The sequence below is a fragment of the Elgaria multicarinata genome, chromosome 9 (genome assembly GCF_023053635.1).
Source record: "Elgaria multicarinata webbii isolate HBS135686 ecotype San Diego chromosome 9, rElgMul1.1.pri, whole genome shotgun sequence".
NCBI lineage: Eukaryota > Metazoa > Chordata > Lepidosauria > Squamata > Anguidae > Elgaria > Elgaria multicarinata.
Genome location: NC_086179.1, coordinates 6,433,828 through 7,587,260, shown reverse-complemented (window position 1 = coordinate 7,587,260; position 1,153,433 = coordinate 6,433,828). Strand labels below are relative to the sequence as shown.

The 1,153,433-nt window shown below is 46.3% G+C and overlaps 1 protein-coding gene and 1 pseudogene across 4 annotated transcripts; both read right to left on the bottom strand.

Moving 5' to 3' along the window:
- Positions 1-156,041: 156,041 nt before the first annotated feature.
- LOC134403711 (ubiquitin-like protein 5) lies at positions 156,042-157,203 on the bottom strand (annotated as a pseudogene).
- Positions 157,204-208,758: 51,555 nt separating this feature from the next.
- On the bottom strand, positions 208,759-904,422 carry PLXNA4 (plexin A4). 4 transcript variants are annotated; one of them, XM_063134643.1, is made up of 33 exons: positions 903,241-904,313; positions 884,719-884,910; positions 869,898-869,922; positions 562,589-562,695; positions 464,866-464,966; positions 396,783-396,906; positions 386,010-386,163; positions 379,180-379,279; positions 375,797-375,911; positions 356,541-356,741; positions 329,383-329,479; positions 326,642-326,832; positions 318,913-319,064; positions 316,897-316,977; positions 315,889-315,928; positions 304,938-305,074; positions 303,117-303,317; positions 295,845-295,938; positions 289,197-289,436; positions 287,469-287,615; positions 286,665-286,899; positions 283,976-284,118; positions 279,262-279,530; positions 278,129-278,195; positions 274,600-274,746; positions 265,227-265,386; positions 256,685-256,788; positions 247,495-247,594; positions 244,583-244,773; positions 238,528-238,697; positions 233,343-233,555; positions 211,845-211,995; positions 208,759-209,762 (listed from the first exon to the last, which is right to left on the bottom strand). In XM_063134643.1, the coding sequence occupies exons 1-33, from the start codon at positions 904,291-904,293 to the stop codon at positions 209,667-209,669; spliced, it is 5,598 nt and encodes a 1,865-aa protein (XP_062990713.1). In that variant the 5' UTR covers positions 904,294-904,313; the 3' UTR covers positions 208,759-209,666. The 4 variants fall into 4 exon arrangements, with proteins under 4 accessions (XP_062990713.1, XP_062990712.1, XP_062990710.1 ...); XM_063134642.1 differs by lacking the exons at positions 315,889-315,928; positions 869,898-869,922 and adding an exon at positions 793,105-793,123 and having other exon boundaries at positions 316,860-316,977; positions 562,589-562,710; positions 884,728-884,910; XM_063134640.1 differs by lacking the exons at positions 315,889-315,928; positions 869,898-869,922 and having other exon boundaries at positions 316,860-316,977; positions 562,589-562,720; positions 884,728-884,910; positions 903,241-904,422.
- Positions 904,423-1,153,433: the final 249,011 nt, after the last annotated feature.

Below are 1,153,433 nucleotides of genomic sequence, written 5' to 3'. Positions count from 1 at the left end.
CAGGGAAAACAGAGGTGAGTGTGTCCATCCCTACGCAGTAGGGGAGAGGGCACCATCTTGTCCTTTGCCTCAGATAGCCAGATGTCTCAGGCCAGCCCTGTTCTTATGTTCTTATCACTCCTTATAGCAGGGGTGCAGAGCCTCTTTCAGCCTGAGGTCTGAATTCTATTTTGGAGAAGCCCAAAATAGACCACATTGCAGAGTTGGGCAGGCCAAAAGCCAAAAGGGCAGGACTAAAATACCCCAAATACCATAATATTTTAGTACATTTATTGATTTATTCATTTACAATACGTATATTGTACGTATCTGCATCTAAAATAGATTCTGGAGTGGTGAACACAAGAAATAAAACAGTAAAGAGATTAAAAGATTAAAACAGTATATTAAAATGGTTCATTTTTAAAAACAAGAGTGGCTGGTCAGTTGAGGCATGCTTTCTAGAAAAGAGCTGTTTTCAGGAAGTGCCACAAGCAGCCCTCTGCCTGACCTACAGGGGCAGGGAGTTCCAAAGAAAAGGGGCCACCACACTAAAGGCTCTTCTCCTGGTGGGCTCCAGTCAGGGTATAGGTCCACGTGGAACCCCCAGGAGCATGCTCTGTAATGACCTCAGTGACTGGGCAGTTTAAATCTCTACCAGGCAGTAATGAAGCATTGTTGAGCCATTTCAACTTTTGAGAATGGGGGTGGGTGGGGTGGGGGAGGCAGCAACTGCGAAACAAACAAATTGAAAACTGGGAAACCACCAATTGATTGGTTGTTGGTGGAAAGAGGATGGACTCAGCGGAAGGCAGCATGGTCTTCAGGGGAACTCAGGGGGGCAGATTTGGACTCCCAGAGGGCTGGACTTGGTGATGGGTCTGAGATTCTCAACCCCTACATTATAAGGAAGGGTGTGTGTCTTTCCGCACTGTTGGTACACATGGCTCTTCGAAAGGCTCTTTTCTTTCCTTTTAAGTAAAGGTGTGTGTGTGTGTGTTTGTGTGGATGCGTGTACAGAAAGGGAAGGAGGTCCCCTGCCCTCCAATAATGAATGGATGAAGATGTGAGAATGTATTGGATTTGTCACGTTGGCTGCATTATCCCCTGGGGCTCCAAATGAAGAATTCGACCACAGCGATTGTATTTGACGTTAGATGTTTCAATTTCTCCCAGTCTAGGATTTTTTTGTGTAGGATTCCAGCCCCAGATTCAATAATATTAATAATAAATAACCAATCCTCTCCCTGTTCTGTTTTCCCCTTCAAGCATTTTAAGTCGGAATGACATGTTATTAAGATTTGTTTTACATTTATATTATTTCACATGGAAGGAAGGCGAGGCCATATTTGCATAATTTGTTTTTTTAATACAAGAGCCCTTTTATGTATTGCTTACTGCTGCAATATATATTTTTTCATATATATATATATATGGCTTTCAAAGGATGCGTTGGGAAAAAGAAATTTAACATTAGCATCTTGCAGGTGTTTCCATGTATTTAATTAATCCCTCAATGTATGTGTATGTGCATTAATAGTATTGGGATCTATTTGTTTATTTATTTTTATTTATTTTTATTTATGCATTTTTATGCCGCCATTCAGCCAAAAAAGGCTCTCACGGTGGCTTACAAAAGTATTTCTTGACATACTTTTGTTTTGATTGCTTTGGGAAAGACTTGTAGTCCTTTCTAGGCATGTCAGAGAAATTTGCAATGGACTTAAATGAGTTCTCAACCTGCATAGTTTGCAACGGACCATCTTTTCCTGAGTCATGTGGATTCCACGGACTTGCGCACCTGTTTTTCACTTTTGGAGAGGATTTGTCTTAGAAGGGATCTACACTAGTCAAGTTAGAACGTGGCTTACCGTTTTTAAGTGTGCATTTGGTAATATTTCGCCACGTGACATTCAGTTTGAGATGTTTTATTGTTGTCTGTTCTCCGGTTTTTATTTTGAACTTCTCTGAAAGGAGTCGGTTCTATTTGGTATGATGTGGCTGATTTCATCGTATTAAATGGCTTTCCTGTAGTTCTTAATTAGCCAATCGCATTCCGGGGGGGGGGGGGGCATGTTTATGTAATTTCTGTGCCCAAAGTTGGAGCTGGGTTTTTTTTTCCCCAAGCCTCTTTTTTGCAGACATTTTTTAGTTTCAGTTTTGGGAGGCTGCTTCCTGGTTTGTTTGCCGGTGGAGAGAAGAGGAAGTGGGAGGGGAAATTGGCAGACATGGGGGGGGGGGGAAGAACAAACGGATTTGTTTTCTTAGTGTGGCCAAAGGGAATGCATTCCCACGGAAAGAGAAAAGTAAGTAAACGTTTTAAAAACCGCTACGTTTTAAATCATTCAAAAACAAAACATTCAATGACTGTAAAAACAACGTTTCATGTACTAGAGTAGATCCCCTCCTAATTCACATTAGTGCTAACATGCACTAATATGAATTAGGACAAATCCTTCTCCAAAGTGATCTCTCCTTTCAATTCATGTTCACTTAAGAGACCAAAAAAACCCCTTCAACTTTTGGCTTAAACAAGACGAAAAACTGGGGAAATGCTCAGCTTGAAATGAACCAAATCTCCATTCATGCCTTTCCCCTTGCATCAATGGGGCCTTTAATGCCACCATTGGTGCAGGGAGGAGAAATGCACAACTTACGGAGGCTCTGGAAATTCTACACCCACACCCACCCACACACCCGGTATGCCGAAATCGTGCACTTGCCCCTTCCTGCATCAAGTGTGCGATTTGGGGGCAAGTGTGCAATTTTGGTGCATGGGAAGAGCACTCACTGGGTCAAGGTGAGGTTCACATGGCCTGGCGAGTGGGGGAGGATGGCAACAACAACAACAACAACAACAATATATTTCTTACCCGTCTCTCCGAGGCAGGTTACAATAGAAAGCATAAAATACATAAAATACTGATTAAAAACATGGCATACACTGTTTAAAAACATCCTAAAAGCATCCTGAAAACATTCTAAAAATATCCTAAAATTCTACTGGATAGGCCTGCCGGAAGAGATCAGTCTTGATAGCTTTCTTGAATGCTAAAAGATTGTCAAGGTGACGAGTCTCCTCCGGCAGGCCATTCCACAGTCTGGGAGCAGCAGAAGAGAAGGTCCTCTGGGTAATGGTTGTCAGCCTAGTCTTTGCTGACTGAAGGAAATTCTTCCCAGAGGACCCAAGCGTACGGGGTGGATTGTATGAAAGGAAGTGCTCCTGCAGGGTCCTGGACCCAAACCATGTAGGGCTTTAAAGGTGATAACCAACACTTTATACTTTGCCCGGAAAATAATTGGAAGCCAGTGAAGAGATTTTAGGACTGGTGTGATGTGATCACCCGTAGATGTTCCAGTGCCCAACCTGGCTGCCATATTTTGAACTAGTTGACGTTTCCGGACTAGGCACAAAGGTAGCCCTAGGTAGAGCACATTGCAGAAGTCAAGCCTCGAAATTACCAGCGTGTGCACTACCATCTTTAGGTCTTCTAACTCTAGGAAGGGGCGCAGCTGACGTATCAGCCAAAGCTGATAGTAGGCACTCCTGGCTGTTGCATCTATCTGGGCTGTCATTTGGAGCGACGGGTCCAGTAGCAATGGCTGAGCGCTCCCACCCCCAAGCCCAGTGCAGGTGAGTTCGGCCACCCCTAGGGTACTACTCTAATGAGCCCCTGGCATTTGCCGTTGGAACTGAGTCACCAAGAGGCAACTGGACAACCCTCTGTCAGGGATGCTTTAGGGTGTATCCCTGCATTGAGCAGGGGGTTGGACTCAATGGCCTTGTAGGCCCCTTCCAACTCTGCTATTCTATGATTCTATGATAAGGAGCATTGCAGGAGATTTCAATGGTAGCTGCCTGTCTCCCACCAGACAGCCATACAAGGGGACCCAGAGTAGTGGCACAAGTCGCAGTAGGCCTCGGTAGTTTCCTGATGCTGCTGCCTGCTGATGCTGAGCTTGCCTGCTTTAACAGCAGCCTGATATTCTCCGTGTGGTTTAATTAAACGTGGCAGTTGGAAAGAGCTTTGCCAGGGACCGGCTCGCTGGCTTTGCTTTTGCAGTACCACTGCTGCTGAGCCACGGCAGATTGCTTTCGTATGTGGATGGCTGATTCTATGCTTTGAACTCCCCCCTTTTCTTGCATCACACTTTATGGCCAGGAATCTATGCTGCTAGCTTGGTTGTGCCAGCAGGATCCCTTGCTGGCATAACAGGAGCTAGCGGTCCCTAAAAAGAAAGCCCTTCTGAGAGCTCCACTGACCTGCCCCATTCTAGAAAAGACCATTTCCATTCATTGCTGGTTGTTTCAGGAACTAGGGATGTGCTCCGCTTCTCCTCAGACCGGAGAAGCAGGAATGGATTGGGCGGCTTCGCCTCCCCTTAAGGCAGAGGCGAAGAGGATCAGGGGAGCTGCGGAGCGTTGCGGAGCGGATCGAGGTGAAGGCGGATCTTTCGCCTCGATCCGGAGCTCTGCAAAAAAGGTAAGGGGGGTTTACGTGGCCCTGCCGCTGTCGCTGTCGCCCATGCAGCGATGGCAGCAGAGCCAGGTAAGGGGGAGGGGGGGGTCTTACATGCATCCGTCTGCGGTCCCACGGCTGCTTCAACGGAGCCCACGGACTCACAGGAAGACTAGGCCGCAACGGCACACCCCTATCAGGAACCATTAGTTCCTGTTGGGCTAGAGATCCATTCTGCCGGTGTGACCAGGGGGCAGTGTAGGGTACTGCCCCATATAGTTATAAACACTAGGGATGTGCACTACTTTGTGCCTGCACCCCAAATCCAAACTAAAATGGCCCTTTACTACTGCGAAGATCAGATCAAGGGTCCATCTTGTCCAGCACTCTGTTCACACAGGGGCCCACCAGCCATCGGCCAGGGAACAACAAAGCAGGACATGGTGCAACAGCACCCTCCCACCCATGTTCCCCAGCAACTGGTGCACACAGGCTTATTGCCTCAAATACTGGAACTAGCACACAACCATCAGGGCTAGTAGCCATTGATAGCCTTCTCCTCCAGGAATTGATCCAACCCCCTTTTAAAGCCATCCTAATTGGTGGCCATCACTACATCTTGTGGTAGTGAGTTCCATAATTTAACTATGCGCTGTGTGTAGAAGTCCTTCCTTTTATTTGTCTTGGATCTCCCACCCATCAGCTTCATGGGATGAGCCCACTGGGTTCTAGTATTTTGAGAGAGGGAGAAAAATGTCTATGCGGCAGGGTCTTGCTATTTACTGTGTTATCTGTACAGCACCATGTACATTGATGGTGCTATATAAATAAATAAATAATAATAATAATAATAATGCATAATTTTGTACACCTCTATCATATATTATTATTGCATTTATATCCCGCCTTTTTTCCTCCAAGGAGCCCAAGGCGGCATACATAATAATCCTCTTCCTCCTCTCCATTTTATCCTCACAACAACAACCCTGTGAGGTAGGTTGGGCTGAGAGTTTGTGACTGGCCCAGAGTCACCCAGTGGGTTTCCATGGCTGAGTGGAGACAGATCCCCCATCTTTGTTTAAAATGGAGGCTCTCATCGGGGGTAGGTAGCTGCCAGATGGGCCAGGTAAGTCTCACGGGTGGGTGGAGGCAGCAGCTCTGGGTTTGGGAGGCTGAGTGGGGTGGGGGAGTCCGATGGACTTCTGGTTGGCTTCATGCCTGGCTTTCCCAGGTACCAAACCTGGTTTGGGTGTCCAGATCTTACTTCAGATCTTGATCTAAATCCGAAGCAGGGCAAGCTAGGTTCGAAACTCTGAATCAGCCTCCGAAATGATTTGGGGTGTGGGGGAGATGCAAGCGTCTAATAAACACTACTTTCTGCTTTCTAGCTCAGTACCACCCAAGGGCTGAATGCACACCATGGTGCCTACAATGGCACTACCTCACATTCTGGACTTGTAGCTTGTGTAACATCAGGATTCTGCTACCGGGATGAAGAAAGGCAGATTGGCAATATATTATCTTTCTTCTTCTGTATAAATAAAAGGAATGCTTGTTTTTATGTCCTCAATGGCCTCAAAAAAAGGTACATCAGATTGTTGTGAAACTTTCAGGATTTATTGTACCTGTATCTGGGATGGTTTTAAATATACTTAAAATTCACTCCCCCATCTTGAAACAAAATGGTGGACAAAACCAATTTTTACAGAGGCAGTGCTGCATTACCATTTGATCAATCGTTATGGAATGTATAGGGTTTGTTGTACTTCTATCTGGGATGGTTTTAGTCATAATGTCCACCATCTTGAAACAAAATGGCATCCGATCAAAATTTTAAAGATTGACTGCTTCAGTACCATTGGATCGATTTCAACCGGACATCGTATCATGATTCAGTACTGCAGCAAGGAGATTTTCACCATACAAAATTTCATCTGCCATCTTGAAACAAAATAGCAGCCAATATTTTTTTAAAAAAGGTTCATAGCTTTCAACCAAACTTTGCGTCATGATTCAGCACTGCAGTGAGCAAATGTTAGCCATGCATTTTAACCATATGTTTATATATAATCATAAAAGAGATGTCTCTGTCTGTCTGTCTGTTCATCATCACCATAGTTCCAAGACCATGAAAGCTAGACACCTGAAATGTGGCATGTATACTAAGGAATGTGCACTTCAGAGTTATTCTGGTTTTAAAACACATTAATTTTAATTAATTTAAGTGTGTCCATTGAGGGGATCTACACTAGTCAAGTTAGAACATGTCTTACTGTTTTTAAGTGTGCATTTGGTAGTATTTTGCCACATGACATTCAGTTTGTGACAATTTATTGTTGTCTGTTCTCCGGTTTTTATTTTGAACTTCTCTGAAAGAAGTTGTTCTATTTGGTATGATGTCCCTGATTCCATCGTCTTAAATGGGTTTCCTGTAGTTCTTAATTAGCCAATCGCATTCCGGGGGGCATGTTTATGTAATTTCCACACCCAAAATTGAAGCTGTTTTTTTTCTTTCAAGCCTCTTTTTTGCAGACACTTTTAGTTTCACTTTTGGGAGGCTGCTGGCTGGATCGTTTGTAAGTGAAGATTCTCAGAGAGAAGAGGAAGTGGGAGGGGAAATTGGCAGACGAGGAAAAAGAACAAACGGATTTGTTTTCTTAGTGTGGCCAAAAGGAATGCATTCCCATGGAAAGAGAAAAAGTAAGTAAACGTTTTTAAAACTGCCACGTTTTAAATCGTTTAAAAACAAAACATTCAATGACTGTAAAAACAACGTTTCATATACTAGTGTAGATCCCTTCCAAGTGGTTGAAGGCTGCAGTTAGTTTATCAGCCACTAAAGGCACACTTCATTAACGAGCACACAGTTTTTCCGTCATATAGTTTGAAGCCAAAATGGACAGGTGTGTAATTTTGTTGAAGGCTTCAGTGTATCAATGGAAGGGCTATTCCCACCAGTGTGAAGCCAGGTCCATTCTCGTGTGTTGTGTGTGTGTGTGTGTGTGTGTGTGTGTGTGTGTGTGTAAGATATTCAAGGAATATCAATATTTATTAAACAGATACACACAAACAAATATAACAACACAGATGCCATACAAGGTACAGGTCAACCCATCAGGGGGGCACCAGGTTGGGGAAGGGTGGTTTGGAATAATTGTTGCATTTGATAATAAATAATGTAGTATCAATTCGCATATTGAGGTGTCTCCCCCCCAACCCCCCCTCCCCCAGAAACTGGCAAAAGAATTTTACTTTGCTAAGCAGATCCTTTTTAAAATAATAATAATAATAATAATAATAATAATAATAATAATAATAATAATAATTCTTTGAAAAAATCAAGTTTCTGGTCCTTGTTACCGAGTAGCGGGGGAGGGGGTGAAGGAGAGAGAGTGAAAAAAGGGGGAAAAAAGAAAGAAAAGGAATGTGCCTGAGTGAAGGCTCAGGAACTATAGAGAATGTCCTGGATTTGTGCAGACTATCAAAGGCCTCATCTACACCAAGCAGGATATTCCACTATGAAAGTGGGATGAAAGCGGTATATAAAAGGCAGGAGCCACACCACTGCTTTATAGCGGTACTGAAGTGCACTGACAACAGTTGGGGCCCATTGACGCATGGCATATACTGCTTTCATACCACTTTCATATCTCTTGGTGTAGATGTGTCAATGGGCCCCAACTATTGTCAGTGCACTTCAGTACCACTATGAAGCAGTCCTGTGGCTCCTGCCTTTTATATACCGCTTTCATAGTGGAATATCCTGCTTGGTGTAGATGAGCCCAAAGTTAATTTGAAGTGTCCTTCATGATAGCCGTGGGAGAGGATTAGCTGCTCTCTTAGGCCGTAGCGAGACCTAAGGTTTATCCCAGGATTGTCCTGGGGTCAAACCTGTTCATCTAAGTGCCACACAAGGGATCCATTGCTCAGGCAGGGGTGAACTCTGGATGATCCCAGGATAAACCTTAGGTCTAGCTATGGCCTTAGAAAACAGCAGGGCAATCCTATTAGGGTTAAAGGGGGCATTGCCTTCAATGTGTTGTGGAATGGTGAGGTGGTCCTCCCAGAGTGCAGGACACGGAATAACGGGCTCAAGTTAAAGGAAGCCAGATTCCAGCTGGATATCAGGAAAATCTTCCTGACTGTTAGAGCAGTACGACAATGGAATCAGTTACCTAGAGAGGTCGTGGCCTCTCCCACACTAGAGGCCTTCAAGAGGCAGCTGGACAACCATCTGTCAGGGATGCTTTAGGGTGGATTCCTGCATTGAGCAGGGGGTTGGACTCGATGGCCTTGTAGGCCCCTTCCAACTCTGCTATTCTATGATTCTCTGATGTATGACTCTGTGGTTGGGGAGTCGTGGAGATGTGTATGCATGTGTGTGTCCAGAAAAATGCCCTGGATATCTGAATCTCCATAAGTAGCTCTTACTTTAGCAGAGCCAGAAGCATAACTCCGAAGAAGGGCAGGGGTAGGCAGGAATACATAGCAAGCCGTAAATTGCATTTAAATTGCAGGAAAATGGTTATTATTTGCCCAGGACACTCACCCGCCACCACTGCCCCCCCAATCTCCTTGAAAATCCCATTAATGGTAATGTGAGCTGGACTCAATCAAAATGTGGAAATAGGGCAATAACAGCTTAACAAATTTATTTTGCGGGAAGAATAACTTTGGGGCTCCAAAAGTGATAGCCATTCAGAGACACCGGTGCCGTCAGATGAAGTATCTGAGCTCCATTAGCAAACAATGAAAGCATTCATCAGGGACAGATCACCTGGAGAGGAGCAGGTCTATTTGGTCGCCCCTTTGGAAGGCGATGGGAGGTGGGCTCTTCGCTGAGAGGATTAACCCTGAGATGGCGATGCTGTGGACATAAGAAGAGCCATGCTCAATCAGACCAAGGGTCCATCTAGTCCAGCACTCTGTTCACACAGTGGCCAACCAACCATTGGCCAGGGATGAACAAGCAAGACATAGTGCAACAGCACCCTCCCACCCATGTTCCCCAGCAACTGGTGCACCCAGGCTTACTGCCTCTGATACTGGAGATAGCACACAACCATCAGGGCTAGTAGCCCTTGATAGCCCTCGCCTCCAGGAATTTATCCAACCCCCTTTTAAAGCCATCCAAATTGGTGGCCTTCTTGTGGTAGTGAGTTCCATAGTTTAACTATGCGCTGTGTGAAGAAGTACTTACTTTAATTTGTCCTGGATCTCCCACCAATCAGTTTCATGGGATGACCCCACTGGGTTCTAGTATTTTGAGCGAGGGAGAAAAATGTCTCCCTGTCCACATTCTCCACACCAGGCATAATGGATGCACACTGGGGGATGTGAGGAAGGGGTCATTGCCATCTGAGGAACCACGGAGGGCTGGAATGGGACCGCAGGTGACCATATTCCGCCCCCCTGCCCAAGATGTGAGGTTCAACATTCCTACCTGGACACGCCAACCCTGGTGAGCAAATTGGCACCAGGTCTGGATCTGCCCCATCACTAATTGTTGTTTTGTTAATAATTTTTTTTTCGTCAAAGAAAGGCTCGCTCAATACCTACCAGGGATACACATGTGCAAATTTAATTTCGGGGAGTTGGGGACCTAACCAAGACCTTCTGATTCTTCTGACCCCTTCCTCAGCAGATAGGAATGCCTCCTTGTCTCCCACCAAAACTCGCTCCTCTCTCAGTGTCTCTCACAAAGTGGGTCTCCCGGTTCTCTGAAGAGGGAGAAGATAAAAGGGACCCATTTATTCTCTCTCTCTCTCTCTCTCTCTCTCTTCCCCAGTCGGCCTATTCAGAAATGGCCTCTCATAATAATAATAATAATAGCAGCACTTAGCGCTTTTCATCTTCAAAGGTTTTTTGGGGGCGTGCGTTAATGATTCCGCACAGCAGAACCCCTTGGAGCAAGGGAAACATTGGACGGAAGCTCTGCCCACCTAGGATGTCACAGATGTCTACTGGTGGTTGCATACTGTGATCCTGTGACTGTAGCAGAACCCTGGCCGGGAAGAAGGCGTCGCTTTTGTCTGAGCAGAAATAGTGCTGCAGCTGCTTTGCATCTGAGCAAAGTGAAAAAGAGCCGGCGTGATGTAAGGGAGAGAGAGGGAGAATGAGGAAGGCTGGTTCAAAGTCCTCTGAGCCGTAAGAGCATAAGAATAGCCCTGCTGGATCACCCCGAAGTTCTACCTCATGGGTTTACAACCTAGTGTCCTGCAGAGATTTTGGACTACAGCTCAAATAAGACCTAAGCAGTTGCCATTTTGGCTGGGGCTTACAGGCCTTGGAGTCCAATTTTATCTGGAGGGTACCCGGTTGCCTGTTCCAGAACATTTGCGAACTACAAGTTCAATCACAGTTTTTAAAGCTCAGCTAAAAACATTTCATTTTTCTAAAGCTTTTAGAACTTGATTTTGATCTTACTTTTATACTGTTGGATTTACTTTACCCTGTGCCTGTTTGGTGCATTCTCTTCCGCTTCTTATTGTTTTATTATGATGCTATTAGAAGGTAAGCCTATGCGGCAGGGTTTTGCTATTTTATTGTTTTACTCTGTACAGCACCATGTACATTGATGGTGCTAAATAAATAAATAAATAAATAATATCAGAGAAATCTGCAAGGGATTCAAATGAATTGATTGATTTTGTTTCTATATCGCCCAATAGCAGTTCACAAAAATTAAAACCATATGGTACACCATAGAATCATAGAATAGCAGAGTTGGAAAGGGCCAATAAGGCCATCAAGTCCAACCTCCCGCTCAATGCAGGAATCCACCCTACAGCATGCCTGACATGGTTGTCCAGCTGCCTCTTAAAGGCCTCTAGGGTGGGAGAGCCCACAACCTCCCTAGGTCATTGGTTCCATTCGTCATACTGCTCTAACAGTCAGGTAGTTTTTCCTGATGTCCAGCCGCAATCTGGCTTCTTGTAACTTCAGCCAATTATTCTGTGTCCTGCACTCTGGGAGGATCGAGAAGAGATCCTGGCCCTCCTCTGTGTGACAACCTTTCAAGTATTTGAAGAGTGCTCTCATGTCTCCCCTCCATCTTCTCTTCTCCAGACTAAACATGAAATATAATGTGGAAGCTTAAAACCATGCTCTAAAACTGGAATAAACACATGCAACCAGAACAGAGCCAAGCAGCAATGCAGAGATTAAAAAGACCGATTTAAAATAAAGATTTTAAAAGAGCAGAGTTAAAAGACTAGGATGGTGAAATGCTAAAATAATGGGGAAACAAAAAGCTCTTCACCTGGCGTTAGAAAGAGTACAACGTAGATGCTAAGCGAACCTCCTTAGGGAGCTCATTCCACAGCCGGGGTGCCACAGCAGAGAAGGCCCTCCTCCTGGTAGCCACCTGCCTCACCTTCTTTGGCAGAGACACATGGACAACGACCCCCGAGGATGACCTAAACACAAGTGTGCATCAGCGCGAGTGAGAAGTGTTTCTGCTAACTTGTGCTAATGTGAGTTAGTTAATGTGGATAAGTGCTGGAACCAGTTACCTAGGGAGGTGGTGGGCTCTGCCACACTAGAGGCATTCAAGAGGCAGCTGGACACCCATCTGTCAAGTATGCTGTAGGGTGGACTCCTGCACTGAGCAGGGGGTTGGACTCGATGGCCTTATAGGCCCCTTCCAACTCGACTCTTCTATGATTCTATGAAAGGGCTGCAGGTGTAGATGAGCCCAAAATCCATGCACTCCACCTACATCTAGTCTTCTATCTTACAGTGGCCAGCCAGATGCTGTCAGAAATCCCAAATGTAATAGCTTCCTCCCATTGTTTATCCTCAGTACCTGATATTGAGAAGTACACTGCCTTTGAAGATGGAGGTTCCCTCTAGGCAATAGCTAGAGGTGGACCTAACCTAATAGAGTCAGACAAATTGAGTGACCTTGAGCAAATCATTATTGGCTTAATTTACCTTGCAGGGCCACAAGGTGTGGTGATGAGCGATGGCATTAAAGACTAATTAGATACACTCACAGATGATAATACTGTCAATGGCATTTTACGATGATAGCTAGCAACATGCTACAGGGTGTGTTGCTGGGAGTGAGTGCTGGAGAGGATTATTGGGTTCAGGTCATGTTGTGGGCTGCCTTCTCCAATCTGCTGCTGTCCAGATGTGATGGATGACAACTCCGAGCATTTGGCTGGGGAATGCTGGGAGTTCTAACCCAACAAAGCTAGAGGACAACAGGTTGGGGAAGGCTGCTTGCTTGTGGGTTTCTCAAGAGGCATCTGGTTTACCACTGTGGGAAAAAGAATCCTGGAACTGGTGGGCCTCCATCTGACCTCCATCTTACCACAAGATGTAGTGAAGACCACCAATTTGGATAGCTTTAAAAACAGGGTTGGATAAATATCTGGAGGAGAAGGCTATCAATGGCTACTAGCCCTGATGGTTATGTGCTACCTCCAGTATCCGAGGCAGTAAGCCTGTGTGCACCAGTTGCTGGGGAACACGGGTGGGAGGGTGCTGTTGCACCATGTCCTGCCTTGTTCGTCCCTGGCCGATGGCTGGTTGGCCACTGTGTGAACAGAGCCCTGGACTAGATGGACCCTTGGTCTGATCCAGCATCCGGGCACTTCTTATGTTCTTACGCTTTTATCCCAGCAGGGCTCTTGGTGTGTTCTCAGAGATGTTGTGAGGACAACAGTAACATAGGGCCTTCCTAGACCTGCCGGCTTATGCCGGCAGGGAGGCGGGGCCGAGGCGCGCTAACGTTAGTGCGCCTCACCCGGGCTTCCAGACGCACGACGCGCAGGGACGGCGGGTCCCTGCGGCATCCGCCATTTTTTTTTTGTTGTTAAAGGGGCCGGGTGCGGCCCGAAGACTCCGGGAAGGTAAGGTCTTTGTTTTTAATGGGGGGGGGGGGGCGGGGCGAAGGATGGCAGGGTGGGTGGCAAGGGGGGAGGGCGGGTGACAGAGGGAGTGCCGCGCGCCGCCCGAACAAGCAGGCGAGCGGCGCTTGCCTGAGCAATGCCCGGGCGGCATTGCCCGGGAAGCGCCGCTCGCCTGCTTACTTGGGTGGCGGCGGCGTGTGGCGCTCCCTCTGTCACCCGCCCTCCCCCCTTGCCACCCACCCTGCCATCCTTTGCCCCCCCCCCCGCCGATGGGCACAGCGCTCCTATGAGCACTGTGCCAGGTCCGTGGCTTTTCGCGGCTCCTCACGAGCGAGGAGCCACGAAAAGCCGCGGAAGTCTCCACACTTTCCCCAGCCCCGGCCTGAGGCCGGAGCTGGGGAAGAAGCACGCCATAAGCGCATTGGCTTATGGCGCGTAAGACCAGGCCTCAGCGCGGCCTGTCTCCGGATTCCCCTGTGCGTCATCTGGACGCACAGCAGGGAAGCCGGGTCAGAAGGCGCACTAAGGCCTCGTCTAGGAAGGCCCATAGTATCTGGTGCCCTGAACTCCTTGAAGATGTGATAAAAAACCACCACAAAAATTGTAGTGCTTGGATCTATACAGACGTGAGTTTTAAATAATCAGATCATGTTCTTAAATATTTCAGACATGTTTTGCTAGGAGCAGGAACATAAAATACGACCGTCTTATGGCAGAATGGTGGATTTTAGGATTATTCTATGACTGCTTCGCTTGCCAACAAAAAAGCTACGTGGAGCTCAAACTAATTATATCCCCAACGGTTCTCCCCTGCAGATGTTCATGCTGAAAGTTTGTTTGTTTGTTTAAGGTGTTTATATTCTGCCTTTCTTCATATGTGTTCACGACAGATCAGAATGAAAGAATACAGAAGGCATTATGACAACAGATACTCTTTAAAAGAAACCAAACACCAATAAAACAGTATGAAAGAAGGGACGGTAGAAGACTTTTATCACAATGTAATATTTATCAACTGAGTCATATCAGATCAGATAAGGAGTGAATCAGAAAAGGACCTGGAGTAATAAAATAGTCACCACTTCAAAATAAGTACCAGGTGAACTTCCTGGGGGAAGCTCTTCGAAGACAAGGAGCAACCACAGAGAAGGCCCTGCAGACTTCAGTAGCCATCTGACAAACTTCGGAGCGTGGGAGACACCTGTATATGGCTTCTGATGGTGGTCTTAATGAACAGTTAGGGTTGTATGAGAAAAGGATGTCCTTGAGATATTCTGGTTCCAGACAGTATTCTATGAGAAGTCCAGCTGGACTTCTCAGCAGCTTTTGATACATTTGACCATGGTATCTTTCTGGGCAACCATGGGAGGAACTATTTTGTGGTGGCTCTACTCCTTCCTTGTAAGTAGGACTCAGAAGATGGTGCTTGGGGACTCATGCTTGACTCTTTGGTCCCACATAGGCTTGATGTTATCCCCTATGCTTTTCAACAGCACAGTTACATGTTCAACAAGTGAAGGGCAGAATGGAACAGTTGGACAGATGTTTCATTTTGGCAAAGGTTTTTTTTTCATTTTCAGAACTAATTAGGAGTTCATTTTAAGAGTTCAAGTACTTGAAAAGTTGTCACACAGAGGAGGGCCAGGATCACTTCTCGATCATCCCAGAGTGCAGGACACGGAATCATGGGCTCAAGTGACAGGAAGCCAGATTCCAGCTGGACATCAGGAAAAACTTCCTGACTGTTAGAGCAGTACGACAATGAAACCCATGACCTAGGGAGGTTGTGGGCTCTCCTACCCTAGAGGCCTTCACCATACAGTTGGATAACCATCTGTCAGGGATGCTTTAGGGTGGATCCTGAAATGAGCAGGAGGTTGGACTCAATGGCCTTATAGGCCCCTTCCAACTCTGCTATTCTATGATTCTATGATTCTAATAGGCTGCTAAGCCTGAACTCTGCAACTTCTTTCCATCATACTCTGGGGAAAGCTTAGGGTTGCCATGTATTCTCTTTTACATAGGACAGTCCTGAATTTGAAGGGCTTCTAAGGGTTTGTTAGAGTGACCATATGAAAAGGTCGACAGGGCTCCTGTATCTAACAGTTGTATTGAGAAGGAAATTTCAGCAGGTGTCATTTGTATATATGGGGAACCTGGTGGAATTTCCTCTTCATCACACGAGTTAGCTGCAGGTGCCCTGTCCTCTTTTAAACCTGGTCACTCTAGTATAGCTCCTGCAGCTTTAACTGCTGTGATGAAGAGGGAATTTCACCAGGTTCCCCATATATACAAATGACACCTGCTGATATTCCCTTTTCTATGCAACTGTTAAAGATACAGGAGCCCTGTCCTCCTTTTCATATGGCCACCCTAGGGTTTGTTCTCTATTTGAATTTATTTATTTATTTATTTATTTATTGCACTTATATACCGCCCCCATAGCCAGGGCTCTCTGGGCGGTTTACAGAAATTCTAAAATTAAGATAAAAACGAGTATACAAAATTTAAAATTCTAAAACACAGAACCTACACACATAAAGCATTAAAAACCGTTAAAAAAACCTAAACATGTGGGTGATTAAGATGTGCCGCCATATGCCTGGGCAAAGAGGAAAGTCTTAACCTGGCGCTGGAAAGATAGCAGCATTGGTGCCAGGCGAGCCTTGTCAGGGAGGTCATTCCATAGTCTGGGGGCCACCACCAAAAAGGCCCTGACCCTCGTTGCCACGCTCCGAGCCTCTCTCAGAGTAGGCACCCAGAGGAGGACCTTAGATGTTGAACGTATTTGAAGGTGTCTTCTATTACAGCCTTCCCAAATGGATCCTCTCCAGATGGACTCAAACTCCCATAATTGCCAGCTGCCTTAGAGTTGATTTGCTGGTAGCTCAGGTTTAGCAACATTATCTTAAAATCCACTTGCAAACAAACTGAGGTCTTGCAAAACTTTCTGAAGAGCTGAAATGACTATCTCCTCTCCCTGGGCCCTCTGCCACAGGGGACAAACATACAAGCCTGCAAATCCCTCAACGCCAAATAAAAACGACATGAGTAATAAAGCAAACTGCAAATAAACAAAAGTGAACAATCTGTCTCAAAATTCTGAATATCTGAATCATTGAAAGGATATCTTTGTCAGTCAGCAGATTAATGAAGGCCCTTTCCTTGGCTTGGGAAATCAGTCATTCCACATTACAGGTGGCAGGATCCTATATAAAAAAGCAATAAAGACTGATCTATTCCGGCAGGCCTATCCAGTGAAATTTTAGAATGTTTTCAGGATGTTTTAATCATGTATGGTATGTTTTAATTCGTTTTAATGTGTATTTTATCTCATGTTTTTATACTGTTTGTTTTACACTTTGAATTGTTTTAGTTTTTGTGAACCACCCAGGGAGCTTCGGCTATTGGGAGGTATAAAAATGCAATAAATAATAATAATAATAATAATAATAATAATAATAATAATAATAATAATAATATAAGACGATTAATTTCCTGTTCTCAATTGTTCAGACCCAGCCACGTTGCTGATGAGTGTGATATGCAGAAAGCGGCACGCCTTCTGTTTTTTAATTTATTTATAAAATTTATCTTACTGCATTCCAGTTTTTTGTTTTTTTAAAAAAATGCGAGTTGATGGTGACATTCTAGCTGGGCTGGATCTTGGAGGACAGAGACCTTTTTTAGTACAATCCTATCCATGTTTACTTGGTAGTAAATCCCAAGCCCCATTCAGCTAGACCAGCGGCTTTATTGTTGGCTTTCATTATTGTTTTTATTGCTACTTTATTGTGTTTATGGTTTTTTTTTTTTATCATTTCTAATAATTTAACTTTTTTTGAAATGTATTTTATTGTTGTGAGCCACCTTGGGGGGTGCGGGGTTTGTCCTGAAAGGTGGCCCAAAAAATAAAGAAAGAGAAAGGAAAGAAAGATATTTTTTTTTTAAAAAAAGAAAACTCTCTGGAGGTTTTTCAAGAAAAGTCTGGACAACCGCCTCTCAGGGATGGTGCAATTAGTTTTCCTGCACATTGCAGAGGGTTTGACTAGATGACCCTTGTGGTCCCTTCCATTTACACAATTCTATGAGTCTATGAAAGAAAGAAAGAAAGAAAGAAAGAAAGAAAGAAAGAAAGAAGAAAGCTTGGATGAATGCATCATTTTCAGCTTCTCCCACATTCACTTTTTAAAAATAATAATAATCTCAAGTTACTTTTGTCCCAAATATGGAACTGAGATGTAATTCTCACCCTGTTCCCTTCAAGCAGACTATGGAGCATATGCGCGCATTGTAATCCGTTTTGCGCCTGCTTTGACATCCCCTTCTTCTGTGGCAGTTTGGGACTCTAGCGCTGGCATAGCTGAATTTGTCAATGCGTCCCACACCTTCATTTCCTCCCTTGGCTGCTTAGCATTGCTGCATTGCTGTCGAACGGAGCAGCTGTTCATTGCTGATCCAAGTGAAGCTACACCCGAAACAGCGCGGGTCTCCCAAGGCAGGGGCTTCTAAGGTCAGCATTGATTGGAGGCAGAATTCTTCAGAAATCTGAAAGATGCTTCCAGAGATACGCCGAGGCGAGGAGTGTGGTGCGTGAGGAAGACAGGCGGAACCGCTGCCAGGGGCGCTGCTGGGTCAGAACGAATTCTCCCCAGCCTCTTCCTGGCGCAGGAAAGCAGCTCCTCCAGAGTAAAGCTGACCTCAGAAAAGCTCTCCTTCCAGGCCTACAGAGCTGACAATCGTTGTTCAGAATCGTTTCTTGAATGCTTGAATATGTACGGGAGTGCATCTGGGCCTTACAGCACTTCCATCATTATAATATTATGTTTCCTGTCCCAGATTGCGGTGTGTTTATGAGTGGGCATGAGAGAATAACAACCTGTTATCCGTTAGGTTTTAGATTTCTGATGGCTCACCTTCTATATCTTTAGATTTAACCATTCCTATTTGAAATGTAGGAACGCTGATCAAATTTGCAGATGACACAAAATTGGGTGCGATAGCAAATACCCTGGAAGACAGAGACAAACTTCAAAGTGATCTTGATAGGCTGGAGCGCTGGGCTGAAAACAACAGAATGAAATTTAATAGGGATACATTTAGGAAATAGAAACCAAAGGCACAGTTACAAGATGGGGGATACTTGGCTCAGCAATACTACAAACGAGAAAGATCTTGGAATTGTTGTTGATCCCAAGCTGAATAGGAGACAACAGTGTGATATGGCTGCAAGAAAGGCCAATGCTATTTTGGGCTGCATTAATAGAAGCATAGCTTCCAAATCATGTGAGGTACCGGTTCCTCTGTACTCGGCCCTGGTTAGGCCTCATCGAGAATATTGCGTCCAGTTCTGGGCTCCACAATTCAAGAAGGATGCAGACAAGCTGGATCGTGTTCAGAAGAGGGCAACCAGGATGATCAGGGGTCTGGAAACAAAGCCCTATGAAGAGAGACTGAAAGAACCGGGCATGTTTCTCCTGGAGAAGAGAAGATTGAGGGGAGACATGAGAGCACTCTTCAGATACTTAAAAGGTTGTCACACAGAGGAGGGCCAGGATCTCTTCTCGATCCTCCCAGAGTGCAGGACACGGAATAACGGGCTCAAGTTAAAGGAAGCCAGATTCCAGCTGGACATCAGGAAAAACATCCTGACTGTTAGAGCAGTACAACAATGGAACCAGTTACCTAGGGAGGTTGTGGGCTCTCCCACACTAGAGGCCTTCAAGAGGCAGCTGGACAACCATCTGTCAGGGATGCTTTAAGGTGGATTCCTGCATTGAGCAGGGGGTTGGACTCGATGGCCTTGCAGGTCCCTTCCAACTCTGCTATTCTATGATTCTATGATTCTATGTTTCTTCTTCTTCTTCTTCTTCTTCTTCAGAAATGTGTACTGAATTTTCTAATTTAAATGGTTTGTAATTTACCCAAGGCTAAAAACATAGGGCAATATCCAATACTCATTCTGCTGCTCCTCGTCTGAGCTTTGCTGACCTGCGTCATTCCAGAAATGAACATTCCAGCTCATTTGTGGTTGCTTTAGGAGCTTCTAGCTTCCCGTTGAGCAGGCATAGGCGTGCACAGCGCATTTCATTAAGATGTGCACCCAGGGATTTTTTTTAAAGGTGAACATTTATTGAATACTGTGCAGACCCAGCACACTACTTGTGCATGCCTATGTGAGCAGGTGGTGGGTCCCACTGGTGCATGGACAGCTTGGGATACTCCTCAAAACAAAGAATAAATAAATAAATAAATAAATAAATAAATAAATAAATAAAACGATTTATTTGTTACAAGTGTTCTTCACCTCCCTGTAAATTGTACTCAAGGTGTCCAGCAAGGAACGAAACATCATAAAGATGCAGTAGGCAAATGACCAAATGCATTCTGGCAGCCCAGCTCAGCCAAAGCTGAGTTTGAATGTTGAACCACTCCAGCTAGAGATGGATGGACATTGTAAAAATATATTTCATTTGCATTTTGCAGATTGTCAGGTACCTTTCATTCGGTCATCTACTCATTGTTGGAATCAGATTCCCCCCCCCCCCAAATTTCCCAAATTTGCGCAAATTTGCACTTGTCAGAATGCACTTGCATTGGCTGGCTATAAGTTTCCGAGCCCAATTCAAGGTGCTGGTTTTAACCTATAAAACCGTACATGGTTTGGGGACTACAATACCTGACGGAACGCCTCTCCCGACATGAACCTACCCTTACACTGTGCTCAACAGCTAAGGTCCTCCTCCGGGTGCCTACTCTGAGGGAAGCTCGGAGGATGGCAACAAGGGAGAGAGCCTTCTCGTTGGTGGCCCCCCGACTGTGGAATGATCTCCCCGATGAGGCTCGCCTGGCACCAACACTGTTATGTTTTTGGCGCCAGGTTAAGACTTTTCTCTTCTCCCAGGCAATTAACAACATATGCTGAGTTTTAAACTGACCTCAGAATAGTTGTTTTAAATATATATTGTTGTTTTTAATCTTCTGATGGTTTTAAATTTTCATATTTGTTTTTAATGTTCACTGTTTTTAACCTTTGCTGAGAGCTTCAGCTATGGGTGATATACAGTATAAATGTAATCAATAAAATAAAATAAAATAAATTCCCACAAAATGCTCAAATCCACCCCAAACTGCACATTTTTGTTCTTTAGCCTATGTGAGAAATAAGCATATATATATATATATATATATATATATATATATATATATATATATGACTAAATTTGCATACATTTCTGGAAATTAAAAAAAAGTGTCCACAAGTCCACAGAATCTGTGCAGCCAAGCAAAAGCTGCTCTGCTGTGAAATCCATGGATCGGATTCATAGAAATATGAAATCATTTGATTCCATTGGAGATTCCTCCAACAGCCCTAAATGCAGCCAAACCAGAACCGTGAAATGCAGTGAAACCAACAGTGAATATTAAACACCCAAAGCCCATTGGAAGGAAAGGGACTGGTATTCCCTAGCATCTAAAAGCTCATGTGGGAGGTGGCAGGAGGATCTCCTTGGGGAAGAGAGTTCCACAGATGAGATTCAACCACAGAACATCCCGTCCCTCACCTGTCAGCTACTTGCCTACAAAGATGAGGACACCCGGAGACGTGCCTCCGATGATACCTGAGCTGTTGAGAAGGTTCGTAAGAGAGCAAGGCTAGCTTTCTAGGCTCAGTTGAACTTGCCCGTTCACATTTGCTCATCAGAGATTCTGCGCTCAATGCTAGGGATGTACAAGAAATCCATTTCAGTTCATTTTTGATCAGGATTTACCTAGTTCGCAACTTCTGGATTTGGATGCAATGGTGGTCAAGGTCCATCCATTTCCGAGCTTGTAATGTGATTCACAGACCTCCAAAAATTGAGTCGGACTTGAGTTGGAACTAGCTTCAAGGTGGAATTCAAAGAACTTTCATGAGATTATGGCCTTAGCTAGACCTAAGGATTATTCCAGGCAAATTGAGGGGTCGTCCCCTGGGATCCCCTGTGTGTCATTTGGATGCACAGGCATGATCCCGGGATATAGGCCTGGTCTAGCTATGGCCTGAGTGTTGCTGAATAGTGGATCTTTACTCAGTGCTCTTGCCTTCAGACGTTAGCCAGGTGGCAACCAGACATGGGGTCTCTTCAATGGTAGCTCCCTGTCTTTGGAACACCCTCTCAGAACAGTGGCATTCATAGAATCTTAGAATCACAGAATAGCGGAGTTGGAAGGGGCCTACAAGGCTATTGAGTCCAACCCCCTGCTCAATGCAGGAATCCACCCTAAAGCCTCACCAGGGCAGGCGGGCTTTGAGGCACGAACCCAGGGCACTACACAACAGAGCAGTCAGGAGGGCTCTGGAACAGAGCAGGGCTGCTTTTGGTGGAGGCTGGTGGCTCCCATGTCAGTGAGGCAGTGAATCCTTTCCAGGTTTCAGTCAGAACCGTTCTACAGGTCCTAAGCACTTTGGACAGCTCCTTTAGACTTCTGAACTATGTGAACAGCTGGTCCAAGCTTCTTGCCAGGAAGGCAGCTTCAATCGGTCTCTCCTCTTCCCTCCTCCTTAATCTGGGTTTGAATTTTGCTTTTAAATCTGTTAAACAAAGACTGTGGGATATAGCCTTCTGCGACTTACGCACTCGCTCTTATGTTTCCTGTTCTCCCAGTGCATTGCGTGTTCATTACGTTGGGCCTCTTCAGCTGGCTGACTATTTAAAGAACCTGTCGGTGGCTAAATATCGTATTGCTTTCTCCAAGGCCAGATGCAATGTTTATTCTATTGAATTACTTCAGGGCAGATATGCTGGTGTCCCTTATCAGGAATGACGGTGCCCCTGTAGGAACATGGAAGTGGAGACAATGGAGCATATCCTTCTGTCCTGTAGCTTTTATAATCAGGCCCATCATCTTATGATCACCCCATTGCTGAGTAAACTGTCTAGAAGTTCAGACAAATTTTATGTTAAGTTTCTGTTGGAAGATAAGTCCTCAAAAGTAACTTTGGCTGTTGCTACAGTGGCAGCCAGGATTAGCGCTCTCTGTGTATTAGACGGAAGTTGACAATAGCTCGAACTGTCTGATGTTTCCTATTTGATTCTTGTTTTTTCATGGATCTATGGATCGCAATAAAGATGTATGGTATAGTTTAGATTTCTGAGTGGTTCTGACTGAAAACTGGAGCAGATGCGACACTCTACTGATATCGGAGTCACCAGCCTCCACTTCCTGGCTTACCCCACTTCAAAGTAAATGAATAATGTACATGAATATCTAAACAGCCAGAGGGGTTGGGGGTTGGTTCCATTTGGCAGCATCACTTTTGTCTATTAGGTGCCAAGTTTATATTCCTCAGCTTTTTTTCTTGAATGATTTCAGGTGGGTTTTTTTTCCCCATTTCTGTTACTGCTGCTGGTTTTTGCTGCCACTGTGTCTACATTTAGTATATTAGTGTTTTGATGGGTTGTATTACATTGTTTTATGATTTATTCATTTTCGGTTGTTAAAAAATGTAAGCCACCATCAGCAGTTAAGTGGGAAGGCAGGGTTGAAATGTTATAAATATTTGCTGGGGAATGAATGGCCACTGAGCATACATGGAGTAAATTTCCTTCTGCCACTGTTTTAGGAGGCAGGAAGACCGGACTGGAACCCTTGGGTAGAAATAGCAGGGAACCAAATTTTGGCAAAATGTAAGAAGAACCCCTTGTCAGTAAGAGCTGTTTGATAGTAGGATATTTATTTATTTACAACATTGATATACTGCTCCACATCTATTGATGAACAATAAAGATAAAAATAATAAAGCACTATATTATTATGTTTCTTTAAACAGAATACCAAAAACAACAACAACAACCCACCTCTGGCTGGTCACTCAACACAGTCTTCTTGAAATAAAGGTGTTTTCAGATGAAAACAAAAACAATGTTGACACCTGCCTGGCCTCCAGGGGCAGGGAGTCCTCAGAAAGGGGCCCACCATGCTGAAGGCTCTTCTCATGGTGGAGTCATAGAATCATAGAATAGCAGAGTTGGAAGGGGACCTACAAGGCCATCGAGTCCAACCCCCTCCTCAATGCAGGAATCCACCCTAAAGCATCCCTGACAGATGGTTGTCCAGCGGCCTCTTGAAGGCCTCTAGTGTGGGAGAGGCCACAACCTCCCTAGGTAACTGATTCCATTGTCGTACTGCTCTAACAGTCAGGAAGTTTTTCCTGATGTCCAGCTGGAATCTGGCTTCCATTAACTTGAGCCCGTTATTCCGTGTCCTGCACTCTGGGAGGATCGAGAAGAGATCCTGACCCTCCTCTGTGTGACAACCTTTCAAGTATTTGCAGAGTGCTATCATGTCTCCCCTCCATCTTCTCTTCTCCAGGCTAAACATGCCCCGTTCTTTAAGTCTCTCTTCATAGGGCTTTGTTTCCAGACCCCTGATCATCCTGGTCCATGTGGCACCACCAGGAGCATGCCCTCGGATGACCTCAGTGATCGGGCAGGTTGGTGAGGGAAAAGACTCCCTCTCAGGTATCCTGGTCCCAAATTGTTTAGGGCTTTGTACACAAGCAAGAACATAAAAAGCGCCCTGCTGGATCAGACCAAGGGTCCATCTAGTCCAGCACTCTGTTCACACAGTGGCCAACTAACAAGGCAGGACATGGTGCAACAGCACCCTCCCACCCATGTTCCCTAGCAACTGGTGCACACAGGCTTACTGCCTGCACACAGGCTTACTTCCGTGTACAAGAACCTTAAATCTGGCCCGGTAGCGAATAGGCAGCCAGTGCAGTTCCCTCAGCAAAGGAGTTACATGCAGGAAAGGGGCAGCTCCCAACAACAGCTGAGCTGCAGCATTCTGCACTAGCTCCAACTTCTGAACGACCCTTGAGGGCAGCCCCACGTAGAGCACATTGCAGTAATCAGTCTTGAGCTTGCTAGGGATGGATGGTCTCACCGCCTCTGCTGCTGCTCGCTCCCCTGGATCTGCTCGCCAAGCAGCTGCATGCCTGACAAATGGATATGGGAGCCCCTTGGGGATTTCCGTAAAAGTAACAGTGTGCAAACAGCAGCTGTAAAGAAGCCATTTACGCAACATTACAGGCGTTATGCCTGCAATGTTGCGTAAATGGCCCCTTTCCAGCCGCCATTTATGCAACGTAACCTTCACAGAAAACCCCGAGTCACAATTTTTATGCAAAATGGCAGCTTGCTAAGGGGACAAGTGCTTGCAGACTGCTCAGTGCTCAGCGAAAGGGGTCCAGTAAGTGCCGGCAGCCTGCCAGATTCCACCACTCCCCTCTTGGACTCCTGAAACATCCCTAGTTTAGGGTGACCATATTTGGGAAACCAAAAAAGAGGACACCTAGTGTGTGTGGGGGGGAAGCAGCTTTCTGAGTCCTGCAGAAAGTATGTTATTCCCCCGCCACCTTAAAGAACCCGATTGGAGTGGAGGAGGGGAAAGGATTTCATTCTGCACCACCACCATCCACTCCAGTTGGGGCCTTTTCTATAATGTCCACGAATGACCCACTTTCCCCTTTAAGACCTCAATTGGAGCTCGGGGTGGGGGAATGACATGCCTCAAGAAAGCATGTCATTCCCTCCTGCCATGCTAATAGAAGCCTTAAAGGGGAAGGTGTGTCATTCCAGGACATTATTGAAAATTATAGAAAATCCCCCCTGACACCATGGAAAGAACAAAAACCAGGACAAATCCGGGGAAATCCTGACAGTTGGTCACCCTACCCTAGTTGTACATCAAAACATGTAAAGGGCCTCAAACTGCCCAGCTCTAAGCCCATTAGGCTCCACTCCCACCCTGAGCCATCGAAATGCCCCCCCTGGTTTTAAAACCTCTGGAAGGGATGCTTGAGAGTTTCATTTTGTTGTATTTTTAAACTCTAATTTGTAGGGCTGTGCACAGAGCCCCCCCCCCCGATCTTCTTCGCGGCCTGATCCACAGTTTCCGGATCGGGACGATCCGCCCCGCCTCGATCCGCCTGTGGCCCGGTCCATTTCTTTACCGAGCTCTGGATCTGAATCGGAGCTCCGTTTCCCCCCCACCCATAAACTTACTTGGCTGTGCCACTGTCGCCACACGAACTGTGGTGATGGTGGCAGGGCCAGGTAAGCCCCCCTTCGTGCACACCACTTACCTGGTCTGTTGTGGCCCGTCACCAGCTTCACTTCAGCTCGCGGCTCAACCCGGAAGTGTAGGGGCCTACACTTCCGGGTTGAGCCGCGAGCTCAAGTGAAGCCGGTGACAGGCCGCAACGGACCAGGAAAGACCCCCCCTGCCCCCTTACCTGGCTCTGCCCCATCGCTGCACGGGCGGCAGCAGTGCAAGGTAAGGCCCCCTTACCTTTTTTCCAGAACTCTGGATCGAGGCAAAGGATCCGCCTTCATCTCGATCCGCTCCGTGATGCTCCGCTGCCCCCCGATCCTCTTCGCCTCCACCTTAAGGGGAGGCAAAGCACCCCGATCTGCTTCTGCTTCTCCGACCCGAAGAGAAATGGTGCCCAGCCCTACTAATTTGCAACCCCGCAGATGTGAATGGATTCACAGTGGGAGCACAATTCCCGGAGAAGTCCCGCACATTCCCACGCTTGCGTTCACAAAATGCGCACTCAAGGAAAACACACACTTTAAAAATGTGCATTTGTAAAAAACAACAAGAACAGCAAATGCTCAGGCTTTTGTCGATGGCATGCGTACGTATGCATGTCTGTGTGTGCATTTGGGAATTAAAAACGGTGTACCTAAACGTGCACTTTCCTCTTTCAAATGAAATGGGTGGGGGGAGGGGAGATTGTAATTGAGAATGGGAGCAAGCTTCTAGGTGGAGCTTCAAGAATTTCAGTGAACTCGAATGTTGCGAATTCTCCCATCTCAGGTTGACAAATACGCTTCCAAATATCGCTTATTGTGGCAATGATGTTAGGAGAAGCAACTGGAAATGTCTGTTACATCATGTCCTGCGTGCTTCCTGGAAGCATATGCCTGGCCACCACCACCAACCAGTTGGTCTGATTCTAGGGTGACCATATGGAAAGGAGGACAGGGCGCCTGTATCTTGAGCAGTTGTACTGAAAAGAGAATTTCAGCAGGGGTCATTTGTATGCATGCAGCACCGGGTGAAATTCCCTCTTCATCTCAACAGTTAAAGCTGCAGGTGCGCTGCCCTCTTTTCTAACTGGTCCTGCTAGGCAGGGCTGCTGCAGTATTAACTGTTGTGATGAAGAGGAAATTTCACCAGGTCCCCGTATATACAAATGACACCTGCTGAAATTCCCTTTTCTATGCAACTGTTAAAGAACCAGGTGCCCTGTTCTCCTTTTCATAAGGCCATTCTATCTGATTCTGCACCCCTCCCTTAAGACTCCCCACCTACGTTTTACTGGCCGGACTACAAACATACCGGCTGAACCCTGGGGATAGATCCGTGTTAAGACAGACGGTGAAGTGATGAAAGTGAAAGAGGCAGCGCACAAGCCAAACAGCCATGGCAACTATTGATTTGCTCTGAAAGCCACGGTGACAACAACCAAAACCTGACATTCTCTCGATCTGGCATATCGCACGGACCTATTTTTCTCTGGCCTGTGCCTGGAAGTGTTTTTCCAAGGCCAGGATGTCTGTGCAGGGGCAAGAGGGAGGATTGAGAACGGGGAGGTTTCCTGTTGCATAAAGTTCTTTCCTTCCCTTTGGTTGCTAAGCAATCGGTGCGCTCTCCGAAGCTACTGAGACAGACCCTTGGCTTGCTGCGTTTCTCGATTTCATTTGCAATTTAAATTCCCTGACAGGCAGAAGCAACCAATCTGTTCACTTAAGATTGCAAAAAAAGAAGAAGAAAGAAAAGGTGGGGGGTAAGAAAGGGAAAAAAAAAGTTTGTATTGAAATACAGGGAATATCCAAAGCCTCAAGCTCTTCATGAATTTCCCTTTGATCGTTACGGTGAGATGAGATAGGAAAAGGGCAGGAGAGAAAGAAAGAGAGACATGGGAGATGGTGTGAGGCAGACAGATGATCCGATTCTTGACCCAGCACACATGTTGGTTGCATGAAACAATTGCTTTTGGAGCGGTTAAGATAGGGGACCAGCAGCCAGCCAAGGGGAACACGAACATGGGCATAGCATTGGCATCTGCTCCCATCTCCTGTTCATGAAGCTGAATAGCGGGAGATTCCGGACAGATTTTATTTATTTATTTATTTATTTATTTCATTTCTATACCGCCCAATAGCCGAAGCTCTCCGGGCGGTTCACAAAAATTAAAACCAGGAAGAGCATAATGAAACAACCCACAATTTAAAAACACAAATACAAAATACAATATAAAAAGCGCGACCAGGATAAAACCACACAGCAAAAATTGATGTAGGTTAAAATATGAAATTAAAACAGCAGAGTTTAAATTTAAGTTAAATTAGGTGTTAAAATAATGAGAAAATAAAAAGGTCTTCAGCTGGCAACGGAAGGAAAACAATGTAGGATGAGATGAACGGCTAGGGTGTCCCTATGGAAAGGAGGACAGGGCTCCTGTATCTTTAATAGTTGCATAGAAAAGGGAATTTCAGCAGGTGTCATTTGTATATATGGGGAACCTGGTGAAATTCCCTCTTCATCACCACAGTTAAAGCTGCAGGAGCTATACTAGAGTGACCAGATTTAAAAGAGGGCAGCTTTAACTAGTGTGATGAAGAGGACATTTCACCAGGTTCCCCATATATGCAAATGATATCTGCTGAAATTCCCTTTTCTATGCAACTATTAAAGATACAGGAGCCCTGTCCTCCTTTCCATATGGTCACCCTAAACAACTGTATTGAAAAGGGAATTTCTGCTGGTGTCATTTGTATATATGGAGGACCTGGTGAAATTCCCTCTTCATCACAGCAGTTAAAGCTGAAGGTGCCCTGCCCTCTTTTAAATCTGGTCACTCTAGTATAGCTCCTGCAGCTTTAACTGTGGTGATGAAGAGGAAATTTCACCAGGTTCCACATATATGCAAATGATAGCTGCTGAAATTTCCTTTTCTATGCAACTGTTAAAGATACAGGAGCACTGTCCTCCTTTTCATATGGTCACCCTATGAAGGGCGTTTTAACACAGTGCACAGTAAAACTCTACCTCAACATGGAGTGATGGTCATGTAGGGATGGATAGAGTCACCTGAGTTGGCACTTGGCAGGTGTTCGAGGAGCTGCCGCCCACCTGAGCCAGGTGGTGTGAACCCACTGGAGGGCTCAGGGTGCAGTCTGGGACTTACCAGACCTTACCATCATCCACGCGAGCTGCCATTTTAACGCAAGATGAGTCCTCTATTGTTTGTCGAAATGGCCCTTCAGGGCCACCGTTGGGTGCAACAGTAGATATATGAAAATATGGAGCTCCCATCATGCGTTAAAATGGCGGCTCACATGGAGGACGGGCAACTGCCGTGGCGAGTGGACAGGTCTGGTAAGTCCTGGACCTTTCACATGGCTCAGTGGGTGGGGGCAGCAGCTTGTGGAGCTGGGTTCAGAGGGGGCATGAACGAGAGGGAAGCCCAATGGACTACGGGGCTTAGTCATACACTGCAACATCCTTGGATTGCTTTAAAAGGGGATGAGACAAATTCATGGAGGAGAAGGCCATCAATGGCTACTAGATATCAGAACGTAAGAGGTGCCCTGCTGGATCAGACCAAGGGTCCATCTAGTCCAGCACTCTGTTCACACAGTGGACAACCAGCTGTTGACCAGGAACCAACAAAGCAGGACACGGTGCAACAGAACCCTCCCACCCATGTTCCCCAGCAACTGGTGCACACAGGCTTTCTGCCTTGGATACTGGAGGTAATACATAACCATCAGGGCTAGTAGCCATGGTTAGCCTTCTCCCCCCTTACACATCCAGTTGGCCACTGCAGAAAACAGGATGCTGGAGCAGAGATTGCCCAAGGCACAGTCTGAAGGCAGATGAGGCAGCCACCTTGCTGAATCTAAGCAGGTGGTCTGGGCATGGAGGGGAGACCACCTGAGAACCGCATGTAGCCATCTGGATTTCCCAATGAAAGAAAGGTGTGATATAAATGCAATAAATAAACATGTGAAAAAGGAGGAGTAAAGCGCCCTTGGCTGATGGTTCAAGGATGTGACTGAAACCTGTCCCTGGGCTCAACCAGCTTTGGAAGCTGACCAAGTGTGCAACTGACTTTGCTCTTCTTTCACTTTCCCCACCTTTGGGTGGTGACGGAGGAAGGAAGCGCACTCAGCTGACTCTAGGGATGTACGAAAATTTCATTTCTTTTTTGGAAATCATGCAGACACATCCTGTTCACCACCCCACACACCAACGTGAGCAGGGGCACAATTCTCAAGGATGTTTTGCAGTATCTCAAACCTGTGTTCATATGTGAAAGGGCATGTGCAAAATTACGCACATTTTCTCAAATCCACATTTTCATCCCTTAGCGTACAGGGTGTGTGTGGTGGTGCACATTTTGGGGTACACCCTTTGGAAAACAGTCAATTTTTGCAATCGAAAATGTGTGTTTTTCCTAATAAAAAAGAGCAAGACCCTGGCATTCAGGAATGCAAACGAGGCTTTGAGGAATGTCACGTATTCGCCCTTCAAGAAGAATCTAATCCTTGTGGTCAGGACTCAGCTTGCTCTGCAAAATGCCAGCTATGCGAGAAGTGATGGAGGGTTCAGTTGCTCTTCTGCCCCTCACCCTTTTGTGGAAGGATGACTTTGGGGGTTATCTCATTCAAGGCCCAGTAGCTGGGATAGACTGGCAAGCTGGGCCACATTTGGACTCTACCTGGAAGCTTCCATGCCAGTGTTCTACTTTTCCTTCAGCTATTATTATTTGTCCTTTAGCAGGCCTGATTGGGGAGATCATTCCGGATTTGGGGGGCCACCACTGAGAAGGCCCTCTCCCTTGTTGCTATCCTCCGAGCTTCCCTCGGAGTAGGCACCCAGAGGAGTTCAGTGGAGGCTGGTGGCTTCAATTTCAGTTAGGCTGTGAATCCACTCTGGGTTTTAGGCAGAACCAGGCAGAACTCTAAAGGTGCTATCCAAGGTGCTGAACCTATTTTGGGGACAGGGTGAAACACCTTGGGTAGCTCCTTTAGAGTTCTGGCTGGTTCTGACTGAAACCCAGAATGGAATCACATCCCCACCGATCCACCAGCCGCCACTAAGGAAAGGTACGGTAGAAACTAGGGCTGTGCACAGACCCCCCGCTCCGCTCCGTTCCCGATCCGCAAATTGCGGATCAGGCCCACTCTGCCCCGCCTTGATCCACCTAGGGTCTGTTCCACTGCGGAGCTCCAGCTCCGAATTGGAGCTCCACAGTGGCAGGGGGCGGTGCCAGGTAAGGCCCCCTCCCTCCTCCCCCTTACCTGCTTCCATCCCGGTCTGCCTCCAGCTTCACTAGAGCCCATGTCTCAACCCGGAACTGTAGGCCCCGCTTGTGGCCTACACTTCCGGGTTGAGACACGGGCTCTAGTGAAGCCGGCGATGGGCCGCGATGGACGCAGGTAAGACCCCCTCCCTCTTGCCCCCTTACCTGGCTCTGCTTCCCTCGCTGCACAGGTGGTGGTGGCAGGGCCAGGTAAACCCCCCTCCTTCCTTCCCCTTACCTGTGTCCGTCCGTGGCCCCGCGACTGCTTCAACTGAGCCCGAGGACTCAAACAGGAAGACCAGGCTGCCTGTTTGAGTCCTCGGGCTCAGTTGAAGCAGCTGTGGGGCCGCGGACAGATGCAGGTAAGACCCCCCTCCCCCTTGCCCCCATACCTGGCTCTGCCACTGTTGCTGCACAGGCGGCAGTGGCAGGGCCAAGTAAACCCCCTTACCTTTTTTGCAGAGCTCCAGATCGAGGTGAAGGATCCACCATTACCTTGATCCGCTCCGCGATGCTCTGCTGCTCCCCCGATCCTCTTCGCCTCCGCCTTAAGAGGAGGCGAAGCACCCCGATCCACTACTGCTTCTCCCGTCCAAGGAGAAGCAAAGCACAGCCCTAGTAGAAACCCAGCCAGGGTTGGCAATCCTAAAATCCAATATGGATTAAGGCCTCCAAAAAGCTTCCCCCATCTGCCTTTCCGGTTCCAATCTGCCTCTGCCACAATCGGCAGTTCTTCTCTTTTGAAGACCCCAAACCACTGGTGTAAACTCACTGACAAACAGAAGAGGGAGCCCCGCTCTAGTTTAACGGAACTGCAAGAGGACATTTGTTAGGTGTTGAATACAGAGGACTGAATGCCTTGGAAAGTGTTGCGGAGTCCAGCAATTAATCAAAACGACAAGCCAGCTCCAGGTTCAAGGGGGCCCTTTGCAAACTATGGGCCCCTCCTCTGAGCCCTGGAGGACTTACCTGGCAGCAGGCCACAGCTTCTACTGTAGGTCTTAGCTCCATTTTATATGCCTACAATGCACCTGATGTAGCACCCTTCGAAAGCAGCATGGGAAATTGAAATGGCAGGTAGACCCAGCCATTCGGCCCTGACCAGAGGACCAGAAAACACTTTAGTGGTATGGGAGGGGGGCAAAATAGGAGTTGGAAATAGGCCCGACAGTGCACCTGGAGTCTCAGCAGTTGCTCAAGCCTGCCAAGTGTTGGCACTCACCTTGCCCTACCAAATGGTGTGGGTATAGTGGAAAGAACCAGCCAGTGTGGGGTAGTGGCTAAAGTGTTGGACTGGGAGTCGGGAGATCTGGGTTCTAGTCCCCACTAGGCCATGGAAGCTCACTGGGTGACTTTGGGCTAGTCACAGACTCTCAGCCCAACCCACCTCACAGGGTTGTTGTTGTTGTGAGGATAACATGGAGAGGAGGAGGAGGATTATGTATGCCACCTTGGGTTCCTTGGAAGAAAAAAGGCGGGATATAAATGCAATAATAAAATAAATAAATATACAGTTCCGTGGGTGAAAAAGAATATCTACATATGGGGAATGGGTAAGTAAATCCTCATTGGGTGCAATGTAGGGTGACCATATGAAAAGGAGGACCAGGCTCCTGTATCTTTAACAGTTGCAGAGAAAAGGGAATTTCATCAGGTGTCGTTTTTATGCATGCAGCACCTGGTGAAATTCCCTCTTCATCGCTAGAGTTAAAGCTGTAGGAACCCTACCCTCTTTTGTATCTGGCCACACTAGGCAGGGCTCCTGTGCTTTAACTGTTGTGATGAAGAGGGAATTTCACGAGGTGCTGCATGCATACAAATGACACCTACTGAAATTACCTTTTCTATACAACTGCTAAAGATACAGGAGCCCTGACGTCCATTCTATATGGTCACCCTAGTGACCATAGAGTGCAAGTTAGAGAAGATTATAGGAGTTCGTTGTGTAACTAGGGATGTATTAGAAATCTGTAACTAGGGATGTATTAGAAATTTGTTTCAATTTGCTTTTTTAATAAATAAATAAATAAATAAATTGGAATTTGCCCAGCTTGCACTTTTTGAAACCAAATGTGGACCCGAATACTATTTGCAGTTGGAGTCCATTGACTTCCGAACTTTTGAGGTGATTCGTGAATTTTGTGTTAAAAGCAAAGAACAAAGCTCAGGTCAAAATTAGCTTCCAGACGGAATTTGGAGAACTCCAATGAGATCATGTTCTGCTGCTTTGCATATCACTATATGTACCAAGGAAGCAAAGAATCTATCTGTCTTCCCCTCTATTTGAGAATCCCCACTGTGCAAAAACAAATTGTTATCAGCAATGTCTCCACCCTTTTTGCTGGCAGGGATCTTCATCTTTTACCTGTGGCATTTAAGGTAAAAATTAAACAGGGTTCATCTTTCGCAACAGAGATGGAGTGATGCGAAATGCTTCACCTGCTGATTTTCTGCCTCTTAGGCCTCAGCTAGACCTAAGGTTTATCCCGAGATCGTCCTGGGGTCATCCCTGTTCATGTAAATGACACGCAGGATATCCCGGGAGCAGGCAGGGATGACCCCGGGACGACCCCGAGATAAATCTTACATCTAGCTGAGGCCTTAGAAAACAAGCAGCAATGTTCCTTTGTGAAGGTTCAACCATATAACACCTTCTCTGGTCCGCTTGCACTGGGTGCCTGTATGTTTCCGAGCCCAATTCAAGGTGCTGGTTTTGACCTATAAAGCCTTACACGGCTTGGGACCACAATACCTGACGGAACGCCTCTCCCGACATGAACCTACCTGTCATTACGTTCAACATCTAAGGTCCTCCTCCGGGTGCCTACTCCGAGAGAGGCTTGGAGTGTGGCAACGAGGGACAGGGCCTTTTCGGTGGTGGCCCCCAGACTATGGAATGATCTCCCTGACGAGGCTCGCCTGGCACCAACGCTGCTATCTTTCCGGCGCCAGGTTAAGACTTTCCTCTTTGCCCAGGCATATGGCGGTACATCTTAATCACCCACATGTTTAGTTTTTTAATGGTTTTTAATGCTTTATGTGTACATGTTCTGTGTTTTAGAATTTTAAATTTTGTATACTCGTTTTTATCTCAATTTTAGAATTTCTGTAAACCGCCCAGAGAGCCCTGGCTATGGGAGCGGTATATAAGTGCAATAAATAAATAAATAAGTTGGGGTACTTAAGTTGTGAGCCTTCACCTATGCTGAACTTATTTATTTATTTATTTATTTATTTATTTATTACACTTATATACCGCCCCCATAGCCAGAGCTCTCTGGGCAGTTTGCAGAAATTCTAAAATTGAGATAAAAACAAGTATACAAAATTTAAAATTTTAAAACACAGAACATCAAGTCCAACCCCCTGCTCAATGCAGGAATCCACCCTAAAGCATCCCTGACAGATGGTTGTCCAGCTGCCTCTTGAAGGCCTCTAGTGTGGGAGAGCCCACAACCTCCCTAGGTAACTGATTCCATTGTCGTACTGCTCTAACAATCAGGAAGTTTTTTCTGATGTCCAGATGGAATCTGGCTTCCTGTAATTTGAGCCCTTTATTCCATGTACTGCACTCTGGGAGGATCGAGAAGAGATCCAGGCCCTCTTCTGTGTGACGACCTTTTAAGTATTTGAAGAGTGCTCTCATGTCTCCCCTCAATCTTCTCTTCTCCAGGCTAAACATGCCCAGTTCTTTCAGTCTCTCTTCATATCTTGAACTTTGAACTTTATCTTGAACTTTGAAAATTCTTCCAGTCTTAAGTTCTGTTTGTCCTGAACACAGCTTTTTTTAAAAAACCATTTGCATGAAAATTCATAAGCATTTCTGTGCACATTCCTCCAGATACATGCATTTTTGTACGCATCTTTGCCTAATGTACACATATGCATTTTTTTCATTGGACAACTCAATTGCAAATTTTGGAGAAGTGCAAATTTTGAAGGGTAATTGAGTTTCGGTTTGCACAGCAATTCAAAAGAGCAAACTTGGGGTAATTTTGCATTAAAATCCAAACTGAATGAACCTATTCCCAATTCATGTATATTGATCTTTTCACTTCGTAGTTGGGTTTCAGAAACGATCTCTGATTTTCCATTCATTTCTGTGACATTCTACCTGGAAATGTGGCAGCCCCATCTAGGAAGGAACAAAGACTTGCCATAGCCCTGTTTCTATACCTCAGGACATAGTGATGGCCACCAATTTGGATGGCTTTAAAAAGGGGGGTTGGGTAAATTCCTGGAGGAGAAAGCTATCAATGGCTACTAGTCCTGATGGTTGTGTGCTACCTCCAGTAATTGAGGCAGTAAGCCTGTGTGCACCAGTTGCTGGTGAACGTGGGTGGGAGGGAGCTGTTGCACCATGTCCTGCTTGTTGGTCCCTGGCTGATGGCTGGTTGGCCGCTGTGAGAACAGAGTGCTGGACTAGATGGACCCTCAGTCTGATCCAGCATGGCACCTCTTATGTTCTTATATTCTTATGCTCCCTGCCTTGTGCAACTGATGGATAAGAGGGTTACCACATCTTTTTGCAATGATCTCTTTTCTTTTCCCAGAGAACAAATTGTTGTCTAGAGTGAAGCAAATGGATTCTTCACACTGTAACTGAATTACAAGCCTACCTATATCCTCTTTTGCCTGTTTCCCATTACTTCATAGACCCATGGGCCTGCAAAAGACCCTAAGGTAAGTCTAGTCCAATCCCCTTCACTAAGGCAAAATCCTCTACACGTCACCCCACACTTCCAGTACAAACCAAACTAGCTTATCAGAGTAGAGGGCAGCAACCAGCTTAGGATGGAAACGGTGCCCTTTATCCAGGATGCTTGGGTTATATGTGCAATAGTTAAGGACCAGATGAGCAACTCATGGTCAGTGGCCCACGGGCAGCCCTTTGCCATGCTTCCCTGCTGCCCAGCTGACCAGACATCCGTCGGGCAGCTGGGATGAATTGTTTCCCTGCAGCTATGAGAAACAGCAATCACCATCAGGATATTTCTTTAAGCTCTCTGGGCGGTTCACAAAACTTTAAACCATGAAATACAAAAATATAATAAAATATGAACGTCTTTAGAAGTTTAGAACAGAATAAAACCAAAGTAAAAACCAGAATAAAAGCCGGCAGCAGTGTAAAGATAAATAAGATACATTAACACTTCTTCTTTTCTTTAAGTGGGAGAATAAAAAGGCCTTCATCTGGCACTAGATGACCCTCTCTGCAGTGGACATCCCACAATGGGGGTGCCACCATTGAGGAGGCCCTGTCATTATTAGCCACCTGCTTCACCTGAAGAAGGGCCTCTGAAGATTATCTTAGGGTCCAGATGGAGACCATGGATGGATTTGGGTCATTAGCGGAGAAGATCCCTCAGGTGACCTGGCCCTCAGCCATTTAGGGCTTTAAAAGTGAATACCAGCACTTTGGATTGACCCGAGAAATTGACTGGAAGCCAGTGCAGATCACAGACAACTGGTGTAATTTGATTATGCCATGGTAACAACCTCACTGCCCTATTTGGGATCAGCTGACGTTTCCTGACCATTTTAGAAAGCGGCCCCATGTATAACTCATTATAGTAATGCACACATCTTTGAGGGGAAGCTTTCACCTCACCCTCTTGCAATGATCCCTGCAGGCAAGATCGTGATGAGCAGTGAGAAAACAGCAATCTTGATCAGGATCACTTGGGGAGAGGCTTTAACTTCCCCCCACCACCGTGATCCCTGCAGACGAGGGAGTTCTGTGTTTGTCAATGAGCAACAGAAGATTGCAGGCCAAACATATTGGCTTCCCCTGTGCTAGTGGAACAACCCACTAACTCAACAAGAAGTAGCAGTTCTTGAAACAACTGGAAATTAGCAAAATGGGAGCATTTCCGTCCATTACCATTGACCTGTACCATTCTGGAAACTAGCATTTCTGCTCATTTCTGGGGTGCTTTCAGAAATTCCTGTTTCCTGTTGCACTAGCAATTTATTCCACTAGAGCAACAGACCTAGTGGGGTGTGTCTGTAATGGTAGTATAGGATACTGCCCTTTGGATGGAGTGGATCTGTAGTGGACCTCTGAACACCAGGTGCTGAGGGGGATCCAATGGGAGAGGACCATTGTCCTCATGTCCCATTTGTGGCCTTCCTGGAGGCATCTGATCGGCCGGAGTGGGAAGCAAGATCTTCAACCCAATGGATCTTTGGTCCAATCTAGCAGAGTTCAGATATCCTTGTTCAAAAAAACAAAAACAAAAAACAACCACACTGGGGTGATGTGTGTGTGTGTGTATTTGCATGTGTGTAGGGTTGAGATAGGGGCAGTTTGAACCATATGCCCATGGGTGAGTATCACTTGGAATGATGGTTCATTCTGAGAAAGTCCAGCAGGAAATGTAAGAGATGTTTATGCCTTGAGGCTAATAGATGACGGAAATGAGCAAGGGGTTTTCGACATTTACTGAAGGCACTCACGCCTCCCAGACTTACTGGGAAATGACAGGATTTTCTGACATTTCCCTAAAGACCTTTTGGGCTGGGAACAGTTGTTAGTTGACATGCATGGGACTAGCCCTGATTCCTGCCAAATATGACCCTGGGTGTGGAAAGAGTATTTGCATCTGCTGCCCCTTCCTCGTGCCTCGAGGGCAATTCCCCTGCCCACCACCCCATCCAACTGGGGAAAGGCTACAACTCCGGGAAAGATCATGTGTTTTGCATGCAGAAGATTTTACATCCAATTATAAGGATCTAATAGCAGTGGCTGGAAAGATTTCAGCTTGCAATCAGAGGGAGTCAGTGTCAGGCAGATTAGAAAATACTGCACTGGATGGCCCAATAGGCAGATGTTGTATATGGGAATTTCCTAGGCCTCAGGCTACTTTTCTCAGTCCATGAGACTGGCTGGAGGGAAATGGTGGAAAGGTGAAGGGTTAAGGAAACACACCTGGTTCTTCTCCCCTGTATATCCCCCCTTCCGCATTTCAAGATTGGGAATGCTGTATTGACATGCTGTCAAGTTTCACCTCTTGAGTTACAATCCCACACACCTTTACTTGGTCATAGACCCATTGAATTCCAAGGGCTTAAGCATGAGAAGAAGACATGCATAGGATCTAAGGATGTTAGAGAAATCTACAGCAGAGTTCAGATGTCTATGAATGTAACCTGCTCAGACTGCAGTGAACCGGCTTCTTTTGAGTCACATAGATTCCGTGGACTCTGGACAACTATCGTATCCTAGCCCATTAGCAGTAGTAGGGTGACCATATGGAAAGGAAGACATGGTTCCTGTATCTTTAGCAGTTGTATAGGAAAGGGAATTTCAGCTGGTTTTATTTGTATTCATGTAGCACCTTGTGAAATTCCCTCTTCATCACAACAGTTAAAACTGCAGGAGTCCTGCCCCTGTGACCAGATACAAAAGAGGGCATGGCTCCTGCAGCTTGAAATTCCCTTTTCTATTCAACTGTTAATGATACAGGAGCCCTGTCCTCCTTTCCATTTGGTCACCCTAAGCAGTAGTGCTCATTGAGACTCTTTAACAGTTGTATTGAAACTGGAATTTCAGCAGGTGTCATTTGTATATATGGAGGACCTGGTGAAATTTCCTCTTCATCACACCAGTTAAAGCTGCAGGTGCCCTGCCTTCTTTTAAATCTGGTCACTCTAGTATAGCTTCTGCAGATTTAACTGTTGTGATGGAGAGGGAATTTCACCAGGTTCTCCATATATACAAAGGACACCTGCTGAAATCCCCTTTTCTTTGCAACTGTTAAAGATACAGGAGCCCTGTCCTCCTTTTCATATGGTCACCCTACTAATGCACACTCCCGTATCAGGGCTAATCTGTATTAGTTAATTTATGTTAACTGTTTCCAATAGAATGAAATTTGGGTTTTAAAAAATCAGATTCCTTTAATGAGTGGATGACAGAACTACAATGCCTGACGATCCATGAAACACAGATGGAAAGATTAAACAAAATCCATGCATCCCTATTAGGAACACACAATTAAAATCTTAAGACTTTACTGGTAAATGTCAGCATTCACCAAAGTTCAAGGAATGCATGCATTCACAGGGCACAGATATAGAAACAAATGACCTAATCCAATAAGGACAATTAACTTTAAAAGGAAAAGAAACACACACGCACCAGACCAACCTTCAATGCTTTAATGATAGAGAGCGTCTTGAGGTCTGAGCTCCTTTAAGGCTATGATCAATGAGCGGAGCCTAAATAAATAAATGACTAAAGGGAAGAAGGAGGGAGGTGATTCCAGCATTACTCAGTCATTTCAAGGAGAGAGCAAGAAGCTATCAGTCCAGGCGGCAGCTGCCGGGATCCTCAGCTTTCTAATGCCTCTTGGAATGAATACAGATGCTCTCAGAATTGCCTCGTCGCTCGCCACAATAAAGACGGAGAAAGCGGCTTTGCTGGTGCTGGAATGGTGACTGACAAATTCAATCTAAAAAGCAACCCCTGAGAGCACTCTTGGCAAAATATGAAAGAGGGGAATTAGAGGTGGAGGAGGAGGAAGACGACAAGGCAAGGGGGAGAGAAGCTGGCAGGGACATTGTCGCTAGGAAGCAGGCGGCCTGGATTAGGCAGGGTGGCCATATGGAAAGGAGGACTGGGCTCCTGTATCTTTAACAGCTGTATTGAAAACGGAATTTCAGCAAGTGTCCTTTGTATGCTTGCAGCACCTGGTGAAATCCCCTCTTCATCACAAAGCTGCAGGAGCCCTGCTCTCTTTTGTATCTGGTCACTCTCGTATAGCTCCTGCAGCTTTAACTGTTGTGATGAAGAGGAAATTTCACCAGGTGCTGCAAATGACACCTACTTGAAATTCCTTTTTCTACAGCCCTGTCCTTTGTTCCATAGGGTCAACCGCGATTAGAGATGCAACGAGGAAATGGTTTCAGTTCTGTTTTGATCAGGATTTACACCTTCCAGACCGAACACGGACTTGGATGCAATCTGCAGCCGAAGTCCGTGCATTTCCAAGCTGGCAAGGTGCTCCATCAAACAAAAACAAATGTGTTTGACAGCATGCGTACGTCTGCAAAGCATGCATGGAAAAAGCAGATTTTGGCTAAGCATTAGGAGGAATTTCCTAAAAGCAAGCGCTATTGGGCAAAGGAATTCACTGCCCCAGAGCTGGGCACTTTACTTCGCTGGAGATATTTAAGCCAAGGCAGCAGTAGGGATGTTGCAGGAGTCCGAGAGGGGGGTGGCGTCTAATCTCCATTGTGTGCTACCTCCAGTATCCGAAGCAGTAAGCCTGTGTGCACCAGTTGCTGGGGAACATGGGTGGGAGGGTGCTGTTGTACCATGTCCAGCTTGTTGGTCCCTGGCTGATGGCTGGTTGGCCACTGTGGGAACAGAGTGCTGGACTAGATGGACCCTTGGTCAGATCCAGCAGGGCTCGTCTGATGTTCTTATGAGCCTGGCCTTCCCCTCCTTGGCCTCTGTTTGCCAAGCCTCTGTGCTTACCAGATCTGTACCAGATCCACCATGCGGTCCGCGAGTGCCCAGAAGCTTCAGCGCTTTGTGAAAAAAAATGGCAGCTCGTGTTTTTCCATAAATGCAATGTTCCATAAAAGGAGGATGTTTTTCCCTAAATGCAATGTTATGTAAAAGAGGGCCATTTACGCAACATTGCAGGTGTAAATGGTCCATTTACATCTCTAAGTTTGCATAATTGACCCTGTTACTACTGCCTCTTACATAATAATACATTTATAGAAAACACAGACTACTTCTTATTTTATTTTTATCCCCCCTCCCCAAATGGCAGCTGCCGGGCACTCACCGGTGTCCAAGCCCCACAGTGGTTCATCCAGGGTTCAGAACGGGGTTGGATGGATGATGAGGGTTTGGAGAGCTCCCGGAGACACAGACGGAGGTGAGTCCATCCATCCCTAGCAGACAGCCATCTGTCAGGGATGCTGGGTTTGTAAGATACTGCATTGAGCAGGGGGTCAGACTCAGTGATCTCTAAGGTCCCTTGCAATTCTAATATTGTATGATTCTGTGTTTCTGGGCAGGGTGCTAATTAGGAAGGTGATTGACCCCATTCATGAGACTGGGCTACACCCCTACACACCCACTCCTTTGCAGTGTAGGATTGCACCATGGGAAAGTATTTTTCACAGTACTCTGTGTGTGCGTGTGCGTGCGCGCACATGCATGTAAAAGGGGTCTTTAAGTCAAGCCTGAGTTTGGTGGGAACTTGGGATCTCACAAAGAGGCAGACAGATAGATTGCATCTGCATGGATCAAAGTGACTCCTTTCACCTGGAAACTAGTTTCTTAGCAACGCTGTGCCACCTGCTGTCTTCTTCCTAGCCAAGGGATGATGTTTCTCATTTGACCATCCGAGAAGCCATCCTCTCTTAACCTGTGGTGTGGCTTTAAGGAAGGTGGAAACAATCCCCAAGAGATTCTCTGAGGGGTTGATCAAGGTCCAAGAGCAGGGATGGGAAGAAGCTAGATCAGGATATACTAATAGATGCCTGGGTTATTTGTCATAGATCAGCAAAGATTTTTTTTTAACTTCCACTTATTTAACAAAGGGCAACTGACCCAGTTAACAGCTCCCAGAAGCAAATGCGGACTTGAACAGAATCTGATGGCGATGTTTGTACTAGGGATGTGCATGGACCCCCCGCTCCGCTTCTGTTCCAGATCCACGATCTGCAGATCGGGCCGCTTTGCTCTGCCCCCGCTCCGCCTATGTCCACTCCGCTCCGCTGCGGAGCTCCGGATCCGGATCGGAGCTCCGTTTTCCCCCCATAGGCTTGCATTGAAAACTAAAAAAGTATACAACTTTTTTTCTGTTAACGTTAGAAACCTCAAGTTTGGCAACATGACACCTCATGGAGGTATACACATGCACGCCAAGTTTCAAGCCAATCCCATCATCCCCTGATTTTTGGGGAACTTTTGAAAATCGGGCACCCCATTCACACCCCTTTCGATAGCTCTGTCAATTTGCACGTTAGAAACCCCAATCTTGGCACCATGAAAGCTTATCCAGGGATACACATGTACGCCAAGACTCAAGGCAATCCCATCATCCCCTGATTTTTGACGGGGCTCTAACCTCTAACGCACCACCCATAACCCCAATTCACACCCCTTTCGATAGCTCTGTCAATTTACATGTCAGAAACCTCACCTTCAGTCTCATGACAGCTTATCCATGTGTCCACATGGACGACAAGTTTCAAGCCACTCCCATCATCCCCTGATTTTTGGGGAATTTTTGAAAATCGGGCACCCCATTCACACCCCTTTCAATAGCTCCATCAATTTGCACGTTAGAAACCTCAAACTCAGCACCATGATAGCTTATCCAGGGATACACATGCACGCCAAGACTCAAGGCAATCCCATCATCCTCTGATTTTTGGCGGGGCTCTAACCTTTTAACTCACCCCAAATCAAGTCCCATTTTACAACTACGTCAATTTGCATGTCAGAAATCTCACCTTCAGTCACATGACAGCCTACCCATGTGTCCACATGGACGCCAAGTTTCAAGCCAATCCCATTATCCCCGGATTTTTGGGGAATTTATGAAAGTCGGACACCCCAGTATCTGCAGACAGCTCAATGGGCCCATTTCAGAGGAAATCCCAACATGCCATGAATTGGGGAGTAGAGAAAAACCTAAAATATGAATCTTCTTCCACACTTGAAAAATTGATTTGGAACTTGAGCACAGGAAGGACTTCTCCCCTGAGTCAAAGCAAGACACACAAAAACCATCCCTGCGAGGTGGGCAGGGGAGGAGGGAGGGAAGGCAGGCAGGCAGGCAGCAGACATTTCTGGGGGCACAAGGAAGTGAGCCAAGGATAGTTTCAAAGCCAGTAATGCATATAAAATGGAATAAATAAATAAATAAACAAAGGAGGGGTGGAATTAAAAGCAGCAGTGTTGCTGAATAAACAACAAGAAGAATTTTTTTAAAAAGGCTATATTTGTCTTTTACCAGTAAGAGGGGAGTGGATGTGCCCAAGAGGAGGGGGAATCATCTACCAATTTGACTGGTCCTGTCTAGGTACCAGTCTTTAAGAAGCAAACGATCACTTCAACTCATGATAGGCATTCTCTGATTTACCTTTGGAGGACTCTGATGGCCCTCCAGGGACAGGAGAGTGCACAGGGCATGTCCATGCCCTAGGGGAGCTCATCCCCTTGCACCACATCTATTCAGTTGTTCCCCAAAGTTAGGGTGGGGAGCAGTGCTGTGTTTTCTATCTCTTATTATTGGCTTAGTATATGATTTCAGGTTGTGTTTGTGCATTTGGTGGGGCTACTGTTTTAAAAAACACTGGGAAAAGTCCGTTCAGACTAAGAAAGAGAAGTTTCCCAGAATCCCAAGTTACCCATTTTGCCTATCCCCTCCTCCAACTTTGGGATCATGTGATCATGACCGGAAGTTGACTCTGCCCCTCAGCCCTTCGAAAAAGGTATTTTCCCTCTGTTTTCCCCTATTTTCCCAAAAATTCTAGCAAGTGAACCGCAGCATGCAGAGAGCTGAGAGTAGGCTCAAAATGACCCCCAGCCACGACTCTCTAAGCACAAGAAGTTTCAGAAAGATAGCTTAAAAAACAACACAGTTATCCCCTATTCTTTTGCGCAATGCAATCCTATGGGCGAAATTTTTCAAAATGGCGATCAGATTGGTCCGCGAAAAGAGAAGCGCTCCGCGTATGGGTGCTTCTCTTCACCGTGCTTCTACGGGTCCCTGGTCCACTTCTACTCCGCCTCTGGGCAAGGTGGAACAGGCCAATTTGCTTCTGATTCTCCGCTTCTCATCGGAGCGGAGCACATCCCTAGTTTGTACATTTCAGAGTTTGCGATAGGATTTGAGGAACAAAAATAATCTGTTCGAAAAATGTGTACCCTTGAAAAATGTGCATGGAAAAATGTGTACCTTTGGGGAGGGGGAATGCACACAAGCACGCTGTACTCAATACAGGAAAATGGGTACAATTTTGAAATGTGTACAGTTGACGTGTACTTTTGGAAAGTGCACATGAATATTTATGCAATAAGAAGAAAAATGCACACCAATATGATATGGACATGAGTCAATACGAGCTTCAAGATGGAATTCAGACGCAGGCTGATTCATCTATCCCTTATCCATGTACGGTCCAATCCCACGGAGGCAACCTATAGTTAACAACCTATAGTTGACATGACAGAGGTGTACAAAATTATGCATGGTATGGAGAATGTGGATAGGGAGATATGTTTCTCTCTCTCCCATAATACTAGAACCCAATGGTGTCATCCCATGAAGCTGATTGGTGGGAAATCCAGGACAAATAACAGGAAGTACTTCTTCACACAGCACATAGTTAAACTACGGAACTCACTACCACAGGATGTGGTGATGGCCACCAATTTGGATGACTTTAAAAGGGGGTTGGATAAATTCCTGGAGGTGAAGGCTATCAATGGCTACTAGCCCTGATGGTTGTGTGCTATCTCCAGTATTTGAGGCAATAAGCCTGTGTGCACTAATTGCTGGGGAACATGGGCAGGAAGGTGCTGTTGCACCATGTCTTGCCTTGTTCATCCCTGGCCAATGGCTGGTTGGCCACTGTGTGAACAGAGTGCTGGACTAGATAGACCCTTGGTCTGATCCAGCATGGCTCTTCTTATGTTCTTTGAAATTGGAGGCAAATGATTATCCAATACAGGGCAGATGGAGCATGGAGGCCATCCTCCTCTCCAGGTGCCTTGCATTTTTGGATGGACTTTTGGGTGATTTTAGCTAATTCTATCTAGCTAGGGAGCTTCAGAACAATGGGGTAGTCCACATGGTGCAAAGGAAACTGAGTAAATTGGCTTCTGCAGTCTCCTCCCCTCCGTGTTCCCAGGAACTCCCCTTTCCACCCCCTCTACATTCAGTTTCCAAATTCTGTGGCTGTTTAGCCAGCATCTCATGGCCATAGGATTGTTCCTGTAGATAGTGAAATCTAAAGCTAAACCACTGTCCTTGGAGGCACTGATGTCATAGGGTAGAACCAGGGAAGCCAGACAAATTCCCAATGAGAGGTGGAGCTGACCTGAGGATTTTGCAGTGGACCATCTGTTCCAGAGTCATGCAGATACCATGGACTTGCACACTGGTTTTCCACTTTGGGGGAGGAATTGTGCTAATTCGCATTAGCGCTAACCTGCATTAACTAGTGAGGATCAGTGTATTTTGCACAAGAACGTATTACCATTGATGCACACTAGCGCAAATGTGGATTAGTAAAATGAAATTCAGTAAAAAGATATCTGATTCTGCCAGTGGGTGGGTGATGGGATAAAAGACGACTGACAATCATAGAATCATAGAATAGTAGAGTTGGAAGGGGCCTACAAGGCCATCAAGTCCAACGTCCCGCTCAATGCAGGAATCCACCCTAAAGCATCTCTGACAGATGGTTGTCCTGTTGCCTCTTGAATGCCTCTAGTGTGGGAGAGCACACAACCTCCCTAGGTCACTGGTTCCATTGTCATACTGCTCTAGCAGTCAGGAAGTTTTTCCTGATGTCCAGCCGGAATCTGACTTCCTGTAACTTGAGCCTGTTATTCTATGTCCTGCACTCTGGGAGGATCGAGAAGAGATCCTGGCCCTCCTCTGTGTGACAACCTTTAAAGTATTTGAAGAGTGCTATCATGTCTCCCCTCAATCTTCTCTTCTCCAGGCTAAACATGCCCAGTTCTTTCAGTCTCTCTTCATAGGGCTTTGTTTCCAAACCCCTGATCATCCTGGTTGCCCTCCTCTGAACATGCTCCAGCTTGTCTGCATCCTTGCTGAAGTGTGGTGCCCAGAACTGTGAATCTGAGAAACACAGGTGGAATGGATGAAAAAAAAAATCCATACATCCCTAAGCAGAGTGTGCCCTCTCTCTCTAGCATCCTCCCCCATTCGAAAGTAAAAATAAATGATAATAAGTTCGTGGGTAGTGATGGATTGACTCATCTGAGTCTGCGCTCAGTGGGCACTTGAGAAGCCATTGCAGCCGATTGTGTGAGCTGGGCTGTCCGAGCCTCTGGAGTGATCCAGGAGATTTTCACACCACCCGTACTCCACGCCAGCTGCCATTTTAACACAAGAAGGTGACCCTAGCTTTGCGTATCTAATCTTGCACACAATGGCAGCTATGAAGGACCATTTCTGCAACATTAGAGCACTCTAATTTGCAGAAATGGCCCTTTATGACTGCTGTTTTGAGCAACATTAGATATAAGAAAATGTAGAGGCCTCATCTTGTGTTATAAATGGCAGATGGCCTGGGGAAGCGAGAGGCTCCGATGTGCTCCCAGATGGTTCTGGTAAGTCTTGGCCATTCACACAGTTTGGTGGACAGGCGGTGATGGTTGGCCAAGCCAGGTTTGGGGGGCAGCAGGGGGTTGGGGAGACTGATGGATTCCTAGATTCAGTTGGGCACCTGCAACATACCTATTCATGGGCTATTTGCCTGTTCTCCAAGCAAGACGGGGCATTGGCAGTTGAGAGATGGGCAGTCTCAGGGTCCAGTCATCTTCTTCCCTCCCTCTCCATATGCCAACAGTACTTAGAATCATAGAATCATAGAATAGCAGAGTTGGAAGGGGCCTACAAGGCCATCGAGTCCAACCCCCTGCTCAATGCAGGAATCCACCCTAAAGCATCCCTGACAGATGGTTGTCCAGCTGCCTCTTGAAGGCCTTTAGTGTGGGACAGCCCACAAACTCCCTAGGTCATTGGTTCCATTGTTGTACTGCTCTGTCAGGAAGTTTTTCCTGATGTCCAGCTGGAATCTGGCTTCCTGTAACTTGAGCCCGTTATTCGGTGTCCTGCACTCTGGGAGGATCGAGAAGAGATCCTGGCCCTCCTCTGTGGGACAACCTTTTAAGTATTTGAAGAGTGCTATCATGTCTCCCCTCCATCTTCTCTTCTCCAGGCTAAACAGGCCCAGTTCTTTCAGTCTCTCATCATAGGGCTTTGTTTCCAGACCCCTGATCATCCTGGTTGCCCTCCTCTGAACACGCTCCAGCTTGTCTGCGTCCTTTTTGAATTGTGGAGCCCAGAACTGGATGCAATACTCTAGATGAAGCCTAACCAGGGCTGAATAGAGAGGAACCAGGACATTCTCCTTGTCCTGCCAGCCAAGCAGACTGGGAAGAGGACGAGGTGGACACTGTGATGTCACCGACCTTTACACTTGGCCCGTTGCATAAACCCTTCCCAGGCAAAGCGCCACCACTTGAAAACCTGAGAGAGGGTTAAATAAAACTTTTCCCCTAGCTATGAGGGAAACAGGTTTAATATATGATCTCGCTGAATATACTGTGGGTATAATCTGGTGTATTTATTTATTTAATCCATGTTTATACCACCCAATAGCCGAAGCTCTCTGGGCGGCCCACAAAAATTAAAATCATAAAGCGCATAAAAACAACCAACCATCTAAAAACCCAAACCCAAAATACAATATAAAAAGCACAACCAGGATGAAACCACACAGCAAAAACTGATATGGGTTAAAATATGGAATTAAAACAGGCAAGTTTAAATTTAAATTAATAGGTGTTAAAATGCTGAGAAAATAAAAAAGGTCTTCAGCTGGCGACGGAAGGAATACAGTGTAGGCGCCAGGTGGACCTCTCTGGGGAGCTTGTTCCACAGCCGGGGTGCCACAGCAGAGAAAGCCCTCCTCCTAGTAGCCACCTGCCTCACTTCCTTTGGCAGGGGCTCACGAAGAAGGGCCCCTGTAGATGATCTTAAGGTCCGGGCAGGTACATATGGGAGGAGGCGTTCCTACAAATAACCTGGCCCCAAACCATTTAGGGCTTTGAATGTTAGTACCAGCACTTTGAATCGGGCCTGGACCTGGACTGGCAGCCAATGAAGTTGTAGAAGGACTGGCGTGATACGATCCCGCCGGCCAGTTGTATTGAAAAGGGAATTTCAGCAGGTGTCATTTGTATATATGGAGAACCTGGTGAAATTCCCTCTTCATCACCACAGTTAAAGTGCAGGAGCTATACTAGAGTGACCAGATTTAAAAGAGGGCAGGGCACCTGCAGCTTTAACTGTTGTGATGAAGAGGGAATTTCACCAGTTTCTCCATATATACAAATGACACCTGCTGAAATTCCCTTTTCAATACAATTGTTAAAGATACAGGAGCCCTGTCCTCTTTTTCATTTGGTCACCCTAAGTTAACCTGCTTAATCCACTAGTTCTAATAGTAATCTTATCTCCGTTCACTCTCCACACCACTGGACACTCTCCTGACTAAACAAACCCTAATTCCCTTAACTCACTCAAAACCCACTCAAACCCCCAACATTCTGCACTCACTAGAGATACAAACTTTCAGACCTACCTAAGGGACAGAAAGGTGGTATCGCCACACAGCCTTCACTGCAAGACCCGTTTGCCCGGTGGCACATCTCCCATCCTTTCCAAAACTGGCAGGATGGAGGCTCATCACCGCTCTGAATTCTACACGTCCTGTTGATTCCGTTTGTCAGCCCCAAAAGGGAGAAGCTGTCTCCTCCTGAGCTCATTTGCACTGTTTGGTTTTGCATTAATTTTAAACTAATTGTCAGGTAATGAATCCGATTTGGCTCCTTGTATTGAAATCCTGTACGCTCCCGGCTCAGTGCTAGTAAATCATTTGCATCACAAATCTTTCCCGTATTCTGGATTTGCAGCTCATAGACCTTTCGCTTCATTTGCCCACTCACTCCGCGGTTGATCCTTCCAGGTTCCACCATATGAATGTCAATCAAGGACCACCGGTTTATAATCCCATTGCTTTTTCCTTTCCTTTCAAGGTACATCTTCAAGATGTAACGACACCATCTGTATTTAGACAGCTATTTACCTAGACAGAAAGCAACATCAGCCGCGTGGCCATCTTTCAGTAACAAGGGCTTAAGCCAGTGAAACAGAAATGATTTTAATTACCCAGGTCAAGATTAGCAATGGTTTGCAATTTCAGAGTATGTCTGAAAGCATTACCTGTAGACCTGAAAGGACCAACAATGACAACAACTATGGATGCAACTAGTACTCTTAGTAGTACTAGTATTTATTTATTTATTTATTACATTTTTATACCGCCCAATAGCTTTCTGGGTGGTTCACAAAAATTAAAACCATGAAGGGCATAAAAACAACCAACAAATTTAAAACACACATACGAAATACAATATAAAAAGCACAACCAGAATAAAACCACACAGCAAAAATTAATATAGATTAATTAAGGTGGGCCATAAGCGAATCCACTTATCCCAGGTTAAGGGACGTCTTAGCCCGGCCTGACCCCAGAATCCCTTGTGCGTCATCTCGATGCACAGGAGGGAGACCGGGCCTCACATCGCGCTAACGCCTCGTCTTGCAATGGCCTGGCTTTTCTCAGAGGAGGATGTTGCTAGCTGGGAGCCCCTGTGGCTTTAGCCTCAGGGGGACAAACTGACACCGAAGCAGGGAAGTTCAGAACGACTGAAGTGAATCTCAGTGTCTACAGCCAGGTTGATGAAAAACAGTTCGGTTAAAAAGCAGGGACGACACACGTCTCTATGGGGAGAGAGACGGGATGGGAGGCGAATGAGAATCAGTAGCAATTCAAGTGCTGGCAGTGTGGCCATGTGGCCTACTTTACAGAGGACAGGGCGATCCTCTATTTTAAACCGTCCAATTCTGCAGGGGAGCACAACCTTTTTTGGGGGGGGCTCCAAGGTCTGCATCCGGTGTCGTCTAGGATGGTGGGGGGGGAGGGGAGGGGTCATGCATACACATACACACAGGCCCCGTTCAGAAGACACCTTCAACCATGGTTTTAAATATGGTGGTTAAGCCAGAAAGCTGGGCTGTGTCCAAAAGACACCTTAAACCTAGGCTGACCATATGAAAAGGAGGACAGGGCTCCTGTATCTTTAACAGTTGCATTGAAAAGGGAATTTCAGCAGCTGTCATTTGTATATATGGGGAACCTGGTGAAATTCCCTCTTCATCACAACAGTTAAAGTTGCAAGTGCCCTGTCCTCTTTTAAATCTGGTCACTCTAGTATAGCTCCTGAAGCTTTAACTGTTGTGATGAGGAGGGAAGTTCACCAGGTTCTCCATATATACAAATGACACCTGCTGAAATTTCCTTTTCAATACAACTGTTAAAGATACAGGAGCCCTGTCCTCCTTTCCAGATGGTCACCCTACGCTCCATTCTGAAAGTCTGGGTAAGTTAGGGTGACCATCTAGAAAGGAGGACAGGGCTCCTGTATCTTTAACAGTTGTATTGAAAAGGAAATTTCAGCAGGTGTCATTTGTATATATGGGGAACCTGGTGAAATTTTCTCTTCATCACACCAGATAAAGCTGCCCTCTTTTAAATCTGGTTACTCTAGTATAACTCCTGCAGCTTTAACCCTTGTGAGCCCTGTCCTCCTTTTCATATGGTCACCCTACCTTAAACCACACCTTTAACCACGATGACTAAGGCCTTAGCTAGACCTACCTGTCATCCCATGACAGAGGAGGGAAGATCTTATGTTAGGTTTAACGTGGGATCCCTCCTCTGTTTACACACGACGTGTGATGACTTCAGAAGGGGAGGCGTCACACCCGCCATTTTAATTTTTTTTCTTAAAGGACCAGCAGTGCATGAACGCTCGTGCACAAAAGGTAAGTGCTTTTTTAAAATTTAAATTACTTTCCTCGCTCCCCCCATCCTACCCCCGATGGACGCAGCTCCCAGCTCTGCGCGAGGAATCGCGCGGAGCAGGGTCAACCCGTGGCAACTGGCCACACGTTCCGCGGTCTCAGGCTCAGCCCGGGACCATGGAGAAACCGGGGCCAAAGGGGAGGGCTAAGTCCTGGGGACGCACAGGAACAATCCTGGGGTTCACCCCAGGATAAAGCCCTGTCTAGCTATGGCCTAAGGCAAAAAGCCTTACTCCCCATAGTTAAAGCCATACTTTAAGGTGTCTTCTGAACACAGCCTGGCTTTCTGTCTTAACCACCATGTTTAAAGCCATGGTTTAAGGTGTCTTCTGAATGTGTCCACGGACACAGTATTCCTCCCCTTCCCACATCTCCCAAGCACAGGTCTGGGGGAGATTTAATCCTTCCCTCTTTTCTGCTAAGAACTAGGGATTGCTTGGAGGGGAGTAAGATGAAAACCTCCCCATGGCCCAGGGATGGCCACTGAGAGGATTGTTTTTCTGCCTATATTAGAAGCTGGAAACCAGGGATCTCACAAGCCAGAGAACCACAGTTTTCCCCCAGGGCACAACTTATTAGCTGGGCTTTGGAGAAAAGTAGGTGAAATCCTGGTAAATTTAGCAGTTGCATAAAGATTGGCCAAGAGCCACAGGCTGGGTACCCCGACTCTGTTGGAAGGGCAACCGAAGGCCTTGCTAGACCTACCTGATAATCCGGTGGGGAGTAGGGGCGATGCCGCGCTACAGCTAGCGTAGGCCGTCGCCCTTTTCTACACGTAACACGTGACGGGGTAAGGGAAAGCCCTGTCGCGTCGGCCATTTTTGGGGGGACTTAAAGGGCCATGTGCGCAGGAGCGCACCAACGGCAAAGTCAGTCTGTTTTTTTTTTAAAAAATAAAGTGTTCCCCGCTCCCCCTGCCCCTGATTTCCCCCCACAATGTCTGGTGCCCCCCCTGCCCACTTGCTCGCCCATCCTCCCCCCGCTCGCCATGTCCGCCCCTGCCCACTCGCCCGTCCCCGCGTGCCATACCCACCCCCTGCCCGCTCACCCTTCCCCACTCGCCATGGCCAGGCCCCGCTTGCCATGCCCATCCTGTTCCCGCTTGCCATGCCCGTCCCCCGTCTGCCATGTCCATCCCCCGTCCGCCATGCCCTGGCCCCGTTGTTCTTCCCAACCGTCTGCCATGTCTGATGCCCCACCTGCCCACTCGCCATGCCCACCCGATCACCCACCTGCCATGTCTGATGCCCCCTCTGCGCCCCCCGTCCGTGATCTTCCCCCCCCCTGGCTCCGCTCCCCCCCATCTCTCCTGCCGGGTTGGCTTTTTCCCCCGGCCCCCATCTCCCCCCTGTGGTTTACCCCCCTAGCCCGATGGGCACAGCGCGGCTTCTCCTGGCTACTCGCGTGTAAGCGAGCAGCTGGGAAAAGCCACGGAAGTAGCTACACCTTCTGCAGCCCTGGCCTCAGCCCGGGGCTGCGGAAAAGCCGGGCCATAAGCGGATCCAGTTATCCCAGGTCAAGGGAGGACTTAGCCCGGCCTGACCCCGGGATCCCCTGTGCGTCATCTGGATGCACAGCAGGGAGCCCGGGCCTCACACCGGGCTAACTCCTCGTCTAGCAACAGCCCTAGTCTAGTCCACATCTGTTCCGAGCATAAAGGACTATAAGAAAGGAGCGCAGAGGCCTCGGAGTTGCCCTACAGCAGTTAACTCCCAGGCAGCACACTGAGCAGTAGGGATGGGTGAATGAGCAATGTTTGAGAACGCCAAGGTTCTCCAAACATCGTTTTGCCGTGCGTCTCGTTCCCATTCTAGTTGTTATTTTTAATGGATTTTAAATTGTTAGGTTTTGCTGCTTTTAAACTGATTGATTATTTTAAGCTGTCTTGGGAATCATCGTAGGGGCTACAAAGGTAGGGTATAATTATTTTTAATTGATAACTAAATGTTCCTCACATTACTTTGCGTACAATAGGTTGAAAGGTATGTTTTTAAGAAAGGACAACAACCAACTCTCAAGGCAACATTTGAAATTCCTGTACGTTCTATGAATTAATTTGTTCAATATTAACCCTACCTTCTGATCTGGAACAGACCCTTAAGGCAGCTTACAAGATAAAATATAACAGAATACTGAATAAAATCCACTTAAAATACAGAACAACACCAATAAAACAACCACAACAGGGGAAAACACACACACCCAGTGATGAAATACTCACAGGATCATAAATCCAGCGGCAGAAATAAGCAAGTTATCAAAAGGTTCTACAAAAAATAAATCTTCTGTGGACACCTAAAAAACAAACAGGGATGAAGCTTGATCAATCTCCCAAGAGAGTCTGGAAATTTGGCAGTCTTCTTTCACGGTGAACATTCTTAAAAATTTAATGTAATTTCTAACATTTACACCCCACCTTTCCTTGAAGGGGTTCAATGTGGTAGACATGACACCCCCATTTTATTCTCTCAGGAACCCTGTGAGGTAAATTAGGCTGAGAGATTATGACTGGCCCATTGGTTATTCAGTGAGCTTCATGGCTAAACAAGTCTTCCCAGGTCAAGTGCAGTGCTCTAACCACTATACCATGCTGCCCCTAAATGTCATGGTTCAGGACCAAGAGCTCTCAGACACTGAGGTTTCTATTGGCTGAGGAGGAGTCAGAACCAGTTCCAAGATCTTCAGAAGTGGGGCCCTCGGCTTTGGATTCCACACCGTGTCCACCAATCCCCATGAGGCACTGCTGCCCTCTGACCCTGAAGAATAGAACTCAGACTCCTCCAGTGAGCTGGGAAGCTCAAGGGAGGATCCCCCAAACAATTCCCCCACTTCCCAGACCTTCACGTCACAGAAGAAGCTTGTGCCAGCAAGGAAAGGCACTGGCCCTTTAAGAAAACTAGATGCACCATTTGAGAAGGTGAAGTTTCCAATAGGGTTCTCCTGGCCTGGGTATAAAACCCGCCAGTTGCTTGAAGCCAGTCCTGAGGGTAATTCATCAGTACTACTGCTGCAGGACTGGTCTCTGTGGTCCTGAAGTCACACCATGCCCTCGTCTGGTATGTGAGGTGATGGCTGTGATGCTAATCCTAGAATCCTAGAATAGCAGAGTTGGAAGGGGCCTACAAGGCCATCGAGTCCAACCCCCTGCTCAGTGCAGGAATCCACCCTAAAGCATCCCTGACAGATGGTTGTCCAGCTGCCTCTTGAAGGCCTCTAGTGTGGGAGAGCCCACAACCTCCCTAGGTCATTGTTTCCATTGTCATACTGCTCTAACAGTCAGGAAGTTTTTCCTGGTGTCCAGCTGGAATCTGGCTTCCTTTAACTTGAGCCTGTTATTCCATGTCCTGCACTCTGGGAGGATCCTATTCCAATTGCTAAAGCTAACACTGTCCCTCCATGCCTGAGCTGTTGCCCAAGGTGGACAATGGAATCCCAGGTGGAGCAGGACAGCGTGCTAGGGCTGTCAGCCTACTAATTTTCACTTTCTGAAGGGATAGGTGAATTGAAACACAGTTCTCCTTCAGCATCTGCATTTTTTCCAAATTTTGCATTTCTGTTCTCAAATAATAATAATAAAAATGCATGCAAATATGTAGGGCTGTGCACCGCCTCAGATCCGAACCCTGAATCCGAAGTGAATCGGGATGATTCGGACCTCGGAATCCAAGTCAGTTCAGGTGAAGGCCAAGGCAGCGTGAAGCCGAAGCCAATTGGCTCCAAAGCTTTGGGCCGCCTTGGCGCTTCAGAGCCGGTCCTCAGAGGGTCCCTTAGCTGCTGCCTCCACCATGGCGGAGACGGAGGCAGCAGGGAAGTGGGGAAGGTGGGGAGGGGAGGCTTACCTGCTGCTGTCGTCCTTGCATCTGGTGGGTCGGGCACCCCTGAAGCACCCCTTAGGCAGATCAGGGTGCTTCGGGGGCTCCGGATCAGCTTCCGAGGCAGATCGGGGGGTGGCTGCACAGCCCTACAAATTTGTATATGTGCAACATACACGCATGCACTATATTGGGCAAAATGGATTGAAAATGCATGTACTGGGCATAATTGCATACAATGTATTTTAGCTAAAAGTCACATAAAACATATGCACTTTTTTCTGTGAATTGTTTGTTTCCAAATCACAAACTCTTGCCGAAATAGGGTGGAATCGGCTTAAGAACAGAAATGATGAAACCTATAGAAACTGAAATTGGCAGATTCATTCTAACCTACACCCTATGTTTAAACCCCCCCCCCCATATTCTGATCTATCTCAACAGCTCCTCCGAAAACATATAATAAATTAGCATCTCGTCAAGGACCCGAATAGCCACAATCTCACATTTTGTTCCCCAGTAAACATCTGTACACTAAGCCCTTTTTTAATATACGGCATAACAGTCCACTTGTATTGATTACAGATCCTAGAAACCAAGGCCATGGCTCCTGTTAATAGGCAAGGATAGGTAAAAGTCCCCCCCTCTGAGTTATGTAACACACTTGTACATGCTGCAATGCAGCTACAACCACAATGAGGGAATAGCTTTGTATTTCATTTATACAGCATCCTCAGTATACACCAGTCTTCCCAACCTGGTGTCAGAATACAACTCCCACCATCCCCAGACAGCTTCTGGAGCTTCAGAAAACAAATTTGCCTCATCCTTTACGGGATAATCCTCCAAATATTAGTTGTTGGCCAATGGCCATGATATTGTCCCTTAAATTGTCTGCTCTCCGGGTACACAACCTGAACTCATTCAACCTCTCCTCACAGCACCTGGTATCTGGGGAGAGGGAGTTCTGTGCAAAGGGAGCAACAAGGGAGAATGGATATGAATGGTGGGTGGGTGGAGATGATGGAGGTGGTCATAGGCTGGGAAATAATGGGAAAATGGGATTTCATTCAATCTTGGGCTAGTGGAGAAAGCCAAGGGATCAATTTTTTTCTGCTTGTGCATTCCATTTCGGAGAGGCTTTCAAGGGGCTGCATTCCAATGATATGTGGGGCTGAAGGGGCGGGACCAAAAGAAAAGGAGGTGGGGTCAAAATACTAAAAGTACCAGCATGTTTTAGCTTAAGCTCTTACTACCAGTTACTAAGGGCATTTGTGTACACCAGTCAGTTATCCCAGGGTCAGCTCAAGCTAGGGAAGTGGAGGGGGGCAGCATTTTCACCATCCCTGGGATGGCTCTCAGCATGTTGGGGCACTGAGTTTTAAGTTTATTTAAACTTACGTTTCCCCTGGATTGTGGCCCCATAATTTCCCTGTTCAGAAGAGACCTTAAACCATGGTTTTAACCATGGTGGTTAAGCCAGAAAGCTGGGCTGTATTCAGAAGACACCTTAAACCACAGCTTTAACCATGGTGAATAAAGCAAAAAGTCTTATTCACCATGGTTAAAGTCATGGTTTAGGTGTCTTCTGAATGGGCCCAATGTGGAAAACAACCAACGCTGTGCCAGGATCATCTCTCTTGACTTCCAGCGTTTAGACACAGGGGGACAATCCCAGAAACAGGTAAGCCCGGGATCCTTTCCCCTGTCCCAGAAGACTTCAAGGTGTAGATGAGGCCTAAGTCTTAGGAAAGGCATTTCAACCTTCAGATTTCAAATTTCAGGGCAAATGTGGGACCAGGTGCCTGTTAAGGTGGAATATTGAAAGAAGCATTTCAACCAAGAAGGTTGAGGGGAGACATGATAGCACTCTTCAAAGACTTGAAAGGTTGTCATACAGAGGAGGGCCAGGATCTCTTCTCGATCCTCCCAGAGTGCAGGACATGGAATAACAGGCTCAAGTTAAAGGAAGCCAGATTTCAGCTGGACATCAGGAAAAACTTCCTGACTGTTAGAGCAGTACGACAATGGAACCAGTTACCCAGGGAGGTTGTGTGCTCTCTCACACTAGAGGCCTTCAAGAGGCAGCTGGACAACCACCTGTCAGGGATGCTTTAGGGTGGATTCCTGCATTGAGCAGGGGGTTGGACTCAATGGCCTTGTAGGCCCCTTCCAACTCTGCTAGTCTATGATTCTATGATTCTCCCTCCCACGCACCCCTTTAAAAAGTATACTTTCTGGTCCTGCAGAATTGCATCTCCTTCTTTTCTCCATTTTGGGTTCCTGGGTGGTTGCAAAGCTCACCACCGAAATTTGAGAAGTTTCAACCAGCTCCTTCCCCCTGCTTCTGGGTTGGGGGAGGGGGGAGGGAGGAAATGGCCGAGATTTCAATGAGAGCTGGCACTAAATCAGAGCTTCACTGTAAATATGTGGATTTTGACAACTTGAGCTGCAAAATCGCATATTCAAAGATACAGCTGGAGAGATTTGGACCACAACTGAGAGAGAGACACACTGGGAAAACTTGCCACCTTCTTTGGCAAACAAACAAACAAACAAACAAACAGACAAACAGACAAACAGACAAACAAATGCATGCAGTCTCCAGAAGTATGCATTCTTTCATGCACATTTTTCGATTGCAGGCTTTTTTCGAACGCGGTTGGTGTTCTGTATATTTTGCGTTTGCTTTGTTCCATAAATTGCAAGACCAGAAAAATATGTACTCCGACCACAGGTTGTGTTTGAGTCAGCATTCTGTTCTAAGAAGTGAGAACTCGGTACAACCTTCTAGAAAATGACTTGAACTGAATTTCTCCTAAATCCTTACAATTACCATCCTTGGCCCAGGGGTGGGGTCAGGGTAGAGGCAGTCTAAACAGAAAGTGGAATGGTGCGGACATACTTACGTAGTGCACTGCCATCCTTTCAAAACTACCTTCCCATCGAAAACCTCATAGATAATTTTGCTACTATGGGCCAGCAAATCTTGAGTGTTAGTCAGGGATTGTCAATTGTGATCTACTGGTGGATCTCTGGGTGATCTTCAGACATTAGCGTGACAGGAGTTTCTGATTAAAAATAAAAGTGCCCTTTGCTCTGCCCAGTTCTGAGTTAGGCTAATGAAATCAAGAAAAACGTCTCGGTGGGTGGGGGACCCAGAGTGGATTTGTATGTGAAGGGACTGGGAGCTTTCACAATGCAAACATGTTCCAGCGCTGAGCAGATGTAGCTCAGATGTAGCCCGTTCCTTCATTCCGGGTGTATGCATGGCCCAGCCCACCCTGCTGGTATTTTGTATCTGGCTGTGTTTGGCATATCTTGGGGATCTAAAAATAATAATAATGAAGTAAATCTCACAGATTTCTAGTAATAATAATTAGGGCTGTGCTCCACTTCACTTCGGGTCGGAGAAGCAGTAGTGGATCGGGGTGCTTCGCCTCCCCTTAAGGCGGAGGTGAAGAGGTTCGGGGGGCAGTGGAGCGTCACGGAGCGGATCGAGATGAAGGCGGATCCTTCACCTCGATCCGGAGTTCCGAAAGAAAGGTAAGTGGGGCCATACCTGGTGCTGTTGCAGTCCGTGTGGCGACAGCAACAGAGCCAAGTAAGGGGGCAGAGGGGAGGGGGGCTTACCTTCCTCTGTCGCGGTCCGGCGGCAGCTTCAACTGAGGCTGAGCCTCAAATCGGAAGACCAGGCCGCAACCGTGGCCTGCCCTTCCGCTTTGAGCCTCAGCCTCAGGTGAAGCCGCTGCCAGGATACGACGAACTCATGTAAGGGGGAGGAGGGGGCATTACCAGGGGCGCCACCACCACCACAGTCCGTGCGGTGACAGCAGCAGAGCCAGGTAAGGGGGCAGCAGGGAAGGGACTTACCTGCATCTGTCCACGGTTCATCTGTGGCTTCAACTGAGCCCAAGGACTCCTTGGGCTCAGTTGAAGCCGCAGACGGACCGCAAATGGATGCAGGTAAGGGGGGAGGAGGGAGGAGGGCCTTACCTGCCGCCACCGCCACCGCCACTCTGGAGCCCCAATTTGGATCCGGAGTTCCACAGCGGAACGGAGCGGACCGTTGACGCGGGGCGGAGCAGGCTTGATCTGCAATTTGCGGATCGGGTGCGGATCGGATCGGGGGGGTCCATGCACAGCCCTAATAATAATTTTAAAAAGGTTGAGTCAAATAGCTTGAATTTTGCCTACCACTGCTCTATGGGCATGTCTAGATGGGGTGATATCCCGGGGATCACTCCAGGATCATCCCTGTGCACCCACATGCCGCACAGGGGATCCTGGAAGCAGGGAGGGATGATTCCTCCCTTTTCCTGGGATATGGCCCTACCCTTCCATCCTGGTTTTTCCCACTGTCTTAGGATGATCCTGAGACCGCGGGACGTGTGGCCCACCGTCGCTGTTTTGTCCCAGTTCCTCATAAGTAAACGCGAGGAGCTGGGACCCAAAAATGGGGCACAGAGCTCTGCCAGCTCTCCATGCCCATGAAATTTAATAGGGATAAATGCCAAGTTCTACATTTAGGAAATAGAAACCAAATGCACAGTTACAAGATGGGGGATACTTGGCTCAGCAATACTACAAACGAGAAGGATCTTGGGATTGTTGTAGATCACAAACTGAATATGAGCCAACAGTGCGATATGGCTGCAAGAAAGACAAATGCTATTTTGGGCTGCATTAATAGAAGTAGAGCTTCCAAATCACGTGAGGTTCTGGTTCCTCTCTATTCGGCCCTGGTTAGGCCTCATCTAGAGTATTGCGTCCAGTTCTGGGCTCCACAATTCAAGAAGAATGCAGACAAGCTGGAGGGGGTTCAGAGGAGGGCAACCAGGATGATCAGGGGTCTGGAAACAAAGCCCTATGAAGAGAGACTGAAAGAACTGGGCATGTTTAGCCTGGAGAAGAGAAGATTGAGGGGAGACATGAGAGCACTCTTCAAATACTTAAAAGGTTGTCACACAGAGGAGGGCCAGGATCTCTTCTCGATCCTCCCAGAGTGCAGGACACGGAATAATGGGCTCAAGTTACAGGAAGCCAGATTCCAGCTGGACATCAGGAAAATGGAACTGATTCCAGTACGACAATGGAATCAGTTACCTAGGGAGGTTGTGGGCTGTCCTACACTAGAGGCCTTCAAGAGGCAGCTGGACAACCATCTGTCAGGGATGCTTGAGGGTGGATTCCTGCATTGAGCAGGGGGTTGGACTTGATGGCCTTGTAGGCCCCTTCCAACTCTGCTATTATATGATTCTATAATTCTATGGAGGTGGGGGGAAGTTGGGTCGGGCTTTTTTATTTTTATTTTAAATAACCTTTGTGCTGGAGTGCTGGTACACTCCAGCTCCTGATGCTTTTTAAAAAAATGGTAGCCGCAACGTCCTCTTCCTCCTGGGAAGTCAGCGCTGTGTGTAGATGAGGGGGAATGATCTCACGATCATAAAATCAGGAGATCATACCCCTCCACCACCCTCATCTAGACATGTCCTGGGTGGCTTGTGTAGTGGAATTGCTCCGTTTGGCTTAGCAATTCCCCAGCCAGAGAAGGGGTGTGTGTTCTGACTCAGCCAGCCCAGACACACGCCTAGGGCCGGTGCCAGACTATTTTGCGCCCGAGGCAAGGCGAGCTACTTGCACCACACACCCCAAATTGCGTATAAGTCCGAATGTGTGCGCCGAGTGGAGAGCTGGGACTGGCTCACTTCGATTTGGGACCGAGCCGTCTGGAAGTCACCGGGACTTACTTCCACGCAAACGCAACCCGCTATGCAGCCTGGCGTCCCGATCCCCTCTGCACGTTTGCTCAGTAGAATAAGGCTTCCGAGTATGGAGGCATAGGCGGATCGGGCCACACTGGTGCCTCCCAGTGCAACGCTTTCTCGGATGCAAGTCCCATTGATCCACGTGCGCAGGATCAGGAAGCAGGAGAGTTTGCCTTGCGAGGGGTCCACAAGTCCCTAGCTTTCCTGGGAGAAGGGACAGGGAGTCCCGCTTGCCTGCCTGCCTGGACATCGCGGCATGTTTGAGGAGAGAGGCGAGGCCACCCGGTGCCCTTTCCTTGGGAGTAAGGCAGAGGCTGGCTTGAGCCAGGGTCGAACTCGCCACATGCTTTTTCTTCTTCTTCTGGCGGTGGCCTCCCGGCTCTGGGAGAGCAGCTTCTGGGCGGCTAGATTGGCTCTGGGAGGGTGGCTTCTGGGCGGAAGTCCGAATGTGGAGCCGCCCACCCCCACCTCAGCATCCCTGGCTTTGCTTCGGCTGGGCGGCTGTGGGGCGCCTTCTCTCCCACCCAGGCCCAGCTGAATCCTCGGGCCGGGCTGGCTCACAGCCAACAACGCACGTGAGTGCTGCGCAGCACCCGGAGCCCCTCTTAGCTTGGCGCTCTAGGCGGCCACCTGAGTGGCCTCTATGGTAGCACCGGCCCTGCACATGCCCCTTCACTGCCGCTTGTTAACCCTTTACAGTCTAGGTTCTCAAGGAAACCATGCCACACTCCAGAAGTAGGGACCAAACGCTTTTATTCTTGAGACTACACACTTTCATAAGGGTCCACACATTAAGGTTAACTCTTAAGAGGTTTGGGGGAAGAACACAGACAAAGGAATGACACACATAGGACAGCAGGGACTAATACCTCACCCTTCCCTTTCACATGCTCAAGCCTAAAAGAATTTGCACTCACTCCCCACTTAACCACCCCCACCAGCCGTAACTCCGGCAAGGTCCCTTGCCCAAATTGTACCCAAACCTATTCTAAACCAAAACAAAACATTTAACTCTGTGACTCAAGCTTTGTTGCTCACCCCGACTTGGCTTTATGCCACTCAAGCTAAACTCCTTCCCTCAGCGGCCGCGTGGGGCCTCCACCATCCAGGTGGTCCAGCCTGGATGCTCTGAGTCACCACACGCACGTTGGCCTCCTAACACCCACGGTGCCTAGGCTTTTATTTATTTATTACATTTTTATACCGCCCAATAGCCGAAGCTCTCTGGATGGTTCTGGGCGGTTTTTATCCCTTTCTGGGACCCCCTTGTCACCAGACCCACCCTGACCAATAGAAACCCCATAGCAACCCACACCTCTCCTGAAGGGAGAGGGGAATGCTCCCATACATTGCACAGCTGCAACATGTTACTCTCCCCCCGGTACCAGCCCAGGGAGGTGTTATCAGATGCCAGGTGCTTCTCACCCAGTGCAGCTTTGGCATTTCACTTGCTACTTCCCTTTTCAGACACAAAGAAACCCCTCTCCCTCTCCCCGGGAGGAAGCAAAAGATGTTCTCTTAAAGGGACCCTGGGCTCAGCCCATGACAGCTTGTACAAGTGAGACAACCACATGAAGGCTAGATCTACACCAAGCAGGATATCACACTATGAAAGCGGTATGAAAGCAGTGTATAAAAGGCAGGAGCCACACCAAGCAGGATAGAGCACATGAAAGCAGTACACAGTATGTGTCAATGGGCCCCAACAGTTGTCAGTGCACTTCAATACCACTATAAAGCAGTAGCATGGCTCCTGCCTTTTATACACCACTTTCCCACTGCTTTCATAGTGCAATATCCTGCTTGGTGCAGATGAGGCCAAAGAATGAGAAGATGGGGCTGAGGGAGCAACCTTGGCCACAGCTAGACCTAAGGTTTATCCTGGGATCATCCAGGGTTTGCCCCTGCCTGAGCACTGGATCCCTGTGTGTCACCTAGATGAACAGGTTTGACCCCTGGACGATCCAGGGATAAACCTTTGGTCTAGCTACGGCCCCTGTTTCTTCCCTTGCACTCTGTTGAATTTTCTCCGCTTTCAATTCTCTAATACTTCTGATTCCCCGATGTAGGTTTACCACCTTGGATTTTCGCGGAAGCCACCCCCGTTTTAATCAGAGGTGCAGGGCTGTCCCCTGGGGAGAAGAATCTATGAAGAGGAGCTTAACCAAATGCATCAAATTTCAAATAACAAGGGAACTTGGCTCAGGCCACTGAAAGAGCCTGGAAAACATTTCTTCTGGCACTGTGTTGGCATCAGCTTTGCAAAGAAAAAAGACCATTAAACTGTCAAACAGCATTTCTGTGATCACAGGCAATGCAAAGGGGCTTTTGGAACGACAGCCCGCAGGACTGGAAAAGTTTGCAGAGAGGAACATCTGACTCGGGTAGAGCTTTGAAACCTAATTCAGACTCATGGGTATGATTCCAGGACGTCCTGTCGCCGTCTTAAGTTAGGAAAAAGCAGATGATTTTTTTTTCCATAGAACTATAAACAGGAAGTGGGTGGGTAATAAATAAATAAATACATTCTTCTTTATCTTTCTGACCGATCTTCCCTTGAGCAAATCTGTATATTGCTGGCTGGCAGTAATGTATTTATTACTGATCTGGTTGCAAAATTTGCCTTAGCTGTAAGTAAGTTGAGAGCTAGGCACCAAGGCTGTAGGATCATCCGAGGTTCGTCCCTGCCTGAGCGCTGGATGCCCTGTGTGGCACTTAGATGAACAGGTTTGACCCCAGGACCATCCTGGGATAAACCTTAGGTCTAGCTACGGCCTGAGTCTGTAAAAGGCAGCTTCTGATGTTGTTTCTTTTTCAAAGTCCTGTTTGTCGAGCTCCTTCTCTTGAAGAGCATTGACAAGGCTTTGCTAATGGTGAGATGTCGATTTGCGGGGTGGGCAGGTGTTTTATGTAGCGTCCCAAGATAACACCCTCTGATCCTTGATCACATAGAGAGGCTTGATGTTTTGCAGTCCCATCTGTAATAGGAGAACATAAGAAGAGCCTTGTTGGATCAGACCAAAGACCTGTCTAGTCCAGAGCTCTGCTTCCATAGTGGACAGCCATTTGCTTATGTGACGCTCACAAGAAGGACATGAGTGGAACAGCACGCTCCCACTCATGTTCCCCAACAACTGGCATTAAGGTCGAAGCTACACTCTATGGGCTCATCTACACCAAGCAGGATATTCCACTCTGAAAGCGGTATGAAAGCGGTATATAAAAGGCAGGAGCCACACTACTGCTTTATACACTACTGCGAGGGAGACTGGAGCAGGCAGGGACCATCAGAGCCTGCTTCATTTGGACCCCCACCCCCCACAGGGCTAACTGCCATCTTCACCCTGTGGGGAAGAAGATGCGAGGGAGACTGGAGCAGGCAGGGACCATCAGAGCCTGCTTCATTTGGACCCCCACCCCCCACAGGGCTAACTGCCATCTTCACCCTGTGGGGAAGAAGATGCGAGGGAGACTGGAGCAGGCAGGGACCATCAGAGCCTGCTTCATTTGGACCCCCACCCCCCACAGGGCTAACTGCCATCTTCACCCTGTGGGGAAGAAGATGCGAGGGAGACTGGAGCAGGCAGGGACCATCAGAGCCTGCTTCTGTTGGAAAACCCCCCCACACACACACAGGGCTAACATCTTCACCTTGTGGGGAAGAAGGAGCTGTTGATCTGCCCCTCCATTGGGAGATGAGAGGACGGAGCAGGGCCTTCCCACCAGCCTAAGCAGTCTCCTTAATTTCTTTTTATTTTCTCCCTCTTCCCTCCCCATCCACTTTTCCTTGTGTGTCATGTCTTTTTTTAGAATGTAAGCCTGAGGGTAGGGACTGTCTTCTTTATTGATACATTGTAAGCCGCTCCGAGTGCCTTTTGGCTGAGGTGTGGGATAAAAATACTCTAAATAAATAAATTAAATAAATAGCGGTACTGAAGTGCACTGACAACTGTTGGGGTCTATGACACATCTACACCAAGCGGGATATAACACTATGAAAGTGGTATGAAAGCAGTATATGGTATGTGTCATGGGTCCCAACAGTCGTCAGTGCCCTTCAGTACTGCTATAAAGCAGCCGTGTGGCTCCTGCCTTTTAATATACCGTTTTCATACCACTTTCATAGTGGAATATCTGCTTGGTGTAGATGAGCCCTAAGAGGCTTAGGCCGTAGATAGACCTAAGGTTTATCCCAAGATTGTCCTGGGGTCAAACCTGTTCATCTAAGTGCCACGCAGGGCATCCAGCGCTCAGGCAGGGACGAACCCGGGATGATCCTGGGATAAACCTTAGGTCTAGCTATGGCCCAAGACTCCCAACAAGTTTCATAATGGAGGTTTCGTTCCAGTATATGTGCTGATCTAGTTCCCCAATCGCAAGTCCTTAATGTATATTAATGTGATTTTTATCTTTATATTCCATTTGTGTTCATTATTTTTTTATTTTACTCTTAATTATCCATTTTTAACTTATTTATTTTAGCTTACCTTTTTACTAGCTTTTATTATGTCAAATTGTGATGGCTTATCGCTGTTAGCAATAAAGATTTCATTCATTCACAATCTTCCATTTTGGTGTTCCTGAGCCTCTTTGTGTGGTGAGGACTCCTTTATTCCTTTATTCCTTTATTCCTTCCTGTAGTTCTTTCTCAGGCCTTAGCTAGACCTAAGGTTTATCCCTGGATCGTCCTGGGGTCGTCCCTGCCTGCTCCCGGGATCGCCTGTGTGTCATTTACATAAACAGGGATGACCCCGGGATAAACCTTAGGTCTAGCTGAGGCCTCAATCTCTTCTTTATCAACTCCTGTGTGTATTGCACTATTTTTTAAATATCTTCAAGGATCTCAAGGCAACATACATTTTTCTCCCACCATTTTATCCTCTTAACAGCCCTGTGCAGTAGGGTTCAGAGATAGTGAATGATGCAAGGTTATCCAGTGAAGTTCAGGGCTGAGTGGGGATTGAACCTGTGGCCATAGCTAGATGGGGCTTTTTCCTGGGGTGATCCCTAGGATCGTCCCTGTGCGTTCACATGACGCATTTGAAGAGTGCTATCATGTCTCCCCTCAATCTTCTCTTCTCCAGGCTAAACATGCCCAGTTCTTTCAGTCTCTCTTCATAGGGCTTTGTTTCCAGACCCCTGATCATCCTGGTTGCCCTCCTCCTCCTCCTCCTCCTCCTTTTTCTTCAGCATGTTTAGCCTGGAGAAGAGAAGATTGAGGGGAGACATGATAGCACTCTTCGAATACTTGAAAGGTTGTCACACAGAGGAGGGCTGGGATCTCTTCTCGATCCTCCCAGAGTGCAGGACACAGAATAACAGGCTCAAGTTAAAGGAAGCCAGATTCCAGCTGGACATCAGGAAAAACTTTCTGACTGTTAGAGCAGTACAACAATGGAATCAGTTGCCTGGTGAAGTTGTGGGCTCTTCCACACTAGAGGCATTCAAGAGGCAACTGGACAACCCTCTGTCAGGGATGCTTTAGGGTGGATTCCTGCATTGAGCAGGGGGTTGGACTCGATGGCCTTGTAGGCCCCTTCCAACTCTGCTATTCTGTGATTCTATGATTCTATGAGGACACGGTGTTGTGGCAATGGCAGCTAAGGATGGACAAATGGATTTTCACAGCTTGGCTCAATTGAACAGGCTTTTACCCATAGTTCCCTTCTATTTCTGCATTAATCTGTCATTTCTTGTTGTTTTGCTGTCTCAAATTGTTTATTTAAATATGCATTTTAATGCATACTTAAATACATATTTTAGCTCAAAGTAATAAGTCAATGCAAATTTTGCTCAAAAAGCAGATTTAAATATGATAGGGATGGCTGTCCCAGGGAAATCTGGCCCTTTTAAAGCTCTCTTGATTTTCCCAGAATCCCCATCTCAGTTTGCATTTGCGAGCCGAGCTGTGGTCTTTTCCCCATTATCTGGGAACTGTCCTTGGAATTTCCCCCCCCCCTTAAAGCGACATTTAATTTGCAAGAATTGTGGCTGTAATAGGCTTAATTTGCACAAATTGTGCCCACAGTTTGTACAAAATTGCACCATTTATTTATTTAAAATATTTCTTGACTGCCTTTCAGGACAAAGCACTCACGAGGTGGCTTACAATGAAATACATAAATATTAAAAGCAATAAAATATTAAAAATATTAAAAGCAATAAAACAACAATTAAAACAAAACCAGCAGGAACAACAAAGAAGCAATAATAACAGCAACAGCAATAACAATACTCATCATACAAATATTTTTAAGGCCTTCTTGAAAGCCTGCAAGGAAGGTGCATGGCCGACCACCGATGGAAGTTTGTTCCAGAGGTTTGGGGCCACCACAGAGAAGGCCCTCTCTGGTGTGGACACCCATCTAACTGCCCTCATAGGAGGGCAAATGAGAAAAGCCTCTGTTTCTGATCTTAAAGTGCGGGCAGGCTGATATGGGTGAAGGCGGTCCTTCAAGTAACTTGCTCCCAAACCGTTTAGTGCTTTAAAGGTCAAAAACAGCACTTTGAAGTTATGCAACTTATGGCTAAAATTGGTACAAGTTAAGCATGTTGTGGCTGCAAGTTGCAAATTACAATCAAAAGTTGCACAGCTGCAATTTCTGTAAATGTCACTTTCAGAACCCACCGCCTCACCCCTGAAAATCCACGAGCTGGCCCAACTCTATTTGCATCCAACCAGGACAGTGCTGTGAACCCTTTCTTCCCTGATCTTGCATCATGACTGGTCTTCTGTGCTATTGACCTTTGAACTCCTGCTAGACTCTGGTCTTTGGACTGGATTTCTGTCGGACTGCTTACCTGTGTCTTGAGGCTGGCCATGCCTCAGACCCTACTCTTGGTCTTCTCCTTGTTGACTGCCAATAGTGTGCTCTTGACTTTGCATACTACTGACTTTACCTGCTTTGAGCTGCCCTCTTGATGGACTGATAAAACCACACTTGACTTTTTGCCTGTCTGCTGACTTGCCCCATAGATGCCCCCAGGGCTAAGTCCAACCCAGCCACAGCAGACACTCTGTTACCTGCTACAACTCCAAAGCAGGTTTAATCTACTGATCCAAAATTTCTTCAGAAATGGGACGGAAATAAATTGAGATTAGTTATTTTTAAAAATAATCAAATGTGAAAGAAAATGAAACTGGCTGATTTTCCCATCCAGGCAGAGAGCTGTGAGTGATTAGTTAGCTCTTAACTATCTGCCTTTGAGACCCTGTGTATTCAGCCTTGTGTGAGATGCTAAATTTGGATTGCCACCTTGATTTTTTTCTTTCTGGCAAGCTCCTCATCTTTCACAGCTACATCACAGGCAGCTACAACATGCTGGAAATAGCTGTACCTATTGGTGTTGGCCAGTGGAGATAGGTGAGAATTTCATTCAGCTTGCTTTCTTGATAGAAAGGAAAGGAACCTCTTGTGCAAGCACTGAGTCATTACTGACTCTTGGAGGGACGCCAGCTTTCGCTGATGTTTTCTTGGCAGGCCTTATAGCGGGGTGGTTTGCCGTTGCCTTCCCTGGCCATGATGACCTTTCCCCCAGCTAACTGGGTGCTCATTTTACCGACCTCGGGAGGATGGAATGCTGAGTCGACCCGAGCCAGCTGTCTGAGAACCAGCTTCCGCTGGGATCTAACACAGGCCGTGGGGAGAGTTTCGGCTGCAGAAACCGCTGCTTTACCACTCTGCGCCACACGAGGCTATAGCTTCCTTGATAAGGACGTACCAAATCCTCAAATTTCTTCATAATCTGGATGGAAAGAACTTGAGATTGAGGTGGGGGGGGGAACAGTGTGGAAGAAAGCAAAGCCGACAGATTCATCCATCCCTAGCTGACAGGAGTGAACACCAAGCTTTTGCAATTATGTCCCTGCCAGCTTTGAGTGATGTGGTTGCATTCCCTGTTGTACCCCAGAGGCTAGGGAGCTGTCCAGCAGGTCAAGAAGCAGGTGCAAAGCAAGCTTTGCTGAAGCAGCAGGGAAGCTGTCCGACCAAGGAATAAAATAAATAAAATAAATAGAGCACAAGGAGATGAACGGGGGGGGGGGGGGAGATGTTGTACTAGCCAGAGCCAGGTAGTCAGTTAAAAGATCCACAACTTCTCCTGCTGCTCTGCCCCAGCCCTGGTCCAGAGTATCCCCAAGTTCTTCTTTCCTCCTCCTGAGTAGGGTTTATTTATTTATTTATTACATTTCTATACCGCCCAATAGCCGAAGCTCTCTGGGCAGTTCACAAAAATTAAAAACATTCAAAGTATAAAACAACAGTATAAAACCATAATATAAAATACAATATAAAAGCTCAACCAGATAAAAACAGCAGCAATGCAAAATTACAAATTTAAAACACCAAGTTAAAATTTATTTATAAACTGTTAAAATGCTGGGAGAATAAAAAGGTCTTCACCTGGCGTCTAAAGGCATATAATGTAGGTGCCAAGAGAACCTCCTTAGGGAGCTCATTCCACAGCCGGGGTGCCACAGCAGAGAAGGCCCTCCTCCTGGTAGCCACCTGCCTCACTTCTTTTGGCAGGGGCTCACGGAGAAGGACCCCTGAGGATGACCTTATGGTCCAGGCAGGTACATACGGGAGGAGGCGTTCCTTCAGATAACCTGGCCCCAAACCTTTTAGGGCTTTAAATGTTAATACCAGCACTTTGAATCGGGACCGGACCTGGACTGACAGCCAATGAAGCTGGAAAAGGACTGGCGTAATGTGGTCTTGTCGGCCAGTCCCTGTTGGTAAACGTGCTGCCCTGTTTTGTACCAGTTGAAGTTTCCGGACTGTTTTCAAAGGCAGCCCCACGTATAACGCATTGCAGTAATCCAAACCAGAGGTTATCAGAGCATGGATAACTGTAGCTAGGCTATCTCTGTCCAGATAAGGGCGCAGTTAGTATATCAGCCTAAGGTTCAGAGACGGAGGGCATGTTCAGATGACACTTCAGGCTCTGTACTTAGCGAAACTGTGGTTCTCTGGGGTTAGCACTACACTACTGTACCTTACAATCCCCCTCAAATAAATGCTGAATAAAATTCACTGACCCTCTCTAGAAATACCCTATGGTGTGTGTCTTCTGGACGGGCACCTTTGGGATGCCAGTTCCATCAATCCTGCTTGGTCCCTATATGTACTGGGAGGAGAAGAAGGGCTCTGTTCTTCTTCTTCTTCTTCTTCTTCTTCTTCTTCTTCTTCTTCTTCTAGTTCTGATTCTGATTCTGATTCTTCCTCCTCCTCCTCCTCCTCCTCCTCCTCCTCCTCCTCCTCCTCCTCCTCCTCCTCCTCCTCCTCCTCCTCCTCCTCCTCCTCCTCTTCTTCTTCTTCTTCTTCTTCTTCTTCTTCTTCTTCTTCTTCTTCGTGTTCAGAGGAGGGCAACCAGGATAATCAGGGGTCTGGAAACAAAGCCCTATGAAGAGAGACTGAAAGAACTGGGCATGTTTAGCCTGGAGAAGAGAAGATGGAGGGGAGACATGACAGCACTCTTCAAATACTTGAAAGTAGGGGTGTGCACGGACCCCCCGCTCCGCTTCACTTGCAGATCCGCGATTTTTGGAGCGGGCTGCTTCGCCCCGGCCCCGCTCCGCCCACTTCCGCTCCGCTCCGCTCGGAGCTCCGGATCCGGATCGGAGCTCCGTTTTCCCCCCCATAGGGTTGCATTGAAAGCTAAAAAAGTAAACAACTTTTTTTCTGTTCAAGTTAGAAACCTCACGTTTGGCACCATGACACCTCATAGGGGTATACACACACACGCCAAGTTTCAAGGCAATCCCATCATCCCCTGATTTTTGGGGAATTTTTGAAAATCGGGCACCCCATTCACACCCCTTGGGATAGCTCCGTCAATTTGCATGTTAGAAACCTCAAACTCGGCACCATGACAGCTTATCCATGTGTCCACATGGATGCCCTGACTCAAGTCAATCCCATCATCCCCTGATTTTTGGGGAATTTTTGAAAATCGGGCACCCCATTCACACCCCTTTCCATAACTCCATCAATTTGCACGTTAGAAACCTCAAACTCACCACCATGACAGCTTATCCAGGGATACATATGCACACCGAGACTCAAGGCAGTCCCATCATCACCTGATTTTTGGGGAATTTATGAAAATCCAACACCCATTCACACCCCTTTCCAATAGCTCCGTCAATTTGCACGTTAAAAAAACCTCAAACTCATCACCATGACAGCTTATCCAGGGATACATACACCGCACATCAAGACTCAAGGCAGTCCCATCATCCCCTGTTTTTTGGCGGGGCTTAAACCTGCAGACCTCTCAATGGGGCCATTTCAAAGGAAATCCCAACATGCCATGAATTGGGGAGTAGAGATAAACCTATGAAATCTTCTTCCACACTTGAAAAATGGATTTGGAACTTCCAAAACTCCAAGTGAGCGCAGGAAGGACTTCTCCCCTGAGTCAAAGCCATACACACACAACATCCCTGCAAGGCGGGCAGGGGAGGAGAGAGGGAAGGCAGGCAGGCAGGCAGCAGACATTTCTGGGGGCATAAGGAAGTGAGCCAAGGATAAGCCAGTAATGCATATAAAATGGAATAAATAAATAAATAAATAAATGAAGGAGGGGTGGAATTAAAAGCAGCAGTGTTGCTGAATAAACAACAAGAAGAACTTTTTAAAAAAGGCTATATCTGTCTTTTACCAGTAATAGGGGGACGTGCCCGGGGGAGAGGGAAGCAGCTGCCAGTTCAGCTCAAGAAAGCCATTGCTTCACCAACAGCTCTGAGAAGAACTTGAGAAGTAAACGCTCACTTCAACTCATAATAGGCATCGCTCCACCACTAAGAGAGAAGTAGAACGCTCACTTCGACTCATGATAGGCATTGCTCCACCGGGTTACTCTCTTTGGAAGGCTCTGATGGCCTTCCAGTACAGGTGAGAGTGGGGGCACGTCCACAATGAGATGCCCTAGGGGAGCTCATCCCCTTGCACCACATCTTTTCAGTTGTTCCCCAACATTAGGGTGGGTAGCAGTGGTCTCTTATTATTGGCTTAGTATATGATTTCAGGTTGTGTTTGTGCATTTGGTGGGGCTACTGTGTTAAAAAACACTGGGAAAAGTCCGTTCAGATTAAGAAAGAGAAGTTTCCCAGAATCCCAAGTTACCCGTTTTGCCTATGCCCTCCTCTAACTTTGGGATCATGTGATCATGACCGGGAGCTGACTCTGCCCCTCAGCCCTTTGAAAAAGGTATTTTTCCCGCCGATTTTTAAAAAAATTCTAGCGCGTGACCCGCACCACGCAGAGAGGTGAGAGTAGTCTCAAAATGACCCCCATCCACGACTCTCTGTGCACAAGAATTTTCAGAATGATAGCTTAAAAATCAACCCAGTTAACCCCAATTCTTTTCCTCAATGCAATCCTATGGGCGAAAACCGCCGTTTGACCCACACTGTCCGTTTGTTTACCCGACTTTTAAAAAATTCTAGCACGCGACCCGCACGACGCAGAGAGGTGAGAGTAGTCTCAAAATGACCCCCATCCACGACTCTCTGAGCACAAGAATTTTCAGAACAATAGCTTCAAAAACAACCCAGTTATCCGTGATGATTTCCCGCAATGCAATCCTATGGGCGAAATGTTTTCAAGATGGCGATCGGAGCGCTCTGCCTGAAAGAGGAGCTCCGAAAAATGGCCGCTTCTCTTCGCCTTGCTTCTAGGGGTCCGCGGTCCGCTTCTACTCCGCCTCTGGGTAAGGCGGAGCAGGCCAATTCGCTACTGCTTCTCCGCTCCTAATCGGAGCGGAGCACATGCCTACTTGAAAGGTTGTCACACAAAGGAGGGCCAGGATCTCTTTTCGATCCTCCCAGAGTGAAGGACATGGAATAACGGGCTGAAGTTACAGGACGCCAGATTCCGTCTGGACATCAGGAAAAACTTCCTGACTGTTAGAGCAGTATGACAATGGAATCCCTAGTTACCTAGGGAGGTTGTGGGCTCTCCCACACTAGAGGCCTTCAAGAGGCAGCTGGACAGCCATCATCAGGGATGCTTTAGGGTGGATTCCTGCATTGAGCAGGTGGTTGGACTCGATGGCCTTGTAGGCCCCTTCCAATTCTTCTCCTTCTCCTTCTCTTTCTCCTTCTCCTTCTCCTTCTCCTCCTCCTCCTTCCTCCTCCTCCTGCTGCTGCTGCTACAAGGAAGTCTTTTCTGGTTCTGGTTATAGATTGGTCCTGAGAAAGTATCTCCATCCTCTGAAATCTAGCAGGTTCCAACCCCTGCCCCCACCCAGGGGGAAGAATCAAATATCAGCAACTCTAATACATACCAAATATGAATATTATATTGTAGTAATAAATAAAAATTGAATTTGTATTGAGAAAAGTTGGCTTTACTTGCTGTCCATCTTGGTTGGGGACTACATTGGGGCCATTCTCACGTGCAAATACATGCCCCCTCTGTTTCCATCCAGATAATAAAGGGGAAAAAAGAATGAGGGGGTGGGATAGTTGGCAGAAGCCAACTTAATTTGGTACGTTTGCAACCCAACAATTAAAAATAGGCAACTTCCAGCCTTTTCTCTTTTAAATGCCCCCCTCCTAATCACCACACAATGAAGTAATTAGTAATTTGTGTCACTCCTGCGATTTTTTTTCTCCTTGGAATAATCAGGAGGGGAAGAAAAGAGAGAGAGAGAGAGAGAGAGAGAGAGAGAGAGAGAGAAAGAGAGAGAGAGAGAGAGAGATCCACATGAAACAGATGCTTTAAAAATAAAAGATGAAGGAGGAACACACACACAAATACATTATACATACAAACTATGGAAAGGAAGATAAAATTAAGAGCTGGCATTTTGAACTCCTTTAAAATCAGTAATAAGTGTTTTGCTTCTTCAAAGCGGTGGCAGCACGAATCCGAACAGTGTCGTAATTACAAAACCCACGTTGCTTCTTGAATATTTGCCTCCAAGCTTTTTAGCACATAGTCCTTTCTGCCCCTTTTCTTTGTGCGAGGTGTCCTGGTTGCTAAACATGCAAATAGGTGTGAGATGAGGTTGAGTATTGGTGAGTTTTGCAGCTGATGTCACAAAGGCCCTGAAAGCACTCTGAAGTCAAAAGCAGTGATTTACCTCAGGTACTCCCAAGTGGAGGAATATGGAGGGATCTTTCTCCCAGGGTGAATGTTTTTGCACGTTTTCCTCCTGCACTTTCCGCTCAGGTTTCCATCTGTACTTCTGTCAGACTCTTCCACCTCTCAGGCGACAGCAGAGTGAGAAATGGGAAACAAGGTGACCCTGTTAGCGGTGCTGAGAGGCCAGCTCCGTTTTGTTCCTCCTGTTCCCTCAACAGTAGAGTGACCTTACGAAAAGGAGGACACGGGATTCCTGTATCTTTAACCATTGTGTAGAAAAGAGAATTTCAGCAGGTGTCATTTGTATGCATGCAGCACCTGGTGAAATCCCCTCTTCGTTGCCAAAGTTGCCCTCTTTTGTATCTGGTCACTCTAGCATAGCTCCTGTACCTTGAACTGTTGTGATGAAGAGGGGATTCCACCTGGTGCTTCATGCATACAAATGACACTGGATGAAATTCTCTTTTCTACGCAACTGTTAAAGAGCCCTGTCTTTACAGGAGCCCTGTCCTCCTTTCCATAGGGTCACCCTATCTCAGAGGACCTTGATTCCACAGTGGTGTTAGGTCCCAGTGCCTCCTCTGTTGGCACCAGTGTCAAACTACAATCCCTTTGTGGGCAGGGCAGCCATCACAGTTAGGTTGGTACAAATCGGACAGAAGTCTGTAGTGTAGTTTTACCCTGAATTGGTGGCACTTCAAAGCAACTGTATCAGAAGAGTTTTTACCTACACTTGGTATAGGGTTACCATATGCAAAGGAGGACAGGGCCCCAGTATCTTTAACAGTTGTATCTGGTCACAGAAAAGAGGGAAGGGCTCCTGCAGCTTTAACTGTAGTGATAGAAAGGGAATCTCACCAGGTGCAGCATGCATACAAATGGCACCTAGAATCATAGAATCATAGAATAGCAGAGTTGGAAGGGGCCTACAAGGCCATTGAGTCCAACCCCCTGCTCAATGCAGGAATCCACCCTAAAGCATCCCTGACAGATGGTTGTCCAGCTGCCTCTTGAATGCCTCTAGTGTGGGACAGCCCACAACCTCCCTAGGAAATTCCCTTCTCTGTGCGACTGTTAAATATACATCAGCCCTGTCCTCCTTTCCATATGGTCACTCTACTCAACAGTTTCTATTTTAGCTGCTCATTATAAGAACTAGTGTGTGACTTTAAGGACTGGTGCTTGTGTTTGATGTCCTCTTACCTTTTCACTTCCCTTTTCCTTGATTGTCTTGTGTTTTAGGTTTTAAACCTGTGTTTATTGATTGTAAGCCACTCTGGGAACCATTTTGGCTAAACAGTGAGGTTAAAAACGCTTTCAACAATGACAAGAACTCTCCCCCTCACAACACCAAAAAGTTTCAAGAGCTGAAAACAGTTGGACAGACTTACAGGTTTATGTGGCATTATAACAGAAGGCGCTTTGCATGAATCCAGGGGCACCCAGTTATACCCAAATATCATATGACAACCGCCCACCCCCATCCTGTAGCTCAGGATACTAATTTCTGGATTGGGTATCTTGGAATTGTTATAGATCGCAAGCTGAATATGAGCCAACAGTGCGATAGGGCTGCAAGAAAGGCCAATGCTATTTTGGGCTGCATTAATAGAAGTATAGCTTCCAAATCACGTGAGGTACTGGTTCCTCTCTATTCAGCCCTGGTTAGGCCTCATCTAGAGTATTGCGTCCAGTTCTGGGCTCCACAATTCAAGAACGACGCAGACAAGCTGGAGCATGTTCAGAGGATGGCAGCGAGGATGATCAGGGGTCTGGAAACAAAGCCCTATGAAGAGAGACTGAAAGAACTGGGCATGTTGAGCCTGGAGAAGAGAAGATGGAGGGGAGACATGATAGCACTCTTCAAAGACTTAAAAGGTTGCCACACAGAGGAGGGCCAGGATCTCTTCTCGATCCTCCCAGAGTGCAGGACATGGAATAACGGGCTCAAGTTAAAGGAAGCCAGATTCCAGCTGGACATCAGGAAAAACCTCCCAACTGTTAGAGCAGTACGACAATGGAACCAGTGACCTAGGGAGGTTGTGGGCTCTCCCACACTAGAGGCCTTCAAGAGGCAGTTGAACAACCATCTGTCAGGGATGCTTTAGGGTGGATTCCTGCGTTGAGCAGGGGGTTGGACTCGATGGCCTTATAGGCCCCTTCCAACTCTGCTATTCTATGATTCTATGATCCCATACTGGCATCTGAAATATCAGATGTAGGTATAATTTCAAGGAACGTAAGCTGCATTTTCCTTCAAGCTAACCTGGTGCTTGGAGTCTCACCAGAGAACCAGAGCCCATTAATCACAGCAGAGCCAGGGCCTCTATTTTCGGAAGTTCTGTCGTGTTCATATTAATGCTACCTTTAATCCTCCTGTGTTCGTCTGCGAGGCTGCACAGAAATACTGATATTCCTGAGCCTAAGGAGGGTTTTTGTTCCCCTCTTCATCTCTTTTTTTTTTTTTTTGGGGGGGGGGGAGAGAAAAACAACCCTGGCAAGGAAGCCACTCCGCTCTGTCTCAGACAGGAGCATCTGTAAGCAGTCGATAAAAAAAAAAAAAGCTGTCAGATAATTGTGGTGCTGGGAGTTGAAATGGCTTGGAAACTTGGCACTGAATTGATGCATTGAAAAAGGAAAGACAGAAATGTGTATGTGAAACAGCAGGAGGGAGTGGCATAGAAAGAGAGATTGCTGATTCAAAGACTATTTATACAGGTCTGGAAGATGACCGGAAACATTTCAAACTGGGCAAAGTTCAGCCAAGCCAATGTAAGGCGTGTAAGACAGGTCTTTGAAACGGTCAACTCACAGAAGGATTACTCTAGCAGGACAATCAGTCTCAGATGCTTTGTAAAGCAAGACAGGACCAGAACAATGAGGGGCATCTTTGCTGGACCCAGATGCCCCATCATTCCTATCTGGATTTGGGCCTGAAGGGCCAAGGAAAAGTGTGGGTGCATGAAAGGTAGTTTGCAAGCAGACACAACTGTTCAAGGTACACAGTTCTTAAGGCATCGATTGGAGGCCAGATCTACACCAAGCAGTATATAGCACTATGAAAGCTATATGAAAGCGATATAGAAAAGGCAGGAGCCACACTGCTGCTTTATAGTGGTATTGAAGTGCACTGAGAACTGTTGGGGCCCATTGACACAGACCAAATACCGCTTTCATAGTGCTATATCCTGCTTGGTGTGGCTCCTGCCTTTTATATTCTGCTTTCATACTGCTTTCATAGTGCTATATCCTGCTTGATGTAGATATGGCCTTAGTTTCCCATTATCTGGCTTTGTGGAATTTGAGCCAACATGAGATAGCTTTAATTCTGGTCTTAAACAGGCAGGGGGAGTTTAATCGCTGAATGTTGATCTTTAGGGGACTAAGGCTTAATCTACACCAAGCAGGATATCCCACTATGAAAGCAGTACGAAAGCGGTATATAAAAGGCAGGAGCCACACTGCTGCTTTATAGTGATATTGAAGTGCCCTGACAACTGTTGGGGCCCATTGACACAGACCACTTTCATACCATTTTCATAGTGCTATATCCTGCTTGGTGTGGATCCAGCCTTTTATATACCCCTTTCATATTGCAATATCCTGCTTGGTATAGATTAGGCCAAGATATCTCCCACAGTCTAGGCCTATAGCTCTCAAGAACAGACCATATTATTGTTCTGAGGGGTTCTTCATGATGGCCCAATGGCATTCTTCGTGTTCTGAAAAGTTCCTGGCATTTTTGAGTTTTATTTTCATGAATTTATCCATTTTTGGTGTACTTTCACCTAATATACACCTGTTTGTGCATATTCTTCGATTGGAGAACTCTACTGCAATTTCAAAGGATGACTCATGGTTCACAAGTATAAAATTAGGTAGCTTTGTATTAAAACTTGAACCAAACCAATTCTTTCCCATTTGTACCCACAGTTTATCTTCTGCTGGATGAGATGTTCTACGAGACCCCCTCAAACTGTATGGTTCTATGATTCTCTTGTAAACCTTCACCATAGCAACAGAAAGACATCTGTCCTCTTGAGAGCAATCCTGTTGGTGCTGACCACACAAAAGTGCCCCCTTGAGCTCTCATGAGAAAAGAGAATCCCTCCATTTCCTCTTTCTTCCTTAAAGGTTTTTATCAGTATTGAAAGCATGTCAACCAGCAGCAGGAAACAGCAAAACCATTTCAAACAGAACGTATATACCTGTTTTCCTTGCAGTAAGCTTGAATGCTTCCAGGTAGGGATGTGCTCCGCTTCTCCTCAGACCGGAGAAGCAGGAGCGGATTGGGGGGGCTTTGCCTCCCCTTAAGGCGGAGGCGAAGAGGTTCGGGGAGCCGTGGAGCGTTGCGGAGCGGATCAAGGTGAAGGCGGATCCTTCGCCTCGTTATGGAGCTCTGCAAAAAAGGTTAGGGGGGTTTACTTGGCCCTGCCGCTGTGGCTGCTGCCCATGCAGCGACGGCGGCAGAGCCAGGTAAGGGGGAGGGGGGTCTTACCTGCATCCGTCTGCAGTCCTGTGGCTGCTTCAACTGAGCCCGAGGACTCAACCAGGAAGACTAGGTCGCAAGTCCTCGGGCTCAGTTGAAGCAGCTGCGGGACCGCGGATGGATGCAGGTAAGGGAGAGGAGGGAGGGGGGTTTACCTGGCCCTGCCACCGCCGCCGCCCGTGCGGTGACGGTGGCAGAGCCAAGTAAGGGGGCAAGGGGGAAGGGGGTCTTACCTGCATCCATCTGCGGTCCCGCGGCTGCTTCAACTGAGCCCTAGGACTCAAACAGGAAGACTAGGCTGCAACTGCGGCCTGGTCTTCCTGGTTGAGTCCTTGGGCTCAGTTGAAGCAGCCACGGGACCGTGGACGGATGCAGGTAAGGGAGAGGAGGGAGGGGGGTCTTACCTGCGTCTATCCTGGCCCATCCCAGCTTCACTAGAGCCTGCGGCTCAACCAGGAAGTGTAAGCCGCAATCAGGGCCTACAGTTCCTGGTTGAGCCGCTGGCTCTAGTGAAGCTGGGATGGGCTGGGATGGACACAGGTAAGGGGGAGGAGGAAGGGGGCCTTACCTGGCGCCACTCCCCACCACTGCGGAGTTCTGATTCGGAGCCGGAGCTCCGCAGCGGAGCGGAGCGGCCCCTAGGCGGATCGAGGCGGGGTGGAGCGGGCCCGATCCACAATTTACGGATCAGGCGCAAAGAGGATCAGGGGGTCCATGCACACTCCTACTTCCAGGTTACGATATGAACTCTCCAACCAATCAAATGAATCATGGAGTATTTTATTTTAATTCTAAAAGGCAGCCATTGATGAATTTCCAGGTTGATTGATATGCCTGGATGATTACTTCGGTGTCTCCTTGGTGCCTGGCAAAAAAGTTTTTAAATTTACCCAGGCCATTTAATCACCCTGTACTATATTGTTGGGATGTTTAAACTCTCTCTCCTTCACCTCTTTGGAGAGCCCTCCTCGAGTGACCCAGCCAAGCAAAGGGAGGTGGGTGGCTTCCAAGGAAAGGGCCCTGATGATGGAATAGCCTCCCTGGAGAAACTCACCTCACCAGGGATGGAAGAACTGGGGATGCTCAAGCCCCCTGAAAGTCTCTAAATTTTACTTTGGCCCTGTTCAGAAGGCAACTTAAATAGGCTGACCATATGAAAAGGAGGACAGGGCTCCTGTATCTTTAACAGTTGTATTGAGAAGGAAATTTCAGCAGGTGTCATTTGTATATATGGGGAATCTGGTGAAATTCCCTCTTCATCACAACAGTTGAAGCTGCAGGTGCCCTGCCCTCTTTTAAATCTGGTCACTCTAATATGGCTCCTGCAGCTTTAACTGCTGTGATGAAGAGGGAATTTCACCAGGTTCTCCATATATACAAATGACACCTGCTGAAATCCCCTTTTCTATGCAACTGTTAAAGATACAGGACCCCTGTCCTCCTTTTCATGTGGTCAGCCTAACTTAAACCACAGCTTTTAGCATGGTAGTTAAACTAGAAAGCCAGGCTATGTTCAGGCAGGGTGACCATATGAAAAGGAGGACAGGGCTCCTGTATCTTTAACAGTTGCATAGAAAAGGGAATTCCAGCAGGTGTCATTTGTAGATATGGAGACCCTGGTGAAATTCCCTCTTCATCACAACAGTTAAAGGTGCAGGAGCTATACTAGAGTGACCAGATTTAAAAGAGGGCAGGGCACCTGCAGCTTTAACTGGTGTGATGAAAAGGAAATTTCACCAGGTTCCCCATATATACAAATGACACCTGCTGAAATTCCCTTTTCTATGCAACTGTTAAAGATACAGGAGCCCTGTCCTCCTTTTCATATGGTCACCCTATGTTCAGGACACATCTTAAACCATGGCTTTAACCATGGTGAATAAAGCAAAAAGTCTTATTCACTGTGGTTAAAGCCATGGTTTAAGATGTCTTCTGAACACAGCCTGGCTTTCTGGCTTAACCACCATGGTTAAAGCCATGGTTTAAGGTGCCTTCTGAACAAGCCCGTAAAAGTTTACTTTATTTCAAAGATTTTTTTGGCAGCTCCTGTTCTTGCTTGGCACCTGGTCCCCCCCCCCCCCCCAGTTTGTTTGAATGGGAAAAGTTGCACATTTCAGGAATGTTTTGCATTCCTGAAATGCAAAAAAAAATGACACATTTTTCAAGTGCACATTCTGCAAATGCAAGTTCGGGAATTTGTGAACCATTTTGGAAAACATGTGCTGTCTTTTACTTTTTCGCATTCGGTGACTCCTCCGGTTTTAGTATTTATTTATTTTTAATGCGAACTGCTAATGATTTTATGTTGTGTCTATTGGGAATGAGGTGTTTTTAATGCTGCATTTTTATTGGTTGTTTCTTTTTCCTTTCCTTTTTTTTAAAACACACACACACACACACACACACACACGTTTTGTGTTTTTAACATTCACATTTTTTTTTTGTCTTGATCTGTAAGCCGCTCGGAGAATATTTGTTGATCAAGGGCCATATAAATGTAAGAAATCCAAATCAATCAAAAGCTCTGTTTGGAAATGCATTTCACTAAGTCCTTTTTAAAGACCAGCCATGGGGTTGGGGTGTTCCTCAAGGCCGGTTTACGAATCTTTCAATCACATTTTCATGTCTATTGTAACAGTGTAATCCATCCTTCTGCCATACACGGAGGTGGAAATTATCTTTCCCCAATGACGCAAAACAGCCCTGTTTAGTGAGGATTAAACAAAATCTTATCCCAAATCCCTTTCTCCTACATCCCTCATTTAGCATGAAAAAGAAAAACCTTTTAGAGAGAAATATACAAGCCATATTTGCATGTTAGCTGTGCATGAAGTACCTGCATCTTGTACCCATTTGTTTCTTAGTCAACTTCCGGGCTTAACATGAACCAGGTCAGGTTGTCCTAGACTCCATTCTGAATGTCAAAGGCTCAGCTTTTCCATCCGAACTCAATAACCACATCCTGTTGTAAGAACATAAGATTATCCCTGCTGGATCAGACTCAAGCTCTGTCTAGTCCAGGTAGAGCTGACCTGTATTTTCTTAGAAAATTTCTGAGATTGAATATATGTAAAACTACCATGGACTGGCAATAGATCAAGGCCCTTTCTACACCTAAGGATTAACCTAGGAAAATGGAGGGATTGTCCCTGTCTGCTCCTGGGATCCCCTGTGTGTCATTTGGATGCACAGGGATGATCCTGCGATGATCTCGGGGAAAAACGCAGGTGTAGAAACAGCCCAAGTCATCCATCTCGTGTGTAGACACCATACATGGGAGGCGGAGGGCAGGAGGAAATAGTATTGCTCCTATTGTTCCTGCCCATGATTCAGATCACGGGGAGGCCTTTCTCTCAGGCCATAGCTAGACCTAATGTTTATCCTTGGATCGTCCAGGGGTCAAACCTGTTCATCTAGGTGACACACAGGGCATCCAGTGCTCAGGTAGGGGCGAACCCTGGATGATCCCAGGATAAATCTTAGGTCTAGCTGTGGCCTCAGTTCCACCAACATCCCAGGCACGCCTGATGGGTACATGGGACAGGGCCTTCTTGGTGGCTGCTCCAAGGCTCTGAAACTCCCTTCCAGGGAGGCGAGGCTGGCTCCCTCTGTGCTACAGTTTTGGAGGCAGGCAAAAACTTCTTTGTTCTGGCAGGCTTTTGGAACTACTCTGGACCTGTGTTAATGTATTGGATTCCCTCCCCCCTTTTTAATTTGTTAATGTTTTTTTTTTAAAAAAAAATTAAACATGTTTTTAATTTTACTGCAGGTTTAATTTTAACTTTTGTAAATTTATATTTATATCTTTTAATTGTACATGTTTTAATTTTGTAAACTGCCTTGAGTCCCAGTACTGGGGAAAAGGTGAGATATAAATAAATAAATAAATAAATAAATAAATAAATAATCAGTTCAGTCCACAAAGCTGATCAATGCATAGGTCAGAGGATGCGAGCTACAATGCTCTGCCTTGCATGATCAGGCTACGGGTGGGAAACTTTGAAAGACCCTGTCCTTTCGTCTTTTTCAAAGAGAACCTCATGAAAGCCTTGACAGTCTGGGAAAAACACAAGTGAAGCCATTGTTCTGTCCATATGAAAAGGCTCCTGGAGTGGTTTGGATGCAATCAGTACAATAAGACAGTCCCTGACCATAGGCTTACAATCTACAAAGACACAACACATTGCTCTCCTCTTTTCTGAAATACACTTACCCTTGCATCTAGCAAAATAAAATTCTACAAATTGTTGTAGATCACAAGCTGAATATGAGCCAACCGTGTGATGTGGCTGCAAAAAAATAAGAAGCAAATGCTAATTTGGGCTGCATTAATAGAAGTATAACTTCTAAATCACGTGAGGTGCTGGTTCTCCACTATTTGGCACTGTTTAGGCCTCATCTTGAGTATTGCATCCAGTTCAGGGCACAACACTTCAAGAAGGATACAGACAAGGTGGAGCGTGTTCAGAGGAGGGCAACCAGGATGATCAGGGGTCTGGAAACAAAGCCCTATGAAGAGAGCTGGACAACCATCTGTCAGGGATGCTTTAGGGTGGATTCCTGCATTGAGCAGGAGGTTGGACTTGATGGCCTTGTAGGCCCCTTCCAACTCTGCTTTTCTATGATTCTATGATTCTAAGAGATTGAAAGAACTGGGCACGTTGAGCCTGGAGAAGAGAAGATTGAGGGGAGATATGACAGCACTCTTCAAATACTTGAAAAGTTGTCATACAGAGGAGGGCCAGGATCTCTTTTTGATCATCCCAGAGTGCAGGACACAGAATGGACATCAGGAAAAATGTCCTGACTGTTAGAACAGTATGACAATGGAACCCATTCCCCAGGGAGGTCATTGACTCTCCCACACTAGAGGCATTCAGGAGGCAGCTGGACAACCATCTAACATGTATACTTTAAGGTGGATTCCTGCATTGAGCAGGGGGTTGGACTTAAGCCCCTTCCAACTCTACTGTTCTACAATTCTATGTTTCTATTAAATTAACCTTTTTCTTGCTTACGGTAAACTGTGATGATGTCTCAGAGTAAGACATCTCTCTCTTACTCTTGTCCGTTCGGATTTGGGTCATCATTCCGTAAGTACTTTCTGCTGGTGGTAGCTGGAATGTTTCTGTGAGAGGCCATGCAAAAACCACCAACCTGGAAGGGGTGACATATCACGGTGACTTACGAGCTCATGATGTGCTATGCATTTCCCAACCACAGCTCTCATGATGCACTTTGACATTGTGCACGTGCAGGAGCTCGTTTACATGGAATGAAAGTTCATTTTTAGGGTGGAGTCTTGTCCAAACTTATGTGGGCGAATTCACCATGCATGATCCAAGGAAATAATGAATTCTCCCAGAGTACGTTCGGCCATCACTAGTCACAACTTATACTTAAGTACTTCAGCCTTGGTTGCATGCTGACAAGCTGGAATTAAAAGGGCCATGGTGAGTTGCCAGAACTTGGAAGAAGTGAGAAGACACAGTAAATGTGTGTTGCATGTGGGAGAGATGTGTAAGGAATGATAGGGGAACGTCAGCACCAGATGGCTCAGGGTCCCAGCAAAACGGTAAATGAAATGAATGCTATGGCCTTTGTTGCAAGTTACAGGGAGACTTCTGCTTTCACACAGATACTTATGAAGACATGTATGCATGTATCGCTTACGAGGTTATCAATCAATTTAATTAGGATGGCAAGGTGCAAGGTCCCAAAGAGAAGAGTGGGTAAATTAGTGAGACGCAAAGGGGGAGTTAAGCAAGAACTATCTTACGCAACCAACCAGCTGAGTGCATGCAAAGATACAGGCCGTTGCTAGACGAGGAGGACTTAGCCCGGTGTGAGGCCCGGGCTCCCTGCTGTGCATCCAGATGATGCACAGGGGATCCCGGGGTCAGGCCGGGCTAAGTCCTCCCTTGACCCGGGATAAGCGGATCTGCTTATGGCCCGGCTTTTTCACAGCCCCGGGCTGAGGCCGGGGCTGCAGGAAGTCTAGCGACTTCCGTGGCTTTTCCCGGCTGCTCGCTTACTCGCGTGTAGCTGGGAGAAGCCACGTACTGGGCACAGCATTCCTTAGGAGCGCTGTGCCCATCGGGCCGGGGGAGGGGGAATCATGGGGGGGGGAGATGGGGGCCGGGTGAAAGAGTGGACCCAGCAGGAGAGAGGGGAGAAGTAGAACAGGGATGGGCATGGCGGACGGGGACAGGGCATGGTGAGTGGTGAGAGGACGGGCGAGCGAGCGGGCAGGGGGGGCATCAGACATTGTGTGTGGGGGAAATCAGGGGCAGGGGTAGCGGGGAACCCTTAATTTTTTTAAAAAAAACCTACTTACTTTTCCGTTGGTGCACTCCTGCGCACATGGCCCTTTAAGAAGAAAAAAACTGGAGCACACGACGGGGCTTTCCCTTATCCCATCGTGTGTTTACATCTAGCTAGGGGTGACGGCGTGCGCTAGCTGCAGCACGGCCTCGCCCCGACTCCCCACCGGATTATCTGGTAGGTCTAGCAAGGCCCACAGACTGAGCCTGCTCTGAAGCTTGCAATCTATTCTAGCATTAATAGTGAATTCATAAGATTGCAAGCTCGCTAGAAAGGGGAGCGTTATGAACACATGGGTTTTTACCAAAAAGCTGAAAACTTATGAAATCCTAGGTACCGTACAGAAAAAAGAAGGAATGGAGTCTTTGATTTGTAGGGTCACAATCTATCCGTTTTTAGGAAAACTGTATTATTTTCTGAGTGGCTGTAAATTTCAACTCAGAGACACCTAATCTTGGAGTGTAGTTCAGTTTTGTGCAATGCTCCCAGGACGGGTTCTCAGAAATGATTCCCATCAGATCTAATCAAAGGTTTCTACCTGAAATATGAACTTCAAATTCTGATGCTGCTTTCATTTAAGCATGGGCAGATTTTCTGCTGCTTCCGTCCTCCCTGGTTTTGTGTCCTCTCTGGCGCTCCCCCACTGATACATGAAGATTTTTTTATAGTGAGCCATTTGCTGTGGCCTTTGATTAAATGCACACAGCAGAAAAGGCTGATGCCATTGCCCGTAGAGCTAGTCACAACAGATCTCTACCAAATCTCCTGGAACATTAAAGATAAGAGCACCAAAAGTGTCTAAATGGAACACCCGTGTGTGTGTGTGATAACTTTGGTGACTCTGTTAATTAACCAAGCTATCCTCATAAAAATCAACCCAAGAAGGAAAAAGACAATTACTAGAACAACAGCTAGATAGAAGACTAATATTTTTTTAAATGAGATCTGCCTCTCTGTCTCTCTCTTTTAGAAGTGAAGGATCAAGATGTGAAAATCAGTTTGCACTTTTGTTGGCTAAATGAAACATACAACCAACTTTTGCTCTCTGCATGCATAGACCAACAACTGGCAATTATGAACACAATTTGGACCATTGAGGTTCCACATCTGTCCTGTGGAGGCTTGGGCTCCTTCCTCTCCACAAAGCACTGTCCCCCCCCCAATCCCCCCTCCTCACACTCTGTAGGCCGCTATGGACTTGTGGAACAGATGGGAAAGCATGCCTTAATAATCGTTGGTCTAAGATTAGAGATAACAAGGGGATTCCTCTCCACGGTGCTCCCTGACATAATTTGGCCTATGGTGGGATGAGTAGGGAGTCATCCAGCCCTCCTCTGAAAACAGTTCCCCACCCCTGAATAGGTGCAGGCTGGTAAAGAAGTGTTTACAGCTTTGATACGGAGGGAGAACTGTGTTGTAACATACTTCCTTGCACACCCAGGTGAAACAAAATACTCCTTGTATTAAAGGACAGGACATGAGGAGGAGTAGAAGTAGGAGAAGAAGAAAAAGAAGAAGAAGAAGAAGAAGTAGAAGAAGAAGAAGAAGAAGAAGAAGAAGAAGAAGAAGAAGAAGAAGAAGAAGAAGAAGAAGAAGAGAATAGTAGAGTTGGAAGGGGCCTATAAGGCCATCAAGTCCAACCCCCTGCTCAATGCAGGAATCCACCCTAAAGCATCCCTGACAGATGGTTGTCCAGCTGCCTTTTGAATGCCTCTAGTGTGGGAGAGCCCACAACCTCCCTAGGTAACTGGTTCCATTGTCGTAGTGCTCTAACAGTCAGGAAGTTTTTCCTGATGTCCAGCTGGAATCTGGCTTCCTGTAACTTCAGCCCGTTATTCCGAGTCCTGCACTCTGGGATGATTGAGAAGAGATCCTGGCCCTCCTCTGTGTGACAACCTTTCAAGTCTTTGAAGAGTGTTATCATGTCTCCCCTCAATCTTCTCTTCTCCAGGCTAAACATGCCCAGTTCTTTCAGTCTCTCTTCATAGGGCTTTGTTTCCAGACCCCTGATCATCCTGGTTGCCCTCCTCTGAACATGCTCCAGAAGAAGAAGAAGAAGAAGAAGAAGAAGAAGAAGAAGAAGAAGAAGAAGAAGAAGAAGCCATTCACCATCACCTCTGCTGAATGTTGATTTTGATTCTCTCTCTCTCTCTCTCTCTCTCTCTCATATGGCAGGCTTGGCAGAATCCCTAAAAACTCTGCCCAATGATTAGACAGAAGGAGCAGCATCAAGAACACGGAGGTTGAGGGTCCCTCTTGGGAAGCTTCTGTCCTTTACTTCCTTCCCACGCAGCTCCCCCTAATATTTACATGTGAAGCAAGTAACTGGAAGATGAGGATTTTAAACTCAATTAAGAAGGCAATGACATTTCCCAGCTATTTGCGGGTTCGGGGGGAGGGGGGAATAAAGACGCAGTGATTAATCATGCCCTCTCCCAGGAGGAAACAATTATCATCATCTTAATGGTAGAAACTCCAATAAAGACGAAGCAAAGGGAAGTTTGACTGGTCTCTTGCCAGTGCATTTCCATATCTGAGAGCGAAATACAGACAGCTGTGTGGGTGGATTAGCCAGGCAGCGCCGCAGAAAGAGAGGTAATTAGAGACTCATTCAGTCTTGGTGCCCCAAAATGGGGTTAGGGAGTCAGGAGTCCAGGTAAATATCAATGCATGTTGAGACACACAATGTGCACAAATACAATGAACACCCTGCTTCGGGGTGGGTGGAGATCCGAGATGACTTGGTTTGGTTCCATGGGAAAACCAGCTGCTTCACAGAAAAGCAGAGAAACAGAAATGCATGAAGGTAGAAGAACAGGGGAAAAACAACTTGTACCAATTCCCTTCAGGAATCTTCAACCATTGAAGGGAAGGTGTGGTGTAGCTGCTAAAGTGTTGGACTGGGAGTCAGGAGATCCGGGTTCTAGTCGCCACTCGGCCATGGAAACCCACTTGGTGACTTTGGGCCAGTCAAAAACTCTCAGCCCAACCCACCTCACAGGGTTGTTGTTTTGAGAAGAAAATGGAGAGGTTTATGTATACCGCCTTGGGTTTCTTGGAGGAAAAACATTGGGATATAAATGCAATAATAAATAAAATAAAATAAGAGAATCTCATTGGGTATGAAAGAGCAACACCTTACTTCTTACCCTCTTGACCAGATAGAGAAGAGGGCAGGGCTCCTGCAGCTTTAGCTGTTGTGATGAAGAGGGGATTTCGGCAGGTATTGCATGCATACAAATGACACCTGCTGAAATTCCCTTTTCTTTACACTGTTAAAGATACAGGACCCTGTCCTCCTTTCCAAATGGACACTATAGGAATGGCTACCTGAGGAACCCTGGAGAACTAGATTTTAGTCTACAGGCCTACAGTTCCCAAGAGCTGCTCTTCTCCTGCCATTTTCTCAAGCCAGTTGGGAGTGAAAGGCAGGATGGGCTAGTGACCACTTACCTTCCAGGTGCCTCAGGGTCACTCCACCTCCCTATAATAGTGCAAAGTAGGTGAAAAAGATGCTAGAGATGGGCTAGAGATAGAGTAATATTTGAGTTCTCCAAGATCCTCCAGATTTCAGCTCGCTGCTCATTCCATGACCAATTTACATTCGGATTTGTGATCGCTGCTCGTGTTGCACAAATGGGAAAATGATGCAAAATGAACAGCAACCAAACATGACAGCTGCACCAAAAACTCCCACATTTCCCCCATATATTAAAGCAGGGCCGATTTAGAACTGTATGCAGATTTCAACATTTCTGCAAATCATGGGGAAGGTTGCACAAATCGAACGCGAGGACATGTTCAGTGATCTGTGAACGTTTTCGTTGGATCCATTTTCACAGTCGCATTTGGGCTTGCAGAGGCTCGTGTGTTTTATGGACAGAAACAAAATTCTTGAATGTTCCTAGATGTGTCCAAAGAGCCAGTTAGGACACATCCCAAAATTCCTACTTGGTCCCCAAATGGATGAGTAGCTAGTCATGCACTGCTGCCCAGTGTGAGTGGGTGGGTCTGCCTTAGAAACATCCTCCCTGAAAGTGAAAGTGCATGTGAAAGTGACAGTCTAGGGCCTCATCTACACCAAGCAGGATGTAACACTCCGAAAGCCATTTGAAACCAGTACATGGAGTGTGTTCTGGTGTCACAATTCAGGGCGTGGGCGGCAGGGTCCTTAGGCAGGAACGCTGGGGCTGGGATGGACAGAGACGGAACGGGCTTGGGTGGTTGGAATACCGGTGGAGCAAGCTGGGGGTGAGGCATGGGTCTTGGGTGACGGAGTCCAACAGAGGGCCAGAGGCAGGAGGCAGATCCAGGAAACAGGCACAAGGTCAGACACAGGTTCAGAGTCCAAGCAAGGACAGAGGCAGAAGAGAAGTCCAGTCAACAAGCAGGCAAGGTCCAGGCAGGGATCAAGGCAAGAGGCAGAGTCCAGGAGGAACAGAGTCCAAACAAGGGCCAGAGGCAAAAGTTGATGGTCAAAGGCAAAGCAAGGTTCAGGCACGTACCATGTAATGAAGGGGCCAGAGGCATGGCCAGGACGAGCAAAGGTCCAGCGGGGCGAGGCAAGATCTGAGGTAGCAGATAATCAGGAACTGGCTACAGCTAGCATGAGAGACTGTACTACTGTGGCAAAGGTTGAAGGTGAAATGCAGCTCTTAAATAGGCCTTTCCTGGCAGCTCCCAGCTGTTCCATATGAGTCCACCTGGGAGTGCCTGCTGGTTTGGGCCTGAACCCTGCAAGATTTTACCAGCCAGGGCTCGCATCCTGCGAAGCTCTGCAGCTGGTTCTATGGCAAGCTGCCGCCAGATGGTGCTGCAGGACAGGACAGATCCTGCCACCTGGGCCCCAACAGTTGTCAATACCACTATAAACAGTTATAAAGCATTAGTGTAGATCTTGCCTAGAAATAGACTGATTCATCCAGCTCTGCTATAGGCCTCAACTTCTCTTGGGTCATGTTTTGAATCTCTTGTCAATGTCTCTTGGAGTTGGGAACACAGCAAGTTGCCTTATATTGAGTCAGACCATTGGTCCATCTGAACCCAGTCATAGCGGACACAGATTGGGAGCTGCCTTCAAGGGTTTCCAGCAGGGGTATTTCCAGCCCTCCCTGGAGATGCCAGGGATTGAACCCAGGACCTTCTTCATGGTTAGGCCTCATCTAGAGTATTGCGTCCAGTTCTGGGCTCCACAATTCAAGAAGGATGCAGACAAGCTGAAGCGTGTTCAGAGGAGGGCAACCAGGTGATCAGGGGTCTGGAAACAAAGCCCTATGAAGAGAGACTGAAAGAACTGGGTATGTTTAGCCTGGAGAAGAGAAGATTGAGGGGAGACATGAGAGCACTCTTCAAATACTTAAAAGGTTGTCACACCAAGGAGGGCCAGGATCTCTTCTCGATCCTCCCAGAGTGCAGGACACGGAATAACGGGCTCAAGTTAAAGGAAGCCAGATTCCAGCTGGACATCAGGAAAAGCTTCCTGACTGTTAGAGCAGTACAACAATGGAACCAATGACCTAGGGAGGTTGTGGCCTCTCCCACACTAGAGGCCTTCAAGAGGCATCTGGACAACCATCTGTCAGGGATGCTTTAGGGTGGATTCCTGCATTGAGCAGGAGGTTGGACTCAATGACCTTATAGGCCCTTTTCGACTCTGCTATTCTATGATTCTATGATACTGAGGCTGACGTTGCACTTTCTCCTCTCTGCTGCTTCCTCTCCTTTATTTATTTATTTTATTACATTTATATACCGCCCCATAGCCGAAGCTCTCTGGGCAGTTTACAGAAGTTAAAAACATTGAACATTAAAAACAAGTATATTAAATTTAAAACCGTCAGGAAATTAAAAACAACAATATCCTTTTAAAACAACTATTCTGGGGGCAATTAAAAAACAACAGCAACTCAGCATGTGTTGTTAACTGCCTGGGAAAAGAGAAAAGTCTTAACCTGGCGCCAAAAATATAACAATGTTGGTGCCAGGCGAGCCTCATTGGGGAAATCATTCCATAATTAGGGGGGCCACCACTGAAAAGGCCCTTTCCCTTGTTGCCATCCTCTGAGCTTCCCTCGGAGTAGGCACTCGGAGAAGGACCTTAGATGTTGAGCATAGCGTATGGGTAGGTTCATGTCGGGAGAGGCGTTCCGTCAGGTATGGTGGTCCCAAGCCATGTAAGGCTTTATAGGTTAAAACCAGCACCTTGAATTGGGCTCAGAAACGTATAGGCAGCCAATGCAAGCAGGCCAGAATTGGTCTTATATGTTCGAACCTTCTGTTTCCGGTTATCAATCTGGCCGCTGCATTTTGCACAAGCTGCAGCTTCCGAATCGTCTTTAAAGGCAGCCCCACGTAGAACGTGTTGCAGTAATCTAATTTGGACTTTACCAGAGCATGGACAACTGAAGCTAGATTATCCCTGTCCAGATAGGGGCGGAGCTGGGCCACCAACCGAGGCTGGTAGAAGGCACTCCGTGCCACCGAGGTCCCCTGAGCCTCAAGGGACTTAAAAGCTGATTTACCCAATTTGCTCCAGAGCTGATGCTATTACAATACTTGGCTGGTGCTCCTGCCTTGGCTCATGCAGTGGCGGGAATGGGCAGGCCTTCCGAAGCTGTATAGGTTATGGGTGAGTGATAACAACAGGTCCTGTATTTAGAAGTGACCTTTTGGCGAAACGAAAGGCAGAGATGGAGCACGGCGAAGACACCTCGTCCCAGGCTGCCCGTGCCTGCTGATTCCTGTGCTCTTTATTTATTGACTCCAGAGGAGGAAAGGTCACCTTCAAAGCGAAAGCGTTGCCTGCTGCAGCTCGTTCCGTCTCCTCCACTCTCTACCGCGATTGCACGCCGCATGTTAATTTGGGATTAGGCTCTGGAAAGGGATGTTCTGCAGATGCTGATATGGCCCTCTGACGGCTGTTTCCGCTGCCAGCAAGGCACAGAATATAAATCGGAGATGCTCCCTATGAAGTCCAGGGGACATGTGAAAAGAGACCGTGGGACTGAATCAATGCAGCCTTAAGCGACTAGCGCTGATATAGTTCCAGTCAGTGGTGGCTGGTGGCTCTACTATCATGGGGTGGTGAATCCGCTCTTTCAATCAGAACCAGTTAGAAGTCCAAAGATGCTATCCAAAGTGCAGAATAGGTTCAGGAGGCATGGAACCCTATTCCCCAAATAGGTTCAGCACCTTGGATAACTCCCTTAGAGTTCTGGCTGGTTCTGAATGAAACCCAGAGCAGATTCACTGATATCAGAGCCACCAGCCTCCACTTTCAGGGGCTGGCCATATATATTGACAAAGCACATCCTGAAGGTGGTCTTCAAATGACTACATGGGAGCCTGAAGAGATACCTTACATGGTGTTATCTCACTGGTCCATCTCGTCCTGGCCCTACCATTAGGCACAGGGAGGGGTAGGCCCCATGTAGTTGATTTTGGGTGTATGATAGGGCAAAAGAAGGCTAGTTATTAATTTATTGCATTTACGGTTCGGAAGCTGCAGCTCGTTTTGACCTATATTACACGGCTTGGGACCACAATACCTGACGGAACGCCTCTCCCGACGTGAATATACCCGGTCACTACGTTCAACATCTAAGGTCCTCCTCCAGGTGCCTACTTCGAGAGAGGCTCGGAGTGTGGCAACGAGGGATAAGGCCTTTTTGGTGGTGGCCCCCAGACTATGGAATGATCTCCCTGACGAGGCTCACCTGGCACCAACGCTGCTATCTTTCCGGCGCCAGGTTAAGACTTTCCTCTTTGCCCAGGCATATGGTGGCACATCTTAATCACCCACATGTTTAGTTTTTTTTTAACGGGTTTTAATGCTTTATGTGTGTATGTTCTGTGTTTTAGAATTTTAAATTTTGTATACTCGTTTTTATCTTAATTTTGGAATTTCTGTAAACCGCCCAGAGAGCCCTGGCTATGGGAGCAGTATATAAGTGCAATAAATAAATAAATGAAATAAAAATAAATAAATGTATTTATTTTAAAGCTGGCATCCTACCTATTTCTGCACCTTTTAGGATAGGGTGGGGGCTTGCGTTTTGATTCTTTAGCAGTCAGAGACAGCATCATAGAATCATAGAATCATAGAATAGCATAGTTGGAAGGGGCCTACAAGGCCATCGAGTCCAACCCCCTGCAGGAATCCACCCTAAAGCATCCCTGACAGATGGTTGTCCAGCTGCCTCTTGAATGCCTCTAGTGTGGGAGAGCCCACAACCTCCCTAGGTAACTGATTCCACCGTCCTTTGACACACTTACCATGTGTCAAAGGCTTCTTATTTTTAAACTCCTCCCTTTCTTACGTGCTCTAAACAGCACCCACCCACACATGACTTAGCATGAGCCCTTTTTAATCAACGGTATCTGCTGCTTTAATAGCAGTCTTTTAAATGCTGCAACTTTTGCAAATCCAGCTCAGAAGGGGCTTCTCAGTATTGGCCCCCTACTATGGAATGAAGTCCCCCTACTGAGGTCTGCCTGGCATCGACACTGTCATCTTTTTTGGTGGCAGGTAAAGACCACCCTCCACTCTCAGGCTTTTAATGGTATGTGATATGTTTGCTCTTTTAGAATAGCTGTAGGGGGGGGGGCATTGTTTATTTAAACTGTTTTATTTTTCTGTGTTAACTTTTTTTAGACTGTTTTTATTATGTTGTTTTTTGTATTTTTATGAATTGTTGTAAACTGCCCAGAAAGCTTCAGCTGTGGGGTGATATAGAAAGGAAAATCATAATCACCATCATCTATAAAACTGAAACAACATCTTCTAAGTAATAAACATTTATGTTGCTCAGTTAAATCCATGTGCCAGTGTGGTGTAGTTGTTAGAATGTTGGAATGGGAGTCAGGACAACCGGGTTCTAGTCCCCGCTCATGTATGGAAGCTCACTGGGTGACCTTGGGGCTGGTCACAGACTCTCAGCCCAACCTACCTCACAGGGCTGTTGTGAAGATAAAATGGAGAGGAGGAATATATATGCCACCTTGGGTTCTGAGGAGGAGAAAAGGTGGGATAGAAATGTAATAAATAAATAAATACTAGTTTCTGCTACCTCTTACAGTACATGAACATGTAATAGCAATCACTTACTTCTCCAAATTAAAAATACCAGTAACAGTGGCCAATTCGAACTGCTTTGTGTTAATTGTGGCCGGATAAAAAGTTAACTATGTCCGTGGGCACAGCTGATTTGGCAACAATGTCCCACTCCTTGGGCTTATTAATAGGGGAAAGCCTGGGTAAGAAAAAGGGTGGACATCACAACGTGCCTTCAAAAAATGTGTCCAGAGTTTAGGGAACAGTATGGGCCTTACTAGACGAGGCCTTAGCGCGCCTTTAGACCCGGTTTCCCTGCTGTGCATCCAGATGACGCACAGGGGAATCCGATGGCAGGCCATACTGAGGCCTTGTCTAACGCCCCATAAACAAATTTGCTTATGGTGTGCCTTTTCCCCAGCTCCGGCCTCAGGCCGGGGCTGGGGGAAGTCTAGTTACTTCCATGGCTTTTTGCGGCTACTCGCTTACTCGCGAGTATCCGCAAAAAGCCACGGCCCTGGCACAGTGCTCATATGAGCGCTGTGCCCATCGGCCCGGGGGGGGGGGAAAGAGAGGGGCAGGAAGGATGGCGGGGGGGGTGGCAAGGGGGGAGGGAGGGCGAGCAGCGCTTGCCCGGGCAATGCCGCCCCATGCCAGGCCTTGCCCGGGCAAGCGCCGCTCGCCTGCTTCCTCGGGCGGCGGTGCGCGGCGCTCTCTCTGTCACCCGCCCTCCCCCCTTTCCACCACCCCTGCCATCCTTCCTGCCCCCCCCCCGTTTTTTAAAAAAACCCTTACCTTACTGGAGTCTTCGGGCCGCACGCAGCCCTTTTAAAAACAAAAAAAATGGCGGACGCTGCAGTGATCCAACGTCCCTGTGCGTCCGGCGTCTGGAAGCTGCGGCGGCGCGCGCTAACGACAGCGTGCTGCCACCCCGCCTCCCTGCCGGCATAAGCCGGCAGGTCTAGCAAAGCCCCAAGACTCGTACATACCGTAGAACTCCATCACGCTGAATAAGAACCAGATTTCCCAACGATGGACATCTCTATCTCCAAGTTTTTTTGGCCATCTCTTTGGAGAGTGAAATAGGGTTGGATGAACCAAGGCATTGCTCTCCCTTTACTTCTTTACCTTGTGCTCTTCATTAGCAACCCCTCCCATGCTGATAAAAGTGAGAGCCATTTATCGGGTGGAGAACTCATTCATCATACCAAGACCACCGTTTTGAAAGAGGGCCCCAAAGACTTGCAATTTCTTTCACAGTAACATTTGCACAGAAGGCCAATTGAAAATGTCTTTGATCTCCCCCTCTTATGCAGCAGGGCGGCAAACTTTTGCCACTTCATAATTATAAAATTTGCACACACGCGCACGCACACACACACATACACATTAAACATAGGACGTACTAAGGATGCCCACATTTAAAGACAGAGTCTGATTCAATCCCCATCAAAACTGGCAACTCTACTTCTGGCTTAATGAGTGTAAAATTGAGCCCGGTGGAGTTTCACCATGTAATTGAGTCACGAAAATGTCATGTTCTACAATACAGTCAGGTTAACAAGAGTGCCTGTTGAGAGAGAGAGAGAGAGAGAGAGAGAGAGAGAGAGAATACTGTGTGAGTGGAGAAAGGTATTTCTGTGCTAAAGAACCCCCAATCCTTGAATTGGGAAAAGAACGCCCATGCCCCACCGAATTCTGAGTCATGATCACTTAAAATGATGTACTCCTAACCGGATCTACACTACTGTTTTAAAGTGCTTTATAACAGTTATAAAGCGCTTTAACTGCTTTAAAGCGCTATAAAACTGTTATAAAGCGCTTTAAAGCAATAGTGTAGATCCGGTAAACATCTTTGAAGCAAACCTGCATCATAGAAGCCTTGTCCTGGTGAGGCCTGTAGTTCATAGAGTGATCCCAGTGATGTCACAGATAACAGAAACTACTTCTTTACACAACACATAGTTAAACTATGGAACTCACTACCACAAGATGTAGTGATGGCCACCAATGTGGATGGCTTGAAAAGGGAGTTGGATAAATTCTTGGAGGAGAAGGCTACTAATGGCTACTAGTCAAGATGGCTTTATGCTACCTCCAGTATTAGAGGCAGTATGCCTAAGTTCACCAGTTGCTGGGGAAAATGGGTGAGAGGGTGCTTTGCACTCATGTCCTGCGTGTGGGTTTCCTGTGGGCAGCCAGTTGACCACTGTGTGAACAGAATGCTGGAGTAGATGGACCCTTGGTCAGATCCAGCAGCGCCATTCTGATGTTCTTATGTTCACAGCCTCAATGAAGCCTGCAGCTTCTTGACCTGAATCTGACCGTTTCTCCCAATGTCATGTTGGAGGGAGACAATTTTATTTATTTATTTAGAATATTTATATACTGCTCCCCATTGAAAAAAATTTCATATGCTAATTATAAATGCAGATGTTTTGTTTTTGTAATTTTTCAATGGCCTATGATGAAAGTAATGAACACCTGTATGTACATACAGGTGCAAATTTAGAAATCATATAATTTGAATAGAAATCCAGTACATCTCACCATAGTGTGGCAGACTGGGACCAGGTATCTTGGGACATTCCAGGAGCTGACATTCCAGGAGCTTCAAAGCCCAGGAATTCCCTCTGATGGTCCACTATCTTTAAACAGGATTTGGACTGGATAGCCCTTCAAAAAGAGAATTCTGTCAATATAGAAGACAGTTCTCTGTAAAGGAGGCTAACTGGCCACCCTACAGCGATCTACCAAGTCTGAGGCCCAGCGGTCAGTGTTAGACCCCAACTTTATTTTATTATTTGCATCAGGGTTGTGGAACTTTTGGCCTGCAGGACTAATCCATCTTGTGGGGCACCTCGGTCTGGCCCTGTTGGGGTCCCTCCAGGATTGGGGATTAAGGTCCAAGACCTGCCCTGGAGGAAACCCCTTGGAGGGCATCAGATTGGAGATTGCAGCTGGAATGCATGCAGGGAAAAGTGGGTGCTTCTTCTTCTCCCCACTGCTATATCCAACATAGAACCCTAGAATAGTAGAGTTGGAAGGGGCCTACAAGGCCACCGAGTCCGACCCCCCGCTCAATGCAGGAATCCACCCTAAAGCATCCCTGAAAGATGGTTGTCCAGCTGCCTCTTGAAGGCCTGGGAGAAAGCGTGGGAGAGCCCACAACCTCCCTAGGTAACTGATTCCATTGTCATACTGCTTAGGGTGACCATATTTTGGAAACCAAAAAGGAGGACAACATGGTCGTCCCCAAGGGGGCGTGTCCAGTACCAAGGGGGCGTGCCCACCCGAACATAGCCTTGGTCACATGTCTGATTTTACAGCACACATTTAAGACAAATCTGTTCTACATAACATCTTAATGTTAAAATCACTGAAATAAAGAACAAGTGAGAGATTCAATGTATCTGAAATTAACTTCACTCACTCCTACTTTTGTAGGTGTACTTTGAAGCTTTTGCTATACTCTGTGTGTTACATTCTCCCCTTCCCTCAAATATCTTTTCTGACTGTATCTTCACTCATTGCAAGCTGCTGTTGTTAACAGGGTTTGCTACTGGCCCCAGATCTGTTTCAAATTTGGTATGGCTAAAGCTCTACCTAAAAGCTATCATGGTGCCAACTTTCAGCTCTTTATCTTTAAAAATGACAGTTTAAAAATTAATAATTTTAAAACCTCATTTTTTAAAAAATTCCTAAAAATCAATGGATGAACGGATCTGTTTCAAATTTGGTGTGGCTAAAACGCTACCTAAATCCTATCATGGTACAAAGTTTCATCTCTTTAACTTTAAAAATAACTATTTTAAAAATAATAATTTTAAAACCTCAATTTTTAAAAAATTCCTAAAAAATCAATGGATGAACAGATCTGTTTCAAATTTGGTGTGGCTAAAGCTCTACCTAAATCCTTTCATGGTGCAAAGTTTCATCTCTTTATCTTTAAAAATGACAATTTTAAAAATAATAATTTTAAAACCTCAATTTTTAAAAAAATTCCTAAAACATCAATGGATGAACGGATCTGTTTCAAATTTGGTATGACTAAAGCCCTTCTTAAGAGCTACCATTGTGCCAAGTTTCATGTCTTTGTCTTAAAAAATGACAGAGTTATAAACATTTTTGTTAATTCCCATTAGAGCTGCACTTTGGGGGAAAAAATCCGGATTTCCCCTCCCCCTCCCGGATCTGCCATCAAAAACCGGGCAAATCCGGGCAAATTTGGTCATATGGTCACCCTAGTGCTGCTCTAACAGTCAGGAAGTTTTTCCTGATGTCCAGCTGGAATCCGGCTTCCTGCAACTTGAGCCCGTTATTCCATGTCCTGCACTCTGGGAGGATCGAGAAGAGATCCTGGCCCTCCTCTGTGTGACAACCTTTCAAGTATTTGAAGAGTGCTATCATGTCTCCCCTCCATCTTCTCTTCTCCAGGATAAACATGCCCAGTTCTTTCAGTCTCTCTTCATAGGGCTTTGTTTCCAGACCCCTGATCATCCTGGTTGCCCTCCTCTGAATCTTGAGTTGTTGGGATTCACCCCTGCATGGTGACGAGTGGGCACTGTTCCCCCCCCCCCCCAGGCAATCTCCACTGCCTCTTACCCCTGCTGCTGTCTCCTGTTTGGAGGTTCCTGATCTGGAGGGATTCCGGAGGGATTCCAAGAGAAGCTAAAAAGACTTTCGATAAGAGAAGAGTAATTTGCCACAGTTTGGGGTGGGCAGGGAGGCAATTTTCTACATCCACTGTTGCAACCAGAGTTCAGCTGAACATGAATCTGGCAGTCCTTCATAAAGAAGGAGAGTGTGTATATTCGGAGATAGAAAAGTTACTCCTAATTTATCCATCTATTTATTTAGCATATTTTTATTTGGCGCCTAAGCAAAAAAGAACGGGTTGCATGCAACCAGTAAAAGAAGACACTCTCTGCCCAAAGGAGTACAATCTAAAAAAGGTATGACATGCAAGGAAAAGAGGATGAGGAGGGTAAAGGGGAAAAAAAATTAAGTTGTCCTTTAGCAAGGATGGCCCTGCTTCCCCTCTCACATCCTTCTGTAGGGTCTGCTGCAATGTCTGCTGGTGGTGATAGTTAAGGGAGGAGGAATCTTTTGCTCACCTGGACCTTTGTTCATCTCAGCTTTGAACCCACAAAGCCAAGATCTCAGCATCCAATCCTAAATGGATGGCCATCTGCAGGGAGGCTGTAGTAGGGAGGTCAGATTAGATTAGGGCGGTCACTTGTGAATTGTCAAGAAAAGAGGACATGCAGCACCCAACATGGAGGGAATAACAGGTCACCAATTTGCATAAAATCTGCACATGAAATTTTATGTGTATAGATGCAAATTTAGAAATAAATGAAATAGAAATACGGTTCATCTCTCATAGTGTGGAAGGCTGTGACCAGGTGACCCCCCCCCGCGTATCTTTCTTAACCTGTTTTCCAGGTGCACTTGATGGGCAGCTTCAAGGCCCAGGCCTTCCTACTGATAGTTCTATTTCCTACTGTGCCAGTGTGGCATAGTGGCTAAAGTGTTGGACTGAGAGTCAGGAGATCCGAGTTGTAGTCCCCACTCAGCCATGGAAACCCACTTGGTGACTTTAGACCAGCCACAGACTCTCAGCCCAACCTACCTCACAGGGTTGTTGTTGTGAGGATAACATGGAGAGGACTGCCTTGGGTTCCTTGTGGGAAAAAAGGCAGGATATAAATACAATAAATGAATGAATAAATAATAGTTCTGTATACTTAAACTAGACTTTGTCTGCACAGCCCTTAAAACAGAGGATTTCAAAATGGAGGACAGTCCTTTGGCAGCCCTCTGTAAAAGAGGACGTAGGACACCCTTCCTCCGAGATCCTGTTGAACTCAAACATTCTATGATTCTGTGAGCGACGCAATTTGTCTTGGCCCAGCATTTTGTCCTTGCTGTTCCTCTTAACCAGCTTTGATAGGACATTATTCCTCCACACATTTCCTCGCGTTAACTTGGACAGGCACGGTGCCTTGTTCCCCTTTCTGAGGAAGCCAGGCTGGGAGCGGTGGCTGGTGCACCGTCTCTCCCCAGCCCCACAACATTAATCAAGGGCCCTTTGATCCGCTGTCTTGAGTTATAAAGACATTCCCAATTTCCAAAGCTGAGCAGTCAGCCTCAGACTAGCAATCAGTTTTAATCACAAGTGTAACTGAGTAGATTGCCGGTGATAAGTGCGTTCTGCAGGCAGCTGTGATGTAATGAATATGACAGGTCGAAATTGGGATGGGAGGTTATTTTGGGGAGATGCAGAAAGCCACAAAATTAGAGGCAGCACTGGGAGAAAGAGGGAAAGGACTTTCATTTTTATTTGATTATATATATATATATATATATATATATATATATATATATATATATGCATCAGATTAACCCAGACAGCATATCTCCACTGTTCCCTCATTCCACTCCCCCCCCCCCCCCACCGTCTTGCAATTTCTCCCTCTGGCAAAAGGTGCTTCAGTAATCAAAATTAATTTTGCATTTAAACAAGCCATTGAGAGATCAAATCAAACAGGTGACCACAGCTGGAAGAATATGATACAAGAGAAGATGCAAATGGGTTGAATTGATTGAAAAGAACAGTTGCCTTTGTCTTTTAAATCTCTGTCTTTGTATGATGGCCATATTTGAGGTCTGTACATATCTGAGAGTCGAGTGACTCAGATATTGAGCTATAAACCAGGAAGACTCCAGTTTGAATCTTGCCTCCAGAATGAACTCATTTCAGGCACAATCCTATGCATGTTCGGGCAGAAAAAAAAAATCCTACAACTCCCAGCATTACCCAGTCTGTGATGTTCTGTCTAAACATGCAGAGGATTGTGTTCTGAAAGTCCTGGGCGTTCTAGTCTGTCTTTAAATGAATGAATAAACTCCTGCGTCTATTTCTCCCTGCAACGCACCAATCCTAGAACGGGCAGTGACATCTATTATCTATTTTCTACCAACACTTCTGAGACCCACCAGAGCTTCCAAATCATGCAAGGTACTGGTTCCCCCCTATTTGGCCCTGGTTAGGCCTCATCTTGAGTTTTGCGTCCAGTTCTGGATGCAGACAACATGGAGCATGTTCAGAGGAGGGCAACAAGGATGATCAGGGGTCTGGAAACAAAGCTCTAGGAAGGGAGACTGAAAAAACTGGGCATGTTTAGCCTGGAGAAGAGCAGATGGACGGGAGACATGATAGCACTCTTCAAATATTTGAAAGGTTGTCACACAGAGGAGGGCCAAGATCTCTTCTCGATCCTCCCAGAGTGCAGGACACAGAATAATGGCCTCAAGTGACAGGAAGCCAGATTCCAGCTGGACATCAGGAAAAACTTCCTGACTGTTAGAGTGGTACGACAATGGAACCAATTGCCTAGGGAGGTCATGGACTCTTCAACACTAGAGGCCTTCAAGAGGCAGCTGGACAACCATCTGTCAGTGATGCTTTAAGGTGGATTCCTGCAGTGAGCAGGGGATTAGACTGGATGGCCTTGTAGGCCCTTTCCAACTCTACTGTTTTATGGTTCTATGAATCTATGATAAGCATCTGCAGGCTATGAGATTCCATTATGGGGGGAAGATGTGGCAGAACTCCCCTGCAGCTTCTCCTAACTATCAGCAACATAAGAACATGACGTTGGAAAAACAGCCATGGGCCCTTTAAGAATTACAGTCAGCATCCAGAAGCAGCAGAGCCACTGGAAGACCAGGCCTCTACCAACCCGTTAAAAGCCTCCGTTGAGTGCAATCTTTTGCTGGGACAGTATCTTTTTATCCCCAATGTATTGAGCACACTGTGAGCTCTCCATGGTCCTGATTGTCCAAATCTGTCAAAACTAAGCTGGTAAATGGACAGGCTTGTACTGTGTTGCACTGACTTACTTTGAGCCAATTGACCTTAACCTGTTGTCCTTGACTGGGCGGGACTCATAGTGACCACACTAATTCAACCCCAACTAAATGACTTGATCTGATTGACTTACCTTGGTTCTGTTTGACAAACCTGCCTCTTCCCTCGTGGTCCCAATCCCTGGCAACCAGGACACATGATGAGCTTGACAGCCAATGGGCCATGAGGTCCAGTTCTTGCATTTCTTCTCTCTCTCCCTGTCTTCGGAGCAAAGACAGTGCAAAGACTTCATTTGCCCTCAGTGATATCATAGAATCATAGAATAGCAGAGTTGGAAGGGGCCTACAAGGCCATCGAGTCCAACCCCCTGCTCAATGCAGGAATCCACCCTAAAGCATCCCTGACGGATGGTTGTCCAGCTGCCTCTAGAAGGCCTCTAGTGTGGGAGAGCCCACAACCTCCCTAGGTAACTGGTTCCATTGTCGTATAGAATCATAGAATAGCAGAGTTGGAAGGGGCCTACAAGGCCATCGAGTTCCAACCTCCTGCTCAATGCAGGAATCCACCCTAAAGCATCCCTGACGGATGGTTGTCCAGCTGCCTCTAGAAGGCCTCTAGTGTGGGAGAGCCCACAACCTCCCTAGGTAACTGGTTCCATTGTCGTATAGAATCATAGAATAGCAGAGTTGGAAGGGGCCTACAAGGCCATCGAGTCCAATCCCCTGCTCAATGCAGGAATCCACCCTAAAGCATCCCTGACAGATGGTTGTCCAGCTGCCTCTTGAAGGTCTCTAGGGTTGGAGAGCCCACCACCTCCCTAGGTAACTGGTTCCATTGTCGTATAGAATCATAGAATAGCAGAGTTGGAAGGGGCCTACAAGGCCATCGAGTTCCAACCCCCTGCTCAATGCAGGAATCCACCCTAAAGCACCCCTGACAGATGCTTGTCCATCATCTGGTGGCTAAATCGGATTGGCTCTGTGTTATTGTGGTGAAGAAGCAAGAAGCCTTGGAAATAGTGCTGAAGAAGCAGTGTATTAGGGCTGTTTCAATAAAGGGAAAATGTCAATGGCTGTGGAGGTGTGAAGGGCTTTTGATGGACTCTTTGAAAGCCTGTGTGTGCTCCGTTCCCATTGTTAGCATGTAACAGTTCAGGACAGCACTGGCATAAATGCTGTGGTATTGTAGTCTAGATACATTTTTTTCTGCAGTTGAAACTTGACTAGAAGCTGGTGTCCAAATCCAGAGATCAGTACAGGCATATGTATCTCTGTGAGTGTAACCTCCCCATACATTTCATTAGATGAGCAGATGGGTGCCACCATCGAAAAGGCCCTGAAAAAGCGTAGGGCTGGAGTAGGGAACAGAGGGACGAGCCTTAGACTTCCTGAACCAGTTAAGGTGTTGAAGGTCAAACTCAGGACTTCGGGAAACTTACTGGTTACTAGAGCTTTGGTGAAATGCCTTCCTGCGATTCACAACCCCATTTTACAGGAGAGGGAGGGAGGGCATTTTTGCCCATTTTTGACAGCGGAGTGAAAATAATTGCATTGGTGTGAGAGAAGGGAAGGATGGCTGGCTGTTCCACTTGACATTAGTGATATAGTGTGGCCAGCACAGGAATGGTGGTGTCCGTGGTTGAGCTACACTAGCAGGCGTGGTTGAGACCAGGATTGGTGTCAAGGTAGGCATGGTTGGACACCTGATGAGGACCCACGCCCCAACAGAGACCCACTGACAGAAGCTCCCTGGGTTACTCCTTCTCTTCACCATCTTGCTCTGGCCCAAACAATGGTGGTGGTGAGAAAGAGATGCAAGAGATACCACTGTCTACTTGCTCACTGGCTCTTTGTCCATCAAGCAAGAAAGCAGGAGCAATGATGAAAGAGAAGAGATTGGTGAAAATGTCCACCCAGCGTGCGGCCGCTGTAAAGAACAAAAACTCCATGTCAGGCATTTTAAGAAAAGGAATTATGGAACAGAAAGCTGGACTAGATGGACCCTCTGATTCAACATGGCACTTCTAATGTTCTTACTGTGAACCACCCAGAGTTCTTCCAATACATCCTGGACATCTCTAAGGTTGTAACCTTCGACAAATTTACTAGGAAACAAGTGTGGTGTGGAGAATGTGGATACTAGAACCCAGTAGGGTCATCCCATGAAGCTGATTGGTGGGAGATTCAGGAGAAATAAAAGGAAGGACTTCTTCACACAGAGCATAGTTAAATTAAGAAATCCACTACCACAAGATGTGGTGATGGCCACCAATTTGGATGGCTTTAAAAGGGGGTTGGTACAGCACCATGTACATTGATGGTGCTATATAAATAAATAAATAATAATAATAATAATAATAATAATAATAATAATAATAAATTTCTGGAGGAGAAGGCTATCCATGGCTACTAGCCCTGATGGTTGGGTGCTATCTCCAGTATTCGAGGCAGAAAGCGTGTGTGCATGAGTTGCTGGGGAACATGGGTGGGAGGGTGCTGTTGCACCATGTCCTGCCTTGTTGGTCCATGGTCAATGGCTGGTTGGCCCCTGTGTGAACAGAGTGCTGGACTAGATGGACCCTTGGTCTGATCCAGCATCAGGGCACTTCTTATCTTCTTAAGATGAGGAGCAATGGCAGCTGGTGATAGCCTTGTTGAGAAGGCCAACTCAATGAGGCAGGGAGCTCTTTGAGGGTGTCTTGCTCAAGGGCCCTCAATAGCTTGGAGGCCACATTGGTTGAGGCTGGTGCCCTTGTGATGTTTTGACCATTCTGGCTGGGGCTGATGGGAGTTGTAGTCCAAAACATCTTGAAGGCATCAGGTTGGGAAGCCTGCTGTAGAGTATGCTGATGTACACATTTGTGATCTGAAATGATGGAGTACAATTCTATGAATTCATTGAAAATGGCTTCAGTGGGCTTCTCATCACACCGCCATGTCGTTCTTTGGATTACCTATATCTCTTTCTGTGTACATATATTAAATACTCTGCGTGTGCCTGTGTAATTTCTGTCTGGGTCTTCCTTTGTGGTTTTTAAAATTCCTTTGATACCACTGTAAATCTTCTTTTCCTTTTAAGAAAAGATTCATCCTTTAAATTATCCGATGTCAGGAACAGGGGTGGAGGGGGGGGGGGGGAGAGAAGGAAAAAAAAAGAAAGAGTGAAGGTTAACAAAGACTTTTCACAACCGGTTTGAAAAACGGCTAAGCTTCAAGCAATCCAGCCCATGCCTGCCCCCACCCCCGCCCATCAAATGTTTGGCTTTGTAGCTCTGCCTGTCTTTGTGGATTAACTTGTGTGAACTTTCTGAACTGCTTTTACAAAGCACTGCATCAAACAAATGAGTGCTGTGAAGGAGGAATTAATCAATTAAGTAAATGCTAAGGAGGTTCTCCTTTTGTCTCAAGCATTGTCTATATCCCCTCCCCACAACGCCTACTATCACTGGCCCTCCTTCGTCTAGCGATTTTATAAAATGAAAGCCAAGGAAGGTAGAATGGAGAAGGGTCCCCCCTTTTTTTCCTGCAGATCCCTCTTCACTTCCTCTCTATGTTACAGAATAGGGCTGTGCTCCGCTTCTCCTCGGACTGGAGAAGCAGAAGCGATCGGGGTGCTTCGCCTCCCCTTAAGGCGGAGGTGAACAGGATTGGGGGAGCAGTGGAGTGTTGCGGATCAAATCGAGGTGAAGGCGGATCCTTCGCCTCGATCCGGAGCTCCACAAAAAAGGTAAGGGGGTTTACTTGGCCCTGCCGCTGCTGCCTCCACCTGTGCGACGATGGTCACAGAGCCAGGTAAGGGGGCAGGGGGGAGGGGGGTCTTACCTGGTCCGTCGCGGCCCATTGCCGGCTTCACTAGAGCCCACGGCTCAACCCGGAAGTGTAGGCGACAAGCGGGGCCTACAGTTCCTGGTTGAGCCGCAAGCTCTAGTGAAGCTGGCGACAGACTGGGATGGACCCAGGTAAGGGGGAGGAGGTAAGGTATTTTTTACCTGGCCCTGCCGCTGCCGCCGCCCATGCAGCAACGGCGGCAGAGCCAGGTAAGGGGGCAAGGGGGAGGGGGGCTTACCTGAATACGTCCGTGGTCCCGCGGCTACTTCAACTGAGCCCAAGGACTCAAACAGGAAGACCAGGCTGCAACTGCGGCCTTGTCTTCCTGTTTGAGTCCTCGGGCTCAGTTGAAGCAGCTGCAGGACCGCAGATGGACGCAGGTAAGGGGAGGAGGGGGGTTACCATCACCCATGTGGTGACGGCGGCAGAGCCAGGTAAGGGGGCAAGGGGGAGGGGGATCTTACCTGCGTCCGTCGCGGGCTTCACTAGAGCCTGTGGCTCAACCTGGAAGTGTAGGCCACAAGCGGGGCCTACAGTTCCTTTTTGAGCCACGGGCTCTACTGAAGCTGGCGACGGATCTGGACGGATGCAGGTAAGGGGGAGGAGGGAGGGTGGCCTTACCTAGTGCCGCCCCGCGCCGCTGCGGAGCTCCAATTCGAAGCCAGAGCTCTGCAGCGGAGCGGAGCAGACCTTAGGTGGATCAAGGCGAGGTGGAGCGGGCCCGATCCGCAATTTGCAGATCGGGAGCGGAGCGGATTGTGTGTGTGTGTATGTGTCCGTGCACAGCCCTATTACAGAATCTTATATCACCGTTCCTACTATTTCCAGTGTTTGGGCTATAAGTGTGTGCGTGTGTTTTAAAACGATAGGAAAACGTGGCAGGAGAGACGGAATGGAGTGACTGGAATCCTGAACAGGGAGCACTCTATGCTGCAACATGTTGCAGCAGGGTTCATTTGTCTATCATAATAGCAGTCTCAATTCTCCCTAAACAGCTAAAACAGCACCACCCATTCATAAGAGAGAGGAATATTCGCAGTGCGGAGGCACTCCAGGGTTTGCAGAAGGACGAACCATCTTTGTTTAAAAAACAAATCAAATCAAAGGGAGGACTCCTAAAATCATCAAAATGAGGTCTGAGCATGCCCTATGGGTGTGAGATGCTGATTGGGAAGGCTTCTCTCTCAATGCAGGGAAATAAATAGTGGGGTGCCACAGGGATCTTTATTGGGACCAGTGCTTTTCAATTTGTTCATAAATGACTGTTAGAGCAGTACAACAATGGAACCAATGACCTAGGGAGTTCGTGGGCTCTCCTACACTAGAGGCATTCAAGATGCAGATGCCAATTGCCTAGGGAGGTCATGGACTCTTCAACACTAGAGGCCTTCAAGAGGCAGCTGGACAACCATCTGTCAGGGATGCTTTAAGGTGGATTCCTGCACTGAGCAGGGGGTTGGACTCGATGGCCTTGTAGGTCCATTCCAACGCTACTGTTCTATGATTCTGTGATCTGGAATTAGGAGTGAGCATTGAAATGGCCACATTTGCCAATGACATCGAATTATTTATGGTGGTTAAAACCAAAAAGGGATTGTGAGGAGCTCCAAAAGGGTCTCTCCAAGCTGGGGGACCGGGCATCCAAATGACAGATGCGGTTCAATGTAAGCAAGTGTAAAGTGATGCACATTGGTGGAAACAATCCAAACTTCAAGTGTAACTTGATGGAATCTGAGCTAGTGGTGATGGACCAAGAAAGAGATCTCGGGGTTGTGGTGGACAGCTTGATGAAAATATCGACCCAATTCGCAACCGCTGTAAAGAAGGCAAACGCCATATTAGGCATCATTAGAAAAGGAATTGAGAATGAAACTGCCTGTATCATATTGCCTTTATACAAATTTTCCTTTATAGAAGGCTAGCAATGGCTACTAGTCCTGATGGCTATGGGCTACCTCCAGTATTAGTCCAGTGAGGTGATGTTTGCCCTGTCCTGGACGGGGTTGCACTCTCCCTAAAGGATCGGGTCCGTAGTCTGGGGGTGCTCTTGGATCCAGAACTGTCACTTGAGGCACAGGTGAACTCAGTGGCAAAGAGCACCTTTTATCAGCTTAGGCTGGTATACCAGCTGCGCCCTTATCTGGACAGAGATAGCCTAGCTACAGTTATCCATGCTCTGATAACCTCTCATTTGGATTACTGCAATGCGTTATACGTGGGGCTGCCTTTGAAAACGGTCTGGAAACTTCAGCTGGTACAAAACAGGGCAGCCCGTTTACTAACAGGGACTGGCCAGCGAGATCACATTACGCCAGTCCTTTTACAACTTCATTGGCTGCCAGTCCAGGTCCGGGCCCGATTCAAAGTGCTGCTATTGACATTTAAAGCCCTAAACGGTTTGGGGCCAGGTTATTTGAAGGAACGCCTCCTCCCATATGTACCTGCCCGGACCTTAAGATCATCTACAGGGGCCCTTCTCCGTGAGCCCCTGCCAAAGGAAGTGAGGCAGGTGGCTACTAGGAGGAGGGCTTTCTCTGCTGTGGCACCCCGGCTGTGGAACGAGCTCCCCAGAGAGGTCTGCTTGTCGCCTACACTGTACTCCTTTCATCGCCAGCTGAAGACCTTTTTATTCTCTCAGCATTTTAACACTTAATTTTAACTTAAATTTAAATTTCATTGTTCTAACTCTGTATTTTAATCTTATATCAATTTTGCTGCGTGGTTTTATCCTGGCTGTGCTTTTTATACTGTATTTTGTATTTGTGGTTTTAACCTGTTGGTTGTTTTATTATGGTTTTAAGTTTTGTGAACCGCCCAGAGAGCTTCGGCTATTGGGCAGTATAAAAATGTAATAAATAAATAAATAAATAATGGCAGTAAGCAAGTTCACCAGTTGCTGGGGAACATGTGAGGAAGGGAACTGTTGCTCTCATGGTCTGCGTGTGGTATTCCTGTGTCCAGTTGGCTGGCCACCATGTACATTGATGGTGCTATATAAATAAATAATAATAATAATAATATGTGAACAGAATGCTGGACCAGATGAATCATTGTTCTGATTCAGCAAGGATAGAATCAGACTAGGAAGAAGCATGGTGTGTGTGGTGTGTGTTTTCTTAATGCAAAATAAAATTAACACATCACTTAGCTTTGTAGCAAGCCCTGTAAGAAGCTTTTGATTTGAGTTTCTTTGAGTCTTCCTCCGCATAACCATCTTAAGGTGCGTTGATTGGTTTCACTGCTTTGCACATTTTAAGCGTTTCTTTTTGTGCGATTTCCCTTTTCTGTTTCCTCCCCACAACATGAGGAAAAGAAGAAAACAACAATAACAAAACTGGCAACAAACATTACCCCCAACCCCACCGCACACACAAAGAGTTGGACTTTAAAAATGCATCACTAATCCAATTACGTTGTGTATCCCGAAGCAAGCAATGCATCAACAGCCGTTCGCAAGTTGTACACAGCTAAATAATCAATGTCAAATCCGTTCTGTCATGCTGTGCCATTGCTTGAGTTCCTCTTCATAGAGCCCTTGAAATATAGAGCTGCAAATGGTCTTAAGGGGTTACCTAGGCAGTCGTCTTGCCCTGAGGCAGGATATTATAGACGTTGCTGAGACCCATAGCTCACTGGAAGGGCACAAGTTATTTCCATCTTTCCCCCAGGTATCAAAGTCCTGGGAGGGGAACCACTCACACCAATGACTCTTAGGGAGCCAAGCACTGAGCTAGGTAGACCGGGGGCCTGACTCATGGATAGGAAAGAAATTCATTCAGGTGGCATTTTAATGCAGTTTTTAATGCATTTTAAGGCAAACTCACCTCGTTTTGCACTTTCCACTTTCTTTCTTGTCCATGGGGAGTAGGGATGGAAGAACCTATTTTCCAATCCATGTCAGTTTCACATTTATTTATTTATTTATTACATTTCTATACCGCTCAATAGCCGGAGCTCTCTGGGCGGTTCACAAAAATTAAAAACATCCAAAGTATAAAAAACAACAGTATAAAACCATAATCTAAAATACAAGATAAAAGCTCAACCAGATCGAAACAGCAGCAATGCAAAATTACAAATTTAAAACACCAAGTTAAAATTTATTTATAGACTGTTAAAATGCTGGGAGAATAAAAAGGTCTTCACCTGGCGTCTAAAAGCATATAATGTAGGTGCCAAGCGAACCACCTTAGGGAGCTCATTCCACAACCGGGGTGCCACAGCAGAGAAGGCCCTGCTCCTGGTAGCCACCTGCCTCACTTCCTTTGATATATTCAATCAAACGTCTCATCCATGCACTTTCTGCCTTCATGTGTGATTCCCTCCACTCCAAAAAAATCCAATTGCATTTTTCCATATATTTCCCCCCAACCTACCATTTTGTACACCACTCTCCTGAATATACTCATTTTTGTATGTAGTTTTTGAGTTGCAAAATTTGGAGAAGTCTAAAAGAGAAGTCTTAAAATAGTTAAGAGCAGAGACACCACACTGACAACAAAGGCCCACATAGTTAAAGCAATGGTATCATAGAATCCACCCTAAAGCATCCCTGACAGATGGTTGTCCAGCTGCCTCTTGACGGCCTCTAGTGTGGGAGACCCCACAACCTCCCCAGGTCACTGATTCCATTGTCATACTGCTCTAACAGTCAGAAAGTTTTTCCTGATGTCCAGCTGGAATCTGGCTTCCTTTAACTTGAGCCCCATAGTAACCTATGGCTGCGAGAGCTGGACCATAAGGAAGGTTGAGCGAAGGAAGATGGATGCTTTTGAACTGTGGTGTTGGAGGAAAATTCTGAGAGTGCCGTGGACTGCAAGAAGATCAAACCAATCCATACTCCAGGAAATAAAGCCAGACTGCTCACTTGAGGGAGTGGTATTAAAGGCAAAACTGAAGTACTTTGGCCACATAATGAGAAGACAGGACACCCTGGAGAAGAGGCTGATGCTAGGGAAAGTGGAAGGCAAAAGGAAGAGGGCTGACCAAGGGCAAGATGGATGGATGATATTCTGGAGGTGATGGACTTGATCTTGGGGGAGCTAGGGGTGGCGACGACTGACAGAAAGCTCTGGCGTGGGCTGGTCCATGATGTCACGAAGAGTTGGAAACGACTGAACGAATAAACAACAACAAAAAGAGAACTGTGTTCCAATCCACATATTAGTCTAGGAAGTGGGAATTAGGTTGGGTTACTTAAAAATGAGGACTAAACTAAGTTCTCCCCCATCTCTAGTGGGTAATGCCATTTTGGCTACATAAAGACAATCGCTCGGAGAATGAGTTCGCTATCAGTATATATGATGGAATGAATTCCCTCCTGATTAACTGGTGCAGGAGTTCTGTTTGCCTTTGTCCATGCGATCACAGCCTGTGTGCTCTATGTCTAAACCCAGCTGTCCTTCTGCTGTGATACATTGACTTCAAGGCAGAGAGCTGGACCAAGCACAGTGACAAGTTAGCCATCCCAGCTGTTGCTGAAGCATTTGACAGGGTGGGGGTCAGCCCTGTGTAGGGCTGATGCCCAGGACAAATGTTCCAGCTGTCCAATAGATGAGCCAGCCTTGATTCCTTTTAATCAGTCCCTTAGCTTCCTTCTGTTGCAAATGAACGCTGGGCTTCCAGGCCAAAAACAAGCCTTCCCCCCCACCCCCTGCTTTCCTGGCGTGAGTTAGTTTCCTACAAACTTAGCTGACAGTTACATTAAAGGGCCTGAAAAATACCGTAGCAGAACTAAAGCAATTATTGTAATGCAGTCTTAACAAGAGCTATAATGAGACAGAATTAAAAATGTGCCAGCATCATCACAAACCACAGTTCCCGATGACCTTCCAGAGACTCTTGGCTCGGAAACGACAGCCAGCCGGGCAGTCAAGCGGTCCTTCTGACAACACGGAGCAAATCTACAGAGCCCTGTCCATGCGCTGCAGTCTCATTTGGACGAGCCTGGGCATTGCAATTTGCAAAACAAAGAGCAGCAGATCAATTTCCTCGGAGCCTCGGGGGTGGGGGAGTTTGGATCCCTATGCATATCTGGATCCAGGCACTGGGACCAATCTGACTCTGCCATACTTCTTAGAGGATTTTTTTTTTAAAGATTGGCTCGTAGGGCTGGGCCTCCTCCCTCAATTTTGGCACCCCAGCCTGTAACCTTGAGGAGACCCAAAAGGGGGTGAGTCTAGCCGCAAACTAGCCAGCAGTGATGACACGCTCCAGACCCTCGGCAGCGAATGGATGCCATTTTCTTCTTCTCAGGCTTCCTAGAGGGAAAGAAAGGACCATTGCCTAGGGTGACCATATGGAAAGGAGGACATGCCTCCTGAATCTTTAACAGTTGCAGAGAAAAGGGGATTTCAGCAGGTGTCACTGTTATACATGCAGCACCTGGTGAAATTCTGTCTTCATCACAACCATTAAAGCTGCAGGAGCCCTGCCCTGTTTTGTATCTCGTCACTTTAGTATAGCTCCTGCAGCTTTTTCTGTTGTGATGAAGAGGGAATTTTCACCAGGTGCTGCATGCCTACAAATGACACCTGCTGAAATTCCCTTTTCACTACAACTGTTAAAGATACAGGAGCCCTGTCCTCCTTTCCATATGGGTCACTCTACCATCGCCTTCACACGGATGGGCCTCATCACAGTGCTACATTCAATTCTAGGGGCCAAAGTTACTGATCTGTAATCTCTGGCAGTTGAGAGTGAACAAAACCTGATCCTCGTGTTATACAATGGTTTTGCCAAGGATTAGATTGGGTTAGCCATTGGGGAGAATGAGAAAATTCTCCTATCTCCATTGTGAGAGAGTAAGATTTCATTCATTCATTCATTCATTCATTCATTCATTCATTCAATCAATCCTTTATTTACAGTCAATAGACCAGAAAAAGAAAGGTACAGTTATTCCAAGCAAAAGGTCAGTAAGATAACGTAAGCATTTAAAACATATCATTAGTAATACATTTTAATACAGAAAAATCAAGGGTAAAAGGGAGTAAGATCAGAGCAAGGATGGGACATGTGTTAACATTAGATCTTGAACAGAACAGAGGAGGAAAATTTAAACCATCATATGTGGTCTGATGAGAATGGCCAGATTCAGAAACTTGGCACCCTGTATAGTGATTGATTTATTTTGGGTTCAAAAGATTTCATTTAGGGCTGAAATGTCAGGAGGGGAGAGGTGCTTCTCATCACATCCAGTGGCTGCAAAAAAAACTACTCTCTTTTCAGCAATTTTAGCAAAATAAATGTGGTGAATGTGTTCACCCACGCAGCTGTTTTAGAGTGAAGGCAATTAATGATCCGATTGTCTGGGCTTGACCACATGATGGAATCACTGCCCTCACTCTCAGTAGGCTTCATTTGCCTTTCATTCTGTATTACATTGTAATATCTGACTGGTTACATAGTGCCAGGACTGAGTACTGAATGAGCGGGGGGGGGGGGGGGGAATGCCCTAATCCAGAGGTGCAGCAGCAGCAGCAGCAGAATGAGTTGCGAACAGCTGTGGAAAAGTTAACTATTTGGAGATGTAGCTGAAAGAAGGGTTTTGATGTTGTTGTTTTGCTTTGGTGTTTAAGGAAAATATTCCCCGGGAGCATATCTTTTGTGCTGGAAATGTTTGCTAGGGAATGTTCATTGCAATCCCAGTTTCTTGATAGATTTACAGTCACACATTTAGAAAAGAGCTTTAAAAAATAAAGAGAGAGAGAGAAAGAGGAGGAGGAGGAGGAGGAGGGGGAGGAGGGGGAGGAGGAGGAGAAGGAGGAGGAGGAGGAGGAGGAGGAGGAGGAGAAGAAGAAGAAGAAGAAGAAGAAGAAGAAGAAGAAGAAGAAGAAGAAGAAGAAGAAGAAGAAGAAGAAGAAGAAGAAGAAGAAGAAGAAGAGAAGTTTTGACCAGTGGAGGCTGGTGGCCCCTATTTCAGTGGAACAGTGAATCTGCTCTGGGTTTCTGATAGAAGTAGTCTGAACTCTAAAGGAACTATTCAAAGTGCTGAAACCCCCAAATGGTTCTGGCTAAAACCCAGAGAGGATTCACTGCTCCACTGAAATAGGAGCCACCAGCCTTCAGTGATTTTGACAGATGCTTCGTTGATGGTATGTCAACCTCCACTTTGGGTGAAAAGCTCCACCCATATGAAATCATTTATTTATTTATTTATTATTGCATTTATATCCCACCATTTTTCCTCCAAGGAACCCAAGGCGGCGTACATAATCCTCCTCCTCTCCATTTTATCCTCACAACGACAACCCTGTGAGGTAGGCTGGGCTGAGAGTCTGTGACTGGCCCAAAGTCACCCAGTGGGTTTCCATGGCTGAGTGGGGACTAGAACCCAGGATCTCCCAGTCCAACACTTTAGCCACTACACCACTCTGGCTCTCATGAGCTCAGTTGATGCATTAACCTCACGAGTTACTTCCATCTACTTGACATTGTGCAGAGGACATGCAGTTAAGAATCAAAGGGCATGGAGCACTGCAAATGAGGCAGGCTGCACACATTGTAACTGCATGACTTATGCTGGTGCCACACGAGGGCTGCACGAGGCCCGCTCATTCATAACAAGATCTCTCCATTAACCTCACGCGGGCATGTGAAATGTTTGTCATTTGTTCTGCCAACTCCCCTGGCTGTCAATGAAATGCAGAAAGGGCCATCTACTCCCTAAGACGTGCCAGTTGCAAACACTCACACCCACACAGCCTTATTAAAGATGTGCTTGCCAGGAATCATTAACACATAGTCTTTGTTTATTTTCAAAATGTTCTGCCCACAAAATGTTCCAGGCCTTTCATCGGAGATAGTTCTCTTTTCAAAAAACAAAAAGGGGGGGGGAGAGACAGACAGACAGACAGACAGACACACAGAGCCAGTGCTACCATAGAAGCCACTCAGGCGGCCGCCTAGAGCACCAAGGTAAGGGGGGCATTGAATGCCGCACCCGGAAGCCGCTCTCCCACAGCGGCTCTGCGAGGGCGGCTTCCAGGCACGCCGTTCCGAAGCCGCCGCCCCACCCCAGTGTCCTGGCTTCGCTTTGGGTGATGGCACCCTACGCCAAGGTACGCTGGAGTGGTGGTGGGGTGGGTGAAAGCAGCTCACCTGCCTAGGGCACAAAATAGTCTGGCACCGGCCCTGCAGACACAGAGAGAGTAAGATATTAATAAGAGAGGGGGGATGGACAGAATAGAGAGATCTACACCAAGCAAGATATGACACTTTAAAAACGGTTTGAAAACTGTATATGGAGTGTGTCCCAGGCCTCAACTGTTGTCACTACTGTTATAAAATGTTTGAAAGCACTAGATCCTTCCAGAGAGAGAAAGAAAGACAGAGTGAGAGCATGGGATATCACAGAGAGAGAGAGAGAGAGAGAGAGAGAGAGAGAGAGAGAGAGAGAGAGAGGGAATAAGAATAGGATGTCAATGGCCCTTTCTACACTTCCCGGCCTTCCGGGGGGAGGGGAAATCCCAGAATTTCCTGGTTCAAATATCCTCCCCCTGGGCCCACGCACTTGCACCATGTCCAGGGATGGCATGGGCACCGCTCCATCAAAAATGTGAGTAGTTTTAAAACAACAACCCAAAATCGCCCTCCCAAACCCCCTTCCTGCTATCCCAAGGGTGGCAAAATTTATGCCACCCCATCCCTTGATGGGCACGGAGCCACATGGCGTGGTTCCGTGCCCATTTCTGGTGCTGCGCTTACTCGCGAGTAAGTGCAGCAGCAGGGGGAATGGCTGCTCAGACCTCCCATGCTCTCAGGATGGTCCCGAGACCGTGGGAAGAATTGGGTTTCTTTATCCTTGGGAAAACTTGTGTCTGTGCCCCCCTGACCCCAGGAGTCCCTGTGCATCATATGGACACACAGGGACTTGGCCGTGACCAGCCCGGACTATCAGGCTGGTGTAGACACAGCCAATAAGAGAGAGAGAGGGACAGAAGAGGGGAGAGAGAGAGAGAGAGATGGAATTAGAAGGGGGTATCCTCCACAAAGTAGGACTCATGGCCAACCTCGTGCTGCTCTGGCTGCAAGCTCTAGCAAGTGAGGAGAGGGGAGGGGGATAATGTCCTCCTCCCCCCTCTTCTCCTGTAGTAGACGTACTCCAGCAGCCATGGCAATACTCAAGGAGAAGGATGTTTGGGAGGACATTGCAATGCCCCTTTGGAATATATATATACCAACAGAGATAGCCTAGCTACAGTTATCCATGCTCTGATAACCTCTCGTTTTGATTACTGCAATGAGTTATACGTGGGGCTGCCTTTGAAAATGGTCCAGAAACTTCAACTGGTAAAAAACAGAGCAGCTCGTTTACTAACAGGGACTGGCCAGCGAGACCACATCACGCCAGTCCTTTTCCAGCTTCATTGGCTGCCAGTCCAGTTCCGGACCTGATTCAAAGTGCTGGTACTAACATTCAAAGCCCTAAATGGTTTGGGGCCAGGTTATTTGAAGGAACGCCTCCTCCCATATGTACCTGCCCAGACCTTAAGATCATCTACAAGGGCCCTTCTCCGTGAGCCCCTGCCAAAGGAAGTAAGGCAGGTGGCTACTAGGAGGAGGGCTTTCTCTGCTGTGGCACCCCGGCTGTGGAATGTGCTCCCCAGAGAGGTCCGCCTGGCGCCTACACTGTACTCCTTTCGTCGCCAGCTGAAGACCTTTTTATTCTCTCAGTGTTTTAACACCTATTAAATTTTAACCTTTGCTGTTTTAATTCCATATTTTAACCTATATCCATTTTGGCTGTGTGGTTTTATCCTGGTTGTGCTTTTTATATTGTATTTTGTATTTGCGTTTTAAGATTGCTCGTTGTTTTTATGCTCCTCATGGTTTTAATCTTTGTGAACCGCCCAGAGAGCTTCGGCTATTGGGTGGTATAAAAATGTAATAGATAAATAAATAAATAATAATAGTAATAATAAAAGTCCCTTGCAGTGCCAGAGTGGGAAGGGCAGAAAGATTTCCCTTCTGCTTGGTTGTTGCAATTTATTATTTATTTTTTTATATATTTATTTGTTTATTTATTACATTTCTATACCGCCCAATAGCCGAAGCTCTCTGGGCGGTTCACAAAAATTAAAACCATAATAAAACAGCCAACAGGTCAAAAACACAAATACAAAATACAGTATAAAAAGCACAACCAGGATAAAACCATACAGCAAAATTGATATAAGATTAAAATACAGAGTTAGAACAGTAAAATTTAAATTTAAGTTAAAATTAAGTCTTAAAATACTGAGAGAATAAAAAGGTCTTCAGTTGGCGATGAAAAGAGTACAGTGTAGGCGCCAGGCGGATCTCTCTGGGGAGCTCATTCCACAACCGGGGTGCCACAGTGGAGAAAGCCCTCCTCCTAGTAGCCACCTGCCTCACTTCCTTTGGCAGGGGCTCACGGAGAAGGGCCCCTGTAGGGTTTCAAATGTGCCAGTGAAACCTTCAGGAACTGGAGTTGCTGTGCTAATGCCTGCTCTGAGCTCTCCATGTTGGGTGGCTGGGTCTCAGCTGCCATTTTAATTACCCACAATGTTGGTCGATGTAACATTGCTCCAAGGCATGATGGGAAAATTAAATGGTGCTGCCACCTGCCTGTCCCACCTACCAGATGCATCTCAGCCAAGGGGCTACTCAGGGAGTTGGTCGTGGGGAAGAGAATTGTTGAGTGGGAAGAACGGGACTGTGTAGGTAGGAGGGAGAAGGGGTCAGAGATCTACTGGGGTTCAGCATGGAGTAGGACAAATTTGGCTCAGCCTGGAAGTATCATAGAATCATAGAATAGCAGAGTTGGAAGGGGCCTACAAGGCCATCGAGTCCAACCCCCTGCTCAATGCAGGAATCCACCCTAAAGCATCCCTGACAGATGGTTGTCCAGCTGCCTCTTGAAGGCCTCTAGTGTGGGAGAGCCCACAACCTCCCTAGGTAACTGATTCCATTGTCATACTGCTCTAACAGTCAGGAAGTTTTTCCTGATGTCCAGCTGGAATCTGGCTTCCTTTAACTTGAGCCCGTTATTCTGTGTCCTGCACTCTGGGAGGATCGAGAAGAGATCCTGGCCCTCCTCTGTGTGACAACCTTTTAAGTATTTGAAGAGTGCTATCTTGTCTCCCCTCCATCTTCTCTTCTCCAGGCTATACATGCCCAGTTGTTTCAGTCTTTCGTCATAGGGCTTTGTTTCCAGACCCCTGATCATCTTGGTTGCCCTCCTCTGAACACGCTCCAGCTTGTCTGCGTCCTTCTTGAATTGTGGAGCCCAGAACTGGATGCAATGCTCTCAATGAGGCCTAACCAGGGCCGAATAGAGAGGAACCAGGACCTCTCGTGATTTGGAAGCTATACTTCTATTAATGCAGCCCAAAATAACATTTGCCTTTCTTGCAGCCATATCGCACTGTTGGCTCCTATTCAGCTTGCGATCTACAACAATTCCAAGATCCTTCTCGTTTATAGTATTGCTGAGCCAAGTATCCCCCATCTTGTAACTGTAAGCCAAGTTCTTTCCCATTTGGGGGAGAGAAGTAGCTTGGTTTAATTTGGAGTCAATCCATATCGAGCTGGGGTGTGTGTGAACTTGCCCATCGCTACTGCTCACCCAGTTTGACCCACAGTAGCGCGCCGTTTCATAGAATCCGGTCTTCTCCACTTCAGTAATGTAATTAGCCACGAGCACGGCTGATGTCGGGAAGAGCATGGGAAAAGGCCAAGGATAACACGAAAGATTAATGGTTTTAAAAAGGTCTTCTAATTTACCAGAGCGAGGGGAGGGGGAGGATTGAAAATGAGGGCTGGCCGTGGTGGCGTGTTTCCCCCTGTATTCGAAGCGCTGCTTGATTCGTACTCTTCAAATGACAAATCTTGACAGACTCACAAAAAAAAGCACGTTGTAATAACAAAAGAAGGGGTGGGGGAGAATCATACCTCTAAGAGCTGGTCAGGAAACGAGGTGGAAAATATCCGTCTTTTTTTCTTCCTTCCTTTCTTTTTGACGGGCCTTACGCAGCAGCCAAGATTAATGGGCCGCCAAGTTCATTGTTTACTGTTCCCTGTTCTCTTTTAGCCCCGCTCATGTACCAGCTGATGAAGTACATTCCTGGGGAACAAGCTGAGAAAAGGCCAAGGTGACGTCTCTGGTTGATGGCCAAAGGCTAAAATGAACTGAACCAAACTTCTTCTTCTTGTTGTTGTTAAAACTTGGGAGGAGAATTTGATTTATTTTCTGTCTTGCTCCCCACCCACCCCACAGTGATGCCCACCAATGTGCACGTTAAGCTGCGGAACTCACTGCTCCAAGACGTTAGGAAAATCAGTCGCATCAATGCCTTTCAGAAGAGCTACATAAATGTCAGCCAGCTGTGGTTGTTCTGCCGTTGATCAGCAGACATGGCCACAGCCATGTACAAAATGGCCACAGCCCTGTGCCTTGAAATGTGTAATGTGTGTGTGTGTGTGTGTGTGCATGATTTAAAGTGAAAAGCAGGTGTGGGTAGGGTGACCCCATGAAAAGGAGGACAGGGCTCCTGTATCTTTAACAGTTGCATAGAAAAGGGAATTTCTGCAGGTGTCATTTGTATAGGGTGACCAACTGTCAGGATTTCCCCGGATTTGTCCTGGTTTTTGTTCTTTCCATGGTGTCAGGGGGGATTTTCTATAATTTTCAATAATGTCCTGGAATGACACACCTTCCTCTTTAAGGCTGCCATTAGCATGGCAGGAGGGAATGACATGCTTTCTTGAGGCACATCATTCCCCCACCCCGAGCTCCAATTGAGGTCTTAAAGGGGAAAGTGGGTCATTCGTGGACATTATAGAAAAGGCCCCAATTGGAGTGGATGGTGGTGGTGCAGAATGAAATCCTTTCCCCTCCTCCACTCCAATTGGGTTCTTTAAGGTGGCGGGGGAATAACGTACTTTCTGCAGGACTCAGAAAGCTGCTTCCCCCCTCACACACCAGGTGTCCTCTTTTTTGGTTTCCCAAATATGGTCACCCTACATTTGTATATATGGAGAACCTGTTGAAATTTCCTCTTCATCACCACAGTTAAAGCTGCAGGTGCCCTGCCCTCTTTTACATCTGGTCACTCTACACTGGTTGGTCTACACTGCCTTGCACCAACCATCCAGGGTTTCAGATGGGGATTTTCCCCATTTCTACTTGGAGATGGCTGGGATTTGTCTCCTATGATCATGGTGTCCTTTGTTTGCTGTCTCTCAGCTCACCCATCTGGTGACAAGCAGTCTGACTCAGGCATAGCTCTGTCTCCAGACCACCAGCATTGAACAAATGTATCAGAGACTTTAAATATACCAAACTGCTTTAGCGCTGAGCTATGGCCTTTATCCAAGGGTTCCTCCCTCTCCTCTGAAGGACTACTTCAGGAAGCCAAGTCCTTTGCTCCTGCTGTTCTCTCTTTCCTAGTTTGACCCTCCAGTCTAAATTCAGATGTTCTCCATGTGAAACACCAGCACTAATTAGACCAAATGGTGCTCAGATCTGTCGCAGATCTTCTGGTGGGGCCTGACAGGTCCATGTGACTCTCCTTTTCTTTAACTAATTAAGGAGTGTTTGCTTAAGAACTGCAAACACCTGCTGAGGTCTTAATGAAGAAAGGGACCATGGTGGAGCCTGGAAAAAGGTTTGCATTGAAGCGGAATATGCTTGCATGACACCCAGAAGGATGATTAAGTATAAAGTTGCCGTTGGTGGGTGAGAGGGTGTATATCATGTCAGGAGAGGTGAAAATTTCATTTCTGTTCAGTTTTGATCAGAATTGACCAACATTTACAAATATTCAGGACAGAAATAACTTGGGCTTAAAAAAAAAAAAAATCAAGTGCAGGGGAAATCAAATTTGACAGATACATTCATCCAGGCCCAGGGCTTTGAGTGCTTAGCTCTTAAAGTTTGTGTTTGAACCTGTGTGTATTCAGCCATGCTTGTGATGCTTAATTAGCATTGCAGCTAGGGATGTAGAGATATTGTTTAACCTGTTACATCTGCAACTTTTGTTCATTGACAGCATCGGATTCTTCCTCCACTTTGGAAAAGTACCCCCAAGGAAAAGGAAAGGTACCTCTTGTGCAAGCACTTGAGTCATTACTGATTCCTAGAGGGACGCCTGCTTTCGCTGATGTTTTCTTGGCAGACTTTGTAGTGGGGTGGTTTGCCATTGCCTTCCCCAGTCGTGGTTACCTTTCCCCCAGCTAGCTGGGTACTCATTTTACCGACCTCGGAAGGATGGAAGGCTGAGTCGACCTGAGCCGGCTGCCTGAGAACCAGCTTCCGCTGGGATCGAACTCAGGCCGTGGGGAGAGTTTCGGCTGCAGTAACTGCCGCTTACCACTCTGCAATTTACATGACTTTCGATGGTATGCAATATTTTATGTGTTTTCCTCAGTGCTATGTAGCAGAGGTTAAAGAGGGATCGGGGTGTATAAAACATCAATTTTGTTTTGAAAGGCACACATATTAGCGCATTTTCCAGTAACTTTCTTACTTTGCTATGACTAAATGTAAACTTCTCCCTTACCAACCTGCTTGGTCACTGAGGTCCTCGGAGGGCGTGCCCTTGGTGGTTCCACATGGACCTTTGGCCCAACTGGAATCCACCAGAAGAGCCTTTAGCGTGGTGGCCCCATAATTTTGAAACTCCCTTACCCTGGAGGTCAGGAAGGCACCAACACTATGCTGCTTCCGGCACCTCCTGAAAACACATCTCGTTTCCAAGAAACATTCCCCGAATGACCAGCCACCGTATTTATTGGCACTTTGTTTTAAATTGAACAATTTTAATTTGATGTTTTTAATCTTCTTTCTTTTTACTATTTATTCCTATGTCCACTGCTCCGGAATCTATTTGGAGCTGTATATAAACATTGTAAATGAATAAATACAGTTCTAGAAAGTAAAACAAAACGGTCCACAAGTCTGTGAAATCCATGCAACTCAGACTATGTCAATCCACTGCCCAATCTGCGAGTTGAATTAATAGAAATCTGACATCATTTGAATCCATTTTGGATTTCTTTTACATTCTCGGGCTAAACTGAAAGAAGACAGGAACAATAAAACACAGAAGTATATATATTAAAAACTAGGGGTGTGCATAGACCCCCCAATCCGCTTTGTGGCCCAATCTGGAAAATCTGGATCGGGCCCGATCCTCTTCACGCCGCTCCGCCCGTCTCCCGCTCCGCTCTGCGGAGCGAGATCCGGCTTTGCCGCCGTCACTATATGGACGGCGGCGGTGGCGGCGCAAGATAAGCCACCCACCCACCCCACCCCCTTACCTTCCTCCATCGCGGGCTTCAATTGAGGCCCTGGTTGAAGCCAGAAGAGGCCTCGGCCTTCACTTCCGTATTCAACCGGGGCCTCAATTGAAGCCCACGATGGAGGAAGGTAAGTGTCCCTCCTCCCTGCTCCCTTACCTGGTGCTGCTGCTGCCGCTGCTGCATGGATGGCAGCACCAAATTAGTCCCCTTCCCCCCCACTTACCTGCAGGCGAAGCTCCGGATTGAGGCGATCCTCTTCGCCTCGATCCGCATCCCCCCTGACTTTCTTCGCCTCGGCCTTTTTCGGAGGCGAATTAGGCCGCCTCGCTCCTCCTTCTCTGAACCGAAGAGAAGCGGAGCACATCCCTATTAAAAACAAAACATTCATGTTAAAAGTTATCTACCCACACTACAATGATGCCCATGCAAAATCAGAGTGTTTCTGAGCATACAGTTCAGACTAAGAGTATGTTGTCTGTATTAGATCTGAGCTTGCAGACTGTTCACACAGCAATCCATTTTTGGTCTCCTCCCACCCCCAAAACTTCCTTAATTTCAACAGCCTAATTGGGGAAGGGGAGGACCTTTTCGTTATCACTTTTGTTAAACACTTGGGAGTCAGGGACCCTTGGAGAAAAGGGCAACTAAAATGATTAAGGGGCTGGAGCATCTCCCCTATGAGGGAAGGTTACATCAACTGGGATTATTTAGCTTGGAAAAAAGGAGGCTGAGGGGAGACGTGATAGAGGTGTACAAAATTGTGCATGGTATGGAGAATGTGTATAGGGAGACATTTCTCTCCCTCTCTCAAAATATTAGAACCCGAGGTCATCCCATGATACTGATTGGTGGGAGATCCAGGACAAATAAAAGGAAGGACTTCTTCACGCAGCGCATAGTTAAGTTATGGGACTCACTACCACAGGATGTGGTGATGGCCACCAATTTGGATGGCTTTAAAAGGGGGTTGGATAAGTTCCTGGAGGCAACGGCTATCAGTGGCTACTAGCCCTGATGGTTGTGTGCTATGTCCAGTATTCAAGGCAATTAGCCTGTGTGCACCAGGTGCTGGGGAACATGGGCGGGAGGGAGCTGTTGCACCATGTCCTGCTTGTTCATCCCTGGCCGAAGGTTGGTTGGCCATTGTGTGAACAGAGTGCTGGACTAGATGGACCCTTGGTCTGATCCAGCAGGGCACTTCCTATGTTCTTACTGTGAATCACCCAGAGTTCTACCAGTACATTCTGAGCTACTTTCTTCCCATCATTGGTACAAATAAAACAGGCTAAAGTTTTTGGAATAGGCAGCATTGGGTTAGTTAGGCCAATGGTACGAAGCTGTTACTGTGTATATACATCACGTAAAGGACGGACTCACTATCCAAGAAGTCAGAAACAATCCTCTCTCCAACTTGTATTATGTTGTACACATCAAAACGAGGTCACTTTCCAAGGCTTTCTTTCATCCAGTTTTAATTTAGATTCACCCATTGCCCGCGTGCGTCCCATCTTTCGGCAGCCATCATATTGTTATCCTCAGCCATGTCCCAAAATTGAATTTGCCAAGGTTGGCTCAGTCACCTTCATGGGATGCTATCTCCTTGAAAGCCCCTCTCCTTTGCTTGCCCACTCCTCACATCTCCACAAGCCTGGGTTGCTTACTCAGCAAAGAATCTGGAGGATTTGCTAGTGATCCGTTCCATGTGGACATCACTTAGTCATTTCGAAACGGAAAGCACACAGTGGCGTTGGCATGGAGTCAAGGGCTCTGAAAAAGGCCAGCTTCCCTTTAAAAACAAATGATGCTAATCCTCATAGCTGCAGGAGTAAATGTACAGCAGCCTTCCTTCTCTCCAGATGTGTTGGACTTCAATCCCCATCATTCCCAGCCAGCATTGGCTAATGGCGTTGCAGTTCAACTCAACTGGTGGACACACAGATGAGGAAGTCTGACTTGGAAGGATTATATCTGCTGACTCAGGCCTAATCTACACCTGCCATTTATCCCAGGGTCAGCTTAAGGCCATCCCTGTGTGTCCAAATCATGCACAAGGGATCCTGGGCTCAACCAGGGATAACCTCTCAGTTGTCCCAGGATAACTGGGACCAGGGCCGGGCAAAGCTGGTAATAGGCCCAGGCCAGATGGGAAATGTAGGCCCCATTTCAAACTGCTCATTAAGTGAATAACAAACTAGCTAAAAGTGGGCTAGATGGAACAACTATTAGGTGGATTCACAGTTGGCTACAAAATCGGACTCAAAGAGTGCTTATCAATGGAACCTTCTCAAACTGGGGAGAGGCAACGAGTGGGGTACCGCAGGGCTCAGTCCTGGGCCCAGTGCTCTTCAACATTTTTATTAATGATTTGGACGAGGCGGTGCAGGGAACGCTGCTCAAATTTGCAGATGACACAAAATTGGGTGGGATAGCTTAGGGTGACCAACTGTCAGGATTTCCCCGGATTTGTCCTGGTTTTTGTTCTTTCCATGGTGTCAGGGGGGATTTTCTATAATTTTCAATAATGTCCTGGAATGACACACCTTCCCCTTTAAGGCTGCCATTAGCATGGCAGGAGGGAGTGACATGCTTTCTTGAGGCACATCATTCCTCCACCCCAAGCTCCAATTGAGGTCTTAAAGGGCAAACTGGGTCATTAGTGGACATTATAGAAAAGGCTCCAATTGGAGTGGATGGTGGTGGTGCAGAATGAAATCCTTTCCCCTCCTCCACTCCAATCGGGTTCTTTAAGGTGGCGGGGGAATAACGTACTTTCTGCAGGACTCAGAAAGCTGCTTCCCCACACACACACTAGGTGTCCTCTTTTTTGGTTTCCCAAATATGGTCACCCTAGGATAGCTAATACCCTGGAAGACAGAAACAAACTTCAAAGTGATCTTGATAGGCTGGAGTGCTGGGCTGAAAACACCAGGATGAAATTTAATAGGGATAAATGCCAAGTTCTACATTTAGGAAATAGAAACCAAATGCACAGTTACAAGATGGGGGATACTTGGCTCAGCAATACTACAAATGAGAAGGATCTTGGAATTGTTGTAGATCGCAAGCTGAATATGAGCCAACAGTGCAATATGGCTGCAAGAAAGGCCAATGCTATTTTGGGCTGCATTAATAGAAGTATAGCTTCCAAAACACATGGAATCACGTATGGTTAGGCCTCATCTAGAGTATTGCGTCCAGTTCTGGGCTCCACAATTCAAGAAGGACACAGACAAGCTGGAGTGTGTTCAGAGGAGGGCAACCAGAATGATCAGGGGTCTGGAAACAAAGGCCTATGAGGAGAGACTGAAAGAACTGGGCATGTTTAGCCTGGAGAAGAGAAGATGGAGCGGAGACATGAGAGCACTCTTCAAATACTTGAAAGGTTGTCACACAGAGGAGGGCCAGGATCTCTTCTCGATCCTCCCAGAGTGCAGGACACGGAATAACGGGCTCAAGTTAAAGGAAGCCAGATTCCAGCTGGACATCAGGAAAAACTTCCTGACTGTTAGAGCAGTACGACAATGGAACCAGTTACTTAGGGAGGTTGTGGGCTCTCCCACACTAGAGGCCTTCAATAGGCAGCTGGACAACCATCTGTCAGGGATGCTTTAGGGTGGATTCCTGCATTGAGCAGGGGGTTGGACTCGATGGCCTTGTAGGCTCCTTCCAACTCTGCTTTTCTTTGATTGTAGCCGCGGCCAACCCTCCTCGAAAAAACCCAAATTGGAATTTATTCAGTGCTGCTGCATTCTTTGTTCCACCACACCACTAGATGGGGTTAGAGTGCTGCTCAGGGGTGCGTGGTGAGGATAAATCCGTCCCTTCGAATAAGCACAGACTGGTTGTCTTTCCTGGATGGCAAACGTCCTGCACTATGAGTAGCTTCCTTGGGTTTATGCTTCTTGGAGCTGGGAATACAGTCTATAGGCTGTCATGATAATCTTCTTAATCCTCCTCCTCCTTCTCCTTGCTCATGCATCCAAACAGCAGCCTCCGGTTGCATCAGCTGCCTTCCGAGCTGCTGATTGAATATCACTCGTATGTTTTCAATCAAGGCTCTCAAGTATACGGGAGCCTAAATCTAATTTGAGCTTCAAGGGAGATCCACATGCAGGAGAAAACAAACCGTAAAAATAAACTCGTTTTCCTCCGGCCCCCCTTCAATCCCAGCACTGGCTGCTACATCTGCTATCCATTTTTGCAGCGCCTTATCTCATCCTGGCATCTCTCAGATCTGTGCCCCTGGGAACGATCATCTTCGATACCTGAGACCCACCACAAGGACCTGCAGGCTTTGGGATTCCGTTCTGGGGAGGGCGGGGGGAGAATGTTCCGGGACTCATTGCGAAAAAGGGGTATCGATTCCTTTTTACTAGCTGGTGCTAAGAACATAAGAAGAGCCCTGATGCTGGATCACATCAAGGCTCCACCTAGTCTAGTACTCTGTTCACACAGTGGCCAACCAGCCATCGGTCAGGGATGAACAAGCAGGACACAGTACAACACACCCTCCCGCCCATGTTCCCCAGCAACTGGTGCACACAGGCTTATTGCCTCAAATACTGGAGATAGCACACAGCCGTCAGGGCTAGTAGCCATGGATAGCCTTTGCCTCCAGGAACTTATCCAACCCCCTTTTAAAGCCATCCAGATTGGTGGCCATCACCACATCCTGTGGTAGTGTGTTCCATTTATTTATTTATTGCATTTCTATACCACCCAATAGCCGAAGCTCTCTGGGCGGTTCACAAAATTAAGACAATTCAAAGTATAAAACAAGAGTATAAAACCATAATATAAAACACAATATAAAAGCACAACCAAGATAAAAATAGCAGCAATGCAAAAATACAAGTCTAAAATACAAATTTAAAAGGAAGTTCAAATTAATTTATAGACTGTTAAAATACTGGGAGAATAAAAAAGGTCTTCATCTGGTGTCTAAAAGAATATAATGTAGATGCCAAGCAAACCTCCTTAGGGAGCTCATTCCACAGCCGGGGAGCCACAGCAGAAAAGGCCCTCCTCCTAGTAGCCACCTGCCTCACTTCCATAACTTAACTATGTGCTGTGTGAAGAAGTCCTTCCTTTTATTTATCCTGGATCTCCCACCCATCAGCTTCATGGGATGACCCCAGGTTCTAGTATTAAGAGAGAGGTCTCCCTATCCACCTTCTCCACACGATGCATAATTTTGTACACGTCTATCACGTCTCACCTTAGCCTCCTCTTCTCCAAGCTAAACAATCCCAGTTGATGTAGCCTTCCCTCGTAGGGGAGATGCTCCAACCCCTTAATCATTTTAGTTGCCCTTTTCTGCATTTTTTCGAGCTCTATAATATCCTTTTTTAGGTGTGGTGACCAGGACTGTACCCGGTACTCCAAGTGTGGTCACACCATAGATTTGTATAAGGGCAGTACAATACCAGCCATTTTATTCTCAATTCCTTTTCTTATCATGCCTAACATGGAGTTTGCCTTCTTTACAGCGGCCGCACACTGGGTGGACATTTTCATGGAGCTGTCCACTATAACCCCAAGATCTTTTTCTTGTTCGGTCACCTCCAGCTCAGATCCCATCAGGTTATATTTGAAGTTGAGTTTTTTTGCCCCAACGTGCATCACCTTACACTTGCTCACATTGATCTGCATCTCCCATTTGGACGCCCACTCTCCCGGCTTGGAGAGATCCTGTGCCAGAATAACCCCAAACCAATGAAGGGACCAATGGGAGCCTATGCCATTGGCATTCTATTTGTTAGGAGTCTGATGTCTTGCACTCCCTCAGAGCATGCACAGAGTGCAAGCACACGTCAGCAGAGACAGAGGTCACTGGCTGCAGGCAGATGTTCACAAAGTGAAGGAATACTCAGACACAGCATTTTGGACTACTAATCTAAGTTTACTTCACAAATATTTACATAGAGCATAACATAGTTGAGGAACCTTACACAATTGCTCATCACACAAACTCTCCAATCACATGCCACATATTAATAGCCTTGTGAGCCAATCATAGTGTCCACATGCAACATGAACACCGGATTGCATCACCAGGATTGTGATGCTATGCCTCAAGAAAAAAAACATGGACAAACAGCCTTGGTCAGAGAGCCATCCAGCTGCATGTCTTGGCCGCTCTCAAAGACCTTGAGATGACTATCTCAGAAATTATCCACTTTGTTCTTCAGTCCCAGAAAAACTTCCACTTAGATATGAACACTTTCAAATCAAATGCCTGACACTATTTTGTGGTTGATGGTTTGCCTGTTTGTTTATTTGAGATATTTTTATTTTATTTATTTAAAACAATTTTAGGCCACCTTCAAGCGCAGAACCCTCTCATGGCGATGGACATTATAAGAAAATGTACAGAAGCATACAAATAGCCAATAAATAAATATATACAATAAAATACTATAAATCACTATGAATACTATAAAATGGTGTGAAATGCCATCTTTCAAGGCAAAGCCTCCTCAACTAACAAATCTAATAGCAGCATAAAACATAAAAAAGAACAGCAAGAGTTAAAAAAAAAAAAAAAGGTCACCCGTGCGTTTAAAAGCAGAGTTGAACATCCAGTGTGGTGTAGTGGCTAAGGTGTTGGACTGGGAGTTGGGAGAACTGGATTCTAGTCCCCACTCGGCCATGGAAACCGACTGGGTGACTTTGGGCCAGTCACAGACTGTCAGCCCAACCTACCTCACAGGGCTGTTGTTGTGAGGATAACATGGAGAGGAGGAGGATTATGCACGCCGCCTTGGGTTCCTTGGAGAAAAAAGGTGGGATATAAATGTAATAAAATAAATAAAATAAATAAATTAGGGCACACAGTCAAATGCATGTTTAGACAGACAAAAAGTCCTACAATTCCCAGAATTCGCCAGCCAGACCCACTTAGGCAAAATACAGGGTGTGGTGATACGTTCCCAGGATCAATAGTCTGCGCATGCTCAGAGATCGTTTCCTTTATTATTTCTTCATATATTCAAAGACATCGCCCTGCTTCTGAGGACATATTCCTGTCACAAAGTAAGCCCAATCAGCTATCAAACCTTATCCTTCTGGGACTTTATAATCTGGGGATACCGCACACATTATTTCCTATTGCATGCATATCAATGAAAAAAAAATTCTCTGTACCTTCTTCACGAAAATGAAATTGCCATTTATCTTCTTTGGAGAAACCAATTTCCTCCAAAATACAAAATGCATTTATATGTTTCTGTTTTCTAATCTGATTTTAAAAATAACTTTCCTGAGATCAAATTCTGCATAACAACCTGAAATGCTCCTTTCAAAGAAATTGAGTTTTCCTCACTCCTTTGATAACAGTTAGGAGTTTTTTTTGGTGTGTGTGTGTGTGTGTGCGTGTGTGTGTGTGTCCAAACATAGTGGGAGTTTGTCTTATCGGATTCATGTTTATTAAGAATAACTTGCTACACACCTCCTCCCTCAGGGGGAAGAACGCAACCGTGTTCGAAATGCATAGGCACCTGGCACTTTAATAAACCTTTTACTAATAATATTATGGTAGAGGATTCCTTGGTTCCGCCCTTGCCTTTGGCTTATTTTCTACTCTCCTAGTGTGCATGTAGTCTGAACCAATTCTTCAGGAGATCCATGTGTTTGCTCATCTTATCAATATAAGTGAACCCTTGGAGTAGCCTTGATGGTAGCAACCATGCTTTCCCTATTTCACTGTATCAGGAAACATTGCCCTCACTCCAATTTGGCTTAGTCAAACTGCCAAATCTGAGTGAGGGAATTCTTCATGCCCTTGTTCTGAAACAGAGAAAAAAATGTGCCTAGATGAGAAATATGGTTACTTCTGCTGCAGGACCTCTCACTTTGGCCTTAGCTAGACCTAAGGCTTATCCCTGGCAAATGGAGGGGTCGTCCCTGCCTGCTCCCGGGATCCCCTGTGTGTCATTTGGATGTACAGGGATGATCCCGGGGCAATCCCGGGATATAGGCCTGGTCTAGCCATGGCCATGGTCTCATTTTCCCCCCGCTGAGAGCTCCCCTTTCATACTAAAAATGTTCATTTTAGAACATTCGATTCAATTCTTTTAACAATCACATTTTAAGTGCATATTTCTTTATCTATAAGTCCAGTCTGCAGTGACCTCCGGTTTAGACTCAGACCCCAATTCTGCCCTTTGGAAAATGGCCCAATTCTGCATGGACCAATTTAGAGGCTGTTTGCTTCGATTTTGGTAACAAAGGCAAGCTACAATTAGGGCTGGTGCTTCCATAGAGGCCAGCCTAGAGCGCCAAGGTAAGTGCCCCCAGAAGTCACCCTCCCAGCCTTCCGCCCTGCTCCCCAGCGTCCCTGGCTTGGCTTCAGCTGGGCACCTGCCCAGCAGCCAAAGCCAACCCGGGACACTGGGGGGCGAGAACGGGCGGCTCCATGTTCTGACATCCAGTGCGCGCCAGACGTCAGAACGTGGAGACGTCTGACTGCCCTCCCCTAGCTTCCCGGCTTGGTTTCGGCTGGGGGCTCCCAGCCAAACACAAGCCGGGATGCTGGGGGGAGGGAAGGAATGGCTCCATGTTCTGACTTCCGGTGCACCCCAAAAGTCAGAATGTGGAGCCGTCTGACTGCCCTCCCTCAGCTTCCCGGCTTGGTTTCGGCTGGGGGCTCCCAGCCAAAGATAAGCCGGGACGCTGGGAGGGGGGGAGCGAACGGACGGAATTGGAGCTGCCCGCCCACCCCACCGCAGCATCCCGCCAAGCCAGGAGGACTTCAGGCGAGGGACAGGTAACCTGTCTCCGCCTACCTGGGGTGGGGGGGATACGGTGTGTGGGGGGGAAGCGGCTCACCTTGCCTAGGGCGCAAAAAAGCCTGGCACCGGCCCTGGCCACAATTCATAAATCTAAGGCTTTGTGCTTCGAATTGCTTTTCATGGGAAATAAAATAAAAATAAAAGTGGCTGTAACTTTTTTTCTTTGTCAGAATTGGATGATATTTGCAGGTATAGTAGCCCCTTAAGAGGGGGCTATGCCTTCCAGATGTCAGAAAAATAGGTGCATGAGGTTTTATGCCACGTCTTTACATTTTAAGAGAACTGAAGATTACATTTTATATATTGGCAGAATTCAACGAAATTTGCTGAGTTAATTCCCCCTTCTGAAGAGATCAAGCCTATCAAGTTTCCAGTGAATCAACACAGGGGTTTTATTCTAGAGCAGCCTCGACATTTTGATGTGTGTGGTCCTTTGTCCCTGTGGGTCATTGTTCTGAAAATGACATGCATCCTAGAATTGTTCCTAAGTATAGAATCATAGAATAGTACAGTTGGAAGGGGCCAATAAGACCATCGAGTCCAACCCCCTGCTCAATGCAGGAATCCACCTTAAAGCATCCCTGACAGATGGCTGTCCAGCTGCTTCTTGAAGGCCTCTAGTGTGGGACAGCGCACAACCTCCTTGGGTCACTGGTTCCATTGTCGTACTGCTCTAACAGTCAGGAAGTTTTTCCTGATGTCCAGCCGGAATCTGTCTTCCTGTAACTTGAGCCTGTTATTCCGTGTCCTGCACTCTGGGAGGATCGAGAAGAGATCCTGGCCCTCCTCTGTGTGACAACCTTTCAAGTACTTGAAGAGTGCTCTCATGTCTCCCCTCCATCTTCTCTTCTCCAGGCTAAACATGCCCAGTTCTTTCCTCATAGGGCTTTGTTTCCAGACCCCCCCTGATCATCCTTGTTGCCCTCTGAACCCCTCCATTTTGTCTGCATCCATCTTGAATTGTGGAGCCCAGAACTGGACACAACACTCAAGATGAGGCCTAATCAGTGCCAAATGGAGGGGAAGCAGTACCTCATGTGATTTAGAAGCTATACGTCTATTAATGCATCCCAAAATAGCACATATATTTTTGCAGCCACATCATACTGTTGGCTCATATTCAGCTTATGATTGACAGCAATTCCAAGATCCTTCTCGCTTGTAGTATTGCTGAGCCAAGTATCCCCCATCTTGTATTTGGTTTCGCTTTCCTAGTTGTAGAACTTGGCATTTATCTCTATTAAATTTCATTCTGTTGTTTTCAGCCCAGCACTCCAGCCTATCAAGATCTCTTTGAAGTGTGTTTCTGTCTTCCAGGGTATTAGCTATCCCACCCAATTTTGTGTCATCTGCAAATTTGATAAGCATTCCCTGCACCTCCTGATCCAAGTCATTAATAAAAATGTTGAAGAGCACTGGGCCCAGGGGTGAACCAACTGACCTGACTTGTACTTAGGTGCACTGATTTTGCATCTCATTTTCCATTACGCAAAGAGAACTCCTGTTATCCTTGAATTTCTCCTAATTTTGCAAAGGAGTTCTCCAATAAAGAAATATGTAAAAATATTTGTGTATTACAGGAATGTGGGCACATTAATGCTTATATTAGTGAAAATAACATTCACAAATGCATTGTATTGACAAAAATATGTCTATTCGACAACATTGCATATCTTAGGAGCAATGCACAGAAAAATATGTATGAATTTCCATGCCAAATTTCCCAAAGTTCAGAAAACACACACAATAGAATAAAGAGTGGGAAAATGAGAAATTGAGAGAAACCAAAATTGACGGATTAATCCATCTCTAAATCCTCTACATGTCTACTCATACATAAGGTCTGCTGAGTACAATGTGTCTTACCCTACAGCAAGTGTGAATAGTACCTTTTCCCAACTCAGTTTCGTCCAAATGTTGTAGGCGCCAGCTTCCATCATCCTTGACCATCAGCTTTGCTGGCTGGGCCTGATGGGAATTGTAGTCCAAAACATCTGGAGGGCACCAGGCCAGGGAAGGCTGGTGTATAGGATTGCAGCCTATTATTATTATTATTATTATTTGTATCCCACCTTTTGCCCAATGCTGGGCCTCAAGGCGGCCTTACAAAGTTTAAAACATACATTGGGGCGGGGGGAACCATAAACGTTTAAAATACACAACAAAATTATAAGACATTAACATAGATGGAGGGCCAGATTATTCTCCAAAGGCCTGCTGGAACAAAAAAGTTTTAGCCTGCTTCCGAAAGCCCATCAAGGAGGTAGCCAGCCTAGCTTCCCCGGGAAGAGAGTTCCAGAGCACCGGAGCAGCCACCGAGAAGCCTAATGCCCTTTCTACACCTAAGGCTGTAGAGCAGCCTTCCTCAACCTGGGGCTGGCTGGGGCATTCTGGGAGTTGTAGTCCAACACATCTGGAGCGCCCCAGGTTGAGGAAGGCTGCTGTAGAGGGATGCAGGGGAGACAATTCCAGTATTTCCGGCTTCCGGGATCATCCCTGGGAGTTCAAACAGCTGCACGACATCCCAGAAGTGAAGACGGAGATCACACCCATTGCGCCCACCACTTTTTTTTGTTTTGTTTAAAAAAACAGGACCTAGGAATGCAGTTGCGCTCCAGCAAAAAAGTAAGGTGTTTAGAAAAGAAAGAAAAAAGCCTCACTCTCTCCAGGCCCTATGTCCTTGGACTCCCCCGCCCCCCGGGCCAGCTCCTTCCTTCTGCTGATCTCTGCTACTTGTGGGGAGGAGGGAAGAAGCCAGAATGGGTGCCCCCACAGCCCATGGTCCTCAGGATCATCCCAGGATCGCGGAAAACACTGGGACAACCGAGGTCTCAGTTATCCTGGGAAAATTGAGGGATCGTCCCTGCCTGGTCCCGGGATCCCCTGTGCATCATTTGGATGCACAGGGGTGATCCCAAGAAACCTACACTATATTCTTTTAGATGCCAGGTGAAGACCTTTTTATTCTCTCCGTATTTTAACAGCCTATAAATTAATTTTAACTCTGCTGTTTTAAATTTGTATTTTAAATTATTTGTACTTCTGCACCGCGGCTGAGTTTATCCTGGTTGTGTATTTTATATTGTATTTTAGATCATGTTTTTAGACGGTTTGATTTATGCTTTGAATGGATTTAATTTTTGTGAACCGCCCAGAGAGCTTCGGCTGTTGGGCAGTATAGAAATGCAAAGGCAGGTGTAGAAAGGGCCTGAGTCTATAACACCCTCTCATCACAGGGAAACAGGCCTTGTATAGTCTCCTCCTGAAACATCCTACTTCTTAGGGAAGTGGGGAGCAGAAAACAATACTCATCCAGGTTGTGTATGAAATCTGGATCTGCTTCGCCACTTGGGTACAATTCAGTTTCAAGACCCTCTTTCCCAACGTTGGTGATAAGCGTGCAAGTTCCACCAAGACCTTTGTTGCTCTACTGTATGTCATCACTTGGAGCTCCACAAGCCCCAGGCCCTGACCTCCCGACATGTCCTCTCCTCGTATTGCTTACGTCTTCCTTCCAAGATGGAGCCCCATCCCACTGAAGACTATGCAGGGCTCCTTATTTCAGTACACTGCAGGGGGAAATTCAGCAAGCTCAGCCCGTTTCCTGGTTCAGTGAGGTATTTGAGGCTGGAGGGGTGAGAGCAGTGGTCCTCCGGAGGACCGTACAGAACTTAGTCAGTGGAGGCGAAGCAGCTGGAAAGTATTAATTAATCTCCTAACAGCACGGAAGGTGCTGGCAAATCCTTCCTCTGGTGGATTCTGACATGCTCTGTAAGTAAACATATTTATTTTCCAAATGTCAGCAGTTCATCCATCATCCCATCACTACATTCAAGGCTTTCTGGCTCCCACGAGCCTCTTCATTAACTGTTCTTTCCAGTGGCTTTTGGGCATGTGTGTGTGTGTGTGTGTGTGTATGCTCATTAGTAGGGCTCCTCTCTAAAACCCAAGTTGCCATAGCTTAAGCCTACCTGGGCATAATGACTTTAACATCTATGTTCCTCTAATGCCAGATTCATCTTTCTTGGGAGGAGGCACGTACGGATTTTGTTTAAACCGTTCTGTGTTTGTTTCATGGATCGTCAGGCATTTTTTGTTCTCACTGATGGAACGAGTGTTTTTATCCCGTTCGGAAAACTATGCAGAAAAGACCAAAGCAATATATGTCACTTTTTTTCTGGGATGTAACACTTTGTATATTTATCTGAGCTCAGTGTGCAATCAATGAGCAGAGTGCATTAAAAAGACTGCTTCACAGCAGAGGCTGAAGAGAGGTCAGAGATGTATAAAATGTCTTGTTTCTTTTTTAAAAATAATAGAATCATAGAATCATAGAATAGCAGAGTTGGAAGGGGCCTACAAGGCCATCGAGTCCAACCCCCTGCTCAATGCAGGAATCCACCTTAAAGCATCCCTGACAGATGGTTGTCCAGCTGCCTCTTGAAGGCCTCTAGTGTGGGAGAGCCCACCACCTCCCTAGGTAACTGATTCCATTGTCGTACTGCTCTAACAGTCAGGAGGTTTTTCCAGATGTCCAGCTGGAATCTGGCTTCCTTTAACTTGAGCCCGTTATTCTGTGTCCTGCACTCTGGGAGGATCGAGAAGAGATCCTGGCCCTCCTCTGACAACCTTTTCAGTATTTGAAGAGTGCTATCATGTCTCCCCTCAATAATAATGGTGTGTTTTCCAGTAACTTTTGTATTGTCATAGGCCTAATTTTTTCCTCACAAAACATGTGGCCATGCCTTGTTCGAAGCCCTGATTGCAATCACGAGTGCAACCAAGGGTCCACCAAAAATCACCAGACATGTGCTCATGTTCAATCTGTACAACTTCCCAGTTTGCTTTGGCATAAATTTCCTAATGACCTGATTGGAGTCCACCAGGAGAAGGGCCTTCAGGGTGGTGGCTCCCTTTTCTTGGAATTCCCTGCCCCTGGAGGCCAGGCAGGCGCCAAAACTGTGCTGCTTGCAGTGCCTCCTAAAAATAGTTCTGTTCCAGGAAGCATTCCTTAAACGACCAGCCATGGTTTTGATTGGCATTCTATTTTTAATCATTTTCATATGGTGTTTTAATCCTCTTTACCATTTTGCTATTGTGCCTCTTATATTTACCACTCTGGAACCTGTTAGACATCTGGAATCTGTTGGTTGTTGGCTGTTGGTTGTTTTATTATGGGTTTAATTTTTGTGAACCGACCAAAGATTGGGCGCTATTACCGCTATTGGAAAGGAAAGGAACCTCTCGTGCAAGCACTGAGTCATTGCTGACTCTTGGAGGGACGCCAGGAGGGGATCTACACAGCGTACTGAAGGCGCACGCAAGCGACCTTCAGTGCGACCCGAACGCGCGTGTGTAGATCCTGCCCTGGAAGAGGCGGAGGAAGAGGCGGAGGAGGAGGCGTCCTTGCCTCCGCTGCCGCCGCCGCCGCCCACCTCCCTGCCGGCCTCCTGATCAGCCCGGAGGACGTGCTGGGGCTGGGGCTGGCTTGGGCAGGGAAGGAGGAGCCTGGTCCGCAGCGGGAGGGTGTCTCACCCCCCACTGCCGTGGCTGGGACGAGGCCGGCGGGGAGGTGGGTGGCGGCAGCGGCAAGGACGCGGCCAGATTTCCCAGCCTCCTCCTCCTCCGCCTCTTCCTCCGCCTCATCCAGCAGGATCTACACACGCGCTTTCGGGTCGCACTGAAGGCACTTGCATGCACCTTCAGTATGCTGTGTAGATCCCCTCCAGCTTTCGCTGACGTTTTCTTGGCAGGCCTTATAGCGGGGTGGTTTGCCGTTGCCTTCCCCAGCCATTATTACCTTTCCCCCAGCTAGCTGGGTACTCATTTTACAGACCTTGGGAGGATGGAAGGCTGAGTCAACCCAAGCCGGCTGCCTGAAACCAGCTTCTGCTGGGATTGAACTCAGGCCGTGGGGAGAATTTTGGCTGCAGAAACGGCTGCTTTACCGCTTTGCGCCACACGAGGCGGTATAAAAATGTAATAAATAAATTAAATAAATAAAATAGACATGGGGCAGTACACAAATATTGTAAATCAATCAATCAATCAATTAGTTAAAATAATTTGCACAAATTACCCAAGTAGACTAAATCAGCACTACTTTAGTCCATGGAAGAAAGTTGCACAAATTAGGAAAATTGTACGAATTTGGGGAAATATGCACACATTTCCTATTTGATCATTGCTCTATTTGTGCAATTTCCGCATTCGCTCACAGCGAGTGGCAATAAGAAAAGTGAACAGGAATCAGGGATGAGATGAGCAGCAAGATAAATCCTAGCAATCTCTCGTTTGCCCTTCCCTTGTGGCGACAGATAGAGGCCACAGCGAGACAGGGCGAAATCTTGGGGTGATCCCCGGGATCACCCCTGTGCATCCACATGATGCATGGGGGATTCTGGGATCAGGGAGGGATGATCCCTTCCTTGCCCCGGGATCTCGCCCTGTCCTTTAGCCCCAGTTTAAACCCCCTTTAGCCCCAACGTGTGGCTGGGTGCCGTGGGTTGGCCCGGCTCCACGCATGTGTGGCTGGGTGCCGGGAGGAGCGCTGCACCCATCGGGGATAGGGTGGGGGGAGTGGGGGAAATAATTTAAATTAAAAAAATTACTTACATTTTGTGCATGACTGTTTGTGCGCTGCTGGCCCTTTAATAAAAAAATGGCGGGTGTGACGCCTCTCCTTCTTAGGTCGTCATGCATCACGTGTAAACAGAGGAGTGATCTCATGGTAAACAAAATGTGAGATCTTCCCTCCTTTGTTGCGGGCTAACAGGTAGGTCTAGCTAAGGCCAGAGAGTGAGTGAGAACTGCAGCCACAATACCCAACCAATGTTGTCTTTTAAAAGTGGCCTTCCTTCCATAGATGCCCAGGTCTGCCTGAAACCACTGGCCGGCGAGATCACATTACGCCAGTCCTTTTACAACTTCATTGGCTGCCAGTCCAGGTCCAGGCCCGATTCAAAGTGCTGCTATTGACATTTAAAGCCCTAAACGGTTTGGGGCCAGGTTATTTGAAGGAACGCCTCCTCCCATATGTACCTGCCCGGACCTTAAGATCATCTACAGGGGCCCTTCTCCGTGAGCCCCTGCCAAAGGAAGTGAGGCAGGTGGCTACTAGGAGGAGGGCCTTCTCCGCTGTGGCACCCCAGTTGTGGAACGAGCTCCCCAGAGAGGTCCGCCTGGCGCCTACACTGTACTCCTTTCGTCACCAGCTGAAGACCTTTTTATTCTCTCAGTATTTTAGCACTTAATTTTAACTTAAATTTAAATTTTACTGTTTTAACTCTGTAGTTTAATCTTATATCAATTTTGCTGCATGGTGTTATCCTGGTTGTGCTTTTTATACTGTATTTTGTATTCGTGCTTTTAACCTGTTGGTTGTTTTATTAGGGTTTTAATTTTTGTGAACCGCCCAGAGAGCTTCGGCTATTGGGCGGTATAAAAATGTAATAAATAAATAAATAAACCTGGCAGCCTATTTGCCAGTAGCACTGGTTTCCACTGTCTCTAGGATCAGTGGTCCTGATTATGATGATGTTTTCTTCCTCCCACCAGCTTCCCTTCTCTCCTGCTGATGCACAAAGAATTCTGGGGCCTAATATACACCAAGCAGGATATTGTACTATGAAAGCAGGGTATTGTAACCTTCTTCTCTCTGGCCTTCCTTCTTCTCACATCAGTTCGTTGGTTTCTGTCCACCACTCTGCTGCTAAGATCATCTTCTTGGCTCATTGCTCTGATCATGTTACTCCACTTCTGAAATCTCTTCATTGGCTTCCAATCCACCTTTGAATCCAATATAAGCTCCTCCTGTTGACTTTCAAAGCTTGCCACAGTCTAGCTCCTTCCTATCTTTCTTCTCTCACCTCACACTATTGCCCCGCTCACCCTCTTCACTCATCAAATGCCATATTTCTTAACCACCCAAGGGTCTCTACTTCTCTTGCTCGGCTTCGTCCATTTTCTCTCGCTGCCCCTTATGCCTGGAATTCTCTTCCAGAGCATTTGCGGAACACGAGTTCAATTACTGTTTTTAAAGCTCAACTGAAAACTTTTCGTTTTCTACAGCTTTTAGAACTTGACTCTCTTCTTACTTTTACACTGTTCGTTTTATTGTTCCTGTGCCTATTTGGTGCATTCTCCTCCTTCTCTTATTGTTTAATTATGATTGTATTAGAATGCAAGCCTATGTGGCAGGGTGTTGCTGTTTTATTCTTTTAGTATGTGCAGCACCATGTACATTGATGGTGCTATGTAAATAAATAAATAAATAAATAAATAAATAATAAAAGGCAGGAGCCACACCAAGCAGGATATAGCAGTGTGAAAGTGGCATATGGTATGTGTCAATGGGCCCCAACAGTTGTCAGTGTACTTCAATACCGCTATAAAGCCATAGTGTGGCTCCTGCCTTTTATAATTCGCTTTCATACTACTTTCATAGTGCATTATCCTGCTTGGTGAAGATTAGGTCAGTGACTGGTTGTTCTGAAGAGAGCATACCACATAGGGAACCACACACCTCTCTGTCTGCCAAGCTTCAAGTCCTCATTAAACTCATTCAGAACTTCTAGAGTATTGCATCCAGTTCTGGGCACCACACTTCAAGAAGGACGCAGACAAGCTGGAGTGTGTTCAAAGGAGGGCAACCAGGATGATCAGGGGTCTGGAAACAAAGCCCTATGTGGAGAGACTGAAACAACTGGACATGTTTAATCACCATGACTAGTAGCCCTTGGTAGCCTTCTCCCCCTCCAGGAATTTATCCAACCCCCCTTTTAAAGCCATCCAAATTGGTGGCCATAACTACATCTTGTGGTAGTGAGTTCCATAATTTAACTATGTGCTGTGTGAAGAAGTCCTTCCTTTTATTTGTCCTGAATCTCCAACCAATCAGTTTCATGGGATGACCCCGCTGGGTTCTAGTATTTTGAGAGAGGGGGAAAAATGTTATACCTGGACCACCTGTGAACAAAGCACATGTCCTTGTCCTGGTTATCTTGCTTCCACTGGAATCATCCTCAGAGGAAGAGCTTCAACATACAGAGCCAGATGGCCCCAGAGGGTCTCAGCACTACCCAAGATGTTCTTGGGCCTTCAAGGGTGATGCCTTCATGTCTGAATGCTCGAGAGGCAGATGGGGATGCTAGGCTAACACTTAATCCCCAAGAATGGGCAATTGGCTGACAACTATTTTTAAGACCCAGGGAAAGAAGAACTACCACATTGATAGGGAATTATGCAATGACCACTTCTTCCAGGCCTGCTAGCATGATTGTGTTGGGAGGGGTGGTGATAGAAGCAGCAACAATGGAGATGTCTAGCCATTAACTTCAGGGTTAGTCAAGGACACATGATCCATTTGCCCAGCATGTGGGCCTGCCAATGCAGGCATAATGACACTGGGAACAAAAGGCCCTGTCCCCTTGTCAAAGCAAAGGTGACATGAGTCTTCCTTGCCAAATCGATGTCGTTCTGAATAGAGCCCTACTGACTGCCGAACATGGGACGATCGACCTGCATCCACGTCAGATCCACAATGCCAAATTCTGTTGAGTTGGAAGCGATGCCTACCCACGACTCCAAGAAGGACGCCATTCAATGCACGGAGCTTCCTTGGCAGCTTTCTGTAACATACTCCAGTTCCCGCTGCCAGTTGTGCTGGGCACGTGGCGCCAATCTGAAGTTGTATCTTTCCTCTTCAAACACGGCTATCTCTTGGCAGGGGAATAATTGGTGTGTAAAGAAACCTATTTGGGGAGCGGGTGCTGCGATCTGTCGGCATATCTTCCTTTCTCCTAGTTTTGTTTGAGAACATTAGTGCCTTGTAATTGCTGTAGGGAGAGGTGCGTGGCTGTGTTTTAATTAGAGATTAAAAGAGAAAAAGGCGGAGGGAAGAAGGGGAAAAAATAGGGTGGGGGGGGGACGCTAGAGCCACAAGGGAGTATTTGAGAATAGAGGTGTTTTTAATCGAACGTTTTATAGTCAACCTGACTTTGCCTTTCGGGTGACATTTGGAAATGATACAGGCCAGAATTTGTCCTTTAAGATATACAACAACATACTTCAGAATAAAAGAATCTGGCCTCAGCTTGGTGTGTGTTGGACAGAGAGGCTTGGTTCTGACTGGGCGGACAGGCTGGTCTGAATGGAGTTGCTGGGGAACACCAGTTGCTGGGGAACATGGGTCGGAGGGTGCTGTTGCACAATGTCCTGCTTTGTTGGTCCCTGGTCGACAGCTGGTTGGCCACTGTGTGAACAGAGTGCTGGACTAGATGGACTCTTGGGCCTTTGCTAGACCCACAGGATATCCCAGGATGGAGGAAGAGTGATCTTGTGTTGTCAATAACATGAGATCCTGCCCTCATTTACACGTAAAGCGAGGCGACTCAAGAAGAGAGCTGTTGTGCCCGCCATTTTTTTTTAACTTTTAAAGGGTATGATGCGCATGAATGCTCGTGCGCGAAGGTAAGGTTTTTTAAAAAAATTAAATTGATTTTCCTGGGGCCCCCCTCCACACGAGTAATCGTGTGGAGCTGGGGAAAGCCGCGAAAACGGGCTACACGCTCGCAGTCTTGGGCTCAGCCCGAGACCACGGGAAAAAGCGGGCTTGAAGCGGTGGGCTATATCCCGGGGCCAGGGAGGGTTGATCCCTGCCTGATCCTGGGATCCCTTGTGTGTCATCTGGATGCACAGGGACGAGCCCGGGTATCACCCCGGGATATAGCCTGGTCTAGCAAAGGCCATGGTCTGATCCAGCAGGGCTCTTCTTATGTTCTCCCAGTGCTTTGGAATGGGCCATTGTGGGAAAATTAAAATAGTGGCTGCCAGCCAAGTGGAACAGAAAAAGCTTCAGTGGTTTTTTTCTACCCACACCCCAAAAATGTGACTTCACCCCTGAAAATGCCAAAGAGGGGAAATGTGATCTCCTCCCTTCTCTCATGTACCCCCATGCATCCACCCCAATTCAGGAAAGAATCAAAAACTCTAATGTCTTAACATTTGATCTAGTCTTAATTAGGTCTGGATCAGGCTTCCAGCTTCCATCACATGGCAATGACACCATTGGTGCCTGCCAAGGTTCAAAAGGTCCTGTGTTTTCTGAAGCTTTCAAGCCACAAAGGGAACCAAGGATGGACATCTCACCCGCATCTAGATCCATCAGGTGCGTGGCAAGCTGCTGCTGTTGCCTGCTCCCTCTCGTGGTGAGGCTCCATTGTCCACCCTCGTCTAGAGCATTCACACCTTTAATTTTGCATAAATGGGGCCTTTGGGGCCACCATTTATGCAACTTGGGAGATTTGTGGTTTCCAGAGCCACCATTGTTCTGCACAATGCCTGGTGTTTATGCCTGGTGTGGAGAATGTGGATAGGGAGACATTTTTCTCCCTCTCTCAAAATACTATAACCCAGTGGGGTCATCCCATGAAGCTGATGGGTGGGAGATTCAGGACAGATCAAAGGAAGCACTTCTTCACACAGCACATAGTTAAATTATGGAACTCACTACCACAGGATGTAGCGATGGCCATCAGTTTGGATGGCTTTAAAAGGCGGTTGGATAAATTCTTGGAGGCAAAGGCTATCCATGGCTACTAGCCCTGATGGTTGTGTGCTATCTCTAATATTCGAGGCAACAAGCCTGTGTGCACCAGTTGCTGGGGAACATGGGTGGGAGGGTGCTGTTGCACCATGTCCTGCTTGTTCATCCTGCAGCCTCGACCTGCATACAAAAGGCAGGACTCTTTTTCACCGGGAAATTAAATGATTCTGAGATTAGTGACCTACGAATTATGGTCTGTGTAGACTCCTGCGCTGCTAGCTTGCTCTTTCCAAGTGTTTTATTTCAATCTAGATGCTGTCCAGGATATGGGATATCTCCTCCACAGTTCTGCTGTTAAAAATGTTTCTTAACGTTGGAGTGGTTTAGTCTGAGATACTGAAACTGAGGGCGTTACTAGACGAGGCTCTAGCGCGCGTTACCTTCCGCAGTCACGTCGAGGCTTCCAGATGACGTTCACGAGGATCCGCCGTTATCCCGCGGTGAAGCCTCTTTCTCCCGACTTTAAAAAAGTGAGTTTTAGGACGCCTTTTCCTGCTGTCCCGCGGTAATTCGGAGTACGTGTGGGAGGATGTGAGGTCACTGCGGTCCGCACTGGGCAGGAAAAGGCGTGCTAAGGGGGAGTGGTCAGCGGCTTCGGTCAAGCCGCCTCCGCCATTTGCGCGCAGTCCGGCAGCTGGGGCAGCGCGGCGGAGCGGCTTTTTTTTTTTATTTCCCCAGTGACAGTTTGCGCAGGAACGGAGGACCGGAAAAGTGGCTGGTGACTCCTTGCGGTGGGCAGCTACCGTGGCCGCATAATGGCGGTGCTGTACGCTGCCTGTTAGTGTGGGTAACAGGCTGGCAGAGGGCAGAGCTGTTTGTGGGCTGCTGCCATGGCTACGGCCAGATGTGGGTTGGCTCCTTGGGATGGGGCACAGGGCACAGAGGCGGTCATCGCCGCCGACACCTCAGAGGCATGATGGGAGATGTAGGCACAGAGTGGCCATGCAGACGATTGACCTCGGGTCATATGACACCCGCCACGACCCCCATCAGGAAGTGAGCGCATCAATGTTGACCCTCAACAGCACCAGCAGCACTTCGGCTGGCACTGGCACTGCCGCCGCTGCCGCCGCCAGGGCCGGCGGCGGCATCGCTGACGGCTGCGCAAGTTTGCGGTCTTTCGGACGTGCGCAAACCGTGCAGCGAGCGAAAAAAAAAGCCGCGGCAATCAGGCCGGTGTGGCTGCGCAACCGTTCTCGCGGCGGCAGCAGCACAACCGGCGCAAACTTCCGCCACAAATCGAAGGCAGGTGTGGATGATGAGGCGTCACGGCTGAACGGGAAAAGCCGCTTTCACCGCTCCTCAACGACGGAACACCCGGTACGTCTAGCAACGCCCTGAGAGCCTTGCTAGACCTACCTGATAATCTGGTGGGGAGTAGGGGCGACGCGCGCTACAGCTAGCACGGGCCATCGCCCTTTTCCACACGTAACACGTGACGTGGTAAGGGAAAGCCCCGTCGCGTCCTTCATTTTTTTTGAGTTAAAGGGCCATGTGCGCAGGAGCGCACCAACGGAAAAGTAAGTTTTTTTAAAAAAAATAAGGGGTTCCCTGCTCCCCCTGATTTCCCCCCACAATGCCTGATGCCCCCCCCTGCCCACCCGTTCACCCGACCTCCCCCCGCTCGCCATGCCCGTCCCGGCTCGCCATGCCTGTCCCCCGCTTGCCATGCCCTGGCCCCGTTCTTCTTCTCCCCCGTCCGCCATGTCTGTTGCCCCCCCTGCCTGCTCGCCAGCCCACTTGCCATGCCCACCCGATCACCCACCTGCCATGTCCGAAGACCCCTCCGCGACCCCCCGTCCGTGATCTCCCCACCCTGGCTCCGCTCTTCCCCCCATCTCTCCTGCCGGGTCCACTCTTTCCCCCAGCCCCCATCTTCCCCTCCTGTGATTTCCCCCACCCCAGCCCGATGGGCACAGCGCTCCTATGGAATGCTGTGCCCAGTGCTTGGCTTCTCCCGGCTACTTGCGAGTAAGCGAGCAGCCAGGAAAAGCCACGGAAGTAGCTAGACCTTCCGCAGCCCCGGCCTGAGCCCGGGGCTGCGGAAAACCCGGGCCATAAGCGGATCTGGTTATCCCGGATCAAGGGAGGACTTAGCCCGGCCTGACCCCGGGATCCCCTGTGCATCATCTGGATGCACAGCAGGGAGACCGGGCCTCACACCGGGCTAATTCCTCATCTAGCAATGGCCTGAGGTTCTTTCTTTTTCCCCAGTGGTGAGGGCCACCAATTTGGATAGCTTCAAAAGGGGGTTGGATAAATTCCTAGAGGAGAAGGCCATCGATGGCTACTAGCCCTGATGGTTGTGTGCTATCTCTAGTATTCGAGGCTGTAAGCCTGTGTGCACCAATTGCTGGGGAACATGGTGGGAGGGTGCTGTTGCACCATGTTCTGTATTGTTGTTCCCTGGCTGATGGCAACTTGGCCACTGTGTGAACAAAGTGCTGGACTAGATGGACCCTTGGTCTCATGGAATCATAGAATAGTAGAGTTGGAAGGGGCCTATAAAGCCATCAAGTCCAACCCCCTGCTACAACAAGATGTAGTGATGGCCACCAATTTGGATGGCTTTAAACGGGGGATGGATAAATTCCTAGAGGCGAAGGCTATCAATGGCTACTTGCCCTGATGGTTGTGTGCTATCTCCAGTATTCGAGGCTGTAGGCCTGCTGGGGAACATGGGCGGGAGGGTGCTGTTGCAGCATGTCCTGCCTTGTTGGGCCCTGACTGATGGCTAGTTGGCCACTTTGTGAACCGAGTGCTGGACTAGATGGACCCTTGGTCTGATCCAGCATCAGGGCCCTTCTTATGTTCTTATATTCTAATGGAGGCTCTGGACAGCAATACTACAAATGAGAAGGATCTTGGAATTGTTGTAGATCACAAGCTGAATATGAGCCAACAGTGCGATATGGCTGCAAGAAAGGCAAATGCTCTTTTGGGCTGCATTAATAGAAGTATAGCTTCCAAATCACGTGAGGTCCTGGTTCCTCTCTATTCGGCCCTGGTTAGGCCTCATCTAGAGTATTGCGTCCAGTTCTGGGCTCCACAATTCAAGAAGGACGCAGACAAGCTGGAGCGTGTTCAGAAGAGGGCAACCAGGATGATCAGGGGTCTGGAAACAAAGCCCTATGAGGAGAGACTGAAAGAACTGGGCATGTTTAGCCTGGAGAAGAGAAGATGGAGGGGAGACATGAGAGCACTCTTCAAAGACTTGAAAGGTTGTCACACAGAGGAGGGCCAGGATCTCTTCTCGATCCTCCCAGAGTGCAGGACACAGAATAACGAGCTCAAGTTAAAGGAAGCCAGATTCCAGCTGGACATCAGAAAAAACTCTGACTGTTAGAGCAGTACGACAATGGAATCAGTTACCTTGGGAGGTCGTGGGCTCCCCCACACTGGAGGCCTTCAAGAGGCAGCTGGACAACCACCTGTCAGGGATGCTTTAGGGTGGATTCCTGCATTGAGCAGGGGGTTGGACTTGATGGACTTGTAGGCCCCTTCCAACTCTGCTATTCTATGATTCTATGACATCACCAGGTAGGTCCCAGGCAGTCACCAAGCTGTGGCATGCTCAGAGGGCCAGCAAGCAACCCACGGCTCAGCAAACTGGCTCCAATGGAGTGGGCTTAGAAAGTCTGCTGGACCCCTGGATCCATTTGGATGCCCATGATAATCCTAAACGGAACCCATCCATCTGTCTTGCCACTTTGGGTAAACAATGCACATTATGGGCAGGGCGGGAAGAGCGTCAGAGCATCATACAAGCTATGCTAGGAAGTGTCCCAGATCCTGGAATACTTGGATGGTGACACTACTTCACACCAGGGCCTAGACTCCTCTATGCAAAACCAGTGCCACTCCCCACCTAGACAATTGACATAGATCCTGGACCTTCTAGAGCCTGGTCCAAATCTGCAACAGCCCACTCTTATGATCTCCTCCCAAATTTTTATATATATCTCAGAATGAATTGATATCTTTAGCAAATAGTTTCTTCCGCTGGCTGTCAGTCACGGCTTCAGTTTGTGTTTGGAGCACAGAAGGGCTGACTAGTTTGTGTAGCCCGTGACCTTGCCACGGGAAGATTAATGGAAGTGCCTGGGGTCGCAGAGCCCTGCATGGGCGAAAGGGATACTTTGCTTGGCAAGTGCACGCATCTGACTCAGCTGCAATCTCTATTTCCATCTCTCATCCCTGCCAAAAGGAAGGGGGGGGAAGGATAACGGATGACTGTGGGTAGCAGTGACCTGTGAGAATGACCTGTATGTTAAATGAATGACTGCTGCCCTCACCTCCGCATCTCTCGTGTAACAATTCTTCTTCCGTTGTTTGGTGGACCTCAGCGTGCCGCCCGGAGGGATGGCGTTGCCAGCACACTAAGTGCCAGCTTGGCTCTCACACCGTGAAGCTGTGGCCAAAAGGTGGGTGCTGCAGGGAGAATGGGAAAGGGGTTGACAATAAAATGGCCGGGGTCAGATAATGCCTTCGCCTGCATCTGTGGTGGAGCGGCAGTTGGAATAACACGGTACCCCAGTTTCAACCCTGACTGAAGAGGGAGGCTCTTGCCTCGGTTAGTCACACTCCGATGACGTCCAGGATGGACTACTGTAAAGCACTGTATATGGGGCTGCCTTTGAAGATGGTTTGGAAACTTCAGCTGCTGCAGAATGCAGCTGCCCAGTTCTTAATGGGTGCTGGGAGGTCTGCTTGTGTGACACCAGCTGCTAGTGCATTTCTGAGCCCAGTTTAAAGAGCTGGTTTTAATATTTAGGGTGCAACCCTATGCATGTCTAGACAGAAAAAAAGTAGGGCTGCATACGGAACCCCCGATCTGCTCCGCACCTGATCCGCAATTTCTGGATCAGGCCCGCTACGTCCCGCGTCGATCCGCCTATGGGCCACTCCGCTGTGCTGCGGAGCAGAGCTCCGGCTCCAAATCGGAGCTCTGCAGCGGCAGCGGTGGCACCAAGTAAGCCCCCCTCCCTCCTCCCCCCTTACCTGCATCCATCATATCCCAGCAGCAGCTTCACCTGAGGCCGAGGCTCAAAGCGGAAGGGCAGGCCGCAGTTGTGGCCTGGTCTTTCAGTTTGAGTCTCGGGCTCAGTTGAAGCCACTGCCGGACCGCGACAGAGGGAGGTAAGCCCCCTTCCCTCTGCCCCCTTACCTGGCTCTGCCGCCGTCGCCACACGGACTGCGGCAGGTAAGCCCCCACTTTACCTTTTTTCAGAGCTCCAGATTGAGGCGAAGGATCCACTTGCTCTCGATCCTCTTCGCCTCGATCCACAGCACCCCCGACCCGCTTCATCTCCGTCTTTGTCAGAGGTGAATCAGGCCGCCTCACTATTGCTTCTACACTCCGAAGCAAAGCAGAGCACAGCCCTAATTAAAAGTCCTATAACTTCCAGCATTCCCCAACCTAGGGTGACCATATGGAAAGGAGGACAGAGCTCCTGTATCTTAACAGTTGTATTGAAAAGGGAATTTCAGCAGGTGCCATTTGTATGCATGCAGCACCTGGTGAAATCCCCTCTTCATCACAACCGTTAAAGCTGCAGGAACCCTGCCCTCTTGACCAGCTTTAATGGTTGTGATCAGGAGGGAATTTCACCAGGTGCTGCATGCATACAGATGAGACCTGCTGAAATTCCCTTTTCTATGCTACTGGCAAAGATACAGGAGCCCTGTCCTCCTTTCTATATGGTCACCCTACCCCAGCCAGCATTCTACCTCTCGATTAACACTAAAACCCAGGATCATCCCATGAGATTGACATGCAGCAGATTCAGGACAGAACAATCTTTGAGTGGTTGTGTTCCCACCAGCTAGGGTGATGACAGTGGCTTGTTTGGACAGGTTTAAGAGGGTTTTGGGTGACCATTAACAGAAACTGGTTTATGGTAGGAGCAGTGTGACAATGGAACCGATTGCCTAGAAGGGTGGTGGGATTTCATAAGAGTGCTCGAATTTTGACAACAACCTGGGAATTGACAGAAGAACAGTTCCTGACAAATAATAGGGCAGAATCCTGAGCTGCCTGCCAGATTTGGTGGGTCTGTTTTAATCACCCCACTTGGGAGCCCACGTGAAGGCTGTGTGGCCTCTGTAATGCAGCTAGGATTACGGCTGATTTTAAGGAGGCCTCCTGGGTCTGTTGCATTCCTGATGACATCATGGGTTGTGTGGTAAGGCCTAGAGGTATCTCTCATTCATAATGGCACTTCTTTCCAACGTATTAATTTGGAGCGCACAATGGCTGGCCTCCTACTTATTCTCATTCACATTAAGCTTGTCCAAATCAAAACTTGGTCCTTTTAGATCCAGATAGGTGTGGCTAATGAACCCCCCTACCCACACCTTTTCTAAGCTAAACAATCCCAGTCTTTTCTAAGCTAAAACAGTCATTTTAGTTGCTGTTCTACAATATCTTTTTTCTTCTTCTCCTTTTAGGTCTGGTGACCAGAACTATACACAGTATTCCAAGTGAGGTTGCATTATAGATTTGTAGGGATGTGCACTCTGCCCAGGAATGATCTGGTAACCGCAAACATCCATGGAGTGTTCGATCTTCCAGAGCAGAGATAGGCCGCTTCTAAACTAGGGTGACCATATGGAAACCACAGGGAGGTTGTGGGCTCTCCCACACTAGAGGCCCTCAAGAGGCAGCTGGACACCCATCTGTCATGGATGCTTTAGGGTGGATTTCTGCATTGAGCAGGGGGTTGGACTTGATGGCCTTGTAGGCCCCTTCCAACTCTGCTATTCTTTGATTCTATGAAAGGAGGACAGGGCTCCTGTGTCTTTAACAGTTGGACAGAAAAGGGAATTTCAGCAGGTGCCATTTGTATATATGGGGAACCTGGTGAAATTCCCTCTTCGTCACAACAGTTAAAGCTGCAGGTGCCCTGCCTTTTAAAAAATCTGGTCACTCTAGTATAGCTCCTACAGCTTTAACTGTTGTGATGTTGCATCCCATCATCCAACCAAAGTTGAAAATTTCAGCCATAATTTGCATGGTTTGCACAATTTGCAGCTGTACATATGCCTAACCTGTGCGGCCATGAATATACAGCCACAATCTGAGGAAGTTAGGTATATTTATGCCTGCAGTTTGCACAAATTATGGCTGAAATTTGCATAAATTACACAGTTTCCAGCCTGAACTTGCACAAGTGATGTTTTTACAAGGGAAGAAAAAGTCACAAAAGTTCCCAGATTTTGGGACATGCACTCAGCTCAGTTTGGAAATGCAAGCTGAGCCGGTGGTGGGTGGGTTGGAAAAATTCCAGCAAGGCAAAAAAGAGCCAGATTTTCTCACAACATCCCTACCCAACACATCTTTGACTGGTATTGAGGCTTGGAGCCAAAGAAATTATATAAATCAGCTCTCTTTTCTTACACATGTGGATGCTGCAATCCCCAAGGAACCACCAAGAATATGCAGTTAAGCAGATAACAGTACACACATACATATACCCCACTGGAGATGGTGAACAATTTCCTAAATAACACAACTGAGGTCCTCCAAATTCCTCTGCAAATCTCAGTTCACCTCATTCACATCCCCCCAAATTAGTAAAAAAAAAAAAATCTTATCAGGAAAAACTTGCATTTTCTATTTGAATAAATGTACATTTTTTAAAAATGTGGATTTTCAAATGTGTGAACATTTTCTCTGAAAATGATATGTTTGGATGCATATTCAGGGTTGTGAACAGAGCTTGTTTGAATCTTTGGTGAACACAAAATTTCCAATAAGTTACTTATATAGCCCTTAGCTAGACCTAAGGTTTCTCCCGGGATCGTCCCGGGGTCATCCCTGCCTGCTCCCAGGATATCCTGTGTGTCATTTACATGAACAGGGATGACCCCGGGATGATCGCGGGATAAACCTTAGGTCTAGCTAAGGCCAAATTAGCAATTTGAATCACTTCATCAAACTACTGTATTTCTTTGATTCTAAGACACACTTTTTCCCATATAAACATCTCTAAAAACGGGGTGCGTCTTTACTATTTATTAGAATCAAAGCTTTTTTTTTCTGTTGATGGTACTGAAATTAGTGTGTGTCCTATAATCGATGGCGTCTTAGAATCAAAGAAATACAGTAATCCACCCAAAGGCAGGAGAGATCAGCATGGGTGAGAGGAGTTATTGCAAATACATTACTTGGACTTCTTCTCTGCACTTCACCCCCCTCCGCCTATGAAGAGGAGTCAATGCGAAACATCTTGGTTGCTTTTAAAACACACACACACACAACTCTATGTGCAATTAAGTAGCTATTACTAGGTTCCTTTCAAGAACCTGATTTATGGATTGCCTCTCTATAAATACCCCTGCAGCCCTCCTTAAGTGTTTTGCTGTTTAAAACTTGGTTGTAGAAACATCCTGAGAACATAAGAACATCAGAAGTGCCCTGCTGGATCAGACCAAGGGTCCATCTCGTCCAGCACTCTGTTCACACAGTGGCCAACCAGCCATTGGCCAGGGACCAACAAAGCAGGACATGGTGCAACAGCACCCTCCCACCCATGTTCCCCAGCAATTGGTACACACAGGCTTACTGCCTCGAATACTGGAGATAGCACACAACCATAAAAACCCATCTAGTCCAGCACTCTGTTCACACAGTGGCCAACCAGCTATCTACCAGAGACCAACAAAGCAGGACATGGTGCAACAGCACCCTCCCACCCATGTCCTCCAGTTCAGAAATTAGGGGTGTGCACGGACCCCCCCAATCCGCTTCGTGGCCCGATCCTCTTTGCGCCACTCCGCCCATCTCCCGTGGAGCGAGATCTGGCTTCGTTGCCGTCACTACATGGACGGCGGTGGCGGCAGTGGCGCAAGATAAGCCAGCCCCCCGCCCCCTTACCTGCATCCGTCACGGGCTTGAATTGAGGCCCCGGTTGAAGCCGGAAGAAGCCTCGACCTTCACTTCTGCCTTCAACCGGGGCCTCAATTGAAGCCCGCGACGGAGGCAGGTAAGCATCCCTCCTCCCAGCTCCCTTACCTGGCGCCGCCGCCACCACCGCTGCATGGATGGTGCCGCCGGCAGCACCAGATCAGTCCCCCTCCCCCCACTTACCTGCAGGCGAAGCTCCGGATTGAGGCGATCCTCTTCGCCTCGATCCGCAGTCCCCCTGACTCTCTTCGCCTCCGCCTTTTCCGGAGGCGAATTAGGCCGCCTCGTTCCTGCTTCTCTGAACCGAAGAGAAGCGGAGCACATCCCTATCAGAAATTTCTCCATATTTGGGACAAAAAGAACTTGAGATTTTTAAAAAATGGACATGGGAGAAATTGAAAATGTTAGATTCACCCATCCAGGCCCAGGACTTTGAATGCTTAGCTCTTAAAAGTCGAACTTTGAGTCCTTGTATTTTCAACCATAGTGCTGAATTGAGGTCACCACCTCCCCTCCCCCCATGACAGACGTGTTCATGGGTGCAAGACATGTTCATGGGTACAAGATGAACAAGAAAAAAGGAGAAAGAAGTCTCAGGATGCTGCAGACAACTTTATTGTGAACAAACCCAATGTGCTTTGGTCTCTGGCTTTCTGTTAGGCCTTCTCCAAGGGGCTATAACATACATATAAGATCAAGTGAATGAGACAATAAAGAACTAAAATAATTTACAATTAAGAAAGTACATTGCAAGCAGTCTTAATGCAAGGTTTTAAGAGGGCATGTAAGTCTATGATTGTCATGGGGGGAGGGAGGCAAAGTGTGCTTTTGGGGGCCTCTGGAAAGTATGCAATCCCCCCACCCCCTGGACATGCCAATGGTATGCCAGGGTGTAAAACAATACCTTTTTGTGCACTTTTGGGAGTCCCCAGAAATTGTGCTTGGTTGAGCACTCAGCCAGGTCGGCTCCTGGAACAGTGGAGTTCTAGGCCCTCACGAGCCACCCGCATGCTGAAATCATGCACAATGGTGGCCACCATTGATGCAATGCAAGGAGGTGCACAATTTCTGAGCCTCATTGATGCCCCATTGACCCAAGGGTAAAGGTGGGATTGCTTGGGGCTGGTGAGTTCACCCAACCGCTATTTAGAAGAGCCACAACTTGAGAGTTTGACGATTCAAATGGAGGAGAAAGGGAAACTGACTCCTTTGCCCACCACTAGTAAATTCTTATCAAAGGTGAAACAAAGGAGCTTAAACAAACCTCACCCACAATCAGAATGCAACCTCTGGATTCAGCCTCCAGGCAGAAAATAGTTCGACCATCCTGAGTTCGAGGGTTGAAGGACAACTTGGGAGACGGAAGTTGAAGACATTACTTTCCCACAAACATCACTTGGTGACCCTGGGCTAGTTGCTACTGTTCTTAGCCTTCCCCACCTCACAAAGTAGTTGTGAGAGAACACAACGGAAGCGGACAATGTACACATTGCCCTGAGCTCTTTGGAAGAAGGACATGATAAAATAGAAGGGGGGAAAGAAGGTGTTCAATGGGAGATCGTTTCTTTCCTCTTCCCAATATTGCAAACTTTTCTCTTTCCTTTTTTTGCCAAGAGAAAATGGCACGTAATTTCAAATATGCGTGTTGAAATGTGTCCGAGTCTGTGACATTTTTAATATCAATTATTGTTGTACTGAAAACATTTACAGGACTGTGATTGACATTCTCCATTACTTCTCGGTTGCAGGAAAGTCACTTTCTGCAGGGCAAAATTGGCAGCTGTTTAGACAGTTCCAATTCCAATTTATGGACCCCATTTTTTCAGTCCAGAATTTGCAAGGTACCATATATATATATATATATATATATATATATATATATATATATCTGTTTTTCTTTTAATGAAAATATGTATAATGAAATATGGAGTCTGCTCTTTTTAAAACCTTTTAAAAACAGCTCCACCATTTGTTGAAATAACAAGTAAAATAAGCCCTTGTAAAATGACTCTACAGAAACATAGGGGAAAGTGGTAACCCAAGCCCATTGATCATAAATATATTTACTAGGAAGTAAGGACCAATACAGATTGAGCTCAACTAGATTTTTAGTACTGCTTCTTGGTTTTTTTTTTTTTTAATCTACTAATTTTGCTGGGTGGGGAAAATATACAATCCAAAGATTTACCTTTTTTTATTCCATTCTGCATCATTCCTCTCCTGGCTGGTTGTTCTGGCTTCCTTCTTCTTAAATTAGGTACAGGTGATCCCACCCAATCAGGGTTCATTGATGGATGAGATGACACTGGTGGTTGTTTCACCAGACAACAATCAATAAAATTGATGTTGATAAAACAAATCTCAACCAGTTTTCACTGGGGCCTTAGCTAGACCTAAGGCTTATCCCTGGCAAATGGAGGGGTCGTCCCTGCCTGCTCCTGGGATCCCCTGTGTGTCATTTGGATGCACAGGGATGATCCCAGGATGATCCCAGGATATAGGCCGTGTCTATATCCCGGGATATAGAGGGCAAAGGGGGCCAAATGAGTGTAAAACAAATGTGCAGGTAGACTGCCCCAATAAAGCTAAAAGGGGAGGAAGGGGAGATATTTTTCAGGACCGTCCAATTTGTTTGTGAAACAAATTGTGAGTAGTCTTGGCACGGTTCTGGTTTTCTAGGCCAACGACCACCATACTTTCACTCTAAAGCAACAGAGAGAAATTAGCGGGGTTTGTTCTCTATGTGATTACAAGAGGTGAGTCCTGTGTAGTGTGACCCTATGCTTTTTACCCAGAAAGAAATCCCACTGAAAACAATGAGACTTAAGAACATAAGTGCCAGGCTGGATTACACAAAGGCCTCAGCTAGACCTAACAGTCTAACAGGACGGAGGGGTAAAGATCTCACGATATTTTTATCGCAAGGTCTTCCCCTCTGTTTACACGTAGCTCGCAACAATCTCAGAGGGCGAGACTGTTGCGGCCGCCATTTTTTATTTTTCTTAAAGAAGAAGAGTGCACGGATGTTCATGCGCAGAAAGGTAGGTTTTTTTTTTAATTTAAACTTAATTTCTCACCCACCCCACCCCCACCCTTGCCCCGGGTTCTTGCCTTGCTCCTGGGCCCGTTTTTTCCACCGTCTTGGGATGATCCTGTGACCACAGAACATGTGGGTGCCCCGTGCGTGGGGCTCCTGCCTTTTATATACTGATTTCTTTTGACTTTCATAGTGGAATATCCTGCTTGGTGTAGATCAGACCTTGGTTACTAAGAGTGTTAAGATAAAAAAAATGCTGGCATTTTGCCCCCTCCCCTTTTTGCCCTCAGTCCTGCACACTACTGCAGTGTGGTTCCCAAGATAGAAGTCTTCCCAAAAATGTTAAATCTTGAGCAGGTTCTGTTTTAAAATGTTGCCAGAATAAAACAATTACAAAAATTCAACAGTGGTTTTGTTCCCCCACCTTCCAAGATAAATATCATGAAATACCATAGCTACATAGATGAATTATATCACCAAAGACAGCATTTTTCCCAGGAGCCAGAAACATCCCATGACCATAAAGTCTTGCGATATTCTCTAAATATTATGGCGCTTGTGAAAAATCTACTCTCTCTCTCTCTCTCTCTCACACACACACACACACACCCACCACAACTGTGGTTGGAGGATTAGTGACCTCTGTAATTTAAATCCACCAACTTCCTTTTTTTCCCCCATTTCAAACCTTCCTCTCCTGCCCAGGTTCGCAAATCCTTGATTTATTTTAAGCAGCTCGGGAAGGATGGCAAGATTGTGAAATGGAAGACGGCAAATGCAATTAAAACAGAGGAGAAAGCCGGACTCTCTTTTGTAATCACCGCTCCCGGAAAAGCAATATGCTGTGGATTAGAGCGCTTTGGGCCTAGAGTGGGACCATATGGTCTGCCTCTCCTCATTCCTCCTTAAATCCTGACATTTTTCAGCTGTCAAGATAAAGCTGTTTAGACGAGTAACATTGCCGTTTGTTTATAGGGAAATAATATGTAGCAAGTTATGATTAATCAAGGTGTCTAAAACCTGCTGCAGGCTTTGTAAAGAGATTGAGTTCTGCAGCCAGGAAATTTTGCCTCTCAAATTACTAACTTCATTTCTTTTTCCCCTCCAACCCGCCATGTGGGTTTCTCTCTCTCCTTCCCTCCCTCCCTCTCTCTCTCTCTCTCTCTCTCTCTCTCTCTCTGTGCATCCATTTCTGGAAGCCACAATGCCACGCTCAGAAAGCTGGTTTCACTGGTACAGGTGGAACCTGTTGCAAGCACATCTTCAGAAGAAACATATTCTGAAAATATGGAAGGATGGTGACATCCAAAAGAGGCCTTAGCTAGACCAGCCTATATCCCGGGGCGAACCCCAGGATCGTCCCTGTGCGTCCAGATGATGCACAGGGGATCCCAGGATCAGGGAGGGATCATCCCTCCCTTGCTCCGGGATATAGCCTTCCCCTTTGGGCCCGCTTTTTTCGCGGAACGTCTGGCCCAGTTCGGCAGCTTGACCCTGCTCCGTGCAAGCCGGGAGCTGCATCCATCAGGGTTAGGGTGGGGAGAGTGGGGAAACAAAATTAATTTTTTTAAAAAGACTTACCTTTAGTGTACAAGCGTTCGTGCACTGCGTCCTCTTTTTTGAAAAAAAATAGCAGGCGCGATGCCTCTCTTCCTGAGGTCATCACACCTTACGTGTAAACAGGGTCGAGAACTTGCGTTAATCCCAATGTGAGGTCTCCCCTCCTCTCCCCCAGACTTTCAGGTAGGTCTAGCTAAGGCCGAAGGGGAAGGAAAGGAAAGGAAGCTCTCGTGCAAGCACTGAGTCATTACTGACTCTTGGAGGGACGCCAGCTTTCGCTGACGTTTTCTTGGCAGGCCTTATAGCGGGGTGGTTTGCCGTTGCCTTCCCCGGCCGTGGCTACCATTCCTCCAGCTAATTGGGTACTCATTTTACCAACCTCGGGAGGATGGAAGGCTGAGTTGACCCGAGCCGGCTGCCTGAGAACCAGCTTCCGCTGGGATCGAACTCAGGCCGTGGGGAGAGTTTCAGCTGCAGAAACTGCTGCTTTACCGCTCTGCGCCAAACGAGGCTCTAAGGCCAAAGATGCAGCTGAAATTTGTGTCCTCACTGATTTCTTGACTTCTAGCCTGTGCTCTCCAGCAGGCAACAGCACCAGATAGATCTCGTTGGTGGATTTCAGGGTTCAAGTCAGCAAACCAAAGAGATGACACACCATTCCTGCCCAACAGATGGAGAAGGCAGAAGGCAGATGGGATATAGGGGTAGAATGCAGGGTGATCTACCATAGATTGACAAGGGTTTCCAATTGTTATATGCTGGAAAGGAGAGTCAAAGTCCCACTATGTAAAAAATGAAGTTTTATTCCTTGGAGTAGCCCAATGTGTTTCAGCCCTTTCAAGGCCCATTAAAATTTGAGAGTCAGAGTGAGATATCCTCCTATCCAGGGTGACCCTATGGAAAGGAGGACTGGGCTCTATCCAGGGTGACCCTATGGAAAGGAGGACTGGGCTCCTGTATCTTTAACAGTAGAATTATAAAGGGAATTTCATCAGGTGTCGTTTTTATGCATGCAGCACCTGGTGAAATTCCCTCTTCATCCCAACAGCTAAAGATGCAGGAACCCTGCCCTCTTTTGTATCTGGTCACAGGGGCAGGGCTCCTGTAGCATTAACTGTTGTGATGAAGAGGGAGTTTCATCAGATGCTGCATGCATAAAAATGACACCTGATGAAATTCCCATTTCTATACAACTGCTAAAGATGCTAATCACAATATAAACTATCAATAGTTGAAGTCAAATGAGAAATTAAGAACAAAATACCATAGAAAAGGTAAGGGATGCCATGACCAAACTACTCATAATACAGTTCTAGGTTCATGCCATCATGGATTTCATAGTCTCCCAGCGACATGCGGTTCTTAAAAATGGTGTACCATTTCTTTAGCACGATCTTGTGGGATAGCTAAAATTGGGTGGGATAGCTAATACTCTGGAAGACAGAAACAAACTTCAAAGTGATCTTGATAGGCTGGAGTGCTGGGCTGAAAACAACAGAATGAAATTTAATAGGGATAAATGCCAAGTTCTACATTTAGGGAATAGAAACCAAAGGCACAGTTACAAGATGGGGGACACTTGGCTCAGCAATACTACAAACGAGAAAGATCTTGGAATTGTTGTAGATCGTAAGCTGAATAGGAGCCAACAGTGCAATATGGCTGCAAGAAAGGCAAATGCTATTTTGGGCTGCATTAATAGAAATATAGCTTCCAAATCACGTGAGGTCCTGGTTCCTCTCTATTCGGCCCTGGTTAGGACTCATCTAGAATATTGTGTCCAGTTCTGGGCTCCACAATTCAAGAAGGACGCAGACAAGCTGGAGCGTGTTCAGAAGAGGGCAACCAGGATGATCAGAGGTCTAGAAACAAAGCCCTAGCAAGAGAGACCGAAACAACTGGGCATGTTTAGCCTGGAGAAGAGAAGATTGAGGGGAGACATGATAGCACTCTTCAAATACTTAAAAGGTTGTCACACAGAGGAGGGCCAGGATCTCTTCTCGATCCTCCCAGAGTGCAGGACACGGAATAACGGGTTCAAGTTAAAGGAAGCCAGATTCCAGCTGGACATCAGGAAAAACCTCCTGACTGTTAGAGCAGTACGACAATGGAATAAGTTACCTAGGGAGGTTGTGGTCTCCCCACACTAGAGGCATTCAAGAGGCAGCTGGACAACCATCTGTCAGGGATGCTTTAGGGTGGATTCCTGCATTGAGCAGGGGGTTGGACTCGATGGCCTTGTAGGCCCCTTCCAACTCTGCTATTCTATGATTCTATGATTCTATGAGTACCAGTCTGGGCAGCAATGAGCTTTTTTAGATCCCTAATGGTGTCATCACAGTTGCAGTTCACTCTCACTTTCCTGCCCAGCCGACCATTTGCAAACTACTTCAATCATCTTGATCTGGTGCCAGGACCAACCTGGCCAGAGGCTTGCTCCAGCGGAGGAGAACCCTGACACCGCCTGCAATTCGGTTGGCTCCTCAGTGCCCTTCTAGGAATCGAAAGGAGCACTTCCTGTGCATTTTCAGGAGCCCAGCATTTACAGATAGAGGGGAGAAGTGGACGGCTGGCAGGGGAAGCAGGCAGCGGTGGGGCCCTTGTGAACTGCGCGGCACTTGTGAAGTGTGTGTGCAAGTGTCCCCATGGCTCAGTGAGCTGGGTCCAGGGATCAGGAGAGGGGGCTGGCTGCCATATCCCTAGACCCAACCAGACCTGTGTGACATCCTTACTGCTTGGGAACCCCAGAAGAAGGACAAGATGTCATGATGGCTACCAATTTGGATGGATTTAAAAGGGATTTGGATATATTCCTGGGGGAGAAGGCTACCCATGGCTCCTAGTCTTGATGGCTACGTGCCACCTCCAGTATCCGAGGCAGTAAGCCTGTGTGCACCAGTTGCTGGGGAACATGGGTGGGAGGGTGCTGTTGCGCCATGTCCTGCTTTGTTGGTCCCTAGCTGATGGCTGGTTGGCTACTGGGTGAATAGAGTGCTGGACTAAGATGGATGCTCTGTCTGATCCAGCATGGCTCTTCTTATGTTTTTATTTTCTCAGGTAAATTCTTTCTACTTGATCCTGCTTGAACGCTCACACTTCTATTCTCCAAATGCAATTTCTCCCCAATCCTCTTACATCATAAGAGGCTCATTGCCTGTTCTGGATGGGGTTGCTCTGCCTCTGAAAGAACAGGTTCGTAGTTTGGGGGTACTCTTAGACCCATTTCTGTCGTGGGAGGCTCAATTAGCCGCCACGGCTCGGAGTCCCTTTTACCATCTTCGGTTGGTTCGCCAACTATGGCCTCTCCTGGACAGGGATAGCTTGGCCACGGTGGTACAGGCATTGGTAACCTCAAGGTCGGATTACTGCAACGTGCTCTATGTGGGGCTGCCCTTGAAGCTGCTCCAGAAGCTGGAGCTAGTGCAGAATGCTGCAGCTCGGCGGTTGTCTGCAGCTGCCCCTTTCCAGCATGTAACTACTCGGCTGAGGGAACTGCACTGGCTGCCTATTCACTACCGGGCCAGGTTGAAGGTTCTTGTACTTGTGTACAAAGCCCTAAACAACTTGGGACCAGGATACCTGAGAGAGCGCCTTCTCCCTTACCAACCTGCCCGCACACTGAGGTCATCCGAGGGCCTGCTCCTGGTGGTTCCACCTAGATCCATCCTCCAATTGGACTCCACCAGGGGAAGAGCCTTCAGTGTGGTGGCCCCCCTCCTGTGGAATTCCCTGCCTCTGGAGGTCAGGCAGGCTCCAACCTTGTACTCCTTTCGGCACCTCCTGAAAACATATTTATTCCAAGAAGCCTTTCTTTAACATGCAGCCTTGGATTTCTGTCATTGCTTCCTTTAAATTTTTGTTTTAACTGTTTTATTCTGTTTTTATTTTCATTTTACACCGCTCCGAAATTTTTCAATGGGGAGCGGAATATAAATATTCTAAATTAATTAATTAATTAATTAATCATATTTCCAGACCCAACCAGACCCGCATGACATCCTTACTGCTTGGGAACCCCAGAAGAAGGACAAGATGTCGTGATGGCCACCACTTTGGATGGCTTTACAAGGGAATTAGATAAATTCATGGAGAAGAAGGCTATTCATGGCTACAAGTCCTGGTGGCTGTATTCTATTTCCAGTATCAGAGGCAGTAAGCCTGTGTACCCCAGCAGCTGGAGAATATGCATGGGAGGGTGATATTGCCCTCATCTTCTCCTTGTGGGTTTCCATGGGCAGCCCATTGGCCACTGGGTGAACAGAGTGCTGGACTAGATGGACCCTTGGTCTGATCCAGCAGGGCACTCAGCAATACTACAAACAAGAAGGATCTTGGAATTGTTGTAGATCGCAAGCTAAATATGAGCCAACAGTGTGATATGGCTGCAAGAAAGGCAAATGCTATTTTGGGCTGCATTAACAGAAGTATAACTTCCAAATCACGTGAGGTACTGGTTTCTCTCTATTCGGCCCTGGTTAGGCCTCATCTAGAGTATTGCATCCAGTTCTGGGCTCCACAATTGAAGAAGGACGCAGACAAGCTGGAGCGTGTTCAGAGGAGGGCAACCAGGATGATCAGGGATCTGGAAACAAATCCCTATGAAGAGAGACTGAAAGAACTGGGCATGTTTAGCCTAGAGAAGAGAAGATGGAGGGGAGACATGATAGCACTCTTCAAATACTTGAAAGGTTGTCACACAGAGGGCCAGGATCTTTTCTCGATCATCCCAGAGTGCTGGACGTGGAATAATGGGCTCAAGTTACAGGTAGCCAGATTCCGGCTGGACATCAGGAAAAACTTCCTGACTGTTAGAGCAGTACAGCAATGGAACCAGTTATCTAGGGAGATTGTGGGCTCTCCCACACTAGAGGCCTTCAAGAGGCAGCTGGACAACCATCTGTCAGGGATGCTTTAGGGTGGATTCCTGCATTGAGCAGGGGGTTGGACTCGATGGCCTTGTAGGCCCCTTCCAACTCTGCTATTCTATGATTCTATGTGTTTTTTATGGCCTAGGGGCAATAGCTTTTTCCTGTTCTTGGCGCTGTTGGCCAGATCTGGCATTCAAAGGTCCACTGTAATTCAGAGTCATCTAAAGCAATACCTCCCACCTCCACCATGTTGTTTAAAACGTAATTGGCTCATGTTCTGGCAAAATTGCTTGTTCTTCTCCTGGCTGAAGGCTTTAGCCATCACTATTGCCAAGTCAGCCCTTTTTCGCACACCCCCCCCCCCCCCGTTTCCCAAATAGGATCTTTCAGAAAGCTGACAATCTGATGAACCTTTTTCTCAGGGCATCTGGACAGCAGTTTAATTTGGAAAGTGGGAACAGCAACCGATGTTTGCCTCAGGCTGACAGCTCACACCAAGAGGCTGCCCGTTTGCACTCCTTTAGAAACGTTCCTAAGCTACGTGCAAAATTGAAGCACGCAGCTCCTTTGACCTGCTGCTGGAGTGTTGTGTAGGGGTGAACAGCCTCTCTAGCTGTGGATCGATTTTAAATCCAAGCAATTTAAACGGCCGTGGAAGTTGGAACTTCCCCCCCCCCTAAAATAAATAAAGAAATAAATAAAAATAAAAGAATTAAAAATAAATTAATCCAATTCAAATATTTGCTTGGAAAGCCTGCAAACTTATCGGTTGCTCTAAAAATGAAAATATGCTTGTGTGCTACCAAGCCCCTATGCACTGTGGCAGTATCATAGGAACATGGGAAGGTGCCTTATATTGAGTTGGATCCTTGGTCCATCTACCCCAATATGGTTGACACTGACTGGCAGCAGCTATGTGGGGTTTCAGGCAGATGCTGGGGACGAACCTGAGACCTACTGCCCCCAAAGCGGTGCTCTACTTTCCTCCATCAGGGTTGAGCCAAGGCTAGGGTGACCATATTTTGGAAACCAAAAAGGAGGACAACATAGTCGCCCCCAAGGGGGCGTGTCCAGTACCAAGGGGGCATGCCCACCCGAACATAGCCTTGGTCACATGTCTGATTTTACAACACACATTTAAGACAAATCTGTTCTACATAACATCGTAATGTTAAAATCACTGAAATAAAGAACAAGTGAGAGATTCAGTGTATCTGAAATTAACTTCACTCACTCCTACTTTTGTAGGTTTTGCTGTACTTTGAAGCTTTTGCTATACTCTGGTTGTTACATTCTCCCCTTCTCTCAAATATCTTTTCCGACTGTATCTTCACTCATTGCAAGCTGCTGTTGTTGTTAACAGGGTTTGCTACTGGCCCCAGATCTGTTTCAAATTTGGTATGGCTAAAGATCTACCTAAAAGCTATCATGGTGCCAACTTTCAGCTCTTTATCTTTAAAAATGACAGTTTAAAAATAATAATTTTAAAACCTCATTTTTAAAAAAATTCCTAAAAAATCAATGGATGAACGGATCTGTTTCAAATTTGGTGTGGCTAAAGCTCTATCTAAATCCTATCATGGTACAAAGTTTCATCTCTTTATCTTTAAAAATGACAATTTTAAAAATAATAATTTTAAAACCTCAATTTTTAAAAAAATCCTAAAAAAATCAATGGATGAACGGATCTTTTTCAAAGTTGGTATGACTAAAGCCCTTCCTAAGAGCTACCATTGTGCCAAATTTCATGTCTTTATCTTAAAAAATGATGGAGTTATAAGCATTTTTGTTAATTCCCATTAGAGCTGCTCTTTGAAAAAAAAATCCGGATTTCCCCTCCCCCTCCCGGATTTGTTATCGAAAACCTGGACAAATCCGGGCAAATCCGGTCATATGGTTACCCTAAGGCCAGGCCATTGCTATAGGTTTGCATATCCCAATGGTGGGCAGCGTTCAGGCTCAGGGTCACGGCGCTTTCTGGATCATCTTTCTAGGATGGCTTCTCTTATGGAAGCATCTTTGCCTGTTTTTGTTTCTTTGTTGTGTCCATTTTGTTATTGTCCTTCTACTCCATGTGCCACAGCCTACCCCACTCACCAGGGCCTCCTGAACTTTGGGGGAAGGAAGAGACAGGACAGCTACCTTCTGCCCAGCCCTTCGTCCAGCATTTCCTCTGGAGCCAATCCACTGTGACTCCGATTCTGCAGCTAAGAGCTGCCTTTGGAAAAAGGAGAGGCATTTTTTTTTACAGATTCAGCGGCTGACACAGCCCTGCAAATGGACAGACGACCTGTATAGCTCAGTCTTGACAAAGATCTATGATTATTGGTGGTGCTGTAGGTCAGAAGAGGTGGCCGTTGTGTTGCTATCGCTGAGGAAGAATGAGCCGTTCAGGTCAGTTACAGCCTCAGCAGATAACGGAGGCTTAGCCGTAGGCAGCAACAACCCCGTGACTAAGGAGCATTTCCAGGTGATTTGTACTGCAGAGAATTGAAGCTTAATGTTCCAGACCTTCCTGATTCTACTCTACAGGCTCGGAAGATGTTTGAGTCAGCAATGGCGATGCTGACAGGGCTGCTGGTGTATGGCTGGAGGTGTGCAGAAATGACGTCTGAACAAACACCAAAAGTTGCATTACTGTCACTATTGGAAGATGTAAAATGTAAAAAAGAAATTAAGGAATTAATAACGAATTCGCTGACGGCGGCGAGATTGATTGTAGCAAGGAACTGGAAGATTCAAGGGGAATATTGTATCGAAGAATGGTATAAAGAAGTTTGGGATTTAGCTATTAATGATAAACTGACTTGTAATATTAAACTGAGAAGAGGTATAGCTAAAACAAATGATTTTGAAGGAATTTGGAAACAGTTCCTAATATTAGTGTTTTTTAAGGGAAGTGGGAAGCCACGAGCAGAAGAAAGTATGAGATTTTGGAATCAGGAATGAGATCCCGAGGTGGGGGGAGCACTTATATGTTATGTTTGATTATGTTATATAGACATTATATTATTGTTATTCAACATTTATTCAACATTTATGTAGTATGTTGTTTTTTTAATTGTATTGGTGTATGTTTAAGTATTGTAGAAAAAAAAATTAAAAAAAAGAAAAGAAATGAAGACTGAGCCACAACAGCCAACTATTTGTCTTTTCTTTTATTGTCAAAGGTATTTTATTTTATTTATTTTCGCAATGTTGAATTATCCCTACCATTTAGGGAGATTCTCTTTGGCAGCCTTTGCAAAAAAACCCAGCAACAAACAGTTTGCTTATCTGTTGTCATTACTTATAGAACCATAGAATCATAGAATAGCAGAGTTGGAAGGGGCCTACAAGGCCATCGAGTCCAACCCCCTGCTCAATGCAGGAATCCACCCTAAAGCATCCCTGACAGGTGGTTGTCCAGCTGCCTCTTGAAGGCCTCTAGTGTGGGAGAGCCCACAACCTCCCTAGATAACTGATTCCATTGTCGTACTGCTCTAACAGTCAGGAAGTTTTTCCTGATGTCCAGCTGGAATCTGGCTTCCTTTAACTTGCTTTAACTTGCTTTAACTTGCTTTAACTTCTTTTATTTATTTATTTATTTATTTATTTTATTACATTTATATACCGCCCCCCAGCCGAAGCTCTCTGGGCGGTTTACAACATTTAACTTCTCCTGATTCTCACTCGTTCTCATTTGTCCTCAGTCATTCTATGATGTAGCCAAATCTGATTGGTTGTTCTTACCCACCTGGTTCATTTAGTGACACTAAGGCCATAGGTAGACCTAAGGTTTATGCCTGGATCGTCCAGGGGTCAAACCTGTTCATCTAGGTGACACACAGGGGATCCAGTGCTCAGGCAGGGGCGAACCCTGGATGATCCCAGGATAAACCTTAGGTCTAGCTGTGGCCCCAGTGATTCTTCCCTCCTGCTCCAGGAATGATTGCCCCTCAGGGATGAGGAATCCACCCCCATAACTAGAATGCAAAGCAAGCTGAAACATGAAACATGGATCTTCAGAGTTGGGGAGGACAGTTAAAAGCTGTGGCTGATGAAATGAGCAGCCATTGGATTGAAAGGGAGGAACAAGCTCATGAACTCCGTTCATGGCATATTGATCTGGTCATTGCATTTATTAGCCTCATCCCTACATACAAAAGGCAGGACTCTTTTTCACCGGGAAGTGAAATGATTCTAAGATGAGTGACCTACGAATTATGGTCTGTGTAGACTCCTGTGCTGCTAGCTTGCTCTTTCCAAGTGTTTTATATCAATCTAGATGCTGTCCAGGATATGTGATATCTCCCCCACAGTTCTGCTGTTAAAAATGTTTCTTAACGTTGGAGTGGTTTAGTCTGAGTCTCAGAGGTTCTTTCTTCTTCCCCAGTGGTGAGGGCCACCAATTTGGATGGCTTTAAAAAGGGATTGGATAAATTCCTGGAGGAGAAGGCCATCAATGGCTACTAGCCCTGATGATTATGTGCTACCTCCAGTATCCGAGGCGGTAACCCTGTGTGTGCCAGTTGCTGGGGAACATGGGTGGGAGGGTGCTGTTCCACCATGTCCTGCTTTGTTCGTCCCTGGTCGACAGCTGGCTGGCCACTGTATAAACAGAGTGCTGGACTAGATGGACCCTTGGTCTGATGCAGCATCCGGGCACTTCTTATGTTCTTATGTTCTTAGAGCACAGGAGGTTACCATACCCACTGAAAACCTGGACCTTTCCCCACCAACCCGGGTTATTAGCCATTTGCACTGCACAGTTACAACCGGCCAGCCACAACAGCAAGGATTGTTATTATACACCTAGGAAATAGAAACCAAATGCACAGTTACAAGATGGGGGATATTTGGCTCAGCAATACTACAAAACCACAAGCTGAATATGAGCCAACAGTGCGATATAGCTGCAAGAAAGGCAAATGCTATTTTGGGCTGCATTAATAGAAGTATAGCTTCCAAATCACATCAGGTACTGGTTCCTCTCTATTCAGCCCTGGTTAGGCCTCATCTAGAGTATTGCGTCCAGTTCTGGGCTCCACAATTCAAGAAGGACGCAGACAAGCTGGAGCGTGTTCAGAGGAGGGCAACCAGGATGATCAGGGGTCTGGAAACAAAGCCCTATGAAGAGAGACTGAAAGAACTGGGCATGTTTAGCCTGGAGAAGAGAAGATGGAGGGGAGACATGATAGTACTCTTCAAATACTTGAAAGGTTGTCACACAGAGGAAGGCCAGGATCTCTTCTCAACCTTCCTAGAGTGCAGGACATGGAATAACGGGCTCAAGTTACAGGAAGTCGGATTCCGGCTGGACATCAGGAAAAACTTCCTGACTGTTAGAGCAGTACAACAATGGAATAAGTTACCAAGGGAGGTTGTGGGCTCTCCCACACTAGAGGCCTTCAGTAGGCAGCTGGACAACCATCTGTCAGGGATGCTTTAGGGTGGATTCCTGCGTTGAGCAGGGGGTTGGACTCGATGGCCTTATAGGCCCCTTCCAAGGCCACAGCTAGACCTAAGGTTTATCCTGGGATCATCCAGGGTTCGCCCCTGCCTGAGCACTGGATCCCCTGTGTGTCACCTAGATGAACAGGTTTGACCCCCGGACGATCCAGGGATAAACCTTAGGTCTAGCTATGGCCCTACTCTACGATTCCATGATTCTATAATTATTATAAGAAGTTCTGAGAAGTTCTGAATGTCTCCTAAAAAAAAAGCCCTCTGAAGGTGTTTGAAATGCCAGGAAACATTTATTTTCCATGGGTTTCTGTTCCTCTAAACTTCAAGAGCAATTTTATGTTAATAGGGAAGCTTCCAGCCAGCACCAGAACTTTCACGACATAATGGGCAAGAGTCATGTGGGCTTCTGTCGCTGTCAGAAGTTGTTGGAACATCTGTTGCATCAGCAATGTCTTCTAGAACAAGGGAAAAGGATAAATTGCGCTCTGGGCTTAAAGTTGCTAATGGATCTCTCCTGCCAGCCTGTCCTAAGGCAGCCATCTGTCTTGGGGTGTGAATTGTCCAAGGCTCAGCAGAGGGGTCTGGACAGCTGGATGGCCACGGATTTCACTCATAAGCTCCTTGATTAGGAAATTTGCTCAGTGGCTAAACATAAAGGAAACTCAGTTGGAAATTCTGCTCTGTGCTGTTCTATGCTGAATCTAGCAAGAGCTAGAAATGAGGGGTGGTGACTTATTTGTTTTTGTGGGTCCTGACCATGGGTATGTGGGACTTTCAGGCATCTTTGGTAAGAGAAAGGAATTAAGGCTGGGGTGTTTCTCTAGCTAGGAAACTGAAGTCCTGTTCACACTAGAGTGATCTTGATAGGCTGGAGTGCTGGGCTGAAAACAACAGAATGAAATTTAGTAGGGATAAATGACAAGTTCTACATCTAGGAAGTAGAAACCAAATGCACAGTTACAAGATGGGGGATCCTTGGCACAGCAATACTACAAATGAGAAGGATCTTGGAATTGTTGTAGATTGCAAGCTGAATATGAGCCAACAGTGCGATATGGCTGCAAGAAAGGCCAATGCTATTTGGGGCTGCATTAATAGAAGTATAGCTTCCAAATCACGTGAAGTACTGGTTCCCCTCTATTCGGCACTGGTTAGGCTTCATCTAGAGTATTGTGTCCAGTTCTGGGCTCCACAATTCAAGAAGGACGCAGACAAGCTGGAGCGTGTTCAGAGGAGGGCAATCAGGATGATCAGGGGCCTGGAAACAAAGCCCCATGACGAGAGACTGAAAGAACTGGACATGTTGAGCCTGGAGAAGAGAAGATGGAGGGGAGACATGATAGCACTCTTCAAATACTTAAAAGGTTGTCACACAGAGGAGGGTCAGGATCTCTTCTCGATCCTCCCAGAGTGCAGGGCACGGAATAACGGGCTCAAGTTAAAGGAAGCCAGATTCCAGTTGGACATCAGGAAAAGCTTTCTGACTGTTAGAGCAGTACGACAATGGAATCCGTTACCTAGGGAGGTTGTGGGCTTTCCCACACTAGAGTCATTCAAGAGGCAGCTGGACAACCATCTGTCAGGGATGGTTTAGGGTGGATTCCTGCACTGAGCAGGGGGTTGGACTCGATGGCCTTGTAGGCCCCTTCCAACTCTGCTATTCTATGATTCTAGAGATGGATGAATCTGTCAATTTTGGTTTCCCTCAGTTTCTCAGTTTTCGAATGTTAGGTGTGGTTTATCCTGAACATTACAGGGTTTTGTTTAAAGTTCACATGAAAATCCATATGCATTTTATGGGTGCATTTCTCCTAACAAATATGTTTTAGGATGCAATTTACCTTATTTGCACAGTGTCTGGAAGCAATTTTCCAGATACGATGCATTTTAATGTTATTTTCACTATGCATTTTTGTGTACATTTGTCCCTAATCTAAGTCATTTGGTCACATTTCCTTATTGGACAGCTCTGGGTGGGGAGGGATCAGAGAAGTGTAACTTTGAAGGATAACTTAGGGCTCATCTACACCAAGCAGATATTCCACTATGAAAGTGGTATGAAAGCGGTATATAAAAGGCAGGAGCCACACGACTGCTTTATAGCGGTACTGAAGTGCACTGACAACTGTTGGGGCCCATTGACACAGACCATATGCTGCTTCCATACCACTTTTATAGTGTTATATCCTGCTTGGTGTAGATGTGTCATGGGCCCCAACAGTTGTCAGTGCACTTCAGTACCACTATAAAGCAGTAGTGTGGCTCCTGCCTTTTATATACCGCTTTCATAGTGGAATATCCTGCTTGGTGGAGGTGAGCCCTGAGTTTTAGTTCACATATTGGATTGAAAGGGTGAAATTAAGTGAGGCCTTAGCTAGACCTAAGGTTTATCCCGGGATCGTCCCGGGTTCACATGATGCACAGGGGATCCTGGGATCAGGGAGGGATGATCCCTCCCTTGCTCCGGGATATGGCCCTACACTTTTGGCCCAATTTTTCTACAGTCTTGGGCTGATCCCGAGGCCATGGAACATGTGGGCGGCTGTCCTGGTTTGTCCTGGCTTCTCGCGGTTATTTGTGAGGAGCTAGGACCCGCGCACGTGGTGCAGAGCTCCTCAGGAGTGCTGCGCCTATCGGGGTGGGGTAGGGGAAGGGGGATATTTTTTTAAAAATAAAATAAAAAACACTTACCTTTTGAGCACGAGTGCTCATGTGCTTCTTCCTCTTTAGAAAAAACAAAATGGGGGGCGGAGCCGGACGTCATGACGGGTAAGATCTCTTCTTGAGAGCTCCCGAGAGGGGGGGATCTGAAAAGCTTATTATCTCATCTAAAAAGGCATGGGTCGTTAATGAAAGTGAAGGAGGATGATTATGATTGTTAAGAGAGGGTGAAAATCCTGTTTTTTTGGAAGCAAACTCAGATTAAGGAGGAGAAAAACAGCCCGTTCTCTGGCTGCAAGCAGACGGAAGGAGGGGGGAGCAAGAAGCGACGAACTTTGGAATGTTTGGAATGTTAGAGCTCTCCTGTCTTCTAGTCTGATAAACTGATGATTTATATACTCCTAATCTGAGAGAAAGGTTTAATGGGCAGTAAATTCACCCTTTTGAATAAAAAAGCATCGAAGAATAAGGTTTTTATCTGCTAAGAAGAGGGAGACGCGGTGGAATGTAAACAGGACATTGACGGAGAGTTAAAAATAGATCCATGCCGTATATTAGAAAAAAAGGGGAAAAAACCCCGGGGAAGGCTACTTGGCAAAGAACTCATCCTTCTAACCATAATTTGGCCCGTCTTGAGAAAGTGTCTGTTGAAAAAGATTTACAAAGCTCTGGAAGTGACTCAGACGGGTCTGTTAAAATGGCTGAAGGTTTTGGCACGGAGCCAATTTCAGCTGCATTGGGAGAATTGAAAAAACTGATTCTGGACAGCACTGCCACTTTGAGCAAGAAGATGGATGAGAATGAAAAAAAAGCGGCTGCCCGTATGGGGGTGCTAGCAGATAAGATCGTGGCTAATGATAGAGAGATAAAGAAGCTGGATGTGGAAGTTAAAGCACTTGCGAAAAAACAGGATGTCTTTGAAAAAAGCTGTGAGGTAAAATTACAAAGTCAAGATCTACAGCTGATCCGACTTCAAGATCAGGAGCGGCGTTGCAATGTGCGCATTAAACAATTTGCTGAAGAACCAGGAGAGGATTTGAGAAAAACAGTTTTGAAGTGGTTCAACGATATGATGCCAGATTTGGATATAAAAGACGGTGACATTGAAAGGATCCATAGAGTGGGAGAAGCAAAGTATAGAGGATCATCCAGAGACATTCTTGTGAGATTTGGCAGTTATTACAAAAAAGAGGAAGTGATGAAGAAATTGAGGGCTATGGTCATGATTAAATATAAAGGCAAAACAGTGCAAGTATTCAACGATCTTTGTCAGCAGACACTCCAATGGAGGCGCAGCATTAAGCAAATAACTGAAACATTAACAAAAAATGTAGTGAGATATGCTTGGGGTTACCCTGTTTTTTTGAAGTTTTCTTTTGCTGGGGGTGATTACAGAGTAACCTCTCTGGAGCAAGGCAAGGAGCTGCTGAAGAGATTGGGGTTATTTAAGGATGCAAGTTTTGGAGCTGGAGATGAGAATGGAGCCGTAGCCGGGGCGTCTGGGATGGGGTAAATGGGGAATGTTGTTATGAGATAATTAATGATAAGTAATTAAATATAGAGTTCGTGCCGTCGGGGCGGGGCCCCGCCTCCCCCCTCTCCCCTAAGTTAGATGGCCGGAGTAATAGACTCACGGGGATATGGGGAGGGGGAAAGTAGTGGGGGGGAGAGGGGTTGGGGGGATTATTAGGGGGGAGGGAGGGGGATGAAGGGGGGGTCAGGGTTTACTGTTATATTTGTTGCTGTTTATGTTTATGAGTTGCAGAGCACATGGGATCTGAAGGAAAATCAAAAGGGAGATTATGAATAAGAATATTAAAGTATCAACGCTCAATGTGAAAGGTCTGGGGGCAGTCGTGAAAAGGAGGAGAATAGAACAAATGTTAAATAAAGAAAGATCGGATATTATTATGTTGCAAGAAACACACCAAAAATTTGATGGCGTAAATGAAATCCGGACAAGGTGGTCTGTTTATTATGAAAAGTCATTAGGGACGTCAAAAAAAATGGAGTAGCAATTTTGATTTCAAAGAAAAGTGGATTCATATTGAAAACTGTAAGAAAGGATGATAATGGTAGATATCTTATGATAAAGGGGCAAATAGAAAGTGAGCAATATACATTAGTAAATGTTTATGCCCCTAATGAGAGACATAGAGATTTTTTTATGAATTTATTTAATGAAATAGAGGAGTTCAGGGAAGGATTTCTAATTTTGGCTGGGGATTTTAATATGGTAATGGATAATAGAGTGGATAGATCAAACCCCACAAATGTGGAAAAAAGAAATAATATTACTATATTGAATAAACTAGTTAAAGAAAAAGACTATGTAGATTGTTGGCGTTTACTGAATGGCTTGAATCCGGGATTCTCTTATTACTCCCAAGTTCATCAGACATATTCTAGAATAGATTATATAATGGTTTCAAAAGAGTTTGTAAGTAAGGTTTGTAAAATGGAAATGGGGGTAATAAAGGTAACGGACCATGCTTTGTTAAGTTTAGAATTTACAGTCAAAAAGAATTATAAGGAAGCGTTTAGGTGGAAACTAAACACAAAACTGTTAAAGTATAATAAGGTGGTAGAAAAAATGCAGAGAGAATTGATTGAGGCTTGGGAAATTAATGAGAAGGCTAGGAACGTCAAGGGCAGTAGTTTGGGATACCATGAAGGCAGTATCGAGAGGGATATGTATTAGAGAAATGTGTAATTTAAGAAGGCAACAAGCAGCAGAGTAGGAACAATTGGAGGAAGAGATTAAGAAAATGGAGAAAGATTATTGGCAATATAAAAATAAATATAAATTAATAGAAATACAGGCAAAGAAAAAACAATTAGAAAATTTAAATTTAGAGGAGGTTCAAAAGAATTTAATATATATGAAAAGGGAGTATTTTGAAAACAGTAATAGGAATTCGAAAGTGCTTGCCAGGCTCACACAAAAGGAAAAAGCCAGCAACGGGATAGGGATTTTGAAGGATAAACAAGGGAAGTATTGTCATACAATGAAAGATAAAGTAAAGATTTTTCAGGAGTTTTATCAGGAATTGTATAAGGGAAAGGATACTCAAAAACAAAAGTTGGAAGCTTATATAGAAAAATATATAAAGAAGAGGATAAAAATAGAGCATAAAGAGTTAATGGAGAAGGTAATAACTCAAGGAGAAGTAGAAGAAGTAATTGAGAATTTGAAGCCGGGTAAATCACCAGGGGTAGATGGTTTAGGACCAGAATATTATAAGGTTTTTAAAGTAATTTTAATACCAAAATTAATAAATTTGTATAATTCCATATTGGAAGGGGATAGAACGCCAGAATCATGGGAACACTCATTAATAATTTTAATACCAAAACCAGATAAAGATTTGACTGTCCCTGATTCATATAGACCTATTTCATTAATAAACCAAGATGCTAAACTTTTTTCAACTATCTTAGCAAGGCGGTTGAATAAATTTATAGAGGAATATATAGGGGAGGATCAATGTGGATTTGTGGCAGGTAGACAGATGCCTAATTTAGTGGGAAGAGTATTAAATGCAATACAGGTGATAAATAAGTCTAGGGTTAAAGCGGGAATTCTGGCATTGGATATTTTTAAGGCTTTTGATTGTGTGAGCTGGCAAGCTTTAAAGATGGTTTTAAATAAAATGGGATTTGGAAATAAATTTAAAGCGATAATAGAACAGTTATACTCTCAAAATACAGCCGTAGTGGTAGTAAATGATGGTGTGACAGATAAGATACGACTAGCCAGAGGGACAAGGCAAGGCTGTCCGCTCTCACCAGTCCTATTTGTAATGGTAATGGAATTATTGGCGAATGCAATACGAGAAGATGAGGAGATTGAAGGGATAGGTAGTATGAAAGAAATTAAATTGAATATGTTTGCAGACGACACGTTGTTGACGATAAAGAATCCAATAGAGAAGATGGGGAGAATTAAACAACTATTGAGAGAATTTGAGGATATTACGGGGTCAAAAATAAATAGGTCTAAATCAGAATTGATGTTGTTTAATTATACTAAAAAGGAAGAGAAGGATTGGGAAGGAAGGGGAAGAGAGATTAGAGTTAAGAATCAGATTAGATATTTGGGAATAAAAATTACGCAGACGTTAGAGAGTTTAGAGAAAGAAAATTTAAGTGTGCTAAAAAAAGAGATTTTAGCAAAATTGGAAAAATATAAAAGGTTAAATTTATCTTGGTTTGGAAGAATAGCATTAATAAAAATGAAGATTTTAGCAAAGATTAATTTTGTGTTCAGGATGCTACCAATAAAAATCTCAGAATTAGAGTTAAAAAGTTGGCAAAGGATTATAAATAATTATTGTAATGGTGATAAGAAAGCGAGGGTAAACAAAAGTAAATGGTATTTGAGCCAAAAAAAGGGAGGATTGGGTCTCCCGAATCTTAAATTATATTATGTAGCTAATAGATTAAGATATATAGTGGAGGCAATTATAGGATTAGGGGAATTAGATTGGATGGAAGAAGAAAATATGAGTAATATAGAGACTAAATTAGAAAATGTTTTCTTTATGGAAGGGAAAAAAAATGGGTGGAAAGTATAAATAATCCGCTTTTGAGGTCTCACTGGGAAATTTGGAGTAAATATAAAGGGGTGCTGCTTCCAAGCAGCTCTCCTTTGTCACCGGTAATATTGTTGAAGAATTTCCCGGAGGAACTAAAGAGTAGATTAAGTAAAGTTTTAATAGAAAAAAATAAAATGAAATTAAGGGATTGGTTAAGGGGAATGAGTACAAGAGAGGATATGGAAGAAGCTCTGAAGGATAAAAAGTTAACTTGGTTAAATTATAGGCAATTAGAACAATGGACTAAAAAGTGGGTTAGAGATAATGGAGAGTGTAGAGAATTAACAAAGTTTGAAGAATTAATAGTTAAGAAAGATAAGGAAAGGGAGAAAAGAACAGTCTTAAAAGGGCTGATGAGTGAAATATATAGAATATTGGTGGAGGAAGGGACGGTGAATAAATCGGGTAAAATGGTTTGGGAGACAGATTTGAAGGTACAAATAGGACAACAGGGTTGGGAGGGATTATGGAAACAAAGAGCGTTGAGAAATATGTCAGTAAGAATAAAAGAGAATTATTATAAAATTGTATGGAGGTGGTACCTAACTCCGGTTAGATTGAATAAGATAAACAATCAGCAATCAGAAAATTGTTGGAGAGGTTGTGGAGTTAAAGGAACGTATTTGCATATGTGGTGGGAATGTAACTATGTTCAGAAATTGTGGAAGATGGTGTTTTTGGAGATTGAAGAAATTGTGGAAATGAAGATAGAAAGAACACCAAAAGTTGCATTGCTATCACTATTTGAAGAAGATTTTAAATGTAAAAAGGAAATTAAGGAACTGATAACGAATTTGTTGATTGCAGCAAGATTAATTGTAGCTAGGAACTGGAAGATTCAAGGGGAATATTCTATTGAAGAATGGTATAAAGAAGTATGGGATATAGCTATTAATGATAAATTAACAAGTAATATTAAATGGAGAAGAGGTATAGCTAAATCAAATGATTTTGAAGGAATTTGGAAACAGTTCCTAATATTCGTGTTTTCTAAAGGAAGTGGGAAACCACCAGCAGAAGAAAGTATGAGATTCTGGAATCAGGAATGAGATCCCGGGTGGGGGGGTGCACTTGTAGGTTTTATTTGATTATGTTATTAAGATAAGATATTTTGTATTCAAAATTGAACATTATGCAGTATGTTGTTGTTGTTGTTGTTTTTATGTGAATGTAATGTGTATGTTTAAGTATTGTAGAAAATTAAAAAAAAAATGGCGGGCGCAACGTCCTCTCCCTCTGAGATCACTGCGCACCACGTATAAACAGAGGGGGAGATCTCGCCATAAAAATATCGCGAGATTTTCACCCCTTCGTCGCACTAGACCGGTAGGCCTAGCTGAGGCCTGGGAGTCTGACAGACTCCCCTGCATCCACCCCTGGACCTCCTGGTCAGGCATGTCAACAGACCCATACTCTGAGTGCCCTCGAGGCGTAACTAGTGCCTGGCAGCTGTCTGCCCTCACTCCCTCACTCCTGCCCTCAAACCAGGAAATTTGAAAGGACACTTTCGACAGTGAGATTAAATCCCTGAATCCATATTGGAATAGCATACGAAAGCTGGGCCAGAGTTTTAGCCTTAAATACTTGTAAGGCAGCAGGAATAAATTCTGCTCCTTTAGTATAAAAACATTGAAGTATTGCCTTACTAATATTCTGGGCAGCCTGAGCTGCAGACTGCCTGTGGGAAGCTCAGGAGAGTGTAGAGGAAAGCATAATGCCAAGATATCAAAACGTCTTGACTTGCTCAATGTGCTGTCCTTCTATTGACCACTTTTTTTTGATTCTCTACGCCTGGAAAATACCATAATTTTTGTTTTACTGAAATTGACTGTCAGCAGATTGTCCTTACTTTAAGACGGTGGTTCCCAAACTTTTTCAGGCCACCGCCCCCTTGTTTCTACAAACTCATGCCCAGTGCCCCCTACCCTACCCTATAAAAATCATTATTCAGAATAGCAGTTTTCAACGACCCACTAAGGAAGATAATAATAATAAAATTCAAAACAGTAACAATTAATTGAATATTTATTCAAAATCCAATTACAATTTTTTTAGTTTATTCAATTAAACATAATTGATGAACTTGATCTAGTGATATAATCTTTTCAAAGTCTGATAGTCATTTAGCAAGTATATTAGATATCACATTTAGTAACTAGGGTAGATTTGATTTGATTTATTGCATTTATATACTGCCCCATAGCAGAAGCTCTCTGGGCAGTAGAGTACCTCACTATTCTGTAAATTCTTAATGTGATGGATGGACTTGATGAAGTGATACCAGTTTCCCAAAGTCTGGTTTGAAGTCACTTCACATGAGTCTTAAATCATCACATTTAGTAATCTGTTTTGCAGCCAGCGTGGCGTGGCACACCAAGCAGGTATGTCTCTTCATTAACGTTTTGGTGCTTTTGAAACATTTCAATTCATTGTTAAAAGGACTCTTCTTAAACGGTATTAGTACATGTGTGGATTCTTCCCCTATATGGCTTGGGACCAAACTACCTTCTCCCATAAAAAATGTCCCTGGGTTTTAAGACCTTCTTGAGAAGCGCTTCTTGGAAAAGACCACCTTGAGCGCCCCCCTGCCGCCCCCTTGCCTCTTAACGCCCCCCTATGCAATCCCACTGCCCCGAAGGGGGCAGTATCGCCTACTTTGGGAACCACTGCTTTAAGACATAAAGGCTCAAAGTAAGCATTTAAGGCCTATTTTGGATAGTGACATTAGAACAACATCATCTGCATACAACAGTACTGGGACTTTGGTCCCTGCCAGTTTTGGTATATGAAAGTCAGATGCTAAGAATTTTCCTATCAAATCATTTAAATAAAGATTGAACACCGTAGGGGCTAAAATACAGCCCTGGTGAACCCCCTTGTTGGCTAAGGTGGGTTTTGTCAGATTGCCCTCCAAGCCAAATCTTACTCGTAGTGTGGTACATTGATATAAGCATGTGATAAGATACAGCAATCTTTTATCTGTAGCTGAGTGTTACCCATAATCTTTCTCTTTTATTGTATTGAAGGCAGATTTAAGATCTATAAAAGCAAGAAACAAACCATTTCCGTGAGAATTCATATATTTCTCTGCCAGATGGTTTAGGGCTAGACCATGGTTGAGGGTTGATCTGCCCTTCCTGAAGCCTGCTTGTTCATTCCCCGGGATATTGTCCTCCGCTATCCAAGTAGAGAGCCTCGAATTTAAGTAACAGGCATACAGCTTCCCCACAACTGACAGTAAACAATTCATATCATTCCTCATTATGGCACACCGCCTTTGAGGAATGATATGAATTGTCGCAAGGTCGGTTTTTTGTTTCAACATTTCATAGAATCATAGAATAGCAGAGTTGGAAGGGGCCTACAAGGCCATCGAGTCCAACCCCCTGCTCAGTGCAGGAATCCACCTTCAAGCATCCCTGACAGATGGCTGTCCAGCTGCCTCTTGAAGGCCTCTAGTGTGGGAGAGCCCACAACCTCCGTAGGTAACTGGTTCCATTGTCGTAATGCTCTAACAGTCAGGAAGTTTTTCCTGATGTCCAGCCGGAACCTGGCTTCCTGTAACTTGAGCCCGTTATTCCGTGTCCTGCACTCTGGGAGGATCGAGAAGAGATCCTGGCCCTCCTCTGTGTGAGACAACCTTTTAAGTATTTGAAGAGTGCTATCATGTCTCCCCTCCATCTTCTCTTCTCCAGGCTAAACATGCCCAGTTCTTTCAGTCTCTCTGCATAGGGCTTTGAACTTTGCGTCTTAACAGGGATGGGCAACCTCACCCGAGTCCAATTTGTTGGATGCTTGCCCAGCTGCCACCATCCACCCCTGTTCATTGGGCCATGTGAGCTTCTTTTGAGGCTCAGCAAGGCCCAATGAGTACTTGGCAGCTCTCTGCCCTTGCTTGGGAAAAGTCATATTCTGATGTTTTGCTGTTTTTAACTGGATTTTCAGCCTATCAATGTGATGTTGTGGGACCTCTGCATTGGCTCCAAAAATAGTAACTGTGGGCTACAGCAGTTACCCTGGATCACAGAGGTTACAGGCTAGAACATCTTTTTTGTCCTCATTTGTTCTTGTCACATTAACACTTAGTGTAACCCATACATGATATCTATGGACTGTTCATAATATGCTGATAGGATCTGAGCTGGCAAGGACTGACCAAAAATCTTGGGGTTGTGACAGTGCTCATCAACATTTTTATTAATGATTTGGATGAGCAGGGGCAGGGAACGCTGATCAAATTTGCAGATGACACAAAATTGGTTGGGATAGCTAATGCCCTGGAAGACAGAAACAAACTTCAAAGTGATCTTGATACGCTGGAGTAGGATGACCATATGACCGGATTTGCCCGGAATTTGTCCAGGTTTTTGATAACAAATCCGGGAGGGGGAGGGGAAATCCGGATTTTTTCAAAGAGCAGCTCTAATGAGAATTAACAAAAATGCTTATAACTCCATTATTTTTTAAGATAAAGACATGAAACTTGGCACGATGGTAGCTCTTAGGAAGGGCTTTAGTAATACCAAATTTGAAACAGATCCATTCATCCATTGATTTTTTAGGATTTTTTTTTTAAAATTGAGGTTTTAAAATTATTATTTTTAAAATCATCATTTTTAAAGATAAAGAGATGAAACTTCACACCATGATAGGATTTAGGTCGAGCTTCAGCCACACCAAATTTGAAACAGATCTGTTCAACCATTGATTTTTTAGGGATTTTTTAAAATTGAGGTTTTAAAATTATTTTTAAACTGTCATTTTTAAAGATAAAGAGCTGAAAGTTGGCACCATGATAGCTTTTAGGTAGAGATTTAGCCATACCAAATTTGAAACAGATATGTTCAGCCATTGATTTTTAGGAATTTTTTAAAATTTGAGGATTTAATTTTTTTTAAAAAATATTATTTTTAAAGATAAAGAGATGAAACTTAGCACCATGATTGCTCTTAACAAGGACTTTAGCTATGCCAAGTTTGAAACAGATCTGACCATCCATAGAGTTTTAGGATTTTTTTAAAAAGTTTGAGGTTTAAAATTATTTTTTAAAAATGACATTTTTAAAAGATAAAGGGCTGAAAGTTGGCACCATGATAGCTCTTAAGGAGAGATTTAGATATGGCAGGTTTGATTCAGATCTGTTCATCCATTGGTTTTTTAAGGATTTTTTTAAAAGTTCAAAGTTTTAAAATTATTGTGTTTTAAAACTGCTGGAGCCATATTCTTCAAACTTAGGTTGTCAAACCTCCTCTTTGGGCTTTTGCATATTGAGCAGTTTCAGCCCTTGGCATTAAGGGGATCGCCAGTCTTTAGGTAAACTGCCACAACACCCACCCTAATGTTAGAGTAGAGAAACTTGCGACAATTATACACAACCTTTTTTGAAAAATTGAAATTAACAAAAGCTAGCCATCCGGCTGGCCAGTAGCAAACCCTGTTAACAACAACAGCAGGTTGCAATGAGTGAAGATACAATCAGAAAAGATATTTGAGGGAAGGGGAGACTGTATCACACAAAGCATAGCAAAAGCTTCAGAGTACAGCAAAACCTACAAAAGTAGGAGTGAGTGAAGTTAATTTCAGATACATTGACTCTCCCACTTGTTCTGTATTTCAGTGATTTTAACATTAAGATGCTATGTAGAACAGATTTGTCTTAAATGTGTGCTGTAAATTCAGACATATGACCAAGGCTATGTTTGGGTGGGCACACCCCCTTGGTGCTGGACACGCCCCCTTAGGGGCCGACCATGTTGTCCTCCTTTTTGGTTTCCAAAATATGGTCACCCTACGCTGGAGTGCTGGGCTGAAAACAACGGAATGAAATTTAATAGGGATCAATGCCAAGTTCTACATTTAGGAAACAGAAACCAAATGCACAGTTACAAGATGGGGGATACTTGGCTCAGCAATACTACAAACGAGAAGGATCTTGGAATTGTTGTAGATCACAAGCTGAATATGAACCAACAGTGCGATATGGCTGCAAGAAAGGCCAATGCTGTTTTGGCCTGCATTAATAGAAGTATAGCTTCCAAATCACGTGAGGTACTGGTTCCTCTCTATTCGGCCCTGGTTAGGCCTCATCTAGAGTATTGCGTCCAGTTCTGGGCTCCACAATTCAAGAAGGACGCAGACAAGCTGGAGCGTGTTCAGAGGAGGGCAACCAGGATGATCAGGGGTCTGGAAACAAAGCCCTATGAAGAGAGACTGAAAGAACTGGGCATGTTTAGCCTGGAGAAGAGAAGATGGAGGGGAGACATGAGAGCACTCTTCAAATACTTAAAAGGTTGTCACACAGAGGAGGGCCAGGATCTCTTCTTGATCCTCCCAGAGTGCAGGACACGGAATAACGGGCTCAAGTTAAAGGAAGCCAGATTCCAGCTGGACATCAGGAAAAACTTCCTGACTGTTAGAGCAGTACGACAATGGAATCAGTTACCTAGGGAGGTTGTGGGCTCTCCCACACTAGAGGCCTTCAAGAGGCAGCTGGACAACCATCTGTCAGGGATGCTTTAGGGTGGATTCCTGCATTGAGCAGGGGGTTGGACTCGATGGCCTTGTAGGCCCCTTCCAACTCTACTATTCTATGATTCTATGATTCTATGAGTTAGCTCGATGAAAACATTGACTCAGTGTGCAGCCACTGTGTATAAGGCAAATTCTATGTTGGGGATCATTAAGAAAGGAAATGAGAATAAACCAGCTGCTATCATAAATGCCTTTATACGAAGCTATGGTGTGACCACACTCAGAACTATTTTGGTCACCACACCGCAAAGTGGGTATTGTTGTAAAGTCATGGAAGGTGCAGAAAGAGCAACCAAAATGATCAAGGGGCTAGAATTACTGCCACGTGATGAAAGCTTACAACGTTCAGGACTTTCAGGCTTAGAAAAATGGTGAGTAAGGGGGGGGACATGCATTTGCATCCCACCTTTCTTCCATTGTGGAACTCAAGATGGCTACGTGTGGTTCCCAGGTGGTCTCCCCTCCAAGCACTGGCCAGACCCAGCCCTGCTTAGCTTCAGCAAGGTGGCTGCCTCATGTGCTTTCAGACCATGCCCTGGGACCATGATAGAAGTGTATAAAATTATGCATGGTGTGGAGAAAGCGGAGGTGTGGGATATCTCCCTCTCTCATAAAGGTGGGAGATTCAGGACAGATAAAAGGAAATACTTCTGCACACAGTATATAGTAGAATTCACTGCTACAAGATGTACAGATGGTTGCCACCTTGGAAGGCTTTAGAAGGGATTATTTTATCAAGGATAAGACTATCAATGGCCATGGCTATATATTACCTGCAGCATCAGATGCTAGGAGGGGCTTAATGCACTCATGTCCTGCTTGTGGTCTTATCATTGGGACATTTGGTTAGCTATTGGGGGATCTGATTGCCGGACTAGATAATTCTTCACTCTCATTGAACTGGGCTCTATTCCATCTCAGAAGGAGATGATGAGCTGTATGGAGGAGGACCTTTCTCCTTCCCTTCATTCCTTTCTCTGGTCGCTTGTTTAGAGGAGTCAGCAAAGAGCAAGAGGTCCCATGGACTGTCAGTGGGGGGTTGTACCTTGTTCTCAGCCGAAATGTAGACTACACCCAAATGCAACTATACAATACAGAATGAGGTGTACTTCTCACAAACAGTAGAAAGTATCTTTCTGGGATGTTCTGCTTCAGACTGAAGGTTGGGTATTTTCTAACTGAAATCTCTCTCTCTCTCTCTCTCTCTCTCTCTCTCTCTCTCTCTCTCTCTCGTGCATTGGTGGAATATTCACACAATCAAAGCATTTACAGTTGGGGGATTCTGCCCCTCTCTGAAAATCATGATTCCCCACCCCCTCAGCTGACAATAAAACTAGGAGAACATACTACTCCAACACTACGACTTCAACTACTACTCCACCTCCACTGCCACCACCATTAATAATAAATAAAATAAATGGAATGAGGATTAGAATATTAATTTCCTATGTGCTCATCAGTGCAATCTGTCCTGGAAAATGTTACTGAAGAAAAGGACATATGTGTGGAAATAGCTCATCAGATAGTGCTAACGATGGTGCTAATGAAGTATGGAGCTCCCTGATTTACACTCCACCATTCGAATAACAAATGTCAACCAGATTTTCAGATGTCCCAAGAAAAAAAAAAAAAATCCAACATGAAAGCCAATCTTTTCTGCTTTCTTTGGTCTAAGTTCCTCCCTTTCCTCCTTCCTTCTCTTCCTTCCCTCAACTTCTTTCTTGCCCTTCTGTACATTCCAGAAAATAAATGAATGGCTGGTCTTGTATCGTTTGATATTTCGTTCTTCAGGAACCAAAATCAGCCCCAAATGTTGATAAAGCCATTTCTTTAGAATGTTTGGGTGATATCCAATGGTGTTGTTCTGCTAGCACAAAGCTTCTACCACTTGCAGAAACCTTGTTTTCCACTTTGCTCAAGCCTCAAACCTAATCCTTCGCTTCTGTTTGCACAAACGATTCCACAAGCTGTTGTAAAAGGTCTTACACAAGGCATGTCACTATCCATTTATGACTTCATTAGCCTAGGTCAAGGGTGGCCGATGTGCGGCCCTCCAAATGCTTTGGCCTACAACTTCCACTAGCCCTCACCAGCATAATCAATGGTGAGGGATGATGGATTCATAGGCCAACACATCTGGAAGACCTCAATTTGCCCACCCCTGGCCAACGTTTTGTTTGCACTAGTTGTTCAGCTAGTAGTTGTGCAAAAGCTGGTGGAGCAATGGCAACTATTCCAATTTCTCTGCTCGTGTAACATTAACACTTCGTTCCTTTTTAATTTCACACTGGAAAGAGTTGGAAAAGATACATTGTAACAAAACAAAACAAAAAAGATAATTCCAAATCCAGGGGGTCTACATTCAAATGGGTTTCCCACAGTCAAAGAACCACACACAAAGGAAGGAAAGGAAGCTCTCATGCAAGCACTGAGTCATTACTGACTCTTGGAGGGACGCCAGCTTTCGCTGACATTTTTTTGGCAGGCCTTATAGCGGGGTGGTTTGCCGTTGCCTTCCCCAGCCGTTATTACCTTTCTCCCAGCTAACTGGGTACTCATTTTACCGACCTCAGGAGGATGGAAGGCTGAGTTGACCCGAGCCGGCTGCCTGAAACCAGCTTCTGCTGGGATCGAACTCAGGCCGTGGGGAGAGTTTCAGCTGCAGAAACTGCTGCTTACCGCTCTGCGCCACACGAGGCTCTCCCACAGTCAGAGAACCACACACGAAGCTTTCCCTTTTAAAATGTGGGTGTGAGAAAATCAAGCAATTGTAGTTACCAGGAGTGGGAAGGTGGTGAATAAAAATAAGGTATCCTAGCTTGGGATACTGGTGTGGTTTGGGTAGGGATGTATGAATCAGCAATTCCTGAGATCACTGAAGTTCTCTGAATTCCATCTTGAAGCCCGTTCTGACTCAGGTTGCGAGCTTTTTGTTTTTGTATGAAGATCCATATGTATTTTTGTGTGTACATTTCCAACTGTACGCATCAATTGTACACATCTTGGAAATGTACACATTCTTCTCCCATTGATTGAATGCCCATTTTTCAAGCGCATTTTTCAATTGTCTGCATGCTGTTGAACACATTTTGGGATTTTTTTTTGGCATTGATGAATTACATTGTAAGATCAGAAACGTATGGATGTCAACCGATTATTATGTCCACCGATGTCAACCGATTATTATGGTTTGGAAGATGGTACTGGGTAAATTAGGAAGTGGTGATATGTGCATGTCAAAATGGTTTAGAGTGTCATCACAGAGGGGGGAAATCACATTTGCTTACCATCACTTCTCTGCCCGCACATTTGTCCCTCATTACTTTCTCTTTTGAAAGAGGAAGTAAACAACTTGTACATGGCCCATTCAGTGGGCTGTTTTGATCCCACTTCTTCTCCTGCACACAGCAGGAGATAGGTGCAACTTCCATCTTTAAAAATAAGTTGGACTTACTGGGGTTTTTTTTTTGGGGGGGGGGGTTGCCATGTGAATAAGGCTAGAAGAGATGTGCAGGAGGCAAATGGTGTTGTGAGAGGGACCTGAAAAAATCCATGAGTGCCCAGTAATGGGAGTGCAATAAAACTCTCATCTGATGGAGCTCTTAATGGTGAAGTTTCAGTGAGGGACGACAGCTTGTTGGTAAAGTTCCTCCTTTGCCTCTAAAAGGTAGACCTCAATGGCAATGCAGAAGGACCTGATTTCAATCCCTAACATCATCAGTTTGGGAAATGGAGAAAATTCCTACCTGTGACCCTGGACTGGAAAATATTTGGCTCACCAATGGTCTCCCTTGGACAGGTTCATAATTACCCTTATTTCTGAAGTTCAGGCTCTGAGGCTACATTCAGGCTACATTTGCTTATGTAGCCAAAATGGCACCATCTTGGCTTGGCGGAACCCAGATAACAGCCTGAAGATGACTGAACATGCTCAACGTGTACAGAATGCTGATCGAGGGTTGCAGGCAGGGGAAATGGAAAATTGGGGGGGGGAATGGGATGGGGAATTGTGGAAGAGGGCATGAACCATATACTTGAACAGTGGACAGAAGGACGCCACACAGCCAAATTCTGCCACAGATCCTGCTGCTATGCTTATATTGCATGAATTATGGACTCTTATCAAGTGGCAAAAAGGCATAAGCGGACTCACCTTTTATGGAAAGGAATCCTCTCTTTCTCCCAGGGGAGCAGGTTTTCATCCACACCTATCTTGCTCATCTTTTCCCTACTGTTGAGGAGTGCAGATTGTTGCTAGGAAACGGAGATGCTAATGAAGTCCACAAGAAAATGAACAGGTCTTTTGCTATTTGCAATGTGAGTTTGAGGGTTCCTTTTTATTCATGAACCTTCTCACTCGATCTCACCAAATCCCAGAGCTGTTTCCAGATCCATTAATTCTGTTATTTGGAATGTGGACTTACAATATTGTTTCATCCAGCCAAAGCAATGGCATATAATCACAATTCTCTGTGTCACAACCATTTACCTTTTACAACAGGCTTGCCAAAACTCGGTACTCAACCAACAATTCTAGGATTTCAGGTTCCTTCTCTGGGTCTCCAGAAGAACCCATAAAATCTCAAGGTGATGGAGGCCAGGGTCAAGGGGTCAGGCTTGGTTATGCTTAAACATTTTTTTGCTCCTTGCTGCACATTCATTTCATACATTCTATTTCTCTGCCTCCCGATTGCCAAATCTCTCTGCGTGGTTACAGAGATTAAAAACTTTTAATAATACAGCAATTGTACATAATATGAAAACAGTTTAAATACAAACATATTGACAGCACACACACACACACAAACACACACACAATTTTAACAACCAACAATAAAAGATACCAGGGCCTCAGCTAGACCTACGGGTCTAGCACGACGGAGGGGTGAGGATCTCGCAATATTTTTATTGCAAGATCTCCCCCTCTGTTTACACGTGGTGCATGATGACCTCGGAGGGAGAGGACGTCATGGCCGCCATTTATTTATTTTGTAAAAGAAGAAGAGCGCATGAACAGTCATGCGCAAAAGGTGATTTTTTTTTTAAAAAAAATTAAACTTATTTCCCCCCCATTCTCCCACCCAACTCCCGATGGGCGCAGATCTCATGCTCTGCACCCTGTGCGTGGGTCCTGGGTCCTCACAAGTAACCATGAGGAACTGGGACAATCCGGGACAGCTGCACACACGTTCCACGGTCTCAGGATCATCCCGAGACCATGGAAAAAGCAGGCTCGAAGGGGAGGGCGATATCCCGGGCCATGGGACGGATCATCCCTCCCTGCTCCCAGGATCCCCTGTGTGTCATGTAGATGCACAGGAACGATCCCAGGGATTGCCCTGGGATTTCACCCCATCTAGCCATGGCCCAGGATTTTATTAAAACCTTATCCTATGCTGCCAAATGTCTGACAATAGAGGAAGGTCTTAACCTGGCAGCAAAAAGATACCAGTGTTGGCTAAGGACAGGTGAACTCACCGTAGTCCAGGTTGCGCCCTGCACTCTCTACCCTCACTGGCTTCAGGGTGAGCCGCCAGGCAGTCCCTGGGCACCCAGCGAGTGGTGTGCAGCCCCCCAATATGGAAAATAGCAGCTGCCCCCCCTCTAAGCCTCATTCACCCCAAGGATCATCATGTTCGAAGGGCTTCCCCTGATTTATCAGATGTCAATCTCTGCCCATACTAGGCACTGCCCTGTAACATACCAAATTCCTCTAATTAAAACCAACCTCTGTACCAGAGGATTGGAAGGTAGGCAGTTTATACAATTAAATGGGACAGAACAGGGAACGAGAGCTCCATGAAGATACTGTGTCAGCCCCAGGCAAATTGGTGGAAACCAAATAGAGCTGGCATTATTGAATTTATAGGGAAATCCAGCCCTTTTTGGGCTTGCCAGTTTTTTGCGGCATCCCAATTCAGCTTGTTTGAGCCAGACCAGCTCATGGGGAAGTGAGTCAAAGTCCCAGGGTGGGGAGGTGATGAAAGTGGGGCTGTTCAGAGGATAGAATTTGGTAAACATGCATTGGGACTCAATATTCCATTTACTGATATAATTTTTTATTTGTTATAGTCATGGGCTTTTGCTTGCTTTTGGGGTCTGTTATAAGCTAATGTAAATTCTTCTGTGATCAAGCCTAGAAATTTTGGCAGGGGCGGGGGGAACCTAAAAAGAAAAAAAGAAGAGAAATAAAAGTGGGAGGAGGGTCCAACTTCTCCAAGGATTGTCTCCCCCACCACACACACCCCAAAAAAGAAAAAGAAAAAAAGAAAAGAAAAGAAAAAGCCCTGAACAATTTTGAATTATGAAATGCTTTGAATTATGAAATCTTCCTGTTATGAAGCTTTTAAAAATCATTTTGGAAGTATAATGGCCAAGTTGTAATATATTACCTTGTCTTAGGCGGTAGCTAGACCTAAGGTTTATCCCAGGATCATCCCGGGTTCGTCCCTGCCTGTGGCACCTAGATGAACAGGTTTGACCCCAGGACAATCCTGGGATAAATCTTAGGTCTAGCTACGGCCTTAGTGTATTCATCATTCTAGTCTGTTTTTATGGTTTAAAATTTTGGATATTCGTTTTTAAATGTTCAATGTTTTTAATCTTTGTAAACCACCGAAGAGCTTCAGCTATGGGGTGGTATATAAATGTTAATAATAATAATAATAATAATAATAATAATAATAATAATAATAATAATAATATATTTTGAAGACATAAAGGGAAATGATTTTTTGAATAATCTCTGTAAGATTCCTAGCATAGATATATCTCCCATTCTTTATCAGCATTATTGTTCAAAGATGTGAGTAGAGTCAACATTGAAGAGAGCCAGTGTAGTGTAGTGGTTAAGGTGTCGGACTGGGAGTTGGGAGATCTGGGTTCTAGTCCCCACTCGGCCATGGAAACACACTGGGTGACTTTAGGCCAGTCACAGACTCTCAGCCCAACCTACCACTCATGGTTATTGTTGTGAGGATAACATAGAGAGGAGGAGAAATATGTATGCCGCTTTTGGTTCCTTGGAGGAAAAAAGGTGGGATATAAATGTAGTAAATAAATAAAGGTGACCATATGGAAAGGAAGACAGGGCTCCTGTAGCTTTTGCAGTTGTATAGAAAAGGGGATTTCAGCAGGTGTCATTGTTATGCATGCCACACCTGGTGAAATGCCCTTTTCATCACAACCATTAAAGCTGCAGGGGCCCTGCCCTGGAGTGACCAGATACAAAAGAAGGGCAGGGCTCCTGCAGCTTTAATGGTTGTGATGAAGAGGGAATTTCACCAGTGTTGCATGCATGCAAATGGCACATATAGTGAAGAAAATGTGTATTCTTGACCATTTGGGTTTTGTTCTATAAAATCATGGGCTTTTGGGCTTGTTCCAGTTATATACTGTAGCAGTCACTGTATGTAATTCTATAATCCACATGTGAGAGAAACACCATTGATTATCCCGCCACTGTCACCACGTGTGATGGAACATGTGGGTTATCCCACATATCTTGCTTTTATTTAAAAAACAACAACAACCCACCACCAAGAACTTTTGGGGCTGGGGCCTATGGAACACACTGTCATCATTTTTAATAAAATCCCCAATTAGACCTCACTGTTAGGAAATACTGCCTCAGCTATAAAACCTTTCACCACTGCCACCATAACAAATCCTCGATACCTAAAAGGATCTCAGTAGCCTGTTGACTATAGTGTAGACATGGGGCTGAAACTACCACAAGAGACAACCTTTCAAAATGAAGAAAAACTAAGATGTTTATTAAGGGGAATTCTTCACAAAAGGGAATGAAACTCTTCAAATATTAGGTTGAAGAACTTAAAGGTTCTTCAATTAAACATGCTTGATTATTAGGGATATACAGCAGCTTTGGTTGAATCCCAAATCCTGAACGGAATCAGGTCACTTTGAACCGTTTCTGGTGCTTCCCAGGGTGAACTGGGTTCCCTCCAAAGTAACCAAAATGAAAACTGGACCCTGCAGAAGATTTCATTCAGAATTCGGCTTTGGAAAAGCAGACAGTGTTTCTCCAAAAATAGCATCTTTGGGTTTTTCTCTCTCTAAATAATGATGGGGGGCGGGGGGAAGAGGTAATGGGGTTGAGTGACTGACAGGTCCATTGCCTAATCAATGGACCTGTCAATGGACACGGAATAACGGGCCCAAGTTAAAGGAAGCCAGATTCCAGCTGGACATCAGGAAAAACTTCCTGACTGTTAGAGCAGTACGACAATGGAACCAGTTACCTAGGGAGGTGGTGGGCTCTCCCACACTAGAGGCCTTCAAGAGGCAGCTGGACAGCCACCTGTCAGGGATGCTTTAAGGTGGATTCCTGCATTGAGCAGGGGGTTGGACTCGATGGCCTTTTAGGCCCCTTCCAACTCTACTATTCTATGATTCTATGATCCTAAACCATATTTTACCAGGGGCTCTATTATTTATTTATTTATTTATTTATTTATTACATTTTTATACCGCCCAATAGCCGAAGCTCTCTGGGCAGTTCACAAACCGCTGGGTGGTTTGTAGACTGGGCGGTCTACAAACATTATGCTTTGGGGGAGGTTGAAGATAAGACCGTGAGATGGACCTTCCTCCAATGCTACCAACTTTACTATTAAAGAAAGCTTTTAATTGGTGTTCAGTCATCATAACTCCCTATCCTTCTGAAACTTTTCAGGTTTCTTGCCTGGGGAGACCTCCATGATGTGTGTCATTTTCATATAACCCACCCACTTCTTTCAGCTGAAGTTGATGGTTTCTGAATTAGACTGTTTTCCAATATGACAAATTGTGACAGTTCTATTGGCAACCATTCCAAGAAGTAAGGGAGTCATCGCCAGGTAAATAAATTCTCAATAGCTTTTCCTTCAGTCCAGATTGCCTTAAAGTCCACCCCAACTAATTCCTTACAGATAGAAACATATTCTGTACTCCAGTCTTCCTCTGCCTCTAGCTCTTCCTGCTTTTAGGATGATTCAGATGTTTCAAGAAGTAGTTGCTGAAGTTCCATAAGTGTATTTGGTTGAATCTAGATTTAGTCATACTCAGAATAGAAATCACGACCAACTGGAGTTTGATTGATTTCAATTGGTCTCCTCTGTGTATGGCTACATCTGGATCCAACACATTATGTATAACTTGTCTTGAATCATAGAATAGTAGAGTTGGAAGGGGCCTACAAGGCCATTGAGTCCAACTCCTGTTCATTGCAGGAATCCACCCTAAAGCATACCTGACAGATGATTGTCCAGCTGTCTCTTGAATGCCTCTAGTGTGGGAGAGCCCACAACCTCCCTAGGTAACTGGTTCCATTGTCATACTGCTCTAACAGGAAGTTTTTCCCGATGTCCAGCCGGAATCTGGCTTCCGGTAACTTGACCCCATTATTCTGTGTCCTGCACTCTGGGAGGATAGAAAAGAGATCTTGGCCATCCTCTGTGTGATAACCTTTCAAGTATTTGAAGAGTGCTATCATGTCTCCCGTCAATCTTCTCTTCTCCAGGCTAAACATGCCCAGTTCTTTTAGTCTCTCCTCATAGGGCTCTGCTTGCTCGTAATATTATCATGTTTAGTATATTAAGTGTAAACGTTTAGTTTATTTAGGCAAGTATTGCAAATTTACTATAAGTTTACTTTTATTTCTTTTTCTATTTTAATGATAATTTCATGAGCAAACCAAGTTATACATTATACATTTTGTGTACCTAAAGTAACAAAGTGATTTTAGATCTATAAATGCCACTAAAAACAAAACACTTTGCATATCTTTTCCATTTCCCAAAATTTCAGTCCCTCTCCCCACAAAAAATCATCCCAGGGAAAACAAATAACGACTAGCACGCCCACAGATTCAAAATTTCTGGAAATTTTACAGCTCTAGTCAATCCTTGGTCTATCAGCCAAGCGCTGAACTTATCTGCTTGGCTTTCATTTCTTGTTCTAGGTGTCTCAGGCTGTACTGTCTTCCTCCATTGTTCCTCTATCATTTTCCAGTATCACTGTTCCAGACCTATTTTCATTAGGGCTGTGCACTGCTTAGGATCCGAATTGTGAATCCGAAGCAGATCAGGATGATTCGGACCTCTGAATTCCAAATCTGAAGCAGGTCGGGGGAGGTCCGAAATTATATGAAGCAGTTCGGGGAGGTCTGAATAGCTTTGGACCAATTTGGATCGATTCAGACCCTTTCCCAAGCACATATACACATGAAAATGGGCACCATAATAGTTTCCACATAGGATCATCCCCTGATTTTTAGGAAATTTTTAAAGATCCCCCCCATTTACAAAACTGCATTCATGTCCATCATTTTTTCAAGATACACACATGTAACTGGGCACCATGATATTTATTTATTTATTTATTTATTTATTTTATTACATTTATATACCGCCCCACAGCCGAAGCTCTCTGGGCGGTTTACAACAATTATGATAGGCTCCACATAGGACCTTAGGCATGGCCACTTCGAAGGAAATGGGATCATCCCCTGATTTTTAGGGATTTTTTTTTTAAAGATTTCAGCATAAGGTCCTACGTGGAAGCTATCATGGTGCCCAGATACATGCCTGTAACTTGAAAAATGATGGAGATGAATGCAGTTTTGTAAATTGGGGGAATGGTTGAGGGTTAAATATTTAAAAATTCCCTAAAAATCAGGGGATGATCAAATTTGCTTCAAAGTTGGGATGTACAAGGTCCTATGAAGAAACTATCATGGTGCCCAGTTACATGTGTGTATCTTGAAAAATGACGGAGATAAATGCAGTTTTGTTAATGGGGAAAAAGTTTAACAATTCCGTAAAAATCAGGGGATGATCCGATTTGCTTCAGAATTGGCATGATGAAGGATCTATTGAGAAGCTATCATGGTGCCCAGTTACATGTGTGTATCTTGAAAAATAAAAACATTATAGGCATTTTTCTTTTCCAATGTGAGTCTATTGGAAAAAAATTGGATGTCCGAATCTCGCCTCGGATCTGGGTTTGAGGCAGATCGGGGGAGGTCTGGATTGGTCCAAGGCAGATTGGGCCTGATTCAGAGGGTCCGGATCATGCTCCGAACCAGATCGGAGGGGGGTCCGTGCACAGCCCTAATTTTCATCATACGTCCTGACAGAGTCTGGTCTTTAAAAGTAGGTGCTTTTGGATTGATGTAGCTCCTCCCCTTTCTCTACCCTGACTCTGGTTCTTAACTTGTCAGGACTTGCCAGCAACCTAGCATGGACCGCTGTGGTTTGATATCTGTTCACGGTTTCAAAAATATTCTCTTGCTCAGCTCTGTGTAAGGGTCAAGGGGATTAGCAGCTGCTTCCTTTTCTTCTGTTTTTAAGGTTGCATTTGTGGAGGAAGAGGGTGGGGAATTCAGGAAACCACATTTTACGCTCCTTAGCTGTGTCTGTATTAGAGAGACAGAGGTAAAAGCTCCATTATCTGGATGGAGAAATAAAAGGAAATGAGAATGAATAGGATTTGTACACCTTCCCACTTTGATCTGGTCTCCTTCAGATGATGTCTCCTTGGCTCCCAACTATGCCGTCGAATAGAAAGACATATTGATATGGTGTTTGTTTTTATGGTTGTGTGCTATCTCCAGTATTCGAGGCAGTAAGCCTCTGTGCACCAGTTGCTGGGGAACATGGGTGGGAGGGTGCTGTTGCACCATGCCCTGCTTGTTCATCCCTGGCAGACGGCTGGTTGGCCACTGTGTGAACAGAGTTCTGGACTAGATGGACCCTTGGTCTGATCCAGCATCAGGGCACTTCTGATGTTCTTATGTTCTGATCTATTTTACTCTCTTCCCCCAAGGAGTTTGCAGTGGCATACTTGCTCTCTGTAACCCCAATTTTATCCTTGGAACAGCCTGTTGAGATAGGTCAGGCTGAAATAGTGAATGGCTCAAGGACACACAGTGTGTGTGTATGTGTGGGGGGGTGTTGAATGGAGATTTGAACGCACATCTTCCCAAAAGCAAAGCAAACCCAACATCCAATCCCCTACAGCATACTCACTGTTCCTCACTTCTAGAGGTGCTGAGCTCACGCTTGTTTCAATAACAAGCCTGAGTCTGATAGGATCTTAAGTTTCCTGAACCAGGAGGTTCAGAAACAGCACCTGGAAAATTGTACTCCAAAAAGGAACAAGGGCTCTCCTAGCCAAGGGTTTCACACTGCTCACCAGCACAAGCAGTGCACCATGTTGGAATGGATGGAGAGGCACCAAAATGCTTGGCTCCATACCTGAGTGCTGCCTCTTTAAGGCTCTACACTTTTCAGCAGGAGCAGTGGGGTGGGTGGAGCCTGGGAAGAGTAGGTAGGACTAGCAGGGGTCAGTTGGAGTGGAGTCTCTGTTGGAACAAGCAATCATTTTCTGATGGATTGATTAGAGCCCTGAAAGCTTTGCATCTGCCCACCTTTGCTCTTGGGACTACATGCCAGACGTGGACTACCTTGAGCCTCCACCATGTTGCTGTTCTGGGATCTGGATCAGAGATTGGACTCAGTTTATGGTGCTACTTAGGACAATGTTATCAACTCCAGATTTCTGATTTTATAACCTGTCTCCTGTGGACTCTCTTTCCTTGTGACATAGTGCTGGTATACTTTGCAAGAGTGGTTGCACCCAAAGCTTCATGTCTTGGTGAACTGGGTTTGGAAATATTTGGGACCAAATCTCTTCATATTTGGTGCTGGGGAAAAAAAAAGTATTTACCAAACATTGGATCTATTCAGACAACACGCTAAGCCATAGTATGGCTGCCACGACACAGGCTCTGAACACCAGACCTTACCACTACCACCACTTCTTATGGGGCGATACAGGCTCTGAACACCAGACCCGGCCGAGGCTACTCCCTGCTCAAGCCAAGCACCACCGCTTGATACGCCTGAGGCAAGGGATAAAAACCACCTTCCTCCAAACTATGTGGAGAAAGGGGTTAAAAATGGAGAAGGATTTTTAATATATATAATAATGCGCTGTGAGTTATATCTGCTTAGGTGAATGATTGTCAGAGTGGGTGTTGAGTGTGTAAACTTAAGATGATAAATGCCAAACAGACACGTGGGATTTTTGTGGTAGTTTAAAAACAAGACAATCAAAATTTATTTTTAAAAGTTCACAAGCTTTGTTTCAAATAACAACATTTAAAAACCTTTTTGAAACCTTTCATACAATCCTGTCACTCATTCACATTCACGCTTTCCTTTTTCTCACACAATCACTCTTGAACTTTCTTTATTATCAGTATTGATTAATATACTTCCACTACGTGCACACCACACCCTAAAGACACCACACACTACACTGACTGTCAAATTTCCCAGAACTTAAGTACCATAAATACAGAGAGCACTAAAGACTCTAAGAGTACCTAACAAGTCTCCCTGAAAAGGTTTCCTGAAAAGAACAAGAACTCTCAATCCCATCAGTCATTCCCTTATATATCACTCCTCTCCCCTCCCAAGACATTCTAACTCCGCCCACTCAGGCCAACATTCTAAAAACCACAGACTTACACACTGCAGACATACATTTGGAATTGACTTGTGGGGTGTAACGCCACAATGGCCATTAACTCCTTTGCAGCAAATGGTTAGTGAGTGTGTTTATTTATTTATTTATTAAATTTATATACCGCTCCATAGCCGAAGCTCTCTGGGCAGTTTACAAAAGTTAAAAAACAGTGGACATTGAAAAGTATACAAAATTTAAAACCATCAAAAAATATAAAAGCAACAGTATATAGTATTCATGTTTAAACAACAGTTCTGGGGTCCATTAAAAAACAAACAAATTTAGCATATGTTGTTAAATGCTGTTAAATGCGTGGGAGAAGAGAAAGCTCTTGACCTGGTGCCGAAAAGATAACAGTGTTGGCGCCAGGCGAGCCTCATCAGGGAGATCATTCTATAATTAGGGGGCCACCACTGAGAAGGCCCTCTCCCTTGTTGCCATCCTCCGAGCTTCCCTCGGAGTAGGCACTTGGAGGAGGACCTTAGATGTTGAGCACAGTGTACGGGTAGGTTCATGGTTAGGTAGCCATCATAGTTAGGAGTGGTTCACACGACACGTTAAGTCATGGTTCACATGATACACTAAACCATAATGTTTAGCTCAAAATGCTTAACCACTGTGGCTTAATGTGTCTCCTGAACAGGGTCATTATGAGCCAGCAATGTATATTTCATGTGTGAAACATTAGATTAGGAATTTCAGCTGGTTCATCATCTATCTATCTATATAAATAAAAATGTAAAGGTTTGTTTGTTCCTAACCTAAAATCTCTGAAAGTTCTTCACCGATTGCTTTGAAATTTTGACACAACATTGCATTCGAATACGCGCGTGTTTTTATGTAACTATATTATAGATGGGGACAAAAGTGTGTCTTAGAATCGAAGAAATAGGGTATATAAAAGGCCAGAGGCCTCCTCCAAGCCACTTATGCAAATAGGAGAGAAGTCATTGTGACATCACCAAACAGTAGGCCAATCCACTGCCTCTGCCTTCTCTCCTATTTCCATGTTCTCTCCTATTTGGCGCATCTAGCGATGTTTCTCGGAACTGCGGCCTTCTATGGAAATTCCAAGTTCTGAAGAAAGGTAACTGCCAGGAGATTCCAGCCTAGCAGAGGGGCCAAAACCCACTAACCTCCTCACCACACCTGTCACAGGTAAAAACATGTTTTTTTTAAAAAAACAGCACCATCTGTTGGACGTAAAAGCAACACATGCTGGTCAGGCTGGAAGATACATAAGCAGCAATGAAGCTGTATGGCGAATTCTTAAATTTCCCATACATGAACGAAGTCCAGCCTTCTCCTCCAGGAATTTAGCCAACCCCCTTTTAAAGCCATCGAAATTGTTGGTCATCACTCCATCTTGTGGTAACGAATCTCAAAGTTTAACTATGTGCTGCATAGTACTTTCTTTTATCTGTCCTGAATCTTCCACCAATCAGCTTCTTGGGATGACCCCAGGTTCTAGTATTTTGAGAGAGGGAGAAAAATGTCTCCCTTTCCACATTCTCCACACCAGGCATCATTTTGTGCACCTCTATCATATCTCTCCTTAGCTTCCTTTTCCCCAAGCTAAATAATCCCAGCTGTTATAACCTTTCCTCATAGGGGAGATGCTCCAGCCCCTTAATCAATTTAGTTGCCCTTTTCTAGTATGATGAGAGGAGGAGAAAAAAAAATGTCTCCCTGCCCACGTTCTCCACACCAGGCATACTTTTATACACCTCTATCATTTCTCTCCTGACTCATCTTTTTTCTATGCCAAACAGTCCTAGGGGTTATCTATAGCAGGCTGCATTCGCACCTCAAGACCGCACTTGTGCTCATAGAATCATAGAATCATAGAATAGCAGAGTTGGAAGGGGTCTACAAGGCCATCGAGTCCAACCCCCTGCTCAATGCAGGAATCCACCCTAAAGCATCCCTGACAGATGGTTGTCCAGCTGCCTCTTGAAGGCCTCTAGTGTGGGAGAGCCCACAACCTCACCAGGCAACTGATTCCATTGTCGTACTGCTCTAACAGTCAGGAAGTTTTTCCTGATGTCCAGACGGAATCTGGCTTCCTTTAACTTGAGCCCGTTATTCCGTGTCCTGTACTCTGGGAGGACGGAGAAGAGATCCTGGCCCTCCTCTGTGTGACAACCTTTTAAATATTTGAAGAGTGCTCTCATGTCTCCCCTCCATCTTCTCTTCTCCAGGCTAAACATGCCCAGTTCTTTCAATCTCTCTTCATAGGGCTTTGTTTCCAGACCCCTGATCATCCTGGTTGCCCTCCTCTGAACATGCTCCAGAACATGCTCATACCGCTTGTCGCCACGGCAAGGAGTGAGTGCTGGGTTTACCTCTGAAGAAGCCACTGCCACCACTGCACCCGTGCCACCGTGCCCATGCACTGCTGTGCAACTGCACATCACTGCATGGGCGCCGGAGGTGGTCCCCCACTTTTTTTTTTAAAAAAATAAAATCTTCCTTTTACCTTTTTTGAACCTTTACGCCTTTATCCAGCATGGGTGCCTTTCTGCCCATGCTGGGGAAGTGCAGAGGCATTCTAATGGCCATTCGGCTTACTGGCCCACCCCCTCCTCCCCATCTGGTGATGGTGACCAATCAGGGGTCGCTATTGGCTGGGAAACACCTCCGGCACAACACCAGAGCAAGGCGACAGATGGCAGATGCTGTTGCAGCTTTGCTGCAAGAGGAAAAAGTCAGGTTAAGTCCCTGACTTTTTAAATTCGGAGCATCATGGGAAGCCCTGGGATGGCTCTGGGATGGCCATTAGCTCTTTTTTCTTTCTTTCAGAGAGAGGGAGAGGCAAACTCACCTGGGTCCGATTCATTGGGCACTTGCCCTGCCACCATCGCTGCCATTTCCCCCCACTTTTGCCACTTGGCGAGCGTCTGATGATGTTGTGACTCTGTTTGCCCCCATCCAGAGCCTTCATTATGCGCCACAATGGAGACTCCAGAAATTACATGACTTCTGGAGCCTCCATCATCACACATAATGGGGCTCTGGATGAGGGCAGATGGCTGCCAGGTGCTCGTTGGGCCCCATGAGTGCTCGACCTGTAGGCCTGTGAATGCATCATGGGTGCCCAACTGGATCCAGTGGGGCAGACATGGGCGAGTCTGTTGGACTCCTGGACCCAGTTGGGTGCCTGGAACATCCCTACTCAGAGGACCCTCAGGAAAAGCCCAAGGTCTTTCAGAGGTCCCCCTGCCAAAGTTCCTAAACATCAAGCTTGGGAGATCTTGTCCCAAGAGCCCTCTATGCCACTCATCCCTTGGTTTATAGGCAACAGTGATAAAGAAGGCTTGCAATAGGGGTAGACGCTTATGGATTCTTCTGAGCATTCTCACAAACAAATCTATTGCTGTAGATTTTTGGCTGGGAAGAGTTCCCACAGTGCCTCCTGTCCCTATTGATGCTGGGGCCACATGGCATCCGTGTAGCAAAATGGCTGCCTGAGACCAAAGCTATGGCTGAGCATACAAAGATGCTGCTGGTGATGTGATGGATGGTGACAGACACTCCGTGATCAGAAGGACCAAACAGAATCACATCTCTGCCATCACCTTCAAACCACTGACCCTCTTCTTCATCTCGCAGCTTTAATGGGCTCAAGACCTCCCAAAGCAGAGACTTATAAACATCACAGCGTGAGATACTGCAGGCCTGAGACTGCTGTTTGAACTCTGGGTTTAGAGCCATCTATTGAACACTCTCCCAGATAAGACAAGGCAGCCCTTGGGTTCCTTGGGCTCCTTTATCTGCTCACATCTGTTTATCTTTAAGGCAATCTGTTCTCTGCATTGCAGCAGCCGCAGAGTTTAATTGTGGGCATCCAGTGGTGTTGGCAGGAAGGCCATGGAAGGAAAGCTAACCTATTCCAGAGAGTGAATGGATCTACAATTGCTTTCATGAAATCAAACCAGATTCTTACAATACAGGCACACAATGAAAGCCCTGTGCAAAACTCCTCTCGCCTCTAGAATGCTTGCACCACCAGTGTAAAGACAATGCAAGCTTTTTGTGCAATGCAGAACTCTTCATCGGGTGACTGGCGAGGTGTCAATTTCTCACCTCTACAAAAAGTCCATCTGCATGGGCTCTTGTTAGACATTTTTCAACCACAGTACATATCCGTCTGCTACTCAGCTTAAAGCATAACCTCCCATAGCCTGCTATACAGTCACAAGGAATGTCCTACCTGATAAAATGCCTCTTGTATGAAATTACTGGAGAGATAAGGAAGCCCATCTTCTTTTGCATCTAATAGCACCATATATTGTGGTGGTGGTGGTGGTGGGGTATGGAACAGTACCCTAAGTCATCTTGTGTGATTTCTGTGTAGGTGACTTTGCAGTGTTCGGTACACCACACTGAATCTTGAGACAAAGCCCTATGAAGAGAGACTGAAAGAACTGGGCAAGTTTAGCCTGGAGAAGAGAAGATTGAGGGGAGACATGAGAGCACTCTTCAAATACTTAAAAGGTTGTCACACAGAGGAGGGCCAGGATCTCTTCTCGATCCTCCCAGAGTGCAGGGCACGGAATAACGGGCTCAAGTTAAAGGAAGCCAGATTCCAGCTGGACATCAGGAAAAACATCCTGACTGTTAGAGCAGTACGACAATAGAACCAGTTACCTAGGGAGGTGGTAGGCTCTCCCACACTAGAGGCATTCAAGAGGCAGCTGGACAGCCATCTGTCAGAGATGCTTTAGGGTGGATTCCTGCACTGAGCAGGGGGTTGGACTCAATGGCCTTATAAGACCCTTCTAGCTCTACTATTCTATGATTCTATGATTGCATAGAGCAGGTTTTGTGACCTGTGTATTTTTCATATTGTTGTTTACTGGCTAGAGATGGACAGACTCAGCCATGTCTGGTTCCATCAGGGACCCACCAAGCTGCCACCTACTCCTGTTCGTGGCACCACATAACCTTCTTCACAGCCTTATAAGTGCCCACAGCAGGAGCCCTGCCCTCTTTTGTGTCTGCTCACTCTTGCATAGCTCCTTTAGCTTTAACTGTTCTTCACACAGCACAGAGTTAAACTATGAGATTCACAGCCAGAAGATGTAGTGATGGCCACCAATTTGGACGGCTTTAAAATGGGGTTAGATAAATTCCTGGAGGAGAGGGCTATCAATGGCTACTAGCCCTGATGGTTGTGTGCTATCTCCAGTATTCGGGGCATTAAGCCTGTGCGCACCAGTTGCTGAGGAACATGGGTGGGAGGGTGCTGTTGCACCATGTCCTGCTTTGTGGATTCCTGGATGACTGCTAGTTGGCCCCTGTATGAACAAAGTGCTGGACTAGATGGACCCTTGGTCTGATCCAGCACGGCTCTTATGTTCTTATGATGAAGAGGGAATTTCACCAGGTGCTGCACACATACGAATGACACCTACTGAAATTCCCTTTTCTATGCAACTGTTAAATATACAGGAGATCTGTCCCGCTTTCCACATGGTCACCCTAGGTAAGAGATTCAGGACAGATAAAAGGAAGGTTCTTCTTATGTTCTCATGCTAAGAGCATGATATTCCATCTCCTAAATTAAACACATCTGACTCTGAATATACCCTAATTTTATCAGGGTTTCCTCTTCTCTTCCAGAACATCTATTTCCCCCCACCTCAACCCCCAACTCCTCTTTCCCTCTCTGGAAAATGACTTAACAATAACTTATATGTGGTAGGTTTTACTTTCACTCCACACCTTACAAATCTCTCATTAAAAATCCTTGGGACAGGCGGAAAAAAATAAAAATAAAATTTCACGGCCGACAAAATGACGGCACAGTAAATTAAACCCGACGAGGCAAAACATCTGGAAAAATGAGATTAAAGGGCCTTGAATCCCCCCCCCCCATTTTTTAAAAAGAACTATCTGAATGGAAATACTACTCAGTAAGGGTGGGGATAACAAAAGAGAAGAAAACTCAGGCGAAATAATATTGTTTCTCGCATTCAGCTTCATGCTTTTCTGGATGTACAAAATCCTTTAATTACTGAGCAAAAGCTTTGTGGAACTTTCAAGGCTGCTGCCAAAGAGGAAATCCCTTTGGAAGGAATGGATGGAAGTTGTAGGGAAATGGTTTCCTTAGGTAGCGTGACCATATGAAAAGGAGGACAGGGCTCCTGTATCTTTAACCGTTGTATTGAAAAGGGAATTTCAGCAGGTGTCATTTGTATATATGGGGAACCTGGGGAAGTTTCCTCTTCGTCACAACAGTTAAAGCTGCCCTCTTTTAAATCTGGTCACTCTAGTATAGCTCCTGCAGCTTTAACTGTGGTGATGAAGAGGGAATTTCACCAGGTTCTCCATATATACAAATGACACCTGCTGAAATCCCCTTTTCTATGCAACTGTTAAAGATATAGGAGCCCTGTCCTCCTTTTCATATGGTCACCCTACCTTAGGTAACATCATGCTTACCTTAATGCTGTTTCTCTGCTGTACATTTTCTCTGCCCACATTTCTCATTTGGAAATCTTGCGTTTTCGTTGTCTTTGCATTTTAATTAATGGTAGGATGATATCAGGAGCGAATGAACATCTGAATAGAAGAATCTGATGGCATCTCATTGGAATACCTGAAGTAGATTGATAGTAGCAACCCTAAAAAGCTTAGCGTTTGTTGGAGCATGGGCAGAGTGGAGCAATGGGATCTCTGAGAACAAGTAGTAGAACCATTAGAAGGGATTTTAGAAAGTGTCTAGTCCAGTGCAGGACCTTCAACTTCAACATTCCTGACCAAGGTCAAGCCAGCATCTACTCAAATACCTCCAGCAAAGGAGAGCCCACCTCCTCTTGAGCCAAATTGTTTGACAGCACTCACTGTTGGGACTTCTGCCTTAGGCCACAGCTAGACCTAAGGTTTATCCTGGGATCATCCAGGGTTCGCCCCTGCCTGAGCACTGGATCCCCTGTGTGTCACCTAGATGAACAGGTTTGACCCCTGGAAGATCCAGGGATAAACCTTAGGTCTAGCTATGGCCCTAATGTTTAGCCTAATTCTGCTTCCCTGTAACTTCCAACCTTTGATCTTAGCCCTGTCTTCTGGAGTATCAAAAAACACACCTGCCCCATCTTCCACTATCCTTTCTCACCTTAATTTCTATTTCTCTAAGCTAAACATAGCCAGATTTTTCAACCATTCCTCATAGGACTTGTTTTCTAGACCTTTCACCATTCTGGTCAACCTCCTCTGGATATGTGCAAATTTACTAATGTCCTTCTAAAACTGTGGCACTCAGAACTGGACATGGTATTCAAGACTGGCCTGAGTAGTGCAGAACAGGATCATAGAAGACTCCCAAATGTTCAAATATACCCATGAGGTTGCAGGTGGGAGTCCATAATGGCATTCTCCTCCATGTGTAGAAACCCCCCCAACTCTGCATATAGAAAGCTAGCAAGTTACAGAGAAGGCTAGAATAGAACCATTCTTCTAGGCATGTTAACTCTCCTATATGCAGGGAATTTTCTGTATGGAGGAGCATTTAAGCATATGACCCACCACTTGCAGTCTGAAGTGGTAAAGTTCAGATGCAGGTGGACCAATTCAATGAGAACTGGGCTAATGTTTATTCCTCCTTTAACATTGAGACTCAGCAAAGAATTGTCTTCTTTTCAAATATGTATGCTTTCCAGATCCATATACAAGACACAGCTGTAGCACTACCACTATACAAGTCAGGTACACCTAGGCATCAGCTTGCCGAAAAAGACTGATTTCAGACAGATTAGGAGGTGAAACTTCCTGAACTGTACAATTTTAGACTGCAGGTGAGGACATCCTTCCGTTTTTCCTCCCAATCCTCAATTACATGTACACATTGTCTTTGCAAGAAGAAGAACTGAAATGGATTCGATGGTAGCTATGAGTAGAGTATGTCACATATAACCACTCTTTGGCCCATTCATGTCAGCAAGTTGGTGCCGTGTGCTAGGTGACTCTAGATGTGAGCTAGGATGCATGTGGCTTGCTTACTTGTACACACTTTACCTATGGCCACCATCACATCTGTTTTGGGCCTAACCTGAGACCCTGAACTGTGTGGGACATTGGATAAACGTTCATGAAGCATAGGAGGACATCATCGTACTTGGAACAGGCCTGGGTGGTGGTATACACAGTGCTAAAAGATGGGTGGGGGTGAGGAGGAAAATTTGCAGCAAAACACAGGAGCCACCACTTGCAGTCTGAAGCCTGGAGAAGAGAAGATTGAGGGGAGTCTGATATCACTCTTCAAATACTTAAAAGGTTGTCACACAGAGGAGGGCCAGGATCTCTTCTTGATCCTCCCAGAGTGCAGGACACGGAATAACGGGCTCAAGTTACAGGAAGCCAGATTCCAGCTGGACATCAGGAAAAACTTCCTGACTGTTAGAGCAGTACAACAATGGAATCAGTTGCCTGGTGAGGTTGTGGGCTCTCCCACACTAGAGGCCTTCAAGAGGCAGCTGGACAACCATCTGTCAGGGATGCTTTAGGGTGGATTCCTGCATTGAGCAGGGGGTTGGACTCAATGGCCTTGTAGGCCCCTTCCAACTCTCCTATTCTATGATTCTATGGTACAGTCCAGATAGAGGTGGACCAACTAGGTCAATGTTTGTTCCTCCTTTAGCATTGAGACTCAGTAATGTGTACAGGATCTTGTCCTTTGTAAAGTCTTGTACTACCAAATATGCACTGGTTTCTTTCAGTCTTCTCCTCCATCTTTGAGGCTCTTCTCATCAGATGTTTTGGGGCCATTTCCCACAATGCAGTTGTTCCCATACATATCCAGTTTGGTATTCCTACCAAGGGGAAGGGGATAATATGCCCCCTTCCACCAAACCTCTGCTATTGAACACTGTTCACTCTACAGTTCAATGACACAGTTCCCAACCAGTATGAACCACAACCCATTAAATGGAATGGGCAAGACGTATTGGCGGAAATTCTAGATTCAATCCACAAATAGCAGTTCTGTTGCCCCCAGAGTCAGCCGTACAGAGCTGAGCCAAAGTTCTCTGATGGTCAGTTCACATTGGACCCAATCCACTTGTACATTCTGTCCCCTTAGCTCAGTAGGAACAGTACAAGAGCACATAATTTGAAAGAGAATGTATGCAGAGGAACATCCGGGTGCATCTCCTTAAGTTGTCAAGGAGAAAACAAAACTTCTCTCAATGACTAGGGTTGTCACGAGCATCTGACTGGGTCCAGGAGGCCAACGGAACCCACCTCCCATGTCTGCCCCGCCAGATCCAGTTGGGTACTGTCATGTCTAACCCTACTGCCCCTGTTTTGGGAGAAAGTGTTTCAGGTAATCAATCAGAATCAGATTTGGACCTAGAGGAGGAGGTGCCAGACACCAGCCAGCCTGTACCAGTGGGGAGGAAGCTCTTAGGGGTGATTCACCAGCTGGGAGTCAGTCCTCTCCAGAGCTTATCTCCTCAGGGCCAAATCCTACACATTCAGTGGGAAGTGAGGTTTCTTCCAGAGGAGAGCGCCCTGACAAGCGAGCTGATCCACCGGAAGCTAAAATGCACAGAGCGGAAGGAAGGCGTGAGAAAGTCGGTCCAACTAGGATTGCGCCAGAACCTGCCTCTGCACCAGACTCTCTGAAGTTATGGGCATTTGGGAAGGGGTTTCCTGTTCTCCTTGGTTGGACAATTGTCTCGCTTAGTTTGCATAGTTTTGCCTAGGGGGAAGTTTCCAAGAGATTAGTCTCTCTTCAGGTGAAGGAGACGTATGCTGCTTAATAAAAGCTTTGTGGATTACCTAGCAGGCATCGTCATTTGTCTCCCATCGAAAGCAGCAGCTCTCTGAGAAACACGACAGGCACCCCAGCCACGAGCGTGGAGCACTGATGAGGAATTGCAAGGCCTTAGCTAGTGCTCACCAGCAATTTGCAGCCACTTGCAAAATCGCACACTTCCCCTCCATGTGTGCCTTTACTCTTGCATCAGTGGGGCCTCTAAGGGCTCCATTAGTGAAGGGGGAGGGGTTGATGCATGATTTCTCAAGCTTCCAGAAGTCATGCATTTCCCCTGTTGTGTTAATGGTACGGCACAGTGATGGTGGCGGTATCAGGTGAATGTCCCCCAAAGCAGTCACAGGCGATTTCACTCACTCCTTTCTATAAGATATGCTAGGGTTATCAGAGAAATCTGCAAGGAAGGGATTCCTAGGAGTTCAGATTTCTATAAATCCAATCCAGATATGTGGACCAATTCTTCACTTGGGATGTGGGAGGGGACAGATTTGCACTAATTTGCAGTTAGGAACTAATGTTGATTGGTGCTTTTGTGTATTACTATCAAGGGATCTAGCAAGCGCCAAATCAATTGTGAAACAGAGGTTGCTCGACATAGGTTCGCAAGACCTTCAAAGTGCTGCTCGGGGTCCATGCACCCACCAGTCCTAAGGCTTACCTGTTTCCTTTTGCAAAGATGGGATGCCCTACCTGCTCTGATTAACAATCCCCAAATACAGGACAGCATTCTCACTAGCCAGACTTAACGTCCTTCCCTCTAAACTTCTAGATGGCAGATACAAACAAATCCCACTGCTCAACAGATGCTGTCCCTGTAAAAATACCAAGGTGGAAAGCGTATCATAGACTCATATAATAGTAGAGTTGGAGGGGGGCCTATAAGACCATCAAGTCCAACCCCCAGCTCAATGCAGGGATCACATGTGTTACTGTTCTGTAAATTTTATCAAGGGATTAGGAATGATCTTCTGAACCCCATTTTACAATCCTTTCCTGGTCACCCAACTGAATTTTTAATCATAGAATCATAGAATAGTAGAGTTGGAAGGGGCCTATAAGGCCATCGAGTCCAACCCCCTGCTCAGTGCAGGAATCCACCTCAAAGCATCCCTGACAGATGGTTGTCCAGCTGCCTCTTGAGGGCCTCTAATGTGGGAGAGCCCACAACCTCCCTATTACTTCGGAACTCACGAGCAAATGGCCACATTTTTGAACTTGGCTATTTCTACTAGATCCTTTATGATTACTTGTCCTTTTAATAGTTAAATGTACGCTCAGTCCTTTTGCATGTAACTTTTGCTGGAATGGTCTATTGACTGCAATAAAATTGCTGGTTCTGGTGCTTTTGTGCAAGTTCACATTATCACTAATACGAATTAGCACAAGTAGAACAGAATTCTGGTTAAAATAATTTGATTCCTTCAGTGATCAGATGACAGAATGAAAGATCCCTGAAACACTGATGCAATGGGTTTAACAAAAACTGTACATCCCCAACTTTTACACATGAGTCAAGTGGTCACAAAAGTACTCCTTTCATATATATTTTTTAATAAACTTTATTCTATATTACAAATAGTTTTATTTTATTTTTTTTGTTCTGGACTGCAAAATAGGAATGCCTTATATTTACATACACAGGTATACAATTAAGTATAACAAAGGTACAGAAGCTTTACCAAGTAACAACAGGGTTCCATTTTAAGCAGTTTTCATTTCCATGATTCCTTTCTGCTTTTGAAACTAGGGTCATTAGAAAAGAAACTGAAAAACAAAGGAAGAAAGAAAAAGAAGAAGCAAACATTCGTAAAGCAAACCCTGAACTTTTGCAATCCAGGATCCATTATTTTTTTATTTTTATTATTTTGTGGCTCAATGCAATACTGTCTTTTCAGGATATGCCTGGGTCATCGTATTCAAAACAGAAACTTTACCAACCCAGGCAGAAGTAGGTGATATGTCCGGAACAATATGTGGTTAAAAGTAGCTGAGGTGTCCTGTTGATTTATATCATTAAATTGCCTCAAGATCTCCTGACCAATACAACGATGAAATATTTGTGATCAGGTGTGGGTAGTGAGGAGGGTACATTTGCTGTTGCAGCTCTTTCAAACTTTTCCATCACAACCCAGGATTTCTTGTTTGACTCAGAATATAATCACAGAAATGGCTTCAATGTCTGGATTATGTGCACAGCAAGTGGAACTCCTTTTAAGACCATGCTGATGCAGGATAATGTATATGCTATGCACAAAATACTGCCATTACTCCATAAGTAATCTAAGCTTTTGGGGGGTGATAGCTTCTCTATTTGCAAAAATAAGCTGGCATTTTTAGCCCAGAGGTGCAACCCAGGATCCTTTGCAATGCTAGAATATATGGTGGCCTACAAGTCCCAGATGACATGTAGCTCTCTGATTGTACAGTGCAGTTAAGATTTGGGACCAGCCTTAAAACAGAGTAGTGTTGTGTCAAATAATAGTTCCACTTCAAGGCATGCTTGTTCTAAGAGTGATAGCTGATATTGTCTCAAATTCTCCTACTTAGGACAAGTGTGTCTGACAAAGTAGGCTTGAGACTGTAAACGTTCATGCCTCAATATATTTACTTGCCTTCAAGGTGTCAAGGAGGACTCATTATTTGGCACAAGGAGAATTGGTCAGGAATCAAGGTGAAGTTGTATTTCCACCAAAGAAGGTGACATTCAGCCAATTTAATCCATTGAAAATTGTATCCGGAAGTTGAATTTTGAACATGGAATATTTGTTCATACTTGTGAAGTGTGACTGTTGGATATTGGTGATCATCTCTGTAATCAGAGCGAAATGTATTCTTTTGTTTCCTTCGTTAATTGTATGCTTCACACTCAATAAAAGGAAAAAGAAAAGAAAAGAAAATGAAAAGGGAATTAGAAGCCAAGACTGTGCGGAAGAGATTAGAGCGCACACATTCACGACACGATTCTGCCACCGAAAAAGAAAGAAAGATCAAATTTAAAACAAACAAACAAACTTCTGACATACAAAAATAAAAATGAACCAAAATAGAGATTTGTTTAAAACTCCCGGGTCTGAGAAGAGAAAGAAGAAATAGATGGGGCCAGGAAGAGTGTGGCGAACTCTCACACTGCTTCCCGTTTCTGACAACTTCTTTTGATATGTTCTGCTCATTCCTTTGAGGTGTTCAAGTTTGAACTGAAAAGTTGCTCGAGTCTGTACCAGCAAAAAACCTTAAAACCAAAACCATCGACGTTTTAAAAACCTCTTTAACCAGAAGCATGCTGAGTCTCCGTTTCCTCCTGTTCCTTCCCCCAAAATAGTTGTGCAAAATCATGTGTGTTTGTGGGTTCCCCCCCCTTTCTGATACCTTCCCCCCTCGATGGATGGTCCCCGTTGCCCCACCACCATTCTACCCCTTCTTCTCCCCTATATGTGCAAACAAACCTTCATCCATGACACCCTCACTCTCTGGAATCTCTCCACCACCACCCCTCCTGCCGGCTTTGCTTTCATTTTGTTCTTAGAATCTGAGAAACTCATGAAAATATCTCCCATCTCAGTCACCTGTGGCACTTTGTCAAAAACCTTTGGTTTCTTCCGTGTTTAAAAAAAATGTTTTGTGTATTCAAGAGAAACTTTCTCTCTGTCTTGTGTGTGTGTGTGTGTGTGTGTGTACACACATTCCCACTTAATCTTGGCTAGCCTGGCTCTCTTACCACTTCTAAAGCTGTTTATACCCAATCCAGGAGAAGCAGCAAAATTGTTTAAAAGCAGTGATGCAAGTTTGTGAATCCCCAGTGCTCCGTCCTCTAGAAACCACTGAAATGGATGGGGGTAAGCACGTGGAGATTCTGGTCCCACAAATCTTGCTTTCCCACCCCCATCCCCGTGTTGCCTGTATTCACATAATCACATAGAAGCCATCATGATGGCACCTTTCTCCTGTTCTGCCAATCCCACTTTACAACACAACAGGTATGGTCATTCCCTCCTCATGCCAAGATCACCTAGTAACTGAATTGCTCTCCAAACATGAACATGGCCTCTTGGCCCCTGTCGTCAGATAAGGGAACAGGTTCCATGTTAGAAAGCATGGGGAGTTTGAAAGAAGCCCAAAACAAGGAACACAATGGATTCACTCTCCCTGCAGAAGCACCTTCAGAGATTGAGAGGGCAGAAGGGCCTGTGCAGTTTTCTTGGGGACTATCTCTTTAGCCTACTGGTTAATCCGGTACCCCATGCCAATGTTAGTTGACCAAGACCAAAAGTGATGGGAAAGAAAATGGCAGACATGGGCACACACATGCGAAAAAAAATATGTGTTTTGATGGATCTGGTTAAATATTCCCCCTTAGCTCTGTGGATTTAAACGGCAGGCTTTCACAGCTCCATGTAACCTTCAGAAGCATCTTCACAGCACAAGGGTAGAAGCTGTGCCATGCAAAAGATCAAAAGTGAACCCCCGGTCAGAGTTTTTTTCATAACATCAAACCGTAGAAACAATACATTTGAGTGGTTTGGTCAGCTGTTCCAGACCTACAATTCCCTTCTCCACCTCTGACCTCTCTGCCTACCTCATGGGATGACCTGCTTTGACATCATCTTTGAGGCTATTGGATGACCTACTCTGACATCATAGCGGGATTGAGCATCCTAGAGCCGCACAGAAGAGCGCTAAGGAAGACTTGGAATTCTATGGGCAACTTTTGTTAAAGGGAGAACTGATTGAGTTTCGTTTGAACTGAGTACTGTGCCAAAAAAATATTCAGCATTTTTTTTTATCATTCTAAATTTGGTAGAAAATAAATTGCACCTGTTTCCCCCCCCCCAAAAGGTGGAGTTAATTCCAATAACATTCTTGGGGTATAGAATCATAGAAGAGCAGAGTTGGAAGGGGCCTACAAGGCCATCGAGTCCAACCCCCTGCTCTTTGTGGTGCTCTGCCACCTCCCTGACTTCCCATGTTTCTCTTCAATCCTAGAGGAAGCTGTCTTGAGGTAACTCTACCCATGGTTGTTGTTGTTTCCCCAAATCTGGAAGGATGAGCAGCTGTGGAGGCTGCAGAGTGATGTGTGTGAGAGAAAGAAAAAGGCCCACCACCCACAGCATCCCCAGTCACTTCTCAATAATACGATAAAATCAGAACCACCACAAAAAGAAATCTCTATATAACCGAAGCCTCTTTTGTGGGGTGGGGGAAGAGAACTTCAGGGAAACTGGAGAACCATTTTTGGTCCAGCACTATTTGAAGGGAAGTTTGTCATTCGAAGTCTTCCGAAGGGAACCACACCCATGGGGTTCGCGGCTGATGCTAGGTGGTGCTTGTAGGCATTGAAAGAAGATGGCCATCCTGGCAAAATTATTTACTTCAGGGGAGTACTTACCATTCATGGCTTTTGCCATAAGGGAGAGTTGTACATCACTGTGGGCCCTAGACTTCAGTGACAAGCCCCAGAACAGATGGCTTTGCTTTCAGAGGGTCCCGTGTTCAAGCCCTGCCATAAGAACATCAGAGGTGCTGTGCTGAATCAGACCAAAGGTCCACCTAGTCCAGCTTTCTGTTCACACACTGGCCAACCAGCTGTGAAAACCCACAGGCAGGACATGAGTGCAACGACACCACCTCCCACTTGTGTTCCTCACTGGTATACAGAAGCATACTGCCTCCGTCATGACCAATAGCCATTGGTAGCCTTCTCCTCCAGTAATTTGCCTAATCACTCTCTAAAGCCATCCAAATTGGTGGCCGCCACTGCATCTCAGAATCATAGAATCATAGAAGAGCAGAGTTGGAAGGGGCCTACAAGGAAATCGAGTCCAACCCCCTGCTCAATTCAGGAATCCACCCTAAAGCATCCCTGACAGATGGTTGTCCAGCTGCCTCTTGAAGGCCTCTAGTGTGGGAGAGCCCACAACCTCCCTAGGTAACTGGTTCCATTGTCATACTGCTCTAACAGTCAGGAAGTTTTTCCTGATGTCCAGCTGGAATCTGGCTTCCTTTAACTTGATCCCGTTTTTCCGTGTCCTGCACTCTGGGAGGATCGAGAAGAGATCCTGGCCCTCCTCTGTGTGACTTGTGGTAGCAGATTCCACAGATGAACTCTGCACTGTGTGATTGTGCTCAGTGTGAATCGACAAAGCTGGCAAAATAAATGAATATACTGAATTATACCACCTCCTTTTTATGGGGGGGGGGGTATACTGCACACTACACAGTACTTGCCAATCAACCAAAGACTAAACCTTCCTATCTATTGCCCTTGAGCATCCATTAGCTTGGATGTTGCAGGTGAGGAAGGAACACGAGGGCTTGGGAGGTGCCTCCTTTTCTTAGGACCCTCCTCTCACCAATTCCAAGTGGGGGCCTCTGTCTTCTTTCTACTGCTGGTTCCCATTTCTGGGTTTACTCTGTGCTGCATCTCTAGATCAAGGACTTCTAGATGCTGTGCTCTATGTTTTACGTAGATCAGCCTGGAAGTTAATGGAAGGTGGAGTTTGAGATCTTAGAAAAGAGAATGGGAGGAGAAAGGTCACTTCCACTTCAGTTAGAGACTGTGTGTCACCTCCCAAGGTGCAGCCATGCTGGTTCAAAAGGGATGAATGTCGCACGTATTGTGGAAAAGGTTCTAGACTGCTTTCCCAGAATGAATGGAGATGAAACAGGCATGGCCGTAGCCGAAGAAAGGTGTGTGCTTGTGTGGGTGGTTATACAGTCAGTGGACATGGGCAGAAGATGACAATGATCCATGAAAGAAAAGAAAAGAGTTAAATTTACGAAAATTGGGGAGAGGTGAAAAGGTGGCCTTTCTTCCTTCTCCACCCAGTCCCAGGAGAGCAGCTGACCGCACTGAGAGTTCACAGGGCAAGCGGCCTCCCTCTTCCATGGTAGCCCCATGAGGCAAGCCACCGGGTGACAGTCTGATGGGAAGGGGCAGCACTCTCGGGTGGGAAAAAGAGCAAAGTTTGTTCCCCACTCCGTCAGGATTCTTGGAGGCAAGAGAGCAAGTCCTGCCTTGGTGTAGCTTCCAAATAACACTGAGTTTGTTTCTGCTCCAGGGCTCGGAGCCCAAAGAGCGCCATTAAAGCAGCATGACGGAGGCAAGCCGGAACGGCTCCCTCTGTCGTTGAACGGATGATTAGACGATATGCTCCGGGTGAAGGCAGAAGGGGCATCTGTGGACGAGGGAGCTCCACCTAAATGGTCCCCACGTTTGGGATTCCTCTACGGAGACGCCCCTCAAATCCTTGAGGCCTAGTTGCTTGGCGTCCATAGGTCCAGCAGGCGAGCCTTAGAGGAGCCGAGAGCTGTTCTGGTGACTTTGCTCGACAGCCAATCAGAAACTTGCACTTGGTAAAGAGGATGTTCTTGACTGAGGCACGGCTTGGTTTTGTTTTTTGTTTTTGTTTTTAAATCCCTCCCAGGGAGTCCCCTGGTAGGGCAGTTCTCAGCTGTCTATACTCATGAGGGTTATAACTTGTTCAAGTTTGTAGGCCAGTTTCTGCTTGCCAGCCTGGTCGTCTTGATCGAGCGCGCCAAGGATCTGGGGGAAGAGAAGGCAGCGGGGAGGGAGAAGGCATTATCGAACCAGTCTGTCATGTCAAAAACAGGGACAATGATTTATCTCTGAAGCAGAAGAGCATCTGGGACTGACCTAGCATGGACATTACTACGGCAGTTGTTCAATACTGTAGGCCATAGGTAGGGGAGGATGAATTGCCCCGTATGCACCTCGGCGGGTGCTCGCCATGCCGATTCTCCTGTCCACCCCGCCTGCTGGGCCATGCAATCCTCTTCTGAGACCCATCTTGCCCTGGCAAGTGTTTGGCAACCGTCCTCCCCCTTGGGCCCAAAGTTGCACACGTACCCCCCTCGCCGCGTCAATGGCAGCCATAAAAACCCCATATAGGCAAGGGTAAAGGCATGAATGCTCCACCCATGCCTTTACCTTTGCATAAACAGGGCCTTGATGGCTGCCATTGATGCAGCGGAAAGGTAGGCGCACCATGTATTGACACAGGCGGGTAAATGTGCAATTTTGGCGTGAAGGGGCAGGTGCTCTACGGGCCCTGTGGGCACTCGAGCGGGGTCCACACTCCTGCCAAGAACACCTGACTGGGTCCGGTGGGTGGAGACAGGTGTCGTTGGACTCCCAGACCCAGTCTGGCGCTCAAGACAACCCTAGCGAGAGGTGTTGAAACATCAGGTGCATCGGCTAAATCTGGCCGATGGGAGTCCTAATCTGACCCACTCTAGTTATAGAATCATAGAATAGCAGAGCTGGAAGGGGCCTACAAGGCCATCGAGTCCAACCCCCTGCTCAATGCAGGAATCCACCCTAAAGCATCCCTGACAGATGGTTGTCCAGCTGCCTCTTGAAGGCCTCTAGTGTGAGAGAACCCACCACCTCCCTAGGGAACTGATTCCATTGTCGTACTGCTCTAACAGCCAGGAAGTTTTTCCTGATGTCCAGCCGGAATCTGGCTTCCCTTAACTTGAGCCCGTTATTCCGTGTCCTGCACTCTGGGAGTTCCCCATGTGGCCACCCCTGATGCCACCTGCTTTCCCCAGACCAGTGGCTGTTTGGAGGTTTCCTGGCTTTCCCCCCATTTTCCCCATTCCAGAAGTTGGAAATGCCTCCCCAAAGGCAGTAAGACATTGAAGCCAAAATATACTGTTATTTTCTTTTAAAACAAGGTGTAAGCTCCTGGTGTACCTTGTTTTAAAGGGAAATTGACTCCTTGCCACTGCTGAATTTTGACCACAAACTTGGCAGTGAGGCAACGGCAGAGCAAGATCAGCCGGGGTGCCATATACAGCCTGTGGGCTACGTGTCCCCCACCCTTGCTGCTGTTGTTGTTGCTATTATTATTATTATTATTATTATTATTATTATTATTATTAATTGCATTTGTATACTGTCCCATGGGCGAACTTCTCTGGGCTGTTTACATAATATTAAGACATTTTTTAAAAATATACAAAAATTAAAAACCACAAAAGCATACAATATACACATACATTCAAAACCACTATAACAACTTTAAAACAATGAGCCTAAAAAATAGACCCAGGGCGAAGATAAAAGTCTTGACCTAGAGTTGAAAAGATAACAATGTCGGCATCCGGCAGGCCTCGTCAGGGAGATCATTCCATAGTTGGGGGGCCACCACAGAGAAGGCCCTCTCCCTTGTTGCTGTCCTCCAAGCTTCCGTCAGAATAGGGACTCGGAGGAAGACGTTAGATGTTGAGCGTAGTGTACGGGTAGGTTCATGTCGGGAGAGGCGTTCCATCAGGTATTGCGGTCCCAAGCCATTTAAGGCTTTATAGGTTAAAACCAGCACGTTGAATCAGGGTCGGAAACATACAGGGGCCTAACCTCTTCCGACCCCAGCCCTTCCCAGGACCAAAGCCCCACTGACAGACAGACATGGGAACCTTATACATAGAGCTGCCCAACTACATCTTGTGCATGACATAAATAAGGAACAAGAGGAAGCAACCTTCAAGCTACAGTGTAAAAGATTGTTGCCTCTGGGCTTCTTTTCCCTGCATAGGCCAATAGGCCATGGCAACATTTCTGGAGCCAGAGGAATGGTGACATAATAACCTTGGCCATGCTCACCTCTTCGTTGTACTTGCCCACGTAAGAGTAGATCTCTGATAGCGCACTCATTGTGTTGAATTCATTCATGTGCATGCGGGACTGCTCAGCCAGGTAGGCGTTCATGTCCTGGTCGCTGATAGCTGGCATTTTGCCGATATCTGAGTAGTACCTGGTGGAGGTTAGAGATGACATTGGCTGGGTTCAGACAACACGATAGTCAATGGTGGGGTAATAATCTACTTGACAGTTGTTTTCCTATGGGGTGCTCCCTACACAACATGATAATAATCAACCATGGTGTGGATTAGGACCAGTGTTGAGTTGACTATTATTCCACGCTGAGTTGACTCACTCAACTCCCGCCCTCTCCCCCCTGTTCTCCTGCTAGTATCCCAGCAGCCATTGCTGCCAAAAACCTGTCCTGCTGGCTGGACTAGAGTAGCAACCACCACTTTGACTGCTCTTGCCTTGCAACACCGTGACCAATGAAAATAACCAATGGTGGCTGATGAAATAACCAACAGTGCCCACCGCACAACATGATAACCAGTGGTGGTTCAAATAGCCAAATCTGCATAGAGTTGGTTCTTTGTGTTGGTTATTTCAACCAAATAGCCAACCATTGGATAAGAAAAAAACCCCAAAAACCCTCCACACAACACGATAACCCACGGTGGGTTAAATAACCATACGGCGACTATTAAAACCACCGCTGGTTATCATGTTGTCTGAACCCACACACTGAGTGTGTGGCCAGAGTGAATCTTTATCCTACTAACAAGCTGAAAAGATCCAGTCGATAGGGACCAGAGACTAGCCTTTTCAGCAGCGGCCCCACAATTACGGAATTCATTTCCCATGGAGTTGTGCCAAGCTCCATCCTTTAGAGTCTTCAGGTAGCTTCTGATGACCTTCCTGTTTTTGAAGGCTTTTAAGTTAATCTTTGTAAACTGCCCAGAGAGCTTCGGCTATAGGGCGGTATATAAATGCAATAAAATAAATAAATAAATAAATAAATAAATAAATAAATAAATAAATAAATGCCTCACTTTATTGGACACCTATTTTAAAGGACTATTGTTTCTATTGAATGGTTTGCTATATGTATTAATTGGATATATATCCTATATATATATATACCTTTTATACCTCTTACCTCTGTGATGCCTTGAGGATGAAGAGCAGTTTGATATATATATATATATATATATATATATATATATATATATATATATATCTCAAACTGCTCTTCATCCTCAAGGCATCACAGAGGTAAGAGGTATAAAAGAATTATTCAACCAGTAAAAAAAGAAAAGAAAAAGGAATAAATATGTGTTTGTTTGTTTTTTAAAAAGAGCATTGCAATTTAAAATGCCTGGGGAAACATTTCAGGCTAAAAGAAGGGCTTGAAAAAATATTATTTTTCTCTGGCCTTCTCTTAATGAAATTGCTGGGTTTTGGTGGGGGGGGTGTTTATTGCTGGATTTGTTGTTCATTTTAATACTGCATTTATTATTGTTTTTATTACAGTTTCTATTGTATTTTTTTTTACATTTTTACATTGTAAAAATGTACTGTTTTTACAACATTTTTATAATTCTTAATATCATACTGGTTTTAGGTGTTTTGTTGCTGTAGGCCACCTTGGCAGGCCTTCTCCTCTGAAAAGGCAACCGAGAAAAAAAATTAAATAAATACATAAAATAAGTAAATAAGTTGTTTTCATGTTGGGAAAAAAAAAGCAAGGGCTTTTTCGTTTCTTGGCAGAGCAATCCCATAGAATCATCACTGGGTGTGGATTTCCTATTGCCAAACTGTAGACACAGCTACGACCTCCAGGAAAGGGGGGGGAATCCAAAGCGACACCCCTTCCTCAGCCAATAAGGGAAAGCAACACCGCTTCAGCCTCAGAAGTCGGGATCTACGGATTGCGCAAAATCTGCATTTCACAGATTTACAGGGTCCTTTCATTCCATTGTTCGCTCATTGACGGAATCGGGTTTGTTTTCAAGTTCCTGAATTTGTGCAAATGTGCATTTCCACAAATTTGGATTTGCGTTAATTTACACTTGCAAGAATGTGCAACACTCCCCCTAAATGTGCAGCAGCTCCCCCAATGTGTATCTTCACACTTTAGTGTTGGGGGAGTGCGATGCCACCCCCTCACACACAAAGCTTTGACGCGCACACTTCCTTCAGGCTAAGCACCACCACTTAAATACCTGAGGAAGGGGTAAAGAGAAAAGTATAACCTTTCCCTTATAGCAGAGGGAAAAGGTAAGGAGATTTGGAAAAGGCTTTTCTGTGAATATAGCAGGCTGAAAGTTTAATGTAATGGGTTTATTTATGAACTAATAGAGCAGGAGACACAGCCAAGCTGACACATGGTTTTATGGTAGCAAAATAAAGAAAATGTTTACTGTAGTTTACAGTTCTTAGTTCCTTCAAATTCTATTCAACTCCTGCCTATTCTTAAGAATACTGGTAGAAATAAATCTAATAATAACAATCCTTAGTCCCTAGGATCTTATTTTCACTCACTCCTCACACAACTCCTGACAAGAAGAAATCACAGAGCTAAACACATCTACCCTCCAAACCCCATCACCAACCAAACCCCTCAAACCACTCAGCTCCCCCATATATATATAGACTCCTCCCCCTTTCCACAGCATCACCAGCCACACCCACTCAGTCCAACATTCCACACTCTCTAGACATACTCATCCAGATATACCTAAGGGAATAGAAATGTGGGTAACGCCACAGAGAAAAATCCACATTTTCAGCCAGTGGTTTTGTATTTTACTTATTTTTGAATTACCAATTTTTTTCCGCAAAATTGAAAAGTACAAAAAAAACCCACCAACCAACAACAATCTGCAAGACCACAGAACGTGCAGGATTTGAGAAATGCCAGTCCACTGAGGAATCCACAGGTCAGATTCATAGAAATCTGAACCCATTTGATTCCATTGTGGATTTCTGCAATTTCCCTCATCAGAAGAGGGTTGGGGAGCAAATCAAGGGAGCGGGACAGTCGGTGGAGATGAAAAGGAAGAAGAGAGAGGTGGACCCTCTGGATCCATGACCTTTCATTGCCTGTCTCTGCCCACAGCAAAGTAAGGCCATAGCTAGATCTAAAGTTTATCCCAGGATCATCCTGGGTTCGTCCCTGCCTGAGCGCTGGATGCCCTGTGTGGCACTTAGATGAACAGGTTTGACCCCAGGACGATCCTGGGATAAACCTTGGGTCTAGCTACGGCCTTAGATGAACAGGTTTGACCCCAGGACGATCCAGGGATAAACCTTAGGTCTAGCTACGGCCTTAGATGAACAAGTTTGACCCCAGGACGATCCAGGGACAAACCTTAGGTCTAGCTACGGCCTTAGATGAACAGGTTTGACCCCAGGACCATCCTGGGATAAACCTTAGGTCTAGCTATGGCCTAAGTCAGCTAGACATATGGTTTTTAAGGTGAACCAGGTGACAAACTCTCTCATTCCACCTGCCCTGCTGGCAAGGGTTTGGATGGGCAGAGGGCTGTGATCAAAGGGCCCTGCAGCCACAGAGCAACAATCCTGTTAAATTGTGCTCCAAATGGTACCGGCACCATGTTACTATTGTAAGCCCCATTCCGAAGGCTTGTCGTTTAAGGAAAGATGGGTATAAGTACCTAAGAAGTAGTAAAATGAAATGAAAGAAAGGAGGAGAGTCTTCTTTATGGAACATATGTCTCCCCCACCACACACTCCATTACTCTCAAATGCTCAGAAACCCCAAATGACCCCAAATTCCAAACAAACTCTAGAAGCAAAATGTGAAAAATAACCATGTCTGCATGCTGTGAATTCAAATAGGATTATGGTATCTATTTTGCATTTATTTTGTTGTTGTCACCAACTATTATTATCTGCTGTGAGTCACAGGATATATATCTACACCTATATCTATAGCTGTCTATATCATAGACATTGGTAAATTGTTGTGGATGAATGTAGGAAGAGCCCTGGATCTTTACAGACTTCCAGTCAAAAGACCATTAAGTTTTTCTGTAACGCTCCCCTCCCAATGGTCTCTTCTTTACCCCATCTCACAACAAGTAATGGGGGTGGACTACCTTTGCCCATTTAGTTCAAATGAAGATGTGAAATTAACCTCCTGACCCCTCCTTCCCTGACACCAGGGGTGCAGAACCCTAGTCTTGTGGACTTAAGCTGGCCCACCAGGTTCCTCAGTCTGGCCCACCCCATGTAGGAATCCCCCAGGGGAATCACCATGGTTATCTCACATTGGACATAACATCAGAGATTCCCTTGTGTGCTGCTCTCACTCCCATTGAGACCTACTCCGTGCTGCACTTCAGACTCCAGTGACCCTGAGTTTGAACACCCACCCGCCATGTCTACACAGACAAGCTGGACCATGTTCAAAGGAGGGCATAGAGGAGGATGAAGGGTCTGGAAATAAAGCCCTATGAGGAGAGTGAAAGAACTGGGCCTGTTTAGCCTGGAAAAGAGAAGGCTGAGGGGAGACATGCTAGCACTCTTGAAATACTTGAAAAGTTGTCACACAGAGGAGGGCCAGGATCTCTTCTCGATCCTCCCAGAGTGCAGGACATGGAATAACGGGCTCAAGTTACAGGAAGCCAGATTCCGGCTGGACATCAGGAAAAACATCCTGACTGTTAGAGCAGTATGACAATGGAACCAATGGTTGTGGCCTCTCCCACACTAGAGGCCTTCAAGAGGCAGCTGGCCAACCATCTGTCAGGTATACTTTAAGGGAGATTCCTGCAAATGTGCAGGGAGTTGGACTCGATGGCCTACTAATCTACTAATCTATGATTCTACATTGGGATATGGGTACCTATAGCCCTGACCAGGCCTTGGCACAACCCCGATGTAGAAACAGCTCAGGGCTAGAGCTCCTGCCTTGCATGGAGTTGGTCCCGGTTTCAGTCCCCAGCATCACCAGGTAGGGCTGGAGAAAACGTCTGCCTGAAACCCCACAGAGCTGCTGCCAGTCAGTGTCGAAATTACTGAGCTAGATGGACCGATGAGCCAACTAGGGTTAAGGCATCTTCCTATGCACTTCGGCAGTGCCCGAGGCCCTGTCTCTTTAAGGCGGTTGCTATTTTGGATGCCCTCCCCTCTCCTGCCTGCTCCCCACCCCCCACCCCAAACGTGGCAGGCCTTCGAGGACAAGATGTGCGGAAGGTAATCAGTCACTGTCACCGGCAGCTGTGCTCCGCTGTCAACTGGTTAATTAGGCTCCGTCATTTACATTTTTAATTTCTTCAATTTGACATTTTGCGCGCACACCCAGACACACGCACGCACACATGTACAAAAAGCTCCTCTTGCCAAAGCCATCCGCGGTTTTATAATTAGGGAGACAGTGAGGCGAAGGCAGCCAAAATAGCTGACAGGTGCCTTGTTGATGGCGCCGGAGCCACCTGCTGAGTTCAGCAACCAACTCTCCTGGGGCAGAGAAATGGGATGCTGGCATTGCAGAGCGGGAGGAGGCGGGCAAGGCGAGGAGGGCCCATTCAATTCCGGCCGCCACCCAAAAAGGCTGGTGTGACGGCACTGACCTCACGCAGAAGTAGGGTGACCATATGAAAAGGAGGACAGGGCTCCTGTATCTTTAACAGCAATGTAGAAAAGGGAATTGCAGCAGGTGTCAATTGAAGTGGGTGAAATTCCCTCTTCATCACAGCAGTTAAAGCTACACTAGCTATAGTAGAGTGGCCAGATACAAAAGAAGGCAGGGCTTCTGCAGCTTTAACTGTGTTGATGTAGAGAGAATTTCACGCTCTTCAATTGACACCTGCTGAAATTCCCTTTTCTCCATTACAGTTAAAGATACAAGAGCCCTGTCCTCCTTTTCATATGGTCACCCTACGCAGAAGGCCTTGCCTAGGGTGACCCTATGGAAAGGAGGACAGGGCTCCTGTATCCTTAACAGTTGCATAGAAAAGGGAATTTCAGCAGGTGACTTTTATATATATGGAGAACCTGGTGAAATTCCCTCTTCATCACCACAGTTAAAGCTGCAGGAGCTATACTAGAGTGAACAGACTTAAAAGAGGGCAGCTTTAACTGTGGTGATGAAGAGGAAATTTCCCCAGGTTCCCCATATATACAAATGACACCTGCTGAAATTTCCCTTTTCTATGCAACTGTTAAAGATACAGGAGCCCTGTCCTCCTTTTCATAGGGTCACCCTAGCCTTGCCTAGCACGCCCTTCTCAAGCCAAGCGCCACCTCTTGAAAAGCCTGAGGAAAGGGTAAAACCAACACAACCTCTCCCCTATATGTGAGGGGACAAGGTAAAGGGTTTGGGGAAATAGCTTCTATTACCGAGGTACTGAACGGCAGGTGTATTGTTAGATGCTTTCACACTGTGTAACAGAGCAGGAAATAAATCCGAGCTGACGCGTGGTTTGCATTAACTGAACACGAAGTAAAGTTTATTGAAATTGAACAAATCTTTAGTATTTCAATTTAGATCAAACCTAGGGTGACCCTATGAAAAGGAGGACAGGGCTCCTGCATCTTTAACACTTGCATAGAAAAGGGAATTTCAGCAGGTGTCATTTGTATATATGGAGAACCTGGTGAAATTCCCTCTTCATCACAACAGTTAAAGCTGCAGGAGATATACTAGAGCAGTGGTTCTCAACCTTGGGCACTCCAGATGTGTTGGACTGCATCTCCCAGAATGCCCCAGCCAGCTGGCTGGGGCATTCTGGGAGTTGTAGTCCAACGCATCTGGAGCGCCCCAGGTTGAGAAAGGCTGTACTAGAATATGGCGACAGAGTGCCACATCCTCCCATTGGGGGCAGCATGGGTCTCGGTCTAAAGTACAATTTTCTCAACTTTCATCTCCTGCCTGGACTCTTGGCCAACATTCCTTCTGGCCGGCCATGCCAGCAAATCGCACTGGCCCAGTTTGCCTAATCAGACCATAAACTGTCCTGACACTCCTGTAGAAGCTTCAGCGTTGATGCCAGTAAGTACTGACATAGGCATGGCCGCGTGCCAACACTGGAAGTCCTCTGCCTTGCCCGCCATGTGTGCCAGGTGGCACCTCAGTGACAGCAGCTGAGTGAAGCATCGCTGGGATGGCAGGCATCAGCAAAGTGATGGAACGTCCTTTTGTGATTAGACCCAGCGTCCTCTGAGCGTGCTAAGGTTTTCCAGCTAGGCTGCTCATCCAGCTGATAAATGGGGGAGAGTTAGTTCATTGCACGCAGGAAAAAAGCCCGAGAACAGCTGGTGTGGGGATCTAAGCAACAGGGCCATAGATTTATCATCCCCAAAAGGAGTCCATGCAAAAAGACATTCATGTGCTCTATAAATAAAGACTCTGCGCTCGCCACCCCACTGAAATGAACGGGAGAATGAACAACTGTAGTACACCTGTTTAAAAATGAATCACACCTTGACGAGGTGTGATTAGGGATGGGGGAGGCATTTGCCTGTTTCTCATTTTAATATGAAACAATATGTCAGACAACCCCCCCTCTCCCCCAGCCTATGCAATTCTCACTTCTCTGAATTTTGCAGTGGAGTTCTCCAATCCAAAAGTGCACACAGAAGGCATGTTTACACCAGCCATTTATCCTGGGATCGTCCCGGGATCATCCCTGTGCATCCAAATGCCACACAGGGGATCCCAGGAGCAGGCAGGGACGCTCCCTCCATTTTCCTGGGATAACTCTTAGGTGTAGGAAGGGCCAGAGATGTATATATTAATGAAAATAACATTCAGAAATGCATTGTAGTAGGAAAAATGCTTGCAAAGGAAAACTGAAGAGCTGCAACACAACATTTAAAGTAGTGCCAATATGAAAGGATATCAATTTGTATATTGATTCAGGATATGCAAACTAGGGATAAAGGGATGATCAAACTTGCTGAAATTCTCGGAATTCTACTTCACAGGTCAATTTGGCTTGATTTTGCTCATTTGCGAGCTGTTGTTTTTTGCTTCGTTCAAGAGGGGGAAAGTGGTGCATTTCGAGGATGTTGTGCCTTTTTCCAAGTATACATTCTGCGAATGCAAGTTTGGATATTTGCAAAGATTTTCAGAGACTAGGTGCTCATGTTTGTGTTTGCATTCAGGGTTGTGAACGGGGCATTTTCAAGCAATTTGCAAACAGAGACAAAATTCTCAGACCTCACTAGTGAAAACGTGGTAAGTTCCCATTGTCCTTGTTCAGACGACATACTAAGCCATGTTGGTTAAGCATTTTGCGCTAAACATGATGGCTTAGTGTGTCACGTGAACCATGACTTAGCATGTCGTGTGAACACTTCCTAACCATGGTGGCTACATAAACACAGTTTAAACCCACTCACTAACCATTTGCTACAAAACGGATAGCAGCTTAAGCATGGCTTAGTGTGTTGTCTGAACAGGCACACTGAAATGCAAAATGAATGAAATACTCTCCCATATCCCTAACAACCTTGGATAGTTCCTTTAGAGTTTTTTCTGGTTCTAACTAAAACACCAAGCAGATTTACCGCCCCACTGACATTGGAGCCACCAGCTTCCATTGGCCTTAGCATTAAATATGGAAGGACCTTTTCATAGAATCATAGACTAGTAGAGTTGGAAGGGGCCTAAAATGCCATTGAGTCCAACCCCCTGCTCAATGCAGGAATCCACCCTAAAGCATACCTGACAGATAGTTGTCAAGCTGCCTCTTGAAGGCCTGTAGTGTGGGAGAGCCCACAACCTCCCTAGGTCACTGATTCCATTGTTGTATTGCTCTAACAGTCAGAATGTTTTTCCTGATGTCCAGCCAGAATCTGGCTTTCTGGGAAGATCGAGAAGAGATCCTGGCCCTCCTCTGTGTGACAACCTTTCAACTATTTGAAGAGTGCTATCATGTCTCCCCTCAGTCTTCTCTTCTCCAGGCTAAACATGCCCAGTTCTTTCAGTCTCTCTTCATAGGGCGTTGTTTCCAGACCCCTGATCATCCTGGTTGCCCTCCTCTGAACACGCTCCAGCTTGTCTGCGTCCTTCTTGAATTGTGGAGCCCAGAACTGGACGCAATACTCTAGATGAGGCCTAACCAGGGCCGAATAGAGAGGAACCAGTACCTCACGTGATTTGGAAGCTATACTTCTATTAATGCTGCCCCAAATAGCATTTGCCTTTCTTGCAGCCATATCACACTGTTGGCTCATATTCAGCTTGCGATCTACAACAATTCCAAGATCCTTCTTGTTTGTAGTATTGCTGAGCCAAGTCTCCCCCATCTTGTAACTGTGCCTTTGGTTTCTATTTCCTAGATGCAGAACTTGACATTTATCCCTATTAAATTTCATCCTGTTGTTTTAACCCTTGCATGGCCTCTCTCTTTCCTTCTGTCCACCCTGCCTTTCTCCAGTGCTCTCCATCCCTTCATACGCTCACCAAGGAATGTATTCTGTCTCACGGGGCCAACTACCCTGTCAAGCAACCGGCTGCAAATGCTTATCAATCCGCAGTGCAGGCTCAGAGCCATTTAGAGTGCTAGAGGTGGACACTCGCTGAGGTGTGCTGCACAATAGCCTCCCTCCCTCTCCCCACCCCCTCGGCCCCTCCCCCCTGGCAGTGCTTTCCCCATCACAACCCTCTGTGCTCTTGTGTGGCTGGGTGACAGCCCGACAGAGGCAGCCCTTGTGAAGCTCTCCAGATATCAAGCTTGAATGCCGTCTGGGACAGAATGACAGTTTAATTTGCAGAGAGCTGGCTCGTGGTGCCTGTTCATGTTGGAGGCGCCGAGACACCTCTATTACTCCGGTCCTGTCATTCCTTTGTGGAGGGGAAGGGTTGGGGACAGTAGGTGGATCTGACAGGTTCAGTGCCTGCTTTTGCCTAATTGACTCTTCTTGCTTCTCTCTGGTGCACAGGGGCTCTTGATGATCTGGCAAGCTACAGTCAAAGCTCTGCAGCCAATGACATGGGCGCGTAGGCGCTTGCCATACTGTCAGCATCCTCAAGGAGGCAGGAGATGATCCAATGGAGCCCCTGTTCTCCACCTCCCCTTTCTCAATGGTCTTTCCTTCCCTCTCCCTCCTGCTCCGATGCCTCTACGGCCTCTGGGAAAAGGAAGGAGACACAGACACATGCTTGGTTCCAGTAGCCAAACGTAGCCCTACTTAGAGTAGATCCATTGAAATGAATGGGACTTAAGTTAGTCATCACTAAGTAGGGCTAATAATGGATACTGCCCAGAGCGGGTGATCTGGAGGCACACCTTAGCTAAGCGACAGACTCACCAGGTGACCTCATACTATCACATCAATCAATTTCAAAGGATGATTGCAAATGACAACATTCCATTATCTGTATTTCAGGACTAAATTTAAAACGTATGTATATGTGCAGGTGCTCAGCTTTATCATAAACCAGGCCACTACATCTGCATCATTAACATGGCAATAATAATAATAATAATAATAATAATAATAATAATAATAATAATTTATTTCTTACCCGCCTCTCTCTTTGGATCAAGGCGGGGAACAACATTAGTACAGGAATCCTGTAGACTATGCAATAACTACTTAGGGCGTGGATCTCTGGTCTGCTTAAGCCACATACGTGTAGGAACATAGGAAACTGCATTACACCTTCAAGGTGGGATAGGAACTTGGATAGGATAGGACTTGGATGGAGCTATCCAAGGTGCTGAATCTTTTGGGGATGTGGTTCAGCACCCTGGATAGCTCCTTTAGCCATCTGGCTAGATTTGACCAAAACTCAGAATGGATTCACAGCCCCAACAAAATCAGAGCTACCGGCCACAATTGCATCTCAGACTATCGGGTGATCTGGATTAGTATTACTTATGCTGTCTGGATGTGGCTCTTCAGGGTTCCAGAGTCAACCCTCTCCAAGCTTTTCCAGGAGATGCTGGTGAAAGAACATGAGACCCTTTCCCTGCAAAGATCTGCTCCACCTCATGTGCTCTACCACTGAGTTTTGGTCCTTCCCACTCAAAGAAGGGAAGTGAGACCAGAATTCAAGTTGGCCTGGAAGTTTTACAAGGAGTGAGTCAAAATGGGAGGGGCAGCAGAGGAGGAGGAAACCCCAGAAACCATGATTTGGTTTCACTTAAATAGCTTTCCTCTCTCTCTCTCTCTCTCTCTCTCTCTCTCTCTCTCTCTCTCTCTCTCTCTGTGTGTGTGTGTGTGTGTGTGTGTGTGTTTAAACACTATTTAGAATCTAATAAAAGCCTGGGTGCAATCTTGCTATCCATGACTATAAGCAAAATAATTGTCACTGTATCCAGAGGAAGGGGGATTCCCCAACATCTTAAGCAGGGGGAACCCTTTCTGACATCAGTGAAACCAGGAAGGCTTGACTTCTTCTGAAAACTGCTTTGTGCAGGAGGCGTTCCAGGAAGTTGCAGGCCAGCAGTGCCAGGAGGCCCTGCCTTGATTTTACTTCCTCCCCACAGTCATTTGCCAACTCATCAAAAGGCAAAAGAGCAATTTCATTAACCACCATCTCCTTTCGGTTCTGTAATCTTCCAGGGTGGTCCAGGTTTCAGCTCCAGCATGGAGCTAATTGTCTTGTGGAGGACTTTTGTTGTCGTCGTGGCTGCTGGTTGGAAAGCATGCTCGTTAATAATCATTTAGCATATGAAAAGCTTGTAATGAGCCCATGTGTTGCAGACAGCAGACGCAATTACAGGAACGACATAATTATGCAACAGCTTCCACCACTCAGGTGCAGAGGGGCACGGAACTTCATTCGGCATTGGTGGCTCATGGGAGATATTACATCAGAGATGAGGAGGTTCTTCCTTTTTGACACAATATGGCAGCAAGTACTTGGATGTGCCAATGCAACGTTGGGTCCATCCATTGATCAGTGTTCATGAGGTCCCACAGGAGGAGGAAGCGGATAAGTTCTTCGGTCATCAGCTCTCCCAACTGGGCATTTCTCCCCCCTCTACCAAACTGAGTTGGCTTGACTTTAGAGAGAAGAACCTTAGGTTCAAGGCAAAAGAATGGCAATAGCTAATTGGAGTAATTAAATATTCCCCAGCAGATGGCTCTAAGTTCAGATAAAATGGAAGCCACTTTAGTTCCCCAGATCAAGAGAACTCATGTTAGAGGTTCAGAAGACTTTGGATTTTATATAAATGCATACATACTGTACACACACAGAGAAGGGGGAGAGGGAGGGAGGGAAGGAGAGAGAAACTCATCATGTTTTGCCTGTCACTATGCAAGGCTAGCATACTTGCAAAATGTATGCTGCAAGGATGTATGGATTGTGTAAAATCCATTCCATCTGTGTTTCACGGATTGTCCGGCACCTTTCGTTCAGCAGGACCACGTGGCTCTGAGCTTGAAGTCTTAAAACATGAGTCCTGGCCAAGTAACTTTAGTACAGGGGTCCACAAACATTTTAGCTCTGAGGGGTACTTTAGGCAGCACCAGTGACTGCATCCATACATCCATAGCACCCAGGCATGCACACGCACACACACAAAGAGAGATTTCTCTTGGTAGTGCTAGCAAGGGAAACCCCGAGCAGTGCCACCATGTTTTTCAGGAACACGGTTTGGGAGGCTGCCAGAAATGGCTTGGAGGGCCACACTCTTTTCATCCTTGCTTTAGTATTGTCTTCATTTTCCTGAGCCTCGTGTGGCGCAGAGCGGTAAAGCAGCAGTTTCTGCAGCTGAAACTCTCCCCACGGCCTGAGTTCGATCCCAGCGGAAGCTGGTTTCAGGCAGCCGGCTCGGGTCGACTCAGCCTTCCATCCTCCCGAGGTCGGTAAAATGAGTACCCAGTTAGCTGGGGGAAAGGTAATCACGGCCGGGGAAGGCAACAGCAAACCACCCCGCTATAAGGCCTGCCAAGAAAACGTCAGCGAAAGCTGGCGTCCCTCCAAGAGTCAGTAATGACTCAGTGCTTGCACGAGAGGTTCCTTTCTTCTTTCATTGCCCTACACACCTTTTCTTTCGCGTTCTCCTCCCTATCCTGATGCCTTAAGCGCCGGGTGCGGGGTGGGGGAAGCTAGGCACCAAGAGGCTAGGTGCAAGCAAAGGCAGCCCCTCCATTCTCCTGGCCCTGTCCAGTCTGTGCACCAGCTATGTTGGCTTTATGCCACCGAAGAAATGATGGGTGTTTTTTGTTCCTCTGGTTTTGCACCTCCTCGCATGCCTTCCGTTTGCGCTGTCCTCACTGCATGGAAACGTCGCTTGTGACAAATGCAATTAGGCTGCACTGATGGAATTCTAAGGAGTGTTACAGATTTGGTGGCATGGAGAGGAACCAAAGGTTAGCGGTAGCCCCCCCCCACACCCCACAGAGCTCCACAATCCCAATGCATGTTAACAAGCCAGTCTCTCTCTGATCTCATCAACGGCTGCCATAGCCTCAGGATTTCCAGGCTCAAAGAGATGGCTTTGACACCAGAGTGGCCTGCAGAAGTCAGGAAGAAGAAAAGGGCCCAGTCCTCTGACTCTGGGGCTAATTTGGCTGTCCTTGAGACAGCTGGAGATTCAGAGCTCTTCCGCTGAAACCAAAGGACTGAGGTCAGCTTTGGATCTTGGTTCCTCTGATCTTGCTTCAGAGACGGATGATGGGACCTTTGGTGTTAACAGGCCCATGAATAAAAGATTGCTGAAGACGAACTTGACCTCCTTAGAAGAACTTGGGTTATGGAATGACACAGAAGTATAATGGTGGCTACATGTGGATCCACAAAGAGCTCCCTTGTTCCATGCTAGGGATGGAGAAGTCCATCAGTTTCAGTTTCTCTGAATTTCTGATCTTTCCACCCTAAGTTCATCCTGAACTTGGAGAAACTTTTTTTTCTAACGTGTGCATGAAAATGTGTATGCGTTTTGTGCATATTTCTTCTAAGGCGTGCACTTTATGTCATTTTGCCTAATATACCTTTTTTTGCAAGTAATATTCCTAATAGAATGCATTTTAACATTGTTTTCACTAATATATACACATTTCTGGGTGCCTTCCCACTTTCTGAACTTTTTGATTGGGGAACTCCAATTGCAAAATTCAGAGAATTGCAAATTTTGCAGCATGACTCAGTTTCACCATGCACATTGGTTTGAAAGTGCAAAATTAAGACAGTTCACATGAAACAGTGAACTGAATAATTTTCTTCCTCATCCATACTACACCTTATATATTATCCCACACAAACCTGCCCACACATTCAGATATTCCGCAGGGGCCTTCCTCCAAGTCAAACCTCTGTCAGAGGTGACTCAGGTAATCTTTGCAGTAGTGGCACCTGGGCTTTGGAACCCTTTTTGCCTGGCTGGTAGGATGCCTTGCCTGGCTGGTACATTGTTTCCTATGCTGCCTAATTGCATTTTGACAATTGCAATTTGCCGGATTGTTCACGAGTTTCCACTTTGAAGCAAGCCATTCCACGAATCCTTTCAAAGATCCGAAGAAGGAGTTATTAAATCTCAATGAATAAGGGTGCAATTGTATGCATGATTAGACAGGAAAAAAAAGTTCGGCTGGGACATGCAGGTAGTTGTAGGACTTTTTCTGTCTAAACACACATAGGGTTGCATCTTATTCAACTTTTTTTCCTGGTTTAAAGATTTGAATTTGGATTTTAATGAGGCAGTTCTGGACATCTGATGTTTGGCTGCGATGCCAAACACCATTAGAGGGCTGAAATCCCAATTGATTTCAATGGTGTGCAGGGTTGCAGGCTTTGCCGACAGTAACCCCTGTAACTGGAATCATATTAGGAACATTACATACAAAATATATGCATGCACTCTATTTGGAACATTACATGTAAAATGCATACAAAAACACACGTTTTATGTGAAAGGTTACCAAAAGTGCTCATGCATATATTAGAATGCACCAAACTTAAGATAGGAGATAGTCTCAAAGTTCAAGATGAAATGAATTTAAGATTGGAAAAATGAGAAACTGAAATGGACAGATTAATCCATCCTTATTTTTAGCTAAGAAGACACATAAGCAGCCATCATTAGGGGCTCAATCATTCATTATTTCTTGGGTGGGGAAAAATCAAAAGCCTTGGGCACTCTCCCCACTATGGGAAGAACGTAAAGAGTGGAGCATATTGTACCATATTTTGTTGAATGTGTTATCTTTCTGAACCTCCCTGGATACACACACACACACACACACACACACACACACACACACACACAAAATGATGGGAGATTTTAGTTATGGGACCAGGAAGAAAAGACATTTAAATGTATGTAGTAATGTAAACTGACCCACACACTGCTTTCTCCCCATGGTAAAGGGAATCTGTGAGCCTGAGGCACTTAGCTAACTAATACTTCTCCCCAAAATATGAGAAGTACAGCATATTCAGACTAGGAAATCTAGCCCTTCTGGGGCTTGCCAAACTTCCAAGGTTGGTTTTGTGTGTGTGTGTGTGTGTGTGTGTGTGTGTGTGACCACAATTTGCTCAAATTTGCATAATTTGCAGACATTTGCGGAATTTGCACAAATTTGTAGGATTTGCACAAATTATCAGTGCAATTTGTGCAAGTTAGAGCTGAAATTTGGATTTTTTGCAAATTGCATTCATGTAAATTCAAAAGCACCGAAAACCCACTAGCTGGAAGGCTGCGCTGCAGCCCTCATTGGGCCTTCGAGGAGAAGATGAGAACGGAGCCTGGGGGGCTGAACCGATGAAAGCTCATTGTGCTCCATCCCCCAACCAGATTCTTCTAATATCCCTGACTTAGACATATAATTGCTGAGCATTGCTATCTTGACAGGATACACTTTGGGCTTTGCTAGACCTACCTGATAATCCAGTGGTGAGGAGGGGCCAGCCCATGCTAGAAGTAGCGTGGGCTGTCGCTCCTATCCACACGTCAGACATGACGGGCTGCAGGAAAGACCCGTCGCGTCCACCATTTTTTCTTATGTTTAAAGGAGCCAGATGCCCACAAACGCTCATGCGCTTAGGTAAGGTTTTTTTTTTTTTTAAAATAAATCGTTCTCCCTGCTCCCCCCCACCCCGGCTCTGATCCCCCCTGCCCCCGGCTCTGATCTCCCACCCCACCCCCTGGCTCCAATCCCCCCGCCCCTGGCTCCGATCTTCCCCCCTGCCCCCTGGCTCCAATCCCTCCACCCCCACCTCCGATCTCCCTCCTCCGATCTCCCCACCCTGCCCCGATGGCCACAGCACTCCTGTGGAGCACTGCGCCCCGTCCGCCGCTTTTCCCGGCTACTCGCGAGTAATTGCAATAGCCAGGAAAAGCGGAGGAATGGGCTACACACTCGCGGTCTCGGGCTCAGCCTGAGACTGCGGGAAATACCGGGCCAAAAGTGGTGCCAATTATCCCAGGGCAAGGGAGGGTTGACCCCTGCCTGACCCCAGGATCCCCTGTGCATCACCTGGATGCACAGGAGCAAGCCCGGGGTTCACCCCAGGCTAACCCGTGGTCTAGCAAAGGCCTTTATATTATTTATTACCAATCAATCCATTGTGTCTGAGTTGTTTTTTTAAAAAACCACCACCACCACCATCCTGCATGTTCATTAGGCTCAAAAGTTCTCCTTTGTTGTCGATTCTCATGATCACCGACACAACCACGGTTCTAGGGGCAAACCTACCCAGGTTTATTTATTTGATTTAAAAAGATTTTGAGGCCACCATCAAGGGTTAAGTAGAAGTAGCTGCACTGCTAGCTTTGTCTGTTATGAGAGATATTCTCTGGTTCTTACCTGCTTGTAGACAGCACAGCATGTTCCATGTTTGGGCTTTGGCAAACTCATTTGTCAGTGGGCGGAGGACAAAGCTGGCTAAAACTCTATGTTGTAGTCAATATGAAAGGCAATTCTTCGCTGCTCAGCCACCGCTGGGTTCTGATTTGACCAGATAATTATTTTTAGGAGTGGTCGGAGACCTCAGTTTCTGCAAATGCAGTTTCTTAGCAACCAAGAGGCCTCTCTAGAGCTACCTTGCTTAATTATGCCATACACACACACACACACACACACACACACACACACACACACACACACACAACACACCATACCTACATTTTTCTTAAGGACTAGAGGGAAACTAACAGTTTACATGCACTGGGAAACAAGCAGAATTGCTTTAGCAATGAGTTTGCAAACCCAGGGTGTATTCACAACAACACAGGCCAACCATATTTGCTACCTCTCCTGGGGTTTTCTAGAATCAAATGCCTTTCTTGCAGTCAATCTAGTAGAATGCTGTTGTCAGCAGTGGAGGCCGGTGGCTCTGATGTCAGTGGGTCAGTGAATCTGCTCAGGGTTTCAGTCAGAACTCTGAAGGAGCTATCCAAAATGTGCAGCACCGTGGATGGCTCCTTTAGAGTTCTGACTGGTTCTGGCTGAAATACGGAGTGGATTCACCACCCCACTGAAACCAGAGCCACCAGCCTCCCCTGGTTGCCTGTCCAGGAGGATCATGTTGAGTACAGCTGCTCAGGAATGTGCTCCTATTGTCCTCCTCATGGGCTGCCCTTTGTGTGAGGCAGGAGCAGTAATCATAGAATCATAGAATAGCAGAGTTGGAAGGGGCCTAAAAGGCCATCAAGTCCAACCCCCTGCTCAATGCAGGAATCCACCCAAAAGCATCCCTGTCAGATCGCTGTCCAGCTGCCTCTTGAAGGCCTCTAGTGTGGGAAAGGCCACAACCTCCCTAGGGAACTGGTTCCATTGTCGTCCTGCTCTAACAGTCAGGAAGTTTTTCCTGATGCCCAGCTGGAATCTGGCTTCCTTTAACTTGAGCCCGTTTTTTCGTGTCCTGCACTCTGGGAGGATCGAGAAGAGATCCTGGCCCTCCTCTGTGTGACAACCTTTTAAGGATTTGAAGAGTGCTATCATGTCTCCCCTCAATCTTCTCTTCTCCAGGCTAAACATGCCCAGTTCTTTCAGTCTCTCTTCATAGGGCTTTGTTTCCAGACCCCTGATCATCTTGGTTGCCCTCCTCTGAACACGATCCAGCTTGGCTGCGTCCTTCTTGAATTGTGGAGCCCAGAACTGGACGCAATACTCTAGATGAGGCCTAACCAGGGCCGAATAGAGAGGAACCAGTACCTCACGCGATTTGAAAGCTATACTTCTATTAATGCAGCCATGTCATTCTATTAATGAAATGGTAGATTCTCACCCTGGCTTCTTCGAAGACCCATGTAAATGCACCAAGTTGCAGACAAATGATGGACCAGTCTCATTAACAGGGATGTGTCTCAGCCCTAGCAGAGGTCTCAACCTCTCTCAAAAAGCTCAGCATCTGTCTTGAGAGGATGCCCTTCTGCTCTGAGGTTCAAGCACAGAGGGCTCATCTACACCAAACAGGATATTCCACTATGAAAGCAGTATATAAAAGGCAGGAGCCACACTACTGCTTTAAAGTGGTACTGAAGTGCACTGACAGCTGTTGGGGCCCATGACACATCTACACCAAGCAGGATATAGCACTATTGAAGTGGTATGAAAGCAGTACATGGTATTTGTCATGGGCCCCAACAGTTGTCAGTGCACTTCAGTAACGCTATAAAGCAGTAGTGTGGCTCCTGCCAGAGAGTCCCAAACAGCTGACTTAACTGGGTTTTAATCCTAGGGCAGAAAGTACCTGGGTGAAGCCCTGAAGTCCATCATAGGCTGTGCATGACTCAGTGCTGATGGATATGGTGGACTACAGGTCCAATTAAAAGTATTGCAGCTAGGGATGCTCTGTGATTTAATTCAGACTGTGTTTTGGCAGCAAACTGACCTGATTCGTTGTTCCTGGATTAATATATAAACATAAGAAGAGCTGTGTTGGATCAGACCAAGTGCCCATCTCAACCAGCATTCTGTTCACACCGTAACCAACTATCTGCTTGTGGGAAACTTCCCAAGTAGGATATAAGTGCAATAGCACCCTGCTGGTGGTGTTCCCCAGCAACTGTTGTACGTAGGCATAATGCTTTTGGAGGTAGCATTGAGCCTTCAAGACTAGTAGCCACTTATCGCCTTATCTGCAATGAATTTGTCCCCCTTTTAAATCAACCCAAGTTAGTTGCTGTCACTACATCTTGTGCTACTGCGTTTCACAGCCTATATGCTGTGTGATGGACTTCCTCTTATCCACCCTGAATCTCCCGATGGCCCCAAATTTATGAGAGAGGGAGAAAAACATTTCCCTACCCAGAATGCATTTATGCTTCAGCTCTTGCTTCGCATGTAATGTTGCGACACAGAGCTCCATCAGATGAAGAAAATCACATTTGCATACCATCACTTCTCTGATGGCGTGTTCGTCCCTCATAGAATCATACATAGCAGAGTTGGAAGGTGCCTACAAGGCCATCGAGTCCAACCCCCTGCTCAATGCAGGAATCCACCCTAAAGCATCCCTGACAGATGGTTGTCCAGCTGCCTCTTGAAGGCCTCTAGTGTGGGAGAGCCAACAACCTCCCTAGGTTACTGATTCCATTGTCGTACTGCTCTAACAGTCATGACTTCTTCTTTCGAAAGAGGAAGTAAACAACGTGCACGTGGACCATTCAGTGGGCCGCTTTGATACCACTGCTTCTCCTGCACACAGCACGTGATAGCAGCAACTTCCATCTTTAAAATAAATCGGACTTACTGGGGTGGTTTTTGGTTTTTTTGTGGCACAAAGAAGGCTAGAAGGACCGGGAGACGTGCAGGAGGCAGACATCATATTGAGAGGGACCCATGAAAATCCGTGAGTGCCCAGTAATGAGAATGCAATAAAATGCTCATCTAATGGAGCTTACAGTGCTCAGCTCAAGAATGTATCAAAATGCATATTTAAAATTAAAATACATACACAAAAATGGGATGGAGCAGAATTATGAATGAATGCATACGAAAGCGATCCAGGTTGGAAATTGCTGCTCCATCCATCCCCAGTTGTAACCTGGATGGTTATCTCTTGAGGGTAAGGAGGACAAAAGAGACCCCGGCTAGAATTTGGACCTGTGGATTGAAGGGCTGTGATGGATGACGGGTCTATGCATGCCAGCTTTGCCTTTCTCAGCTCCATCCCCCTCACTCCCACCTCCCTGCTCTCTTGAACAGCATTTTTGCCACCAGAGAAATTAGAACCGAAAACAGGCTCAGCATATCCTTCTAATTAAAGGGCCTTGCGGTGTGAAAACAAAGCTGAGCAAAATGACTACGGTGTACATTTTCCCACTCATACATGGAAAATAATGATTAAAAAAAGGAGGGACAGAGAGAGTAAAAAAAGAACCTTGAGAGATGATTCCAACAATGATCAGCCAGAGGCTTCTAGGACACTCAGAACAAACAGCAGGTGAAGACAACAGTTCATAAAATCATAGAATCATAGAATAGTAGAATTGGAAGGGCCCTACAAGGCCATCAGGTCCAACCCCCTGCTCAATGCAGGAATCCACCCTAAAGCATACCTGACAGATGGTTGTCCAGCTGCCTCTTGAAGGCCTCTAGGGTGGGAGAGCCCACAACTTCCCTAGGTAACTGATTCCATTGTCATACTGCTCTAACAGTTTTTCCTGATGTCCAGCTGGAATATGACTTCCTTTAATTTGAGCCCATTATTCCATGTTCTGCACTCTGGGAGGATCGAGAAGAGATCCTGGCCCTCCTCTGTGTGACAACCTTTTAAGTATTTGAAGAGTGCTCTCATGTCTCCCCTCAATCTTCCCTTCTCCAGGCTAAACATGCCCAGTTCTTTCAGTCTCTCTTCATAGGGCTTTGTTTCTAGACCCCTGATCATCCCAGTTGCCCTCCTCTGAACACGCTCCAGCTTGTCTGCGTCCTTCTTGAATTGTGGAGCCCAGAACTGGACGCAATACTCTAGATGAGGCCTAACCAGGGCTGAATAGAGAGGAACCATTACCTCACGTTATTTGGAAGCTATACTTCTATTAATGCAGTTCTGCCATTTTGTCTCCCCCTAATTCAGAGACACGTGTTGCCTTTCTGAATTTGGGTTTTCCATTTTTTTTCCAGGGGTGGGGAACCCATGGCTCTCCAGATGTTAATGGACTACATCTCACATCATACCTGGCCAGTGGCCATGCTAGCTGGAAATGATGGGAGTTCACTACCTCTCGATAACATCCTCGCTAATCATACATATATATATATATCTATATATATATATCTTGCTTTTCCAACAAGAAATGGCACTCAAGGCGGTAAACAATAATATCCAGATTAAAAACCAAAATCCTAATTAAAACGCAACCTAAACTGCTATCAGTTAAAACAAAATTACAAACACGACAGTAAAAGAAATGGACAGATCTTAAAATCCAGGCAGGTTCATATGGTAGAAAGCAGTCCTTCTGGAAAAAATAGGTCTAATCCTTAAAAAAAGAAAAGAAAAGAAACCTATAGCTGCTACCATCACATCTTGCACCACTGAATTTTATAATCTAATTAATGTGAAGAAGTACTTTCTTTCGTCTGACCAGAACCTATAACTCCCCGGGTTCTTGCATCATAGGAGAAGGTGGCACATACCTTTCCACCCAGTTCTTGTAGCTGGGGATATCCTTGGCATAGAGGAGTTTATTTGATGGGGAATCTTTGCCCAAACGGTGCTCTGAGGTCGAACAGGAGTCCATGAAGGTTTGCGCTACCACTGACAGGCAGGCGTCCGTGATGCTGTTCTTGTGGATGTCAAAGACAAACTGTGGGTTTTTGATCATGTTCACCCAAAACCTTAGCGGCAAGCTTTGGAAAGGAAAGAGAGGAAGAAGCAAAGAGTGGTGTCATAGATTGATTTGCTCTTTCTCTGTCTGGGGGATTTTATGACATCAAATGCAGTTGCAGGGGGTGCAGTTGTAAGCAGGGCTGAAGGCAACCCAGGGAAGGCCAAAGTTGAGTACCAAATCCACCCCTTCAGGTTTCTCCAGAAGGCCATGTACCCATCCTTTGCCCCCACCCCCTTTTTCCAACCACCCATCATTTCCCGGCTTTTGTGCAGTTCTCTTCCCCACTGTAAAAAGGTTGAAATGCTTCTCTTTAAGCTTAGCTACTGGCAGTAAGAACTTTACCGGGCAATATGCCAGTATTTTCAATACTTTGCTCCACCCGCCATTGAAAGGTGGGTCCCAAAATTGAATTTGGCCCTTGGGGTGAAGGAAGTCCCTCCACTACTGATTTAAAGGTTAAAATAGTTCCTTGTCTGGCTATAATGGGATAGACGTGAGTTCCTGGGAATGAGGGTGGAATTCAGATGAGACGCTATTGAGAATTCAATATGCTTGGACAACAATAAACCCAAAACAAACAACAACAGTTAGATGCTCTTTTGCCGCTTTGCAAAATCAACGGGCATGTCAAAAACTGCCGCGGGATTGTTCCAGGATTGTCCCTGCGCATCCACATGACACATGGGATCCCGAGAGCAGGCAGAGATGATCCCTTCATTTCCCCAGGATTTCTGGAACCACTTCTTTCCCGGTTTTCCCCACGATCCTGAGATGATCCAGAGGACCGCAGGCAGTGTGGGCACCCGTCCCGGTTTTATTTATTTATTCATTTTATTTTATTTATTTATTTATTACATTTCTATACCGCCCAATAGCCAGAGCTCTCTGGGCGGTTCACAAAAATTAAAGACATTCAAAGTATAAAACAACAGTATAAAACTATAATATAAAATACAATATAAAAGCTCAACCAGATAAAAACAGCAGCAATGCAAAATTACAAATTTAAAACACCAAGTTAAAATTTATTTATAGACTGTTAAAATGCTGGGAGAATAAAAAGGTCTTCACCTGGCGTCTAAAAGCATATAATATAGGTGCCAAGCGAACCTCCTTAGGGAGCTCATTCCACAGCCAGGGTGCCACAGCAGAGAAGGCCCTCCTCCTGGTAGCCACCTGCCTCACTTCCTTTGGCAGGGGCTCGCGGAGAAGGACCCCAGAGGATGACCTTAGGGTCCGGGCAGGTACATATGGGAGGAGGCGTTCCTTCAGATAACCTGGCCCCAAGCCGTTTAGGGATTTAAATGTTAATACCAGCACTTTGAATCGGGCCCGGACCTGGACTGGCAGCCAATGAAGCTGGAAAAGGACTGGCGTGATGTGGTCTCGTCGGCCAGTCCCTGTTAGTAGGCAGGCTGCCCTGTTTTGTACCAGTTGAAGTTTCTGGACCATTTTCAAAGACATCTCTAGCGGGGGTCAGCAGAGAGAAAGAGCTGGGATGGGGGGAATCCAGGGACATTGGGGGTGCAGGGGAGTGGGGTCGGTTTTGTTTTTGTTTTGTTTTTTACCAAAGGAAGTGAGGCAGGTGGCTACCAGGAGGAGGGCCTTCTCCGCTGTGGCACCCCGGTTGTGGAACGAGCTCCCCAGAGAGGTCCGCCTGGCGCCTACACTGTACTCCTTTCGTCGCCAGCTGAAGGCCTTTTTATTCTCTCAGTATTTTAACACTTAATTTTAACTCAAATTCAAATTTTACTGTTCTAACTCTGTATTTTAATCTTATATCAATTTTGTTGCGTGGTTTTATCCTGGTTGTGCTTTTGATACTGTATTTTGTAATTGTGCTTTTAACTTGTTTGTTTTATTATGGTTTTAATTTTTGTGAACTGCCCAGAAAGCTTTGGCTATTGGGCGGTATAAAAATGGAATAAATAAATAATAAATAAAGAAATACTTACTTTTGCACTGGAGTGCAAGTGCATTCTGGCTCCTGTTTTTATATATATATATATATATATATATATATATATATATATATATAGCAAGTGCATTGACCCTTTCCCCTTCTGGGATGTCACACTTCCGTTTAGATGGCAAGGGAAGATCCCAGAAGCAGGTAAGACTGGGGTTGTCCCCCCTCCCCCCTGTGGTATAGATACGCCCAATGCCTCCCACTTTAAATTAATTGGAATTAATTCCCCCCCCCAAAAAAAAAACACCCATGCCCAACTGCATTCCGAAGGAGCTGCATCCCACCCTATATCCGAAACACATTTGACCCAGGAGAAATGAACGCCCAGATATCGTGAAACTTTGCCTGAAAATTTCCCGGCTCTTTATGCCAATTTCCATTGGATTCTCTGTTCGTTATTTCCCCACTGAGTTCACCCAAGTCAAGGGATGCCCTCCCTCTCTGCATCTGGCAATTGAGGATAAGTAAAGAAGTGGTTGGGAAGAAACTGACTTGGAATGAACTGAATCTGATCGAGTGGAGATCGTGTTCCCTCCAATTTCCTAAATCCCCCTCCCTGCTCTTCCCCCTTTAAATAAACCTCCTGCTCATTTAGTCTGAGTGGCTTCAATCAGACTTAGATTAGTGCCACAGATGATGTTAATAATATGCTAATGTTTCATTAGCTCAAAGCCTCTTTGGTTGCCTGGGGTTTCTTTCTTCCTTTTATTCGGTGGCATGCCGACAACCTGCCAGTCAGCAGTGTTGGTTAAAGTGTCTGTGTGTGTGTGTGTGTGTGTGTGTGGTGGGGGAGGCATTGCAGCACCCCTTCTCCCGCCCTCTTGCATTCTTAAAATGTGCCATTGAGTTCTGCACAGCTGCAGAGAAGGCAGGAAACCCCTCTCCAGTAGGAATGTAGGATAATTTTCTATTTTGCTCGTAAAACATGCATTGCAAACATGCTCATGAAACATGCATTGCAAACACGCTCGTGAAACACGCGGAGGTAAAGGGGCCATTGACGCCACATTGCAGGCATGAACGGAGCATTTACGCCTGTAACGTGGCGTCCATGGCCCCTTTACGGCCGCCAATTATGCAACGTTGTTTTGAAAGGAAAAAAGCCACGCTGCCATTTTCTTTTCACAAAATGGCGGCTGGCTGAGGGGTTGGGCTGCTGGCGGGTGGTCATTGGGCATCTGCTCATCCAAGGAGCTGAACCGAGGAGGCTGGATGGCTGTGGCTTAATGAGCATCCAGCAGCCCAGACGGGGATGAGTCCATCCATCCATATGCTATCATAGCTTTGAAACGACCTACTTGGATTTACCCATGATGCCTGTGTTTCTTCATACACACCTTGGTGACTAAGCCTCCTTCCCATCCAACCGTCTAATCAGGGACGGCACTGCCATAGAGGCCAGCCAGGTGGCCGCCTAGAGCACCAAAGAAAGGGGGCGCCGAACGCCGCGCCCAGAAGTCGCCCCCCAACTCCCAGAGCCGCTCTGGCCGAGCAAGAGCAGCTTCCAGGTGCGTCGTTCCGAAGCCGCCCTTCCGCCCCCCACCCCAGTGTCCCTGGCTTGGCTTCGGCTGGGCGCCTGCCCAGCCGGAGCCAAGCCGGGACGCTGGAGGGGGGGGCAGGCGGACGGCTCCACGTTCTGACTTCCAGCGCGTGCCGGATGTCAGAACGTGGAGCCGTCTGACCACCCCTCCCCCAGTGTCCCGGCTTGGCTTCAGCTGGGCCCGCCCAGCCAAAGCCAAGCTGGGATGCTGTGGGGGGGAGGGGGGGTGAACGGATGGCTCCATGTTCTGGTGTCTGGACACACCGGACGTCAGAACGTGGAGCCACCCACCCGCCCGTCCCACCGCAGCGTCCCAGCTCAGCCAAAGCTAAGCCAGGACGATTTTGGGCGAGGGAAAGGTCATGCAGCCTCCATCCCCACCTGTCTCCGCCTACCTGGGATGGGGGTGGGGGTACGTTGGGAGTGTGGGGTGTGTGAAAGCGGCTCACCTTGCCTAGGGCGCAAAAAAGCCTGGCACCGGCCCTGCATCTAATTGGCCCGAGCACTCTAAGGATGGACTGATTTGTCCTGTATCCACCCTGTTTGATGCTCACCGAATCCCAGCACTTACCCGACTCAAGCGAGTGGTGCGGGGGCAAACGGCTTGGCAGTCTGTAGGGTGCTCAATGGTGGCATGTTAACATCCGCTCCCTTGTTGAGCACCATTTTCCACTCAAATGGCTGGTCATTCTTTTTCAGAAGTATCCCATTGCCTGTAATGTTGCAGATCCGGCCGATATAAGGCCCCCATTACCGTAAATGGGATACTTAAAGAAAAGAACGAGGAGCCATTTGAACAGAAAATGGCACTCGGGGAAGGAGCAGACTCCTGTGTGCTTGACCGTGGTCTGGGCAAGCAGTGGGGGCCGTGGACTGGCGTCCGGTGGGCCGGGCTGGTGATTTCTCACCAGGCTTCAAGCTCCAACCAGGCACCCGTGCCATCCCACTTGCTGCCACAGACCAAGGTGCCTATTATTATTATTGTTGTTGTTGTTATTATTATTATTATTATTATTATTATTATTATTTCCCGCCTTTTGCCCAATGCTGGGCCTTAAGGCTGCATCACGAAATTTAAAACCTATACATTAAAAACCTATAAATAGAGATATACAAAAGGTAAAAGTATATTAAACATATTCCAATATTAAAACATTTAAAATGACAATTTTAAAAAGGTCCTTGACACAGATGGAGGTCCAGTTCATTCACCAAAGCTCTGCCGGAACAGAGAAGTCTTTTCCTGCCTCCTAAAGCACATCTGGGAGGGAGCCAGTCTAGCTTCCCTGGGAAGTGAGTTCCACAGCTCTGGACCTGCCACCGAGAAGGCCCTCTCCAGCGTTCCCACCAGGCATGCCTGTGATGTTGGTGGGACTGAGTGAAGGGCTTCCCCTGAAGATCTTAAATCACGGGCAGGCTTGTAAAGGATCATACGATCATTCAGATAACCTGGACCTGAACCAATGGTCTCCCGGTACTCACCAGTTGCTTTTCCAGGTGTGCCGCACATGGGGGTCATGGATGTTGTGCTTGTCTGCCTGCTCGTCCAAGAAGTCGAACATGTACTTGATGGCCAAGGGCAGGGCACTGCCGCGATGCGCTGTGCTGAAGATGGTCTCAAAGAGGTCATCAACGAACTTCTGTAAAGTGCCCTGGTGGAAGGTGAGGGAAAGGAGGGATCAGTGTGGAGCACAAGGCAAGCACACTGCTCATCTGGAGAGCAAAAGGCTGCTAAGACAAGGCAACCATGGGCGAGTTCTATGACATCATGTCAATGTCACAAAATAGGTTTTCCCCAGGACCACAACACATCTAGTCCAGCACTGTGTTCACACAGTGGCCAACCAGCTGTCGACCAGGGACCCACAAAGCAGGACATGCTGCAACAGCACCCTCCCACCCATGTTCCCCAGCAACTGGTGCACACTGGCTTACTGCTCCCAATCTGACCAGTCCACACTGTATGCTGTGCTCTCTAAGGGATTTTTAGTTGATTCACCATTTTCCTTTCCCACAATTTTAGCTGATTAACCATGTTCTTTTAGCCAAATGAATTATTCAGTCAAGTTGAAATAAATCTGCATATAGCCAAAACTTCATCAAAAGTATCTTTCGAGGGCCAAGTTAGATGCATGTGTGTGTGGAGGGATTCATTTTTATTTAATTACATGTCTGCCCCATTCACATGGGGTGAGATCCAGATTTAAGTTAGATCAACTGCACTGGTGGGAGTGAATTTCCTCTCCCCTTCCTGCTTCCAGCACCCCAATACCATCCCCTGAAAACCCTACACAGAGAATCAAGCGACCCTGCTGAATGGGAAGAGCTGTGGTGTGTGTGTGTAGGGGGGATCCCCCCAAATCAAACAGGGACATTCTGATAGTGGAGCCCTTCCTCTCAAACAAGGTCTCTTCATCCCAGATCCAACCCGAGGAGTAAGAAGGTCCATTTTTTTTAACATCCAATATGCCTTCCTCATCATGTTCAGTTGCGTCTTGAGATGTTTAAGCAATTGTGGTGCAACTTACAATGTAATCAACAAAAACAGCCACATCTTTTTCCAACAAAAGGCCATCTTTATCTCTTCCACTCTCCATTAATTACAATTGCATCATGCCGTTCCCCTGAGGAGCTTGGAGCTGTGTATGTGAGATTATTCATTTTATCCTCCCAGCATCCCTCAAAGGCAGATTAAGTGAATGAACTCAAGAGGATTTGAACCCAAGCCTCTTTGATCAAGGCCCATCCTTCTATTTCTCAGAATCAAAATAACCCAAACTCACACTCTCTCACACACGCAGAACATGCAGGAATTAAAACTGCCCCACACAATGTTTTTTATAACATTTACATATCACTTTTTATCACTGATTCCAAGTCAGCTTTAAAATCTACCAAGTAAATGGATTAAAGCAGGTGACTTTGGCTGTCACTATCACTTCTGGAAAGATTCAAGGACAGTGGTGAATCTGCTCCAGGTATAGGGCTCATCAACACCAAGCAGGATATTCCACTATGGAAGTGGTATATAAAAGGCAGGAGCCACACAACTGCTTTATAGCTGTATTGAAATGCATTGCAGGATCTACACTACTGCTTTATAGTGGTACTGAAGTGCACGGACAACTGGTGGGGCCCATGACACATCTTCACCAAGCAGGATATAACACTATGAAAGTGGCATGAAAGCAGTATATGGTATGTGTCCATGGGCCCCAACAGTCGTCAGTGCACTTCAATACCGCTATAAAGCAGCAGTGTGGCTCTTGCATTTTATATACCACTTTCATAGTGGAATATCTGCTTGGTGTAGATGAGCCCTCAGTCAGAACTCAAAAGCTTTGCACCTTGCATAGCTCCTTTAGAGTTCTGGCTGTTTCTATCTGAAACGTGGAGTGGATCCACCCCCCCACCCCCACTGATATCAGAGCCACCAGCCTCCACTGCTACAGGAGGATGTTTGACAAGTAGGAATGCATTCAGAGGAGGAGTACAAAGGTGAGAGGAGGCCTTAGAGGTGAATTAAATACCGCCCAGAGAGCTTTGGCTATTGGGCGGAATAAAAATGCAATAAATAAATAAATAAATAAAGGGGGGAAAATGAAGCACACATTTAGCCTATTTTTTTTTAAAAAAAGACAATTAACCTCCAAATTAGATTACTGCAATGCCCTCTACATGAGGCAGCCTTTGAAGACAGTCTGGAAGCTGCAGCTTGTACAAAATGCAGCAGCCAGATTGATAACTGGAACCAGAAGGTTCGAACATATAACACCGATTCTGGCCTGCTTGCATTGGCTGCCTATACGTTTCTGAGCCCAACTCTAGGTGCTGGTTTTAATCTGTAAAGCCTTACACGGCTTGGGACCATCATACCTGATGGAATGCCTCTCCCGACATGAACCTACCCGTATACTACGCTCAACATCTAAGGTCCTCCTCCGAGTGCCTACTCCGAGGGAAGCTCGGAGGATGGCAACAAGGGAGAGGGCCTTCTCTGTGGTGGCCCCCCAACTGTGGAATGATCTCCCTGATGAGGCCTGCCGGACGCCGAAATTTGCGTGGCTCCCAGCTCCTTGCGAGGAATTGAGCAGAGCTGGGTTAACCCACGGCACCCGGCCTCACGTTCCACAGTCTTGGGCTCACCCCGGGACCGTGGAAAAACCAGGGCCAAAGGAGAGGGTGAGATCCCAGGGCAAGGGAGGGACAATCCCTCCCTGATCCCCGGATCCCCTGTGCATCATGTGGATGCACAGGGACGATCCCGGGGATCACCCTGGGATAAAGCCCCATATAGCTATGTGTTTAATTCTGTATGCCACCCAGAGCACTTTGCGTACGGGCAGATTATAAATAGAATAAATAAATGAATAAATAAAGTGAAGGGCAGCAAGATGCTAACAGCCGCTTGGTGTTGCCACTTCTCATTGCGGGGGTAGAGAAAGGCTCAGAGGCCAAGATCTGCAGCTGCGTGTCTTCAGCTGATGGTCCCCATCCCCACCTGGACTCTGGCAGATGCCTCTCTTTCCTCAACGCAGCGCCAGCCGCCAGCCGGTTCTGCCCGCCCTGCTCCGTTCGCCGCTTTGAGAAGTGTCAGCAAAATCAATTCCGCGTAAATAACGAAGTGCCAACGCTGAGCGACAAGGAACCGGCGCCACGCGGAAGGCATCAAGTGTGAAGCCACCATCCGTGGTACGCCTGGGCCGAAAGTCAACGGCAGAGAGTTATAGAGCTGTCAGGCGAATCATCTCCTATGAAGCGCTGGGCACAGTGACAGATGGAGTGCTCACCGCCCCGTTCGCTCGACACCTTCGTACAGGCCGGCACCTCAGCTGAGGGGCCGTTTCCCCTGTCAACCACTCCGCTTGAGAACTCTCTTTCTCTCTCTCTCTCTCTCGCCTCTTCCGCTAAACGTTCCTCCTCGTCAATCCCTTACATATCCGAGGAAAGCAAACAGGCAGCGGCTTTCCAGAGAAAAGGCTGCATTTTGAAGGTGTCGCAGAGCAAACTTAAGCTTGTTCCTTGGGATGTTTGAGGAATTCCTTTCAGCGCAATGTTTCGTCTCCACCAGAATTTACTTGGTTTGCACCTCCCGGAACCTAACCCGATCCTGAACCCAATCTGCAGCCGAAACCCATACTTTTCTAAGCTTGCAGTGTGATTCGCAGGACAAAAGAAATGTGTTTGGAAGATGTGTACGTTTGGAGAAAAAAAATCCGCATGCAAAAAATGCAGACTTCTGAAAAATATGCCCAGCACGCATTAATCAATGTGAGAAAATGCACGTGTTTGAAAACTGAGGCCTACATCAAATGTGCACTAAAATACACACAAATATGTGTGGGCGGAAAAAGGGGGGGAACCCAATGCTTGCAATATGATACGGATATGAGTTGGAAGAAGTTTTGAGGTGGTATTTAAAAATCTTGTTGACCTCAGATTTGGCTGGTTTTCACATTCCTATTTGTTCAGGGCTACAGAGATACCTGACAGATGGGGAAACCGTGCACCGTGTTAGGAAACGGCTCTGGGAGAGCGTTTCCAGATCAGGCCAGATTTGATAACGCAGGTGATGTGTACTGGTTGTTGCTCAGAGTCCAGCACTTTCCCCATCTTTAAATACATCGTTACAAAAATGCTAGCTGGACCCGCACAGGCTACCGGTGCACTAATAATTTATTGCTCAGTATCACACACTAGAGGCCTTCAAGAGGCAGCCGGACAACCATCTGTCAGGGATGCTTTAGGGTGGGTTCCTGCATTGAGCAGGGGGTTGGACTCGATGGCCTTGTAGGCCCCTTCCAACTCTGCTATTCTATGATTCCATGATTCTATGATCATACTTTTCCAGCTTTTCTGTGGGTGCCTGGAAAAGCCAGTCACAAGCCCAATGGGAAGTCCATTGCACTTCCGCCTTCCAGCCGCTCGCCCCTCCCCTGCTCACCTGCCCGTCGACACATGGGACTGATGTGAAGCCTGCACACATACCAGAGCAGGTGTTGAAATAGGGTTTGGCACCTTGGATAACACCTTTAGAGTTCTGATTGGTTCTGACTGAGACCCAGGGTGGATTCCCTGCCCCATGGCATCACAGCCACTAGCCTCCGCCGTCCCCATGTCCGGAAACTGAGACTGAATCCTGGCAAGACGGAAGCCCTGTGGGTGAGTGGTTCCCGAGTCCGGGAGACAGGCTCATGGCCTGTTCTGGATGGGGTTGCTCTGCCTCTGAAAGAACAGGTTCATAGTTTGGGGGTACTCTTAGACCCATTTCTGTCATTGGAGGCTCAAGTAGCCGCCATGGCTCGGAGTGCCTTTTACCATCTTTGGTTGGTTCGCCAACTACGGCCTCTCCTGGACAGGGATAGCTTGGCCACGGTGGTACAGGCATTGGTAACCTCAAGGTTGGATTACTGCAACACGCTCTATGTGGGGCTGCCCTTGAAGCTGCTCCGGAAACTGGAGCTAGTGCAGAATGCTGCAGCTCGGCGGTTGTCTGGAGCTGCCCCTTTCCAGCATGGAACTCCTTTGCTGAGGGAGCTGCACTGGCTGCCTATTCACTACCGGGCCAGATTGAAGGTTCTTGTACTTGTATCCAAAGCCCTAAACAACTTGGGACCAGGATACCTGAGACAGAGAGCGCCTTCTCCCCTACCAACCTGCCCGGTCACTGAGGTCATCCGAGGGCCCGCTCCTGGTGGTTCCACATAGATCCATCCTCCAATTGGAAACCACCAGAGGAAGAGCCTTCAGCGTGGTGGCCTTCCTCCTGTGGAATTCCCTGCCTCCGGAGGTCAGGCAGGCGCCAACCTTGTACTCCTTTCGGCGCCTCCTGAAAACATCTTTATTCCAAGAAGCCTTTCCTTAACATGCAGCCTTGAATCTCTGTTTTTGCTTCTTTTAAATTGTGTTTTAACTGTTTTATTCTGTTTTTATTTTCATTTTATCTTGTACACCGCTCCGAAATTTTTCAATGGAGAGCGGTACATAATTATTCTAAATAAATAATACATAAATAAATAAATAAATAAACTCCTATACTGTTGTACCATATGTCCTCTTTGTGAGCTTTTGGAGGAAAAAACATTTAAAGAGGACTCCGACAGGCATCCAGGGAGTACTCCCAACGTCAGAGCGCTTCCTAAATCCTAGCCTGTCAGAGCAGGACGAGAACTGGTGGCCATCTCCACCTCTCCATCCACCTTTCAGCTGACTCCACTAGGCACACTTTGGGGTGTGTCTAGTGGAGTTGTGGCAATAGGCATGGGGACAGAAGGTGGGAGGCTTTAGGATCATGTAGCGACACACACAAACACACACGTACACACAATTCACATGGAATCTTAGAGGTAGTTGATATTAAGTATAGCCATTAAAGAGAGCGTGGACTGGTTACCTTCTGAACAGCAAGGAACGTGATCAGGAAAGCAGCCACTGGGACACCATCTCACCTCTTGCCGGCCAAGGGAGTGGCTTGGACCTCCCAGTGTTCAGAGCCCTCTCCATCAATTCCCTTCCCCCTTCCCCCGTCCTCCCGTACCTTGGTGGCCAGCAGCCTGGTTAGGTAGATCTCCGACACCATCTTGCTCCCTCGGTCGCCCTCCTTCTGATCTCCGTGTTCGTGGTTCTTGACCAAGTGCCACATCTTGACCCCGCTCTCCAGGTCGGGCGTAATCATGGGCGTCCGAGAACGCAAGCTGTCTGGGCTGCCTGTGTAGCGGATCATGTTTTCTGAAAGCACACAATGATGCAGAGCTTCAGGATACAAGGACAAGATGGACATGGTTTGGGAAACCGCATCGCTGCTATGCCATGAGGGAAACTGAGGCAGAGATGCCGGGGAGCTTCAGGGCAACCCTTGGCAAGCTGATTGGAGTATGCTGAATTAGGGATAAGAGGGGTGGGTGAAACTGACGAGTGCTCACCCTGCCGCGGCCACGATCCAGGCTGCACAAGCTTCTGCTAAGCGCTGATCCACTGCTTTAATGGAGGCCACCATTAATGCAGCGGAGGCGAATGGAGAGTGCACATCCTCACCCCCTGCTCCGCTAATGCGAATTTGCACACATTCAAGAAATCAGGAAAAAAAAATCCATCTGTCAATGAACAAACGCTGGAACAAAAGGCACCTGATAATCCGCAAAGTGCTCAGATTTTACCAAATCTGTACATCCCTACTTGTACGCTATAAACATGTGCTCGTTGGCACACACACACACATACACTATCCTAGAGATGTCGGACCTGGCCACAGTGACACATGCCGTAGTTACATCCTGATAGGATTACTGTAATGCGCTCTACGTGGGGCTGCCTTTGAAGAGTGTCCGGAAACATCAGCTGGTTCGAAGACTGTTGGCTGGGGCTGTTTACAGGGAGCACACAACTCACCTGTTACAACAGTTCCATTGGCTTCCAGACTTTTTCCGGGCACAATTCAAAGTGCTGGTTATGACCTATAAAGCCCTATATGGCTTGGGTCCAGATTATCTGAAAGACCATTATTCTCCCTTATGAGCCTGCCCGTGCCCTGAGATCTTCAGGGGAAGCCCTTCTCTCAGTCTCACCACCATCACAGGCACATCTGGTGGGAATCCAGGAGAGGGCCTTCTCGGTGGCTGCTCCAGGGCTCTGGAACTCCCTTCTAAGGAAGCTAGGCTAGATCCCTCCATGCTGGAGGCAGGCAAAAGCTTTTTGTTGTTCTGGCAGGCCTTTGGGGAAGAGTCTGGACCTCTCTTTATGCATTGGATGTTGTTGTTTTTAATTGTTATTTGTATTGTAAATGTTTTAATACTATAGATCATTTAATTATATTTTTAACTTTTGTATATTTCTATTTATAGGTTTTAATTGAATATGTGATAATTTTGTAAAGCCACCTTGAGTCCCAGGCCTTAGCTAGACCAGGTTATATCCTGAGGTGAACCCTGGGATTGTCCCTGTGCGTCCACATGACGCACAGGGGATCCCAGGATAAGGGAGGGACGATACCTCCCATGCCCTGGGATATAGCCCTCCCCTTTGGGCCCGCTTTTTCCATGGTCCTGGGCTGAGCCCGAGACCGCAGAACGTGTGGCCCATTTCCACAGCTTGGCCCCGCTCCGTGCAATTACTTAGAATCATAGAATCATAGAATAGCAGAGTTGGAAGAGGCCTACAAGGCCATCGAGTCCAACCCCCTGCTCAATGCAGGAATCCACCCTAAAGCATCCCTGACAGGTGGTTGTCCAGCTGCCTCTTGAACAACCATCTGTCAGGGATGCTTTAGGGTGGATTCCTGCAGAGCCGGGAGCTGTGCCCATCGGGGTTAGGGTGAGAGGAGCGAGGAAACCAGATTAAATTTTTAAAAACACTAATCTTCAGCGCACGAGCGTTCGTGCGCTGCCGTCGCTTTAAAAATAAAAATGGCGGGCGCAACACCTCTCCTCCTGAGGTCGTCGCGCCTTATGTGCATATGAGGGTTAGATTTATTTATTTATTTTATTTATTTAAGGATTTTTATGCCACCATTCAGCCAAAAAAGGCTCTCACGGCGGCTCACAAAAGTATTTCTTAATCCCAACGCGAGATCTCCCTTCCTCCGTCCCGGAACAAAAGGTAGCTCAGTGGTTCCCAAACTTTTTCAGGTCACTGCCCCCTTGGTTCCACAAACTCATGCCCAGTGCCCCCTACCCTACCCTATAAAAATCATTATTCAGAATAGTGGTTCTCAATGACCCACTAAGGAAGATAATAACAATAAAATTCAAAACAGTAACAATTAATTGAATATTTATTCAAAATCCGAAGCACCCACCTCAGGCTTGCCGAGGGAGGGAGGGAAAAGTGAGCGAACACCTCTGTTTTGCAACCAGCATGACGGGGCACACCAAGCAGGGTATGTCTCCTCATTAGCGTTTTGGTGCTTTTGAAACATTTCAATTCACTGTTAAAAGGACTCTTCTTAAACGGTATTAATACATGTGTGGAGTCTTCCCCTATATGGCTTGGGACCAAACTGCCTTCTCCCATAAAAATGTCCCTGGGTTTTAAGACGTTCTGGAGAGGCACTTCTCGGAAAAGACCACCTTGAGCACCCTAACCCCTGCCTCTTAACACCCCCTATGAAATCCCACCACTTGGGAACCACTGGTCTAGCTAAGGCCCCAGTATTGGGAAAAAGATGGGCTACAAATAAACATCACCATCATCATCATCATCATCATCATCAAAATCACCATCTCTTTTAGTCCTATTTTGTGCTCTGTAGTTATTGGACAGGGTGTCTTGCTATTCTGGATCTTTGATCTGTAAATAAGACATTTGGCCAAATTGCTAGTGTACTGTGAACAACTACATTTTCATAGCACTTCTAGTGCTGGACCCACCACTGGAGCATATTAGTCCAGGGTTCAAGAGTAAGAGCACAGCTTGGCTGCATTCCCCTGCCATGTTAGAAGAAGAAGCCCTTACCATACTTGCTAGCGGAAGTCCTGGAGACAGTGGAATTGTTGACCGCGTTATAGGCAGTAACTTGCTTGGACACCAGGGCCACCACAGATCCATCGGTTACCTAGCGAAGGAAAGAGGCATTGTTTCACAAGGTGGCCTGTGCACCAACGACGTCAGGGGAGTGATGTAAGCAACAACCATTGTGTGGAATAGTGGGCAGTGGGTTGGCTCTGGTTGAAGGGAAACCAGTTTGAGTCTCCTGCTTAGCTACTGTGTTCACCAGCTGGTTTTGAGAAAGCTGCTGTCCCTCAGCCTTATGCATCACACAGGGTCATCCTGTATATATACATACATGCACAAGCATTTTAGGGTATGAATATGACCAGTAATTCACACTTGTCTCTGAACTGAGAATACTGAGTATTGGATATTGTATAAGCCAGGGGTGCAGAACCTCCAGTCCTCCTGGGTTCCCAAGATGACCCCTCCCTCTTTTCCCTGACCACTGATCATTCAGTGGTTTGATGGATTTTGGGGGATTTGTTTCCCTTTCTAAAATGCATGTCCTAGTTATTGGCAGTAAGGGCTTTAAGCTAAAATAGGCTGGTATATTTGGTCCTTGGCCATAGCCCCTCCCCCAATTTTCTCACCAATGGAATTTGGCCTCCTGAGAGCTTCAGCCCTTGGCCCCAAAGATGCTCAACCTCTGAGGTATAAGCTTAGCCAAGGGTGGGGCAACTGTGGCCCTCCAGATGTCATAGAATAGAATAGTAGAGTTGGAAGGGGCCTATAAGACCATCGAGTCCAACTCCCTGCTCAATGCAGGAATCTACTCTAAGCATCCTTGACAGATCGCTGTGCAGCTGCCTCTTGAATGCCTCTAGTGTGGGAGAACCCACAACCTCCCTAGGTAACTGGTTCCATTGTCATACTGCTCTAACAGGAAGTTTTTCCTGATGTCCAGCCAGAATCTGGCTTCCTGTAACTTGAGCCCGTTATTCCGTGTCCTGCACTCTAGGAGGATCGAGAAGAGATCCTGGCCCTCCTCTGTGTGACAACCTTTCAAGTATTTGAAGAGTGCTATCATGTCTCCCCTCAAACTTCTCTTCTCCAGGCTAAACATGCCCAGTTCTTTCAGTCTCTCTTCATAGGGCTTTGTTTCCAGACCCCTGATCATCCTCGTTGCCCTCCTCTGAAAACGCTCCAGCTTGTCTGCATCCTTCTTGAAGTGTGGAGCCCAGAACTGGATGCAATACTCTAGATGAGGCCTAACAAAGGCCGAATAGAAAGGACCCAGTACCTCACGCGATTTGGAAGCTATACTTCTATTAATGCAGCTCAAAATAGTATTTGCCTTTCTTGCAGCCACATCACACTGTTGGCCCATATTCAGCTTGTGATTTACAACAATTCCAAGATCCTTCTCATGTGTAGTATTGCTGAGCCAAGTATCCCCCATCTTGTAACTGTGCATTTGTTTTCTATTTCCTCGATGTAGAACTTGGCATTTATCCCTCTCAAATTTCATTCAGTTGTTTTCAGCCCAGCACTCCAGCCATTCCATGTCATTAGACTTCAGCTTCCATCCACCCCAGCCAGCATGGGCAATGGTCAGGGATTATGGGAGTTGGAGTCTGGATGGCCCCAGGTCCCCCACCCCTTCGCTAAGTGTTTGTGGGACTGTTGCACAGAAGTTGAATGGATGGGGGGAAAAAACTCTCAACAGCTAAAGTGAGGAGGATGGTGACCAGGCAGAGAAGCTTCTCTCTCACGCCACACCACTTATGGTATTCCCCACCCTACGGAGGCTCACATTAATGTCTTTCCATTCTAAGTTTATGAAGATATTTCCACCACTGAGCTTTCTTTATCTGAGAAATGTTATTATCCACCATGGGAAGCAACAGAACAGGACCAAAGAGGCCCAATTCTGCTTCGGCTTCATCTATACCTGATATACATCCCTGGAAAACGCATGAAGGAGGTCCTTACTGAGCCATTCCATAGCTTGCTCTGGAGTTGAGTCACAGAAACTCATCTCCAGAGTAGAGAAAGGCAGTAGAGGGTGGTGGTCTTGTTCAGGATGTATAGAGAGCTGACCCTGCGATTATTCTGCCCAGAATCTCAGGTGTTCTCTGGAATGGTGGACTGCATTAATCCCCCCTTCAAACAAAACCCTTGGAAAACAGAAAAGGTCAACAAAGATGGGAAGCGTTCCAACTCATGAGTGCTGCCCTCTCAGAGCAACTTTTTTTTTTTTTTTTTTAAGAAAAAGGAAGCGAATAATGCAGCAAAGTGAAGCAGGGCCTAGGGATACTGTGTTGAGAACATCTTTGATGGATCTGGAGTTCTGAAGTGAAGAAAGGGAGAAGGGGAGGAACCGAGGGATGAGCTGCTAGCTCTCCGATCCCCAAGAACAATAATTAGCACTTAGCACAGAGTGCCTTCATCTTCAAAGCATCGCAGAGATACTAATTAACCAGCCCTCCTTGGAGCCTGGAAAGGTGGCTTCTAACATCTGTGAGTTAGTCTTCTCATCTTCATATGAACATGGAAGGGTCAACAGTGACCCACTGAGACTCTGGTTGGTCCTCCAGATCATTTTTTTGTGGACATCTGGCACTCTCGTTTCAGACGAGACAAGCAGGGACTCTCAAGCTCACTGACATTCTCCGAACTTTTCTACAAAGCTTGATCCAGCTTGCTCCAATTCTCATTTCATAGAATCCTAGAATCATAGAATAGCAGAGTTGGAAGGGGCCTACAAGGCCATCGAGTCCAACCCCCTGCTCAATGCAGGAATCCACCCTAAAGCATCCCTGACAGATTGTTGTCCAGCTGCCTCTTGAAGGCCTCTATTGTGGGAGAGCCCACAACCTCCCTAGGTAACTGGTTCCATTGTCGTACTGCTCTAACAGTCAGGAAATTTTTCCTGATGTCCAGCTGGAATCTGGCTTCCTTTAACTTGAGCCCGTTATTCCGTGTCCTGCACTCTGGGAGGATCGAGAAGAGATCCTGGCCCTCCTCTGTGTGACAACCTTTTAAGTATTTGAAGAGTGCTATCATGTCTCCCCTCCATCTTCTCTTCTCCAGGCTAAACATGCCCAGTTGTTTCAGTCGCTCTTCATAGGGCTTTGTTTCCAGACCCCTGATCATCCTGGTTTCAGAAAATTTCTGAACTGTCTTCCAGTTCGTTCAAATGGGGAAAGTTGGGCATTTGTCAAAAGTTGCACATTTTGAGTAAATTGCTCATTGTTCAAAGTTAGAGCCTCGTGTGGCGCAGAGTTGTAAGCGGCAGTTACTGCAGCCGAAACTCTCCCCACGGCCTGAGTTCGATCCCAGCGGAAGCTGGTTCTCAGGCAGCCGGCTCAGGTCGACTCAGCCTTCCATCCTTCCGAGGTCGGTAAAATGAGTACCCACCTAGCTGGGGAAAAGGGAACCGCGACTGGGGAAGGCAACAGCAAACCACCCCACTACAAAGTCTGCCAAGAAAACGTCAGCAAAAGCAGGTGTCCCTCTAGGAGTCAGCAATGACTCAAGTGCTTGCACGAGAGGTTCCTTTCCTTTTTCCTCAAGGGTACATGTTGTAAATGCACGTTCAGAAAATTGTGAACATTTTCAGAGCTCAGGCACGCGCCTTTGCGTTCGGGGCTGTGAACAGGACATTTTCAAGTGGTTTGCAAACAGAAATGAAATTCTCATACATCCCTAGATATGGATACAGCATAGGGAGTGGCAGCCTTGGCTTGCTGTAAGCCTACCCAGGCCTTCAGGCCTGGTCTGGCTTCCTTCTGTGACCTCCTGCCTTGAAGATCTCAGTGGTAATGATAGATCCTTTCCAAATCCCACCCCCCAGGGCTAACTGTCATCTTGACCCTGTGGGGAAGAAGAAAGAGCTGTGGGTCTGCCCTTCCATTGGGAGATGAGAGAGCAGAGCAGGGCCTTCCCACCAGCCTGAACAGTCTCCTTAATTTCTTTTTATTTTCTCCCTCTTCCCTCCCCATCCCCTTTTCCTTGTGTGTCGTGTCTTTTTTTAGAACGTAAGCCTGAGAGCAGGGACTGTCCTCTTTACTGAACAATTGTAAGCCGCTCTGGGAGCCTTTTTGGCAGAGGTGCGGGATAAAAATACTCTAAATAAATAAATAAATAAATAAATGGATGCTTCTAAGTCAGTCCAACACATCTCCCTCTCTAACCTCCTGATCTAACAACATATGTGCAGGGAGAAAAGTGAGGGATCCCAAAGCAGCTGAGAACATGACCATTTGCAACCACAATCCCATGGTTGGGTTAAAGCCAAGATACATGTTATGGAAACTAGGGATGGACGACTCACCTGTGTCTGATTTAGCCACTGACACCATCTGCCTACACCCATGTCCACGCTGTGCCTGTGAACACGGCTGCTCTGGTCCAGAGCTTCCACTGTCATGCACAACGGAGGATCTCGAAATTGCATATCTTCCACCTTGCTTGTGTATCTTCTACCTTGCGTAAATGGGGGCCATAAAGGCCCCGTTTGTGCAAGATTAAAAGTGCGAATGGAGCGTTCCTTTCCAGGGCCTCCATTGTGCACAGCAGTGGAGGCTATGGATGAGGGCAGACGGCTGCGGGGCGCTCCTTGGACCACGTGGGATCTTGAAGCACGGGCACACAAATGTGCCATGGCCCGGTGACGCGGGGGAGTACGTCGCACCACGAGACACAGTCGGGCATCCGTGACCTAACGATGATGGGAAATGTTGAGATAAAAATCTGCAAAGTGGCCTTCTTTTTCTAGGGGTGGAGGGATGAGAAAAAGAAGAATCTCAGATATTTTCTCCGGGGGGGGGGGGGAGTCTTCTGAGAAATTTCGGTTCAGCTCAAGGGAAGGCACGCTATCCTCCCCGTATGCTTCTCCCTGGACCAACTCCCCCCCCCATCTCCACCTTATGCTGTTAGCATTCAGGATTCACTGGAGAGTTGTGGCATTTCCCTTCAGGATTCAGAGATCATCAATCTCCTTCGCGGTCCGGATGGAATTAACTCCTGTCCTCCTCGTTATCTCATCTCCGCTCCCAATCTGCTTCTAATCTGCGGGTTGACATTTCATCCAACGGCATCACAGGGGAGGCAGACAAGGGTGGGGGTGGGGCATTAGGGAGAAAAGCCGGATGAAAAAAGGGAGGCAGGGCGACTGTTTTCTCTCCCATTCCGGATATTTCCGAGTGAATGTCACCAGGTGATAGTGGAGGCAGACAGGGGGAGACACAAAGGGATGGATACAGGGGTCACTGAACACAGAATGATTGCCATCGCTCCGGCTCACCTCAAACATAACATTAAAAAAATCACTGCATCTAGAAAGCTAGCACATCAGGGAGAGGACCAACAATGCAATCCTACCCAAATCTACGTAGAAGTGAGCCCCATGGAGTTCAATGGGACTTAACTCCCAGGCCCTAAGTCCACTTTTCCCCCACATAAGCTAGTTAACTGCATGGAGGGAAGAATTTTCATGGGGGAACCTTTAAAAAGTTGACCCTCCTGCCTGCAGTCTCCAGTGCTACTGTTCAGAATTCTACCACTGTATTCTGGGTAACTTGGGCGTATAGCACAATCAAGTGGTAATGCTTTTTACCTAGGCTGCACCATGTTAAACTGCAGCTGAGGGCTGGCATCTCTGAATACTCCTGTGTTGGTGTGTATGTGGGAGGTGTGTGTGTGTGTGTAGATGGAGAAATCCCTTTCAGGTAGAAAATGTGTTGCAGGGAGATGGGTGCAACTTAGGCTTCTTGCTAGTATGTTTGTTCTTCTATTTAGATGTATTTATTTATTTATTTGCTGCATTTCTCTACTGCCTAATAGCTTAGGGTGACCCTATGGAAAGGAGGACCGGGCCCCTGTATCTTTTAACAGTTGCATAGAAGAGGGAATTTCAGCAAGTGTCATTTCTATGCATGCAGCACCTGGCGAAATTCCTTCTTCATCACAACAGTTAAAGCTGCAGAAGTTCTGCCTAGTGTGACCAGATACAAAAGAGGGCAGGGCTCCTGCAGCTTTCACTGTTGTGATGAAGAGGGAATCCCACCAGGTGCTGCACGCATACAAACGACACCTGCTGAAATTCCCTTTTCTATGCAACTGTTAAAAGATACAGGGGCCCAGTCCTCCTTTCCATATGGTCACCCTACATTGGGTTGTTTGCTTAAATCTTGAAGCATTGGGGCATATCAGCCAGAGAAAATATAGAATGGCCTTTTGTATTTGGTCTAGAGGGCAGGGCTCCTGCAGCTTTCACTGTTGTGATGAAGAGGGAATTTCACCAGGTGCTGCATGCATACAAATGACACCTGCTGAAATTCCCTTTTCTCTGTAACTGTTAAAGATACAGGAGCCCTGTCCTCCTTTCATGTGGTCACCCTAATCTCAACAGGTGCCATTTGTATGCATGCAGCACCTGGTGAAATCCCCTCTTCATCACAACAGTTAAAGCTGCAGGAGTCCTGACCTCTTTTGTATCTGTTCACTGTAGTATAGGGATACAAAAGAGGGCAGGGCTCCTGCAGCTTTAACTGTTGTGATGAAGAGAGAATTTCACCAGGTTCCCCATATATACAAATGACACCTGCTGAAATTCCCTTGTCTATACAACTGTTAAAGATACAGGAGCCCTGTCCTCCTTTCCATAGGGTCACCCTAGCTTATAGCTGAAGCTCTCTGGGAGGTTGATAAAAATTTAAACAATTGAAGAATTTTATTGCACCTTAGACTAAGGCTGAGACTGCCACGTTTTATGGATTTTATGTATGTATTTTATTGTATATTGGGGTTTTTAATATTATTGTGATGATGTTTTCTGTTGTGCTGGTCTATGACCGAAATAAACAAACTTTGTACTTTAAACAATGAAATACAAATTAAGTATACCATTTAAATCAGAATATAAAACCACAATATAAAAGTACAACCAGAATAAAACCGAGCAGCAACGCCCGAGAGACAGGGCCTTTTTTTTGTTTTTGGCAGTGGCCCCATGACTATGGAAGTTTGCATGTTCAGTCTTCATAGGCCTGCAGATGGACAGTGAAGACTTATTTCAGGGCAGGATCTACACTGTTCATTACACCGTTGTTTAAGTGCATTGTTGCGTCCTCCCTTGCTACGTTACAAAATGCAACTTGAGCCCAGTCAATCGAAATACCTTTTCTTCTATCGTTTTACCCCGGCACACTCTTCTTTAGAACGTTCTTCATTATGCTCATACCGGCTCTGAAGTAAACCTCCTTCTTCCGGTGACTCTGAGCTAGACCTGCCGGGATAAGCCGGCGGGGAGGCGGGGCGACGCGTAGGGACGAGGGAAGCCCTGCAGCGTCTTAAAGGGGCCACGTGCGCCCCGAAAGATAAGCGGTTTTTTTAAAAAATTAAGCCTCTGTCCCCTCTTTCACCGCCCTCCCTCCCCCTCCCCCTCCCCCTCGTCGCGTTGTGCCAGCTCTCCCTCCCCTAGAAAAGCCCTCACGTCCTAATCAGGAAGCAAAGACCATGGTCACGAGACATGACTTTGAAAGACGGCATTGAATACAACGAAAGGTTGGGGCACATTGTTAGTTTTAAAACGATTTTAACAGAAAGTGGAACGGTTTTAAAAGTCAGAAGAAACGTAACAACAACAGCATCACGTGACTGCTGACGTCATCTCTGCCAACTTGTTACGTTTCATCTAGACAAGTGTAGACGGGCTCCAGGTGTTGTTTTTTTCTTGATTGGTTCTGTGATCCTATTGATTTCACTGGGTTAAATGGTCTTTTATGGCCTTACGGCTCTGCTGATTTTAAATTTCTTTATGCTGGTTGGCATTATATTTTATGATGTTAGTACCATCTGGGTACTTATGTAAGCCACCCAGAGAGCTTTGGCTATGGGGCAGTATAAAAATGTAATACTACTACTACTACTGTCACTGAGGTCATCCGAGGGCCTGCTCCTGGTGGTTCCCCATAGATCCATCCTCCGATTGGAATCCACCAGGGGAAGAGCCTTCAGTGTGGCGGCGCCCCTCCTGTGGTACGAGAACCCGACCGAGTCCAAGAGTCCAGCAGACTCCCCCATGCTCCCCAGGACCCAGCTTGTTGAATCATAGAATCATAGAATAGCAGAGTTGGAAGGGGCCTACAAGGCCATCGAGTCCAACCCCCTGCTCAATGCAAGAATCCACCCTAAAGAATCCCTGACAGATGCTTGTCCAGCTGCTCTTGAAGGCCTCTAGTGTGGGAGAGCCCACAACCACCCTAGGTAACTGGTTCCATTGTCATACTGCTCTAACAGTCAGGACGTTTTTCCTGATGTCCAGCTGGAATCTGGCTTCCTTTAACTTGAGCCCGTTATTCCGTGCCCTGCACTCCGGGAGGATTGAGAAGAGATCTGTTAAGTATATGAAAAGAAATACTTGCTTAGTCATTAAAATTGTGTGTGTATGGCTATCTCAGGGTTAAACAGAGAAAGTCTATCTGTGGGCAATTACCTTGAGATAGAGGCTGTTCTGGGAACCTTGCCAAGATTCTAAGTTAGCCTCATCACAGCTGTATGTAATGTAGATAAGAATTGTGTAAGATGTGTATATAGTTTCTCACTTGTGTAAAATGGAACTGATCACTGCTTACTGATCACTGCTCTCTGTGTATGCCTCAGTGTGCTGATCTGAACTGAACTGCACAGAAGCCTGAAGGAAATAAACCAGCTCTGCTGTGTAAGACCTGAGTGATGTGTGTTTGTTTCTGAGCACAAACAGAGTTCCAGAAGGAGAAAAGTTCTGGCACAATAACCCAACAAGATCCTGGCCCTCCTCTGTGTGACAACCTTTTAAGGATTTGAAGAATGCTATCATGTCTCCTGTGGAACTCCCTGCCTCTGGAGGTCAGGCAGGCGCCAACCTTGTACTCCTTTCGGTGCCTCCTGAAAACATCTTTATTCCATAAAGCCATTCTTTAACATGCAGCCTTGGATTACTGTTATTGCTTCTTTTAAATTGTGTTTTAACTGTTTTATTCTGTTTTTATTTTCATTTTACCTTGTACACCGCTCCAAAATTTTTCAGTGGGGAGCGGTATACAAATATTCTAAATAAATAAATAAATAAATAAAAATTTTCTATCCAAAGCCGTAAAATTCAGGGGCGACGTTTTACCCTGATAGGAAGCCTCTGATGGTGAGTAGAAAAAAGCTGTCAATTTACCTGGTAGTGGGCTAGGGTGTTAAGCCTCTTCCAGTCATTCTCGATCTTGGTCGTGAGGTCTTCATCTTGAAGGATCATCCGCGCCCCACTGGTCTGGCGCCATTCTGCAGGGAGAAGGAATCGCAGGTCACTTTCGCCAACGGAAGTCAATTTGGGAGAAGGACATAGTGAAGGCTATAAGAAGGGCTGCCTCTCAGGTTGGAAGGTTGGGTCTGCCCAAGGCTTCCTTTGATCAAGGGCAAATGATTGACACCCCCCCCAATTGAATGTGGGGCAGGAGAAGCAATGACGAGCACATTTCAATCTCTCCACTGTTCCTTGTAATTGACAGCCCTAATTTGAACTGAGCCAAGTGGGTGGTGGCCGGGGACGGGTGCTTTGAGGCTGAAAAAGGGCCAATGTGCCCCTGCACCCATTTGACGATTTTTTTTTAACCATTAGCCATCCCGAAGGGCATGGTATACATTTATGTAGTAAATAAATGAAATAAATAAATACCGTCTTGGGGGAACTATATTTTACAAGCAGTGAGAGAAGAGGTACGTTATCTCTCCCTCTGACTGTTATCCCCCCATTCAGAATTATCCCCCTAAATTCCCCCCCCAACACACATACAAACATGTGGTTCCAAATACATGTGAACCTTTGTAAACATGCACCTGCAGTTCCCATGATGGTGGGGGAAATGGAAGGGATGGTGATTTGGGGCAAAAAAAAAGAGGCAGGTGGGGAAAGGGTAGGGCACTCCTCTCCCCTTTGCGGTTGCTCTGATCAAAATTGCACCCTTCCCCAAAGCTATTTTTTATTTAAATCAAATGCTGAGGCATCAGTATTAGCTTTTGGCTGTAGCACCTTGGACCATAATGGTGCTTAAGACGTAAAAGAGAGAAGGAGGGCAGAGGCACACTGTGTTGATGGCACGTATATATTCTTCAACCATTTCCCATCAATAAACTGCCCCCTTCTTGCACAAGTGGCTTGTTTCATCTTGACAACCAAAAGGACCTGATTGATGACTTGGAGCTGGCAGAACTGGAACCCAAGCTCAACACACACACCTGTATGGGGGGGGGGGGAAACTAGGGCTGTGCTCCGCTGCATTTCAGGTCACAGAAGCGGAAGCGGAGCGGCCTGATTCGCCTCTGCCAAAGGCGGAACCGAATTGCGTCAGGGGAGCCGTGGATCGATGCGAAGCGGTTCGCTTTGACCCGGAGCTCCAAACGCAGGTAAGTGGGGGGGAGGGGGCTCACCTGGCGCCGCCTCTGCTGCAGTCTGTGCAGTGATGGCAGCAGAGCCAGGTAAGGGGGCAGGGGGGAGGGGGGCTTATTCAGCCCCCATTTTGTCCCCCTTCCGCACTTACCTCCCTCCTCCATCTGCTGCGGAGGCAAGTAAGTAGGGAAGGGGAGGCAAAATCTCGATCCGCCCCTCTGGATCTCGCTCTGTGGAGTGGAGTGGGGCAGGGTCGGATTGACCCGAATCAGATCGGGCTTGATCTGGAAGTTGCGTATCGCGCCACGAAGCAGTTCGGGGGGTCCGTGCACAGCCCTGAAAACCCCCCACCTCCCATTGGCATTTCTATTCATCTACAGCACTAAGTGAAAATGACAGTACGCGCTCTCTGTCCCGTCACTTCCAGATCATCGAACCTCTGAGGGCTGCCGCACAAAGGAGGGACAGGCTTTGATCCTATTTGCTACACTTCCCTTTCAGGAAAGGGTGGGGGGGTGGGGAAATCCCATTATCTTTATCGTGCCTCCCAATCAGGAGCAACGGTAAATGCAAAGCCAGGAGACAGCTGCTGTGAACTCTTTCTATTTTGTTCAGGAGATAACGTATCTTTTTAGCACATGCAGCAATTACATATTTAGGGGGTGGTGGGGGAGCAGAAGATTGCCAAGAGAAGGGAAATTCCATGGACTTCAGACAAAAGGAGCATCAGTTTGAATGAAATGCCGAGGCCTGGGTAGCTGGTGCGGCCGCGCCGCACTTGTACCCATGACGATGGAATGCAGGGACCACTCATCGTAGGTCAAGTGAGGGCTGCAATAAATGTGTCCTGTCAATAGCATGTTAAGAGGGACTGTCAGATCTGAAACCAATGGGGGAGCGGGATATTTCAGCCTCCCAAGACACCATCCGGATGACCTTGAGTGGCCATTCTTGGACAAAGGAAAGTCATGTTCTGATGTTGAACTGCTGAAGCACAAGTCACCGTGAGATTTAATTCTATTTCCTGTGGTTTCAATAATGACATATTTTAAAACGATAACAACACACTACATATGTTAACTGGTGTTCCATTGCAATGATGTCTGTATTATCACCCAAAAATGTTTTGTGAGTGGCAACTGTTAAGACAGTCATCATTATCTCTTAAGAACATCAGAAGTGCCCTGCTGGATCAGACCAAGGGTCCATCTAGTCCAGCACTCTGTTCACACAGTGGCCAACCAGCTATCAGCCAGGGATGAACAAGCAGGACATGGTGCAACAGCACCCTCCCACCCATGTTCCCCAGCAACTGGTGCACACAGGATCCTCCTCCTCCTCCTCCTCCTCCTCCTTCCAGTTCCCTCTGACAACACAGTTTAAAGCTCTGCCCCCATTCCTCAGGTGTATATCAATGTGCCAATCTCAGCTTTATTACATACTTAGAATAGCAGAGTTGGAAGGGGCCTACAAGGCCATTGAGTCTAACCCCCTACTCAACGCAGGAATCCACCCTAAAGCATCCCTGGCAGATGGTTGTCCAGTTGCCTCTTGAAGGCCTCTAGTGTGGGAGAGCCCACAACCTCACCAGGCAACTGATTCCATTGTCGTACTTTATACCCCACCTTTTTTCCACTTGCCAGGTACCCAAGGAAGCATACATAATCCTCCTCCTCTCCATTTTATCCTCACAACAACCCTGTGAGGGAGGTTGGTCTGAGAATCTGTGACTATCCCAAAGTCACCCAGTGGGTTTCCATGGCTGAGTGGGGACTAGAACTCAGCTCTCCCAAGTCCCAGTCAAACACTCTAATCACTACATCACATTGGTTCCCCAGTGAAGGTTAACCCTTCACGCATCTGATGAAGTGGACAGTGTCCACGAAAGCTTATGCCAGAATAAATGTGTTAGCTTTTAAGAAACCACAGGACTCTTGGTTGGTTTTGCTTCAACCAACTAACATGGTGACTACTCCGGAAATGGTTAAATCTTTGGAAGCGAATGTGCTGATTCTTTCTACCGTTCCCCAAACCCATCAAAAACAACTAAAACAAATGGAAAATGGAGGGAAAGCAGAAGGCCAAACAGTTTGCAAAGCCGTGACTCCGAACTGGGTTTACTCCACAATTCCTTTCTCTCCACATTCTTTAGTGACCTGACCTGATTTGCGCTTCCTGGTCTTACATGTGGATTGGAACATCGTTACCCTTCACTTTCTGCACTGAATTTTGCTATCAAAAATGCATCAGGATGCATAAAAAACTGTATTTTAGGATTAAAATGCGCACAAATATGCAAATATGTATCCACAAACAGGGTAGAGACATTCAAAGGTAGGGATGGTACGAGAACCCGACCGAGTCCAAGAGTCCAGCAGACTCCCCCATGCTCCCCAGGACCCAGCTTGTTGAATCATAGAATCATAGAATAGCAGAGTTGGAAGGGGCCTACAAGGCCATCGAGTCCAACCCCCTGCTCAATGCAAGAATCCACCCTAAAGCATCCCTGACAGATGCTTGTCCAGCTGCTCTTGAAGGCCTCAAGTGTGGGAGAGGCCACAACCACCCTAGGTAACTGGTTCCATTGTCGTAATGCTCTAACAGTCAGGACGTTTTTCCTGATGTTCAGCTGGAATCTGGCTTCCTGTAACTTGAGCCCGTTATTCCGTGTCCTGCACTCTGGGAGGATCGAGAAGAGATCCTGGCCCTCCTCTGTGTGACAACCTTTTAAGGATTTGAAGAGTGCTATCATGTCTCCCCTCAATCTTCTCTTCTCCAAGCTAAACATGCCCAGTTCTTTCAGTCTCTCTTCCTAGGGCTTTGTTTCCAGACCCCTGATCATCCTGGTTGCCCTCCTCTGAACACGCTCCAGCTTGTCTGCATCCTTCTTGAATTGTGGAACCCAGAACTGGACACAATACTCTAGATGAGGCCTAACCAGGGCCATGATGCATTGAGCCATGATGCATTTGTGGGCCCATTCTTGGAGCGCCCCACAGCTTGGCCATTGTCCAGCCACCCTCATCCAGAGCCTGCATTGAGTCTTTCGGAGCTGTCTTTATGGTCACCATTGATGCAACTTGGGAAATACGGAATTTCTTGAGCTGCCATTGTTGCACACAATGGAGGCTCCAGATGAGGGCAGGCAGCCTTACTGCTTCGCTGGACCCTCGCTGGGCCACAAAGAAGCTTTTGTGGTGTCACGAGCAGGGGTGGGCGGTGGCAACTTGGCAGGTGTCTGATAGCCACAGATGTGGATGAATATATCTGTCCCCATTCATGAGGCCACTTGCCCACAGCACAGGAACAGAGTTTAAAAGCCACGGGGCTACATGAAGCAGCATGTAGCTTCTTGGGCCTCAGCTAGACCTACTGGGTCTAGCACGACGGAGGGGTGAAGATCTCGTGATATTTTTTATCATGAGATCTCCCCCTCTGTTTACACGCGGCATGCGACGACCTCAGAGAGAAAGGACGTCACGCCCGCCATTTTGTTTTTTGTTTTGTTAAAGAAGAGTGCACGAACGCTCGTGCGCAAAAGGTAAGTTTTTTTTAACAATTTCCCCTGCTCCCCCCACCCCCAATGGGCGCGGGTCCTGGCTCCACGTGAGTAACTGCGAGGAACTGGGGCAAACTGAGATGCCCGCACACACGTTCCGCGGTCTCGGGATCATCTGCAGAAAAAGCAGGCTCAAAGGCTAAGGCGAGATCCCAAGGCAAGGGAGGGATCCCTCCCTGCTCCCGGGATCCCCTGTGTGTCATATGGATGCACAGGGATCACCCTGGGATATCGCCCCGTCTAGCTACGTCTTTCATCTCTGATCCTGGAACTCCTACACAACCCCACCTCGTCCATTTCAAATTCTCAATCTCCTGACTCTTGCAAGGGATGTGTTTGCCGATGCCACAATGTTGTGGTCATTTCAGTCTGTCTGCAAAGGTCACCACAAAAGCAATCATAGTGGGAAGGCAGAGATACTCAAATCTGACTTTCTTTGGGATTTGAAAACGACAACGCAGCTCAGGAGGCCCTGAGAACACAGCCCCGAGGAGCCCTCCTGAGGTGTCTGCAAAGCACTGTGAGAGAAATATTATGACATTTGCTGCACGTAAGAGCCCTGCAGCCTGCTGCGAACCCACATTTTGCGAAATGAAAATGGCTCGTGATTACCTCTTGCTTCCTTGCCCCACCCCCACCGGAGCAATTGGGTCTCTCTGTGGGCAGAGAATACAGAAAGGGTTTCCGCCAGCCGCTAGGATAATTTAGCTTGCCCTCCTGCCTGACATGAGCTATCAAATTGCAGCCAGCGGCTCCTGCAAGTTATCTGGGCTCAAAGGCAGCTCCTGCTGCACAACCTGCTTTGGGCTCGCTATTTAGATTGAGATCAACGACTTCCCTGCAGGATCAAGTATCAGGTAAACCATGCACACTGCATACAAAAACAGCCAACTCCCATTTCTCCCTCTAATACAATTCTCTCTAAGAACATAAGAACATAAGAAGAGCCACGCTGGATCAGACCAAGGGTCCATCTAGTCCAGCTCTGTGTTCACACAGGGGCCAACCAGCCGTCGACCAGGGACCAACAAAGCAGGACATGGTGCAACAGCACCCTCCCACCCATGTTCCCCAGCAACTGGTGCACACAGGCTTACTGCCTCGAATACTGGAGGCAGCTGATAACCATCAGGGCTAGTAGCCACTGATAGCCTTCTGCTCCATGAATTTATCAACTAAGGTTGGGAGGCCTGAGGGTATTCGGGCTTGCCGAAATTCCCCAAGCTTCACTTCGAAGCTCGAATCGGCTCACTCCTATTTCCGTTTGCAAGTTGGGTTTTTTGTTTTTTGTTTTTTGGAGGGGGGGTTCATTCAAATGGGGAAATGTGCATTTCTGTGCTCATATTCCAAAAGTGTGCACTCCCCCCCACCGCCTGTTGACTGAAACGTGAAAATGCATTTAAAATAAAATACACATTTCAAAGTGCACATCTGGGTGATTTGTGAACTGAACCGAAATTCTTGAACATCCCTACTCTTTATTAGTCCTGACCCAAAAGTTGGAGGGGACTCCTGTTTTGTGAGCCCCTTTTGCCTTTTGCGAAGAGGGCTCTGCTCTTGGAAACGTTTCAGGGGTACAAGGGAAAAGATGGTGATCCCAGCCCCCCCTCCTTCACCACTCTCAAGGCAAGCAGGGATGGGATGCAGATTCTCTCAACAGATCCCCATGAAATTTGTCACAATGCTAGTAACCATGATATTAGTTTTGGGGTGGAGGGCGGCATGTGTGGAGGGCGGTCAGGGCCGGTGCTACCATAGAGGCCACTCAGGCGGCCGCCTAGAGCACCAAGGTAAGGGGGCGCTGAATGCCGCACCCGGAAGCCGCTCTCCCACAGCAGCTCTGAGATGGTGGCTTCCGGGTGCGCCGTTCCGAAGCCGCCTGCCCGCCCCAGCATCCTGGCTTCGCTTCGGCTGGGTGCCCACCCAGCTGAAGCGAAGCCACACCCTCCTGTCCCCCAACTCCCGCGTCCTGGCTTTGCTTCGGCTGGGCAGGCGAGATGGCGCCCCACCCCCAGGTATGCTGGGGTGGATGTGGGGTGGGTGGGTGAAAGCAGCTCACCTGCCTAGGGCGCAAAATAGTCTGGCACCGGCCCTGGGCATGGTGATTTGATGATTGAAAAGTGGGTCCCATTTTTCAGAAGGAGGGGAAGGTCTTCTGTTGGTTCAGAAGCCTGCAGGCATTTTGAAGCCCAGCAGAAGCCATTGAAGGATTCTGTGTTACAAAAGCTGACGCATCCTGGTTTTTTGTACCCAGCTATAAATCTGCCCTCTCTTCTCCCCTTCTCACTAAGTGCTCCTGGCTGGTCTCTTTCTCAACCTTGCCCAGTCCCTGGCTCCATTTCCAGACTCTCAGCAGGTTTGGAAACACATTCCGATGCCTTGGGACGGATTTATATAATTGAGACTTTTTCTTCTTCTTCTTCTTCTTCTTGGTGCTTTTCTTGGCACGAATTGATATGACTTCACCCTGCCCCCCTTCACTTTGCAAGCTGCGACCAAACTGTAATCTGGTGTTCTACCAAAGTACACATACACACACACACACACACTTTTCAATTCCCGACCTGTTGTTTCTATCTTGAGCGTCTCCTTGACCCCACACCTTGCCTCCCATTCCTGCGTTCTCTATCACTCTTCCCGGGCTGGACACGTTCCCTCTTTTCCTCACTCAAGATTCTGTCCAAGTTCTCACAAGCAGCAAGTTAAGCCTGCTCCAGACTGCAGCTGGGAGCCTACAGAGTAGAATGCTGCAGGTATGAGCCTGGGATGTCCATTGGATTTGGCCGAAGCCCAATGCCTGAGTTGAATCAGATCCCTTCGGACTGATTTGGATGCTTCCATCTCAAAGCCAACAGAACGGACGCTGGTACCTGACATAGACCAGAAATAGAGCATTTTGTCCATTCTTAATCCCTAATCCCCCCCTTGCTCACCGAAAATCAGCATGCCTGTGAGAGGGATTCCACCCAAGCCTTCTACCTGATTCACCAATACAAGCTCAGATGGGATCGCCATGGAACTCCATCACACTCCAAAAGGGCCGGATTTCCTGGTGATGGACATCTTTAGGATGTCCCAGGAGTTGTGTGCCATCAATGAAATTTGCTCCCTCTGTGACACTGCAAAAGGACCGGTCATACAGATACTCTGGAGAAGCGAGTGGGACAGGACCAGGTGGAGAGACCATTAGGAACTGCTCCAGGTAGAACCCCCCCACAGGGCTAATGGTCATCTTGACCCTATGGTGAAGAAGAAGGAGCTGTGGGTCTGCCCCTCCATTGGGAGATGAGAGGCGGGAGCAAGGCTTCCCCACCAGCCTTGCTGAACAGTTTCCTCAATATCTTTTTCTTTTCCCCCTTTTCCCTCCTCGTCCCGTTTTCCTTGTGTGTCATGCCTTCTTTAGAATGTAAGCCTGAGGGCAGGGACTGTCTTCTCTACTGATAGACTCTACTGATTGACTGGGAGCCTTTTTGGCTGAGGTGTGGAATAAAAAATAGAATAAAGAAAGAAAAAATAATAAGTTCTCTGCCATGTACAGTATTCAGCTCCTGGTACATCACCCCCAGAGTTCCCAGAAGTGACGTTTATGGCAGCATGGTTATGGCTGAACCCTGTGTATCACGGCACAGGCAAATGAGGCAGACAAGGCCAGCCAGGAGCCGACACAGGGAAGGCTTTCCGCATCGCTACGACGTGGTCCACATGGTTGCGCAGACCGAATGGCGAACTTGATGGCTGCGTTGCTCCACCACTCCAACAAGATACTCTACGCACCTAGGTCCATGTCGGCAGCTTTTGGCCGATGGGAGCAAGGCACGTTCTTGAAGATGGCGTCGAGGATCTTCTCCTTGACCTGCGTGATGGTGTCACAGTTCAGAATCTTCACTGGGATCTCAGGGCTGTTCACATTATCTGGATTCACACAGCTCAGGACCTGCAGAGGTTGTGGTTGTGGAGAGGAAACAAATGTCGAATATGTGAAGTGACATATCTGAAGAGCAGTTCTTGGGGGCCTCTACTGAAGGACGCTATTCTCCCAGTCCAGAGAGGCATCTTTTCCATAGACATCTAAACAGAACAGAGTATGATGCTCACAAACGGTTCATTAACCTGAAGTAGGGTGACCATATGAAAAGGAGGACAGGGCTCCTGTATCTTTAACAGTGGTATTGAAAAGGACATTTCAGCAGGTGTCATTTGTATATATGGAGAACCTGGTGAAATTTCCTCTTCATCACAACAGTTAAAGCTGCAGGTGCCCTGCCCTCTTTTTAATCTGGTCACTCTAGTATAGCTCCTGCAGCTTTAACTGCTGTGATGAAGAGAGAATTTCACCAGGTTCTCCATATATACAATTGACACCTGCTGAAATTTCCTTTTCAATACCACTGTTAAAGATACAGGAGCCTTGTCCTCCTTTTCATATGGTCACCCTACTTGAAGGCCTCCTCTAGTGATTGCTGGTAAGCAACAAACACTGAGGTAATATGTAAACTTTAGCTGATTTCCTATTATTCCCTTCATCCATTTTTCCTTCTCTTTTTTCCTTCTCAGATCCTCCGCTTCCCTACTTTGAATCACCATCTTTTGGGTTTTAGATAGATAGAGTAGACCCTTTACTCCCAGGTAGAGAGGAAAGCCCCATTTACTTAATAGAGTAAGTCCGCTTACTCTCATGTAAAGCGGGAGCCTCAACCACTAAAGAGGCTTGGTCTACCCATAGAAAACTAAGGGAACTTGTATTGAGACCAGATTGCCCATTAAATGAACAGAATGGAGGGCCCAGTCTACCCATTAGGAATATAGAGGTAAAGAGCAGGTTCACTTAGATTTAGAAGTAGTAATGAAACCTGGTCTAGTGTCATGTTCTGGGGATGGCTTTGTTCTAGTAGTCATTAATGTCGTCTTCGGAGTCTTCTTCTCCTTTCTTCTCTTTTCCCACGGTTCAGCGGGAATCGGGGAGGGAATGGTGAACTGGGATTGGCTAAGGGAAGCAGGGGCGGGAAAATCTCTCCAGACCATGGGGGACTTAAGTAATCTGAGATAGGAATGTCCCAAGGTGCATTGCTAGAGGGATCATGCGGTAACGGAGAATATGCAAACCTAACCGATTTCCTCCCTATTTGACCATGTCAAGAATTCTGGAAGTGACATCAACTGTGATGAATTGGGCAGCTAGCCAATTGCAATTATCCAGATTCCAGCTGGACATCAGGAAAAACTTCCTGACTGTTAGAGCAGTGTGACAATGGAATCAGTTACCTAGGGAGGTGGTGGGCTCTCCCACACTAGAGTCATTCAAGAGGCAGCTGGACAACCATCTGTCAGGGATGCTTTAGGGTAGATTCCTGCATTGAGCAGGGGGTTGGACTCGATGGCCTTGTAGGCTCCTTCCAACTCTGCTATTCTGTGATTCTATAATTCTATGAAAGTTCATCCTCTGTATAAAACTCAAGGTTAACATCCGTTCGGGGTCTCTCTCCATTTTGGTGTGGAGGGGAGAACCCTTTGCGCAAAGCTCTCCTGTTTTACCTGCAGTGTCAGAATAAAATCTTTTTTTCTTTGAAACCTAATCTTCTGCATCCGGATTGCTTTTATTGGATTGAAATCACAAATTGGTTTGTATTATTCCTATTTTTATAACAGAGGCAGTCTTGATCATTTTAGGGCAGCTCTACACTGAATACTCAGTCCTCATGCCACCACTTGGCCTCACTAGGGTGACCATGTGGAAAGGAGGACAGGGCTCCTGTATCTTTAACAGTGGTATAGAAAAGGGAATTTCATCTCTGCTTCGCCCGTTTCTAATTCGCAAGACTTTGCCAGAGGGTGCCCCAGCTGACCCACTACATCAGGGGTGTCAAACCCCATTGAGTTTGAGGGCCAAATGCAATTTCAGAGAAGCTCTTGGGGGCCACATTCCAATCATGGGCAGGGCTGAAGACCAAGTGGGTGGAACCAAAATGATCCAAAAATACCTGAATATCAACCTATTGTAGCTTGTGGCTGTTCTGGCCACCGGTCATGCCTTAAAGAGCCATTTCAACCTTTTAGAAAAGCCAGGAAACTACAAGATGCTGGACACTTGATGGAAAGGAGCTGGGACCAGGGAAAGGTGGCATGGCCTTCTGGTGAACCCCAGAGACCAGATGGAACTCCAGGTGGGCCAGCGTTGGCCCGCAGGCCTGGGTTTCAACACACCTGAGGCTGTCCAGTTTTACCTTCCAGATGCTGCCTTAAGCTCCGCCCTGACCCATGGGGCAGGCTTCTCCAACCTGGTGACCTCCAGATGTTTGAGATACAACTCCGATCAATCCCAAACAGCACGGGCACGGTCAGAGATGAGGAGAATTGTAGTCCAAATTGTAGTTGGGGAAGGTTTTATTAGTCATTATCCCAGCTCTATCTGCAAGACCATATTCCTGCTAGATGGTGCTGGCCCCATCCTGGGACCATCTGATGCTTCCTGAGCTCCAACCTGGCCCACCAGGTGCTGCCTTGGCTGGATCCCTGATGTATCCATGCCAGATACTACTACTCCTATCCTTAGCCTGCCAGATGTTATCTTGCTTCCAACCAACCAGCTAGAAACCATCCAGGCTCCACTGTCAAACTACCATGTACTAGGCCAGATCTATCCCTGACCTGATTCGTCCATCTTTCCTCCATTCCTTATCCACCAGGCTCAGCCCTGGCTACACTTCTCTTGGCTCTCCCTGGGGCCCAGTATTTCTAAAACTTTGGCGAGGCTATTTCCAAGTCCCAGAGGAGTTTCTTAAAAACCTTTTCAAACTTTAGAAGGCAGGCCCAGGCCTGAAGCCTGATCTTCCCACCTCCAGTCTAATTATTGGGGAATACAGCCGGGTTCCCCCCCCTCCAAAAAAAAAAAATCCCTCTCATTTTGGCATCTGGCAGATTAAAGGTTTCCTTAATGAGGGAGCCTCTGGCCCTCCACCCAAATCCCCTCATTCCCAGTAAACCCACCCCTGTCAAAAGCTAAATGCAAAGCATATGAGGTGAATCTCTGGCACTCACGGAGCATAATGGAAACTTGGCTGCTACTACAGATGTATTTATTAGAAGCCCAGAGTTCCATTTTAAAAAAAGCACACAACCCTGAGTGGTGAAAAATGACTCCCCAAAATGAAACATACACTCCTTTTAAATTTTAACACATCTTAGAAGTAGAGGTGAAATGGAGGTCCACACACCTTGTGGTAATTTTTCTCCATTTCTCCATCCCTCCCTGTCTTCTTTTCTTCTTTTTAAAGTTTCCAAAGTTGAGATGTTAGCCTTTGTCTCAAATAAATATAATATAATAATATAATTATAATATAAATATAACTAAGATGCCTTGGTGATACTGTCTCAGCAGAAGTTCATATGGTACATTCACTGCACACCAGTGAAATCAAGTGAATTTCTCATACATCCCCAAAGGATTTTCCTCTTTAGAACATAAGAACAAAAGAAGAGCCCTGCTGGATCAAACCAAAGGTCCATCTAGTCCAGCACTCTGTTCACACAGTGGCTAACCAGCCATTGGCCAGGGATGAACAAGCAGGACATGGTGCAACAGCACCCTCCCACCCATGTTCCCCAGCAACTGGTGCACACAGGCTTACTGCCTCAAATACTGGAGAAAGCACACAACCATCAGGGCTAGTAGCTATTGATAGCCTTCGCCTTCAGAAATTTATCCAACCCCCTTTTAAGGCCATCCAAATTGGTGGCCATCACTACATCTTGTGGTAGTGAGTTCCATAATTTAACTATGTGCCGTGTAAGGAAGTCCTTCCTTTTATTTTGTAAACCGCCCAGAGAGCTTCGGCTGTGGGGCGGTATATAAATGTAATAAAATAAATAAATAAATTTATTTGTCCTGGATCACTCACCAATCAGTTTCATGGGATGTCCCTGGGTTCTAGTATTTTGAGAGAGGGAGAAAAATGTCCCCCTATCCACATTCTCCATACCATGCATAATTCTGTCCACCTCTAGCGTGTCTCCCCTTAGCCTCCTTCTTTCCAAGCTAATGGTTTAATGATTCCTTATCCCCATAGGCAACTGCCAACGATGAGATTGTACCCAAGAAGATAAGCCCATCACTAGTAGTGATGGTGGTTGGTTTTTTAAAACTTAATTATAGCAGATAAGAGTGTTAGGAATGTGAGAGACCTGTGCTGTTCTTTCCAAGAAGTGCTCCACTTTGCCTCCCAATGTTACAGGGAGAAGCCATGATTGAGCGACAGTGCACATACTTTGCACACAGGAAATACAACTTACCAGCAAATTTCTCCGTAAACAGGATGGAAAGAACACGAGTAGGGATGTATGAGAAATTCATTTCAGTTTGTTTTTGATCAGGATTTACCCATTTCCCACCTTCTGGACCTAATACAGACTATGATGCAATTTCTGAGTTTGCAGTGTGACTTGTGAACCAAAGAAAATGTGTTCAACATAGAATCATAGAATCATAGAACAGCAGAGTTGGAAGGGGCCTACAAGGCCATCGAATCCAACCCTCTGCTCAATGCAGGAATCCACCTTCAAGCATCCCTGACAGATGGTTGTCCAGCTGCCTCTTGAATGACTCTAGTGTGGGAGAACCCACAACCTCCCTAGGTCATTGGTTCCATTGTTGTACTGCTCTAACAGTCAGGAAGTTTTTCCTGATGTCCAGCTGGAATCTGGCTTCCTTTAACTTGAGCCAGTTATTCCGTGTCCTGCACTCTGGGAGGATCGAGAAGAGATCCTGGCCCTCCTCTGTGTGACAACCTTTCAAGTATTTGAAGAGTGCTATCATGTCTCCCCTCCATCTTCTCTTCTCCAGGCTAAACAGGCCCAGTTCTTTCAGTCTCTCTTCATAGGGCTTTGTTTCCAGACCCCTGAACATCCTGGTTGCCCTCCTCTGAACACGCTCCATCTTGGAGCATGCATACATTTGAAAACGTGCACAAATATGCTTTAAGCAATGGGAGAAGAATGCATACATTTCAAAGATGCACACAAATGATGTGTACGTTTGGAACAAAATGGGTTTTTCCAATTGTACACATTGATTTTCAATGAATCCCCCTCCCCCAAGTCACCCTGTGGACAATACGCTGGGTTCAGACACCATAATAACCCACAGTTCACCAACAATCTGTGGTTCAACGACAACCTACACTGAACCCATACTCAACTATGGAGTGTGTGAACCAAGTCACTATGGATCCAAGATCCGGAATACTGGCCATTCACAGACCAAGATATCTATCTATCTATCTATCTATCTATCTATCTATCTATCTATCTATCTATCTCAAAAATAGTGAAGTTGTCTTATTCTTCCCATCACGGATCCTCATCCTGCCTTTCCGTGACACTAGACCTGGAGTTTGTTTGCGCAACATGCACACCATCACAGGTTGAGATCTCTGTCCAAATTCCCCAGCTGGTGTCAGGCTATATCCATAACGGTGACTATCATGACATTGTCAAGACGAGGCAATCAACAGCAGCACACGGCCTCACCCCTCCCCCTTCAAGTCTTCTGTTAGGGAGGGGAGGACAGCAGCGGGCCGGCTGCATCTGTTCAGAGGCACGAAGAAGTGCTGGGACTCAGCAGAAATCAATCCCCAAAGAAGGGATGTGTGGGACATCCCCTTTATGCCTCATTAGTGACTTTGTTGCCACCATTAATACTCCCCACTGGGCTTTAAACTAGCAGAATTGCCGAGCGCTTTCATCCGAGGGCAACAGGGGAGCATATCTGTAGATATGTGATGTCAACAGATATTAACTGATTAGGCTGTTAGTATCAGAGTCACCATGTTATGTGGGAGGGGGGACGGGGGAGGTGGCCACCCACCACGCTCTGAAGTGTTTAGAGCCCGCGGCAGAAGGCACATGACCCTATGGACAGATTCGCTCCTCTACCTGATCTCACTTTAATGGTAGGGATGTAGAACTAGCAAACCTCATGCTTGTCAAGGCTCTCTGAATTCCTCCTCGACGTTAGACCCAATGCAAGATATTGAGCTTCGTTTGTTTGTTTTTTTCTGTGAAAATGCATGTGTATTTTCATGCTCATTATCCCAGGGGTACACATCAATTGTGCATTTTTTGAGAGGGACACAATTCCGCCCACTAATTAAAGCATGTTTGTGCACATCATCATCATCATCATCATCTCAAAAAGGATGGCATTTTTATGCACGTTTTTCAAAGGTAAGCATCACAAATTGCATAGAATCATAGAATCAGAAAATCATAGAATAGCAGAGTTGGAAGGGGCCTACAAGGCCATCCAGTCCAACCCCCTGCTCAGTGCAGGAATCCACCCTAAAGCATCCCTGACAGATGGTTGTCCAGCTGCCTCTTGAAGGCCTCTAGTGTGGGAGAGCCCACAACCTCCCTAGGTAACTGGTTCCATTGTCGTACTGCTCTAACAGTCAGGAAGTTTTTCCTGATGTCCAGCTGGAATCTGGCTTCCTTTAACTTGAGCCCGTTATTCCGTGTCCTGCACTCTGGGAGGATCGAGAAGAGATCCTGGCCCTCCTCTGTGTGACATCCTTTTAAGTATTTGAAGAGTGCTCTCATGTCTCCGCTCCATCTTCTCTTCTCCAGGCTAAACATGCCCAGTTCTTTCAATCTCTCTTCATAAGGCTTTGTTTCCAGACCCCTCATCATCCTAGTTGCCCTCCTACATCACCATAGGAGCAGGTGAACGTCCTGTGATACAATCCTGCAATAAATGGCTGGTGTATCCTCCCTCCAGGATGCTTTAAAAACCACTGCTTTGTACATGAATCTGGTCTCAAGTTAAACCTCTGGTATCTCCAAGTAGGGCTGAATCCCTGAAGAGCTGCTGCCAGTCAGTGTCAACAATACTAGCCTAGATGAAACAAGAGTCTGACTCAGTATAAGGCAGCTTTATATTCCGAACCTGGCAGATAATTAAAGATTGACTGCTGTTCTACCATCACCAGAAATTTGGCTGTTGGATCCAAGGGTCGGCACTTTTACTGTAGGGGCACCCAGACTTTGCCACTCACTCCTGCAGAGAAGATCTACCTGGTCCATCACTTGCTCCTTTCTCCGAAGCAGTTAAGACTCCTCCAATAAGCACAATGCTGCTGCATAGACTGTGATCTGTTTTGTTTTGTTGATGCTTCTGATGCAGGTTGGGGCCGGGGTTCTTCCCCGCCATTCTTAATGTGTTGCTCTTCTATTGGCTGCATCAATTTATAGATGTTGTTTTGTACTATTTATTTATTTATTTAAAATATTTCTAGCCCGCCTTATATCACTAAGATCTCAGGGCGGCCCGATTCAAAGTGCTGATATTAACATTTAAAGCCCTAAACGGCTTGGGGCCAGGCTATCTGAAGGATCGCCTCCTCCTGTATGTACCTGCCCGGACCCTAAGGTCATCCTCAGGGGTCCTTCTCTGCGAGCCCCTGCCAAAGGAAGTAAGGCAGGTGGCTATCAGGAGGAGGGCCTTCTCTGCTGTGGCACCCTGGCTGTGGAATGAGCTCCCTAAGGAGGTTCACCTCGCATTCTTTCAGACGCTAGGTGAAGACCTTTTTATTCTCCCAGCATTTTAACAGTCTATAAATAAATTTTAACTTGGTGTTTTAAATTTGTAATTTTGCATTGCTGCTGCTTTTATCTGGTTGAGCTTTTATATTGCATTTTATATTATGGTTTTATACTGTTGTTTTATACTTCGAATGTTTTTAATTTTTATGAACCGCCCAGAGAGCTCTGGCTATTGGGCGGTATAGAAATGTAATAAATAAATAAATACAGATAAAAATATACAGTATAAAATAATAAATATACACAGTTAAAAACAAATTAAACCATAATCCAAGTTAAAACAATATATAATTTAAAAGCAATAGATGCAGTTAAAACAGTTAAAACAATGTGCCAGGGAGTTTAACCATCAAAGGCTTTGTTAAAAAGCCATGTTTTTACTTGGCGTCGAAATGCAATCAATGTTGGCACTGATTGGGCCTCCAAGGGGAGGGCATTCTGCAGTCAGGGTGCCACCACAGAGAAAGCCCTCTCCCTTGTCCCATCATAGCGTATATGTTGCATTGGTGGGATGCGGAGAAGGGCTCCTCCAACAGATCTGAGGTCTCAGGCAGGCAGATATAAGGAGAGGCGCTCTCTCAAGTATCGAAGTCCCAAGCCATTTAGGGCTTTAAACATCATTACCAACACCTTGAATTCCGACCGGAAGTGTATGGGCAGCCAGTGCAGTTCCTTTAAAACCGGTGTTATGTGGGCTCTGTAAGACGTACCTGCTAGCACTCTGTACTAACTGATTACAACTCGATTAACGCTGATAGAAAAGTCAGACACACATGCTTTGGAATGAACAGGCAAGGTGGTGCCAATGAAAATGACAGGTGGACATTTTTTTATTATTATTGCTTACACATATACTAAGGCCATTTCTACACCAGCCCAACGCAGAGGAAGGGAGGGAGGGCGATCCCGGACTGACCTCCTTCCGGGATCGTCCCCCGTATCCAAATGGCCGGCGTGATGTCCAGGATGAGAGGATGGATGTCGTACGAGTGGAGGCGGCCATTTTTTAAAAATAGTAACAGGAGCTGGAGTGCACTCGCACTCCAGCGAAAGGTAAGTGGGGGGGGGAAGCTCCAACCCCCAACCCCTCTCCCCCCAACCCCTCACCCCCAACCCCCGATTCCTTCCCTCTACTGATCCCCACTACTTGCGGAGAGGAGGGAAGAAGCCTAGATAGGCAGACACACCTCCCATGGTCTCGGGACGATCCCAAGGAAGAATCGGATTTTCCCTAGGATCATTTATTCCTGGGAAAATCTGTGCTCGTCCCCCCCCTCCCCCGGGAGTCCCTGTGCATCCAAATGATGCACGCTTGGCTGTGACCAGCCTGCATTTTCGGGATGGTGTAGAAACGGCCAAAGATTCTTCCAAGTAAAAAGAAAAGCAATAACCTAGCCAGGGAGGGAGAAAGGTTCAATCTCAGCCCACTCCTTAATCTGCTAGTCAATTGAAACCTTTTCCTTCACCGTTTCCCTCTCGTGCCTCCAGCCTGGTCCTGTTCTCCCCCCACCCCAAACTTTGCTCCTTTGGGTACATTGATGTCAACATCACTCACCAGGGTCTTGTAGTCGATCTGCTGCCGGATGAGTTTGTCCTCGCTCAAGGAGTAGCGGGCTTCCCCAGTGATGGCATCGATGGGACCCTTCTCCATCTGCTGCTTGATTGCACAGAACAGGGAGAAGAGGGGCTCCCCGGCACATTCCTGCAGTCAGGCAAAAAGGCGGGGGGACAATCCATGAGCTGTTGACCCAGAAGCATTTGGACATGGCTCCATCGTTGCCACCATCTTCTCAGAGCATGCATGGCCAATGTACTAGATGTTCTTAGACCACGGCTAGGGATGTCTGCGGAATCCATTTGGTGGGGTGAGGGTGGTTGGAGTTTAACAAGTTTTCTTTGGCTCTGGACTTAATTTCAGTTCTCACTGTGGTGCCTGACATGACCTGCAGCAAGTCGGGCCACTTTTCAGGTCTTCTGGGAATTTTGCGCAATTGGGGTGGGGTTGCAAATTTGTGCAAATGTCCACCACATATGGACATTATGGTTGAATTTGCGTAATGTGCACGGCTTCAGCTGTAATGGTTACAAATTTGTGCATAATCTGAGCAAATTGAGAACCTGCCCCGTACCGCCCCCCGTGCTTGCGATCTCGTTTGAAGCTTCGAAGCGAAAACAAAAATGCTCTTGCATCCCAACGTCTTCCCAAGTCAATGTCTTTAGCCTCAGGGTACCAGAAGCAAAGTCCATTTTATTCCCTTAGTCATGAAAATGCTACGAATGAAGATGCAAAACTGCACTTGCTCAAATTATATTATTATTATTATTATTATTATTATTATTATTATTATTATTATTATTATTAATCAGGGCTGGCAAACGGGTTTTCTTTTTGTTGTTTTGCTCTCACCTGTCTGGAATGCAGAAGTAGTTGTGAAGCACGGAGAAGAGAAAGGGAGAGGAGAAATGGGAGTTGCATGCTTCATAACTGAAGTAATACAGATGACTGTCTAAACTCCCTTCCCGAGTTAAGTCCAGTGTCTAAAATAACCTAGCTGCACCACTCCTTGGAATCTACTTTGCAGATGATGCCATTTTTCATAGGTGCCCTCCAGATTTATTGGATTACAACTCCAATAATCCTCAACCAGCATGTCCACTGGCCTAGCAAGGAGCAGGGCCTTAGCCAGTGGTGGCCCCAATGTTTGTGGAGCAGTGGATGTTTGGGGTTTCAGTCCGAACTAGTCAGCACTCTAAAGGAACTATCAACAGTGTTGAACCCTGTTCCCAAAATGCATTCAGAGCCTTGGATAGCTCCATTAAAGGTGTGATTGGTTGTGACTGAAACCCAGAGAGGAGCCAAGAATCCTCTCTGGGTTTCAGTCACAACCAGTCATACCTTTAATGGAGCTATCCAAGGCTAAGCTATCCAAACCCTTGCAAGGCTTGTCTTTTCGTTCTGTCCCCTCTCCCTTTCCTCAATGTGGCACCCTGGACTACAGCTCCTATCAGCCCCAGCCAGCCTGGTCAATGATCAGGGTGGATAGGGGGTGTAATTTAAACCATCTGGTGGGCCCCACAATGGGACGGCTGGATGAGAGCATTGGACTTAGACCAGAGAGAGGGAACCAGGTTCAAATCTCCAGGAATCTTACCTGGATGGCCTTCTCTACGCCTAGCCTACCTCACAGGGCCGTTGGGAGGATAAGGGAGAGACTATATCTGCCTCCTCGACCTTCTTGGATAGTTCCTTTAATGTTCTGACTGAAACTTGGAGCACATTTACCCCACCCACCCTGACATTGGAGCCACCAGCCTTCACTGGGCAGGTCTAGACATTTACACTGGAAACCGAAGTACGTTTACTTGGACGTAAGTCCTTCAGAGTTCCATGTGTGGGTACGATTCAGGATGGGAAATTCTTGTGCTGTTTCATACCCACCCCCATTCATCTCTCCCTCTTCATTACTCTCCTCTGGGTTTGCTGGCTCTCATCCCTGAGCGGCTCATCCCAAATTCACCGGCGGAGTTTCAATTTTGTCCTCTGCAAATCCCCGAGAAGCCGGTTCCTCGGCGGAAGCAAAAGTGGGCCCTTTGCTCCGCTCAGACACCTGCCTGCCACTTAATTAGCTTATCTCCCGGCAGCATATTGCTTCTGCCCGGCTGCCTATTGCCTTATCGGTCCGTGTTTTCGGGCAAAAGGCAGGAAGACAAGAAGCCGAGTGGGGAAAATAAAATAGCCTATTATGAGAGCAAAGCTTTCAGTGACTCACCTCCCCCTATCCCCCACTTTCAGCTGGAAATGGGAATCTGATAGCAGGAACCACTGAATCGACCTTCCAGGGCCCTTCAAAACTTTTCCTGCCACAAGAGCTAGCGGATCATAGGAGGAAGGAGGACGGCTACTTAAGGCGTCATAAGCCTTTCAGCTTCAGAGATGGCGTAAACGCTGGCAGTAATTGGTTGTGTAAAGGGTGCTTGTCCCTTGACATTGGAGGCACATCAGCACTTTTGGTCATGGAAACTCAGGTGTCACAGGAATGCATGGATGCTGTCAGGTTCCTTCTATGCCCTGGACCTCCTGAGCAATTCCTTAAGGATCTCTGCTTCCTTAAGAGTCGCACCTGCCTTCTTTTTCTCTTCCCGTTCCCAGTAACATGGGGTTTAGGTTGTAGACATGGGGTGATTGGTACACCAGGAATGTGAGGTTTAACGCAACAGTTTACTAATATATTAAAATGAGAAAATTACAATAAAAGGTAATAGAGCTGAGCAGTACAAAGGCGTTAGAAGAAAATAAAAGTTGCAAAAATGCATGTTCTTTTACCCTATGCTGCACCTAGATATCTTCAGGCTCCTTCTTTCTGCTCCTTCCTTGTGCTCTGTTCTTTTCCTGCTCTGGTCTTGCCCTCTCTTCCTAGCTCGCTTTCTCTTCCCTTTTTATACCCTCATTTCCCAAAACAGAAAGTACTGTTCAAATCTTAAAAGAAATGAAACTAAACTGGAGAAATGAAACTTAAGGGAATAAATCTTAACTGGAACCTTTTATTTTGCCTCTGTAGGACTCAAACCTTCACAGACACACGTATACTGCAAATTATCGTCACGGGGGTGGTGGTGGAGAGGGAGGCTCAACTTAGCTTGTTGTCAATGCTACTAGAACTGGAAGAACTGGATGGCAATCTTATGCATATTTACTTGGGAGTAGCACCCACTGGCTTCAGTAGAACTTCCATGAGGAGGATCAGGCTGTAAACTTTTGGGGAATCACTTATAGTGGAGATATGCTTGGTAGATTTCTTTACCTTTGTGTAAGCATGCATGGCCCTGTTTCAGATTAGAACTGTGGCACTCTGAGAGGGGGTGTTAAACCTTCCTCCCCCAGAAACATTTTCCCCTGTGGGATTTTATAGTCAATGGAGGCTTCTCTTAATACTGCACCACCCCAACCATCAACACCTCTTGCTCAGATGAAAATGTCAGGTGAAGAGTGTGTCCTGCAAGGTGCATTGGGTCAGTGACACATTTAGGTAGCTCCAAGCACCATGCACAAGTGTGCGGTTAACATCTGGATGGGCTCTTCTTACCTTGAGGAATTTGTAGAGCAGGAAAGTGAACCAATTGGTCAGCATCTTCTCAGCAACAGATTCTGTCCTAGAACAGAATAGAAAAAATAAATAAAAACGTTACCAACACAAGACACGAAGAAAAGAAGATTGGTTTGCTTAGAATCATAGAATCATAGAATAGCAGAGTTGGGAGGGTCCTACAAGGCCATCGAGTCCAACCCCCTGCTCAATGCAGGAAGCTACCCTGAAGCATCCCTGACAGATGGTTGTTCAAGTGAATTGCGGAAGCTGGAGTGGATACTGTTGTTTTTATGTTTTTAAATTTTGTATCGGTTTTAAGGTTTACTGTTTTTAACTTTTGTAAACCGCCCAGAGAGCTTCGGCTATGGGGCAGTATATAAATGTAACAAATAAATAAATAAATAAATAATCAATTCCCAAAGATGCACAACACTGGTGGATGATGCTCCTTAGGCTAAACTCTGCCTCTGTAGGCATCCCTTGCCATTTCTGGTGAGGTGAGGTGTTGATGACATCAACTCCTAGCCTGTTCCATAACCTCCAAACCATACAGAATATGGTATTCCATAATCTGGGTTTTGGCAGGTGTTTTTCCTGATGTCCAATTCCTGTAACTTGAACCCATTATTCTGTGTCCTGCACTCTGGGAGGATCGAGAAGAGATCCTGGCCCTCCTCTGTGTCACAACCTTTTAAGTATTTGAAGAGTGCTCTCATGTCTCCGCTCCATCTTCTCTTCTCCAGGCTAAACATGCCCAGTTCTTTCAGTCTCTCTTCACAGGGCTTTGTTTCCAGACCCCTGATCATCCTGGTTGCCCTCCTCTGAACATGCTCCAGCTTGTCTGCGTCCTTCTTGAATTGTGGAGCCAAAAACTGGATGCAATACTCAAGATGAGGCCTAACCAGTGCTGAATAGAGGGGAACTGAATTGCAGTTTGCATATTGGTTTGAAATTTTGAAATTAGGGGAGTTTATGAATTGCTCCCCGCCATCCTGACATGGTGCTTAACTTCATTCAATGCTTTCCTCCAAGACCAGTCAATGGATCCAAGGGCAACACTGGATGTAGACAGGAGACTACAGCTGTGCTAGATCCTAGCCAAGGGCTGCTTGAGCCGCCCTAGTACTTACCTCCGAAGCAGCAACTTAGGGTGGTTTTTGCTCTCCAGGTTTTTGTCTATGAGGTCAGCCAGGAGTTGCTTGAGGACATCGGTGGCATACTCAAGCTTGCTCTGGAGCACTGTCATAATGAGGGAGGCCACGTTGCCACGGTCCCGCATGGAGAAGCTCCGCTGGGACTCCAAGGTGCGAATGAAGGACAAAAGGAAGACCTTGTTGTTGATGAGCTGGGCAAAGAGCTTCAGGCCTTTCTCCACCCGCTCCTGCCGATAACCAGGGACCTGTCAAAAAGAGAGAGTTAAGCATCACTAGAGCACCAGCTATATCCCTTGTGTCTCTGTGACATCTACTCCCACCTGGATCTGCTGGTGTGCATCGTCATTATTGAATCATAGAATAGTAGAGTTGGAAAGGGCCTATAAGGTCATCAAGTCCAACCCCCTGCTCAATGCAGGAATCCACCCGAAAGCATCCCTGACAGGTGGTTGTCCAGCTGCCTCTTGAAGGCCTCTAGTGTGGGAGAGCCCACAACCTCCCTAGGTCACTGGTTCCATTGTCATACTGCTCTAACAGTCAGGAAGTTTTTCCTGATGTCCAGCTGGAATTTGGCTTCCTGTAACTTGAGCCCGTTATTCCATGTCCTGCACTCTGGGATGACCAAGAAGAGATCCTGGCCCTCCTCTGTGTGACAACCTTTTAAGGATTTGAAGAGTGCTCTCACGTCTCCCCTCCATCTCCTCTTCTCAAGGCTAAACATGCCCCGTTCTTTCAGTCTCTCCTCATAGGGCTTCGTTTCCAGACCCCTGTTCATCCGGAATGAAGAGCAGGATCATAGAATCATAGGCCCGGTTCAGACGACATACTAAACCATGCTGCTTAACCACAACGTGGTTAAGGGAATCCTTAACCATGGTTTACGGTGTCGTCTGACACACGTTTTCCCTAACTTTTTTTCCCGTTAACCGCATTGTGGTTTGGCTCACAAACAACATTCTGCAATGTGGTTAGTGGCACAAACCATGGCTAAAAGTGTCGTCTGACACATATATGTGGTTAACGGGCAGAAATCATAGAGCTGAAAGTATAGACTGGCCGAAAATCCTTGTTCGTTCCCCAGGATGTTTTCCTCCGCTATCCAAGTAGTGAGCCTCGAATTTAAGTAACTGGCGTACAGCTTCCCCACAACTGACAGTAATCAATTCCTCATTCCTCATTATGGCACATCGCCTTTGAGGAATGATATGAATTGTTAAATTTTGTTAAATCGGTTCCATCTGTATTTTGTGGATGGTCAAGCACCTTTCATTCCACCATCCACTCACTGACAGCACAGGGATTTCTGGAGGGATGCATGAGAATTTTGTTCCATTTACACTAATGCACATTAATGCTAATTTGCAGTTTCAATAATGCACATTAGCGCATGTGTGATGGCACGTCAAAGGGGGGGGGGGGGGAGAATAGCCTGCAAGTTCTCAGAATCTGCAGAACTCTGAAAAAAGATGGCCTGCTGCTGAATCCACAGCTGATTAGAATTGGATTCCTTTGACATCCCTAGGAAACAGCATCTATATAGGTATATAAGACACTGCTAGTTGGAGCCTAAAGGAAGAATGGTAAGAAACGGCACTGTGTTTCCAACCATGCTCAGAAATGTTAGGAAATTAGAACTGTTTGAGGTGGGCCACTTTGGGCAGTCTGGGGCCAATTTTCTGCCCCCCCCCTGGAGCCACACCCCTGCTGCCACACTGGCCGCAGTGTCAACACAGAAAGAAAGAGAATAAAGGTTGGTTGGCACCAATATTTGGGGGCAAACTATGACAGAGCCTCAATAGGGCCACACTCAACTTGAAAACAAGGTAAGATTGGCACTTTTTTGCACCTCCATAGTGGTTTGCTGCCAAATGTTGGTGGCGAATAGCTGATTTGTTCTGCTGCTGCGGCTAGGGAGGCCAGGAGCACCCAACTGGATCTGGGAGTCTGATAGGCTCCATGAGGTCTGGCAACCTGGCCCCAGTCAGATGCTCCTAATATGAGCATGGACACCCATCTGAGCACTCACAAGGTCCCAGTAAGTGCTTGGCAGGCACCCACCTGTGTGATGAAATCGTGCACTTCCTCTGTCAGGGATGCTTTAGGGTGGATTCCTGCATTGAGCAGGGGGTTGGACTCGATGGCCTTGTAGGCCCCTTCCAACTCTGCTATTCTATGATTCTATGATTCTTCCTGCATCAGTGGCAGCTGCCATTGATGCAATTGGGGGGGGGAATTGCACAATTTTGGGAGCATCTGTAAACTGTGCACTCCCCCTGCACCAAGGACAGCCTTAAAGGTCGCATGGATGCATGGGTAAAGATGCAAATGCTTCATTTGCGGGGAGCTGCTGAGTGCTTACCGGGCCAAGACGAAACTCAAAAGAGGCTCACATGGCCTGGCAAGCAGAGGTGGGTGTTGGTGACAGGGCGAGTGCAGGTGAGTTCACTCACCCTTAACTGCTGCGCTGCTGAATTTTTGCAGTACAAGGGCAATGGTGGCAGGCCCTAGGAGGAGAGGCTGAAAGAACTGGGCATGTTTAGCCTTGAGAAGAGAAGCTGGAGGGGAGATATGACAGCACTCTTCAAGGACTTGAAAGGTTGTCACACCGAGGAGGGCCAGGATCTCTTCTCGATCCTCCCAGAGTGCAGGACACGGAATAACAGGCTCAAGTTACAGGAAGCCAGATTGCAGCTGGACATCAGGAAAAAACTTCCTGGCTGTTAGAGCAGTACGATAATGGAATCAGTTACCTAGGGAGGTTGTGGGCTCTCCCACACTAGAGGCCTTCAAGATGGAGCTGGGCAGCCAACTTTCAGGGATGCTTTAAGGTGGATTCCTGCATTGAGCAGGGGGTTGGACTCGATGGCATTATAGACACCTTCCAACTCTACTATTCTATGATTCTTCGGTTCTACAAAAGCCATGGCGTAGGGAGCAATTGCAACCCCAGCTTAGGACTGCTGGAGAAACCTGCAACAGATTCAAATTAGTTCTGATTTCTATGAATCCAACCCACAGATTCCCCAGCGGGCTGGATGGGTCCGAATGCTGCAGCCTCCACAGACTTCATGAACTGGTATACGCTAAGCTAAGAAAAGTATGCAGAATCTTACATGGCAACAAAAGTTCCATAAATTGTGGCATAAGGGGAGGGGTGGGGAATTCCGGACCCATCAACGAGCAGATGATGCCTGACAGTCTGCAAAGCACAGAGGGAGTAGATTTAACGCAATCCATACATCCCTACCTCAGCCCTACTTAAACAGATGCACTATTAAAGGAGTGGGCAAATTCACCCGCACCTGCATTGCTGGACGCTTGGCCTACACCTCTACTGGTTAGGCTGCACTCAGCTGCCGCGGTCCCCTCACTCCCAATATTGGGCTCTTCCCCGTTGCATCAATGGCGACCATAAATGGCACATTTGTGCAAGGGTAAAGTTGTGAATGCTCCATCTGTGCCTTTACCTTTGTGTAATGGGGCCTTTGCGGCCACCAATAATGCAAGGGGGAAAGTGTGCTATTTTGGCAGGGAGGAACAGGCAGCTGCCAAGCACTCATAGGGGCCTTGCAAGCACTCGAGAGGGTTCCACGCTCATGCTAGGCGTGCCTGACTGGGTCTGGGTGCACGGATGCCGGCGGGGTTCCACCAGAATCCCAGATCCACTCGGGTGCTCTGACATCCCTGCTATCGAAGCAATATGGTGATGGTATGGTATTCTATGCTCTGGCCAGCATCACCACCACCCTGGAGCTGGACGGCTGTCTGGGGCAGAGTGGGGGCCCTAAATCCAAGATTGCCCTGAAGTACGTGGAGGCAGTGACAGACTTTGTATTTCTGGGCGCAAAGATTACTGCAGACGCTGACTGCAGCCAGGAAATCAGAAGTTGTTTACTTCTTGGGAGGAGAGCAATGACAAATCTCGATAAAATAGTTAAGAGCAGAGACACCACACTGACAACAAAGGTCCGCATAGTTAAAGCAATGGTATTCCCCGTAGTAACCTATGGCTGCGAGAGCTGGACCATAAGGAAAGCTGAGCGAAGGAAGATAGATGCTTTTGAACTGTGGTGTTGGAGGAAAATGCTGAGAGTGCCTTGGACTGCAAGAAGATCAAACCAGGCCAGACTCCAGGAAATAAAGCCAGACTGCTCACTTGAGGGAATGGTATTCAAGGCAAAACTGAAGTACTTTGGCCACATAATGAGAAGACAGGACACCCTGGAGAAGAGGCTGATGGTAGGGAAAGTGGAAGGCAAAAGGAAGAGGGGCCGACCGAGGGCAAGATGGATGGATGATATTCTGGAGGTGACAGACTTGACCTTGGGGAAGCTGGGGGTGGCAACGGCCGACAGAAAGCTCTGGCGTGGGCTGGTCCATGAAGTCACGAAGAGTCGGAAGCGACTGAACGAATAAACAACAAACTCAGCATACAAAGACAATGGCCTCCTCTACATCAAGCAGAATATTCCACTATGAAAGCAGTACGAAAGCGGTATATAAAAGGCAGGAGCCACACGACTGCTTCAAAGTGCCCTGACAACTGTTGGGGCCCATTGAGACATACCATATGCTGCTTTCATACTGCAATATCCTGCTTGGTGTAGATGAGACCCTGGACACAAGTTTGCATCACAACAGGGCTGGACTTCCCAAAGGCCAGCTAGTTCGTTTTAAGAAACCCTCTCACCTCCAGATCCCTCAGCACAGGATGATCTTCAATACCAGGGAAAAGCACCCTCATCGTATAGGTCCGGTAATCCAGGAATGGAATGCCAGCTCCATCTAAATCGCTCGTTAGCTCATGGATGTCCGTCTGCAGTTCTGCAAAAGCTGTGGTTTTGACATGGGAAAAGGCAAACAACACTGGAATATTAAACAGGAAGCGTTTAGCCTAAGGGGATAAGAACCAGATGGTGCAGCTGATGGAGGATCGACCTTTGGCAAGAGTGTCCTGGGTTCAAATCACAACATAGCCACGAGGTACCTAAGGTGAATCACCATCTCGCAGCCTGACCTACTTCATAGAGTAAGTTTTATTTATTTTTATTTATTTATTTATTACATTTTTATACCGCCCAATAGCCGAAGCTCTCTGGGCGGTTCACAAAAATTAAAACCATAATAAAACAACCAACAGGTTAAAAGCACAAATACAAAATGCAGTATAAAAAGCACAACCAGGATAAAAACCACGCAGCGAAATTGATATAGAATTGAAATACAGAGTTAGAACAGTAAAATTTAAATTTAAGTTAAAATTAAGTGTTAAAATACTGGGAGAATAAAAAGGTCTTCAGCTGGCGATGAAAGGAGTACAGTGTAGGCTCCAGGCGGACCTCTCTGGGGAGCTCATTCCACAACCAGGGTGCCACAGCGGAGAAGGCCCACTGAAAGTTAGCCTGAAAGGAGAAAGTAGGACCACCTCCATGTCAATTACCCTGAGCTCTTTGTGGAAGGATGGGGGACACACGTTATAGAAGACAGAGAAAGGTCCTCAAAAGCACCTTCCTCAAAGCATGGCTTGGCGAAGAGGATATTCACAGCTTAGGAAGTGATATAATCAGTGCACACACAATACAACTAGGATGGGGAACCTCAGATCAGGTGTGTGGGGCATATCCAGTCCTCCTGGGGTTCCTCAGGTGGTCAGCTGAACTGGTCCATGACCGAAATAAATACACTGAAACTCTGGCCTTAGCTAGACCTAGCGGTCTAGCGGGATGGAGGGGTGAAGATCTCCCAATTTTTTCATCACAAGATCTCTCTCCCAGTTTGCACGCGGCGTCCTCGGATGGAGAGGCGTCGCGCCCGCCATTTTTTGTTGTTAAAGGGACAGCAGCGCATGAATGCTTGTGCGCAAAAGGTAAGTGATTTTTTTAAAAAATAATTACTTTTCCCGCTCCCCCCACCCCACCCCTGATGGGTGCACTACTCCTGAGGTGCTCTGCGCCCCATGCATGGGTCCTGGCTCCTCTCAAGGAATCGCAAGGAGACGGACAAACTATGGCACCCGGCCACACATTCTGCAGTCTCCCGCTCTGCAGAAATACCATTATTATTATTATTATTATTTATTTATATAGCACCATCGATGTACATGGTGCTGCCTAAAGGGTAGGGTGAGATCCCGGGGCAAGGGAGGGATCATCCCTCCCTGATCCCCTGATCCCCTGTGTGTCATGTGGATGCACAGGGATGATCCCAGGGATCACCCAGGGATTTCGCCTCATCTAGCTATGGCCCCATCTAGCTATGGCTGCACCCTTTTCACTTGCCCTACCATATTTCCAGGGTAGGGCAGACGAGCAATGTGCAAGATTGCTGAACATGGTCTCGCCATAGCGATGCATGAGAATTCCATTTCAGAAGTGAAATCTCAGTGCCTTTTTCCTGTTCAGAGCTGTGGATTTTTTTCCAGCCCCAGTGGCATCAATTCAATCTGTATCAAGTTGAGCCAAACCATGGATTCCATGGTATTATTATTATTCGTGCATTTTTGCAGGTGGGATCTTGAAATGGGATCTTAAAAATGAAATTTTTATTTATCTTTTCTTATTATTATTTGCGAACTTGTGCAAGTCCAAAAGACCACAGGTCCACCTGTTTGTAGCCCTTCAGAGATGTATCCCCCTCTTATCAATATCCTTCCCAGGATCATTCTCTCTCTCTCTCTCTCTCTCTCTCTCTCTCTCTCTCTTTCTCTCTCTCTCTCTCTCTCTCTTTCTCTCTCCAAAAATAAAAAATTTAAAAAAATGCAATACCACTTGCATAAATGTCAATATTCCCAAATACAAATAAATAATTAAATAAAATGCAGAAATGGCGGAACCTGGAAAAATGTTGCACTAATGGTGTAAACTGGGGAGAAAAGGTGCAAAAATATTTCCTGAAAGAAAGAAAAAATTGAGTATTTCCACCTGTCGGGTTGTGCAAATGGCTTCTTTATGGCCGCCATTTGCACAACATGACTTCTATGGGAATCTCCGAGTGGCCATTTCTATGCAAATGGTGTCTCCCTATGAGGAAGGGCGGCTGGCATTCCCGCTCTTCAGACACTCAGCCCCTTAGTGAGCAGGTCTGGGGGTAAGTGGCTCAGCGAGCCCATTCTGGGGGGCTGAATGTGGGGGAGTCCATCAGATTCATGGACCTGGTCAGGTGCTCACATCATCCCTGGGTTCAACTTCCTTATTACATACCACCAGATCCCTCTTCCTCCATGCTCTACTGCCTTAGCAGCTAAATCCCTTTCATTTCTCCCCAAAGCATGAGCTAATGGGGCTATACCTCTTGGACCTGGGTTTCAGAATGGTTCCTTCATGCTGCATCAAGGAGAAGGATCCCCAAGAGTCTTTCTGCCCCCCTTCCATTTGCTATACCTTCCTTGCATTCCAAGGCCACCCGGGACTCCAGGTTGTCCATTTGCATCTGCAGCCGTTTGAGGGTGAGGTCGCTTTCGCGGGACTTGCGCTTGTAGGCGATCAGCACGGCCACAATGAAGATGATGAGGAGACCTCCTGCCACGGCAATGCTGACGATGGCAGGCAGGCTGAGCGGGCTGTCCGGGGAGATGTTCACCATCCCTGGAGAAAACTCCATCCCTCCTACACGAGCCTGCAGGTAGAAGAAGGAACGGAGAAAGCTTGCTATCCTCAAGATGCCCCAGAACAGCCTTCCCCAACCTGGTGTCCTCCAGATGTGTCGGACTACATCTTTCCATAGTGGATGATGGGAGTTGTAGTCCAACACATCTGGAGGATGCCAGGTAGGGGAAGGCTGCTCTAGAGAGACGCTCCAAAGCCCGAAATATGGTCCTGGTGGCAAAATTCTGCTCCCTGTTCTTCTCAGTTTTCATTGCTCTTCTTCAAAAATCAGGTTTCTAGTCCATATGGCACCAAAGAAAGATGGGCTTGAAAGAGTATGGGCAGCACCTGCTGATGAAATATCAGCGTACAGAGGAGTGGATGAACCAGGTAAGCAGCGTTTTGGAGCAGGGACCAACTGGCCTGCAGAACTCCTTGTCTCTCCCCATAACTAGCCAAGGAGGGCTAAAAGAGTAGATTATGCAGAAGAAGAGACGTTATGCAAATTGGTAACATTTTGCATTCTTTATATGCAGAATCCAGCCTCTCTTCAGGAAGTGAATCACATTTGCCTTGCGGTGTGTTATAGCTGTCGCTTACCATCACTTTGTGCCGTCCAGTGAGATTCGGGGACTCGCATAGCAGCTGCACATCTGACACCGTGACCACACAGGGCTTCTCACCGACCAGCACGGTGTAATTTAGCTTGACATTCCCTCCTGCCACCGGTGGGATCAGGTTCTTCCCCTGGGTCAAGGGAGGAGAAAAGGTTAAAAGGAAAAGATGCAGCATCAAGGTGCACAGACCTCTGGAGTGGGTATGAAACCCGGGATCACCATTAGCGTTAAAAGCATGTGGCACCCAACTCGATGTTCTACTGCAACAAGAGGGATGCATGGCGGTCACATACCCCCTGTTTCAGGTATTCTCAAACAAATGTCCAAGAAACTTCCAGGGTCAGTATTATGAGGACCCCAAAGACCTGGGCAATCCAGTAGGATAATATTTCTGGAGGATGCTCAGGATCATGACGTCCTGCTGGGGTTCAAGTGATGTGTAGTTCTCTGTGCCTCCCAATACAAATGTGTTGAGTCAAGAGGAATGGAATCAGTTCCCTAGGAAGGTTGTGGCCTCTCCCACACTAGAGGCCTTCAAGAGGCAGCTGGACAACCATCTATCAGGGATGCTTTAGGGTGGATTCCTGCATTGAGCAGGGGGTTGGACTCGATGGTCTTGTAGGCCCCTTCCAACTCTGCTATTCTATGATTCTATGATTCTGGCCATAGCTAGACCTAAGGTTTATCCCAGGATCATCCCGGGTTCATCCCTGCCTGAGCAATGGATGCCCTGTGTGGCACTTAGATGAACAGGTTTGACCCCAGGACAATCCTGGGACAAACCTTTGGTCTAGCTACGGCCTCTATGATTCTATGATAAGAGGCATAGAGCACCCAAGAACCCTGACAGAAAATGATGTTTCCAGTTACTCACAGGCTCCCAAAGCTTTGACAGCATGGCCTTCAACACGCTTCTGCTGATTCCCTCACACCTTCACCAGGGTACTTTTCTGGGGCAGAGGGGAGAGCTGGAATGATTAGCTGAGAGCAATTTCGCCCTGCATTGGTTTTTCAAAGATCTCTTGAGAAAGCTTCAGGCCATGGCTAGACCTATTGGTCTAGTGTGACGGAAGGGGTATGATCTCGACATAGGGTTATCACGAGATCTCCCCCTCTGTCTACGCGTGGCGCGTGACGTCCCAGGAGGAAGAGGACGTCGCGCCCGCCATTTTGTTTGTTTATTTGATTGGAGGAGGGCACAAGCACTCGTGTGCAAACGGTAAGTTTTTTAATAAATAAATACATTTCCCCACTCCCCCCACCCCACCCCTAAAGGAGCTCTGTGCCCCATGCCCTAAGGAGCTCTGTGCCCCATGCCCGGGTCCTTGTTCCTCATGGTTACTCACGAGGAGTTGGGTCAACCCATGATGCCCGGCCACACGTTCTGCTTTCTCAGGATCATCCTGAGACCACGGGAAAAGTGTGGGGGAAGGGCCTGTCGCTATCCTGGGGCAAAGGAGGGATCATCCCTCCCTGCTCCTGGGATGCCCTGTGTGTCATGTGGTCACACAGGGATGATCCCAGGGCGATCCCCGGGATATCGGCTGGTCTCGTTATGCCCACAGAAAGACCAGAGACTTGTATGCATATCCTCTGAGAAGCTCGGGGGGAAATAACAAATGGTTTTACCATTGCTTGAGATTTTGGAAAGACATGGAAATACTTGGCACAGCCATGATTTTACTATGGACCTTCTACTCTCACTCCATACCTTTAATATAACAGGGGTTCCTGGCTTCAGTTCCAATATCCCAGAGGGGTTGAAAGCCTCAAAGACAGGATTTGGGTAGTAGGTGAAATTGGTTTTGTTGAGGATCAGCAAGGAGTGGACGTTGTCCAAGATGAAGCCGAACTCGTCCGGCCGCTCGGTGAGGTCAGACTGGTTGTCTGGATCAACCGCCAGGGCTGGAGCTTGGCAAATCATCTCTGTCTCGTTCTGCACTTCACAAACCTAGAACGGAGAGCCCACGAGGGAGCGTAAGGACAGGTGTGCATGTGTGCGACACATTAATCACACCAAGAGAAGCACAAAACGAAAAACCAAAACCACTTTACAGCTTGTAACAGCGAGAGATGGGGGAGAAAGTCATTTAGTTCACATTTTAAGGCAAAATCACCCAATTCCATACTTTAGAACCACTACAGGAACCGAAATTGAGTTATAGTTCGAAATTTGCACTTCTCCAAATTTTGCAGTAGAGTCCTCCAATCAAAAACTGCATACATTCGTGGGGGGGGGGGATGACACTCCAAAATGCATTATATTAGGAAAAAAAGACTGCTTCAAAAATGTGTATATTACGCAAGAATGCAGACAAGAATGCATTTATGAAGAGAAATGTGCTCCCAAATACTGACAAATAATATTGTTTAAAAAATCTTGACATTTGGGATGAACCAAACGTCGAACTGGAAAAAAAAGTAGAAATGGAGAAAAACTGAAATGGGCACATTTGTACATCCCTATGCAAAACCATGTTCGCCCCACTGATATTCACTCCTACTTGTGCCTTTACTCTTGTGTAAGCGGGGCCTTCACAGCCAGCATTTACACAGTGGGGGAAATTACATAAATAATTGTGTGAGGAAGGACGGCTGTTGAGCGCTTGTCGGGCCATGCAGGCGCTTGACCCATGAGCCTGTGAATGTGTGGTGGGCACCCAACTGGGTTTGGGGGCAGATGCAACAATGGAACCAGTTACCTAGGGAGGTGGTAGGCTCTCCCACACTAGAGGCCTTCAAGAGACAGCTGGACAGCCATCTGTCAAGGATGCTTTAAGGTGGATTCCTGCATTGAGCAGGGGGTTGGACTCGATGGCCTTGTAGGCCCCTTCCAACTCTACTATTCTATGATTCTAAGTCCATTGGACTCCTGGACCGAGTTGGGTGCCAACAACATCCTTATCGGTTCATGCCCTCTGCTGAAGAGGAAGGAAGCTATTTGCTGGATCAGTAAGCAAAGTGACAGGCACTCAAAAGACTTATTTAGGCTGTAATGCTGTATCCAGTTATCTGCGAGAAAGCCCTACTGAAGTCAATGGAACTTACTTCGCAATGGGACTTACTTCTGAGTAGACATGCAGGGAGCTTTGGCTATTGGGCAATATAAAAATGCAATAAATACCCAGAGGACCTTTCCTTCTGCGCTTCCCAGTTTGTGGAATGGCTTGCCGGGAGAGATTCGTCAACTTAACAGTCTTCCGGAATTTAAGAAAGCCATAAAGACTGATCTCTTCCGGCAGGCCTACCCAGTTAAATTTTAAATTTGCCTTTTAATAATGTGCTGCTTTTAATAATGTATTAGTTTTAAAAGTTTTAATCAGTTATATGATGTTTGCATTTGTGTTGTACCCCGCCTCGATCCAGAGGGAGAGCTAGGTTATTATTATTATTATTATTATTATTATTATTATTATTATTAAATAAATAAAACTTTATCCACAGGATCCTCTGAATATGTGATGGGAAGGAGAGGATTTGATTGTAACTTTTTGACATTCTTACTTATTGGGACTTCTTTTTTTTAATGATATGGAAGACATTTAGTTTACAAATGTCTTATCGTTGCTTATCCTGAACTTCAGTTTATAGCATTGCCTTCTTCTGTTGGCAAATAAACCTGTGTTGTTTTATCGCCCTGTTACAGCAGATGTCTGGAAGAACGTTCTTTCCTTGTTGCTGGAAGAACACGATTATCACTCTTGAAAACACAGATTACTTACTTGGAAATATTAACCATAACAAAAGCAATAAGTAGTTTTAGTAGTAGCAGTGGACATCATGAAGAAAATGGCTTCTTGTGCCTCAGCTCTGGTTAATTTGTGTCAGAATTCATTAAAATGAGAATGCTTTGGATTCCCTCTGAGCATATTTACCAGGGCTTGTAGTATTAGGAGAAGGTCCATGGCTGATATTAGCTGCTATTGTTTTGATTTTGGCCTGAGGCTAAAACAAATGAACCCGAATTGAACTGAAGCTCATCTCGGCCAAGAATGTACACAGGCTCTTCCGCTGATCCCGTGAGAATGCACCTGTCTTCACAGCCTCTGTCTAAATATCAGTCAGAAGCACCCAGCAGTTGGCAAAGTTCAGATTGGATGTAACTGAAGGGATGCATTAATCCTCCCCACTGGAGAAAACTCTTTTGCTTCCCATGAAAACGTTCATAGACATTAGCTCCAAAGCTACTTTAGGTGCAACTGACAGATAATCTGGGAATATGGGGAAACTATTGATGGGCAAACTTACCCCGAGCGATTTCATTATCTAGTCATTATTTATGCAGAATGTGCAAGTTTTGAAGATCGCAAACCATTCTGAAAGTAACAGCAAAAGTATAATACACAGGGATGGCCGAACTCGCCTGCGTCTGTCTCGGTAGATGCGCACCCCATTGACACTAGGGCTGTGTTCCGCTTCGCTTCAGATCGGAGAAGCGATAGTGAGGTGGCCTGATTCGCCTCTGACAAAGGCGGAGACGGATCGGGTCGGGGGGAGCTGCGGATCGAGACAAAGTGGATCGAGACCAAGCGGATCCTTCGCCTTGATCCGGAGCTCCGAAAAAAAGGTAAGTGGGGGCTTACTTGGTGCTGCCGCAGTCCGTGCGGTGACGTCGGCAGAGCCCGGTAAGGGGCAGGGGGGAGGGCAGCTTACCTGGCTCCATCGCAGTCCGGCGGCAGCTTCAACTGAGGCCGAGGTTTCAAACCGGAAGACCAGGCCGCGACTGCGGCCTGGTCTTCCGGTTTGAGTCCACGGCCTCAGCTGAAGCTGCCGCCAGACCACAACGGAGGCAGGTAAGTTGTGAGGGGGTAGGGGGGGGCTTACCTGGCACAGCTGCGGAGCTCCGATTCGGATCCGGAGCTCCACAGCAGAGCGGAGCAACCCATAGGCAGATTGATGCGGGGCGGAGTGGACCCGATCTGGAAGTTGCGGACCGGGATCTGGAGCGGATCGGGGTGTGTGTGTGTCTGTGCACAGCCCTAATTGCGACACCATCTTCCCCCATTCACTGGGCTGCACAATCTTTTTCTGAGGCTCAGTTTGGCCTGGGAAGTGCTCAGCAGCCACCCTCCATGCCAAAATGTTGGACAGTGTGGAAACGCCAACTGTCCTGCCATAGTCTGGAAGGATTCGAGGAAGACAGGGTGATGGGTCACTTCCCTGCTATGCAAACAAACTAGCCGAATCCAGAGTTCAATTTTTGTTAACCTGAGGATTGATTGATTAATGGATGGATTGATGACATTTCTATACTACTCAATGGCCCAAGCTGTCTGGGCAGTTTGCAACAATTAAACAACAAAAACAAATAACATGATGAAACATATTTTTTTTAAAAAAAAAGTTTAAAAGTTTAAAACCTTGACCCAATTAAAACAACTAGCAGCAGTGCAAAGATTTAAGATATAGAGACAGATTCAAAGCAGAAACTGAAAGAATAAAAGGCCTGGCAAAATAAAGTCTTCACCAGTAGGGTGACCATATGAAAAGGAGAACCGGGCTCCTGTATCTTTAACAGTTGTATTGAAAAGGGAATTTCAGCAGGTGCCATTTGTATATATGGGGAACCTGGTGAAATTCCCTCTTCATCACAACCATTAAAGCTGCAGGTGCCCTGCCCTCTTTTAAATCTGTTCACAGTATAGCTGCAGTACAGCTCCTGCAGCTTTAACTGTTGTGATGAAGAGGGAATTTCACCAAGTGCTGCATGCATACAAATGACACCTGCTGAAATTCCCTTTTCTATGCAACTGTTAAAGATACAGGAGCCCTGTCCTCCTTTTCATAGGGTCACCCTATTCACCAGGCACCAAAAAAAGACCACAACGAAGGTGCCAGGTGGATTTCTCTGGGGAGCGTGTTCCACAACGGCTATGTGACAACATAGCAAAGGCCCTCTTCTTACTAGCGACCTACCTCAAGTCCTTTGGAGGGGGCTCCCAGAGAAGGGCTGCTGAAGCTGATCTTGGGGTCTGGGCAGGTGTATATGGGAGGAGATGGTCTTTCAGGCTACCTGCCCCCCAAGCCATTTAGGGCTTTGAATGTTAATGTCAGCACATTGAATTGAGCCCAGACATGGACAGGAAGCCAGTACAGATGGAAAACTATTGCCACAATATGATCACAATATGATCACACAGAGGAGGGCCAGGATCTCTTCTTGATCCTCCCAGAGTGCAGGACACGGAATAACGGGCTCAAGTTAAAGGAAGCCAGATTCCAGCTAGACATCAGGAAAAACTTCCCGACTGTTAGAGCAGTACGACAATGGAACCAGTTGCCTGGTAAGGTTGTGGGCTCTCCCACACTAGAGGCCTTCAAGAGGCAGCTGGACAACCATCTGTCAGGGATGCTTTAGGGTGGATTCCTGCATTGAGCAGGGGGTTGGACTTGATGGCCTTGTAGGCCCCTTCCAACTCTGCTATTCTATGATTCTATGATTCTACGTCGCGGTGCCCTACTTTGGACCAGCTGTAATTTCCAGACCGTTTTCAAATGCAGCCTCATACATATCACACAGTGTAGTAACCCAGGTGAGACCTCACCAGAGCATGATTAACTGCCCCTAGTTGTTTAATGGAACTCGCTGGGCTGAAAAAATAGAATTGAGTCGAATACAATCTTGAGCCTTTCTCTGAGCTGGCACCACTAATAAGCTAGAAGCAAGTAGAGCGTCTGGAGCCAACCTCCTCTTTCCTCATCTCCCCCCTCCCACATCTTCAATTTCGCCAGTGAAATAGGGCAAGCCATTCTCCATTAAGTCCTATGTCAACTCCACGGAGCCATCGTGTTGAGCTAAATCAGAAGTGACACCACTCAGACTGGTCTCACAGACATGCCAGGCTCGGCTTGTAGGTGTTACCTGCTGCGGAATGAAACGGCCCACATGATCCGAGGTGTAACGGCCTGGCTCTTATCTACCACACCTAAGCAGGAGTGAGGTCAATGCCAACGGCCGGCTTTTATAGGCCCTTCGGCAAGGCTGCCTCAATGGCCTCCCTCCCTCAGTGAATCTGACTCCTTGGCACCATTTAGAGTTGTGCAACCCCCGGCACGTGGCCCACCACGGGGAAATCTGGGCCCCAATTTTCTGAAGTGGCTGTCTGGCATTATAATGGGAACAACAAGCTAATGGCATTAATTACGGCCGTAAATGGTATATTTTATGCCATTTGCAGCCGTAAAGCACTTACGTCTACATAAATCGCAGCCGTACACAGCTTTACTGCCAAAAATGGCATAAAACACACAAAGGCATCCATAAAGGGCCATTTCCACAACATGACAACATTTTAATACTGCATTGGTTTTATATGCTCTTTTAACTAGCTTTATGTATTATATGACATTTAATGCTGTTCCCCACCTCGATCCAGAGGGAGAGGCGGGTAATAAATACTATTATTATTATTATTATTATTATTATTATTATTATTATTATTATTGGGAAATGGCCCTTTACAGGTGCCATTTTGTGCAGCATTAGAACATAAGAAGAGCCCTACTGGATCAGGCCAAGGGTCCATCTAGTCCAGCACTCTGTTCACATAGTGGCCAATCAGCCATTGGCCAGGGATGAACCAGCAGGACATGGTGCAACAGCACCATCCCACCCATGTTCCCCAGCAACTGGTGCACACAGCTTACTGCCTCCAATACTGGAGATAGCATACAACCATCAGGGCTAGTAGCCATTAAGAACATATGAAGTGCCATGATGGATCAGACCCAGGGTCCATCTAGTCCAGCACTCTGTTCACACAGTGGCTAACCAGCCATCGGCCAGGGATGAACAAGCAGACATGGTGCAACAGCACCCTCCCACCCACGTTCCCCAGCAACTGGTGCACCCAGGCTTACTGCCTCAAATACTGGAGATAGCACACAACCATCAGGGCTAGTAGCCACTGATAGCCTTCGCCTTCAGGAATTTAGCCAACCCCCTTTTAAAGCCATCCAGATTGGTGGCCATCACTACATCTGCATTAGATATACAAAAATCTAGTGCCACCATCTTGCATTAAAAAGGCGGCTGATAGGAAGGAGTGAGCAGCTGCAGGGCCCTCCCCCACCACTCCACAAGCCCTCCAGGGGATCATGCTGGTGGTCAGCAGTGACAGCTCCTCAAGCACCCACTCAGTGGAGACCCGTGTGAGTCCATCCATCCCTACAGGCAGGTGAACAAGTAACCTGAAGTGGTGAAGAGGAAGAGCAAGTTCAGAGTTCTGCTGCATTGTCTTCCCTGAGCAGGTGAATGGAGAAGGTAGACCCACAATATTCCTTCACTGGGCCAATTCACAGTCCTGCTGTTTATTTCTGTTGACCAGCTCCTATCTGGTTTGCCAGCTCTCATACTCACATTGATGTGTTCTTTCCCACCATACTTTGCTCGGATCTGAGGGTTCTGGATGAGGTCCAGGTTAGTGCCCCACACTGTAATGGGCGTATTTCCACTGATGGGCAGATAAAAGAAAAGCAAAATCAACAGAAATATTTCAATATAATCCTCTGGATGTTTACTAATGGATAGCAACCACAAAGTTAGAGAGGAAATGTCCACAGAGATCGAAATTTCCCATCACTGGTTTTGTATACTCCTCTTTTTAGTGTCCGATTTATGCCAATTCAGCAGCTCCAAACTGCTGAAGCATCCTGCTACTTGCTGATGGCACTTGAGCTGTGGGTATGTAGATCAATAAGCCTGAGAAAGCATGCCTGTTATTTCCGTAGGTTTATAGGCAACCCGCTGGAAGAATTTCATTCTTTTAATTTCCATTTCCCAATCATGAAATGGCAATTTCTGCAGAAAACATGGTAGTCAATTTGAATGTTGGCAAGATTTAGCTACATGTCAGTTCATTTAACACAATGGTCATGTCTACACCATGCCTTATCCCAGGGGCTGTCCCGGGATCATCCCTGTGCGTCCACATGACACTCAGGGCATCCTGGGGACAGGGAGGGATGATCCCTCCATTTCCCTGGGATAACAGGGATGGCTTTTAGCCTGATTTTCCCCACGGTCTCAGGATCATCCCGAGACTGTGGGAGGTGTGGACGGCCATCCAGGTTTTGTCCCTGCTCCTCGCAAGTAAACGTGAGGAGACAGGAACTGGCATGGGGCACGGAGCTCTTCAGATGCTCCATACCCATCAGGGATGGGAGTTGGGAGTGCAATTATTTTTATAAAAAACTTACTTTTGCTTTGGAGCACTCGTGCGCTCACCTTCAGTTAAAAAAAAAATGGCGGATGCAACATCCCTTGTTCCTCCCAGGATGTCACATGTGCCGTCTGTCCAAAGGGGAGGATCTCGCGAGCAGAAAACCGTGACATCATCCCCTCAGCCTCCCAGAACGCCAGGAGGTGTAGACATGCCCAATGTTTCTTTTTTGCTCTACGGCCCTGATTTGATTTGCATATCCATGTTTCACTCACAGGTACACTGCATCATAGGTTCTCGAATTTGAACACTGCATAAACAGGCAGTAATCCTTGAGAGCATGAATTTTGCTTGCAGCTGTGCTGCTTCGAGGGCGAAACTATCATTGGAATGAACATGGTTCAGCGCAAAAACTCTGAAACATCGTCATAATGAAGGCAACGTAAGTATATGTTAATGCTGCAATGTAGGCAATTTAATTTCTGTTCTCGAATCCTGTGAACATGTCTGGTTTGCAACCCCCCAAAGGAGTAGTACTTTCTTTTTTAAAGGAATGTTTGCAAATTCCTGAATTTCCAATCACATTTGATAAATGCATTTTAAAACATACACAAAAAAACCCCCTGTGCATTTACACACACACACATTTTCATGCTCTAGTAGGGTGACCATGTGGAAAGAAGGACAGGGCTCCTGTATCTCTAACAGTTGTATTGAAAAGGGGATTTCAGCAGGTGTCATTTGTACACATGCAGCCCCTGGTGAAATTCCTTTTTCATCTCAATAGCTAAAACTGCAGGAGCCCTGCCTAGAGTGACCAGATACGAAAGAGGGCAGGGCTCCTTCAGCTTGAACTGTTGTGATAAAGAAGAGATTTCACCAGGTGATGTATGTGTACAAATGACACCTGCTGAAATCCCCTTTTCTACACAACTGTTAAAGATACAGGAGCCCTGATCTCCTTTCCATATGGTCACGCTAGCTGTAGTCAAGTGGGGAAGTGCACACTTTTGGGGAAAAAATACAAAAAAATGTGCAGTTTCTTCATTACAAATATGTTCTTTTGCTGTTTCAATGAGAAATCCACCCCCAAAAAACCAAATACAAAAAACAGCTCAACAATGAAAACAGGAGCAAAACAAAACAAGCTTCAAAGTGATTTTCGGAGAATTTAGTTAAGCTCAAAAATCACTGCTTCTCCCATCCCTAGTTAATGCTTGTCTATAGAAGTGTAAGCCAACAGCAACAACAAATATTATTGCAGTCAATAGACCATTCCAGCACGCCAAAAGTTACGTACAAAAGGACTGAGCACACAAGTAGGCTAAAACTTTTTTGTTCAAGCAGGCCTTTGGAGAATAATCCAGCCCTCCACCTATGTTAATGTCTTATAATTTTGTTGTGTATTTTTAATTTTTTATGGTTTTGTTTCCCTCCCCCCCCAATGTATATTTTAAACTTTGTAAGGCCGCCTTGAGGCCCAGCATTGGGCAAAAGGCGGGATACAAATACTACTACTACTACTACTACTACTACTACTACTACTAGTCATGGAGGATCTACTGTTATACTGTTAGTTTATGCTGTTAGTTTTACCCTACCCAGTGCCTGTTTACCCTACCCTGTGCCTGTTTGCATTCTCTTCCCCTCCTTATTGTTTTATTATGATTTTATTAGAATGTAAGCCTATGCGGCAGGGTCTTGCTATTTACTGTTTTACTCTGTACAGCACCATGTACATTGATGGTGCTATATATATAAATTAATAATAATAATAATCTAATAGAAATGGCCAAGTTCAAAAATTTGGCCACTTGCTCTGTGATTGACTTGTCTGAGTTCTGAAGTAATAAGGGCATTAGGAATTCAGTAGGGTGACCAGGAAAAGATTGTAAAATGGGGTTCGGAAGACCATTCCTAGCCCCTTGATAAAATCTACAGAACAGTAACACATGTGTAGGGTGACCATATGAAAAGGAAGACAGGGCTCCTGTATCTTTAACAGTTGTATTGAAAAGAGAATTTCAGCAGGTGTCATTGGTATGCAAGCAGCACCTGGTGAAATTCCCTCTTCATCACAACAGTTAAAGCTGCAGGAGTTATAGTAGAGTGACCAGATACAAAAGAGGGCAGGGCTCCTGCAGCTTTAACTGTTGTGATGAAGAGGGAATTTCACCAGGTTCTCCATCTATACCAATGACACCTGCTGAAATTCCCTTTTCAATACAAAGATACAGGAGCTAGGGTGACCATATGAAAAGGAGGACAGGGCTCCTGTATCTTTAACAGTTGTATTGAAAAGAGAATTTCAGCAGGTGTCATTGGTATGCAAGCAGCACCTGGTGAAATTCCCTCTTCATCACAACAGTTAAAGCTGCAGGAGTTATAGTAGAGTGACCAGATACAAAAGAGGGCAGGGCTCCTGCAGCTTTAACTGGTGTGATGAAGAGGGAATTTCACCAGGTTCTCCATCTATACCAATGACACCTGCTGAAATTCCCTTTTCAATACAAAGATACAGGAGCTAGGGTGACCATATGAAAAGGAGGACAGGGCTCCTGTATCTTTAACAGTAATGTAGAAAAGGGAATTTCAGCAGGTATCAATTGAAGAGGGTGAAATTCCCTCTTCATCACAACAGTTAAAGCTACACTAGCTATAGTAGAGTGGCCAGATACAAAAGAGGGCAGGGCTTCTGCAGCTTTAACTGTTGTGATGAAGAGGGAATTTCACCCTCTTCAATTGACACTGGCTGAAATTCCCTTTTCTACATTACTGTTAAAGATACAGGAGCACTGTCCTCCTTTTCATATGGTCACCCTACAGGAGCCCTGTCCTCCTTTTCATAGGGTCACCCTACACATGTGATATGGTCAGCCATATGCAGATCTGTCACTAGCACTACACAATAACACATGTTGCTGGTGCTACTAGCAGTAGTAGTGCCAGATGAAGAGCGCAGTCCTATGCATGTCCTACAACTGCTCACGGCTGCCTGGGGAATGCTGGAAGTTGTAGGCCTTTTTCCCCCTGCCTAAACATGTGTCCTAAATGAAGTTGTTTCATTTCCATTCTGGCGCCCACCGAACGGAAAGTCCAGCCGTCACATCTCCTGATCCCAAAGGCGTTCATGTTTAATTAATCTTAACCTTTTAAATCCCATGAAATAATTAAAGCCACTAATTGATTTACAAAAAAGCACCTGCAGAAAGAGGATTGGATTGGATCGGGTGTTGAAGGGGGAGGGAGCAGGCAGCAGCAGGTAAATTGGCCCACCATGTTTTTCACCCCCTCAGGCATCCCAATTACTTCCGTTTCACCGTGGCACTTTCAACCAACGCTGTATGGAGGGGCGAGGGGGAGCTGCACTTCTCATTTTTAAAGTCTCTTAAAAGGAACGCATGAACATTTAATGACCAATTTCTCTCTTCACTGGGCCAGGCTCGGCGCAATTTACATATCTTTCTGTGGCTTCCACACCCAAGGGAGCATGAGGCCTGCATGATATCTGAGCCCCAGTTGCACCACACATTTTTCCTCCATTAACAACCGATGTAAAACCATTCCCAGGGCGGTATCAATATTATTATTATTAATAATAACATCCTTCTACTCGACAGCCAGGGAATATATATCCCCCTCCTAATACTCTGAAAGCTTGTTTAAAGACATCTTTGATACAGGCTTTCCCAAATAAGTTAAGTCAGGAGAAGGATAACAACTGGGGACCCCTAGGCCCTGGGGTCATAGCTGTCCCTCCAGGGGTCCACAGATGGCTGCAGTGTACCACTAGCATCCACTGCCTTTCCCCAACCACCACATGTCAGGGTGAGGTGGGGGTTCCCAGCTTTTGTGCAGTTTTAAAGCCCTACATAGTTTGGGTCCAAGTTACCTGCGGGATCGCCTTCTCCCGGACAATCCGCCCCGCACACTCAGGTCCTCTGGGAAGAATTTACTCCAGTCAGCAAAAACTAGGCTAACAACCATTACCCAGAGGACCTTCTCTTTTGCCGTTCCCAGACTGTGGAGTGGCCCGCCGGGAGAGATTCGTCAACTTAACAGTCTTCCGGAATTTAAGAAAGCCATAAAGACTGATCTCTTCCGGCAGGCCTACCCAGTTGAATTTTAAGGCCTTAGCTAGACCTAAGGGTTATCCCAGGATCGTCCCGGGGTCATCCCTGTTCATGCAATTGACACACAGGGGATCCCGGGAGCAGGCAGGGATAACCCTGGGATGATCCTGGGATAAACCTTAGGTCTAGCTAAGGCCAACGATGCCTTTTAATAATGTGGTGCTTTCTAATTGGTTTTATATGGTTTTAATCAATTATGTGTATTTCATGGTGTCTTGCATTGGTGTACCCCGCCTCAATCCAGAGGGAGAGGCGGGTAAGAATTATTATTATTATTATTATTATTATTATTATTATTATTATTATTATTATTATTCCACCAGTTTTAAAATCTCTTCACTGGCTGCCAATTAGTTTCCGAGCGAAGTATAAAGTGTTGGTTATTACCTTTAAAGCCTTACATGGTTTGGGTCCAGGCTACCTGCGGGATCGCCTTCTCCTGTACAATCCACCCCACACACTCAAGTCCTCTGGGAAAAATGTACTTCAGCTAAGAAAAACTAGATTAACAACTGTTACCCAGAGGACCTTAGAATCATAGAATAATAGAATAGCAGAGTTGGAAGGGGCCTACAAGGCCATCGAGTCCAACCCCCTGCTCAATGCAGGAATCCACCCTAAAGCATCCCTGACAGATGGTTGTCCAGCTGCCTCTTGAAGGCCTCTAGTGTGGGAGAGGCCACAACCTCCCTAGGTAACTGATTCCATCGTCGTACTGCTCTAACAGTCAGGAAGTTTTTCCTGATGTCCAGCTGGAATCTGGCTTCCTTTAACTTGAGCCCGTTATTCCGTGTCCTGCATTCTAGGAGGATCGAGAAGAGATCCTGGCCCTCCTCTGTGTGACAACCTTTTAAGTATTTGAAGAGTGCTATCATGTCTCCCCTCCATCTTCTCTTCTCCAGGCTAAACATGCCCACTTCTTTCAGTCTCTCTTCATAGGGCTTTGTTTCCAGACCCCTGATCATCCTGGTTGCCCTCCTCTGAACACGCTCCAGCTTGTCTGCGTCCTTCTTGAATTGTGGAGCCCAGAACTGGACGCAATACTCTAGATGAGGCCTAACCAGGGCCAAGTAGAGAGGAACCAGTACCTCACGTGATTTGGAAGCTATACTTCTATTAATGCAGCCCCAAATAGCATTTGCCTTTCTTGCAGCCATATCGCACTGTTGGCTCATATTCAGCTTGCGATCTACAACAATTCCAAGATCCTTCTCGTTTGTAGTATTGCTGAGCCAAGTATCCCCCATCTTGTAACTGTGCATTAGGTTTCTATTTCCTTCTCTTCTGCTGCTCCCAGACTGTGGAATGGCCTGCTGGAGGAGACTCATCAACTTAACAGTCTACTAGCATTCAAGAAAGCTATAAAGACTGATCTCTTACGGCAGGCCTATCCAGTGGAATTTTGAGATGTTTTTAGAATATTTTTTAGGATGTTTTAACAGTGTATATTCCATTTTAATTGAGTTTTATGTATTTTACTGTTTACTGTTGTTCCCTGCTTCGATCAAAATGGAGAGGCAGGTAAGAATTATTATTATTATTATTATTATTATTATTATTATTATTCATCCTAATAGGTGCCTCTTCTAAGGCTTAGTGGCTAGCAGTAAGAGCTATAGGCTACAATATCCTGGTATTTTTTTAATTTAAAAAATATTTTTGGCCCCTCCCACCACTGAATGCAGCCCCCAAGACCTTCTCTGAAAATGCCACCAGCTGAAGGCAGTTTCCCACCCCAGAGGAAAAAACATTCTCGAGCCTCAAGTCGGGAGGTCCCGGGAGTCTGAGAGGGGTGGAGTCTGGCAGAAACCCTCCTCCCTGCTCAGTCTCCTGTACCCCAATTGCTGAGCTGTTGTGGACTTACCAGACCTGTTCGCTGAGTGCCACTGCCCCCCCACAGATCCCCACCTCCAAAATTCATGGTGGCAGCAAAATAAGGATCAGACTACCACTACAGAGTGGTTAGTAGGTCAAATTTATCTTGTTCCCAAGTTAAATTTGCCCTTCTTACAGGCCCCAGTTAAAAAAAGTCAAATTTAACGAGATCAAGCAAAATTTGACCATGTTATTGGTCCACAGTGGTTTGCCACCGAAATTTGGTGAAAGCCTACTTTTTTTAAAAAAAAACCTATTTACTTTTCGCCTTTGGCACCTTGGGGAATTCTAAGGGTTCCTGGTAGCAGGCATATGGCTGGGGTTTGGGCAAATATGGCTCCCAGATCCCCAAAAGTTGCTCACCCCAATCTAGGTCCAATGATTATTTGGAAGGAATTTGATAACTGCTCTCCACACTGAGTTGCCCCACTGCTGAGGTCCCCTTCCAAAGACCATCCTTACCTGACAATGCTCCATTCTGGCTCAATCCTCAAGATGGTTGGGTCTTCCATGTATTTAAACTTTATCTCTTTGTGGGACTTGGCCTTCTCCAGTTCTTTATGTAACGTGGCCTTGTCCACCTTTACAGACACATCCACCACGTTCCTCTCCAAACCATTCCTGGAAGCTGTAGTATTGCAGACAATGTATTCTGCAGTTCTCCTGTCAAGGAAATTAAGCAAGATATACTGAGCCAAGCAAGTTGGTACAAAGACAGGGTCTTCTGCTATATTTTAGCTAATGGAAACAAATACGGCTGGGGTGGGATTTGAGCATGGAGCTCTTTTCTTTAAATTTCAAAATTTAATGTTAAGCATCTCAATTTGCAGTTGTCTGAAATGAACAAACTGTAGGGGTTGGAGAGCCTCCTAAGCCTTCGGCATGAGCCTCCTAAGCCCTCGGCATGAGCCTCCTAAGCCCTCGGCATGAGCCTCCTATGCCCTCGGCATGAGCCTCCTAAGCCCTCAGCATGAGCCTCCTAAGCCTTTGGCAAAGTGCAGTTTCCATGGCCCCCAGAAAGTGGGCAATTCCCCAGCCATGCCATTAGTGGCCCTGGAAAGAGCATTTTGCCATCCTGCTCCCCCCCCCATGCCAATTGGGGCCTTAAAGGCCCTCTCAACCCAAGGTAGCCTTGCATTAAGAGGGCCTTTAAGGCCCCGATTGACATGGGGGGATGGACGGCAAAGCACACATTCAGGAGGCCCTGCCATTAGATTAGAGGGGGAGAGTACATAATCTTTCTCCATCCCCCCACTGATGGGGACTTTAAGGGTCTTTAAGCCCCCATCAGTGGGGGGCGGGGAGAGAAACATGCAATTTCCCCAAGACTGAGGAAATTGTGTATTTTCTCCCTCCACTCTAATGGCTGGGGAAATTGCATATTTTCCCTTGCTGTATTAATGCCAGCTGCCATTAACTCAGTGGGGGAAAAGGGGAAAAGGATGTCCATGGCCCAGAAGTCATGACGGACCTGTGCCCAAGTGCTCTAAAAGGCTTGAAAGCACTCTGCCGAGGGCCCCTCCTAGCATCACGTGGGTCCGCCTGGGCCCATGAGAACCGGATGTGGGGCGTCCGCTGCCCTTGCCAGCCCAGGTGGATTTTTGCAACAATTCTAACAAACTTACATGATTTTTTCTCTCTCTGTGAAGCCCTTCACACTTGCAAACTTTGCTTCCTTTGAAGTGTTGCAGCATAGTCTCCTATCCAAGTGGCTTCACCCAGATGAAATTACTCTTTTGTGGCTAAATGGAGGCTAAGCTACACTTTCCTTTATTCATACTCAAGTCACTTTTCTTTTGAAAGAAAAGCATTTTCCTGGGAGCCTGATCTGAAACATGTACCAGTTCTGGATAGGGACCTTTCACAAGTTTCCCACCCAAAATGTTCCTTGATGGCTGCAACATGGCAAACAACACTTTGGGGATCAAGTAGCAGCCAAGGGAGATTTCTGGTGGGAAGCTGGTGTGGGGCCCCAATCCAGCGCAGGGATATATTTTGAATCAGTTGCCTGCTTGGCTGCTTTTCTTTCAAAAGAAAAGAGGCCAGCTTAGCCACACATTTTTTTAAAGTATGATTAAAGAAAAGTGTGATTGGGCCAACTACATCTATGGTTGTTGTTTTGATGACAAACTGATATCACAGTTCTCAACATTTAGCATACGAAGGAATCTCAGACAGCCAAATCAGGCGGGCAAAGGAAATATGTGCCAAGATGCCCATCCAAAATAGCAATGATTCATCACCGGGGTTGTCCCTGTGGTATTTGATCTCGTTGGGATGTACCAGTGAAAAATGCAGGGTTCCTGCCCAAAGGACACAGAGACGTTGCTGCCAGCGTTTAGATTTTTGCCCGTGATGGTGACCTGTGTTCCGCCTGAGACGGGACCTTGCTTCGGATTGAGGTCAGAAAGGGTCAGAATCTAGAAAAGATTTTTAAAAAGAAGAAGAAAAGGACACAACTTGAATGGAATGAGCAGAAAGCACCACAACACATCTGAAAGGGCTACAGCAATGTCTGGGTGTAGAGATAATGAGACGATACTAACTCCAGAGGTGAAAGGTCTAGGCTGTAGTTACTCTTTATAGCTGGAAATCACTTTGAAGAACATTGGAATCTGAGGAATGGCTTATTGTGCAATCCTGTTCATGTCCACTCAAATCTAAGTCACATTGCGTTTAATGGGCTTACTCCCAGGTAAGCCCATGGCTATAGAATTCAGCCTTAATTGTGCATTGTTCTGAATTATATACTGCTAGGGATGTGCAAGCATTCTGTATTTATTCAGAACTGTGTGAGTGTGATCCCTCTGAAGCTATGAATGTGAACTTGAACATGTGTCCACCGGAAATATTCACAAATGGTCGAACGCGTGCTCACCTTCACATTTGGAGCTTCCAATGGGCTATGTTTTGTGGACAAAAACACAATTCTCATACATGCCTAGTGATATATATTCAATTCAGATGGCCACTTTCTGATTCCCAGTTTGATTTGCAGGCATTTCCTTCGTAGACTGATGCAAACCCAAATTAGGAAATTTGCACAAGTTTGGGAAAACTTGCACACATCTCCTGTTTGATCCCTGCTCCATTTGCACAAGCTTCCTGTTTGTATAGAGCGAGCAGCAATCGCACGGGTGAATTGGAATTAAGCACAAGACAAAGTCTGGAGATTCTGGTGATCTTGAACATCACTGGTTTGCCCACCACTATACAGAATCGAAGAATCATAGAATTATAGAATAGCAGAGTTGGAAGGGGCCTACAAGGCCATCGAGTCCAACCCCCCTGCTCAATGCAGGAATCCACCCTAAAGCATCCCTGACAGATGGTTGTCCAGCTGCCTCTCGAAGGCCTCTTGTGTGGGAGAGGCCACAACCTCCCTAGGTAACTGGTTCCATTGTCGTACTGCTCTAAGAGTCAGGAAGTTTTTCCTAATGTCCAGCTGGAATCTGGCTTCCTTTAACTTGAGCCCGTTATTCCGTGTCCTGCACTCTGGGAGGATCGAGAAGAGATCTTGGCCATCCTCTGTGTGACAACCTTTCAAGTATTTGAAGAGTGCTCTCGTGTCTCCCCTCCATCTTCTCTTCTCCAGGCTAAACATGCCCAGTCCTTTCAGTCTCTCTTCATAGGGCTTTGTTTCCAGACCCCTGATCATCCTGGTTGCCCTCCTCTGAACACGCTCCAGCTTGTCTGCATATATCACACACTTCCACATGCATCAGGCCCATCTTCTCACATCACAGAAGGGGTCCTACCCCTTAGTATCACCTGGCTCATGTGGTGTCATGGGAGACAGTCCAGTCCTTGGAACCAAACGGCTCCTCACTGAGAGTCATTGCTGTGAACAGTGTCTTTGTCTGGCACCAGGCATTTATCTCCCTTGCTCTTTTTGTTGTTTTTAATCTGGTCTAGTATCTTACTGTGAATTTTTATAGCTGTTTTAAATTGTGTGGGATTTTTTATATAAAAATGCATGTTAATTATTTTATGTTATCTTTGTATTATCTTGTATTTTTGTCTAAGGATAGTGTAAAGCCTAATCTACACCAAGCAGGATATTGCACTATGAAAGTGGTGTGTAAAAGGCAGGAGCCACACTACTGCTTTATAGCGGCATAGGCCCATTGACATATACCATAGACCGCTTTCATACCGCTGTATCCTGCTTGGTGTGGCTCCTGCCTTTTATATACCACTTTCATACTGCTTTCATAGTGCAATATCCTGGTTGGTGTAGAATAAGCCTGAGTGTCCAACTGGGGCCTTTGCTAGACCTACCTGGGAATCCGTGCAGGAGGAGGGGCGAGCTCGCGATACAAGTAGCGCGGGCCATCGCTCCAATTCAGACGTCAGACACAACGGGCTGCAGGAAAGCCCCGTTGCATCTGCCATTTTTTTTAATTCTTAAAGAGCCGGGTGCTCAGGAGTGCACCAATGATGAAAGGTAAGGTTGTGTTTTTTTTTTTTTTTAAAAGAAATCATTTCCCTGCTCCTGCTCCCCCTGCCCCCGATCTCCCTGCCCCCATTCTCCCCCCTGGATTTCCCCACCCCCAATCTCCCCCTGGCTCCGATCTCCCCATTCCCAATCTCCCCATGGCACAGATCTCCCCCCTGATCTCCCCACCCCCCAATCTCCCCCCGATCTCCCCCTGGCTCTGATCTCCCCCCTGCCCTGATGGGCCCAGTGCTCCTGCAGAGCGCTGTGCCCCGTCCGCCACTTTTCCTGGCTGGGAAAAGCGGCGGAACGGTCTACACGCTTACGGTGTCGGGCTCAGCCCGAGGCCGCGGGAAATACCGGGCTACAACTGGAGCCCATTACCCCAGGGCAAGGGAGGGTTGACCCCTGCCTGAGCCTGGGATCCCCTGTGTGTGATCTGGACACACAGGGGCGAGCCTGGGGTTCACCCCGGGCTAACTCATGGTCTAGCAAAGGTCTGGGTCTGGGAGTCTGCTGGACTCCTCCACAGCTGACCTCTAATGCCCTGCTTGGCAAGCCGTGCGAGCCCCCAGACCTTACCAAACCTGTCCCAAAGTGCCTGGCAGAGGCCAACCCCTTCAGTGAGTCAGCCTTTTGCATACAAATGCGAAGTCGTGTTTGTCTGTAAATCAAAACTTCTGCAAGGGGTAGCTGTAAAGCAGACATTTACGCCACATTACAGGCGAAAATGGCTGGAACCCTGAATAAGAAGTCTCCATAGTGCAACATGGAGGTCCGCTTGGCACCTATATTATATGCTTTTAGATGCCAGGTGAAGGCCTTTTTATTCTCCCAGCATTTTGACAGTCTGTAAATAAATTTTAACTTGGTGTTTTAAATTTGTAATTTTGCATTGCTGCTGTTTTTACCTGGTTGAGCTTTTATGCCCAGGAAGTGAGGCAGGTGGCTACTAGGAGGAGGGCTTTCTCCGCTGTGGCACCCCGGTTGTGGAACGAGCTCCCCAGAGAGGTCCGCCTGGCGCCTACACTGTACTGCTTTCGTCGCCAGCTGAAGACCTTTTTATTCACTCAGTATTTTAACACTTAATTTTAACTTAAATTTAAATTTTACTGTTTTAACTCTGTATTTTAATCTTATATCAACTTTGCTGTGTGGTTTTATCCTGGTTGCGCTTTTTATATTGTATTTCATAATTGTGTTTTAACCTGTTGGGTGTTTTACTGTGGTTTTAATTTTTGTGAACCGCCCAGAGAGCTTCGGCTATTGGGCGGTATAAAAATGTAATAAATAAATAAATAAATAATAAATATTGTATTTTATATTATGGTTTTATACTGTTGTTTTACACTTTGAATGTTTTTAATTTTTGTGAACCGCCCAGAGAGCTCCGGCTATTGGGCGGTATAGAAATGCAATAAATAAATAAATAAACATTTTGAAGCAGATCCTGTTTGTTTCTTCCTCCTGGTCAACTTTGTTTTCTCTTTGCAGCACTGCAGTACTATTGCTGGTCTTGCCTCCCCCATTAAAAGTGTTCACGTTGGGGATCGATGTTCACAATCGTAAATATTTAAGTTTCTCCCCAAACTTGAAATACCACAGATATTTGTGGCATTCCCATTGGCAAGCATTCCGTTTCTTCACTAAGCTGTGATTTAGCCTAGTTCCAATTAAGTCCTAAGTCGACATACACATACAAGTAAATGGAAAACACTTCTAATTGCCATTGACTAATAAAACCTACCTTGCGTCTGTGTTGCCGAGAAAGGCTGGGTAGAAAATGTATTATCAATATAATATTCCTCATTTCCCTTAAACAAATCAAGATTAAAACACACGTCGTATTTAAGAGGGTACATACAATCCTGACACCAAAGCATGCTGAGGGATCACCCCCTTTTCAGGGAGAAATCTAAAGTTGCAGTTTCTTCATTCATTAGCATTTTAATAGAAAAACTTTCCGCTTGGTCCCAAGTGAAAAGCCACCATCTGCATTTAAATGAAGGACTCCCGCCCCCATCCACTTCTCCCCATCTTCCATTCCACTTTTAAGAATGATGGCATAAAAGGTTTAAACTCTCCCGATGAATGAGCAAGTACAATGAACGGCTTGTGTTGTTGAACGTTGGAGATTATTCATGTCATTTTCTAAAACCACCCAATGCTTGTACTCATTTGCTCACTCGTTCATCCTCAGAGCATCAAAGTAGATGGTGGAAGCAATTCCCAAGGAGTAAAAGAGCCAGGAAACAATCTCCTTCCTTCCATCTATGCTGGCGGGGAGTGAGCCCCAGACCTACAGGATAATGCAAGCCCCAGTAATAGGGATGGACAAATTTGTCAACGTTGGTTTCTCAAACTTTGAAAATTTCTCAAGTTCAGATCACCCCAAACTTTGGTATTGTTTCCCTTTAAGTTTGCATGAACATCCAGAAGCATTTTTTTTTTTGAAGCACAAATACTTTGATTCAAGAGATCCTTTACAAAATTGGGAGAAATACGAATTTTGAAGGATAGTTGAGTTTAGGCTTAGTTGTTAGAAAGTGTGAAATTTGGTAAATTAGCATTAGGTAAATCAGCAAACTGATTAAGGAAGTTATCAAACTAAACAAATTTCTCCCCGATCCATAGCAATAAAGCCCAAAGCCTACTTCTCATGGGATATCTTTAAAGGCCCCAGCAGGCAGCCAAATTGAGTAGCTGCCCAATGCCATGAGTTTCAATTTTCCAGGCAGGAGGACAGGCATGGGTTCTGAGGAACAGGCTAGAATGAAGAAGCCAGAAGAACAAAGGTGGCCTGGAGGGTAGGCCAGAAGCCTGAAGAACGTGAATATTCGATGCAATGCATACCAAAGGACTCGAGAAGTATGCCAGTGGAGTAATAAGTAGTACTGTGGCCTTATGCAATAAGACCATAGAGATCAATCTGAGAGTCTTGATCCTGACATCATCTCCCAGTTACTCACATGATTGAACCATTTATCTATTTGCATGTACATCCCACCACAGTGCAAATGTTAAGGGTGGGTCAAAGTCAGAACATTGACCCTGTTCAGACGACATGCTAAACCTTGGTGGTTAAGCATTTTGATCTAAACTAGGGTGACCATATTTTGGAAACCAAAAAGGAGGACAACATGGCCGGCCCCCAAGGGGGCGTGTCCAGCACCAAGGGAGCGTGCCCACCCGAACATAGCCTAGGTCACATGTCTGATTTTACAGCACACATTTAAGACAAATCTGTTCTACATAACATCTTAATGTTAAAATCACTGAAATAAAGAACAAGTGAGAGATTCAATGACATTTTGATTTGCCTCTGCTGAGCTCCAGGTACCCGACTGCCCACCAAATCTGCAACAGGAAAAGTGCCCTGCTTGCCCAAGACTTCTTACCTAAAGACTGGAGATCCCCTTAATACCAAGGGCTGAAACTGCTCAATGTGCAACACCCCAAAGAGGAGGTTTGACAACCTGAGTTTGAAGAATATGGCTCCAGCAGTTTTAAAACACAATAATTTTAAAACTTTGAACGTTTTAAAAAATCCTAAAAGAACAATGGATGAACAGATCTGATTCAAACTTGGAATGGCTAAATCTCTCCTTAAGAGCTATCATGGTGCCAACTTTCTGCCCTTTATCTTTAAAAATGTCATTTTTAAAAAATAATTTTAAAACCTCAAACTTTAAAAAAAATCCTAAAACTCAATGGATGGACAGATCTGTTTCAAATTAGGCATACCTAAAGTCCTTGTTAAGACCAATCATGGTGCCAAGTTTCATCACTTTATCTTTAAAAATAACATTTTTTAAAAAAATTAAATCTTCAAATTTTGAAAAATTCCTAAAAATCAATGGATGAAAAGATCTGTTTCAAATTTGATATGGCTAAAGCTCTACCTAAAAGCTATCATGGTGCCAACTTTCAGCTCTTTATCTTTAAAAATGACAGTTTAAAAATAATTTTAAAACCTCAATTTTATAAAGAAAATCCTAAAAAATCAATGGATGAACAGATCTGTTTCAAATTTGGTGTGGCTAAAGCTCTACCTAAATCCTATCATGGTGCGAAGTTTCATCTCTTTATCTTTAAAAATGATGGAGTTATAAGCATTTTTGTTAAGTCCCATTAGAGCTGCTCTTTGGGAAATCCGGTTTTCCCCTCCCCCTCCCGGATTTGCCATCAAAACCCCGGACAAATCTGGGCAAATCCGGTTATATGGTCACCCTATCTAAACATGATGGCTTAGCATGTTATGTGAACCATGATCCTGGCTTAATCTACACCAAGCAGCATATAGCACTATGAAAGCAGTATGAAAGCAGCATATAGTATGTTTCGATGGGCCCCAACAGTTGTCAGTGCACTTGAATACTGCTGTAAATCAGTAGTGTGGCTCATGCCCCTTATATACTGCTTTCATAACCATTTTCATAGTGCTATAATAGCTAGACATAAGTTCGATCCTCCCAGAGTGCAAGACATGGAATAACGGACTCAAGTTAAAGAAAGCCAGATTCCAGCTGGACATCAGTAAAAACTTCCTGACTGTTAGAGCAGTACGACAATGGAATCAGTTACCTAGGGAGGTTGTGGGCTCTCCCACACTAGAGGCCTTCCAGAGGCAGCTGGACAACCATCTGTCAGGGATGCTTTAGGGTGGATTCCAGCATTGAGCAGGGGGTTGGACTCGATGGCCTTGTAGGCCCCTTCCAACTCTGCTATTCTATGATTCTATGATTCTAAGGTTTATCCCTGGATCGTCCAGGGGTCAAACCTGTTCATCTAGGTGACACACAGGGGATCCAGTACTCACGTAGGGGCGAACCCTGGATGATCCCAGGATAAACCTTAGGTCTAGCTGTGGCCTAGGCCATAGTGTGTCATGTGAATCATTCCTAACCCTGGCAATTTCATAACCAGGGTTTAAACGTGCTCACTAACCATTTGCTCGGTGATGAAATAATCATGTTTACTGTGATTTGAAAGCTTATCAACAAGTGCTTAGGGATCATTAAAGAGATTATATCACCAACTGAAGTACATGTGTCCTCTTGCTTACGTTCGAATCTTAATACAATAATATTTGAATACCGAGCACAAATATAGTTAAACCAATTAGGGTGACCAACTGTCAGGATTTCCCCGGATTTGTCCTGGTTTTTGTTCTTTCCATGGTGTCAGGGGGGATTTTCTATAATTTTCAATAATGTCCTGGAATGACACACCTTCCCCTTTAAGGCTGCCATTAGCATGGCAGGAGGGAGTGACATGCTTTCTTGAGGCACATCATTCCTCCACCCCAAGCTCCAATTGAGGTCTTAAAGGGGAAAGTGGGTCATTCGTGGACATTATAGAAAAGGCCCCAATTGGAGTGGATGGTGGTGGTGCAGAATGAAATCCTTTCCCCTCCTCCACTCCAATCGGGTTCTTTAAGGTGGCGGGGGAATAACGTACTTTCTGCAGGACTCAGAAAGCTGCTTCCCCACACACACACTAGGTGTCCTCTTTTTTGGTTTCCCAAATATGGTCACCCTAAAACCAATCAAACAGACTTTGAAAACTGTCACAGGATACAGTTGTAAGTGATCACTTTTAACAAGCAGTGGCTAACGTTTGAAACATAGTTCAGTTTTAACATGCAACTTCTAATATTTCAGTCATGTATACAGTTGCTTATATGCAAATCTTGATGTCAGATGCTTATATTCAAATCTTAATAAATGGTAACTCTAGATTGTGAACTCTGTTTCTGGTTAATCTTCATCAGTAGTGTGATATACACAACGAAAAAATATTTCTAACTGTACCATCTATATCTTTATATTTTCACTTTGAGCTTGTCATCACCAACGTTGTTGAATATCAGCCATTTATTAAGTCCTCTCCTGGTTATTAGATTCACTGTGAGGGTCCCTTTCTTTCTTTCTTTCTTTCTTTCTTTCTTTCTTTCTTTCTTTTTGTTTATTTATTTATTTATTTATTTATTTATTACATTTTTATACCGCCCAATAGCCGAAGCTCTCTGGGCGGTTCACAAAAATTAAAACCACAATTGTTCACTAACCATTTGCTGCTTAGCGTGTTGTCTGAACAGGCCAATTAAATCAAGTTCTTTTTTAAAAAAAAAAACAATGCCCACCACTCCAAATTAGGGATGTAGTATGAGTAGGGTGACCCTATGAAAAGGAGGACAGGGCTCCTGTATCTTTAATAGTTGCATAGAAAAGGGAATTTCAGCAGGTGTCATTTGTATATATGGGGAACCTGGAGAAATTCCCTCTTCATCACAACAGTTAAAGCTGCAGGAGCTACACTAGAGTCACTAGATTTAAAAGAGGGCAGGGCACCTGCATCTTTAACTGTTGTGATGAAGAGAAATTTCACCAGGCTCTCCATATATACAGATGACACCTGCTGAAATTTCCTTTTCAATACAACTGTTAAAGATACAGGAGCCCCGTCCTCCTTTTCATATGGTCACCCTAAGTATGAGGGTCCCCCCCCCCGACAGTGTGTTTTTGACCATTCATTTCTAGTTTGGCCAGAAGGCCTTAACTTTCCATAACGTTTCTATGCTTTAGAGCAGTCTTTCCCAATGTGGTGTGCTGCTAATGTTTTGGATCACAACTCTCATTAGCACCGGTCAGCCTAGCCAATACACAAGAATCCTGGGAGCGCACCAGATTGGAGAAGGCTGTCTTAAAATACTTCTTTTTGATGGGGGGAAATGTGTTGTTTTATATCCCATCACCAAATGGGGAAAGGGAAGCACTAAGACACCCCATAATGTCTAGAGATGGTTCCAGCTGATAAACCCCTCCCTCCCAGTACTAGGGTGACCCTATGAAAAGGAGGACCGGGCTCCTGTATCTTTAACAGTTGTATTGAAAAGGGAATTTCAGCAGGTGTCATTTGTATATATGGAGAACCTGGGGAAATTTAATCTTCATCACAACAGTTAAAGCTCCAGGTGCCCTGCCCTCTTTTAAATCTAGTCACAGTATAGCTGCAGTATAGCTTCTGCAGCTTTAACTGTTGTGATGAAGAGGGAATTTCACCAGGTGTGACATGCATGCAAATGACACCTGCTGAAATTTCCGTTTCTATGCAACTGTTAAAGATACAGGAGCCCTGTCCTCCTTTTCAAATGGTCACCCTACCCAGTACCCGTTCCTGACACCATCACAGGCACAGGAAGCCACACAGCCCATTCCATTGTGCTTAGATCCAGCTCCATGACCACTTGAATTACTTCCTGTTGAACTTTGCAACGAAATAGTATGTAGGGTTGCTTTTTATTTCTTCTCCCTCACAGTCCCTTTTCCTTTTGTGCCATGCCTTTTAGTCTGTAAGCCTGAGGTCAGAGGCTGTCTTATTATTGACCTTTGCAAGCTTTTCTAGAGGCCTTCTCCCCCCGCTGAAGAATAGATTAAAGATGCTTTAAATAAACAAAATAAAAATAATACTTTTCCTCTCCGTCTCTAGTCCTACGAGAGGGGTTCTATATTTCTGGAGGTGTTATGATAATAATTGTGTTCAGCATTATCATCTCATTTGCAGGTTTGTGATAAATTGGAATAGTCTCTTAATGATTCACAGCTGCCTTCACAAATGTTGGGCTGCAGGAGGGGGAGCATAGAATCAGCTATATAAACTATTTACACTTCACCCCTCCTTGTCAGGGGCGGGGGGAAACCATTTACAAATATAACAGCACATTGGAGTAATAGGATTAGTAGAGCTCAAAAAACTGTGCAGTTGTACACTCAAGTTCACTTAATACACAGTAGCCTGCCTTCTTTTGTATCTGGTCACTCTAGTATAGCTCCTGCAGCTTTAACTGTGGTGATGAAGAGGGAATTTCACTAGGTTCTCCATATATACAAATGACACCTGCTGAAATCCCCTTTTCTATGCAACTGTTAAAGATACAGGAGCCCTGTCCTCCTTTTCATAGGGTCACCCTACCCAAAATAATCAGAAGAGCATAAGAAGAAGTACCCTGATGCTGGATCAGACCAAGGGTCCATCTAACCCAGCACTCTGTTCACACAGTGACCCACCAGCTGTTGACCAGGGACCCACAAAGCAGGACACAGATGCAAAGGCACCCTCCCACCCATGTTCCCCAGCAACTGGTACACACAGGCTTATTGCCTCCAATTGTGGAGGTAGCACAGAACCACCAGAGCTAGTAGCTATTGATTGCTGAATTTGCCACCTACATATGTGGTAGCAAATTCCAAGGAGATTTCATTTGGGATGTTGGAAGAAACCATTTGGGATGTGGGGCTCAGTGAACTTTGGCTTGTTTGCCCCCCCCCCACTCCGACTCTGTTCTAACAGCCATCGACTAGGTTCACACTGAGTCAAGCCAGCTGGTGGATCTTCCACATGTGCAGAGTGGTGCAGCCATGGCAGCAGGAGAATGAGAGGGGAGGTCCATCCAGTGGCAGCAAAATGGGCCATCCGGTGACAGCAAATTGGCTTATAGTGAGTCGGGCCAGCTAGCGGATTTTCAAAGTTTTTGAATTTTCACATATTCTGGCTGCAATTTGCTCAAATTTCCATTATTTGCATGAATAGCGCTGAGAGGAGTTGCAATTTGCACAAATTGCTGCCAGACATTGTGTTGGGTGTGCCGCAGACATCCAGCAAGCCCCCAAAGGGGCAGATTTTCCAGCAACAGGCATTCCTATTGAAAACGTGCAATCAATTCCTAGTTCTACATCTAGGAAATAGAAACCAAATGCACAGTTACAAGATGGGGGATACCTGGCTCAGCAATACTACAAACGAAAAGGATCTTGGAATTGTTGTAGATCGCAAGCTGAATATGAGCCAACACTGCGATATGGCTGCAAGAAAGGCAAATGCTATTTTGGGCTGCATTAATAGAAGTATAGCTTCCAAATCACGTGAGGTACTGGTTCCTCTCTATTCGGCCCTGGTTAGGCCTCATCTAGAGTATTGCGTCCAGTTCTGGGCTTCACAATTCAAGAAGGATGCAGACAAGCTGGAGCGTGTCCAGAGGAGGGCAAAAAGGATGATCAGGGGTCTGGAAACAAAGCCCTATGAAAAGAGACTGAAAGAACTGGCCATGTTTAGCCTGGAGAAGAGAAGATTGAGGGGAGACATGATAGCACTCTTCAAATACTTAAAAGGTTGTCACAGCGAGGAGGGCCAGAATCTCTTCTCGATCCTCCCAGAGTACAGGACATGGAATAACGGGCTCAAGTTAAAGGAAGACAAATTCCAGCTGGACATCAGGAAAAATGTCCTGGCTGTTAGAGCAGTATGACAATAGAACCAGTTACCTTTAGGGTGGATTCCTGCATTGAGCAGGGGGTTGGACTCGATGGCCTTATGTGCTCCTTCCTTCTCTACTAGTCTATGATTCTATGATTCTAATTCCAAACTTAATAACGAATTCATAATATATCGATCCAGGCTCACTACAACTGTGAGCATTACGAATAGATGAGTCTCAACCAAGGAGTCAAGAAATTACAACACTCTGTATAAACACTAGTTTTGATCATTAGCTGATGAGAGTTGAAGCTGAAAACATCTGGAGTACCTGTCCTTGCAGCCTCCAAATATGCCTTGGAATTTCACTTCAGGCGCAATGTTGCTCCTGCACTCAAGAGGCTTTGCAGCAGCCTCCTATGTTGCAAGGTGCTGATACATTTGTGCTGAGGAGCTTGGGAAACGTCTCAACCCATTCCACCGGAATTCTCACGCTTGGCTCACCGACTTACCGTAAAGTAATAGAACTGGGAAGATTTGGCCATGAACTCCGGCTTACATTCAGCCACGCAGATGTCGACATTTCCAGCATGCTGGCTGAGCTTGGCCTCGCCCATCTCACACACTATTCTAGAAGGAAAGGGGGAAATAAGTATTCAGGAGTTGGGAGTTACTCTCGGCTCCCAACGTTATCAGAGTGGATATAGAGTGTGCAGCTTAGAGGCAAAATAGGTATGGTGGGATGGCAGGGTAGGGACAGGTCTTCACTAATGCTGGAGACACCTATCCTTGCAATATATATATATATATATATATATATATATATATATATATATATATATATATATGGGGTTACAGTCCTTGTATTGGTGGGCACACTTGGTCCCTTTGCCTTTCAGCACTGAAGACATCACAGGGGAACGGAGGCTCCAGGATTTCCAAGGACATTGCTAGACGAGGAGTTAGCGCGGTGTGAGGCCCGGTCTCCCTATTGTGCATCCAGATGACGCACAGGGGATCCCGGGGTCAGGCCGGGCTAAGTCCTCCCTTGAACCGGGATAAGTGGATTCGCTTATGGCCTGGCTTTTCCGCAGCCCTGGGCTTAGGCTGGGGCTGCGGAAAGTCTGGCAGGGTCCATGGCTTTTCCCGGCTGCTCACTTACTCGCGAGTAGCCGGGAGAAGCCACGCACTGGGCACAGCATTCCATAGGAGCGCTGTGCCCATCGGGCCAGTGGGGGGGGAATCACGGGGGGGGAGAGATGGGGGCCGGGGGAAAGAGTGGACCCGGTAGGAGAGGGGGGGAAGAACGGGGACGGGCATGGTGGACAGGGACAGGGCATGGCAGACAGGGGACGGAGAACGGGGACAGGGCATTGTGGATGGGGACAGGGCATGGTGAGCGGGGACCGGGGATGGGCATGGCGAGCGGGGGGAGGACGGGCGAGCGAGCAGGAGGGGGGGCATCAGGCATTGTGAGGGGGAAATCAGGGGCAGGGGGAGCAGGGAACCCTTTATTTATTTTTTAAAAAATACTCACTGTTCCGTTGGTGCGCTCCTGCGCACATGGCCCTTTAAGGAAAAAAATGGAGGACGTGACGGGGCTTCCCTCGGCCCCATCGCATCTTACATGTGGACGGGGCCTACAGGCCGCGCTACTTCTAGCGCAGCCTGGCCCTTCCTCCCACATGGATTATCTGGTAGGTCTAGCAAGGCCCCAAGACACAACTCCATTGATTTCACTCTGGGGACAGCTAGCACCAAGCAGAGGGGTTACAGTTGAATCCTGGGAAAGCCACCCTACCTCCTTTGCTGAGGTAGGCCCACAAGTTGCTCATTGAGTCAGGAATCAGGGACAAAGTGGAGAAGGAAGTTGGGGACATCATGTACTCTTTACCTTACCACTCTGTGGAAAACATTGTGGGTCCCCACCAGTACAACTGAAGTCAGCGGTGTTGTTGAACTTGGGCCAGTGGGCCAAACCCAGCCCATCTATGGTGCCAATTCAGGTCCTCCATGGTTCCTGAGATGCCCATATATTTGGGCAGCACAGGGGCAAGACTGAAGGTGGCCGGCCCTGAGTCTCCCTCTGCTTCTCCACTCAGATACATCCCCACTCACACTTCCCTCCATTCATTTCCGCACACTCCTTTCCTATTATTTTACGATCCTATCATCCAATGGAGCAAAGGCACAACCCATAATGCTTATCCCATGTGGGGGGCAGGGGTGTGTTGTGAAGCTTTGAATAACAACCAGCTCTTACAGTTCTTTTGGATGAATCTCTCGAGTCAGCTGTAGGCCCAGTTTCCCCATGCACTGAGAACTTTACTTGAGCTTGCCTTCAAAAGCCATTCCAATCCTCCCAGTTGTGTAGTAACTCTAAGGGGTCCCTATCCTTGCCTCCATGTCACCTCGTTTCAGCATTTAGTGCCCCGAGACTGACATGAAATGGCGGTCAAAGAACAAAGCTGTCTCAGGTCAACAAGTGTTTTGCACTGCCTCCCTGACAATGGACCAAGGACTCTTTAACTAGTGAGTATCTTTGGCCCTGCTGCCTTTACTTACTGCTCAGCTGGGATGTATCCATCCACTAAGGGAACACACTCCACGCCGGCGACCTTGACTTGTGATGCAATGTCGCGGAACTCCAGGCCCAGATTTTCTCCCCGAATGGTCACTCTGGTCCCTCCTTCTCGGGGTCCCCTCACGGGGCTGATCTAGAGGACAAAGATCTTGTTAGGGACGTTGAAATAAAATGAAATAAAACCAAAACCCTGTTTTTTTCATTTGTTTGATTGATTTGTACCCCTTTCTACCAATAAATAAATAAATGGCAGTCTATGCAGCTTACAAAAAGGATTTAAAATAGTTTACAACAATAAAACCCTAACGATTACAAGATAAAAACAGCACCCAACGAACAGACCTACTTACAAGCCAAAGACATTCTTGAATAAAGTGGCCTTTGCCTGCTGTCGGAAGGAGAGCAGAGAAGGAGCCAACCTAGCCTCTCTTGACAGGGCGAGTTCCACAGTAGGGATGGACAAACTCACCTTGGTCCAACATGTGATTTGATTGATTTGATTTATTACATTTATATACCGCTCCATAGCCAAAGCTCTCTGGGTGGTTTACGAAAGTTAAAAACAGTGAACATTAAAAAGTATACAAAATTTAAAACCATCAAAAACACAAACAGTATAAAAACAACGGTATCCATTTAAAAAACAACCGTTCTGGGGGCCGTTAAAAAACAAACAAACTTAGCATTGTTAAATGCCTGGGGAAAAGAGAAAAGTCTTGACCTGGCACCAAAAAGAAAACAATGTTGGTGCCAGGCGAGCCTCATCGGGGAGATCATTCCATAATTAGGGGGGCCACCACTGAAAAGGCCCTCTCCCTTGTTGTCATCCTCTGAGCTTCCCTCGGAGTAGGCACTTGGAGGAGGACCTTAGATGTTGAGCGCAGTGTACGGGTAGGTTCATGTCGGGAGAGGCGTTCCGTCAAGTATTGTGGTCCTAAGCTGTGTAAGGCTTTATAGGTCAAAACCAACACCTTGAATTGGGCTTGGAAAAGTATAGGCAGCCAATAAATAAATTCCTTGCCACCACCAAGTGCCCAGCTGCCATCCGCCCCATTCTGCTCCATCTGTGCCTTTACCCTTGCATGAATGGGGCCTTTTCAGCTGCAATTTATGCAGCAGGGGGAATTACGTAATTTCCAGAGCCTCTATTGTCACACACAATGGAGGCTCCGGAACAGGGTGGAAGTCTGCTAGGCTTATGGTCACTTGACCTGCAGACCCACAAACACGTTGCAGGGTCGTAACTGGGTCCAGGGGGCATGCTGAGATGGGGGAGTCCATTGGACTCCCTGACCCACTCAGGCTCTTGCAAAATCTCTATTCCGCCACCTGTGAATATCCACAGAAAAGACCTTCTCCCATGTCACTACCATCTTAAATGTATTTTACATATATTTTGTCCTACCCCTGAGTTTACTGGGGGGAGAAACAGGGTTTACAGCAATGTCATCAGTATCCAATTTCACTACATCACTTACATTAGCACAGCATCCAGGATCCCAAGGTATTCTTTTCCTATTTGACTACATAGGTTTCTAGACCTCCTGATAATTTCTGGATGTCATAAAAGAAGGGGGTGAACCAAGCAACACTGGGCCATCTGGCATCCAGAGGAACCAAAGGCATCAATTTCATTTTGAGGTGCCCCAGTTCTGTTTGCCAATAGTCTCGCCCTTCCCCCTGTGAATCTTGTGGCCGTGCTGTTTTGTCATCATGCTGTTTTGTAATCCTTAAACATAGCTTTGTCCAGGGGCAACTTTATAGTCCTTTAATTTCATAGAATCATAGAATACTAGAGTTGGAAGGGGCCTACAAAGCCATCGAGTCCAACCCCCTGCTCAATGCAGGAATCCACCCTAAAGCATCATAGAATTCACTCAGTGGCAATAGAAGTACGGGAGCTAATAAATTCGATTTCTCCAACCTGTCTCTCCTACTCCCCCATGGGTATTTCCCTAGATTTGACCCAGTGGTGGGGAAAACAAAATAAACCCTTGTCTCTCCAACTGCACCCATTAGCTGCAACCTATTATATCTCTATATCCATCCATGTGAGATTACTTCTGCCCTAATGGGTTAGGAAACATGAACAAATATGCTTTGCAACAGGAACTTATGCTTTGTGGGATCTGCTGAAAGTCAGAGGAGGAGTCTTCTAGCGGTGGTTAGGATTGCGCAAAAGTTCTCAAGGGGAGTTCAAGGTTATTGCAGAACTCACGTTAGGCTGCGAATGCAGGCTTGTCTCAAGCATGTCCCAAGGTAGGGTTCCTCAACTGGAAAAACAAGGGATCCTTGTTCTGACTGCTGGGTTTATCCTTCACTTCTCGTCAGTCTCACAACCACAAATCAAAGTTTACAGGTAGAAACCTCTTACCCTTTGCCTACATACATCAGAGATGGACAACATGCAGTCCTTCAAGATGCCACCAGGAAGCTGACAAGCAGAGCATGGAAGTGATAGATGCCTCGTGCTGTTAGCTGTGCATCCTTTGAACATCCTTTGAATGCTCAACTTGAAGACGGCTCTCTCCCCCACATTTTTTTTCTAATCCCCCTTTGAAGCTTGCAGAGCTAGTAGCAATAAGTCCATTTTCATGGCAACAAATTCCAGCATTTAAAATAATGTGTCAAATGCCTATCCTTTGTTCTGAACCTACAAGGGCCCATCAGTTCCACTGGGGCCGTTGCTAGACAAGGGTTTAGCCCAGGTTGATACCGGGGTTCACGCCTGTGCGACCAGATGATGCTAAACCCTCCCTTGGGTTGTGGCCCGGTATTTCCGCAGCCCCAGGCTCAGCCAGTTCCGTGGCTTTTCCCAGCTATGCAGCTTACTCGCAAGTAGCCAGGATAAGCCGCACACTGGGCACCGTGCTCCACAGGAGCGCTATGCCCAACGGGCTGGGGAGGGGAATCGCGGGGGGGGGAGAGATAGGGCCGAGGGGGGAAGAGAGGACCCGGCGGGAGAGATGGGGGGAAGAGCGGAGCCATGGTGGGGAAATTGCGGCCAGGGGGAGGGAGATTGCGGCTGGGGGGACCGGAGATCGCGGCTGGGGGGCGGGGGGGCATCAGACATGGCAAGGGGGCATCAGACAGGGAGGGTGGGTGGGGGGCATTGGACATGGCAAGCGGGCAGCGGCAGTGCCAGGTAAGCCCCCACTTACCTTTCTTTTGGAGCTCTGGATCGAGGCAAAGGATCCGCTTCGTCTCGATCCTCTTCGCTTCAATCCACAGCCCCCCCAGCCTTTGCCAGAGACGAATCAAGCCGCCTCGCTATTGCTTCTACGCTCCGAAGTGAAGCAGAGCACAGGCCTAGTTGTAACCAATACTCCAAATACGGCTGCACCGTAGACTTACACTAAGGCGTCATGATACTGCTCTTTTTGGTTCTTGTTTTAAGTCCTCAACCCTTTCATAATATTCCCTAATGTGTACTGTGCCTTCTTCATTGCTTGTTGCATCCTGAGTTGACTCTTCCATTGAACTCTCCCATCACAACCCCAAGAACTCCAATTCAGATCTCATCGGCGTTTGTGAGAAGTTGAACGTAGACTCATTTGCATGCATGCCAATTAATCCCTTTTGAAAGCTTTTCACTGTCAGCCTGACCAGAAATCAAGAGCACTTTAGTAACATTGGTCTGGGAGTGACTAAACCTCACTTGGAGTCCGCAGACAGATTGAAAACATGTTTACTCAGAAGTAAGCTTCAATGGACTCCCCCGAGTTTCCTTTGGACTACATCCTTCAGGCACACTCTTCTCCTCCTCTGTTCCCCACTCAAAGATACTTTGAAGAGGTTTTTAATGCGTTATGAGTCTCGTGTGGCGCAGAGTGGTAAGAGGCAGTTACTGCAGCCGAAACTCTCCCCACGGCCTGAGTTCGATCCCAACGGAAGCTGGTTCTCAGGCAGCCGGGCTCAGGTTGACTCAGCCTTCCATCCTTCCGAGGTCAGTAAAATGAGTACCCAGCTAGCTGGGGTAAAGGGAACTGCGACTGGGGAAGGCAACAGCAAACCACCCCGCTACAAAGTCTGCCAAGAAAACGTCAGTGAAAGCAGGCATCCCTCTAGGAGTCAGCAATGACTCAAGTGCTTGCATGAGAGGTTCCTTTCCTTTCCTTTAATGCGTTTGGAAAGCCTACAAAATGTGCTTGGCCAGGGAGTGCGTGTACCAAGACCGATGGTTTCAGCTGCATATGATCCTGGGGTCAAAGGCTCTCAAGGAAAGGCAGTTCGCAAATTTGGACTAGAAATAAACACAGTTGGACCCGGGATCTTGTCTTTTCCTTTCAACATCTCAGCAACTCTGCCAAGAGGCTCACTCGAGACAATTTGGTTTCAAGGCAATCTTCTTGAAACGTGAGAACTTTGGAATCTTCCCTGGAGGAAACTTGCAAGGCAACACAGGAGCCGGGAAGACAGAAGGCGGTGCTTTGATCCCTAGCTCTTTGGCAGGACATGGGAAGAACAGCTCCAGTTAAACCTCAGTCTCCAAGGTTCACTTTCAGAGACATCAGCAGGCCTACTCCTTAAATTATGGCACCCTAAAATAAATCTCGCAATCCAAATGATCTCTAACTGGGCCCGTTGCTCTCTGGATGAGAGAGACAAAGGCCCTTTCTACACCATACAGGTGTGGAGGGAGGGAGGGGGACTGATCTTGGACTTACTGCCTGACAGGATCGCTCCCCTTGTCCACATGGCCAGCGTGACATCTGGGATGGGAGGAGGGACATCGCGCGAGTGAAGGCGGCCATTTTTTTTAAAGGAAAAGGAGCTCCAGCAAAAAATAAGGTTTTAAAAAAGGCCCAACCCTGCTCCCCATCGCACCCCTGGTGGCCCTGGATTCCTCCTGTCCTGGCTCCTTCCCTCTGATGACCTCCACTACCAACGGGGAGGAGGATAGAAGCCAGGACGGGCGGCCACACACCTCCCATGGTCTCAGGATGATCCTGAGACCACGGGAGGAACTGGGTTTTCCCAGGGAGTACTTATCCCTGGGAAACCCCTCTCCCTGCTGCCGGGAGTCCCTGTGAATCATTTGGACAAACAGGGACTTTGCTGTGACCAGCCCGCATTTTCAGGCGGGTGTAGAAATGGCCAGAAAGAGAGGAAACAGAAGGTCATCCTAGAACAAGGGTCCAGGGTCCAGGTCACATGATCTGGATGAGTCACATGACATCCACAAAGGGCAGGTACAACTACAAAAGTTTCCTGTATTTGCTCCAACTCTTCACCATTGCAGACTGCTGGTTCATCTGCCTTTCATTCCAGTGAGTAAAAAGTGATGGCAAGAAGGACAAGCAGTAGATGCCACCATCTCCTCGCTCACTGCCTCTCTACCTGGCAAGTGAGCAGGTAGCAGATATGATAAGAGAGAGGAACAGGAGCAAGAGGAGCTGGCGATGGCGATGGCGGTAGGAAGGTAGACTCACCGAGGGAAGGGGGCCATTGATGGGGTCTTGCCAAAGGGCCCACAAAAAGGTAAGACCACAAGAACTTGAAAAGAACCCTGCTGGATCAGACCAAAGGTCCATCTTGTCCAGCACTCTGTTCACACAGTGGCCAACCAGCCATCGGCCAGGGACCAACAAGGCAGGACATGGTGCAACATCACCCTCCCACCCATGTTCTCCAGCAACTGGTATATGATCTTGATAGGCTGAAGTGCTGGGCTGAAAACAACAGGATGAAATTTAATAGAGATAAATGCCAAGTTCTACATTTAGGAAATAGAAACCAAATGCACAGTTCCAAGATGGGGGATACTTGGCTCAGCAATACTACAAACAAGAAGGATCTTGGAATTGTTGTAGATCGCAAGCTGAATAGGAGCCAACAGTGCAATATGGCTACAAGAAAGGCAAATGCTATTTTGGGCTGCATTAATAGAAGTATAGCTTCCAAATCGCGTGAGATCCTGGTTCCTCTCTATTCGGCCCTGGTTAGGACTCATCTAGAGTATTGCGTCCAGTTCTGGGCACCACACTTCAAGAAGGACGCAGACAAGCTGGAGCGTGTCCAGAGGAGGGCTACAAGGATGATCAGGGGTCTGGAAACAAAGCCCTATGAAGAGAGACTGAAAGAACTGGGCATGTTGAGCCTGGAGAAGAGAAGATTGAGGGGAGACATGATAGCACTCTTCAAATACTTAAAAGATTGTCACACGAGGAGGGCCAGGATCTCTTCTCGATCCTCCCAGAGTGCAGGACACGGAATAACGGGCTCAAGTTAAAGGAAGCCAGATTCCAGCTGGACATCAGGAAAAACTTCCTGACTGTTAGAGCAGTACGACAATGGAATCAGTTACCTAGGGAGGTGGTGGGCTCTCCCACACTAGAGGCCTTCAAGAGGCAGCTGGACAGCCATCTGTCAGGGACGCTTTAGGGTAGATTCCTGCATTGAGCAGGGGGTTGGACTCGATGGCCTTGTAGGCCCCTTCCAACTCTGCTATTCTATGATTCTATACGTAGGCTTACTGCCTCTGATACTAGAGGTAGCACATAGCCATTAGGACTAGTAGCCATTGATAGCCCTCTTCTCCAGGAATGTATCCAACTCCCTTTTCAAGCCATCCAAATTGGTGGCCATCACCACATCTGGTGGTAGTGAATTCCATAGTTTAACTATGTGGATAGTTAAATGTGGATGACCTGGGTTGCAGTATTATGGGAGAGGGAGAAAAATGTCTCCCTCTCCACATTCTCCACACCAGGCATGATTTTGTATACCTCTTATCATGTCTCCCCTTAGCCTCCTTTTTTCTAAGCTGAACAATCCCAAACTGAACAATCCCAGGTAGGGCCGGCACTCCATAGCAGAGCTGACTCTCAGAGAAACACACACACACACCCAATACCTACACGCACAAATCCCATAGCTCAGAAGAAATCATAGCTTGATTTTGAAATGAGACAGAATAGAATGAACTGGAAAGTGATGAAAAGGGGAGAACCCTAGAGAAACTGAGCTTGAGAGATTCACCCATCACTAGTTTGATGCAATATAAAGTGGCTCCTTACATGTAGATCCGGGGTGGGCAATTTCTTTGGGTTCCTGGAACCCACCAGGGGCTACCTCCCTCTCCACGGCTAGCCTCCTTGGGTGCCAGTTTTTTCTTGGTAGGAAGGCAGGGTATAAGTCTAATTAATAAATAAACCAAAATCACAACGATTTTGGAGCTGAAATTCTCCTGGGAGCACAAGTCTATTTCCTAGGAAGGAGGAAAGGAACCTCTCATGCAAAGCACTTGAGTCATTACTGACTCCTAGAGGGACACCTGCTTTCGCTGACGTTTTCTTGGCAGACTTTGTAGCGGGGTGGTTCGCTGTTGCCTTCCCCAGTCGCGGCTACCTTTCCCCCAGCTAGCTGGGTACTCATTTTACCGACCTCGGAGGGATGGAAGGCTGAGTCGACCTGAGCCGGCTGCCTGAGAACCAGCTTCCGCTGGGATCGAACTCAGGCCGTGGGGAGAGTTTCGGCCGCAGTAACTGCTGCTTACCACTCTGCGCCACACGAGGCTCTCCTAGGAAGGTGTGCCTTATTTGAAAGGAAAATCACCACTTTCTTTGCTACCGTAGCAAATTTGGTGGCTGTGAGTGGAGGAAAGGACCACAAAAACAGCCACTGTTAGGTACATTGGTCCCTAACCTGGATAGACCTTTCATTACAAACCAAGGGTATGGCTAAGGACAGAGAAAGAAAAGGCCTTACTTCCGTGATCTTCGGATTGGTGCACTTGCCCCCGGTCCCCGAGAGCTCCAGCCATCGGTTCTCCAGGATGGGGCAATGGTGTTTCAAGGTGCACTGATTCAGGTCTTCACACCAGCCACATTCATAGTCTGGATCCGCCTTCAGGCACAAGCCGCAGCTGTCTCTCATGGCTCCGCACTTGTAGAGGTGGACTGTTAGGAGAGAACAGGGCAGGCACCATGAAGCTGGGCAGACATCTGTCAGGGATGCTTTAGGGTGGATTCCTGCATTGAGCAGGGGGTTGGACTCAATGGCCTTGTAGGCTCCTTTCAACTCTACTATTCTATGATTCTAAGTGGTCTCTAAACTGGGGGAGTCAGCAGCAGTTGGTTTAGTAAAGGCAGGGGTGAGTGGGCGGCAAGTAGGGTGACCATATGGAAAAGAAGACTGGGCTCCTGTATCTTTAACAGCTGTACAGAAAAGGGCATTCAGCAGGTGTCATACAGTACCTGGTGATATTCCTTCTTCTTCTTCTTCTTCTTCTTCACATCAGTTAAAGCTGCAGGAGCTTTACTAGAGTGACCAGATACAAAAGAGGGCAGCTTTAACTGTTGAGATGAAGAGGGGATTTCACCAGGTGCTGAATGCATACAAAGGTCACCTGCTCAAATTCCCCTTTCTCTTCAACTTTGAAAGATACAGGAGCCCTGTCCTACTTTCCATACGGTCACCCTAGAGGCAATAGCAAAAATGTTGGAGGCATAGGAGTTGGATGGAATAAGAATCCCACAGCCAAATCTTGTAGATAGTTAAGCAAATTCTTATTTCATAGAATCATAGAATAGTAGAGTTGGAACGGGCCTCTAGGCCATCGAGTCCAACCCCCTGCTCAATGCAGGAATCCACTTGAAATGTCCCCAACATTTTTGGATCCATAGGCACATTTGGGAATATGAAAAACTGCTGTGGGCACCACCACAAAATAACTCTCATGTCTTCCATGTGGATAGAGTATTATTTAAGGTCCCCTTTTATAAGGCATCATTATTATTGTTAGTATTATTATTTACATTTATATACCCCCCCACCCCCAGCCAAAGCTCTCTGGGTGGTTTACAAAGATTAAAACACTGAACATTAAAACCGACATACAAAATTTAAAAGCATAAAAATGCATGTTGTTTATTCGTTCAGTCATTTCCGACTCTTTGTGACTTCATGGACCAGCCCACGCCGGAGCTTTCTGTCAGCGGTCGCCACCCCTAGCTCCCCCAAGGTCAAGTCTGTCACCTCCAGAATATCATCCCTCCATCTTGCCCTTGGTCGGCTCCTCTTCCTTTTGCCTTCCACTTTCCCTAGCATCCGCATCTTCTCCAGATTAAATAATATTGGGTTGAAGCCATCCTGAGATAGTTGCACTTGGTTCCCACTGAAATTAGTGGGACTTAAGTGATATCATGACTAAAGTTTCACGTTGATTTCAATGGGACCTACATGCAGCTAATTTACTGTAATCTTATACATGTCTACCCTGGGAGTAATTCCTATTGAGTGCAATGGGATTGACTTTTGGGGGGAGTGTGCATAGGACTGTACCCTAAATCCGACTCCAACTCATTTTTAACAATGGGGTTTATAGTTGGCTCTGCTTAGGGTTTCTTTTGCCTCAAAAGTCTGTGTGTGTGTGTGTGTGTGTGTGTGTGTGTGTGTGTGTGTGTGTAGGATAATGGTGAATGGATGTGAAGGGAACACAACCTCCTACTGACAAATTTCAAGGGTTGGGATGAACTCTGTTTTGGGGGCTAAACTGAATGTGTGCAGGTCACCCCTTCCATCTGCTCAAAGCTCTGGTTCAGGTATGTTTTGTCCACAATTCTTTTCCTGCCACTAACTTGCTGGGGAACATGGGTAGGAGGCAGGGCCGGTGCCAGACTATTTTCACCCACCTACTTTCACCCACCCACCCCAAAAATGCCAACTTTGAATTTTTAAGCGGCTCTGGGAGGGTGGCTTCTGGGCAGAAGTCCTAATGTGGAGCCGCCGCCCCACCCCCACCCCAGCGTCCCTGGCTTCACTTCAGCTGGGCGGGCATGGGGCGCCATCTTGCCCACCCACGCCCAGCTGAATCCTCAGCCCGGGCTGGCTCACAGCCAATGCACGTGAGTGCTGCACTGCGCCCGGCACCCCTCTTAGCTTGGCGCTCTAGGCGGCCGCCTGAGTGGCCTCTACTGTAGCACCGGCCCTGGTGGGAGGGTGCTGTTGCACCATGTCTTGCTTTGTTGGTCGCTGGCCGATGGCTGGCCACTGTGTGAACAGAGTGCTGGACTAGATGGACCCTTGGTCTGATCCAGCATCAGGGCTCTTCTTATGTTCATGTTCTGGTGGAGAAGAATATGGCCTACTCATATACACATCAAAACGAGCAAAGCACCAGTGGTCCGGTCATCTGACCTGATCAGAGCTGAGTTGTTGGTAACATGACATGAAATAAGCCATCCTGTCAAGAGGATTTGGAGGATGGAAAAGCCAAGTTAAAATACACAGCTGAGGGGCTTTAATTTTCAAGTGTTTAAAGAGAGAGAGAGAGAGAGAGAGAGAGAGAGAGAGAGGAGAACAAAACACTGAGTAATTTACAGAGAACGTAAATAAAGCCCTGTGGTAGATGGTAAGGGGAAGCCGTGACTGCTTTGTTCGGAGCATGGAGTGATGCGGCCCGTTGCTAAGGTTACCACTTCCAAGGACAAGTTGAAATGATTCGTTACCTTTGTTCTGCGCTGGGTTGTCAATGTTGAAATTCCCATTCCACACGACTGTCAACTCCACTGGCAGACTGTTAATCTCCATCCCATCATAAGAATACTAAAAGTAAAGGGAGGAAAGTACAAGATAAAACCAACAAGCAAATATATATATTTCACACCTGCTGCTCCAGCTACTGGAAATGGGGAAGAGGGCCTGCCGTACAGTGGTTGCGTTTTTCAACAAACACACAGAGATTTGCTTGAACCCATGCAGCAACAATTGGAAGGACAAGGTTCTGAGGCAAAGGCCCATGTGGTGTGAGAATATTGCTCATCAGAACGCTCCCGCCTTCCATAGAAATTCCTCAGATGTTGCACCTGAGGTTGGACCCAAACCTCCAGTTCTCTTTGCATTGTGGGTCCAGATTTTGTGGTTTGAGGGTGGCCACGGCCAGGTGTACGCCAAAAAGGATGTAGCACTTCGAAAGCAGTTTGAAAACAGTATCTGGAACGTGTTCTGGGCCCCAACAGTTGCAAATACCATTACAAAGCAGTAGTGTAGATCCTGCCTAGATCTTTTTGTGATCTCTCCTGTGGTGGAATCCTGTACATGACACAGCCCCCTTGCTGAAGCTAAGCAGGCTGGGTCTGGTCAATGAATGGCCATGAAACTGATAGAGAAGTGTAGAGTGACCATATGACCAGATTTGCCTGGATTTGTCTGGGTTTTGATGACAAATCCGGGAGGGGGGAGGGGAAATCCGGATTTTTCCAAAGAGCAGCTCTAATGGGAATTAACAAAAATGCTTATAACTCCGTCATTTTTAAAGATAAAGACATGAAACTTGGCATGATGGTAGCTCTTAGGAGTGGCTTTAGTCATACCGAAATTGAAACAGATCCATTCATCCATTGATTTTTTAGAAACGTTTTAAAAATTGAGGTTTTAAAATTATTTTAAAAATCATCATTTTTAAAGATAAAGAGATGAAAGTTGGCACCATGATAGCTTTTAGGTAGGGCTTTAGCCATACCAAATTTGAAACACATCTGTTTGTCCATTGATTTTTAGGAATTTTTTAAAATTTGAGGATTAAATTTTTTTTAAAAAAAGATGTTACTTTTAAAGATAAAGAGATGAAACGTGGCACCATGATTGCTCTTAACAAGGACTTTAGCTATGCCAAGTTTGAAACAGATCTGTCCATCCATTGAGTTTTAGGATTTTTAAAAATGTTTGAGGTTTTAAAATTATTTTTTAAAAGTAATTTTAACATGGTGACCATGTTGTCCTCCTTTTTGGTTTCCAAAATATGGTCAAACTAGGGAAGTGTGAATCAGCAAAACTTGAATTCCATCTTGAAGCCTGTTCAAACTCATTTTTTTTCTTTTTGCATGAAAATCCATGCATATATTTGTGCAATTTTTTTCCAAATGTACACATCCATTAAAATGTACATAAGCTTCTCCCATTGATTAAAGTGTATATCTGCACATTTTTCAAATGTTGCTGGATGTATTTTTTTTTTGGGGGGGGGGCTGCATAATACATAGTGATATCAGAAAGGTATGGGTTTTGACTACCAGTTGCATCCAAATCCATGTTTGACCCAGAAGCTGCGGACTGGGTAAAGGGAAGTGTGAGAAATTTATTTTTGATGAGGATTTACCCAGTTTGTACCTTCTAGACTGAACACGGATTTGGATGAAAATCGGCAGTCACAGTCTGTAAATTTCCTAACTTCAGTGTGATTCACAGGAAAAAAATGCATTCTAAAACATGCGTATATTTGAAAAAATGTGCACAAATATGCTTTAATCAATGGGAAATCAATTTGTACATTTTGAAGTTGTGCACAATTAATGCATACATTTGGGAAAGTACACACGACAATACACATGCACAATTGGGTAGTTGGTGGCATACTTGGGTACACATTCAACATTACACAATCTTTTCTCATTAATTCAAGCATTTTGTGATTATTATTATTATTATTATTATTATTATTATTATTATTATTATTATTATTTACAGTTCTATACCATCCCATAGCCAGTATGGTGTAGAGGGCCAGTGTGGTGTAGTGACTAGACCGTTTGAGACAGTCAAGAGATCTGGGTTCTAGTCCCCACTTGGCCATGGAAGCTCACTGGGTGACTTTGGGCCAGTCACAGGCCTTAGCTAGACCTAAGGTTTATCCTGGGATCGTCCCGAGGTCATCCCTGTTCATGTAAATGACACACAGGGGATCCCAGGAGCAGGCAGGAACAACCCCAGGACGATCCTGGGATAAACCTTAGGTCTAGCTAAGTCCACAGACTCTCAGTCCAGCCTACCTCACAGGGTTGTTGTTGTGAGGGAAAATGGAGAGGAGGATTATGTACACCGCCTTGAGTTCCTTAGAGGAAAAAGGGTGGGATATAAATGTAATAAATAGTAAATAGCTGAAGCTTTCTGGGCAGTTTACATCTGTAAAAAAGAAAGAAAGGATGGCTTTTCAAGCACATTTTTGTAATGTACACAGTTTCGAACACATTACCCCCACCAACAACAAGAGCATTGCAAGCTCAGGAAATATGAGCTTTGCCTACAGACTGAGCTTGCTTTTGGATTCAGGAGGTAACAATAGGATCAATTCTGTTCATAGACAAACTAAAATAAATTTCTCATACATCCCTAGAACTCACTCACGTTCCCCACTGCACAGAGCCGCTGTCCATCTGCAAAGCCACAGGAGCGTACCAGCCTGCCATTTGTACATTTAGATCCTACATTTCTATTCTCGGGGAACTCCAGGAACTGTTCCCAGGAGGTAATATGGACATGAGCTATCCAAGGTGCTGAACATATTTTGGGGAATAGGGTGCAACACAGCTCCTTTAGAGTTCTAGCTGGTTCTGAATAAAACCCAGAATGGATGCACAACCACACCGAAATGAGATCCACCAGCCTCCACTGGTCAATGAACTTGACTTTTGTTTCCATTTGGGAGAGAAAGCAGCATACTAAGTAAAAGAATCCTTTAGCCTCTATCTGCGATCAGAGATAACAAGGGGGTACCTATCCCTGCCTCCTTCCCAAGCCCCCGGTGGACTCCAGGCCAGGGGGCAGGGACTTGGTGTGGGAGGGGCTTGGGATAGGAGGGGTGGGGAAAGGTCTCGCAGGCTGGACTGGGCTCACATGTCAGAAGTTGCCCACTGCTGGGCTAGGAGGTACATAGACAGGCTATTTATTATTTATTTATTTATTTATTTATTACATTTTTATACCGCCCAATAGCCGAAGCTCTCTGGGCGGTTCACAAAAATTAAAACCACAATAAAACACCCAACAAGTTAAAACACAATTACGAAATACAGTATAAAAAGCGCAACCAGGATAAAACCACACAGCAAAGTTGATCTAAGATTAAAATACAGAGTTAAAACAGTAAAATTTAAATTTAAGTTAAAATTAAGTGTTAAAATACTGAGAGAATAAAAAGGTCTTCAGCTGGCGATGAAAGCAGTACAGTGTAGGCGCCAGGTGGACCTCTCTGGGGAGCTCGTTCCACAACCGGGGTGCCACAGCGGAGAAAGCCCTCCTCCTAGTAGCCACCTGCCTCACTTCCTTTGGCAGGGCCTCACTGAGAAGGGCCCCTTGTAGATGATCTTAATGTCTGGGTAGGTACATATGAGAGGAGGCGTTCCTTCAGATAACCTGGCCCCAAACCGTTTAGGGCTTTAAATGTCAATACCAGCACTTTGAATTGGGCCCGGACCTGGACTGGCAGCCAATGAAGCTGGAAAAGGACTGGCATAATGTGATCTCGCTGGCCAGTCCCTGTTAATAACCTTGCTGCCCTATTTTGTACCAGCTGAAGCTTCCGGACCATTTTCAAAGGCAGCCCCACGTATAACACATTGCAGTAATCCAAGCGAGAGGTTATCAGAGCATGGATAACTGTAGCTAGGCTATCTCTGTCCAGATAAGGGCACAGTTGGTATATCAGCCTCAGCTGATAAAAGGTGCTCTTTGCCACTGAGTTCACCTGTGCCTCAAGTGACAGTTCTGGATCCAAGAGCACCCCCAAACTACGGACCCGATCCTTTAGGGGGAGTGCAACCCCGTCCAGGGCAGGGCAAACATCACCTACATCTGCTGTTGATCTGTGGATGAACAAAACACGCTGTGAAAATATGCCAGTGCCCCTAATAATTTTGCTCGTCATCAAGAGGAACTATGGGTTTTGCGGGGCATTGCTATCCTGCATCCCAACCGTTGAATGTCTTATTCAGCCAACCTTTTTGCTTCAGAGACTTGTCCAGGCACTGCCTACAGCTGTTCTCTGTGCCCAAGAGGGCTAGAAACTTGGCTTTTTAAAAGAAAGCTGATATTCTAAGGAGCTGAAGGCAGCACCCAATTCAGTACTATGGAATACACACAACCAAGCCCATAGCTACTAGCTTCCATTACTGCTTATCCTCCATCTCTGATTTAGTTTGGCATTATGTGTTAATTGCAAATTACATGTGACATGCAAATGTGTGAAATGAAATGTTGACAGTGTGTGTGTGTGTGTGTGTGTGTGTGTGTGTGTGTGTGTATGTGTTTTAATGAAAAGCAGAGTTGTGAGGTGATGACTTTGATTGAAGGAATGCCAGTGGGGAGGGTGTTGAAGGCTGTTCCCACCAGCCATATCACTTTTCCCCTACGGTGGTTCGGGATGTGTAATTAACCTTATAAACATATATTTGGAACCGGGGGTGGGGGAAAGAGAAGCTCGAGGGAGCTGAGTTAAGAGAGAAACAACCATGCCTGCACACACACATCGCTGATCCTATGCCCTGAATTGTAGCCTCTTGAGTCTGCTTTTCATTTTCTTTTCTTTTTTTTTAAAAAAAATCAGGATTCTGTTACAAGCGTTTGCATGCAATATGTAGTTTTTTCTCTCCTGGGTACAGAATGGCTTGTAGAACCTAGCATTCCAAGCCTTGATGAGAAGGAGGGGTCCCTTTCTATCCATCGGCATGGAATTCTAGGGTCAAACATGCCCTGTGATTCCTGCCCATTCTATGAGCGTGGACACCGAGTTACAGAGCCATTTCTCTTTGAGCAAACTCAACGCAATTAGCAGGCAAGTGACGGGGCCCAGCGATCACTATCGCAGCCAACGTGTGCGTGTTTTATCAGCATGGTTACCATAGATGTGAAGGCCACTTCCTGGATAACGGTCCTCAGTTTGTTAGTGTCATCTCTCATGCACAGAAACAGCATTTTGATGAGAGTTCTGTGCAGAACTGTAAGACAATGAATAATAGGAAGCTGGCACATTGTGCAACGCCGTGCTAGAGAATGTACAACCTCCCCCACTGCTGTGTTTCTCAAAACTTCCTGCCTTCTTGGGAGACAATAACGAGGCCTGCTAAACCTTGTTGTAAACCGCCCAGAGAGCTTCGGCTGTGGGGCGGTATATAAATGTAATAAAATAAATAAATAAATAAATAATCCACAAAACTTTATTCAAGCAATAAACATCTCTTCCCACCTGAAAAGAGTCTAATCCCTAGGAATTTTCCCCTAGGCAAAACTATGCAAACTAAGCAAGACAATTGTCCTTTCAAGAAGAATGGAAAGCCCTTTCCCAAGACGTGTTAACTTCAGAGAGACTAGTTGTGATGCAGCTTCTGATGGGATGCCAGCCAGGCTGACTTTCTCTCACCTTCCATTTGCTCCGCCCATTTTAGTCTGTGGCGTACTCTAGGATTGGCTAACCTCTCTGCGCTCTTCCCTTCAGAAGAATGTTGGCTTCCCACTGACTGTGTATTGTTTGGCCTTGACGAGATAAGCTCTGAAGAGGGTTCACTACCAGCTGGTGAAGAGCCCATGAGAGCTTTCGCCCCCACTGGTACAGGCTGGCCTGTTTCTGGTGACGACTCCTCTACGTCAGTGTCTGATTCTGATTGATCACTTGAAACACCTTCTTCCAAACCACGGGGACCAAGGCTAGAGATGACACCCACACCCTGTTTGACCCCTGCAAGTTGGGTTCTCGCCACTTGCCGGACACCAGTGGGAGGGCAAGTCAAACCACCTGATAGTCCACGGGACTCCAGGAAGAGCTCAAGGTTTCCTGGCCCTGCTTGTTTTACATGCGCGGTGCATAAGTGGCTTCTCAAAATCCTCCACCCTATTTGTGGGTAGAGAAATTGGACGGGGGGCTGTGCCATGACACAGGCTCTTTACAACAGGCCTGTCTGTGGACACTCCCTGCTCAAGCTAAGCGCCACCACTTTATGAGCCTGAGGTGAGGGACAAACACCACCTTTCTACAAACTATGTGGAGAAAGGGGTTAAACAGGAATAATTTCAGGGATAAAATAATGTGCTGTGAATTATATGTGCTGATGGTGAATTAATGTCAGAACGGGTGTTATATGTATACAACTGCAGATGATAAATGCTAAGGAGACACGTGGGATTTTTGCAGTAGCAAAACAAACGGAATAAAAATTTATTCCAATGTCCACAAACTTTGTTTCATAATAAAACTTTTCAGACCCTTGTTAAAACCTCTCATCCAATCCTTTCACTCTTCTCAAACATGCTTTCCTTTCTCTCACACCTTCTCTCTTGAACTTTCTTTATTATCAGGATTGTTTACTATACAATGACTAATGGCACACTACACTCAAAAGACAACCCTCTTTACCCTGATCCTCTAATTCTCCCCTTGAACCAAAGTACTTTAAAACACCCCCCCCCCTTATCCCCTCAGTCATTCCATTATATATCCTCTCCCCACCCCTTAAGATATTCTATCTCCACCCACTCAGGTCAACATTCCAAACAGGGCTGGTGCCAGACTATTTTGTGCCCTAGGCAAGGTGAGCTATTTTCTCTCTCTCTCTCTCTCACACACACACACACACACACACACCAAAAAATGCCAACTTTGAGTTTTAAGAACATATGTTTCCTGGAAAAAATAAGAAGCACAGAACTTGAAACTGCTAAATTTATTTTAAAGTGCAAGAAATGTGTCATGCCAATTATAGCAAACAAATTGGAAAGGAACGTCTATGGGTCTAAAACACATAATTTAATAGGAATGTCACCTCCAAATCATCCCCCCTAACTCACACGCACGCGCACACACACACTCAGCATCACTCACTCCAAACAAACACACGCATGAACACATGCATTCACTCAAAGTCCCCATGCACCCCATTCACCCATACATTCTCTCTCTCTCACTTCCGGGCATGCTCTGGAAGTCCGAACGTGGAGCTGCCCCATCCCCACCCCAGCGTCCCTGGCTTCGCTTCGGCTGGGCGGGCGCGGGGCGCCATCTTGCCCGCCCAGGCCCAGCTGAATCCTTGGGCCGGGCCGTCTCGGCTCACAGCCAACATGCGTGAGTGCTGCGCTGTGCCCTGCACCCCTCTTAGCTTGGCACTCTAGGCGGCCGTCTGAGTGGCCTCTATGGTAGCACCAGCCCTGATTCTAAACACAATAGACTTACAAATTCTAGACATACATTAGGGAACTGACTTGTGGGGTGTAACGCCACAGGGGCAATGTCACTGAATGTCTCCCGGAGGAGGGGAAATTCTCTCACAATTTCTCACAGGCAAGACATGTAGAACAGTTTCTTTTATTTTTTTCCTAAGGGTTTTTTTTTGGGGTGGAATGCAGCAGCATCAACAGTATGAGCAGCTTGGCCCCCGTTTTGGATCCTCCACAATGCCCCATATACCTCACATCACTCCAGGACATTGAGGGGAAGAATGCAGTCACCTCAAAAAAAAAAAAAAAATGGTGAAGAAAATATGGAGAAAATTCTGAAAAGCATTATTATTATTATTATTATTATTATTATTATTATTATTATTATTATTTCTAGGGGTAAGAAAGGAAAACCTCAGGTATTTCCTGAAAGTTTTCTTTCCCCATGAAAGGGGCTTCCATTTTTCTGCCTCATTTTCAGAGCATTTTCTAATTTATTTTGAACGTGTATTGGTGGGGTGTTGGTGGGGTGCCACAGCAGAAAAGGCCCTCTTCCTGGTAGCCACTCGCCTCACTTCCTTTGGCAAGGCTCCCGGAGAAGTACCACTAGGGTGACCCTGTGAAAAGGAGGACAGGGCTCCTGTATCTTTAACTGTTGCATAGAAAAGGGAACTTCAGCAGGTGTCATTTGTATGCATGCAGCACCTGGTGAAATCCCCTCTTTATCACAACAGTTAAAGCTCTAGGAGCTATACTAGAGTGACCAGATGCAAAAGAGGACAGGACTCCTGCAGCTTTAACTGTTGTGATGAAGAGGGAATTTCACCAGGTGCTTCATGCATACAAACAAAACCTGCTGAAATTCCCTTTTCAATACAACTGTTAAAGATACAGGAGCCCTGTCCTCCTTTTCATATGGTCACTCTAAGTACCACTGAAGATTATATTCAGGTCTAGGCAAGTACATATAGAAAGAGGTGATCCCTCAGATAACTCGGCCCAAAGCCGTTTAGGGCTTAAATGCTAATACCAGCACATGAACAGAGTCCGGACATTTAAACAGCACCATCAATATATATGATGCTTTATGGGGGTTACTTTTGTGTGTGTGTGTGGGGGGATGATTGTGTAGGTTCTGCCCCAAGGAGCTTACAATCTAAAGGACAACATTTAGGGGAGGCAACAGAGGGAGTGAAGACACATTCTATGGTCAAAAAGGTGCTAAGGGGAATCAATCCCATCTGGAGAATATGGAGCTGGCCCCATGCGCTATCCATGCTCTCTCTCTCTTCCCACCCCCCTCTCTCTCTGTGATCCTGGGCCCAGGAAAACAGCCTCAAAGGTAGCAGCTGGGGAAAAAATATGTTGCAAGGCCGAGTGATGAGTAATTAACCCAAGGCAGAACTATGATGTGAGGAGTAGACGAAGGGGACTGGTCTTTAACCAAGTCCATATGTCTCCCGACTTGATTTAACATCAGTTCCCCTTGACTGCATCGCGCACTCCTGTATAAACCAGAGCTGAGCTTAAGGCTATGAATCCTTCATGCACTCTATGGGGATTTTATTACCACCAGTGCCCTTAATTAAAAGAACAACATCTGTCTAGCAGGCAACAAGCAGAGACCAGCAGGCCCGCATGATTCCGCACAGGAGCGCATACACGCAGCTGCGCAGGGGAGTGCAGACGGAACATCTTAGGTGTCCACGGAGATGCTGCAGGGCCCTTAGGAGGCCATAAAGCAGGCCCTTTGCCATGTGCCAGCAAAGAATTGCCCTCTGGAATGTTCAAACTCCCTGCTGGAACTTGTTTTGTCATTAACTCATTTATTCATTACTTATCCTACCCTGCCCAAGTGCAACTTGAAACTGAGAACAGCAAACAAATTTAAACCAGCATTGAATAATTTAACCTGTTATTCAGCCACAAACCCCAATGGTCTACGCAACTATTAATATAGAAAAGGGAAAAAAATCTAAAATCCAGTAGGCTCTAAAAGAAAATCCACAAGCGCCTGTTTTAAATTATTGGATTGGGAATGAAAAGAAACATCCCTGTCTTGCAAAAGCCTTCCTCGAGAACTAGGATTCCAAAAGCCTTCGATAGGGATATATGTGAATTTGGTTTCAAATCACTACAAAAAGACCCGTTCACAATCTTGAACGCAAATGCAGATACAAACCGAAGCAAATTCCCAAAGTTGTGTTTGCATTCACAAATGAATATTTGAGAAATGTGCTACTTTCTGAAAATGCACAAATTTCTCAAGATGCACAACTTCCTTAAAATGCACAATGTGGCATTTTTTAAACTCCTCTTGAAGACACGTTTGTTCACTCAGGCTTTCCCTGGGCCATATGCCATTTCATTTTACTGTTCCATTTTACTGTTCCTTTGTTGTAGTTGGAAGTGTTTTTATGCTGTGTTTTAACATTGCATTTTTTTTAAAAAAAAAGTATTTTCATGTTGTGAACTGCTGCGAGGTTGTATTATATTCGGCAGTATATAAACATTACAAATGAATAAATAAATAATACATACATGTGCGATTTCCTCAAAATGCACACAATCACCCACACTTTAGCAAATGTGGGGGGAAGGGGAGAATCATAGAATCATAGAATAGCAGAGTTGGAAGGGGCCTACAAGGCCATCGAGTCCAACCCCCTGCTCAATGCAGGAATCCACCCTAAAGCATCCATGACAGATGGTTGTCCAGCTGCCTCTTGAAGGCCTCTAGTGTGGGAGAGCCCACAACCTCCCTAGGTAACTGGTTCCATTGTCGTACTGCTCTAACAGTCAGGAACTTTTTCCTGATGTCCAGCTGGAATCTGGCTTCCTTTATCTTGAGCCCGTTATTCCGTGTCCTGCACTCTGGGAGGATCGAGAAGAGATTCTGGCCCTCCTCTGTGTGACAACCTTTTAAGGATTTGAAGAGTGCTATCCTGTCTCCCCTCCATCTTCTCTTCTCCAGGCTCAACATGCCCAGTTCTTTCAGTCTCTCTTCATAGGGCTTTGTTTCCAGACCCCTGATCATCCTGGTTGCACAATTCAGGAGATTTGCACAATTCAGGAACTTTGTGCAAATTTGGGAACAGTTGGTGCACTTTTCAAGTTGGACAGCTGTTTGTTTTGTGCAATTTTCCTGTTCTCGTAAAATGAACAGTGATCACAATTGCAAGTGCAAATCAAGGACAGACAAGCAGCAAAATGATGTTCAGAGAGCCTTCGGTTAGCTGGACCATTGAATGGGAAGAAACAAGTCATGAAAAGCAAGAATGCTCTCGAGGTGTATCTGATGCCCTTGGGCGGGGGCACAGAGCCTCTTTCATCCCGAAGGCCACCTTCCATTTCAGAGAAGGTTTTGGGGAGCCACATTCCAGTGGTGCTTAGAGGTTGAGGCCCAAATTACCAGCCTAATGCAGCTTGAAGCTCTTGTGCCAGGAACTTCAAACCTTAGGAGGGACATTTTGACCGTTTAAGAAAGGGAAGCGGGAGTGCAGCAAACTGCAAAACCAGGGTGACCATATGCAAAGGAGGACGGGGCTCCTGTATCTTTAACAATTGTATGCCAGTCCACAGATCTCTATGACTATATGAAAAGGAGGACGGGGCTCCTGTATCTTTAACAGTTGTATTGAAAAGGGAATTTCAGCAGGTGTCATTTGTATGCATGCAGCACCTGGTGAAATTCCCTCTTCATCACAGCCGTTAAAGCCGCAGGAGCTATACTAGAGTGACCAGATACAAAAGAGGGCAGGGCTCCTGCAGGTTTAACTGTTGTGATGAAGAGGGAACGTCACCAGGCGCTGCGTACATACAAATGGCAGCTGCTGAAATTCCCTTTTTAATGCAACTGTTAAAGATACAGGAGCCCCGTCCTCCTTTCCATATGGTCACCCTATGCAAAACCATCAAAAGTTTGATGGCTGGGAGAAAGGGGGTGTAGCTAGGGGAAGGTGGGTGACCATCTGGGCAACACTGGAGGTCCAGATTGGGACCACAGATGGGCGAGATTTTGCTCCCAGGTCTGAAGTCCTGCGACCCTTCTCTTGGCTCTTCTGTCTCCAATGTGAATGGCAGTGGGTTAGGCTGTTGAGTCCTGTGCTGATTGGATTGGGACCTTGCCAAATGTCCAACCTTGCCATCCTCTGGACCTTGCCCTGAGTCAACATTGCAGATGATTGAAAGGCAGTTGTGGAATAACGTCGAAGGTCAAAAATATTCCTTAATATTTTGGGAGGATCCGTTTCTCTGACTCATAGAATGATGGAGTCAGAAGGGCCCACAGGGATCATCTAATCCATCCCTCTGCAGTGTGCAAGTAAGCCAGTTAAATCAACCATGAGAGGTGGCTGTCCAGTCTCTTCTTAAAAACCTCAGGAATGAGGAACCCACAACCTCCGTAGGTAGACTGTTCCACTGTTGTACAGATCCTACTGGCAGGAATTTTTTTCTTATATTTAATTGAAAGCCAGGCAGCTGTAACTTGTACCCAACTCTGGAGGATGTTAAGAAGAGGCTGGACAACCACCAGTCATGGATGGTTTCATTGGTTTTCCTGCACATTGCAGAGGGTTGGACTAGATTATCCTTGTGACCCCTTCCAAATCAACAATTCTATGATTCTATTATTCTAACCCTCTAGTGCAGTGGTTCTCAACCTGGGGCACTCCAGATGTGTTGGACTGCATCTCCCAGAATGCCCCAGCCAGAGCTGGCTGGGGCATTCTGGGAGTTGTAGTCCAACACATCTGGAGCGCCCCAGGTTGAGAAAGGCTGCTCTAGTGCATCAGTTTAATCTGGGGGAGAGGCATGATAAACGAGACAACGTGGGCTCAGCCCTTCCTTGAGATCTGTAGAAGTTTCTGCCTGTCTGGAAACTGACATGTCATACTCAGGACATTCATCTTCAAAGCAGATATGAACCATTTGTGAGGTTAGGATTTTCCACATTCTCACCAAGTGTATTTAATTGGCCTGCAATTTGGAAACTAAAGCATGACTGCATATTATTCCCCATTTAAAGCACACACACTCACACAGAGACAGCTTAATTGCACTTGGTTCACGACCAAGCAGCACTGAGATGTGGCTTAATTATGCATTCTCTCAGATTTGGAAAGGAACAAGGAGCCTCGCTCTGTTGTGCATTTTCCCCCATTTATTTTTGTTTTTGTACTGGCTTGTTACCATGCAGTGTGCCAGGCTATTCCTCCTCCTCATTCCTCATATAAAGTGCTAATTGTCTTGCTATATTTTTCATATCATAGTTCCCGAGCACCACCAGTTTAATGCATGTGACCTTCTTTTTTTAAAAAATAAATAAACGTGCAAACGCACCACACAATGGCACAATCCCGGGAGCAGGCAGGGACAACCCGGGACGATCCCAGGATAAACCTTAGGTCTAGCTAAGGCCTATATCAATCTCTGCTGTGTGGTTTTATCCTGGCTGTGCTTTTTATATTGTATTTTGTATTTGTGTTTTTAGACTATTGGTTGTTTTATTATGCATTTCATGGTTTTAATTTTTGTGAACCGCCTAGAGAGCTTTGGCTATTGGGCGGAATAAAAATGTAATAAATAAATAAATAAATAAATAAATATTTTTGAAACATGTGCATTTCAAGTGCAATTAAAACTACTCCCTATCATTGAGTTCCTCTGATTTCCACCTGAAGCTTGATCTGATTCATGTCTCTATCAAACTGCGAGAATTATCTTTTCTTGCCCGTAAATCCACGTATACTTTCATGTACGTTTTTCCAAACATCAATTCTGCGCATTTCTGAAATGTAGGCATTTTTCCTCCCCTTGACTAAAGAACCTTTGTAAGCACATTTCAAATGTACACATTTCGTCCATACACATTCCTCATATGTACGCATTTGTCAAACACATTTTTTGTGTATGGTGTGAATCACACTGCAAGCTCAGAAACTTTGACTACGGAATGCGTTCCTGTCCATGTTCAGTTCTGGGAGGTGTGAATTGAATAAATTCTGGTCAAAAGTAAACTGAAACTAATTTCTCATGCATGCACCCCCATCCCTATTTACCATTGTCAGGATGGGAGATGTCAGCCATCTGTAAAACTGCCCAGTGCAATCCTCTAAATGTAGGGTGACCATATGAAAAGGAGGACAGGGCTCCTGTCTCTTTAACAGTTGCATAGAAAAGGGAATTTCAGCAGGTGTCATTTGTATATATGGAGAACCTGGGCCAGATCTACACTACTGCTTTAAAGCATTTTATAACAGTTATAAAGCGCTATAAAACTGTTATAAAGCGCTATAAAACTGTTATAAAGCGCTTTAAAGCAATAGTGTAGATCTGGCCCTGGTGAAATTCCCTTTTCATCACCACAGTTAAAGTGCGGGAGCTATAACAGAGTGACCAGATTTAAAAGAGGGCAGGGCTCCTGCAGCTTTAACTGTGGTGATGAAGAGGGAATTTCCCCAGGTTCTTCATATATACAAGTGACACCTGCTGAAACCGTTGATATGGAGAACCTGGTGAAATTCCCTCTTCATCACAACAATTAAAGCTGCAGGTACCCTGCCCTCTTTTAAATCTGGTCACTCTAGCATAGCTCCTGCAGCTTTAACTGTTGTGATGAAGAGGAAGTTTCATCAGGTTCTCCATATATCCAAATGACACCTGCTGAAATCCCCTTTTCTATGCAACTGTTAAAGGTACAGGAGCCCTGTCCTCCTTTTCATATGGTCACCCTATCTAAATGTCTACACATAAGCAGATCCCATTGATCTCAGTGGTCGACATGCAAAGAAGTGCAGCATTAGTCTTGCTTCATGCTGTATGCAGCAGCTGCCAGCACACTTAAACTGTCGGGGGATTCTGAACCAATGGACTGTCATGAAGATGCTGTTTAAATGCATGACTGGGAAGGTTGGAACTATGCCATTACACTCTATTGCTCTTTCGGAAGGCTCCCCTTTTATTGTCTAATGACAGCATATGCATTTTGTCAAGGCTTTTAAGCTAGGGCAATAAAGTCAATCCATCTAGTACCTCATGCTTAATGGTAGGCATGCTGGGCCTGCATGCTAATCAACAAAGCCTGCCTCTTGCACAGGTATAGCCTTGAACGTCTCCCAAGGTATCTGAGAGGCGGAAGTCAGAGTATGGGGATTTGGCATTAGACTGAAGCCTTTTTCTCTAGTTGAAAGGGTTATAGGCCAGCAAGAGGGCAGTTGGGGAAGAGTACAAAACATCATAGCTTCTCTATACTATTACGGTGACCATATGGAAAGGAGGACAGGGCTCCTGTAACTTTAAGATGATGATGATGATGATGGGTGACCATATGAAAAGGAGGACAGGGCTCCTGTATCTTTAACAGTAACGTAGAAAAGGGAATTGCAACAGGTGTCAATTGAAGTGGGTGAAATTCCCTCTTCATCACAACACTTAAAGCTACACTAGCTATAGTAGAGTGGCCAGATACAAAAGAGGGCAGGGCTTCTGCAGTTTTAACTGTTGTGATGAAGAGGGAATTTCACCCTCTTCAATTGACACCTGCTGAAATTCCCTTTTCTACATTACAGTTAAAGATACAGGAGCCCTGTCCTCCTTTTCATACGGTCACCCTACCATTGCCCGACCAGCCATAGTGGGAGTTCCAGCTCAAAACATCTGTAGCACACCGGTTTGGGTATGGTGACCATATGAAAAGGAGGACAGGGCTCCTGAATCTTTAACAGTTGCGTAGAAAAGGGAATTTCAACAAGTGTCTTTTGTATATATGGAAAACCTGGTGAAATTCCCTCTTCATCACCACAGTTAAAGCTGCAGGAGCTATACTAGAGTGACCAGATTTAAAGAGGGCAGCTTTAACTGTTGTGATGAAGAGGGAATTTCACCAGGTTCCCCATATATGCAAATGATACCTGCTGAAATTTCCTTTTTAATACAACTGTTAAAAATACAGGAACCCTGTCCTCCTTTTCATAGGGTCACCCTAGATGATGATGATGATTTATATAGCACCATCAATGTTCATGGTGCTGTACAGAACAAAATAAAACAGAATACAAAACACCCTGCCATATGGCTTACATTCTAAAATCACAATAACAAACAAACAGGGGCAGCATCTACACAACTGTTTTAAAATGGTTTATAACAGTAGTGACAACTGTTGAGGCCCAGGACACACTCCATATACAGTCTTCAAACCGTTTTCAAAGTGTTATATCCTGCTTGGTGTAGATCTGCCCCAGGGAGGGGAAAGGCCCACCAGCATGGGGAACAATAATACAAATAATAAAAACTACTGTATTTCTTCGATTCTAAGACGCCATCGATTGTAAGACGCACACTAATTTCAGTACCACCAACAGGAAAAAAAACCCTAAGACACACCTGTGATTCTAAGACGCACCCCGTTTTTAGAGATGTTTATATGGGGAAAAAAGTGTGTCTTAAAATCGAAGAAATAGGGTAGTATCGTCACACTACGGGTTATAAGCTTTTGAGAAAAGAAACGTTTTCAAGTAAGATTTAAAAACTGAGATCGACGTCGCGGTTCGCAGATGCGCTGGAAGAGAATTCCTAAGGGGCAGCGAGCGAAAACGGGCGAAGACGAGCGAGAGTAGTAGAAACTCTTGGGCGAGTAAGAGACATGGTGTTATGAGAGTGAAGGGTGCGAGCAGGACGGTAAGGTTTGTGAACCGCCCAGAGAGCTTTGGCTATTGGGCGGTATAGAAATGTAATAAATAAATAAATAAAATAAATAAATAAATAAAGAGACGAGAAATAGGGAGGAGCCAGGCCATGACAAGCTTTAAAAGTCTAAAGGAGAAGCTTGTATTGAGTTCTGTAGGAGATAGGGAGCCAGTGAAGGGATTTTAGAAGCGGGGTGACGTGATCAAAACGACGAGCCAGAAAAATAATCTTATCTGCAGAATGATGAATGGAAACCAATGGGGAAAGATGAGAAGAAGGAAGACCAGTCAACAGGAGAATACAATAGTCTAAGCGGGAAATAACCAAGGAGTTGCATAGATAAGAGAATTTCTGCAGGTGTCATTTGTATGCCTGCAGCACCTGGTAAAATTCCCTCTTTATCACAACAGTTCAAGCTGCAGGAGCCCTGCCCTCTTTTGTATCTGGTCAAGAGGGCAGGGATCCTGCAGCTTGAACTGTTGTGATAAAGAGGGGATTTTACAAATGACAAATGTTCCCTTTTAAATGCAACTATTAAAGATACAGGAGCCCTGTTCTCCTTTTCATATGGTCACCCTATGTACTATGGTTATTCCAGGGTGACCATATGGAAAGGAGGACAGGGCTCCTGTATCTTTAAGAGTTGAATTGACAGTGGAATTTCAGCAGGTGTCATTTGTGTGCCTGCAGCACCTGGCGAAATTCCCTCTTCATCACAACAGTTAAAGCTGCAGGAGCCCTGGCCTCTTTTGAATGACCAGATACAAAAGAGGGCAGGGTTCTTGCAGCTTTGACTGTTGTCATGAAGAGGGAATTTCACCAGGTGCTGCAGGCTTACAAATGACACTTGCTGAAATTCCAGTCAATATAACTCAAAGATACAGGAGCCCTGTCCTCCTTTCCATATGGTCACCCTAGTTATTCTTTATTCGCATACGCACTAAAGATGTATGAGAATTTAATCTTGCTTGCAAAACATGCAAGCACAGCTTGTTCAGAGCTCCGAAAGTGGAAACAATCATGGGACCACTGAAAATATTTGTAAACTATCAAACATGAGCTCTCATTTGTCTTGTTTCTGATTTCCACTTTGATTCTTGCAAATTTCCTAACTTGCATCCCTTTCCTCAGTTGACTGAGTCAACCCCACTTTAGTCCATGGGGGAAATTGGCACGAGTGAGGAAATTGGTGCAAAGATGGGGACACGTGCACAAATCTCCCATTCAATTACTGATTATTTGCACTTTTTTCCAAGCCATGATCACAAGTGGGAATAGGAATTAGACATGAAACAAGTGGTTTAGAGAATCCTAGTGATATTGAACACCACTCATTTGCCCATCCTTCCTCCCCACTGTCTCAATATAATCCCATAATGGGTTTTATATGCAGAATATGGGACAATATGGGGCTGACCCCGTCTTATAAGGTTGTCACACAGAGGAGGGCTAGGAACTCTTTTTTATCCCCCCAGAGTGCAGGACACGGAATAACGGGCTCAAGTTAAAGGAAGCCAGATTCCAGCTGAACATCAGGAAAAACTTCCTTACTGTTAGAGCAGTACGACAATGGAACCAGTTACCTAGGGAGGTTGTGGGCTCTCCCACACTAGAGGCCTTCAAGAGGCAGCTGGACAACCATCTGTCAGGGATGCTTTAGGGTGGATTCGTGCATTGAGCAGGGGGTTGGACTCGATGGCCTTGTAGGCCCCTTCCAACTCTGCTTTTCTATGATTCTATGAATTCTGAGGCCTATCAAAATTAGCGTTACAAACCTTTGTGCCTGTCTATTTGATTGGTGGGCACAAGAGACAAGACCTTCTCTGTGTGCCTCCATATTTATGGAATACCATGTTATGGGATGGCTGCTTCCCCATGGCTTCCTTCCTGTTGATAAATGAGACTTCCAGCCTGTTTTTAAACGAATGGTTGCTCTTCTTTATTTGATAAACCAGAGATTGTGCTGTTAGTGTTATTCTAAATATATTATATTGCTGATGAGTTTGAATTTAAAAGCCAGAATATAAACATGTTAATTCAATAAATGATCAACTAAAGCTCATTGAGGTCCAGTTTTAAGTCAGTGATGGGGTGGTCCATGAAGTCACGAAGAGTCGGAAGTGACTGAACGAATACACAACAACGAAAAGATGTACAAGAATTTCATTTCTGCTCGCCAACCATGTGAAGCTGCCCGTTCACAAACTCCGAATTTGAGCAGGAGGGTGTGTTCTCTGGAAATGTCAGCAAAATGAGTTGAGCAACACCCTCCCCCCCCCCAAAAAAAAAACAGTTCACAAATTGTGCAACATTGGAAGCATGTCATTTCATGCTGTGGGGGAAAATTGCACAACTTTGGAAATGTGGGCAAATGTGGACTTTTTTGCGCAACTTTCCAGTGTGATCGTGTTCACTTTTGCGCAATTTCCCCATTTGCACAAAATGAACAGCCATCACAAACAAACACGTGAAACAAGACAAGATGAGCATCAGCTAGGTGCTCAGAGGCAGGGCCGGCGCTACCATTAAGCCAACTAGGCCGCCGCCTAGGGCGCAGACCTCAGAGGGGCGCAGTACTGCCCTTTAACGGTCACCATTTTATACAAAATAGCTGTTTTAAGAAATAAAACATAAGAAAAGGAAAATATAATAGTTCAGAAACTCTTCTTCAACAGCTGAATCAAAGTTGGCAATTTATTTTGGAGTGTGTGTGCAAATAGCTCGCCTTGCCTAGGGTGCAAAATATTCTGGCACTGGTGTGTGGCCAGATGATCTTCCCAGCCCTCCATGGGCCCAATCCCATCAGGGTGGGGCCATGCAGGGGAATCCCATTTAAGAAGGAATCCCTCCCATTTGGAGAAAAAGCAGTGTGCAGAACGGTCCCCTGGTTATCTCTCTTCACAGGCTGGAGATAAAAAGGGGAGTTCCTCCCGCTCCTCCTCTTTAAAGCTGAGGGAGTGGGGCTTGGGGAATGGAGTGGACTGGGCCCACAGAGGTAGAGATGGACAGACATGTCCAGATCTGTTGGATGCCCACCAAGCTACTGCTACCACCCGCCCCTGCTCATGGCCCTACAAGAGCTTCTTCATGGCCCAGTGAGTGCCTGACTAAGCGATGGGGGCGGCCACCCACATCCAGAGCTTCCATTCTGCAAACAATGGGGACTCTGAAAATTGTGTATTTCCCAAGTTGCATAAATGCCAGCTGCGAAGACCCCATCTACACAACTTCAGAAATATGCAATTTCTGGAGCTGCTATTGTTGTGCACAAAGGAGGGTCCAGACAAGGGCAGGCAGCTGCTGGGGCATCACTGAGTGAACATGCTGTGACCCTGTGAACTGGGTTCGAGGGAGCGGGAGCAGGGAAGTCCACTTGAATCCCAGACCCAGTCAGGCGCCTGCGACATCCCCACCCAAAGAGACCCCAAGCTCCCACAGGACAGGTGGGAAACTCTGTGGACCACATTAGGCCGGAGATCCTCCATCCCTGCTGCAGATACTTTGGCCTCAGCTAGACGAGGGGGTCAGAGGGAAGCGATCTCACGATTTTATGATCGCGGGATCGTCGGCCTCATCTATAGGCGGTGCGACATAGCGGCCGCCATTTTTTTCTTTTAGAGAACACGGAGCACACAAGCGCTTGTGCACAAAAGGTAAGGTGGTTCTTTTAAAAATAATAATTTTCCCCACTCCCCCCACAGCAACCTTCATGGGCACAGAGCTCCTCAGGAGCTCTGTGCCCTGTGCGCGGCTCCCAGCTCCTTGCAGTTACTCGTAAGGAGCTGGGACAAACCATGATGCCCAGCCATACGTTCCACGGTCTCGGAATCAGCACAGGACCGCGGAAAAACCAGGCTAGAAGGGTAGGGCAAAATCCCAGGGAAATGAAGGGATCATCCCTCCCTGCTCCTGGTATGGGATAAACCCATATCTAGCTATGTCCTTAGATACTTCAGTGGGCTCCTTTTCAGCAGCAGGACACGAAGAGTGAGGTTTGAGCCCCAAGTCCGTGATGAGCAACCCGCAACAGAACATTCCCAAGTTTTGCCCCTGACCTTTGCAGTTTCCCTGAGTCAATATTGAAATGTGTGCTGTACTGATGCGTTTTCGCCGTGCAAATCCTGCCTCCAAATCCATTTCCTGCAGTAGCTCCCTCCTGGAGTTTGCTTTGGCTGAGGGCGTGGATCTCCTGGGTAGGAGCGCTCGGTGAGTTATTTAGTAACACTTCCCTACCTGGCAGGATTAATTAGCTCACACTCCATATCGCACTTGGAAGAGGAGAAGGTGGTAGGTAATATGTATTATTATCACGCCAGGGGACTGATTGCTGCCGCTGCAGGCGTGCTTAGGCACAGGATGGTTTTTAAAGAAGAATCCAAGCTTCCTCTCAGCAGCTGAGTGACGGAACTTTTACTGCTTGAGTTACAGGGACATAGGCGTACACCTAAAAAGCATCTCTGGGCCAAAATGGGGGTTGGGGGTTGAAAGGGGGAAAGAACTAGGGTACACCTTTTAAAAAGTGAATGATTTTCTTCCAAGTATTATTGTAAAATTTTGTTTGCCTCAGAGGAAATGACATATTCTGTGAAAATTCCAGCATCATGTACATTGATGGTGCTATATAAATAAATAAATAAATAAAAATAATAATAATAATAATAATAATAATAATAATAATAATAATAATAATTACTGCAATGCGTTATACGTGGGGCTGCCTTTGAAAATGGTCTGGAAATTTCAACTGGTACAAAACAGGGCAGCATGTTTACTAACAGGGACTGGCCGACGAGATCACATCACGCCAGTCCTTTTCCAGCTTCATTGGCTGCCAGTCCAGGTCCGGGCCCGATTCAAAGTGCTGGTATTAACATTTAAAGCCCTAAACAGCTTGGGGCCAGGTTATTTGAAGGAACGCCTCCTCCCATATGTACCTGCCCGGACCCTAAGGTCATCCTCAGGGGTCCTTCTCCGTGAGCCCCTGCCAAAGGAAGTGAGGCAGGTGGCTACCAGGAGGAGGGCCTTCTCTGCTGTGGCACCCCGGCTGTGGAATGAGCTCCCTAAGGACGTTCGCTTGGCACCTACATTATATGCTTTTAGATGCCAGGTGAAGACCTTTTTATTCTCCCAGTATTTTAACAGTCTATAAATAAATTTTAACTTGGTGTTTTAAATTTGTAATTTTGCATTGCTGCTGTTTTGATCTGGTTGAGCTTTTATATTGTATTTTATAGTATGGTTTTATACTGTTGTTTTATACTTTGAATGTTTTAAATTTTTGTGAACCGCCCAGAGAGCTCCGGCTATTGGGTGGTATAGAAATGTAATAAATAAATAAATAAAATAAAATACCAACATGATGGCTGTGCTATTATATTTATCACAAAGAGAGCCCGTATGGCTTTGTCAGTACAGTTCCGGACTGGGAGTTGGGAGATCCGGGTTCTAGTCCCCACTCAGCCACGGAAGCTCACTGAATGACTTTGGCACAGGCTCCCAGCCGAACCTACCTCACAGGGTTGTTGTTGTGAGGATAGCATGGAGGGGAGGAGGATTATGGATGCCACTTTGGGATCCTCAGAGGAAAAAGGGCAGGATATAAATGCAATAAATATATAAAATATTACCTAGTTATACCTATGGATGTACAGATTGTGTAAAATCTGATCCGTCTGCATTTCGTGGATTCAATCATCCATTCATCAACAGAATCTTTTTTATTTATTTATTTTGAGTTTCCAAATCTGTGCACATTCACATATGTTAAAATTACCATGATTAAAAATGTGCAAATCTCCACAAAATATGCAAATCCACCCCCCAAAAATGCTTTAGCCTATGGGAAAAATGAGCATTTTGGACTGGTTTTTATATATATATATATATATATATATATATACTTTTTGCTTAAGTTTCTATTACTAAATTTGCGCAAAATTCCGGAAAGTTACAAAAAAATGTTGGATTCCAACATTTTGCAAGTCCTTGGAATCCACCTGATCGGGGCGTTTGCAGGGAAGATCATGGCAGGAAGAGGAAAAGTTCTGTCACCCTCTTGATTTCTCCCTTGGTCCTACATTCCCACGAGTGCTGAAGTGCTTCTTAAACACATGTGTACAGGGCCGGTGCTACCATAGAGGCCGCTCAGACGGCCGCCTAGAGCGCCAAGCTAAGAGGGGTGCCGTGCAGTGCAGCACTCACGCGCGTTGTTGGCTCTGAGCTGGGCTGGCCTGGCCCGAGGATTCAACTGGGCCTGGGCGGGCAAGATGGCGCCCTGCGCCCGCCCTGCTGAAGCGAAGCCAGGGATGCTGGGGTGGGGGCAGCGGCTCCACATTCAGACTTCCGCCCGGAAGCCGCCCTCCCAGAGCCGCTCTAGCCACTTGGAAGCCACCCTTCCAGAGCCGGGAGGCCGCCGCCAGAAGAAGAAAAAGCACACGGCGAGCTCGACCCTGGCTCAAGTCAGCCTCTGCCTTACTCCCGAGGAAAGGGCACCGGGTCGCCTCGCCTCTCTCCTCAAACAGGCTGCGATGTCCAGGCAGGCGGGCAAGCGGGACTCCCTTCCCCCAGGAAAGCTAGGGACTTGTGGATTCCTCGCAAGGCAAACTCTCCTGCTTCCCGATCCTTCGCGCGTGGATCAACGGGACTTGCATCCGAGAAAGCGTTGCACCGGGAGGCATCAGTACGGCCCGAACCACCTATGACTCCTTACTCGGAAGCCTTATTCCCCCGAGTAAACGTGCGGAGCGGATCGGGACGCCAGGCTGCATAACGGGTTGCGTTCGCACGGAAGTAAGTACCGGTGAATTCCAGACAGCTCGGTCCCAAATCGAAGTGAGCCAGTCCCAGCTCTCCACTCGGCACACACGTTCGGGCTTCCACACAATTTGGGGGGGGGTGCAAGTAGCTCGCCTTGCCTCGAGCGCAAAATAGTCTGGCACCGGCCCTGCATGTGTACTGATGCAATACAGAGTGTTACTCTTTCTCTCTCTTTCCTACACACACAAGCCATCATCAGGATGGTGCTAAGCAGTCATCACAATGATCAGCGATGCTCAACTACATTAGAAGACTCGGGCCATTGGTAGATGAGGCGTTAACACGATGTGAGGCCCGGTCTCCCTGCTGTGCATCCAGATGACGCACAGGGGATTCCGGGGTCAGGCCGGGCTAAAACCTCCCCTAACCCGGGATAAGCGGATTCACTTATGGCCCGGTTTTTCCGCAGCCCCGTCCTGAGGCCGGGGCTGCGTAAAGTCTAGCGACTTCCGTGGCTTTTCCCAGCTGCTTGCTTACTCGCGAGTAGCCAGGAGAAGCCACGGACTGGGCACAGCACTCATAGGAGCGCTATGCCCATCGGGCTGGGGAGGAATCACAGGGAGGGGGAGATAGGGGCCTGGGAAAGGCCGGACCCAGCAGGAGAGGGGGGGAGAAGAACGGGCACGGGCATCGTGGATGGGGGGTGGGGGAAGAAGAATGGGCATGGGCACGGGCATGGCAGATGGGGGTGGGGGAAGAACAACAGGGGACAGGGCATGGGCACGGGCATGGGGGACAGGGGATGGGGCAGGGGAAGAAGAACAGGGGACAGGGCACGGGCACGGACATGGCGGACGGGGGGAGGACGGGCGAGCAAGTGGGCAGGGGGGCTTCAAGCATTGTGTGTGGGGGGGAAATCAGGGGCAGGGGGAGCAGGGGACTCTATATTTATTTTTTAAAAACCTACCTTCTCCGGCAGTGTGCTCCTGTGCACATGGCCCTTTAACTGAAAAAAATGGCGGACGCGACGGTGCTTTCCCTTGCCCTGTCGTGTGTTACGTCTGGAAAAGGGCGACGGCGCGTGCTAGCTGTAGCGCGCCGTCGCCCCGACTCCCAGCCGGATTATCTGGTAAGTCTAGCAAGGCCCTCAGTTCCTATCATGGAGTAGGGATGTCATGAGCGCCTGAATGGGTCTGGGACTCCCCTGCATCTGGACCCCCAGACCCCTCCTGCTGAGCCATGAGGTCCTCACACTTCTGCTTGTCAAGCCCCCGTGCCTCCCGCCCCGCCCTGCAAGCTGGCATTTTTACAGAATATCTGGGCTGTTTTCTACCAGCGTTACCCTTAACTTTATGGCTCAATGTGTAAAGTTTCCTTGTCAAGTCCTGGTTTCGACTTTTCGGCGGATGAGAACGGAAATTTAAAAAAAGGTGCGTAAAAAGCATCCTTCATTTTTCAAGCCGTAAATTTCAGTGAAATCCCGAACTCTGGCACTCACAGGCCACTAACCAGTAATGGAATCCCAGAGAAAACCAAAGTGGAATGATGTCGGGGGAAATGCCCATTTGTAACAGCTCGTAAAACTGGCAAAAGGTCCGTAATCGGAAACACTGTGTTTAATGCCACAGAACATGTTCTGCATGGTTTTAATGACATCAGCCTGAGATGGGTTGGGAAAGAGAGAATAAAGTCTGGAATCAATGGAGTTTCTTTCTAGTAACTTTATCATCAACAAGAACGAACAACAATAAATGATTCGAAACCAGCCTTCCAAATGTGGTGGAATACGTCTCCCATCAGCTAGGGTGACCATATGCAAGAGCCCTGCCCTCTTTTGTATCTGGTCACTCTAGTATAGCTCCTGCAGCTTTAACCGTTGTGATGAAGAGGGAATCTCACCAGGTTCTCCATATATACAAATGACACGTGCTGAAATTCCCTTTTCAATACAACTGCTAAAGATACAGGAGCCCGGTCCTCCTTTTCATATGGTCATAGAGATCCGTGGACTGGCATCAAGGGGGCCAGGTTGGCAAAGACTCACGGAGCTCCACCCCCAAAATGGATTCATCTGACATCCCTCTCCAGTTCTCACCTACCAGACCGAACACCATTTCAAATGCTATTTGTGATCTCTTTCCAAAGTTTGCTATATGATTCACAGACCACCCAAACGCATTTGACAGCATGTGAACATTCAAAAACATGTGCACTTTTGACAAGTGCACACAAACATGCTTTAATCAAGGGGTGAAGCATGTATACATTTCAAATGCATATTTTATTTATTCATTTATTGCATTTATATCCCACCTTTTTTCCTCCAAGGAAACCAAGGAGGCATACATAATCCTCCTCCTCTGCTCCATTTTATCCTCACCCTACCCTGTGAGGTAGGTTGGGCTGAGAGTCTGTGACTGGCCCAAAGTCACTCAGTGAGCTTCTATGGCCAAGTGGGGACTAGAACCCGGATCTCCTGACTCAGTGGCCACAGCTAGACCTAAGGTTTATCCTGGGATCATCCAGGCTTCGCCCCTGCCTGAGCACTGGATCCCCTGTGTGTCACCTAGATGAACAGGTTTGACCCCTGGACAATCCAGTAATAAACCTTAGGTCTAGCTATGGCCCCAGTCCAACACTTTAGCCACTATACCACACTGGCTCTCATTTTGAGAGGAAGTATAATTAAAATACTCATTGAAGGGCTTTTATGTGTAACATTGCAGAGAATGGAACAGGCGTATGGGCATGTAAAATTGACACAGACTGGAAACAGACCAATTCACCCACCGTACTATGAAAAGTGTGTAGAAGAAGTGCTAGCATCTGGACAACCAGGCCATGTAGCCTCTTTTATGAAGCTACAAATATCACGTTCAATACATTTTGGTTGAAATAGCCAACAGCAGCTCATGCGGGCGTGTTTCCCTATATTTCCTGGCTACGATTTTACCATAGGAACCATAACCGGAACTATGTAATGTGCAATGTTTCTTACCTAGCCATCCATCCATCCAAGCATCCATCAACATAGGACTCATCTACACCAAGCAGGATATTCCACTATGAAAGTGGTATGAAAGCAGTACATAAAAGGCAGGAGCCACACTACTGCTTAATAGCGGTACTGAAGTGCACTGACAACTGTTGGGGCCCATGACACATCTACAACAAGCAGTATGAAAGCGGTATGAAAGCAGTATATGGAATGTGTCAATGGGCCTCAACAGTTGTCAGTGCACTTCAATACCGCTATAAAGCAGTTGTGTGGCTCCTGCCTTTTATATACTGCTTTCATACTGAGCCTCGTGTGGCGCAGAGCGGTAAAGCAGCAGTTTCTGCAGCTGAAACTCTCCCCACGGCCTGAGTTCGATCCCAGCGGAAGCTGGTTTCAGGCAGCCGGCTCGGGTCGACTCAGCCTTCCATCCTCCCGAGGTCGGTAAAATGAGTACCCAGCTAGCTGGGGGAAAGGTAATAACGGCTGGGGAAGGCAACGGCAAACCACCCCGCTATAAGGCCTGCCAAGAAAACGTCAGCGAAAGCTGGCGTCCCTCCAAGAGTCAGTAATGACTCAGTGCTTGCACGAGAGGTTCCTTTCCTTCCTTTCCTTCATAGTGGAATATCCTGCTTGGTGTAGATGAGTCCATAGTCATAGGCCATAGCTAGATGGGGCAAAATCCTGGGGTTATCCCCGGGATCATCCCTGTGCATTCACATGACGCACAGGGGATCCCAGGATCAGGGAGGGATGATCCCTCCCTTGGCCAGAGATATCGCCCTACCCTTTAGGCCCATTTTTCCACAAACTTGGGCTGAGCCCGAGACCGGGGGAAATTAAGTTTACATTTAAAAAACCCCTACTTTTCTGTGCATGACTGTTCATGCTCTCTTCTTCTTTAAGAATTGTTTTTAAAAAATGGCGGCTGCAACATCCTCACCCTCCGAGGCTGTTGCGCGCCGCGTGTAAACAGAGGTGGAGATCTCGCCATAAAAAGGGGCGATCTTCACCCCTCCATCCCGCTAGACCGGTAGGTCTAGCTGAGCCCAGAGTCACATATAATTCTCTCCTCTGTCTTTGGAAGAAATTCCCCCAACGAAGAGCTAATCACATGAAAGGTGGAGGCATCCAGTGGAGGAGTAAAATATGCTTCCTGTACCCTTTGGAATAATGTGGCATGGCCCGGCCTTGTTCCCTCCTTCCCTGCCCCTTCCTCACCGCACAGTGATGGGGCTTACTCACGGAAGTGTTCTGGCACTGGACGCTGGAGCTGTTAAACCGCAAAGCCGGCACCCTCTTTTCACTGCCTTGGACGTTGATGATGCACTCGTACCCCCGCTGCCCTGACTGTGGCTGAGGCAGGTTCTTGGCCTTCAGTGTGATGGGCTTGATAACTTCCACCGGCACCAAGATCTTATTGACTTGCAGCAGCTGGGGGCAGTCCTGGAGAAGGGGCAAAGGAGCGGAGATGTGGGGTTAAGAAGGAAACCATCCCGTACAGTTAATGAAAACCTGATCCCAGAAGAAACACATATTCCCAGTTACTTGGCTGGGACTTTTGCAACTTGTTCCTACTATGTTAGGTATCCTGCCTGAAAGATCTTTGCCCTGCTGCTTTGGCTTGAAAGGCAGATCATGTCAGTAGCTGTTCTTTTTCCTGCCCAGTAGGAAAAAGAAATAGGGTGACCATATGGAAAGGAGGACAGGGCTCCTGTAACTTTAGCAGTTGTATTGAAAAGGGAATTTCAGCAGGTGTCATTTGTATGTATGGAGAACCTGGTGAAATTCCCTCTTCGTCACAACAGTTAAAGCTGCCCTCTTTTGCCCTCTTTTAGAAAAAGAAATAGGGTGACCATATGGAAAGGAGGACAAGGCTCCTGCAGCTTTAACTGTTGTGATGAAGAGGGAATTTCACCAGGTGCTGCATGCATATAAATGACACTTTCTGAAATAATAATAATAATAATAATAATAATAATAATAATAATAATAATTTGCATTTTATACTGCCCAACAGCCGAAGCTCCCTGGGCGGTTCACAAAAACTAAAACCATTCAAAGTATAAAACAAACAGTATAAAATCATGATATAAAATACACATTAAAAACTGATTAAAAACATACCATACATCCTTAAAACATCCTAAACACATTCTAAAATTTCACTGGATAGGCCTGCTGGAATAGATCAGTCTTTATTGCTTTTTTAAATTCTAGAAGACTGTCAAGTTGATGAATCTCCTCCGGCAGGCCCTCTTCATCACAACTGTTAAAGTTACAGGAGCCCTGTCCTCCTTTCCATATGGTCACCCTACAAGAAAGCATTCTGTGCAACTCAGAAGCCAGCCTCCAACACTTTAATGGGAAGAAGAAGGCCTCAAAGATTGCAAAGGGCCTGGGACGTTCTCACCACACTGTTTACATCTTTCTTTCCCCTTTCTACTGTGGCCTGCAAGATTATATCTGATTTCAAGAATCACAACCTTTTCAAACTGGGCTATAGGTGTGGAACCTCTGGTGCAAGCACTTGAGTTATTTCTGACTCCTAGAGGGACGCCTGCTTTCGCTGACATTTTCTTGGATGACTTTGTAGCGGGGTGGTTTGCCATTGCCTTCCCCAGTCGTGGCTACCATTCCCCCAGCTTGCTGGGTACTCATTTTACCGACCTCAGAAGGGTGGAAGGCTGAAATTCCTCTTTTCTATGCAACTGTTAAAGATACAGGAGCCCTGTCCTCCTTTTCCTATGGTCACCCTTTTCATATGGTCACCCTATATGGTCACCAAACTGATCTGAATCATTTGCAGATTTCTCTGGCATCCCTAAACAATGGCAACCCATCATGTCTTCCATCTAGGGATGTTGCAGGCACCCAACTGAGTCTGGGAGTTGAACGAAATCCTCTGTGTCTGCCCCCCTGGATCCAGTCGGGCACCTGCAACATGCTCACAGACCCATGCTCTGAGCACCCGCAAGGTCCAACAAGCACTCAGCAGCCATCCGGCCTTGCTCCAGAAATGTCTCATTCCCACGACCATTTCATAAATGGTGGCCGTAAAGGGTGAGCATCTGATGGATCAGATGCAGGTGAGTTTGCCCATCCCTACATTCCACCACCTGGAAGAAGAAGAAGAAGAAGAAGAAGAAGAAGAAGAAGAAGAAGAAGAAGAAGAAGAAGAAGAAGAAGAAGAAGAAGAAGAAGAGCCTTTCTCCCAGATGTGCTACTTTTTTCTAAACACAGGAAGTTATTGTACCCAGCGGAACCCATTTCTTTTCCTAATGCATTAACACCACTCTGCATGAATTGATTCATCAATCAGAAAACAAGACTCCCCAAATCCTGGGAGGAATGTACCTGGTCCAAATTTTGACGGTCCAAACAAGGGGATTCTGCTATTCTTTCCTGGTACAAACTCTGCTCTGCCTCCTTCCCTGTTTGTGTGCTTATAGTCTCATCTACACCAAGCAGGATATTCCGGTATGAAAGTGGTATATAAAAGGCAGGAGCCACACTACTGCTTTATAGAGGTATTGAAGTGCACTGACAACTGTTGGGGCCCATTGACACAGACCATCTACCGCTTTCATACTGCTAGATGCTGCTTAGTATAGCTCCTGCCTTTTATATGCCACTTGTATATATCCCATTATCAGCATCTTTCATTCCATCTTCCACCCAGTGATGGAATCAGATGATTTCACCACAATTTTGTTCTACTTGCACTAATTTTTTTTTACCATTAATGCATACCTGTCGTAATGTGTATGATTTGATGCAAATTTGCATTAACTAATGCACACGTATATAAATGCGCATTAGAATCATAGAATCATAGAATAGCAGAGTTGGAAGGGGCCTACAAGGCCATCGAGTCCAACCCCCTGCTCAATGCAGGAATCCACCCTAAAGCATCCCTGACAGATGGTTGTCCAGCTGCCTCTTGAAGGCCTCTAGTGTGGGAGAGCCCACAACCTCCCTAGGTAACTGGTTCCAATAGTATGCACTTGGGTTTATGTGATAAAGCGAATTGGCACAAATCCCTCTCCCCACCTCAAGTGAAAAACCGGTCTGCAAGTCTACAGAATCCACATGGCTTGGAAAAGCCTACCCACTGTGGAATCTCACAGGGTAGATTCATAACAATCTGAAGTCATCTGAATCCATTGTGGATTTTTCTGACATCCCTCCTGAAAGAACTGGGAAGGAAAAGTGAGGAGATGGATGGCTTGAGAGAGATGGTGTCTCTCTCACCAAGGCAGATGGTGGGGGCACCTTATGGGCACAAACAGTTTAGCAAGACAAAGAAACGGATGTGTTGCAGAAGAGCTACAGTTAGCCCGACTAGGAACAGCATTACAAGGACTGTCAAGCACGACGCTACACAGGTAACCTGGACCACAACTAGAGTCAGGAGTGGGGTGTGTGTGTGTGTGTGTGTGTGTGTGTGTAAGAAATATGCCCACTCTTCAGGGCTATGACGTCCCAAACATCTTTCAACTCAAGAAAGGATATATTGAAATGTGAGGCAGAAACATTTCTAGGGAAAACTTTTCAGTGCTTTCTTTTTCCACCCCTTCCATACGTTCATTAGTAACAATGAATGGGTGCCATTTGCAAATACAATAGTAGGCAAGCCTGGAAATTCCAAAGTGGTAAAGAATGTCTTCCAGAGGATTATCTTTAGCAGGTATGTGAGGGAATGAACCTATGGCCGTAGCTAGACCTAAGGTTTATCCCAGGATTGTCCGGGGGTCAAACCTGTTCATCTAAGGGCCTTGCTAGACCTACCAGATAATCCGGTGGGGAGTAGGAATGACAGCGCGCTGCAGCTAGCGCGCACCGTCGCCCTTTTCTAGACGTAACACGCGACGGGGTAAGGGGAAGCCCCGTCGCGTCAGCCATTTTCTTTGGGATCTTAAAGGGCCATGTGCGCAGGAGCGCACCAATGGAAAGGTAAGTCCTTATTTTTTTTAAAAAAATTAAAGGGTTCCCCGCTCCCTCTGCCCCTGATTTCCCCCCACAATGCCTGATGCCCCCCTGCCCACTCGCTTGCCCATCCTCCCCCTGCTCGCCATGCCCGTCCCTGCTTGCCATGCCCACACCCTGTCCGCTCGCCCATCCTCCCCCTGTCTGCCATGCCTGTCCCCCATCCCCATTCTTCTTCCCGCCCATCCGCCATGCCTGTCCCCCATCCCCGCTCACCATGCCCATCCCCCATCCCCGCTCGCCATGCCCTGTCCCCATCCACCATGCCCTGTCCCAGTTCTCCCCCCCACATCTGCCATGCCCTGTTTCTGTCCGCCATGTCCATCCCCGTTCTTCTTCCCCCCTCTCTCCTACCAGTCCGCACTTTCCCCCGGCCCCCATCTCCCCCCCTGATTTCCACCATCACCACCAGCCCGATGGGCACAGCACTCCTATGGAGTGCTGTGCCCAGTGCGTGGCTTCTCCCGGCTACTTGCGAGTAAGCGAACAGCCGGGAAAAGCTACAGAAGTAGCTAGACCTTCCACAGCCCCGGCCTCAGGCCAGGGCTGCGGAAAAGCCGGGCCATAAGCGGATCCGGTTATCCCGGGTCAAGGGAGGACTTAGCCCAGCCTGACCCCGGGATCCCCTGTGCGTCATCTAGATGCACAGGAGGGAGACCAGGCCTCACACCGGGCTAACGCCTCGTCTAGCAACGGCCTAAATGCCACACAGGGCATCCAGCGCTCAGGCAGGGACGAACCCGGGATGATCCTGGGTTAAACCTTAGGTCTAGCTACGGCCATCGTCACTGAAATACACATATGTCTCAGAGAGAAAGGGACCACCCAATAAAGAGTGACAGAGAAATGGCCCCAACAACCTCAATGGAGGACAGCTAAACTCTGTTGAACTAGATGAGTGGTTGCCACCGTAAAGGAAGTACGCGCTATTGTCTTTAAACTTTTACAAGCATTCGAATGAAAACATCTGCATAATATAACACTTAAATCACTGCTGACTGGGGAATGCTGGGAGTTGTACAATTCCCCCCCCCTAAATGATTTCCCCCCTTAAGTGTTATTTAGTGCCCCCCACCCCCAAGATTTCAGGTCAAATACTTGTGGTGCATTGAGACAAAAAAAATTAACATGTAAACCTTTTTACTTTCCTTTTTTTGGGGGGAGGGGTTCTTTATGAAATATGCAATAAATTTGCCAAATTAGATCTGTCTAGGGCAGGGGTGGGCAACTTGTGGTCAGGGCTGGTGCCAGACCACTCTGGGAGAGCGACTTCTGGGCGCGCCGTTCCAAAGCTGCCACCCAGCCGAAGCGAAGCCAGGACGCTGGAGTGGGGGGTAAGGCATGGCTTCGCTTCGGCTGGGTGGGCGCCCAGCCGAAGCGAAGCCAGGACGCTGGGGCAGGCGGGCGGCTTCAGAACGGTGCGCCCAGAAGCCGCCCTCTCAGAGCTGCTGTGGGAGAGCGGCTTCCAGGTGCGGCATTCGGCGCCCCCCTTACCTTGGCGCTCTAGGCGGCCGCCTGAGTGGCTTCTATGGTAGCACCAGCCCTGCTTGTGGTCCTCCAAACATTATGGATAACAGTTCACATCAGCTCTACCCAGCATGATGGAAGATAGATGTTGTAGCCAGAACTTCTGCAGAACCACAAGCAGGGTTGAACGGACCTCCCCATGACCACCCTAAGTCCTGCATGCTTGAACCCTCACCACCTACACAAAATGTGGGGCAGACCATGGGCACTTAGCAATGGGGTGAGGGTGCCCGTTCCCTTGGCAAGCCACCATTTCCCACAAAAACTGCAGCTTGTTCTTGTCCATAAATGTCCCATTTGCAGAAATGGCTGCCTCAAAGGGGCGATGTACACAACTTTATAGGTGGACGCCTGCACCACCACTAGCAAAAGATGCCTACCTCCCGTCCCCACTCTAGGACATCATAACATTTTCCAGAGCAAACTGATTTATTTATTTATCTTTGCAAACAAATGGCACTATGCAAATTAACCTCATTTGCATTTGAATTTTTTTTCACTTCATTTCCCTGCTCCACCCACCCACCCACCCGAAAAAAACCTACATCACTGACTGAAAGAAAGCAAAAGAATAACAGATTAGGGCTGCAATATTATACCCATTTACTTGGGAGTAAGCCCCATGAGACTCAACGGAAATTATCATGGGGCAATACGGGGCCAGAATGCGGGGACAAGTTACAAGAGTGCAGGACACGGAATAACGGGCTCAAGTAAGGGGAAGACAGATTCTGGCTGGACATCAGGAAAAACTTCCTGACTGTTAGAGCAGTATGACAACAGAACCAGTGACCAAGGGAGGTTGTGGGCTCTCCCACACTAGAGGCCTTCAAGAGGCAGCTGGACAACCATCTGTCAGGGATGCTTTAGGGTGGATTCCTGCATTGAGCAGGGGGGTTGGATTCGATGGCCTTGTAGGCCCCTTCCAACTCTACTATTCTATGATTCTATGATTCTAAGACCAGAGGTGGTGAGAAAAGCAAGGGGAAGACCCCAGCACTCCTGACGCCCTGTGATTTCTCCCTACTGGCATTTGCCATGCTGGGTTTCCTTCCCTACCCTCCAGCATCAGTGCTCTAAACTTTCTGATCATACTTGTTTCAAATTCATTAACAGGAGGCAATTGCAGCAGCCCCAATAAAGGGTTCGTTAGCATATAAAAAGGCTCGAGGCTGTGTTAGGAAGTTCATTATGGATAATTGAAGAGGCGAGGGCCATAAAAAAGGCAAAATCCTCCTCATGATGTGTGACTTTATCTGATTGACCTAATGTACTTCCTAATTGAAATTTAAAAAGGCAATTTCTCAGAATGAGGGAGGCATCCAAGCTGGGGTGAGTGGGGAGAGGGGTCTCACTCTCTGCCCCCCCCCCCAAGTAGAAGTCTCTGGGTGGCCCAGCATTTGGAATCCATAACGTTCAAGAAAAAATCCTTCACCCCCACACCACCACTATGTAGAGTGACCCTATGGAAAGGAGGACAGGGCTCCTGCATCTTTAATAGTTGCATAGAAAAGGGAATTTCAGCAGGGGTCATTTGTATATATGGGGAACCTGGTGAAGTCCCCTCTTCATCACAACAGTTAAAGCTGCAGAAGCCCTGCTCTCTTTTGTATCTGGTCACTCTAGTACAGCTCCTGCAGCTTTAACTGTGGTGATGAAGTGTGAATTTCACCAGGTTCTCCATATATACAAATGACACCTGCTGAAATGCCCTTTTCTATGCAATTGTTAAAGATACAGGAGCCCTGTCCTCCTTTTCATATGGTCATCCTAGTAGAGTTGGAAGGGGCCTAAAAGGCCATCGAGTCTTCTCATGTTTGATTTCATTCCCCCCCCCCATTTTGTTCAAACAGGAAAAAAAATACACATTTCAAACAGGGGATTTTAATTTTTAAAAAGGAGTGCACCCAATTATGTATTTTCTCCCACAGCAGCAAAGCATGAATAATGTGCCTTTTGAGGAAATGGCATTTTCCGAATACGATTTGGGAACATAAATGAAATTCTCACATATTCCCAACATAGATTCCAAGTGTTTCATTTTTTAAATAATAATAATAATAATAATAATAATAATAATAATGGAACATGAACAGCAGCAAACGAATGCACCGAGTAGAGAAAAAGCAGAATTAAGCATACCGTTCACTGCACATGGCAGTTGATTTATAGCATGCAATGTGTTTATATTATTGCCCTGTTAATTCCCACGGTCATAAAATTATATTTATATTTTACGCCATGGAGTGGGGAGGGGAAGGGGAGGGAAGGAAAGCTAAAGAGATCTTCCTAGATCATAAAGTGGAATCAGGTCAATGGTACAAAGAAAGGATTCCCAGTCCTATAAAGGTCTTTGTATCTCTTCCACCTGCCATTGGTAGCTCTCCCACACCTCCAAAGTTACACTATCCCTATGTGTAATCAAACCAGCTTGGGAGAGACTCCAACCGGTCAAAGAATCCTTTAACGCCCCATATATTTTATCTGCATTTCCTAAAAGTTTATGGCGCCATTAGCTTGATGGATGGCGTACATATTTATTGGCACAGCAGAAGTAATAATAGAGAAAGAAAATGCCCATAACCTTAAAAGGTAACTGACGAAGAGAGGTCTGCCAGGGGGATTTATGGAAAGCGTAAAAGTCTGGAGATAACAACAGAATAATTGAGTATTGGGCTCACTGGTGGCTCTGAGATGCTCCATCCTAGTTAAGAGTGTTGTCAGGGATTTTGCTGCAATAAAACCAGTTTTATTTCCTTTGTTTATTTTTCATGCCAATAAGAGGTGTCTGAGCAAAAGCCCTCACTGTCCACTCACTCTCTGTACTTCCAACCCAAGACCTGAATGTCTCGGGGAAAATGTTGTGTTGCCCATGAAATGGATGAAACCTAGCATTAGAAGGGTCCTCAGAGGTCATCTAGTCCAACCTGCTTCCAATGTGCAAAATCCAGTACCATAGCACTCCCAAAATGTAGACACCCACCCTCTGCTTAGAGTCAAACTACATCGCATGGTAATAGCACAGCATGTAGCTGATGGTTAGCATTTTCTTTACTCAAGTGAAGAGATGGATGGACTCACCGCCGTCCAGTTTCTCTGGGCCGTGGCTGAGCTGCCACCACTGCTCACACACCCCCGGACGCGCTCACCTAGCATCTGTGTGCACCTGTTACCACTCACCACGAAGCAGGGCACTCAAAGAACCGCTCACTGAGTGGTCTCACACCCGACGAGTAGGTCTTGCAGCGACCCATCCAAATGGCAAGCCACCATTTTATGTAGAAATGGTGGCTCAGGAATTTCCATAAAAAGTAATGTCATGCAAATGGAAGCCATAAAAGGCCATTTACGCAACATTACAGGTCTAATGTTATGTAAAGGGCCCCTTTACGGCTGCCATTTATACAACATTACTTTTACCGAACTCCCTGAGCCGATGTTTCTACACAAACGGGGGCTCACGGTGGGAACAGGCGGCCATTGGACACACTCATTGGGGGTGCAGCCACACAGCGAGCAGATCCATGAGAACTCTGTGCCTTGGCAAGTGGGGTCTGGGAAATTGGGTGGGAGGGAATCCATCAGACTCCACCACCACCACCACCATGGACTCTTGGAACATTCCTACTCAAGTCTAGGCTCTAATTCTGACTGGGACCACCACACAATGAGAGGGAAGAAGTGAATTCTCTCCCCCCCCCCCCATCTTTTTCTTTCTGCTGATGCCAGTGGAAACTTCTTTTTCTTTAGTTAATCTCAGCCCCAAGTAGAGGGCAATTCAGAAGCAAAGAGAGGTGGTGAGGAAGATTTAATTGCCCAGCCCACCGATGTGTAATGGTCCTGATCTACTGATCGGACCGAAGACTGTGAGTGCTTGCAGTAGATTAAAAGAGGAACAAGGAGGAGAAGGAGGTGGTGGAGAAGAAGAAGGAGGAGGAGGAGGAGGAGGAGGAGGAGGAGGAGGAAGAGAAGAAGAAGAAGAGTGAGAATGAGGAGGAGGAGGAGGAAGAGAAGAAGAAGAAGGAGGAGGAGGAGGAGGAGGAGGAGGAGGAGGAGAAGGAGAAGGAGAAGGAGAAGGAGACGAAGACGAAGACGAAGACGAAGACGAAGACGAAGAAGAAGAAGAAGAAGAAGAAGAAGAAGAAGAAGAAGAAGAAGAAGAAGAAGAGAATGAGGAGGAGGAGGAGGAGGAAGAGAAGAAGAAGAAGAGTGAGAATGAGGAGGAGGAGGAGGAAGAGAAGAAGAAGAAGAAGGAGGAGGAGGAGGAGGAGGAGGAGAAGGAGAAGGAGATGAAGAAGAAGAAGAAGAAGAAGAAGAAGAAGAAGAAGAAGAAGAAGAAGAAGAAGAAGAAGAAGAAGAAGAAGAAGAGGAGCAGCTCACCCTCATCTACATACTATACAATTACTGGAATGTGTAGTTTGTCCTTTGAAAACCTTGAACAAAGGGGAGTCCACCACCCTCCAAGGCAATCTGTCCCCCTATTAAACAGCTCACATCATCTGGAAGTTCTTTCCTAACGTTCCGTGAAAATCAATTTTTCTTGTAATTTGAAGTCACTGGTTCGGGTCCTACCTTCTAGAACAACAGAAAAATACTGCATAATTGCCCAGACTGGCCTGGAGACACTCCACATGGGTTGGTGAAGAGGGTCGGGCACAGAGTTTGGGGTTTTTTTCCTTACTTTTTCATTTACCTCTTTCTCGCCAACAAGAGGCAGAGAGGCAACTCCTTCTCCTCCTTCTCACCATCTCAATTGCCTGGGCCAGAGCGAGAGGCAGGTGGACAAGCAGGTTGCTATGGGGCAAAAGAGGAGCAATCCAGGTAACTCTTGTCTGTGGGCCCCTGCTGCAACATGGGCCCTCAGCAGGTGCCTGACCATGCCTACTCATGATACCGGCACTGACTCCATCCAGCTCTGGTTGTGATCCTGCTGGGACATGGACTTCAGCTCCTAAAAGCATCAATTTCTTGGTTGATTATTCAGTGCATTGGCTGGTAAAGGCTGTCAATGGCTACTAGCCCTGATGGTTGGGTGCCATCTCCAGTATCCAAGGCACTAAGCCTGTGTGCACCAGTCGCTGGGGAACATGGGTGGGAGGGTGCTGTTGCACCACGTCCTGCGTGTTCATCCCTGGCCGATGGCTGGTTGGCCACTGTGTGAACAGAGTGCTGGACTAGATGGACCTTTGGTCTGATCCAGCAGGGCACTTCTGATGTGCTTATGCCGTTCCGCACTGCTTGTCCCAGGGCAGCCCATGGCTCAGCCAGGGGCCCCTTCTCAGCTCCGTCTGCACCTGTTCCGAATCCTCCTTTCTCTAGTTCGAGAGAGCGCCTGCTCCTTGAAGCCCAAGTGGGCTGGCAGATCCGACTCCTGGAGTGGAAGCTTTTGGGGAGGGAAGAGACAAAGGAAATCAGCGCGTTTGAACCTGAAGGGGCTCTCGACGGCCCGCTAACAGGCAGCAGCTGTTCCCAGGAAGTACAGCGCGTGGAATCTGCCAAATCTTGCGATGAATTAATATTTGAAGCTGTCGTTCTTTTATGCGGCCCGAAGCAGGAATGAGCTGGCATAAACTACTTGTGGCACACCAGTTCTTCCCCCTCTTCTTCCTCCACTCTTTTCTCTCCTTCTCTTTTTGGTGGCAAATGAAACCCCCTTTATATGCTTCTTTGAGGGGAGGGCGGGGGGGGGGGCAGCAATTCACAGCCACCTGAAAACAGCTAAGCGCGGAGAGATGAAAAACCCCATTCAACGTAATTAGATGATTAAGTAGCTTTTAAGCCCAGGACCTAACAGATTTGTTATCTGGAGTTGCTCTTTTTACATTCCAAGCTTTTATTCTCTTCTTACTGCTTTCCCTCCCTAAACCCCGCTCCTCTTCTGTGCGCCCGGCTTCATTCCTCCCTGCACAAAGCCCAAATCCCTTTCAAGGCCCTGAACAAGATACTGTTCATCTCACGCAGCAAAAGAAACACAGGCACACGGAAAGAGGCTTAATCCTTTATCCCATCAATTCAAAACGGCAATATCTGCCAGCAACACTGGGTGGTGGGGAAAGCGATGGATCTTTGGAAGCAGCAGGGGGGAAGAGGCTGTCGCATGGTGGTAAACCTCGCGTGCAGAGGGCCCCAAGTTCGATCCCTGAGAGCTCGAGGAAGGGCTAGGGGAAAAAACCTGCCTGCAACTCTGGAGAGCTACTGCAAGTCAGTGGCTGCATTCAGACAACAGAATAGTCAATGGTGGTAGTGAAATAGTCAACTCACAGTTGGTTAATTTGCGAGTACTCCCCACACGACATAGAATCATAGAATCACAGAATAGCAGAGTTGGAAGGGGCCTACAAGGCCCTCGAGTCCAACCCCCTGCTCAATGCAGGAATCCACCTTCAAGCATCCCTGACAGAGGGTTGTCCAGCTGCCTCTTGAAGGCCTCTAGTGTGGGAGAGCCCACCACCTCCCTAGGTAACTGATTCCATTGCCGTACTGCTCTAACATAGGGTGACAATATGACCGGATTAGCCTGGATTTGTCCGGGTTTCTGATGGCAAATCTGGGAGGGAGAGGGGAAATCCGGATTTTTTTCAAAGAGCAGCTCTAATGGGAATTAACAAAAATGCTTATAACTCTGTCATTTTTTAAGATAAAGACATGAAACTTGGCACAATGGTAGCTCTTAGGAAGGGCTTTAGTCATACCAAATTTGAAACAAATCCGTTCATCCATTTATATTTTACGATTTTTTAAAAAATTGGGGTTTTAACATTATTATTTTTTAAATCATCATTTTTAAAGTTAAAGAGATGAAACTTTGCACCATGAAAGGATTTAGGTAGAGCTTTAGCCACTTCAAATTTGAAACAGGTCCATTCATCCATTGATTTTTTAGGATTTTTTTTCTAAATTTTTTAAATAAAATTAAAATTGAGGTTTTAAAATTATTATTTTTAAAATCATTATTTTTAAAGATAAAGAGATGAAACTTTGTACCATGATAGGATTTAGGTAGAGCTTTAGCCACACCAAATTTGAAACAGATCCGTTCATCCATTGATTTTTTAGGATTTTTTTTAAAAATGAGGTTTTAAAATTATTATTTTTAAACTGTCATTTTTAAAGATAAAGAGCTGAAAGTTGGCACCATGATAGCTTTTAGGTAGAGCTTTAGCTGTACCAAATTTGAAACAGATCTGGGGGCAGTAACAAACCCTGTTAACAACAACAGCAGCTTGCAATGAGTGAAGATACAGTCAGAAAAAATATTTGAGGGAAGGGGAGAATGTAACACTTTTTATACTGTTGTTTTTATACTGTTTTTATGTTTTATTGCACGGGCAAGCTCCGCTCGCCTGCTTGCTCGGGCGGCGCGTGGCGCGATCTCACCCACCCTCCCCCCGTGCCACCCGCCCTCCCATCCTTGCCCCTGCCATCCTTCCCCCCCCCCCCCGCCGATGGGCACAGCGCTCCTATGAGCGCTGTGCCAGGTCTGCGGCTTTTTGCGGCTCCTTGCGAGTAAGTGAGGAGCCGCGAAAAGCCGTGGAAGCCTCCACACTTCCCCCAGCCCCGGCCTGAGGCCGGAGCTGGGGAAAAAGTGCACCATAAGCGCATTCGCTTATGGCGCGTTGAAGGAGGCCTCAGCGCGGCCTGCCTCCGGATTCCCCTGTGCATCATCTGGACGCACAGCAGGGAAACCAGGTCAGAAGGCGCGCTAAGGCCTCGTCTAGGAAGGCCCTAAGATGTTATGTAGAACAGATTTGTCTTAAATGTGTGCTGTAAAATCAGACATGTGACCAAGGCTATGTTCGGGTGGGCACGGCCCCTTGGTAATGGACACGCCCCCTTGGGGGCGACCATGTTGTCCTCCTTTTTGGTTTCCCAAACATGATCACCCTACTCTAACAGTCAGGAAGCTTTTCCTGATGTCCAGCCGGAATCGGGCTTCCTTTAACTTGAGCCCATTATTCCGTGTCCTGCACTCTGGGAGGATCGAGAAGAGGTCCTGGCCCTCCTCTGTGTGACAACCTTTCAAGTATTTTTAGAGTGCTCTCATGTCTCTCCTCAATCTTCTCTTCTCCAGGCTAAACCTGCCCAGTTCTTTCAGTCTCATATAGTGCCATGCCCCCATGGACCGTTTGAGGCTCGCGTTGAGTGGATTAACAGTCAACCTGGCATATGATTGACACAGCCCACGCCCCCTCTCCCCACCCTCCCTCCTCCTTCAGTCCTCCTGGTGCTATCCCAGAAGCCTTTGTGAGTTGTGCTGGCTGCAGCAGAACAGCCGGCGCATTTTTGGCCACTCTTGCCCAGCAACTCTGTGGCCAGACGAGACAGTCAAACAAACTTAGCATACGTTGTTAAATGCTGTAATGTCTGGGAGAAAACACACACACACAACCGCCCAGAGAGCTTCGGCTATGGGGTGGTATATAAATTTAATAAATAAATAAATAAAGACAAACAACTTTCCATTATTTAGAAAAGAAAGGGGCAGCTTTTAACATTTCCTTCCTATCCCCCATTACAATACGGCATCCACTTATGAATCATAAAACAAAAAGAGGACAGCAATTTGCGTACCATTTGCATGAGCTAAGTTATCGGCTATACATGCAAATTTAAAAATAATGACTTTAATTTAATTAGAAAAACAGTCCGTCTCACCATAGCATGAAATACTGTGATCAGGTGAGCTGTGGGCCTACCTGTTCATTCTGCTGCTCAGGTGCTAACTGTAGATGGTCAACATTTCTGATGGACTGGCAGCCCATCAAATAGTGGACAATCCTCTGTAAGAGAGGACACGTGGCCACCTTACATTACAGTAACACACCAGAACCAGTGTCCCCTTACCTCTCATCCCCATTCATTCAAATGGAGCCCAACTGATAACCAGCTCCATCTCTAGTTGATTGACCTACTAATTGAACTGATTCAAACTTGTGATAGATTTTAGGGGCCCCAGGCCAATTTATTGAGCTGTCCTGGGAAGTGCTTGACTTACAGATGGCCAAGGGGGGTGGGGAGGGGATTCCCTTAGCTTTCATGACTGCCCCCTCAGCTACCTTTCTTTTTGGAAGGCCTCGGAGGAGTTGTTACATGGTTAGAAGAACTGGGCAAGTCAACTGGCTTGTGCCTTATTTATTATTTATTTATTATTAATTAATTAATTAATTATATTTCTATACCGGCCAATAGCCGGAGCTCTCTGGGTGGTTCACAAAAACTTCTATTAAGTTTTCACAAGAACTTTTGTTAAGTTCTCCCCTGCACTTTCATCCATAGTTCAAGCACTGATTTCATGATGATGGCAACAGCTAATAAGAGTTCAGTCTTTTCATTATGCTTATTGGTGTATGACAAATCCAGTATCAGAGGCATTACGTCTATATACTCCAGTTGTTGGGGAACATGGGTGGGAGGGTGCTGTTTCACCCATGTCCTGCTTGTGGGTTCCTGGTTGACAGCTGGCTGGCCATTGTGTGAACAGAGTGCTGGGCCAGATGGACCTTTGAACCAGCATGGTTCTTCCAATGTTTATATGTTCAAAGCTATGGTGTTACACGATCTTAACACTGGCCTCAGCTAGACCTAGTGGTCTAGAGCTATGGTAGGGTGACCCTATGAAAAGGAGGACAGGGCTCCTGTATCTTTAACAGTTGCATAGAAAATGGAATTTCAGCAGGTGTCATTTTTATATATGGAGAACCTGGTGAAATTCCCTCTTCATCACCACAGTTAAAGGTGTAGGAGCTATACTAGAGTGGCCACATTTAAAAGAGGGCAGGGCACCTGCAGCTTTAACTGTGGTGATGAAGAGGGGATTTCACCAGGTTCTCCATATATACAAATGACATCTGCAGAAATTCCCTTTTCAATACAACTGTTAGCCCTGTCCTCCTTTTCATATGGTCACCCTAAGCTATGGAGTGGTGAAGATACCACAATATTTTTATAGAATTTTTTAGAATTTCTGTAAACCGCCCAGAGAGCCCTGGTTATGGGAGTGGTATATAAGTGCAATAAATAAATAAAACAAATAAATTGCAAGACCTTCCCCCTCTGTTCACACGGGTGCAGATGAGTTCAGAGGGAGAGACGTTGTGCCCGCTATTTTGTTTTTTTCTTAAAGAAGAAGCGCTTGTGCGCAAAAGGTAAGTTTTTTTTAAAAAAAAAATCCCACTCCCCCCACTCCTACCCCCAATGGGTGCAGAGCTCCTGAGGAGCTCTGTGCCCCGTGTACAGGTCCCAGCTCCTCGCGAGGAACTGCAAGGAGCCGGGAGAAACTGTGACATCTGCACACATGTGCTGCGGTCTCGGGCTCAGCCTGAGAGCATGGAAAAAACACCCCTAAAGGGGAGGGCGAGATCCTGGAGCAAGTGAGGGATCATCCCTCCCTGATCCTGGGATCCCTTGTGTGTCATGTGAACGCACAGGGGCGATCCTGGGGATTGCCCTGGGATTTCGCCTCGTCTAGCTAAAGCCACTGTTACAGCCTATTGCTCTTCTTTTTCCTCCTCGGCATTATATATGACATCCCTAGCACAGTTCTTCCTTTATATATTTGAGCAACGTTTTCTTTTTCCAACTCAGTATAAATCGCCACAGTTCCTCCAACAAAGCAAGTAGTTGCCAAGTGGTGTCGTGTGTGTTTTTAAACCAGCCAGATCCATTTTCAAGAGCCGTCGTAACGGGAAATTATACGTCAAGGTGAAGTATTCCTGTCACAAATCATCCCGCTACATCGTCAGACTGTTTTGATTGAGTTCAACGCCGGAAGCATAAATATTCTTGCTTTATTGCCAAGCTGAGGATTTTTAACACGGCACAAACATGGCTTTCCAATGCCGGGGCTCTTTGCGAGCTCTGGCAATTTGGATTTTAATCAGAGTAATGAGTGAAAATGGACTAATCTGATTTTATGTAGAACAAGACACTCAGTGCTCCAGCTTCCTGATACAGGTTCTTATGAAACTAGAGCTGAAACAAAATACTGTATAATATCGGAGTTTGATTAATCTTTGCATCATTTTTTAAAATTCTAATTTGGATGCCAGCGACAAAATCTGACTTCAGAATTAGTTATTCCAGAGTTTGCAATTTGATTGCTCGAAGAATTTTGAGAGGGCAAATTGATGAGAGCCCTGTCATTTCTTCGGTGGTTGAGTTACACATATTGTGGAGCATAGACTGCTATGGCACACCAGCCGTTGGATGCTGCCATGTGCCGTCTGCAGCTGCAAAAGGCTTATGGGTAACAAATACAGATGCCGAATAGCAAATATTTACCAAGTATTCATAAACCAAGAGAGTATTTGGAGGAGGGATGTTGCGGGTGCCCGACTGGGTCTGGGAGTCCAAACAGACTCCCCCGCATCTGCCCTCTGGGCCCAGTTTGACAAGCCTTGGCACGTTCGCGGGCCCACACTTTGAGCACCCACATTGCCTGATGAGCACTTGGCAGCCATCCGCCCTTGTCTGTAGACTTCAATGTTTCAATAATGGCCTAATCCACTCCAAGCAGGATATTGCACCATGAAAGCGGTATGAAAGCGGTATATAAGAGGCAGGAGCCACACTACTGCTTTATAACGCCTCCTCCCATATGTACCTGCCCGGACCCTAAGGTCATCCTCAGGGGTCCTTCTCCGTGAGCCCCTGCCAAAGGAAGTGAGGCAGGTGGCTACCAGGAGGAGGGCCTTCTCTGCTGTGGCACCCCGGCTGTGGAATGAGCTCCCTAAGGAGGTTCGCTTGGCACCTACATTATATCCTTTTAGACGCCAAGTGAAGACCTTTTTATTCTCCCAGCATTTTAACAGCCTATAAATAAATTTTAACTTGGTGTTTTAAATTTGTAATTTTGCATTGCTGCAGTTTTTATCTGGTTGAGCTTTTATATTGTATTTTATATTATGGTTTTATACTGTTGTTTTATACATAGAATGCTTTTAATTTTTGTGAACCGTCCAGAGAGCTCCGGCTATTGGGTGGTATAGAAATGTAATAAATAAATAAATAAATAAATAAATAAGTAATAGAGGTGTTGAAGTGCACTGACAACTGTTGGGGCCCATTGACACATACCACATACCACTTTCATAGTTCAATATCCTGCTTGGTGTAGATTACGCCAATGTAGGTGTCATGTCTAGCTCTGCTCCCCTTGGGTTGGGGGAAGGTGTTTCAGGGGATCAATCAGAATCAGACTCTGAAGTAGAGGAGACGGCGCCAGAAACATGCCAGATTATACCAGTGGAGGAGGCAGCTCTCATGAGCTCTTCACCAGGTGGGAATCAACCTCCTCCAGAGTTTATCTCCTCAAGGGTAAACAACACAGAGTCAGTGGGAAGCCAGTATTCTTCCGAAGGGGAGGGCACAGAGAAGTTAGCCGATCCTGGAGTATGCCGCAGACTAAAAAAGGGGCGGAGTTAAAGGAAAGTGAGAGAAGTCAGCCCAACTAGCATCTTGTCAGAAGCTGCATCACAACTAGTCTCTCTGAAGTTAACGCGCTTTGGGAAAGGGCTTTTCCATTCTTCTTGAAAGGACAATTGTCTCGCTTAGTTTGCATAGATGCCAGAGGAAAACTTCTAGAGGAGTTTCAGGTGGGAAGGGATGTTTATTGCTTTTAATGTTTACTGTTTTAACTTTTGTGAACCGCCCAGAGAGCTTCAGCTATTGGGCAGTATAAAAATGTAATAAATAAATAAATAAATAAATAAATCTTTGTGGATTACTTAGCAAGCCTCGTTATTGTCTCCCAAGAAGGTGGGAGGTCTTGGGAAACACTGCAGTAGGCTGCAGAAATTGCCTATTTCCTAATTTGCATAAATGGTGGCTATAAAGGCCTCATTTACGGAAGGTTAAAGGCATGAATGGGGGCTCTGGACAAAGGTGGACAGGCTGGCAACTTCATTGGACATTCAGCGAGCCTCAAAGCAGCCCGCACGGCACAGTGTGTGGGGGAGGTAGCGGCGGCACTTGGCAAACATCTGCTGAGCCAGATGTGGGTGAGTTCGTCCATCCCTAATTTGGAGAATACTCACCAAGAAGAATTCTGAAGAGAGTGGAAGGGGAGAGGGTTGCTTTCACACCACCAATCAACATTAAAAAAGTTTCCCTACTGCAACCTCTCTCCACAGAGACCACAATAGGATGTACGAGAATTCCATTTCGGCTTGCAAGACACGCGAGCATGCTGTGATCACAACCCCAAAAGTGTGCACGAGCGGGAGAGCGCATTCTCTGAAAATCTTCACAAATTCTCATACATCCACTGGCTTTCGAAAAATGCTCTTTCCCCCCTCTTTTTTAAAAGTGTGATTTCACACTTTAGTCTATAGGGGAAATTTGCTCAAATTTCAGTTTTTTCCTGCGACTTCCATATTTGATCGCGTTACTGGCGCCATTTTCCCGTTCATGGGAAATAAACAGAGATTGCAACTGTTGAGTACAAACTGAGGAGAGACAAGACGCAGGCCAACTTTCAGAGAATCTGGGTGAACGCGATCATCACATGTTTACACATCCCTTGTTTGCAATAAGTTGTCCTCTTCTCCCCATTCCCTTTACCCCCTCTCCTTTTTGTCAATGTTGCATCATTTGACTGTGTTTTCTTGCTTGATCCCAGTTTTGGGGGTTATTTCTAATGCATTTCTTTAAGAAATAAAATAAAAAATCAATTTATTATTTTATTTATTTATATCCCACCTTTTTTCTTCCAAAGAACCCAAGGTGGCATACACAATCCTCCTCCTCTCCATGTTATCCTCACAACAACCCTGTGAGGTGGGTTGGGCAGAAAGTCTGTGACTGGCCCAAAGTCACCCAGTGGGTTTCCATGGCTGAGTGGGGACTAGAACCCAGGATCTCCTGACTCCCAGTCCAACACCTTAGCCACTACACCACACTGGCTCAATAATGCCCTGTCCTCTCCCTTAAAATCCCGCCCCCTAGATAGCACCCCTCAGGACACCCCTGCCTTTCAGCCTTCCTACCTCTGGCAGCTTGACCCGCCCTTCTGCAAAGTGGCAGCTAAGGGGTTCGTGCGTGCAAAGGTGGCGATATTTGCACCAGTGGCACCGGTACGGGCTCTCCACGCAAGACAGGCACCTGCACAGGAAAGAGAAGAGAGGAGAATTGAGGGACTGCAAATGCACTCTTATTTTTATTTTTGAACATTTCAAAGCACAGAGGGGAAAACCCCCAACACATTCTTTCCTACGGTAGAGAAAAGTAAGAAGTGAATGCTGCAATTATTTCATGATCTCACTTAACTTAGTTATTCCCTCTGACCTTAGAAACCTTTCAAGGGATACATCAAGGACAGGCCTGGCCCAAGGCAGTTGCCCCCTGAAGCAGGGACGCACCATGCCACCACGATGGCCACCATGCCTCCTCCTCCTCTTCTTCCTCGTCTTCCTCCTCCTCTCCATGATCTGTGTGCTTGCCTGCAGACAGGTAGCTAGCTTTTTCTGGCATGGACATGCACACCAAAGTTACCAGCAAGCTGCCTGTAAGCTGTTCCCACTTTCAGAAACTGCACCACGCCATCCCAGAACTTCTAGGACTTCTTGTGATTGCTCAACCTCGCACAGGCACCTCACCACCCTTGAGGGCGGAGAGACCTTACAGGCAGCGTGCTGGCAAGGTGGGCTTGCATGTCCACGCCATCAAAAGTAACCCAGCTGGCTGGCAGTGAGGCAGGCAGGGCCAGCTGGGTCAGGAGCGGAGTCGTGTGGGCAAATGAGTGGCTTCTATTATTATTATTATTATTTATTTATATAGCACCATCAATGTACATGGTGCTGTACAGAGTAAAACAGTAAATAGCAAGACCCTGCCGCATAGGCTTACAATCTAATAAAATCATAGTAAAACAATAAGGAGGGGAAGAGAATGCAAACAGGTACAGGGTAGGGTACCTCTTCTTGGTCCTGCTAGCTGCCTGCATGGCCAGGGCCAAGAAGCAGCAAACCCTTTGGAAGGGGAGAGCGCCGCTCTTTCCATACTCTACTGCCTGCTGTGCCTGCTTCCTACCGCTTCATGGCAGGGCCGGCCCTGATCAAGGATGACAAAGCTCTTTCACCCCAAGGGCCAAATTCTTTTTTTGGGAAGCTCTTGTGGGGGGAGGATTTCAGTGGGGGGCAGGGCTGAAGGCAAAAGTCTTGGTTCCAAAATACCAAAAAATGCCAGCATAGTTTAGGTTTAAAGCTTTTACTCCAACTAAGAATGTTAAGCTACCTTTTAGAATGGGGGGGGGGGGGGAAATCTGCCTGGGAACTACCAGTCAGTGGTTGCAGGAAAGAGATTTTAGCCATCTGTGGAACCCAGATTTGGGGTCCAATTGGGCTGTATTGACGCCTATGCCTGAAGTTCTGCACTTCTGGACTAGGCAATCAAGTGAGAATTCAGCAAAATGTAGAATTCCATGTTTCAAGGTACTAGCCCTCATTGATCCTGTTCAGGCAACATGCTAAGCCATGGTGGTTAAGCATTTTGAGCTAAACAATGGGCTTGTTCAGACAACACTTCCGGCTCTGTGATTAGCGAAACTGCGGTACTCTTGGGTTAGCGCTAAACACAAGTCATGCTGTCACACTCAACACTTTAAGCCAGGGTTAGAGCCACTAACCCTGCTACATACAGTCTGGCTGTGGTTAGTGAGTGAGCAGGATTTAGCAAAACGCATCGCACAAGACACCTTAAAGTCTACGGCTTAACCAAAAGCCTCTCCCAGCAGGGTTTAAGGTGCCTTCTGATCAAGGCCAATATGGCTTAGTGCGTTGTGTGAACCATTCCCAACCATGGCGGCTACATAACCATGGTTTAAACAGGCTCACTAACTATTTGCTGCAAAAGGGGAAGCGGCCTAACCATGGTTTAGCCTGTTGACTAAACAGGCCCATTGGATACATATGTGGGTTCAGAAACCAGAGGGCAAACATCGGTGTTCACAGCCTTTCTCACATGGCTGCTCTTCATACAAACCCCACCACCACCTGCCACAACCCAAATGCCAACCTATGCACATCAGAAACAATTCTACCATTTCCACCAACACTGTTCTCCCTCCCTCCCTCCCTCCCTCCCTCCCTCCGTCTGTCTGTCTCTCTCTGTGTGTGTCTGTCTCTGTCTGTCTGTCTGTCTGTCTGTCTGTCTGTCTGTCTGTCTCTCTCTCTCTCTCTCTCTCTCTATATATATATATGGGGCTTGGGAACTCCTTAGATTATTTGTATCCCTTTGCTATTCCTGATGCAAACCCAAGCATACTTCAACTCAGGAAACCTCACTCTGCTTCAATCCCCCGTAGACTCCGCTGTTCTTCAAATTGATAACAAGCGCCCGCTCTGATAAATCAAATTAAAAATGGATAGTGTATTGTAGTTTGTCAAGTCAGAAAGCAAAATACACTATAAATATTTAAACACCAGCATCTCTGGGTTGTCAACGTCGGGGGTTTGCGTGTGCATTTCTCCCAGCTCCCACCTCTACTGCTGTTTATCAAAGCAGTGGAAACATGGAAATAGGATTTGACATGGCTTACAAATTGCCAAACTGAAGCACATCTCTCTTCTTGATGCATCTCGGACTGTGCTTCACACGGCCAGGATGGTTGCTGAATATCTGCCAGTGTTTGGAGCAGCAATGGGTTCAAGCTGCATCTAAACACTCAACAGGCACACCCCTCGTACAGGGCTGGGCAAGTTATGATGCTCTAGATATTTTGTCCTACAACTCCAGAGATACTTCACTGTTGGCGACCTTCCTAGCCCTACTTGGGGATGTCAGGGATTGAACCTGGGACCTTCTGAATCCAAAAGAGGTGTTCTACCACTGAGCTACAGACTCCCCCCCCCCCACACACATGCACCTTCTGCATTAAACTCTGCAGGGTTTGCTTACAGGAGGTTCCACATCTATTTACTAAGCAAAGAGACAGAATAAGGCCTGATCTGAGAAGTCCCCTGATGTTCACTCTTTTCAAGAAGGGGCAACAGTTCATGGGTAGAATACGTGGTCTGCTTGCAGAAGGTTCCAGTTTTAGCCTCCAGCAATTTAGCTTATAACAAGGAACCTTAGTTGCCACCAGGACAAATGGTTCAGGCCTCAGAAAGCCACCAGAGAAGATAGTGATGGGCTTCTTAGGATCATCTGTCCTAGTCAATAGGGACAGACTTGGTGGGGCCCACAGCGTGAGACAGAGGTACCCTCACAATGGGAGACCCCCATGCAGTAGGGCAAGAATAGATGATCTGGTGTACTCTAGATGTTTTGCACAACTTCCATAAGCCCCAGCCAGCATGGCCAATGGTCGAGGATTATGGAACTTGTAGTCCAAGACATCTGGATAGCCATTAGCAGGGCAACATGGACTTACGAGTTGTGGACACTGCAGTTGTAGAAGACAAAACTCGTGCTGGCAAAGGTCATGCCTGTTTCCTTGGATTTGAGCTGAAGCTGGACAATGTGGTGGTCTCCTAGAAGAGAGAGGAAAGAATGGACATTCCATCAGTCACTGGAAAGTTTGAGTCAACCAATGAAGCTGACTGGTAGGGCTTGAGCTTATGAGGAAAACTACTTTTCCCACTAGCATTATGAAAGACAAAGAATATTCATAGTACATTCACAAAAAGACTTTCCTTGTGTGTAGGGCATAGACTCTTCTGCATCTGCACTCAGGACACAATCCCACTTTTAATCTTAATTAAGACATTTTCTTCCCAGCAGCTGGGACTGCTATGGAATTGGTTTCTGTTGATGCTGAAAACTGTGGGTTCAAACTAGGGATGGACGGACTCTTCTGTGTCCATTCATCAGATGTTCACCCCACCACTGGCGCCATCCACCACCACTTGCAGCACCACACGGGCTTCAGTCAAGGCTCATGAATCATTCAACACTGTCTTGAGCACATCTGCCCTCATCCGGAGCCTCCATGGTGTACAACAACAGAAGCTCCAGAAATTACGTATATTTCTCCATTGCGTAAATTGCGACATTAAAGAAGCATTCACATCTTTACTCTTGCATAAATGGGGCCTTTATGGATACCATTCATGCAATGGGGAAAATATGTAATTTCTGGAGCCTCTGTTGTAGCATCCAATGGAGGTTCTGGATGAGGGCGGATGACTGCTTGTCAGGTCATGCAGGCACTTGAAGCGCAGGCCCACGAATTCATTGCAACCCCCAGATTTGGTCCAAGGGGGGATAAGGGAGAATCCATCAGACTTCTGGATCCAGTTGGTTGCCTGCGACATCCATAGTTCAAACGAGTTGATTAAAATGGTCGGGCTCAGACTCCACCTGTCATGTCTAACCCTGCTGCCTGTGTTTTGGGAGAAGGGGTTTCAGGTAATCCATCAGAATCAGATTCAGAACTAGAAGATGCAGCACCAGACACCAGCCAGCCTGTACCAGTGGGGGAGGAAGCTCTCAAGGGAGATTCCTCAGCTGGGAATCAGCCCACTCCAGAGCTTATCTCCTCAAGGCCAAATTCTACACCCTCAGAGGGAAACGAGGGAGCTTCCGGGAGTGAGCATTCTGAAACACTAACTGATGCTAGAATCCACCAGAAACTCAAACACACAGCGTGTAAAGAGGCTGTGAGAAAGTCGGAGAGATTGCGCTAGAACCTACCACCACACCAGGCCCTTTGAAGTATGGGCATTTGAGAAGTAACTCCTCTCTCTCTCTATCTCTCTCTCTCTCTTCTTGAACAGACAATTGTCTTGCTTAGTTGCATAGTAATTGCTTAGGGCGTCGTTACAAAGAGGTAGACTCTATTCAGGTTGAAGAAACATTTATTGCTTAATAAAAGCTTTGTAGATTACTTAGCAAGCCTCATCATTTGCCTCCCATTGAAAGTACGAGGGCTTGGGAGGGACACGACACCACCTCTGCCTTGTACTTCAGCTTTTAGGCAGATTACTTGTTCCTTTGCCATGACAGCCATTTTGTGATGGCGCCCAAGACTGTTCCTCAAATTGCCCGATGTGCCCATGGCCTAGAATTGTGCCTACCCCTTCTCTCATTAGACTCCATAGCTCATATCTCCTTTCCAACCTCCCCTTCTAGGGATATGGGAGAAATTTGTTTGGTTCACATTTGAACACAAACAGACCTAAGCCACGCTTCCTCCACGAATACACAAAGTGGAATTCAATTTTCCTTTGATTTTCACACTGTTCTGAATTTTGTGATGCAGCTCTCTGATTTTTTAAAAAAAGAAAGCGGAAATTAGGGGAAATTGTGTAAAAAAAAAAAAAAACCTGCATAGATATGGGGAAATTGCATACAAAAATGTGAACATTGGGGGAAATAACATAAATAGGCATATATTAGGGAAGATGGCTTGCAAAAATGCATATATTAGAGGAAGTGCATAGAAACATTCATTCCCATAATAATGCACCCAAAAACGTATCTGAATTTTCATGCAAGCCTGTTTAAAAATAAATAAAATTGGAAACAGATGCAGAAATGAGACGAAATGAACTTGTGCTTGGGGGAAAATGTGAATGTTGTAGAAAGTGTAATGGATTTGCCCAGCCTCCCCGCAAGCCTTTATTCTACCTCCCCATTCCAGTTCGGATTGGCTACAACCTTATTTCCTCTCTTCGTTTCCTGCCCAACAGACGAGGATGCTGGTTGGAAGCCGTAATTGCTAGGGTTTCCAAAGGAAGGTGCCCATGTTTAATGCAAAACTTTGACCTGCTTGCCTTCCTCCCCCCTCTATTATTTTCCTCCTCACCTGAGAGAGTCATTAATCAATCATGCCAAAGGGATTTTGACAACAACTCATCATCGCAGGCTCATGCATGCACATAAACGCACATACGCTCGCACGTTCCTGCATACATTTTGCCACTAGCGTGCACCTCTGCTACCCATCTGCCATTGACGGCTTTGACAGATCAGTTAAGTGCTTTGTCTTTAACAATAGTAGTCACCCCCTTGCTGGGGAATAAAGGCTAAAGAGATCAGTAGGAACATGACACACAGCTGTTTCTCCTGATGTTCGGCGCGTGGTAAGAGGAAGAGGTGTTCCACTTGGACTCCGCACATCTAAGTAACTTCATCCTCCTCTGTGTCTTATAATGATCTCTATGGGACCACAATACCTGATAGAATGCCTTGCCTGACATGAACCTACCCAAACACTACATCTAAGGTCCTCCTCTGGGTGCCTACTCCAAGGGAAGCTCAGAGGGTGGCAACAAGAGAGAGGGCCTTCTCTGTGGTGGCCCCCCAACTATGGAACAATCTCTCTGACAAGGCCCACCTGGCACTGACATTGGCCTTAGCTAGACCTAAGGTTCATCCCGGGATCATCCTGGGGTCATCCCTGTTCATGTAAATGACACACAGGCGATGCCGGGAGCAGGCAGGGATGACCCCAGGACGATCCCGGGATAAACCTTAGGTCTAGCTAAGGCCATTATCATCTTTTCAGCGCCAGGTCAAGACTTTTCTCTTCTCCCAGGCATTTAGCAATATGTAATGAGCCTGGGTCTGTTTTCTGGCTCATCATTTGTAAAGTTGTTATAGTGGTTTGGAATGTATGTGCATTTTGCATGTTTTTGTGGTTTGTAATTTTTTGTATATTGTTTTTAAGTGTTTTTATCTTATGTGAACCGCCCAGAGAGCTTCGGCTATGTGGCAGTATACAAACGCAACAAAATGAATAAATAAATAACAGTTCGGAAGCTGCAGCTCGTGTAAAATGCTGCAGCCAGATTGATTTCGGGAACCAGAAGGTTTGACCATATAACACCTGCTCTGGTCCGCTTGCACTGGCTGCCTGTATGTTTCTGAGCCCAATTCAAGGTGCTGGTTTTGACCTATAAAGCCTTACACGGCTTGGGACCACAATACCTGACGGAACGCCTCTCCTGATGTAAATATACCCGATCACTACATTCAACATCTAAGGTCCTCCTCCGGGTGCCTACTCCGAGATAGGCTCGGAGTGTGGCAACGAGGGACAGGGCCTTTTCGGTGGTGGCCCCCAGACTATGGAATGATCTCCCTGACGAGGCTCGCCTGGTGCCAACACTGCTATCTTTCCGGCGCCAGGTTAAGACTTTCCTCTTTGCCCAGGCATATGGTGGCACATCTTAATCACCCACATGTTTAGGGTTTTTTTTAAGGTTTTTTTAATGCTTTATGTGTGTATGTTCCGTGTTTTAGGTTTTTAAATTTTGTATACTCATTTTAATCTTAATTTTAGAATTTCTATAAACTGCCCACAGAGCCTTGGCTATGGGGGCAGTATATAAGTGCAATAAATAAATAAATAAATAAATAAATAAATAAATAATAATATGAGCACCTCCCTGACTTCATGGAGAGGCATCCTTGATAAGTGGCCTACAAATGTAGGACTTCTTTGCCCTGGAGACTCATCACAGACCCAAACTTGATGGGTGGTGGAATGCATTCTTGCAATTAGTGTGTTTGCTTTTTCTGTTAAAAATGGCGCCTGTGAGGGGGCATGATCAGCTTTGGGACTGGGATTTTTGGTTGGGGTGGGGAGTTAATTCCATCCATCTCTCCAGTCCAAATGGGATCATGAGGTATGTGTGTGTGAACCTCCAGCCTCCAGGTGCTCCACTTCCAATCATTGGCTGTGTTCAGAAGACACCTTAATCCACAGCTTTTCACCATGGTTAAGGTGTCTTCTGAACGGGCCTGTTATTATGTTCCCTCCCTTCCATAGCTTCTATTTCAAAGAGGAAGTAAGACTTGTTAAATATAAGCATGCAATTCATGAATAATTTGACCCACAGGGTAAGCCTTTGCCTCCGATATAAAACTGCTGATGAATCCTGTCCCCGGTTTCATTCAGGACAGATTCTGTGGTTCCACAAGGACAGAACCTGCTGAGAATGTTCTATAGGAACCGGATTTCCTATACCTTCTGACTGGTTCCAGATCCTCCTCTGCCTTACAGGGCCGCCCTATGCTAATATGTGTCATTAATATCTTTGGTGTGTGCTCAATAGGGACGTGCAAATCAGCAAAATCTGAGCTCATCCACATTTTCAAAAATGTGTGCATATTTTTCGTGTGCCTTTCCCCAAACGAATGCCTCACTGGTGCAGGTTTTTGAAACGTACACATTTTCCTCCCATTGATTAAAGCCTTTTTGGTGTCCGTTTTTCAAAAGTATGCATTCTTTCGTGTACATTTTTCAAATATATGCATTTTTTCAAACACTAGTTTGTTTATTTGTTTGTTTGGTGGTGGGGGTTGTTCCTTGAATCACGTCGCAATATTGGAAGTGTATGGACTATAACCTTGTATACAAGTTAGCTTCTGAGAGGTGCAAACTGGGTAAATTCTGGTAAAAAAAAATACAAAAAACCCAATCTGAAACAAATTTCTCGTGCATTCTTAGTGCTGAGGTCAAGAGGCTCTAGCTGAGCCTTTGGAAACAGGTTAGTTCCACCGTTTTGAACAGAATCTAACTAGAGGCCTGGGAATTCCGGCAAGTCTTACATCGGATTACATTAGTCTTGATGATTACAGGAATAATCCATGGAATTTCTCCAGCAGTTTTTGCCCACCCCAACTGTCTCTGCAGAGGCCACCAGTGGGGTAGGAAGCAGCAGCCAGGCACCTCTCCATAGTGCCTGGGTCCAGCTCCAGCTGAGAGCCCCCTCCCTCCTGCTACCAACTGACACTGCAGAGGTCACCAGTGAGGGAGGAAGTAGCAGTCAGACACCTCTCCATCGTGCCTGGGTCCAGCTCCAGCTGAGAGCCCCCTCCCTCCTGCTACCAACTGACACTGCAGAGGCCTCCAATGAGGGAGGAAGCAGCAGCCAGGTACCTCTCCATCGTGCCTGGGTCCAGCTCCAGCTGAGAGACCCATTCCTCCTGCTACCAACTGACACTGCAGAGGCCTCCAATGAGGGAGGAAGCAGCAGCCAGGTACCTCTCCATCATGCCTGGGTCCAGCTCCAGCTGAGAGCCCCCTCCCTCCTGCTACCAACTGACACTGCAAAGGCCTCCAATGAGGGAGGAAGCAGCAGTCAGGCACCTCTCCATCGTGCCTGGGTCCAGCTCCAGCTGAGAGCCCCCTCCCTCCTGCTACCAACAGTCACTGCTGAACTTTTGCAACTAAGGGCCTTGCTAGACCTACCAGATAATTCGTGTGGGAGGAGGGGCCAGGCTGTGCTAGAAGTAGCGCGGCCTATAGGCCTCGTCCACATGTAAGACATGACGGGGCCGAGGGAAGCCCCGTCGCGTCCTCCATTTTTTTCCCTTAAAGGGCCATGTGCGCAGGAGCGCACCAACAGAACAGTAAGTTTTTTTTAAAAAAAATAAAGGGTTCCCTGCTCCCCCTGCCCCTGATTTCCCCCCCACACAATGCCTGATGCCCCCCTGCCCACTCGCTCGCCTGTCCTCCCCCTGTTTGCCATGCCCGTCCCCCGTCCCCGCTCGCCATGCCCGTCCCCCATCTCCGTCCGCCATACCCTGTCCCCATCTGCCATGCCTGTCCCCGTTCTTCTCCCCCCGTCCGCCATGCCCTGTCCCCGTCCGCCATGCCTGTCCCCGTTCTTCTTACCCCCTCTCTCCTGCCGGGTCTGCTCTTTCCCCTGGCCCCCATCTCCCCCCCCCATGATTCCCCCCCCCCCGGCCCGATGGGCACAGCACTCCTATGGAATGCTGTGCCCAGTGTGTGGCTTCTCCCGGCTACTCGCGAGTAAGCGAGCAGCCAGGAAAAGCCATGGACCCTGCTAGACCTTCGGCAGCCCCGGCCTCAGCCCAGGGCTGCGGAAAAGCCAGGCCATAACCGCATCCGGTTATCCCGGGTTAAGGGAAGACTAAGCCCGCCTGACCCCGGGATCCCCTGTGCGTCATCTGGATGCACAGCAGGGAGACTGGGCCTCACACCAGGCTAACTCCTCGTCTAGCAATGGCCTAAGAATCTAGTGCCTGAATTTGCTTTGCTTTGCTTTTTTCCTCCTCCCTCCCAATCCCCTTTCCTTTTGTGTTATGTTTTTTAGATTGTAAGCCTGTGGGCAGGGACTGTCTCAAGAAATGTTTTTGCAAGCCGCCTTGAGAGCCTTTTTGGCTAAAGGGTGGGATAAAAATGCTTAAATAAATAAATAAAGTAAAAGTTTTAAGAACTTTTAATGATGGCTAGCTTGGATGGCCATAGGTAAGGTTGTAAAATCCAGCTTCTGCTTTGGCACTCACCATTCTCAGTGATGATCTTTGGCACCTCCTTGGCCGCCGGAGATTGGCAAGTAATCTGGTTTCCCATCACCACACCGTCCATTTCCGACAAGTCCCCAAAGGTGCAATTGACGCCGTCCGACAGTTCGGGCACATTGTAAGTCTTCAACACCAGCTGTAGGAGAAACGGGAAAGAGGAGAAGCAGAGGCGCGTGACGACAGAGGCGTGGCCAGCGGGGCAGCGTCAGCACTGCAGGAATCGGACAAAATGCTTCTTGTTTGCTAGGGACCTCCTTCGACAGAAAGCAGCGATCAGGGCAGAGGAGGGGGGAGGGAATGCAGGTGTAAACCCGACGTGGCGCGTGGTAATGCAGGATCCCTGGCTGTTGCTGCTGACCTAGCGCCGTGCTGGGGGAGGGTTCACCTGCAGGGAGGGCGTGGGTTGGAGTGCTCTGCATCGCTCATGCAATGTGGGCAGTCTTTGGCATATGCCGTGAAGACTCGAGGCTCGCCAACACAAGCACACTTCTGAGGACGGTGACTCGCTACTCACGAGAGGCACTCTGTGGACAACAGAGAAACTGTAACACGCCAGTCTAACAGTCTACGCCTCCTCTCCTAGCATCCCCAGCAGAGGCAGCTCTCTGTCACCAACATGGTCCTGTGTATAAAGGAGTCTAGTTATGGACGCGAGTCAGCCACAGGGGGGTGGGTGGGGAAATGAAGAGAAATCAAAAAGGGGGAAACGAAAAGGTATTTGCTTCTTCCAGCAACATGGCTCCCGGCATGTTTCCCTTAAGGTCTCTTGGGTGGCTGTTTGTGCAGATGCGTTGAGTACGTTGGTGTACCGTGGCCTCGGTGGCACGGAGTGCTTTTTATCAATTACGGTTGGTGGCCCAGCTACGCCCCTATCTGGACAGGGATAACCTAGCTTCAGTTGTCCATACTTTGGTAACCTCCAAATTAGATTACTGCAATGCCCTCTACATGGGGCAGCCTTTGAAGATGGTTCGGAAGCTGCAGCTTGTGCAGAATGCGGCGGCCAGATTGATAGCTGGAACAGGGAGGTTTGAGCATATGACACCGATTCTGGCCCGCTTGCATTGGCTGCCTATACGTTTCTGAGCCCAATTCAAGGTGCTGGTTTTAACCTATAAAGCCCTACATGGCTTGGGACTGCAATACCTGATGGAACACCTCTCCTGACATGAACCTACCAATACACTGCGCTCATCATCTAAGGTCCTCCTCTGAGTGCCTACTCTGAGGGAAGCTCAGAGGATGGCAACAAGGGAGAGGGTCTTCTCTGTGGTGGCCCCCCAACTGTGGAATGATCTCCCTGATGAGGCTCGCCTGGCACCAACACTGTTATCTTTCAGGCGGCAGGTCAAGACTTTTCTCTTCTCCCAGGCATTTAACAGCATTTAACAATGCTAAGTTTGTTTCTAATGGGCCCCGGAACTGTTGTATTTTAAATGGATACTGTTGTTTTTATACTGTTGTTTTTATGTTTCTGATGGTTTTTAAATTTTGTATGCTTTTTAATGTTTACTGTTTTAACTTTTGTGTACTGCCCAGAGAGCTTCGGCTGTGGGGCGGTATATAAATACCATAAATAAATAAATAAATTAATAAATACATTGGGGTGGGCAGAAAGAAGCTCTCCAGATGTTTGGGGTTACAACTCCCAGTATTCCTGACCGTTGGTCATGCTGGGAGTTGAAGGCCAAAACATCTGGAGAAGCACCTTCTGCTCGCCACAGGTACATTACAGGCATTGCAGATGCAAATCACTGCCTAACAAACCCAGGGACGGCCAGCCCTGCGCTTGCGCTACCATTTTTCAAGTGAAGGAGATGCGAAAGGCGCCCAAAAGGATGCTGATTTTGAAGTGACGTTCACGAGGCAACAGAAGCCCTGAGAGGGTTGTGTTTTTGCTGGTGTGGGATCCTGCAGGTGGTCAGTCGGGGATGTGGAAAATCAAACAAAGTAGCAGATAGCTGGATAGGGCTAAGGGATTGGGAGATTTTCCAAAGCCAGGATGCTCAAAAATGTGAGCACCCCTTCTCAAATGAGAGCAGCTCCAGTTTTGGGAGGGCACAAACCGCCCTTGAACCTAGTCTAGCTCAAATGGGGGCTTCTAACTAGTGCTGATCTGAAGCCCCCCCCAATGAAAACAGCTTCCGCCTGGACATTCCCCCCATGCAAAAGTAGGGCACTTTTTTTTGTACCTTTCCCCCAGGGGGGCAGAAAAGGTATGTGAGGGGAGGGGCTTGCCGTTCTTATTTATAGAAGAGGCTTCAAGTGTCAATGGAATTTCAGTCAGCCCGTGGTAATGGGTTAACACCCCCCCCTCCCCTTTGTCCAGGCCAGGATTGGTGATCCTGCATCTGGAATAGGGATAGGCGAAAGAAAGAGGGGCCGACCAAGGGCAAGACGGATGGATGATTTCTGGAGGTGACAGTAGAGTGACCATATGAAAAGGAGGACAGGGCTCCTGTATCTAACAGTTGCATAGAAAAGGAATTTTTGCAGGTGTTTGTATACATGGAGAACCTGGTGAAATTTCCTCTTCATCCCAACAGTTAAAGGTGCAGGAGCTATACTAGAGTGACCTGATTTAAAAGAGGGCAGGGCACCTGCAGCTTTAACTGCTGTGATGAAGAGGGAATTTCACCAGGTTCTCCATATATACAAATGACACTTGCTGAAATTCCCTTTTCAATACAACTGTTAAAGATACAGGAGCCCTGTCCTCCTTTTCATAGGGTCACCCTAGATGACAGACTCGACCTTGGGGGAGCTGGGGGTGGCGACAGCCGACAGAAAGCTCTGGCATGGGCTGGTCCACGAAGTCACGAAGAGTCGGAAGCAAATGAACAAATAAACAACAACATGCGTTTTTATGGTTTTAAATTTTGTATGTTGGTTTTAATGTTCAGTGTTTTAACCTTTGTAAACCACCCAGAGAGCTTTGGCTGGGGGAAGGGGCGGTATATAAATGTAAATAACAATAATAATAACAGAGACAGGCAAAAGGAAGAGGGGCCGACCAAGGGCAAGATGGAGGGATGATATTCTGGAGGTGACAGACTTGACCTCGGGGGAGCTGGGGGTGGCAACGGCCGACAGAAAGCTCTGGCGTGGGCTGGTCCACGAAGTCACGAAGAGTCGGAAGCGACTGAACGAATAAACAACAACAACTGCCACATTTGCAGCTCCGAATGTGAAAAGGAGCACATTTTGGTTTCCACATCCCCAAACTTGTGACCACATCCAAAAAACGCACACCTTGGGGGGGAAAAATGCACATTTTTTGAAAAATGCACACTTTGAAATGCATATTTTATTTTTAGAGATTGTATTTTTATGCTTTAGTCAACGGGGAGAAATTGTGCACTTATGCGCACAGAAATATGCACTTTTTCCATTTGCAATGCACACTTCTCCCGTTCAAAGAAACCAAGAAAACCCAGGACACAATGAGAAATGGGAGTGCGCTGAATTGAGCTTCGACGTGAAGTTTGGCGAATTTCAGTGAGCTTCCCTAGTTCTTTCTTCCCTCCTCAGCAATTTACTTAAAAAAAAAACCCAAAGAAACAGCCACAGAACTAAATGGACGAATAGCATCTCATCTACTTTGGCCCTCACAGTAAGGTGCATAAGGCATGGGCATTCATGGCTAAGATGCATTTATGCACGTGCCAGGGAGCAGAAACAGAGGGTGACATTGCAAACTACACTCTGTTGTACACACTGGGTGAAGAAGCAGTTAAAGAGCCCTTTGCCTGTGTTTCAAGGTGAACACAGGAGAAAGCAGCTGAAATGCATAAATTGGGAGGTCCTCGGAATTTGCAAGTTAGTACTGGGGGCTAGAAGAAAAGGCCCTGTGGGCTATATCGAGCCGACGTAACCAGCTGCTGAATGCAGAACCTGAGCGTGGAAAGGAAGGAATTTCTGTTGTAAAACTGGTAAATCCTTTTTAAACAGAGCGGAGCCCAAATAATTTTGCAGAGCATTTTCCTGGGGTGAGGAGAATCATTTCTGATGCACAACCAAATGCACAGTTACAAGAAGGGGGATACTTGGCTCAGCAATACTACAAACAAGAAGAATCTTGGAATTGTTGTAGATCACAAGCTGAATATGAGCCAACAGTGCGACAGGGCTGCAAGAAAGGCAAATGCTATTTGGGGCTGCATTAATAGAAGTATAGCTTCCAAATCACGAGAGGTACTGGTTCCTCTCTATTCGGCCCTGGTTAGGCCTCATCTAGAGTATTGCGTCCAGTTCAGGGCTCCACAATTCAAGAAGGACACAGACAAGCTGGAGCGTGTTCAGAGGAGGGCAACCAGGATGATCAGGGGTCTAGAAACAAAGTCCTATGAAGAGAGACTGAAAAAACTGGGCATATTTAGCCTGGAGAAGAGAATATTGAGGGGAGACATGATAGCACTCTTCAAATACTTAAAAGAGGAGAGCCAGGATCTCTTCTCGATCCTCCCAGAGTGCAGGACACAGAATAACAGGCTCAAGATAAAGGAAGCCAGATTCCAGCTGGACATCAGGAAAAACTTCCTGACTCTTAGAGCAGTGCGACAATGGAATCAGTTACCTAGGGAGGTTGTGGGCTCTCCCACCCTAGAGGCCTTCAAGAGGCAGCTGGACAACCATCTGTCAGGGATGCTTTAGGGTGGATTCCTGCATTGAGTAGGGGGTTGGACTCGATGGCCTTGTAGGCCCCTTCCCACTCTACCAGTCTATGATTCTATGATTCTATGATTTCCGCCCCTCAACATCTGCCTCCCCACCCCAGAAAAAGAAGACTACTTTGCAGATTTCTTTCTGAACAGTTGTCCAGTTTTGTCCACCACCACAGGGCTCAGGGACGGCACTAGGCCTGCCACCTTGAGGGGGACGCAAAATGGTTGCCAGGCTGCCAATGTTGTTGTTGGCGTTGGAAGGAAAGCAAAGACAGAAAGAAGCTACGCTCCTGTCATTGGTAATATTGAACCCAGCTCTGAGAGAAACTGTTGGAGAATTTCTACTCCCCCTGGAAAAGCTCGGGGACACACGGTCCATCCAAACTCTACGCCCACAAACAGGGAGGAGAATTTCAAGCACCCATTTGAGCACAGCTCTGTTTTTAAACTCTGCATAAACGCTCTTAAGCAAAGCAGCCGTTGGAGAAAGACGTTTGTGCCAGTCATCTTCTTGTCCATCTTACAGAGCCATTCATTTGAATGAACCATTGATGCCATGTGTTTTGCACAGGCTCCATGGTGGGATTAGCAAACTGAAAAAGCTTTCCATTTAACAGCCGAAGCGGGCCTTGTTTTGCCACATTACCCAGTGGGAAGCTACAGACCTTTTTGTCTGGGATGCTGGCAAAGCAAATCACAAAACATCCCTCATGGATGCCTTAGTGGGTAGCTTAAGAGCAGGCAGAGCAGAAGAACGAAGAGGAAAATCTGAGAGGTGGGGCTGCCCATCAGATGTGAGATGGAAAGCAGGGAAAAGTCACATAAATAGCTTGTGGCAGGGGAGGGTGTTTTAGCAAAAGGCAGGTAACTGGAGAGAAGGCGAAGAGGAAGGAAGAATTAGAGCCGATTAAGGCCTTCTGCAAAATGGGGCGGTAGGAATCTGGATAGCATCACTTTGAGCTGCATGGCGTCAGGATGTTGAGGGCCTCCTCCATGTGAAAAACAAGCAAAAACATGAAGAAGGCTAACTCCATGTTAGGCATTATAAGAAAAGGAATTGAGAATAAAAACGCCAGTATCGTACTGCCCTTACACAAATCTATGGTGCGACCACACTTAGAATACTGTGTTCATTTCTGGTCACCACAGCTAAAAAAGGATATTATGGAGCTGGAAAAAGGGCAGAAAAGGGCAACTAAAATGATTAAGGGGCTGGAGCATCTCCCCTACGAGGGAAGGTTACACCAACTGGGATTTTTAGCTTGGAGAAGAGGAGGCTGAGGGGAGACATGATAGAGGTGGACAAAATTATGCATGGTATGGAGAATGTAGATAGGGAGACATTTTTCTATACTAGAACCCAATTGGAAGCTGATTGGTGGGAGATCCAGGACAAATCAAAGGAAGGACTTTTTCACACAATGCATAGTTAAATTATGGAACTTACTACCACAAGATGTAGTGATGGCCACCAATTTGGATGGCTTTAAAAGGGGGTTGGATAAATTTCTGGAGGAGAGGGCTATCGGCTACTAGTCCTGATGGTTGTGTGCTATCTCCAGTGTCAGAGGCAGAAAGCCTGTACACACCAGTTTCTGGGGAACATGGGTGGGAGGGTGCTGTTGCACCTTGTCCTGCTTTGTTCACCCCTGGCCGATGGCTGGTTGGCTGCTGTGTGAACAGAGTGCTGGACTAGATGGACCCTTGGTCTGATCCAGCAGGGCACTTCATATGTTCTTAATGGCTACTAGCCCTGATGGTTGTATGCTATCTCCAGTATTGGAGGCAGTAAGCCTGTGTGCACCAGTTGCTGGGGAACATGGGTGGGAGGATGCTGTTGTACCATGTCCTGCTTGTTCATCCCTGGCCGACGGCTGGTTGGCCGCTGTGTGAACAGAGTGCTGGACTAGATGGACCCTTGGTCTGATCCAGCATGGCCCTTCTTGTGTTCTTGGACACACAAACACACACAAACACACACAATACAATTCCTAGGACAATATTTTGTATCAATGGAGAACTCTCATCAGAGCTCATGTGGACATGAGAACACGAGCCATTTTTCCTGGGGTTGTCAATAGGTCATCCAAATGACACAAAGGGGATCCCGGGGGCAATCAGGGATGACCCCTCCATTTTTGTGGGATAACTGCTTGTCCCCAGGACTATTCCGAGGACTGTTGGAGGTGTGGTGTGCAATCCCGCCTCCTCATGAGTAAACACAGCACTGGAAATGGGCACGGAGTTGGCTAGTGCAGACATGGCCCTAGTTTACTTTGCATGCTCAGAAGCTTGCAATCACTTCTCAACTTAATAGCGAATTTCTAGTACATCAATGAAGGCTCGCTGCAAAAGTAAACATTATGAACAGTCAGATTTCAACACCTGAGCTGACTAATTATGAAATTCAGTGACATCACTAAGACGAACGTGCAGATTGAGATGTAGCTACCCATCAGCTTTTTTTTTCTGAACGTGGTAATGCAGTAGGGATGTTGCAAGTGGGTCCGGGGGTCTGGTGGGCACCCCCTCCCCTGGACTCTGTCGAGGAAATCAAGCTGGGTGGTTCTTTTACCTATGCCCACAGGTATAAGAAAATGGCTCTATAAATCCTTAGCTCTATAAATCATAAGATTCATAGCTTCCTGCGTAACTAAAACATATTTAAAGACCGCAACTACTTTCACAACTAATAGCTGATGTTGAAATCATGTCACAAGATGGTGGCCATAGCTAGACCTAAAGTTTATCCCAGGATTGTCCTGGGGTCAAACCTGTTCATCTATGTGCCACACAGGGGATCCAGCGCTCAGGCAGGGACGAACCCGAGATGATCCTGGGATAAACTTTAGGTCTAGCTATGGCCGGTGTCTCAACACAGGCAGCTAGAGGGTGGAGTAAGATGTTTTCAAGGCAAGCTAACCGCAAAAGGAAACAGACGGAGATTTAGTTGCGGTAACTATTGCAATACCCATTCATATATTGTTTTTCTAGTCAGAGAGGTACTTACACTCTGTACATGCCTAAATGTTGTGCTTCTCATTGGTTATTGTACTGCAGAACTGTATTATGATTGGTGGGAAGATTCTGCCATTGTATCTGAGGGGAACTGACCCTATAAATATGTTAGTTAGCCTTTCCTGAAATTATTGGGCAGTTCCTCAGGTCTTCTGAGACTGTCACCTTGCAGCACTGCTCATAATAAACCTTTTAAATAGAGAGAAATTGTGTCTTGAGAGTCTGTGACCACCACTCAGCGAACCACAGGGACCCGCCCTTTCGGGTCCCACCACAACTCCAAGTCCCTGCTCACCAAGCTATGGCAAATGGAGCATCCGCACCTTTAACGTTGCATAAATGGCCACTGTATGGAACATGACCTTTCCAGGTCTTCCCACATTGCTGTTTTGCAAAATGGTGGCTCGCCGGGGAACCACAGGTGGGTGCACGGCCTCGTCAGGTGCTCGACAATGCGCAGCACCGTGGGCTGAAACCAAGGGGAGGGGGAGCAGGAGCTTGTTGAGAAGCTGCCGAAAACGGGTGGTCAATCCTTCTATCCCTATGATATAATGCTTGGCTCAAAACAACACTGCCTTTTGAACTTCCAGGTGTCATTCCATGCCCCCCTAGGCTTCACCCCGTTCCACTGAATTCCACCAATGAGGCACCATCCCTTCAATCCCAGGCTGTGCCTCCTGACTCTCAGAGCCCAAGTCACGGGGACCACCTGGAAAACTTCGTTGAGAGGAAGTGGGATGGACAGTCAGGTTGAGGCTTTGCTGTCCAGGGTGTGGAGGCAGAGGGACCAGCCTGCTGCAATTATGACGTCCTTGCAGTGCTTTGTAACTACTCATGTTGCCTGGTAACCTCTTGCTTGCTCCCTCCCCTCCCTTCAACATCAGCATCACTACAAACGTGAGGAAGCTGAAAACATACACAGCAGCTAATGAGGCATTTGAAGCCTTAGGCTAGCTGAATGTGAAGAGGTGAACTAACCAGTAAAAGTAAGGGAGACGCCACCTCCCATGAAGTGCTCGTGTGAACAGACTTCCTCCACCCTAAAATCTTCAAGAGTCTTTTCAGTACAAGGCCTAGTTCTCACTGAGGCCACAAGCCTGTGACTGGACTGTATCACTTTATAATAGAACCATCGGATCATAGAACAGTAGAGTTGGAGGGGCCTATAAGGCCATCAAGCCCTCCTCTGAACATGCTCCAGCTTGTCTGCATCCTTCTTTATTCTGCATGCTGAGTGGGCTGTCATGGAAACGAATTCTCTTCTCCATAATTCTCTTCTTCCATAATTGTCTTCTCCAAATGGAAGATCCTCCATTTCCCCGGGATAACCAGGATGAGCACCCCATGGTTCAGCAAGCCAGGTCCAAAGATCTAGATGGAGGGGTCCCCACCAGATTTCTGGACCAAACTGGATGCCCATGACATCCCTATTCAACTCCCATCATCCCCAGCTGCATTGCCAATGGTCAGGAATCCTGGGAGTTGTAGTCCAAAACATCGGAAAGGCACCTGGTTGGGGAAACCAGTGCTAAATGGAAAATAGTCAATACAATCCAAGTCAGAGTGGCTAAATGAAATACAGTATGATGTGAAGTTAGAAAGAACAATGGCATATATTTGTTGGAGAGAAAATAGGTTAAACAGAGTTTGCTTCTCTTTTGCAAGATACTGGATGGCTCATCATAACCTGCGTAGTGCAAAGCATTATTTGATGTAAGCAAACAATCAAATGAAATCTATTGAAACCGTGATGGAAAATTACCTGCTCATTATCTATTCCTCTTATCTTGGTTCTTATTTTTTATTGATTTGCTTGTATGCGCGTTATATTTTCATATTCTCTTCTTATGTTTTCAACCGAATTTCAATAGAAGTGTATAAAAGGAAAGATAATAGGTCTCTATGAAAGATGGTAGACTACTAGTAGGGTGACCATATGGAAAGGAGGACAGGGCTCCTGTATCTTTAAAAGTTGCATAGAAAAGGGCATTTCAGCAGGTGTCATTTCGATATATGGAGAACCTGGTGAAATTCTCTCTTCATCACAACAGTTAAAGCTGCAGGAGCTATACTAGAGTGACCAGATGTAAAAGAGGGCAGGGCACCTGCAGCTTTACCTGTTGTGACAAAGAGGAAATTTCACCAGGTTCTCCACATATACAAATGACACCTGCTAAAATTCCCTTTTCAATACAACTGTTAAAGATACAGGAGCCTGGTCCTCCTTTCCATATGGTCACCCTATGGTAGAGCACTCACTTTGCATGGAGAAGGTCCTGAATTTGATCCTCAGCATGTCCAGGTGGCCGGGGGGGTGGGGTGGGGGAATCCTGGCTGAAACTAGGGTGACCATATGAAAAGGAGGACAGGGCTCCTGTATCTCTAACAGTTGTAGAGAAAAGGGATTTTCAGCAGGTTTCATTTGTATGCATACCACATTTGGTGAAATTCCCTCTTCATTGCAATAGATAAAGCTGCAGGTGCCCTCCTCTCTTTTGTACCTGGTCAAGAGGGCAGGACTCCTGCAGCTTTAACTGTTATGATGAAGACAAAATTTCACCAGGTGCTACGTGCATTCAAATGACACTTGCTGAAATTCCCTTTTCTATACAACTGTTAAAGATACAGGAGCCCTGTCCTCCTTTTCATAGGTTCGCCCTACTGAAACCCTGGAGACCCACTGCTGCCAGTCTGGGTCGACAATACTGGTCTAGATGAACCAAGGCTCTAAATCCCTACATTCCTAGCTCTACATGCCAAGGAAATTTCCTGAGAATACTAGAGAATCACCTTATGTCCCAGTCCTGTGGGAAATAACCTTAGATGCTCCTAAGACCTCTGAGTCCAATGGGTGCACGTCTACCCAAGTGTGCATAGATTCACATTGTTTGAGACCCATTCAGACGGACCAGTGGTATGGTCAAGTGACTGCTCCACTTCCAACTGAGTTCGATGTATTGCTGAATTATTATTTTTAGAAAGGGGATATTAAGCTGGCTTGCAAGAAAGGGGGAAGGCAGAAAGAGGGGGCTGAGATGCTGATGCGGGTGAACAAGGAGGCCGCCATGCTTACCATCACGCTATATTGGGAGACGGAGATGTTGTTGGGGTGGACGGTGAGCCGGACACATTGCTTCATCTCGGAGGCAAACCTCCTAGGCTCGCTGGAGCGTTCACACTGTTCTTTCCTTGTGCACCTGTGAGCAAGGGAGAGAGGGGGGGTAGGGGGGGTGGGAACAGAAACAAAACAGGCTTGAAAAGTCAATGTCAGGAGCCGTCAAAGAAGCAGCAACAAGTTTGATGGAGTTCTTTGCCTGCTTCACTTTTGTTAGATCGAAGATCAAGGGCATAGTTAGTCAAACAGCTGCTTAGGCTGACCTTCCCCAGCCTGGAAAACTCCAGATGTCTCGGACCACAATTCCTAGCATACTCAGCCAATATGTTCTGAACCAGTGTCTGGGCATGGTAATGGACTGGATGAGGGCTAACAAACTGAGACTCAATCCAGACAAGACGGAGGTACTGTTAGCGGGTGGTTCATCTGTCCGGCGAGGTGATGTTTGCCCTGTCCTGGAGGGGGTTGCACTCTCCCTAAAGGATCGGGTCCGTAGTTTGGGGGTGCTCTTCGATCCAGAACTGTCACCTGAGGCACAGGTGAACTCTGTAGCAAAGAGCACCTTTTATCAGCTGAGGCTGATATACCAACTGCGCCCTTATCTGGACAGAGATAGCCTAGCTACAGTTATCCATGCTCTGATAACCTCTCGTTTGGATTACTGCGATGCGTTATATGAATGAATGAATGAATGAATGAATGAATGAATGAATACCATTATTGAACAAGTCTTCTGACCATTTCAAAAAATCACATAATCATTAAAAACAAACAGACATTACTTAAAATTTATGATTTAAAATTTTAAACAATATACAATTCGTATATGATATTATATATGACTAACAGTTCATAAGACCCCTCGTATATTACAACATTTGATAAAAACTTATTAATTGATCCATTTTTTCTAATTCTTTTTTCCTTATGCTAGCTGCTTTAAGAGCGAAGAGAGCGACCCTCTGGGTCACAAAATAGTTAGAACCACATAAAAGAAAGGACAATTTGTCCTTGGCTGTCCAGTCTCTCATGCGCATTAAAAACATAGATAGATAATATTCTCTACATTTTGAATATAAACATTCAAGTAAATAGTGGGCTAAATCTTCTATTTCAGGCCAGTGAGATCACATTAAGCCAGTCCTTTTACAACTTCATTGGCTGCCAGTCCAGGTCCAGGCCCAATTCAAAGTGCTGGTATTGACATTTAAAGCCCTAAACGGTTTGGGGCCAGGTTATTTGAAGGAACGCCTCCTCCCATATGTACCTGCCCTGACCTTAAGATCATCTACAGGGTGCCCTTCTCTGTGAGCCCCTGCCAAAGGAAGTGAGGCAGGTGGGTACTAGGAGGAGGGCCTTCTCCGCACCCTGCGGAGCTCCGGATCCGGATCGGAGCTCCGTTTCCGCCCCCCATAGGCTTGCATTAAGCTAAAAAAGTATACAACTTTTTTTCTGTTAAAGTTAGAAACCTCAAGTTTGGCACCATGACACCTCATGGAGGTATACACATGCACGCCAAGACTCAAGGCAATCCTATCTTCCCCTGATTTTTGGCGAATTTATGAAAATCGGACACCCCATTCACACCCCTTTCGATAGCTCCGTCAATTTGCACGTTAAAAATGTCAAACTTGCCACCATGATAGCTTATCCAGGGATACATATGCACACTGAGACTCAAGGCAGTCCCATCATCCCCTGATTTTTGGGGAATTTATGAAAATCGGGCACCCCATTCACACCCCTTTCGATAGCTCCGTCAATTTGCACGTTAAAAATCTCAAACTCACCACCATGATAACTTATCCAGGGATACAGATGCACGCCAAAACTCAAGGCAGTCCCATCATCCCCTGATTTTTGGGGAATTTATGAAAATCGGGCACCCCATTCACACCCCTTTCAATAGCTCCGTCAATTTGCACGTTAGAAATCTCAAACTCGCCACCATGATAGCTTATCCAGGGATACAGATGCACGCCAAAACTCAAGGCAGTCCCATCATCCCCTGATTTTTGGGGAATTTATGAAAATCGGGCACCCCATTCACACCCCTTTCGATAGCTCCGTCAATTTGCACGTTAAAAATCTCAAACTTGCCACCATGATACCTTATCCAGGGATACACATGCACGCCAAGGTACAAGCCAACGGCGACGGTGGCAGAGCCCGGTAAGGGACCAAGGGGGAGGGGGGCCTTACCTGCCTCCATCCGCAGTCGCTAGGCTTCTTCAATTGAGCCCGCAGTTCAACGAGGAAGTCTGGGCCTTGTGGCACAGGTAAGGGAGAGGAGGGAGGGGGGGTTACCGGGCCCTGCCGCTGTCGCCGCATGGGCGACAGCGACAGCGGCAGGGCCCGGTAAACCTCACTTACCTTTCCGGCGGAGCTCCGGATCGAGGCGAAGGATCCGCCTTCACCTCGATCCTCTTCGCCACGCTCCGCCGGCCCCCCAATCCTCTTCACCTCCGCCTTAAGGGCAGGCGAAGCCCCCCGCTCCGCTTCTAATTCGCCGGTCCGATTAGAAGCGGAGCACATCCCTACTGAAAACAGTCCTTTTCCAAGAAGCATTCCTTAAATGATCAGCCACAGTCTTTAATGATTTTCAGTTTTTAATTATTTGAATATGGTGTATTCATTGTTCTCCCTTTGTGCTATTGTGCCTTTTAATTTGTTTTTAGCTGTGTATATTTACTGTTTTATACTGTATGTTTTATATCTGTACGCCGCCCTGAGATCTTAATGATATAGGGTGGGATATAAATGTTTTAAATAAATAAATAAATAAATAAATTATGTTCAACGCTCTGGAATCTATAAAGATATGAAGTGGTATACAAATGTTGTAAATCTGTTGAACCGCACAGCATGGTTACTTTTGGTGTATGTGTGTGTGTGTGTGTGTGTGTGTGTGTGTGAAAGAGAGAGAGAGGACAGAAAAAAAGTCCAGAGGTCCACCTTACCTATGGGAGGTATAGACTTGGCTGTTCAAATCATGCCATTATGAAAGCATTGTGACATCATAGGTAACACCCACAAGTGACACAGTATGAGTTGTGGCACCAGAAGCAGTTGGGCATTGCTTGAATCAAGTAGGGATGTTGCGAAAGCCTGACTGAGCCTGGGAGTCTGATGGCCTCCCGTGAGTCTGCACCCCTGGACCCAGTCGGGCGCATTTGGTGTGATCGCGGACCTACGCTTGAGCGCTCACAAGGCCCCTATGAGCACAGGGCATCACTTCCACAGGGAGAAGCGAAATTGACTACTTGGCCGAGGAAATGCTCTGGAAGATCATCAGAACAGTATGTGGAATACTTCCTCGCTAAGTTTCTCTTCTCTGTTCAAAGGTCTCCTAAGATGCTTTCATAGAATCATAGAATCATAGAATCATAGAACAGCAGAGTTGGAAGAAGCCTACAAGGGCATCGAGTCCAACCCCATGCTCAGTGCAGGAATCCACCCTAAAGCATCCCTGACAGATGGTTGTCCAGCTGCCTCTTGAAGGCCTCTAGTGTGGGAGAGCCCACAACCTCCCTAGGTAACGGATTCCATTGTCGTACTGCTCTAACAGTCAGGAAGTTTTTCCTGATGTCCAGCTGGAATCTGGCTTCCTTTAACTTGAGCCTGTTATTCCGTGTCCTGCACTCTGGGAGGATCGAGAAGAGATCCTGGCCCTCCTCTGTGTGACAACCTTACTGTAACTTCTATGCTAAGTTTTTTTAAAAAATGTTTTCTATCACGTGTTTTAACCATGCTCATATATTGTAAATAATTGTACGTTTTAATGACGATTTTGAGCTTGTCGTATAATGAAATAATGATTATGGTTTTATGATATTTTAACGATGACTGCTGTTGTTTCTAATGAGTCTGTGACCGCATAATAAGATGATGATGATGGTGGTGATGATGATGAGTGATCGGCAGCCACCTGCCCTTGCTGCTGAAATTGTACATCCCCCACCCACCCACTGCGTCAATGGCGCCAAGCGCTCGCCAGGCCGAGCTGAGGCTCAAAAGAAGCATGCGCAGCCCGGTATGTGGGGGCAGATGGCAGCAGCGATGGGGCAAGTATCTACCCATGCCTATCATCAAGAAGTGATGTGGCATCAGGGCAGGCAAGATTAGAAAAGACACACCATTGTGCCACCTTAGGGGAGTTATTGATTTCCTAGCAGGGGATGTATAAGGAAGGTGGAGGTGTTGGGAGACAGATCAAGCAAAGCAAAACATAACCTTAGTAGGCTCAGAAAAGGGCAAGAGAGGCATGAGCTGAAGGAACTCTCAATGTAGCACAGGCTGGTGTCTAAGGGCATGTCTACACATCCCGGTGCTCCGGGAGGGAGCGGGGAGGATCTCACCCTGATAGCCTGATAACCCTCCTAGCCCTGATGGTTGTGTGCTATCTCCAGTATTCGAGGCAATAAACCTGTGTGCACCAGTTGCTGGGGAGCATGGGTGGGAGGGTGCTGTTGCACCATTTCCTGCTTGTTCATTCCCTGGCCGATGGCTAGTTGGCCACTGTGTGAATAGAGTGCTGGACTAGATGGACCCTTGGTCTGATCCATCATGGCACTTCATATGTTCGTAATGGCTACTAGCCCTGATGGTTGTATGCTGTCTCCAGTATTGGAGGCAGTAAGCCTGTGTGCACCAGTTGCTGGGGAACATGGGTGGGAGGGTGCTGTTGCACCATGTCAAGCCTTGTTCATCCCTGGCCGATGGCTGGTTGGCCACTGTGTGAACAGAGTGCTGGACTAGATGGACCCTTGGTCTGATCCAGCATCAGGGCTCTTCTTATGTTCTTATGGTATTCTGATTGTGAGATCCTCCCCTTTGTCCACACGCAGTGTGCGACATCCAGGGAGGAAGGAGGACGTCACGCCTGCCATTTTGTTTTTTGTTTTTATATTGAAGATGAGTGCATGAGTGCTCCAACGAAAAGGTTAGTGTTTTTTTTTTTAAAAAAATCCCACTTTCCCCACCCCACCCCCAATGGGCACGGAGCACCTGAGGAGCTCCGTGCCCCATCCCAGGTCCTTGCGAGTAAACATGAGGAGCCGGGATGATCCTGACACTGCAGGAGAAGTCAGGATTAAAGCCATTCCGGTTATCCCGGGGAAATAGAGGGATCATTCCTTCCTGCCCCCGGGATCCCCTGTGCATAATGTGGACGCACAGGGATAATCTGGGGGAATCCCCAGGATAAGGCATTATGATGTAGACATGTCCAAAGTCAGAGGGTGGGGTAGCAAGGAGGTATAGTTCTTTACAGTAACCTTCTGTGGGGGGGCGGGGTAAATGAAAAAACGGCCCATTGGTTTTCTCTGCTCATATACCTGCATATTTTTATAACTATTTCCTAGACAAAAGCTTTAGCTTTCATAGATCTCCAAGAGAAGAAATATCCAAAGCCGGGGAGCAACCACCAAACATGCCTCTCTGGGTGCCCGTGTCGATTGTGCCTGGAGAAAATCAAGATACAGGTCTTCGAGAATGGCTGACAGTTGCCAGGGAAGGAAGCTGTTATGGCTTTTATCTCATAACCCACATGCCTAATGGGTGCCAGGTTAATACAAAAGGACAACTCCAACAGTTAGCTAATTATCATCCACTTAGCTAATGTACCAAACCCTCAAAGGGTGGCTTCAATGGATTCTTCTGATATTAGTAGCGATATTGGCCCCATTAAAATCCACTCTGAAGCTTAAATAGGAGAGTTAAATGATTCACCCGCTCCCAAACTTTGATGTTTCTCTTGCCAAGTTACGCACAGCTAGCTGGAGTTGGAAGAAGAATTCCAAAGGCAGCTGCATGGTATAAATGCAGAATCAAAAAGTCATAGAATCATAGAATAGTATAGTTGGAAGGAGCCTAGAAGGCCATTGAGTCCACCCCCTGCTCAATGCAGGAATCCACCCTGTCCAGCTGCCTCTTGAAGGCCTCTAGTATGGGTGAGACCACAACCTCCCTAGGTAACTGATTCCATTGTCGTACTGCTCTAACAGTCAGGAAGTTTTTCCTGATCTCCAGCTGGAATCTGGCTTCCTGTAACTTGAGCCCATTATTCCGTGTCCTGCACTCTGGGAGGATCGAGAAGAGATCCTGGCCCTCCTCTGTGTGACAACCTTTTAAGTACTTGAAGAGTGCTATCATGTCTCCTCTCCATCTTCTCTTCTCCAGGCTAAACGTGCCCAGTTCTTTCAGTCTCTCTTCATAGGGCTTTGTTTCCAGACCCCTGATCATCCTGGTTGCCCTCCTCTGAACATGCTCCAGCTTGTCTGCGTCCTTCTTGAATTGTGGAACCCAGAACTGGACGCAATACTCTAGATGAGGCCTAACCAGGGCCGAATAGAGAGGAACCAGTACCTCAAATGATTTGGAAGCTCTACTTCTATTAATGCAGCCCAAAATAGCATTGGCCTTTCTTGCAGCCATATCGCACTGTTGGCTCATATTCAGCTTGTGATCTACAATTCCAAGATCCTTCTCGTTTGTAGTATTGCTGAGGCAAGTATCCCCCATCTTGTAACTGTGCCTTTGGTTTCTATTTCCTAGATGTAGAACTTGGCATTTATCCCTATTAAATTTCATACTGTTGTTTTCAGCCCAGCACTCCAGCCTATCAAGATTAGGGGTGTGCACGGACCCCCCGCTCCGCTTCACTTGCAGATCCGCCATTTTCCGGATCGGGCCGCTCCGCCCCGCCCCCACTCCGCCCACTTCCGCTCCGCTCCGCTCGGAGCTCCGGATCCGGATCCGGAGCTCCGTTTCCCCCCCCATAGGCTTGCATTGAAAGCTAAAAAATTATACAACTTTTTTTCTGTTCAAGTTAGAAACCTCACATTTGGCACCATGACACCTCATGGGGATATACACACGCACGCCAAGTTTCAAAGCAATCCCATCATCCCCTGATTTTTGGGGAATTTTTGAAAATTGGGCACCCCATTCACACCCCTTTCCATAGCTCCGTCAATTTGCACGTTAGAAACCTCAAACTCGCCACCATGAAAGCTTATCCAGGGATACATACGCACGCCGAGACTCAAGGCAGTCCCATCATCCCCTGATTTTTGGGGAATTTATGAAAATCCAACACCCCTTTCCATAGCTCCGTCAATTTTGCACGTTAAAAAACCCCCTCAAACTCACCACCATGAGAGCTTATCCAGGGATACATACGCCGCACGCCGAGACTCAAGGCAGTCCCATCATCCCCTGTTTTTTGGCGGGGCTTAAACCTGCAAAATTTGGAACTTCCAAAACTCCAAGTGAGCGCAGGAAGGACTTCTCCCCTGAGTCAAAGCCACACACACACAACATCCCTGCGAGGTGGGCAGGGGAGGAGGGAGGGAAGGCAGGCAGGCATGCAGCTGGCATTTCTGGGGGCATAAGAAAGTGAGCCAAGGATAAGCCAGTAATGCATATAAAATGGAATAAATCAATAAATAAACAAAGGAGGGGTGGAATTAAAAGCAGCAGTGTTGCTCAATAAACAGCAAGAAGATTTTTTTTAAAAGGCTATATCTGTCTTTTACCAGCAATAGGGGGACGTGCCCAGGGGAGGGGGAAGCAACTGCCAGTTCAACTCAAGACAGCCACCAACAGCTCTGAGATTAAGAAGTAAACGCTCACTTCAACTCATAACAGGCATCGCTCCACCACTAAAAAGTGAACATTCACTTCAACTCATGATAGGCATTGCTCCACCGTTTTACTCTCTTTGGAAGGCTCTAATGGCCTTCCAGTGCAGGAGAGAGTGGGGGCATGTCCACGATGAGATGCCCTAGGGGAGCTCATCCCCTTGCACCACATCTTTTCAGTTGTTCCCCAAAGTTAGGGTGGGGAGCAGTGCTGTGTTTCTATCTCTTATTCTTGGCTTAGTATATGATTTCAGGTTGTGTTTGTGCATTTGGTGGGGCTACTGTGTTAAAAAACACGGGGAAAAGCCCGTTCAGATGAAGAAAGAGAAGTTTCCCAGAATCCCAAGTTACCTGTTTTGCCTATGCCCTCCTCTAACTTTGGGATCATCATGACCGGGAGCTGACTCTGCCCCTCAGCCCTTTGAAAAAGGTATTTTTCCCGCCGATTTTTTAAAAACTTCTAGCGCGCGACCCGTACGATGCAGAAAGTTGAGAGTAGTCTCAAAATGACCCCCATCCACGACTCTCTGTGCACAAGAATTTTCAGAACGATAGCTTAAACCCCCCCCAGTTATCCCCGATTCTTTCCCTCAATGCAATCCTATGGGCGAAAAGCCGAAAACGCCGTTTGAGCCGCGCGGTTGACCTGATTTTCAAAAAAATATAGCACGCGACCCACACGACGCAGAGAGGTGAGAGTGGTCTCAAAATGACCCCCATCCACGACTCTCTGTGCACAAGAATTTCCAGAACGATAGCTTCAAAAACAACCTAGTTATGCGTGATTATTTGCCGCAATGCAATCCTATGGCGAAATGTTTTCAAGATGGCGACCGGAGCGCTCCGCCTGAACTAGGAGCTCCGAAAAATGGTCGCTTCTCTTCGCCTTGCTTCTAGGGGTCTGCGGTCCGCTCCTACTCCGCCTCTGGGTAAGGCGGAGCAGGCCAATCCGCTACTGCTTCTACGCTCCTAATCGGAGCGGATCACACCCCTAATCAAGATCACTTTGAAGTTTGTTTCTGTCTTCCAGGGTATTAGCTATCCCACACAATTTTGTGTCATCTGCAAATTTGATCAGCGTTCCCTGCACCTCCTCGTCCAAATCGTTAATAAAAATGTTGAAGAGCACTGGGCCCAGGACTGAGGCCTGCGGTAACACACTCGTTGCCTTCCACCAAAAGGTGCAAACTGGTTAAATCCTGATCAAAAACAAAGTGAAACATATGTCCCATTCATCAATAGAGGGAAGACAGGAGTAGAGAACCAGGAATCACAAGCGGTACCAGGAGTCAGAGCTGAGGTACGGGCATAAATACACCAGAACCAGGAAGACTTTTGTGGCTTGGGCAAAGTCCCTGTCCCTGTTCCAAAGAGGAAGCCCTTTATAGTCCTTCCTGTCTAGGAGGACCCAATAGTCAGCGTGGATTATTGGCGAGGTCCATCTGGAGCACCCTTCACCACCAAGGAGGATGCTCCAATCTACAGTTCTGGTGGCTTATTGCAGGATATTCATCAATGTGAAATCTTCTTCTTCTTCTTCTTCTTCTTCTTCTTCTTCTTCTTCTTCTTCTTCTTCTTCTTCTTCTTCTTCTTCTCCTCCTCCTCCTCCTCCTCCTCCTCCTCCTCCTCCTCCTCCCTTCCGTCCTTCCTTCCTTCCTTCCTTCCTTCCTTCCTTCCTTCCTTCTTCCTTCTTCTTCTTTTGGCTTGATAGAGTTACTAAGTGTGTATGACTTATTTATTATTTATTTATTTAGAATAGTTATATACCGCTCCCCATTGAAAAATTTCGGAGCGGTGTACAAGGTAAAAATGAAATAAAAACAGAATAAAACAGTTAAAACAAAATTTAAAAAGAAGCAAAAAACAACAACACAGAAATCAAAGGCTGCATGTTAAAGAAAGGCTTCTTGGAATAAAGATGTTTTCAGGAGGCGCCGAAAGGAGTACAAGGTTGGAGCCTGCCTGACCTCCAGAGGCAGGGAGTTCCACAGGAGGGGCGCCACAACGCTGAAGGCTCTTCCCCTGGTGGATTCCAATCGGAGGATGGATCTAGGTGGAACCACCAGGAGCAGGCCCTCAGATGACCTCAGTGACCGGGCAGGTTGGTAAGGGAGAAGGCGCTGTCTCAGGTATCCTGGTCCCAAGTTGTTTAGGGCTTTGTACACCAGTACAAGAACCTTCAACCTGGCCCGGTAGCGAATAGGCAGCCAGTGCAGCTCCCTCAGCAGAGGAGTTCCATGCTGGAAAGGGGCAGCTCCAGACAACAGCCGAGCTGCAGCATTCTGCACTAGCTCCAGCTTCCGGAGCAGCTTCAAGGGCAGCCCCACATAGAGCGCATTGCAGTAATCCAATCTTGAGGTTACCAATGCCTGTACCACCGTGGCCAAGCTATCCCTGTTCAGGAGATGCCGTAGGAACCACTCACCCACAGGGCTTCTGTCTTGCCAGGATTCAGTCTCAGTTTATTGGCCTCATCCAGCCCATTACTGAGTCTAGGCACTGGTCCAGGACTTGCACAGCCTCACCTGATTCAGTTGTCACAGGGAGATAGAGCTGTGTGTCATCAGCGTATTGATGGCATTTAGCTCCAAATCCCCCTAACCTACACCAAGCAGGCTATTCCACTATGGAAGTGCTATGAAAACTAGGGTGACCATATGACCGGATTTGCCCCGGGGTTTTGATGGCAAATCCGGGAGGGGGAGGGGAAATCCGGATTTTTTTTTTCAAAGAGCAGCTCCAATGGGAATTAATAAAAATGCTTATAACTCCATCATTTTTTAAGATAAACACATGAAACTTGGCACAATGGTAGCTGTTATGAAGGGCTTTAGTCATACCAAATTTGAAACAGATCCGTTCATCCATTGATTTTTTAGGATTTTTTTAAAAATTGAGGTTTTAAATTATTATTTTTAAAATTGTCATTTTTAAAGATAAAGAGATGAAACTTTGTACCATGATAGGATTTCGGTTGAGCTTTAGCCACACCAAATTTGAAACAGATCTGTTCATCCATTGATTTTTTAGGAATTTTTTTAAAAATGAGGTTTTAAAAATATTTTTAAACTGTCATTTTTAAAGATAAAGAGCTGAAATTTGGCACCATGAAAGATTTTAGGTAGAGCTTTAGCTGTACCAAATTTGAAACAGATCTTGGGGCAGTAGTAAACCCTGTTAACAACAGCAGCTTGCAATGAGTGAAGATACAGTCAGAAAAGATATTTGAGGGAAGGGGAGAATGTAACACACAGATTATAGCAAAAGCTTCAAAGTACAGCAAAACCTACAAAAGTAGGAGTGAGTGAAGTTAATTTCAGATACATTGAATCTCTCACTTGTTCTTTATTTCAGTGATTTTAACATTAAGATATTATGTAGAACAGATTTGTCTTAAATGTGTGTTGTAAAATCAGACATGTGACCAAGGCTATGTTCGGGTGGGCACGCCCCCTTGGTACTGGACACGCCCCCTTAGGGGCGACCATGTTGTCCTCCTTTTTGGTTTCCAAAATATGGTCACCCTAATGAAAGCAGTATATAAAATGCAGGAGCCGCACTACTGCTTTATAGTGGTATGGGCCCATTGACACGTACCATTTACTACTTCCTTAGCACTATATCCTGCTTGGTGTGGCTCCTCCCTTTTATATATCGCTTTCATACTGCTTCCATATTGCAGTATTCTGCTTGGTGTCCCCCGAAATCTGAGACCGTTTTTGCGCATTTTTTGAAGTTTCAGCAATTTGCACAAATTGCTGAGCGAGTTGTACAAATTACAGCCAAATTTGTGCAAATTACCATCTGAGTTCTGCAATTTATGCAAATCCAGCCATAATTCGCACACATTGCTCATAAATTTGCAGAAAATGCTCATAAATTTGCAGAAAATGCTCATAAATTTGCAGAAATACCAGAACCTTCCCAAAGTATGCAAAATTCATAGGGGGAAGAAACATGATCTAGCTTGACTCACTAAAGATTGAGTTGGGTGCTACAACGGGAACTGAAAAAAGTCCCGGGTGTTGAGCCAAAGGAAATATGTTGAATCCACAAATGGGTTCCTCCAACATCTCTAACTGCATGGGGTAACTGCACTGATGCAAGGGCCATTGGTCTGAGCCCTGCTGGTGACAACACACCCGGTCTTTGATGCTACGTATAGGAAACGCGTCTGAGCCTGGAATTGACGGGGCCTGGCCTTTGTGCTATGAAGAATTTAGACCACCCTTCCCCAATCCAGTGTGTTCCAGAGCTATTGGATTGCAACTCCCAGCATCCCAGACAGCATGGCCAATAGTGATGGGTGATCGGAGTTGTAGTCCAAAAATCCTCAAAGGCACCAGTTTGGGAACCACTGATTTAGACCTAATGGCATCTCAGTATCTTGGTTCACGGACAGGAGGCACTGATATTTCGATGACACTGACAGATGCCGGGTTGCCTCCCACAGAGAGAAGTTGCCCAGATCAGGAGCTGAACATTATGGTCATCCCTGTTGCCATGGCGATCATGAATTTAATTCCAGCAAGCTGCCTCTAGCAAGAAACTCCTGTGGTGTTTTGCTCTTCAAAAATAAATAAATAAATAAATAAATAAATAAATAAATAACCACTAGCATTTCCCCTACGTAGTCACTGAACCAAGTTGCGAGGGCAGCTTTTGCCACTGAGTTACTGATCCTGCTATGCCCCGGATGGATGACGAGCGAGCAACGCCATTTTAAAATCCTTTTCCCATGTGTCCTTCTCTGCTGCTCCCCCTGACAACAAGGAAATATCTTTCTTTACACACATCTGGACAGGAGTTACAAAAAATGAGGACTGAGTTTGGGTTCTGGGGTGGGAAGCAAGATGTTATCATGGACGTCCTAGTGGTGGCTGAGTGTCCCACTATCCATATCCCTGCTTTTATTTATTTATTTATTTATTTTATTCCACTTATATACTGCTCCCATAGCCAGGGCTCTCTGGGCAGTTTACAGAAATTATAAAATTAAGATAAAAATGAGTATACAAAATTTAAAGTTCTAAAACACAGAACATATACACATAAAGCATTAAAAACCGTTAAAAAACTGAACATGTGGGTGATTAAGATGTGCCGCCATATGCCTGGGCAAAGAGTAAAGTCTTAACCTGGCACCGGAAAGATAACAGCGTTGGGGCCAGGTGAGCCTTGTCAGGGAGATCATTCCACCATAGTCTGGGGGCCACCACTGAAAAGGCCCTGTCCCTCGTTGCCACACTCTGAGCCTCTCTCGGAGTAGGCACCCGGAGGAGGACCTTAGATGTTGAACGTAGTGACCTCATTTGGCCTGAGATCAGAGACAGCAGTGGACATTCCCCTGTGCCCCGCTCTCGCTCCCATTTGGATTGGTGAGTGGAGTTAACAGCAGTGATTCCCCCAGGGGGAGGGGCTTGGAGGACGGATGTGGAACTGTGGAACCAGTGACCTAGGGAGGTTGTGGGCTCTCCCACACTAGAGGCCTTCAAGAGGAAGCTGGACAACCATCTGTCAGGGATGCTTTAGAGTGGATTCCTGCACTGAGCAGGGGGTTGGACTCGATGGCCTTATAGGCCCCTTCCAACTCTGCTATTCTATGATTCTATGATTCTGCAGGCCAGATTAGGCCCTGTGGGCCAGAGGTTCTGCAACCCTGATCAAGATATGATGATACCCAGGGAACCTTAGCCTACTGTTTTTGCATCATTGGGAAGACACTGCTTTGATGAAGCCGGAGAATCCCAGGTTCTCTGCAGCGCCAGGAGTTCATGCAGGAGGAGGCCATATGCCAGCCGGTTCCAATAACCACTAGAGAAATACGATTCACATGAGAGAATCGAGTTAAAAGCTGAGTGGCTGGTGGGGGAAAGGAGAAGCACACAGCCTGAATAGATTAAAAACAAACCAGGGAAATGACTTTGCTAGTAAGGGCCTGTGCAAGCAGCGAGAAGCTCACAGACGCAGGCTGACTCCAGCCTGCTCTATTTCAGCTGTTGCTGTGCACATCAGCCTGCTTATTACTAATCATTTCTCTTGTCGGCAATTGCTGTCCTGTATTATGAGGCATCCATCACTCTAAAGCAGGAGTGGCCAGCGGTGGCATTTCGTTCTCCAGGCAATGGTGGTGGTGGTGGTGGTGGTGGTGGGAAAAGTCGGCGTCATAATAAAGCTGCAACATATAGCAAGAAGGGAATTTACTAGGGATGTGCACCACCTAGGTCCCAAACCCTAAATCTGAGTCGAAGAGGACTGATTCGGCCTGCCTCAACCCGAATCAAGTTCAGAACCAGATTGGGGAACTTCAGCACTTCAGCCTGATGACCAGCCATTGCCCCAGGCCCACCCATCTGCCCCTCTGCCCACAGGACTTACCTGAGGCCCCTCTGCCAGCAAGCTGCCTGTCCTCCAGGAGAGCCGCTCTACCCTACCGTAGATCTACTGTGGTAAACTACGACAGCTGGGAATGGCCTTTTCCAGCTGCCATGGTTTTACAACAGTAGATCTATAGCAATGCAGAGCAGCTCTCCTGGAGGACAGGAGGCACACACAGAGCCTTCAGGGAAGTCCTGAAGGAGGGTCAGCAGCTCACTGGGTTCAGACGGGAGGAGAGGGGAGGGGAGGGGGCAAGCAGAAGGAGAGGTGAGTCCTATGGACTCCCATTTGGCCTTGCACCTGGCCTGTCTGAGCACCTGGGGGCACTCAGAAAAGCACAACAGCCAGGCTGGGGCAGTTCTGGGGCACCTTAAGTTGAATCAGGCTGATTTGGAAGTTCCAAATCAGCCTCCAGGGCGAATCGTGGGGGAGGGGGATGTGCACAGCCTTAGAATTTACTGTTATGGAGGACATGATAGCACTCTTCAAATACTTAAAAGATTGTCACACAGAGGAGGGCCAGGATCTCTTCTCGATCCTCCCAGAGTGCAGGACACGGAATAACGGGCTCAAGTTAAAGGAAGCCAGATTCCAGCTGGACATCAGGAAAAACTTCCTGACTGTTAGAGCAGTACGACAATGGAATCAGTTACCTAGGGAGGTTGTGGGGTCTCCCGCACTAGAGGCCTTCAAGAGGCAGCTGGACGACCATCTGTCAGGGATGCTTTAGGGTGGATTCCTGCATTGAGCAGGGGGTTGGACTCGATGGCCTTGTAGGCCCCTTCCAACTCTGCTATTCTATGAATCTATGATTCTATGTATACGTGGCATTCGATATAAATCGTTACATTCACCCAGTATATTCTAAATCCAAAAGGGCGAAGTCACCGGCGGCTGCTCTGTGTCTTACAACTTGAGAATGGTTTGGGCAGGACCACAAGGGAGCTATTCCTTTGCCCCGGTGGGTATGAGCCCACCTCAGCTGACAGCCCTTTCTCCAGAGCAGAAAGAGTCGCCCTGATCCCTCCTTGTTTCAACAGAATTTAACAGAGTGCCATCGACTCCAGCTGCTGTTTTGCCTCCCCCAGAGGCATTGGATTGTAGTTACAGCTTGTTTGCAGGCTACACAGAGATAATCAAGAGCAAAGACCTTTCCGTGCTAGTAATTTCCACAAGTCCCAACCCGGGAGCAAGTAAGTCCATCATACAGGAGTGGTGTAGTGCTGCTACAATTGCTAGCACAAGACCGACATTAAATTTTCCATTTCGTACATCTCGGATGGAGGCACAGTACTCTTTACCAGTGGTGCTTGAACCCTCAAAGCCTGTATAAAGAATGTTAAGTGGATAATTTCTGTCGCTGGAAACATAACATTTGAAATGCCATGTTTGGTGTACCGTGTTTGGTGGCCTTGCCCCAAAGTTCGAGCTTATGGGGGAGTATCTATCCCTTGCAATTTTCTAGATTACAGGTGAGACCGCATTTTGATATCTTACCAATATGCGTGAATGTAGGAAATGTTTGTAGAACTTGGGGAATGTTAATTAGTGTGGGATGTTGTGGTCGCCCTGCAGATTCAGCTCGCTGTGCCACGGTGCATTCGCTGGCCTGCTCTTCGAGCGGGCCACAGCTTGGTGACCACCCTGCAGGTGCCCACACTTGTCCAGTGCCTCCATTGTGTGCAACAATGAGCATGTCCACACCATGCCTTATCCCAGGCATCGTCCCGGGCTCATCCCTGTGCATCCACATCACACACAGAGGATCCCGGGACCAGGGAGGGATGATCCCTCCATCTCCCCGGGATAACTGGAATGGCTTTTAGCCCGATTTTTCCCACGGCCTTGGGATCATCCCAAGACTGTGGAAGGTGTAGATGGCCATCCTGGCTTTGTCCTGGCTTCTCACGAGTAATTGTGAAGAGCCAGGAACCAAGTATGGGACATGGAGCTCTTCAGCTGCTCCGTGCCCATCAGGGGTGGGGTCGGGGGAGTGGGAACAGTTTTTCTTTTTTTCCCTACCTTTGGCGGAGGAGCGCCCATGCACTCCTCTCCTGGTTGTTGTTTTTTTAAAAAAATGGTGGCCACAGCATCCTTCTGGGATGTTGCGTGGCTGTCTGGACACCCAGGGAGGATCACGGAAGCTGCTAAGTCCGTGATCCTCCCCCTACCCCCTTGTGGTGTAGATATGCCCAATGGCAGCTCTGAAAATTGCATATTTATAAATTTGCGTAAACAGCAGCTGTAAAGTCTCTATTCACGCCACATGAAAGGCATGAGTGGGGCCTTTACGGCCACTATTTATATGAAACTTTGGAAATATGCAATTTCTGGAGCCGCCATTGTCGGCCACAATGGAGGCTCTGGACAAGGGCAGGAAGCCCCATGGCTTCATCGAGCTCTAGGTGAACCTCAAGAAAGCTCACACACCACCATCGGTGGAGATAGGCAGTGGCGGTGGCAGGGCAGGTCCCCAATGGAGCTGGGCGCAGGTGAGTCCATCCATCCCTAGTGTTCGACATCTTGTTCAATATCAATTATGGTTATTAAAGAAATTTAAAGTCACACACATTGAAAAGTTAACTGAGTTAATGGGAGAAATGGACCATTCAGATCTATAACTAGAGAGGTACTAGTTCCTCTCTATTCAGCCCTAGTTAGGCCTCATCTAGAGTATTGCGTCCAGTTCTGGGCTCCACAATTCAAGAAAGACGCAGACAAGCTGGAGCGTGTTCAGAGGAGGGCAACCGGGATGATCAGGGGTCTGGAAACAAAGCCCTATGAAGAGAGACTGAAAGAACTGGGCATGTTTAGCCTGGAGAAGAGAAGATTGAGGGGAGACATGAGAGCACTCTTCAAATACTTAAAAGGCTGTCACACAGAGGAGGGCCAGGATCTTTTCTCGATCCTCCCAGAGTGCAGGACACGGAATAACGGGCTGAAGTTACAGGAAGCCAGATTCCGGCTGGACATTGGGAAAAACTTCCTGACTGTTAGAGCAGTACGACAATGGAATCAGTGACCTGGGGAGGTTGTGGGCTCTCCCACACTAGAGGCCTTCAAGAGGCAGTTGGACAACCATCTGTCAGGGATGCTTTAGGGTGGATTCCTGCATTGAGCAGGGGGTTGGACTGGATGGGCTTGTAGGCCCCTTCCAGTTCTACTACTCTATGATTCTATGAAAATATTGACATTACCCACTGAGATCTTCTCAGCAACGGCACTCTGGACCTGCCTGCTTTGCTCTCTTTATCATCCCATCCCCTTTAGTTTCCACTGAGCTTTCCTAAACACTATTACTGGCACATAGGTCAGGTATGGTCTAAGGAAGTTTGTGGCACTTGCCAGAAAATCCAAATGGCGCCCCCTTGTGGTAAAAAAACCCAATTTAAAATAACTGATTTAATTTTGCCATCATTTAATACCATCTAAAACTGCAGCCTGAGCAGCCAGCCCACCTGGCCTCAGGGCAGAGCTGGCCCAGAGTTAAGGGAAGCTTCTCTAAGAATGGAGCTCACCAGAAGCGTTTCAATAAGACAACTCGATGACAAGCCTTTTTTTAAATAAAAAAATCTTCTAAATTCTAAGCTCATAAAAAAAGGGTGCACAATTTGAGGTCCTCCAGATGTTTTAGCCTACAACTCCCATGAGTCATCACCACTGGCTATGCTGATAAAGGTTGATGGGAGTTGTAGTCAAAGAAACAGGAGTCATGTTGTCCAGCCCTGTGCTAGAGTATTGATAAACTAAGAATGGGTGGAAAATTTGGTTATTTATTTAGGTGTTACATTTCTATACCATCCAGTAGCCAAAGTTTACCAACATTTGCAACTTTCCCCATGTTTATTTTTTTCCCCTTTTAAGGAATCCAAAGTAGCGCTGTGCTCCGCTTCGCTTCAGTTCATAGAAGCGGTAGCAGAGTGGCCTGATTCGCCTCCGCCAAAGGCGGAGACGGATTGGGTCGGGGGTGCTGCAGAACGAGACGAAGCGGATCGAGACAAAGCGGATCCTTTGCCTCAATCCAGAGCTCTGAAGAAAGTTAAGTGTGGGGGTAGGGGGCCTTACCTGGTGCCATTGCAGTCCGTGTGGCGATGGCGGCAGAGCCAGGTAAGGGGGCAAGGGGGAGGGGGCTTACCTGTCTCCATCACGGTCCGGCAGCTGCTTCAACTGAGGCCCAGGCCTCAAAGTGGAAACAGGCCTGCTTCCGCTTTGAGGCCTGGGCCTCAGTTGAAGCCTGCACCGGACCGCGACAGAGACTGGTAAGCCCTCCTCCCCCCTGCCCTGTTACCTGACTCCACAGCCATCGCATAGACTACGCCGCCTCTGCCACGTGAGCCCTCCTCTCTCCCACTTACCTGCATTCGGAGCTCCGGATGGTGGCGAACCGCTTCGCCTCGATCCGCAGCTCCCCCGACCCAATTCGGATCCACCTTTGGCAGAGGCAGATCGGGTTGCTCCACTCCGGATTCGCGATCCGAATCAGAGCGGAGCACAGCCCTAGTTAAATAGATGAAAATCTAGAGCTCCCCTCCCTATCTTGTTTTAAAATTGCAGCTTGCATGGAGGTCGGATGGCTGACGGGTGTGAGTGGACTGATCTGGTCAATCCTGGCTACTCATGACCGAGCTGGAAACAAGGGTGGGAGAGTCCAATCCTGCCACATCCCTAAGCAAGGGCGAGCAATGATGAGAAAAAAGATGCGGAGCAATGGCAGGGTGACAATGACAGTGAGAAGGTTGACTCACAGAGGGAGGCAGGCCCCGGAAGGAGTCTTGCCCAAGTGTCCTTCAAAACCTGGAGCTAGCACTGATGATGGGAAACAGTACCTTGGGAGCGATTATTTCCTTAAGCCATGTCTCTCTTGCCTCTTGAAAAGTGCTTGACATGGCTTGGACCTTGTCCTGAACCAGTGAACGCAATTAATGTATTCTTAGTCTATGAGCAACATGCAGAGTGCATTCTCCTCGCCATTTGACTGCAGGTTGACCTCTCCTTTTAGAAATGAACTTCTAGGTGTGTGTGTGTGTGTGTGTGTGTGTGTGAGAGAGAGAGAGAGAGAGAGAGAGAGAGAGAGAGAGAGAGAGAGAGACTGTTTCAGATAGAGAGGGCACGGAGAAGCACACGTGCTGGCTAAGTGTTTCAGGAAATTTATCTCGGCTCCAAATCGAACTCTACCCCTGCCCTTTGGCTGTTAAACTGTGATGTTCTCAGCCTCGAAGAGTCGGAGGGAAATGAGATCGGGATTTTCTTTTTCTTTTCTCCCCGCCCCCCTCCCCACCGTTTCATTTGCAGATCCTGGCCTTTCACCTGAAAAGGAAAGATGCAATTTTATAGTCTTGGCCTGAGCTTAGCCAGCAACGTGCTTTGATTGCAGATAGCTGGTCAACTGATTGCATTGCAGGACTGCTGATTCTCATCAAGAGATGTCTTCAGATTCTCTTGGCTTGGGGCTTAACAGAACACACACATGCACACAAATGCACATACACACACACACAAACACACATCACAGTCTTGCACCCTTCTACTAACATGCCATATGTGTTTGACATGTATATTCGTTTGTCAATAAAACAGTTTATTAGAAAAGGAAGTCTTAAGATTCCAAAACTCCAATACAAGCATATCATTCCTTGAAAATGCTCTCCATGGAACTCACTCAGGAAAGGAAACCTGATACAAATATAAGAACTGCCACTTTAAATTATACACACATTTCACGCGTTGGATTCAGACTTTATTGTGTTTAGAGTAGACCTCCTGCAACCAGTGGGGCATATTAGTTATGACTAACTTAAGTCCAGTTGGTTTCATTGGACTTACCCAAGTATGACTAAGCCTGGATCTAACCTCATCGATCTCACAATACATAATGGAGTTGCCACCTTATTCATTAGCATGTTTTGGCCCTTTCTACACAGTTGTTTTTCCCTGGGGTTGACTCTGGGGAAACCCTGAGGAAATGCAAACTAGGGATTTCCCAGTTTTTCTGCAGTCCCAGGACCACCCTGGGACTGTATGAGATGTGTGGGCACCTGCCCCATAGAATCATAGAATAGTAGAGTTGAAAGGGACCTATAAGGCCATCGAGTCCAACCAACCACTCAATGCAGGAATCCACCTTAAAGCATCCCTGACAGATGGTTGTCCAGCTGCCTCTTGAAGGCCTCTAGTATGGGAGAGCCCACAACCTCCCTAGGTAACTGGTTCCATTGCCATACTGCTCTAACAATCAGGAAGTTTTTCCTGATGTCCAGCCAGGATATTGCTTCCTGCACCTTGAGCCCATTATTCCGTGTCCTGCACTCTGGGAGGATCGAGAAGAGATCCTGGCCCTCCTCTGTGTGACAACCTTTTAAGTATTTGAAGAGTGCTATCATGTCTCTCCTCAGCCTTTTCTTCTCCAGGCTAAACATGCCCAGTTCTTTCAGTCTCTCTTCATAGGGCTTTGTTTCCAGACCTCTGATCATCCTGGTTGCCCCAGCTTCGTCCCACCTCCTCATGAGTAAATGCAAGAGGCAGGAAATGGTCATGGGGCACAGAGCTCTTTCAGTGCTCCATGCCCATCAGGGGTGGGGTGGGGAGCAGGGCCGGGGAGGGGGTATATAAAAAAAAACCCGTACAATTTTGTTTGGAGCACAATTGCGCTCATCTATCCTATTTTTTTAAAAAAGGTGGGTGCAACATCCCTCCTTCTTACCGGGATGTCGCACACACATATGCATCCAGGGGGAGGATCTCATGAGCAGAATATCATGAGATCCTCCCCCTTCCCTCCCGGAAGGCTGGGAGACATAGAAAGGGCCTTTGTGTGCTTTGAACTAGTTAATATGCTGATTTTTTTTGTGAGAGGTTCATATTCTTTTATCAAAACATTGCCGTGGATTGTGGTGAAGGTGGAAGATTCATGAAAATCCCTGTCCTGCACATTTTTGCCCATTGGTTCACAGCCACTTTACCCTGGGCAGGATCTACACTACTGCTTTAATGCGCTTTATAACAGTTTTGACAACTGCTGGGGCCCAGGACACACTGCATATACAGTTGTCAAAACTGTTATAAAGCGCTTTAAAGTAGTGGTGTAGATCCGGCCCATGTCTGCCGGTGCTCCAGTGGCTTCATATTATTTTAACATGAACAACGTGGTCCCAGCCAATCAGGGATCACATAATGAAAATGTTGCCTGTAACCAATCTGACTTACTACCTCACTGAAGGCACAGACAGCACCTTGCATTGCTCTCACTCCAAATCAGGGAAGGGGTAAAGAGTCTCCATTCCAGATGCAATCAGATGCAATTGTCTTGCCATGCTGTTGTGACAATTTCAAGGACCCTACCATTAGGGAGAATGAGGTGGCCCACTCAGTCAGCAGATGCTGGGTGTGGAGGGCATCAGCCCTTGGCTTTCCTCCTGAATCTCCCCATTCTGGGAGGACACTGCTGTATCTGTCACACAGTCTGTTTCATGCTCCCTTAACTAGCCTGCCTTCAGGTGTGGTGGAAGATCCCATCTCATCACCAGTATATTAAAAAAAACATATCAGCTGCAGCCTCATCTGGTCTGTCACCTCAGGCAGCAAAATGTCTTCGGCTGACTCTGCAGTTTCCTCACCCACCACTGCTATACAACAACGTTTTGTTTGGATCAAAACCTAGTGCTGTGGAACATCTCCCCTTTCATCAGCTATAACCTCGAGCAGGGAGTACAGGGAGAGAAGAGGGATGTAGCTGGGTCCTTCTACCAGGCCTGGTGAAAGACTACTTCAGTTTTTCCTCTGCCCTCCTCCTCCCTTTTTTCCTTGTGTGCTGTGTCTTTATACATTGCAAGCCTATCAGCAACGGACTCTCTTGATTTACAGATTGTATGTAAGAGCAACCCAGCAAACTTCCTGGATGAGGAGTGACATAAAAATACTTAAATAAAGAAATAAAATAACACATGACTACTTGCCACAGAATGTAGACTGAGATGTAGAGCAGTGAGGGGCAGTGGGGGGTGGGCAGGAAAGCACACTTTCCAGGCCATCCAGAAAATGCATAAGCTCAGAAAAGCACTTTCCCATCCTCCCTAAAGGCCCTGATTTGAGCAGTGGGGAGGGGCACAGGAAATTGGAGGCGGCCCTGGAGACATTAGGGTGTGCCTGGGCACACCCAGCACACCCTGTGATCTCAAGCCTATGATCTTGGGACATCATCAGCATCTGGAATTCACAGATGTGCAGTCTCTGAATCCAGAAGCTGGCTGTCACACCTATATATACTGATATACTTAGCCTTCGTGAATTCCACTAGTCCTTTTCGAAGGCCACACACATTATCATACCCTGTGACTCTGAATTCTGCAGTTCAATTGGGTGTTGTATTAATAAGTTCCTTTCATTTGTTTAAGCCTGTTCCCATGAATGACTGAGTTCTTTTAATTTACGAAATGATTTTTTTTCTTCATTTACTCTCTACACTCCACTGAGAATTCTTTACCAAACAAGTCCAGATTATACGAGTCAAAGTCAACCCGCATTCTGCAAGTAATGACTAACACCATATTTGGAGTTCTAAATTGATTTTGCAAATCAAGTCTGCATGTTTGCATATTTTGCGAACTGAATGTATTCTGTTTCTTCTTGTCCATGGGGGAAGAAAGCATATAACACCAATTCTGGCCCACTTGCATTGGCTGCCTATATGTTTCTGAGCCCAATTCAAGGTGCTGGTTTTAACCTATAAAGCCCTACATGGCTTGGGACCGAAATACCTGACGGAACGCCTCTCTCGACATAAACCTACCCGTACACTGCACTCAACATCTAAGGTCCTCCTCCGAGTGCCTACTCCAAGGGAAGCTCGGAGGATGGCAACAAGGGAGAGGGCCTTTTCAGTGGTGGCCCCCCGATTGTGGAATGATCTCCCCGACGAGGCTTGCCTGGCGCCAACATTGTTATCTTTTCGGCACCAGTTCAAGACTTTTCTCTTCTCCCAGGCATTTTAACAGCATTTAACAACGTTAAGTATGTTTTTAATGGACCCCAGAATTGTTGCTTTTAAATGGATACTGTTGTTTTTATACTGTTTTTTATGTTTATGATGGTTTTTAAATTTTGTATACTTTTAATGTTTACCATTTTTAATTGTTGTAAACCGCCCAGAGAGCTTCAGCTGTGGGGCGGTATATAAATATAATAAAATAAATAAATAAATAAAATAAGGAGTTGTACAAAATACTGAAAGCCCCACCTCTGGGCCACAGGAGCCCATCTCAGGCCCCTTTCACGTGAGCTCCAGAAATTCCTCAAACACAAATGCATATTTCAAATGCCCAAATCCAGTAACAGGCAATACCTTTTATTAGGACCAACACCAACCAAACGTGCACAACTGTGAGAAAACTTTCAAGTTCTCCAATCCCCTTGATCTATACAGGCACAGGGGCTAGAAATTTACTCTCTGTGCATATTTTGTTTTTTTAACTGTCATTCTCAGGGCGGTTGCTTAATTATTACGTTTATACCCTGCCCTTCCACCCCAATCCATTCAGGATATCACACATGATTCTCCTGCCAGCATTCTATCCTCGCATGGTAGGTTAGGCTGAGACACACAGAGAGAATAACTGGCCTAGAACTGAGCTTCAAGACTAAACAGGGATTTGAACCTCTGTGCTCCAACAGTCCAGGGCCGGTGTCAGACTATTTTGCACCCTAGGCAGGTGAGCTGCTTTCACCCACCCCACCCCCACCCCAGCGTACCTGGGCACGGGGCGCCATCTCGCCCGCCCAGCCAAAGCAAAGCCAGAACGCTGGGGTGAGGGGGCGGCTTTGGAACGCCGCACCCAGTCGGGAGCCACTCTGGGAGAGCGACTTCTGGGCACGCCGTTCCAAAGCTGCCCACCCACCCATCCCAGCGTTCTGGCTTCACTTCAGCTGGGCGCTCACCCAGCCAAAGCAAAGCCAGGATGCTGGGGTGGGTGGGCGTGGCTTCACTTCGGCTGGGTGGGTGCCCAGCTGAAGCGAAGCCAGGACGCTGTGGTGGGAGAGCGGCTTCCGGGTTCGGCGCCCCCCTTACCTTGGCGCTCTAGGCGGCTGCCTGTGTGGCCTCTATGGTAGCACCGGCCCTGCAACAGTCTAACTGCTATGCCACACATACTCTCTCTTGATTTTGCACCACATCTTGCTTATACAGAAGTCCTATTAGCATGTGGAGTAATTTCTACTACGTTACACTTGGAGACCCACATCCTTTTGCAGGGATGTTCATTCTTCTTTTCCACACACAGGCGAGATCTACACCAAGCAGGATATTGCACTATGAAAGCTGTATAAAAGCGGTATATAAGAGGCAGCAGGCACACTACTGCTTTATAGCGGTACTTGAAGTGCACTGACAACTGTTGGGGCCCATTGGCTCATTCCATATACTGCTTTCGTACCACTTCCATAGTGCTATATCCTGCTTGGTGAAGATTTGGCCACGTTCATAATAGGCTAATAATGGACTACTCTTGTGATCATGCTGTGTCCATCCTTTATTTCTCTTCCTATCAGTAGTTCCATCTGTCCCCGGCACTAGTGTGTGGAGAGGTTTTATTTGAAGGAGGGGAGGGGGAAATTCTGAGCTGTTGGAATGTTCATAAACATCCCATAACACCTCTGCAGGTTTGCCACTGGCAGGGATGGGGGGGCAACTTCCACATGTACATTTTGAAGCCACATAGGGAAAGGAAAGGAACCTCTCGTGCAAACAATTGAGTCATTGCTGACTCCTAGAGGGACACTTGCTTTCGCTGACATTTTCTTGGCAGACTTTGTAGTGGGGTGGTTTGCCATTGCCTTCCCCAGTCACGGCTACCTTTCCCCCAGCTAGCTGGGTACTCGTTTTACCGACCTCGGAAGGATGGAAGGCTGAGGTGACCTGAGCCGGCTGCCTGAGAACCAGCTTCCGCTGGGATCGAACTCAGGCCGTGGGGAGAGTTTTGGCTGCAGTAACTGCCGCTTACCACTCTGTGCCACACGAGGCTGCATAAGGACACTGTAATTCAACAACAAATGCACTGCTATGGATAGCAACTTTAGAACAGATTTTATTTATTTATTTATTTATTTATTACATTTCTATACCGCCCAATAGCCGGAGCTCTCTGGGCGGTTCACAAAAATTAAATGGCCCTCACTATAATTCGGTTTTGAATAGAGGCTGTGCACTATCTTTCCTCTTCACTCTTTGCTCAGTGCCGAGCAGGGGACCACGGAACCAACCCTCCCAGTCCGGACGATGGAGCTTAAAGCTCCTTTTCCCCAAGAAAAGAACCCTTGACTTATCTCGGTTTCAACCACGCTCAGGGTATGCAGAGCGAGAGCTGGCCAGCAGAGGGGGCTCTATGGAAGTCAAGAGCAATTGTGGTTAGAAAGCTCTAACTTAGGTAGCAAAAGGGATGTTTTGGCTGAGCTTGGAGGTGTTAAAGAAAGGAATTGCTTTCCCTACAAGGAGGAGCATGCTGATTGTGGAATAATCCAAGGATGATTGACTCCTATTTCCCTTGGGAAAGAAGACAAGTGTGGTTCCAGATGGTTCTTGAATCCAGACTAGAGTGTTAGTTACATATGTGCTCTGGAACATATATAGTTAAGGAGCGTCCCCTTTTAAAGCAACCTGTCTAGGTTTAGGGAACAGCTGCCTTTCTCCCACCTCGGAATCATGAAGAACAGCAGAAGGTCAAGGTTCATTCCTCAGCATCTCCAGTTCAAAGGATCACAGGTAACAAGTGATGGGGAATACCTCTGCCTCTGGTCCCAGAGAACTGGGACCAAGCAGAGTAGGTGATATCGGGCAATGGACTAATGCTCCATCTGAGATGTAGAGCAGCTTGATTATTTTTCAGAAAGTTGGTCTGAGTAAATGAATCAATAAAATGCCACACCGCTGCAAGAGTACCGCAAGATGTAGTGATGGACACCAATTTGGATGGCTTGAAAAGGGGGTTGGATAAATTCCTGGAGGCGAAGGCTATCAATGGCTACTAGCCCTGATGGCTGTGTGCTATCTCCAGTATTCGAGGCAGTAAGCCTGGGTGCACCAGTTGCTGGGGAACATGGGTGGGAGGGTGCTGTTGCACCATGTCCTGCTTTGTTGGTCCCTGGCCGATGGCTGGTTGGCCACTGTGTGAACAGAGTGCTGGACTAGATGGACCCTTGGTCTGATCCAGCATGACACTTCTTATCTTCTTATGTTCTTAGTATTTCCATGGGTCCCCTTTCCTTGGCATGTTCTTCGTCTGGTGAATTACCAGAAGTCGCCATTGGCTATGATTTTCTAACATGCACCATGTAATGCAAACGTTCTGAGGTGAGCCTCTAAAGCTGCCCTGAGTCTGCCTGTAATCCTCAGCATAAGGTCAGCCTTGTCTCTCTAGAAATCATCCTCGATTTATAACCGGGGGGCGGGGGGAGAGAGATGAGATTGCGGGGAGGATGAGGGCAGAGACGCCGAAGACACTGAGAGAGTCTGAAATTTGCCCTTCTTTCCACGGGGTGTGAGCAATGTTCCTGCAGGAAAGAAGTGATTTTCAGAGAGCCCCAGCTACACACGCATGTAAAGTTTAAGGTCACTTCCAGCGATGTTTTGACATTTCCAAGTCTCCCCCCAGGGTTCTAAGGAGAGGCGCGCTATAAATGTTGAGCTCTGGATACCATTGACCTTAAGCTTTATGCTGTAACGTAAGTGATTCTTAAATTCTTCCGGGTCCCGTAGACAATACGCCAGCACCCACTCCCCACCCCCCCGTCCACCTTCTGCACTCCACCAAGGATGGAACTATGTAGGATTCCTTCTTTTACATTTCTGTAAGAGAGCAGAGAGGCCTGCCATTTTCAGCTGGCAAGGAGATAGCCAGGGATGGATGACTCTGTCAGTTTCAGTTTCTCTATGTTTCTCATTTTGCCAAAGTTAAGTTTGGTTCATCCAAACTGTGATTAAAAAAAAAGTTTGCATAGAAATTTATACACATTTTTTGCATGCATTTCACAAGATACAAGCATTTTTGTATGCAACTTTGCCTAATATACATATTTTTGCTAACAATTTTCCTGTTCCAGTACATTTTAAACATGATGTTCACTAATATATGCATTTTTGGTGTATAGTTTTTGTGTATAGTTTTTTTATTATTATTGGAGAACTCCATTGCAAAATTCAGAGAAGTACGAATACCAAAGTGTGAATTTCTGGCTTGTCCTAGGACAATAGCAGTGGATGAACCTGCAGACGTCACCTAACCCAATGGTCTTCAAATGGTCCAAACAGAAGACCCACCAAAGACTCCCAACCTGCAACAAGGAACCCACTCTCACAATTTCACAACATGGTGGCAACAGCTTTGCTGAAACCCATCTGGAGTGATCTCATGGCCCACTTTTGAGTCACAGCCCACCCTGGAAGACAGAAACAAACTTCAATGTGATCTTGATAGGCTGGAGTGCTGGGCTGAAAACAACATAATGAAATTTAATAGGGATAAATGCCAAGTTCTACATCTAGGAACTACAAACCAAATACACAGTTACAAGATGGGGGATACTTGGCTCAGCAATACTACAAATGAGAAGGATCTTGGAATTGTTGTAGATTGCAAGCTGAATATGAGCCAACAGTGCGATATGGCTGCAAGAAAAGCAAATGCTATTTTGGGCTGCATTAATAGAAGTATAGCTTCCAAATCACGTGAGGTACTGGTTCCTCTCTACTCAGCCCTGGTTAGGCTTCATCTAGAGTATTGCTTCCAGTTCTGGGCTCCACAATTCAAGAAAGATGCAGACAAGCTGGAGCGTGTTCAGAGGAGGGCAACCAGGATGATCAGGGGTCTGGAAACAAAGCCCAGTGAAGAGAGACTGAAAGAACTGGGCATGTTTAGCCTGGAGAAGAGAAGATTGAGGGGAGACATGAGAGCACTCTTCAAATCCTTAAAAGGTTGTCACACAGAGGAGGGCCAGGATCTCTTCTCGATCCTCCCAGAGTGCAGGACACGGAATAACGGGCTCAAGTTAAAGGAAGCCAGATTCCAGCTGGACATCAGGAAAAACTTCCTGACTGTTAGATCACTACAGCAATGGAACCAGTTACCTAGGGAGGTTGTGGGCTCTCCCACACTAGAGGCCTTCAAGAGGCAGCTGGACAACCATCTGTCAGGGATGCTTTAGGGTGGATTCCTGCATTGAGCAGGGGGTTGGACTGGATGGCCTTGTAGGTCCCTTCCAACTCTGATATTCTATGATTCTATGATTGAAAACCACTGATCCTAGCTTAAACCTGGGGCAGGATGACATTGTGGGAGACTCACATGTTAAAAGGCATAATCTCATGAAAAACTAATAAAGAGAAGAGATCTCCCTGAGATCCTGGGTCCATCCTTGGATCATTAAAAATAAATAAATCTGAAAACGTACTGATATCTAAAATCTGAATACATCTTTAGCTATATTGCCATCACCATCCCAATTTCAGAGTTCACCTTGCCATTGCTGATCAATAGTGCGAAGTTAATAACTTTGACGATGCGGTGCTATATCAAGCCTATACTCTTCTGTCATTATACAAGTAATTTCCAGTATTGATTTATGTCTATCAGTACTACTTAAGTGTACATGCAATAATGTACAGAGAAGAATATTATATATTAGGGCTGTGCTCCGCTTCGCTTCGGTTTGTAGACGTGATAGCGGAGCGGCCTGATTTGCCTCCACCAAAGGTGGAGACAGGTTGGGTCAGGGGAGCTGCGGATTGAGATGAAGTGGATCAAGACAAATGGATCCTTCACCTCGATCCAGACCTCTGAAAAAAAGGTAAGGGTGGGGAGGGGGGTTACCTGGCACCACTGCAATCCATGCGGCAACAGCAGCAGAGCCAGGTAAGGGGGCAATGGGGAGGGGGGCTTACCTGCCTCCGTCGTGGTCCGGCAGTGGCTTCAACTGAGGCCCAGGCCTCAGTTGAAGCCGCCGCCGGACCGCAATGGAGCCAGGTAAGTGGTGGGGGGAGGGGGCCCTTACCTGGCTCTGCTGCTCTCTGCTGCCGCGATCCATGTGGCGACAGACGGTGGAGGCAGGTAAGGGGGGAGGGGGACTTATTCACCCCCCATTTTGTCCCCCCCTTCCCCACTTACCTACTGTCCACTGTGAAAGCAAGTAAGTGGGGAAGGGGGGGAAATGGCAGGTGAATCACGATCCAGCCCTTCGGATCTCACTCCGGGATCCGATCTGAAGCGGGTCGGGGGAGGGTCGGATTGGTGCGAACCGGTTTGTGCCCGATCCAAAAGTTCCGGATCGGGCCACGAAGCTGTTCTGAGGGCTGGTGCACAGCCCTATTATATATCATAATATCCAGGATATTGTAATCTAGAGACATAGCTGCCAAATGAGGCTACAGGCTGGTAATCTACGTAGTAGCTACCTACGTGGGTTTGTGGTGGTAAATCCTCTTCTAGGGATGCCTTGAGCAGCCGACTGGGTCTGGGAGTCCCCTAAAACCAGTCAGGTGCACCCGGCATGAGAGCGTACCCATGCCTGAGAGTTCACAAGGCCCTAGGAAGCGCTCGGCAGCGGGCCACCCATGCACCGAAATCATACACTACCTTTTCCTGCATCAGTGGCAGCTGCCCTTGACGCAGCAGAGGAATGAAGCAGTTTCAGGACCCTCCATAAATTGCGCACTCCCCGTCCTTGCACCAATGGTGGCCCTAAAGTCCCCGCTGGTGCAGGAGGGAATGTGGAACTTATGGAGGCTCCTGAAATTGTGCAATTCCACCCTTCCATCAATGGTGGTCGTCATTGATGCGCGGGGGGGGGGGAGTACATTATTTTAGTGCATGGGCGGGAAGCTGCTGAGCACTCCCCGGGCCAATCCGAGGCTCAGAAGAGGCTTGCATGGCCCGGTGAGGAGGGAGAAATGGAAACTGCGGTGGGGTGAGTACCCACCGAGGCAAGCGCAGGCAAGTTTGCCCGCTGTTATCCTCAACAAATGGAAGGGTGGTATGGCATGCATTGCCAGTCTTCATAGAATCATAGAATAGTAGAGTTGGAAGGGCCATCCAGTCCAACCCCCTGATCAATGCAGGAATCCACACTAAAGCATCCCTGACAGATGGTTGTCCAGCTGCCTCTTGAAGGCCTCTAGGGTGGGAGAGCGCACAACCTCCCTAGGTAAATGGTCCCATTGTCGTACTGCTCTAACAGACAGGAAGTTTTTCCTGATGTTCAGCCGGAATCTGGCTTCCTGTCACTTGACCCTATTATTCCATGTCTTGCACTCTGGGAGGATCGAGAAGAGATCCTGGCCCTCCTCTGTATGACAGCCTTTCAAGTATTTGAAGAGTGCTATCATGTCTCCCCTCAATCTTCCAAAACAAATGCCTGGAGGAGAGGAACAGTGTTGCCCCCTAACTTCTATTATGACAGCTGCTTCCAAAGGAAACAGGGATAACAATACTGGCCCACCTTACAGGGTTGTTGTAAAAGATGACTGAAACCCATCCTTGCCCAGTTCAAAGCCGGAGTGCATCAATATAGTTTTCAATCCCCCCACCCCATGTGGCTGGAGGTGAGGCAGTCAGGCCTGTGGCTTCTCTGACACATCCCCTTCCTGCCCCAGGCATTCTGCCCCTGCACCGCCCACCCCCTTGCTGTGCTGTATACATGGAGTGCTTATTGATTACAGTAGGTTGGGAAGAGGGCCAACAACAAGATCAGGGAGGCAACAGGCACAGAAGCCATGGCTCTTTCACCCCCTGCTGCATCGGCAGATCAAAAGATACATGAACACTCTCCAGCTTTGAATCCGGCAATGCTATTTCAGACAACGTCTGTGAAGTGTTTTGAACATAAGTGCTCTCTATAAATGGTAATTAATTTATTTCACTCTTTCCATTTGACAGTCGCTTGCCTTTCCGCACAGCATAGAATCCACTACCTTTTGGTCCTCCCTGATGTGAAGTATGGCAGGAGAACCATTGCGGCCTCCTACCACCACTTTCGCTGCTTCCTATTGGACCTGATCCCATGGGAAGGTGGAGTTAGGAGGCTGCAATAGTTCTCCTGCCATGCTTTACATCGGGGAGGACACAAAGGTAGTGGAAATCTATGTTGTACAGAAAGGGCATACTTTGGGGGCAGAATGAGGTGCCCTGTTGTAGCTCAGCATGGGTTTCCCAGAGGGGTCTGGGTTGCAGTGGTCTTCCTGCCTGGAAAGGCTGGATCCCATATGGCACAGCAAGGTTGCAACTGGTAAGATAAGGTTCTCAACAGGTGAAGCCTGACAGAACCCTGGACAGCTCCCTTGCTGAAACTCACCCTCAAAAGGGCAATTGTCTCAGTAACAGGTAGAGGCCTTATGAAGGCTGGCAGGTCCAAGCCTGCTGCAAACCACCAGCCTGCCTGACGAGCTGTCTATTTCTTAAAGGACCATTGTCCAATTCTGCAGCTGCTAGCAACTATGATATGGAGGCAGTAAGGGCTGCATTGGAAGAGTAAGCTCTGAGTAGTAGGAGTTTGTTAAAGCCATGTCATCTGTCCTGGAAGGTCCCAGAGTAGGATATGATGCATTCTTTATTTATTTATTGCATTTCTATACCATCAAATAGCCGGAGCTCTCTGGGTGGTTCACATTACTAGATGAAGCCTCCTCCCTCTCTGAGCCCTCCTCTGAGCCAGAGTGGGAAACAAGGACAGAGAATATTACACTGGGGGGGGGGACAGGTAAAGGCAGCTAAGGTTACCAAATTTTGAAGTAAGTGAAGGAATACAAATTACCATCTAAAGATGGGGATGGAGTGCATAAAACCATTAAGCCCAGTGTCTAACTGTGAACCTGTTCAGACAACATGCTAAGCCATGGTTAAGCCACTAACCCTTTTGCAGCAAATGGTTAGTGAGCATGTTTAAACCGTGGTTATGATGCCACCATGGTTAGGAATGGTTCACATGACACACCAAGCCATACTTTAGCTTGAAATGCTTAACCAATTTTTGTGAACCGCCCGGAGAGCTTCGGCTATTGGGCGGTATAAAAATGTAATAAATAAATAAATAAATTAACCACCCTAGCTTAGTGAGTCATCTCAATGTAGCTTAGCATGCCATTATTAAACTGCATCATTCATGCTATGGTTGCCTAGTTGGGCCCAGACTAAGGAAGCCTCCCTTTTGTCATCCTCTTGGCTCTTGGACTTGATGTTTCTACAGCCGGTTCCAAGTGGTTTCGTCCAAGGAGGACATGGGGAAATGTGGATGATCGCCCAGCAGGAGACAGAAAATGGTTGCAAATGTGATCAAATGGAAAATGGATCAACTTCCTTCAGAAGAAAGGCCAAACTTATTGAGGGTTTATTAGCTCAGAGTAAGAGAGAGAGAGAGAGAGAGAGAGAGAGAGAGAGAGAGAGAGAGAGAGAGAGAGAGAGAGGCTGTTGAGTGGAGGATCATGACATGATAAAAACATGAATGGTGTTGAGAGAATGAATGAGGAGAGGTTATCCTTTCTCTCGGAGAACACTAGACGTGGGTCCCATCACTGCTTTACAAGAGGCCTGGGCGGCCTTTGTGACCCAGGAGGAACAGGGCAGTGGTCCAGGAGGCCAGAGGTCTGGCTACTCATGCATGTTCCCCTGCTCAGCTCACGGCTGCTGCCAACCCCGTCATTTTGCCAAACGAGGGGCAGGATGCTAATTGCTCCGACTGCTAATCTATTCAAATGCATGCTAATCGAAACTGAATTGCGGCCCTGATAAATCGCCCTGCTCATGCAGCAGAACTTCGATCCCACTCGCCTCGCCTCCTCTGCACCCTGTTATCTCTGTCCCCAGGTGGGATGCCTCCCTCAGTGGAAATGATTTAATAGGAACAAACAGACCCCCCCCTCTCTCTCGCTCTCACACAAATCTCACTGGAGAAGGGGGCAAGTGAGGAATTTCCAATCTCCCTTCCCTATAAATTCACATCCTGAATTAAAACAATGCAAAGGTACTGTGAGATCACACACACACAAGCACACACACACACACACACCACAGGCACGTCAGGTTGTTTCAGTTGCCAACGGCAACATGGGAGAAGAAAGGGAACAGACCTAGAAGGAGAAAGGGCTCCCAGTCATAGAGATAATGGTCCTTTCCTTAAGTACTACTGAAATGATTAATCATTCCCGTTCATGACAGCCTCCAGGAAAGTTCCTCCGGTGCACGCGCACCTTTTACAGGTGAAGGAGTCAATGACTCAGCCTCCCTTCCCACTATCGCTCTTGTTCATTCAAGCCAGGAATGTTTTACATGCAAATCCTCGGTATCCTTTGTCCTAAGAAGAATTGAAAAATTGTCTGTTGTTTGAGGTGGGGCGGGGGATTCAGCCAGGGCCTCTTTCAGTGGAATAGAGAAGCAGACCCCTTTCTCTTCTAGGTGACACCCAAAGAGGCCTGAGAAGGCAAAAAGACCACAATGCAACACTCACTCACTCTCTCTCTCACACACACACACATACACACAGCAGCAGAGTTTTCTGTCAAATGTCTGGCTAAGCAGCCCTCCTCAATCAGCAAAAGTTCTTTGACCCCCTCCCCCAGGCGAGTTGTAGAAAGACACAACATAGACGCCACTGCCCGTGGGATAATTGACAACAACACAAGCCTAAATGGCAAATCAGAAAAACTTGAGCGTGCCGTTCTCCAAATACCATCTCAAAGCTCACTCTGACTCCAGTCCTTCGATTGTGAGCTTGGCGGTGAGTGTGTGTGTGTGTTTTCATGTGAAAATCCGTGCATACCTTCCTGCATATTTTCCCCCCAAATGTACACATCGGTCATGCACATCTTTGAAATGTATGCATTCTTCTCCTATTATTTATTTATTTATTTATTTATTTAGAATATTTATATACCGCTCCCCATTGAAAAATTTCGGAGCGGTGTACAAGGTAAAATGAAAAATAATAATAAAACAGTTAAAACAAAATTTTAAAGAAGCAAAAACAGAAATCCAAGGCTGCATGTTAAAGAAAGGCTTCTTGGAATAAAGATGTTTTCAGGAGGCGTCGAAAGGAGTACAAGGTTGGCACCTGCCTGACCTCCAGAAGCAGGGAGTTCCACAGGAGGGGGGCCACCACGCTGAAGGCTCTTCCCCTGGTGGATTCCAATCGGAGGATGGATCTAGGTGGAACTACCAGGAGCAGGCCCTCGGATGACCTCAGTGACCGGGCAAGTTGGTAAGGGAGAAGCTTCTGCGCTGTCTCAGGTATCCTGGTCCCAAGTTGTTTAGGGCTTTGTACACAAGTACAAGAACCTTCAACCTGGCCCGGTAGCGAATAGGCAGCCAGTGCAGTTCCCTCAGCAGAGGAGTTACATGCTGGAAAGGGGCAGCTCCAGACAACAGCCGAGCTGCAGCATTCTGCACTAGCTCCAGCTTCCGGAGCAGCTTCAAGGGCAGCCCCAAATAGAGCGCGTTGCAGTAATCCAACCTTCAGGTTACCAATGCCTGTACCACCGTGGCCAAGCTATCCCTGTCCAGGAGAGGCCGTAGGTGGCAAACCAACCGAAGATGGTAAAAGGCACTCCGAGCCGTGGCGGCTACATGAGCCTCCAACGACAGAAATGGGTCTAAGAGTACCCCCAAACTATGAACCTGTTCTTTCAGAGGCAGTGCCACCCCATCCTGAACAGGCAATGAGCCTGTCTCCCAGACTCGGGAACCACTCACCCACAGGGCTTCCGTCTTGCCAGGATTCAGTCTCAGTTTATTGGCCCTCATCCAGCCCATTACTATTGGTTGTTGTTGTTATTATTATTAGAAAGCCATTTGCACCCAAAGTTTGAATGCTGTCATTCTGATACCTGGCACCTCTAAGTTTCAGAAATCAAGTGCCAATTGGCTTCATGGAGAGAAAGCATCTCTTCCCGTGTGCTCTAAGCTTATAAAAGCATCTTCCCCGTCTGCCAAGTTGACTGGCAGTTATTTTAAAGAAAAGGGGTGGGGTAAGGAAATAATAAAATGCAACAACGCTGCAGCGATAAGGCGAGTAATTAATAAACAAAATGACTTGCTCCTCACCCATACTTTCCTATCAGAGTTATCCCCCCCTTTATTAACGCCAATAAATGTGTGAATGTTGTCCTCTGAACTGGGAAGATAGTGCCATGAATAATACGATAGAGGTGGCTGTGTGTTATTCCCTGCACTAAATAAGTCTGGCTCATTCAATGCAGCCGCTCTACTTCCAGTTTTGAGGACAAGTTTTGCAGGAGTGGGTTTGCAGTAGGGGTGTGCTCCGCTCCGTTTCAGTTCCCTGAATCCAAAGCGGAGCGGGCCGATCTGGACCTCCTAAACCCGGTTCTGGAGTGGGTCAGGGGAGGTCTGGATTGACCCAAAGTGGTTTGGAAGGGTCCAAATTGATTTGGACCGTTCCGAAGCTTTGGAGGCAGGTAAGGGGGGGGGGGCTTACCTGGCTCCATTGCTGCCGCGGTCCATGTCGCGATGGTGGTGGAGCCAGATAAGTGGGGAGGGGGGGTTACCTGGCTCTGCCGTCCGACGCCACCGTGGTCCGTGCGGCAGCGAAGCCAGGTAGGCTTATTCAGACGCCATTTTGTCCCCCGTTCCCCACTTACCTGCCTCCGCCGTCCGCCACAGAGGCAGGTAAGTGGGGAAGGGGGGCAAAATGGCATCCGAATATCGATCTGGACCTCCGGATCTCACTGCAGATCCGGTTCCGTAGTGGGTTGAGGGAGTCCGGATCGACCTGAACCAGTTTGGGCCCAATCCGAAAGATCCGGATCAGGATACGAAGCTGTTTGGAGAGGGGGGGCGTGCACAGCCCTAGTTCGCAGCCTGCTGCTATTTCCCAGGAAAAGGTCTTCAATAGCTACATAAATGGGAATCTGCCCTTTTTGTTCTTTCTTTGCTTTAACAAACTATCTATGCCCAAGAGATGGAGGAGAAATGCGTGCAGTTCACATTTAAATGCAAACTAACGTAATTCACACTTCCCAAACTAGGGATGCGCAAATGAACAATGCTCAAGATTGCCCAATCCTCATTTTGTGATGACTCCTCACTCTGCATGAATGAGAAAAATGCGCAAATTGAACAGTGATTGAATGGGAAAGTTGCACAAGTTTTCACAGATTTGCACAAATTTACTAATTGGTGGAAGTTTCCTCCATAGACTAAATCAAGGCTGATTCAGTCTATGGAGGAAATTTGCACCAATTAGGAAATTTGCACAAATTGAACTGGGGATCAGGAAAGTGATGAATGTGAGCACATGTTCATCAATTTACAATTATTTTTGGCAGACACATGCTCATGTGTTCAGAGCTTCAAATGGGACATGCTCCCATGTTTTGCAAGACAGAAAAAATGAAATCCTCGTACGTCCTTATCCCAAACCAAGACGTGACCTGAAAAATGGTGATGTGTTGATATTTGCTCTTCTCTGACTTTTGCAATGCAGTTCTCCAATCAAAAGACGAGGATGAAAATGTGCATATTAGGGAAACAAGGTGTACAGTGTGAACATAACATAAAAAAACCCACATTGACCCGGATTGCATGCCACAATAATGGTGTGAACGAACGAGAAAGAGAGCAGATTGTCAGAAGAGAGGAAGAGTACCACAAAAAAGCGGGGGTGACAAAAAAGACACAGATTTTCATATGCTAATTTTTATGTCCGCATGCAAATTTAAAAGCAATTACTATAATTTAAATAGAAATATGTCTCATCACAGTGGGGAGGACTGTGACCAGGTAACGTATGTGCTTGTACGGTTGCTGTCTAGGTGCTAACTGTGGATGGGCGATATGGGGCATTTCTACTTCAGCCATTTATCCTGGGATCCTACCGGGATCATCCTTGTGCATGCAAATGACGCACAGGGGATCCCGGGAGCAGGCAGGGGCGATCCCTCCATTTTCCTGAGATAATCCTTAGGTGTAGAAAGGGCCTTCAAGGCCCATCCCTGTTTTGCCATCTTAGGGTCCTTTACTTTTAAATTGGATTTGGAGTGGACTGCCCTTCAAATACAAGATGGCTTCAAATAGAGGAACTGTCCTCTGACAGCCCTGCAAACAGAGGAATGTGCAGCATCCTTTTTCTTACAGGGGCCAACCAGAAACCCACAAAGACCTGAGGGCAATAGACTCATAGGGTCTGGAAACAAAGCGCTATGAAGAGAGACTGAAAGAACTGGGCATGTTTAGCCTGGAGAAGAGAAGATGGAGGGGAGACATGATAGCACTCTTCAAATACTTAAAAGGTTGTCACACAGAGGAGGGCCAGGATCTCTTCTCGATCCTCCCAGAGTGCAGGACACGGAATAACGGGCTCAAGTTAAAGGAAGCCAGATTCCAGCTGGACATCAGGAAAAACTTCCTGACTGCTAGAGCAGTACGACAATGGAATCCGTTACCTAGGGAGGTTGTGGGCTCTCCCACACTAGAGGCCTTCAAGAGGCAGCTGGACAACCATCTGTCAGGGATGCTTTAGGGTGGATTCCTGCATTGAGGGGGTTGGACTCGATGGCCTTGTAGGCCCCTTCCAACTCTGCTATTCTATGATTCTATGACTCTCCTTTTGCCCTGCTATACAGGTACCAAGAGCCTGGACAAGGAGAGGCCCCAGAGATCCCTGAACACAGGAGTTTGAATCCCCTTGGGAGGGACCAGTGATGCAGTGACATGTGTTGCATACAGAAGATCCCTGGCCAGATCCTCACCATCGCTAGTCAAACGTGATGTTAGAGGGTGCCAGGTTGGGGAAGGTTTGTGTAGACGATACGGGGCTGGGTGTAGGGATGGATGGATTTTGTTAGATCTATTCTGTGTTTTATTGATTGTCAGGCTTCTTTCATTTCAATCATCGGCTCACCGAAGGAAGTGGGTTTTCTTCAAACCAGAATTTCATTTTACTTGTGCTAATACACCCAGGGCCGGTGCTACCATAGAGGCCACTCAGGCAGCCGCCGAGAGCGCCAAGGTAAGGGGGCGCTGAACGCTGCACCTGGAAGCCGCTCTGCCACAGCGGCTCTGAGAGGGCGGCTTCCGGGCATGCCATTCCGAAGCCGCAGGCCCGCCCACCCCAGAGTCCTGGCTTTGTTTTGGCTGGGAGGGCGCTGAAGCAAAGCCAGAATGCTGGGGTAGTGGGGCGGGCGGCTTCGGAATGGCGCGCCCGGAAGTCACTCTCCCAAAGCAGCTTCTGGCCAGCTGCGCCGTTCCGAAGCTGCCCGCCCTCTGGCCCATCCACCCTAGCGTCCTGGCTTCGCATCGGCTGGGCGCCCACCCAGCCGAAGTGAAGCCATGCCCCCCCCCCCAGCATCCTGGCTTCACTTTAGCTGGGTGGGCACCCAGCCGAAGCGAAGCCAGAACACTGGGGGGGGGGCAGGCAGGTGGCTTCAGAATGGCATGCCCAGAAGTCACTCTCCCAGAGCGGCTTCCGACCGGGCATGCTGTTCCAAAGCCGCTGCCCCGTCCCGCCCACCCCAGTGTCCTGGCTTCGCTTCGGCTGGGTGGGCGAGATGGTGCCCCGCACCCAGGTACGCTGGGGTGGGGGTGGGTGGGTGAAAGCAGCTCACCTGCCTAGGGCGCAAAATAGTCTGGCACCAGCCCTGAATACACCTTAGTGACGATGCACATTAGTGATAAAGCACACATCTGCCACTGAAAATTAATGTGCATTCATGCATTTGTTCAAGGGACATTAGCACTAATGTGAATTAGCACAAATCCCAGCCCAAAGTGAAAAAATGGTTCACGTAACCATGGAATCTCAGGGGAGGATGTTGGCTCTGATTTCAATGGGGCAGAGATTCAATCCTGGTTTTTGTGTGTGTGTGTGTGTGTTTTTATTATAACCAGCCAGACGTCTAAAGGAGCTATTGGATATGTTGAACCCTATCCCCAACATAGGTCCATCAGCTTGGATAGCTGCTTTAGACTTCTGGCTGGTTGTAAGTAAAACCCAGAATAGAATCTCAGGCCCATCGAAATCAGGTGCCACCAGCCTCACCTGGAATCCACGTGACTCATGCATGTGGTTCACTGTGGAATCCACAGGTTGGACATCAGGAAAAACTTCCTGACTGTTAGAGCAGTACGACAATGGAACCAGTTACATAGGGATGTCGTTGAGCCTCCCATACTAGAGACATTCAAGAGGCAGCTGGACAACCACCTGTCAGGGATGCTTTAAGGTGGATTCCTGCACTGAGAAGGGGGTTCAACTGGATGGCTTTATAGGCCCCTTCCAAATCTGCTATTCTATGATTCTATGATTCTAATTCAGGTCGGGTTCATGGCAATCCAAACTCAGTTGAATCCATTACGGATTTCTCTTCTCGATCCTCCCAGAGTGCAGGACACGGAATAATGGGCTCAAGTTAAAGGAAGCCAGATTCCAGCTGGACAACAGGAAAAACTTTCCTACTGTTAGAGCAGTACGACAATGGAATCAGTTACCTAGGGAGGTTGTGGGCTCTCCCACACTAGAGGCATACAAGAGGCAGCTCTGTCAAGGATGCTTTAGGGTGGATTCCTGCATTGAGAAGGGGTTTGGACTCGATGGCCTTGTAGGCACCTTCCAACTCTGCTATTCTATGATTCTATGATTCTATGACATCCCTGGTCTAAATAAGACCGCGGGAATGTAGTGTCTCAAAATCTGGGCCCAACTTTGCCAGCCATCAGCCCGGTCTGCCAGTGCAAGGTGTTAAGAGAATCATTTGAATATGGGACGGCACGCAAGGTAAAGGTGTTATTATTCAACTCAGTGGTTCCAATGAGATTATCCACTCTGCTGGAGCAGCCGGCACGGACCTCCCCTAAGCCCGGACTTTCTCTGCTGGAGAATCCCCAGCCAAGTGGAAAATTGGAAGGCAAAGGCAACGGGAGGAGGGCAAACCTTGGAAGGGAGCCGGGTGGGCAGGAGGATGATTAAGTTCTCCAGAAATTAATTCATAACTACAGCGATGGAAATAATAACTCCCAATGCCGGCAGACAATCCCAGACAAGCACATTTCAATTTAGAAGGCGGCTTTTCCCGTTACAGTTGTGCCCGGCTTCTGCTGATTTAATTTGCTGAATGCTTTTCCTATCTTGTTCCTGAAGTGACTTGAGGAGGGTTTGGCATTACCCCCCAAAAAACCCTTCTCTACAGCCCAGCTAGCTTATACCTTAGAGGAAGGAAGGAAGGAAGGAAGGGAAAGAAATGTCAATGAAAATAGCTTTGTGTCTGCCCATACGTCCAGTAACACTAGCCAAATACTTGGGGTATGTCTACACCTGCTGGTATTCCAGGAGGAGTGGGTACAATCAAGCAATATGCTGACCATGAGATCTTCCCCCTGCATTCACATGTGGTGCGTGATGTCCAGGGAGGAAGGAGGACATCGCGCCCGCCATTTTTTTTTAAAAAAAGAAACAGGGCCTGGAGTGCACCTGCGCTCCAGTGCAAAAGTACGTTTAAAAAAAGAAGAAAAAAGTCATGATGGGAGACCTGATGGCACTCTTCAAATACTTAAAAGGTTGTCACACAGAGGAGGGCCAGGATCTCTTCTCGATCCTCCCAGAGTGCAGGACACGGAATAACGGGCTCAAGTTACAGGAAGCCAGATTCCATCTGGACATCAGGAAAAACTTCCTGACTGTTAGAGCAGTACGACAATGGAACCAGTTACCTAGGGAGGTTGTGGGCTCTCCCACACTAGAGGCCTTCAAGAGGCAGCTGGACAACCCTCTGTCAGGGATGCTTTAGGGTGGATTCCTGCATTGAGCAGAGGGTTGGACTTGATGGTCTTATAGGCCCCTTCCAACTCTACTGTTCTATGATTCTATGATTCTATGACCTCCGATAGCTCTGGACTCTCCCGAGACTGGCTCCTTCCCTATGATGTCTCCCACTACTCGCGGGGAAGAGGGAAGAAGCTGGAATAGGTGGCCACGCCACCTGCGGTCCTCGGGATCATCTTCGGATCACGGGAAAAACCGAGAAAAATAGGGTATGGCAATATCCCAGGGAAATGGAGGAATCATCCCTCCCGTCAACTAGCTAAGGCCTAAGAATCTAACCCTACCCAGAACCATGCCCTAAGGCAAATAGATTCCCCTGGAACCTCCAGACACTTGAACATAAGAAACCTAGCTAGAGACCAAGCATTCACCCCGTTCATCGGGGATCTCCTGCATCACACACTTACAAGTCCAGGGAAGATAGCTGGCCCCTGGTTGCCCACTCCTTTATCTCTTCTCAGGCTTACAAGCCCCCTGACTCACGCCAACAAATCCCAGGCTCCTCTCAGCTCCTTGGCCCTCCCTCCTTGGTCAGGCTGTTTCCCAGATGGCACCGATCACAACTCCAAGCAGCGCAGCCTTGGCTACTCGAGCTAAACTGATAACTCGCACAGGTGTTACGCCCACAAGACAGGGAGGGCTTGGCACCACCAATTATCCAAACCGTGAGACCATCTCTAAAGAATGTTCTCTGAATGCCCTCCTCCCGGCCCAGAGGCTGAAGCCAAACTGAGCAAAACTAATAGCGCAAGACTACCGCCATGTTGGCCGTCGTTCACCCCCCCCGCCCATCCCCCTGGATGATCAGAAATGGTACATTCAAGATAGAAGTGCACCGTTTCATCTCCTGTTCATGCATGCTCAGTAGAGAACATGCACATGATGCCAACCAAAGAGTAGTTGCGTGGGCTGCAAAAGCGCTTTGCACAGGAAAGACCTTTCCAACATCGTCCCCCAATACACATTCAGAAAAAAAATGATTCTTACAGATTCCAAAGTTGTTATGAATGGAAATGCGGTTGGCTCACGGCAGTGACATGAAAGAATGAGGAAATAAAACGTTTTGTATTCATGGAGACAAATGGAAAGATCGTGGTTATGGATAGGTTTGAGGGATGGATCGACATTGAACCGCACAGATAGCAACCCGCAGAAGGAGCGGCCCATCACAGAAAGCCGCTTCCCCATCACAGAAAGCATCCCTAAATCAAAATGAAACGGCTGTTTAAGCTCTGATCTGCCCCTTCCAATAATTGATGGGCAATTTTGTGGCGATGGCGACCACACGGATACTTGGTGAAGTGCTTCTGTGTTGCAGATGTCCGTGGCGTTTTCGTTTAGGGAAAAAGTAACTGGAAGGTCTAGTGTCATGATGGAGGTTCATCAAATTATGTGCGGTATGGAGTAGTCTCCCTGGAGACATTCCACCTTGATCTGGGAAGGTCGAATACTGAGGGTGTAGGGACTGGTCAATACTCATGTCCCCTTCCCACTTTTAGCCCTAATGTGAGCAGATTGAACACCTACCTGTGTTATCTCCCACCCTCCCTAGAATCATAGAATCATATTGCCACCCTATATTCAAACGATTCTCTTAACACCTTGCACTGGCGGACCGGGCTGATGGCTGGCAAAGTTGGGCCTTGATTCTGAGACACTACATTCCCGCGGTCTTATTTAGACCAGGGATGTCATAGAATCATAGAATCATAGAATAGCAGAGTTGGAAGGGGCCTATAAAGCCATCGAGTCCAACCCCCTTCTCAATGCAGGAATCCACCCTAAAGCATCCCTGGCAGATGGCTGTCCAGCTGCCTCTTGAATGTCTCTAGTGTGGGAGAGTCAATGACATCCCGAGGTAACTAGTTCCATTGTCGTACTGCTCTAACAGTCAGGAAGTTTTTCCTGATGTCCAGCTGGAATCTGGCTTCCTTTAACTTGAGCCCGTTATTCCGTGTCCTGTGCTCTGGGAGGATCAAGAAGAGATCCTGGCCCTCCTCTGTGTGACAACCTTTTAAGGATTTGAAGAGTGCTATCATGTCTCCCCTCCATCTTCTCTTCTCCAGGCTAAACATGCCCAGTTCTTTCAGTCTCTCCTCATAGGGCTCCGCCCACTTCCGCTCCGCTCCGCTCGGAGCTCCGGATCCAAATCGGAGCTCCGTTTTTCCCCCACCCATAGGCTTGCATTGAAAGCTAAAAAATTATGCAACTTTTTTTCTGTTCAAGTTAGGAACCTCATGTTTGGCACCGTGACACCTCATGGGGGTATACACAAGCACGCCAAGTTTCAAAGCAATCCCATCATCCCCTGATTTTTGGGGAATTTTTGAAAATCGGGCACCCCATTCACACCCCTTTCCATAGCTCCGTCAATTTGCACGTTAGAAACCTCAAACTCGCCACCATGATAGCTTATCCATGTGTCCCCATGGACGCCAAGTTTCAAGGCAATCCCATCATCCCCTGATTTTTGGGGAATTTTTGAAAATCGGGCACCCCATTCACACCCCTTTCCATAGCTCCGTCAATTTGCACGTTAGAAACCTCAAACTCGCCACCATGAAAGCTTATCCAGGGATACATACGCACGCCGAGACTCAAGGCAGTCCCATCATCCCCTGATTTTGGGGGAATTTATGAAAATCCAACACCCCTTTCCATAGCTCCGTCAATTTTGCACGTTAAAAAAACCCCTCAAACTCACCACCATGAGAGCTTATCCAGGGATACATACGCCGCACGCCGAGACTCAAGGCAGTCCCATCATCCCCTGTTTTTTCGCGGGGCTTAAACCTGCAAAATTTGGAACTTCCAAAACTCCAAGTGAGCGCAGGAAGGACTTCTCCCCTGAGTCAAAGCCACACACACACAACATCCCTGCGAGGTGGGCAGGGGAGGAGGGAGGGAAGGCAGGCAGGCATGCAGCTGGCATTTCTGGGGGCATAAGGAAGTGAGCCAAGGATAAGCCAGTAATGCATATAAAATGGAATAAATAAACAAATAAACAAAGGAGGGGTAGAATTAAAAGCAGCAGTGTTGCTCAATAAACAGCAAGAAGAACTTTTAAAAAAAGGCTATATCTGTCTTTTACCAGTAATAGGGGGACGTGCCCGGGGGAGAGGGAAGCAGCTGCCAGTTCAACTCAAGACAGCCATTGCTTCACCACGAGAGCTCTGAGAAGTAAACGCTCACTTCAACTCATAATAGGCATCGCTCCACCACTAAGAAGTAAACGCTCACTTCGACTCATGATAGGCATTGCTCCACCGTTTTACTCTCTTTGGAAGGCTCTGATGGCCTTCCAGTGCAGGAGAGAGTGGGGGCACGTCCACGATGGGATGCCCTAGGGGAGCTCATCCACTTGCACCACATCTTTTCAGTTGTTCCCCAAAGTTAGGATGGGGAGCAGTGCTGTGTTTCTATCTCTTATTCTTGGCTTAGTATATGATTTCAGGTTGTGTTTGTGCATTTGCTGGGGCTACTGTGTTAAAAAACACTGGGAAAAGTCCGTTCAGATGAAGAAAGAGAAGTTTCCCAGAATCCCAAGTTACCCGTTTTGCCTATGCCCTCCTCTAACTTTGGGATCATGTGATCATGACCGGGAGCTGACTCTGCCCCTCAGCCCTTTGAAAAAGGTATTTTTCCCGCCGATTTTTTAAAAAATTCTAGCGCGCGACCCGCACCACGCAGAGAGGTGAGAGTAGTCTCAAAATGATCCCCATCCACGACTCTCTGGGCACAAGAATTTCCAGAACGATAGCTTAAAAATCAACCCAGTTATCCTCGATTGTTTTCCGCAATGCAATCCTATGGGCGAAAGCCTCCGTTTGACCCGCGCTGTCCCTGTTTGTAATGTTTGTTGACCCGATTTTTAAAAAAATATAGCACGCGACCCGCACGACGCAGAGAGGTGAGAGTAGTCTCAAAATGACCCCCATCCACGACTCTCTGTGCACAAGAATTTCCAGAACGATAGCTTCAAAAACAACCTAGTTATGCGCGATTATTTCCCGCAATGCAATCCTATGGCGAAATGTTTTCAAGATGGCGACCGGAGCGCTCCGCCTGAACTAGGAGCTCCGAAAAATGGCCGCTTCTCTTCGCCTTGCTTCTAGGGGTCCGTGGTCCGCTTCTACTCCGCCTCTGGGTAAGGCGGAGCAGGCCAATCCGCTACTGCTTCTCCGCTCCTAATCGGAGCGGAGCACATGCCTACCAAATATAACTCATCGGTGACCACAATGACGATCAAATACTGAATACCCAACATGGAAATACCAACTGTTGATTGCAAAATAACATCTGATTATGTGATTGACTGACACCAGCAGCGGTGGATTGAGGAAGAGGCGATACCAAACTTGAAAGCAGTAGTTTAAGAACTGTGAGTAAAACATTCATGAATATGTATTCTCCCATGATTCATGCTGCTTCTTTAGCCAACAATGTAACATTCTTTTTTCAGCTTCGACACTATGAGCAGTTCATATACAGAGGTCCAATTCTGTTCACACTTACACTCGCATTAATCCTTCTGCAAGAAGGATTGCTTAGCCTACATTTTCCCCTTGCTTCTGCCAAGTGACATTTATATTGCATCAACTGTGATTTACTGCATGGAGCTATATTTAAGGATGGATGAATCTGTCAATTTCACTTTCTCTGAGTTTCTCATTATTCTGGTCTCAACTTTGGTTCCTCCCAAACGTTATGCCTTTTCGTGCTCATTTCTCCTCATGCATGCTTTTTTTTTTTTTTTTTGTATGCAGTTTTGCCTAATCTGCACTGTGGTTGCAAGCAATTTGTCCTAACAACATGCATTTTTAATGTTATTTCACTAACGTACATTTTTGTGTGCATATTAGAAAACACGCCCAAAAAAATAATTGCAAAGAAGTTTGAATTTCAAAGAGTAACTGTGTTTTGGTTCACGTATTGGTTCAAAAGTGCACAATGAATTTCTGCCCCATCCCTAATAATGTTATTTTGTGTTTATCATATAATCATTTTAATGAATTTATATACAAATACTATATATATAGGCTGTGGGCTCTCCCATACTAGAGGCCTTCAAGAGGCAGCTGGACAACCATCTGTAAGGGATGCTTTATCGAGTCCAACGCCCTGCTCAATGCAGGAATACACTCTAAAGTATCACTTACACTCTAGTGTGGGAGAGCCCACAACCTCCCTAGGTAACTGGTTCCATTGTCGTACTGCTCTAACAGTCAGGAAGTTTTTCCTGATGACCAGCTGGAATCTGGCTTCCTTTAACTTGAGCCCGTTATTCCGTGTCCTGCACTCTGGGAGGATCAAGAAGAGATCCTGGCCCTCCTCTGTGTGACAACCTGTTAAGTCTTTGAAGAGTGCTATCATGTCTCCCCTCAATCTTTTCTTCTCCAGGCTAAACATCTCACAGTCTTGCTTGGCTTTCCACTAATGGTGTTTTCTGATTATTCTTGGAACGTGCCAGAAAGCATGGGATCCTAGAGCAGCTCCAGAAATGCTTCTGCCATAAAGCAGAACCTGGGATTCCCAGCTGGCATCTTAGTTGGGTCAGAGCCCCACCTGGTCTCTGTTATTATTTCACAGCATGCCCATTACTGCCTTGCACTACAGTAGCCAACTCTTGTGCCGGGGGCGGGGGCGGGCGGGCAGCCGAAGCCAGCGAGACCTCTCGATATCTGTCCCACAGGGACGTCTCCGGCAAAATTATAGTCAAGTCAGTGAATCCTAATCCATTTTCCTGATAGATGTTTGGTCTGCAAAAATGCCTCTGACCCCGAAAGAGACAAGTTGCTACTTCTGATCTTTAAAGATATAGTAACACAACACCTTCGCCTCCATTTTGGGCTTGAGCGGGCTATTGATCTCCGACTGGCTTAAATCATGTTAATACTGCCATAATTATGTCAAGGCCAAAGTCTTGTCCCATAAAACTTCATCACACAAGGCATTCAACAGCTCTGGCGTTAATAATTGGTTTTCCCCACACCTTCTCTCCATTATATAATATTTCTTCCCCCCCAATTTTAAATTCTGCTTTAAGAGGGAAAAATAAATTTCTCCTCTCTCATGACTTCCAGGGGAGCAATATGGAAAATGTTAAGTTGTGGGCACATAAAGAAGAGGCAATAATTCTCTGTAAGTTGTGCATAAGGCACGCTGAGAGATACAGGACTTTTTCTGCCTAATCATAGAATCATAGAATAGTAGAGTTGGAAGGGGCCTACAAGGCCATTGAGTCCAACCCCCTGCTCAATGCAGGAATCCACCCTAAAGCATCCCTGACAGATGCTTGTCCAGCTGCCTCTTGAAGGCCTCTAGTGTGGGAGAGCCCACAACCTCCCTAGGTAACTGATTCCATTGTCGTACTGCTCTAACAGTCAGGAAGGTTTTCCTGATGTCCAGCTGGAATCTGGCTTCCTTTAACTTGAGCCCGTTATTCCGTGTCCTGCACTCTGGGAGGATCGAGAAGAGATCCTGGCCCTCCTCTGTGTGACAACCTTTTAAGTATTTGAAGAGTGCTCTCATGTCTCCCCTCAATCTTCTCTTCTCCAGGCTAAACATGCCCAGTTCTTTCAGTCTCTCTTCATAGGGCTTTGTTTCCAGACCCCTGATCATCCTGGTTGCCCTTGTAAGCCGCCGTAAGAGCCTTTTTTGGCTGAATGGCGGCATAAAAATCCTTAAATAAATAAATATTTATCCAGCGTGTGTGTGTGTGTGTATATATATGTGTGTATATATATATATATATATATATATATATATATATATATATATATTCTGAACATTTTCTTTGGCATAGGTCATGCCTTCACTATACAGATATTTATCCAGAATATATCTGTATTATCTATATAGATATTTATCCAGTGCATATACAGTATATTTTAACAGGTGACCAGTGTCATAAATCCTGCTTTCACATCTGCTTCATCCGAAAAAAACACTCTTTTCGGGCTAAAACCGTGGATATACAGGGTCATATCCTCCCGATAAAACAGACACTTCGTCCACCCGGCGTAAGCCTCATAAATCCAATTAAACAATTCTGGCAGCTATATGATAATTTCTTCATATAGTGAAGAAATTATGTTGAAGAAATATTTGACTGTGATCTTTATGAAATATGTGTGAATATGGTGAAAAATTCTTATGAAAAAGTTGTTGAAACATTTTATCTGTTGTCTGTTTGTTTTCTGTGTGGTTGAGGGCTGTGCACTCTGTTTGTGTCCCGATGAGCGCTCAGCAGCCTCTGCCCGCATTCAGAGCTTCCATTGTGCACCACAATGGAGGCTCCAGAAAGTACATATTTTCCCCACTGCATAAATGGGGGTTGTGAAGGTCCCATTTATGCAAGGGCAAAGCTCACACAGCCTGATGAGTAGGATTCGGTGGTGGGGGACGATGGGACAAGTGGCTGACAAATCCAATGCAGGTGAGTTCATTCACCCTACCTGTAAGTAAGTCCCGTTGACCTCAGTAGGACATACTTCAAAGGAGCCATGTGCACTGTTAGAAATGTTTTTGGGTTTTTTGAGACCATACATCCAAAAATACATACTTGAATACTATTTCATAGCTTAATTTGTCAGTTTTGGTTACTGTTAGAAATGTTTTTGGTTTTCTGGAGACAATACATTCAAAAATACATACATGAATACTATTTCATAGCTTAATTTGTCAGTTTTGGTTTCTCCCAATGTTTTTTGCCGTTTTTCTTTTCACATAGTTATTTCATAAACTATGACACCTTCATCCATAAGAGGTGCATCAAATTACGGGTTTTGAGGTGTGGCAAAACCAGTGGCAACATCCCAACCCTTTATCAGTGAAACGTTTGATGTTACACAGCAAAGTTAGGGTGACCATATGGAAAGGAGGACAGGGCTCCTGCATCTTTAACAGTTGTATTGAAAAGGGAATTTCAGCAGGTGTCATTTGTATATATGGAGAACCTGGTGAAATTCCCTCTTCATAACAACTGTTAAAGCTGCAGGTGCCCTGCCCACTTTTAAATCTGGTCACTCTAGTATAGCTCCTGCAGCTTTAAATGTTGTGATGAAGAGGGAATTTCACCAGGTTCTCCATATATCCTCCTTTTCATATAGTCACCCTAGCAAAGTACTTTAAGCAATGTGAGCCAAAGGTACATCAATCTCATTACTTAGCATTTTCACAAGGGCTCGTTTCTTGTATTAGGACCACAGGGCTGCAGTTTAGACAGAATTAAACCACAGAGCTTGAAGTGTCATCTGAACAGGCCCAATCCCTACTTCAAGTAACCTGTGGTTGCAGTTGCTTGAGCACTCATCCCAATTCTGGTCTGTTGCTCTGGATAAAAGCAGTCGTAGTGAATCAGTAGGCAGGTGAGCTGGGCATCAGGAAAAAACTTCCTGACTGTTAGAGCAGTACGACAATGAAATCAGTTACCTAGGGAGGTGGTGGGCTCTCCCACACTAGAGGCCTTCAAGAGGCAGCTGGACAACCACCTGTCAGGGATGCTTTAGGGTGGATTCCTGCATTGAGCAGGGGGTTGGACTCAATGGCCCTATAGGCCCCTTTCATTTCTGCTATTCTATGATTCTACTTTCTCTGGATTCAAGTAATTCAGAAATAAGGATGTCTGAGAAATCTTCATTGGAATCCAATGAGTTTGGATTTCTATAAATGAAACCCACTGATTCCACAGGTATTTGCAAACTGTGCTTTTTTTATTAAAAAAAAAAACTTTCCAGAATGTTATGCAAATTTAGTTGTAGAAGAATACATAAAACAATTTAAAAAACCCACCCCAAAATGTACATTTCCCCCATTCGGTAAAGAATGAAAATGTGCATTGGGGAGAATTTGTGCATTGAGGGGATCAAGGGAATTTGTGCATTTTCACAATGGCAAATTTGCGCCAATATGAATTCGTGCAAATTTGAATTTGCACAACTTTTGGCAAATGGAACAAATCCAATCCCACGAATAAGTGGATGATGGAACGAAAGACACATGACAATCTTTAAAATGCAGATGGAACAGATTTTACCAAAAACTAGGGCCGTGCTCCGCTTCTCCTTGGTCCGGAGAAACAGAAGTGGATCAGGGTGCTTCGCCTCCCCTTAAGGCCGAGGTGAAGAGGATCGGGGGAGCAGTGGAGCGTCGCGGAGCGAAGTGAAGGGGGATCCTTCGCCTCGATCCGGAGCTCCGCAAAAAAGGTAAAGGGGGTTACTTGGCCCTGCCAATGCCGCCGCCACCCGTGCGGCGACATCGGTGGAGCCAGGTAAGGGGGGTCCTACCTGGTCCATCGCAGCCTGTCGCCGGCTTCACTAGAGCCTGCGGCTCAACCCGGAAGTGTAAGTCGCAAGCGGGGCCTACAGTTCCCGGTTGAGCCGTGGGCTCTAGTGAAGCTGGCGACAGGCCGGGACAGACGCAGGTAAGGGGGAGGAGGGAGGGGGGCCTTACCTGGCACCGCCTCCCGCCGCTGCGGAGCTCCGATTCGGAGCCAGAGCTCTGCAGCAGAGCGGAGCGGACCCTAGGCGGATCAAGGTGGGGCAGAGCAAGCCCGATCTGCAATTTGCAGATCAGGGGCGGAGCAGATCGGGGGGTCCGTGCACAGCCTACCAAAAACCCTCCCCCGCAATAAAAAGCTGCCTACTCAGAGTACAGAATCTCCCCCTTTGAAGTGTCTGATAAATAAACCAGAAAGCCACCCACTAGGGATACATGAGGAGTGGGACGTCCTGTTGCAGGTGTGCCCCTCTGAGCCTGAAATTTTACCAAGCCTTATGAAGTTGCATTACACTAAACATCGATTGCGTATACTCTGAAATGCATTTCTGGGATGAGCAGTAGAAAGGGCAGGAGATTAAGCCCCCACCCCACCCCACTCCACTCCCACTCTGTGCCTTCTGGTCCTTCTCAACTTCCTCCAAGGCTCTGAATCCGGTCTCTCACTTGGATGCTCTAATTTGTGCCAAGAGGCCCACCCAGGAAATGACAGCGACTTTCCTTGCCCTGGGAGTTCCTTTCCTGCTCTTTGCAGTTCAGTGGTCTCCAGAAGAAGCTACAAGCACGGCCACTGGCAGCTGGAGGGGTGTGTGTCAACAAACAGCATTATGGGGTGCGGGGAATGATGGGGGTTGGGATAGGGGAGTTAAATCCTAGAAAAGTAAAAATGACTTAGATCCTCCCAATATCTCCTATGGAAATGTAGATTAAAATGGAATAAAAAGAGCTCTTAAAACACATATGGATGCATGCACACATAAAATTAAAAGCTAACCTCCTTTTCCATCATTCCATTTCCCTTTTTAGTTAGGGTGCCCATATGAAAAGGAGGACCGGGCTCCTGTATCTTTAACAGTTGCATAGAAAAGGGAATTTCAGCAGGGGTCATTTGTATGCATGTTGCACCTGGTGAAATTGCTACACTGCAGCTATATTGTGACCAGATTTAAAAGAGGGCAGGGCACCTGCAGCTTTAACTGTTGTGATGAAGAGGAAATTTCACCAGGTTCTCCATATATACAAATGACACCTGCTGAAATTCCCTTTTCAATACAACTGTTAAAGATACATAAGCTCTGTCCTCTTTTTCATATGGTCACCCTACTTTAGTGGCTTTCTTTCCAGAGACCCTAGCCCCAAAGAGGCCCCAATTCCAGCCACTTTTCCCAACCACAAGTAGCCTGCCCTTGTCTAGGCTGAGTCAAGAACAACTATCCAAAGGTCACCCAGTGTAGGGTGACCATATGAAAAGGAGGACAGGGTTCTTGTATCTTTAACAGTTGCATAGCAAAGGGAATTTCAGCAGGTGTCATGTGTGTGCATGTCGCACCTGGTGAAATTTCCTCTTCATCACAACAGTTCAAGCTGCATGAGCTATACTGCAGCTATACTGTGACCAGATTTAAAAGAGGGCAGGGCACCTGCAGCTTTAACTGTTGTGATGAAGAGGAAATTTCACCAGGTTCCCCGTATATACAATTGACACCTGCTGAAATTCCCCTTTCAATACAACTGTTAAAGATACAGCAGCCCTGTCCTCCTTTTCATATGGTCACCCTAACCCAGTGACTTTCATGGATGAGTGTGGGTTGGAACACGAATCTCCCTAGTTCTAGGGAAGCATTCTAACCAACGTGCCACTCAGGCTCAAGCTTCTATAGTTAAAATTTGGCTGGGAAAACTTTGGCCCGTAGACTGCATGAAAGCATCAGCCTAATTTCATGTGGACCTCAGCAAAATCCAGTTCACTGGTCCCTCTAGACTTACTCTTGCTCTCGGATGTTCCCCACTGCTTATCTAATAATAGCTCCCTGTGTGTGTGTGTGAGAGAGAGAGAGAGAGAGAGAGAGAGAGAGAGAGAGAGAGAGAGAGTCTCTCCTAGATTTTTAGGAAATAGCTAGTTTATTGGAATTGCTGGAAAGCTAATGAGAAATTGCTAACCCACTTCTCTTAAAGTAGGGTGACCATATGAAAAGGAAGACAGGGCTCCTGTACCTTTAACAGTTGTATTGCAAAGGGAATTTCAGCAGGTGTCATTTGTATATATGGGGAGCCTGGGGAAATTCCCTCTTCATCACACCAGTTAAAGCTGCAGGTGCCCTGCCCTCTTTTAAATCTGGTCACTCTAGTATAGCTCCTGCAGCTTTAACTGTTGTGATGAAGAGGGAATTTCACCAGGTTCCCCATATATACAAATGACAGCTGCTGAAATTCCCTTTTCTATGCAACTGTCAAAGATACAGGAGCTCTATCCTCCTTTTCATATGGTCACCTTATGGATGCTTCCAAATTTAGGGTCTACTGATCACCTAGGTTGCAATCAATAGGGCTGCACCCTCCATTGGCAAATTTTGAGCAAGGAGATCTTATCACAGATATGATTCAGATTTAATTGCATCTAGCCTGAAAGGTGCACCTGTAAGCCTATTACCAATGTTTAGAAACAATGAGATAATTAAGATTGTGAGCCCTAATTTATGGGACCGTGGATAATATTAACTAGGTGGTAATTTCTAAACAAAAAGGTATAAGTAGGAGCTGAATCTTATTAGACGCTCTCCAGGCCTGTGTGCCTGCCAGCCGAATAGCCTTCTCAGCTATTAGGACTAGAAATTCTAAGAACAAGAAATGTTTAGAAGATACTATCTCTTGTTAAGCTATTAAAATCTAAGGATGTTTAGCAATGCTGTAACAACAAGAAATAGTTTTTCATGCAAGTTCTATTCTGATATGATGTTACAAGCATGTTTCTATAAAATATGAAAAATCATCAAAGTAATCTCCCTTTACTTATTCTTGTTAGTTCAAAACCAAAATTGAATCCACCTGGAACAACTTTTGGCATATGCCTTGTTTGACATGTAGTGAGCAGCTATGAGCAGTTAACTGGAAGACAAAGGTTTTCTAAATACTGAAACGATGGTTTGAAAACACTCAGCAAAAGCTGTAACAAGAGTGGCAGGAAGGGAGGGAGAGAGAGAGGGAGAGGGAGGATACGTAAAGGGTGGCACAAAGAGAGAGCTAGAAACACCCATGCAATCTGCAATGCTCTAATCTTCTCCCATTTTTGCCTCTGGATCCACCATCACTAACGTTGGCTGCACACCCGTTTTCCCAAATGTTAGTGCCCCTTTATCAGAAAAGAATCGTTTGTTTGTTTGTTTGATTTGTACCCTGCCTTTCGACCAAAAAAAATGGCACTCAAGGAGGATTCCTGTGAGCTGGCCGGACTCGATATGCATCAAGTAGGGCAGGTTTGGAGAGAGAGAGAGAGAGAGAGAGAGAGAGAGAGAGAGAGAGAAGGGGTGGCAGAAAGATAGGTACAGACACAGACACACAGACACAGAGAGACAGACACACACACACAAAGAGAGAAGGGGTGTCAGAAAGGTAGGGACAGACACAGACACAGACACAGACACACAGACAGACAGACACAGACACACACACACACACACACACAGAGAGAGAGAGAGAGAGAGAGAGAGGTGTGTCAGAAAGATAGGCACAGACACACACACACACACACACACACACACACACACACACACACACACACAGAAGGGGTGTCAGAAAGATAGGTACAGACAGACAGACACACACACACACACACAGAAAGAGAGAAGGGGTGTCAGTAAGATAAGGACAGACACAGAGACAAAGACAGACACAGACACAGACATAGACACAGAGACAGACAGACACACACACACACACACACACACACAGAGAGAGAGAGAGAGAGAGAGAGAGAAGGGGTGTCAGAAAGATAGGTACAGAAAGACAGACAGACACACACACACAGAGAGAGAAGAGGTGTCAGAAAGATAGGTACAGACAGACAGACAGACAGACACACAGAGACAGAGAGAGAGTGTGTGTGTGTGTGAGAGAGAGAGAGAGAGAGAGAGAGAGAGAGAGCGCACATGTCTAGATGGGGCAATATCCCAGGGATCAACCCGGGATCATCCCTGTGTGTCCACATGACGCACAGGGGATCCCGAGGGCAGGGAAGGATGATCCCTCCCGTACCCCGGAATATGGCCCTACAGTTTAATTCCAGGTTTTCCTGCATTCTCGGGCTCATCCCGAGAATGTGGGATGTGTGGGCACCTGTCCTGTTTTCGTCCCGACTCCTTGCGAGGAACCACGAGGAGCCTTGACCCGGGCATGGGGCTCCTCAGGAGTTCTGTGCCCATCAGGGGTGGGGGTGGGGGAGCGGGAGGGTGGTGTTGTTGTTTTAAAAGCTAACTTTTTGCGTAGGAGCGCTCCTGCACTCATTTTCGATTCAAAACCAAAACCAAAATGGCGGGTGCGATGTCCTCTTCCTTCCGGGATGTCGCACGCTCGTGTAGATGAGGGGGACGATCCCGTGATCATAAAATAGCGAGATCGTACCCCTCCATCCTCCTCGTCTAGACATGCCCAGAGAGAAGGGGTGTCAGAAAGATAGGTGTATGTGTACACACACACACACACACACACACACAGAGGTATGCCATAAAGAGAGAAAGAGAGGGAGTGTCAAAGACAGAGAAAGGAGAGAGAGAGAGAGAGAGAGAGAAAGAAAGAGAGAAGAGATATCAGAGAGAGAGAGAGAGAAAGAAAGAAAGCTGGAGTGTCAGAAAGTGGGGGGGGAGAGAAAAGGGAAGAGAAGAGGGAGAGGAAGGAAGAGAGAAAGGGAGTTTAGTCTGTCCTGACAGATTACCCTGGAGTGAACACAGCTTAGGCCCTGCCTTATGGAGTGGGCTGCTGAGTGTGACCATGTGGCCTTGCACAGCTCAGGAATCCCTGGATGGAGCACTTGTGCAAAGAAATGCGATCAGGAGAGGGAAGTGTGTCTGTGGTCTTATTTCACAAACAAACACTGCAAAGCGATAGATGAGCGCCCGTAAAGGTGCAGAGACATTATTTCAGGAGGATCGGAGTCTGGTTTATTCTCCCTTGCAAACCTGTCAGGAGTCTGACACTATCAAAGACAATGGACATTCTGAGAGAAAATACAATTGGAAGCAGACATGGCCCTACCCTGGGGAGAAGTCCTTCAGCGTGCCATTTGCTCTCATTGGCAGATCATCGGTGGAGGCTGACGCGCTAGATAATGCCAGAGCACGAGACGGGAAACAACTCCCTGGAAACGGCCCTGCCACTGAGATGGGTTTTCTCCCACCAGTTCATCCATCCATCAACGCTACTGATTTTGCTCCAGAGACTGACATGTCAGCAGAAAGAGACTGACGGGTTATGCATTAATATCTTTGCCATCCATAACAATTGGAAATAACAGCAGACATGGTTCTCCCTGACCTCAGAAGGGCATCCTGGATTTAGCCAGAAGGGAATCATTCCCCACCACAGCTTCCCTTGGTCCATGGTCATGCAAGGCAGGTAGAGATGTGTGGATTTTGTGACATCCATCCCAACTGTGTTTCACAGATCATTGGGCATGGTTTATTCCATCATCCGTTCACTGATGGGACCAGTTAGTTTCTAGGAATGTTTCAGAGTGTCATTCCTGTTTGCAAATGTGTAAGAGTATAAGTTGTATTTCAGTAAATCTCTTCAAATTGCTTCTTTTTAAACAAACAAGCAAGCAAAAGTCCACATGTTTGTGGCATCCACACAACTCTGAAAAAGTTGGTCCAGGATGGAATCTGCAGGTCAGTTTCACCGAAATTCTAATCCATTAAAGACTTCTTTGACATCTACTAGAGGCAGGGGATCATGTGTTATGGTAAACCGAGCAATGTCCTTGGCCTGGCTAGTGTCTGCACTTATCCCCTTGCCACATTCACTGGCCCAATGGTCTCCATATAAGCACCACAGTTTCCTAGTGGCCACTGGTGTCGGATTTATGGGTGTGCATCACATTCAGCTGAATCCTGAATCACATGTTGAAGTGGGCAGATAGAAAGATCCAGAATTTGTCTGAAGCAAAGAAAAGGGAATCTGAATTGCTCCAGGACACAAAAACATTGCCACATTTCCCCCAAGCTCAGTGGAGGGAAGAGAAGATAGATGATGTTCTAGCTTCCAACTAGGGGACAACCAGCATTGGCTTCAAGTTGTGAGGGCCCTTGGGAAAGACTCTGCATGGAGCCCCCTCCCTCAGTGAGCTGACGTTCTTACCGCCATTGTCACCAGATCCTGTTGCTCCTCCTCTTTCTCATCGCTACTATAACTTGCTTCCTTGACAGCAAGAGAGCTAGGGAGCAAATAGGCAGGGACATTTCTTGGGTCATTGCTAGATGAGGCGTTAGCCCGATGTGAGGCCCGGTCTCCCTCCTGTGCATCCAGATGACGCACAGGGGATTATGAGGTCAGGCCGGGTTCACGCCTCCCTTAACCCAGGATAAGTGGATTTGCTTATGGCCAGCCATAAAAGGACGAGATAGTTGCCCTCCAACCCCCCTCGTTTAGCCATGCTTTATGAAAGTGGTATGAAAGCGTATGAAAGCGGTCGATGGTCTGTGTTAATGGGCCCCACCAGTTGTCAGTGCACTTCAATGACGCTATAAAGCAGTCGTGCAGCTCCTGCCTCTTAAATACTGCTTTCATGCCACTTTCATAGCGCTATATCCTACTTGGTTCAGATCGGGCCCCGGAGTTCCAAACACTGGAGCAGACATTGTGGAGTAAGAGCCAAGCAAGCATTGCTGCCCGTGTTTCCTTGAACTGAGTCCTTCCAGCCCTAGCTTGCCACAATCAGTGGAGTAACCCCAGGGCCGGTGCTACCATAGAGGCCACTCAGGTGGCCGCCTAGAGCGCCAAGTTAAGAGGGGCACCAGGCACAGCGCAGCACTCACGCGCGTTGGCTGTGAGCCAGGCCAGCCTGAGGATTCAGCTGGGCCTGGGCGGGCGAGATGGCGCCCCGCGCCTGCCCATCCGAAGCGAAGCCAGGTGCGCTGGGGTGGGGGCGGGGCAGCTACAGGTTCGGACTTCTGGAATGTGCCCGGAAGAGAGAGAGAGAGAGAGAGAGAGAGAGAGAGAGAGAGAGAGAGAGAGAGAGAGAGAGAGAGAGAATGTATGGGTGAATGGGGTGCATGGGGTCTTTGAGTGAATGCATGTGTTCATGCATGTGTTTGTTTGGAGTGAGTGATGCTGAGTGTGTGTGTGCGCGAGCGTGTGAGTTGGGGGGGATGATTTGGAGGTGATATTCCTATTAAATAATGCATTTTTGACCCATAGACGTTCCTTTCCAATTTGTTTGCTATAATTGGCATGACGTATTTCTTGCACTTTAAAATAAATTTAGCAGTTTCAAGTTCTGTGCTTCTTATTTTTTCCAGGAAACATAAGTTCTTACAAATCAAAGTTGATGTTTTTTTGGGTGTGTGTGTGAAAGTAGCTCACCTTGCCTAGGGTGCAAAATAGTCTGGCACCGGCCCTGAGTAATCCCTCCTTCCATTGCAGCAGCAACTGCACAAGACACAGAGAGATAGAGAACAAACCTTGGCCCAAGTACAGCGGCATCTTAAAAGTCAAGGGGGAGAGAGAAAGAGACTTTCAAAAGAGACTGATTTTATCATGGCCTCTGAAGGCAGCTTGAATTACCTGAGACACTGCTTAGTGACTCGCAAGACTTTGACCAAGGAAGGTAAAGCTGAGGTCGATCGATGAGGACTTGCCTGTGAACGGCGGTATTGAGTTACGCGCTGAGACCAGACAGTATTTATTTTCATGGCCAAGGCAGCAGAACGGAATGGAAAGTTGAAAGGGTAAAATTAAAACCTTCCCTCTCTACAAACGTCTAAGGAGATCAGCTGCTTGAACTGAGTTTTCCTCCTTTTGAGGGAACTTTACTGAGAATCTCTTGGAGGAGTAGGTGACCTGAGATGCAAACCGTCCAGGGTAATAGTATTTCAGAAACAAAGTTTCACTTTTTCCCTGAGAGGTGAGATGTTTCAGAAGTTATTACTTCATGGTCTAACTATGATAGGGTGACCATATTACTGGATTTGCCCGGATTTGCCCGGGTTTTTGATGACAAATCCGGGAGGGGGAGGGGAAATCCGGATTTTTCCAAAGAGCAGCTCTAATGGGAATTAACAAAAATGCTTATAACTCTGTCATTTTTTAAGATAAACACATGAAACTTGGCACGATGGTAGCTCTTAGGAAGGGCTTTAGTCATACCAAATTTGAAACAGATCCATTCATCCATTGATTTTTTAGGAATTTTTTTAAAATTTGAGGATTTAATTTTTTTTAAAAAAAGTGTTATTTTAAAAAATAAAGAGATGAAACTTGGCACCATGATTGCTCTTAACAAGGACTTTAGCTATGCCAAGTTTGAAACAGATCTGTCCATCCATTGAGTTTTAGGACTTTTTTTTTAAGTTTGAGGTTTTAAAAATATTTTTTAAAAATAATTTTAACATGGCGAACATGTTGTCCTCCTTTTTGGTTTCCAAAATATGGTCACCCTAAACTATGATATAGAGACATAGGAAGCTGCCTTATACTGAACTAGGGATTTATAAAAATGCCATTCCTGATCGCAAAGCATGCAAAACCCCCTGTTCATAACCTTGAACATGAATGTCAACAGGATCATCATTCTCAGGAATTTTTCACCATGTTCCTGACTTGCATGCTCACATTGAAAAGTGCACACTTGAAAACATGTGCATTTCCAAAAAGTGCACACGTGTGCAAATTCCCCCCAAATCTGCATTGCTTTAGCTGAGGGGAGGAGGGATGCACTTTTTTTTTTCATCAGGAAAAATGCAAATGTTTTATATGTGTATTTTTTTATTTTGGGGAAAAATGTACACTTTTAAAAATACACATTTTTCCAATTGAAAAAGTGCGTTTTTTAAAAAAAAAAAATGCACATTTTTTCCAATTGAAAAAAAATGCATTTTTTAAAATGCACATTTTTCCCAATTGAAAAAAAGTGCATTTTTTTTTTCCTGATTGAAAACCTCCCTGACGTTCACATTCAGGAATGCAACTGAATGAGGTCTGAGGAAGAATTTGGAGAATCTCAACAAACTCGAAAATTGGATGTTCTCACACCCGTAATCACACCATTGGTCCATCTAGCCCAGTATGTTTAACACTGACTGGCAGCAGCTCTCTAGGTTTTCCAGGCTGGATCCTTTCCTAGACCTACCTGGGGAAGCCAGGGATTGAACTTGCAACCTTCTTGATGCAAAACGTGCTCGGCCGCTAAGCTAAGCCCCAGCATAGACTGCTCACTTTTTGTATTATTTTTTATTATTATTATATCTACCACATTTATATGTCACCTAAAAGCAACATTATCCAGATGGCTTGCAGTATTAATAAAACATTAACAATAACAGTCAATGGTAAAACTGCAGGGGTTTTTTAAAAATGAATTAATTTATTTAAAAAATTTCTAAGCCTCTTTTCAGGCAACAGCCTTTTAAGAATTTAAACACAATTTAAAAGGTTTATAAGGTCTTAAAATGCTTAGAAAAATAAAATCATGGCCTTTGCTTGGTGCCAAAATGATGCCAAAGTTAGCAACAGGTGAGCCTCTCTGGGGAGGGCATCCCTCAGTCAGGGTACCACCATCCTGTCTCCCGTAGTGACCTTCCCCACCTCCCTTGGCAGAGGCATCCAAGAAAGGCCCAGGAAGTTGATTCATGACAAATAAAATGAAGTATAGTTAAACTATGGAACTCACTACCACAAGATGCAGTGACAGCCACCAATTTGGATGGCTTGAAAAGGGGGTTGGATAAATTCCTGGAGGCGAAGGCTAGCTATGGCTACTAGCCCTGATGGTTTTGTGCTATCTCCAGTGTCAGAGGCAGAAAGCCTGTACACACCAGTTTCTGGGGAACATGGGTGGGAGGGTGCTGTTGCAACATGTCCTGCCTTGTTCATCCCTGTGAACAGAGTAATGGGACTAGATGGACCTTTGGTGTGATCCAGCAGGGTTCTTATGTTCTTAAGATGTTCCCAGGATCTGAACAGAAACATACCAGGATCTCTACTCGAGCATCCCAGGGTGTAGAACACAGAATAACGGGCTCACGTTACAAGAAGCCAGATTCCAGCTGGACATCAGGAAAAACTTCCTGACTGTTAGAGCAGTATGACAATGGAACCAGTTACATAGGGAGGTTGTGGGCTCTCCCACACTAGAGGCCTTCAAGAGGCAGCTGGGTAACCATCTGTCAGGGATGCTTTAGCGTGGATTCCTGCATTGAGCAGGGCGTTGAACCAGATGGCCTTGTAGGCCCCTTCCAACTCTGCTATTCCATGATTCTATGATTCTAGGATGAGATTCATAGAATCATAGAACAGTAGAGTTGGAAGGGGCCTATAAGGCCATCGGGTCCAACCCCCTGCTCAATGCAGGAATCCACCCTAAAGCATCCCTGACAGATGGCTGTCCAGCTGCCTTTTGAATGTCTCTAGTGTGGGAGTGTCAACGACATCCCTAGGTAACTAGTTCCATTGTCGTACTGCTCTAACAGTCAGGAAGTTTTTCCTGATGTTCAGCCGGAATCTGGCTTCCTGTAACTTGAGCCTGTTATTCCATGTCTTGTACTCTGGGAGGATCGAGAAGAGATCCTGGCCCTCCTCTATGTGACAACCTTTCAAATATTTGCAGAGTGCTATCATGTCTCCCCTCAATCTTCCCTTCTCCAGGCTAAACATGCCCAGTTCTTTCAGTCTCTCCTCATAGGGCTTTGTTTCCAGACCCCTGATCATCCTGGTTGCCCTCCTCTGAACATGCTCCAGCTTGTCTGCATCCTTCTTGAAGTGTGGCGCCCAGAACTGGACATAATACTCAAGATGAGTCCCAACCAGTGCTGAATAGAGGGGAACTCATCAGTTTGGATGGCCTACTAGTGGGGCCTCCCTGTTACCTTGTAGGATGGTAACAGGAGAGTGTGCCCTAGAACATTCCTATCATCCCCCCTTAGCAGTACGTTGCAGTGGAAGATCCACCATGTTGGACAGTTGTTTTCAACAGGAACTTGTCTACCAACACTGTTACACTCATTGGAAAATGCCAATCAGCTTCTGAAGAGCACCACCCACCTGGATTTCCATGGAACATCATTTGCAAACTACAGCCTTAGAGGATTACTAGGGTACAACCACTTAGCTGTCTATAGCACAGGATGATTGATTCAGGTATTAACTAGGGCAAGTTGAATAAATTCTTGGCTATCGAGATGCAGTCAAAATGAGGTTAGGGTGACCTAGACACAAAGCAAGTGAATAAAACTAGATCAGATATCTTTTTTTTTCTACTTGCATACATTCAGTTCAAATCTCTTAGAGCTCTGCTGAAAATAACAACAAAAATCGCCAGAATGCATGTATATACACAGAAATTAGGGGATTCAATGGATTTGTTGAAACCCCGACCTGAATTGGGCTGATTCGGACAGATTCGGGAGATGTCAAAGACAAAGTAGGGTCCGCCAAATCAAGCTGAATCTTAATCTGTGCATTCCTGAAGATTTGAAGCTGTTTCCCACCCCAGGCAGAGGGTTGCTCCTTCTCCTGGGCTGGCTTTTCCAGAAGGTTGTTTCTCTCCTCTACCTCCCCTGGAGAATGGGGTGGCAGCTCTTGAAACCCCTTTCATTTTGTACCCTTCCACACAAAGCACTGGCATTTTAAGAGGCCTTGGTGTGGCCCAGGCAATAAGTCAAGGCTAGGGACATACGGCTCTTGTTAATTCCGTTCCATCCATGTTTAACTGTTTGTTAGGCATGTGTTGTCCATTGTCTGCTCATTGATGGAATCGGGTTGGTTTGTTTTTAGGGATGTATGAGAATTTTGTTCCACTCGCACAAGTGTGCACTTCTGTTATAGCATATCCACGCAGCTGTGCTAATGTGCATTAGCACAACTACACATATGTGCAATTCCCCACGAAAACTGGGGGACGGGACGGTCCAGAAGACTGCAGATTCCATATGACCTGGAAAAAGCCACTCTGGCACGGAATCCACAGGTTGGAGTCATAGAAATCTGGACTCATTTGAATCCGTTGTTTATTTCTCTGCTATCCCCAGCCAAAATTGTGATGGGAAGGCATAGAATCATAGAATAGCAGAGTTGGAAGGGGCCTACAAAGCCATTGAGTCCAACCCCCTGCTCAATGCAGGAATCCACCCTAAAGCATCCCTGACAGATGCTTGTCCAGCTGCCTCTTGAAGGCCTCTAGTGTGGGAGAGCCCACAACCTCCCTAGGTAACTGATTCCATTGTCGTACTGCTCTAACAGTCAGGAAGTTTTTCCTAATGTACAGCTTTAATTTGGCTTCCTTTAACTTGAGCCCGTTATTCCGTGTCCTGCACTCTGGGAGGATTGAGAAGAGATCCTGGCCCTCCTCTGTGTGACAACCTTTTAAGTATTTGAAGAGTGCTATCATGTCTCCCCGCCATCTTCTCTTCTCCAGGCTAAACATGCCCAGTTCTTTCAGTCTCTCTTCATAGGGCTTTGTTTCCAGACCCCTGATCATCCTGGTTGCCCTCCTCTGAACACGCTCCAGCTTGTCTGCATCCTTCTTGAATTGTGGAGCCCAGAACTGGACGCAATACTCTAGATGAGGCCTAACCAGGGCCGAATAGACAGGAACCAGTACCTCACGTGATTTGGAAGCTATACTTCTATTAATGTAGCCCAAAAGAGCATTTGCCTCTCTTGCAGCCATATCGCACTGTTGACTCATATTCAGCTTGTGATCTACAGGTGAGGCAGGTGAGGAAGAGGCAGTGGAAGAGAAGTCCTGAATATTAGACACAGGCAAACAACGCTGCAATGTGAGGCTTTGATGCTCCACTTTCCCCAAACCCCTCTGCTTGCCACAGAAGACTCCAATCAATGTCCTTTATTTTCCAAGCTGCTCTCTCTCTCTCTCTCTCTCTCTCTCTTGTTCCCTCTCCCACTGTGCACACGGAGTCAAATTTCCCCCTGTAAGGTTAGGACAGAAGAGTCACATAAATCAATTTCCCCCCACCCCCGGCAGACTGCCCCTTTGGAAGAGAAGTCGGTATCGCAAACAGAGGATGAAACCGGGAAAGGGAGGCACTGCACTGCCCCCTCCTCCCGCAATAGCCAAAGTTCTCCTCCCCAGTGTTCAGCTACCGCCGTCTCACCATTGCATTCGCATTGACTGGTGGCGCCCTGAGGCAGCCTTTGAAACAACGTAAGCTGCAAATTGCTCTTCTGGACCTCAGTCCTGGAGACTCCATGCAGAGCGAGCAAAGGCAAAGGAATACGTTTCCATCCACTGGGAGAGGAGAGGAGATTCTCCCTCCGGACCTGGCTTAGCATCTGAAAGAGCCTTTCCCAAAGAGTGCACACTGGGTACTAATGTGCCCATAGAGAACTTTCTTGCCCTACACACGTCCCACTTAGAAAGAAAAGAAAAAGAAAAGAAAGAAAACACATTTTTATTATTGATTGCTGGGATTGCTGTGAAATGGGTTTCTGTTGGTGGGGGAAACTGTGGGTTCGAAGGAGTTCATCCTGCCTCCCCCAGAGTCCTCATCATTATAGGACGAAGGGGAAGAGCAAGATCCAACAGATCCTGGGGAGGGGACGAGTGGCCAAGGTGAACAGGAGTCCTCACTCTCAGTACCCTGCGTTCAGCTGGGGTTGGAGGAGCCATGATCCCCTTCAACAATCTCTAAGTCTCTAGATTACTTACAGCTATCCCCTCTTCTGGTTTTCCCCCCAACCAAATGGTTCCTGGCAGCCTTACCAGCTTGCCCTCGGGTTTGGTTGTGCTTCTGCTGACCGCCAGGTCGGTCCAAAATAAAACCTCCCTCATCCATGATTTGATTTTGGATGAGGGGGTGACCTGGCATGTATCACGGAGACTAGGGGTGTGCACGGACCCCCCGCTCCGCTTCACTTCCAGATCCGCGATTTTTGGATCGGCCCGCTTCGCTCCGCCCCCACTCCGCCCATGTCCACTCCGCTCCGCTGCGGAGCTCCAGATCCGGATCGGAGCTCCGTTTCCCCCCCCATAGGCTTGCATTAAGCTAAAAAAGTATACAACTTTTTTTCTGTGAAAGTTAGAAACCTCACGTTTGGCACCATGACACCTCATGGAGGTATACACATGCACACCAAGACTCAAGGCAATCCCATCATCCCCTGAATTTTGGGGAATTTATGAAAATCGGGCACCCCATTCACACCCCTTTCCATAGCTCCGTCAATTTGCACGTTAAAAATCTCAAACTCACCACCATGATAGCTTATCCAGGGATACAGATGCACGCCAAGACTCAAGGCAATCCCATCATCCCCTGAATTTTGGGGAATTTATGAAAATCCAACACCCCATTCACACCCCTTTCAATAGCTCCGTCAATTTGCACGTTAAAAATCTCAAACTCGCCACCATGATAGCTTATCTAGGGATACAGACGCACGCCAAGACTCAAGGCAATCCCATCATCCCCTGAATTTTGGGGAATTTATGAAAATCGGGCACGCCATTCACACCCCTTTCAATAGCTCCGTCAATTTTCACGTTAAAAATCTCAAACTCGCCACCATGATAGCTTATCCAGGGATACAGATGCACGCCAAGACTCAAGGCAGTCCCATCATCCCCTGTTTTTTGGCGGGCTTAAACCTGCAGACATCTCAATGGGGACATTTCAAAGGAAATCCCAACATGCCATGAATTGGGGAGTATGAATCTTCTTCCACACTTGAAAAATGGATTTAGAACTTCCAAAACTCCAAGTGAGCGCAGGAAGGACTTCTCCCCTGAGTCAAAGCCAGACACACACAACATCCCTGCGAGGCGGGCAGGGGAGGAGAGAGGAAAGGCAGGCAGGCAGGCAGCAGACATTTCTGGGGGCATAAGGAAGTGAGCCAAGGATAAGCCAGTAATGCATATAAAATGGAATAAATAAATAAATAAACAAAGGAGGGGTGGAATTAAAAGCAGCAGTGTTGCTGAATAAACAACAAGAAGAACTTTTTGTGAACCGCCCAGAGAGCTTTGGCTATTGGGCGGTATAAAAATGTAATAAATAAATAAATAAATAAATAAATAATAAAAAGAACTTTTTTAAAAAGGCTATATCTGTCTTTTACCAGCAATAGGGGGATGTGCCCAGGGGAGGGGGAAGCAGCAGCTGCCAATTTGACTGGTCAACCAGTCTTTTAAGAAGCAAGGCTGTCAGTTCAACTCATGAAAGCCATTGCTCCACCACGAGAGCTCTGAAAAGTGGAACTCTCACTTCAACTCATGATAGGCATTGCTCCACCGGGTTACTCTCTTTGGAAGGCTCTGATGGCCTTCCAAGTAGAGGAGAGAGTGAGGGCACGTCCACATGGGACGCCCTAGGGGAGCTCATCCCCTTGCACCACATCTTTTCAGTTGTTCCCCAAAGTTAGGGTGGGTAGCAGTGCTGTGTTTCTATCCCTTATTATTGGCTTAGTATATGATTTCACAGGTTGTGTTTGTGCATTTGGTGGGGCTACTGTTTTAAAAAACACTGGGGAAAGTCCGTTCAGATGAAGAAAGAGAAGTTCCCCAGAATCCCAAGTTACCCGTTTTGCCTATCCCCTCCTCCAACTTTGGGATCATGTGATCATGACCGGGAGTTGACTCTGCCCCTCAGCCCTTCGTAAAAGGTATTTCCCGCCAGTTTTTTAAAAAATTCTAGCGCGCGACCCGCACCACGCAGAGAGCTGAGAGTAGTCTCAAAATGACCCCCATCCACGACTCTCCAAGCACAAGAATTTTCAGAAAGATAGCTTCAAAAACAACACAGTTATCCCCCTTTCTTTTCCGCAATGCAATCCTATGGGCGAAATGTTTCAAGATGGCGATCGGAGCAGTCCGCCTGAAAGAGGAGCTCCGAAAATTGGCGCTTCTCTTCGCCTTGCTTCTAGGGGTCCGCGGTTCGCTTCTACTCTGCCTCTGTGCAAGGCGGAGCAGGCCAATTCGCTCCTGCTTCTGCGCTTCTAATCGGAGCGGAGCACATGCCTAACGGAGACCTGGGTGAGTGAACTGGGGGGGGGGTACTCTCACCCAGCTTTGCCCTCCTGGGTACTCAGTGCAGCACCAGCACCGACTTGAGGGCCGGGGAGGGGGGTTGTCATAGTCTATAGGAATACAATCTCCTTCTCTAGGCTTTCTGTTCAGTCGAGTGCTGGTCTGGAGTGTTTGTACTGTGTGTTGGGTACTCGAGACAGATTAGGGATTCTGCTGGTGTACCGTCCACCCCGCTGCCCAACAGTCTCCCTGCCTGAGCTGACAGAGGTTGTCTCAGATCTGGTGTTGAGGACCCCCAGGATGATGGTTCTGGGGATCTCAACTTCCATGCTGAGGCTCCTGTATCCGGGGCGGCTCAGGACTTCATGGCTACCATGACAACCATGGGGCTGTCTCAACATGTCATCAGCCCAACACATGCAAAGGGACACACACTTGACTTGGTTTTCTCGACTGGGCAGGAGGATGGTGATCTGGAAGTGGGGGAATTAACATCTGCCCCCTTGTCATGGTCAGATCACTTCCTACTGAGGTTTAGACTCTCGGCGGCCTTTCCCCTCTGCAAGGGTGGGGGGCCTATTAAAATGGTCCACCCCCATAGGCTAATGGACTCCGATGGATTCCAGAGGGCTCTGGGGGATTTTCCTGCTGGTATGGCTGGTGCTCCTGTCGAAGCCCAGGTCGCTCTGTGGAATGCAGAGATGACTCGGGCGGTTGACATGATCGCGCCCAAGCACCCTCTGCCTTTCAGCCCGAGACCACTGGAAATACCGGGCCACAAGCGGTGCCAGGGAGGTTTGACGCATCATCTGGATGCACAGGGACTAGCCCGGCCTCGCACCAGGCTAACCCCTCGTCTAGTAAAGGCCTGAGTCAGGCCAGCACATGGGTAAGCGAGCTGAAATCTAGGATGAAAGCTCCACGAACTCCACCCCCGGGCAGATTCCTCGAACCACCACCACCCCCAACCAGTGAGGATTGGACAAAATTCCTGGGAAGAAGCCATGAGTATTAAACCAATTTAGGTTGGTACCGTAGCTAGATCCTTCATCTTTAAGTTGCTTCTGGGTTCCTCCTTATTTGTTCACCTTATTTGTTCACCACGAATAGTAAGCAGCCAATTTCCTGGCTTTTGCTGTTTGCTTGGGTTTTGTTGTTGTTGTTGTTTATTTTAAATACATCTAAAAGCACAATCAAATGCATTTTACCCTCCCAGAATAACCCAGCCAGCATAATGTAGGGCTTCTTTTCCATCTGTCAGAGGCTCGGAGTGAGGCTACGAGGGACAGGGCCTTTTCGGTGGTGACCCCCAGACTATGGAATGATCTCCCTGATGAGGCTCGCCTGGCGCCAACGCTGCTATCTTTCTGGCCCCAGGTTAAGACTTTCCTCTTTGCCCAGGCATATGGCGGCACATCTTAATCACCCACATGTTTAGTTTTTTCTTAAATAAATCTAAATGGGCACACTAAGGGAAAAATAAGATCCTTCCATCTTAAATCTTTAGAAAGCATCTCTGCATTTCTCTCTCCCTCTCTCTCTCTCACACACACACACACATGCTTTCTAAATCTGGACTAGGTTTCCAAATGATTGCCTTCATGCCACCAGGGACAGACCTGTCCATTTGCAGCTTTGTCGTACGTTGCAGCCAACGGTGAGAAAAAGAATAAGACGGGAGACTAAGGCGGGGGAAGGAAGCCGTGGACCCCCTCCCAACAACGCACCCCTCATCCCTGTGAGCCACACTTACGTGTTGTGGAGCACACACCATCCACAGTGGGGATCCCCCGAGCCCAGACATTCGCCACAGCTTTTGTACTGTCCACATGACTCCACCGGCACTCGGGTGAGCTGTAGGCGATAAGGAAAGAAGAAGAGATGTGTTTATTGTATTGTATTTGTGATTTATTTATTTATTTATTTATTTATTTATTACATTTATATACCGCCCCATAGCCGAAGCTCTCTGGGCGGTTTACAAAAGTTAAAAACAGTAAACATTAAAAATGTACAAAATTTAAAACCATCAAAAACAACAGTATAAAAAAAAACCAGAATGATCAGGGGTCTGGAAACAAAGCCCTATGAAAAGAGACTGAAAGAACTGGGCATGTTTAGCCTGGAGAAGAGAAGATGGAGGGGAGACAGGATAGCACTCTTCAAATACTTCAAAGGTCGTCACACAGAGGAGGGCCAGGATCTCTTCTCGATCCTCCCAGAGCGCAGGACACGGAATAACGGGCTCAAGTTAAAGGAAGCCAGATTCCAGCTGGACATCAGGAAAAACTTCCTGACTGTTAGAGCAGTATGACAATGGAACCAGTTACCTAGGGAGGTTGTGGGCTCTCCCACACTAGAGGCCTTCAAGAGGCAGCTGGACAAGCATCTGTCAGGGATGCTTTAGGGTGGATTCCTGCATTGAGCAGGGGGTTGGACTCGATGGCCTTGTAGGCACCTTCCAACTCTGCTATTCTATGATTCTATGAACAGTATCCAGACAATCTCTTGTAGTGAGGGACATTAAGATTCAAAATCGATTCACACCTTTTCTTCCCTGCGTAGCAACAGGGACCCAGAATCCTGTTCCCACCCATGGCAAAGTAGCCAAAATCCATCCTTCAGGTGGGGAGGTATTAGGCATGGGGAAATTAGCTCAAGTTTCTCCAAGCTCCACCTGGAGGTTGGGCCACTCCATTCCATTGCCAACTGCAAGCGAGGTTGTCACGAGCCCTCAACTAGGCCCAGAAGTCCAGCGGACTCCCCCGTGACCAGCCACCCTGACCTGCTCACCAAGCAGCTACACGTCCGACGAGTATGTCCAGTAGCTGCCCACCCCCAGAACGAACCGCCATTTGCATAGAATTGGCATTTTGAGGATTTCTATTGAAGTCATGTTGCAGACATGGTGGCCATCAAGAAGCCATCTACACAGCACGACAAGGATCACTGGACAGCTGCGAACTTTAGAGGAATCTGCAATGTATTCAAATGAGTTTGGTTTTCTATGAGTTTGACTTGTTGATTCCACAGGAGAAGAGCTTTTTCAAAGTCACACAGATTCCGATGACATGCAGACCATTTTTTTCACTATGGGAGTGGTGGTGGTGGTATCTGCACTAATGCACAGTATCACTAATGCACATTAACTAAGACATTGTTCATTCTTTAATTTACTAGTGTAAAACCCATGTCACCACACCTAAAAAAGGATATTATAGAAATGGGGAAAGTGCAGAAAAGGGCAAGTAAAATGACTCAGTGGCTGGAGCATCTCCCCTATGAGGGAAGGTTACAACAGCTGGAATGGTTTAGCTTGAAAAGAAAAGAGGCTACGGGGAGACATGATAGAGGTGGACAAAGTTATGCACGGTGTGGAGAATGTGGATAGGGAGACGTTTTTCTCCCTCTCTCAAATTACTAGAACCCGGAGCCCATCCCATGAAGCTGTTTGGTGAGAGATCCAGGACAAATAAAAGGAAGTACTTCTTCACACAGCACATAGTTAAATTATGGAACTCACTACCACAAGGTATAGTGGTGGCCACCAATTTGGATGGCTTCAAAAGGGGGTTGGATCAATTCCTGGAGGCGAAGGCTATCCATGGCTACTAGCCCTGATGGTTGTGTGCTATCTCCAGTATTCGAGGCAGTAAGCCTATGTGCCCCAGTTGCTGAGGAACATGGGCGGGAGGGTGCTGTTGCACCATGTCCCGCTTGTTCATTCCTGGCTGATGGCTGGTTGGCCACTGGGTGAACAGAGTGCTGGACTAGATGGACCCTTGGTCTGATCCAGCAGGGCACTTATTATTATTATTATTATTAGTAGTAGTAGTAGTAGTAGTAGTAGTAGTAGTAGTAGTAATTGTATCCCACCTTTTGCCCAATGCTGGGCCTCAATTACAAAGTTTAAAACATACATTGGGGCGGGGGAAACCATAAACGTTTGTAATACACAACAAAATTATAAGACATTAACATAGATGGAGGGCCAGATTATTCTCCAAAGGCCTGCTGGAACAAAGAAGTTTTAGCCTGCTTCCGAAAGCCCATCAAGGAGGGAGACAGCCTAGCTTCCCTGGGAAGAGAGTTCCAAACCACTGGAGCAGCCACCGAGAAGGCCCTCTCCCGTGTTCCCACCAAGTGCGCCAGATGTTCTTCTTATGTTCTTATGCTAGCAATCCTACTCATTTTCCTCCCTTTTGTCCTTCTCTCCCCTCACCACAGAGGGGCTTATTAATAATTTATTTATTTATTTATTACATTTCTATACCGCCCAATAGCCAGAGCTCTCTGGGCGGTTCACAAAAATTAAAAACATTCAAAGTATAAAACAACAGTATAAAACCATAATATAAAATACAATATAAAAGCTCAACCAGATAAAAACAGCAGCAATGCAAAATTACAAATTTAAAACTGCAAATATGGCTCACACTTAGTGAATCCCCCCGCTGAAATTTGTATGTGGTACAGCCCTGCCTCCTTCGCTCATATGCCTGTTTGTCCTGGCTCCTCCCCCTTCCCCCTCCCTGCTGGCTGCGACAGCCTAACCATGGGGATGCAGCCAGGTCCTGCCTTTGAGCCACACTGATTGGCCAAGCAGTGCTATCCGTCATTCCGCTGGTCGGGGCACTGCCTTGCCTATTTGTCATGGAGGAAAGTAATTCCTAATACAGCTTGAGCTTTGAACTTCTTAGAACTTTCAAAATTTTCTGCACGTCTACACTGCTCAAGATTCAGTACAAACCAAAAATGAGCAAAATCGCTCTGGCAGGTCTCAAATAATAAACCTTACACTACCGTATTCTTATATAAATTATTGTATTTTTTGAATGAGAAAGGAGGATAAGCACTTGTGGGTGTCCCTGCCTCACCCATCAAAATAACTTAGATTTCCTTGGGGAGTGTGCACCTTGACCTGAGGGTTTCTCTGTGTGTGTGTGCGTGCAAATCTCTGTTCCACCTCAGGCAGAAAAATATCTTAGGCTGGCCTTCACATAGGCCTTCCAACTGTTGTACATGTTATTTCAATAACCCTTCCAATGACGGTGTAGGTTAATTCTCCATATAGCAGTTTTTTTGGAGGAAGGTGAGAGATTTTGGCCTGCCTAAGGCCATCTATTGAGTTCTTTGCCTTGGGAAGCTGTTTTCAGTCTGAATGGTCCCATGGCCTAACTCAGTATTTTATCTATCTATTTAAAACATAGAATAATAGAATAGCAGAGTTGGATGGGGCCTACAAGGCCATCAAGTCCAACCCCCTGCTCAATGCAGGAATCCACCCTAAAGCATCCCTGACAGATGGTTGTCCAGCTGCCTCTTGAAGGCCTCTAGTGTGGGAGAGCCCACAACCTCCCTAGGTAACTGGTTCCATTGTCATACTGCTCTAACAGTCAGGAAGTTTTTCCTGATGTCCAGCTGGAATCTGGCTTCCTTTAACTTGAGCCTGTTATTCCGTGTCCTGCACTCTGGGAGGATGGAGAACTGATCCTGGCCCTCCTCTGTGTGACAACCTTTTAAGGATTTGAAGAGTGCTATCATGTCTCCCCTTTCCTTGTAGTTCAAGGTGGATGCCAACAATAAAAATACATTATATATATTTCAGTGATTTCACACAAAATCAAAGATATTCTTATTAAAACACGCAGGAGGAAACACCAATAAAATCAGCCACAAAATATACACATAGAATCAAAGAATCATAGAACAGAGTTGGAAGGGGTCCAACCCCCTGCTCAATGAAGGAATCCACCCTAAATGCTGAAAGACTTTCCTAAAAAGAAGGAAAGAAAGTCTTTGCCACCTGACATAAATATATTATATATTATATATAGGAGGGCTTTCTCCGCTGTGGCACCCCGGTTGTGGAATGAGCTCCCCAGAGAGGTCCGCCTGGCTCCTACACTGTACTCCTTTCGTCGCCAGCTGAAGACCTTTTTATTCACTCAGTATTTTAACACTTAATTTTAACTCAAATTTAAATTATACTGTTTTAACTCTGTATTTTAACCTTATATCAATTGTGTTGCGTGGTTTTATCCTGGTTGTGCTTTTTATATTGTATTTTGTATTTGTATTTTTAACTTGTTGGTTGTTTTATGATGGTTTTAATTTTTGTGAACCGCCCAGAGAGCTTCGGCTATTGGGCGGTATAAAAATGTAATAAATAAATAAATAAATAAATATTATATCTCAAAGTATGCAATTCTAAAGATATTTCATCCTAACCTACACATTTTAAACACATTTCAGGGATGTGTTTGTTTTATTCTGGGGTTTGTTTTGGTTTTTAGCTAAAAACTGAATGGAACATTCTGGAAAGTGTGAAAGCCAAGCAGGACCCAATGCTCCCATCGTCATATTAGCCCAGGAGGTGTGTGTGTAGCAGGTCAGTGTGCAACCGAATTCAGAAAGTTTGGATTCCTCAAATACTCTTAGGATAAGATAGGCATTTGTCATTCCCCAACTGCAATTTTGTTTTTGCCAACATTTGCAACAGTTCACAACCATGACAACAGTCGTCTTCAAAAGAAATCTGCCCCCAAAAATCACACTGAATTTTCCTGAGGATTTCCCCTGATATACACATTTCTGTATGCATTTTTCCTACTATGGACACTTTTTTGCATTATAATATGGCTTTGTACATACTTTCCCCCTAATATAAGCATTTTCGTGTGCACCGTTCCTTAACATACGTCTATCTGTGCACATTTTTGATTTACAAAGTGGACCGCAACATTCTGAAAAGCAGGGATGGCTGAAGAAACCCAGGTCTGATTTGTCGGATGCTCTCCATGCCTCTGCCCTTTGTCCCTGCTCGCGCACTGCGCACTCTTCTTTGGCGGCTCAAACAGTGTCCAACAAGTGCCCGGCAAGCCTCCGCCCCGGTCTGGAGCCTGCGTTGTGTGTGACAATGGAGGCTTCAGAAATTGCACATTTCTCCCACTGCTGAGTAAATGGGGCCCGTGGGTCTGCGGACGTGTTGCAAGTGCCCAACGGGTTGGGGGGTCATTGATGCAAAGAGTCCATTGGATTCCCAGAACAGTCGGGCGCCCGCAACATCCCTACTGAAAAATGTGGATTTTGGCCTGCAAGCGTGTTTTGGCTCACTTATAGGTTAAAACATCAAGAAAGTTAAGGTAATAATGGATTTATAGTGAAGTTTTCATATTAAAGTAAAATACAAAAAACTATATATATATATATATTATACAGAGCACTCACAATATGCAATATACCAAAGGCTAAAAATACAATATAAGGCCTTAGCTTGACCTAAGGTTTATCCCAGGATCATCCCAGGGTCGTTCCTGCCTGCTCCTGGGATATCCTGTGTGTCTTTTACATGAACAGGGATGATTGAGGGGAGACATGATAGCACTCTTCAAATCCTTAAAAGGTTGTCACACAGAGGAGGGCCAGGATCTCTTCTCGATCCTCCCATAGTGCAGGACACGGAATAACGGGCTCAAGTTAAAGGAAGCCAGATTTCAGCTGGACATCAGGAAAAACTTCCTGACTGTTAGAGCAGTACGACAATGGAATCAGTTACCTAGGGAGGTTGTGGGCTCTCTCACCCTAGAGGAATTCAAGAGGCAGCTGGACAACCATCTGTCAGGGATGCTTTAGGGTGGATTCCTGCATTGAGCAGGGGGTTGGACTCAATGGCCTTGTAGGCCCCTTCCAACTCTGCTATTCTAGGATTCTATGATTCTATGACCCCAGGATGATCCCGGGATAAACCTTAGGTCTAGCTAAGGCCTAAAAATGTGCCATAAACTTTGAAAGTCTTGGCCAGACGCGTTTCGACTGGACGTCTTCTTCAATGGCCTTTTACTTACACAATAAAAAAGAAAAGAAAAGACACATATATATGAGAGTCCCAGACAAAGATAAAGGAATTCTGTGATTATTTTAATGCACTAATAAAAGTATTATATTAATTAGTGTTGAGATAACCTTATAGGTTAGGCAGCTACAAATTTGGTAAGGTTGTATGGAAATTCAGACCTGTCGGAATTTCACTGGCATCCCTGGTATAACATATGTTCCCATCACTGAAGCATTTACAAGTCAGTCGGTGCATCAAGATTTATCATTGATGTGGTGGCATACGAAAAGCTCAGATGATTTTCTCTCTTCTGCTCCCCACTCCACCCTCCCTGGAAGGCGGCCGTTATTTAGTATGGCCATGTTGGCTGTCATGCGCTAGGTTGTGACCTGTTTTCCAGCCTGGCACTCTTGGTGCTAAAATATTTCCCTCCTATGCTGGGATAATCAATGAGCTTTCTGTGGCCCCTGGAGACGTGTCCACCACACACCAACACTCACAGCAACGGCATTTAAAAGAATCAGGTTGCATGGCTTCAAGGTGAGGCTCCTCCTCTGATTTCCCCGTGGAGCCACAAGGAGCGGAGCAGGTAAATAAAACCACCTTGGAGCCAAGGTTACAAAGAAGAGCCAGGCCTTCGAGGGCGCTCGGATGCTTGTTATGAGTGCAATTATTCTCATGGAAAAGAGGCTCCTTTGGATTTAGAGGGATTCCTACAATCCTCCCGCTTCACATGTGTTTCTAATCCATAGAAAACCAAATTCCCTTCTGTTGTTCCCCACAAAAGACAAAGAAGGAAGCGATTCCAAGGTCAATGCTGTGGTTGTGGTTTGCCTGAAATCAACCAACCAATGCTCGTGGCATTTGCCACATCCACACAGTGGCAAACGCATGCCACGTGCAACTGTGTGGCATGGGATCACTTGCGATCACTGGTGTTACTGAAGGGCACAAACAGGTAAGAAGGAGGTGGGGAAATGCAGCCAACTGCAACCAAAAAAAAGCTTGCATGTTTGCAGTGATGAGTGAACATATCCCAGCAACCAGTGTGGAGTAGTTTCAGGCTGGGAGTCGGGAGATCTGGGTTCTAGTCCCCACATGGCCATGGAAACCCAACTGGGTGACTTTGGGCCAGTCACAGACCCTCAGCCCAACACATCTCACAGGGTTGCTGTTGTGAGGATAAATGGAAGGGAGGAGGATTATGTACACCACCTTGGGTTCCTTGGAGGAGAAAAGGCAGGGAAAATGGCTTCTCTCTCAGAAGAGAGACTGAAAGAACTGGGCATGTTTAGCCTGGAGAAGAGAAGATTGAGGGGAGACATGAGAGCACTCTTCAAAGACTTGAAAGGTTGTCACACAGAGGAGGGCCAGGATCTCTTCTCGATCCTCCCAGAGTGCAGGACACGGAATAACGGGCTCAAGTCAAAGGAAGCCAGATTCCAGCTGGACATCAGGAAAAACGTCCTGACTGTTAGAGCAGTATGACAATGGAGCCAGTTCCCTAGGGAGGTTGTGGGCTCTCCCACACTAGAGGCCTTCAAGAGGCAGCTGGACAACCATCTGTCAGGGATGCTTTAGGGTGGATTCCTGCATTGAGGAATTGGACTCGATGGCCTTGTAGGCCCCTTCCAACTCTGCTATTCTATGATTCTATGATATATGCAATAATAAATAAAATCCAAACTAGGATGAACGTTGTCCGCTGTTCTGAAACATCATTGCATATGTAGCAGGGGAGGGAAACGTGTGACCCTTCAGATTTGGGGTCTTCAATTCCATCAACACCAGCCAGCATGGCCAGTGGTGAGATATAATGGGAACCGTAGGCCAAAACATCTGGAGGGTCACAAGCTGTCCTTCCCCAACTCATTCAACTTGTTGCTTTGCATGCGCTTCAACAAACTGCGACACCCGCGCACACGTTCCGCAGTCTCAGGATCATCCCGGGAACATGGAAAAAGTGGGCTCGAAGGGGAGGGCAAGATCCCGGGGAAAGAAGGGATCATCCCTCCCTGCTCCCAGGTTCCGCTGTACATCATGTGGATGCACAGAGATGATCCCGGGGATTGCCTGGGATTTCACCCCGTCTAGCTCAAGAGATCAACCCCCCATCCCTACCCCCCCCCATAATAATCTATTAATTAAAGTATTTATGGTACTTGTCATCACTACTTCCAGTGGTGAGAAGTTCCAAGGGTTTGTTCGGCATACATAAGCACTTATTTTCATTGATTGTGACGCTATTGCCAGTGCCTACTGCCTACCCAGTTCTAGACAATGGGTCATAATTCCCCTCCCCTATTTTTGGAAGAGGGTGAATCATGTTTTCCTAATCACTCTCTTTCTCTCAGCCCCTTCACACCATTTTATAATAGCTTTCTATTGTTCCCTCCTTGGTCATCTTTCTTGCCCCACCCCCCACCCCCAAGCCATACTCTGTTCCCAAATGACACACCATCAAAGCAGTGAACAAAAAGGGGCCAGACCTGGGTGGGACTCAGAACAACGACCAAGAAGAAAGGATGTAAAAACTGTACAGGAAAGTGTTAGAACACATCGATTTCTTCGGACTAGCATTGCCTTGTTCCGATTTGAACCTACATTCCTCATACTTGACGACACCAAATTATTTAAGGTGTCGGTGGGAGATCCAAGACAAATAAAAGGAAGGACTTCTTCACACAGCGCATAGTTAAATTATGGAACTCACTACCACAAGATGTAGTGATGGCCACTAATCTGGATAGCTTCAAAAAGGGGTTGGATAAATTCCTGGAGGCAAAGGCTATCCATGGCTACTAGCCCTGAGGGTTGTGTGCTATCTCCAGTATTCGAGGCAGTAAGCCTGGGTGCACCAGTTGCTGGGGAACATGGGTGGGAGGGTGCTGTTGCACCATGTCCTGCTTGTTCATCCCTGGTCAATGGCTGGTTGGCCACTGTGTGAACAGAGTGCTGGACTAGATGGACCCTTGGTCTGATCCAGCCTGGCCCTTCTTATGTTTTTATGTTCTTATACCTATTAGACTACTTTCTTCTCCTGCTGTTTAATTCTGCCTCCATTGTTATCTTCTTCCTCTGGTGCCTCCTTATGCCCATTTTCTAGATCACTTGTGGGGAGGGAGAGTTGGAAAAGGGAGTGCAGAAGAAGAGAAGGAGGTGGTCCCCCCCTTTTGGCTCTGGTCCCACGCACCACTAGCTTCAACCATGCACCCCGCCCCAGCAGAGAGCTCCTGGCAGATCACCCCTAAAGGAATGTGACCCTCAATAAAAATACAGCTATTTTTCCACCCATGCACAGAGAGCTAGTGCAGACTAGACTGTTAACCTGTTGCATCTACTTTCGGTTTTGTAACAGAATTAAGATCCAAACTCTACACCATTGTTTTTCTTTCCTGCTTTTTCACCACATAACCTGTAGGTGGCGATTAAGTGGAATAACCCAATTACACAAGAAGAACAATTTTGCTGTCTGAAATAATACTCTGTTTTCCCCACTCAAAAACAAAAAACAAACAGGAAATTGCTCTTAAAAAACAAACGCAAAACTGGAGTGTCACGTTATCATCTAAAGAAGCTGTATTCAACTGTGAGTAAGGAATGGCGAGTGCAGAATAAATACCTTGTATAGAAAAGCCCTACAAATAATAATAATAATAATAATAATAATAATAATAATAATAATTGTTGTTGTTGTTGTTGTTGTTAAGTTGCATCCCACACCCTAGGCAACAGGGATTTTAGGTTTCTGCAAGGGGGAGAGCAAAACCATTATTGTAAAAAGGGGATAGAAGAAGATTGAAAGACCTCCACTTGAATAAAATCAAAGCTGACTATTGAAAAAGAATCATCTTTCAATGTTGTAAATATATTTTATATCTTATTGTAATTATAGCCATGCTATAGGAAAACTCTTTTCAGATTGGGGCATAGGGCATTCTTCTTCTTCTTCTTCTTCTTCTTCTTCTTCTTCTTCTTCTTCTTCTTCTTCTTCTTCTTCTCCTTCTCCTTCTCCTCCTCCTCCTCCTCCTCCTCCTCCTCCTTCTCCTCTTCCTCCAAGCAAAAGGACTTTTCATGTGTTAAGAATGTTTCTGTTTGCTTCTTCACCATCCATTCCTCCCAATATTTCTTCCACATGCATGTCTAGTCAGAATTAAATTTTACCAGGCAGTAATTCCTGTTTCCAGTTTTGGTAGAAATGGCTTCCCAGGTAACACCTGCCAACCTTGAAGCTGCTTTTTTTGGTTACAAAGGCCCAGTTGCCATTTTCCTGGCTGGATAGGGGGGTAGGGTTAATAGTACCGGTTCGAAAGACGTGATACAATCAGTCATAGTGGATCCCTGCGTCAGCAAAGTAAGACTGTTTCCTCACTGTCATGGAGGGCCAATCACCCTGATGAAGCACTGTTGAAGCCCATCAGCACTAAACTCCCAGACACCGATGAGTGACAGATTGCAGGAGAAGACAACTGTACCTTACAGGCAGTTTCTAAGAAATGTTGTGGGATTTGAGCAATGAACTGACAGGCTAGGATTCATGGTGATGATGTCTTGAAAAATAACTAGCAGGAGGGATGTGCTTTGCTATTTGGGAGGGGGCACCTCCCCACCCCATGAACATCACAAGAGAAAGACAGAAGCCTGAACAAGGTAGGATGGTACATGTGAAGCTACTTTTGAAACCAGCACCTGGATGTATAGCTATCTTTTCTGGACCATCTAAGACAGAGCCTTTCTCTGCTGATATATCTGCTGTGGAGCACTCTAGGCATTGGCCATGGAAGCCCTGTTCATTGCAAAGGATTCTGGGACATGTTTTGTGGTGGATGTATGCTCATGAGAAGCATTGGGTAGCCCAGTTGGGCAGCTGGTGTGAACTGAGAAAGCACCAACGCAAGACAACTCAGGGGCTTCACACCACAAGAAAGACAGATGGTGGATGGCCAGCTGTCTTTCCAGGAAGGCAGAAGGACCACTGCTCAGTGGGAGAGGGCGCCTGCTTTGCATGCAAGATGTCCCAGGTTCAATCCCTCGCATCTCCAACCACTACTTTAGGACAACAATGTAACATGTATGGTGACATACAGCACTGCGACAAGAGCTTTACACTAAAACATGTGGGCATTTTTTTGATATTTTGGGCCCTCCGCTTTTGCCTATGGCTCCCACCACCACTGGAATTCAGCCTCCAAGCACTCCTCCCAAATTGAATTTGGCCCTCAGGCTGAAAGTGGTTCAATGCGTTTAGCTCGTAATCAGGGCCGGTGCCAGACTATTTTGCGCCCTAGGCAAGGTGAGCTACTTTCACACACACACACACACACACACACACACACAAAATGCCAACTTTGATTTTTAAGAACATATGTTTCCTGGGAAAAAATATGAACCACAAAACTTGGACCTGCTAAATTTATTTTAAAGTGCAAGAAATACGTCATGCCAATTATAGCAAACAAATTGGAAAGGGATGTCTATGGGTCTAAAATGCATTATTTAATAGGAATATCACCTCCAAATCACCCCTCCCAACTCACACGCGTGCACACACACACACACTCAGCATCACTCACTCCAAACAAACACACGCATGAACACATGCATTCACTCAAAGACCCCATGCACCCCATTCACCCATACATTCTCTCTCTCTCTCTCTTCCAGGCGCGTTCTGGAAGTCTGAACGTGGAGCCACCCCACCCCCACCCCAGCGTCCCTGGCTTCGCTTCAGCTGGGCAGGCGCGGGGCTCCATCTCGCCCGCCCAGGCCCAGCTGAATCCTCGGGCCAGGCCGGCTCACAGCCAACGTGTGTGAGTGCTGCACTGTGCCCGGTGCCCCTCTTAGCTTGGCACTCTAGGCGGCTGCCTGATTGGCCTCTACAGTAGCACCAGCCCTGCTCGTAATCTACTGAGCTAAGGGAGGTAGGACAATTGGGCAATTTGAAAATGAGAAGGTCCTGGGTAGCACCACACCATGGTTACCATGGGAGCTGTGGTAAAGGACAAGTAACCTGCTTCAAAGGCTGAGGACCAAGTAGAGGAGGGGTCAGAGCCCCAACATACTCCCCAACTCCTTTGAACCCACAATGTGAGAGCAGTTGTATACTTGACTTATAGAATTTTCTGGCCCGCCCTGATGTGCTTCATGCCACAAAAATGGCATGGAGGAGGAGGAGGAGGTGGTTGAAGAGAGGGAGTGGTGGTGATGGTGGTGGAGGAGATAAGGGTGGACACCTGCTGCAATTCCCTTTTCTATGCAACTGTTAAAGATACAGGAGTCCTGTCCTCCTTTTCATATGGTCACCCTAGCTGACTCCCTGCTTCCTCTTTTAGGCTCCAGTGGTGCAGAGGCCAGGGAGGCAGTGTATGCATGTGTGTGTTTGGGTCAACACAGTTAGGGACTGGAGAAGGGGTACACCGGGTTATTGGTGGGTGCTGCGTTGCCCTCCCCAATCTACAGCCTTGACCTCTCATTCAGCATCAAGGCCATTGCCAGGAAATGGACATCAGAAGGGACTAATCACAATTAAAGGCAGAGCTGGGGAAGCAATTCATCAAGAAAGGTCTAAGGACATCTTGTTTAGGAAGCCAGATTTGGTGCCGGGGTGCCAGGATTCCGTGCGCAGACGCATGAGAGCTCCCAGCTGACGCTATGTCTAATTGCCGGCACGCTGGACCCATTTTCCACGTTCACCATCAGCCGCTCGGCAATGAGATTAATTAAAACTGTACCACGCTGATCAGTGACTCAAGCTTTAGCGTCGGGCCCTCTAATTAATATAGGGAGAGTCTATGGAAAACAAGGGAGCAGTGAGTGAAAGGCACACCACCTATGGGTAGGCAGCTGAAGAGAAAGCAGCAGTACGCAAAGCTGGCACATCAGAGCTTGGATCTGAACAGCTCACACACACCCTCCTCCTCCTCCTCCCTCTCCGCTGGTGGAACGTAAATCTGCAATTAATTCTGCTTGGCTCCACAAATCTAAAGTTTGGAGATCGCCCCATGCCCTCCGGGAGCAATCAGCCTTTCATGCTGCCCTGAAGACAAGAGGAAAGGAAGCGCACACGGGCGCACAACCGCCACAATTTGCCAGTCTCGGTAATTATTATGGAAGGGCGGTCGTCTTTCTCTCACAGCAAAGGATGGCCCCGTGCCTGGCGGTAGAAACACGATGCTCAAATTGCCATTACCGGCACTGCCTGGTCAAGGCCGATTGCTGGACTGCAGCACTCTGCTGATATTTCGGATCCATGTGGACGGCTGTACTCAAAAGTAAACCTGGAGGGTGTTGCCACGACACAGGCTCTGAACACCAGACCCGGCCGCGGCTACTCCCTGCTCAAGCCAAGCACCACCGCTTGATACGCCTGAGGCGAGGGATAAAAACCACCTTCCTCCAAACTATGTGAAGGAAGGGGTTTAAATTGGAGAAGGATTTTAATATATATAATAATGCGCTGTGAGTTATATCTGCTTAGGTGAATGATTGTCAGAGTGGGTGCTGAATGTGTAAACTTTAGATGATAAATGCCAAACTGACACGTGGGATTTTTGTGGTAGTTTAAAAACAAAACAATCAAAATTTATTTTAAAAAGTTCACAAGCTTTGTTTCAAATAAAACAATTAAAAACCTTTTTGAAACCTTTCATACAATCCTGTCACTCATTCACAAACACGCTTTCCTTTTTCTCACACAATCACTCTTGAACTTTCTTTATTCTGAGTATTGATTAATATACTTCCACTACGTGCACACCACACTCTAAAGACACCACTCACTACACTGACTCTCAAATTTCCCAGAACTTAAGTACCATAAACACAGAGAGCACTACAGACTCTAAGAGTCCCTAACAAGTCCCCCACAATCCCCCCAGTCATTCCCTTATATATCACTCCTCCCCCCTCCCAAGAGATTCTAACTCCGCCCACTCAGGCCAACATTCTAAACTCACCACAGACTTACAAACTGCAGACATACATTTGGAATTGACTTGTGGGGTGTAACGCCACAGGTGTGTCTTCTAAGCCAGGGTCTCTGAGTTCAGTAGCGTGAGCCAGGGCTGCTCTGCAAAGGAAGAAAGGCCAGGGTCCTTGTATTTATATCAGATCCAGGCAACCCAGGGGCTTTCTGGTGCTGGCCATTCATATGTCCCGGGGCGGGGGGGGGGGGAGATGTTGCATGTGTGTTCCCTGAACTTCTTGTGTTTTGAGACATAGTGACATACGTTTCTCAAGTCTTCCTCATGTCACAGACTATTTAATATACATTTTATAATGTATGTGTGTGTGTGTGTGTGTGTGTGTATTTTATTATGGTGACCATATAGAAAGGAGGACAGGGCTCCTGTATCTTTAAAAGTTGTATCGAAAAGGGAATTTCAGCAGGTGTGATTTTATGCATGCAGCACCTGGTGAAATTCCCTCTTCATCCCATCAGTTAAAGCTGAAAGAGCCCCACCCTCTTTTGTATATGGTCACTCCAGTGTAGCTCTTGTAGTACTATTTAGGGTGACCATATGGAAAGGTGGGCAAGGCTCCTGTATCTTCAACAGTTGTATGGAAAAGGGAATTTCAGCGGATGTCATTTGCATGCATGCAGCACCTGGTGAAATTCCCTATTCATCACAACAGTTTGAGCTGCAGGAGCCCTGCCCTCTTGACCAGATAAAAGAGGCAGAACTCTAAAGGAGCTACCTAAGGTGTGGAACCATAGGTTCAGCCTCTTGGGTAGCTTCTTTAGTGTCCTGACTAGTTCTAACTGAAACCCAAGCCATAGCTAGACCTAAGGTTTATCCCTGGATCGTCCAGGGGTCAAACCTGTTCATCTAGGTGACACACAGGGGATCCAGTGCTCAGGCAGGGGCGAACCCGGGATGATCCCAGGATAAACCTTAGGTCTAGCTGTGGCCCCAGAGTGGATCCTCCACAGACCCACAGACATCAGAGCCACCAGCCTCCACTGGGATTATGGGCCCCATAGTTCAAAACTCCAGATTGGGGGAGGGTGCTCTAGAGTCCCTACTGCTAAATTCTGGTGATCCATTTCACACTAATGTGTATCTAATCCTTCCACCTTGAATTATTGCATCAGTTTCACTCCTCAGTACACTCTCACATTCCCTTGTGATGCCCCAGGACTACTCTTTGGCCATTTTCTGACTTACACATCTAAACACACCAAAGCCCCATGGAACTGGTAAATCTGAATCCGTGATGCATTTTCTTTTCGGCCAGATTACGCTTTCAAGAAGGCTGTTAAGGATTTTGTCATAGCTTGCCGATTTTCAAATTGGCCTTTTCTTGAGATTGCTTTTCTTTGCTCGGGGCTTGTACGACACCTGGCTGCTCCCCAGCCCCGCAAAACTCTTGGCATAATGGCCCTAATGAGGTGAATCATTGCCCAATCTGGGCTCTCATAATTGGATGTTAATGCGGTGGCAGGATTTACGCAGTCTGATGAGCTAGGTTAATTTAAATGTACCCCCCCACACACACAAAAAAGGCACCTTAAGCAGCCCATTTGCCCTTCCAAAGAGTCAAAAGATACATTTCCGAAACGCCAAGCAGAAGATCATGTCAAACTGTGTGCATTCTGTCAATGCCACCCATATCTTCCAAGGCTCAGGCAGGGCCCCCGAAAAGCAGTGGTGAGATTACGAGACAGCCTGATTTCCGTTCAAAAGAGTCTTCAATGGAACAGTTGTGATAAGAACTTTTTATTAAATAGAATGAGACAAAAGCTATCAAGAGGATCCTTGGATGAACCTGGGTCCTTTGCCCTGGAGAGGCCTGGCTACGAACCCAGTCATAGAATCATAGGCCATAGCTAGAAGGGACGAAATCCCGGGGCGATTCCCGGGATCATCCCGGGGCATTCACATGACACCTAGGGGATCCCGGGATCAGGGAGGGATGATCCTTCCCTTGCCCTGGGATCTTCCCCTTTAGGCTCAGTTTTTCCATGGTCTTGGCCTGAGACCGCGGAATGTGTGGCCGGGCATCACCACGGAATGTGTGGCCGGGCATCACAGTTACTCGCGAGGAGCTGGGACCCATGCACGGGGTGCAGAGCTTTTCAGGAACACTGCACCCATGGGCAGGGGTGGGTTTTTTTAAAAAAAAACTTCCCTTTTTCACACGAGTGCTCGTGAGCTGCTGGCCCTTTAAGAAAACAAAAAATGGCGGGCGCGATGCCTCTCCCTCTGAGGTCATCGCACACCGCATGTAAACAGAGGGGAGATCTTGTGATAAAACCATCGTGAGATCTTCACCCTTCTGTCGTGGACTAACAGGTTGGTCTAGCTAAGGCCATAGAATCAGAATAGTAGAGTTGGAAGGGGCCTACAAGGCCATTGAAGTCCAACCCCCTGCTCATTGCAGGAATCTACCTAGTCCAAGGTGGAGAAATCCTAGCATGGCATTTACAACGGGCAGGATTTACAAACCAAACCAAAAGAAAACATGACGTTCTTCCATGCTGTTAAAACTATGGAATCTGTTTCCCCGTTATTTTACCATGAAGATACGACAGAAAGACGCTGGGAGTATGGATGCAAGAAAGCTGATTAAGCGTCCGGCTTTTAGAAGTCACAGCTTGGAGAGCAAAATTGTGAAACCCGAATACTTGGGGTGCGTGGAATAATTCGGAGAATCCCACGCAAGCCCAAGGAGGTAGAGCGTTGATCACAGTACAAGCCAAAACTGTTCCGGATAAAGTGCTATAGGGCTATAAGTCTTTCCGCATAGAAGGAACACGCCGAGGACACACACAGCCCACAATTAAGAAGCCATGCAATTAAGCCTTGCTGGAAGTGATTCAGTAATTAATTAATTAATTAATTAATGGCTACATCCAGCAGATCAGTGAGCTGTACCATGTGTGCAAATGAATTTTGTCATGAAAGCACTGTCATGGAAAATTGTTCAGGGGGACCTAGTTTGCCATCCTGTGCACACTTACCCCGGGAGTAGCCCCATTGAGCACAGTGGAGCTGACATCAGAGTAGGCATGCATAGGGTGAGGCTGTCAAGAGAGCTAGCTCTCGTCTTTTGCATAAAGGAATACTTATCAAGTACCTCCCACCATATTGATAGAAGACTGGCAGTGTGGAACCCAATTCAAGTTTAATTGAAAGTAAGCTCAATTTTGTCCAACAAGACTTACTCGGAGCTAAGATTTCATGGAGTAGTGGTCTGAGCTATATGTAACGGACTGCCAGCCTCTGGATTGGAGCCACTTGCAAAAAAAGATATTCTTTATTTCATAAGCCTGAGACAGACAGGTCTCTTCTGCCAAGACACTTGTTCATGCATTGGTTATTTCTCGGTTGGACTACTGCAACCTTCTTCTCACTGGCCTTCCTTCTTCTCACATCAGTTCTTTGGTTTCTGTTCACCACTCTGCTGCTAAGATCATCTTCTTGGCTCACTGTTTTGACCATGTTACTCCACTTCTGAAATCTCTTCATTGGCTTCCAATTCACCTCGGAATCCAATATGAACATCTCCTGTTGACCTACAAAGCTTTTCACAGTCTAGCTCCTTCCTATCATTCCTCTCTCATCTCACACTATTGCCCCGCTCGTGCTCTTTGCTCCTCTGATGCCATGTTTCTCACCCGCCCAAGGGTCTCTACTTCCCTTGCTCGGCTTCGTCCATTTTCTTCCGCTGCCCCTTACGCCTAGAACGCTCTTCCAGAACATTTGCAAACTTCAAGTTCAATCGCAGTTTTTAAAGCTCAGCTAAAAACTTTTCTTTTTTCTAAAGCTTTTAAAACTTGATTTTTATCTTACTTTTATCTCTGTTAGTTTTACTCTACTAGGGTGACCAACTGTCAGGATTTCCCCGGATTTGTCCTGGTTTTTGTGCTTTCCATGGTGTCAGGGGGGATTTTCTATAATTTTCAATAATGTCCTGGAATGACACACCTTCCTCTTTAAGGCTGCCATTAGCATGGCAGGAGGGAGTGACATGCTTTCTTGAGGCACATCATTCCCCCACCCCGAGCTCCAATTGAGGTCTTAAAGGGGAAAGTGGGTCATTCCTGGACATTATAGAAAAGGCCCCCATTGGAGTGGATGGTGGTGGTGCAGAATGAAATCCTTTCCCCTCCTCCACTCCAATCGGGTTCTTTAAGGTGGCGGGGGAATAACGTACTTTCTGCAGGACTGTAAGCCTATGCGGCAGGGTCTTGCTATTTACTGTGTAATCTGTACAGCACCATGTACATTGATGGTGCTATATAAATAAATAAATAATAATAAGAAGAAGAAGAAGAAAGCTGCTTCCCCACACACACACTAGGTGTCCTCTTTTTTGGTTTCCCAAATATGGTCACCCTAACTCTACCCTGTGCCTGTCTGGTGCATTCTCTTCCCCTTCTTATTGTTTTATTATGATTCTATTAGAATGTAAGCCTATGCGGCAGGGTTTTGCTATTTTATTGTTTTACTCTGTACAGCACCATGTACACTGATGGTGCTATATAAATAAATAATAATAATAAATAATAAAGTCACCAACTCTGGTCAGTTCCAAGCGCACGTCCCCCCGGACGAGACGATTTTGCTGAAACTCCTCCGGCCTTGTTTATTTGTGGCTCGGGCATCTCTCTGCGGTCCAAGAAGCCAAGTATGGTGTCTTCAATATCGCTGAAGGCTCCCGACATGGAAAATGAAGGAGTTTCCAGTTCAAATGTTTGCTCTCAGAAAGCTTCCACGGCAGAAGTCCGCATGTCACAATTAAAGCAGAGTGAAGCCCCTTTTAATGAGGCCCGGTTTCTGCGTGGTTATTGAGGCATGCCTGCTGAGCAAGCTCCCCATCATTATCTTGGCTCTATAAAACTATATATAGAATTAATTGGGGCCTGTGATGAGATTTTATGTCATGGCAATGGGCTTTTGATTTTTTCCCCCAAAGTCCAGCACAACTTAAGAGCGCGTGTCAAAGACACTAACAGGCGAACAGAGGATAGCTCTTGCTGAGAATGAAGCCATCCTGGGATGTTTTGCTCTCCCGCTAAGTCACGTTGTCTGCCTTTCCTCTTCTCTTAAAGACAATCTGTTCGTCTTCTCTCCCAAGACTTTAACCAAGAAAGTAAAAAGGAACATCTCTCTCCCACTATGGCACTAGTGTTGTGTTCTTCCATTTCTGTTTCTGATGTGTCCCTTAGCTAGGGTGACCATTTTATTTATTTATTTATTTATTTATTTAGAATATTTACATACCGCTCCCCATTGAAAAATTTCGGAGCATGTGTACAAGATAAAATGAAAATAAAAACAGAATAAAACAGTTAAAACAACATTTAAAAAGAAGCAAAAACAGAAATCCAAGGCTGCATATTAAGGAAAGGCTTCTTGGAATAAAGATGTTTTCAGCAGGCGCCGAAAGGAGTACAAGGATGGCACCTGCCTGACCTCCAGAGGCAGGGAATTCCACAGGAGGGGGGCCACCACGCTGAAGGCTCTTCCCCTGGTGGATTCCAATCGGAGGACGGATCTATGTGGAACCACCAGGAGCAGGCCCTCGGATGACCTCAGTGACCGGGCAGGTTGTTAGGGGAGAAGGCTCTCCCTCAGGTATCCTCATCCCAAGTTGTTTAGGGCTTTGTACACAAGTACAAGAACCGTAAACCTAGGGTGACCAACTGTCAGGATTTCCCCGGATTTGTCCTGGTTTTTGTGCTTTCCATGGTGTCAGGGGGGATTTTCTATAATTTTCAATAATGTCCTGGAATGACACACCTTCCTCTTTAAGGCTGCCATTAGCATGGCAGGAGGGAATGACATGCTTTCTTGAGGCACATCATTCCCCCACCCTGAGCTCCAATTGAGGTCTTAAAGGGGAAAGTGGGTCATTCCTGGACATTATAGAAAAGGCCCCCATTGGAGTGGATGGTGGTGGTGCAGAATGAAATCCTTTCCCCTCCTCCACTCCAATCGGGTTCTTTAAGGTGGCGGGGGAATAACGTACTTTCTGCAGGACTCAGAAAGCTGCTTCCCCACACACACACTAGGTGTCCTCTTTTTTGGTTTCCCAAATATGGTCAACCTAGTACTATGACTGTTGTGGTTGTTTATTATGTTATAAAAAATAAAGAAATCGTTTTATATAAGTGTAAGTTCCTTTTTTAGTATTTAGTATATTATTATAGTAGTTGTGTGCCTTTGCTACTCATTGGTTGCTATCATTTACTTTTTGTGAACCGCCCAGAGAGCTTTGGCTGTTGGGCAGTATAAAAATGTAATAAATAAATAAATGTGACCGAGGCCACACCCCCTTGGGGGGCGGACATGTTGAGTTGGCACCGCCTTGGGGGTGGGCATGTTGGGGTGGCCACGCCTCCTGAGGGCGGCCATTTTGTCCTCCTTTTTGGTTTCCAAAATATGGCCACCCTACGTAAACCTGGCCCGGTAGCGAATAGGCAGCCAGTGCAGTTCCCTCAGCAGAGGAAAAGCAGGACAGGGCTCCTGTATCTTTAACAGTTGTATTGAAAAGGGAATTTCAGCAGGTGTCACTTGTATATATCGTAGAATTATAGAATCACAGAATAGCAGAGTTGGAAGGGGCCTACAAGGCCATCGAGTCCAACCCCCTGCTCAATGCAGGAATCCACCCTAAAGCATCTCTGACAGATGGTTGTCCAGCTGCCTCTTGAATGCCTCTAGTGTGGGAGAGACCACAACCTCCCTAGGTAACTGATTCCATTGTCGTTCTGCTCTAACAGTCTGGAAGATTTTCCTGATGTCCAGCTAGAATCTGGCTTCCTGCAACTTGAGCCCATTATTCCGTGTCCTGCACTCTGGGAGGATCAAGAAGAAATCCTGGCCCTCCTCTGTGTGACAGCCTTTTAAGTATTTGAAGACTGCTATCATGTCTCCCCTCCATCTTCTCTTCTCCAGGCTAAACATGCCCAGTTCTTTCAGTCTCTCTTCATAGGGCTTTGTTTCCAGACCCCTGATCATGGAAACCGCTGATATGGAGAACCTGGTGAAATTCCCTCTTCATCACAACAATTAAAGCTGCTTTTAAATCTGGTCACTCTAGCATAGCTCCTGCACTTTAACAGTTGTGATGATGAGGGAATTTCACCAGGTTCCCCATATATCCAAATGACACCTGCTGAAATTCCCTTTTCTATGCAACTGTTAAAGATACAGGAGCCCGGTCCTCCTTTTCATATGGTCACCCTAAAGCCTTAGCCATTGCTTTTAAAAGGCTGTGGAAGGACATAGTTTGACTAAAATGGTGAGTCAAGGTGGGACTTGCTTATTTCATCAACTCCCCCCCCCCCCCGCTAAACATTTGCCTCCAAGGAACTCATGGTGGTGTACGTGGGGCTAAATAACATAGGTTATTTAGGGATGTCGTGGGCATCCAATATGGGGGTGGAGTCCAACAGACTTCCCCTGCTCAGCCTGTTGGACTGGGGTCCGCACAACGTGCTGACAGGCAGACCCTGTTCACTGCACACTCTCCCATCCCCTTAGCGATCTGCCGTTTTGTGTAAAATGGCTGCTAAATATTCTGCATAAATTGTCATTTATGCAACTGGTAGCTGTAAAGTCATCAACAGAGGCATGGATGGGCCATTCATACCTCTAAACTTGCATAAATACAGCTGCCATTTGCATAGAAGGATAACTTTTCACCCAAAATGGCAGATCGCTATGGGGATGAGCGATTGTGCAGCATTCACCAGGTGCTTACCTGGCTGTCCAATGGCTCACATTTCGCAGCAGGCAGAGGTGGCCAGCTGGCGAGGGTTCGATGAGCAGCTGGTGGGGCTGACGGTACTATTCATTCCTATTTATAGGGTGACCATCCAAAAAGGAGGACAGGGCTCCTGTTTCTTTAACAGTTGCATAGAAAAGGGAATTTCAGCAGGTGTCATTTGTATATATGGAGAACCTGGTGAAATTCCCTCTTCATCACAACAGTTAAAGCTGCAGGAGCTATACTAGAGTGAGCTGATACAATAAGGGCAGGGCTCCTGCAGCTGTAACTGCTGTGATGAAGAGGGAATTTCACCAAGTTCTCCATATATACAAATGACACCTGCTGAAATTCCGTTTTCAATACAACTGTTAAAGATACAGGAGCCCGGCCCTCCTTTTCATATGGTCACCCTACTATTTGACACCATCAGCAGAACCCACCATCAACAACAACATGGAAGCACCATGCAGAGCTGGGCCCTCGGTTAATCACTGCTATCCCTATAACAAACCTATGAAGTTAGGCTGAGCAATGCCACGGTCCCAAAGAGAAACCCAGTGATCTGTGGATAACCCTCAAATCAGTGGGGGTCAATGGAGCTGAACAGCCCTGGAATCCCAGAAAGCCAATCCTGAGATAACACTTTCTGGACTCTGGCTTGTGTAAACAAGCCCACAAAGCACGTCGCCACGGCATCCCTTTGCACACTCGCACGGGGCAGCCCCTTCACCCTGCCCAAATGCGCCGCGCACCCACACCTCACATCCCGACAGCATGTTGGACGCGACCTGTCCCTGCCACATACAAATCCGTATATACTGGGTGGAAAGCCACCCAGCTGGCTTGCTGGCTGATTCATAATTCCAAGCTGTGGCAGATTTACACAGTTCAGGAAGTGCGGCTTTTTATTTACTGGGTTCCATTTCACATCAGTGAACTGTAAAATTATAACCACAGCTTTTCCCCGGCCTCTTTTACAGATCTATGGCCTCTCTCGCTTGTGCACATGCTGAGAGGCTGCGGTGATAAAACAATTCATCTCTGGGAGTGCTTCTCCTCCCCCACCCCCATTTTAACTTTCTTTGAATGTGCCCACCAAAGAAGGGTGCCCTTCATTCGTGACCTTTTGCTTATCGTCACTCTCAGCCATGAAAGAGGAACGCAAACTGGAAGGATACCAACTAGAATCTAGCCATTACAGATAGGCCAGATGTACACCAAGTAGGATATTGCACTATGAAAGCTGCATGAAAGCAGTATAGAAAAGGTAGGAGCCACACGACTGCTTTATAGCAGTATTGAAGTGCACTGAGAACTGTTGGGGCCCATTGACACAGGCCGTTGCTAGACAAGGCGTTAGCCCGGTGTGAGGCCTGGTCTCCCTCCTGTGCATCCAGATGACGCACAGGGGATTCCGGGGTCAGGCCGGGCTAAAGCCTCCCTTAACCTGGCATAAGCGGATTCGCTTATGGCCCGGTTTTTCCGAAGCCCCGGCCTCAAGCCTCAAGCTTGAGGCCGGGGCTGAGGAAGGTCTAGCAGGGTCCGTGGCTTTTTCCGGCTGCTCGCTTACTCGTGAGTAGCCAGGAGAAGCCACGGACTGGGCACAGCGCTCATAGGAGCGCTGTGCCCATCGGGCCGGGGGGGGGGAATCACGGGGGGGGAGATAGGAGCCGGGGGAAAGGCCGGACCTGGCAGGAGAGGGGGGGGGAAGAAGGACAGGGCATCGGGGAAGGGGGGAGGACGGGCGAACGAGCAGGGAGGGGGCATCAGGAATTGTGTGTGTGGGGGAAATCAGGGGCAGGGGGAGCGGGGGACCCTATATTTATTTTTAAAAAAACTTACCTTGTCCGGCGGCGGTGCGCTCCTGCACACATGGCCCTTTAAAGTTTAAATAAAATGGCAGACACGACGGGGCTTCCCCTTGCCCCGTCGCATCTTACGTGTGGAAAAAGGTGACGGCGCGCGCTAGTTGCAGCATGTCATCACCCCAACTCCCGGCTGGATTATCCGGCAGGTCTAGCAAGGCCCACAGACCATCTACTGCTTTCATACCGCTTTCATAGTGCTATATCCTGCTTGGTGTAGATCTGGTCATAGATTACTTGATTCAGTGGTGAAACCATGTTTGAGCAATTGGAACAGAGGCCTGGAATGCCAGGGGCAGGAAAGCAGAGGGAAAAGCAAAATATTTGTGTGCCCGCCCCCAAAAGAAAATTCATAGCAAAGCCTTTATCTCTGTGTACTTCCACTACTTCCACATGGCATTCCACATGACATTCTTTCCCTATCACTGCATGGCCCTAGACAATCAGGGAGCATGTAGCTATGTGACAATGTCACAGAGAGCATATAAATTGTTTGCCCTTGGACACAAGCTGATACGTGCCCACCCTAACAGAGCTTTCCACTCAGTTCAGAATTAGACTGAGCCAAGCTGAAAACGTATAGAACTGTGTTGTTGTTATTGTTGTTGTTGTTGTTTACCCCAGAGCTTGCCCAGGGGCAGAAAACTGTACATGTGCTCAAGGCAGAAAAGATGCTCTCAACCTTCTATGCCTTGTCCTTACTCCTGCACAAGGAGTGCTTCTCTTGGAACTAGACTTTATTTTTCTGACAAGGCTCCTTAGCAGGGCTATAATAAGAGGAGATCCATCCAGTGAAGCTTCTCCCAGCAGTGATGGAGAACGTTCTACTTGCTGAAACGTGAGTTTGCTCACAGCCACTTTAAGGCCCTGGGCTCATGGGCCATCATCTGAGAGAAAGAGCAAGTGACGGGACAAGGAATCCCTTAATCATGGTTCTTGGCTACCCTCTGATCCCTTCCTTATTACTGCATGGCCCTTCCTAGTGGCTGAGATGGAGATGTTCCGGGAGGTTGAACGAAAGGTGAAACGGCCATTTGTTCTGCACCAAGGAGAAGGCAAGTGCAAGAGCCATGGAAGCAATCGCCAAGGGACGGCATGAAATCACCTTGACTGGGGTGTGTGTGTGGAGGGGGGCCAAGGTAGGGCTGGACAGCCATCCATCAGCTGCTGTCCCCTCCAGATGGAAGGCTTCTGTGATTACTCAGTGGGGGAGGCCACTGCAGAGGAAAGATCAACCAACAGCACAGTTATGTTTTCGTTTTTTTAGTTCTAGCCAAGCAATAGATCTTCCATATCCACCCATCACCCCTTGGGTGTATAGCTAAGGGTCAGTTGCTTTCCATTATGTACCTTATTTTCAGAGGCTTCGTAATTCACCCATTTTATATTTCCATGTGGATGGGATCCCTCCCCCGTCGTCCCCTTGCCCCAGGGGAAAAAAAAAACCCTTAGCAGATCTGACTTATCAATTAAAAAATAAATCTTAAACATAGATCTGGTTATGAGAGAGGGATTGTGGCAGCTTAAATCAAAACCTAAGCATCAGGGAGGAGAGGTACTGCCAGACCCATTCTGGAGGAGCGGGGAGGCGGAAAGCCAAGGGGGTACGAAAGAATGAATGTGAGCAAACGTGGTTCCAGGCTTTCTTTCATTTCGGAGATTGGCTCAGTCCTGGAGCCTGTTCTGAATGCCAAAGCTCAGCTTTATAATATTTAAATAGATGTAGGCATTAGAAAGAAAGCACACACACACACACACCCCGAGCACATGCAAAATGCCCTTTCTTTCACCTAGGGACAGACAGATGGGTCTATCCCCAGTCCATGTCAGTTTCATATGTTTTCAATCATAAATCAGTTCATCCCTTTGTCTGCTATTTCCCCCCATGTTTGAAAACCCTTAAACTCTATGCATTTCCCCCATAAAATATGCCTTGTTTGCAGTCTGAACAATGTTCTCTACCATCCTAACTCTCACTACCGGGTAACTACAGCCAGCCAAAACATCTCAAATTATAGGCAGGGCATCTAGATCAGAGAACGTGTCTCCAAGGTGCTCAACACCTCTCCTGCGCTGGTCTCAAGCCACTTGAGCTCCAATAGAGCTGTGGTGGAGTGGAGGTGAGGATATAAATGTTCTAAATGAACAAAAACTGCAAAACTACACCACACCAATTCTTCCCGCAGCCTTGGGTCCCAAGACCACGGGAGGTGTGGCCACCCATCCCGTTATGTTGGGACAAGAGAGAGGGCTTTCTCTGTTGTGGCACCCCGACTGTGGAATGCCCTCCCCTTGGAGGCCCGACTGGCGCCAACGCTGATTTGATTCCGGCGCCAAGTGAAAACATGGCTTTTTAACAAAGCTTTTAATGGTTGAATTCACTAGGCACCTTGTTTTAACTGTTTTAATAGTGTTACTGCTTTTAAATTATATATCGTTTTAACTTGGTTTATGGTTTAATTTGTTTTCAGCTGTGTATATTTACTGTTTTATACTGTATGCTTTTATCTGTGCACCGCCCTGAGATCTTAGTGATATAGGGTGGGATATAAATGTTATAAATAAATAAATAAATAAATAAATAAATAAATGTTGGACTGGGAGTTGGGAGGTCTGGGTTCTAGTCCCCACATGGCCATGGAAACCCACTGGGTGATGCACAAGGACTCCCAGGGGGCATGGAGGACGAGCACGGGTTTTCCCAGGGATAAATAGTCCAATTCTTCCCGCAGCCTTGGGTCCCGAGACCGCGGGAGGTGTGGCCGCCCGTCCCGGCGTCTTCCCTCCTCACCATGAGTAGCGGTGAGCAGTAGAGGGAAGGAGCCTGGCCAGGAGGAATCGGGGTGGGAGAGCGGGGTCAGGGCTTTTCTAACAAAAAAAAAATACAACTTACATTTAGTTGGAGCGCACATGCGCTCAGCTCCTTTGAAAAAGAAAAGGCAGGCGCAACACCCTCCTTCCTCCCGGTATGTCGTGGCCACATGTGCACTAAGGGGAGGAGCTCACGATTGAGATCTTGCAAGATCCTCCCCCCTCCCTCCCTCTACACCAGGCTGGTGTAGAAATAGCCTTTGAATGCAAATAAAAATACACAGCTGATGCAGCGCTGATAGTCACCTGAACTCAGATGCGTATTCAGTTCCTTCCCCCTTTTTCCCTCCACCACTTTTGCACATGAGTCTGCGCATCAAAATGCAGATTTGTTTGTTTTCCCATAGAAAGGAAATCAGGTAGAACGGGACGGAATGAGGATTTGGGATCATTGTCCATATCCGCACAACGAGTTCTGCATTGGAAATCGGACCTGATGGATTCCTGAGGCATTCCTGCATAAAAATAGCAAAATGATTTTTTGGAATCTAGCCCTCATCATGCTGTTAGCGTAGAAAATAGAATCCTGTGGATGCCATTGGTGGATAGCCAAAATGCGATTTCTCCCCCCTCTCCCAAAGCCCAGACATTTCTGACGAAACATGGACAGAAATCAGGAGAGTCGTGAAGCAATTATATATATTTTAGGTTCAAAGATGATACTTAAGTGCTGGGAAGAGAATTAAAAAAAATGTGTCGAGCTTAATTCTGTAATAAAATAAAATAAAATACGGGCCATGCGATTAGACAAGCAATTATACATCGAGTAGCTTAACATAAATTGTGGGTAAAAATATCAGAAACAATTTTGCAGGATTTAGCATGGGAGCACCTTGTAAAGCATAATTGGATTAGAGGAGACAGGCGGCGTGGATTTACAAGGAGGAGGCCGCCTCTGCTTTAACTAACTTGTTGGAGTTCTTTGAAGCGACTGTATTATGTCTGGAGGAGGCCAGGGGGACTGCAGTAGCGACCGCGCACTCACATTTCCCAAAAGCAATCAGAGAGGTCGTAGAGCGAAATTAGCAGCTAATCGAAGGAGTTGCAGTATAAAAGGCAGGTTTGCTGGGAAAGCAGCTAAGAAAATAGCCAGTTCATGCACATCCGACTGTTGGGTATACCTAAGGTGACCATATGAAAAGGAGGACAAGGCTCCTGTATCTTTAGCAGTTGTATTGAAAGGGGAATTTCAGCAGGTGCCATTTGTATGCATGCAGCATCTGGTGAAATTCCCTCCCCATCACAACAGTTAAAGCTGCAGGAGCTATACTAGAGTGACCAGATTTAAAAGAGGGCAGGGCACCTACAGCTTTAACTGGTGTGATGAAGAGGAAATTTCACCAGGTTCTCCATATATACAAAGGACACCTGCTGAAATACATTTTTCAATACAACTGTTAAAGATACAAGAGCCCTGTCCTCCTTTTCATATGGTCACCCTACTCATGGTGTGACCCCCCTTCCCTTAGTTTCTCTGCTGTGGCAGTGGAGGGGAAAAGGGGTATGAGGCAGCAGGTGTTCTCACTTTCCATGAGCCAGAGCTGTCACCAGGAACCCTAGACATAAGGTGACGATATGAAAAGGAGGACAGGGCTCCTGAATCTTTAACAGTTGAATAGAAAAGGGAATTTCAGCAGGTGTCATTTGCATGCATGCAGCACCTGGTGAAACTCCCTCTTCATCACAACAGTTAAAGTTGCAGGTGCCCTGCCCTCTTTTAAATCTGGCACTCTAGTATAGCTCCTGCACCTTTAACTGTTGTGATGAAGAGGGGATTTCACCAGGTTCCCCATATATACAAATGACACCTGCTGAAATTCCCTTTTCTATGCTGTTGGGCGGTATAAAAATGCAATAAATTATTATTGTTAATAATAATAATAATAATAATAACAACAACAATAATAATAATTGTTAAAGATACAGGTGCCTTGTCCTCCTTTTCATATGGCCATCCCAATGCAACTTTTAAAACCATCAAGTTTATGTGCCCACATTAATTTATCAGGAATTGTACTTTTTATACATCCCTTGGGTTTACATTACAGCATGAATATTCAGCCACTCCCAACAGACATACTCATCTGAATTTCCCAACTGTTGCACTGCAAATCACATCACAAACTCAGAAATGTATGGACTTCGAACACAGATTGCATCTGGGTCCACATTCAGTTCTGGGTGATGTGAACTGGGTGAATTCCACTCAAAAACGAACCGAAATTTCTCATACATCCCTAGAAAGTCCGTAAATGACTTTCTTCAAACAACTCAACCAATCTCATACGGCCAGCTAGCACTGACCATTGGCTGGTGAATGCTGAGAGTCGTAAGACTTTTGGATGGGGAATACTGGGGTTGTAGGATTTTTTTTAGGGATGTGCTCCGCTTCTAATCAGACCGACGAATTAGAAGCGGAGTGGGGGGCTTCGCCTGCCCTTAAGGTGGAGGCGAAGAGGATTGGGGGGGCCGGTGGAGCGTGGCGAAGAGGATCGAGGTGAAGGCGGATCCTTCGCCTCGATCCGGAGCTCCGCCGGAAAGGTAAGTGGGGTTTACCGGGCCCTGCCGCTGTCGCTGTCGCCCATGCGGCCCAGACTTCCTGGTTGAACCGCGGGCTCAATTGAAGAAGCCGACGGACCACGGACGGAGGCAGGTAAGGCCCCCTTCCCCCTTGGTCCCTTACCGGGATCTGCTGCCGTTGCCGCATGGGCGGCGACGGCGGCAGGGCCCGGTAAACCCCCCCCCGCCCTCCTCTCCCTTACCTGCCTCCGTCCGCGGTCCATTGACGGAGCTATCGAAAGGGGTGTGAATGGGGTGTTGGATTTTCATAAATTCCCCAAAAATCAGAGGATGATGGGACTGCCTTGAGTCTGGGCATGCGTGTGTGTCCCTGGATAAGCTCTCATGGTGGTGAGTTTGAGATTTTAAACATGCAAATTGACGGAGCTATCGAAAGGGGTGTGAATGGGGTGCCCGATTTTCATAAATTCCCCAAAAATCAGGGGATGATGGGATTGCCTTGAGTCTTGGCGTGCGTGTGTATACATCCATGAGGTGTCATGGTGCCAAACTTGAGGTTTCTAACTTTCACAGAAAAAAGTTGTATACTTTTTTAGCTGTCAATGCAAGCCTATGGGGGGGAAACGGAGCTCCGATCCGGATCCGGAGCTCCGCAGCGGAGCGGAGCAGACATAGGCGGAGCGGGGGTGGGGTGGGGTGGAGCGGGCCGATCCGCAAATCGCGGATCTGGAAGAGAAGCGGAGCGGGGGGTCCGTGCACACCCCTAATTTCATTTTATTTTATGGTCTAAACAGGCATAGGTTTACACCCTCAGTATGCTTAGACCAGCACTCAGGTTAATTACTGACAGTAAAAGCCTTTGAGCTAAAATATGCTGGGATATGGGATATTTTGGCACTGACCCTTTTTGCCTTAGCTCTGTGCCCCACTAGAACGCAGCCCTGTGCGCTCCTCTTAAACTGAATTTGGCCTCGGTCTTACAGAGGTTGTAAATGAGCCTAAATACTACAAACGAGAAGGATCTTGGAATTGTTGTAGATCACAAGCTGAATATGAGCCAACAGTGCGATATGGCTGCAAGAAAGGCAAATGCTATTTTGGGCTGCATTAATAGAAGTATAGCTTCCAAATCGCATGAGGTACTGGTTCCTCTCTATTCGGCCCTGGTTAGGCCTCATCTAGAGCATTGCATCCAGTTCTGGGCTCCACAATTCAAGAAGGACGCAGACAAGATGGAGCATGTTCAGAGGAGGGCAACCAGGATGATCAGGGGTCTGGAAACAAAGCCCTATGATGAGAGACTGAAAGAACTGGGCATGTTTAGCCTGGAGAAGAGAAGATGGAGGGGAGACATGATATCACCCTTCAAATACTTGAAAGGTTGTCACCCAGAAGAGGGCCAGGATCTCTTCTCGATCCTCCCAGAGTGCAGGACACGGAATAACGGGCTCACGTTACAGGAAGCCAGATTCCAGCTGGACATCAGGAAAAACTTCCTGACTGTTAGAGCAGTACGACAATGGAACCAGTTACCTAGGGAGGTGGTGGGCTCTCCCACACTAGAGGCCTTCAAGAGGCAGCTGGACAACCATTTGTCAGGGATGCTTTAGGGTGGATTCCTGCATTGAGCAGGGGGTTGGACTCGATGGCCTTGTAGGCCCCTTCCAACTCTGCTAGTCTATGATTCTATTAAATAATTGCAAAAATCAAATATTCTTCCCTCTACTTGCATTTCCTTCTCTTTTATCTGTTGTTTCCTTTCTGTCATTTTCTAGATTGTAACCCCTTTTGGGCAGGGGCCTGTCACCTCATGCTTTTTAAAATACCATGTATGTGGATGGTTAATAATAAGAATAATGTATCCCAACCTCCTCCTCCTCCTCCTCCTCCTCCTCCTTCTCCTCCTCCTCTAGCAATCGTGTGATTAGAGGCAAAAGAAGAAGGGTCTGCCCTGTGTTTCATAGCAAGTCCAGGTTTTCTCATCCCTCCATTATAAGCTGTACTTGCCCTAATTCTCTCTTCTGTTATTGAATGATCCAGTCACCGTAGCAACAGTTTGTGACTTTACTAGGGGGACTGTTTCACACTTCCATTTTGGACTGACGAACTGCGAAGGCTTTCAACACACTGGTGAGCAACAGTGTAGTAAAATATTAGCCCACATCGAACACGGGGATTCAGGCACATGACAAAGCATCCATTGTAAAATACTGGTGGACCAGGTACCCTGGCAACAGAGTTTGGGCATGTACTCTCTGCATCACCGGGACAGGGCTCTGGCAGTGGGAGCCATTTGCCTGATTTTTACTGCTCTGCAGCTCCACCCAGACAATGGCTAGAGATGAGTACTGTGGCATATCAGATTAACTTCAACCACGTGACCTGGGAAGCTAATAGGCCTTAGATAAATATTGCTTTGGTCTTGATTTCCCAGTCTGAACAAATCAGGGCCAAAACAGGCATTACTTCTTTATCTGTGTCCTTAGCTAGACCTACCGGTCTAGCAAGATGGAGGGGTGAAGATCTCACGATATTTTTATCGCAAGATCTCCCCCTCTGTTCACAGAGGGAGAGGCGATGACTTCAAAGGGAGAGGCGTTGCTCCAGCCATTTTGTTTTGTTTTTCTTAAAGAAGAAGATGCGCACAAGCGCTCGTGCGTAAAAGATAGGAAAGGAAAAAAGGAAAGGAACCTCTCGTACAAGCACTGAGTCATTACTGACTCTTGGAGGGATGCCAGCTTTCACTGACGTTTTCTTGGCAGGCCTTATAGCGGGGTAGTTTGCCGTTGCCTTCCCCGGCCGTGATTACCTTTCCCCCAGCTAGCTGGGTACTCCTTTTACCGACCTCGGGAGGATGGAAGGCTGAGTCGACCCAAGCCGGCTGCCTGAGAACCAGCTTCCGCTGGGATCGAACTCAGGCCATGGGGAGAGTTTCAGCTGCAGAAACTGCTGCTTTATCGCACATTTCCTTTTTTTAAAAAAAATATTTTCCCCGTTCCCCCCACCCTCAGTGCTCCTGAGGAACTCTGCACCCCATGCGTGGGTCCCGGCTCCTCACGAGGAACTGGGACAAACCACGACGCCCAAACACACGTTCCATGGTCCTGGGCTCAGCAGAAAAAGTGGGCCTAAAGTGTAGAGCAAGATCCCAGGGCAAGGAAAGTGTCATCCCTCCCTGATCCTGGGATCCCCTGTGCATTATGTGGACACACAGGGACGATCCCAGGGATCACCCCGAGATTTCGTCCCATCTAGCTAAGACCTGTGTCTAGCAACTCAATCTCCCCTCCCCCATTTTACTCTAGGGTAGGCATGGATGGGAGTGATCCAGATCTTTTAATCCCCATTGTATTTTATATTATGATTTTATACTGTTGTTTTATACTTTGAATGGTTTTAATTTTTGTGAACCGCCCAGAGAGCTCCAGCTATCGGGCAGTATAGAAATGTAATAAATAAATAAATAAATAAATAAATAAGATCTCTATTTGTGCAAGATGGAGGCCAAAAAGATTTACGATCCAGATTGCGGAAACAGGCCTTGCGTTGGTACTCAGACACTAATCCAACATGTCAAACACATCCATACCTCCTCTTGACACCAAGTGGTTGTCACTGTTGTGTTACACGCGTGCAAACCCTACGGTCCAGCCCGGGCGCGTCCATCCTCCACCCACCCCCAGCTCATCCCCTCCCTTACAGATGTTACCCCGACTTTTTAATAAATTGGCCTATTTGGCAATGCTTAAGCTGGAAATCAATTTTAATTATAAAAATCAGTTGAGTCCATCAATAAATCAACCGAGGTACGCACCACAGTTCACGAGGATGGTTACACCTAGAAACATGCACGGGAGGAGAGAGACATTTTTCCAACTCAGACTATACTGGTGCCAGCCCTCTGCCTTGGTTGGTACAAAATTCATCATCGTCATTATGCCCTCTATATTATTAATGTTGCTACAGTCTGATGAATGGAACATGAGCACTCCTGAACAAATAGCTGTAGGTTGCAACTTGATTTCTGAGTGACCCTCTTGTCAAGAGGCCTCATTTTTTATTATCCAGGGGCGTGGGGGGGGCGTGGTGTGCAAAATAATTCATTGTGCCTCCTTATTTGAGGTAAACGATTGTTCAAGCTGGGTAATGGAGAGATAATTAATCCTTCCTCTCTGGACACTGCCAATGCATCATGTTCCCTTTTATACAGGGACAATTTAAATGCATTATGAATATAATTATGGGTGCTTTGCACGGGCTGCCATTTCATGGGGTTGGGAGAGGGGGTCTTGTTTTCAGGACTTGTGGCAATCCCGTCACAAAAGGCAGCCCAGCAGGGAGAAAGGTAGGTCGCAATGTAGAATTAACAATGGAGTTTGATTCTTGCGTTTACCTGATCTAAGAACCCAAAATAGAGAATGAACAACTTGTTCCAAAGCCGGGTGCCCTCATCTAACAGGTACGTTGAACTAGATGTAATTAGGGACATACAAGACATTTGATTCAGTTTGTTTTTCATCAGGATTTACCCAGTTTGCATCTTCCGGACCAAACGTGGAAATGGACGCAAACTCCAAAGTCAAAGTCTGTACATTTCCGAGGTCGCAAATGTCATTTGCGGACCAAAATGAATTCATTTAACAGCATGCGTACATGGGGGAAATGTGCATGAAAACGTGTGTACTTTTTTTTGGGGGGGGGTGTGCATAAATATGCTTTAACCAATGGGAGAAGAATGCAAAAATGCGTACATCTGACGCATACATTTGGAAAAATTCACATGAAAACATGGACGGATTTTCTTGTGGAAAGAACAACAGATAAAAACAAAGCTTGCAATCTGAGAAGGACTGGAGTAGGAAACAAAGCCCTATGAAGAGAGACTGAAAGAACTGGGCATGTTTAGCGTGGGGAAGAGAAGATTGAGGGGAGACATGAGAGCACTCTTCAAATAAACTTAAAAGTTTAACTTAAAAGGTTGTCACGCAGAGGAGGGCCAGGATCTCTTCTTGATCCTCCCAGAGTGCAGGACACGGAATAAAGGGCTCAAGTGACAGGAAGTCAGATTCCGGCTGGACATCAGGAAAAAATTCCTGACTGTTAGAGCAGTACGACAATGGAACCAGTTACCTAGGGAGGTTGTGGGCTCTCCCACACTAGAGGCCTTCAAGAGGCAGCTGGACAACCATCTGCCAGGGATGCTTTAGGGTGGATTCTTGCATTGAGCAGGGGGTTGTACATGGCCTTGTTGATGGCCTTGTAGGCCCCTTCCAATTCTACTATTCTATGGTTCTACGATTCTATGGAACGAGCTTTGAGACAGAATTCAAAGAACTTTGGTGGGTTCAGGTTTTGATGATTCACACATCCCTAGATGTAACCATTCTAGTTTATACTCAGAATGGGAGTTCACTCACCTCTTCTATTATTATTATTATTATTATTATTATTATTATTATTATTATTATTATTTATATAGCACCATCAATGTACATGGTGCTGTACAGAGTAAAACAATAAAATAGCAAAACCCTGCCGCATAGGTTTACATTCTACTCTGGATAAGAATAACTAGGGATGTCAGGAACATCCATTTGGATGCTTGGCAGGTTCCTGCCAGTTCAGCCCCCCGGATGCCAGTTTGAGGACCCCAGTGCTTGCTGGACATGCCTTCCACCTGCTGCCAGGCATGTGCAGGTGGGCTGCTCTTCAGAAACATCAAGTCCAAGATAAGCGTGTGCTCAAGGAAGAGTCTTGTGAACCACATCTAAGCCTGGCACCAACCTTGCACTACTTCTTCCCACTTGCTAGAACTGCTGGCAGCACAATCGTGCCTACAATTTGCCACTCCCAAAATGCCGACCCAGAACCTGCCAAAGCGAAGATCATGCAGAGCAAAAACACTCCAAAATAACTCTTGAGGGTGATGTCTGACAAGCTACCCTAGGTTCAAACTACACATCACATGAAGATCTGCGTTGCTGCATTTATTGTTATTTTTTGATGCTCAAAAAAGCAGACAGGACAAGGCTATGAGTCAGGGGAAGCAAGTGAGGATGAAGCTAGGCTGTTCACCCTTCAAAACAGCCCTCAGCAAGCTGCTATTTGGATGAGGATAATGTTGAGCAGAAAAGCAACCAGAGAGGACAGGGTTAAGCAGTCTCTCCCTTCCTCCATCCCAAAGAATAAGGAGACACCATGTAGACCACTCCATGTAGTTTGAGACTTTTACTTCTCGTACACAAGACCCTTGTGTTTCTGAACTTTGCAGTTGGAGAAGGAATGTATGAGAATTCCTTTTCTGTTTGAAAAGCATGCAGACCTGTCCCATTGGGAAGCTGGAGCATGAACCCAAGCTGGAACAGGAGCAGAGGTCTTGTTTGTTTGATTGAGAAATGTTCACAAATCCCTGAATTTGCAATTGCATGTGAAAATGCAGTTTATTGTTGTTGTTGTTGAAAAATGCACTGTTTGACATACGTAGCTTTTCACCAAGGTTTCGCCTTCTCTTGTTCCCTTTAGTCCTCTTCACCCATTTCTTTTTTGTGCCCCTCCTCACCCAGAAGAGTCTGCTCCTTCAAATGATGCAGCAATCCTGGGTAACCAGCACATTTATTAACAGGGACTGGCCAACGGGACCACATCACGCCAGTCCTTTTCCAGCTTCACTGGCTGCCAGTCCAGGTCCAAGTCCAATTCAAAGTGCTGGTATGAACATTTAAAGCCCTAAACGGCTTGGGGCCAGGCTATCTGAAGGAACGCCTCCTCCTGTATGTACCTGCCCAGACCCTAAGGTCATCCTCAGGGGTCCTTCTCTGCGAGCCCCTGCCAAAGGAAGTGAGGCAGGTGGCTACGAGAAGGAGGGCCTTCTCTGCTGTGGCACCCCGGCTGTGGAATGAGCTCCCTAAGGAGGTTCGCTTGGCACCTACATTATATGCCTTTAGACGCCAGGTGATGACCTTTTTATTTTCTCGGCATTTTAACAGTCTATAAATTCAATTTTAACTCGGCTGTTTTAAATTTGTACTTTAAATGTGTATTTCTGCAGTGCTGCTGATTTTATCCTGGTTGTGCTTTTATATTGTATTTTGTATCATGTTTTTACACTGTTTGTTTTATACTTCGAATAGTTTTAATTTTTGTGAACCGCCCAGGGAGCTTCGGCTATTGGGCGGTATAGAAATGCAATGAATAAATAAATAAATAAATAAATAAATCACACCTTTCTTGTTTCGAACAAGCTGAAAAACAGGTAAAAGTCAGAGTGAGCCAAAATAAGCTTCGAGGTGAATTGTAGGCCTAATCTACACCTAACGCCATTTTGCAACGGAGGAGGGCTAATTGTGAGGTTTCCTGCTTCTGCGATCATCCTTCACAGGGCACACATGTGGGAAGTGTCCCACAAGTAAAGGAGAGCCATTGTGGGAGGATGTGCACCCCATGATGGTGCTTCTGAAGGTGTATCGGGAGAAGTGGGCAGGACTAGACAGATGGGTATGGGGCATGGATTTTTTTTCTTAAAAAAAATAACTCCTCTGAGATGCACACTATCACAAATACACAAAAATGCCAGGGGGGGGGGTAGGTACCATGTAGACCAGCCTTCCTCGACTTGGGGCGCTCCAGATGTGTTGGACTGCATCTCCCAGAATGCCCCAGCCAGCAGGGAGTTGTAGTCCAACACATCTGGAGCGCCCCAGGTTGAGGAAGTCTGATGTAGACGATATGCTCCTACACATCAATATGGTTGTGTTAACAATCCGCTTCGCGCCCAGCCAACGGTTTGGGCGGGAAAGCAACCGTTGCGTGTGGAAGGAGCAGGAATGAGACACATCTTGTGGTTCAGAAACATGAGCCACATGTGGTAGGGTGGGGTAGCAGCTATAAAAGGCTGCCCCACCCGAGGCGTGGCCTCTTTCGATTTTGGCTCCCACCCTCCCGCCCTGTGCCTAGTATGGGATTAGCCAGTCGCTCCCTTTGGAGGGAGGGCTAAGTAGGATTTTTTCCATTGTGGTTTTTGCTACTTCATACTGGTGGCGTTATTGCAGAAGGGTGCACAATTAGGTTAATTTGTGGCAGGAAATGTGCGGGAATTGACTGCATTAGAGAGGGATGGTGAGCACTCTGGCGCCCTTTGGGTGATCGGCATATCCGGAGGACCTGCTCCTCGGGGGCTGTGAGGCTCACGTGTCAGGATATGGTGTGCCTTTGGAGACCGCACTGTCTTCATCCACTCGCTGTCCCTTATGGCAGTGGGCGGGGGTGTCGTAGGGCGGTCTCCCCACACTTACGAAGTGTCACATAAGCAAGAAGCCAGATTTACTGACTCCTTGCTTTGGAGAGTGGCTCGCCCTTAAGCCAGGCAAGTGGCCTGAGATAAGGATTTAATTCCCGCACTTTCATGTGCAGATCCAGGGAGGGAGGGATTCTATTCATTATAAATAAAGAGGCCCTAGTTTAACCCAAGCTCTTGTGTCCGTGTCTTTATTCCATGCTTCCGCTTCACACTTGCAAAGAAAAGTACACACAGACAGTGCCAAAACACACCGATAGCCAATCAAAAACTGGGCTGAAAATGGCGGCCGCCCACTCCTTCACGTGTCCGAAACCGCTGGAAACACCCCTGACAGTGGGTTGGCTGTTCACCGAGCTGGGAGCTCTCACCGAACAGCAACACCTTCAGGAAGAAGGGTGCACAACAGCCATGGACTTCAGGATCATAGTGAGAGAACCAGAAAAAACGTGGCAAAAGCAGTCAGTGATATTCCTGAATAACTGAGTTGACCCTAGATCACCATGGGAGGAGGTGAACGTCGTTTTGGGATGATAGGGACGACCTCAATAGTATTCAGGAAAAAACGTCTGGTGTGGATTAGGTTGTAGTGAATTTTGTTGAGCTTGAAAATTGCTGCTTCTTCCACCTCTAAGTTGGAGAAGAGCCAGCCCTACCGTTTGATAGAGTGGGGCACTCCATGCTAGCTGGGATGGTGGGGAACAGAAGTGGCAGCCTCATGGCTGTTCTCATGAACTCTCCAGGTCCTCCCCACTGCCGGAGCACTGAGTGGTAACTCCTTTGCCTCCGGCAGTAAAATAACTGGGGACAGGTCTGGGTTAGGGTTTGCATAACCTAGGATGACCATATGAAAAGGAGGACAGGGCTCCTGTATCTTTAACAGTTGTATTGAAAAGGGAATTTCAGCAGGTGTCATTGGTATATATGGAGAACCTGGTGAAATTTCCTCTTCATCACAACAGTTACAGCTGCACGTGCCCTGTCCTCTTTTAAATCTGGTCACTCTAGTATAGCTCCTGCACTTTAACTGTGGTGATGAAGAGGGAATTTCACCAGGTTCTCTCTATATACAAATGACACCTGCTGAAATTCCCTTTTCTATGCAACCGTTAAAGATACAGGAGACCTGTCCTCCTTTTCATATGGTCACCCTACATGACCAGCAGTTCAGGGAGTGAAACGGTTTCTTTCTGGTAGGGTGACCATATGAAAAGGAGGACAGGGCTCCTGTATCTTTAACAGTTGCATAGAAAAGGGAATTTCAGCAGGTGTCATTTGTATGCATGTCGCACATTGTGAAATTTCCTCTTCATCACAACAGTTAAAGCTGCAGGAGCTATACTGCAGCTATACTAGAGTGACCGGATTTAAAAGAGGGCAGGGCACCTGCAGCTTTAACTGTTGCATGAAGAGAAAATTTCCCCAGGTTCTCCATATATACAAATGACACCTGCTGAAATTCCATTTTCAACACAACTGTTAAAGATACAGGAGCCCTGTCCTCCTTTTCATCTGGTCACCATATTTCTGGATCACAGACATATTGTTTTAACATGAAGGTTATATTTCTTGGTTAGAAGCATAGTCCATGGACTTGCTGTTGGAGAAATGTTCCTTTAAATCTGATCCTCCCAAAATACATATGTGTTGGAACCAAAACCATTTCCACCCCCACGCTTCTGAATTGAATTCCAATTGGCTATATTTCCACCAATGGAGGTCAGACTGACCCTTTGTACTGATGTAACAACGTGTAATTAAAGAGATATCCTTTTTAGTTTTGAGAGGTCTTTTGCTCACTAGTTTTTGCTAAAGTCACAGTCGCTGAGCTCCAGCGTGGATTTTTCTTCCACCTTCCTAATTGAAGCGTTCATCCTAGCTATTTGCTCTTCAGACATTTACAAGAGCCATGACACAGTTTTTCACAGATCTCTCGGCAAATCAGCAAAGCACCAGGAAGGCAATTCAATAAAAGTAGAGGAAAGGAGTCCACTATGATATTTGGTCTTTTGTGACAGCAATCTCTGAGCATTACAGAAAGAAGTAAAATCTGACAGCCAAAGAATTTGCCTGTTCACATCAGTGGACCCTTTTGGCTGTATCAATGACCCTGTTCAGACAACACACACAGCCACAGTGGTTAAGCTTTTTGAGCTAACCACTATAGATTATTAGTGTGTTATGTGAACCCTGACTGTGGCCTTTGCTAGAGTTACCTTAAAATCCAGGGTTGATTTTACGCGTGCTTGCATTCCTCTCGTTCCTGCTTCCCAGTTCGATTCACACAAATTCCCTCTTTTGCGCAAATTTCGTCAGCAGACAGAATCAGCCCAGCTTTAGTCTATGGAGGGAATTTGTGCAAGTCTCCTATTCGGTTGCTGCTCAATTTGTGCACATCTGTGTGGGAGATGGAAAGAAAAGAAAAGAAAAAAAAACCCTCCATTGGGGTGAAGTTTTGTTGGGGAAAATGGCTTGGTGGGAAGGTTAAAAGTTCCCCAATTCATGTGCACTAAGCCTGATCTGGATTGGTTTGTTAGCACATTAGAATTAGGGATGTGTTCCGCTTCTAATCGGACCGGCGAATTAGAAGCGGAGAGCTAGGTAACTGATTCCATTGTACTGCTCTAACAGTCAGGAAGTTTTTCCTGATGTCCAGCTGGAATCTGGCTTCCTGTAACGTGAGCCCGTTATTCCGTGTCCTGCACTCTGGGAGGATCGAGAAGAGATCCTGGCCCTCCTCTGTGTGACAACCTTTTAAGTATTTGAAGAGTGCTCTCATGTCTCCCCTCAATCTTCTCTTCTCCAGGCTAAACTTGCCCAGTTCTTTCAGTCTCTCTTCATAGGGCTTTGTTTCCAGACCCCTGATCAGCCTGGTTGCCCTCCTCTGAACACGCTCCAGCTTGTCTGCGTCCTTCTTGAATTGTGGAGCCCAGAACTGTGCAGGAACTCCTCAATTTGCAGGAATTTGCAGGAACTTCTCAATTTGTGCAGGAACTCAATTTGTGCAACTTACACATAGGCCAGAGCAGGGCTGTTTCAGCCTACAGAGGAAAATTGCGCAAATTAAGGAATTTGTGCAAATCGGGAATCAGATGAATGTGAGCAGATGTTCGACAATTCGCAAATATGTTGGTGGACACGTGCTCATGCTCATGTTCAGAGCTTTGGATGCATCATTCGTGAGGACACCCACCCACCCCGAAATATTCATACATTCCTAGATGTTCACAGAAATGATGGGGAGACCATCACAACTCCAGCTGATAGGAGGAGAATCACTTAATGCACTTTTGGTTTGCAAGCACTTGGAAAAATTCGAGGACTGTTTTCAAAGCTTGCAAGGAATGAAAAAATCAGTTGTAAATTGAGGAAAGCCAAAGGAACTCCTATCTATCTATCCATCTATCTATCATGCCTCCTTCTGGAGGACTCCTTTTCCAAGAATGACTGGGGACTGAGATGAGCTGGTCCATGTTTGGGGACTTTGATGTGAATCGGGGGATCCTATGTCCTTTGGGGAGACAGTCATTGACCATAACCTTTGTGGTCAAAGCGTCAAAACTCAGCCAACTGACAAATACAGCAAACCATACTGAAGAACAGGGACTCCACGTGAGTAGGGACTACTTGTCCGACTGTGAGAAACAGCTCTTAAAAGACACGACAACTTATTTTGCCTTCTGATTTAGCTCCATTCACATCTTTAATTGCTCAGAAAGCCAAGGCGCTACTGCATGCCACGTTCAAAAAGCCAGAGTGTTGTAATGGATTTGTGCCAATTGGTTTTTAAAACCCAATTGACTGAACCATTCCTTTCTTCCAGAATTGGATTTTATGCTGGAGAGCGGAATATATTTACCGTTTTTCATCTCTTCACTTTTAACTTCTGCCGAATACAGAAGTACAGCTGAAGCAGAGAACCAGAGTGTTAGATCGTTTTAAGGGCCTTAAAGGAGAGCAAAACCCAGACTTTATCCTTACAACCCATGTCTGGTTTTGAGTCGGTGGGAATTCTTTGGACGCAAACCAGGGGGCCATTTTCCCGTATAAACCCCAATGAACTGAATGTGTTCTGTGAGTCTCCCCTGGATTGTACCTCATGTTCCTAAACAATTAGAACTCCCCCAGATGAATTTACTCCTGGAGAGACTAATGAAAGGAATGAAAGCCCAGAGGAATGAGTGTAGGGACAGGAAAATCAGCTAGGCTCAACTTGTTCAGATTTTTCCATTTCCATCTCAAAGCTCAGGTCTCCTTCTTCCTATTCCTGAAGGTGAGCATTTTTTTTTCAACAGGAAAATTTACATTTGCCCTGCTTTTTTTTTAAAAGACACACCCAAATGTCTACTTTCTTCCATTGATTAAAGCATGACAATGTGTGTGTGTGTGTGTGTGTGTGTGTGTGTGTGTGTGTGTGTGTGTAAATAGTCTGAGAAAGAAATTCACTCCTGTTTGGGGTTCCAAACAGAACATGTTCAGATACTTAACAAACTTAAGAGATGTACGAGCTTTCCATTGGATTTTTCTTGTTCAACTCTGGATTTTAACAGGAAACCACTAAACAATGCTACAGTGGCCACATTTAGCTTGTCAAGGAACTAAATTTGACAATTGTAGTGCTCCATAGTGGTTTGTCCCACCAAAGCCCAGTGGCAAATTGGTGATAACATTTTTTTTTTACACCACTGAATTCCACAGGGTACCGGAGGGTCTGGAGCAGGGGGACATGCCCCCTGAAAATTGCCCATCCCTGATGTAGAGCAACATCTCCCAGAATTCTTTGCAGGAATTCCACGGTAGATCAGAGAATTCCACAACAGATGGACAGTTTGAAAGCCGCAACTAGAGTGGATCAATTGAGGTATGCATGGGCAGTAGCCTATTAGCTAGGGTGACCATATGAAAAGAAGGACAGGGCTCCTTTATTTTAAACAGGTTTTATATATTTTAACAGTAAATATTTGAATTTTGTAAAGCTACCTTGAGGCCCAGCATTGGGCCAAAGGTGGGATCCAAATAAATATAATATAATATAATATAATATAATATAATAATGTGAAGGGAATTTCAGCAGGTGTCATTTGTATGCATGCAGCACCTGTTGAAATGCCCTCTTCATCACAACAGTTAAAGCTGCAGGAGCCCTGCCTAGTGTGGCCAGATACAAAAGAGGGCAGGGCTTCTGTATCTTTAACTGTTGTGATGAAGAGGGGATTTCACCAGGTGCTGCATGCATACAAATGACACCTGATGAAATTCCCCTTTTCGATGCAACTATTAAAGATACAGGAGCCCTATCCTCTTTTTCATATAGTCACCCTAAACAATTGTATTGAAAAGGGAATTTCAGCAGGTGTCATTTGTATATGGTGAACCTGGTGAAATTCCCTCTTCATCACAGCAGTTAAAGCTGCAGGAGCCCTGCCCTCTTTTAAATCTGGTCACTCTAGTATAGCTCCTGCACCTTTAACTGTGGTGATGAAGAGGGAATTTCACCAGGTTCTCCATATATACAAATGACACCTGCTGAAATTCCCTTTTCTATGCAACTGTTAAAGAAACAGGGGCCCTGTCCTCCTTTCCATACGGTCACTCTACTATTACCTCCCATTGTTTGCAGCTGAGAAAATGCTGACTTCTGTTTAGGTTGCCTTAATCTAATTTACGACACTCACTTTTCTGTAAGATTTATCTTTTCATAACTCTCTTTCCAGCCTCTACTCCTCCAGTTCTACGCACATTTTAAAAAAAACACCTTGGAGATAAATGATATTTTGGGAAACGGATGATTACTTGTGAAAAGAAATGTGTAGTGTGGCATAAGCTGACATCTGTAATAACCATTCATCCAAAAAGAGACCCCAGTGGATCTTTCACCAAAGTGGAGTAAACCAATTCTAACCTCTGGATTTTTGGGGTCTCCTGAGTTCAGACAGAAAAGTACAAGAATTCCGTTTCCATTTGTGAAACGCTTCAACAATGAGAATGTGCATACATTTTCAGAGAAAGCTTTTGCATGCTTCCAAACTTATGAGCCCATTTGAAAAAAATATGTGCATTTTTCGAAAATGCGCTTTTTAACTCTTTATTGCAAGGAGAGAAGTGTGGGCATTTAAAGATTCAAAATTTTCCTTATCAAAAAAAGAGACACTCACATTTGGAAACATGAATGAAGCAAACCAAGCTTCAAGGAGGAATTTGGAGAAACTCAACGAGCTTTAACATTGCATGTCTGCCCCATCCCTGGGTTCAACCACATATGTTTGAGGTGGAACTCACTAACACAAGATGTAGTGATGGCCACCAATTTGGATAGCTTTAAAAGGGGGCTGGATAAATTCATGGAGGAGAGGACTATCAATGGCTACTAGCTGTAAGCCAGTGTGCACCAGTTGCTGGGGAACATGGGTGGGAGGGTGCCGTTGCACCATGTCCTGCTTTGTGGGTCCCTGGTCGACAGCTGGTTGGCCACTGTGTGAACAGAGTGCTGGACTAGATGGACCTTAAGTCTGATCCAGCATGGAACTTCTTAGGTGCCTTACCTTAAGATTTTTATGTATTTGCTTGCTTGCTTGCTTTCTTTCTTTCTTTCTTTCTTTCAGCAAAATTATGCCTCCCAAAATCCTGAATTACACACAGTTGCTGGTCTTAAGGCCTGCTGCTAATTATACTATTGCATGTTTTCCATTTTTGTGGTTTATTCATCTTGGTTGCTTTCATTGTTTCTATTTGTGAAAGCCCAAATAAATAAATTGAATAGTTTTCACAGAAAAATGGAAAGATGAAACAAATACCAATTGTAACAAATACCAATGACAGTTGGGCTGACCTCGAACATAACCCAATCATAGAATCATAGAATAGTAGAGTTGGAAGGGGCAGGAATCCACCCCAAAGCATCCCTGACTGATGCCTGTCCAGCTGCCTCTCGAATGCCCCTAGTGTGGGAGAGCCCAACACTTCCCTGGGTCATGGGTTCCATTGTCGTACTGCTCTAACAGTCAGGAAGTTTTTCCTGATGTCCAGCTGGAATCTGGCTTCCTGCAACTTGAGCCCATTATTCCATGTCCTGCACTCTGGGAGGATCGAGAAGAGATCCTGGCCCTCCTCTGTGTGACAACCTTTCAAGTATTTGAAGAGTGCTCTCATGTCTCCCCTCAATCTTCTCTTCTCCAGGCTAAACATGCCCAGTTCTTTCAGTCTCTCCTCACAGGGCTGTTTCCAGACCCCTGATCATCCCTGTGGCCCTCCTCTCAACACTCTCCAGCTTGTCTGCATCCTGTAGTTTCCCAACATAATTTAGAACCCTGGAATGACAAGAGGACCGGACATGGGTCAAATTGCTTTGATATCTTCTGGGGAAGAACCCTGGACATGATATGGCTATCGCACCTAGTCCCAGCTGCGTTTTGCGCCAGCTGAAGTTTCCGAACCCATTACCGGAAGCGCACCTCTTCTTTTTGTGCTTTATTATGACAGAATGCTAAAAATGCATGCCTCCTCGGCTCTAGAGCTGCTGCTACAGCCCTGTAATATATCAACCATTAATCAATACCAAAGGAAGAAAATGTAAAAACTGAGGGGGGGGGTAAAAAAGAACACACCCACTTTTTATATTACAAGAGGAATTTGACAAATGAAAGCGGCGTGCAGAAATCCAGACCTCTGCATCTCTATCCCAGAAGGCTATTTTCTATAACTGCACTGATTTGTTAGCAGCTGGATCCGCTGCGCTGGCTGGCACAGTGTGCAGCTGAGGAAAAGGTCATGCTGCCCTGCATGGTGAGCTTGTTTGCTTTCCCAATCGCGCACGCACCCACGCACAGAAAACAATCTTCTCCGTGCTTCATAAACTGTTGGAATTCATTCTGGGTCAGGGTGAGCTTTGCATTTATTCCAGCCAGCCATCACCGGATCGAGGCGATGCATCACGAAGCGACCCGGCTCGTCCTTCCCCGAGCCGGGTATCATGCTAGCAGGCTGCCCTGAGAAATGCTCTCGGCGTCAGGCCCTGAGGGTTGCTGCCTTCCTTCCCCAGGGGAAACGCAACGCCTAGGCAGGCATGACAGACGAATCGAATGTGATTTTTCTCTCGCCCTCCTTTTCTCTCTCAAGTCCAGCAGAGTAGCACCAAGCAAATGTAGCCCAACTCCTCATCAAGGGTTACGAACTTGGCTACCTGGGTTGGTTGCTTCACACATGCAGTAACAAACGCTTAGTTATTTCGTGGTTAGGGCCGGACATGAAAACCCATGAACATAGGAGGAAAAGCTGTGTGTTTCAGAAACTAGGGTGACCCTATGAAAAGGAGGACAGGGCTCCTGTATCTTTAACAGTTGCATAGAAAAGGGAATTTCAGCAGGTGTCATTTGTATATATGGAGAACCTGGTGAAATTCCCTCTTCATCACCACAGTTAAAGCTGCAGGAGCTATACTAGAGTGACCAGATTTAAAAGAGGGCATCTTTAACTGTTGTGATGAAGAGGGGATGGGGTGCACGAGGTAGTATTATATTATTTCAATAAGTTCTTTTTTGATTTCATTATTGTGGTATATTAAGTTGATGTAGTGTGATTATTGTATGTGTTATAAAATTCAAATAAAAATATATTTTAAAAAAATAAAGCTGCAGGTGCCCTGCCCTCTTTTCAATCTGGTCACTCTAGTATAGCTCCTGCAGCTTTAACAGTTGTGACGAAGTGGGAATTTCACCAGGTGCTGCATGCATACAAACGACACCTGCTGAAATTCCCTTTTCTATGCAACTGTTAAAGATACAGGAGCCCGGTCCTCCTTTCCATATGGTCACCCTAGTGCTTCAGGCAATGCAAAGAGATACGGAAAGCTCAGTCTGCACACCTTGTGATTTCAGGGGACCTTCAAGTATTATGCCCTTCTATGGTGCTGGTAAAAGGATATTGGAGGAATCCATGGGGGCGGGGTGTAGATCACAGAGCATTCACTAGCACACACACACACACTGGACTTTGGCTCATTTCCCCTTGAGCTGTCCTGACTAGAGATGCATCAAATTGGGATTTTTCTGCTTTATTTAAAATATATATATATAGACACGATTTACAAAACTTCTGGCCATAATTTGAGCAAATTGCAACTGTAATTTGGGTAAACTATACAATTTGCGTACATCAGAATTAGCATGAATCAATTTTTAAAAAATCCTGGAAAAAGTTCCTGGATTTTGAGAAGGGCCCTGCAGCTCAGCCTGCAAATGTGATCCAAGTTGGGTTGTTGTTGTTGTTGTTGTTGTTGTTGTTAGCCTGGAGAAGAGAAGATTGAGGTGAGACATGAGAGCACTCTTCAAATACTTAAAAGATTGTCACACAGAGGAGGGCCAGGATCTCTTCTCGATCCTCCCAGATTGCAGGACACGGAATAACGGGCTCAAGTTAAAGGAAGCCAGATTCCGGCTGGACATCAGGAAAAACTTCCTGGCTGTTAGAGCAGTACAACAATGGAATCAGTTACCTAGGGAGGTTGTGGGCTCTCCCACACTAGAGGCCTTCAAGAAGCAGCTGGACAACCATCTGTCAGGGATGCTTTAGGGTGGATTCCTACATTGAGCAGGGGGTTGGACTCGATGGCCTTGTAGGCCCCTTTCCACTGGCAACTTCACCCTGGCCAAAATCGGAGATAAATTCTACCCAGGAAAGGAAATAGCAGGGGGAAGCGGTGAATGGAGGAAGGATTAAGCACCAGGGTAGGAAGCAACTGTGAGTAAATGGTGGGTGGAGGAAGGGTTAGGCACCTGGGGAGGAAACAGCCAGGCAGAAATGGTGGGTGGAGGAAGGTTAAGTACCAGGGCAGGAATCAAGGAGATGGAAGTGGTGGATGGAGGAAGTGGTGGGTGGAGGATGGGTTAAGCACCAGAAAAGAAAACGGCCTGGGGAAAGTGATGGATAGAGGACGGGTTAAGCACCCCATCTGTTTTTTTGACTGCTACAAATTCTCCACCCAAGCCACCTCTTTATAGCTGTTTGATAGACATCCAGCTTTCTAGTCCTGGGTCTTCTGCTGAATGTTCAGCTTGTCCCCCAAATCCAAGCATGGCCATTTTTAGGAGGGCAGGCTGTGAATCATCACTATTATCCTTCAGTTGCTGAGCCTTTGTCTTTGGCTTCCGGGTTGTCGTCCTCCCGCTGCCCTGTCCCCACAGCCCCGTCTGCACACGCAACGTAATTCCATATTAATGACCCAACGCTCCGATCTGCATCACAATCTAATTCCTAGAACCGCTGAATATGAAGGGCCGTCTTCATTAAATCCTCATTACTGCCTCACCTAAGAACAAGCGGGAGACAATAGCCGGCACAATGCCATTCGTGTCCCCATCTTTTAATTCTTCTCTCGGCAATTACGGCGGCCCCTATCTGCCTGCACCAAAGGCCTGAGTCAGAGCTAATATTAATTTTAAATCCCCAACCCTTTTAAAAATCAACGCAGGAATACAGCAGAGTTTTGCTCCTTCCCGGAGAAGGATTAAGCATTACTGCTGGGTAATGACCACTTTGTTATTCCTTGCTTGCTCTGCCTCCCTCCTGCCCCCTTTCAAATTACTGATCGTTGTCTTATGCAACAGCGTCATCCGCACTTATTAAATTAACAAGGCTGCAGAACGCTTAATGAATCTAAACTCATCAAGTGTCTCCAAAGTTAATAACAGAACCGGGAGAACCTTCGTCCTTCGCCCACGAGGCCTGCCACCCCGCGCCAGGAATTTATACGCTTCCCACACAGTCGCCAGAGTTCAGACAGCCGAAATCTCAGGAAAGATTTATCGCCGCGCGGCCCTCGTGATTTATTTGCTGTTTGCTGGAGCAACATGGCACTCACATCTTCCGAGGACTTCTTTCAAACTCGGAGGGCTTGAATGTGAGGAAGGACATGAGCTAAGAGGTGGGCAGAATCACGCCTTCCCATCCCAAGCCACAAGAAAGAGGGAAGGCTCAAATGATGCTCCCCACAAGAATCCTTATTGCGGCCTCAAACTAAAGGAGGGAGAGAAGGAGGGAGAGACACACAGTGAGAGAGAGAGAGACAGAGAGAGAGAGAGACAGAGAGAGAGAGATGCTCCCTCTCCCCGCCTCCTGCATTTTTGTTTTGTTATCTGTCCTTGATGAATCACGGTCCTTGTTTTTATCCACGTGAAGTTTGCCTTGATAAACTGCTTTGGGTGTGAATTGCTACTGATGTTATTTTTCAGGTTTCACCTCAAGGCTGGCGTGGGGGGCTGGCATGGGTGGGCCCATGCCATGGTTCACCCCTCAGCAAGAGGGTCCATTGGTGGCCACCAGAATGCCTAGGGCATAAGGAGCATCTAGACCAAGGGAGCATCTAGCCCACCATTCTCTTCAGCTGATGGCCCACCAGCTGCAATATGAGAAATGCCAAATTGCACACGAGTGCTGCCTGTCGTACCAGCCCATTCTGTCTGGCCCAGAGGGAGATTCCAGCAAAGAAGGAATAAAAACTGCTCCCTTCGGTGCCCCTTTTCTATGGGTGATGGGTGGGAGCAGTGGAGGCTGATGGCTCTGAATCAGTGGGGCCGTGAATCACTTCTGAGATTCAATCAAAACCAGCAAGGACGTGTTCAGAGGAGGGCAACCAGGATGATCAGGGGTCTGGAAACAAAGCCCTATGAAGAGAGACTGAAAGAAGTGGGCATGTTTAGCCTGGAGAAGAGAAGATTGAGGGGAGACATGATAGCACTCTTCAAATACTTGAAAGGTTGTCACACAGAGGTGGGCCAGGATCTCTTCTCGATCCTCCCGGAGTGCAGGACACGGAATAACAGGCTCAAGTTAAAGGAAGCCAGATTCCAGCTGGACATCAGGAAAAACTTCCTGACTGTTAGAGCAGTATGACAATGGAATCAGTTACCTAGGGAGGTTGTGGGCTCTCCCACAGTAGAGGCCTTCAAGAGGCAGCTAGACAACCATCTGTCAGGGATGCTTTAGGGTGGATTCCTGCATGGAGCAGGGGGTTGGACTCGATGGCCTTGTAGGCCCCTTCCAACTCTGCTATTCTATGATTCTATGATTCTAAGACAGTGAGCCCTCAGGCCGTCCCCTGAACAGCAACCGACCGGCAGCTATTCCTTGTGACTGCAAGGCCATGGCTCTACTATTCTATGGTTCTATGATTCTAAGAACCCTAAAGCAGCTATCCAAGGTGCTGAAACCCAACTCCTTGGATAGCTCCTTTAGCATTCTGGCTGGTTCTCACTGAAACCCAGAATAGATTTACAGCCCCACTGAAAACAGAGTCACCAGCCTCCACTGATTGGGAGAGACCTACCACCACCACCATCAACCCTACCATCTTGGAGCCACTACTGGTCCAAATTCCTCTCCAGGGTCTCTAGAGATTAAATGGATTCATCTTGTGTCTAGTCCACATGAGTATAAATTCATGAGCATGAACACAAAGGCATTGTCCAGTGCGTAGCATCCCATTCCACACACTGCAACTCTATCTATCTATCTATCTATCTATCTATCTATCTATCTATCTATCTATCTATCTATCTTCCCTAGGGCAGTATTCAATGATATCATTCCACTAACACTATGTTGTGCTAGTGCAAGGGATCTCTAGTGAAACACCAATAGCGTAAGCTTGTGCGGTGAGTTTTCCAGGGAATCCATCATGCAAACTAATACAATGGGCTTTGTAGTAGAGCTCCTGTACACTAATGCAACATAATTTTCATCTGCAGAATGATATCACTGGATATGTCCTGTAACGTATAATCAGGACTATCTTTGCTTTTATATCAGTGGAGATGAGGCTATGGAAAAGCACAGAAACACAACCTCTTTTAATCTTTGGTGTAAGAAAAGGGGTGTTAGAAGTGTGTCTGTTGGAGGGTATGGGAAGAGCAAGTAGTAGTCATGTTCACAAAGTTCCTCTTCCTCCATGGGTTATTTCTCTTACCTCTTTCTCACCTAAGCCATACACCATAAGGGATAGGGAGAAATCCATTCACTTCACATTTCAATGCAAACGTACCTAACTTCACACTGCTGAACCATTGTGCGAACAAATGTGTTTTATTAGGCAAATTCCTTGCCAAAATTGTATACTTGGCAACAATGCATGCCTTAGTAGAAATGTTCACAAAAACGCTCATGACTTTTTATACACACTTAAAAAAAGGATCCACGTTTTCAATGAATCAAACTTAAGACTGGAGAAATTCCCAAAGTTTGAGATGAACCTTGTAGAGGATGTCAGGGTCCACCTGACAGCCCTGCAAGGTAGGCTCCTGGACTAAACGTCCTGAACTCCCAGGCAAACCACTTCCCTAGCCCTGTCCACAACTGGGATGAGCCAGATGTTCAGGGAATAACACACAGACACCAAAGCAATTTTATTGCCAACACTAAAACCTAACACGTAAGGCCTTGGTTGGTAAAAAGCCTCTTAAAAGGGAAAGGGGGAAAGGGAATGAGGTAGAAAGGTGAGGAAAAGTTCTAGTAACTAGCCATTACCCCAATAAACAGTCAAACGCCCCCACACCCAGCCAAAATGGCAGCTGGCCTTTTCCAAGATACCCACATACTTTAAAACATAAAAAACCTTTCTAACTCCTGGCAACCCCCTCCTGGTTGCCTCGGACCTGATCTTTCCACTTATTTATTTATTTGTTCATTTATTACATTTCTATACCGCCCAATAGCCAGAGCTCTCTGGGCGGTTCACAAAAATTAAAAACATTCAAAGTATAAAACAGCAGTACAAAACCATAATATAAAATACAATATAAAAGCTCAACCAGATCAAAACAGCAGCAATGCATAATCACAAATTTAAAACACCAAGTTAAAATTTATTTATAGACTGTGAAAATGCTGGGAGAATAAAAAGGTCTTCACCTGGCGTCTAAAAGCATATAATGTAGGTGCTAGGCGAACCTCCTTAGGGAGCTCATTCCACAGCCGGGGTGCCACAGCAGAGAAGGCCCTCCTCCTGGTAGCCACGTGCCTCACTTCCTTTGGCAGGGGCTCGCTGATAAGGGCCCCTGAGGATGACCTTAGGGTCTGGGCAGGTACATACGGGAGGAGGTGTTCCTTGACATACGCATGCCCCATCAAGGAAGATGGAGGGTCTTCTTCATGGGGCTTTTATCTCTTCTTTAGTCCCCAAACCCCATGATCCGTGTTAACCAACCCGTGCCCTTCCCGGGCTTCTGACGACCCCTCCCCATAGGGACGGGACCCACCTTCTTTTCCCACAGCTGAAATGAATTAACTTCTCAACCACTCTGATAACCTCCAGGTGCTGTGGTGGGAATTGCACAGGCTCTAGGCAGAAACGACCTTGGCCAAAAGCCACCAGCTGTCTCCCTCCCACCCGAGCCTGCCACAGCAGGTTTTGAATGCAATAGAGCAGACATGGAAGGCAGTAGTGCAGGTCTGCACAACTTGTGGCCCACCAAGCCAAGGACAGTCATGGATTACGACCTAACTGGTGGGAGACGTTCAGCCATCTGGGTTCAAGTCTTCTGTATGAAGTGCCAGCTCCAGATCTTGGTGGGCTTTGGGGCAAGACACTCTCCATGGACTCCTCCCTCAGTGAGACGACCTTCTCACCACCATTCTCACCAGCTCCTTCCCCTCTTCCTCCTCTTTCCCCAAATTGCTCCCACTTGCTAGCCTGAGAGCCAGACAGCCAGGGAGCAAGTAGTCAGCAACATCTACTGGTGCTTCTTCTTACCACTGCAGTTGGCTTGACAGAACAAGAGGGGGTGATGGATCTGCTCCAGGTTGCAGTCACATCCAGTCAGAACTCTAAAGGTGCTCCTTTGGTGTTCTGACTTTGATAGCTCCTTTAAAATGTGACTGGTTCTGACTGCAACCTGGATTCACTATAACAACATTAGAAATGCCGTGCTGGATGAGACTAAGAGTCCATCTAGTCCAGCACTCTGTTTACACAATGGCCAACGAGCCATCGGCCAGGGATCCACAAGCAGGACATGGTGCAACCCTTCCACCCATGCTCCCCAGCCACTGGTGTATACAGGCTTGCTGCCTCTGATACTGAAGCTAGCGCATAGCCATTAGGACTAGTAGCCATTGATAGCCCTCTCCTCCGGGAATTTATCCAACCCCCTTTTAAAGCCATCCAAATTGCTGGCCTTCTCTACAGCTTGTGGAAGCCAATCCCATAGATTAACTATGTGCTGTGTGAAGAAGTCCATCTTTTTATCTGTCCTGAATCTCTCACCAATCAGCTTCGTGGGATGTGACCCCATTGGGTTCTAGCATTCTGAGAGAGGGAGAAAAATGGCTCCCACTCTCATGATGTCTCCTCTCCTCCTCCACCTCCTCCTCCTCCTCCTCCTCCTCCTCCTCCTTCTCCTCCTCCTCCTCCTCCTCCTCCTCCTCCTCCTCCTCCTCCACCTCCTCCTCCTCCTCCTCCTCCTCCTCCTCCTCCTCCTTCTCCTTCTCCTCCTCCTCCTCCTCCTCCTCCTCCTCCTCCTCCTCCTCCTCCTCCTCCTCCTCCTCCTCCTCCTCTTCTTCTTCTTCTTCTTCTTCTTCTTCTTCTTCTTCTTCTTTTCTCCTCTCCGATGTCACACTGACATCAGAGCCACCAGCCTCCATTTGCTCAAGCTCTTGTGCACTGTGTGATTCCAGTTCTAGGAGAACTCCAATTTATGTGAAAATGCTTTACAGCACAATCCTATACATGTCTACAGAGAGGTCTTACTCAGTTCGCCCAGGCTTACTCACAGGTACGTGGATATAGGATCGCAGCCTTAAGCAGTTAGAGAAGAGGGGTGGATGTAGGAATGGGAAGTGCACAACTTCGGCGCATGGGTGGGCGGCTGCCGAATGCTTGCTGGGGCCTTGCGGGTGCTTGGGCACGCATGCTGGTAGTGCCCAACTGGGTCTGGGGTTGGGGTGGATGCAGGGGTCTGCAGGACTCCCGGATCCCATAGGGTGCTTGTAACATCCCTATTAGAGAACCCACTCCACATCATCATCATCAAATCATCATCATGTTTTATTCTTTTACTATGTACAGCACCATGTACATTGATGGTGCTATATCAATCATCATCATCATCATCCAGCAAGTGACGATTTATCACATCAGGAGAAATGGCAAGCCAGCTCCCGACGATCCCTTCTAAACCTTTTTGTGCCTGTCAAATCGGCATATTCGTCAGAGCACTTCAGCTTCACGCATTCAGAACCAGAGTCGAGTTGCCCGGATTTTTAACAGTCTGCCAGGTGGTGCCATTGCCCAGATGGAGAGGGGAGCCATACTATAAAAGGTAAGATTTACGATACGGCTTTTTGTTCGTATAAATCACACCACTCCGGCAAAAGGGCAACAGACATACTGCCTCTGTCTGTGTGTCTCATACACACACACACACACACACACACACACAGAGGATCACTTCTTGCTCCAGGCCAGCTGTGGACCGTTGGATTTGTGATCCTGCCTTCTGCTACCCCATCAATCTCTTGCGCTCTTTTTATAAATGCAATAAGGAGGTGTCCCCACACCCCCCCGCCGTCACCCTCCTCTTGCCATGACAGTGCCATAAAACACGAGCCTGCTCTGGAAAGGAGCTCACACATGTTATGATCAAGACTCCCAATGATGAGAGATCAAGGATCAGGAGGGATGCAACGAGCATGAAATATGAGCCAGCCTCCCGGGCCTGGATGGCAAAACCCGCCCGGCACAGGCAAAGGGGAGATTCTCACACAATTTATGGCCTAGCAGGCAAGGGCCAGGAGTGGCCTTTCTGCCGTGTTTTACACTGATCCCCCAAGATGCATTTGGAGAATCTGAGAGGGAGGGAGAGTGCAAATGGAGAGGCACAGACGGGTCTTCTCAGACCCAGGGGCGATTAGGGAGCAAAACGCAATTATATTCAGCTGCTGATCTCACCCGCCTCCCCGTCCGCTTCCCCAGCTGGGTTTGTGCTCCATTGGCGTGGAAGGCCAGTCATGTGGAAGGGCGAGGATGGGATCAGAACACACAGCACTGCCGTTATCTTTACACAGCTCCCCGCGTCTGAGCAAATACATAAATGATAATAACCTCAGATTAGGCAGGAGTCTGGCCTGTTGGCCCCCCGGGGGGGGGGAAGCTCTGATGGATTGCCCCGGGTGGAACGTTTGCCAATCGCCAACCTCACTGCACATCGCCTGGGCGGAGGGCCTGTGTTCTGTGTCTGTGGGCTGGCGACCTCCAGGAAGGCATGGCTGGGCTGAATTTCCTTCCATTTCGACGCCTGCTTCTCTCAACCCACTCACAAAGTCTACTCCCACCAAACTCTCATTGGCCTGCCTCACGCCACGACGCAGTGGACCAGCCTTCCCCAACCTCCAGATGTATCGGACTCCAACTCTCATCCTGCTGCCTGGGAATGATGGGAAGGTTAGTCCAACACATCTGGGGTTATGAGCAGGGGGGTTTTAAAGCAAATTTTCCAATTGCACAAATGCCCTGTTAGGCAGGACCTACACTACTGCTTTAAAGTGCTTTAAAGAGCTTTATAACGGTTTTGACAACTGTGGGGCCCAGGACACACTCCATATACAGTTGTCAAAGCTGTGGTAAAGCGCTTTAAAGCGCTTTAAAGCAGTAATGCAGATCCGGCATCAGACACCCCGCCTGCCCCCGCCCAAGCCAAACACCTTATTTTTCTTTCACAACTGGACAGTTTATCACCAACACTAGTAGCACCTTAAACATAAAGACAGATTGATAGGGCTGTACGGATATCCAGGAAGGCCGACAGACCAAGAGAAGTACACCACTGATGGTCACCTACAGCCCCCAACTGAAACCACTACAATGGATCATCAGTGAACTCCAACCCATCAGCAGCACAGACATTTCTATCTCACAAGCCTTGGGAGGCAGACCAGTCCTGGGCCATAGCTAGACCTAAGGTTTATCCCTGGATCGTCCAGTGGTCCAACCTGTTCATCTAGGTGACACACAGGGGATCCAGTGCTCAGGCAGGGGCGAACCCTGGATGATCCCAGGATAAACCTTAGGTCTAGCTGTGGCCCTGGTCTCCAGACCACCTCCCAACCTGAAGCAGATGCTAACCAGCAATAGTACACAGGACAGAGACACAGACAGAGGGACCAGACCATGTAATAGACCCAACGGCCAACTCTGCCCCCACATCTATTCAGGCAACACAGTCACAGGACCCAACAGCATCAGTCACACCATCAGGGGCTCTTTCACCTGCATCCTTATATAATTTGATTTACGTGCCATCCCTGATTTTGTCTATTGTTAAGTTCTTTATAACCACATACACATAACACGTGTGAACCGCCCAGAGAGCTTTGGCTATTGGGCGGTATAAAAATGTAATAAATAAATAAATAAATAAATAAAGTCTTTTTTGTTTCACCCCTTTTTTCAACTGGATGTTATCGGATTTCCAACTGCAGATTTTTTTTTCCCAACTGCACATTTTGTGTCCAACTGCACACTTAAAAAAAAAAAAAAAACTGGTTGTGGGGTGGCTACAGTAGATAGGTTGGCTGTGTTGGCCCAAAGAATGCAATGCACACAGTTGGAGAAACTGAGCTTACGAGTACATAAGCTTTGGAATTTCACAGGGCTATACATCACTCAGAGCTCTTCATTTGTCTGACAAAGCATCTGTGAGAACTCACAAGCTTGCATGTTCTTACAGCAGCATTAGTAAGATGTTGTTTCACCTGCATTGTATGTACATGTCATTGCCAAAGGAGACCATCCAACAAGATGAGTCATCAGCACCCTTCATTCCGTCTTGCGCACACAATGGCCGCAGCGTTCATGAATCACCGTATCGCTGCATTCAAGACGTGCCTCAATGAGGATGTCAAGTTGGATGTGTTTAGCGGCTGAAATATCCACAGATACTTTCGGGCAAGAGGCAGGCTGTGGTTTAAATCACAGTTATGCCACTGGAAGTTGCTGCCCGTGGGCAACCTGCACATGGTGTGCATGTGCAACAGAAAACAAGATGGTGGCCGTACCGCATGGCCATCTCTATCGTGTCAGATCTCCCAGGAAGAAAGTGGGTAAAACTGATCTGATAAATTGGGGGAGAGGAAGTGGTCTCGGGGATGGACAAATTGTGGCCTCCAGATGCTTTGGTCTACAACTCATGTCATGCGTCACCACTGCCTAGGTTAGCTATGTCTGGTGGGAGTTGCAGTCCAAGAATATCTGTAGGGGCAGACGTTGCCCACCCCTGTACCAGAGGCATGGAGGAGGCTGGGAATGTTCACCCCACCCTACTAGATAGGGTGACCCTATGAAAAGGAGGACAGGGCTCCTGTATCTTTAACAGCTGTATTGAAAAGGGAATTTCAGCAGGTGTCATTTGTATATGTGGAGAACCTGGGGAAATTTCCTCTTCATCACAACAGTTAAAGCTGCCCTCTTTTAAATCTGGTCACTCTAGTATAGCTCCTGCAGCTTTAACTGTGGTGATGAAGAGGGAATTTCACCAGCTTCTCCATATATACAAATGACACCTGCTGAAATTCCTTTTTCTATGCAACAGTTAAAGATACAGGAGCCCTGTCCTCCTTTTCATAGGGTCACCCTACTACTAGAATCATTTCCTAAGCTCAAGCTGCATCCCCTTTGTTTTTTCATACTCCTTTCTTCCCCTGTAAATGCCAAGCTGGCATTCCGCTTTCCATTTGCAACTACCACTGTGGGCTGTGGAAAGTCTGTAACTTCAGCTAAGGATGTCGGGGGAATCTGCTTGGGGGTCAATAAGCTTCCCTTGGTTCAGCTCCCCGGACTTTGGCCCATTTCCCACAAACTGGCCCGACTCAATCTGCATTGCGTTAGAGCAGTTTGTGGATTTTCTCTCTGTGTGTGTTTTAACTTGCGCAAATACAAATGTGAAACATTTGCACAAATTTCTTCCACAATTTGCGCAAACCTCTATTTTTGCAAACAAAAATTATTTTGGGGAAAAGTTTCTGGATTTCGGGGGGGGGGCATGACCCAGCCTGCGAATGCAAGCCAAGTGGGACATGCTGGGGAACCCCATCAACCCAAACATGAAACAGATTTCCTGGAGACGGACATCCTAAACTTCTGCCTCATTTCTTGGCTCCATCGCAGAACCACATTGCTAGAAAACACATTGCATTGTTCATCTGTCCGGCGAGGTGATGTTTGCCCTGTCCTGGACAGGGTTGCACTCTCCCTAAAGGATCGGGTCCGTAGTTTGGGGGTGCTGTTGGATCCAGAACTGTCACTTGAGGCACAGGTGAACTCAGTGGCAAAGAGCACCTTTTATCAGCTGAGGCTGATATACCAACTACGCCCTTATCTGGACAGAGATAGCCTAGCTACAGTTATCCATGCTCTGATAACCTCTCGCTTGGATTACTGCAATGCGTTATACGTGGGGCTGCCTTTGAAAACGGTCCGGAAGCTTCAACTGGTACAAAACAGGGCAGCAAGGTTATTAACAGGGACTGGCTGGCGAGATCACATCACACCAGTCCTTTTCCAGCTTCATTGGCTGCCAGTCCAGGTCCGGGCCCAATTCAAAGTGCTGGTATTGACATTTAAAGCCCTAAACGGTTTGGGGCCAGGTTATCTGAAGGAACGCCTCCTCCCATATGTACCTACCCGGACCTTAAGATCATCTACAGGGGCCCTTCTCCGTGAGCCCCTGCCAAAGGAAGTGAGCCAGGTGGCTACTAGGAGGAGGGCTTTCTCCGCTGTGGCACCCCGGTTGTGGAACGAGCTCCCCAGAGAGGTCTGCCTGGCGCCTACACTGTACTGCTTTCGTCGCCAGCTGAAGACCTTTTTATTCACTCAGTATTTTAACACTTAATTTTAACTTAAATTTAAATTTTACTGTTTTAACTCTGTATTTTAATCTTATATCAACTTTGCTGTGTGGTTTTATCCTGGTTGCGCTTTTTATACTGTATTTCGTAATTGTGTTTTAACCTGTTGGGTGTTTTACTGTGGTTTTAATTTTTGTGAACCGCCCAGAGAGCTTCGGCTATTGGGCGGTATAAAAATGTAATAAATAAATAAATAAATAAATAAATAAATAAAATAAATAAATAGAAAATGCATCTGGCCTGACATTCTACATTAACAACACAGGACCATCCATGCACAAAGAGACATATATTTATTTTAATAGTTATATCCTGCATTTCTCAAACTATGCCCCTTTCTACACTGAAGGATTATCCCAGGAAAATGGAGGGATTGTCCCTGCCTGCTCCCGGGATCCCTTGTGGGTCATTCGGATGCACAGGGATTATTATTATTATTATTATTATTATTATTATTATTATTATTATTATTTATTACATTTATATACCACCCCACAGCCAAAGCTCTCTGTGCAGTTTACAAAAGTTAAAAAACAGTGAATATTAAAAAGAAATATAAAAAAATTTAAAACCATAAAAAGCATGAAATACAAACAAAAGCAGACTATCCATTTAAAACAATCCCGGGACAATCCCGGGACAAAAGGCAGGTGTAGAAATGGCCTGTAAAAGCTACAACAACAAAATAAGCCAAAGAACAACCTTACAATCATGCTAAGAAGGAAAATGAGTGGTGAGCAGCAACCATAAAACGCAACGGCAAATTGCAGTGATAAACCACAACACCGGAGGCCCTGATTCAGCCTTCCCCACCCTGGTGCCTTCCTAATGCGCTGGACTACAACTCCCATAATTCCCAGTCAGCATTGGTCACGAGGAGGGCCTCATGTTCCATTCTAGGAAGGATTGGTGCGATATCCCTAAGATCCTAAGCAAAATGCTACTACAGAAATCGGATGTTGTATACATAGTGCAGCTCTGTCAGGGATGCTTTAGGGTGGATTCCTGCATTGAGCAGGGGGTTGGACTCGATGGCCTTGTAGGCCCCTTCCAACTCTGCTATTCTATGATTCTATGATACTATGAATGGATTGGGCACACCGTAACTACTTCACCATAGAATTTGGAAGGAAGGGGACTCCGGAGGTCATCTAGGCCAGGGCCTGCTCAATGCAGAATCTGCAATTCAGAATGCAACAACTGCATCCCTGCAAGGTAGCTATCCAGCTTCTGCTTAAATATCTCTCCTAAAGGACAACCAACAACTCTCAGAGCAGTCTGTTCCACTGTTAAACAACCCTTACCGTTAGGACGTTCCTCCTATTCATAAGCTGAAATCTGATTCCCTGACAATGTCCACCCATTGGTTCTAGGGCTGCCTTCTGGAGCAACAGAAGAATGACTCCTAGGAACATATACTGAGTCAGATTCTTGGGGCATGTCTACACCAGTGTTAATCCTGAAGATTGTCCGGGGATTGTCCCTGTATGCACAGGGGATCCCGGGGACAGGGAGGGATGATCCCTCCCTTTCCCTGGGATAACTGGGATGGCTTTATCCCTATTTTTCCTGCAGTCTCAGAATTGTCCCGAGATCGCAGGAAGTGCAGGTGGCCGTCCCAGCTTCATCCCGGCCTTTTTGCGAGTAAACACGAAGAGCCAGGAACCAAGCATGGGGCATGGAGCTCTCCGTGCCCACTGGGAGTGGAGGGAGGGAGCAGCATAGTTTATTTTATTAGGACGCAGACGAGCTGGAGCGTGTTCAGAGGAGGGCAAGCAGGATGATCAGGGGTCTGGAAACAAAGCCCAGTGAAGAGAGACTGAAAGAACTGGGCATGTTTAGTCTGAAGAAGAGAAGATTGAGGGGAGACAAGAGAGCACTCTTCAAAGACTTAAAAGGTTGTCACACAGAGGAGGGCCAGGATCTCTTCTCGATCCTCCCAGAGTGCAGGACACGGAATAACAGGCTCAAGTTGCAGGAAGCCAGATTGACTTGAGTCAGAACACGGAGCGTGTGACGGGGCTTTCCCTTGCCCTGTCGCGTGCTGACGTCTGGAAAAGGGCGATGGCGCGCGCTAGCTGTAGCATGCCGTCGCCCTGCCTCCCAGCCGGATTATCAGGTAGGTCTAGCAATGCCCTCCATTGGGAAGGGCTGCCACAGAACATTCTGAAGAAGACCCCACAAATCATGAGCAAGAGCCCAACTGCAAACCTGGCTGGAAGATTTTTTGCTTCTTTGTGGAAGCCGGTGGTGGTCATTCCTGGCTGAAAGCCAACCGAAGCCCCCCCCGGGGAAGTGCCAGTTGTAGTCAGAGAGCCAGAGAGTTCCTAAGTCATCAGCCCAATCTGACAGCATTCTCCATCATACTCCCGCCCCTTTCCAGGTCATTGCTGGCATGCAGCCTGCAATATGCAACACTAAGTATTTATCTGGCTTTAATTAGAGGAGGGAAACAAGGGGAGTCAATAAATGGAATAATCCAGTGGGGTAATCGATACGCTGCAGAGCCGCCGTAGTGACAAGTCGTGAATTAGAGCTCAAAAGCAGTGAGTGTTAACCCCACGTGAGCTCACGGTCAATGTGAAGAAGGAGAGGTGGCAACCCGGCCACAGCCGCTACTCTGGATCCCGGGGAAGGGGGATGGTGAGGTGGATACAAGTATTGTGTTCAGTACGAAGCCCATGGTGCAAAGAGAACAAGTGGAACCCAAGGGTGATGTCTGGCCCAGATCGTGTGTGAATACACAATTCTGTGTGGGGCAGCCAGGACAGCGTTCCCCCCCCCAAGTAGGGGAGGGCAGCCTCAGGTTTGGGAGGTTGCATAGATGGCCCTCTGGGATTCCCCAGATAGACACACCCCTTTCCAGTGGCTCCACCCACTCTCCCCCAACCACCAGTACCCTCCACCTGTACTATTTAAATTAGATCAAATTTGAGGTCCAGCATTCTTCACAGACAAAAGCCTCGCCATTTTGAGACTCATTTAAGGATAAACTCTGGTTGGGCCTCATCTAGAGTATTGCGTCCAGTTCTGGGCCCCACAGTTCAAGAAGGATGCAGACAAGCTGGAGCGTGTTCAGAGGAGGGCAACCAGGATGATCAGGGGTCTGGAAACAAAGCCCTGTGAAGGGAGACTGAAAGAAATGGGCATGTTTAGCCTGGAGAAGAGAAGATTGAGGGGAGACATGAGAGCACTCTTCAAATACTTAAAAGGTTGTCACACAGAGGAGGGCCAGGATCTCTTCTCGATCCTCCCAGAGTGCAGGACATGGAATAACGTGCTCAAGTTAAAGGAAGCCAGATTCCAGCTGGACATCAGGAAAAACTTCCTGACTGTTAGAGCAGTACGACAATGGAATCAGTTGCCTGGTGAGGTTGTGGGCTCTCCCACACGAGAGGCCTTCAAGAGGCAGCTGGACAACCATCTGTCAGGGATGCTTTAGGGTGGATTCCTGCATTGAGCAGGGGGTTGGACTCGATGGCCTTGTAGGCTCCTTCCAACTCTGCTATTCTATGATTCTATGATTTTAAACCTCTCTTGATGTAATTCAACTGGCCCTGAACTCTGCGTAAGTGAGCAAGGCCTCTTGCAGTGTGAGCAGCTGTCTCTGAAAAAGTCCCGGGGGCTATAACAGCCATGACTAGTAAAGCACTGTGGGACGAGTCCCCACCCCCACCCCATCCAAGGAACTAAATCACCGTCTCCGAAATTGTTGAGGGCATCCATTAGGTTTATGGAGCCCACAGGACTTCTCAACTACAGTTCACCATTTCATGGCCAGCTGTTTAGATCAATCCGCAAACATTTAACAGCCTGGCTGGGGAGGCAGAAATGAAGGGAGCTGATTGCAATTTAGAACAGGGCTCAGTCTAGACTTGACTGCTAACTGGATAAATGCTTGGACACCCCGTGTTCTCTCTAACACGTGGAAATAGCTGGAAAAGAAACCGGCATTGTACTTGATGAACTGATATAGGCCATAGCTAGACCTAAGGTTTATCCCTGGATCGTCCAGGGTCAAACCTGTTCATCTAGGTGACACACAGGGGATCCAGCGTTCAGGCAGGGGCGAACCCTGGATGATCCCAGGATAAACCTTAGGTCTAGCTGTGGCCATACTTCAAGAGGAATCGAGACCAAAAGGGAAGAGGAAAGAAAGAAGGATTACTATTATTATTATTATTATTTATTTATATAGCACCATCAATGTACATGGTGCTGTACAGAGTAAAACAGTAAATAGCCCCTAGCCACCATAAAATGACATCTTTAAAGAGTCCCTAAATGTCAGATTGTGGGCTGTCCCCCCCCCCTTTTTGCATGAAAATTATGCATACTTTCATGCACATTTTTTTCCAAAATGTACACATCAATGTACACATTTTTCTCCTTTTAATTAAAGCATGTTTCTCTTCCCCATCCCTGAAAAAAACTACTCATTTCTGATACGCATTGCTCACGTTTGTGCATTTTTAATGTTTCTTCTCGGAATCGTATTGCAAGCTGAGAAATGCACCGATTTCAGCCACAGATTGTGTTGAGACCCACATTCAGTCTTGGAAGTTACAATCTGGGCAGTTTCTGGTCAAAAAATGAATTGAAACAAATTTCTCATACATCATCATCCAAGTCTCAAAAACACCCATTTATCCCAAACATTAGGTTGGGATACCGAGGCCTGGGGGAGGGGTCTTCAGAGTGATGCTGGGGGACAATGAAGCACACTTTGTTTATGGAGTTTCCCATCTGTGGCAGGATAATGGAAAAGACACGCCGTGGCGTTACACCCCACGAGTCAGTTCCCAAATGAATGTCTGGAGTTTGTAAGTCTGTGGGTTTTAGAATGTTGGCCTGAGTGGGCGGAGTTAGAATGTCTGGGGAGGGGGTGGAGTGATATATAAGGGAATGACTGGGGGGATTGAGGGGGACTTTTGGGTACTCTTAGGGCTCTCTGTGCGTTAGCTCTTGGGGTTTAGAGTAAGTTCTGGAGAATTTGAGGTTCAGAGTAGAGAGTGGTGTCTTTGGAGTGTGGTGTGCACGTAGTTGACATATATTAAACAATACTGATAATAAAGAAAGCTCAAGAGTGATTGTGTGAGAGAAAGGAAAGTGTGTATATGAATGGGTGAAAGGATTGGATGAAAGGTTTCAAAAAGGTTTTTTAAATGTTTTATTTTGAAACAAAGCTTGTGAACTCTTAAAATAAATTTTAATCATTTTGTTTTAACTACCACAAAAATCCCACGTGTCTGTTTGGCATATATTATCTGAAGATTATACATTTAGCACCCTCTCTGACAATAATTCACATCAGCACATATAATTCACAATGTATTATTTTATATATATTGAAATCCTTCTCCATTTAACCCCTTTCTCCACATAGTTTGGAGAAAGGCGGTGTTTGTCCCTCGCCTCAGGTGTATCAAGCGGTGGTGCTTGCCTTGAGCAGGGAGTAGCTGCGGCCGGGTCTGGTGTTCAGAGCCTGTGTCGTGGCACACGCCCCATAGATAGGCAAACACTTCATTTTTTTAATCAGGATTTATCCAGTTTGCAGATTCTGGAACAAACACAGACTCAGGCACAATCTGTGGGTTGAAGTCCATACATTTCTGAGCTTGCAAACGTGATTCGCGGACCTCAAAAAAATGTGTTCAACAGCATGCATACTTTTGAAAAAATGCATACAAACAGGCTGTAATCAATGGGAGAAGAATGTGCATATTTCAAATACATGCACCATTGATGCATAGGGTGAACCCGACAAAAGCACACAGGGTTCTGTGTGGGGAGAGAAGCTTGTAATATGATATGGACTTGAGTCAGAACAAGCATTGAGTTGGAATTTTGAAAACTTTGGCAATCTGGAAGTTTGCTGATTCATGCATGCCTAACAGAGACCGATCTCCAAAATTACACTGGCCTGATATTTATGCAATGTTCTGTAGCAATTCTAAATTCCAGGTATTCAATGCCTTTCACACATGCATCACCTCAGTAATTTATTTATTTATTTATTGCATTTCTATACCACCCAATAGCCGAAGCTCTCTGGACGGTTCCTGACAATCGCCCTGTAAAATAGGGCAGGGTTGTTATGCCCATATTGCAGATTGGAAAGGAGAAAAACTGAGGTTGAGAAAAGTGCAGATTGCCTAAGCCCAGTTAGCAAGCTGGTGACTGGGACAAGACCTGAGCCAGGCTTTCTTGCCCTGACCAATCCTTCTCATTTCAGGTCTACACCTCTGTTAGTTGCATGTTTTTTCCCTCTTGACAAAAGCAGAAGTTTGAGCTTGATTATTCTCTTTGGTTGTTGCCACCGTCCAATTCCAACAAGCCGAGAGGCGCTGTGGTGGTGTACGCTTTGCTAATTTGATCCGACCATGGGAGAAGCAGGGCCAAGGTAATAGGCAGTACGGAAGAGGTCAGGAGAAGCAGCAAGGCAGCATTAAGGGATATCTTTCGCCAGGTTCTCGGCAAAATAGAAATTGTGCTGATCGTGTCTAAGCGACTGGCAAAACTAATAAAGAGGAGGATCACTTTTGCTCCTTGAGCTTTTCCTTTCTTTCTCCTAACAGTAGCATTATTTGTTTTCCACAAAGAGACCTTGTCTTGGCGAAGCCTTATAAACAGTAGACACAGTTTGCACTGGAGGGACCGGTATAGACACCCAGCACTCACAACCCCCACCACACACCAGTCGTTTCATTTGGAAGCAGGGGGAAGGGTTGGGGTCCTCTAGTATGCAGAAGTACGTCCCCATCTCTCAGAAAGACCGGTTGTTGTTGTTGCAGCAGCAGCTTTGAGACAGACAAAACCCAGAGTTTCTTCACATGATGAAGAATTATCCTCTGGAATTCACTGTCAAAAACTCAGATCTTTGTGTTGTTGCTGTTGCTGCTGGGTTCTTTTTCTTTTTAAAAAAAGGAAAGGAAAGGAAAGGAACCTCTCGTGCAAGCACTTGAGTCATTGCTGACTCCTAGAGGGACGCCTGCTTTCGCTGATGTTTTCTTGGCAGGCCTTATAGTGGGGTGGTTTGCCATTGCCTTCCCCAGTCATGGCTACCTTTCCTCGGAAGGATGGAAGGCTGAGTTGACCTGAGCCGGCTGCCGGAGAACCAGCTTCTGCTGGGATCAAACTCAGGCTGTGGGGAGAGTTTCGGCTGCAGTAACTGCCGCTTACCACTCTGCGCCACACGAGGCTCTCTTTTTATCTAATTCCATGGGTTAGATAAATCCATGGAATAGATCCATGGTTAAATAAATCAACAGGTATTATCCATGGGGCAGCTAAATGGAACTTCCACCTTTAGAAGTACTGTACCCTTGATTAACAAATGTTGGGCAGAAACAAAGGGTAAAAGGTTGTAGCCAATAGGCTAATTATGGCCCTCCTGGGGGTCCCAATCTGCTTCTCCCAGCCCCTTTTGCTTAACCACCATGGGGGGGGGGGGGAAGGGAGTTCTTGGTTTAGTGCAGATTTCCCCCCATTCTAAAACGTTGAAATGCCCCGCCTAATAATCTGATCCAGGATAACTCGCGATGAGCAAACCTGAAAGACTCACACTCACCAATGCCCTCCGAATTCCATCTTGAACCTCACTCTGACTCCAGTCCATATAAGCTTGTGAACTTTGTCTTTTCTTTTCGCTTGAAAATTGGTGCAGGGTCTTGCTATTTACTGTGTAATCTGTACAGCACCATGTACATTGATGGTGCTATATAAATAAATAATAATAATAAATGTCTTTGAAATGTACACCTTCTTCGCTCATGGATTAAGGCATATCTCTACGACTTTTTCAAAAGTATGATTTTTTTCATGCACACCTTTTCAAATGTACTCATGCTGTCAAGCATTTTTGGGGTGGGGGAGGAGAGTGTCCACATATCAAATTGCAAGCTCAGAAATATATGTACGTCTGAGTTTGTGTTCAGTCCAGAAGGTGCAAACTGGGCAAATCCTCATCAAAAACAATCAGAAACAAATTTCTCATGCACCCCTAAGTTTAACCAGCTTCATACATCCCTAAGATCAAATCCAAAATTTACTAACAAGCTGGAGGACACAGCCTGAAGATGAGCTATTCAGGTTGCAGCAGCCTGGGGTCATAACTTTCAATGCCCTTGAATAACAGGACTTGGGAAGACTCAATCAGTGGCTGGTTCCTGTAAACACAGAGAGCAAGGACTTCTTCTCGTTAGGTCAAATTTGCTTCACACATATCTTTCTGGGACTAAGCCCCAAAGGAGAGGATAAAACAAAACCTTCTGTAAAAGAAATAATTCAGGAAATGTATTCTAGGGCCTTGAGAAAGGCAGGAAAGAGGCTTAGGCCATAGCTAGACCTAAGGTTTATCCCAGGATCATCCCGGGTTCGTCCCTGCCTGAGCGCTGGATGCCCTGTGTGGCACTTAGATGAACAGGTTTGACCCCAGGACAATCCTGGGATAAACCTTAGGTCTAGCTACGGCCTTAAATGAACAGGTTTGACCCCAGGACAATCCTGGGATAAACCTTAGGTCTAGCTACGGCCTTACAGTAAGAAGGATACCCCAGAGCCTGCTTTTTCACCACCTCTTCCAGTTGCCAGAACATTCCAGTTCAGCATCCTCCCTCCTGGTTTCCCTTCCCCCCCCCCCATCATCTTTTCTTCCTTCTGATCTGAAAGGGGCATCAAGCAGCAACGCACTTCTGACTATGACACCAGTGGCCAGAAAAGGGTGCAGCCATGATCCCTCTCAGCACATAACAGAACCTGGCTGCATGTTTAATGCGCAAAGTGTTCTGCGTTTGTTTATCTCCATAACATCCTTATATCATAATGGTTTCCGTTTCCTCCTTCCCACCCCACGTCTCATAATGTTGCACTGACATTTAATGGTGAGGGCAGCAACTTGATTATATTATTCAGGGCTTCATAGGGGACAGATCTACACCAAACAGGATATAGCACTATGAAAGCAGTGTGCAAGCAGTATATAAGAAGCAGGAGCCACACGACTGCTTTATAGTGGTATTGAAGTGCACTGATAACTGTTGGGGCCCATGGACACATACCATATACCACGTTCATACTGCTTTCATACCCCCTTCATAGCTCTATATCCTGCTTGGTGTGGCTCCTGCCTCTTATATCCCACTTCAATACTGCTGTCATAATGCTATATAAGAAGATAAGAAGTGCCCTGATGCTGGATCAGACCAAGAGTCCATCTAGGCCAGAACTCTGTTCACACAGTGGCCAACCAGCCATCGGCCAGGGATGAACAAGCAGGACATGGTGCAACAGCATCCTCCCGCCCATGTTCCCCAGCAACTGGTGCACAGAGGTTTACTGCCTCAAATACTGGAGATAGCACACAACCCTCAGGGCTAGTAGCCATTGATAGCCTTCGCCTCCAGGAATTGGTCCAACCCCCTTTTAAAGCCATCCAAATTGGTGGCCATCACTACATCCTGTGGTAGTGAGTTACTTAATTTAACTATGTGCTGTGTGAAGAAGTCCTTCCTTTTATTTGTCCTGGATCTCCCACCCATCAGCTTCATGGGATGACCCCATTGGGTTCTAGTATTTTGAGAGAGGGAGAAAAATGTCTCCCTGTCCACATTCTCCATACCATGCATAATTTTGTCCACCTCTATCATGTCTCCCCTTAGCCTCCTTTTTTCCCAAGCTAAACAGTCCCAGTTGGTGTAACCTTCCCTCGAAGGGGAGATGCTCCAGCCCCTTTATCATTTTAGTTGTCCTTTTCTGCACTTTTTCCAGCTCTATACCATCCTTTTTTATTTGTGGTGACCAGAACTGCACACAGTATTCTAAGTGTGGTTGCACCACAGATTTGTATAAGGGCAGTATGATACTGGCCATTTTATTCTCAATTCCTTTTCTTACAATGCCTAACATGGAGTTTACCTTCTTTACAGCGGCCGCACACTGGGTGGACATTTTCATCAAGCTGCCTTGAATACTGGAGATCTCTTTCTGCTTGGTATAGATCTGGCCAGGTACAGATATTTGCATGAAACATTTATTATAACCCAAGTATGGTGCATTACACCTTTGCAAAGAAACAACAGGGAAGGGTGGATATCTAACCCAGGGAACATTCAGCAAGGGGGAGCTGTCCACAATCCCAGGTGCTGAAAGTAATAGCTAGCACAATTGCTTCCCTTTTCTGCTATACTGGAAGTGGGGAGGCATAGTTAAAGTAGCTAACCTAATTTGCACCAGTGATGTTGATATAAGAGAAGGTGATCCAAGGATGTTGTGACAATAAACAAATGTTGGAAACTTCGCATGTTAAGCATGCTGTCACACTCTGTTATTTTAAGCTTCTTCTCTTTTTTTTTTAAGGTTCCCAGGTCACCTAATCCTAGAGCAGTTTGTGTGTTCCATCATTAAAGTCTTACCCCCAGCTGCCTAGAAAGAGTTGGGTAGTCAAGAGTGGGAAAAGATATGGAATCAACGTATATTAAAGACTATGTCGGTAAGAATAAAGGAAAATTACTACAAATTGATATGGAGGTGGTATTTAGCACGAGTAAGATTACATCAAATGGATAAAAAGTATTCTGCAAGATGTTGGAGAGGATGTCAGGAAAAAGGCACGTACTTCCATATGTGGTGGACTTGTGAAGCTATTCAGAAGTTTTGGCAAACGGTGTTTAAAGAGATAAACGAAATAATGGGATGGAAGCTAAAGAAAGGCCCAAAGATAGCATTGTTATCAATATATGAAGGGGTTAAATGTATGCAAAATAGTAAAGAACTAATAATTAATTTACTAACAGCAACCAGATTAATAATTGCCAGGAATTGGAAGGAACAAAGGGATTATCAATTAGAAGAATGGTATAAAGAAGTCTGGGATATAGCTATTAATGACAGGCTCACAAGTAGTATTAAAGTCAAGAAACGAGTGATGAAGCGAAATGATTTTGAAGAGTTATGTTAGATTTGTATTAGGAAAAGGGAAAGGGAGTAAACCGTCGCAGGATACATTACAATTTTGGAAAGGAGAATAAGGGTCCCGGGGGTGTGGGTGTGCACGAGATATGATTATATTATTTTATTAAGTTTCTTAATTTTTATTATTGTGGGATATTGAGTTGAAGTAGTATGATTATTGTATGTGTTTTAATTAATACATTTTTTAACAAAAAAATATTATTTTTTTAAAAAAAGAAAGGTTTAGGACTCATTTCCACCCTAAGATTGGAAGACTGGCCAACCGCCTTAGCTGAAGTTGTCGAGGTAGACTGCAGTGAGCTATCAAGGCACTGCTAATATCCCCTGTTGTCGCTGGAGCCTTAGAAGGAGCATGGCTTAGTGGCAGAGAACATGCTTTGCATGCCAGAGGTCCTGGGTTAAACCCCCAGCATCTCCAGAAAAAAAAAAATGCTTGAAACCTTGGACAGCTGCTGCCCGTCAGTAGAAATAATATTTGGCTAGAAGCACCAATGGACTAACTCAGAGTAAGACAGCTTCCTATGTTGAGAAGAGTCACGTTGGAACAGAGAAGAGTCATGTTTCTCATCATTGCTCCTGCTTGATTGCTTGAGAGGCAGGGAGTAAGTGGGCCATGGCATCTCCTTCTCGCCTCTGCCATTATTTGTGACAGAGTGAGAGGATGGGAACCAGCAGATTGCAACTGTGCAGAGGAACAGCAAGTCCAGGGGACTCTTGCAAGTGGTCCCTGCTGGGCTGTGGGCCATCAGCAAGCAGCCAACTATGCCTACCATTGATGCAGGCTCCAACACACTGGCCGACTAGTTGTACTGTATGCTACTGTATTGTACGGTAGCCTTGGGGGCAAATGCATTCCACTTCTAATCAATAAAACAGAGTTGTACTTTTCCCCTTTTCTTATTTATTTATTTATTTATTTATTTATTTATTTATTTATTTATTTATTGCATTTCTATACCACCCAATAGCCGAAGCTCTCTGGGCAGTTCACAAAATTAAGACCATTCAAAGTATAAAACAACAGTACAAAGCCATAAAATAAAATACAAGATAAAATCAGCAGCAATGCACAAATACAAATTCAAAACAGCCAAGTTAAAATTAATTTATAGACTGTTAAAGTACTGGGAGAATAAAAAGGTCTTCATCTGGCATCTAAAAGAATGTAGTGTAGATGCCAGATGAACCTCCTTAGGGAGCTCATTCCACAGCCGGGGTGCCACAGCAGAGAAGGCCCTGCTCCTGGTAGCCACCTGCCTCACTTCCTTTGGCAGGGGCTCGCAGAGAAGGACCCCTGAGGATGACCTTAGGGTCTGGGCAGGTACATACGGGAGGAGGCGTTCCTTCAGATAGCCTGGCCCCAAGCCATTTAGGGCTTCAAATGTTAATACCAGCACTTTGAATGGCCCAAACCCGGACTGGCAGCCAATGAAGCTGGCGTGATGTGGTCTCGTCCTGACTACATGCTCTGACATTGACCTGAGATTGTGCCTATATAATTGGTCAAATACTGTCCAATACTGATGGTGCTACTGCGGCTGCTGGGATCCTGGAATTCTTCTTCCATCTCCAGCAAGCACACAGGAAAAAAGAAACAGTAAAAGAAGAAGAAGAAATAAAACCATATACGTCCCAATATACTAGTTGGCTCCACATGCAATAAGGAAGAGGGTATACAGGAGGCAAAAACTGTGATTTCATTTTTGCATAGCAGGTGCAACATTTACTCTCACCTCCTGCAATGTGACGAGTTCTCTCCCCATATATATATATATATATATATATATATATATATATATATATGAAATCATCCCTGCAGAAATCTGGTGTCTTCACACTTGCGCTTAAAAGGACAGATTTATGGTTTGCCTTTGCAAAACTGTGGGTGGGTATCGATGTTGGAACGAGGAAGGAGACGCCGGAACGGTGACATGAACCCAATGCAGCAAGTAAGGGTGTCATTCAGGGACTCCCACATATAATCTGCCAGTCCTTCTTGTGTGCTCCCCAGGCTACTGCTAGCTGAACTGTGGCTGTTTTGGAAAACTGTGGCAAACGGATTTTAACTGTATTGCAACTAATATAAATACAAAAATGGGAGGTAATCAGCTGTTGCTATTAACAAAACAAGCTGTTTGGTACTTTCTATCGGTGCAAAATGTGCACTGGTAAAGAGTTAACATGATTTGACTACGGAAAGAACGGCGGTTCAAATGCCTACCTAACATTTAAGGCAGCCTACCCCAATGGGATGCCCTCCAGATGTTGTGAACTTCAACTCCCATTAGCCCCAGCCAGATGGGCCAAAAGTCCAGAATGCTGGGAGCTGTAGTCCAAAAGATCTGGAAGGCATCCGGTTGGGGAAGACTGCATATATTTTTGATGGTTTAAAATTTGTATACTTTTTAATGTTCACAGTTTTAACTTTTGTAAACCGCCTAGAGAGCTTCGGCTATGGGGAGGTCAATATATTTAATAAATAAATATACATAAATAATAATAAAAAATAAGCCTGTTTCACATGTCATTCATCAGCTTTCCCCAATGTCTTGCCCTCAAGATGTCTTGAGCTACAAATTCAATTATCCCCTGCCAGCATAACCAAATTCTGGGACTCTGTAGCCTCAAGAAGGGTGTATTATTCTATCTAGAAACCGTAACTGGCTGCCAGTCCAGGTCCGTGCCTGATTCAAAATGCTGGTACTAACATTCAAAGCCCTAAACGGTTTGGGGTCAGGTTATTTGAAGGAACGCCTCCTCCCATATGTACCTGCCTGGACCTTAAGATCATCTACAGGGGGCCTTCTCCATGAGCCCCTGCCAAAGGAAGTGAAGCACGTGGCTACTAGGAGGAGGGCCTTCTCCACTGTGGCACCCGGCTGTAGAACGAGCTCCCCAGAGAGGTCCGCCTGGCGCCTACACTGTACTCCTTCCATCGCCAGCTGAAGACCTTTTTATTTTCTCAGCATTTTAACACCTAATTTAACTTAAATTTAAACTTTGCTGTTTTAATTCCATATTTTAACCTACTGTATATCAATTTTTTGCTATGTGGTTTATCCTGGTTGTGCTTTTTATATTGTGTTTTGTATTTGTGTGTTTAGATTGTTGGTTGTTTTACCATGCTCTTCGTGGTTTTAATTTTTGTGAACCGCCCAGAGAGCTTCGGCTATGGGGCGGTGTAAAAATGTAATAAATAAATACTTCTCCATTTTGCGTACAAAAAAAGGCAGACCTGTGCAGGAATCTGCAGCTCAGAATCATAGAACTCCAAACCCATCTGAATCCGTTGTGGATTTCTTGGACATCCTTCAGCACCAGGTTGGGAAGTCTGCTTTAAAATGTTTGAATTAGCCCCAGCCTGCTGGGATGATGCACATCAAGAAGGCCTGCAAACATCCAGCTGCAAACAAGCTGGAGCGTGTTCAGAGGAGGGCAACCAGGATGATCAGGGGTCTGGAAACAAAGCCCTATGAGGAGAGACTGAAAGAACTGGGCATGTTTAATCTGGAGAAGAGAAGATTAAGGGGAGACATGATAGCACTCTTCAAATACTTGAAAGGTTGTCACACAGAGGAGGGCCAGGATCTCTTCTCGATCCTCCCGGAGTGCAGGACACGGAATAACGGGCTGAAATTACAGGAAGCCAGATTCCAGCTGGACATCAGGAAAAACTTCCTGACTGTTAGAGCAGTATGACAATGGAATCAATTCCCTAGGGAGGTGGTGGGCTCTCCCACACTAGAGGCCTTCAAGAGGCAGCTGGACAACCATCTGTCAGGGATGCTTTAGGGTGGATTCCTGCATTGAGCAGGGGGTTGGACTCGATGGCCTTGTAGGCCCCTTCCAACTCTGCTATTCTATGATTCTATGATTCTAAGACAGCGAGCCCTCAGGCCGTCCCCTGAACAGCAACCGACCGGCAGCTATTCCTTGTGACTGCAAGGCCATGGCCTGCTCCCATGTCATTGATAAAAATACTTCCCTTCCTGGCACTAAAATGTTTGAGAGATGCGCTCAGCACAAGTATGGCTCTGCTTCAGTAGTTTTATAGTTATTGGCTATTGTTCCAGCTTCCTCAATGAAAGCCAACGTTAAAATGGCTTTCTATATTCTTTCAGCGCACTCTTTCAATCACCTCCTGGCAGCAGAATGGGCCGTTCAGCTATATATGTCCTCATGAAATGCACTTCATAGCATCATATTCAGAAATGGGGGCTGGGTGGGTGGGTGGGTGGGTGATGAATGGTTTTGTCGGCCAACTTGTCGCTCAACTGATTTGGGTCTCTGTGGAGCTGTTTTCCACGTGAAATCACTTGTGGTTGGGGCAGGGGTGGGGATCCTGCTATCTGCCTGCCCCACTGAACAGGTAAGCGCAGACATTGTACAAAATAATCCCATGACTTCGATGCTGCCTTGACAAGACACCAGTTGGCCATTCTTACTCGAGAGAAGTGACTACGATGGTGTGTAGGGAAGCCCCCTCCCCTACCTGCAGTTCAACAGGAGCTGCCTTTCTGCATCAGACCAAAAATCCATCTAGCCCACTCTCCTGTTTCTAACAGTGGTCAGCCAAGTGCTTCTTAGACACGTGAAGGCTGTAGCCAAGCCAGCCTTGAAGTTGGTCCTTGGCTTCGTCTCTCACCTCAGCCATGAACTCTCTGGAGGCCTTTAGGGAATAATGAAATGTTTTCTAAAATGCTTCAATCATAGAATCATAGAAATATACAATAGCAGAGTTGGAAGGGGTCTACAAGGCCATCGAGTCCAACCCCCTGCTCAATGCAGGAATCCACCCTAAAGCATCCCTGACAGGTGGTTGTCCAGCTGCCTCTTGAACGCCTCTCGTGTGGGAGAGCCCACAACCCCCCTAGGTAACTGATTCCATTGTCGTACTGCTCTAACAGTCAGGACGTTTTTCCTGATGTCCAGCTGGAATCTGGCTTCCTTTAACTTGAGCCCGTTATTCCGTGTCCTGCACTCTGGGAGGATCCAACAGGTTGAGTTCCTACTACGCTCCCTTTAAAGATCCCACCTTTTCACTCTTGCTGATCTGTCCATGGGCCTGGAACTGCCAAGCATATCACTCCACGGTGTTTCCACGGATAGCCAAGAGGAGAAACTGTGGGAAAAGAATAATGCCCCCTCCCATGTATCAATTATGCTTCCTACTCTGCAGGGCTGCTATAAAGTAGGTCCATGCACAGACCCCCCGATCCGCAACTTTTGGATCGGGTCTGCTCCGCTCCGTGCTGATCCGCCAGTGGTCCGCTTTGCTTTGCTGCGGAGCTCCGGATCCGAATTGGAGCTCCGCAGCAGCGCCGGCGCCAGGTAAGGCTCCCCTCCCTCCTCCCCCCTTACCTGTGTCCGTCTGCGGTCCGGCAGCTGCTTCAACTGAGCTCGAGGACTCAAACAGGAAGACCAGGCTGCACCTGCAGCCTGGTCTTCAAGTTTGAGTCCTCGGGTTCAGTTGAAGCCGCTGCCGGACCATGGATGGATGCAGGTAAGACCCCCCCTCCTCCTTGCCCCTTTACCTGGCTCTGCTTCCATCGCCGCACGGGTGGCAGCAGCAGGGCCAGGTAAACCCCCCTCACGCATACCACTTACCTGGTCTGTCACAGCCCTTCGCCAGCTTCACTAGAGCCCGCGGCTCAACCTGGAACTGTAGGCTCCGCTTGGGGCCTACACTTCTGTGTTGAGCTGCGGGCTCTAGTGAAGCCAGCGATGGGCTGCGACGGACCAGATAAGACCTCCCTCCCCCCTGCTCCCTTACCTGGCTCTGACTCCATTGCCGCACGGGCGTCAGCAGTGCCAGGTAAGGCCCCCTTACCTTTTTTGCAGAGCTCCGGATCAAGGTGAAGGATCCGCCTTCATCTCGATCCGCTCTGCTGCCCCCCCCAATCTTCTTCGCCTCCGCCTTAAGGGGAGGCAAAGCACCCCGATCCGCTTCTGCTTCTCTGATCCGAAGAGAAGCGGAGCACAGCCCTACTGTAAAGATCACCAAGGTAATGGGTTGGATCCAGACATGCTTAGGGTAAACCCTTTGAAATCACTGGGACTCAACTTGTCCCACTGATTTCAACGGGTCTACTCTAAGCATGACCAAATCTAGATCCAACCTCATGGATGCGAAGGGCTTTGAACACTCAAACAAGACTGTGTAAATATCAACTATTTCTTTCTGCCTTGCTTTTTTTTTTTTTAATGGAATTGAATATCACGGAGGCATGGTTTTTTTCCTTGCTTGCATTAACTGAAATCTGCACGAAATAAAGCAAGCGACATCCCCTCTTCTGAGCTATGGACGCAGACCATAAGGACAAGACAATGGCAGGCCTGATCTCATTATTGTGCTCCCAGATGCACACAATTAGCTTCCTCCGCTAATTAGATGAAGAGTGGAGCTTTGTCTGCGGGAGTATGGTAATACATATTGATTTGGAAATGGGGCTCCTTTCGTGGGCAAGAAAGCCAGGATCTGATGTAAGGTTAAAGGATCGTAATTGATGGGAAAGCTTTTTCTATTATAGGATGGCAACGTTGATGGCGAGGCTATTCAGTGACCTCCATGGGAAAGACGGGCGAGGGACACCTTTTAATGGAGCACGCATGTGTCAGACCATTACCCGCTCCCCCTCGGCCGCTGAATGAAGAATTAACTGTTCCGGGACTCCTGATTGTCATGGTTAAGCTGTGCCAACATTTCCATTAGAGAAAAGGGGACACAGAGGTCCCAAAGCTCCACTGAGTTATACTCTCTGCGCCATCTTAATCCTACACTTACGGCTTGCAAAACCAGACACGTCTCGTGGGGTCTGCAACTCCTGGCTGGCAAAGGAAGGACCCTGTGCTGGAGCGGTGCCTTTGCTCCCCTTTGGTTTGGAAGCGTGAAAATGTAGAGGCTAGAGGTGTCAGAAGAATCTGTTCAGGGGGTGAAGTTCACTGAAATCTCATCTGCCCCTCCCCCAGACTTCGGCTCGCTTACCAATAATAATAATAATAATAATAATAATAATAATAATAATAATAATAATTTTATTTATTTCTTACCCGCCTCTCCCTTTGAATCGAGGCGGGGAACAACATTAGAACAGGAATCATCTTAAAAATTCTTGATTTTACATTGATCTGGATAGGCCTGCCGGAAAAGGCTAGTCTTTAAAGCTGCCTTAAAATCACACAGAGAGTTAATTTTACGAATCTCTTCCGGCAGGCCGTTCCACAATCTGGGGGCGACAGAAGAAAAGGTCCTCTGGGAAACTGATGTCAGCCTAGTTTTAGCTGACTGAAGTAAGTTCACCCCAGAGGACCTGAGTGTGCGGGGCGGACAGTATGGGAGAAGGCGATCCCGCAGGTCACCTGGACCCAAACCATTTAGGGCTTTAAAGGTAATGACCAACGCTTTGTACTTTGCCCGGAAACTAATTGGCAGCCGGTGGAGCGATTTTAATGTTGGGATAATATGCTTACCCCTAGATGTACCGGTGACCAACCTGGCTGCCATATTTTGAACTAGTTGAAGTTTCCGAACTAGGTACAATGGTAGCCCTTTGTAGAGCGCATTGCAGAAGTCAAGCCTTGAGGTTACCAGCGCATGCACTACTGTCTTTAGGTCTTCTGACTCTAAGAAGGGGCGCAGCTGGCGTATCAGCCGAAGCTGATAGTAGGCACTCCTGGCCGTCGCATCCATCTGGGCTGTCATTTGGAGCGACGGATCCAGGAGCACCCCCAAGCTGGGAACGCAGCCTTTCAGGGGGAGTGTAGCCCCATCCAGAACTGGCTGAAACACCTCCAAACCTAGGTCAGAGCCCTTGACAGCAAGCACCTCTGTTTTGTCTGGATTCAGCTTCCGTTTGTTTTTCCTCATCCAGCCCATTACTATTATTATTATTATTATTATTATTATTATTATTATTATTATTTATTTATTTATATAGCACCATCAATGTACATGGTGCTGTACAGAGTAACCCTGCCGCATAGGCTTATATTCTAATAAAATCATAATAAAACAATAAGGAGGGGAAGAGAATGCACCAAACAGGCACAGGGTAGGGTAAAACTAGCAGTATAAAGTCAGAACAAAATCAAGTTTTAAAAGCTTTAGGAAAAAGAAAAGTTTTTAGCTGAGCTTTAAAAGCTGCAATTGAACTTGTAGTTCTCAAATGTTCTGGAAGAGCGTTCCAGGCGTAAGGGGCAGCAGAAGAAAATGGACGAAGCTGAGCAAGGGAAGTAGAGACCCTTGGGCAGGTGAGAAACATGGCATCAGAGGAGCGAAGAGCACGAGCGGGGCAATAGTGTGAGATGAGAGAGGAAAGCATTCATTCAGAGGAGACACACTATCCTTAGCTGACGCCGTTATTGAAGGCATAGAGAAATATATTTGGGAGTCACCAGCACACTGATAGCACCCCGCCCCATGCCTCCGGATGATCTCTCCCAGCGGTTTCATGTAGATGTTAAACAGCATTGGGGATAGGATGGCACCTTGTGGTACGCCATACAACAGCTATGAACTGAACTGATTGGATGCCGATAGTTGGGCTAATTGTGAATTTTCTGGTTTGGGATTGTTGCCCCCCCCCCTTTAAATTGACATTTACGCAAACTGTAATCCTGAGCTGTGGGCCCAGGCTGGAGCAGAGAGAGAGAGAGATAGAGAGACTTTTGATACAAACACTGCTCACTCTGAGCTGTCCATTCAGGTTACAGCTGCCTTCCCCCTTGGAGGCTTTGAGCCGGAAGATCACTGAAGGGTGTTTGCCTTGAAGCCAAACCGGTGCCCTCCAGGTGTGTTGGACTACAACCCCCATCATCCCCCAGCATGCTAGCCAGGGAGTAGGAGGATGCAACGGGCTGTCAAAGGCTGCTTTCCAGTATCAGGAATCCCAAACGCAGAGACTTGCAAAAGCTAGAGACGTAGGCTTTAGCTAGACCCACCTGTTATTTTGCAACGGAGGGGTGAAGATCTCGTGATGCTTTTAACGCGAGATCCCCCCTCTGTTTACATGTGGTGCGCAACGGCTTCGGAAGGAGAGGACGTCGTGCCAGCCATTTTGGTTTTTTTTTTAAAGAAACAGAAGGGATTTTTTAAAATAAAATTAATTTTCCCCACTCCCCACCCCACCCCCTATGGACGCAGAGCTCCTGAGGATTCAGGACTCAGCTCCTCACGAGGAACTGCGAGGAACCGGGACGAACCGCGATGTCTGGCCACACGTTCTGCGAGACCGCAGGGAAAGCGGACCTAAAGTGTAGAGCGAGATCCCGGGGCAAGGGAGGGATCATCCCTCCCTGATCCTGGGATCCCCTTTGCATCATGTGGATGCACAGGGACTATCCCGGGGATCGCCCTGGGATTTTGCCCTGTCTAGCTAAGGCTGTAGAGCAGCCTTCCTCAACCTGGGGCGCTCCAGATGTGTTGGACTACAACTCCCAGAATGCCCCAGCTGGCTGGGGCATTCTGGGAGATGCAGTCCAACACATCTGGAGTGCCCCAGATTGAGGAAGGCTGCTGTAGAGGGGAAAAGGTGCCTAATTATGGCTGTCATCCAGCCCAGCAGAAGCAAGGGCCTTTTGAGTTCCTTTTTTTAAAACAGCCCTCCCGCGTCTCCGTAACACCCCCTCCCAAGGTAGGGTGTCCTACAGATTGGCACATTTTGGTCCAAGAAGCTGCTCTTGGAACAAACTTTTGCTCTTCTCCAAATGTGAGCCACTCACATCCTAGTAATGGTGCTTGGGTCTCTTCCCCCTTTTTCCCCAGTGGGTAGGTGGGGGAAGTAACAATTTGAACTATAATACGAAATATATTCCATACTTCCTTATCAAACCTAAAACTTTCCTTACTGCTTTAAGAATATGAAATGTAGAGTGTAAAGCATAGTTAGCACTTATTGTACTGTCTGGTATACTTATGACATGTAAGGTACAAATGCCTTGGTTTTATTTGAACAATAATGACAACGATACCCATTATTAGGGATGGAGTTCCTAGCTGCTAGACCCTGGGACCAAAGTCTGACTTATTGCTTCCAGCTGAGAGAAACAAAATGAAAGATGAATACCCAAATAATCAACACTGTAGTAAACAAAGGGGCGTGTGGTTCCTCATTAGTACAGAGATTTCAGCACGGTCATGCAAAAACAGAAGAAACTCATATTGTTAGAGAAAATCCTCCAAAAATTAAGTTAAGAAGTGACCAAGGCAATGTTTCTGTGCATATCACTTCAATTGTATAAAGGGACACCAAGGCTATAGCTAGACCTAAGGTTTATCCCTGGATCGCCCAGGGGTCAAACCTGTTCATCTAGGTGACACACAGGGGATCCAGTGCTCAAGCAGGAGCGAACCCTGGATGATCCCAGGATAAACCTTAGGTCTAGCTGTGGCCCAAGAGTAAACACAGTAAGGTTACAGCCTTTCAGTGCAATTGTGTCTACTCAGAAGTAAGCTAATGGACCTCATTCTTGGGTAAATGAGTATTGGACTGCAGCCTTGTGGATACTGAAGTGGGAGTCAGCCCCATTGAATGCAGTGAGACTTTCTTCTGGATTCCTGTAACTTGAGCCCATTATTCCGTGTATTCCGGGGAGATGCACATGGGGTCAGGCTCCAACTTCAATAGAAAGTGGGGAAAGTTAGCTGTCATTTATACCCTGCGCCATCACACTATTTAACAGAACCTTGAAAGTAATGATGAAATCTTGAAAATCATAGCATAACTCAAGTTTATTTCTTTAATCAGTGCCAGAACGCATTTCAAAGAGTGTGTGTGTGTGTGTGTGTGTGTGTGTGTGTATAAATATATATATATGTCAAACATGATCACAAGTTTAAGAATGTGTAAATATTTTGTTAAAACTTTGCTCCCATTCATGTTTTGTGTTGCTACTGGGGCAACTCTGGATTATTTGCTAACTAAACTAAAATCTTTAGCTATCCCTATTTTAAATCTGTAATTGGTTAATTGTACACCACCAGTGTGTACATCCAGTCTCCGTTTTTCTACCCTCCTCCGGGTCTAATGAAAATATTCTCAAACCTGCTGCCCATTTGGGGCAATTATCCGCAACAGCAAATGGGCAGGTATTTGCCCTGTCCTTAGTCCAGCTGCCAAGAAGCTGTTTCGAGCTTTACCAACACATTACCACTGCCTGGATAAGAGAAGATTGAGGGGCGACATGATATCACTCTTCAAATACTCATAGAATAATAAAATCATAGAATAGTAGAGTTGGGAGAGGCCTATAAGGCCATCGAGTCCAACCCTCCACTAAGTGCAGGAATCCACTCTAAAGCATACCTGACAGATGGTTGGTTGTCCAGCTGCCTCTCGAATGTCTCTAGGATGGGAGAGCCCACAACTTCCCTAGGTAACTGGTTCCATACTGTGAGAGAACATCTGGTAATCCCATGTTCCTGCTTGAAACCCATGTATGCAGGGAAGTAGGGAGAGCAAACCCACTATTCTCCTTAACCCAATGTTTTTTTTTCTTCAGTCTTCATGACTAGAGACTAAAAGAACTGGGCATGTTTAGCCTGGAGAAGAGAAGATTGAGGGGATACATGATAGCACTCTTCAAATACTTAAAAGGTTGTCACACAGAGGAGGGCCAGGATCTCTTCTCAATCATCTCAGAGTGCAGGACATGGAATAATGGGCTCAAGTTCTAGGGAGCCAGATTCCAGCTGGACAGCAGGAAAAACCTCCTGACTGTTAGAGCAGTACGACAATGGAACCAATGACCTAGGGAGGTGGTGGGCTCTCTCACACTAGAGGCCTTAAAGAGGCAGCTGGACAACCATCTGTAAGGGCTGCTTTAGGGTGGATTCCTGCACTGAGCAGGGGGTTGGACTCGATAACCTTATAGGCCCCTTCCAACTCTACTATTCTATGATTCTATATCTATCGAAAGGTGCTACCTGATCTCAATAAAGCATACTGCTGAAAATGTGGGGGAAGCACAACACTGCTTTTGAAGGGGAAAAGGCAGGTTGAGATCTATTTAGTGATGCTCTGATCAGTGAGAAGTCCACTCTTAGCTTGTTTGTTCCAACAGAAGAATCGGAAAATGGATTTGGCTCTTAAACCTCTCACAACCGAAGACATCATCAATAGCCCGCGAAAGGGAAATGGATCCTTTTGAACTTCTATGATTCCCATTCTGTTTTGCGGATTTTGGTGTGTGTTTTTTTTAAAAAAAAAACAGCAGGAATCCACTTTGGAGGGCAGAAGAAGCAGCTACTTTATCTGCTCAGACGTCAGGCACATATTGACGCATTCCACCGAGGGCTTGCTCAGATGCCCAGAAGAGTCAATATTCGGTGGGGAGCATTAAATTTTCAAGCCTCCTCTCAGCCAAGGTGACTTTCACCATGTTCATCGGAACGCCCCCCCCTCCTCCTGCCTAGAGATGAACATGCAAGCGAAACCCAGGCTCAATGTTCTCCAAATTCCATGCTGAACCTCGTTCTGACTCGTGATCATGTCAGATTGCAGTCTTTGTGGAGGTTTCTTTAGGGTGACCCTATGAAAAGGAGGACCAGGCTCCTTTTAACAACAGTTAAAGCTCCAGGTGCCCTGCCCTCTTTTAAACCTGGTCATTCTAGTATAGCTTCTGCAGATTTAACTGTTGTGATGAAGAGGGAATTTCACCAGGTTCTCCATATATACAAAGGATATCTGCTGAAATCCCCTTTTCTATGCAACTGTTAAAGATACAGGAGCCCAGTCCTCCTTTTCATATGGTCACCCTAGCTGTAGTACTTTTGGCAACTGGGGAGGAGGAAAGGAGGCCTCTCTCCACCTTGTACCTGGTATGCTTCTACACAATGCAGGAGGAACATCATGCCCCTTGAGAAATGTAGTTTTCCCAGGTGCCATTAAGATGGAGGAGCATCTGTGGGTTAGAATGCTTAAAGTGAAAATCAGAAGACACATTTACCCCTCCCTCCTTTGCTTGGGAACGTGTTCTCAATTGAGTCTTCATCTGCCCATCCTAACCCCCGCCTGCCTCCATTTCCCAGCCTGTCAATGTGAGCCGGAGTCTGATTGGGTGGGCGATTACGTCACACCCACTCTGCTTCCCTGACCTGGTGGATGTGGGGAAACAAGCCATCAAGAAATGCCCTGGAATGACGGAACATGACATCTCCCACCCGCCCTACAAATACAATTCTAATTCTATTATCTCGATAACTCCATTATCCAAATAGCACCTCATCAGGTTCTGGGCCCATCTTCAGACACATTAGGATAATGGAGATTTGAGCCGTTAAGCGGCAGCTGCTGCCACCACCTTTTGACTGCCCCCTCTTCCCTCTGGATACTCAACTGGACAGAAGGGTGATCATTATATATTTGTAGTCCCATCTTGGCTCATTTAGAGCAGCCAATCATATCAATGGGTGTGTTGCAAGGCTGGGATAGAAGTTTAAGAGGTCCTATCTGAAAAGAGATACTTGCAGCTATTATTTCTAATGATTATGTGAAACTCAGCTCAACATTGCTGTCTTCCTTCTACCCCTGCTGCCTTTCTTCACACTTCCTCCAAATAATACAGAGCTCATTTTTCTCCCACCCACCCCAATGGAAGGGCTTTTTCCCCACTACCTAAAACCAATGTTTCAAACATGCTACACTTTGAGTACATTCTATAACCAACCCTTTGCTCTCAGCAGTTTCATGAACATTCCGTGACATCACTGCATCTCAGCCAATGGCTAGTGAGGCTCAGAACTGACAGGCAACCCCCAGCGCAGTCACCTAGCTGCTATACTACCTTAATAATAATATTTTTTTATTTATTTATTACCCTCCTCTCCCTCTGGATCGAGGTGGGGAACAACACTAAATAAAATATAATACATAATATAATAAACAATATAATACCTTGCAAACATACTAGGGCCAGGATCACTTCCCAATCATCCCAGAGTGCAGGACACGGAATAATGGGCTCAAGTTACAGGAAGCCAGATTCCAGTTGGACATCAGGAAAAACGTACTGACTGTTAGAGCAATACGACAATGGAACCAGTTACTTAGGGGGGTCGTGGGCTCTCCCACACTAGAGGCCTTCAAGAGGCAGCTGGACAACCATCTGTCAGGGATGCTTTAGGGTGGATTCCTGCATTGAGCAGGGGGTTGGACTCGATGACCTTGTAGATCCCTTCCAACTCTGCTATTCTATGATTCTATGAGCTAGCCATATTTAGCCTGGAGAAGAGAAGATTGAGGGGAGACATGAAAGTACTCTTCAAATACTTAAAAGGTTGTCACACAGAGGAGGACCAGGATTTCTTCTTGATCATCCCAGAGTGCAGGACGTGGAATAATGAGCTCAAGTTAAAGGAAGCCAGATTCCAGCTGGACATCAGGAAAAACTTCCTGACTGTTAGAGCAGTACGACAATGGAATCAGTTACCTAGGGCGGTTGTGGGCTCTCCCACACTAGAGGCCTTCAAGAGGCAGCTGGACAACCATCTGTCAGGGATGTTTTAGGGTGGATTCCTGCATTGAGTAGGGGGTTGGACTCGATGGCCTTGGAGGCCCCTTCCAACGCTGCTATTCTATGATACTATGAACTCTTGGACTGTGCAGCATTGGAAATATGCATCCTGATATCTTCTGTAATATTGCAGAGTGATTCTGAGGCAGACCTGGTAGAGTGCAGCTGCTTAGAATAGTGAGATATCTTGGGCCATGATGTGTAACCTTTGGATTTGGAGACGCACATGGTGGTAGGAATGCAGGAGAATTTCGCTCCAGTTCGAAAAACTGCTCAAAATGCCCCTCTCACAACTCTGAATGCAGTTGTATCCCACACCCCCAAAAGTCACCCATTCTTGAGCTTTTCAAAAGGATGTATTTTCACAATTTAATGAATGTGGGAGGGGGGGAATGAATGTGCATTTGGGTGCATACCTTTTTAAAACGCCAGTTTTTCCTGCTTGAAATGCACTTTTTTTCTATTACAGTGTGTTTGGGGTGGGTGGGGGGAAATGGTCGCATTTGGAAAAAAGAACAAGGTGAAATGCCTCCAGGTGGAAAGTGGAAACCCCATTGAGCTCGAAGATGGCTTATTCTTCCATCCCTACATGTAGTTCAAGAGAGACGATATTGCATTCCCTTCCGCCACTGCCTTTAATTAGCATTTCACTTCCTGCACTGAGTTGCCGGCATACGATGGAATATAAACTCAAGCGCATAAACACATCATCAGCCATGCAGTAGAACTGTGTCATGGCACTGTGTGGAAGGACACTGCTGGAGCTAGGGGGAAAAAAAGCCAAATACAGCATGTGCGTATAGAACAAAGCATCCCACTTTGAACAAGAGTAAAATGACCCCTGACAGCCAGTCTATGGAAGAAACCTCTGCTGGTATTTTATAGGGACCTAAGGTTTATCCCTGGATCGTCCAGGGGTCAAACCTGTTCATCTAGGTGACACACAGGGGATCCAGTGCTCAGGCAGGGGCGAACCCTGGATGATCCCGGGATAAACCTTAGGTCTAGCTGTGGCCTTGGTTAATCTTCTTGAAATGTTTGCCTTCCCACAAAATCTCTCATATGCTTTGCTTAAGGAGTAATGTCCTTCCCTCCCTCTCCAAACTTTGCATTAAGGGAAATATTGATGGCACCTCTTTTCTCCCCCAGCAAGGTGGATAGCAAATAGCATACATGACATTGTTCCCCAGCAAACGGGAAACCCTGAGCTGTTCTCGAGGCAGATCAGGTATGACTGACTTCTGTTTCCAATCAATTCCACCCCCTCCTCCACCCCCATCACAAGCGGTTTTCTCTGCTAATTATATGAGTTTATTATTCCTAAAGCCCAGGTTGAACTCCGGATTCCAGGGGTCAAACGGGGTCAGGCAAGCAATCAGTTCCACATTTTCCTAAGCGAGAAAGCTCCAAGCAATCAGTCACTGCCAAGCACTTCATAATGACCAGCCTGGAAGTTAATGGCCTGAGGCAAGGGGGAGAAAACTTTGGGCTGCTAATATCCTTTGAGAAAGGAGAAGAGTGCGGCCGGGTTGGGTGGAGGAGAAGACAAAGAAAACAGCTCCCCTCCCTCCCATCCTTGGAAGAACCCAAAGCAGAGCCTTAACATAGGATGCAAAGAAAACTTCATTCCATCTGGTAGGACATTTGGGTTCACTTCCAAAATCCTCGACTTGTGCCTTTGATCCAAGTCATTTTGTTTGGTGGGGCGAAGGAGAAGCAATTAATAAGAACACCCTGGATGAATCAGAAAAGGTCCGGCTAGTCCAGGGGGTTGGACTCAATGGCCTTGTAGGCCCCTTCCAACTCTGCTATTCTATGATTCTATGTGGTGTCCTCCAAATGTGTTAGACTACAGTTCTCAGCATCCCTGACCATTGGCCAAGCTGGCTGGGGCTGATGGGAGCTGAGGTCTGGGGAGGTTGTGGGCTCTCCCACACTAGGAAACTTCAACTGGTACAAAACAGGACAGCACGGTTATTAACAGGGAATGGCCGATGAGACCACATCACGCCAGTCCTTTTCCAGCTTCATTGGCTGCCAGTCCAGGTCTGGGCCCGATTCAAAGTGCTGGTATTAACATTTAAAGCCCTAAACGGCTTGGGGCCAGGCTATCTGAAGGAACGCCTCCTCCTGTATGTACCTGCCAGGACCCTGAGGTCATCCTCAGGGGTCCTTCTCCGTGAGCCCCTGCCAAAGGAAGTGAGGCAGGTGGCTACCAGGAGGAGGGCCTTCTCTGCTGTGGCACCCTGGCTGTGGAATGAGCTCCCTAAGGAGGTTCGCTTGGCACCTACATTATATGTTTTTAGAAACCAGGTGAAGACCTTTTTATTCTCCCAGCATTTTAACAGTCTATAAATAAATTTTAACTTGGTGTTTTAAATTTGTAATTTTGCAATACTGCTGTTTTTATCTGTTGAGCTTTTACATTGTATTTTATATTATGGTTTTATACTGTTGTTTTATACTTTGAATGTTTTTAATTTTTGTGAACTGCCCAGAGAGCTCCGGCTATTGGGCGATATAGAAATGTAATAAATAAATAAATAGGGGTATTCAAGAGGCAGCTGGACAACCATCTGCCAGGGATACTTTAGGGTGGATTCCTGCATTGAGCAGGGGGTTGGACTTGATGGCCTTGTAGGACCCTTCCAACTCTGCTATTCTATGATTCTATGATTCTATGACAACTGGACGGCACCAACTTGGGGAATTCTGATGTAGTCTGATATTCCTCTTCAATAGCAGGGAGGTCCAAGACATTTTGCTGCCTGAAGCCAAGGACAAGATGGTGCCGTCCCCCATTCCGTATCCAAAAGCTTTTCAGAATATAAGAATATAAGAGGAGCCCTGCTGGATTACACTGAGGGTCCATCTAGTCCAGCACTCTGTTCACACAGTGGCCAACCAGCCATCAGCCAGGAATGAACAAGCAGGACATGGTGCAACAGCACCCTCCTGCCCATGTTCCCCAAGTACTGGTGTATCCAGGCTTACTGCCTCTGATACTGGAGGTTGCACTTAGCCATCAGGACTAGTAGCCGATAGCCCTCTCCTCCAGGGATTTATCCAACCCCCTTTTAAAGCCATCCAGATTGATGGCCATCACTACATCTTGTGATAGTGAGTTACTTAATTTAACTATGTGTTGTGTGAAGAAGTCCTTCCTTTTCTTGGTCCTGGATCTCCCACCAGTCAGCTTCATGAAATGACCCCATCGGTTTCTAATATTTTGAGAGAGGGGGGAAAAGTGTCTCCCTATCCACATTCTCTATACCATGCATAATTTTGTCCACCTCTATCATGTTTCCCCTCAGCCTTCTCTTCTCCAAGCTAAACAATCCCAGTTGGTGTATCCTACCCTCGTAGGGGAGATGCTCCAGCCCCTTAATCATTTTAGTTGCCCTTTTCTGCCCTTTTTCCAGCTTCATAATATCCTTTTTCAGTTGTGGTGACCAGAACTGTACCCAGTATTCTAAGTGTGGTCGCACCATAGATTTGTATAAAGGCAGTATAATGCTGGCAGTTTCATTCTCAATTCCTTTTCTTATAATGCCTAACATGGATTTTGCCTCCTTTACAGCTGCCACACACTGGGGTGACATTTTCATTTGGACTGGCCGCTGAATCTCATTTTAACACTAGCAATGGTATCACATCCACCTCCGGGCAGCAGGGCAGTTTAAGGGGTGTAGAGTCAGCCACAATGCCCACATAGTTTTGTCCCCTCATATCTCATTGCCACCATCCCTTCTCCACCATCTGCTGCCTGAGGCAGCTGCTTCACCCTGCCCCACAAGAGGGCCAGCCCTGTGCAACAGCAGCCAGCCAGATTCTTTTTATTTAGTTACCTAGACAATATACCACACTTCTTCATTAACCTGCTCCAAGTGGCAAACGTAACTACTACTGTGTCAAGCAGTTACAATAAAACTAATAGAAAATGGTAGCTCTTATAAGGGACAGGAGCCTCCTCAATCAGACTAAAGGGCCATTATCCCGTTCCTTGCACTGGCTGGCCAGATGCCTCCGGACGTACCAAAAGTAGATCATGAAAGCAATAGGGTTTGACTGGGCAGTGTGGGGAGGGTTGTGGCTAGGGTGACCATATGAAAAGGAGGACAGAGCTCCCATATCTTTAACAGTTGCATAGAAAAGGGAATTTTAGCAGGTGCCATTTGTATATATAGAGAACCTGGTGAAATTCCTTCTTCATCACAACAGTTAGAGCTGCAGGAGCTATACTAGAGTGACCAGATTTAAAAGAGGGCAGGGCACCTGCAGCTTTAACTGTTGTGATGAAGAGGAAATTTCACCAGGGGGGGGGTCTGCACTACTGCTTTAAAGGGCTTTATAACAGTTTTGACAACTGTTGGGGCCCAGGACACACTGCATATATACAGGTTTCAAAACGTTTTCAAAGTGCTTTAAAGCGCTTTAAAAGCAGTTGTGTAGATCCCCACCAGGTTCCCCATATATACAAATGACACGTGCTGAAATTTCCTTTTCAATACAATTGTTAAAGATAATGGAGCCCGGTCCTCCTTTTCATATGGTCACCCAAGTTGTGGCAGCAGTGTGGGCACCTGGATACCCCCACAGGCTGCACTGAAGGCCTATGGGGGCTGCATGAGGGCTGTGTGTAGTCCACATGTGCTTTCAGGTTGCCCACATGTGCTTTCATCAGTCTCTAACCTACGTGACCTCAGGTTCTAGCATTCCGAGAGAGGGATACAAATTCATAGTGTTATAAACCTCTACCATGCCACCCCCAAGAATCCCTTTTGCACAAAAACATTTCAAAAGGGAAAGAAAACATTGCAGATTCCTCATCTTCTAGGGCATCTGGTCACTGGGCTTCTAGGTCCTTCTCACTTGTGCAAAAGACTCCCTATTTTCTCTCCCCACCCTACCTGCCTGAGATGTCCACTTGCATTTATAAATTCAGGGAAAGGGTTGTCTTTGCGGTATATAATTACTTTCCCTTTGCTCCATTTCATTTCCCTAGAGCACCAGCTCAAAAATGCATTTTCAGCACGCACCAGAGTTCTCCTGAAGCCCTGCAGAGCTTTAGATGGGAAAAGACCCTCCCCCCCTCTTCCCCCTCCCAAGGAGGTGTGCAGATTAGATTTGCACTTTCCTAGTTGATTGTTGGTGTTGGTCGCTGCCCAGAATTGGATGGAGTAATAGCAAACCTGGAGGGGGGGAAATCGGTTAATAAACTGGTGCTTGGAAGTGACCTGGAAAATGGGAGGTCTCTTGGAGAAGAAGGTCTGGCTGTCAGTAGAATTAGAGGAGACAGCTGTTTAACAAAGTCTGGGATTATCAAGCTTCCAGGATTCATATGTAATCATCAGCTTCTTAGATTTCCTTTCTGTGCCCCCCCCCTTTCCCTTCCCTGCCCCCTTGCTGGGTCTATTACAGAATTTGGGGGTTGGGACGGATCATGATTTGTTACTAAATTCCTTGAGAATGAGACGGGATGAATCCACAAATCGACTCTGATACAATGACCTCCCACCAACGCAGGAATAAGAAGATGCCCAATCTGCTTGGCTCGGAAATAGTCCAATTTCATTTGATGGAGGGGAGGGCAGGGGAGAGAATTAAAACAATCCAAATAGAGAGGATCTGAAAGCTATCTCCCAAGCTGGAGAAAGCTTAGGTATGGCTTACAGTCAACGCATAACAGAAATGTATGGAACATACAAATGTGTACCATGATAGATTCAGAAGGAAAAAGAGAGAAGGGGAGAATACCAACCCAAACGCTACGAAAATAATAAGAACATAAGAAAAGGCCTGATGCTGGATCAGACCAAGGGTCCATCTAGTCCAGCACTCTGTTCACACAGTGGCCAAACAGCCATCGGCCAAGGATGAACAAGCAGGGCATGGTGCAATAGCACCCTCCCACCCATGTTCCCCAGCAACTGCTGAACACAGGCTTATTGCCTCGGATACTGGAGATAGCACACAACCATCAGGGCTAGTAGCCTTGGATAGCCTTTGCCTTCAGGACTTTATCCAACCCCCTTTTGAAGCCATCCAGATTGGTGGCCATCACTACATCTTGTGGTAGTAAGTTCAATAATTTAACTATGTGTTGTGTGAAGAAGTCCTTCCTTTTCTCTGTCCCGGATCTCCCACCCATCAGTTTCATGGGATGACCCCAATGAGTTCTAGTATTTTGAGAGAGGGAGAAACATGTCTCCCTGTCCACATTCTCCACACCATGCATAATTTTATACACCTTTATCATGTCTCCCCTTAGCCTCTTTTTTTCCAAGCTAAACAATCCCAGTGGATGTATTCTGTTTGTGCAAATGAACATATGAATCTGTCTTATACAGATCTATAATACTGCTGTGATTGGAAGTTGTCTTCCAAAGTCTCAGTGAAACGTCCTTGGGCTTTTCTACATGAGGCTGTTAATCCACTGTATCAATTATTGGTTTTGTCGCAGAATTGAAATCCAAGTACTACACAAAGTGTTTCCTTTCCTGCTTTCCCATTACATAACCTCTAGGTGGCAGTGTGGAACAGCGAAATAGCACATTTACAAAAGTGGAAAAAGCATTTTCTTTCATTTTCACATCGGATGCCACATTTCCCCTGCTCTCTCTCTCTATATATATATAAAAAAACTCACCAAAACTGGAGGGTCACAACATCATCAAAAGAACCCATCAACAACAGTGAGTGGTAATGACAAGAGCACAATAAATGCTGTGTGTAGAAAAGCTCCAAATCAGCCCTGCTACTTGGGAGCTCCTTCAAACTGGAGATACCAGGAATTAAAACTGGTATCTACTGCATGCCCTATCCCCATTGTAACACCTCTATTCTCACACCAAGGGAAATATCCTTCAACTCCCACCCACCTGCCCACCTGCCCACAAACTTGATCTCTACACATTACGGAAGTCTGGTGGCATGCAACCGATCTGGAAGTTGTATTTATACCCTCTGCAATAGCTGGCCCTTTAATATTTTATCATGCTTCAAAATGAATCCACACCAGCTGCAACATGTGAAAAAGCAGATGACTTAGGGCTCATCTACACCAAGCAGGATATACCACTATGAAAGCGGTATATAAAAGGCAGGAGCCACACTACTGCTTTATAGCGGTATTGAAGTGCACTGACAACTGTTGGTGCCCATGACAAATACCATATACTGCTTTCATAACACTTTCAAAGTGTTATATCCTGCTTGGTGTCGATGTGTCATGGACCCCAACAGTTTTCAGTGCACTTCAGTACCACTATAAAGCAGTAGTGTAGATCCTGCAGTGCACTTCAATACCGAACACCTCCTCCCATATGTACCTGCCCGGACCCTAAGGTCATCCTCAAGAGTCCTTCTCCGTGAGCCCCTGCCAAAGGAGGTGAGGCAGGTGGCTACCAGGAGGAGGGCCTTCTCTGCTGTGGCACCCCAGCTGTGGAATGAGCTCCCTAAGGAGGTTCGCTTGGCACCTACATTATATGCTTTTAGATGCCAGGTGAAGACCTTTTTATTCTCCCAGCATTTTAACAGTCTATAAATAAATTTTAACTTGGTGTTTTAAATTCGTAATTTTGCATTGCTGCTGTTTTTATCTGGTTGAGCTTTTATATTGTATTTTATATTATGGTTTTGTACTGCTGTTTTATATTTTGAATGTTTTTAATTTTTGTGAACCGCCCAGAGAGCTCCGGCTATTGGGCGGTATAGAAATGTAATAAATAAATAAATAAAATAAAATAAATATAAAGCAGTAGTGTGGCTCCTGCCTTTTATATACCGCTTTCATAGTGGAATATCCTGCTTGTTGTAGATGAGCCCTTAGTGTCCACACGTGTGCTCTTGCATCAGGCCACTTTACCCTTTGGGGTAAAGACGCCACAGAGGAACTTTCTCAGACTATTTAGCTCCTGGAGAATCTCACTGGTTCAAAACACAATCAAAAGCAAAAATTCCATCCTGGCTAAGTACCATTGCATTCCAACCATCAAAGAGGGTCAGACGCCAAGTACCATAGCATATCAGCTATTAAATGCTAAATGCCAATACATGGTAAGCTACCAAATGTCATCAAATATCAAATACTGAAGTCAAATATCACAGGGTGCTGAATATGATTTTTGGGCAATATTCAGTAAATAATGTTAAGTGTTCAGGGAAAATTCAATATCAAAATTGACAGGGAGAATGTGGGGGGGAATTTGAGTGAGTGGGTTTGTTGCAGCTCTCCCAGGGCAGTGGGAGGGGATTGTTGCTTTCTGGTGGCATCCAAGCCATGTATGAGCTGCCATGCTTGGCTAGATCACCAAGATCACAAGAAGAGCCACGCTGGATCACACCAAGGGGCTGTCTCACCCAGCATTCTGTTCACACAGTGGCTAACCAACTGCCAACAGGAAACCCCAAGTAAGAGATGAGTGCCACAGCACCCTCCCACCCATGTTCCCCAGCAATTGGTGTACATAGGCATACTGGCTCTACTACTAGAGGCAGCACAGAGCCATCAGGATAAGTAGCCATTGATAGCCTTCTCCTCCATGAATCTGATGGCCTTATCCATCAAGCCCCCATCTCATTCCATCCCTTCATTGCTTATACCTCCTACGCTTCTCCGTTTATACATTTCTCTTTACGCTGTGCCCGTGCCATCATTATCGGAGTGGCCACCAGGAAGTTGGAAAGAACAAAACAAGTAATAAAACTGCTCTAGCCACTTATCCGGGGGTGGCATAACATGCACCCCACTGGCCACGGCCACCTTGCTGCAGTAGCAGCAAACAACAACATGGCCACATTACCACTACAGAGTGCTATAAGGGTCACAGTTAGTTTCAGAACAAGCTACATTTGGGCTATTTAGCATCCCATAGTGCTAGTGCAGCTATTTTTGGTTAATAGGAAGAGGAGAGGAGAGGACAGGAGAGGACAGAGAAGAGGGGAGAGGGAATGAGGGAGAGAGGGGGAGGAGGAGAGGGAGAAGAGAAGGGAAGGGAAAGGAAGGGAAGGGAGGGGAGGGGAGGGAGGGGAGGGAAGGGGAGGGAAGGGAAGGGAAGGGAAGGGAAGGGAAGGGAGGGGAGGGGAGGGGAGGGGAGGGGAAAGGAAGGGAAGAGAAGGGAGGGGCGGGAAGCAGAAGGGAGGGGATTTAGGGGAGAGGACGGGAAGGGAAGAGAAGGGAGGGGAGAAGGGAAGAGAGGAGAGGGGAAGGGAAGATAAGAGAGGGGAAGGGAAGGGAAGAGAGGGGAGGGGAGGTGAAGGGAAGAGAAGAGAAGAGAAGAGGGGGAGGGGAGTTCAACACACATCCAATCTATACCACATTGGTTTTGGGGAAAGTGCCAGCCAGAAACGGGATACAATCAGGCTAAGTGACCAGTGGCTAGCGGCGTCATACGCTTTGTCCTGGTCAAGAATATCCCCAGAGACTCAGTGGCTCGGTACTCTACAGTTGCGTGCCTGGGAATTTGAATGCCCTTTTCTACTTGGACAAGAATAGACAGGAAGGCTCCATCTGCCCAAGCATATGTGGGTGAGCGGAAAACAAACACTCTCCTCCATGGGGCAAGAGCAAGACAACCACAAATCTAAGATCTACATCTGCAAATCTTCATCTGTTTCTGAGACAGCATCCCAAATACTGCACCACGTCTCTCCAGCACCATCAGGATCCATTTCAGGGTTCTGCGGGTTTCTGGGATGGCAGCCAAGCTGCCTCCCCCCCCCCCTCAAAGACGTTTGCCGCTTGCACGATTTGAAGCCATTCTCTTCACTGGCCTCCCAAGCGCAGGGAGAGAAATCGGGAGGAGGCTGGGTGAAGGAGTGTACTTGAGTACAAGTGGCATGAGCGATGTCCCTCTCGCCGAGGGAGTGGGCTGCTGTCCAGTCCGGTTCCCACTGAGAATTGCATCCAGGTCATGGGTTGCTCCCCTTGCAAGAGCACTGCCTGTGTCCCTTCTGAGATCCATAATCCATGTTTCCCACAGGTGCCTGGAGAGCATGCCATGTTGCCAATCGAGACCCTGCACAGCCCAGAAGAGCACCGTGGCAAGCTACAGGCTTCATGGACTAGTGGAAATTGTGTGTGAGATAAAACTGGGAGGGGAGGGAGGGTGAGATCTGAAGTCCGAACTACACATGATGGTGGCCGGCTCATCCGTTCCAACCTGGACGTGCTTCAATTGCGTCTGAGGCAACGGGGTGTCTAATGGACAAGAGCAAAATGAGTGGGCAGAAGAGGAAGATGTCTGGGGGGTGGGGAAGCTTTAATCAGCTGGGTTCCTGGACTTCACCGCACTTTCCCAGAAGTTGACCCGACTTGATCTGCATCAAGTCAGGCCTTTTCATGGGTTTCCATTTATAAAAATCTGCATAAAAAGCATTTGTGCAAATTTCAGCTGCAATTGTCGCAAATTATTATTATTATTATTATTATTATTATTATTATTATTATTATTATTACATTTATATACAGACCCATAGCCAAAGCTCTCTGGGCGGTTTACAAAAGTTACAAAAACTACTGTTTACACACATTAAAAACAAACAAAACTGAAAAAGTTTCTGGATTTCAGGAAGAAATCCCTGGTTTGACTTGCAAATGAAAGCGGGGGCGGGGGCACGTGGAACTCTGGTGAGCCCAAAAAGGACCCTCCCAGCACAGAAAGGGGGTAATAAATTCCACGCCTCCACACAGCTGCCCTCCCTGCACTCTCCTCCCCCCCCCACACACACACCAGGCTATTGTCTCCTCAATTAAGCTCCAATATCAAAAGTGAGCTTGATTTGGAGAAGAACACTGGGGGCGGGAGTGCTATGTAGTGCGGAGAGGTTCAGTTTCCCCAAGGTATGCTTCCGTTTTGCTCTAAAAACCCAGCTCCTATTTTACCCATGATCAAGGGCAAAACTGGCTGAAACAAACAGCTCCATGGACAGCCCATCTAATTGGCCTCCAGGAGCATCATCTGAATCTCAGGGCTCAAGTTATAGGAAGCCAGATTCCGGCTGGACATCAGGAAAAACTTCCTGACTGTTAGAGCAGTACAACAATGGAATCAGTTACCTAGGGAGGTGGTGGGCTCTCCCACAATAGAGGCCTTCAAGAGGCAGTTGGACAGCCATCTGTCAGGGATGCTTTAAGGTGGATTCCTGCATTGAGCAGGGGGTTGGACTCGGTGGGCTTTGAGGCCCCTTCCAATTCTACTATTCTATGATTCTATGATATCTAGCCCACCTGAAGTCCCAATACTCCTCTCTGGGGTTCCCCAGATGGCAGATCCTTCTTTCCCCTGCCAACCTGACTTCTGCATAGTTTTTCTTCCCATTCTAAAATATAAAAATCCCTCCCGTAATACTAAGTTACTGCCAGTAAAGATTTAAGCTAAAATATGCTGGTTTGTGTGTGGGGGTATTGATGGTATTTTACCCCCTCCCCTATTCCCCCCATCCCCCCCAACAGAAGGGACTCCCGAGAGCTTTTCCAAAATTGAATTTGGTTGTTGGGCCGAAATCCGTGATCTAAAGCTTAGGTAACAGAAGGAGGATTGATAACAGGTGGCAGAGGCAGCAGAAGGTAGCAGCGATAGGATCTACATTTATGCAAAATGTAGGCCCCAAATGCAAAGCAATCTGTCCTATGTCAGGGCTGTTCCCAACCAGCGAGTGATAACTTATAGCTACGGGGGTAATGAAGATGAATGGATAAAACGACATCCCTCTTTCTTCTATATCTCATATTTGATGTATGAATATTCACGGCTGCGGAGAAGGGCAAGGGACTACTGACTTGCAAATATTCCAGCACATTGGCCTTCGACGGGAGGGCTGGGACCCCCAAATTTGGGACCCCCAAATGTGGCCCACAGGTTCTTTTGCTTCTTTTGCAAAAAAATGAGAGACCAAGAGAGAAGGGAAATGGAGGAGAAAGAAAGGGACAGAGAAAATGTCCGTGAGGGCAAGATAAACTCAGGCAGAAGAGAATGGATGATGTAAGCCTGCGCACCCTACCCCGGAGTAAACCCTGCTGAACACAGTGTGGCACAGAAGAAAACTGCAGGACCCATGATCCCCAATAAGAATAACGGACAAGAAATGAGTTCTCATGTCATTTCCAGATAAGGAGGCAGTTCGTGGGGTCTCTCCTGAATGGTAGGGAGCACTCGGTAATCTCCTAACCCAAACTAAAGCCCTTTCTACACCTAAGGATTATCCCAGGAAACTGGAGGGGTCGTCCCTGCCTTCTCGGATCCCCTGTGTGTCATTTGGATGCACAGGGATGGTCCTGGGATGATCCCGGGGGGAAAGGCAGGTGTAGAAACGGCTTAAGTCTTCTTTTTTCCCTTTGGGAGAGTTGGAGGTGCCTCACCCAAGCTTTCCTGTCAAACACCCGAGAGCCCAGGAAGCCCAAGTGATTTTCAGGGTGAGCCAGGAGGGGATAACATCATTGCATTGAGTCACCTGGCTGGACACTGCCAATATCGAGTAGCAGGGGTGGAAATACTTACTTGTGGCCCTCTCCACGCTTTGGCCTACAACCCCCATCGTCCTTCACCATTGACCTAATGAGAATAGCAACCCAAAACTAGGGATGCCTTTGGAAATCCAGCCTGTTTTGGACTTGACAGATTTCTGTTGCCTGGCCAACGTGGCTTGCATTGGCAAGCTGAGCCACGGGTTTCCCCCGAACTCTGCAGACTTTTTTGTGGCTTTTAGGGAAGGAGACGGTCAGGGTTGCAGTTGGCGCAAATAGAGATTTGCACAAATTGCAGCTGAAACGTGTGCAAATTGTGGCAATTGCCGCTGTAATTTGAGCAAGTTGAAAAATAGTGAGAATCTACTAACTGGTCTGATTCACTGCAATGCAAGTCAGGGCCTTGCTAGACCTACCTGATAATCCGGTGGGGTGTAGGGGTGACGCTGCGCTACAGCTAGCATGGTCCGTCGCCCTTTTCTACACGTAACACAGGATGGGGTAAGGGAAAGCCCCGTCGCGTCCTCCATTTTTATTTTTTTTGGACTTAAAGGGCCATGTGCGCAGGAGCGCACCTACGGAAAAGTAAGTCTGTTTTTTTAAAAATAAAGGGTTCCCAGCTCCCCCTGCCCCTGGTTTCCCACACACACACAATGTCTGATGTCCCCCTGCCCGGTCGCTCACCTGTCCTCCCCCTGCTCGCCATGTCCGCCCCCCGCTTGCTCGCCCATCCCCGCTCGCCATGCCCACCCCATCACCCGCCTGCCATGTCCAATGCCCCCTCCGTGCCCCCCCCGTCCGTGATCTCCCCCCCCCGGCTCTGCTCTTCCCCCCATCTCTCCTGCTGCGTCCGCTCTTTCCCCTGGCCCCCATCTCCCCTCCCCGAGATTCACCCCCCGCCCCGGCCCAATGGGCACAGCGCTCCTATGGAGTGCTGTGCACAGTGCGTGGCTTCTCCCGGCTACTCGCAGTAAGCGAGCAGCCGGGAAAAGCCACAGAAGTAACTAGACTTTCCGCAGCCCTGGCCTCAGCCTGGGGCTGCGGAAAAGCCGGGCCACAAGTGGATCCAGTTATCCTGGGTCAAGGGAGGACTTCGCCCGGCCTGACCCTGGGATCCCCTGTGCGTCATCTGGATGCACACCAGGGAGCCCAGGCCTCACACCGGGCTAACTCCTCGCCTAGCAACGGCCTCAGACCAGTTAGCAGAAAACGGAATGAAGTCCAGGGTGCCAAGCTGATGAAAGCTCATCCAGCTCTATGCCCATGAATAGATTCCTCTGACATCCCCCAAAACATTTGGAGAGCCACAAGTTGCCCACCCCGATGTAGAAGCACCCTCTTCATTGTCAGACTGAAGCCGATGAAGCCGAAGTTGCAATTCAAAACCCAGTCCAGACTCTGCTCAACTAAAACAACTGCGCCGCCAATGTGCTCTCTGCCAATTTCAAAGCTTTCCCATTTAAGAGAAATGGACACCGACGTAATTCATTCCCTGAATTAAACACTAGCATCAAAAGCCGGGCAGCTCACCTGTTTCTCAGACATGATGTACAGATGCTTGTGATCTACTGAGAAGGCCATATCCCGTAGTATCGGCCCGGTATCCACCACTTGAACAACCTCATATTCAAGGGCGCCTTTGATTGGGCCATCTACACGGATCTGAAAAAAACAGAAGAGAAGGAATCAGTCAAAGGAAACAGGTGATGGTCAACATTAGACCAAACGTTACACTCATATATTCATTGTTAAAAAGAATAATTTAAAAAATCCATTCATTATATTTTATCCCATCTGTACTTCTTTCTAAAAGCTCAGGGTGACATGCGTAGATGTCCTTCCCACCCAATGTTATCTTCACAGCAACTCTGTGAGGCCGATTAAGAGTTCCAGTTCATTTTTGATCCGCATTTACCCAGTTCACGCAATCCATACTTTTCCATGCTTGCTATGTCATTCGCGGACCCCCAAAACATGTGTTTGACAGCATGCATAATTTTAATAATGGGAGAAGAACGCAAACATTTCAAAGAGGATCACAACTGACGACTGCATTTGGAAAAACACCCATCAAAAATATGCGTGGGTTTTTGTGGGAGAGGGGGGAAAAACAACCACAATCCAATACAGAAACAAGTCAGAATGAGTTTTGAGATGGATTTTCGAGAAGTTCAATGAACTTGAGTACGGCTGATTGGTCCATCCCTAAGAGAAAGAGTGATCAGCGAGTTTCATGGCTGACTAAAGGTTTGAACCTGGGCTGCCCCAGTCCTACTCCAAGTAAGCCAGCCTTACCCACCATAGTGCCCTCCAGATGTTTTGGTCTTTAACCCCCATCAGTCCCAGACACTTTGGCCAATAGCCAGGAATCTAAGCTATCCCACCTCAACCATGAACCACAACCCTCTTGCCTTTTCTTGATCCTTGACTCCCACTAGAATCCTGTCGGGAGGGGTTTGCTACACTACATGATCCTGGAATTTTAACTAGCCTGGCCTCCTCAACCTGATCTCCTCCAGATGTCTTGGACTACAGCTCCCATCATCCTCAGCCAGCAGGTTAGCTTATGCAGTACAGGCCGCACGACTCACAGTTCTATACTCAAACACCTCATCACCACTCCCCACAGGGCCGGTGCCAGACTATTTTGCGCCCTAGGCAAGGTGAGCTACTTTCACACACACAACCCCCCAAAAATGCCAACTTTGATTTTTAAGAACAGATGTTTCCTGGAAAAAAATAAGAAGTACAAAACTTGAAACTGCTAAATTTATTTTAAACTGCAAGAAATACGTCGTGCCAATTATAGCAAACAAATTGGAAAGGGATGTCTATGGGTCTAAAATGCATTATTTAATAGGAACATCACCTCCAAATCATCCCCCCCAACTCACATGCGCGCACGCACACACACACACTCAGCATCACTCACTCCAAACAAACACACGCATGAACACATGCATTCACTCAAAGACCCCATGCACCCCATTCACCCATAAATTCTCCCTCTCTCTCTCTCTCTCTTTTCCAGGCACGTTCCAGAAGTCCGAACGTGGAGCCACCCTGCCCCCACCCCAGCGTCCCTGGCTTCGCTTCGGCTGGGCGGGCGCGGGACGCCATCTCGCCTGCCCAGGCCCAGCTGAATCTTCAGGCCGGGCCGGCTCACAGCTAACGCGTGTGAGTGCTGCACTGCGCCCGGCGCCCCTCTTAGCTTGGCGCTCTAGGCAGCCGCCTGTGCGGCCTCTATGGTAGCACCGGCCCTGACTCCCCACCACCCAACATCTGCAGCTTCAGGCTGCTGACACACTTTGCTCCCGTTCTGGATATATATATATATATATATATATATATATATATATATATATATATCCTCCAGTATCAGGTTGTATGCCTCCAAAAAGGAGCTTCTGAAGCACACAAGGGAGAGTGCCCTTGACCACTCATGTCCTGCTCGTGGTCTTCCCATGGGCGTCTCGTTGGCCCTGGTGTGGACAGAATACTGGACTAGATAGGCTGTGGGTCTCATCCCAGAACTAACCTATAACTGTGATGAAAAGAGCTGGATTTGTGCTGTAAAATAAAATCAATTAACACCCCCAACACCCACCCACCCACCCACCCTTGTCTGTCTTCAGCCTTAGCGAGAACACGCCAACGCATACACAGAGCCAACCGACGGGCACGTTCAACCTCCCTACCCTAAGCCAACCCAGATCCTGACATAACGACATTAATTCCACATCCCTGGAGCTTTCCGCCATTCATTTTTATTCTGCCAGGCAGGTTGCTGTAAAAAAACAGCCGCCCGGCATTCGGCAAAGGTCAGCCGTCAGAGGGAGCCCCCTGGCAGCTGTTTGTTTGTTTGTTCGAACATTATCTGGGGCTGGCGGTTGTATTTATATCCACTGAAGTATCAAGACAATTAATATCCACTCCCAGTAGCAAACAGATGCTTGCGTTCAAGTGTTTCTAGCCTCAGCCAGGCTTGGAATGATCCCCTTAATGAGCACCCTACGATTAATCTTTAAAGATGCAGGCACCTTCCTCTCTCAGTCCACATACACGCCTGGTCAAAAGATGACTGAAAGAGACTGAAAGAACTGGGCATGTTTAGCCTGGAGAAGAAAAGATGGAGGGGAGACAGGATAGCACTCTTCAAAGACTTAAAAGGTTGTCACACAGAGGAGGGCCAGGATCTCTTCTCGATCCTCCCAGAGTGCAGGACACGGAATAATGGGCTCAAGTTAAAGGAAGCCAGATTCCAGCTGGACATCAGGAAAAACTTCCTGACTGTTAGAGCAGTACGACAATGGAATCCGTTCCCTAGGGAGGTGGTGGGCTCTCCCACCCTAGAGGCCTTCAAGAGGCAGCTGGACAACCATCTGTCAGGGATGCTTTAAGGTGGATTCCTGCATTGAGCAGGGGGTTGGACTCGATGGCCTTATAGGCCCCTTCCAACTCTGCTATTCTATGATTCTATGATTCTATGTTTGCTGCTCTGAGCAGCAAATGCCGCACGCCTCCAGGTTAATAGGGGAAATCCTCTAGGGCGGGAGGGGACAGCACTTTGGCTCTTTCTACGCTTCCCGGCTTTCCGGGAGGGAGGGGGAGGATCTCACGATATTCTGATCGTAAGATCCTCCCCCAGGGTCCACACGCGCGTGCAGCATCCCGAGAGAAAGGGGGGATGTTGCGCCTGCCATTTTTGTTTTAAATGGAGTTGAGCGCACTTGCGCTCCAACAAAATGTAAGGGATTTTTGGTAAAAATAAAATAAAACACTGCTCTGCCCCACCTCTGATGGGCATGGAGCTCCCAAAGACCTCCGTGCCCCATGCCTGTTTCCTGCCTCCTCGCGTTTACTCGAGAGGGGGCAGGACAAAACCGGGACGGTCGTCTTGGGACGATCCCGAGACCGTGGGAAGAATCGGGTTTTCCCAGGGATTATTTATCCCTGGGGAAACCCATGATCACCCCCACCCCTGCTCCTGGAAGTCCCTGAGCGTCATTTGGATGCACAAGGACTTGGCCATGACCAGCCCAGATTTTCAGGCTGGTGTAGAAACGGCCTTTGTTTGAGGGCCACATGTGGACTCCCATGGTCGTTTTGGGGGCCCTGCTGTGTTTCCCTGCTGCTAGTGAACGTTTGGCAGCAGCGGTGGTGAACAACACAGTGATGTTTGCAGGGAAACCAGGAGCAGGGGGAGCGTGCCCCTTGTCTGCAAACAGAATCACAAGCCCAGATGCGCAATCTGCTTGGAATCAAGGCATGCACTCCCTAGACACCTTCTTTCCTTGGAAAATTGCTGTCCTTTGTACTGACACCATTGGCAAATTTGGTGGTGACAGGGTTGGGGTGCAGCCCCACATTGGGGTCAGCAGGACAATGTGTCCCCTGACCCATCCCTGCTCTAGAGCGTCCATAATCCCGACCCACGCCTGAGCACTTGCAAGCCCCCTACGGGTGCACTGACACAGGTCCCCCTGGCTTCTGGCTTTCAGCATCCACCATTAATGCAGCAGGGGGAAATGTACAATTTCCGGAGGCACGTGTTTCACACACATATGCTGATGAGGGCCTTTAAGGACCCCAGAGGCGCACAATTACTGGAAACTCCAAAAACTGCACATTTCTCCTGCTGCATTAATGGCGTCCACCATTAACACAGTGGAGGAAAGGGCTGGAAGCCAAGACAGGTGCTTCAGCACGGTCTTGCACGGCCCATCTCATGAGGGTGGCCATCCGACAGCTCCCCGAGTTTGCCCTCCGCTACCCCACATCACCTGAAGGAATCCGTTTTGCTACGGTATTCCAATACCCTCCAGTTAAAAGCCTCTTGGGTAGCAAAGGTTGGGGAAAGACCCTCCTTTGCCCAAGACCTTGGAACACTGCTGCCAGTCACAGGACATGATCCAGAAATGGATGATCTAGCCGTTTGACTCCATCAAAGTCAATCTCACATGTTCAGTCTCAGGAGCCCTGGGCAATGCTCAGGGGAGGCTGTTGGCTCCGATATTCGTGGGGTGGTGAATCCCCTTGGAGAGCTCCTTTAGAGATCTGACTGGGGCAGGGAGGATTCACCACCCCACTGACATGGGAGCCACTGGCTTCCACTGGCAATGCTACTTGCCAGGCGGGACGGACCATCCCTGCTCTAACCGTGGGGCCTCATTTCCTTCCTACCGGCCTTCTACATTAACCTCATTAGAGACAATCAGCTTAACATGCTGAAAGCTTCATTTCCACAAGGTGCAACTAGGCCTGGCGCCGGGCACATCAATCCACATTGCCCTAAAGTGCAAGCCGGCCACAGCATTACGACTAGCCAGAGACCTCCCTTACGCCTTATTGCTTTTCCAATAGCAGTTCTTCTCCCTAGTTCATGAATCTAATGGCCCCCAAAGGAAGGCAAGTAACTCTTTCTGGCTGACATTCCCAAGGTGGGGGAAAGACAGCCGGGTCTAAAGCAGATGATCTAACACCAAGGGGCTGGTATGTATGATGTATTCCAGCTGTCCCATTGATTTGGGCTACAAGATGTCACTATATCGATCCTGGATATCAGGGACGGCAAGCTGCCGGCCGGGGGTGGGGCCGCATTGTTGCCAGTGACACAACATCTTTTCCCCATTTCCCCCTCCTCTGTCCAGGCTTAATGGCCCGTTCTAATTTGTCTAATGTCTGCTAACAGCCAATCAATTGTTAATAAAAGTTCTGCGGCGTATTATATTGCGGGAGGGGGTTGAAAGAGCGCTTTGGAAACCCCAGGAAATGAATGACGTTACTAATGCATGGGTAGAACTGCCCTCCCCACACTAGAACCTGGGGTTTATTTATTTATTTATTTATTTATTTATTTATTACATTTCTGTACCACCCAATAGCCGGAGCTCTCTGGGCGCTTCACAAAAATTAAAACCATTCAAAGTATAAAACAACAGTATAAAACCATAATATAAAATACAATATAAAAGCTCAACCAGATAAAAACAGCAGCAATGCAAAATTACAAATTTAAAACCATGTTATTTAAAATTTATAGATTGTTAAAATGTTGGGAGAATAAAAAGGTCTTCACCTGGCGTCTAAAAGCATATAATGTAGGTGCCAAGCGAACCTCCTTAGGGAGCTCATTCCACAGCCGGGTTCCATGGGTGGGGGGGGAAGCATTCATAGAGTAACTCTTGAACCTGCTGCTTCCTTGCATGGTCTAGGTTTGCTCTAGGAAGAAAAGGAAGCCTCCAGGCCTGCGCTTTGAACCCAAACCAAGGTCTATGCTCTATCCCCTGCACAGCACCATTAAGCAGTGACTGATTCCCCTTCTAGTGAAAGGAACAAATGCCCTGTCAGGCTCTAGACCATAAGAACATAAGAAGAGCCCTGCTGGATCAGACCAAAGGTCCATCTAGTCCAGCATTCTGTTCACACAGTGGTCAGGGAGGGGCAGCAATTTTAACTGAATTCCCCTTGCTGTATCAGAAAGCTGTGGGTATATATAGAAAACCTCAGTGATGCTAGGCTTGTAATCTCTTTTGGCTCTCCACCAAAATTCTGAGGAACAGACCTGAGCAGTTCCACCTACCCTTATTTGCTTTGAAATCCCCCACAACCCTGCCCGTTGACCAGATATGAAAACTGAGGCAAGGAACAGTTCACGTTTATCCACCTGCCCCTCAAAAATCAGATAAAATGAGATGGCCATAACTGCAACTCACATACTTCTCTGGGTATTTGAAGTAGGGATGTATGAGAATTTCAATTCCATCCGCACATCATTCGAAAGTGCTCTCTTTGCAATCCCAAAAGTGAAAAGGACTTGAAAATGTTTGCAAATTCCTGAACTTGCCTTCAAGTTTGCAAACTGTGTACTTAATCTAAAAATAAAAATAAATCTAAAATGCACAGATTTCTGAAAATGCACCACTTTCTTAAAATGCACAACTGCCCCCAAATATGCAGAATTCTCAAACTGCACATTTTAAATCACCCCTGCTTTTGCAACACGCTTAAATCACCCCCGCTTTTGTGGAGATTTATGAAAAGTCAGAAATTTGTGCAAATTTGTGTCTTGCGCCACTTTTACGTTTGTTAGCTGCTTGTGTTGTGCAACTTTCGTGCAAAACAAACAGCGATCACAACCATGAGTGCAAATCAAGGAGACACGAGCAGCAAACTGCTGCCCAGAGAAACCTAGAGAATGTGAGGATTGCTCATTCGCCCATCCCTAATTTCAACCCATGTTTAAAATTGTCAGCGTTTCCAAATTAGTTATCTGAGTTTTCTGTTTTCTTCGATCATAACTTGACTCCCGAAACACAACAAAACACGCTAAAAGTGGAAAGCCGTCCTGATGAACTGATAATTCATGCAAAACACCGTGCTAAAAGCAGAATCGATGGCGCTTCTGCTCGAGGAGGGAAAGTGTGATGCCTTCGGCTCCCCCCCTCTACTGGCAGCTGAAGAGGAGAAGAAAACTGTTCCCTTAAGCACAAAACCTCGCACAACCTGGTCTGTATATCAGCAGCACACGTTGCATTTGTAATCTCAGCGTGTACAAGCAGCTGGACGGGAGACCAGCAGCGCGCCCGGGTGACTCTGCCCTTGGCAAAGCCGTGGGTCATAATCCGAGGAAAGCATCGCCCACTGACCCCTTTGTTAAGCCAGACACCCAAGTGGGATGCAAAATTAGGTCAAACCAAGGCCTCCTTATAAATCAAAGGGCTGCAGCTCTGATTCTTCCTGGTACAGCATATAGATTACACACACACACACACACACACACACACACACACACACACATGCGGGCTCACACAGAGAGCAAGTTTGAACAGGTCACTTATCATAGAATCATAGAATAGCAGAGTTGGAAGGGGCCTACAAGGCCATCGAGTCCAACCCCCTGCTCAATGCAGGAATCCACCCCAAAGCATCCCTGACAGATGGTTGTCCAGCTGCCTCTTGAAGGCCTCTAGTGTGGGAGAGCCCACAACCTCACCAGGCAACTGATTCCATTGTCGTACTGCTCTAACAGTCAGGAAGTTTTTCCTGATGTCCAGCTGGAATCTGGCTTCCTTTAACTTGAGCCCATAAGTCCATGTCCTGCACTCTGGGAGGATCGAGAAGAGATCCTGGCCCTCCTCTGTGTGACAACCTTTTAAGGATTTGAAGAGTGCTATCATGTCTCCCCTCCATCTTCTCTTTTCCAGGCTAAACATGCCCAGTTCTTTCAGTCTCTCTTCATAGGGCTTTGTTTCCAGACCCCTGATCTTTTCTTTAAACATATAAGGTAGCCCCAATATTTATTTATTTATTTATTTATTTATTACATTTATATACCGCCCTGTAGCCGAAGCTCTCTGGGCCATTTATAGAAGTTAAAAACAGTGAGCATTAAAAAAGTATACAAAATTTAAAACCATCAAAACCATCAAAACAACAGTATAAAAACAATAGCATCCATTTAAAAACAACAGTTCTGGGATCTGTTAAAAAACAAACTTAGCGTTGTTAAGTACCCCGCTCTGTCATTTTCCTGCCCCCCCCTCCTAATCTGTACCATCTGAAAAACACATGTTCGTGCATGCGGGTCCATCACTCGCTATTTCGCTTCTCAGTAAGTTATAACTCTCTGCCAAACACGTCCACAGCCTCCGACTGAAGCACACTGAAGTGATGTAAGAAGCTATTAATAATACAATTATTATTTCCAGGCACTGAGGCCCTCCTCCCTGTTCCCCTCATCACCAGAGGTGCAGCAGGATAGGGCCCAGGGTGTGCCTCGCTTTTGCCTCCTTTTACACCGTCAGTACAAATGGTGTCAGAACATTTGAACACACGGGAATGGATCCCTTCTGCAACTCTTTCTGGTGTGTACTGTAACGTTGGCATTACAAGAGCCAGTGTGGTATAGGGGTATGACTAGGGTTGCTATATTCTGAATCCACAAAACCGGGACTTTTTTGAGGTGGGGGGGGGCTAGGATTTCTTTTTAAAAACTGAGCAATATGTAAAGGTCTAGGGAAAGAAAGAAAGCTATCTAAGCTTTAGTTATCTAACACTGCAATCCTATGTGTGTCTACTCAGAAACAAATCCTATTAAGTTAAATAGGACTTATTCCCAGGCAAGTATGCATAGGATTGCAGCCTAAAGTACTTAAACACCTTGCAAATAAATAATAGGCAAAGAACAGTTTAAGTAGGGTGACCCTATGAAAAGGAGGACAGGGCTCCTGTATCTTTAACAGTTGCACAGAAAAGGGAGTTTCAGCAGGTGTCGTTTGTATATATGGAGAACCTGATAAAATTCCTCTTCATCATAACAGTTAAAGCTGCAGGTGCCCTGCCCTCTTTTAAATCTGGTCACTCCGGTATAGCTCCTGCAGCTTTAACTGGTGTGATGAAGAGGGAATTTCACCAGGTTCTCCAGATATACAAATGACCACTGCTGAAATTTCCTTTTCAATACAAATGTTAAAGGTACAGGAGCACTGTCCTCCTTTTCATATGGTCACCCTAGTTTAAGCAAACATACAGAAAAAAATGACACTAAATTACATTTCTCCACTAGTTCTCAAAAGCTAGAGGAGACTTCAGTATGGAGACTTACACTCCACTGAGCAGGCTCAAGGCACCATTTCGGAGGTTGGAATTTCTCCGGCCGGCTGGAACAGGAATCTGGGATTCTTGACTGACTGGCTGGGACGTTTTGGAAATGCTTGGAAACCGTGACATTCCCGGTTTTCCGGGATGTGTGGCAACCCTAGGTGTGATGGTTGGGCTGGGGCTCGGGAGACCTGGGTTCCTAATCTCCACTTGGCCGTGAAGCTCACTCTCAGCCTAAACTACCTCACAGGGTACTTGGGAAGATAAAAGGGAGAAGAGGATTATGCCCATGGCACTGTGGGCTCCTTGTAGATGTAAGAAACAACCGAATAAAATATCAAATATGGATGTTTATACAATACAGCCAGAATTTGTACTCCACAGTAATGTTTAAAGTTTAGTAGAGTTGTTTATTGGGAGATATAAACTGTCAACCTCCTTGGAAGATTATTTTAGTCTGCTGCAGTTCATTCGTTTAATACACTATTGTGCTTTTCTGCTTGCTACTTTCCTGCTGTAATCATTGAAGACAGAACATACCCTCATAAAACTGTTGCTGTTGTTATTTTCACAGCTATATAATACTTTTTGAGTTACCATTAGGTAAATGGTCATTTCTCTTCTGTCAGCAGTATTTTGGGGAGGGCTGAACCAAAATAGAGCTCTCTTTTCACAAAGGATCTCACCCTCTGTGGACATTGGAAACAAAGTTGAGAACATTTTCCTCCGTCAGGGAATTCATCCACAACACAAGAAAATAAGAAAAGTTTTGCTGGATTAGACCCAGGGTCCATCTAGTCCTGCATTCTGTCCAGACAGTGGCCAAATAGCTCCCCTTGGGAAACCCACAACCAGGACAGCACTCTCTCACCCATGTTCCACAACAACTGAAATATGTAGCCTTGCTGCCCCTCATGCTGGAGGTAGCATAGAGTACACAATCACTTCTCTCTTCAGATTTCACCAGGGAAAGGGAAATACTGCTTTTGGGGTGAGGGGGAAATTTGTATGGCTGTGCACGGACCCCTCGATCTGCTTTGGATCCCGATCCGCAACTTCCGGATCGGGTCTGCTCCGCACCGATTCGCCAGTGGTTCGCTTCGCTTCGCTGTGGAGCTCCGGATCTGAACCGGACCTCTGCAGCACCGGCGCCGGCACCAGGTGAGGCCCCCTCCCTCCTCCCCCCTTACCTGCATCCATCCGCGGTCTGGCAGCAGCTTCAACTGAGCCCGAGGACTCAAACAGGAACACCAGGCAGCAGCAGGACCAGGTAAAAAAAACCTCATGCACACAACTTACCTGGTCTGTCGCGGCCTGTCGCCAGCTTCACTAGAGCCCATGGCTCAACCTGGGGCCTACAGTTCCGGTTTGAGCTGCGGGCTCTAGTGAAACCAGCGATGGGCCGCGACGGACAAAGTAAGACCCCCCCTGCCCCCTTTCCTGGCTTTGCCGCCATTGCTGCACGGTGGCGGCAGCGCCAGGTAAGGCCCCCTTACCTTTTTTTCAGAGCTCTGGATCAAGGCGAAGGATCCGCCTTCATCTCGATCCGCCCTGTGACGCTCCGCAATGCTCCGCTCCTCCCCTGATTTTCTTCACCTGCGCCTTAAGGGGAGGTGAAGCACCCCGATCTACTTCTGCTTCTCCGACCCGAATGGAAGTGGAGCACAGCCCTAGAAATTTGCACCCCTTGATATAGCATCTTTTCCTGTGAGAAAAATACCTCACACTTACACACCCCAAAAAGCACAGCCTTTTATTCCAACTTAAACAGCACAGGCCAGAGCTGGCCCCAGGCTTGAGGGGGCCCAAGGAAAGCCATGGTTGCCCCCCCAAATGAATTTACCGGGGGGCAGCAAGATGGATTGCACAGCTTGAGCAGCAGGTATGGGTGGTAGTGGACAACCCAGCACTGAAAAGAGAAGCAGTTGTTGCCGCCATTTTAATTACCCCAGAATGCCCTTGAATGCTTTGAGTTGGGGCCCAGAGGCATTCTGGGGAAATTTACAATGGCAGCAGCTGCAGCCACATCACCCACCACTGCTCCTCAAAGAACGAAGACATTAAAAATAAATAAAGAAGTGGAAGCCAATTAAAAGAAAAAGAGAGGCTGGGAGTGAACCCAACAGTGCCTCCCCCCCGGTGCCAGCAATTGCCTTACGACATCAGGAGTTGACCCCTGGCCTGGCTCAGGCCTGGAATTAGAGGGAGGATATTTGGGCATTGAGTAAAACCCCATGGACCCAATCCAGTGGGAAAGTCACCCATGCAAAGACTGCTCATATCCAGCACCCTGGCCATAGCTAGACCTAAGGTCTATCCCTGGATCGTCCAGGGGTCAAACCTGTTCATCTAGGTGACACACAGGGGATCCAGTGCTCAGGCAGGGGCGAACCCTGGATGATCCCAGGATAAACCTTAGGTCTAGCTGTGGCCCCTAATACTTCCAGTGGATAACTTCCAAGCAGGCTTGACCCCATCTTGCTAGGCCCAGAGGCCAGGGCTCTTAAGGCCAGTTATAGATCTGGGCCAATGGCCACAGAGGGAGGCAATTTAACTCCCCCTCCAATTCATTCATTCTCCGAGCAAGGCACCTCAGCGCCAGAGCCCACGCAACATTAACATTCCCCGGTCAATTGACAGATGACATAATTTTTGAAATCTTGGTTTACACACACTCCCACCGTGCAGGCTGATTGATAAATTAGACACTTACAAGCCATGTGCTAATCAATGGGAAGCGTTCGTTTGTAGCAACAAGAGGCCAGCCTGGGAGAGCTAATTTTTCAAGGTAACAGCCTGCCAAGAGCAAAGCGTTCAGCAGCCGGTAAGCCTTGCCAGGACGTCCATTAGCAGAGGCGGCGTTCTCGCCACCAGCCTCCTCTTCTGGCCAGAAGGAACGGGGGCTGCCTTTCACAGGGATGTTGGGTCACTGGAAGAGAGGGGCCCAAGTGGTGGTTGTTACGGATGTCCACCAGTGGGAAACCCTGTTCTTTTTTGGCTCGATGGAATTCCTCGGCATGTACGTCTCCCTTTCCATCTATGAGGCAAGCCGCTGGTTCATCCTCGAACTCCAGGAATATTTTTGCGCATTTTGGGGGGATGGGGGGGAAGGGTTCTGCAGTTTGCACAAATTTCTGAGCCATTTGCGTGAATTACGGCTGGATTTGCACAAATTTGGCAATTATTTGTGCAAATCTCTCAAAAATTGTGCAACGTGTAGAACCCCCCACCCCCCACAATTAAATGTGCAAAAATCCCAGAAAATCCACAACCTGGCCCGATCCAACCACAGATCGAGTTGGGCACCACAGTAGGAACTGAAAAAGAAGTCGGGGGGGGGGGAGTGAACCCAGGAAAACCCATTGAACTCCATCCCAGAATGAGATTTTACTGGCATCCCTATTTGTTGTTATGTTCCACGTAAGAGCCTCGTGTGGCGCAGGGCGGTAAAGCAGCAGTTTCTGCAGCTGAAACTCCCCACAGCCTGAGTTCGATCCCAGCGGAAGCTGGCTTCAGGCAGCCGGCTCGGGTTGACTCAGCCTTCCATCCTCCCGAGGTCGGTAAAATGAGTATCCAGTTAGCTGGGGGAATGGTAGCCACGGCCGGGGAAGGCAACGGCAAACCACCCCGCTATAAGGCCTGCCAAGAAAACATCAGTGAAAGCTGGCGTCCCTCCAAGCGTCAATAATGACTCAGTGCTATGCACGAGAGGTTCCTTTCCTTTCCTTTATGTTCCACACAATGCCTCTCTCACACACCACACTTTCTAATTGACACAAGACACTCCATTTGTAGAGAGAATTCATCGAACTGTCACATCTCCCCAATTCCCCCCCAAACTGTGGAGACTGTAATTTGGGGCTCACATTTGTGGTAAGGCATGAACGATGTTCTCAAACCGAGGCATTCAAGACTCAGGATCCTATCACTTGTGCCACTGACACTGCATAGGGTGACCATATGAAAAGGAGGACCGGGCTCCTGTATCTTTAACAGTTGTATTGAAAGAGGTGTCCTGCCCCTCTTTTAAATCTGGTCTCTCTAGCATAGCTCCTGCATTTTAACTGTTGTGATGAAGGGGGAATTTCACCAAGTTCTCCATATATACAAATGATACCTGCTGAAATTCCTTTTTCTGTGCAACTGTTAAAAATACAGGAGCCCTGTCCTCCTTTTCATAGGCTCATCCAAGGAGAACCTGGTGAAGATCCCTCTTCACCACAGTTAAAGCTGCAGGTGCCCTGCCCTCTTTTAAATCTGGTCAATCTAGTATAGCTCCTGCAGCTTGAACTGCAAACTGGGCTTACTAACCATTCTAGGGTAATCATGCCATCTAGGTAGCAATCTTTGTCAGCTGACCCCCAACAGCCAATCCTAGATCATCTAGGCCAGGGGTGTTGAACATCAAATCCCGGCCTCCTTGGGTCCTAGTCTGGGCCTCTAGGGTTCCCAAGGCGGCCATGCCCCTTCCTCTGTTCACATCCTGTTTCTCTCAACTGCCAATCATTCAGTGGTGTCCTGGCATTTTTCCACATTCTAAAAGGTTGGAATGCCTCTCCTAAACTTTAGTTACTGGCAGTTTAAAAAAATGCTGTATTGTTGGAGTTTTGGCTCTGCTGCTTTGCCTTTGGTCCCCTCCCTTTGATTGATTGATTGCATTTATTGATTGATTGCATTTATACCCCACCCTTTTTCCTCCAAGGAAATCAAGGCAGCATACATGATCCTCTTTGTTTCTATCTTCACAACAACAACCCTGTGAGGTGGGTTGGGCTGAGAGGTTGTGACCGGCCCAATGTCACCCATTGAGCTTCCAAGGCCAAGTGGGGAGTAGAACCCAGATCTCCCAAATCCCAGTCCAACACCTTGACCACTACACCACACTGGCCTTTGCCTTCACCCACCACTGGAAAGCACCACCGAGAACTTATCCAACACTGAATTCGGCCCTGAGGCCAAAAAAGATTTGACACCACTAGGGTGACCATATGAAAAGGAGGACAGGGCTCCTGCATCTTTAACAGTTGTATTGAAAAAGGTATTTCAACAGGTGTCATTTGTATATATGGAAAACCTGGTGAAATTCCCTCTTCATCACCACAGTTAAAGCTGCAGGTGCCCTGCCCTCTTTTAAATCTGGTCACTCTAGTATAGCTCCTGCAGCTTTAACTGTTGTGATGGAGAGGAAATTTCACCAGGTTCTCCACATATACAAATGACACCTGCTGAAATTCCTTTTTCAATACAACTGTTACAGATACAGGAGCCCTGTCCTCCTTTTCATATGGTCACCCTAGACACCACTCACCTAGCTGAATGATGCCCCAAGCTTACAGCTGGACCGTGGCTGAGCAACGTGCCACTGTGAATGGCAGTAGTAGTTCCTGGTGCCTCACACTGCCTTCTTTCCTCCGGAACTAGATGGTGCTTGAGTTATTTGGACTACGCCCCTGACACTGGCTCCTCGGACCCCTGTTCTGCTTGTTTCAGCCTCAACTTTGTCTCTTTGGCCCATAGCATGTCTAGGCATCCAACTGTCAAGAACAGACCCCCTGCTGAAATCTAGCAGAACCCAATTCTGCATTCTTAACCTATCAGGGAGCACGTTGGTGGACTTACAACGTCCACCTAAGCATATTTGGGATCTGTCTGAAAAGAATGCTGCAGAGTCGTACGATGTGCCCCTTGAAAGCATCTGATCTCGTAGCCACATAATCGTAAGGCTGGCAGGCCAGGCATTCTTCAGCCAGAGATGAGATCATGCTGTCGCACATGGAATAGAATGATGACCTCCTGGGATGTGGGTGGCTCAGGAGGGAGGGGGGCAATTGGCATTGCCACAATGGGGCCTTTGATTGACCGATAGAAGTCACAAGGGAAACTGAACTGAAGCCTCTTGACTTCATCATGGTTACCCAAAACAGCACACTGCCACTTGAAAAGAAGTACAGACAGACACACATGCACGGACGGAGAATCAACACAGGGAAATTCATGGTCCATAAGGTGATCAATGGCTACTAGTCAGGATGGCTCTTCATGGCTTTCAGGAGGCATGCCTCTCAATACTAGTTGGTGAGGAACATGAGTGGGAGGGTGCAGTTGCGGGCTTCCAAGGCGTATCAGGCTGTTCACTACGAGGATAGAATGCGGGTTTAGATAATCCTTTCATCTGATCCAGCTAGAGATGTGCAAATCAGCCAAAGTCGAGCTCATCAAAATTCTCCAAATTCCATCTAGAAAGGCACATGCCTGGGCATTTTTGTTCAGGCCTTTGGCATATAAGCTGATCTGTTGCGAATGTTTTTAATGGGTTCGGTGCGGTGTAATTTTTTCAAAGTCTGTTTTTAAAATTGGGTGTTGTTTGGGGGTTGTTGTTTTTTTGCTGTTGTTGTCGTTTTGATTTTTACATCATGTTTTAATTTGTGTGGGGAAAACCCTTTCATCTGCATTTTCTTGTTGGCAGCCTTGAGTGCCAATTTGGGATGGACAGGCAGGATATGAAATCCATCAGTCAACAAGGGAAGGGTGCCATGTTTGTGTGTGGCATCCCAGCTTCCGTTTCCCCCGGGGGGGCCATCTGACGAAGCTACGGCCCTCTCACTGGCTCACGACAGGCGGCGGCGCTTGGGGAAATGGTCGATGAAGTGACACCTCAGGTGAACGCTTCAACCCAGTCCCCTTTTCCCTCCCTTGTTGTTCCTGAAACTGTGAGAGAAAGTGGAGGAGGAAGGAGAGAGACTGTCGCTCACCAGGGCTGAGCAATCAGTCTCCTTTGGGAACCTGAGGTAACCCGGTCAATGAAACTCTACCCAAAGTGGTTTTGACATAAGGTCACAGACCGAGACAACACAAGGTCAGGAGTTCAGCGTCAATACAACAAGTGACAGTCACTACACAAAGGCGGTGCAGATCAGGCAGCCCTGACAAGTCCAGGAGGCAGCCTGTTCCAGCTAAGACTTGTGGAGGCTTATCTTCCTCCGCGTTCTCCGGAGCCAGTCCTCTCGGATCGAGCCAAATCTTTCCCACGCTACGCCATCCCCGACCCACTGGGTTAAGGGACTCAGGCCCTCCTTTCAGAGTCCGACAAGCCGTCGAACTAAGAGATCATAGAAACAGGGAGCCCTGTCAGCTCTTCCTTCCTTCCAATCTGGAAAAAGTCGAAAGCTTGTAACATGGTAGCTACCGCTTTCACCCGTGCAAGGGGTTGCCAAATGCTTGTCATAAAATGCTGGTTTATGAATATTTATTGATTGATTGCAATTCTGTTCTGCCCAATAGCCGAAGCTCTACAGGCAGAAAAATTAAAACCATAAAGTACAACTTAAGTATAAAACTTAAACCACAATATAAAACCACAGTATAAAAGGGCAACCAGAATAAAACCAAACAGCAATGCAGAGATTTAAAATGCGGATTTTAAAATGGAAAATTAAAAGACTAGGATGGGCAAATGGGAAAATACTGGGGAAATAGAAAAGGTCTTCACCTGGTACCGAAAAGAGTACAACGGAGGTGCCAGGTGAACCTCTCTAGGGAGCTCATTCTACAGCCGGGGTGCCACAACAGAGAAGGCCCTCCTCCTGGTAGCCACCTGCCTCACTTTCTTTGGCAGGGGCTCATGGAGAAGGACCCCCTGAGGATGACCTTAGGGTCTGGGCAGGTACATATCAGAGGAGGTGATCCTGCATTCCTGCATTGAGGAATTCCTGCATTGAGCAGGGGGTTGGACTCGATGGCCTTGTAGGCCCCTTCCAACTCTGCTATTCTGAGTCTATGATTCAGGTAACCTGGCCCCAAGCTGTTTAGGGCTTTCAATATTAATACCAGTATTCTGAATAGGGACAGGACCTGTACTGGATGACCCATAAAAACCATCCTTAGAAAATGAGAGTCTTGCCAAGAAGGATAAGCCAAACAGATGAGTGTTTGTTTTTTTAAGAAAATCATTTCTCACACATGCACATTATGAAAAGGCAAGTGTTTTGTAAGAGAAGACGTAGAATAGTTAGGGAGGGGGCTGTGACTCAGTGGTAGATAGCGAATGAAGAGCTGCCCAGGGGCTCATCTCCCATGTTTGCTGAGCTCTGCCTGCTCTGTCCTATTTCAGCTGAGCCGGCCCAGTGAGCACTCAGCATTGTGTGCATCCGAGGCTTCTGGAAAGTGTGTCATTCCAATGGCATGCCACTAGCGTTTCCGGGGCAATTGTGCTACTTCCGGAGGCCTCAGACATTCACTTTCCCTCCCTCCCTCCTGCACCATCGGTGCTAGAAAGGGACTCTTAACGCAAGCATTAAGACATCCGTTCTGCCCCAATGGGAAAGGGAGGAGGGAGAGGCATGGGAAAGTGCATTTTCTGGGCCTCCAGAAAGTGTGCAGATTCCCCCAGCCACGTCCAGGGGAACCTGTGCTCTTTCCGGAGGCTGGGAAAGTGTGGTTTCCCATGCCTCTCCCCCTCCCTTCCCCTTTCAGCCCCAATGCGTGCATGTGGGGGGGGTCAGGAAAGCACACTAGGGCTTAAGACACACACCCCCAATCAGGAGGGAAGGAAGACCATCAGCAGGGCAAGGAAGAGTAGTGCAATTTCCCCAAAGCTAGGGAAATTGCGTATTTTTCCCTCTGACCGACCGGAGAAGCGGCCCCATTGTCCCCTAAGGAACCCTGGGGTGAAAATCCATCGGGCTGGTTCACTGGGGCTCGAGAGGGCTGAGGCCTGGGAGTCCATTGAACTGGCACGCCCCAGCGGATTTTCACCCCGCCCGTAGTGGCAGAGCAGCTGCTTTGCGTGCCGAAGGTCACGGGTTCAATTCCCAGCATCTCCAAGTGAAGCTAGGAAATAATCTTGCTTGAAATCCAGGAGACCCAATGCCAGTCAGTGTCAACATGCCCAAGCTGGCCTACCCTATATGCCTGCCTGGGCTGGCATGATGCCCCATTAGACTAGATGGAATTTACTTCCCAATAGATGTGCATATTGCACACTCAACCAGCTATCCATACTGTTGCATGTGTGTGCACTTGAGTGCTGCCCAGAATAGGGTGACCATATTTTGGAAACCAAAAAGGAGGACAACATGGCCGGCCCCCAAAGGGGCGTGTCAGCACCAAGGGGGCGTCCCCACCCGAACATAGCCTTGGTCACATGTCTGATTTCACAGCACACATTTAAGACAAATCTGTTCTACATAACATCTTAATGTTAAAATCACTGAAATAAAGAACAAGTGAGAGATTCAATGTATCTGAAATTAACTTCACTCACTCCTACTTTTGTAGGTTTTGCTGTACTTTGAAGCCTTTGCTCTACTCTGTGTGTTACATTCTCCCCTTCCCTCAAATATCTTTTCTGACTGTATCTTCACTCATTGCAAGCTGCTGTTGTTGTTAACAGGGTTTGCTACTGGCCCCAAATCTGCTTCAAATTTGGTGTGGCTAAAGCTCTACCTAAATCCTTTCATGGTGCAAAGTTTCATCTCTTTATCTTTAAAAATGACGATTTAAAAATAATAATTTTAAAACCTCAATTTTTAAAAAAAATCCTAAAAAAATCAATGGATGAACGGATCTGTTTCAAATTTGGTATGACTAAAGCCCTTCCTAAGAGCTACCATTGTGCCGAGTTTCATGTCTTTATCTTAAAAAATGACGGAGTTATAAGCATTTTTGTTAATTCTCATTAGAGCTGCTCTTAAAAAAAAAAAAAACCGGATTTCCCCTCCCCCTCCCGGATTTGCCATCAAAAATCCAGGCAAATCCGGTCATATGGTCACCCTAGCCTGGAAGGACCATGGCAGTTCTCTCTTTCTTTCTTTCTTTCTTTCTTTCTTTCTTTCTTTTCTCATGTCCCCTTCTCTTCCCCCCTTCCCCACCCCCGAATTCTTGGGTTTTGTGCTGCTCCCTTTGAGGGAGCAGGAGAGCTAATTAGAACAAGGAAGAAACTCTTGTTTGCAGACACAGATCTTGGCAGGCAGGCAGGCAGAAGAGGAAATGCAGCGGGGGGAAATATGAATCTGTGCCTTAATATCTTGGCAACTAGGCAAGGCAGAATGCAAGGGGAAGGAAGCATCCGAGGATTTAAATGGTTCTGTTTACTATAATAATATTTCTTCAGAGGAACTCGCAAAGTTTATGGGGCCTCTAGGAAAAGCCTTCCTTCTATCCTCGGGCCTAGAGGGACCAATGTCACTTGTATGATGAAAGCTGCCTTATACTGAAGCACAGCAGTGGTCCATGTTGTCCAATATTGTCAACAGTGACTGACATCAGCTCTCCAGGGTTTCACTCACGTGTTTTCCCTGACCTACCTGGAGATGCCGGCTTGCTGACTGTTAGAGCAGTACGACAATGGAACCAATTACCTAGGGAGGTGGTGGGCTCTCCCACACTAGAGGCCTTCAAGAGGCAGCTGGACAACCCTCTGTCAGGGATGCTTTAGGGTGGGTTCCTGCATTGAGCAGGGGGTTGGATTCGATGGCCTTGTAGGCCCCTTCCAACTCTGCTATTCTACGATTCTATGATTCTATGCTAGGTTTACATTCTAGACCAGGTCCGGGGAAACTTTTTCCTCATAGGTCCGCATCACATCAGCTTTGTTAACAAGGGTGTCTAAATAACTGAATCAACGAAGTGAAGGCATGGCAAAGCAAACTTGACTCTCTTACAGACGGCACACACAAACACACTGACTAGCGATGTCGCAGGTATCTGGGGAGGAGATGGAGACTGAAGGATATTCACCTGCTTGGTCCCCTGGACTGGAATCCATGGACCCCATGGGCTGACCGACACCGTTTGGCATGAAGCCTGAGCCGCCAGCCGCCTGGTGAGCGGTGAGCAGCTACCCACTCCCTCCCTGAGCCGCCATTTTTCAGAAAATGGTGGTTCATTCTTTTACGTAAAGGGGCTATTTACGCAAACGGTAAACGTAAATATTACAGACGTAAATGGTATCTTGTGTGAATTGGTTTATCTATGACTGCTATTTGCATAAAAAGCCCCTTTATGTAACAGAACAAGTCACCATTTTCCAAAAAATGGTGGCTCAGCTAGGGAGTGGGCGGCAGCAGCCACTTGCCAGGTGCCTGCAGACTGGCCAGCGGCTTGCAACCCATGACAAACGAAGTCGGGCGGCTGGTGGCGGTCCGGCGAGCAACATGTGAGGTGCACCCACTTAACTTTGCCTGTCTGTAATACTGACACAAGAACTGAACCTGTACAAATACAAGCCTTTGTAAAGGTGAGCTCAGGTTGTGTCCCTAACCTTGATTCACTACCCAATGGTGGAGGGGAGCCATTTGCACAAATTTGGGACAAGCATTCGCTTTCCTTGGGCAAGATTCCCTTCATCAACTTTTTAGTCAGGGCTCAGAGCAGGATGGAGTAAATGAGATGAATAACCCAAGTAGGACCAGTGAGGAGGCATAGCCAGGGGAGAGACCGGAGGTGCAGAGTGAGAGGCCTGAAGGCCTGCCCATGGTCCACCAGTCCAATGTTCCTCACCCAAGGTCAACACACCAAAAAAAGATATTATAGAGCTGGTAAAAGTGCAGAAAAGGGCAACTAAAACGATTAAGGGGCTGGAGCATCTCCCCTAGGATGGAAGGTTACATCAACTGGGATTGTTTAGCTTGGAAAAAAGGAGGCTAACGGGAGATCTGATAGAGGTCTACAAAATTATGCATGGTGTAGAGAATGTGGGTAGGGAGACATTTTTCTCCCTCTCCCATAATACTAGCACCCAATGGGGTCGTCCCATGAAGCTGATTGGGGAGATTCAGGAGTAATAAAAGGAAGGACTTCTTCACACAGCGCATAGTTGAACTATGGAATTCTCTACCACAAGTTTTAGTGATGGCCACCAGTTTGGATGGCTTTAAAAGGGGGTTGGATCAATTCCTGGAGGAGACGGCTATCAATGGCTACTAGCCCTGATGGTTATGTGCTAACTCCAGTATCAGAGGCACTATGCCCATCTACACCAGTTGCTGGGGAACATGGGTGGGAGGGTACTATTGCACCGTGTCCTGATTTGTTGGCCGCTGGTTGACAGCTGGTTGGCCACTGTGTGAGCAGAGTGCTGGATTAGATGGATCCTTGGTCTGATCCAGAAATGCTCTCCTGATGTTCTTATGCCATCAAGCTGTAGTCTTGGCCATTCATCTGGTTTTGAGGAGCAGGTGGATAAAGGTGAATTGTTCTTTGCCTCAGTTTTCATATCTGGCCAATGGGTAGGGTTGTGGGGGATTTCAAAGCAAATAAGGGTAGGTGGAACTTCCCAGTTCTGTTCCTCAGAATTTTGGTGGAGAGCCGAAGGAGATTACAGGCCTGGCATCCCTGAGCTTTTCCACATATGCCCACAGTTTTCTGATACAGCAAGGGGAATTTGGTTAAAATTTCTACCCCTCTCATTGTCCACTGTGTGAATAGAGTGTTGGAGTAGATGGATCCTCAGTCTGATCCAGCATGACACTTCTTATGGTCTAGAGCCTGTGCCTTTCGATAGAAGGGGAATCGGCCACTTCTTAATGGCCCTCTGCAGGGGAATAGTGGAGGTAGGTGGCAGGGCTGAATGTCTTTTATTGATTGAACCTGCCAGCCAATATGCATTGCCTATAGACTTTCAGTAAAATTGAATCAAGTAGCACTTCCTTAAGCTCTCCTTCCATCTATAGAATCATAGAATAACAAGAGTTGGAAGGGGCCTACAAGGCCATCGAGTCCAACCCCCTGCTCAATGCAGGAATCCACCCTAAAGCATCCCTGTCAGGTGGTTGTCCAGCTGCCTCTTGAAGGCCTCTAGTGTGGGAGAGCCCACCACCTCCCTAGGTAACTGATTCCATTGTCATACTGCTCTAACCATCAGGACGTTTTTCCTGATGTCCAGCCGGAATCTGGCTTCCTTTAACTTCAGCCCGTTATTCCATGTCCTGCACTCTGGGAGGATCTAAAAGAGATCCTGGCCCTCCTCTGTGTGACAACCTTTTAAGTATTTGAAGAGTGCTCTCATGTCTCCTCTCCAGCTTCTCTTCTCCAGGCTCAACATGCCCAGTTCTTTCAGTCTCTCTCCATAGGGCTTTGTTTCCAGACCCCTGATCATCCTGGTTGCCCTCCTCTGAACACGCTCCAGCTTGTCTGCATCCTTCTTGAATTGTGGAGCCCAGAACTGGACCCAATACTCAAGATGAGGCCTAACCAGGGCCGCAAGTACACCGCAAGTACACTATGCAAGTACACTGCCAAAACATCTGATTGTCATACGAAGAATTGTCCATACAAAGCACCCCTTAGAAAATGAGTGACATCTTTGCTGCAAGACAGTAATTCCATACAATTTTCACACACACACACACACACACACACACACACACACACACTTCTTAAATTAGCTTAACAGCTGTGCTCGGAGATGTGGCAAGGCAGTGACTCCAAGTTGCCACAAGGTGGCAGCATCTAGATGAAAGGCGATCCATTGTGAACATCCGGAGGGAAAACGGCACCTGCTGTCGGCTTTGAGGCAAGTGATATCGGAGGAAAGTCCTTTCTCCAGGTGCCTCCTGGCTGGGGCTATGCCTTGGTCAAAGTTCAAACGTGTGATAACTTCCAGAAAGAATTCTAACCATGTTTTGTCCTGAACCCAGACCAGGGCGAGAAAGCTGTCAGAATGATGGTATAGCTTCAAATGCCTGGAGTCAAAGCCAAGACATGGACATGCTTTGCAAGATAGAAGCTGCATGCAAGTGTTCTCTGCAGGTACACACTGAGCATAGTTTTCAAAGAAGCAGGATGTCGCTGGGAATTCCTTTCCCGGTTGGCTCAATTCTTCTCCCCATTGGCAGGCGACGCGGTCCGCAAACCACAACTTCACACATCTCTAGAGAGAGCCGAACCCACCAAGGCGGCAAGGCTCAGAGAAGGATCGGCCGGGAAGAGAGTGGCTGCATGAAGCAAGAAGCAAGGGTCGTGAACCGCCATTCAGACTGGCTAGCAGTAATCCCAGCTGTGATTGGTTACTGGTAGTATAACTACGTAGGAAAGGATGGGAGCTCAAGTTCTTGTTCTTCAACAAGGTGATTACTTTCTGCAGTGCTTCTGAAGACCTGGCTCCTTTGTTGGTTATTCCAGCTCTTTTGGTCCATCCTCCTGGGTCATCCTTCTCCGTACACTTTTGTTTGTTTTGTCTCACGTAAGTATCTATTTTTGGTTCCTACTAGGCTGTGCCAAATGAGCTGACTCCTGGGTGATGGCCACATGGCAGGCACCCAGGCACCCAGGCACCCTTAAGGGCTGGCCTGCTTTGCGTGGGTTGGGGTTAATCTCATTTTGCTTTGGTTCCGAAGTGAGGCAGCCCAGCCCGAAGCACCCCGCGTCGATTCGGGGACATTTCAGAGGCTCTGAAATGGCCTCCGAAGCGAGTCACGGGGGCTGTGCAAAGCCCTTCTTTCTACATGTCACAGCTCTATCCTTATTATTCCACCATGTACCAGCAGGTGGAGCTCACATGATTAATAGTTCCAAAGTACTTCCCTTCACATAGAAGCCTAGCATGTCAGAGAAACGGCAAGGTTAGAACTCTGCTCCTTCACACATTAGTTTTTTGAAGTGTGTGTGTGTGTGTATGAAGGAATGTTCAGTTATGTGAAAGTTTAACACATGCAGTATGTATACCTGCAGTTTGAAATGGTACAGCCCAGATCAGGGCTGGCCGTATCATGAGGCAGGCAGCTGATGCTGGGAGGCAGCAGCCAGGGGTTGGAGGAGAGGGCAGCATGCCAGGCCGCCTGCCCTGTGCCCCCTTAGCTAGGCTGCTGCCTTCCAGTGAAGTGGGGGCTGCTGTCTCCTCATCAGTGTTGGCTTTTCTACATGGAATGGAGGGAGGAGGGTGCCATCTTGTCTTGGGCCATCCCTGATCCAGATACAGAGGAGGGGAACCTCACAGAATCATAGAATAGTAGAGTTGGAAGGGGCCTATAAGGCCATCAAGTCCAACCCCCTGCTCATTGCAGGAATCTACCTTAAAGCATCCCTGACAGATGGTTATCCAGCTGCCTCTTGAAGGCCTCTAGTGTGGGAGAGCCCACGACCTCCGTAGGTCACTGGTTCCATTGTCGTACTGCTCTAACAGTCAGGAAGTTTTTTCTGATGTCCAGCTGGAATCTGACTTCCTGTAACTTGAACCCATTATTCCGTGTCCTGCACTCTGGGGTGATCGAGAAGAGATCCACCTACCAATGGAACGCAGCCTCCGAGAACTGCTCCAAAACTAAATTCAGGCCTCGGGCTGGAAGAGGCTACCCACCACTGATCTATCCTCACAGTGACAACACAGCCTCACAACCACCCCACTTGTTTCCAGGTTCCACCCCAGAGATTCCATCTATAGTTTTAATGAAGTGGCCAACCACTGAGCCTACCTGCTCCTTCTTTGGTTCTTTCATTCACCCTATTTCCCATCATCTGCCGAGACAGCAAAATCCCAACCTTATTTACCACCACAGGCAGAGAAAGAGGGTGAGCAGAAGAGCCAAGAAAGGGATGAGTGGGCCCTCAAGGTGGGGAGGTGCGAACTACAGCATCACCACTGGATCATAAAGGTTAAGGTCATTTTGGGTTCTCCCGAGATGCAACTGGGCAGTGCTAGTAACTTAAAATGCCTGGGATCACTGTTAGCCCAGTTAGGTTGGAGGTCTTCTTTGTCTATCTCCAGTGAGATGCTGACCCTTGAATATCCTCAATTAGGGGTCAATGAGAATTTTTATTTAGTTTGGTTTTCATGAGAATTTACACAGTTCTCGAGATTTAGGGCAAAGGCAACTGACTTTTCTTTCTCTTTTTTTGGAACAAATGTAGGGAACAACAGATTTATCCATCTAGGCCATGTTTTTTGAGAGCTTCACTTTTAAATGTCCACATTTGAATCTCTACGTATTCAACCATATTACTGCTGATCAAGGTTTGTCAACCCCCCCATGCCCCCAGACAGGTTCCATATCTATAGCAGCTAAATGGCAGGCAGTTACGACTAGGGATATATGAGAAATTTATTTCAATTTGTTTTTGATCAGGATTTACCCAGTTTCCACCTTCCAGACCAAACATGGACTTGGATGCAATTTGCAGTTGAAGTCCATACATTTTCAATCTCGGGACGAGATCCGCAGACCCAAAGAAATGTGTTCCACAACATGCGTTCATTTGAAAAATGTACATGAAGAAGTGTGTCCTTTCAAAAGTGTGCACAAATATGCCTTACTTGACAGGAGAAGAATGCATACATTTCCAAGATGCACGCTATGGCGGCATGGGAAAGGAAAGGAAAGGAACCTCTCGTGCAAGCACTGAGTCATTACTGACTCTTGGAGGGACGCCAGGTTTCGCTGATGTTTTTTTGGCAGGCTTAATAGTGGGGTGGTTTGCCGTTGCCTTCCCCGGCTGTTATTACCTTTCCCCCAGCTAATTGGTTACTCATTTTACCAACCTTGGGAGGATGGAAGGCTGAGTCGACCCGAGCCTGCTGCTTGAAACCAGCTTCTGCTGGGATCGAACTCAGGCCGTGGGGAGAGTTTCAGCTGCAGAAACTGCTGCTTTACCGCTCTGCACCACACGAGGCTCTAATGGCAGCATACATTTGGAAAAAATACACATAAAATATGGGTAAATCAAGTTATGCTGATTTACCCATCTCTAGACACAACACGTTCCTCTCCATGCTGGGAATAGCTGAACTTTTTTTCAGTTCGGCCAGTGCAAATAGGCAAGGATTCCATTTCAGTTCATTTTCAATAGGAATTTACCAAAATTTGCACAGTTCTTCATACTCAGGAGTGAAAGAATTTGATATTTGAATAAAGTTGCATGTAGGAGAAAGCAAAACTGACAGATTCAGTTGCCTGGACCTTCAACTTCAAAATTGGCACAAGTCTGAATTCATAGATTATGTTTGATAACAGAATCCCATTGTAGCTGATATCTTGGACCCTCACCCTGCAATGGCTGCCCAGTTCCAGTAAACCGATTCAATCCTTTCCAGCATTCACACCCTTCCAGCCTTTGTAGAAGCTTTGTATTTTACCTCCACGTTTCTGAGCTATGTGGACATGCACATCTTTCATTCATTTAGTCCCGAGTCATTTAGTCTTAAGCCTCACAAACTGCTCTTCATTTATTGTAGTTCTTCTCAAAATTACCCCCTAGATAGCTTTGAAGGAGAATTTGGGACAGTGGATATTTTTTCTCTTTCTCCTTTCCCCCCCCCCCCATCACATAAGCTGCTAGACTTCCACAGATCCAACCCAACATGATGAAGAACAGAGGAAGGAAAGAAATGGGGGTTCTCTGGAGAAGAATGCCGAAAATCCAATACAAATGGCCAAGGATGCAAAAAGGAAGTCTACAGGAATGGAGATATTTGTGATAGGCCACAGCTAGACCTAAGTTTTCTCCTGGGATCATCCAGGGTTAACCCCTGCCTGAGCACTGGATCCCCTGTGTGTCACCTAGATGAACAGGTTTGACCCCTGGACGATCCAGGGATAAACCTTAGGTCTAGCTATGGCCATAGATGTAGCGAATAAAGAGAAGAGGCTTGAGCATCCATGCAGAGAAAGACAAGTAGATTAGGAACCAGGGAGAGAGGCCTTGCAATTTGCAGGAACAAAGATTTCCAAATTCCATCTAGAAGTGTGTTCCAACTCAAATCCATATCATCAGCTTGCATCCTTTGGGTTTATTTTTTTTTCTTTTTGCCTGAAAACCCATGTGTGTTTCTGTGTGTATTTTTCTTTTTTAAATGTACACACCAATTGTGCACATGTTGGAAATGTATGCATTCTTCTCCCATTGATTAAAGCAGATTTGTGGACATTTTTTTCAAAAGTAAACAATTTATCCTGCACAGTTTTCAAAGGGACGCATGCTCTCAAGCGCATTTCTTGTGGTCCGCAAATCACATTGCAAGCTCGGAAAGGTATGGACTTCCACTGCAGATTGTGTCTGAGTCTGTGTTCACTCTGGAAGCTGCAAACCAGGTAGACCCTGCTCAAAAGAATAAAGTGATATGCAATAATACGTCATTTACCCAGTCATTTCCAATTAGAGGTTTAAATTAAAAGCGACTTTGGAGGATCAAGCAAAGGGCTAGGTCTATCTGCCGAGAAAGACGGCAGGACTCCCAATTCGCTTTGCAGGCATCATTGGGGCTTTAAGTTGCACCTAGGATTGGATGAACAAGCAAAGTGAGAGACCGCTAGGATTCTCTGAACATCGCCTCGCCCCTGGACTCATGCCCAAGTCCTGTTCGCATTTGCAATCGCTGCTTCCTCTGCTCGAATGGGGAAATTGCACAAATCGAGCAGTGATCAAATGTGAAATGTGCCCAGACTTCCTCCCTAGACTAAAGCGGAGCTCTGGGTCCACAGGAGGAAATTTGCAGAAATTAGGAAATCTGCAAAAAATCAAACCGGGAACTTTTTGCAAAACACGACAAGCAATTTGAGAACGTTTTTGGCGGGCACGTGCTCGTGACCGCGATCGCTTTTGAGGCTTCAAACAGGGCATGCTCACATGTTTTGCGATCAAAACCGAAATTTTCCATGCATTTTATTTATTTATTTATTGCATATTTCTACTGCCTAATGGCTGAAGCTCCCTGGGCAGTTCACAAAAATTAAAAACACATCCCTAAATGAACCCTTCACACCCTCTTTAGATGTGATTAGGACAGATTCACATTCAAAATCATTGTCTGTTTAGGGTGACCACATGAAAAGGAGGACAGGGCTCCTGTATCTTTAACAGTTGTACTGAAAAGGACATTTCAGCAGGTGTCATTTGTATATATGGGGAACCTGGTGAAATTCCCTCTTCATCACAACAGTTAAAGCTGCAGGAGCTATACTAGAGTGACCAGATTTAAAAGAGGGCAGGGCACCTGCAGCTTTACCTGGTGTGATCGGAAATTCACCAGGTTCTCCATATATACAAATGACACCTGCTGAAATTTCCCTCTCAATACAACTGTTAAAGATACAGGAGCCCCGTCCTCCTTTTCATATGGTCACCCTATATCTGTTACCATCAGGTGTAGTTCATACTTTAGGTAGGGTGACCATATGAAAAGGAGCTCTTGTATCTTTAACTGAAACCGAAAAGGACATTTCAGCAGGTGTCATTTGTATATATGGGGAACCTGGTGAAATTTCCTCTTCATCACAACAGTTAAAGCTGCCCTCTTTTTAAATCTAGTCACTCTAGTATAGCTCCTGCAGCTTTAACTGTTGCGATGAAGAGGGAATTTCACCAGGTTCTCCATATATACAAATGACACCTGCTGAAATCCCCTTTTCTATGCAACTGTTAAAGATACAGGAGCCCTGTCCTCCTTTTCATATGGTCACCCTACCTTAGGGATTTATGGCTTAGGCATCCAGTATTAGCCTGTGAGGGTACTCCCATGAGCCAGGGTGTAATGTCGTATCCCCCACTATCCCAACTCAGATCTCATCTCATTTCCAAGTCTCAGCCCCTGGTCCTCGGCAGGCTCCACTTTGGCTGCAGCAAATGCTCTACTGGCACTGATCAGCTGCCATCATCACCAGTTCCCGGTTTCTTGTTCCCCGGTGGGGAAGCTTTCCAGAGCACACAAGGCGGTGGGGGCGGCTACCGTCATCTGTACGGCACATTTCTCCTCTCCTGCAAGGGCCTTCCGAAGAAGCTCTCAGCTGGGCTGTTTGTACAAACATGTGCATTTGCTGTGTCAACACACATTAGAGACTAAACATATTCAGGGGGGGAAAAGAGAGGGGGGGGTGGCAGCCGAGGAGCAAGCCCCCTCTTCAAAACATGAGAACAGCAACAGCAGCAACAAATCCTCACCAGGAATGGCTTCCATCTTCTGTCACTGGATGTTCTCGGAATGGATCCAGGCTCAGAGAGCACAGCACGTCTCTCACGAGGGCCGCCATGGGGTAACAACTGGCTAGACCCATTGCAAAACATTTCATAACTGCATGGCTAACGTATGATTTTGTAACTTTCTTAATCAGCTGAGCACCCAGTCTGGCTCTTCAAGAGTCTGCAGATGGCCACAAGCCCTTTCCCCTGACTACTGATATTTGGGGGATTTCCCAGGTCTTGTGCAATTTTCTCCCCATTCTAAAATGCCTCTCTGAAGGCGTTAAGCTAAAACCGGCCCATATCGATACCCAAGCACACGCTCCTCACACCTGATTGGCTGTTCGCTGAGCCCAGAACTCATGGCGAACAGCAAAAATCTTGCAGGGGGGGGCACTGCAAACATTCTTCGCCACGGAAGCGAGAGAGCTGGAAAACCCACGACAAACGCAGTCACGGAAATTCCGGGAAAACTGAGACGTGGAGCAGAGATCACTGCGGGAACAGGTGAACGTCATGTGGCCCGTTAGTGACAACTAGGGGTGTGCATGGACCCCCCGCTCCGCTTCACTTGAAGATCCGCCATTTTTGGAGCGGGCCGCTCCGCCCACTTCCGCTCCGCTCCGCTCGGAGCTCCGGATCCGGATCGGAGTTCCGTTTTCCCCCCCCATAGGGTTGCATTGAAAGCTAAAAAATTATACAACTTTTTTTCTGTTCAAGTTAGAAACCTCATGTTTGGCACCATGAAAGCTTATCCACATGTCCACACGCACGCCAAGTTTCAAGCAAATCCCATCATCCCCTGATTTTTGGCGAATTTTTGAAAATCGGGCACCCCATTCACACCCCTTGGGATAGCTCCGTCAATTTGCACATTAGAAACCTCAAACTCAGCACCAGGACAGCTTATCCATGTGTCCACATGGACGCCCACACTCAAGGCAATCCCATCATCCCCTGATTTTTGGCACCCCAAATCAAGTCCCATTCTACAACTACGTCAATTTGCACGTCAGAAACCTATCCTTTGGTCCCATGACAGCTTACCCATGTGTCCACATGGATGCCAAGTTTCAAGGCAATCCCATCATCCCCTGATTTTTGGGGAATTTTTGAAAATCGGGCACCCCATTCACACCCCTTGGGATAGCTCCGTCAATTTGCAAGTTAGAAACCTCAAACTCGGCACCAGGACAGCTTATCTATGTGTCCACATGGCCCACACTCAAGGCAATCCCATCATCCCCTGATTTTTGGCACCCCAAATCAAGTCCCATTCTACAACTACGTCAATTTGCAAGTCAGAAACCTATCCTTTGGTCCCATGACAGCTTACCCATGTGTCCACATGGATGCCAAATTTCAAGGCAATCCCATCATCCCCTGATGTTAGGGGAAGTTTTGAAAATCGGGCACTCCAGTATGTCAGGGATTTAAAGTTGCAATGCAGACAGCTCAATGGGGCCAGTTCAAAGGAAATCCCAACATGCCATGAGATAACCCTAAATCTTCTTCCACACTTGAAAAATGGATTTTTGAACTTGATAAAGTCTAAGTGAGCACAGGAAGGACTTCTCCCCTGAGTCAAAGCAAGACACCATCCCTGCGAGGCGGGAAGGGGAGAAGGGAGGGAAGGCAGGCAGGCAGGCAGGCAGGCAGGCAGGCAGCACTAACGCATAGCAAACCAACCCGTAAGCGGGCGCAAGGAGCAAGTGAGGCAAAGATGGCTGGTTGTTTCTTTCTAAGCCAGCAGTTACGCATTGAGGGGCACAGAGGAGGATGACTGGGAGCAAGCATGCTGGAGGGTGCTGGGCACGAACCGCAAAGCCCATCTCCCAGGCACCAGGCGGGCAGAGAGGCAGGCAGAGCAGGCGAGGAGTCAGTCCTGGCAGATGCCCCACCACAGCAGCACCCCGGGGGAGGCGGGCAGACAGGCAGGCAGGCTGCGGGCATTTCTGGGGGCACAAGGAAGTGAGGCTAGGATGGCTGGTTTCTAAGCCAGCACTGCAGTTAGTCACGCATTGCAAACGCAAACCATCCCAGCGAGTCGGTCACTGAGGAGGACAGGCTAGCAGAGGGGCAGGCAGAGTGACATGTCATAGATCTAGTATTGGGGAGGAGTCAGTCCCGGCAGATGCCCCACCACAGTAGCACCCTGGGTGGGCGTTGGAAAACGCCATCTTGTGGGTCAATACTTCCCCCACCCCATGTCCTGCAGGGTTGCCTGCCTAACCCTTGTGGGGATGGGAGATGGAGAGCTTAGAGTGGCAGTGCCAGCAGCAGCCTTCGGCTTTCCCCTGGAACCAGTCGCCTTGCCCGCCTCTTTCCCCAGCAAGATCGCCTGGTGCTGCCTCTGAAGATGCATCTTCATGCTGCTGGTTCCATAATGCCCTGTAGATGAACCCCTGATTAGGGTGAGTTTGCAGTGGCGACAGACAGCAAAGCGGGGATCTGCTCCCAACTCAAAGTGGTCCGACACTATACTTGTCTTTCACTTCCGTGGTGACACCACCAATTGCCCGCCTGAGCTCTCTGGTGTTGCCACAGAAACAGGGGTGGCAGCGGAAGAGGGGTGGGATGAGACTGGGGAGAGAGCCTCGGCCTGCTGCTGCTCCTTCTCAGCCCCCACATCCTGGAGGACCATCTCCTCCTCCTCCTCCCCCTCCACTGTGCTGAGGACCTCATCTAGGTCCATCAGCGGGCTCGTGGGCTCAAAGGATAATGAAGGAGTTGGGGATACTCCTCCTCCTCTAATGCCACCTGCCTCTTGTAAAGAGGCACTTTTCCCATTCCCACCCTCAAAAAGAGAACGCCGGGCACAAGTTGCAGAAGAGAGTGGCTCTGCCTGCTGCTTGTCCTGCTTCTGTTGCCGAGCAGCCAGCCAAGGAGTTGCCTGTTTGATTTTCACAGCAGGAGAGGCAGCCTGCTTACTGGTGCCAGCCTGAGCCTCGCTGCTTTCAGCACGCCTGCTCCCTCTTCTCATGATGACTAATAAAATATTAATACTACTAATAATATGTATAAGATACTAATAAGAATATGTATAAAAATATAATATGTTTAAATGTAGGGAAATGGGACAAGAAGTGTGTGTATGCTTTCCACAAAATGCTCAATCTGTGGCTGTTGCACTTCACAAAAGCAGTGCACACACAGCACACTCACAGTCCAAGTTACACAGAGAAGAAAAAGAGAATAATATTTTTTTTGGTATTTTTTTGTATATAGATAGAAGGAAACACAATCAGGATTTAAGAGAGGGGAGGGGGGAAAAGAACCAACCAAACACTACTACTAATATGTATAAGAAGAATAAAATATTAATACTACTAATAATATGTATGAGAATATACTAATATACTACTAAGAATATGTAAAAGAATATAATAATATGTTTAAGAATATTACTAATAAATGTAGGGAAATGGGACAAGAAGTGTGTGCTTTCAAAAGAAAGCTTTCACAAAAGCAGAAGGAAGATGAAACACAGTCAGGTTTTAAGAGAGGGAAGGGGGGGGACAACAAACCAACCCACCAAACACACACTCCAAAATTTAAAAGTAAAGTTTATATTAAATCAAAGTAAGGGAAAAACACAGGGCAAACTAAGCTAAAAGTCAGAAAGAAGCAAACAAACACACACGCGCCAAGCTAAATCTATCCTAATCTATCTCCAAAGTCCAAACACAGCAGCAGCACTAACTAAGTCCTCTCTCCACGAACGCCAACCCACAAAGAGACACAAAGCAGAAAGCTCTCAGGGTGGCTCTGCCTTAGTCCCCCCTCCAACGCTGGGATTGGAGGATGATGCTTCATGAGGTGATCAATTCTCATCAGGATTGGGAGTTGAATGTGCCTGTCATCGCTTCAAACATTAAAAAAAAAATCCAAACCGTTTGTTGACCCGATTTTTAAAAAATTCTAGCACGTGAACCACAGGACGCAGAAAGTTGAGAGTAGTCTCAAAATGACCCCCATCCACGACTGTCTAAGCACAAGAATTTTCAGAATGATAGCTTAAAAAACAACCCAGTTATCCCCGATTCTTTCCCGCAATGCAATCCTATGGGCGAAAAGCCGAAAACCGCCGTTTGACCTGCGCTGTCCCTGTTTGTTGACCCGATTTTTAAAAAATTCTAGCACGCAACCCGCACGACGCAGAGAGGTGAGAGTAGTCTCAAAATGACCCCCATCCACGACTCTCTGTGCACAAGAATTTCCAGAACGATAGCTTCAAAAAGAACCTAGTTATCCGTGATTATTTCCCGCAATGCAATCCTATGGCGAAATTTTTTCAAGATGGCGATCGGAGCGCTCCGCCTGAACTAGGAGCTCCAAAAAATGGCCACTTCTCTTCGCCTTGCTTCTAGGGGTCCGCGGTCCGCTTCTACTCCGCCTCTGGGTAAGGCGGAGCAGGCCAATCCGCTACTGCTTCTCCGCTCCTAATCGGAGCGGAGCACATGCCTAGTGACAACTACAATACAATCCTGCAATACACAGCTGGTGTAGACTCCCTATGTGTCTTTCCAACAAAAGAAAGGAAGATCTAAGCTGTTTTTAAACTAAGATTTCCAAAGAGGTGTACAGCTAGGGAAAGGTGAGAAACTTATTTCAATTCATTTGGATTTTTAAAATCAGAATTTACCACTGACATGCATGAATTTTGAACATCTTTGATACACAAGTGTTGTTCTCCCATGGACTGATATGATTTGTGCAGATATCCCAAAAGGACCCAATCGCATTGTAAGCTCCTGTATCTGTTAGCCAGCCAATGCTCAATCTTTAGGGTGCCTGCACTCCCTGGGGCTGGACGGCTGCTCAGCATCTGCCTCTGAGTCTGAGCTGTGTGTGTGTTGTCAGAAGATATTATGACCATCTCCCCAGGACTGTTCAGAACCCCCTGATCTGCCTCAAGGTCCCTCAGCCTAGCCACAATGTATGGATCGGGAGCCATCCTATGAAGAAGAGTCTTCCAGAAATGGGCATGGCATTTAGAATGGTTGATTCCCCCACCCAAGACTCTGTCCCATAGTTAAGAACATACAAACATAAGAAGAGCCATGCTTTATCAGACCAACGGTCCATCTAGTCCAGGATTCTGCCTGCACGTTGGCCAACCAGCTGTTGACCAGGAGTCCACAAGCAGGACATAGGTGCAACAGCAGCCTCCCACCCATGTTCCCCAGCAACTGCTATATACAGGCTTACTGCCTCGAATACTGGAGACAGCACACAACCATCAGGACTAGTAGCCATTGAAAGCCTTCTCATCCATGAATTTATACTACGCCCTTTTATTTATTTATTTATTTATTTATTTATTACATTTCTATACCGCCCAATAGCCAGAGCTCTCTGGGCGGTTCACAAAAATTAAAACCATTCAAAGTATGAAACAACAGTATAAAACCATAATATAAAATACAATATAAAAGCTCAACCAGATAAAAACAGCAGCAATGCAAAATTACAAATTTAAAACCATGTTATTTAAAATTTATAGATTGTTAAAATGTTGGGAGAATAAAAAGGTCTTCACCTGGCGTCTAAAAGCATATAATGCAGGTGCCAAGCAAACCTCCTTAGGGAGCTAGGGTGACCATATGAAAAGGAGGACAGGGCTCCTGTATCTTTAACAGGAATGTAGAAAAGGGAATTTCAGCAGGTGTCAATTGAAGAGGGTGAACTTCTCTCTTCATCACAACAGTTAAAGCTGCAGAAGCCCTGCCCTCTTTTGTATCTGGCCACTCTACTATAGCTAGTGTAGCTTTAACTGTTGTGATGAAGAGGGAAGTTCACCCTCTTCAATTGACACCTGCTGAAATTCCCTTTTCTACAGTCCTGTTAAAGATACAGGAGCCCTGTCCTCCTTTTCATATGGTCACCCTATAGGGAGCTCATTCCACAGCCAGGGTGCCACAGCAGAGAAGGCCCTCCTCCTGGTAGCCACCTGCCTCACTTCCTTTGGCAGGGGCTCACGGAGAAGGACCCCTGAGGATGGCTTTTAAAGCCATCCAAACTGGTGGCCATCACTACATCTTGTGGTAGTGAGTTCCATTGGTTTAATTATGTGCTATGGGAAGAAGTCTTTCCTTTGATTACTCCTGGATCTCCCACCCATCAGTTCCATGGGTCCTAGTATTATGGGAGAAGGAGAGAAATGTCTCCCTATCCACATTCTCCACACCAAGCATAATTTTGTAGACCTCTATCATGTGTCCCCTTAGCATCTTTCTTTTCCAAGGTTATAGCTAGATGAGGATTTATCCTGGGGTGATCCCCAGGACAGTCCCTGTGCGTCCACATGATGCACAGGGTGGGGGGAGTGGGGAAAGCAATTTAAATTTAAAAAATCACTTACCTTATGCGCACGAGCATTCATACACTGCTGGCCCTTTAATAATAATTTTAAAATGGCGGGCGCGACGCCTCTTCTTCTGAGGTCGTCGAGTGTCACATGTAAACAGAGGAGGGATCTCGTGTTAAACACAATGCGAGATCTTCCCTCCTCCGTTGCGGGCTAGCAGGTAGGTCTAGCTAAGGTAGGGTGACCATATGAAAAGGAGGACGGGGCTCCTGTATCTTTAACAGTTGTATTGAGAAGGACATTTCAGCAGGTGTCATTTGTATATATGGAGAACCTGGTGAAATTTCCTCTTCATCACAACAGTTAAAGCTGCAGGTGCCCTGCCCTCTTTTAAATCTGGTCATTCTAGTATAGCTCCTGCACCTTTAACTGTTGTGATGAAGATGGCATTTCATCAGGTTCTCTTATATACAAATGACACCTGCTGAAATTCCCTTTTCTATGCAACTGTTAAAGATATAGGAGCCCTGTCCTCCTTTTCATATGGTCACCCTAGCTAAGGCCCAAGATAAACAATCCCCGTTTTTGTAGCCTTTCCTTATAGGGGAGATGCTCCAGGCCTTTAATCGTTTTAGTTGCCTTTTTCTGCACTTTTCCCAGCTCTATGATGTCTTTTTTTTAGGTCTGGTGACCAGAACTGTACATAGTATTCCAAATGTGGTCTCACCACAGATTTGTATAAAGGCAGTTATGATACTGGCAGCTTCATTCCCAATTCCTTTTGTAATTATGCCTAACATGGAATTTGCCTTCTTTACAGCGGCCGCACCCTGGGTGGACATTTTCACCAAGCTGTCCACCGCAACCCCAAGATCTCGGTCTTGGTCCTTAGCTAGACCTAAGGTTTATCCCAGGATCATCCCGGGGTCATCCCTGTTCATGTAAATGACACACAGGATAAACCGGGAGCAGGCAGGGACGACCCCGGGACGATCCCGGGATAAACCTTAGGTCTTGCTAAGGCCTTGGTTTGTCACTGTCAGCTCAGATCCCATTAGGTTATATTTGAAGTTGGGGTATTTTGCCCCAATATGCAATGATTTAACTGATGGAGGCCCAGAGTAAAAATCCCCATGTGCATTTTGAGTCCTTCTGAGGCATCAACATCAAGAGGTTTGTATTCAGCTCAGCTTTAGATAAAGTATTCTCCTTAAATCTGGATTGTAAATCCACTGTCTAAACAGCTGGGATTTAGGTCCCATCTCCTTGTCCGCTCAGCATTCAACGTATTTGTACAATCAGAGCCAATATTTACTGAAACAGCCTCTGATCCAAGGAGCGAAAGTATTGCCAGATCCAATAAAGAACGGTGGCGTTTCCTCAAACAAGGAGGAAAGGAAAGGTTCCAAATTCGGCACGTGTGAAAAACAGGGTGGAAAAGAGAATCCTCTCCCTGACTCCACGCAAGCTGGTTACAGCTGTTTGGTGGGTTCTGCAATCTTGGCTGTGTGACAAGAAGGCGAAGTCATGCAGGAGGACTCTGGTTCTGCATCCCTTCTCCCACAGCTATTGCTTTAGGATCTGAAAAGTTTCCCCATCTGACATCCCCCTTAGAAGGCTGCTATGAGATCGGGGGAGCAGACCTGTGCCATGCGTCTTTTGGAGCATGGGAAGCTGCCATTCAGGGTGGATTTGGGGGTCTATCATATTTGCTAGAAGTGTCTGACTAACACCTCCTTCCGACTTTTTTGTTTGACTCAAGACTCTGATTCAGCTCTTCAGAAAATAGCTCACTTCTGCTCAGACTGATTCGGAGTTGGTCTGCTTCAAGTCCATACTGAGCCCAAATCGAGATTCGGAAAACTAAGGCTTCATGCTTCCCATTCATGATCACAGTGGTGCAGAACCAATTCTGGGTGGCAGTGGGGCAGATGACTCCCCCCATAGCCCTCTATGGGCCATATGGGATAAACCGGATATGGCTACACTGGCCTGACATTATATCATCATCATCATCATCATCATCATCATCATCATCATCATCATAGAATCATAGAATCAAAGAATCAAAGAATAGCAGAGTTGGAAGGGGCCTACAAGGCCATCGAGTCCAACCCCCTGCTCAATGCAGGAATCCACCCTAAAGCATCCCTGACAGATGGTTGTTCAGCTGCATCTTGAAGGCCTCTAGGGTGGGAGAGTCCACCACCTCCCTAGGTAACTGGTTCCATTGTCATATAGAATCATAGAATCATAGAATAGTAGAGTTGGAAGAGGTCTACAAGACCATCGAGTCCAACCCCCTGCTCAATGCAGGAATCCACCCTAAAGCATCCCTGACAGATGGTTATCCAGCTGCATCTTGAAGGCCTCTAGGGTGGGAGAGTCCACCACCTCCCTAGGTAACTGGTTCCATTGTCATATAGAATCATAGAATCATAGAATAGTAGAGTTGGAAGAGGTCTACAAGACCATCGAGTCCAACCCCCTGCTCAATGCAGGAATCCACCCTAAAGCATCCCTGACAGATGGTTATCCAGCTGCATCTTGAAGGCCTCTAGGGTGGGAGAGTCCACCACCTCCCTAGGTAACTGGTTCCATTGTCATATAGAATCATAGAATCATAGAATAGTAGAGTTGGAAGAGGTCTACAAGACCATCGAGTCCAACCCCCTGCTCAATGCAGGAATCCATCCTAAAGCATCTCTGACAGGTGGTTGTCAGGCAAACCGCTTCACCTCGATCTGCAGCTCCCCGACCCGATTCGTCTCCACCTTTGTCGGAAGCGAATCAGGCCGCTCCGCTATCACTTCTCTGAACCGAAACGAAACAGAGCACAGCCCTAATAACTGAGTTCTCACTTATCCTGAGGAAAGGGAGGGATCATACCTCCCTGATCCCGGGATCCCTTGTGTGTCATTTGGATGCACAGGCATGATCGAAGGGATCATCACTGGAAAAATCCTAGGTGTAGAAAGGGCCTTTAATATCAACTATTTCAGTGTTCCCTCCTTTCCCCCCTCCTCTTTACATCGTGGTTTGAAATCTCTCTGATTTAAGTCAATCTACAATGTTCAAAGGCACCCTTACGAAACCTGTGCGAACCCCTCCAGAGTAGCATGCATGATGGATACATCCCATTCCCACCTGCAGCGAAGCATCACAACAAAGGCACATGCAAAACAAGGAAAGGGTTTTTTTTCCGCCTCCCGGTGTGAGGTGACCTAGCCATGTAGCCCTTTTTGTAAGACGGTTAGCATCAAGCTGCCCCTGAAATTCCCACTTCTGCTGCACCTGTCAGTGAAATTTCTCACACTCTCAGAGAAAGAGAGTGTCTCTTTAAAGAAGGAAACAGCAAAGCTGAAAACAGAAACAACAATAAAAAAAAATCGATGTGGAATGATATGGTGGACACTTCAAAGGGAGAAATACGGGAAAAGTCCAATCAAATTGGAGCTTGCTTTTCACTTGCCCGTGTGGCCATTGGGGAGCAGCTACAAAGCAGTGTTTGAGTCCAATGCTCTGCTCCCATCCGTGACTTTGAGCTCCTGCCATTAGTTGTGAATGAGTAAATAAGGCGATTTTGCTCACCCAAAGAACTAGAATGCTCCAAAGTTCGATGGGTGAAATATAGATATCCACTGGGTTAAGAGAACTAATCAGTGGTTCCTTTAAGAGGTATGGAAATGGAATCTCATACTAAACCCATTTTTAATGTTGTGGAAAAAAGAAAATCCAGGTTCCTTGACTGCAACGAATTATACAATTTTTTTCGCGATTTCATATTTTTTTTCTGAGGGTAGAGTGGGCAGGGTCAATGTTTTGGTCATTCCGAAGGAAGGAGATTAAGAAATTCTAGGACATAATGGCCAGGGGGAGGGAATTCTAGTAGAGAGCCATGGGGGACAGAAATTTTGCCTGGAATCCCGTCATCAACGGATCAAGCGTTTTGTGAGTGAAAATGAAATTCATATACATCCCTAATATAGGTGTGAGCTATGCACACTGCCAGCATAGAATCATAAATCATAGAATAGCAGAGTTGGAAGGGGTCTACAAGGCCATCGAGTCCAACCCCTTGCTCAATGCAGAAATCCACCTTAAAGCATCCCTGACAGATCATAGAATCATAGAATCATAGAATAGCAGAGTTGGAAGGGGCCTACAAGGCCATCGAGTCCAACCCCCTGCTCAATGCAGGAATCCACCCTAAAGCATCCCTGACAGATGGTTGTCCAGCTGCCTCTTGAAGGCCTCTAGTGTGGGAGAGCCCACAACCTCCCTAGGTAGCTGATTCCACTGTCGCACTGCTCTAACAGTCAGGAAGTTTTTCCTGATGTCCAGCCGGAATCTGGATTCCTTTAACTTGAGCCCGTTATTCCGTGTCCTGCACTCTGGGAGAATCGAGAAGAGATCCTGGCCCTCCTCTGTGTGACAACCTTTTAAGTATTTGAAGAGTGCTATCATGTCTCCCCTCAATCTTCTCTTCTCCAGGCTAAACATGCCCAGTTCTTTCAGTCTCTCTTCATAGGGCTTTGTTTCTAGACCTCTGATCATCCTCGTTGCCCTCTTCTGAACACGCTCCAGCTTGTCTGCGTCCTTCTTGAATTGTGGAGCCCAGAACTGGACGCAATACTCTAGATGAGGCCTAACCAGGGCCGAATAGAGAGGAACCAGTACCTCACGTGATTTGGAAGCTATACTTCTATTAATGCAGCCCAAAATAGCATTTGCCTTTCTTGCAGCCATATCGCACTGTTGGCTCATATTCAGCTTGTGATCTACAACAATTCCAAGATCTTTCTCGTTTGTAGTATTGCTGAGCCAAGTGTCCCCCATCTTGTAACTGTGCATTTGGTTTCTATTCCCTAAATGTAGAACTTGGCATTTATCCCTATTAAATTTCATTCTGTTGTTTTCAGCCCAGCACTCCAGCCTATCAAGATCACTTTGAAGTTTGTTTCTGTCTTCCAGGGTATTAGCTATCCCACCCAATTTGGTGTCATCTGCAAATTTGATCAGCGTTCCCTGCACCTCCTCGTCCAAATCATTAATAAAAATGTTGAAGAGCACTGGGCCCAGGACTGAGCCCTGCGGCACCCCACTCGTTGCCTCTCCCCAGTTTGAGAAGGTTCCATTGATAAGTACTCTTTGAGTCCGATTCTGTAGCCAACTGTGGATCCACCTAATAGTTGTTCCATCTAGCCCACTTTTAGCTAGTTTGTTAATCAGAATGTCATGTGGTACTTTGTCCAGCTGCCTCTTGAAGGCCTCTAGGGTGGGAGAGCCCACAACCTCCCTAGGTAACTGGTTCCATTGTCATACTGCTCTAAAAGTCAGGAAGTTTTTCCTGATGTCCAGCTGGAATCTGGCTTCCTTTAACTTGAGCCTGTTATTCCATGTCCATAGACACTGCAGAACCCAGGATCCCCGGTTCCCCTAAATGCAATGCACATTACCAGGAGTGCCAAAGACCTCTGTGCAATTGGTGGCTTCGCGCCGCAAAATGGACACTGCGGGCCATTTAATCCAGGAAGCAGGGTGGCTAAATTAAATGTACAGATGCACATTTTGAAATAATGGCTATGGTTTTAAACAGTGGGGAACACAAGTTGCCCTATGTGGATGTCTAGTCTTCAGTCTAGGGCCTTATCTACACCAAGCAGGACATTGCATTATGAAAGTGGTATATAAAAGGCAGGAGCCACACTACTGCTTTATAGCGGTACTGAAGTGCACTGACAACTGTTGGGGCCCATTCGTCATCATCATCATTTATTATAGAGCCACAGACCCAATGAGAAACAGTGGCAGACATCATTAAGACTGTAAAAACACAATCATTAATTCATTATACAGAAGGCTGAGAAATTATTAAAACATACACATGTTTAAAATATCTTAACATAGTTAAAACACCTGAGACAAAGGCGGGGTGGGGGGGTGGGGGAATGAAAACCACAACTTGAAATGGAAGCTGCAATTACGATGGGGAAATTGTCTTACGGGTCCTTTGTACAGAGAAAAAGAACCTAGCCACTGCCTTTGTGGTTGGTTTGTACATCCCTGCCAGGAAGTAATCCAAATACTGCTCAGATGACCATTGACACAGACCATATACCGCTTTCATAGTGCTCTATCCTGCTTGGTGCGGCTCCTGCCTTTTATGTACCACTTTCATACTGCTTTCATAGTGCAATATCCTGCTTGGTGTAGATGATGCCTTTGTATTGACGGACACCGTCAAGGCCCCTGTTGGCTCTCAATTCTTACGGTCTTTTGTTTGTTTGATTTTAATCTTGAAACCTTCATCCAGACACCTGTTATCTGTAAGGTAGGGCCCATGGACACCCTATCAATAAGCAAGAAGAAGGAGGGGGGATAATTAGCTTGCAGCATGGAGACCATTGCGATGGCGGAGCTAGACTGACCATATGGAAAGGAGGGCAGGGCTCCTGTACCTTTAACAGATGCATTTTGTTGTTTATTCGTTCAGTCACTTCCGACTCTTCGTGACTTCATGGACCAGCCCACGCCAGAGCTTTCTGTCAGCCATTGCCACCCCTAGCTCCTCCAAGGTCAAGTCTGTCACCCCCAGAATATCATCCATCCATCTTGCCCTTGGTCAGCCCCTCTTCCTTTTGCCTTCCACTTTCCCTAGCATCAGCATCTTCTCGGAATTTCAGCAGGTGTCATTGGTATGCATGCAGCACCTGGTGAAATTCCCTCTTCATCACAACAGTTAAAACTTCAGCAGCCCTGCTCCCTTTTGTATCTGGTTACTCTAGTATAACTCCTGCAGCTTTAACTGTTGTGACGAAGAGGGAATTTCACCAGGTGCTTCATGCATACCCATGACACCTGCTGAAATTTCCTTTTCTATGCAACTGTTAAAGAGACAGGAGCCCGGTCCTCCTTTCCATATGGTTACCCTAGGCTGAGCCCTCCAGACTTTGGCAGAAGGCTGTCATTGCTATACTTCCCAGCCTAGAGCAGGGGTCATAGCACCTCAGGGCTGGGAACCAAATCCAGCCTCTTGGCATTCCAATCTATCCCACCAGGGGTCTCTGGATGGCCACACCCCCTTCCCCTAGCCCCACCCCTTTCATTTAACAACATATTGTCTGTTGGTTCCCCAGCTTTTGTGCAATTTTTGGCAATTCTGCAAGGTTGAAAGGACTCTCTCAAGGTAGTAAGAAGTTTAAGCTAAAATGTGCTGGTATTGGAGGTATTTTTGTCCCACCCCTTTGCCTTTGGCCCCTCCTAGTCCAGAGATGGACGAACTCACCCGCGTCTGACTCATTGGCTGCTCGCTCCACCACCGCCACCTGCCACAGCTTCTTTTGAGGCGAGGCGAGGCCCAATGAGCACTCGGCAGCCATCCCCCCTTGCTCTGGAAATCATGTATTTCCTCCCATTGTGTAAATGGTGGCTGTAAAAGCCCCATTAACACAAGAGTAAAGGTGTGAAAGCATTTGCGCCTTTACTTTTGCATAAAATGGGCCTTTACGGCCACCATTTATGCAAAAAGGGGAAAATGTCATTTCCAGAGCCCCAGTTGTGGCACAGAATGGAAGCTCCAGAGAGGACGGGTGGCTGTTGAGCACCTGTTGGGCCTTGCAGATGCTCAGAGTGATTGTCCACGAACATGCTGCACATTGCTGCAGGGTTCAGGGGGAGCGGGTGCATGGGATTCCCACAGCCCTATGAAGAGAGACTGAAACTGCTGGGCATGTTTAGCCTGGAGAAGAGAAGATGGAGGGGAGACATGAGAGCACTCTTCAGACACTTAAAAGGTTGTCACACAGAGGAGGGCCAGGATCTCTTCTCGATCCTCCCAGAGTGCAGGACACGGAATAACGGGCTCAAGTTACAGGAAGCCACATTCCAGCAGGACATCAGGAAAAACTTCCTGACTGTTAGAGCAGTACGACAATGGAACCAGTCCCCTAGGGATGTGGTGGGCTCTCCCACACTAGAGGCCTTCAAGAGGCAGCTGGACAACCATCTGTCAGGGATGCTTTAGGGTGGATTCCTGCATGGAGCAGGGGGTTGGACTAGATGGCCTTGTAGGCCCCTTCCGACTCTACTATTCTATGATTCTATGACTCCCAGACTTATCCAGGCGCCTTGAACATCCCTTCCTCCCACCACTGGCATGTGGCCTCTGAGAACTTCTCTGCAATGCAGTTTGGCCCTCCGACCGAAAGAGATTCTGCACCACTCTGGGCACCTTCCTAAAACAACTGTAGGGGGAAACAGGAAACCACCATTACTAAAAAAGAAGACTGAAAATTCAAACAGAAGGCAGTGCATGATGTATTTAATTTCTTTATTTATATCCTGCATTTCAACCCAAAAGATGACTCCCAAGACAGCTAACAATAAAATGCGGATTAAACAAAATCTTAATTAAAACGTAACATAAGAACAAATAAATCAAAAATAAAAGAAACAAACAGCACCCCCCAAAAAATTTTTTAAGCAGAAGCAGAAGCAGAAGCAGAAGAAATAGCAGCAGCAGCAGCAGCAGCAGCAGCAGCAGCAGCAGCAGCAGAAGGAGGAGAAGAAGAAGAAGAAGAAGAAGAAGAAGAAGAAGAAGAAGAAGAAGAAGAAGAAGAAGAAGAAGAAGAAGAAGAAGAAGAAGCCTTCACCTAAGGTTTATCCCAGGATCATCCTGGGTTCCTCCCTGCCTGAGTGCTGGATGCCCTGCGTGGCACTTAGATGAACAGGTTTGACCTCAGGACAATCCTGGGATAAACCTTAGGTCTAGCTACGATCTAAGAGACCAGCTTACATGTCAAAGGCTGGGCTGAATAAAAACATCTCTGCCTGCCGATGGAAGGAGAATGGAGAGGAGACCAACCTGTCTAGAGCCTGGGAGCAGCTACCAAGAAGGCTCTCTCTCATGTCCCCACCAAACGTGCCTCTGATGGCACAGGACTGAGAGTAGGACCTCCCACAAAAGATCTTAAAACCCAGAGAAGGACTTTGCATGGGAGAACACCATCTTTCAGGTGCCCTCGCCCTGGGTCATACAAGGCTTCATAAGTCATAAACAGCAAGGCAAATGCTTGCTTCAAAAGAACTGTCTTTGCCTGGCAGCAATCCATTTGTAATAATTTGGGACAGAGGATTCCATCGTATGGGTGGTCCTACTGAAATGGCCCTTTTCCCGTTAGGACCTCCTCCCTCCCTTCTTTCCAAACGGGCCAAGGCATGATGAGGAGACCAGAAAAGGGTGGGGGGATGGAAAGAATAACCAATCCCAATCCTGCCTGGCTCAGTGTTTTGTGTAATTTATTTATTTATTTATTTCATTTCATTTCATTTCTATACCGCCCAATAACCGAAGCTCTCTGGGCGGTTCACAAAAATTAAAACTAGGAAGAGCATAATAAAACCACCAACAATTTAAAAACACAAATACAAAATACAATATAAAAAGCACGACCGGGATAACAAGCAAAACCTTGCCTTAAGGTTTGCCCTCTGTGGCCACCTGTCCGGGCTCATTCCTCTCCCCGGCCCACGCGCACTTTGCCAGTGACGGATCAGGGTATGCCGCGTTGATTCTTAATAACTGTACAATTTACCTAACAAATTGTGAGCATGTCGTACAGCTTTGTTAATATGTTTAATTTATTGTTACATTTCCTTCAGGTTAATGGTTTAAGGCTCCCTCACAATTTAATCTTTGTAGTTATTATGAAGTGCTTGTTTCTCGTTAAAACGGGAAACGGAGCCGACCAGGGAGATTTACGTGTGATAAACTGGGCCAGAGGGGCAAACGCACACATGCACCTCTTTTAATAAGTTAAAGAGGCTCTCTCTAGGCATGTTCTGTGTCTCATTAAGGTAGACGCTTTGCCCCCTGCGCTTGTTTGGCCTGAGAGCCAAGGAGCCTCCAAAAAGCCCCCAAAGGGACAAGAATTTCCTAAACGAGTCTCTCCGGAGGAGTTGGCGCTTTTGTTTTTATTGCACCTGCTAGAATTTTTTAATCCATTGCTTATGAGAACTAGGGATGTGCTCCGCTTCTAATCGGACCGGCGAATTAGAAGCGGAGCGGGGGGCTTCGCCTGCCCTTAAGGCAGAGGCGAAGAGCATTGGGGGGCCGGCGGAGCGTGGCGAAGAGGATCGAGGTGAAGGCGGATCCTTCGCCTCGATCCGGAGCTCCGCCGGAAAGGTAAGTGGGGTTTACCGGGCCCTGCCGCTGTCGCCTATGCGGTGACGGCGGCAGGGACTGGTAACCCCCCCCTCCTCTCCCTTACCTGCCTCCGTCCGCGGTCCGTCGGCGTCTTCAATTGAGCCCGCGGTTCAACCAGGAAGTCTGGGCCGCCTGCGGCCCAGACTTCCTGGTTGAACTGCGGGCTCAATTGAAGACGCCGACGGACCGCGGACGGAGGCAGGTAAGGCCCCCCTCCCCCTTGGTCCCTTACCGGGCTCTGCCGCCGTTGCCGCACGGGCGGCGATGGCGGCAGGGCCCGGTAAACCTCCCGTCCTCCTCTCCTCTTACCTGGCGCCACTCCCCTCCACTGCAGAACTCCGATTCGGAGCCGGAGCTCCGCAGCAAAGAGGAGCGGAGTATGGGCGGAGCAGCGCGGGCCGACCTGAAATTTTCGGATCGGCCCATGGGGCAGAGCGGGGGGTCCGTGCACACCCCTAATGAGAACCTCAATAAGGTAAGACCCACAAGAAGAAATAAGACAATATAGGGAGGAATCCTAGGCCCCCTAAGACAGGGGGGGGGATAGGATTTTTGGGGATTGCTGGATATGAGATCCTCTCCCCTCTCCATCATAGCTGGCATGGAGAGACCTGCACCAGCTACCTCTCTGTGCCCGCAAAATGGAGCAAGGAGACGGGAAAAGTACTGGAGACTCAACTCCCCCTGGCATCTAAGGATGACACGGTTAAGTATTCTGCCTTCTGCTCAATCAAGTTCTGCTGATCTATGAGACCACCTCCCAAACTTAGGGTGACCATATGAAAAGGAGGACAGGGCTCCTGTATCTTTAACAGTTGCATAGAAAAACAGTTGCATAGAAAAATTTCGGCAGGTGTCATTGGTATATATGGAGAACCTGTTGAAATTCCGTCTTCATCACAACAGTTAAAGGTGCAGGAGCTATACTAGAGTGACCAGATTTAAAAGAGGGCAGGGCACCTGCAGCTTTAACTGTTGTGATGAAGAGGAAATTTCACCAGGTTCTCCATATATACAAATAACGCCTGCTGAAATTTCCTTTTCAATACAACTGTTAAAGATACAGAAGCCCTGTCCTCCTTTTCATATGGTCACCCTACCCAAACTCCAAACTTCTTCCCATAGATCTCCAACCCCCAACCCATTTCCCTATGTGTTGCTACTACTGTTGAAGTTAGGGTGACCATATGAAAAGGAGGACAGGGCTCCTGTATCTTTAACAGTTGCATAGAAAGGGGAATTTCAGCAGTTGTCATTTGTATATATAGAGAACCTGGTGAAATTCCCTCTTCATCATCACAGTTAAAGCTTCAGGAGCCCTGCTCCCTTTTGTATCTGGTCGTTCTAGTATAACTCCTGCACCTTTAACTGTTGTGATGAAGAGGAAATTTCTCCAGGTTCTTCATATATACAAATGGCACCTGCTGAAATTCCCTTTTCAATACAACCGTTAAAGATACAGGAGCCCTGTCCTCCTTTTCATGTGGTCACCCTAAATGGCATATAAAAGGCAGGAGCCATACCAAGCAGCATATAGCAGTATGAAAGCGGTAGATGGTCTGTGTCAATGGGCCCCAACAGTTGTCAGTGCACTTCAATACCTCTATAAAGCAGTAGTGTGGCTCCTGCCTTTTATATACCGCTTTCATACCGGAATATCCTGCTTGGTGTAGATGAGCCTATAAGCACACAAACAGGGAAGGAGGCAGAGCAGAGTTTGTACCAGGAAAGAATAGGAGAATCCCCTTGTTTGGACCGTCAACATTTGGACCAGGTACATTCCTCCCAGGATTTGGGGAGTCTTGTTTTCTGATTGATGAATCAATTCATGCAGAGTGGTGTAGATGCATTAGGAAAAGAAAGGAACGTCTCGTGCAAAGCACTTAAGTTATTTCTGACTCCTAGAGGGACGCCTGCTTTCGCTGACATTTTCTTGGACGACTTTGTAGCGGGGTGGTTTGCCATTGCCTTCCCCAGTCATGGCTACCTTTCCCCCAGCTAGCTGGGTACTCATTTTACTGACCTCAGAAGGGTGGAAGGCTGAGTCAACCTGAGCCGGCTGCCTGAGAACCAGTTTCCGCTGGGATGGAACTCAGGCCGTGGGGAGAGTTTCAGCTGCAGTAACTGCTGCTTATCACTTTGCGCCACACGAGGCTCTTGTAGATGCATTAGCAATCTGCTATTTCACGTTTTTTATTTATTTTTAGATTTATAAACTTAATTCAGACTATTGTCACACCTTTAATTTGGCAACTCCTTTCCCCCACCTGTTTTACTATCGGTTAATTACGGGAACTGGCACATACTAGGATTGACTAAAACATTGTTCAAACAAGAATGTGGTGACACAATCACATTTTCTTTTTTTTAAAAAAGCACTGTGACTTAACTAGCATTGAATCAAATGTTCTCAGATGAGATCTTTGAGATTGAATTGGGGGAGGTGTGGAAGATGAAATACAGGCTGAAATCCCTAAGCAATTTTACAAGGGGGCGTCAAACACTGGTACGAGGGCATGGAACTCATGGTGCCCAAAGCACATCCCAGTGGTTACAGCCTGGAAATGGCCTTGTTCATATCCCAAGAGTCCCTGGTTTATTTATTTATTTATTACATTTATATCCTGCCTTTTTCCTCCAACGAACCCAAGACGGTATACATAATCCTCCTCCTCTCCAATTTATCCTCACAACAACAACCCTGTGAGGTACGTTGGGCTGAGAGTACGTGACCGGCCCAAAGTCACCCAGTGGGTTTCCATGGCCGAGCAGGGACTAGAACCCAGACCTCCTGACTACCAGGCCAACACTTTAGCCACTACACCACACTGCCCTAAGGGCTCCAGTTATTGGCAGCAAGCTTGACATCTCCACTCTATGATTTTACACCCACACCCACTAATCTGTGAGTGTGAATTCAGGTCTGGAAGTAGAGAGGAGGAAATTAGATGCAACATTGGACACATGTGCTTATTGATAACCTGTAAGGTGGGGGGAATACTGTCATGGGCAAGGACCTTGAACTCTCCTCCTCAGATCATAGAATCATAGAATCATAGAATAGAAGAGTTGGAAGGGGCCTACAAGGCCATCGAGTCCAACCCCCTGCTCAATGCAGGAATCCACCCTAAAGCATCCCTGACAGATGGCTGTCCAGCTGCCTCTTGAAGGCCTCTAGTGTGGGAGAGCCCACAACCTCCTTAGGTAACTGATTCCATTGTCGTACTGCTCTAATGATTCTGTCCTCTTGTCCACTCATGTCTAGTGTAGGGATGGGTGAATGAATAAGGCTCAAGTTCACCAGGATTCTTTGAACATTATCTCACCACTTGCCTCGTGCCTATTTCCCATCCACATTTGTCATCACTTTGCAAAAAACTGGAAAATTGTGCAAATCAAGCAACAGCTGAACTTGTGCAAAGTTTCTCCATAGGCTAACGTGGAAATTTGTGCAAATCAAACTAGGAATCGGGAATGACACTAACGCAAACACGTCTTTCACAATTTTTTTCAATATTTTCAGCAGGCACATGTTTGCGCTCGTCTTTGGGGCTTCGAATGGGACGTTTGTTTGGTTCGTGGTTCAATATGAAACAAGCTAATTTGGCCATTCCAAATGAATAGACTGGATTGCAATTGCATACGAAAATGGGTACATTAGGAAACTTGCACACCACAAGGCATATATTAGGGGGAAACGCTTGCAAAAATAAATAAATGGCAGGGAGATGTGCACAATGAATTTTCACGCTGGCTTAAAAAACATATTCACAAATATTTGTGGAAACAAGGTGGAATAAATTATTATTATTATTATTATTATTATTATTATTATTATTATTATTATTTGCATTTGTATACTGCCCCATAACTGAAGCTCTCTGGGTGGTTCACATAAGATAAAAACATTTCAAAACAATATACAAAAATTAAAAACCAAAAAATCATGCAATATGCACATATGTTTAAAACCACTATGACAATTTAAACTCTGCTGTTTTAATCTCATATTTTAACCTATATCAATTTTTCCTGTGTGGTTTTATCCTGGTCGTGCTTTTTATATTGTATTTTGTATTTGTGTTTTTAAATTGTTGGTTGTTTTATTATGCTCTTCATGGTTTTAATTTTTGTGAACCGCCCAGAGAGCTTCGGCTATTGGGCGGTACAGAAATGAAATGAAATGAAATGAAATGAAATGAAATAAATAAATAAATAAAAATGATGAGACGAAAAACAAACCCAGGCTCATTACATATTGCTAAATGCCTGGGAGAAGAGAAAAGTCTTGACCTGGCACCTGACAGATGAAAATGTCAGCGCCAGGCAGGCCTCATCGGGGAGATTGTTCCACAATTGGGGGGCCACCACTGAGAAGGCCCTCTCCCTTGTTGCCATCCTCCGAGCTTCCCTCGGACTAGGCATCCGGAGGAGAACCTTAGATGTTGAGCATGGAAAAAAAAAGTGAGCATTGCAGAAAGTGAAACAGAAAGGTTTGTCCATTCCTGTTTGCAGGATTAGGCCTCTCCTTCAGCTTGACAGGCTGTATTAGTGAGCTTTTATTAGGGTGACCCTATGAAAAGGAGGACAGGGCTCCTGTATCTTTAACAGTTGTATTGAAAAGGGAATTTCAGCAGGTGTCATTTGTATATATGGGGAACCTGGTGAAATTCCCTCTTCATCACAGCAGTTAAAGCTGCAGGAGCTATACTAGATGACCAGATTTAAAAGAGGGCAGGGCACCTGCAACTTTAACTGTTGTGATGAAGAGGAAATTTCACCAGGTTCCCCATATATACAAAGGACACCTGCTGAAATTCCCTTTTCAATACAACTGTTAAAGATACAGGAGCCCTGTCCTCCTTTTCATATGGTCACCCTACCTTAGTAACTGCTTTGACCCATAAAATTAGCCACCTACTCTTGTTTTCGGTAACCAATGTTTGCAGCCGGTTCAATGTGTGTTTCAGCCTATTGGGAGAACAACCCCATTAATCCACACCAACACGGCCCTGGAAGGAACATACCTTGCGTGTGGCACATCAGGTGACAAGGCCTGCCCCATTAGATCAGCCTCAAGGTCTTTGAGGGAGAAGAAGGCACTGCGGCGAGCACTTTGCAAGGGGGAGTGTGTTTATCTGTACGCACAGGATCCCATTATCTAAAATTGCAGCCCTAGGGCAGCAGAGGGATGGGAGATGGGGACGGAGTGGGGGGGGGATATGTAAAGCATGACAAATGGTCTCTCCGCTGCATCTCCCCAGCAGCACAACATAGGCCAATATGAGTCTGTATTACCACCACTGCCCCCCCCCCCCTTCATCAACACAGAGTTGGAGATGGAGGCCTTGTCTGTAGAGACGTCAAAGAAATCCGCAACAGAGTTTGGATTTCTATAAATCTAACAGTGCAGACCAGTGGACCAGCTTTTCCCAAGTTGTGTGGATTATGTGTACTTGCCGACAGGCTTCCTTTTTTATTATTTTCCAGAATTAGATGCAATTTTAGCCATTGAAAAATACGTAAAAGAAAAAGAAAACACTGGCTGAAAATGTGCATATCCTGCATGGGGTACAGCATGAAAATGCATCTTTCAGGGGGATTTGTGCATTTTGCGGGAGGAGGGATTTTCACCTTTTCACAAGTTTGAACTTGCACAAGTTCAAATGTGCACAAATGGAGGAAAGTAGGGTGAAAACTGATTCCATCCATGAGAATCACCAACAGTCACCAAGAGCACTGGAGAAACCGCAAAATGCAGACAGAACAGATTTTACAAAATCCAGACACCCCCTACTTGTTTGAGACTCATCTTGCTGCCTGCAGCGGCATCTGTTTGATATTTTGATGAGGAGGAAGAGGAGGAAGAGAAGGAGGAGGGATGGCACTTTAAGCACAAGCAGTGGATGCTGCATTTTCTTGTCACAATATTTTTTATCTCATTGAATTTTTGTTTTGTTTTCACAAAAATGCAGAATTCAGAGCGCCCCAAGCACCAAATATAAAGTGCTATGCAATTATGATTACTACTAGTAGTACTAGTAGTATTAGTAGTAGACAGTCCTATTTCGCACGCTGAGGAGTAGTCGTCGTAGTTGACAGTATCCTGTCGTTTCTTCCTGTATAATATTGCCAGGATTCGACCATTTTTGTCTGTCTCTTCTGCCAAGACTCTTGTTCACGCACTGGTTATCTCTCGGTTGGACTACTGCAACCTTCTTCTCTCTGGCCTTCCTTCGTCTCACATCAGTCCGCTGGTCTCTGTCCACCACTCTGCCGCCAGGATCATCTTCTTGGCCCGCTGCTCTGACCATGTCACTCCACTTCTGAAATCTCTTCATTGGCTTCCAATTCACTCCAGAATCCAATATAAACTTCTCCTGTTGACCTTCAAAGCTTTTCACGGTCTAGCTCCTGCCTATCTCTCCTCTCTCATCTCACACTATTGCCCCGCTCGTGCTCTCCGCTCCTCTGATGCCATGCTTCTCGCCTGCCCAAGGGCCTCTACTTCCCTTACTTGGCTTCGTCCTTTTTCTTCTGCTGCCCCTTACGCCTGGAAAGCTCTTCCAGAACACTTGAGAACTACAAACTCAATCACAGCTTTTAAAGCTCAGCTAAAAACTTTTCTTTTCCCTATAGCTTTTAAATATTAAGTTTGTTCTGACCCTATACTGTCAGCTTCACCCTACCCGGTGCCTGTTTACACTTCCCTGTGCCTGTTTGCATTCTCTTTCCCTCCTTATTGTTTACTACAACTTTATTAGATTGTAAGCCTATGCGGCAGGGTCTTGCTATTTACTGTGTAATCTGTACAGCACCATGTACATTGATGGTGCTATATAAATAAATAATAATAATAATAACAGTACTGTTTTACACGCTGAGGAGGAGTAGACAGTACTATTGTACCTGCTTAAAGTAACAGTGCGCAGTACTGTATTGTAGTAGCAGGCAGTACTATTTTAAACGGTTATTAAATAACCTGAAAAGCAGTGCACTCCTTCCTCCCTGTATCCTCCCATTGAGAGGGGCAAAACTACAGATTCTACCAGGCTGGGCTACTGGAGGTCACAACGGTGAAGGCTTGACAAGAGCTACATTGACTTTCAATCCCAGGGCAGGCATAGCGGGGTCAAGAAAAAGAACATTGTCAAATCTGCATGACACGTTTGCCCATCGCCTTTCTGCACTCTGTCTTCCAGCCAGCAGCACAAGCAAACTAAAACCCGATCTGTCGAAGGTCCCTCTGGCCGAAGTGTAAGGATTTGTGGACAGGACCGTGTCACATTGGAGCAGACTCTCTCTCTCTCTCTCTCTCTCTCTCTCTCTCTCTCTCTCTCTCTCTCTCTCTCTCTCCCTCTCTCTCTCCACCCCGGCCATGCACACCTCCCAAAGACAGGTCAAAGGGAGTTGGTGTAACACTCCCCCCCCACCCCTCCTCACCATGGCAGTGTCAAGATTCTAGCACTGTGACATGCCTCAAGCTCAGAGGCACTCAGGGACTCGCCGATGAATATTTATCAGCCTAAAGACAAGGTGCAGGACACTTACAAGACAGATACTGCAACGTGGCACAGAGGGGAGGGAACCTGCTAGTGCCAGGTGACCCACAAAGAGTAAATCTATAATTGCGGGCAGAAACCGGACCCAGCTCTAGGGATGTCCAGATTGTGTTAAGTCCATTCCATTTGGATGTAATGGGTTGTCAGGCATCAATTCCTTCCGTCATCCACTCACGGAATCCAGTTTTTAGCAGGATTTTGTTCTACTGGTACGGACTTGCATCAACGCTAATTTGCATCAGCGCGAATGTGGACTTGTCGTAATGCACACGTGCACTAATGCACCTTAATTAATTAGCACATATCCTGCGCTAATGTGAAAGAGCAGTCTGAAAAGACATGGGATCTGTGAGACCTGGAAAAAGCCAGTGCATTGCAGAGTCCGCAGGTCCGATTTCTAGAAGTCCGAAGTGATTTGAATCTGTTGTCAATTTCTCTGACATCCTTATGCAGCTAAAAGTCTCAGCACACCTTCTTGGTCAATGGTGCTACTACTTAGAAGGCAGACAGGGCACAAAACAAAAGCTAGAGGGGGATTCATGGAGCAAGCAAAAAATGTAGGGTGACCATATGGAAAGGAGGACAGGGCTCCTGTATCTTTAAAAGTTGCATTGAAAAGGGAATTTCAGCAGGTGTCATTTGTATGCCTGCAGCACCTGGTGAAATTCCCTCTTCATCACAACAGTTAAAGCTGAAGGAGCCCTGCCTAGCATGACCAGATTCAAAAGAGGGCAGGGCTCCTGCAGCTTTAACTGTTGTGCTGAAGAAGGAATTCCACCAGGTGCTGCAGGTATACAAAGGACACCTGTTGAAATTCCCTTTTCTAATCAACTATTAAAGATACAGGAGCCCTGTCCTCCTTTCCATATGGTCACCCTAAATACTGAAGGGGCCGGAACTGCTGGAAAAGCTGTGCAGGGCATCCGATTGCAAAGAAGGCTGAAACTGTAGCCTGTGAAAAACTGAAAATGACAGGAGAAATGCTACAGAAAGCACTTTTGCCTGATAATTTGCCATATACTGTGTGTGTGTGTGTGTGTGTGTGTGTGTGTGTGTGTGTATAAAATAACAAAAAAGGATGTGTGTGTGTCTGTCTTTCCATCCATCCATCATTGCCATGGATAACTGAAAGGGTCATGTGTACCTCAGGGGTGGGCACTTGGGGTTATTTTATTTTTAAAATGCATTAATTGATTTTAATTAACGGGAAGTGTATCTGGGTGATTGAAACCTGCAGTAACCTCTTCAGCCACTAGGGGCAAACTTTTCAAAAGAGCAGAACAGCTTTGCAATGTGTACAGTTTGCCACCAGGGCAGATTAGCCGGCAAAGGGGCAGAGTTATACTCCTGGCCCCTCCCTCCTGCTATGTGGTATTTAGGGGCATATGAACATGCTGATTTTGCTCAGAAATATGGGAGCATGTCCACGGGGTGCAAGATCACGTGGGCCAATGGCCATGTCTGGGAGGCAGTACATATGCCTTCACTCAGATGGGGTGGGCACAGTGAGTAAAATCCAATGTAAGTCCTACTTGGAGTAGACCTATTGAAATGAAAAGGATTTCAGTTAGTCATGCGTAGCTGAAATCCCATTTATAGAATCATAGAATAGTAGAGTTGGAAGGGGTCTGTAGGGCCATTGAGTTCAACACCCTGCTCAATGCAGGAATCCACCTTAAAGAACACCTAACAGATGGTTGTCCAGCTGCCTCTTGAAGGCCTCTAGTGTGGGAAGGCCCACAACCCATTCATTTCAATGGGTCTGTTCTACGTAGGACTTAAGTTGGATTTCACCCCATGTGCCCAGGTCTGACGGCTCTATAAGTTTGTTTGAAGCCTTCCCACCTATGCAGAGCTATTCCCACTAATTAGCAATAACCTGACTCAATGTTTTCTTGTTTATATAGATCGCATAATTTCTACAGAGAGGTTTACATTTAAAAACCAAAATTGGTTGATGAATCATATGGCTCATAACCTGTCCATCACCAGTCTGATGTTTCGCTTGCTGAAGCAGGCCCCGTATTGAGGTTGAATTTTCTCGTTAGGGGATATATTGGGAGAAAATAGGTGTAGGGTGGCTATTTTAGGACATGGCTGGTGGCCATTGGAGCCGAGGGTGTCCCTTCCAACTAGGGCTTGACAAGTCCATCTGGCCCCAGCAGGGAATCCTTGTTCACAGAAAGTCCCGTCTCTCCGGAGAAGAAAGCTGCTAATTTCAAGACACGGTCTAACATCCTGCATTCTGTACCAGTTGGCACGTCTTGCGCTCCATGACACTGTCGCAGCCAAGAAGATTCCTCGGCCCATTGTCACCCATATTATTTTTGAGGAGTGGCCAAGAAGTCTCCGTTTGGACAAGCAGATGGATCGGCTCTTGGCCGCCGTCCCCGTAGAAGCATTAAATCCACTCTAAACAGCTGGACCCCAGCACTGAGAGCTCGCTCCTGCCCAAAAATGCGCCAGGCGGGGAGATTAAATAAAGATGTGGAAAAGAGGGCAAGGGGGAGTGGGGGGGGGGAGCGACACAGAAGATGAAGCACAGCCGAGCCCTCGGTAGTGTGATTCAGGGATGGAGGGCCCAGTAAATCTTGAGTTGCAGCCGCGTTCAAGGAGGCAATACCGACGCCTTCGCTTTTGAAGCTGCCGTGCGTTCCATCGGGAACGCGCCATATTTTAGCTCGCCTATTTGACATGTGGTATAAATAAGCCCATTGTTCCCCCCTCCCCCCCAAAAAGAAATGTGGCTGGCCCACCCTTACGTAACAGATGCTCAGCCTGCTCTTATAGCCTTTATAATTAATAAAAGGCAAAATCGCAGGCGGGAGCAGTATTTACCAGACTTGGTGGGGGGGATGGGGAGAATGTGCTGGGAGATAATGGTTAATGTGAGGGTGGGGAACTGGTATCAATTTTTAGAAGCTCTCGGGGGCTGCTTTCCCATGGTGGGTGGGGCCGAAGCCCAAAAGATAGGGTGACCCTATGAAAAGGAGGACAGGGCTCCTGTATCTTTAACAGTTGCATTGAAAAGGGAATTTCTCTGGCATGGGCTGGTCTATGAAGTCACGAAGAGTCGGAAACGACTGAACGAATAAACAACAAAAATTTGTATATATGGAGAACCTGGTGAAATTCCCTTTTCATCACAACAGTTAAAGCTGCAGGTGCCCTGCCCGCTTTTGTATCTGGTCACTCTAGTATAGCTCCTGCAGCTTTAACTGTTGTGATGAAGAGGGAATTTCACTAGATTCTCCATATATACAAATGACACCTGCTGAAATCCCCTTTTCTATGCAACTGTTAAAGATACAGGAGCCCTGTCCTCCTTTTCATATGGTCAGCCTACAAAAGGTCTCAAATACCCCACAAATACCAGCATATTTTTGTTTAAAGTTCTTCGGGCTCATCTACACCAAGCAGGATATTCCACTATGAAAGCGGTATATAAAAGGCAGGAGCCACACGACTGCTTTATAGCAGTATTGAAGTGCACTGACAACTGTTGGGGCCCATTGACACCAACTCTATATCACTTTCATACCACTTTCACAGTGATATATCCTGCTTGGTGTAGATGTGTCAACGGGCCCCAACAGTTCTCAGTGCACTTCAGTACCGCTATAAAGCAGTAGCGCAGGTCCTGCCTTTTATATACTGCTTTCATAGTGGAATATTTGGCTTGGTGTAGATGAACCCTTTCCTGCCAGGAAATGAGCCTTGAGAGAGGTATTTCAACTTTTTGGGATGCAAAACGATTGACTGTCAGGGGAAAAGGAGCTTGGCTTCTGGGAAACTCCTGAGGGCTGGATTGAGACCTAAGGAGAGCCAAGTTCAACCTGTGGGCTGGAGGATGCCAATCCCCGTACTAGGAAGTGCCGGGACAAATAAAGAAATTAAATAAAGAATTAAAGTCTCTTGTGAGCTCAAAGCACCCATACACACTGAGGATGCTGCCTGCTGCCTCTCTGCATGATTCAGTGCTCTGTACTTTTCTCCCACCGATCACCCTCTGCTGTAATCAGAGGGAGAGGGGAGGTGATTCTGGCCCACGTCTGTTTTAGGCCAAATTGGATCTTTCGAGGCGGAGATGCAACAGGGTGACCCAGAAAAGAAAGGACTCTTGCAGAGATGCCACAGGTGGGCTCCTCTAATAGCAGGTAGTTTGTATTATGACATGTGATGAACTTTTGAAAGACCGAAGATTCCCTGTTTCCCCACTTATCTATTTTGGGGGAGTAGTGGGGGGGGGGCGGTGTCATGGGAGAAAATTGCCAGAGCTCTTCAAAATTCCATCAGGTTGGCAGCTGCCATTTTGGAGTTCCAGATATTTGTCATTATGAGCGGTATTGGATGGGGTGGGTGGGAGATGGCCGTGGGACAAAAAAAAGTGATGGTCACCCAAAATGCCCCTTGGAATGGGGCATTCTAGGAATTTTAAAATGGCAGCCTGATGCAATTTTGCTCATCATCACCCCATAAAAATAAGTGACCCCCAATTTTGGAGTGAATGGGGCCACGACATTGGGGGGCACAGACGTTTCACTCCAAGTTCACCTCAGCTATCAGAGAAACAATGGATTAGAGATACTTGACTTCACAAGAGACCGAAAGGCCTCCCCATTTTGCTTCCAGGCCGACCACTGCCCTGAAAGTACGGTGCAGAGAAGCCTCACAGCCACCTGGGCTTTTAACCTGAGAAGGATGAACAGCCAGCCAGGCCTACAGTCATCACTGCCAAGTATTGGCCCATTTTCTCCCTTGGCTCCTTAAAGCAAGGGTGTTGAAACTCTTTCAGCCTGAAGGCCAAATTCAATTTTGGAGAAAGTATCAGAGGGTGCACTGCAGTGGTGCCTGTGGCTAAAATATCACTGTACTGTAGCTTAAAGCTCTTATGGCCAGAAATTAAGCCTCAGGAGAGGTATCTCAACATTTTGGAAGAGGGATCAATCATGCAGAAACTAGGAAGCCATCAAATGTTTGGTGGTCCGGTGGGGGAGTGTAGGAACCATCTGGTGATGTGGGGAAGGTGGTGCAGTCAGGGAACCCGGGACGGTGAAACCAGAACCCCAGGCGGGCCAGATTTGATCCTGAGCCTGACGTTCAACACTCCTGCCTTACAGCAATATCATTACTCATAGCTGCTTACCACTAGATATTTCTAATTATTCTATGGCCCTTTCTACACCTAGGGATTATCCCAGGAAAATGGAGGGATTGCTCCTGTCTGCTCCCAGGATCCCCTGTGTGGCATTTGGATGCACAGGAATGATCCTGGGATGATCCCGGGATATAAGGCTGGTGTAGACATAGGCCACAGCTGGACCTAAGGTTTATCCTGGGATCATCCAGGGTTCGCCCCGTCTGAGCACTGGATCCCTTGTGTGTCACCTCGATGAACAGGTTTGACCCCTGGATGATCCAGGGATAAACCTTAGGTCTAGCTAGGGCCATTGAATCATAGAATCATAGAATAGCAGAGTTGGAAGGGGCCTACAAGGCCATCGAGTCCAACCCCCTGCTCAATACAGGAATCCACCCTAAATTCCAAGGTCTCCCTCCAGTTATGAGTAATGCTATTGCTGTAAGGCAAGGGTGTTGAACTTCAGGCTCAGGACCAAATCTGGGGTTCTGGTTTCAGCATTCAGATTATAACAGCGTTTATTTGTTTAAGAATGCAGAAGTAGGGCAAGGAGAGAAATAAGTAGTGCCCCGACTCAAATAAACACACGGATATCATGTTGTTAGCCTAAATTTTGCATGCCACTTTCTCACTGACATGGGACTTTGTGATGTTCAGGGAGGTAGTATATAAATGTAATCTCATCGTAACCATCCGTCCAACTTTTCTCAGCTATAGTTTTAGGGTGGAAGTTGTAACAGGTTCGAAGTGGGCTGAGGGGAAGATTACAGAACCACAGTTGTTAAGCGGCATGCAGGATCTATACCTGCTGCCTTTGGGAACTCAGAAAAAAAAAATTCTCTATCCGGTTACACCAAGAGGTGGATTGGAGCGAGGTGGGTGAAATGCAGCTCAATCACACGCGAATCTGACCCGACCTCAATTGTCCCAAAGGTCTGACAGGATCTCTATTGATCCAGTCGAGCGAGACACTCTGTTTTTGTCTCTTCCCAAAGGTGACTGGTTACAGGTTTTCCGCCTCTTTGGAGGCCAGGCCCCGGCTGTCTCTGAGGCATGAATGATGTGGGAATCTGAGCCTGCCAGCTCGCTGGATTTCCCGTGACTTGAGATGCTCCCTGGAGGATACGAGAACCCGAATCCACCCGAGCATGTGTACCGCTGTGTTTTTCAGTGGTGCTTTGGAGACAGAAGCACAGCGGGTGGCCTGAGTGAAAGGTCTGCTCTCGTTCTCCTGCGCCACCGCCTTGATGCCATTTAGCTGTTACAGTGCAGCTTCTCCGACAAGCGTCACATCGGAAAGAACAAAGCCAAGCAGAGCCGAAAGAAGCAATGCTCTCAAACTGCCTTCCACAACCTGATGCCCTCCAGATGTTTTGGCGCTTGAATCCCAACACCCCTGACCATCAGCTGGGGCTGATGGGATTTATAGTCCAATACATTTAGATGGACAAGGTTAGAGGACGGATGTGCTAATCAGCAAAACCTGAACCCGTCTCCAGTTTCTACCCGAAGCTCATTCCAATTCATGTCCATGTGAGATTGTGAGCTATTTTTTTCTTTTTTGCACATTATTATTATTATTATTATTATTATTTGCATTTTTATACCGCCCAATGGCCCAAGCTCCCTGGGCAGTTCATGAAAACTAAAACCCTTCAAAGTATAAAACAAACAGTATAAAAACATGATAGAAAATACACGTTAAAAAGTGATTAAAAACATACCACACATGATTAAAACTTCTTTAAAACATCCTTAAATCATTCTAAAATTTCACTGGATAGGCCTGCCAGAATAGAATAATTCACACATGTTTTCGGAGCACATTTTCCCATCAATTGCAAGAATCTTTAAAAATTTGGGCATTTCCCCATGCACATTTTTCAAATGTATTCATTTTTAATGCATTCCCCCCCTCCCCCGGCATGAATCGCATGGCACACTCAGAAATGTATGAACTTGGACCACAGATGGCATTCTGGTCCACTTTTGGTTCTGGAAGATGCAGATTGGGTAAATTCTGGTCAAAACCCAACAGAAACAAAATTTCTTTTGCATCTCTAAGTTGAGGAGATGGCTGCTCTAAATTCTATCAGGCGTGTGTAATCTCACAACAACTCAAGAAAGCTTCCAGGAAGGCTTGAGAAGGAGAATAAACCTGTATTATTATTATTATTATTATTATTATTATTATTATTATTATTATTAATTTATTAATTTATTTATATAGCATCATCAATGTACATACTGTAGGGCAAAGATGGTCCCATTTTTAGCCTTTGAGGTACTGGTTCCTCTTTATTCGGCCCTGGTTAGGCCTCATCTAGAGTATTGCGTCCAGTTTTGGGCTCCACAATTCAAGAAGGACGCAGACAAGCTGGAGCGTGTTCAGAGGAGGGCAACCGGGATGATCAGGGGTCTGGAAACAAAGCCCTATGAAGAGAGACTGAAAGAACTGGGCATGTTTAGCCTGGAGAAGAGAAGATGGAGGGGAGACATGATAGCACTCTTCAAATACTTAAAAGGTTGTCACACAGAGGAGGGCCAGGATCTCTTCTCGATCCTCCCAGAGTGCAGGACACGGAATAACGGGCTCACGTTACAGGAATCCAGATTCCAGCTGCACATCAGGAAAAACGTCCTGACTCTTAGAGCAGTACGACAATGGAATCAGTTACCTAGGGAGGTTGTGGGCTCTCCCACACTAGAGGCCTTCAAGAGGCAGCTGGACTACCATCTGTCAGGGATGCTTGAAGGTGGATACCTGCATTGAGCAGGGGATTGGGCTCGATGGCCTTGTAGGCCCCTTCCAACTCTGCTATTCTATGATTCTATGATTCTAAGTGCTCGACAACTTGGGATCTGGGTACATTATCGACTACCCGTTCTACATGTGTTCCATCCCATGCTCTGTTAAGCATCTGAGGCATTGCTCCAGATTTCGCCAGCTATCAGAGAGGTGGCAGGCACCTTCTCAGAACCATTAAAGCCCCAACATTGTATGGCTTCAGATGTCTGTTTACAACTTGGTTAAGAACGTAAGAAGTGCCCTGATGCTGGATCAGACCAAGGGTCCATCTAGTCCAACGTTCTGTTCACACAGTGGCCAACCAGCCATTGGCCAGGGACCCACAAGTAGGACCATTCGGCTGAGTGTTTTCTATTTCCTTTTGTTCTGGCTATTATGATTCCTGTTGTTTGTTTTTTCATTGATTCCTGGGCTTGGTATGTTAACTGCTTTTTCTTCACGGATTACTGCTTTGTTTACTTTTTGATCTATACGTTTTATACATTGCCAAGCTATTTTACTGGTCTAAGCTGCCTTGAGTTCTTTTTTGAAATAGGAGGGATATAAGGATGATGATGACGATGATGATGATGATGATGATGATGATGATGATGATGAAGATGATTAACAACAACAACAACAAAATTTGTGATGCCAACAAATAGTGTAATTAGTCAGTTCACTGGTCAAACTTCACCCATTTGAAATACTCAACCTATTAATGAGGCTGCACCGGAGTTTTATGAGTTCGCTATTTAGTTTGGAATTGAGCACAAGCTTCTGAGCATGTGCAGTTTGTATCTAAACAAAGCTATCCCTGCACATGTGCTGAGCTGGTTGGAGAAACCCTTTTCTCGCATACAGTTAGCCAGTCCCACAGGGCAGAGATTGCACCCCTCTTTTGCCACAACAGTGAGGACTAGGAACTTGATTTAAAAAATCATTTTTCAAACAAAGTAGCTAACAAGCCACTGTGTGCGACAGACGGAAATGCAAGGATAGCCGCAGAGGCTCAGGAGCCCACCTTTCATGGAAAATGAGACTAACAGCAACGTTGACGAGGGAAGGTGCATACGAAGACAACAGAAGGGCTGACATCCTTGAGGAGGCAGGGAGCAAGAAACCAGAATGGATTTCATGCTTGGGGAACTCTCGCTTCCACGCGCGGCTCACGCCATCATCTCTTATTTATTTGCTTTTTAACAGCGTGATGCTAATTTGACAATTAAGGCAGAGGCTGTTGGAACCGCGTCCCACCACACCCTCTGGCAGCACCTGCTCCTGGTCACAGCCTGGCTCTCTACTGGAATTCACGACAGGCGACAGTTGGAGAATTAGCAGCACCAGCAGCAGCGCACAAAGTTGGGAGGTGGGCTGAGAAAAGCAGCCCCCTGATCACAACCGGGATGGAGAAACTGCAGCTATGAGCAGGGGGATTTATTTGTGGGCTCTGTAGCTTCCTATATTGGGAGGAGAGGCGCCTACATAGCATCATAGAATCATAGAATAGCAGAGTTGGAAGGGGCCTACAAGGCCATCGAGTCCAACCCCCGGCTCAATGCAGGAATCCACCCTAAAGCATCCTCGACAGATGGTTGTCCAGCTGCCTCTTGAAGGCCTCTAGTGTGGGAGAGGCCACAAGCTCCCTAGGTCATTGGTTCCATTGTCATGCTGCTCTAACAGTCAGGAAGTTTTTTTCCTGATGTCCAGCTGGAATCTGGCTTCCTTTAACGTGAGCCCGTTATTCCGTGTCCTGCACTCTGGGAGGATCGAGAAGAGATCCTGGCCTTCCTCTGTGTGACAACCTTTTAAGTATTTGAAGAGTGCTATCACGTCTCCCCTCCATCTTCTCTTCTCCAGGCTAAACATGCCCAGTTCTTTCAGTGTCTCTTCATGGGGCTTTGTTTCCAGACCCCTGATCATCCTGGTTGCCCTCCTCTGAACACGCTCCAGCTTGTCTGCATCCTTCTTGAATTGTGGAGCCCAGAACTGGACGCAATACTCTAGATGAGGCCTAACCTTGCTAGGACCAGTAAAAAAAATCATTAAAGAAATAAATGAATGACTAACACATTGCCCCACACTTTCACAATTTATATTATTCATCCCTTATTGTTTACACCACCCAATAGCCCAAGGGGTCCTGTTTTTGGACTTGTAGGCACATCTGGGAATTTGAGAAACTGTGATAGGCCCCACCCAAAAGTTGCTCCCACAGAAGATGTGGCCAGTCACGTGATGGCTGCTGTGGGAGCGTGGCTAGGCAGAAGTGAGCTAAAGAGGTGGGGCAGGAGAGAAAGAGCTGGGGGGCAGGATATGGCAGCAGCAACCGTGGCGGTTCAGAGGACTCCTCTTGCACTTCTAGAACATTGCAACATAGCTTCAGCTCAGAGTAACCACAATCCTGGACCGCAAAGCCATCCTGGGCATATTTGCTCAGAAGGAAGCCCTACTGAACTCAAGGCGATTTACACTGCAGTCATGAACCTGTTTATTCAGAAGGACTTCCCCTGAGTTCAATACAGGGATGTCTGTCATTTGAAAATCCAGCCCTTTGGGGGCTCGAGGAATTCCCGCTGCTTACCCGATTCGGCTTGCATTAGCGAGCTGAGCCATAGGTTTTTCCCAAATCTAGGAACTTTTTGGGGGTGGGGGTTTGTAAATAGAAATTTACACAAAGTTACAGGCATAATATACAGCCACAATTACAGGCATAATAATAATTACAGGCATAATAACAATTACAGGCATAATATACAGCCACAATGCCGGCTGTGATTTGTTGAATTTGCAGAGACTGTGGTCGTAATTTGTGTAATTTGCATGAATTACACCCCTTCCAGGTGTAGTTTGCACAAATCTCTATTTCCCCCCTCCAAAAGAACCCCATATAATCTGTGAATTGGCCCAACTTGAATGAGATCTGATTGAGCCACCTTGCAGGGCAACAGGACGAACTCTAGGAAGGCAGCTGGTGATATCTCAGCCAGCTCCACCCCTCATATGGATTACTTGGACCTGTGCAGTTGGACTCTCAGGCCCATCTAAGAACATAAGAACGTAAGAAGACCCATGCTGGATTACAGCAAGAGTCCATCAAGTCCAGCACTCCGTTCACACAGTGGCCAACCAGCTGTGAACTAGGGAACCACAAACAGGACAAGCACATCAGTACCCTCTCACCCATGTTCCTCAGCAACTGGTGTATACAGGCTTACTGCCTCTGATACTGGAGGTTGCACTTGCAGAGAATTGATAGCCTTCTCCTCCAGGAATCTATCCAACCCCCTTTTAAAGCCATCCAAATTGATGACAACATACGAAGAGCCGTGCTGGAGTGCATAGTAGTAGAACCTTAGGATTCCAATGGCAATGACAGAGAAGACATCAAGGTTGTCCTAGAATCATAGAATCATAGAATTGCAGAGTTGGAAGGGGCCTATAATGACATCGAGTCCAACCCCCTGCTCAATGCAGGAATCCACCCTAAAGCATCCCTGACAGATGGTTGTCCAGCTGCCTCCTGAAGGCCTCTCGTGTGGGAGAGCCCACAACCTCCCTAGGGAACGGGTTCCATTGTCGTACTGCTCTAACAGTCAGGAAGCTTTTCCTGATGTCCAGCTGGAATCTGACTTCCTTTAACTTGAGCCCATTATTCCGTGCCCTGCACTCTGGGAGGACCGAGAAGAGATCCTGGCCCTCCTCTGTGTGACAACCTTTTAAGTATTTGAAGAGTGCTCTCATGTCTCCCCTCAATCTTCTCTTCTCCAGGCTAAACATGCCCAGTTCTTTCAGTCTCTCAGCGGGCTGGCACATCAGATTTCAGTCATTCAACCCAGGCAAGGGTATGAATACACCCCACCTTCGCCTTTCCTGGAACTTTGGGATGGGAATCAAAGAGACAAGGGACAAAAACACATCCTGGTGAAGTCACCTTCTGCTCCCTGTACGTTTCTTTGCATGGAGCTTTATTAGCAGTACAGAGACAAACTTTAATGGGTTAGTTTTTGCTCTGAGAGACAGATATTTGGTCCCAAGGGGGGAGTGTGTATATAGTTCTGTGGAGGGAGGAAGAGTGAAGGAGGAAGTACCTTGATTTGCAGCCTCATTCAGTACAAAAGTGCACATGGTCCCCAAACAGACGATGTGCTGGTTTGTGCAATCGGTAGAATTGAACGGCAAAAGCTTTTCCCCACCTCAGCCACCTAGACTGTTCCCCTTCAGGTCACATTTGTCTCTGTGTGTTTGCTCCCATATGAATGTATGAACTCCCTGTACACAGAAAAATAGGAAATGGTTCAACCTAACCCTGATATACTAGCTTTCTATGTGTGGGGAACTTCCCCTTCCTACCATGGTAGAATATTCTTCAAATATAAAACCTTTCCATTCAAAGACTGAAATAATGCAGGATGACAAAAGCTTGCACATTTGAGTCCACTGATTTTATAAATCTGTTGGGGAGGCTCAAATAAACATAAAGAACAGTGCCTTGAAGCATGGGCAAAGTGCCTTTCCCTCACCACCTACATACAGTATGCATCCAATCTCAGAATACTATCCATAAGGTGAAATGCCAGCTAATGCATTCATGCCAGTCCACAGATCTGACATATTCTGGGATGGATGATTCTGTTGATCTTGTTTTCTCATTTTTCCAATTTTATATTCAGTTTATCTCAAACTTTGAGACTCCTTTTTGAAGTTTTCATGAACTTTCATAAGCATATTTGTGCACCTTTCTTCTAATATGTGCATTTTTCTATGCAGAGCCTAATATTTACTTTTTTGCAAGCAATTTCCCTAATATAAGGCATTTTCAATGTTATTTCCCCTAAGGTACACATTTTTGTATCGTATTTTATTTTTAATTTGGGAACTTCATTGCAAAATTTGGTAAAGTTTAAATTTTGAAGGATAACTGAATTTTGGTTTACATAGTCATTTTGAAGGGTGAAATTAAATAAATTCACATATGAACTGAATTGATTTCTCTCCCATCCCTATACATACCAAAATCAATAAATACATCCAAGCACTATAGGCCAGTACAACACAACTACTCCTCACGTGTAGCACATGTACCTTTGTGAGCCTTATCCAACAATTATACACTATTCCCAGGTTTCATGGGCCAAAACCTTGAACCATAACCTCAAAGGATTGCAACCCTCCATCCTCTGAAGCCAGTAGGAGAAGACCAAGCCACGGAAAGGCACCAGAAGACTTCTAACTTTCCCAGGACTAAGTTCTCCAGATGAACACCAGGGGAGAACTCTCTTGCATCCAGAAGAGGCTTGATTATCATCCTCAGACTCTGGAGACTCTAGCCATTCCCAACCATTCCCATGTTTCTGCATCCTGAAGTTGCTAATACAAGCCAGACCCCTTCAAGGGTCACAGCCTCAGAAAAGGAGCTAACCAAGCCTAAAGGCAGTAACTTCTTATTTAAGCCTCAGTCTTGCTATGATCTTTGTTGGAGCAACATACAGACAATCTTGTCTAATTCCAGCCCCAACACCACTTGGAGCTGTCTGTCGCGCTGATTTTTTTCTACCTTGCTTCTTGAGGAAACTGACCAAATCTGATCCCTGCTTAAGATCGGATCTCAAACAAAATCCTGGAATCCAAGCTGCACTTCAGGGCATCATCAGAACACACAGCCCAAAACAGTACACCTAGATTGTATGAAGTTGTGAACCTGACCTGTGTGAGAAGAATTCGTTCGATCACTTCTATGAGAGACAATACAGCTTCTGGAACACAGGCATCCCCCTATATTTCAAACTTAAGCACTGCCCTGATCTGTCTGGCTCCATTTCCTTCTAACTGATCGCTGCACATCACCAGTGAGAATTGACACATGCCTTCTCTCTTTATGCTACAATAATGCACCATAAAATTAACTGAATTCCACCATGGTATAATATGTAACATAAAAGCTGCAGCAACTTATCTGTAGGGCATGGCACAATTAGCATTTGCATGGGGGGTTCTTTCTGCTTATTGTACAGGGGGGTGTCATTTTTATATTATTTTCAAAAGAAAAAATAAGTAAGCAATCTGCCTGGAAACTGCAGCACCAGACATACCTTACATTTCTTGAAGGGAAGCATGCCGGCAAGTCCGAACACTAATGACTTTTCCCCTGTGCAAATTTCTCTAGGTTCTGTAGTAACTGATATGGTTTCTGGAGGCACATCAAAGCTTTAACAGCATACCATTCTTCTATTTTTGAATATTCAGTATTGCTCGGGCTACTGCACATTTGCACTTTGCCAGTGTTTTTAGTTCACATTCTTTACTCCTACACGTTACCAATGTACAGCGGGCTTTCTCCGCTGTGGCACCCCGACTGTGGAATGAGCTCCCCAGAGAGGTCCGCCTGGCGCCTACACTGTACTGCTTTCATCGCCAGCTGAAGACCTTTTTATTCTCTCAGTATTTTAACACTTAATTTTAACTTAAATTTAAATTTTACTGTTCTAACTCTGTATTTTAATCTTATATCAATTTTGTTGCATGGTTTTAACCTGGTTGTGCTTTTTAATTGTGCTTTTAACATGTTGGTTGTTTTATTATGGTTTTAACTTTTGTGAACTGCCCAGAGAGCTTCAGCTATTGGGCGGTATAAAAATGTAATAAATAAATAAATAAATAAATAAATACACACCAGTTCTAACAAGGCTTTCAAGGTTTACTATTGCTTGAGACGGATTAGCATGGAGGAAGTCCGAGAATGAGGGAAATAAGCTATCTGAAGTTGGATATTTCTTGTTCCTACTTCACACTAGCAACGTAAATTATAACCCTTCTTTGCAAGATCATATGCTTTTAATTTAAAAGGTAAACGCTGCATGCAATAAGATGTAAGCACCCACTGAATGCAAAGCCATTTACTCCCAGGGATTGCAGTCACCCCCTGCAAACCTAATTGTGAGGTTTTATTAGTTTTGGATTGCTGTCTTTTAAGATATAGTGTTAACTAGAGTGTCAGCTCGTATGAGAAGAAATATTAGAAAGATTATATATAATAATATGCATCCCATGAAAATTCTGCATGACTGGGGTGGGTGGGGGAGGTTGTCAGGAAGAGAATCTGAATCTTCAAAATTTACAACTAGGGATGTGGAAGAATTTCATTTCTGTTTGCAAATCATGCGAGCATGACTCATTCACAATCCCAAATGTGAGCAGGACTCCCCTCCCCTTTTTTTTTCTTTTTCTTTTTTTTACAAATGTTCACAACTTCCCAAATTTGCAACCATGTTTGGAAAACATGTATTTTTTGAAAGCACACTTTGAAATGAGCATTTTTCAAAAAATACATTTTTTTTAAACAGTGTAGTCAAAGGGGAAAAGTGGGCACTTTTGAAGGCCCTTTCTACACCTAAAGGATATCCCAGGAAAATGGGGGGATTGTCCCTGCCTTCTCACAGGACAATCCAGGGACGATCCAGGGACGATCCAGGGGGGAAAGGTGTAGAAACGAGCCAAAAATTATGCAAAGAAATGTGCACTTGTCCTCTTTGAATTGTGTTCTTTTCCCATTCAAATGAGTAAAAAAACAAAAACCAGGTCAGACATGAAAACAGGAACAAGCAGAAATGAGCGGCCACAATTAGAGTGGAGAAGGAAAACAAACGATTTCCCCAATCTTGGGAGAAATTGTATTTCCCCCCCTCTGCAGTACCAATCATGACCTTAAATGTAATCTTAAAACCTTGCAATAAGAGGTCATAGAATCATGGAATCTTAGAATAGTAGAGTTGGAAGAGGCCTATAAGGCCATCGAGTCCAACCCCCTGCTCCATGCAGGAATCGACCTTAAAGCATCCCTGACAGATGGTTGTCCAGCTGCCTCGTGAAGGCCTCTAGTGTGGGAGAGTCCACAACCTCCCTAGGTAACTGGTTCCATTGTCATACTGCTTTAACAGTCAGGAAGTTTTTCCTGATGTCCAGCTGGAATCTGGCTTCCTGTAACTTGAGCCCGTTATTTCGTGTCCTGTACTCTGGGAGGATCGAGAAGAGATCCTGGCCCTCCTCTGTGGGACAACCTTTTAAGTATTTGAAGAGTGCTATCATGTCTCCCCTCTGTCTTCTCTTCTCCAGGCTAAACATGCCCAGTTCTTTCAGTCCCTCTTCATAGGGCTTTGTTTCTAGACCTCTGATCATCCTGGTTGCCCTCCTCTGAACACGCTCCAGCTTGTCTGCATCCTTCTTGAATTGCAGAGCCCAGAACTGGACGCAATACTCAAGATGAGGCCTAACCAGGGCCAAATAGAGAGGAACCAGTGCCTCATTCGATTTGGAAGCTCTACTTCTATTAATGCAGCCCAAAACAGCATTTGCCTTTCTTGCAGCCATATCACACTGTTGGCTTATATTCAGCTTGTGATCCACAACAATTCCCCAATCCTTCTCATAGAAGAGTAGAGTTGGAAGGGCCCTATAAGGCCATCGAGTCCAATCCCTGGCTCAGTGCAGGAATCCACCTTAAAGCATCCTTTAAGGCCCCAATTGGCATTGTGGGTGGAAGGCAAAGTGCACTTTCCAGGGCCTCCAGAATGTGTGCCGTTCCCCCAGCTATGCCAAGCACTCATCCAGGCCAGCTCCCTGGAACAGGGCTGGCTGAGCAGGGCTCAGTGAACTTGCAGGGCGAGGGCCCCGTGAGTTCTCTACTCCCTAACACTACTGCTTGTTTTAATCCATGCATATATGTCAGGGTGGGGGGAGGATAATCATAGAATCATAGAATCATAGAATAGCAGAGTTGGAAGGGACCTATAAGGCCATCGAGTCCAACCCCCTGCTCAATGCAGGAATCCACCCTAAAGCATCCCTGACAGATGGTTGTCCAGCTGCCTCTTGAAGGCCTCTAGTGTGGGAGAGCCCACAACCTCACCAGGCAACTGATTCCATTGTCGTACTGCTCTAAAAGTCAGGAAGTTTTTCCTGATGCCCAGCCGGAATCTGGCTTCCTTTAACTTGAGCCCGTTATTCCGTGTGCTGCACTCTGGGAGGATCGAGAAGAGATCCTGGCCCTCCTCTGTGTGACAACCTTTTAAGGATTTGAAGAGTGCTCTCATGTCTCCCCTCCATCTTCACTTCTCCAGGCTAAACATGCCCAGTTCTTTCAGTCTCTCTTCATAGGGCTTTGTTTCCAGACCCCTGATCATCCTGGTTGCCCTCCTCTGAACACGCTCCTCTGAACATAATGCAAATGACAAAATGGTGACAAGTTGTGTGCATGCAGCAATTCTGAAATTACTTTTACAAATTTTCTACAAAGCAACAGGCAACTCAAGGTAGACAAACCCACAGAATAATAATGGAACGAAAGGGGAGAATTACTCATTCCCACCTGCAAAATAAGCTACTTTATCTCAAACAGGCAAGCTGGCACAGAAAGAAAATCTATGCACTGACTCTGACCTTCAGTCCCTTTGGGAAATGTGAGGTCCCTCTAGAGATCTGTATGATGGCATGGAGGCCTCTGGGACAATATCTCAATTATGTTAAGGGAATAGCCTGCTATTTGGTCTACCCAGTCACCTGAATGTCAAGGGCGGGCTGAAAAAATAGCTAAATAAACAACCAGCAACACAGCTACTTTTGGAACTGTGCCAAATATTTTTCTCTTTTCAATGTTTTGGACTGAACTTGTCCTTTTCAGGGAGTTAAAAACTGCTGCTGTTGTTTTTCCAAGTTTGCTGCTTTTGTACGATTACTGGGCATTCTTCCTAGGAACAATCATACAGTGATCCCAGCTAATCAGGGATCACGTAGTGAATGGGATGAGGTCATGACTTTTCAGGGTTGGCAACATGCTGTCACCTAAGAGGGCAAACCAAGCAGTCCTCAGAAAAACTACCCTCAAGTTTACCACCTTCATTCTCCTGTATGGCACAAAAATCCATAAATTAGGTGGCACATAAAAAAAAAACTTTGTTCTTCAGTCCGTCCTGACACAAGTACTGTTCACTTTCACTTAGTGACCAGGACAGACAGAAACGTCTCCTGCCCTCATCTCTCAACATTGTCCATACCAATATAACATTACAGTCCTATGCATGTTTAGACCAAAAAAGCAAAACAAAAACAACCCACCGCATTTTCTGTCTAAACGTGCATAGCGTTTTTCATGCTTTTTCTGCCTAAATTTAAAATGTTGCAAATACTTTTGAATTGCCCCACGGGGAAGTTGCGCCAATGCCCTTCGATCAGTCTGCCTGTATTCCACTCCCCTTCTCTGCAGCTTTGCAGGCTGATGGGTTCTTCTCTTGCTTAACTTAACATGCCTTGTTGCCTTCCTCATCTCCTTCAGCTTTGGATGGATCAATCATTCCATTTACATTTGTTGTACACATGTTTTGACTGGGGAGTCCCGCTGCAAAATTTGGAGAAGTATGAGTTTTGAAGGATAACTGAGTCTTGGTTCACATATGGGTTTTAAGGTGCAAACTTAGGTAAAGCCACATTAAAATATTAACCAAACAAACGTATGCCTTATCCCTGCTTTCAGCTATACCTCTGCTGCACACCCCAGACTACTATGAGACCAAAGTTAGAGCCAGAAGACAACTGGCTTGCTTGCTTGCTTATTTTTATTTATTTATTTATTTATTTATTTATTCATTTATTTTATACCCTTCCTTTCTACCAAAAAATGGCACCCAAGGCATCCTACAAAAGAATTTAAAATGGATTAAAACAATAAAACACAATAAAACCCTAACAATTGCAGAAGAAAAACAGCACCCAATCTACAGACTGACTTAAGAGGCCAAAGGCCTTCTTGAATAGAGCTATCTTTGCCTGTTGTCAGAAGGGCTGTAGAGAGGGAGTGAGCCTGTCCTTCCTTGGGAAGGGGTTCCACACCCTGGGAGTGGCCCCTGAAAAGGCCCTCTCTTATGTCACCACCAAACATGCCTCTGATGGTAACAGTCTTGAAAGGAGGGCCTCTCCAGAAGTCTTAAGGACCAGGCAAGTTCAAATCTTTCACGTAGCTTGCTCTCAAGTGTATAGGGCTTGATAGGTCATAAGCAGAACTTGGAGTTCTGCCCAGAAACAGATCCGTAGCCAGTGAAACTGCTTTTACAAGGGAGTCACATACTCCTTGTTCACAGGCCCCTGGTCAACAGTCCAGCCAAAGCGTTCTGGACCAGCTGAAGTTTCTGAACAGATTTTAAAGGCAGCTCCACATAGAGTGCATTGCAGTAGTGCCTTCTGCCTTGTCTTCCCGGTGCATGGCTTGATCCCCCTGCTTGGGACATCTGCCATGCATGAACTATGGTGGGAAGCACCTTAATTCATCCATCCCTACTTGAAATCCACCTAGAGGATTTGGCTCAGCCCTAGTCAGCTCAGCTCTCCACAACACACACACACACACACACACACACACACACAAATGTTCTTGCTCAAAGCAGGATAGGCTCCAACACACAACGAATTGGCAGATGTTTGGAAACAGGATTACAGGTTTCCAATTGCCTAGAATATCTCCCATGCCAATGAGACGATGTGATCCTTTGACAGGAAAAGCATCCCGAAACCAGCCTGGAAAATCATCTCCGGTAAACGGATTAGGCAAGTGGTATTATCCAACCTGGACTTCCCTGTGCCATCCCTTCCTGGCCTGGGGGAGGTGGCAGCGTTGTGAGCATTTGTGCACCTGCGCCAGCAGCAGCTTTGCAATGAGATTAGCAGGCATGGAGACGGGGGGGAGATGGCTCCTTTGAGAAACGAGGTGCAAGCAGGGTTTAAATCCTTGCCACACCCCATGGAAACCAAATGCCACCTTGTCATGGGAATCCAGTAGCGCTGTTCATTGGTAACAGCCATGACTTATGTGTGTTTCCTGCACAAGGTTGAGGATGGCAGTAAAAATACAGAATTTGGTGCAACATGGAAACATGGGTATATCAGCTTCCATTGTTTTAAAAGGGGTGTGTGTTTCTAGCTCTTATGTAAGGGCTTGTAAATATTGTAGAATTTAGAAGAAGAGCACTGCTGAATCAGACCGAGGGTCCATCTAGTCCAGCATTCTGTTCACCAGTGGCCAACAAGCTGCCGACAGGAATCTCACGCATAGAACATTACTTTATTGGCTGTGTTTCTTCCCCAGCAACTGCTGTACATAGGAATTCTCGGTTGTTGTCTGGAGTTGCCCCTAACTCCTCTGCTGGGGGAACTCCACTGGCAGCCTATTTGCTACCGGGCCAGGTTTAAGGTTCTTGTACTTGTGTACAAAGCCCTAAACAACTTGGGACCAGGATACCTGAGAGAGCGCCTTCTCCCTTACCAACCAGCCCGGTCACTGAGGTCATAGAATCATAGAATAACAGAGTTGGAAGGGACCTACAAGGCCATCGAGTCCAACCCCCTGCTCAATGCAGGAATCCACCCTAAACCATCACTGACAGATGGTTGTCCAGCTGCCTCTTGAAGGCCTCTAGTGTGGGAGAGCCCACAACCTCCCTAGGTAACTATTATTATTATTATTATTTATTTATATAGCACCATCAATGTACATGGTGCTGTACAGAGTAAAACAGTAAATAGCAAGACTCTGCCGCATAGGCTTACAATCTGATTCCATTGTTGTACTGCTCTAACAGTCAGGAAGTTTTTCCTGATGTCCAGCTGGAATCTGGCTTCCTGCAACTTGAGCCCGTTATTCCATGTCCTGCACTCTGGGAGGATCGAGAAGAGATCCTGGCCCTCCTCTGTGTGACAACCTTTTAAGGATTTGAAGAGTGCTATCATGTCTCCCCTCAATCTCTTCTCCAGGCTAAACATGCCCAGTTTAGGTCATCCGAAGGCCTTCTCCTGGTGGTTCCACATAGATCCATTCTCCGATTCGAGTCCACCAGTGGAAGAGCGTTCAGCGTGGTGCCCCCCCTCCTATGGAATTCCCTGCCTCTGGAGGTCAGGCAGGCGCCAACTCTGTATTCCTTCCGGTGCCTCCTGAAAACGTCATTATTCCAGGAATACTTTCCTTAATGACTAGACCTGGTTTACTGTACATTTTGCTTCTTTTAAAATCTATTTTAAAGTGTTTTATTCTGTTTTTATTTTCATTTTATCTTGTACACGGCTCCAAAATTTTCAGTGGGGAGCGGTATATAAATATTGTAAATAAATAATAAAAAAATCATATAGCCATCAAGACCAGTAGCCACAGATAGTTTCATTCTCAATGAATTTATCTAATTCCCCTTTGAGAGGCAACTAAACAAACGGCCAACTCTACATCTTGTGATACCAAGTTGAAGAGTGTGCTGTGTGAGGAAGTATTTCCTTTCATCTGTCCTGAATCTCCCGCCATACCACTTCATGGGAAGCCCCCATTGGGTTCTAGTATTATGAGTGGAAGCAAAATGAGCTCCGGCTATTGGGCAGTATAGAAATGTAATAAATAAATAAATAAATAAATGTCTCCCTATCCAGTTCCTCCCCATCATGCATAATTTTCTACAACTCTTTTTTATCTCCCTTTACTTGCCTCTTCCCTAAGCTTAACAGTCCCAGATGTTGTAACCTTTCCTCGTAGAGGAGTTGATCATTTTAATTGTTCTTTTCTGCACTCCCCCACACCAACTCTACATTATCCTTTTTAGGTGCAGTGATGAGAACCGTACACAGTATTCCAAATGTGGTCGAGCCATAAATTTGTATAAGGGCATTATGAGATGGAGAATCACAGACCCCACCTGTTCCTAGTTCTCCACTCCACCCCTACAGTCAATATTCTTTCAAATCCTGCCTTCTGGGAGCAAACTGGCAAACTAGAGTTGCCAACGAATTTCATCTAGAATTTCATCTATGAAGAGGCCCTATGAAGAGAGACTGAAAAAACTGGGCATGTTTAGCCTGGAGAAGAGAAGAGTGAGGGGAGACATGAGAGCATTCTTCAAATTCTTGAGGCGTTGTCACACAGAGGAGGGCCAGGATCTCTTCTCGATCCTCCCAGAGTGCAGGACATGGAATAACGGACTCAAGTTCCAGGGAGCCAGATTCCGTCTGGACATCAAGAAAAACTTCCTGACTGTTAGAGCAGTATGACAATGGAATCAGTTACCTAAGGAGGTTGTGGGCTCTCCCACACTAGAGGCCTTCACGAGGCAGCTGGACAACCATCTGTCAGGGATGCTTTAGGGTGGATTCCTGCATTGAGCAGAGGGTTGGACTCGATGGCCTTGTAGGCCCCTTCCAACTCTACTATTCTATGATTCCATGATTCTATGACCCCTTATTGCAAGGTTTTAAGATTACATTTAAGGTCATGATTGGTACTGGGGAGGGGGGAAAATACAATTTCTCCCAAGATTGGGGAAATCGTTTGTTTTCCTTCTCCACTCTAATTGTGGCCGCTCATTTCTGCTTGTTCCTGTTTTCATGTCTGACCTGGTTTTTGTTTTTTTACTCATTTGAATGGGGAAAGAACACAATTCATAGAGGACAAGTGCACATTTCTTTGGGACTGATGGAATCAGTTATGTAGGGAGGTTGTGGGCTCTCCCACACTAGAGGCCTTCAAGAGGCAGCTGGATAAGCATCTGTCAGGGATGCTTTAGGGTGGATTCTTGCATTGAGCAGGGCGTTGGACTCGATGGCTTTATAGGCCCCTTCCAACTCTACTATTCTACGATTCTATGAAGCGTGGAGGTGAACGTGGAGGGTTCTGCCCAGGCAAAACAAGGAATGTTGACAGCAGCTGAAATTCCTCCAGGCAGACCCACACACATCAACACATCCCTAAAACAAATGTAGAGGGGGGGATGTCTGTGTGCCACAGTCATATCCATGCATACTCACAAGTAAGCCCCATTGACTTACATTGAAGCTTACTTTCAAATAAATATGCTCAAAACTGCAGCCTTAATTGGTCTGAATATTCTTGGGGTAGATTTTAGATTAAGTTAATGAATAATTTGCATCTTTATTTTTACAGTCCTTTTGGGCTCAGAGAGCATATATAGCCATAGCAATGGGAGCAGATTAAACTGCAGAAGGCCAAGATTTTATCAGCAAAGCTCACAGACAGTCTCTCTCTCTCTCTTTGCAGAATTGTCAGCATTAAAGCAGGCTTTTCGGAAGCCTCAGCCTCCAGATACAGCTATTAGTTCATCCTTGCCTCCAATTATGACATCAGTATCAACAATGTGACTGTGGGGATAGTGATCATTTGGGAGAACACAGTGACCTGGATCCAGCTTCCTGCCCAACGACAAACATGCTATCTTGGTCAAGAACATCTTTGAGAGTGAAGAAAAATACAAAATTTTAAGAGCAGTGGAGGAAAGGGGCTGGATAAAATACTGCTTCTATCCTCCAAATGGTTTTTTCCATGTCTTAAAGAAACTGCTTCCTTCAGCATGACTCAATTTGGGGAAGCCAGTGGCGGTAGGCAACTCTTGGCTAGTGTACATGCCATCAACAACCACAATCTCCTCTCCCTATTCCTCCAGAGACGTTTTGTCACCGTATTTTTTTTAAAAGAAAATGTGTACATTTTATTCCTTCCAGTAAAACATGAGTGTGAATGTTACTTTAAAATATAACAGTAATTAAAGGTGGACAGCCATGATGGTGCAAGAGAGGTAGGTAAGACTAGGGGTGACACAACACCCTGGCATAATCCAAAGCTTGCAGCTCCGGCTTGTGCTTGTGGCACATGTTGAGAAGCTGTGTTTAGAATCAGTTGTGGAGGACCCTAGAACACTATACCAGTCTTCACCCTGAGACAGTTCTCCATTTCAAAATTGAGAACAACTTACGGTGGCAATAAGTGGCAGTGTCCTCAAGAAGATGGAGCCACAAAACCATTTGGAAGTCAGTGCTGTTCAGTTCTACATTGGCCTTGGCCTACAGGCTCCGAGATGCACCACCTTTCAGATGTTTCCTGTGTCCAGCCCAGAACCAGAAGGTTATAGCAAGGTAGGGTGACCATATGAAAAGGAGGACAGGGCTCCTATATCTTTAACAGTTGTACTGAAAAGGAAATTTCAGCAGATGTCATTTGTATATATGGGGAACCTGGTGAAATTTCCTCTTCATCACAATAGTTCAAGCTGCAGGTGCCCTGCCCTCTTTTAAAACTGGTCACTCTAGTATAGCTCCTGCAGTTTTAACTGTTGTGATAAAGAGAGAATTTCACCAGGTTCCCCATATATACAAATGACACCTGCTGAAATTTCCTTTTCAATACAACTGTTAAAGATACAGGAGCCCTGTCCTCCTTTTCGTATGGTCACACTATAGCAAGGTCCAATGTCAAAGGCAAGTAGGGATGTTGCGAGAATCCATGGCGGGGCTGGAGTCTAATGGAATTTCCTCTGCCCAACCCCCCCCCCCAACATTGCTTTTATAAAAATCCTTAAGCTGCTATTTCTACGCAAAATGGTGCGTGGCTTTCGGGGCAGGATCCACTCTTAGGGCATGTGGGCATTTAGGGAGTGGATCTGGGTGTGTGCATGGAAGCTCGGAGAGTGGGTCAGGGGGCAGTGGCGGCAGCTCAGCGACCACCTGGAGAGTCCACCCATCCCTAAAGGCAAGAGTAGTAGGGAACCGAAGGTCCAGAGGAAATGACGTTTAAGAAGGAGAAAAGAAAAGGAAAGGGCAAATGCAAATATGTTGTTCCAGTGCTCTGTGCCTAGCATTGGTGGTCTGAGCCTTTGAAGCCCCACCCAGAGCACAGCTGCAGGCCAACAGTGCCACTGAAGAATGGTCAACTCACAAGCAGCACCTTGCTCATGAGTATCCCTTTACTCACAAGGAGTCCTTAGTCCTCAGTTGGGCACTTTTGAACCTTTAGGTGCCTGCACTCCCTGGGCCTAAGTGGCTGCAAGTCATCTGTCTCCAAGTCTAGGGGCACGGGGTGGAGGGCTAAGTGTGACTTCAGGGGAAGTACAATGGCCATCTCCCCAGGAGTAGGGTCGAGGAAATCAAGTTGGGTGGTCCTTTAACCTAAGCCCACAGGTATAGGAAAATGGCTCTATAAATCCATAAGATTCATAGCTTCCTGCGTAACTAAAACATATTTTTAAGACTGCAACTACTTTCACAACTAATAGCTGATTTTGAAATCATGTCACAAGACGGTGTCAACACAGGCAGCTAGAGGGTGGAGTAAGATGTTTTCAAGGCAAGCTAACCACAAAAGGAAACAGTTGGAGATTTAGTTGCTGTAACTATTGCAATACCCATTTATGTATTGTTTTTCTAGTCAGAGAGGTACTTACACTCTGTACATGCCTAAATGCCTTGCTTCTCATTGGTTATTGTATTGCAGAACTGTATTACGATTGGTGGGAAGGTTCTGCCATTGTATCGGAGGGGAACTGACCCTATAAATATGTTAGCCTTTCCTGAAATTATTGGGCAGTTCCTCAGGTCTTCTGAGACTGTCACCTTGCAGTGCTGCTCATAATAAACCTTCTAAAGAGAGAGAAATTGTGTCTTGAGAGTCTGTGACCACCACTCAGCGAACCACGGGGACCCGCCCTTTCGGGTCCCACCACAGTAGCAAGGATCCCTCTGACCTGCCTCAACATCCCTTGACACATGGAGCTCCCCTGAACTGTTTGGTTTGGGGGAATTCCAGGTCATCCTCCGAATTCCCACCCTCACTGATTATGGCCTCAGATAGACCTACCTTCTATCCCACGACGGAGGAGGAAAGATCCCACATTGTGATTAACTCAAGATCCCTCCTCCGTTTACACGTAAGGCACAATGACCCCAGGGGAAGAGGTGTCGCGCCCACCATTTTTTTAAAAAAGAAGACGGAGCGCACGAACGGTTGTGCGCAAAGGTAAGGGTGTTTTTTTTTTAATTGTAACTTAATTTGCCCACTCCCCCCACCCTACTGGGTCAAGCCGCGGCAATGAGCCACACATTCCGCAGTCTCGGGCTCAACCCGGGACCGCAGAAAAAGCGGGCCCAAAGTGGAGGGCGAGATCCCGGGGCAAGGGAAGGATGATCCCTCCCTGATCCCGGGATCCCCTGTGCGTCATGTGGACGCACAGGTATGATCCCTAGGTTCGCCATGGGATTTCGCCCGGTCTAGCTAAGGCCAATGTTAGCCGCAGAGCTACTCAAACTTGGGGTTCTGCAGCTGGGGCACAGGAATATCTCTGCTGCCCTTTTCTTTGCCAGCTGCTGCTGTTCCGTAATCACTTGAAGATTCAGAGCCGACCCAGGCTCATAAAGGTATGCGTGTGTGCGAGTGTGTGTACGCGGTTTCTTGCTGCAGGATCCTGGCCGGGCAAAACAATTCGGATGATCTTGTTTTAGCCGAATAGGTTACTGTCGTCGCTTGCTAGGGTTGTATGGAACCGGCATACAACCGGCAGGGTTGTATGGAAGTACAAGCACAAGGCTCTCACGCTGGTCTGCAGCCAAACAGGCAAAAGTTTCTCCAAGCCAATAACCTCATCAGCAGTTCATTCCCCAAAGGGCTCGGTCACTCCATTCTCTCGGCACGGCGGTAATTGAAAAGAACGAAGCGAGAGTCTCCCCCCTCTTGAAAAGGCCCTGGCCAGACGATAAATCCTCCCGACAGTGATAAATACAAGCATTTACTTTGGGAGAACAACCTCAATGCAACCCAGCATATTTCCTAGTAAACTGCAGAATTGCTGCTCCCCGCCCACCCCCTCCCCCTTCACTTCCTTCGCCCCATTCGGGACTCTTCTGAACGGCACTCTAAATCTGACCTCTGCGGCTCTGTGCCCTACCACACCTCCCCCTTTGTATTCTCATTCCATTAAGTCCTTCTCCGCCCTCGTCACCCCCTTTCTCCAGTCGGGCTGCACACTTGAGCTCACTTAATATTTCATGACCTCTTTCACACCCTCCAACCACCCTCACGCACTCACCATTTAACACAGAAAATGAGTGGATCCCCCCCCCCAACCCTTTTCAGGTATGCTTATGGATCATGGGGCTCCTGCTGTCCTGTGAGCAAGGGATGTTAATGAAATAGTCTACCATTTAATGCAAGAAGGGGAGAAAACATCACTGGCTTTGCCCCCAAGGTCCTGAGAAGTGATTGACTTTACATTTAAATAAATAAGCAAGCACTTCCATTCTATGGATGAGGGACCGAAACGCAGAAAACTTGCCAAAGGCTGCATACTAAGTTGACAGCTAAACTGAGACATGGAATACGCAGGGGAGTAGGAAAAGGAGCGCTCCAGAGGGATAAGAGGAAGACTAGAAGGCAAGGAAGAGGATAACAGGGACCAAAGAGGTGAGGAAGGCGAATATCCACATATTTGTTTGGAACAACCAGTTTATCTGTAGTGCAGCAATGGTAATGCAACCACAATACCTGTCGGAACGCCTCTCCCAACGTGAATATACCCGGTCACTACGTTCAATATCTAAGGTCCTCCTCTGGGTGCCACACTCCGAGAGAGGCTTGGAGTGTGGCAACGAGGGACAGGGCCTTTTCGGTGGTGGCCCCCAGACTATGGAATGATCTCCCTGACGAGGCTCACCTGGCGCCAACGCTGCTATCTTTCCAGCGCCAGGTTAAGACTTTCCTCTTTGCCCAGGCATATAGCGGCACATCTTAATCACCCACATGTTTAGTTTTTTAAAAAAACAGTTTTTAATGCTTTATGTATGTATGTTCTGTGTTTTAGAACTTTAAATTTTGTATACTTGTTTTTATCTCATTTTAGAATTTCTGTAAACCGCCCAGAGAGCTCTAGCTATGGGGGCGTTTTATAAATATAATAAATAAATAAATAAAAATTATTTATTTATTTATTTAAGTTTTCTGCACAAATATTGCAGCTATATTGATATACAGTCTACACTGTAGACAATCATCCCGAAACCTCCTTATGTCCAGTTCTGATTTATTTTCTGCCGAGTGGGGAAATGTGATTTGTGGCAAGATTTGCATACTTTTGTGCACACTAGGTAAAAAGGACAGAAAACCAGAGGCTAAATGTGCATCTCCGTCTGCCAAGAGCTGTCATCGCTCCCTTGCTTTCAATGGGATGTGCATTCCAATGCAGGTTGAAATTTGAAATTGGATGTGCACTTATAGCTGCAATGAACACAACGAGTTAACAGGTATACACCAATCCACTGGTGTGTTGTGCATCAGTTTGCATCAGTAGTATTTCCCCCCAAGGGGGAAACTCTGAAATCCCTGTATGCACACAAGTTGGTCCAAAAAGCACAGATATTTGAAACACTCAACAAACATTCCATAGATATATAAAAGCATGAGAAAGGCAAATTAATTAATAATAATAATTTAATTAATAATAATAAATAATTAATAATAATAATAATAAAATTAGTAATAATAAAGTGGAAAATTAGTGGGTCTAAAGAGCTGGGGATGTAGGAGAAATTTGTCAGGTCTTAATTTTTGTATGAATTTACCAAATTTGGACTGACTAATCCAGTATTATTACTACTATTAAATAATAATAATAATAATAATAATAATAATAATAATAATAATATGCCACCTAATAGCTGAAGCTTTCAGGGCAGTTCATAAACCACAATGCACTTATGTACTGAAATCTGCCATCTGTTTCACAGCTCAAAAATGCACACCAAAGAGGGAGGAAGCAGCAGCCAGGCACCTCTCCACCGTGCCTGGGTCCAGCTCCAGCTGAGAGCCCTCTCCCTCCTGCTACCAACTGTCTCTGGAGAGGCCACCAGTGAGGGAGGAAGCAGCAGCCAGGCACCTCTTCACCATGCCTGAGTCCAGCTCCAGCTGAGAGCCCCCTCCCTCCTGCTGTCAACTGTAACTGCTGAACTTTGCAACTAAGATTGTAGTGCCTGAATTTGCTTTCCTTTTCCCCCTCCTCCTCCTCCCTCCCAATCCCCTTTCCTTTTGTGTCATGTCTTTTAGATTGTAAGCCTGTGGGCAGGGACTGTCAAGAAATACTTTTGTAAGCCGCCGTGAGAGCCTTTTTTGGCTGAATGGTGGCATAAAAATCCTTAAATAAATAAATAAATAAAAAATATATATCAAGAGAAAGTGAACAAAACAAATTCATATGTTAAGAGAACTCAAGCATCTGTCGGGGATGCTTTAGGGTGGATTCCTGCATTGAGCAGGGGGTTGGACTCGATGGCCTTGTAGGCCCCTTCCAACTCTGCTATTCTATGATTCTATGATTCTATGAAAACACAAAAACACATTATACTCATGAAAATTCTGGCAATAAGTATGCACACTAGGGAAAGTATGTACAAAAAATGTCTATATTAGGGAAAATGTGCACAAAAAAATCATAAATTGTTGTTGTAGTTGCATTCGCAAACTGATGCAAACGCGTGCCAAAATGAACTGGCAGTCGGGAGAATGAAAAATTCAGTGGAACTGAAATTCCTAGATTTGCCCGTCCCTATACAGGGCCAGGCTTTGCACATCCCTAAGCGGAGGCCTTTCATTCCATTTGATTACCTTCCCTTTGGGAGACTCGCCTATGACACAGACTGAGATGCCATGTCTTAGACAGATAGATGGTTTCTTTTTCAGCCATTGTCCTGCGTAACTTCAGCAAATTCAGTCAGCCTGGAAGAATGAACGAACGGATGAATGGAATCGCACACACAACCTGCCTTTTGATTTCAAATGCCACTCAAACCAGTTCTAGCAGCCATTCTTGGTCAATGCGGCAGGCTGCCATGGAAAGTCCCATTCGGCTACCTGCCATCCGGAGCGCTGGTTGTGACAGCTGCATTGTTGCTGACTGACAGTGACTGAGGCACTTGGTGCTGGGTCTCTTGTGTCCTTCATGGAGCGTCTTCAGCTGGAACTCTGCAGAGGCCACCAGTGAGGGAGGAAGCAGCAGCCAGGCACCTCTCCATCATACCTGGGTCCAGCTCCAGCTGAGAGCCCCCCTCCCTCCTGCTGCCAACTGTCTCTGCAGAGGCCACCAGTGAGGGAAGAAGCAGCAGCCAAACACTTCTCCATCATGCCTGGGTCCAGCTCCAGCTGAGAGCCCCCTCCCTCCTGCTGCCAACTGTCTCTGCAGAGGCCACCAGTGAGGGAAGAAGCAGCAGCCAGGCACCTCTCCATCGTGCCTGGGTCCAGCTCCAGCTGAGAGCCCCCCTCCCTCCTGCTACCAACTGTCTCTGCAGAGGCCACCAGTGGGGGAGGAAGCAGCAGCCAGGCACCTCTCCATCGTGCCTGGGTCCAGGTCCAGCTGAGAACCCCCTCCCTCCTACTGCCAACTGCTGAACTCTGTAACTAAGAATGTAGTGACTGAATTTACTTTGCTTTCCCCCTCCTCCTCCCTCCCAATCCCCTTTCCTTTTGTGTCATGTTTTTTAGATTGTAAGCCTGTGGGCAGGGACTGTCAAGAAATTCTTTTGTAAGCTGCCATGAGAGCCTTTTTTGGCTGAATGGCGGGATAAAAATGCTTAAATAAATAGAATAAAACAAATAAACTAACTCTGGAAGTAGGAGTGCTTGGCAAACCCGTTGCCTCCACCAATTCCATTTCCTAGGGACTATCTCTCTAACTCCCTAAGCAATTAAGGGCATGATCCTGTGGACCAGACCCAAGATGATTGTAAGCCAGAGGCTTACGATCATCTTATACAGGGCAGGAAGGAGTGGTGGAGGCCATCATTGCCTCCCTGTCCTCCCACCCTTTGCCATGCCTCCCCCAGAGTCCTCATCATGAGATGATGAAGGAAAAGGGCAAGCTCCAGCAGATCCTAGCAGCAAAGAAAGACAAGACCCCTTACTTTCAGGAGGCAGGCAAGACCCGGCTGAAGCCCCTTTAACAGAGTCCAACAGTGATGAAGGGGATCATGACACTCCTCCAACCCCAGCTGAGTTCAGGCTCATGAAGGTCAGGGATCAGCATCAGCAGGCCACAGCTCAGAATCTATGGGCCCGGCCCATCCAGCTCTCTGTGTTTAGACACTCTAGTGAACCGTGACCCCTTGGACTGCAACCCAGACTCTGCCTGCCTCTAAAGCCCTACTAAAGATTCAGATCTGTCGGCGTCCAGCTGCAGTTTTTCTGGCTCAGCCTCCTCATTGATAAGGACAAGTCGTAAAACTATGCTGTTAGCTGGAAAACCTTCTTTTTTCACTAGACGGGTTTTTTGCCCACCTAGCTGGGCTGCTTTGGAAGGGGAGGGAAGGAGGCTAGAGAAGACTCAGGATAGCTCATATCTTGGCCTCTTCAGACTCCTCCCCTCCCTGCCTATTGAAACGTCCCCTTTCTCCCTTTCTCTGAGGTTGAGTTCCTCACCTCAGAGAGAAGATGGCATGTTCTTTCCACACTGGCTGCAAACAGGGAGAGTGGTCGGAGTTCCAGTCCCCCCCCCCTCCAAGGTCGGAGCTCTGCCTCTGACCTGGGATTGGGGAATCCAAAATATCCTATGGCCCCTCAGACACTATCTAGAGACCATAGGATTGCCCTCTCAGAGTACTATTAGTTTTATTCTATACAGCAATGTTAGGGATGGGTGAACAAGCCATATTCAAGCTAGTTGGGTTCTCCAAATTCCCCTTGGAAGCTCAGTTCACCTCATTTCACATTCCTTGATGTCAGCACCTTCTTTTTTCCCTGATCAAGAAAAAATGTACATTTTTAGAAGTGTGCACCCAAAATGTGCACTTCTCCCCCATTCAGTGAAGCATGGAAAATTTGCTTCTTCTTTTTTTCTTTTTTTTAAATGGGTTTGTACATTCACATTCAGAATTGTGAATGGGGCATGTTCGGGTGCTTGATGAGCACAAATGAAATGTTCCACTACATACAACAGCAGTTTCATGCCTAATTTTGAAAAGGCGTATGTGGTTGTGGTTGTTTTTTGTAAACCTGAAATTATCAGTGATAGCCGCTACTTTAAAGTGGACAGGTCTCAATTTGATGTTGTCCTCAATTTGACTGGTCTAAAGAGAAAGCACCCAAGAAGGGAGTGCAGCAGGTGACTAGATTTTTCCCTTCAACACTTAGCACCAGAGCAGATTGAGCACTCACACAAGTTGCTGTCTTCCCCGATATGTAGAAATGTATTGTACCTGACAGAACGCCTCTCCCAACATGAACCATGAACTACGTTCAACATCTAAGGTCCTCCTCCGAGTTCTTACTCCAAGGGAAGCTCGGAGGATAGCAACAAGGGAGAGGGCCTTTTCAATGGTGGCCCCCTGAAGAGGCTTGCCTAGTGCCATCATTGTTATCTTTTCGGGGCCAGGTCAAGACTTTTCTCTTCTCCCAGGCATTTAACAGCATATGCTGCTGAGTTTTAACTGACCCGGAATAGATGTTTTAAATGGATATTATCTAATCTGTTTTTATGCTTTTTATGGTTTTAAATTTTGTATATCAGTTTTAATGCTCTGTGTTTGTAACCTGCCCAGAGAGCTTCAGCTAAGGGGAGGTATATAAATGTAGATGATGATGATGATGATGATGATGATGATGATGATGATGATGATAATAATAATAGATTGCAGGATCTTTCCAAGGTAAATAGCAGGCACAGACTGATCCAGACAGAGACTACCATGGGGAACAAAAGATTAGATCCTTCTTACCAGTACATCCCCACCAGATCCTGATCAGGCTACTCATCTGCAACTTACACATCATGTCCTTATCTGGTGTGATGGCATGGGATGCTGCAACCTTGATGAAGCTAAGCGGGTCTACGCCTGGTCAGTTTCTGGAAGGATGACTACCTGGGAACCCCATGTACATTGATTCCTGCATTAAGCAGAGGGTTGGACTCGATGGCCTTGTAGGCACCTTCCAACTCTGCTATTCTATGATCCTATGATTCTATGATCCTGTCACGCTATATAAATAATAATAATAATAATAATAATAATAATAATAATAATAATATGATTCTATGATTCCTCTATGACAATGTGAGCAAGAGAGAATATTCTCCCAAAATCCTCATAAATTCTCAAACTTGCATTTGCACTAAAAAAAAAAGTGCAGTTTCTCTATGCATTTTACTCTGTGGGAGAAAAGTGTGTGTTTTCAGTGTATTTGCCCCCCAAAAGGGCTTTTTTTTTCCCCTGTTAAAAGAGAATAAAAAGGCTGCAAGTGAACACAGGGGAAAACAGAGAGCAAAGCTTCAAGCTGAGGAATCTAGGCAATGGCCAAAATCTCTTTCTTGCCCTTCCCTAGGGAACCGTTCACAGTTTCACACAGTTGCTAGCTGTACGGATGTCATCACACCTCGTCAGAATGTGGCAACCCCAGGGCCATGTGGGACGGGTGAAAATGTCTGCCAGGCATAGGAATTTCAAAAGGGGGGGGGTAGGCAGCAATGATTTCGGAGGGGAGTTTCAATTAATTTTGCCTGGAGTGCCCAAAAGTGCCCAAATTGCTCAAAGGAAGTCCAGAAAATTGGCTTTTGTGAAACTCAAGTCATTCTCTCTCTCTCTCTCTCTCTCTCCTGATAAGCAAAACCATTTGGCTAAGCAGCTGTTTCCAAAGGGGTCAAATCTTAAAGGGGAAGATAATAAGGAGGTCAATGTGACAGCTCTTCATTACTGCAATATAGCTAATTAAACAGAAGCAGGCTGATGTTAGACATGCTTGGAAATGCTGCCACTACATTTTGAAGAGCACATTAACAGTGACTTCTGCTTCATAATGAAAACCACCTCAGCAACACCCCTGGCCCCCAGAGTCTGCACTGCAGGCCAACGTCACAGAGCGATAGCAACACAGATGTGACAGTCCAGTCATTTCCACCTCCACCTCCCCAGCCTAAATCTATCCCTGAACTGTCTCCTGAGCAGCCTTTTTCATAAGAGCAAACCTGGAAGGGGGCTTAAAGGCCATCTAGTTGCACCAACTCACCAACTCCTCCCAGATCAACTGATGCAATCCAGACTTGCTATGGGTGGATGCACAGAAGAGCAAAAATACCTTAATTTCATCCATTCACTTACTACATTTCTATCTCATCCAAGAGCCAAAGCTCTCTGGGAAGTTCTCAACATGATGAAACATAACATAAAACCTTTAACGTACATACATTCAAAACAGCTTGTCACAATTAAACACAACTAATAGGACCTGGGATAGAAAACTAACATATCATATCCCATGAAATACCTTGGAGTAGAAGAAAGTCTTAATTTGAAAAGGCAGCAATGATGTCGCAAGGTGGACCTCATGAGGAGAGCATTCCACCACTGGGAGGACACCACCGAGTAGGCCTTCATGCTTGTTGCCATCCTCTGATCATTCCTTGGAGGAGGCACTCAGAGGTGTGCATGATGTGAATCATAACATACAAGTAAATTCATACCAGGAAAGGTGCTCCATCAGGTATCTTGAGGAAACTAATGTAAGTGAACAGTTCTCCACATTGCAGATGAAGCGGAAAACAAGTCTAGGACCATGCTTTGCTCCTACTAGTCATATTCTCAGGACTAGGATTGCCGTCCATACAGAATTTCCTGATGCAACCAGAACTTTAGCCTTTTAGCCGATTGCCAGAATTAGATCTACTACCAGAAAACAAGTTCAGCTCAGTCATTATTCCTGTGCATTTTCTCAGTGTGGTTGCGTTTGTAACATAGCACACACAAACACACACATTGTAAAGACTATCAATTGTGAATGCAAAAGACACAAGCACCCTTTGCCAATGTACCCTCAGTTTTATTGCTTTAACAGCTCCACCATTTCTCCCTGACTGCCCCTTTTGCCTCTAATTGCTGTCCAGAACACCTTCGTAAGGCCGCCTCTCTTCTTTTAAATCTCATACCAAAGCCCAACTGCCACATGGTGCATTTGTCACGTAACCCTTACAGCTGCTCATGCCTAACAGTCCAATCCTATATGTGTCTACTGAGAAATCTGGAATCTTAAGTACACTTAACTGGGTGTAATTCCCATTCAAGATAGTGGAACTCTGAAAACATGCATGTAGATGCGCTCCAGGATGTTTCTTTACGGAGGCAAACAGAGTGGGCGCCAAATTTGGGGGGCGCCAAAATGTCTCTCTGTAGGTGATGGTGACACCCCCTAGATCCTTCCCTATAGAGTCACCCCAGGCTGCCTCTCAGACAGTTCAGCATCTGTGGAGCTTCTAACATCCCAGGCAGATTGAATAAGGGTGGCTTACAAGACACCAGATTCCACATTGAACCCAGACATCCTCCAGACAGGCAAGATCACACTCTCTTCATAAGAGAAAAATTTCTATGCATGCTCAAATAGCATCAGCCTTGGCAAACACAGCTTTTTCTAAACGAAAAGTAGCAAAGGTGGTACGCATAGAAAAAGTGAGTTAGAGATAGGGGTGGACGGACCCGCGAGAGTTTCTTTGCAGCTCGGTGAGTGAAGCCGTGAGGTTGTCTGCCCTCGTTCCAAGCAATCACACTTTTAATCTTGCATAAATGGGCTTTTAGAGCCGCCATTTACACGACTTGGGAAATACACAATTTCTGGAGCCTCCATTTTTGAGCAAAATGGAGCTTCCAGATTAAGGTGTATGGTTGTCGGGCCACGGGTCACCCGAAGAGTGGGCCCACCAATGCACCGTGGCCCAGAGAGCTGGGTCTGGGGGACACAGGGGGGGGGTCCAGTGGACTCGGGGCGAAATGGCAAAGGGTTGTGTCAATCAATCTCCGTCCGCTGTCTGACGTCTACCTCCTCGCTTTGCCTGCTTCCCTCAAGTCTCTTTCCACAGTTCCCTTTCATATTAACAAGCATTGTTTCCCCTTTGAAAATAAAAAAGTCCTCATTACAATGGTTAAAAGAGAGTGCCTACACTGCCCGCAAAACGTGTATGTGGGGAAAAGAACGAACATAGCAGGAGTTCTTATCGGCATCAGCACCTTTCTCTTCCTTTGTGCAAGAGCGTGAAAGATCACAGGAAATAAACCCACTGGAGTGATGTTATCGTGAAGATGGAGAGGGAAGAAAAGGTGAGCTAGGAAGACACACCCATGGGCCACCCCTACCAGGGCAATCCACGCGCTCCCCTTGTCTTAACCTTCCCAGTTTTACAGCCGAAGGGAGAGGGAGGGGGGAGATTTTGTAATGATGGAGCAAAGGGACTATATCAAGAGGCTATAAAGAAAGTAGGATCAAAGACGGGCCGGAGGAATAAAGGAGCTCCTTAGCTGATCCGCAGCTGAGCTGGGCAAGCTTATAAAAGATAAATAACGCTGACATTACAAAGCTTTGGCTAATTCATTTTTCTACTTGTCACCACTTGGGATAATTGGCCTACACAACAAGCGCAGGGAGAGGAGAAAAAGAGAGGCAGGTCGGCTCCTTTCCTCGTGTGTGTGTGTGTGTGTGTGTGTCTGTGTGTCTGTGTGCGTGTTTGTGTTTTCTTAGAGGTACAACTCGGATTAGAGACGACATGTTACGCCGCTGATAAATATAGAGAGCGCGATCCAAAAAGCTCCCCTCTCTAATCCGAAGAGCAGAGCTCGTCGCTGAATAGCTCAAGGGCCTGTGGATCAAGCGAGGCCTAGCCGCCGTCGCCTTGGCAACGAGCCCCGCACTCTGAGTTAAGGCTTCACCTGGGCGCTTTGCAGATGCGAGGCCTTCAAGGAAGTTTTAGCTCAGTTTGATGGGTCCAGACGGCATCCATGCTTCGCACCTCCTGTTCTCGTCGGGCCTGCTTTTGTGTGTGTTTGTTTTTTATAGGGTGACCAACTGTCAGGATTTCCCCGGATTTGTCCTGGTTTTTGTTCTTTCCATGGTGTCAGGGGGGATTTTCTATAATTTTCAATAATGTCCTGGAATGACACACCTTCCCCTTTAAGGCTGCCATTAGCATGGCAGGAGGGAGTGACATGCTTTCTTGAGGCACATCATTCCCCCACCCCGAGCTCCAATTGAGGTCTTAAAGGGGAAAGTGGGTCATTCGTGGACATTATAGAAAAGGCCCCAATTGGAGTGGATGGTGGTGGTGCAGAATGAAATCCTTTCCCCTCCTCCACTCCAATCGGGTTCTTTAAGGTGGCGGGGGAATAACGTACTTTCTGCAGGACTCAGAAAGCTGCTTCCCCACACACACATTAGGTGTCCTCTTTTTTGGTTTCCCAAATATGGTCTCCCTATTTTTTAATCTCGCCGAAAAGAAACCCTCGCTTCGTACAACATCGCAGCCTTCTTGTTTTTAAGCAAAAAGGCACTTCTTGGTCACCCCTGAAAGGCTTGCATTTCACTTTGTTCACAGCGAACGTACAAAAATATCTTCAAAGACATCAAATTGTAGTTGAGAGGTGACTGACTTGCAACCGATCTGGATTCTTTGGCTTTTTGTTTTCGTGTTTTTAACATGGCAGGTGGTGGTCTGTCTGAATCAGTGGAGGCTGGTGGTTCCGATTAGGGATGGAAGGACTCACCTGGGTCTGGTGCAGCAGGTGCTCATGGCTTCACTGCTGCCACTCATCTGTGCAAGCCAGGCCACTAGATTGCTCAATGGTGGTCCACAACCCCCTCTACGCCTCTAATCTTGCCGAAAGGGCCACTTATGGCAGCCATTTTGTGCTAGATCCGCACATTTTGGGGAGCCCAGCTTTGATGGAAAATGCCAGTTCACAACCAGCTTGCCGGGAGACACAGGTGTTTGATTGGCTACTAACGCACCGGGGTAGCGAGCCTTTAACCCCTGGTTGAGGGACAACAGTAGGGCTGCGTCCCCTCTGCACTTTCAGTTTTGCAATGTCTGCATAGAGTAGGCTTTTTATTTTATTTTGTGTCTTTAGAAGCTGTTGTGTCAGGCAAGAATTCAACAGGTACATTCCGTTATCTCCATATTGGGAAAGTGTGCATCCATTTGATTTCTGTCTGTTAGGGTCCTGTTACAGATGGTTGTACTTTTTTGTAGCTGGACAGGGGCGGGAGGCAGTTGGCAGCAATAGCAGAATGGTAAATTTTGGAGTGCAGGCACTCCCCAAGGGGAGTCACATCTCAAAAGAGAGATAAAAAATGCAGACAGCTATGTCGATCCATAACACACCCATTTTCATCTTCACCAGGAACAGGGCCAGATCTACAGGGTATAGCACTATTATTTATTTATTTATTTATTTATTTATTACACTTCTATACCGCCCAATAGCCGAAGCTCTCTGGGCGGTTCACAAAAATTAAAACCACAATAAAACACCCAACAGGTTAAAAACACAATTACGAAATACAGTATAAAAAGCGCAATCAGGATAAAACCACACAGCAAAGTTGATATAAGATTGAAATACAGAGTTAAAACAGTAAAATTTAAATTTAAGTTAAAATTAAGTGTTAAAATACTGAGTGAATAAAAAGGTCTTCAGCTGGCGACGAAAGCAGTACAGTGTAGGCGCCAGGCGGACCTCTCTGGGGAGTTCATTCCACAACCGGGGTGCCACAGCGGAGAAAGCCCTCCTCCTAGTAGCCACCTGCCTCACTTCCTTTGGCAGGGGCTCACGGAGAAGGGCCCCTGTAGATGATCTTAAGGTCCGGGTAGGTACATATGGGAGGAGGCGTTCCTTCAGATAACCTGGCCCCAAACCGTTTAGGGCTTTAAATGTCAATACCAGCACTTTGAATTGGGCCCGGACCTGGACTGGCAGCCAATGAAGCTGGAAAAGGACTGGCATAATGTGATCTCGCCGGCCAGTCCCTGTTAATGGAAGCAGTTTGAAAGCAGTTTGAACACAGTATACGGCACGTGTCATAGACCCCAACAGTTGCCAGTGCACTTCAATAAAGCAGTAGTGTAGATCTTGACCAGATCTTCTGAAGAACTTGTAGGTCTTAATTGCCTACTCAGGATATCTTTAAAGATTTCAATTTGCCAGCTTTTTGTTTCATGATGGAAGTCGAAATTTTCACTATGCTTCAAGCAGCTTAGGGTGACCCTATGAAAAGGAGGACAGGGCTCCTGTATCTTTAACATTTGTATATAAAAAGGGAATTTCAGCAGGTGTCATTTGTATGCATGCAGCACCTGGTGAAATTCCCTCTTCATCACAACAGTTAAAGTTGAAGGAGCCCTCCCGTCTTGACCAGATGCAAAAGAAAGCATGATTTGCACAAAATTGTGGTGTAAATAGCACAATTTGGGCAAAATGGCAGGTATAAATGGCGATTTACACCCGCCGTTTTGTGGAAATTGTGCTGTTTATGGCAATTTTGCACAAATCTGTAAATAGTTATACCTGCGATTTTGCGCATATGTAAAAATAAGTGGGGAACCAAAACCTTGCCTGACTCATTGCACAACAATTGCATCAGGGATGCACAAGTCTGGAGGGCTGAGCTGTGAAAACTCACTGAGATCTAACCCCAAATAGATTCCTCTGACATCCCTAGACCTGACACCCCAAATTCAATACCACAAACATGGTTGAATACAAAGGATTTCAAACCTGGAGTTTTAAAAGCAGCGCATTCAAAGCCCTGGGCCCGGAAAGACAAATCTGTCCATTTCAGTTTCTCCCACATTCCATTTAAAGAAAAGAAGAACTCTCATTCTTTCTGTCCCAAAAACTTTGTGGATGTTGGTGAATTCTTATTAAACCCAAACGGAAATGAAATTCTGACCCATCCCTCTCCTAAACATACCCGCCTTCTGTGTGCTCGAATGCCCCACTGTTCCAGGACTAAATCCCCACACCCTATGAGATATCCCCCCCCCAAACCGTTGCCACCTCCAGGCGAACTTGACAAAACAATCTAGCCTGTGCCAACAGCAGCCATGCAAAGCAAGCGGCGGTAGAATGGGAGGTAATCGATTGGACACGGGACATTACTGGCCCTCAAACGGCTACAGAGAGAAAGCTGCCGCCTTTTCCAGTCTGAGCCATATTCAAGGATTAGCTCATTTACAAAGCATTCTTAACTCGGCAGACTGCCGTGAGCTAGGCCAGGGGGGAAAGTGGTGCCAGCCAGTCAGCGCCAAACAGTCGTGTCACCCCCGCCTCTGCCCATCTGAGGCCCGGGCACAAACAAGCTTGGGGCATGAGTTCCCTTGTGCAAGCAAGACCCGGGCATTGGGACAGGTTGTTCACTCATGTGCAATGCATTTGCAAGCAAGGCAGCGAAATCGGGAAGAGATCGGAACACTCAAAATGTGAAATCCAGGCACCTACACAGTGCCAACTGGGTTCTTTAAGTCCACTGGCAAAGAAAACACGAATACTCTGGGTGACACCGTACCTGGGACAACATTGGGCAAGTGAATTAAGAAGGGTTTTTTCAAAGCTTTAAGTCATTACTGTTTTTACAGTTGAAATGATAACAGAAACATCTGTAATATACACAGAGGACTTTTGTAGAGAACTGTTAGATAATGGTAGTGATTAAGAACATATGAACATAAGAAGAGCCCTGCTGGATCAGACCAAGGGTCCATCTAGTCCAGCACTCCGTTCACACAGTGGCCAACCAGCCCTCGGCCAGGGATGAACAAGCAGGACATGGTGCAACAGCACCCTCCCACCCATGTTCCCCAGCAACCAGTGCACACAGGCTTACTACCTCGAATACTGAAGGTAGCACACAATCCATCAGAACTAGTAGCCATTGATAGCCTTCGCCTCCAGGAATGTATCCAACCCCCTTTTAAAGCCATCCAAATTGGTGGCCATCACTACATCTTGTGGTAGTGAGTTCCATAATTTAACTATGCGCTGTGTGAAGAAGTCCTTCCTTTTATTTGTCCTGGATTTCACACCAATCACCTTCATGGGGATGACCCTATTGGGTTCTAGTATTTTTAGAGAGGGAGAAAAATGTCTCCCTATCCACATTCTCCGCACCGTGCATATCTTTGTACACCTCTATCATATCTCCCCTTAGCCTCTTTTTTCCCCCAAGCTAAACAATCCCAGTTATTTTATTTCTAAAAACCTGTTCAATATTTTCCACTTCCAGAATAGATATTTATTTCAAAACGGTATATTCCCAGCCCTGGTGTTTAATTCCCTCACTCCCTGGCTTAAAAATAATAAAGAACTTGGCCATTCACACACACCCTGAATCCAGTCGGTGCCCACGGCACAATTTCAGACAGACCTGTGCTCCGAGTGCCCCTGAGGCCTGCTGAACACTTGGCAGCCTTCTGTCCTTGTCTGGAGCCTCCATTGTGCATCAAAATGAAGACCCCAGAAATTGCACACTTCCCCCATTGCATAAATGGCGTTCCTAAAAGCACGAATGGAGTGTGCATGCCTTTACTCTTGCATAAATGGGGCTCCTTTCATTTTACCAGCATCGTTTAGGAATGTCGAGGGCAAAGGGCGTAGTTTAAAGTTAGTAGCCCTGTGAACAAGGGTAGGTCTGCCCAGGATAAATTAGGGGTGTTGCCAGTCAAACAGAGCAGTAGCAGACAACTCAATGGGCCATGCCAAGGGATGTTTGCTTACTGGAACAGCAGGATATGAAAAGGGACCGTGCACTCCTTTTCCTTCAGCATTTGAGGGAGGGTGGGGGAAGACAACTATTTCTCTTCCTGGAAAGGCAGGATGGGGAGCATGTGCCTAAAAAAAACACAAGGGGGAATCTACACTTCTGCTTTAAAGCGCTTTATAACAGTTTTGACAACTGTTGGAGCCCAGGACACACTGCATATACAGGTTTCAAAATGTCTTCAAAGCGCTTTAAAGCGCTTTAAAAGCAGTAGTGTAGATTCCCCCCCCCCCAACACTGTTGGGGGAGACACTTTGGCCAACGCCTGTTATTAGGCTCAGAATCAAATTAAACCGCAGGGCTTCTCACTAACCGAGTGCTATTTAAAGGCTTATTAAACTATATTAGGATTGGCATAAATTCCCACTGACATAATATAGGGTTTTAATTGGATTTAAGGAAGACGAGGAGGATGCTTTTAGCAAAGAACAGCCCTCATGGTGAAAAAAGGGAAAGATAGTGGTTATTCTCCACACTACTTCTTCTTGTTTTCCCTATTGGCATGAATCCCAAACCGAAGGTGGAACTTATCCTTTGGAGAAGTTATTTGAGTGCCAGAATCTCTCTCTCTCTCTCTCTCTCTCTCTCTCTCTCTCCCTCCCTCCCTCCCCCCTCCTCTCTCTCTCTCTCTCTCTCTCATTATCTCTCTCTTCTCTTTCTCCTTTCACGGGCTCTATGCACACATATGCTGCTTACTTGTGACAAAGAGACCGCTGATCTGAATTCAAATTCTGGAGCTAGCCATAGAACAATAGGAGGGAGGTTGAAGCAGAGTTTTGAGGATCCCTGTGTACACCAGTCGCTGGGGAATACAAGCAGGATGGTGCTGTTACGTTCATGTACTGTTTTACTCTGTACAGCACCATGTACATTGATGGTGCTATAATAATAATAATAATAATAATAATAATAATAATAATAATAATAATAATAAAATGTCCTTCTTGTGGGTGTCCTATCATGGCATCTGGCTGGCCACTGTTGAAACAGAATGCTGGAGGAGATGGGCCTTCAGTCTTGTTCAACATAGCTCTTCTTGCATTCTTATACATAGCATTGTACTGTTACAAACTTTGCTGGATTATGCCCTATGTTTGCAAGGTCACGTCTGTTGAAACAGCCGACATCCCTGCTCACAACGCCTTCCCACAGTTTGAAGGTGCAAAGTTTACAGCAGCCTGCTTTGGATGTCTGGTGAGTCGCAGAAACAGGCCTGTGATCAAAATGAACAAAATGCATCTCCACTGACTATGACAGGCCTGGAGGGGCCCCTCCCTAAAACCTGATGCCATCCATCATCCAAGCCAGAAATGGGTGAATCTCCGGTCAGAAGCATTCTGATCTTTAATGAGGAAAAAGCTGCCAACAGCAATGAGAGACTTTCAAGAGTGTCAGATTCATACAGCGTTGCCCTTTGCATGCATGCCAGATTGCCCATCGTCTAGTTAAAGAACTTCACAACTGCAGCTGGAAAGCAGCATCTTAGCCAACTATCTCTCACTTCCTGTCAGTCCAGGGTGACCAAAGGCTTTGCATTCCACCTCCTGACCAATCTCTACAATGCTGCCAAAACACTATTGGGTTATGTAGAACAAGGGCAAGCTGTAATAAAATGTTGCAGTGTGGAGTGTGCCTGCCCAGGGCTCCAGCTAGCTGGCCATGCACTTTTCCGGGAAACTCCATTCCATGGTCTCCCTGCTGAGTTCCCTCCCCCAACAATCGGTCACCATGCCAGGCCCACTGAGCATGGCGTTCAGTCCTCTTTGGGCTGTTTTGTGGTTTCCCTCTCCTTAGATTTCCCCCTATTATTACTTCTGAAAAACTGCCGATGCCTCCCTCTTGCACATGGATGTTGCAGCTTGGCTACATAAGAACTCAAACTCAGAGAATGACTTCATTATTCAGGATGGTCCACTATAGCTAGATCTTGATATAATCCGGCAAAACAATTAGCACATTAACGGATTCATGCAAGTGCACATTAGCGCACGTGCGAATTAGTGCAAGTAGAATGAAATTCTCCTTCAAAAGATCCGATTCCATCAATGGGCAGACGATAGAACAAAACACGCCTGGCAGTCCATGAAATGCCTCGTTGCAGAGCAAGACCAGATTCAGCTGTTTTGTCTCTGCATTAACAGGGGGTTAATCCTGTACCCAGAGAAACAAAACCTGTAGTGCACATGAGTGAGACGAGGCTCACTCCTTAAACAGACTCTTTTTTTAAAAAAAAATGCTCCTTTTCTCTCCTTAACAAAGTTTCACATGTAAAGAATTCACGCAATGCATGTAACCATGTATGGAAAGCGTGTTCAGAGGAGGGCAACCAGGATAATCAGGGGTCTGGAAACACAACCCTATGACGAGAGACTGAAAGAACTGGGCATGTTTAGCCCAGAGAAGAGAAGATGGAGGGGAGACATGATAGCACTCTTCAAATACTTAAAAGGTTGTCACACAGAGCAGGGCCAGGATCTCTTCTCGATCCTCCCAGAATACAGGACACGGAATAACGGGCTCAAGTTAAAGGAAGCCAGATTCCAGCTGGACATCAGGAAAACTTCCTGACTGTTAGAGCAGTACAACAATGGAACCAGTTACCTAGGGAGGTGGTGGTCTCTCCCACACTAGAGGCCTTCAAGAGGCAGCTGGACAACCATCTGTCAGGGATGCTTGTAGGGTGGATTCCTGCACTGAGCGGGGGGTTGGACTCGATGGCCTTTGCCCCTTCCAACTCTACTATTCTATGATTCTATGATTCTATATAAAGGGATTACTGTGTCTGCATCTGTTTTCCTCCCCTAAAATCTATGTGTTTATAATTAAAGCTGAGCTGAACATTTTCTTAAGAAGTTTTCCAGAGAAAAGATGGGGGAGTAGAGTGAAAGGTTTCACACAATCCTCTTCCCCACCCCCCACCCCACCAACTCACCGTTTTTCTGGCATTACTGTTGTCCTAGCAGTAGTGACAATGACAGTCCCAAGTGTCCTGGCAGCTCCTCTAAAATCTTGAGAGAGAAGGTCGATAACTTATGAACAAACGGTGTCTTGAAATTCGCCACCCAGTTTGTGGGCAGAGAAACCTGGGTGAGGGGACGTCACCAAACTTCTCCAGGGGAAGGAGAAATTCTCCAATAATGCCTTAGGGATGGACTTCACCGTTACCTGTGGCAATAGAAGAGCTTCTTCCTTTTTTCTTACAATTTCTTCTTCTTCTGCCACTGCAAGTATCAACTGCAAATGTGTTGGCAGCCTGGCCACCATTTTGCATCGCCCACCATGCCTCAGGCCTAGTGTCATCCTGAAGCATTGTGGGTGGGGAGAGTTGCAGCTACCACAGGAAAATGCTGAAGCTTATTCAAAGAAAATTCTGCAAAGTGGCCTTCTTATTCGAATGGGGAGTGGGGGAGGTGAAAAAAAGAAGAAAACTCACCAAAAATTTCTCAGAGAAAAAAAAAAGTATTTTAAGAGATGTTCACTCATCTCTATGTCCTACCCCCACACTCTGTTTTAAGGGTTGAGGAAACTGCAGTCTGCTAGTGCCTTGTCACACTTTGTATTTCTTTGTTACATTTATATTCCACCTTCCCTCAAGGAGCCCAAGGCAGCGTACATAATCCTCCTCCTATCCATTTTATCTTCACAACAGCCCTCTGAGGTAGGTTTAGCTGAGTCAACGACTGGCCCAAAGTCATCCAGAGAGTGCCTTGGCTAAGTTGGGCTAGAACCCAGGTCTCCCCAGTCCAACACTCTAACAACTAAACCAAAAAGGGTGGTTTTCTGTAGGAATAGAGGAGGAAAATGGGCCAGAGATGCTATTTTCAGCAGAACTCCTATTACAGCCTTCGCAACATTTGTTATTGTTCTGCAAACCTTTCCTGAAATGATAGGAATCCAAAAAAAAGGTTTCCACGGTGACCACACTGGTGACAACATTCAGTACATCCATCGGAAAAGTACGTCACCCAGTTCCCTAAGCCATGATGGGAGGAGGCAATTGCTGTAGCTGATCTGTCTTTACTGGAGCAGATAATGACCAAGCTTCTGTTTGGACGCATAGCTCATCAGTCAACTAAGAGAAGTCTCCCATGGATGCTCCTCAAAGACACTCTGGCATCTAAAAGAAGGAGGCCTTATACATGTGGTCCATTTAGCATTAGGACTAATCTCTTTCCCATAATCTCCTACCTCGACAGGTGATTTTAGACTCTGGACTTAATTGTCTTTTGGGTGATGAGTGGCTTTTAAGAAAATAGCATGCATTACTCCACTTCATTTACTTCACATTATGGCAAAAAACACTGCATTTAGGGGCCCTCCTGCTCACGCCACTGAGTAGAGGCATATCCCACAAAATCCTGCACACGTGGCACCAATGTACCTGTCATCCTTTCAGTGGCTCCAATGTCCGTGGGACGGTTAATATGCTCCAGGTTTCAGTCACAACCAATCACCTTGGAGAGCTCCTTTAGAGTTCTGACTGAGATCTGGAGCAGATTCACCGCCCCATTGACATTAGAGCCACCAGCCTCCACTGGATCTTTTTTAACGAAAGCCACCACCTGATTCCTCTGCCCTCATGTTCACTCCTTCGCAATGAAGGCCATCGTATTCTTCACACAAACGTCGTGTGGACTGACACCAATTTCAAGGAACAGCTGCTGTTCCATATAACACCAGTCTGAACCAGAAGCATGAGGCAGACTCAACAAACAGAATTTAAATTCTCCACATGTCAGCAATGTACCTAACTCCAGTGGGGGACTCTCAGCAGAAATGCTGAAAAATCACTAAAACCCACTGACCTCACGATATTTCCTGTCCAGCCAAAGCCAGGGTGTTTTGACAAAAACTGATTTCCCAGTGGGTCCAAACACCCAGAATACAGGCTGGTTAAATGAACACAACTTTTCAATTGCTCCATCTTTGCAATCTTTGCCAGTAGGATGTGGAAAGAATATTATTTGAGTTATGGACCTACTAATAAGTTGATGATAGCCCAACAACCCAATCAAAGCCATGACCAATACTGTTCATGTTTACTCAGGAGTAAGCTGCACTGATTTCAGTGAAGCTATACCCCATTATGATGGCACTGGATTGCAACCTATGCTCGTAGGGTTCTCAGCCTTTCTACTCACAGGGCCCGCTTGAAAGAATGGAAAATCACAGCATAATCAGCTGGCAACTTTTGGTATCATTTTTCTACTGTCATGTAATCCCATTCTGGAAATTGTAAAATTCTATATTTCCTTGTGTACGGAGTTCATATTCAGCACATGCATTTGCTCTTGGAGTAAAGTCTACGTGAAAACGAGAACCGGAGGCCATGTTTAGACTGAATTTTCCAATTCTCATTTGCAGAAAAAACAAAATTTGCCCATTTCAGATTAGGGCTGTATGAGGATGTTATTTTAGTCTGTTGTTGTTGTTGTTGTTGTTGTTGTTGTTGTTGTTATTATTATTATTATTATTATTATTATTATTTATATAGCACCATCAAGTACATGGTGCTGTACATAGTAAAACAGTAAATAGCGAGACCCTGCCGCATAGGCTTACATTCTAATAAAACCATGATAAAACAATAAGGAGGGGAAAAGAAAGCAAACAGGCACAGGGTAGGGTAAACAGGCACTGGGTAGGGTAAAACTAACTAATCTGTAAATCACTTTTAAAAAATGTCCCATTTGCAATCCTGAACGCGGACCCAAACGGGACCGCATATTCTCCCAAATGTTCACAAAATCCCAAACTTGCATTCTCATTCGCAAAATATGTGCTTGAAAAAATGCACGTTTCTCAAAATGTGCACGTTTTGAAAAACGCATCACTTTCTCAAAACGCACCACTTTCCCCGTTCAAATGATGCAAAGGCCAATTCACAAATGAAAACAGGAGTGAGCTGAACCGAGCGTTGAATTCATGCTTGGAATATTTTAGAAAGCGCAACCATCCCTGGTTCAGCCATTCTTAATTCAGAAGTTACAGGAAACTATAGCTACCTTTGTACCTAGTCCGGGAACTTCAACTAGTTCAAAATATGGCAGCCAGGTTGGTCACCGGTACACCTAGGGGTGACCATATTACACCAACTTTAAAATCACTTCACTGGCTGCCAATTAGTTTCTGGGCAAAGTATAAAGTGTTGGTAATCACCTTTAAAGCCCTACATGGTTTGGGTTCAGGTTACCTGTGGGATTGCCTTCTCCCATATAACCGCCCTGCACACTCAGGACCTCTGGGAAGGGTTTAATCCATTCAGCGACAACTAGGTTGCCCACTCTTACTCAGAGGACTTTTTCTTCTGCTGCCCCCAGACTGTGGAGTGGCCTGCTGGAGGAGATTTGTCAGGTTAATTATGGTGTCCATATGAAAAGGAGAACAGGGCTCCTGTATCTTTAACAGAAATGTAGAAAAGGAAATTTCAGCAGGTGTCAATTGAAGAGGGTGAACTTCCCTCTTCATCACAACAGTTAAAGCTACACTAGCTATAGTAGAGTGGCCAGATACAAAAGAGGGCAGGGCTTCTGCAGTTTTAACTGTTGTGATGAAGAGGGAATTTCACCCTCTTCAATTGACACCTGCTGCAATTCCCTTTTCCACATTCCTGTTAAAGATACAGGAGCCGTGTCCTCCTTTTCATATGGTCACCCTAATGCTCTCTCTGAGTTTAAGACAGCGATAAAGACTAGTCTCTTCTGGTAGGCCTACCCGGATGAATTTTAAACCTAAGAATTTTAAGATGTTGTGATTGTTATTTTATTATTGCATCTATTTTATATGCTCTTTCAATTAGTATTATATTGTATTTAATGTTGTTCTCCACCTCAATCCAGAGATAGAGGCAGGAAATAAATAAATAAATTATTATTATTATTATTATTATTATTATTATTATTATTATTGCCGCATGGAAATGTTAGAGGGGGCATAATGTGCCATGGAAATGCTGTTTTTAGTGGCAGCCCAGTATCTGTTGCAGTGCGTCCTTTTTGCCATCATCATCTCTAATTACTCTCTGTTTCAACATCATTTGCATTTGGATATGCCAACCTCTGATGCTTGAACACCAAGGCAGGCGCTGATGTGCTTATGTTCACTGTAAGCTAGATTTTATAGCTCTTTAATTAGTAATATTAATAATGCCACCTAGGCTTAATGAGAGCAATTAGAACACACAGTAAATATTGCTTCCTGCATTAGAAGTAGCAATATTAAAAGATGAACTTCCATGCGCGGTCAGGCTATGGAAAACATGTGACTTTTCAAAAGTGTCGAGGTTGGAGCAGGAGGATAAGGCAAATTGCGTTGATGCGCTGGCATCTCTTTTAATCACAAAAAGGGATAATGGTTGCAAATAAACATTTGCGAGTGAGAAATGTTCTCCCACATAAAATGCTAAATTTCCTTCCCTCGCTGGGGCTTTTGCATCAACAAATGGAGCTGTCAGGTTGACTCACTTATCCAACCCAAATGGCAAATGCTTTTTGTGATGTCACTGGCAGCTTGTTATGCATTTTGTTGGACGAATGCCAGATCCAGATTTCGTAAATCAAGACTCATATGCACCCAGAAACGTTGTTTTTACTATTAATGTTTTCATTTGTTTTCTGAATATAAAATTTCACTCAAGTATGCTTTCTTCAGAATTAACCACTTTATGAATCAGGCACAGGATATAATATATCAGCCAGTTGGGATGTAACCGCCAAACCATGGCTTAGTCATGACAACACATTTCTCAACAGTGATTTTAGAACTCCACAGTGGAGTTTTTACATCACTTTTGAGAAATGTGTTGTCTGGTGGGAAAACTCCACTCAACGGGGGAGTTTTTCTTTTAAAACACCCCATGCAGGATATCGATGCTATGCAGAGGAGAGTTCCTGCACAACCGTTGTGTTGCATGTTGTGTGGTGGGTTCTGTGGAGTTTTCTGTTGGGTTGGGTTGACTTTTCCCACTGACTACAGAGTCCCCTGGCAAGAGAGATGAAAGGAGTGAGTGCTACTCTGTTTTGTTGTTATTGTTTGTTTTGCAGCAGCAATGGCTGATGGGATACCATTGGCAGGACCAGGGGAGGAGAGAGGGTGGAGGAACTGTCAATCAAATGTCACAATGGATTTTACCCAACTCCACAGGAGCCCACAGTCAAACAAAGTTGGAGTTAGAACATGTTGTGTGGGGAGTACCTCCTAAAAACTCAACCGTTGAGTGGAGTTTTCACACTGCGTTGACTAATGTGTTGTCTGAACTGCGCCCGAGTCTCTCCTCCTACTCACCCCATGTGCTCTCATTCCGTGCAGCACTTCCTGGCTCACGACAAACCTTAGTTTGATGTTCCATCTAAACTATTAGGCAAATAATGGTTTGCATGATTTGAACATGGTCCCATTCTGCCTTTCGTGGTTCCCTAGATGCCCATCCACGTTTTTCCACTGATCAATTGGTTGTTTCTCAGCTTTGTGCAGCCTTTCCCCCTAATTCTTAATGGTTTAAACACCTCTTCTAAGGCTTAGTTACTGGCAGTAAGAGTTTTAAGCAAAAATATGCTGGTATTTTATGGCTTCTCCAAAATGGAACTTAGTCTTCAGGCTGAAAGAGGTTCAACATCCCTGACATATTGTTTCCAAAGTGTGAATTCAGGTAAATCTGCATTGGACCTGTTCAGACAACACACTAAACCATGGTTAGGCCACTAACCCTTTTGCAGAAAATGGTTAGTGAGTGTGTTTAAACCATGGTTATGTAGCCACCATGGTTAGGAATGGTTCACATGACATGCTAACCCATAACGTTTCGCTCAAAATGCTTAACCACTGTCCGGTAGGTCTAGCAAGGCCCTTAGAGTGTCATCTGAACAGGTTGAATTAAGATACAAATTGATGAAATTTCTCCCTCATCCCTAGAAGGTACTTCTCCATTGACCAACCCATGGTCCTTGTATTAATAGCTCTTCTGGCCAATTCAGAGGCTTTGTGCTTCCCACAAGGTCTGATGTTGCACACCACTGTTGTCTGTTGTGTCTCAATGTAGCTTTGAGCAGTGGAGGCTGGTGGCTCCGGTACCAGTGGGGTGGTAAATCTGCTCCGGGTCTCACTCAGGCCTCAGCTAGACCTACGGGTCTAGCACGACGAAGGGGTGAAGATCTCACCATATTTTTAGCGCGAGATCACCCCCTCTTACATGCGGCGCGCAATGACCTCAGAGGGAGAGGACGTCACACCCACCATTTTGTTTTTTGTTTTTAAAGAGGAAGGAGCACACGACTGCTTGTGCGTAAAAAATGAGTGTTTTTTATTTTCCTGCACCCCCCACTCCCAATGGTCCCAGCACCTCACGAGTAACCGCGAGGAGCCGTGACAAACCATGACGGTAGGCCACACTTTCCACGGTCTCGGGATGATCCTGAGACAACGGAAAAAGCAGGCCTAAAGTGTAGAGCCATATGCCAGGACAAGGGAGGGATCATCCCGTCATGATCCCGGGATCCCCTATGTTAGGGTGACCATATTTTGGAAACCAAAAAGGAGGACAACATAGTCGCCATATTAAAATTATTTTAAAAAAATAATTTTAAAACCTCAAACTTTTTTTAAAAATCTCAAAACTCAATGGATGGACAGATCTGTTTCAAACTTGGCATAGCTAAAGTCCTTGCTAAGAGCAATCATAGTGCCAAGTTTCATCTCTTTATCTTTAAAAATAACATTTTTTAAAAAAAATTAAATTCTCAAATTTTACAAAAAATCCTAAAAATCAATTGATAAACAGATCTGTTTCAAATTTGGTATGGCTGAAGCTCTACCTAAAAGCTATCATGGTGCCAACTTTCATCTCTTTATCTTTAAAAATGACGATTTTAAAAATAATAATTTTAAAACCTCAATTATTAAAAAAATTCTAAAAAATCAATGGATGAACGGATCTGTTTCAAATTTGGTATGACTAAAGCTCTCCTTAAAAGCTACCATCGTGCCAAGTTTCATGTCTTTATCTTAAAAAATGATGGAGTTATAAGCATTTTTTGTTAATTCCCATTAGAGCTGCTCTTCGGAAAAATCCGGATTTCCCCTCCCCCTCCCGGATTTGTCATCAAAAACCCGGGCAAATCCGGGCAAATCCGGTCATATGGTCACCCTACTCTGCGTGTCATGTGAATGCACAGGGACGATCCAGGATAAAGCCCCGTCTAGCCATGGCCTCAGAATCAGACAGAACTGAAACCCAGAGCTGATTCACCTCTCCACAGACATTGGAACCACCAGCATCCATTGGCTTTGAGGCCTCACAACAGACACTCCATGCTTTCTCGCTCGGCTAAGCCCCACCCCCAAGTCTTAAGATTCCCTGGTTCAAACCTGACAACTACTTGCTTGTAGAGGACACTGAGCATGGCTTTCACAAACTCAAGTTTGGTTCGTTTTATTATGGTTTTAATTTTTGTGAACTACCCAGAGAGCTCCGGCTATTGGGCGGTATAGAAATGTAATAAATAAATAAATAAATAAATAAATGCATCTTTGCAGCTTGGATGCCCATTATGGATTTATTTATTTATTTATTTATTTATTTATTACATTTTTATACCGCCCAATAGGCGAAGCTCTCTGGGTGGTTCACAAAAATTAAAACCATAATAAAACTAACCAACAGGTGAAAAGCACAAATACAAAAAATACAGTATAAAAAGCACATCCAGGATAAAACCACGCAGTAAAATTGATATAAGATTAAAATACAGAGTTAGAACAGTAAAATTTAAATTTAAGTTAAAATTAAGTGTTAAAATACTGAGAGAATAAAAAGGTCTTCAGCTGGCGACAGAAGGAGTACAGTGTAGGCGCCAGGCGGACCTCTCTGGGGAGCTCATTCCACAGCCGGGGTGCCACAGCGGAGAAGGCCCTGCTCCTAGTAGCCACCTGCCTCACTTCCTTTGGCAGGGGCTCACGGAGAAGGGCCCCTGTAGATGATCTTAAGGTCCGGGCACGTACATATGGGAGGAGGCGTTCCTTCAAATAACCTGGCCCCAAACCAGGTTAGGTAAGGATCTCTTCTAGTCCAACCCCTTGACTACTTTCTGGACCACCATCAGATAAATCCACTCCATAACAGCCCCTCTTGAGCTGCCTTCTTCCAAGGAGATTCACTCGCCTCGCTGGAGCCACTTTTTCTCTTAATATTCCTCTGCGTTTGTTAGCTACTTTGATTGTTTTCCAAAGTTGAAACACATCTCCGTTCCCTGCTCTGCGGCACAATTTACAAGACGGGGCAGCTCATAATAATAAATAACCCAAAAGCTCCGGGGAAGAGTGACCTAATCAAGATGTATAATTGTGTGCCTTATCTAAATGAAAGCATCATTTCAGAAATGGTAATGCGCATCAGTCTGGATTGAATTGCTGTACAGATCAGCACTGAAGGATAATTATAATGTTTAACAAATATATTCCCTTTGGGGGCCTGCTGTTAAAAGATGCCACATCCCTTTTGCTCCTGAGGCAGGCTTCCTGACAAATTATCCAATATCATAGGAGAGGAAACTCATCGCCCTTTCGGCTCATGTGTCTAAGAACTTGCTTGCATGTCTTTCTTACCCCCTGAACAACGAAATCCACCACTCAGTTTCTGTTAAAGTGTGAACACAGATACATCAAATATACTCCTTAATTTGGATAGGTGTTCCAAAACTGGGCTATTCATTCTAGCTCAACACATTTCCCAAACTCACTAAACCCCCTGAACGCTTGTGGCATCTCAGGCCTTTTGTTCCTACCTTTTGTTCCGGGGCAGAGATGGGGAGATCTCACGTTGGGATTAACGCGAGATCTCTGCCCCGTTTACATGTAAGGCGCGACGACCTCAAGAAGAGAGGCATCGCGTCCACCATTTTTAAATTTTTTTGAAAGCGTACGTAGCGTACGAATGCTCGTGCGCTAAAGGTAAGTCTTTTTTTAATTTAATTTGGTTTCCCCACTCCCCCCACTCTAACCTCAATGGGCGCAGTGCTCCTGAGGAGCACTGCACCCCATGCGCGGCTCCCGGCTCTGCGCGAGTAATCGCGCAGAATGGGGTCAAGCTGCAGAAACGGGCCACACATTCCGTGGCCTCGGGCACCCGAGAACGTGGAAAAACCAGGGCCAAAGGGGAGGGCTGTATCCCAGGGCCCAAAGGGGAGGGCTGTATCCCCGGGCCAGGGAGGGATGATCCCTCCCTGATCCTGGGATCCCCGGTGCATCATCTGGATGCACAGGGACGATCCTGGGGTTCGCCCTGGGATATAGCCTGGTCTAGCTAAGGCCTTTGTGTTCCAATCCCATTGCCCATCGCTACATCTCTGCATCAATTTCCTTTGTTGCCCTCACTAAATTCCACACCCTTCATTGCCCTCACTGTCCTTAGCGTCATTTCCCCACACTGTCATTGCTGTGGGAAGCTGTGACTCTTTTTTTTTTCCCCTGGGTACCTGTGACGTCATCATGGACAGCATACAATTATGATGCCTTGTGCAAGTCACTTGGGTCGCCAAAGCCAATCATACTAAATAATAGGGATGTGCTCCGCTTCTAATCGGACCGTAGAAGCAGGAGCGGAACGGGGGGCTTCGCCTGCCCTTAAGGCGGAGGCGAAGAGGATTGGGGGGGCGGCGGAGCGTGGCGAAGAGGATCGAGGTGAAGGCGGATCCCTCGCCTCGATCCGGAGCTCCGCTGGAAAGGTAAGTGGGGTTTACCGGGCCCTGCCGCTGTCGCCCATGCGGCGATGGCGGCAGGGCCCGGTAATCCCCCTCCCCGCCCTCCTCTCCCTTACCTGCCTCCATTCGCGGTCCGTCGGCATCTTCAATTGAGCCCGTGGTTCCACCAGGAAGCCTGGGCCGTGGCCCAGACTTCCTGGTGGAACCGTGGGCTCAATTGAAGATGCCGACGGACCACAGACGGAGGCAGGTAAGGCCCCCCTCCCCCTTGGTCCCTTACCGGGCTCTGCCACCATCGCCGCATGGGCAGCGATGGCGGCAGGGCCCGGTAACCCCCCCTCCTCTCCCTTACCTGCCTCCGTCCGCAGTCCGTCAGCGTCTTCAATTGAGCCCGTGGTTCCAGCAGCGGCCTAGACTTCCTGGTGGAACCGCGGGCTCAACTGAAGATGGCGACGGACCACGGATGGAGGCAGGTAAGGTCCCCCTCTCCCTTGGTCCCTTACTGGACTCTGCTGCCGTCGCCGCATGAGCGGCGATGGCGGCAGGGCCCGGTAACCCCCCCTATGGGGGGGAACGGAGCTCCGATCCGGATCCGGAGCTCCCAGCGGAGCGGAGTGGGCATAGGCGGAGTGGGAGCGGGGCGGAGCGGCCCGATCCAAAAATCGCGGATCTGAAAGTGAAGCGGAGCGGGGGGTCCGTGCACACCCCTACTAAATAACGGTGGAGGCAAGTGAGGTCAAGGACACTGAGGGCAAAGGAGGAAGATGAGGGCCCAGAGAAGGAGATGCATTGGGGGGGGGGCTTGATGGCACTGAACAGCACCCACCTCCCTAGAGTGATATTTGCAGCTGGTATAAAGAAATAACTGAAAACAGTGGACACTTTGCAATATTCAAGAAAACGAATGCTCTCTCACACACCAAAAGCCATAGTTTGTGGGATTCAGGCAAGTAGAGCATGGAAGCACAATCTGGAAGCAGCTTATTTGTTGACTAAAAAACGTGGGGCCTTGCTAGAGGATGGGTTAGGCTGGTGCGAGGCCCGGGCTCGTCCCTGTGTGTCCAGATGATGCACAGGCCATCCTGGGCTCAGGCAGGGGTCAAACCTCCCTGGCCCCGGGGTAACCGGCACCGCTTGTGGGCTGGTATTTCCCGTGGTCTTGGGCTGAGCCCCGGACTGCGGGCATGTAGCCCGTTCCGCTGCTTCTCCCGGCTACTGCATTTACTCGCGAGTAGCCAGGAAAAGCGGCGGACGGCATGCTGGGCTCCACAGGAGCTCTGCGGCCATCAGGGCAGGGTGGGGAGATCGGGGGGGATCGGAGCCGGGGGAGATGGGGGGAAACAGAGGCAGGGGGTATGGGGGAAATGGAGCCAGGGTGATGGGGGGAAACAGAGCCAGGGGGTCTGTGGGGGAATCGGAGCCGGGGGGGGGATGGGGTGGAATCGGAGATCGTGGTTGGGGGGAATTGGAGATCACAGTTGGGGGGGAATCGGAGATCGCGGGGGGGGGTGGATCGCGGCCAGAGTGGGGAAATCAGGGGCAGGGGGAGCAGGGAACCCTTTTTTTAAAAAAAACCAAACCTGCCTACCTTAGGCGCTGGTGCGCTCCTGCGTACCCGGCCCCTTTAAGATATTAAACAAAATGGCCAATGCGATGGGGCTTTCCTTTACCCCGTTGTGTCGGATGTGTGGATAGGAGCAACAGTCCACGCTACTTCTAGTGTGGGCTGGCCCCTCCACACACCCGGATTTTCAGGTAGGTCTAGCAAGGCCCATGGTCTTTATTTCAGCCAGATCTAAGTCATCATGGTCAGGTGGAACTCTACTGGTCCCCTTCATCACCCGACAGCTGCTGCACTCAAAACTAAAGTACCACCTCCTGGGCTGACTTGGTCCCCAGGACATACAGAGACCTTCTGCACTGTGCGGTTGTATATCAGCAACCGCATCCAAAACGACCCAGGCCTAGACGACATTAGAGCAAGAGGCGAAATTGGAAAGAGAAACCGAATTGACACAAACGGCTGGCAAAGGTGGATAATGGGTTCCCTTTAAAAAGCCCTTTGTGTTATTTTATTCTTTTAAAATGTAATTTTCCCCAGAAGGAATGGGGGATGAGATCAGCAGGCAGAGGAGGCAGCTTGGTTTTAGGACAAACCTTGTCAGCTGCAAAATGGATGATTCCCGCACTGGGTTATTAGCTTGGAAAACAGATCAAGCCAGCCCTCTGTTCCACGAATCCTTTAAAACCCACATTAATGAGAGAAAGAAATGGTGGATGGTTCTGAAATGAATCATTTCTGCATCTCCTCAAATAGCCTGATTATAGCCACAGCGTCTAAATCAAAGTCAAGGGGCAAAATATTCAAGGGCCTGAAAACAGATTCATTGCAGTAAGCCTGCTCCTTCCCATGCTGCTCCGTAGAAATGTTCGTCTCATGCTCTTCTGATCTTCCAAGGTAAGGAGTAATAATAGAGGGGAAATAAAAGTTCAGAGCAATGGGTGCCAGTCTCGCTCACTTCCTCCCTCTCCATCCATCCACATCAATAAGGCAAAGATAATTTCCAGCAGACGCCAACTGCAAAAGCGCTGCTGGCACAGTCTGGATTGTCCTTTCCAGATGATCGGTTTGTCCCAGCACAATAAATCTGAAGCAGTCGCTTATTTGTTGCACGAGAGCATCCCTCAAGGAAGTGCTCCTTTTAGGGAGAAGACTGCATTTCCCTAGCACTCAAAAAGTAACGATTGTGATCATAATAATACTGTGAATTAGGGTTGTGCTCCGCTTCTAATCGGGCCGGAGAAGCAGGAGCGGAGCGGGGGGCTTCGCCTGCCCTTAAGGTGGAGGCGAAGAGGATTGGGGGGCCGGCGGAGCGTGGCGAAGAGGATTGAGGTGAAGGCGGATCCTTCGCCTCGATCCGGAGCTCCGCCGGAAAGGTAAGTGGGGTTTACCGGGCCCTGCCGCTGTCCCCCCGCCCTCCTCTCCCTTACCTGCCTCCGTCCGCGGTCCGTCAGCGTCTTCAATTGAGCCCGTGGTTCCAGCAGGAAGTCTGGGCCACTTGCGGCCCAGACTTCCTGGTGGAACCGCGGGCTCAATTGAAGACGGCGACGGACCGCGGATGGAGGCAGGTAAGGTCCCCCTCTCCCTTGGTCCCTTACCGGGCTCTGCCGCCGTCGCCGCATGGGCGGCGATGGCGGCAGGGCCCGGTAACCCCCCCTATGGGGGGGGAACGGAGCTCCGATCCGGATCCGGAGCTCCGAGCGTAGCGGAGTGGGCACAGGTGGAGTGGGGGCGGGGCGGAGCGGCCCGATCCGAAAATGGCGGATCTGAAAGTGAAGCGGAGTGGGGGGGTCCGTGCACACCCCTACTGTGAATGATCAGTGGCCATGGGATGCACTCTTGGTGGGAATAACGCTAACATCTCTGAAGCTGGAGGAGGCAATATGACAGGGCCCTTGATCTTTTAGCCCAAGGGGCAAATTCCATTTCACGGAAGCTCTCGGGGGCTGCATTCTAGCAGAGGGCAGAGCTGAAGGGAAAAGAAAGGGGCCAAAATACCAGCCTATTTTAGCTAGGGATGGATGGACCCACCACGTCTGATTCATCAGAAGCTCATCCATCCGCCCCCATTGGTGCTTTTTCTCTTACGGAAATGGGGCCTTTTCGGCTGCCATTTACACAATGGGGAAAATACACAATAAAGGCTCTGGGCACTGTGGGGGCCTGACTAGTTTATTTATTTATTTAATTTATTAATTACATTTCTATACCGCCCAAGAGCTCATTCTACAGCCGGGGTGCCACAGCAGAGAAGGCCCTCCTCCTAGTAGCCACCTGCCTCACTTCCTTTCTAGTGGGGGTGAACGTTTGGGGCGTCCATCGGACTCCCAGACCCAGTTGGGCTCCTGGGTCATCCCTAATTTTAGCTTACATCTCTTACTACCAGGATGCGGTTTTAAATCTGGTTTTAAATGTATGTCTATGTTGTATGTTTCTGTGGTTTTTAATTTTTGTATATTGTTTTTAAGTGTCTTAGTATTGCGTAAACCACGCAGAGAGCTTTGGCTATGGGGTGGTATACAAATGCAATAAATAAATAAATAAATAAATAACTGAACTGTAGGAAAGGCATTTCAAACTGTTAGAATGAGGAGGGGGGAATTGCACCAAAGGCCCCATAATCCGTAAGGGCAAAGGCACGAATGGTGGCGGATGGACAAACTTCTGATGAATCAGATGTGGTGAGTCGATCCAATTAGCCACAAACACCTTCCGTTGGTTGGGACATGCCAACCCAGCTAAGTATCTAAGAAGACACGGAGAAGCTTCTCTAGATTCCATAATCTTTCTGTGGAATGATTAACATCCCTGTAGTTCCAAAGAGCAACTTTGAAAATGGACAGATGCACAAGCCAAGTTCTGTGTCGAGGTCTTCAGGACTTGGGCCAAGAACCAACACTGGCTGAGGCTAGGCTCAACCTACTGGACTGCGTGGAATTGTCTGTGCTGATTCCACAGGAGCCTCCATCATCAGGTGCAGAAGAGAAGAAGGGTGCGCAACATCATCCCCCATGATTGGCTGGCAGTACAAAGCAGCTGGATTGGCCAAGGTTAGTATAAATGAGGGGAAACTTGTCTTCTGTCCTTGCATAATCGATAGAATGAGATCTTCTGCCTTTTCCATTTCTGGAGCTTTGAATCTGGGAGCTTTTGCATACAAGGCATGTGCTCCACCACCAACCACAACCCATACCCCAAAACTGGTGACTTTCCTAGGTGGACATCACAATTCTGTGTCCGAGATGGCTCTGGAAGCCATGGCTCCATCTGGGTCACACTAACTCTGACTGATAATAAGAAGCAATGGGTACAATTCCATTTTGTCTTCTCAACTATGTATAGAGCAGAACATGACCTTGGGAGAACTCATTGCTGAGTTCTTTCAACTCGCAAATATAGGGTGACCATATTTGGGAAGCCAAAAAAGAGGACACCTAGTGTGTGTGTGGGGAAGCAGCTTTCTGAGTCCTGCAAAAAGTACGTTATTCCCCTGCCACCTTAAATAACCCGATTGGAGTGGAGGAGGGGAAAGGATTTCATTCTGCACCACCACCATCCACTCCAATTGGGGCCTTTTCTATAATGTCCACGAATGACCCACTTTCCCCTTTAAGACCTCAATTGGAGCTCGGGGTGGGGGAATGATGTGCCTCAAGAAAGCATGTCATTCACTCCTGCCATGCTAATGGCAGCCTTAAAGGGGAAGGTGTGTCATTCCAGGACATTATTGAAAATTATAGAAAATCCCCCCTGACACTATGGAAAGAACAAAAACCAGGACAAATCCAGGGAAATCCTGACAGTTGGTCACCCTAGCAAATACCACCCATGGTGGAGGTGAAAGCAGAAAGAATGCAAATTTGATGCCATCATGTTATCAATACTGCACACACAAAATATCTCTCTCTCTCTCTCTCTCTCTCTCTCTCTCTCTCTCTCTCTCTCTCTCAATCTCTCTCTCAATCTCTCTCTCATATATACTCACTTTCAGCCACTCTTAAGAAACAGATCACATTCCCCCCAGAAGCTCCAGACTCTACTAGAAACCTTTGATGTCATTGTGCTAAACTTGAAAACGTCTACTGGGCCTTCATTAAAAGAGAGGGGGAGATTTGAGATGGTTTCCTTATTAGTTGTATTGGCTTTTTAGCAGTTGCATTAAATAGCAATTCCTCCATGTAGAATTGGGATGCCAGGGGAGGGATTGATGTGGGAGGGATCCGAATACATAGTAGCTGAAAAGAACAGACACTGGCAAATGCAAAACTTTTCATGGGCAAAATTAGAACCTTGCAATGCTGCTGTTGTATCCCCCTGCAGACATGTGGTCTTCTGTTTTTAATAAAAACTCGTTTTCCTTAAACTTCGCCATGTGGTTGGTGTATTATGTGTGGAGTTTAATTGGGGTAGGATATGATATAAATCCTCAGACTCAGGTGGTCTGAATTGTTCAGAGCAGTGAGGGAAACAGCTGTGCTATGAACTGGAAAATATATGGGCAACAATTTTCTTTACTTTTCTTTTTTTTTCTTTGATTCCTTGAGATTGCAGAATAAAGGATAGTATTTTGGTATATTTAATGGTCCAACACTCATCGGTGGGAGAAAGGAAAAGAGAAGCCATTGGTATGGCTAACAGGTCTCAAGGTGTACCCTGAAATGATCTTGATAGGCTGGAGTGCTGGGCTGAAAACAACAGGATGAAAATTAATAGGGATAAATGCCAAGTTCTACATTTAGGAAATAGAAACCAAAGGCACAGTTACAAGATGGGGGATACTTGGCTCAGCAATACTACAAACGAGAAGGATCTTGGAATTGTTGTAGATTGCAAGCTGAATATGAGCCAACAGTGCGATATGGCTGCAAGAAAGGCAAATGCTATTTTGGGCTGCATTAATAGAAGTTTAGCTTCCAAATCATGTGAGGTACTGGTTCCTCTCTATTTGGCCCTGGTTAGGCCTCATCTAGAGTATTGCGTCCAGTTCTGGGCTCCACAATTCAAGAAGGACGCAGACAAGCTGGAGCGTGTTCAGAGGAGGGCAACCAGGATGATCAGGGGTCTGGAAACAAAGCCCTAGGAAGAGAGACTGAAAGAACTGGGCATGTTTAGCCTGGAGAAGAGAAGATGGAGGGGAGACATGATAGCACTCTTCAGATACTTAAAAGGTTGTCACACAGAGGAGGGCCAGGATCTCTTCTCAATCCTCCCAGAGTGCAGGACACAGAATAACGGGCTCAAGTTAAAGGAAGCCAGATTCCAGCTGGACATCAGGAAAAAAGCGTCCTGACTGTTAGAGCAGTACGACAATGGAATCAGTTACCTAGGGAGGTTGTGGGCTCTCCCACACTAGAGGCTTTCAAGAGACAGCTGGACAACCATCTGCCAGGGATGCTTTAGGGTGGATTCCTGCATTGAGCAGGGGGTTGGACTCAATGGCCTTGTAGACCCCTTCCAACTCTGCTATTCTATGTGGGACAGAGAAGGAGAAGGATTTCAGGAGCTACAAACTCTCTCCCCCAACCCCCTATCTGACCCCCTCCAGCTGTGACTGGAACAGCGTTATCAGCCCCCTCCAGCAATGCACCTTGAGTGACAATAACATATAGACGAGATAGAAGAGCAGATCAAGGGAGTTTCATTGGGGGTCTTGGACAAAAGCACTTGAAATACTGCAATGTCCAGTCTCACAAGCTCCTGTAGGAGTGCCCACACTTTGGCAAAAGTCCCAACAAGCCTGTTCAAGAATGTACTCCCTTTCTCAGCCTGCGCTGGATGGTGTCATCTTTTTACCCTCTGGCTAATCACATGCCAACACGCTCGTAATCGTCCCCCTGCACGAGCCATATGCTAATCAAAGCCCAGATAACCTGTCTGTGCTACTTTGCATGCCGGTTCATGCCTCCCCTTCATTTAACTGGAGCTGTTTTTAATTCCAGTTAGGAAATTGATTATCCACACTTTTATCTGCCTCTCTTTCTTTAAAAAAAAAAAAGACAAAGAAACGAAGAAAAGAAGACACAAAATGAATCATAAACAACACAAGTAGAAACCAAAGCAGCAATCATGGGCAATCATTTTCAGATCAGAACTTGGGATGGTGATTTCCATGAAGGTGCCTAGATTCCTCTGGTGTCATAGAATCATAGAATAGCAGAGTTGGAAGGGGCCTACAAGGCCATCAAGTCCAACCCCCTGCTCAATGCAAGAATCCACCCTAAAGCATCCCTGACAGATGGTTGTTCAGCTGCCTCTTGAAGGCCTCTAGGGTGGGAGAGCCCACAACCTCCCTAGGTCACTGGTTCCATTGTCATATAGAATCATAGAATCATAGAATAGTAGAGTTGGAAGGGGCCTACAAGGCCATCGAGTCCAACCCCCTGCTCAATGCAAGAATCCACCCTAAAGCATCCCTGACAGATGGTTGTCCAGCTGCCTCTTGAAGGCCTCTAGGGTGGGAGAGCCCACAACCTCCCTAGGTAACTGGTTCCATTGTCATATAGAATCATAGAATCATAGAATAGTAGAGTTGGAAGGGGCCTACAAGGCCATCGAGTCCAACCGCCTGCTCAGTGCAGGAATCTACCCTAAAGCATCCCTGACAGAGGGTTGTCCAGCTGCCTCTTGAAGGCCTCTAGGGTGGGAGAGCCCACAACCTCCCTAGGTAACTGGTTCCATTGTCATATAGAATCATAGAATCATAGTATAGTAGAGTTGGAAGGGGCCTACAAGGCCATCGAGTCCAACCCCCTGCTCAATGCAGGAATCCACCCTAAAGCATCCCTGACAGATGGTTGTTCAGCTGCCTCTTGAAGGCCTCTAGTGTGGGAGAGCCCACCACCTCCCTAGGTAACTGATTCCATTGTCATACACCTCTAACAGTCAGGAAGTTTTTCCTGATGTCCATCTGGAATCTTGCTTCCTTCACTGGCACAGACCAGCAAAGAAGAGACCAATACAATCCCAGCAGACCAGGAGCCAGCATCACTCAGAAGTTTTAGGGTTTGTCTCCAGTAGACCTTCTGCAGAGGAGGGGTGATGCAGGTTGAGATAATCCACTAGAACTGAGATACCCATCTGATAGGGTTGGAAATGTGAGAAAGATCCAGAAGGAAAAAGAGCTGATAGATAGGTTGGAGATGAAGGCAGGAAGAATTCAGACAGACAGGAGAAGCTGGGAATTGCGGTTGCCCAGGCTTGATGTCTACACCATGCATATATCCTGGAGTCATCTCTGGGGGCCTTGCTAGACCTACCTGAAAATCAGTGCTTCAGGCGAGGCAAGGCCACGCTACAATTAGCACGGGCCATCGCGCTTATCTACACGTCAGACGCGACGAAGCCCCATCGCGTCCGCCTTTTTGTTGTTGTTGTTAAAGGGGCCGGCGTGCACAGGAGCGCACCAGCGGAAAGGTAAGGGTTTTTTTTTTTAAAAAAATAGGGTCCCCTCCGTCCCCCAATTTCCCCCCACATGACCTCCACTGGCCTCCGATCCCCCCCTGTCCCCACTTCCTGAGTCCTCACGCCGCCGATGTCCCCAGCCGCCGTTTCCTGTTGTCGCCATGTCCAGCCTGTGATGCCTGCTTTCCCCATGTCCTGCAGGCCGGACATGGCGAAACAGGAAACGCCTGCTGGGGGCAGTGGTGGCGGCGGCAGGATACAGGAGGTGGAGATTGGGGAGTGGCGAGACATGGACGTGGGGACAAGGGGGGGTCGGAGGCCAGGGGAGGTTGTGGGGGGGAATCGGGGGAAGGGGGAGGGAGTGCTGTGGCCCGTCCGCCGCTTTTCCCAGCTACTCGCGTGTAAGTAGTAAGAACGGTCCACACGCCCGCGGTTCCGGCCTCAGCCCAACCTGAGGCCGGGACTGCAGGAAAAATCAGGCTAAGTGGGGTTTTATTTACCCCACGCCCAGGGAGGTTTCACCCCTGCCTGACCCCGGGATCCCCTGTGCATCATCTGGACGCACAGGGGCGAGCCCGGGACAAGCACCAGGCTAAACCTCCGTCTAGCAAGGCCCTGGGTCATCCCTGTGCATCCAAATGACACACTGAGGATCTCGGGGTCAACCAGGGATGACCACAGACTTTCCCTGGGATAACTGAAATGGGGGGACGTCCTGCTTTTTCCACAATTTAACAACCCCAAGGACTGCGGCTGGGGTGGTGTGACCTCTCGGGTCCTCAAATGGGCATGGCGCTACATGGGGTGGCGCCATGCCCATGGGGGTGAGGGGGCAACAATTTCACAATCCTTGGGATGGCAGGGGGGTTGGGTGTGGAGTTTGGTGGGGGCTTCCCTTACTTTTTCACAGTGCGTGGCTAATCCTAAAAAAGAAATGGCACCCAGGATGTCCCTCTTCCCTTCCGGGATGTAACTCAGCCATATAGACGCTGGGGGAGGATCACAGAAGCAGGTAAGTCTGCAATCCTCCCCCTCCCTCTCTCTACATCCTTAGGTGTAGAGATGAGCCCTTGTTATTATTATTATTATTATTATTATTATTATTATTATTATTATTTATTTATTTATTTATTTATATAGCACCATCAATGTACAAGGTGCTGTACAGAGTAAAACAGTAAATAGCAGGACCCTGCCGCATAGGCTTACATTCTAATTCCTTGGAGGAATTCAGAGCCAGGTTAGCTCAGGGAGAATTTATTTATTTATTTATTTATTTATTACATTTTTATACCGCCCAATAGCCGAAGCTCTCCGGGCAGTTCACAAAAAAAAAACCATAATAAAACAACCAATTGGGGCCCCATTGCAACCTGACCTTTCCCCCATTGTCTCTGCAGCCTCAAGCAGCTCCTCTCAAGGGGTAAGTATTAAGTAGAGTGCCACAGGGAGAAACAATCAATAGGGAACATGAATTGTATATCCATGAATGGGTAAGCTTCTTCTTTTCATTATGCTGCCTCCGTGTCAACTTAAACAGCAAAGTGTCTGGTGGCACCTTAAAGGTTAACAAATTCATTACACCATCCGCTACGGCACTCTTCACCTTAGGAGATGGATGGTGATCAGTATCGGACAACCACTTCTTCCAGTCCAGAGTAGGCCTTGCAGTGTGTAGTTCGTAGTTTTAGACCTAGGACGTAATGGATTTACCAGTTGGTTGGGACGGAGTCATTAGATGGCTAAGAACATAAGAACATGAGAAGTGCCCTGCTGGATCAGACCAAGGGTCCATCTAGTCCAGCACTCTGTTCACACAGTGGCCAACCAGCCATCGGCCAGGGATGAACAAGCAGGACACGGTGCAACAGCACCCTCCCACCCACGTTCCCCAGCAACTGGTGCACACAGGCTTACAGCCTCAAATACTGGAGATAGCACACAATCATAAGGGCTAGTAGCCATTGATAGCCCTTATCTCAAGGAATTTATCCAACCCCCTTTTGAAGCCAACCCGATTGGTGGCCATCACTACATCCTGTGGTAGTGAGTTCCATAATTTAACTATGCGCTGTGTGAAGAAGTCTTTCCTTTTATTCGTCCTGTATCTCCCACCTATCAGCTTCATGGGATGACCCTGGGTTCTTCTTCTTTTATGAGAGAGGGAAAAAATGTCTCCCTATCCACATTCTCCACACCAGGCATAATTTTGTCCACCTCTATCATGCCTCCCCTCAGCCTCCATTTTTCCAAGCTAAACAACCCCAGTTGATGTAACCTTCCCTCGTAGGGGAGATGCTCCAGCCCCTGAATCATTTTAGTTGATTAAGTTTCTGCCCCTTAATCATTTTAGTTGATTAAGTTTCTGCCCTTTTTCCAGCTCTAAATATTCTTTTTTAGATGTGGCTGTTAAGCATGCAACTAACATCTCTACACACACACACACACAGAGGCCATTTCAACTCCTTCCTTCTTCCCCGGGATCATCCCTGTGGATCCAAAGACACACAGGGGATCCCGCAAGCAGGCAGAGATGATCCTTCCATTTTCCTAGGAAAATCCTTAGGAGTAGAAAGGGCCACAATATTATTTATGGCATTTATCTCCCTCCTTTTTTTTCCTCCAAGGAACCCAAGGTGGCGTACATAATCCTCCTCTCCATTTTATCCTCACAATACAGCAACCTTGTGAGGTAGATTGGGCTGAGAGTCCGTGACTGGCCCAAAGACACCCTGTAAGCTTCCATAGCCGAGTCGGGACTAGAACCCGGACATCCCGACTCTCAGTCCAACACTCTAGCCACTGCACCACACTGACTCTCTCTTTAAAACTGCTTCTACACTCCTGACATGTTAGAACGATAACAAAAACACTGCCAAACATATAAAAAAAAACCCACACAAAGCAAGTGCAGTTTTGTATTTTAAACTCACTTAAATTAAACTCACTTAAAAAGCTGGACAACCATCTGTCAGGGATGCTTTAGGATGGATTCCTGTATTGAGCAGGGAGTTGGAATTGATGGCCTTGTAGGCCCCTTCCAACTCTGCTATTCTATGATTCTATGAAATCACTGTTGTTGTTATTATTATTATTATTATTATTATTATTATTATTATTATTATTATTATTTATATAGCACCATCAATGTACATGGTGCTGTACAGAGAACACAGTAAATAGCAAGACCCTGCCGCATAGGCTTACAATCTAATAAAGTTGTAGTAAACAATAAAGAGGGAAGGAGAATGCAAACAGGCACAGGGAAGTGTAAACAGGCACCGGGTAGGGTGAAGCTAACAGTATGGAGTTAGAACAAACTCAATATTTAAAAGCTATAGGGAAAAGAAAAGTTTTTAGCTGAGTTTTAAAAGCTGTGATTGAGTTTGTAGTTCTCAAGTGTTCTGGAAGAGCGTTCCAGGCGTAAGGGGTAGCAGAAGAAAAAGGACGAAGCCGAGTAAGGGAAGTGGAGGTCCTGGGGCAGGCGAGAAGCATGGCATCAGAGAAGCGGAGAGCACGAGCGGGGCAATAGTGTGAGATGAGAGAGGAGAGATAGGCAGGAGCTAGACCGTGAAGAGCTTTGAAGGTCAGCAGGAGAAGTTTATATTGGATTCTGGAGTGAATTGGAAGCCAATGAAGAGATTTCAGAAGTGGAGTGACATGGTCAGAGCGGCGGGCCAAGAAGATGATCTTAGCGGCAGAGTGGTGGACAGAGACCAGCGGACTGATGTGAGACGAAGGAAGGCCAGAGAGAAGAAGGTTGCAGTAGTCCAACCGAGAGATAACCAGTGCGTGAACGAGAGTCTTGGCAGAAGAGACAGACAAAAATGGTCGAATCCTGGCAATATTATACAGGAAGAAGCGACAGGATTTAGCTACTGCCTCGATATGAGGAGTAAAGGAGAGCGAGGAATCAAATATAAAGCCAAGACTATGAGCTTCCTTGACCGGAGTAAGCGTGACATCGTTGACAGTAAGAGAGAATGAGAGGTGAGGAGAAGGTTTAGGAGGAAAAACAAGCAGTTCAGTTTTTGCCATATTAAGTTTCAAACGACGATGAAGCAGCCAGGCTGAGATATCTGAAAGACATGCCGAGATACAGGAATACAATGGGGCTTGCTTCTGCTTCCCTAATCCCCTCATCACCTGCTGCTTGATGGCTAATCATTTCGGGGCACCAGAGCATAAGGATGTCCAGATTCTGTGAAAACTGTCCTCTGTATGTTTTGTGAATTATGTGGTATCATTTGTTCCTTCATCCGTTACAGACAGATTCCCCCCCCCCCATCATGTCTAAGAATGTTAGCCTGGAGGAGAGAAGATTGAGGGGAGACATGATAGCACTCTTCAAATACTTGAAAGGTTGTCACACAGAGGAGGGCCAGGAGCTCTTCTCGATCCTCCCAGAGTGCAGGACACGGAATAACGGGCTCAAGCTGAAGGAAGCCGGATTCCAGCTGGACATCAGGAAAAACTTCCTGACTGTTAGAGCAGTACAATAATGGAATCAGTTCCCTAGGGAGGTTGCGGGCTCTCCCACCCTAGAGGCCTTCAAGAGGCAGTTGGACAGCCATCTGTCAGGGATGCTTTAGGGCGGATTCCTGCATTGAGCAGGGGGTTGGACTCGATGGCCTTGTAGGCCCCTTCCAACTCTGCTATTCTATGATTCTATGATTCCATGTGAATAATTCCATTAGAGGGTTTGCAACAATTCACATAATTTATGTTAGTATGTTACATTTGGCGTGTTGTCCTCCATTCCATTCGACTTTTCCCTGCGTATATTTTCCAACACAGCATAGGACTCAGCAGAAACAACGCATTTTCCTATGAATAAATTTCCATAAATTTCAGGAAAGAAAAAAGTTAATCCACCGACTCCGCAGCGGATTCCACAGATCAGATTCTTAGAAATCCGAACTCATTTTATTCCAGCATCCTTACCGGAGCTGCAAGGCGCTGGACTTTGGTCCCAACTTCCATCCCTTTCGGAACTACTGAGGCCCTGATAACGGCATTCTTCTCATTTCTGACCATAAGTATTCCAGAGCAACAAATTCTAGAGTATGAAGCAAGTTCATTATCGATGGCCGGCGCATCTCTCCATGCATAATGCAACGAGCCGAAACACCAAGATTGGTAGATTGTTTGTTTAGATTTGAGCCCGGCTTTTCCAGCTGAAGACAGCAGCACGGGTGTCGATTATCATTCCTAAAAGGGTTGCTGCTGCTGAGCTGGAACCGTGTTTCTAATCTGATCGGCTATTAGGAATGGGGCAGCCCTCACTCTTCTGAAGCATGGCCTTCTGTACTCCTTCACCTTTCCGGAAGGCAAGAACACAACACGGCCGACGAGACCACATTACGCCAGTCCTTTTCCAGCTTCATTGGCTGCCAGTCCAGGTCTGTGCCCGATTCAAAGTGCTGGTATAAAACCCTAAACGGCTTGGGGCCAGGCTATCTGAAGGAACGCCTCCTCCCATATGTACCTGCCCAGACCCTAAGGTCATCCTCAGGGGTCCTTCTCCGTGAGCGCCTGCCAAAGGAAGTGAGGCAGGTGGCTACCAGGAGGAGGGCCTTCTCTGCTGTGGCACCCCGGCTGTGGAATGAGCTCCCTAAGGAGGCTCGCTTGGCACCTACATTATATGCTTTTAGGCGCCAGGTGAAAACCTTTTTATTCTCCCAGCATTTTAACAGTCTATAAATAAATTTTAACTTGGTGTTTTAAATTTGTAATTGCTGCTGTTTTGATCTGGTTGAGCTTTTATATTGTCTTTTATATTATGGTTTTATACTGTTGTTTTATACTTTGAATGTTTTTAATTTTTGTGAACCAACCAGAGAGCTCCGGCTATTGGGCGGTATAGAAATGTAATAAATGAATAAATAAATAAATGCAGCACACAACGTCCAGGGAGGAAAATTATGTCATGCCCAGCATTTTGTGGTGTGTGTTTTTTCCATTGGAGAAGAGCACTCCTGCACAAAAGGTAGGTCTTTTTTTAATAAAAAAATATTTCCCACTCCCCCCACCACACCCCCGATGGGCACGGTTTCCGGCTCCTCTCGGATACTCACGAGGAGCTGGGATAAACTGCAATGCCTGGCCACACGTCCCGCAGTCTCGAAATCATCCCAAGACCACGGGGAAAAGTAGGGGGAAAGGGTATGGTGATATCCCGGGGCAGGGGACGGATCATCCCTCCCTGCTCCCAGGATCCCGTGCGTCATGTGAACACACAGGGATGATCCCGGGGCGATCCCCAGGATATCTAGCCATGGCCTCTGTACTCTTGCTCAGTGAGTCAATGGTAGCCTACATTGAATTCCGTTTGACGCAAAATTCAGTGGAAATTCTATGAAGGAAAAATGATGATGATGATGGTGGCACACTAGGATACAACAATCTTCTCTAATATGCAGTTGAAAACACACTGGATTTCAAGGAATATTGTGTTGGATGCAGAATTAACCATGTTGAAAGCAGACCCACTGAAATCAATTGGGCTAAAGGTTGTCATGCAAACTTGTCCCATTGATCTCAAAACATGACTAAGACTGGATCTAACTCATGATTTTTGTGCTTTCAACTCTCCACTCACTGAAGTTGTTTTAAGCATTACCCATACCCCTCCAGAGCTATGAATACTTATATCGATGGTATATGTTTGGAAATTACTGCCATCTGCACCTGGAAACTTTCAGAGCAGAATAATACATTTTAATAAACAAATCGAACAAATTAACACATCTTCTGGCAGCCCCAGGGCTCATTTAGACACAATCTGTTAGTACAGACAACAGCTTTAATAACAACACAAACTAACACGCACACATATACACAGTGGCTGGATCATATAGCGTAAGGGAAGATCTCACAATGTTATATGGGCAATCGGATTTGGCTACAGGATGGCATCTCTGAGAGGAATTGAGGGCAATTGAGGGCACTGGGCAGTGCTTCTTGGATCAGTCACACAAATAATAATAATTAATAATAATATATTTATTTGTTACCCGCCTCTCCCTCCAGATCGAGGTGGGGTACAACACAAATGCAAACACCATAAAATACATATAATTGAAAGAAACATTTAAAACTAATACATTATTAAAAGCAGCACATGATTAAAAGGCACCTTAAAATTCAACTGGGTAGGCCTGCCGGAAGAGATCAGTCTTTATAGCTTTCTTAAAATCCGGAAGACTGTTAATCTCTCCCAACAGGTCATTCCATAATCTGGGAGCGGCAGAAGAAAAGGTCCTCTGGGTAATAGTTGTCAGCCTTGTTTTCGTTGACTGGAGTAAATTCTTCCCAGAGGACCTGAGTGTGCGGGGCAGATTGTATGGGAGAAGGCAATCCCGCAGGTAGCTTGGACCCAAACCATGTGGGGCTTTAAAGGTAATAACCATCACTTTATACTTCGCCCGGAAACTAACTGGCAGCCAGTGAAGAGATTTTAAAACTGGTGTAATGTGGTCACCCTAGGTGTACCGATGACCAGCCTGGCTGCCATATTTTGAACTAGTTGAAGTTTTTGGACTAGGCACAAAGGTAGCCCTATGTAGAGCTCATTGCAGAAGTCGAGCCTTGAAGTTACCATCAGTCATGACTCGCATAGTGAACGGGATGACATCACAATGCTACTGTGAACTGGCTACATGATGATATCACTGGAGGCAAGTGAAGGTAGTCCATTGGGAGCAAACTGGGGGGGCCTTGCTAGACCTACCTGATAATCTGGTGGGGAGTAGGGGCAACGCCGCGCTACAGCTAGCGCAGGCCGTCGCCCTTTTCCACACGTAACACGCGACGGGGTAAGGGAAAGCCCCGTCGCGTCCGCCAATTTTTTTTTAACTTAAAGGGCCATGTGCGTAGGAGCGCACCAACAGAAAAGGTAAGGCTGTTTTTTTTTTAAAAAAAGGGTTCCCCGCTCCCCCTGCCCCTGATTTGCCCCCCACAATGTCTGATGCCCCCCTTGCCCGCTTGCTCGCCTGTCCTCCCCCTGCTCGCCATGCCCACCCAATCACCCACTCATCATGTCCCTGCTCACCATGCCCACCCCCTGCCCGCTCGCCATGCCCACCCGATCACCCACTCATCATGTCCCTGCTCGCCATGCCCACCCCCTGCCCGCTCGCCATGCCCACCCGATCACCCGCTCGTCATGTCCCTGCTCGCCATGCCCACCCCCTGCCTGCTCATCATGTCCCCGCTCGCCATGCCCACCCCCTGCCCGCTCGTCATGTCCCCGCTCGCCATGACCACCCCCTGCCCGCTCATCATGTCCCTGCTTGCCATGCCCACCCCCTGCCCGCTCATCATGTCCCTGCATCTGGTTATCCCGGGTCAAGGGAGGACTTAGCCCGGCCTGACCCTGGGATCCACTGTGCGTCATCTGGATGCACAGCAGGGAGCCCGGGCCTCACACCGGGCTAACTCCTCGTCTAGCAACGGCCGAGGGGGGGGGGGTGATGTAAAGGAATAGACAAGCTTTTTATGGCAAGTGCTGAAAAGCCATACAAAAGAGAGGAGGTTTTGCAACCGTTCATGGAAACGCTTATGAAAAATTGTGAGTAGTTTCAGCTCAGTCCTACTCCATCCGCCGGGTTTATGCTCTCTGTCCTTGCCCCAGCCGGAGCTGGGGCAGGAGAAGACGCCACTTTGAACCAGTTCTATGCCTTCATGCGCGAAGACAATCATCCAGATGAAACATCCCTGCAAGGAACACCTCGTTATAACAACCCAGCTACATGGAAACCCTGGGCTTTGCCCCTTTGTATGTTTTTAATCATTTTGTCCCCCTACCGAGATTGATGCCTTTAATAAAAAGGAAATTCCTTTCTCATGACAGTGGAGCGAGTGCAGGACACCGCCGAGAAAAATCTGCAATGCCAGACCAGAGACGGGGGTGGGAAATTTCCATTCATTTTCTTCTGGCGTCGAATTCTGGTTTTGATCTTCGTCCTTTTATGAACAGGAAGATGAGAGCAGCCGAAACGGTCCTGGGCTACATCTCGCCACGTACCTCAGAGATGGGCAGGAGGCAATTACCCAAACAACCGAGAGAGCAGGAAGAGCGCACAAAGGGATTAGCCGTGTTGTGTCGCAGCTCGGAACAGATAGCTGTGGATACTCAGTGTCCTCTTTTTGGTAATCCTAAATAGGATTGTGTCAAATGCTCTTAATAAAAGGAGAATGGGGGGGGCAGTTTTAGTGAAAATATGAGATATAAAATAAATAATAATATATAAGAGAACTAATAATAATTGTCCCCCAATGCCTCTGATATTGATCTTCTTTTCTTGCCTGTTTGGTCTTGTTCACCAGCCCTCTCATCCAGTGTTGTGCCAAATCTAGGGTGACCATATGAAAAGGAGGACAGGGCTCCTGTATCTTTAATAGTTGTATTGAAAAGGGAATTTCTGCAGGTGTCCTTTGTATATATGGTGAACTTGGTGAAATTACCTCTTCATCACCACAGTGAAAGCTGCAGGTACCCTGCCTTCTGTTAAATCTGGTCACTTTAGTATAGCTCCTGCAGCTTTAACTGTTGTGATGAAGAGGGAATTTCATCAGGTTCTCCATATATACGAACAACACCTGCTGAAATTCCCTTTTCAATACAGCTGTTAAAGATACAGGAGCCCTGTCCTCCTTTTCATAGGGTCACCCTAGCCAAATCCTACCTGCTATTTTTCAGGAACTTTTTCTCTCCGTGCAAAAGAGGACTTCTTTTTTTTTTGCCTCTTTCGTAGGGAGGGAGAGAATTTTGGAGAATGTTCTGAGGTAGGTGTTCTGAGATATAGGCCGTTTCTACACCTGCCTTTTCCCCTGGGATCGTCCCGGGATCATCCCTGTGCATCTAAATGACACACAGGGGATCCCGGGAGCAGGCCGGGATGATCCCTCCATTTCTCTGGGATAATCCTTAGGTGTAGAAAGGGCCACAGTGTGTGGGTTAGAATTCTGTGAAGTAGAGAGTAGATGATTTTAGGACTCTATAGTGGAATCTTGTAACGAAGAAGTGACAGAAACCAATAAGCTTAGAACCTTGTAACCATACGCATTTGCACTGAGGAAACCATTAAGCTTGTACACGCATTTACTTAAGTTAATACATTCAAATTACATGTACAAACAGCTGGTGTGGTCTGTGGAGGAGTGTCTGAGGAGAAAACAATTAATGGTGGTAGTGGAATGGGAAACTGAGGGCCAGGGTGCTGGGCTGTGAGCTGTGGGGCCTGAAGAATAAAGGCGAGACAGGAGCGGCAGCAGTAGGCCTAAAGCTAGGGTGACCATATGAAAAGGAGGACAGGGCTCCTGTATCTTTAACAGTTACGTAGAAAAGGGAGTTTCAGCAGGTGTCATTTGTATATATGGAGAACCTGATGAAATTCCCTCTTCATCACCACAGTTAAAGCTGCAGGTGCCCTGCCCTCTTTTAAATCTGGTCGCTCCGGTATAGCTCCTGCAGCTTTAACTGTGGTGATGAAGAGGAAATTTCACCAGGTTCCCCATATATACAAATGACACTTGCTGAAATTTCCTTTTCAATACAACAGTTTAAGATACAGGAGCCCTGTCCTCCTTTTCATATGGTCACCCTACTAAACCCTCACACACGTCATTAGTACAGGGGGTGGGATTGCAGTGGTCCTGGGTGCTAGTGGTGTGGATAGTTCTGTCGGATAGCTTGTGGGTGTCTCAGGTGAAGTTGAGACGACGCAGGGGGGCAGGACATCACAGGACTTTTGAAAGTGTTGAGGGATCTTCTTTATATTTATTTATTTTAAAAATACACCCCTCTGCATTTGGAGGAGTCCAGCAGTTCTTCATGAATGCCTTTCCTGTGACCTTTCCCTCTCCAATAAGCATTCAGGAAGAACTCCTGGGCTCCTCCAAGTGCCGGAGGTGTTCTCTCTCTCTCTCTCTCTCTCTCTCTCTCTCTCTCTCTCTATATATATATATATATATATATATATATATGACACCTCAAAGCTTCCTATACTTAAAAAAGTATATAGAAATCCTGCCCCCCTGCCCAAGGAGAAACTTCTCCACAATTTTCACCTCTCCCAGGCTCTTTCACCAGAGTTTTCATGTTTCCCCCCAGTCCCCATGAAATGCCAAAAATGGAATAATCGGAATTTTCAGCATAGCACTACTCTCATCAGCTGCTAATCAATGCCACTAAAATATACATACATGGTATCTCATTCTCTCTCCCTTATTGACTAGGAATATGATCCCAGACAATGGGGAACTCACACAGTACTCAGCCTCATACGCCACCAGAATCAGGTTTGGCTATATTTTGAAGCCAATTTAGAGTGAGGGCAGGAAGGATTATTTTTACTCTGTGTATTATATATGTTTGTATACTGTCCTACAACAAATATGACTAGGGTTATTCACAAAAGGGTAAAATGACAGAGTGTCAGGGAGGAAAGGCAATACATCTGCCCCAAACAAGAATGTACTTTTGTAAACCACCCAGAGAGCTTCTGCTATGGGCAGTATGTAAATATAATAAATAAATAAATATAATAAATAAAGAAAGAAAGAAAGAATGGCCAGGTTTGCTGTTTCTAAAACAGGCTATGTCAATTTTTTAGCCATAGAATAGTAGAGTTCGAAGGGGCCTCTAAGGCCATCAAGTCCAACCCCCTGGTCAATGCAGGAATCCACCTTAAAGCATCCCCAACAGGTGGTTGTCCAGCTGCCTCTTGAAGGCCTCTAGTGTGGGAGAGCCCACAACCTCCCTAGGTAACTGGTTCCATTGTCGTACTACTCTAACAGTCAGGAAGTTTTTCCTGATGTCCAGCCGTGCTCATATGCTCCCCACCAAGAAGAAAAAACCCACCCAATGACCTTCTAATCTTATCTTATGCGATGAAGCAGATCCTTCAGTTTATCGCAGATCAACCTGTGCAGTCCATGAAGCAATGTGACCTGAACACAGTGCAGGTAACTCCAGCAAGAAAGCCAAGCTGTGCATGACAGGCAAAGAGGCACACAAATCCTGCAATCATTACTAGCCAATATGATCTAGAGGAAACAGTCCCAGACCAGGATTTATTTACCCCAGCGAGTGCAAAAGCTTAGTGAATATCTATCTATTTATCTATCTATCTATCTATATGCCATAAGTGTCTCAGAAAAGTGAGTCTTACAAAATTCCAGTGGTGCGGGGGGGGGTGTCTGTGTGATGATGTCATCAATATGGCTGCCACGCTATTATGTAGTTGCCACATTTAAATATGCATCTTTTTAGCATAAACAGGTGTGAAGTTATGCATATTTAAATGTGGCAACTACATAATAGCGCGGCAGCCATATTGATGACGTCATCACGCAGCCCACCACCACCACTGGAATTTTGTAAGACTCACTTTTCTGAGACACTTATGTCATATATAAACAAAAAATATTCACTAAGCTTTTGGACTCTTCGGATAAATAAATCCTGGTCTGGCTCTGGGACGAAAGGCATGTTTTTCAACCTGACTCTGATCAGCTGTTGTTCCAGAAATAGTATTGTTGGCTTGAGATCAGGCGGACACTCACTGAACACAGCTGCTAGCTTTTTGTAACTCCCTTCCACAAGTCTTCTGAAGGTGCCAGAGGGCTCAAATCACGGAATCTCAGAAAAGGCTACAGGTGCCTTCTTTCCTGTGACGATTCCCTGTGTCAGTTCTTGGGCGAAGGGGCTGATGGCTTGATCTCAGCTGTGCAGCAGTGCCACGCTCATCACGGCCAACCTGGGGTTATTACAGCTCAGCCAACAGAGATCTACTGCACTGGCTGCCTATTCGCTACCGGGCCAGGTTGAAGGTTCTTGTACTTGTGTACAAAGCCCTAAACAATTTGGGACCAGGATACCTGAGAGAGCGCCTTCTCCCCTACCAACCTGCCCAGTCGCTGAGGTCATCCGAGGGCCTGCTCCTGGTGGTTCCACATAGATCCATCCTCCAATTGGAATCCACCAGGGGAAGAGCCTTCAGCATGGTGGCGCCCCTCCTGTGGAATTCCCCGCCTCTGGAGGTCAGGCAGGCGCCAACCTTGTACTCCTTTCGGCACCTCCTGAAAACATCTTTGTTCCAAGAAGCCTTTCCTTAATATGCAGCCTTGGATTTCTGTTTTTGCTTCTTTTTAAATTTTGTTTTAACTGTTTTATTCTGTTTTTATTTTCATTATACCTTGTACACCTCTCCGAAATTTTTCAATGGGGAGCGGTATACAAATATTCTAAATAAATAAATAAATATAACTGTTGTTTCAGGATTGATTCCTCAGTTTGAGCAACTCACCAAATGAGGTGGTTGTTCTAAGGGCCTACATGGAGCCTAGGTACATTAATGGAGACCCAGCATGGTGTTGCAATTAGAATGTTGGACCGGAACTGGAGAGATCCAGGTTCTAGTCCCCACTTGGCCATGAAGCTCACTGGATGGCTTTCAACCTATCCTACCTCACAGGGTTGTTGAGGATAAAATGGAGAGGAGAAGGGCCGTGGAAGCCGCCTTGGGTTCTTTGCAAAAGGGAAAACCAAAAAAAGTTCAGGATATAAATGTAATAATAAATCAATAAAGATCGTGTTGGGGTCAGGTGCTTCACTTTACAGCATGCAAAGCTCCCAGGTTTTTGTTCGTTTGTTTGTTTAAATCTAAAACAAAATGTATACAATCAGAAGGGACGGGATGCCTGGCAGATTTCAAAGGAGGGTGTTTGGGGGCACTTTAATGCCAGTGGGCACCACTTTGGGGACACCTGGTCTGGACAGGCATGTGCTATGTTTATTTTTTTATTTTTTTATTTATTATTGCATTTATAACCCGCCTTTTTTCCTCCAAGGAACCCAAGGCGGTGTACATAATCCCCCTCCTCCTCCTCTCCGTTTTATCCTCACAACAACATCCCTGAGAGGTAGGTTGGGCTGAGAGTGTGTGACCTGCCCAAAGTCACCCAGTGGGTTTCCATGGCCGAGAGGGGACTAGAACCCAGGATCTCCCGACTCCCAGTCCAACACACTATGCCACAAAGGCTCATGTTGTAGTGGCATCACGGCCTGCCCTTATATCACAGTGCTGGAAGAGAGTTCAAAGCACCTGGTTCCTTAACCAACTGCGTTAAGACTTCCACTCTGCATGTAGTTTTCTGCGCCACTCTGGACGCCATGACACAGCATGAAGCCAGTTTTATGCAGGTATTCAGGCTGCTTACATAAGGGCAAAAAGTGGGGAGAGGGATGGAGGTGCCCATGCTGGCCCCTCCCCCAATTTCCTGGTCCCCTCAGTTAGAGGTGGATGACAAATTGGTTTCAATTTGGTTTTGATCAGGATTTACCCAGTTTCAACCTTCCAGGTCCAACATGGCCTCGAATGCAATCAGCTGCTGAAGTCCACCATTTTCCAGGGTGCCATGTCATTTGCGGACCCCCAAAAAGGCGTACAAGGGCGCATGCATACATTTGAAAAACGGGTATGCAAAAAATGTGGGCTCCTGGGGGAAAAAAAAATCTCCATCAATAACCTTCCTCAAGGAGAGAAGAATTTGTACATTTCAAAGATGCACAAAACTATGCCCAGATCTTCATGCAAAAACAATAGCAAAGCTCACAGTCTGATAGGGAATCATGTCATAACGAAATTCAAGATGGGATTCAGAGAGATCCGTTGAGCTCGAGTTTTGTGATTTGCGCATCACTTTGCATATTGCGCAGGGAGGTCAGAAGGGGGGGGGTGTTCTGTTGGATCCTGGTAAAATAAGGTTCCCAATCATGCATTTGACCTGGGTAGAAGCCCCTTCACTTATCCAGGGAAGGTTGGGGACTGAGTGGTTGGGGATGAGGGTGTTAAGGGTAGCCCTTGTGCGCAAAGCCAGGTTCCCTCCTCACTGCTAACCCTCACACCTCCCCCGAACAGGTTGCATTGGATTTTTGATTGACTCTACCAGTCTTCTCCAACCTGTAGTCCAAGTTGTGTTGGACTCCAATTCCCATTATCCCCCAGCTAGCATGCCCAGCACCAGGTTGCAAAATGTTTGGCTAAGAACCCCCAGTGGGGGAGAAGATAAAATGGCACAGAAAGGGGGAACATTGCAACTTCGAAAAGCCACAAAGAACTGAAAAAGTGTATATAGGATGATACGCCTGGAGGTTTTCAGAGGACACCGGACACCCCTCCCCTCTGCCTCCCTTTTCACCGCTACCCCATAAGTTCACTGGCAAAACATGAGCTGAGCCCAAATGAAAAGAAAGCTGAAACTGGATGTCGTTTCGGCTCACCCCCTGAGTATGAGGTCACTGGTTGCATGAAATGCAAGAAGAGTTATCGCAAGGAAGCAATTGAAGGGACAGCAGAGCCGTGTTACGATCTCGCCTTTTACCAGGCCTTTATCATCATCCCCCTCCCCAAATCTCTTGGGTTTCACTGCTATGAGGCAGCAATGAATGCAACTTAAGAGCTTGGTTAAAGTGGATCGAGGCATTTCGATCTAAAAAAGAAATACTTCAGCAGTGCTTTAATCCACTTACGCCGGGGTTTATGATACACCTCCCCAAAGCCTCTTGAGTTTCAATAGCTGCACTTCATGTACAAGCCCACCACTCTATTTATGGGACCTTTGTTTGTTGTCGTTCCCCCCCCCCCAAGCACAGGAGGGTGCTCGGTCCATCGCCATCAAACGCTCTGGCTCTGATGAAAGGGGCCAATCCGGATGGCCTGGGTCTTGTTTTGAGTTGGCGCATCACCTGCTTTGCCTTCAAAAGAACAGGTGCAAGGTCCCTGATGGAGCAGCTGGGCTTTGCAAAGGATGCTCAGCTTTTTTAAATTTTTTTTTTTTGTTTTTGTTTTTTTATTAGTTACATTACATTAAATAAAACAATGTACCCATCACCAGGACCAACTACACCTTCATCTCTTTCCCCAAAATTGTAATATTTCTTGTACAGGTGTACATCCTTTCCCTCTTAACAAAACAAATTCCAAAAACGGTTTCCATATAATCTCAAATTCATTATAATTACACCTTCCTTTTTCTTTTGGAAATCCTGATGGAGCAGCTGGGCTTTGCAAAGGATGCTCAGCTTTCAAAGGGCCTGGACCAGCCAGGTCGGCTGGTAAAGACCACCTGGATGCAGCAAGCAGAAAAGTGAATAGTGTCACCGGTCAAGGGGAGGCTGGGTTTTGCCTAGAGGAAATAGTGTGGGAAGTCTTTATTTTCAAATGCAGTGTTGTCTTACTTTCTGTCCTGTTTGTGAAGGAATTTGCAAATTTGGGTGATTTTTTTTAAAAATAAATAAACAATCCTCCACCACTCCCATCTGCACCAGCCAAATACAGTCAGTAAGGCTACGCCCAGCATGGAGGACACCATGCCGTCTATGCCTGTCATGCACCTGCTAAAAACGAGGAGCCTGCCGGAATAAAAGAGGTGGCCACCCTAACTTAGCAACAACGCAGAAGGCAGCAGTTGGAATTAACAAAATGGAAAAAATGCTAATCAGCACACAACTGCTACAATGTTAAATAATAACAAAGCAACTGAGGTGGTAAACAAACATTTTATATTAATTTTTCATAAATGAATGTTTTATATAATAATGATCAAACATAAGTATTTAACAAAACTGAACAAATTGTTAACAGAAACAACACCAAGTAGTTTGCAATAACAAAGTGATGACTGAATACTTGAACCACAAGCCTCCGGGTTTATTTCTACCTGTTTCGCAACAACTGCTTCGTCTGGATCAGAATATCCCAAACAGCTTTATGGTTTTTGCTTAGGGTTGGGGAAAGATTATTTGTTGAGTGATATTCCTCGTATTTCAACAATGTTTTTAAGTCCTCCAAACAAGGATTGATTCGGATCCCCAGCCAAAAAGATGTGAATCTACAGGAGCGGTGAGTTCTTGACCATGAGCAACATTAAGCTGTTTGCGATATTCTGATCCAGATGAAGCAGTTGTTGTGAAACAGGTAGAAATAAAACCGGAGGCCTGTAGCTCAAGTATTCAGTTATCACTTTGTTATTGCAAACAACTTGATTTTGGTTCGGTTAACAATTTGTTCAGTTTCATTAAATACTTACGTTTGATCATCATTATTATTATTATTATTATTATTATTATTATTATTATTTATTTATATAGCACCATCAATGTACATGGTGCTGTACAGAGTAAAACAGTAAATAGCAAGACTCTGCCACATAGGCTTACAATCTAATAAAATCCTAGTAAAACAATAAGGAGAGGAAGAGAATGCAAACAGGCACAGGGTAGGGTAAGCCGGCACAGGGTAGGGTAAAACTAACAGTATAAAGTCTGCACAACATCAAGTTTTAAAAGCTTTAGGAAAAGAAAAGTTTTTAGTTGAGCTTTACAAGCTGCGATTGAACTTGTAGTTCTCAAATGTTCTGGAAGAGCGTTCCAGGCGTAAGGGGCAGCAGAAGAAAATGGACGGAGCCGAGCAGTTTATCCAGTTTATCCACTAAGTCATCCCTATTGGTCAATTATCATATAAATTGTTTGTTCATTTATGATAAATTTATATAAAATGTTTGTTTACCACCCCAGTAACCCTAACTTAGCGCCACAAACAGGGTTCAATACACAAGAATTCAAAAACCAGCCAGGATTCAAAGTGCTGGACCTGGTTAGACTAATCTGACCATTTTGCTTTCCCCAACATTGATTATTTTAAAAAAAGAATCTCAGCTTTCCTCCACTCTCATTTACAAAGAAATTTCTGCATTCTGCTAAATTCTTATCCAAAGGTGAATGGAACGAAAGTCTCATCCATCCCTAAGTAGAAAGGTCACACCCACCCGTCTTCAATTATTAACCAATCATATTGGAAGGAAAGCTTCCATAACCAGTCTTCCATAACTATCTGTCAGGGATGCTTTAGGGTGGATTCCTGCATTGAGCAGGGGGTTGGACTCGATGGCCTTGTAGGCCCCTTCCAATTCTGCTATTCTGTGATTCCTAATTGGATTGGTTCTGTTTAGGTTGTTACGGAGCACAGCAAGTCACAGCTCCTAGCATTATTCTATTTATTCATCTAAACAAATCCTACACTGCACTCTCACTGCATATGCCCAGGGTGGATTATGAACTCCACGATGGATTCCATAATTTGTTATGGCGGTTTTACAGAGAGCAGGACGCAATCCCTGCCTGCTCCCCAAATCCAAATTGTGTGAAGAATTTGCAGATTCGCCTAAACGGTACCAAACTCCCACTAAATTATTTTGGTGTGGAACTTGATCTGGTGGTGTGCTTGTGTCGAAAGTTTTCATTGGTAAGGAACCACAATATTTCTCTGCGGGTGTTAAGAGGATATTTTGGGGTAGTCAGGGCTGTGTGGCATTCCTAGCCCTTTGTTGTGTAACTAGAAGACCTCCTGTCATCTGGGCTTCAACTCACACAATCATGTTGATACCAAATATTTATATCCACATGAATACAAACAGAAATCTTTGGCATCCATTTGCAGATGTCAGTCGATAAAGAATTCAGGTGTAACCTACTCCCTGGTTCTCTGCATGGAGTCTCTCATCCGTGCACCGCGCGTAACCTGAACCCCTTCTGTCACTCGAGCCTTGCTTCCTTGGCCGTGTCAATAGTGATATTTATGTCTGTATAAACTCAATAAGCAACATTTGCTTGCAGCATCAGATGTAGCTGCATTATTGATCAGAGGCAGTCAGGGGGTGGTAAAAGACAGATGAAGCAAATACTAGTCAGTATGAATATCTGGGCCCCTGATTCTTGAAGTGGAGTGATCATACGCAGCTCAACAGGATCAGATGCAAACAGGACTTGGCCAGACATGATGCACAGCTGGAGATTTTGATCCATTTGGCTTACAGTACTTACGGTCTATTTGCTCTCATGGAGAAGTGTCACAAACCAGAAGTAGGTTTGAGAGAGAGATGTGGGAGGGATTCGTTCAGTTCTCATTTGGATGTGAACATATCTAATTCACACTGTCAAAGCAACAGCAGTGACCTCAGTGGCACGGAGTGCCTTCTACAAACTCCGGTTCGTGGCCCAGCTACGCCCCTATCTAGACAGGGATAACCTGGCTTCAGTTGTCCATGCTCTGGTAACCTCCAAGTTAGATTACTGCAATGCACTCTACGTAGGGCTGCCTTTGAAGACGGTTCGGAAGCTGCAGCTCGTGCAAAATGCAGCGGCCAGATTGATTTTGGGAACCAGAAGGTTCGACCATATAACACCTGTTCTGGTCTGCTTGCACTGGCTGCCTGTATGTTTCCGAGCCCAATTCAAGGTGCTGGTTTTGACCTATAAAGCCTTACACGGCTTGGGACCACAATACCTGATGGAACGCCTCTCCCGACGTGAATATACCCGGTCACTACGTTCAACATCTAAGGTCCTCCTCCGGGTGCCTACTCCGAGAGAGGCTCGGAGTGTGGCACCGAGGGATAGGGCCTTTTCGGTGGTGGCCCCCAGACTGTGGAATGATCTCCCTGACGAGGCTCACCTGGCGCCAACGCTGCTATCTTTCCGGCACCAGGTTAAGACTTTCCTCTTTGCCCAGGCATATGGCGGCACATCTTGATCACCCACATGTTTAGTTTTTTTTAACGGGTTTTAATGCTTTATGTGTGCATGTTCTGTGTTTTAGAGTTTAAAATTTTGTATACTCGTTTTTATCTTAATTTTAGAATTTCTGTAAACCGCCCAGAGAGCTCTGGCTACGGGGGCGATATATAAGTGTAATAAATAAATAATAAATAAACAGCAACCTGAAACTAGATTATGCTTCAAAACTTGCACTTCTTTGAATTTTGCAGTAGCGTTCTCCAAATAAAAATGTGTATGTAATGGCCATATGCATATATAAATATGTATATATACATACTGAATTATATTAGGAAAATTGCTTGCAAAATAGTTATATTAGACCAAATTTCATTCAAAATAATAATAATACATGCATTAGGGGAACTGTCACAAAGATGTGAATGACACATTGATGTGAACTTTTTTTAAAAAAAAAAAATCTCAAAATTTAAGATGAACCAAATATAAGATAGGGGGAAATGAGAAACTGAGAGTTTTCAGATTTGGCCATTGTTAGTTTGAGAGCAGTATGCTCAAGATCCAGTTTTGGGCACCACAATTCAAAAAGGACGCAGACAAGCTGGAGCGGGTTCAGAGGAGGGCAACCAGGATGATCAGGGGTCTGGGAACAAAGCTCTTTGAGGAGAGATTGAAAGAACTGGGCATGTTCAGCCTGGAGAAGAGAAGATGGAGGGGAGACATGATAGCACTCTTCAAATACTTAAAAGGTTGTCACACAGAGGAGGGCCAGGATCTCTTCTCGATCCTCCCAGAGTGCAGGACATGGAATAACAGGCTCAAGTTAAAGCCAGATTCCAACTGGACATCAGGAAAAACTTCCTGACTGTTAGAGCAGTACGACAATGGAATCTAGGGAGGTTGTGGGCTCTCCCACACTAGAGGCCTTCAAGAGGCAGCTGGACAAGCATCTGTCAGGGATGCTTTACGGTGGATTCCCACGGGCTCAATTGAAGACGGCGACGGACCCACGGACGGAGGCAGGTAAGGGAGAGGAGGGCGGGGGGGGGTTACTGGGCCCTGCTGCAGTCGCCGCCCATGCGGTGACGGCGGCAGAGCCCGGTAAGGGACCAACGGGGAGGGGGGGCCTTACCTGCCTCTCTGCGGGTCCGTCGCCGTCTTCAATTGAGCCCGTGGTTCCAGCAGGAAGTCTGGAACCATGGGCTCAATTGAAGACGGTGACGGACTGCGGACGGAGGCAGGTAAGGGAGAGGAGGGGGGGTTACCGGGCCGTGCAGCTGTCGCCGCATGGGCGACAGCGGCAGGGCCCGGTAAACCCCACTTACCTTTCCAGTGGAGCTCCGGATCGAGGCGAAGGATCCGCCTTCCCCTCGATCCTCTTCGCCATGCTCCGCCGGCCCCCCAATCCTCTTCGCCTCCGCCTTAAGGGCAGGCGAAGCCCCCCGCTCCGCTTCTAATTCGCCGGACCGATTAGAAGCGGAGCACATCCCTACAAACTGGAGTCCGCAAAGAAGCTTTGGGAGCTCACCCGAAGCTCACCTCAAGCCGAGGACTGCTGAGTCGCGAAACCTATTGGCCTGAGTTTGGGCGATGTGCGTTATGGACAGCGTTGCCAAGCATGGGACCCCCCCCCCCCCAATGCACTGCCACAGATGCTAAGTGCTTGCCTTCCATTTGAAGTTCCCACTCCACCACCACCCACTGTCTCACTCCCTCTTTTTTTAAAAAAAACATCCTTATAAAAGCAAATATGCATATTCATCTATATATGGTTTTCTAGCACTCCAGTCACCATGGTTTCTAGACTCTGAGTGCATCGCTGCCGACAAATGGATAGAAAGGTTTCCCCCTTCTCCTCCCTTAAAGCGGAGATCCTTTTTATTATAAAACTTTAATTGGCTTTAAAGACTGACTGTCACACCGGCTGACACTTTAAAGTGTTCAGTACAGTAGGAGACACAAAACATGAATCACAGCGCTTGTTTTTCATCTTGCCTCTTGCCACGCTTGCTAATTATTTAATCTCCCTGTGCTCCTTCGTCTGCTCGTCTTTTCCTTCCCATTCATTCCTGTAGTGGTCCCTGTCATATCTGCTGTCAACCAGTGATGGAAAGAGGGACGCTGGGCACAGTTCAAACCAAGAGATACAAGATCCCGGAGGGAATAGTCTGGGAGGCCCAGCTTGATGGAGCAGAATCTTGCTAATCTCGTCTTTGGAATTGCAACTTTCAAGCAACTCATTGGTCTGGTGGAGACATAGCACTGATATCATGGTCGAGAGTTTATTATTATTATTATTATTTATTTATTTATTTATATAGCACCATCAATGTACATGGTGCTGTACAGAGTAAAACAGTAAATAGCAAGACCCTGCCGCTTAGGCTTACATTCTAATAAAATCATAATAAAACAATAAGGAGGGGAAGAGAATGCACCAAACAGCCAGTATAAAAGTCAGAACAAAATCAAGTTTTAAAAGCTTTAGGAAAAAGAAAAGTTTTTAGCTGAGCTTTAAAAGCTGCGATTGAACTTGTAGTTCTCAAATGTTCTGGAAGAGAGTTCCAGGCGTAGGGGGCAGCCGAAGAAAATGGACAAAGCCGAGCAAGGGAAGTAGAGACCCTTGGGCAGGCGAGAGACATGGCATCAGAGGAGTGAAGAGCACGAGCGGGGCAATAGTGTGAGATGAGAGAGGAGAGATAGGAAGGAGCTAGACCATGAAAAGCTTTGTAGGTCAACAGGAGAAGTTTATATTGGATTCTGAAGTGAATTGGAAGCCAATGAAGAGATTTCAGCAGTGGAGTAACATGGTCAGAGCGGCGAGCCAAGAAGATGATCTTAGCAGCAGAGTGGTGAACAGAAACCAACGGACTGATGTGAGAAGAAGGAAGGCCAGTGAGAAGAAGGTTGCAGTAGTCCAACCGAGAAATAACCAAGGCATGAACAAGAGTCTTGGCAGAAGAGACAGACAAAAATGATCGAATCCTAGCAATATTATACAGGAAAAAATGACAAGATTTAGCTACTGCCTCAATATGAGGAATAAAGGAGAGTGAGGAATCAAATATAAAGCCAAGACTACGAGCTTCCTTGACTGGAGTAAGTGTAACATTATTGACAGTAAGAGAGAAAGAGAGATGAGGAGAAGGTTTAGGAGGAAAAACAAGCAATTCAGTCTTTGCCATATTAAGTTTCAAACGACGATGAAGCAACCAAGCTGAGATATCTGAGAGACATGCCGAGATACGATCGTGAACATCAGGAGAAAGATCCGGAGAAGAAAGATATAATTGTGTATCATCGGCATACAGATGATATTGGAGGCCATGAGATTGAATAAGATTACCCAAGGGCAACATGTATAAAGAAAACAACAGCGGACCAAGCACCAAGCCTTGCGGAACCCCTACAGAAAGGGGAAAAGAAGAAGACGAGCTGCCATTAGCCAACACGCTGAAAGAGCGACCCGCTAGGTAGGAGGCAAACCAGTTATAGACAGAGCCACAAAATCCAAGGTCATGAAGAGAGTTCTGAGAATAAACCATAGAGCGTCTCCAGGTTTCATGCTTCCCCCTCTTCCTTTTTCTCTTTCGGAGAGGAGACTGAAAACTCCCACCTGAAGTTTTGAATAAACCATGGTTACCCATGATGTCTGAACTTGGGAAACATGGGCCATAGCTAGACCTAAGGTTTATCCCTGGATCGTCCAGGGGTCAAACCTGTTCATCTGGGTGACACACAGGGGATCCAGTGCTCAGGCAGGGGAGATCCCTGGATGATCCCAGGATAAACCTTAGGTGTAGCTGTGGCCATGGTTTATTCTAGCTGAAAACTGATCAAACTTACCAGGATCAAAGTGCTGTTCCAAATCCTGGTTTGAATAAACTACTGTTTCCTTTGGCTGCATGGCAAACCCTCACGAAATCTGTGCTTCTGCTGTATTTGAAGACAGCTTCTGTTATCCCTTGCATGGGTAGGCAACTCTGGCCTCAGCTAGACCTACGGGTCTAACACGACGGAGGGGTGAGGATCTTGCGATATTTTTATCACGAGATCTCCCCCCTCTGTTTACACGCGGCTCACGACGGCCTTGGAAGAACAGAACGTCCATTTTGTTTTGTTTTTTCTTCAAGGAGATGAGTGCCCATGCGCAAAAGGAGAGTTTTTTATTTTTAATTATTTTTCCCACACACCCCACACCCCACTCGATGGGCACAGAGCTCCTCAGGAGCTCTGCACCCCATGCATAGTCCCCGGCTCCTCACGAGTAACTGTGAGGAGCCGGGACAAACCGAAATGCCTGCCCACATGTTCTGTGGTCTCTTGGGCTGAAATGGTAGGGCAAGATCCCAGGGAAAGGGAGGGAACGTTCCTCCCTGCTCCCAGGATCCCCTGTGTGTCATGTGGATGCACAGGGGAAATCCCAGGAATCGCCCCGGGATATCACCCCATCTAGCTATGGCCCCAGATGCCCTCCAGATGTTTGGGACTATCACCCTTAGCCAGGCTGGCTGAAGATGATGAGAGTTGTAGTCCATCTGTGGGGGCACCAGGTTGGAGATGTCTGACTTAAGTCAATTGTTGGTTGCGGTTTTCGTTTTCGTTTTGGTCCCTCTTGATTCTAGTAGCAGTGCCAAGCAATTCCTCCAGCCATGGGAGAGGGCAAAATGTTCCCTTTCTCTATCTTTCTCCACACTATGGCCTCATCTACACCAATCAGGATATTGCACTATGAAAGCGGTATGAAAGCGGTATATAAAAGGCAGGAGCCACACCAAGCAGGATATAGCACTGTGAAAGCGGTAGATGGTCTGTGTCAATGGGCCCCAACAGTTGTCAGTGCACTTCGATACCGCTATAAAGCAGCAGTGTGGCTCCTGCCTTTTATATCCCGCTTTCATACCGCTTTCATAGTGCTATATTCTGCCTGGTGTGGATTAGGCCCATGTGTAATTTCCCCAACCTCTTATCCCAAATTCTGCCTCCCCATACTGGGTATTGTAGGAACATGTCTGTCTAAACCAGCGGTTCTCAACCTATGGGTCGGGACCCCTTTGGGGGTCGAATGACCCTTTCACAGGGGTCGCCTAAGACCATCGGAAAACACATATTTCCGATGGTCTTAGGAAACTGTATTGACTGAACTATGTCATGTATCATCTTTTGTATCATTAAAGCTATTGTTATGTATTATTTTCATTAGCAAACCATCCCATGACAATGGATCGTGTAGAGAAGAACGAAAATAATTTTATGGTTGGGGGTCACCACAACATGAGGAACTGTATTAAAGGGTCGCGGCATTAGGAAGGTTGAGAACCACTGGTCTAAACATACATAGGAATACACCCTAGGTCATCTTTTTTTAACATTACCCCCACCCTACAAAACAACAACAACAGTTTATTGTGTCCTGAGAGACAAGATATGCTCATCACCCTTCCTGGGTGGCAAAGGGCCTTGCTAGACGAGGGGTTAGCACGGTGCGAGGCCCAGATGATGCACAGGGGATCCCGGCCTCAGCCAGGCCTCGAGCCGCCCTGGCAACGCACTAAGGGGAAACGCTTGTAGCGCGGTTCTTCCCACAGTCCCGGCCTCAGGTCGAGCTGAGGCCTGGACCGCGGGCGTGTAGCCAGGTCCACTGCTTTTCCCGGCTACTGGATTTACTCCCGAGTAGCCAGGAAAAGCGGCAGACGGGTCATCAGGGCTACGGTGGGGACATGGGGGGCGGGAAACAGAGACCGGGGAAATCAGGGGGAATAGTGGCCCAGGGGACATTGGGGAGGAATTACAGGCGGGGGGACATCAGGCAGGGGGGACATTGGGTGGGGGATCAGACATCGTGGGCAGGGGGGCAGGCGGGGATCGGACATCGCAGGTGGGGGGCGGGGGGAAGGAGAATGGGGCCGGGGGGGGCGGGCAGGGGATCAGACATCACAGGCGGAGGGGGCGGGCAGGGGAAGGAGAATGGGCCCGGGGGGCAGGCAGGGGTAGAAGAACGGGGCCGGGGGGGGAGATTGCGGATGGAGGGGAAGGAGAATTAAAACAAAACAAAAAAACCTACTTAACTTTCCTGGCTCCTGCCGCTTTAAAAATTAAAAAAATGGCGGCCGCGACGGCTCTCCTCCAGAGCTCATCATGGCTCGCGTCTGAATAAGGGTGAGATCTCGTGTTATTCATAACGCGAGGTCTCCCCTCCTCTCCCCTGGATTCTCACTTAGGTCTAGCAAGGCCCAAAGATGGCTTTTTTCACATTGGGTGATTAAATGCTATCAATGTCCATCTTACCCCTTCCTTGTGCCAAATTCCAGCTGGCGTTGCGCTCACCACATTCAAGAGCTTGGCAAGAACTCTGGGATGCTCCTTTGAAGATAGAGCCACAGCAGTGGGCTGCTGTATTATTAGCATTTCTGGGTTGTCTCCAAAAGGAATGCAATCCTTCCAGCGCTACCACCCTGGCCCGGCTCCCTTGTATGGGGAAACTTCAGTCAAGTTAATCCATCCAGCAGGACTGGACACCGCTGTCCCTTTAGGGAGCAGATTTTTAATTTGGCCGGTACTCCAAATAAAGGACGGATTTTATTTATCTGTAGCAAATTCTAGATGCAGACATTTGGTCCAGCCTTTCCAAATCTCCTGAGCAGCTGCCTGAAATCGATTTGGGAGCACTTCTCTAGTACTGCACACCTGTGGATGGCTTTCCCTTTCTGACGAAAAAGGCAGTTCATCCACCACATCACTGGCCTTCCCCACATCACAAAAGGAAAGACGGCTAGGCCCACAGACTGGTCTGCAGGTGGCATTCACACAAACTGAGCATGCTCTGTAGAATGTGTCCCCAAATCCTTGTTGGCTTTGGGATTATGGAGAGTTGTCAGTCCAGCATCTCTGTAGGGAGCCAGGTTTGGAAAGCGTGGGCTAGGGGATTTCTGCCACAGAGTTGTGTCCATGGCAGTGGGCCCAGATGGCTTCTGGAGAGAATTACACCAGTTTGTGGGAGGAGGGGAAGATTTGTAAGGTATTTTTCCTCTCATGGGGAAAACAAAATGGAGAATTATCTTGTGCTGGAAGGGGAGGGGAGGGGATGGACCTTACCTCAGCGGTAGAACCCTTGCTTTGCATGCAGAAGGCCCTAGATTCAAACCCCAGCATCTCCAAGTACTGTTGGAAAAACCTTTGCTCTGGCTGAAACCCTGAAGAGCCACTCCTGGTCAGTGTCCACAACACTGTGCATGATGGAACAAGGTTCTGATTCAAGATACGGCAGCTCCCTATGTTCCTACAAGAGGCTTTCTTGTGAATAGTAGACATCGTAACTAAATGCAACTTCCATGTTCAGAAGCAATAAACCTCTAAATACCAGATGAGACAGATATTACCTTCGTGACCTGCTTTCCAAGGGTATCTGGCTAGGAACGGTTGAAAACATGAGAGTTGACTAGTTGACTTCTGGATCTGATCCAGCAGGCTCTTGTTGCGTTCTTATCAGTCTTTAGCTACCTGTACCTAACATACTTTATGTCATCTTAACTTGTCCCCCAGTCTGAATTAGACACTCAGGCCTTAGCTAGACCTACCTTTTCTCCCGCGATGGAGGAGGGAAGATCTTGCGTTGTGTTTAACGCGAGATCCCTCCTCCGTTTACACGCGACGCGTGACGACCTCAGAAGGAGAGGCGTCATGCCCGCCATTTTTTTAAAAGGAGCAGCAGCGCACGAACGGTCGTGCGCAAAAGGTAAGCATTTTTTTTTTTAAAAAAAGTTTAATTTCCCCACTCCCCACACCCTACCCCCGATGCACGGCTCACAGATCTGTTCGAGGAATCGTGTGGAGCCAGGTCAACCCACGGCAACTGGCCACACATTCATTGGTCTCGGGCTTAGCCTGGGACCATGGAAAAACCGGAGCCAAAAGGGAAGGCGAGATCCCGGACCAAGGTTGTGGGCTCTCCCACACTAGAGGCCTTCAAGAGGCAGCTGGACAACCATCTACCAGGGATGCTTTAGGGTGGATTCCTGCATTGAGCAGGGGGTTGGACTCGATGGCCTAGTAGGCCCCTTCCAACTCTACTATTCTGTGATTCTATTATTCTACATAATGGAATATTGACCAATCCCGACTGTGGAATGACCTCCCCTTGGAGGCCCGATTGGCGCCAACATTGATTTCATTTCGACGCCAAGTAAAAACATGGCTTTTAAAAAAAGCCTTTGATGGTTAAACTCACTGGCACATTGTTCTAACTGTTTTAACTGTATCTATTGCTTTTACATTATATATTGTTTTAACTTGGATCATGGTTTAATTTGTTTTTAACTGTGTATTTTTATTGTTTTATACTGTATGTTTTTATCTGTACGCCGCCCTGAGATCTTAGTGACATAGAGCGGGATATAAATATTTTAAATAAATAAATAATAATAAATTATATATTTTCCGCACGTCGTACCGAGACCGCTTCTAAGCGACCCCAGTGCGACATGAAAGCGATCGTGTAACTTGCCTTTGGAAGAGCCGAGGAAGAGGTGACCTTGCCGCCGCCGCCACCGCCACCCACAGACCTCCTCGCTGGCTGGGACGGAGAGCTCGGGGGAAGAAGGCGGGGTGGAGAGCTTCTTCCGCTCTCCACCCCGCCTTCTTCAGCCGAGCTCTCCTCGCCAGCCGGCGAGGAGGTCTGTGGGTGGCGGCGGCGGCAAGGACACCTCTTCCTCGGCTCTTCCAAAGGCAAGTTACACGATCGCTTTCACGTCGCACTGGGGTCGCTTAGAAGAGGTCTCAGTACGACGTGCGGATTCCCCCGTGGATGTGCACCACAGGTAGGAAACTTGTTAACTCCTTCAAAATAAAAAGGAATTGAAAATGTCAAGTATTCAAATCTGAAGGAAGGAGGAGCAGAAAAGCTTATCTTCTTTTTTAAAATGAAAAAGGAGAGTTTGGAGGTTCTAAAACGTACCCACCAGCTGCATTAAAGAGCCCCTAGGAATCAGATATATCTTCAGGTTTTATGGTGTGTTATGTTGTGTCTCACTGGGATGAGGTTGACTGTCTTCGAACATTAGAATTCAGTGAGGAATGGAGCCAGAGAGCATCCAGTGCCAGGCCTTGTTCCTCAGATGCTGTGAGCAGCCGTCTTTCATTGAATGGGAGATTAACCAAGAAGAATCTTTCAAAAGCAATATGTGGATTTCTCTGGACACACTGCTTTGCTTTTGAGCCGCCTTGGAAGGAAGCCCAGACGTAAGAGCCGTAGACATTTGCCTGCAGTGATCCATGATCCTTAATGAACCAAGTTGAGCGCAGTCACTGTTGCACCTTATGAAGTCACTGCTCAGCGACGTGGTTTGTGCAATAATTAACCAACATACTGTATGGGGCTTGGCTGGGCTATCAAAGCATGCCTCTGGTGGAGGGGATACCCCCTTGGGTTCTTCTGTTTTCCTTCCAGAAACTGAAAAACAACTGTGACCTCGCACACACACACACACACCCAAACTCTCAGCACCTCGGAGGTTTAGTAGGAAAGCTTAACTTCCATGGCGAAATCTGGAACTGACTTTAGCAGATGGATGCAGTAGGTGGATAATAAGCGCAGGAACCAAAGACTGGACAGGCTGGACAGAAAATTTCTGTCAGGCTGGACAGAAAATTGATGAACATCAGAAAGCTCATTGATACAGCAGTGCAGTCAATATGATTGATCTAGAAATGTGAATTAGCTGTTTTTCCTCTGCATGCATGTCTTTGGAGGAGGGCTTCTTCCGCTGTGGCACCCCGGCTGTGGAATGAGCTCCCCAGAGAGGTCCGCCTGGCGCGTACACTGTACTCTTTTCGTCGCCAGCTGAAGACCTTTTTATTCTCTCAGTATTTTAACACTTAATTTTAACTTGAATTTAAATTGTACTGTTCTAATTCTGTATTTTAATCTTATATCAATTTTGCTGTGTGGTTTTATCCTGGTTGTGCTTTTTATACTGTATTTTTTGTATTTGTGTTTTTAACCTGTTGGTTGTTTTATTACGGTTTTAATTTTTGTGAACCGCCCAGAGAGTTTCGGCTATTGGGTGGCATAAAAATGTAATAAATAAATAAATAAATAAATAAATAAATTTGGTTTGACCACGCTGGCATTACATCATGCTTTTGCAATGCACAAATTGCAATAAAAAAGCATTATTAAAAAGCAGATTCACTAATGTTTTTTGACTGTCACCTAAACTTGACTGTCAGCGTTCACCGAGGTTATGTCCAGGAAGCAGGAAGATATAATTGAGCACTCACAAAATTCTTCTAGAGTTTTTCAGCATTCACATGAGAAACTCAGCATTCACTAAGTTTTGGACACTCACTCAAACATGTATAGATCCATCTTATCAAATTCATTGACATTACAGAAGCAATCAGATACCATGGCTAATCCAAACCCACTCCAATAATTTTGTTTTCAGTAATAGCATTCTACTTTTGCCAGTTTTTCATGGGGCAGTTTGGGAAACACCCCCAGTTTAAGCAATTTTACTGCATTCAACATTTCAGTGACTGACCAATGGATTATGGGTTGTAGTTGTGGTCTTGTCAATCTCCCATGGCAAAGATGGGAAGATTCTCAAGATTTTGGTGGGCCCACCACTACACAGCTAGGAAGCTAGCTTGGTGGCTCACGTTGACTTGTGCAGGCCGTGGTTGTATGCAAGCAACTTGAAAAAAGAGCTGAAGAAGGAGGCCAGCAGATGGTGGATTTGTTGTACATGAACATGTCCTTACAAATCTCAAGGAAATGCCAGCCAGGTATAAAGGGAGAGGGAAGTTCCTAAATGGAAGGTAAAAGGGTACCACAGCTGGGCATCCTAAGGGGAGGACACCTGTTTGTTTAGGGAACCCTGAACCCCTCCTCCCCCTATAAAACCCTACATGGTTTGGGGCCACAATACCTGATGGAACGCCTTTCCCGACATGAACCTACCCGAACACAAGGTTCAACTTCTAAAGTCCTCCTTTGGGTGCCTACTCCGAGGGAAGCTTGGTGGGTGGCAACAAGAGAGAGGGCCTTCTCTGTGGTGGCCCCCCAACTGTGGAACAATCTCCCTGAAGAGGGCCGCCTGGCGCCAACATTGTCATCTTTTCGAAGCCAGGTCAAGACTTTTCTCTTCTCCCAGGCACTTAGCAATATGTAATGAGCCCAGGTCTGTATGTGCACTTTGCACATTTTTGTTGTTTTTAATTTTTGTATATTGTTTTTAAGTGTTTTTATCTCATGTGAACTGCCCAGAGAGCTTCAGCTATGGGGCGGTATACGAATGCAATAAAATAAATAAATAAAATCTGGTAGAAACATCACTGCCCCTCAACTTCCCTCATAACTGGACATGTGAAACAAAGCTCCCAGGGGCCCCTCTGTCTCTCCCACTTCACGTTCCTTTCCAATACCAGAGTTTCCATTCTGAGGCAGTAGTTTCTGCAAAGAGCAAATGCAGAACTGTTTTGCTTACGCTCCCAATTTTTATACAGTGTCAGACCTACTGGGGATTTGTGATTCACTGATTTTATTCACACACACACACACACACACCCCGTCAACTCAGATATGGTAATTTTTATTGGACTTTGGATAAAGTCAGCAGGCCTCAAAGCAAGAAGGCATCCCTCCAATGGTGTGTGGATTTTCTTTCTGGAGAGATAGCATTTTACTACAAGAAGCCAGGAATGAGAAAGGCTCTACGTGTAGATTAATAGATCTAGCAAGACCTGTTCTCATAATTGGGGATGGATCTCCATTCTAACAACGGCCAAAGAAATTCACCTAACAGTGCATGAGTAGAATCCTGAAATACAGAAGTTCAGATTCTGTGAAATCTGTCCCACGTATGTATCAGAGATTGGGAAGTGTTGTTCATTCCTGCGTCCAGTCATAGATGGATTGAATTATTTATTCTTCTCTAATGTGGAAAAATATGCAAATAATTGCAAAAGAACATTTGCAACAATGAACATTTCCTAGAATCGGAAGACCTAAAGATGGTAGTGCAAGTGCTGGTAACTTCAAGGCTCGACTTCTGCAATGCACTCTAGAATCACAGAATCATAGAACAGCAGAGTTGGAAGGGGCCTACAAGGCCATCGAGTCCAACCCCCTGCTCAATGCATAGGGCTACCTTTGTGCCTAGTCTGGAAACTTCAACTAGTTCAAAATATGGCAGCCAGGCTGGTCACCGGTACACCTAGGGGTGACCGCATTACACCAGTCTTAAAATATCTTCACTGGCTGCCAGTTAGTTTCCGGGCGAAGTATAAAGTGTTGGTTATCACCTTTAAAGTTTTGGATCCAGGTTACTTATGGGATCACCTTCTCCCGTACAATCCACCCCACACACTCAGGTCCTCTGGGAAGAATCTATTTCAGTCAGTCAAAGGGCTTTGATAGACCTGCCAGTATAAGCCGGCAGGGAGGTGGGACGACGGCGTGCTGACGTTAGTGCGCGCGCGCGGGGCTTCCAGACGCCGGACGCGCAGGGACCTCGCAATCCCTGCAGCGTCCGCCATTTTTTTTCAGTTTAAATGGGCCATGTGCAGCCCGAAGACTGCGGAGAAGGTAAGGTTTTTTTTAAAAAAAATTAGCCCCCCCACCCACTGCTGATCCCTCCCCATAGGCCCCTGCCTGCTCGCTCATCCTCACCGCATCCGCCATCCCCGATCCCGTCCCTGATCTTCTCCCCCCCTCCCTCGGCAGCCCCATCCCCGATCTTTGCCCCCCCTCCCTTGGCAGCCCCATCCCTGATCTTTGCCCCCCTCCCTCGGCAGCCCCATCCCCGATCTTCTCCCCCTCCTCCCTTGGCAGCCCCATCCCCGATCTTTGCCCCCTCCCTTGCCATCATCGATGTCCAGCTTCCCCCCCTCTCTCCTGGTGGATCCGGCCTTCCCCGTACCCCTCTTCCCCCCCTTGGGATCTCCCCCGGCCAATGGGCACAGCGCTCAGCGCTGTGGCCAGTCCGCGGCTTTCTGCGGCTACTCGCGAGTAAGCGAGTAGCCGCAAAAAGCCACGGAAGTAGCTAGACGTTTCGCAGCTCCGGCCTAAGGCCGGGGCTGCGAAAAAGGCGCGCCATAAGCGACTTTGCTTATGGCGCGTTAGGGGAGGCTTCAGCGCGGCCTGGCGCCGGATTCCCCTGTGCGTCATCTGGACGCACAGCAGGGAAACCGGCCCACAAAGCGCGCTAAGGCCTCGTCTAGCAAGGCCCAAAGTTAGGCTGACGGGTATTACCCAGAGGACCTTCTCTTCTGCTGCTCCCAGACTGTGGAATGGCCTGCCGAAGGAGACTCGTCAACTTGACAGTCTATTAGCATTCAAGAAAGCTATCAAGACTGATCTCTCCCGGCAGGCCTGTCCAGGGGAATTTTAGGATGTTTTTAGGATGTTTTAACAATGTATATTATGTTCTTAATCAGTTTTATGTATTTTATATTTACTGTTGTCCCCCGCCTCGATCAGAATGGAGAAGCGGGTAAGAAATTATTATTATTATTATTATTATTATTATTATTATTATTATTATTATTAAATAAATTTGTGCAAATTTCAGGAAAGTAAATAAATAAATAAATCTGGAAGACTGCAGACACAACATGACCTGGGGAGGCCAGTCCACAGCAGATTCTACAGGTCGGATCCTCAGAAATTCAAACACATTTTATTCCGTTTCTCTGGCATCATTATCTTGAAATAATAGGTTTGGAAAAGAGCAAAAAGCCACCAAGCCCTACCCTCTTCTAGGGATGGTGATGAAATTCATTTGGTTCTCATTTTAATATCCCCCCCCCACAGTTCATGCTTCCTGAACTGATACATGAACTGAAACACAATTATCCTTCAGTTTTCGCAAGTCACTAAATTTCGCGGTGTACTTTTCTGATCAAGCAATGCATATGAAAATGTGTACATTAGGAAAAATCGGGTACAAAAAATGTGAATATTAGTGGTACGCACTGACAAAAAATGAACATTGGGAAATTGCATAGAAAATGCTTACAAAGGTTTGTGTACACTTTTTAAAAAATACATTGGAAAACTGAAGTGGTCATGGGATATAACAAACAAATGCTTGAAATAATGTAACAATTATAGAAACCAAAGTAGATGGACCTGTCCATCTCTAGAAGAACACATCTACACATGTTAGTTCATGCACACACACACATTCATTCACACACATTTGCATACCCATTCATTCATAGTCACACACATAACTCACACATTCATAGAATCATATCATAGAATCCTAGAACAGTAGGATTGGAAGAGGCCTATAAGGCCATGGAGTCCAACCCCCTGCTCAATGCAGGAATCCACCTTAAAGCATCCCTGACAGGTGGTTGTCCAGCTGCATCTTGAATGTCACTAGTGTGGGAGAGCCCACAACTTCCCTAGGTAACTGGTTCCATTGTCGTACTGCTCTAACAGTCAGGAAGTTTTTCCTGATGTCCAGCTGGAATCTGGCTTCCTGTAACTTGAGCCCGTTATTCCGTGTCCTGCACTCTGGGAAGATCGAGAAGAGATCGATCTGTGTGACAACCTTTTCAGTATTTGAAGAGTGCTATCATGTCTCCCCTCAGTCTTCTCTTCTCCAGGCTAAACGTGCCCAGTTCTTTCAGTCTCTCCTCATAGGGCTTTGTTTCCAGACCCCTCATCATCTTCATTGCCCTCTTCTGAACCCCCTCCAGCTTGTCTGCATCCTTCTTGAAGTGTGGCACCCAGAACTGGATACAGTACTCAAGATGAGCCCTAACCAGTGCCAAATGGAGGGGAACCCACACCTCGTGAGTTTTGGAAGCTATACTTCTATTAATGCAGCCCAAAATAGCATTTGCTTTTTTTGCAGCCACATCACACTGTTGGCTCATATTCAGCTTGTGATCTACAAAGGTTCCAAGATCCTTCTCACTTGTAGTTGCTCTTGCACACGGCTCCTTCTTTGCTGCTGCTCAGCATTTCCCAAGAAGCAAGGAAGGAGGTGGTCCTGCAGGCAGAGAAGTTTAGACCTCCTCTCAGTGCAATATCTGCCACCCGCCACAGCTCAGGAGACAGTAGCAGCGGTAAGGGAGTTGCCCCAAGCAGAGGTCTCTGCCTTCACTTTACCACCCTTGTTGGCTTCCATACTGGCAAAGTGTCCCATATCACTAGCCCCATCCTTCTGGGTGACAGGTCACAATGAAGAGAGACATGCCACCTTCTGCTAAACTTGAGAGCTATTCCTAACAAATGTACTCCACTTGCTCTCCATTCCCATAAACCTCCAGCCCTAAGACACCAAGGAGAGACAGTATCTTCCCCTCATGAGCCCAATATTGTCATGTGCTCAAAGCAGGCACCACTGGGACCTGGGTTTCCCCTACTAGACTCTACCTTCTTAGCAAGGTTGGCTGAAATTGATGAGAGTTCAGTCCAGAAACTATGCATTTCCCCCTTCCACTCTAATGGAAAATGCACAATTTCCAGAAGGTCCGGAAATCACGTGTAAAAGTACTAGTAATGCAAGGGTAAAGGATGCAAGGAAAATCATGTACTTCCCCCACTGCATTAATGGCAGCCACCATTAATGCAATGGGGGGGAGAAAGGTCAGGAGCCAGCATGGACCCACCCCTGAGCACCCATGGGTGGCTCGCAAACTCAAGTGTGGATCCACGCTCACACCGAGGACGTCCAATGGGGTTGGCTATATGTTGCTCCAACAAGGAGCAGATCAAAACTGAGCCTTAAATAATAGTTTTGCTGTATTTAGGCTAATTGGTTCTGCCTCTACACTGACTGAGGCTTTGTCTTTTCAAAGAACCTGGCCTGTTTTAGCAGACTGAATCTTCAACAATGTGGAAGTAGGTATGTTATGCGAGTGTCCTCATATCTGAAGTCCACAGAGTGCAAAGACATCAAGGCCACCTCCTCTGGATGCAGGGGAGCCATCTCTCAGAATCTTTTGGAGGAACTGGGTCCCAGGGAGATGGAATCCTTCAATGCCTGAATTCTGTCCCTGAACTGTTAACTCTGGAGCTTCTTCTTCAGAGGGTGAGGGGCCTGACTCCACCGAGGTTGAGTTTTCAGTGTCTTGGTCAGTGACACTATCATTCTGAAGTATCATAGGAAATAAATATGGCAGCTAGCCACAGTTGCCTGGTGCTGATCAGAGCACACACACACCCAAAAAAGGGTTTAATGGTGGGCCCAAATGGATGGGCCTGCTGGGGAGATTAGAAATTCCATACAAACTTTTTGCTCAAGCCAATTTACAAGTTTCCCTTAAATTCTCTATTTTGAATCATCTGTTTGCTCAAATCTTCTTCTATAAAACATACTTATGAAGCCAGCCCAGAATACAACCTCATTGTTGTTTTCCTCTTCAGTAGGGATGTGCTCCGCTTCTAATCGGACCGGCGAATTAGAAGAGGAGCGGGGGGCTTCGCCTGCCCTTAAGGCGGAGGCGAAGAGGATTGGGGGGCCGGCGGAGCGTGGCGAAGAGGATCGAGGTGAAGGCGGATCCTTCGCCTCAATCCGGAGCTCTGCCGGAAAGGTAAGTGGGGTTTACCAGGCCCTGCCGCTGTCGCTGTCGCCCATGCGGTGACAGCGGCAGGGCCTGATACCCCCCCACCCTCCTCTCCCTTATCTGCCTCCATCCGCGGTCCGTCGGCGTCTTCAATTGAGCCCGCGGTTCAACCAGGAAGTCTGGGCCGCTTGGCCCAGACTTCCTGGTTGAACCGCGGGCTCAATTGAAGACGCCGACGGACCGCGGACGGAGGCAGGTAAGGCCCCCCTCTCCCTTGGTCCCTTACCGGGCTCTGCCGCCGTCGCCGCATGGGCAGCGACGGTGGCAGGACCCGGTAACACCCCCCCGCCCTCCTCTCCCTTACCTGCCTCCGTCCGCGGTCCGTCGGCGTCTTCAGTTGAGCCCGCGATTCAACCAGGAAGTCTGGCTTGCAGCCCAGACTTCCTGGTTGAACTGCGGGCTCAATTGAAGACGCCGACGGACCACGGACGAAGGCAGGTAAGACCCCCCTCCCCCTTGGTCCCTTACCGGGCTCTGCCGCCGTCGTCGCACGGGCGGCGATGGCGGCAGGGCCCGGTAAACCTCCCGCCCTTCTCTCCCGGCCTTACCTGGCGCCACTCCCCTCCACTGCGGAGCTCTGATTCGGAGCCGGAGCTCCGCGGCGAAGAGGAGCGGAGTATGGGCGTAGCGGCGCGGAGCGGGCCGACCCGAAATTTTCAGATCAGCCCGTGGGGCGGAGCAGGGGGTCCGTGCACACCCCTACTCTTCAGTAGGACCTGCTTTGGCAAGCTTCATTAAGCTCAGGATTATTGGCCTGATAAGAATATGATAATCTCATCACATGGGAACCTTCCCCTACCCCCCATTGAGGCTCGTTGCTGTTAGGAGCTCTGATCACCATAGGATAAAACCTTCAAATAACCAGGCTATCATGTGACAACGGCAATGATGGATCACATCCATCTTATTCTCAATGAATAAGCATGAATGTGTTATGTCCATTGATCCCAGGAACGAAATCCCCTGCAGCGCTAAGAATATTTTAGGCACCCGGGCAAAAATTACAGGGAGGAAAATCTATGAAAGCTTAGAAGATTCTCCAGGACTGGATTCCCAGAGGCTTCTGGGAATCTGTGTTTTCTTCATTTTACAAAGACACATCAATAAATCTCCTTAATTTCATGTCATTACGTCTTTCAAAGCCTATGTATGCAGCAGAAGAATCGACTTTCCTGCTCTTCCCTTGGCACAGGTATGGGAATATTTCACCGAGCGTGTTATCTTTTTACGTGAGAAGTGAAATGTGGGCTTTGGAAGCCAGCTGAATTCCTTTAGTGCTCAGTGTTAGCACTAAGCATAATAGGTATGCATGCAGGGAATATATGTGCATTCAACATCCCAGTATTATTTGACTTCAATATTCGATATCCGACAGAAGATAATTGAGAGCAGTATTTGAGAATTGATAAGCAGTGGTATTTAGTATTTTTTTGACGATACCGATAGCGAATATGCAAGAGGAGATATAACAGAGGTTGTAACACTTTCTACCGTTAAATAGTTTTTTAAAAAAATCTGATACCGTTTGATAGATAATATGCAAAGATATTTAGTCCCTGACAACATTGGATAGATAATAAACAATAGTTTATTAGTACATGAGGTTTCCTAGCTGGTCTGCTAAGGCTTGGGCTCTTTGACACACCTTCTCGCCAAGCCCCGCCCCCTTATCAGCCTTTGTCCCCTGGCCTGGAGGCTACTGGGGCAAAGCCAGGATTCAATCATTTTTGTCTGTCTCTTCCGCCAAGACACTTGTTCATGCACTGGTTATTTCCCGGTTGGACTACTGCAACCTTCTTCTCTCTGGCCTTCCTTCTTCTCACATCAGACCGTTGGTTTCTGTTCACCACTCTGCCGCAAAGATCATCTTCTTGGCTCGCCGCTCTGACCATGTTACTCCGCTTCTGAAATCTCTTCATTGGCTTCCAATTCACTTCAGAATCCAATATAAACTTCTCCTGTTAACCTTCAAAGCTTTTCACGGTCTAGCTCCTTCCTATCTCTCCTCTCTCATCTCACACTATTGCCCCGCTCGTGCTCTTCGCTCCTCTGATGCCATGCTTCTCGCCTGCCCAAGGACCTCCACTTCCCTTGCTCGGCTCCGTCCATTTTCTTCTGCTGCCCCTTACGCCTGGAACGCTCTTCCAGAACATTTGAGAACTACAACTTCAATCGCAGCTTTTAAAGCTCAACTAAAAACTTTTCTTTTTCCTAAAGCTTTTAAAACTTGATGTTGTGCAGACTTTATACTGTTAGTTTTACCCTACCCTGTGCCTGCTTACCCTACCCTGTGCCTGTTTGCATTCTCTTCCCCTCCTTATTGTTTTATCATGGTTTTATTAGATTGTAAGCCTTTGCGGCAGAGTCTTGCTATTTACTGTTTTACTCTGTACAGCACCATGTACATTGATGGTGCTATATAAATAAATAAATAAACAAATAATAATAATAATAATAATAATAATAATAATAATCTGCTAGGAATGGATGTTCAAGCGATGTTTGAAATCACCCGGGATTCTCTGAATGCCGTCTCACTGCTCACCTTGTGCCCAATTCTCGTTCACGGTCGTGATAGCTCTTGCTTTGCATGAATAGGAAAATTCCTCAAAACAAGCAGCGACCCAAAAATCCCCCATAGGCTGAAATGGCCATGACTCAGTCTACAGAGGATATGCGCTTACGTTCTAATTGCTTGGGTGTCCCATGAACCCTGCATGTCACACACACCCCTCCCAAAGAACCATGTTTTTCTCATTCCTGATTCCCAATTTGATTTGTTCAAATTTCTGAATGTGCACACATATCCTCTGTAGACTGCGGCGTGCGGCGGCGACAGCGGAGCCAGGTAAGGGGGCAGGGGGAGGGGGGCTTACCTGTTTCCATCGTGGTCCGGCCCCGGCTTCAACTGAGGCCCAGGCCTCAAGCTGGAAGAGCAGCCTCTTCCGGCTTGAGGCCTGGGCCTCAGTTGAAGCTGGCGCTGGACCGCGACGGACACAGGTAAGTGGGGGGAGCGGCTTACCTGGCTCCACCTGTCTGTGCAGCGACGGAGCCAGGTAAGGGGACGGGGGGAGGGGGGCTTACCTGTGTCTACAGAGGATATGTGTGCACGTTTGGAAATTTGCACAAATCAAACTGGGAATCAGGAATGAGAGAAGCACGGGTTTTGGTGGGGAGGGTGACATGCAGGGTTCATGGGACACCCAGGCAATTAGAACATAAGCGCATAAGAGCCCTGCTGGATCAGACCGAGGGTCCATCTAGTCCAGCACTCTGTTCACACAGTGGCCAACCAGCTGTCGACGGGAGCAAGACGTGGGTGCGACAGCACCCTCCCACCATCGCAGGGAGGAGAAGGTGGAAGGGGTTTGTGGTAATGTCAATGATGGGAGAATGAGGTGTGGGCTTGGGTGTGGATAAATGTGAACTGTGGGGTGTGTTTTGTGCCTGTAAAAAGGCAGTGAATGGGGTGGCGGGGTAGGCACTAGGCAAGCCTCTCTGGGGAGGGAATTCCATAACAGGATGCCACCACTAGAAAGGCTCTCTCCTTAGTAGTCATCCACTTCACTTCATTCCATGGGGGCACCTGGAGGACAGAATCGAAAGATGATCTTAGGGTCCAGTCCATTTCCAGGCCCAGTTCAAAGTTCCTGAAACGGCTTGCGGCCCGGTGCCCTTAAGGATTGTCTCCTCTTATATCGGCTTGCCTGGTGCCTATGCTGTTGTCTTTGGAACATCTGGTGAAGACTTTTTGATTTTGCCAGTCTTTTTAGTCTTTCAGAGTTTGTTTGTTTTTAAAACCATGTTAGAGCTTCTTCTTCTTCTTCTTTTAGATCTTGCACTGCTGTTGGTTTTTCCCTTTGGTTTTGTTAAGTTTTATTGCGTTTTAAAGTTTTTACAGTCCGTTTTGTTATATTTTTTTTTACATTTCACGTTTTATTTTGTTTTGGTTTTGTTCTGAACCATCAGGGCCAGATCTATACATCAAGCAGCACATAACACTTTGAAAACGGTTTGAAAACGGTGTTTTCCCTGGGCCCCAACCGTTGTCAATGCTGTTATAAACCATTCTGAAGCAGTAGCGTAGATCCTGCCCTAGACATCTTCAGCTATTGAGCAGGATGGGTAGTGAATGGTGAGCTCCTTGGGGGCCTGACCCACAAGCTCGCCGCATGAATGCCCAGCCAGTCCTCTTCTGGCTGAGCTGGCTCAGCGAAGCGCTTAGTATTGCACGTGTCTGGAGCTTCTGGAAAGTGTGTGATACCCACGACACGCCATTACCATGCCGGGGAAATGATGCCCCCTCCCTGCAGCCATTGGAGCCTGAAAGCGCTTCTTAATGCAAGCTTTAAGAGGTCTTTTCAGGCCCTGATGGATGGGGGGAGGAGAAGAGTTAGGCCGCCATTAGAGTAGAAGAGGGAAACCTTTCTCCTTCTCCCCCAACACCACTGATGCGGGCCCTTAAAGGCCCTGTTAATAGGGCCTTTAAGACCCCCCACCACCAGTGGTTGGAGGGAAGACTATTGTGACTTCCCCAACACTAGGGAAGTTGTGTATTGTCATTTCCTCAGGCTTGGGAATTGCGTATTTCCCCCAGCTGTGCTAAAGTGAGTTCTGCCCAGAGATGGGCCCGTTCTGTCAGTATAAGGACCATGGGGTGAAAATCTGCCAGGAATGTTCGCCAGGGCCCGGGAGGCTGGGCAAGGCTGGGCAATTGGATGTTTTGGCCTAGACGTCCTATCATCAGGATGATCAGGGGTCTGGAAACAAAGCCCAATGAAGAGAGACTGAAAGAACAGGGCATGTTTAGCCTGGAGAAGAGAAGATTGGGGGGAGACCTGATAGCACTCTTCAAATACTTGAAAGGTTGTCACACAGAGGAAGGCCAGGATCTCTTCTCGATCCTCCCAGAGAGCAGGACACGGAATAACGGGCTCAAGTTAAAGGAAGCCAGATTCCAGCTGGACATCAGGAAAAACTTCTTGACTGTTAGAGCAGTATGACAATGGAACCAATGACCTAGGGAGGTGGTGGGCTCTCCCACCCTAGAGGCCTTCAAGAGGCAGCTGGACAACCATCTGTCAGGGATGCTTTAGGGTGGATTCCTGCATTGAGCAGGGGGTTGGACTCAATGCCTTGTAGGCCCCTTCCAACTCTGCTATTCTATGATTCTATGATTCTATGATCTCTAGCCAGCATAGCCAATGGTGGCTGATGGGAGTTGTAGGCCAAAACATCAGGAAGACCACAGGTTGCCCGCTCCTGCTCACAGAATAATCCTATCAATATCTGCTCAGACGTAAGCCCTGCTGACTTCAATTGTTTGCCTCTTTAAGGTCCACCGGCCACTTTTATGGGCCTCAACCAGCTGAACTTCCCAAGCCTACAAGGAAGGAATTATCCATTCTGTGGGGGACTTGATGGAGGGGTGGCAAATACAGTGTCTGGGCTAGTTACAGGCAAAAATGGATACATCAAGGGATGATGGATAGATACAGTGAAGGGATTACAAATGGGCACTCACAAGAGACATGTCAGTTGTTAGTCAGGTGTACGATAGATGGATGGGCGACTCAGTAGATGGAAAATGGGCAGCTGCCCCCATAGCAATTATGGTCTTTCTCTCTGCACCAAATCCCCAGACACCTTCTAAACTGGGGCTCTGAATAGCCTGCAGGCAGATTTGCCTTTGCAGGGGGGTGATAGGAGGTGGAGGAAGTTGCCACCTTCAGCCTGGGGTACAAAGCAATGCTGTGCCAAAAAATTGCATCCTGCATTGTTTTTAACCAGTCTAATTCAATTTGATAGAAAAATTAGGGTGGCCATATGAAAAGGAGGACAGGGCTCCTGTATCTTTAACAGTTGCACAGCATTTCAGCAGATATCATTTGCAAGCAAATCACAACAGTTAAAGCTGCAGGAGCCCTGCCCTCTTTGGTATCTGGTCAAGAGGGCAGGGCTCTTGCAGCTTTAACTGTTATGAAGAAGAGGGAATTTCACCAGGTGCTGCATGCATTCAAATAACCCCTGCTGAAATTCCCTTTTCATAGAATCATAGAATAGTAGAGTTGGAAGGAGCCTGACTGTTAGAACAGTATGACAATGGAACCAGTTACCTAGGGAGGTGGTGGGCTCTCCCACCCTAGAGGTCTTCAAGACGCCTCTTGAAGGCCTCTAGGGTGGGAGAGCCCACCACCTCCCTGTCCGGTAGGCTTTAAAGTGGATTCCTGTATTGAGCAGGGGGTTGGACTCGATGGCCTTATAGGTCCCTTCCAACTATACTATTCTATGATTCTATCATACTCATTCTCTCTGTCTTCCTCAATCCTAAATAATTGGCTGTTTGGCCAATAGTACTCAGGGCCCTTGGGTGAAATCAGTCCAGAACGTTACAAGTTCAGCTTCATCAATTAATCAATCAATCAATCAATCAATCCCCAATACGCATTCCATAATTTAATAAACACAAGCTCCCTCTTAGAAGGAAAGACCACTAAAAAAAGGGGAAAAAACTGTTATTATAAGTAGTAGCAGGGAATTACTCTCTCCAGAACCAAACCATGCTGATTAAAATTTGCTCACACCAATTAAAATTGGGCTTAAATGATTTATCAACTAAATCTTCCACTCACCACCCTCCCGGTTACGTTTTGCAGCCCTAGCAAAAACTGCCTTGTTTCCTTTGGGTTTCCAGACTGATTCTAGGTCAAAATCTGACCAGTCGTATCTAATATCTTTCTCCTACAGTGGACCTAACAAGCAGTTATGATTGCTAGATATGCGGTACACAGAATGGGTTCAAAAGGTAGCTGATGGATAGCTAATGGGCAGTAGATGCACTCCAGAGATAGACAGATGAGACCACGAGATAAAAGAGAGAGGGGGGGGAGGGAGGGAGAGAACCAGCCTCCAAACATGATCTTGGTGCAATCCCAGCCTGTTCCTTCCATCCTAATCCGTTACAGTCTCTCTTTCAAATGATTCCAGTTAGTTAGTGATTAGTCCGTTTCTGTTTGTCCCTGGAATTATTGTCTCAGCCGGGATCAAAGACTCACAGTGGGTTTTTAATGTGGCGTGCAGATTTTAAAAGCCGGCGCATTAAAAACGGCTTCCCCGCTCCCCCGCCCCTCCAGCTGCCTGCTCCCCCACAACCCCTCTTACATTCAAGTCTTGAAAAAGAAAACAGAGGATCTTTAAGTTCTAATTAATGTGTCGCAGGATCTGTCCAAACATCCCTGCAATGTCTAGGCTAACAAGCTTTAACAGATGAGCTGTCCTTGGTGGGGGGGGGGAAAGGAGAAGGAGCAAGGAGGGGGCGGGTTGCGCAAAAGCCAGAACCACCCCTAAGGCAGTGTCTGCGCTGGCACAAATCCGTGAATCGGTTTAATACGGTTCAACCAACCCATGCAATCTACACTAGGCTGCATTTCTGTTGTATGCTGCTGGCAGTGTTGTGGTATACAACACAGCCATGGGAGATGCACAGCAGTGATCACACCGTAATAAGGCACCATAATAATAAGGCACCATAATAATTCCTAGACCATCTGTTTGTTTCCAGAACGGTATATCTGTGCTGCATGACCATTGGATTGACAGGTGCCATGGATGTATTTTTAAAAATCAATCCAATAAGCCCTAGCCCTGACGGCATCAGGCCAGATGAGGGAACTTCAAGTGATGTGCCATCACCCTCTTGAGGTCAGATGTGGAACTGTGGCCACTTTGCCCCTGTCCAAACCTACAAGATGGATAGGCAAACCCATGTCTTCCAATGCTTTGGATTACAACTCACATAATCCCTGTCTATGGGCCATGCCAGTCTTTTCTGACCAGATGTGCTGGACTGCATGGATGAGAATCATGTTGCATCCCAACACATCTGGGCTGAACCAGGTTGGGGAAGGCTGAGCCATGGATAGCTCACTGAGCTCCTCTCCATGAACCATAGGAGAATGTTGTCTCAGTAGCAAGCTAAAGCCAACTGAAGTTTTATATAGGCATCCAAAATTTGTAGGGTGCTTAGCTCCACCCCCTATGGAGGAGCTGGCTGGACTGTTAAAGGACTCTCAGCTTATTTTGTCATTTCAGACATCTGTGAAGCTAGCGAAATGAGTTTTTTGTCAGAGGTCCTTCCCCAGAGGATGATAGAAAAGCCGTTTTTTTTCTGACTGAGAGGGTGGTGAATCTAGGAGTGGCTCTTTTTCCCTGGAAGACCGGTCTAAACCTCAACTTCATCAGAGTCTTCTCTTCTACCCTGAAAAGGCTGAAGGCCAAAGGTTATAACAGTCCACATTAGAATGTGAACAGACCAGATTTCTCACCCATCCTTACTAGCACCCCGATACATTATTGGGAGGACTAGTCTTCTTCTGGTCCATGTCAATTTTATGTATGTTCAGATCCATCAAACTTCTGCATCAATCCGTTTTTGTTTTGTTTCTCTTAAAAGTATGAACATTCACACTATTTGTAACTTTTCACCACCAAATCTGAATTTTGGGTTTCATTGTACCTTAAAATATACATTTCCGACATTGCATTCCTTCTGGCGCCTACTGAAATTGTTCTTCCAGGAAACTTTCCCTGAATGACCAGCCATGGTTTTATTTACACTTCGTTGCTTTTTTAAAAAAGTATTTTAATGTCTTTTTATTCTGTTTTTATCCTTTTGTTCATTTGTTCACCACTCCAAAATTGTTGGATCATAGTGTGTGTGTGTGTGTGTGTGTGTGTGTGTGTGTATATATATATATATATATATATATATATATATACACACACACTAAAATATGTATTTTAACACATTTTATCCTGGAATGTGCATTTTTATTCACATTTTGATGCATGTTTTGAGCTGAGAATGGTATTGCAAAATTCATCAAAGCATGAACACTGATAGATGACTGTGTTAGTCGGGGAAGTGCAAATCAGCTGGGTTTTGCTTAAAAAAGCAAACCAAATGAAATCTATGAGCATTGGTACCTTACACACAGCCTTACACACATTCCCATTACACCATCTCTCATACTAACTCGTGTAAAGGAGAGTACTGACAACCAGAGATCCACCATCTATACAAAGGATAGCCACCTTTCCGTTTATTATTATTATTATTATTATTATTATTATTATTATTATTATTTATTTATTTATTTATTTATATAGCACCATCAATGTACATGGTGCTGTACAGATAACACAGTAAATAGCAAGACCCTGCCGCATAGGCTTACAATCTAATAAGTTGTAGTAAACAATAAAGAGGGAAGGAGAATGCAAACAGGCACAGGGAAGTGTAAACAGGCACCGGGTAGGGAGAAGCTAACAGTATAGAGTCAGAACAAACTCAATATTTGAAGGCTATAGGGAAAAGAAAAGTTTTTAGCTGAGTTTTAAAAGCAGTGATTGAGTTTGTAGTTCTCAAGTGTTCTGGAAGAGCGTTCCAGGCGTAAGGGGCAGCAGAAGAAAAAGGACGAAGCCGAGTAAGGGAAGTGGAGGTCCTTGGGCAGGCGAGAAGCATGGCATCAGAGGAGCGGAGAGTACGAGCGGGGCGATAGTGTGAGATGAGAGAGGAGAGATAGGCAGGAGCTAGACCGTGGTCAGCAGGAGAAGTTTATATTGGATTCTGGAGTGAATTGGAAGCCAATGAAGAGATTTCAGAAGTGGAGTGACATGGTCAGAGCGGCAGGCCAAGAAGATGATCTTAGCGGCAGAGTGGTGGACAGAGACCAGCGGACTGATATGAGACGAAGGAAGGCCAGAGAGAAGAAGGTTGCAGTAGTCCAACCGAGAGATAACCAGTGCGTGAACGAGAGTCTTGGCAGAAGAGACAGACAAAAATGGTTGAATCCTGGCAATATTATACAGGAAGAAACGACAGGATTTAGCTACTGCCTCGATGTAAGGAGTAAAGGAGAGCGAGGAGTCAAATATAAAGCCAAGACTACGAGCTTCCTTGACCGGAGTAAGCGTGACATCGTTGACAGTAAGAGAGAATGAGAGGTGAGGAGAAGGTTTAGGAGAAAAAACAAGCAATTCAGTCTTAGCCATATTAAGTTTCAAACGACGATGAAGCAGCCAGGCTGAGATATCTGAAAGACATGCCGAGATACGATCGTGAACATCAGGAGAAAGTTCCGGAGATGAGAGATATAATTGTGTATCGTCGGCATACAGGTGATATTGGAGGCCGTGAGATTGAATAAGCTTACCCAAGGGCAGCATGTATAGAGAGAACAACAACGGGCCAAGCACCGAGCCTTGCGGAACCCCAACTGAAAGGGGAAAAGAGGAGGACGAGCTGCCGTTAGCCGACACGCTGAAAGAGCGACCCTCTAGATAGGAGGCGAACCAGTTATAGACAGAGCCACAGAGGTGGTAGTGATGTCGTGAGAGTCCAGGGCGGGGTGTAGTCCAATGGATTTCCCCACACCCACCCTCCCAGATGCTGTTTGCCAAGCCAGGAAGGGAATGTTGCATAAATGGCAGGTGTAAAGGGGCAGTTTATGCAACATTGTGGAGAATTCACGCCTCTAAGATTGGTTATGTGGCTCCATTACGGATGCCATTTGCACAATATCCCCTTCTCGAAAATGCCCAAGCCACTATTGCTGAACAAAAGGGCAGCTTGATAAGACGATGGACAGCCCTGTGGCTTCACCGGGCGCTCACTGAGCCCTCGAGAACCCTACATGGTCCTATGGGTAGGAATGGGCAGTGCCAACTCATTGACTGGCCATTGAAAACAGGTGATAGGTGAGCCTCTCCATTCCTAAATGGTAGCATGTCATCCTGACCTGGGAGGAGGGAAGGAAATGCATCAGCCAACGAAGGAGAAAGAGAAGAGACCCTGATCTGGAAAAGACTGACCTAGATAGTTACTTCTTCTGATCCAGCAGGGATCCTTTATGCTCTCTCATGTGAAGCAAAACCAAGCAAACACTGCAAGCAGAACAGGGGGGAAAAACAACCCAAGAATAATGGGAGCTCCAAATGAAAAATAAAAGATGGTGCCATCCAAGTCTTTATGATAGGAGGCTCTTTCTTGACTGAAAATAGTTCAGTGCAGCTCCATCAAACACCAGCTTCTTTCACCACAGGACGTTCCCACTGAAGGCAAGCCAAAAGGAGAAACTAGAGCAGTCAAATAAGTCACAGTGAAAGTGGGTTTGTAGATTCTCCCAGACGTCTAGGAAAATGTTACTCCAGAAATAGAATTAGGAGTTTAAGGCAGCAAACCAGCACACACGTATTTGAGAGCAAAGACCCAGTGAATACAGATGAATCCTGCAGAAGGTGCATGTGAACTTCACGCCACCTAAGCTGTCATCTAACCTGCTCCAACCATCAAAATGCACCAACTGAAAAAGACGACCACCTTCATGACATGGTTAAATGAAAACACCATGAAACACCTTTTGCAGATCAACAATTTATTATTTATTTATTTGTTACATTTATATCCCGTCTTTTTTCCTCCAAGGAACCCAAGGCAGTGTATATAATCCTCCTCCTCTCCATGTTATCCTCACCACAACAACCCTGCGAGGTAGGTTGGGCTGAGAGTCTGTGACTGGCCCAAAGTCACCCAGTGGGTTTCCATGGCCGAGTGGGGACTGGAACCTGGATCTCCCAACTCCCAGTCCAACACCTTAGCCACTACACCAGAATAATTGGCTAAATATTCTGCTTTCAGCTGCAACGGCTGTGGAATTAAGGTCACACTACAAAAAGAGGGAAAGCCGTTCCACTGTCTCTTATGTAGGGGTGGATAGGCTCACCCCATGCCCGTCTTCATTGGGAACTCGCCAAGCTGTCCTCCCCCCTGTTCTCTGCACCCCATGAGCTTTTAGATGGCCTGGAAGCACCCGATGAGACCTCAGAACCAACCATCCTCTTAGGAGGGCACAATTTCCTGCTACGATACCGCAAATGGAGCATTTACACCTGTAATGTTGCATAAATAGCTTCTTTAGGGCTGTATTTGCACAACATTAATTTTACAGAAATTAAAAGCAATGTTTTGCAAATGCTGGCTCACTAGGGGGATGAGAGGCTGCCAGATCTTGTCGGGCGCACGAGTGCTCAAGGAACGGGTCCAGGGGGGTTGGCGAGCACTCACAGGAGCCGGGCAGAGTTGAGTCTGACCATCCTCACCAAGGCCATAGCTAGACCTAAGGTTTATCCCTGGATCGTCCAGGGGTCAAACCTGTTCATCTAGGTGACACACAGGGGATCCAGTGCTCAAGCAGGGGCGAACCCTGGATGATCCCTGTGGCCCTACTCTCTGGTTTCTGTTCTTTAACCAGTTACTGATCCAAAAGAGGACTTCCCCTCTTATTCCTTGACTGCTAAATTTTCCCTGGAGACTTTGGTGATGAATGTCATCAAAAGCCTTTTAGAAGTCCAAGTAAACAACATCATAGAATCATAGAATCATAGAATCGCAGAGTTGGAAGGGGCCTACAAGGCCATTGAGTCCAACCCCCTGCTCAATGCAGGAATCCACCCTAAAGCATCCCTGACAGATGGCTGTCCAGCTGCCTCTTGAAGGCAGCTGAAACATCCACTGGATCACTCCTGTCCACATGTTTATTGACACTCTCAGTAACTTTTCTCCCATCCCTAGTTCTCACACTGCTCATGTGCCTTTTCGTTTTCCCCTCCTTTGGCATGCTTTTCTACAATTGGGGAGCTGGGTACGTTTAGCCGGGAGAAGAGAAGCCTGAGGGGAGACATGATAGCAGTCTTCAAATACTTGAAAGGTTGTCACACAGAGGAGGGCCAAGATGGCTTCTTGATCCTCCCAGAGTGCAGGACACAGAATAATGGGCTCAAGTTACAGGCAGCCGGATTCCAGCTGGACATCAGGAAAAACTTCCTGACTGTTAGAGCAGCACGACAATAGAACCTGTTACCTAGGGAGGTGGTGGGCTCTCCCACCCTAGAGGCCTTCAAGAGGCAGCTGGACAGCTGTCTGTCAGGAATGCTTTAAGGTGGATTCCTGCATTGAGCAGGGGGTTGGACTTGATGGCCTTATAGGTCCCTTCCAACTCTACTATTCTATGATTCTATGTTTTTAGGAGCAGTATAGGAAAAAAAAAACTTCCTATGAATTGCCCCTGCTTTGGCTTAAATGGGGGTTGGGGGTATTGAGTTGTGTGATGACTTGGTGGGGTCCCTAACCTTAATATCCGTGCAAGCTGCCCAAAAGGTGGCTTTTCAGATCTTCTTCCTGAAAAGCCTGAAGTAACAACCTTCACATAATAATCTGGGCTTAAAAATGTTGTTGATTGTGCGTCGCAGAGGAAAATAATGCAGTTCAGCACCCACATGTCAAGTAACGCTTGCTAGACTTATGCATAAAGAAAGAGCTAATCATGTAATACAGATGCACGGTTCATAATTCAGATGAACATATGCAGCATCCTTATGTAGGGATGATGAAGAAATCTGCACTGGAAACAAATAAATTTGGATTTCTATGAATCCAACCCATGGATTACACAGTAGGCTGGGTTGTCCTCAAGCACACAGATTCCACAGACTTACAGAGTGGCTTTTTCTTTTCTGTTCTTACTTTCTGGGATCTTACACACATGTAGTCATAGAAAAACATGTAAAATAAAAACCACTGGCCAAAAATGCATCCCCCCCCCCATAGGGTAATGAATAAGGTGACCATATTTTGGAAACCAAAAAGGAGGACAACATGGTCGCCCCCAAGGGGGCATGCCCACCCGAACATAGCCTTGGTCACATGTCTGATTTTACAGCACACATTTAATAGGGTGACCATATTTGGGAAACCAAAAAAGAGGACACCTAGTGTGTGTGTGGGGAAGCAGCTTTCTGAGTCCTGCAGAAAGTACGTTATTCCCCCGCCACCTTAAAAAACCCGATTGGAGTGGAGGAGGGGAAAGGATTTCGTTCTGCACCACCACCATCCACTCCAATTGGGGCCTTTTCTATAATGTCCACGAATGACCCACTTTTCCCTTTAAGACCTCAATTGGAGCTCGGGGTGGGGGAATGATGTGCCTCAAGAAAGCATGTCATTCCCTCCTGCCATGCTAATGGCAGCCTTAAAGGGGAAGGTATGTCATTCCAGGACATTATTGAAAATTATAGAAAATCCCCCCTGACACCATAGAAAGAACAAAAACCAGGACAAATCCGGGGAAATCCTGACAGTTGGTCACCCTAGTAATGAATGAAAACACACATTTTGAGGGAGATACCATCTGTCAGGTATGCTTTAAGGTGGATTCCTGCATTGAGCAGGGGGTTGGACTTGATGGCCTTGTAGGCCCCTTCCAACTCTGCTATTCTATGATTCTATGATATGTGCATTTGGGGGAGAGGATATTTTGCATTTTTGCAAGGTAAACTGGTGGGGTCCATCAATGAGCAAATTATGGAACAAAAGGTATCTGATAATCCACAAAATGCAGATAGAATGGATTTTACAAAACCTTATGTTGAGTCAGATGATTGATCCATCTTGAGGGCCCATATGGTGTGTGTATGTATGTATGTATGTATGAATTTATTTATTACATTTTTATACCGTCCCATGTCGAAGTTCTCTGGACAGTTTACAAAAGTGTAGCAGTTAGAGTGTTTGGCTGGGACAAGCCACCCTTGCTAGGTTTGCACAACACTGCAAAGCTACACCGACGAGGGTAATTATGCCAATCCCCCCACCCCCGGCATGTGATCATGCAAACTGAGCCATATTGTCGGACCTGTGTCTAGTACAGTTGAGGATGAAGAAGAGCAAAACCAGAACAGAAGAGGGAGAAAAGAGGGAGCCAAAGGCAGACTGTATTTGGCCAGCACAGGTCTCCTAGATGCTCACACCAGCAAGCCAGGCTGATGTGGAAGCTGCTTTACCTCTGATCTCTTTCAGCCCAAGGGCTGGATTCAATCTGGCAGGAGCTTTTGAGGGTCTCATGGAATCATAGAATCATAGAATAGTAGAGTTGAGTCCAACCCCCCACTCAATGCAGGAATCACTGCGATGGTGGGTAGAATTGAAGGTGACATCAAAATACCAAAGAAGACCAACGTATTTTAGTTCTAATTGCCTTAGTAGAGGCATTTTGACCTTTCAGAATGGACTCTCTGTCTGTCTGTCTGTCTGTCTGTCTCTCTCTCACTCTCTCTCTCTCTCTCTCACACACACACAAAGCTGGTTAACCACCAAATAATCAGGTCTCAGGGGGGAAGGTGTGTGGCCATCTGGGGAACCCTAAGAACCAAATTAGGACTTAGGTGAGCCATATTTGGCCCACGGCCTTGATGTTCAACACTCATGTTCTGTAGAGATCAGGGAGTATCTCATAACCCAACTCCAGTCTATGCACACAAGTATACTTCTTCGGCTGGGGTGGCTGATCCTTCCTTTGGCCAGAGCTGAATGGCTACACAGAGGACAACTAAGCGCCACTGAAGTCACCAGGTCTGGAGCTCAGTCCTGCTGACACATAGGGACAAGCCAGCTCTTGACCTGTAGACAAGGCTTGAATGGGAGTATCTGTAAGCTGGGCTTCAGAAACCCATGCTGCTCCTGTGCATGGTGCAGTAAAAGAAAAGCATGCTACACTTTAATACTTCTACAGGGATACTGAGCCCATCCTACATTCCAGACACAGCTTTGGTGATGATAAGGAAGACTGACCAGTGACAGAAAAAAACAGGATGATTTCTAGGTACTTGCATACTAATATATTTTGTAGTTGTTCTTAGTCGTCCTATTTTTAGATCTTGGCTGGGTGACATAGAATGAAATTGAACGAAATGGTCTGGTTTGACTGTTTTTGCTGCTCGTCATATGTTTTACATTGATTTTATTATACATCTATGGAGCCTTGGGGGTAATATCACATTTTGCAAAGCAGCTAATTGATTTCTTCGAAAACTCACTCACTCACTAACAATAGCCTTTTGAGAAAACAACTCTATTATGGCACTCTGTCAACATGACCTCAGGGGCATGAGTCATAGGTGGGACACAACAAGCCCACCTTCCAAGAACTAGGCAGAAGCCTGTGAAATGACAGAACTCCTTAGAGAGCTTAACACAGACTCCTCTTTTTCAAAGAACCAAGAAAGGTACCAGTCAGAATGGGAATGAATGCTTTAAAATGGGGAGAGGGGTGACCCCAACCCTGGAACTTATGAGGATTTGGTCGACGTCCACAGTGCATTTATCCAATATCCTGTGTTTTCAATCCTAGATAAGACCCCTTCTAATCCAAAGGTCTAAGGAGAGCCATTCCGCCCTGTTAAATGCATGCACCGGGCAATAAAGTAATCATCCCCTGCACTTAAGAGAGTCATTTTCCATCAGAAGATCCATAAAACATGCTGGAAAATGTCGATGAGCTAAGCTTTGTGATTTATACAGAAGCCAAATACCCATCTTGAGTTTACAAGAGACTTGTGCAGTATTTTCCTTATTTGCCCACCTCCCACAGAGAAAAAAGTGAGGGTATGTGCAAAAGAACACACGGATCCTAAAGCAACCTTGCCACCAACGTGGTCTTCCACAAATGGGGTGGGCCTCTACTCTCATCAGCTCAGCCTGCATATGGCTGATGGTCAGGCATGCTAGGAGTTGTAGATCAAAAGAGCTAGAGGGCAGCAGGTTGGCTGCTCTAAAGCCTGGACCTTGGGCATGTCTAGACCTCCCGGCATCCTGGGAGGGAGGGGGGAGGATCTCACAATTTTCTGATCATGAGATCCTCCCCCTCAGTGCACACGTGGCTGCATGACGTCCTGGGCATCACACCCATCTCGGTGGCCATTCTTTTTAAAGAAAAAAGAGCAGGAGCGCATGAAATAAAAAGGTAAATTTAAAAAAAAACACCCGATCCCACTCCCCTCCTGACTCCTGATGGGCACGGAGTACCTGAGGAGCTCCGTGCCCCATGCCTGGTTCCTGGCTCCTCATGTTTATACACGAGGAGCCGGGACAAAACCAGGATGGCCGCCCAAACCTCCTGCAGTCTTGGAACAATCCCAAGATCGTGGGAAAAGTTGGGATTAAAGCCGTCCCAGTTATACCGGGGAAATGCAGGGATCTTCCCTCCCTGCCCCCGGGATCCCCTGTGCGTCATGTGGATGCACAGGGATGATCCCGGGGCGATCCCCGGGATAACAACTGGTGAAGACATGCCCATTGATTCCCGCTCTTAGAAATGGTGTTTTTTCTGGCCAACACATCCCATGACTTTCTCTTTAGAAGCACCAGAGCACCGCCAGAACTTTAAAGGATTCATCTGCATCCAGAAAAATGAGGACTATCTGTGATGCACAAGTGAGCGAGACATGTCTCCAGTCATATCAAAACTTTTCAACCTTTCCTAAAACCCTACAGGTGTTGCCTCCAAAAAATCATCTCAAAATTCAACTTGCATCTCATGTCTGTATTAGATTACGGCCACTGTTTGTTTTCCTTGTCGCATGGAGGTCCAGGCCTAACCAGGTCCATGCCTTGGTTAGGCCTCATCTAGAGTATTGTGTCCAGTTTTGGGCTCCACTATTCAAGAAGGATGCAGACAAGCTGGAGCGTGTTCAGAGGAGGGCAACCAGGATGATCAGGGGTCTGGAAACAAAGCCCTATGAAGAGAGACTGAAAGAACTGGGCATGTGTAGCCTGGAGAAGAGAAGACGGAGGGGAGACATGATAGCACTCTTCAAATACATAAAAGGTTGTCACACAGAAGAGGGCCAGGATCTCTTCTCGATCCTCCCAGAGTGCAGGACACGGAATAACAGGCTCAAGTTAAAGGAAGCCAGATTCCAGCTGGACATTAGGAAAACTTCCTGACTGTTAGAGCAGTACAACAATGGAACCAGTTACCTAGGGAGGTTGTGGTCTCTCCTGCACTAGAGGCATTCAAGAGGCAGCTGGACAACCATCTGTCAGGGATGCTTTAGGGTGGATTCCTGCATTGAGCCGGGGGTTGGACTTGATGGCCTTGTAGGCCCCTTCCAACTCTGCTATTCTATGATTCTTTTTTCCCATGCCTATTTTCCCATATGTACACATCTGCAGTGTGTATCTTTGAAATGTGTGCATTCCTCTCCCACTGATTAAAGCCTATTTGCACACATTTCTCAGAAGCAGGCATTTTTTCATGCACATTTTTTTTTTCAAATAGAGCCACCCTGTTGATTTGGGGTGGGGGGTGGGAGGTGTCGGTGTCTGTCAATCTCACTGCAAGTCCAGAAGTTTATATATTTTTTCAAATGGAAGATCCTAATCAAAAAGGAACCTAAACTAATTTCTCATATTTTGCTACTCTCAGAGCTACGCCCATAACACTCAAGTCCATCAGCCAAATTGGCCTGGATACGATGTGCTGAGACACCAGCTCACCCCAACAATTCTAATATATGAGTTCAACACACTTAAAGAGACGGGCTAAAGAGCCTGTACCTGCTTTGACCCTTCACCCAAACGGGGCAGGGGTTAGTTACATGTTAATTGCAGCAACGGCCACCGCGCGAAGCTCCAGCTGCTTGGCTTTAACAAAACAGACTGTCGTGTCCCCTTTTCATCTCAAGCACTTTGCCTGGGGAGAATGCATCTTAGGGGAAAAGAAGCAACGTGGGGGGAGAGGGGTCACACACGCAGGAAGGGGGAAAGGAGTACCAGCACCAGGTTGACAAATAAATACATAACAATTAGCCGGGGCAATAGGAATGAATAATTGATTGCCATGAATAATTGAAGGAGGATTTTTGACGCGACGGCGGCTGACGGCGATCCCGGGATTCTGGACGCGGATGGGAAAAGGCTCTCGTCCATTTCCTCCCAGGGAAATCCAGAGAGGAGAGGAAAGATCAAAAGCCCGTTTCAAAGAAGAGCTTCCAACATCCAGCTGGGAAAACATACCAGTCAAATGAGTATGTGCAACCGTGTATTAGACTGTCTATGTTCATTTACAAAATTTGTGTACTGCTTCAGTCCCGAAACAGATTCTGGAGCTGGGACCGTAAGAAGTAAAACAGTGACGCTGTTCAGATGACATGCTAAGCCATGGTTTGGCTGCTAACAAGGGCCAGGCAAAGATGGTAGTAGGCCCGGGGCAGATGGGAAATGAAGGCCCCATTTCAAACTGCTCATTAAGTATTTTTTAATCAGTTCTAAATACATAGGAACTAGAACGATTTATAAAAAAAGGTAATGGCAAGCGCTTTTGTTCAAGGTGTATGTAAGACATCACTTCTTCACATTCAGAAATGCTTTATGTGCTTTTCTTTGGGCAAATTCATCATCAATGACAGAAAAACCAAGCAACTTTGCCCAGGGGGAGTTGGACTAGGCCCCCTCAAAATCCCCCACTGCCCACCTACCCAGCCCTGGCGCTAACCCTTTTTGCAGCAAATGGTTAGTGAGAGTGTTTAAACCACGGTTACTAACAGGGACTGGCCAACGAGACCACATCACGCTAGTCCTTTTCCAGCTTCATTGGCTGCCAGTCCGGGTCCGGGCCCGATTCAAAATGCTGGTATTAACATTTAAAGCCCTAAACGGCTTGGGGCCAGGCTATCTGAAGGAACGCCTCCTCCCATATGTACCTGCCCGGACCTTAAGATCATCTACAGGGGCCCTTCTCCATGAGCCCCTGCCAAAGGAAGTGAGGCAGGTGGCTACTAGGAGGAGGGCCTTCTCTGCTGTGGCACCCCGGCTGCGAATGAGCTCCCTAAGGAGGTTCGCTTGGCACTACATTATATGCTTTTAGACACCAGGTGAAGACCTTTTTATTCTCCCAGCATTTTAACAGTCTATAAATAAATTTTAACTTGGTGTTTTAAATTTGTAATTTTGCATTGCTGCTGTTTTGATCTGGTTGAGCTTTTAGATTGTATTTTATAGTATGGTTTTATACTGTTGTTTTATACTTTGAATGTTTTTAATTTTTGTGAACGGCCCAGAGAGCTCCAGCTATTGGGCGGTACAGAAATGTAATTAATAAATAATAAATAAATAAAAATAAATGTAGCCACCATGGTTAGGAATGGTTCACACGACACTCTAAGCCATAACATTTAGCTCAAAACGTTTAACCACCGTAGCTTACCATGTTGTCTGAACAGGGTCAGTAAAAGATCCAAAGATCAAAGCACCATTAAAATTATACTTTAAAAAAACAAAACAAAAATGGAATGTTAATAAAAATGATGGCTGTTCAATGATGGAATGCTTATTGGAAAAGAGCTGTTTTTAGGAGGCGGCAGAAGCAATGCAGTGTTGGTACCTGCCTGACCTCCAGGGGCAGGGAGTTCCAAAGAAAGGAGGCCACCAGGCTGAAGGCTCTGCTGCTGGTGGACTCTAATCAGGTTACAGCTCCATAAGGAACCACCAGGAACATGTCTTCTGATGACTTCAGTGACCGGGCAGGTGGGTACTGTTAGAGCAGTACGACAATGGAACCAGTTACCCAGGGAGGTGGTGGGCTCTCCCACACTAGAGGCCTTCAAGATGCAGCTGGACAACCCTCTGTCAGGGATGCTTTAGGGTGGATTCCTGCAGTGAGCAGGGGGTTGGACTCGATGGCCTTGTAGGCCCCTTCCAACTCTGCTATTCTATGATTCTATGATTCTAAGGTGCTCTCTCTGGTATCCTGGCCCCAAGTTGTCACAACTACTACTTCTTTTGGTCAATATGCTATATTGTTGCATGAGAGGGACCATAGCTCAGTAGCAGAGCACCAATTTTGCATGAAGAAGGTCCCAGGTTTGATACCCAACAACTACAGGTAGGGCTGGAAAGAATCCTGCCAGAAACCTCGGAGAGCCGCTCCTGCCAGCCAGTGTCGACAATACCAGGCTAGATGGACCATGGGTCTGACTGTGTATGAAGCAGCCTCCAATGTTTCTATGTTACAGCCTGACAAAAAGGCCACTGAGGTAGCAGGGTTGATGCTCCTCCTCCAACCCATTAATTGAGTTCTCTGCTGCAGCTGGCTGATGGTGTTCTGGGGTCATCCAGAGGCCACCCCACCCCACTCTAATTACCCCTAGATGACCTGGAAACAGCCCGGGTCATCCGAGGAAATAAATGCTAAAAGACTAACGGACTGGGAGGGAGACCCCATAATTGGCATGCCATTTACGTCCCATTTGGTTTATTATTATTATTTTATTATTTTTGATTATTGCATTTATATCCCGCCTTTTTTCCTGCAAGGAACCCAAGGCGGCGTACATAATCCTCCTCCTCCTCCATTTTATCCTCACAACAACAACGCTGCGAGGTGGGTTGGGCTGAGAGTCTGTGACTGGCCCAGAGTCACCCAGTGGGCTTCCCTGGCCGAGTGGGGACTAGAACCCGGATCTCCCGACTCCCAGTCAGGGCCGGTGATACCATAGAGGCCTCTCAGGTGGCCGCCTAGAGCGCCAAGTGAAGACGGGCACTGGGCACAGTGCAGCACTCACACGCATTGGCTGTGAGCCGGCCCGGCCCGAGGGTTCAGCTGGGCCTGGGCGGGCAAGATGGTGCCCCGCGCCTGCCCAGCCGAAGTGAAGCCAGGGACGCTGGCGTGGGGGTGGGGGGGCTCCACGTTCGGACTTCCAGAACGCGCCCGGAAGAGAGAGAGAGAGAGAGAATGTATAGGTGAATGGGGCGCATGGGGTCTTTGAGTGAATGCATGTGTTCATACGTGTGTTTGTTTGGAGTGAGTGATGCTGAGTGTGTGTGTGTGCGCGCGCGCGCGTGTGTGAGTTCGGGGGGATGGTTTGGAGGTGACATCCCTATTAAATAATGCATTTTAGACCCATAGACGTTCCTTTCCAATTTGTTTGCTATAATTGGCATGACGTATTTCTTGCATTTTAAAATAAATTTAGCAGTTTCAAGTTTTGTGCTTCTTATTTTTTCCAAGAAACATCTGTCCTTAAAAATCAAAGCTGGGATTTTTTTTGGGGCGGGGGGGGATGAAAGTAGCTCACCTTGCCTAGGGCACAAAATAGTCTGGCACCGGCCCTGCTCCCAGTCTGACACTCTAGCCACTACACCACACTGGCTCCATGCGCACTGCCATATGCCCACATGGAGCTCCCCATTCACTCCAGCGGAGGAGAGCAGATCATCTTTGTCCGCTCAAGAGATCCCCAGGTTGTGGAAACTATAGCAGATTGTAACAGAAGTGAGGTGGTGGTGGAGGAGGAGGAGGAGGAGGAAGGTAAAGCCCGCCCAGTGCCGCTCTGAATCGGCCCGAGGCAACCCAAAGCTTCAGAGCCGATCGGCTTTGGCTTCGGGGCACTTTGTTCTGAGACGGAACTGCCTCGGAACCCAGCCATGCCGAATCAGCCCGCCTCAGCTCGGATTCAGTGCCTCAGCCCGAGGCGATGCACAGCCCTAGTGGAAACTATAGCAGATTGTAACATAGGTCAGTTGGACGCCTGAAAGCACCCATTGGGCACACCAGTTCACTTTCCTGATCTGTGGTATACACGAGGAACTGTGTTCTGACGCATGCCATGTCTGAATACTACAGAGAAGCCATAACTGTTGCACAGGAGATAACCGCAAATGTCTCCCCTGTGAGCAAGGTCAAGTGTGAGCATCGGCAAAGAGGGTGTTGTGCCTTTTATGTCCTTGGAGACTCCTCAAAGTCAGGCCCTGAGCACTTTGGGGATGCATTCAAAGTTTACAAGTGGGAAGCTGGCAGCAGACCAGACCAGGGTTTTTCTTTTTCTTTTCTCCCAGGCTTTCTTCCAAACAACACTGGGTCTGGTTGCCATCTGAACATTGCGAGCTCTGCTCATATGTGAACGGCCTGAAAGGATGTGATGCAGTTCTATGCCTGAAGCTGACTATACCTGGCTTTGCGCATTGCCAGGATAGGTTACAGCTCCGGAAATCATGAGTAAATGGCTCTTGGATCTTTGGAAGAAGGCTCCCAGAAGGGGGTGAGAGGGATGGAAGGAATGGATAGATAATACAAATGGCAGCCAAGTGTTGAGATGCCTCTTAGAGCTCCTTTGCAATACAGATGTGTATTGCAGATGTTTTATCTATATAGCATGGAGATTCCTCCAGATTCAATAAATTAACAAGCATAAGAAGGGACTCAGAAATGTGAAATATCTAAACCTTAGATCCTCCTCCTCCTCCTCCTCCTCCTCCTCCTTCTCTTTTGCTATCATCATCAACAACACCCAGTTATTCACTTTATGATAGTAATCCTCTTTATGAAGCTAAACAGAGGACAATGTACCACTAACAATTTGATAATATACCATGGGATAAGAACATAAGAAGAGCCCTGTTGGATCAGACCAAGGGTCCATCTAGTCCAGCATTCTGTTCACACAACAGCCAAACAGCTGTCAACCGGGAACCTACAAGCAGGGCACAGCTGCAACATCACCCTTCCATGTTCCCCAGCAACCGGCGTATATTGGCTTACTTCCTCTGATACTGGAGGTAGCACACAAACATCAGGTCTAGTAGCCCTTGATACATGTAACCACTTCGTAATCCAATGTTTTCTATCTTCCTACTCAGCAGCAAGGACGTTCTTACAACTGGTTAGGCATCTGGAAAAGCCGGGAGTAAGTTACCACTTGGTAAATCTGGAGTCCCCAACCTTTTGGGTTTGGTGGGCATGTTTGGAATTTTGGGAGGGTGCCCTGGGGACTCTCACAAAATGGTGGCCATGGGGGCTTGCCTTTTCACAAAATGGTGGCCATGGAGGGTGTGGCCAGACATAAAACACTTCCTTTCCGGAAGGCAGACCACTGAGATGAAAAGGAAAGTGATTTGCCCAAGAAGGACCAAAGTAAGAGGCAAAGGTGGGTTTTGAGCTCCAAAACACAAAATCACTCTTTTGGACCCAAATACAGATGGTGCTGGAGGAAAGCTCCTCGTTGTGCAGGAAGCCAGCCTCCTAGTTAAAAAATTAATTAAATTAAAAATCTTTATTTATTTATTTATTTATTTTTTAAAAAAAAAGACAAGGAAGAAAAAATAAATAAAGAGGGGCAGGAAACCTGGTGGATTACAACAGAGTTTTCTGCAGGCCCCATGCCTAGGGTGACCATATGAAAAAGAGGACAGGGCTCCTGTATCTTTAACAGTAATGTAGAAAAGGGAATTTCAGCAGGTGTCAATTGAAGAGGGTGACATTCCCTCTTCATCACAACAGTTAAAGCTGCAGAAGCCCTGCCCTCTTTTGTATCTGGCCACTCTACTATAGCTAGTGTAGCTTTAACTGTTGTGATGAAGAGGGAATTTCACCCACTTCAATTGACACCTGCTGACATTTCCTTTTCTACTTTACTGTTAAAGATACAGGGGCCCTGTCCTCCTTTTCATATGGTCACCCTACCCATGTCAGAAACCCCAGTGGTAAATGGCTGTCTATCCGTATTCACCCTGAGATTGAAGAACAGTCAGAGAGTAGTTTTGCCCTATTTGAGGAGGCCACGGTGATCTCTATCATACAGGAATCCAGCTCAAACGTAATGCCGGATGCTCAGGGCCGGTGCCACCATAGAGGCCACTCAGGCGGCCGCCTAGAGCACCAAGCTAAGAGGGACGCCGGGCTCAGCACAGCACTAATGTGCGTTGGCGCTGGGCCTGGGCAGGCAAGATGGCGCCCCACGCCTGCCCAGCCGAAACAAAGCCAGGGACGCTGGTGTGGGGGTGGGGCGGCTCCACGTTCGGACTTCCAGAATACGCCCAGAGGAGAGGGAGAGAGAGAATGTATGGGTGAATGGGGTGCATGGGGTCTTTGAGTGAACGCATGCGTTCATCCATGTGTTTGTTTGGAGTGAGTGATGCTGAGTGTGTGTGTGCGTGCGCGTGTGTGAGTTGCGGGGGGGATGATTTGAAGGTGATATTCCTATTAAATAATGCATTTTGGACCCATAGATGTTCCTTTCCAATTTGTTTGCTATAATTGGCATGCCGTATTTCTTGCACTTTAAAATAAAGTTAGCAGTTTCAAGTTTTGCACTTATTTTTTTCCAGGAAACATATGTTCTTAAAAATCAAAGTTGGCATTTTTGGGGAGGGGGGGTGAGAGTAGCTCACCTTGCCTAGGGCGCAAAATAGTCTGGCACCGGCCCTGCAGACGCTGCGTGATTTTTTGAAGGTTTTTACAAAGGCCAAGGAATCATCCGCACTGCTTTAATTTCAGCCAAGCTGGGCATAGGTTTTTTTTAAAAAAAGAACCCAGCATTTCCTCCTCCAGCTTATAAAAGGCTCAAAGGCATATGCCACTTGAAATGCTGAAGAGGAAGGGACTGCAAAGCTGAGAGATCCCTATCGCATCTGGATTCTTTTTATGCCTTTGTCATGAGAAGCAGAGCTCCGATCTCCGATTATTCTTCTGGATACAGCTCACGATACCTCAAGCCAGATTGCTTCATTTGAGCTCAGAGAAATGTGCATTCCTGGAATGGACAGCAGTGGTGAATCTTGGGCCTTGTCTACACCGGCCGTTTGTTCCTGAATAGTATCGCAGTCGTCCCAACCGGGCCACATGACATTCACCTACTCCCGTGGTCATCTTGGGTTGACACCTCCGTTGTTCAGGAATATCGCTGGCTGGATTTGTAGAGGTTTTCCTGTCTCTCTCTCACTATAATCTCAAAGTCTATGGCTGGTGTGCCCCCCCCCCCCGCCTTCACAAAGCTGTTGCTGTTCAGCATGAGCTCCTACCACACCAAACAGCCAATCCGCTGTCAGAGGAGTGTGCATGGGCATGTTTCATCATTGAATGTTTCTTTTCTTTTTTACACAAACATATCGATGTGCAGGAGTGCATCTTCGACACAACACCTATTCCCCCCCTGCATTGCGGTGTGTCTACGCTGGTGCGCATGTCAAAAGAGTTATTTAAAAAAAATCTGTGCCCTGTAACCATCTGTCCAGTCCTGCCCATTTCTCCCAATACCCATTCAGAACAGCCGTCACGGGGCACAAGTCCTCCTGCAATTACTTGCGGGGAACCTCCCTCGCGTGAGCCCCACAAGCGACAATTCCGAAAGTGTGAACCCTCACAATTATCCCTCCTCTGTTGCGAAAGGGCTGTAGGTGTAGATTAGCCCTTGGTCTTTTGGTAGCAAGGGAACTCTTATGTCATGGGTGGGGAATGGCGGAATGAAAGACCATCCAGGGAAGGAAATGGGCTATTTCTGCAGGACTTGGATTCTAAGGGCCTTGCTAGACCTACCTGCAAATCCGTGCAAGAGCAGGGGCCAGCCCGTGCTAAAAGTAGCGTGGGCCGTTGCCCCTGTCTACACGTAAGATGCAATGGGCTGCAGGAAGGACCCATCACGTCTGTCATTTTTTTTTTTTAGTTTAGTTTAAAGGTGCCATGTGCGCAGGAGCACACCAACTATAAAGGTAGACTTTTTAGGGGTTCTCCGCTCTCCCCTGCTCCCGATTCCCCCCTCCCATGATCTCCGATCCGCCGCCCACCCACCCGCGATCTCCGATCTCCATCCCCCCCCCCCGGCTCCGTTTCCCCCCATCCCCCCTGGCTCTGTTTCCCGTGGTCTCCGGATGATCCCGAGACCGTGGGAAGAATTGGATAAACAGGCAGGAACGGCCAGGAAGAGGATGAGAGAAACCCATGCAGATGCTCCTTAGTGGGTCTTTACCTGTCCTTCGTTTAACACATCCATGTGTTTAAAAAGTCACCTTCCACACGCACAAAATCCCATCTATATTTATTTCATTTTTAAAGCCCAACACATGGAAAACTAACACATCAACAAGGAATCTAGGCTCACCTTGTCCCTGATGTGCTAGTTTTCTAGTTGCAAGATTTAGTTTTATTTATTTCATTTTAGTTACATTTTATTTGTATGGATGCTCACAGATTTCACTGAGTATATATGTGTGTGTGTGTGTGTGTGTGTGTGTGTGTGTGTGTGTGTGTGTATATATATATATATATAATGTGAACTGACATGATTTGCACTTCCATTCATTTTTGTGGTCCTCTGAATGTTGTGATACAGTTCTTGGCTCAAAAACTAACCAAAACACATACGTATAAAACGCATGTGTTCAGTTTAAAAGGTGTGTATCGAAATGCATACACGAAAACGCATGTGTGAGCCTCCTGCTCTATATGGATCCCCCTTCCACATGCATTGCCTGTCATAGTGACAGGCATTTTGCTAATGAAGAAAGAATAACATTGAACACACACACACACACACACACCATGCATGCACCTGTGTTCATGAGCACAAAAATGACAACAACGTGAAGACCTGTGAGTGATCAACCCACGTGCGGAATCCACCCTCCGTTTGAATCGCTGCTCTGCCCTTGGGGACGCTCACAGTTTGAAACTCTGTCAAACTGCATAAGACAATAATATCTATGCAAACAGAGGGCACTCCAGGGAGAGAGAGAAATAGAAACAAAGCCTTGTTTAAGAAAGAGAGAGAGAGAGAGAGAGAGAGAGAGAGAGAGAAATAATCTCAACATCCAGAAGCCACTTCTGACACATCATCGGGCGTTTAAATTCAGGCAATCTTCCATGAAAGGTAACGCTGTTATTAAGGTTTCTGCCACGCAGGCCGAAGCCTTTTTTTTAATATAATAAGATCTTCCTCGGAGGAGATTATATGTTGCCGATAACTATCTGATGACACATTGAGCTTTAGCAGATGGATTAATTTCTGTTTACATTATGTTGTTAGTGGCCCGAGAGGGGTGCATCCTTTTTAGCTTAATACCTAAAAAGCTTGTCGTGTTTTATCCCCGCAGCGGCGACCACTGGGGAAGAATCGGCTTCCAAAGGTTTCCTGAGAGGAGCCTCTCTGCAGGGCACCATACATCATAGAGCGCAGCTCCAAAGAAGCAGCGGAGTGTTTTGCAAGCACCTTCTTCCTAGAGCAGAAGTGGCCTGCGTTAGTTCTCCAGCTAGTAGCAGCAGGTCTCTTCCCCAGAGAGATGGAGTGGAGTTCTAGGAGACCTTCAGCCTAGGGCCTACCATTATTTCATTTATTTCATTTCATTTCTACACAGCCCAATAGCCGACACTCTCTGGCAAGCTAGTTTACACAGCCTTGTTCCTATCTCATTGATTTCCGTATGACTTCCATGACTTAATGGTCCATGATGGATCAAACACACTGGGCAGAACATATGACACATCATTAGAAGAAGCATTGTATCAAAGATGTGTGATGTCCTTATTCCTCTCTGCTCAGCACTAGTGAGGCAACACCTGGGGCGTTGCTAGACGTACCGGGTGTTCCGTCGTTGAGGAGCGGTGAAAGCGGCTTTTCCCGTTCAGCCGTGACGCCTCATCATCCACACCTGCCTTCGATTTGTGGCGGAAGTTTGCGCCGGTTGTGCTGCTGCCGCCGCGAGAACGGTTGCGCAGCCACACCGGCCTGATTGCCGCGGCTTTTTTTTTCGCTCGCTGCACGGTTTGCGCACGTCCGAAAGACCGCAAACTTGCGCAGCCGTCAGCGATGCCGCCGCCGGCCCTGGCGGCGGCAGCGGCGGCAGTGCCAGTGCCAGCCGAAGTGCTGCTGGTGCTGTTGAGGGTCAACATTGATGCGCTCACTTCCTGATGGGGGTCGTGGCGGGTGTCATATGACCCGAGGTCAATCGTCTGCATGGCCACTCTGTGCCTACATCTCCCATCATGCCTCTGAGGTGTCGGCGGCGATGACCGCCTCTGTGCCCTGTGCCCCATCCCAAGGAGCCAACCCACATCTGGCCGTAGCCATGGCAGCAGCCCACAAACAGCTCTGCCCTCTGCCAGCCTGGTACCCACACTAACAGGCAGCGTACAGCACCGCCATTATGCGGCCACGGTAGCTGCCCACCGCAAGGAGTCACCAGCCACTTTTCCGGTCCTCCGTTCCTGCGCAAACTGTCACTGGGGAAATAATAAAAAAAAGCCGCTCCGCCGCGCTGCCCCAGCTGCCGGACTGCGCGCAAATGGCGGAGGCGGCTTGACCGAAGCCGCTGACCACTCCCCCTTAGCATGCCTTTTCCTGCCCAGTGCGGACCGCAGTGACCTCACATCCTCCCACACGTACTCCGAATTACCGCGGGACAGCAGGAAAAGGCGTCCTAAAACTCACTTTTTTAAAGTCGGGAGAAAGAGGCTTCACCGCGGGATAACGGCGGATCCTCGTGAACGTCATCTGGAAGCCTCGACGTGACTGCGGAAGGTAACGCGCGCTAGAGCCTCGTCTAGTAACGCCCCTGGAGTGTTGTGTACAAATCTGGGCACCACATTTTCAGAAGGACGTCAATAGGTTGAGGACAGGCCCTATGAAGACAGGCTGAAGCAACTTGGGATGTTCAGTCTGGAGAAAAGAAGACTGAGGGGAGACATGTTAGCAGTGTTCAGGTACATAAAAAGGGGAAATGGCCAAGAACTATTTCCCAAGGCCACAGAAATTAGGACCTGGAATAATGGGTATAAGTTACAGCTACCTAGATTTTGATTACATATAAGGAAAAACTTCCTGATAGTAAAATCTGTACAACAGTGGAATATGTGTAAATTGGCTCTAAGACAGGATTTAACCTATCTAAGATACTTATATGCCTACACAACTTCTTAGAACTTCCAGCAATGAAATCTATCACATCCAGGGCTTGGCTGAATTTCTTACAGGTCTTTCTCCAGATAGTTCTCAGTGAGTAGTGGCATGACGACATTTTATTTGGCTAAGGTTTCTGTGACTGTTTATAAATTGACTACTATTCGCATTCCGAATCCCATCACTCTGCTTTTAAGTTTTAGAGCCCTGTGGGTTTCCGTGTTTTAAAGTGGGCATTGTACACTGTCTTGGGAGTCTTTGACTAACAGGCAGTACAAAAAAAACTTTAAAGAAAGAAATATAAGATTGCTTAAAAGAGAGAGACAAAGAGAGAGAGAGAGCATCCTTAGACCCTTTGATTTTAAGAGGGAGAAACAGAACATATTACAGCAGCATTCCTCAACCCGGGGCCTTCCAGATGTGTTAGAACACATCTGGAAGCCACCAGTTGTGGCTGGCTGTATTACAGTAACACAGAAAGAGATGATATACTGTTATAGCCTGCTGCATACATGGGCTTATCAATGTTTGTAAGCCTTACATGACTGTACTTTCCTGTAAGATCGCTGAACATAGGACGTGCGCTTCTGGTGAACCCTGAGGCACTGCTGTCAGCACGCTAAACAAATGCGCTCTCTAATGCATCTACTTACCCAGCCTTCCTGCCCAGTTTATGCCCAGTATGGGAGAGTTTCCTGCTTTCTGAAACCAGGCTACGCAACGGCTGGGATCGATAGCAGAGCCAGGTTCATTGGACTTCAGTGTGGCACAGCATCTGTTCATGTGCTCAAGATCACACCTTCCACATCTGTTGAGGGCTGCCTCTCACGTGATTCATATCATCCCATTTAAGTCTTTTTAAAAAATAAATACATTCTTCTAAAGGATGGAAGTGCATGCCACCATTTCAAATTCTCAGCCAACCTTAGGCAGATAGAAAGTGCCTAAAATGTAATAAATGCCCCTGTATTGATCGATGCATAGACAGACCAACAGATAGATAGACAGTCCAGCCAGAAGAAAAATAAGACTAACTCAAGCAACCTTTTATCAGCTGAGGCTGATATACCAGCTATGCCCTTATCTGGACAGAGATAGCCTAGCTACAGTGATCCATGCTCCGATAACCTCTCGTTTGGATTACTGCAATGCGTTATACGTGGGGCTGCCTTTGAAAACGGTCCGGAAGTTTCAGCTGGTACAAAACAGAGCAGCCCATTTACTAACAGGGACTGGCCGGCGAGATCACATTACGCCAGTCCTTTTACAACTTCATTGGCTGCCAGTCCAGGTCCAGGCCCGACTTAAAGTGCTGGTATTGACATTTAAAGCCCTAAACAGTTTGGGGCCAGGTTATTTGAAGGAACACCTCCTCCCATATGTACCTGCCCGGACCTTAAGATCATCTACAGGGGCCCTTCTCCGTGAGCCCCTGCCAAAGGAAGTGAGGCAGGTGGCTACTAGGAGGAGGGCCTTCTCCACTGTGGCACCCCGGTTGTGGAATGAGCTCCCCAGAGAGGTCCGCCTGGCGCCTACACTGTACTCCTTTATCGCCAGCTGAAGACCTTTTTATTCTCTCAGTATTTTAACACTTAATTTTAACTTAAATTTAAATTTTACTGTTCTAACTCTGTATTTTAATTTTATATCAATTTTGCTGCGTGGTTTTGCTTTTTATACTGGTTGTGCTTTTTATACTGTATTTTGTATTTGTGCTTTTAACCTGTTGGTTGTTTTATTATGGTTTTAATTTTTGTGAACCACCCAGAGAGCTTCGGCTATTGGGTGGTATGAAAATGTAATAAATAAATAAACCAGACAAGTTTTTTTCGCACGTCTGCTGCCTCTGGGGAACACTTTCCATGTTGGCATCTTGGCCACCAAAGCCCAGCGTTGCAAAGGATTCTGGGTCCTGTTCTGTGCTATACCCAGGCCTGTTGGGCCTCATGATTATATGTGCCAGGGAGCACTGTGGTCTAACACTATTGGTACAATTAAGACCACGTGAGCTCCTGGAGTTGTACTTGCTGCAGTTGTTCATATTCATTCATGACGTGTGACGTAGCGATCAAAGGGCCTGATTGATCCCTGCCTATTTTCCTGCGACCCCAAAACAGTATCCTCATATGGCATGGGCTGTGGCCTATAATATGTCCAAGACACCCATATGGCTGTGCATTGTAGAGGAAAATCAAGTTTGTCTTGCAGGAAAGCTTATGCTTTGTTATTGACCTTCAACTGGCAAGCTTCTGAGGAACCCAAAGATTTCCCAGGACACCACTGGAAAAATCTACTAAATTTTTTTATATATATATATAAAAATGAGTGCCCCAAGTGGCTCAGTTTGGGTTGGACCAACAGTCCCAGATCTGGGGTCCCCCAGACTATAGCATGTTGTCAGCACCAGTCACTGCAGGGTCTTTACCTTCTGGCTGCTTGTTAGCTACTGAGCCACATACAAAGTTATGTTGTTGTCCTACAAAGCCCGAGAGAGCCAGTGTGGTATAGTGGCTAAAGTGTTGGACTGGGAGTCGGGAGATCCGGGTTCTAATCCCCACTTGGCCATGGAAACCCACTTGGTGACTTTGGGCCAGTCACAGCCTCTCAGCCTAACCTACCTCACAGGGTTGTTGTTGTGAGGATAACATGAAGCAGAGGATGATGATTATGGCCTTGGGTTCCTTGGAGGAAAAAAGGCGGGATATAAATATAATAAAACATCCTCATCCTCATCATCCTAGGACTAGAATACCTAGCAGACCGCCTTCCCTTATACACACCCAGATGACAACTATGATCCTCAGAGGAGGCCCTGCTGGCCATTCCGAGACAAACAGAATGCTGCCATGAAGAACCTCGGCGGCAGGGCCTTCTCTGTGGCAGCCCCCACCCTCTGGAGGACCTTCCTTTGTGCGGTTCGGGAGGTGGAAAACGTAACATCTGAAGACATACCTTTTTACACAGGCTTTCCCTGGTCTTTAATGAAGCCGGTTTTATATCGCCTTTTAAACTTGCAATGTTTAAAATTGATACTTGCATTTTATGGTTTTTAATTGTGCACTGCCCAGAGAGTTTCGGCCGATGGTCAGTATAAACGTGTATGTAATAAGTAAATAAATAATAAAAATAATACAAAATTCAGCTTTCAGAATGGTTTGCGTCTTTATACGGAATGGAAGGGCCAGGAGTCATCTTCTCGGTCAGTATCAGCCCGGTTCTCGTGTTCCAGTGGGATTAGGTATCATTTTCTACAAAGATAAAGCCTCTCTCTCTCTCTCTCTGAAGAGACCACTCTCAAAAGGAGGCAGGCAAGCTGGGTGAAATTAAAATTAGATCCAGAGAAGACTGACGGAAGCGATGATGAACAGCGATATGCCAACGGCCAACGGATGGGCCCATAGGAGAGTCAGGGCTTGAGTCTATGCTGGGAAGGCTGGTGGCTCCAATGTCAGTGGGATGGTGAATCCGCTCTGAGTTTTTAGCCTTAGCTAGACCTACTGGATAATCCCGGATGGAGGAGGGGTGATCTCGCATTGCGATTAACACGAGATCTCGCCCTCGTTTACACATAAGGCGCGATGACCTCAGGAAGAGAGGTGTCACGCCCGCCATTTTTTTAAAGGAGACGGAGCGCACGAATGCTCGTGCACAAAGGTAAGGTTTTTTTAAAAAAAATTAAACTATTTTCCCTGCTCCCCCCCACCCTACCCCCAATGGGCGCAGCACTCCTGAGGAGTGCTGCACCCCGTACACGGCTCACGGCTCCGCACTAGTAATCACGCGGAGCCGGCTCAAGCAACGGGAACAGGCCACACCTTCCACGATCCCAGGCTCAGCCCGGGACCGTGGAAAAACCGGGCCCAAAGTGTAGGGCTGTATCCCAGGGCCAGGGAGGGATGATCCCTCCCTGATCACGGGATCCCCTGTGCATCATCTGGATGCATAGGGACGATCCTGGGGTTCGCCCCAGGATAAAGGCTGGTCTAGCTAAGGCCTCAGTCAGAAACAATGTGCCTTAGTGAACGATTTCAGAGCACTGGAGGCTGGTGGCTCTGATGTCTGTGGGGCAATGAATCCGCTCCAGGTTTCAGTCAGAACTAGCCAGAACTCTAAAGGAGCGCTCCAAAGTATTCGGACTGATTCGGACTGAAACCCCGAGTGGATTTGCCGCCGCACTGGCATAAGAGCCACCAGCCTCCACTGAGTCTAAGTCCCCTGCACCCAAATCTAACCACTATGCCACATAGTCCCCCTGGCGTCCAAAGGCTTGGAGGAAGAACCGTGAACGTGGCTGACCAACTGACCCTTTTAATGGGAATTTTCAGGCCAAGAATCTCTTTCTCTCCTACTCATTCGAGAAACGAATTCAGGAGCGGAAAAACAATACATCACTTTCAATTAAGACTGTCAAGTGATTAAAGATGTTTTAGTCCATTAATGAAGCTTCTGGTAATTGATTAATTGATCAATTCATCAACATTTCTAAAATCTTGACTACAGAATTTTAATGCACCCCCAGAGAGTTGATTCAATAGACCTTTTATACTCCAGGGACACCCCCACACACACGACCTTCCAGAGAGAAATACACCTTTTATCCCCTAACACTTTCCAATCAGGGAAGAAACATCTTGCCTAGAAGGACATAAAGAAGGACCATAAACGTACCTTGAAAAAAATTAATTGTCCTTGGAACCATCTCAGAGGAAGACGAGTGCATATATCTCATTCGCCACTCTTTAAGGCAGCCACCTCTTCACGAAATCTTACAATGCAAATCCTATGCATGTTTACTCAGAACTTCTCCCATTGAGTTCAATGAGGCTTGCATGCAGTTAAGCGCACATCGCAGCCTTGACCAATGTCTTGCCCTCCAGATCATTTGATCACAACTACCAGCATCCCCACCAGTGCAATCATTGTTCATGCAGGCTGGGGGTGATGGGGCTTGCAGCCTGACACATCCTGAGGGCAGAGGTTGGGGAGGTGTGGTGCATCTAGCGTCCATTCATTTGTGTCAATTTTAGCCAATTACGGCTGCAACTCTACGCTTGTTTAGATAGGGGGAAAAGCACCAAAACTCCCAGTGTATGGAGTTTTATAGAGTTCTGTGTATCGAGTTCTATGTTCCCATTATATAGAATTCTACAGTTCATTGATTCATGTGAATTTTAGTCATTTAAGGGTTAAACACTACGCTCAACATCAAAGGTCCTCCTCTGGGTGCTTATTCTGAGGGAAGCTCGGAGGATGGCAACAAGGGAGAGGGTCTTCTCTGTGGTGGCCCCCCAATTATGGAACAATCTCCCCGATGAGGCCCGCCTAGTGCCAACTTTGATATCTTTTCGGCGCCACGTCAAGACTTTTCTTTGCTCCCAGGCATTTAACAGCATATGCTGCTAACAGTCGTTAGCCCAGCTGGGAATTTAAACATTGTTAGCTGTTTTTATATTTTTATGGTGTAAAATTTTGTATATTGATTTTTAATGTCCGGTCTTTTACTCTTTGTAAACCGCCCAGACAGCTTCGGCTATGGGGTGATATATAAATGCTAATAATAATAATAATAATAATAATAATAATAATAATGGGCCTACCAAAACACATCCACACCAACACCCAGAAAGCAGTCATACTTAGGAAAGGAAAGGAACCTCTCGTGCAAGCACTGAGTCATTACTGACTCTTGAAGGGACACCAGCTTTCGCTGACGTTTTCTTGGCAGGCCTTAAAGCGGGGTGGTTTGCCGTTGCCTTCCCCGGCCGTGGCTACCATTCCCCCAGCTAACTGGGTACTCATTTTACTGACCTTGGGATGATGGAAGGCTGAGTCAACCCGAGCCGGCTGCCTGAAACCAGCTTCCGCTGGGATCGAACTCAGGCCGTGGGGAGAGTTTCAGCTGCAGAAACTGCTGCTTTACCGCTCTGCGCCACACGAGACTCAGTCATACTTAAAACATGCTCAATAGTCAGGAAATTCCAGAAACTGTAAAAGACAGCACGACTTGGCAATGCCCGTCATGTCCATCTAGAAAAAGTGCCATGACCGAGAAAGAGATAATAATAATAATCATCATCATCATCAGAAGAAGAAGAAGAAGAAGAAGAAGACGACGACAGAAGGGGGGAAATAAACCTCCTTTAACTCCCAACATTTCCCAGCCAGGATGCTCAGATCTCAAGGCCTTTTTTCGGTCTAAAGTGTGCATGTGGTGGTGGTGGCGGTGGCGGTGGTGGGGTGCACACTTTCTGCGACACTCATGTGTCATCGCAACCATCATCTCCCAGCTGTGGCACACTGGGCACAGGTCCACAAACTCCCACGTGGATGATGGCTTCGTTTACTGCAAATTCTCTTTTCATTTTGCTTCAATTAAGTCACTGGGAAAAATCAATCACGCCCCTTCCACGAACGCTAAATCTTCCGAAGGGAAAATATCCATCATGGCCCCAAACCCAGCAACTCCTCTCCCTTTGGAGTCTTAAATAAAAGATGGAGGGAAGTTCAACAGAGGGCAGAGTGGACACAGGTGTGATCCTTTTTGGGTGCAACCTATGGTGTGGCAGCCACGTGCAGCCCTCGGCCATTCCCTGCACAGCCCTCAAAGCCGGCTGGATCTCACCTACTTTTTCCCTCACAGTCCAGCTGAGAACTGCTCTTGCCTAGGGTGACCATATGGAAAGGAGGACTGGGTCCCTGTATCTTTAACAATTGTAGAGAAAAGGGAATTTCAGTAGGTTTCATTTGTATGCATGCAGCATACAAAATTCCCTCTTTTTTCCCTCATGGTGAAATTCCCTCTTCATCACAACAGTTAAAGCGCAAGAGCCCTGACTAGCGTGACCAGATACAAAAGAGGGCAGGGCTCCTGCAGCTTTAACTGCTGTGATGAAGAGGGGATTTCACCAGGTGCAGCATGCATACAAATGACCCCTGCTGAAATTCCCTTTTCAGTGCAGCTGTTAAAGATACAAGAGCCCTGTCCTCCTTTCCGTAGGGTCACCCTACACTTGCTTGCCTACTAAGATGTCTGTTTTCATACAGCTTAGGGTGCCCACATGGAAAGGAGGACAGGGCTTCTGTATCTTTAACAGTTGCATAGAAAAGGGAATTTCAGCAGGTGTCTTTTGTATGCATGCAGCACCTGGTGAAATCCCCTCTTCATCACAGCAGTTAAAGCTGCAGGAGCCCTGCCTAGAGTAACCAGATAGAAAAGAGGGCAGGGCTCTTGGGGCATGTGAGTTTAGATGGCCTAACCTTTCCCCCTTTCCATAAGGAAAGGATTCCCATACCCCCTTAGCTGATTTGTTTGCTTTCCTGCATCTTTCTGGGAAACGTTTATCACGCCACAATCAAACACGTGGGGCTGTGCCCTTGGGATCCCTTGCTCAAGATCGCGGATGCTCTTACTTTCTTAGACAGCCCAGCATCCCAAAGGAACAGCTTTTTCCAGCAGCAAGAGTTGTTTCTTCTGCCACCACTGTGAACCCCATTCTAAAGCAGCTGCAAGGCATACGATTCATGGGTAGGTCTTAGTGAAAGGGAGGTGTTGGTCTACACTGCATAGGGTGACCATATGGAAAGGAGGACAGGGCTCCTGTATCTTTAAAAGTTGTATAGAAAAGGGAATTTCAGCAGGTGTCATTTGTAAGCTTGCAGCACCTGCTGAAATGCCCTCTTCATCACAACAGTTAAAGCTGCTGCAGCTATACTAGTGTGACCAGATACAAAAGAGGGCAGGGTTCCTGCAGCTGTAACTGTTGTGATGAAGAGTAAATTTCACCAGGTGCTGCAAGCATACCAATGACACCTGCTGAAATTCCTTTTTCTATACAACGGTTAAAGCGACAAGAGCCCTGTCCTCCTTTTCATATGGTCACCCTAACACTGCAGCCTGGTGCCAATTCCCAGAACATGTCCTCACAACTTGTCCTTGGAAGTAGTAAGGCACACAGGAGCAAGCCAGGGGAACATCAGGACCTGCCCAATCTGTGATGTCCCCCCCACGCCCGACTAGGGAATGAGCTTCCCACTCAGGCTGCTTGGCACCAACCCTATCATCTTTTCAGTGCCAGGTTAAGACTGCCCTCTGCTCCCAGGAATTTCATGCCCTTTAGTGGCATATGATGGAGCATTTATGCCCGTCATCTAAACAGCTCTCGTATTTTAATGGAACTGTTTTAGCTGTCTAAATCATTTTAAATGTTGCATATGTAATTTTTTTAATGCCGTATTCCCCCAAACTAGGTGCAGTAGCTTGGATCACTCCTTCAGAGTTCTGGCTGGTTCTGACTGAAACGCCAAATGGATCCCCAGCCCCAGCGAAATCGGAGCCACCAGCCTCCACTGCACACATCGTATTGGGCTCTTAATTTTGCAAAACGTGCTTTGCGGCCTCCCTTCTTCAAGTCAAACCATCCCTTTGAGAAGACGTTTCGGTTTTGAAAAGTGGCACGCACATCCCTTAAATAAATCAATACATAGTATTTTGTTTGCCCCGTAGCAAGCTGACGTTAGCACAACCACACGTATTCGATATGCATTTAGTTTGTCAATAAAAAAGACGTCAATGGGACTCAGTGACTCAGCTGGGATTTCTATTCATTCTGCTTTCTTGTCTTCAAATTGCCCAGCAGTTACACAGGCCGGCACCATGCCTCGTCCTTCCCCTACCAATTCCGCCCACCCCACCCCACACCGACCCCAAAACCCACACATTTCCCTTCTTGCACAGCCCAGCAGACAGTCCCCCCTCCCCTTCCTTGGGAAAGACAGAGCCGCCACTTGCACCGCTTCTTAAATTATTAAACACGCAAACTTGGGCCAGACATGAATATTTCATCTGCAGTTTAGATGCCTGAAATGAATTACTGGCTGCAGGAACAGCCAGGAAGTCGAAAAGCCCAGCAGAATCTCGTGCGGAGATGAGAAAGCCTTTTTGCCGGGATCTTCTCCGCACCCAAGGTCCCTGCAGTAAAAACTGGGGATTTCCCCAACGCCACCCACTACGGTGTAGCCCCGCTTTGCTGCTGCAGCTGCACAGGCCTGCCAATCCCCTTCATTTGCATTGCGCCCTGGAGTGTATGAAACACATAGACTATATTTCAGTCATCTTTTCAACAACCTTTTAAGGGAGGTCGGTCTTGTTAAGGATGAAAAGCAGGACGGGAGAGAGAGTTGAACTAGGGTTCGCAGCTCTTAGCCACTACTCTGCAACAGCGCTGTAGCCTTTGGGGAAATTGGACAGATCACAGAATCATAGAATAGTAGAGTTGGAAGGGGCCTATAAGGCCATCGAGTCCAACCCCCTGCTCAATGCAGGAATCCATGGCAGTGGGGATACTGCTCCCACTGCCCACCCTGCTTTGACCTCTTACAAATTCCAACACCGGATCTTGCTTGGGCCACTTACGTTGTGCAGCCAGTGCAGGAATGGATCAGAAGTAGGTGTGGGAAAACTCACCTGCATCCGATCCATCAGGTGTGTGCCCCACTGTTACCCGCCCGTGTTCCAGCTGCATGAGCATCCTTTGAGGCTCAGCAAGGCCCAAGGAGCAGTCGGCAGCTGTCCGTCCTCACTCCAAAAATTACTCATCCCCCCCTTGCGTAAATGGCAGCCGTAAAGGGCCGTTCACATCTTTACTCTTGCATAAATGGGGTTTTTACGGCTGCCATTTACACCACGGGGGAAATGCTTAATTTCTGGAGCCTCCATTGTGCATATCAAGGGAGACTCTGTAAATTGTGCATTTCCCCCCATTGCAGATGTGGGGGAGTCTGATGGACACTTGGATTCAGTCGGGCACACCACAACGTCCCTTGTAGAAGTCAGCAGTGCCGTAGGTAGAGTTAGGGGTTAGTGAACTTATCTAAGTTTGCACCGCCGAACTACTATGTAAACCGAAATACAGTTATCCTTCAAACTTCACACCTCTCCAAATTTTGCAAAAGAGCTCCTCAAACAGAACATGCATACAAGGGGCAGTATCCAACAGAGTGCAACTTTTTAAAAAAAAAAACACCTCGCCCTCTCCCACCCCATCCCTTATGGCACCCCATGCCACTTCCCAGCTCCTCACAGTTACTCACGAGGAGCCGGGACAACCCGCGATGCCCAGCCATACTTTCCGCAGTCTCGGGATCATCCCAAGACCATGGAAAAAGCAGGGAGAAAGGGCCTGCCGATATCCCGGGCCAAGGGAGGGATCATCTCTCCCTGCTCCTGGGATGCCCTGTGCATCATGCGGACGCACAGGGGTCTAAATTATGAACCGCACCTAAAGATGACACAAAATTGGGTGGGATAGCGAATACCCTGGAAGACAGAAACAAACTTCAAAGTGATCTTGATAGGCTGGAGTGCTGGGCTGCAAACAACAGAATGAAATTTAATAGGGATAAATGCCAAGTTCTACATCTGGGAAATAGATAAATGCTAAGTTCTACATCTAGGAAATAGAAACCAAATGCACAGTTACAAGATGGGGGAGACTTGGCTCAGCAATACTACGAACGAGAAGGATCTTGGAATTGTTGTAGATCACAAGCTGAGTATGAGCCAACAGTGTGATATGGCTGCAAGAAAGGCAAATGCTATTTTGGGCTGCATTAATAGAAGTATAGCTTCCAAATCAGGTGAGGTACTGGTTCCTCTCCATTCGGCCCTGGTTAGGCCTCATCTAGAGTATTGCGTCCAGTTCTGGGCTCCACAATTCAAGAAGGACGCAGACAAGCTGGAGCATGTTCAGAGGAGGGCAGCCAGGATGATCAGGGGTCTGGAAACAAAGCCCTATGAAGAGAGACTGAAAGAACTGGGCATGTTTAGCCTGGAGAAGAGGAGATTGAGGGGAGACTTGATAGCACTCTTCAAAAACATGAAAGGTTGTCACAGAAGAGGGCCAGGATCTCTTTTCGATCCTCCCAGAGTGCAGGACACGGAATAACGGGCTCAAGTTAAAGGAAGCCAGAGTCCAGCTGGACATCAGGAAAAATGTCCTGACCATTAGAGCAGTACGACAATGGAACCAGTTACCTAGGGAGGTTGTGGGCTCTCCCACTCTAGAGGCATTCAAGAGGCAGCTGGACAACCATCTGTCAGGGATACTTTAGGGTGGCCCTCCTATTATTCTATGATCTGCTCCATGATAGGGAAATCCCCCTCCACCCTGCCTGCCCTGGTGCTTTCACTCAAATGCAGTAAAAGCATCTCCAAACGAGCTGGAAGATTTCCAAGATTTCCTGGGATGTCAGGGCAAGGTCACCTCATGCCGCAGGAGTCAGCAAGTTTCTCCCCAACTCCATCCCTGCCGCCAGAGATTAACAATCTGTTCCTCATCTTTCATGGGGTTCCCTGGCTGTCGCTTCCACACTCTGTAGCCGGCGATGTGATTCCTCTTCGATTGTTATTGGCGTTTTTCAATTAGCTTTGTGACACTCTCTGAAATACATTTGTGTAGGAAAGGCGCTCGATACGGCTCCGTTCCACTTCGCCCAGCTCTGCCACTCTCTCCTTATCAGCAGGTCGTTCCTTCAGAGCGGAACACCCCAAAGACGGCAAGGGGAAACTTCTCCTCCGAGACTCCTGCCACATGGCTGCATGGCGTGTGAATGTACCCAGGCTGCCCAAAGTGTGGGAACTAGACTCCCACACTAACTATGTATTTCTATGCCTGCTTAATCCAAGTAAATTACACCCCAGTTCAATGGACTGACTCCTGGACTAGATAGACCCTTGGTCTGGACCAGTGTCTCACATTGATTTCACTCCTGTGTTTCTGCACTGCTCCCATTCATTCCAATATGCTAGTGCAAAAATACTTCCCGGTGGATTCATAGAATCATAGAACAGCAGAGTTGGAAGGGGCCTACAAGGCCATCAAGTCCAACCCCCTGCTCAATGCAGGAATCTACCTTAAAAAGGGTGGCCATATAGAAAGCAGGACAAGGCTCCTGTATCTTTAACAATTATATAACAAAGGGAATTTCAGCAGATGTCATTGGTATGCATGCAGCACCTGCTGAAATCTCCTCTTCATCACAACAATTAAAGCTACAAGAGCTAGAGTGACCAGAAACAAAAGAGGGATGGGCTCCTGCAGCTTTAAACATTCTGATAAAGAGGGAATTTCACCAGGTGCTGCTTGCATACAAAGGACACCTGCTGAAATTCCCTTTTCAATACAACTGTTAAAGATACAGGAACCCTGTCCTCCTTTCCATATGGTCACCCTACCTTAAAGCATCCCTCACAGATGGCCGTCCAGCTGCCTCTTGAAGGCCTCTAGTGCGTGAGAACCCACGACCTCCCTAGGTAACTGGTTCCACTGTCGCACTGCTCTAACAGTCAGGAAGTTTTTCCTGATGTCCAGCCGGAATCTGGCTTCCTGTAACTTGAGCCCGTTATTCCGTGTCCTGCACTCTGGGAGGATCGAGAAGAGATCCTGGCCCTCCTCTGTGTGACAACCTTTTAAGTCTTTGAAGAGTGCTATCTGCTCTATCTGGTTGTGTATCTCTCTAAAAGTAAACAAGTACTATATGGTATCAGCTGGACAGGTTGCTGGTGTGTTTCTGAGCCCAGTGCTGGTTTTGAAATCAAAAGCCTGAAATGGTTTGGGACCAAATTACTCGAATGGACTACCTACACCTATATCAGCCTGCCTGCGCTTAAAGATCAGGAAGAGAGGCCTCTGCTGGTTTGCCTGCCTACAACAGCAATTAGTTGGGCATCCAGACAAGACAGGGCCTTTTCTGCAGTGGCCCCACAGCTCTGGAATAAGTTGCCATCAGGGGTCTGCCAGGCCCTGTCATTGCAGGCATTTGTGGAGGCCCTGAAAACATGCTACTCTACCCTGTCTATCCCCTGATTCTGTTAAAGCAGACTAGATTGTGGCTGTAGTTTTCAGTTTTATTTTATCCTGGTGGTTCTTCTTGTTGTTGCTGTTGTTGTTTTTAGAATGTTTGCTGCTATTGCCGTTTTTACTGTGCTTTTTCTGTTGTACAGTTTTTAATACCACATTGGTTTTTATTATTGTTTTCATTGTGCCCTAAAAGGCACCCAGGAAATAATTTGAAAAAATAATCATAGAATCATAGAATAGCAGAGTTGGAAGGGGCCTACAAGGCCATCGAGTCCAGCCCCCTGCTCAATGCAGGAATCCACCCTAAAGCATCCCTGACAGGCGGTTGTCCAGCTGCCTCTTGAAGGCCTCTAGTGTGGGAGAGCCCACAACCTCCCTAGGTAACTGATTCCATTCGTCATACTGCTCTAACAGTCAGGAAGTTTTTCCTGATGTCCAGCTGGAATCTGGACATCAGGAAAAACTAGGAGGAGTTATTAATATATGTGCCCCAAATCATGAACAAGTAGTACTCTTCAAAAAGTACGCAGAGGTTTGTGAACGTTCTGTAGAACTGAGGAGAGGGAAGCATTGAAAACAAAACAAAAAGAAGCGCTGGAAGAGAAAGAAGCAGCAAGGGAGGTGGTTGAGTGTCTGTGTGCGGAAAAAACTGTCCACCTCCACAGCGCTGCATTCTTTGGCCATGTCTACACCAGCCGTTTATTCCAGAATAATATCGCAGTCGTCCCTATCGGGCCATATGACATTCACTTACACCTGCATTGATCTCGGGACGACAGCTCAGTTTTCCCGGGACATCGCTGACTGGATTTGTAGCAGCTTTTCCGCGTCGCTCTCGCTACAATCCCGAAGTCCAGCGCTGGTGTGCCCCCGATTCGTGTAGCTGCTGCTGTTTATCGTGGCTCCTGGTACACCGAACAGCTGATCTGCTGTCAGAGGAGTGTGCATTAGGGCTGTGCTCCACTCTGATTCGGATTGCGAATCCGGAACGGAGCGACAAGATCCGCCTCTGCCAAAGGCAGATCCGAATCGGGTCAGGGGAGCTGCGGATCGAGGCGAAGCGGTTCGCCTCCATCTGGAGCTCTGAAAGCAGGTAAGGGGGAGGGGGGCTTACCTGGTTCCGCGGCCACAGTCCGTGCAGTGATGGTGGAGGAGCCAGGTAAGGGGGCAGGGGGAGGGGGGCTTATCTGTGTCTGTCGCGGTCTGGTGCAGGCTTCAACTGAGGCCTGGGCCTCAGTTGAAGCCTGCACCAGACCGCGACAGAGGCAGGTAAGTGGGGGGGAGGGGGCCTTACCTGGTTTCGCCACCACAGCCTGTGCAGTAATGGCGGCAGAGCCAGGTAAGGGGGCAGGGGGAGGGGGGCTTATTCAGCCCCCATTTTGTCCCCCCTTCCCCACTTACCTGCCTCCACCACACACCGCGGAGGCACGTAAGGAAGGAAGGGGGGCAATTTCTTGATCCGTTCCTCTGGATCTCGCTCCGCAGAGCGGAGCGGGGGAGGGTCGGATCGACTCAAAAGTGGTTCAGGCCTGATCCGAAAGTTCCGGATTGGGCCACAAAGTGGTTCGGGGTGTGTGTGTCCGTGCATAGCCCTAGTGTGCATGGATATCATCAGGTTTCATTGCCAAGTGTTTCTGTCTTTCTTTTTACACAAACATATCGTTGTGCAAGAGCACATCTTTGACGCAGTTCCCATCACCCCTGCACTGCTGTGTATCTGTGCTGGTGGTGCGCACCTTGGAGGAGTTATTAATATATGTGCCCCATACCCATCTGTCCAGTCCCGCCCATTTTTCTCGATACCCATTCAGAACCATCGTCACGGGGCACATGTCCTCCAACAACGGCTCCCCTTTACTTGCGGGAAACCTCCCCTGTCTCCCCTCAATCTTCTCTTCTCCAGACTAAACATACCCATGGTCATGTGATTGCTAATGGAGTGAGTGAAAACTCATAATTTGACGTGGATGGATAGAGATTCAGGCCAGATAAAAGGAAAGTACTTCTTTACACAGTGACAGAACCACCGTCACGGGACACACGTCCTCCGACAATGGCTCCCCTTTACTTGCGGGAAACCTCCCCTGGGTGAGTCCCATAAGCAACAATCCCGTAAGCGGGAAACCTCGCAACGGATTTCATTTCGACGCCGAGTAAAAACATGGCTTTTTAACAAAGCCTTTAATGGTTAAATTCACTAAGATGGCACATTGTTTTAACTGTTTGAATTGTTTTTACTGCTTTTAAATTATATATTGTTTTAACTTGGTTCATGGTTTAATTTGTTTTTAGCTGTGTATATTTATTGTTTTATATTGTATGCTTTTATCTGTACGCCGCCCTGAGATCTTAATGACATAGGGCGGGATATAAATGCTTTTGATAAATAAATAAATAAATAAATAACTCTTCCTCCACCATTGCAAAAGGGCTGTAGGTGTAGATTAGCCCAAAAAGCTCTCTAACTGTAACGATGGAAGAGCATAGAAACAGAGAATACTAGAGTTGGAAGGGGCCTATAAGGCCATCAAGTCCAACCCCCTGCTCAGTGCAGGAATCCACCCTAAAGCATCCCTGACAGATGGTTGTCCAGTATTCAGTGACTGGTTTCCCAGTCATCTTTGCTATCTTTGCAAGGGTAGTTTATCACTTGATACAAACGGACAAAGGATCACGAATCAATTAATGGATGTGATTCAAAATATTCATAAATCAATAAACATGTGTTGCTTTGTTTCAATCGTGTTTTCATTATGTGTTCATCCATTTAATTACCTTTTTGGAATGGTGGCGATCCCTCACTTGTTGTGAGTAAGACGCAGGAGATTCCCTCCTACGGGTGTCACCTTGCTCACGCTCATAGATAATTCCCCATCCCACGTACAGCAAAAGAACCCACAATGTAACCCGTAAAACCACTCTGCAGTCATTCTGTCTCTTATTCTTAACTGGTGAATCTGTTCCTTAGGGATGGGTGGAAACTTCATTTCAGTTTGGCTTTGGCAAGGATTTTTCAAAACTTGCAAAGGTCTCCATATCTAGGCAAAAATAACGTGAGTTTTAAAAGAAAACAAAAACACTGAAAGGAGAGAGAAATTGAAATGGGTCTTTTGGTCCACTCAGGCCCAGAGCTTTGAGTGTTTTGCTTTCAAAAGTGTGAGTTTGAATCCCTGCATATGCAACCATATTTGTGATGTTGAATTAGGGTTGCCACCTCTTTTTTTCTGAAAGGCTCCTCATCTCAAGTAGCTACATGGCAGGCACGTAAATCGTGGTCCTCTCCACGCTGAGAACAGCTGTACCTTAATTCAGATGGTGCAGATGGGTAAGAATTGCAGTTCAGTTGATTTTTGATCCGAATTTACCAACATTCGTAAATGCTGAGGCTTCGGAGGCTAGGAGGACGGCAACAAGGGAAAGGACCTTTTCGGTGGTGGCCCACCAAATAGACTTTTTTTGGCCTTTGTAGGTACTGTCTGTTTGTGTGTTTTATTTAAATAGCTTTTAAACTTTGTGTATTGTATTTTTATTGGCTTTTAATCCTTGTAAACTGCCCAAGGAGCTTCAGCTATGGGGCGGTGTAGAAATGTAATTATGATGATGCTTTCTCCCATATTTGAACTTTTAAAATCTTGACTTCCTTCTCTTTTGAATATGAACATTATTATTATCATCATCATCATCATCATCATCATCTTTCTTTTCTCACTCATGGCAAATGGACATGAAGAGCTTTGCCAGGTCGTGCTGTCTTGTACTGATTCAGGAATTTCCTGACTACTGAACACGTTTTAGGTATGACTGCTTTCTGGATGCTTGCATGGATGTACTTTGGTAGACCCAGTTTCTGAAGGTTTTCTATAAAAATAAATAAATTAAAAAATGACGTGATGCCAGTGATGATGATTTACAAAGTTCTTCAAAAGAGAACCAGTACTTTTCCAGCTTCATTGGCTGCCAGTCCAGGCTTGGGCCCAATTCAAAGTGCTGGTATTGACATTAGTAGTATATGGCCCTACTTCCTGTCAAATTTATGCAAATGAGCCATGTGGCTTTGTTTTGGTCACGTGACCAAAACAAACACCACGTGACCGGAAGTGACGTCACTAGCTGTCAAAACAAGCAGCACGTGGCCGGAAGTGACGTCACCAGCTGTCAATACAAACAGCACGTGACCGGAACTGACGACACTAGCTGTCAAAACAAAACAGCACATGACCGGAACTGACGTCATCAGCTGTCATAACAAAACACCATGTGCCCAGAAATGCTGGCACTACCTGTCAAAAGAAAGGCCACGTGGCCGGAAGTGACGTTTTTTCTGCGGCGACCGGAAATGATGCTTTTTGCAGGCGACCGGTGGAACATGTCCAGGCATGTCTCCCCACAGCCTCTCAGCGGTTGGCTAAGGAATATCACATGGCCTGCCCCGCAACCAATAGGAAGAGTTTTCAGAACCCCTAAAGGATTCACCAGGGTGTGCAGTGCTTTTCAGACTTTCAACCCGTCGGGAACAGTTGCTGATTTTAAGCAGGAGACAACATGGAAACCCCCAGCACCCCGATGAGGCCTATAAATCCTTAAATAAATAAATCTACCCCACTGGCACCAGACAGGCCTAACCCCAGAAAGCGTTATCTCAGCACCAGCTCTGACGATGAACAGTTCCCACCAACAAAGACCCCACAGGAGGAAGATGATGAGATCTCACAAATATGGCAAAGCTTGTTGGAATCTATCTTGATACCAAACTCTATAATGCAGGTAAAACTTTTTTTTTTCCTGGCATCCTATTTATGTGCAAAAACAACTTGTAAGAGTTACAGAAAATTACATTTTCCCCTTAAATTTCCAGGAACCAGCAGCAGAGGCTGTAACAGCTCAAGAATCTGAGAAGTGCATCAGTACTAGCACCCCACCGTCACCTATTGAGCTTTGGAATATGGCTTCTGCAAGTAACATTCACATTCAGGTGTGTGTGTTTTCAGTGTTCTGTCTAAAAAGTTTTCCAAATAGATTTAATGTTAATAGTTTTAAAATATCTTTTAGGCTCCTGAAGCATTGGCAAACAAAATGACATTTCCACAAAACTACGCATTCTTTGTGCAAAGCTCTGGTTTCAGCCTGTGTTGCATGTTGTTATCCTCATTGGTTATTCTCTAAATTGTCTTGCTTTGACCTCAGAGAATGTGGACCAGGTCTTAATTCTGACTACAGAAATTAGTAGATCTATAACTCCTCGAATGCACCTTGAAAAAATTATGAAGACCACCGACCAATCCTTTCTTCAGCATGTAGAACGCATAATCAAAGATCGGCCCTATAAGTCATTTCTTACGTCTGTAAATGCTGTTTTTAGAAATTCTGTCTAAATTCCTTCATTGTTAAATTGTTTTGCATCATTGGGAATTAAAAAATAAAGAAAACTTTATTTCTTTATGTAAGCAATAGTTTTATTTTATTTCACACCACAGGTACATAATCCCATCATGGAAGGAACTAAGTCAGGGTGGGGGTCAGGGAAGGAAATGAACAAGGGCAAATCTAATCACTGTTGCATGGGGCAGAAGGAACTAAGCCATTGTGGAGTCAACAAGGGCACACCCCAGAGGCAAATCTAATCACTGTTGTATGGGGCAGAAGGAACTAAGCCATTGTGGAGTCAACATTGGCTTTATCCAGGGGCAAATCTAATCACTGTTGTATGGAGCAGAAGCAACTAAGCCAGGGTGGGGGTCAGGGAAGGAAATGAACAAAGGCATACCCCAGAGGCAAATCTAAACACTGTTGTATGGGGATGGAAGTCTCAGCCAATGACAGTCTTCAAAACTAGAAGGACAACGCCCGGAGCCAAAAAGTATATAGAATCAGAGCAATGCAGAAACCATCTTTGGTGCCCATAGGGGTCTGAAGTTCTCGGCATGTAAATGGTGAGTGATTTTTTCTTTTCCTTCAACTCTCTATTTCTAAAGAAATATTTTTCGGCTTATTTATCTCTGCTAAATACACAGAATAGCAAATCCTAAATGCATGCTTATTTTAATTTTGATTGTGGTGGTGTAGAAACTCTATCTTTTCAATTGAGGGAGCATGATAAAAAATAGCCCAAGCATATGGCCGTGTGTATGAGAAGGTAGTTACTTTTACTTAAATATAAGGCGTTTTACATTTTAACTATGAACCCTTTAAATTGGAGCTAGGGTAAAATGCTTGTGCCTTGGGTAAGTGGCCACTACTGTAACAATAATAAAAAGTCCCACACTTATGGCTTAAGGTATTTTAATTCATAGACACAGCTGAAATTTCTATACAAGAAAAAACAGCCATTTCAGAGTGTAACATTTAAGAAAAAAGGACAGACATTTTTCTCCCATGCGGTAGGACGGTTTCTCGGCCTTAACCACATTGAATAATCCATTTTCCAGTGGTAAAGAGAGTAAAACAGTTTCAGTTAGGATATACAGTACTAATATAGTTTGCCTTTTACCCCGTTTCTTCAAAGGAGTCATACCCAGCCGCCATTTTCATTGATCCACTGCGCCTTGGTGTTGTGGATATATTCTGCCATGAACTCTACCATCTGTCTTGTGTTTTCATGAGTCATAAGAATCCCACATGCTTGTAGTTTCTTTAAAAGAGCAAACCCAAACAGAATAATTGATAATAAACGTCCAAAATTAATTTTTCCATCAGAAAATTCTTCTTTCATCACAAGATTGAAAATTCTACAGCCGTCCTCCATAGAACGCAGTTCAAGTGTATCCATAAGCGTCAACAGCTCCTTGTTAGCAAAATCGTGATACATAGAGGTAAGTTTCTGTAAAATCAGAGTTGTTCTGTATTGTGATGTTTTAGGTGAGGGTTGTCCAGAAGTACAGTTCAAATAGTTTACAAAGAGTTTGTAAACATAATCAAATGATACAGGATCCATTGGCCTTTGAAGCATAGTAAAAAAAATGTCTGACGCTCTTTTGGGTTGTATCTGGTCATATGTGGGCTAGCCCCGACATGTCCTTGAGGACACCGCCCACTGTTGTGTATTCAAACTACTTGTGTTTTACAGAGGGTGTTTGTGAAATGTCGCAACAAAAGAAAATCGCTCAACCAGGGAGCCAGAGCCCCATTCATGAACCTACCCATACTGAAAATCAGGGTAAAGACAAATATGATTATTATTTCATTTTTATTTTGGGGGTAGGGTTGTCTTGTCATAAAAATATTGTGTAAATGTTGAATGTTTATTTTTCCCCAGAACAATCTGATGACCACGCACCCAATGAGAATGTCAAACCTCAAGATTCAAAGACTGAGACAACACATGAGGGGCCCCAAGCGTCAAAGGCCGACAGACCTGGAGGCCACGGTAAAGCCAAACGAAAACTCAAACACCTCACGGGGAACACTTTAAAGCTGTTTAAAAAACGGAAAGTGGGCACTTCTGCTTCTGATAATTTAGATGACGTGCTTGAAAAGTACAAGCAATGTGCTGAGGAGGCTATGGCAGCTTTGAGTGCCAGCTTACTGAGACCCCATCAACAAAATATTTGGAAACAGCCCAGGCTAAAATTTCTTTTTCTTTTTTTTATTAAATTTTTTATTTTTATTTTTCTTCAACAACAACAACAAAAAGAACATAATACCTAAACATAAAACACCCTTTATATCATATATTCAAGCTTAATCTATTAAACATATTCATAATCAACATAACAGTGCACCCTCCACCTCGGGATCTCATTCCTGTTTCCAAAAACTCATAGTTTCTTCTGTTGGTGGTTTCCCGCTTCCCTTAGAAAACACAAACTCTAGGAACTTTTTCCAGATTCCCTCAAAATCATTCGTTTTTACTATACCTCTTTTCATTTTAATCTTGCATGTCAATTTATCATTTATAGCAAGGTCCCACACTTCTTTATACCATTCTTCAATACAATAATCTCCTTGAGTCTTCCAGTTCCTAGCTACGATTAACCTTGCAGCCGTCAGCAAATTCGTTATCAATTCCTTAGTTTCTTTACTACATTTAAGATCTTCTTGCAGTGAGAGTAATGCAATCCTTGGTGTGTCCTCTATTTTAATTCCAACAATCTGCTCAATCTCGAAGAACACCATCTTCCACAACTTTTGCACATATTTACAATCCCACCACATATGTAAATACGTTCCTTTTTCACCACAACCCCTCCAACAATCTGCTGAATGCTGATTATTAATCTTATCTAATCTAACCAGAGTTAAATACCACCTCCATAAAATTTTATAATAATTCTCCTTTATTCTTACTGACGTATTTCTCAACACTCTCTGTCTCCATAGTCCATCCCAACTCTCCTGTCCTATCTGTATCTTCAAATCAGTCTCCCAAACCACTTTTCCTACACTCTTCAACAATCCTTTCTCAGCTAATATATTATATAATTGACTCATTAACCCTTTTGTCCCTATATTTTTGTCCCTTATCGATTTCTTTTTTTCCTATTAGTTTCTCGAACTTCGTCATCTCTCCACACTCTCCATTTTCTCTTACCCAATTTTTAGTCCATTGTTCCAATTGCCCATAGTTTAACCACGTTAATTTTATATCTTTTAAAACCTCCTCCAACCTCTCTCTTGTATTCATCCCTCTTAGCCATTCTCTTAGTTTAATTTTATTTTTCTCTATTAAAACTTTACTTAATCTGTTCTTTAAATCTTCAGGAAAATTCTTTAACATTATCACCGGTGTTAAGGAGGAGCTGCTTGAAAGCAGTTCTTTTTTATATTTGTTCCAGAGTTCCCAGTGGAACTTCAAAAACTGATTATCTAAATCATTAACCCATTTTCCTTTCCCTCTTTCCTTAAAGAATACATTATGCAATTTTAATTCTATATTACTTGTTAATTTTTTCTCCGTCCAATCTAAATCACATACACCTAAAATTGCTTCAACAATATGTCTTAACCTATTTGCTACATAATAAGAATTAATATTTGGGAGTACCAATCCTCCCTTTCTTTGGCTTAAATACCATTTACTTTTATTAATCCTTGATTTCTTCTCTGCATTACAATAATTATTTATAAGATTCTGCCAACTTTTTAACTCTAAATCTGAAATTCTTATTGGTAGCATCCTAAAAATAAAATTAATCGTAGGTAAAATTTTCATCTTTATTAAAGCTATTCTACCAAACCGTGAAAGGTTCAGTCTCTTATATTTCTTTAATGTTTCTACTATCTCTTTTTTCAATCCATTTAAATTCTCGCTTTCCAAATCTTCTAAATTTTTAGTAATCTTAATTCCCAAATATTTAATTTTTTCTTTATTTTTCAAATCTGTAACATTCCCTTCCCACTCCTTTTCTTCCTTTTTAGTGTAATTAAATAACATCAATTCCGATTTTGCCCAATTTATTCTTAACCCCGTAACTTCTTCAAATTCTTTCAACTGCTGTTTAATTCTTTCCATTTTACCTATAGGATCTCTAATAGTTATTAACGTATCATCTGCAAACATATTCAACTTTATTTTATTACTGCTACCTATCCCCTCTAGATCCCCAACTTCTCTTATTACATTTGCCAGCAATTCCATCACCAATACAAACAGGACTGGCGAGAGTGGGCAACCTTGTCTTGTCCCTCTGGCTAGTCGTATCTTATCCGTAATTCCATCATTTACTACCACTACAGCTGTATTTTGGGAGTATAACTGCTCTATTATTGCTTTAAATTTATTTCCAAATCCCATTTTATTTAGAACCATCTTTAATGCTTGCCAAGCTCACACAAAAGGAAAAAGCTAAAAATGGGATAGGATCAGTAAAAAATAAGCAAGGTAATTATTGTCACATGATGAAGGATAAAATAAAAAAATTCAGGAATTTTTTGAAGATTTATATAAGGAAAAAGATACCCAAAGGAAGAGAATGGAAGTGTATGTGGATAAATTCTTGAAGAAGGGATTAGAAAAAGAGCATAAGGAAATAATTAACAAAATTATACTGCAAAGTGAAATAGAGGAGGTTATAGACCAGCTTAAAGTAGGGAAATCACCTGGGGCAGATGGTCTAGGAGTTTTATAAAAAAATTAAATCATTAATAGTGCCAAAGTTATTGAAATTATATAATGCAATCATGGAAGGGGAGAAGATTCCAGAATCATGGGAGCAATCCATAATGATTTTAATTCTGAAGCTGGATAAGGATTTGACTCTCCCTGATTCATATAGACCGATTTCATTAATAAATCAAGATGCAAAAATTTTTTCAACTATTTTGGCTATAAGACTAAACAAATTTATAGCTAAGTATGTAGGGGAAGACCAATGTAGTTTTATAGCAGGAAGACAGATACCCGCTTTAGTGCTGTACAGAGTAAAACAGTAAATAGCAAGACTCTGCTGCATACACTTCCATTCTCTTCCTTTGGGTATCTTTTTCCTTATATAAATCTTCAAAAAATTCCTGAATTTTTTTTATTTTATCCTTCATCATGTGACAATAATTACCTTGCTTATTTTTTACTGATCCTATCCCATTTTTAGCTTTTTCCTTTTGTGTGAGCTTGGCAAGCATTAAAGATGGTTCTAAATAAAATGGGATTTGGAAATAAATTTAAAGCAATAATAGAGCAGTTATACTCCCAAAATACAGCTGTAGTGGTAGTAAATGATGGAATTACGGATAAGATACGACTAGCCAGAGGGACAAGACAAGGTTGCCCACTCTCGCCAGTCCTGTTTGTATTGGTGATGGAATTGCTGGCAAATGTAATAAGAGAAGTTGGGGATCTAGAGGGGATAGGTAGCAGTAATAAAATAAAGTTGAATATGTTTGCAGATGATACGTTAATAACTATTAGAGATCCTATAGGTAAAATGGAAAGAATTAAACAGCAGTTGAAAGAATTTGAAGAAGTTACGGGGTTAAGAATAAATTGGGCAAAATCGGAATTGATGTTATTTAATTACACTAAAAAGGAAGAAAAGGAGTGGGAAGGGAATGTTACAGATTTGAAAAATAAAGAAAAAATTAAATATTTGGGAATTAAGATTACTAAAAAATTTAGAAGATTTGGAAAGCGAGAATTTAAATGGATTGAAAAAAGAGATAGTAGAAACATTAAAGAAATATAAGAGACTGAACCTTTCACGGTTTGGTAGAATAGCTTTAATAAAGATGAAAATTTTACCTACGATTAATTTTATTTTTAGGATGCTACCAATAAGAATTTCAGATTTAGAGTTAAAAAGTTGGCAGAATCTTATAAATAATTATTGTAATGCAGAGAAGAAATCAAGGATTAATAAAAGTAAATGGTATTTAAGCCAAAGAAAGGGAGGATTGGTACTCCCAAATATTAATTCTTATTATGTAGCAAATAGGTTAAGACATATTGTTGAAGCAATTTTAGGTGTATGTGATTTAGATTGGACGGAGAAAAAATCAACAAGTAATATAGAATTAAAATTGCATAATGTATTCTTTAAGGAAAGAGGGAAAGGAAAATGGGTTAATGATTTAGATAATCAGTTTTTGAAGTTCCACTGGGAACTCTGGAACAAATATAAAAAAGAACTGCTTTCAAGCAGCTCCTCCTTAACACCGGTGATAATGTTAAAGAATTTTCCTGAAGATTTAAAGAACAGATTAAGTAAAGTTTTAATAGAGAAAAATAAAATTAAACTAAGAGAATGGCTAAGAGGGATGAATACAAGAGAGAGGTTGGAGGAGGTTTTAAAAGATATAAAATTAACGTGGTTAAACTATGGGCAATTGGAACAATGGACTAAAAATTGGGTAAGAGAAAATGGAGAGTGTGGAGAGATGACGAAGTTCGAGAAACTAATAGGAAAAAAAGAAATCGATAAGGGACAAAAATATAGGGACAAAAGGGTTAATGAGTCAATTATATAATATATTAGCTGAGAAAGGATTGTTGAAGAGTGTAGGAAAAGTGGTTTGGGAGACTGATTTGAAGATACAGATAGGACAGGAGAGTTGGGATGGACTATGGAGACAGAGAGTGTTGAGAAATACGTCAGTAAGAATAAAGGAGAATTATTATAAAATTTTATGGAGGTGGTATTTAACTCTGGTTAGATTAGATAAGATTAATAATCAGCATTCAGCAGATTGTTGGAGGGGTTGTGGTGAAAAAGGAACGTATTTACATATGTGGTGGGATTGTAAATATGTGCAAAAGTTGTGGAAGATGGTGTTCTTCGAGATTGAGCAGATTGTTGGAATTAAAATAGAGGACACACCAAGGATTGCATTACTCTCACTGCAAGAAGATCTTAAATGTAGTAAAGAAACTAAGGAATTGATAACGAATTTGCTGACGGCTGCAAGGTTAATCGTAGCTAGGAACTGGAAGACTCAAGGAGATTATTGTATTGAAGAATGGTATAAAGAAGTGTGGGACCTTGCTATAAATGATAAATTGACATGCAAGATTAAAATGAAAAGAGGTATAGTAAAAACGAATGATTTTGAGGGAATCTGGAAAAAGTTCCTAGAGTTTGTGTTTTCTAAGGGAAGCGGGAAACCACCAACAGAAGAAACTATGAGTTTTTGGAAACAGGAATGAGATCCCGAGGTGGAGGGTGCACTGTTATGTTGATTATGAATATGTTTAATAGATTAAGCTTGAATATATGATATAAAGGGTGTTTTATGTTTAGGTATTATGTTCTTTTTGTTGTTGTTGTTGAAGAAAAATAAAAATAAAAAATTTAATAAAAAAAAGAAAAAGAAATTTTAGCCTGGGCTGTTTCCAAATATTTTGTTGATGGGGTCTCAGTAAGCTGGCACTCAAAGCTGCCATAGCCTCCTCAGCACATTGCTTGTACTTTTCAAGCACGTCATCTAAATTATCAGAAGCAGAAGTGCCCACTTTCCGTTTTTTAAACAGCTTTAAAGTGTTCCCCGTGAGGTGTTTGAGTTTTCGTTTGGCTTTACCGTGGCCTCCAGGTCTGTCGGCCTTTGACGCTTGGGGCCCCTCATGTGTTGTCTCAGTCTTTGAATCTTGAGGTTTGACATTCTCATTGGGTGCGTGGTCATCAGATTGTTCTGGGGAAAAATAAACATTCAACATTTACACAATATTTTTATGACAAGACAACCCTACCCCCAAAATAAAAATGAAATAATAATCATATTTGTCTTTACCCTGATTTTCAGTATGGGTAGGTTCATGAATGGGGCTCTGGCTCCCTGGTTGAGCGATTTTCTTTTGTTGCGACATTTCACAAACACCCTCTGTAAAACACAAGTAGTTTGAATACACAACAGTGGGCGGTGTCCTCAAGGACATGTCGGGGCTAGCCCACATATGACCAGATACAACCCAAAAGAGCGTCAGACATTTTTTTTACTATGCTTCAAAGGCCAATGGATCCTGTATCATTTGATTATGTTTACAAACTCTTTGTAAACTATTTGAACTGTACTTCTGGACAACCCTCACCTAAAACATCACAATACAGAACAACTCTGATTTTACAGAAACTTACCTCTATGTATCACGATTTTGCTAACAAGGAGCTGTTGACGCTTATGGATACACTTGAACTGCGTTCTATGGAGGACGGCTGTAGAATTTTCAATCTTGTGATGAAAGAAGAATTTTCTGATGGAAAAATTAATTTTGGACGTTTATTATCAATTATTCTGTTTGGGTTTGCTCTTTTAAAGAAACTACAAGCATGTGGGATTCTTATGACTCATGAAAACACAAGACAGATGGTAGAGTTCATGGCAGAATATATCCACAACACCAAGGCGCAGTGGATCAATGAAAATGGCGGCTGGGTATGACTCCTTTGAAGAAACGGGGTAAAAGGCAAACTATATTAGTACTGTATATCCTAACTGAAACTGTTTTACTCTCTTTACCACTGGAAAATGGATTATTCAATGTGGTTAAGGCCGAGAAACCGTCCTACCGCATGGGAGAAAAATGTCTGTCCTTTTTTCTTAAATGTTACACTCTGAAATGGCTGTTTTTTCTTGTATAGAAATTTCAGCTGTGTCTATGAATTAAAATACCTTAAGCCATAAGTGTGGGACTTTTTATTATTGTTACAGTAGTGGCCACTTACCCAAGGCACAAGCATTTTACCCTAGCTCCAATTTAAAGGGTTCATAGTTAAAATGTAAAACGCCTTATATTTAAGTAAAAGTAACTACCTTCTCATACACACGGCCATATGCTTGGGCTATTTTTTATCATGCTCCCTCAATTGAAAAGATAGAGTTTCTACACCACCACAATCAAAATTAAAATAAGCATGCATTTAGGATTTGCTATTCTGTGTATTTAGCAGAGATAAATAAGCCGAAAAATATTTCTTTAGAAATAGAGAGTTGAAGGAAAAGAAAAAATCACTCACCATTTACATGCCGAGAACTTCAGACCCCTATGGGCACCAAAGATGGTTTCTGCATTGCTCTGATTCTATATACTTTTTGGCTCCGGGCGTTGTCCTTCTAGTTTTGAAGACTGTCATTGGCTGAGACTTCCATCCCCATACAACAGTGTTTAGATTTGCCTCTGGGGTATGCCTTTGTTCATTTCCTTCCCTGACCCCCACCCTGGCTTAGTTGCTTCTGCTCCATACAACAGTGATTAGATTTGCCCCTGGATAAAGCCAATGTTGACTCCACAATGGCTTAGTTCCTTCTGCCCCATACAACAGTGATTAGATTTGCCTCTGGGGTGTGCCCTTGTTGACTCCACAATGGCTTAGTTCCTTCTGCCCCATGCAACAGTGATTAGATTTGCCCTTGTTCATTTCCTTCCCTGACCCCCACCCTGACTTAGTTCCTTCCATGATGGGATTATGTACCTGTGGTGTGAAATAAAATAAAACTATTGCTTACATAAAGAAATAAAGTTTTCTTTATTTTTTAATTCCCAATGATGCAAAACAATTTAACAATGAAGGAATTTAGACAGAATTTCTAAAAACAGCATTTACAGACGTAAGAAATGACTTATAGGGCCGATCTTTGATTATGCGTTCTACATGCTGAAGAAAGGATTGGTCGGTGGTCTTCATAATTTTTTCAAGGTGCATTCGAGGAGTTATAGATCTACTAATTTCTGTAGTCAGAATTAAGACCTGGTCCACATTCTCTGAGGTCAAAGCAAGACAATTTAGAGAATAACCAATGAGGATAACAACATGCAACACAGGCTGAAACCAGAGCTTTGCACAAAGAATGCGTAGTTTTGTGGAAATGTCATTTTGTTTGCCAATGCTTCAGGAGCCTAAAAGATATTTTAAAACTATTAACATTAAATCTATTTGGAAAACTTTTTAGACAGAACACTGAAAACACACACACCTGAATGTGAATGTTACTTGCAGAAGCCATATTCCAAAGCTCAATAGGTGACGGTGGGGTGCTAGTACTGATGCACTTCTCAGATTCTTGAGCTGTTACAGCCTCTGCTGCTGGTTCCTGGAAATTTAAGGGGAAAATGTAATTTTCTGTAACTCTTACAAGTTGTTTTTGCACATAAATAGGATGCCAGGAAAAAAAAAAGTTTTACCTGCATTATAGAGTTTGGTATCAAGATAGATTCCAACAAGCTTTGCCATATTTGTGAGATCTCATCATCTTCCTCCTGTGGGGTCTTTGTTGGTGGGAACTGTTCATCGTCAGAGCTGGTGCTGAGATAACGCTTTCTGGGGTTAGGCCTGTCTGGTGCCAGTGGGGTAGATTTATTTATTTAAGGATTTATAGGCCTCATCGGGGTGCTGGGGGTTTCCATGTTGTCTCCTGCTTAAAATCAGCAACTGTTCCCGACGGGTTGAAAGTCTGAAAAGCACTGCACACCCTGGTGAATCCTTTAGGGGTTCTGAAAACTCTTCCTATTGGTTGCGGGGCAGGCCATGTGATATTCCTTAGCCAACCGCTGAGAGGCTGTGGGGAGACATGCCTGGACATGTTCCACCGGTCGCCTGCAAAAAGCATCATTTCCGGTCGCCGCAGAAAAAACGTCACTTCCGGCCACGTGGCCTTTCTTTTGACAGGTAGTGCCAGCATTTCTGGGCACATGGTGTTTTGTTATGACAGCTGATGACGTCAGTTCCGGTCATGTGCTGTTTTGTTTTGACAGCTAGTGTCGTCAGTTCCGGTCACGTGCTGTTTGTATTGACAGCTGGTGACGTCACTTCCGGCCACGTGCTGCTTGTTTTGACAGCTAGTGACGTCACTTCCGGTCACGTGGTGTTTGTTTTGGTCACGTGACCAAAACAAAGCCACATGGCTCATTTGCATAAATTTGACAGGAAGTAGGGCCATATACTACTGACATTCAAAGCCCTAAACGGTTTGGGGCCAGGTTATCTGAAGGAACGCCTCCTCCCATATGTACCTACCCGGACCTTAAGATCATCTACAGGGGCCCTTCTCCGTGAGCCCCTGCCAAAGGAAGTGAGGCAGGTGGCTACTAGGAGGAGGGCTTTCTCCGCTGTGGCACCCTGGTTGTGGAACGAGCTCCCCAGAGAGGTCCGCCTGGCGCCTACACTGTACTGCTTTCGTCGCCAGCTGAAGACCTTTTTATTCACTCAGTATTTTAACACTTAATTTTAACTTAAATTTAAATTTTACTGTTTTAACTCTGTATTTTAATCTTATATCAACTTTGCTGTGTGGTTTTATCCTGGTTGCGCTTTTTATACTGTATTTCGTAATTGTGTTTTAACCTGTTGGGTGTTTTATTGTGGTTTTAATTTTTGTGAACCGCCCAGAGAGCTTCGGCTATTGGGCGGTATAAAAATGTAATAAATAAATAAATAAATAAATAAATAAAGAACTCAAGATTTTAAAAACTTCAGATATGGGAGAAAGTATAACTGACAGCAAAGTATAACTTTGCTTAATATGGCAAAGGCTGAATTGCTTGTTTTTCCTCCTAAACCTTCTCCTCATCTCCCATTCTCTCTTACTGTCAATAATGTTACGCTTACTCCAGTCAAGGAAGCTCGTAGTCTTGGCTTTATATTTGATTCTTCGCTCTCCTTTATTCCTCATATCGAGTCAGTAGCTAAATCCTGTCGTTTTTTCCTGTATAATATTGCCAGGGTTCGATCATTTTTGTCTGTCTCTTCTGCCAAGACTCTTGTTCATGCCTTGGTGATTTCTCGGTTGGACTACTGCAACCTTCTTCTCACTGGCCTTCCTTCTTCTCACATCAGTCCGTTGGTTTCTGTTCACCACTCTGCTGCTAAGATCATCTTCTTGGCTCGCCGCTCTGACCGTGTTACTCCGCTTCTGAAATCTCTTCATTGGCTTCCAATTCACCTCAGAATCCAATATAAACTTCTCCTGTTGACCTACAAAGCTTTTCACTGTCTAGCTCCTTCCTATCTTTCCTCTCTCATCTCACACTATTGCCCGCTCATGCGCTTCGCTCCTCTGATGCCATGTTTCTCACCTGCCCAAGGGTCTCTACTTCCCTTGCTCGGCTTCGTCCATTTTCTTCTGCTGCCCCTTACGCCTGGAACACTCTTCCAGAACATTTGAGAACTACAAGTTCAATCACAGCTTTTAAAGCTCAGCTAAAAACTTTTCTTTTTCCTAAAGCTTTTAAAACTTGATTTTGTTCTGACTTTTATACTGTTAGTTTTACCCTACTCTGTGCCTGTTCGGTGCATTCTCTTCCCCTCCTTATTGTTTTATTATGATTTTATTAGATTGTAAGCCTATGCAGCAGGCTCTTGCTATTTACTGTTTTACTCTGTACAGCACCATGTACATTGATGGTGCTATATAAATAACTAATAATAAATAAATAATAATAATAATGACAGATTCCCCCATGCCTACTGTTCAGTAACTATTTTTACACTGTGCACACATCTTTTGCTTATCTCCGCAGAGACACTTCTGGGTAGCCTGGCACAATCTGATCTCCTATATGTGTAGACATGCAAGGACTGCACCTATACTTTGTGTGCTTGCCAGCCCAAGATATTTTTCTGCTTATGGTGAAAGGCAAATTTATTTATTTATTTATTGCATTTTTATACCGCCCAATAGCTGAAGCTCCCTGCAGCAGTGCAGAAATACAAATTTAAAACAGCCAAGTTAAAATTAAATGTATAGACTGTTAAAATGCTGAGAGAATAAAAAGGTCTTCACTTGGCATCTGAAAGAATATAGTGTAGGTGCCAGGTGAATCTCCTTAGGGAGCTCATTCCACAGCCGGGGTGCCACAGCAGAGAAGGCCCTCCTCCTGGTAGCCACCTGCCTCACTTCCTTTGGCAGGGGCTCACAGAGAAGGACCCCTGAGGATGACCTTAGGGTCCGGGCAGGTACATACGGGAGGAGGCGTTCCTTCAGATAGACTGGCCCCAAGCCGTTTAGTAGCCAAGGCTGGCCAAGTTATTCTGGTACCGAAGACAGAAAACACCACAATTCAATCAGTAACAATTTGCTGCCCTGATAACCCAAATCAGCTGCCCAAGGCAGCTGCCTCACTCGGCCTAATAACAGTAGGGCCAGCCCTGTACAGGGCAGAGCTTTCCAGAGCAATCAGTTGCGAATGTCTCCCTCTGCCCCACCCACCCCCGTGAAACTCTCTTAGCTTTCTCAGATGCTTTGCCTGAACTGGAACGTCAAAACTGCCCTCCAACTTTAGGCAACATTCAGAGGCAATGGCCAACAGGCATGAGAGACAAATCTGGACTGGCGACTGTTTTTTCTGATAAAGGGGTGGAACCATTAGAAGAGGATGGTTGCACAGGTTCGTACTCACGCTCTGGCACGAAAGCACCACGCATCTCCGACATGCAGGTGTTCGCCTTCCAGTGTTCGGGAGGTTGTAAAGATGGCGATCGATCCGCTTAAATTCCTCGCCCCATCCCCGACCACAAGGGAAGCAGAGCCAAGACAAGTTGAGTAGAGGCTTTCATGTTTTATGTATGACGTGGAGGCCCCATTCTTCTTCCAAAGAGATCGGAGCGGCTCACATATGATTCCCAGATGGTCTCCCATCCAGGAAGCGTCTGAGGCCAAACTGACTTCGCTTCAGCTGTAGAACGGTGCCAAGTGGCACATTACACACAAAATGCCTGTAATGGTAACACAACAGTCCCTCTCCCCATGGTCTTTATTAACCTGCTTGAGTAGCTTCTTCAGGAGAGCATGTCTAGAAGTGGAGAAGTGGTGGAGAAAGAGGGCGTTTAACCCTTTCTCTACTTGCCATTTCCCAGCTCCAAATCACCCCCAAAGCATCTAACAATTGCTTGGCTCGCCCGGCCATCAAGTGAGGTCCCAACTGCTTCTTTCACCTGTCTCTTCAGAAGAGAGATGGTATAGAAAGCTTTCTCCTACCTGGTGCCCTCTCCATGGACTACAGATCCCATCCTCCCCACCCAGCATGGCCACTGGAGGGAACCAGGCTGCAGAATTTTAGTGCAAGTAGTGGAAACTCAAAAGGAAATTGGCAAAACATGAGAAGAATTTTGAGGAAAGCTAAAACACGTCTTCTAAGAGCAGAGAAATTCCTCAAGGTTGCTTCACACATCCCTGTCAACCATGGTGGGTTTTTTTAACATTATTTTGGCTTCCAGCTGACAAATCCTTTGCTAGGCAGATTACAGGTTAATGGTAAACTCTTCCCTCAATGGGAGCTAACGATTAGGAAATAGTTGGAAATTTATGGGTTGGATCGAGACACAGGCCTAATCTACACCAAGCAGGATATTGCACTATGGAAGTAGTATGAAAGCAGCATATAAAAGGCAGGAGCCACACTTTATAGCAGTATTGAAGTGCACTGACAACTGTTGGGGACCATTAACACACACCATGTGCCGCTTTCATAGTGCAATATCCTGCTTGGTGTAGATTAGGCCTTAGTCATGCTTATGGTAGACCCATTAAAATCAATGGGACTTACGTTAGTCATGGCTAATGTTTCCCATTGATTCCAATGTATGTACTCTAAGGCCTTAGCTAGCCCTAGCAGTCCAGTGGGAAGGAGGGGTGAAGATCTCGCAATTTTTTATCACGAGATCTCCCCCGTTCACATGCGGCGCGCGACGACTTCAGAGGGAGAGGCGGCAGGTCTGCCTTTTTTGTTTTTTTAGAGAGACCGGAGCGCGCGAACACTTGTGCGCAAAACGTAAGTACTTTTTTAAAAATAATTATTTTTTCCGCTTCCCCCACCCGATGGGCGCAGAGTTCCTGAGGAGCTCTGCTCCCCGTGTTTGGGTTCCGGCTCCTCGCAAGGAACCGTGAGGAGCCGGGACAAACCGCAGCACCCGGCCACACGTTCCGCAGTCTCAGGATCAGCCTGAGACCACAGGAAAAAAGGGCCTAAAGTGTTGGGCGGGATTCCGGGGCAAGGGATCATCCTTTTCTGATCCCAGGATCCCCTGTGCATCATGTGGATGCACAGGGACAATCCCTCGCCCCGGGATTTCGCCCCGTCTAGCTAAGGCCTAAGCAGGGCGAAGTCTAGATCCAACTCTAAAGGCAAGATCAACATTAAGGCAGTTGAGCTTTGGTTCCACTGAAATCAACGGGACAAGTTAGTCATGCCCTGCGGTGTAGTGGTAAATGTTGACATGCAGAAGCTCATCGTGATAGTCCCCCCCATAACTACACCTTTACAGTTTTCACCTTTACTTTTGCGTAAATGGGGCCTTAAAGCCCGCCATTTAAGCAATGGGGAAATGCGCCATTTCCAGATGAGGTTCTGGAAATGGTGCATTTCCCCCATTGCCTAAAGAACAGCTGTAAAGGACCCATTTATGCAATGGGGGGGATTTTGTGGTGCATGATGGAGGCTACAGATGAGGGCGGACATCTATGGAGCAACTCGTCAGGCCTCGCACGCACTCGGAGCGCAGGTCTGCGATCGTGTGGCAGACACCCAACTGGGTCCAGGGTGGGGCAGAAGCGGGGGAGTCTGTCAAACTCCTGGACTCAGTCAGGCACCCACGACATCCCTAATTTTTAGTTATCATAATTCAGGGCCTGGAGTTCATGAACAGTGGCTTCTGCACTGGCTTCTACGCTGGCTTGGCAAATAGATTACCAGTAGTTTAGGACACCCCAAAACTACTAGAAATCTCTTAAGCCATGGTTATTGGGCTACTTTAGTTTAGTTGATTTAAACAAACAAACAAGCAAGAGAATCCTTTAAGGATCTGGTCTAACTGCCTAGAACAGTCACAACATTGGCAACAGATTTGAACTTTTATGAATTTGGGGTCCCTGTATTCCACTTTGACCCCAATCTATCACATGGGCACACACAATTACCTTTAATAAAACGTACTGGTGATACAGTTCTGCCTGAAAGCATGGCTGCATCTCTTTGCGGTTTCCTTTAACGGAGGCTGTTGTATGTTTACAGTAACTCTTCTCCCTCCTCTCAATTGCTAATTAGGTAGATTTCTCATGCAGTAATTTAAAATCTGCTAATTAAACCAGAGTCTGTATACAAAAGGAAGGAATTCTCTCACTTATTAGTCAGGCACTAGTAGGGGGAAAGTCTTTAAAGGTCAAGGAGCTGCCAGATGCAAAGCAAACCCCAGGAATTCACTCCACGACGGGATCTTAAATCAATTTTCTCTCTCAAACCAAACTAACTGTTATATCGGGGGCGCAATGCAACCCAGAAAAGACTGCAGAAATGCCTGAGGTCAGTTTCCAAAGAATATGCTCCATTAAAGAGAAACTCAAAGTAGAACCAAACTTTTTCTGCCTTTGAAAATGCTCTGTTTCTATTGAAATCAGACGGAATAGGAGAACAGAGAACGTTCCCAACAACAGAGGCCAGCAACTAGATAAAGCAGTGGGACAATTCAGAACCAAACACAACGGTGAAGAGGTATGTCCTGTACTCTTGCCGCAATTTCACAGTTGCATGGAGTACAGAATTTGGTATCGAGATGAAAATTATCCTGAGAACCTCTGCTTTTACTTATTTATTTATTTATTTATTTATTTATTTATTTATTTATTTTAAAACTATGTTTCTAGTCCTTAAGGTGGCTACAAAATTTTAGAAGTTTGGTCAGGATAACATTCCCAGTGTTTGTAAGATGGGCCTTTGGGTTTGTCCGGTTCTGATTCTCCAGCCCATACCTGGCAGAGTCAGAAAAAGAACTCATTCAAAAAGAGACAACTATATGCAAACATCCCTAAGTTGCATCTGCAGGCTATGGGATTCTTCTTTATTACTAGTGCAAATCCAGTGTCACCACGGCAGCTAGTCATCTGAGAATAAATGGATAAAAACATCTGCCCGTTTCCCTTAAAACTGGAACAACTTTACACTTTTAAAATAAATGTACTACATATAAAACAGCTGGGGTGGGGGAAAATATTTTCTTTTTAGAAAGGTTGTTTATAATTTCTTGAGGTTTCAGGTCAAAAGCATATTATGTAAGACTTTTCTCTCTCTTCTCCCTCTGGTGTCCTTCCAGCTATTTCTCCTCAGCTTCTCTTCCTCTGACCAACTGACTTTTCTTCTGGCCATTTCCAAACATTCTGTCCCTGTCCTTTCATTGAACCAGTGCTCTAAGAGTTCAAAGGAGTGAGCATTATTACACAAGCAGACACACCCTTGTGTCACATCTTATAATATATGTACAGTGTGGGGCATATGCATCAACCTCCCCTTTGCCTCAACCCTCTTTCTTCCCATTTCCGAGCTGCCTAAAGCTTGAGCATTGGACTTTTTCAAAGTTTCAAAATTTTCTGCACGTCTACACTGCTTGAGCTTCAGTTTAAAATGAAAAAGAGCAAAATCAGTCTGGTAGATCTCTAGTTATAAGCCTAACACGATCGTATTCCTATATAATGTTGTTTCATGTAAACCAGTATTCTCAGTGAAAACAGCCAAGGGATGAGCCGTGGCACAAATTAAGCGTTGGGAAACTTTAATGAGCGCTGAGGGAGTCAAGGCCCTCAGCAATATCGTGCCTCATTGTCAGAAGCACGTTGCCTCCCTATGCCAGGCTCAGATAGTTAATAGGCACTGAGGAAAAGCTGCTGACACTAGGCTCAGTGTCTAGGGTCAGCATGGTTGGGTCCCTGCAGAGTGTGGGGCTCTCCCACACTAGAGGCCATCAAGAGACAGCTGGACAACCATCTGTCAGGGATGCTTTAGGGTGGATTCCTGCATTGAGCAGGGGGTTGGACTCGATGGCCTCATAGGCCCCTTCCGACTCTGCTATTCTAGGATTCGATGATTCTATGCAGAGGGAGCACACCTCAGCAGGGGCAAATTGATAAGGGTTTCCTGGCTTTGCTCCTCCTCTTCCCCCTTGCAACCTAGTTGTTCACTTACCTTTTGCTCTGGCTCAGATAACGATGGTGGCGAGAAAGAGGAGAAGTAGATCATAGAATCATAAAATCATCGTAAAATCATACAATAGCAGAGTTGGAATGAGCCTATAAGGCCATCGAGTCCAACCCCCTGCTCAATGCAGGAATCCACCCTAAAGCATCCCTGACAGATGGTTGTCCAGCTGCCTCTTGAAGGCCTCTAGTGTGGGAGAGCCCACAACCTCCTTAGATCATTCGTTCCATTGTCGTACTGCTCTTACATTCAGGAAGTTTTTCCTGATGTCCAGCTGGAATCTGGCTTCCTTTAACTTGAGTCCATTATTCCGTGTCCTGCAATCTGGGAGGATCGAGAAGAGATCCTGGCCCTCCTCTGTGTGGCAACCTTTCAAGTATTTGAAGAGTGCTATCATGTCTCCCCTCAATCTTCTCTTCTCCAGACTAAACATGTCCATGGTCATGTGTTTGCTAATGGAGTGAGTGAAAACTCATAATTTGACCTGGATGGATAGAGATTCAGGCCAGATAAAAGGAAAGTACTTCTTTACACAGCGACAGAACCACCGTCACGGGACACACGTCCTCCGACAATGGCTTCCCTTTACTTGCGGGAAACCTCCCCTTGCGTGAGTCCCATGAGTGACAAACCCATAAGTCGGAAACCTCACAACTGATTTCATTTCGACGCCAAGTAAAAACATGGCTTTTTAACAAAGCCTTTAATGGTTAAATTCACTAAGGCCTTAGCTAGACCTAAGGTTTATCCCAGGATTGTCCCGGGGTCATCCCTGTTCATGTAAATGACACACAGGATATCCCGGGAGCAGGCAGGGACAACCCCGGGACGATCCCGGGAGAAACCTTAGGTCTAGCTAAGGCCTAAGATGGCACATTGTTTTAACTGTTTTAATTGTTTTTACTGCTTTTAAATTATATATTGTTTTAACTTGGTTCATGGTTTATTTTGTTTTTAGCTGTGTATATTTATTGTTTTATATTGTATGCTTTTATCTGTACACTGCCCTGAGATCCTAATGATATAGGGCGGGATACAAATGTTATAAATAAATAAATAAATAAATAAATCTTCCTCCACCATTGCAAAGGGGCTGTAGGTGTAGATTAGCCCCAAAAGCTCTCTAACTTTAACAATGGAAGATCATAGAATCATAGAATAGTGGAGTTGGAAGGGGCCTATATGGCCATTGAGTTCAACCCCCTGCTCAATGCAGGAATCCACCCTGAAGCATCCCTGACAGATGGCTGTCCAGCTGCCTCTTGAAGGCCTCTAGGGTGGGAGAGCCCACCACCTCCCTAGGTCATTGGTTCCATTGTCATACTGCTCTAACAGTCAGGAAGTTTTTCCTACCTGACAAAGTGGAGTAGAAGGAGCAGCTGGTGACAACGCCGGTGAGAAGGTAGACTCATGGGAAGAGGGGGGGCATTGAGGATGTCTTGCCCAAAGGCCCTCAAAAAAACATGGAGCTGATGATGACCCCCTAAAACTACACAGTAAGTGAGACATGGCCCTCTCTATGGTAGCGGCTCACCTTCAAAAGGTCCCGACTCTTCTAGATTGATTTATACCATCAAGGTGCTATTCAAAAGCCCAAGACAGTGATGTATCAAGTGAAGGAGCATCATGGAACTCAGAGCCTGGGCTCTCCTGCCTCTCTGGCTTCAAAGCAGCAACATTAACAGCAGCCAGAGGAACTGAGACACCGGAGCAAATCACCCGCACTAAGGAATGTACAGAATTTGTACAATCTGTTCCATTTGCATTTCGTGGAATGTCAGGTGCCTTTCATTGAGTTGTCCACTCATTGGCAGAATTGGATTTTTTTTCAATTTCCCAAATTTTCATAAATTCGCATTTGCGCAAATTCGCACATCAGCCCCCAAAATGCACAAAACACCTCCAAAATGTGCATTTTCATATTGTAACCTATGCACATTTTTAGGCAGTATTTTTCTAATAATAATAATAATAATAGTTACCCGCCTCTCCCTCTGGATCGAGGCAGGGTACAACACAAATGCAAACAACCTTAAAAAATGAACTTTTCAACAACTAAATTTGCATAAATTCCAGCAATATTGTTTTTTTTAAAAAAAGCTGCAAGTCCATAGAATCTGTGCAACTCAGGAAAAGCTGGTCTGGAGCAGAATCTGCTGGTGGGATTCACAGAAATTTCTCCAATATCCCTACCCATGCTACATAAAGATCATTTGAAGGCATCAAGCCAAAGGCACTTTCCTTCTCACAACATTATCAGCAGTGCTTGAACCTCCTTAAATCTGGTGGTCAGGGCTAAGCTCCCCTGGATCCCTGGTGCGGCTGTCGCTCTACCAACACACCGATTCCTTCCTTCAAGTCTTCTGCAAATTGCAAAGAAGCAAGGGAGGGCTCTCAGCTTCTGCTGCTCCAAAGCCCAAGGTGACATGAGATCATGTTTCCCCGGACTCCTCTTTCTCCTGGTTAAGCTTTGGAGCAAGTAGAAATAGCGCTAGAGCCCAGTGCAATCTGAGAAACTTCCTCCTACCAAGTCCCCACAAGTGTGGAGATGATGGGGTAGGAGGTCAGTGGTGGACACAAATCATGGTTGACCTGTGAACCGAGTTAAAAAATTTGGAGGAAATACAGACAGAAGAAGGCACAACATGCAAAGCATAAACCACACATGCTTTGCATGTTAAAGAAATTGCACAGGCTGCCTATACATTTCCGGTCATAATACTTGCTATTTACTGTTTTACTCTGTACAGCACCATGTACACTGATGGTGCTATATAAATAAATAAATAAATAAATAATAATAATAATAATAATAATAATAATAATAATAATAATAATAATAAAGGTGTTGGTAATGATGTTTAAAGCCCTAAATGCCTTGGGAGCTCGATACTTGAGGGAGCGCCTCTCCTTATATATGCCTACCCGAGACTTGAGGTCTTTTGGAGGAGCCCTTCTCTGCATCCCACCAGCACAACACATACGCTATGGTGGGACAAGGGAGAGGGCTTTCTCTGTGGTGGCACCCCGACTGTGGAATGCCCTCCCCTTGGAGGCCTGACTGGCACCAACACTGATTTGATTCCGGCGCCAAGTGAAAGCATGGCTTTTTAACAAAGCCTTTAAGGGTTAAATTCACCAAGTTTGCACATTGTTTTAACTTTTTAAATTGTTTTATTGCTTTTTAAATTATATTCTGGTTTTAACTTGATTCTTCTCGATCCTCCCAGAGTGCAGGACACGGAATAACGGGCTAAAGTTACAGGAAGCCAGATTCCAGCTGGACATCAGGAAAAACTTCCTGACTGTTAGAGCAGTACGACAATGGAATCTAGGGAGGTTGTGGGCTCTCCCACACTAGAGGCCTTCAAGAGGCAGCTGGACGGCCATCTGTCAGGGATGCTTTAGGGTGGATTCCTGCATTGAGCAGGGGGTTGGACTCGATAGCTTTGTAGGCTCCTTCCAACTCTGCTATTCTATGATTCTATGATTCAATTTGTTTTTAGCTGTGTATATTTATTGTTTTATATTGTATGATTTTATCTGTACACCGCCCTGAGATTCTAGTGGTATAGGGCGGGATACAAATGTTTTAAATAAATAAATAAATATGCCTGAAATAGGGCTTTTTTGTCAAATCTGGCCAACGTTGAATTTCAACAACTTCCTTGAGGTTTGAAAGAGTGAAATCTCAACCCTTAACAAATTAGGGTGGAAGTAAAAGTGGTCCGACTGGATTACAGAAGCAAGAGTTCCCGGCTTACGAAATGGATTGTTGTTGCAACAAAATAAGAAGCAAGTCAACGCTACTAATCTAACGTGAAATTGAGAAGCGGAAATATGTAACGGGGCTAGATAAGAAAATTAACACGTTAAAGGATATTAACACTCTTTGTGTGAGTGAGTGAGCGATTCGTTCGCCAAGCAAACATGAGTTTAGAAGTTCGGCCTTCGTACACAACCGCTGAAGCTCCTCATTTAAATGAAACGATTGATGAAATATTATGGCCCTTCGTCCAGCCATAAGTAAGACGGAGCGGAAGTTGCCATTTTAATAGGAGGAGGCTTATAGATTGCTCTATAGCTCCAGTTATCTTTTATAGGCCGAAACAAGCAAATGGAGAATATCCAAGGTTACGGGTCGACAGCCGGTGGGCCCCTGTGTGAACAGAGTGCTGGATGAGATGGACCCTTGGTCTGATCCAGCAGGGCTCTACTTATGTTCATAGAATCATAGAATCATAGAATAGCAGAGTTGGAAGGGGCCTACAAGGCCATCAAGTCCAACCCCCCGCTCAATGCAGGAATCCACCCTAAAGCATCCCTGACAGATGGTTGTCCAGCTGCCTCTTGAAGGCCTCTTGTGTGGGAGAGCCCACGACCTCCCTAGATAACTGGTTCCATTGTCGTACTGCTCTAACAGTCAGGAAGTTTTTCCTGATGTCCAGCTGGAAACTGGCTTCCTTTAACTTGAGCCCGTTATTCCGTGTCCTGCACTCTGGGAGGATCGAGAAGAGATCCTGGCCCTCCTCTGTGTGACAACCTTTTAAGTATTTGAAGAGTGCTATCATGTCTCCTCTCAATCTTCTCTTCTCCAGGCTAAACATGCCCAGTTCTTTTAGTCTCTCTTCATAGGGCTTTGTTTCCAGACCCCTGATCATCCTGGTTGACCTCCTCTGAACACGCTCCAGCTTGTCTGCATCCTTCTTGAATTGTGGAGCCCAGAACTGGTTCCAGTTATAACCAGTTCTTATATTCTTAAAAGAGCAATCTTCTGTAGGGTGTGTGTGCAATATTTGCAGTGGAGATTGGGGGGTGTCTGGTTCCCCCCCCCTTTTCCCCTCTGATCAACTCCTATAGTAGGGGAATAACCACATCAAGGATGGGGCACGTTTTGGGGGCTGTGTAGATGCATTGCTGCCCCTGAGAGATCCAGACTGTGTCCATCCCACCAGTTTACACTGGCAGGGCCACAGTGGAAAAAGGTGGGCAACAGCGCACAGTGAGAACCGAGGGTGCTGGCTGTGTTGTCTAGGCAACAAGGCTGTTGCGTATTCCTTAACAGGGCCAGAATGTCTTCTGAGAGTCTTAGAGGCCTCTGTGCAAGCACACACCTTGCCAGGCAGTCTCTCAGAAGGAAGGAGGGCACGACCGATGAAGAAATGCTTACGTTTCCTCCACAAATTGTTGCTGCAAAGCAAGGGAACGGAGGAGTGAAGCCCATGATGCTACTACCTCCCTCCCTTCCATATAGGAGACCAAAGCACCGTACACGCTTTTCCCCACCCCCACCCCATTTTATTAGTACAACAACCCTGCGAGGCAGATTAGGCAGGCAGGCTATTATGCAGTGAGCCTCAAGAAGAAGCAGTGATCCGAACCTGGCTCTCCCATGTCCTAGTCTGACACTCTAACCCAGCCTTCCCGAACCTGTTGCCCTCCAAATGTGTTGGACTGCAATTCCCATCATCCCCCAGCCAGCATGGCCAAAATGGCCAAGAATGATAAGAGTTGCAGTCCGACACATCTCGAGAGCAACGGGAGAGGCTGCTATAACCACTGTATCTTTGAAAGCCAATACTACCTTCCTCTCTTCGGAATCATGAGAACTAGAAACAAGACCTTTTAAAATAATAAGTCGGAACAAAAATATCTACACTTGAAGCCAGCTTCCATAAATTCACACCTGCCAGTAATCTCACGATCCTCCAGACAGAGGATCCAGGCCACGCAGGTTAGGAACCAGGCCACGCAGGTGAGCTGCTTTCACCCACCCACCCCAGTGTACCTGGGCGCAGGGCGCCATCTCACCTGCCCAGCCGAAGCGAAGCCAGGATGCTAGAGTGGGGGCAGCAGCTTCGGAACAGCACGCCTGGCTGGAAGCCACTCTGGGAGAGCGACTTCCGGGCACGCCGTTCCGAAGCCGCCCGCCTGCCCCAGCGTCCTGGCTTCGCTTCGGCTGGGCAGCCGAAGCGAAGCCAGGACACTGGAGTGGGGACGTGGCCGTGACTTCCCAAAACCATCCCCTCAACACACACACCCGGTCCGTGGAAAAATTGTCTTCCACGAAACCGGTCCCTGGTGCCAAAAAGGTTGGGGACCGCTGCTTTATTGGAAAGGCTGTCCAATCCAAGTCCAGATTGATGATAAAGAACCACATGAAAGGAGAACAGAGACTTTGACTTTGCCACCTGGATAGCAAAGCAGGCCCACAGGTTACCTCCCATAGTCCTCCCACTATGGTGAGATGTATTGTGCTTCTCTTTGAGTGACGCCTGGAATGCCATTTTTGGGGGTAGAAAGGCAGGATGCAAATCAAATCAAATCAAATCAAATCAATCAATAAATTCTTCAGCTGTAGCCATTATTTCAAAATGAGCATCCCTACATATGAATGTGCATGTGCAATTTTTGTGTAATCCTCTTTTGTGGGACGGTTTTGTGTTGTTGTTTTTTGGCAAAGTGTTATTTGTTCATTCACTTATTGTTAATTTATTGGTGTATTTGATTTGCACTGCAGGCAGCTTACGGTCCTAAATAAAACGTGATTAAAAGAATGATCGAACAAATGAATTAAAACACCGTCTGTAATAACAGAATAAAAACCAGTATCCCATCCAACCGACCTGCTTACACTGGCCACCACTACCTCCAGACCTCAGGTCCTTGGCCTGCTGGCCAGGTGCAGAGAGTAGTGTGGTGCTGAAGGTCACCATCCGCACATTAGCAAACAAAACGAAGCAAAACGAAGCAAAGGCTTCCGAGACGCGCAAAATCAACAAACCAAGGAAGGTCAAACCAAAATCAAACTTCAGTCGAGCGTGTTTGGGTCTCATTCTTCCCCCACTAAAAGCTGTGCCCGGCATGTAATTCAACGTGTTTCATTAGTGTCCGTGACCACTTCATCACATTTCCAGAAGTGGCCATCAGTGCTCGCAGAACGGGCACCCACAAGAAAAGCATTTCTGGCGAGGACCCCGATCCAGCGCCAAGGCCTCCGATGAACCGGCCGGACAAACTAACGCAAAAGGAATCAGATTCCATTCTCTTTTCCTTTCCTTTCCTTTTTTTGCGTTCCATACCGCAGGCTGGCAAAACAATACAAAAAAAGAAAATGAAAATAGAGACTCCATTAAGCTACTTAGGAGGGGGGTGGGGAAATTACTACCTCTGGAACCTTGAAGGCTGCCAATTTTCTGCCAGTCGCGATGTATTTGTTCGCGTCCGGGAAAGAATAGGAAAAGCGGGGGAAGGAGAGGAGGGGGTACACTAACAACAGAAGGAAAACAACTGTGCAAAACACCCTGGAAATAACGTGAATGGGTAGGAGGGTGTACTTCCCAGCAACGAGTCCTTGACGTGCATTTTGACAGCCGGGGGGGGGGGGATGGAGAGAGAGAGAGAGAAGTAGCAACTTGCAAAAATGTATCATAAAACTAAAGGAAAACACACAGACGGATGGCTGGCAGGCAGGCGAGGGGGGGCAGAGAAAGTAATTGCAGGCAGATGAAAAGAGGCTACATTTCGCCATCTAGGAAATGTGGGCAACACTTCCAAGAGAGATAAAGTGAATAAATCTATTACTGATGGTTTATTTTATTTGTATTTATTTTTATTTATTTGTGTTTATAGACTAGAAAGGAAAGGAAAGGAACCTCTCGTGCAAGCACTTGAGTCATTGCTGACTCCTAGAGGGACGCCTGCTTTCGCTGACGTTTTCTTGGCAGACTTTGTAGTGGGGTGGTTTGCCGTTGCCTTCCCCAGTCGTGGTTACCTTTCCCCCAGCTAGCTGGGTACTCATTTTACCGACCTCGGAAGGATGGAAGGCTGAGTTGACCTGAGCCGGCTGCCTGAGAACCAGCTTCCACTGGGATCGAACTCAAGCTGTGGGGAGAGTTTTGGCTGCAGTAACTGCCGCTTACCAATATATCCATAATGCTCTTCTAATGCACAAACACGCTAAACAGTCCCCAGATGTTGTAATCTTTCCTCATAAGGGAGTTGCTCCAACCCCTTGATGCCGTCACTGAAAAATCCTCGCTCCTTATAGCTACCCATCTGTTCTCATGATCTCATGTTTAGCTTATCATTCGGCCCAATTACTGAGTTCTTCTGACGAGCATTTCTGGAGGTTCCACGTGGGTCAAAGATCTGCTTGGGAACCACCCAGGGCCTTTAGTGTGGTGGCTCCCGCCCTATGGAACACTCCTCCAGCTAAGATCAGGTACGTACCTATATTAATTTATCTTTGGCATTTTCATCAGTCTTTTCTTTTCAGGCAAGCATTTCCTGACTGATGAGTACATTCCGATTTCTGTTTTATTGATCTATTTGCTTTTATTGTAACATTTTGTGTTTTGAATTTATTGTACACTGCTCCGATATTTCTCTCGATGTGGAGCAGCGGTGACTGACCAAGAAAGAGATCTTGGGGTTGTGGTGGACACCTCGATGAAAATGTCCACCCAGCGTGCGGCCACTGTAAAGAAGGCGAACTCCAGGTTAGGCATTATTAGGAAAGGAACTGAGAATAAAACGGCCAGTATCATACTGCCTTTACACAAATCTATGGTGCAACCACACTTCGAAAACTGTGTACAGTTTTGGTCAACATAACGAAAAAAAAGAGCTGGAAAAAGTGCAGAAAAGAGCAATGAAAATGATCAACGGACTGGAGCATCTCCCCTATGAGAGAAGGTTATAACAGCTGGGATTGTTCAACTTGGAAAAAAGGAGGCAAAGGGGAGACCTGATAGAGGGGCACAAAATTATGCATGGTGTGGAGAATGCGGACTGCGCAACAGTTCGTCCCTTTCTCACGTAATCCCAGAACATGAGGTTATCCGGTGATGCTGAATGGTGGGAGATTCTTTGCCTCTTCTCCATCTTGTCACATTGCTCTAATTCCACCACCAAAATTTAAATTGCAATCTCCTTGGGCAGGGACCTCTCTCTCACACACAGAGAGAGGGGGGGGGAACCCCTGCATACTGTAGAGAATTCTAGGAAGTGTTGCTCAATCAAAATGTCAGCCAGCCCTGTATGCCACCCTACATGAATGCAGCTAACATCTCCTTCCAGCTGGGGATTGCAAGGGAGCCTTGGCAGTGCGCGCCCCAACATTGATCCCGCCGATCAATGGGAAAGAGTGGCAGGAGCCAAATGTTTTGAGTCAGTCCTTGTCTGCTGTCTCTCTGAAGATCAGTTGCTGCTGGTCCTGCGAGCCATACAGGAGCTCAGCCGATGGACTGAGTTAGCATCTGTCTCCTGCGGGTCTTGTTTTTATCCCTCCTCATCCTGTGGATGATGTGACGGACATAGCTACCAGGCGCTGACATAGTTGATATCCAGGAGGAATCTAAGAAGGAGAGAGCGGCTTTGGGTTCAGAGGACAGGCAGCGAGGACTGGCCAGAGGCAACAATTAAAACCAAACACGAGAGGCAGGGAAGAGATGTTTGGAAAGCAAACCAGAGGAAGAGAAAGTCAAAGAATCTAGTACAGGAACAGACTAAAGCAGGAGGAGAAGAAACTCACAGAGAACAGAGGAGTAAGATAAATGTGTTCGGTTCACGTTTTAATTCGAACGTACCTAATTTCATGCTCTTAAACCAACCTACGAACCGAAACTCGGTCACCCCTCGGATTTTGGACTTCTCAGAATTTTGCAGTGGAGATCTCCAACAAAATGTCTACCCTGAAATGCATGTGTTAGGAAGAAAATGCACTCTGCAATGCATCTATTCATGAAAACAATGTTCAAAATTGCATCATCATCATCATCATCATCATCATCATATTTCTTACCCGCCTCTCAATTTTGATTGAGGCTGTTGTTTTATACTGTTGTTTTATACTTGGAATGGTTTTAATTTTTGTGAACCGCCCAGAGATCTCCGGCTATTGGGTGGTATTGAAATGTAATAAATAAATAAATAAATAAATAAACAACATTAAGTATAAAATACATTAAAAACTGATTAAAACATAGTATACATTGTTAAAACTTCCTAAAAGCATCCTAAAATTCCACTGGACAGGCCTACCGGAAGAAATCAGTCTTTATAGCTTTCTTAAATGCTAAAAGACTGTTAAGTTGACGAATCTCCTATTAGGAAATGACTTGCAAAAAATGACTTGTATTCACGGGTAAAATTGCACCTCAAAATGGATGTATTTGGACGCATGACGTATTAGTAAAATCTACTAGCAAAGGAGTCATGCCTCATTTTGTAGCCCGTTCCACTGTCCCGCAAAGAATGTGCCCCCCCCCCAAAGACTTCTTTGAAATTGAATTCGGTCCAGGCTGAAAAATCCCCCACCCCTGGCCGGAGGGTTCCAGGATGCCAGCTGGATGGTTCGTCTCTGCCTGCTCCTGGCCCTCTGCACGCCTTCTCTGCGCAAGTGCTTTGCAATGAGAGCTCTGGACAGCAATAAGAAGGAGCCACTGTGACAGGAATGCAGATTTGGAAGAAGCAAACATTAGGGAAATGCCCTGTGGAATGTGGTGGTGGTGATAATTAATACTACTACTACTACTACTAACAATAATAATAATAATAATAATAATAATAATAATAATAATAATAATAATAATAAATTATTTCTTACCCGCCTCTCCCTTTGGATCGAGGCGGGGAACAACATTAGTGCAGGAATCAAAACATTTTTTAAAAAATTCATGATTTTACATTAATCTGGGTAGGCCTGCCGGAAAAGGCTAGTTTCAAAGCTGCCTTAAAATCACAGAGGGAGTTAATATTACGAATCTCCGGCAGGCCGTTCCATAATCCAGGGGCGACAGAAGAAAAGGTCCTCTGGGAAAATGATGTCAGCCTAGTCTTGGCTGACTGAAGTAAGTTCTCCCCAGAGGACCTGAGTGTGTGGGGCGGACTGTATGGGAGAAGGCGATCCCGCAGGTAACCTGGACCCAAACCATGTTATGTTAGCCTGAAGTAGAAACCATCGAGTGGAGAAGGATTTCAGTAAAGGGGATGCTTTGGTGTAAGAAGAAGAATGACTCTGGTCTACAAATTGGGCTACCAGCCTGGACTGTTGGAAGGGTTGCTGTCCTGCCTGGAGGAAGCTTCAGTTGGCATCCTTCATAGATCCACGGCTGCTGCCAACCTGTTGGCCTCCTCTTCTCTCAGCCCATGGCCAGCAGTTGAAGTCTACATGAAAAGCTAGGCATTCGGGAACTCATTTCTCTCCTAATATATGCATATTTGTACACATATTTTCCTAACACATGCATTTTTGGGGGGAAGCCCTTCCCCTAATATATTGTGGTTTTGTACATTCTTCCCCCTAATATACACATTTTTCTATGCACTTTCCCCCTAATATACCTGTTTCTGTCTGCATTTTATATATATATTAATATTAATGGAGAACTGCATCACAAAATTCAGAAAAGAGTGGATAATTTTTCATGTATTTTTTTCATTAAGTACAAACACATTTCTCCCCAATAGATGGCCAGCCATCAGGGTATCCAATGGTAGAACAGTGGTGTGGGTATTTGGAATCATAGAATAGCAGAGTTGGAAGGGCCCTACAAGGCCATCAAGTCCAACCCCCTGCTCAATGCAGGAATCTACCCTAAAGCATCCCTGACAGATGGTTGTCCAGCTGCCTCTTGATGGAACGCCTCTCCCAACATGAACCTACCCATACACTGCGCTCAATGTCTAAGGTCCTCCTCCGAGTGCTTACTCCGAGGGAAGCTCAGAGGATGGCAACAAGGGAGAGGGCCTTTTCGGTGGTGGCCCCCCGACTGTGGAATGATCTCCCCAATGAGGCTCGCCTGGCGCCAACGCTGTTATCTTTTAGGCGCCAGGTCAAGACTTTTCTCTTCTCCCAGGCATTTAATGGCATTTAACAATGCTAAGTGTGTTTTTTAACGGACCCCAGAACTGCTGTTTTTAAATGGATACTCGTGTTTTCATACTGTTGTTTTTATGTTTAAGATGGTTTAAAATTTTCTATACTTTTTTAATGTTTACTGTTTTTTAACTTTTGTAAGCCGCCCAGAGAGCTTTGGCTAGGGGGTGGTATATAAACGTAATAAATAAATAAACAAACTTATTTTGCTTTCAGGTTTGGTTTTGGTTTAAGATAGCACTTTTTTCACACTCTTGTCCGGGACCCTCCATTTTGTTTGCCTGGCTTGTGTATGAAATCAGAGGCGGAGGAGTTATTCAGCAAGGTGCGTGGCCTTCTCCCGAAACCCTCTCCAAACTGGCACATGTTGCCACAACAAGCCCTGGCACATGAGGAGAAGCCCAGACGCTGCTCAGTAACAGCCGTCTGGAGGGAAAGATGGTGCCGGAGTGTGTATGTGTACGTGGGGGGGGGGGAGAGCGGGGGGGAGTAGGCAGCAACAGCCAACTCTGCAGCCATTCAGCCTCGCCGCGCGGCTGGTCAATTGCCACTGTTTGATATTTCCGTACGAGCCATCCCCACAAGACGCTCTTCCTGGTGCCAATTTCTCAATCTTCTCGACACCTTCCTCCTCCTCCTTCTTCTTTTTTTTAAAAAAAATGCATGGGGAGGGGGGGAAGCACCACTAATGAGCCAATCTCCACTTGGCAAGCAAACAAACAACTCAATGCCAGGGAGACGGGCCCGAGATCTCCTCTGGCGATGGGGCGACGACCCCCCACGGGGGCTCAATCCGCGTCATCGGGGCACGGGAGAAGAGGAAAACAGCCAGGCCTTGGGGAGCAGGCGAGGGAGGGGAAGGATGAGATGCAGCTCCTTGAATGATGACGCCCTGAGGAGGTCAAAGGAAGTTGTGAATGAGTCCTCCGCTGCTCCCCTCCCTGTGCTGGTGATGAGTCAGGTATTGCTTTGATTCAAGCTTTCTGGCATCCACTCCCCATGGAGCCCTCCTTCTCCTCCTCCTCCTCCTTCTCTTCTCTGGGAAGGCTGCCTTCGCCCTGGCAGGCTGCCACGCTTGCTGCTCCCTCCTACTCCAGCCCCATCTGCCATTGTTTCTCATCATTTTAGGAAACAGTGCAGAGAACAATTAGAAAAGATAACGAGGGAGAATTACATAATTACAGGCCGCTGAATCCAAAGCTCTGCACTCGCTCTCGCTCTCTGGCTCTCCGTCACTCTCCCGGCACAGTTGCAGCTTGGGCCAAATATTCCAAGGGCGAGGCAATTTACGACGGGGCAAAGGTGGGCCCCTGTAATGTTCTCGGCAGGCACTGGCGAGTGACTGCGCCCGGGCCGTGCTCACCCATGCGGAGATAACTTTCCAAACACTGTGGACAAAGAGAATTGGTCATGTTGCCGGCTGAGAGGCAAAGTGGGTCAGGTCATGGCCAATTTTTCCACGGAGAGGGACTCTGTGCCTTTAAGTGCGGCATGAGAGTTAAATGAGGGGTGGGTGAGAGCAACAGGTACTGCTTCTCCATATCTCCAGCTCTTCCTTTATCATCGCATGGGTCTGCTCTGCTTTTACGTTCCACTCCTATGGAAGTCCAGCTGAACTTTGGTAGGAGAATTTCTAACACTAATTCCAGAATTGGAGTGTGCACAGTTTGCCTGGGCTTTTACTTCCTTCCCTGGCTTGGGATCTGCCCCCATTCCCCGCTCTCCATCAAATGGTGCAAAAGCACTCTTGCACAAATGTCACAATGAACAATGCACTGAAAGGATCTTGGTGCAATTGCGGGTACGATTGTGATTACACAATGAGTTTGCTGTGTCAAGGACTTTTGCTGTGTCAAGGACTTTTCCAGGACTGCACGAAAGTGTCGTTAAAACACACACATTCACGATGCAGCTAGACATGGACGTATGCAGCTAGACATGGATGTACCCAGTGCCTGTTTACCCTACCCTGTGCCTGTTTGCATTCTCTTCCCCTCCTTATTGTTTTATTATAGTTTTATTAGAATGTAAGCCTATGCTGCAGGGTCTCGCTATTTACTGTTTTACTCTGTACAGCACCATGTACATTGATGGTGCTATATAAATAAATAAATAAATAAATAATAATAATAATAATAATAATAATAATAATAATAATAATCTGTCCATTTCAGTTTCTCACTTTTCCGGTCTTCCATCCATTCTATCCAATTTGTGATTATTATTATTATTATTAAAGAGTCTGCATGAGGATTTTTACACATTTCGTAAAAAATGGTTGCCCAATATACGCATTCCTGCAAGCAATATTCCCTCATATAATGAGTTTTTGTAACTTATGTTCACTAACATATGTATTCTTGAATGCACCTTCCTCTACTTTATGCATTTTTGCATACATTTTTAAAATCAGAAAATTACACCACAAAATTCAGAGACGTGTGGATTCCGTAAGATAACCGCATTGGTTCGAGATGTCCTAATTAGGGCGGTGTGCATTAAAACGCAAACCAAATGAACTGGTGAGTGCAACGTTATGCACAGGTGTAATGCAGGGTGAGGGGAGAGAAGAGAAGACCGCCCAGAGAGCTCCGGCTATTGGGCGGTATAGAAATGTAATAAATAAATAAATAAATAAATAAATAAATAAGACCCAAACAAACGGGAGGAACTGAAAACTGTGCCAAACTATATCAATGTCTTCATACTTTGGTTCCAATTTGGAAATAAGGCCAGGTAATTTAGGGATAAATTTGGATGAGGGGGATTTTCAAAAGAAACTGCCAATGAAAGCGCAAGTGTGGATGCTGCCATTGTGTTTACTGGGCAGGGGATTGGACCTGGGGAATAAGTGCTGGTAGGACCTCGATACCTGGTCTTTAATCTCCACTTCTGCCCAAAGTGCTGCAAATTACATGCTCTTACCCTGAGTATTCCCAACTACAATACCTGATAGAATGCCTCTCCCAACATGAACCTACCTGTACACTGCGCTCAACCTCCTAAGTCCTCCTCCGGGTGCCTACTCCGAGGGAAGCTCGGAGGACGGCAACAAGGGAGAGGGCCTTTTCTGTGGTGGCCCCCAGACTGTGGAACGATCTCCCCAATGAGGCCCTTCTGGGGCCGACATTGTTATCTTTATGGCGCCAGGTCAAGACTTCCCTCTTCTCCCAGGCATTTAGCAATATGTAATGAGCCTGGGTTTGTTTTTGTATGTTTTAGTAGTTTAAAATTTTTGTATATTGTTTTTAAGTGTTTTTATCCTATGTAAACCGCCCAGAGAGCCTTGGCTATGGGGCAGTATACAAAATAATAATAATAATAATAATAATAATAATAATAATAATAATAATAATATGGTATTAGGGATCTCAAATGGTTGTTGTGTGGATCAGCATGCTGAAGGCTGCAATGGGAGAGGGGGGTGGAAATTTAAAATGCTGCATGTTTATTTAAAATATTTATATCCTGCCTTTCCATGAATCGTGCCCTGAGCAGCTAAGAACAATAATAAACACCAAAAACCTCCGCAACAGAACACTCAAAGAATTAAAAAGAACAGCAAAATAAAAGATCAAAGAATAAAAGCCAATAAACCAACATGTGGGGGTTAAAGCATAACAGAAAAGCAGATCAAATATTAATAAAACAGTATAAACAGTAGTGAGTGCAACACACCAGAGAGGATACATTTTCAAAATATCAAATTTTATGTGCGGGCATGCAGCCATTTTACCAACGGAACGAATAGCGATCGTTTTACTTTACGTGAGTAAAAATTGCTTATGCACCCTAATATGGGAAGAGTTTTCTGAACTGTTGTGATGCAGCCATCACTGATTGCCTTATTGTGCAAGGTGACCACATGAAAAGGAGGTCAGGGCTCCTGTATCTCGAACAGTTGTACTGAAAAGGGGATTTCAGCAGGTGTCATTTGTAGGTGTGCAGCACTTGGTGAAATTCCCTCCTCATCACAACAGTTAAAGCTGCAGGAAGGCAAGGCTCCTGAAGCTTTAACTGTTGCGATGACGAGGGAATTTCACTAAATGCTGCATGCCTACAAATGACACCTGCTGAAATCCCCTTTTCTATTCAATTGTCCTCCTTTCCAAACAGTCACCCCATTTTTGTGCCTTATTGTGCCAAACAGTGCGCTATTCAACCTAGTCTGTTGAGCGATAGCTGGTATTTTGTGCAATACCAAGCTGGTCACTGCTTTTGAGGGGAACCTCGGTAGGGCAGTGCAGCAAGGCGATTGTAAACCACTTAATGAATTAATTTTGAGGACCAGTATATAAATATCATTGGCTAGAAGGGAGGGAGGGAACGACGGAATGAGAGAGAGAGAGAGAGAGAGAGAGAGAGAGAGAGAGAGAGAGAGAGAGGAGCCAGACAAATATTCAGACAAACAAATCAGACATTTTTGTCTTTGCAAGAGTTGCCTATGCATGCTTGCAGATAAATGCAACAAAAAAGGCAACAGCACATTGGGGGAACACTGAAAAATCAGGGGAAAAAATTATTTATTTATTTATTTATTTATTTCATTTTTATACCGCCCAACAGCCGAAGCTCTCTGGGCAGTTCACAAAAATTAAAACCAGGAAAAGCATAAAAACAACCAACCATTTAAAAACACGAATACAAAATACAATATAAAAAGCACAACCAGGATTAAAACCACATAGCAAAAATTGATATAGGTTAGGGTGACCCTATGAAAAGGAGGGCAGGGGCTCCTGCATCTTTTAACAGTTGTATTGAAAAGGGAATTTCAGCAGGTGTCATTTGTATATATGGAGAACCTGGTGAAATTTCCTCTTCATCACATCAGTTAAAGCTGCAGGTGCCCTGCCCTCTTTTGTATCTGGTCACTCTAGTCTAGCTCCTGCAGCTTTAAATGCTGTGATGAGGAGGGAATTTCACCAGGTTCTCCATATATACAAATGACACCTGCTGAAATTCCCTTTTCTATGCAACTGTTAAAGATACAGGAACCCTGTCCTCCTTTTCATATGGTCACCCTAATATAGGTTAAAATATGGAATTAAAACAGCAAAGTTTAAATTTAAGTTAATTAAGTCTTAAAATACTGAGAAAATAAAAAGGTCTTCAGCTGGTGATGAAAGGAGTACAGTGCTTTGCACCTCCTGAATAGAGTGACCATATGAAAAGGAGGACAGGGCGCCTGTATTTTTAACAGTTGCATAGAAAAGGGAATTTCAGCAGGTGTCATTCGTATATATGGAGAACCTGATGAAACTCCCTCTCCATCACAACAGTTACAGGTGCAGGAGCTATACTAGAGTGACCAGATTTATTTATTTATTTATTTATTTATTGCATTTCTATACCGCCCAATAACCGAAGCTATTGTTTTAAAAGAGGGCAAGGCACCTGCAGCTTTAACTGTGGTGATGAAGAGGGAATTTCACCAGGTTCCCCATATATACAAATGACCCCTGCTGAAATTCCCTTTTCAATACAACTGTTAAAGATACAGGAGCCCTGTCCTCCTTTTCATAGGGTCACCCTACTCCTGAAGCTACGGCACACTCGAGCTGCATTGCAAGCGCACTGTTCCAACCTGGCGTAGGTGAGGACAGCCGGGTTGCAACAGCCAAACTGACATTTCAAGTTCAGCCCATCTGGCTTCAGCTGCTCGAACAAGGCAGCCTTTGAGTCAGCTCTGCAAGCCCCCAGGGAGACTTATCCAATGGTACCTGACTAGGAGGATAAGGCCTGCTGTGTGCCAACCACAGGCAACCCAGCTGTCAGCTACCAGCCGAATCAAAAGGATCTGATCGCAACCTTACACGCTGTAACAAATCTGTCTGCTCAGGCCTTCCCAGTGAGGGCAGGAGGCAGGCAGGCAGGCAGGCAGGCAGTCTTCAAATTCCCTGCTGTTAAAACCAGGCCAGATACCTTGAGTGTTAAGTAGGACGACCATATGAAAAGGAGGACAGGGCCAATATATCTTTACCAGTTGTGTAGAAAAGGGAATTTCAGCAGGTGCCCTTTGTATGCATGCAGCACCTGGTGAATTTCCCCCTTCATCACAACAGTTAAAATTACAGGAGCTATACTGGAGTGACCACATATAAAAGAGGGCAGGATTTCTGCAGCTTTAACTGTTGTGATAAAGATGGAATTTCACCAGGTGCTGCATGCATACAAATGACACCTGCTGAAATTCTCCTTTAAATACAGCTGTTAAAGACGCAGGAGCCCTGTCCTCCTTTTCATAGTGTCACCCTAGTGTTAGGTAATAAGGGAAAGGCCCAACCACTCAGGGTTTGCAGGGGCCACCCCGCAAACGCGGCCCATGTAAACGTCTTGGTTGCAGAACCAGAGGTAGAGTTTTCCCAAGAAACTTTATTGGTAGTCAATTTAGGACAGACAAAATTGGCGGGGCGGGGAGATTTCTTCATTGACTGATGGCAGCCTCCTTCCCCAGCCTGATGCCCTCAAAATATATTGATTGATTGATTGATTGGGTCTTTATCCCACTCTTCAGCAAAATGGGCTACTGGAGTGGTGTTCATGCAATCAGTTGAAGGAAATCTAAAAAAAAAAAAATCTAAAAAGACATGACACACAAGGAAAAAGGGATGGGAAGGGAAGAGGAAAAAGTTAAGCTGTCTTTCAGCAGGACCGGTGGAATGGCTTGAATGCACACAGAGTCCTCCATGCGATTGTCAACCCTGATTTATCCAGGGAATGCAAGTCTAACCTCCTCCAGGCTTCCCACCTTAACACCGGGAGGTCAGCAACTGTGTGGGCAGGACTGGCACACACAGGTGGGGCCTTGAGCACAGCCCCATGGCCCTAACCTGCATCACTATGCCCTGCTTGGCCAGAACACCTCAGCAGGGCTCGTGTGGTCCTCCTGTTCCACTACAGCATGTAATCTCAGGCATTCGTAGAACAATTGAGAGACGCAATAATGAAAGCGAAGCAAAGGATGGAAAGTGTGTGTGTGTGTGTGTGTGTGTGTGAAATACATAGTTTTGAAACCTGGACAGTACTGAGAGCCTGTTTCCATGGCAACCTTTTGTACTTACAGTAGCTCCGACATGGGCCTGTTTTTAATCAGTGGCAGCATTCGCCCATCGAGTGTAGGCTCAGGTCTGTGCGTCCTTCCCACAGATCAACACCCTGGCAGACAGACCCAGGTGCCCACAGAGCTCAGAATGGGTTTTTCGTATGAGAAAGGTCTCAGAGGTGACAGCGGCTGAAGCGTGAGCTGGCTGATTAGTGATTCTTCACTCGACGAGGCCAGCAATGCTCACAGGAAGTGCGGTCGCCTTGCAACCTTTGCCATGCTTCTCATTTCACTACTCCCAGTGGAGTGGACTACCTAGGTTCAGCCTAGTTGCAATGTGGGGTGGCCCACTAGGGGCTTGATAAACAACCAAGGGCCTTCCTAGACGAGGGTTTAGCCCGGTGCGAGGCCCAGGCTCCCTGCTGTGTGTGCAGATGACGCACAGGGGATCCCGGGGTCAGGACGGGCTAAACCCTCCCTTGACCCGGGATAACTGGATCCGCTTGTGGCCTGGCTATTCTGCTGAGCCCGGGGCTGCGGAAGGTCTAGTTAGTTCCGTGGCTTTTCCCGGCTGCTCGCTTACACGCGAGTAGCCGGGAAAAGCAGCGGACGGGCTGCAGCGCTCCATAGGCGTGCTGTGCCCATCAGGCTGGGGGGGGCGAATCACCAGGGGGGGAGATGGGGGCCAGGGGGGAAGATCATCGGACATGGTGGATGGGGGGGGGGGGAGGAGAATGTGGACAGGGCAACCAGATCGGGGATGTGGGGGAAGGAGAATGGGGACAGGGCAACCAGATCGGGGACGGGGGGACGGAAGAATATTTTTTTTAAAAATAAAAACACCTGGCTCCTGCGTTGCTGCTGGTGCTTTAAAAATAAAAAAAATGGCGGCCGCGACAGCTCTCCTCCAGAGCTCGTCACGGCTCACGTGTGCATAAGGTCGAGAGCTCGCGTTAGTCATAACACGAATTCTCCCCTCCTCTCCCACGGATTTTCGACTGGGTCTAGCAAGGCCCCAAGTCTCACCACCCACCCAGCACTGCAAGAATGTGGAGGAGGAAGCCAACGTCCCACACACGTAAGGCCACGATATCTCATTCAAAGGGATCAGCAGAACAGACCATTTGCCAGACAAACACCCCCAACAGAGAAGGACCTTCTCTGTCCTCATCGCTGTGGGGCTACCCTTCTTGAACAGTGGTTGTTCCTACGAACTCACATTTTCAGAGCCAAGATTGCTCATTCCTAGCGTGAAAAGGAGGGCAGGGCTCCTGCATCTTTAACAGTTGTATTGAAAAGGGAATTTCAGCAGGTGCTTTTTGTAGGCATGCAGCACCTGGTGAAATCCCCTCTTCATCACAACAGTCAAAGCTGCAGGAGCCCTGCTCTCTTTCATATCTGGTCACGCTAGTATAGCTAGAGCAGCTTTAACTGTTGTGATGAAGAGGAAATTTCACCAGGTTCCCCATATATACAAAGGACACCTGCTGAAATTCCCTTTTCAATGCAACTGTTAAAGATGCAGGAGCCCTGCCCTCCTTTTTATATGGTCACCCTACTCATTCCTGCACCCCAACCAGAAGATGTCAATCCATCAAGGACCTGCAGTCCAAGCAGCTACGAAAAGGTACTTGCAGGATCAAGACCTCGCTATGTCCATAGTAAGGTGGCCATGTGTCCCACATTACAGGAAATGGTCCTCTCTTTGAAGCCATTCTCTATTTGAAGGGTGGTCCAGACCATGCCCAGCTTCAAGGTAAAATCTCAAAGGAAGGGAGAGCAACTTGTGGCCTTCCAGATCTCCTTGCCTACAACTCCCATGATCCCTCACCATTCACTGTGCTGGCTAGGGTTGATAGGAGTTGTAGGTCAATACATCTGGAGGGCCACAAGTTGTCCATCCTTGCTGTAGACTATATTAGCCTACTTCTTGGAAGAGTATCCCGCATTCCCCTGATGACATGCCAGGGCCCTACAACCTGCTGGGTTAATCCAGACACTCTACAATGCCTCCTGGGCTAACCTTGCATTCCCCAGTTTTTCTAGATGGCTGCTCAGTGCACAGAACTCACCTGATTTGCCCTGCCATCAGATCTGCCAGATCTCCTGAGACTCAGGTTTAGGGGCTTCATTCACAGGCCCAACTAGTTGGGCACCCTTGAGGGCTTCTTTTAAGTGTGCAGATGTGACAGAAGAGCTGCCATTTTTCTGTCTGTGGTGAATACTGCACATGTAACTTGCGCCAACGGGGCTATTTCACAAGGCGCCTACACCCCTCAAGCTGGGTGCAGGACTAGTGGGTTATTCTTGCCCACATCGGTGCTAACCTGCTCAACAGAGATGGGTGTGGAGATTGAGAAATCACTTTAAAAATTATCTCACCCATCTTTAACAGGAGGTCTTCAATTGTCAACGCACAAACCTAGGTTGTTGTCTCATTCTCAGATCTTTCTGGACATTCACATCTCTATCTCTACTCCTTTTTACCACGGGCCCTGCTCCTTTACGGCTGTACCATGCTGCCAGATAACAGATTTTTGACTTTCAAGGATTGACAGGGCTGTGACATCAGCAGCCCCTGCCTTATGACATCACGAACCCTTACTTGCGACATCACAAAGCCCTGACACCTAAGGTTGTCAGACAGCTGGCAACCCTAGCTCCTGGGCCTGTGGGACCCAACGACAAATGAAACAGGCCCACACAGAAATCCTGATTGCTAAAGTGGCATAGCAAATTCACCTCTTGGCCACCCCAGGCATGGCCAAGACTCTTGTCAGCAACAACACTGTAGGTAAGTGTACACCGCCATGAGGGAAGGAAGGTGACCCTGGTGAATGAAGGCCCTTGTTTGCTCTTTGGCAGATGATAGAGAACAGGAGGCAAAGCCACTTGGATGGTTACAGCAGAGAGGTTGTTCTCTGTGGCCCTTCGCAGCTGCCCTAGTTAATTTGCCTGCCAATTTTAGGGAACAAGACACCGGACCAATATATTCTGGATTATATGACAAGATTATTCTCTTTGCCCGGCCTTGATCTATTCTTCTTAGTCCCCAGTAGGGCGCAAAATTCTAAAGAGGGGCACAAAGGATGGCGCAACGGAGGAAGCAGAAACACAAGAAGAGAGGAAACTTGCCCATATAAAGTTTTATAGAAAGACCCCCCCCCACCCCCACCCTGACTCTAAAAGTCGCCCTGGTTGAGCTGCTGGCTTCAAACTCTTTAAGCTGGGTCTGTGAAGTCGTAGACTTGCACGTTGAAATAGGGTGACCATATGAAAAGGAGGACAGGGCTCCTGTATCTTTAACAGTTGTATTGAAAAGGAAATTTCAGCAGGTGTCCTTTGTATATATTGAGAACCTGGTGAAATTCCCTCTTCATCACACCAGGTAAAGCTGCAGGTGCCCTGCCCTCTTTTAAATCTGGTCACTCTAGTATAGCTCCTGCACCTTTAACTGTTGTGATGAAGAGGGAATGTCACCAGGTTCTCCATATATACAAAGGACACCTGCTGAAATTCCCTTTTATATGCAACTGTTAAAGATACAGGAGCCTTGTCCTCCTTTTCATATGGTCACCCTAGTTGAAAAGCAGGCTTGAGGAGTTGGTAGAAAGCTATCAATGGTTACTAGTCAGGCTGGTCACCGCTACACCTAGGGGGGACCACATTACACCAGTTTTAAAATCTCTTCACTGGCTGCCAATTAGATTCCGGGCGAAGTATAAAGTGTTGGTTATTACCTTTAAAGCCCTACATGGTTTGGGTCTAGGTTACCTGCGGGATCGCCTTCTCCCGTACAATCCGCCCTGCACACTCAGGTCCTCTGGGAAGAACTTCCTTCAGTCATCAAAAACTAGGCTGACAACCATTACCCAGAGGACCTTCTCTTCTGCCGCTCCCAGATTGTGGAATGGCCTGCTGGGAGAGATTCACCAACTTAATAGTCTTTTTGAATTCAAGAAGGCTATAAAGACGGATCTCTTCCGGCAGGCCTACCCAGTCAAATTTTAAGATATTTGACTGTTATTTTAATATTAGTTTTATATGTTTTAATCAGTTTCATGTATTTTCTTCTTTTCATGTGGTCACCCTAGGCTTAGCGTGTTGTCTGAATGGGCCCAATGTTGTCTAATTTTGGCAAGTCACACATTTATGGCCAAAACCAGCCTACAACCATACATGGCAGGTTACTAAGGACTTTTGAAGCCTCCTGGACTTGATGAAGCCTTCAGAAACAGGGGGATTGTCAAGAACCTGTAATACCACAATACATTGCTGGGTACGTCCCATCAAGCTTTCTGGATCATTCTAGTGGATACACAGCTGGTCTGTTGACATTTATGAAATATGAATCATTATTACAAAAGTGCTCTCTCCAGCCCAATATTATTACAATATGAATGCCAATATAAAATAAAAGGACCTCACTTTTCAAGTAGATTTGTGGAAACAAAACAAAAAAGATAATTCCTTTGTCAACCTTTATATATTCATGTATTCATTTCGAGTATTTGCAGGAGTCGAAGGAACATTCCCTAGTTACTGCTTTTCACTGTCAAACCAATACAATTTTAGCTGTCACTAGAAGATTTAGTACCAAAAATGCATTGCTTCTTCTGTGTCTTTGTCAAAGTAATTCGAAGTAATACAGTAAATTTTCAGTAGAACCCCAAAAATAAAAAAAATAAAAAACCACCCTATTATCTGATAGGCTATCTCCACAATCTCTTAACTGAACTTAACAACAACCCTATTAGAGATGACAAAAATGAAATGTCTAGTGTTTAAGAACATAAGAAGAGTCCTGCTGGATCATAGAATCATAGAATAGCAGAGTTGGAAGGGACCTACAAGGCCATCGAGTCCAACCCCCTGCTCAATGCAGGAATGCACCTTAAAGCATCCCTGACAGATGGTTGACCAGCTGGCTCTTGAATGCCTCTAGTCAATCTACTCCAGTACTCTGTTCACACAGTGGCCAACCAGCCATTAGCCAGGGACCAACAAGCAGGACATGGTGAAACAGCACCCTCCCACCCATGTCCCCCAGCAACTAGTGTATACAGACCTAAGTCCTCTCTAGTCCAACGTCCTGGTTCCACAGTGCCCCAGTAGATGTCCTTGGGAATTCCGCAGGCAGGACCTGAGCACAAGACCACCTTCCTGCTGTTGTTCCCCAGCAACTGGTATTGAGAGGCCTCTAATCCTGTGTTAATATACAACCCTCATGACTGCTAGCCATTGGTGGTCTAATTCTCCATGAATTTGTCTAATCTCCCTTCTAAGCTGTCCAAGTTTGTGGCCATTGCCAGAGTTCGTAGCAGAAGACTCCATAACTTAATTATGGGCTATGTGAAGAAATACTTCCTTTTGCCTATCATGGGATAACTCCCAGATTCTAGAGTTCTGAAAAAGGGAGGAAAATGTTACCTTTAACCACTTTCTCAACACCTTGCCAAATTTCATGTCCCCTCTTTCTTACCTTTCTTCTGAACTAAACAGCCCCGAAATGATGTAACCCTACATGTAATAACCTTTCTGTGTAAAGGAGTTGTTCCAGCCCCCTGATCATGTCAGTTGCTTTTTTAGTTCCTGCACATTTTATTTATTATTTTAATTATTATTTAAAAAAAATTCTAACCCACCTCTCCATCCTGTTCGAGGAGGGAACAACAGCATAAAACACATAAAACATTAATCAAAAAACAATATACATTGTTTAAATTTCCTAAAAGCATACTAAAAGCATACTAAAAGCATACTAAAAGCATACTAAAATTCCACTGGATTTTCCAGATCAATGGCACCTTTTTTGAGGTGCAGCGACGATAACTGTACGGAGTATTCCAATTTTATTTAGCTGTAAGGGGCAACACTGCACAGACTGAAGAGCTCAGAGGCCATTTATTTATTTATGCCACTTCTATCCCACCCTTCTTCAAAAAAAGCGGCTTATATGCGGTTCCCAGATGTTCTCCATACCATACCATACTTCTTTATTGTGATCCATAGATCCAGGAAAAAACAAGAATCAAACATGAAACATAAAGTTAGAGCTACTATCAACTTTTATCTAATACACAGAGAGCTCTAATCCTGGCCACCACTGTAAGAAATTTAGCAACAGCCAAAGTTACTTTTGAGGACTTATCTTCCAACAGAAACTTAACATAAAATTTGTCTGAACTTCTGGACAGTTTACTCAACAATGGGGTGATCATACCAGACGTTCTCCTCTATGGACATCTTACAGGGCCACACCTGCTTCCCTTGCATAGCAGAACTGCGTCCAGAGACTTCATACCACTCTCTGCCTTGTTTCGTGATGGGAAAGACACGTCGAGCCTGCCCACAGGCACATCGGAGAGATACATGTGCATGAAACCCGCACTAACATCAGAGACTCCTTAACTTCTCATTATTGTGGTTATCATTCCAAAATAATTGCCCTTTCCAAATCTCTCAAAGCAAACAGCCAAATAAATATTCAGGGACTTCTTTGCTCTACCCTTTGAGCATCTTAAAACCCTCCTAGCTCAAGTTAGGTATGAAACACCGTCTGCAAAAGCCCGCTCAGGTTGCTGCTCTCCTATGGGCCTGTCAAGTCGCACAGGTTCGAGGAGATCGAGGGAAATAACATTATGACAGGGCAACCACGATCTCTAAACTATAAAAGAAAACTCTACCCTCCACGTCGCCTCCTTCAGAAAAGCCAGACCAGTCAGGGTTCTCGTTGCACTCCTGTCTCTGAACTAACCAGCTTGAAACTACCTAAGAGGCTCTGACAGGTAATTTATACCAGGCGAGAGGATAGCAATTTCACTGTCCAAGGGAAAGATATCCAGGTGGATCGGAAAATACTTACACCTGCGAAACAGGAGTTTAATATGATAACAATTCCAAGAGACCAGAGTAAGTAATTTTCTCTATGCCGCTTTCCCCCCCTTTACCGTCAGCTGCCAGCAAACATTTACTTAGCTTGGTTTTGGTTTGTTTTTTATTTTGGATGGGAAAAATGGGCGAAATACAAAGAAAAAAGCTCCAATGAATCTCGGTGGAATAAATCAAAGATCTCACCCATGAAGGGTGATTATGTGTCTCCGGCTTGCGCACAAGGACCTCCAGCCATTTGTCCGTCCTCTCACACCTGCTTGTGAATTATGGCCTCTTCCGTGCACGCTCATGAAAAAAAAAATCAGCATGTTTATCTCTGGAGATGAAAATTGGCCTTTGAAACACAATTTGGCTCAGAAAGGGACAGGGTGCAAGCAAAGGAATCGTAAGACAGATGGTTTTATTTGTCTGTGCGTTCTAATCTCAAATCCTTCTCAGAGTGGAGTTGGGGAGTTGATGCATTTACTGGAGATGCTGCCTCCTCTGAAAAATATTCAACACCGTTTTCAACATAGCAATATTGCTTCCTGACTTATTTTGCTTTACATCCCTGGCTCGTTTTAGGCCTCAAGGTAAATACAACCATGCTCCAGTCATAGGGTGACTATATGAAAAGGAGGACAAGGTTCCAGTATCTTTAACAGTTAAAGCTGTAGGAGCCCTGTTCTCTTTTGTATCTGGTCTCTCTTGGCAAGGCTCCTGCAGCTTTAATTGTTGTGATGAAGAGGGAATTTCACCAGGTGCTGCATGCATACAAAGGACACCTGCTGAAATTCCCTTTTCTCTACAACTGTTAAAGATACAGGAGCCCCATCCTCCTTTCCATAGGGTCACCCTATCCCATCACAATCTCACAAAACAAGCTTCTCTGAAAGAAAGGGTGCAAGGCAACGTTAGGGTGACCATATGAAAAGGAGGACAGGGTTCCTATGTCTTTAACAGTTGTATTGAAAAGGAAATTTCAGTATGTGTCATTTGTAAATATGGGGAACCTGGTGAAATTTCCTCTTCATCACCATAGTTAAAGCTGCCCTCTTTTAAATCTGGTCACTCTAGTATAGCTCCTGCAGTTTTAACTGTTGTGATTGCAAGGGAATTTCACCAGGTTCTCCATATATACAAATGACACCTGCTGAAATTCCCTTTTCTATGCAACTGTTAAAGATACGTGAGCCCTGTCCTCCTTTTCATATGGTCACCCTAGGCAACGTGCCCCCCCCCCCAAAGATTTCATCTGCTTGGTTATTTGAAGCTATTTGACCCAACTTAAGCTTTAAGGAAGGGTGGGACTGGCTTAAAATCCAAATTATAAGAGGAAGAACAATGTAAACAGAGAAGATTTGGGGGAAGCAAGAAAGCACAACAGGTGCCTTAATCCACAATACCAGTAGTTGAAACCAAATGTACAGCATTGCAGCAGTTGTGATGGGAAGGGGGTGAGTGGACAAATGAGTTGGCATGTGTGGCGTTACACCCAACGAGTCAGTTCCCAAATGTATGTCTGGAGTGTGTAAGTCTGTGGTTTTTAGAATATTGGCCTGAGTGGGTGGAGTTAGAATGTCTGGGGAGGAGGGGGGGGAGGATATATAAGGGAATGACTGGGGGGATTGAGGGGACTTTTAGGTACTCTTAGAGTCTTTAGTGCTCTCTGTGTTTAGAGTACTTAAGTTCTGGAGAATTTGAGGTTCAGTGCAGAGATGGTATCTTTGGAGTGTGGTGTGCACATAGTTGATGTATATTAAACAATACTGATAATAAAGAAAGCTCAAGAGTGATTGTGTGAGAGAAAGGAAAGCGTGTATGTGAATAAGTGAAAGGATTAGTGTATGTGAATAAGTGAAAGGAGTCCCTGCCTGAGCACTGGATCCCCTGTGTGTCACCTAGATGAACAGGTTTGACCCCTGGACGATCCAGGGATAAACCTTAGGTCTAGCTATGGCCCTAATCTATACCGAGCAGGATATTGCACTATGAAAGCGGTATATAAAAGGCAGGAACCACACCAAGCAGGATATAGCAGTTTGAAAGCGGTATATAGTATTTCTCAATGGGCCCCAACAGTGGTCAGTGTACTTCAATACCGCTATAAAGCAGTCGTGCGGCTCCTGCCTTTTATATACCACTTTCATACTGCTTTCATAGTGCAATATACTGCTTGGTGTAGATTAGGCCCAAATGGGGATACCGGCAGCAAGGAGGGGGTGATCCCTCCATTTCCCTGAGATAACTGAGACCTCAGTTATCCCAGTTTTACCTGCGGTCCCAGGACAATCCTAAGGACTGCAGGTGATGTGGGCGCCCATCCCAGCTTCTTTCCTCTTCCCCACGAGTAGCAGGGTTAGAATTTCTGTAAACCGCCCAGAGAGCCCTGGCTGTGGGAGCGGTATATAAGTGCAATAATAAATAAATAAATCAGAGGGAAGAAGCCAGGATGGGGGAAGTCCAAGGCCATTGATGGGGAGCCGGCTCAGGGCTTCTTCGTTTTTTACCTTAATTTTCTCTGGAGCGTGAGTGTGCTCCAGCTCTTTCTCTTTAAAAAAAAAAAAATAGCGGCCATGAGAGGCGCAACACCCGTGATGTCACATGGCCCATGTGGACTGAGGGCGACGATCCCAGAAGCATGGGTCGCCCCCTCTCCCTCCCTCTACACCCGTAGGTGTAGAAAGGGCCAAAGACTGTGTGCAGGTCACCTGTGTACCTGTTCAGTCTGCTCTCCAGGTACTAACTGTGGATGGGCAACTTCAAGGCCCTGGCCTGCTCTTCCTTCTGATGATTCTTCATTGTAAAACCCTACTTGGACTGGTCAGCCTTTCAAATAAAGGACTGTCCTCAGTAAAGCAGGCCACCTGGCCACCTTATGCATGGGATGAATAACTGCAACAATAAAAGATCAGTTTTCCTCTGAAAGGTACTTGATCACAAAGCATTTTTGACCTCGCCTAAATTCCCCAAACATCACGTCGACCCTCTTTTCAGCTCACTGCGGTTTTGTTTATAATCCAGTTTGGAGCTGGTTTGGACAGAAAAATACTGCATTTCTGTTCACATTTTTCAACAGCGTGCACTCCCACCCTCCCTTGACTGAAGCATGGATATTTTTTTCTTTTGCTTTTCAAATGTATTTTGAAAATGCACGTTTTTCTAATGGGACTGCAAATTCAGGAATTAGCAAACATTTCTTGGGAGGGGGGAAAAGCACTCCTGCTCACGTTCATATTCAGGATTGTGAACAGATCATGTCTGCACAATTCTTGAACATCCCTAATAGCGATAGCCCTGAGATTAAATCTCAAGTCATATCACGAATATATCAATGTTCATAAGTAGCAATCCCGCAGGGGAAATAGCCGTCGTCACAGCCTACTTCAGTAGGGGTGCTCATCAAATGTTCCCCATCCCAAGTTCTCCCAGGATTTGGGGTTTCTGAATTACCTGCTCTCCTTTCTGGAGTGCCACCAATACGCTAGCAACCCATCATTCTCCTGTAGTCTATTTCTGAGCTTTGTTCAGACCTCTGGAACCATGCCGCTGGCCTCCGTTTTCTTACAGATTACTGATGTGCATCAGTGCACATGAGTAAGTCACACTCCAGAAAGGAATCCTTAGGTGACTCTGTGATAACATCAAGGTTCCTTTTTTGCAGCGTGCCTAACCAATGCACAGAGGAAGTCATTTTCATCAGAAACCAGAAAGAAAGAAAGAAAGAAAGAAAGAAAGAAAGAAAGAAAGAAAGAAAGAAAGAAAGACCCTCTTTCTCCTCACGGCTAATCATTTTGTTTTTCTCAGTGTTTGCACATCTTTTTCCCATTCTAAAAGGTGAAAGTGCCTCTCCCAAGACTACTGGCAGTAAGACCTTTCATAGAATCATAGAATAGCAGAGTTGGAAGGGGCCTACAAAGCCATCGAGTCCAACCCCCTCCTCAATGCAAGAATCCACCCTAAAGCATCCCTGACAGATGGTTGTCCAGCTGCCTCTTGAAGGCCTCCAGTGTAGGAGAGCTCACAACCTCCCTAGGTAACTGGTTCCATTGTCATACTGCTCTAACAGTCAGGAAGTTTTTCCTGATGTCCAGCTGGAACCTGGCTTCCTGTAACTTGAGCCCATTGTTCCGTGTCCTGCACTCTGGGAGGATCGAGAAGAGATCCTGGCCCTCCTCTGTGTGACAACCTTTTAAGGATTTGAAGAGTGCTCTCATGTCTCCCCTCCATCTTCTCTTCTCCAGGCTAAACCTGCCCAGTTCTTTCAGTCTCTCTTCATAGGGCTTTGTTTCCAGACCCCTGATCATCCTGATTGCCCTCCTCTGAACACGCTCCAGCTTGTCTGCGTCCTTCTTGAATTGGGGAGCCCAGAACTGGACGCAATACTCTAGATGAGGCCTAACCTGGGCTGAGTAGAGGAACCAGTACCTCACGTGATTTGGAAGCTATACTTCTATTAATGTAGCCCAAAAATAGCATTTGCCTTTCTTGCAGCCATATCGCACTGTTGGCTCATATTCAGCTTGCGATCTACAACAATTCCAAGATCTTTCTCGTTTGTAGTATTGCTGAGCCAAGTATCCCCCATCTTGTAACTGTGCAAACTGTTGTAAGTTTGTAACTGTGCAAACTTGAAGCCAAAATATGTTGGTATTTGAGGGGGAAGGAGTTGGGGGGTTGTCCCCTTCCCCTTTTGCCTTTAGGCCTGCCCACCACTGGAATGCAGGCCCCCAAAAACTTCTTTAAAATTGAATTTTGATCTCTGGCTGAAAGAGGTTTGACGCTTTCAAGGTTTGCTTGCAAGCATGAACACTAAATCTGAGTTCCTGACATGCACCAGATCTAGACCTTGAGTGTCATCACACGGGGAAATTGTGTTTCGTTACCGTCACTTCTCCGCCCACGTGTTTGTCCCTCATTACTTCCTCTTTTGAAAGAGGAAGTATCACCTTTAAAGCCCTACATGGTTTGGGTCCAGGCTACCTGTGGGATCGCCTTCTCCTGTACAATCTGCCCCACACAGTTAGGTCCTCTGGGAAAAATTTACTCCAGTCAACGAAAACAAGGCTGACAAGTATTACCCAGAGGACCTTTTCCTCTGCCGCTCCCAGGTTATGGAATGACCTGCTGGGAGAGATTCGTCAACTTAACAGTCTTCCGGATTTTAAGAAAGCTATAAAGACTGATCTTTATAGCAGGCCTACCCAGTTGAATTTTAAGATGCCTTTTAATCGTGTGTTGCTTTTAATAATGTATTAGTTTTAAATGTTTTAATTATATGTATTTTATGGCATTCGCATTTATGTTGTACCCCGCCTTGATCAGGAGGGAGAGGCGGGTAACAAATATTATTATTATTATAATTAATGTTGTTGTTGTTGTTGTTATGCATATAGCCCATTCAGTGGGCCATTTTGATCCCACTGCTTCTCCTGCACACAACAGGAAATAGCGGCAATTTCCATCTCTAAAAATAAGTTGGACTTATTGGGGTGGTTTTTTGTGGCGCGAAGAAGGCTAGAAAGGGCAGGAGGCATGCGGGAGGCAGACGATGTCGTGAGAGGGACCTGTGAAAATCCGTGAGTGCAATAAAACGCTCTTCTGCTGGAGCTCCTTGTGTCAAATCATTACAAATGTGGAATAAAAAGCAGGAAATAACACTATGAAAATGACCTATAGAATGGAGATTGTGCCCCAACAGTGAACTTCAATACCGCTAAAAAGCAGTAGTGTAGCTCTCGCCCTAATTTTCCTTTACAAGCATTGAAACAGAATGGAAGCTTCCACTTGCTCTGGAGGTGGAGTCACATGCTACAAGAAACACAAAGCTACTTATGAAAACAGCACCCTGGTGTTCAAATCTTCCCTTATCCTTTCTCTAAAATCTAGAAAGCTAACCCTACGTCCTAATGTTATTAGGGTGTGTATTTCCTTTCTCTGCCACTGGCAGCCAATCATGTAGCGTGAGGCTTGGGAAACCTACAATTCAAAGCCATCGGTATCTGTTGCAGTGCATGTTTTGGAAGGGGAAGGTGCCATTTTCAGCAGAAGCCCTATATGCAGTTCCATCCTGAGTTCTGGTTTGCACACATAGGCCATTTCTACATGTTCCTTTTCCCTCAGGATCATCCCGGGATCATCCCTGTGCATCCACATAGAATCATAGAATGATGGAATAGCAGAGTTGGAAGGGGCCTACAAGGCCATCAAGTCCAACCCCCTGAGAGAGCGCCTTCTCCCTTACCAACCTGCCCGGTCACTGAGGTCATCCGAGGGCCTGTTCCTGGTGGTTCCACCTAGATCCATCCTCCGATTGGAATCCACCAGGGGAAGAGCCTTCAGCGTGGCGGCGCCCCTCCTGTGGAATTCCCTGCTTCTGGAGGTCAGGCAGGCTCCAACCTTGTACTCCTTTCGGCGCCTCCTGAAAACATCTTTATTCCAAGAAGCTTTTCTTTAACATGCAGCCTTGGATTTCTGTGTTGTTGTTGTTTTGCTTCTTTTTAAATTTTGTTTTAACTGGTTTTTTTTCTGTTTTTGTTTTCATTTTACCTTGTACACCGCTCCGAAATTTTTTCAATGAGGAGCGGTATATAAATATTCTAAATAAATAAATAAATAAAATAAATAAACCCCCTGCTCAATGCAGGAATCCACCCTAAAGCATCCCTGACAGATGTTTGTCCAGCTGCCTCTTGAAGGCTTCTAGTGTGGGAGAGCCCACAACCTCCCTAGGTAACTGATTTCATTGTCATACTGCTCTAACAGTCAGGAAGTTTTTCCTGATGTCCAGCTGGAATCTGGCTTCCTTTGACACATGACACAACGGATTCTGGAAGCAGGCAGGGACGATCCGTCCATTTGCCTGGGATAACCCTTAGGTGTAGAAAGGGCCATAGAGCAGCATTCAAGTAGAACTGACTCAAAATTCACACACGAACACACACACACAAAACAAACTGGAAGTCTGGAAGCTGTTAGGTGGGTTCTACGGAGGAAAATGGATATTGTTGCATCTCCCAATTTGCCTAAACGTCATGTTATTGTTTTATAGTTTGCTGTAAACCCCTTCAGGGTCATAGTTGTTGTTTTTAAATGAGAAGTTGTACATAAATATTCTAAAATAAATCAATCAAAGAACCAAATCTCAGGCGGGACCCACAAGAGATGATTGTGATGTGTCACCCTGACCCTGTTCAGGGCTCCAGTCAGCCCCCAAGCAAGACCTTTGTAGCTTTGTTCAGACCTTTCGGAGAAAGGAGAGTTTCAGGAAAGAGGAGTGTGGGAAGAACACCTTTTTCCTTTCCCACCCACTGAGTCTATCCCTGACGTTAGCATTTTTTAACTATATAGGAGGAGGGTAGGGAGGGAAAAGGTCCCATTTTTCCTTTCAGGAGAAAGGAAGTATCTCCATATAGGCTGAAAGGGCTTTTAACCTCATAGCACACATCCCCCCAACCCTAACCTCCCCTCCAGGTTATTTACTATAGACTGTTAGGAGCGTGAGCTAGCACATCCCAACTTCTTCACCACCCCATCCAGCTTCCTGCCCCCAACTTCAATTGACACCTCAACATTCACAATATCCTGAAAGCTCTTTTCGTGTACAAATCTAAGTCTTCTGCATACCTTTGAAGCCTCAGCCACAGTGTCAGCTAAGGATAGTGTGTCTCCTCTGAATGAATGCTTGGAGGCAGTAATGGGCTGGATGAGGAAAAACAAACGGAAGCTGAATCCAGACAAAACAGAGGTGCTTGCTGTCAAGGGCTCTGACCTAGGTTTGGAGGTGTGTCAGCCAGTTCTGGATGGGGCTACACTCCCCCTGAAAGGCTGCATTCGCAGTTTGGGGGTGCTCCTGGATCCATCGCTCCAAATGACAGCCCAGATGGATGCGACGGCCAGGAGTGCCTACTATCAGCTTTGGCTGATACGCCAGCTGCGCCCCTTCCTAGAGTCAGAAGACCTAAAGACAGTAGTGCATGCGCTGGTAACCTCAAGGCTTGATTTCTGCAATGCGCTCTACAAAGGGCTACCATTGTACCTAGTTCGGAAACTTCAACTAGTTCAAAATATGGCAGCCAGGTTGGTCACCAGTACATCTAGGGGTAAGCATATTACCCCAACATTAAAATCGCTCCACCGGCTGCCAATTAGTTTCCGGGCAAAGTACAAAGTGTTGGTCATTACCTTTAAAGCCCTAAATGGTTTGGGTCCAGGTTACCTGCGGGATCGCCTTCTCCCATACAGTCCGCCCCGCACACTCAGGTCCTCTGGGGTGAACTTACTTCAGTCAGCTAAAACTAGGCTGACATCAGTTTCCCAGAGGACCTTTTCTTCTGTCGCCCCCAGATTGTGGAACGGCCTGCCGGAGGAGATTCGTAAAATTAACTCTCTGTGTGATTTTAAGGCAGCTTTAAAGACTAGCCTTTTCCGGCAGGCCTATCCAGATCAATGTTAAATCAAGAATTTTTAAGAGGTATTGATTCCTGTTCTAATATTGTTCCCCGCCTCGATCCAAAAGGAGAGGCGGGTAAGAAATTAATAAATATAGTAGTAGTAGTAGTAGTAGTAGTAATAGTAGTACTCAGACAGCACTACGTTATTTTAGTTTCTCGAGTTCCCAAATGTGTCCACGGGTCCAAAAAGGTTGGGGACCCCTGGTTTAGATGATGAGGATGATGACAACGACAACTACTTCATGGTTGGACCTTCCAGAGGCACCATGGCCTGCATCACATCACATGCCATCACAGCCATGGTCCTTTTAACAGCATCGCTTCACAGATTCAGAGGCCCATTGTCAAGGGCACAGTAACCAAGTGCAGAGAAATCAGGCGGGGTGTACATGCATGTGTGAATCCAGCCAACGACACTCCTCACTCAACACTGATTCCAGTCTGGTCACCATTACCTCCCTCGCTTCACTCTTCCCAATTACCTGCACTGCAGCCCTCCGCGAGACAAGGAAAGCGGGAGATAACCTTGATGTTTTCTCAGAGATGGGAAGCCATAAAATAACCTTTAATAAAAATGGAAATTTTTTTAAACAGAGAAAAATGGGGGCAGGAGGTGAGGGCTACAGCCCTGCATGCAAATAGCCTAGTTTGGCATTTGTCCCTCTTAAGAAATATAAATTGGAAAAAGAACATCTTTTATCATTCCAGTGATCAGAAGTGTATCTGTAGGGATGAGCGGGTTTCTCCCATTACATGATTTCATTATCGCATGGGTTTGTTGAGCCCTGCATTCCCAACCTCCTAATTTCTGGCTCAACTAGGAGAATTCCTGAAATGCAGAAAGAATTTGAGCTTGCTCACTTTCACTTCAACTTTCAGTTCCTTCAACTCCTTTGCACTGCCCATCACTCCCTATACACCCAGTTGCATTGATAAAACACTGCAGAAAAGCAATTTCGCTGTGCCTGTTCAGACCATTACACTGAGATTTCTTTTTATGCCGTGATTTTTACTGATGACTGCATGCACTCCTGCACACGGGGAAGAACACCATGCAAAAAGCATCGTAACACAAACAGCCTCACAAAACACAACAATGTGGCTTTTCTGTGACGTTTGATCGAGGTACAATTCATTATTGCAGCAGGAAGCAGAGGGTTGGTGGTCTATGCCAATGAACGCTGAAAGCTGCAGTAAGCTGCATGTGCAATAATCGGTATGGAATTCCGAAATCAAAACAGAACAGAACCATGGAGAATTCCTACTACACTGGTTCTGCTTCAGAAAGAAGACTAGGTAATTCAGAACAACTCTTGCAAGGAGTAACGCAGAAGAGGAGAATTTCAGAAGTATTCCTATGAATCTCCAACCCAACTTGACATTTGAGTGAGTGCTAACGGCTATAGCAATTTGCCTGAATTCTAACTCACTTCTTTTCCTACCTACGGACCCTGCACCTCCACCTCCCCACAATAAAGGGGGGGGGAGAATAGAAAACAAGAGTGATATCAATAAATACTGCAACGAGGGAAATGGGGATTATAACCTAGTGTTAAGCAAGTCCTATGAGTAGCTACCTGGGATGTTAAGAGACAGAGGTCAGTGAACTCCATTTCCTCAAAACCATTCCATAGAGTTCTTTAAGTCCATGTTATTTCTTTCTTCTTTTATTTCTCCAAGATCCCTGAAGCCCTGCCTGATGTTACTGTGCTATGAAAGCTGAACAGGTCTACAAGAAAATGTTTTACATTTCCCAACACCTTCTTGGGCATTTGTTACACATTATTCCCTACCTAAACTGGATTTCACACTCATTTCTGCTCTGTCCGAGCTATGAATTTTTAACATTTGAAAAGGTGGCTGCCCTTTGGTTGAGCTCCACACATGAACGGAAACAGCGCAGTGTCACAGCCAAAGTGTCTTGCTGTAATTTCAGGGATCTGGACAGATGAAATTGAAGAGAAAACTCTCCTGAGAATTACAATGGGGGAGGCTTCTGGATGGATCCCCCCCCACCTTTCAAAGGACTTTACTCACAGACAATGCATTGTGTGATAAACCTAGAATTGTTTCTCATTTGCACCCAATTTAGCCATTCTAAACCCAAATAAGCGAAGTACATCAGGGGACTGAGCACTCCAGCCCTGAACCTCTCCCTCATCAGGTGTCATCAGCCTCTGCTTGTGAAGAAGCCATCTGTGGTGGTCCTCCATCCGATCCAGAACACTGGATAATTTCATTCCCAAGTGCTTAGCCTATTCAGGTTCCACACACCTGAATAGGGCTTTGTTCTTTCCCTAAAGTGCAATATTCTATACCTGAGGAAGTGCACAGTGCAAACGAGTTCTACAGCCATCACCATGAAAACCCCACCCATGGTGGGAATGCCAGTTCACTTCACAAAAATGGTCCTCCTAGTGATGGAGAAGAAGTGAGAAATGTGGGAGTATGGAATGCAAACTCCTCTACTCTGGAATTTGAGGTCATATAGGAACTCAACTCAGGTCCCTCAAATTCAGGTCCAGCTTGTAGTGGTGTTTGATACCACTGCCAGTCAGTCTTCTCTGCCAGTTCAGATTTTCCCAAACAAATCCTTTCCTGAGGAAGAGCTGTTGAGACTCACTACAGACAGAATAGGCATTGTAGGACTTCCTCCACAGGCCTGGCCCAGGGCAGGTCGCCACCTGAAGTGGGAATGACATGCCTCCTCCTCCTCCTTCCCGCTCGCTCTTCTTGGCGTGAGTATGTGCGCCCGCCTCAACAGCCGGCCAGCCAGCCAGTTTGCTTACTGTACTTTGTGCATGCGCGCATGCCTCCTCAGTGTGCTGCCTGTATCGTGTTTTCACCTTCAGAAGCTGTACGGTGCCTGCAGGCAAAGTATTGTGAGAGATCCTGGCTTTTCTAGGACCTCCCACGATTCTTTCCCAACCTCGTGCCACCGCTGTGAGGCTCCTGAAGGTGAAAACACCATACAGGCAGCCTGTTGGGGAGGTGGGCATGCAAGTGCCTGCATGAGCGCACGCATGCGCACAAAGAACAGTAAGTGAGTTGTCTGGCCAGCAGCCTGGCATGCAGGGCCAGCGAGGTCAGCGAGTGGAGTGGAGGTGTGTGTGGTGTGGCGTGTGAGGAAGTGAGCAGGCAGCTGCTTCTTGCTTCTGCCGGCTGCCTGCGTGGCCGGCCAGCTGACCCGCCATGCAGGCGGCCGGAAGGACCAAGTAGTGGCAGACCCTTTGGAAGGCGTCTGCTTTTCCCATACTCCACCTGCTGTACCCGCTTCATTTCGCTTCATGGTAGCACCAGCCCTGCTCCTGCATATCATGGAATCATAGAATAGTAGAGTTGGAAGGGGCCTATAAGGCCATCAAGTCCAACCCCCTGCTCAATGCAGGAATCCACCCTAAAGCATACCTGACAGATGCTTGTCCAGCTGCCTCTTGAAGGCCTCTAGTGTGGGAGAGCCCACCACCTCCCTAGGTAACTGATTCCGTTGTCGTACTGCTCTAACAATCAGGAAGTTTTTCCTGATGTCTTTCCGCAATCTGGCTTCCTGTAACTTGAGCCCGTTATTCCGTGTCCTGCACTCTGGGAGGATCAAGAAGAGACCCTGGCCCTCCTCTGTGTGACAACCTTTTAAGGATTTGAAGAGTGCTATCATGTCTCCCCTCAATCTTCTCTTCTCAAGGCTAAACATGCCCAGTTCTTTCCGTCTCTCTTCATAGGGCTTTGTTTCCAGATCCCTGATCATCCTGGTTGCCCTCCTCTGAACACGCTCCAGCTTGTCTGCATCCTTCTTGAATTGTGGAGCCCAGAACTGGACGCAATACTCTAGATGAGGCCTAACCAGGGCCGAATAGAGAGGAACCAGTACCTCACAGGATTTGGAAGCTATACTTCTATTAATGCAGCCCCAAATAGCATTTGCCTTTCTTGCAGCCATATCGCACTGTTGGCTTATATTCAGCTTGCGATCTACAACTGAATATGAGTTGTAGATCACAAGCATCCTTTGGAATGTTATTTCCTATTGGGATGCCGGGAGTTTACAATTTCCTACACCATTGTGGATGAAGTAGCCCTAGGCAGACTTAGGTGGGGAACAGAAGAGAAGCAGAGGATGTGAGGAGAACTGGAACATCAGAGAGGATTGCTCTCTTCACAGGCATTTAACAACATATGCTGAGGTGTGGGTTTTTTCTTAGCTGACCCCAGAATAGTTGTTTTAAATGGATATTGTCTGTTTTTATGCTTTTTATAGTTTTAAATTTTATATATTTGTTTTTAATGTTCACTGTTTTTAATCTTTGTAAACTGCCCAGAGAGCTTCGGCTATGGGGCAGTATATTATTATTATTATTATTATTATTATTATTATTATTATTAATAATAATAATAATAATAATAATAATTTATTTTATTACATTTATATATTGCCCCACAGCCGAAGCTCTCTGGGCGGTTTACAACAATTAAAAATGGTAAACATTAAAAGTATACAAAATTTAAAAACCACCAAAAACATAAAAAACAGTATAAAAACAACAGTATCCATTTAAAAACAACAATTCTGGGGTCCATTAAAAACAAACTTAATGTTGTTAAATGCTGTTAAAATGCCTGGGAGAAGAGAAAAGTCTTGACCTAGCGCCGAAAAGATAACAATGTTGGCACCAGGCGAGCCTCATCGGGGAGATCATTCCACACTCGGGGGGCCACCACTGAGAAGGCCCTCTCCCTTGTTGCCATCCTCCGAGCGTCCCTCGGAGTAGGCACTCGGAGGAGGACCTTAGACGTTGAGCGCAGTGTACGGGTAGGTTCATGTCGGGAGAGCCGTTCCATCATAATAATAATTGATGCAGAAGAAAACATTAAAAGATTACCATTCCTCTCTAGAAATGATCATCTTTGTCAATTTGTTGAATTTCGCCAATGATCTTTTAAAAGCCGGAGACTTAATCGATTTGGAAGTCAAGTCTATAATAAGCCTGTTTGGATGAAACTAGGAGAATGAAGAAGAATATGGCAACTTCTGGACAGAAAACAGCAAGTGGTGATTAAGCGGGCCTTACTCTGCATTTTCCACCCCAGTGGGTCAGAGATGGCGTGAACTCTCCAGGGTCAATAAATGGGCGGGCGGTGTGGGTGGGGGGGTGTGATTGGAAAAACATGGCCTCACTTGGCAAGCACTCAGACCCGCCAGCTCCCATCATCAGCTGGAGCCCGTAAACACACTTTCTCAGGAAACAGCTTTGCCAGAGAGAGAGAGACTGAGACAGCAAACACCATGAATCCCTCTGCTCATTAAACGCCATTCAATCCCGTCCTAGCCCAGAGCCATAGTACCTCCTCTTCTGTCACACCCTTAATTGCTCAGTGCCAGGGGGGGGGGTTGGTGGCGCAGGCAGGCGGCTTCCTTGCCCCTGCGCTACGAAGTGCTAAATGATTACGAAGCATGGGAATTGCACCATCACCGCGCTTCCCATCTGCTGGGAGAGATGTAGGCAAACATTCTCTTCACGCAGGGATGGGAGGAAGGTAGAACTGGATCTACCAGTCGATCTCTGGCTGATTTGCAGCAGATCGGCGAGGATTTCTGAATCCCAATTGTCCCCAACAGAAACAAAATTACCCTAGAATTGCCCCCTCATCATAAACTGCACTGCTGAAAGAAAGAAACCTTAGGACAGCCTTCCTCACCCTGGGGCGCTCCAGATGTGTTGGACTACAACTCCCAGAATGCCCCAGCCAGCTGCGTTGGACTGCATCTCCCAGCTGGCTGGGGCATTCTGGGAGTTGTAGTCCAACACATCTGGAGCGCCCCAGGTTGAGGAAGGCTGCCTTAGGGTATCCAGGCATGGATATTTTGTGTGGAAGAACTATGAGCTCCGTTCAGTCCGGGTCCTCAAAACAAATTCTTGGGCTCAGAATTAGTTCATTCTTAAGCAAACGTCTTTTGCACCAGGCTACAGTTGGTGGTTCTTGGGGTACTAGTAAAAAAAGGGGGGGGGGCAGTCCCATAAAACTGACATCTAGGGATCATGGGTGGATCTGACAGTTTTGGTTTTCTCCTGCACATTTTAAATCTCGAGTTAATTCTATCCCGAATATGTAGAAATTTGCAAATGTTAGTAAATTCTCACCAAAACAAACAGAAACAAAATTCTCACCTATCTGCACTGGCCAAATTCAATAGGTACTGCTATTTGAAACATGGTTGTGATGTACCTACCTACCTACTTACCTATCATAAACCTCTTCAAGATGAGAAGACTCTCAGAAATGAAAGTGGTGGCAACCACTATCGTAACGGAATGCACAGGGACTCAAACCAAAGTTATAAGAGCTAAGCATTTGAAGCCCTGGCCTAGATGGACAAATCTGTAAATTTTGGTTTCTCCCACGTTCATGGGGGGCGGTTTGAAGAAATGTTAGAACCGTGTAAATTCTTATCAAAAATGAACGGAAATGAATTTCTCTATTCTCCATTTCATAGAATCATAGAATAGTAGAGTTGGAAGGGGTCTACAAGGCCATCGAGTCCAACCCCCTGCCCAATGCAGGAATCCACCTTAAAGCATCCCTGACAGATGGTTGTCCAGCTGCCTCTTGAAGGCCTCTAGTGTGGGAGAGGCCACAACCTCCCTAGGTCATTGGTTCCATTGTCATACTGCTCTAACAGTCAGGAAGTTTTTCCTGATGTCCAGCTGGAATCTGACTTCCTGTAACTTCAGCCCATTATTCCGTGTCCTGCACTTTGGGAGGATCATTTAGTTGTCTAGTCCTTTTTTAAAAAAGTGAATTTAGTAGCCATCATTAGTAGGGTCTGTGCACAGACCCCCTGATTCACCTCGGAGCCTGTTTTGGAGCCTCGGGTGCTTCGGGTGTTGCTTGCCTCACCTCGGTGCCAAAGCCGAGGAGAGACTCGGGACCTCCGAGGCGAGACTCGGGACCTCCGAGGTGACTCGGCCTTTTCTGGGTGCCGGCTGCGCATCCAGCACCTAGAAAAGCCTCCCTTTCCCCGCTCTCCCTGCTTACCTGCTGCCATTGCCACTGCCGCCACCTCGCTCCTGCTGCCATCGACGCCGACACATCTGAGAAGAACCAGGGGCTCTGATTAGAGGTACTAAACTTAAAATCACAGCCTGGCTCTTCTCAGATGTGGCGTCATGGTCGACGAAGGCAGCCAGCAGAAGTGAGGAGGAGGAGGAGGAGGAGGAGGAGGCAATGGCAGCAGGTAAGCAGCCCAGTGCTGCTCCAAAGTGGCCCGAGGTGCCCCGAAGCTTTGGAGCCAATCGGCTTCAGCTTCGGGGTGCCTCAGGCTGACCCAGAACCACCTCGGAACCAAGGCGAAGCGGGCCGAACCAACCCGACTCGCTTCAGTTTCAGCGATTCGTCCGAGGCGCTGCACAGCCCTAAGCATTAGTGATGGGCAAACATGCCCCAAGTGGATTTGTTATTTATTCAGAAAGTAACAAATTCATCCAGGTGAGTTCAACCAAGAGTTCTCCTTCAATACCAAATCTCCTTCCATGTATATGAGTGTTTGTACATGCACAGCTATCCAGGTGCATCTTAGGAACGCTACATTAGAATTGTGTAGTGCAGAATGATGTCATGCATCACCTTTCCAGTGTAACAGGCTTACTGCCGCTGCAACTGAAGGTAGCACCTTGCCATCATTGATAGCCTCCTCTAGGAATATAATGTAAGAATAAAGTAGAAATGGCTGGTCCAACCCACAATTTCAATGCTGTAATGCCAACCCAGGCCTACCTATAATGTAGTAGACCCTACATTACTAGTCATTTCCTCTTTGGACTTCAAAGGTTAATAGGAATGTCACTTCAGAGATGGAAAGTCTTATGAGAGTCAGAAAACATTTCATTTGCCTTCTTTCTTCTCATTTCCAAAAGTTGAACGTGCACACCTTGTTCTCCACTTCTTTCTTCTCCCCCCCCCCACCTGCCCAAACTCTCTCTCTCTCTCTCTCTCTCTCTCTCTCTCTCTCTCTCTCTCTCCCAGGCACATCTAATATGTGCATTTTTCATTAGGAGCATTTTGCAAGCGATCTGTTGATTCACCGTATTAGAATTGCAAACAAATGCCATCATTTCCCCCCTGCACGCTCCTCATTTCGCATTCAGCATTGATTTTCCTGGCATTGTTGGGCCACTTGAGTGACACTCCACATTGATTTCAACCCTTTTAAAGATTCCACTGCCAGGCGCACTGGGCCATCACTCCTTCCGCAAGGACACAAGAGTTTGCAGCAGCTGAACAAAACACTCAGGTAACTTTGATGCAGGCAGGCCTTGAACTTTATTTGGCCCAAAGGGCCAGCCCCCTCCATCTGCTTTAAATACCAAGGCTGAATCCTGGAATATATGAAATAATAGCAAAGCCTCTGAGCATGTGCAGAAGATCCCACCCTTGCTGATTACTTAGAATCATAGAATCAAAGAATAGCAGAGTTAGAAGGGACCCACAAGGCCATCGAGTCCAACCCCCTGCTCAATGCAGGAATCCACCCTAAAGCATCCCTGACAGACGGTTGTCCAGCTGCCTCTTGAAGGCCTCTAGTGTGGGAGAGCCCACAACCTCCCTAGGCAACTGATTCCATTGTCGTACTGCTCTAACAGTCAGGAAGTTTTTCCTGATGTCCAGCTGGAATCTGGCTTCCTTTAACTTGAGCCCGTTATTCTGTGTCCTGCACTCTGGGAGGATCGAGAAGAGATCCTGGCCCTCCTCTGTGTGACAACCTTTTAAGTATTTGAAGAGCGCTATCATGTCTCCCCCTCAATCTTGTCTTCTCCAAGGCCCTCAAAAAGACCTAAAGACGGTTGTGCACGTGCTGGTAACTTCGAGGCTCGACTTCTGCAATGCGGGAGGGCTACCTTCGTGCCTAGTCCGGAAACTTCAACTAGTTCAAAATATGGCAGCCAGGTTGGTCACCGGTACACCTAGAGGTGACCACATTACACCAGTCTTAAAATCTCTTCACTGGCTGCCAATTAGTTTCTGGGCAAAGTATAAAGTCTCGGTTATCACCTTTAAAGTTTTGGATCCAGGTTACTTATGGGATCACCTTCTCCCGTACAATCCGCCCCGCACACTCAGGTCCTCTGGGAAGAATTTCCTTCAGCCAGCCAAAATTAGGCTGAAAGGTATGACCCAGGGGACCTTCTCTTCTGCTGCTCCCAGACTGTGGAATGGCCTGCCAGAGGAGACTCGTCAACTTCAGTCTATTAGCATTCAAGACAGCTATAAAGACTGATCCCTTCCAGCAGTCCTATCCAGTTGAATTTTAGGACGCCTTTAGTATGCTTTGGGGATGTTTTTAGGATGTTTTAACAATGTATACTATGTTTTAATCAGTATTTTATGTATTTTATACTTACTGTTGTTCTCTGCCTCGATCCAAATGGAGAGGCAGGTAAGAAATATTATTATTATTATCATTATTATTATTATTATTATTATTATTATTATTATCTGGAGCTGATACTGATTAATGGTAGGCAGACCAAAGTCACCAGTAGGTGGGGCCTAAGCCAAAAGTAGGTGGGGATATCTCCTTCCCTCTCTCTCTCTCTCTCTCGCCTCAGCTAGACCTAAGGTTTATCCCGGGATTGTCCCGGGGACATCCCTGCCTGCTCCCGGAATCGCCTGTGTGTCATTTACATGAACAGGAATGACCCCGGGACAATCCCAGGATAAACCTTACATCTAGCTAAGCCCCCCCCTCTCTCTTTCTCTCTCTGCCACCCTCTTTTCTTTCTCTCCCTCCCTCCCTCTTCCTCCCCACCCAGGTGGCTGCCAGAAAGGGACACATCACTCTTGTCAGGGATCTGAACTGGTTGCTTCCAGGGGACTTCTGAAATGAGGCCAAGGGGCACCCAAAATTTGGCCGACGGCTGCCCCTGCTGCATATTTACGTCTGGAAAATGTAACATGGGCGTTGGCCCTCTGCCTATAACCCTTGCCAAAGAAAACACTGAGATGTGGTCCATCTGCAGCAATGAAGTCAGAATCGATAAGGTTTTAAATGTAAAATATGCAGATGGGTTAGCTTGGAATAATGTATTCAAAGAGCCGGGTTTTTCTTCGTTTTCCTTGGTGCTGAGGATGGAGAGCTCTGCCCTTTGATGAGCACCCCCTAATTATGCTCTCGTGCTTGCAAATGGCTGATTGATTTTATTGCTGTAGCAAAGCTCTAGGAATATGAACTCGGTGCACCGGAATGTCACCAGTGTAACTTGTATTGTAAATAGCCAGTGACACGTCAACTCCATTGTTAATTTAAGGGCTGTAAGAGGCTATTAATTTCATTATTGCTCAATCAGCAACGAGTGCAAGTGCCACCCTAACCCCAAGCGTCTTGACTGGTTTCGACAAAGAGGATGGAAATGCCACCGGGGGAGCTTGAAACTTAATGGGGAAACAGCCAAAGACGTCTCATGGTGCCACTCACAGGAGGGCTACACCAGGTACTTTGGAGCACAAGAGTCCTTCCCCAACAAGCCAAGGATATTCAAGTAAGAACCTACGAAGAGCCATGTTGCATCATGCAGCTCGTCCTTCTGTTTTTGCCCAGCAGTCACCAACAGAGATGGACAAGAATTTCCGTTCAGTTCGCAAAGCAGTCGAAAACGCCCCATTCACAGCATTGAACGCAAATGCAAACCGGAGCGCACGTTCCCTGGAAATGTTTGCCAGTTCCCCAACTTGCATTAGAGATGGAAGAAGCGGGGGAATGTTTCAGCTCACCAAAATTCTCCAAACTTTTCTTCAAAGCTCAGTTCGGCTCACTCCCCTTCTCGATTGCAACCTAGTTTGGGGGTAATTTGCATGGGGGAAATGCGCATTTTTCAAAAGTTGCACATTTTTCAGTTGCACATTTTTCAAACATTGTTCATTTTTGCAGTTGGGCATTTTTAACATTGGGCATTTTCAAACAGTTGGGCATTTTAAAAAACGCACATTTTCAAAAGTGAACACACTTTGGGGGATTTGAGCACATTTCTGGAGAACGTGTGCTCTCATTCACATTCAGGGTTGCCAATGGGCCAATCTAACCAGTCCACCATACTGGCTCTCAGGGTCTTACTGCTTTCTTGACACTGTGATGGCTCTCAGTTTGAATGTTACCAGTACTTGATGGGGCAAGTCTGGCACTCAGTGGTGGTTATAGACAAGCAATGCGGGCAGGATCATGGGACACCAGAAGCTTCTTCATCATTGGCAATCAGGCACAAAATATTATAAATCCCAGAAGAGGTCTCACACACCATGTCTTCTTCTGAGGACTTGGTTTCAAGGACCTTCTGTGAGAAGGGGGTGTCACAAGAGTTCCTATTCAGATTAGGCAAGCCAAGAGGGAAAAGGACAATTTGCAACTGTCCAATATATGAGTAGTCTGCACTAGGTGAAGCATGGCATATACCCATGAACTGGCCAGCAGTAGGACAGGGCCACCTAACCAAGCAGGCAAGGTAGACCAGGGGTGAAACCTTCAGATGTTTTGGACTTCAGCTCCCAGAAGCTCCTGCCAATATGGCCAATGGTCCTAGGAGTTGAAGCCCAGAACATCTGGAGATGTATTTTCTGCCCATCTCTGAGGTAGAGAATGGGTAGTTAGAGGCAGGGATGTAAGGCAAGGTGATATGATGACAGCTTGGCCTAAAAACAGAGTGGTTGAAATTGAGGAGCGAGGTCAGAGTTTTCAGGCTTTCCGGGTCCAACTGATGAACCTTCATTGGTCCGGTGTGTAACCGGGCCCTTGCAAATCTAGCACCTTTGGTCATGTTCAGTGGTGGCAGAGAGGAGACCCGCAGCGCCCTCTACTGGCCACTACCCCAGTGACACAGAAAGCAAACATTGTGCCCTGGTACGGACAGCAGAATCCCTGACTCTAGACTCCTGGCACCTTACAGAGAAGCCCACATGGTTACACTTCCTCGTAGAACTCTTCCTGCTCCCCAACCCTTCGTGTTACAAATCCGTAAAGAGATATTTAGCTGCCACTCCATTCCGTCTAAGAAGACAAAAACCTCTTCCGCTCGAAGACACCGCAGATCCATCAGCATCTGGCCACCGCCTGTCACTCGTGCATTACCCACCTCATTCATATTAAAGAGATGCCACTCCACAAGGCCCTGATATCAGGAATAAATAGATTTTTTTTAAAGAAAACAAATACAAATTACACCCCCCCCCAAAAAAAAAAGTAGCATAGGCCCAGGAGAGAATAGAGTTGAGAGACCATTCTTTGAAAAGCAGCAAATGTTGAATGCTAATCTTAGTTCCCGCGATTGAATGGAAGGTGGAACTTTCTAATGGGCATGCAGGTTGCACAGCTAATTGGAGTGTCGTCTTTAGGATGAATAATGCATGGCTCAACTATCAGGGCAAGCTCACTCCAGAGGAGGCTGGTGGCTCCGATGTCAGTGGGGGTTGAATCCCCTCCGGGTTTCAGTCAGAACCTAGTCAGAACTCTAAAGGAACCATCCAATGTCCTTCACTGCTCCACTGACATTGGAGTTCACCAGTCTTCACTGGCTCACTCATGAGAACATAAGAACATAAGAAGAGCCCTGCTGGATCAGACCAAGGGTCCATCTAGTCCAGCACTCTGTTCACACACAGTGGCCAACCAGCCATTGGCCAGGGATGAACAAGCAGGACATGGTGCAACAGCACCCTCCCACCCATGTTCCCCAGCAGCTGGTGCACACAGGCGTACTGCCTTGAATACTGGAGATAGGACACAACCATCAAGGCTAGCAGCCATGGATAGCCTTGGCCTCCAGGACTTTATCCAACCCCCTTTTAAAGCCATCCAAATTGGTGGCCATCACTACATCTTGTGGTAGTGAGTTCCATAATTTAACTCTGCGCTGCGTGAAGAAGTCCTTCCTTTTATTTGTCCTGTATCTCCCACCAGTCAGCTACATGGGATGACTACTTTGGGTTCTAGTATTTTGAGAGAGGGAGAAAAATGTCTCCGTATCCACATTCTCCACACAATGCATAATTTTGTACACCTCTATCATGTCTCCCCTTAGCCTCCTGTTTTCCAAGCTAGGTGTCTTTGTTAGATCAATGTTCTAACAATGGTGCCAAGTTGCAAGACTTCAAGGCATTCATGCTCTGGAACTTCTTCTTTGTAGTTCAGGTATCAACGTGGCAGGATTCAATGAGGCAAGCCTTGGGTCCACATCTTTTGGTCCCTCTGCCATGACAAACTATTCATTCTACTCTTCTGCTCTTGCCCTTGGTCTTCTCCAATGATGGCCACCCTTCAAACAGATCTTTCTTGTCGCTAGGGGCTCATCTACACCAAGCAGGATATTCCACTATGAAAGTGGTATGGAAATGGTATATAAAAGCCAGAAGCCACACTACTACTTTATAGCGATATTGAAGTGCACTGCAGGATCTACACTACTGTTTATAGTGGTACTGAAGTGCCCCGACAACTGTTGGGGCCCATGACACAGCTACACCAGGCAGGGTATAACACTATGAAAGTGGTATGAAAGCGGTATTTGGTATGTATCAATGGTCTGCAACAGTTGTCAGTGCACTTCAATACCGCTATAAAGCAGTAGTGTGGCTCCTGCCTTTTATATACTGCTTTCATACCAATTTCATAGTGGAATATCCTGCTTGGTGTAGAGGAGCCCTAAGTCTGGAGGGCCAAAACAGACATTACTGTAATTCTGTATCTGGCAGCTACAGTATCTCTTCTTCTTTTTCCAATTTTACACTAGAGAAGGTGCAAGGGGTTTCCGGATTTCTGCCCCGCCCCCAGCTCGGCTTGCATATGTGATCCGAGATGCAGTGTCCCCCCCCCCCCGAAATCCATGCATTTTCTCCATTTTTGTTGTTTGTTTGTTTTTCATGAATAGAAATTGGTTGCAATTTGCATGATTTGCGCAAACTGAAGCTGTAATTTGCACAGAATTGGGCCATAATTTGCACAGGTTACACAAATTTCAGCCGCAATTTGCGCCAATTTCTATTTATGAAAAAGAAAAGAAAAGAAAATCTGCAAGCTGGGGAAATTAGCTGAAGTGTGAGGGGCTGAGCGCTAGGGGTGTGCACGGACCCCCATGCTCCGCCCCGCGGGCTGATCCAGAAATTTCGGATCGGCCCGCGCCGCTCCGCCCATACTCTGCTCCTCTTCGCCGCGGAGCTCCGGCTCCGAATCGGAGCTCCGCAGTGGAGGGGAGTGGCACCAGGTAAGGCCGGGAGAGGAGGGCGGGGGGGGGGGTTACCGGGCCCTGCCGCCATCGCCGCCCGTACGGCGATGGCGGCAGAGCCCGGTAAGGGACCAAGGAGGAGGGGGGCCTTACCTGCCTCCGTCCGCAGTCCGTCGACTTCTTCAATTGAGCCCGCGGTTCAACCAGGAACTCTCTTCCCAGGGAAGCTAGACTGGCTCCCTCCTTGATGGGCTTTAGCAGGCAGGCAAAGACTTTTCTGTTCCAGCAGGCCTTTGGCAAATAATCTAAAACTTTGTCTATGCCAAGGACTTTTAAAATTGTCATGATTTTAAATGTTTTTATATTGGAACATATTGAATATATTTTTAACTTTTGTATATTTCTATATAACTTTTGTATATTTCTACTTTTGTATATTTCACTTCCAAAGGAAGTGAGGCAGGTGGCTACTAGGAGGAGGGCTTTCTCCGCTGTGGCACCCCAGTTGTGGAATGAGCTCCCCAGAGAGGTCTGCCTGGCGCCTACACTATACTCCTTTCATCGCCAGCTGAAGACCTTTTTATTCTCTCAGTGTTTTAACACTTAATTTTAACTTAATTTTAAATTTTACTGTTCTAACTCTGTATTTTAATCTTATATCAATTTTGCTGCGTGGTTTTATCCTGGTTGTGCTTTTTATACTGTATTTTGTATTTGTGTTTTTAACCTGTTGGTTGTTTTATTATGGTTTTAATTTTTGTGAACCGCCCAGAGAGCTTCGGCTATTGGGCGGTATAATAATTAATTAAATATAGATTTTAAATGTATATGTTTTAAATTTTGTAACGCCGCCTTGAGGCCCAGCATTGGGCAAAAGGGCAGGATACTACTACAACAACAATAACAACAACAACAATAATAGGAGCCTGTCAGAGTAAAGAGGTGGCAACCCTAATTCAGTGGAGGCTGGTGACTCCAACATCAATGGGTTGTGAATCTTCTCCGGATTTCGGAACCAGTTGAAACTCTGAAGGAGCTATCAAAGGTGCAGAGAACCTTTAGAGTTCTGACTGAAACCCAGAGTGAATTCACTGCTCCACTGACATCGGAGCCACCAGCCTCTCCTGCCATGGTTGAACCCACAGGGGTTCAACCAGGCTGCCTTTTAAGAGCCACTGGTGGCCCAAGATAGTCTTCTCCCTGAGGTGGTGCCACAACTGCCTGGGCCCTCTGCCCAAAGTCAAGGGGGGCATCTACACCTAGGGCTCACCGACACCGAGCAGGATATTGCATGATGAAAGTGGTATGAAAGTGGTATATAAAAGGCAGGAGCCACACAACTGCTTTATAGTGGTACTGAAGTGCACTGACAACTGTTGGGGCCCACTGACACAACTACACCAAGCTGGATGTAACACTATGAAAGTGGTATGAAAGTGGTATAACAATGTTGGCGCCAGGCGAGCCTCATCAAGGAGATCATTCCATAATTGAGGGGCCACCACTGAAAAGGCCCTCTCCCTTGTTGCCTTACAATAACTCAGTTCACTGAATCAAACCATTGGTTCATCTACCCCAAAAGTGTTGACACTGACTGGCAGTGGCTGTCCAGGATTTCAGGCAGGAATCTCGCCTAGACCTACTTGGAGGTGCCAGGGACTTGAACCAGGCACTTTCTTCATGTAATGCAGATGCTCTACAACTGAGCTACACCCTCTCCCCAATCCCTTCAAAATAGGCCAATATTTCTATCCTCACATTTGCCTGCCTAAGACCACCTAATGATGTAATTGTAGGTAAGACTCAAACCAGGCATGTCCTAATTCTTATCTCAGAATACACCAAGCAGGATATTCCAATATGAAAGTGGTATATAAAAGGCAGGAGCCGCACTACTGCTTTATAGTGGTACTAAAGTGCACTGACTACTGTTGGGGCCCAGGACACATCTACACCAAGCAGGATATTCCACTATGAAAGTGGTATGGAAGCAGCATATGGTGTGCGTCAATGGGCCCCAAGAGTTATCAGTGCACTTCAATACCGCTGGAAAGCAGTCGTGTAGCTCCTTCTGTGCACATCAATACTGCTATAAAGCAGTAGTGTGGCTCCTGCCTTTTATATACTGCTTTCATACCACTTTCACAGTGCAATATCCTGCTTGGTGTAGACGGGTGGGAGTAGACGGGTGGTGTAGAGAGGGGAGGGATGTTCGTGAAGTTTTCTGCTTCAGCGATCGTCCTTCACAGGGCACACAGCAGTGAGTTTGCCCGCAATTTAAGGAGAGCTGTTCTGGGCGGATTTTTTTTAAAAGACTCCTGACTCTTGCGCAAGAGCGGAGTTGCGATCCTACGCAAAGTTGAGGTTTTTTAAAACACACACACACACACTCGGCACTGAAAGACCCATGACCCACCCAGAATGTGTCGACAATGCTCTCCGCCTCACCCCTGATACCCATGGACTCACTCTGCACAGCTGGCCCCCTGTTCGCTGAGGCCCGCTACTTCTGAAGAACAGGAACAGCTTCACGAGGGGAGGGCACACCAGCCGCACTCCTCCGGATTTTTGCAAGGGTGTGTGTGTGGGGAATGAGACCAAAGCTGTCATCGTCCCTAGATCAGTGCGGGATCAGCTGTGCATCATCTGGCATGGCCATGGTTCTGGAATAAACAGCTGGTTTATTCTCCATGGTTCTGGAATACACAGCTGGTGTGGATTGGGCCACGGTGCTTAGTACCCAAGGCCAGGCCATTTCCTTCAGTACCGACGGCAAAAGATCTCAGAAGTCCCTGCCCACTTCCTGGCATTAAAAAATAAATGAATTCACAATTTGCCGCCCTTCTGCGACACCCCATATCAGCTGCCTTGCTCTGCCTAATGGTAAGGCTGGCCATGTTTATTTATTTATTTATTTATTTATTTTATTACATTTTTATACCGCCCAATAGCCGAAGCTCTCTGGGCGGTTCACAAAAATTAAAACCACAAAAAACATCCAACAGGTTAAAAACACAATTACGAAATACAGTATAGAAAGCGCAACCAGGATAAAACCACACAGCAAAGTTGATTATAAGATTAAAATACAGAGTTAAAACAGTAAAATTTACATTTAAGTTAAAATTAAGTGTTAAAATACTGAGTGAATAAAAAGGTCTTCAGCTGGCGACGAAAGCAGTACAGTGTAGGCGCCAGGCGGACCTCTCTGGGGAGCTCGTTCCACAACCAGGGTGCCACAGCGGAGAAGGCCCTTGAGAGCTAAGCACCGCCTGGATGGACAAATCAGTCTATTTTGCTTTCTTTCTGACACATCCATTTAGTTTGTTTGTATTGTGTTTGAACTCCCAAGTTCTTTCCATCCTGTTTGTGGATATTTGGATATTTGGGCAAGGTCTTATCCAAAAGCGAACCAAGCAAAATTATTCTTACTCATCCCTACCTGTTAGTGGGACAACTAGAGGGTGAAGGTCACATCACCCTGAGTGGGCCTGTGGGGTGGGTGTGCAGGGTGGGGTGGGGGAAACTGGCTAGAGCAATCCTTGCATTACTACTTGGCAGAAATTATTCATGCTTGCGAAATGATCAGGAAGGGTTCAGCTAATGTTTTCATCAGAAAGATCAGAGGCAAAAGAGAGAGGGGGTGGTGGGAAAGAGGATCAGCGAAACATCAGAAGAAGTGATGCTTTTACATACGCTGCATTGTAATTGCGGTCAAGGGATGCTGCAGTTCGGTAGCAACAAGTCATTTTCTGCATCACTGGTCCGTCAAAATAGGCTTCTGCCCAGGTATGAAATACAAAGAGGTGAGAAATGGAGGGTGGAAACAGATTGCCGAGACAATCCATTTCCGGCCCTAGGAGACAGAGGATGCATGGACCGCTGCCTGCCCAGGGTCTAAACCAGGGGTGGATACTTTTGGCCTTCTGAATGTTTTGGACCACAACTCTCATCATCTCTCACCACGGCCTTTGCTGGCTAGGTCTGATGGGATCTGTAGTCCAAAATATCTGGAGGGGCACAAGTAGTCCACCCCTGGTCTAAACCCACGATTCCAGTTTGATGGGACTCCCAAATACTTGCTTCTGGTCATGCTGAAGGGCCGTCAGTTGTCAATGGAAAAGGTGGCTCTGCTGCAGCCTTCCACAATGTGGTACCCTCCAGATACGTTGGACTATAGCTCCCAGCCAGACCCCATGCATTTTTTCCCTCCTTTTGAGTGATGCATAAGTGGACATTCTATGGCGCTCTCTGTTGTGATTCCAAGCTCTCCCGCCGAGATGCGAGACAACAGAGAGGCCTGCCGTACAATTCACAAAGCTTTATTCAGTAAACAAACACCTCTTCACACCTGAAGAGAGTGTGAATGCTAGGAGCTATCTTCTAAGTTTAATTAGCCTAACAAAGCAAGGCAGTTGCCTAACAACTAAACGGACAGTTTCCCGAAGTGCCCGACTTGCTTTTACCAGAACCCTCCTTCAAGGGGAGTCTTCAACCTCTAGTGAGTGGCTAGTCTAGCGGACTGCCTCCCATCTCCTCTCAACTCTGCCCACTTGACCCTATAGCGGAGTCTTGGAACTGTCCATTCCCCCTCTAACAAAGACTGAGTTCCCAGGGAGGGAGAGGAGAGAGAAGATGGTCTCTGAGGCTGGGCCTCCTGTTCAATAAGCTCCTGGGAAGATTCTTCCTTGACGCCTGGAGAGTCTTCAAGGATTAGCTGGTCTTCTTCTTCAGCCTCCAAGTACAATTCAGGATCCACACCAGGGAGACCGGGCTTAATCCTGACACTCTCTGACCCCTGCCAAAGCTTCTGAACAGGCAAAAACTAGGAGGTCTGTTCTTGTTGCACCCAGATTGCTCTACCCTTCCTGTTCTACCTCTGATTAGCCTCACACTTCACTCAGCAATCCAGATGTCAGCCATGTCTAGCAGCATAAAGAGTAAATCATATCTGCTAATAGCAGAGGACTCTTTAAATCACCCCAAAATTAACTTGCATTCCCCCACCCCCATACGAAACCCATTTCTGAAATGAAATTGCATCGTCTTAGACAATTCACTTCTAGTAATTACAGTACTATCTCCCTGCAATTAAAATATAATGATGCCACTAAAAAACACAGCACCTTCAAAAACTGGAAAGCCATACACTGACACCAGTCCAGCATATTATGGTTTTGATTACCCAATTACAAGCTAATTCATTTAAACTATAACCTCATTTATGCAGCCACCTTGAAGGACATGAAATCTCTCCACTGGAGAGAGATTGCAGGCTGCATACCTTCCAATATTGAACAGAGAAAAGCAAGATGGGGGATACTTGGCTCAGCAATACTACAAGCGAGAAGGATCTCGGAATTGTTGTAGATCGCAAGCTGAATATGAGCCAACAGTGTGATGTGGCTACAATAAAAGCAAATGATATTTTGGGATGCATTAATAGAGGTATAGCTTCTAAATTGCGCAAGGTACTAGTTCCCCTCTGTTCGGCACTGGTTAGGTCTCATTTTGAGCATTGTATCCAGTTCTGGGCACACTTCAAAAAGCATGCAGACAAGATGGAGCGTGTTCACAGGAGGGCAACGAGGATGATCAGGGGTCTGGAAACAAAGCCCTATGAAGAGAGACTGAAAGAACTGGGCATGTTTAGCCTGGAGAAGAGAAGATTGAGGGGAGACATGATAGCACTCTTCAAATACTTGAAAGGTTGTCACACAGAGGAGGGCCAAGATCTCTTCTCGATCCTCCCAGAGGGCAGGATACAGACTAATGAGCTCAAATTACAGGAACCTAGATTCCGGCTGGACATCAGGAAAAACTTCCTGACTGTTAGAGCAGTACGACAATGGAATCAGTTACCTAGGGAGGTTGTGGGCTCTCCCACCCTAGAGGCCTTCAAGAGGCAGCTGGACAACCATCTGTCAGGGATGATTTAAGGTGGATTCCTGCATTGAGCAGGGGGTTGGACTCGATGGCCTTATAGGCCCCTTCCAACTCTACTATTCTATGATTCTATGACTCTATGATTCTACTTGCTTTTTTCTTAACATTAAGGCCTGGTGTAGGCACAATTCTTAACCATGGTTAGCACTTGTTGGATTTATTACCTTAGCCCTGGTTAAGATCTCCCCAAAGTAGAGTGAACATGTGGTTTAGTTTACCAAGGTTAGCATTACTCCTGGAGGACATTATAGGACAAAACCAGGAAGTGCTGTTTGTCACCTTCCGAGCGGAAAAGTGGAGGAACTGCTTTTGCCACTCTTTGCTCTGTCTGTGTCATCAATTAAAATGATGGTTTTCCTTCCCTGTGTTGCAGCCAATCCCTTACTCTGTTTCGGGGACATTGGGAAATAGCACTTAACCATGGTTGAGCTTTACATGTGCAGAGGTTCTTGTTGAACAAAGGGTGCAGTTTAAAACATGCCAGGTTCAAAGTGAAGTAGCCACATCAAAGGAACCTATCTTGTGAATGTTACAGAACTAAAGCAATTAATTCTGTAGGACTGGAGATGCATTGAAACGTGTTTTTTTAAAGGCATGCAAATTAGGGATGAATGAAAATTTCATTTATATTTGCAAATTGTGTGAGCATGTCCCCAGTTAACAATCCTGAATGTGAACAGGGGAGCAAATTCTCTGAAAACGCTCACTAATTCTCAAGTTTGCATTTGAAAAATGTGCGTTGTTTTTTAAAAATAATAATAATAATATGTGCACATTAAAATGTGTACATTTTTGCCAGGATGTGCATTTTTATGCTTTACTCGATGGGGTGCAGAATGTACATTTTGGGGGGGGGGGATTCATATTTTCCCCATTCAAAATGCACTCTTCTCCTGTTCCAATGACATGAAGAATAGAAAACAGAGGGGAAAGCAAGTGGTAATTCAAGGTGGTGTTCAAAGGATGCTGGCAATAGCAAAAATCGCCCATTCAACCATCCCTAATGCAGTCGTAGCTTATAATTGTATGTCATTTTCAAGAATTATTTGTGGTCTACTTATGTGGCCTTGTTATAATTCAATGTATACTTTATTAGTTTCCGATTACCGCTAATCACATTCTGCTGTCAGTCCGATTTTACCTTTTGGGCATCAGCAATAAATGGCATTTACTACCTGTAATCATGGCAAAAGCGCACCCCCAAAAGGGGCCGCAAAGCCTGCCTTTTCAAATTGCTTCTATATAAACCCAGAGAGAGATCTCCACGTGGGCGTAATTACAGCAACATAATTTATGCACTCAGATACACTGCCTATATATTTTGCCATGCTGGTGGGTGTGCGCACATTAAGAATAGCTACAAACCCATATTTAAATATATGATAGCTATTCAGAGTGTTTGACATCTCTGGTATCAAGAGATATACTGGAACCGTAATAATATCGGTGTTTGCTACTACTACTACTCCCTGTTTCAAATGTCAATTCCCGTCTGCTTCCCCACTACCCCAAGATGGAAGAGTTCCCAGCAGATGGGATGAACTTAAGGGTGAGGGGGAGACATCCCCCGGCAGTCAATTAAGAGTTGAGATGAACTTGCAGTGCTTAAAATAAGAACAGTCTGGATTTTTTTCAAGTGTTTTAGCATGCATTCAGAACTGCTGATTTGGCCTCTTGTCAAGCAAACTGTAACAATGCTATAAAAAAGAGCTCTTTCCTCACTGTGTGTGTGTGTGTGTGTGTGATGTGATTGTTGTTTTTAGAAATCTCTTTATTAACAGAACCTGGAACACAAGCAGGTATTTTGGTACATCGTCTAACGAACACCTCTGTCCACATCTGGCGTGTGAGTGTGTGTGCGCGCCCGCCCGCTTTGCGTGCACGTGTGTGCTCACGCTGATCTCCCCCATCAAATCTATTTCTTGCAGAGGCCTTTATAGTCAAGAGATGTTAAAAATATCTGAGCTCCGAAAGGCTGGAACAAAAGGAGATGGGTGAGCGGTTGTTTTTTAAGTGCTTTTAGAAGCAAGCCGAGGAGAGCTGTCCAAAGCAATCGCTGGCTGTCACATGTCACTCCAATCCTTGAGATTTGCAAAAGGTGTTAAGATTTTGTTCCGTTTGTCAGAGCCGCAGACAGAGGCACTTCGTCGCACTTTGATCTCACCATACAGCAGGTTTGCACAGCTAGATCCTGCTTCAGTGGTTTCAAGATGTTATCTGCTCACTGGACATCATCTGGGTAAATGCTATTGGACCTGGATACAGCTAGCCAAGTGCAACGGTGACAATAAACCTCTAAGCTCCAACTGTCCCTACTGTATTTATCAGGGGACAGTCAGTCCCTATATTATTATTATTATTATTATTATTATTATTATTATTATTATTATTATTATTATTATTAATAACCTGCCTTTTCCCCAGTACTTGGAGTCAAGGGCTTAATCTACACCAAGCAGGATATTCCACTATGAAAGTGGTATGAAACGGTATATAAAAGGCATGAGTCACACTTCTGCTTTATATTGGTATTGAAGTACACTGACAACTGTTGGGGCCCATTGATGCATACTGTGTACCGCTTTCATAGCGCTATATCCTGCTTGGTGTGGCTCCTGACTTTTATACACCGCTTTCATAGTGCAATATCCTACTTGGTGCAGATTAGGCCAAGGCAGAATTTTGCTGTCTCTCCCTGGGAAATCTCTGTCTCCATATCTGACTTTTCACAAGGCCTTGTTAAAATTGCATTATTTGTATTTACAAAGTGTATAAACCACTCCATATCTAAAAAGGATCCCCAAGTGGTAAAAAGTAAAGGGAAAAGAAAATACAAAAGAATAGCAATATTTAAAACCAAGTTATACCAATAAAACAGCGGCTGGCCATTCAAGAAAAGCTGTTTAAACAGCTATTTCTCAGATGACCAAAACAAAGCGGCATTGATGTTAGTGTGAGCTACAAAAGCTGTTGTTCCTCAGTTCCATCCCTGGGGTCTCTGGGAGAGGAGAGATGCTTTTTGTCTTGATCACACATGCATATACTGGCATGTAGCTGGATACTAAGGAATCATGTAGCATGCAGCCAGCCCTGCCATGATTTCACACATTGCAGTTATAGGATATTATCAATCATGAGAGTATGTTCTTAGGCAATTATGCTTTTTCCCCTAATATACTTTCAATGAAAGACACAAATACCACGTTGGCTTTTAAATCACTGGAGGGCATGTGACTGCAGAATAAATACATATGGCATTTTAATGTAGGAAAGGGCAACTAACACGATCAAGGAGCTGGAACATCTCCCGTATGAGGGAAGTTTAGAACAGCTGGGATTGTTTAGCTTAGAAAAACGGTGAGTAAGGAGACTTGATAGAGGTGTACAAAATTTTGCATGGTGCGGAGAATGTGAATAGAGAGACATTTTCCTCCCTCTATCATAATAATAGAACCCAATGGGGTCGTCCCTTGAAGCAGATTGGTGGGAGACTCAGGGCAAATAAAAGGAAGTCCTTCTTCACACATCACATTGTAAAACTATGAAATTCGCTACTTCAAGATGTAATGATGGCCACCACTTTGGACGGCTTTAAAGAGGGTTAGACAATGGCTACTAGATGAGATGGCTACATGCTACCTCCAATATCAGAGGTATATGCCTATGTACACCGCTTGCTGGGGAACATGGGTGGGAGGGTGATGTTGCACTCAGGACCTGCTTGTCGTGTTTCTCAGAACACTCCTGCTTTCGATGGGAGGCAAATGACGAGGCCTGCTAGGTCATCCACAAAGCTTTTATTAAGCAACAAACATCTCTTCTACCTGAATCGAGTCTAACCTCTTGGAAACGTCCCCCTAGGCAAAACTATGCAAACTAAGCAAGACAATTGTCTGCTCGAGAAGAATAGGAAGCCACTTCCCAGACGCCTGTAACTTCAGAGAGCCTGGTGTGGAGGCAGGTTCTGGCATAATCGAACCGACTTTCTCATGCCTTCCTTCCGCCCCATGCATTTGAGCTTCCGGCGGACCATCAGCTAGCTTGTTGGGACGCTCACCTCTAGAAGAAAGCTCACTTCCCACTGAGTGTGTAGGATTTGGCCTTGAGGAGATAAGCTCTGGAGAGGGATGACTCCCAGCTGGGGAATCGCCTGTGAGAGCTTCCTCCCCCACTGGTACAAGCTGGCTGGTGTCTGGTGCTGCATCTTCTAGTTCTGAATCTGATTCTGATTGGTTACCTGAAACATCTTCTCCCAAAACAGGGGCAGTACATGACATGCGTGTGGGTTTCCTGTGGGCGGCTGGTTCGCCATGGTGTGAACAGAATGCTGGACTGGATGGACCCTTGGTCTAAAAATATGCATGGTGTGGGGAAAGTGTGGAGTAAATTGTTAGGGAGATGTCCCCCCAACACACATAATACTATAGTTTAACTATGTACTCTGTAAATAAGGACAGGTCCTTCTTTCCCCAGCCCATAGTGGAATTATGGAATTTACTAAGTATGGAATTATGTAGTGATGGCGAGCAATTTGGATGGCCTTTAAAAGGGGATGAGATCAATTCATGGACGATATGGTTCCCAATGGCTACCAATCATATGTTTTCACTTTTCATAATATTGTCATAATATTCACTTATTTCATAATATTGCATGACTGTTGTAAAGATAATTTGCATGTTGAAATGTTTGAAGGAAGGAAAGGAACCTCTCGTGCAAGCACTGAGTCATTACTGACTCGTGGAGGGATGCCAGGTTTCGCTGACGTTTTCTTGGCAGGCCTTATAGCGGGGTGGTTTGCCGTTGCCTTCCCCGGCCGTGATTACCTTTCCCCCAGCTAACTGGGTACTCATTTTACCGACCTCGGGAGGATGGAAGGCTGAGTCGACCTGAGCCGGCTGCCTGAGAACCAGCTTCCGCTGGGATCGAACTCAGGCCGTGGGGAGAGCAGTTAGGGAAAGTGCTATATTGTAAGTATTAAGTATAAGGTAAAGCTATCCTAGGGATCTCCATCACTGGGAAATTCAGTTCTTTTTTGGGGGGGGGGCTCAACAGAGTTCCACAGCACCTGAGAGCCAAGCTAAGGGCTGTTTCCCAAACCCCAAGAATAGTTTTGCGCATTTGGGGGAAGGTTCCGAAATTTGCACAAATTCAGCCATCATTTCCACACATTGCTGAGAAATGTGCGCAACTTGCAGCAACTCCCCCCCCCCAAAAATGTACAAAATTCCTGGAAAATCTGAGAACTGATCTGGCTCACTTCAGATCGAGTTGGGCCCTGCAGTGGAAACTGAAACTGTGCGACAACTTAAAAGGTTGTCACACAGAGGAGGGCCAGGATCTCTCCTCGATCCTCCCAGAGTGCAGGACACGGAATAACGGGCTCAAGTTACAGGAAGCCAGATTCCGGCTGGACATCAGGAAAAACGTCCTGACTGTTAGAGCAGTACGACAATGGAACCAGTTACCTAGGGACTTGGTGGGCTCTCCCACACTAGAGGCCTTCAAGAGGCAGCTGGACAACCATCTGTCAGGGATGCTTTAGGGTGGGTTCCTGCATTGAGCAGGGGGTTGGACTCGATGGCCTTGTAGGCCCCTTCCAACTCTGCTAGTCTGTGATTCTATGAAACAAAGTCCAGGGGCTGAGCCTATGAGACCTCATCTAACTCCACTCCCCAAATGGATTTCTCTAGCATCCCTAGGCTAGCCATGGCTACTACTAGTCATGATGTCTATCTATTACCCCCAGGTCTCAGGCATCATGCTTTTGAACACCAGCTACCAGAGAACTGACCCATGAGAGGGTTATTAGCATCATACCCTGCTTGTGGGTTTCCTATAGGTATCAGGTTGGCCTTAGGAGGGGGTGGTTGCTCTCATGTCCTAGCCATAGGCTTCCAGGAGGCATCTGACTGTACCACTGCAGGAAACAAGTTACGGAACCGAATTGGCCTTTAGTATGATCCAGCAGGGTGGATGAATCAGTCAACTTCACTTTCTCTCTGCTTCTCATTTGCATGAAAATTCATCAGCAACTTTGTGCATATTGCTCCCAATGCATTCATGTGTGTATGCATTTTGCCTACCTTAGACATTTTAGCAAGCAATTTCCCTAATATACCGTATATTTGAACATTATTCCCTCTAATATAATGTATATTTGAACATTATTTCCTCTAATATATGAATTTTACGTGCATAGTTTTGATTGGGGAATGCCGCTGCAACATTTGGAGAAGTGTGAATTACAAAGGACAACGGAGTTTCAATTTGCAAGTACGGAATTAGGTAAATTCACATTAAAATATGCACTGGATTAATTTCTCTCCCATCTCTAGCCCACACTACCCCCCTCCCAACAGCCCTAGCCAGTCCATGGAGGAATTATATGGACTAAATTCACTTTGTACAGCCTGAGTACAAAGTGTTACTTATTTGACCGTAGTATCCATTATTATTTATTCATGTGTGCATTCATTCCTTAATTCATCATTCTTGTATGGCATCTAAGGCGGCTTGACAAGTTTTCATTATAACGCCCCCTCCCAACATATTAAAAAAAAATATCCAAGACTTCAAATAAAATCAAAGCACACACCATTATGCATAATAATGGTAACAGAAGCAGCCATTAATAATTCAGCAGTCAACGGGCCAACCTGAGCCCAAACTCGAGCAAAACCAAAAACACACCAAGAAATTAAAGCACTTGGTTTCATGATCACAAGCCCAAATACGCAGGATAGACTTTGCTGACACCTAACGAATGGTCACAAAGAGAGCAGGTAAATCTCCTTTAGGATTAGGAATGTCACAAGCATCCGAATGGGTCTGGGAGACCAGCAGGCACAACGCCTGTGTGTCTGTCCCGTGGTCCCAGTTGGGTGCTCCTGTGCAAACACAGACCCAGGGCCTTGCTAGACCTGCCAGATAATCCGTCTGGGAGGAGGGGTGACGGCGCACTACAGCTAGCGCACACCATCGCCCTTTTCTAGACGTCAACACGCGACGGGGCAAGGGAAAGCCCCGTCGCGTGCTCCGGTTTTCCCCCCCTTAAAGGGCCATGTGCGCAGGAGCGCACCGCCGAAGAAGGTAGGTTTTTTTTTAAAAAAAATAAAGGGTTCCCCGCTCCCCCTGCCCGTCCCCCGTCCCCGCTCACCAGGCCCTGTCCCCCCTGTCTGCCAGGCCCCCCCCCGTTCCCGATGCCCATCATCGCTCACCAGGCCCTGTCCCCGTCCTTCTTCCCCCCCCCCCGGTGCCGATGCCCGTCACCGCTCGCCAGGCCCTGTCCCCGTCTTTCTTCCCCCCCCCCCCCCGGTGTCGATGCCCGTCGCCACTCTCCAGGCCCTGTCCCCATCCCTCTTCCCCCTCCCCGGTCTCCGATGCCCGTCGCCGCTCTCCAGGCCCTGTCCCCGTCCTTCTTCCCCCCCGGTCCCCGATGCCCATCACCGCTCACCGGGCCCTGTCCCTGTCCTTCTTCCCCCCCCAGTCCCCGATGCCCATCCCCATTCTTCTCCCCCTTCTCTCATGCTGGGTCCGGTCTTTCCCCCGGCCCCCATCTCCCCCCCTGTGATTCCCCCCCCCCAGCCAAATGGGCGCAGCGCTCCTATGAGCGCTGTGCCCAGTCCGTGGCTTCTCCCAGCTACTCGTAAGCGAGCAGCCAGGAAAAGCCATGGACCCTGCTAGACCTTCCGCAAAGCCAGGCCATAAGCGAATCCGCTTATCCCGGGTTAAGGGAGGTCTTAGCCCAGCCTGACCCCAGGATCCCCTGTGCATCATCTGGATGCAGAGGAGGGAGACGGGGCCTCACACCGGGCCTCACACTGGGCTAAGACCTCGTCTAGCAACGGCCCCACTTGAGCCCCTGCAAGGTCCCCAGAACACTCGACAGCCACCTATCCTCGCACCAATATCGCACACGTCCCTCTGCTGCATCAATGGAGGCTGAAAAGGCCCCCTTGATGCAAAGGCCTTTATGCCCGCCATTGACGCGGCAGGGGGAACTGCGCACTTTACAGAGGCTCCAGAAATTGCGCATTTCTCCCCGTCACGTCAACGGTGGCCGCCATTGACACAGGGGGGAAGTGTGCAATTCCGGCAGGAAAGCGGGTGGCTGCCAAGCGCTCACCGGGCCACGCCAAGGCATGCGCAGGTGAGTTCGCCCATCCCTGTGCGCACCTCCGAGTTCCCCAATTTAGGGTGCCATTAGAAAAAAAGGGCATTTCACAGGAAAAAGAGTCCTATGACAATCATAGCTGCTGGGTGGGTGGGTTGTAGGGGCAGGTGTCTCAGGGGACCATTTGTGAATCGCCAAATAGGAAGAAATGCATCACCAAAATTTGCATAAAATTTGCATATGCTAATTTATAAAGATTGTGTCCAGGTGACCTGTGTACCTGCCTGTTCAGTCTGTGGTCCAGGTTCAAATTGTTGATGGGCAACTGTTCCTATGGTCTTTGTCTTTCGTCCAGAATTGAACAGGAAAGTACTTGAAACAGGGGAAGCCTTCAGGTACAGGATGGGCCCCTGGCAGCCCTTGAAACAGAGGACCGTCCTGTTAAAAGAGGACACACAGCCACCCTCCAGCAGTTTGAATTGCCCCTGGAAACCAATAAAAGTCAACAAAGTTCCTGGAGAATAGATATAAAATTCCCATTGTTTTGCTGCTATTTTATTCTTATTGATTCTTTCGGCTGTCTCTTATGCTGCTTTTGTATGGATGGCTTTGCTTTTGTTGTTTTTATTGAGATTCTATATTTATACAGCAGAACTTGCCTTGTGAGGGCATAGCCCTCAAAAGTGCCCTAAAAATATTGTCAATAAATAGGCAAATAATACCAGCCAGTCCTTGGTTCAATAGGAAGCAATTGCCAAAAACCAGTGTTTGAAGGATCTCAGGGTTTTTCATACCCCCACACCACAATGACAGGAGAATTTTCACCTGACAAAATTCACTCTTCTGCACAAATCTCAAAGCACAGTTCTAGGTGAAGAGGACTCCTTCAGAGAACTTCTGAGAAGTCACTGACAGCCAATGTTTATTTATACATACATACAAACGCGCATATACACAAAATAATATCCTACCTTTTTTAGAAAAAAGAACAAGGCCAACCATTAAAATGTCATACAGGAATACAACTAAAAAGATATATATCTATAGATAGATAGATAGATAGATAGATAGATGTGACCCATTAAACAATATGCTCTATAGAACAATATGTTCTACCATGCCTGCACAAATGTAAGTTTAGCTGGGTTCTTCTCTTGTGCATAGTTCAGAACCTAGTTTCCGCTACAGCAACATCACTTGCATCAACGGAACAACATAGTTGGATACTGCCCAATATCACTGCTAGGAAATCATTTAAACCATGATTGGCCAAAAGCATTTTGCTGCTGAGACAAAGGGCAAGTCGCCACCTACAGCAATTGCCTGATTGTGCCTAATAGAATCATAGAATCATAGAATAGCAGAGTTGGAAGGGGCCTACAAGGCCATCGAATCCAAGCCCCTACTCAATGCAGGAATCCACCCTAAAGCATCCCCGACAGATGCTTGTCCAGCTGCCTCTTGAAGGCCTCTAGTGTGGGAGAGCCCACAACCTCCCTAGGTAACTGATTCCATTGTCACACTGCTCTAAAAGTCAGGACGTTTTTCCTGATGTCCAGCTGGAATCTGGCTTCCTTTAACTTGAGCCCGTTATTCCATGTCCTGCACTCTGGGAGGATCGAGATCCTGGCCCTCCTCTGTGTGACAACCTTTTAAGTATTTGAAGAGTGCTGTCATGTCTCCCCTCAATCTTCTCTTCTCCAGGCTAAACATGCCCAGTTCTTTCAGTCTCTCTTCAGAGGGCTTTGTTTCCAGACCCCTGATCATCCTGGTTGCCTAATAGTAGGGCCGGCCCTGTTTAGGGCAAAGAAGCAGAGTCTTCAGGAAATTTAATTGGTAATAGTTAATAGCCAGGCTTTACCCGCATCATGTGTACAGACCGGAGATGAGGAGGAAAGGTTGAAGAGGGAGGTCTGAGGTGGAGACAGCTACTTCCACACGTCAGTGCTGGGACTGCATTTCAGAGAGGGAACAGAGCAAAGGAGGGAGGGGAAGAGATGAAGGGTGAAGGAAGAGTTGGAGAAGAAAAACTGGGAATGGGCAGAGAAGGTCAGGAGCCCCAGAGGTGAAGGCTTGTGTATCGATTTGAAATAACCAGACTCATCCTTGCCTGCAGACATCTATTTGGTATTCTATTGTTGTTGGTACCAGCCTCGCAGCTGCTAACTTGCTTGAAACTTATCTCCTTACACAAGCCAAAAAAAAGTGGAATCACTACTCCCAGTTTGCGCCTCCATCCCTCGCACTTGCTCAGTTTCCTCCTCCCGGTGGTCCTGTAGGGTAAAGGTTGGCAGCTTGACATCTTCTGCCACCTCCAAGAGCATCTGGGAGTTTCCTTCGGACGGAGTCCAGCTCCAATGTCAAAGAAAAGTCAACCTCTTGCACAACCTCGGTGCCCTGGTGCCAGAGCATTAGGAAGAGTCAAGCTCCAAGGCTCACAGGACAAGATGGGGGTCAGGAGAGTACCAGTAGCTTACGCCTGCCCCCGCCTCTCCCACCCGTCGCTCGTCTCAATTTTTAAGTCATTCACCTCCGAGCAGGCAAAGGCCATTTCTTTAATTCAACCATTTGCAGGAAAGGGAAAATGCTTATTTGTCAAAAGAACGGACAGGGAGATCTCAAGATGGTGAAAGGATTTCTGCATCACAGATGAAGCTGAGCAATGGATTCTTGGCTAGGCTAACTGGGGTTGCCAGCCACACACGTTTAGGAGATTTTCACATTGGGAGCCATAATAATACTAATAAGATGATGAAGAAGGAGCAGCAGCATGAGACGGAGGAGACGGAGACAGAGATGGAGATGGAGACGGAAGCAATGAAGGAGAAGGAGAAGAACATGGAGATGGAGACAGAGGGCATGTCTAGACCTAGGGATAGGAGGGGGAGGATCTCACGATGTCCTCCCCGTCAGTACACACATAGCCCACGACGTCCCGGAAGGAAGAGGACATCACGCCCGCCATTTTGTATTTGTTTTTTTTTTAATCGAAAATGAGTGCATAAGCATTTCAGCAACATAGGTAGGGTTTTGTATAATCCTGCTCCCCCCTCCAGCCCCCGATGGGCACAATCTCCCACCCTAGAGGCAGCTGGACAACCATCTGTCAGGGGTGCTTTAGGGTGGATTCCTGCATTGAGCAGGGGAGTTGGACTCGATGGCCTTATAGGCCCCTTCCAAGTCTACTGTTCTATGATTCTATGCGCCACTGATGCAGTAAATGATGGAAGCATCCCTAGTTGACCAGCTTAAGGTGTTCAAGCTCAGCAGGTGTTGAAATATTATGAAAAGGGGCATCGGGGGAGGGGAGAATTCTCAAGAGCTAGTCCATACAAAGGAAGAGGGAGCTGTTATGGCACTTATGCGGATGGGGGCCTGCACACTCATTTTCTATGGGGATTTTCTGCTCCCACAGCTTCTTGGGATGTGTGGGGGAGGGGACGGTGCTCCTCCTTGCACATTGCATGCTCTTCTTTTCACTTCCCTGCCTTGCCATTGACTAGAATTGCAGCAGTATGCCTCACTTGGAAACAGAACATAGCAGATTGTGGTGTAAACCTTCCACCGACCGCTTTCGTAAAGTATGCATTTTTTAAAAGCTGGGGGATGGTTGGGTGGAAAGTGGATTCTTGCTGTTAAAGTATGTATGGATCAGCAATACAAGCAAAACATTAATTTGCCTTCTTTGGTACAGCAGTTAACAGTTCAAGTCTTGCTTCCGTTCATTCTCTGTCTCTCCAGATCTGCTTTGTCTTATGGAAAGGGTGAGAGTGGGGGAGCATCTGTGCCAGGTACAAAATCAATCTGAGCTCTTCAACAGCAGAGTCCTTCAAACCACAGGGATCACCAAGAGTGGTGGCGGTGGTGCTGGTGTCAGAACTTGACATGAACCCTCAAAAACCATGGCTTGGTTTTGGGACTTCATGACTGGCATGACCCAGCAGAGGCTCGGAGATGGAGGCAGAAGAACCAGCTGGCCAGCAGTGCAAGCCATAGAGTTGCTAGACCCAGACCTAGAACCCAACACCAAGCCTGAGCAGTAGCATGGAAGCCACAAGTCGCTTGAGCCACAGACCCGAGAACGGGACTCCCCAGAGACTTCATCCACTGAGCACGATTCCGCTGAGGAATGACCCCCCTCTCTGAAACCAGGCGCCTCGCACTCCCCAGTTCTGTCTTGCCAGCACAGAACATGCACAAGCAGGGAATTAACTGAGGCCCTTTCTATGCCTAGAGGGAAGGAAGGGGGAGGACCTTGCAATATTCTGATCTCCCCTTAGTCCACATGAGGGCATGACATCCCGGAAGGGAGGAGGACACAAAAGGACGCCAAATTGGGTGGGACAGCTAATACCCTGGGAGACAGAAACAAACTTCAAAGTGATCTTGATAGGCTGGAGTGCTGGGCTGAAAACAACAGGATGAAATTGAATAGGGATAAATGCCAAGTTCTACATTTAGGAAATAGAAACCAAAGGCACAGTTACAAGATGGGGGATACTTGGCTCAGCAATACTACAGACGAGAAGGATCTTGGAATTGTTGTAGATCACAAGCTGAATAGGAGCCAACAGTGCGATGTGGCTGCAAGAAAGGCAAATGCTATTTTGGGCTGCATTAATAGAAGTATAGCTTCCAAATCACGTGAGGTACTGGTTCCTCTCTATTTGGCCCTGGTTAGGCCTCAGCTAGAGTATTGTGTCCAGTTCTGGGCTCCACAATTCAAGAAGGATGCAGACAAGCTGGAGCGTGTTCAGAAGAGGGCAACCAGGATGATCAGGGGTCTGGAAACAAAGCCCTATGAAGAGAGACTGAAAGAACTGGGCATGCTTAGCCTGGAGAAGAGAAGATGGAGGGGAGACATGATAGCACTCTTCAAATACTTAAAAGGTTGTCACACAGAAGAGGGCCAGGATCTCTTCTCGATCCTCCCAGAGTGCAGGACACGGAATAACGGACTCAAGTTAAAAGAAGCCAGATTCCGGCTGGACATCAGGAAAAACTTCCTGACTGTTAGAGCAATACGACAATGGAACCAGTTACCTAGGGAGGTGGTGGGCTCTCCCACACTAGAGGCCTTCAAGAGGCAGCAGGACAACCATCTGTCAGGGATGCTGTAGGGTGGATTCCTGCATTGAGCAGGGGGTTGGACTCGATGGCCTTGTAGGCCCCTTCCAACTCTACTATTCTATGATTCTATGATTGTGGGGTGTTGCACCAATTTAAAAAAAAAATTAAAGGAGATGAGCACAGATGCGCTCCAACTAAAATGTAAGGGATTTTTTAAAAAAAAAAAAAGAAAAAAAAACCCGCTCCCCCCTGATTCGTCCCGACTTCTTCCGTCTACTGATCCCCACTACTCAAGGGGAGGAGGGAAGAAGCCGGGATGGGCAACCACACGTCACGCAGTCTCGGGACGATCCTGAGACTGCGGGAAGAATTGGCTTTTCCCAGGGGTTATTTATCCCTGGGAAAACCCGTTCTCATCCCTCCTTCCTCCCGGGAGTCCCTGTGCATCATTTGGGCACACAGGGACTCGGCCTTGACCAGCCCAGATTTTTGGGCTGGTGTAGAAATGGCCTGAGAGTGCTAGGAACCAAGCCAGAGGCCTGCAGCTTTGAACCTCTCCACTCTGGGAGGGACAATCGATACCACCGGACAGGGGAAGCTAGAACAGGGAGAAGCAGTTTTTACCCCTTCCCTCGCCTGCACTTTCCCTGTTCTGCTCCTAGCTCCTTCCTAGTGGACTCCCCTCCACACTGGATCCAAAATGCATGTTTCAAGAGCCCCGTGTCCCTTAGCTTTCTTCATCAACAATGAGGCCTAGAAACTTAAAGTGAAAGGTCTCTAAGGGACACAGATGGAGCCTAAGAAAGGCATGGGTCTGTAGGGGAGTTGCTGTCCAACACATCTGGAGCACATCAGGTTGGGGGAGGTTGCTCCATGTGAAGGGCAGCCCTGTCCAATTCCAGTTTCTCAGAACCAGAACCATTGCCAGTCCATAATCAGCACCTGGACCGCAGGCTAAACAGGCAGGCCGTAGTCTTCCTCACTATGGGAAAAAAATTCCTTTATTCCTATTTAAATTATAATAATTATTTCCAAATTGGCATCAACACATATCAATTAGCCTATGCAAATGTTATGCAAATGACTGTCCTCTTTTGTCCTCCCTTTTGGTGATGCATGTCCTCTTTGGGGGCCATTCGCAATGGGCCATCATAGAATTCATTCATTTCAATGAACCTTTCTGGCAGATCGAGCCAAAGGTCTTTAACCTTCTTCCTTCTATGTAGCTTGTTCTGATGTATCAGAACTTTATTTTTGCTCACAAAATATGCAAGCATGCCCTGTTTCAAGCTGTACTGAAAATACAGGTAAATTGATGAACACATGTTCATATTTGTCTCATTCCTGATTCACAATTTGATGTGCACTAATTTTCTAATTTGCACAGATTTTCTCTGTGGACCAAGTCAGTGCCGCTTCAGCCCGTGCAGAAAATTTGTAAAAATCTGGAAATTTGAGCAAACTTGGAGAAATGTGTGCAGATTTGATGGAACTGGCACAAATCTCCCGTTTGGTTGCAGCTCAATTTGTGTAGGTTTCCTATTTCATAGAATCATAGAAGAGTAGAGTTGGAAGGGGCCTATAAGGCCATCAAGTTCAACCCCCTGCTCAATGCAGGAATCCACTTTAAAGCATCCCTGACAGATGGCTGCCCAACTGCCTCTTGAAGGCCTCTAGTGTGGGAGAGCCCACAACCTCCCTAGGTAACTGGGTCCATTGTCATACTGCTCTAACAGTCAGGAAGTTTTTCCTGATGTCCAGCCGGAATCTGGCTTCCTGAAACTTGAGCCCATGATTCTGTGTCCTGTACTCTGGGATGATCGAGAAGAGACCCCTTGTTGATCATCCCAGATGGAACAGACACAAATGGGAACTGGGCAGTGGTGAGTAGTGAGACCATGTCCGGCGAATTCTAGCGATCACAAACCTTGCTCTTTCTTTCACCCCAGCTTCCTTGTTCTCTTTCTTCCCCTCTTCTCTGCTTCTCTTCCCCTCCCTCCAATCTATGAGTCCAAGAGTGAAAATAAACTCTCCATTTTTACCATTGAAGCGCCTACGTTTATAGAACGTTTGCCTGCTTTGTTCCGTGAGCCAACACGACGGCAGGCCCCACTCACTGCAGCAGCGAGGGGCAACTCAAGAAAAGCCGTGTTATCAGGAGGCATTTAAAATGCAGAATGGCGAGGAAGGGGGGGTTAACGGTTCCCCAGAAGCACCGTCGCTCCATACAATGGGGGCCAGGAGGTTAAAACACAACCATCATAACCTTTATTATACTTCATTTTTTGTGTGTGTGAAGCCATTAACTGCAGGAGGGATCACAGATGTGCCACAACATTGGTGACTGGAGAGAAATTGAATACACACATTGTAACCTAATTTATGGTTAGTGAGAGGGGGGGAGAGGGGGGCACACACGCGGAGGGACAGAGAGTTGCCTTTCTATGCGTAAATGGCAGCAAGAGAGAAAAACGGGGCATGGGACAATATTGTTTGGCCAGGGGCATGGAGATGTATTAAAATTGCAGCCCCATGCATGTGGGATTCCTTCCTTGAAAATATCTTGAGCACTGCGTCCAGTCCTGGGCACCACAATTCAAGAAGGATGCAGACAAGCTGGAGGGGATTCAGAGGAGGGCAACCAGGATGATCAGGGGTCTGGAAACAAAGCCCTATGAGGAGAGACTGAAAGAACTGGGCATGTTTAGCCTGGAGAAGAGAAGATGGAGGGGAGACAGGATAGCACTCTTCAAATACTTAAAAGGTTGTCACACAGAGGAGGGCCAGGATCTCTTCTCGATCCTCCCAGAGTGCAGGACACAGAATAATGGGCTCAAGTTAAAGGAAGCCAGATTCCAGCTAGACATCAGGAAAAACTTCCTGACTGTTAGAGCAGTACGACAATGGAATCAGTTACCTAGGGAGGTTGTGGGCTCTCCCACACTGGAGGCCTTCAAGAGGCAGCTGGACAACCATCTGTCAGGGATGCTTGAAGGTGGATTCCTGCAATGAGCAGGGGCTTGGATTCGATGGCCTTGTAGGCCCCTTCCAACTCTACTATTCTATGATTCTGTCCTGTCTTTCTCCATCTTTCAAATCCCTCCTCAAAATCTTTATTTTCCATAAAACCTTTGGCTTACCACAGCCTTACACAATGCAGCACCCTACAGATTACAGCTCCCATCACCCTCACCATTAGCACTGGTGTGGGGGATTATGGGATTTGTAGTCCTGTCATCCTAATAAACTGGGCATTATGCTATGTACTGCTGCTCTTCTTGTGGTGAGGTGTACACTTTCGGTTTCAGAGCATTGGTCTTTCTTGGGCCTGGGATCTGGGTGTTTACACAAACAGCAGGCCCAGTGGTTCAACCATTCTTGAACTGTGTCAACTGCAGATTGCAAGGCTCTATCTACCTCATCTTCCCACCCACGCCGTGGGCAGATTCGCTTCCTGTGTGCAGGGACACCCCACCCCAATTGGGGAAGTCTTCAGCCATGCATCCCCCTACACTCAGAAGTTGTATAGTCCTGGAAAGAATGAATGCAATGGCAACTCGTGCCTCCACCAGCTCTGAAGCCTTCTTTGCAAGGAAGGAGAGACCACCAGCTGTCAAGCATGCCACCCCCCCCCCCCCGTGTAAATGGCAACCGTAAAGGCCCCATGTGTGCAAGAGTAAAGGTGCAAACGGAGCATTATCACCTTTACTCTTCTGTAACTAGGGCCTTTATGGCCGCCATTTACACAAGACATGAATTACGTAATTTCTGGAGCCTCCATTGTTGTGCATGATGGAGGCCCTGGATGGAGGTGGACAGCTGCTGGGCACTCATCAGATGCTCATTGAGCCATCAAAGAAGTTCAGACAGCACATAAGCAGGAGTGAATGGTGGCAACGGTGGGGCAAGCATCAAGCAAATCAGACCTAGATGAGTTTGCCCTCCCGCTAGGGATAGAATCATAGAATTGCTGAGATGGAAGGGACCACAAGCATCATCTAGTCCAACCCTCTGCAATGTGCAGGAAAATCAATTAAACCATCTAGGAGAAGTGGCTGTCCAGCCTCTTTTAAAATACCTCCAGAGATGGAGAACCCAAAACCTCCGTAGGTAGACGGTTCCACTGTTGAACAGATCTTACTGTCAAGAAATTTGTCCTTATAGTTAACTGATATCTAGGATAAGAACATAAGAAGTGCCCGGATGCTGGATCAGACCAAGGGTCCATCTCGTCCAGCATTCCGTTCACACAGTGTCCAGCCAACCATTGGCCAAGGATGAACAAGCAGGACATGGTGCAACAGCACCCTCCCGCCCATGTTCCCCAGCAACTCGTGCACACAGGCTTACTGCCTCAAATACTGGAGATAACACACAACCATCAGGGCTGGTAGCCATGGTTAGCCGATGCCTCCAGGAATTTATCCAACCCCCTTTTAAAGCCATCCAAATTAGTGGCCATCACTACATCTTGTGGTAGTGAGTTCTATAATTTAACTATGTGCTGTGTGAAGAAGTCCTTCCTTTTCTATGTCCCGAATCTCCCACCAATCTCCCACCAATCAGCTTCATGGGATGACCCCAGGTTCTAGTATTTTGAGAGAGGGAGAAAAATGTCTCCTGGTCCACATTCTCCACACCATGCATAATTTTGTCCACCTCTATCATGTCTCCCCTCAGCCTCCTTTTTTCCAAGCTAAGCAATCCCAGTTGATGTAACCTTCCCTCGTAAGGGAGATGCTCCAGCCCCTTAATCATTTTAGTTGCCCTTTTCTGTTCTGGATGCTGTAGTTACCTCCTGCACTGGAGATCTTGAAAGAGCACAGTGGGTGGGGTGGACTAGATGACCTCTAAGATACCTTCCAACATTAACTGTCTATTATTCTAGGCAGTTTACACGAAATATACTTGAGATTACTACTCTGTAAGCAGAGATTTCGGGCTTTGACTTCCTGCATTCCAATCATGTGCTCTTAACACTGAGTTAGAAAAACCATAATAACTGATCTGATGTTAACATTGTTGTTTGACTCAGTTCAAACCATCTTTTAAAAGAGAGCAGGTTATAGCATCTATTAGTGTGTATTTAAACAAAAACACAATCAAATGACACAGGCATACATGGTCAGGGTTGTTAGCATATGCTCACTACATTCTCGGAAGTTGGAAACCTGTGTCTGGACTGTACCACTTCAGACTGGAGGTGGGAGTTCACATGATTGGGTTCCTCCATAGAGATGGAATTCCCTGCACATAGATAGATAGCAAGTCAGGGAGAAGCGTTCTAGCATAGCTTTTGCTCATCCGGGCTCGTTTTCTATGGGCAAGGGCTTTTGGGAGGGGGGGGGATTCAATCACATGACCCCACGCACCTGCCGTCTGAAGTGGTACAGCCCAGACACAGGTTTACCGCTCAGTGAGAACTAGGCTGGTATTGGTAATATGTCTCTCTCTTTTACTACTGGTCTGTGCCTGTGCACTCACAGATGTAAATAAATGCTACAGAGAGGAGAAAAACCTTCCCAAATCGTTGCACGGCCTGCAAATTAGGACAGCGACTGCTTAACCTTGGTGGAGGGAACTGGGAGGAAGCAGCCAAGAGCAGGGGCTCTCCGGGCACAGGGCAGAGCAAAGATCCAAACAGTAGCTGAGCTCCCGACAGACAATTAAGCAGCAGTTAATACTAACGACAGGGCTAACAATACCGAGAACAAAAACATAAGTCACACCAGGGCTTGCCAGCAGATCTCTGGCATCGAGCAAAGGGCCGGATGGCTGGTCTGGATTTCATGCCAGGAATACGGTCATCCCAAGCAAGGGCCATCATGATCGAGAGCAGAAGTAAATGCGTCTGGACTTAAGACCGTCTTAAACAGGGGAAGGGAGGGAATGAGAGCCAGTGTGGTGTAGTGGCTAAGGTGCTGGACTGGGAGTTGGGAGATCCGGGTTCTAGTCCCCACTCGGCCATGGAAACCCACTGGGTGACTTTGGGCCAGTCACAGACTCTCAGCCCAACCTACCTCACAGGGTTGTTGTTGTGAGGATAAATTGGAGAGGAGGAGGATTATGTACGCCGCCTTGGGTTCCTTGGAGGAAAAAAGGTGGAATATAGATGATGATGATGATGATGATGATGATGATGATGATGATGATAATGATGATGATGATGATGCAACAGCATCTGGACGCAGGTGATGGAGTGGGTGCCAATTTACAAAACCAGGGGATGAGCAAACCCCCTCCAGTTATTTCTGCTGCACTGAAATAGCCAAACTGCTGCATTTCTGAAGTATCCTTGCCTTTCCAAATAACTTCTGGGATTCTTGTGTGTGTGTGTATTTTGTTTGTTTGTTTGCCCGTAAAAAAGTAGTTGTGCAACCGACGTGCGCTATAGCAGCAGATGGAAAAATGCAGCTTCTGCATTGTGGATCGCCATGCTTATTTCGGCGTGCGTCGGAATGGGCACCCTACTGAAAGAAACTCAATCCCGGCAGGCATCTGTACATTTCAACACACATTCCGATTCCCAGCCAGCGTTTCTTTCCCCCTCGCCTACCTTGCGTTGGAGTTTCTGTATCCAGCTGCTGATTACGTCCTTATTCCAAAAGAGAGTAAATCAGATAGAATCGAGACAATACGGAAAATTCAGGTATAATTGTTCCTACCGTCAGGAGAACAATATCCACATCAGAAACCGGGCAGATTACCATGGCTTCCCTACTTATTCGACACACACGTACAAATCGTCTTTGAGTGATTTAGGTGCAGCTTCGTACAACATGCGAAGGAAAAGCCTCAGTCCCCCACCAACAGGACAATGGAGGGCCCAGTGGTTTAGGTAACTGTTATCTTCAACTCAAGACATGCCGCTGGCCTTATCCGGAAGCTTTTAGCCTCCCTCAACATGCCTGCCAACATGCCTGCCATGTTTTCCCTCGAAGAGGAACGAATTCCCAAAGCCAACTCAGATTAAATCCTGGTTACTGCATTCTTTTGCGAGGAATGTAATGTATGTACTTATACATCCCATATCACAGGTGCCCCACATGTCCTGCATCTGTTGCTGTGGCTTTACACCCCACAAGGCAGTTCCCTAATGCATGTCTGAAATTGGTAAGTCTGTGGTGCTTAAAATGTTGACCTGAGTGGGTGGAGTTAGGAGGGGGGAGGAGTGACATATAAGGGAATGACTGAGGGGATTGAGGGAGACTTTTAGGTACTCTGTGGCCATAGCTAGACCTAAGGTTTATCCCAGGATGGTCCTGGGGTCAAACCTGTTCATCTAAGGCCGTAGCTAGACCTAAAGTTTGTCCCTGGATCGTCCTGGGGTCAAACTTGTTAATCTAAGGTCGTAGCTAGACCTAAGGTTTATCCTTGGATCGTCCCGGGGGTCAAACCTGTTCATCTAAGGCCATAGCTAGACCCATGGTTTATCCCAGGATCATCCTGGGGTCAAACCTGTTCATCTAGGGCCATAGCTAGACCTAAGGTTTATCCCTGGATCGTCCAGGGGTCAAACCAGTTCATCTAGGTGACACACAAGGGATTCAGTGCTCAGGCAGGGGCGAACCCTGGATGATCCCAGGATAAACTTTAGGTCTAGCTGTGGCCTAAGAGTCTTTAGCCTTTAGTTCTCTGTGTGTTAGCTCTTGGTGTGTAGAGTACTTGAGTTCTGGAGAATTTGAGGTCCAGTGTAGAGAGTGGTGTCTTTTGAGGGTGGTGTGCAGATAGTCAGTTGGTGTATAATAAAGAAAGTTCAAGAGTGAATGTGTGAGAGAAAGGAAAGTGCATATGAGAAGAGTGAAAGGATTGGATGAGAGGTTTTAAAAAGGGTGTTGTTGTTTTTGAACTGTTTTATTATGAAACAAAGTGTGTGAACTTTTAAAATAAAATTTTAACTACCACAAAAATCCCACGTGTCTGTTTGGCAATTATCATCTGCAGTGATTTACATTTAACACCCACTCTGACAATAATTCACAGTGCTTTAATTTATTACTGAAATCCTTCCAATTTAACCGCTTTCGCCACATAGTTTGGAGAAAGGCGGTGGCTGTCCCTTGCCTCAGGCTCCTCAAGTGGTGGGGCTTAGCTTGAGCAGGGAGTGTCCACGGCCAGGCCTGTTGTTCAGAGATTGAGTCGTGGCAGCTGCCGTTGGGAGGGGATTTATTTATTTATTTATTTATTTATTACATATTTATACTGTCCAACAGCCTAGGCTCTCCGGGCAGTTTACAACTAAAACCATGATCTGACAAACCCATTTAAAACTTTAAAATCACATAAAACCAAAATAAATTACAGTCCAGGGAAAGCCTGTGTGAAGAGGTACGCTTTCAGGAGGCGTTAAAAAGATATTACATTTTCGCCTCCTGAACTGCACGAAGGAGGGTTTTCCAGAGGGTGGGTGCCTCTGCAGAAAAGGCCCCGCCGTCGAGCTTCTTCATGACAACATCCTCTTCATCTCGGAATGACGAGCAGGGCCTCCTCTGAAAATTGCAAATGTCGCCTGCTAGGTATCCTGGTCCCAAGTTGTTTAGGGCTTTGTAAGATAATAGCATGACCCTGTACATGGCTCGGTAGCTAAGAGGCAGCCAGTGCAATTCTTTTAACACTGGTTTTATGTGGGCAGAGCTAGGCCTCCCAGTGATGAGGGAAGAAAACACGCTTTTGGAACAAGCTCTATGATTTCTGCCATTGAGCAGGAATGCTTGTTTCTAGAGCATTCCAGGGAAGTAGGAGTTGAAGGCAGGGATGTCTGGATTTTGTGAAATCCACCCTGTGTGTAGTGTGGTGAGATTTGTTCCAGTGTCCGTTCACAGACAGGTTTGTGTGTGTGTTTTCTATTATGCGCAAAAAATATGTTCAAATACTTCTGTAACAGGCTTCGCAACCATTTAGGTAATATATTTCGTTCGTAAAATTTAGTGAATTGTCCCCCATTCCATTCAACTTTTCCCAATGTATATTTTCCTACATGGCACCTGTCTCAGCAGAAACTTGTGTATTTTCCCACGAATCACTTTGCATAAACTTTGGGAAAGTAAAAAAAATATATCCAAAAGTCCATGGACTCCGCACAACCGGGAGAGGCTTGCCTGCAGCAGATTTCTCAGGTAGCATTATTAGAAATCCAAATTCATTTTAGTCTATCTCAATTCCTCCAGCAATCTAGTTCCTGGGATGCTCTAGGAATGAGGTTCCTGCTCTATGGCAGTAACCCTGCAGCCTGTTCGTAGAGTATTTCATATGGTGTTTTTTTGGTGATCGCTTGAGCTGGGGTGGAGGCAGGGCTTCAATACCTTAAGAACATAAGAACATAAGAAGAGCCCTGATACTGGATCAGACCAAGGGTCCATCTAGACCAGCACTCTGTTCACACAGTGGTCAACCAGCCATCGGCCAGGGACCAACAAAGCAGGACATGGTGCAACAGCACCCTCCCACCCATGTTCCCCAGCAACTGGTGCACACAGGCTTACTGCCTCAAATACTGGAGCTGGCACACAACCATCAGGGCTACTAGCCATGGATAGCCTTTGCCTCCAGGAATTGATCCAACCCCCCTTTAAAGCCATCCAGATTGGTGGCCATCCCTACATCTTGTGGTAGTGAGTTCCATAATTTAACTATGTGCTGTGTGAAGACGTACTTCCTTTCAGTTGTCCTGGATCTCCCACCAATCAGCTTCATGAGATGACCCCATTGGGTTCTAGTATTTTGAGAGGGAGAAATTGATGCTGTTTCTGCAAAACCAAGATCAGTTGTTGCCAGGTTGAGTGTGAGAAGTGTGTGTGTATGAGAAAGGAGTGTGTATGAGAAAGTGTGTGTGTATGAGAAAGGAGTGTGTATGAGAAAGTGTGTGTGTATGAGAAAGGAGTGTGTATGAGAAAGTGTGTGTGTATGAGAAAGGAGGCTATGTGGGAGCTGCATGTGCAACCCTTCTACCCCAGCATACACTCGATGCAACTCTCAGATCCAAAAAGGTGGTGCACACCCTAATGCTTAATGGCAGCAGATCTAGGGCTGTGCATTGCCCTAGATCCAAATCCTGAATCCGAGGTGAGGCGGGGTGATTCAGAGGACCCAGAAACAGATCCGAAGTGAGTCAGAACAGGTCCAAAGTGATCCAAAGCAAATTGGGCCAAATTCAGAAGGTCCGAATCAGGATCCAAAGCAAATCCGGGGGGTGGGGTCCCGTGCACAGCCCTAAGCAGATCTCAAAGTACTGCAGCAATCAGAAAGAAGGAAGAGAAACCCATGTATCCAGCAGTTAATTTGCCCACTAGGCAAGGATTTCGCCCACAAATAATTTGGCCATGATGTCTGCAGGCATCAGAGGAGCCATTAGCATGCAGTGCAATGCCTCCTTTGCACAAGTTTTGTCTTTCATTATTATGTTTCTCTAGGGCCTGAGGAGTTGAATCAATCACACACACACACACACACACACACACACACACACACACACGAAAAACCAGGAGAAAAGTTATGAGAGAATTTGCAAAAGAGAAAGCAACGGAGGGCCCAGATCAAAGGATCGGTGGCGCTTGAGCCACTGTGAGACCACAACAGACCCATCTGATCCAGCGAGCAACAACTTCCCGCCCGCCTTTCCCTCTGCCCTTTAATCGCGCCGATGACAAATGAGGCAAACACAGGGAGATTTGCACACTGCTGGGGTTTGCTGTGTTTAATTAGATTTCATCAGGAAGGTTCTGAAAAATTAATATGGAGAGATTTCCGCCAGCCCCAGCGATAACCTCTCCCCGAGAGCTGCAAAATTTATCGTCAGCTGTCAGTTTGGAAGAAGTTGCGGGAAATTCTGAGGATAGTGAATTCCAAAAGTGCCTGCCTGGGTCCTGGCAATTGGGAGGTGTGAGGGCTGGTGGGGTCAACATCTGGTATGACATCATTCATTCATGCAGGAATTGGGTTCCAATCGGGTCATGGAGCTGAAACTGGTAGGGAAATGATATATGCTGCATCCTACACCAAACACAACATCAGAAGAGCCCTGATGGATCAGCCCAAGGGTCCATCTTGTCCAGCACTCTGTTCACACAGTGGCCAACCAGCTGTCGGCCAGGAACCCACAAGCAGGACAAAGGTACAACAGCACCCTCCCGTCCATGTTCCCCAGCAACTGGTGTATATAGACTTACTGCCTCTGATCCTGGAGACAGCACATTTATTTATTTATTTATTTATTTATTTATTATATTTTTATACCGCCCAATAGCCGAAGCTCTCTGGGCGGTTCACAAAAATTAAAACCATAATAAAACAACCAACAGGTTAAAAGCACAAATACAAAAAATACAGTATAAAAAGCACAACCAGGATAAAAACCAGCAGCAAAATTGATATAAGATTAAAATACAGAGTTAGAACAGTGAAATTTAAATTTAAGTTAAAATTAAGTGTTAAAACACGGAGAGAATAAAAAGGTCTTCAGCTGGCGACAAAAGGAGTACAGTGTAGGCGCCAGGCGGATCTCTCTGGGGAGCTCATTCCACAACCGGGGTGCCACAGCACATATCCATCAGGACTAGTAGCCATTGAATTCTGGCCCGCTTGTATTGGCTGCCTATATGTTTCCAAGCCCAATTCAAGGTGCTGGTTTTAACCTATAAAGCCCTACATGGCTTCGGACCGCAATACCTGACAGAACCCCTCTCCCGACATGAACCTACCCGTACACTGTGTTCAACATCTAAGGTCCTCCTCCGAGTGCCTACTCCGGGGGAAGCTCAGAGGTTGGCAACAAGGGAGAGGGCCTTTTCATATGCCCTCAATGCCTGCCTGCCAATAAGGAGGATAAAAGGACCCACATAGGACATCGAAAATAGGAGCCCTCAGAAGCCAATGGTGTCTCATTTCAGGGTTGTTCTATTGCAGACCTTAAGGTCATTGCACTCCAACTAAAAATCTTTCAAAGAGAGATTCCAGCGTGAATAAAGAAGTAGGATTCATTGGCAGATTTGACACAGCAGAACTGCTGATCCTGGGAATTCCTAGCTCTCATTATGGAAAGTTTCTCTTTAAATGCTTGTTTACATGTTTTTTTTTTTATCTTGCTTTGCCTAGTCATCAACAGTGGCTGAGTCATGATCACACCCATCTGTTTGGATCTTGTATTTACTTAATTGGATCTTGTACTCATTTGTGCTCTGCGTTAAACAGTGGTGCACCTGCTACTATCCCTTGCATTGCTTGATCTTTTGGCCTCACTATATCACAGAGAGAGCGAGAGAGGGCGGGGAGGTGGCTGGTGCCCATTTGGAATGGTGGGGCCTGTGGAGAACAGTAGAAGATCATGCGCGGCACTCATTGGCTGCATGTTGGAGGAAATGGACCTCTTTGTTGGGGAAAATCCAGTGGAGGCTGGTAGCTCCAATGAATCCACTCTGGGTTTCAGTCAGAACTCTGAAGAAGTTCTCCAAGGTGCTGAACTCAACCACCCAAATAGGTTCAACACCTTGAAACCAACCAACAAAATAGGAGGTAGCCAAAGACACAGTTCTGCTTACACTGAGTTTTTTCTAAAAAAAAAAAAACTGTGCCAAAAATCCTGATTTTGCAACCTGTACAATGTATGTATATTTGGCATAATTCATGCAAATGTGCATGCTTGCTCTTTCCCATAATTTATAGGGGTGTGCACGGACCCCCCACTCCGCTTCATTTTAAGATCTGCCATTTTCGGATCGGCCTGCTCCCCCCCGCCCCCACTCCGCCTGTGCCCACTCCGCTCCACTCGGAGCTCCGGATCCGGATCGGAGCTCTGGTCCCCCCCCCCATAGGGGGCGTTACCGGGCCCTGCCGCCATCGCCACCCATGCGGCGACGGCGGCAGAGCCCGGTAAGGAGGAGGGGGGCCTTACCTGCCTCCGTCCGTGGTCCGTCGCCGTCTTCAATTGAGCCCGTGGTTCCACCAGGAAGTCTGGACCGCAAGTGCGGCCCAGACTTCCTGCTGGAACCACGGGCTCAATTGGAGATGCTGACGGACCGCGGACGGAGGCAGGTAAGGGAGAGGAGGGCGGGGGGGGTGTTACCAGGCCCTGCCGCCATCGCCGCCCATGCGGTGACGGCGACAGAGCCCGGTAAGGGACGAAGGGGGAGGGGGCCTTACCTGCCTCCGTCCGCGGTCCGTCGCCGTCTCCAATTGAGCCTGCGGTTCCAGCAGGAAGACTTCCTGCTGGAACCACGGGCTCAATTGGAGACGCTGACGGACCGCGGACGGCGGCAGGTAAGGGAGAGGAGGGCGGGGGGGTTACCGGGCCCTGCCGCCATCGCCGCCCATGCGGCGACGGCGGCAGAGCCCGGTAAGGGACCAAGGGGGAGGGGGGCCTTACCTGCCTCCATCCGCGGTCCGTCGCCGTCTTCAATTGAGCCCGCGGTTCCACCAGGAAGTCTGGGCCGCTGACGGACCACGGACGGAGACAGGTAAGGGAGAGGAGGGCGGGGGGCGTTACCGGGCCCTGCTGCTGTCGCCGCATGGGCGACAGCGACAGCGGCAGGGCCCAGTAAACCCCACTTACCTTTCTGGCGGAGCTCCGGATCGAGGCGAAGGATCCGCCTTCACCTCGATCCTCTTCGCCACGCTCCGCCGGCCCCCCAATCCTCTTTGCCTCCGCCTTAAGGGCAGGCGAAGCCCCCCGCTCCACTACTGCTTCTCCGGTCCGATTAGAAGCGGAGCACATCCCTAATAATTTATTTATTCTGCCGTGTTTATTATTCTGCATTGTTCAGTGTACTTCTGCAAGGCAGGAGGAAGGGCAAGGAAGGAACTACCTGCAGCTCTTGACTATCTTATTTTTGCGAACCGCCCAGAGAACTCTGGCTATTGGGCGGTATAGAAATGTAATAAATAAATAAATAAATAAATAAATTATGTAGCAGCATTTCTTTCTAAGCCTTCACCAGACGCTGCTTTTTTATTGCAACAATAGGGACTAGAAGCATCCCTGCATGGCCATGTGTGCACATGCCGAAACATGGCTATTAAAGGTCTGGCAACTCCTGTCCTCTTTTGCATCTGATCACCCTCTAAGAAGGATTTTGGCAGGCGATGCCAGGTTTGCTCCAATATTATACTTCTAAAGGGCCTTGACGAAGGTCATTTGCCCGAATGAAAGGCAGAAATGGGGGAAGACTTGATATGCTTCTAGCAAGCTTTGCAAGGGACTCATTTTAGTAATCCTAAGGCGTGCGGGACACAGGTAGCAATACAACCAGCCTTAACAAGGATTTGCTATGAGTCTAAGCCCAGCTAAAAGTCACCCACCTGAATGAGTTGGGACACATTGTTTTCCACCCCTTACATTCCCAGATATCAACCAGCAGCAGGGATGAAGGTTTCTTTTTCAGTATCCAGGCTCCCACGATGCATTCTTTCTCAACGGGTGGGCCAAAGTGTGCCTATTATGCAGCAGTGAGGATGGCGAAAGAAATCTTACTTTGCCTCCATTATCTCAGCCTCGAAATGTCGCCCAGCAGAATTATTCCGAGTGGTTAAGAGCCTCACGGGACCAGGCTCGGGTTTAGTGAAACCAGGACTGGAACCCTTGGTCATCTGCTGTAATAAATTTGCTTGGCACTTCGAGGAGAAAGTTGCTTGTATTCACTCAGAACTTATCACAGAGACTGGGGAGGTGTCCAGTGCCCCATCTGGTCATGTTTCATGGGATCAGTTTCACGTGTTGCAGCCTGATGATGTGGACAAGACACTTGGATCAGTCCGTCCCACCACATGTAAGCTTAACCCTTGCCCATCCTGGCTAATTCGATCTAGCAGAGGTGGATTGATTGGGTCGGTCCAAGGGGTGGTAAATCATAGAATCATAGAATAGCAGAGTTGGAAGGGGCCTACAAAGCCATCGAGTCCAACCCTCTGCTCAATGCAGGAATCCACCCTAAAGCATCCCTGACAGATGGTTGTCCACCTGCCTCCTGAAGGCCTCTAGTGTGGGAGAGCCCACAACTTCACCAAGCAACTGATTCCATTGTCATACTGCTCTAACAGGAAGTTTTTCCTGATGTCCAGCTGGAATCTAGCTTCCTTTAACTTGAGCCTGTTATTCAAGTTAAAGGAAGCCAGATTCCAGCTGGACATCAGGAAAAACTTCCTGACTGTTAGAGCAGTACGGCAATGGAATCAGTTCCCTGGTGAGGCTGTGGGCTCTCCCACACTAGAGGCCTTCAAGAAGCATCTGTCAGGGATGCTTTAGGGTGGATTCCTGCTTTGAGCAGGGGGTTGGACTCGATGGCCTTGTAGGCCCCTTCCAACTCTGCTATTCTATGATTCTATACGTTTCTTGGAAGAAACGTATTATCTGGACCCATTTCAGTCTGATTTCAGCACAGGGCACAGCACTGAAACAGCCTTGGCTGCTCTGACTGACAACCTACTCTGGTGAAAGACAGGGGGAATGCTATCCTATTGATCTTCCTGGATCTCTCGGTGGCTTTCGATACCATTGATCATGGTATCATACTGGATCGGCCCTGTGAGATGGGAGTAGGAGGCACTGTGTTACGGTGGTTCCATTCCTACTTGCAGGGCCAATTCCAGAGAGTGATATTGGGGGATTCCTGTTCCACCCCATGGCTATTAAGCTGTGGGGTGCCACAGGGCTCTAATCTATCCCCTATGGTGTTCAGCATCTATATGAAACCATTGAGTGAGGTCATTGGGGGGTTGGGTGCCATCAGTATGCTGATGATACTCAGCTCTGCTTCTCCTTGTCATCGGAGTCAGCTGGGGCGGTGAAGGTGCTAGACCAGTGCCTGGAGGCTGTAATGGGCTGGATGAGGGCTAATAAACTGAAGCTGAATCCAGATAAGACAGAAGCTATGTGGATTGGTGGTTCCTGAGACCGGGAACTGGGTAAGTGACCTGTTCTGGATGGGGTTGCACTCCCTCTAAAGGAGCAGGTACGTAGCTTGGGAGTACTCCTTGATCCATCCTTGTCACTGGAGGCCCGGGTAGACTCCATGATTGGATTACTTGGGGGCAGCTTTGGCTGATCTGGACAGGGATAACCAAGCCACAGTACTCCATGCGCTGGTAACTTCCCGATTAGACTAGTGCAATGCACTCTATGTGGGGCTGCCCTTGAAGACCATTCAGAAGTTGCAGCTGGTGCAAAATACAGCAGCTAGTCTGTTCTCCGGAACATCCTATAAAGACCATATAACACTGGTCTTAAAAGAATTGCATTGGCTGCCTATATGCTTCCGGTCAGAATTCAAGGTGTTGGCAATGACCTTTAAAGTCCTAAACGGCTTGGGACCTCAGAACTTGAGGGAGCCCCTCACCTGATATATGCCTGCCTGAGATTTAAGATCTGTTGGAGGAGCCCTCCTCCACATCCCACCAACTTGAGATATACATTATGGTAGGATGTAGGAAAGGGCTTTCTCTGTGGTGGCACCCTGGTTGTAGAATACCCTTAGAGGCCCAATAGGCGTTGACACTGGCTTCATTTCATAGAATCATAGAATAGCAGAATTGGAAGGGACCTACAAAGCCATGGAATCCAACCCCCTGCTCAATGCAGGAATCCACTCTAAAGCATCCCTGACAGATGGCTGTCCAGCTGCCTCTTGAAGGCCTCTAGTGTGGGAGAGCCCACAACCTCCCTAGGTAACTGATTCCATTGTCATACTGCTCTAACAGACAGGAAGTTTTTCCTGATGTCCAGCTAGAATATGCCTTTTTATCAAAGCCTTTGAGGGCTAAATTCTCCATGGCCACACATAGCTTTAGTTGTTTTTAATTGTTTTATTGCTATATATATATATGTGTGTGTGTGTGTGTGTGTGTGTGTGTGTGTGATTTTAATTTGTTAATGATTTAATACGTTTTTAGCTGTGCAAATTCTTTATGTTTATATTGTTCTGATTTTATTTGTATGCCGCCCTGAGATCCCAGTGATAATAGGGTGGGATACAAATGTTTTAATAAATAAACAAACAAATAAATAAATAATAAAGACCAATAGATGGATTTTTGACTTGAACTAGGGTGGGCTGCACAAGTTGAGCCAAGAAGTGGCTTGGACGAGAGACAGAAAGAGGGAGGAAAGGAAAGGAGAAAGGAGTACGATAGAGAAGGAGAAACAAGATGGAGGGATAATAGATAGATAGATAGAAAGAAAGATAGATAGATGGATGGATGGATGGATGGATGGATAGATAGATAGAAAAACAAAAGTGAATTCCATGTTTCAGCACATGTTTGAGTCCAGGGGGACGGGGAATGCTTAATTAATGAATTAGTTGATTAAATTTGTATCTTACAAGATGGATGCGATGATTCCCTCCAAAGAACTCAAGGTATCGTACCTGGGTCTCCCCCAATTTTATTCTCTGTGGGCCTGTTCAGACAACACGCTAAGCCATGGTTAGGACACTAACCCCTTCGCAGCAAATGGTTAGTGAGCCACCATAAACCATGGTTATGTAGCCACCATAGTTAGGAACAGTTCACACGACATGCTAAGCCATAATGTTTAGCTCAAAATGCGTAACCACTATAGCTTAATGTGTCTTCTGAACAGGGTCTATGAAGTGTACGCACTCTTGCACGCTGGATTGCTCAGGGCTATTTTACCAACACAACTCATAGAATCATAGAATCATAGAATAGCAGAGTTGGAAGGGGCCTACAAGGCCATCGAGTCCAACCCCCTGCTCAACCCCTCACCCTAAAGCATCCCTGACAAATGGTTGTCCAGCTGCCTTTTGAATTCCTCTAGTGTGGGAGAGCCCACAACCTCCCTAGGGAACTGATTCCACCGTTGCACTGCTCTAACAGTCAGGAAGTTTTTCCTGATGTCCAGCCGGAATCTGGCTTCCTATAACTTGAGCCCGTTATTCCATGTCCTGCACTCTGGGAGGATCGAGAAGAGATCCTGGCCCTCCTCTATGTTACAACCTTTTAAGTATTTGAAGAGTGCTATCATGTCTCCCCTCTATCTTCTCGCTGTCCCCACATATACATCCAATGATGTAACATTAAACAACAGATACTTCCTGTCAAGAAATATGCCATATCCTTAAAGCATCTGAACATGCTGCCAAAGTTTCATTCCACAGCTTCAGTATTCAGTGGAACACTGCAGTCAATCAACTCCTAAGAGTTTCACACTCTCGGTGTGACACATAGAGGATCTCTGACATTAATAGCAAGTGTTGCTCTTTGCTATGTAGGTTGGGAGATCAAGCAGCTGAAAATGCATCTCAGCTACGTGATCTGAGATGGGTCAAAGTGGAATGTCATTATGGAACCTAAAACCTTGGCCTCATGCATAGAACCATAGGGGGGGTGTGGATGTGGGTGTGGGGGTGGGGGGTGGGCGTGGGTGGGCGGGTGGGGGGGTGAGAGAGAGAGAGAGAGAGAGAGAGAGCAGCCAAAATGCATGCACTTGCAGGTCTGCATAGTGACTTCAAAGAAAGGGACATTACTTGATGCATGTTTTCCCTTCCTTTATATGAATGGTGAAAATTCTGTTGGCCATTGTGTGAAGAGAATGCTGTAGTAGTTGGACCTTTGGTCTGATCCAGTAGGCAGGAAATGTCTGCAAAGAATTACTGCATCAGAGTAAGTATTTAGGTGTTGATGGGCTGATTTCTGACATTACTTTTCTCTGCTTTCAGTGTCACTACCTTTTACGATGTAGGGATCCACTTTCAGGATTTGGGACACAACAGGCCTCCTTAATTGCCAAAGGGAAGAGATGAGGTGTTCTCAATTTGTCCTCTGACCCCACAGGGCAGCTTGAATGGAGCGTGTGCTGCTGCCAGACTTACTGGGAATTCCCATGCAAAATGGAAACGTGGCTCAGTGGACCTTTGGGGGAAAAGGGGAGCATTCAGAAGACAGAGGGGAGACATGATAGCACTCTTCAAGGACTTGACAGGTTGCCACACAGAGGAGGGTCAGGATCTCTTCCAGATCATCTCAGAGTGCAGGACATGGAATAACGGGCCCAAGTTACGGGAAGCCAGATTCCAGCTGGACATCAGGAAAAGCTTGACAATGGAACGAATGACCTAGGGAGGTGGTGGCCTCTCCCACCTTAGAGGCCTTTATCATGCAGCTGGACAGCCATCTGCCAGGGATGCTTTAAGGTGGATTCCTGCATTGAGCAGAGGTTGGACTCGACGGCCTTATAGGCCCCTTCCGACTACTCTTCTATGATTCTGTGAATCAGGCCCTAGTGTTCAGCTGCCCCAGTTTTGGCCATTTCAGATGTAAGTGGAGTACCCAATCTGTTGTTTGGCTATAGAACTTCAGTCCAAAACTGTAGTTCCATATATCTGACCACTCCTTCATTCACCCTAATGGGCTAGTTTAGAATGGGCAGGGTTTTAAAAATGGGGGAGTATTCAAATGTCCTATGGGTGTTATAGTGGTTAGAGCATTGGACTGGGAGCTGGGAGATCTGGGTTCTAGTCCCCAATTAACCATGGAAACCCACTGGGTGACTTTGGGCCAGTCACAGACTCTCAGCCCAACCTACCTCACAGGGTTGTTGTTGTTGTTGTTAGGATAAAATGGAGAGGATTATATACGCCACCTTGGGTTCCTTGGAGGAAAAAAGGCGGCATATAAATGCAAAAATAAATAAATAAATAAATAAATCAGATGTACTGATTTTGAAAAATTCGTTCCATCTGTGTTCCGCAGGTTGTCGAGCATTTTTCATTCCATTATCTGTTCATTGATGGAATCCCAAAAAATTTTTTACCCAAACTTGGTACTGCTTGTGCTAATTTGCATTAATGCAACTGCACATTAGTGCTAATGCAAATTAGAGCAACCCCCACCCTCAAAAAAGAGAAAACCCAGTCCACAGAATCCATGTGATTTGGAAAATACCCATCCATTGTGGAATCCATCCATTGTGGAATCCATCCACTGTGGAATCCGTCCATTGTGGAATCCATCCACTGTGGAATCCGTCCATTGTGGAATCCGTCCACTGTGGAATCCGCAGGTCAGATTCTGAACTCTGAACTCATTTGAAGCCACTGAAGCATTTGTCCAACATACTGGGGCCCCAAGACACTTCTAATATTGAGCAAATTGCCCTAATAAAGGCTGCCATTTTGTGCAACAGAGATATATGAAAAATTCAGGGCCCTGATCTTCCTTAAAAATTCTGGCTTGCCGGGAGTAACGAGAGGCAGCAGGGAGCTCTCCTACCATGCAGAGCTTGACAAATGCCCCATAGCTCAGCGAGTGGGGTCCAGGGGAGTTCGCTGGACTCTCAGACCCAGTCAGGCACTTCTGCCATCCCTAAACATCCCTAGTCTGCAGTCTATTTATGATCATATCATATCAAGACTGTCTTATACTGAATCAGTGACTATATCTCACCTAGTACTCTACTCCAATGTGTGTTTGGGAGTGGGGGTACCTAGAATCATGAAGCTTGAAAGTACCCAAAAATGTCATCTAGTCCAGTGATCTTCAACCGGTGGGTCACGACTCAAAAGTAGGTCGCGTGATCAGTCCAGATGGGGCACAGCAAAGCTGTTGCTGCCCTGTTGAGCAATTGTGAAACTTGAAAGTGGGTCCCATGTTGCAGGTTGGAAGTCCAAGGTGGATCTCAGGTCTGGACCGGTTGAAGACCACTAATCTAGTCCAGCCTTCTGAAAAAGATGAAATCCACTCCTACAACAACTCTGACAGGTGGCCATTCAGCTTCTCCTTAAAAGCCCCTAACGAAGGAGTGCCCACCAACACCACCTTATTCCACTCTCATAGAATCATAGAATCATAGAATAGCAGAGTTGGAAGGGGCCTACAAGGCCATTGAGTCCAACCCCCTGCTTAATGCAGGAATACACCCTAAAGCATCCCTGACAGATGGTTGTCCAGCTGCCTCTTGAAGGCCTCTAGTGTGGGAGAGCCCACAACCTCTCTAGGTCACTGATTCCATTGTCGTACTGCTCTAACAGTCAGGAAGTTTTTCCTGATGTCCAGCTGGAATCTGGCTTCCTTTAACTTGAGCCCGTTATTCCGTGTCCTGCACTCTGCGAGGATCGAGATCAACTCTCACCATTAGGAGGTTCTTCCAAGTGTTTAGTCCAAATCCTTTGTCTAGGAATTTGAACCCACTGGGGCACTCCAAACTCTCGCGGAAAGCTCTTTTCCATCAGTTGCTACCTGAGATCATTCTAACTGGAGATAAGGGATTAGACCTGCATGTGACGCCTATGCTCCAACACTGAGCTAAGGCTGCTTTCCTTAATGCTAAACTAGCGCAATCCATCAACGAGACCCTATTCACGAAGGCCTATCGATGTGGTACCTTGGCTCTCTTTATTTGTTCTATTCAGTTTCATTCCTATTCTTCGCCCTCCCAAGGATTCAAGTCAGGTGGCGGTGTTTAAAAATAAAGCAAGACGCGCGCCAGATTTCACAGCTGCTTAATCCTGGCTGCTGAATACCAATGCAAAGTTGGATGCCAGTGCAAAGAGGAAGTGCAAAGAAGAAAGTTCTACAGCTCAGACTCTGATGGGGCTATAGTGGGAGGACATTCCATAATTGTGGAGTGGCCAATAAGAATTCCTCTCGGCATGTCCTTGCGGTGCAAATTTGGCACACAGCTGATAAAGCGTTCTCAATTTATCTTAACAGTCCCAGTCCAACAGAGAGTAGGCGGTCTCCAAGCTGCTCAGGCTTTTTAGGTCAAAACCAACGGCTCAAATTGTTCCAGGAAGACAATAAGGAAAGATTGCAGATGCTACAGAGTGCTACCTTTCCTGGAGAAGACAGAATTGGTCACTCTCATTCAGGTCCTGCACTCTGGGAGGATCGATCTCTTCTGGATCCTCCCAGAGTGCAGGACACAGAATAACAGGCTCAAGTTAAAGGAAGCCAGATTCCAGCTGGACATCAGGAAAAACTTCCTGACTGTTAGAGCAGTATGACAATGGAATCAGTTCCCTAGGGAGGTTGTGGGCTCTCCCACACTAGAGGCCTTCAAGAGGCAGCTGGACAAGCATCTGTCAGGGATGCTTTAGGGTGGATTCCTGCATTGAGCAGGGGGTTGGACTCGATGGCCTTGTAGGCCCCTTCCGCTATTCTATGATCCTATGATTCTATGACCATCAGGACTAGTAGCCACTGATAGCCTTCTCCTCCAAGAATGTCTCTAACTCCCTTTTAAAGCCATCCGATTAGTGGCCATCACTACATCTCATAGTAGCGAATTCCATAGTTTGACTTCTTTTTGTGTGTCCTGACAATCAGCTTCATCGGATGACCCCACTGAATTTTAGCATTACAGGAGAGGGAGAAAAATTCAGAAGGGGGAACTGATACATTCTGCACCAACTGAAGCTTTTGCTTTCCTTAGGATGATTATGATGATTAAAACAATAACATATACAACAGAAATAACTCATCTTACTAATGCATGGATTCAAGCCAATGAAAATAAGATGTATGGCCGAATGCTACCCTGAAATTTATCATTCCAAAATGAAACCAAAATGCTCCATTTCTCAATAAGCCTATTATCCTCAGCTATTTGATTCTCTCTTGCTTTTATATACGAAGTCATTTTCATCATAATAGCAACCTCACCAATTGAAGCTTTGGGACCGTCATCAAGGGCAGCCCAACAGCAATCTATCCTTGAAGTTACAAAGGTGTGGATGATTGTGAGTGACAGCTGCCAAGTCCCAGTTGGAGAAAAGGGAGGCTTGAAATACGATGCCTTTGAAAGACCGTGCTTTGTCGCTCCCTTCCTTTCCTTTTCCTCAAGGAAAAAACATCCAGTTGCATCCTTCCTCTGGCTATCTGCATAACCAAACTATACTGATAACCCGCAGTTGTTCTTACACACACACACACACACACACACACACACAAATACACACAAATGAAACATCAAACGCATCACATTTCTACTGCGTTTCCTTTACCCACCCACCAAAGTGGGTGACAGAACCGATGCCAATTTCTCTCCCTAATTCCCGGCTCCTGAATGAACCAGACATTAAGAGCCAGGTCATTAAAAGATGAAATACAGGAGGCAAAGAAAAGAAAAAAAGCTCATGATGACGGAAGAGGGAATCGTGGGAGTGAAGATTGCCGACAGATGGGTGAAGAGCTCAGCTCCAAAAGACAGAAAGAGATGGGTTTGCTCTCTCTTATCACGGACCGGCTGTTATTCCAACAAGCGCCCTGATAACATAGAGAGCTTAATCAAATATGCAAACGAGGTTCTATCTGGAGAACGATGGAATGGAAAATAAATGCAAAGATTGTTCTTTTAAGGCAAGCAAGGCTGGGGGTGTGCCAGCAAATGGGGGGAGGAGGAGGGATGGACGGAAGGTTCCCCCGTCTCATTCTGACCAAATTTGTTTTCAAAAGATTAAATGAAAGCAAAACTAATTAGGAGAATCACCCATAAGCCGGCTGCCCGTAAGTGGGGTCAGGAGGCGAGAGGCGCAGAAATGAAAGGCAGATGAGAGAGAGACGCTTCAAATAGCTGAAGAAATTAAGACAGAAGTGGGAAAATGAGCATGGGATCAGAAGTGACCAAGATGGAGGCCACAGTTTTGGCTAGGCCATTCTTTGGGCATCAACTGAGAGCTGGATTAATATATATTATTTTTTAAAAAAATCCAAACTTTGACATCCATTTGAAGGAAGAATTGGACACAGATGCCTCACTGACACCTTATGGGGAAAGGAAGAGAGCGAGGCAGCAGGGCGATAGCGATTTGTTATGAGGCTAATTTCCAGGATGGACTCAACAGCCAAAGGATGGGCATACAATGGTCAGGATGACACTCTTCAGCTAAGCTTCCAAGTTGCATAGAACTAATCTCCTCTTCTGTCTAAAGAAGGGTTCTGCGCAACTTCAAAACTCAGTATTTTTTATGAACTGTTAAGCTCAGTGGTAGAGCATCTGCTTTGCATGCAGAAGGTCCTAGGTTTGATCCCTGGCATCTCCAGGTAGGGCTAGGAAAGAATCCTGCCTGAAGCCCTGGAGAAGGCCACTGCAAGCCAGTGGCCCCATTCAGAAGACACCTTAAACTACGGTTTAAACCGTGGTGGTTAAGCCAGAAAGTCAGGTTGTGTTCAGAATACACCTTAAACCATGGCTGGCTTTAACCACGGTGAGTAAGGCAAAAGGTCTTGTTCACTGTGGTTAAAGCCATGGTTTAAGGTGTCTTCTGAACAGGGCCAGTGTCAACAGTACTGGGTTAGATGGACCAAAGATCCATCCAAGGATTCATCCATCCATAGACCAAGGATCTAGATGGACCAAGGATGAATCCATCTGCTGCCTGTCAGTGTCAACAATACTGAGCAAGATGTCCCAAGGATCCATCCATCCAGAGATCAAGGATCTAGATGGACCAAGGATCCATCCATCCAAAGATCAAGGATCTAGATGGACCAAGGATCCATCCATCCAGAGATCAAGGATCTAGATGGACCAAGGATCCATCTATCCAGAGATCAAGGATCTAGATGGACCAAGGATCCATCCATCCAGAGATCAAGGATCTAGATGGACCAAGGATCCATCCATTCAGTGTCAACAATGCTGGGCTAGATAGACCAATGGCATAAGGCAGTATAAGGCAGCTCCCTATGTTCTGCCTGCTGCAAACACATCTTGTTTGGCCTTCATGATGTATCAAGGGATTTGGGGAGGTCTGTAGCCCCCACTTATGACAGGCCACTAGTGTGCCGAATGGGTTCCAATGGGCTGCATTGAGCCTGGAGTGCGCAATGGCACAGTTCTACACATCTCCTTCTCAGAGGGGCTCTAGCAAGTCCTTTTCCCCCCTGCTCTGAAGCTTGTTCTTTGGGCCACATAAAAATGCACAGCGCAGCACCGCTGATGAAACATGATCAGCAGCCAAGCGCTGCCAGACTTTGAAGTAGAGATTGGATCTAGAGGGGATTAGATCTTCCATTTGCAAATCTCATTCCATGGTCACAAGATCCACATCTCCAATGACACGCTGAGATGCTGCTTTTTTAAAAAAAAAATCAGAACATCGGATAAAACACAGTGTCCAGCCCATAAATGAAAAGGGAAGAAAGCGAAGCCGAACAAAAGAGAAATTACTTTAGAACAAAAAGGACAGGAAGAGAGCGAGAACACGGTAGTTGTGGAATTATGACTGGTGCAAAAAAGTGAAGGAGGAAAATTATTCTTCCTCTCAAAGTATTCTATTGCAGCTCACCTCTGGACAAGCAAAGGCAAAGGCAAAGTAAAGGCAAAGTATGTCTGTTCCGTCATGGTCATATCTCATCTACAAGAAATGTGCACATTAGGGAGAAATGAGCACCAAAATGTGTATATTAGTTGTAAAAAAAAACACTGTACAAAAATGCATTATAAAAGGGCAAACTGCTTGAGTGTGTGTGTGTGTGTGTGTGTGTGTGTGTTGTCTGTGCAAAACTGCACAGAAATGCACATATGAGGCGAAAATGCATGAAGATATTCATGCCAATTAAAAAAAAAACCAACACAATCCAATATGGAAACCAAATGAAACGTATTTAAAGAATTGAGGTGAAACCAGAACTGACCATTTTCACCATCTCCACCTCGTTCCGAGGCCCCAAATCCGAGCCGAGGCAGGCTGATTCGGTCCTCCTCGCCTCGTTTCCAAGGCGGTTCTGGATCAGCCCAAGGCATCCCGAGCCGAAGCCGATCTCCTCCGAAGGCTCGGCGCACCTCAGAGCAGCACTGGGGCCTGGCCTTACCTTCTTCCTCCTCCACCGCTTCCACTTTTGCTGGCTGCCGACGACAATGACGGGAAGAACTAGGCCCCGTGCGATTTTATGATATCGCGGGGGCTCTGATGATTACCACCATAGTTTGTGACCATAGAGTTCCCCCGCAATATCATAAAATCAGGCAGGGCCTAGTTCTTCCTGTTGTCATCATCAGCCGCCGGCCGAAGCAAGGGGCTGGTGGTAGAGGCGGCTGTGGAGACATCGGAAGTGGCAGCAGAGGAGGAGGAGGAGGAGGAGGGAGGACAGCCGGCACTCAGAAAAGTCCGGAGTGACTCGGAGGGCCTGAATCTCACCTTGGCTTCAGCACCGAAGTGAGGTGAGAAGCCCCCAAAGCCCCCCTGAGGCAAATCAGGGTTGCTTGGCTTCAGCACCGAGGCGAATCAGGAGAGGTGAGCAGCCCCCGAAGCACCTCCGAGCCGAATCAGGGTTGCTTGGCTTCAGCACTGAGGCGAATCAGGAGAGGTGAGCAGCCCCCGAAGCACCTCCGAGCCGAATCAGGGTTGCTTGGCTTCAGCACCGAGGCGAATCAGGAGAGGTGAGCAGCCCCCGAAGCACCTCCGAGCTGAATCAGGGTTGCTTGGCTTCAGCACCGAGGCGAATCAGGAGAGGTGAGCAGCCCCCGAAGCACCTCCGAGCCGAATCAGGGTTGCTTGGCTTCAGCACCGAGGCGAATCAGGAGAGGTGAGCAGCCCCCGAAGCACCTCCGAGCTGAATCAGGGTTGCTTGGCTTCAGCACCGAGGCGAATCAGGAGAGGTAAGCAGCCCCCGAAGCACCTCCGAGCCGAATCAGGGGGTCCCTGCACAGCCCTACTACAAGCCACTGGAATAGATGAATATTTCGCCTGATCACACAAGGCAGTTGTCAGGCTCTTAATTGAGGGCTTAGCAAAAGCACAATTGTCATAGGAAGTAGATTGCAGAAAGCCGTACCGGGAGAGGATGTGAATCATTCAAATCCCCCTCTCGTAGCAGGGGACCCATTCATGAGTGGGGTGACGAAAGATCGAGGGAGAGGAAGGCAAAGGCAGAGTATAGTTAGCAAGAAGAAGACTCTGTTGCTCTGAATAGTGAGCAAGCCTGACCTGGAAGTTTTTATAGGGGGATCGGTCAGTGTCACATGATCCACTCCACCCAATTGGTGCAAGGAAGTTTCTTTGATTGGTGCATCTGATCACCCTGTACTTCCATCCTTTGGCCCCTACTGAGCAGAAGTCCTGATATATGAAGAGGAATTTCTCCACCTCATAATCTCATTAGGGAAAATCCCACTCACTCTGCCCATCAAAGCTGCATTGGTATTCTGCAAGCCTTCTGCCCAATTATCCAAACCCACACATGACGACACTGGTGCTCATTCCTTGGCTGTTTCCCTCCGCCAGCTATTTATCCTGGGAACGTGTTTTGAAGTAAACAAAGTCCATCTCCCTTTCCTTGCTAACCAACACAACAAACAGCTGTAAGATCTGAGCAGCCAAAATAAGACTGAATTAACAAGCTCAAGAACGGATGGAAACTCCACAGTTCCTAAAAGCAAAGATTTGCCCAGAACTAACGGCAGCCAATTTGGGGTAAGGATGTTTGCCGCTTGGAACTCCATCTTGCTTTTGGCTCGACAGAGTTCCACCGGTTTGCACTTGCGGGATGAGCCGCGTCTTTCCCCCCAAACACTGTCAAGCTGGCCGTGATTTGCGCAGATAGAGATCCGCAGCTGCCAATTGGGTAAATGTGCATAATTTGCGCAAATTATGACTGCAATTTGTAAAATTTGCAACAATTACAGCTGCAATTTGCATATTTTGTGCAAATTATGCAAATATGCACAAATTCTGGCCATAATTTGCGCAAATTATAAAATAAGGAAAAGCACAAAGTTGCCTGATTTCCTGCGGAGTGAGTTGGGCTCCACAGGATAAAAACAGAGCAAAATCCAGGGGACTGAACCAACAGAATCATAGAATCATAGATTAGTAGAGTTGGAAGGGGCCTATAAGGCCATCGAGTCCAACCCCCTGCTCAATTGCATCCAGTTCTGGGCTCCACAATTCAAGAAGAATGCAGACAAGCTGGAGCATGTTCAGAGGAGGGCAACCAGGATGATCAGGGGTCTGGAAACAAAGCCCTATGAGGAGAGACTGAAAGAACTTGGCATGTTTAGCCTGGAGAAGAGAAGATGGAGGGGAGACATGATAGCACTCTTCAAATACTTAAAAGGTTGTCACACAGAGGAGGGCCAGGATCTCTTCTCGATCCTCCCAGAGTGCAGGACACGGAATAACGGGCTCAAGTTACAGGAAGCCAGATTCCAGCTGGACATCAGGAAAAACTTCCTGACTGTTAGAGCAGTACGACAATGGAATCAGTTACCTAGGGAGGTTGTGGGCTCTCCCACACTAGAGGCCTTCAAGAGGCAGCTGGACAACCATCTGTCAGGTATGCTTTGCGGTGGATTCCTGCATTGAGCAGAGTGTTGGACTCAATGGCCTTGTAGGCCCCTTCCAACTCTGCTATTCTATGATTCAATGCAGGAATCCACCCTAAAGCATACCTGACGGATGGCTGTCCAACTCATCAAGATCCACCACCACCACCACCACCACCACCACCACCACCACCGGATGGATTTCTCTGACATCCATAATTTTGGGTATTATTGCTCAGGTTGTGGGTATCTACTCAAAGTTTCTCCTGGGTTGGCGTTATTCAATGTTATTGATCTGTATAGTATTCACAGACAGAAATGATCAGTTGCAAAGTTGGGTTCACTCTCCAGCTGGCATAGCACACACAGCCCATTCTCCTGACCTACTACAGCACCCCCAACTTAGCCACACCAATGCGACATCATAACCAATGACGTCCCACAGGTCTGTGTAGCATCCTATGGACTTCCTTGCCTGGGGATGAATCGTCTTATGCCCTTCTTTCTGCAGCTCTTACCTTGTATCCATGCAATCGTAATCCAACGAAGTCAATCTTGCACCTTTTGGCAATCCATAACAACCTAACAGAAGTCGCTTGCTGATTTATAGGCGCTGAACACAGAAGATGCAAAGCGTAGGTTCACATCACTAATGCAAACCTACGAAGCTTTTTCTCCAGTCATTTCAAGGAGCACCTCACCACAGATGCTACCTTAATGGTCTCAGGTAGGATTATTCATTATCGGCACATCTCACGAGTTGTCATCTCACCCATCATGGAGAAGCAGCGTCTTCCGCAATGCAACCTGGCAGCTCTATAGCCTCATATATCAATATCACTTGACAGTACAAGACAGGGAAAAAAGACTCCTTGAAGACAAATATACCAAAGCCAACTGGAACAGCAGGGAGGTAATTACTGAGAATTGGATCAGCTTTAGACACCACAACTCCATATATCTTGGACAAGTTGCCACAAGCTCTTTAAGAACAACAGGTGTCCAAGACTTCACTTTAACATCTCATAGGAAGGCAAACTCACAGATGACAAATGTTCACGGCAAACTTTTAAAACAGTGTTTCCAGCTTCGCAACCTAACAAGTCCCATGCCCTGCAATATTGTGCTGTACATAGCACTTTGCCTCCACATCCTTTCGGGGGTGTATGTGTGTGCGTGTTTTTAACCTTCCCATTCCATTCTGCTCCTCATTCTCCTCCGTTCTAGCTGCCTTTTCCTTTTGTTGTCTTGGTTACATAGCCAGGCTCCTGATCCGTCGCTCATTTTCGTTTTAATAATATGCTCTTGTACATCACAATATTTTACTTCAGTTGCATGTATCACTGGAAAAATTCCTTTGACATGGATGACATTTGTATATCAACGATGCAAGGTACTTTGCAAGAGTTTCACGAATTGGACGTCTCAGAAGCCTGAAAGATGATCTGTATCATCTTTTATATAACAATACAAACAACAAGCATCAATCAATTCACAAAGTGCATGGGACAAAAGAAGGTAAGAAGAGTTTTCTAAACTGCTGTCTAAATTCCTCAGCAAGAACTGAAAAGTAAAAAGACTCCAACCCAAAGGGAACTCACATCACAATGGTAGTAGTAGTAGTAGTAGTAGTAGTAGATCAGTAGTTCTTGTGATATTGATATAGCACTTTAGAGCATTTAGAGGACTGCACCTTCACTATCTTGTAGTAGTAGTAGTAGTATTTATTACATTTATATACCACACCATAGCTGAAGCTCTCTGGGCGGTTTACAAAAGTTAAAAACAGTGAACATTTTTTATATATATACACACACATACACAAAAACTAAAAGCATAAAAAGCATAAAATAAAACACAAACAAAAACAGACAATATCCATTTAAAACAACTATTCTGGGCTCAGTTTAAAAACTCAGCATATGCTGTTCAATGCCTGGGAGAAGAGAAAAATCTTGACCTGGCGCCGAAAAGATAATGTTGGCGCCAGGCGAGCTTCTTCAGGGAGTTCATTCCATAATTGAGGGGCCACCACTGAAAAGGCCCTCTCCCTTGTTGCCTTACAATAAATCAGTTCACTGAATCAAACCATTGGTTCATCTACCCCAATAGTGTTGACACTGACTGGCAGTGGCTGTCCAGGATTTCAGGCAGGAATCTCGCCTAGACCTACTTGGAGGTGCCAGGGACTTGAACCAGGCACTTTCTGCATGCAATGCAGATGCTCTACAACTGAGCTACACCCTCTCCCCAATCCCTTCAAAATAGGCCAATATTTCTATCCTCACATTTGCCTGCCTAAGACCACCTAATGATGTAATTGTAGGTAAGACTCAAACCAGGCATGTCCTAATTCTTATCTCAGAATACACCAAGCAGGATATTCCAATATGAAAGTGGTATATAAAAGGCAGGAGCCGCACTACTGCTTTATAGTGGTACTAAAGTGCACTGACAACTGTTGGGGCCCATGACACATCTACACCAAGCAGGATATTCCACTATGGAAGTGGTATGGAAGCAGCATATGGTGTGTGTCAATGGGCCCCAACAGTTATCAGTGCACTTCAATACCGCTATAAAGCAGTCGTGTGGCTCCTGCCTTTTATATACTGCTTTCATACCACTTTCATAGTGTAATATCCTGCTTGGTGTAGATGAACCCCTAGTCTCTTGTCACTATATAACACCAGCAATCCTTATACAGAAATTATGGATGGAGCAAAACTATCCAGTGGAATTAACCAATGGTTTTTCATGGCCTATAGTACAGTTGCCTCTTCAGTTCCTGGACCCTTTCAGTGGAATTCAATCTCCTATGGAAATGATCTAGGAAGAAGTATCATGATTGCTACCATACTGAACAATGGTGGGCATTCACAGGGGCTGTACCATACATGTAAGGCACAATCAAGATGGTGCCACCTCTTTATCCAATTGTAGGAATTGTTTTGGGTATGGTTGTAAGCAACAGTTACTGCAGCCAAAACTCTCCCCACGGCCTGAGTTCGATCCCAGCGGAAGCTCGTTCTCAGGCAGCCGGCTCAGGTCGACTCAGCCTTCCATCCTTCCGAGGTCGTTAAAATGAGGACCCAGTTAGCTGGGGGGAAGGGAATCACGGCCGGGGAAGGCAATGGCAAACCACCCCGCTATAAAGTCTGCCAAGAAAACGTCAGCGAAAGCAGGCGTCCCTCTAGGAGTCAGCAATGACTCAAGTGCTTGCACGAGAGGTTCTTTTCCTTTTTTTTCCTGCATAGAGGTGGCATAGGTTATACTTCCAGACTAGAGTGTATTAGGCAGAGTAAAGGCATTTTTTAAAAAAAAATAGTCAAGGAAATGAAGCTTACTGAAGTCCTGAGAGACTTCAGCCTGCCACTTAAAGCAATCTCCTTCAAACATGCTGCTGTGTAGAACACCAGAAGTGCTGGGAAGTCACACTTCAGTGTGTAAAATCTGGCCTCAAATCAGCCCCATTCCATATTGTAGTGACTGTCTGGCAAGATGGCGATGGCACACGGATGTTGAGTACATGCCTAGATTTTGTAAAGCTATTGCACATGTCCACTTACTTACTCCTTGGCTGCCATTTTGCCATGGCACAACTCAATGCACAACTCAATCCAGTCAACTATTCTGTCCATCCAATTTGAACCTGGTGCCCTCCAGATGTGTTGAACTGCCATTCCCATCATCTCCAGTCAGCATAGCCATTGGCCATATTGGCTGGGGGTGATGGGAGTTGCTGTCCAACACATCTGAAGGGCACCAAGTTGGGGAAGGTTGATTCGGATCACTGTCAAATACTCCAAACGACGAGTTATAATCTCAACAATGCTCATGTCCTAGTAAAGCGCCCCGTACCAATCACGGACCTGTGTTTTCTTTCCCTCTGCTTTTTTTGCCCCTACCCACATTCATTCAAAGTCTCTATTATTATTATTATTATTATTATTATTATTATTATTATTATTAATGTTTCATCCTGCCTAAGCAATTTCACAGAACAACTAATTTACCCCACCAGAAGGTTTTTTTTTTCCCCTCTCTCTCTCTCTCCGCACATCAAATGCTGTTGCCAATTTGAAGGCTTTATGTCTGGAATAGCAATGAGAGCAGCTAGGAAGTATTTTTTACACCTTCGTACTGTGAAAGGTCTCCAGCTTGAAAGGGTTGAGAAAGAGGGTGGGGAGGAAGAAAATAACTTCAAGAACAGAAAGGACCCTTCATCCTCTCATTATTTCTATATTGGAAAGAAGACAGACATGGAGGGTACCAAAAATTTCAAATCTTTTGGACGTATCTGTCTGAATATAGTGATTTGGCATTTCGAACACACACACACACACACAGAGTACATAAAAGCAAAATCTCCTATATTTAAGAGAAATATATAGACTTATATATACTTTTTAACGTTGCACAAAAAAAGGTAGCACAGACAAAACAAGCAAGCCACCTCCATGAGGTCTGGTGACATGCCCTGCCCAAGAATTTAGTAACTCCAAAATTCAGAGGACATAAGTAGAAACATTATCCAACTGGATGATCAACTGGCACAAGATGTCCCAGCAGGGTTCATCTTGGTGGTACACACACACACTTTTCCTCCAACCCGCGTTGGAGATCTAGTTCAAACCCCTAATTACCCATAATCCAAGACTTCCTCATCCCACCTTCACTTGTGCAGATTTCGACTTCCAAATGGGAATCTGCAAAAATGGAGCACCTCGTGCTCTCCTTGAAATCAAAGGTGAACAAAAGATAGATGTGGATCGACTCGTAAATCTGTAGTGGATCAGTAAACATTTTCAACTCCAACTGTCTAGCAATGGCAAAAGGTATTCGGCCATCTCTAAGGGCATGTCTAGACCTAGGGAGGGGAGGGGTAGGATCTCGCGATATGGTGCTCATGAGATCCTCCCCCTCAGTCTACATGCGGTGCGCGACATCCTGGGAGGAAGAGGATGTCATGCCCGCATTTTGGTTTTTTGGTTTTGATCGAAAATGAGCACACAAGTGCCCCATCGCTAATTTATTTATTTATTTATTTATTACACTTATATACTGCTCCCATAGCCAGGGCTCTCTGGGCGGTTTACAGAAATTCTAAAATTGAGATAAAAACAAGTATACAAAATTTAAAATTCTGAAACACAGAACATACACACATAAAGCATTAAAAACCGTTAAAAAAACTAAACATGTGGGTGATTAAGATGTGCCACCATATCCCTGGGCAAAGAGGAAAGTCTTAAACTGGTGCTGGAAAGATAGCAGCGTTGGCGCCAGGCGAGCCTCGTCAGGGAGATCGTTCCACAGTCTGGGAGCCACCACCGAAAAGGCCCTATCCCTCATTGCCACACTCCGAGCCTCTCTCGGAGTAGGCACCCGGATTGTACATGGGTGGTTTTTTTAAAAAAGGATCCTGCTCCCCCCCTCACACACACCCATGGGCATAGAGCTCCTGAATAGCTCCGTGCCCCATGCCAGATTCCTGCCTCCTCACGTTGACTCGCAAGGAGCCAGAAAGAAACCAGGACAGCTGATCACATGGATGATCCCGAGACCGCTGGAAAAGTCAGGATTAAAGACGTCCTGGCTATCCCAGGGAAAGGGAGGGATCATTATGTGGACACACAGAGATGATCCCTGGGATATTGCCTGGTCTAGACATGCCCTAAATTAGGTTGCTGAAAAAGAACACTTGGAGAGAAACCCAGTGATGGATTTATGGGAAAGAAAGGACTTGGGAGCTTGGTTCTGGTAATGATCTCAGGTTCCTGGGCTGAGCATTGTGCTTAGAGGCCCTTTCTACACCTCCCAGTGTTCCAGAAGGGAGGGGGAGGTTCTCATGCTATCCTGATCACGAGAGCCTCCCCCAGCATGCACACGTGGTGGCAACGTCCCGGGAGGAAGCAGGGATTTCGCGGGTGCTGGGTTTCCCCCCTCCCCTGAATGGAGCCAGTTGTGCAAGAACAAGGCCCCAATCCAGCGAAAATGTGAGTTAAAAAAAACACTGAAACTGCCCCCCAAACCTCCTCCCTGCCATCCCAGGGGTGGCAAAATTGCTGCCACCTGCTCCCCTGATGGGCACAGATCCGCATGGCTCCGTGCCCATTTGTAATGCCACACTTATTTGCAAGTAAGCACGGGACCAGGCCACCCACAACTCCCACAGTCTCAGGACAGTCCCAAGACAGTGGGAAGTTTAGGGTTTCTCCAGGGTTTCTTTATCCTTGGGAAAACCTGTGCCCATCCCCCTGCTCCCAGGAGTCCCTGTGTGTCATTTGGATGCACAGGGACTTAGCCGTGACAAGCCCAGACTATCGGGCTGGTGTAGACACGTCTAGAGTGCCCTGATTCTGAATCTTTAGTGTATGTCTGCCTGCTCACACCTTTATTTTGTACCTGGGCTCTGATGAGCATAGCGTGGGGATCAAGTGAAAAAGAAAGTAGATGCTAGACGCCTGAAACCCAGCCACCAACACTCAGAAACAGTCAGCTGGCCTCTGGCCTCTCTCACTTTAAGAAATTATTAAAAACTAATCTTTTATCTCTTGCATCTCCCTTTCAATGTGCTGATTTGCCTTCCCATATCCACTTCTTCTTCCCAGGTTAAGTATTGAATTCTTTGCATTCTTCCACTCTCTTCCAGTTTGAGCAAGGTTTCTCCCTCTCCCTCTCAAATTCCATGTGCTTACCCTGCAGGGATCTCTATTGTTTTTCCTGTAAACCTCTTAGCACCTAATAATAAATGAGGAAAAGGATGGCCCCTTTATTTTGAGCAAAGGATCGTTACCCTTGGCATCCATACCTAATATGTACCCCGCCTCAATCCGGAGGGAGAGGCAGGTAACAAATAAATATATTATATTATATTATAATATTAATAGGAAGAGTTACTGAAAGTTGCTGTTGTTTTTAATAGCCATCATGTCCTGTCTAAAGAGAATTGGCTTTCAGAAGAAGAATCACATGTAAATTGAACCATGGCAGTGGCGGGGGATGACACGATTGCTCCACCCCTAACCTCACTAAGGGTGCGATCCTATGCATTTCTAAACAACAAAAAATATGGCCTAAAATTCCCAACATGCCCCAACTAGCATGGCTGGCTGGAGAGATACTGGCAGTTATATGCCTTTTTCTGTCTAAATACATGTAGGTTTGCACCCTAAACAGCGCTGTTGAAATCCTCATCATCATGACAGGCAAAAATCCAGAGAGGACCAATTCAACCACAAGAAGCTGTGAACATCCCTGTTCACAGAGAGCAGGCAACATCAGAAACCGTCTAAGTTATGTCATGGTGAGTATCAAGAATCCAGTCTGACGTCCCAATGCCCTCTATCTAGCCTCCCTAGACAATCACTAACTCACCACTAGAATACTTCAATATTAAGACGTGTACAACACTCCATCACAAAGAATGTCCCTCCATTAACAAGAACAGAATACGTGAGTAGCCAGTGAAGCTATCACACACAACACGCTGAGCCAATCTCTCTCCGCTAGAAGGTCACCTTCAATGGATCTGATGAGAGACAATTAAAATACCTGCCAAAAAAAAACCAGAGTTAAATGCCTCTTTTGGCCTCAGCTTTGGCTCCAGAATAAAATTCTGATGGCCCCAGACGATAAATTGAAAGTGCTATAAAAGAGGAAAACCACCACGAAGCCAAGGGTGAACTTCCTGTTCTCTTGGCTGATGCTCAAGGGATATCAGGCCCTCGGGTGGAGGGGATGTATTTATATAGAACCCATGGTGGCCTCCCAGTGAATCCAAACTCCCAGGAGTTCTGTAACTCTTTCAAGACTGACAAATAAATACAGTTTTGTGGGCCTGACCATGCATCTGCTGATGTGTGATGTGTGCTCTGTGCCCGAAAGAGCGTACGTTACAAATAATTTGTTTAGTCTTGACGGGACCACAGAATTCTTGATTTGCTTTTAGGTGCCTTTTGCTGCAACAGACTAACATGGCTACACCCCTGGAATTTGTCGGTGGCAAATATAGCACTTGACACCACTTAAAAACAACGTCTTTTTCATACAATGTAAAGAATGAGGGAGAAAAAACTGCTCTCCATCCACACAGCCTCTGGTAAACTCCATGGTGGATTCAGCTCTGAGATTCCTGCCCGTCAAACCTCAATGTCATGCAAAGCATACGTTGCTTTTCAGAAATCATTTTTAGCCCAATTCCAAATGCCCCTCAACACATCACAGGGCTGTGAAGATCACTTGTGTTGGCGTAGTTCATAGACAGTCACGCTGTACTCACATCAGCCAAATCTCAGAAAAAAATACGATTCTCAGAAAACAGAGGATCCATACTTCTGTCCTGCTGTACCAACGGACATGGATTCTTCACTAAAAGCCACATCAAGTTAAGGAAAACCAGGCCTACCTTTTTCAGCTTGCCGCTTTTCGTGCCCACAAAAGCCAACGAGTGGTTCTTATAGACGTAAGCAATGACGGAGGTCATCCTGTCCTGGTCTTCTGTGAAGATGGGGAGACCTCTCACCATTTCAGATACTCCGAGTGGGGCGTTCATATCCAGGCCACAGAAATTATCATCAATTGTTAACAGCTGTAACAACAACACAAGAGGAGGAATTGGAATTATGGATCCAACTAGACTACTTTCGAGGTCAGGAATGGGCAACTTTTAGCTCTCCAGATGTTTTCGCCCACAAGTCCTGTCAGGCTTCACTATTGGCTATGTTGGCTAGGGATGTTGGGAGTTAAAAGCCAAAATACCTTGGAGGGCCACAAGTTGCCCACCCATGTTCTAGGTTCTCAAATCATCGACAAGTTGAAGGTGAATAACTGGAACTGTTGACCACTAATAGCACATCAGGGTAGCTTTTCTCCAAAACCACACTGTGGAAGTTACCTTAAAAATCTACCTGCCTGAAGGACTCCAGAGAAGAGAAAGAGAAGGATGCAGACAAGCTGGAGTGTGTTCAGAGGAGGGCAACCAGGATGATCAGGGGTCTGGAAACAAAGCCCTATGAGGAGAGACTGAAAGAACTGGGCCTGTTTAGCCTGGAAAAGAGAAGTTTGAGGGGAGACATGATAGCACTCTTCAAATACCTGAAAGGTTGTCACACAGAGGAGGGCCAGGATCTGTTCTCGATCATCCCAGAATGCAGGACACAGAATAACGGGCTCAAGTTACAGGAAGCCAGATTCTGGCTGGACATCAGGAAAAACTTCCTGTCTGTTAGAGCAGTACGACAATGGAATCCGTTACCTAGGGAGGTGGTGGGCTCTCCCACACTGGAGGCCTTCAAGAAGCAGCTGGACAACCATCTGTCAGGGATGCTTTAGGGTGGATGCCTGCATTGAGCAGGGGGTTGGACTCGATGGCCTTGTAGGCCCCTTCCAACTCTGCTGTTCTATGATTCTATGATTCTATAAGTGCAGAGTGAATTTGAGCAATGAGAGGGAACTTGGCTATTCACCAGATTTGCACTTTTCAAAACCCAACGGAACTGGCAACACCGTTCACAACTAAACTTAGGAAAATATGTTTTTAAATAAAGATTTTTGTGAGGATTTTTTAAAAAAAAAATATCTGAAGATTAATGCATAATTGCAATGGGACTTAGGTAAAATAATATGAATGTGACCCAGCCTGGAATTAGATTCACCCATCTCTATCCTCTGTTTTCCTTTACAGTGTTCTATATCTAGCAACTAATAATTCACATAACACGGCATGAGACTCCTAACAGAGCATCAGTTCCCCAAAGCCGCAGCAACACCACTGCAATTTCCCAAGGCAGCCTTTTGCTAGCTCAGCTCAAAAAACTCAAAAGTGCTTTCCGATCCACGCATTACTCTGAAGGAGTGCCGAGCAAGGTAACTCACAGAGGAATTAGCAACGACTGAACTCCTCCACCATGCCTACCAGAATACAAGCTGTTCAGCTTCGTTCTCATGCCTTGGAGAAGCCTGGTGCTTCCTTGCAAGATCTATTCCTCTGGTTGTCAAGCAATAATAGGGTGGAGACTGGTCTGTGTGGATCTTCTCAAGTGAAAGAGGCAAGCCAAGGTGTCTAACTGAGGGACGAGACAGACAAACCATTGCACTCATGTCCTCCTTGTGAGTTTCCCATAGACAACTTTGGCCACGGTTGTACAGAATGCTAGGCAGGATGGACCCCTGGTCTGATCCAGCACAGCTCTTCTTAAGTACTTAACTATCAGGACTAGGATATGAAGGCTTCAGGGGAAGATGGGGAGGGGGCACTTTCTCCCAGATTTTCCATAACTCCCTTGGGGAAAAATGGGAGAAAGGCTTTGTTTTCTGTTTTTCAATTTGTTCTCCCCCTCCCCTCTACCTTCCCTCCCCCCCCCCAAATATTTGTCCAGTTTTCCCCACCCACAACTCTTCACATTTGTAATCAAGGCCCCAAGCCAACTTTGTTTCCAAGAAGACAGCCCAGACAGACAGGACGGGGCAGATCAGAAAAGTCATAGGCTTTGTAAGTATTTACGACTCGATTCGTGTTTGTGAGCTAAGCTGCAAGCTTTCCCTCAAACTCCAAGAACATTCTTAGGCTATCCATGCAAATTTCTGAGGAATTTGTGCAAATTATGGCAGCTTGCTCCAACAAGGCCTGAGTCCTTTTAGGCTTCAGACCACAAGCCTCTCCTCAGACTCATATCATAGAATCATAGAATAGCAGAGTTGGAAGGGGCCTACAAGGCCATCGAGTCCAACCCCCTGCTCAATGCAGGAATCCACCCTAAAGCATCCCTGACAGGTGGTTGTCCAGCTGCCTCTTGAAGGCCTCTAGTGTGGCCCACAACCTCCCTAGGTAACTGATTCCATTGTCGTACTGCTCTAACAGTCAGGAACTTTTTCCTGATGTCCAGCTGGAATCTGGCTTCCTTTAACTTGAGCCCGTTATTCCGTGTCCTGCACTCTGGGAGGATCGAGAAGAGCTCCTGGCCCTCCTCTGTGTGACAACCTTTTAAGTATTTGAAGAGTGCTGATCATCCTGGTTGCCCTCCTCTGAACATGCTCCAGCTTGTCTGCATCCTTCTTGAATTGTGGAGCCCTTCTTACAAAACCCCAGCCCTTCCTTCAAAATCAAAAGCCTGAAAGGGCTGGCCTCTAGCCTGGAGCCTCCAACAACCCACATCTCTCCAAGAACTCATGCTGGGTACACTGCCAGTGTTGGCACATTGGCTCCAGTTAAAGCTGCAGGAACTATACTAGATTGACCAGATACACAAGAGGGCAGAGCTCCTGCAGCTTTAACTGTTGTGATGAAGAGGGGGTTCCACCTGGTGCTTCATGCATACAAATGACACCGGCTGAAATTCATTTTTCTATACAACTGTTAAAGATAGAGGAGCCTGGTCCTCCTTTCCATATGGTCACCCTTTCTCAGAAGACCTGGAAGGGGCCTACAAGGCCATCGAGTCCAACCCCCTGCTCAATGCAGGAATCCACCCTAAAGCATCCTTGACAGATGCTTGTCCAATTGGTGGCACTTTGAAGCAAATGTATCAGATGAGTTTTTACGTACACTTGGGGGAGAGTGACCATATGCAAAGGAGGACAGGGCCCCAATATCTTTAACAGTTGTATCTGGTCACACAAAAGAGGGCAGTTTTAACTGTTGTGATGAAGAGGGAATTTCGCCAGGTACTGCATGCGTACAAATTACCTCTGCAGAAATTCCCTTTTCTATACAACTGTTAAAGGTACAGAAGCCTGGTCTTCCTTTCCATATGGTCACCTTAACTTGTGAAACTTTGCCGAAGTAAATAATGCTCACTTTACTTTGACTCATGAAATGCTGCTTGGAGCCCCAGGTAGGAAACCTTGGGTCTATAAGAAATGCAGCCTTCCCTCCAGGAAATTACACATTTTATGATGCCTGGTACATGCTATATGATTGCCTGAAGCCACGTGCCAGGAGGTGTGGGGGTAGCCAAACCAGGCGGTGAAGTCCGTGGCACATTAGGATTCTAGAGTGCTCTGGAAACCTGACACCAATCCTTGATCTGTCACGAAAAATAATAATAATAAAATAATAGAAGTCTGAGCAGCCGGTGAGGCAAGTCCCAGTAAATTTGAGCAACTTCATTCTCTCTTCTGTTCTTGCCCAAATTACATCTGAGTGAAAAACCTCTTAGCTTCGTGGTTGCAATTCCCCCGTAATTGGTAAAGTGGCGGTAACTGCATTGTCGCTTGTACATAGCGGCATGTAATTGCACAGTAACCATTGTGGCACTTGCACGAATGACATGCGGTGTGCAATTACCATGCAACTCCGAACGCCAACTCCCCGTCTAACTTCCATTATCGCACTGGAGATCTGCTTGGAAGAGGGTACCTGTGGGATGGGGCTGCAGTTAGACTATGCGCTAACTGTCAGGCACATTCAGTTCCATGTGCTGACAGCTTCCAGCCCTCTTGGCTTATCCCCAACGTGTGAGAGGCTCACTGTAGTTATCACGTGGGTTTTTTTGTGGGGGAGAACTCTGCACGCACTCAGGGGCATTTCATTATTCTAGTTGTCCACCATGGCTAGCCTGCAACATACCAGAGCTGCCCGAGCTCCAACTGAGCTTTGGGTTCCTCAAATGCTTCTGCACTCAACTCCTCCTCTCCTACTCCCTTATGGTGCAGGCGGCTGATATTATTTTGGCTTCATAGAACCATAGAATACTAGACTTGGAAGGGGCCTATGAGGCCATCAAGTACAACCCCCTGCTCAATGCAGGAATCCACTTTAAAAGCATACCTGACAGATGGCTGTCTAGCTGCCTCTTGAAGGCCTCTAGTGTGGGAGAGCCCACAACCTACCTAGGTAACTGGTTCCATTGTCGTACTGCTCTAACAGTCAGGAAGTTTTTCCTGATGTCCAGGCAGAATCTGGTTTCCTGTACCTTGAGCCCGTTATTCTGTGTCCTGCACTCTGGGAGGATCGAGAAGAGATCCTGGCCCTCCTCTGTGTGACAACCTTTTATGTATTTTAAGAGCGCTATCATGTCTCCCCTCCATCTTCTCTTCTCCAGGCTAAACATGCCCAGTTCTTTCAGTCTCTCCTTATAGGCCTTTTTTCCCCAGACCCCTGATCATCCTGGTCGCCCTCCTCTGAACACGCTCCAGCTTGTCTGCATCCTTCTTGAATTGTGGTGCCCAGAACTGGACGCAATACTCTAGATGAGGCCTAACCAGTTGCAAATAGAGCGGAACCAGTACCTTGCGCAATTTGGAAGCTATACTTCTATTAATGCAGCCCAAAATAGCATTGGCCTTTCTTGCAGCCCCATCACACCGTTGGCTCATATTGAGCTTGTGATCTACAAGTTGTAAATTGCACCCATGTCAGTTTAGGGTTAGGGATGTCCGTGGCTGAAAAATCCATCCCTTTTGTAGCCTGATGGATTCTTGCAATGCTCCTGATGTGGGCTTGCATTTACAAACCTAGCCAGACGTGTGTGTTTTCCCCTAAAATATGGAAACGTTTTCCGTCTTTATTTTGGTTTGCGTATAAAACAATTTGCAGCTGCGATTTGTGTGATTTACACAAATTATGGCTGAAATTTGCGTAAGTTGTGCAAAATGGTTTACATACGGTGACCGTAAGAAAAGGAGGGCAGGGCTCCTGTATCTTTGACAGTTACATAGAAACGGGAATTTCAGCAGGTGTCATTTGTATATATGGGGAACCTGGGGAAATTCCCTCTTCATCACAATAGTTAAAGCTGCAGGAGCTATACTAGTGACCAGATACTAAAGAGGGCAGGGCTCCTGCAGCTTTGACTGTTGTGATGAAGAGGAAATTTCACCAGGTTCTTCATATATACAAATGACAGCTGCTGAAATTCCCTTTTCAATACAACTGTTAAAGATACAGGAGCCCACTCCTCCTTTCCATAGGGTCACCCTAATTAATCCACCTCAATTAATCCAGCAGGGCACTTCTTATGTTCTTATGGCAGCTGGACAACCATCTGTCAGGGATGCTTTAGGGTGGATTCCTGCATTGAGCAGGGGGTTGGACTCGATGGCCTTGTAGGCCCCTTCCAACTCTGCTATTCTATGATTCTATGGAGGGATCCTCTCCAGAGGAAGACTAGAACTCACTAATACAAATAACATTGAGGTCCCAAATACAAATAAATGTCTCCCTTATAGTCCTTCATCAGAACAGTTAAAGCTGCAGGTGCCCTGCCCTCTTTGAAATCTGGTCACTCTAGTATAGCTCCTACAGCTTTAACTGTTGTGATGAAGAGGAAATTTCACCAGGTTCTCCATATATACAAATGACACCTGCTGAAATTTCCTTTTCAATACAACTGTTAAAGATACAGGAGCCCACTCCTCCTTTCCATAGGGTCACCCAGGAGGGAATCTACACTAGTCTAGTTAGAATGTGTCTTACCGGTTTTAAGTGTGCATTTCATAGTATTACGCCACATGACGTTCAGGTTTTGATGTTTTATTGAGGTCTTTTCTCTGTTTTTTATTTTGTTTTCTGAAATAGCTCGTTGTATTTGTTATGATGCGGCTGATTTCGCCATATTAATTAGCTCTCCTTTACTTCTTAATTAGCCAATCACATTCCTGGGGGGCGTGTTTATTTAATTTCTGCGCCCAAAGTTGGAGCCGTTTTTTTCTGCGAAGCCTTGGACTTCAACTCCCATCAGCCCTACGTAGCAGAGCCAATGGTGAGGAATGCTGGGAGTTGTGTGGTCCAAAAGTTCAGGAAAGCACCAGGTTGGGGAAGGCTCATCTAAAGTGAAAGTAATACAATCCCGCCCAAACTGTTTGAATTCTAAACGCAGGTGCATAATACAGAAGAGAGGCAATTGAAGCAGAGAGAAGAGGAAGTGGGAGGGGAAATTTGCAGATGGGCAAGTAGAAGAAACAGATGTATTTTCTTAGTGCGGCCAAAAGGAACGCATTCCCACGGAAAGAGAAAACGTAAGTAAACGTTTTAAAACCAGCTACGTTTTAAATCGTTCAAGAATAAAACATTCAATGCATGTGAAAACAACGTTTCATATACTAGTGTAGATCCCCTCCTAGTTTACACAAATAACACACACACACGGAAATCCACAATCTGGTCCAGCTCATAGAATCATAGACTAGTAGATTTGGAAGGGGCCTATAAGGCCATCGAGTCCAACCCCCAGCTCAATGGAGAAAGGCCAGCTCACGGGAAAGTCAGGGGGCGAGCTGACTTAAGTTTGTCCAGCTTCACCTCCTGGATGGATTCCTCCGACACCCCTAGTTCAGGTTCAGCTACATATTTCGATGGAGGCACACCCAAAGTACCACACCGGCTAGATGAACCAATTACCATTTCCTGAGCAGCCAAGCACCACCAGCTGCAGGCATAAAGAGAGCTGATTACAGATTTCCGGCTGGCCGGTGTCCCCTTAGGCAGGGTGTCCATTGGACGCTGTGAACATCTCTCCGGCCAAGAGGCCCAGCGAAGCAGATCCCCTGCCAAAGCGAAAGTGAGGAGGAACAGCAGGAGGCAGTGCTAATCCTTTAGCTAGGATTTCTCCCAAAATGTGGATTTGGCCGTGATCACAATTATCTGGAGAGGTATGTTTAAAGCAGATGCTGAAAGGACAGCTCAGGCGTGATACAGCCCCTGCTTCAGGCGTAGGCTCCAGTTTATCTGGCATCCGGCATCCCACCGTTCTACCGAGCTGCTTCCTGGGTCATGCAGACCGAGGAGGAGGAAAAGGGAGGCCCTGATTTGATGCCTTGCCTGCCCTCGAAGCCTGAGAGATCCCTGTGGTGTTACACCCCACAAGTCAGTTCTGAAATGTATGTCTGCAGTTTGTAAGTCTGTGGTGAGTTTAGAATGTTGGCCTGAGTGGGCGGAGTTAGGACGTCTGGGGAGGGGGAGGAGTGATATATAAGGGAACGACTGAGGGGATTGAGGGGGATTTTGGGGTACTCTTAGAGTCTTTAGTGCTCTCTGTGTTTAGAGTACTTAAGTTCTGGGAAATTTGAGGTTCAGTGTAGAGAGTGGTGTCTTTGGAGTGTGGTGTGCACGTAGTTGATGTATATTAATCAATACTGATAATAAAGAAAGTTCAAGATTGATTGTGTGAGAAAAAGGAAAGTGCGTATGTGAATGAGTGAAAGGATTGGATGAAAGGTTTCAAAAAGGGTTTTAAATGTTTTATTTGAAACAAAGCCTGTGAACTTTTAAAAATAATTTTTGATTGTTTTGTTTTTAACTACCACAAAAATCCCACGTGTCTGTTTGGCATTTATCATCTAAAGTTTACTCATTTAACACCCACTCTGACAATCGTTCACCTCAACACATATAACTCACAGTGTTTTATTTTATATATTTAAATCCTTCTCCATTTAACCCCTTTCTCCACATAGTTTGGAGGAAGGTGGTTTTTATCCCTTGCCTCAGGCGTATCAAGCGGTGGTGCTTGGCTTGAGCAGGGAGAAGCCGCGGCCGGGTCTGGTGTTCAGAGCCTGTGTCGTGGCAATCCCCTTTCTCGGCTGCTTGCTTGTTATGCAGGGGGCCTGGGGGCGGGCAGGCAGTGGCATCGACTGACCCTATGGAAAGGAGGACAGGGCTCCTATCTCTTTAACAGTTGCATAGAAAAGGGAATTTCACCAGGTTTCATTTGTATGCACGCAGCGCCTGGTGAAATTCCCTCTTCATAGCAACAGTGAAAGCTGCAGGAGCCCTGCCCTCTTTTGTATCTGGTCACACAGGGCAGGGCTGCTGCAGCTTTCACTGTTGCGATGAAGAGGGAATTTCACCAGGCGCTGCGTGCATACAAACGACACCTATTGAAATTCCCTTTTCTATGCAACTGTTAAAGAGACAGGAGCCCTGTCCTCCTTTCCATAAGGTCAACCTACCTTACTCCTCACCACCACCCTTGTTAAGACAAGGGTGACAGATGGAGGAACAAGGAGGTTGCAGTCATGAGGAGGAGAAATGGGTCCAGGGGGTCTTTTGTCTATGAGCTCCCTCCTGGGGTGCAGGCCCTTGTCAAGGGCCCGACCATGCTGCCTTTTGATGCTGGCCCTGACCAGAGACTCTTGAATCTGAGATCTTCTCTGAATGGAAAACCCTACATCCCTCTTGTAAACTGCAGGTCTCCTAGGCCCCACTCTTCTGCCTTGCCCCACCTTTCCCGACCGGGTCTGGGAGTCCAACGGTCATCTCTGCAACCATCCCCGGACCCAGTTGGATGCCTACGCCATATTTGTGGACCCACGGGGTCAAGACCCCGTGCAGCCCATTGAGCACCCAGGAGCTGTCAGCCTGTGTCCGGAGTCTTCATTGTATGCAACAATGGAGGCGCTGGGAATTGCATGATTCCACACACTGCATAAACGGGACTTTGGCACGATTTCTGGAGCCTCCATTGAGTGAACAGGGGTGAATGGGGAGGGGGCGGGAGGAGCGTTTGACATGTCAGACCCAGGTGAGTTTGCCTACTGCTAAACATGATAGCACTCTTCAAATACTTAAAAGGTTGTCACACAGAGGAGGGCCAGGATCTCTTCTCGATCCTCCCAGAGTGCAGGACACAGAATAATGGGCTCAAGTTAAAGGAAGCCAGATTCCAGCTGGACATCAGGAAAAACTTCCTGACTGTTAGAGCAGTACGACAATGGAATCAGTTACCTAGGGAGGTTGTGGGCTCTCCCACACTAGAGGCCTTCAAGAGGCAGCTGGACAACCCTCTGTCAGGGATGCTTTAGGGTGGATTCCTGCATTGAGCAGGGGGTTGGACTCGATGGCCTTATAGGCCCCTTCCAACTCTGCTATTCTATGAGCAGGAGCAAGAGAACGTGCCCTCCGAAAAACATTAGCAAATTTTCGAACGTGCTTGCATTGTGCAAATTTCAAGGGGGGTGTTGGGGAAACAGTTTTTTAAAACCCACAGTTTCCTGTTTCAGTTGATGGGGGAAGGTTGTGCAACTTCGAAAAATACTCAACTTTTGGTGCGACTTCCCCATTCGACAGAATTCGATTTGCACAATTTTCTTGTGTGCACAAATTGAGCAGCTCTCGCAAGCGCTCACGGAAATCGAAGGCAAGGTATTCGTCAGGTTTGGAGAATCTGGGCAAATGCGACCCCTGGTGCAGCTCACACTTTGCTTGGTGCTACTTGATGAGTAGGCTGCTTTTTTCACTTCCTGGACCTTGCAGAGCTCCTTCGGGGTTCTCGACTGGTTCTAACTAAACCCTGGAGTGGATTCACCGCCCCACTGACATCGGAGCCACCAGCTAGCCTCCAGCGCCGTGAAATGTTGCACTGTGGCAGTCGAATCTGCAATCCTAACTTCAGATTTCAGCTCCCTTTAATATCCACCACCATTCCTGATCCATCCTATTGAAATGCGCACACCTCAAGGAGAGCCCAGGTGCATCGGAAAACCTGGCACCAGGACAGCCTCTGCCGAAGAGCAATTAGCATAATTATTATTTTGTTTTGCAGGCAAAATTGAAACTCAGGCTCCAAAGCGCCAGAGCGCGTGCGACAACAATATTTTGATAAAACTGAGAAACGACAACAGAGAATATTGTGCTTGGCATTTTTGGAGCGTCTTGGCCCAAAGATCCCAGGGCAATTGGCAAACAGCAATTAGTTAAATTGAGATGGCAGGTTAAATGCTGTAATGAAGCAACATCTCTTGGGCTGCTAATGAGTTATGGTAGCAGCCTTATGCATGCTTAATTCGAAGTAAGTCTCACTGAACTCAGGGGGACTTACTCCTGAGTAAACATGTATTGGAAGGTGCCATAAATGTCTGATCCTAACCATGTTTAATCAGAACTAAACCTCATTGTTTTCAATGGGATTTACTCCTAAGTAGGTACATGCAGTCTTCAGTGGGTGGTATGCATTGTATTCCCATTCACCCCAAGTGATCTCACACCCAAAACATTCCCAATATGTGGCACCCTAAGAAGGAATGTGGGATCTCTATTATTTGTGAAACCTTCTCTGACATTTCTACACATGTTTCTCCATCAATGGAAAGTTGCACGATACTTTCAGGACCCTTATCTGTAAAGGCAGGTCTACAATTTTTCTAAGAAAGGGGTTTCCCAAACTGTTACTTCAAATACTTGAAAGGTTGTCACACAGAGGAGGGCCAGGATCTCTTCTCGGATCATCTCAGAATGCAGGACACGGAATAACGGGCTCAAGTTAAAGGAAGCCAGATTCCAGCTGGACATCAGGAAGATCTTACTGACTGTTAGAGCAGTACGACAATGGAACCAGTTACCTAGGGAGGTGGTGGGCTCTCCCACACTAGAAGCCTTCAAGAGGCAGCTGGACAACCATCTGTCAGGGATGCTTTAAGGTGGATTTCTGCGTTGAGCAGGGGGTTGGACTCGATGGCCTTATAGGCTCCTTCCAACTCTACTATTCTATGATTCTATGGTACTTTGCATGTTTGTTCACATGCATGAGAATGCATGATTGCCAAATGGAAGGTGCAGAAACAGCTAGCTTAATTGGTGCGTTCTTTCTACTTGAGATGATGACAGATGGCAACAGGGGAGAGGGCCTTCTCAGTGGTGGCCCCTCAATTATGGAATGATCTCCCCGACGAGAGATCTGGCGCCAACATTTCAGCACCAGGCCAAGACTTTTCCCTTCTCCCAGGCATTTAACAGCATATGCTGAGTTTTTAACTGACCTGAGAATAGTTGTTTTAAATGGATATTGTTCTTTTTATATACTTTTGGTGGTTTAAAATTTTGTATATCTGTTTTTAATGTTCATTGTTTTTAACTTTTGAAAACCGCCCAGAGAGCTTCATCTATGGGGCGGTATATAAATGCAATCAATCAATCAATCAATCAATCAATCAATAAAGACAGATGGCAAGGTAGGATTAGAACCCAGGGTTGGAACCCAGCAAGAACGCGGATGTATGAGCATCTCTGAGGCTTAGCACAAAGTCTGGCAGAGCCGGAGTTTCAAAACTAAACCTGCCAATGGCAAGCGTGCGGGGCGGGGAGGCATTTGCTAGCTCCTGGTATCATTAGATTGGGGACACTCAGCTGTAGTGGTGATTTATTTATTTATTTATTTATTTTATTACATTTACTGGTACGGAAACTTCAACTGGTACAAAACAGGGCAGCACGTTTACTAACAGAGACTGGCCGACGAGACCACATTACACCAGTCCTTTTCCAGCTTCATTGGCTGCCAGTCCAGGTCCAGACCCGATTCAAAGTGCTGGTATTAACATTTAAAGCCCTAAACGGCTTGGGGCCAGGCTATCTGAAGGAACGCCTCCTCCCGTATGTACCTACCCAGACCCTAAGGTCATCCTCAGGGGTCCTTCCCCGCGAGCCCCTGCCAAAGGAAGTGAGGCAGGTGGCTACCAGGAGGAGGGCCTTCTCTTCTGTGGCACCCCGGCTGTGGAATGAGCTCCCTAAGGAGGTTCGCTTGGCACCTACATTATATGCTTTTAGACACCAGGTGAAGACCTTTTTATTCTCCCAGCATTTTAACGGTCTATAAATAAATTTTAACTTGGTGTTTTAAATTTGTAATTTTGCATTGCTGCTGTTTTGATCTGGTTGAGCTTTTAGATTGTATTTTATAGTATGTGGCGCAGAGCGGTAAAGCAGCAGTTTCTGCAGCTGAAACTCTCCCCACGGCGTGAGTTCGATCCCAGCGGAAGCTGGTTTCAGGCAGCCGGCTCGGGTCGACTCAGCCTTCCATCCTCCCGAGATTGGTAAAATGAGTACCCAGTTAGCTGGGGGAAAGGTAATAATGGCCGGGGTAGGCAATGTCAAACCACCCCGCTATAAGGCCTGCCAAGAAAACGTCAGCGAAAGCTAGCGTCCCTCCAAGAGTCAGTAATGACTCAGTGCTTGCACGAGAGGTTCCTTTCCTTTCCTTTATACTGTTGTTTTATGCTTTGAATGTTTTTAATTTTTGTGAACCGCCCAGAGAGTTCCGGCTATTGGGCGGTATAGAAATGTAATAAATAAATAAATAAATTTATATACCGCCCCACAGACGAAGCTCTCTGGGCGGTTTACAACAATTAAAAATGGTAAACATTAAAAGTATACAAAATTTAAAAAATGATGCTCTTTTCGCCCTCAAAAAAACGCCTGATACTCATGACCGCAAAGCCCTCAGTGATATCAAAAGGCACCTGCTGAGAGGGGAGGTCGGGGCATCCTTTCTGTTTAACAAAGTAAAAAAAAAAAAAACTTGTGATGGCAAGCCCAGTCCGCAGCCCCCGTCCTTCCCTGCAGATGTCGTAGGCTTGGGTTGGAGAGGGATTTGGCTGGTGGAAGGAAGCGGAATCCAGTTGAGCCCATTACCACACTGAGGAACAAAATGATTATTGTGCAAAACCGGCCGCGTTGAAGCCCCCAGACCAGCGCTGCTTTAAATAGCATCCGTGAATGGCCTCCCATACTTTGCTTCAAGCTTTTCGGCTTTCCCATTCCATTTCTTTCATTTGGGTTTTTTTTTTTTTCCCCTTCCCTTCCTTCCCTTTTCCTTTTGGCTTTTCTCGAAGAAGAGCCTGTTACGTAACTCTCCCCTTCAGCTCGCAAACTTGCAAAGCGACATCACGGGCAAGGCAATGTGAGGTCAGGTTTGGCTAGCAGTGCCATGTAAACGGCTCGGTTGGGCCACATGTGACAAAACCTACTGAACCACGCACAAAAAAACAGCCGTGGGCTGGAGCGGCAAAGCCAGGCACAGCATCTCAGATCAACTCCTTCCCAACTCAACCCAATCGGATGTGAGGCGTACGGGTGAGGAATTACTCACAGCTGCCAAGGGAAAGCTTTGGGGAAACTCCGGTTTGAGAAGGGAAGTTGGGGGAGAGGGCAGGCCAAGTTTGATTTCCCCCCACCCCTCTGGGTGAAGTTCACCTGCAAAGAGAAGCTGTTTAGGATCAACTTCCAGGGCTGGAGAAAACTTCTGCCCTGGGGTGATGGCCCAATCGCATAAAAAGCAGACTTCATCTAGGCTCTAAAGAGGGCAGTGGGGAGACGCGTTTGGCCTGAAATATCTCAGACACAATAGCCCCAGTCATCCGCCCCAGGCCCTGTTCCACCCTGAATGGACATGTTGTATGAGCAGGGTCAAGGGGAAAAACAAGAAGCCAAGGCCCAGTGATACTTTAAATTGGAAAAGTATGGCAAACAGCCAGTTAAAGGGGCAGATCATTTTTTCAGCATGTCTTCTTTTGCACAGTCTCATGCCTTAACTCAGCCTTCCTCAACCTGGGGCGCTCCAGATGTGTTGGACTACAACTCCCAGAATGCCCCAGCCCCAGAATGCTGGGGCATTCTGGGAGATGCAGTCCAACACATCTGGAGCGCCCCAGGTTGAGGAAGGCTGCCTTAACTGAACACCCCCTCCCATCCTTGAAGAATATGAGAACATAAGAAGAGCCCTGCTGGATCAGACCTAGGGTTCATTCAGTCCAGCAATCTGCTCACACAGTGGTGAAACAGCTGTCGACCAGGGACCCACAAGCAGGACACAGGAGGAACAGCACACTACTGCCCATGTTCCCCAGCAACTGGTGTATATAGGAGTACTGCCTCTGATACTGGAGGTAACACACAGCCATCAGGACTAGTAGCCATCGATAGCCTTCTGTTCCAGGAATTTGTCTCATGGCCCTTTTGAAACTAGGGCTGTGCAGCGCCTTGGGCCAAGGCCCCAAATCCGAGCTGAAGTGGGCTGATTCAGCCCGCCACGACTCAGTTCTGAGGCGGTTCGGGGGAAGCTGAAGCGCCCCGAAGCTGAAGCCAATTGGCTCTGAAGCTTCGGGGCGCCTCGGTGCTTTGGAGCAGCCCGAGGCGGTCCCTTACCAGCTGCCACCACCATCCACCCTCACTGTCTGCCATCCACCACCCACCACCGCTGGCTTTGCATCTGGCGGCTTCCACTGCCGCCAATGCATATGACTGGAAGTAGGCCACGCGATTTTAAGATATCGCGGGAGCTCTGCTGATTCGTACCTCTATGGCCACTGTAGTTTGTGGCCATAGAGATATTAAACAGATGCAAGGATGGAGGTGGCAGATGGTAGACGGTGGATGGCAGACAGTGGATGGCGGCAGCGGCAGCAGGTAAGTGGTGAAAGGGAGCCTTTTCTGGGTGCCAGCTGCGCAGCCAGCACCCAGAAAAGTCCACGTCGCCTTGGAGGGCCCGAATCTCACCTCAGCTTCAGCACCGAGGCAGGCCGGGCAACCCCGAAGCACCCCTGAGTCGAACCGGGGCTGCTTCAGGAGCTCCAAACCGGCCTCCGAGGTGGATCGGGGGGTGGGTGCCCAGCCCTATTTGAAACCATCCAAATTGGTGGCCATCACTACATCTTGTGGTAGCGAATTCCATGGATGAACTATGCACCGTTTGAAGAAGTCCTTCCTTTTCTCTGTCCCGGATGTCCCACCCATCAGTTTCATGGGTTGACCCCACTGGGTTCTAGTATTATGGGAGAGGGAGAAAAATGTCTCCCTATCCACATTCTCCACACCAGGCATCATTTTGTACACCTCTATCATGTCTCCCCTTAGTCTTCTTTTTTCCTTTTCCCACCTCACTGCCGTTTACATTTTTCACCTATTTTTCCACACATTCAAATGGGGAACGGACACATTTCGAACAGGAAATGTTTCTGTGTGTATTTTTCACAAGTGCAAACTCTCTCCCCTCTGTCGACTAAAGCATAAAAATGTGAAGAGTGCGCATGTTTCAAATGCAATCGCAATTTGCGTGAATTTCTGGACATCTCCCCTGGAAAATTCTTCTGCGTCTGCTCAGGAGTGCAAACACGACATCTTGGGATGATTTGCAAACAGAAATGAAGACCTCATACATCCCCAGTTTGGATTTATATTATCGTCCATACTGAGATTTCGATACGAGCTTTCAAACTGAAGGCAACTTTCTTCTATAGGAACCCTGCCTCCCTCTCCCTGTCTCTGTTATGTGGCTCGATTTGCAGGCCCAGATGCAACATGACTCCAGCTACAGAGGCAGCTACAATACCCAGCATCTTCCTCCCAGCTGCTGTGCAAACAGCACAGCACGGGTGAGTTACCAACTTCTCATTTCACTGGCTTGACTAGAGCAGTCACAGCTGCCGCTCCGGCTCGGCGGAAAAGCGTTCCAACTTGCCACAGGAGCTGCAGATGCCAGAGTTTGGGTTTCATATTTTACTCTCTCTCTCTCTCTTTTCCGCCCCCCACCCACCCCACTCCAGCCTGAGCAGTAAAACGCAGCACTGCTCCCGATGCCTCCTCTGCAATTATGTGTGTTCATGTTGCACTCCATTAGAGCCACAGACAAAGATGGTTTTGTGATAGACGCTGCCAACCTGAATATGGCCTTGAACAAGCCATTACTCTGGGAAGGGAGTGCAAACAGGCGGGAGAGACCTGGATGGTCTCCGAAGTCATTTGCTACTTTACTTACGCAAAAGGATGAAAAGGGGAGAATGCATTAGCTGAATTTGTACCCAAGGTTTCAACAGGTGAGTCCAGAAGGAAACGACAATATTTTTAGCAGGGGGCATATAAGTTTTCTCATGTTTGGAGGAGAACTCAAAATTAAATACAGGGCCAAGCGATGTCAGCCCCCTGATGCTGCAGGCCCTTTCACAGGCTGGAGGAGCGAGGGTCCATGTTGGCAATTCTTCAAGGGTTCCCTAAGAGCAGGAATAAAGCCTTCAACCATCTTTTCTGCCGTGGTGGTTCTAACAGCAATAGCCAGTGCATTCCTCACCGCTCCGACTCAGTGACAATTTTTGTCTTCAAGGGCATGAATGCCGAAGTCAGGACAGGAAACACTGTCCGCTTATAGATTTTATCAAATTAAGTATTACTAATAAACAAGAGAAAATAAATGAACACTGTGCTCACTCTGATTTCACTTTACGACAATGCCACGTAGCAAAGCAGTTTTGGCTACATGGCACCGTCATGGGTAAGGATTTCTGAGAAATTCACTCCAGGGATGTCTTGTTATGAATTTACCCAATGCATATCTCCCAGAACCGAACATGGACCCAAACACAATTCGTGGTCAGAAATCTATACATTTCTGAGCTTGTGATGCATTCCTCAAAACAAAATTTTAAAAAATGTGCTTGGCATCATACGTATATTTGAAAAATGCACAAAGAAAAATGTATACATTTTCAAAATGCACACAAACATGCTTTCATCAGTGGGTACATGTGTAGGAAAACGCACACACTAACTGTATAATAATGTGTACATTACCAAAAAAAAATGCACATGAATTTCCATAGACATTTTTTTTTCTTTTTAAGTGCATGATCATGCGGAAATGGGACAGAACGTGCCAGATCTCAAAAACCTGACGCTCTCAGAGAGATTGAAATTAACACATCCATCCATTCTTAGTCCCGAAGCCAAATCACGGTGAGGGTAGCCAAAATGAAACATGGAGCTGAGCGATGCTGGGGACCAGAGTGGAGAAATAAGACTGCCACAAATGAGAGGCAAAGGAAGGGGTTATTTTTATCAGTGGAAGATGGTGGCTCTGACATCAGTAGGGCGGTGAATCCATTCTGGGTTTCGGTCAGAATTAGTGTTCAGGAGCGTGTTCAAAAGAGGGCAACCAGGATGATCAGGGGTCTAGAAACAAAGCCCTATGAAGAGAGACTGAAAGAACTGGGCATGTTTAGCCTGGAGAAGAGAAGATGGAGGGGAGACATGATAGCACTCTTCAAATACTTAAAAGGTTGTCACACAGAGGAGGGCCAGGATCTCTGTTCGATCATTCCAGAGTGCAGGACACAGAATAATGGGCTCAAGTTAATGGAAGCCAGATTCCAGCTGGACATCAGGAAAAACTTCCTGACTGTTAGAGAAGTGCGACGGTGGAATCAGTTCCCTAGGGAGGTTGTGGGCTCTCCCACACTAGAGGCCTTCAAGAGGCAGCTGGACAAGCATCTGTCAGGGATGCTTTAGGGTGGATTCCTGCATTGAGCAGGGGGTTGGACTTGATGGCCTTGTAGGCCCCTTCCAACTCTGCTATTCTATGATTCTATGATTCTAGTCTGAAGTCTAAAGGAGCTGCCCAAAGTGTTGATCGCATTTGGGGATATGGTTCAGCACCTTGGATAGCTCCCTGACTGAAACCTGGAAGGTATTCAGCAGCATCCCACTGATGTCAGAGTTACCAGGCTCCATTGGTTTTCACGAAACATTTAACCCACCCAAAGCCTTCCATTTCATACCAAAAATGTTTGTTTGAAAACATCTTCCATAGCCCAAGTTAAAATGCAAACCGGACAGTCAAATACTGAGGGATTTTTATTTATTTATTTATTTATTTATTTATTTAAAAAAAAAACCATGCTGGAACTATTCAAAACACCTTCAAGATGGCAGGAACCATTTTGGATTTCCAAGAATGCCTTGTTCTCAGTGGCATATTGGGGAGAAAAATGGCAGCCCTCATTGGCAGTGGCCATTTTTGTGGCAACCATTGTATCCCACCCTGTAGCAAATGTTCCTCAGAATTTGAAATCTGGTTAGAAAATCTAAACTAGAGGAAATCACCAAAATACCTTCCCCCCCCCCACTTTTTTTGTGATGAATGTGTTGGTTGCTTTATTATTATGTTCCTCATGGTTTTAATTTTTGTGAACCGCCCAGAGAGCTTCGGCTATTGGGCGGTATAAAAATGTAATAAATAAATAAATACAAAATGGGTTAGGAGCAATTTGACATAACTTTCAAGAATTTCAGTAAGCTCCTTTAGAAAATTCAGCCTCCAGAACTCATAACAGGGGAAGTGATGTCACCTCCCCCTTTCAACACCATCCTCTCTCAATTTGGGCTGAACTCAGCTCTAGAGAAAAAGGTACATTTCTAGTTAGAATTGTGACTTACTGCACTGCTACAGGGAATATCCTTCACTTTAAGCCAGGCCAAATCCAAAGTGCCTTCGCCCCTATAGCAGGATTGCAGCCTCTCCTTGATACGGTCGTTGATCTTTTTCAGAACAAAGATGCAGAGAGCTGACTCATCCAAAGACTTCATTTTCCTCTTTTGCCCCTTGGAGAAGACAGTGAAGAGGATGTCATCTTCTGGCCTGACACCCAAAGACCTGGCCAAGATGGACCCTGCCTTTGACAAGTAGGCCGCCTGGAGTAATCGGTATTCCACTCCGTTCTTCTCGCAGCCAATGGGCACCTCAACGTAGGAGTTGAAGGCTGTGTCTTCTTTGCACAGGCGGACCAACTTAGAGGTGTAGACTTGCTCCTTGGTGGTGGAGCCAGGTGGAGAAATCATCTCAGGCTGGAGGGTCAAGAAGTACACAAAATTCCCACTGCTGAAGCCATAGATGTAGTATATGTCAAAGTCAGGGATGATGGTGAACGTGTCTGACGGAATCTTGATCATGGAGGCCACAAATTCATCATGGAAGACGTAAGCAAACATCCCTTCAGCCTCAGAGTTCTTGGGGAGCTTTCTGCTGGAGATGGTGGGGAAGTACTCGGGTTTACCATCCACAGCAGTAGCCACAAACAGCTTGTCGTCCATGTTGTTGTAAGAAATAATCACTCCAAAAACGGAGCCGCTCTCGTTCACTCCAGAGAGGTAGTGCTCCTTGTTGTGGAAAGGCTCCCCAAGTTTGAACAGGTCATCCAGCCGCAAGAGTTTACAGATGCCCTGGTATAAGCTCCCACAGGCAATCAACCGGTTCTCTTTGTAGTCTATGAGGAGCATTTTGTTGATGTTGTTTGTGGACATCAACTGTTCGTTGCAAGGCTGGACCAGCTTGGGAGGGTAACACTTTGGGTTGTCAGTATCCGGACCCGTCTGATGAGAAGCCTGCACCACCAGGTCACCCGAGAGTTTGTAGATCCAGTTGACAGCCCCCAAGTAAATGTGCCCCCTCCTTTCGTCGACCACTAAGTGGTTGAAATAGACCTCTGCCATGTCCACAGTGAAGTTGAGGAACGGTCTCTTTGGGTGGGTGGGCTGCTGCCTCACCACGGAAGGCAACACAGAAGCACAGAGGAGAAGGTGCAAGACAAGGCAGGTCCATCGCCACATGTCTCCTGACATGGTTACCAAAAGTGTTTGTATTCCCAAAGCCAGGGGGGTGGGGAGAAGAGAGATGTTGGAGCTGGGTTTCGCAGGCCTGAACCTGTGGAGGAGCTTCTCCTAAAGCAGGAAAAATGGAAGATGGGTTACTGAAAATGCCTTCCCCCTTCAAGAACCAGCCCTTCGTCACTGAAAGCTTATTTCTTAGCTAATCCTTGCCTTTCCGTCTCTGCATCTAAGACCAGCACAAAGAGCCCCCTTGGATGAAAAGATGCCAAGTCAGAATAAACAAACACGCAGACTCATGTCAGAACAGCAGAAAATACAAGGGTTTGGATTAAGCATGGCAACTTCTAGGGCAGCCTTCCAATGGCCATGCCAGCTGGGAATTAAGGGAGTTGCAGTCCAACACAGGAAGGTAACCATCTTCAGGAACGCTGTACAAATGCAGTTGTCTAATACCATGAAGACCCATGTGTGTGTGCTTTTTGACACAGGTGCAACTCCTATCACAAGCACATGGCAGGAGAAGCCATAGCTGCCCCCCCTCTCCTGGTGTCCCCTCCCCAAGAGGTGCTGCTCAATGCTCCACCCACCTACCTGTGGCAAACAGACGTAAATATCCCAGACCCTCCTAACCATCCCACCTTCCAGCTCCCTCGACCCGCTCCTAACAGAAGGAACGCTTCATAAATAAAACACCATAAAAACGCTTCTCTAACTGTACTTTTATGTGGAAATGTTCAGAGTGTTCCTAAAAGTGTCAGGAAGAAAGATGAGCCAATTATGCTTGAGTAAATCCAGAGAGACGCGTCACCATATCAATCCTTGATAGAGTGCTTTGGGAATTCCGAAGAATGAGCCAAGCCGAACAGAACACCAAAAAAATCTGCAGAAGGAGCCAGAGGTAACAGTCCGGTACATTCTAAACCCCATGAGACAGACTCTGGAGGTCCTGTGGGACCACATCCCACCAAATATGTTTGTCCTCAACGTTTTCCCTGAGATATCAGCCAGTTATATCCATCACTGCTAGAGATACTTTACAGATCGGAATCCTGAGCTGAGAGAATAGTGAATGTGGACAGTTACCCAGGCTCTCTGGACCAGACCACATATTCACATCCAACTAAGGATGTTCATATTTAGTAAATCGTTAGGTCGTCAGGTGCCTTACAATTCATTGACTGAATCACAATTTACAATTTCCCAAATTAGCACAAATTCACATTTACGCAAATTCACACTGGTGCAAAGCCTGGAGAAGAGAAGATTGAGGGGAGACATGATAGCACTCTTCAAGTACTTGAAAGGTTGTCACGCAGAGGAGGGCCAGGATCTGTTCTCGATCCTCCCAGAGTGCAGGAAACGGAAAAACGGGCTCAAGTTATAGGAAGCCAGATTCCGGCTAGACATCAGGAAAAACTTCCTGACTGTTAGAGCAGTACGAACATGTGGAACCATTGACCTATGGAGGTGGTGGGCTCTCCCACATTAGAGGCCTTCAAGAGGCAGCTGGACAGCCGTTTGAATAAATTTGCATAAAATTCCAGAAAGTTTTTTTTTAAATGATCTGCACTCAGGAAGGGCCGGTTCACTGCGGATCCACAGGTCGGAATGATAGAAATCCAAATTCATTGGATTCCATTGCGGATTTCTCTGACATTTCTACATCCAACCCACCTCCTTGTTTTCCTTGCTTCCCAAGACCAAGAAAAGTAATGTGGCAATTTCACATGACATGTAGAGCACTAGTGCAGAAACTCAAACCCAAGTGCTAGATTGAGCTATCACGGGGTTTGAATCTGGCCTCCAAGGTCCCTGAGATGGCTCCACCACTTTCCCCTGGCCACGCCCCCTTTCCCAGAGTGCCAATTAATTGGAGGTTTTCTGGCTTTTGCACATTTTCCACATCCTAAAAGGTTGAAATGTCTCTCCTGAGGCTTACTTACTGGTTGCAAGACCTTCAAGCAACCATGTGCTGGTATTTGTTTATTTTTGTATATGGGGCCCCACCCACTTTGCCTTTGGTCCCACCCACCACTGGATTCTCCAAAACTGAATTTGGCCCCTTGGACTGAAAGATGTTCCCCACCATTGATGTAGAGGAGTCATGTTCAAAGCACTTCTCTCAGCCCTGTAAGGTCAGTCAGTATCAGAGGAAGTTCTATACTGGGGGCCTTGGGACTGCACTTTGGGACTGCACTCAGCAGAATTGCAGAGTTTTGCAGCTCCATAATAAATTTTTACACATCTCATGAAAATATATGTAGCATTCACACTTTGCCTTATTAAATGTTCACTTCAAAATGTAATGTGCGAGCAGCTATCAAGAAACATCCACGTTGTCATGAACGAGGCTTAGAAAAAAATGTCATTTTTACTGACCCCTGCACCCACACAGTACTAAGAATAGTAAAGATCCTGGTTTAAGTTAATGCAGGGAATTAAGTGACAGGATCATAGAATCATAGGATCATAGAATAGCGGAGTTGGAAGGGGCCTACAAGGCCATCGAGTCCAACCCCCTGCTCAATGCAGGAATCCACCCTAAATCATCCCTGACAGATGGTTGTCCAGCTGCCTCTTGAAGGCCTCTAGGGTGGGAGAGCCCACCACCTCCCTAGGTAACTGATTCCATTGTCGTACTGCTCTAACAGTCAGGAAGTTTTTCCTGATGTCCAGCTGGAATCTGGCTTCTGGCTTGGCAGGTTTGGCACGGGCAGGACCGATGTGGAGACACAACAGGTTGCTTCCAGACAGAGGGCTTTTGGCGCTAACAGGCTGAAAACATTATGAAACTCTACTGTCTTTTTCTCCATAATGAATTTTCTGCAGTCAGAAGAAGCAGTGGGAAAACAGGGTTGGAAGATGACAGCAACATCTAGATGGCCGTAAAACTCCATCAGTGAGGCAGGGTGATTGCAGAACAAATGCCTCATCTGGGAGCACCTCCAGACCGAAGGCATTGCCGTTTTGTCTTCAGAGCCATGAGATCACATTTGCCACGTGCGCAGCACCATCCGTGGAACCACAGGTGGTGTGAGATCCAGCTCCCAAAAGAAAATCCTCAGGTATTCATAGAATGTGCCTTCTTGCTGAGTCTCTGGCGCACCATCTCTCCCCCAAAATAAAACAGAGACAAAGGCCTGGCTGTCTCCAAAATGCTTACGGCTCGTCTCTGAGAACAGTAAAATTGCAGTGTCTCAAGGAAGGAGGGGGGAAGAGTAAAAGAAAGAGGGAAAAGACTTGATGTGATAGCAATACCCAGCCTATCATCGCACAGGACTCCAAAGAGACTGATTAAAAACAAACACCGAGGAAACCAAAGAGAAAAACAAAACGAGGCCAGAAGCTCAGGACTCTGTCGCTTTGTTTCTTTCCAGACTAAACCCAAGCCAACTTTGGCTTAATACTACCAGCAGGCCCAAGAGAGTGTGGGAAAGAACTGGTAGCAAGATCGGGAAATAGAGATGATTTTATAGATGTGTTGAAAACACAGAGAAAGAGAGAGGGGGGGGGCATATCTACACCAGTCCATATTCCAGGGTCATGCACAGGAGGGATGATCCCTCCATTTCCCTGGGATATTGGTTGGCCCTTTTTTCCTGGCTTTTTCCGTGGTCCCAGGACTATCCCAAAGACTGCAGAATCCCGGCTTCTTCCCTCTTCCCCACGAGTAGCGCGGGGGATCAGAGGGAAAGAGCCAGGACGGGAAGAGTCCAAGGCCATCGGGGCGGGGGCGGGCCTTTTTTCTTTTCTTGCTTTACCTTAACTTTTGCTGGAACACAAATGCGCTCCAGCTCTTCTCTCTTTAAAAAAAAAATGGCCACCATGACAGGCGTGATGCCCAGGGTGTCACATGGCCCATGCGGACTGAGGGGGAGGATTTCGCAATCAGCATATCACAAGACCCTCCCTGCTCCCTTCCATAGTGTAGACATGCCCAGAGAGAGAGAGAGAGAGAGAGAGAGAAACTGAGGGCATGTCTACACCAGAGGGCTGCAGGGGGAGGATCTCACGATATGATGATCGCAAGATCCTTCCCCTCAGTGCACACGTCGTGTGCGACATCCCGGAAGGATGGAGGATTTCGCGCCCGCCGCTTTTTTTTTTTTTTAATTCAAGATGAGCACAGGAGCGCTCCTTCAAAGAGGTTTTTTTTTAAAAAAAAAACTCACGTTCCCCCCCCCTTAATGGGCATAGAGCTCCATGCCCAGTTCCCAGCTCTTCGCGTTTACTCGCAAGGAGCTGGGAAGAAACCGGGATGGCTGCCCACATGTCCCGCGGTCTCCAGACAATACCGAGACCGTGGGGAAAGCTGGAATTAAAGTCATCCCAGCTATCCCAGGGCAAGGGAGGGATCCTCCTCCCTTGCCCCCAGGATCCCCTGTGTGTTATGTGGATGCACAGGAATGATCCCAGGACAATCCCTGGGATATCGCCCCAGCTAGCCATGCCCAGAGAGAGACAGAGAGAGCACTTTGTCTTGAAGTTTCTCTCAAAATTCCTGGGATTTCCTTCAAGCAGAAACCACAAAATTTGCTTCGAAATTTTACTTGGAATGAAATCTGGTGGCAAAGAAAATGTTGGGGTTTTAGAAACAACAGGCCCTGCAAAGTAGTCATGTTTATATAAATAAATATTGATACAGAGTTTGAACATCCACCACACGTGGTGAGCCACAAGTTGGATTATCTCCCTCAGGCCTGCAAAGGAAGCAATTTGCCCTCGGCCCTAACACAGCAACTAGCAGTGTGTGTGTGTGTGTGTGTGTGTGTGTGTGTGACACACCCACCCAATTCCATTGCCCCAGGAACCCCGATTTCTCTGGGAGGAATCGCCCTAGATGAGGGCAATTCTTACGTTCTTACGATTTGCACTGCTGTAGAGGATGCTGGAATAAACCACTAAAATCGACGGCAACACTGCAAAAGTTGGGGCGTACCGCTCAAATTTTGCAGTGCTGCTCTATTGGGGGGTAAGCATCTCAGGGTGTCCTTCAAGAAGCAGCACCAGGGAGGCTATGAGACTCAGGAAAGCAAGAGTATGCTGAATTCTTCATGATGCAAACCATGCTCCTTCTTCCAAGCTGCCCGGAGCTCTTTAAAGCAAAGAGCCGGGGCTCTCTGAAAAAGCAGCCAGCTGTGAGCTTTTTATTGGTCACGTTTGAACTGCCTGGGTAACCACACAATACCGATTAAACACCCTGAAGCTGTGTGCCACACGGCAGCAAGCCCGGCATGGATCTCAGCCTGCCATTCCTTCCATTTTCCCACCCTTCCAGGCGCCACTTCAAACTGCCGACAAGTCCTGACGGTATTGAGACCCTCCTCCATCACAATAATTCCCCGCACCGAAAAAGCTAGCAGGTCAGGGAGAATGCCAGATGTAGCCTCCCCTATTGGGCTGCCCACGGCCACACACATTTTCCATTCCCCCAGGAAGGGCCCTGCTTTAAGCAGCTCTACATCCATCGAGAAGGAACAGGCCTGTTGGTTTCCAGTGGCCCCTCTTTTGATCCATTGTGTCCACGGACAGGGGCAGAAAGCATAAGGACTAGAAATTTGATGTTGATTTGGAGCATGGCTTGAGAGGGGAGGAGGGGGGACAGTCATAGCAACCCAGGTCTTACTTAAAACGCAAGTCTGGCAAAGACTTGACGCCCAGTTTCACAGCTGCCCTGTCTTCCATATTATACATAAGAGACCCACAGACGTGGGAGGAATAAGTGAGAACCCACCCACCCCATGTCCTATTAATGCCCTGTGGCCTTGAGCCTTTTTCACACCTCCACTTTCCCTCGCTCACCCCTGGCAGAGGGACAGCTGGAGGGACAGACCGAGCAGTTAATGAACCCCTGCCAGCATTAATCCGACACTGCCTTCCTCCGCTTACCTTTGCTCTGCTCTGGGGATGCCAGAGAGAGAGAGAGAGAGAGGGAGGGAGGGAGGGAAGGGCCCTGCGTGGGCTGCTGACAAGGCAAGCTCCCGGCAACAGAATCACGGTGCGGCAATTCAGCACCAAGCTCAGCTACACAATCCTGCTTAATCTCGGCTAAACATTTTCTTCCCCCTCTGGCTTCTTTTAATAAACCCTGATTACCATGGACAGAGCTTTTCTTTGGAAACCTGCACAGGCAGAGAGAGAACTCAGACTGGGGACATTGTCAACAGTTCCCCCCCAACAAAGAGCCCCTTCTAGGTGGAGGTAAGTCCCTTTTCCTCTCTTTAAGTCACAGCCAGGTGGAAATTGAAGGCAGGCCTCCCTGGGAGAAGATCCTTCTTAGAGAGAGAGAGATTTTGTCCAAGCTTAGAGCAATAAACAGATCTCTCTCTCTCTCTCTCTCTCTCTCTCTCTCTCTCTCTCTCACACACACACACACACACACACACACACACACACGAAATGTTTAAAAAGCAAGCTGCAGCATGTCTTAACAGAGGGATTAAATTTCTACACCTTTGCAAGAAACCTTCAGGGGCTATTTAATTCCAGACCAGCCACCTGACCAATTCGAACCAATCATGCTGCCAATACAGGAGATAAGTCTCCTGTGCGTTCTGAGAAGATCAGACACAGCACACATGGGACATGGCAATTGGAGGGCAATTGTTACTGTGCCTGCCTTAAAATTGCCAGCTTGAGAGCCGGTGCGGTGTAGCGGTTAGAGCGTTGGGCTGAGACTTGGGGGACCCGAGTTCTAATCCTCACTTGGCCATGAAGCTCACTGGAAGCCATTGGGCCGGACACTGACTCTCAGCCTAACCTACTTCACAGGGTCGTTGTAAGAATAAAATAGAGAGGAGGGCCATAAAACCACTATGGATTCCTTGCAGGAGGAAAAATGTTGGCATATAAATGTAATTCCTTAAGAAGAACTGTTTCAGAGTAATACTAGATATATCGCTCCATATTGCCTATATGCACCAGTTGCTGGGGAACATGGGCGGGAGGGTGCTGTTACACCATGTCCTGCTTGTTCATCCCTGGCCGATGATTTGGTTGGCCACTGTGTGAACAGAGTGCTGGACTAGATGGACCCTTGGCCTGATCCAGCATGGCCCTTCTCATGTTCTTACTCCAGAGTTGATCCCATGAAGCTGGTTGGTGGGAGATCCAGGATAAATAAAAGGAAGTACTTCTTCACACAGTGCATAATTAAATTATGGAACTCACTACCACAAGATGTAATGATGGGCACCCATTTGGATGGCTTTAAAAGGGGGCTGGATCAATTCCTGGAGGAGAAGGCTATCAAGGGCTACTAGCCCTGATGTTTATGTGCTATCTCCAGTATTCGAGGCAGTAAGCCTGTAAACCAGTTACTGGGGAACATGGGTGGGAGGGTGCTGTTGTACCTTTGTCCTGCTTGTTCATCCCTGGCCGATGGCTGGTTGGCCACTGTGTGAACAGAGTGCTGGACTAGATGGACCCTTGGTCTGATCCAGCAATGGCCCTTCTTATGTTCTAGTCTAGTATTGCACTGGAACATTCAGTAATTAATCCCAGAGTGTGTGCTGACTGTGCCCATAAGATGGAATACTGATTTATATCTGTTTTGAAAGGCAAGCTTCTAGACCACATAGACCACTTACATTCTTGTGTCGAGAGGTTGTTGGGGATGGATGACGGCAAACAAGCTGAAACTTAATATCAACAAGATGGACGTACTGTCGGCAGGAAAGCTGGCAGTTCTGGACAAAGGTAGTCAACCAATTCTAGATGAGGCTGGACTCCCTCTGAAAGACTAAGTGTGTTCAGGGGGTGTGCCCCAGGTTCAGATTTACATCTGGAAGTGCAAGTGGCTGCAGTAGCAAAGAGTTCTTTCCTCACTTCAGACCAGTGCTCCAGCCACAACTCTATCTAGATGCAGTGAATTTTGCTTCAGTTATTCATGCTCTGCTTCCATCCAGACTAGACTACTGCACTGTGCTTTACATGGGGCTGCCTCTGGAGACAGTTCAGAAACATGTTACTGCAGAATGGGATGGCCCAGATTCTGATGGGAAGAAGGTATTCAGATTGCATTACACCTATTTTACACCAGCTGCACTACCTGCCTTCTCCCTTCCAAACTCAGTTCAAAGCGGCCTTTAAACCTGAGTTACCTGAAGGATTATCTGCACCCATACTAAGCTCCGTGAGCACTACTCTCAGCCACAGGGTTCTGTTCATTTGTCCACCATCTGCAGCAATTAGACTGGTGGACAAATGAACAGGGCCTTTTCAGCAATGGCTCCAAATTTATAAAACTCCCTCCCCCAGATATACATTCAGCTACCTCTCTGCAATCTTTTAGATGGGCCCTAAAGGCCTTTTGGCTCACCTTTGGTTAAGGAGAGTTTAGTTCTATTTTACTGAGCCTTTTACCCCTAGTGTGATGTAGCAGCTAGTGTTGGGTTAGGTCTGGGGAGACCCGAGTTCAAATCCCCACTCAGACAGGAAGTTCACTGAATGCCTTTCAACCAGTCACTGATTCTCAGCCTAACCTTCTTCGCAGGGTTGTTGTAAGGAGGAAGAGGAGGGTCGTGTCCATCACCTTGGGCTGCTTGGAGGAAAAGTGGGATATAAATGTAACAAACAAACCAATAAATAATTGGCCGGCTTTGAATATTGGATGTTTTAAATGTTCATGTTTGGTTGTCACTGTGCTGCCTTATTGTGTCGCTGCTTTTATTGTGGTACGCCACTTCGGGAATAGAAATATTTCGTAAAGCAATGCATAAGTACAATAAAGAAACGAATCAGCAAAGTCGTCCCTATTGCGCCCCTCCGTTGCTCTCTTCCGCAAGACAACCTCTCCTCCCCTTTCCAACGAAGGTTTTTGTTTTTAAATTGCTATGATCTTCAGCCGAGGTCCAGGAGTCATAAAGAGAAATGGCGTGAGTAAACTCTAATGGAATGCTTTGCACTTATGTTGACAGAGGTCTCCTGCTGCGAAACGATTCCAGGCTGGGCTGTGGCAAGGGTGATTGACTACAAATAGTCCGCCGATAGCTATAATAAGACTGTTTGGGTGGCTCTGGTGAGTAGAGGCTCAGCTAATCTCTTCCTCCCTACTTCAGACTACCAGGGCGGAAGGCCAGCAGCCCCATCCCTTGGGTCAATGTCACTAGCCTGTGGTTACCCCCCATATTACGGAAAATGGCAATAGGGTCAGAATCCCCCCTGCTGAGTCTGCTTGAATTGGTAATAGATCACTGCTTCAAAGACTAGCTCTCCTTCCGCCTTTCTTGGCTACCTTGTAGCTTGCTTTTGCTCCAGTCGTATTCATGTAAACTTTTATTATAGCTGGCACACTTCTTCCTGGAGGGATTTTAATCAATGCCATTGGCAGGGCCGGTGCCAGACTATTTTGCGCCCTAGGCAGGTGAGCTGCTTTCACCCACCCACACCCACCCCAGTGTACCTGGGCACGGGACGCCATCTCGCCCACCCAGCCGAAGCAAAGCCAGGACACTGGGGGGGCGGGGGGGGCTTCACTTCGGCTGGGAGGGCACCCAGCCAAAGCAAAGCCAGGACACTGGGGGGGGCAGCAGGTGGGCAGCTTCAGAACAGCGCACCTGGCTGGAAGCCACTCTGGGAGAGCGACTTCTGAGCACGCCATTCCAAAACCACCCGCCCTCCTACCCCAGCGTTCTGGCTTTGCTTCAGCGCCCACCCAGCTGAAGCGAAGCCAGGATGCTGAGTGGGGGGGTGGGCATGGCTTCGCTTCGGCTAGGTGGGTGCCTAGCCGAAGCGAAGCCAGGACGCTGGGGCGGGCAGCTTCAGAATGGCACACCCGGAAGCCGCCCTCTCAGAGCCACTGTGGGAGAGTGGCTTCCGGGTGCATCGTTCCGCGCCCCCCTTACCTTGGCGCTCTAGGCAGCCGCCTGAGTGGCCTCTATGGTAGCACCAGCCCTAGCCATTGGACAAGCTTTGCAAGGCCTGAGATAGTGAATGCAGAGCTCCTTGCAGGAACTGAACTCCTCTGCAAGTATTTGCCTATATATGTGTACAATTGTACACATATACAATGTGTGTGTGTGTGTGTGTGTGTACAATACAGCTGAAGACCTTTTTATTTTTCTCAGTATTTTAACACCTAATTTAACTTAAATTTAAACCTTGTTTTAATTCCGTATTTTAGCCGATATCAATTTTTGCTGTGTGGTTTTATCCTGGGTGTGCTTTTTATATTGGATTTTGTATTTGTGTTTTTAGATTGTTGGTTGTTTTTAAGCTCTTCATAGTTTTAATTTTTGTGAACCACCCAGAGAGTTTCAGCTATTGGGCGGTATAAAAATGTAATAAATAAATAAATTGCAGATTTATCCAAATGGTAAAGACTAGACTAGTCTCTAAATGTGGCAGCTTCAAGTGTAAACCGTGTTTTATGTCTTTCACCTTTAATTCGTTGAAGTCCTTCTTAGCTCATGTTATTGTACACCTGCATCTGACTTGCTGGCATTGGTTTTTAATGTCTTTGTTAGGCAAGATTTCTGCTCTTAAAGAACATTCTTGTCTTTCATAACCTCTTTGACTCCATTGTTGAAGCCCGCTGGCTTCCTTTTGGAGGAGGAGGAGGAGGAGGAGGAGGAGGAGGAGGAGGAGGAGAACTCAGCAGTTCTAGCTCTGCTTTGGTCATCTCAGGTCTTGCAACGCCAGTCCAATGGCATTGTTTAAAAACCCTTGAGGAAGACATAAGTAAAGATCTACATGAATGTGACTGGAGCACATGCAACTCTTTAACACAATTGATATCTCTTAAAATAAACAATATTTGGTGACCTCAGATCCAAAGCGTCTTTCTCCAGTACTGATTTTCTGGCAATACTATAGGTACGTAGAAGAAACACCCTTTTTGTATACATAGTGTGTGTGGGCAGGAGGTGTTAGGGTGAGGGAATATTTTAAAAGGCAATCACTCATCTGCATTTGAAAGGGTGTTTCACCCTTTGAAACACTTTACATGAAACTTTCTATAAAACAGCTCCTAATAGTTTCTTTCAACAGCTGAAAGTTAAGGTGTTTTTCAATATTTCCGCAGTTATTCAATGCATTAATTTAATATCTTTAATTTCCTTATGTGAAGGTTTGAGGCCTACAGAGGGAAAGTAAAAAAAAAAAAAGGCCAGGCCTTAAAGGCCTGGGGTTATTCTGTTGAGAAGGGATATCCCCAAGAGGAGTAATTCATTTCCCACCACCAAGGGCCTTACTAGACGAGGCCTTAGCGCGCCTTCTGACCCGGTTTCCCTGCTATGCGTCCAGAGGAATCCGGAGGCAGGCCGCGCTGAGGCCTCCTTCAACGCGCCATAACCTAAGTCGCTTATGGCGCGCTTTTTCCCCAGCTCCGGCATCAGGCCGGAGCTGGGGAACGTCTAGCAACTTCCGCGGCTTTTCGCGGCTCCTCGCTTACTCGCAAGGAGCCGCGAAAAGCCGCGGACCTGGCACAGTGCTCATAGGAGCGCTATGCCCATTGGTGGGGGGGAAGAGAGGGGAGGGCGAAGGATGGGAGGGTGGGTGGCACGGGGGGAGGGCGGGTGCGATCGCGCCGCTCGCCGCCCGAGCAAGCAGCCGAGCGGCACTTGCCCGGGCAATGCCGCCCCATCCCAGGCATTGCCCGGGCAAGCGCCGCTCAGCTGCATGCTCAGGCGGCGGCAGCGCAATCGCACCCGCCCTCCCCCCGTGCCACCCACCCTCCCATCCTTCCCCCCCCCCATTTAAAAAAAAAACCCTTACCTTCACGGAGTCTTCGGGCCACCCGCGGCCCCTTTAAACAAAACAAAAAAAAATGGCGGACGCCGCAGGGCTTGCCTCCTCCCTGCGGCTCTGCTGTCTGGAAGCATGGGGGAGGCACGCTAACGTTAGCGCGCCTCGGCCCCGCCTCCCTGCCGGCGTAAGCCAGCAGGTCTAGGAAGGCCCTTAGTTAAGTTTCATTTCTTCAAGGTTGAAACAGCGCTTTCTGTTTTGGGGAAAAGATTGGAGTGACCCAGCCAGAGAGAGCAGGAAAAGATGAGAGAAGCAACTGAAAAACCCTAAATGCAGCTAGGGTAAAAGAATTTGCATTTTCACAACTTTTATTTTCTTTTAATGCCTATGTATCACTCATCTCTATTGACTAAATACCCTTACTTGGAATTTGGTTGTTTTAATTTTATAGTAAACTGTTGTGTTAAACCTAAAGTCTCCAGTGTGTCACTCACCTGACCTGTATAGACTAAACCTCACATTATCAGGAAGAGGAAGGTAAAGGAAAGAAGGTGAGGCAAAAGATCCTTAAGGAATTGCTCAGAGGGTCCAGACCAAAGAAGGAACGCTGACATCTTTGTATTAAATTAGGCCTAATATTAAAGATTAGGCCAAAACAGGCACTGGAGGAAAGGGAGGAAAAGTGTGCCTCTTTTGGCAATTCGGCTCTTTAGATTTAAGCACCCACTTATTCACATATTTTAAATGAGATCCTCGAAAAGCTGCTTCCACGATGCTCCAGCTTGCGACAGCAGTAAAATACATCTGGAGAGATCAAGGATAAAAATAAATAAAAATCTTTTATCCCCCTCTAACTCCCACAGGCTGCCTGATCCTGAGACCTGATTGGGAGCCTCCAGGTGCAGAAATGAAGCTGCATCAGGATCGGGCCCGTTGTATGCACATACAGATGTTGGAGCACTGTCAACAATTATTCCACAGCAGCGGCAGCGATGTAATTTGCTTAGCCTCATTAGCGAATATTTATCATTGCCACAGAAGGAGCAGCATTGTTTGGAGATGTAATTAAAAGCCCACAATCCAAAGCATGCCCTATCGCTGCTACACCTGTTGAACTAGGACGTGGGCCTGCCAGCCACTGAGCCAGGTCGTTATGGGATGGCCTGGAATTCCATTCTCTAGTTGCCAGAATTGAAAGATGCAAAGCTTGATACATAGAATCATAGAATAGCAGAGTTGGAAGGGCCCTACAAGGCCATCGAGTCCAACCCCCTGCTCAATGCAGGAATCCACCCTTAAGCATCTCTGACAGATGGTTGTCCAGCTACCTCTTGAAGGCCTCTAGGGTGGGAGAGCCCACAACCTCCCTAGGGAACTGATTCCATTGTCGCACTGCTCTAACAGTCAGGAAGTTTTTCCTGATGTCCAGCCGCAATCTGGCTTCCTTTAACTTGAGCCCGTTATTCCGTGTCCTGCACTCTGGGAGGATCGAGAAGAGATCCTGGCTCTCCTCTGTGTAACAACCTTTTAAGTATTTGAAGACTGCTATCATGTCTCCCCTCAATCTTCTCTTCTCAAGGCTAAACATGCCCAGTTCTTTCAGTCTCTCTTCATAGGGCTTTGTTCCCAGACCCCTGATCATCCTGGTTGCCCTCCTCTGAACACGCTCCAGCTTGTCTGCGTCCTTCTTGAATTGTGGAGCCCAGAACTGGATGCAATACTCTAGATGAGGCCTGACCAGTGCCATATAGAGGGGAACCAGTACCTGCGCGATTTGCACGTGCTGTCAATTCTACATCCTGCAGTGAGTTTGCCTCCTCATGACCACTGTCACCAGCTGTTATTGCTCCTCCTCCTCCTGTGGCTTGCTTGGCAGGCAGAGAGCCAAGGTGCAAGTAGACCATAACATCTCCTGCTCCTCCTTCTCACCACCTCCGTTGCCTGGGCCAGAGCAAGAGGCAGGTGAATACAGAGGTTGCAACACTTGGCCCTGTTGGGCCATGGGTCCTCAGCAGGTGCCCGGTCATACCTACTTGTGCAGGTGTATGAATTCATGGGCACGAGGGTGCTCTTGCATCCTTGTCCTGCTTGTGGGTTCCCGGTCGACAGCTGGTTGGTCACTGTGTGGACAGAGTGCTGGACGGGATGGAAACAAGGCCTGACCCAGCAAGGCCCTTCTTATGGTCTTAGTTAGAAAAAGATGACTAATTGCTGCTTTACAGGGCTCTAAAGGAGTATTTATTTATTTATTTATTTGTTACATTTCTCTACCGCCCAATAGCCGGAGCTCTCTGGGCGGTTCACAAAAATTAAAACCATTCAAAGTATAAAACAACAGTATAAAACCATAATATAAAATACAATATAAAAGCTCAACCAGATAAAAACAGCAGCAATGCAAAATTACAAATTTAAAACACCATGTTAAAATGTATTTACAGATTGTTAAAATGTTGGGAGAATAAGAGAATTAATTCTTCTACCTACCCTACTACTCTCCAAAAAATAGCAACCCAAGTGTCTAATAGTGCAACCACACTTAGAATATTGTGTATAGTTCTGATCACCACACCTAAAAAAAGACACTGTAGAGGTGAAAAAAGTGCAGAAAGGGGCAACTAAAATCATCATGGGCTGAAGCATCTCCCCTATGAGGGATTGTTTCAACTGGAAAAAGGAGGCTAAGGGGAGACATGATAGAGGTGTACAAAATGATGCATGGTGTAGAGAATGCAGATAGGGAGACATGTTTCTACCCCTCTCACAATACTAGCACCAGGGGTCATCCCATGAAGCTGATGGGTGGGAGATTCAAAGGGAGTACTTTTTTCACACAGCACAGATGGAATTAACTACAAGATATAGTGTTGGCCACCAATTTAGATGGCTTTGAGAGGGGGTTGGATAAATTCCTGGAGCAGAAGAGTATCAATAGCTAGAATCAGAATCCAGAATTCCAGAATCAGATGTAGTAAGCCTATATATACCCGTAGCTAAGGAACATGGGTGGTGGGGTGCTGTTGCACCCTTGTCCTGCTTGTGGGTTCCCAGTCGACAGCTGGTTGGTCACTGTGTGGACAGAGTGCTGGACTGGATGTAAACAAGGCCTGACCCAGCAAGGCCCTTCTTATGTTCTTAGTTAGAAAAAGATGACTAAGAGTGCAGTTCTATTTCTATGGTCCCTAGATTGCTTTTGAGGGGCCACAGGATGCTGGGAATTTCCCCTCCAAGGTGTAGACAGAACTATGATCTGGGAGGGGAAAATCCCAGCGGGAATTTCCCAAGCCCCTCCCAGCCACAATGTGAAGGTCCACTGCGGCTCAATTTTCTAAAGTTGGAACTTCAGCAAGAGCCAGTCAGAACAGGAGGAACAATGGATGCAATTTCCTCCTAAAAAGAAAAAGGAAAAAAGCTAGACAGGCCCATGGCTTAAGGAGAGGAAATCTGACATATCCTACAGTCCCTCAGACCCTCTCCCAGAGACTATAGGATAGCTCTTGTCCAGAGTTTTATCAAGGGAAAAATACTATTATTATTTAAACGAATGAGAAAACATGAGATGATCCAAGAATAACTGGGATTCCCCATGCTGAGTAGAGAACTCATTCTTATAGTGTGTGCGTGTGTGTGTGTGTGTGTGTGTGTGTGTGTGTGTGTGTGCTGTTGATGATGATTGATGATGATGATGTTTTTAAAAGCACCTCCAAGATACCACACAATGGAATCAGTGACCTAGGGAGGTTGTGGTCTCTCCCACCCTAGAGGCCTTCAAGAGGCAGCTGGACAACCATCTGTCAGGGATGCTTTAGGGTGGATTCCTGCACTGAGCAGGGGGTTGGACTCAATGGCCTTCTAGGCCCCTTCCAACTCTACTAATCTATGATTCTATGATCCATCAGGGCTCTTCTTTGTCCTCATCAAGACATCAGTATTCACTGATGCATAGATGCGCTCTTGCACATTGCTAAAATAGTGCGCAGAGGGAGGCAACGAAGAGCGGTCAGGTGTTCAGAAAGCAAGTGCTATGAAGAAGGATTGAAAGAGCTGAGCTGTCACATAGAAGAGGGCAAAAAAGTGGTTCGCTGCTTCCCCAGAGGTCAGAGCGATGGAGAATTCCTCATGCATCAGCTCTGCTTTAAAAACAAGACCAGGTAGTTCGGAACTACAAAAACCGAGGAGAAATTTGGCTGCAGGGAATATCCAAAGCCACCTTGATCGTATCAATTCCCCTTCCCAGCCACCGAAAAAGAGAGTTTTCTGAAACGGTGGCTTGTAATGTATCTCCTCATGCCAAGAAACAACCCGCTAGGGCCTGCAACTAAGCAAAAGTTGCTTTGCCTGCTCACTGCCACGCGACAAGCTGGTCGCTTCCTGAATACAAATGGGGCATTAACTTCTTTTTATCTGCCCATCTCCGCCAGGATCAACTCTTTGAGCTGCGCTTTTCTACAGGCAGAAAAACAGAGGGGAGTAGCCCCGAGACGCTATGTGAAAAATATTTATTTATTCCAGAAAGAATCAGATAAAGCCTGCTGTGGTTTGATCGCACACTCTTCTTTGGGGAAAATCTGTGTTACCTATGTTCTCTGATACAATATGCCACGCACAAATGGAAAAATCATACAATCCCTGCCATATTATATACACAATCCACCAACGTATTCACACAGAGCCTGTTCTTTCTTTTCCGACTACAATAGGTGCAGCCTCTTCTTGTCATGGGATGGAGGGTCTGTGATTCTCCACAGGCGGCCATTTTGTGTGGCCAAAGGCACCTGCTCAGTGACATCCACTAAGGGGTGATACAAGTTAGTCAAAACACACACAAAACTCCTTTGGCTTTCAAGGGGGGGAACCTGACCCCAGATATTCAGATGGTAGAAGAAAACTACTTGTGAGGTCTTCATTCTGATATAACCTGGAATAATCTCATTTGGTGAGTCATTTTCAGGTGACGTGTGTTGGAGGTGCTCTTGGCCTAGATAGGGTCATGACAGATTTTCCACGTACTTTCACCCTCAGCTTTATGCTCCAACTTAAACAAAACACAATTTGTCCCCACTGTCTCTTTAGGAACTCCAATTCATTTACTGCCCTGCCTGCACATGGGAAATAGGGCAGTTCTGTTTGCTTGAATGCATTGACCTTAGTGTGTAGAATTACTTCAGGCCTGGTGGTGTCCAAAACTAGAGTGGCCATGTGTCCTCTTTTACAGAGGGCAGTCCTTCTATTTGAAGGGTTGCCAGAGGACTGCCCTCTGTAAAAGAGGACACATGGCCACTCTAGTTTTGAAGGCTTTCTCTATTTGAAGGGCTGTCCAGTCCCAGTCTAATTTAAAGATAACGGATCATCAGAGGAAAGAGCTAAAGGTTCTTGGAGTTTCCAACTGGACATCAGGAAAAACTTCCTGACTGTTAGAGCAGTATGACAATGGAACCAATGACCTAGGGAGGTTGTGGGCTCAACCACCCTAGAGGCCTTCAAGAGGCAGCTGGACAACCATCTGTCAGGGGTGCTTTAAGGTGGATTCCTGCATTGAGCAGGGGGTTGGACTTGATGGCCTTAGAGACCCCTTCCAACTCTACTATTCTATGATTCTATGACCAACTGTACCTGGACAGCAGCCTGAGTAAGGCACACAGTGCACCATACTATGGTGGGATGTATTGTATTGTTATTATTTCTAAATGTGCATCTATACATATGAATGGGCATATCCACATTTTATGCAAATAGGTGTTGTCCTATTTGCACCTTTTTGGGGTGCTCTTCGTCCTGTTTCCTGGCAATACACATGTGGCCACTCTGTCCCCAACCCCTTCACATCACAGACCAAAGCCTTACAAAATCACAATTTTATTATTAACAAGTGCAGATTTATGACGCCTTACAGAGGCTGACACAGTCTCATGGACCTCTTGAGCAAAGTAACCCTGCCAAAACCAGCAAATAAAACCATGGAAGTGGTGAAAGGGAGTTCTCTTCTCACCTCATCTGCTCTCCTGCCTTCCTTGCTAGTCTCTGTTACCTTCCCCAAGGGGAAAAAGAAAAAAGAAAGGGTCACAGGTGACAGAGAGCTCCCTTTGACACAGGATGGGCCCCACAAATCTCTCCATTGTAGCAAAAGATGTGCAAAGCATCGTTTCTTGGTGAGGTTCATGGGATTAGTAGTTCTCTTACAACTGGGATGGAGAAGTGAGACGTGAGAGAGGAATCCCTAAGGCAAGTGGAAACTTCTCCCCCTCCGCAGAGGGGCAGGGCCATAGCTCAGTGGTGGAGCACATGCTTTGCATGCAGAAGGTCCCAAATTTGATCTACGGCATCTCCAGGTAGGGCTGGGAAATATGGAGAGCATGGTGAACCTCCTTCAGCCCACAGGACTCCCTCATTCGATTTCAGTTTAGCTTTTCCAGTGGTGGATGGGTCCATAAATACCAGCTGCATTAATAGAAGCATAGCTTCCAAATCGCATGAGGTCCTGGTTCCTCTCTATTCAGCCCTGGTTAGGCCTCATCTAGAGTATTGCGTCCAGTTCTGGGCTCCACAATTCAAGAAGGACGCAGACAAGCTGGAGCGTGTTCAGAGGAGGGCAACCAGGATGATCAGGGGTCTGGAAACAAAGCCCTATGAAGAGAGACTGAAAGAACTGGGCATGTTTAGCCTGGAGAAGAGAAGATTCAGGGGAGACATGATAGCACTCTTCGAATACTTAAAAAGGTTGTCACACAGAGGAGGGCCAGGATCTCTTCTCGATCCTCCCAGAGTGCAGGACACGGAATAACGGGCTCAAGTTAAAGAAAGCCAGATTCCAGCTGGACATCAGGAAAAACTTCCTGACTGTTGGAGCTGTATGACAATGGAATCAGTTCCCTAGGGTGGTTGCGGCCTCTCTCACACTAGAGGCCTTCAAGAGGGAGCTGGACAACCATCTGTCAGGGATGCTTTAGGGTGGATTCCTGCATTGAGCAGGGGGGTTGGACTCAATGGCCTTGTAGGCCCTTCCAACTCTACTATTCTATAATACTATGATTCTATCTTTTAGCTTAAAGCCCTTATGCCAATAACCACGTCTTAGCAGAGGCACTATCACCTAGCTCTGGCCAAAGTCAGGGAGACAAGCCTGTATGCACCAGTTGCTGGGGAACATGGGTGGGAGGATGCTGTTGCACCATGTCCTGCTTTGTTGGTCCCTGGCTGACAGCTGGTTGGCCACTATGTGAACTAAGTGCTGGACTAGATGGACCCTCGGTCTGATTCCAGCCTGGCATGTCTTGCGTTCTTATCAATCGACAAGAAGTAGCTCCTCCTCTACACCAGTGGAACCTGCTTCTTCACCAGCCTCTTGCTTTGGCCCAGACGATGGTGGTGGCAAGACGATGCCATGGCCTACATGCTCCCTGGCTCTCTGGCTCTCAAACAAGGAAGTGGTAGCAACGTTGACAAAGAGGAGGAGGAGCAAGAATGAGAGCAATGGCATTGGGATGAGACGGTTGGTGAGATGGTTGACTCACTGTGAGGGGGAGCCCATTGAGGGTGTCCTGCTCTAGGGCACTGCCCCAATGGAACTGTCCAGATTGGGTTTGCTTACCGATCATCTGAACCACTAGGAGACCTCCTCTTGATAAACGCAGGCCGTATTTGTCTAGTATTTGTCTTGCTTGTTCGTGAAATTTGTAGCCTGCCTTTCCACCAAACTGTGCTGAAGGCGGCTAACAGCAATGAAATGTACATTCCCCTATGACCCTGCCCAAGGTTTACGGCCATCTTGGGAGGCCCTGTTGTGCGTCTCACCACCAAGGTTAGAAGAGTCGCCTCCGTCGAAAGCACCAACGTGCCAAGCAGTCGTTCCGGTCAGCTGACACGAACGAGGCCAAAGAAAAGCACATTCTGCAAGCTTGAGATGCTGAAACTAGCTTGGCCAAGACTGGACTGAAGCCCAGGACTGCCAGATCAAAGTCTGAAAAATACCAGACACGTTACACTTGGCATTCGGGGATGGAACAGGATCAAAACCTTGGGAGCCAAAAGCTTGGGACACCCATCAAAGTCACAACAGCCTTTGTCCCAGCATACAATGTTTCTATTTCCAGATTTCCGGCAAATAGAGCCATATTTTTTTCCCCTTTCTCTATTCTTACTCATGTGTACGACTGCAACAGAAAACGTGGAGTGCCTCCCAATGCATGGTAGCAGCGAAAAGATCCTTCCAGAGCCACCTATTTTAGGCATAAGCCTATCTGCATGCAACCCCATGGAAATGAGCAGGAGCTGTGCTAGAGGAGATGTTTGCCCTGCCCTGGACGGGGTTGCACTCCCCCTAAAGGATCGGGTCCGTAGTTTGGGGGTGCTCTTGGATCCAGAACTGTCATTTGAGGCACAGGTGAACTCAGTGGCAAAGAGCACCTTTTATCAGCTGAGGCTGATATACCAACTGCGCCCTTATCTGGACAGAGATAGCCTAGCTACAGTTATCCATGCTCTGATAACCTCTCGTTTGGATTACTGCAATGCGTTATATGTGGGGCTGCCTTTGAAAACGGTCCGGAAACTTCATCTGGTACAAAACAGGGCAGCAAGGTTATTAACAGGGACTGGCTGACGAGACCACATTACGCCAGTCCTTTTCCAGCTTCATTGGCTGCCAGTCCAGGTCCGTGCCCGATTCAAAGTGCTGGTATTAACATTTAAAGCCCTAAACGGCTTGGGGCCAGGCTATCTGAAGGAACGCCTCCTCCCATATGCACCTGCCTGGACCCTAAGGTCATCCTCAGGGGTCCTTCTCCGTGAGCCCCTGCCAAAGGAAGTGAGGCAGGTGGCTACCAGGAGGAGGGCCTTCTCTGCTGTGGCACCCCGGCTGTGGAATGAGCTCCCTAAGGACGTTCGCTTGGCACCTACATTATATGCTTTTAGATGCCAGGTGAAGACCTTTTTATTCTCCCAGCATTTTAACAGTCTATAAATAAACTTTAACTTGGTGTTTTAAATTTGTAATTTTGCATTGCTGCTGTTTTGATCTGGTTGAGCTTTTATCTTGTATTTTATATTATGGTTTTATACTGTTGTTTTATACTTCGAATGGTTTTAATTTTTGTGAACCACCCAGAGACCTCCAGCTATTAAGCAGTATAGAAATGCAATAAATAAATAAATAAATAAATAAGTAGAGCCCACATGTGGTGATGCTCTAATTCATCACCCAAATCTCTCAATGGGACGTGTAAAAGAAAAACGTGCCCCTCCCCCAGCCCAGTGCTGCAGGCATCTTCACCTTTGGATCATCTCAGTACGTAATGTGGGCTAAAAGTCCACGTCACCCAGCCTCATTTGGCCTCCCAGTTTATAAAAAGCAGAACAAGCAGGTCAGAAAAAAACTCTACTTTGCCCCTCTGCTCCCAGAAGTGGAGGCTGGTGGCTGCGATGCCATGGGGCAGTGAATCCGCTCTGGGTTTTAACCAGAAACAGCCAGAACCCTCAAAGGCCCATCCAAGGTGGTGAGCCATATCCCCCAAAATAGGTTCAGCACCTTAAATAGCTCCTTAAGAGTTCTGACTGGTTCTGACCAAAACCCAGAACAGATTTGTTCTGAGGCTGGATAATGTGGACTTTCATCCTCCTAGTGCAAAGTAACAAAAAGAACTGCTAAGTTTGGCCTGAGTTTTGCTGCTTCTTTTTTCCTCCTCCCTTCCACTCCCCTTTCCTTTTGTGCCATGTCTTTTAGCCTGTAATCCAGAAGGCAAAGACTGTCTTATTATGTGAACTGTCCAGAGAGCTTTAGCTATGGTGCAGTATACAAATACAATAAATAAATAAAACTTTGTAAACTGCTTTAAGAACCTTTTTTGCGGGCGGGGAGGCTGAAGCGTGGAAACCTTTCCCAAGCCAAGGAGCAGCAACAGCCTCAGTCCATGGGTTCCCTCCTGCTTCCTACAAACAGCCTCCCTTAGAGTTTGCTTAATATGACCTTAGGGGAAAGTATAGTGTGTTGTTTTGACGTAATTGCACAGTTTCAGTACTATTATACTTGGCAGAAATAAAGAAATATTTTAAATACCTGACGGAATGCCTCTCCCAATATGAACCTACCCGCTCACTGCGCTCTACATCTAAGGTCCTCATCCGAGTGCCTACTCCGAGGGAAGCTCGGAGGATGGCAACAAGGGAGAGGGCCTTTTCAGTGGTGGCCCCTCAATTGTAGAATGATCTCCCCAACGCGACTCTCCTGGCGCCAACATTGTTATCTTTTCGGCGCCAGGTTAAGACTTTTCTCTCCTCCCAGGCATTTAACAGCATTTAACAACATGAGCTGAGTTTGTTTGTTTTTAATGGACCCCAGAATAGTGGTTTTTATAAGGATACTGTTGTTTTTATGCTTTTTATGTTTTTAAACTTTGTATATTTGTTTTTAATGTTTACTGTTTTTAACTTTTGTAAACTGCCCAGAGAGCTTTGGCTATAGGGCGGTATATAAATATAATAAATAAATAAATATAAATTAATTAATTAAAATTAATAAACAAATGACATCTAACGCCATGATTTGCAACCTTTTTATCTTCTGAGTACCTTTTCCATGTCAACTCACTTAATGCACTGCAGATGATACAGAGGTAGCAGCAATGCTGGCCAGGACAACTGGACCTTCCTGCAGTCTTGCTTCAGCAGAGAGCGTGCTCTAAAACACACCCAACGCTCTCCTGAAATGGTACGCCGCAGGAGAAGGTCCAAAGTGAGTGGGGAAGCTGTCTTCCAAAGAAGCTTGCAAGCAAATACTCCCAGCATTTCATTGAGGAATGCCTGATGAGTTTCTGAAGAAGCACTTCAAAAGGAATCACTGAGCTTGGCTAAGCAGGGTGTTTATTTTCACAGAGAGGAACTGGCAAAACACAGACCCAAAATTAAGGAAAACACACCGCCTCACTGGAAGTTTCAGCAAGCATTGCAGAGAGCCTGAAGCCTTGCAAGATCTAGCCTGCATCAAGGCTGTTTTGCCAAGAACTTCCCTGCAAGGTAAGAACAATTTGACATTCAAAACAACTGCAGTGGAAAGGAAATGAGGAGAAGACTCACTCCTCATAGAATCATAGAATAGCAGAGTTGGAAGGGACCTACAAGGCCATGGAGTCCAACCCCCTGCTCAATGCAGGAATCCACCCGAAAGCATCCCTGACAGATGGTTGTCCAGCTGCCTCTTGAAGGCCTCCAGTGTGGGAGAGCCCACCACCTCCCTAGGTAACGGATTCCATTGTCGTACTGCTCTAACAGTCAGGAAGTTTTTCCTGATGTCCAGCTGGAATCTGGCTTCCTTTAACTTGAGCCCGTTATTCCGTGTCCTGCACTCTGGGAGGATCGAGAAGAGATCCTGGCCTTCCTCTGTGTGACAACCTTTTAAGTATTTGAAGAGTGCTATCAGGTCTCCCCTCCTATCATGTCTCCCCTCAAGAGCATTTGTTCCTCACAAAGTCTTCCTAATAATGGTAACCAGTTTCATATCAAATCGAGGTTCCTCAATGTACACTCAATCAAATATTTCAAAATCCGGACAGGGCAGTGAAGGTAATTGGCTAAACGTGAGAGAAATGTGGGCCATGAGCTAGCTAGATGGCTTAACCAAAGATACAATAAGCACTACAATTTTAACAGTTTATCGTCTTAGTTTTTCAACCACGCTGTTTTCAAACTGTATTTTAAATCTGTATTAATCTCTGCATTGCTGCTTGGTTTTATTCTGGTTGTGCTTTTTTATATTGTACTTTTATACTGTGTTTTATACTGCTGTTTGGTTTATACTTTGAATTGACTTCATGGTTTTAATTTTTGTCAACCACCCAGAGAGCTTCAGCAATGAAGTGACTTGACAAAGCTCCTCCATCTCCAATGAACACCACAGAATCATAGAATAGCAGAGTTGGAAGGGGCCTACAAGGCCATCGAGTCCAACCCCCTGCTCAATGCAGGAATCCACCCTAAAGCATCCCTGACAGATGGCTGTCCAGCTGCCTCTTGAATACCTCTAGTTATTCAGGATCTAAGCTGCTAGTGTAGGCGTCCCCAACCATTTTGGAATTTGAGGAACTGCTGTGGGCACCACCACAAAATGGATCGCTGCTTTGGTGTCTACCTGTGGTGTCTACGGATCTTAGCCTGTGTCTTATTCAGTGGGTGCTACCTTGGGAAACCCTGTGTTAGTGGACACATAAGGAAAGTGCAGGTGTTTTGGACTACAACTCCCATTATCCCCAGGCACCATGCCCAATCCAACACAGGTAGACAGCACCAGATTCAGGAAGGTTGAATCCAGATTAAAGGGCCTCCACAGGTGAACAGCCTTTGTGGTTCTTTAACATTCCCTAACGGAGACTGATCCTCTTTCGAAACCTAAGCTGTCGATGGATTGTGGGGGTGCGTAAACTAGGGATGTGCTCCGCTTCTAATTGGACCGGAGAAGCAGTAGCAGAGCGGGAGGCTTCGCCTGCCCTTAAGGCGGAGGCGAAGAGGATTGGGGGGCCGGCGGAGCGTGGAGAAGAGGATCGAGGTGAAGGCGGATCCTTCGCTTCGATCCGGAGCTCCGCCGGAAAGGTAAGTGGGGTTTACCGGGCCCTGCCGCTGTCGCTGTCGCTGTCGCCCATGCGGCGACAGCAGCAGGGCCCGGTAACGCCCCCCGCCCTCCTCTCCCTTACCTGCCTCCGTCCGCGGTCCGTCAGCGTCTCCAATTGAGCCCGTGGTTCCAGCAGGAAGTCTGGGCCGCACTTGCGGCCCAGACTTCCTGGTGGAACCACGGGCTCAATTGAAGACGGTGACGGACCATGGACGGAGGCAGGTAAGGCCCCCCTCCTCCTTACCGGGCTCTGCCGCCGTCGCCACATGGGCGGCGATGGCGGCAGGGCCCGGTAACCCCCCCTATGGTTAGGTTAGGTTTTTACCCACAGAAGGAAAAGGACTCTAAAGAGTTAAAAAGATGTCCTTGGCCAGATTGTCTCTGCCAGGAGAAGTCCAGTATGAAGCAGATTCTTCCCTGGCCTACGTGCGGTACGAGATGTACAAGATGAAGAGACTATTGGTTAATTGGGCCAAGGAGAAAAGTGTATTTAAGAAGTCCATGTTGTATGGAACTTACTGCTGGAACTTACTGCTGGAACTTACTGCTGGAACTTACTGCTGGAACTTACTGCTGGTACTTACTGCTGGAACTTACTGCTGGAACTTACTGCTGATGTTATACTGCTACGTTGTTGCTGTACTGTGAAAGGACTGTATATATGACCATTTATTCTGTAAGTAATTTATTTAGTGTCAGTAAAGCTTCTTACTGACCAAAGACCGTGAGTGCTTCTTTTTGTTCCTAAATTCAAGCTGAAACCATTTCCAGACTCTACGCTGCTGCTATTTCGCACTCTGCTATATTTTTGGGTAAGCAATTACCCCGATAGGTTATGCGCCCAGAGAAAGTCTGGAAGGCATAATTTTTGGTTGCTGGAAAGCTTGAGAGCAAAGGAACGCTGGAGGGAAAGACGGAGTCGAGCTCAGGCAGTTCATCGAGCTCAGACGGGTCTGTATCCAGTGTGAGTCGCGCTCCAGCCCAGCCGGTGAGGATGGCCCAGGTTCAGATGGCATCCAGTATTCCGGTGGAACGGCTGAATGAGAGAAATTACTTAACGTGGTCATTCAAGATGGAAATGTTTTTGAAGCGGGACAGATGTTGGAACGTCGTGAGTGTCCCGAGGCCGGTTGGTCAGACTGCTCAAGAAGCACAAGTGTGGGAAGAGCATCACCAGAGATGAGTCGGCAAGAGACAGCTGGAATGCGCTGAGACAGATTTATGTGCGTGCGTCGGCAAGCACACGGCTGAGCCTCACCAGAGAGCTGTATCGGTTAAAGTTGGAGGAGGCTGGAAGTTTGGCAAATCATCTCCAACAGGTGAGATCTCTATTTGTCCAGTTGCAGGAGGTCGGAATCGTTTTTACGGAAGAGCATAAGTGCTACCTGATTTTGGGGTCGTTGCCTCAAAGCTGGGACGTTCTGACAACCAGTCTGGAAAGTATGAAGACTGATGAACTCACTCTTCATTATTTGACGGGTCGTTTGCTCCAAGAAGAGAAACGGCGTCTTTCCAGGAAGGAGGAAAACTGCCAGGAAAGGGTTAAGCAGTCAGCCCTTGGCAGCGGAGAAAGAATGCAGAGAGATAAGTGTTTCCAAGGCAACAGTGTGGAGAGAACCGCAGTTGCAGTAAGAAAGTGTTATTTTTGCAAACAGCCGGGTCATATCAAACGCTTCTGTAAAAAGAGGAAGAAGGGAGTTACACAGGCTGGAGAGGAGAAAGAATGCTCGAATGCATTTGTTTCAGCCACAGTGAGGTGTAACGAGGCCCAAGAGGTTTGGCTGATTGATTCTGCGTCGTCCAGAACAATTTCTAATAATCCAGAGGCGTTTCGGAAGTTGGAACCAAGCAAGGTGAAGTCAATCACGCTTGCAGATGGACGAACGTCGAGGGTGGAAGGAATTGGCTGTTGCTACGTTCCATGTCTGCAAAAGGAGTGTGAACAGGTTCTGTATGTTCCAGATTTAGATTTTTGTCTCCTTTCTGTTAGTGCTCTAACGTCTGAAGGATACGTTGTTACGTTTCAGAAGGATGAGTGCCAAGTGATTAAGGATGGACAAAATGTGGCACTGGGACATGTTAAAAATGGACTGTTTTACATGGGTGCAGGTAAAGAAAGGGTGGCACAAACTGGTAACGTGCCAGACCATAAAAATTGTGTTCATGAGTTGCACAGGCGTTTAGGTCATGCAAGTTTTAAAGTGTTAAGTCACATGCCTCAAGTGTGTACAGGGTTAAGCTTGCGAAACTGTAAAAATTTCTTGGATTGTTCAATCTGTCATCAGACCAAATCCCGGGTGCAGAACATCTGCAGGAAAAGTGACAGGGTGTCACAAAAGCCTTTTGAATTGGTGTTTATTGACTTGGTAGGGCCATTCACGCCTACACAAGGGGGATCCAGTTACGTGCTTGTAATTCTGGATGATTACACACGCTTTAGTTGGTGTTATTTACTGAAGCGAAAATCAGAAGCTTTTGAAACTTTTAGGGATTGGAAAACTTGGGCGGAAAAGTTCTTTAACAAGCCCATTATTTCTGTGCAGTCGGACCGTGGGGGTGAGTTTGTTTCTGGAAGGTTCTGTGAGTGGTTTAGGAAAACAGGAATCACACACAGGTTAATAGATCCCCAAACTCCTTTTCAAAATGGGTCAATTGAGAGAAGAATTGGAGTACTTCAAATGAAGAAAGATTCTCTAATGGCTGATGCAAACGCTGAGCAAGATTTGTGGGGAGAAGCATTTTTAACCGCAAACTATCTGTGTAATAGAACCTGGAGCAGGGTTACAGGCAGTTCGCCTTACTGTTTACTTTTTGGTTCAAAGCCAGATTTGTCTCACTTGAGAACATGGGGGTCTTGGGCATACGTGCATATCCCAAAGTCCAAAAGATCTAAAGGTGAAACCAAGTCTGTGAAATTACGTTTTGTGGGTTATTCTGGCATGCAATCCAAATCTTGGCGTTTTTCCCTAAGTCATGGGAAGGTGGTTGTTTCTAGGTCTGCTACTTTTCAGGAGGCAGGTTGGGACAGGATTCAAGGTTCCCAAGTTCTGTTAGAAACTGTGAACAACCAGGAAAAAACAGTAACTCAGGGGTTAACTTCTCAGAGCCCTCACATCTCTGAGAAGAGTGTTTCCACTCCCAAAAGTGGAAGGGAGGAGGGAAATGAAAGGGAGGAAGAAATTGCCAGTGTACCTCGTCGTTCACAAAGAAAAAACAAAGGAATTCCACCTTTAAAGTATTCAGATGAATTCAGTGTGTGTTATGTGAAGTCTGAACCTGAATGTTACAATGATGTGTTGAAATTGTCTGAACAAGAGCAAGAAAAGTGTTTTCAGGCAGCGAAAACTGAAAGGGGGTGTTTTCAAACACACGTGTCTGTATGCAAAGGGGCAAGCAAAAGAGTACATGATTGTGGAGCTAGTGGTTCGTCTACTGGTGGCAGGGAGTTCCCAAGACCACATTCAAGAAAACTCAGCCCAAAGCTGCAGGAAGGGTTGAAACTGAAGTCTCTGGGGAAAGTTAGGTGTTACCTTGGTGTAGAGGTAGAAAAGTTTCCAAAGGAAATTACCTAAAAAGCCAGAAGCAGAAAGTTTTAAAATTGCTGAAAGTTTGCAAGTTGGAAGATTGCAAAGTAGTTCAACGCCCCAAAGCACCAAGTTTTTCAACAGTGCTTGGAAGAAGAAGAAAAGAAAAGCTTACATATAAATAAGTCTCTGGGAAATGTAAAACACAGAGAAATGTACACAATGTTGGGATTGTTGTAAACATGTAAAGTTGATTTCTTACAGGTGAAATGTAATGAAATGTAAATTGTATTTTTTCTGTAGTTAAAAATGAAAGGGTGTTGTGGTTAGGTTTTTACCCACAGAAGGAAAAGGACTCTAAAGAGTTAAAAAGATGTCCTTGGCCAGATTGTCTCTGCCAGGAGAAGTCCAGTATGAAGCAGATTCTTCCCTGGCCTACGTGCGGTACGAGATGTACAAGATGAAGAGACTATTGGTTAATTGGGCCAAGGAGAAAAGTGTATTTAAGAAGTCCATGTTGTATGGAACTTACTGCTGGAACTTACTGCTGGAACTTACTGCTGGAACTTACTGCAACTTACTGCTGGAACTTACTGCTGGTACTTACTGCTGGAACTTACTGCTGGAACTTACTGCTGATGTTATACTGCTACGTTGTTGCTGTACTGTGAAAGGACTGTATATATGACCATTTATTCTGTAAGTAATTTATTTAGTGTCAGTAAAGCTTCTTACTGACCAAAGACCGTGAGTGCTTCTTTTTGTTCCTAAATTCAAGCTGAAACCATTTCCAGACTCTACGCTGCTGCTATTTCGCACTCTGCTATATTTTTGGGTAAGCAATTACCCCGATAGACCGGAGCTCCGATCTGGATCCGGAGCTCCGAGCGGAGCGGAGTGGGCACAGGCGGAGTGGGGGCGGGGCGGAGCGGGCCGATCCGAAAATGGCGGATCTTAAAGTGAAGCGGAGTGGGGGGTCCGTGCACACCCCTAGCGTAAACCATGCATTTATGCTGCAACAAAGTCTGTGCACTGTTGAGAAAATGGAAAACAGCTTGAAAGTCGCTTCCATCCTAACGGGGAAAAGCTTACCTAATTATGCCTCCTTGCGATTTCCTTTTCCTGCTTTCCTTTGAGAAATTATGCAGACAAAAATTAGCCCTAAAGTTGTTATTTGCTTTCAAAGTGGGCCCCTTGGAGCCACACATCTAGATAACTAGCAGTAAGAAGACAACTCCATTACTGGAAAAGAAGAAGGGAAGATTTGGTTTGACACACATCGCCTTGTTTTTTGTTACCAAACGTTCCCCCCCCCCTTGGGCTCTCCTCCCTACCACCGCTGCATGACATATGCTTCCTGAACTCCTGCCATTTCCCGATCAATGCCATGACGAGCTTCCCTTTATCGCTTCCACGTTGACGAGATGTTATTAAAATATTATGACATCACCCCACTGTAATAAAGTCCCTGTACAAAGCTGGGTGACATCTCTAGACGAGTGGCTGACAGGGCTTGCTTTAGGCATACTTGTGACACTCTTTGTGAAAAAATGGAAGTGGTGCTTTCTTCATTCTCTCCTCCCCAGGATCTCCACTCACCAGGCAGACAACCTGATCCTGGAGCATCTGGACTGAGATGAGCTTCCTCCCTGACCTTCCCAAATCAACATTTTTCAACTCTTGATCGTTTACCTTTCGGATGTAGTGATGGCCACCAACTTAGCTCTGAAAGGCAATTAGACAAATTCATGGAAGATAAGGATATCAGTGGCTACCAGACACAATGGCTATATATTCTCTCCAGGATTGGAGGCAGGATGCCTCTATATGCCAGTAGCTGGAAACATGAGCAGGAGGGTGCTGTTGCACTGTTTCCCATGGCCATCTCATTGGCCACTGTGCGAACAAAATGCTGTGTTAGACAGGTCTTTGGTCTGATCCAGCAGGGCTCAAATACTTGAAAGGTTGCCACACAGAGGAGGGCCAGGATCTCTTCTCGAACATCCCAGAGTGCAGGACACGGAATAATGGGCTCAAGTTGCAGGAAGCCAGGTTCCAGCTGGACATCAGGAAGAACTTCCTGAGTGTTAGAGCAGTAAGGCAATGGAACAAGTTACCTAGGAAGGTCATGGGCTCTCCCACACTAGAAGCCTGCAAGAGGTAGCTGGACAGCCATCTGCATTGAGCAGGGGGTTGGACTCATGGCCTTGTAGGCCCCTTCCAACTCTACTATTCTAGGATTCTTCTTATGATCTAACTGGCTGGCCAATATTTCCTCTTAGACATCCCACTGACATCACAATTTCAACAGGTCAAAGGGTGGGTTCCATATCTTTCCACTGGAATCCTCCCTATGTCCATAAGAACATAAGAGGAGCCTTAGTGGATCAGAGCAGAGACTCCTCCAATCCAACCTACTAGACTAGATGGATGCCTATGAGAAGCTCCAAGAATGGAATGAAGGCATCAGCCCTCTCCTACAGCCTCAAGACATTCCACTTTGTTATCATGGCTAGGAATGGATGAATCTATCAATGTCAGTTCCTCTGTTTACTAATTTCAACATTGTTTCATCCTGTTTCTGTACCACTTTGTGCATAATATATTGTACAGTGCCCAAAGAATGTAGGTTATTAGGCAGCTTAAAAGTGCAATCAACAAAATAAATAAATAAACACAAGGTTTTTCCTAATATGTGTACTTTTGTATGCAGTTTTTTCTAATATATGCATCTTCCACAGTTTTCCTAATTTAATATGCTTTGGACATCCTTTTCACTAATATGGACGTTTCTCTGTGCACTTTCCCCTAATACATGCATTTTTGTATGCATGTTTGATTGGAGAACTGCATTGCAAAATTCAGAGAAGTGTGAATATCTAAGTATAACTGCATTTCAGCTTGCTTATTGGTTTAGGATGTGCAAATTACTTTACATCGAAACACAAACTGAACAAATTTCTCCCCAATCCCTCATCATGGTTAATATTTATTTATTACATTTTGTAATAATAGCTCTGGTATAGAAATGTAATAAATAAATAAATAAAATAAATAAATATTTTAAAACATAACCCAAATGGGGGGTCATTTTGACCCTAATTGGAGTCTTACAGGCTTACAAACTGATATACTATCTTTTATTATTTTAATCCTTTTTACAGAGCTATCGAAGATAGTGGCTATCACCACATCGTATGGTAGTAAATTCCGCAACATAATAATTTCTCCATTCCTCTTGGAGACACTATCTTCATTTCTCCATTATTGGAGGCATGCAGCCTTTGGCTTTTCCATTTCCTGAGCAGGATAAGGCCGATCTTTCTCTCCTCAGCAACTATCAACTTCTGCAACTTCTTCATTTTCAGCATCTCCAAGGTTTCCCCTACTTCTTTGTACCTTGGGTCAAAAGCGTGTTCATGGCCATTCCATCAGTGGTGGCTGGATGTAGTGAGCCATTTTGTGAGGCATACATTCAGTGGGAAGGGGTGCACGTGGACACATTTGGCAGTGTCTTATGACTAATATGTTACCAGGCTGGCCTGTAGCCTACATGGAACATCATCTTCTATTAGAATGAGACGTGGGGATATCACACTTTTGCAACATGTCTTTCATGTGAGAACTATTTTCTAACTATCAAGTCAGCAGAGGTCTAGGCTTCCTCCTGTGACCTTCCATGGCTTTGCCATCTTACCTTAGTTTGGCTTCTTGGCCAAACCCATGCTATACCTGGGCTATCATGTACTACGAGATGCCATCTGACCTACACTATGGTTTTATGCTAGCAATATGATTAACTGCTGTTCAATAAACAATGCATGCATCATAAGAGTTTTAGGTAGCTCCGTTCTCCTTCAGTGGCAAGAAGAGATGAAGCAGTCACAGAACTACTTCCTTTCCAATGCCCTAAGACCCCAAAACCTTGAGGAAAGGAGAGGTGGGAATGAAGACAGTGGATGCTTCTACCCATGAAAGGTCCATCTTTTCCCAATGGAGATTCTATGACTTGAGCACAGAGTCCGAGTCCTTTCATACCTTTTCTTGTGAGGGACTGGGACTACAAGCCCCAGAATCCCCAGTGGGAAAAAGTCAATCTACCGAGAACTGAGAGACCCTGACATGCCACCTTCTCTCCCTGATTCAAGATGGGATAGGAGGTGAAGGGCGCTAGAGGGGATTTTCGGAGTGTTCATTTGGAACGCTTGAAAATCCTCCACCCCTTTTCAGGGCAAAGAGAAGGCCAATTGCCCACCCTTTATATTCATCCTACTCCTCAGCCAAAACAGCTCTGAGCAGCTTACCTATAGTCAGTAAAATAAGGCAGTCCCTACCTGAAGGCTTACAAGCTAAGAAGACCCGGCACATGAGGAAAAACAAAGAGAGAAGAAAGAGGGAAAATGGTCCTGTTTCCCCCTGTCAGCTCCCTCAGTATAGCCGGCTGAAACAGGTGGCAGTGGTGACAGTTGAGCGAAGAAGAGCCTTCATGGAGTGGTGATTCACTAGGGCGGCCATATGGAAAGGAGGACCGAGCTCCTGTATCTTTAACAGTTGCATAGAAAAGGGAATTTCAGCAGGTGTCATTTGTAGGGATGCAGCACCTGGTGAAATTCCCTCTTCATCACAACTGTTAAAGCTGCAGGAGGTATACTAGAGTGCCCAGATACAAAAGAGGGCATGGCTCCTGCAGCTTGTGATAAAGAGAGAATTTCACCAGGTGCTGCATGCATGCAAATGACACCTGCTGAAATTCCCTTTTCTACACAGCTGTTAAAGATACAGGGGCCCAGTCCTCCTTTCCATAAGGTCACCCTACTAAATTCCCTTTTCTATACCACTGTTAAAGATGCAAGAGCCCTGTCCTCCTTTCCATAAGGTCACCCTACTAAATTCCCTTCTCTATACCACTGTTAAAGATGCAAGAGCCCTGTCCTCCTTTCCATAAGGTCACCCTAGTGGTGATGCCAGAGCTAGAATCAGGAACTGGACAGGAAGGGCTAAAAAAGACTTCCTGCTTGGGCAGGAATTTTACCTGAGCAACAGCAGACTTCCTGACTATGGTGTTTGGCTCCAATTGCCTGGCTTTGGTCCCTCGACTCTGACTCCCTGGCTGAACCCTGGCAGCTGCCTCTGGCTCAGCCTTAACACATGCCAAGGATTCATCTCTAGGAGCATCCCAGATTCGGCCCTGGTTAGGCCACATCTAGAGTATTGCGTCTAGTTCTGGGCTCCACAATTCAAGAAGGACACAGACAAGCTGGAGCGTGTTCAGAGGAGGGCAACCAGGATGATCACGGGTCTGGAAACAAAGCCCTATGAAGAGACACTGAAAGAACTGGGCATGTTTAGCCTGGAGAAGAGAAGATGGAGGGGAGACATGATAGCACTCTTCAAATACTTAAAGGTTGTCCCACAGAGGAGGGCCAGGATCTCTTCTCGATCCTCCCAGAGTGCAGGACACGGAATAACGGGCTCGTTAAAGGAAGCCAGATTCCAGCTGGACATCAGGAAAAACTTCCTGACTGTTAGAGCAGTATGACAATGGAATCAGTTACCTAGGGAGGTTGTGGGCTCTCCCACACTAGAGGCCTTCTAGAGGCAGCTGGACAACCATCTGTCAGGGATGTTTTAGGGTGGATTCCTGCGTTGAGCAGGGGGTTGGACTCGATGGCCTTGTAGGCCCCTTCCAACTCTGTTATTCTATGATTCTAAGATTCTATGATTGTTACACATTTCTGAAGGCTTTTTTTCAACTCGTTCTGCACTGTAGCAGGATGAGGTAGTAAACTGACTATAAATATGTTGTGAAGCCCACACACATACACACACCCCTTCAGAATACTTAATCTCACAAATAAACATCAGGCGTTAGCTTGAAATTTATTTACAGCAGCCAAAATATTAATAGCCACCAAATGGAGAAATAATGAAATACCTACTGTTAAAAGCTGGTTATTGAAAGTGAGAAATTGCAAAAATTTTCTCAATAAGTGGAGACCTTTTCTTTTAGTGAATTATGAATCAGACATACTATTGGGATATTAGAAAACATAAAGCAAATTAAGGAATGATGAGATTTAAAGATCAGATAATAGGATTAAATGTTATGTACGGATAGGAATTCACAGTGCAATCCTATACATGTCTGCTCAGAAGTGCACCCCATTGAGTTCAATGGCACTTAATCCCAGGTAAATTTGAATAAAATTACAACCTAACTGGCATTGATGGTATTAGTATTGGTAGTTGTATTACGTAGAAGCACTACTCAACATTACAAATAGTTCAGGAAGCCAGATTCCGGCTGGACATAAGGAAAAAAACTTCCTGACTGTTAGAGCGGTACGACAATGGAATCAGTTCCCTAGGGAGGTTGTGGCCACTCCCACACTGGAGGCGTTCAAGAGACAACTGGACAACCATCTGATGAGACGGTTGGTGAGATGGTTGACTCACTGAGAGGGGGAGCCCATTGAGGGTGTCCTGCCCAAGGGCACTGCCCCAATGGAACTGTCCAGATTGGGTTTGCTTACTGATCATCTGAACCACTAGGAGACCTCCTCTTGATAAACGCAGGCCGTATTTGTCTAGTATTTGTCTTGCTTGTTCGTTAAATTTGTAGCCTTCCTTTCCACCAAACTGTGCTGAAGGCGGCTAACAGCAATAAAATGTAAATTCCCTATGACCCTGCCCAAGGTTTACGGCCATCTTGGGAGGCCGTGTTGTGCGTCTCACCACCAAGGTTAGAAGAGACGCCTCAGTCGAAAGCACCAACGTGCCAAGCAGTCGCTCCAGTCAGCTGACTCACTGAGAGGTTGACTCACTGTGAGGGGGAGCCCATTGAGGGTGTCCTGCCCAAGGGCACTGCCCCAATGGAACTGTCCAGATTGGGTTTGCTTACTGACTCGATGGCTTTATAGGCCCCTTCCAACTCTACTATTCTATGATTCTATTATTCTACATAATAGAATATTGACCAATCTTGTAAGATGTTATTTCACAACAAAATTCACCACGATATACAGAGGTGCAACTTCTTGATTTCGGACCCTAGATTTAGGCCACAGACCTAACAGATCCACACTTGATACTCATAAGCCTCTGAACTCGTCTTATGAGTATCCAGTGCAGAATAGGTGTTGCAGCTGCAGAGGAGATCACCACCTCCGCCATGCCTCCCATCCTGCATTTTAGCTAGATGGGCTTTTTCGCCCATCTAGCTGGGGTTGTGTAGAAGGGGAAGGAAGGAGGCTGGGGCGGTTGGAAGATTCTTTGTAAGCCAGACATCTTGGTCTCCTCCCCACCTACTGAACCGCCCCCTTTCCCTCTTCTATCTGCTCAGATTTGAGAGCTCCTAGGGGCAGCTGGTTTGGTTCTCTCCACACCAGCTTGGAGAGGGAGGGGGAGGAGACAGAGAGCTCCGATTCCCATCTCCAAGGTTGTAGTGCTGTCTATGACCTCGGCACTGGAAATCTGAATGATCTGAGCTGAGTCTCTCTAGGAGTCATACGATTGCTCTTTTAATGTTCTTATGGGGGCTACCTTTAGATGGTCACATGTCATATTTGAGTTGTGAAGCACACAAGGAAGTTTTCTCTTCCAGCCACCTCCCATTGCCATTCCATTTTTTCGAACTGCTCCTATATTCCCAATACGTTAGAACAACAACACCTTTTGCCAGCCTTGATTTAAAAAAAAAAAACACTCTCTAAGCATGGTCTGTCTTGCATTTTCAGCTCGCTTACTTCATAGCACCATCATGGCTCCAGTACTACATTGGAGTTTGTTTCTGTCCTTGTTGCTCTCTGGGAGGTCATTCCCACCTCTCCAGCCTCTAGCTGCACCACTGAATATGTAGTTGTATTTTATGATATGTTAAAAAAAATGAAAACAGAATGGCCCCATTCAGAAGAAACCTTAAACCACGGCTTTAACTGTGGTGGTTAAGCCAGAAAGCCAGGCTGGGTTCAGAAGACACCTTAAACCATGGCTTTAACCATGGAAATAAGGCTTTCTAGTTTAACCACCATGGTTAACGCCATGGTTTAAGGTGACTTCTGAACACAGCCCGGCTTTCTGGCTTAACCACCATGGTTAAAGCTGTAGTTTAAGGCATCTTCTGAACACAGCCTGGCTTTCTGGCTTAACCACCATGGTTAAAGCTGTGGTTTAAGGTGACTTCTGAACACAGCCCGGCTTTCTGGCTTAACCACCATGGTTAAAGCCGTGGTTTAAGGTGTCTTCTGAATGGGGCCAATGTGTAATCTCACAAGAAAGGCCTTGTTATTTATAGATTTTTCAAAACAGCCAACAGATTATGGTGTAGGCCATGTTACAAGTTTGGTCCAGGCCCAGAGAAACAATGGTTGATTATTGTAGGAAAATGCTTCAAATGGAGATCCGGGACGGAACGTAAAGCCTTCCATAAGCACAGCAAATGTTCTTGAGGTAGGGGTTGTGGGAAGATGAAGGTGGGACGCAAGATGCAGAAATCTCATCCTCTGTCCACTGGGAATCCAACCAAGCACTAGGCACATAAACATCTATACACTATATTCCATGTCTTTGGCAGAATGTACTATCCAAGGACATATTGTCTATTTCTGTTCTGCCCTGGAGCAGGCAAAGCAAACATAGCATGACACTGGAGGAAAGAAATGGGAATATTCAGCCATCTCTCTCTCTCTCTCTCTCTCTCTCTCTCTCTCTCACACACACACACACACACACACACACACACACACACACAGGGCTCATCTACACCAAGCAGGATATTCCACTATGAAAGCGGTATATAAAAGGCAGGAGCCACACTACTGCTTTATAGCAGTATTGAACTGCATTGCAGGAGCCACACTACTGCTTCATAGTGGTATTGAACTGCATTGCAGGATCTACACTACTGCTTTATAGTGGTATTGAACTACATTGCAGGAGCCACACTACTGCTTTATAGTGGTATTGAACTGCATTGCAGGATCTACACTATTGCTTTATAGTGGTACTGAAGTGCACTGACAACTGTTGGGGGCCCATGACACATCTACACATATACCGCTTTCATAGCACTATGAAAGCGGTATATGGTACGTGTCAACAGGCCCCAACAGTTGTCAGTGCACTTCAATGCCGCTATAAAGCAGTAGTGTGGCTCCTGCCTTTTCTATATCGCTTTCATGCCACTTTCATAGCAGCTGGACAACCATCTGTCAGGGATGCTTTAGGGTGGATTCCTGCATTGAGCAAGGGGTTGGACTCGATGGCCTTGTAGGCCCCTTCCAACTCTGCTATTCTATGATTCTATGATTCTATGCCCTTCAGATGTTTGCCTATGATCCCTGATCATTGGCTATGTTGGCCAGGGCTTTATGCGAGTTGTAGTCCAAAGCATCCAGAGGGCACCAGGTTGCCTGCTCCTGATCAAAACTCACCTACCTGCCTTCTACCACGCAGCAAGCATGAGAAGGACCAGGTATAAATCAGAGGGGTGTTCACAACGTAGCCTTAGTCACCCATATTTGGAGACGCACAAGCATAAGAAAGGCTTTGCTGGGTTAGGCCAGAGCCCATCTCACCTTCCATTCTGTTCATAATAGCAGCATGCCATATATCTCTGGCAAGCCACAAAGGAGATTGGCACTCCCAGGTGTTCGTCCTCGGCATCTGGTATTGAGAGGTAGACTGCCTCTATCTTTGAATGTTCCATTTAGCTATCCCGGCTAATGGCTCTTGGCTGACTCATCCTCCACATGACCAACCCACTCTTCCATGAAAGATTTTAGCAAAATGATTATAACTCACACCAGAATTCCTACAGATCCTTCACCTGTGCAGGACCTTCCAAATCCACCGTGAGACTTCAAAGGTCGGTGGCAACACTTAAGCACAGTTAGTGACGGACGGACTGGATAGGAAGCCAATAATTTCCTCTCTGCCAGGTGACCCATTTGCTCGATGCAAGGCAAATAACGGTCCAGTGGAAGGTTGTTGTGAGGATTACCAAGATGAAACTCTTTGAATACTCTAAAGGACTATCTAAACGCTCCATCCGACAAGCGTGTGGGCACCCCTGGATTGCTCACATGACGTCGTCTGCCTCTCGCACGTCTTCCACCCCTCCTGGCCTTTGTTGTGTTGCAAAAAAACCCAGAAAAAGTCCGGTTGCTGCTCTCTCTTAACGGACTGAATGGGCCTAATGACTTCCTGTTTTAAGGAAGCCACATCAGAGCGATGACAGAGAAGGGACAGGAGCCGAGTGTTTCGACCTAGATGTGATGGGGCTTTAAATGTTGATTATTCTTAGTAACTCTAGTCAAGTAAAATCAGTGAACTCTCAGACCTCATCTGGAGTAGTGTGTCAAGTTCTAGAGTACTGGGTGGGGGGAGCTCAGTGGTAGACCAGCTGTTTTACACACAGAGGGCCTCCTAGTTCAATTTCTGGCTTTTCCAGGTAGGGCTAAGCAAGAATCCTTCCACAAACCCTGGAGAGCCATTGCTGCCAGTCCGTGTCGACAGTACTAGGTAAGATGGACCAAGGGTCTGACTCAGTATAACGCAGATTCCAACGCCACGGTCCAAATTCATATCTCTTTCTCACACACACAAACACACAACCTTCATGTTGGCTATTTGTGAAAGAAAAGTCTTGCCCTGAAGGAAAAACCATGTGAATAACATCAGGTGTGCTTTAGCACTCTCCAAATCCTTGAATGGATGTCCCATAGAAAAGGACGAAGATGTCCTCTGCTGCCAGCCCAGGAGGCAAAACTAGATCTAGCAGGCTTCAGTTACAGGAGGGTGCATTTGGGTTGAACATTAGGAGAAATGTCTTGGACGGTGAGAGCAATTTGACGGTGGAACCATTTCCCTGGGCTGCTCTCTCTCTCTCACTGGAGGTCTTCAAGAAGAAGTTGGACAACCATCTGTTGGGGATGCTCTGGTTCTAGATTATTTGCAATGGGCAAGTAACTCACTAGCAGGTCTTTCTTCCAACTCTATGGTTCTCTTTTCCAGCAATTGCCTCTTTCTGCCCAATATGCCCCCTTTCTGCAGGAGGTATTGTACACTGGTCATTCCTTACTCATCGTTGTTCATGTAGACAATGTAGTGACCCTCCCGTTTCACTTCTGTATTTTAAGAGCACAAGAGCAATTGTGGAGTTGCATTTTTATCCCATAGATCTCCTCCCCCCTCCTCCCAATGGAAAGTAATGAAAGAAAACACTGACAAATCCAAAAATAGCACATAGAAGAGATGAACCAGCAACTCTCCAATTCTAGAATGATATCCAACTGCAATTTATTTATTGGAATGAGATCCAAATTTATCTTCTGTCCCGAGGGGCTGGGCTCTTTCTCACCACAAAACCATCCTGAGAGAAAGTCTTCCTGCTTGATTTACTATGACCGCATCTCAGAGAGAGATGTATCATCTAAAACCCACCGCAGATTTACTACTAATTTGCTACTGGGACCAAATTCAGCCATCAAACAGTTTAAAAGGCTGATGGGAAACGAGAACCCAAAGCCAACTTAATTCTTTATGTGTGAGCATCAAGGACGTCGAGGGGGCGGTGTCTGAAAATGTGGCATTTATTGGAACCAATTCACTTGGGAAGGTGTCAAACAGGATTCTGAGCTGAGGTGGAAGTCAGTGGGGCGGGGTGGAGGTACACAGTACCATCTGGAATGTGGTTTAGTGGGAGGGTGGATGAACTAGGACACGGAATAATGGGCTCAAGTGACAGGAAGCCAGACTCCGGCTGGACATCAGGAAAAACTTCCTGACTGTTAGAGTAGTACAACAATGGAACCAGTTACCTAGGAAGGTTGTGGGCTTTCCCACACTAGATGCCTTCAAGATGCAGCTGGACAGCCATCTGTTAGGGATGCTTTAAGGTGGATTCCTGCATTGAGCAGGGGGTTGGACTTGATGGCCTTATAGGCCCCTTCCGACTCTGCTATTCTATGATTCTACCATAACCTCAGGCGTCAACAGGTTTTAGCTGCCTTGAGTAAACACACACACACCCAAAAAAGGTGACCAATCTCAGGTTGCCTTCCACCAGGCACCGACTGGTCATGCCTCCACCGTAACTCCGGAGTAAGGCTTCAAGGCTGTCTTGACGACATCTTGCGCGTCCTCACCTCGCTCCAGAGAAAAAAGTCAGGGTAAGTCCCTGACTTTTTTTTCTCTGCAGCTTTGGCGGAAAGCCCCGGGGTAGGTGTGTGATTGCAGCGGCAGCGTATAATCGTCGTCATGCTGCCATGCACCCACCCCGGGGGTTTCCAAGCATTTAGACAGCCCTTAGAAGTTGTAGTCCAAACAACTGGCAGGCACCAGGTTGGGCATGCCATATTCGCTGTGACTCTCATTTATCATGGGTAGGTTTAACCAGGGTTTGCTTAAGAACATAGAATCATAGAATAACAGAGTTGGAAGGGGCCTACAAGTCCAACCCCCTGCTCAATGCAGGAATCCACCCTAAAACATCCCTGACAGATGGTTGTCCAGCTGCCTTTTGAAGGCCTCTAGTGTGGGAGAGCCCACCACCTCCCTATGTCATTGATTCCATTGTCATACTGCTCTAACAGTCAGGAAGATTTTCCTGATGTCAAGCCAGAATCTGGCTTCCTGTAACTTGAGCCCGTTATTCTGTGTCCTGCACTCTGGGAGGATCGAGAAGAGATCCTGGCCCTCCCCTGTGTGACAACCTTTTAAGTATTTGAAGAGTGCTACCATGTCTCCCCTCAATCTTCTCTTCTCCAGGCTAAACATGCCCAGTTCTTTCAGTCTCTCTTCATAGGGCTTTGTTTCCAGACCCCTGATCATCCTGGTTGCCCTCCTCTGCACACGCTCCAGAAGAGCCATACTGGATCAGACCAAGGGTCCATCTAATCCAGCACTCTGTTCACACAGTGGCCAACCAGCTGTTGACCAGGGACCCACAAGCAGGGCATGGGTGCAACAGCACCCTCTCACCCATGTTCCCCAGCAAGTAGTGTATACAAGCTTACTGCCTCTGATAGTGGTTTGTCAACTCATACTTTAAACATCAAAACACACACACACACACACACATTCTGAATATATTTCAAAGTCCTCATTTTCCACTTCCCCACTTCGCCTCCCCAAAGAACATTTTGCTCTTGAGCGGCGTCACAAGCCAATTCATTTTGCAAATATTTGCATGCAAGGCACGCTGTTTAACACCAGAGTACTCATCTTTCCAACACCAAGATTTATATTCCCTGATTCTTGTACACGGTGTGTGTGTGTGTGTGTGTGTTTGAAGTGGGGAGAGGGGAGGCGATGCGAGGATAGATCATGTAAATGTGCCTAATGCAAACAGTTTCCAGATGATCTACGCTAGGTCCCTACCACAGCCGCCCGGTCTGGAAGCGCAGCGCAGGCTCCTGCAGCCAGCTGCCTCTCGTTAATTCACTGCTAAGTAAGAGAAGGACAAGCGAGTCACCGGTGCGCAAGCGAGCAGGGCTGGGAGGGAAATCGCAAAGCAGCCAAGAGTGACGTTGGCCAGCAGCAAAGAATTGTTCCTCCAGGTCACGAGTTCAAATCTAACTTTGGCCAGCAGCTGTCTCCAGCTCATTTCTTAGGCAAGGGCCTGCTAGTGAACCTCAGGGCATGCTCAGGCACCACAAAAGCAGGCATTTGGAGATACCTGCTAGGGATTAATCTCTTGCTGGTCCTGATAAGATAATACTTCTCCTCCCTCTGCCGGGAGCGCTTTTTGTGTCCTCTGATGCAGCCAGTGGCAATTATGCAGAAGTCTCAGGGGCGGAAGCTAAACTATGGAGGTATGTCTGGAGATGTGGTTTCACTGCATCATCTCAAGGTGGAACGTTGTTGTTGTTGTTGTTGTTGTTGTTGTTGTTGTTATTATTATTATATTTATTACATTTGTGTACCGCCCGATAGCCCAGGCTTTACATAGGATAAAAACACTTACAAACAATATACAAAAATTTAAAAACACAAAAAACATACAAAATCAATCCCAGGCTAACAACATATTGCTAAATACCTGGGAGAAGAGAAAAGCCTTGACCTGGCACCGAAAAGATGACAATGTCAGCTCCAGGCAGGCCTCGTCAGGGAGGTTGTTCCACAGTCGGGGGGCCACCACTGAAAAGGCCCTCTCCCTTGTTGCTGTCCTCCAAGCTTCCCTCGGAGTAGGCACTCAGAGGAGGACCTTGGATGTTGAGCGCAGTGTACGGGTAGGTTCATGTCGGGAGAGGCGTTCCGTCAGGTATTGTGGTCCCAAGCCATGTAATATGTGACCAGTGAATGCATATTTTATTTATCACTCCCTCTAATAAGGAAGTCGGGAGGCGAGCGCCGACAGAAATGGAGCCAAACCGGGGTTAATTATTATTATTATTATTATTTATTTATATAGCACCATCAGTGTACATGGTGCTGAGAAGCAGCAGGGAGGGATTGGCATAGTTGAGGCAAACCCAAGGATTGCAGACTGACCCCCTCCCCCAAAAAAAAACTCTTTAAAAAAAAGGTGTTGGCAAAAGGACCCTCTAAAACAGTGCATGTTCGATAGCCACAGAATGTTGTCAGTGGGAAGAAAAAAACTGAAATGGAAGGGGGGAATGCCTGGAGGGTTCCAGATGACTGAGTTCCCCTGACAAATACAGATCTTTGACACGATGCAGGAATTGTGGCTTGGAAGAGAATTATGGGAGGAATCAAAGAATAGCGGAGTTGGAAGGGGCCCACAAGGCCATCGAGTCCAACCCCCTGCTCAACCAGAGTGCACCGGACGAGTTAAGAACTTCCACTCCCCGGCCTCCAATTGTCCCCTACCAAAATGTTCCCTGGGAGACCTGGCCAGGGTTCCATCTCAGGAATACCTGGCAGCTCTTATTTTAAAAAAGTAAGTTTCGGAGCACTGGGAAGGGCTTGGGAATGAGCAGACTGGCAAAATTCAGAAACAGGAGGGTGCCAGCAGATCCGATGCCATGCCGTATCCCCCAGGACGACTTTTCTTCCTATCCTGTCATGCCACACTCTTCTGCTGCTTCTGATTGGTGGGAGATCCAGGATGAATAAATGGAAGGACTATTTCACACAGCGCGTAGTTAAATTATGGAACTCACTACCACAAGATGTAGTGCTGGCCAACAACCTGGATGGCTTTAAAAGGGGATTGGATCAATTCCTGGAGGGGAAGGCTATCAATGGCTACTAGCCCTGATGGTTGTGTGCTACCTCCGGTATTTGAGGCAATAAGCCTGTGTGCACCAGTTGCTGGGGAACATGGGTGGGAGGGTGCTGTTGTACCATACCCTGCTTGTTCATCCCTGGCCAATGGCTGGTTGGCCACTGTGTGAACAGAGTGTTGGACTAGATGGACTTTTGGTCTGATCCAGCATCAGGGCACTTCTGATGTTCTTATTACATTTACATTTCTTATTACATTTATATCCCACTTTTTTTCCTCTTGCAAGGAATACGGTCCTCCTCTTTTTCCGTTTTACCCTCACAAGAACCCTGCGAGGTAGGTTAGACTGAGGCCATAGCTAGACCAGGCCTATATCCCGGGATCGTCCTGGGATCACCCCTGTGCATCCAAATGACATACAGGGGATCCCGGGAGCAGGAAGGGACAACCCCTCCATTTGCCTGGGATAATCCTTAGGTCTAGCTAAGGCCTCTGAGTCAGTGACCGGCCTAAAGCCACACAGTGAGCTTCATGGCTGAGGGAGGGCAAGAACTTGGACCTCCTGAGTCCCAGACCAACACTTTAACCACTACACCATACTGCCTCTCAGAGCTTCCATTTTTCCTTTCACTGAGAAAATAATTCCAAAACCTTTTTTTTTTTAAAAAAAAAAGCATAACTTAGAAGCTAAATGAATAATGCAGAAAATATAAGAAAAATGCAAAACGGCTTTTTTAAAGTGTAAACTGGCTTGATTATTATTATTTATGTATGTATTCATTTATATATATTCTGCCTTTCTATTGAAAACAAACAAAGCAGCTTAGAAAGGATTAAAACAGTACAATTCAAAACCACATGAAATAACAATTAAACAATACTTCACGATAGCAGCACTAAACTATCCCAATTTAAGAACAGCAGTCTATTAAAAATACTTTTTAAAAGCAGATTGCTAGAGGAAGCGCTTGTTGAATTAAAAAGTTCTTCAACTGGCATCTAAAAACAGAAGGAGGGGAGGCCAGTGGAGGTCCAAAATGAAAGCCTTCCACAATTTTGGTGCTCCCACCAAAAAGGCCCCATCATGTCTTGTGCCAAGTGTCTTATCTCACATGTTGGCAGGATAGAGTTCCTTGAGACAAAATATGGATGGATATAAACAGCCATGGTCTAGGGTTGGCTGGACACAATTGCTGGGTTCACACAACATGCTAACCCATCATGAGCTATCATGTTGTCTGAACGCAATGTGTTTTCCCCTGGGTAGGTTAACTTGTTGTCTGAATGTAACACGTTTTCTGCAGAGTGGCACGGTGGTTCAAAATATGGCAGCCAGGTTGGTCACCAGTACACCTAGGGGTGACCACGTCACACCAGTCTTAAAATCTCTTCACTGGCTGCCAATTAGTTTCCGGGCAAAGTATAAAGTGTTGGTTATCACCTTTAGAGCCTCGTGTGGCGCAGAGTGGTAAAGCAACAGTTTCTGCAGCCGAAACTCTCCCCACGGCCTGAGTTCGATCCCAGCGGAAGCTGGTTTCAGGCAGCTGGCTCGGGTCGACTCAGCCTTCCATCCTCCCGAGGTCGGTAAAATGAGTACCCAGCTAGCTGGAGGAAAGGTAATAACGGCCGGGGAAGGCAACGGCAAACCACCCCGCTATAAGGCCTGCCAAGAAAACGTCAGCGAAAGCTGGCATCCCTCCTAGAGTCAGTAATGACTCAGTGCTTGCACGAGAGGTTCCTTTCCCTTTCCTTTCCTATCACCTTTAAGGCCCTACATGGTTTGGGTCCAGGCTACCTGCGGGATCGCCTTCTCCCATACAATCCGCCCCACACGCTCAGGTCCTCTGGGAAGAATTTACTCCAGCCAACAAAAACAAGGCTGACAACTGTTACCCAGAGGACCTTTTCTTCTGCCGCTCCCAGTTTGTGGAACGGCTTGCCGGGAGAGATTCGTCAACTTACCAGTCTTCCAGAATTTAAGAAAGCCATAAAGACTGATCTCTTCCGGCAGGCCTACCCAGCTGAATTTTAAGATGCCTTTTTTTAATGGTGTGCTGCTTTTAATGATGCACTGTTTTAAAAAGTTTGAATTAGTTGTATGTACTTTATGTTGTTTTTAATTGTGTTGTACCCTGCCTCAATCCAGAGGGATAGGTAGGTAACAAATAAATATATTATATATTATATTATTATGTTACATTTTTCTTGAACAAGCCACCTTGAGAACCCATGGCTTGCTGTTGGGTTGTTCTGGGTGACTAACAAACCACACTGCATGGTTCACTAGCAATCCTGCGGAAAATGTGCTGTGTTCAGACAACATGACAACCCACCCTGCAGAAAACACGCTGCAGTCGGTCAACACGATAACCCGTGGTTCAACAACAACTCACGTTGGGTGGGTTAGCGTGTTGTACAAAAATGAATTATGAATTAGAGTGGTCAGTTAGTTAACACCACCATCAGCCAAGAGCAAAGATTCATTCCTGTGGCCCCGTACCCCTTCCTTTGCTAAGGCAGCATCTGTCCACCTCGACAAACACACACGTTAAATAATGAGACGATTTCTTAATTAGCACTTGTTTACATAATCAAGATTCAGGGCATGTACTCCTACGGTTGTTATCCCGAAATATCAACTCACGAACAACTAATTCCAGCATGTTTCATGCAGACCTACTTGCTCGGTATATCATGGGCCTTTCCACTGGTAGCTATATTGCTTAACAGAAACATGAATCCAGCCTTGCGATATGAATCTAAGGCCGTAGCTAGACCTAAGGTTTACCCCAGGATCATCCCGGGTTCATCCCTGCCTGAGCACTGGATGCCCTGTGTGGCACTTAGATGAACAGGTTTGACCCCAGGACAATCCTGGGATAAACCTTATGTCTAGCTACGGCCTAAGAGCCAATCTAAACCTTCTCTCAATCGCGCATAGTGAAGGTATCCATGGCATGGTTTTGTGGTCCAGTATAAGAACACACATCCCTGATTCAGGTTGGACTGGGGAACTCTGGGAGGGGAGGTTAAGCCTCCCCCTCATTTTGTTCTGGAATTCCCCCTTCCCAAAGGGAGTGAAAATAGGGTGACCCTATGAAAAGGAGGACAGGGCTCCTGTATCTATTAAACAGTTGCATAGAAAAGGGAATTTCAGCGGTGTCTTTTGTATGCATGCAGCACCTGAAGAAATCCCCTCTTCATCGCAACAGTTAAAGCTGCAGGAGTCCTGCCCTCTTTTGTATCTGGTCCTTCAGGGCAGGGCTCCTGCAGCTTTAACTGTTGCGATGAAGAGGGGATTTCATCAGGTGCTGCATGCATACAAAAGACACCCGCTGAAATTCCCTTTTATTATTATTATTATTATTATTATTTATTTATATAGCACCATCGATGTACATGGTGCTGTACAGATAACACAGTAAATAGCAAGACCCTGCCGCATAGGCTTACAATCTAATAAAGTTGTAGTAAACAATAAGAAGGGGAAGAGAATGCAAACAGGCACAGGGAAGTGTAAACAGGCACCGGGAAGGGTGAAGCTAACAGTATAGAGTCAGAACAAACTCAAAGTTTAAAAGCTATAGGGAAAAGAAAAGTTTTTAGCTGTGTTTTAAAGGCTGTGATTGAGTTGGTAGTTCTCAGGTGTTCTGGAAGAGCATTCCAGGCATGAGGGGCAGCAGAGGAAAATGGACGAAGCCGAGCAAGGGAAGTAGAGACCCTTGGGCAGGCAAGAAGCATGGCATCAGAGGAGCGAAGAGCACGAGCGGGGCAATAGTGTGAGATGAGAGAGGAGAGATAGGCAGGAGCTAGACCGTTAAAAGCTTTGAAGGTCAACAGGAGAAGTTTATATTGGATTCTGGAATGAATTGGGAGCCAATGAAGAGATTTCAGAAGCGGAGTGACATGGTCAGAGCGGCGGGCCAGGAAGATGATCTTAGCGGCAGATGCAACTGTTAAAGATGCAGGAGCCCTGTCCTCCTTTCCATATGGTCACCCCACCTCTCCCTGCCCTCGCCTTGCTCAACGTGAGTGAGTGAATGAGAGAGGTCTTGGAGGAGATGGGGAGGACCCCTACCAAGAACCAGCCATTCCTTCAGAGCCTTTGGACTCTGATGTTCCAACAGCAGTATCTGTCTTGGGCTGTTGCTGCTCAAGTGTCCCCAAAGGAGTCAAAACCAAGGAAAGTTCCTGGGCCAATCCACAAAGCTTTATTGCAAACAATTAACACTTCTATAACACAAACTAGGCACCTTTATGGGAAAATTCCCCCTAGGCAACACTATGCAACTAAGCAAAACAATTGGGTCCAAAGGAAAGAAAAGGCTTTTCAAGTGTCCCAAGCTTCAAGGTGGAGGAGGGAGCTTTGCCGCCTTCTCATGCAAACTCTCCGACTGTCACTTTGGTGCTAATCTCCCTGAACATTTTAACTTCCAGGGATTCCTAGCATCCAGTAATGTTTTGGAATGTTCACCCCTGGAAATTGACTCCCTGTCTCCTGAGAGCAGAGGATCTGGCCTTGAGGAGACAGACTCTGGGAGGGGCGCGTTTGCATCTGGAGGCTCTCCTGTGTGAACTTCCTCCCCCACTGGCTTGGCATCTTCTGAATCAGAATCTGTTTCTGATGGACTCCCTGCGTCACCTGGTCCCAACACCGGAGCAGTAGGGGCATACATGACAGTATCAGAGGTCCCCACATCAGTTGCTAGGGCTCCTGGTAGGAGGGCCAGGATCTCTTCTCGATCCTCCCAGAGTGCAGGACACGGAATAACGGGCTCAAGTTAAAGGAAGCCAGATTCCAGCTGGACATCAGGAAAAACTTCCTGTTAGAGCAGTACAACAATGGAACCAGTTACCTAGGGTGGTTGTGGGCTCTCCCACACTAGAGGCCTTCAAGAGGCAGCTGGACAATCATCTGTCAAGGATGCTTTAGGGTGGATTCCTGCATTGAGCAGGGGGTTGGACTCGATGGCCTTGTAGGTCCCTTCCAACTCTGCTATTCTGCTATTCTGTGATTCTGTGATCTCATTCTCAGGGCCACAGGAACAGAGGAGAGGGAAGGCCAGGGAGGAGCTTCAGGGTAGCCAGCATAGTGGCCAGCTGAGTGAAATGTGGATGAAGTGCCCATATGAGGCTATCCTTCCTGGTGGATTACTTGATCAGAGGGGAAAGCCCATGTAGGTGCCTGCCTGGATCAGGACCTGGTTGAAAGCATCCTTTTTTCTTTCTTTCTTTCTTTTTCTTTTTTGCACAGCAAGGGGGTTGAACTTCTTTCAGCCCGAGGACCAAATTCAATTTTGAAGAAACTCTCCCGGGGGGGGGGGTGTCCAGTAGTGGGTGGGGCCAAAAGCAAAAGGGGCAGCGTCAAAAATACCAGCATATCGTAGCTAAACCTATTAGTAGTAGTAACTGTGCCTTAGGAGAGGCATTTCAATTCTTTAAACTGGGAAATCACCAAATGATCAGTGTTAGGGGGAAGAGGTTGGAACCAGGGGTAGGGAGTCCAGGATCAGGGGAAGGGACCAACTGGTGAACCCCAGAAGGCTGGACTGGGACCCCACGTGGGTCAGTTTTGAGATGCAACATCCCTGTTAAAGAGAGTCTCCATTTGAGCCGGGACATTGCTGAAGCAATAGCTTCCCTGAGGATCTCCAACAAAATCTAGCTCATGACCACACATGGTTTCAACTTAGCTAGCTGCCAGGTTCATAGCCAGGAACTTCTCCAGAACGGTGCCTCCCTTAGCACCTCTACTTCAGCAATATCAACCATCGGCAACAATGCAATGCTACCTGAAAGACTCTCCTAGCAGACTCTCCCTCCCAGCCATCATAAGGCTTCAGAAGTCCTCTGCATGTTGCTGAGACAACAGCTCTTCTTGAATGCGTTCTAGCTCATACCTGCCGCAGTGGTCTGTCCAGGCAAACCCTGCTTGGTCTGACCTTGCCTTGCCATCCTGTTTAACCAGGCTTGACTCTGATTCATCAGGCATGACTTTGTTTCACTGGGTTTCTGGTAAGTGCAACCGCTTCAGGTTGGCTCCCCTGGGGACCTTGCATCGACTGAAACAGAACACTGTCCATTACAGTTACACAATACCGGACTAGATGAACCAGTAGTTTGACCCAGTATATTGCAACTTCCTAAGTTCCTGCTTGGTGCAACAGTTGGCCACACCTGCTCTATGGGCTGATCATTTTCATAAGCAACACTTTCCCCCATCCAGAAATCAGACTTTTAAAAAGCTACATTGACCACAATGTGGATTTGATTTCAAAAGGACTCGCCTCTGCTTGTTCTCCCACAACAGCAGCAGCAGCAACGACAGCATAAATAACTTATTCCAAAATCTTCATGTGAAAAAGCATTCGAAAATGATAGTCCTGTGGACACTTGAGCACAAGTCTTGTTGGACATGATGGGATTGACTTCTGAGTCAACGTGCATCATTCCAGACTGCTTGCCTTTCGCCTTCTGATCAGGGTAATTCATCTGACTCCAGGATCCAGGTTTGGATTATACTCCTTACTTTCACGTCATAGAATCATACAACCGTGGATTTGGAAGGGACTACAAGGGTCATCTAGTCCAACCCTCTGCAATGTGCAGGAAAACCAATTAAACCATCCAGGAGAGATGGCTGTCCAGCCTCTTCTTCAAAACTACCAGAGATGGAGACCTCATAACCTCCATAGGTAGACCGTTCCACTGTGGTATAAATCTCGGTAGCTGTATCTTATATCCATTATTTTGTGTCCTAATTTCTGTGGCCATGGAAAATAGTTCTTGACCACCTTCCCTGTGGCACCCTTTTATGTACCTGAACGTTGTTAACATGTCTCTCCTCAGTCTTCTTTTCTCCAGACTGAACATCCCAAGTTCCTTCAGCCTGTCTTCATAGGGCCTGTCCTCAAGTCCCTGTTCCACCTTTGTTGCCCTCCTCTGAACCTATTCTAACCTGTCAATGTCCTTCTGGAAATGTGGTCGGCGTGATCAGGCACCTGCCAAGAGCCCTGTACTGGCCACTGCCAAGAGTCCCTAGGCCTATAGCTGTGCTCCTCCTCATGGCTGACTGGTTGCTCTCCTTCTGTAAGAAAGAGGGGGGGGGCAGATATTCACCACTACCTGCTTTTTCACTAACTGGGAGAAGAGCAAGTGCCAGCAAGAAGGAGGAAGAGGAGGAGGAGGAGAATAGCAGCTGGTGAAGAAGATGTGGCTCATTATGGGAGAGGCCTATTGAGGACGTCTCAATCACACACACACACAGGGCCGGTGCTACCATAGAGGCCACTCAGGCAGCCAACTAGAGTGCCAACCTAACGAGCGTTGGCTGTGAGCCGGCCCAGCCTGAGGATTCAGCTGGGCCTGGGTGAGCAAGATGGCACCCCGCGCCCGCCCAGCCAAAGCAAAGCCAGGGATGCTGGGGTGGGGGTGGGGCGGCTCCACGTTCGGACTTCTGGAACACGCCCAGAAGAGAGACAAAGAGAGAGAGAGAATGTATGGGTGAAGAGAATGTATGGGTGAAACATGCCCAGACTGAAAGAACTGGGCATGTTTAGCCTGGAGAAGAGAAGACTGAGGGGAGACATGAGAGCACTCTTCAAATGCTTAAAAGGTTGTCACACAGAGGAGGGCCAGGATCTCTTTTCGATCCTCCCAGAGTGCAGGACACGGAATAACGGGCTCAAGTTAAAGGAAGCCACATTCCGGCTGGACATCAGGAAAAACTTCCTGTTAGAGCAGTACGACAATGGAATCAGTTGCCTGGTGAGGTTGTGGCCTCTCCCACACTAGAGGCCTTCAAGAGGCAGCTGGACAACCATCTGACAGGGATGCTTTAGGGTGGATTCCTGCATTGAGCAGGGGGTTGGACTCAATGGCCTTGTAGGCCCCTTCCAACTCTGCTATCTATGATTCTATGAATGGGGTACAGGGGTCTTTGAGTGAATGCATGTGTTCATGCCTGTGTTCATGCGTGTGTTTGTTTGGAGTGAGTGATGCTGAGTGTGTGTGTGTGTGTGTGCGCGCGCGTGTGAGTTGGGGGGGAGGATTTGGAGGTGATATTCCTATTAAATAATGCATTTTAGACCCATAGATGTTCCTTTCTAATTTGTTTGCTATAATTGGCATGACGTATTTCTTGCACTTTAAAATAAATTTAGCAGTTTCAAGTTTTGTGCTTCTTGTTTTTTTCCAGGAAACATATGTTCTTAAAAATCAAAGTTGGCATTTTGGGGGTGGGGGTGGGGTGAAAGTAGCTCACCTTGCCTAGGGGGCAAAATAGTCTGGCACCAGCCCTGCACACACACCCAGCAAACCTAGAACCAGTACTGATTTACTGCTCCCCAGCAGGCCTCAAAGTAAGTCACAGGCCCTGATTCTGTAAACAGCAAATCCTGCCAATACTATGCCAATCAAAGTTGCAAATAAGATCCTATAACAATCCCAATGATGTTGGATTCAGCCATGACTCTAATGATGTCAGTCTTGTAAATATGTCTAGACAAGTAACTAGCCCACAAACATTTTCAGTGTCTGCCTATATAGATCTACGTTAGTCATCCATGGCCCAAAACAACACCCCAACCTAGGGTGACCATATAGAAAGGAGGACCAGGCTCCTGTATCTTGAACAATTGTATAGCAAAGGGAATTTCAGCAGATGTCATTGGTATGCATGCAGCACCTGCTGAAATTCCCTCTTCATCACAACAATTAAAGCTGCAGGAGCTATACTAGAGTGACCAGATACAAAAGAGGGCAGGGCACCTGCAGCTTTAACCATTCTGATGAAGAGGGAATTTCACCAGGTGCTGCATGCATGCCAGTGACACCTGCTGAAATCCCCTTTTCAATACAACTGTTAAAGATACAGGAGCCCTGTCCTCTTTTCCATATGGTCACCCTACCCCAACCAAGTGCATTAGAGCCATGCTTTCTGAAACCTCCTTGCTTGGTCATCTCTGTATGGTTATGGGCTCACGAAAGGTGATCAGGTGAGTAGCTTGACACAAGCCTGAATCATAAGCCTGCAAAGGCAGTTACTGTCATCGAATAAAAAATCCAATGTTGCACGTAGAGATGTCAGCCTCAACGTACAAACACACAGACCACTCGTCATTCGTTCTTTTGCATCCAATACAGTTGTACAAAATGCCCAAATTTCAGATGAGAATAAAAGCCAAGCAAGAAGAAAGCTTGTTTTTCCTTTAACAAGATTTATTCCCCCCCCCCCCTATTTTAAAAGGCACCTGCCACCCGAAGAGGGGAAAGAAATCATGGATATATATTTAATCTGCGCATATGAAAAAAAAAATCAATTTGCACATGGCACATCTGTTGCACCGTTTGAAGCTCAGCTCCCTATTTAAACCATGCATCTTATGAGGGCTTCTTAGATTTTCGAAAAAGGAAAAGAAAAAGGAAAAGATGAAAAACCCTCTAGACAATTAAAATTACCCAAGTAATGCTCTGATCCCTGAAACCTTAAGACTGCCGTTCACAAGGGGGGGTGGATAAAGAGAAGCAACTAATCTCATACGAAGAGACACACAGTGTAATTATGAGAGGAGAACCAAGCATTCAGCCTGTTTTCCGCTGGTCTTCCGATTACAGCTCTGATTGTCTTTCCGGTGAAATACAGACAGCAGCAGATAAAGGAAAACCCCGGTGGCTCATTTTTATGCCTTCTAAAAATATTTGCCAAGAGCTAGGGCCCAAGTGAAATAAAACCATCCTTTGGAGATGGCCCATTCTCCTCTATACAATCTTTTCCTCTCTCCTGCTAGCTTGACAGACGCAGTCAGAGGAGGGTGACAGGTGTTCCCCTGCCACACAGATTTCAAACGACTTCAATGCCTGGGTTCCCCCCTGCCCTGTTCAGCTACCTGTAAATGATGCCGTTTTCTTCCTCGTCATCCTCAACTCAGAGGAGAGGGGAGAGAGACACCAAAAACGCCAAAGGCAGGCTCTCCAAGGGCTGTTAAATCCCATCAGCCCCAGCTAGTAAGGTCAAAGGTCAGGGATGTAGGGCAAGACCACAGGCCCTGAGGCGCTTTGAAGCCAGGTGCAGGGATTTTGTGGTCCTCCGAATGTGGTTGGACTATGGCAGCCATCATTCTTGACCATGCTGATTGGGGCTAATGGGAGTTGGAGTCCAACAACATCTGGTTCCCCCACCCCTATTTTAAGAAGGCCTGAAGGTCAAGCCCTCTTTATTTCTGCATTTATTCATTTGGCTTATACTCCAGCTTTCTACCAAAAATGGCACACAAGGCATGTTACTATCCCCAATAAAACAACAATAAAACAAATACAAAATCAAAACCCAATAGTAACAGAGTAAAAACAGCCTCCAGCACACCAGTTCCATTTACACATCAAAGGTCCGCTTGAATGAAGCAGTCTTTGACTGCCAGGAGAAGGATAGTGGCGAGGGAGCGAACCTAGCCTCCCTTGGCAGGGAGTTCCACAGGCAGGGAGCAGCCACCAATAAGGCCCTCTTGGCCAACCATCAAATGTAGCCCTGTGGCCCACCATCAAATGTAAGTCCGGGCAATGTGTGACCCTCCAGATCTTTTGGCCTACAACACCCACAATCCCTCGCCATTGGCTTTGTTGGCTAGGACTGATGCGAATTGCAGTCCAAACCATCTGGCGAGCCAGAAATTGCGCATCCCTGATATTCCTCTCAAGTAAAACAGTTAATTGCCTGGATGCTGGTAAATTGCCGATACTCACAGAAATCATTTGAGTGTCTCTTCTAAGTTGAAGTTTTGCTTACAGGCATTTGCAGCTAGCACAAAGCGCATCTTTTAAATAAAGAAAATGTGTACAGAAAGAGGGAAAAGAGCAGATATCCCGGAGCAAGCTTTTGGAACATACACACACACACACACACAGTGAACATACATCCTCTTCAAATCTAGCCAAAGAGCAGCTAACACTGATGAGGCTTAGCAAGGCTCCATTTGTTTATCTGGAAAGAAGTCATCTGCTGTTGCTGCTGGAGCATTACATTTCTATCAAAAGCATGTGCTGCTCCACGTTCAGATCACTTTCCCTTGTCTACATAATTTAGGGGCATATGCCTGGAAAAAGGAAAGTGGAACATCAACAGTCAGGTTTCGGTTGCAGCTTTAGCACACACACACACACACACACACACACACACACACGTTCTCCCGCGGCTGAGCTGACACAGAGCTCGTGATTCTCCCTTCGTCCGAATCCGCAGTCGATCCACAGATCTTGCAAAAAAGAAGCAAAAGGAAGCGGGGGTGGGGGGAGGAAGGTGAGTATTCTTATAAGAACAGCCTTCCTCTACCTGGCCCTCTGGAGCTGTGTTGGACTACAACTCCCATTCTCCCCAGTAGTCCAAGACAGCATCTCTGTTGCCTGCATGTCAAGGAGACATATTGCGCGAGCACACACACACAGAGACGCACAAGCACATGAAGCCCAGCATCATGTGCAGCACACAGGCTTTTCTTTTCAGGAGGAGTCCCTAAGTGTTGCACATTATATAGGGTGACCATATGGAAAAGAGGACCGGGCTCCTGTATTTTGAACAATTGTATAGTGTGTAGCACCTGGTGAAATTCCCTCTTCATCACAACAGTTAAAACTGCAGGAGCTATACTAGAGTGACCAGATACAAAAGAGAGCAGGGCTCCTGCAGCATTAACTGTTGTGATAAAGAGGGAATTTCACCAGGTGCTGCATGCCTACAAATGACACCTGCTGAAATTCCCTTTTCAATACAACTGTTAAAGATACAACAGCCCTGTCCTCCTTTCCATATGGTCACCCTACATTATATCTCCTGCTAGGCAGAAACAGGGATGATGCATTCACCTAGGAAAAAGTGCACCTGCAGGTGCTTTGTTGGGGGTCTGCTGTACCTGCCCCTTGGTCTCTGGTGACCTAAGCCACTGAGGACAATTTTGCCTCTCCTCTTTCTAGGGTCTGGTGCTTGGTCACACCAGATTGTGACAAAACGTGGGCTTTCAGATAGAATACTGTGGTATTGTGCCTTTCTCTTAAGGAGCCCAGCGAAAACATCGGAGCCAGCGATAGAGGCTAGTGACTCCCCTGCCAGTGGGGCGGGGGATCCGCTCCGACTTTCATTCAGAACCACTCAGAACTCTAAAGGAGCTATCCAACGTGCTTACAAGAGACAGGCTTTAAAGGCTTTGAAGCCAGGATTTCCCCATCAAAGTCCAACACTGTAACCACTACCCCACACTGCCAGTCGCCTGTGGCAAAAATAAAGAAAGAGGTTTTCATCTCCTAGTTGTACACATGCAGTTGAGAGGAACCTAAATATCCTTCCAAGAAAGGCAGGACTGAGTAATCCTATACATGGTCAAGCAGCTTCAAACGCCAGTGCTTTTTATAGGCTTCATGGCACTTAATTATACAGGGGATTGCAGCCAGGGAATACTAGGTCTGCTGGCTCTAGAATTGGAGAGGGCTCCTGTACCTTTAAGAGCAACATGGCAGTGGAGATTCTACAGGGTGATGCTTCTTCCCTATGACTGCAGCACTTTTGCTGGGGAAAGTTACACCTGATTGGATTTTCTCTTCTTTGCAACTCTTAAAAGACACAGGAGCTCTCTTGGGTATATCTGGGCTTGGAAGCCCCGGGGGATTTAATCTGTCTGGCCACTGGCCCCGTCCAGAGGCAGAAAAGTTGGAAACTGCAGTACATGATATTTGGGGCCAAAAGGCAATCAAATGGGACCCCCAGTCAATGCAAAAAAAAAATTACTTCAATATTATCCTCACACAACATACTCCCCCTCCATCCAGTAAATAATATTGGTCACATATTTTTACAGTAAAATCTTTTTTGCCTTTAAAATGAGAATGCATAGATATAAATGCATAGATGTGTACACCACATAATTAACTAGCAGCGCACGGTCCAGCATTTTAAAGTCCCATTGACTTCAATGGGAAAGGTGAGCACATCCTTTTAAATCTTTTCTATTTAGAGCAAGGGGACTTAAAAATGTTCCACTTGGCTAGATCTGGTGCCTCCTGGTTGCCTTCCAGATGTTTAGACTAAAAAAAATATTTATTTATTTATTTATTTATTACATTTATATACCGCCCCATAGCCGAAGCTCTCTATCCTAGCTGGGAGGTTGTAGGAGTTGTAGTGCAACACATCTGGACAACACCAGGTTGGAGAAGGCAGCCCTAAGGCTTCCTTAGTGCCGCACATCACGTTGATATTTTCATGACAGTAAATCATTCTTAAAGATGCAGAGTTCAGAGCTGCCTGGCAGTCATGCCCTCAGAAGTGAAACACACACACACACACACACACAAACTGAAGTGTCAGGATTGATTGTTGTCATTCACTGGCATGGGGGGGAAGCACTCTTCACATGCTCAATGGCACTTTCTTTCATTTTTTACATCAGCTCTTTCTAAACTGTGCTTGCGCACTGAATGAGCCCTACTTCGAAAGACATCCTTGATTCTCAGGATATATTGAGAACAACAACAACAAAAATGTCAATAGAGGGACACAGAAGCTGTAAACACCCCATCTTCTTTTTCTGATGATGAATTATTAGTCAGATGAAAGATGAAGATACAGGATGGAGACAGATAGACAGTGAAACAGAAAATGGTCCGGCGTGATACAGCATTATAGCTCAACCTGTCTTCACGTACTGGCAAAGTCATGAGCTTACAGCCAGGGGGCCTTGGGCAAACCATTCTGAGCTGTTTCCGACACAACATTTTTATTTCAGAAATACGCCCTGGAGGGATTCACAAGACCCTGAAAAACACCAACTCAGCTTGTCTATGAAGTATGTGGCTTCACCCCTTATGTCCTCACTGTCCATTGAAACTAAGCTTATGTAGGTATAGTTTCATTTGGCCAATGACTCCTCTCCCTTTCAAATTCCCCCTCCACTGTCAGAATTCAGGCTGTAAACTCCTAGGGGCAGGGACCTGACATCAGCATCAGCATTGTTATTTTCTCTGCCAAATGCTGCTTGGGTCGATGTGCACCTTATCAACAAAGCAAACCCAAAATCACATCCTAAAGCCTTGGGATGCAGGATCTATTTGAATTCGACAGAAGACAACCAGGAGAAAAAATGAGGCAAGAATCAAACTTTGTGTGTGTGTGTGTGTGTGTGTGTGTGTGTGTGTCTCATTCCTGCCATTTCCACACATGGACTCCACATTGCTTTGTAACATTCTCTTTCTCCCTCCCCACAATGTGGATTGCTCCAGCAGATATTTTTTCCTAAAGAAACAACGTTTGTATTGGCTCTCCGCTCCCATCTCTCTCTCTCTCTCTCTCTCTCTCTCTCTCTCTCTCTCCTTCCCTGCAGCTCAGCTCTCCATCTGTAAAATGGACACAGCAGCAGCCTTACAGGGTCACAGGGCAATGACTGAGGCAGGCACTATGAGTGCTGCATAAATGATTTAATACCAATACTAATAATACAGTTGATAGAAGAGCAAGCGTACTACTGCTAAACCCCGCCCCGGACAGCAAGGAGTCTCTCCGCTGGGATATTGTAACCAAAAACCACAAAGAGTCCTGCAGGGACCTTAAAAACTAGCAGTCAAATTTTGCAGACAACCATCTATGAACGTCAAATGTTGTCAGTTCTGGGGACATTCACTTTGCTGAGGAAATGCACAAACATAAGCCTAGCCACGCATAACCCAGACCCAGCCAAACCTGCAGATGAAAATGTGTGCCATTTCTTATCTAGCCAGGGCTTAATGTTTCAAACAAGAGATTTGGAGGGTGCGTGGTGATTAACGCTACCTGAAAAACCACCACCCTCTGATCTGGGAGCCTTTCCAGCTAACCCATGAACAGCAGGGAGGAGAATGCACTCTGTGCCTGCCCGAGAGAACTTTCAATCCATCCCCACTGCTGTGATGTTCCCAGGGTAAAAGATACCGGGGACTATATCACCGCAGTCACAAGCAGAACCTTCCCACGCACCCTACTGACGATAGATGTCAGGTTTTGAATCCAAACCCCAGGCAAACAAGAGGGAATCTTTGGAGGCAAACTTACCCTTCAATGTCAGGCGCTGATGTGACAAAAGAGGGGAAGGGAGAGGGGGGGGGGGGAAAGCCTCCATCCTCTCCTGTAGTGAAGTTTATTAGCCAAAGGAGAGGGGGAATCCAATATTAGAAGGAATATCGCAAGGATTATTTAGAATAAAGAAGATCTAACATTAGATCTTATTAGATCTAATAGTGGATCTAACAGTAGATAAGCAGATGCCCAGTGCTCCTTATATGGAAGGGTAGGGAAAATAATAATAATAATAATAATAATAATAATAATAATAATAATAATAATAATAATAATAAATCCCAATTGTCTCCTAAGGCTAACCGATGCCAGTAAAAAGGCTTGGTGGGTGTCAAGGCACCCACTCGCCTCGGTGGCCGCTCCGTAAGCCACCTGCCTCTCCTCCTGGTGCTGCCACCCAAGCTGTTGATGGGGGGGGGGTTGTTGCAGGGGGGTGTCTTTCTGTTGCTAAATGAGGCGGGGGCTCTTTCTGCTGCCAAATCCCCATAAGGAGAAAGATTTTGATGATGCTGATGAAAGAGACGAGAGCTGGGTCTTGGCAGTTTTTTTTAAAGGCGGGGGGGGGGGGACACGACACACTTGGTACTGCCAAGTTGTGTCAAAAAAAAAAAAAGGCTCACCCTGCCTGACTTCAGCTCCCACCTGCTGTCCTCAAGGAAACTTGACTGTTAACAAGATGTTCAGGGTAGATTTGGGAGGGAGGGTAGGAATAGAAGGAATTTTCTATCTCTATCTCTCCCCCCCTCCGTCTTTTCAGCAAGACACGCTGCTGTTCTACCAAGACGGAATAAAGTCCTTATGAGCCAGACTGCAAAGCAAAGTATCACATCAGTGCGTGGTGAGGCTAAACAGCATTTTCTCTCATTCTCTCCCCCGCCCCTTCCCCAAGCCGGACCCACAACTCATGGTCCATTCATCTTTAAGCCAATCTCACCTAGATCTATAGGTAGGTCTATGATGCTTTTCAGATTTATTTCTAATTCAACAGCCCCCCCCCCCCTCTTTTGGGGTAATGGAGGCAGCCTAGGAGTGCTGACTGAAAGACGGGGGGGGGTCTTGGATCATACTGCCCAATCGCTTCCACCACCACCTTTCCTTTAAGTTGCTGCCGGCCCCTTGGCCATCCCACCCCACCACCCACCCACCCCAGGTGTACCAGGTGAGATGAGGTTGTGTAAAGAAAAGGGGAAATACTTCTTCTTCTCCCTCCCCAGGTGGGATTGTGTCTCCCACACCCACCCATCCACGAATCCAAGGCAGGTGCATGGAGGCTGGTCAACCACCGAGGAGGAGAGGAGAGGGGTCTGCATACCTGGAAAGGCTGCTGCCCCCCCCCCACTCCATGCCGTTCCCCCCACCATCCATGCTAGGCAAACGCACCGCATTAACACTGCGGATGGTGTCTCGGGTGTGTGCCTGTGTATACAGTGTACCACTATATGTATAGATATAGTGTGTGTCTGTGTGTGTGTGTGCGTGTGCGTGTGTGTCCCTTGGTCTGTGTGCGTTTCTTTCTCTCTGAATTGCCCCCCTCTCTGCACTCCGTACATGCAAACCGACCCCCATACGCAATTTTTAAAATAAAATTAAAAAATTGTAACCGCACGCCAAAATGCCTTTACCTCTTGCGCTGCTCCAGCGAAGGGGAGATTTTTCTTCTTCTTCTTCTTTTTCCTTCTTCGTGCCTTTCCTCTTCTTTTTCATCTAATGCTCTCCCTCCTTTTTCGAGATTTTTTTTTCTTTTTTTAAAAAAATAAAACACCTCCTCCAGGAATCAGCCAGCAGGTGAAAAGAAATCGACACGGCGCTCGATTTGCCCCCCCAAAAAAAAAGAAGAAGGGGGGGGGGAAAGAAAAAGGAAAAAAAAATCCGCAGCCGGCTTTCCGGGTTCTCCTCGACCCCTACCTCCGGTTCCTTCCCTCCCTCCTGCCCGCCCTCCGCCGCCCCCAATCCGGGCACGGGGCTCGATCCGGCGGTGCCCCCGGGGTGCTCGTCTCACTCAGCCATCTCCGCAGCTCCTCGCTCGGCTTCTCGGCTTCTTCTCTCCTCCTCCGCCGCCGCCGCCGCCTCCTCCTCCGCCGCCCCACTGCGGCGTCTCCCGCTTGCCTCTGCCTTCTGCAGGCGACCGCTTCGCTTTGATTTAATATATAGATCTCTCTCTCTCTCTCTCTCTCCCTCTCTCTCTCTCTCTCTCTATATATATATATATATTCTTCCCCCTTTTTTAAGCCTCTCCCCGATCAAGCTCCACCCTTGACGCACAAGCCCCGATCCCGGAGGGCTGTGGACCCAAAACGCCCCCCCCCCACCAAAAAATAAATAAATAAGAATAATTCAATTTACGCGCACACGCGTACCCCCCCCCCCAAAAAAAACCCACCCTTAGCAACAACCAGGACTCGCTCGCTCGCTGGCTTGCAAACGGGGACCTTTTGCTGGGTGGGATTTTATTATTATTATTATTATTATTATTATTATTATTATTATTATTATTATTATTATTATTATTATTATTAGGCAAAAGGAGTTCCCGGAGTTCCGGCCGGGGTGCGTCCCTGCTCGCATAGGAGGGGGGGGGTCAAAGAGGCAACAGGGCGAAGGAGGCGGCAGGTCGGTCGGCGGGGAGAGAGAGAGAGAGAGAGAGACGGGGCGAGAGGCGGAGGGAGGCCGGCTGGAGCTGCGCCTCGCCTCGGCCGGCGCGGGCGGAAAGTTTGCTGGCGATCGGGAACTGCGCGGAGGCGGAGAAGGACGCGCCGCGGTTGCCGCCTCCTGCTCGGGGGAGCCGCCGCCGCCGCTGCTGCTGCTGCTGCTGCCTGCCCGCCGCTGACTGCAGCTCTGGCGACGCGGCCCCCGCTGCTGGCGTCTGTGCACTGGGTCCTCCCGCGCTCGCTCGCTCGCTGGCTCGCTGGCTGCCTACTCGCTACTGACATCTAGGCTCTCTCCAAGCTGATTGGGCTAATTGTGAACTCTCCTCGCCAGCTCCGGCGCGCGAGGGGGGGGAGTGGGGAGGGGGAGGCCGGGTCCGCTGCCAGCCAGAGAGGGCTGGAGAGGCGGAGACCGCGGGTGGGGGACGCTCCGCTGGTGCCCTCCGGGGCTCGGAGGACTGGGGGCGAAGCATACTGCCACCACCACCCCACCACCCTGGTCGAGACATCCCCAAGGAGGCGGCGGGCGGCTCCATGGTCGGTGGGGCGGCGAATCCGCTCTGGGTTTCGGTCAGGACTCGAAAGGCGCCGTCTTGGCCCGATCTACACTAAGCAGGGTACAACACTTTAAGAACGTTTTGAAAACTGTATATGTAACGTGTCCTGGGCAGCATCTACACTTCTGCTTATAACGGTTTATAATGGCTTTTTATAAGCAGAAGTGTAGGTCCTGCCCAAGGCACCGCACCGGTTGGGTTTTTTTGGGGGGGGGGGAGGGGTTTCAGCACCTTGGATGGCTCCTTTCGAGTCCTGACGGCGGCTGGTGGAAACCCAGAGCGGGTGGTGGTGGAAACCCAGCCTGGAGAAGAGAAGATGGAGGGGAGACATGAGAGCACTCTTCAAATACTTAAAAGGTTGTCACACAGAGGAGGGCCAGGATCTCTTCTCGATCCTCCCAGAGTGCAGGACACGGAATAACGGGCTCAAGTTAAAGGAAGCCAGATTCCAGCTGGACATCAGGAAAAACTTCCTGACTGTTAGAGCAGTACGACAATGGAATCAGTTGTGGGCTCTCCCATACTAGAGGCCTTCAAGAGGCAGCTGGACAACCACCTGTCAGGGATGCTTTAGGGTGGATTCCTGCATTGAGCAGGGGGTTGGACTCGTTGGCCTTGTAGGCCCCTTCCAACTCTGCTATTCTATGATTCTATGCGCAGCCCCGTTGACAACGGAGCCACCAGCTTCCACTGGAAGGAAAGGAAAGGAACCTCTGGTGCAAGCACTGAGTCATTACTGACTCTTGGAGGGACGCCAGCTTTCACTGATGTTTTCTCGGCAGGCCTTATAGCGGGGTGGTTTGCTGTTGCCTTCCCCGGCCGTGATTACCTTTCCCCCAGCTAACTGGGTACTCATTTTACCGACCTCAGGAGAATGAAAGGCTGAGTCGACCCGAGCCGGCTGCCTGAGAACCAGCTTCCGCTGGGATCGAACTCAGGCCGTGGGGAGCGTTTCGGCTGCAGAAACTGCTGCTTTAGTGCTCTGCGCCTTGGATAAGCCCCTTTAGAGTTTGACTGAAACCCAGAGTGGATTCACAGCCCCACTGACATCAGAGCCACCAGTTTCCACTGGAGATCCCCCAATAAACGGGTACATTTGCTCCAGTGAGGGACGAGTACCACGCATGAGCTTCTGCTGGGCTTCGCCTGCCCCCCGCCAACCCGTATGGACACCAGCCGCCACTGAAATGTACCTGCTTGTCCAGGGAATCTCCAGTGAAGGCTGGTGGCTCCAATGTCAGTGGGGCTGTGAATCCACTCTGGTTTTCAGTCAAACTCTAAAGGGGCTTATCCAAGGCACCGAACCCAATCACCCAAACTAGGTTCAGCACCTTAGATAACCCCTTTAGAGTTCTGACTGAAACTCAGGGCAGATTCACAGCCCCCCTGACATCGGAGCCACCAGCCTCCACTGAATAGCCCTTGCCCCCTCATCTCTCCACCAACTGGAATTCAGAGGAAGATTCAGAGCTATATCAGACGAGAGTTTTATTGCATGCTCGTTGCTGGGCACTCCCGGATTTTCACGGGTCCCTCTCACGATGTCGTCTGCCTCCCGGGCACCTCCTGCCCCTTCTAGCCTTCTTCATGCCACAAAAAAACTACCCCAGTAAGTCTGACTTATTTTTAAAGACAGAAGTTGCCGCTATGTCCTGCTGTGTGCAGGAGATGCAGTGGGATCAAAACGGCCCACTGAATGGGCCACGTGCATGGTGTTTACTTCCTTTTTCACGAGATGTAATGAGGGACAAACGCGTGGGCAGAGAAGCGACGGTAAGCAAACGCGATTTTCTCCATGTAATGACGCTCTCAGAGGGGAGAGTGTGGTTGAACATTAGGGGAAACATCTTGACAGCAAGAGCGATTTCACAATGGAATCAATTCTCTATTGCAATGTTCCCCCTCTCCATGTGTGGGGCTGCAACTCCCAAGGCCAATGGCCATGCTAAATCGGAATGATGGGACTTGCAGTCCAATACATCTGGAGGCCAAGCAGTTGGGGAAGGTGATCTGTTGGGTTGGTGCTGTGCTCTCCCTCACTGGCGGTCTTCAGGCCAAGCCTAGCTAGCTAGCCATCTGTTGAGACCGCTCTAGCCGTGACTTCCCTGCATTGAGCGGGAGGTTGTATTTTCCTCTCTCCCTCCCTCAACCACAAACCTCTAGAACTCTGTGATTCTATGATTCTGGAAGACTTCCCTTACGTCCTTTCTGAAACAGCTCTGCAGTGTGCCTGGAGGGGAGGTCTTGCCCTGAAACAGTGGTAGATAATGAGGGTGTTGTCTTCTAAATAATAATAATCAGGAAGCAAATGTTTCAGCTAATGGCCCCTATACCTATAGGCCTGCTTCCTGCCAATCCTCAGTCATCAAACATGCTCTTACAGCTTTCTAGAAAAGCATTCACGCCCACACACCATTCCCCGACCATTCCTCTTCACGGAAGAGCTACGTTTCATATTTTGCAACAGTTTTACGTATAAACACACAGGCAGGGCCGACAGCAAGGGTTGGCATGATGGGGGCCCTGCTAAGGGCCCACACCCCAGCAGGGCCCCACAGGCAAGAGCCCCCCCCCCCCCATCTTCACCCTTGCAACCTGCTTGTTCACCTGCCTCCGGCCCAGACAACGATGCTGATGTGAATGAAGGCAGCGCAGTAGATGCCCCTGATGGTAGCAGTGAGCAACTGCAGCGGGTGACAACGGTGGCTGAGAAGATAGACTCATTGAGGGAGGGGGGGCCCTTGGGGGTGTCTTGCCCAAAGGCCCTCAAAAACCTGGAGCTGGCACTGCCCCAGGCACTGCTAAGTCACAGGGGGGCCCATCTTGATGATGGCACGTCTGCACCGTAAGGCCTCAGGCTCCCACTTTAGCGCCCCTTCCCGACATCTACACAGCAAAGAGCGCCAATGTGGAGTTGCCACCACCAGGCCGAGCACCGGGGAGGGGGGAGGAACAGGGCAGCCGGCTCTCCTCACTCTGACCTCCTTCTGGCTGCCCCCTGTTGTTGTTGTTTTTAATTAATCTGTAGATTCGAAGGTTCGCATCTACAGATTAAAAAAAAAACAGGGGCCAGCCAGAAGGAGGTCAGAGGGAGGAGAGCCAGCTGCCCTTTGCCTCCCCCCTCCCCAGTGCTCGGCCTGGTGGCGGCCTCTCAGCTACCCCATTCCTCTTCTTCCCCTCCCATTTTATTTATTTATTTATTTATTTAGAGCTTCATCCTACATACCTGCTTCCCTCGGATTACCCCCCTAGCGCTAAACTTTTGCCAATGTTGTTGTTTTTGCTACCGGGCGACAGCAATCCTCTGCATACCAGGAAGTGAGTTTAAGGGGGGGGATTTAAAAAAAATCGTTAAAAATCAACGGATGACCCAATTCAATTCAAATTTGGTATGCTTAAAGCTCTCCCTAATATCTATTACTGTGCCAATTTTGGTGTCTTTAGCTTTAAAGTTTACGCAGATGTAAGCGTTTCTTTAAAATCCTGCTCCTGCGCCCCAACGGCGGCTCGGAAGATACGCTCAAAAAGTAGGGGCTAAATACGGCGAATCTTTTGGCTTTATAGCACAATTAAGGCAGGATGCATGGGAGTACTTCACAATCAAAGCAGATTATAAGGTAGAAAACGTTTGAGTCCTTTGCGTGGAATTCTCAGTGATTGCACAGTATAACGCTGGTGTGATAAAGTTCTTATTTACAGGGACCTAGAGGCCTGACTTGGAGCTCCGGGTCCACCCCTTCCTTGTCCAGCCCAGCTGACGGTAACCAATCAGGGGGCACCATTGGTGCCACAACCCAAAAAGTCAGGGCAAGTGCCCAACTTCTTTTAAGCAGAGTTTCTCAGGTTTGCCCCTGGATGGCTTCACAATGGTGGTTGTGTCATGTAGATGACTTGTCGTCACTCTGAATCCACCCCGGGGCAAACCTTTCGTCAAGACAAGCCCAGGGACAAAATCAATTTGAGTCTCACAACTCCCAGACTTGGGGGTTTGTAGATCCTAGGCATGTATGGAGGAGAAGCGAAACGTTGGGATTTGTGAATGGGAGAATCCCTTTCAACATTCAGAAGGTGCTTCTGCATTCCAAGCTAGGATCCTGCCCAGCCGTTGGCCACAGCCTTGTTCCAATCGGAACACTTTCGTTGGGTTCTCTCTGAGTCCAGAAAATGCTAGATTAAAATTGATAAAGGGTAAGAGTTGTGATGTAGACATTAGATTAGGGAGTTGGAAATGTGGCTGGGCAGAGGATTATATGGAAAGGGATAGTTGAATACCCCAAATGTGAAGGAGGGCAACCAAGATGATCAGGGGTCTGGAAACAAAGCCCTATGAAGAGAGACTGAAAGAACTGGGCATGTTTAGCCTGGAGAAGAGAAGATTGAGGGGAGACATGATAGCACTCTTCAAAGACTTGAAAGGTTGTCACACGGAGGAGGGCCAGGATCTCTTCTCGATCCTCCCAGAGTGCAGGACACGGAATAACGGGCTCAAGTTAAAGGAAGCCAGATTCCGGCTGGACATCAGGAAAAACTTCCTAATTGTTAGAGCAGTACGACAATGGAATCAGTTACCTAGGGAGGTTGTGGGCTCTCCCACATTAGAGACATTCAAGAGGCAGCTGGACAACCATCTGTCAGGGATGCTTTAGGATGGATTCCTGCATTGAGCTGGGGGTTGGACTCGATGGCCTTATAGGCCCCTTCCAACTCTGCTATTCTATGATTCTATGAAGATGGATCCCCCCCACCTTTTCACATGAAACTCTTGCTTTTAATTATGACGCTGAACAGGAAAAGAATTGGGAAGGAGGGATTCTGATTTGCACACTACAGCTTTTCAAGAAACCAGGGGCTCAAATACCCTAGGAGTGTCCTAGAAGGAAGATTTATACCTTGTCACAGCTTTCTGAAACTGATGGTCTCCTGTTTATTTATTTATTTATTGCATTTATATCCTGCTTTTTTTCCTCCAATGAGCCCTAGAAGGTGTACACAATCTTCCTCCTCTCCATTTTTATCCTCACAACAACCCTGTGAGGTAGGTTGGGCTGAGAGTCTGTGACTGGCCCAAAGTCACCCAGTGAGCTTCCATGGCCAAGTGGGGACTAGAACCCAGATCTCCCAATTCCCAGTCTGACACTCTAGCCACAACACCACACTGGCTTCATATGTTGGACTTTTGTTGTTGTTTATTTGTTCAGTCGCTTCCGACTCTTCGTGACTTCATGGACCAGCCCATGCCAGAGCTTTCTGTCGGCCGTTGCTACCCCTAGCTCCCCCAAGGTCAAGTCTGTCACCTCCAGAATATCATCCCTCCATCTTGCCCTTGGTCGGCCCCTCTTCCTTTTGCCTTCCACTTTCCCTAGCATCAGCCTCTTCTCCAGGGTGTCCTGTCTTCTCATTATGTGGCCAAAGTACTTCAGTTTTGCCTTTAATACCATTCCCTCAAGTGAGCAGTCTGGCTTTATTTCCTGGAGTATGGCATGGTTTGATCTTCTTGCAGTCCAAGGCACTCTCAGAATTTTCCTTCAACACCAATGTTGGACTACAAGTCTTATAATCCCCAGCCATATGGGATGGGTGATGTAGTCCATCAGATGTGGAGGGCACCAGTTTTGGGAAGACTGCTTTAGAGGTATGATGGGCTTTGCTATCTGTTCCTTCCTTTTCCTGACGTTTCCTTTTGGAGTGTTCAGGCACACATAAAAAAGAACATGGTTAAATTTTATCCATTCATATCAATCAGACATGCCTCCAGTATTGTGCTGAATGAATTGGCAGCCGCTACTATTTCCTTCAAATGACATCACGAATGTAGCAAACTCGAATTCATAATCCATCATGCCATTTTGGCATTGCCATATCCTTTAAGCATTGCTTTTGCTAGAAAACCCTGGTCAAAGTTAGGAAGCGAATGCAACCTGTATTTTTTTTAATAGCTTCCTCTTAACCATGTAGCAGCACAAATGCTTAAAATTACAAACATCTGGGTTATATCCCAGATCAAACAATGCTTCTGTCCTAGCTCAGGCCAGTGATGAATCGAGCAGAACCTCTCCTCTCTACCAGGGGCCTGTATTGTACTCGTTTTATTTCATATTCATTTCATTTCATACCTGGGAACCAAAGAAAGTTAAGCAGGGAATTACCAGAAAGAGGGCCTTTTCTGCTGTGGCACCACAGTTGTGGAATGAACTCCCTAGAGCTGTTCACCTGGCACCTACGTTGTACTCCTTTCAGCACCGGGTGAAGATCTTTTTATTTCCCAAGGCATTTTAGCATTCTATTCAAATACTGAAAAAAGAAAAGAAAAGCAGACGGTTTACAAACTGCACACTAAAACTTTCATCCAAAATGCCTCCCTAAAAAGGACAGGTCATGAATGAGGAAGTGAGGCAGGCCTCCCTTGGAAGGGAGTTCCAGAACTCTGTGCAGCCACCAAGAAGGCCTTTTCCCTAGTCCAAACTAAGCATATCTCTAGTGTTGTTAGGATATATACAAGAAGGCCTCCAAAGACTATCTTAATAGCTTGGGAGACGCATACAGTAGGAGATCATTATTGGTGGCTTATTTTTCTTCCCATCAGTGCAATTGTTTCCTGTTTGTCTGGACTGACTATCTACATTGAACTGAGTGCTGGCAAGAGGAGCGTGAATTTTATGCTATTCTCAAGGGCTGGCTGCCCGTTCAGAATATCATTAAAATAGCACTTTGTCCACACACTCGATTTCTCTCATTCAGATCCTGCCATTCTTCCATGAAGGAACCCAACACGGAGCACATGGGGTTCTTCCAAACAGGTCATGAGAAGACCGCAGCCTGATTTGATTCTGGCAAGGTTGCTACATCATGTGTCTTCAGAATAGGGTTGTTAGAGATATCAGCAAATGATTCAAATTAGTTTGGATTTCTGTGAATCTGACCTGCAGAAAAACATTTTCTGAGTCCCGGGGATTCTGCAGATTTGCAGACTGGTGTGTGTGTGTGTGTGTGTGTGTGTGTACATCTTGTTTTTACTTTTTGGTGGGGCCTCCCATCCCTATAAATTTCATTCATTTGTGAATGAAATTTCATTCATTTGTGAATATTCATTTGCACAAATGCGCATTACCACAAAAGAGAATTCATGCTATGCGCACTTGCGCTAATGAGCATTTGGAAACAAATGGAATTCACGTACAAAAAATCTGATTTCGTCAATGAGAGACAACAGGGTAAAAGACACTTGACAATCCAATAACAAACAAAATCCCTACATCTCTCCTTCAGACTTGAAGGAGTGCCTCCCTCATTTCCAGCCAACTGGGATGCTTCAGTGTGCTGGAGATGCGTTGCTCGCTGTCCCCCCATCCCTATAAATGAAGCAAAGGGTGTGGGGGGATGCAAGACAGCGCCTTCTCGGTGGTACCCCCTCTCATTTGTAGACACCCCCTTTTCAAGAAAGGTGTGATTAGGCCCCACTGTAGATATTTTTCAATGTAAGGTAAAGACTTTGTATATTTATTACACAAGTGTTTCACTCCTGACTCAGATCTACACCACGCAGGATAGAACACCTTGAAAACGGTTTGAAAACTGTATATGGAGTGTGTTATGGGTCCTAACAGCTGTCAAATCCATTATAAACTGTTTTAAAGCAGTAGTGTAGATCCTGCCATGGTTGTTTCTGGGCCTCTCTGACAGATTATTGTTATTTTAAAATGCATTTTAATAATGTGCTGCTTTTAATAATGTATTAGTTTAAAATGTTTTAATCAATTATATGTATTCTATGGTGTTTGCATTTGTGTTATACCCCGTCTCGATCCAGAGGGAGAGGCGGGTAACAACTAAATATTATTATTATTATTATTATTATTATTATTATTATTATTATTATTGTCCTATTTTAATTCTTTTATTGTAATGGTGGGATTTTATTGTTTTATTGATATCTGTGGTACCCATATTTATAAAACCCCGCTTTGGAGGAAGGGCTGTGAATAAGAAGTGTGGAAAAAATATAAAACATAAGAGCCCTGATGCAGGTTCAGATCAAGGGTCCATCTCGTCCAGCCCTCTGTTCACACAGTGGCCAACCAGCTGTTGACCAGGAAACCACAAGCAGGACAAGAATGTAACAACACCCTCCTGCCCATGTTCCCCAGCAACTGGTGTATATAAGGCTTACTGCCTCTGATACTGAAGGTAGCACAGAGCCATTGGGACTAGTAGCCATTGATAGCCTTCTCCTCCAGGGATTTATCCAACCAACCCCCTTTGAAAGCCATCCAAATTGGTGGCCATCACTACATCGTGTGGTAGTGAATTCCATAGTTTAACTAAGTGCTGTGTGAAGAAGTCCTTCCTTTGAATCTCCCACCAATCAGCTTCTAGTATTATGAGAGGGAGAAAAAATGTCTCCCTATCCACGTTCTCTACACACTGCATAATTTTCTACACCTCTATCATGTCTCCCCTCAGCCTCCTTTTTTCCAGGCTAAACAATCCCAGTTGATGTAACCTTCCCTCCTAGGGGAGATGCTCCAGCCCCTTGGTCATTTCAGTTGCCCTTTTCTGCACTTTTTCCAGCTCTACAATATCATTTTTTAGGTGCAGTGACCCAATTTGCTGCTAACTAAGTCCATATAGGATTACAGTTTTAGATGTTGCTATGTTTAGGGGTTAAGCAAGGACTTAATGCAAAAGTTGGATTTTGAGCAGGCTGGCCAGGAGAGGAAGGTGTTTTTTTAAGTGACATTGGACTAAAAACATCCATGTGACTTTTTCAAGAAATATTTGAGGTGCAAACAGTGGAGGCTGGGGGCTCTCCGGGGAAAACACCTTAGATACTTCCTTTAGACTTCTGACTGGTTCTGAATGAAACCTGGAGCAGATTCCCTGCCCCACGGACATTGGAGCCACCAGCTGTAGTCCAAAGATGTTGTGAATTTAGTATTCTAGTTAAGGGATTTCCTTGGAGAAAATCCACATCAGATTGTAGCCATATGTTCCTCTCTGACAACCTCCTTCAACCTGATGGTTTGGATAAGAACCCCCATCATCCTTGAACATTGGTCATGCAGGCTAGCACTGATGGGCATTGTAATCCTAACACACCTCAACAGCACAAAATGGAGAAGGTTGTTTTAAGAGAGCAGTTCTACAAAACCACTGCCTTGGAGAGAAACCATCACGTAATTTTTGTGAACCGCCCAGAGAGCTTCGGCTATTGGGCAGTATAAAAATGTAATAAATAAATAAATAAATAAATAAATAAATAAATCACGTCCGAAAAAGACCTCGGTGTTTGACTTCTCTTGTATTCCTTGAACAAACCCAGCACTGGGCTGCATTACAATTCAGGTTTAAATCTTTGCATTCTTGCAACTCCACCTTTTCAACCACACATGCCATACAACGTAGTGCAGTTTGGGGTGGGGGTGGGTGGGGTAGAAATCAATCCCAGCCTTGTTTGCAACAATACATTCATTTCTTTGTATATTTCTCATTTTTCGAAAAAAGAAAACAAATATTGCGCTTTCCTTGAAGCAAGTATTATCGCTCCGGTAGATGATGTCCGTGTCTGTGTGCGTCTGTGATGATTGAGGCAGTTTACATTTCCTGATAGATGGATGAGAGCCTCAAAGCCGCCTTTTTAATATTGTTATTTGATTTTCAAAGGTGGCGTATAAAATGCGCTTATTATTCTTTTATCTTCTACCTCTCGCAGGCAGGCATTTGTTTTCATTCACAGAAATGAATGCCATGTGCAAAAACCCAGAGTAATAAACACTCAGCAAATTGACAAGGGAAGAGGGGGGGTGCGGGAGGGGGGAACCAAGCAATACAATGGGCAGGTGACTCACCTTTGCAGACAGCTGCTCTTTGGGACGCCTCTCTGTTATTAAATGTCTGGTCTTAATTCCTAGTAGAATCGAGCAGAAATCCACCGTGGAATGTTTGATATCCCAACGCCATGCCCCCCCCCCTAAACACCCCAACCTGCCTTTTCCATAATTCCATTAGGAAAGAGAATCTGGTTCCAGCATGGCTTTTGCATCTGATTAAAAGGGGTTCAGGGGATAGAATTTTGATGTAACGTGTTTAGATTCCCTAGACATTATTTAATTTAAACTTATTTCTAGCCTGCCTTTAAGGGTGGAATCTTCTGAAGTTAGCATGCAAGATAACATACACACACACACACACACACACACACACACACACACCACAAAACACAAACCTATTCAGTACAATGTAGTGATGGCCACCAATTTGGATGGCTTTGAAAGGGGGTTGGATAAATTCCTGGAGGCAAAGGCTATCAATAGATACTAGCCCTGATGGTTGTGTGCTATCTCCAGTATCCAAGGCAGTAAGCCTGTGTGCACCAGTTGCTGGGGAACATGGGTGGGAGGGTGCTATTGCACCATGTCCTGCTTGTTCATCCCTGGCCGATGGCTGCTTGGCCACTGTGTGAACAGAGTGCTGGACTAGATGGACCCTTGGTCTGATCCAGCAGGGCACTTCTTAAAGTTCCATAAAAACAGTGGTTTCTAATATTAAAAAGGATCAATAAAAACATAGATTACCATTTAAAAACACACACCATCTGCCCAACACACTGTGGGAAGGGAAGCAAAAAAGGTGAGTCATCAGAGCTTTGCTGAAGACCTGCAACGAAGGGGCAATGGCAGTTGATTTCACCTAGGTGTAGGGCCACCATTGAGAAGGTCCTGTCTCTTGCACACATGAGCCTAACCTAGGGTGACCATATGGAAAGGAGGACAGGGCTCCTGTATCTTTAAAGTTGTATAGAAAAGGGAATTTCAGCAAGTGTCATTTGAATGCATGTAGCACCTGGTGAAATTTTGTTTTCATTATAACAGTTAAAGCTGCAGGGGTCCTGCCCTCTTGACCAGATACAAAAGAGAGGAGGGCTCCTACAGCTTTAACTATTGCAATGAAGAGGGAATTTCACCAGATGCTGTATGCATAGAAATGACACCTGCTTCTCTACAACTGTTAAAGATACAGGAGCCCTGTCCTCCTTTTCATATGGTCAGCCTAGCCTAACCACCCTTGGCTGGTGGACAAGTGAGAAGGGCCTCTTCTGATGACCCCAAGACTGTGAGCAGGTTGGTATGGGAGAAGGCAGTCCTTCATGTATCTTGAGCCCTATTTAAGGCTTTAAAGGCTAAAGCGTTAAATTTGGGCATGAAAAAAGCCAATGCAGCTGGTGCAGAGAAGCTGGCTACCTGGCAGTACTTAAGGAAGGCACTGCTAAGCGAGATGCTTAAATGACTTTTCATGTGTTAGACAGTGGGAACTCCGAGTTTGTTGGGTGTGCACGTAATGGCAAAGAAAGGGAGGCACTCCAGGGACCCTGACTCTTTGTTTTTTGATGAACAGTGGTTTTGTTCCAATGAGTTTTTCTAGGATATGGCTTTTAACAAGGGTTATTTTTATTTATTTATTTATTTATTTATTTATTTATTTTATTACATTTTTATACCGCCCAATAGCTGAAGCTCTCTGGGCGGTTCGCAAAAATTAAAACCATAATAAAACAACCAAAAGGTTAAAAGCACAAATACAAAATGCAGTATAAAAAGCACAACCAGGACAGCTGCTGTTGCTACTTGCGGCAATGTGTTTCAGATGGCTTAATTATTATTAATACCAATGGTAAGCCACCTTGACTGGATTTACAGAAAAACAGGGCAGAAACTCCAGGAATCAGATACGTGGATAGACAGATAGACGGATGGATCTGAGCATCTCTTTGGAAAGTTAAGTACTGCCATGACACCAGGGGAATTTAAATACGCAATCCTGTTCAGCAAGTCACACCTTTTCGCAGGTCCACTTGAAGTAGGAAAAAGGATAAGCCTGAGGATTCATGAAAAAGGAGGACGTGTCAAAAGAGGGCGCACCATTGCATAAAATTTGCATAAGCTATGTATAGATGCAAATTTAGAAAGAATTATTATAATTTAAATTTAAAAAATACAGTAAAGTCTTACACAGTCCCCATAGTGTGGAAGGTGACCTGTGTGCCTAGCGGTACAGATGCTGCTAAGAGTTGATGGGCAATTTCAAGGCATTTCGCTATTCTTTTGGATGGTTCTTTAGTTGGATCTACATTTGTTGTCGGGTCTACTCTAAGTATGACTAAGTCTGGATCCAGTCCAAGGTACACAACAGACAACATCTGAATTATGGCCCCACTGAAGTGGCCCACGGCAACTGGTATCTTCTCCTTGCATAAAGTCACCAAATAACCAAATTTTGCATCAGTTATCTTGTCATTTTAAGCTCAGTTTCCCTCGGTAAGCGTCACTCTGAATATATCAGTTAATTGACATAGCCAAATGACCACGCCCCCATTTTACAGCTTTTGGAAAGACAGCCTGGATGGGTCAGGAAATGGGGGCTATTTATGGGAAGAAATAGGCCAATATTCAATCATGTTGGAAGCTATTACTTTAAAGAATGGCTCAACTCAACGTGTCCCACGGCAATTGGCAAGTGTGACCAACGGGAGGTTATTTATAGGTCCGACATGCAATGACAACAAAAACGTTGTAGCAATAGAAAAGGATCATTCTGAATAACCCAAGGGGCCTGCCTTTGACCCTATGAAAAAGTTGCCACTGGAGGAAGGAAAATCAGAGGACAGAAGAAGCTTAAATGTTAGGGTGACCATATGGAAAGGAGGACAGGGCTCCTGTATTTTTAACAGTTGTATCGAAAAAGGAATTTCAGCAGGTGTCATTTGTATGCATACAGCACCTGATGAAATTCCCTCTTCATCACAAACAGTTAAAGCTGCAGGAGCCCTGCCCCCTTGACCAGATGCAAAAGAGGGCAGGGCTCCTGCAGCTTTAACTGTTGTGATTAAGAGGGAATGTCACCAGGTGCTGCATGCATACAAATGACACCTGCTGAAATACCCCCTTTCAATTAAACGTGAAAGGATGGAGCCAACAACAAACTAACATCAATGATTTTTAAAAGCCTGACAGATGGTTGTCCAGCTGCATCTTGAAGGCCTCTAGGGTGGGAGAGCCCACCACTTCCCTGGGTAACTGGTTCCATTGTTGTACTGCTCTAACAGTCAGGAAGTTTTTCCTGATGTCCAGCCGCAATCTGGCTTCCTGTAACTTCAGCTCATTGTTTCGTGTCCTGCACTCTGGGATGATCGAGAAGAGGTCCTGGCCCTCCTCTGTGTGACAACCTTTCAAGTATTTGAAGAGTGTAATCATGTCTTCCCTCAATCTTCTCTTCTCCAGGCTAAACATGCCCAGTTCTTTCAGTCTCTCTGCATAGGGCTTTGTTTCCAGACCCCCGATCATCCTGGTTGCCCTCCTCTGAACACGTTCCAGCTTGTCTGCATCCTTCTTGAATTGTGGAGCCCAGAAATGGACGCAATACTCTAGATGAGGACTAACCAGTGCCGAATAGAGAGGAACCAGGACCTCGCATATTGATCTTCATCCTGCCTTTCTTCCCAGGAGCATCTGGCTGTCCTCTCTTGGAGACAGTATGCTGGACTAGATGGGCCTTTGGTCTTGCCCAGCATGGCAGTTCTGACATTCTTCTTCATTCTTACTGCATGCCTAACAAAGGGGGTGGGAATGGGTTGGACAATGGTTTCTGGGAATGTTGTATAATGAGCAGAGCTGATCTCTTTCTTCCTGGTTGCTGTTGGCTGAGCCCACGTGCCTCTCAATCCTCCGCTGCTCATACTCCGCTGCTCACCGCCATTCTGCTTGACTTGCAAAATGTTTACAAGCCCCTTGTGTCACTGTTTGCTCGCTCACTGCTTTGTAGAGGGCTTGCACCTAGCCTATGCTTGCCTGATGAGTTTTCTGTGCGCTTTCTGGGCCATGATTTCTTTTCTATTAATTTTCCCCCCATTGCTGCAAGAGAATGCCATCCTCAGCAGTACACAGCACGCTATTCGCCAAGTGCTGCAAAACTGCCCAAATGTCACAGGACACACAAGTCCCTTCATCAGAGGCCAGGACCACTTTTTCAACGACTGGCATGGAATGCGCCAGAGCTGCTTTTCATCAAAGCTGGGGACTGTAGTCATGCAAATTGGTGTGAGAAGCTATTCCTCTTCTCACACCTATTTGCATGACTACAGTCCCCAGCTTTGGGGAGTGTAATGTCATGTCTGGAGCCGGCACATATGAAGAAATCTTACTGTATCTTTCTGCTCTGCAGTTCCTATTGGAAAAATAAATTCAGCTGGATTTTTCACAGGTGGAAAATCACGGACAGGTCAAAGCCAAACGATTAATCTCCTTTTCCCCTGTGCCTTTCCTTTCTGCTTCTCTTTCCTCCACTGGTGAGGCAGTTTGGGAAAAGAAGATGTAGAAACAGACTTAGAAATGTGGAACACTGCAACATCATCATCCTGCTGTCTAAGCTAGGGATGAGTGAGAAATTCAATTCAGTTGATTTGCAACCAGAATTTACCCAGTTCTCACCCCACCCACTCATCCACCTGGAACTGAACATGGGCCCGAATGCAAGCTGTGGTCGGGGTTTGTACATTTCTGAGGATGCGATACAATTTGCAGGACATCAACAAAGGTGTTGGAAAAACTGCAAATCATTTGAAAGAAAACGTACATAAAAGTATGAGTACTTTGGGGGAAACGTGCACAGGCACACATTAATCACTGGGAGAAAAATGTGTACATTTCAAAAATGCACACAGTGGAGGCACACATCAGTGTGCATGAAAACACAGAGACATTTTCTCGTAAGAAGACAAACAAGGCTCAGAATCACCATTAACACCATTTAACAACGCTAAGGGGGATTCCACACGTCGTACTGAGGGCGCTTCCATGCACCCCCAGTGCGGCCCCAAAGCGATCGTGTAGCTTGCATGGAGAAGAGACGAGGAAGAGGTGTCCTTGCTGCCGCCGCCGCCGCCGCCACCACCCACCTACTTCCTCGCCGGCTGGGTCGGAGAGCTCAGCGGAAGAAGGCTCTCCACCCCGCCTTCTTCTGACGAGCTCTCCGACCCCGCCGGTGAGTAGGTAGGTGGATGGCAGCAGCGGCGGCAGCAAGGACGCCTCTTCCTCGTCTCTTCTCCAGGCAAGCTACACGATCGCTTTGGGGCCGCACTGGGGGCGCATGGAAGCGCCCTCAGTACGACGTGTAGAATCCCCCTAAGTTTGTTCTTTAACGGACACCAGAACTATTGTTTTTAAATGGATACTGTTGTTTTTATACTTTCGTTTTTATCTTTTTAAATTTTGTATACTTTTTTAATGTTTACTGTTTTTCACTTTTGTAAACCACTCAGAGAGCTTCGGCTATGGGACGGTATATAAATGTAACAAATAAATCATAGAATCATAGAATCATAGAATAGCAGAGTTGGAAGGGGCCTACAAGGCCATCGAGTCCAACCCCCTGCTCAATGCAGGAATCCACCCTAAAGCATCCCCGAGAGATGGCTGTCCAGCTGCCTCTTGAAGGCCTCTAGTGTGGGAGAGCCCACAACCTCACCAGGCAACTGATTCCATTGTCGTACTGCTCTAACAGTCAGGAAGTTTTTCCTGATGTCCAGCTGGAATCTGGCTTCCTTTAACTTGAGCCCGTTATTCCGTGGTCCTGCACTCTGGGAGGATCGAGAAGAGATCCTGGCCCTCCTCTGTTTATATTTATATAATTTTATATAAATGCAGCTTCTAGATGCAGCGGAAATGGCTGCTGTTTCCACCCCCAACTGTGCACCATTGCTCCTGGTAGAAGGAGCAAGAAGGAATTGCTCTGCTGGGAACCTCTCTGCCAGGAGCCGCATTTCAAAGAGGCCAGGAGGAGAGCCCCCGATGCCTAATATCACCTCATAAGCCCCTCCTCTGGCCAGTTTCACCACAAAGCCCCACCAGTGTTAGAGCGTGAGTGTCTCCTCATTCCACCCCCTCACCTGCCACGGCCCTCCCGTGGTCAGGCAAGCCGAACGTGTAATAGGACACCAGAGTCTACGGTGTTCAATCAATAAATGAATAAAATAATGCCCGTTATGATTGAGAATTCAATACGTTTGCCTTTAAAAAAAAACAAATTAAATTAAATTCTCTGGGTGCACACCATAATGGGTTTGTGTGTGTTTTTTGGCTCATGGTTTTTAAAGTTGTTATAGAGATTTAAAATGTATGTGTATTTTGCTTGTTTTTGTGACTTTTAATCTTTGTATATTGTTTTTAAATGTTTTTATCTTATGTGAACTGCCCAGAGAACCTGGGCTATGGGGCAGTATACAAATGCAATAAATAAAATAATAATAATAATAATAATAATAATAATAATAATAATAATAATAATGTTCCACTTTGAGACGATGCAGTGAAACCACAGCTCCAGACTTACCTCCATCGTTTTTAAAGTTGTTATAGTGGTTTTAAATGTATGTGTATGTTGCTTGGTTTTGTGGATTTTAATCTTTGTATATTGTGTTTAAGTGGTTTTTATCTTATGTGAACCGCCCAGAGAGCTTCGGCTATGGGGCGGTACACAAACGTAATAAAATAAATAAATAAAATAAAATAAATGTGCTGCGCACGCCTATGGTGGGGGTACAATGTCCACATATAGAGCTTCTGGCTTCCAGACCCTCCATACTTCCCGCGCCCCCAAGACATTTATGGGGGACCATGCATAGGAAGAATCAACTGGAGCTCATTACATTCCTTCAAAGTGGAGAAGCAAGAAAGGACCTAATATTTGAACAACTTCTTACAGTCTTCCGCAGTCAACTCGCTTGGCTGTTTGTCTGATGACAAGGCTGGAAACACAACAGAGAACATGCAAATCCCTTTATTTCATGCTTTAAGGAAAATACAATGCAGGAGGTGGGGAAGGGCCCTTATAGGATTATTCCTGACGACGCCTGCGGGGCTGCTGCCTTTTTTTCTTTCTTCCTGTTTTCTTAACCTTTTTTCTTTTTGTTCCAGAGACTCAATTGCCCCTAATTACTATATGCAAAAGCCGATTGAAAACAAATTTTTAAAAAGGGGGTAGAGGGAGGAGAGAGAGAGAGAGAGAGAGAGAGAGAGAGAGAGAGAGACGGCTTAATCATTTCCAGCTCACCCCCCACCCCCACCCTGCACTTAAATTTTAAACATTTTACAGGTCCATAAAGCAACCTGGCATTTAAAGTTGATAAAACCCAGATTTGCTTGTAAAATAAATCAGGCAGTCCCCCTCCCCGCTTCATTCCCCTCCACTTTTCCCTCCCTGAGCAGGCTGAAGAGGTTTGGAATTGGAACCAAGAATGCGAAATGGCATCAAAAGCTACCTTGTGGCGCCACCTGCAGGAGGCCAGAAATTTCACGGTCGCCGAAGATGGTTTAAGAACCACGGGGTGGGAGGTGGGGGTGCAGGTTCGTCTTACCCTTTTTATTGGTCTGGCTTGGTCTCGCCATTTCGGGGAAACTTTGCAAGTGTCGTTAAGCCCTCCTTGGGGGTACCCTTGGGGGTGTTGTTAATGAGAGCGGAAGACAGCCCATTACACATCAAAGCAGAACCAAAGGTCCTAGAATCATAGAATAGCAGAGTTGGAAGGGGCCTACAAGGCCATCGAGTCCAACCCCCTGCTCAATGCAGGAATCCACCCTAAAGCATCCCTGACAGATGGCTGTCCAGCTGCCTCTTGAAGGCCTCTAGTGTGGAAGAGCCCACAACCTCTCTAGGTAACTTATTCCATTGTTGTACTGCTCTAACAGTCAGGACGTTTTTCCTGATGTCCAGCTGGAATTTGGCTTCCTTTAACTTGAGTCCTTTATTCCGTGTCCTGCACTCTGGGAGGATCGAGAAGAGATCCTGGCCTTCCTCTGTGTGACAACCTTTTAAGTATTTGAAGAGTGCTCTCATGTCTCCCCTCCATCTTCTCTTCTCCAGGCTAAACATGCCCAGTTCTTTCAGTCTCTCTTCATAGGGCTTTGTTTCCAGACCCCTGATCATCCTGGTTGCCCTCCTCTGGACATGCTCCAGCTTGTCTGTGTCCTTCTTGAATTGTGGAGCCCAGAACTGGACGCAATACTCTAGATAAGGCCTAACCAGGGCCGAATAGAGAGGAACCAGTACCTCACGTGATACCTCACTATTAATGCAGCCCAAAAGAGCATTTGCCTTTCTTGCAGCCATATCGCACCATTGGTCATATTCAGCTTGTGATCTACAACAATTCCAAGATCCTTCTCGTTTGTAGTATTGCTGTGCCAAGTATCCCCCATCTTGTAACTGTGCCTTTGGTTTCTATTTCCTAAATGTAGAACTTGGCATTTATCCCTATTAAATTTCATTCTGTTGTTTTCAGCCCAGCACTCCAGCCTATCAAGATCACTTTGAAGTTTGTTTCTGTCTTCCAGGGTATCAACTATCCCACCCAATTTTGTGTCATCTGCAAATTTGACACAAAGGCCCATCTAGCCCAGCATGTGGTTCCCACAAGCAGGACATGAGTGCAATAGCAACCCAAACATATAAGCCACAGGTGCAACAGCACCCTGCCACCCACGTTCCCCAGCAACTGTTGAACATAGCCACCCTGCTTCAGATACTGGAGGTAGCATAGCGCTATCATAACTAGAACTCATTGACAGCCTTCTCCTCCAGGAATTTACCTAACCCCCCTTTAAAGCCGTTCACTACATCCCTGGCAACAATGGGCTCAACTCCCCAGTCCTCTGTCTCTGTGATGTAGAACAGAAGTGTGAAAGGCCATTGCAACTCCCCTGATGAAGGCTCCCCCTCCCTCAACTGTCACCACCAGCAGCCATTCCAAAAGGTTGAGCTGAGACATGTGGGAGTGGGATTTTTATTTTTATTTTGTAATGATTGTTATTCCTCTTCCCTCCTCGTTCCCTTTTCCTTTTGTGTCACGTCCTTTTTAGATTATAAACCTATGGGAAGGGACTGTTTTGTTTAACTGATGGCATATATGCCACTCTGGGAACCTTTCAGGCTGAGGAATGGCCCAAAAGTACTTTACATGAATAAGTAAACAAATAAATAGGGCAGCACCTTACTGTCTCTCAACTGCTGAATAATTAGCATCCCCAAAAGGTGGCACTGGGGTGCCCATCCTATCTGCAAGAAACTGGTAATGGAATAAAGTTTGTGATATGATCGCCGCAGGCCCAGTGCCTTTCTCTACCCCTTTGCAAAACACCTGCAGAGCTCCTTTAGAGTTCTGACTGGTTCTGTCTGAAACCGAGACTGGATTCTCCACCCCACTGACATCGGAGCCACCAGCCTCCACTGATTCAGCGGTAGACTCTCTCTGTCCACTGAGGCTCCATTTCGCCATCACAGATGATAGAATTCTCTGTGAATCTGTCTTGCTCCCTGTTCCAGCCATCTAACGCCCTTTCTGCACCTAAGGGTGTAGAGGCGGGGGGGGGGGGCGGTAATCCCTGTTTCCGGGATCGGCCCTGGGTGTCTAAATGGAAGGGCGACATCCCGAATGGATTGAGGGGCATCGCGCCTGTCGCACCCGCCATTTTTTAAGAAGAAAAACAGGAGCTGTTTTTTTAAAAAAGGAAAACAAAAAAAGCCCCAATCTTGCTCCCCACCCACCACCCCCGACGCACCCACACCACCCGCGGTCCTCGGGGTCATCCTGGGACTGCAGGTAAAACAGGGGTTGGACTTGATGGCCTTGTAGGCCCCTTCCAACTCTGCTATTCTATGATTCTATGAGGTGTCAGTTATCCCAGGGCAAGGAAGGGATCATCCCTCCCTGCTCCCGGGATCCCCTGAGCGTCATTTAGATGCACAGGGATGATCCTGGGGGACAAGGCCAGTGTAGAAAGGGCCTACGTTGATGGCCATGAACCCCATCTTATGCTGGTAAATTCCTTACAGTCATCAGGGCCTGCGTGCAGAAGTGTCTCCTTTTATCTATTATTATTATTATTATTATTATTATTATTATTATTATTATTATTATTTATATAGCACCATCAATGTACATGGTGCTGTACAGATTGCACAGTAAATAGCAAGACCCTGCCGCATAGGCTTACAATCTAATAAAGTTGTCTGAGTGACCCTAACTTCTAATAATGTGGGTATGGAAGGAGGGAAATCATCGTTATAAAACTCCATGATCCCCCTACCCTTCAGTTGACTTTTTTTACCCCTTAAATTAAAAAGTTCCAAATAACTTCCAACTTCTCTTTTCACTTTGGTTGCCTCTTTGAACATCGTCAGATGTGGGGGATCGCGGTTCTCTACCGTCACTTCTCTGCCCCCACTCCTGTCCCACAATACTTCCTCTTTCTTCCCGGGGAAGACAAAGGAAGCAAACAAAGACCACATGGCCCATTCAGGGGTGATATTTATAAGGTGAGCCCATGAAAAGGAGGACAGGGCTCCTGCATCTTTAACATTTGCTACCACCAGTATCAGAGGCAATATGCATATGTACACCAGTTGCTGGGGAACATGGGCAGGAGGCTGCTGTTGCACTCCTGTCCTGCTCGTGGGTTTCCCATGGGCAGCTGGTTGGCCACTGTGTGTGAACAGAACGAAGGATTAGATGCCCACTTGGTCTGATCCAGTGTGGCTCTTCATATGAGAGGGGGTGGATGGACAGAACATATTTCCTCTAAGTCTTTGTAAAACGCCCAGAGAGCTTCAGCTATGGGGCGGTATATAAAACTAAATAATCATCATCATCATCATCATCATCATCATCATCATCATCATCATCAACCAGGGATGGGGGGCATTTTCCTACAAAGGGCCATTGACTCCATCAATCAGGTTCCCCCAGCTGATCCTGGGCAGAGCTAGATCTGATGGTAGGTGGAAGCCCAAAGGTGGTGTCTGTAGACTTCAATGTTTCAATAATGGCCTAATCCACACCAAGCAGGATATTGCACCATGAAAGTGGTATGAAAGCAGTATATAAGAGGCAGGAGCCACACTACTGCTTTATAACGCCTCCTCCCATATGTACCTGCCCAGACCCTAAGATCATACTCAGGGGTCCTTCTCCATGAGCCCCTGCCAAAGGAAGTGAGGCAGGTGGCTACCAGGAGGAGGGCCTTCTCTGCTGTGGCACCCCGGCTGTGGAATGAGCTCCCTAAGGAGGTTCGCTTGGCACCTACATTATTACAGCAGCCACGGTAGTGGCTGCTGTATTACAGCAGCCACGGTAGTGGCTGCTGTATGTTAAGGCCCGTCAGTAATCTGAGCATTCTACCATTATAATTTATTAGCGGGGGGGGGAAGGGGAATTTAGGGTCCTAAAATGAAAAATATTTCAGGAATCTTTCTGAAACGCGGTACTGCCAGAAAGAAATGCTGGCTTTACATTCCCTGCGCGTTTCAGGGAGATTCCTGAAATATTGAGGTCTGGGTGGGAGTTTAAAGGAGAAAAAGGGAGAGAAAGTCTGTCCGTCACAATCTGCTTTGTTTTTCTCGGGGGTGGCAACTTTTTTTTTGCGCACTCGTAGCGCAAAAGGGGAAGCCTCCCGGGGGAATGCATAAACAGGATTAAATTCCCCTATCCATCCGATTGATGGAATGGCCTTTCTTTTTTCGAAAGACCGTTCCATCAATTTTTAATTAATTTTTAAAATCCCCATGTTTCTCAATGGGGAATCTGATAAGCTCACGCATGCGCGTGAGCTTCAGAATCCCCAGAGAGAGACCGAGAGCAGGGAGAGCGTGGCCGGCGCTCATCCCCGACCGGTCAGGTAAGTGGGGTGAGGGGAGCTTGCCTGGAGCCGCTGCTGCATTCGTGCAGCAGCGGGCCCAGGCGTAGCGGGAGGGGGGAAATCGGGGGGGGGGGAAGTCGCCCCCCACCCCCCGGTTTCACCTTGTCCGTCGGCTGCAGGCCCGGGTCTGCAGCCGACTTGGGCGGAGGGGGGAGGAGAGGGGGGCCCGCGTCGGTGGGGTGGGGGTGCAGGGGGACCTTCTCTAGGCTCGCCGCCGCTCGAACTGCATACGTGCAGGTGCTGCATACATACAAGTGACACCTGCTGAAATTCCCTTTTCTATGCAACTGGTGAAGGTACAGGAAGCCTGTCCTCCTTTTCATATGGTTACCCTATGTATAGATTGTTCCAAAAGTGACGACAACTATTTTATACATCTGTGTTTCTGTCTAAACTTGCATAGGATTGTTGGATTTTCTGTCTAAACATGCATAGGGTTGTAGGGTTTTCTGTCTAAAGATGCATAGGATTGTAGGGTTTTCTGTCTAAAGATGCATAGGATTGTAGGGTTTTCTGTCTAAAGATGCATAGGATTGTAGGGTTTTCTGTCTAAACATGCATAGGATTGTAGGGTTTTCTGTCTAAACATGCATAGGGTTGTTGGATTTTCTGTGTAAACATGCATAGGATTGGAGGATTTTCTGTCTAAAGATGCATAGGATTGTAGGGTTTTCTGTCTAAACATGCATAGGGTTGTTGGATTTTCTGTCTAAACATGCATAGGATTGGTGGATTTTCTGTGTAAACATGCATAGGATTGTAGGGTTTGCTGTCTAAACATGTATAGGATTGGAGGATTTTCTGTGTAAACATGCATAGGATTGTAGGGTTTGCTGTCTAAACATGCATAGGGTTGTTGGATTTTCTGTGTAAACATGCATAGGATTGGAGGAGATTGAGAGCTTCTCTACATTAAGGAAAATGCCATTGTTTACCCGTCACTGTTGTGCTTCCTGTTTCTTTGGCACGATTAGTATGAGCTAGATTACATGGAGGAGGAGGGCGACAAGGCATGGAGGGTGCTGCTGCTGTTGAACTGAGGGAGCGCCTTCCTCCCTGGCATGTATGCAAAAGAGGGGGGTCTTGTTGTTTGTTTCATCACAGCCCCCAGGAAAGTCAGGACTTAGTTCTGAGTAGAAGTAAGATTTTGCTGTAAGTTTACATTGGGTTACCATATGGAAAGTAGGAAAGGGCTCCTGTACCTTCACCAGTTGCATAGAAAAGGGAATTTCAGCAGGTGTCACTCATAGGCATGCAACACCTGGTGAAATTCCCTCTGCGTCACAACAGTTAAAGCTGCAGGAACCCTGCCCTCTTGACCAGATACAAAAGGGGGAAGGCTCCTGTGACTTTAATTGCTGTGATGAAGAGAGAATTTCACCAGGTGCTGCATACATACAAGTGACACCTGCTGAAATTCCCTTTTCTATGCAACTGGTGAAGGTACAGGAAGCCTGTCCTCCTTTTCATATGGTTACCCTATGTATAGATTGTTCCAAAAGTGACGACAACTATTTTATACATCTGTGTTTCTGTCTAAACTTGCATAGGATTGTTGGATTTTCTGTCTAAACATGCATAGGGTTGTAGGGTTTTCTGTCTAAAGATGCATAGGATTGTAGGGTTTTCTGTCTAAAGATGCATAGGATTGTAGGGTTTTCTGTCTAAACATGCATAGGGTTGTAGGGTTTTCAGTCTAAACATGCATAGGATTGGAGGATTTTCTGTCTAAACATGCATAAGATTGTAGGGTTTTCTGTCTAAAGATGCATAGGATTGTAAGGTTTTCTGTCTAAACATGCATAGGATTGGAGGATTTTCTGTGTAAACATGAAAATGTTTAGACAGAAAACCCTATGCATGTTTAGACAGAAAACCCTACAATCCTATGCTTTAGACAAAAAACCCTACAATCCTATGCATCTTTAGACAGAAAACCCTACAATCCTATGCATGTTTAGACAGAAAATCCTCCAATCCTATGCATGTTTACACAGAAAATCCTCCAATCCTATGCATGTTTAGACAGAAAATCCAACAACCCTATGCATGTTTAGACAGAAAACACTACAATCCTATGCATCTTTAGACAGAAAATCCTCCAATCCTATGCATGTTTACACAGAAAATCCTCCAATCCTATGCATGTTTAGACAGAAAACACTACAATCCTATGCATGTTTAGACAGAAAAACCTACAGTCCTACGCATGTTTAGACAGAAAAACCTACAATCCTATGCAAGTTTAGACAGAAACACAGATGTATAAAATAGTTGTCGTCACTTTTGGAACAATCTATACATAGGGTGACCATATGAAAAGGAGGACAGGCTTCTTGTATCTTTAACAGTTGCATAGAAAAGGGAATTTCAGCAGGTGTCACTTGTATGTATGCAGCACCTGGTGAAATTCTCTCTTCATCACAGTAATTAAAGTCACAGGAGCCTTCCCTCTTTTGTATCTGGTCAAGAGGGCAGGGTTCCTGCAGCTTTATCTGCTGTGACGCAGAGGGAATTTCACCAGGTGCTGCATGCATACAAGTGAGACCTGCTGAAATTCCCTTTTCTATACAAGTGTAAAAGATAGAAGAGCCCTGTACTCCTTTGAAGTCATCACCCTAGCCACATGGAAAGGTATATGGGAGAAACCTTTTTTCCCTCTTGCAAGCAACCCAAGGTGACGCACATAGTTCTCCTCTTGTCCATTTAATAGCCACAACAACCCAGTGTGGTAGGTGAGGCTGAGAGTCAGTGATTGGTCCAAAGTTAGCCAGTGAGCTTCATGATCAAGTGGGGACTAGAACCTGCCTGACACTCTAACCATTACACTACACTGCCACATATTTGGGTTTGAGTATGTGTGTGTGAGAGTGAGTGAGAGAGAAAGAGAGAGCATAAACTATCCCAATCATAGAATCATAGAATAGCAGATTTGGAAAGGGCCTACGAGGCCATCCAGTCCAACCCCGTTTTCTATGCAACTGTTAAAGGTACAGGAACCCTGTACTCCTTTGAGAATGGTCACTCTACAGGAGCGAGACATGCTAAATCCAGCAGTGGCTTGTGACTCTGATGTCAGTGGGGTGGTGAATCCGCTCTAGGTTTCAGTTATAGCCAGTCAGAACTACAAAGGAGCTCTCCAAGGCAAATATTAAATATAAATATAACATACATGTGACCATAAAATAGATGGGTATATAAAGTCACATCTGTGTTTTGCGAAAAAGCAAGTTGAGATTTTTTGGAGGGAGGTGTTGTTTATTAAAAACACTTTCTGCATACAGTAAGTACACCCGAATGCAAAAGTCCGAGACAAAAACGGCAACAAACTCAGCTTTTACACTAACTAATACATTAGTATTCTATCTAACTTACCACTAATACACTCATGAATCTAAAACTAAAATTTATAATTATTACTTTATTAACATTAAAGAATCCATCCCTCTTCTTAATGCAGGAATTTAGCTGGCAGTTTTGGAAAACTTTGTCCCTCCAGTTATCGTGGCATGTTTGAGTCACATCAGCCAGAGGCAATGCACTCTGCTCATGTTCAGAAAATCCTAGAATAGCAGAGTTGAAAAGGGGGCCTACGAGGGCATCCAGTCCAACCCACTTCTTAATGCAGGAATTTAGCTGGCAGGTTGGGAAAACTTCCTCCCTCCAGTTATCGTGGCATGTTTGACTCACATCAGCCACAGGCAATGCACTCTGCCCATGTTGAGAGAATCCTAGAATAGAAGAGTTGAAAAGGGACCCTGAGAGGCAATCTAGTCCATCCCACTTCTTAATGCAGGAATCCACCTGGGATTCATCACAACAGTGAAAGCTGCAGGAGCCCTGCCCTCTTTTAAATCTGGTCAGTCTAGTATAGCTCCTGCAGCTTTAACTGTTGTGACGAAGAGGGAATTTCACCAGGTGCTGCATACATACAAGTGACACCTGCTGAAATTCCCTCTTCTATGCAACTGTAAAAGATGCAGGAGCCCTGTACTCCTTTTCATATGGTCACAGGGGCAGGGGGCTGGTGACTCCGATGTCAGTGGGTCTATGAATCCGTGGGTATATGCATAGAATTGTAGGATTTTATGTCTAACCTTGCATAGGATTGTAGGATTTATGTACCCATGGATTCATAGCCCCACTGACATCGGAGTCACCAGCCCCCTGCCCCTGTGACCATATGAAAAGGAGCACAGGGCTCCTGTATCTTTAACAGTTGCATAGAAAAGGGAATTTCAGCAGGTGTCATTTGTATATATGGGGAACCTGGTGAAGTTCCCTCTTCATCACACCAGTTAAAGCTGCAGGAGAAAAATATATTTTTTACTTAATTAACATTAAAGAATGCACAACGGTGCATTCTTTAATATTAATTAAGTAAAAAATATAAATTTTTTACAGTTATATTTATAAATATAAATTTCAGCAGGTGTCATTTGTATATATGGAGAACCTGGTGAAATTCCTTCTTCGTCACAACAGTGAAAGCTGCAGGAGCTATACTACAGTAACCACATTTAAAAGAGGGATGGGCTCGTTATCCTTTACAAAAAGCCATGAAATTCAATGAACAAAAAACCTACGGTTTATAAAACAACGTTAAGGCCGTACACTTTCCCACCAAGCACCAAAAAGCGGGGAAATTGGGAGTTAAGGCTCGCCAGCCTTAACGCCACATCCTCCCTAAGGAGGCAGAAAGTACCAGTGAAATTCTCATTCTGCCAAAGCAGATAAACCATGAGGACAGGATGGAGAATAGGATATGCAGAGGTGACTGTGGGGTTGTGGAAAACTGATGACGAACAACTTAGAGCCACCTACTTCTTTTTTTGTTTAGAGCAGCCCTTCCCCAACCTGGTGCCCTCCAAAGGTGTTGGACTGCGACAACGGAGCAGGTAAGAAACCCCACCCCCTCTTGCCTGGCCCTGCTGCCAGGTAAGCCCCAACCCATTTACGTGTTCCATCGTCACTGGGCCCGGGCTTGAACTGAGCACCCTGGTCCATCAGGAAACTCAATTCAAGCCTGGGCCCGGGGACGACGGAGCAGGTAAGCACCCCCCTCCTGCCTGGGCCCTTACCTGGACCCGCTGCTGTGCAAACTGCAGCAACGGCTCCAGGCAAGCCCCCACCCCAGCCCACCCCACTTACCTGCTCCGTTGTCGCTGGGCCCCACCTTGAATCGAGTGCCCTGGTCCACCCGGAAGCAAGTCCGCACCTGCAGCCTTGCTTCTGGTTGGACTCAGGGGCTTGATTCAAGCACGGGTCAGGCCATGACGGAGAAGGTAAGTGGGGTGGGCTGGGGTGGGCTTGCCTGGAGCTGCCACCGCAACAGTTTGTGCAGTGGCAGCTCCAGGTAAGGGGCCAGGCAGGAGGGGGGTTGGCTGGAGCTGCCACACTTTGTGCAGCGGTGGCAGCAGGTCCAGGTAAGGGGCCAGGTGTGTGTGGGGTGTGTGTTCTTACCTGCTCTGTCATCGGCTGGCCCTGACTTGAATTGAGCCCCTGGGTCCACCCAGAAGCAAGGCTGCAAGTGTGGCCTTGCTTCCAGGTGCACCAGGGCTCTCAGTTCAAGCCCAGGCCCAACGATGACAGAGCAGGTAAGCGGGGTGGGGTAGGGGTGGGCTTGCCTGGAGGCGCCGCCCTACGTTCCCCATCCTGCTGTCCCAGCATTCCTGACCATGGGACATACTGACTTGCAATGATAGATCGTTGCAGTCCAACACCTTTGGAGGGCACCAGGTTGGGGAAGGGCTGCTCTAAACAAAAAAAGAAGTAGGTGGCTCTAAGTTGTTCGTCATCAGTTTTCCACAACCCCACAGTCACCTCTGCATATCCTATTCTCCATCCTGTCCTCATGGTTTATCTGCTTTGGCAGAATGAGAATTTCACTGGTACTTTCTGCCTCCTTAGGGAGGATGTGGCGTTAAGGCTGGCGAGCCTTAACTCCCAATTTCCCCGCTTTTTGGTGCTTGGTGGGAAAGTGTACGGCCTTAACGTTGTTTTATAAACCGTAGGTTTTTTGTTCATTGAATATGCTTTTAGCCGCCAGGTGAAGACCTTTTTTTATTCTCCCAGCATTTTAACAGTCTGTAACTAAATTTTAACTTGGTGTTTTAAATTTGTAATTTTGCATTGCTGCTGTTTTGATCTGGTTGAGCTTTTATATTGTACTTTATATTATGGTTTTATACTGTTGTTTTATACTTTGATTTTTTTAATTTTTTGTGAACCGCCCAGAGAACTCCGGCTATTGGGCGGTATAGAAATGTAATAAATAAATAAATAAATGGTGTCTTCAGTCTCACAGAGAGAGAGAAGCCTTAGCTATCCCAGGCAAATGGAGGGATCATCCCTGCCAGCTCCTGGGATCCCCTGTGTGTCATTTGGGTGCACAGGGATGATCCTGGGATGATCCAAGGCCAGAGAGAGAGAAAAGGAAGCAGTTGCCACAGGAATGGTCAAGAGCAGGCCCTCAGCACCCAGAGAGCCAAGTGGCACTAAGGCTGCCTGAAATTATCCAAATACATCACTCAACTAAGGAATAATTCCCCAGCCCGGTTCTAACGTATACCAGTGCAAATAATTGCACTGATCCATTCCTGGATCAGGGCCTCTAACCAGTTCTCTCAAGGCCTTGCTGTTCCCTGTCATCTCACCCAACATGCTCTTGAGTTATCTGAGCACAGGATGCCTTTTTATTGCTCCGGCGTCTTTGCAAACGCGCCCTCAACCGAGAGCCCGTAATTTCCCCTGTGGGCTAAATGCCACGCCGAAAATGATGAAGGTGGTAATGAGACTGATGAGGACAGGAACGACAACGTTTTGCTGATGAGTCTCAGGTGAACTCCACCTCAACAACATCCCACGTCACGTGTCCGACGCTCAGATCCACGTTCTCCTCATGGATGATACCTGATGGCAAGTTGCCCAAACCCTTTCGAGCTGTCGCTGTTGCAAAAGGATCCAGCCTTTAAACAGAAGGGCCCCACATTTCTCAGAAGAAAATCAACGTTTTTATTTTGAGGAGTCCCCCGCAAACAGTTCGAGACCTGCATCACCACTATTTATTTATTTACTTCTTGCATTTATATCCCGCGTTTTTTTAATAATAATAATAATAATAATAATAATAATAATAATAATAATAATAATAATAATAAATGTATTTCTTACCCGCCTCTCCTTTTAGATCGAGGCGGGGAACAACATTAGAACAGGAATCAATACATCTTAAAAATTCATGATTTAACATTGATCTGGATAGGCCTGCCGGAAAAGGCTAGTCTTTAAAGCTGCCTTAAAATCACACATAGAGTTAATTTTACGAATCTCCTCCGGCAGGCCATTCCACAATCTGGGGGCGACAGAAGAAAAGGTCCTCTGGGAAACTGATGTCAGCCTAGTTTTAGCTGACTGAAGTAAGTTCTCTCCAGAGGACCTGAGTGTGCGGGGCGGACTATATGGGAGAAGGCGATCCCGCAAGTAACCTGGACCCAAACCATTTAGGGCTTTAAAGGTAATGACCAACACTTTGTACTTTGCCCGGAAACTAATTGGCAGCCAGTGGAGTGATTTTCCTCCAAGGAACCCAAGGCGGCGTACATAATCCTCCTCCTCTGCATTTTTATCCTCACAACAACAACCCTGTGAGGTAGGTTGGGCTGAGAGTTTGTGACTGGCCCAAAATCACCCAGTGGGTTTCCATGGCCGAGTGGGGACTAGAACCCGGATCTCCTGACTCCCAGTCCAATACTCTAACCACTACACCACACTGGTGCTATCCACCAACACCCCATCAATTTTAGTAAACCGCCCAGAGAGCTTTGGCTATTGGGCAGTATAAAAATGCAATAAATGAACAAAAAAATCAAGTATTCAGCAAAGCGACCCATTAATTTTGCTGCCTGTGCATAGGGCAGAGAAGTTCAGGTGCAGCTGCGTATCCAGTCGTTTGTTTTTAAATATTGTTTTATTATTGTTGAAAGAAGCCATGGATATGGGCCTCACTTCCTCTGATCCTCCTCTCGTAGCTCATTGCTTCTTTCATGAGGAAGTAGGACTTAGTTATATAGTTTATTAAATTTATTTATTTAGTAAAATATTTGTTTTATATCACAAGGACCTCAGGGCGGCGTACAGATAAAAATCATACAAGCAGTAAAAAAAACAAGAAATATACACAGCTAAAAACAAATTAAACCATTAATAAGCTAAAACCAGTATAGAATTTAAAAGCAATTAAAACAATTTAAACTATTTACAGGCTTGGTGAATTTAGCCCTCAAAGGCTTTGCTAAAAAGCCAGGTCTGAACTTGGCGCTGAAATGAAACCAGTGCTGGCACCAGTTGGGCCTCCAAGGGGAGAGCATTCCACAGCCGGGGTGCCACAACAGAGAAGGCCCTCTCCCACGTCCCACCATAGCATATGTCTTGCATTGGTGGGATGTGGAGAAGGGCTCCTCCAACAGATCTCAAGTCTCGGGCAGGCATATATATAGAGAGGCACTACCTCAAGTATCGGGGTCCCAAGCCATAGGGTGACCATATAGAAAGGAGGACCAGGCTGCTGTATCTTGAACAATTGTATAGCAAAGGGAATTTCAGCAGATGTCATTGGTATGCATGCAGCACCTGCTGAAATTCCCCTTCATCACAACAATTAAAGCTGCAGGAGCTATACTAGAGTGACAAGATACAAAAGAGGGATGGGCTCCTGCAGCTTTAACCATTCTGATCAAGAGGGAATTTCACCAGGTGCTGCTTTCACAAATAACACCTGCTGAAATTCCCTTTTCAATACAACTGTTAAAGATACAACAGCCCTGTACTCCTTTCCATACGGTCACCCTAATCTGGGTCACCCTACCAAGCCATTTAGGGCTCATGAGCAACACCGTGAATTCCAACCGGAAGTGTATAGGCAGCCAGTGCGATTCCTTTAAGACTGGTGTTATATGGTCACTGTGAGATGTACCGGTCAGCAGTCTAGCTGCTGCATTTTGCACTAGCTGCAACTTCCGAGTCGTCTTCAAGGGCAGCCCCACGTAGAGTGCGTCGCAGTAGTCTAGTCAGGAAGTTACCAGTGTGTGCAATACTGTGGCTAGGTTATCCCTTTCCAGGAAAGGCCGTAGCTGGCAGATCAACCGAAGCTGACCCCAAGTACTCCAGTTAAAGCTGCAGGAGCTATACTACAGTGATCAGATATAAAAGAGGGCAGGGCTCCAGTAGCTTTAACTGTTGTGACGAAGAGGGAATTCTACCAGGTGCTGCATGCATACAAATGACACCTGATGAAATTCCCTTTTCTATGCAACTGTTAAAGATACAGGAGCCCTGTCCTCCTTTTCATATGTCACCCTATCTGAGAAAAGCATGTAGTGTGGAAAATGAAGCTGCAAAGAACTTCTCCCCCTAAATCAGAGGTGGGCAACGTGCATCACTCTAGCTGTTGGACTGCAATACCCATCATCCCTGGCTATTAGCTATACTGGCTAAGGCTGATAGGAACTGCAGTCCAACAACGTCGGAAGTTGCCAGCCGTGCCCTAAATTCTCCCCTTCAATTGTAGATATAGGATATCATCTGAATTCTGAAATATTGGCGAAAATTGGATTGGACATCAGATGCTAATATTTGACATTATTTGACAGTTGACATTAACAATATGTAATATGATTCCGACTGTCTTGTTTCACTGGGCTTTTAACACTGGGTAATTTGCTCTCGTGGTTGTTGGTATTGTATTGTATTTTTTGCTGATGCAAGCTGTCTTTTGCTCTCTGTTTTAGTGCTTTTCATTTTATTTGGTTTATTGTCTGTTTTATTTTCCTTTTGCTGCTGTGAGTTGTTTGGGGGGCATTTCTGGATGAAAAGCAGCACATAAACCTACTGAGAAGTGAGTCCCATTGGGTTCCATCGTGTGGCTGACCCCCTAGTGGGTTCAGGACGGCAGCCTTACAGTGCAATCCTGTGCATGGTTACTCAGCCATACGTCCCATGGAGTTCAATAGGTCTTACTCCCTAGTAAATATTACAGGACTGCAGCCTTACAGAGAAATCCTAGGTATGTCTGTTCAGGAGTAAGTCACATTTATTTATTTATTTATTGCATTTATAAATGAAGACCTTTTTATTTTCTCAGTATTTTAACACCTAACTTAACTTAAATTTAAACTTTGCCGTTTTAATTCCGTATTTTAATCTGTATCAATTTCGGCTGTGTGGTTTTATCCTGGTTGTGCTTTTTATATTGTATTTTGTATTTGTGTTTTTAGCCTGCTGTTTGTTTTCGTTGTGCTTTTCGTGGTTTTAATTTGTGTGAACCGCCCAGAGAGCTTTGGCTATGGGGCGGTATAAAAATGTAATAAATAAATAAATGAATAAATGTATTGCCCCATAGCTGGAGCTCTCTGGCTGGTTTACATTACATCTTACAGCCTTCCTCAGCAAAACTGATTTTTATTTATTTATTTTGCTAAAATGCAAAAAAATATATATTTGCTTTTGCTTTATTAGTAAGGATTAAGCCAGGAATGAAAGAAACTCAAATTCCTCATCAAGAAGAAAGCTAAAATTCTGCCTCAGATGGCCTTCTGCAAACTTATGCACATCCCTTTCTCATGTGTGTATGTGTGTGTGTGTGTGTATGTGTGTTTGTGTGCATGCATGTGTGTGAACTGCCCTAGAAATACCTACTGAAGGGCAGCATCTAAATTTACCTGCAAAATAAAAATATATATAAAAATATTCATCTTCCCTATCAGTATATAAATATGTGCACAAAAATAAAATAAATATTTATTTTTCCCCTGACACTAAGGCCACAGCTAGACCTAAGGTTTGTCCTGGGATCATCCAGGGTTCGCCCCTACCTGAGTACTGGATCCCCTGTGTGTCACCTAGATGAACAGGTTTGACCCCTGGACGATCCAGGGATAAACCTTAGGTCTAGCTATGGCCTAAGAGACTGTAGGCAGGAGTCAGAGGATGGATTTGGGGGGGGGGGCTACTGAGCAATCACCAAGTTCTCCCCACTCATTTTCAAAAAAAAATTCTTTATAGCCATGAGGGCTAGGAACTTGCTTAATCTTAACATTAAAAAATCTCTCTGGGTAGAGCAACTTCTACCAGACGCCATCAGGCTGGCCATTCGGTCCCTTCTGACACGGATGATTCACCCAGCCACCTTCAAAATCCAATCCCTGACCGTTCAGATATTTGTGGGGCATTATCATAGACACGCACACAGGGCTGTCATTTGCCAAACAAAGCCAAGTGAAGCCGTCAGCATAGCCGAAGGGCAGCTGGATGGATGAGGGGTTAAATGCGAGCCAAGGGAGCCGTGAGGGTGTGTAATGATAAGGAACTGTGAGGGGTGGGGAGAGAGAGAGAGAAAGGAGCTGAGCAAAACGGGCGCATGCCTGGGGAAGACAATGTCGCGAAACCGCGCCGAGGGGTACCATATGGAAATCGGGCAGGTGGGACAATAAGATACAAAGAGCAGAAATAGAGACAAATTCTCCGCCTTTTTTCTCCATTTCAGGAGTACAAAGCAATCAGGATGGATCGATCAATAAAAGATCCTGAAAGGCTTGACAAATGGATCTGAAGGTTGGCCTCTTGACGTGAGGCAGGGCCGGTCCTTTAGAATCGGGAAGGCGGAGGAGAGCCCCGGGAGGCTCAAGAAGACTCAAGTGTAGCCTTTGCCCTCCGGATGTGTTGGACGGGAAATTTTTACCATCCGCCAACCAGCATGGTGCAATGTAGTCTGACACATCTGGTGCCATATCGCTATCAAAATATATGACTCCTGAATCCGTGTTGTGGCGCTGTTGGTGGCATTGATGCCCAGCAATTTTCAAGTGGTCGGGGGAGCTTGAGAGCCACTGCGACAGTGCAGAGGGTCCTAGAACATTTGGGGCTGATGGGCACATCTGGAAATTGGAGAGACCGTTGTGGGCGCTCTCACAAAATGGCTTGGGGATGTCATTATTGCCCTTGGCGTAGCTGGGTTTCCAAGGGTACACACCACTCTTCTAGAGCCTTCACACAAAGGCAGGGGTGGACAACTTACAGCCCTCTGGATTTTGCTGGACTACAACTCCCATCATCCCTGGCCATGGGCCTTGCTGGCTGGGGCTGATGGGAGGTGTGGTCCAACAGCCCTGATCTGAAATGTCATAAATGAGAAAGCAAGCTTACCCTTTTGGGGCTCTTACTTCAATGGAAGTCACTCACAATGGCGCCCATTGAGGAGAGCAAAACAAGAGTGTTAGAGAAGGGACCCACTGGATTCGGTCTTACCTGGCCCTTTTCCTACCTATTCCTCCTGCTTCTATGGCAAGGATGGGCAACACAGGTGACCTTCACTGCTCCCCTGGTGTGCCCCCCACACACCCTTCCACTGCCTCCCATAAATTTTAAACAATTTTTGCAAAAAACCAAAACAAAACATGACACCCATAGCCAGTTCAGAACATCAAAGGGGGGCAAATATAGATTATTTGAAGGCTAAATTTGGCCTTTTGGTGCTTTGTAGCCACTACAGAGTGTCAAAAGCGTTCAATTTAGCTTCCAAATGCACTAGAATCATGAAATCCTAGAATAGTAGACTTGGACGGGGTCTATAAGGCCATCAAGTCCAACCCCCTGCTCAAGAATCCCTGACAGATGGTTGTGCAGCTGCCTCTTGAAGGCCTCTAGTGTGGGAGAGCCCACCACCTCCCTCGGTCATGGGTTCCATTGTCATACTGCTCTGTTTTTCCTGATGTCCATTCGGAATCTGGTTTCCTGTAACTTGAGCCCATTATTCCGTGTCCTGCACTCTGGGAGGATGGAGCAGAGCTCCTAAATTTAACCCTTATAGTACTGTGTAGTGCTGCAAAGCAGTTTGCCACTAAACTTCAGCCAGATTTTTATTTAAGTCTTTTTTCTTTAAAAATGAGCGCCGACCACCAAAACTTGCCCACCCCTGCTCTGCAGTATCAATCATAAGATCTATTGGTCTAAGCAGACTACAGTTTATTGAACCTGTACTTCCATTCTGTATGAAAGCTGTAGATTAATCAATCTTATTGTATTTTGCAATAAAAGATATATTCTATTGATTTAAGCCTTGATTTGCCTGCTGTTGCTAATTTCTCCCTAATATAAGTATGGTTAGTGATGTGAAGGACTTGGGAGGGGGGGCAGGCAAAAATATTGAGGATTGGGCAGAGGAATTCTTTCTAGGGTTTTTTTTGGAAACCAGATTTTTTTTTTCCTGATTTGGGGGTTGGGCGTTGTCCTCCTAGTTTTCTTCGAAGCCTTCACATCTCTAGATATGGCACATCTCACATCAATAAGGTCCAAGTTTACAAAAAAGAAAGAAAAAGACCCTTTGCCACGGTGCATGTGTGACTGAACTGACATGGGGAAAAGGGAAAGGCTGTTTTCAAACGCTCATCCCAGTTGAGGAGACGATAGAGCTGTTCACACAACACGCTGACCCACACCCAGTGGTTGAGCTTAGCTTGTTGAGGTTCTTTGTTGAACTGTGGGTTAGTGGGTTATCTGAACCCAGGTCATTTTCCTCAGGGTGGCTTGTTAAGCATCCTGAACAACCCAATAACAAGCCATGGATTTTCTAGGTGGCTTGTTCAGGAAAACTAAGCCATACTGCATGGTTACCAAGCCACCCTGCAGAAAATGTCCTGGGTTCAGACAACACGCTAACCTACAGTTCAACAAACAACCCAGAGTTCAACAACAAGTCACTGAGTGTCGATTGGCATGTTATAAGAATCCCATCGAGGGCTGAGAACAGGCCCGAACTTCATGAAAAGGTGGGAGGTTGGGTTTCTTTTATGAACGTTTTCGTGGGGGCTGAAATGATAACTTTCGGAAACTTCCGCTGGTACAAAAGAGGACAGCCCGATTGTTAACAGCAACTGGCCAACAAGAAAACATTACGCCAGTACTTTTCCAGTTTCACTGGCTGCCAGTTCAGGCCTGGGCCCTATTCAAAGTGCTGGTATTGACATTTAAAGCCCTAAACAGCTTAAGACCAGGCAGCTGGACAACCACCTGTCAGAGATGCTTTAGGGTGGATTCCTGCATTGAGCAGGGGGTTGGACTCGATGGCCTTGTAGCCCCCTTCCAACTCTGCTATTCTATGATTCTATGATTCTATCTGAAGGAATGCCTCGTCCCATATGAACTGGGCATGTTTAGCCTGGAGAAGAGAAGATGGAGGGGAGACATGATAGCACTCTTCAAATACTTAAAAGGTTGTCACACAGAGGAGGGCCAGGATCTCTTCTCGATCCTCCCAGAGTGCAGGACGCGGAATAACGGGCTCACGTTAAAGGAAGCCAGATTCCAGCTGGACATCAGGAAAAACTTTCTGACTGTTAGAGCAGTACGACAATGGAATCAGTTACCTAGGGAGGTTGTGGGCTCTCCCACACTAGAGGCATTCAAGAGGCAGCTGGACAACCATCCGTCAGGTAAGCTTTAGGGCGGATTCCTGCATTGAGCAGGGGGTTGGACTCGATGGCCTTGTAGGCCCCTTCCAACTCTGCTATTCTATGATTCTATGATTCTATGTACCTGCCTGGACCCTAAGATCATCTACAGGGGCCCTTCTCCGTGAGCCCCTGCCAAAGGAAGTGAGGCAGCTGGCTACCAGGAGAAGGGCCTTCTCTGCTGTGGCACCCCGGCTGTGGAATGAGCTCCATAGGAAGTTTCACCTGGCACCTACGTTATACTCTTTTCAACGCCAGATGAAGACCTTTTTATTTTCCCACCAAATACAATATAATACATAAAAGAGCGTACGAAACCAATACAATATAAAAGTAACAATCACTGCATCTTAACATTCTTAGGTTTAAAATTCATCTGGGTAGGCCTGCCGGAAGAGACTAGTCTTTTAGGTATAGAAATGCAGCAAATAAATAAATAAACAAACTTTCTCAGCAAAAAAACCCCGAACCTTGCAAAAGTTTGGCGCAGAGCTCAAGGAAGTCAGAGAAAGACGGGACGTCTTATCTGATAATGTATTCACAACTATTCCCTCCACCAGCTCTGCTGGACGGCGACCTTTTAATTGTCTGAACCAATCAAAAACACAGCTTCTCAAATAATAGCTTCCTAAGCGGCTGTCAGTCTGGTGTCTGAGCAGCTGTCAAGAAGATGCTTCCGATTGGCTGCCGTGATCTCTTGCTGTTGACTTTATTTCAGCTTATTAAAATTGATCCTAAACAAACTTGATGTGCCCCAAATTATCTCCCTAAGATTAATTCGAATGCAATTTGTCTCCTGCTAGATTTTGCTGCTGTATTAAATCTTCCCTTGCAAACAGGAGTGTGTTGGGTCATTCTAATTAATTAGATAGACACCCACCCATTTCCCCCATACTGAACCAAATTATTCAGAAACAAGGATAACGTCGAGCAGATAATATGCATTGACAGGAGCCACAATTTGCTGAATCACGGGGCAAAAAAGATAATCGCGGAGGAGAAAACATACCTAAACGGGTCTTTTAAAAGAAATAATAACTTTGTTTGGGGGCACTTCCCTATTTACATGCGGTGTATAAATACATCATACACTGCATGTAAATGGAGCGTGCTCAGAGGAGGGCAACCAGGATGATCAGGGGTCTGGAAACAAAGCCCTGTGAAGAGAGACTGAAAGAACTGAGCGTGTTGAGCCTGGAGAAGAGAAGATTGAGGGGAGACATGAGAGCACTCTTCAAATCCTTAAAAGGTTGTCACACAGAGGAGGGCCAGGATCTCTTCTCGATCCTCCCAGAGTGCAGGACACGGAATAACCGGCTCAAGTTAAAGGAAGCCAGATTCCAGCTGGACATCAGGAAAAACTTCCTGACTGTTAGAGCAGTACGACAATGTAATCAGTTACCTACGGAGGTGGTGGGCACTCCCACACTAGAGGCCTTCAAGAGGCAGCTGGACAACCATCTGTCAGGGATGCTTTAGGGTGGATTCCTACATTGAGCAGGGGGTTGGACTCGATGGCCTTGTAGGCCCCTTCCAACTCTGCTATTCCATGATTCTATGATATGATCAATATTATCTGCTTTCCAAAGTAGGGGCGTTAAACCTCTTTCAGACCCGAGAGCTGGATTAAATCTTGGAGACGCGCTTGGGGGCCAGATTCCAGTGGTGGGTACTTTGCCAAAGGCAAAGGTGATAGAAATAACAGTGGAGGCTAGTGGCACTGATTTTGGTGGGGCTATGTTTCTATTCTGGGTGTAAAAAAACTTTAAGGGAGGGATTGCAGCCTTTTTGAATGGGGGGGGAACCATACAAATGCTGGCAAACCACCAAACAATTTGCAGACAGGGAAAATGGGGTGGGGCAAGGGGGCGGATCAGGACACACACACCCTCTGGGCCAGATTTGGCCTATGACCCTGAGGTTGAACAGCCCAGGTTTGGAGTGAAATACAACAGTGTGCTGAAATGGGTGGTTAAAAACAATGCCTATGGAATCCACTGCCACCTGGTTTGGTGAAAGCCACTGGCTTGGATGGTGTTAGACATTAGTGGGCAGGTATTGGCCATGTTCAAAGAGACCTCCTTGTTCGGAAACTGAATTCTAGGTGTTGTGGGGCAGCCCTGGAAGTGGGCCAAATAATTATTATTAATTATTATTAATGTTCCTTTGGTCTGACCAGCTAGGGCTCATATTCTTATCCCATCACAGGCCAGTAGTATATGGCCCTACTTCCTGTCAAATTTATGCAAATGAGCCATGTGGCTTTGTTTTGGTCACGTGACCAAAACAAACACCACGTGACCGGAAGTGACGTCACTAGCTGTCAAAACAAGCAGCACGTGGCCGGAAGTGACGTCACCAGCTGTCAATACAAACAGCACGTGACCGGAACTGACGACACTAGCTGTCAAAACAAAACAGCACATGACCGGAACTGACGTCATCAGCTGTCATAACAAAACACCATGTGCCCAGAAATGCTGGCACTACCTGTCAAAAGAAAGGCCACGTGGCCGGAAGTGACGTTTTTTCTGCGGCGACCGGAAATGATGCTTTTTGCAGGCGACCGGTGGAACATGTCCTGGCATGTCTCCCCACAGCCTCTCAGCGGTTGGCTAAGGAATATCACATGGCCTGCCCCGCAACCAATAGGAAGAGTTTTCAGAACCCCTAAAGGATTCACCAGGGTGTGCAGTGCTTTTCAGACTTTCAAGCCGTCGGGAACAGTTGCTGATTTTAAGCAGGAGACAACATGGAAACCCCCAGCACCCCGATGAGGCCTATAAATCCTTAAATAAATAAATAAATAAATCTACCCCACTGGCACCAGACAGGCCTAACCCCAGAAAGCGTTATCTCAGCACCAGCTCTGACGATGAACAGTTCCCACCAACAAAGACCCCACAGGAGGAAGATGATGAGATCTCACAAATATGGCAAAGCTTGTTGGAATCTATCTTGATACCAAACTCTATAATGCAGGTAAAACTTTTTTTTCCTGGCATCCTATTTATGTGCAAAAACAACTTGTAAGAGTTACAGAAAATTACATTTTCCCCTTAAATTTCCAGGAACCAGCAGCAGAGGCTGTAACAGCTCAAGAATCTGAGAAGTGCATCAGTACTAGCACCCCACCGTCACCTATTGAGCTTTGGAATATGGCTTCTGCAAGTAACATTCACATTCAGGGCTGTGTGTGTGTGTGTGTGTGTGTGTGTGTGTATGTGTGTGTGTTTTCAGTGTTCTGTCTAAAAAGTTTTCCAAATAGATTTAATGTTAATAGTTTTAAAATATTTTTTAGGCTCCTGAAGCATTGGCAAACAAAATGACATTTCCACAAAACTACGCATTCTTTGTGCAAAACTCTGGTTTCAGCCTGTGTTGCATGTTGTTATCCTCATTGGTTATTCTCTAAATTGTCTTGCTTTGACCTCAGAGAAAGTGGACCAGGTCTTAATTCTGACTACAGAAATTAGTAGATCTATAACTCCTCGAATGCACCTTGAAAAAATTATGAAGACCACCGACCAATCCTTTCTTCAGCATGTAGAACGCATAATCAAAGATCGGCCCTATAAGTCATTTCTTACGTCTGTAAATGCTGTTTTTAGAAATTCTGTCTAAATTCCTTCATTGTTAAATTGTTTTGCATCATTGGGAATTAAAAAATAAAGAAAACTTTATTTCTTTATGTAAGCAATCGTTTTATTTTATTTCACACCACAGGTACATAATCCCATCATGGAAGGAACTAAGTCAGGGTGGGGGTCAGGGAAGGAAATGAACAAGGGCAAATCTAATCACTGTTGCATGGGGCAGAAGGAACTAAGCCATTGTGGAGTCAACAAGGGCACACCCCAGAGGCAAATCTAATCACTGTTGTATGGGGCAGAAGGAACTAAGCCATTGTGGAGTCATCATAGGTTTTCACCAGCGGCAAATCTAATCACTGTTGTATGGAGCAGAAGCAACTAAGCCAGGGTGGGGGTCAGGGAAGGAAATGAACAAAGGCATACCCCAGAGGCAAATCTAAACACTGTTGTATGGGGATGGAAGTCTCAGCCAATGACAGTCTTCAAAACTAGAAGGACAACGCCCGGAGCCAAAAAGTATATAGAATCAGAGCAATGCAGAAACCATCTTTGGTGCCCATAGGGATCTGAAGTTCTCCGGCATGTAAATGGTGAGTGATTTTTTCTTTTCCTTCAACCCTCTATTTCTAAAGAAATATTTTTTAGCTTATTTATCTCTGCTAAATATAGAGAATAGAAAATCCTAAATGCAAGTTTATTTTAATTTTGATTGTGGTGGTGTAGAAACTCTTTATTTTCTATTGAGGGAGCATGATAAAAAATAGCCCAAGCATATGGCCGTGTGTATGAGAAGGTAGTTACTTTTACTTAAATATAAGGTGTTTTACATTTTTTAACTATGAACCCTTTAAATTGGAGCTAGGGTAAAATGCTTGTGCCTTGGGTAAGTGGCCACTACTGTAACAATAATAAAAAGTCCTACACTTATGGCTTAAGGTATTTTAATTCATAGACACAGCTGAAATTTCTATACAGGAAAAAACAGCCATTTCAGAGTGTAACATTTAAGAAAAAAGGACAGACATTTTTCTCCCAGGCGGTAGGACGGTTTCCCGGCCTTAACCACGTTGAATAATCCATTTTCCTGTGGTAAAGAGAGTAAAACAGTTTCAGTTAGGATATACAGTACTAATATAGTTTGCCTTTTACCCGATTTCTTCAAAGGAGTCATACACAGCCGCCATTTTCATTGATCCACTGTGCCTTGGTGTTGTGGATATATTCTGCCATGAACTCTACCATCTGTCTTGTGTTTTCATGAGTCATAAGAATCCCACACGCGTGTAGTTTCTTTGAAAGAGCAAACCCAAACAGAATAAGCGATAATAAACGTCCAAAATTAATTTTTCCATCAGAAAATTCTTCTTTCATCACAAGATTGAAAATTCTACAGCCGTCCTCCATAGAACGCAGTTCAAGTGTATCCATAAGCGTCAACAGCTCCTTGTTAGCAAAATCGTGATACATAGAGGTAAGTTTCTGTAAAATCAGAGTTGTTCTGTATTGTGATGTTTTAGGTGATGGTTGTCCAGAAGTACAGTTCAAATAGTTTACAAAGAGTTTGTAAACATAATCAAATGATACAGGATCCATTGGCCTTTGAAGCATAGTAAAAAAAAAGGTCCGACGCTCTTTTGTGTTGTATCTGGTCATATGTGGGCTAGCCCCAACATGTCCTTGAGGAATACCTGAGGAATACCTGTTGTGTATTCAAACTACTTGTGTTTTACAGAGGGTGTTTGTGAAATGTCGCAACAAAAGAAAATCGCTCAACCAGGGAGCCAGAGCCCCATACATGAACCTACCCATACTGAAAATCAGGGTAAAGACAAATATGATTGTTATTTCATTTTTATTTTGGGGGTAGTGTTATCTTGTCATGAAAATATTGTGCAAATGTTGAATGTTTATTTTTTTCAGAACAATCAGATGACCACGCAACCAATGAGAATCTCAAACCTCAAGATTCAAAGACTGAGACAACACATGAGGGGCCCCAAGCATCAAAGGACGACAGACCTGGAGGCCACGGTAAAGCCAAACGAAAACTCAAACACCTCACGGGGAACACTTTAAAGCCATTTAAAAAACGGAAAGTGGGCACTTCTGCTTCTGATAATTTAGATGACGTGCTTGAAAAGTACAAGCAATGTGCTGAGGAGGCTATGTCACCTTTGAGTGCCAGCTTACTGAGACCCCATGCGTCAACAAAATATTTGGAAGCAGCCCGGGCTAAAATTTCTTTTTCTTTTTTTTTTTATTAAATTTTTTATTTTTATTTTTCAACAACAACAACAAAAAGAACATAATACATAAACATAAAATACCCTTTATATCATACGTTCAAGCTTAATCTATTAAACATATTCATACTCAACATAACAGTGCACCCCCCACCTCGGGATCTCATTCCTGTTTCCAAAAACTCATAGTTTCTTCTGTTAGTGGTTTCCCGCTTCCCTTAGAAAACACAAACTCTAGGAACTTTTTCCAGATTCCCTCAAAATCATTCGTTTTTACTATACCTCTTTTCATTTTAATCTTGCATGTCAATTTATCATTTATAGCAATGTCCCACACTTCTTTATACCATTCTTCAATACAATAATCTCCTTGAGTCTTCCAGTTCCTAGCTACGATTAACCTTGCAGCCGGCAGCAAATTCGTTATCAGTTCCTTAGTTTCTTTACTACATTTAAGATCTTCTTGCAGTGAGAGTAATGCAATCCTTGGTGTGTCCTCTATTTTAATTCCAACAATCTGCTCAATCTCGAAGAACACCATCTTCCACAACTTTTGCATATATTTACAATCCCACCACATATGTAAACACGTTCCTTTTTCACCACAACCCCTCCAACAAGCTGCTGAAAGCTGATTATTAATCTTATCTAATCTAACCAGAGTTAAATACCACCTCCATAAAATTTTATAATAATTCTCCTTTATTCTTACTGACGTATTTCTCAACACTCTCTGTCTCCATAGTCCTTCCCAACTCTGCTGTCCTATCTGTATCTTCAAATCAGTCTCCCAAACCACTTTTCCTACACTATCCAACAATCCTTTCTCAGCTAATATATTATATAATTGACTCATTAACCCTTTTGTCCCTATATTTTTGTCCCTTATCGATTTCTTTTTTTCCTATTAGTTTCTCGAACTTCGTCATCTCTCCACACTCTCCATTTTCTCTTACCCAATTTTTAGTCCATTGTTCCAATTGCCCATAGTTTAACCACGTTAATTTTATATCTTTTAAAACCTCCTCCAACCTCTCTCTTGTATTCATCCCTCTTAGCCATTCTCTTAGTTTAATTTTATTTTTCTCTATTAAAACTTTACTTAATCTGTTCTTTAAATCTTCAGGAAAATTCTTTAACATTATCACTGGTGTTAAGGAGGAGCTGCTTGAAAGCAGTTCCTTTTTATATTTGTTCCAGAGTTCCCAGTGGAACTTCAAAAACTGATTATCTAAATCATTAACCCATTTTCCTTTCCCTCTTTCCTTAAAGAATACATTATGCAATTTTAATTCTATATTACTTGTTGATTTTTTCTCTTTTTCTAATCCCTTCTTCAAGAATTTATCCACATACACTTCCATTCTCTTCCTTTGGGTATCTTTTTCCTTATATAAATCTTCAAAAAATTCCTGAATTTTTTTTATTTTATCCTTCATCATGTGACAATAATTACCTTGCTTATTTTTTACTGATCCTATCCCATTTTTAGCTTTTTCCTTTTGTGTGAGCTTGGCAAGCATTAAAGATGGTTCTAAATAAAATGGGATTTGGAAATAAATTTAAAGCAATAAAAGAGCAGTTATACTCCCAAAATACAGCCGTAGTGGTAGTAAATGATGGAATTACGGATAAGATATGACTAGCCAGAGGGACAAGACAAGGTTGCCCACTCTCGCCAGTCCTGTTTGTATTGGTGCTGGAATTGTTGGCAAATGTAATAAGAGAAGATGGGGATCTAGAGGGGATAGGTAGCAGTAATAAAATAAAGTTGAATATGTTTGCAGATGATACGTTAATAACTATTAGAGATCCTATAGGTAAAATGGAAAGAATTAAACAGCAGTTGAAAGAATTTGAAGAAGTTACGGGGTTAAGAATAAATTGGGCAAAATCGGAATTGATGTTATTTAATTACACTAAAAAGGAAGAAAAGGAGTGGGAAGGGAATGTTACAGATTTGAAAAGTAAAGAAAAAATTAAATATTTGGGAATTAAGATTACTAAAAAATTTAGAAGATTTGGAAAGCGAGAATTTAAATGGATTGAAAAAAAGAGATAGTAGAAAAATTAAAGAAATATAAGAGACTGAACCTTTCACGGTTTGGAAGAATAGCTTTAATAAAGATGAAAATTTTACCTACGATTAATTTTATTTTTAGGTTGCTACCAATAAGAATTTCAGATTTAGAGTTAAAAAAGTTGGCAGAATCTTATAAATAATTATTGTAATGCAGAGAAGAAATCAAGGATTAATAAAAGTAAATGGTATTTAAGCCAAAGAAAGGGAGGATTGGGACTCCCAAATATTAATTCTTATTATGTAGCAAATAGGTTAAGACATATTGTTGAAGCAATTTTAGGTGTAGGTGATTTAGATTGGACGGAGAAAAAATCAACAAGTAATATAGAATTAAAATTGCATAATGTATTCTTTAAGGAAAGAGGGAAAGGAAAATGGGTTAATGATTTAGATAATCAGTTTTTGAAGTTCCACTGAGAACTCTGGAACAAATATAAAAAGGAACTGCTTTCAAGCAGCTCCTCCTTAACACCAGTGATAATGTTAAAGAATTTTCCTGAAGATTTAAAGAACAGATTAAGTAAAGTTTTAATAGAGAAAAATAAAATTAAACTAAGAGAATGGCTAAGAGGGATGAATACAAGAGAGAGGTTGGAGGAGGTTTTAAAAGATATAAAATTAACGTGGTTAAACTATGGGCAATTGGAACAATGGACTAAAAATTGGGTAAGAGAAAATGGAGAGTGTGGAGAGATGACGAAGTTCGAGAAACTAATAGGAAAAAAAGAAATCGATAAGGGACAAAAATATAGGGACAAAAGGGTTAATGAGTCAATTATATAATATATTAGCTGAGAAAGGATTGTTGGATAGTGTAGGAAAAGTGGTTTGGGAGACTGATTTGAAGATACAGATAGGACAGCAGAGTTGGGAAGGACTATGGAGACAGAGAGTGTTGAGAAATACGTCAGTAAGAATAAAGGAGAATTATTATAAAATTTTATGGAGGTGGTATTTAACTCTGGTTAGATTAGATAAGATTAATAATCAGCTTTCAGCAGCTTGTTGGAGGGGTTGTGGTGAAAAAGGAACGTGTTTACATATGTGGTGGGATTGTAAATATATGCAAAAGTTGTGGAAGATGGTGTTCTTCGAGATTGAGCAGATTGTTGGAATTAAAATAGAGGACACACCAAGGATTGCATTACTCTCACTGCAAGAAGATCTTAAATGTAGTAAAGAAACTAAGGAACTGATAACGAATTTGCTGCCGGCTGCAAGGTTAATCGTAGCTAGGAACTGGAAGACTCAAGGAGATTATTGTATTGAAGAATGGTATAAAGAAGTGTGGGACATTGCTATAAATGATAAATTGACATGCAAGATTAAAATGAAAAGAGGTATAGTAAAAACGAATGATTTTGAGGGAATCTGGAAAAAGTTCCTAGAGTTTGTGTTTTCTAAGGGAAGCGGGAAACCACTAACAGAAGAAACTATGAGTTTTTGGAAACAGGAATGAGATCCCGAGGTGGGGGGTGCACTGTTATGTTGAGTATGAATATGTTTAATAGATTAAGCTTGAACGTATGATATAAAGGGTATTTTATGTTTATGTATTATGTTCTTTTTGTTGTTGTTGTTGAAAAATAAAAATAAAAAATTTAATAAAAAAAAAAAGAAAAAGAAATTTTAGCCCGGGCTGCTTCCAAATATTTTGTTGACGCATGGGGTCTCAGTAAGCTGGCACTCAAAGGTGACATAGCCTCCTCAGCACATTGCTTGTACTTTTCAAGCACGTCATCTAAATTATCAGAAGCAGAAGTGCCCACTTTCCGTTTTTTAAATGGCTTTAAAGTGTTCCCCGTGAGGTGTTTGAGTTTTCGTTTGGCTTTACCGTGGCCTCCAGGTCTGTCGTCCTTTGATGCTTGGGGCCCCTCATGTGTTGTCTCAGTCTTTGAATCTTGAGGTTTGAGATTCTCATTGGTTGCGTGGTCATCTGATTGTTCTGAAAAAAATAAACATTCAACATTTGCACAATATTTTCATGACAAGATAACACTACCCCCAAAATAAAAATGAAATAACAATCATATTTGTCTTTACCCTGATTTTCAGTATGGGTAGGTTCATGTATGGGGCTCTGGCTCCCTGGTTGAGCGATTTTCTTTTGTTGCGACATTTCACAAACACCCTCTGTAAAACACAAGTAGTTTGAATACACAACAGGTATTCCTCAGGTATTCCTCAAGGACATGTTGGGGCTAGCCCACATATGACCAGATACAACACAAAAGAGCGTCGGACCTTTTTTTTTACTATGCTTCAAAGGCCAATGGATCCTGTATCATTTGATTATGTTTACAAACTCTTTGTAAACTATTTGAACTGTACTTCTGGACAACCATCACCTAAAACATCACAATACAGAACAACTCTGATTTTACAGAAACTTACCTCTATGTATCACGATTTTGCTAACAAGGAGCTGTTGACGCTTATGGATACACTTGAACTGCGTTCTATGGAGGACGGCTGTAGAATTTTCAATCTTGTGATGAAAGAAGAATTTTCTGATGGAAAAATTAATTTTGGACGTTTATTATCGCTTATTCTGTTTGGGTTTGCTCTTTCAAAGAAACTACACGCGTGTGGGATTCTTATGACTCATGAAAACACAAGACAGATGGTAGAGTTCATGGCAGAATATATCCACAACACCAAGGCACAGTGGATCAATGAAAATGGCGGCTGTGTATGACTCCTTTGAAGAAATCGGGTAAAAGGCAAACTATATTAGTACTGTATATCCTAACTGAAACTGTTTTACTCTCTTTACCACAGGAAAATGGATTATTCAACGTGGTTAAGGCCGGGAAACCGTCCTACCGCCTGGGAGAAAAATGTCTGTCCTTTTTTCTTAAATGTTACACTCTGAAATGGCTGTTTTTTCCTGTATAGAAATTTCAGCTGTGTCTATGAATTAAAATACCTTAAGCCATAAGTGTAGGACTTTTTATTATTGTTACAGTAGTGGCCACTTACCCAAGGCACAAGCATTTTACCCTAGCTCCAATTTAAAGGGTTCATAGTTAAAAAATGTAAAACACCTTATATTTAAGTAAAAGTAACTACCTTCTCATACACACGGCCATATGCTTGGGCTATTTTTTATCATGCTCCCTCAATAGAAAATAAAGAGTTTCTACACCACCACAATCAAAATTAAAATAAACTTGCATTTAGGATTTTCTATTCTCTATATTTAGCAGAGATAAATAAGCTAAAAAATATTTCTTTAGAAATAGAGGGTTGAAGGAAAAGAAAAAATCACTCACCATTTACATGCCGGAGAACTTCAGATCCCTATGGGCACCAAAGATGGTTTCTGCATTGCTCTGATTCTATATACTTTTTGGCTCCGGGCGTTGTCCTTCTAGTTTTGAAGACTGTCATTGGCTGAGACTTCCATCCCCATACAACAGTGTTTAGATTTGCCTCTGGGGTATGCCTTTGTTCATTTCCTTCCCTGACCCCCACCCTGGCTTAGTTGCTTCTGCTCCATACAACAGTGATTAGATTTGCCGCTGGTGAAAACCTATGATGACTCCACAATGGCTTAGTTCCTTCTGCCCCATACAACAGTGATTAGATTTGCCTCTGGGGTGTGCCCTTGTTGACTCCACAATGGCTTAGTTCCTTCTGCCCCATGCAACAGTGATTAGATTTGCCCTTGTTCATTTCCTTCCCTGACCCCCACCCTGACTTAGTTCCTTCCATGATGGGATTATGTACCTGTGGTGTGAAATAAAATAAAACGATTGCTTACATAAAGAAATAAAGTTTTCTTTATTTTTTAATTCCCAATGATGCAAAACAATTTAACAATGAAGGAATTTAGACAGAATTTCTAAAAACAGCATTTACAGACGTAAGAAATGACTTATAGGGCCGATCTTTGATTATGCGTTCTACATGCTGAAGAAAGGATTGGTCGGTGGTCTTCATAATTTTTTCAAGGTGCATTCGAGGAGTTATAGATCTACTAATTTCTGTAGTCAGAATTAAGACCTGGTCCACTTTCTCTGAGGTCAAAGCAAGACAATTTAGAGAATAACCAATGAGGATAACAACATGCAACACAGGCTGAAACCAGAGTTTTGCACAAAGAATGCGTAGTTTTGTGGAAATGTCATTTTGTTTGCCAATGCTTCAGGAGCCTAAAAAATATTTTAAAACTATTAACATTAAATCTATTTGGAAAACTTTTTAGACAGAACACTGAAAACACACACACATACACACACACACACACACACACACACACACACACAGCCCTGAATGTGAATGTTACTTGCAGAAGCCATATTCCAAAGCTCAATAGGTGACGGTGGGGTGCTAGTACTGATGCACTTCTCAGATTCTTGAGCTGTTACAGCCTCTGCTGCTGGTTCCTGGAAATTTAAGGGGAAAATGTAATTTTCTGTAACTCTTACAAGTTGTTTTTGCACATAAATAGGATGCCAGGAAAAAAAAGTTTTACCTGCATTATAGAGTTTGGTATCAAGATAGATTCCAACAAGCTTTGCCATATTTGTGAGATCTCATCATCTTCCTCCTGTGGGGTCTTTGTTGGTGGGAACTGTTCATCGTCAGAGCTGGTGCTGAGATAACGCTTTCTGGGGTTAGGCCTGTCTGGTGCCAGTGGGGTAGATTTATTTATTTATTTATTTAAGGATTTATAGGCCTCATCGGGGTGCTGGGGGTTTCCATGTTGTCTCCTGCTTAAAATCAGCAACTGTTCCCGACGGCTTGAAAGTCTGAAAAGCACTGCACACCCTGGTGAATCCTTTAGGGGTTCTGAAAACTCTTCCTATTGGTTGCGGGGCAGGCCATGTGATATTCCTTAGCCAACCGCTGAGAGGCTGTGGGGAGACATGCCAGGACATGTTCCACCGGTCGCCTGCAAAAAGCATCATTTCCGGTCGCCGCAGAAAAAACGTCACTTCCGGCCACGTGGCCTTTCTTTTGACAGGTAGTGCCAGCATTTCTGGGCACATGGTGTTTTGTTATGACAGCTGATGACGTCAGTTCCGGTCATGTGCTGTTTTGTTTTGACAGCTAGTGTCGTCAGTTCCGGTCACGTGCTGTTTGTACTGACAGCTGGTGACGTCACTTCCGGCCACGTGCTGCTTGTTTTGACAGCTAGTGACGTCACTTCCGGTCACGTGGTGTTTGTTTTGGTCACGTGACCAAAACAAAGCCACATGGCTCATTTGCATAAATTTGACAGGAAGTAGGGCCATATACTACTCAGGCCAAACCCTGTCTCTAGAGGGATTTATTATTCTTTGGTCTTCTTGAGCAGCAAACCTCCCATGCCGTATCACAGCCTTCCTCAACCTGGGGCGCTCCAGATGTGTTGGACTGCATCTCCCAGAATGCCCCAGCCAGCTGCTGGGGCATTCTGGGAGTTGTAGTCCAACACATCTGGAGCGCCCCAGGTTGAGGAAGGCTGCCGTATCACAACCAACTTCTTGGAACCATCCCAGTTGCATCATAAGAACATCAGAAGAGCCCTGCTGGATCAGACCGAGGGTCCATCTAGTCCAGCACTCTGTTCACACAGTGGACAACCAGCTGTCAGCCAGGGACCCATGAAGCAGAACATGGTGCAACAGCACCTTGCCACCCATGTTCCCCAGCAACTGGAGAACCTTGTTCATTTGATGGGTTATTGGCTTAACTTTTGAGGGCTCCCATTTGGTGCCTGATGCCTCTTCCTGCCCCTCCTCCTCTTTATTTCATTTATTAAGAGTTGTTTTAATGAATTGTCTTTTAAATTGGGAAGCACTGCCCTCCAGCGCCATCTTTATTGGGGTTCAAAAGAGCGGGCTTGTGCTTTGAAGCTCTGCTCCCCTCCACACACACCTCTGCCCTGTACTTGGGTTCTTGGAAAAGTTTCTTTTCTCTTAGCCTCACCCGTTCGTTTCCTGGAAATGTTATAAAAACAGGAATAATACGAACCAATTTTGTGATTAAATCCAATAAAAAGCAATCCAGATGCGATGATTTTGGTTTCAGAGAAAAAGACTTTATTCCAACGCTGCAGGTAACAATGAGATCCTTTGCACAAAGGTTTCCCTCCCTCCAGACCAAAATTGAGAGAGAGACCCCGAACGGATGTTAACCTTGAGTTTTATACAGAGGACGAACTTTGGTCTTGTTGAGCAGCAAACCCCCCCATGCCGTATCACAACCAACTTCTTGGAACCGTCCCAGTTGCATCATAAGAACATCAGCAGAGCCCTGTTGGATCAGACTGAGGGTCCATCTAGTCCAGCACTCTGTTCACACAGTGGACAACCATCTGCCAACCAGGGACCCACAAACAGGAGACAACAGCACCCTCCCACCCATGTTCCCCAGCAAGTGGTGTACATAGGCTTACTGCTTACAGACCCCACCATGATTTGCCATGGGGCTGAGCTACTTTTCCAGACATCCAAAGTTCCTTTGGGCACATGGAGCCTAGCACTGCATGTATCTCTGCCGCTCTCACCCAAATAGTTTGCATTCATTCTTCCCCCTTTATTGGCTTTAGTTTTAGTTTACTTGGAGCCACTTTGAGTGACGAACGAGGTGGGGTATAAGCATTTTCACTTAAAGCATTCCTCTCAACAAGATCCATTGGCATCAAAGAATCCGCACAGCCTGTTTCTGGGCTTCCTAGAGGCATTTGGTTGGCCACAAAGAGTGGGCTTTTGGTTTGATCCAGCAAGGACTCACAACTGTATGCATACTTACAGGAGAGTAATCAGCACTGAGTGTACTGGAATTTACTGCTGAGTAAGCATGCATAGGATTGGGCTGTTAATTGCCTTCAGCTGTTGGAAGGTATTGGCCAGGTTCCAACCACTTTTAGAAGGGCTACGACATGCTCTGGTTCTCTTCACACACACACTTAAAAAAACCATTCTGATATGGAAAGGTTTTAACTTGCCTTTCACCATTTACAAAAGAGATCACTTATGACCTCCGATCTGGCCTGAGGTCTCCGGTTTCCACTCTAAACAGAAATAATTACCATTTCTATCCCCTCTCCTTTCCTAATGCATTATGGCCCTGTAATGAACGTCGGTCGATTACCGCATTTATGTTCCATCAAATCCAAATGTTTGCTTTGAATTTATGCCCTCCATATGTATGTCTATGCAGGGCTCTTCGTTTTATTTAGGCCAAGAGTTTGTTAATTAGAAAACGCATCAAACCAGGGGTGGTGAGGGTGTGGGAACGGAGAGGCCGAAAGATTTTTAAGTCTGTACCACACTTGTAATACAGTGTACAATTCTGGAGGGAATCTACACACCGTCTTCGGGGCGCCTGGAGTGTGCCTGCAGTGTGCCCCGAAATCGATGCTGTAGACAGTACCTTAAGCGTTCCAAGAAGAGGCGGAGGTGGAGGAGGAGGAGGAGGCCCCGCATCGCCCTCGTGGGGACGGGGTGAAGAGTTTCCGGGCCCCGTGGCTTCGCCGGGGAATCAGCTGCGTCCTTGGCGCTGCCCACCTGCCCGCCGGCCTCCAGTTGCCGGCGAAAGAGCCACCCGGGTCATAGAGCTCGGAGGAAGAAGCCGGCGGCGGCTTCTTCCGCCGAGCTCTCCGACCCGGGTGGGCCTGGGTGGCTCTTTCGCCGGCAACAGGAGGCCGGCGGGCAGGTGGAGGACAGGGCTCCTGTATCTTTAACCGTTGCACAGAAAAGAGAATTTCAGCAGATGTCATTTGTATATATGGAGAACCTGGTGAAATCCCCTCTTCATTGCAACAGTTAAGCTGCAGGAGCTATACTAGATGACCAGATTTAAAAGAAGGCAGGGCACCTGCAGCTTTAACTGTTGTGATGAAGAGGGAATTTCACCAGGTTCCCCACATATACAAATGACACCTGCTAAAATCTCCTTTTCAATACAAATGTTATAGATACAAGAGCCCTGTCCTCCTTTTCATAGAGTCACCCTACCCTCTCCTCTAGAGTAATCAGCTCAGATCAATCACGCCAAGAACCAGAAAGCACAACAGCCCCAGGTAAGCAATGTGATTTCCCTTAATGTAGAGACGCTCATTGTCTGTACCCATAACCATAAATCCATATAGCACATTCTGCCCTGTTAACCCTGCCTCTTCCGTCATCCTCTCCCACTGTGACATGCCCCTTTGTCCAGATTTAGATCGGAAAGACCTTTGAGGCAGGGCCCTGGCTTTTTGCTTGTGACTCTGAAATGTGCTTTGTACATCGATGGTGCCCTATAAATAATACATCAACTTCATCTTAGTGTGTTACCCTGTCTGTTGTCTTGTTGAGCCAATATGCCCTGGGTCTCTTAGAGGGGAGTTATGACCGCTCCATTTCTGGGCAGCAAGACCTGGCCATTTATACTCATTTCCTTAATCTCACCTCATTTATTTCAATCACAGAATTTAGTGAAGAACTATAGTCCCGCCTGAGTCAGGGTAATAGCATTCTAAGTGCCTCTAGCAAACCATTACTCCCTGCTGTTCCTTTCAGCTAGACAAGAGCGATAAGGCAATGCAGGGCTCCCCTAAAGTGAAGAGGCTCAGAAATGGATCATACAAGACTCTGCCCATTTCACGCATCAAGATGACAGTGCCGTTTTTGAATGCTCCCCCATATCCTGCAAGTAAAAACAAACAAAAAACTACCACCAAAAAACTCAGTGCAAGTAGAAAGCTAGCACATCAGGGAGAAAGAGCGTAACGTACTGGATTTGGTTTTGGAAGAATGACGAGGAGTCAGTCATTTGCAGTGCCTAGTAGCGTAAGTATACTTATTTAGTAGACCAGCTGGCAATATTATGAAGTTAGAGTTGGTTTTTAGAGCTGTATAGGTGAAGATCAGCACTTTTCGCTAGTACAGTTTCGCTAGTAACTGTAGCCTAGCTACAGTTATCCATGCTCTGATAACCTCTCGTTTGGATTACTGCAATGCGTTATACGTGGGGCTGCCTTTGAAAACGGTCCGGAAGCTTCAGCTGGTACAAAACAGGGCAGCCCGTTTACTAACAGGGACTGGCTGGCGAGATCACATTACGCCAGTCCTTTTACAACTTCATTGGCTGCCAGTCCAGGTCCGGGCCCGATTCAAAGTGCTGGTATTGACATTTAAAGCCCTAAACGGTTTGGGGCCAGGTTATTTGAAGGAACGCCTCCTCCCATATGTACCTACCCGGACCTTAAGATCATCTACAGGGGCCCTTCTCCGTGAGCCCCTGCCAAAGGAAGTGAGGCAGGTGGCTACTAGGAGGAGGGCTTTCTCCGCTGTGGCACCCCGGTTGTGGAATGAGCTCCCCAGAGAGGTCCGCCTGGCGCCTACACTGTACTCCTTTCGTCGCCAGCTGAAGACCTTTTTATTCACTCAGTATTTTAACACTTAATTTTAACTTAAATTTAAATTATACTGTTTTAACTCTGTATTTTAACCTTATATCAATTTTGCTGCGTTGTTTTATCCTGGTTGTGCTTTTTATATTGTATTTTGTATTTGTATTTTTAACTTGTTGGTTGTTTTATGATGATTTTAATTTTTGTGAACCGCCCAGAGAGCTTCGGCTATTGGGCGGTATAAAAATGTAATAAATAAATAAATAAATAATAAATAAACAAAAGTTAGATAATGCAGAGTAGCTGTCTTGCACAGTTTGTACTTCCCTTTCTGATAAGAATGTCCCTTTCTTTGCTGTGACAAACTTTGTCCCTGCCAAGAATTTGCGGTCCCCCTTTCTCCTCCTTGGTGAAGTGAAGTGTGTGTATGGGTGGGTATGTGTGTGTTGTGACATTTTTCAACTCAATGAGACAAGCCCTATGAAATCCTGGGCAGATTGGTCTGCTACCTGTTCTCACCTGAGAGAGGGAGGCATGCTACCCGCGCCGGAAAACAGCTCCTGGGACAATGTCTGCTGCTTCAAGGCAGCTATAGCATAAGATTTCTTTTCTTTTCTTTTGCTTTTATTATCTGCATCCACTTTCCCATCAGTAAACTATATCAATCCTTCACATAAGTGGACATGACTCATACTGGGATCTTCAAACCTGTTTAGTGTGGCTCCTGGCTGTATCAGGCCCCAGGTTTAAGACACATAGCTCAGCCGACTCCTTGCAGTGCTAGTTTTCTACTTACAGGGAGATTTATATGCAAGGGACTGTTCCCCTCCCCCACAAAATGTGATCTACCGCCTGCAGTCTAGAGTGGTAAGTCCATTCTTCCACGGTAAACACTGTACTTCTTCATTCTGCATATTGTGCAGGACATGCATCCAGGGCAATGCACCATGCTGTTGGAGTGTAGGTAGCTTTAGGAAGAATCATAGAATTGTGGAGTTGGATCTAGTCCAACCCACTACAGTGTGCAGGAGAACCAGTTAAACCTTCCATGAGAGGAGGCTGTCCAGCCATCTGTCCAGAGATGGAGAACCCACAACCTCCATAGGTAGACTGCTCCACTGTTGTATAGATCTTACTGTCAGGAAGTTTTTCCTTAGATGCTAGGGAAAGTGGAAGGCAAAAGGAAGAGGGGCCGACCAAGGGCAAGATGGATGGATGACATTCTGGAGGTGACAGACTTGACCTTGGGGGAGCTAGGGGTGGCAACGGCCAACAGAAAGCTCTGGCATGGGCTGGTCCATGAAGTCACGAAGAGTCGGAAGCGACTGAACGAATAAACAACAACATGCAGCTATAACTTATACCCGTTAATTTGGGTCCTAACTTCTGTGGGATGGAAAATAGTTCTTGACCATCTTCCCTGTGGCAACCTTTTATGTACCTGAACACTGCTCACACGTCTCCCCTCAGTCTTCTTTTCTCCAGACTGAACATCCCAAGTTCCTTCAGCCTGTCCTCATAGGGCAAGCATAGGCATGCACTGCACATTTCATTTCGATGTGCACTCCGGGAATTTTATTTATTTATTTATTTATTTATTTATTTATTTATTTATTTAAAGCCAAACATTTATTGAATACTCAGTCATAAAAGACATCATTTTTATTCATTTATTTATTAAACACTGTAGATACTGATGCCCTAATCTGCGTTCGGCTTGCCTGACCACGGGAGGGCTGTTGCAGGTGGGGTGGGGGAGAATGAAGAGATGCTCCTCAAGTTGTAGCAATGGGGAGGCTTTGTGGTGACCCTGGCCGGAGGAGGGTCTTATGAGGAGATATTAGCCTTCAGAGCCCCTTCTCCTGGCCTATTTATTTATTTATTATTACATTTACATACCGCCCCATAGCTGAAGCTCTCTGGGCGGTTTACAAAAGTTAAAAACAGTAAACATTAAAAAGTATACAAGATTTAAAAACCATCAGAAACATAAAAACAACAGTATAAAAACAACAGTATCCATTTAAAAAACAGCAGTTCTGGGGTCCGTTAGAAAACAAACTTAGCGTTATTAAATGCTGTTAAATGCCTGGGAGAAAAGAAAAGTCTTGCCCTGGCGCCTGAAAGATAACAGTGTTGGTGCCAGGCGAGCCTCATTGGGGAGATCATTCCACAGTCAGGGGGCCACCACAGAAAAGGCCCTCTCTTTTGTTGCTGTCCTATGAGCTTCCCTCGGAGTAGGCACCCGGAGGAGGACCTTAGATGTTGAGCACAGTGTACGGGTAGGTTCATGTTGGGAGAGGCGTTCCGTCGGGTATTGCAGTCCCAAGCCAGAAGTGTGGCTCCTGGCAGAGAGGTTCCCAGCAGTGTGATTCCTTTTCACTCCTGCTGTTGGTAGCAATGGTGCTCTCTCTGAGACAGCAGTTCTTAGGCATGGCAGCAGAGCAGCTGGAGGGCAGCCGGAGGACCATTCCCTCTGCATCTGGATCCCCCTCTAGATTCCTACTCAATGGCCCCCTCAATTAGGTGCTTATTACTTGAGACATTAGGGTGTGCCTGGGCACACCCTGCACACCCCTTGTGCATGCCTATGAGGGCATGTCCTCCAGTCCTTGGATCATCTCCGTTGCCCTCCTCTGAACCTGTTCTAACCTGTTAATTTCCTTCTCGAAATGTACTGCCCAGAATTGTATACAATACTCCAGGTGTGGTTTCACTAGTGGCGAGTAGACAGAAATAAGGCGTTCTAGTGCCTAGAATCGTATACAATACTCTAGGTGTACAGCCAGCAAGATGGAAAACAAGAGGTCCAAGGCAGGTTCCAGGTGACGATCAAGACTCTGAGGGAAAATCCAGGCAATAGAGCACACTTTTGCAAGAACGAGGTGTGGTATATGCTATCATAACAGATGCGGCAGAGTCTTGCTATTTACTGTTTTACTCTGTACAGCACCATGTACATTGATGGTGCTATATAAATAAATAAATAAATAAATAATAATAATAATAATAATAATAATAATAATAATAATAATAATAAGCCCACAAAATTGTGGCATTGTTATCTGGTTTTTAATTTAAGGTTACCCACCTTGAGTGTCTCATTATGTACAGGAGTCACGATGTAAATCAGATCAGAGCAATACATTAGCAACTCCATACTAGTAAAGGTAGACAGTCCCATATTGCCACATTTGGGATTTGAACCTCCAGAGAAACTTGAATACACCACCAGCTAGCCTTTAAAGAAAATGTTTTCAATTAAAAACAATTTAATCACTGAGGGAAAGAGTTGATTCAATTGTGTCCTCACCAATTAAAACCAGCCCCCAATGAAAAAGTCAGCTAATGTCTTAGCTAACTTATCTACTAGTGGGACAGCAAGCATGACAAGCAGTGTGGTGTAGTGGTTAGAGTGTTAGGCTGGGACTGGGGAAACACGGGTTCTAGTCTACCATGAAGCTCAGAGGGTGACTTTGGGCCAGTTACTGAGTCTCCACTTAACCTACCTCACAGGGTTGTTGTCGTAAGGATAAATGGAGGGAAGGAGGATTATGTATGCTACCTTGGCTAGGGTGACCATATGAAAAGGAGCACAGAGCTCCTGTATCTTTAACAGTTGTATTGAAAAAGGAATTTCAGCAGGTGTCATTTGTATATATGGAGAACCTGGTGAATTTCCTCTTTGTCACAACAGTTAAAGCTGCAGGTGCCCTGCCCTCTTTTAAATCAGGTCACTCTAGTATAGCTCCTGCAGCTTTAACTGTTGTGATGAAGAGGGGATTTCACCAGGTTCTCCATCTATACAAATGACACCTGCTGAAATTCCCTTTTCTATACAACTGTTAAAGATACAGGAGCCCTGTCCGCCTTTCCATATGGTCAGCCTACAAGGGCCTTGGGTTCCTTGGAGGAAAAGGTAGGATATTTATTTATTATTACATTTTTATCCTGCCTTTTTTCCTCTAAGGAACCCAAGGCGACATACATAATCCTCCTTTCCTCCATTTATCCTCACAACAACCCTGTGAGGTAGGTTGAGCTGAGACTCTGTGACTGGCCCAAAGTCACCCAGTGATCTTCCATGGCCGAGTGGGGACTAGAACCCGGATCTCCCGACTCCCAGTCCAACATCTTAGCCACTACACCACACTGGCTCTCCCAGTGTAAAAAATATAAATGTGTGTGTGTGGTGGGGGGGAATACCAAATAAAGCTTGCCACCATTAATTTCACCCCCATTGTTTCCAGCACAGAATTAAAGTACCTGTGCCGCCTAGGCCTGTGAAGGAATCCTCTATTTTGCATTTTCTTGATTTGGGAATATATATATATATATATATATATATATATATATAGTCTCAGTTTTTTGCCCTAACTCCAAATGCCACGGCAGTTTTGCTCCATTGCAATGGAATAAAATGCAGGCCAAGTGACAGCAATTTCTCAACAATAACTAGACCTATAGCTAGAGAGCGGGGTTTTCTTCTACGCAATAATTGTACCAAGAAGAGATTTGGAAGTTATCAGCGTTCAGTGCAAGGCCCATAACTCAAACTGTGCCTCTTGCATGCGGTGGCACCAGCTCCTTATCTCCCACTAAGGAGTTCCATATTTACAACTCGGTTAGATTGCTTCTCTCCTGTAAAGATGCTACTTTCAGATCGGCCAAATGAACAGATCTGCTCTGATAAGGTTTCCCTCCTTTTCGTGGGAGACCTCATGAACGATGTATTAGAAGGCTCATCTCTGCAAAAAGATCACCAGCTGTCCCCTCCCCCAACACAAAAGGTTAAGATGGCACCAAATTTTCGTCCAGGAATTCTTTTCAGGATGAAAAGGGGGCTTAGAAGTGGAGGGGGGTATTGGGGGGGATTTAATATATTTTAAAAAAAATCTCCTGTATTGTTCATCTGTTCACAGTTGCTGCCCAGCCTCCCCATCCTGCAGTCTTATAGAGCTTGATGAACTCATGCGGTCATCATTGGTCTACGTGATGACTTCCCAAAGCCAAATCAGAGTGAAGGCAATGCTTCCTGGGGCTCACTCTGAATGGACAAATATTTGCCACTCTGTTTTTCAAGCCTCCTCTCCACAAATGATCATCGAAAGGGGGGTGTAATGTAGTTGTTGCTATTGTTCTCAGTGTACTTGCACACTTTGCCTCAGTCCTACAAAAGAGCCAAAGCAATATTACAAAAATCAACTATTAACCCAAGATGGTATATACTATTTTTGAAGCATTGCTGACAGATCTCTGATCAAATATGAAACATTAGAAAGCACAGCTTTCCTAAGGAGTTGGTGCGCAATGTTTGCTTGTACATTATTTACTGGTTAGTACTGAAACTTCCATCAAGCCAGACAAAACAAACATGGTACTAAAAAATACATTTTTTTATTGCTGTTAGGGTGACCCTATGGAAAGGAGGACAGGGCTCCTCTATCTTGCTGCTGATGCTCTTCTTCAGAGGCAAAGGGAAGGAGCAGAGGTCAAGGGCTCAATGCCCTCTCCCTAGGGTGACCCTATGGAAAGGAGGACAGGGCTTCTGCATCTTTAACAGTTTCTGTAGAAAAGAAAATTTCAGCAGGTGTCATTGGTATGCATGCAGCACCTGGTGAAATTCCCTCTTCATCACAACAGTTAAAGCTACAGGAGCTATACTGGAGTGCCCAGATAGAAAACAGGGCAGGACTCCTGCAGCTTTAACTGTGGTGATGAAGAGGGGATTTCACCAGGTGCTGCATGCATACCAATGACACCTGCTGAAATTCCCTTTTCTATGCAACTGTTAAAGATACAGGAGCCCTGTCCTCCTTTCCATAGGGTCACCCTAGGGAGAGGGCATTGAGCCCTTGACCTCTGCTCCTTCCCTTTGCCTATGAGGAAGAGCATCAGCAGCAAGATAGAGGAGCCCTGTCCTCCTTTTCATATGGTCACCCGATCTAACAGTCAATATCAAAGGTTCATATTGGAAGGCACGTTGGGCGAAGCTAGCCTAACCACATATGGCAGGTTTCTTGTTCCTCTTTGATCTCTCTCCCAAATTGATCAAACCCTGGCCTTTTATAACCCTCATGATGTCCATGACCTCATCCTTAGTTTCTGACCGAGTTATACCACCATTGCCATTTTTCTCAATGGGGCCAGCTCTGCCACTGATACCAGTCACACCGAGATGGAGGTATCCTTGCTAACCTGGCAGCCAGGTTGGTCACTGGTACACCTAGGGGTGACCACATCACACCAGTCTTAAAATCTCTTCACTGGCTGCCAATTAGTTTCCAGGCGAAGTATAAAGTGTTGGTTATCACCTTTAAAGCCCTACATGGTTTGGGTCCAGGTTACCTGCGGGATCGCCTTCCCCCGTACAATCCGCCCCACACGCTCAGGTCCTCTGGGAAGAATTTACTCCAGCCAACAAAAACAAGGCTGACAACTGTTACCCAGAGGACCTTTTCTTCTGCCGCTCCCAGTTTGTGGAATGGCTTGCTGGGAGAGATTCGTCAACTTACCAGTCTTCCAGAATTTAAGAAGGTCATAAAGACTGATCTCTTCCGGCAGGCCTACCCAGCTGAATTTTAAGATGCCTTTGTTAATGGTGTGCTGCTTTTAATGATGCGCTGGTTTGAAACATTTGAATTAGTTTTATGTATTTTATGGTGTTTTTATTTGCGTTGCACCCCGCCTCGGTCCAGAGGGAGAGGCGGGTAACAAATAAATATATTATTATTTTATATATTATTAAGTTAAGCTACATGCTGCTTCCAGCACTAGACAGAACTACTCTTGGCAGCCTCCCTCCATTTCCAAGAATATATTCCATTACTCATAGTTTTCTCATGAGACATACATATCAAACTAGTAACACTTACAATTCTTTTTGATTCTACCCACTACACCATTAGCTCAGTAGCTCATCAGGGACAAGGATCCAATGGGAATCATAGAATCATAGAATAGTAGAGTTGGAAGGGGCCTACAAGGCCATCGAGTCCAACCCCCTGCTCAATGCAGGAAATGTAGTTCCCATGACCACACTAGGAGGTCAGGATCCATGGAAACGTTGGCTACCATGGATTCTTGCACTCAAGATGCAACATCTCAAGCACATGAAGCCGGAGGGATTGTACCTCCCATGGATCCTCATGACCCAACTAGGGTATCAGGATCTGTAGGGACTCTTGCTCCTCCCACAGACTGGGGATGCAGCCAGGGTGTACTGAAAATCTAATGGAGGCCCCATAGCAAGGCCTCCTCCTGGCCAACTAGTAATTTTCAGTTAGAAAGGGTGGCTGCACCAAGGAAGATTGGTGCTGGACTGAGACTATTATGAGCCAGGACCGCTGGACTGAGACTATGAGCCAGGACCAAACTTTGCAGGAGGGGGTTGGGCTCAGTTTGTAACGGGTTCAAGGCTTTCTCGCCTGGAGAAGTTCGTTTTCAAACTCGCCAGTTTCAAACTTCAGCATCACCGCTAATATGTTCCAGATAAATTATTCAGAACTAGCTTGACTTGTACACTCCATCTGTGAACTGCATTGAGCAGGGGGTTGGACTCGATGGCCTTGTAGGCCCCTTCCAACTCTGCTATTCTATGATTCTATGACTAGTACTTTATTGCTCAGTATCATACTTTTCCGGCTTTTCTGTGGGTGCTGGAAAAGCCAGACATGAGGCTGACCAAGAGTCCATTGGACTTCCCCCCCCCTAGCCACTCCCACCCTCACCTGCCCACCAACCCGCAGGAATAATCTGAAGGTTCTGCATGTGCCTACAAGCTGCCCGGTCTCCTCTCTAGGCTCCACCTCCTCCTCCCCACTCCCAGCTGTGTTTATATATCGTGATTTATTTATTTGTTTGTTTGTTTGTTTGTTTGTTTATTACATTTCTATACCGCCCAATAGCCGGAGCTCTCTGGGCGGTTCACAAAAATTAAAAACATTCAAAGTATAAAACAACAGTATAAAACCATAATATAAAATACAATATAAAAGCTCAATCAGAGCTGTTGCTTAGCAATGCAAAGTTCTTCTCATAGCTCGGAACCTCCACAATACAAAGTTCTTCTCATAGCTCGGAACCTCCACAATACAAAGTTCTTCTCATAGCTCGGAACCTCCACAATACAAAGTTCTTCTCATAGCTTGGAATCTCCAGCACATCATAGCTCAGAACCTCCATGCCACATATTGCTACACATCACTGTAGCATTTTATAGAGGGAGATAATACACTCACACATTTTCCTTTTCGTCATGTGCATTTAAGTCCTGCAATTGTTTTTTTTTTTTTCTCCACCCTCCTGAGTCCCATTTCGTAATGCCCTCCAAAATGCAGTTGATGGTAGTTACAAGTAAACCTACTGCAGTTTTGTGAGGGTGGCAGGGAGTGCAGGCTTAGAAGGAGAGGGATAGATGACATTTCAGCTTCAAACTTTGCTGCAGAGGCTCTGGAAGGCAGAGGGATTTCATGTTGCTCCTTGTGCATCAATGCCTCTCATCCACTAATGTAGTTTCCCCTAGAGTGAACCTATCAAGGATATGTTCAGCCTCTCTAGGGAAGGAGAGCAGCAGATAACGCCGGATTCCCTTCTCATCCTTTGCCTACCAGGTTCTGTCAGTGTTTTCTACCTGACACTCTGATCTTCACACATATGTGAAATATGTGTCCGTGCGGATCTATGGTGCCGTTGTTTTTCCGCAGGCTGCATCGCTAGTAAGCAGAGTGGGTTGCTGCAGGGAAGGAGGCAGAACATGGTAACACATGCTCTAGCAATACACAGAGCTTTCCTACATGCAGTGTTTTAACAGGCACACTGTTGATTTTGTAATGTATTGGTCGCAGAACAATTGTGTATTTATTTTTCATGGATTTGAAATGGTTTAAACCTAGCTTGGGGATAGGGTTCAACCCCAAAATCAGAGCCACCAGCTCCACTGACTACCACTTCCATCATCATCAGAGCCACTATTGGACAGCCATGATAGAACAGGAGGTACTTGATCTGGCCTAGGGGAAGGCATCCATGGAGAACCACTAGCCTCAGGTGGTACAACACACCCGGGCCATTGCTAGACGAGGTCTTAGCCTGGTGTGAGGCCTGGTCTCCCTCCTGTGCATCCAGATGACGCACAGGGGATCCCAGGGTCAGGCCGGGCTAAGTCCTCCCTTAACCCGGGATAACTGGATGCGGTTATGGCCCGGCTTTTCCGCAGCCCCGGGCTGAGGCTGGGGCTGCAGAAAGTCTAGCAAGGTCCGTGGCTTTTCCCGGCTGCTCGCTTACTCGCAAGTAGCCGGGAGAAGCCATGGACTGGGCACAGCGCTCATAGGAGCACTGTGCCCATTGGGCCGGGGGGGAATCATGGGGGGGAGATGGGGGATGGGGGAAAGACCAGACCCGGCAGGAGAGAGGGGGGGAGAAGAACGTGGACGGGCATCGGGGATGGGGACAGAGCCTGGTGAGAGGCGACGGGCATCAGGGACAAGGGAGAGGGCCTGGCAAGAGGCGACGGGCATCGGGGGCAGGCCTGGCAGACGGGGGGGACAGGGCCTGGCGAGCGGGGATGGGGGATGGGCAGGGGGAGCGGGGAACCTTTTATTTTTTTAAAAAAAAAAACTACCTTCTTCGGCGGTACGCTCCTGCGCACATGGCCCTTTAAGGAGGAAAAACCGGAGCATGCGACGGGGCTTTCCCTTGCCCCGTCGCGTGTTAACGTCTGGAAAAGGGCGACGGCGCGCGCTAGCTGTAGCGCGCCGTCTCCCCTACTCCTGACTGGATTATCTCGTAGGTCTAGCAAGGCCCCCGGACTTAGCCAACTCACCCTCCTCTGACTCTGAATTCAAGGCCAGAACTATGGCAGATAGACTAACGTTCCTTTGGTCTGACCAGCTAGGGCTCTTCTCGTATTCTTATGTAAGAGGGACATCCCATCACGGGCCAAAACCCAAAGATGTCCTTCCTGTAAGCCACAGTCTTGTCTGTCAGTGTTTTAACAGATATACTGTTGATTTTGTAAGGTATTGGTGGAACGATTATTTATTTCTCATGGATTTGAAACACTGCTTTAAAATTGGTTTAAATCTTTATAAGCCACCTTTCTGGAGCAAATCCACTAAGTATAAGTAAATAGTTATATGAGTATATACTTATACAAGTATAAAAATAAATCCGTGTGGTATGGGGATTGGAACCTGCTCCCACACCTTTAAGAGAAGCTTGGTGCACATAGATTAGTAACTGATAGTGATTATGAACGTCATCGTATGGGCGGAAATCTCATTTTCTTACCGTCACTTCTCCGCCCACGTGTTTGTCCCTCATTACTACCTGTTTTGAAAGAGGATGTAAACAACATGCACGTGGCCCATTCAGTGGGCTGTTTTGATCGTGTTCCTTCTCCTGCAAACAGCAGGAGATAGAGGTAACTTCTGTTTTCAAAAAATAAGTCGGATTTACTAGGGTCTTTTTTTTTTTGTCATGCACAGGAGGCGTGTAGGACACAGACGTCAGGCATAGGACTCACAAAAATCCGTGAGTGCCCAGTAACAAGTGTGCAATAAAACGCTTGTCTGATGACACCCTATATCAGCCTTCTCCTCGCTGGGACAGTCCTGGTATTTTGACTACCATCAGTGGAGGCTGTTGGCTCCAATTTCAGTGAGGCTGCGAACCCACTCCAGGTTTCAGTTAGAACCAACCGGAACTCTAAAGGAGATATCGGCAGTGCTGAACCTAGTTTGGGGATACTCCTGGTCATCGTGAGTATTGCGTCCAGTTCTGGGCTCCACTATTCAAGAAGGATGCAGACAAGCTGGAGCGTGTTCAGAGGAGGGCAACCAGGATGATCAGGGGTCTGGAAACAAAGCCCTATGAAGAGAGACTGAAAGAACTGGGCATGTTTAGCCTGGAGAAGAAAAGGCTGAGTGGGAGACATGATAGCACTCTTCAAATACTTAAAAGGTTGTCACACAGAGGAGGGCCAGGATTTCTTCTCGATCCTCCCAGAGTGCAGGACACGGAATAACGGGCTCAAGTTAAAGGAAGACAGATTCCAGCTGGACATCAGGAAAAACTTCTGGACTGTTAGAGCAGTACGACAATGGAACCCATGAACTAGGGAGATTGTGGGCTCTCCCACCCTAGAGGCCTTCAAGAGGCATCTGTTAGGTATGCTGACAGCCATCTGTCAGGGATGCTTCAAGGTGGATTCTTGCATTGAACAGGGGGTTGGCTTTCATGGCCTTACAGGTCCCTTCCAACTCTACGATTCCATGATTCTAAGATTCTTGTGTGATGACAAATATGCTTGCAGGATTGGCACTTGACATACCCAGAGTGACTGTCCTGTCAAGATATATTTTCCCATCATGCATTGTTGCATCAAATGATCATGCCATAGAGACATCATCACTGTTGATGTCACAATTCTGATGCTGAGGTAGAGGAAGGCCACACCCATCAAGGGAGTTAGGCCTTCATTATCTTTCCTTCTCTCCCAGCCTCTAGGGCTCCTACACTAGTGATGTGAGCTTGCGGATTTCACTAGTCCTCTTGTCACCCTTTTCCATTCTGCTGCCCTCCAGCTGCGGTGGTGTAGTGGTATCAGGATGCGCAGGGAGGTAGCACCAGGATTTTTTTTAATCTACCCCCCCCCCAGTCTTCTGTGTTCCTTCTTAGCTTAGCTGCAGTCCTCGCAGTAGTTGTATGTGGGGGGAGCATGAATTTTTACAGTAACAATACATTCTTCCCAGCAGTAACGCAAAGTATTTCGCATCAGCTGACCTCGGAATGGGCCATTAAGATCCATTAACTTTACAAAAGACCTTGTTCTGTTGGAGATGAAAACTGCCAGAACTGTTGGTATGGCTCCACACAGCTGCCTGAATTTGGGGGCTCTCCTTGGGGGCGTGGCTACAGAGACAGTCATGATGGGCGACTGCATTTCGACAATTAGGACTAAGCCACTGTGTAGATGTTTTGGGCATTGCTCCTATCAGCTAGGGAGACCATATGGAAAGGAGGACAGGGCTCCTGTATCTTGAACAGTTGTATTGAAAAGGGAATTTCAGCAGGTGTCATTTGTATATATGGGGAACCTGGTGAAATTTCCTCTTCATCACAACAGGTAAAGCTGCAGGTGCCCTGCCCTCTTTTAAATCGGGTCACTCTAGTCTAGCTCCTGGAGATTTAACTGTGGTGATGAAGACAGAATTTCATCAGGTTCTCCATATATACAAAAGACACCTGCTGAAATTCCCTTTTCTATGCAACTAGGAGGAGGGCTTTCTCCGCTGTGGCACCCTGGCTGTGGAATAAGCTCCCCAGAGAGGTCCGCCTGGCACCTACACTGTACTCTTTTCATCGCCAGCTGAAGACCTTTTTATTCTCTCAGTATTTTAACACTTAATTTTAACTTTAATTTAAATTGTACTGTTCTAACTCTGTATTTTAATCTTATATCAATTCTGCTGCATGGTGTTATCCTGGTTGTGCTTTTTATACTGTATTTTGTATTTGTGTTTTTAACCTGTCGGCTGTTTTATTATGGTTTTAATTTTTGTGAACCGCCCAGAGAGCTTCTGCTATTGGGCGGTATAAAAATGTAATAAATAAATAAATAAATAATCAGTTAAAGATACAGGAGCCCTGTCCTCCTTTTCAAATGGTCACTCTACTATCAGCCCCAGTAAGTATGGTCATGAATGCTGGGAGCTGTAGTCCAGAACATCTGGCGGGCAGCAGAGGGGTGCTACGGCATAACCTGGAAAGTGTTGATTTGCTATTGTGGCTGAGATTCCACCCCCACCCCCCGGGTATCATGGAAGACGTGTAACTAAAGACAAAATGGAACTGCAGGCACCAGCTATTTCATCTCTTCCTGAGCGCGAACATTCATCAATTCCAGGAAGATCCAATAAGGTGGAAAAAGAAGGCCATGAAATTGGATTAACTGGGCTCCAGCCCATAGAAGGAGGATAGGTAACTCCCCAGGAAAGCCTACAGTGATCTCTCTCTTTCTTTCTCATTCTCTCTCTCTCTCTCTCCTTTTTCTGACTGTTGCTCCAAACCTCCGCTGAACCTTGAGTAGCAAAGCACACGGATATTCTGTTCCACCTCACCGCTGCTTTTTACCGTAATTGATTTTGTTTGTCAGATTACTATGGGGGTGGGTGGGTTTAATGCTGAGAATAGATATTCTCACGATGGGCCGCAGTGCCTGTTCCGCTGTTGTTCTGCTCACAATGGAACAGACGTGGCCCCGTCTATCATGCACAAGAGCGCTAGAAAAATATTGCTTTTATAAACCTCAGGTGCGGGGAGACAATGTCTGATCTTTCCCAGCCGTTCATTCATCGCACGTTTTTATCTTATCTACTTAACAGCGGAAAAGATGGAGAAGGGGGGAGCGTTCTTTTCTGGCTTTTTTAAAAAGGTAACAATCGGAGTGTCACCGTAACCATGAGAGCGGAAAGCATATTATGAAGACCCTGTGGTAGAGCCATAGTCCTTGTTTTCCTTAATAATTTCCAGTTGTTTACTGCAAGAGCTACGGACATACAGAGGAAGCTGTAGGTTGCACTGAAATTGCCGTGCTGCATTATGCACGACAGCCTTAGAAGACCTGTTCGTGTCAAAGCCAAATGCAAGGTTGGTGTAAAACTGCAGAGAATTCCGCCATGCCTTGGAATTTGTACCAGGAGGCAAAATCAGATTTAGCTGGAGTGTGCTGGGACAGGCAACTGGGAGTCCATGTTATACATAGGGCAGCCCTATGTGTAACAGTCAATCCAGCCAGGAGGTTACCAGAGGATAAATCACCATGGCCAGATTATCCCTCCCCACAAATGATCCCAGCTGGTGATCCAGCTGAAACTGGCAAATGGCTAGCAAGTTGCTGCCCTTTCATGACACCCCAAATCAGCTTGCGTGTGGTACCCCCTACTTCATTTTGCCCTTTGAGCCAAAGCAGTCTGCATATACCCAAAGGCACTCTTGGCTTTATGCAGCTTTGCAAATATCAATCCATGGATAAATTTAAAAAGTCATTTGTTATGAATACAGGCCTGGCCATATCCTTTGTCACTCTTCAAATACTTCATTTCCAAATAGCAGACGTCTCCAACCCATAATCCGTGAAAATTACCTATTAAATGTTAGTATGCTTTGTATTGCATCCATTTCTGGGCACCACACTTCAAGAAGGACGCAGACAAGTTGGAGCGTGTTCAGAGGAGGGCAACCAGGATGATCAGGGGTCTGGAAACAAAGCCCTATGAAGAGAGACTGAAAGAACTGGGCATGTTTAGCCTGGAGAAGAGAAGACGGAGGGGAGACATGATAGCACTCTTCAAATACATAAAAGGTTGTCACACAGAGGAGGGCCAGGATCTCTTCTCGATCTTCCCAGAGTGCAGGACACGGAATAACGGGCTCCAGTTAAAGGAAGCCAGATTCCAGCTGGACATCAGGAAAAACTTCCTGACTGTTAGAGCAGTATGGCAATGGAATCAGTTGCCTGGTGAGGTTGTGGGCTCTCCCACACTAGAGGCCTTCAAGAGGAAGCTGGACAACCATCTGTCAGGGATGCTTTAGGGTAGATTCCTGCATTGAGCAGGGGGTTGGACTCGATGGCCTTGTAGGCCCCTTCCAACTCTGCTATTCTATGATTCTATGAATTCCATGCATGTTTAGACAGAAAAAAAAGTCCTACAACTCCCAATATTTCCCAGCCAGGCATGCACCTTAAGTCATATAGATCTCAGACAATCAGGAATCACATGATGAGACATTACATCTAAGGGAAATAAACTCACAAGGAAAAAAAGGGGGGGAGAAAAAAAGACAATAAAAATAATAAGAGAGAAAATCAAAGAAAAAGGGAAATACATAAACCAAGGTTAAGGTATGTTTTTGGCTCTCTACACATCAGAGATGTAAATTATATTCTCTCCTTGTTAATACATTTAACACAATAATCAAATTCATTTCTTTCTTCCAATTTAACAATTTCTTGAACGTTGAATCCACAGACAAATACATTGTTTTTCTCTGTTGCTTGCAAAAATCCTATCAGAGGTTTCCATTCAGATATAGATGAGACTGTTGATTTATCTCTCATTATCACTGTCAATTTTGCCATTTCTGCTAACTCTAATATCTTCGGTATGCATTCTTCCATTGTTGGCGTTATTTCATTTTTCCACTTCTGTGCATACAATAGTCTCGCTGCCGTTATCATTTGTTGTTGTTTATTCGTCCAGTCATTTCCGACTCTTCGTGACTTCATGGACCAGCCCACGCCAGAGCTTTCTGTCGGCCGTTGCCACCCCTAACTCCCCCAAGGTCAAGTCCGTCACCTCCAGAATGTCATCCATCCATCTTGCCCTTGGTCGGCCCCTCTTCCTTTTGCCTTCCACTTTCCCTAGCATCAGCCTCTTCTCCAGGGTATCCTGTCTTCTCATTATGTGGCCAAAGTACTTCAGTTTTGCCTTGAATACCATTCCCTCAAGTCAGCAGTCTGGCTTTATTTCCTGGAGTATGGACTGGTTGGATCTTCTTGCAGTCCAAGGCACTCTCAGAACTTTCCTCCAACACCACAGTTCAAAAGCATCTATCTTCCTTCACTCAGCCTTCCTTATGGTCTAGCTCTCGCAGCCATAGGTTACTACGGGGAATACCATTGCTTTAACTATGCGGATCTTTGTTGTCAGTGTGGTGTCTCTGCTCTTAACTATTTTATCGAGATTTGTCATTGCTCTCCTCCCAAGAAGTCAACGTCTTCTGATTTCCTGGCTGCAGTCAGCGTCTGCAGTAATCTTTGCGCCCAGAAATACAAAGTCTGTCACTGCCTCCACATTTTCTCCCTCTATTTGCCAGTTATCAATCAAGCTGGATGCCATAATCTTGGTTTTTTTGAGGTTTAACTGCAACCCAGCTTTTGCACTTTCTTCTTTCACCTTTGTCATAAGGCTCCTCAGCTCCTCCTCGCTTTCAGCCATCAAAGTGGTGTCATCTGCATATCTGAGATTGTAAGTTCCCCCCTTCTCTTTCAATTCATTGTCCATTAACCCCAGTAGAAAGGCTTCTGGTTTCATTTGTATATTAGTTTTTAATATTTTCTGCATTAAATTATGTGTTTGTGTCCAGAATGCCTTCGCTTTTTTGCATGTCCACCAAAGGTAACAGAAGGTTCCTTCTTCACATTTCCAACGTTTGCTCAGGGTTCCCTTATACATTTTCGCCAGTTTTGTAGGCGACATATGCCATCTATACATCACCTTATAAAAATTCTCTTTAAGTCTTTCACATAATGTAAATTTCAAACCCTTTCCCCACATATTCCCCCACTGTTCCATTGGGATGTTGAATCCAAAGTTTTGAGCCCATTTTATCATACAGTATTTCACCTGTTCATCCTCTGTTTCATACTTTAATAAAAGATTATAACTCTTTGGGATAAGACGTTCACCATTTGCACATAATGCTATTTCCAAGGCCATTGAGTAAGTGATGGCAATTAATCGAAGAGGCTCCCATTCAATACAATATTACTATTGTAATAAAGAGGTATTTTTTGGCACTGCTGGACATGTTCATGAAAAGCTCAGTGTCTTTGGTTCAGCCCTAGTCTGGACACAATCTTATGTACTACATACGACAATGTGATGACTTCAGAAAGTGATCCAATGAGTGGACGGTGTGATTCCTCTTCTGTAATCACAGCCTTGGCAATGACATTGCTCTTACTTCTGCACCTCTCTCACTTCGCAAACACCAGCAAACACCACTTCTCTCTGGCCTTCCTTCGTCTCACATCAGTCCGCTGGTCTCTGTTCACCACTCTGCCGCAAAGATCATCTTCTTGGCCCGCCGCTGTGACCATGTCACCCCACTTCTGAAATCTCTTCATTGGCTTCCAATTCACTTCAGAATCCAATATAAACTTCTCCTGTTAACCTTCAAAGCTTTTCACGGTCTAGCTCCTTCCTATCTCTCCTCTCTCATCTCACACTATTGCCCCGCTCGTGCTCTTCACTCCTCTGATGCCATGTTTCTCGCCTGCCCAAGGGCCTCTACTTCCCTTGCTCGGCTTCGTCCATTCTCTTCTGCTGCCCCTTACGCCTAGAACGCTCTTCCAGAACATTTGAGAACTACAAGTTCAACCACAGCTTTTAAAGCTCAACTAAAAACTTTTCTTTTTCCTAAAGCTTTTAAAACTTGATGTTGTGCAGACTTCTACTGTTACTTTCTGCTGTTAGTTTTTCCCTACCCTGTGCCTGCTTACCCTTCCCTGTACCTGTTGGCATTCTCTTCCCCTCCTTATTGTTTTACTATGATTTTATTCGATTGTAAGCCTATGCGGCAGGGTCTTGCTATTTACTGTTTTACTCTGTACAGCACCATGTACATTGATGGTGCTATATAAATAAATAAATAATAATAATAATAATAATAATAATAATAATAATAATAATAATAATAACCAGTGTCCATCCCTGCCTTCCTTCCCAATTTTCTCTCTGTCCTCTGGTCTCTTTACAACCTGTCTCGGAGTTAATTTGTTGCAAGAAGGAGTTCCATTTTAATGCAACATTACAGCTGTGATTTAAACCCGGCCAAACCAGGAGAATTCAGAGTTAAGGGTCCCCAAAGCCCACAGTTACGGGGTCTTTCATTACGAGATCATATGTGGCATCATAATGACTCCAAGGAAGGAGGTCAGAGTTACAAGTGCCCAGGGAGCCTTAACTCTCCAGCCTCTCAACATTTGTGGCCTTGAATCACGACCTTATCATCTCACTAATGTACTCCTCTCTGCATTCTGCAAGAGTTTTAAGCTTTGGGGGGAAATTAACCAACTTTTTAATGTTAGTAAAGAAGAACAAGGCACGCAACTGGCATGGGCCCTGATCCAGCAAGCCTCCTTAATGTGCTTCTGTGGGCGGCAGGGCATGAGATCCTTTTGTTTTAAGAGTCAACTTTTCCTCTGACCCTCGTGCCCTAATGGAAGCTATTTTGGACAGTCTCACAAATTGCACAAGTAATACAAGAAAGGATGGGTTTTGTTGTTGGTGTTTGCTTGCTTGCATACTTAAAAATGACCTTGTGCATGGCCCTCGGCTCATATATGAGGCATATCTGATGTTCTGGTAATGCTGTTGTGTTGCGTCAAGTGAAATGATTCGTCTCTGAAGGCCTTACATCTTGTTTGCTTGCTTAACAGCCTTTGATTAGTGGTGGCTACTATAGATCATATAGGCAACAAAGTGGAGCAGAGCCCAGAGGCTAAGACGACACACACCTGGCAAGAATGGTCTGTTGCCCAGGAGTGCTCTGAATTTGCAATATAGATTTGCTCCAAACTACTGAAATCTTGAAAATGAGGGATGTGCCCCAAAAGAAAGAAAGAGGAGGAATTCACAGGGGAATGTATGAAGTAGGGCTGTGCACAGACCCCCTGATCCGCTTCTCTTTCAGATTCGCAACTTCCGGATCGGGTCTGCTCTGCTCTGCTCTGATCCGCCTATGGTCCGCTCTACTTCGCAGCGGAGCTCCGGATCCAGATCGGAGCTCCGCTTTCCCCCCCATAGACTTGCATTGAAATCCAAAAACAGCCCTAGTACGAAGCTTCCTTATATCAGGTGGTTCAGACCTTTGGTCCATCTACCCTAGTACTGTCAACAATGACTGATAGCAGCTATTATTACTAGCTGATCCTTTAAACTGAAAATTCCAGGGATTGAATGGGAGACTTTCTGCAAACAACATAGAGGCCCAAGGTATGGTCTGTAGGTCCATGAGACAGCCATCTTCTTGAAGCTAATCAGGGCTGGATCTGGTCAGTGATTGGAAGAGAGGCTATCTGGGAACTATATATAGCCACCTTGAGTTCCACATTGGAAGAAAAGTGGGATGTAAATGTAATAATAAATACATCTGCTGTGTCGATGGGTTATGAGCCATGCATTTTGAAACCCATTTTTCTCAGAGTAAGAACTTTCCAAGGAAACTCTCATCTTCTCTTTCGAATTTTGGCTGGTCCCATTTGTGTTTTCCACACAATATTAGCCTTTTCTTAAGCCCAATATTTTCATGCATTACCCTCTGTGATCTTATATCAGTGCATCAATGCACTGAGGGTTTTTTTAAAAAAAATCGTGCCAAGGTTGCATGGAACCATCCAATGAAAACTAGGGATGGGTGAACATGTGATGTTCAAGCTCATTGATGTCCTCTGAATTCCTTCTCAAAACACAGTTCAACTTGTTCATGCTCCCAAATATGAACAATTTGTTTCAATTGAGGGAAAATGCATATTTTTAAACAGGGAAAATGCACCTTTTCGAACATACGCATTTTCGCCCAATCAAAAATGTACGCTTCCCCCATAGGCTATAGCATGAACATGCAGATTTTGGAAATGAACATTTGTGAAAGTTCACGCTTTTGAACCCAAACACAAGAATGGCACTCCGAATCACGTTTGTGAGCAGGATGTGTCCACACGATGAGTGAACGGGAATGACATTCTCGTGCATCCTTCAGAAGGCCCAGCTTGACCTCAGTCCAGATATGTGTGCACTGGAAGTTATTAATAGTGACCAAAAGGCAATCTGTGTATGCTCAGATGCCCTTCAGGTGAGCCACATGGTTCAAATTGATCTGCATGTGTAGGGTGACCATATGAAAAGGAGGACAGGGCTCCTGTATCTTTAACAGTTGCATAGAAAAGGGAATTTCAGCTGGTGTCATTTGTATATATGGAGAACCTGGTGAAATTCCCTCTTCATCACAACAGTTAAAGCTGCCCTCTTTTAAATCTGGTCACTCTAGTATAGCTCCTGCACCTTTAACTGTTGTGATGAGGAGGGAATTTCCCCAGGTTCCCAATATATACAAATTACACCTGCTGAAATTCCCTTTTCAATACAGCTGTTAAAGGTACAGGAGCCCTGTCCTCCTTTCCATATGGTCACCCTATGCTTGTGTGTGTGCCTGCCTGCCTGCCTGCCTGCTTAAGAGCTTCAAGCAAGCAAAAATCTCTCGGACTTAATCCCTCCGAAACATCGTATGAATTTAGCCTGAGAAGGGAACCATGTCCATAAAATTGGATTTCCCCAAGAGCTGTGGGAGAATTTGTACCACGCACAGTTCTGATTCAGGTATTAGAGGCGTTCTGCTCGGCAAACGGCAGAGGTGACGACAGCGGGCGTCTCGGGGGAACAGCAATGCGTGAATCTCCAAAGGAACCTTAAGTATCGCTGTGTCTATCCCAGGGCCTACTGGACCAGCGGGCACAGCTCTGGCTCACTGGAGAAAAAGATTGTGACCCAGCCAGCTGCTCAGTTGAAGGACCAACACTCCCCACACACACACACACACATATACAGGGCAAGGGGGAATTACCGAGAGCTGTTAGCCTTTCCAGAGATAAAAGTGGCCCCGTGAAAGGAAAACAAACTGATCTGTTGCCCTTTGATGCGGCTTTCTGATGTATAAATAGAACCTGAAAGATTTCTGCAGGCTGGGTCTATTCGGTTTTTCTTTATTTCTCTCCCACGCCCCCTTTTATTTAAACATCACAAACAGCAGGAAAGTCTGGTCGACTTTGTCTTCACTCTACGGCTCAAACACAAACAGAGCCCCCAAGCCTTGAGAACAGGGCTTTTTTTCTCTCTCTTTTTTGGGGGGCAAAAAGCATTAATTGGTGAGCTGATGCAATTCATTAGCCAATGAATGGCTTGATTGCAGAGTTAATCGATTGCCTCTGATCAATTGCAGCTGGCCATCTGGGCCCATTCATTCCTGCTATTGGACCCACCTCCCTCCTCCGCTATTTCCTTCCTCCTTTTGCAGCCGTTACATCACCAATTGCTGCCAGTAGATTCCATCAAGAGAGAGAGCAGGAGAGAGAACAGATTGTTAGAATAACATCCATTCAAATTATAAATATAATTTGTGCTCGGTTAAAAACTCCATCCAGGCTTTGAATGATTATCCTTTGCTGATCATCTGTCCTGGTAGAGTAGACTGCATCAGTTCAGGCTGTTCGTGGGGCTGCCAATTTAATACTTCCCTAGATTTTAAAAACTCTTCCCTGCAAGTAGAAAGCTAGCACATAGGGAACAGGGTGGGTTAGCCCTGATGTGCCAGCTGTTTCTGGCGTGGAATCTTTTTACATGGGGACCATTCCAAAATGACATCCCTTGTCTAAAGCCTAAGATGGCACAGTCCATTCAACCATCTCCAGATTCTACCTCCTCATACTGCTGCATCTGTAGACCTGTAGTATCCCTCTTGAACGGAGAAGACTCTGAGCAGAACCTTCCCAGCAGATCCCAATGCAGGAGAGGATCTCTCTCTGGGCCATTTGCGATGTTTAAAGCTCAAAAAGCCACTCTACCTTGACCTGTATGTGGAAGTGAATGCAATGCAAACCAATGCAGCAGCTGCACAAACCAGCTGAACATGTTGACACATCTTCCCACACAAAATGGTGAGCTGCTAGTCAATCCTGGAGGCACAAATGATGGAAGGTACACTTCTATCCACGGCATGAATGATGGAAGGTACACTTCCATCCAAGGCACAATTGATGGAAGGTACACTTCCATCCAAGGCACAAATGATGGAAGGCACACTTCCATCCACGGCACAAATGATGGAAGGTACACTTCCATCCAAGGCACAAATGATGGAAGGCACACTTCCATCCAAGGCACAAATGATGGAAGGCACACTTCCATCCAAGGCACAAATGATGGAAGGCACACTTCCATCCGAGGCACGAATGATGGAAGGTACACTTCCATCCAAGGCACAAATGATGGAAGGTACACTTCCATCCAAGGCACAAATGATGGAAGGCACACTTCCATCCGAGGCACGAATGATGGAAGGTACACTTCCATCCAAGGCACAATTGATGGAAGGTACACTTCCATCTATGGCACAAATGATGGAAGGCACGCTTCCATCCGAGGCACAAATGATGGAAGGTACACTTCCATCCAAGACAGAATTGATGGAAGGTACACTTCCATCTATGGCACAAATGATGGAAGGCACGCTTCCATCCATGGCACAAATGATGGAAGGTACACTTCCATCCAAGGCACAAATGATGGAAGGTACACTTCCATCCAAGGCACAAATGATGGAAGGCACACTTCCATCCGAGGCACGAATGATGGAAGGTACACTTCCATCCAAGGCACAATTGATGGAAGGTACACTTCCATCTATGGCACAAATGATGGAAGGCACGCTTCCATCCGAGGCACGAATGATGGAAGGTACACTTCCATCCAAGACAGAATTGATGGAAGGTACACTTCCATCTATGGCACAAATGATGGAAGGCACGCTTCCATCCATGGCACAAATGATGGAAGGTACACTTCCATCCAAGGCACAAATGATGGAAGGTACACTTCCATCCAAGGCACAAATGATGGAAGGCACACTTCCATCCGAGGCACGAATGATGGAAGGTACACTTCCATCCAAGGCACAATTGATGGAAGGTACACTTCCATCTATGGCACAAATGATGGAAGGCACGCTTCCATCCGAGGCACGAATGATGGAAGGTACACTTCCATCCAAGACAGAATTGATGGAAGGTACACTTCCATCTATGGCACAAATGATGGAAGGCACGCTTCCATCCATGGCACAAATGATGGAAGGCACACTTCCATCCGAGGCACGAATGATGGAAGGTACACTTCCATCCAAGGCACAATTGATGGAAGGTACACTTCCATCTATGGCACAAATGATGGAAGGCACACTTCCATCCGAGGCACGAATGATGGAAGGTACACTTCCATCCAAGACAGAATTGATGGAAGGTACACTTCCATCTATGGCACAAATGATGGAAGGCACGCTTCCATCCATGGCACAAATGATGGAAGGTACACTTCCATCCAAGGCACAAATGATGGAAGGCACACTTCCATCCGAGGCACGAATGATGGAAGGCACATTTCCATCCAAGGCATGAATGATGGCGGGCATATTTCCATCCAAGGCACAAATGATGGCGGGCATATTTCCATCCAAGGCACAAATGATGGAAGGCACATTTCCATCCATGGCACAAATTATGGATATCCTGATCGCGAGAGCCTCCCCCAGCGTGCACACGAGGCACCCGGGAGGAAGCAGGGATGTCAAGGGTGCCTTGTCTTTTTTTTAAAGCAGCAGGGCTGGTTGCACAAGCACAAGGCCCCGCTCCATCAAAAATGTAAGTTAAAAAAGCAACAACCCAAAACCGCCCCGCACCCCCTCCCAGCTATCCCAGGGGTGGCAAAATTGCTGCCCCCGCCTCCCCTGATGGGCATGGAGCCGCACCACATAGCTCCGTGCCCATTTCTGGTGCTGCACTTACTCGCGAGTAAGCATGGCACCAGGCAGGACAGGAGCCCACACCTCCCAAGGTCTTGGGATGATCCCGAGACTGCAGGAAGAATTGGGTTTTCCCAGGATTTCTTTATCCCTGGGAAAACCTGTGCCCCCGGGGAGTCCCTGTGCTTCATTTGGACGCACAGGGACTCAGCCGTGACCAGCCCGGACTATTGAGCTGGTGTAGTAACAGCCTCTCTCTCTCTCTCTCTCTCTCTCTCTCTCTCTCACACACACACACACACACACACCTCTTTAGCTGCTATTATTAGTGTTAGTATTATTTTACTAGCCAGGGGTTTGTGAGCCCAGAAAGAAGTCCATGGCATCCTTCTTGCCACCACCATTGACTGGGCCAGGGGAAGAGGCAGTTGAACAAGCAGGCTGCCATGGAGAAGAGGAGGAGAAACTCTTCTCAGTGGTCCCCTCGCTGGGATGCAGGTCCTTGACAGGTGACCAACCATGCCTACGCTTGACGCCAGCCCCGAGTACAAGAACAACTAAATAAATAGGGAGACATCCTCAAAAGAGTATTTGTAAAAGCAATGCCGGTCGGGCGATGGTCCCTTCTCCCGCCTTTCGTTATTACTCATTTGTGAATCAAAACCAGGGATGATCTCCGGGGACGTTTTCGGATGTAAATAAATGAGCAGGCATGTTCTGAACCTCGATGCCTTTCTCGGAGCTTATGCTTGATATTGTTTCATGGGCAGACTTCAATAAGACCATCCGGAAACTCCCAGCCAGATCAGAAGTGTTTCGACTGAGATGGAGATTAAACATCATTTTTAAGAAAAGATTCAGGCTGCCAGGCCTGGAAGGAAACCAAGCTATTTGTCAGATTGCTTTTCCAGGTCTTCGAGGTGGGAGGAAGCAGCACTGTGTATAAAACACTGAGACGCTATTGGTTTTGTTCTTATCGCTGCGTCTTAAATGAGGGCAATTTTTCATGCCCTCTTTGCGGTATCCCCGGATGAGCTTAGGTGCCTGAATCATATCTTCTAACCCTTGCGGCTAGAAGCTGCTCTCTGTTATGCCACGGTAATGGAGCCAACGCCTTGCGGCCCAAACAACCATGGCGCTTCAGCTGCGTTTACCGGTTTACTTGTAATCACTCATTTGCTCTCAGACCTCTAGGGCCAGCTTATACCCTCTACAGCGAGAACAGACACCCTGCATGTCCTCCCAATGTGTGGACTAACACCTCCTAATAAACGCCTTCATTCCTTCTAATACTGAACTTGGGCAAGCTAGCGCCGATCAATTTGGAAGCAAAACAAAACCACCCAAAATACGGCAATGGTTTCATAGAATCATAGAATAGTAGAGTTGGAAGGGGCCTATAAGGCCATCAAGTCCAACCCCCTGCTTACTGCAGGAATCCACCCTAAAGCATCCCTGACAGATAGTTGTCCAGCTGCCTCTTGAATGACTAGTGTGGGAGAGCCCACAACCTCCCTAGGTAACTGATTCCATTGTCGTACTGCTCTAACAGTCAGGAAGTTTTTCCTGATGTCCAGCTGGAATCTGTCTTCCTTTAACTTGAGCCCGTTATTCCGTGTCCTGCACTCTGGGAGGATCAAGAAGAGATCCTGGCCCTCCTCTGTGTGACAACCTTTTATGTATTTGAAGAGTGCTATCATGTCTCTCCTCAATCTTCTCTTCTCCAGGCTAAATATGCCCAGTTTTTTCAGTCTCTCTTCATAGGGTTTTGTTTCCAGACCCCTGATCATCCTGGTTGCCCTCCTCTGAACATGCTCCATCTTGTCTGCATCCTTCTTGAATTGTGGAGCCCAGAACTGGACACAATACTCTAGATGAGGCCTAACCAGGGCCGAATAGAGAGGAACCAGTACCTCACGTGATTTGGAAGCTATACTTCTATTAATGCAGCCCAAAATAGCATTTGTCTTTCTTGCAGCCATATCGCACTGTTGGCTCATATTCAGCTTGTGATCTACAACAATTCCAAGGTCCTTCTCGTTTGTAGTATTGCTGAGCGAAGTATCCCCCATCTTGTAATTTGTGCATTTCTGTCTCCAAACTCCAGAGATTCCCTTAGTACGCAGAATCCAAACCCCTTCCGTTATAAGTTTTGGAGTTCTTTAGTTATTTGGTTAATTATTACATCTAACTGTTCTTTTTGTTCCTTATGGAGCACTGAAATGTACTGTATAAATCAGAGGTGGTCGGGCTTCAGGCTTGCATGATCTACGTTGTTTTCACTAGAACGCAGCAGTAGGAATGTCAAAGAAATCCATGATGGAATCAAATGAGTTTGAATTTCTACGGATCTCACCCACAGGTGCTGCATTGGACTGGCTTGTTCCAAGTCACACAGGTTCTGCGGACTTGCAGGTTCTGCGGACTTTTCATTTCGTTTTTACTTTCTGGAATTTAAAGTAAACTCACTCATAGAAAAAATATGTAAAATCAAAAACACACTGGCCAAAAAGTGCATTTCCCCCTACAGGCTAATTTGCACATTTGGGAGGATTTACGCAGTTTGAGGGTGATTTGCACATTTTTGCACGGGTGAATTTGCACATATGTGAATTTGCACAAATTCATGAAATTGGTGAGTGGGGGATTCTGTGAATAAGGAGACGATGGAATGAAAGGCACCTGACAAAGACAGACGGAACTGATTTTTAAAAATCTGTTCTTTCCTATCCTGTGGGCCAGCCACCGGACCCAGGTAAAAAATCGTAGCTCAGGTAAACAGATATACACTAAAGACTCAGGGACAGAGTGCCTCTATGCACGTGCTTAGGAATTTCTGATCTGTGCCAGAACCAAACTGTACCAGAACCAATCAAGGAGAAGATCAGGACAAAACTTTTGAGAAACAAATTGCCAGTGTTTCAAGGAAGTGTGATGTAGTAGAGATGGGGGACTTCAATTACCCTGATATCTGTTGGGAGACAAATACTGCCAAAAGCGGCCCTTCCAAGAAATTCCTGACAAGTGTGGGTGATAACTTTCTCCTACAGAAAGTGGAGGAAGGAACTAGAGGATCAGCAATCCTTGACTTGGTGTTGACGAATAGGGATGACTTGGTGGATAAAGTGGCAGTTAGGGGAACTCTGGGGGAAAGTGACCACGTCATACTTGAATTCTTGATTATAAAGGAGACAAAAGCTGAGTGATTGCACTCTTCAAATACTTAAAAGGTTGTCACACAGAGGAGGGCCAGGATCTCTTCTCGATCCTCCCAGAGTGCAGGACACGGAATAACGGGCTCAAGTTAAAGGAAGCCAGATTCCAGCTGGACATCAGGAAAAACTTCCTGACTGTTAGAGCAGTACGACAATGGAATCAGTTACCTAGGAAGGTTGTGGGCTCTCCCACACTAGAGGCCTTCAAGAGGCAGCTGGACACCCATCTGTCAGGGATGCTTTAGGGTGGATTCCTGCATTGAGCAGGGGGTTGGACTCGATGGCCTTGTAGGTCCCTTCCAACTATGCTATTCTATGATTCTAAATCCTTTTGCACAAAAACTGGTGCCTGATTTCCCCAAAGTGTTTTTCTACTTTTTCTTTTCCAGCAACCTAATTTGGAGGAAGGGGGAGAGAGAAGTTGTTTAGTTGTTGCCGTTGCTAGACAATTGGGAGTCCAAAATCCTTGCTGATCTGCTAAAAATCACCCAGAGATCTACCAGCAGATTCCAACCTGTCTTCTGCCCATCTTGATAAAAAATAAAAATTTAAAGACAAAACTCCCCACCCCCCAAAACTCCCCACCCGCCCAAGGAGGACTGGGCATGCACAGGGGTCTCCAGAAGCACCAAAAACTTGAGTGCAAATTGGGAAAGAAAAATGAAAGGGGGGGAGGGGTGAACAGGAGGTGAAACTTGAATTAGTTTGCTTGAGTCCTTTATAGCAGGAGCACAGAACTTCAGCTTATGGGTCATATCTGAGCCTCTTGTGGTCCCAATCCAGTCCTCTTGGGTTCCCCCTCGCCCCATCTCTTACAATATGCCAGCACATTTGGTGTTTTGGCCCCACGCCTTTCGCCCTTGGCCACACCCATCTCTGGAATGTGGCCCCCAAGAACTCTGAAGTGGAATGCAGTCCTCACACTCAACAAGGTTCTGCACCCCGGTCTCACAGCATATAGTATCATAGAATCATAGAATAGCAGAGTTGGAAGGGACCTACAAGGCCATCGAGTCCAACCCCCTGTTCAATGCAGGAATCCACCCTAAAGCATCCCTGACAGATGGTTGTCCAGCTGCCTCTTGAAGGCCTCTAGTGTGGGAGAGCCCACAACCTCCCTAGGTAACTGGTTCCATTGCCGTACTGTTCTAACCGTCAGGAAGTTTTTCCTGATGTCCACCTGGAATCTGGCTTCCTTTAACTTGAGCCCGTTATTCCGTGTCCTGCGCTCTGGGAGGATTGAGAAGAGATCCTGGCCCTCCTCTGTGTGACAACCTTTTAAGTATTTGAAGAGTGCTGTCATGTCTCCCCTCCATCTTCTCTTCTCCAGGCTAAACATGCCCAGTTCTTTCAGTCTCTCTTCATAGGGCTTTGTTTCCAGACCCCTGATCATCCTGGTTGTCCTCCTCTGGACACGCTCCAGCTTGTCTGCATCCTTCTTGAATTTCACATGGAAGCGGCTGGTGCTCTAAGGAGGATCACCCCTGCTAGGTGATGATGATATACTGCAAAATTGTGTTAGAGGTCTACCCAAACATACTGTAAGTCACAGGTGCAACACCACCCTACTGCCCATGTTCCCCAGCAACTGATGTATATAGGCTTATTGCCTGGGATCCTGGATGTAGCACACAGCCATCAGGACTAGTAGCCATTGATAGCCTTCTCCTCCAGGAATTATCTAACCCCCCCCCCTTTTTAAACTCATCCAAACTGGTGGCCATCACTACATCTTGGGGTTGTAAATTCAATACTTCAACTATTGCGCTGTGTGAAGAAGTCCTTCCTTTTATCTCCCATGAATCTCCTAGGGCAGCTGGTTGGCCACTGTGTGAACTGAGTGTTGGACTAGATGGGTGCATGGTCTGATCCAGCAGGGCTCTTCTGATGTTCTTATGAGTCAAATAAAGTTGCATTCTGGGTCTCAGATGACCATTTGTTCAGTTTTTCACAATGGACCTGACAGCTCTGCCCATACATCCCACAGGAAAATGGCTTCCTATTGTCATTGAAGATGTCGATCCTCCCAGAGTGCAGGACACGGAATAACGGGCTCAAGTTAAAGGAAGCCAGATTCCAGCTGGACATCAGGAAAAACTTCCTGACTGTTAGAGCAGTACGACAATGGAATCAGTTACCTAGGAAGGTTGTGGGCTCTCCCACACTAGAGGCCTTCAAGAGGCAGATGGACAACCATTTGTCAGGGATGCTTTAGGGTGGATTCCTGCATTGAGCAGGGGGTTGGACTCTATGGCCTTGTAGGCTTCTTCCAACTCTGCTATTCTATGATTCTATGATTCTATGTTTGTTCTCATTTTAGTGAGTTGGTCGTATCCATCGAGATGCTTCCTATATCTCTCATGTCAGGGATGACCCAGGCATTACATCTCAATCCACCAGAGTGCATTAGCTTCCTCTAATGGTGTCTTTCTTAACCTAATCTTTCCAGGCGTGGTGCTGGGAAAGCACATGGCAGCTGACCACTATAATTCCTTCATGGTAGATGTATTAAAAAGAGCGAGAGAAAGGAGGAGGAGGAGGAGGAGGAGGCAGCATTATCAATTTGTGGTTTAAGAGTATGTGCAATGAGTGTCTCCAACTGATATTAAAGATGATAAATCGAAACCTAGCGATCCGAAAATGTTCACCACGGATGAAATATTAGACGCCATCTTCTTCCCGGAGGGTTGGAAGAAGACGGCATTAGCAGAGGGAAATGAGGAAGGAGGGGACGTTAAAGCAACGTGGAAAGTCCGTATCTCTCGCCAGCGAGTGGTGAGGCCTCCCGATCGCCGTAATGTCCATTCCGCAGAGTGCTTTCGATTACTTCAGTATGGAGATGGGCTGGACTGAGGCTGGGTGGAAGCCTTTGAGAGCCCCATTATTACATCAGCTTTTCTCTCCTTAATGGTTTGATAAAAGGCAGGTGACAGGAAGACGGATAGAGACAATCTTCAAGGTTTCTTAACTCACACATCCCACTTTCATTAACAGCATTAATTAGCCTATAATACACTGCATGGGAACATCAAACACTGCCGTTTCAAAGGGGGAGCTCACCCGATAGTTGTCAAGAAACATAACATTCTGTCATTAGCACAAAGCGATCATTCAGCGTGCTTCCGATGAAGACACAGCCTCACTACTCTTCCGAAAGATACATTAAAGGCCCGGTTACAAATGGTTGCCAAGACAGATAGATGGACAGATACATAAGACTTCAATAGAGGCGTATGGGCAACCTTTAACGGCTCAGAGGAAGAGTTACATTATACATACTGGAGCAAATCTCCGGAAATGCCATCTAGTTTTCATTAATTGCATTAATTCAAAGCATTAATTCAAAGCAATAGCATGTATATGGAATTCCTTCGCGTGCAGCCAGTTCCGTTCATTCCAATGTGGAAATTGGTCCGTGTACACAGTTCTGCTTCCTCCTTCCTTCTTCTCACATCAGTCCATTGGTTTCTGTCCACCACTCTGCCGCAAAGATAATCTTCTTGGCTCGCTGCTCTGACCATGTTACTCCGCTTCTGAAATCTCTTCATTGGCTTCCAATTCACTTCAGAATCCAATATAAACTTCCCCTGTTAACCTTCAAAGCTTTTCACGGTCTAGCTCCTTCCTATCTCTCCTCTCTCATCTCACACTATTGCCCCGCTCGTGCTCTTCGCTCCTCTGATGCCATGTTTCTCGCCTGCCCAAGGGTCTCTACTTCCCTTGCTCAGCTTCGTCCATTTTCTTCTGCTGCCCCTTACGCCTGGAACGCTCTTCCAGAACATTTGAGAACTACAAGTTCAATCACAGCTTTTAAAGCTCAGCTAAAAACTTTTCTTTTTCCTAAAGCTTTTAAAACTTGATTTAGTTCTGACTTTATACTGTTAGTTTTACCCTACCCAGTGCCTGTTTACCCTACCCTGTGCCTGTTTGGTGCATTCTCTTCCCCTCCTGATTGTTTTATTATGATTTTATTAGAATGTAAGCCTATGCGGCAGGGTCTTGCTATTTACTGTTTTACTCTGTACAGCACCATGTACATTGATGGTGCTATATAAATTAATAATAATAATAATAATAATAATAATAATAATAATAATAATAATAAATAAATAAATAAACAGGCCAGCCTGTGTGCAGCCGCCAGGGCCGTCACCAGACTATATTGCGCCCTAGGCAGGCGTGTTTTGAAGCCTCCGCCCTGCCCCTCCCCCCATGCACACGCCCGCTCCCACTCCCAGCTTTGAAGCCAGAACGCTGGGGTTGGGGGACGGAGCGGAGGCTTCGAAGCGGCGCGCCCGGAAGTGGCTTCCTGGCACACCATTCTGAAGCCTCCGCCTTTGCCTCCAGGAACTTATCTAGGAATTAGAGTTCTTACTGGTTCTGACTGAAAACTTGAGTGGATTCACCGCTCCAGTGACATCGGAGGCACCAGACCCTGCTGCACAGAACAGGGTATTTCTGGCCTACAACAAGGCTTGGGCACATTTGAGAGCAAGACAAAAGCCTAAACAAAATGGCAGCACCTAGCTACAATTTCAGAGTCTCTGGGTGTTAGAAGGATGGGCAGTGGTTCCCCTTCCGATATATGAGTGGGCAATTACAGATGCCTGTCAATGGATGCCAAAGATTGATGCAGAAGCAGGTAAAGGTCCCAGGGCATGGTCTGAAGGCACATGAGGCAGCCACCTTGCTGAAGCTAAGTGGGTCTGGGTCTGGTGAAGACTTGGATGGGAGACCACCTGGGAACCTCATGTAGCCACCTTGAATTTCACAATGAAAGAAAGGTGGGATATAAATGTAATAAATAAATAAAATCAGTCATCAGGGATTCAAGTTTGGATCTCACACAACTTAGCCTTTGACACCTGCCCATCAAACTGGTTCCATGAGGTCACAGTGAGCCACAGACAGGAAAGGCTATTATTATTGCCTATGTAAAAAAAAAGAGCCTCGTGTGGCGCAGAGCGGTAAAGCAGCAGTTTCTGCAGCTGAAACTCTGCCCATGGCCTGAGTTCGATCCCAGCAGAAGCTGGTTTCAGGCAGACGGCTCGGGTCGACTCAGCCTTCCATCCTCCCGAGGTCTGTAAAATGAGTACCCAGTTAGGGCATGTTGAGGTGGGCATGCCTCCTTGAGGGCAGCCATATTGTCATGTGACCAAGACCACACACCCTTCAGGGCCGGTCATGTCAACATAGTCCCGCCTTGGGGGCTGGGCATGTTGTGGTGGGCACACCTCCTTGAGGGCAGCCATATTGTCCTCCTTTTTAGTTTCCAAAACATAGTCACCCTAATCATAGATGCCCCTGTATCTGTTGGCCAACCTTGAAAACTCAACAAGGGGGGAATCCGCACGTCGTTCTGAGATCGCTTCTAAGCGACCCCAGTGCGGTGTGAAAGCGAGCGTGTAACTTGCCTTTTCAAGAGCCGACGAAGAGACGTCCTTTTCGCCCCCGCCCCCGCCACCCGCAGACCTCCTCGCAGACCAGCGAGGAGAGCTCGGCTGAAGAAGGCGGGGTGGAGAGCGGAAGAAGCTCTCCACCCCGCCTTCTTCCCCTGAGCTCTCCGTCCCAGCCGGTGAGGAGGGAGTTGGGAGGCGGCGGTGGCGGCGGCGGCGGCGGTGGCGGCGGCGGCGGCGGCAGGAAGGACGTCTCTTCATCGGCTCTTCAAAAGGCAAGTTACACGCTCGCTTTCACGCCGCACTGGGGTCGCTTAGAAGCGATCTCAGAATGACATGTGGATTCCCCCAAGGACTGTTGAATGGTAAATCACAAACTCTCAAGCCGTCCCATCTCAGACAAATCACTAGCTTTGAGGAATAGTAAGACAAGAAGCATTGCTGCCCACTTGAAGAATCCAGGCCCAAAAAGAGATCTACGCACAGAAGGCGCGATTGCTGTTCACCACTAACTCCTAGAAGGGGCAGTGGTCTTCTTCCAGTACAGCCTCTCGTGCAGATCTGAGTACTATCTATGTATGTATTACATTTCTATACCACCCAATAACCAAAGCTATAGCCGCTTTCCCCAACATGGGGCCCTCCTATAGCTGCCCCAGCCAGCATAACCAATGTTCAAGGATGCTGGTCATTGCAGTCCAAGCAAGATAGACAAATAAACTGATGTGGTGTCAGAAAAGTTCTAATATAATGCCAACAGATGATCCCTCATCAACGCACACTGAGTAGCAGTGGTGAAGAAGGGGAAGATGGGAGATCAGGAAACTCACTGGTACTGCAGCGCCTGGAGACCCACAAGAGTAGGGTGACCCTATGAAAAGGAGGACTGGGCTCCCGTATCTTTAACAGTTGTATTGAAAAGGGAATATCAGCAGGTGTCATTTGTATATATGGAGAACCTGGTGAAATTCCCTCTCCGTCACAACAGTTAAAGCTGCAGGAGCCCTGCCCTCTTTTATATCTGGTGACTGTAGCATAGCTCCTGCGGCTTTATCTGTTGTGATGGAGAGGGAATTCCACCAGGCGCTGCATGCATACAGATGACACCTGCTGAAATTCCCGTTTCAATACAACTGTTAAAGATACAGGAGCCCTGTCCTCCTTTTCATAGGGTCACCCTACACAAGAGCCTACAAGGACTGGACACAACCTTGAAGGAACAATTCATCCGAAAAAAGTGAGGAAGGGCTAAACAAGAATCCTGTTTTGAGGATAAGGCAACAAGGCAGACAACAAAGAGATTGACAGGCCAGAGCCTGCGGAATCCATACCTATTGACTAGGAGCTTGTTAAAGGGGGAATGTTATCGGCTGTGGTATTATCTCAGCTAAAAAGGCAATGGAAACTTCAATATTGGAATTTGAAATGAATAAGAGAAACAAAACAAAGTTAAAAAAAAAAGCAAGCCGGAGAACACGAAGAGGCTGTGAAATAATGGCCTGGCAATGATTAGGGAGACAGGCAGGCAGGCAGACGTGGTCATAATGATGCTCCGTGGTGTCAGGGTTGAGCATTGGAGTTGCGGTTTGGGAAATAATGAGATGCGTTTCTCGGTTTTGCTAATCGTTCGGAATGTTGGCCGCATCAACTTCAATTAGAGCGCGTGGTTTGTGTATTCATTTCTTTAAAGCATTTCTACCCTGCGCGTCAGCTAGAAAAGCTGCCCGGGCAGCTTACATACGACCAAGGAAAACAAGAGAGCCTCTGCCCTGTAGGTTTACAATCTAAAAGACACGACACAAAAGGAAAAGGAGATGGGGCTGGAAGAGGAAAAAAGCAAACTTGGGCACATGGTCTTAAATAGGGTGACCATATGAAAAGGAAGACAGGGCTCCTGTATCTTTAACAATAATGTAGAAAAGGGAATTTCAGCAGGTGTCAATTGAAGAGGGTGAAATTCCTTCTTCATCACAACAGTTAAAGCTGCAGAAGCCCTGCCCTCTTTTGTATCTGGCCACTCTACTATAGCTAGTGTAGCTTTAACTGTTGTGATGAAGAGGGAAGTTCACCCTCTTCAATTGACACCTGCTGAAATTCCCTTTTCTACATTACTGTTAAAGATACAGGAGCCCTGTCCTACTTTTCATATGGTCACCCTATCTTAAAGCTAAATGCTAGTTCCTATCATGACCAGCTAGAAACTGTTCTGGAAGAGGAGGAACCCAATGGAGTTGTTTTTTTGGCAGAGCCAATAGAAAGGCCCTGCTTCTCATCAAAGAATAATAATAAATAATAATAATTACACAGCACCAAAGAGAGGATATGCACCACCCTAAAATAGGATATTTGCATCCAATTTGCATGTGATATATCAGATGAAAATGTAGAAATAATTTCTAGAAGTAAAATTTGACAAAGGGCAATCCAATTTGTTTCTCATACAAATCACCCCAAATAAATTCATAAGAAGATGACAAATCGTTCAATTTTACCCTACACCCGATCATCCCCCGGTGTTTATGCTATTGTAAGTCGCCTTGAGTTTTCTTCTTTTTTAGAAAGACATCTAAGAAACGTAATTAATAAAAAGAATAATGGTAATAGTTTTCTAACATCAGTTTCTCTTCAATTAATTCCTCCTAATTAATTTCCCGCCCACATTCTGCTCTGCCAAATCAATTCTGCTTCACTTAATGACCTCCCATTCATTATTATCTCCCAAATCTCCTCTAAATTTCCAGGCAGCTTACAAAAATTGGTTAAGTACACAAAACAATTCATTTCCAAATAGCAGAGGTCTCCAACCCATAATCTGGAAATTACCTATTAAGTGTTAGTATGCTTTGTATCACGTACAGTTCTGGGCACCACACTTCAAGAAGGATGCAGAAGCTGGAGCGTGTTCAGAGGAGGGCAACCAGGATGATCAGGGGTCTGGAAACAAAGCCCTATGAGGAGAGACTGAAAGAACTGGGCATGTTTAGCCTGGAGAAGAGAAGATGGAGGGGAGACATGATAGCACTCTTCAAATACTTAAAAGGTTGTCACACAGAGGAGGGCCAGGATCTCTTCTCGATCCTCCCAGAGTGCAAGACACGGAATAACGGGCTCAAGTTAAAGGAAGCCAGATTCCAGCTGGACATCAGGAAAAACTTCCTGACTGTTAGAGCAGTATGACAATGGAATCAGTTCCCTAGGGAGGTTGTGGGCTCTCCCACACTAGAGGCATTCAAGAGGCAACTGGACAACCATCTGTCAAGTATGCTCTGGGGTTTCCTGCATTGAGCAGGGGGTTGGACTCGATGGCCTTGTAGGCCCCTTCCAACTCTGCTATTCTATGATTCTATGATTCTATGATTCTAGGTAGGTTCAAACTGACCAGGAGCCAAGCTTGACCACAAGGTACTTCTGTTTCAACCAAAGTGGCCGTCTGCAGCCTCCTGAGAAGCAAGCAGAGGGCTGAACTTCAAACTGGTGCTGGAAGGAACATTTACTGGTTCAAATGCGCTCCCCAACACATTTCAACAAAGTGTAAACTGGACTAGATGGATCCTTGGTCTGATCTAGCAGGGCTCTTCTGATGTTCTTATGTTCAGTGTTTGATGCTTTTTAGTTTAGAAAAAAAGGTGAGTAAAGGAGGTCATGATAAAGGTATACAAAAATTATGCATGGCATGGAAAAAGTGGATGTGCAGAAGTTTTTCTCACTCTCTCATCAATGCTGGAACAAAATAGGTGCCAGCCAAAAAAAAAAAGGCTCATGAAGAGTTCTGAAGAACTCAAAAGCTTGCACATTTTTGTGAAATTTAGTTTGGTTCTAATAAAGATGTTGTCTAACTGTGTATCTTGGATTTTTTTTCCCCCATCATGCACTGGCACATCTGTCTTTGTTCACTGTAATACTATGAACTCTTTAATATTTCTGAAAAGGTCGCTGTTCGAAGGAGTGTTGTGTTGAGATCAATGCTGGTTCTAGATGGAGTGCTAATAATAATAATAATAATAATAATAATAATAATAATAATAATAATAATCTGTGCAGCTATTCTAACTTTTCCACAATAGATTTTTACAATTCTGGATTTTACAATTTTAAAATCCAGAAGCAGCAGTGGAAAACATAGAATCATAGAAACAAAGAATCATAGAAACATAGAATTGTAGAGTTGGAAGGGGCCTGTAAGGCCATCGAGTCCAACCCCCTGCTCAATGCAGGAATCCACCTTAAAGCATCCCTGACAGATGTCTGTCCAGCTGCCTCTTGAAGGCCGTTTGTGTGGGAGAGCCCACGACCACCCTAGGTGATCAGTTCCATTGTCGTACTGCTCTAACAGTCAAGAAGTTTTTCCTGATGTCCAGCTGGAATCTGGCTTCCTGGAGCTTGAACGCAGAAGAAGGTTACAAGTGGCAGATGGTAGCATCTGAAACCGCCACATGCTTACCCTTCCGTAAAATGTTGTCCGTGAAGCAGAGGTGATTGCACAATAAAAGTCTCATCTGGAAGGAACCACCATCTCCCCGTACACACACACACCTCCATAAGAACAGCAAGGCATAAAAACTTGAGCCTATCATCAGACGTTTGGACTCGCACTACAATACTCTTTTCCCCACTCCTATTTTTCTTTCAGTCTGCCTTTGGTGCAATGCAGTCTTTGTTGCTTGAGCTGCTTAGCTCAATAAAAGCTTAAGGGTGTTTAATGGGAGTAAAAGTGCAAGTAGAGGTGGTAGGGTGTCCAGATACAAAAGAGGGTCAAGGGTTCCACACCTTTAATAGTTGTGTAAAAAAGGGGATTTCAGCAGGTTTAGGTTGCTAGTCAGGCTGAGTCAATTCAGGCTGCAATCCTATACAAAGTTTCCTGGGAGAAATTCTCATTGAACTCAGCCAGGCTTACTTCTGAGTAGACATGTATAGGATTGCACTGTAGGGAACTTGCCCTGAACCACAAAGGTCACACGATATACTGAGACTAGAGAATGTCAGGAGGGATTTTCATTCGGTTCGCATATGAAAGTGAACGTAACAAATGCACAATTCCCAAACTTCGATAGGATCTGTAAGGAAGTCATAGGCTGATATCTGAAATTTTGCAATGTAGTGCTCAATTTTTAAAAAAAAAATGCATGGGGAAAATGCATATATTAGGGCAGGTGCACACAAAAATGCTTTCTTTGGGTGTAAATTGATGGCAAAGAATGTTTTAAAGTATGCATATAAAGATGTGTACATTTTGAGAAATGTGCTTGAAAATTATATGAATTTTCATACAGGATTTAACAAAAATGCACAAAGGGATGCAGCAAAGGGAATGAATGAAATCAACTTCTGAAAAACGTGAAACTGAGTGAAATCAAACTTGATGGATTCATCCATCCCTAACTGACGCTGATTAAAATAATGTCCATTTATGTCATGTTAGGAGCATCAACGTTCTCCAAAGCGTGAAATTCCTTTTTCAATAAAACTGTTAACGATACAGAAGCCCTGTTCTCCTTTTTGTGTGATCACCCTACTCAGTCAAAGGGTTCCTTTGAGTAGGGTGACCATGCGAAAAGGAGAACAGGGCTTCTGTATCGTTAACAGTTTTATTGAAAAGGGAATTTCAACAGGTTTCATTTGTATATAAGGAGAACCTGGTGAAATTCTCTCTTCATCACAACAGTTAAAGCTGCAGGAGCCCTGTCCTCTTTTGAATCTGGTCACTCTAGTATAGCTCCTGCAGCTTTAACTGTGGCAATGAAGAGGGAATTTCACCAGGTTCTGTATGCATACAAATAACACCTGCTGAAATTCTTTTTTCAGTACAACTGTTAAAGATACAGGGGCGCTGTCCTCCTTTCCATATGGTCACCCTATGATTGAGACCACTGGGGACCTATTGCATTTTGTAATATTTGCATTTATTTAGAAGTAGTGAGATTGAGCATAGGTGGAGTACACAGCATTAAAACCTCAACAGACACACCAGACTTTTCCAGAGGTCTATTTAGCTTTTGCCTTCAAATTTCTTTTTGCCTTCAAATTGTTGGCCTTGGCTTGACTCCCTTTCGTATTCGTCCATTCACAAAGATAGTTGATAACCATTCAGTTAAAACTCAGGACCAGGCAAGACCAGGCAAAACCAGTTACAACCATTCACAGCGATCCCTAAGAGGTAATTCAGATCAACACCAAATCTTATAAATGTCATATTTTCTTCCGAGAGTGGAATCATTAAGCAATGTTTTCAAGACAGTATCTTTTTACATGTTTATTCATTTTATTTTATTTCTATACCACTCAATAGCCGAAGCTCTCTGCGCAATTCACAAAAAAAGCCATAGTTCAACTTTCTCAGAGGCTTAATAAGGGCAGCAGGTCAGATATAAAGCCATTGCAGCTTCTCATTGGTCCTTCGCCTGCAATTTAGCACAGTAAAGCACATTCAGGCATGTGTCACCTTGGACAGCAGCCGAGTGCAGGACCTAGTTGGGATGAAAAGTGTTGTGCGCATTTAATGAAGAGATAAATTGTCCCTAGGGATGTGTGCTCCGCACTGAAAATCCGGGGGGTGCGGTTAGGGGGTGGTTTTAAAAACTGTCAGAAACCTGCGGTGCAGATAGAAAATCGTTTGGAACCCTGAATGGATCCATAGGACTGAAGGTTTTTTAGGTGACATGAGAGAACGTTCCATGTTGACAGAGGACTAACTGAACACACTTCCATTTTTGGAAGATGCCGTGGGGTGAGGAGTTTTGAGTTTGACATCTGTGGCTAACCAATAGCCACCATCTCCCCCCTGTCCAAGTCACAGTGCTTAGGGGGAGGAATTGCAAATAATATAACCCATTTTCCCCACCCTGGAACTCATTTGTTTGTGAGCTCGTGGAGCGAGAACGAGTCCCAAGTTCCATTCCCCAGATGCCGTTCACCTTCCCTCAAGTTCAGAGGAGGGCAACCAGGATGATCAGGGGTCTGGAAACAAACCCCTATGAAGAGAGACTGAAAGAACTGGGCATGTTGAGCCTGGAGAAGAGAAGAATGAGGGGAGACATGATAGCACTCTTCAAATACTTAAAAGGTTGCCACACAGAGGAGGGCCAGGATCTCTTCTCGATCCTCCCAGAGTGCAGGACACGGAATAACGGGCTCAAGTTAAAGGAAGCCAGATTCCAGCTGGACATCAGGAAAAACTTCCTGACTGTTAGAGCAGTACGACAATGGAATCAGTTGCCTGGTGAGGTTGTGGGCTCTCCCACACGAGAGGCCTTCAAGAGGCAGCTGGACAACCATCTGTCAGGGATGCTTTAGGGTGGATTCCTGCATTGAGCAGGAGGTTGGACTCGATGGCCTTGTAGGCCCCTTCCAACTCTGCTATTCTATGATTCTATGAAGAGAGCTTGCAGAACTTTCAGAAACTAGAACCTCCTACAAAAATCAAAGTCCCCCATGTGTGTCAACTTGGTACCATACGTTTAAATTATGGGAGCTGTGTCCGAACTAGAATGAAACTACAACTAATTTTCTTCACTTCTTGAAAAACTGATGTTGGCTGAAAGGAATGAGCTGTCCCAGGAAGTGAGGATGACTGGCAGGCAGTGTAGATCCATACAGTCTCACAAGCCAATATTAGGATACGGAAAAGAATCTCGTGCCAAAGGCTGGTCTGTGTCCTGCAAGTCCTGCAACTTGGCCAGGCGTAAAGTCACAAGAAAGAAGGGGCAGTGAGAGAAAAATTTGCTAGTACTATTATATCTCCTTTTTTTGAAAACAGAACTCAGGTTTATATGCTTTTAAATATATATATATTAACAATGAAGGTATTATATTTATGTTTGTTCTTGTCTGACCTCTCATAGGGAAAGCACTCCACCCACCCCATTCCATCCCATTAGAGCAAATGGTCAGGGAAAAGATCTCTATTTTTATAATCTGAAGCAGATCTCTAGTTTTATAAACTGAAGATGCACAACTGTGCATCAGCAAAGTAAAGGATAAAAGGGCCTGCTCAGTTTCGTGTGTGTGTGTGTGTGTGTGTGTGTGTGTGTGTGTGTGTATGGGGGTTGAGGAGGGGATTTTTTTTTAAAAAAATCCTAAAAATCAAGGGATGAAGGGATTTGCTTTAAACTTGGCATAGCTTAATAACTACTTAAGACCTACCAGGGGGCCAAGTTTCATCTCTTTATCTTTAAAAATGAGGGAGATGTATGCATTTCTGTTAATTCCCACTGATGCTAATAGAGCGATTCTCCAAAAATGGAGTGGTGTTCCACTGGGTAATCCAACGGTGTGGGGAGAGAGAGCCACCCCAAAAATCAGGGAAGGGAATCACCTCATTAGAGCACTGCTCTGAATTTCAGGGAGGAGCAGACTGCTATATGGGGACAAAAAGCTGGCAGAATAGCAGCTTGCCAAAGGCCACTCACGAAGTTCAACGTGGTTAAAAATTTGAACCATATATTTCTTGGCTCACAACTGGCGCGCTTTGCCACTTCACCATCTCATAAGCCACCTCACTGAGGACTACTTACATGTCCAGGCTAGTGACACAACAGTCATAACGGTAGCAACAACGCAGGAGTAAAAGTTGTTCAACAGAAAGAAGCCTCTGGTATCGAATGTACAATTATGAGGTTGAAATAGCTGGCTCTGTTTCCATGGGTTACACAAACATAGTGGGTTTATGGGGATTGGTGCAAAGAGCGAAAACAAAAGAGAAAAAATTATGCCAAGCATACAGATGAGAACTCTTGACATACAGACAAAATCCCCCAACCAACAAACTCCAAGGAACTCGGAATGAAATTGTTTTGAGTAGGCGTCGGTGGAAAGGTGATTCCACTATAACTCAATTGCACGTTTGTGTTTATCTCACTGCAAAACATTTGTGTTCCCTTTATGCTCTGCTGAGGCAATTAATTCCTGCAGGAAAACAGGACAAATTAATAGGGAACGGCTGTGCAGTGGGAAACAGCAGAGCAGAAAGAAAAGAACAGAACCGCCAAGTGGTAACAGCCAAGTACCGGCCCCTGGGGAGAAAAAAGCCTCCCGCTGACCTGCAGGTTTAGCAGACAGAGCGATTGTCATCTTCTAGTTTCAGGGAGGAGGACAAGAAAATAAGCACTAGGCATCATCTCTCCAGCTTCAGAGCGCAGTGCTTCAAATCCCTAATTCATTCCATTTAATGAAGTCATTTATTTATATTTTCATATCCGTCCTAATCCTAGAGGCTCGTGACAGGTAGGAAGCACCGAGCCTTCAGAACAAAGGCGCAGAAACTTGGACCAACAGGCCGAATGTGGGTCTGCTGGGATCCTAATCTGGGAGCTTCATCCCACATACCGGTTTCCCTCAAAAGTTGTCACCGTTGTTGTGGTGGTGGTGGCTGCTATCAGGCGGCTAGATCCTTTGCATACCAGGAAATGGGTTTAAGGGGGGAAATGTAAAAAAAAAAATCATTAAAAAAAATCAATGGATGACCCAATCTGATTCAAATTCGGTATGCTGAACGCCCTCCTTAATATCTATTACTGTGCCAATTTTGATGTCTTTATCTTTAAAGCTTACGCAGATGTTAAAAATTTGTTTAATTTTTCTTTAAAACCTGCTCCTGCGCCCCAGTGGCCGCTCAAAAAAACAACAAATGATATGCTCGAAAGGAAAGGAAAGGAACCCCTCGTGCAAGCACTGAGTCATTACTGACTCTTGGAGGGACGCCAGATTTCGCTGACGTTTTCTTGGCAGGCCTTATAGCGGGGTGGTTTGCCGTTGCCTTCCCCGGCCATGATTACCTTTCCCCCAGCTAACTGGGTACTCATTTTACCGACCTCGGGAGGATGGAAGGCTGAGTCGACCCGAGCCAGCTGCCTGCTTCCGCTGGGATCGAACTCAAGCAGTGGGGAGAGTTTCAGCTGCAGAAACTGCTGCTTTACCGCTCTGCGCCACACGAGACTCAAAAATATTGCTCTTCTTTTGTTTAAGAAGCACAATTAAAGCAGGATGCATGGAAGTACTTCACAATAAAAGCTGATTATAAGCTGGAAAACTTCAGGGTCCTTTGCATGCAATTCGCAGTGATTGCACAGTATAACGCTGGTTTGATAAAGCTCTGCCTTTCTAGAGGTTCCCAAATGGCCACACCCCCTTTCTTCCACCGGCCAATCATTTTGTAGTTTCCTGTCTTTTGCATGAATCCACTCCTTAAATTTGCAAAGTCATGTCTGAAAGTCCATCAACAGCATCAGCTGAGATCTCAGTCAGAAGGCAGCGGTGGGGGGGGGGGGGGCGGATGAATAAGGTTAGGAATTGTCTCTTGAGTGTCCTGTCCCTCCCCATGACTGGCCAAAAGAAGCCATAATCCAATCATGCCATATAAAGACATTGCAGAATAAATTACGCAAAGCAGGAAAAAAAACCTGCAGATCTACTCTACTTCAGTAATATATACATGATGCAGAATGAATCCAGCTTTTTCTTGGTGCAGAATTTAGATGGCCAGTGTGCAGACTCGATTTAAAACCAAAAATACGGCAGGGGACAACCTGTCCTGGTCCTAGCCAAGTCTCCTTGATGGGCTACTTTCCAAGTGGCCTCTCATTTCGGGCTCTCCGCTGTCTGTTCTAGGGTGACCATATGAAAAGGAGGACAGGGCTCCTGTATCTTTAACAGTTGCATGGAAAAGGAAATTTCAGCAGGTGTCATTGGTATGCATGGCGCACCTGGTGAAATTCCCTCTTCATCACAACAGTTCAAGCTGCAGGAGCTATACTGCAGCTATACCGTGACCCAATTTAAAAGAGGGCAGGGCACCTACAGCTTTAACTGTTGTGATGTAGAGGGAATTTCACCAGGTTCTCCATATATACAAATGACACCTGCTGTACTTCCCTTTTCAATACAACTGTTAAAGATACAGGAGCCTGGTCCTCCTTTTCATAGGGTCACCCATGTCTGTTCTAATGAGGCTGGGGTAGCCCCTGTCCCCACCCCACCCCCACCCCCACCCCCCAATCCTTCCTGCATCAGTCAAGGCACTTTTGGTAAGCTGTTTGGAGACAATTGGATGAAAAGGACTAAATAGGCGGTTATAGCAGCTTTTGGATAGCTGAATCAAGGCCAGTGGCTGTGATTACAGGGCTTCAGCGTTCCTTTTGAGGCCCACAGCAAGCAAGTGACTTAAATTTGTCACACTTTAGCTCCAGAAAGCAGGGGAGCAGGCTGCAGGCAGGAGGTTTGGTTGTGCGGCTTCTCTTATTATGTTCTCTCAGAAGAAAAGGGGGGGGGGGGAAACCACCGCAGACCCCTTTTTTATTATTCTTATTCTTATTTTCAAAAGACACCTGAACTTTAAAGCTGATTTGCTTGGCTTTTCCTTCCTCACCTCTAAATAAAGCAGCCACATCCAAAGAAAAGAAGAGAAAAACACCATAAAAGGAAGAAGGTGGAGGAGGAGAAAAATAAAAGGACATTCTGAGAAAAGCTCAAAGGGGATTACTGTTGTCATCCTATTTGTATCCCGTCCTTCTATCAAAATGCTCAGGGTGGTCTAGTATGGAGGAGGCTACCACATTTTAGCCTCACAATAACCCTGTGAGGTAGGTTAGCCTGGGAAAGTGGGATTATTGGCCACAGGTCACATTGTAATCCTCAGCACTCAGCAGGTACTTGAAGCCAGGTCTCCCTCTCTTCCATGGCCACGATTTTTAAATAACTCCAGAGTAGGGCTGTCGGCTAATTCTTAGGGTGACCGTATGGAAAGGTGGACAGGGCCCCTGTATCTTGAACAGTTGTATTGAAAAGAGAATTTCAGCAGGTGTCATTTGTATGCATGCAGCACCTGGTGAAATTCCCTCTTCATCGCAACAGTTAAAAGCTGCAGGAGCTCTGCCCTATTTTGTACCTGGTCATGCCAGGAGGGGCTCCTGCAGCTTTAACTGTTGAGATGATGAGGGGAATTTCACCAGGTGCTGCATGCATACAAATTACCTGCTGAAATTCCCTTTTCAATGCAACTGTTCAAGATATAGGAGCCTGGTCCTCCTTTCCATATGGACACCCTAAGAAATGTTAGTTGATCCATCAAATCAGTCCCAGTTGAGAAGATCAGGTGCAGCCTAGTGGAATTTACACTTTGCATGTCCTGTGTCTTCTAGGTTGGAGTAAGCATTGAGTAGTGCACTGGAGAGCCCCTGAAATCCTGGCACCAACACACTCCATTATACTCTGAGCTATTCCATCATGAGCTTTTATTTATTTACTTATTGCATTTCTATACCGCTCAACAGCTGAAGCTCTCTGGGTGGTTCACAAAAATTAAAACCATCAAGTACAATTCAAGATATAAAACAAACCACAATATAAAAACACAATATAAAAGTACAATGACAAACCATAATCAAAATGAGGAAGGGTAAACTCCAACTTTTGCTACAGCCCTCGTTTTCACACCCAAACACTCACGCGCTCACGCTTTCCTGACAACTTTGGGGAGTTGGAACGACATTTTGTCACAACCAAGAGAATTGTGAACCCTTATGGAGGTTTAGAAAGCCCAGGTCTTCTGCTTCCCTGGAATGTGTAAGGAAAAAATATATACTTTAATGTACATTGATTAAACATTTGGATTCAACTGTTCAATATCTCCTAGCATTTCATTATCAAAATGTTACCATCTGTGAAGCGGTGGATGAAATATAATAGCAAAAAAATATCCTCATCTTCCCCGAATCTCATTTTGTGTGCCTTTTGTTCAGCAAGTTCATCAATAATCTTCTTCAAATAGTCACGCTTGAGTGTTTTCCAGGAAGCAAATGTTACCAAGCCCCAAAGCGTCTCTATTTTCCATTGCAACAACTGTTTGAGTCTGCCATCTCCGGCGCACTTAGGAGTAAACTCCATTGAACGCAACAGGACTTCCTTCCAAACAAGCGTGTGTAGGACAAAGATGACCAACAGTATTATCAGAATCACTGCCTGAGAGTCAAGTCGGGCCTGAATAAGGCATTTTCAGCAACACCTGAATGCCTCCGTATCAATGGGGAATACCCATTGACAAAAGCACTAGCGTAAATTACGTTGCACTAGCATGTGCATAAGGGAAACCAGGCATGTCAAGAAATACTATTGGTGTTGCACAATAATAATAATAATAATAATAATAATAATAATAATAATAATAATGGGTGACCGTATGAAAAGGAGGACAGGGCTCCTGTATCTTTAACAGTTGTATTGAAAAGGGAAGTTCAGCAGGTGTTATTTGTATATATGGAGAACCTGGTGAAATTTTCTCTTCATCACAGCAGTTAAAGCTGCAGGTGCCCTGCCCTCTTTTAAATCTGGCCACTCTAGTACAGCTCCTGCAGCTTTAACTGCTGTGATGAAGAGGAAATTTCACCAGGTTCTCCATATATACAAATGACACCAGCTGAAATTCCCTCTTCTATGCAACTGTTAAAGATACAGGAGCCCCGTCCTCCTTTTCATATGGTCACCCTAAATAATAATAATAATAATAATAATAATAATAATAATAATAATTCTTACCTGCCTCTCCATTCTGATTGAGGTGGGGAACAGCAGCAAATATAAAATACATAAAACTGAATCAAAACATAATATACAGTGTTGAAACATCCTAAAAACATTCTAAAAAATCCTAAAATTCCACTGGATGGGCCTGCCGGAAGAGATCAGTCTTAATTGCTTTCTTAAATGCTAATAGACTGTTATGTTGACGTGTCTCCTCTGGAAGGCCATTCCACAGTCTGGGAGCAGCAGAAGAGAAGGTCCTCTGGGTAACAGTTGTCAATCTAGTTTTTGCTGACTGAAGTAGATTCATCCCAGAGGACCTGAGTGTGTGGGGTGGATTGTACAGGAGAAGGCGATCCCGCAGGGAGCCTGGACCCAAACCATGTAGGGCTTTAAAGGTAATAACCAACACTTTATACTTCAACCGGAAACTAATTGGCAGCCAGTGAAGAGATTTTAAAACTGGTGTAATGTGGTCACCCTAGATGCACCAGTGACCAGCCTGGCTGCCATATTTTGAACGAGTTCCATTGCTTGTGCTAATGCAGCCGTGTTTGTTTATTTATTTCATTTCTCTACCACCCAATAGCCGAAGCTCTCTGGGCGGTTCACAAAAATCATCAGTACAGCATAAAATATAGTATGAAAGCTTAAAGCCACAATCTAAAACCAAGCAGCAATGCAGAGATTTAAAATAGCAGAGTTAAATGACTAGGATAGTAAATTGCTAAAATACTGGAAAAATAAAAAGGTCTTCACCTGGTGCAGGAAAGAGTACAATGTAGGAGAACCTCGCTAGGGAGCTCATTCCACAGCCAGGGTGCCACAGCAGAGAAGGCCCTGCTCCTGGTAGCCACGTGCCTCACTTCGTTTGGCAGGGGATCACGGAGAAGAATCCTGAGGATGAACTTAGATTCCAGGCAGGTACATATGGGAGGAGGCGATCCTTCAGGTAACCTGGCCCCAAGCCGTTTAGGGCTTTAAATGTCAATACCAGCCCTTGAATTGAGCCCAGATATGGACTGGCAGCCAGTGCAGCTGGAAAAGTACTGATGTAATGTGGACTCATTGGCCAGAACCCATTAACAATCCTGCTGCCCAGTTTTGGACCAGCTGACATTTCCATATTTACAAAGGCAGCCCCATGTATAACACATTGCAGTAATCCAGACGAAAGGTTATCAGAACATAGGTACCTGCAGTTAGGCTATATGGATGCACCTTCGACAGTTCCTTTAGAGTTCTGACAGGTCCTGACTGAAACCCGGAAAGGATTCACTGCCCCACTGATATTGGAACCACCAGCCTCCTGTGGATCTAATAGGCTTAAGAAACAGATTTCAAATGAAGGCCAAGAGAAACTTTTTAATGGCAAGAGCAGTTTGACAATGGAACCACTTACCTGGGGGCAGGGGGTGGGCTCTCCTTCACTGGACATCTTGGGGGATGGATGGTAGTGTGTCCTTGTGTCCTACTTTTCAAAGAGCAGTCCTCTATTTGGAAGGCTGGCAGAGGACAGCCCTCCATTTGAAAGGATGGTCCAGTCAGAGTCCAATGGAAAGATCAAGAGGCTCAAAGACCCAGATTCTGTCACAGAGGCTTTGAAACACAGGGTCTTGGCATGTGCATGAATCAGCAGAAAATTAGCAGCCTCATGTCGCAGGTCCATCAGTTTGGGAATCTTCTCTGCTGGTAGCACAAGGAGTCTACAGCCAGCTCCAGGCACTGATGCTCTCACTGTATCCTTCAGACACCCAAAGGGGAGGAAAACATGGCATCTTTCTTTAGTCCACTTCCCCCCTGCAAAAAAAATTAGCTGCTTTAAGATGTCCAGGAGCAGCCAAATGGCCGTGCCAGCTGTTCTTGTTCTTTTCTTTCTAATGGCAGTTTAAAATCCCATCAAGATGGCATCAAAGCGTTGTTGTTTCCGTTTTTATGGCTCAACCGAAACTGCTCTGGAACAGCTCCCAGAAAGAAAGGCTAAATTGGATCCTATCAAATCAGCATTAGGTCGCACAGCCTAGGAGTGGTAATGAATAGATTCGGAAGAAGAGTTTGTCATTGTCAAATCATGGCCAAAAGGGTGTGTGGCCATTGGGGTGGGCATGAAACATTCCAGGCAATATAGAGACTGCCTTCCTCCCCTCCTCCGTCCCAATCTGCCTTGCCCAGTAAGGTGGCTAATTAAGTGTCATTAAAAAAAATGCATCACCAAAATCGAGAGCACCAATTTGCATAACATTTGCATGTGCAAATTTGTATCTAGCGGTGCAAAAACTAGAAATATCGGTTTGTACCCAGTGTTAAGTCCCGTTCATTTCAATGGGTCTACTCTAAGTAGGACTAACATTGGCTGCAACCCAATAGGATTGAGGTGTGCTTTTTGCACGTGAGACAGCATGACATTGAGGAGTGCATTTTCCAGGCAGGAGACCATTAAACACACTGAAAAGAATGAAGAGGTTGCATAGGAACATAAGAACATAAGAAGTGACATGCTGGATCAGACCAAGGGTCCATCTAATCCAGCACTCTGTTCACACAATGGCCAACCAGCCGTCGGCCAGGGAATAACAAAGCAGGACATGATGCAACAGCACCCTCCCACCCATGTTCCCCAGCAACTGGTGCACATAGACTTACTGCCTTGGATAGCCATCAGAACTAACAGCCATTGATTAGGGTGACCATATGAAAAGGAGGACAGGCCTCCTGTATCTTTAACAGTTGCATAGAAAAGGGAATTTCAGCAGGTGTCATTTGAATATATGGAGAACCTGGTGAAATTCCCTCTTCATCACACCAGTTAAAGCTGCAGGAGCTATACTAGAGTGACCAGATTTAAAAGAGGGCAGGGCACCTGCAGCTTTAACTGCTGTGATGAAGAGGAAATTTCACCAGGTTCTCCATATATACAAATGACACCTGCTGAACTTCCCTTTTCAATACCACTGTTAAAGATACAGGAGCCCTGTCCTCCTTTTCATATGGTCACCCTACCATTGATGGCCTTCTCTAGGAATTTATCCAACCCCCTTTTAAAGCCATCCAGATTGGTGGCCATCACCACATCTTGTGGTAGTGAATTCCATAGTTTGTTTATTTATTTATTTATTTATTTATTACATTTCTATACCGCCCAATAGCCGGAGCTCTCTGGGCGGTTCACAAAAATTAAAAACATTCAAAGTATAAAACAACAGTATAAAACCATAATATAAAATACAATATAAAAACTCAACCAGATAAAAACAGCAGCAATGCAAAATTACGAATTTAAAACACCAAGTTAAAATTTATTTTTGACTGTTAAAATGCTGGGAGAATAAAAAGGTCTTCACCTGGCGTCTAAAAGCATATAATGTAGGTGCCAAGCGAACCTCCTTAGGGAGCTCATTCCACAGCCGGGGTGCCACAGCAGAGAAGGCCCTCCTCCTGGTAGCCACCTGCCTCACTTCCTTTGGCAGGGGCTCGCGGAGAAGGACCCCTGAGGATGACCTTAGGGTCCGGGCAGGTACATATAGGAGGAGGCGTTTCTTCAGATAGCCTGGCCCCAAGCCGTTTAGGGCTTTAAATGTTAATACCAGCACTTTGAATCAGGCCCGGACCTGGACTGGCAGCCAATGAAGTTGGAAAAGGACTGGCGTAATGTGGTCCGGTTTATCTCTGTGCTGTGTGAAGACATCCTTCCTTTTATCTGTCCTGGATCTCCCACCTATCAGCTTCATGGGATGACCCCCATTGGGTTCTAGTATTATGGGAGAAGGAGAAAAATGTCTCCCTGTCCACATTCTGCACACCATGCCCTATTTTGTACACCTCTATCATGCCTTGCAAAGGTTTAGAGCTGTGCATTTCTCAGACAGGGCACCTGTTCCATAAAATTGAGGTGTGCGTTTTGCAGGACTGAGACCCGCTTACTTATGAATAGACATGCAGAAGCTATGTCCTGTTTACTTCTGAGTAGGGGTAAATGGTGATATCACATTTGGCCACACCCTTTCTGCATTTGGCCCTGCCCAGAAATGGAATGTGGCCCTGGAGACCCCACTCATTCTCTAGTTTGGCGCTTAGGCTGACAAGGTTTCCCCCCATGAATTGGAGCTATAGAGGCCACCCAGCCATTCATATTACCATACATCCATAATTAAAGTGTGGCCCACCTACCTACTGCTGGGTATGATGATATAGATAACCAAGCTACCTAGATGAAGATGCAACCACTTTTAAGTAGATGCTGGGAGCTGAGAACCTCTCAAAATCCGTTGGGGGAGTGATAAGGAGTGCTCCATCCAGTGGAAGCTGGTGGCTCCGATGACAGTGGGGCAGTGAATCCACTCTGGGTTTCAGCCACAACTCTAAAATTCTGCTTCACACTTTGGATAGCTCCTTAAGACTGAAACCCAGAGCAGATTCACGGCCCCACTGATATCGGAGCCTCTAGCTTCCACAGACTCCATCTGTTCTTAGAACAGATGCCAGGACATTACCTGTAAAATTGGGAGTGCAAACATGTGTCTTCAAATTATAGGATCAACATGTTGGCTAGGGGTGACATTAGATTGCCCCAGCTTTGTCTTTAAGAACAGTTTTTACAAAGCTCTCTGAAAGGGGTTATGTGGCTAAAGAGTATCATACATTTAGTTAGGGTGACCATATGAAAAGGCGGACAGGGCTCCTGTATCTTTAACAGTTGCATAGAAAGGTGTTATTTGTATGCATGCAGCACCTGGTCAAATCGCCTCTTCATCTCAACAGATAAACCCTATCCTATTGACCAGATACAAAAGAGGGCAGGGCTCCTGCAGCTTTAACTGTTCAGATGGGGATTTCAGCATGTGCTGCATGCATACAAATGACACCTGCTGAAATTGCCTTTTCTATGCAACTGTTAAAGATATAAGAGCCCTGTCCTCCTTTCCATAGGGTCACCCTACATTTAGTTGGATTTGATGGATTTTCTTGGGAGCGTTTTAGTGGCATTAATCCAGCAGAGACTAAAGCTCAGTTCCAAAACAAGACTGAAAGTGGACTTTATGCTAGGGTGACCCTATGAAAAGGACAAGGCTCCTGTATCTTTAACACTTGCATAGAAAAGGGAATTTCAGCAGGTGTCATTTGTATATATGGAGAACCTGGTGAAATTCCCTCCTCATCACAGCATTTAAAGCTGCAGGAGCTATACTACAGTGGCCAGATTTAAAAGAGGGCAGGGCACCTGCAGCTTTAACTGGTGTGATGAAGAGGAAATTTCACCAAGTTCTCCATATATACAAATGACACCTGCTGAAATTCCCTCTTCTATGCAGCTGTTAAAGATACAGGAGCCTTGTCCTCCTTTTCATATGGTCACCCTACTTTATGCCATCTAATACATCTATTTTAAGTGCTGAGAAGGTTGATCCACTGTTTTATACATTCAAAATTACCCATGGATACATATTACCCATGAGATCTCTTCAATTATCCAATCTAGAGAAATGCCCACTACCGTTCTGGATGGGAATTTTAAGGATGTTCCGTGCAAGTTGAGTCATGCAAGGCAGGGATTGTGGAAGAGTTATCGTACAAACTTATACGTGCCTACTCAGACGCAAGTCCCCTGGAGTTCAATGGGACTTCCTCCCTGGTAGCTGAACACAGGATTTCAGAGTTGCATCATTATTTAGTATAATATTCAGTTTACAATGAATTAAGATCTAAATATCTACCACTAACGTATTCTTTCAAGAAAAGACTACTGATCAAGTCAGCCACAAGAAATTTTTTTTTCCGCCTTAGCCATCTAGAAAGAAATGTTTTGGAAAGACATGTTTCCGTTCCCATTTGCAGATGTGCAGACGTTTGTTTTCAGCTTTGCATACGAGCGACGGGTGCGTGTTTTTAATGATAACTGATTTTCATTCATTGATTGTGTTGTGTTTTTATTTTTTAGTCGTGACCTATGATCGGAATCAAAAAAACTTCCTAACTACTTCACATCTACATTGAGATAAACAAAAGCATCTGCAATATGCAAAACGACTTGGCTGCCTTCCCCGTTGAGGGATACATACACAAGATTTACATAAGTCTGCCTTTTTCTATTGCATTTTCCTCCGTTTGATGATCTTTCATGCATTTTTCATATTCTCTTATTGTATATAGATCATACCCTTCCGTTGCACGCACTGATGGATTGCGATTTCTCTGCAGTGCACCCACAGCCTTTCGTGGCTGGAGCGCGATACATTATTGAAATGAACACATTTCGAGATAGGAGCATCCCCCCCTAGATCATATGCACCCTCTTTCTTCGCTCCCTTCTACCGTCCCACCCACTCCCAGCCTTGCTGAATTATTCCCTGCAGCATGAGGTTCAGTTTGCTTGCAACAAGGGATTAGGAGAATTTGGTTTCACTTGGCAAACCAACTGAACGTGCATTATTCGCAACCTTGAGTGAATGGGAGCACATTTTTGAAAAACAATGTTTGCACATTACCAAACTTGCAATTGCATTTGAAAAAAAAGTGTTGTTTTTTTTTAAAAGCAGATTCATAGTAGGGGTGTGCTCCGCTCCATTACAGATCCCCAGACCCGAAGCGGAGCGGCCCGAAGCGGTTCTGAATGGTCCGAAGCGATTCGGATCGTTCCAAAGCTTCACAGCCAGGTAAGTGGGGAGGGGAGCTCATTCAGCCCCCATTTTGTCCCCCCTTCCCTACTTACCTGCCTCCGCAGTCTGCCACGGAGGAAAGTAAGTTGGGGAGGGGGGCAAAATGGCATTCAAATATAGATCCGGACCTCCGGATTTTGCTCCAGTTCCAGTTCCGGAGTGGATTGGGGGAGGTCTGGATTGACCCGAACCAGTTCAGGCCTGATCCGGAAGGTCTGAGGTTTCACCATGCCAGTGGAATCTCTGACTGCATTACAAACCCACCATGGGAGCCACTTAGTGGTGGCATCCACAGCAGTTTTTCAAATTCCCAAACGTGTACACTGGTACACTATTTGGAAGGCTGTCCTGTCCAAATCCATTTTAGAGTTTCAGAACCATCAGAAGGAAGACCTGGGCCTTGATGTTGCCCATCAATAGGTATTACCTGGACAGCAGGCTGAGCAGATCCAGAGGTCACCTGGTCACTGTCTACCATACTGTAGTGAGATGTACCGTATTGCTATTTAAATTAGAACAATGGTTTCTCAATGTGCATTGATGCAAATAAATTAGAAAAAGAAAGGAAAGGAACCTCTCATGCAAGCACTGAGTCATTAGTGACTCTTGGAGGGATGCCAGCTTTCGCTGTCGTTTTCTTGGCAGGCCTTATAGCGGGGTGGTTTGCCGTTGCCTTCCCCGGCCATGATTACCTTTCCCCCAGCTAGCTGGGTACTCATTTTACCGACCTCGGGAGGATGGAAGGCTGAGTTGACCCGAGCCGGCTGCCTGAGAACCAGCTTCCGCTGGGATTGAACTCAAGCCATGGGGAGAGTTTCGGCTGCAGAAACCGCTGCTTTACCACTCTGCGCCACACGAGGCTCACATATAAATTAGCAGATGCAAATTTTATCCAAATAAGTGTCCTCTTTCACACTCCTTTTGGGCGATGCAGTTGCTGTTTTTTGGCCACCCTGACATGCCCCATATGTTCAGAAGCCGTTGGGCCCAGTCCCAGCGGCGGTCTTTCCGATGATATCACAGATGATGCAGTTTTGCTGGATACGAAAGCGGCTCTTTGCAAGGAGGCTTCTTAAAAGCAGGGAAGGGCTCCCTTGGTCTCCATGATGGCTGGACTGCCCTCTGGGATCTCATGGGTGCTACCTCGTAATGGAAGCTAATGCTGCATTAGCTAATGGGGTGATCTAATTAGGTCTCGTTGCTCTGATGGAGGGGGCTACCCATCTTCTTCAATTTGCCGGGCTCTCGGCAGTAATGAAGAAGCTTTCCAGAGGGCATTTGGCCGGAAGGGATTCCTGCCTGCCTGAAACAGCAGCTGCTACGTTGCACTGGCTCAGGACAGTGCTGCTAGAGCACCTACCAGCATGGTCTCGGTTCCCCACATCATAGAATTGCTCTCAGCAGCAAACTGTGGCCTCAAGACTTGCGCAAGGAGGAGGGAGACACAAGCCAAATCCATGCAGAAGGTTCTTCTCATACTTGTGGCCTAGTAGTTTAGCACCTTAATCTAGAATGTGGTGTGTGTGCGCGTGTATATGTGCATGCATAAATCCAAGTGACTTCATTCTTCTCTGTCTCAAAGGACATAAAAAGAGCGTTGCTGGATGTGGCCGAAGATCCATTCAATCCAGGATCCTCATTCTCACCGTGGCCAACCAGATACCTTTTGTAGGGTGACCCTATGAAAAGGAGGACCGGGCTCCTGTATCATTAACAGTTGCATAGAAAAGGGGATTTCTGCAGGTGTCATTTGTATGTATGGAGAACCTGGTGAAATTCCCTCTTCATCACAACAGTTAAAGCTGCAGGAGTTATGCTAGAGCGACCAGATACAAAAGAGGGCAGGGCACCTGCAGCTTTAACTGTTGTGATGGAGAGGGAATTTACCAGGTTCTCCATATATACAAATGACAGCTGCTGAAATTCCCTTTTCAACACAACTGTTAAAGATACAGGAGCCCCGTCCTCCTTTTCATAGGGTCACCCTACCTTTTGGGTTGCGTAGGAACATAGGAAGCTGCTTCATACTGAATCAGGACTTTGGGCCATCTAGCCCAGCATTGTCGACACTGACTGGCAGCAATGACTCTCCAGGTATTCAGGCAGGAGCTTTTTCTAGCCCCATCTGGAGAAGCTGGGATTGGACACGGGGCCTTCTGCATGAAAAGCAGGTGCTTGACCACAGAGCCACAGATTCCTCCATCCACGGAATCTGTCTGTTTCGCTTCCTCCCATGCAATCTCTTTCTGTCCGACATACGAAGGAATGTGACCCTCAGAAATCTATTTATTTATTTATTACATTTTTATACCGCCCAATAGCCGAAGCTTTCTGGGCAGTTCACAAAAATTAAAACCATAATAAAACAACCAACAGGTTAAAAGCACAAATGCAATATACTTTGCCCTTCAGTGGACCACGGGCCTTGCTAGACGAGGCCTTAGCGCGCCTTGAGAGCCAGTTTCCCTGCTGTACGTCCACATGACGCACAGGGGAATCTGGCCCCAGGCCGCACTGAAGCCTCCTCTAACGCGCCAGAAGCGAAGTCGCTTATGGTGCGCCTTTTCCGCAGCTCCGGCCTGAGGCCGGGGCTGCGGAACATCTAGAGACTTCCGTGGCTTTTTGCGGCTACTCGCTTCGCAAGTAGCCGCAAAAAGCCACGGACTGGCACAGCACTCTTACGAGCGCTGTGCCCATCGGGCCAGGTGCATCGGGGGGGAGATGGGGGGAAGGCCAGACCGGCAGGAGAGGGGGATGGCGGAGGGAGACAGACGCAATACACGGGAGGGCGAGGGGGCGGAGGGTGACAGACACGACACACGGGAGGGCGAGGGGGGCAGAGGGAGACAGACGCGACACACAGGAGGGCGAGGGGGGCGGAGGGAGACAGACGCGACACATGGGAGGGCGAGGGGGGCAGAGGGTGACAGACGTGACACATGAAAGGGCGGAGGGCGACACACGGGACGGGGACGGGGAGGGAGGGCGGATGGGGGGGCTTAAGTAAAAAAAATACCCTTACCTTGCCCGGAGTCTTCGGGCCACACGTGGCCCCTTTAAAACAAACAAAAAATGGCCGACGCTGCAGGGCTTCCATAGTCCCTGCGTGTCGGCTGTCTAGGAGGCTGGGCGGTGCGCGTTAAAGTTAGCGCGCCGTCACCCCGCCTCCCCGCCGGCTTATCCCGGCAGGTCTAGCAATGCCCCACTTCTTCTGAAACTGGACCCTTTCCATAATCATCATGATTAAGAGCCATTGGAAGACCTCCCCTACTCTGTGGATTGGGGTCATCCCTGTTCTGAAGTGGTCTTAGCTCTCAACGCATCCAGCGGCAGCGAATTTGCCAAATTAATTGTGCGCTTCTGTCTGCAGCACTCTTTTCTTGGCTCTGCCCCGAACCGATTGCCGGTTAAATGCATTGGATGGGCCCAAAATAGTCTGGGAGAGGGAAAAGAACATCTCTTGGTTTACTTTCTCCATACCACGTGCAAAGATATGTGCACAAAAGCACATGGGGCCTCATTTCTGGCCAAGTGGTGAGTCCAAAGGTCACTATCCTTCAGAAGGGGAGTTGGGAGCATCTGCTAATTTTGTATGTACCAGAAACATTCTTTTCACCTTATCTGGTATGTGTGTGTGTGTAGTAGTAGTAGTAGTAGTAGTAGGTCAGAGAAGAACAAAAGGGCAATAGGTTCTGGCTCCTTCAATGCGGCAGTGATTGTGAGGTCCTATCTTCAGTGGTATGGTCCACTAACCTCCATTTCCCCCTGTCTTGGGTTCCCCTTCTCAGACTGTAAGACCACCAGTGGGTAGTATATCCAACAGTGATGTTCCACAAACTCAATTACTAGCAGAGCTCCGCCAAATCTTTCCATTGTGCAAGCGGTTGCACACATTATGCTTATGCAACCAGTTGCACAATCACACTTGCACAAACGTAACTATTTATTTATTTATTTATTTATTTATTATATTTATATCCCACCTTTTTTCCTCCAAGGAACCCAATGTGGCGGTCATAATCCTCCTCCTCTCCATTTTATCCTCACAACACAACAACCCTGTGATGTAGGTTGGGCTGAGAGTCTGTGACTGGCCCAAAGTCACCCAGTGAGCTCCCAGTGCTGAGTGGAGACTACAACCCGGATGTCTCAAGTCCCAGTCCAACACTCTAACCACTATACCACATTGGCTCTCACACATCACCTTCAAGTAGCCTGCTTCAGCACAATTTTAGTCCAAGGGCTTCTCTACACCACTGATTTATTGCACTCTCATTATTAGTTTCTCACGGAAGTTTGTGGGTTCATTACATGACATCGTCAACATCCAGAATGTCTCCTGCACTCCCCCCTCCTTTATCCCACTTTCAAAATATCGGAGATACACTGTAATAAAAGTTAATGGTGCCATACTGGCAGATCTCTAGGAAATAATACATTCTGTCATTAGTTGCTATTTACCTTTCTTGAGTGAGGTAGACTTTATTTGGCTAGCTATTTATTTTATTTATTTTTATTGCATTTATAACCCACTTTTTTTCCTCCAAGGAACCCAAGGTGGTGGTCATAATCCTCCTCCTCCTCTCCATTTTATCCTCACAACACAACAACCCTGTGATGTAGGTTGGGCTGAGAGTCTGTGACTGCCCCAAAGTCACCCAGTGATCTTCCATGGCCGAGTGGGGACTAGAACCCAGATCTCCCGACTCCCAGTCCAACACTCTAGCCACTACACCACACTGTCTCTTCAGTGGGATTTTCCTCATGCGTGTAGTTCAGAACCTAATTTCTATTAGTCATTTGCACAAAGAGAATAACCCAACTGGATACTACCCATCACTTCAGAAGAAGGTGGGAGCTTATTTATTTAGCAGATTTAGGGTTTTTTTTTTTAATGATTGTCAATCACCTTGAGGACATTTGCCAGTTGGGTGGTATGTAAATTTAATAAATAAATGCACAAATCTTGGAGCAGGAAATTACGGAAGAAGGTACAGATGGAGGGAGTGTTTCATGTCTGAGCATCTGAGGCATCTCTCATTAGTGTGGAAACGTTCGCATGTTAAAAATGAGAAATGCTTTGCTTAATGAGGAACCCTTAATAGGTGTTGGGCTTTTCGCTAAATTACCATATTAACCACAAGATTATTATCAAGTGGTTCCTTAATGTGCCACAATACTGCTGTCTCATCAATTACAAGACATCGCACCATTATTATTATTATTATTTATTTATTTATATAGCGCCATCAATGTACATGGTGCTGTACAGAGTAAAACAGTAAATACCAAGACCCTGCCGCATAGGCTTACATTCTAATAAAATCATAATAAAACAATAAGGAGGGGAAGAGAATGCACCAAACAGGCACAGGGTAGGGTAAAACTAGCAGTATAAAGTCAGAACAAAATCAAGTTTTAAAAGCTTTAGGAAAAAGAAAAGGTTTTAGCTGAACTTTAAAAGCTGCGATTGAACTTGTAGTTCTCAAATGTTCTGGAAGAGCATTCCAGGCATAAGGGGCAGCAGAAGAAAATGGACGAAGCCGAGCAAGGGAAGTAGAGACCCTTGGGCAGGTGAGAAAAATGGCATCAGAGGAGCGAAGAGCACGAGCGGGGGAATAGTGTGAGATGAGAGAGGAAAGATAGGAAGGAGCTAGACAGTGAAAAGCTTTGTAGGTCAACAGGAGAAGTTTATATTGGATTCTGAGGTGAATTGGAAGCCAATGAAGAGATTTCAGAAGTGGAGTAACATGGTCAGAGCGGCGAGCCAAGAAGATGATCTTAGCAGCAGAGTGGTGGACAGAAACCAACGGACTGATGTGAGAAAAAGGAAGGCCAGTGAGAAGAAGGTTGCAGTAGTCCAACCGAGAAATCACCAATGCATTAACAAGAGTCTTGGCAGAAGAGACAGACAAAAATGATCGAATCCTGGCAATATTATACAGGAAAAAACGACAGGATTTAGCTACTGTCTCGGTATGAGGAATAAAGGAGAGCGAAGAATCAAATATAAAGCTAAGACTACGAGCTTCCTTGACTGGAGTAAGCGTAACATTATTGACAGTAAGAGAGAATGGGAGATGAGGAGAAGGTTTAGGAGGAAAAACAAGCAATTCAGTCTTTGCCATATTAAGTTTCAAACGACGATGAAGCAACCAAGCTGAGATATCTGAAAGACATGCCGATTACAAAACCTGGCATTTCTTCACCATCCCAACCAGGGAGGGAGAATGGAATTGCTGATGGCAAATATTGTGAGGCTTTTCTGCAGCCACAAGACAAATGTTGGCCCTCTGAGCCGGGGGTCAGTCCTTCTTTCCAGCCAGAAACTCACCTACCTATTTAGTAGATTTGCTACCCATTTTCTTCCATTGCACTAGATCCAGATGTAGACATATTGAAAGTAGACTCGTTGAAGTCAATGCGACATCCCATTGATTTGAATGGGTCTACTCTGAGCATGACTAAATCTGGATCTATATTCTAATTGTTGGTGAGTTTTGCATTTGTCCTTAACATCAATAGCTCTTATGTACTACCAGTGTGCACAAAGTGTTCCAGGAAATTGGATTTTACAGATGTGAAAAAGAAAAAGGATTGGGTTTTTCAAAATTCCGGATGTTGGTCACTTCTATTGCTTTCTTAAGCATGTCTACTTTAGAAAAGAACTCCAGTGAGCGCCATGGGATTTAGTCCCGAGAAAGTGTGTTGAGGATTGTAGGAGTAAGATGCTACATAAAATGTTAACATCAGAGAAATAAATGAATGTGTTAGGAAGCTTGGATAAATACGACAGGTACAGATTCCAGAAATATTCCACGGAGTCTTGAACAATACACATTTCTCATGCTAGCATTTGACACTTCAAAAATTACAGAGATGGGGTCATGGACATATTCCAGTAATAACTTGACAGTCTATTAGCATGCAAGAAAGCTATCAAGGCTGATTTCTTTCGGCAGGCCTATCCAGTGGAATTTTAGGATGTTTTTTAGAATGTTTTTAGGATGTTTTAACAGTGTATATTATGTTCTTAATTCAGTTTTATGTATTTTATATTTACTGCTGTTCCCCGCCTTGATCAAAATGGAGAGGCGGGTAAGAAATTATTATTATTATTATTATTATTATTATTATTATTATTATTATTATTAAGCACTGTTTCACCTCCCTCCCACCTCCTTCCAGGTTTCACATTTTGATTACCACTATAGCCAATTATTGAATTACCTATGCATTCTCAAGCTTTATATCATTATGCATGTACAACACATTTGAATGGTGGGGAATTTGGGGGTACCAGCCGTTACCCGGGATTCTATTTCCTTAGCAGGAGATCAGTTGAGAACTTTTGGCATTTCGGTGATGTCTATTTACCCAGGCCGTGAATAAGAGGAGAGTTCACAGTATTCGCACACCAAGAGATTCCTGCTCTCTAGAAGATGTCTAGGGGAACCCATAGTGCCATAGAATTTCCTGCAGGGAGCAGAGTTACCTTTCTGCCTCCTTTTCAGGTCCAGTTCCAGCACAGACTAACTTGTTGGTCCATGTACAGTCTTCCCACGCCCCCTCCAGTTGTCTACTAGTCAGAAGACAGATGAGTCATCTCCGCCCTTCACCTTCTTCAACCATCCTAGCTCCCATGAAAACACGTCAGCAGAATGCTACCAGCGATCAACTGCCCTTTGTCAGGTCCTAAGAAGGATTGCTTCCAAGCATCATGCTGAATGTACTACTTTTAGAAATCTTCAAGTCAAGAATGGCAGGGCTGGAAGGGATCCTGAATCTTTCTGCAGGCCAACACCATAACAACATCCTGTCAGGAACTAGGTCCTGTGTTCCTTAAGTAGGGGGCGGTAGGCGGGGCAGCATGGCTGGATTTTGGAGGAAAGGAGAAAAGAGTTGGGGTAGTCTGCTGGGACTTACTGTTATTGGTTATTGTTGCAATGATCAACACCATAAAGAATATGGCTGATACTTGGAGGCTATCATAAGAATATAAGAAGTGCCCTGATGCTGGATCAGACCAAGGGTCCATCTAGTCCAGCACTCTGTTCACACAGTGGCCAACCAGCCATTGGCCAGGGATGAACAAGGCAAGACATGGTGCAACAGCACCCTCCTGCTCATGTTCCCCAGCAACTAGTGCACACAGGCTTATTGCCTCAAATACTGGAGATAGCACACAACCATCAGGGCTAGTAGCCATTGATAGCCTTCACCTCCAGGAAATTTTCCAACCCCCGTTTAAAGCCATCCAAATGGGTGGCCAACACTACGTCTTGTGGTAATGAGTTCCATAATTTAACTATGCACTGTGTGAAGAAGTCCTTCCTTTTATTTGTTCTGAATCTCCTACCCATCAGCTTCATGGGATGACCCCATTGGGTTCTAGTATTTTGAGAGAGGGTGAAAAATGTTTCCCTATCCACATTCACCACACCATGGATATGCTGCTTCCTAGCAGTGTACTCCATCTTTAAGCCCAGTTAGAACAGCTAAAACGCATTACGGGGCTTTTCCAGTAGTGGCATTTTGGAACTCCCTTCCAGGGAGATTCTCACGGGGCCCTTCCTTGTAGGCCATTTGCTTCTCCAGCTTTTGAGTTGGAAACTGTTCATCTTTCCTGCCTTCTTCCCCCAACCTCTCCACTGCCACTGCCAGTACGTACGCGTGTGTGTTAATGGAGGTCTCTGTGTTTTCAGTTCTAGTGATGACTGCATTGAACGTCGCTTTGAGTGCTATAGGTGGAGCTGCAAAAGGGACTCCAACAATTTATAAATAGATCAAAAAATACTTTGGGAAAATCAAGAGAATACACAAATGTGATTAAATATTAGGGCTGTGCAGTCTGCACCACTTTGGCTCCAGATCTGAATTCCGAGCTGAAGTGGGCCGATTCAGACTGAATTGGTCTGGATCCAGAGTGGGTCAGATCTGGGCCAACATAGCCTAAAGTGGGTTGGATTGGGCCTGAAGTGCTTAGGAGAGCTTCGTCCCAATCCGGAGTGCCTACACTTATTTATTTTATTTATTTATTTATTTATTTATTTATTTATTTATTAGATTTATTATATACCACCCCATAGCTGAAGCTCTCTGGGTGGTTTACAAAAATTAAAAACAGTGGACATTAAAAAAAAAAGTATACAAAATTTAAAACCATTAAAAAAAATGAAAACAACAGTATCCATTTTAAACAACAACAGTTCCGGGGTCCTTTAAAAAAAAACACCTTAGCATGTGTTGTTAAATGCTGTTAAATGCCTGGGAGAAGAGAAAGGTCTTGACCTGGTGCCCACTTGCACCCACCAAGCCACGTGAGACCTTTTCTCCTGAACTGGACCCATCACTCATGCCAGCAGCCACCTGTGCCTCTTTAAGGGTTGCCATTTTTAAAACGTCGACTCGTGTATTTCCATAAAATCCTCCAGAAATGGCGGCCATAAAGCAGCTCTCAATGCAACAGGCATACCCAACATTACCGGCGCTCATGACGGGTCCAGGCAAGGAAGAATTTGGACATCTGAATCGGGCTGTGATTGCAGAATTTGGAGTGGGTTGGATCCAGTCCAACGCACGCTGAGTTGGATCAGGGCCTATTCAGAAGCTCCGATCAGCCTCTGAAATGGGCAGGGGTGTCCAGGCCAAGCCCTGCTAAATAGCCATTCAAACGTGACTAAATATCCACTCGACTAACATCAGCATAAATCACTCGATGCCTTTCACTATTCATTTTGCTTGAGTAGTACAAAGGATAGCTGGATACTCAAGATTTGCCAAGGTAGGGGCCCTAATTCTGCTAGTGGCAAACAAGTCAGATGACCTCCAATCGCCATGAACAGGCAGCTCCCCCAGGCACAGGGCAAGTAGAATGAGCCAGGAGAATGTAGACATCATCATCATCATCATCATCATCATCATCATCATCATCATCATCCTTGATCCATCATTGTTACTGGAGGCCCAGGTGGACTCTGTGGCACGGAGTACTTGGGGTCAGCTTCGGCTGATCCGCCAGCTACGGCCTTTCCTGGACAGGGACAACCTAGCCACAGTAGTGCATGCACTGGTAACTTCCCGATTAGACTACTGCAATGCACTCTACATGGGGCTGCCCTTGAAGACGACGTGGAAGTTGCAGCTAGTGTAAAATGCAGCAGCTAGACTGCTGACGGGTGCATCTTATAGAGTCCACATAACACCGGTCTTAAAGGAACTGCACTGGCTGCCCATATGCTTCCGGTCGGAATTCAAGGTGTTGGTAATGACGTTTAAAGCCCTAAACGGCTTGGGACCTCAATACTTGAGAGAGCGCCTCTCCTTATATATGCCTGCCCGAGACCTTAGATCTGTTGGAGGAGCCCTTCTCCGCATCCCACCAATGCAACATATACACTATGATGGGACAAGGGAGAGGGCTTTCTCTGTGGTAGCACCCTGACTGTGGAGTGCCCTCCCCTTGGAGGCCCGATTGGCACCAGTATTGATTGCATTTTGATGCCAAGAAAAAACATGGCTTTTTAACAAAGCCTTTGATGGTTAAACTCACTGGCACATTGTTTTAACTGTTTTAACTACTTTTATTGCTTTAAAATTATATATTGTTTTAACTTGGATAATGGTTTAATCTGTTTTTAACTGTGCATATTTATTGTTTTATACTGTATGTTTTTACCTGTACGCCGCCCTGAGATCTTAGTGATATAGGGCGGGATATAAATATTTTAAATAAATAAATAAATAAATAAATAAATAAATAAATAAATTATCATTTATATACCACCCCATAGCCGAAGCTCTCTGGGCGGTTTACAAAGTTTAAAAAGATTAGATTAAGAAGACTGAACACTGTTGTAAGATCAGGCGGCCGCCAATGACTCACCCAGAAAGAGGAAATGCATCTCCCCAAAAAGAGGTCAAAAGAGGGCAGTAATTTGCATAAAATTTGCATGCGCTCATTTATATGTACAGGTGAAAATTCAGAAATAATTATTAGACTTTAAACAGAAATGCAGTCCAGGTGTCCTCTGTCCCTGCCCGTTCAGGGCCTCCATTGCTGTCCAGGAGAGAACATTTGTCAGGCAACAGTTCTTTATCTTTAAACCAGAATTGGGCAGCCCTTCAAAGAGAGGACTGTCTCCTGTAAAAGAGGCCACATGGCCACCCTTTTTGCAAGATCGATCCAAAATGTGCAGGTCCAGTCACAGCTCTTCTCCAAGATCTCGCACACAGCCGTGCAAGCGATGGCTGAAATATCCCGCTTGTCTCTTGATTGCAGCCCTGGAGCTATTGAATTCACTTCATTCCATTCTTAGAAGTTCTATTAGTCGGCCAATATACCTTTTAAATTAAACTCAGCCTTTATGTCTCCAGGGAACCCTGGGCTCAGCGTAAGTTATTGCCAGAGAAGAAAAGTGGCACGGCACAAAAGGATCAAAGTTTAAACCCGCACTTGGTGCTCGCTGCCAGGATGTGTCAACTGGCACACAGGAAGAGGGTTCTGTTTGAGAAAGACACAGCAGGCCCTTTTAAAATGCCATTGGTCTTCTAGCAGTAGATGTCCTGTTGCCTATTCCTGGGGGAGCTGTGTCAAGGACATCTAGGAGCAGAAGGAAAATCATGTAACTCAGCTATTCCTGCCAGTGCTGGCCAAATACCTGGCTTTTTGTGACACATGTTGTCCCCATAGGTGCACTTTCCCAGCACCAGCTAAGACACCTGCAATGCTGCTGTTATCTCCAATCCCAGGTTGGAGATAACAGCACGGATTTCTCCATGAGGGATGCCTCCAGGGGGCGAGGCTTGTATGTTGAGTCCTGCCCCTTGGGGAAACCCAAGGAGGCTCCATGGGCCAGATGAAAAACCCTCCTTGCGCCTAATTCTAGACCCATTGACTTAATGTTCCGCATCCCTGAAATGCAGTAATCCTCTGACAGCAATGAGTTAAAAACAGAATCCTGTTAGGTCTGCAGACAGCCAGGAACTAAGTATGACCTGTTCAAATTAAGGCCTTAGCTAGACCTAAGGATTATCCCAGGCAAATGGAGGGGTCATTCCTGCCTGCTCCCGGGATCCCCTGTGTGTCATTTGGATGCACAGGGATGATCCCAGGACAATCCCAGGATATAGGCCTGGTCTAGCCATGGCCTAAGTAGAAATATCAGCTACCTAAATTATGTAGGACCCTGTCTAGAGGCAGCCAGAAGTGAGACAACCACTCGTTTTGAGCACAGCATATATGTTTTGGCCATTTCTATCTCACCATTTTGCCAAGGAGCTTATAGCTACATACGAGCTGCCCTGAATCTCACTTTAATGCTCAAAACAACCCTGTAGGGTAGGTTAGACAGACAGACAGACAGAGAGAGAGAGAGAGAGAGACTGTCCCAAGATCACCTAGTAAGCTTCCTGGCTGACTGGGGATTGTTTTTAACCCAGGTCACACTCAGTCTAAAGCCATCCCTCTATTAACCACGCTGGCAAAATCTCTGAACAACATGTCACTTATGGATTTCCCATATGGACCATCTGTCTGTTACAGTGTGGAACTCTTTGTGCGTTCATGAGAACTGACTGGAATAGGAAATATTTTGCAAATCAAAACTTAGCAGAAGTGAATACACTGGAACACACAGGGCCATCTTTTCTGCCTCCCCGTGAGAATACAGTAGTGTAAGACTTATTACTCAATAGCTACCAGACCGATTTTGCTCATTTTTGCTTTAAACTGAAGCTTGAGCTGTGTGGACAAGCAGAAAAATGTGAAAGTTCAAAACAGTCCAAAGCTCGAGCATTAGTAGCAATTCATTCTCTTGGCACCAAAGAGGCAGGGCTGCCCCTCTACCAGTGGGATGACGGACAGCCCTGCTCGGCCAATCAGTGTGGCATGAAGGCGGGCCTGAGGACAGCGCTGGGTGATACTGTTGCTTTCAGCAGGGAGGGGGAAGGTGACAGAGCCGGCCAATCGGGGAGAGGGCAGGGCCATGCCACATGCAAATTTTAGAGGGGTGGGATTCACTATGCATGAGATACATTAGCATTATTCATTAGCCCTCTGTGGTGAGGAGACTGAGGGGCAAAAAGGCAGGGCTACTAGAGCTTATGGGCTTTACACTATTCTGGTCTGGAATTTATTTACGCTCGCAGAAATAAATGAATAAATTCCAGACCTCGCTGTTGCAGAGAAAAATCAGGAAATTCATGTCCAAATTAAAAACAAACCAAAAAACCCCAACATACTAGCTAAACAGTGATCAGAAAGTAGTGATTTTAGTTTATTTGTATATAAGGTTATATAGATATAACTGATTTTATTTAGTGCAACTTTCTCAGAACTGAATCAAGGCATTGCTCCACATTAAAGCAACATGGCATGACCCTTTAGTTAAGGCGAATCTCCCCCCACCCCCAATGGCTTGGTATAGGCCCAACCTTTTCATCAAGGTCAGTTTGTCGCTATAAGTTTAAAATTTCTACTCCTTATAAAAATGACACCTGTAAAGATAATAACTTGACCTGTGAAATCTGTAATCCGTGTCACACTGAGCTGCTACAAATTGCCACAGATATGGAAAGGTATAAAGTGATATATTTGTACTTTTTACTCGTTACAGCTTGGCATTTCACATACGTCTTTCAATAATAATAATAATAATAATAATAATAATAATAATAATATATTTATTTATTTGTTACCTGCCTCTCCCTCTGGATCGAGGTGGGGTACAACACAATTAAAAACAACATAAAGGTACATAAAACTAATTAAAACATTTTAAACCAGTGCATCGTTAAAAGCAGCACACCATTAAAAAAGGCATCTTAAAATTCAGCTGGGTAGGCCTGCCGGAAGAGATCAGTCTTTATGGCTTTCTTAAATTCTGGAAGACTGTTAAGTTGACGAATCTCTCCCAGCAGGCCATTCCACGGTCTGGCAGCGGCAGAAGAAAAGGTCCTCTGGGTAATAGTTGTCAGCCTTTTTTTTGTTGGCTGGAGTAAATTCTTCCCAGAGGACCTGAGTGTGCGGGGCGGATTGTACGGGAGAAGGCGATCCCGCAGGGAGCCTGGACCCAAACCATGTAGGGCCTTAAAGGTGATAACCAACACTTTATACTTCGCCCGGAAACTAATTGGCAGCCAGTGAAGAGATTTTAAGACTGGTAATTCTAGGGGAAATTACTGATGTATTTTATTCAAGCTTGTTGAAGAGGTGTCCATTCTGTTGGCTTGTTGACAATCTCAGAAGCAATCTAAAAACTCCAAGGCAGCAACTGTTGGCAAAGTTACGTCAGGTATGCCCAGTTTCAGTCTGAAGCTAGAATACTTTGCTCTTTATTTATTTATTTATTTATTTATTACATTTTTATACCGCCCAATAGCCGAAGCTCTCTGGGCGGTTCACAAAAATTAAAACCACGAAAAGCATAAAAACAAATTTTAGCCTGCCTTCGAGACCCAAGCCTACACAAAGTGGCTTGTGAAATTACAGATCAGTATTAAGAACATTACGATAGAAAAGTAGGCATGGGGTTGCATGGCAAGAGGTGATCTCACACTGATTTTATTCTGCATTTATTGATGTTTGAAGGCACTCCAAAGCAAAGCACTGTGAAAAAAACATGCTGGACAGTGTGGCCGTAGCTAGACCTAAGGTTTAACCCAGGATCATCCCGGGTTCATCCCTGCCTGAGCACTGGATGCCCTGTGTGGCACTTAGATGAACAGGTTTGACCCCAGGACCATCCTGGGATAAACCTTAGGTCTTGCTATGGCCTTAGATGAACAGGTTTGACCCCAGGACGATCCTGGGATAAACCTTAGGTCTAGCTACGGCCTGTATTTAGCTTATGCAATAATGAATGTACAGTATTAGTCTTTAAGACAACACAAGAGTCTTTGCTGTGCTTTTTTTTTTTCCCCCTGGGCAAGATCTACACTACTGTTTTAAAATGGTTTATAACAGTATTGACAACTGTTGGGACCCACAACACACTCCACACACAGCTTTCAAACCATTTTCAAAGTGATATATCCTGCTGGGTGTAGATCTGGCCCTGGCTTCCACTTTAAGAACAGACGAAGAGCCATGCTGGATCAAACCGACGTCCATCTAGTCCAGCATTCTGGCCATGCAGAAGCCAACCAGCTGCCCACAGGAAGTCCACAAACTGGACATGAGTGCAAGGGCACCCTCCCACCCATGTTCCCCAGCCGCTCGTTTACTTAGGCCTACTGCCTCTGATAATTTAGGAGGGGATCTACACTGCGTACTGAAGGCGATTGCGTTCGCCTCCAGTGCACCCCGAAAACGATGGTGTAGATCCTGCCCTGGAAGAGGAGGAGGAAGAGGAGGAGGAGGAGGAGGCTGGGGAATCCTTGCCGCCGCCGCCGCCCACCTCCCCGCCGGCCTCCTGCTGCCGGGGAAAGAGCCACCCGGGTCAGAGAGCTCGGTGGAAGAAGCCGCCCCGCCTTCTTCCGCCGAGCTCTCCGACCCGGGTGGCTCTTTCCCCGGCAGCAGGAGGCCGGCAGGGAGGTGGGCAGCAGCGGCCGCAGCAGTGGCAAGGACGCGGCCGGATTCCCCAGCCGCCGCCTCCTCCACCTCTTCCTCCGCCTCTCTGGGCAGGATCTACACCATCGTTTTCGGGGTGCACTGGAGGCGCACGCAAGCGCCTTCAGTACGCAGTGTAGATCCCCTCCTAGGAGCATATAAACCTCAGGACTAGTAGCCATCGATAGACTTCTTTTCCAGGAATTTGTCCAACCCCCTTTTAACGCCATCCAAATTGGTGGCCGTCACCACGTCTTGTGGTAGCGAACTCCATTGTTTTTGTGCTATGTGAAGAAGTCCTTCCTTTTTATCCGTTCTGAATCTCCCACCAACCAGCCGCATGGGATGACCTGACCCCAGGTTCTAGTATTGTGAGAAGGGGAGGAAAATGTCTCCCTATCCACTTTCTCCACACCGCGCATCATTTTGTTCACCTCCGTCATGTCTTTAACCCATGCCTTTTCCCAATTGCTTGGTTCTCCATCAGCCACCAGCCTTCCTCTTCACTTCCAAATCCTTTTCAGACTTGAACTGCAGACGCCGTGTAAATTATGCAAATCTACACAAATCGACTTCCTGTGCATAACTGGTGCATGGGGGTTTGGGTTTTCTGGTGCAGAGTGCACACAGCTCAGAGCTTGCCAAAGGAACTGCCCTGGCGTGTCATTGCTGCGTCGGAGATAATACGGAGCGCGCACAGCTATGCTCCAATCTCCAACATGGAAAGGACTCCCACTGCGAATGTTTGACTGGCAAAAGAAAATATTTCCGCTGGTGTCACGCTGTTTTTTTCAACCAGACAACCACGTGCGTCCTCCGTTTTCATCACCCTTTTTTTGTTTTCCAGGGGAACGTTTGACAGATGGGGGGGGTGCTATTCCCTGGAACAAAAGAAGAGATGGACAGGAACACCAGGAATCCTTTGACTTCACACCAAAAAACAAATCTCCAGTTTTCCCCGCTGCGGTTTCACCTCTTGCTAGTCGTGACATTGCTTCCTGGCAGGTGTCCCACTTCTTATTGTGCCTCCTGTCAACTCTTCAAAGAAGGGCTGAGGAATTCCTGCCAGAGAGGGCAGGGTGGAAACAGGTGTAGCGTGGAGGAACCCGAAAGGGCAGGCTCCCTTGGTTCGCTGAGTGGCGGTCAAAGGCTCTCAAGACGCAATTTCTCTCATCTTGGAAAAGTTTTATTACGAGCAGCCTGCAGTGCTGCAAGGTGGCAAACCCTAGAGCAGCCTTCCTCAACCTGGGGCGCTCCAGATGTGTTGGACTACAACTTCCAGAATGCCCCAGCAGTCCAACACATCTGGAGCGCCCCAGGTTGAGGAAGGCTGTGGATCCGAAGGACTGCCCACTAGTTGTAGGCAAAGCTAAGATACTTATAGGGTAACATCCTCAGAAGCAACAACAGAACTTCCTCATATAATAAACCAATCATAATACAGTTTTGCAATACAGTAACCAATGATAAACAAGGCATTTATGCATGTGATAGAGTGCAGATAATTCTAAGACTAGAAAAACAATATGTAGATGGGTATTGCAATCCTGGAACATCTGTTCCTTTGTGGTTACTACTCTTCTTGTCCTCGCTGGGAGGTTCACACTCTGACTAATGTGTCAACACTTCTTGTTGGTTGAGCAAGTGTTGCTCAATATATTTTCAGCTACAGTTTGGATCAAATTGCTATAGAACTTAATTTCTAATAGAAAGGGCTTACATCAAAACAGGGTGGGCACAGACAAAACAGCCCATTCACACATTTCCTCGACAGTAGCATGCAGGAAGGATGGAAGTGGTTGGACCAAATGATCACTGAATGCATGAGTGATTGGGGGAAGAGTAGAGCGCAAGTTAAAGGAAGCCAGATTCCAGCTGGACATCAGGAAAAACTTCCTGAGTGTTAGAGCAGTACGACAATGGAACCAGTTACCCAGGAAGGTTGTGGGCTCTCCCACCCTAGAGGCCTTCAAGAGGCAGCTGGACAACCATCTGTCAGGGATGCTTTAGGGTGGATTCCTGCATTGAGCAGGGGGTTGGACTCGATGGCCTTGTAGGCCCCTTCCAACTCTGCTATTCTATGATTCTATGATTCTATGATTCTATGAAAATAGGTAGAAGGCCCTCTTCTCAAAGAATGTAACACCCCAGCCCCAGCCCCAAATTATTATTATTATTATTATTATTATTATTATTATTATTATTATTATTATTATGTCTTACATTTACATACCGCCCCATAGCCGAAGCTCTCTGGGCGGTTTACAAAGATTAAAACACGGAACATTAAAAAGAAATATACAACATTTAAAACCGTAAAAACAGATTACATACAATATCCATCTATTTCTGGGTCAGTTAAAACTCAGCATATGCTGTTAAATACCTGGGAGAAGAAAAAAGTCTTGACCTGGCTCTGAAAAGATAACAATGTTGCCATCAGGCGAGCCTCGTCGGGGAGATCATTTCATAATTGGGGGGCCACCACTGAAAAGGCCCTCTCCATTGTTGCTATCCTCTATTTATTTATTTATTTATTTATTTATTTATTACATTTTTATACCGCCCAATAGCCGAAGCTCTCTGGGCGGTTCACAAAATTAAAACCACAGTAATTAAAATTAAAACCTACTCTGAGCTTCTCTCGGAGTAGGCACCCGGAGGAGGACCTTAGATGTTGAGCGTAGTGTAGACTGGCCCTGAGTTTTTATTTATTTATTACATTTTTATACTGCCCATTAGCTGAAGTTCTCTGGGCAGTGCACAATTAAAAAACATAAAATGTAACAAGAAGAGATAAATTTAAAACATTAAAAGTTAGAAAGGCAATATAAAAAACAGCTAAGTTAAAAACCAGAGAAAGCTTGTGTGAAAAGCTATGTTTGCAGGAGGCGTTTAAAAGATGTTACATTTTCCGCCTCCCAAATTCTGAGATTCTGTGATCTCCAAAAGATTACATGACGGTATTGACTGCATTCCTTTTCGGAGTTAGATTTTAACTGATCTGTAGTTACTTCAGCCGTTCAGTTGTGTTGTGAATGTGAAAAAGGACACCAGCATTGTTGTAGAATATACATTATAATAAAGTATTGGTTATAGTAGTTTTATTGATCCTTGTTTTGTTTTACAAGATGTATTTAATGTTGGATTTTATTACATTACAGTAGTAAGTGATAACAGGGTTGGCTTAACAAAAGTAATTCTCAGTCTCCCTCTTTAATAGGCGAGATTGAAATATGCAGCTCAATTAACACGGAACTGTTAGCTAAGAGAAAGCCTTTATATGTATTATGGGATGTGATTTGTAGTTAACCTTCCTGGAGAGAGTTAGAAGCAAGAAGATCTAAGCAATCTTTTGGAAGTTTTGGATGGAATTAAAAAGTAAGTTCGGGTTTTGATTTGTTTTGTTGTATTGATGTTGCCTTATATCAGGGTATGGAACCTCCAGCCTGTGGGCCTAATGAGGGCCCTGGAGGTCACACATTGTGCCTACGGTTGTATTGTATTGGCCATCTAATATAGGAGCATTTATGATGGTCATGTATTTATCTACATTGGTTTCTTGCCACTTGCTAGGGCTAATCTCTAGGGATGTGCTCTCCGCCCCAGAATTATCTGGTTACCGTGAACATCTGCGGTGAATTTGATCTTCCAGAGCAGAGATTGGCTGCTTCCAAACCCATTGATTAATATCAGAGTGGAGACGTGCCCAATTGGAGCTTCTAAAGTCTCCGGAATTATCCTGCTGCGTGTGTAAATTGAATATCTCCATTTTTGGAAGACACTGAGTGGGGTGAGGGGAAACTTTGATATTGACATCTGTGGCTAACCAATGAGGAATAGCCACGACGGCGTCCCTGACTATCTTCTCCTCCAGTTGCAGTGTTTGGTGGAGTGGGGAACACTACTTGGCTGCTCCTTCTCGCCGTGGGGGTGGGGAGGGAGAGAGGGATTGTGTTTCTGCTTGGACTCATAGAAGTCAATCATCCACATTTCCACAGTGTGAATGTGATGCTGAGCTGGCTGGCATGGTGAGTGAGAAAGCTTCTACACCTGAGTCAGGCAAAGGCAGGCTCTTTATTTCAGTGGCTGGGCTTCCAGTGCAGGGAAGGGTTTTTTCCCCATCCAATAGATCTGGAGGGCACAATTTGGAGAAGGTTGGAGTGGGGAATTTTTTAAAAAATAATAATCCTAAAAACTCAAGGCATGAGTGGATCTGATTCAAACTAAAGCCTTCCTTAAGAGCTATCATGTTGCCATATTTCATGTCTTTATCTGTAAAAATACACAGATGTAAGCATTTTTGTTGATTTCCATTTTAAAATTCCTAAAAAATCAAAGCATGAACTGATCTGATTCAGTCTTGGCCCGCCTAAAGCCCCACCTTAAGAGCTATCACTGGGCCATGTTTTATCTATTTATCTGTAAAAATGAGGGAGATGTAAGCATTTCTGTTAATACCAGTTACCCAAATACTGGACAGTTCTTCAACGGGTAATTCAACGAGGGGGCGAGAGGAGGGGCTGCTCTGAAATCGAGGCAGAGAATCACCTCTATGGAGCTCCAGATCGAATTTCGAGGCAGAGAAGACCCACTTTGCACACCCCTACTAATCTCACTTTACAAGAACGAGTAAAAGTTCTCGAAGATATTTGAATATAATGAAAACGCAGGTGGGATTAATATGGTAATGGTGTATAAGTCCCTGGAATATGCCCAATGTAGAAACGTAATGCAGACTGAGACCTGTGCAGTGGTGTTCTGAGGGTGTTCTCAGTGGCTGAAGGGACATAAGCATAGTAATTTTGCTTTGCAGTTGCTTAATAAAAATCTGTAGCCTTCCCCTATAGTGCGTTTGAATCCTAAAAGAACTGTTGGCACTTGGCAACATATAACATGAGAAGAGCCAAGCTGGATCAGACGAAGGGTCCATCTAGTCCAGCACTCTATACACAGTGGCCAACCAGCTGTTGGCTACAAGAAGGCTTCCAATGGCTACTAGTACTGATATAGCTATGTGCTATCTCTGGTATAAGAGGCAGTGTACTATGTACACCCATTGCTGCAGAACTTTTGGGGGGAGGATGCTGTTGCACTCAAGTCTTGTTTGAGTTCCCAATCAACAGATGGTTAGGCACTGTTGGAAGAGAATGCTGGACTAGACGGCTCTTCTTATGTTCTTACGTTCTCATGATAGCGACATCAGCAGGTGTGGCCACTGTCACCATCCAGTCTATGGAGGTTCCCCATTTATATACAGTTCTCAACCCCTGTCTTATATATAAATATGTATGAATAATATTTTACAATGGTTGGTAAGCTTAATATATATTCAAACTGTTTTTATAGTTTTCTTAAGATATGTAAAGCAGTTTCAAATATATATATATATATATATATATATATATATATATATATATATTCAGTTTCCCTGGATAAAGAGAGAGTATCGAAATGCATCAGGAACTATAATTCACTAGTGTAGCTGTGTCTCTTTTTTCTCTTGTTTGGAATTTTAAATTCTAGGGATTTTTTGTTGGTGTTTATTTCTTTCGTTGTTGAATTTTATGTTGTTGAATTCGGCTATTCGGAGCTTCGGCTATTGGGCAGTATAAAAATGCAATAAATAAAAAAAATTATCTAATCCCCTTTGAGGGAATTTGAATTTTGAGCCAAGGGAATTTGAACCTTCTGCCATATTTTTCTGGAAGCAAATTTCCAAAACACATTCATTGTATGAAGGGGTACTTTGTTGTGTCTGTTTTTAAGGCAACATCAAATTCCCCCAAACGTGAGCCCTCTCTGAGTGTGCCTAGGAGCCACCAGCAATCAAAAGTAATTGATGAAACATCTGCCCGCTGCTCCGGTATTAAACAAAAGACCAGAGAAAAGGTCATCTCTTCATCTGACAGCTGTAACAATACGGAGTGGGTATGTAATTATTATTTTTTACTTTACACTGTCACCTATCACGTTGAGTAATCAACCAATTAGCCCATCAGTCAATCAAAGAGTTTTGAAAACTCTCATTCTCTCCATTACAAAGAACTTGCCTAAAATTGTGGTTTAAAGAAACATAAACAGAGTATATGCTATGGTGAAAGCAGAATAGCTGGGAAATTGGATTGTACTGAAAATAAAGGATGATGACGTTTAACACAATTAGGCTGTAATTCCATGGAGCCCAGACAGCATCCCACAGGCCATTGGATGCAATGGATAAGAACATAAGAAGGGCCATGCTGGATCAGACCAAGGGTCCATCTAGTCCAGCACTCTGCTCACACAGTGGCCAACCAGCCATCGGCCATGGATGAACAAGCAGGACACGGTGCAACAGCACCCTCCCGCCCATGTTCCCCTGCAACTGGTGCACACAGGCTTACTGCCTCGGATACTGGAGATAGCATATAACCATCAGGGCTAGTAGCCATTGATAGTCTTCTCCTCCAGGAATTTATCCAACCTCTTTTTAAAGCCATCCAAATTGGTGGCTCTCTCCAAGGCTGCTGGAGACACAGCTCCGGCCTCATAGAATCATAGAATAGCAGAGTTGGAAGGGGCCTACAAGGCCATCGAGTCCAACCCCCTGCTCAATGCAGGAATCCACCCTAAAGCATCCGTGTCAGATGGTTGTCCAGCTACCTCTTGAAGGCCTCTAGTGTGGGAGAGCCCACAACCCCCCTAGGTAACTGATTCCATTGTTGTACTGCTCTAACAGTCAGGAAGTTTTTCATGATGTCCAGCTGGTCCTCAGAGGAGACCTGACCGTAGATTCCCACACCCCTTCAAGCCACTGCGGAAACCTCCGTGGCAGCTCCCTCTCCCGAAGATGGAACTCCAAGGCAGGGTGCCAGCAGGTGGAGAGGGTGGGGACATGAATCCATTGAAAGCCACTCCCCCCATCATCCCCAGGAAATGTTTAGTCACACTCAGGTGGGTATTCAATGCTTCCGTCCTATTGCCAGCAGTACTCAAAGCCCTGCCTCTCCCTGACATCCACCCTGTTGGCAAGAGCTGCCAGGAGAACTTGCAAACAGGGGGCGTGGCTCAGCAGTAGAACCCCCGCTTTGCATGCAGAAGGTCCCAGGTTCGATCCCGGGCATCTCCAGGTAGGGCAGGAAAAACTCCTGCTTGAAACCCCGGTGAGCAGCTGCTGCCAGTCAGGGTTGACAATACTGGGCCAGGTGGACCCGTGGTCTGACTTAGGGCCTTGCTAGACCTACCTGATAATCCAGCCGGGAGTCGGGGCGACGGCGTGCTGCAACTAGTGCGCGCCGTCGCCCTTTTCCACACATAAGACGCGACGGGGCAAGGGGAAGCCCCGTCGTGTCCGCCATTTTGTTTCCACGTTAAAGGATCATGTATGCAGGAGCGCACCACCGCACCAGGTAAGTGATTTTTTTTTAAAAAAAAATAAAGGGCCCCCCGCTCCCCCTGCCCCTGATCGCCCGCCACGATGCCTGATGCCCCCCTGCCCGCTTGCTCGCCCATCCTCCCCCACATCCGTCAGCCCCGTCCCCGATCTTCTCCCCCCCCCACTTGCCAGGCCCGTGCGCGCTCTTCTGCCCCCGCCCCTCATTTGCCAGGCCCGTGCCCATGCCCGCTCTTCTCCCCCCACCCCCCGCCCCTGATGCCCAATGCCCATGACTGCTCTTCTCCCCCTCTCTCTCCTGCCGGGTCGGTCTTTCCCCCAGCCCCCATCTCCCCTCCCCATGATTCCCCACCCCCGGGAATCCTATGGAGTGCTGTGCCCAGTCCGTGGCTTCTCCCAGCTACTCGCGAGTGAGCAGCAGGGAAAAGCCACGGAGGTCGCTAGACTTTCCATGGAAAAACCGGGCCATAAGCGAATCCGCTTATGCCGGTTCAAGCGAGGTCTTAGCCCGGCCTGACCCCGGAATCCCCTGTCCATCATCTGGATGCACAGGAGGGAGACCGGGCCTCACACCGCGCTAAGGCCTCGTCTAGCAATGGCCTTAGTGTAAGGCAGCTTCCTGTGTTCCCATGGATGGAGCAGAGCCTCCGATATCAGAAGCTCTGCTCAGAGAGAGCTCAGGATTGCTCCTTTGAAATATTTAACGAATGCAGAATTATTAGTCATTAAAACAATTTAAAATGCTTAATGAAGTTAAAAATTATAGCTGAGACATAGGGCTTCGTGTACAGGTAGATCGTTGTGTATGCCTAGATAATATTGATATGTTCAATTTAATGGTGTGGATGTACATTTAAAGATGAGTTGTGTGTAACACTATACGTGGGCTTAATTATCTAAATATTGATATTTTTATGACGCATTCGTTATAATATATGGTAAGCACTTTGACTAATTAGGCACTTCATCTTATTGATGTATTAAATTAATATGTTAATAAATAAAAAATAAAAGATGTTCCCATCACTCTCATGCACACGCACACACACACACACAAACTCACACACAAACACACAAACACACACACACACCTCTTTCTCCTCCCTTCTGACTCTCTGAATGGAACAATCATTCTCTTTATAATGGCTTCCCATTGTGAGCACTGATAGGCAGTGTAATAATACTTTTTATTGGGTCAATATATCAGTTTAGAAAACAGAGGCTATTCCATTCTTCAGGCGATGGTCAACGGCTGACCTGTGTGATCTGGGAACCAAGTATATTTGCGGCTCCGACGGCAGCCCAATGGGAGGCCGGGCATATTTACCTCACATTAAGTTTGTCTTTCGGCTCTTGACTCCGTTTTCTGTATTGTAAGCAGCCCCTCGTAAAACATCCTACTGAAAGGCCGTTTTCGCCGGGCAGTAAATATCCCCCCACCCTCCATCTGCTCGGGCAGACATCCATCAATCAGAAGATTCCCTCGGCAGCGGCTGGGCAAATCAATCAAAGCTAGCGCTCAGCCGGCCGGATGCTGGCAGAGGGATTGCAGAGTTTGGGAGAGGAATTGACTTTCTACATATGACCAATGATGGGAGGGAGGGTGAGGAATGCAGGGAATCTGTACCACATGCAAACAGGAAGAATTTCGTTGAAGGCAGGCGTAATGTTCTACTTAAAAGCAGTTGGATGGGTTCCCCCTGCCTTTAATAAAAGTCTCTCTCCTTTTTTCTGCCCCAGGACAAGCTCTGGTCTTGCACATTTCAAGCACGATTCCATCTGGGTCAGGGAAAATCCACCCCACACTCTCAGGCCCCCATTCCCAAATGCAGGACCTTAAGAACACGATCAGAAGAGCCCTGAGACTGGATCGGACCGAGGGTCCATCCAGTCCAGCACTCTGTTCACACAGTGGCCAACCAGCCATTGGCCAGGGTCCCACAAAGCAGGACACGGTGCAACAGCACCCTCCCACCCATGTTCCCCAGCAACTGGTGAACCTTGTTCATTTGATGGTTTATTGGCTTAACTTTTGAGGGCTCCAGTTTGGTGCCTGATGCCTCTTCCTGTCCTTCCTGATCATTATTTCATTTACTAAGAGTTGTTTTAATGAATCGTCTTTTAAATTGGGAGGCTGGCATGCTGCAAAGTGAAGCGCTGCCCTCCGGCGCCATCTTTATTGGGGTTCAAAAGAGCGGGCTTGTGCTTTGAAGCTCTGTTCCCCTCCACACACACACCTCTGCCCTGTACTTGGGTTCTTCGAAAAGTGTCTTTTCTCTTAGCCTCAGCCATTCATTTCCTGGAAATGTTATAAAAACAGGAATAATACGAACCAATTTTGTGATTAAATCCAATAAAAAGCAATCCGGATGGGATGATTTTGGTTTCAAAGAAAAAGACTTTATTCCAACGCTGCAGGTAACAATGAGATCCTTTGCGCAAAGGGTTCCTTCCCTCCAGACCAAAATTGGGAGTGAGACCCCAAACGGATGTTAACCTTGAGTTTCATACAGAGGACGAACTTTAAACAATTGTAATTGGCTAGCAGCCCAATTTGTCGCAATTGATGTCACTTCCAGAATTCTTGACATGCTCAGATAGGGAGGAAATCGGTTAGCTTTGCATATTCTCCGTTACCGCATGATCCCTTCAGCAATGCACCTTGGGATATTCCTATCCCAGATTACTTAAATCCCGCATGGTCTGGAGAGATTTTCCCACCCCTGCTTCCCTTAGTCAATCCCAATTCTCCATACCCTCCCCGATTCCCGCCGAACCGTGGGAAAAGAGGAGGAGGAAGAAGGAGACCCTAGAACTAAGCCATTGTCCCAAAACATGGCGCTGGATCAGGTTTCACTACCGCTTGTAAGTGAGCTTGCCCCCTTTATACGAGAGTAAGCAGACTTACTCTCCTAGGTAAATGGGGTCTTCCTCTCTACCTGGGACTAAAGGGTCTACTCTACTAATCTAAATCACTTAGAAATCACCCAAAAGATGGTGTTTCAGGGCGGGGAAGTGGACAGAAGAAGGGGAGGGGAGAATGGACGAAGGGAATCATGGGAAATTAGCTAAATTTACATAACAGAAAGATGTTGTTTTGACTGGCCATGCCCACCATGGGAGCCATTTTATGAATGGCCAAGCCCCTTCCCATTGCAACCAGGGCCCACAACGCTCTCTCAAAATTCCAAATGTGCCCACCAACCCAAAATGTTCAGGAACCCCTGCTTAATTACTTCAGCTGCAGCTCGGCTGTTGTCGAGAGCTGCCCCTTTCCAGCATGTAACTGCTTTGCTAAGGGAACTGCACTGGCTGCCTATTCTCTACCAGGGCAGGTTTAAAGTTCTTGTACTAGTTAACAAAGCCCTAAACAACTTAGGACCAGGATACCTGAGAGAGCGCTTTCTCCCTTCAACCTGCCCGGTCACTGAGGGCCTGCTTCTGGTGGTTCCACGTGGACCTATGGTCTGATTGGACTCCACTGGAGGAAGAGCCTTCAGCGTGGTGGCCCCCCTTCTATGGAATTCCCTGCCTCTGGAAGTCAGGCAGGCGCCAACTTTGTATTCTTTCTGGCACCTCCTGAAAACGTTCTAGGAAGCCTTCTCTTAATGACCAGCCGTGGTTTATTTTGCACTTTGTTTCTTTTAAAAATGTACTTTTAATGTGTTTTTATTCCATTTTTATTCTATTTTTATTTTGTCCACTGCTCCGAAATTCTGATTGGGGAGCGGTATATAAATATTGTAAATAAAATAAATAAATAAATAAATAAACCTTCTCTTTGGGCCTTCACTGGGTTTTTAAACTCTTTCTCTACCTTCAAACCTGTTGGGTTTGCATGGGAACAAAGCATTCATTTAATAAAATAATAATAATAATAATAATAATAATAATAATAATAATAATAATAATAATAATTCATTTCTATACCACCCAATAGTTGAAGCTCTCTGGGAAGTTTACAACAATTCATGAAACGATAAAATGAAATACAGCATAAAAATTTTCATATACAAAACTTAAAAGGATTTAGACAGCTAAAAACATCCAATAAAATACTTGACCTGTTTAGATGACTGGTGTAAATGCCCCATTACATGCCACTAAATACGATCCAATGCCTGGGAGTAGAGGGCAGTCTTAACCTGGCATTGAAAAGATGATAGTGTTGGTACCAGGTGGGCCTGAGTAGGGAGTGTATTCCATAGTTGGAGGAGCCACCACAGAGAAGGCCCTCTCTCTAGTCTTCACCCACTGAGCCTCTGCAGAAGGGGGGCCTTAGATGTTGATCGTAGTGTCCAGGTAGGTTCATGTCGGGAGAGGCGTTCCATCAGGTATTATGGTCCCAAGCCATGTAAGGCTCTATAGGTTAGAAATAGCACCTTGAATCGGGCTCAGAAGTATACAGGAAGCCAATCTTTAATCTTCAAGCAAGGTGTATTTGTCCCACAACTACCAATAGTAATGTGTTTGTTAGGGGGACCACTTGAGTGCTCTGAAAACACACACACCATAGGGCAGGGTACTGGTTTAAAGTCTGGGACATCTTTGTTTCTCCCAATTACCATTCCAAGACACACACACACACTTTCACAGAAGGTGTACTTCAAAATGATTGAGGAATATTCTTTTGCAAAACATAGGTACCAAACTCCTGCTAATTAGAAATTTATTCTAAGAGAAGCAGCAGCAAGAAACAGCATCCAAGAGAGTGTGTAAAATGCTGTCCTTCATTGCCTGGCTAAGGCCATTTCTACAACTGCCTTTTTTTCTTGGGATCATCCCAGGATCATCCCTGTACATCCAAATGACACACAGGGGATCCCAAGAGCAGGCAGGGACGATCCCTCCATTTGCCTGGGATAATCCTTAGGTGTAGAAAGGGCCTAAAATGGACTTAGCTATTGTCAAGGGCTGACAAGGGGAAAAAAGAGGCAGGGCTATCAAAAAGTCACACCCAGAACACTACCTTAAGAAGAGGAAAGAAATAGTACCATCAATGAAAGATTTTTTAAAAATGGCAGGCGAACAGGGGGAGAAGAATCCACAAGAAAGATAAGGAATTCTGCTGTAGAAAAATGTAATGTAAGGGAACGAACACACAGCCCTGAAGAACCAGGCAGGGGACACAAGATGAGAAGTTAACAGGAGAAGGAGAAAGATCAGAAGTCAATAAGAATAAGCAAACATAATTGGCACTGATATAATTAATACCCCAAAAAAATTGAAGAAGAGGACCCACGGGGGGCGGGGGGGGGACAAAGAAGTGAAAGGCTCTAATGCAGAACCCTGAGGGACCCAAGGATGTGGAGGAAAAGAAAAGAAAGAAGCCCATTAACAGAACTATGAGAAGTAACCAGAAGAAAAACAAAACAAAATGAGCACGAAACCCAAGACAATACCAAGAAGAAAGGCGGCATCGTTAAGAGCAACACTGCGTTCTTTCTGTAGGCTCCCCAAACAGAGTTTTGACCTTTCAAAATGGAAGCCAGTAAGGTCCGGCAAGCCAACCCATAAGCCGTTATGGGCAGTGCAAGACTCGTTCATCACGGGCAGACCTCCATCGAGAACTCCTGTGATCAAATTGGTCAATTCTCTCAGCTCTCTTGAAGACAGCACTCCTGTGGTGCCTAGACAGAGTCTGGGGTGGGGGGAGCTGCCCAAGATACTTCAGATTCCTGGATCCGAGGTCGGACGCAGTGCTCTGACCTCGGAGCCAGGAGCCCCCGCCCTCTCCTCCTCTTCCCAGCCAGCATGGAGAGAACTACACCAGCTGCCTCTCTGAGGTTGCAAAGGCAACTTTGGAGTGACAGGCAGCTCTTCTGGGTTCCAGGCTGGGTTGGAATCCCCTTTAATTCTTCTCTTGGATTGGTTCCTGATCTTATCTGACATTGTTTTAACACTACATTAAGGGTAGTAAAATTTTAATTTTAGTGAACCGCCCAGAGAGCTCCGGCTATTGGGAGGTATAGAAATGTAATTAATTAATTAATTAATTGTAATGTTGCATTTCTATTGGGTTGCAGCCAATGTCAGTCTAACTTCAGCCCCATTCATTTCAATGGGACTACTCTAGGTAGCACTGACATTGGATACAGCCCATTGCATCATATCCTTTTAATTTCTTGTTTTATTTCGTGAGATTCTTTTGTTATGGGGCAGCCTCCAAATAAGGGGTTGGATCCAGACTCATTTATTCATTTGTATGTATTGCATTTTTATACTGCCCAATAGCCAAAGCTCCCTGGGTGGTTCACAAAAATTAAAACCATTCAAAGTATAAAACAAACAGTATTTAAAAAATGATATAAAATACAATATAAAAGCACAACCAGGATAAAATTAGCAGCCGTGCAAAAATACAAATTTAAAATACAAATTTAAAACAGCAAAGTTAAAATTGAATTTATAGATTGTTAAAATGCTGGGAGAATCAAAAGGTCTTCACCTGGCGTCTAAAAGCATATAATGTAGGTGCCAAGCGAACCTCCTGAGGGAGCTCATTCCACAGCCGGGGTGCCACAGCAGAGAAGGCCCTCCTCCTGGTAGCCACCTGCCTCACTTCCTTTGGCAGGGGCTCACAGAGAAGGACCCCTGAGGATGACCTTAGGGTCTGGGCAGGCACATATGGGAGGAGGCGTTCCTTCAGATAGCCTGGCCCCAAGCCGTTTAAGGCTTTAAATGTTAATACCAGCACTTTGTCATGCTTAGAGTAGACCCACTGAATTCAATGGAATACGTTAGTGGATGGAATCCAAGGGGGCACTTACACCCCTGGATTCCCTTCCACAAGTCTATAAATAAATTTTAACTTGGTGTTTTAAATCTGTAATTTTGCATTGCTGCTGTTTTTATCTGGTTGAGCTTTTATATTGTATTTTATAGTATGGTTTTATACTGTTGATTTATACTTTGAATGTTTTTAATTTTTGTGAACCGTCCAGAGAACTCCGGCTATTGGACGGTATAGAAATGTAATAAATAAATAAATAAATAAATAAATAGGGCCCACTACTTATGCGGGGGAGATTTAGTGCTTCCTAAAGGAAGTCCCAAGCTGTGCTGACCGGCCTCCTTCCAGAAACGCATGTCTCCTCTCATTTCGGGTTGCTAAAACACGGTTGCACAATGCAAATGGTGTGGCAGAAGAGAATCAGTGAGAGCATAAGCTCAACATTTAGGGATGTCAGAGAAATCCACAATAGAACCAAATAAATGTTGATTTTTATTAACTTGACCCATGGATCCTGCAGCAGACCGTCCCCCCGTTGGGTAGATTCTGCAGACTTGCAGAACACGGGGCTTTTTTAACCTTCAGGAATTTTGTGCAAATTTTGTTGTAGAAAAATACACTTTTTTTAAAAAAAAAAGTGCATAGGCTAAATTGTGAAAACGTGCATTTGGGGGGAATTTGTGTGTTTTCACACACGTTGATTTGCACACTCGTGCAAATTTGGTGGGTGGACAGGAATGAAAGGTGCCTGAAAATACGCAAAACACAGCTGGAATGGATTTTGCACAATACATACATCCCTAACCCCACTGGATTCTGCCCCATATCTAAATTAAGTTCTATTGGTTAAGCTTGACCAAGTCTGTATCCAACCGAACGTAAATGGATAATACAAATACAGTCTCTTGCTCTTGGATCTTTTTAACAGGAGCAGCCAGGGACTGATCCTGAGACCTTCTACATGCAAGGCCTGTCCCCTTCCACAGAACTGCTGCAGTCCCCCGCCCCACTACCAATGGGCCTGATGGCTTGTTTGCTCTTGTACTGTTCTTTGCCGTTTTGATTTCTGCTGAAGATAAAGTGGGATAAAAGCTTTTTAAAAAAACAAATAAATAGGATTCTCACAAACAAATAAAACTGCAAAGCTGAAAATCCCAACCTATTAGAAGGCAAAGCCTCTCCATCACAGGGAGTTGGGTGGGAGGGACAGGAGCTCATCTTAAATTCCTCACATTGAATTTGCCCGTTCTGGGTTTTCCTCTTCTCTTCTCTCACACGAAGCTGCTCTTTTGTTTATTTGGTTTCATGGACCAAATTTCTAGCTGTAATTTCATTGCTTTCGATCGAGTTTTGAAGGATGTCGGAGATTTTCCAGGCAGACGTTAACACTGTTAACTGCATTTCCGCCCGTCGCCATGACCGTTAGTGCCCCTGCCGGATTACCATTTATCCGATGCCCTGGTGGTTCTCCTCATTTTACAGTTACTTATCTATAATAGGGGGGAAGGAAATTCAGGCACCTGAAGATAACTTACCACAGCAAGTAGGTTGGCTGGAGATAACTGTTCATCCAGGTGAGATAAGAAACCCAGGTAGTCGAGATAACAGCCAATCTGGGCTGCAGACCTGATAAAATGCATGAACACATCTCTTCGCTCCTCTCTAGCTGGAGAGAAAACAAGATGTTCCCTGCTGGATAATGTTTTCACAAGCTGAGCCTTGTAATTTGACTGGTAGAAGCTTTAGTGTTTGATCACAAACCCAACATGGACATTTATAGGCATGGTTAAGAGTGCATCAGAACCCGCTCTTGTGCAACTGAGGATGAAGAGATGAAGCCAGGTAGAGTCGGTCCACAGTGAGCAAAAGTAGATCATAGAATCATAGAATAGCAGAGTTGGAAAGGGCCTACAAGGCCATCAAGTCCAACCCCCTGCTCAATGCTGGAATCCACCCTAAAGCATCCCTGACAGATGGTTGTCCAGCTGCCTCTTGAAGGCCTCTAGTGTGGGAGAGCCCACAACCTCACCGGGCAACTGATTTCATTGTCGTACTGCTCTAACAGTCAGGAAGTTTTTCCTGATGTCCAGCTGGAATCTGGCTTCCTTTAACTTGAGCCCATTATTCCGTGTCCTGCACTCTGGGAGGATCGAGAAGAGATCCTGGCCCTCCTCTGTGTGACAACCTTTTAAGTCTTTGAAGAGTGCTATCATGTCTCCCCTCAATCGTCTCTTCCCCAGGCCCAGTTCTTTCAGTCCCTCTGCATAGGGCTTTGTTTCCAGACCGCTGATCATCCTGTTTGCCCTCCTCTGAACACGCTAGATGTCCTTGTCCTAGTTGCATAGATCAGTGAACAATCGTGACCCAGAAGCTTTTATCAAGGTTAGGGAGCATCCTTGATTGGTGAGTCTGGTTCTCTTGCAGTTCCTTCCTTTGACCAGAAGTGGTTGGCGGCACACAGGTTAAAGGTGGACCTCACACCCCTCACTGATCAAGGCCTACTGTATAATTGGCATCTTTGCTAATGTAACATTGGTGTGGTAAAGTATGTCCAAGCACAAAGTACTAGAATGAGATTTGGCAGAATACCACTCTCTCTAAACTTTTCAAGAGAATTTTTAGACTGTGTTCTCAGAATACCATCAACAGAGTTGGGAGCTTAATTTTTAAGGCATTTCTGGGGCTCAGAACCACATGTAATCTTTCTGACCTGCACCAGAAGAAAGTGCTGCTCCTTAATTTGAACTGTATGAGGAGGTTGTGGTCATTCAGTAGTGAAGGAAAGCTAATTCATACATGCTCTACCTCACGTTCCCAGTTATTGATCTCAGGAAGTGGAACTCGTAGGATTATAGAACAGTAGATATGGAAGGGGGCAATAAGGCTATCGAATCCAACGCCCTGCTCAATGCAGGAACTGGAACATCTCCCCTATGAGGGAAGGTTACAACAGCTGGGATTGTTCAGCTTGGAAAAAAGGAGGCTGAGGGGAGACATGATAGAGGTGTACAAAATTATGCATGGTGTGGAGAATGTACTAAAACTCATCCTTGGTAGGAGATTCAGGACTCTGTCACACAGCGCATAGTTAAACTATGTAATTCACTACCGCAAGATGAGGTGATGGCCACCAATTTGGATGGCTTTAAAAGGGGATTGGATAAATTCCTGGAGGAGAAGGCTATCAATGGCTACTAGTCCTGATGGCTATGTGCTACCTCCAGTATCAGTACACCAGTTGCTGGGGAACATGGGCAGAAGGGTGCTGTTGCACACATGCCCTGCTTGTGAGTCCCTGGTCAATAGCCGCTTGGCCACTATGTGAATAGAGTGCTGGACTAGATAGACCCTTAGTCTGATCCAGTGTGGCTCTTCTTATGTTCTTATGTAGACGGCATCTGGTGTCCTTTCAGCTGGACAGAGTCTCTCATGCAGTCAGTGTCACAGGTGAACAACAAGCAGTCTTTTGCGACCTTAAAGACTAGGAAATTTATCATGGCATAAACCTATGTTGGGTAGTGTCCAATAAACTGGAGTCTAGTCTACACAAGCTTGTACTATCATAAATGGCTAAGGCATGAAGGTGCCATAAGACAGCTTGTTGTTTTTGCTGCAGTGCAGGCGCCCCTTGGGAAATTGTTGCTTCACAGATATTACTTTAAAGGTATGGCACAGACAAAGATAGGATAGGGTGGTGCTAAATGGATATAGTTAAAGGAGGAAGCATAGAACTATAAGATTATTTTTTGTGAACAGCCCAGGGAGCTTCGGCTATTGGGCGGTATACAATGCCATCAAGATTTTTTTTGATTTTTTTTGTTCTTACACTTTCTCAGGTCTGCATGTCAGTGCAGAAATCTTCTAGGGCAGGCTTTGAAAAGGGTGCAACGTGCTGGGCTTGACGAATCCAAGGATGGAGTTAAAATCACAGGAAGAAACATTAACAATCTCAGATATGCAGATGACACCACTTTGATGGCTGAAAGGGAGGAGGAGCTGAGGAGCCTTATGACGAAGGTGAAAGAAGAAAGTGCAAAAGCTGGGTTGCAGTTAAACCTCAAAAAAACCAAGATTATGGCAACCAGCTTGATTGATAACTGGCAAATAGAGGGAGAAAACGTGGAGGCAGTGACAGACTTTGTATTTCTGGGCACAAAGATTACTGCAGACGCTGACTGCAGCCAGGAAATCAGAAGACGTTTACTTCTTGGGAGGAGAGCAATGACAAATCTCGATAAAATAGTTAAGAGCAGAGACACCACACTGACAACAAAGGTCCGCATAGTTAAAGCAATGGTATTCCCCGTAGTAACCTATGGCTGCGAGAGCTGGACCATAAGGAAAGCTGAGCGAAGGAAGAGAGATGCTTTTGAACTGTGGTGTTGGAGGAAAATTCTGAGAGTGCCTTGGACTGCAAGAAGATCCAACCAGTCCATACTCCAGGAAATAAAGCCAGACTGCTGACTTGAGGGAATGGTATTAAAGGCAAAACTGAAGTACTTGGGCCACATAATGAGAAGACAGGATACCCTGGAGAAGAGGCTGATGGTAGGGAAAGTGGAAGGCAAAAGGAAGAGGGGCCGACCAAGGGCAAGATGGAGGGATGATATTCTGGAGGTGACAGACTTGACCTTGGGGGAGCTGGGGGTGGCAACGGCCGACAGAAAGCTCTGGTGTGGGCTGGTCCATGAAGTCACGAAGAGTCGGAAACGACTGAACGAATAAACAACAACAACAAAAATAATAACCAGTTATTAAACTATTTAATAACCAGTTATTAAATAGTTATTATTAAACCAGTTATTATTCAGAACTGGTTTAATAACCAGTTATTAAACTATTAAATAATAGTTTAATAATAAAAAAATTATTAACTATTACAACTAACATCAAATATTCTCCAATATTAAGATCTTGAAGTCAAAATTAGTCATTCCTGGGGTGGGGGGGAGTAGAAATTTCTCCCCAAATCCACATAGATTTTGTGAATGTCCATTATCATTGTTTGCCCTTGGTTGCTGCTTCTATGTTTACCCATAGATGTTGTTACTTTTCTGGATTACTCAAATAGCTGATCCCACCTGATCCCGGAATGCTTTGTGAACAGGAAGTGAAGCGGATTTGGATGGCCAAAGTCAGTAAAGGCAATTGAAAGCCAGGACAACATCAATGAACAGGTGTCTATTTTCGCAGGGAATGTCAAAAATGTTGGGGAAAGGAGGCGTTCTTCAGCGCTGCCAAAAAAAAAACCTTGCAAAAAATGTAGCTTTGAGCACTGGAGGCTGGTGGCTCCAATGTCAGTGGGGTGGTGAATAGGCTCCAGATTTCAGCCAGAACTCTAAAGGAGGTCTCCAAGGGAATTCTAACTGGTTCTGACTGAAATCCAGAGTGGATTCACCACCCCATTGACATTGGAGTCACCAGCCTCCACTGGCTTTGCCTTAGCCCTGCACATTGCTATCATTCATTATCACACACGTACAGTAAAAGAGGTGCCTATTCCCCATCCCTTCGACCTTCCAGGGTGCAGCAGAGGATTCAGATGAAGCTGAGGATGAGGTTACTTCCTCAAGGGTAGGAGAGGCATTGCCTTATCCAGAGACCTCCTGGCCAGAGCCCTAGACATTCTGTGATGCTGCACAAACACAGCTTAACCTTCCTGCGCCTCTGCACATACAGTTGGTCTTCTCTTGGGCAGCTGCAATTAAAGCCTCCTGCTCAGCCACAGGGCAGACTCCCAGCATTGCTGTTATGGCTCTCATTGTCACCTCCGGTGCTGCCAAAGTCTTCCGCGCCAGTCAGCACGAAAGTGCCTGCTGCTTTTAATTCACTCCATCCGGTTCCGCTTTACTGAGCTGCAAATAGTGTGTCGTCTTTATGCATTCGGCCAGCTTGGCTTCCACTCCACAATCACACACACACACACACACGTTCTCTTAGGGGGGGGGGGCTCAGAGCTTTCTCCGCACCTGCAAAACACTTTTTTTTTAAAAAAAATAATCACTTTTACGTTTTCAAAAAAAAAAAGTTCAGCGCAAATAACTCAACTCCACCCATGGCTCTTTTGGAAGTAATGGCTTATTTTAGAAGACTTACCCGTGAGCACAAAGTGTAGAGGTGAATGCTCTGAAAAGATGGCTTAGATCCAAAGAACCAGGGGTGGAACTGCTTGCAAAAATGTTTATGTCGGGGAAAACGTTAGGCAACAATTCATGCAGGTTGTTGTGCACACCAAAAGGCACACAACTTTACAAGCAGAGCTCAAACATCACTTGGAAATGAATGCAGAAATAGGATGGAGCAAACTTGTTGAAAAACGCAAACATCATAGGAAGCTAAATAGATCATAGAATCCTAGAATAGTAGAGTTGGAAGGGGCCTACAAGGCCATCGAGTCCAACCCCCTGCTCAATGCAAGAATCCACCTTAAAGCATCCCTGACAGGTGGTGTCCAGCTGCCTCTTGAAGGCCTCTAGTGTGGGAGAGCCCACAACCTCCCTAGGTAACGGATTCCATTGTCATACTGCTCTAACAGTCAGGAAGTTTTTCCTGATGTTCAGCCGGAATCTGGCTTCCTTTAACTTGAGCCCATTATTCCGTGTCCTGCACTCTGGGAGGATCAAGAAGAGATCCTGGCCCTCCTCTGTGGGACAACCTTTTAAGTCTTTGAAGAGTGCTATCATGTCTCCCCTCCGTCTTCTCTTCTCCAGGCTAAACATGCCCAGTTCTTTCAGTCTCTCTTCATAGGGCTTTGTTTCCAGACCCCTGATCATCCTGGTCGCCCTCCTCTGAACACGCTCCAGCTTGTCTGCGTCCTTCTTGAATTGTGGAGCCCAGAACTGGACGCAATAGATAGATTTGTCCATAGTTGCAACCATATTGGCCTTTTCAAACGTCCACGTCAATAAGAACGCTTGACAACCCCAATTGTTTTTCTGGGTAAGCTGGAGTGGATGGGGGTGCTCATATATCCCCACTCAATCTGCAGTTGATGACCCACCCAACTAAAGCATGTGCCATTGTACCCCACGCAGGGCCGACCATGAGCTTCGTGGCTGCTATGCCAATGTGAAATTGGAATAGTGACTCAGCTAATCTCTTCCAGTCCTCCGATGGCAGGAAACACTCGTTCTTTTGTTGGCTGCTTCCCCCCCCCCCCCCGACACCAAGCCTAGCACTTCAGGGGGCCTTGACCTTGCCCAAACAGCGAAACCAACTCCTCCCCAGCCACCGCCCAGGATTAGCTGTCTGTAAATACAAGCATCTTTTTGTCCAGGCGGTGACCTTTGGCTTGGCTCAGTCTCCCGACAGACGTCCATTTGTTTGATGCTTCGCCTTGATGTTTGCCTGGGGGAAAGATGGGGCTGGCAAAAGAGGCAAGGAAGGAGCACACGAGGTTTATTCCTGGCCCAGTTACAGACTTCCTGTATGACCCCGAGGCAAGCCACCAAGTTATCAGGCTCTGCGTGTTAGAGACAAATGCAGCTGCAGTTCCTCAGAAGTTGGGCTGCATTAACCGAACTGGAGGGAGACGAAAAAAAGAAAGTTAGGACTATCTGTGATGGATGAAGCCAAGGATCCGACTAGGCCAGTCTGATGTTGTAGATCGCAAGCTGAATATGAGCCAACAGTGCGATATGGCTGCAAGAAAGGCAAATGCTATTTTGGGCTGCATTAACAGAAGTATAGCTTCCAAATCACGTGAGGTACTGGTTCCTCTCTATTCAGCCCTGGTTAGGCCTCATCTAGAGTATTGCGTCCAGTTCTGGGCTCCACAATTCAAGAAGGACGCAGACAAGCTGGAGCGTGTTCAGAGGAAGGCAACCAGGATGATCAGGGGTCTGGAAACAAAGCCCTGTGAAGAGAGACTGAAAGAACTGGGCATGTTTAGCCCAGAGAAGAGAAGATTGAGGGGAGACATGATTGCACTCTTCAAATACTTGAAAGGTTGTCACCCAGAGGAGGGCCAGGATCTCTTCTCGATCCTCCCAGAGTGCAGGACACGGAATAATGGGCTCAAGTTGCAGGAAGCCAGATTCCGGCTGAACATCAGGAAAAACTTCCTGACTGTTAGAGCAGTACGACAATGGAACCAGTTCCCTAGGGAGGTTGTGGGCTCTCCCACACTAGAGGCATTCAAGAGGCAGCTGGACAACCGTCTGTCAGGGATGCTTTAGGGTGGATTCCTGCACTGAGTGGTGGGTTGGACTCGCAGGCCTTATAGGCCCCTTCCAACTCTACTATTCTATGATTCTATGATGTCTCTAAAAGTAATTCTTTGCATGATAACAGTGAACACGATATTGTTTCTGGGAAAATTCACTTCCACACACCCACACACCCCGCAGCTACTGTGAGGATTGTAGCTAAGCTCAGAGGGCGAATTCTGAAGGCAGAGGTGCCTGGTGTCATAGTTGTCCCTGCTAATAAGGAAGTGCTGGCATTTCTTCCCTGTGAGCGTTGTTTCCACTACATCACTGAAGGTCCGTAGCCAGTGAAGGACCTCTCTCCTCCATTAATCCTCATTTTAAAATGTAATCTAAGGTGCTCTCCTATGTACAGCTAGACAGATATTTTTTGGTTATTGGGCTGTATAAAAACGCAATAAATAAATAAATAAATTTCAGTTATTTGACAGTGGGCTGGATCCAGACTTAGTTATGCTTAGAAAATAATGGGACTGTAAGCATAAATCAGCCCAAACACCCAAATGATTTCCCCAGCGGTTTCATGCAGATGCTGAAAAAGATAGAGGGCAAAATGCAACCTTGTGGCATCCCATAAACCAGGGAGAAAAGCAGGGGTGGTGAGCGTGCAGCCCTCCCATTAGCCCTAGACAGTGGAATTGCAGTCCAAGGGCGGTTCTATGCAACTGTTAAAGATACAAGAGCCCTGTCCTCCTTTTCATGTGGTCACCCTAGCTTTACCGGTATTCATTCAGTAGAGCAGGACACACTGTTTGTTTTATCGCTGTAGCTTGGTCTTTCTCTGCCTCACACATCTCTTTGCTCTGCCCACTTCATGGTCTCCATGCAGTTCATAGATATATATAATAGTGCAGCTCGTGCAAAATGCAGCGGCCAGATTGATTTCGGGAACCAGAAGGTTCGACCATATAACACCTGCTCTGGTCCGCTTGCACTGGCTGCCTGTATATTTCCGAACCCAATTCAAGGTGCTGGTTTTGACCTATAAAGCCTTACACGGCTTGGGACCACAATACCTGACAGAACGCCTCTCCCGACGTGAATATACCCAGTCACTACGTTCAACATCTAAGGTTCCTACTCCGAGAGAGGCTTGGAGTGTGGCAACGAGGGACAGGGCCTTTTCGGTGGTGGCCCCCAGACTATGGAATGATCTCCCTGACGAGGCTCGCCTGGCACCAACGCTGCTATCTTTCCGGTGCCAGGTTAAGACTTTCCTCTTTGCCCAGGCATATGGTGGCACATCTTAATCACCCACATGTTTAGTTTTTTAACGGTTTCTAATGCTTTATGTGTGTATGTTCTGTGTTTTAGAATTTTAAATTTTGTATACTCATTTTTATCTTCATTTTAGAATTTCTGTAAACCGCCCAGAGAGCCCTGGCTGTGGGAGTGGTACATAAGTGCAATAAATAAATAAATAAATAAATAAATAAAATAGTGAACATAGAGTTACTGTTAAGCTTGTTTAAGCCCATATACTGACTTCAGATTAGATGCAAGTTGTGTGTTTTTTAAGCCTGGGGTGGGTGGAACTTCTGAGAGCTGTCTGTACCTCTTAGATTTCTGCCGGATTCTGCCTGAAACATGGAGCGAATTCCCTGCCCCACTGACATCGGAGTCACCAGCTTCCACTGATGCAGCTCTTTCACTGGAAGTATAAACGACCCCCTGGAAAGCGATTGGCTGACCATCGACGTTTGAAAGTTCAGTGACACAAAACAATAACGCAGTAAGGGGGCACATACGAAGACTTGCAACGCTATTTACACGGAACATCGGAACAAATAAAACAATAGAAGGAAGATAAATACAACAACGAAATAACCTTACAAGCATAGCGTCATGTGACCCAATAAGTTAGTGTAACCCTTTTGCTAACATTTTAAACCATAAGTGTAGATCCTGCCCAACAACATCTGGAGGGTCACATGTTCTCCACCACTGGAATAGAACCAGAGTCAGTGTCAAGGGTAGGCATAGTTGGGCATCTGCCGAGGCCACACACTCCAGAAGCGGCCCAATGACAAGAGACCTCCTGGCCTTGTCCCTCTTTGCCATCATTCATCCTGCTGTTCACCTGCCTTTCGCTCTGGCCCAGGCCATGGTGGCAGTGAGGAGAAGGTACAGTAGATGACCCGGCCTCCTTGCTCCCTGGCTCTCTGCCTGTCAGGCAAGCAAATGGTAGCAGATGACCATAGCAGTGAGAAGACAGACCCATTGGGGGGAGGGGGTTGGCCCGTTGACAGTGTCTTACCCAGAAGTCCTCAAAAACCTGGATCTGGTGCTAGGTAGAGCATCCATCCCCTAACAGAGAGACTGATCCCACAGGAAGAAATGAAACACCCAGAACAACACGCCTCCAAGCACAACCCAGAAACCAATAACTTCTAAGTACGCTTCTAAGTCACTTCGAACTTGAAAGGAGGTTGCTTTGCTTTCATAGCGTGAGGAAGGGTGACACTTCGTTTTTCAGCATCTGAAAGGGCCTTAGCAACCTTTGTGTTCTTTCTCAAGGAAGCAATGAAGAGTTCGATGCTGCTATTAAGTTTTTATCTCTGTAGAGAGCAGCCATTACTGAGCCGGGCATCCACTTGCATCTGCCGAGAGATCTGGAAAGCACTTCCAGTGAATGACACCAGCCGGAACATCTGGGCTGCAGAGCTGTCTGTGCTACAAAGCCTTCTTTTAAAGCAGTTGGTAACGGCACACAGGCCTTTACGCATCCAGCACAAACAGAGATGAAAGCCAGACCAAGCCCGGTTTACTCAACGAACTCCCCATTTATCTAGAGAGCTCCAATCAGATATGAACAGAGCAAAATTTATCCTCCACGTGTGGAAGGCAGGGGGGCTGCTGATGAGATCATGAAGGAATGCTCTCTGCACATGTTGCTCTCAGCTCTCCTCAGTGCCCTCCCACAGCTGTCTCCACCCTCATACTGGCTTACTTAGGCCTTCCACAGCCCCACCCTGATGACCTCTCTAACCCCCACCCTGGCCTCTTCAGCCCCTTGCAGGGTCCAGAGGCATTATGCAAGAATGAAGATGGCAGCATTTGAAGGCTAGGGACTGCCTTTGAAGCAATCCCAGCTGAACATAAAAAAAATAATTTGGAACAATTGCGAGGGGTCAGGTGCCTTGGTGGGTGCCCCAGGAATTATGCTGGGGCATAAGAACATAAGAACACAAGAATAGCCCTGCAGATCAGACCAAAAGTCCCTAGGGTGACCATATGGAAAGGAGGACAGGGCTCCTGTATCTTTAACAGTTGTATTGAAAAGGGAATTTCAGCAGGTGTCATTTGTATATATGGAAAACCTGGTAAAATTCCCTCCTCATCACAACAGTTAAAGGTGCAGGTGCCCTGCCCTCTTCTAAATCTGGTCACTCTCTCCCCACGGCCTGAGTTCGATCTCAGCGGAAGCTGGTTTCAGGCAGCCAGCTCAGGTCGACTCAGCCTTCCATCCTCCCGAGGTCAGTAAAATGAGTACCCAGCTAGCTGGGGGAAAGGTAATCACGGCCGGGGAAGGCAACGGCAAACCACCCCGCTATAAGGCCTGCCAAGAAAACGTCAGCGAAAGCTGCCGTCCCTCCAAGAGTCAGTAATGACTCAGTGCTTGCACGAGAGGTTCCTTCCCTTTCCTTTCTCCATATATACAAATGATACCTGCTGAAATTCCCTTTTCTATGCAACTGTTAAAGATACAGGAGCCTGGTCCTCCTTTTCATATAGTCACCCTACTTTACTCCAGTACTCTGTTCACACAGTGGCCCACCAGCTGTCGGCCAGGGACCCAAAGGCAGGACATGGGTGCAACAGCACCCTCTCACCCATGTTCCCCAGCGACTGGTATATACAGGCTTACTGCTTCTGATACTGGAGGTAGCACATAGCCATCAGGGCTAGTAGCCATTGATAGCCTTCTCCTTCAGGAATTTATCCAACCCCCCTTTAAAGCCATCCAAGTTGGTGGCCATCACTACAACTTGTGGTAGTGAGTTCCATAATTTAACTATGCGCTGTGTGAAGAAGTCCTTCCTTTTATTTGTCCTGAATCTCCCACCCATCAGCTTCATGGGATGAGCCCACTGTTATGGGGAGAGAGAGAGAGAGAGAGAGAGAGAGAGAGAGAGAGAGAGAGAGAGAGAGAGAGAGAAATGTCTCCCTGTTCATATTCTCCACACCATGCATAATTTTATACACCTCTATCATGTCTCCTCCTAACCTCTGTTTTTCCAAGCTAAACAATCCCAGCTGTTGTAACCTTCCCTCATAAGTGAGATGCTCCAGACCCTGGATCATTTTAGTTGATCTTTTCTGCACTTTTTCCAGCTCTATAATATCCTTTTTTTAGGTGTGGTGACCACAACTGTACACAAAATTCTCAGTGTGGTCACACCATAGGTTTCTATAAAGTCAGTATGATACTGACAGTTTTATTCCCAATTTCTTTTCTAATAATGCCTAACATGGAGTTTGCCTTCTTGACAGCATCTGCACACTGGGTTGATATTTTCATCAAGCCGTCCACTACTTGCACCCATGGGTGCTGCTTCACCATTCCTAGGACTGTGCATTACACACCCTGTCCCATTAAGCTGACATAATATTCAGCCAATATTTCAAAGTTGGTGAATTTCTGGAATTTGAATCCAACGTTTCTAAATTTGGATTCCATCTTACTTCCATTTGGGATGGATATGTCAAAGCTGATTGGATCTGTATGGCTTGGGGATTGGGGAAAGCAACAGAAACATTTCGTATTGAGTTTTTAATCTCCTTTTATACAGTGATACAAAGGCATAATTTGAATATAAGGTGGTTGGCAAAACATGACGCCCTGCACTTCCTTGGCACATATATTTATTTATTTTACTTGTAATGAAGTATGGCCGATGATTCCCCACGTGTTCAACTACTGGGATGCATTTTCTATGTGTAATGTAATTTTCTTTATGAGATAAAATGTGTAATTAAAAATGGTAAGGCAATTCTGATAAAAAAAAATGGTAAGGCAATACTATTAAATATTAACTTGCACATTTAGTATTTTACATCTTGCATTTCTAAAATCTTTAAACAGCTTCCATAAGCGAGAGCTGTATTGGCCAAAAAATCAGGTTAAGAAGCTATACGTTTGAATTAATGCGATGGAGTTCAAGTCAAAAGAAACTTCCTTGTGATGTTTGCTTTAAAAAAAAAAAGATATTGTAGAGTTGGAAAAGGTTTGGAAAAGGTCAACCAAAATGATCAAGGGACTGGAACATCTCCCCTATGAGGGAAGGTTACAACAGCTGGGATTGTTTAGCTTGGAAAAAGGGAGGCTAAGGGGAGACATGATAGAAGTGTACAAAATCATGCATGGTGTGGAGAATGTGGATAGGCAGACGTTTTTCTCCGTCTCTCAAAATACTAGAACCCAGGGTCATCCCATGAACGGGTGGGAGATCCAGGACAAATAAGAGGACGTCCTTCGTCACACAGCGCATAGTTAAATTATGGAACTCACTACCACAAGATGTGCTGATGGCCACCAATTTGGATGGCTTTAAGAGGGGGTTGGATAAATTCCTGGAGGAGAAGGCTATCAATGGCTATTGGTTATGATGGTTATATGTTACCTCCAGCACCAGCGACAGGTGCTGCGGAACATGGGTAGGAGGGGTGCTATTGCACCCATGCCCTGATTGTTGGTCCTTGGCTGACGGTTGGCTGGCACTGTGTGAACAGAGTGTTGGACGAGATGGACCTTGGTCTGATCCAGCAGGGCTCTATTTATGTTCCTAAGTCCTTATGTTGACAGGGGATTCCCCCCAAATCCATTTCAGCTTCAGTGCTCATGTACTGCTTTCCACAACTAACCCTAAACTCCAACACAAACTCTACAGAGCATTGTGTAATTCAGGTTTCTGTCAGGTGCTGCAATAATAAGGCAGAAATCCCTAGGGCAGCTTTCCTCAACCTGCGGCGCTCCAGATGTGTTGGACTACAACTCCCAGAATGCCCCAGCCAGCTCGCTGGCTGGGGCATTCTGGGAGGTGCAGTCCAACACATCTGGAGCACTCCAGGTTGAGGAAGGCTTCCGTAGGGTGTGTGTGAGAGGAAGCCACAGAGAGAGAATGCTGTTGATTGGCTGGGGCTAGATACACAATGTCACAGCCGCCTCTTGTGGTGAAGAAATACAGACTCCCTAAAGAGGCAGAACCAAGCAATGAGACATATTTTTTATTGTTACTTTTATTATGTTTGTAATCCCCTCACCACACTATGTGGTTGTACAAGAGAAAGTACTACTGTATGATGTTCTGCTTCTCTACTCAGCCCGCCAAATAACCAACGGCTAGGGATCAATGAGGAAACCATTTAATCCAAATATTTTAGATGCTTACCCAGTTCACACCTCCTGGACCGATATGCAAAACACACTGCACGCATCGCAGCAAAACCGGCACTTTTCGAAATTTTGCAAAGCGCTTTGCCACTCGCACCCTATTCACACAAAAACGTGTGCGTGTGTGTTAAGGAAACGTGCGTCCCAAAATGAGCATATGAGGGGAAAGTATGTAGAAAACGCATTATGCGAGGGTAACATCAAGTGCAAGAAGGGCGCACAGTCAAAAGCGGGTACACAAATGTGTGTCGTCAAAGGAATGTGCACGAGAACGCATATGAATTTTGGGGCAGAGGTTTTCGCTTTTGTTGATGGTTGATTGAAAAAACGGTGCGGAAATGGGCCAGAATGAACTCACAATATCAGAGGAAACTTTCCTTTGTGGACTGTTCAGCAAAGGAAGAGGGGGAAGGAGAAGAATTGGAGGAACAATGTCCCCTTAGCAACCATTTTCAATGGAACATTGTCAGCTCTAGCAGCGAGTATCCATGGAATACCGTCCCCTTAGTAACCATTTTTCACCAGGAGTAAACATGCATATACTTCTCCTCTAGGCTATTTAATGCCCAACGGCTGGTTAACCTGAGCTCCAGATTATCTGATTCCCAAGCACCTAACTCTGGACGCTTAGGTTTTAGCCAGAACATGCATGCCTGCATATTTAACACTGCATCAGCTCACAGCTGACCAAAGCCAAGGTTTAAATTAAAACTAAGTCATAGATTTGCAAATATTCTAAAGTTGCCCAAATCTCTGATTTTGCCACTCGAGTTTTGAACTTTGGAATTCAAAATGTGAAATCACAGATTGAATGTGTACAGTCAGCGCATGTTTTAAATTTATCGGTTTCTGTTGATTATTTTGGTGGGCATCAAAAATGACACCTCATGAGCTGTTAGTGACAGCCGTCCAATGCTGTCAAATCCTACACGCCATTGCATGTCGTCCATAAAATGTCAGATGTTAGATTACATGACCATCTTAAAATCTACCATTAAATACTGTAGATATCCAGAACTGAAATCAAAGGTGTGAGGATATCAGATACGTAGGGCAAAATATTCAGAGAATATTGGGAGAAGATGCAACATCAAGTGCAAGAAGGGCGCACAGTCAAAAGCGGGTACACAAATGTGTGTCGTCAAAGGAATGTGCAGAAGCTGAGAATTTGGGAAGCAAGGTTGCCTGGAAAATTGCCAGGGACTGAACCTCCTACAACTCATAGAATCATAGAATCATAGAATAGTAGAGTTGGAAGGGGCCTACAAGGCCATCGAGTCCAACCCCCTGCTCAATGCAGGAATCCACCCTAAAGCATCCCTGACAGATGGTTGTCCAGCTGCCTCTTGAATGCCTCTAGTGTGGGACAGTCCACAACCTCCCTAGGTAACTGATCTCATTGTCATACTGCTCTATTTTTTTCTGATGTCCAGCTGGAATCTGGCTTCCTTTAACTTGAGCCCATTATTCCGTGTCCTGCACTCTGGGAGGATCGAGAAGAGATCCTGGCCCTCCTCTGTGTGACAACCTTTTAAGTATTTGAAGAGTGCTCTCATGTCTCCTCTCAATCTTCTCTTCTCCAGGCTAAACATGCCAAGTTCTTTCAGTCCCTCTGCATAGGGCTTTGTTTCCAGACCCCTGATCATCCTGGTTGCCCTCCTCTGAACACGCTCCAGCTTGTCTGTGTCCTTCTTGAATTGTGGAGCCCAGAACTGGACGCAATACTCTAGATGAGGCCTAACCAGGGCCGAATAGAGAGGAACCAGTACCTCACGTGATTTGGAAGCTCTACTTCTATTAATGCAGCCCAAAAGAGCATTTGCCTTTCTTGCAGCCATATCGCACCATTGGCTCATATTCAGCTTGTGATCTACAACAATTCCAAGATCCTTCTCGTTTGTAGTATTGCTGAGCCAAGTATCCCCCATCTTGTAACTGTGCTTTTGGTTTCTATTTCCTAAATGTAGAACTTGGCATTTATCCCTATTAAATTTCATCCTGTTGTTTTCAGCCCAGCACTCCAGCCTATCAAGATCACTTTGAAGTTTGTTTCTTACTTCCAGGGTATTAGCTATCCCACCCAACTCTTCACCTGATTCACAATGAATTCGAAACAAGTCCCTTGCAAATGATAAATGATCCTCCGTTCATTCCTAAATGCTCACAATGGCCAGGAAGAGGGGGGAGGGAGTTGAGGAGAGAGAGAGAGAGGCTAACGGGCATTCTTTGACTTGCTCATCACGGGTCTTTGAATCTCTTGCTCATGTAAGGGCAAAACAAAGCCTGTCCCTGGGAAACCCATTCCTTTTTTTTGGCTCAATGAAGTTCCGCAGTGTGCCAGACTCCGTTTGCATTTCCCAGACAAGCTGCAGGTATTCCCTGGAAACATTTTGCATATTTTTATTGTGTGTGTTGTGAACTGCTCTGTGGGGTGGTACAGAAATCTAATAAATGAAACGAAATGAAATTTGCACAGAGAGCGATCTGCGCAAATCGCAGCTATAATTTGCACAAATTAAAATCCACTCGCTGGACCAATTCACTGCAGATTGAGTTGGGCTCCACAGTGGGAAATGGATCAAAGTCCAGGGGACTGAACCAATGAAAGCTCACTGGGCTCCACCCCTGCAAACGGATTCCTCTGCAAATGGATTCCTCTGCAAACCCTGCAAACAGATTCCTCTGGCATCCCTGATTCTAGCTTGCCAATTGTTGGATGGTGTGAATCAACCTTTGTTAGAGCACCTGAGTCAGGGTCCATTACTGAAGAGAAATCGGTTCAGCTCCGACCTGTTCTGGGTTTGTGATTTGATCTCCCTTTTCACCTGTCTTCATCTAGCATCAACATACCTTCCTTACCCAATACAAGGGCAAAGTCTGGCAGACTTTCACAATCAACCAGCAATGGTGTCCGTAGGGCGGCGAATCCGCTCCGGGTTTCCAGCAGAACCAGTCAGAACTCTAAAGGAGCTCTTCCAGGTACAAAGCACCTTGGAGAGCTCCTTTAAAGTTCTGGCGGAAACCCGAAGTGGATTCACTGCCCCAGGGACATCAGGAGCACCTTGGAGAGCCCCTTTAAAGTTCTGTCTGGTTCCCACTAAAACCTGGAGCAGATTCACCGCCCCCTGATGTTGGATCCACCAGCCTCGATTTGCCTTTGGTTGTGATGTGCCAGAGAGAAGTTCTGAGAATAGAAATGGGACGGCGGAGGGGTTTGGCAAGGACGGCTGCGGTTCTGCTTGTGGGGGGAAATGTGGAGTATCTCAAAGTGCTACATAAGTATAAGTATGTTATACTTTTCTTCTCATGTGGGTATTAGGGGACAGGTTGCCTGTTCTAGATTTTTTCTGCTCTGGCATTAGGGGGGTGGAGGGAGTGAGGGAGGGAGGGAGAGAGAGAGAGAGAATGTGTGTGTGAGAGAGACAGAGAGAGAGAGAGAGAATGTGTGTGAGAGAGAGACAGAGAAGATGTGCGTACATGTGTGAATGAGTGACAGATAGAGAATGTGTCTGTGTGAGAGAGACAGAGAGGGAGTGTGTGTGTGTGTGTGTGTGTGTGTGTGTGTGTGTGTGTGAGAGAGAGAGAGAGAGAGAGAGAGAGAGAGAGAGAAAGAGGTATATGTGTGAATGAGTGACAGATAGAGAATATGTCTGTGTGCGAGAGAGAGAGAGAGAGAGAGAGAGAGAGAGAGAGAGAGAGAGAGAGAGAGAATGTGTGTGTGTGTGAGAGAGAGAGACATAGAGGGTGGGTGGGTGGGTGTGAATGAGTGACAGAGAGATAGAGAATGTGTGAGAGAGGGGGGGAGGAAGACAAAGAGAATGTGTGTGTGTGGGAGAGAGAGAGAGAGAGAGAGAGAGAGAGAGGGTGTGTGTATGTTTGTGAATGAGTGACAGATAGAGAATGTGTCTGTGTGAGAGACTGTGTGTGTGTGTGTGTGTGTGTGTGTAAGAGTAAGAGAGAGAGACTGTGGGTGGGTGGGTGTGGGTGTATGTGTGGGTGGGTGTGACCAAGAAAACACATTCCTGGGAGCGTGGAGCAAGCCGGGGCTGTGCATGGTGGGCCCACGTAGGTGCGCCTGGGAGCAGCTCTGGGCCGGCTCTCCTCCCGCCATCCAAGCTGTCCGCTCACCTGGAGTGGCAAAGAAAGTTCCACCAGCTTTCTGATGTGCTGCCTGTTGCCATGGAAACCTTCTCTCTCTCTCTCTCTCTCTCTCTCTCTCTGCATCCCATACTAGCCAGCGGCATGTCTGCCTCACTTTATTGAGCCGGCGGGGTGAGGAGCAGGAGCGGAGAGCGCCTGGGGAGGCTGGGACCTCTCCTGCAAGGGCTTGGGTTTCCTGGGCACGTCTTGGCAACCGGGGCAGCCCAGCGAGCATCACGGCGGGTCCCTCTTGGTGTCAGCGCTGGCTCTGCGCAAAGCGCGCAGGGAGGAGGGAGGTTCAGCCGTGGGCTGTGCAGCAGACACTGTGGCTGTGAAGCCAGAATATGCGAGAAAGGATCCTTACAAGGGGCCCGTTCAGACGACACGCTAAGCCACGGTTAGGCCGCTAAACCTTTCGCAGCAAATGGTCAGTGACTGTGTTTAAACCATGGTTATGTAGCCGCCATGCTTAGGAATGGTTCACAAGACACCCTACCAGCCTTCCTCAACCTGGGGCACTCCAGATGTGTTGGACTACAACTCCCAGAATGCCCCAGCCAGCAGCTGGCTGGGGCATTCTGGGAGTTGTAGTCCAACACATCTGGAGCGCCCCAGGTTGAGGAAGGCTGGCCGAAGCCATAATGTTTAGACCAAAATGCGTAATCACTGCAGCTTAACGTGTTGTCTGAACAAGGTCGATGAAAGTGAGGGTGCTTATCGAGCAAATGTTCAGCCGGGGGGTCAGGGTGTCCCAAGATTTTCTCCCCAGATGGTGCAGGTAGGCTTGGGTGCAAAGACTAGGGCCCCACAGCCCCGGGGGGGGGCACAAATGGCGACCCATAGCCGTGGAGGCTGGTGGCTCCAATGACAATGGAATCCACTCCAGGTTTCAGTCAGAACCAGTCAGAAGTCTAAGGGATCTGTCCAAGGTGCAGAACACTAGCCGTAGCACTTGTGCCAGCATGGGCATCTGCCAGACCATCCTTTCCTTATTATTTTATTTATATAAAAAAAACCACGCTGCCATCTTTCCGGCGCCAGGTTAAGACTTTCCTCTTTGCCCAGGCATATGGTGGCACATCTTAATCACCCACATGTTTAGTTTTTTTTAACGGTTTTTAATGCTTTATGTGTGTATGTTCTGTGTTTTTAAATTTTAAATTTTGTATACTCCTTTTTATCTTTGTTTTAGAAGTTCTGTAAACCACCCAGACCGCCCTGGCCATGGGGGTGGTATATAAGTGCAATAAATAAATAAATAAATTAAATTATAATCGGGGCAGCCAGGCAGACATGTAGGTAGTTATAAACACTTACTTTATCTTCTTCTTCTTTTTAATTTTAAAATATGTTATCCTTTTCCAGCAGGACTACCCAGATGAATTTTCTACCTAAGAAATTTAAGATGTTGTGATGGTTATTTTAATATTGTATTGGTTTTATATGCTCTTTTAACCAGGTTTGTGTATTATCTTGTATTTAATGCTGTTCCCTGCCTTGATCCAGAGGGAGAGGCAGGTAAGAAATAAATAGATGATGATGATGATGATGATGATGATGATGATGAAGAAGAAGAAGAAGAAGAGGAAGAAGAAGAGGAAGAAGAGGAGGAAGAAGAAGAAGAAGAAGAAGAAGAAGAAGAAGAAGAAGAAGAAGAAGAAGAAGAAGAAGAAGAAGAAGAAGAAGAAGAAGAAGAAGAAGAAGAAGAAATGGTGCTTCTTCCCCAGTAAACTTCTCGAGTGTCCGGGCAGCAGAAGCAAACTCCCTTTTATTCCAGTAGCCATTATGGTGACTACACCAGCTTCATATGTGGTCTGCGCATGCTCAGAGTGTTTCTTGTCCTTCTTTTACAGGGTTGGCAAACAGGTTTGTGGTGGTGCTCAGTGATATTTCGAATGTAGAAGTGGTTGTTAAGCATGGAACGACAGCAGGGGAGAGCGATGTTAGTGATGAACTTCAAAATGGAAGACATGTTTATCTGAAGGTCAGGGATGCTGGGAGATGTAGTCCAAAACATCTGGAGGGCATCAGGGTAGGCAGGTCTGCACTGGTTGATCAAAAATATGCCACACGTGTGTGTGCACACACATGGCCAAAAATCCGCAGGTATATGCTCAAAGAATGTAAACGTACTGTGGTTTTCCAGAAGATATATTTTCAAATTAAGGTGCCACCTTAAAGACAAACACATTTTGAGGGTTATGACGGATAGGAGGAAGCCTCAACTCAATTTGCTGAGGCAGTGAACAAGGCAAATTCCATGTTAAGTGATTAGAAGTGGGACCTGCAATAAAAATGTGCAGTGTATCCTCACCCCACCTCCCTACTAGGAGTGGTTGTCAGTTCAGGTTTCTAGCAAGCCAGACCTGCCTGCCTTCAGGGTACTTTAAGCTGAAAGGGATTCAAAACAAGCCTGTCCACAGTTTTCCATTTTTCTTTCCCAGTTAACACCCAACATTTTGTAGCTGATGCTGAGCACTGAGCATGAACATCCTTCATTGCTCTCTCTCTCTCTCTCTCTCTCTCTCTCTCTCTCTCTCTCTCTCTCTCTCTCTCTCCCCCTCTGGGGAAGAAGGGGTGTTTTTTTCTAATGGGGGGAATGTTTTGTACCCCTATATAACACACGGTTCCCCTGAGCATGCCACCACCTCTCCGTCTCTCCCTTCCTCCCTCTCTCGCTCTCTCTTCTCACTGCTCCCCTTTTGGCTCCAATCCAGTCGGCACTCAACCACATGAGTTCACTATTATCGGGAATTATTAGGAAACAGGCTCAAAATAAAATGACCAATATGAATGGAGAATGTGGATAGGGGGACATTTTTCTCCCTCTCTCAAAATACTAGAACCCAATGGGGTCATCCCATGAAGCTGATGGGTGGGAGATCCAGGACAGATAAAAGGAAGGACTTCTTCACACAGAGCATAGTTAGATTATGGAACTCACTACCACAAGATGTAGTGATGGCCACCTATTTGGTTGGCTTTAAAAGGGGGTTGGATAAATTCCTGGAGGCAAAGGCTATCAAGGGCTACTAGCCCTGATGTTGTGTGGTATCTCCAGTATTTGAAGCAGTAAACCTCTGTGCACCAGTTGCTGGGGAACATGGGCGGGAGGATGCTGTTGCACCATGTCTTGCTTGTTCATCCCTGGCCGATGGCTGGTTGGCCACTGTGTGAACAGAGTGCTGGACTAGATGGACCCTCAGTCTGATCCAGCAGGGCTCTTTATATGTTCTTATGTTCTTATGATAATTTCTTTGTAAAACTCTATCATTCTGACACATTCGAAAACAGTGCCCAGTTCATAGAATCATAGAATCATAGAATAGTAGAGTTGGAAGGAGCCTATAAGGCCATCGAGTCCAACCCCCTGCTCAATGCAGGAATCTGCCCTAAAGCATCCATGACAGAGGGTTGTCAAGTATGGGTGACCCATCTCAAAATAGGGAAAGAAATGCAGCAATGGCTAACCAATGATTTGGAGAATTTAGAAGGAAAAGCTAATGTTTTGGGTGGGCTCTTTCACTTAGAAAAAAAGACGACTAAGAGACAGATATGAAAGCCGGGTATTGAAACATTGACTGGCAGTAGACTCAGGGCAGAAAATAGAAAGGATTTTCCCCACACACACAATGCACACTAAAATTATGGGATTTGCTGCCACAAGAGGTGGTGATGGGCTTAGATAGTTTTAAAATGGGATTAGGCAAATTCACGGAGGATCAACGTCTGCAGATATTCGCTATAATAGCTAAATGGAACCGTGCTGTTTAGAGGCGGAACCAGTTGGCTCGAAATGCCAGATGTTGGGGAAAACAAAGGGGGAACAGCTGTATTTATGACCTGCTTGTGCACTTCCCAGAGGCATCTGGTTGGCTACTATTAGAGCCATAGAATAGGAAGGTACCTCAAAGGTCACCTAGTCCACCCCCTGCCAATGCCAGAAATTGACTGATGTACCTCTGACAATGTTGTTTATTTGTTCAGTCGCTTCCAACTCTTCGTGACTTCATGGATCAGCCCATGCCGGAGCTTTCTGTTGGCCGTCGCCACCCCTCGCTCCCCCAAGGTCGAGTCCGTCACCTCCAGAATATCATCCATCCATCTTGCCTTTGGTTGGCCCCTCTTCCTCTGACATTCTCTCCTTATAAACTCCTAATGAAGAAGACACCGGGCATGTCTACACCATGCCTTATCCTGGGGATTGCCCCGGGATCATCCCTGTATGTCCACATGACGCACAGGGGATCTCTAGGGCAGGGAGGGATGAGCACTCCATTTATTTATTTATTTATTTATTTATTTATTTATTTATTACATTTTTATACCGCCCAATAGCCGAAGCTCTCTCCATTTCCCCAGGATAACCGGGACGGCTTTTACCCCAGTTTTTCCCGCGGTCTCGGGATTGTCCCCAGACCATGGGAGGTGTGGGCGGCCGTCCCAGTTTCATCCAGGCTCCGCGCAAGTAAATGCGAGTAGCCAGGAACCAGGCACAAGGCATGGAGCTCTTCAAGTGCTCCGTGCTCATCAGGGGTGGGGAGGGGAGTGGGGGAGGGGCTTTTTTAACGCTTACTTTTGTGCTCCAGGTCCTTTTCTTTTAAAATAAATGGTGGGCGCAACATTTGAAAACGGGACGTCGCGCACCGCGTGTGGACAAAGGGGGAGGATCTCATGATCAGCATATCGCGAAATCCTTTCCGCTCCGCCGGGAGGTGTAGACGTGCCCTCCATCACCCTACCTTGCACTGTCTACCAGCTTCTATCACCAGGAGCAGTGGAAGCCGGTGGTTCCAACGTCAGTGGGGCAGTGAATCCCCGCCAGGGTTCAGTTAGAACTCTAAAGGAGTTTATTATTTATTTATTATTTATTTTAAATATTTATATCCCGCCCTATATCACTAAAGAGCCTCGTGTGGCGCAGAGCGGTAAAGCAGCAGTTTCTGCAGCTGAAACTCTCCCCACGGCCTGAGTTCGATCCCAGCGGAAGCTGGTTTCAGGCAGCCGGCTCGGGTTGACTCAGCCTTCCATCCTCCCGAGGTCGGTAAAATGAGTATCCAGTTAGCTGGAGGAAAGGTAATCACGGCCGGGGAAGGCAATGGCAAACCACCCCGCTATAAGGCCTGCCAAGAAAATGTCAGCGAAAGCTGGCGTCCCTCCAAGAGTCAGTAATGACTCAGTGCTTGCACGAGAAGTTCCTTTCCCTTTCCTTTCCTGTATCACTAAGATCTCAGGGCGGCGTACAGATAAAAACATACAGTATAAAACAATAAATATACACAGTTAAAAACAAATTAAACCAAATTTTTAAAAAAAGTTTATCCTAGGTGCGAAGCAGGGCCATCTGGGGAACTCCAAAGGGCCGGATTGTGAAGCAACTTGGAAAGCTGAAACCGAGAGCGGAGTCACGGCCCCACTGACATCGGAGCCACCAGCCTCTCCTCTCCTTGAGGCTCTTCAGAATGTTGTGTCCAAATCCCCTTTCTTGTCATTTGAACCCACTGAGTCTGGCCTCTCCCCTCTGGAACAACAGAGAATAGTTTTGCTCCATCACCTCTGCGACTGTCCCTGAAAAATGAAAACAAGATGCTGAACTTGCTGGTGGATTCCTGGAGGCTGCCTAGAAGGCGACTGGTTGCCACCACCATAAGCACAGGCCCACGCTTTTGGTGCTTCGGGGTAGCGGCATTTAATCCTGGCACTGAAGCAAAAGTGCAGGGTTTCCAGGGCTTTGGCCTGCACCTTGCCCACCAATCAGGGGTCACCATCCGCCCGGCCATGCGAGAGTCGATGGCGGATGTTCCATACGTGCTTCGCTCTGGAGAAAAAAGTCAGGGTTCATGGAAACCCCGCAATAGCTGCGAGGTGGCTGCTGCATCATATAATCAATGCCGCACCACCGTGCAGCCACCCCGGGGCTTTCGATGCGTGTAGACAGCCCCCCTGGACTAATGAAAGAGGGCTTTTCTGTTACTGAGTGCAAAGCAGTCCTGAGGAGGTAGTGGGTTCCTAAGACCCTGCCAGTTCACAGTGGTCTGGTTGGAAGTGTGTGTGTGTGTGTGTGTGTGTGTGTGTGCGTCCCATACACACACTGCCATTACAGTGAGGCAGCTACAGCAATGGAAATTTCCACTAATGTCCAGGACTTCCCTTTCCACGTATGGAGAGGCCATCTTCCACGTCCCACAACCTCCGAGATGCCCTATGGTCCCCAGAGACCATAGGATTGCAGCCTATTTTCACCTTGGCAAAAGACATTAACCAGATTCTCTGCCAGGAAGAACCAGACTCTAGGACTTATATACATTTACTTTCTTTTTCCAAAGGGAAAAAAACATGAAGAAGTATTTATTCTGCATTCGCCCATCCTGGGGAGCAGTAAAACTGAAGGTCTCAGCACTGAAGGTCTGTGCTATCGACAATGAAAACCATGGCCATCCTTCTCTTTGAGACTCCACCAATGGCTAAACACTTAAAGACTAGAAACTGGCTTTCGGGCGCAATCCTATGCATGTTTAGACAGAAAGAAGTCCTGCAACTCCCAGCATTCTCCATCCAGCATGGTCTTGGTCTGATCCAGCATGGCTCTTCTTCTTAGATTCTGCCTAAATATGCGTAGGATTGCACCCTTAAAAAAATTAAGTGTAGAGGCTCAGAGATCCCTAATGACGTGCTTGCAATGACAGAACTGCAGGATATATGCATTGCCTCGAACAAACTGATTCCTACAGGCGTTCTATAGCAGTAAAATGGGAATCACCATTTCCTAAGAATATGGCACAACTGTTTGCATCACACAGCTACAGTGTTCGTTTGTTGTTGTTTATTCGTTCAGTCGCTTCCGACTCTTTGTGACTTCATGGACCAGCCCACGCCAGAGCTTCCTGTCGGCTGTCGCCACCCCCAGCTCCCCCAAGGTCAAGTCTGTCACCTCCAGAATATCATCCCTCCATCTTGCCCTTGGTCGGCCCCTCTTCCTTTTGCCTTCCACTTTCCCTAGCATCAGCCTCTTCTCCAGGGTATCCTGTCTTCTCATTATGTGGCCAAAGTACTTCAGTTTTGCCTTGAATACCATTCCCTCAAGTGAGCAGTCTGGCTTTATTTCCTGGAGTCTGGACTGGTTTGATCTTCTTGCGGTCCAAGGCACTCTCAGAATTTTCCTCCAACACCACAGTTCAAAAGCATCCATCTTCGCTCATCCTTCCTTATGGTCCAGCTCTCGCAGCCATGGGTTACTATGGGGAATACCATTGCTTTAACAATGCGGCCCTTTGTTGTCAGTGTGGTGTCTCTGCTCTTAACTAATTTATCAAGGTTTGTCATTGCTCTCCTCCCAAGAAGTCAACGTCTTCTGATTTCCTGGCTGGTTTTTTATTATTATTATTATTTATTTATTTATTACATTTCTATACCGCCCAATAGCCGGAGCTCTCTGGGCGGTTCACAAAAATTAAAACCATTCAAAGTATAAAACAACAGTATAAAACCATAATATAAAATACAATATAAAAGCTCAACCAGATCAAAACAGCAGCAATGCAAAATTACAAATTTAAAACACCAAGTTAAAATTTACTTATAGACTGTTAAAATGCTGGGAGAATAAAAAGGTCTTCCCCTGGCGTCTAAAAGCATATAATGTAGGTGCCAAGCGAACCTCCTTAGGGAGCTCATTCCACAGCCAGGGTGCCACAGCAGAGAAGGCCCTCCTCCTGGTAGCCACCTGCCTCACTTCCTTTGGCAGGGGCTCGCGGAAAAGGACCCCTGAGGATGACCTGAGGATGAAGGTACATACGGGAGGAGGAGTCCCTTCAGATAGCCTGGCCCCAAGCCGTTTAGGGCTTTAAATGTTAATACCAGCACTTTGAATTGGATCCGGACTGGCAGCCAATGAAGCTGGAAAAGGACTAGCGTAATGTGGTCTCGTCAGCCGGTCCCTGTTAGTAACCATGCTGCCCTGTTTTGTACCAGTTGAAGTTTCCAGACCGTTTTCAAAAGCAGCTCCACGTATAACGCATTGCCGTAATCCAAACGAGAGGTTTAATGCTTTTTGCATGTCTTTCTCTAGCTGTAGCTGTTGCACTGGAATAGTTTGCGAGCATGTTTGAGTAGCCGAAAAACCGCAGGAGACGAGGCCCTCTTGATCCCGCAACACTTCCACCCCTCTGTGGAAAAAAAACAGGACAAAACGCAACCAGAAATCATACCAGCCCAAGACCTGGGATAGTAAATTCCCTCTCAGTGGGCAGGAAAACACACCCCTACACCCTACCTTCCAACTGACCCATTATGAGCTGGGAAGGTTAGGAAGCAGCAGGAAATGAATGCAAATGTATATTTAAAAAATCCCAAAGCCTGTCTCTTCCTCGCTGAGAATTTAGGGTTACTTTGGGGCAGAGTTTTGCATTCTCTGTTTTGATGCACGGAGTCGGCTTATCCCCCGAGCTCTCCTTGCTGAGCTATTTGTAAGAGGCGTGTGTGTGTGTGTGTGCTTCTTCTCCGTTTTGATCTTAATCATTCTAATGGGGTCCTTTGGAAACTTGGCCTTTGCTAATGACCCAAGTGGGTCAGATCAAATGGGGGGGAAACCGCGTGGCTGCTCTCGAAATGCTTTTATCGTGCAAAGCGGAGGCGAAGAGGACACTACAGAGGTCAGCAAAACAAGAGGAGCCACCGAGTAAATAGTAATTAGGTTTGCTTGAAAACATAGCCTGGGCCAAATATATTAATGATGCCCACGACATTGGGAAAGATCGAGAAGAGCCTGGGGGAAGTGGGGGTGAGGAGGAGGGATAGGGGCTCCGATTCGGCCCTTGCAAGCCAGCCAAATAAACCCCAGCATGTTAAATCTGCGACCTGCATTTAATGGGCTTCCCGTTCGCCTGTATCCATGTAGCTTATCATCCATCAGTGGGGACGTTGCCTGCCTTCAGACATACTAGCGCAGAGCCCAAATTCCTCAGAAAACATTCTGCAGGGGAATTTTCTGAGAGTTCTTTTTTTCTCAACCCCCACAGAAAAAAAGAAGGTCACACTACAGACTGTAAAGAACATAAGAAGTGCCCTGAGGCTGGATGAGACCCATAAAATAGCAGAGTTGGAAGGGGCCTGTAAGGCCATCTAGTCCAACCCCCTGCTCAATGCAGGAATCCACCCTAAAGCATCCCTGACAGATGGTTGTCCAGCTGCCTCTTGAAGGCCCCTAGTGTGGGAGAGCTCACAACCTCACCGGGCAACTGATTTCATTGTCGTACTGCTCTAACAGTCAGGAAGTTTTTCCTGATGTCCAGCTGGAATCTGGCTTCCTTTAACTTGAGCGCGTTATTCCATGTCCTGCACTCTGGGAGGATCGAGAAGAGATCCTGGCCCTCCTCTGTGTGACAACCATTTAAATATTTGAAGAGTGCTATCATGTCTCCCCTCCATCTTCTCTTCTCCAGGCTAAACATGCCCAGTTCTTTCAGTCTCTCTGCATAGGGCTTTGTTTCCAGACCCCTGATCATCCTGGTTGATGGACCAGGGTCCATCTAGTTCAGCACTCTGTTCACACAGTGGCCAAGCAGCTGTCGGCCAGGGGCTAACAAAGCAGGACGTGGTGCATGGTGTCCTGCAAGGATTTTCCACCATGGGTCCCCATCTCCTTTCCATGATGACATTTCCAAACATCCGGAGAGGACTGTACCATGAATCAACTAAGAACAGATTGTCTCGCTCTGCACTTTCTCCACACCATGCATGATAGAGGTGTACAAAATTATGCATGGAGTGGAGGGAGTGGATAGGGAGACATTTTTCTCCTTCTCCCATAAAACTAGAACCCCAGTGGGGTCATCCCATGAAGCTGCTGGGTGGGTGGGGTGGGTGTGTTCAGGACAGATAAGAATAAGAACTTCTTCACACAGTGCATAATCAAACTATGGAATTTGCTAACGCAAGTCGTCATGATGGCCACCACTTTGGATGGCTTCAAAAGGGGGTTAGGCAAATTCCTGGAGGGGACGGCGATCAATGGCTAATAGTCCTGATGGCTATATGCTACTTCCAGCATCAATGGCGGCATGCCTATGAACGCTGGTTGATGGGGACCATGGGCTGGAGGGTGTTTTTACACCCATGTTCTGCTTGTGGATTCCTGGTCACAGCTGGTTGGCCACGGTGGGAACAGAATGCTGGACTAGATGGACCGTTGGTCTGATCCAGCACGGCTCTTCTTCTTAGATACTTTTTAGTGATGCAGCACTATTAAATTTCCTCCTTATTCAGCCCCCTTTTCCATATGTATCACTTCTCTTCTTCGATTTGTAAGCTGACAGGAAGAGACCTGCATCTTTCATTCTCTCTAAGGTATCTAGTCTGTTTCAAATAACTTAAAATAAATATGAATTTACACTGCAAGTCCTAAATTTGCTCACTTTCAGACAAATTTTCTTGATGTTTTGTCAGAAAACACAGAAATATATCAATGAATGTTGATAGCATGATTGTTAGCACTGGTCCCAATGAGAGGTGTGTGGTTGTTTTTTCCCCTGATGGGAATTGCTGTTGGGGGCGGGGGAGAGACTGGGAAGCGAAGTCTTAAAACTACCCCCCCCATCCTGCAAGCCGGATTTCTGAGGACAATGCCCCCGCCCCCACCCACACACCTGGCATTTAGTTTTTTAAAAGCCACAACATGATTGCATCATTAGCATAATATGTAGTTAGGCCCTGCATGTTGTGATTAGGTACAAAACTCTCTCTCTCTCTTTCTCTCTCTCTCTCTCTCTCTCTCTCTCTCTCTGTGTGTGTGTGTGTGTGTGTGTGTGTACCTGTACAAAACCACAAAGTTCATCTGGGATTGCTTTATGTAATGAAATGTGCATTCCCATAGATTCTTGGGCCATAAGATGCTATGAACCTCTCCCTCTGCCCAGGGGTGGGGGGTATTTATTTATTTATTTATTTAGGGTGACCATATGACCGGATTTGCCCGGATTTGCCTGGGTTTTTGATGGCAAATCCGGGAGGGGGGAAATCCGGATTTTTCCAAAGAGCAGCTCTAATGGGAATTAACAAAAATGCTTATAACTCCGTCATTTTTTAAGATAAAGACATGAAACTTGTCACAATGGTAGCTCTTAGGAAGGGCTTTAGTCATACCAAATTTGAAACAGATCCGTTCATCCATTGATTTTTTAGGAATTTTTTAAAAATTAAGGTTTTAAAATTATTATTTTTAAAATCGTCATTTTTAAAGATAAAGAGATGAAACTTTGCACCATGAAAGGATTTAGGTAGAGCTTTAGCCACACCAAATTTGAAACAGATCCATTCATCCATTGATATTTTAGGAATTTTTAAAAAATTGAGGTTTTAAACTTATTATTTTTAAAATCATCATTTTTAAAGATAAAGAGATGAAACTTTGTACCATGATAGGATTTAGGTAGAGCTTTAGCCACACCAAATTTGAAACAGATCCATTCATCCATTGATTTTTTAGGAATTTTTTTAAAAATGAGGTTTTAAAATTATTATTTTTTAAACTGTCATTTTTAAAGATAAAGAGCTGAAAGTTGGCACCATGATAGCTTTTAGGTAGAGCTTTAGCCATACCAAATTTGAAACAGATCTGGGGCCAGTAGCAAACCCTGTTAACAACAACAGCAGCTTGCAATGAGTGAAGATACAGTCGGAAAAGATATTTGAGGGAAGGGGAGAATGTAGCACACAGAGTAGAGCAAAAGCTTCTAAGTACAGCAAAACCTACAAAAGTAGGAGTGAGTGAAGTTAATTTCAGATACATTGAATCTCTCACTTGTTCTTTATTTCCGTGATTTTAACATTAAGATGTTATGTAGAACAGAATTTGTCTTAAATGGGTGCTGTAAAATCAGACATGTGACCAAGGCTATGTTCGGGTGGGCACGCCCCCTTGGTGCTGGACACGCCCCCTTGGGGACGACCATGTTGTCCTCCATTTTGGTTTCCAAAATATGGTCACCCTAATTTATTACATTTTTATACCGCCCAATAGCCGAAGCTCTCTGGGCAGTTCACTTGAAGTGCACTGACAACTGTTGGAGCCCATTGACACAGACCATATACCACTTTCATAGTGCTATATCCTGCTTGGTGTGGCTCCTGCCTTTTATATACTGCTTCCATAATGCAATATCCTGCTTGGTGTAGATCTGCCCATTGTCTGGTAAAGCCAGGTCCTTTGGCCTGGAAGGTCCTGGGGTAGCAGAAGATGGCTCACAGGATATTGCCGCCTCCACCTCAGAGTCCTTCTCTGAGCCAGAAGGGGGATCAAGGCCAGAGAACATGGCTTGTGGAACTCCCATCCTCCTCGTATGGATTGCTACAGGTTTGCTCTGTAAAAAGGTTTATTCATTTCTCCTGGAAGGACATTCTTACCTCTACTTTGTTCATTCCTCCCCCACCCGCTGGCAACTTCTGGGCGTGGGCATATTCATAGTATTACGTGCTCTCTTTGTTGGCTCATGAAGGCAGATCCACTTTTCAAACTGCAATGTTACCTCCAGCTTTATTCATTACCATTAAAGCCAACTCATTCCCTCCTTTGCAGAGGGTGGGAGTGAACTGTCAGCTTTCTCATCTCCCGCCCAACAAACTGCTCGACGCCTTCGCTATTGATGCACCTCAAAAACAATCTTGTTGTTCAAAGTGCTTAAACAAGGATAAGCCGGGCTAAGCAGGCCGCCTAATTATCCCCGTCTGGCCAATGCAAGCTTGGAACTGTGAGGCACATGGCTTCAATTGTTTATCGCTTATACGCTTTTGGCTCAATTTAGGAGGGAAATAAATCTAACGGCGTCTATAAATGAATACCGCACAAAAACATTTTTACTACATCCCAGTAAATGGAAGGGGAAGGGGAAGGGGATTCACATGAATGGTGCAGCTGGCAAACCCAGGCCCAGCCGGACTGTCCAGAAACCCAAATGTTCATTGGGTTATCAGTGTTCTCCGGGGCACCAGTGAAGTGACATGCAGATGGAGAGTTGAGCTTTAAGGTTTTTTGCAATGTCAGAGAATCATAGAATCATAGAATAGCAGAGTTGGAAGGGCCCTACAAGGCCATCGAGTCCAACCCCCTGCTCAATGCAGGAATCCACCTTAAAGCATCCCCGACAGATAGTTGTCCAGCTGCCTCTTGAAGGCCTCTAGTGTGGGAGAGCCCACAACCTCCCTAGGTAACTGATTCCATTGTCGTACTGCTCTAACAGTCAGGAAGTTTTTCCCGATGTCCAACTGGAATCTGGCTTCCTTTAACTTGAGCCTGTTATTCCGTGTCCTGCACTCTGGGAGGATCGAGAAGAGATCCTGGTCCTTCTCTGTGTGACAACTATTTAAGTATTTGAAGAGTGCTATCATGTCTCCCCTCAAACTTCTGTCCATTTATTTGAAATGGAATAATGCCCAGTTATTTCAGTCTCTCTTCAAAGGGCTTTGTTTCCAGACCCCGATCATCCTGGTTGCCCTCCTCTGAACACGCTCCAGCTTGTCTGCGTCCTTCTTGAATTGTGGAGCCCAGAACTGGACGCAATATGATGGGCAACGTCCTCTCAGCTGGTATGCAGCAGAGGACAATTCTCCACCCCGCCCCCACCCCCAGCATCTTCTGAGGCAGTGCAAGGAAAACGGAGTTCATTCAGTGAAGCTGCGGAGGACAGAAAAACATCTCAAGACAGCCCTGGGAAACCAGGTAGAAGGTCAGGATTGGAACAGGGAAATCTAAGCCTTCCCCCTTGTCCTCTCATTGCACAACAGGTTTGCATGGCTTGTGATCCACTGAGCCACACACATGGTAGGCATGGTGGGGCAGGTGCCCACACCCCAGCAGGGGCCCTCTGGTGAGAACATCCTGGCTGTGCTCTTCCTCTTCTCCACTGCAACTTGGTTGTTCACCTGCCTCTCATCCTGGCTCAGACAACAGAGGTGGTGAGAAGGAGGAACAGAGGATGTAAGTACGGACGAGCTTCCTGGCTCCCTGCCTGTCAAGCAATTAAGCAGAAGCGGTGATGAGAAAGAGGATGAGGAGTGCTAGCAGATGGTGGAAATGGTGCTGAGAAAGTAAACTCACTGAGGAAGGAAGCCCATTGCCAATGTCTTGTCCAAAGGCCTTCAAAGACCTGGAGACAGATGACCACAACGCCAACCATCCATAAACAGTCTTCCACCAACAGTGTGTGTAGGAACAAATCTCCCTTTTTTTTCCTTCTGGGATGGTGAAAACAGGGCAGGTTGGTTTTCCAGCATTTGGCAGTCCACCATAAATGGCCAGTGGGTCACTCACTACTTGGCAGGCCACAAGTTCTATGATCAAATTCTGATAGAACATGTATCGTCTTAGTGCAGCAGCATGTTTTAGCTTTTAACCCTAATAGTACAGAGATTCAGGAAGTTTTCTGGGCAGCTTCTTCCTTCGTCCCCCCTCCTAGGAGGCGGTTTGACGCTGCAATGTGTAGCACAGATGTCTTCACACCACAGTATGAAACCACAATAGCCTCTCCCAGACTCAACCCCCAATCTGTTTTAGACAAAGAGTTCACATCAAAAGATAGAAGCGTCCCTGGTCTGTTCCACATTGGAATGCAGGGTGGATGGGATATTTGGATGGCTCCTTAGGGAGAAAAACAAAACTTACAAAACTTACAAAACTGGCAGGGCCAGAAGAAAGCTAGGCGGAACTTTGGTAACTACCATCTTAATTATTATTATTATTATTATTATTATTATTATTATTATTATTATTATTATGTGCAGGAAAGGATTTATGGGGAGACCATTTCACTCTAGATTTCCTGGGCGTGAAGTCAGAAGTGCCGTTTGAAGTCTTCTAAGCATTAAAACAAACAGGGTTTTTTTTAGTGCAAAGTTGGACAAAAAAATGTGCAGTCGGGAAAAAATGTGCAGTTGGAAATCTGATAATGTGCAGTTGAAAAAAGCGGTGAAGAAAATAAGACATGTGTTACGTGTATGTGTTTATTAAGAACTTAACAATAGACAAATCAGGGATGGCACATAACACAAATTATGTAAGGATGCAGGTGAAAGAGCCCTAATGGTGGGACTGATGTTGTTGGGTCCTGTGACAGTGTTGCCTGAATAGATGTGGGGGCAGAGCTAGTGCTTGGTTCTATTGCATGGTCTGGTCCCTCTGTCTGGTGTCTCTGTCCTGTGTCCTGTTGCTGGTTAGCATCTGTTTCAAGTTGGGAGATGGTCTGTAGGCCAGGACTGGCCTGCCTCCCAAGGCTTGTGAGAGAGAAGTGTCTGTGCTGATGATGGGTTGGAGTTCACGGATGATCCATTGCAGTGGTTTCAATTGGGGGCCGTAGGTGACACCAGTGGTGGACTTCTCTTGGTCTGTCGTCCTTCCTGGGTGTCCGTCTGGCCCTGTCAATCTGTCTTTAAGTTTAAGGTGCTACTAGTGTGGGTGATCGTCTGTCCGGTCATGAAAGAGAAATAATGTGTTTGGCTTGGGCGGGGGCGGGTATGTTAGGGTGACCAACTGTCAGGATTTCCCCGGATTTGTCCTGTTTTTTGTTCTTTCCATGGTGTCAGGGGGGATTTTCTATAATTTTCAATAATGTCCTGGAATGACACACCTTCTTCTTTAAGGCTGCCATTAGCATGGCAGGAGGGAGTGACATGCTTTCTTGAGGCACATCATTCCCCCACCCCGAGCTCCAATTGAGGTCTTAAAGGGGAAAGTGGGTCATTCGTGGACATTATAGAAAAGGCCCCAACTGGAGTGGATGGTGGTGGTGCGGAATGAAATCCTTTCCCCTCCTCCACTCCAATCGGGTTCTTTAAGGTGGCGGGGGAATAACGTACTTTCTGCAGGACTCAGAAAGCTGCTTCCCTACACACACACTAGGTGTCCTCTCTTTTGGTTTCCCAAATATGGTCACCCTAGGGTATGTGTGTCTGACAAGGCATCTGTGCAGTTGGAAAATTTGCTTAAAACACCCTCTGGGGCACAGCATCTCAAGCTAGGGAGCCAGAACTGAACTGCTTGGCATTTCAATCCTGCTTGGCATTTCAATCCAGCCCTCTGGAATTCTCCAGAAGGCCACGCCTCCTTCTATGGCTCCGCCCCTTTCTCCCGGCCACTGATGGTTCGATGATTTCTCAGCTTTTGTGCAGTTTTTCTCCATTCCAAAAGGCTGATATATATGTCTTCTAGGGCTCAGTTATTGACAGTAAAGTTCTAAGCTAAAATATGGTGATATTTTGGGGTTCCCACCCATTCCTTTTGTCTTTGGCACCATCCGTATTACCTTCAGCTCTGCCCACTACTGGAATGTGGCAACTGAGAGCTTCTTCAAAATGAAATTTGGGATGCCATTGGGATGCATTAAAATTTTCCATATATCTTTGGATTGTTTTGTGCTGTGGATTTATCGGGCTTTTTATTATTTTAGTAAACCACCACAGAATGGAATCTGGTGAACAGTGGAATGGAAATATTTTAAATAAATGAATAAATGTCAGTGGTTTGCTTAAACCAGGTGGTAATCGGAGCCTTCGAGATAGAAGTCCTCTGAGCAGAAAATTAACATGCTCAGTGAACTGAATCTGGTTGGGTTGGAGGTTGGGTTCTGCCTGGAGAAGAGAAGATTGAGGGGAGACATGAGAGCACTCTTCAAATACTTAAAAGGTTGTCACACAGAGGAGGGCCAGGATCTCTTCTTGATCCTCCAACAGTGCAGGACACGGAATAACGGGCTCAAGTTAAAGGAAGCCAGATTCCAGCTGGACATCAGGAAAAACTTCCTGACTGTTAGAGCAGTACGACAATGGAACCAGTTACCTAGGGAGGTTGTGGGCTCTCCCACACTAGAGGCCTTCAAGAGGCAGCTGGACAACCATCTGTCAGGGATGCTTTAGGGTGGATTCCTGCATTGAGCAGGGGGTTGGACTCGATGGCCTTGTAGGCCCCTTCCAACTCTGCTATTCAATGATTCTATGATTCTATGTCAAAACTCCCCCCCCCCCAGTTATGTTTAAGTGTAAAACTACCCCCACGGAGGAGGAGGAGGAGGAGGAGGAGGAGGAGGAGGAGGAGGAGGAGGAGGAGGAGGAGAAATCAATTTTAAGATCTTTCTATGCAGCATTGCAACCCATCATCCATTCGTGAAGCAGATGGGGAGGAGGTGTGTGTGTGTGTGCTTTTATACACACACTCACACGCAAACATACACATACATATATATAAATGTTTCAAGAGTCAGCAAAGGGGTCTGAAAGGTCACCTTGGATTATTTTACTGGATAATAAATAGCCCCTCTTAATTAATATGCAAAATGAAAAGTTAACCTGAAATATCTCAGTGTGTTGTGAAGGATTCCGTCTCTACAAATTCCATCTCAGTGAAGTGTGGTGTAGTGGCTAAGGTGTTGGTCTGGGAGTCAGGAGATCCGGGTTCTAGTCCCCACTCGGCCATGGAAACCCAATGGGTGACTTTGGGCCAGTCACAGACTCTCAGCCCAGCCCACCTCACAAGGTTGTTGTTGTGAGGATAAAATGGAAGAGGAGGAGGATTATGTATGCCGCCTTGAGTTCCTTGCAGGAAAAAAAGTGGAATATAAATGTAATAGATAATGATGATGACGATGATGATGATGAAGAAGAAGAAGAACAGCCACATTCAGAAACCACATTTTAAAACCCAGAGTTCATCTATTCATATGTAATCATCACCAGGCAATCCTGACTACCAGGAAAATGGACAGAAGTCGTTAAAAAATACTGGTTATTCAGGTGGGACGCTGGGATGATCATTCCTGGTTTCTGCATCACCATATAAAAAGTTGGATGTTAACATAGATCTTTTGATGGGATAAAGCAATATAGCACCATCAATGTACATGGTGCTGTACAGAGTAAAACAGTAAATAGCAAGACTCTGCCGCATAGGCTTACAATCTAATAAAACCATGGTAAAACAATAAGGAGGGGAAGAGAATGCAAACAGGCACTGGGTAGGGTAAACAGGCACAGGGTAGGGTAGGTGATTGACACCTACATGCATCTTGTTATATGATGACTATTTTAATTTTGGTAATAATGGTTTCTCACAAATATTCCAATAAAATAAAATAAAAAAGGACATGCTATTGCACTTATTCACATCCAACCCCCGTTGCCTTCACTCTCTTCTTCCGCACCCCCCCCCCACACCCCTCAGTTGCCAAACTTTAAATTGTAAGTTCCTCGGGGCAGATCCCAGCGCTCCGCCCGCTCGCTTCTGCTACCCTGCCAGCCACCGCCCCGCAGACGGAAGGCGTCCCGTAAACAGCAAGGCCTGGAAGCCCCGGCCTTCCCGGGGGCCACAAGAGCGAGGGACACGCGAGGAGAAGGATACGGCGTGCGTGCTTCTCCTTCACCGGTGCTTGTGTTTTAAAAAGAAATTCTCATATGCTACAAGAATTATATTTGGTTTTAATGTGCCATATTCGGTGCTTCATGGCATACTCATGGGTTTAGACACAGAACATAAGTATTGCCCTGCTGGATCAGACCAAGGGTCCATCTAGTCCAGCACTTAGTTCACATAGTGGCCAACCAGCTGTTGACCAGGGGCCAACGAAGTGGGACATGGTGCAACGGCACCTTCCCACCCATGTTCCCCAGCCACTAGTGTATACAGGCTTACTGCCTCGGCTACTGGAGGGTGCGCTTAACCGTCAGGACTAGTAGCCATTGATAGCCTTCTCCTCCTCCAGGAATTTATCCAACCCCCTTTTGAAGCCATTCAAATTGGTGGCCATCACCACATCTCGTGGTAGTGAATTCCATACCTTAACTAAATGCTGTGTGAAGAAGTCCTTCCTTTTATCTGTTCCTGATTCTCCCACCAAGGATGGGTTCTTGCATGTCTCCCTATCCACACTCTCCACGCCATGCATTTTTCTGTACACCTTTATAATGTCTGCCCCTTTTTTTCTAAGCTAAACAATCCCATCTGTTGTAACCTTTCCTCATAGGGGAGATACTCCAGTCCCTGGATCATTTTAGCTGCCCTTTCCTGCACTTTTTCCAGCTCTACAATATCATTTTTTTTTAGGTGTGGTGACCAAAACTGTACACAGTATTCTAAGTGTGGTCACACCATAGATTTGTGTAAAGGCAGTATGATACTGGCAGTTTTATTCTCAATTCCTTTTCTAATTATGCCTAACATGGAGTTTGCCTTCATTACAGCGGCCGCACACTGGGTTGTGCGGCCACTGTAAAGAAGACAAACTCCATGTTAAGCATAAACTCATGCGGTTGGATCCAGAAGAAATGAAACACACTTTTGTCTAACGTAATTTAACTTCCTCTGGATTCAAGCCACCGGTCACAAAGATAAGTGCCGTATGCCGACTACTAGACCCTATAGAACTGATTCTCCCCTTACTTCAGTTTGATGAGTCACACACTTGCTGAATGCAAAACAAGTGTATCATTTTTCATTCGGCAAATGTTGGAAGGCATTCGAGTCAACAGCACAGGAAACATTATCATGTATAAATAACTACTTCTTACTTAAGCTAGGAAAATGAAACTTGGCACTTTTAAAGTTCACCTGTAGGCAAAGCTGAAAAACATCCCAATCTCCAGATTTTTAAATTACTGTAGGGAGCGGAGAGAAATAGAAACCCCACATAGGAGAAGTGTTGTTCTCTAGTGGATTTTCACCAAACCTCCCATTGTGGCTGCCGTAACATGTCACCCACCCTGAGCTACCTTTGCACTCCACCTAATGAGGAGCTCTGTGTAACCTGAAACTGTGCACAGCATATTTTCAAATTGTTGGATGGTGGCGGATTTAAAGACCCTGTCCCCCCCCCCCAAAAAAGGAGAGACCAGGTCTCAAGATGCTGAAATTATATAATTTTAAGTCCAACACATTTCAGCCACCAAGGTCTTCTTCGGGGGCAAAAAAGCAAGTTTTATCAGCAGCTTGAGACCTGGTGGTCATCCAGTGTGTGCGGTGTGTGTGTTGTTGTTGGTATTGTTGCATTTGTTGCTTTTTGCATTTAAAGAACAGGCTGATATTTCCTCCTAACAACAATCCATGTCAGATTTCGCAGATATGACGGCAAAGCAACGAGGCTTTGAACCCCAATATCCCGGGTCTGTCTGCATTCCTGGGATTTGAAGAGGGATTGATTCCTACCCATTTCCCATCCAAATGGCTCAGAGAACAATGCAACATAGCTTACAGAGGAGTTGACTGGTGACATTTCTTTTTCACATGTGAAGGCTTCTCTCCCCCCCCCCCCCCCGCAGAGCTGTGGAAGCTCAAATATTGAACAAACACCCCCCATCTTCGGGGGTGGAGGGAGCTTTGAGGGAAATGACGAATTGCAGGCAAACAGAAGCAGAAGTTTGAAGCCAACAATTACTCTGCTCTGAAGACTTTTGTCTCTCGAGGAACCAGGGAACAAAATACCCTTGAATACAGAGAGAGAGAGAGAGAGAGAGAGAGAGAGAGAGAGAGAGAGAGAGAGAGTTTTCCCTCTTGATCACCTGTTTCTTTGAAAGAAATCTGGGTTATGTATAGTTCTCATTACTGCAGGGCGTGTGCTTGTGTTTCGGGGAACTGCCTGGTGTGCATTGGAGAATGTTTCTCTGTGTCGTTTGGGGAGGCTATTTTTATATGAATATAGCAATCCATGAGTAACACAGCTGAGACTACTGGTTCCCTTTTATCCCAGTCTGGGGCTGCTTAGAGTTCCTGGAATACTCCATGGTGGGAGGCACCAGGTGTGTGTGTGTGTGTTAGAAATGGGGCTGTATAAAAAGGCAGCAGCAGAAGCTCTTACTGCCATTGCATCTGTTTTAGGGTGGTCATAAAACAATGAGGACTGTATCTTTAACAATTTTATAGAAAAGGGAACTTCAGCAAGCGTCATTTGTACACAGGCAAATGGTGAAATTCCCTCTTCATCACACCAGTTCAAGTTGCAGGTGCCCTGCCCTCTTTTAAATCTGGTCATCTAGTATAGCTCCTGCAGCTTTAACTGGTGTGATGAAGAGGGGATTTCACCAGGTTCCCCATATATACAAATGACACCTGCTGAAATCCCTTTTTCTATGCAAGTGTTAAAGATACAGGAGCCCGGTCCTCCTTTCCATATGGTCACCCTAATCTGTGTAGCATCTATTTCCACACCAAGCCCGCTCTAGGATTCTAATGATTAAGCAGAAACACTCGAAGTGTTTTCAGAAGAGAACTACCATGAGGGACTTGGTGAATTCTTTAAAGTGGCCAAATTCCTCTATGTGCTGCTCAGCTGTGGCTGTGTAGATTTCTGGAAGGCCAGCATGGAGACAGGGCCTAGACCCAGAACAAAAGGAGTTAATTTCAGCATCTGCTTAGCAATGCGACGTACACCCTTCCGCACAGTAGCAGAGCATGCAAAGCCTTTACACAGCAGTCACTGGCTTGAGAGAGAATCAAACTAATTACCTCCATAATTACCAAAACTAATTGCCTTGCTAATTACCAAGGATCTTTGGAGCAGGCATTTGTTTTCTGCTAGTGTTCCACAGTGCGGGTTATCGAGCTTCCTTGGAGCTGAGAGGTATTCTCCAACCCAACGCACAACTTCCCTTTTTTTACTATTCGCTTACCTGGACCAAGATGGCTGCCTTCATCCATCACAGGAGCAAAAAACCCAAAGTTCTCAAGACAATGAAGAGGAAAACACAGGTAGAGACCCAGCCGTTGTTTCACCGAGCTTCAAGAAATTGATGCCTCTCTCGGTGTTTCCCGAGATGGCGTGCTGGGTTGATTCTATGGCAGCCATCTTAGGCCTGTTCTTACGGTCCTTTTCTCTCGTTTCTGCTGATTATAGATGGCTTTAATTATCACCCCCAGCACATTTAACACACATTGTCGCTAATGGGATTTCCCCAAATCCTTTCCAGAAGAGTGAACATCCCTTAGAGGCTTGGATTAGATGGATGGAAGAAAAACAAAGGGGAATTTTTTCTCTCTTTTCTTCTCTTTTTTGTCTTTGACATGCCACTGCTAACTACAGTCCCCTCTAATCCTATTGGGAAGGAGACCTCCACTCAGGTTTTCCCTCTCAGGTCGCATTTCATATTTCTCACTGACAACGAGGCCTGGACCTCTGAAGTCTTGGGTGAATGTCCCTGCTCAGGGTCAGCCACTGTGTGACCTTCCATGACACCGTCTCTGGTTCAGGTTTGTAAAATAGCCATATTAGGGATGTTTTGAGGATAAAAATGACAGCTCTCCAGGGAGACATGAGAGCACTCTTCAAGGACTTGAAAGGTGGTCACACAGAGGAGAGCCAGGATCTCTTCTCGATCCTCCCAGAGTGCAGGACATGGAATAACGGGCTCAGGTTAAAGGAAGCCAGATTCCAGCTGGACATCAGGAAAAGCTTCCTGACTGTTAGAGCAGTACGACAATGGAATCAGTTACCTAGGGCGGTTGTGGGCTCTCCCACACTAGAGGCCTTCAAGAGGCAGCTGGACAACCATCTGTCAGAGATGCTTAAGGGTGGATTCCTGCATTGATCAGGGGGTTGGACTCGATGGCCTTGTAGATCCCTTCCAACTCTGCTATTCTATGATTCCATGATTCTATATGAGCAGACCTGGATGGGCCCCCTATTTCCCACCACCCCCAAATGCCGAGAAAAGCGTCAGAGAGCGCCTGCTCATTTGCATTCGCCCATAATGTCCGTTGGCTCTGGCCCTGTCGTCATGGCGCTCCCAAGCAATGCAACATGGAAGCCAACTGTGGAGAATCCCAATACCGGCTTGCTACAGGAAGTGGTAGCAGGCACCGGTGCTCCTCACAGTGCTTCTGGGATCTGACTGTTGTGCATCCCAGCTACTGGAAGGTCAGGAGACAGAGTGGCCATGTGTCCTCCTTTACAGAGGACAGTCCTCTGTAAAGGAGGACTACCCTGCATTTTGAAGTTATCCTCTCTCTGAAGAGCTGTCTGGACCAAATCCAGTTTAAAGATGAAAAATCCTGGGAAGGGAGAGCAGGGGGCCTTAAAGTTACCCATCAACAGAAATCAGCAAGACCACAGGCAGCTGCACAAAATCACCTGATCACCAGCTTCCACACTGTGGTGAGCAGCACTGTATTTTTATTCAAATCCTATTAGTTCATTCTAAATTTGCATACGCATATGCCAATTTTATGCAAACAGGCATCCTCTCTGGTTCGCTTTTTGGGCCATTCACAAGCAGCCCACCCAAGCAGGAGATGACGCACGCCCAGCAAGAACTGGGGTGGGTGACGGCCGCAGCAACAGCAGTGCTTGCTTGAGCTGGCCTTGCATATGACCCTGCCTGCTCCATGGCCAGACCATTCATCCAGATTGCCCAGAGGCGCAGAACCTCTTTCAGCCCGAGGGCCGCATTCCATTTTGGAGAAGCTCCCGGGGGCCACAGAGGAGGGGAAGGAGCACAGGCAAAATGAGCCGAAGTCAAAACACCAGCCTATTTTAGCCTAAAGCTCTTACTGCAGGCAGCTACGCCTTAAGAGAGGCATTCTGGACTTTCAGAATGGGGAAAAGCCAGAAACAACAAAATGATCCGAGGTTAGGATGGGGCCAGGGAAAGGAGGAATGGCCCTCTGGTGAGCCAGCTTGGTCCCCCAGGCCTGAGGATCTGCACCCTCTCTTCTGACTGACTGGCAGTGGCTCTCTAAGGACTCCGTCAGGGCTGAGAAAGGGATCCTCTAACCAGAGTTGCTGGGTGACGGAAGCTGGGATCCTCTGCATTGAATCAGATGCTTTGCTGCCAAGGTAGAATTTCTTCCTCCCAGAGTGCAGGACACGGAATAACGGGCTCAAGTTAAAGGAAGCCAGATTCCAGCTGGACATCAGGAAAAGCTTCCTGACTGTTAGAGCAGTACGACAATGGAATCAGTTACCTAGGGCGGTTGTGGGCTCTCCCACACTAGAGGCCTTCAAGAGGCAGCTGGACAACCATCTGTCAGAGATGCTTATGGGTGGATTCCTGCATTGATCAGGGGGTTGGACTCGATGGCCTTGTAGATCCCTTCCAACTCTGCTATTCTATGATTCCATGATTCTATATGAGCAGACCTGGATGGGCCCCCTATTTCCCACCACCCCCAAATGCCGAGAAAAGCGTCAGAGAGCGCCTGCTCATTTGCATTCGCCCATAATGTCCGTTGGCTCTGGCCCTGTCGTCATGGCGCTCCCAAGCAATGCAACATGGAAGCCAACTGTGGAGAATCCCAATACCGGCTTGCTACAGGAAGTGGTAGCAGGCACCGGTGCTCCTCTCAGTGCTTCTGGGATCTGACACTGTTGTGCATCCCAGCTACTGGAAGGTCAGGAGACAGAGTGGCCATGTGTCCTCCTTTACGGAGGACAGTCCTCTGTAAAGGAGGACTACCCTGCATTTTGAAGTTATCCTCTCTCTGAAGAGCTGTCTGGACCAAATCCAGTTTAAAGATGAAAAATCCTGGGAAGGGAGAGCAGGGGGCCTTAAAGTTACCCATCAACAGAAATCAGCAAGACCACAGGCAGCTGCACAAAATCACCTGATCACCAGCTTCCACACTGTGGTGAGCAGCACTGTATTTTTATTCAAATCCTATTAGTTCATTCTAAATTTGCATACGCATATGCCAATTTTATGCAAACAGGCATCCTCTCTGGTTCGCTTTTTGGGCCATTCACAAGCAGCCCACCCAAGCAGGAGATGACGCACGCCCAGCAAGAACTGGGGTGGGTGACGGCCGCAGCAACAGCAGTGCTTGCTTGAGCTGGCCTTGCATATGACCCTGCCTGCTCCATGGCCAGACCATTCATCCAGATTGCCCAGAGGCGCAGAACCTCTTTCAGCCCGAGGGCCGCATTCCATTTTGGAGAAGCTCCCGGGGGCCACAGAGGAGGGGAAGGAGCACAGGCAAAATGAGCCGAAGTCAAAACACCAGCCTATTTTAGCCTAAAGCTCTTACTGCAGGCAGCTACGCCTTAAGAGAGGCATTCTGGACTTTCAGAATGGGGAAAAGCCAGAAACAACAAAATGATCCGAAGTTAGGATGGGGCCGGGGAAAGGAGGAATGGCCCTCTGGTGAGCCAGATTGGTCCCCCAGGCCTGAGGATCTGCACCCTCTCTTCTGACTGACTGGCAGTGGCTCTCTAAGGACTCCGTCAGGGCTGAGAAAGGGATCCTCTAACCAGAGTTGCTGGGTGACGGAAGCTGGGATCCTCTGCATCGAATCAGATGCTTTGCTGCCAAGGTAGAATTTCTTCCTCCCAGAGTGCAGGACACGGAATAACGGGCTCAAGTTAAAGGAAGCCAGATTCCGGCTGGACATCAGGAAAAACGTCCTGACTGTTAGAGCAGTACGACAATGGAATCAGTTACCTAGGGAGGTGGTGGCCTCTCCCACACTAGAGGCCTTCAAGAGGCAGCTGGACAACCATCTGTCAGGGATGCTTTAGGGTGGATTCCTGCATTGAGCAGGGGGTTGGACTCGATGGCCTTGTAGGCCCCTTCCAACTCTGCTATTCTATGATTCTATGATTCTCCATTTGCAAGGCCTCCTCAGAGCACCAGATGTTTGCTGCAGGGGGTCATCGCCGCTCCATTCCATCCATCCATTTATCTCGTTTGGTTTCACTAGGAACAAGGCCGTTGTCTCCCGGACAGTTCTACAGCGATGGTGAAGGACTTTTCTTCTTGAAGCATACTCAGCCGGGATTTTTTTTGGGGGGGGGTAAGGAGAACCCCCTCCCTATCTGGTACTCAGATCTGAAGAGCTTCTCATTTCCAGAGGTGACATTCTATTCCACCAGATGGGAATCCTAGTATGTGGTCGGGTGTTTGCTTGGATCAGAAATACCCGTGCCCTCTCCGGAATGAAGACCTTCTAAGGGGGACGAAGTGGTTGGACCTTTGAGCCACAAAACCCACCTTGTCAGCAATTCCACAGGAATATTAAAGATAGTATGCAAATACCTTTTTATTTTTTAATTTGAATCAGAGGTTACCTTCAAAAGTGCTTTTTTTAAGAGAGAGAGAGAGAGAGAGAGGAAAAAAGTGCTATCTTTGCAAGGTTATTAAAATCACACGATTCTCCAGAGAGACGAGGCTAAGCGGAGGCTGAGAAAATGTAAAAGCTAATATTGAAAGAATTTTTATGCCAGGAATGATAGTTGAAGGAATGGGTTGAATCCAGTCAACTTGTCCCAGGGACCTCATTAGCTTGGGTCTGGCGTGCTGAATGGAGTGCTGCGCTCTCCTTCTCGGAGTGTTGTGATGTGTCATCAGCGGGATAAGGTGCGGGGTCTTCACCAAGTGGTGGACCTTTGAGCCACGGCGTTACGAGTGAACCCTGCGGGGTCCTTAGCCACGGTCAAGTATGCCGTAACAAAAATGCTATTGTGAGGTGCCAAGTGAATACAAAACACTCTAGGATTTTGTATAATTAATTGTTCAAGACATTTATGCAATAGCTGGTGTCTAGTTGTTACTGACAACACCCCAGTAAGAGCTGGAGAGTTGGAATGTCGCCAGCAAACTTCGCTTTTGTGGCAGGCTGAGCGGCCTCTAAGAATCTGCTCTTTGGGGAGGTGGATCTGATGGTGCTTTAAGGAATAGCACTGTTGGGCACGGGAACGCCTCTAAGTCAGAATCCCCTCTAAATGGAACGATACCGCAGCGCCTCGGAGCCTCGGTTGGCCTCAGCTAGCCGGTCTGGGTCCCCGCCCAGTCCGGTGAGGAGAGCCATCCGTCTCGGGAGCGGAGCGCGGCCGGAAGGGGGCCACCTCTCGCCCGTAGCGCACCGCATGTTCGTGGGGCACCCGGCGCTAAATCATTCGTAGACGACGTGATTCAAGATTACGGCTGTGCACCAGCTCAAGATTAGGGCTGTGCACCAGCCCCACGAACCGCTTCATGGCCCGATCCGGAACTTTTGGATTGGGCCCGAATCGATTTGGGTCAATCTGACCCGCTTCGGATCGGATTTCGGAGCGAGATCCAAAGGGTCAGATCGAGATTCGCCCCCCATTTTGTGGTCCCTTCCCCACTTACTTGCCTCTGCGGCGGGGGACGGAGGCAGGTCAGTGGGGAAGGGGGCACAAAATGGGGGGTGAATAAGTCTCCTTCCTCCCTTATCTGGCTCCGCCATCCACTGTCACACGAACCGCAGCAGCAGCGGAGCCAGGTAAGGCCCCCCTCCCCCCCACTTACCTGCCTCCGTCGCGGTCCAGTGGCGACTTCAACTGAGGGCCAGGCCTCAAACAGGAAGAACAGGCCGAGGCCTGCTCTTCCGGCTTGAGGCCTGGCCCTCAGTTGAAGCTGCTGCCAGTCCACGAAAGAAGCAGGTAAGCCCCCTTCCCCCCTGCCCCCTTACTTGGCTCTGCCGCCGCCGCTGCACGGATGGCGGCAGCAGCGCCAGCGCTAAGTAAGCCCCGTCCCCCCACTTGCCTCCGAATCAAGGCGAAGCAATCCGCTTCGTTTCGATCCGCAGCTCCCCCCACCCAATTCGCATCCGCCTTTGGCGGAGGTGAATCGGGCCGCTCCGCTCCCGCTTCTTTGACCTGAAATAGAGCAGACCACAGCCCTACTCAATATGGACACCTGAAAACAGAGCTCCCAAAGACACCATGGAGTCGCCTCCCAGTACCATCTCTTCAAAAGGAAACAAACCCAAGCAGGATTGGACTTGTTCGACAGGACATTTACAGCAGCCCAGGTGTTTTGGCCTACAACTACCACCTGCCCTAGCCAGCATAACCAACGGAAGGGGATGATGGGAGCTATAGGCCAAAATATATGGAGAGCCACAAGCCACCCACCTCTGACTTCCTGTCACTTGTGGAAGTAGGAGAACCTCTCTTCTTGACCCTGGTGTCATCAGGGTTCCTCTCTATTTGGTTAGGCCTCATCTAGAGTATTGCGTCCAGTTCTGGGCTCCACAATTCAAGAAGGATGCAGACAAGCTGGAGCGTGTTCAGAGGAGGGCAACCAGGATGATCAGGGGTCTGGAAACAAAGCCCTATGAGGAGAGACTGGAAGAACTGGGCATGTTTAGCCTGGAGAAGAGAAGATTGAGGGGAGACATGAGAGCAATCTTCAAATATTTAAAAGGTTGTCACCCAGAGGAGGGCCAGGATCTCTTCTCGATCCTCCCAGAGTGCAGGACATGGAATAACGGGCTCAAGTTAAAGGAAACCAGATTCCAGCTGGATATCAGGAAAAACTTCCTGACTGTTAGAGCAGTACGACAATGGAATCAGTTCCCTAGGGAGGTGGTGGGCTCTCCCACACTAGAGGCCTTCAAGAGGCAGCTGGACAACCATCTGTCAGGGATGCTTTAGGGTGGATTCCTGCATTGAGCAGGGGGTTGGACTCGATGGCCTTGTAGGCCCCTTCCAACTCTGCTATTCTATGATTCTATGATTCAATGGGGTTTAAGGGAGGACATTCAGTCAATTATTTATTTACTTATTTTTATTTATTTATTACATTTCTATACCGCCCAATAGCCGGAGCTCTCTGGGCGGTTCACAAAAATTACTACCGAACAATCTATTCAGCCAGTCTAGGAAGCACCCTCTTGGAATCTAATGAGATTCATTTGTCCTTAGCAATGTCAGCATGCGGCCAAATATGTTTGGCTACACAGCAATTGTGGAATCATCACATCCAGTTATTGGCTGGGATCCCTGATTGGCTGGGATCACTCAAGGAAGGACAAAACAAATAATATGGCTGCCAGAACAGCGAGAGGGGGTGGGGGAAGAGTGGAGGCAAAGTGGCAGCAAACAGCTTCATGCCGCCATGGGGGGCGGGGGGAAATACCATTACGGGCTTTGTGGGAATCAGCCCCCTTTTACTGCTACTTTCGAGGCAAACCTCCCGCCCCCCCCGGAGAATATCTGGCTCATCTCTTGTCCACTTGAGAAATTCAAACATTTGGCAAGACATGGGCCAACTTCTTAATACAGCTTTCCTTATTGTAGTATCATCTGGCCCTCAAACATTTATGTCCCCCACCACCTTTTCAGCGATGCCTTGTGCTGCTATTCCAGAGAACAGCCTGCCAATATCTTGGCTCCGTTACGATAAAGAACATTAGAGAGGAGCTCTTGAAAGTTAGCCGATCTGTAAACACTCCATCAAGTCCCCATGTAAACATGTCGTTCATGTGCCCATTCTTCTGCCTGGTGTGCCAAGTTAACATACCCTGGGGCAAGATTCTTCTCTCCTGGAATCACAGCGGCTTCATTCACACCTCAGAACCTACCTCCAATTTTTGCACCATTTAAAACACACACACACACACACAAATGAAATACCATCAATTAAACTGTAATCACAAAGCATCTCGGTAATTAATGCAGCAGAGTTACTGGAAGCGCCTCTGAATATCAATGAGATCTCCAGGTGTGCTCGCGACTGTATACTACGATGCAGTTCAACTGCTGCCAATTAGGAAATTAGAACAGGTAAATAAATAAGAGAAGTCTGCAGGTATCTGACCAAGAGAACCCTGTCTGTTGTTGTAAGGAGATATACATTGTAAAACTTGGGGGGTGTGGGTGTTAAAAAGGGGGACAGAAATATAAGAAGGTCCACACTGAGCTGAAACTTCTGTAATTCACAATGCGTAGACTGTGTAAAATAATCCAGGGGATATAAACAGAAGGTTTCAGCAAAAAATCTGTATTGACTTCTCCTCCATGAAGACAGGGGTGTAGAACGGGTGTAGCTTGTTTCAAAAGAGGCAAATGATGATACCTCAAAGGAATGGAAAAATCGGAACATAGTACAGCACATGAAAAAGGTCTTGGAAATGTCGGGGGAGTGATGGTCTAGGGCTGGGTTGGGCTAGGCCTGGGACCCTCAGTGTTGCTCCAGGATAACGAAAAACGTGCTCCAAATTCTAGCCTTCCCCAACCTGGGGTTCTCCAGTTTTGATTACAACTCTCATCATCCCCAATTAGCAAACTGGTCATGGTTGATAGCAGTTGTAATCAAACATATCTGGAGGACACCAGGTTGAGCAAAGCTGTTCTAGAACTTTAGTAATTAGGTGTGGGAAGCTGCCATTTTATTTTCCCACAGTGCTCTAGAGTGCCCCATGGAGCGTTGTGCTGGGGCATTTGTGGGAAATTAAAATGGCGGCTTCCCAGTGCTTCACTGCTGCCACAAGGTAAGCCCACAGCTGAGATGAGCCCACCAGACGGCTTTCTGAGGATGGGTCATGGACGCACATTTTACAAAATTAAAACTGGCTGCCATGTTTTCAGTGGGAGTTAAAGATGGACCCACAGTCTGATGAGGATGAAGACTGGTGCACTGGTATATGCCAACCACTCTGGGGTATAGAGTGGAGCCTGGGAAATGGTGAGCAATCACTGAAGATCACCCTACTGTTGGCTTCTTCCTGCCCAGCATGTAAGCCAACTCCAGCAGTCTTCCTCATGCTCCCAACGCCTTGGAATGGGCTTCCCTAAACTGAAAGGCTGGGGCACTACGTTTCTCTATTCCTATGTATGGGGTAGGACCACATGACTCAATCAAAATGGACATTGTGCCTTTGCAGAACCACCTCATCATATAATTGAGAGCATGCTACACCAGGGTTGAGTTCAGACGACACGCTAATCCATGGGGTGGGGGGACAGGAACAAAATGGAAAGCAACCATTGATTAGCATGGCGTCTGAACTCAGCCGAGGTTTCTAATGAACAGCTGGATGGAAGCAGGAATGTAATTTAAAACAGTTGCACTGGTTAAACCTAGAGTCTCACAACATTTAAGATAGTAAAAAGGGGACCTTATTCAGGAAACTAACTTCATTTCCATCTGAAAAGAACTGGAATGAGCTGCTGGGTATACTTTTTATTACTGGGGATGTTTATATGTAACGGCTCGACTTTATGAATTGGATATAATTCAAAAACATTGCAGAAACACTTGAAGATGCTACTTCACATAGCTTTTAAGTGGAGATTCACAACCTGTTTTGGATAGCGAATTAAACCTGCGCTTTGGCTTCTCCTAGATTTAACGTTATCTTGGGATGGCCAAGTGACATTGAGGCCAGGGTTGCCTTTTGCTAGCTTCAGCTGGTTCACCAATTGGGGCCCTGTCTGAAGAAGGCAAATCTAGCTTCAGTTATCCATGCACTTTTTATATCCAGGCTGGACTGTTGTAATGTTCTCAGCCTCTATGTAGGGCTGCCTTTAATGGTAGTTCAGAAGCTGCAGGCATTGACTCTGGCTGCTCCTACACCTGCCTTTTTCCAGGGATCGTCCCGGGATCATCCCTGTGCATCCAAATGACACACAGGGGATCCCGGGAGCAGACAGGGACCATCCCTCCATTTGCCTGGGATAATCCTTAGGTGTAAAAAGGGCCTCTAAAATGGCTCAAGACCAAGTTATCTCAAGGACCACATATGCTCACATCACTGGGTCCTTAGTTTAGCACTGCAGACTTGTTGCTATAAGGTCTGACGCTAGTTAAGATCTCATTGATGGGCACCAGGAACAAGGATTCTTTTTGTGGTGGCCCCACGGTTGTGGAACTCACTCCCCAGACCACCACCCCCTTCCCGATTTTTGATGAGCTTTCAAGGTTGATTTTATTTTTGTAACATTTCAGAAGGCTTTTTATACCTTTGTTTTATGTGGGACTCTCAAACTTTATACCACTGTGTTTTTTTACGAAATGATTTGACTGGTTATTTTTCATCATATTTATATGTGGCGCAGAGCGGTAAAGCAGCAGTTTCTGCAGCCGAAACTCTCCCCACGGCCTGAGTTCGATCCCGGCGGAAGCTGGTTTCAGGCAGCCGGCTCGGGTCGACTCAGCCTTCCATCCTCCCGAGGTCGGTAACATGAGTATCCAGTTAGCTGGGGGAAAGGTAATCACGGCCGGGGAAGGCAACGGCAAACCACCCTGCTATACGGCCTGCCAAGAAAACGTCAGCGAAAGCAGGCGTCCCTCCAAGAGTCAGTAATGACTCAGTGCTTGCACGAGAGGTTCCTTCCCTTTCCTTTGTAAACCACTTTGGAAATACACACACACACACAGAGACAGACAGAGTGGAGTATAACTACTATTAAATTAAATTAAGTATTCTGTAGGCAAAATAAACTGAAAGAAGTTGCCAAGCTACGCAGCCAACAGCAGGTAGAACAGGAGTTGATGTATTGGCAAACAGTGTCTGTCAGAGCAAAGAAGGTGTTAAGGGCAGCGGTCTCTGAACATACATCTGACTGTCAGGATGCCCGTAGTCAGTAGTTTTAGTTAGAAATGCAGCAGGCAGGCAGGTTTTACTCTGTCGACAAGGTAAGAGCAGAGGCTCTTGTGATTATTATTATTATTATTATTATTATTATTATTATTATTTATTTATTTATTTATTTAGCGCCATCAATGTACATGGTGCTGTACAGAGTAAAACAATAAAATAGCAAGACCCTGCCACATAGGCTTACATTCTAATAAAATCATAATAAAACAATAAGAAGGGGAAGAGTAGAGCACAGGGTAGAGTAAAACTAACAGTATAAAAGTCAGAACAAAATCAAGTTTTAAAAGCTTTAGGAAAAAGAAAAGTTTTTAGCTGAGCTTTAAAAGCTGCGATTGAACTTGTAGTTCTCAAATGTTCTGGAAGAGCGTTCCAGTCGTAAGGGGCAGCAGAAGAAAATAGACGAAGCCGAGCAAGGGAAGTAGAGACTCTTGGGCAGGTGAGAAACACGGCATCAGAGGAGCGAAGAGCACGAGCAGGGCAATAGTGTGAGATGAGAGAGGAGAGATAGGAAGGAGCTAGACTGTGAAAAACTTTCTAGGTCAACAGTAGTTTTTATTGGATTCTGGAGTGAATTGGAAGCCAATGAATTGGAAGCCAATGAAGTCCAGGCTTGTCCAATCCACATATTGGTCTGGTTCAGACAACACGCTAAAACCATGCTGCTTAACCACAAAATGGTTAAGAGAACGCAGTATAACTGTTGTTTTTATGTTTTTGATGGTTTTAAATTTTGTATACTTTTTAATGTTCACTGTTTTTATCTTTTGTAAACAGCCTAGAGAGCTTCAGTTATGAGGCGGTATATAAATTTAATGAATAAATTTAAATAAATAAATAAAGGTTAATGCATTCCCTTAACCATTTTGTGGTTAAGCAGCATGGTTTTAGCTTGTTGTATGAACCAGGCCAATGTCTGCCAATCAAAGGGGTCTTCTGTTTCATACCCCTCCTGTGTCCAGTGAAGGTCAGAACACTGAGTGGGACCAGTCCAAATTTCTAAGGCTGGTGTGCACAGCTGAATGTCTGCATAGTTTCAAGTTTAAAATCTTCCAATCGTTAACAGCATATTGTTCTGCTGGGAGTTTCAAAGCAAAGTGTATATGACTGGGCTGTAAGGATGTTGATCACTGTCTGACTTCCTTTAGGCAGGATCGCCACAAGACTGGGCCCACTCAAGTTCTAGACCTCCTAGCATAGTCACTCAGGGATCCGTTGGTATGTATTCACACAAGGAGTGTAGTTGCTGTCACACTAGTTAGCTGAGACTCTGACCATAACTAGACAGGGCTTTATCCCGAGGTGAACCCCAGGATGTTTAGCCTGGAGAAGAGAAGATTGAGGGGAGACATGATAGCACTCTTCAAATACTTAAAAAGGTTGTCACACAGAGGAGGGCCAGGA

Coding starts and splice junctions, on each gene's coding strand:
- PLXNA4 (XM_063134640.1), bottom strand. CDS start 904,422: ATGTCAGGAGACATGTGGCGATGGACCTGCCTTGTCTTGCACCTTCTC. Junction 289,437..295,844: donor GTGGGAAAGAACACATCAAT/GTGAGTATGAGA, acceptor TCTCCGTTCTAG/GTTTGTGAAGTGCAGAACGA. Junction 278,196..279,261: donor CCTAAGTTGCTGCTTCGGAG/GTAAGTACTAGG, acceptor ATTCTGTTCTAG/GACAGAATCTGTTGCTGAGA.